The sequence below is a fragment of the Mustela lutreola genome, chromosome 8 (assembly GCF_030435805.1).
Source record: "Mustela lutreola isolate mMusLut2 chromosome 8, mMusLut2.pri, whole genome shotgun sequence".
NCBI classification, from domain to species: domain Eukaryota; kingdom Metazoa; phylum Chordata; class Mammalia; order Carnivora; family Mustelidae; genus Mustela; species Mustela lutreola.
In genome coordinates, this window is record NC_081297.1 from 113568854 (window position 1) to 114722286 (window position 1153433).

The 1153433-nt window shown below is 36.4% G+C and overlaps 3 protein-coding genes and 2 long non-coding RNA genes across 26 annotated transcripts; 2 read left to right on the forward strand and 3 right to left on the reverse strand.

Moving 5' to 3' along the window:
• Positions 1-610: 610 nt before the first annotated feature.
• LIN7A (lin-7 homolog A, crumbs cell polarity complex component) lies at positions 611-154329 on the reverse strand. 3 transcript variants are annotated; one of them, XM_059186446.1, is made up of 6 exons: positions 154309-154329; positions 82222-82340; positions 41230-41301; positions 38671-38880; positions 12364-12582; positions 611-5822 (listed from the first exon to the last, which is right to left on the reverse strand). In XM_059186446.1, the coding sequence occupies exons 3-5, from the start codon at positions 41287-41289 to the stop codon at positions 12364-12366; spliced, it is 489 nt and encodes a 162-aa protein (XP_059042429.1). In that variant the 5' UTR covers positions 41290-41301; positions 82222-82340; positions 154309-154329; the 3' UTR covers positions 611-5822. The 3 variants fall into 3 exon arrangements, with proteins under 3 accessions (XP_059042429.1, XP_059042428.1, XP_059042430.1); XM_059186445.1 differs by lacking the exon at positions 154309-154329 and adding an exon at positions 123709-124307; XM_059186447.1 differs by lacking the exon at positions 154309-154329 and adding an exon at positions 111023-111043.
• On the forward strand, positions 122430-170268 carry LOC131839218 (uncharacterized). 2 transcript variants are annotated; one of them, XR_009356862.1, is made up of 4 exons: positions 122430-122671; positions 151044-151165; positions 168204-168401; positions 169676-170268. It is a non-coding gene; the product is annotated as an uncharacterized LOC131839218 (long non-coding RNA). The 2 variants fall into 2 exon arrangements; XR_009356863.1 differs by having other exon boundaries at positions 151054-151165.
• Positions 170269-202401: 32133 nt separating this feature from the next.
• On the reverse strand, positions 202402-232058 carry LOC131839217 (uncharacterized). 3 transcript variants are annotated; one of them, XR_009356860.1, is made up of 4 exons: positions 231954-232058; positions 222947-223067; positions 221460-221604; positions 202402-205380 (listed from the first exon to the last, which is right to left on the reverse strand). It is a non-coding gene; the product is annotated as an uncharacterized LOC131839217 (long non-coding RNA). The 3 variants fall into 3 exon arrangements; XR_009356861.1 differs by lacking the exon at positions 202402-205380 and adding an exon at positions 210492-211515; XR_009356859.1 differs by lacking the exon at positions 202402-205380 and adding an exon at positions 215865-217153.
• A 227-nt stretch (positions 232059-232285) lies between these two features.
• On the forward strand, positions 232286-393173 carry ACSS3 (acyl-CoA synthetase short chain family member 3). 2 transcript variants are annotated; one of them, XM_059186442.1, is made up of 16 exons: positions 232286-232978; positions 266812-266956; positions 282294-282482; positions 286917-287051; positions 291010-291150; positions 301949-302029; positions 302109-302204; positions 323170-323321; positions 338044-338147; positions 357102-357197; positions 360148-360211; positions 371332-371413; positions 373593-373715; positions 389582-389681; positions 389771-389946; positions 390950-393173. In XM_059186442.1, exons 1-16 carry the CDS (start codon positions 232665-232667, stop codon positions 391016-391018), a joined length of 2067 nt encoding a protein of 688 aa, XP_059042425.1. In that variant the 5' UTR covers positions 232286-232664; the 3' UTR covers positions 391019-393173. The 2 variants fall into 2 exon arrangements, with proteins under 2 accessions (XP_059042425.1, XP_059042426.1); XM_059186443.1 differs by lacking the exon at positions 232286-232978 and adding an exon at positions 258302-258319.
• A 1215-nt stretch (positions 393174-394388) lies between these two features.
• On the reverse strand, positions 394389-891615 carry PPFIA2 (PTPRF interacting protein alpha 2). 16 transcript variants are annotated; one of them, XM_059186425.1, is made up of 34 exons: positions 891168-891615; positions 890370-890476; positions 885893-886143; positions 803408-803461; positions 598781-598882; positions 588498-588662; positions 582117-582191; positions 548735-548851; positions 521860-522081; positions 510822-510968; positions 509688-509822; positions 504591-504677; positions 504080-504163; positions 503702-503833; positions 502104-502166; positions 496829-496920; positions 491970-492105; positions 483522-483742; positions 472850-473087; positions 469149-469178; positions 465751-465881; positions 463841-463995; positions 452958-453051; positions 427803-427884; positions 423895-424095; positions 416496-416558; positions 414977-415006; positions 413247-413440; positions 408777-408874; positions 403225-403400; positions 402227-402295; positions 398488-398647; positions 397174-397265; positions 394389-395162 (listed from the first exon to the last, which is right to left on the reverse strand). In XM_059186425.1, exons 3-33 carry the CDS (start codon positions 886139-886141, stop codon positions 397207-397209), a joined length of 3861 nt encoding a protein of 1286 aa, XP_059042408.1. In that variant the 5' UTR covers positions 886142-886143; positions 890370-890476; positions 891168-891615; the 3' UTR covers positions 394389-395162; positions 397174-397206. The 16 variants fall into 16 exon arrangements, with proteins under 16 accessions (XP_059042408.1, XP_059042409.1, XP_059042423.1 ...); XM_059186426.1 differs by lacking the exon at positions 891168-891615 and having other exon boundaries at positions 413247-413422; positions 890370-890644; XM_059186440.1 differs by lacking the exons at positions 803408-803461; positions 891168-891615 and having other exon boundaries at positions 413247-413422; positions 890370-890644.
• Between the last annotated feature and the right edge of the window lie 261818 nt (positions 891616-1153433).

Sequence of the window (1153433 nt, forward strand, 5' to 3'; positions counted from 1 at the left end):
TCAGTTCCTGTCAGTCTCTGGAAATGTGGTCACATCCACTGTTGTTCTAACATTAGGGCAGTCTCAATTTCTGCCTTTCACATTGGATTTCAAACCCACCCCTTCAAAAATGTGACCCCACTGTATGGTCTGGACTGAAAAAGTACAAGAAAATTGGCATCCAAATATTCAGGCAACTTCGGCATCTAAAAATCTTTCTATATCCATGTTTTATTATTATTATTTTTTATTTAAAAAGATAATTTAAAAAAAATTTTTTTAAATAAACATATAATGTATTATTAGCCCCAGGGGTACAGGTCTGTGAATCGCCAGGTTTCCACACTTCACAGCACTCACTGTTTTATTATTTTTTAAAGATTGATTTGAGAGAGACAGAAAGAGAGAGTGAGTATGAGGATGGGGAGGGGCAGAAGGACAGAGCCGGAGAATCTCAGACTCCACACTGGGCGCAGAGCCCGATGCTGTGCTCCATCTCACAACACTGAGATCATGACCTGAGCAGAAACCAAGAATCAGAGGCTTAACAGACTGTGTCACCCAGGCACCCCTACACCCTTTTTTTAAATGAACTTAAAAGTTATTTGATAATGAAGACAATACTTCAGTCTGGTGTCTAATACTTTTACTTCCCAGCAGCATAATACCACTTTGGTCAGGTTGAACCACTGCACAGTTTTGCAGCTCTTTCAGAAAAATAAAGAAAACAATTGGAAAGACACGATCACATGCAATGGTGAGAAAATAGTACTATTGCCCGATCTTTCCCTGGAAATGTGGAATATCCTTGGTTCAGCTTCACACTGTGTGCTTATTAGAAGCCCTTACAGCAAGGAATTTTGTTTGTTTCTTGTAGCACCAGATAGACACAGTGGCTAACACATAATTCTGAAAAGTCATTGACATATTTATCACACGTCAAAATTTTTCGGAACCTGCACTTTATCCATGTCCCTGGCTTGACATGTTCTTCTCGAGAGTAAGCTGTTAATGTAAGATTGAGTTCTCAGTCTGCTTCTGCCTCTGATAGACTGTTGACCTTAATACTGAACTATCTTTTTGTTTACTACTTTCCAACTTTAAAGGACTTTTATATACAGTGACTCATTTAATGACCCGTTTATTTTAATGTAATGGCATCCCCCAAACCACAGATCATGGTTAGACACATGAACTCTTATGTTACACTGCATGGGTTCATTTCTTCTGCTAGCTGTATGACCTGGACAAGTCGTATACCTGTGCCTCAGTTTTCTTACCTATAAAATGAAACCTACTAGAGTTGTTGAAGGGATTCAGTGGTACAGCCCATGGAAAGTACCAAGCACAGCAGAACCTAGTAATAGCTAAGTATTATGAATAAATTATTACTTACCTACCTTGCTGGGATCTAACTATGGTATATGGGCAAGGTGAGTAGTATTTTTGAGTGTTGCTTTTAGAAAAGCAAGCTCGCATAAAATATGAGCAGGGGGTCTTTCATGATTTCCATGAGCCAGGGATTTTCTTTATGTCGGCTGTGAAGAGGGAGATGGACAGTAAACCCTAGCTATCGCCAGAGGAACGTGGAGTTCCTCACAGTAAGCCCCAGGAGGGCACTATGTCTGTCTTGTTTGCCATTGTATTTCTAGAACCTACCATGTACTCGGTGCACAGGAAATATTTGTTAAATGAATAAATACATGGAAAAGGCTTAGTAGCTGTGATTCATCTTTAGGTCATGTATAGTCTAGAAATCGAATGGGAAAGAAGTGATCTTTTGAAAGCAGAAGAAGATGTAGAGATGTGTCCCCAATTACTATGAACTCCTCAGAGAGAAGTTATCAGAAAATATGAAAGGTGATATTAATCATGTGCTTGATGTCATGACTTTTCTTCCTTTTTTAAAAATTGAAACAGAATATTTTATAAAACTCATAAATGGAGTTCTATGTTTTTTAATCGCCCTTACAAAATAACTCAGGGAGCTTTCATAAAGAACTAGAAAGGCTGAGCTTTCTTCATTGTTAAAAACTTAATCCCCAAACACTATCCCTCATCTAAATGGCCTCAAATCCTTGAAGGTTTCAAGTAATTGATTCCAAATTCAATCTATCTGAAAAGTATTTATTTATGAAAAGAGTCAATTCTGGTTCTATGAAATTCAGAAATTACAGTGCCAATTGCTGTATGCTGGTGAAATTTTTCAAATTATCTGAAGGCAAGATTCGTTTGTCTATCGACCTAAACCCAATCTTCCATTCATTCAACAAACACCATTTGAGCACCTATCATGTGGCAGGCCCCCCACCGGATGTCAGGTCCACAAAGCCGGCACAGACCTTCTTCTCGTGGAGTTTATGATCCAGAGAGGGCCACGCTGGGTAGGACTGCCCCAAGTTTGGGGAGCTATTGCCTAACGTTGGCTTCCCTAAGTCTTCAGAGCATTGATTTCTACTTCACAGCCCTATCGAAAACTGGTCTTATTAACAGGCTGTCCGTATAATAAACACAAACCAGCTAAAAGATGAGAAATTCAGGCATTATTCACCCATTCACAGATACCTATAGACGTTTAAGATAACGGAGACAAAATCTCCCAGCGTCTTGGAGTCCTATGGGCACAGCTGAGTAAAACGAGCTGGGATCACATCCGTTCGATTTGTCGCGGTTGAGAACCGCATTTGTAAATTGATGTAATTAATCCATCTCTAGCCAAGTTTGTCCGAGACAGCCTTGATTTCTCAAAAAGCCCCTGAAAGCTAGATTTTACATTTAGATTTTAGCATTGTCTTAAAAGATAGGGGTAGTTCACAGACAGAGAGAATTCCCCATTGATTACATGATTGAGGAAGCACAAAAGTCTGTTACTTTTCCAAAAGTCAATTGTAATTTAAGCTCATTATCTCCCGGCGGATGTTCTATTTCAAATGGCAACAGAATCAAAATGGAAATGCCCCCAATGGAGAGGTTCAGGTATTCTTTTTACTAAACTATGCTCTGTGTACTGGCCTTCAAAATCACAGCAGGAAAGAGTTTAGCAAAATCTGGCCACCGACCTGACCAAAGGAAAGAACTCAAATTCACCAGGATCATGGAAGACTAGTAGTACCAGATCTCCCCCCTAACTTTGAATATCTAATTATGAGACTCAAGAGTGACATTCACATAAGAGCAACCTGATATGTCCTTAATATGATTTTGGACACGTCAGTGGCTCTACCAGGATCATTAATAATAAAGAACATTAGAACATTAGTACAAGTGGTAGTAAATTTTTTCCCTTTCCCTCTGGCTTCGGTGAAACGTAGAGAACCACACAGGGGCCTCTCTAAGTCTTAGGAACAGAAACTTTTGATTAAAACTTTAAGGGAAGGTTTATATTTCAATGACCAGATTTTACTGAAAACAAAACAAAACCCAAACCTGGCCATTTGGTCATTTGTATGTAGGACCACTGTGACATGTAATCTGTCTTTAGATGCCTTTGGTGTGATGGTTCGCCCCTTCACTTTGACAAAGGACTTGGCATACATTTATTAGCATTTAACATTATGCAAGTGAAGCATAACATACAAAGACATCTAGAAAACACAAATGTAAGGTATCGGTTCATTTGATAGCTGCTTCTATAACACCATGACAGTATATATTGATGGAAAAACATATGATCATTTCATATCAACCATACACTTACGGTTAAATGAAAACAAACCTTAAGCTCCAAATTTACACAAGGCATTGAAATGTGTTGAAATGACCATTTTCTCATTACAAGGGTGCAATGATTTCCCTTTATGAGAATCTGTGGCATCGTCTGAATAGCTTTTATACTTCTTTGTTAAATGATAACTAAAATATATGTTTTATTAAATTTTTCTTATAAAAATGAGAACTACCTCTTTCAAACTGAGTAATACTCACGCGTAGTCTCCATTCACTCCCTTTAGTCATGCTTATCTCTTTTGTAAACCTATTTTACATAACATTCAAGGTCCGCCCTCCCTTTGCCCTCCCTCCCCTCCCCCACCCCAGTTTTCTCCAGTAAAAAATGATATGTTCACAGGAAGGTTGTTGAAATTGGTGTAGCTCCTAGTTTCCTCGCTCTTTGCTCTCTGCTGGGTGATGTGTTGCGAAGAACAGGCAGAACTTGGTACTGACAATACTACCCCTTGGCAGGGCAAAAGAAAATGTGTGGTTCTATTTTAGTCTGACTGGTTTTATCTTGTTTTCAAGCAATAGCTCTTGAACAGAGTTTCATCGATTTCTAATTTGGGGGACTATCTGAAATGTAAACTCTAGGTTGGGGTATCAATTTCTGCATTTGAGAAAAGGGAACATCCAAATATTTGCCTCAGTTCCAATGCTCTTTCTAGAATGTTTCAGCTGAAACATTTATTCTTTTTTCTGGTACATTTTTGTGCCTAAGTTATTTAAGTGCCTAAATGATTATTGCTTCCTATTCATTCCATTGAGTAAAGTCAATTTATGTGCTTCAATTTATCATAAGTCAAAAGGGATGATCTGTATAGGGGGCTCCTAATAGATCATTTTCCAGCAACTGATACTTCCTGAAAGATGGTTTCTCCTTGTCTATTTCCCTACATGAATATGTGTAATGAACGAGGCATTTTTTTCCCTCTAGAAGGAACAGCTTCTTTTCATTTACAATATTATATCCTGGTTTACAGCTGCATAATTTTAAAAGGAGTAATACTTTTGGTCTTAGATTGCCAAAAATGTCCAGTTTATCTTTGGGGAAACTGATCTAAACATTGTGTGAAATATGTATTTGTGTGTGTGTGTGTGTGTGTGTATGAACATATATCATAATTGAGCTTTGTAAAGCTCTCAGCTTTAAAATATTAAATAAATTTCTATAACGATGTATCGGTGTAGGTAGAAAGAGTTTAGATTTCTCCAGAGTTTATCAATCAAAAAATATAAAACTTAACCAAAAGCTAGGTCTGTTGCTAGTGTTCTCTTACCAGATTTGTAACATTTGGTAAGAGAAGACCTCAGTTCGTAGCAAATACACTCTGATAATATATATTGTGTGGAATAAATATACATTATATCCTGTTAGAATCAATAATCATAGATAAAAGCAATACTTAAATTAAAAAAAAAAAATACCCTATGAGAGTTCTCTTCCCTTGCCTCTAGTAAACCAAAAGTTGGGCAAAAATTGTTGCACTCCATTAATGCATAATTAAATTCATGGAGACAGAAAATAAAAAGCCAGTTGCTTCTAGAACCTGAATAGAGTATCAATAGCATAACTTGCCATTTTGAAGGGGGGGTGTGGATAAATGCAAAATTTGCAATTAACTGGAATTCTATTTCAGACAATTCAGCAATATGGATGTGGACAAGGTCAGGGTATGGGTACCCTGCGTAGGTTTCTTGTAAGTGATAACAACCTTGAACTGATACAGTTTGAAATACAGCCTAAAGAGGGATTCGTTCATCTCTGGAAAAGCTATAGCCCAAAGATTCACTTTGTCTTGGCCTGGTGATTTATCAGAAAGTCATGGACTTGACTCTTCTTGTACTACTTCAGTCTGCAGACTGGAAAACCTCTCCCTTTACACACTGAGAATTCCCACTGCAGCGAATGGAAGGTCTGTGTGTGTAAAGAGTGTGTGAGCAGTGGGATTCAGCCCCCGAGAAAGACGGTGTCGAGTCGCCTTGGTAAAGATTCATACACCCCGTGTTCACCGCTTCTTGACAGGTATAATTATCAATGTGGTCTCTTCCTTTTACTATGTGCTGGGATTCGGAAGCCCGGTTTCGAATTTGTGACTATCGGATCTTCGATCAGGTGGCTTCTCTTTAAGGACCTGAAAGAGAGGGAAAGCGCGAAGGGAAGCCAGTGATGAGTATTCATTTGTCAACGACAATATGCTAAAAATATCAAAAGAGCGTGCGCTATGCGAGAACAGCAAGAATTATTTTAGGCCCTGTCACTCATGCACAATCTTCCAAATACTTAAAAAAAAAAAAAAAAAGTTGCTTGATGTTTGCCAAGGAAGTCATTATCAAACGAGGATGGAAAAGACACAGTTGTTCCCCCAAATGAAACACAGAACACCAGTCGGGAAGCATTTCAAAAGCCCAACATTTCTGTTTCCCAGTTCCGGATGCCTCTCTTTCTTCTTCACGAAGGTGAAGCCTAGCTAACCTCTACAGTGTGATTCTCAGGGCGATTAGTAGTGCTCTGGTTGGGGTACCACCAGCAGAGCCTCCCACTGACAAGTGGGAAACACCAGCCTCCCCTGCTCTAAAGCAGATTCACAGGCCCGTTTCTTCTCCCACAAGGTCAGCCTGACACCAAGTTGAACGCCGTGGGCAGCCACCCACATGCTCCGACCCCGAGAAGCAGCCTCATGGGAACACTCTCCCCGAGGCCAGTAACTGTTCCCCCACTATGGGATCATTTCAGAGACAACAGTGCTTTCCGATCTCTGTTTCTAAAGCTGCAGATATTTTTTATGCCCATGAATGTCAAGCATGCTACACAAAATGGATTTTTACAAATTGTGGCCGGCCTCGTAATCTGCCTACTTTGCATCAGCCCCCCTGCCCCCCCACTCCTCCCCACTCAGCACTGGCAGGCCTTCAGTAGATGTGCCTGGAAGTCCTTGAGTGGGGCTTCAAAGCCCTGCATAAGGCCATTGTGCTTCTTCAGGATCCCTACTACGATAGGACACCTACTCCAACTGAGTGCTCACTAATTGTCACATATTTTGTTAAAAGTTCTACATATTTTTTTCTTAATCTCCATAACAGACCATTTCACAGAATCTTCTGTTGAATAACTTCCTATAGGTCCCCGGGGTGGGCAAGGGACAGAGATCTAGAAACTGAATTTTTAACAAATTAATTTATTATATAGTACATGTCGCAAGGGAACAGGACTCAGAACAGGTGAATTTTAGTAACAGTCTTGGGTCTTTTCACCTTTCCAGAGAGTGGGGAGGGAGTAGGCCTGAGAGATATGCCTGCAGCTAAGAGATCACCGGCCATCCAAAATGTGGGTCACTGAAACACCCACTGGGAAGAACCATCTGCACCAAATGTTCCCATTATTTCTCTCATTGCTTTGATTTGTAATTCAAAGGATCACTGGTTTTTTTTTTTACTTGTTTAAATAAAAGCCCTTTTTTCCCATATTGATGTAAATTTTATCACTCTGATTGCTTTGCTAACTTTTTTTAATTTTTTAAAGATTTTATTTATTTATTTGAGAGAGAAAGAGACCACAAAAAGGGACCACAAGCAGGGGGGAGTGGGAGAGGGAGAAGTAGGCTTCCCGCGGAGCAGGGAGCCAGACCTGGGGCTGGATCCCAGGACCCTGAGATCATGACCTGAGCCGAAGGCAAACGCTTAACGACGGAGCCCCCCCAGATGCCCCCTTTGCTAACTTTTAAATGAGCCATTGTGGTAGGCACATTAATGGACCCTAAATCTATCCACATCCTAATCCCTGGCATTAGATCCCACGTTAAAGGGAGATTAAAGTTGTAGATGGAATTAAGGTTGCTAAACAGCTGATGTTAAAACAGGGAGAGGATCCTGGATTGTCCAGGTAGGATCTGTAATTAACATTAAAAGTGGATGGTGGAGAGAGGAGGAGCCAACGGAGGGGATGTGATGTGGAAGCAGATGTCAGAGCAAGGTGAGGGCCCCAACCACGCTTGCTGGTTGTGAAGATGGAGAAAGGACCACAAGACAAGGGATTGAGAGAGTGTCTAGAAGCTAGGAAAGGCAAGGAAATGAATTTTCTCCTTGGAGCCTCCTAAAGCCCAGAGAGACTGTGCTCGACTTCAGTCCTAAAGAATTACGGGATAATAAATTTGTGTTCCTTTGCGCCACCAAATTTGTGGCAATTTTTCTAAGGCAGCAGTTAAGAAAGGAAGACAGCTGACATGATGGGAGTACTCTGAAGTAAGGGGTAAATGGTAAGAATGAGTTGGATGACTCTAAGTAGCGTAAGGAATCCCTGGAAAGCTCGTGTGACCACGTCCTGTGACAAGGGATGGGGGAATGTAAGGGCGGGTGCCATTGAAGAAAACAGAAGCATAGCATGGGCTTTGAAGCCCGTGTTTCTGGGTTCGAATCATGGCCCTATCACTTATAAGCTGTGAACTGTGGTATAGATTTTAAAAAAATCCTATATGCCTCAGTTTCTCCCTTTAAAATGAGATTCAAAATAGTACCTCCTACTCATAAGATTGTTGTGAAGATTAAGTACTTGAACATGGATGAAGCAATTAGAAGAGGCTTTCGGCACACCCTGACTGCTTGATAAATGTTACTTGGCATTACGATGATTATTGCTATTATTCTGGCTTTCTGCTTGGTGAACTCTGAGTTCCTTGGATTCGATTTTATCAGAGTCATCCTTTGAGGCTGGTTTCCTCAATTCTGCAGTGGGTCTCTGGATCGGACCAGCAGGACAGTGGCTGGGGCCCTGGTCGTGGGAGGTGAGACGGTTAGTAGCGGACAAGGGAAGGAGAGTGGGGGCCTGACAGGTGGTGAGGCCACTGGTAAGCTCTAGCTATTTGTAAATCTGTTAAGATCCAGCCTGGTTTCAAATGCAGGGAATTCTCCACTGTCAACCCAGCAATAGGAGGTCAGAGAAATTGGACAATCTTTCAGTCTTGACTTCCTCAGAATGTTGACAACTCAAGAAGGACTCCTCTTCCTTCCTCCTTTTACTCTTTGTGAATCTGAGTGAAACAGAGATGTCTATAAAACGATGCTTTAAAAAATGAGGTGCTTAACGCTGAGTAAATGTACTGCTCTTTGCCAAGAAAGTGGGGGTAGCATAAAAATAGCTTTATTCCTTTTCTCTGTTTAGGTTTCTATAATTCGGTTGTATAGTGATCATCTCTATTACCTTTTAGAAAATGTAATCTACTCCTGATTATGAAACATGGAAGTTAGGGGGAAAGACAAGTGAGTTTTATTTCAGGGGAATTTGAAATTATAAGTGGGCAACAGAGATAGTCTCCACATGCCACTTGCATTCAGCCTGTTTTCCATTTGTATGCACTACTTAGCATTACTTAATAAATTACACTATTTTAGATTTTTAAAAATTCCTAATTTAGAGAATAGAAATTGTGTTTTGCTTGATAAACAATAAGACTATCTCACAAGTATGTTGCTTTATTTGGTCTTTGCGTGACTTGTCAAACTTAAAAAAAAAAAAAAAATCAGAGATCGGTTCAAAGTAAATTAGTCAAATTAGCTTCAAATTTCTTCCCCAAAGCAACCATAGTATGAGTTAGGAAGTGTAACAAATCCCATTTAATCCTTAAAAATTTAATTAATTAAGAGTTGAGCAAGAGCTAATGCAGGTCTCTTTGACTGAATTCACCATAAAATCCATGGGTGACACGACTCGGTACCACTTCGCTCCTACTTAAAGTGGCCGCTACCATTTCACCTCAAGGGGCCACGAGCGTGTGCAGAAGCAAGGGCTGTCCTGGCAAGCATAAATGTAAATTTCACGTTCATTTAAATAGAACTTTCCCGTATCCTCTACAAGAGAAAAAGAGTTTGTAAATGTCTTTTATTAAAAATGTTAGTCTTTGGCACTGCGACAATAGGAAATTCTGAAGTGATTTAATGAAGACTGATGGAGCAGAGAAAGGAAATGGGGTGCACGGCCCAGCCCACAGTCGTGGCCAAGCTGTATCCTTCCAAAGATGACTGAATAGATAGAACAGTGGAAGCTTTTAGTAAGACCTCAGGAGTCTGAACGGCAACATATTTCTTTTAAAACACTGTAGAATAATTTCACTGTGGGCCCGTGTGGCAAATCAATTAGGAAAATGGTGTAAGTCCACATTACTGAGGAGGGAAGAAAAAAAAAACCGAGTTAGTGGAAAGAGTTCCACGTTTGACTAAAGAATTGTGGATGGAGGGGCACCTGGGTGGTTCAGTGGTTAAGCCGCTGCCTTCGGCTCAGGTCATGATCTCGGGGTCCTGGGATCGAGCCCCGCATCGGGTTTTGCTCAGCAGGGAGCCTGCTTCCTCCTCTCTCTCTGCCTGCCTCTCTGCCTGCTTGTGATCTCTCTCTGTCAAATAAATAAATAAAATCTTAAAAAAAAAATAAAAAAAAAAAAAAGAATTGTGGATGGATATTAGGAGAAAAAGACCTTTGAAGGGATTCTGACACTACCGGGCGAGGTGAAGTGCCTTTGTATACGCAATGGGTTAGAGAGGAAAATGACGTGGGCAAACTGCCTTGTCCACATGCACCCTTATCCCCCCATCCCAACCCTGTCATCCTGGTCCAACCACTGCGTCTGTTGCCTGGACTGCTCTGTAACAGCCTTCTAATTAGTCGCTGCTCTCGCTCTTACCTTGCAATCATCCATTTTCCTCAGAACAGCACGAGTGATCTTTTTAAATACATAATCTTTGCCTGAAACATTTAGTGGCTTCCACCGCAATAAAATCTAACTTTCCTCCGTGATTTAAAAAGCTTTCTGTGACCTGGCCCCGATCTACCTCTCTGTCCTTACTCATTATTTCCTAACTAACTACCCCAGCTTTCTTTCTATTCCTCAAACATCAAATAGCCCATGTCTCTCTTAGAGCCAGGCACTGGCTAACTCCTTTCCTTCTTATGCTCATTTCTGGCTTCTCCTCAGTATTCAACCTCAGAATAAAAGTTCTCTCTTTTGAGACGTCTCCCCTGATCACCTAATAGAAGGTTGTCCCCTAGCCAGTGTCTATCAAAGCATTCTACTTGAACTCTCTGAAGTACTGGTCCCCATAGGCTATTTTCATTTACCTGGATATTAACTATCTCCTCCAACCAGAAGGTAAGCATCATGATGCAAGGACTTTGCTTTGCTCAGGCTGTTTCTACAGCCCATTGAACAGTGTCAAGCCCCGGGCAGTACCAAATAAATACTTGTCGCTAAATAAATGTAGTTTTTAGAGTGAACGTTAGGTTGGGCGCCTGGATGGCTCAGTTGGTTAAGCAACTGCCTTCGGCTCAGGTCACCGTTACAGGGTCCTGGGATGGAGTCCTGTATCGGCCTCCTTGCTCAGCAGGGAGCCTGCTTCTCCCTCTGCCCACCGCTCCCCCTGCTTGTGCTCTGTCCCCACCCCCCTTTGACAAATAAACTCTTAAAAAAATATTAGAGTGAATGGAAGGTGATTTTTAGTTGAAGTCACCAAACTATGGGATATATACCATAAAACCTACAAGCTATGAAAGAAACTTAGACTGCTGAATTCTCAGCCATGTCTGAGGACAAATCCTGTAGTCTTTACACTTCCTCATGTAGCTTCTCCTTTTTGTGTGAGTCACAAACCATTGAAAGTCACATGTCATATCCAATGTTTCTGGTTGTTCCAATAGTAGTCTGATAAAATGCCTACTGCCATTTTCCCAAGAACTCTGGACCTCCCTTCAAAATCACATTTGCAGACATCATAGTGGAGAGGTGTGTTATGCTATTAACTATCCTTCCAAAGGAGAGCAAGGACAATTTATAGAAATCCAGACTATCTGATGTTGGCAGATGAAATGGCCTGCAACAGCAAAAAGGAAAATAATTCTACACTCCTTGAAAGTGTGGTTGTGAGGGCTCCACAAAGCCACTGCAACTTCATATCATTCATCTAAAAAATGGGGTTTTAGCGATACTTACCTGGAAGGATTTTTCTGAGGATAAGGAATAACATAGGTGAAAAGCCTAGCACATAGGAAGCACTTCAAAGACGGGGATTCTTACTCTTTACATTTTTTCCCCCTTAATGTTCTTAAAAGCATATCGCAAGACCTGACTAAGAAATTTTGTAACAGTGGTATTTAGAAAAAGGCACCCACACTGGCAGGTCTCCCCATCATTCTTCACCATGGAGTAGTTTTCCAGGAATTTCTACCAGTATTCTAAAGGGATCTTCCCAGGATCCGCACTATATGGTTGGTAAGTCTGTACACTGTGCAAAGGCAACTGGCCAAGAGGGTGAGTGGGGGGCTGGAACCCAGCCCGCACTCTTGTCATTGAGCGTGCCGAGGGACCTGGGTTGCCCAGAGGCCGCATTTCCCTCATGTGTATAGAGGCGTCCTAGAGAGTCTCCACCTGGCCCTCCCAAGTATATTATTTTCCAAAATATCTTACATTGGCACAACACGGCTGAATGGCCTATAAAACGTCAGCGACTATCTTGTTAACATTTTCTGAGGTCTTCATTGTTTTTATTTGCTTGAGTGATTCAGGGGCGGGGTGTGGGGTGTTGTTAAACCTAATGCTTCTGTCCCAGCGGTCTCAGAAACAATACGTATGAAAACCCTCCGCACACTCGTCTGTGTCAGGGACCTCGCGGGTGTGTGAAGAAGGCGCTTCTCACCTAGGACATGTGGTTCTGCTGTGTCTGCTGCTGCTGCTGCTGTTGCTGCTGCTGAATGAGCTGCTGCTGCTGCTGCCGGCGCCGGGCCGTGCGGAGCTTCTCGAAGCGCGCCTCCATCTCTTCCAGGACTTTGGGGGTGTAGCGGACCACCAGCTTGACGCTGTCTTTAGCAGCCTTGAGCAGCTCCACCGCTTTCTCGTGGTGCTCCCCTTCCACGCTCTGAAAAGACAGGGGCAGCGCTTAAAGGGGAGAGTTCGCGCCCTCTTCTCCCTGCGAGACCCATCTGCGATTCGGGTCTCCTTCAAATCCCGGTTTGACAGGTCAAGAAGGCAGGGCAGATGGGGCGCGCTGCTAGGACTGTTGTTATTTACTGCGTTTGTGGTCGAAGGAGAGGCAGATGAGGGCGCACTAGGGTACAGGACGGATTGAATGAGGGTTCAGCTTTGGAGGGTGAGAAGCCACCAAGACCTAAGAGACCTCGCTAACGTTGAGCGTGGGATTTCTAAAGTTCAGCTGGAAGAGGAAATGCACTGGTCAAGGAAATTCTGAAAGAATTTAAGAAAAAATAATACGAAGAGGAACTTTCGCTATCAGAGACTGATGTGGTTGGGAATCTATCTCGATTAAAGCAGTGTCTTATTGTTGTAGTGACAGACAGAACACGGAGGCTAGAAGCGGATCCATCATGCGTAAAAACTTTGTTATATGATAAATGGGGGATTTAGACCAAAGGGGGAAAGGACAGCTAAATAATGATGCTGAAACAAATCATTAAATGACAGAAAAGAATGTAGAGCCCGATCTCCTAGACTATGCTAAACATAACCAAATAAAAATTTACATGGAAAAATAAAACCATAAAACAACTAAAATGAAGCAGAGCTGAAACATTCATCTGGCAATGGAGAAAGAATACTTAGGTTAAAATGCCAAGGGGGGGGAAAATCACAAAATCAGATTTACAAATTGTAAGTTTCTATATCTCATATACAATAAAAGGGCCAAATAACAGATAAGAAAAAATATTCTCAGTATATGACAATTTGTTCATATTCTTACCATGAAGGACTCTGAAGAGTCTATAAAGTCCTAAGCAAGATGGGCTCATGAACTCAGGGACAAATAATTAAAATAAAACAAAACAAAACACCCTATGAAAGGATGTTAAAGCTCCCTTGCAATGAAAGAAGTACAGATGAAAAAAAAATACTTCATTTATAACTCTAATTTTAAAATGGTGAATATGTATTTTTTAAAATCGGGTGTATTTGCAAGGACCGAGGGAAATGGGACTGTCATACAAGGCTAGTAACTTAACACAAACTGACAGGATTTTTCCAGAGGGCATTATTGTTATGCATCAAATAAGCCCTTTATAAAGAATAGTTTATTTTCAGAAAAACTTACTAAGGATATAATCAGATATGCACACATACCTATAAGGTAGGGATGATGAAACAGAAAGCAAAAAATAAATCACTTCTTGGCTTTTGAGTTCCAAGTCTTGTAGACATCATGGTATAGATAATAGTTGGGAAACTATGTTTTTACTACTTGTACTACAAGTAGGTACAAAGAGGTTTCTATTCCCAAACCTTCTAAAGAGTCTCCAGGTTGGGATTAGGGAGAGGCAAAACAGAAGAAAGCTGTCATCAAACATTGCAGGGCCGCAAGAAAAGGAAATAATCTTCCCTGTGAGCTGAACCTCGGGGCAGATAACGTAACCCACATTTATAGATCAAAGTGCATAGGTCTTTTTGACTTGCTTCCTAGATAAAGCTCCCAGAAAAAAAAAAAAAAAAAAAAAGTCTGCATGAGGAGATAGGCTGAGAGAGTGTCAGAACACCCAAGAGTGGACTGAAGAGACTAGGAAGGCCACCCCAGGTTGGTTGAGATCACATTTTATAACCCAAGCAGAAAGGGGTCTAAAAATGGTATTATATTGAGCTACAAAAAAATAAAGTGAGTTGCATTTCAAGCACACTTCAGTTATATGTGTGGAGACTCATGATTGCCACATTATACAGATTTGGAGACAAGAGACCATGTTCCAATTTTATCACTTGCTTCATCAAGGTAGATGTGGACTGAGAAAAAGAAAGTGCTTTGAATTTAGCAATGAGGCAGCCATCATGGCGTGTAAGAATGCTGCTTCATCACATGTACGAAGCAGATACTAAGGATTTAAGAAACGACCATGATGAGCCCTGGAGATAATTTACAGAACCAGCCTTTCCCCAAGTCTGGAGAGCAAGGGTTTATAAACAGTGGTTGAGCAGAGTGAGTTTTTGCCTGTGGTTAAAGCCTAGGAAAATATGCTTGTTCATTGATCAATTCATTCTCTTAATTATTCATTCAATCATGGACTTGGTCCCTCAACAGATGCTTATTTAGCATTTATTCTAGGAGTTCTATTCTACTCAGTTCTTGGGAAGAACATTAAAGGATAGAGGAAAACTCTGACCACTTTGTACAATATCATCCCTGTTTTCAGTGTGCTCAAAATTTCTAATTTGCCTCAAGATGAATGGTTATGATGTGAAAAATCTTCAAAAGGAAATCTGGGCGATTTGATTGTTGACGCCATTCTCTAATTTCTTTTTTAATATTAAAATGTATGTGTTCATGTATTTCAATAACATTGAAATTGGTTCAGTTTCATTGGTTCACCCATTTTCTAGGCCAGATGATTAATCTCCAAACTCCCTTTTTGGCTTTTGTTCTGTTTGCTTTCATTTAATAGGGTTGGAAATTCTAGGCCAGACCTTTAGAGGCCCATTATCCCCGTGTAGGCACTATGCCTGCAATTTAGAGTTGCCCCGGGAGGGCTGTGGGGCTGATACATGGGGCTATCAAGCTCTCACCACAGGGACAGAGAACTGAGAGAACTATGGCTGGTATGCCATACTCAGTCCCACAGAACCCTCAAAGTTACCCTCTCCCAGCCCAACTTCTGTTCTCCCCCATACAGTTAGCGATTTATTAAAAACCAGACTCCACAGTCTTTGAATTTGGAATGTTTGCCCTGATGCTCTCTCTCTCTGACTCAGGCTCTCCTTCAGCTCACCAGCGATACCAGGTCTCCTGGTCTGACTCCACCTTCCACCTTGCTTTCTTCACCAGGGCACAGAACCTTCTGATGGGATCTGGGCAGAGGGTCATACTTCTGCTTCCAAAAATGCTTGGTTCAAAGAGTCTGAAGTTTATAATTGAAGGGTACAAGAGAAACTAAGAGGTAACTCAGAGATTCGAAGAAATAGAAGTATGTTTGTAGAATGTACTATTTCAAACCCTCTTCAACCTTATTTTTTAATTATTTTCGGAAAAATGTCTCAACTCTTGTCTTAATGACTGATCTGGATGGCTTCTTCCACTGGCCTTTGCCTACTTTGTGGATGCTTTTCAGTGCAGATGCTTGCCTCTTTAACCTATAATTTATCTCTTGAGTGCTTTTAGTCCCTTAGCTCAACTTATTAGAAGAATAAGGCTGTTTTCTCTTCTTTGCTTTCTTTCTTTCTCTTTTTTTTCTTTCTTTCTTTCCTTCCTTCCTCCTTCCCTCTCTTTTCTTCCTTTCTTCCTCTCTCTCTCCTTCCTTGCTTCCTTCCTTCCTTTCTCTCTCTCTCTTTTTTTATTTTTCTAAAGCTAGGAATGAAAAAGCAGATCACCTTCCCATGGAGGTCTCATCCATGCATAAAAAGCCACCAAACTATCTGCTCAGTGAGGGTATATGTGTTGATGTGCAAACACTTGTTAATAGGTATTCCTTGAGCTCTGAAAGTACTTTTGGCTTCTCCTATTTCTCACTTTTAATGAAAGTGTGCCTTATTTTGAGCTAAGTATATAAAACACGCTTTTTGAAATGTAATCATTCATTTGTTGACAATTGAACTGTTTCTGTCAAAGCTTTATGTATAAAAGCCATCCTGACCCAGAATTGTCCTTTGTGACACCTCGCTCTTGGAGCGGTCACTGAGACCCTGGGGCACCTGCTCGTCACAGATGGGGAGAGTGTGGCACTTCTGTACTTTGAAGAAACCTCGAGGGGCTTCCTGTTTTAAAGCAAAACCCCCTCTTGCAGTTAAAATTGGAAATTCTATATGATTGGATTTCATTCTCTTGCTTTAAGAGTTTTGGTGTACCTACTGCAATTTTAGGAACTCATAAGCAAGGATTCATTTAGTAAAGACATCTGGTGAAAGATGTTATTTAGAAGGCGAGGGGTGGTAGAGAATGCATGGGGGAATAGTAGGTACCTAAGAAACATTTAGACTAAGGCTAATATCGTCCTGAAAAAGAAAAGGCCCTACAGAGAAATATTATCTGCCCCACAGTTACACATACTTTGGCCATAATCATTTACCGGAATGAATTAAAAGGCACTAGGAAGAACGGACATTTCTATCCTGAAAATACATATTTCTCCTGCTAAATCTTTTAAAAATATACATAGAAATCAGTATGAGAGAATTTTAATCATTTGTTATCACTTCCAAATGCACAAATACAAGCTAATAAAACATTAAATTGATATAAAACCATAATCCTATAATATTACTATATAAGAGAAGATATTTCATTCAGGAAGCCGGGTGGGGGGGGAATAGCTCAGTAAAAACCAGTTGCATACTGGTTTCATCAGTAATCTCATGCAGCAGTAAGCTCAAGGAAGCTTTGAAGTTAGTTAATTTGATGAAAGTTTAATAAATCAGTGGCTGGTAAATGAACCAACTTAACAACATGGCTGGCTTCTGCTCTTTCAATAGCTTTGCTATTTCCACAGGTTGGGAGATAGCAAAATGGTTGCTAGTTCATGGTATGCTCAATTTCCTGGTTGATTAAGAATTCTGTCTAATAAAAGAGAACTTTGGATCACACTGCAGCCACTAATTTGCTCATGACTTGTGTTTCTTCCCTGTTGCACTAGGGAACCTCGTTGTTAAATTTTGACCCTGGCTGGCCCTCAGATAGAAGAGATGCCCGTCCTGGGGAAGAAGCTTGTTATCTGTGCATAATTAGCTGTCAGATGGTCCATGCCCAGGTCTTTATGTAGGTCTCACTCTGTGGGGACTACTTGAACATAATCCTGACAGAGTTTGCTGTTACAAAAGTTGCTTAAATATTTTTCCAGATAACCAAGTATTCACTTTACCTCTCTGTTACTCTAGGCATATCTGGAGACAGGGTAATATATGGGCTCCTACCATGACATCAGTCATTCCTTTGCATTAAGGGCTAAATGATCCAGGGAGAAAAATATATGAAGAGCACTGGGTCATAGGAATCAGGTAGCTCAGAAACTCAGAACATTACAGCTGTAAAGACCCTTAGAAACAATCTTCGTAATCTCCTTGTATCTAATCTTTGGTCTTGTTAACATCCATCACCAATTACAGTTACAAAATGCTTTTCTTGTGACGAGAACTCTTAAGATCTACTTTGTTAACACTTTCAATTTTTATTAATACAGAATTATTAACTACAATACAGACGCAATACAGAATTATTAACTACAGTTGCCATGGTGTACACTATACCCTTCTGACTTACCTATATCTGGAAATCTGTGCCTTTTGTACAGAGATCGGTTTTTTGGGGTGATGTGAAAGAATAGGAAATAATGACAAGGGTGAGATTGGTCAATTCCTAGCTCTAAAGTGCATGAATTGTTTAGTGAAGGAGCAGCATGAGGGCTAGTGAGGGGCTCCCTGTGGGTTATGGTTCTCACGTTGGAAATGTTCCAATATAGTCAAAGACAGACCTACTCCTTTTCCACAAAGTTTCCAGTGACTGATCATTTTGTTCTTAGGATAGTTTTTCTTTTAGTCCATTAAGTCATTTTATTATTCTAAGAGTACATATGTCTATATATAAAAATAAGTGTGTGTGTGTGTGTGTACTCTGACATTTATTGAGCACTTACTGAGTGCAAAGCACTGCTAGCTACTTTCTGTGCATTATATCTAATCCTCATAACTCTATAAAAATGGGAATGAAATGCTTAAGAAATTTATCCTAGGCCTCTAGGTAGTATGTGGATCAGATTAAAATGAACTGAGATCTGTTTCCAGAGAATTAGACTCTTACTTACCAAATTCATAGCATTAAACAAGATATTAAAGAGAAAGTAAATATCATATGGGGCGGGGGCTATTCCCTATTTGTGGTTTTTTTAAAGAACAGTAGTTCTAAATCTGGATGTCCATAGGAATCAATTGAGGCATTTTTTAAAAATATTAGAGGCCTGTGTATCTCAAACTTACCATATCCTCAGCAACATGACTTAGGAATATGTGACTTTATAAAACTCATACAGCCAGCCAACCAGGCACAGACACATAGATCAGTGTTTGGGCACAGTACTCTAGACTATAATTAACCCAAATAGTAAATAGTCAATTTCTCTGCTATGTTATTCTGGGAAAGAGAGCTGAGTGGGTTAGAAAATCTTGTAATTTTGCCATGGCGTAGCTCTAGAATCATCATTTTTGGTCACTGAGAATACCTTACACATATTAATTGGGTATTTAATTAAGAATGGAATACCTCTGCACTAGCTGCAGGACATATTCAGAAAAAACTTTTATGACTTTTTGATCCATTCCTTCCTTCAAATATGTTAATTTCCTGTTCTAAATGTATTCTCTTTTGCTGAAGAAAAGTGACAAGTGTATAAAAAGTATCACATTTATCCCTTGGAAAAAATATGCTAATATTCTCCCATAGTACTCTTTCCCTGCCTAAATGCTAATATCTATTTCAGTGCACTGTAATTTATCAGTTTACAATCATTCTGCTGTCACCAGACTGTCCAAGGGCAAGATGAGTCTTACTTATCTCTATGCCCAGCATCTATTGTGTGCCTTGTGTGTTCAATTAAGAGTCAATGAAAAAACCATCTTTCTCCCTTCTCCCCTCCCTCTCACCCTCCCCACTCATATACATATATACACACACACCACGTGTCTCATATATATGTATGACATGACACATGGCACATACATATAACGTGTGTGTGACATGAGTCATACATATACAAATGCTCACATATATACATATACCTATAGATACATGTATATACATATATGTATGTATGCATGTATATAACACTTTTCCTATTAAGCTAAGGAGTCAGTACTGCTTTGGTTTGAATTTGAACTTCTTCCCTTATCAGCTCAGACAAGATGGTTAGTACCTCCAAGCTTCAAGGTCTTCATCTGTAAAACTGGTATAGATTATCCACTCCTAAGGACCATTATAGGCATTGAACGTAACGTACACAAAGCCCCTGGAAAAGTATGTGACATTTAAAAAAGGTCCAAGAAATGCTAGCTCTTTGCGATAATCTTACTGTAGGGCTTCAGGTGCTTAAGGACGATAGCAACAACGAACTCTAATTCTGGAGTAAGTAGACGTTTCCTTTATATTATCTAGGGGCCAAGCCTGTTAAATAAATGAACAGTGGGTGGAGTTTGCTGGAAGGGCGTTTACAACTATTTAGGTAAATCAACTGCTTCTAATCACTGTCAAGTAATTTAGAAGCACCATTTCCATACATGCAATCGACATGGTAATTACAAATGATCATTATTTATTCATGAAAAACTATCCCTCTCAGTCCCTCCACTGTGTTCCACTTCGTTAAGGAGAAGAACAGTGGGCAAGAGATTTGCTTGATAGTAGCACACATTATATGAGCGAACTGGAGAGGGGAAAATCATCAACTGACCCAACACTACAAAAGAGTGGAGAGGTTGACAGGAGAAAAGCGTGTCTATTAATTACACGTATTTTCATCCTGTGGGAGTAGTTATAAATATAAAAATTTCTGAACCATGACAGCAGAGAATGCAGAGCATTGCCAGGTGGCCCAGGAGGCAAAATACCTGGAGAGGGCAAAAGCTTTAGAAGAAAAATCAGCACCAGAATACACCAGTCTAGCATTTGGGTGATCTCAGCCCACCTTTCAGATCTGGAGGCTAAGATGGAAAACAAATGCAGCTATGACACTTCAGTTGTAACGCTTTGTGGTAACTGCTCAACTCATGATGTTCTGGCTCCAAAGGAAGGGAAAAAATTCCTGATGCTTGTTCAGTTGAAGATTACACACACACACACACTACATAATACACACACATTCAATAAATATACGTACACACACATGCACATACACACAGTAAATATGCACACATACACACACACACATCACCATCTTCAGTACAAATGTGAGCACTAGAGATCCGAAACAGAAGCCAGCTGCATGGGAGATCTTCCAACTGGTCTGTTCATTTCTGAGGAGTGAGTTTCAGCAAACCCTTCCTAGTTGCAGCGAACCCTTCCTAGTCATGATTGACCTGATTTGTGCTGCTAACATGCATGCTGTGTCCATCCACACTCTCCCAAGCCACAGACTCTGTGACACTAAAGCCCTGAGCTGCAGTGACTCTTGCCCACGTCTAGAAACAGTCGTGCAGTAAATGCTGATTTTCAACATCTGCTTCCGGGTGTGGTTTGCAAACCGGGAGAGGGGGCGGTGTGGAGGTGTGATAACCACCATCATCCCACATACCCCTCCCAAAACTGCCTTCTCCAAACTCCCCACTATTATACTCCACTGAAACACGCGAATATATCTCAGCCTCTCACATTTAGTGACTCTTCAGCAACTCACCAGACTGGCCTGTGTGACAGGGCTGAAAGCCCAGGGACTGGAGTCAAGAAGATTGAGGCATGTTAAGAGCAGACAAATCACTGATGAAGAGTATGAGCCTTTGAAAATGCCCTTCCTCTCTGAGCCTCAACTCCTAGATAGAGACAATCCCTGGTTTGAGCACTCATGTCCCAGGAATTGCCTCCGTCCCGGCAACCCGCGACAATTGTCACTCATTAAGATGCAGGAAGATGTTACCAAAATATACATAGTAACGCCTGGTACATCCTCTTTCTTTGGTAAATCTTTGGTTTTTAAAAAATATCAGCCGTCCTTGTGGAGTATGAATTTTCAGTGGACACGAGGGGAAGCAGTTTTGTCAAAGGACAGGTCCGCTGCATACCAAAGGCAGCATGAGGAAGGAGAGATCTCACTTAAGAGAAATGTTGGAAAGAGTAGGTTTTCTGGCGCCTCGGTCATTATTGCTCACTTTGCAATTCTGCCCAAGACCCGAAAAGCAGACTGAGTGGGATCCGCGGCTCCTGCAGAATCCTAAGCCCGGAGGGGGCTGGCTTTGACTTGTCAAACTAGGTTAGAAGGAATACTCCGATTCAGTGGAGGTCTTTTAAATGTTGATGAGGTCGTGTTGCAGTACCTTGACACTGGCTGAGATCCCTCAGGTCAAATTCCAACAGTCCCCACTGAATTTGAGGATGGCTGGGCTGTTGCTGTGATAGGGAGAAGGTCAATACTGGAAGGTTGTATGAAAGATGTTGCAGCTTATAAAAAAGGCTTCATCTCTAGGAGGCATAGGGGAATCCTATTTAACTAAGCACAGTGCACATCACCCTGTCTTCTCTCCCTGCAGTAACAACTGGGATTCTGTCAATCAGGATAGTGTGTTTGGTTTTGATTCCCTTCCCGCGTTTCGGCGTCTTAACTCTAGAGATCTCACAGAGACCACCGTATTCTAAGGGGTGTCAGAGAAAATAATAGGTTCCTGAAATTATTCAATCAAACCCCTCAAATGATACACGGTTAAATAATAATTTAACCAGTTTTAGAATCCTAGATGCCCAGGCAATTCATATAAAGCATTTGGGAGAAACATAAAAAACCTAGGCAGCTCTGAGTCCAGAGCTGTCAAATGTGGTGTTTTGATTTTTCTTTTCTTTTTTTTTTTTTTTTTTTTTTGTGAAGTGTAAAAAGCAGCAGGGGGACATTTATGTTGCTGTGTATCATGAATAATAAACATTAATAATAGCTATAATATTTAATTTAATTGTGGAGACTTAACATTACAGATGCCTTCTTGCAGAAGCAGCGAACATTTAAAGGCTATTTTGGGTTTACTGTCCAATATCTCTCTGGCTCTGCATACAAATGTCTTTTCCAATTAAAAGTACACCCAGAGAATATTCTTGGATTTGTCACCAGTGACTTAACACTAAGATTTTTCAGGTAGGTCCACAAAATAAAACTTATTTCCAATGCTTTAACTGGCTCTAACCTCCAAAGATTCTTTTCACCCTTCCTCTCTGGATCTTGCTGTCACTGGCCATGCAGTGGCCATACTAGACACTCTGGGAACATTTCTTGCATGCTCTCCTCAACCAATTAACCACCAAACTGATTGATATTCATTCCCCACTTACCATCTCATCTCTCCTCCCTCTTATTTCTTATGATATCTTGCCTGGATTTTAAAATATCCTGTCTTCTCTCTTATCATCAAAACTGTTCTCCAGATTCTTGTCTGAGTCCCTTGGTCTTTCCATGCTGTTGCTTACTCCGGTGAGGAGCAGAATATACACAGCTCTGGTAGACACTGTCCTAGAGACCAGGAACAGGGCCACATCAATCGTTTCTCCCCAGTACCCAGCACAGGACACAGTACGCACCCAGCGTCTGCTTAACCTATCTGGGGAGAGCTGGCTTCAAAGGTTTGACCCAAAGATTAGCGGCTGTATGATTCAGGGCAAATTATATCATTTCCCTGAGCTTCAGTTCCTATGCCTGCAAAATGGTGTAACGCTTCCTTTAGCAGTGTCACTTAAGGATTAATGAACTACCCATGTAAAGTACCATGTAAAGTACCTGGCCCACGGAATGCACCCAAGAAAGGCAGGTTCCTCTACCTGATGAATATTTTCCCATAACTTTGTATAGCATGCAAACTACTTCCCTCATATAGGTGGGCCCAACCCTGCTTCCTTATATTCATTTCCAATATATGGTCAACTCATATTCTATTTTTCCCATGTATTTTCATGCTTCTGTAATCTCTCAGTCTTATTCCCTCTGCCTAGAATGTCTTTCCTTCATTCTCCTATGGTAGTAAATCCCCACCCATCATTCAAAGTCCATTCCAGATAGCACTTCTCTATTAGGTCATTCATTTTCTTGGTCCAAACACCTTACAGTGACCTACAAGGACCTTCCCTCTGCACTCCCAGCTGACCTCTTCAACTTTACCTCCTAAGACTCTCCCCTTCATTCATACCCCAAAATCACAATGGAGTTCTTTTTTGAATTGTACATGCCTCGTTCATTTCTGCCAGAATTTAGAATGACTAGCGCCCTCTCATAAAGCGTTCAAGTAAAAAAATGCTCAACTTTTATTACTTAGGGAGATACAGAATAAATCCAGAATGGGACAAAAATTATCCATTTATTTTTAAAAATTGATAATGTATTGCCAAAGACTTGGAGAAATTTATGTTGTCATACAATGCAGAAGTATAAACTGGAGGTCAGTTTGGCAGTGTCCATTACAATAACAGTATACCCAGATCTCCCTAACCTTAGCCCATGTCAGTATCCATGCCAGAAAAACAGTCACTGGTAAACATGAAGATTTTCATTAAAGCCATGTTCACAATAACAAAAACAAACAAACAAACAAATAAACAAAAACAACCAAAAAACAGAAAGCCAGTTGGGTAACAAGCTAAATGTCCATCTCTGGGGGAATGCTTAGATTAACTGTGGTACTCACACACCACAGAATACTACAGAGCAGATTAAAAATGGAAGCATATGGGGCCCCTGGGTGGCTCAGTTGGTTAAGCATCTGCCTTCGGCTCAGGTCATGATCTCAGGGTCCTGGGATCGAGTCCCATTCAGGCTCCTTACTCAGTGAGGAGCCTACTTCTCCCTCTCCCTCTTCTGGCTGCTCCCCCTACTTGTTCTCCTTCTCTCTCTGTCAAACAAATAAATAAAACCTTCTTTAAAAATGTAAGCATATGCTGACAAGGGAAGATATCCAAGACATACTTCTTAAAAAAATATTTATTTAGTCATTAGAGAGAGAGAGAGGGTGAGAGTCAGCACTGGGGGAGGACAGGGAGGGGCAGAGGGAAAGCGAAAGAGAAACCCAAGCAGACTCCCTGCTGAGCACAGAGCCCAGTGTGGGGCTCGATCCCATGATCCCAAGATCACGACAGCAGACGAAACCAAGAGTTGGATGCTGAACAGACTGTGCCACCCAGATGCCCCCCAAGACATACTTCTGAGAAAGCAAGTCACGGAATAATAAGTACATATGAGAATATCAATGCATTTTTAAAACTTACTTATAAAAATAGCATTCATGGAGTGTTTACTATTAAATTTATCAAAATAGTTACCCTTCCTAACAACCGGGTGGGGTATGTAATGTTATCCTCTGAATTTTGTACAAGGAAACTGAGACTCCGTGAGTTTCCAAGGACACAACACCATTAATGTGTAAGGACTCTGCCTCCCCACTTGCCTTGTAATCACTGTTCTGTATTGCCTTATATGTTTAGGTTTAAACATAAATAAGTAATTTTAAAAAGTAATTAAATAAATAAATTAAATCATTAAAAATAAATAATTAAATAAATGTGCTTGAGTGCGAATAAAAATGTTTGCATAAGTACCTACTCTCATAGCGTTTCTTCTCAAAGGCAGGTGGAGGGAGGAAAGAACTAGAATGGAATGAAGAATGGTTAAAAAGGTTTGTTTGTTTGTTTTTAATTGACTGGGGCCTTTTCACACTGAATTATTTGCAAGTGTTATAAGGATGGATTCATATTTTTTGTATGATTTAATACACTAGCCCAATATCATCATAAAGAAAATGAGAGGGGAAAGTCATTCTAGAACAAACCGAAGGTGGGACAAAGGGTAATTTTGTTTAAAAAGGGCTTTGAGGCACAGCTTTGAAGGAATTTGAGCAAAAAAAAATTATAACTCTAATTGCCTGGGTGATTTAGGTGAAACGAAGGGATTTTAGCTGCATTTCTGCAAAAGTTATCGAGGTAGAAATGTGGTCTGGGAAAACCACCGAGATTCCGTTTGAACCGTCATCACCGAATGTTTTTTCTGCTGGTCTCTTTAATTTTCTGAAACCAGCCTGAGTTTTCCTTTCTTCCACGTTGTTTATTGATCTGTGCTAACATTTCGGTTACACGGCCTGGTAGATCATTCGCGCTGAAGCAGGCATGGTATACCTCCAGGTTTTCAGAGAATGATGTTTGACTGAGAAATGGTGAGGAAGAATTATGAAATACTGCAGCTTTAAATTTTTGCTTTTCACCTAATGCCTCCTGAGTTGAAAAACGGCAGTGATTTCAAGCTTGATAGATGTGAGATCCCAGAGACAGGTATAAATCAATCCACCCAGGAAGTTTTTTGAAAATGACGTGAGTTGACTTCATATTCCTTTATATTCATCCCTATGAGGATTATTGATCCTCCTGGTACCCTGGCACTCCCCATCCTTACACTGTACTGATTTCTTTTCTTTTCCTTTAACGCTTGCCACCATCTAACATTAGAGATGTTTATTTATTTCATGTATTGCTTATCTTCCCCACTGGAATAGAAACTCCATGAAGATAAGAATTTCCCTCTCTCTCTCTCTCTCTCTTTTTTTTTTTTCTCACCAGAGGATCCTGACTGCCTCCGATAGTGCCTGGCACCCTACAGATGCTTAAAAAATACTTTTTTTTTTTTTGGACAAATAAATGACTATCAAGACTATAACCAGGCAATGTTATATAACCTTATTTGGCTACATATGTGCTCTAGGGACAGGGAATTTAACTATCTTTTGTCAGAGGATAGTCTGATTCTACTCTCTCAAACTAAAATTTTGGTGGAGTAACTGAGTAGCTAATGTGTTAAGAGAAAGCAGATGATGTGGTTAGGTCCAGAGAGAGTAACACGAAAAAGAGAGTTAAAATTTCAAGTTTGACTAGGGTCCCACATTTCTTAGATAACTGAAAGTACATCAGATGGAATGTTAATGACTATATTTGATTTGTTTTATTCACAGAGTAATCAAATGTGCCTAATAAGTTGCACATAATTAACTTCTTGATGATTTTCTTAATAAATGTATTAGAGGTCAAGCAGGTTAAAAGTGATTGGGCTTCTTTGTGGAACACTCCAAATATGTGCAAAATATATTCAATACAACTAGAGAAGGCATTTTAACTTCTACAAATATTGACACCCTAAAATGATGTGTGATCTGATAACTAGCATCATACAGCATTGTACTCTCTCTCCTGCCAATTTCTCTTAGTAAAATAAGACCCAGGCAAAATGGTGTGTGCAGTGGGTTCCTATGGGAATTAGCTCTGTCTCAATTGCTATAGCATGGCCAGTGATAGTTAAAGTTGCTTCTTGGGGTGGCTGAGTGGCTCAGTGGGCTAAGCCTCTGCCTTCAGCTCAGGTCATGATCTCAGGGTCCTGGGATCAAGCCCCGCATGGGGCTCTCTGCTCAGCAGGGAGCCTGCTTCCCCCTCTCTCTGCCTGTCTCTCTGCCTACTTGTGATCTCTCTCTGTCAAATAGATAAAATCTTTAAAAATAAATAAACAAATAAATTAGTTAATAAAAAGTTGCTTCTTACATTAAGAATGAATAACAACATAATAACCATTTAAATTTTCTAAAAATTTAGGTAGATCATAGACACAACAATAAAGAGAATTTCAGGATCAGGAACTGTCCCTCCTCCCAGCCTGGTAGTCAGTCTCATTCCAGATCCAATATAAAACTCAGAGGGCTCTCAGGATCTCAGGTTCCCTGCAGACTTCAGTTCTAGACTTTAATAGCATGGTCAAATAGACTACTGTGCCATCTAGATTCAGGCAGAAAAGTGGAGAGGTCTTAGCCTGTTTCTGTTCATAATATAGTGACCCAATATTTCTACCAATCATCCAAAGCTAAATCTAAGGCCAATTATGGGTAATGTAGCCATTTATGAAAGACTTAACTTGATGTTTCCAGGATAATTAGATAAAAGCAAGCCCCTTCATGGTATGATCTCTGTTTTGCTAAACTGCTCCTTTCCCATTCCCAGGCATAGGTGCACATGGTTAATAATTCTTTTTTGGCAGTCTGATTGAATCCTTTGAAGTGATTTCTCAAAGTGCTGCCGGCCTGTAGACACAGATTCACTCACGATGAGCTGTCAGTCTCTTTGCCTTTGTCACACATGGTAATTAAGGTCCATGGCAGGGTTCCTTCTCATGGATCCTATCATTCTGAGACAAGCCTTGGATGCAGTCCCCTCTCCAGAATGCTGGAAAGGAGCATGCTACATGCTATGATTCGGTAGAAATCTATGGTTCAATATGACACACTTTGCAATTTCATTAAATGTGGTCATAGCCCCTGGCTAACTTAGAGAGGTGTTGTTCTGACACCACGATGGCCAGGACTCCCTCCTTCCACTTCCCATAGCTGAGGCTTGGCAACTAACATCTAGGTTTGGGGGGGATGAACCTCCCAGTAGCCGCACAGAGCTTATGATTTGTTATATGACTGCCGTTTGTATCGGCATCTTCTGTCTTTGTAAATGTAATCAAGAACAAGACAAGATCAAAATCCATTGTGGAAAACTCCACAAACTTGGCTTTCACGTGGTCTGCATTTCATTAGGCATACCTACAGAATCGTGGTATATTAACAACATCCTAACTCTGCTTTAGGCTGGTGCCAGCAGTCTGTGGACCAACATTTAATAACCTAAAAGAATGCTCTTTCTCAAGCCAGTTAAGCTTAAACTGAATCATCAAGCACAGCTCTTAGGCAATAGAAATTGGCTTCTCTGCTAATGGTTATAACAATAACCAGTAATTGAGTTTGGTGAATTCCTCAAAGCCAGAATGATGCCAGAACTCGATGAAGCACAGAATTTGAAGACAAATGCTGTATTCCTTTGAGATAAACCACATGGTTCTCAGCCAACAGAAGAAGGATGATTACTTCCATTTTCAGCACTTGCAAATTAAGACTCTGTAGCAACAGGAAATACAGACAGACCCATCTGGGAGCTTGAGGGAAAAGGCTTTTTGATAATAATATACGGCAATAATGGTGCATTTTTTTTTTTTAGTGGAAAGATACAGTCTTCTTTTTGACAATGCTATCTATATTCATTAATTCCCTCTTTTACCTTCAATACTATTAAGCAAGGTAGATTGGAGAGGTGCTCTTATATCAGTTTTGAAGGTATAAGAACACCAAGAAATCCAATGACTTGTCAATATCAACCAATGAATAGGCTCCAACTGCCTCTGGACTTAGAATGGTCAACAGGGGACTTTTACTGTCTTTTGAAGATAAACAGAGAGCAGAGCAAAGGAAATGACTTAGCCTGAAATGAGAGTTTAAATATATATACCGGTAAAATTATAAGATAGGAAGGGACCCTTAACTGTCTTAAATGTTATTTACATTAAGAGTTATTACATTAAGAGTTATATTTACATTAAGAGTTAATATAAATAGTCATTAGTAAGAATTAATGGCAGATACTTAGTGGCAGATACTTTCACATACTTTCTCTTAGTTAATCACATCTGCCCTGCAAGAAAGGTATTGTCGTTTCTGCATTGTATATGATGAAGCAGAGTTTCAAAGAGTAAATGATCAGGCACCTGGTGGCTCAACTGAGACACGTGGTTAAGCGTCTGCCTTCAGCTCAGGTTGTGATCCCAGGGTCCTGGAATCGAGTCCCGCATTGGGCTCCCTGCTCAGTGAGGAGTCTGCTTCTGCCTCTACTCCTCCCCACTGCTTGTGCTCTCTCTCTCTCAAATAAAAAAGTAAAATCTTAAAAAAAAATAAATGATCTTATTATGGCTAGAATATCCTTACATGCCTCAGAACCTATAAAGAACTCGAATTTTAATGTCTTAATTGAGATGTTGAAAATATCAATTGGCAGTGAAAGTGTTCTCATTTCCATTAAAAGTAGGATAGAAAGACAGAAAATTGCTTTGAAGTTGTTAGCAGGTGCCCGATCTTAGTCAAGTGGTGTAAGAGTACAGAAAGAAAATGTAAATAAGAGACCAAAAAACACCATACTTAAATAGTGAAAAAGTATCACATGTTTCATTTCATAATGAATAGCCGTAGAAGGTATCAGAAATCCTTAGCCTATCATCAGATTTCAGAGTAGATGGACATCAAGATTCCTCTTGCGCTTAAAAGGAAATAAAACCTCTTTGGTTGCACCTACATGAATCTGTCCCATTCCCAACCAGCCCTTGAGCTCATGGTATCTGACTCTCCAGGATGCAGTCGCTCCTTTCATATTGGCCAGTCCTACGGACTTTCTTACCTGGGTGCCCCCACACAAACTCTCTCCTCTGAGGACAACGGACTCTTCTTGCCCTCTGTCTCAGACAGACTATCCCTAATGGTTATTCAAAGTACCTTCTCATACTCTTTTATACAGCACCTTATTTTCTTCTCCTTTTCCCTTTCTGGCACCTGTCACAGGGCTTAATGATGAGGCAGTTTTATATCCAGAAGAATAAATTTTTGTGTTTTTTTGTGTGTTGTGTTTCCCCACCCCCCATACCCTTGGCTTCCTTCAAACCACACCCAGGTGACAAAAAAAGGACTCAAAAATAGCTGAAAACCTTTGGCTGTTCTGCAGAAAGAAATGGCAGCAGTGTCTTCCATCATCCAAAGATGAGATAGAATTGGGGCTGGGGGGACGGCAAAGAGGCGGCCGAGGGGCTTCGTCGACTGGATAGACAAAAAGTGAAAGGAGGAAAGTTTCCAAGGTGGCAGGGGAGGATCGGAAGGTGAACAAGATTCAGCACATGCTTGCCTAAGACTGGAAAACCAATTTGCCCCCAGCCTCTGAGGCTGTCCTATTCCATGGTCTTGGACACTCATATGCCCTCTGGATTTAGCACCCTGCAGAAGGCTGTAGAAGGCTGGTCTTAGGCTGATCTTATTCCCTGGAACTTACAAAAGTGACCTTACATGGAAAAAGGGGCTTTGCTGATGTGATTGCATTAAGAATGGAGAGGAGGGGATTATCCCGCACAATCCAGGTGGGCCCTAAGTGCAACCCCAAGCGTCTTTATAAGAGGGAAGTGGAGGAAGGTTTGACCGGGGAGAGAGAAAGGTAATGTTACCATGGAGGCGAGAGATTTAAGCGAGATAGCCACAGGTCAAGGAATGTCTGCAGCCACTAGAGCTAGCGGAAAGAGAACAGGATTGTCCTCTAGAGACTCAGGAAGGGGTAGAGCCCTGCTCACCCCTTGGTTTTGGGTCATTCAACTATTGTCAGACTTCTGGCCTCTTGAACTCTGAGAGAACTCTTTTCTATTGTTTAAGCCATCAAGTTTGTGATCATTTGTTGGAGCAGCCATAGGACTGCTCCTGTATCAACTATCTGGAGTGAAAATCTCATTATTCTGGCCAGTGTAGAACGGAACTCAGTCATCAGGGTGATTTCCTTCAGGTTGGAGAAGTGACAGATATATCATCAGTACCATATAGATTTATGTGTATATTCTCATTATCACTATCAGCATCACTTTCCTACTCTCTACCAGGCAGAAAGTTCCATGAGACTTACAACCTTTTTTATTTTGTTCACCATCTGTACCCAGGGCTTTGCTCAGCAGCTGTCATATAATAATTGCTCTACAAATAATTGTTGAATGAATGAAAAAAAATTGCTAAAATAGCACAAAACAAGGAAAACACAAACAACAAATGGTAAAAATAACTGAGCAAGACTGCACTAGCAACTACAGAGAACCATCAAAAACCCATTGTCAGCAAGCTAAGCAGAGATGTAGGTCAGTCTGACCCCATGTGTAGGAGTGCTTTTGAGCATCTAGATATCCTTTATTACTGCCTTAATGTGAGTATGTCCTGGCACTGAGCCATTTTCAGTCAGTTTTACCAGAACAATCTCAGGATTGAGATTTGGATGCTCAAATCTCAAGTAGAGCTGTTCACGTCTGAGAACCAGTACTCACAGGGCCCAGGGCAGCAGGCTGAAACCACACGGCGGGAAGGCAGCTGCTATAGCCTGTGAGCTCTTGTCACCTGTTCTGTTGGGGTGGCCGACCTCACAAGCCACATCAGGACAAAGGGGATCAGACCACTCCCTGCTCAGCGTTGCCACGTACTGGAGGATATGGTGCCTGGTGCCTTGGGTGTGTCCCTCCCAAGGTGACTGGGATAATAAAACAACACAGTTGTATTTCTCATGGCTCCTTTACAGTTGTGAGTGGAGTATCTCATGAAGACATCCAGAGAACAAAAGTATTCAGTACTTAAATGAGGTTCGAGCTTGCACTCCTATTTAATTATAATGGAAACAATCTGCCACTCAGTTGCCAAGAAAGGTGAAGAATCTGGAAAGGCCTCCTAGGCAGAAAGAAGAACTGAGGAGAATAGCTTTCCTCGTGGCCCCGTGGTCTACAGCGGAGCTGGGGACTCTCACCGCAGGCCTCTAGGGAAAGTGAAGACAGAGGCTCTGCCTCTCTGCCTTCCCCTGCTGAGGTCTATGCCTGCTCCCTTCTAACGGGCAAGCGACATGGGCAGGGGTTGTGGGTCAGTGGGAGCTGTAACGGGTGTTTCCGGCCACGCTGTGGCCTCTGAGATTTCTGCGTCTGGCACAGAGTGGACTGAAGGGTTAGCCAGCTGTGGAACAGCTCAAATACATTCAAACTAAGCTCTTCAGGCCCCTTCCGTATTCTGAGCCACCTGATTTCAAGTAAACGCATCCTTTTCCAAGACATGACTATTTTTAGGAATGTTTCTTAAATTTGAAAGGTCAAAGCCCCTTGTGAGAGTCTGAGAAAAAGGACAGGCCCTTTTCCCACCAATAATGCACTTACGTAAACCCATAAAGATACCTTGATTTTTTTCCTACAGATAGAAAAAAATATGAATTTATTAATGGCTAAGGTATATATTTACCTTTATGAATGAATAAGGCCTGAGACTGCCTGAGTTAGAATTTCCAACTCTGTCATTCAGTAGCTGTATGACCTTGGGGAAGTTGCTTGATTGCTCTCTTCCTCGGTTTCCCCATTTGTAAAATAAGAGTACTAATAATAGCACCTACCACAAAAGATCATTATGGGGAAACAACAAATTCATTTTGTAGAGTGCTTACAATGGTGTCTGGTGTCCAGCGATTCGATATGGAGCCTTGTCTACGTAAAGGGACTGTTCAAGGCTGAAGGTAAGGCAATGAACAAAAATGTGCTATCGTGAGTGCTGTGAAGTGTGTAAGTCTGACGATTCACAAGCCTGTACCCCTGGGGCCAATAAAACATTATATGTTAATAAAAATAATTAATAAAACAATTACTACTGTCATTGGGCCCCCATTCTGATGTGGAGCTTAAATTTTCATAGAAATCTTAATACATTTCATAGTAACTTTTAAAAATTATTTTATTTGTGTTTTCTCTTGGTTCAGGTAATGGGCAAGTAAGATTTTCACACAGATTTCCCTTCTGGGATACTGTAGCTCTTCAGAGCTCAAATCTAAGGAATTCTAATTTTTGTTTCGCCCTCATTCCACACCTGACAGCATTTCTGCATAAGTAATTTAGACTGTGACTACTCACCCTGAACTTGGCATAGGTATTTGTAAAATGGGAAAAAAGCCAAATTCCAGGAAAACAATTTATTCTGTTCCATCCCTAAACTTTTGCTCATTCATCTGTTATGCTTAAAAATCAATTAGCACTGTGCATACACTGTATCAACAGCTTTATTTAGGATTAACTACAGAGCTGGGCAAATTTAACTGCAATTTTCCCACCAATGATGCTCTAAAAACACGCATGGATTTCAGAGGCTAATGAAGGCCTCTTCCCACTAGGACATATTTTTAAAGTTCTGGTGCTTGTATCTTTCTGTCTTCTGCTGTTTGCTTCCCACCTGCCCTCTCTTCCATCAGTACCAGTAGGATATCCTATTTCAAGTGGATTCTTTTGAAATTTCTCTGTTTAAAAAGGATTACTAGAAAATAATTATAGAATCATAGAAAGTTGAAAAGCAACAGAGAGGGAAGCCCCACGCACCCTTTACTCAGCTTCTCCCAATATTAGCATCTTTTAAAAGTATTGTTTAATGTTAAAAATAGAAAACTGATGTTGGCACAACCCATGGAACTTACTCAGATTTCACTGGGATTGACTTTTTAAATAACTAATAGTTAACATTTGGTAAGCATCTGTTATGATCACAATAAAGACTGGAATTCAGTTCCCGTGTGTGTATTTCAGTGTGGGTTTCTGTGTAACCATTTCTGTGTGTGTGTGCGTGTGCGCGGTGGGACGGGGAACAAACTCTGGCCGAGCTACCCATTTCATGCTCGACTCTTCTGAGGAACAACTGTGAGAATATCATGTAAATGCCACTCATAAATTATAAAGTTCTAAGTAAACAAAGTATCATATTGTAGTAGCTTCCTAATTGTTCTGTTCAGGAAAAATCTCGCATTAGTCATGTGTGCACAGAGAGTAGTTGGAACCTACTTACCTGTATAAAAAGGGGTGTGTGGGGGTGTGTATAGTGGTCTCAGGGAAATTCCATCTGAGGGCACAGAATCACCGTTACAGAGTTAGAAGGGAACCTGGGGCCAACTATTCCAGCTCTCTACACGTACTCTAAAATACTCCTTCAAGGTGGTTCTTCTGTTCTCTGATCAAAACTTCAAATGATGGGCACACACTGTTTCAGGATTCAGTCTTTCCCCGTTTATAGAGCTCTATGTGTTGAAAAGCTCTTTAGTATAATAAGTTTGAAATACCTTCCTTATGACTTCTACCCAAGGGCCTTGGTTCTGCCATCAGGCACCTCACACAAGGCAGGATGACTGAAGACAAGCATCATTCCCCTAAATGTTATCTTCTCCATCCTAAACAACTCTCTTCCTTCTTTAACATGTTCATTGGATACAAGACTGCTCATGTCTGGATGGACTTAATTGTTCTCCACAGGGATGGAACCAGGGCTGGAGCACAATGGGGTGTGAGCTGAACAGCACATTCCAGAGCTGGACCAGTTTCCTGCCATGTCTGTACATTATATTTGCATTAATGTCCTGACACTCACATTAATATGTTTTTGTGTTGTTCTTTTTATTTTTTCCAACTTCCCTCATATTCCTCTTGAAATCAACTGAAATCCCCCCATTTTTTTTTTTCCTCTCTGGTTTTGATGTTTAGTCATTCCTCTCTGATTTTGCACAGAGGTAGCTAGTATTGTGGGCACAGGAGCAAGACCTCATGTAGGTTCCCATTAAATTAGGCCTATTCTTGGGGCACCTGGGTGGCTCAGTGGGTTAATGCCTCTGCCTTCAGCTCAGGTCATGATCTCGGGGTCCTGGGATCGAGCCCCGCATCGGGTTCTCTGCTCAGTGGGGAGCCTGCTTCCTCCTCTCTCTCTGCCTGCCTCTCTGCCTATTTGGATCTCTGTCTGTCAAATAAATAAATAAAATCTTTAAAAAAAAATTAGGCCTATTCTACCATTCTACTGAGGTTTTTATTTTTACTATCTGGGCTTTATCACTAAATTTATTTATTGTCTTTGCCGCCTCCACAATGGCTGCACCCTTTAAAAAAAAAAAAAAGGCTTACACGCTTGAGTCCTTTCTCAAAATTGCTGATGACATACTTGGGCAGAGAAGGGTGAAAAGAAGATCAATACAAAGCTATAAACTCGAACAGTAACATTTTGACCCTCTGTTAATGTTAGATTTTAATCGAGCATTCAGCTCTGTTTTTACTGAGGATTGACATAAGAAGTAGCCCTACACAAAAGGCCTCTGTATTTTCTAGAAAATCGTATTAGGTGATTCAATGTCCCATTTGTAAGAATCCCATGGGAAATTTCTCCGAAGCTCAGGTTTAGAGGGAAAAAAAAAAAAAAAATTCCCTCCAATGATAGCTGAGCTGGTATGAGTTTCCTTCTGTTTTGTCTTCCAAGACACTAAGAGAGAAACTGAAAATCACCTGCTCCATTGCTGTATCTTTTCTTTATATCTACTTATTTATTTTTCCCTCTTTCCATCATCCCACTTTATTACCGAACGTGCATTTTAATAGTTCTATATATACATTTTTTTTTTTATCAGACATTGTGACATATCCTTTCTAAAAGGAGGCAGGGAAAAAAAAAACAAACATACATAATAATCAAGACATACTTTCAAATATCTTTTCAGATGTATAAAGACCCATGGAATAATTTCTTCACTTTTTAAGTAGGACTTTAGGAAATGTTCCCCAGAGTACTTGTACTAAAGTAGTTTAGGTTTGCTTCAGCCCTTCAGATCACTTTATTCTAATTTTTTTTTTCTCAGTTTATAATGACATGTTCTCAAAATCTCCCATAGTAATTTCCTCAAATGGTACTTTAAGGTGTTAAGAGAAATAATTTGATCATTTGCCAATCTTTCCTCTTTTTTAGCTCTTCCATTATGGGGTTATTATTATTTTTTCTAATTAAGTACTTCTATCTGACTGAAATTTATACTGAAATGACTTCTGGATTAGGTGTTAGAAGCCTGGGGTTCTTGCATGGGATTAATTACTCTTTGCATGGCTAGGAGAAACTCAAGAAGTTTCTCATCTACAGAATGAAAACTACCTCTTAATGAACATCTAGTCAATATTAGGCACTCTTAAAATGTATACAACTTACTTTTAAAAAACTTTAAAATATGTCGCTTATAACATATAGTTTAAATATATGGATGTGCAATACTTGAAACCCTAATTTGAGAAGCTTAAACCAGTCCAAGAGCTTGGCCACCGTAAAAGCATTAATTATACGATTTCACTGAAAAAATTATGCTTTGCTTATTAGCAAAAGTATATCAGAAATGGATTCAAAATTGGTGAAACTAGTGACTCATTAACTACATGATAAATGGAACTTCACTGGTAAGATGAAGAGTTTTAAGTATACGTGGAATATTAAAGACTTTTGGAGACACTCACCATCTTTGCACAAACAGGGTGCAAAAATCTTGAGGAGGCTCATAGCCCATACCATAGGATTAGCGGCCCAAGTCTGATCACTAAAGCTTCTGATTTCTAACTGCCAGTTTAATAGGATCTCTCATTGTCTGAGACTGAAGGTAAGGGTAGCAAAATCCTGGCCCTGGAATGTTGTTTCATCTGCTTCAAGTGAACCTCTTTTCCCAGGAAATGACTGAAACATCTGAATGGACAGAGAAGTAGAATTTGATCAACTTCTGAAAGAGAATGAATAAGTGCCTTTTTGCTAACATGTTTGCTGAAATAGGCTTACATGTAGGGGCGCCTGGGTAGCTCAGTCGGTTAAGCGACTGCCTTCCGCACGGGTCATGATCTCAGGGTCCTGAGATCAGTCCTGAGTCAGTCTCCCTGCTCAGTAGGGAGTCTGTTCTCTCTCTCCCTCTGTTCCTCCCACCTGCTTGTTATCTCTCTCTCTTTCAAATAAATAAATAAAATCTTCAAAAAAATAAAATAAAATACACCTGCCTGTATAGTAAAACTTGCCTTAAGACATACTTTTTAGCAAGGCTAGCATTAATAATCATGGGGCTACCGCTAACCCTCTTCTACATTCTTCAGTAAACACCCTTCCTTATTTATCAAAGGGTGTTTCACCAAATTATGACAGGACAGTTCTTAAAAGACAGTCTGCCTCATTTTAATCTTCATCAGGGCCCTTTCTTACAACTCCCCTTATTGTGGCTAGGGAATTCAAGTGTGGGGGATGTTAGCTTATAATCATATGAATTTTGAGTGATAGAGACTGATGCATCTGATTCCACTCTCCAATACCCCCTGCAGCCTCCCAGATAAAGTCACATGGTCACTGCAAGGAATAGACGAGAGATTATGAAATGCCTACATCTGTTTCCTTGCAAATACATGGGTTAAACAAAGGCTCTTTAGCTCCCTTGACAGATAGTTAAATGTCAACCAACCACCCATTAAATCGATTTCATTGACATTTATTGTTGCTATATATAATCACAATTTCTATTAATGTATTTTTGGTTCTTTCCTGTACTTTTCATTTTTTAAAAAATCTATATTTTCTTTTGATCTTCCCTATATTTTCGGATAAACTATAGCAAATTCATACACTGAGGTACAGATTACTTTGTGACATACTTGAATGACCTAGGTCTACCAGAAAGTTGGACTCTGAAATGATCAGTAGAATGATGCTTTGAAAAAGTCATAGTTACCTAAAGGTCAACAAGAAAGCTCATCGCAAAGCATTGTTACATAGAAAAAAGTAAATGAAATGGTAATTTGAGAACTGGAATGCTGAAGGGACATACAATTTTCATGGATTGATGATTTTTATGGCCATCGATGGTCAGCAGAGTTGAATGAGTAGTCTGGGGTTCTGTAAAACTACTAGTTAGGACAAAAAAATAAAAAAAGAAACAAACAAAATACAAGATATAAATACACAAGAATTTACCCTTTCGTTACCAATATCACAATCCAGATGTGTTTTATTTTAGATGTTGGGTTCTAAGCAGAGATCAACATGGCCACAAATAACCCAGATCTAGTTGATTAATTAAAATCTTAAGTTCTCAGGAAAAGCTGTTAGGAGAATAATACACAGGTGAACACTGATCTGTTCCTATTTAAACTTCTGAAATTTATGCTTTTCAATTATTTTTGATGTAAGTAAAAGTTAGGAGGAGAAAATGATTCAGATAAAGCTATTTCTTAAGCAAGTCCTTATTACATGTGGAGGTAATGGCATCCAAAGAATGCAAGGGTATGAAAAAAAAATATGTTCATACTTGTACTTTAAAATGTTACATATTTTAATCTGCCTTAACTTCATGCCAAAATGAAAATATACAGGATGAATATATAACATAATCAAGCTTTTTTGGGGAAGAGCTAATATATTTTTATTAGAGCTGTACATTAAGGAATTAGCTGTGCGTTATCTTTTTCATTAAAATTATCCTTCCTCTTTAATTAAAATAAAAAATACAGGGTGAGGAGTTTTATCTTTATTTCTTAAATGCATATATTTTTCTATAGTAATTTGAATAAAAAGTGCCTTGGGATTATTATGTTCTTCTAAACATGAAATCCATTAGAGTGTCGTATCGGGGAAATTTCTACTACTTGGGATGACTCTTTGGGATGGTTTTCTAACTAGTTCATATTAATCATACCCAAACCAACGAAACAAAACCTGAAAACTATACAAAGTGACTGCTTTTGTGGGTTTCCCATCCATCAACACGAAGGAAGCCGTTTGGACGCAAAATTCTGATTTCTTCTGGGTTTTCAACATTGACTTCAGGAACAGCAGGGGGGAGAAAGGTGCTCAGGGGAGAAAACCTCTGGTTATTTTAGGAACATACCACTCCGTTCACTGATAGCAGCTGGTCTCCCCTTTTGAGGCCTCCGTGTCTTTCGGCCACCCCTCCAGGAATGATGCGAGAGATATAAATGGGGGAGTTTTGCTCCTTTCCTCCCATCACGTTAAAACCAAGGCCTTCATCAGTCTTTGGCAGTTCGACTACCCGAGGGTGGGAGTGGCCTTCACTAGCTGCAAAAGCTGCAACTGTTGCCTGAAAGAAAAGATGGTCACTGGGTAATAAAACGAGGGAAATAAGGCTCTTCATACGCTTTGCAGTGGGTAGGGTCGGGCACTTCCTCTTATTTTTATAGCATTCTCCTGTGGGAAAAAAGAACACGGTGGGGAGGGAGCTTGCTTCGCTTAAATGTCATCTAGGAGTCCTTTCTTTGGCAAAGCCCTAACTGGCTATTTCCGGCTTTCTAGAATTCATCCATTCTGATACAAATGTCCCCTTTCACCAAACTCTTTCCCAGGTACCTGAGGCAGCTGAAATTCCTCCTTTTCTTGCCCTCCAAAATAGGTTGGGTCCATAGACTACCTCCACACCCTGCGCGTGCTCTAATGATTTTGTGTACATGTTGACCGTGAGCCCCAGAAGGGCAAAGATTACGTAATCTGCTTCTTTGTGTGACACAGTCTTGCCCAGTGCTTGCCCATAAATGCTCATGAATATTTACTCAATGTACTTAGAAGCACTTATACATATAAACTCTGGCGGATACGTATATAATCTCACTCTGGCCTGACCACTGGCTTAGCAAATTGAGTTTTGAGGGTTCTTTTTGGTTTTTGTTTTTAGGGTTTCCTTCTTTCTTTCTTTTTTGATTGAGGATAGTTAGAGGAAAATAAAAGCTAAAACAATAGATTCAAACAGATTATTAGTATTTCACATCAATGTTGGGCATTATTATGAGAAGTCTTCTTATCTGGTAAGGATATTTTACATTTAATATTTCACCTCCTGTGGGGTTGTGGGCAAAAATGAGCAGTCTATGGTTTTATATCAACACGTCCAAAATTTCATTTACTATAGACATAGTTTTAAGACTCATCTATTAATTTTTAAAAAATAAGTCGAAAACACAACTTACCATTAGTTCCTACCCCTCATGGAAAGAAAAGAACAGCCCTGAAGTAGTTTCTACCAAGAGAAGATTCTCTATCTGCTTCCTCTTTTCCACTTGCATTCACCTGCCTTAACCACAGTTGATTAGAGGCCTACCATGAAGTGATTTACTCCACACTCTGAAAGTACTGATTGCCAACTACCGTCCATTCTTTTCCACACACAGCATTGTCACATCAATTGAGCATTATACTACTGTCTGCATTTAGTGAATGATATGGAAATAATGGCTTGTTTTTAGCTACATGCATTTGCTCATGCAAACCTCATCGTCATGCATAGATTTTAATGGCTGACATGGATGCAATGCAGACAGCCCAGAAACAACCAGAAAATATTGTGCTATTGCAACAGTATGCTGCTATCCTGCTGTTCTACATGAATAAGAAATGAGAATGGTAAAACACTACATAATTCACTTTCCCCTTAATTAAACCATGTAGGGATCATTTTTCTGTGTGTGTTCCACTTCAGTACAAGCAAAGCAGGATATAATGATAAAAACACTCTCTTTTTGTCTGGGTTCAAAACAAAACAAACCAAAACAACTTACAAATCTACCATGTTCAGTTACAGAATGACAATTAAAAAAATCAGGAGAGAAACCAAACGAGGTGATATAACACAAAAGAATTCAATGGAAAATGCTGATTATTTTCACCAGTTCTTGTTTCTCATACATTATTAGAAAGAGAAGAGCTTTTGAAAAGCAAGTTGTTGTGCACCTATTGTAACACCTCTGTGTTTGTAAAATAAGAACTGCATCAGTGGTCTTAGTTTAAAACTGTTGTTTCCTAATGGTCTATTTTCCAGATAATTTCATAATCCTGTTGCTATAAGAGTTCTGTTAGGGACAGAGTTCCATTAACTCTGCAGTTCCATTTCTCTGCAGTCTCTGGATTTGAGTCTTCAAGGAACAAATGTGGTCAGTACCACAAAAGGTGATGGGCTTTCCCTTTAGGTCAAGGTCACATTCTTTCCGCAAGCTACCCACAGCGCTGAAGATAAGGAAGAATGCTAGGTCAGTGGGTTTCAGGGGAGTTCCCTTCAAGTCTGCTTCAAGTCAAATCTTTTGACTTGTGCAAATAAATCTTCATGCACTGAATAGGGAACAAGCTCTTTTGGATCAGAGACATGTGTCAGAAAACCACATATGATCTCATACAATGAACCAGTAGATTTGCTTGTGCCAAATGGACGTTTAGTGAGTTTAATGAAATCATTCTCCTTTCTTAAGCTACAGAAGCAGCAGAAACGTTCAATTGTCCATTAGGATTTTTACCTGGGAAGTAGTACTGGTTCTAGACTCTGGGCTGCCACTGATGTCTAAATTCTCTTACAGTGTACACACGAGAATACCTGAAACACACACGCGCACAATCAATTACTAGATCACTGGGGTCAAGTATACTTTCAAAGTTACTCAAGCCTTACCTTTGCTGTGGCCCTGGCACGGAATTCAGGACAGCCATTAACAGTGATCGTTTCGTGCATGTATTGATACACCTAAAATGTTCACATTAAAAAAAAAAAAGAATGGGTAAGAACATTACGAATATCAATTCTTTCATTGCGATAGGATGACAAATTTTCATCGTAAAACCAAGTTCTATGTCACAATGCGAAATAGCTCTGGGTCAGTTATCCTGGTGATTGGGACCAAAAGTCCTTCCTTCCTTCCTTTTTTTTTTTTTTTTTGGTGGGGGATGGCTGCAACAGAGAAGACGACCATTTTTATTATTGGCTATCTGCATTGGTCAAACATAAAAACTTTTATATTTAGTTTTATAAAAACTACTTTGTCAGTAGGAATTTTTACCATTTCATAAAGTGCTGTCTCTCAAATATGTGATAAAATTATATATATATATATATATATATATCCTGAATCTAAGGAACACTTTAAATTTTTTTTTAAGATTTTGTTTATTTATTTGACAGAGAGAGAGACAGTGAGAGAGGGAACACAAACAGGGGGCGTGGGAGAGGGAGAAGCAGGCTTTCCCTAAGCAGGGAGCCTGACATGGGACTCGATCCCATGACCCTGGATCCTGACCTGAGCCAAAGGCAGATGCTTAACGCCTGACCCACCCCGGCACCCCTAGTAAAGTAACACTTTAAAAGTACTTAAAATGTTTTTTAAATTTTTTAAAAATTTATTTTTAAAGTAGCACTTTAAAAATAATTTTTAGGGCGCTGCAGTGGCTCAGTCAGTTGAGTGTGGGGCTCTTGTTTTCTGCTCAGGTCATGATCTCAGAGTAGTGAGACAGAGATAGAGCTCAGCACAGAGTCTGCTGTCCCTCTCCCTTTGCTCTTCCCCCACCTCTGCTCCCCCTCTCACACACTCTCTCTCTAAAATAAATTAAATCTTAAATAGTTTCATAAATTAATATTCCACAAAGCTGGCCTAACAATATCTTTTCCTTGCATGTTGGAAGGTATGTTACCATTCATGACACATATTCATAATTCATAAATATAGAAGATAAATGGTATTCGGGGGTAGGGACAAGTAAAGACAGAGATTCTTAGGACTAGTTGAAGAGAGGAACATATCAGCTATGGGCTCATATTAACATTTAAATTAAATAAAAATAACAGAAGTAAAATCTGGACTCAGAATGATATTGTACTAAGCACATAGTTTTTGCCGACTAATGGACCAAAGTTTAGGCCTCGCAGTCTAACTGGGGAACTACGAGGTCCTGGTTGAACCACTTCACCAGTTTGACCTTCTTTTTGCCCATCTGAGAAATGGGTAAAGAATATTTATTTAGTATAGTTTTTTCTTGAAATAATACTTTCAAGAATTAATACTCTGGCACTTAAAGACCACTTTTTAAATAGCAGGCATTATTATTAATTACGATTTTAGGCACAACTATGAAAACTGTTAGAATGTAGTAGAAAAAAAATGTTTTCCTTCTAAATTGTCAGGGATAGGGTTATAAAACCTGTATATCAGTGCTAAAATACATTGCTTCATCATAAATAAGCTTAAGTATAGAGAAGGACCCTTAAAACATAGTTTGAAGACGACATTTAGGAAAGAAACCAGTAAGGTTAAATATGTTAGACTCTCTGCCCATTTTAAAGATTTAAATAATAAAGTTGTAAAAAATCAATTATATGATGTGTAGAGGTAAAAGTCCATTTGGAATTTTGCTGGGGTACTTTTTTGAGAGTGATCAATTAGCTACTTCAGTAAAAGATGAAGTAGAAAATTATTTTCCACACTTAAGTAAAAAGTTATTAAAGTGAATTCAGAATGTGATTCATGCATCCATTCAACAATCGTTCTCTGACTGTCTCAGATGGATCTCTTCCCAACATTTCTTAGCTGGCTCATCATTTCTCAAAATACATTTGGTTGAGTCTCCATTAAGGCTAATGCATCTTTCCCAAGGGGCATGTTCAGAAGGAAAAAGACAAGGTGGCCTGGAGTAGAAAGGTAGGGGCACCATTCAGAATCTACCACTTGGCCCTATATTTCACTAAGAAGTAGTGAGAAGTCTGAATGGGAAGGGAATAGTTTTCCAGGAAAGCATTTGTGCAACCTAAGACTTGTTAATGCAAATTCTCCGGGTTAACCAGCTGCTTAACATGTTTCCATGTTATTTCCTTGAAAGTGCATTCCTTTGTTTTGGAGAGCTCTCTCTTCCACAAATTAGTTCTACTTATTTGATCTTACAGACAATTTAAGAGCAAGATTCTCCTTAGTCTGCTTTTCTTGTTAATAATCTCTCTTAAATCTAATCCCTTCATTCTATCTCTTTTCTAAAAGATTTTTATTTGAAAGAGAGAGCGCGCACGAAAGAGAGCGAACACAAGTGGGGTGAGAGGCAGAGCGAGAAGCAGTCTCCCCACTGAGCAGAGAGCCCTATGTGGGGCTTAATCTTGAAACTCCAGGATCAAGACCTGAGCCAAAGGCAGATGCTTAACCAACTGAGCCACCCAGGTGCTCCTCTTTCATTCTATCGTAACTCATTATCTCCTGCTCAAAGCTCGGATTAGTGTCTTCATTGGGTCTCCCACCACCAAACACTATTAACTTTGGTTACCATTGTCAAGGACCTACCTGACCATGTCACTATTGTGCTTTTAGCTGTCTTCAGCTCTTAAAAGTTGCAAAGTCAGATGCCTCCAGGAGTTAAACCAATGACAATAATGCAGAACCCACCCTTTTCTCATGACTTCATTCCCCTACTTGTTCTCCTCCACCCTCACTGTTCCCCAAACATATCACACAGTTCCAGCTGCCTACATCTTTGCATATACGGTTTGCTCTGTTTGGAATGCCCTTTCACCTGGCAGCCCCTTGTTTATACCTGTTTAACGCGATGCTAAAAGACCCAATTATCATTTTCTCCATTTCTTGTTCCTGGCTTCATCCAAGCAGAGGAATCTCTCCCTCCTTAGTTTTAAACCATTTGAATTTGTCTGGAGTCATTTTTGTGATCTTTTCCAGGGAAAGTTCTATCTTTGCTTGCAACCAAGGATGTTTATGAGGACAATCATTAGCAAATAATGAGGAAGTTGTCATCAATGGATGAAAGCAGAAAGCAATTTTGTGAGTTTCTAAAATAAAGTCAACAAAAATTTAAGAATAATTATCTTTAATATTCCAATTTGAATTGTGAATTAAAAAGTGGAGTATGCAACAGGCAGCTTTATGGACAGATAATCCACAGGTCCTGCAGATGCCATGTATTCATTGTACGTTCCGGTCAGCTACTTGATTTCACTACGGTTCAATTTTCTCATTTGCAACATAAACCTTAGAGTTGTAACTAACTTCTAGGTCTGTTAAGAGGATTAAATGAGGTCAGAGCAGTTTGCAGCATGTAATAAGTTTATTAAAAAAATGAGCTATAATGATGATGATGATGATGATTAATATTCAATGTTTCCCAACTTATTTGACACTAGGATCTTTTGGGAAGCATCTCCTGGGATTGGTAGTCCATGAAAATATTTTACAGAGAATCGATGGGAGACTGTAGTTCTCAGCTGGGGTTGTTTTTGCATAGTAGAAGACATTATTTGGCAATGTCTGGAGACATTTTGGGTTGTCACCTATGCAGAGGGGGATGGCGTTATTGGCATCTATTATTAGAAGACCGAGATGCTGTTAAATAGCCTACCAGGCTCAGACTAGCTCTCTAGAACAAAGAACCATCTGCCAAAATGTCAATAGTCTTGAGATAGAAAAACCCGGGACTAAGAAATCATGCTCTATCATTTCTTCTTATACATAATCAATAGTCAGCCATAAAAAGACACTTACATAGCACTGGGTAAAGGATCTTGTAAACGATAAAAAAAAAAGTGGGGGGTCTTGTTCAACAAATATCTTTTGGAGTAAATAGTCATGATTCTGGTAAGCATCTGATGAAGACTTGTTCAAGGCCAAGTGTAATGCTAAGCGTTTTATATCTGTAAGTTCATTCGATGCTCACAACTTAGGGCTCAGGCACTCTACACACAAGGAACCGGCCACAGAGACGGTAGTAGCATGCCTGTGACCACACAGGTAATGGCAGATTTGATGTAGAGATTCAGATGTAATTGCCTCCCAAATCTTCCCTCTTTCAACCACACGAGGCTTTCTTATTGAGACAGCATCAGACTACTATTATTTTGGCAGCAATGGGGAAACAAAAACTTGGAAGATGTCACCAATATTTGTTTACATTTGGAATAAATCCATCTAGGTAAAATATGATCCCTACCATTATACAAGTGGTGGCTGCAAATGTATCATACGATTTGGAAACTAACAAATTCATCAATCCAAATGAAAGTGAAATAGCATTTTAAATTCTTTTATGATTATAATGTACCGAGAGTCAAGGAAAAGAAGCCAAATATTATTGTTAGTCTTTTCTTCTGTAAGGCACCGCAGATTCTGATCCGTTGGTTTTTAAATACTGGCTGACATGGTCGAGTTAGAGTCAAGTCAAAACTGGGAGATATTAGTTCTATTTCCATTAGCTATGTTGCCTTATGAAAGTTACTGAGCTCATCAATTTCTGGGGACAAAATGTATCCCCTACCTATCTTACTTTTCAAAGACCATTGTGCAAACATTTGTAAAACTTTGAAGGAAGTTGTTATAGGAAGCTAAAATATTTTACCAGATGCCCTGAAGAGAATTCTTTTTTTTTTTTTTTTAAAGATTTTATTTATTTGATAGAGAGAGATCACAGGTAGGCAGAGAGGCAGGCAGAGAGAGAGAGAGGAGGAAGCAGACTCCCTGCTGAGCAGAGAGCCCGATGCGGGACTTGATCCCAGGACCCTGAGATCATGACCTGAGCCGAAGGCAGTGGCCTAACCCACTGAGCCACCCAGGCGCCCCCCTGAAGAGAATTCTTAAAGGGAAAACAGAAAATGGTTGCATGAGCTTCAGTCAGGTACAGTGGGGATTACAGTTTCCACAATCAGTTGGGTCTCCAAATGTCTGGACAATTTCAGCTACAACATTTCTAAGTACTTTCCACTTGGGTAAGATGGGTTTAATTTTCCTACCGACAGTCCAATGCAAATTTGTCAATATCACGGTTTAGATACTGAGAAAGGAGAGACTAAAATGTAGTTTAAAAGAAAAAAAATAAAGATAGCAGAGTTCCATTTAATATTTACTCAAATAATAATAGCAATCAGGAATTCTCTTGGCTGAACGTTAGCAGAAAATCCAACTTCAGTGGCTTAAACAAATAATAAAGAACTTCCAAAAAGTCAAGAGTAAGAAAACAATCCAATTAAAAGCTGGATAAACTCTTTGAATAGACATGTCATCAAGGAAGATCTATGGGTGACAAATACGAAGATCCTCATCACCACAGATACTCAATATCATTAGTCACTAGGAAGATTCAAATTAAACATAATTAGATACATCTACACTCTTTTACTATGTCTAGACTTTTTAAAAACATTGACAACACCTACTATGGGCAAGAATGTTGGACAACCGGAACTCTTGTACATTGCTGGTAGGAACGCTCAATGGCACAACCACTTGCAAAAACAGGATACCATTTTGCTATAACGTTAAACCTACACTTATCTTAAGATTCCCTTATCTATTTCCAGCTATTTGTCCAAGATAAATAAAAACATATATTCATAAAAAATGGTGTGCAAATATTTATAGCAGCCCTCTTCATACACACCACAAACTGGAAACAATTCAAATAGCCTCCGATGCCAAATGAATAATTAAATGGAAGCACATCTGTACAAAGGAATACCGCTTGGCAGTAAAAAGGAAGAAACTACTCATACATGTGATGATGTAGATGAATCCCAGATGGATGTTGCTTAAATGAAAGAAGCCAGAATCCAAAACTATTTCATGTCTGTGACACTCTGGGAAAATAATAGGAACAGAATATAGATCAAAGTTGCCAGAAGTTGGGGATGGGGAAGAGTTGACCACCAGACATGAAGAAATTTGGGTGTCTTGGAAATCCTAATCCTGACAATGGTGATGATCATGTGATTGCCTGTGACAATTAAAACTCTTAGAATTGTACACTGAAAAGAGGAAATATTATTACTTTATGTAAATTATACTTCCATGACCCAAATTTTTAAAAAAAGCAGAAAATATTTTGAGATGAAAATATTCTGAAACTTCATCATGGTTTTGGAAATGAAACACAAGGACTTTGAAATACAAAGAACAACATATATTTAAAGTGCTTAGTAGAATGAAAAGATGACATCAGTTCCCATGCCTTAAAGTTTATAAATGTGGAAAGCAACATATACTTTAATGGATGGTAACATTTCTTTCAAGTAAGGATGCTCCAGAGATTTTGTAGTACCTCATTACGAAGAGGCTGGCTCCTAAAATGTCAATAGAATTACAATTAGGATTAAATACACTCCTCTATTTCAGTGACTAGAAAAAAGAAATAAACCTTTCAGCAACATTGTGAATAATGAAAATTACATTAGGTAACTCGAGAAGGAAAAAAAAAGGTGGAAAGACAAATGATCAGAATTATTAGAGCAAATTAATGAGAAACAAAGTCCAAATGGGAAAATGATATGGTCCAAATCCTACTACATTACAGTGTTCGTTAAGACTTATGAAATCTATAGTTTTTATTTAAAAAGCAAGTAAGAATGCACATTTTGAAGATAAGAAAAAGCCAGTAAAAGTATTATATGATTATAAAAAATAAAAAATTAAAAAAAAAAGTATTAAGACTGATTATTGTATCTATATTTATAATTTTTAGTGGTTTTCTTGATTTTTCAGATTTGGAAACTCAGATAAGAGTTGAATAAAGAAAGTTATTTGATATGGTATCTTGATTTCAAAGTATTTAAATATTCTAATAATATTAAAAGCAAAGATTGATCCTTTTTCATATCCTTTTATAGTTACAGCCACCTGGGTAGTTGGACAACATCTACAATATTAAGTCACAATATACCTATCATAATATACTAAAAATATGGAAGGTTTTCTGAAAGCAGATTTTAGGCAGGGGAGGTATTAAAATGAATTTGTGGCTCTAAATTTAAATGCATTTAGTGGAGTGGAGTCCATGCATGCAAAAAATCAAGTGCCTTGATGTGGATGTGCATACTTCATATGGCTAAAATAAAATAGAGATAGAGCTTAAGTTACTGAAAATACGATCTGCTTATTTTAAGAGGTTTTGCAGAAATAATCCCAGATCAACCGAAAATTGGTTCATCTATTAACAAAGAGATAGTTCAAAAAATACCTAACTTTTGCCTTGAGTTTTTCTTCCATTTCGGAAAAATGGCAGCCATAAATAAATGCTATGTATTTAAAACTATAACTATCTATGTATCCATCATATATGCTTTCCATATGCTTTTGTAGCAGCCAAACATTTTGTTTAAAATTGCAGTGTTAGAATTCCTATAAACTAAGGAATTTAAGGTATAAAACTTCATGTCTAGAACGAACCAACCATTGTTTGCAAAAAGGAACGAAAATGACACATACTGGTTACCAGTCATGTCTGCTACAATTAGACCATCCAAGGTCAAATTAATCCTGTGAAAGTCCAAGAAGGATAAAATTTCTTTTTCTATAGCTTTCTAATAGCCATCAACCTTGATGAAAATATGCCACCCGCTGGACAAGAAAAATATTGACAGGTATAAAGAAGCAAAGGACAATACATCTCTATTAGGCTGAAATGATTTGCAGAAGAGGGTTCAGTCAGTAAGGCAGGCAATTGATGGTATTGTTGGACTAATCAAACAGGTGACTGACATTGCTTCCAGAAATGGACCTTGAAGTGGAAGCCTTCCTCCTTGGTTCAGTGACAACTGTGCCATGTAAAATACTCTTTATGTCCTCAAACCAGGAAGGGAAGATAAATGAACTCTGCAGTTTTTAGCCACAAAATACCATTTTTTAGGCAGTATGCCTCAAAACTTCATTTTTTTTCAACAGTGCTGGTATGGTATATAGTAAATGCTTTTTGAAAGAGAGCACTTCCTTTCAGCACTGAATAAAAAAACCTCAATTAAAAATTGTCAATAGGGGTGCCTGGGTGGCTCAGTGGGTTAAAGCCTCTGCCTTCGGCTCAGGTCATGATCTCAGGGTCCTGGCATCGAGCCCCAAATCAGGCTCTCTGCTCAGCAGGGAGCCTGCTTCCACCTCTCTCTCTGCCTGCCTCTCTGCCTGCTTGTGATCTCTGTCAAATAAATAAATAAAATCTTAAAAAAAAAAAATTGTCAATACATCTACTGCTCTCCAGAAGCAAATCAGCTTTCCTACAGAGCCTCCTACTTCACCAGTCTCCTGCCAAGATACAGCTGACAACTAAGTCATCAACAAGATGACATTACCTATAATTAAAAGCAAAAATAAACAAACAATAAATACTGAATTTGAAGATCTTAAACAAATATGACATTTTGAGACTAAAAACTTCTGGCCCGCCCTCCCTCCCCCATGTTAGCCTCTGCATACCTGCTTACTTTTTGTCCCAGTAGCCACAGGGAAGGAAGACCTGTTGCTCCTGTGATTGGTCAGCAACCAGGAGCTGTGTTAGGCCACAGTTTTCCTAATGACACTGATCGTGTTTCTAAAAGCTCAGCCGTCATGAGACACCCCTTCATCCCTTTCTGTATCCATGTCACAAGAAATCAGGCAGGAGATGCCCACCTGGGGCAGATGTAGCTGGCCGTGTTGTTTCAAAGTCTACTTTCGCAGGCTTAACTAGACACCACAAATTCAGACTGGAGAAAAGATAGGTTCATTTAGGTGTCTGGGCCCAAAATTCATGATCTAATCTATGTTTTACTAGACAGAGCTGCCCTACAGAGGATTTGGTTACTTTCCATGCCATTAACAAAGCAGTAATATGTTTCTTATTTGGTTTTGGTCCTTTCATCTAGCATCCTTGGTTGGTAACTCCCTGAGAAGGAAGGGTGAAATGCAGAAGAGGACTTGAGCACTCCCGGACCCATTGGCTATAAAACATCTTAACAGCGTAGACACTTCAGGTCTGTCTCTCACAATCCACTTGTGTAAGTCCAAGCTCAACTACCTGACTCAGACTTTCTGCTGCCCTGTAACACATACCATCTATGACTTTCTTCAAAGGACACTGAGTAGACCACAGCAATAGAAGAGCTGAATTGAAAGGGTTCAAAATTTGTGACCAATCCCATGTCTTAGAGGATTTATGTGAACATAGTATTATTCTGCTGAAGGAAAACAGCCTCAAGTTGCAAGTGATCTCTAGTGCTTGGAGTTAGATAAAGATGAAGAGTATTTTGGACAGAATGATGCCTTTAAATATCTACCCATCTGCCTCGCCAAGTTACAATGAACTACGAGTTTTTTTGAAATGTTTATAGGTTAATGCTAATAAGAAGAACCATTAAGAAAGTTCTCCAGCACTCTACTGCCTAAATGTTGTGGGAGGGATGAGAGGACCCTTAAGGAGGGTATTCTGGGGTCACTTAACAATGAGGATTAAATGCCCCCCTCACACTTGACAGTAAATGGCACATCTTTTAATTTGTTTTTGGTTTTGTAGGGACTCAGTAGGAAAGCCTCAAAACTATTGGTGTGTTACATAACACAGTCCTCAGATCTCTACCAATTGTGAAATTTCCAGAGGTTATTTATATCGCTTGTTTTAAATGAATTAAAATGACAGTACTTATACTTATTTTTCCAAAGGGAAGAGAAAATACTTTATTCAGTTTTATAGTTTTGCAACTAATTATTCTGTTATATAAAAGTACAATAATTAGCTGTTAGGCTATAAAACTGAGGAATGGCTATAATTTAAAAGAAAACTGTGTCATTAACTATTAATTTCTCTACTTATTTTTATGATGGGTTTATATTTCCTAGCGGGTTCTTTACACATATAACTTTCATAAGGTAAGGCAAATTAAATGCTTTGTACAAATCATTTAATAACTGAAGGAACAAAGGGAGATCATAAATAACAGCATTTTCACAGGGTCCACATGGCAGGTGGCCAAGCCACCAGGGAGAAATCTCTTTCCTTACGGTTGTCTAAAAAAGAATTCCCTTAAGGCAGCTGTTCCCATCCTGTCCTTGTTACACAGCCAGAGTCCTCTGTGACAGGAAATGCCTGAACAAAATGTTGGGAAGATGTCATATCCAATTAGTCTAACACCACTCAAAGGGACTGGATTATCTCTATTTGTTTATTCGGGGTAAAATTCAAATGAGGTTTGGGGCCTAAAAATTTGTCTCATTTTAGTGATTGGATTAAGATGATGTGAAATTTCATGAAGGGTCCCAAAACACGAGAATATTGCTCACTGGGAGCAATTTTAAAATTTAAAATTCACCTATGCACTTAAAATTTTGCAAGTGTTGTAAAATTCTACTTCTTCAAACAGGTCTATATGTGGTAAGTGAACTAATCATTTGGGTCATTTTGGTGTGTACAGTCATTGTCACAGGAGTCATATGAACTAATAAGTAAACACTAAAGAAAAACTCAACTCCGTTATTAAAAACCAACCCGATTATTCAGTTGACTGAACTGAAATTATTATGACTAATAATAGGTTTCCAGAGGTAGCAGTAAAAATACAGGATGCCCAATTAAACTGGAATTTCAGACAATGGTTAGATTTTTAGTTTAAATATGTCCCACATAATATTTGGGACATCATAAATGGATTGTGGTTGAAAAAGAGACTATTATAGTTTGGGAGGCCAGAAATGTTAAATAAAATTCAGAGCAAAATAGTCCATACAACTAAGGTGTAGACTGAACAGAACTTGGTGTTCGTAGGCTCTGGGTGAGGAAAGACGGAAAGAGGTCCAGTGTGGAGGTGTGGGCAGGGATGCTGGATAATGGGTTTGATTTGGGATGATGTTGCTTGATTTGTCTTGTGATCTCCAAGAAATGTTCAGTAGATAGCTAGATATGTAGATCTGAAGGCCAGAGGAAGAATATAAACTGTAAGATACAATTTGTGAGTTATCTACTTAGTTGGCAAATGAAGCCCTTTGTGTATATGTTATCTTCTAGAAGAAATTTAGAGTGAGAAAATGGGGTCTTGAGGGCTGGCTCTAACATCCACCTATGTAATGTATAAACTGAGCCTTAGTCTTATATTGAACCAATGGAGCCAAGTCATCTTTTTTGAACTTAAATAATTCACAAATATGCCTTTTCCAGTGAAATATTTCTAGAGTTAGTGGGTATTAAGGCAGGCACATACTGCATGCAGCACTGGGTATGGTGCATAAACAATGAATCTTGGAACACCGAAAAAATAAAATTAAATTAAAAAAAATAAAAGGAAAAGAAAAAGAAAAAGGAAAAAACTATATCCAGGAGAAAAAGAATACAAATAGATACATCTTTAAAAAGTGAGTTACCAGCATATATAATTACATACATTATAGAAAATTTGTACACTATAGAACTGTACAAGCAAAAAGTTAAAATAATTTGTAATTCCGTATTAGGATACAACCACTGTTAACATTTTGGGAGATTTATTTCTAGTCTGTTTTATTTGTTCAATTTTAAAAATCAACATCAATTCAGTCACTATATACTTTTTGTAATCTGGTGTTTTACTTAAAATATTGGGAATGTTTTCCTCATGTATTAAATACTCTTTCATATTATTTTAATGGTTTCCTTGTATTTAATCTTATACTGTGCCATATGTATTTATGAAAAATAAAAGGCACTCTATACCTTATGTACAGATCTTATCACCTGTCCATGTGGAAGAGTTTATCAATTACCATTTTTGCTGTAGTTTATACACAGGATATCTATTCATTCCTACCTCTTCTTTCTCATGTTCAGATAGACTCAAGAAAATACAGACCCATTTAGCTGTAACTAGAAGTCTGTTAAAAAAAAAAACGGAATAAATGTGATAGGGTCAATAGAAAAGAGAAGTGGTCTGTAATTACTTCCTGATCAAATCCAGTACGTTCACTGCTAAATATACATTAGACTTATCTTGATTTTCTTTAAATCTTAAGCATATAAATACAACACATAAAATTAAACTCTGCATTTTACCAATTAGATCATAACCAGCTCATTAAAACACAAAAGCAGATTGTATACATTATCACTGCTCATGGCAAAACCACGCTAGGTGGTGAGTGGGTACTGATTGTCATAAAAAAGTGTGCATTAGAAAAAAATCCTATTGGTGACAGACATGATTTTTCAACCATAAAAGTTTGTTGCTAATGCACAAAAGGATTGGGATCAGATCATGTGACTTATTTTTTAATCTACTAATTACTTTTGTTTTGTTTTTCTTTTTTCTTTCTATTTGATTACTTGAAAATTTACTGATGTTAAAACTGAGTTATAGACAGTTGAATAAAAAGAGAAGATATTAACAAAGTATTTTCAGTAACTCCCCATTTGTACCTCCTGCCAATTTAAGTGATACACAGAAACAAAATTTTCTTATACTCACTATAGGAAGCAATTCTTGCTATAGATAAAATTTACCCTAACAAGCAAGAAAATTACTAAAACAGATATTTCTGAAATTAAGTTATTACCAAAAAAGATTGCTTGATAAATGAAGTTTCAGAACAGGAGAGGCTACAGACACATGTTGAAAAATGAACAGAAAGAATCCCAAGTTTTGGTCTGAGTTTTAATATGAAATTATTGCATAATCACCAATTTTTCCAAATGTTCCATGGCTCCTTCTACTATTTAAAAAAATAGTTTTAAAGAGAATGCTAATTCCCCATTTAAAGACTTTGAGATAGGAGTTATGCAGTCCTTGAAATAAATCTTCAAAATAGAGAAGCAGAAGATTTGGTTCTTTTCCAAAGAAGTTATCAGATGGCAGATGTCATAACTGTCAAAGCTCTGACCGAGTCTTCCAGCTTGCACTACCTTTACTGTGAGGCACATTTTGGTGATTTCTGGGAAACTTATAAAAATAGTTTTATCATAATTTTTGAGTCTCTTGGAAAAAAACAAATCATGAATCTTTATAATTATATATTTATACATATTAATTGCATTCCTAGGCCTGATCTCTCCTCTTGAATGATTATATTGAAAATGAGCACTACAACTGATTCCTGTGACTTGCAGTAGTTAAGGTCTATTAAGTGTCTGCAAATGCTGAATTAGCCAATTCTGAGCCATTGTTCCCAGGGAAACATGGGCCTAGGTTCCTGCGAGCCTCTGGTCACAGCATCCTCATCAACCAACCAATTTATTAACTTGTTTTATGTGTGTTTTTGTTTAAAGACACTTAATTCAATAAACGTTTTTGATCTTTAACATTGAACTCAAGGCCAACGGCACTACCACTTACACCGGAATGAAGTTAATCTAGAAAGAGCTTTCTCCTGTAAGGCACATCCCAAGCCTTCTTGCAGGGAGGAACACTGGCCAGAACTTCAGTGCCATGCTTGGGGGCCAATCCCAACAGCGGCATCACCAACAAAAATATAAAAATGAGACAGACTTGACACTAAACAGACCATGAAAAGAACACTTGTTTATGGCGGAGCACTGCCTTGCTTATTTTCAGCCAGGAACATGAGGGTGCTCACTGGGTGACTCACGTTTTTCACAACTGTGCACATGTTCAAGAATGACCGCAAAATAAATTTTAGCAAGTAAGTGAATTCATAAATACAGCATCCCTGAATAATGAAGACTGATTGTATGAGGATAATTCATTTAAGAAGCTACAAAATGAAGAGTATCAGAACAGGCTTGCCTTTCCTGACACTGTCCCGGCTCACCATTACCAAAACACCAGACTACCCTCTGCATGGGCAGGAGTTTTCCATTTCCTCTTCTCTGATGCGCTCTATTAAATTCAACTTCTGTTCAAGGCACCAGGCTTGGCTCTGTTCAATTAATCTCATAAAGTGCATAAAACGATCACTAAGTTCTAATTTGTCATCAAAGATGACCCCAAGCTCTTAAACATGTGCAGGTCTGATAAAAAGAGGGAGGGAGGAAATGAAGGTTTGGTTTTTTTTTTTTTAAAACTACTGGCTTAAGAACTCTAACAGAGTTAGAGTTCTATTTCAAGTTCATTCATTCAAGGGCTAAATAGACACACAGAAGTGATTTTTTTCCTCCATTTTCTTGTTAGATTAAAAAGGTGACTGAAGCAGAGCAAGTAAGCAAACATAATTAAACATACTTAATTTATAAAGGTAGAGCCTAAAAATGGTTCTAAGGCTAGTCATACAAAAGGGCAGTGTATCCTCTCAAAGATAAGAGAAAGAGAGAACAGAATCACTTGTCCATAGGCACACCCAAACTTAACCAGGTTGCTACTAATGACAGAATTTATTTGGCTTGAATTACCCAGACTGTTCTGGACCCTCCCCCTCTATACTGGTGAGTTTTTTACTTTTATGGCCTATGACTGTGATGGCTCATTCACCCAAGAAGGAGAGAGAGCTGGCTCAAAATAGCTGCCCTGGTGGTAAGTAGGTTTTGAAAATGACTATTTTGGTCTGGCTCATCAGAAGTGGCATTTTGACATAGTTCTCTTAACACGGACAAGTATATTTAAAATGCTGTATTTTTCAAGGACCAAACAATGGCTACAACAGATATTTCTGGTCTTTACTCCATTCTGTATCCCATCTCGTGGAATGGGTCAGCCTTGCAGGGAGACTGAGGAATACATCGTCATGACTTTCAGGACACGCACACCTTTTCAAGATCTTGAATTCAATTCTTTTGGATAAATACTCAGAAGTGTGACTGCTAGATTATATGGTAGTTCTATTTTTAACTTTTTGAGGAAACTACATACTGTTTTCAACAACTGCACCATTTTGCATTTCTACTAACCTTGCGTAAGGGTTCTAATTTCTCCACATCCTAACCAACATGTGTTGTCCTCTGTTTAAGCGAAATGAAATAAGCTAGTCACAGAAAGACAAATATTGCATGATTCTACTTATTTGAGGGATGTTAAAATAATTAAATTAATAGACTCATACATGGGCCTAATGGTTGCTAGGGTCTGGGGGAATGGAGAAATGGGAAATTACTAAACAATGGACATAAAGTTTCAATGAAGTAAGATAAATTCTAGAGACCTGCTGTACAACATTGTACCTCTGGTCAAAATTACTGCATTGTACACGTAACAATTTGCTAAGAGGATATATCTCATGTTAAGCATTCTTACAAGAATAAAATAACATTTTTTTAAAAATGAATAGAGTAAGGACACGTCTTGTGCATATCAACGGAAATTCTTTTTTAAAAGCTAACTGACAAAAGGCTTGTTTTCTGGAACATATTAAAATGTTCCTTTGAGGAAAGGGCAGAATCAAACATTCACTTAACCCCCAATTTTTTTCAGTTTTGTGAGAATCTCAGCTGCATTTTTGTAAAATGTCACATTTTTGTTCAATGTAAAGATTTGTTCAATTATATATTGACCATATTTATAAAAGGATTTGCTAAAGATTACTTACACGTGTCTTTCAATATTTTCATCTAGAAAAACCCCAAGAGTCAAAGTTACATTCCTAAGTGTAAGGACATATGATTGATACTGACTGTATTTCTTTCTTGACTGAAACCAAGTCAGCTCACCTGGACCTAACATTCAAGATGACATGGCAAATCAATTTTAAGAGTGCATTCACAAAGCTTGAACCCTCTGCTCCAATGACACCCTCACCACTTTAAATACCCCCACTCCACTTGGAACCTGCATAAGATTTTCCAAAGTTGGGTCAATATGAGAGCCAGGGGAAAAAAAAAAAAAAAAGTAAAAAAAGAGAATCACTTTATGGCTGCAACAGAACACAGCAGAAATGAGGTAGAGAAAATCATGGACTGTTTACATTGGCCATCTTTGATAAAGGCATTTGAATTTTCTTGCTTTCAAAAATGATTGTTTTTCTTTGCCAGGAAGTAGGCATGTGTTTCCATTAGGGATATTGTTGGAAGATCCCTACAAAGAAAAACATCTGCATCATTATCACTACTGTCAGAAAACTTCTCTGGCAGACAAAGCAGCAAATGCCACTTGTCTCAAGCAGCAGAAATGCTAACTCATTGCATAGCCCAGACCTGAAAATGAACTAAACTTCATTTAACTTTTGGAAGTGATATGCCAGGTTTAATTATAGAATGCAAGAAGAAAGACACCAAAATGCAACATTTTTTAATGTGAAAATATTTCATGAGACTTTTTGTCTCTTGAAGAAAAAGTAGGTCAATTTTATCAACCTCGAAGATGATGTGAATCTGACTGCATTATTAACCTGTCCTTACGCGGGAAGAAAAGCTCAAAGATTAATCAGGTTGAAGTGCTTCATTACTACCTCCCCTCAAGCAGGTAAATGCTATCCATTCAGATTGATACAATTTCTCTCTCAGTCACTGATGATTCCTGTCACATTGCCCACTCATTTTTTTAAAAAGAATTTATTTATTTATTTGATAGAGATCACAAGTAGGCAGAGAGAAAGGAGGAAGCAGGCTCCCTGCTGAGCAGAGAGCCCAATGCGGGGCTCGATCCCAGGACCCCAGGATCATGACCTGAGCCAAAGGCAGAGGCTTAACCCACTGAGCCACCCAGGCGCCCCTGCCCATTCATTTTTATTAGAGATAATTTTCAGCACAACTCAGCATTAAAGGGAAACAATCTTGTGATCTCATGTCTGTTTTTTTAAAAGATTTTATTTATTTATTTTGAGAGAGAGGAGGGCCATGAAGGGCGGAGAGGGGATTCAGCAAGGAGGGACAGAGGAGGAGGAACAAGCAGACTCCCGGCTGAGCAGGGCGTCCAAAGGAGGGCTAGATCCCAGGACTCTGAGATCATGACCGACCTGAGCTGAAGTTGGATGCTTAACCGACTGAGACATCCAGGTGCCCTTCAAGCCGGTTTCTAAATCTGCAGTGTCCTCTTTATGAATATGCAAATGCATATTCTTGAAAAGTCTTTTATTTAAATAGATTGGGTAGTCCCTTTGCGAATCTGTTGAGAAACTTATCTCTCTGTATTGTAGAATTAAAGACATTCTACACTGGTATGACCAATGAAATGCAAAGCCCATTTATCTGTCAATTTACCAGACTTGTTTTTTAAATTGAGTGGCCTGTCCTGCTATCTAATGAGACTAGAGATACCTTCATATGTCGTACCTATCCCAGTTTTTATGACCCTACTTGAAGACAAAGTAGGAAGTCAAGGTACCAATCCAACGACTGAACAGTGGAGAAGAGGAATGGGATCCATGATAGCTCGGGGACATCAAGAACATTTTTTTACAAAAACTGCAAGGTCTTTCTGGAAGCCATAATGTTAGATTATGATGTACTGTGATTACAAACAAGGTTAATATTTAGGGAACCAAAAATAACCACCCTTGGGCTGAGGTGACACTGAAATTCTCAGCAAGATCCTGAGTCGGCGGCACAGTGTTTTAAAAGTGTGAGAAAGGCACAGACTGCTGTCCTTTGGCTCTGAGATAAGGAAACAACTGATGGATTATTGTTCTCTAATCTCTACCCTGAAGGAGAAGACAGGAAGTTCCCCTTCTCAAAATAAGAGAAAGCATAACCTTCTGAAGAATAGAAAATGAGACTTCCTGGTTGAATCCTAGAATTATTGACATGATTCCCAGGGAGCTGTTAGTTTTGTGGCCTGAGTTTCCCCATGTGGAGTGTAAGTAGATCATTCCTTAGATGGTTTCCTAAATTCAATATTATAATAATTATGGACTACACAGCAAGATAAGATATCAGAGGAACTTAATCTAGGATTCCCCAGGGGTTAAAACACGATGTGTATATATTTGCCTGTGTGTGAGTATGTGTGTGTGTGTGTGTGTGTGTGTGTGTGTGTGTTCAAGGAGATTTGTAACAGCTGACAAGGATAATGAATCTTCCGCTGTTGAAATTATATATAACAGAAGCCAATATTTGTTTCTGTTGTGTGGACATTCTTCAAAGACCAAATTTAATAAAGATGGAAGGATTCTCTCACTTTTAATTATTTTATATAAATTAAACTTCAGGTTATTAAATAGACACGAAGTTTTATCAAAGGAACTAATCAGTAAGACTACTCTATCAAGAGTAGTAGGTACTTGATTACATTTGAATGTGGTTCAATTAAATTGCTAAGTAACTGACTTAGAGTTCCTCTTGAAAACTATGAAAGCATTTTTGACTCTTTATTATACTCTCCTTAATATTGTTTCTATTTTCTTATTCAGTGTAGCTACTCATACAAATAATGTTTTTAGTTTCTTTTTGCCTTTTTTTTTTTTTTTTCTTAGTTTGAATTCTGTCATTTCAGTTAGGAAGCACTTGGATGGAAATAACAAAAGATATACTTCAAAATAGCTCAGACCAGATGGTTTCCAAATGTTGCTACATAATGGAATCACCTGGGGGGGTCCTTGGAATATACTGATATCTGGCTCTCACCCAACACTCTGATCAGACAGCAGTGGGGTGAGAGCGGGGCATTCAGATTTTTAAAAGTTCTGCCCGTGATTCTCCTGTGCAGTTTGGAAAATACTGGCTCACATACTGAGAAAAGCTAGCAACAAGAAAGTTCAAGATAAGGCGAATCTAGATAATTAGTTCAGGGACTTAATCTTTTTATCAAAAACCCAGGCTTTTACTCCTCTGGAATGTTCCAAATGTCCGTTTTGTCTTTGGAGGCTTGCTCTCCTTAGAGCCCTCAAAAGGCCGTCATAGTTCCAAAAAAAAAAAAAAAAAATCATATCCAGACAAGATAAGATCCAGTAGAAAAGAGGTATTTATCTGTTTCTATGTCTTTCCTTAATAGCTACAATAAACTCCCCAGAAACTTGTCATTGGACTTCCTCTCTTGCCACATTAGCTGTATCAGGGTCACTTCCTCACCCTGCTAAACCTATCATTCACAAGGGCTTACACTGGGGCACCTGCCTTACTTTAAGCCAGTAAGACTAACCCCTCTGAGGGAGTAAACTCATCCTTCCCTGAATTATTCTGGGGGAAGGATGCAGAGGTAGGAGGTGTAAGCACCTAAATAAAGTCATCTTTCCAGCCATCGGAGAGAAGTGAGGGAAGCTGTTTGGTAGGAAACATGGAGTGTCCGCTCTATTCCTTTCTTCCCCATTCTACTCCCTCTACTCCATCATCATAAGATAGGTTTCATCTTAAGTAAGATTTCTATCCATTCTTCTCCCATCTTTCTTTGCTCCATAAAAGTGAGAAATTATGAGGATGGCAGGGCTCCGAGGAAAATCAACTGGAAACAATCTCGTTCTCCAAGCATGCTTCCTTGGTGGTAGGGTCTTATTATAATAAAATCCAATTCTTTTCAATATGCATTTTGTTAGTACTTGCAACCCATCCCCTTCAGGCCCAGAAATGTATAAAAGACATGTCTGCTGCATGGGTATTATATTGCCAATTTAACATATTAGTAGAATTTCCGTTTACATTTAAGTATACTTTTCAGATACACAGTACACACCAAAATACGTATCCCTAAAGTGTTCCTACACTGACAGCAGAGCAAAAGAAAAGCTGGAAGCAGCTGTGGTGAAATACTGGATGGTTAGCATCTTGACCGCACCTTGGTAGCAATTCTTATCTTTGGTAATGCTGAAGTTGCCTTCTGTGGGAGTGTAATGGTAATTATGGGAGGCCATCTGCTTAGTGGCGAGGTCATCACTCAGAGTTCTTCCAACACGTCAGTGGTCAGTGTTTGCCTACTCAAGGATCCAGAGACATCAGCCCTGCTGGTAAGACAGGAAAGAAACTGGCAGGAAGTATGCCTTTCTCCACAGCCGTGTGCCATTTGTCTCTTAGGTCAAACTTGCCAGGAACTAATTAATTCAGAAACCAGGACGTGGCTAGGATCTCACTTAACTGTCTCCTGACAAGATAGATCAGAAATGCTACCTGCCAAACTGCTCAGCAAACTTATGGCTCAGCGTTAATTAACTAAGTGAGCACAGACACCCCGTTGGATAAGATCACTGGAGGCTAGAACTCGCCTCTTGGCTGCTTTTGCAAGCGGTCCCTGTTGGTTATCATCACTATCCGTCGGCGGGATTGGCTCCGTCTTGAGGAAATCCTAGAGCAGAGACTCTTCTCCGGTGTCCAAAAACAGACCCACTGCCTTGGAACTGCTCCGCATTTGACACTTAAGAATGTCGATAAGGATGTGATCTTATCGAAACAAGGACACACGTGCCATTGAGAAGAGCCCAGGTGAAGCCACAGGGAGAAGCAGCTCAGGTGAACTGCGTTTTGAAAAGTAGGCAGAGAAAAGACACTGGCATTTAACAGTTGAACCCCAAATAGCTTAAACTTCATTTTAAAATGTCACGTGGTATATGAGACAGGCGAGCAGAAGCCTGTGAGGCTCAGCTAAAGGCTTCGTGGGAACTCTCTCTGGTCTTTCAGATGCCTGTGCTTTCTGGTCACACGTAAAGAAAGAAAGTGCTTCCATACGAATTTGAGGATGCCCCAGTGAGGAGAATGCTGGGGACACGTCTGTCCCTTCTGCCCAATCCACACTGCTTGGGTAGATAGTTGAGTCGGCCGGGTGTGGAGTCACTCCGGCAGAAGGCACCATACTCCATCACAGCTGTCAGGAGTTGCAAAGAGCCCTAGAGGTTTGGGCTGAGAACCATGCCTGTTGCGACCCTGTACTTTTTTAAAATTCACATCCCAGGGTGCCTGGGTGGCTCAGTGGGTTAAGCCTCTGCCTTCGGCTCAGGTCATGGTCCCTGGGTCTTAGGATCGAGCCCCGCATTGGGCTCTCTGCTCAGCAGAGGGCTTTCTTCCCTTCCTCTTTCTGCCTACTTGTGATCTGTCAAATAAATAAAATCTTAAAAAAAAAAAAAATTCACATCCCATGTGTCCTTAGAATAGACATATTCTTTTTTTTTTTTTTTTAAGATTTTATTTATTTGACAGAGAGAGATCACAAGTAGGCAGAAAGGCAGGCAGAGAGAGAGGGGGAAGCAGGCCCCCACACGGAGCAGAAAGCCGTATGTGGGGCCCTATCCCAGGACCCTGAGATCATGACCCAAGTCAAAGACAGAGGCTCAACTCACTGAGCCACCCAGGCGCCCCATGAATACACATATTCCTAATTTATAAACTTTTTGGAAATCGTTTCACTGAATAACATATTGTGGAAGATTCCAAGAAATACATGACCATACAACGGTATATGTATTGTTAGAAATTTAGAAGACTATGTAACTATTAAGAGCATAATGCAACTGAATTATCACTAAGGCCATATATATAATCCCCATGGGGCACTGAGTGGGCATGAATTACATAACAGTGTTACATGTAAAGCAATCAGGCAAAACTTAAAATTATAGAATCAAATAGTTTCAGCAAGCATTTCTCATGAACTTCTGCATTTATTATAGACAGATAACCAGATTATAGAAAGGATGGGAGTTAAAGGATAAGAAAGCTCCAATCAGGGAGAGGAAGCTTGTTGGTTGTAAGGCTCTGGGGACTTTGGCTAACTCCTAATTGGTTTGGGATCTCTCTTAGAATCTCAATGTACAAAGCACTACCTTCTCATTATAAATGTACAAAATGACAAAGAATATGTTGTGGGAAATCCCATCTTATACTTAGCATAATTGGTGCCTCTGTGCATGTTAGAGAAAGCTGGCCCTTCTTCAAGACACAGCCATCTGCCAGGACATCATAGTAATAAATATTCAAATCCACGACAAAAATGAATGATGTCCCAAAAAGATGCAGTGCATAGTCTTACTTACGATGCTTGAGAAGTTCCAGAAGAATAGCTAGCATAAGTACACTCTCCTCTTCAACAGGAAGAAAGGGAATTCTGCCAGTCCAGGTGATCAGCCTGATACTTAAAAAAAAAAAAAAAAATCTGGACAAGTCCTGGGCACAGAGTTGAGGAGCAGCAGCTGATGAGAAGTAAACAGAAGTTGGGGCTGTGGGGGAGGGGGGCACAGCAAGCACAGAGGACTGAAGACACGGTCCAAAGATGCATTGAATTACAGCTAGCACCACAAACACCTTCTAGGTGTCTGGTGCCGTCATCTATGGCTTACTAGAGGAGACCACAATGGAAGAGAAAGTCTGTTGTGACCAGAGATCATGAACAGGAAAAAACTTGCTGAGCCGGAACTCTGGCCAGACTATGTTTAGCAGAGTCATTCCTTTCCCTGGGGCCTCCTCTGGGTGCTAGCTACAAACTAAAAAAGTCATTGATCCGGGGCCTAATTTACCACTGTCCATGAACACCGTAAATGTAATATGTTTGTATTAATTTTAGCAGCAAACAGGGAGTCTGAGGGATTATTTGTATACCTTAGGAAAGGTCAATGGAAAATTCTGCTATAAATGGAAAAAGCATTCATGTAGAAATGATCTAAGCCCCGAGGCCCTAAAACTAGTAATTGCTACATTTTTAAAAGAACCAAAATCGCAGTCAGAATTAAGAAATCTTCAAGTGAAAACAGTGACGGGGGGTGGGGTAGGTATCCTTCTCACTCAGCTTCTTTCCCTTTTCCAGACACATTCAAAGATAGAAGCAGTGGAATGAGAGGAGGTAAAGACAATGTTTCAGTGGTTACCTGACTTTTTGATGCTCAGAGAAAGGGAAGGTAGCGGAGAAGGGCGGGAAACAGGAAATGTCCCTGAGTTAACGCACAACACCTAATGATTTTGTTTCCTTAATAACCTGCTACATTAAAAATAATGTATATTGAATGGCAGGGTCTGAAACAGTATCTTTAAGAAATTATTTCTGTTAGCAAAGCAAGTCAATAAGCTTAATTACAATGCATCTGCAACTAACTAGTTTTATATATTGAAATCAGTCACTGAGGGAAACTCTCCTTTTACTACTTTTTAGCTGCCAATATGTATATCAATACTGAATACACTGAAATGTATAGTTCAATAAGCATATGTCTTCCTAACAATTCTACATATTGCTTTCCTAAAAGAAAATCGATGTCTGTAAACATCTGAACATTTGACATTAAATAAACAAAATAGCCTGACAGATGATGAAATTGTGAATATTTTGCTTGTAAACTCACGTTTATGTATCCACTGTAAAACATCTTTAAAATTAAATGTAAGTATTTGATAGTCAAATACTTTCTGGAATCTTACAATAAGTTAACAAATGTAAATCTTACTATCACTGGTAATTCAATGAAAAAATATTTTATCTCCTACAGAATGGAAATATTTTATGAAATATGAAATATTTCTTTTTCTCATTAGTAGATCATTATAACGAACTCGACTAAAGATGGAATAAACGTTCTGAGGTTTTCTTTTTTTTTTTTCTAAGTTTTAGCTTAACAGGGTCCAATTTTCATTATATACTAAATTCAAGTTTAGGGAAAATTCATTTACATAGTCACATGTTCAAATGTGTGGCTACCTCAGTCTGTTTTTATACTTGGCTATGCAGATATTATAAAGCCATAATTATAATAATAAGCAATTTCATTAAAAACAATTTTATTACCACAATGAGTAAATCAACATTTTAAATGGACTCTTTATTACCCAAGTTCATCCTTTCTAAGATGAAAATATGAGTATCAAGTATGATTCAGTGGCTCTCCTACTTTCCATCAGTAAGTCATGGAAATCTTAAAAATTCCTCCCTCGGCTGTAGTCATGTGCCAAAATTAATTAAAGCAAATGAACATTCTAAATGAATCTCTTCCTCTTAACTATTGTTTGAGTAATTGCCTATGCTTGACAAGGTATTTTGCATGAAATATCAACAATGTGATTTGAATCATATAATTACAAACTCTTCAACCATAGTAACTAATAAATTATTGTCCTCTCATGGGACTATCTTCAGACATTTAAAATATTTATTATTTAGAAGTTCTACCGAATAATTATGGTGTCTTTATAATTTTCTAAGACCTCAAATTTCTTCCAACTTTATGATTTGGCTATTTTAATTTTTACTGAAATATAATTGACACAGATCTTTGTCGTTTGTGGAGAAAGGACATATATATATATATACATACATATATATATATATATTTTTTTTTAATCTTGTTTAGGAAAGTCTAATTTACTTAGCTAATGTCTAGCAATCCCAATTCTCTCAGTGTATAGTGTCAGTTGGCTAGTCTCTATCTTGGACACAGAAGTAATTACTGTCCCGTCTGTGAGGAAACGGAATGATTTTCAAAGAAATGTAAGAGAACGCAGTTATAATGCACTTTCTGAAATAAGGAGTAAAAAAATATCTGGCAGTCATGCAGGTGGTCATAAAGAAAATTTAACAGAATATTTTTTCAATTAGAAACTCTAGGAGGTAGGATTCTTTAATTTTGCTACACAGCCAGTAACCTTTCCCACGTTGATTTCATATGGGCTTATAGTCCACAAGTATTCTTTAGAAAAATGTATGTGGCGCTGTCATCCTTGTTATGACCACATGCCTGTACTGTTATCCCAAAGTGGATAGGACCTGAAAATTGTTTAGGAAATGATTTCTACAAAATCAGTGAGCGAGAAGTTATCTGTTCTACTAGATGTTCCAGAAAGACTAAGTCCCCTCTTCTTTCTTCACGTTAAATAAAGAGGGTCAATACAGCACTTAACATGGAAAATACACATCTGTCCACTGCCATCAAGGCGATGCTTCTTGTTGGCTCTTCAGACCTCCATGAATTCTCTGTCACCAGTGTCCCTGGTCACTGGCCCCACCCTTCTAGAAGCAAGACTGAGAAGGAGAAAAGGATGTATCCCTGTTGGCCCCATTGCTGATTACAGGAAACAACGTGAAGAAAATGCAGTTCAAAAGGTTTCCAAGTATCAGGCTTAATAAATATTTGGCATCTTTGGGACGCCTGGGTGGCTCAGTTGGTTAAGCAGCTGCCTTCGGCTCAGGTCATGATCCCAGCGTCCTGGGATCGAGTCCCACATCCGGCTCCTTGCTCGGCGGGGAGCCTGCTTCTCCCTCTGCCTCTGCCTGCCATTCTGTCTGCCTGTGCTCGCTCTCTCCCTCTCTCTCTCTGATAAATAAATAAAAAATCTAAAAAAAATGAAAAATAAAAAATAAATATTTGGCATCTCTTATATAATCAACAGGCAGACAGGAGGAAAACAAAGTAGTCTGGAAGACAAGATTACCTGTAATAGTTTTTTTTTCCTCCAGCTAGCATAGCCGGCATTCTCCCCAATATAGCTATTTGTTGAAAATGGTGCTGCTGCCTCTAGGACTAACTTACTAAGAAAAGGACTAAAGGCATATTTGAATAGACATGCATATTTGTGATAGATTCTGAAACACATTTGCTAAAGCTTGATCTTAAAAATACTAAATTATTCTAGTAGAGGCTGAAATTTTCTGCAAATGTCGTAACTCTTTCGGTGATATAATGCCAATTATGCAATGATTAGTAACTAAAATTTTTATGCGGTCTCTTGGAAATTTGGATTACAAATATATGAGAGGATATAAAACTAAGCCACAATGTATTGTCTTATGTTAAATGAAGGAAAGGAAGAACTAAAAGGCAAAAATTTTGAATAATGTTGTTGGTACACATGGAACACTGATATGAATAGGGATTATGGAAATGGGAACCATGATGCAATTTTCCAATTATTTTGGTTCATTACTGATAAATAGTGAAATAATGTTTCATTGTTTCCACATTTCAGAATGTTCTGAAATATTGTCCAAAGCAAGGGGAATTAGAACTGGCCTAGCATCAGGAAACTTTGCTGTTACTAACTCAGGCACTAACTAGCTTGAAAGACAACTTAAACTTTCCAGTTCTTATTTTCTTATCTATAAAACTACAGTTATAATAGATTAAGACTCCAAAGGGCTCCGTTTTAGAGAACTTACCAACGCCCTGCATTTATAAAATTTGCAATGCCTATTCCTTGAAAAATGATTCATAATTTTATAAGAGTTGCAATCACAAGATCCACTAAGAAGGGTATAACTCCCCTAAGTCTAACTTTCACAGGAGGAGGCTCTTTCTAAGGTTCCTTTATGACCTATACACATTACTAAATTTTATGTCAGCTACAATAGTTACACACTCACCACATGAAAACCAATGTATTACATATATGCACACCCATACCAGTGTATATATTTATATAAATACATAAAAAGATTTAAAATTTTTATTTTAATTACTGGTCAGTTTTCAAAGTCAGAAACATTTTTTTTAAAGATTTTATTTATTTATTTGACAGATCACAAGTAGTCAGAGAGGCAGACAGAGAGAGAGGGGGAAGCAGGCTCCCCCCTGAGTAGAAAGCCCAATGCGGGGCTCAATCCCAGGACCCTGGGATCATGACCTGAGCCAAAGGCAGAGGCCTTAACCCACTGAGCCACCCAGGCACCCCAGAAACAATTTTTAAATGTAAAAAGAAAAGTATTGGTTTTAATCACTGATCACCTTTCAAGGTTGGAAGCCATTTTAAGGTAAGTAAGATCTTATTCTGAACCAGAGGTGTTATCAGGTTTTACCTGGGATTTGTATGAGCTCAGGGTCCCATTTTAAAATCAAGACCCATGAAAATCAAATATATGTTTGTCTTAATAAAAAGGTCATCTTAATTAATTTTTTATGCATACTACAAGTATTTATTAAATGCTCACTATTTGGCAGATACTGCAGTGGGCACTAATTTTGCTGTGATAACTGAAATCTCTGCCTTCAGCTGAATAAGATAAATGACTTTACTTAAAATCTTAATTAACCTTGATGAAAGAAATTGAAAGAGACCCACAAATTACGAATATGAAACTGTGGTATACCCCCACCCACGGGACCTCTAATGTAAAAAACAGAATTGGTGTTATAAAAATCGTTAGTTTACGGCACATACTTATCACTGTTCATTGATGCGTGAATGGTTTGCTTTCATCAATTTCCTTTTGCACATACACACACACATACACACATGTAATAAGCACTCATAAATCTCCTAATAAGACAAAAGCTAGGATTAAAACTATACCCCCAAACCCTGTACTAATTACCTTGCCTCTCCCAAAAGAAATAAGTAGGGCATTAATGAAAGGTTAGATAAATTGACCAATTAATCAGAAACCCAGAAACAGATCCATATGTATAGTTCAGTGTGTATTAGTACGGCAAGTCACAGAAAAAATTATGGATTATTCAATAATGGAAAAGTGAATTGAGGGAACTCGGAGGGGGAGACGAACCATGAGAGACTATGGACTCTGAGAAACAAACTGAGGGTTTGGGAGGGGAAAGAGGTGGGGGGTTGGGTGAGCCTGGTGGTAGGTATTAAGGAGGGCACATACTGTATGGAGCACTGGATGTGGTGCATAAACAAAGAATCTTGGAACACTAAAAAATTTAAATTCATTTTAAAAAATAGAACATGGAATAGTTATCCTTATAAATAAAAGACAAAATCAGATGCCTACTTCATACAACATACAAAAAATAAAATCAATTCTAGATGGATTAAGAACATAAATTTCAAAAATAAAACTTCTACTTTTCATAGAAAATATAGATGAATATCTTTTAGACATTGGGGTAAGAAATACTTCTTAAGTAAGATACCCCCCAAAATCAGTGATTATTAAAAAGATAATTAATGTGACTATTTTAAATTAAGAATTTTATTTATGAAAGACATCTTGAAGACAAGTTATAACATAGGAAATACAATGTAGGAGAACTTACATACACCATCAGCAAAAAGTCAGTAACAAGATTATGTAAAGGGCACTTGGGTGGATCAGTCGGTTAAGCAACTGACTCTTGATCTCAGTTCAGGTCTTGATCTCAGGGTTGTGAGTTCAACACCTGTGCTGGGCTCCATTTTGGGCAGACTACTTAAAACAAAAAAAGAAAAGAACAGAATACATATAAAAAATCTTTTAAAAAATAAACATAGGGGGTGCCTGGGTGGCTCAGTGGGTTAAGCCGCTGCCTTCGGCTCAGGTCATGATCTCAGGGTCCTGGGATCGAGTCCCACATCGGGCTCTCTGCTCAGCAGGGGGCCTGCTTCCCTTCCTCTTTCTGTGATCTCTTCCCTTCCTCTCTCCTACTGTGATCTCTCTCTGTCAAATAAATAAATAAAAAATCTTAAAAAAAATAAAATAAATAAAAAATAAACATAGGGATGCCTGGGTGGCTCAGTGTGTTAAGCCGCTGCCTTCGGCTCAGGTCATGATCCCAGAGTCCTAGGATCCAGTCCCGCATCGGGCTCCTTGCTCAGCAGGGAGCCTGCTTCTCTCTCTGCCTCTGCCTGCCTCTCTGCCTGCTTGTGTGCTCATTCTCTCTTTCTCTCTGACAAATAAATAAATAAAATCTTTAAAAAAAAAAATCAGGCAAGTAAAAATTGCCTGATTTTAAAAAATAAGCATAAATCAGTTAAAAAAATACATGAACAGATATTTAACAGAAAAAGAAACATAATGGCCAATAATTATAAGAAGAGGCATTAAATAATGTAGTGATCACTTAAATGCAAATGATGACTACGACGAGATGCTATTTTAGTATATTCAGTTAGTATAAGTTTAAATGTCTCCTATGCCAAGTTAGAGGTAATGTGGATACACAACTTCTGTATTACTTGTTAGGGTATAAACTGGAGCAACCAAACTTAAAAACAGTTTGGCCTTATTTCTTAAAGTTGAATATTTTTTACACCTTATGATCCAGAAACTCCAAATCTAGATATGAACCCAAAAGAAGTCTTGTTCATGTGACAAGAAGTGCAGGTATGTTAATAGTAGCACGTGGAAACAATTTAAATGTTCATCAATGAGAGAGTGAATTAACAAAAGATAGTACATTTATACAATGGAATATCACACAACAGTCAAAATAAGTGAACTACAGTAACACCATAGAGTATGAGTGGATCTTAGGAGTAGAATATTAAGTGAAAAAAGGACATCCCCCAAAGATTTCAGCAGCATGATACCTTTTTATAATATTTTAAATAGAATTAAAATAAATACACATGAGGGGCACCTGGGTGGCTCAGCTGGTTAAGCATTTGCCTTCAGCTCGGGTTGTGAGCTCGGTATCTAGGATGGAGGCCCACGTTGAGCCCTGGATAGGGGCTCCCTGCTCAGCGGGGAGTCTGCTTCTGCCTCTCCCCCTGCCTTCCCCCCACCAGCTTATGCTCACTTGCTCCTTTTCTCTCCCTCTCAAATAAATAAGTAAAATCTTAAAAAATAATAAAATAATATATTTGAGGAAAATACACAAACATGCAGCCCATATAAAAAACAAGGAAATGATGAATACAAGATGTCGTGGTCAGCAGTCAGCCCTACATCTTGTATGAAAGAAAAAGGGCAGGAAGGAGAGAAAGAAGGAAGGGAGGGAGGAAGTTAATGATCACCTTGCATATATTTGAATTATAAGTGATACTAATATGCAAATCACACCCAAGGGATAATAGCAAGCTGCTTAAAAAATGACAATTTGCAACTTAACATTCACTTGAGATGGCTTGTACAAATGGACTTGTCTGCACATATGTTGGCAGTACTGATGCAAGAAAAGGCTAAATGACTTGTTCACTGAAAAAAAAAGTTGTCAACCAAAAATAGAAGTTCTGACTTCCAGCCCTGTGATCTCAACAGAAGACAGGATGTTCACTTTATCTAACTGATATAAAATACAACTTCTCTGAGGACTCCATTATTTTGAACTCCTATGTAGGTACATGTAATTACAAGCTTCTAGAATTATGAACTGTTTATCATTTGTCACAGCAAATAGAAAGTCTGAGCTGAGTATTTACCCAACAGTGGATGCTAACAGCCTTCAGAGTCATTACAGACTATTTGTGAGGTTCTGTTTAGATATCTTTAAGATCAATGACCCATTAGCGCAATTACAGTGTAAGATGGTTCCTGCCACACAGAACCCCGTTCTCGCTACCAGAAAGTGACCTGTTGATGTTATAAACGCTCCTCACATTGTTACAAATGTGTCTTTCCCGAGAAAGCTGCAGAAATATAACTTAAAGATTTCGTTTCCCATGAGTTAGTCATTCCGTTTTTGCAATTTCCTGTGATAAAATTATAATTATATTCTTCGAAAAACGCAATGAGTATACTTATTTTTCTCATTATTTTTGCAGTTTAAAAATCTCCATCATATCGTCTTTCTTACAACAATAATACACGGCCTCAGAGTCACATATTCCTACCATCCATAGTTGCTCAGCCTTCTATAATTCCATGTCATTTTTGTGAAGAAAAGCATATGTCACTTGCTATGCAATTACAGATTCATAAAACTGGGAGGATCTTAGAGAGGGAGACCAGCTGAGTTAAGTAGTACATCTCATCTCCACCGATACCAGAATCTTTCATTAGGGAGTAGTCTTCATTTCCTGGGAGGTGAAGCGGGAGCCTAGATCATGGGCCCTTTTGAGAATCGGATAAAGTTATGGTGTTATCCCAAGAAAAACACAGCCATGTGTGTAAGGGTTCATGCCATGTTTTGCTTTTGACATTGAGTTAGTTTTATTAAGATTATGTGATTCTTCTCTTGTAAAAATGAATGGCTGCTGTCTTGAAAATTAATCAAATTAACCAAACCATATAAAAAGAAGAAAATTCTGTGTCTGCTTAAATATATATTTCAATGAGAAGCTTGTTTGATTTGGAAGAAGTTAAAGTTTGGAGTGATCTTTTACAAGGAAATATTTGTGTCATTTTTAGTATTCAGTCAGTTCTGAGTCTGTTTTAATACCAGCAAGGGCACAAAGTTGCCGCCTGCGGCACTTTCAAAAGCAAACAGAATTAAGCTCCATTATGGCAGAACAGACTTATGTCAAGACACTTGAACTTCCTTCAAGACACTTCAAGTTGAATTTAGGTCCTACCAAATCCTGTGTCCTTAGGGCAAATAAAGTTATTTTGGGGAAAGGTTGGCATCAACAATGAATGCAGCCTTTGTCAGCAAAGAAAGACGTTTGAAATCTTTTTTTTTTTTTTTTCAATTTAAATCATGTATGCAGAAGTAACCTTTAAAAGAGTTTTGCAGTCTTTTCAGTTGCTCTAGTTCTTTCCCATGGTTAAACTGACAAGGCTTTCTCATTTTCAACTCCCTTTCCCCTCACAAATATCCTTGCTTCAGCTCTGGAAAGGTCACAAGTTTTCAGTTCTAATGTCTCCTTCCAAAATGGCAGACATTTCTAGCAGCTATCATACAGTGTCTCTGGAATCTGATGACTAGCCTCCTTCTTACAGCCATTTTAGATGTTACTACAAGAAAGTCTAGCTACAAATGAACCTCTCTTGTCAATCTGTTCTAAGATACCAGGAAAAATAAATCCGATACTTAAAAAATGAATAAAGTGAAATTTCTGACCCAAGTTCAACCGAGTGCATTAACACTTATCCTTGGGAAAGCAAAAAAAAAAAAAAAAAAAAAACCACCCCAAAACAAACAAACAAACAAACAAACAAAACCTTTGACAGTAAAGAGAACACAGTTTGCTCCATTTCTAAATAAAACCTTAGAAAGCTATAGGTTCTAGGCTACGGCTTTGAAATTATTGGGCCACTTTTCCCAGAGCAGGCAAGATATCTTTTAGGATAATCGTCAGAGTCTTTGACACTAATGCCTGCTGATGTTGAAAAGTAATAAATCTCCATAAAAAGTAAAAGCTCCGTCTTTTACAGTAATCGAGCTGGATGTTGAACCCAGAAACTCCTAATGCTACCCCATATGCTCTCTGAATATGAAGAGTTTTCTTCCATCTGGAGTTCTGCAGAACCAAGAAACTTTTTACCGTTGGAACAACTTGGCTCTTTAAATTACCCATGGGGTAACACACACACACACACACACACAGACTTCAATAGGACCCTCAGCACTCACATGATAGATAAAAATCAGAGCTTTACCGAAACAATCAGACTTTACACTAATTGCATGCCAAACAGCTATTTTCACCATAACGGGTTTCAAAATAGTAGCAAAATGTCAGAGTTCAGGAATAGGTTATAGCAAATGAACAGAGGCACTCTTTGAGATTTTTGTTGTTCTTGTAGTTCTGAGCAACCCACCCGTTCAGACATTTCTAGAGTACCTGATTTGATCAAGCTTTCCCCGATTATTTATGGTTCCTTTGGCTTGGAGACATGTCAAGACACGCGGGGACAAATACAAGTTTTGGTAAAGAACATAAAAATTCTCTATCGTGCGATGAATCTTCAGGATGCTCAGAAATAAGATTTATTGACTTCATGCTCTTCTTGGCAGGAAACATATCACACAAGGAACAATCTAGCTTTCATGTCCTATCACATTTGGCAGTGCAAATAAAATCAAGGGAAATGTATAAGAGCCATCAAGCTTTCTTTCGTCATCTGCCAACTTAAGCTAAATTCAATATGAACAGAAAGATACGTGTAAACATATGTCAGACACATTTTTTGTTAATTCCCTTGAATGTAATACTATTCTAGATGCCATTATATAACAGATTGATAATTTTACATAATGAACCCATGCCATTCTGTCCATGTTTAAAGTAAAACATTAAAAACATATTTTTCCATGAAACTTTTGCACACAAATGGAAGGGAATAAAAATAAGGCATATAAATATAAATTCTGTACTATATATATGTATATGTAAGTATATAAATAAATTATTAAAGCATACAAATATATTTGCTTTTACTTTACCGACAACATGAAGTTTATACATGACATTAAGTTAAAAACTCTTGTGCAAAAATGGGTCTGAAATATGACCGTCCAACCTCTGCTGTTGTTACAGGAAGCTTCTTACATTATAAAAGAGCCAATTGGTGGTTATTGCTAATTATCTATAATCTGCTACTTTTCACCCAGTGGTCCACATTGGTTATATCCCTTTCACTTTATCCTACCAAATAATAAATGACAAATATGTTACCCACTGTTTTTTTTTTTTTTTTTCTTTTGTGGTTAACAATCACCAAGTCCTTAACTTCTTGTAGAATGACAAGGTTTCCAGATTCCTTACTACACTGGTTTATTCTAAAACCACTCCAGATTGTCAAGATATTTTTTAAAATGTGAGCTTCCTATTGAGAAAAAGATTTTTCACTTGTTTGGACGATTAATAACTACAGAACAATTATTCTTTGTATTTATAACTAATGTTTCTATTAGAAAACAATAAAATTTTATTGTCTTGTCACTAAAACCACTGATTTTTTCACCAGAGTAACTACCATTTCTTGCCTGCTTCTTCTTTTAGCTATACTTCTAGTTATACTGTGTTAGTCTAAGTATTTTATACCTTTTAGTCTCATTTGATTTAACCTTCCCAACAGCCCCACAAAGTTATTATTGTCTTCCTTTATGTTAAAAAAAGGATAAACCTGGGCACTTGGGTGTCTCAGTTGGTTAGGCATTTGCTTTCAGCTCAGGTCATGACCTCAGGGTCCTGGATTGAGTCCCGCATCGGGCTCTCCGCTCAGTGGGGAGTCTGCTTCTCCCTCTCATTCCGCCTCTGTGCTCTCTCAGTATCTCTCTCTCTCTCTCAAATTAATAAATAAGAATATTTGGGGGGGGGGGGACACCTGGGTGGCTGCCGTTAAGTGGCTGCCGTCCGTTCAAGTCATGATCCCAGGACCCTGCCTCGGGCTCCCTGCTCAGCAGAGAGCCTGTTTCTCCCCCTCTCCCTCTCCCTGCCACCCGGCCTACTTGTGCTCTCTATCTCTCTGTCAAATAAATAAATAAAATCTTTTTAAATAAAATAAAATAAATTTCAAAAAATCATTTTTTTTAAAAAGGATACACAAAACCAAGAACACAGAAGTTAAGTAATGAGTACAGCAAGAGCATATCATTAAAGGGCTAAGCAATGATTTGAGTCCAGGTTGTCAGAATTCGTGGTCAGTGCTCTGTAGGACTCCATATTCTTGCCATTGTCCCAATACACAACGCAAAGCCATGATTCCACATCAGTCTGCCGCCCTTCATTCCTTCCTTCCTACCTTTTTCTTTCTTCCTTTCTCAGCTGCTTCCTTCCCTTCCACTCTTCCTTCCTCCCACTCTCTTTTCTCCTCCTACGTATCCTTACTTCATCTCTTCTTGTCAATACTGATCCACATACATGTTTTCTTTCTTTTTTTTCTTTTTTTAAAGATTTTATGTATTTATTTGACAGAGAGAGATCACAAGTAGGCAGAGAGGCAGGCAGAGAGAGAGGGAAGCAGGCCCCCTGCTGAGCAGAGAGCCCAACACAGGACTAGATCCCAGGACCCTGAGATCATAACCTGAGCCGAAGGCAGCAGTTTAACGCACTGAGCCACCCACGCGCCCCCACATACGTGTTTTCCTAAGGTAATTATAAATCTGTATTCTGCCATACCGCCCACCATTAGTTTTCTCATAAAGCTGATTAAACGTACTGCCCACATTTTCATGCACACAGTAGATTAAGATGTACAGAACGGCACCAAAAACAAACATGTGTGTCATAATAGTATGTCCCAGATCGCCGTGGCAGTAGGGTACAATGGCTCTGTTAATTTTGTTTTCATGATTAACGTTGGGGCAATGAGTAGGTCCATTAGTCTTACGGGTTTTCTTAAATCTAGCCTATAGAAACTTGACACTTCTCCCCCAACCCTGTTTTCCATTTCCTGACTTACCAAAACACTGGACCTAGGGATAATTTGGGAGTCTACTCTTCAATTACAATAGCATCCTCTGATTGGATGCCAGACTCTGTACTCTGTGACTTTACATACAAGATCTCTAATTGTCAGAATCACTTCAAGACTGTTGGTATCATTCCATTATTAAAAATTAACGAATAAAATATTACAGAGGACTGAAATAAGTAGCCAAGTTGGGATTCAAACATTGGTCATTGACTTGACTACAACACTGCTCTAATGAGGTTGCTGCCACCCCCCCCACACACACACACCTCCCCCCATCTGACAGAATGCATAACAGTGACAGTTAATACATTCCTGGTGGGAGGCATTGTGGTGGTAATTCCTAATCTATAAATCCCTTCAGGGAAAGAATCTCACTGGAGACTAAGAGCCATTGATTAGCAGACTGATACATTCTAAATATCTCTTCTAAGTGGCTTATAACTTTAAGTATATAAAACAAAGAAATTCCTTTATAAGGCAACAATGTAAGACTTAGATAGGGTGGGAGGTGGTGCTGGAGGGTTAAGGAGCTCCACCCTCAGGGAGAAAAAAAAAAATGAGAATAGGAGCAAATGGAAAATAATCTAGTAGCAAAATCCATGACCTAAGTGTCTCAATTTAAAATTAATGAGTCACCTAATGGGCATAGGTACTTATAGTGGTTATCAATTTTAATTTCATATAGTTTTAAAAAGATTTACTCTAGCTTACCAAAAATAACAACATAGACTTTTGATTTACAGCAGTTAAAGGGTTGCTTGCTACAGCTTATAACATTTACCCAAGCTAAATTTGGCTTGATAGTTGTGTATTATCAGTCAGGATGGCTTGAATTATGTTGTGGTACTATAACCCCAATATCCTGGAGGCTTAAAGTAACAAAGGTGTATTTCTTGCTCAGGCTATGTGTTTGCAAAAGCTTGGCTAAAGCCCATATTTCTCATTTTCTCCCTCTGCAACCCAGGCTGATTGATCCTTTATCAGGTAAAACATCACTAGTCCCATGGTAAAGGGGAAGGAACACAACATATCACGCACTGACTCAAAGGCTTCACCAAGGCAATGGCACACATCACCTCCATTCACATTTTCTTCGCCAAAGCAGTTGTCATAACCACATCCTGCTTTAAGGAGTTTGGGGAAATCCAACTGTAACATGTGCTAAGAAGGAGAGGAGAACTGGAATGTTTTCCAACAATCCTACTGACTCTCACAGAAGGATTCCATATGGAGTTGGATTACTTTCTTAATCTACAGTTCTACTACATTAGAGCATACTAGCACACAGCATCTGGTGACTGGCCAAGCAAGGCAGTCTTTGGTGACTATGTCATTTGGTTCTGCATTTTGGTTCTCACATGAATATGATAGTCATAAATGTGGGAGCAAGTCATCACCACAGACCGCTCTCAGCAGCACATCAAATATCGGATCAATGAGCATATCACCCTGGAAATCAGGAATCCTGAATGTTGCAAAACTTGGAAGATGATGGTGGCAAATAAATTCATTCTGTTTTTTATTATTTTAGTTTCAGAAAGAATTTCTTTGAATTTTGTTGCAGAAATTGGACATCCCCTTAAAATATGACCACTCAGATACTATTGATTTCTTTCTCTGAGGCGCAAAGAACATGAAGTGGCAGGGAAAATTTCATCTCTTGGCAATCGAGCTATTTGAATTCAATCCAAGTTCAACCTTCAGTTCTCATGGGAAATTCTCTTATCCGAAGCCAACGTTTTATAATCCCTATATTTCAACCCTATATTTCCTTATATTTCAATTTATAAACTTAGGTCACTCAACCTAAATAGTAGAGTGAGGAACTAAAACTTGAAGAAGCCACTTAAAATCCCAGAAATGGTCCTTACTGGGAATATATCAGTACCATAAAATTTTATTTCATCTCTCATTCAAAAAGTTCTGTGAACTTTCTCTTGTCAGCCAGTGTCTCTCACTATGGGAGAGCAGAAGCATGTGGCAGTTCATTTACCAGCCATGCACTTCAAAATTACTTGCACAGAATAGGTGCAATTTAATTATTAATCAGGTCCTTTTAAGATCTTTCAGCAAGAAAACACAATATCAAGGTACATGAGTATTGCAAACTACTCTCTGTATTCTGTGGCTAAAGCTGTGTATGGACTGGCATTCAAGTGAAACTCATTAATAGATCGAGGTCTTTTCTAGTTATACACATACATGGTCTTGCTTCAGTCCTGAGCTCAACATGATTTTGTCCATCTTTATTAGAGATCACAGAAGAAGAGTTACAAACAGAAAACATCAAGTGTCTTTTAATCATTGATCTGCAGCAAAAAAACAAAATAAAATTTCATTAAACCATGTCTCCCCTATAAATACTGCCCATAGGCCAAGAGTTGATTTAGTGGTCGCATCCAAATGTAAAGCAAAACATGGGATTGGAACAATAACTACTGTTACACTTGCGTAAGGCAATTCAAAAAAATTGGCCATTGATTGTCCTGCCTTTTTTTTTTTAAGATTTTATTTATTTATTTGACAGACAGAGATCACAAGTAGGCAGAGAGGCAGGCAGAGAGAGGAGGAAGCAGGCTCCTTGCCAAGCAGAGAGCCCGATGCGGGGCTCGATCCCAGGACTCTGGGATCATGACTTAAGCTGAAGTCAGAGGCTTTAACCCACTGAGCCACCCAGGCGCCCCGTTTTTTTGTTTTGTTCTGTTTTGTTTGTTTTTTTTTAGCAAAATTAGGATTTTACGGTCTTCTTGACAATGACCTGCACCTGTTTTCGCTCTGGTAAGCCTGACAAAGGGCTACCTGTCATGACAAACACATAACTTTCACACTGGGAAGTATTAACTAGCAAATATCCCTGAAAAATCAAATAATTTAATCATAGAGATTCTGAGCATAATTTGAGTAAGAATAATACCTGAATTATAATTGAATAAGAATAAGAACAAGAATTGAATAAGAAACTGTAACTTCAAAGGTTTCACGACAGTATAATAGTATCCAAGAGACCAAGAGGGAAAGGATCCTTGACTCCAAAAAATTTAATTTTCACATATTTGCTGTTGTACGTCGTACTTCCTAGCTGCCCTTTTCTTTCCTGGCTTGTGGATTCACCTGTCTGGCAACATGGGTTCATGTTTTACATTTTTATTGAAGACCTTGTTACTACATGGAGATACAATACAATTCTATGATTCAGAATTGTTGAATACATATTGCTATTTTTACTGTGACTTCCCAGTTAATGTACAGTGACATAATGAGAATAACAAGGAACATTCCAAACTTAAGTATGAATGATATCATAAAACTAGCGTGGAATATGAGTCAAGATGAAGTGATGAAAACAGTTTCTGTATAACATGCATGGCCCTTCAGGACAAAATTATTATAAGGACCTTACTGTGAACCTAAAATTAAATCTCATTAGTCCAAATTTATAAAATGTAAGGCAGATAAATTACATCACCTATTTCCCTCCGAAATTATTGGACTGCCCGTAGTTCAGTTACAGATTTCCGTGGATCACTAATGATACACACAGAACGCTTTACCACAGATGGGGTTTGGAAGTTATGTTTCTAATGCCAATATAATGTCTTCATATTTATTTTCTTTTTTACTTTTATTCTCTTTTTCCTTAATAAACTCTTTAAAGAAAAAGGCCTGTGCATTTGTTTGAACACATACCCATAACACAACTGTGTTCAACTGACTTTGGAGAGGATGACAGTAGATAATTTATTATTGGGGGCTTCTAGTGGAGCAAATATGCTGGATTTAGGGACTTTAGATTCTAAGTAGTTATTAAATAATGAATTATTACTTAGAACCTGATGGGGAAGAAATGATGGATAGGCTACATCTCCAGACCCAGCCTCTCCTCCAGGCTCAAGCCTCAGATGCCTACCAGACTCCTACTTGGATGCCGGAAAAGCATCATCAACTTACTCTTGTCCACAACAGAGCCCTTCGACAGTCCAAATTTGGTCCAGCTGCAAAGATTCCTACCCAGTTATGTAACCATTCACCCAACAGTTCAAGCTGAAACCTTGATTGAGACCTGTCTCTCTCACCTGTGTACCCAGCGCATGAACAATTCCTGTTAACTTGACTTCCAAAAAGCACACCTTGAACCTGACGACTTACACTGTTAACCATGCAAGCTGCCATCATCTAGCCTCTCACTCGATCTGCTCATGACTTTGTTCCTGCAATCTCTGATTTCTTCTCTTGCCCACACACTTGTATTCTCTCACAGCAGTCAGAGGACCCTTTTAAAAATCCAGTCAGGTCAGGGCAAAACTCTCCAAGGGCTTTCTCCCAATGCTTAGAATGAAATCCACTGTCCCAACCTTAGCATGCAAGGCCTTATGTGATCTGATCTCTGGCTGCCTCTGGGAAGTCTACCTTGCTTATTTTACTGCAGACGGTCTGGTTTGGGGGACATTCCTTCTATGGACTCAGATCATTCTTGGTTTTTGCACTTGTGGTTTCTTCTGCCTGAAAAACTCTACCTCACTTATATTTGTGACGTGCTCAATTACTTCAGTTAGGCTATTTTCTCACCACCTCAACTCAATTAGGTTATTTTCTTACCACCTCAACTTAACAGAACTTTACTCCTACCTCCCCTAATCCTGCTTTATTAATTTCCATAGTTTTGTCACCCTCTGACATTGTATTGCATATTTATTTAATCATATTCTCACTGGAAAGTAAATTCCATGAAGATAGATACTTCACATTGATCATATGCCAAACTCCCAGTGAGGAGAGTTATATATTTGATGTGTCCTATTCTTCAGTTAGTTCTGCGGAGAGTAAAAGAGATGATAGAATATCTAAAAATGAAAATCGGCCATCAAATCTCAGAGGAGTAGCACTCTGTGAAGGAAGAAAAGTGTGTGTAGGGAATCTAACCTTGATCTACAGAGTAACTACAGAAATTTACCTCAGAGAGGCCCACAGGGTTTTCACATAGTCATACCTTTCCCACTGAGCAGCCGGTGGCCAAGAACTCACACACTTTGAGAAATTTCCTTTCAGCTTTTGGTTAAATCCACAGTTTTGAACTTGGAGACACAATTATGGTTATTTACTTAAGCTGTGTTCATTATAAAGAACACTTCAATAGCAAACAACTTTACCTGATATTTAGCACAAGCTTAGTTTAAGTCAAATCTCAGCAAAATCCAAACTGTAACCACACTGGATAGGCTACAGTTTAAACTTGTAGTGAAAGAGGTTTTGTATGTCTCTATCTTAGTCCCCTAGGTCTTTCCTGTGTGGTGACTGTTAGCATTGTTGAGGTAAAAATAAATGCATTAGCTATAGGTAGAACTGCAAAGAGAAAGGGAAGTTGATAACAGTATTCCTTGTCAAGTGTATGTCCTTCACCAGAACAACTCTCCGGATTGTCACTGGGTTCAACTGACTTTGGAGAGGATGACAGTAGATAATTTATTATTGGGGGCTTCTAGTGGAGCAAATATGCTGGATTTAGGGACTTTAGGTTCTAAGTAATTATTAAATAATGAATTATTACTTAGAACCTGATGGGGAAGAAATGATGGGCTTACTTAATATTATTTTGTTCAAAAAACAATATGGCTTATACATCCCAAATGAAGTATTTTATAACCAATTAAATTCATTAGTGGACTAGTCAATGCCACCACAAGTCAATGCAAAAATTCAGTCATTTCTACACACTTGGATATGTTAGGCTTCTTGCAACCACCAGCGAGGAAAGCATTACAAAAATTTGTTAGAAGGGCATAGCAGTCTGTTCAGAGATTTTCCATTATTTCACTAGACAGCAATGTTTGGATAATTATAACATTAGTCCGTAGGAAGTAACTCTTCCAGATTTATCTAAGATTCAGTTGAGTGTCCTTTTAAGAAAAGCTCAACCCTCACGAATTATGACTATTTTGAACTGAATTTCCATATGACTGCATGTGGCCACAAAGTAACTTAGACTACAAGTATGTAATAGTTAACCTGCTGAGGGAGTGACCTCATCGGTACCATAAGGTCAACATTTGGTTTTACACGAATGTATAAATCCTGACTGGATCTAATTTAAGAATTTAGCAGACTAAATCATATTTTATCATCTGTCCAAGGAACTAAAAACAGAAAGCTTAAATGTAGCTCCAGTCTTAACTATTCAACTGTTTGTGTGGAAAAGACATGCTTTCTCTTCAGAAGACATATGGCTAAATAGAAGTGATTAAAATTTTAGTGTCATACCTCTCGAATAGCAGTACAAAACTCACTCTGAAGCACTTTTTTGAGGGATTGTAGCTTGTGCACTGGTACTTCTCCAGATTCCTGTAGTTTTTCCAGTAATTCAATTGCTCTGGCAACATCTGAAAAAAAAAAAAAAATCAAAATAGAGACATCTAGAATCAACTGTATCTCATCAGCAAAGTACTATTATTCCAGTTGAATGGTGCAATGAAAAACAAGTGGAATGAATTGCAAAACCACAACTTAAAATTCATAGCTTATTGATCTAATCTTTTGGTAAAAAGTCATTTTAATTTGTTCTACACAATTCGTCGCTGAATATGCCTTCCTCGGTGGCATTTCATGTATGTTATTTCTGTCACACACACTAGTTTGAATATTCTCTTAGCAAAGAAGAGTAGGAAACATGCCTTTTATTGACACCCAATAACAAAATAAGTCCTGTAAATTTTGTCTCTGAGATGCCGTTTGCAGTCTGACTCTTCCTTTCCCATACTATATTTATCACATCGGCAATTTTACATTTATTAGTGTCATGATTTGATCAATGTGCATTTCTTCCACTTACTGATAAACTCTTACAGGGTAGGAACTTCTCTAAGTTTGGCCACCTTTGCATCCCCAGAGTCTGGTATAATATAGTGACTAAATATCTGATGAATTAATTAATTAATTAATGGGCTCTATCCATTTAACTGCTTCTCTATTATTCTAAGCCCACATCATTATCTCCTTTCTGTTCAGACAGAGTCATTCCTTCTCCTCCAATCTCTTCATAAGGTCCATAAGGTTATCTTCCTAAAGAATCTGATCATGTACCTACCTACCAACTTTTAGAATAGTACCAAGCAAAAGAATTTTCTGTAACAATTAAGTTAAAGGCTCCTCTTGTACTTGACAACATCAAAAGTTAATGTATCAAGAACCACTGTCTTTTATACCCATAGCTTTAAAATTCCCAGCATGGTTTTGTACTGCCAAAAAAAAAAAAAAAAAAAAAAAGATATGATGAAAGACCCCTTCCTTTAAAAATACTTATGGTGATCTCTTCTACTTGTTGTAGTCACTAGCTCAGTGAAGAGTCATGTAGGTATTTATGTGTAAGATAGAGGGTTTTCAGTTCCTAAGGGATTAGTTCCAGAAAGCATCCCATATCCCTGCCATCATATTTTAAATTCATCCATCTATCCACCCATCCATCCATCCACTAATTTGTGTTCCTATTAGAGCAGGCACTAAGTTTGACAGTAAGAATAAGACACACATCCCTTCCGAACTCACAGTCAAATGAGGAGACTATAACAGCATGGCTACCTATAATAAAATCATTACCTCCTTGGAATTTAGGTTAGCATACATGTATGTATCTAATCAAAAAAAAAAAAATAACCAGTAAGCAACTTTAATGGAGACTCTCCCTTGAAGTATTGCCAACTAATTTTCAAGTGTGGCCCAACAAAGCAAAAATCATGAAATCGACACAACACTGCCAGTTTGAAAACTTGGTCTTTTTGTACATAAACTGGAAGTCGATGTAGTCAATTGGATAATACCAGCCATATTCACAATCAGTAAGTTACCAAGCTAAGAATTTCATGCATTTTTTACTGCACAGAAGACTCTACCTAGATGTCCACAGGTATATGGAATTCTCCACATGTTAAAAACTGAGCTCATTAATATTTTTCCTGAAGGTAGTTTTTCTCTTTCCATATTCCATAATTCCATTAATAACACCCCCACCCAGCCTGTCCTGCAAGCTAGACAATGGCAACATTGTTCACATGCACCCCCACATGCAGTTAGTCAGTGGCAGTGAAGATGCTATCTCAAATATCCCTTTTGAATGGAGCCCTTTTGCTTGATGACTTCAGAAAAGCCTTTATTATTTTTCACTTACAGAACTGAAACATCTCCCAACTGTTCTTTATGTTAGCCTTTTCTTGCTCATTCTATCCTCCACCTTGTTTCCAGAATGACTACCCTGAATGATAAACCTCATTATTATCTCCCCTACGTAACACCTTCTCTGGCTTCCCACTGCTTACAAGGTGAAGTTCAGACCAGGTAGGGTTTCACTCAAGGCCCTTCACAACCAACCGCTTCTGACTCATCTCTAAGAACTTTTCCCTGCTCATTGTTATTTTGAACATCCAAACTTTCTGTTATTCTAGGATGTGGCACAGAATTGCAACCTATATGGCTTTGCACACATCATCCCCTGTTCCTGAAACACAGTTAAGTCACTCATCCGTGCTATGCATAGGATACAGTGGTAAAGGACACAGCTGCTTGTTGTCCCTTTCATGACATTTATAGGTTTGAGGAATCACAGACACACAGTAAAGCGGACATGTCCTATAGAAGAATCACTACAGGTTGCTGCATGGACCTAATGAAGGCATTTATCATCATTCAGGAGGCCAGGAAGGGCCTCTTCATGGAATTAATAGGTAAGCAGGGTCTTAGGTAGGAGGTGCAGGGTGGGGAAACGGAAACAATGTCTCCAGCAAGTCAACGCAGACTGAAGTCTGGTCAACAGAGTGTGGGGCACTCAGAGAACTGAAAAAAGTTCAGTATGGCTCAAGCTGAAAGCAAGGCAAGGGTAGCAAGAAATGAAATAGAGAGAAATCACATCATGGAAACTGTTTTAAATCATGGGGGAAGACTTGGCTTAAATAGCATCTCCTTGGCATGGCTTTCCTGATTCTCCAAGGCAGTTGAAGTTTCTCCCTTATCTGTGATCCCACAGTTCTCTTGACTCATCCGCTGTAGTAATTCCTACTCTCTGCTCTGCCTCTGTTTGCATGTCTATCTCCCTCCTTTACCCTTGCAAATCTATGAGCTTCTTGAGGGGTCGGAACAATATCTTATTTGCCAATGTATCCATGGTTCAATGCAGAGTACTTGGCAAATATCAGAAGTTTAATACACACTTACCGAATGAGTGATAGATTAATTAATGAAACTAACTCAGGAAAGCAGGGGTTAGAGGTTTGTGTCTATAGGGACACATGACTTCTCATGAGACTAGACCTCCTTGGTCAAGACTGGCATGGATCTGGTATGGGAGAAGGAGGGAAGCATGCATCTCTAGGCTAGAGGCCACTGAGTAACCAACCACACTGAGGGAAAATGACCCCAACCTGAATCCTCGGGAATTCTCAACCTTGACTGCACATTATAATTTTCTGGGATACATTTAAAAATTATTAATGCCTAAGACTTCTCCCCAGCCCACCCTCCCCCCCAAATTATGCCAGAATATTCACAACACCGGTTGTGAACTACTGGTTGAGTAGTCTGGTCAACAGAGTGTGGGGCACTCAGAGAACTGAAAGGAGTTCAGTATGGCTCAAGCTGAAAGCAAGGTTGAGAACTACTGGTCTACTTGGCATGGGTATTTTTATAGCCCCTATGTGATTCTAATGTGTCCCCAGGGTTTAAAAGCTCTGATACAGACTAATGTCTCTAAACCATGAATGTATCTAGCAATCACCTGGGGGAAGTTATTAAAACATATGTTCCTGACCCTCTACCCCCACTTAGGTTAATTCAGAAGGTGTGAAAATAAGGCCCAGGAATTGGCCTTTTAAACAAATGTTTCAAGTGATTCTCTGAAGTTGTTGGTTCACAGACCCTGTTTGTTGAGAAAGTAAATAAAATGGATCTTTCAGGTTCCTATCAGTCCCCGCATTCCAGAATCCTAGCATTTCCATTATTCTTCACTACCCTGTGTAACACTGAATAGGGTTTTTCCAGGAGCCTCAGAATGACTGGTACAAGTTCATGGATATTAAGTACCACCCCATTCTAAAACAGTGTTTCTTAGAAAGGCTGTCTTTATTTTTTATTTTATTTTATTTTATTTTATTTTATTTTTTGAGTGTTCCAAGATTCACTGTTTATGCACCACACCCAAGGTTTTATGCAATACGTGCCCTCCTTAGTACCCACCACTAGGCTGGCTGTCTTTAGAATCACCTGTGGAGTTTTTAAACCAGCCTGCTACCCCACACTAATTAAATCAGAATCTGTGAGACTGGGACCCAGACATCAGAATTTTTGTTTGTTTAAGCTTTCAGGTGATTCCTATGCCCATCCAAGGCTAAGAAATATTAATTAAAAAAAAAAAAAAAGATCAAGGAAACCGGGCACATCCCATTAAAAGCTGGACCAGCCCTCTTACGTTACAGGCTAGGCCTTTTCCAGTCCTTATGAAGAGGTAATGGTGAGAGGAAGGAAAACTCATAGAGAAGTGTTACGTCATTAACTTAGGTCAGAAAACTAAGTCTTTGCTTCCCTTCTATCCACTGAGGTATGTTCCCAGTAGAACCAATGATGGCTGCTGGGGGGCCCTGCAAGAAGAGAGACTGGAGTCTTTCCTGGTTGCACAGACAACAGACTTGGAGGCTTGCATGCCCTGTATGCCTATCTGGTGAGAGGGAGAGAACTGGAAAGCAGAGACTTCTGGGGCCTAAACCATCTTGCTGGAAGCCACCTAAGAATCGAGCAGAATAAGGTCATGGGATTCACAGCAGTCGGTAAAAGCCAAAAGAAGTCTAAAGACCAAAAGTGGGAGAAATCGGGTCTCACCAACCCAGACCTGGCTGGTGTTGCAGAAAGTTGGTGAGTAATCAACTCGATACAAACTAGAGTTTTCCATGGATTTCTAATTCCCTTTAGCTCTGTAGAAGTAACAGAAACCTGCAAGGTCAGGATCTGGAAGGGAGCAAAAGAGGCTCTGGAGTCAGCAAAAAACTTGTTCTTAAAACCACAGCAAGTGTGCCTACTTTACTGATGAGCCCCTTAAGGTTCTTATTCAGAACCTCCTTGCACTTACTTCATGAACCCATTCTACCAAATTTGGTTACTAATATTGAAGTCTGGGTTTACTAGTTTAGCTCAGCCTAGAAGGAATATTAGATAAGGACTGGGAAGGCTGCCAGACAAACAATGAAAATAAGAAGATCTCAGAATATTTTCCTGAAACCGACTCCTCCTCTGCTCTGCCAATTCTCAAGTTCATCCCTCTATGCAGCATTTGTCCCAGAAGTGCTGGGGTATTACACGTGCCCCCTCACTCTTTCTCATATCCTGGATTCCATTAATCCTCATGTCTTTATTTTAATATAGATTACTAATATAATTTTTATTGAAATATAATTAACATAACTGTGATATTTGGTTTCAGGCTTACAACATTCCAATTCAAGAATTCTATCCACTACTCAGTGCTCATTGCAGTAAGCATAGTAATATCTGTCACCATACAATGTTGTTATAGTTTTTTCTTCCAGGTACAGGATTTAGTGATTCATCCCTTACATACAACTCCCAGTGCTCATCCACAAGTGTTCTCCTTGATGTCCTTCACCTATTTAACCCATCTCAGTGTCCCCCCCCGCCCCAGCCACTTCCCTGTTGGTAACCATCAGTTTGTTAAGAGTCTGTTTCTTGGTTTGCTTCTCTTTTTTCCCCCTACATTCATCTGTTTTGTTTCTTAAATTACACATATGCATGAAATCATATGGTATTTGTCTTTCTCTGACTGACTTATTTCACTTAGCATAATACTCTCGAGCTCCAACCACATTGTTGCAAATGGCAAGATTTTATTCCTTTTTATGGTTGAGTAATAGTCCTGTGTGTGTGTATACACACACACACACACACACACATATACACATACCACATCCTCTTTATCCATTTATCAGTTTATGGACATTTGGGTTCTTTCCATACTGTGGCTATTGTAGATAACGCTGCTATAAACATGGGGCACGTATCCCTTCAAATTAGTATGTTTGTATCCTTTGGGTAAATACTTAATAGTGGAATTGCTGAATTATAGGGTGGTTCTATTTTTAACTTTTGGAGGAACCTCCATACTGTTTTTCAGAGTGACTGCACCAGTTTGCTTTCCCAGCAAGAGTGTAAGGGTGACCTCCTTTCTCTGTATCCTCACCAACATGTTGTTTCCTGTGTTGTTAATTATAGGCATTCCTGAATCCTCACTTCTAAAAGCAACAATAACAATAAAGATTTAATGCCTATGAAGTAGGAGGCATAATATGCTAAGAACTTTACATCTTTAACCCATTTTATCCTTCCAACAACCTTTATGTGGTAGTAAATATCCACATTTTGCAATGAGAAAATTGAGGTTTCTACGGAGTTTTAAGTACCTCATTAACAATGAGGATCACCTCATTAACAATGAGGATCGGAGTCTGGAGTCCAGATCTAAGGGATTCTAAACCCTGTGCCTTTTATTTTTATTCCATTCACAGCTTTTCTTTTAGCAGCTTTTACCTTCAACATTCAGTACTTTTATAATAGCTCTAGGCTCTGCAGGCTTTCCTGGTCGGAGGCTGAGCTCTTAATCTTTCCTCCCTCAATAAAGATTAACCCCTGTTCCATTTGCCAGTCTACCTCTCTCAGATAGTACTCTCTGATCATCAGAATCACCTGGAGAGCTTTAAAATGGCAGGGAGGAGTGGTTTCCGGTCTTGGCTACTCACTGTCGTCAACTGGGAACACTGGAAAAAAATAAAACCATGTACCTGGATCCTACCTACATATATTTCTGATTTCATTTTTCTGGGGTATGGACTTGACATCAAGATCTTCAGAGCTCTCTGGTGATGATGTGTGGTCATATTGAGACTCACCGATAGGGAATCTCAGCGTATAGCCCAGAGATTTTAAAGAGCAATGTTACTTTTAATAGTATTAGCTGTTGTATCTGGTATGTAGTATGGCACTGATTTAAACATTTCACTCCTCTTAACCGCACTATGAGGTAGGTACCGTTATTACTCCCACTTTACAGAAAAGGAAACTGCGACCAGTAGAGTTAAAATGACTTCCCCAGGGAAATAGTAAGTTGTAAAGTTAAGATCTGAATCTCAGCAATATTGCTGTAGAATCTGGACTACACTCAGAAGGGACTCAGGAATCCATATTCTTAAAATCATTCCCAGCCGTTCTCCAAGGTTGTTAACAGAGATTAAGTTAATCTGATCAACAAATCCTTGCTTGAGGCCTGAAGGCAGTGGTTCTCAAATTTTAGTCAACATAAAAATTTAACTCTGGACCATTTATTATTATTATTATTATTAAAAATTGAGATTAAAAAAAAAAGATGTTGAAGGTTGACTGAACCTTGAAATCTGCTCTGTTAGTAATCCTCTCAGATGGGGTTGATGCAGGCAGTAGATCACAGACATAGTCTCTGGGTTACTACTAACAGTTTAATATGTGATCCAGAACAGGGTGAGGTCATCATCTATTCAGCACTTATTTGCCCTATTTATATTATTTTATAAAATCCTCAACCATATATACAAGAATTACTGTTGTTTCCACTGTATAGTTAAAGAAAAATAACAAATAAGACTGAGAAAGATGAATTATCTGGCTCAAGGCAATACAAGTAGTAAATGATAGGGCCAGGATCCAAAACCATACGTGTTTGACTCCAGTGGCCATGTTCTTATTTATTTCTCTACCCTGCCACAGAAAAGGGATTAAAAATAAAACAATAAAGGTCGAGCAAAAAAAATTTTTTTTTAATTTTAATATAGCATCATGGACCACTGTAAGCTGGGGCAAAGAGTCGTAACACTGCCCAGAGACCCAGGAGGTGACCACTCAAAACATTATGGTATAATGAATATGTTCATATTGATAACATATTTTTTTTAAAGATTTTATTTATTTGAGAGAGAATGAGTGAGAGGGAGAGGGAGAGAGAGTTTGAAGCGGATTCCACACTGAGTATAGAGCCCAACACAGGGCTTGATCCCACAAATGCAAAAGCATGACCTGAGCTGAAACCAAGAGTTGAGCACTTAATCAACTGAGTGAAATGTCCCTAATAACATATTTTAATCACTGAAAAATGATCAGTCATCAAGTACCTGATGATACTTAGATAACCTATTTTGGAAAGATTTCCTTTAAGATAGGTTGGACATTACAACCCAAAACAAGAAAACATTGAAACTTAATGGCATGAGCTCCCAGTGATCTAGAAAAATCAAATTACCTTCTTCTTTTTCCTTAATGATGAATTTTTATTAACTTGACTGACATTTAGACTGCAGAATCTGACCTATGACTCATCTCCATCTGGAACCTGGATGAAGATGAAGCTGGGTTATTTAAAGCATATTGTTGACTAATCCCATCAACATTTATTGGGTACTGTGGCAAACAATATGAATTATCTAGTCTAAAGCCATCTAAAACCTTCATGTTTCTTGCCTTCTACTATAAAAGCTGGAAAGCAAACATACTTCTCTTTCCAGACTCTTGTCATTTGGCCAGTTGTTTTAAGTGTAAAGACATTGGGCATGGTTTCTAAGGAGGCTTTTTGAATGGACAAACTGCTGGCATAGACCTTCAGCCATTTGGTCTTTGCACCCTTCCTCTTTCCCCAGTTTGTGATCATGCAAAGAACCTTCACTTCTTAAGGAAAGTGGAGCAGGAAAAAGAAAGGATCCCAGCCCTCGATGCCATCCCTGAGCTGGTGTACCAGCCTTGAACTGTGCAGCCCCATGATTTCTGCCTACGAGACAAATACGGGCTTTACTGTTTGGTTTTCCGTGACTCGCAACCAGATACGACCTAGCTGATACATGAGCACATAACTTTACCACTATTCTAGGTTGCAGAGCTAATGCTGAAGATATCGGGTCACCTATGTTCGTCTTTTGATTAAGAGGGTCTTAGCCTCCCTGGAAAGGTGACATTTGGAGTGAAACCTGAATGTTCAGAAGAAGCCAGCCTTATGCAAATCCAAAGCAGGGGCATCCAGACAGAGAACAGCAAGGGCAAAGACCCTAAACACTGAGAGGAGCAAGTCTACATGTTAGAAGAACAAGCTAAACCAAGGTCAATGCAACTTGATGAGTGAGATGCAGAGCGTGTCAACAGTGGTGTCCTGGTAAATAATCCACAAACAGTTCCCCAAAACAAAAAGACAAAAACAAAACAAGACAAAAGTCCTCATTGGTAACACTTGCTGACTTCTGTTATGTAAATACTCCTACCACAGCCATTTCAAACTACCAGTATGATATCACTAGATTGCAAAATTCCTCACTATTTACCAATCAGCTCCCACTGGGCAGGTAAATGGTCAGTTTAAAAATCTAATGCTGTACAGCGGGAGCATATGTACCAACCAAATAAATGCTCAATAATGCTGTGCACTTCCAAGACTCTTTATGAAAGGAAAAGCTCTCACTTCACAGGTTACTAATGAGACATGAGAATCAGTATGTCCTTCTCATCTGCCAATCGTTTCTGCTTTGATCCACCACCAACTTGCCATGTTCCTCAAATGCAGACCAACTAGTAAACTCGAAAAAAAAAGAAATATCCCAATTTAAATGCGCTCAACTTAAAACCTCACTCACTATGTTGTTTAAAATACCCAACTTTATGTTATTTAGCAAAAACAGAATGACTCTTCTTCATAGGATTTGGGATGATACTGGAGTATATAACAACAACAACAACAAAAAAAAAACAAGTTTGACAATACTAGAATTTTTAAGTCATGAATTTATAGAATGACAAAATCCTGGCCCAGACTCTCTGTAAAGTGTTTACCAAACCTACCACAACCAAGGGAACAATTTGTGCTACAAAATGAAAAGCTGTAGTTGCTGAGAGATTCTCTGAAATGGAAGGTACCTATTTCATTTGAAAGTGATTACTTACCCAATAAACAAATCTTTAGGTATACAAAGCTTAAGATACAGTTTTCTTTGTTAAACAATCCATTATGTGGTCAGAATGAGTAATGTTTCCCAGTTTTTCTAGGAACTATAATCAGCATTTTGTTCTTTTTCTTTTCTTCTTCCTCCACACCCACCCCTCCCCCTTTTAAAATTCATCTAATTTTCCCAAACAGCTGAAACTGAATCTTGATTTGCCTACCGTTACCCAAGATCTCGGGAAGTCAAAAGTTGCACGTTCCTTTTTTTGAGCTTTCTTTGAGCTCTATTGTATGTGATGTCTTCCCTTCCCTTCTATATTTTCACCTCACTTCTCTACTCAATCTTGCATCCATGTCTGTACATCATGACAGCCAACTATAACTTATTCCTAATGAAAGTGAAATTAGCTCAGTCCATATTTTCTTATTTCTAACTTTCGTGGCATCCATGCAAACGAACAGCTGACTTGAATGTGTTTTGGGAACCTATGAGGGATTAGACCTGAACTAAAATGTAAACTGTCTTTTCATGTCTGAAAGAATGAAATGAAACAATCTACTGTCCTCTTCGATGCTAAATACTAGAACATCTGTGTCCTACTAATTTTTGCATATGCCATTGTATCCAATACAGAATCATGACAATTGTAGGCACTTGAAAAGTGTCTGTAGAATGGCACTGATTGTATGGAATTAAATTTTCTTGTTACAGTTCTATTGTATTTGTATTCATTACTTAACAGTGATACTTGTGAAGAGCCTCATTGACAAGATTTAGGTTTCTTATGAAGTGTGAGTTCTAAGAAAATGAGAACTAAAGGGACCAGACCCTATCTTTCCATAATGATCAACTTAATCATTCTTCCATAAGCAGGAGTAAGAACCCATGACTATGACTTAAACGTGTATCAAAGTTCATTTTAGCATTTGTGAAAAAATTTAGAGAAGTCTTATTTTAAGCTCTCTAGGGAGGTATTTTAAAATACGCTGTCCAGAGAACAACATTTTTTATGCAGATCAACTGTTTCTGAAGTTTCTTAGAACATGAGTATGATGACACTTATTCATTAGCTAATTAACTGTACTGGGTATAGGACTGTAGGAACACAATAAAACCACCGTATCCAGATTAGCAACAGGATACCTCCACAGTGCACCCCCAGAGACCCAGCCTGTCCATCTACACTATTATTTATTTCTGCTTTATTTATGACCTCAACTGACCTTAGATGCAGCTGGTTGAAAGCTTTCACAAAGCTTTGGTTCACCTTAAAATTCAAGTCTGTGTATTTTTTTACCTTCCTTTCTACAACTCCTTGTCTAATGATTTCCAATGAACGTTAGTAAAAAAATAATTATTATTTGATATCTTAAAAACACTGGACCCAAAATGACATGGACCCTTAGGCTCTATAGTAATCTGTATAATATTTCCCTAGCTTAGTGCCTAAAAAAGCAACCAACTTTTTATATTGGTAGTGATTCCACCTGGGTGTATCATAAAATTGGGAGGCTCTTTTTATAATTATCATTAGTAAATCCCAATTCCCTTTTTCACAGTGCTCAGGAAATTGGAAGGGAAAGACTTTATCAAGAAATTGCTGGAGAGACACCCAATCAAACGGGTGTTTTCAGAGAGCTTGTTACAAAGAAACCTTACAAATTTAACTTCTCATGTCCTCCAGTATCTCCTATACCAGAAAATGGATGAACATTTTTATCCAAACTGACACTTTGATGTATTATTCGGCTATCGAGCTACTTAACAATATGTTTGCTCTTCTGTGTTCTCGCTACTGTATCATACTGTCATCCAGTTTCTTAGTTACTTTGGAATTATGTGGTGAGGTTAGTGTGGTCTATCTACATCTGTAATAGATGCTCATGGGACAAGGTGAAGCTTGGACTTTGCAGAAATTGTTATGGTGAATAGTTTATGTATTTTCTAGAGAACATGATTACTATTAAGAGGATTTAAACTGCCAAGTGAAACACATGAAATAATGAGTTTCTCCTCATTATGTTAGATTCCTTGGGGCTGCTTTCTCAGATTTTCTATTGATGTTTCTTTTATAAACTAAATCTTGGGAATAGAGGAGGAAAAGTAATTGTTTAGTAACTTACTGCATTTGCATAACAAACTACCAGTTACTAATGAAGTGTTATTTGATTTAAGTACAGTTTTATGAAGTATTGAATAAAATTAGAGATTATCAAAATGAATTTGAGTATTTTTTCCTAATTATAAAGTCACATCTTGTGGGTTTATAGGGTAAGTCCGAAGCCCAGTCCTGTGCTCTAGACACTTTTTCTTTGTTTAAAAAATCTTTTAACATGTTCTATTACTAATCATTTTTTCCTAAAATTAAAATGAAAAATTTCAAAGATGATTCAAACTAATTTTAACTAAGTGAATAACTTTAGATTAAAATGGAAAGTAATTATTTAAATTTCTAAGTCTTAAAATTCATTATTTTATCAAGAATTGCAATCATAGGGGGCACCTGGGTGGCTCAGGTCATGATCCTGGAGTCCCAGGATTAAGTCCCGCATTGGGCTCCCTGCTCAGCGGGGAGTCTCCTTCTCCCTCTGACCTTCTCCCCTCTCATTCTCTCTCTCTCTCTCTCTCAAAAAGAAAAAAAAAAAAAACCTTAAAAAAATTGTAATCATGGGTATATAGTGATTCCATTCTATAAAATTTTAGTTTTATGATAATCATTTACTCTGTCATCAGATCATTCTTTATATTAGAATTAATAGAATCCTTGGCCTGCCTGGGTGGCTCAGTTGGTTAAGCATCTGACTCTTGATTTCAGCTCAGATGTGATTTCAGGGTCGTTGGATCTAGCCCTACGATGGGCTCTGTGCTCAGCATAAAGCCTATTTAAGATTCTCTCCCTCTCCCTCTGCCCCCCACCACTCATGCTCACTTGCTCGCTCTCTCTCACTTGCTCTCTCAAAAAAAAAAAAAAAAAAAAAAAAACTAATATCTTATTTACTGAGTTTCCAAATATTATTTTTCCATTAATTTTAACATATACTCTGGAATAGGTAAAATACTTTAGAAGTTCCTGTTCTTTGAAGGACAGATCTTTACTAATTCATTTGGAACTGGGACCCTACAGGAGGTTTTAGCTTTTCTTTTCAGTTTCTTCTGCTATTGGGCTATTCCAATATTCTATCACTTCATTGTCCTGTGGTCTTAGAATATACATTTCATCTGATTTTCTCTTTTTAAAATTTGTACCAGTGCTCTTTTTCTTGATCAAACATAAAAACATTTCATTCATGATACTGGTCATTTCAAAAATCCAACATTTGGTTTCATAAAATATATTTTGTTTCATGATTATTTTACTTACTAATATCTTTATTATCTCCTTCTTTATAGTTTGTGTAGGTTTATGGGTGTGTTCATGATTCTGCATGAATTCTGAGGAATCAGAATCCCACCATAGCTCTATCTTTCTTCTTTTGACAGAGTGGATCATTTCTTTCCTGTCTACTGTTTAATTTTGATTTCTTAATAAGTGGTCTTAAAAAAAAATGTTTATTTATCTGAGACAAAGAGAGCAAGTGTGCAAGTACACACACTTGAGCACACGAGCTGGGGGAAGGAGCAGGGAGGATGGAAAAAGAAAGAATCCTAAGCATATTCCCCACTGCATGGAGCCCAACATGCAGGGCAAACTTACAACCCTGAGATCATGATCTGAGTCAAAACCAAGAGCCAGTCTCAACCAACTGAGCTACCCAGGTACTCCTAAAGAAAACATTATTTAGAGGGAGAAAAAAAAGTTACCAAGGCAATGCTTTTAAAAGGACTATATTTTTAATCTTTATTTTGTGATTTTTTACATATTGATCAGAGAAAAAATTACTTGTTTCGTTTCTCATTTTGGATTTTAATAACAAATTTAAAGTCATAGCACAGATGCTTGAAAACTTTAGATAATACATACACAAACCTATACGTATACTCGAGTTTGTTAAAATGACTTATTGAAATTTCAACTGGTCTTACATTTTTGTCTTTTGGAGCTGATCATCTCTGAGAAAGTTGTGTGAATTGCTAATTTTTCCCACTATCAGTTGTTACCTCATACACATGTACTTCAAACTCTGATCTTAGGTATGTAAGGATACTAATACATTCTCTAGGATACTAATACATTTTTTTAAAGATTTTATTTATTTGAGAGAGAGAGAGAGCATGAGAGAGCAGAAGGTCAAAGGGAGAAGCAGACTCCCCACAGAGCTGAGAGCCCGATGAGGGACTCGATCCTGGAACTCCGGGATCATGACCTGAGCCAAAGGCAGTGGCTTAACCACCTGAGCCACCCAGGCACCTGATATTAATACATTCTTAGTAATTTTTCTCTAAATTAAGTATCATCCTTGTACCATTTAATTTTGGCTTAGATTTTCTTTTGACTGATGTTTTAATGATTTTGCTATATTTTTCTAATGTTTCCCTAGTATTTCTTCTTTCTAGTGTTTTTGCTTTTTTCATCATTGTATTCCATAAACTCTGATAGGTTCCTTACATCTTTCATCTCTTATTTTCAAACTCTTTCTCTATGATTGTCCCTTCTTCACCTCAGCCTATTATTTTCTTGATTTTTCTGATATTTATTTTTTAAAGAATGCACTGTTTGCTCTATTAATTCTATCTCCTCTAGGATAATTATCTATAATTATATAAATATATGTATCACCATATAGATGGTCATTCTTAAAGAGCTAGTGACTTTTTTTTTTGCTTTATTTAATAAATATACTTAACAACTTAAACTATATGCTTCTGTAATCAAATAGGCATTCCCATCCATTTGTGAGGGGATAGAGTTTCTAATAATTAAAACCTACTTCCAGGAGTAGATATGCCAAGTGGCTGAAGAATCGGCCTCTTCAGCAAAGGGTAATAAAGAGATGGTTGTCCCAGGGTATGATGGCTCTGTTGCTCCTGGCTTTTGAAAAACATCTGGGGATTATTGCTATGCTTTTCTCATCTCGACTCCTACTCTGAAATTGAAATGTCTTCCTTTAGAGAGTAATGCTGGAGCTTTTAATCTAGGAACAACTGCTGCTGTGTTGAAGTCTAAAGAAGGAAAGAGAATGGATTCACTCTATCAATTCAGTTCTTTCATGGATCACCAAATGTTTGTACCAGGAATCTCTTCTGCCCTCTCTATATGAGTCTAGGGTTCTTCTCCGGCCTTCACTAGGAGAATTTGTCCATACTTTGCTCTCTCAGGTTCATGCTTTCGAGTTTTAGTCCTCTCTGTTCTGCCAGAATATCACAGTGGTTAGAAAGGAGACAAGAACCCGAGAGGCAGGGAAGCTAAGGGGTTTGGGCATAGGGTATTAGATAGGGGTCTCAACCTTGTTGAGTTTCCTTCACCGTAAAGCAAAGATCATGATAAAATCTACCCCAGAGTGTGTGCGTGTGTGCATGCCTGTCTGTGAGCATTATAAATGAAAATGCTCAGCATTGCGCCTGGTACATAGTAAATGCTCAATGAATGTTACTACTGATCATTCTTGTCTTCATCACTCACCAATCCAATCCTGTCTGCTTGCTCACTTCTAGGAATTCTTCAAAACTTTGTATTTTAGTAACAACCCTTTATCCCCCATCATCTTTTAAAATTTATTGTTTGTTTTACATCTATTTGACATCGATGATTTTTGAGGTAGGGGGGAAATCACATATGCTTAACCTACCACCTTGATACAAATCCTCCTTTTATCATTACCTTCTTGCTCTAGAAATGCCTTATGATATTATGGAAACCACAAAAGACTAGAAGTCAAGACTCCTGGTTCAGAGTCCTGAAATTTTTGCTATAATTTTGGAAATTTGCTTAATTTCTATCAACTTCAGCATCTTTATAAAATCAATGTTTTGGACTAGTTGATTTTTTTTCTTTTTTTTTGCCTTAAGAAGTAAGTGTTCTGCCTAACAGGATGGTTCATTTATCAAGAGTGCCATTAATTAATGGGACACAAAAAAAAGTGGTGGGAGAGGATGGCTTGAGCCCCAGGAAGAATGGGGCCCAATACACAATTAGGCTAAGATGGTTTTGTGCAGGAGAGTTCAAAAGGAAGAATGCTCACAGAGGAGGTAATAGAAAGCCCTGCTACTAGGTAAATTAATAGTAAATAAAAGATAGTAAAAGAAAATGAGTTATTTAAAAGTGTTCTCCATAGACAGTTAGCCTAATTTAAATTTTTATACATGCCTGAAAGTAATAAATTGGAATAGAAGCAATAAACTATTCAAACAGGAGTCACACTAGTGATAATCAAATCAGATCTATAAATTTAAAGATGAGGAAATCAACACCAAGTAAGATAAAATTACTGCCCACAATCTAAAGGCTGAGTACGCGGGCTCCTGGGTGGCTCAGATGGTTAAGGAAAGCTCCTGGCTCTTGGTTTCAGCTCAGGTTATGATCTCAGGGTGAGATCGAGCCCTGTGTCAGGCTCTATGCTGGGTACGGAGCCTGCTTTAGAGTGTCTGTCTCTTTCTTCCTCAACCCCTCCCCCCTCCACATGAATGAACTCTAAATAAATAAATACATAAATAAGATTTGTCTAAGTACTCAAGTACTTAGACTAAGTAGTCTGAAATGTTACTTGAGTACATTTGAGTACTCAAGTACTTAGATGAAGTAGTCTGAAATGTTACTGATAAAGCCAGAACAAAAACTAAGATAGTCTGAATCCCAGGGCAGATGTCCTTCCACTATACTACTATTCAATAGTTAACTGAAATAGTTCAGACTTGCTTTTGTCCTTGAGTCCTACTTAAAAATAACTTACTGTATACATAAATGTACCAATTATAAGAATGAGTCCAACATTTCCTCAATCAATACTCACATATCTACTACATCAAGGTTCACCTTTTTAGTGTAATTCAGATATATTGGTAATGAGAGTTATAGTAAAAATTTGACTCAGGGGAAAAGGTTACAAAAATAATCAAAATAAATGTTACAGTTTTAATATGCACAATTGTACGAGGAGTATGTCTTACCAGAATCTGGTATCTATATGCCTGTATTCCCACCATAGATGGGCCAAATGTAGATGAAGGAGGCTAGTTTTGTTTGATTTTTATCAAAAAGTTATCTCAATTTTAAGAGAGTAGTATCACAGAGTCAGAAGGGACTTTGTGTTCCAAACTCTACATTTTATATCTGAGGTCAAAGGACACAATATGATTTGTCTGAAGTTTTAAACAGGGAAAATTTTCGGAAAATGAGCATTTATTATCAAATGAAAGGTGATTACTGGAGAAAGAAGACTGACAGCATTGAGCCTAGATAAGACCTCTTGTATGAGGGAAGAGCCATTTCTATATTGTTCTGTAATTAATAATCACACAGAGTAAAGTCTACCTTTTTAAAAATAATACACAGAATTTAGGACTTTAAGGAAAAAAAAAATCCTACTAGGAATCTTAGTGTAGTTTTAATCTGCTTTTCCCTGAACACTGGTTGAATATCTTCATATATTTATTTGCCACTTATTTATCTATTTAAATCTTTTGTTTATTTTTTTATTGGGTCATTTTATTTTCTTTTATTGTTGAGTTTTAAGAGTTCTGTATAGATTCTGGGTGAAAATCCTTTATCAGATATGTTTCAAGAGTGTTTCCTCTTATTCCTTGGCTTTTTAAAAATTTTCTTAAATAAAATGAAAGTAAATTGATTTTTTTTAGGCAGTAATTTTAAATTTGACCCTGTTTTCTATTATGGTTTATGCTCTTTACAGTCAATCTAAGAAATCTTGGATTAGCTCAAGGTCTTAAACATTTTCTTCTATACTTTCTTCTTCTTATTATTATTATCACTATTTAAAAGATTTACTTATTCATTTGAGATGGGATGTGGGGGAGAGAGAGACTCTCAAGCAGACTCTCCATTCAGTGGGGAGCCCAACACAGGCCTTGATCTCAAGACCCTGAGATCATAACCTGAGCGGAAATCAAGAGTCAGACGTTTAACCAACTGACCCCCAGGAGTCCTCCCTTCTATACTTTCTTTTAAAATAATATAGTTTCAGGGGTTCTTGGGTGGCTCAGTGGATTAAAGCCTCTGCCTTCGGCTCAGGTCATGATCCCAGGATCCTGGGAATGAGCCCCGCATTGGGCTCTCTGCTCAGCAGGAGCCTGTCTCCCCCTCTTTCTCTACTTGCCTCTGCCTACTTGTGATCTCTCTCTCTCTCTCTGTCAAATAAATAAATAAAATCTTTTAAAATATAATAAAATAATATAATATAGTTTCAGATCTTACATTTATATTTATGGCCCATTTTGAGTTGATTTTTCAGCATAGCATATGGGTATCCAATTTTTATAGCACATTTATTGAAAGGATTAGCCTTTCTTCACTGACTTTCCCAACCCACGTGCTGAATATCAGTTGGCTATATATCTGTGAGCCTATTTCTGAGCTCTGCTCTATTTCACTGACCTGTATATTAACACTTACACTAATATCATACTTTCTTAATTATTATATCTTTATAGTGAGTTTTGAAATGAAGCAGTAGTATAAACCAACCAACTTTGTTCTTGCTTTTCAATTTTGCTACGCTATACCTTCTACATTTTCATATAACTTTTATAATAATTACATATAATTAGCTTGTCAGCTTTTGTTTTTAAAAAGACTGTGATATTTTAACTAGGATTGTGTCAAATCTATTCGAGAAAAACTAACATCTCTACAATGTTGGATCTTCCAATACTGTAAACATAGTATGCCGTTCCATTTATATAAATCTTTAATTTCTTTCAGCAGTGTTTTGTAGTTTTTTTGTAAATAATACTTGTACATATTTTGTTACATGTGATTCGAAATATTTCATGATTTTGATACTGCTCATTGTTATTATATAGAAATACAATTGATATTTTAATGTTAACCTTATATTTTCTCATCTTATAAAAATCAGTTTTAGTAGCTGTTTCAGTAGATTCTGTAGGATTTTCTATATAGACAATCATGTTGTCTGTGAATAAAGATCAACCACTCCAGTTTCTACTGGCATCATGTTCTATCTTGAACTTTTATTACAGGTTCACTCTTCTTTATCTGTCAAGTTCTATCTTGCCACCAAATCTTGTTTTTGTTTTTGTTTTAAACCCTTTATTCTTTGCCAAGTAAATGCCTATTCATGCTTCAGATCTCAGGTCAAATATACTTTCCTCAGGGAAGCTTTTTTTTTCTTTTCTTTTTTTTGGAAGCTTTTTCTAAGACAAGTCCCTGTGCTAGCACTTTTACTCCATTATTCTTTCATTAATCCAGCAAACAAAAATTAAGTGCCTCCTATTAAATGCCTACCATGTGCCATCATTCTTTCATAGTATCATCTACCCTTGCTTCCTAGTATTTATTATTATTTTAACTTTTACATTTATTTCCATGATTATTTGGCTACTCTCTCTCCTGCAGATTGTAAGTATCATGAGAACAAGAACCATGATTGCTTTTTGTTCTCTTTTGATGTCCATGCCTAGCTTAAGGCCTGTAACATGACAGGTACTCATTAAATATTTGCAGAATAAATAAATGAGCCAAAAGAAAATGCCTGTCCAGAAAATGGAGGAACTATTTGGAGGGTAGGGTTGAATTGCTCAATGCCATTCAACAAACACTGTTCAAAAGACTGTTCACTGATTCTATAATCATTATCCAATCTCTGTATACATGAAAATGTATCAGAAACTTTTAAATGTAATTTTAAGGAAGTTCTAGGAGATAAAATTGGAGGTTGAGTTGTAGATTCTAAGCATGAGGAGTTAATTTTTAAATTCACAAGTAAAACATTTAATTGGGTAAAAACAGCTGCTACAAGCTCATATTAGATTAAATAATAATTTAATATTTTGTCAGATGAAAAAATTTAAATCCATAGACCACTAGATGTGGTCTTTTCTACTTGTACCTTTTCTATTTCATGAGTCATTAGGATCTAATTAACTCAAAATAAACAGGCTAATGCAATAAACTTGAAATGACTTACTCAACAAGGTCCTGAATATACAGTAAATAACTTGGTTTTGTTCCATGTGAGAGACTATTAAATAAAAAGCTTAGTTTTATCTTTTGAATGAGATAAGGTCCTAATCTTTAAATCTGATCATGAATTCTCTTTTTTTTTTTTTTACTGCAAGACTAATTACTCATACATAAATGAGTTTAATTTGAAAGGCATTGTTTTTCAAGTGGTATTAATATAAACCACTCCTGCCATAATTTACGGAGTAGTTTTATCCTATCTTTAATTGTATGTGCACTGAGCACCTTAAAATAGGTGCAAATATTTCATCACATTGTATAAATGCTTTAAACACATTTAGTTTTCTGCTATATTTATCAAGGGTATCTCTAACAGAAAGAGAAAAAATAAGGTGTATCTCTTAGGAATCCCTTTTCTTTAATATGAACCTCAGTGTTAACACTTATCAATGCATAGAAGCACTGCAAAAGAAAGTGGAAATTACCGTGTTGGTTTATTAAGAACTGATGGTGGTAGCTTACTGTTTTTACCTGATATTTCAATAATAAGAATGCCAGTTCAAATGCCCCTGAAGTTTGAAAGCAGTGACTGAGAAAAGTACATTCTTTTGTTTATTGAGTCATTTGTTTATTAAGTCATTGTTTATTTCAAGGCATTATGTTCTTCTCATGTATGGGGGTAGATGAGGTACTTGACATGTGACTATCACATTCAAGGAACATTTTAAATTGAATTAGGTATGAAAACCCTATGGTTATTCTTTTTTCCACCCCTTTTAAAAAAGACTTTATTTATTCATTAGAGAGAGAGAGCAAAAGAGAGCACAAGCAGAGAGGAGAGGGGGAAGCAGACTCCCCGCAGAGCAGGGAGCCAGACGAAGGGCTGGATTCCAGGACCCTGGGATCACAACCTGCACTGAGGGCAGAGCTTAACGGACTGAGCCACTTAGGGGCCCCCATATGGCTATTCTTATCATGAATCATAGATCTACTTTAAAAATGCATACTATAGAAAACATGTAATATATATTTTGAAACTGAACAGATCTTAAAAGTTACTCAAGTCAGGTCTCCTGAAGAGTGCAAGAAGAAATCCTTTATGTGTGTCAAACCACTATCCTTGCATTTCTATTATCATAACATATTATACAATTTGAATTGTAAAATTCAAATAAGCATTTTAGGAATCCCCGAATACAAATGTGTTATTGCATTCCAAGAACAAATAAGAGTAAAAAACATGGGGGGGGGGTGAAAAAAAATCAGGATTTATTGTTTTTATTTGCAATTAAAATGTCAAATGCAAGAATTCACATGGCAGGGAGTGAGTTGAAGAAAACACAGGTGCCTAATTCAAGAGCTACAAAAACAGTATAAAGGTGACCATCTGGGAAGAGCTGGCTGATTTAATTTTCCTATGAGCTTACCTTCTGCTCCCTATTTTTCTTCCAAACTCCACATTCTGACCTTGAAAATGCATTCATAGGTTTTGCTACATCCACTTCCTTCTAAACATAAAAGCAAGGAGACTTAATTATGTAAAGGATATTAATCCAACGAGGGACACAGTGTGTTGTATTTTATTTAATCTCAGCTTTCTGACGTTTTAAAAGGTTTTGTTTCTGGTGATGGCGCCTTGTCAGCTTTTCAGCCATTCAATAAATTCCTGCACTTTCCATGATACACCTGCAAGGGCGGACAGGCACAGTTCTAAGAATAAATACTTCTTTGCGAACTGGTGGTTCTCAAGGAAGCCCAGAAGGGAGACCTCTGAGCACGTCAAGTTGAGGCGTTGGGAGCCTAGCATGTAATCCTGATGTGATACAATGGGCCACCCCAAAGACTCACAGGAAGGATGACAAAGCTGAGTGTGGAATTCCTGACTCGTCACAAAACACTGATTGCCCAAGTATCCTGAGTATTTCAGGATTTCTGAAGGAGGCATCACACTTTCCTGCCACAGTGAATTAATATGCTGAGTAGAAAAACATTTTTTACATTGGTTTTCTTTTTATATCTCCATCTGAATACTGGAAATGATGCTAGTCACGCTAAAAAAAAATAAATAAATACTTACTTTCAAGTACTTGTTGCCGTATCTTTTCTAAAACTAGTCTTTTGCTCTATACTGCATTTTTTTCCAAAAAAAACAAAAAAACAAAACTCTGTAGCTACTATTTCTTCAATATCCTTAATCAGTGCTCTAATCATTCCCATTATTCTCAACATGGTGCACTATATGCTGTCTGTGCTTCTGAAACTTCTTTCAGGATCAAAGCCCTAACTTATATAAGGTTGTCCTCACAGCATCTCAAAGCTTATTAAGTGTCAAGCTAACTCATCAGCCTTGTAGATCAATATGTTTCCCTTTAGGCTTTTCCCTTTCCCTGTTTTCACCCCCTATTAGTCAATACATGCCCATTATCACCACCTCCTTCATTTCCATTCCCATAATTCTTTCTCAGGTTCAGGTTTGGTCATCCAACCAGATCACAATGAAAATACAGACCAAAACTGTCAAACTGTTCCAAAGAATAACTGAGTTTCTTGAACAAAGAGTTAGATCATGTGCCTAGGACTTGGAGATTCAAAACCATGTTATAGGCTGTAAAGTTGACAGACATCTTTAAGTTTCCTTAATCCAGCACTTTGGAGATCTGGTATATCCTCATTCCTTTTACCATGGGACTTTTTTCAAAGTGCATCCAATAAAATCTCCCAGAGTCATGTTTGTAAAATACTGATCTTCATATATTTCAATCTTGCAGCTAATTTTCTTATTAGTTAATAAATTCACAGCTCAGATCATTTCACTTCCTGCCTTAAAAGTTTTAAACATTCTTGATTATCCATCAAACAAAGCTAAGCACCTCTATCTATCTGCACCCTATGTGTTTCATCTTATCTTTTATGACTTCGTTCATCTGTGTAGTTCCCTAGATGTCAGGCTTAGGATCTGTAGTACGACAACTGACCATCCTCCGATCAAATACATGTGTTTCATCACATAATTGTGTACCATCCCTTAGCAGTGAATCAACCTTTGACACACAACTATGGCACTCCTTTAGAAAAGACTTTAGAAAAGACTTCATGGTTTCCTGAACCTCTCCAAACTTAAGTCAAAGTCTACTTTGTTGAAGAAAAATAAGATTTTCTTTCTTTTTTCTGTGATTTGAAAAACTCTGCTCCAGATAATTAAAGCTACCTGTGCTGAATATTTTTAGCAAATTAATTTGTCACATCGCATGGTTTTTCTGAAATAAAGGTGGTATGTGGTGCTTTGCATAATTAAGTCAGCTGGGGAACTGGGGAGTAGATGTGGAATAATCATATTATCTGTGATCGCTTCATTTTTTCACCAGTGTCAAAATACATATGCTTGCCCAATTTAAAAGAAAAAGCCATGTCAATTGAAAATATTTTTAAATGATAACAAATTAGAGGTTCTAATTTTAACTGAAATGGTACTTGTTTAAGAAATATTTAATTGTGCTTCTGCTGTGGGTCAAGTATTGTAGTAGGCAAAAAAGTTAACATGATGGACAGAGCTGTTACCACAACATACAATTCTTACCATTCTTACAGACACAGAGTTTTAAGTATGTCAAGTATTCTACCTTCTTCCAGCTACTCTGTTTTCTTTAAACCTTTGAAAGCAAATTTCTCCAAAAACTCATTCATTCTGTCTCTAAAATATCTGTTATATCTGTTCCCATACTCTGTTGTACCTATTCTAATGAAGCTTTCACCTGCTATTCCAACAAGTTGTCAGGACCACCGATAACCTCCACACTGCTAGATACCATGGTCAATTCCTAAATGATATCTTACCTTACCTGTTAGCATTTCATAGAGATAATCCTTGCCATCTTCTTAAAAGACATTTACATAGCCTCTGATCACCACTCTCTTTTGGTTTTCCTCTCTAGCTCATGCTTCCTCATCTTCTCAACCTTTAAATGTTGGAATTACCCAGAGATGAGTCAACAATCTTTATCTTTCTACCCTCCAGATGCCTTAAATAACATCTATATGTTAATAACCCTATTTATATCTTCATCTTGGACTTTCCCCTTGAGTTCCAGAACTTTATATATAGTTGCTAAACTCGAATTCATTTGTGTGTCCTATAGATACCTCAACATGTCCAAATTTGTTTTCCTCTTGGAATAACCCCTTCTTTCTGCTCTTCTGTAGTCTTCCCAATCTCAGTAAATTGGGTTCCCTCTTTCCAGATACTCAGACCAGAGGCCTGATCATGACTGACTGCTTTGTTTCTCTCATACCCTATATTCAAACTTTCATCATCCTGCTGGCTAAATGTCCCCAATGTATCCAGAAGCTGACCACCTATCACTGCTTCTCCTACTACCTAGGTCCCAAATGCCATCATCTGTGATCTAGATTCTTTTAATTACTTTCTAACTCCCCGTGGACTTTTTACCCACTATTGTCAACTTAGCAAAGAGCCTGTTCAAACTAAAATCCCTCTCATGGCTTTAATATCTTAGGAGTAAAAAAACCAAAGCCCTTAAAATAGCAAGCCTCAGCCAGTCCGTGGGTGCAGTGGCCTCTCTCCAGCGCTTAGCTCATCTCCACAAAAACTTCCACACCCTCTTCCAGAAGGCAGCCAACGTGGCCCTCAGAAGCCATGATCATGGCGACTGGCTCTGTGGGGCCCTCACTGCTTCGACGGCCCCAGCAGCAGGGAAAGGAGCTGGGTGTGACCTTCTACTGAGTTAGCTCAGCTGGACCCGGTCAATCCCCAGGCTGTGACCAGGAACTGCCCCTCAAGCAGGTGGGCACCACCATGGCCACGCCCAGACCTTGGGACCGGGATCTCTTAAGTGGAGCGAAGCCCATCGGAGGCTTGAGGAAAGAAGTTCCTAAGCCCACCAGCTTTGCAGAGGGCTGGCTATGGGGTCCTCTAGAATCAGTGGTGGACACCCAGCTCCCAGCCCCACACTCCACATCCTGAATTGACCTGTGCCACCCGGTGCCATCTCACTGCTGGTCCTGGAGCTGTTGGGCCTCTGGCACTCCTCTGAACCCTCACGAGGCCAGAAGCCATACCATGTCCCTTTTCCCTGCACCATGCCCAGCTCAGTGGTAAATGTACCAACTAAAATGACATCACTCCTAAAATTTAAAAAAGAAAAATTTTAAGTCCCTCTCTGACTTCATATCCTACTACCCTTTCTCTCCTTCACTATGTTCCAACCACACTAGCTTCATTGCTGTCCTATAATACCCTAGAATATTCTAGCCTCAAGGCATTTACCCTTGCTCTTTCCTCTGACGGGTCCACTTCCCCTAGTTATTCTCAGGGCCAATGCCTCATTGCATGAGGACCTCTCTGGTCCCCTGTGTCCATGAGCCACTCCCCACTTCTTTGGCTCTCTCATCCCCCTAAGCTTGCTTCCTGTTTCCTCCTGCTACTTATAATTAAATGAAGTACAATGTATTTACTTGTTTACTTTCGTCTTGCCTGCCCTCGCCACCCCAACCACACTGGAATGCAAACTTCCCAAGAGTTCAGATGGTCTGTTGTGTTTGCTACTGCATTCCCAGGGCCTAGACCAATGGTTGAGACGTCGCAGGTGCTCAAAAACTACTTGTCAAGTGAATAATTGAGTAATGTTACAAAAGGGAATTATAAGGTGCGGCAGAAGTATAAAACAGGGGTCTAAACTAGGCTGAAAGAACAAGAAAAGATTTCTTGCAGAATCTAAAACCTGAACGCTGACAAATAGAGGTGTTTGCCACGCAAAGGGAAAGAAAGGGACGGGAGGAGCTTCCCTGCAAAGTGAACATTAGCCAAGACCTTGAGTTTATCTGTTTCTTCAACAGCTATTAAACACCTGCAGTGTACCAGACTGTGTTCCAGGCATTTGGGACCTAAGGGGTAAAAGGAAGAGGTCATACACAAATGAATATTTGGCATATGCTCAATGAATAAAATTAAGAACATATAAAACATGTTAAGAATGTTGGACAGTGAGAAGTCACTGAAGAGTTTAATGCAAGGGATGACATGGTCAGATTAATTTCTCAGAAAATCAGGGGCGCCTCGGTGGCTTAGTGGGTTGAGCCTCTGCCTTTGTCAGGTCGTGGTCCCAGGGTCCTGGGATGGAGCCCCACATCGGGCTCTCTGCTCGATGGGGAGCCTGCTTCCCTCCCCACCTCCCCACCGCCCTGCCGCTCTGCCTACTTGTGATCTCTCTCTCTCTCTCTGTTAGGTGGATAAAATCTTAAAAGAAGGAGAATTTTTAAAAATTTCTCAGAAAAACAAAACCCAACATAAGCCTCACCCCCAGTTCCTGGCTTCTTTAATATTTAATCCACAATAGCTTCCTTTCAGGTTCCCCAGTAATTTCTAATATAAGCCTATAACATCAGAAAAAGTGAAAATGTTGCTATGTAAGTGATTTTTTCCCTGTATGTAAAACACAAAAATGGTCTTACACATTGAAGTTTTTAAATTTTTCAGAACTTTAACGTAATTGAATAGCATTTTATTAAAAAAAAATCTTTCAGCATTCTTTTCTCATGTTTTTCAATAGTATTTTTCAAATGTGCCTATTAATTTTTCAGGGTCAGGTTATCTCCTTATAGTTTCCACTCTTTTAAAATACATTCTTAAAATAATTATAAATGATGTTTATTTTATAGTCTCTTTCTGATTTTTTCCACATCAAGTTGTTTTCATTTTACAGACATACCTTCTCTCTGAATTTCTGTTCCCTCTGCCAGAAATGCAGGGTTCATTCACTCACTGATTGGTTGTGAATACTGACTCAGTCCAAGGTTCTAGCTCCTTCTGATATGTTTCTAATGTTTAATTGTGAGCCCCCGTTGGGCAGGGATTATTTGTTCTATGAGAAACCAGTGTCGCTAGATGTTTCTTAAGAGCACTGTCTTTCATTTTACTTCGGCTAGTTTGTTCTAGACTAGCAATCACTTTATGTACATTTCTTAACAGAACATTTCCTGAATCAACTCTGTGGCATATATTTAAAATCCAAGCTAAGTAATTAAGTCTAAAGTGTGGGTATAGAGCATATCTAACCTCACCCCTAGCTCCTGCTTTGCCCCCAACCAGGGGGCTAATTTCTAAGTCTGGAACCACTTGACATGTTTCCCATCTCCCTCCCTCCACTTCTACCAAGATGTCATTCCAACCTTCACTTCCCTTTTCATTTCTGGCACCTGAAGATTATGCTTTCTCACTTGCAATCTAAGCTATAGATAGTTTTTTTAATTGTTGGGTTTTATCTGGCACAACTTGATGTTTGTAATGGGAGAGGTTCTGTGTGAGCTCAGTCTGCCATATTACAGATTCACTCAAATTAGTCTCAGAATTGGATTTTAATTTGAAATATGAATAACAACATAAAGACAGTCTGCCTAACCAAATAGCTGCTCAGATGTGCAAATCGGTACTGAAAATTAACTAAGCTGTAAAAAATGCTTTCAAAGCCTGTCTTCTCAACTGGGAACACAATTCCTTACTCAACTAGGTTAGTAGGAATCACAGCTCACACAGATTGAGTTAACCTGGCAAAACAGTAGTAACAAAGGGTTTAGAAAATCCTTCAAGTAGAAAGGGGGAGTGAGTGCAGGCAAATACTCATGGGCTTTTTCCACAAACTTTTGCTGGGAGTTCATGAGAAAGAATGGATCAGGATGAGAACCGGAAATGAAGACACATTACAACAGGAAGATGGTAAAAGAAAAATTCTCTACCACAAGGGGGAGGGAGGAGGCAGGAAACTCCTAGATCCAGGATCCTATGCCAATACTATTAGAAATCTCCTACTACTAGGGAAGGCGCGCTGAACTCTCCTACATAAGACCTTCCAGAGACGAAGGTACAGTTTTTAGTCTGTAGACCAAAGAGAGGCAGGATCATTTAGAAAAGGCCATCCTTGAGACGCAGGCACAGGGCCTTCCTGAGACTGAGGCTGGGCCAGGACAATAGAGAAACCCCTGCGATCCCCACCACCAGATCAGTATCAGGTAAGAAGCAAAAGCAGTCTACCCTTGGGGGAAGGCAGAGAGCAAGTGGAGTGAGCCATCTGGGACACAGGTGCACAAGAAAGACTGAAAGCTGAGGGCAAAGACCCTCAAATGGTTAAAATAAGATAAACATAAAAGACATATTCTCCCCTCTATTTTTTTAATGCTTTAAAAGCAGAGGTCAGCAAGCATTTTCTGTAAAGAGTCAGACAGTAAAGAGCATGGGTTTTGCAGACCAAATGGTCTGTCGCAACTCCTTGACTCTCAAAGTCTTCCTTTACAGCTGGAGGACAGCCATGTACCATATGCAAATGTACCATATGCAAATATACCATATGCAAATGAATGACCACACGGTGTTCCAATCAAACTTCACTTGTGGACACTGAAATTTGAAGGTAATAGAATTTTCTTCTGTCAAAATATTTTTCTTTTGAGTTTTCTAACCATTCAAAAATGTAGGAAAAAAAAAAACCCAAACAATCTTAGGTCACACGCTAAATTGGGTTTGGGGGGCTCTAGTTTGTGACCCCTGGTTTAATAGCAATGAATTACAGGCTTCTAGCATAGGTACAACAATAGGGCAAAAGATGGGAAGAAGCAATTGGAAGAGTATTGTTTGAAGGACAACCGTGCTAAATTAAAGATATATCCTGTCAACCCTGGGGCTACCACCACAATCAGTCAAAGAAAGGTAATAGCAAGATATGCAAAGGCCTACATCAATAATAGATCAGGAAAGTATTATTTGAATATAAGACAATTGATTAGTTAGAGCTCCTTCACATTTGGAAAACATATAATTCACAAACAGAAAATCTCCTCTTGGAAAATATCCCGGAGAAACTTTTAAGAAAAGAATAATTAAATATATTTTCTTCAAAGCTCTGGAAATAATGGAGAGCAATGCAAGACAAGAAGCTTTGAAAACTTGTTAGTACATGTAAAGCAGAGATTTCTAAACCCAGAGAGGGGAGAAAATGAAAGCAAAGCAGGAAATTAGGCATACCTTAATGCGTATCTATGCACAGCAGATCTTGCTGGTGGCTAATTTGTTCAACTTCTTAGGACAAAGGACTGCTGAGGCCAAGATCATGTGATGACCGCCACTCTGTCCTAGCTTAGATGGCTATAGCCAAATATCATCGACTAGGTGGCTTTAAAAAAAAAACAAAACAGGCATTTATTTCTCACAGTTCTGGAGGCTGGGAAGTTCAAGATCGAGGTGCCCACAGATGCCGTTCCTTCAGCTCCTTCCTAGCTTGCAACCTCTGCCTTCAGCATGTACATGTTCGCCAGGTGAGAGAGTCCTCTGGTCTCTTCTGAGAAGGGCGTCAATCTCAACGTGGGGCAAACCCCTCATGACCTCCCCTGAATCTAAACGCCTCCCGAAAGTCCAAATACTACCATGTTGGGGGTCAGGGCTCCAATGTATAAATAGGAATGAGAGAGACACTTTCAGTCCATAGCATATGCCCATCTTAATATTCTGCTATTTGCAGTTCCCATTGGGATGCCAAATTGGCAATACTGGGAATGCGCGTGACATCAGAGTGTCACACGAGTGTCACAGAGTGTCTACACGATCCAGAGTACTTCATTTATCCAGAGGTGTGTATCTGTCACCCTCAAATAACTAAAGTAGGTCTGAGAAGCTGGAGAGATGCAGAATTTCCCTTTCCCGTCCAAATAAGTAGCTCATCTTTCCTTCAGTAATGTGCATTAAGTTTTACTGCCTTATTTACCTTCCACAATTCCTCCACAAAAATCCCATTTTCTAGAGAACATACCTGGTATCAAAGAAGGAAAGTAAATGAATCCTATATTTTTTAAGTTAAAAATTAGTAAGTTTGGGGCCTACAGGAGTAAAGCTCAATCATCTGTAAATTTTACCTCAGTGCAACCTCTCCTCCACACTTAATGCTACACAAATACAGCATTACTTGCACCACTGAAATCCGTATTTAAACATCATCTCATATATTTTAATAATAATGGGTAAGCAGAGTGTGTTCACACTCTTCAAGACACGGAAAGCTAATTTTGAAAGAGAAAAAGAAGTCACAATTTTCTCTGTTGTGCCTGAAATTTGAGTTCTGTTACCTTCCCAGATCCCTCTCACTAATCCCACTTAGAGGCAAAGACTGTAAGGAAAGGGGATTTGGGACATTATTACCACTCCCTTAAGAGAGTCTGTGAAAATTCTGGTTCTACAAAGAAGTTTTGGCTGTTTTAGCTGTGCAGTACAGATTGCCGAAACGTAATCTGAATGCCACAGTCATTATTTTTGTGTTCACCGGCACAGCATGGGAATGAACAGAATATTGCTAGTACTTTCTTATAATTCTATCTATTGATATTCTCTCTTTGGTACTAAGAAATGAAACTAAGCACAGCCATTTATTAAACACCTGCTATTTTACAATAATTGTGGTAGACTCTTAAAAATACATCACTTAAATTAATCTTGACCAACACTGGTATACATTCCTTTTGCAAGCACTGGACAAAGTCATTTCTCTCAGGGTAACATGCATTCCTGGTGTGACTTCTGTCTGTCTGTCTGTCTGTCTTTTGAAGACATTGCAAGCACCCCTGCATCTTTTGTCCCTTACAAGGTCAAATTCCTCAAAGCTTGCTACAGACCCCGTTATGGACCCATGCACTTGCCCTCTGGCATAGCATAGTGATGAAGCTGAAGGCCTCAGGAATCAGCCAGCCTGAGCCTCAATCACTTTATTTAGCCTGTTTATGCCTCAATTCCCACATCTTCAAAATACTAAAAGCATCTGCCTCAAAGTCTTGTTTTGAGGACTAATTAAAATGGGACAAGAAGAGACTTAAGCAGAACGCCTGGCTGCCTAGTAGCCGAGGTAGTATAATGCAGTGTAATGTAGTAAATGCTCAATTCATGAGCCGTTGTTCTAATACTTAAACTATCTTATTATGAACCATCTGCGTAAGGTCTCTCTCCCCTGGACTGCAAGCTCTACCTCTAGCCCTTGACTTGGTACCAGGCACAAAGCAGACTGATTCACTGTTCCTTGAAAGGCTAAAGGAGGGGAAGAATCGAAGGAATGGATCACCATACAAAGTGTGTGTCATTATTCCTGTATTAAGAATGAAAGAAAAGGGGCGCCTGGGTGGCTCAGTGGGCTAAAGCCTCTGCCTTCATGATTCCAGGGTCCTGGGATCCAGCCTTGCACTGGGCTCTCTGCATGGCAGGAAGCCTGCTTCGCGACCCCACCCCACCCCCGGCCTCTCTGCCTACTTGTGATCTCTGTCAAATAAATAAATAAAAATCTTTAAAAAAAATTTTTTTAAAAAGAATGAAAGAAAGAAGATGTGGAGAGAATAAGAAATGTCTTACGCTTTCACAGATAGTAAGTAGCAGAACTGCAATTCAAATCCCCATCTGTCTAGATCTGAAGCTTGCACACTTTTCATTTATTGCATTGGGGAAAATGCATGCCCTGGGGAGAAGAGGTGGGGAATAATCAATCAGGCTTGAGCATTTATATGGACCTGGCAATGGTCTGAGCACTTGTATATGTTTTCCCAGTTCATTTTTAGAGCAACCTCAAGAGGTAGAGAGATATTATTTCCAAACTTACAGATGAAAACGAAAAAAAAAAAAAGAGAGAGAGAGAGAGGGTAGAAACAGGCCAAGTTGACATAACAAGGGAGAGGTAGGGATAGGGAGGAATTGAACCCAGCCATCCAGATCCGGAGCTCTTACCCCTCACTGGCATCTATATGCCTCTCCCTGTCCTGTGATGCTTAGCAATGAAATAGCACTACAAAGGAGAGAAAAAAAAAAAAAAAGTTGCTCTTGGTTATATTTTCTCCAGTCAACCATTTGGAACACTTTTGCTATCCGCATACAAATAAAACAAGGCAAAAAACAATGAACATCTACATAAACTCTAATCTCTGTCCTAAACTTTTACTGAATCTTAAAGTCACTCAGTAGCTTTTCCAATCTGTCAGCCAACTTTTGCCTGTATATTTCCAGGAATCCAGTAGTAAGATGTTCACTTATTTCTGGAAGGCACCCATTTTAATTTTGAGCAGAATAAATGTAGATAATTTTTTTTCTTAAATAAAAATCTGTCGTCTTGTGTCATCTGCTCACCTCGCTAGGCTTACTCCCTTCACATGCAACATGTGAAGACCAACCAGTAATTTATTCAGCACACATCTGAGCGCTTATCTTTCAGGCACTGTGATAGGTAATGAGAACAACAAAATGAATGCAAATAACTTAATTTTGCTGGGGTGAGAGCAGTGTAAAAAAAAAAAGTCACTCTTGTGTGCTAAGTACTCCAACGGAATTATGGGGGGAGCTGTTATTCAAGCATCAAGAAAAAAGCAATCTGGGGAGAGTGGGTTGGCAAATAAGGTATGTATACAGGAAACTTGGTTTTGAACTCCAAGCATCTCCAAACATATCTTGCTCCTAGAGAATACCAAAATAAATAGTCTCTGCCTCTTAGGATAGCCTGAAGACATGAAACATTATCTGTCTCTGCCCCCTGGGAGTATGGTGGGGTGACAGAACTTCCGATTCAAGGAAGAAATAATTACTATTGTTGAGTAGTTACTAGGATGACCTGTAATATGTACAATAGTAATACTTCATACGTATTAGGTCATGTAAAGTGAACATTTTATGAAGTCAGTGCTATTTTTGTCATTTGACATTTTACAGACAAGAAAATGGAGAGTCAAAAGAGTCTAGAAACTTTGGAAGTGCAGAACCAGTAAAGGCAAAAGCTGGGATTCAAAACCAGGCAGGCTGATTCTGGAATGCCTCTTTGTCATTTGAAACACCCCCTACTCCAGCCCAGGACCGAGGTCTTCCAGGTGGCTGAATGGAGTCGGTAGAGCAGTATTCACTGGGCAGTATGACCAAGAGCAGTAAATAGCCAGGTTGGCTCCTTTTTCCTGGTGAATGAATGAATGAATGAAGACTTTATTCATTGCCCTTAAATTTTATCTCTAATGTTGTAGCCTGCCATTCAAGCCAAGTATAATTTTAGAATATTGATATGGTTTCTTTAACCATTCGCTATCCTGCCTAGTTTTACATCATCTACACAAATCTCCCGAGACCCTCATCCAAAATAACAGTAACAACAGTGAACAGGACAGAGAACCAAACTGCCTTGGAGCTGTGTTTCAACCACTAGAAATCCTAGAATATGATCAGCCACTTCATGTATTTCTATGCTTTTCATAAGGCTTCTCTAACAGTTGTGATGGCATGGGTATTGTAGGGTCATAGCACACACCTGAAATTTGACAAGATCTATTCTCAGTGATCTCATGTAGGCTCTGCGGGATCACCAATTTCTTTTGTAAGTGCCAAAATCCCATTCTTCTACTATTGTCCTTAGATTTTTCTGCCAGCAAGAAAAAACTTGGGAGGTTGGGTGAGCCTGGTGGTGGGTATTATGGAGGGCATGTATTGCATGGAACACTGGGTATGGTATATAAACAACAAATTCTGGCACACTAAATAAATAAATAAAAAGTAGCTGATCACTGCCTTTTCTGTAAAAAAAAAAAAAAGACAACAACAACAAACCAAAAAACACCCCCACAAAACTAGTAGATTCAACTACAGTTTCCTAAAACACTTCTCTCACTCTTTTGGAATCAAGGGTATTTGTCTATCAGCAATTACTGCTCTTCTCCAATTTTCCTCAAAAGATCACTTTCAGGAATCTCTCAGCCATATCTCACAATTCCCTCATTTTATTAAATAGACTCAGCTGGGATTTGATGGTTTTCTCCCCCATCTAAACTGGGGGCTTAACTTGTATTGCCATTTTGTGATTCCCTATATTCTAGCCTTTTTTAGTTAAAGATAATTCTTTAATAGGGGAAAAAAAACAGATTTTATACTGGAATATCATAACTATCACCACACTGGCCAAGTAAACAAAAATAGCAGAACCAGTTGGACTTGAAATAGCTACAGTGTTTCTACGGGAAATTGCCATCACTTTAAAGAAGGAGCTACAGTTTTCTATCCAAGATAAATAACTATCCGAGTATAAAGTCAAAGTAAGTCTTAATTCAACATAATTTTTTTTTCAAGTAGTGTTTGGGCATATTTATGTTTTTATTAGACCAGTCTTCAAATTCAGGTAGCACAAAATGTTAGTAAAATTCAATCATAAAACAACTTGTCTACCACCTAGCCCAGAAGTAAATCATCGATGTAATCAATATGACTTTTAAAGCGTGTTCCCTCTTGCCAACACATAGTGATTTCAAACTAAATCCGTTTTAACTTGCTTATCAGAACACAGCTTTATCATTCATCCATTTGTAGTTTTTTAAAAAAGGGATGAAGCAGTGTAGATTGTGTGTGTGTGTGTGCATGTAGGAAATTCTGCTAGACCCCTCCACATACAAATACACACACACACAAAACTTTTTTTTTTTTTTTTTTTTTAGTTTGTATTTTAGCATTTTTCAATACAACTTTTCAGTTGTATTTTAGCATTAGCTTGAGTGGTTCAAATAACAAGTTAAAATTGCAGGTGGATGTGAACGATGAAAGTAGCCCTTGATATCAACACCAGCACTTTGCAGCCTTTCTGGGCCCTGGGGAGCATGCCACTTTTAAGAGTCTGCTACACATACACAGACACAGAAGCAAAGTGATAGAGTAAGGTAGCCACCTTTTCACATTATTATAGGCTGGAAGGTTGGTTCTTTTGTTGTTGTTGTTTTTTGTTTTTAAGCATTACAGATGTGTCCAGGAGAGGCAGTCCAGCTAAGTCAATTTCATCCGTTTGTTCAATCAGCAAATATTAGGAGTGTGCCAACTCTGTGCCAGATAATGTGTTGAGTTCTACATAAACGAGGCCAGTGCCCTGATCTGATGAAGCCTGTATCCTAATAGACTGATATCAGGACTAAGAAAAGAATTCTCTCCAAGAGGTATTGGCTTTGCACCTATAATAGCTTCCCCAATACCCAGTATTACCCAATACCCATTTGACACTACTCATTCCATGTTTCCTTTTCCTTACTAGCCCTAGTTGTGATCGCCCAGGAAGCACTCCAAAAGCAAAGGAATTAGTTTCACAAATGACTAGAGCACACCAAAAATGTCTCAGGGTTTGAATAGCTACTGCGCCAACCCAGAGTACATATCAGATATATTTTTCTTTTTTCTGGAAGCTCTATCATTAATTTCTTGGTTTCTTTTCAGGTTTAAAACTGTACATAAAGCTCCCATTACATGCAAAATACCTTTTTTTAATAATCAACAGATTTCTAAAATTTGAGACCTTCTTGTTGCAACTTTTCATTATCAAAGGAAAAGAGAAGATGGATGTGGCGTAATTCTGACTCCTGGAAAATGTTGTGTAACTAACTATATAGTGAAGAATGAAAGACTCGGATATTGATTTGTCAAAAAAAAAGTTCAATAAAAATTAAATTTTTAGGTGTAGTGAAGCTCACAGAAAATACGAGAAATCAAGCAAGCACTTAATGTTTATAGATGAAAACATACTTGGCTGCTGATGTGAGGTTTTAGGACCAGAGCCATAAGACAATGTCGATCCCTCTTCTTCCTCCCCATCACGGCATACATGTGTGAAACAACAGAAGAACTACCTTAATTTTTGTTTTCCGTTTTCCTCTACCGCTCCTCATGTTAAAAGAAATAGCAAGGAGAGCGAGGAAGGGCAAGCCCCTTTGGACTGTGAGCAAAAGCAATTTCAGGCAAATGCAGATTTTATAAAAATGGGCAAATACAGTTGATTAGAAAGCTATAGGGCTGCCCAAGGCCTGAAATGGGAGATACATAAAGTAATAAGCTCTGAATGCCTTGAAAAGTGAAAGGAAAAGAAAGAAAATTTTAATGTATTATACATCCCGTGAAAAGTGTGGCACCCATGGGATTTTCATTTGCATTCAATTTTGCACTCTTTTTTTTTTTCATAAAGTTGAAATCCACAAAATAAAAGCTCTTAATTTTTAAAGGACTAAAAGTTTCATTTTCTTAAGGAGAAAACACAGCAAGATTTGTTTAATCAATATCTTAGATTATGACTCTTTTCAGAAACCAAGAAATCAAGATTTCCATTTATACTTTTGTGACTTATCCAAGTTGCATCTAACTCAGGGATACCAATGTTTTATTTTATGGAGGCACCTCACATAGATTGTAAACTATGAATCATGTCATTAGCAAAGTCTCAAAAGTTGATACAATTTTAATCACACCTAGAAATTGTTTTATTTATCCACAGTTCTCTAAGACCTGTTTTTGTATTATTTGTTTATAAGCCTTAATTTGAAAAGAAAAAGCAATTCCGATCAAAGTTAGAGGGGGGAGGTAGAAAGAAGTGAAATTTTGAAGAATTCAGTTGTGTTATCTTTTCTGACCTTGAGATGGAAAGTGAAGGAGAGTTGGAGCTATTGTATTTAAGAAAGTGCCTAAATCCATGAAGTCTTAAATGTAGTGAAGTATTCCTGTGTCCCTTGTTACGAAAGTGTTAAGTATCATGGATTGCATCCTGTCTTGTTCTGTTGAGTTTAGCTGAAGGTCATTCCCTGTTTTAGAGATTATAATCAGGGACAAACTAACCTCTGGTGTAGGGAAGAATTGCTATAAACATTTTAAATTCTGGCAGAGAAGACTCCACACTAATCTCCTTATCAGGCTCTTCTCTCTGCCACAGGGGTAAATTACAGGTACTACTTTCTACATCACTGTCTAATATAAAATATTAGACTAGAAATGACTGTATCTCATAGTATGACCACTTGGGTTCAACATGTAGATTTACGCATAGTGATGTGTACATTACAGCTCTCAGTATGTCTTTAAAAATCTAATTATATGTGGGGCGCCTGGGTGGCTCAGTGGGTTAAGCCGCTGCCTTCGGCTCAGGTCATGGTCTCAGGGTCCTGGGATCGAGTCCCACATCGGGCTCTCTGCTCAGCAGGGGGCCTGCTTCCCTTCCTCTCTCTGTGATCTCTTCCCTTCCTCTCTCCTACTGTGATCTCTCTCTGTCAAATAAATAAATAAAATCTTAAAAAAAAAAGAAAAATCTAATTATATGATATTTTATCCCAGCAATAAGAAGAAAAAGCTGATCTATAGATTTTCTTGGTATACTTAAAACCAAATTTCTATCCTCAGAGGCACATTTGGAGTGTTACTACTTCTCGGTAATTCTTCTTTTGGATCATTTGTTTGGTTCTAGATGTATTAATGGAATGGTAGCCAAGCTTTACACAATCAAGTTGCTTTTATGTGTATTCTTCCCTTTATCCAGAATGTTGTTCCTAAAAATTGTATTAATACATCAAAATTCAGTTTTAAATTTTGCTTTCTCATGACCTTCCCTTGCCTAACACCATGTAAGTAGGTCCTTCCCCACTCTTTTCCATCTTCCCATCATTTCTGTCTTCAGACTTTCAACCAATCTAAAATCCACATCATAACCTACATCATCTGGTTCCTGGCCACCAACTTCACACATTCACTTTCCACCACTCTTCCCTGGCTCTCCTTTTCATGTAGACTTCCGTGATGTTCCTAGGACGCACAGATAACATCCTTCTGCAGAGGGCACCCCCCATCACCACCACTCCACCCCACCATGTCTGCAGAGTTAGCTTCCTTATTTCCTTTGGATCTTTTCTCAAATGTCATCAGTCCAGGAGGGAGGGCCTTTCTTGACTCTCGCATCCACAAGAGCAGCCCCTGCCACTCTCCTTGGTCCAGTCTTAGCTCTTCTTGGTGGCATTGTACGTGAATGCGTTCTTCGTCTCACTCATGAGTGTGTAGACTCTGTTAGACTTTATCTCTTTTGTTCATTAGCCCCAAAGCTGAAAATAATGCTTTCCATAAGGCTGACACTCAATACTCATTTGTTGAATTAACTAATCAGCCCCTTATTTATTATCTGTTTCCACCACGACACTCTTAAGGACCAGAAAAGCAGAAACTTTTGTTTCTGGTATTTCTATAGTATATTACATATAGACAGAGCAATATATCATATGTATACCTTATGTGTTTAAACATACATGATATAAACATTCAATGAATGAATATTTATTGCATGAGTGAATTTTTTGTGTATGCGTGTGTGCATATGTTTTTATATGGATAACCTCTCTCTCCCCATGGTCTTTAACTGCCACGGAGACTAGAATTATGTCTGTTTAGTTCACCACCGTGTTAACCAGTTAACCTTTCTATAGTAGGGTCTGCCTTATACCAGGCATTCATTGAGTGAGTAAAGAATCCAAAGGACTAGGACCAGGGTAAACAGAAACCAGCTCTGGCCATAGCTACCAGAGGCCTTTACAGGCTTAATATGAGGTCTTAATGGAAGGTAGAAAAGAGTTTCGAATATTAGGTCCCTGTGTTCATCTTTTCAGAGCCCAGCCTGGTCCTGGCAAAATCTTGCTTCCCAAACACGGTCCAAGAAGCTGGTGTAGACTTCTGAGCTTCTTAGTTTCAGGTAATATCTTTTGAATTCTGGGAGGAGTAAATCATAATTTCAATCCACAGGTTTGATTTCTTTGCTTAAAACCTTTGCCCTGAAGATTCCAGATAAATCGGTTTATGGTGCCAAAGGGCATCAAACAAGGAAATTTAAATTTTAGCATAAAACCTCCCACTAACTAGTAGAATAATCTTGAAAATACTTTCTACTTCTTCAATGTTTCTCACTTGAAAAGGAAAGATGCTAGGGAAAAAAAAATCAAATTATGGATCTATGCATTCCGATTTGCTGAGATGCCTTTGGGAGGCTTTGTCAAGCATCTTCTTTCCTTCTTCTTTGCCTACCTGCTCCAACCCCCCCTTGGTTACTAATGACAGCTTTGGTGAGCTATGGTTACTGATAGGAATCTGTCAAGCACATAGAGAGAAAGAAAGGTTAAGAACCACTGGCCTGTGTTTTTCCTGCCATCTATCCCAGAACCAAAATGTCATGAATCTATGAACTGTACCTTGGTTCACTGCTAAATCCTATCTTTTAACATTGTTTAAATTACTGCAGTCCTTAGTTCACATTAATTTTTGATCTTCTACTGTGAGTCAGGAACTATGACAGGCACTGAGAATAAGAAAATGAATTTAGAAATGGTCTCTTCTCTCAAGGAGCAACCATTCAGCAAGGAGACAGATGCACCAGCGTATGAGAAATGCTTTGACGGGGCCAAATCAGTGGGTGACCTCTGGATACATCAAAGGTCACTCAAACAACCTGGGAGAGGGACTAATCTGGAAAATCTTCCAGTAGATGACCAGAAACTGAGTTCTAATTTCAACTAATTGACTTATAGACTACTAAAGTTGCACAGTATCAGAATAATCTAATCCAAATTCCTTAGAGCACACAGAGGAAAACTGATGCCCAAAGATGCTAACCAACCTATCCAAAGCAAGCACCACGGTTTTAACCAAATAGGGCCCAGATAAGTATTATTGGGCTGCCTTTCTAAACAGACTTGCATTTTTTTGGAGGAACATTTTTCAGAACTCTTTCTCTCATTGGTTTAATGATGCAATTAATCAAATAATTAATCATGTTTTAATAAGGTAGAGGGGAAAATATTTACACACACTGACTTCATGGACAGCAGTGGTGCCAATAACTCATCATCCACAAATCAGACTTTGCAGTTTGCTGCTGGTTAATTTATTCAGCTACGTCTAGTCTCATTCTGCCTCTTGAGCTACTTACTAAATGGACCTAATCACACTGGGAAGGACAGGTACAGTCTGGCTGTGAGCTAGAACAAACTTTAAGAATAGATCCCCATCCGATTGCACTTCTCCACAACTGCGTCAGGAATCTCGGGGCTAAGGTAAAACCCAAGAGGTGAAATACGTTTAGTAGTCTTAATATATAAAATTCCTCGGGTAGGCGATTTTCTTGCAGTTGGTTTTTTTCTCCCAGTATAGTCGTTTTACTTGGGATGTTTAAAGGCTGATTTAGTAATGGGACGATATAAGAGCTCATAACATTAAAACAGAAATTCGTGGGAAATCCATAATTTCTAATAGCTTGCCATCTGGCTCTTAGTGGCAATGGATTTATCCTGCTTAGTGTAGATGATGATACTGGGGTGAAATCATGCATGATACCCTAGATTTCTGAGTTTTTTTAACTACTGTTATTAATTTAGTGGCTTGCAAATCAACGTTTCCCAACATAAATCAATCATTACATCTTAAATTTTAATTAATTAATTAATTAATTTTTGGTTTTTATTTTTCTACTCTTACCCCAAGTAAGGTTGCTATGAGCACTACATACTATCTGTTCTGGCGCCAACAGATTGCATTAAAGTCATCCACAGTCTCTCCAAATTAAAACCCCACTGAGTTCCCTGGCTTTTGCACTGTACGCGCAGCGGGATGCTCTTTCGCTTTGCCCCACAGTCCAGTTTAATCCGCTAGGAAGAATATTTTTAGAGGCACATCGGACTAAATCATCTCCGACTGAGCACACCATTTCCAAATGGCCGCCCAGGGTCGTCCTAAATCCGGCTGCTGCGGTCGGGGACGAGCAGGTGTCCTCGGCTGCGGCGTCGTGGGACTCCCGCGCCTGCATAACTAGACGTCGGAAGCCAGAAAGGAAACCCGAACACACAGGCACAGGTACAGCCTCGTACGCGCGCTCCAGAGAGGCCCCCCACCCCACCGCAGAGCGGCGGGGGGTTCTAGCCTTGGGCTTGGCGAGGTCCTGGGAGGAAGCACACACTGCTTCCCCATTCAAGTCAGAGAGCAAGACGCACCGGGTCGCGGGTCAGAAGTTGAATTTCAAGCCAGTCCACGCTGCGTCCCAGCGCCTTCCGCAGCCGGGGTACGGCGCTGACACCGGGTTTGGGGAGAGAAGGAACGTGGCTGGCCGAGGCAGGAGAAACTGAGTTGCCACCACCGGAGCGTGGCGGACGGCGAGGGGCAGAGGAGACCCCGGCCGCCTTCGGAGCAAGAAGCCGGAAAGAGTCGGGCTCGGCGGCAGCGACGCTGCGCCCCCAGCCCGGGCGCTGCTGCCGGTGCTCCGCGTTGCCCTTTCGGCCGAGGGCAGCTCCTCGCCGCTGCAGCCCCGCCGCCGTGCGCCCCGGCACAGGCCACCCCGGGGTGCGCCTCCTCCGCCCCCGGGCGGCCGCCTGAGCAGCCGCAGCCCTACCGACCTTCGTTCCCCCGCGCCCGGACAAACTTCCTCCCTCTCGGGCCCGCGGGCTGCGCAGGCTGGCAGGCGGCTCCCTCGCCAGGCTTCCCCGGTCTCCGGCTGCAGGCGCCCTCGCCCGGCGTGGCGAGCTTCCTCCCTGCCCCTCTCCAACCCCGAGCCCCGGGCGCCTACCGGTCTCTGCGCCTCCGCTCCAACAAAGCCGGCGGCCCGGAGGCGACCGGGCGAGGGGCTGGGAGTGGCAGCGGGGGCGCCAGAGCCCGGCGGAAGGCATCCCTGGGCCGGGCGAGCGCAGCGTGCAGGGACAGTGGGGACGTGGCGGGCAGAGAAAGGGGAAGAAAGTATCCTGCTCTCCGCGCGAACGCCTTCTACGCTCGTTTTCGCTCGTCCTCGCTCGCCCTGCTGCCCCTGCCCGAGCGCGTCCGGCTGTCCCGGTGGGAGTTGGCAGGGGCAGAGAGGGAGGCAGAGGGGACGCAGTGGCCTGGCGGGCGAGCCGCTCCCTTACCTCTGTCCAGAGTGAGCGGCTGGACCACTGTCAATGTCGCCATGTCTGCCGTGGGAGCCGAAGTGACGCTCGGCTTCAGCATCAGCAACCGCTTGTAGTGAGAAAAAGAGGAGGAGATTGGGAGCGGGGGTGGAGAGGGAAGACGGAAAGGAGGGGGAGGAGGGGGGAAGGAGGGAAGGTGGTGGTGGTGGAGGAGAAGAAAGCTTGGGTGGGTTGGCAGCCAGATGGAGACGCAACTGTTCCGCGGCGGGCGGACCTTCAGATGCGGCGTGAAGCTGAGCAGGTAGCGGAGAGCGGCTGCCTCGCCGGCTCGGGGCAGGAAGGCTGTGCCCTAGAACTTTGCTATTCCACCCCAAGGAGCGCCGGATGGGTGCAGCCGGTGTGTTGCTCTCTTTCAACTTTCCACTCAAATAAAAACCGTCAGAGTCTTCGTGCGTCTCTCGGGATGGAAGAAGACCGAAAGGGGATGGGGGGAGGGAGGGAGGAAGGAAGATGGATTTTTTTTTTTTTTTTCAGATTAAGAGAAATTGTCAACCCAGTAATCCCACCCCTTAGAAAACGCTTCTAGTTCAGAAATGTCAGGATTTCATTATAGTTGCTGTTAATTTCTGTTAAAGTGTTTTTTGGAATGTTGAGGTATAACAGTATCCAGGATAACGGACCTAAGGCCAGTGTTCCGTCACTAGGTCTCCCTTAAGGACCCGAGTGTATTGCCTAGAAAACAATATATCTTAAACACAAACTTTTTTAAAAATGGTTTTAAATTAAAAGACACACACACGCACACTCACACACACACACAGAAATTTCTGTCACTCAGTTTGAAAAACGTGTACCTAGCACTTTGGGGGGTTGATTTATTGCCACTGGTTACTAAGACTTGCCACTCGCTGATTCATTGACGTGTGTGACAGGAAATAAGCTAGGAGGGTTCCATGCCATGTGCTGTGGTCTCACTTGGGAGTTGAGGACAGTTCCTGCCTTCATGTAGCCTGTGGTCTGGTGGGAGATAATGTTATTAAAAGGGTCATTTTAGAGTCAGTTGATCAGGATTCAGTGACTAGAACCTTCAAATACTGGCTGTGACCCCTTCACCCCAACAGATGGCTTCCACTATCCTGCCAGTGTAGGGACTTTCATTTCCTGATCCAGAAAAATAAGAAGCGTATAGAAATCTTACATAAGCAGAAAGGTGATGGCTGTGGGTTCAGGATTGGAAATGACAAAGCTGCCTCCATCCCCTTCTCTATGACAAAGCAAAATTGTTTGGGCTAACAATATATTCCTAAAGGCAGGTGCTGTTTTACAGCAAAATATTTGCATGTAATCTATTTCATTGTCTTCTAGTTACAATGTGGGTGGTTTCTGAAGATCTTTTCCATCCCATTTTTTACATTTGAAAAAAAAAAAAAAAGGCAAGATTTCACCAATGATTTGAGCCAGTCAAAGATGACTGGCCATACACCAAGTAGATCCTAAAGACGTACTTAAAATAGTAGTTCAGTATGCCTATATTTTCATTTAGTATTTTAAGAAAGAACTCTGATCTTGAAATTCAAGTCTTAGTTATGGGCTCTTCAGAAATCACATAATCTCCCACTGATCTCTTCTCCTCACCTGTCAAACAGAGGAATTAATAACCTTCCATCTCACTGAGATTCGGTAAAATGAGAACACTAATTCCACTCTACAATCTCAGTTTTGTGAGGGTCTAATGATATGTGCATGTGACTGTGCTTTGAAAACAATATATACATTTACTCATACAACAAACATACATCCCCCCTGAACCGTGAGGCAAGCACTATGCTAGGGGCTGACAACACAAAGGTTAAAGAGATGTGGCCCTTTCCCTGGACAGTGCTCAGTCCAGGTTGGGAGACAAAAAATGTGCAAGCTATGAGAATTCCATGCAGTAAGGGCTCTAAGCAGCATAGAAAGGACAGGAAGAGGCAACAATTCTGGTTAATTATCATTATTCACATCCCCTAAATCAAACAACAGAAAAAAGTTATATTGTAACAATAAACAGCAGAGCCTGTTCAGTGGATTTGCACAAAACATCAAATCTCATTCAATAATTGAGGATGAAAGGAATATACAAATCCATTGGTCACTAATGCAGTACTTTTAACAACATACTTTATTATGAATATGTATTTGAGCGGCTTGATTCATAAATCTAAAAGCCATAATTGTAGCTATTTCAACACAAATCCCAGATTGTGAGGTCTAGGAAATGAGGTTTTTGTCTTTTTGTTTTCTGATGTATATCCAGTACCAAATATTTTAGAGCATGTTTCTGGACTTATACCTTGAGCTCCCTAATTGAAAATTTTCTCTGCCATAATCTCTCTATGTTGACTTTATAGAGTTTTTATAAGGATTGAAAGGAAAAGTAAAAGCACAAATTATCATTTATTCATTAGTTATTCTTTCTAGTAGTGACAAGTTCAATAGGTTTAGCTTATGTCTATGTAGGTGTGGGAAATTAATAACAAACACTGCATATCTATTAGAATTTGTTTTTTTATAGAAGATGAGTAACTATCCTCGATAGTATTTGTGAGTTTCTACTTTAGATATGCAGAGACATTAGAAAAGTTCCATGCCCTCTTCTTTGACATCAGGAAATGTGATCATACTTAGCTCTCATGAATAATTGCCTGGACCACTATTGTACTAACCATAGTATTCCATCATGGTCAATGTATTTGATCTATTTGTATGTATTTTGTTTTGTTGATTGTGTGTTAATCAAGGAGTTGTTAAAACAGGTAATTACACTTTTGTTTTAGCTATTTGGTTACACAATCACTACAATTTTTCATTAAATTATATATAGTAATTTAGTTCAGCAGTAACTATTTTCAATAGAATTCATTACTTCAGTAAATACTTATTGAGCACTTAATATATGCTAGGCTTGGTGCTAGGTTGGTTTCTCTCTCCTCTTTGAAGCTCAGAAAAGTAGATATTGTTATTCCATTCAATAGATAAGTAAACTAAGGCTCATAGAGGTTTAGTAGCTTCCTTAAGAATGGTAGCACTCAGATTCAAGAGCCCTGTGCTTTCCACTAAGAACTACTATACTTTATTTTGTATTACTGAAGATTTAGGGATTCCAGCATTTTATTATATATATCTTATATATGTGCTACATTATATATATATAATATATAGAATATATTTATACATATATTTACATATTATATGTGTAATGTTACACATATATACATATATTATATATGTGTAATATATAATATATGTATATATGTGTAATGTGTAATATTACACATATAATATATAAATATATAATATATATGTAATATAGTACATATTATATATATATATATATATATATATATATATCCTTTCTCCTTTTTTTTGTTATGACTCAAATTTTTGTTGAGTTATCCTCAAAGAGAGGAATGCATGGAGGAAATTTAGATCAAAGAAGAAAAGAACTACAATGCCTCTTCCATTCTATATCCATATAGGTTAATATTAAAATGACTACCTACTTTGCAATATAAAATCTGTTCTTGCTAAAATTCATTCAAAGCCACATTAAGGTAGGTTTCACTTAATTGAATCCTTCTGAATTATATGACAAAATCAAGAGCAGTTTTGCATAAAGAATTTAGTATACCAAGAGAATAAGTTTAGTTAGATTATAAGTGGAGTATGATAAGCACAGTGTCATATGAGGAAAATAGCACCTACACACGGGAATTCTTTCAACTTTAGGTGTTAGAAATTATTTTTGACTGATTGAAGATATCACATTATCCTCCTTAATTCTCACAGCTTTGTCAAAATAACACTACATTAAGATGAAGTGCCAACCTATATTTTGGAAAATAAATGTTTGTGTTATTTTTTAAAAATCAGCATAGAGAATCTTACTATATTCACTTAATCCTTGGATCTGTTTTGATAATTACTTATTTGTTCATTGAACAATTAATGCACTTACTTTATGCTATGCAGTGTTCTAGGCACTGGGATTTTGCAGTAAACAAGGAAAAGCCCTGTTTTCACTTGGCATATGGTCTGAAGGAGAAAGAAAGACAATAAACAAAGTAATAAACAAATAAGAAAGAGATCAATTAGTGACTAAGTATTGTGCAAAGAATGAATGATTTGATGACTGAATCGGGTCTAGATAATGTCAGATAATATTATACCAAAAATAGTGACAGGGAGAAGAGCATCCTGAGAAGCAAGAGAGCCAAGCCAAGGATGGGAAAGCACACATAGTGTGTGTTTGGGTTAAATTTAAAAAAAAAATGCTATTTAATTTAGAGAAAAAACAAAAAAACAAGCCACAGAGGCCTTTGAGAATCAGGTTGTGAAAAATAATACAATGACCAGAAATGTACTGAAGCTCTCCATGAGTTACTTTGTGCCCATCATAAATGAAATGTACCAATACAATCCAGGGCAGGAAAAAAAATTTCTATTGTAGTATCCATAATAAAAATTAAATTAGAATGAAATGCAGAGTTACTAATTCAGAGTTGGATGTTAGGAAAATTAAAGATGAAATAAAAATATATAAAGTCAATTCTAATTATTTTTTATTTCTTTCAAAAGAAATAAGAAAGAACTTTGAGAGACGGAAATCTGAGTAATTATTCCTCAGTGGTAGGGTCTTATTTGCATTATTTTACATTACCAGTTATCTTGGAAATCATAAATATAATAACTAACTTTTTCTCTGATTCTGCCCTGGGAAATCACACATATAATAATTCCAAAGTCTTTCTTGTACTAGGGTATTTTATTTATGCCTATTTAACTCATTAAATATAAAATGATGTTTCATTTTGAAATGAGCATTTTTCTATTTTCATAGTTAGAAATTATGATTTATCTTTTTATAATGAAATTTAAGTTCACAGTTTACAATTTTTTTTCTTTATGCACCCCAATGTCATATTTACACCACTGACAAAGCCTAAGAGATTTAAGAGGGGCAAGATAAAATGATTTTTAAAAATGATACTGGACTCCTCTCTCTCCCCCATTGACTCACGAGTCAAATATTTAAAGCCCACAACCTTTAGTAAAGGCTTAATAAAAAGAATTATTACCATACCATACCATACTATAACATTTTTTTTCTTTGATAAGAAAACTTAACAGAATAAAGATATTCTTTTAAAAAAAATTTTTTATTTATTATTATTTTTTAAAACATATAATGTATTTTTATCCCCAGGGGTACAGGTCTGTGAATCGCCACATACCATAACATTAAAAAAATTTAGTATACTCAATTTTGAGTGGACAATTATGTGTTTTACCAACAGATGTTCGATATGTCCTTGCTATTCACCAGTCACTGTTCTATGGCTGGAGAGATCTGGTGGTAATCATGGAAGAAGTCCCTTTCCTTATGGAGCTTAGTTTTTATGAAGGGAAACAGAACAAAGAAACAACAAACCAGATCATCCTAGGTAATGGTAATGACCACAAACAGTGGTACGCTAAAACCTGCTGACTCTGTTCCCAAGACGCAATGACGTACATGCTGTCCCAGCATCACTTGTGGAGACATCATGTTAGATTGACCAAGGCGGGAGCATTTACACCCTGCATATGGGCAGATGCTATATATTGAAGTTTCCTTTTTTCCCTCTGGAAGGTCAGTCGAACATTTACCAACACATCACAAAGTTCACAAAGCAAGTAAAATAGGAAGTTGTAATGAAATATGTAGCAGGGGGGAAGGCCACTTTAGAATGGTCAGAATAGGTCATATTGTACTTGATAGGTTTTTTTTTTCCAGAAAAACTTTTTTTTTAGAAAAACTTTTTTTTAAAGATTTTATTTATTTATTTATTTATTTATTTATTTGACAGGCAGAGATCACAAGTAAGCAGAGAGGCAGGCAGAGAGAGAGGAGGAAGCAGGTTCCTTGCTGAGCAGAAAGCCTGATGTGGGGCTCAATTCCAGGACCCTGGTTTCATGACGTGAGCCAAAGGCAGAGGCTTTAACCCACTGAGCCACCCAGGCGCCCCCAGGAAAACTTTTTAAATGACCCATCTAACCTGTGGTTGATTGAGTTCTGGCTAGGAGGCTGGGCCTCAGAGAGAGTTAGAAGGAGACATTCAGGTTAGTATTGAAGAGTTTATAAAATATCCAGACAGGAAATAGGAGCATCAGTGAAACAGCAAAGAATTAATTACAAAATGAAGCATTAACAAGAATAATATAATTTAGAATACTATAATATAGAATGATATAATTATAAATTATATATTATATATAATATATATTAAATATAAATTATATATTATTAATATAATATATAATGTGTTATATATTATAATTATAAATTTGTGTTAAAAGTATACAGAAAGAAAGGAAAATCTGTATTCTGCAAAGGCTTCTTGGAGACAATTTACATTCACTTTCAGAAGAAACTTGGAGGAGGTTCCTCAAAAAGTTGAAAATAGAGCTACCCTACAACCCAGCAATTGCACTATTGGGTATTTACCCTAACGATACAAATGTAGTGATCCGAAGGGGCACGTGCACTGGAATGCTTATAGCAGATGTCCACAATAGCCAAACTATGGAAAGAATCTAGATGTCCACCAACAGATGGATAGATAAAGAAGATGTGGTGTATATATATATACACAATGGAATAATATGCAGCCATCAAAAGAAATGAAATTTTGCCATTTGAGAAGGCGTGGATGAAATGGAGGGTATCATGCTTAGGGAAATAAGTCAATCAGAGAAAGACAGCTATCATATGATCTCCCTTATATGAAGAAGTGGAGATGCAACATGGAGGGTTTGGTGGGTAAGAAAAGAATAAATGAAACAAGATGGGATCGGGAGGGAGACAATACGTAAGAAACTCGTAATCTCACAAAACAGAGGGTTACGGGGGGCGAGGGTGTGGTTGGGTTATAGACATTGGGGAAGGTATGTGCTATGGTGACTGAAGTGTGTAAACCTGGCGATTCACAGACCTGTACCCCTAGGGCTAATAATATATTATATGTTAATTTAAAAAATAAAAATTAAAAAATAAAATAAAATAAAATTTTTTTAAAAAAAGAAAGAAAGAAAATCTGAACAGATCTTCCTCCCTGGAGCGTTTTCTCTAAAGGTGGGATCTTACAATCAAAAGAAGAAGAAGAAGAAGAAGAAGGAGGAGGAGGAGGAGGAGGAGGAGAAGAAGAAGAAGAAGAAAAAACTTGGAGATATTTTCTTTCTGGCATGTAGATAATAAAACATTATACATTTGAGCGGGAAGATACTCATTGCAATTTTGAATCAAAGGATTGCTAACTAAGTGGGCCAGGATCTTCTCATGAGGAACTAAAGAAAAGGGTGAGATATGATCATTATAATAGAGCATCTTTGTTGTTAGAGAATTTTACCATGGGGAATGGAATGGAGAATGCTGTTACCTCAATCCTTGAAAAGGACACTAACTATGGTCAAAGCTTGTTTGTTTTGGGGGGCTTCAATTTCATTTAAAGTAGGTTTTTATGGAAAAGCATTTCAATCCTGACTTTAAAAAAATCCAGCTCAATTTACTTCTTTTTCTCTAATTTCGGTACTATGGAATTAATTAAGGATATTAGGGAGAAACATATGAAAAGGGCATCTTTGAATTCTTCCCAGATTAAGAGACAGTCCAGTAATTGAGGCTAGTAACAGAATTTATTGTAGGTGTCCTAAAGGACACATATGTCAGTAATTAGCAAGTTAGAGAGCAAAATGTAGCATTAACAGGAACGGCACATTCAGAAGAATTCAAAACTCTCATTTTAATCTTCCAGTGCTCAAATTTAAAACAAAAATTAACAATTTTAATTGGTTTGCATTTATTGAAATTTCTGCACCCAACCCAAAGCATTGTTATTTGGTTTTGTTTTTTTGTTCTTTAACTTATCAACAGGATCAAATTACGTTCTTTTAGAGTAAGTTCTTCTCTCTCAATTTGTCTACCTTCCCTGCCTCTCAGGTCCTGGATGAGCTCTTACCCACTTACCCATCTCAGTGGATCTTCCTGATACTTATAATATTATTTTGGCTTTTCCTGAGTCTGTGGTTATAAGGCAGATCTGCCTCCTGAAATAGTGTCTCTGAGAAATTTCCTCTTTCAAAGATTTCTTCATTTTACTTCTTGCTGAAAGCATTTACTCACATAATAAATCTAATTATAACTTCTATTTTGGCTTCTTGTGGATTTAATAGGATGAGAAAAAAAAGTGAGGTAAATAAAGATGACTTTAACTCTGAATATCTTCAGGTTCCTGTCACCTGGAAATTTGTATCGATCAGTGGCAAATCAAGCCAAACAAATATTTTTGGCAGATAAATGGAGAGAGGAAACAAATCTCTACCATTTTTATCTAAGACAAATCAGTAAACTAGTCTATTAAATATTTTATATAGTTTACATATTCTTCTCTTTTTTTTTTTATTTTTGTCAAGTATTTATTTATTTATTTTTTGAACATCTAGATCAGGTTTTATTTTATTTATTTATTTTCAGCATAAGAGTATCATTATTTTTTCATCACACCCAGTGCTCCATGCAATCTGTGCCCTCTATAATACCCACCACCTGGTACCCGATCTCCCACCCCCCCTGCCACTTCAAACCCCTCAGATTTTTTTTCAGAGTCCATAGTCTCTCATGATTCACCTCCCCTTCCAATTTACCCCAATTCCTTTCTAACTCCCCGTGTCCTCCATGCTTTTTGTTATGCTCCACAAATAAGTGAAACCATATAACTGACTCTCTCTGCTTGACTTATTCTTCTCTTAACAAGTACTTTTGTTTTGAAATTTTAAGTGTAAGTCAATGCACACGGAGAACAACTCTCAAAAGGTATTACTCACTCATTGCAAGCAATATATGTTAACAGGAATATTTGTGTGTGTGTGTATTCTTCCAGAAATTTTATATATGTATGTATGTATATATATATATATATATATATATACACGTATGTATATGTATATATGTGTATATATGTATATGTGTGTATATATGTATATGTATAATATGTGTCTTACATAATATTTTAATTTATATAGATACATGCACTTTTTTTTTAAGCTCAAATAGCACAGGATGCTTGGGTGGCTCATCGGTTAAGCATCTGCCTTTGGCTCAGGTTATGATCTCAGGGTCCTGAAACTGACTCCCGCATCAGGTTCCTTGCTCAGCTGGAAACTTGCCTCTCTCTATGCCTGCCAATTCCCACTGCCTGTGCTCTTTCTCTCTGAAAAATAAATAAATAAAATCTTAAAAAAAAAAATAAAGCTCAAATAGCTTTACAGCATATACCATATTTATGGGGCACCTGGGTGGCTCAGTGGGTTAAGCCTCTGCCTTTGGCTCAGGTCATGATCTCAGGGTCCTGGGATCGAGCCCCGCATCTGGTTCTCTGCTCAGCAGGGAGCCTGCTTCCCTGCCTTCTCTCCCAGCCTTCTCTCTCCGCCTGCCTCTCTGCCTGCTTGTGATCTCTGTCTGTCAAATAAATAAACAAAATCTTAATTTATAGTATATACCATATTTATACCTTGATTATTATATATACACATTATAAAACATTTCTTAAGTACTTCATAAAATTCTATTGAAATAGTCTCATATAGGTATCCTTTCAGGCTGTTTCTAGGTTTTTGCTATGTCAAAGAGAGCTACAGTTGACAATCTTTAATGTTTACATCATCATTATGAATGCAAATTCGACTCAGGTACAGCCTTGTACTTTGGTATAATCCAGGGCTAATGTGGCCATTTTTAATGATATCCTTCCAGATTGTAATACCTATGGCCATATTATTCCTGCTCAGTTGTAAACATTGTATCATACACCAGTTGATACCGTTTACCTACAGAAATGCTATATTCAATTGAATTTCTGAAACTTCAAATGACAAAGTGATTTTTTTAAAAAGGTTGCCATAGACTGAGGATCATTATTCTGTTTTAAATACGTGGTGTGATGCATCACCCAGCAATTCAGGAAGTCAACGATGATTACCATAATTTTCAACTAAGAAACTAACAGTACATATGTCTAAAGCAAGTTAGAAATTAAAGACCTAAAAATCCACTTGTAGATGTTTTGTATTGAAATTTTCATTTCCATCAAATAAAAGGAGGTAGGAACACAATGAAAACACGAGGAGATGTTTAAGTACCTTAGTTTCCAAATAAAATAACACCTTGATTAGAAACTGGAGAAAAATCTAAGTAAGATTTAAAAGGAAAAATAATATTCTTCTATTAATTGCCATTACTAGTTAGTATTCAAAGGAGTATTTTGAAAAGTTAGTGCATGTAGTGCTCTCTACTGGTCTTACGTTTATTGCAACTACAATCAGTGTCAAATGTGGTTGCAAAAATCATGTCTGTTTAAAAGGGATACCAGTATTTTTATTTTAATCTTTATCTGGTTTCCACTTTAGATGTGTGTGTGTGCATGTGTACATGTATGTGTGTATGTAAATACTCATTCTTGAATTTCTATAGTGAAGTTAGTTTTGAACTTTGCAGATGAATTGCTGCCATACATTATCACAAACAATTATATAATAAAAGGCGAATATGGGAAAATGGATGTGGAGCTTTAATGTGTGGCGTGATTTTTTTTTTATTCTGTTAATAAGCAGTAGCAATATCTAAGACACTTGTTTTTTCCCTGATTCCTGAAGAGCACAGGGAAAGGTCTCTCAGGAGAGGGATGGCTGTATATATGTGCAATTCACAGTAAGCAGTGACTGCCACCATGGTCTCTTTCCTCTTTTCCCTCTCTACCATTCCTTCTGGAACCACTCTGCAAATACCAAAAAAAAAAAAAAAAAAAAAAAAAAGGCATATTGGTGGTTCTTTTAAAGCTTAGGAGAAAATTTCATCACAAGTACTTATGCAAGCCATTTGTTTCAGAAGCGTTTGTGTTTGTGTATGAGAGAGAGAGAGAGGAAAATATATTCATCCATCCATTCATTCCATGGTTTCATGTCAGAATTACTGTGTGCTAAACACTGATGATAAAGTAGTTTTCAAGGCCACCAATACCCTACTGGAATTATTTGTATTTGTCAAATTATTTCTCAATTTGAAGTTGTAAATGCTGTTAAGGAAAATCCACGGTACAATGGGAGTCTCTAACCTAAGCCAGTCTGGGAGTTCAGAAAAAAACGTCTCCAAAAATGAAACTCTTATGGCATGTTTAGGGAGAACCCTGAACATATTTCAGTACTTCTAAGGGAGAAGTAGCTTGCAGAGATGGAAGGTTGAAGATACAGGAGAAGTATATGGATAGTATATGGTTACCAAGAAGACAGGAGTGGATAAGAGGGACCCAGAGAAAAGGTGGCAAGACAGGCCTTGGTAAGAGGAGGAGAATTCCTTCCCTGGAGCCGGGAGATGAAAGACTAGACACTGTTGCAAGTAGGTTTGTAGAATCTGGGAAGAGATCAGCAAAGTTCCCTGTGGAAAGCTTCTGTGATTTCAATGATAGAGGAAACAAGACCATGTGCTGAGATAAAAGTGGTTCTGGGAAGGGTAGAGACTATCTGAAACAACTATTGTATAAAGTTGAGAAAAGTGGATCAAGGTCCAGGTTTAGTCAGTGTTTGAGGGATTTTTCTACTCCTGAGTGCACTGATAATACCTGCATCAGGTAAGGTCTTCTGATCCTGAATCCCTTCAAAGCCAAACTGTGGATTCTGTGAATGGCTTTGTAAATTACTCTCTCTAATGTTCCTCAAAGTAAATCATAACACTCTATAGTTTAGCCATTGTTGAGTGTCCTTATTTCCCTCCTGTAGCACTGTGCTGATCTGGGGAAAATCATCTTTTTTATCATGACGGTCTGACTGAAGAAACATGGCTGGAGGGAACACTCTCAACTTTGGTGAACTTCCTGGCCAGGATTTTCCAATTGGGCCATTATGTGTCTGAAGCAATACATACTAATCCTAAATTTTCTTTATTAACATTTTGTAAATTGTACTAAGCCTTCTAAAATATTTGTTTGAAGCTGATCTCTTTTTTCTTATAGTTATTTGATTTTACTTAGTTAATACATGTGCTGTTACTGTATTTTGGTCTGTACAGAGAGAAAGCAATTTAGTTATTTTTTTTAAAAAGACAGCATTGATATTGACATATATATTATTGAAAAGTTGCATCCACTGATATCTGTTTCTCTAGAGCCCAAATAAAATATAATAATATTTTGGGGCCATAAAAGATGGTAAAGAACATCCAATCTAACCAACACTGATAAATGAGCTCCAGAGAGATTACATCAACTTCTCAAATTTTCCTAGCTAGTGACCCAAATCCAAGTGACAACAAATCCTATGCTTTTTATATTATGCTATTTTGTAATACTAGATTGCAAGTTTCATGAACGAAAAGACAATGGTTGGTATGCCATTATATACTCATTGCATAGTGTATGAGCAATGCTCCATAAACATTAGTGAATAAAAGAATGGGTAAAAGAACCATAATTCCTAGCAGATAGACTTCATTTTAAATACAGTTTACAATGGAAATTTAGTTCAACTATGTGCATTGATTGCTTATTTCACACAAGATATTTGCTCTACTATGTTCTATGGAGATGTACAAGAAATAAATATAATATGGCTCCTGTCCTGTAGGAACTTACAGGCATCATAATTATCTACAAAACAGAGTAAAATGCAAAATGCAATGCTACAAGACAGATGAATAATGCATTTTATGGAGTATGGAAAGCTTTATAGAAGAGATGGCATTTATGCTGAGTCTCTAAAAATAGGAGGATTTTTTAGATGGAGATAGAATTGGAAGACATTTTATTTGAACTGAACAAAGCATGTAAACGTGTCGAGTCAGGAGACAATGGCATGTATGTTATTATTGAAACAGTCCACTTTGCTGGAATATGGGAAGACCTGAAGGAAGTGACACAATGTTAAGACTAGAAAGAAACTGATAGGAAAAGGGAATGTTAGGCACTGTAGGAGGCTTTGGGAGTCACTCTAAGGACTTAGAGTAGAAGGCCTTCAGAGCTTTTTGAGCAGGTGCTGTGTGGTACTTCTTGAAATAGTATATTAAAGTTTATTAGAGAAAAATGATTGTAAGTTCTAAATGGATATAACAGACAAAATTACCCCCCAATCAGAACCTCAATTAATGATGCTGAAGAGAACAGACCCATTCTGGGGCTGTAGATATAAGCCTTTACACCAAACTATAGCTTGATTCCTTGGTGAGATGGCACTCACCACCACGTTCTGTATTGTCCATCATGGCAGACATGAAAAAAAATTCTTTTTTGAAAGCTTTTGACTTTGGCTGCAGCCGCATTGTTAGTTTACAAAGGAAACGTATGGAGGGACCTATATTTGAAATTCAGAGGACTCAAGATTTCTTAAAGCCTCACATCTTTCTAAAATACCACTGTAAGTGCTCTCACCAACCCTACTAATTGTAGTAGCTTGTCTTAGCTACAAGTGGTATGCAAAGAACAATAATGAAATTGGGAGAAAATTTAATGGGGAATAAGATATAAACAAAATACAGGTATTAAGGATAAGATATTCATTAGGGAAGGGTTTAGGCAATTACTGAGGAAACCGCTTCATCCAAGATGAGTCTTGAAATAATGATATGTTCATTCAGTCGAAATGTTTTGAAGAAAACTAACTGGGTGAGGCGAGAGGAAACTAGAGAGATTTAAATGACAATGCATAGACTGAGTCATTTATATCATTTCTGTCTTACTTACTATTAACACCAATTTTTAAATTAGCAATGAAGCCTGGGGAAAAAAGTGGAACGTGTCACTGAGCCTGTAGAAATTACATTATCAGTTTGGAGAGCTCTTCCTCTCTTTACTCCAAGTCTTTATGTGGACAATAGTCCTACTGTAGATTTTCAGCATCATAATGCCTTAGCACATAGTGATTGCCACTTGTTCAGACTAGTGGTTATAGAAGACAGAAGTTCATATGTGTGTAAGACATATTTTAAGCAAAGATGTAAGATTTATTTTTCATTTTCATATAGGAGGTATATAAATTTTATACCTCTTAAGATATAAAATATCTACATTTGATGTCAGTGGAACTTTCATGTTAGTAGATGAGATAAAATATTTAGAGAATAAGAGAGATGGTAAATGAGCAAGTTAACAGTTTTGCATTATATGTAGCTCATAATTGTAGTTCTGTGAAGAGCTCCATTGAGTCGATGGAAAGTGTGGGTGGAGGTTAGTGCCAGGTTAATTGTTGCATTCAACATCACTCAGGAGAAAAAGTGGAAATGAAATTGTAGCTTTTATAGTTCTGCCCCTCAATTTTCCTTCATCTCTATACTTGTTAGATTTTCTTCACTTGTGATTATTTACATACCATGTCTGATTTTTTCCCCCTCCCTTAACTCCTTGGGTTATTGAAGAAATACATTCAATAAGGTTGGCTTTCAAGACATTTAAAAAATAAAGAAAATGCCATTCATCTACTCATTTTCAGCATAGACTTGGAAATTCAGTTTCATGGAAAATATTAACAAGTAACCTTTTGAAAAATAGATTTTGTGAAGAAAGAGGTATTTTACTAGATGTCTCCATGGCATTCTAAAGATTGTGGTATATCACCAATGCTAAGCCTGCAGGTAATTTTAATTATCATCTGACAGGTCATTTTTCTTTTTTAGTATTTTTCTAGTCCTTTGGGATCCACCTACTAAATGATTATAGAAATTCCTTCCATGTTAGGAAAGAACTTTTGACTTTAAATATACAGCTTCAGTAATTTGGCTTTTATATTCTCTGAATCCTCATCTTTCCAATGTGATTTAGATCTGGATTATACTACAATAATGTTTTAAGGATACTATTACCTAGTTGTAATCAATTTCAAGTTGACATTGTCTTTAAATGTGAGACTTCAGATTACTATCAACATTGTTTAACTGCTTTGCTAATTCAGAAAGTTAATATTTATGTAAATTAAAGAGTGTCTGTATTTTCCTTCCCATTTACTAATGTGTTCTTTTCTTCATGCTCCCACTCTTCAAATTTTCCACTTCTATGTTCCCTTTTATCTTTTTCCTTTTTATTGATTTTAATATTTCATTTCCAAATGTTTATCTTTTGAGACATTCCATTGTTCAGTTTGGAAAGCATTTACACAAATCTTGAAGAAGTGAAGGTAGCTAAAAGAAACATAAAAACTTCTGCGAACTCTAAATTGTCGTGCTTATTAAATGCAAAAATTACTAAAAAAAAATCGGTGAACTTTTGTGTCTTCACCTTTCAAAAGGATCTTTGGAAAACAGCAATCCATTGGATTCTAAATCTTATTGGCTGGTTTAATGAAACACTCAGAATAAATTTGTAGGCCTTTGTCATCATGTATACGTTTAAAATTGTCAAGGGTGCCTGGGTGGCTCAGTAGGTTAAGTATATGCCTTTGCCTCAGATCATGATCCTAGGGTGAGGCTCCTTGCTCAGCGGGAAGTCTGTTTCCTCCTCTCCTTCTGCCCCTTCCCCCAACTCCTGCATGCTCGCTCTCTCTCTCTCTCTCAAATAAGTAAATAAAATCTTTATTTAAAAAACTGCCATTATCTTGCTTACCTCTCAATTTATGTTTTATGTCAGATAATGCCCATTGGATAAAAAATAATCACAAAAAATTATCTTAATTTTTGCAAAACTGAGTGTATTCTGTGGTAGAAAAGCTGACTTAATTGTTCATAGGGTTATCCGTGATTTTGATTTTTCTTTTATCTGTGTGGGAACCATGAGTCATACATTTATTTTCCTGAATTTTTCTTTTATCTATGTGGAAACCATGAGTCATATATTTATTTTCCTGGATTTCCAAACTTCATTATAAAATGTAAACTAATTAAATGGGATGTCCTCTACAATTGACAATATCCTTATACAAGGAGATCTGCTCAGATGAGCATTACTATATTGCATTGAGGGAATATCAATGTGTTTCCCTCAGAATGAGACATAGGTTGAGCTTCTTTATCTTATTAGCCTGGGTTTTCTACTTCCTAAGGATTCATTTAATCATACTCTGGTATTATTCATGACTTATAAGTTTTTTTTTGGACAGAACAGCATTTGGGCATCAAACTGTCTAATTCTATTTGTATTATTGTAACATTTAGAAATTATGTGGAAACATAAAAATAGAATACAGACAGCTACAGTTGGTCTCTTCGGTTCATAACAAATGAACTTTTTAAAAAATATTTTATTTATTTATTTATTTTACAGAGAGAGAGAGAGAGAACACAAGCAGGGGGAATGGCAAGCAGAGGGTGAGGGAGACACAGACTCCCCACTGAGCAGGGAGCCCAATGCAGGGCTCCATCCCAGGACCCTGGAATCATGACCTGAGCTGAAGGCAGATGTTTAACCTATTGATCCACTCAGACCCCAACACAGGCATTTTTGAGAGCTAAATACATTATTTCTATTATTTACCAACTAAAGAATGTTATCATGATGACAAGCAAATGCATTTACCAAATTCAAAAGAGATTCTTCAATCCTCTCCTTTTCCCAGAATTTTATCTATTAGAGTTCTAAACTGTAAATATCAAGACATAATTCTAGGCATCTTAGATTTTTCTATGGTTGTAGGCAAAATACTTAATTCCATTGATTAATATTTGGCATGTTTCTAAGAGCTAAGGCATTACTGAGAAATATGGTTGCTCCTTACTTGTTTAAAGGGCATAAGCTGAACATGTTTGGATTATGTTTTATTTTGTTTGGTCCACATACCTAACACTTAGCACTGAACGCATTATGAAAAGACAGAAAGAAGGGAGAGAGACAGTAGAAAGGAAAAAATGAATGAATAAATGGAGAGTGATTAAGGCTTCCTGGAAAGGCAATACTAATAAAAATACATTTCTAAGTACTTATTTTATATTTTACATTTCATATACTAACTGCAATACAGCAGGCAAACGAATGGTCTAAAGTCCAAGTGAATAGAAGAGTTACCTGCAGTTGGCACATCCAAGCACCTGAGGGAGGGCTGGCTTCTACTCCCATCGCGTTTGCTTCACAGGCTGGCTGCGATTTTGCACATGACAGTGAACTTGATTCTTCTCAGGGTTAAGTTCTTTTAAACATTTTTTAAGATTTTATTTATTTATTTATTTGACAGAGAGAGGGATCACAAGCAGGCAGAGAGGCAGGCAGAGAGAGGGAGAAGCAGACTCCCCACTGAGCAGAGAGCCCGATGTGGGGCTTGATCTGGAGACCCCTGTATCACTACCTGAGCCACTCAGGTGCCCTTCAAGGTTAAGTTCTAAAGTCAGCTAGTGAGGCAACACTTGCCTTGAATTCCCTTATATCATCTATACAATTTGATTTGGGGTATAGGCTCTTACACAATAATTCTTAAACACATTAAAATCTAAGGGGTACTATATTAAACTTAGAACAAACATTGAAACCTTATTGGCCTGGTTCTCTACTTCCTAAGTATGAGTGACTCAGTGCACAGTGATGGTGACGGTGTGGCCCAGAGTTTAAGAGTCCCTGCTTTGAAACCAGCTCACAGACTTTGAATCCTAGAGCCATCGCTGAGTACCTGTGTGACCTTGGCTAATTGACAATATCTCTTGCTTTGTTTCCACATCTGTAACATTTGGATTATAATTGTACCTATGGAATAGATTGTTGTGAAGATCAAAGGAGATCATCTGTGTCAACTGTTTGCTACAGCGTCAGGCCTGCCATAAGTGTGTGCACTATTCCTCCCAACTTGATAACTATAAAAATCCTAATAGAGAACAAATGATGGATGAGAATTATAAAATGTTTCTGTTTGCCTGAAGGATTTACTCCATTCTGTTTTAATAAATCAGCCTCTGCAGACATAATGAATATGAATAAATTGTTTCCTGGGAGGAGGTAACAAGATAAAATGTCACCTGCACACAGTAGGGAATGCTTACTGGGTTTTAATCTAAATCTTGCGTGAGCAAGTGGACATGCATGCTATTCTTGGAAAAAATATGGAGCTGACCTTGATTGCCTGCATCTCTCTTTCCAGTCTGTCAGTGCCTTTGGAGGCCCTGAACAGGAATCAGCCTCATGCTCTTAGGCATTAAATGCCATTAAATAAGGGTTAGGTTCTAAATCCACCCCAAAAGCACCTATAATGTAATTCTATTGCACTAAGATCTTCCAATTCACTCCTCTACTTAAAATGTTTTCACACTTCACAGGTGATTCACAGACCTGTACCCCTGGGGATAAAAATATATGTTTATAAAAAATAAAAAATTATATAAAAAAAATGTTTTCAGCTTCTTGGCCAGAAATCCTCCCATCTTTCTGTATCTCACCAAGTTTCAATAGCATATCCAACCCCAGCTAGAATTCCCCAAAGGAACGGTTTCTTTAGGCTTTCTGTCTTAAAGCCCCTGGGGTCCATTAGCCACCCTGTGCGTGCACACAAACCTTCTGTAACTCTAGTTACTTAAACTTCTACCCTTTTGTCAGCATTACCTCCATCAAGCTTTCACGTGGTAGAGCAATCAGATATGGAAGAGCCCTTGCTTCTGCCAGTAAAAGGGCACACTATTCCCCCTTCCTACTGAAACGTGGTGACAGCTGTTTCCAGCATACCAGTCAGAATGTCTCATTCATTGAACCAACGTTTATTCAATATTGTAGCATACCAGAGATTGCATAGTGTACTTAGGAGACTAATGGGTAGATAAGACATTCTGATTTCATGACACCTATGAGCTGGAAGCAAAGAATGAAAATTTCTTAACGACAATTTGCTGTAATCTATGCCACTGGCGCAACCTTGTAGCTATCTTTCCTTTGTAGCATAGCAAGACCAGAGTACATCCTCTTTAACTATGAAATACTTGTCAGCATTCGGATGCTATTCTTATTTGAGTGGCAAATATAGTCATATGAAAAGATAATCATCCCCCCATTCTATTTTTCTTCTGGGAAAGAGAGAAGGTTCAAAAGAGCTTGATGTTTCTTGTTCATTTTTCTCATTCTACCAGTTGTTACATGATTTCTCATTCAAGAGGAATTTCGTCTTTTTTTTTTTAATTGCAAAAGGAGGAACATACTGTTTTATAAACAGTACTTTTGTGCCACATTTAAGTAGAAATTATTATGTGTTCATCATTTTTTCTCACGTGAACATGAACCAAGTTCCTAGGATATGAAACTTTGTTGGCCAAGAACCATGACAATTATTTACTAATATTTGGACATGATATGATATCACAACAATATCACTTTTTTCTGATGCTTTTTGTTGCTTATGATGTAAAATAAGATTCAATAATAATTGATACAATGATAGCTATGGTGATTGAAAGCTTATTTCATTCCAGGGACATACAAAATATTAATGAACATCATTTTGTTTAATATTTCCTGTATCTTTCTGAAGAAGATACTATTCTCTATTTAAGATAAGAAAGTCAATACACAGGGGCGCCTGGGTGGCTCAGTGGGTTAAGCCGCTGCCTTCAGCTCAGGTCATGATCTCAGGGTCCTGGGATCGAGTCCTGCATCGGGCTCCCTGCTCAACAGGGAGCCTGCTTCCCTTTCTCTCTCTCTCTGCCTGCCTCTCTGTCTACTGTGATCTCTCTCTGTCAAATAAATAAATAAAATCTTTAAAAAAAAAAAAAAAAAGAAAGTAAATACACAGGCTAAGGAATATAACCACATGCCCTCATGAGCTTGATTTCAAAAGCCACCTTTCTTTCTCTCTGTCCTACCTATTGCCACCTCTCAAAAAACTACTTTTAAAGACCTACCCTGGACCATATCAGCTTTTCATTTACTGCGTGAAAGTGAATTCACCTATCAATTCCCCAGTCTTCCTCATTGATGGTTCTCATATTAATATTCAAGGATGACAGCTGTTTAAATGCCAGCATGTTAGCTGGCCAAGAGGAATAGTATTGATATGAACATGACTTTTAATAATGTGGACAAAGCAGATAGAAGTGCTGTAATTATATTAGACAATGAGGACCAGTGTGAGATGGATTTATAATTACAGCGTATTTCTCATAAAAAGAACACACTCATGTTTTCTTCTAGCTTTTCATATATATGTGTATAATTGGCCCTCAGAACTGAGTAGTGGTTTGAACGTACCACGTACATGGAAAGGAATGTTGTTTCTTTTTCATTTAAATCTCTTTTCTTTATACATATAAACTGTGCCCATCTCCAGCTTCTCTTGAAAAACCTTGAAGCATTCTCAAAGCACAACACCAGTGCCTTAAAAACAATTTGCATTTTACATTTGGCTATTTCAATTACTGTGAATGGCTTCTTTTAGTTTTGGCTCTGTTTTTATGCTTTGTTCTAGGATCCACATGCCTTTGAAAAGTTTGGAAGTTTAAGAAACAGCAAAGGACCATATGCTTTAATCTCCTTAGTGAGCTCCTTTTATCTTAATAATACTTCTTGCCTGGTTTCAAAGTAACTTTTGACATATTTATGTTCTCTAACATGATAGCTTTAAGGCAATGTAAATCAGAGATATATATGTAATGTCTCCAAGATGTTTTCTTGGAGAACATCACTTCCTTGTCTTGTCCCTGGGCCCCTTGTCTCCCCTATTTTATTTTTTATATTCTTTTTAAAAATTCTCTATGACCTCATTATTGCCTGTTTAAATCCTAACCCCCAGTGTGGTGGCATTGGGATGTGTAGCCTTTGGGAGGTGATCTGGTCATGAGGATGGGTTCTCATGAATGAGATTAGTGCCCTGATAAAAGAGACCGCAGACATCTCCTTTGGCCCTTCCACCAAATGAGGACAGAGGCACAAGAACCAAGAAGCAGGCCTTCATACAATCTGTTGGGGCCTTGATCTTGAACTTCCCAGATTCCAGAAGAGTGAGAAATAGATTTTGTCTTTAGGATTCTGTGATAGCAGCCTAAATGGACTAAGACAATTATGAAACTGTCCATTTATCCACACACTAAGATTTTAAAGAAAACTCTATAACTTGCATCCAAAGTTATCATATTTCCTCTAAACACCAAATACGGAAATTTATTACTCCATCCTTTTTATTTTTTGTGACAACTTTATGGCATTATAATGTACCTGTCATAAAATTCATCCACTTGAAGCATACAATTAAATATATTCACACATTTGTACAGCCATCACCTCTATATAATTTCAGAGTATTTTCATCACCCCAAAAGAAAATACCACATTCAGAGACAGTCAGTCCCTATTCCCACTACGCCTATGCCCCTAGAATCTACCAGTCTTTCCTCTCTCTAGATTTACCAGTTCTGGAAATTTAGTATATATAGAAGCTCTACAACATGTGACCTTTGGTGTCTGGTTTTGCACACTCCGTGATGTGTCAAGATTTATCCCTGTTGCAGCATGTATCAATGCTTCTTCCCTTTTATGGACAAATAATATTCCCTTTTATAGATACGGTCATATTTTTTATCCATTTTCCAGTTGATAGATATTTATGTTGTTTACACTTTTTTGCTATTATAAATAATGTTGCTATGAACATTTATGTATGACTTTTTGTGTAAACAGATTTTCATTTCCCTTGGACATAGATCTAGGAGTCAAATTGCTAGATCTTATTGTAACGCTTTGTTTAAGAATTTTAGGAACTGCCAAGATGTTTTCCAAAATGGCTGCACCACTTTACAATTCCACCAAAAAAGTTGTTTAGTGACTTACTTAAACTAATTCAACCTGTGTTCTTTGTTGTGTGTCGCCGATGAAGATTCTTCTCGACTAACTTAGTGATCAGCTAATGATCAGACAGGTATTTCCTAAAAAGCCTCAAACCAATGAGTCTTTACTGATGGGCTCTGTGTGTTAGACTATGTCTACAATGCCTCATCACACAGTTAAAACTCTGCCTTACTCTTTACTTTTTTCTTGGGCAGAGCATCATTAACAGCCAAAGGGGAACGATCAGAGCCTTCTCAAAAGTCATTCCTGGGCATATGTGCAGCCTGGCATCTGGGCATGTTCTTCTGGATTTCCAGGAATATGTTGGACCTTTTCAAATCCCCCAGTGGATGTCTGGAGTAAGGCAAGTTAAAATGCCACAGAGCTCATTGTTTTCGTTGTGATTTAGCCATTTTTCTAAGCTTCATACTTGTTGTAAGCATTTGACTAATTCCCCAGAGTGTTAAACAAATTGATTCTGAGAATTACTGCCAGTGTTCTCATTGTTTTTATACAGATTTTCAAAGGTCCTTATTCCGCCATTCAGGAAGTGCCACTGTGGTCATCCCTTCGTGTCTGTTCCAGTGGTATCTTAAAGTCAACATTCCAAATGAACTCATTGTGTTTAATATCATCTTTCCTCTTTAATAATCTTCTTCTGCAGTCTATCTCAAAGAGTAGCTCCAATACCCATCAAACCGCACTAGCCAGAATCTAGAGGCTAATCTTTATACTTGTTTCTTTTTCTCTCTTTTATCTCCCGGCCCATATTCCATCTATCACCAAGTCCAGTGCATATTATTTCCTAAATGGTACTTGAATCTATCCACTTGTTAGAATCTCCAGGGAAAGTATCATGGGCTCAGGTGCTCAGAAACAGACTCCCAGATACTATAATAACCCTTTAACGAATGTGCCTGAATCTGGGTCAACTCCATTTCATCATCTATCCACATATTAGATAGCATGGCATCTTTTAAGGGCAAAAACAGCTATCCCATTTTCGTTAAAATGTAATTCTTTCCTACTCTCTTAAGATAAAGCAGACATTCTTACCATGATCTTCATGGCCCACACTAACTTTCATCAGAATGTAGTACATATTCCTTCCCTCTACCTGCGCAATACCCCTCTTCTCTTGTTCTAGTGAACTTTTACTTTTTAAATCGGATCTCAAGTGTGACTTTCAGAGATTTTTCCAATTCTCTGACTGTGCCACATAGCACCATGTACTTGTCCTTCCTATCAGTTATTACAAGAGCAGTTTCACACTTGTTTATGTGATTATTTAATTAGTACCTGTCTCTTCTATTGGATTATAGGCTCCACGAAGACAGAGACCCTTTTTAATATTACTTGTAATTGTATCCATGATGCTAATTTTGTGCTCAGTAAACATTTGTTAAATAAATGAACCTTGATTAATCTATGCTGAGGCTATCCTGGAATAAGCAAAATTAATTCCTACTCTTCAGCCAACATGTTAAACAATGTAACTACCGAGCAGTCAAAGGGATCTGTCTGTCTGTTTCACCTTTGGTGTTTTACTCTTCATTGAAATATTAGTTGCCTTAAAAATCAGCAACAAACTATATAGACATCAGGCTAAATTAAACATGTATAAAATTTGTATGCTCGGGGTGCCTGGGTGGCTCAGTGGGTTAAAGCCTCTGCCTTTGGCTCAGGTCATGATCCCAGGGTCCTGGGATCGAGCCCGGCATCGAGTTTTGCTCAGCAGGGAGCCTGCTTCCTCCCCTCTCTCTCTGTCTGCCTCTCTGCCTACTTGTAATCTCTGTCTGTCAAATAAAATAAATAAAATCTTAAAAAAAAAATTTGTATGCTCAATCTGAAGTTCACCTGTATACTCAGATTTTGACAATTATTTTGACAATTAAGTTCCTGATAGCACATTGTATGATTTTTCTATATTAAGTATCAACCTAGAATACCAATAGCTAATAACTATATTCAATTTAACAGATATTCTCCAATCTAATGTCATGGAATTGATAAATTAAATTGCTTTATTACCTTGACTTGTTGAGGACTATCTGTTTTATCTTACTTTCTAGGTAAAGGTGGGATAATTCTAAATGTTTTTCTGTTACAGCAGAGAAAGCCACGGAAACCACTGATTTATGGTTAACTATATTCACAATAGTATGTTCTTTGGAAGGGAATATCACAGTCTTCTAAAATGTTACATTACTTCCTTACATTTGAATAGGTTGAAAAAGACATTTCCTGAGGATGGACTCAGGGTCTGTCCATTTGCTTCTAGCATCAGAAGCCCAGGGTATCCATCATACCTTATTCCAAAATGACCTTCAGAAATACCTGGTTTCTCTTCCAGAAAGTTTGCCAGTGTGACTTCATTTGACTTAGAATCATCATTTTTTTAAAAGATTTTATTTATTTAATTGACAGAGAGAGATCACAAGCAGGCAGAGAGGCAGGCAGAGAGAGGAAGGGAAGCAGGCCCCCTGCTGAGTAGAGAGCCCAATGCGGAACTTGATCCCAGGACCCTGAGATCATGACCTGAGCCTAAGGCAGAGGCTTAACCCACTGAGCCACCCAGGCGCCCCTAGAATCATCATTTTAAAACTAAGCATGTTGTCATCATTTAAAATGCTTCAGAAGATGGCTTTGGATTTTTTTTTTCTCAACTTTTTAAAGCATTCTAACTCTAGCCATCTCTAGAATGAACTGTGTCAATTTTGAATTTATTCCTGGTTAAAAAAAAATGCCCTTGCATATAGGCTGTACATTTGTTATTGAAAATAGTATTTTCTTTGGGAAATATGTATATAGCTTACAGTATTTTTTCTTTAAATGTAGGAAAACTTGTTTTCTTTCTTCTTATGCTGATTTTTTTTCCTCAAAGGTACAAATGAACTGCCATTCTATCGTACTGCTCTCTCTAATTTCCCAGACGTTGTGCTAAATCTCTTACTGCTTTTGGGTAGTTTCCAAAATACAATGCTTGAATTAAACATATCCCCAGTAGATTTTACCCTTTAACTGCATCTTTTTCTCATTTTTATTCTGTGATGACATAGAACCTCTGAATGACTTTATTATATTTCAGAGCATGACTGTTATTTCCTGCTATTTTTGTCTTTTCTACTCAAAATAGAGTTTCTTATTTTTCTAGTATTTTTAGGATCAGAGCCCATTAGTACAAATGCAAAAGCTGCAAAAATTTTCAAGTAAACATTTCAGTACAGTAAATAACTACAAGAGAATAACAATATTTGGAACTTTTTTATTCGTTTTATTCTCTTTGTTAGATACATATGATGAAATAATTTCTATACCTAAATGTGTAAGATATGACCATCAAATATAATAACTTTTCAAGTGTTTCCTCACAAATCATTAAATAAAATTTTTCCTTTAGAATAGTTTTAGATTTACAGAAAATATAAAAATAGGACAGAGAGTTCTATTTATCCTAAACCGGTGTCCCATATTAATATATTAATATGATATATTGCTACAATTGATACAACAGCAATATTGATACTTTATCATTAACTGAATTCCATAGTTTATTCAGATTTCCTTAGTTTTTAACCTATGTTCGCTTTTGTTCCAGAATTCCATCCAGGAAATGACATTACATTTAGTAGTTACGTAGTCTTGGATTCCTGGTGGCTATGAAAATTTCTCAAATTTCCCCTTGTTTTTGATGACCTCAAGAATTTTGAAGAGTACTGGTCAGATACTTTTGGAATGCCTCTCAGTTGGGATTTTTTTCATGATTAGACGTGGGTTATATATTTTTGTAGAAGACCACTGAGGCAAAGTATCGTTCTCATCCCATCATATCAAGGGTACATGCTACCAATCTGACTTACTCACTTGTCGATGTTGACCTTGATCACCTGGCTTCAGTAGTGCTTGTCAGGTTTCCCTCCTGCCAAGTAACTCTTTTTTTCCTTTTTCTGTACTGTACTCTTCAAAGGAAGTCACTAGCACAGCCACACTTATGAAATGGACTGTTAGTTACGTTTCACCTCCTTGAGGGCAGAGTAGCTACATAAATTATTTAAAATTCTTCCTACTGGAGATGTTTCTATTTTTCTCCGTTATTTATTTCTTCAGTCATCTATTTATATTAGTATGAACTCATGGAGATTTATTTTAGACCTTGAGTTATAATCCAAGACCATTTATTTATTTATTTATTTACTCAAATGTTTCAGCTTTCATCATCCAGAGTACCTTTACTTGTCTCTTTGACATGCCCCTATTAATGTTTATTCTGCTTTTTTTTTTTTAACCATTTCTTTATTTTTTGGCACTATGAGATGCTCTGGGCTCACACCCCGTGTATTTCCTGCTCCAGCCATAGAATTAACCATTTCTCTGAGGAGCCCTGCTTCTTTTTACTGGAGGATGGTATAGAAACCAAGACCTAGGCATTAAGTGTTCTGTCATATTTTTTCAACCTAAAACAGACAAGACTAATATATATATATATATATATATATATATATGTATATATATATTCTGCTATAATCTAAGCCAGAGATTGGCAAAGTTTTCTGTAAATGGCCAGATAGTAAATATTTTAGACTTTGCCACCATATGATCTCCGTCACAACTCCTAAATTGCTTCTAAAGTGAAAAAGCAGCCATAGATAAAATGTAAACAAATGGATATGGCTGTTTTCCAATAAAGCTTTATTTAAAAAAATAGGTGATAGGCTGAATTTGGTCTGCAAGTCATAGCTGTCTGAGCCCAGATATAAGCCAGATGTGTGGCATGTGCGTGTGTATGTGTATGTGTGTGTGAAAGAAACTGACAGAGACAGAAGGACGGAATGAGAAAGAGAGAGAGAGAGAGAGAGATGAATTAAAGGAAATAATCCTTAGAATAAAGGAGTGGGGGAGGGGTGTCCAGGTGTCTCAGTCCAATAAGCATCTGCCTTCAGCTCAGATCATGATCCCAGAATCCTAGGATCTAGTTCTGCATAGAGCTTTCTGCTCAGCAGGGAGCCCGCTTCCCCCTCTGCCTGCTGCTCCCCTTGCTTGTGCACTTGCGCACTCCTTCTCTCTCTCTCCCTCTGCCTCCCCCCCACCCACTGCTCATTCTCCCAAATAAATAAATATAATCTTTAAAAGAAAGAATAAAGGAGTCAGGATTGAGCTCAGGTGGTCTCATTTATACAGCCAGTGTTTATTGTATTTCACCCTAATGTCTTCTAGTCAATAACTCTTCAAATTACATTCCAGCAGTTCTTTGTATTTTCTTTCTTCAGCTTTCGGAAAGTAGTAGACAGTTTCATGGATAGAATTCTCAGACACAGTCACAAGTTGTATAACTGTAAAAATGCTGGGTCTTCGTGTCTTGCCTGGATGTCAGTCTTATTTATGTTGGGTCGCATGTTTATGGTTATAAACTCCAGATTATTAGTCAAGACATCAACCTAGCCAAGGAAACGGTTTGCTGAAATATGCTGTTGGCAAGAGACTTTCAAAGTAAAGACATTTTTCCAGCTCACACGGTTAGTGCGTAATAGGGGGCCTTTGTTTGCCGGCAAAAACAAGCAGGTGGAAGTGACAACTGAATGACAGTCTTTTACAGACTCTAACATGAGAAGACAATGAGGAAAGGCAGATATGACAATGTTGCCATAGAATTAAGTCCTCGAAGAAAGAGAAGAATGAGAACCAACGAAAAATGAAGAGACCTTAAGGTGAGCCAGACTGATCTCTTAGAACACTTTAAGTGCATTGCTGAACCAGATAATTTCACCCCACATCTGTTTATCTATCTTTTCTAAATAATATTTGCATATTATTCCTTAGCGTTAAGCCCTCACAGTCCCACATTTTTCTATGAATTTATAATTCTGGATGCTAAATCCATTGGTCCAAGCTCCTCTCACCAAGGCAGTCTGGCTACTGGAAATAAACTCCACTTGTTTCAGCCATGAAACAAGGTTACCTATGTGGTATCTATTTTCTCCTTCAAACTGTTGTAAGTCACAGGTAATCGATAGAGAGCTGGAGAAAGATAATGTATTAAAGGTAAGTCATACAATATTTCTTGACACGTTTGCTTTATGTGGGACATAAGAACTCTCTTATTATTGATTACACATTTTTCTAATTGTGCAAAATCTGTTCTCCAAAATACCAATGATCATTCTTAGACTGGTGTCAAATGAAATAAATCTTTCCACCCATTAAACCATTGATCGATGATAGATATAAACCCATAGTGGAGTATTTAAATGAGACACCAGTTCATATAACTATGGATCATTCATTATATATTTGCTTCTGGGTCAAGGATGAAGTCTGTGGGGAAAAGGACTAGAGCAGTGCATTGGAAAAGTCAGGGAGGAATGTTATATTGTTAGATTTTGTGGTTCCTAGATAATGTTTCAGAGGAACATAATAATAATAATAATAATTATTATTATTATTACTAATACTATAACTGATATTAATAATAGAAATAATAAAATCAAATAATAAGAACTATGTCTATCTGTCAGGAAAACAGAAACCACTAAGATATCTGAAGTGCAAAAGGACTTAATGCACAGTATTAGTTATGAAGTTTTTGCCTTGAACCACTGCTGGTACCACTCTACTGGCTTTGTTCAGGAAAACACTGCCCCTCCCCTTTTTCTCCATGCTTAACATGAGTAGCTGACCCAGTCATGGAACAGACCCACCATTTAAGTTCCTACAACACAGCTGAAGATGAGGCTATCACTTGGCTGGATTTTACTGAAGGCTGGAGATACAGAAATGTTATCAAAACACAGAATAAGTTACAATTACAATAAAATACAATTACAATTACAATAAAATAAGGTGTGCACCACACTGGAGTGCACCAGTATGGGCCCCTCTTGAAGAGTCCCAGTGCACAGGGCACCTCCGAGCTTTGTTTCCTACCTGCCTCTAAAGGGCCAAGGCCAAGTTACAATTACCACAGAGCATGTTTTGGAGTCTAAATGTATTCATCAGGGTCCTGGCCCACCGCCCAAGCTCCAGTTAAAGAGTCCCTCTCTCACCCCAATTTAAGGCTGAATTTCCCAGATTTTATTTCCTTTCCCTTACCAAGAAAAAGTATTCAAAATGGGGGATGCAAAGGATGACTTTTTGTCCTGTCCATGATTTACTAGAACACTAATGGGTCTACTCGAAGCTTATTTGATTGTCTAAGAAGATTCAGTTTTGTTTGATTTACTATTTACTATTGATAAAGTTCCAGACTCTGTGCAGTTAGATGTAACCTTTAGAAGACTGTTAAATTGCAAATGATTTTTGCTCAGTTAAGATACAAATGATTTCTGCCTGATAGAAAAGATAACCCCAAAGGTTATGTTTTATGGCCCTGGAGGATATTAAACAGTTTTGTATTTAATTTAGCAATGCCATTTCAGCATTTTTTTCTTTCTGTGTCTACGCACACTTTGATCCTTCCTGTACTCCATTGAATGAGTTTAACCCTTGGCTTAGTCTCTCGTGAATGTTTTTGATATGAGCTTACTTTAATGTTTTTTATGAGTTATATTTTTAACTTGTAGAAAATTATACTTTGATACTCTGGCTTCTTCACAAGATTAGTACAAATAGAAACGTCCACTTGCTTCAGAGCAAGACTCACCATCAGAATTACACCTAACATTTGTGAGGCCACGAAGACATGATAAATGTAAGTCCATACACAATAAGATTAAATATTTTAAAAAGTTACAAAAAGTCATAAAAGTTACAGGCTATTAAATGAAACCCTGTCCTTCTCTTTACCTTGACAAGCATCCCTTCATGATGAACCCATTGAAAAATATGCACTAAGCTTTGATAATTTCTATTACAGAAAGTCAGCAATATATCAAAAATGAACAAACTTAAATATGACACATGCTTGGTTAGTCTATTGAAAGGAGCAAAGTATTTGGATGAGTAATAAGGCAAAATAAATAATAAATTATTAAATATTTATTTCATATCACAAGTTTCTAGCTTCCATGTCAGTAGAATTATTCATTTTATTGTTATAATCAAGGTTTTCAAATTATTTGTACCCTACTGGTAGTAATGCCAAATTAGACCTTTGTCAAATCATCACAGTGCTTCAATAGGATTTATTTGCTTTAATAACTTCAATTTGGAAAAAATCAGAATTGTTTATAAATTGATAATGTACTAGTTGGAATTATAGAGTGTTTGAACATTGTATTTGGGGGTAATATTTGAAAAATCTACACTTAGTAGAAGCTATTAAAATACTTAATTTAATTATATAATTTTGTATTACCCATATCAAATTTTTACCATTTCATAAGGCAACATCTAGAACAATACATGTTTCTTTGACTTCTTTTAATGCTAAGATAAAGAAAATTTAAAGTCACAGTATATGCCTCAGTTTGCACAACCCTATCCCATCAAGACCATACTTTGAATTTATAATAGCTAGACAATAGTATCTGTAGACATTAGTTTCAGTATTATTTGTATATGGATCTTCTCCTTTATAGTTACACAAATATTTTCAATTCCTTAATTTCTTCATACCTTATTTGCATAAAAAACTGCATGTGTAGTTTTTTTTTTTAAATTAAAGGCCTATTCCCTCTAAATTTTGAAATAGTGTGTTTTAGACTGTCTAAAATCGAAGCATCCAACCTTTGATTTGTTTACGTATTTAGGTGCTTTCTAACATTCAGTGTCAAGCAAGAGTTCATACCACACCATTGTACGTAGCACAAGATTAAAACTGTTTTCATTTCAGGTCAAAGACCATAATTCATTCTTTTGTTGTTGGTATTTAAAAGATTGTTTTAATATTTTAATACCTTTTCTACTTACTGACCTTAATCCCAGTGGAGCTTTTGGATAGAAGATGAATATTTTCTGCAATTAATTTTGTGCAGCACGTGTACAACAATTTTGAACATTACCTGTAAAAAAAGGACAGATTCTTAAAATAATGATAAACATTGAAATCTCAAATGACCATCACAATTTAAAGATTTGATACCATTTCAAGGGTCCAACTCCACATTTGTCCATAATCCATGAGATTCTCAGACCTATTACAGAATTGGTCAAAGAAGATAGAAGAGTCCTTTGCTTAAGACAAATTCTTCATAATTTGGCTTTCTGAGGGAATGTGTGAACTAACTCATTTCATTTAACAAGATAATAAATGTAATATCTTGGTGTAATATTTGGATAACATATGAAATACAGGAGTTTTATGAATCTCTCCCCAAACAGAGCAAGATTCAAGCATGCCCTTTTCTCAGCACTTTTAGAGTTCAGGGTCTGGTTTCACCCATCATGTCTAATTTCACCCATCATGTCTCGTTTTCCTGCACTTCCTTAGTGTGGCTTATTTTAACACCATGTAATAGACATTTTCACAGGGAGTCCGAGAGTGGTTATAGGGTGGGATTTGGCATTTATTTCACCAAATATTTCAAAACATTTTTACACTGTTGGCCTAGTTGAAGTCACATTTGTTTGTTCGTTTGTTTTTGTTCGCTTATTTGTTTTCAGTAGTTTCCAGTGGGCTCACACATTAGCACAAAAAGCAATTCTGGGTGTTTGGCCATAATTCTTGAATTTAGTACTGTTTCCTGAGCTTGCCTTTGACATTATTAACTTGAATCATGTATTTTATGAGTCTTTTAATTCATTTAAATAAAGTAAAATAAAACATTTAACTACTTTTTGAAATTTCAATGAAACCTTGCTAAGAGATTTTCAAAGAAATCTTACTGCTTGCATACCTAAGAGAAGGAATATGAGAACTTGGTTAACTTGTCTTTTCTTCCACCTTCTGCCATTCTTCACCACTTAAATCATCCCTATCTTTGGAACTACTATGTCTGCCTCAAACTTCAGCAGCAGCACAGCATGGAAATCTACTACCAACACCTACTAACAACAGTTGCCTTTGTTTCCAAGACACCAACACACAGGGCAAGAGATGTGGAGCTTTTCCCGATGAGGGTTTGTGATCTGTGGATCCCTGGAAGGGGCTGGACGCATCATTTACTTCTTGGTTAAAGATCAGATACGCCTTACCTCAAGTGAGGGAGACTCACCTCTTTTTAGTTTATGAGTAACTTCCCAAAGAACAATACATACTCTTTATAAAGGCAACTACTTTGCCTTTGCAGGGCATCCTGTTTTAAGCATACTCAAGACAAAACAAAACAAAACAAAACAGAGAGAGAGAGAGAAAGAGGTGGGTTTTGGCCAAAGGAAAGAACAAGAAACAGAGCTCTGATTTAAAAGATCCAAATAATTGCCCCAGTTTCCTTTGGAACAAAAAACAGGAGGCAGAGAACTTGCTTTGTTTATGTGTAACTGAAGAGCCTAGGAATGTGTCTCCTTTCCCCAACAAAGCATCTGTGCTTTAAAGGACTATTTGAATTCTACCCTTTTCTCCCAAGTTTCTTTCCAGGTCTCAATTTTATCTGACTTCAAAATACAAGAATAGTATTTTTTCCAAGTTGAGATCTAAAATTGTTAATGAGTCATTTTTTTTTCAAGACATCCATTCATCCATATAAACGTGTTGTATACTGAATCTATTTCATTTCAGCCACTATTCTAGCTGCTGGGAATAAAAATGCACAATCGATGCTTTTGGTCTTTTAAAGGATACATGACTTTGCCTGGCTTATTTATATATCCAAGTGAAAATATTTCTGTAGGCAAGGTGCCTTGGGAGCACAGAAGGGATCTATTAGACAAGCAGGCATAGCATCCATTCCCCATGCTATTTCTCCAGAGTAATGAGAATTAAATTCAATTCCCTATATTAATCTGCATTCATCTTTTGATTATTGATGACCTTGAACCCATGAATAACCACAATTCAGCTGAGGGATTGGAGAACCCAGCTGAGACCCCTCTCCAATAAAATATTGAAGCCAAGAAAAAAGAAATCCAGCACATTTACAGCCACATTTTGACAAATACCCACAACTGTCCCCATTGTACACAACTGTTTTTTCTGCCAGAGGCATCAATGGATTATCTGTTGTTTCTGATAACTTGTATTGTTATTCATCTCTTTTTATGGGTAAAACTGTGGATTGAAAATAGCGCAATTAAGCTGGAAGATAACACAATGTCTTTTAGGAATTAATGTGAAGAATACAACTTGTTAACTCTGTATAGCCATTGGATTTACTGTTTATATTTCTAACACATGTAAAAAGGTCTGGGTGTATTTCTGAGTTTACGTTCAACAGCCCAGAAAAAAATGCTGTGAATGCTGGTCCTTGAGGACTTACTGGAGTGATCAAAAATAATGAACTTGAGAGGAAAAAAATCAATAACATTTATTTTGAATCATCTGAATCAGAGGATGTAGTAAATCACGGATTCCTTTTTTTGACAATATACTGAATGTATCTATGAAATTTTATTTACATGAAAGGATAAAAATCTTATTACATATTCATTCTATAGCTCCTCAACAGCAATTAATACTAACCACATTTATATAGTAAAGGCTTGTCGACCACTTCTTCTACACTGTTAGTATTTCCCAGTGACCCAAGTCTCTCTATACCTCATCAAGTAGCCCAAAACATGTTCGCATATATTATGCCATTTATGCTCATAATAGCCCCTATGAGATACAGGGGATTATTATTATCACTTCCTTGGAAATAGGGAAGTGAGGCAACAATAGGTTAAATGAATAGAGGCAAGCATAAACTGATTTACAGCTTCAAAGTCCTGCAAAATAAAATCATGCTTAGTTTACAATTTATTTTCAGAAATAATGGTTTCCCAGGTGTTTTTAAAGACAATATTTATCGCCTTAGACTTTATCTGATAATTATAAAATGTAGTGGTTTTTCAATTACCCTGGAGGCTCATATTTTACTTCTGGAGGTATACCCCACATAAGAAAATAATGCCCGAATGATGTGTATCTAAATAGTACTATGATTTTGATCAATAACTAACATATGAAGAAAATTCAACAATTTCCACTTAGGCATGAATAGCTGAGTAATTAACTTATGGATAAATGTCAAAAAGGCAATTCACGTTTCCTGTTGTGGCTCTACTATTCTGAACAGACCTCGCATAATCATTCCCTTTCAAATTTGTCATATTGAGAGATTTCATGAAGATGTGAACAGCTAATATATAATTCAGATCACTGGTATAACATTGGTTCCAATAAAATCCAGGCAGGAAAAGTCCAATATGCTTTAGTTACACAAAGAAACAACAAAAACTCGGACAATAAATAAGATGATCTCTAAACCTTGCCTTAATAGACAGTCTGCTCTTGTGAGGCAACCTTTGGGGAATGGTTTAATTTATGTCCTAGCCTAAGGGGGTATGCCACAAAGGCTCTCAACCTGTGTTCCACAATTTGACTCCTTCCCTTCATCTCTTCCCAGTATTGACATTATTTTTTCTTTGCTGATCTGACTGTATAAAAAGTTTAAAAAGTCAGAAGCAGGATGACAGAATCCTTTGTTTACTTTCTTCTGCTTTTTTTTTTTTTTTTAGTGAAAATGGTTACGTACCTATATTTTGAATATGATTACATTATAGGATTATCCACTTCTAAAATATAGTTTCTAGAAGGAAATTCTGTCAGTAGGCACCTATAGCCCCTTATGAGCTTTCATTCTTTTGTGGGGATGTGCACGCCTCTCTTCTGTACTGATAAACCTTAGCTACATCCACGGAACCTCCGTGTCTATGTCCTAGTGAGAGCTGCAGAAGACTTGAACGCAACTGAGCAGTACTTATCAAAGGCAGAGGTTAATGCCCTGGTGAAGTAGTTTACCTGGAAATAGAAGGGCACCTGGAATGAGGAAATAAATACATAACATCTGGCACATTGCCAGAGTAGCACATCGAAAGCGTTAAGTAAACCGTGGTGACCTGTTCTTCCTTCCTTTAGACTGTGGACATCAGCTAAGTCATTGTCCCATGTATGGAATATCATCCTCTACAGTGAGCCTGTGTAAAAAGCTCAGAGAGGAAATTTTTAGCTCTCTGCACATCGAGGCTTAATAACCACCCTCCTAGATGTCAATGACTCAGAGTCACTGGATGCATCAGGTTGGGTTGACTACTTCATTTACACACTTAGTTTTTCTAAATGACTAGCTCATTTGCTGTCCATACAGAGCAAAAGAGCTTTGGTACTCCCAGGCACTTGAACTTCTTCTCATGGGCTCTTTTTAAAAATCTGGTTGTGAAAAGAATAATTCTTCTTTTCATATCTGTCAATAAAAACAACTGTGATAAAAATGAGAGTGTTCAGTGAACATAATACTGAAGATATTTTCAAATCTGAATCACACCGGCTTTACATGTCTCCATGCCTGGAGCACGGCTCGGAGCCAAACGCAGAGAGGCAGACACCAGCGTGAATCACCACATTCATAAATCAGTCTTGTGATGGAAAACTGTTTTGACTGGATTTGGACCAGGCCTGAACATTGGAAGGGGGAACAGTGTGAGCGACAACACAGAGGAAGCCGATCGGGTTCTCTGGGACCAAACTGGTTATAGTTCTTCCCAAACTTCACTAATGTTTTTGAGGGCAGCTGTCTTTGGCTACTTATTTTTAATTTTGCACAGCACCTGGTGCAGTGTGAGCTCACCCAGGAAAGCACACTAACAGGTGGTAAGTCACACTAATAAGGTAAGGAGTCTCCCTTGACCACCTAATAGAAAGTGATCAATTCCCTAGGCGCTGCCTAGCCCATCGCCCTGTTTACTTTGATATGTAGCTGTTATCGCCATCTGACATCTTCTAGTTCATTTGGTTTCCTGTTATTCTCTGGTGTCCCCACAAAGGCAGGGCCCCCAGCACACAGTAAGCTGTCTGAGCTATTCTTGTCATAAAGTAATTATTTGTTATGTGAATAAATACTTGAAGAATGGTAAGGGGTTTTTTGGTTTCTGGTTTTCAAGATTGTATTTATTTATTTATTTGGCAGAGAGAGACACAGCAAGAGAGGGAACACAAGCAGGGGGGAGTGGGGAGAGGGAGAAGCAGACTTCTGGCTGGGCAGGGAGCCTGATGCGGGTCTCAGTGCGGGACTCCATGTGGGGCTTGATCCCAGGACCCTGGGATTATGACCTGAGCCACCCAGGTGTCCCAAGAATGGTAAAGTTTTTAAGGGTTTCCTCTTCAGGAAAGTAATGATTGTTTTCAGGCTTCCTTCTTTCCCTTCATTTCTCTTCTTTCCTTCATTCTGTGTGTGTGTGTGTGTGTGTGTGTGTGTGTGTGTGTGTGTGTCCCTCTTCTTCTTTTCTTTTTCTTTCTTTTTTAATCTTTACCCAGTGTTTGATACAGGACAAGAATATTGCTAAGAATTTGTGGTTATAAAGATAAAAAGCTGGGACAGTAACAATGCCTGAGTATGTTCCTCAGATCATAGATCTCGGGTTCTTTTCTATTTGAGGATGACAATGACAAGACACATTCACATATACTTATTTTAGTTTAAGAACATGAGGATACTTTATTGTTAGCTTTCACTGAGGGTGCCCTGTACGAGCTCTCCAAACAGAAGGAATAGGAATTGTTGTGTATCTGAAAAGTCTGTAAGTCACCATTGTATTGTCTGTCGTCTTTTTGCTAGTGAGGACATCAGCATGCCCAGGCAGCCGGCAGAGCAGACCAAGAGTTTGTGTGTCTCCATCAAGCTGTCCTTAAAAGGAGGCCTAGCACCCCCACTTTTTAAGTGACCAAACAATTGAAACTATGGTTGTTCTGTCATCACCAGAGTTGCTCAACTGGCTCACGTCAGTTCTTCCCAGTCAATAATACTGTTCAAATACAAATCAACAGGTACCTCATCATTACAAATCATTTTCATTCTAGGACCTAAAACCTTTTCCGATTGGGATTGGTGACCAACCAGAGAGTCTCAGCAACAGGTAAATGTTATCCAATAAGCCAGGCCTGAAATATTCCCAGCATCTTTGGTGGTCATAGGCACAAACCCTACATAAAAGAATTTATAATAGTAAAGATAGAACAGCAAAAATGAGAAGCTATAAAAAAAGCTTATTTTCTATAGAAGCTTATTTTCTATATTTGGGTAGTGCTTAGTAGTCAAAGCTTTCTCTGGAGTTTCTTCCAAAGACAGTCTTCCTTAATCTTCACAACATACCTATGACAGAAGCATACTTTATTTACTAACACAAATGTGCAAGGAGCAATGCCAGTAGTGGTGACATTCTGTCCAAGTCTTCCTGAAGAAATCAAATCAATGGACCCTTCACAGAGAAGGTGAGGTTTGGAGAGAAGACCTGAAGAATGATTAGGAGTTTGCGAGTCATATAAGCATCCCAGTCAGATGGAAAAACACGGTGTTGGGAAAGATACAGTTTGGAGGAAGTGGAGGCAACTAAGGCTTAATTGGTTCAAGGAATAAAAGCACAAAGTGCCTTTTGAACTATGCTAAAAAGTAGAGACTTCATAGTGTAAGTGATGGGGAACCACTGAAAAATTATGAGCAAGATGTGACTATATTATTTGCTTAATGAAAAAAACAAAACAGGGGTGCCTGGTTGGCTCAGTGGGTTAAGTGCCCAAGTCTTGGTGTTGGTTCAGGGTATGATCTCAGGGTCATGAGATTGAGGTCTGGGTCGAACTCTGCAATTAACATGGAGTCTGCTTGACATTCACTCTCCCTCCCCTTCTATTCCTCCCCCAACTCATGTCTGTGCATGCCCTCTCTCTCTCAAATAAAGAAATAAATAAAATATTTAAAAGTAAAGAAAATAAAACAAAACACCCTGTGGTAATGGAAGACAGGTTGGAGTAATACAGAAGAAGACTACAGACTTCTTTTTTATATGCATAGATACAGATAGAGAATCAGCTGCTGTAACAAATATGAGCTTCAAGGACACAGAGTCCTGGGTTCGACAGCTAACTGTAATACTTAGTAACTTTTTGACTGTGGAAATATTGTTTAACCTTTTATAAATTCTGTTTTTCCATAAGTGAAATATAAATGATAACAGTACTTATTTCATCATTGTTTAATGGTTTAATATGATAGTGACTATATACTCCTTAGCATAATGCCTTGAACATAGTATGCACTAAAAAATAACCTTAGTATTATATAAAATGTATCATTTAGTATCTGCACATAGTTGTTTCTCAGAAAATGGTAGTCTTTACAGGTATATTTATAAATAACAACTTTATCAGTGTATTTTTCTACATACCTTGGTTGTAGTACCAGAATGTATTATAAAAGAAGAAATTAGATGACTGGCTGAAAAACAAAGTGCATGGAAAAATAACATTCCAAGGACTCTTTTTCAAAGGTGAAAGCCAAAAACGAATACTCTCTCTCCATGCATCCCCATAATGTCTCATAAGTAACCAGAGCCCTTCCATAACAAATCAGAGAAGGTCCCACATATTGTCCACGAAGAGACATCTGATGAAAGCAGGAAGAAAACTCTATAAGCTGAGATATTTCAAAAATTAGGCGGTGGAGCTGATTATGCTACAGGCACTATGGTGGTGACCTCAGCATAAAGCACCAGTAGAAAACTTTCCCTCTTTTGTAGACAATCTGGATGGAGCTACAGGAATGCAGAAACAAGGGATATGGCAGCATGAGAATGGTTCTTATAATAGTTAATGTTTAACATAAACTCTCTTAGAGGTGTCTGGGTGGCACAGTCAGTTAAGCATCTCACTCTTGGCTTAGGCTCAGGTCATGATCTCAGGATCCTGAGATGAAGTCCCAAGTTGGGCTCCACAGTCAGTGGGGAGTCTGCTTGAAGATGCTCTCCTTCTGCCCCTTCCTTTTCCCCTACTCTCAAAACCTCTCTTTCTCTTTCTAAAATAATTAAATAAATCTTAAAAAACAAAATAAAAATCTCTTAAATTAAAAATCTCTTAAATCTCTTAAAAATCTCTTAAATTTGATTCCATAGGACTTAAAAATAGGTGTGTGGTAATGGCGCCAACATAAATGTATCAGATTTCTTTTCTTTTTTTAAGGATTTTATTTATTTATTTGACAGACAAAGATCACAAGTAGGCAGAGAGGCAGGTGGGGGGGTGGGTGGACAGGCTCCCCACTGAGCAGAGAGCCCAATGTGGGGCTCGATCCCAGGACCCTGGGATCATGACCTGAGCCGAAGGCAGAGGCTTTAACCCACTGAGCCACCCAGGCACCCCTGAATCAGATTTCAATAAGAAAAAAAAATGACTCTAAGTAATCCAAGAAGGAAGAGATTTAATACAAGGAAGTCATAACTTGGAAAACCACTGGGTATGTTGGAAGAATAAAGATCAGGAAAAGGCTCTAACTCTCAGGTTTGCTGCTAGCTTTCTGAGACTCAAACAACTTCAGGATACATAGGGATTCACCACGTATGTTCATATCTGTCTCCAGCCTCAAAGCAGATAACTTGCAGGAGAATCCTCAGACGCCATTGTAAAATTTCACATCTGCTAAAGCTCACATGCATCCCACTGTCAATCCAGGAGCAATGGTTTGTATTTCTCACAGAAGGGCTTTTCATCGGTAATTCTTGGCCACAATTCAATTGGCCTAGCCAGAGAATAAAATGATTCAGAAATGTTGCAAAATTGCCAACAACCAGAGATAATAATGAACAATAACTCGCATACTGATCCAGCTTAGTGTGACAAAGACATTAATAAAATTTTTAACCTCCGTGTGTGTATGTGTGTGTGTGTTTTATTTTGTTAAATCAGGATGGAATTTATTGGTACAGGTATGTGTTATCATATGACACAGCAATTCCACTCCTGGAAACATATCCAGGGCAAATGAAAACATATGTCAGCACAAAAACTTGTCTATGACTGTTTACGGCAGCATTATTCATAATAGCCACGCTGTGGAAACAATCTACATTATCAGTCAACTGATGAATGGATAAACAAATGTGGTATATCCATACAGTCCTATCTGTCCACAAAGAGAATAAAGTATTGATACATGTTACATGAATCTTGAATATACCATTGTGAATGAAACTAGATGAAACAGACTACATATATTATACGATTCCATGCATCCATAAAGTCCAGAATGAGAAAATCCATAGAGACAGAAAGTAGATGGTGAGTCCTAAGGACTGAGATAAAAGAAGAATGAGTAATGATTGAAACAGGGTTCCTTAGGGAGTGATGAAATGTTCTAAAATGAGATAATGGCGAACATATTAAAAACTACTGAATTGGGGGCGCCTGGGTGGCTCAGAGGGTTAAGCCTCTGCCTTCGGCTCAGGTCATGATCTCAGGGTCCTGCGATCGAGTCCCGCATCGGGCTCTCTGCTCAGCGGGGAGCCTGCTTCCTCCTCTCTCTCTGCCTGCCTCTCTACCTGCTTGTGATCTCTGTCTGTCAAATAAATAAATAAAATCTTTAAAAAAAAAAAACTACTGAATTGTATACTATAGATGGTTAAATTTTTTTTTTTAAAGATTTTATTTATTTATTTGACAGAGAGAAATCACAAGTAGGCAGAGAGGCAAGCAGAGAGAGAGAGGAGGAAGCAGGCTCCCCGCTGAGCAGAGAGCCCGATGCGGGACTCGATCCCAGGACCCTGAGATCATGACCTGAGCCGAAGGCAGCGGCTTAACCACTGAGCCACCCAGGCGCCCTAGATGGTTAAATTTTATGGCATGTGAATTATATCTCAATAAAACTAATTTATAAAATAGCAGAAGTGAAACTTGAAAAAACAACAACAACAACAAAAAATTCCACCTAACAATAAAATGCATGCCACTTATCTCTTATGTGGACATAAGAAGTATTATGTTTAAAAATACAAACCATAAAACAATGAAATGAGATTTTTTAAATTCACAGAAGGGATTTAGAGTACTTTATGAGTTAGATCGCAAATGACGAGATGGCAAAAGCCTTTATGCTTTGTACTATCGTCAACATGGTGCTAACCCCACTCTATGCCAGATGCTTACTACATACTTTTAATAGTGCTTCTCTCAGTTCCCCTCCAGTGCTGCAATATTAAGAATGTGCAATTCTGGGCACCAGAGTGGCTCAGTCAGTTAAGTGTCTAATACTTTAGACTCAGTAAAATTAAATAGGTGCTGATTTTAAAAAATCTGTTAGATGTACATTCCCATAAAATAAAAATAATAAAATGTGAAATTTACAATGCTAAAAAAATTAAATAAGGAAAAATTGGGAGAAACTTGGGAGAAAATATAAGTTTTTGTATATACTGTGTTTCAGTTGAAGCAAAGAAAATGGTTTCTAAAACCAGTAATATTGTTCTTATCTATAACAGCAGCATGAAGATGACTAATCTTCCTAGGAGAGAATGATATTAAATGATTCAAGAGAAGTACTTAAAATTTTTTGACAACAATGGCAACCATGAAAATGAAAATAATTAATCAGCATGTGTGAGTTTTAAATATCTACACAAAGATAAACATTAGGCACATTTAAATTTCAAATAAAATCTATGATATTCCTGGCATTGGCACTGTAGCAAAATGTTATTTTTCTTATATACAACTCTTAAATGCTTTTCAGCACTGGGGATGTTTTCCCTTTCATGGCTGTTAATTGAAAAAGAAAAGTAATTACAGTAAATAAAATAACTCATGAATGGATTATCATAGCATTCTATATAATCATTGCTTTTTTTCCTTTGCCTTATCTGTACTCAGTCCTCATCTTCATTATCTCTCTAAAATCCATTTTTAAGTTCTTATTTCTATCTTATGATCCTATATTGCTTTCTTTCACTGTTTTACATGATTGCCTGTTCTTTTTACATAATACTCCTACTCTTAGATATCAATTTTATTCATCTGCTTTGTTTTATAAATCTGCTTATTAGATATGAAAATATTTTCATTTTCTCTCAATTTTCAGTATTTCTAAAGCACTAATTCACACAAATGGAAAGCCTATAGCCAGTCTTTAAAATTAAACCCATTAAAAAGATTACTAGCAGCAGTTTTGTGTTGTTTTTTTTTTTCTCACCAGGACTATTAAAATTTTCTAGCTATCCAGAGGGATCTTTTTTTTTTTTTTTTAAGATTTTATTTATTTAATTGACAGAGAAATAGAGAGTGCAAGTAGGAAGAGAAGCAGGCAGAGGGGGAGAGAGAGAAGCAGGCTCTCTGCTGAACAGGAAGCCCAATGTGGGGCTCGATTCCAGGGCCCTGAGATCATGACCTGAGCCAAAGGCAGAGGCTTTAACCACTGAGCCATACAGGCTCACCCAGGTGACTTTATCCACAGGAATCTTAATCATCCTTACAACCCATAGGTTTTCAGAATTTACTACACTGATGACATCCTCTTTGGAGCTGGTTAACGAGAATCAATAAGTATCCTAGATACCTTGTATAACACATAATGTGCCAGAAGTTGGCAAGTGAGCTCCATGAAAATTCGAGGGCCTGCTATCTCAGTGCAATTTCTAAAGTGCCAGTGGCCTCTGTCATCTTAACATATTCCCTCCAAAACAGAAGATAGACTGCTATCTGACTCCCCTATGGTTGAGAACAAAAGCTCTAGATTCGGCATTTAGCAAGAATTGTCACCTCTCCCTCAGCCTATACCTGTGACATCATGAAGAGGTTTTTTTTTTCCTCTTTTCTTTTCTTTTCCTTCCTTCCTTCCTTTCTTTCTTTTTCTTTTCTTTTTTTTTTTTTTTTTGAATAGATAGAGTTCCAAGGGGGGGTGGGGAGGGAAGGGGCAGAGGGAAAGAGAATCCCAAGGAGAGCCCAGCGGGGAGCCCAATGTGGGGCTCAATCCCACAACCTAGGTGCCCCATGGAGAGTTTCTTATAACCAATCTCATAAGAAAGAAAAACTTCTTTCTTGACACAGAAAAAGAGATTTGCAACCTGTCAGAACTAGAGGACTAGAGCAGAACGACTCCACTTAGTTGGGTCCTAGAAGGATGGGAAAGAGAAATCTTCCTGGTAGACGGAATCTTGAGCAGTGCATTTGGTATTTCATTTTGCTGGTCATGGAAATGACCAGATGGATGGATATATGCGATTCATAGATTATTTTAATGGATTGACTAAATAGCAACGAATATGGAAGGAACATGACTGGAATATTGGTGACCAGAAGTCAGAGGAGGAGGTAAATGAAAGATCAGCAGAAGAGGACATTTTAGGTCATTACTTAGTATAAGGATATTTGTATCCCTTAAATACACTGCCTCGCCAAAGGGTACACACTACCAAAGAAACTCTCATAGACAAGATGATTTTGATATGTGCATGTTAACCTCTGTCTTTCAAAAACCACTCTAGTAGTTGCTCAATAAATTAAGAAACAGAGTATTCAAAGTAGTTTGGATGGAAGTCATGAAAAGTTAAGCCAAATAAGCGGACTTCCTCGAAAGCTACTCCAGCCAGTGAAAACCATTACTGAATACCCAGTTTGTCAAGGGCTGAGATGAAGGCTGAGTCCCCAGTGCAGCACCATTCCCTACCATCAGCCAGTCACCAGGTGCCAAATGGATACATTGAATTTTTATGTCTCATTAAGGGTAGCAATTTGAGCTCTGTGAAATAGACTCTGTGGGTATAGATTCTCTTTCCTAGTCCCATAAACTTTGCTAGCAGCATCAACCTTGGACTTCCTGTCATAGGATCCATTGTTCCGTCAAAGGAAACTTTGTTTCCGACCAAGGAACTGATTTATTGCACTGTAAGTGAGGTATTAAACTAATACCTGGAGGATTCACGGGTTTTACCAGGTACCGGATAACCTAGAAGTATAATGAGAATATAAGGGTCAGGAACCAAGGAAACGCGTGGGAGTGGCTCCTTTCATTCCTAACGTCCCAGTTCCTGTCCTAATAACTTCAACTTCCTGTCCTATGAGAGGAACGCCTCTACCATAGGACAAATGAAATTTCTATGAAACTGAAAGATGAAATGCCAATGAACCAACAGACAAAGAAGAGGTTCACTAACCAGTTTGGAGCGAATGGTCTTGATTATTAAAGAAAAATAAGATCTCTGCCACACAGTGGGGTAGCATGCAAAACAGCGGGGTTTTTCTAGGACGTTCTTACCACTTTCATCTATGGGAGGAGACACTAATAAAGGACTGTAGCAATGTGAAGTCAGGTGGGACCACTAAGGTTTAGGGCAACTCACCATGTACAGAATTATAAGCAGTTCAAGTGCTAAATGAGCACAATTGTGACAAGACTGTTACCAAAAAGGAAAGTTATTAAAATCAATATTTGGTTCCTATCTAGGTGCAGAAGTCACTGTAGTGCCAGACATGATTCACTACGAATATGCTTGTGTATGTTTACCTATATATTTTTTTTCTTTCTCCTACTGTATTATATAAAGCATTTTTGTGGTGGGTAACTTTAAAATTTGTGGTTTAATTAAAGTTTACCCAACAGTTTCCATGACCAAACTAGAAGGATAAGAAACATCACTCTGCTTTGGATAAAGTAACTGGTGGAATTTGGTATCTTTCCTTTATAAGAAAAGAGTGAGCCCACCTGTATTTGAATAAGAAATAATTTCAATATGTTAGATTTAAGAATTCTGGTTTTGTTGTTGCTTTTAAATTTAAATATAAGTAGAAGTGTCCAAATGGATGCTGAGTGGTCAAAGGAGCGACTTGCATATTATTTTTCCAAGAAAAACCAGCATGCAATTTTTTTTCCTTGCTGTCCTCATATCAGAGTGACTGAGTCTAGGAAATGCATTTCCCAGAATCCTTTGCCAGCAGCCTTCTTCTGGTTTAGAGTCCAGCAAGCAGAGACCACAATGTTTGAAAGAAGTTTCAGCACATACAGTTCTTCGCAACTCCTTTGGATCCCTGGAAATTGTTCATCTGGTGAGCTGAGATCATTAGTGAAAATTTCCTGTGACTTCTGGAACTTTCTAATCATGCCATGGCTGGTGATAACAGTGAGTAATATTGAGTAATAGTGAGTACTTTCCACAATCACTGCTCTTCCAGCCCTTCTTATGTATTTTTAAGTCACTAGTTCACAGCACTAAATTTATTTCCTGCTTGAAATCACAGAGTAGTTCCTTTATTTTTCTGACTGAACTCTGACTGATATCACAAAATTGCTTGAATCGATCCTGAAAATTTGAGATTTGGCAAGACTGCTTCTTTCAGCCTCAACTTTTTCAATGAAAATTTTATCAACTCTTAGCACACTGCGCAAAATCCTTAAACAGGCTTTACAGGATAAGAAATGAGAACACTATTGATTTTGGAAGAAGAACATGCCAAATCCATGATAGTCTGTAATATAATTATATTGAACTGACATTTCTTGAATGTTCAGCTTGTGCTAGGCTCTCTTCTGAAAACTTGACATATCTCATCTCATTTAATCTTCTCATCAACTCTGTGAGGTAGACACTATTAGTAACCCTATTTTAGAGATGTAAAAACAGAGGCTCAGAGAGGTAACTGGTCTGACAAGGCTTAGCTCCCAATGGTAGAGACTGCATTTGCATTCCAGGCCTTCTGACTCCAGAGATCTTACTCAAACATTTTAATGTGCTGCTTTGTAATGCAATAAATAAAGGTTAATCCAAAGAGGCATAGTCAATAAAAATGGTGAAAATGAATAATGTAGATGAGCATAGGTTTGATATAAATTAAATTACTTTTAGAGGCTGCCTATGTGACATGAATACGCTCCTTTCCCTATCTTTCTGTGGCCCAGAACATCCACTGATATTCTGGTACTATTTGTTAAAAAAATGGTGATGATGATGATGATGTTAGTAGCAGACATCTAGTGTGCACATATTGGCCAGGCACTGTACCAGACACTCTACATACGTATCTCATTCAATCCTCACCAGAATCTTATTATTGCCACATTTTACAGACCGGAAAATTGAGGCTTGGGTGAGTAAAGGGTGTCACACGATGGTGACAGCATAAGTAACAACCTCATCTACTTGCTCTGGAGCCTGGCTCTTAGCCATCATGTTTTGGAAGACGCCACTATGAAGGAAACACATTCATGTTCCTTGGAGAGAGCCTTGATATCTTAAAGGCATTGGAGAAATTCAAATTTAAACTTCTCTCTCTCTCTCTTCTTCTCTCTATAAATACCTCTGTGAAAATAAACTCATGCCCAGGACTTAAATTAAACTAAAGTGGCAAAGAAAATGAGAACACTAGCCTAAAAGAAAATCTATTTTCTGCTTTGCAGATAGTGGATTTTTATGGGAATGCTGCTTCTCAAGGAGAATTTTGGATTTACTTCCTGCAGGTGGAAACTTTTATTCTCTAAGTTTAAAAGAAAGTGGAACTAACCGGGAGGAAGAAAGGCTGCATCCACGGAAGGCAGAGCTCTGCAGATCTCTTGATGCTCGAGGCCACCAGAAGACATTTATTTGCCTTTTCATTACTATCTTTCTCAAGTGATGTGAACACCTAATTTGGGGCTGATAAAGGGAAGAAAGCTGGATCCAAGGCCTTTGAGAACTCCAAAAGGAAAGGAGGATTAATAAAGTATGTCATCAGACTGACACCCCATACATTGTCCTGTGTTTCAGTTTGATCTTCATCAAACACATCAACTGGAGAACAGCCCTGGACCCATAGCCACAGGCCTTAATATGATCCAGATTCTACCTTCATCGTAGCTCTGAAAAATACATTGCTTCTGCCAAGGCAGTTACCTGCCAGGTGCCTCGTTATGTGTGCTCACAGCACCCTATTAAATTTTGGGGCACTAACCACAGTTGTGATGTATTTATAAAATTAATCTTTTTTATAATTGTTTTCCACACTGTCCTGGAGATTATATTATATTGTAGACTAAAGAAGTTGGCTTAGTTGTAATTATTGTTAAATTAACAATCAAAATCTCTAGCCACAAGGTTCAAAAAAAATAATAGGGAGCACTTTTTCGGGAGATAAACAGTGAATGTCGTTTCATATTTTAGAACTTTGTTGGATATATCACTCAGCAGGAAAATAACCTCGGGTTTAGAGCAGGCTTTGCCAATAATTCTAATTCTGTTGACACAGGAATATTTGGGGTAGCAGCTGTCAAATCATTGGGTGAAATGTAAATTTAGTTTGTAGACATTTATTGCATGTAGATTATGTTATGGTTAAAATATTGCAAATTTTAGCCTTGGAAGCAACTCAAAATACAATCAAATATCCCAATTTTACAAGTGAACATGGTATGTGCTCAAAGTCATAGTTATTCAGTTTCAAAGCTGAACTTAAAAGGTGTATTCTTATCAATATCTGTACCCCTTCTGATAAACAGAGGACATTACTAAGTTCCATAAATCTACATCAGTCAGTGAGTGCCTTCTGTTGTGAGCTATAGAAATGGACTCTGGATAACTTGAGCAGAAATGGAATTTACAGAACAATTTCAGGAATTGTGAAATAAAAGTCCTGTGAATTAGATTCCGCTGAGTCAGCCAAGAGGCAGACTTTGGTCAGAACTCCACCAAATTTCTGACTACAGTAAGCCTCTTCTTACTGACAGACTGCGGTGGTGATGGGTGATACTGGGAGCTAACTGGTGAACCAATTCCCTGAAATGTTTGGGCAAGTTACATGGGTGACTAGCCACAAGTCACTTTAGGGAAGCAAACAATTGGACCCGTGTCAGCTGACTGAACTAAGATACTGAAGCAATAAACTCTGGGAGATGTGCTCATACCGATACCGTCAGCCCAGTTTCAAATTATATTGCTCCCTTTTGTTGAGCACACTTAGAATCTATTTTCACTCATGTTGCCACACATTTACAGAAGTGAATATCCATGTTCTGAAATTCTTTGAGCCTGTAGGACCCATGTTGGTACATGATTCCTAACTGGAACCCTAGAGACCATGAAAAATGGATCGTTGGATATGAAAGAAATTGGCTTAATTTTCTTCTTTCTTCTTCTTCTTTTTTTTTTTTTTTGTAAAGGCAGGGCTTGATCCAGCTTACACAAAAGCAGTTTAATTGACAGTATACAATTTTCCAAAATATAGTTTTGTAAGAAAATGGCAATAGTTAAGTATAGTCTTTACAAACAATATTCTCAGTAAATTCCAATGTGCTTCAGCCCACTGTGCATGAAGACACATGCTCCTCCTGTGCCCTGGGCCAACTAACATTCACTAATAACAAAAAAGACACTCATCAAATAGTAATCCTTCCCTTCCACTCAGTGTTGGGTTTTCACCAAACCTGAGCAGATCAGCTCATGACGGTCATAAAAAATAAGCTATTGCTTTACTCTTAACCCCTGCGGCCTTCCTGAACCTTGTTCCCTTTGATTTTTAGTCCTGCTAGTGGAAGATCTATATATAAAAGCTCATTCAAAACTGTTTCTTGACAGAAAAGGATCACTTACACTCCAAGGAAGTATAGACCAGGATCGCTCCTATTGTGGTCCTCAGGCCCTCCCTAACCTTGCTGCAAATTGGCTTAATTTTCTATTGTACTACTCTTATTCAGGGGAATTACAGTGTTTCAAGCAAATGGGAAAGGGTTTCTTTAATCTGGCAAGAGGAGTGCAGTGGCATTGGAATATGAGGATATTTCAAACCCCCCAGAATCTCACCCATATAATCAACGCTACTGTGGTCCTCACTCCCTCAACCAATGCCAAAATCCAGGAGCCAGAGATATGAGTCTTAGGTAATTTTAAATTTTCTGGAAGTCACCTTCTAAAAAGTAAAAATTAAACCAATGAAATTATCTTTATATTGTATTTAATGCAGTATACCGCAAATATTATCGTTTCAACATATAAACAGTATAAAAATTAATAATGAGGTATTTTACAGTCTTTTTTTCTAAGCACTAAGTCTTTAATATCTAGGGATTAGCCGTATGGGGTTAGTGGCCACCATAATGGACAACATAGGCTTTATTCTCTTTTCTTTCTTTCCATATGATTGTAAGTAGACATCCCATCTTACCGTCTTGAATTCCTCATGCCTTGTGTGCCTTCATTGCCAGGTTTCTACCTGTCATAATAACAGAGATTTTCATTCCCCACCCTCATTCTTTAGCCCATAACCAATCCAAAAAATCTTACTTCTCAAAGCATCCGTCGTCAACAATCTATTCCCAAATACCAATTTCTTCACCAGACCTTTTGTTGTAAGCAACACCACTAATTCTGGAGAGCTTAAGAAAGAAAATATTTTTCTAAATAAATAATGATTAGTTCAACAGTGCATAGGAAAGCTGGAGAATCAGTCCCAGGAAATAAGCAAACAGTAAAAGTTTGGTTAAGAATCAGGGAATATAGTCCAGTCTATGTGAAGGATGCCACTCTTGGCTCTTCTACAAGACTGAATACAGCTACACTAACATCTCTAGTGGTACTTGCATCTTTGCAGATTCAAGGTCAAAGCTGAAGAACTTCACTAGTTCAGGATCACGGCACTCTCGGGAGTCAGGGAGATGCGATACCTGGGTATTTGAACTTTTGTATTAGAAGATAGAACTCTGATCACTTGAATCAAGGGAATTCTTCCCAAATGAGAAGAGTAGTAGGATAACGGATGGTCGGATAATGGGCAGCAGGATAAAGAAGGCAACTGTCTACTATAAAAACACCCAGGGAATAAATACAGTGGAGTAAGTGCATTTTCTAGTTTATGGCAATGAATATATGGAGGGCCATAAATATGTTAAATAAAAACTAAAGACTTACTGTCTTCTTTGAAATGAGAGTTCCATTATTTTTTGTGATCAAATTTATATTGTTAGGTATTTTAAATTTCAAACATAATGTTTCTGGTTTTAACAAGTTAAAAAAAAAAAAAAAAAACAACCCTCGTAATCCTTCTTGAGGTTGCCAGTGTTAACAGTTTGGAAGGATTTTTCCTGGAGTGAAATTTTAGAGACTTCTCTGACCAAATTATTCTGAAGCGATAAAGAAAAGTCTCAATCAATTCTTTATACTTTTAATTTTGATGTTGTTGTCAGTCTTAAAGTCCCTAAGAAAAGGAATCAGTTAGCTCTGAGCACAACTTTTTAAAAAAGGCTTAAAAAATATTTGTTATGGAATCAAAGTGGTAGCATTCAATATTTCAGTAGAAAAAGGAGGCAATCATGGAACTCACCATTTACATTAATTTCAATGTCACTGTATTAGGATTCAAAATGTGTTTTTAGGGGCACCTGGGTGGCTCAGTGGGTTAAGTCTCTGCCTTACCCTTGGATCATGATCTCAGGGTTCTGGGATCGAGTCCTGCATCCGCTTTCCGCTCAGTGGGGAGCCTGCTCCCCTGCCCCCTGCCTGCCTCTATGCCTACTTGTGATCTCTGTCTCTCAAATAAATAAATAAAACATTTTTAAAAAATGGATTTTTATTGTCATTTATCATGTTACCAGTTTCAAAGTTTGGAAATATGATGTGTACTATGGCCCAATCTTTCCCATGTTTCATTTTTCTCTATGTAATAAAATGTGGAAATGCCAAGACAGTGAACTCTGAGGATCAAGGGACTGTGTAAAACCTCATCACAACCAACCAGTAAAGCCTTTTAATCAAGAAGAATGTATACGGGACACAGCACTGCTGAATTGCGGTCCAGGCGCTAGCAGACATAGCAATGAAGAACTAGGAAAATTTTAAAATGAGCAGCAATCTAATTTTGACTGACTCTAAATGGAGAATGACACAAGGAAATTCAGGTGTTGGATGTTGTAGGGGGCAGTCTATTTTTCCTAATTTTCTCACTGATGCCTCTGTACACATTTCAGGTTAATCAAAAACATTCATTGATAAGTAACAGAGTTTATAATTAGGACAATATTCCAGAGTCATAATGTAAAGAATAAGTCTAACATTACAAACAAAAATCAGCTATGAATTTACTCTATTTTTCCCTCCATATGTAATAATTAACATTTTAAGTGCCTACTAACGGCACATACTGAGCGCATAATATTAAGCCATATAACTAGGCAATTAATTCAACTTCCTTATAATGATTTGAAATGCCAGTTTGGTAAATGTGTCCCGGCTGATTATATTGGAAGCAATTTGATATAATCAGTCAGCTAAGTGATTTATCTCCACCTGGCATATTGCTACTTCCTTCATCCTGCATCAGGCACCAGTGCCAAAATGAGCTATGATCGGTATTTGCTGCTTTGGAAGTGATGCCCCTACCTACTCGGTTATAACGGAACGCTTGGCTTCATTAGACATTAAAGAGCACCTTAAATGGTAGAGGAAGCAATTATACGGGGGTCTTTATTTACTTAGTTCTAGGCGTACCAGAAGATAGGGGAAAAAATCAATAGAGTCAGAGCTGTCTTTTATTTTTCAAGCTTTTACGTTGTTCTTGGCAGTGAGAAGCAAGTTACAATGAAGACGATTGAATGAGACACAAAGTCTCATTATATTATAACCTCACTCTTCACTCTCTATATATTATAACCTCACTCTTCATAGCACATACTCAACTCATCCATTATTTAGTATCTTCATTGTCAATATGAATCCAGAGTACTAAGAACTTCATTCTCATTTTCTGCCTCAAGATTCTGCCCAATATTATGGATCTATACAACTGGATATGTGTTGTGTGGAAATACAGAAATTTACATGGACCAACTTTTGTTGGCACATCTTACCAAGAATATTACATGCTATATTGCATAATATAATAAAAGATGTTTTATTTAAAAACATTTTCTATTACTTCCTATAACATCTTTGACATTTTCTATCTATACATAATGTCTATTTCACTCTGGGTTTTGTTTTTTGTTATTTAACAGGTATTTATTGAGAACTATGACAGTCCAGAAATTATTCTAGTAACAGTGATTAGAGCACTAACAAGGGCATATAGCATCTCTGACATCATAAAACTTAAATTCTAGAGAGGGGAGGCAGACCGTAAACAAATAAATAAGTAAAATACAGCACAGGAAGATAAATTCTATGGAGTGAAATAAATTAGGGTAGGGGACATTGGAAGTATATTTTTAAATAGGAAGGCTAGGGAAGGCTTTGCCAAGAAGATAGCATTTGAGTTAAGACCTGAAAGAAGAGAAAGATCAAACTGTGTGTATATCACAAGTAAGTTATTAGTAAGGAAATTGGTCTGTGTGGCTGGTGGTGAACTACATGAAAATACATTAACGTAGGTATCGTAGAAATTATTAACACGTGTTGCCTGGGTGGCTCCAGGGGTTAAAGACTCTGCCTTTGACTCGGGTCATGTTCCCATGGTCCTGGGATCAAGCCCCGCATCAAGCCCCGCATCAGGCTCTCTGCTCAGCAGGGAGCCTGCTTCCCCCTCTCTCTCTCTGCCTGCTTCTCTGCCTACTTATGATCTCTGTCGAATAAATAAATAAAATCTTTAAAAAAAGAAAGAAAGAAAGTATTAACACAATAACCACAAAATTGCGAGAGTATTTTTGACATAAGTATTTAGCTTACTCTCAGAAGCAGAATCCATTCAGCACCCTTAAACAATGAATCAAATAACAATGGAAAGTTTGAATTAAAACTGTTAAACAAGAGTATAAAAAATATGGTGTGTTCAAAATTGTATCCAAAATATAGTGTTAGAAATTGACTGAGCAGACTATAGCAACTTTTAAAGGTAATGATATATGATAGTTTGAAAAACACATGCAGTGTAATATTATGAGATGTTTAGCCCTATAGAAATCTGCCACAAGAAATTTTAGAGACAATTTAGTTAGCAGGAGGAGAGACTGTACAAAGGTGATGAATAATGGGCTTATATGTAGAAGGCTTACATGTAACTTGGATAAGAGTAGATCTTGTGTATCGATCATTATTTAGAGCCCATTACTAAAAACATGAAAATTAGGAACTAGAAAATACTTCTTTTTAAGAGATATTTAAAAACTTACACTAATAGATATTAATTTCCTTCCTCAATTTTTTTTTCTTAAATTTGGATAGCCTTCCATTTTATATATAAAAGCTAAAGGAGTCCAAGACACCAATTAGTTTGATCATATCACACATACAAATGAATTGGATCAAATTCACCAAGAAAGTCACATCATAGTTCACTAGGTCATATGAATAATTAGTATGTGCATGAAAAGAAAATAACCTATTCTAATGATTTACTTAGCTTTCTAAATACTGAAGACATTCAAATAGACAATTAGCTGTTTTTCTTTAGATTCTTTTTTTTTAATTATCCTACAAAATACCTTATAATTCAGCCACCACTCTTGGTACAATTCCCTAGATATAAATTCAATTTAGCTTCTAAAATGTTAATCACACATTCTTTGAATAGACACAGGATGCCTGAACATTAATTAACTTAAAGTTAGATTAGTTGATGAAAAAGTTTAATTTAAAATTAATTTCAGTAGAGATGAGATGCTATAAAAAGTATATTCATATATTCAATGAGCAGACACTGTGGCAAAGAGAAGATCCTTTCCACCATAGCAGATTTATTAAGTCACTATAAATATTTTACAAATTCAATCTCCAAAAAAGTAGCAGTGGCTTAGTTACTTATCTTTCCATTGCTCTCCTAGAAATCATACAAAGCGTCAAGGAGAATGGATGGAAAAAAAAGAGGAAGTCACAAATTATAATTTCTGCAAAACCATGCAGGATGAAAATTAAATGCACATATAGCAAAAGCATGAGAGACTTGTGGAATAAGCAGGGGTAACTGCCAAGCACAGGGTGTCAGGGATGAATGGGGAGCTCTGATGGGCAAGTACCAGACATTAATGGAAAATAATATTTCTCAGAGGAAGAGAGAGCTAAAAACGGTAAGAACTTAGAAACTTAGTTCAAAAAAAATTCCTAGAGAAATCATTTGTTTAAATAGAAAATAAAATCTGCATTAATAAAATTCATAGATACAAAGAAAAGAAAAATGAGAACATGTAGAATAGACAGCCAAATGTATACTTACATCTGAAATGACATGTTTTAAGGAAGGTATTTTGTTATTAAGAAAGAAGAAGAAATTAATATAAATTATTCAAATAAAGAACACAGAAGAAACAAAAATAGTTAACAGAGCATATTGGAATGGAAATAAATGGGATCAAAGTAGAAAACTGAAAATTTATAAAACTTTAGGACAGAAGCACAATTCGTAAATTTAAAAATCATAACTTCTATTGTACTTGTTTTTGCTTCTGCATATTTGTAAAGGGTGGGAATGAGGAGGAGCTATTGTAAGATAGACTATAGACTCTGAAAAAATGTAATAAAAAAAATAATTTTAGACATAAAACAGGAGAAAAAGAAGAAATATGAATTAGTTTTAAGGGACTGCTTTTCATAGACCTAGTAATAAATTTGAAAATCATAAAGAAATAGACAATTTTCTGAAAAGTTTCCAATATTGACTCCAGAAGAAAAAAATTCTTAATAAATAACCATGATAAAAATTAAGATGTATAAAAGAGTCTCAATATCAGGGTGGGTGTTGTTGGTTTTAAGAGTTGGAATATGATGAAGATAGTAAAATGAAAGTCATTGTGACCTTGATAAAGAGAATTTCAGTGAAATGCAGGAAGCCAAAGGGAGAATAGAGAGGAAGAACACAGTGAGGAATTATAGATAAACTTAGGGTGTTTGGCTATAAGGACAACAACATATAAATAATTAGATCATGTGGCAAACAACCCAACTTCTTTATATTAACCTGGGAATAACTAGAATTAAAAAACATTGTGTACCCAACTAGCGAGTCTATTATTTAGGAAATTCATTCTTTTTTTTTTTTTTTTTTCTTTTGTTGATCAGTAGCAGCTACAAAGTAGAAAGCACTGTACCACGGATTTCAAGAACTGAATTCTAGTCTACTCATGAGGAGTTTGTATTCTAGTTTTGGAAATTGAGAAAATTAAGAAACAGAAGGGAAGGTTTAGGGAGATAATAAATCTTTCTCCTGGAAAGAAAACACACAGTAGCAGAATATATCCCATAATTCTCTTTTTGCTGACCATAGCTTAAAGCATATCACAAAAAAATGCATGCTAATGCTTTTTAAATTACACTATGTCTAGAAAATAAAGGTAGGGGTATTTAAATATGTTACACCAAGATAATGTGGAACACTTTGAAACAAAAGGCAATTACTTGGGTGCTTCAGGCAGTAATAAAACAAAACCACAAATCTTTCGAGGAAAACTGTTGGTTATTCAGAATTTCTGTTTGGATACCACAAATCTCATTCCCTCTTTAAATAGGACCAGATTTTAGTAAAAGTTTTGGATAGTACAAGTGAGACAAAATCTTCCAATGCCAAGGAAAACAGAACGGGACTAGGGAGACAAAAATTACAAAAGTTGGAAATGAGGAAACAATCATTCAGACCACATCATGACCTGAGCCAAAATCAAGAACCAGACACCTAACTGACTGAGCTACCCAGATGGCCCTGAACTGAAAGGCTTTCAAGGGGGTAGATTCAGAGAGTAAAGAAGAAAGAAAACAAAGCCTGCTGCCTTCCCCAGTGCCCATAGGATTAAATGGAATCTCCTGAATTTGAGACACATCATCCTTTCTAGTCCTACCCCAGGGGAACTTCCCAGCTTTTTCATCTCTGCTATAGTCTACTAATACCCAGAAGTAGAACCTAGTTCAAGACTCAGAGCTTTGCAAATGCTGTTTTCTACACGAAGAATACCATTATGGCTGATCTCTTCCAAACATGGCGTGCATGTTTCTCAAAAAACCTCTCCTAATTCTATCAGACAAGGTTAGGTCCTGCATCCTGAGACCTTCCATATTCCTTTTTTCTGTCTCTACTAAAGATTTTGTCTCATCATACCACTCCCCTAGAAGAATTCTTGAGCATTCCCTCATTTGTTCAACAATAGATACTCTGTACATAAATGTATTAGCCATGGGTCTGGGTGCTCAGGATGCAGTGATGGAAAAAACACAAATGATTTCCAGCCTCAAAGTACAGTGGGTGTTGGGTCTGGATTTTATCTGGAGGAGCAGTACTAGGTGGTGGTTAAGGGAATAGACTTTGGAACTAGACTGCATTATTTGAAGCCCACCTTTACCATTTATGGACTGTGCAGAAGCTACTAGACTTGTCTATGTTCTTATTTTCACTACTTGTTAGCTATAGATAATACTTCATAGGTTCTATGAGTATAAATGAGTTGAAATGTGTAAAACATTTAGAATGCTGCTTGGCATATAAGAATTCAAGAAATATTTGTTATTATTGTTTTTGTCTCTCATACCTATTGTATAATGTCCAAAACATAGTAGGTACAGGCCACATACTGTTGAATGGATGAATACATGAATAAATAAATGGATAAATATCTATGCTTCTAGATTAAAAATTACATATCAAAAGTTGAAATTTTATATAGCTTCTCTCTTTTCTAGCCTTTTTTTTTTTTTTTTTTTTTTTTTAAGGAGAGCGAGAGTATGAGCAGAGGGGTGGGGGGCAGAGGGAGAGGGAAAGAGACAATCTTAAGCAGGCTCTGTGCTGAGCTCAGAGCCCAATGGGGGGCTCAATCTCCCCACCCTGAGCTCATGACCTGAATTGAAATCAAGAGTCGAATGCTTAACAAACTCAGCCAACCAGGTGCTCCTCTAGCTATGTTTTATAAAAAAAGTTCTGGCTAAGGGATGTTACAAGTGGATATGTTAATGCAATAACTGCATTTGCTTCTTCCCTACTGCCACTTTCATTTACTCATTCATTATTTCAACAAAAATTTTTTTGTGGTCTTCTTCATTAGAAACAAACAAAAAAATTCAACAGTCCTCTTCCTTAGGAATTTGTAAGTTAGACAGGAAAATATGTTTAATCATATACAGTAAAATGTGGTATACAATAAGTACATGAGGGAATTAAATAAATGCCCATTTCAAAGCACACACATATTGTTTAATAAATATTAACTTGAATTATAGGAAATTGCCAACATTTTAATGGTTTAGCTACTTTTTTTTTTGTAAGATTTTATTTATTAATTTGACAGAGAGAAATTACAAGTAGATGGAGAGGCAGGCAAAGAGAGAGAGATAGGGAAGCAGGCTCCCTGCTGAGCAGAAAGCCCGATGCGGGACTTGATCCCAGGACCCTGAGATCATGACCTGAGCCGAAGGCAGCGGCCTAACCCACCGAGCCACCCAGGTGCCCCTATTTAGCTACTTTTTTAAACAAGTTTTTGTTTATTTGACACAGAGAGAAGCAGACAGATGGAGAGGGAGACTGAGCAGGGCAGCCAATGAGGGACTCAAACTCAGAACCCTGAGATCATGACCTGAGCTGAAAACAGACACTTAACCGACTGAGCCACCCAAACACCACAGTGGTTTAACTATTTTAAATGACAATCTTACATGGCTCAAAACAATAGCAAATAATAATTTTACATATATGACATTTGTATTATATACAAAATTGTGACTATAGTGCCCAACTCGCTGTTCAAAATAAGTCATTTAACAAATAGAAGGATCCAGAGCCATGTAATATTCAATACTTAAAACCCTGAGTAAAATTTAAAATGCTGTGAATTTAAAAGAGGGATTTTTAGTGAAGTTCCATGCTTTAAAGTGTTAAGTAGTTTGAACTCTAATTAAATATTAACTGTTTGTTGGTGTTTCTCACTTAAAGGCTTGGATTTATGCTTTTTCAAAATGGAAATTTCAAAGGATGTGTGTGAAATAGAAGTTACCTAGAAGAAATGCTACCAAATGGTACATAGACGTTGTTCACTTCATTTTCTCTATTTTTCCCATAGTATCCCACTTTTGGAAGTTGGAAGAAGGGAGAGAGAAAATGGCTCGACAGGGTTCTCTGACCAGTAAATATTCTTATAACTAGTTAAATTTTACAGCCCTGATAATTTTATAGACTGAATAGTTTCAAACATCTACGTCTATGTACCATTTGGTAGCATTTCTTCTAGGTAACTTCTATTTCACTCAACTTCTAAAATTCCAAGTGACTAAGCTGTCTTTCAGTTCTCTATTGTGTAGCACTAAAATATTCTCCATTAAGACAGAAAATTTTAAATTTGACTTCTTGATCTACTAAGACATTAATCAGTGAAATGCAATAAGCATTCCAGGGAGTCAACTCGCTGTTCAAAATAAGTCATTTAACAAATAGAAGGATCCAGAGCCATGTAATATTCAATACTTAAAACCCTGAGTAAAATTTAAAATGCTGTGAATTTAAAAGAGGGATTTTTAGTGAAGTTCCATGCTTTAAAGTGTTAAGTAGTTTGAACTCTAATTAAATATTAACTGTTTGTTGGTGTTTCTCACTTAAAGGCTTGGATTTATGCTTTTTCAAAATGGAAATTTCAAAGGATGTGTGTGTTATTTATGATAACTCTGCTTTGCTAAGGGAAAGTTTTGACTATATTTCATCTCCATTTATAAGCTTTAATGCTAATAGTGTTATTTCAGTATCTTTACACAACATGAAAATAAGCAAAATAGCCAGTGAGGTTTTGAACAACGTATCATATTGCTACTAAAACAATGTGTTTTGTCTAAAGTACTTATTCAAAAATTATTTCAATTGACTAACTAATCCAAACATTATTCTTTTACAGTTATCAGTTCCATTCCTGAAACAATTATAGATAAAAATGCATTTTTAAGGAGACAATGACATTTTGATATTGTGAAATCACTTCCGAACTGGGACTTAGGAGATCTTTGTTCATCACCCGGCAAGTGAAGGATGTAAATTAGATGGTCTTTATCAGCTGTAAAGTTCCATGATGCTAATATCATGGAACTCCCAGAGAATTCCAAAACTACTTTAACAACGGCTTAAGGGAAAATGCAGTTTGCCAGAAGATAAGCTCCTTGTCTTGTCTTTCTCTTTCTTATACTTTAATCTCAGTCTGTACACATCCTCTGTATTTAGAAAAAAAAATTTTTAATACACATAGAAGAGATATTTGTTTAACTGAAAGCCTTCCCAAATACAGCAGAAAGGAGAGACAACTCCTCTCTCCATTTAAATAACCCATATGAATGGATTAAAAATATAGTCACTAATTTCAATTAAGTTTTCCATTTTACAGTTAATCCTTCCAAATAAATATATTTTTATAGAACTAAACACAGGCAAATCTGTGAAGAATTTACAGGAAAACAACTTCTTGCATCTCAAATATTTAATCTTTATACTGGGCTTTCTTTCCTTTATCCTGATATCTTTTTTAACCTGGGAAGTTTTTTTCTCTCTCTGCTAGCACTGAGACTAGTTTTCAACTGTTTCTTCCCTATAGGGCAACCAGTCAGTCCGCTGTTTAAGGATGACTCTACCCAGTGAGAAACACATAGACTTTAACACTGAAGACACAAAAGAGTGGATGCCTAAGGGTGAAATCTCAATATTATAGTATATTTAAACACAATTGTCATCCATAAGACCACCAAACAGATACCTACAGCGTAAGCTGGTCTTATATTTGTATTTGTGTATTAAATTCTAAGAAATCTATTTTCTTGGGCACAAAATCACCCTCGCATTGGCTTAAGAGAGTAAGTGGTTTACAAGTTTAAATTATGGATAATGAGGAACTGAGGTCTAGAGAGAGGCCATTAAAGGGATTTTTTGGCAGTAGGAACAAAGATAATTTATTTGTAAAGCCAATTAAGCATCAAGAAGAACCTACCCAGGCAGTGAGAGGGGAAAAGCATCAAAATGCCCAAGAGGGGCAGTTACTGTTGGGTTTCAGAGTACATTTCATATCTGGTGTGTAAAACACGGGTGATGTTTATCAAGATGTAACAGAATTTTCAGCATATTTAACTTACACTTGTGGAAGACTGTCCTTGTCCAAGGATACATGTCCTCCATTTGATCCCTCACTAACCCTACACCCTTCTGAGAATACTAGACAAAGTGAGAAAACAAAAACACCAATCAACCAACAAACAAAATAAGCAATTTTTACTTGCCTGATTTTTTTTTAAAAGATTTTATTTATTTTTTTGTCAGAGAGAAAGAGAGAGAGGGAGAGAGCACACAAGCAAGCAGAGAGTCAGGCAGAGGTGGAGAAAGAAGCAGGCTCCCCGCTGAGCAAGGAGCCCGCCGTGGGACTCGATCCCAGGACTCTGGGATCATGACCCGAGCCGAAGGCAGTGGCTTAACTCACTGAGCCACCCAGGTGCTGCAGCTTGCCTGATTTTTAAAATCATTTAATAGAATACTGTAAAGTAAAAACTGTAGTTCTTTATACTTGATAAATATAAATATCTCTTCAGTTGTTTAGACAAGAAGATGATGTAGTATTTTAAAATCTAGTTTCAAATAAGTAAAATCTTGGTACAATTAGACATGTTAGAATTAACTAAAAACTTTCTAAGACATAATGAAGAAATAAAAGTTAAAATCCCCAAATGTCAAGTACTGCCATTTCAGGAATTAATGAATTATTCTCAAAATCTTTTAAAATATTTAAATGGTACAGGTGCCTGTGTGGCTCATTTGATTAAGCATCTGCCTTTAGCTCAGGTCATGATCCCGGGTCCTGGGATTGAGTTTTATATCTGTGGGAAGTCTGCTTCTCCCTTTCCCTCTGCTCCTCCCCCTGCCATGAGCACTTTTTTCTCTTTCTCTCTCATACTCTTAACTAAATAAATAAAAATCATTCTTTAAAAAATGAAAATATTTTTTACAAAATATTTAAATGGTATATATATTTTGCATAAGTACTGTTTCACTATATTCTAACAAATTCCATATTTCCCCAAATTCAGGTATATTTGCTAGCATCTTAGCTCCCACATACTGAAATGCCTTCAGAACCACTTAAGAATAAATAGCTTTATAAAGGATGTGGTAGTAAAAAAATACATATATTTTAGGTGCAAGCTGAAAACCCAAATGGTTCATTGGCTTTTTCACATTTTTAAGATGTTTTGACATTATCAATACATGCAAGAGTCATTTTTATTTTTATTATGAAGCATATCCATATTATGCCACATTGGTGACTTATCAAGGGGATATTTAGATGACCAATTGGTGACTACATGGCAGGGAATGGAGTAACATGCACAAAAGAGTATTCAATCCTTTCCAACTTTTTACTATTTTTCTCACTTCAGTTACTGAGACTTCATTAGCAAAAGTTACAGAAACAAAAACCTTTTAGAAAAAAAATTATTTAAAAGATTCAAAATATAAACAAAAAGCTCTTGATTATTGGTTATGAGAAAGATATGGAAAACTATTCAAAATATATCCATTAAATCAATCATTTATAGTTAGTAAACTAACTTAACAGCTTGAAAAGAATTTTTGTCAATAATTAACTTACTCTCTCATTGGTCATTTGGGCAGAGATTGGAATTCTGGAAGCCTGGACTGAGAATATTCTGCAACTGACACAGAAGGAAGACAGGATAAATGATAGGAAAAATTCCTTAAGAAAGACAATTTACCAAAAGTGACAAAATAAAAAATAGTGTCTGAATAGCCCTATATGTTTTGAAGAAATTGAATCTGTAACTTAAAGTCTTCACAAAATATAAAACTCCAGCCTCTACTGGTGGGTTCTTGTAAATATATAAGGAAGAAATAATATTAATCAAAAAAAAAAAAAAAGCAAACAAAAAACTTCTTTGGCATGTAGAAAGAAGGAATACTTCCCACTGCATTTTATGCAGCCAGAATAAATCTGATACTAAAACCTGACAAGAACACTATAAGAAAGAAAAGTTACAGAACAATATCTTTCATGGTATATAAGTAAAAATCTTAAATAAAAATTAGCAAGTCAAATAAAGTTAAAATATATATATGATGTGTTATCATGATGAAGAATGTTTTATCTCAGGAAAACAGGCTTGGTTTAATATTTAAGAAGTTATAAATATAATTAATCATGTGAAGAGAATAAAGAATAAAACTAATCATATCAGTGCATACAGAAAAATCATCTGACAATATTAAGTACTTATTAGTGATTTAAAAAAAAAAAGATTCAGAAACTGTAAGGGAAGAAAGTTTCCTCAACTGGTAAAGGATATTTATGAAAAACCCATTGTTAACATCATAAGTAATGGTGAAATATTTAATTTTATTACTTTTCCTTTTCTTTTTTCTTTCTTTTTTTTTTTAAGGTTGGGAACAAGACAAGACCACCACTACCACCACTTCATTAAATTTTCACTATAGGTTCTATCCAGGGAAAAAAGCATGAAAAAACTATAAAATTGAGGAAGAAATGGGAAACATGACATAACTGTGAGTATATAAAACCTATTAAATTTTATGGATAAACTAGTAGAAATTACTATGTACATTTAGCAAGATTGTTGGATTTAATGTTAATATACAAAAGTAAATTTTATTCTTATATCCTGAAAACAGGAATTACAAAATAACACTAAAGTATCATTCATAACTGCACAAAAATCTAGTTCCTAGGAATAAATCTTCCAATAAATGGGCTATGATCCAACTACAAAATATAGTTGAGAGAAGTTTAAAAGTGGCTTAAATAGAGAAAATACCACGTTCCTGGATTGGAAGACTTATTATTTTGTACAAGGTAGAATTGTAAAATGACCTGTAATGATTCACCCCCTTATATAATCTTCTCCTTTTGAATGTAGGCAGGGCCCTCAGCTTGCTTCTAACTCAAGGTATACAGCAAAGATGAAGGGATTTTGCAGATATAATTAAAGTCCCTAATTAGGTGACGTTAAGGAAAAGTGTCTTTATCCTGGATGGGCCTAACTGATCACATGAACTCTTTAAAGAGGGTTTAGACAGCAAAGAAGTAAGAGACTCTCCTGTTCTTAAAGAAGCAAGCTGCCACGAGTTCTACATAGTACACAAATACTTCAAGAAGGGAGAGACCCAGTCCTAGGGTTAATGGAGGGAAAATCATATAACCAATGAGCTGGTGAGGACCACCATGGCACTCACCATACCTAATTCAGAGGTCAAGGTAAATGTCATCCTCCCAATAACTCAGGCTACAATCAACTTCCAAGTTCACCCTGCACAGACACATAGGAGCTCATCAGGAGCATTGTGGCTTATGACTGTCCATCTTCACGTGCTGAGCCCCTCTGATGATCAGGCCTTGGGCTATCAGCTACAACACCAGATTATGCCATTCATCTTCTTGGTAGTCAATATTGTCCCCCCCAAGTACTTGTACTCATAACATAGCTGACACTATATGAACTTCACTGCTGGCATCTACTGGTTTAACCCTGTTGACCTCTAGCTTCCCAGCTTCAGTAGTATCCAAGAGATCAGGGAAAGAATCTTAGGCTAAGTTTATGAGACCCAGGTGAAATTGGTCTTTGGGTTGATGCAGAGTGCTAACACAGATCCCAGGCCAGTTTCTCTCCTGTGTGAACTGTGGGGTTGAGGAGTCAGCTGGATTAGGTTTGCCTGACTGTGCACCAGGACTAACCCAAGGGCAAAAGTCAATTTTTGGTCAAACCTACATTGTAGTAAATTACCTACCTGCCTTCCTCACTTTTAAACTCACTCAGGTCTAAGGGTAGTAAGGGAAAGTCTACAGGAATCTGGTTCTCCATTCCTTCTGATAGCTCCATCCCTCTGACCAACTGACCTGCATTTAAGCCCTCTTGCCCCTCTTATTTTAGAAGGTATCTGGCTTGCCCTTCTTACACTGACTGTTCAGCAGCTCCATCCTCCAGGCTTGACTTAACAGACACAGATTTGAAAAATCTAAACCAGGTTTTACCAAGCAGAAGAGTTTAATCTAGGGACTCTTGCAGGGCTGCCTTCTCTAGGGTTTATATTTTCTTCTTGTGGTGACTTCCTTTCCCTTCCTTCCATTCCCCTTTGGATTATCTAAGTGTCTCTTCATCTCTCCTCTCCTGCCCTGCATGCCTTCCCTTGCCCTCCGATTTATTTTATATCAAGCTGGAATGTTACTGTAATTGTCACAGCAAAGAGTCAAAAAAGTAATCCACGCAGCAAATTAAAAAAAAAAAAAATGACAGAGGTACTGGGAGAGGACCCTGAGTGACATGAGACCCCAGACTGAACCAACAGTTTGAATGTAATCAGACAGTTTTGTGAGCCTTGACCCTGGGCAGAGAATGCTGATAAACCATGCCCAGACTTCGGATTATGGAAAATGAGATAATTAATGTTGTTTTAATTCCCCAAATTTGTGGTCATTTGTTATGCTGCAATAGAAAACTCAAACACTAAAGATTTTAGACCTCATCCAAATTAGCCTATGTTATGTAAAATCCCAAATTCCCAGCAGCTTTTTTAAAATAAAAATTAAGCTAATTCTAAAATTTATAAGAAAATGGAAAGGATTTATATGAGTCAAGGAAATCTTGAAGAATAAAGCTGGAGTACTTATATTAGTAGATATCAATACTTAGTATAAATCTATAATAATTGTGAATGTGTAATATTGGCATGAGAATAGGTATAGAGATTAAGGAATCACAATAAGTTCAGAGACAGATTCACACCTCTATGTTCATCAGTTTTGTGATAAGAGCACCACTGGAATTTACTACGGAAAGAGGGTCTTTTCAATAAATGCTGCTGAGTCAATTGGATATTCATAAATAATAGTAAATTTCACTCATAGACACTAGTTAGAGATAGATCATAGATCTCAATATAAAAGGTAAACTAATGAAGCTTCCAGAATAAAATGGAGAAAATTTTCGTGTGCTTGAGATATGCAAAGATCCCTGAAACAGTTCATTAAAAAAGCAAATCATAAAAGAAAAGATTAATAAATTTATTTTTATGGAATTAAGACTATTCACAAAGGATACTGTTATAAGACTGGGAAGATAATCCATTGTCTCATGCACATGCATCAGAGAACTTGCCTCCAGAGCATCTTATTCAATAAATAATAAAATTAAGATTAAGAAAACCAATCCATAAGAAAAATGTAAAACAGTGTTTTATAAATGGGAAAAAGACAAAGGCATGCAAAAGAAGAGTCAGGTCGCCAAGAAACACAAAATGTGCAGTATCATTAGTCATCAGGGAGTGCCAATTCCAATTGTAACGAGGTGTCATTGCATAGCAACTGAAATTGTTAAAATGAAAAGACTGATAATACTAAATGTTGTCTTCTTATATAACTTTCCCTGTTAAAAGAACCAGGATGCAAGGGATGATTCAGATCTTGATTTGAGATTGAGTTTGAATTGATAATGCATGATCTTATTCTCTTTTATGTTAATATTCACAATGAACATTACAGATATTAATGAATTAGCTTTTTGAAAGAAAATCTGTGGCACTTTTTGGTAACGAGAGAACGATGATATTCTTCAGTATGGTGGAGTGAAGAGTCCAACACGCCAGGAAGAGAGGAAGCTCTTGGTCACTTATAGTCTAAGTCATTCTCTATGAAAGAATGTGAAGAGACATCTATAGACATCATGTCCCAGGAAATAATTTTTGCACTTGTGAGCATGAGTCCTTAGTTATGCGGTGGTATGCTTTGACAAACTCTTTTACTTCTTTGCTTTTAGAAAGAACAATTGTTTTAAAAGAATGAGTATAATGGCATAATACTTCCAGCCAGCAATGTCTTATTACATGCTACTTACATGGTCTGCCCTCACTAAGTATAAGAACCTTAACTACAATTCTGCTGAAATTTCCTATTTTGATATAACTTTATATCAGGAAGGTTTCTTGGACTCAAATTATGAAAAATTGGATAAGAATGATTCATCTCACACTACGGAGAAAACCACGTATGATATGAAGTTAAACATAATTAAATAACTAAATAGTTCATAAATTCTCCATGCTCATTACTAAAGCCCTTACAGACCCTTAGACATAAAGCTAAGGAATTGCATCTTTGCAAAGTAACTTCCCTGTTCCTTTGTCCAGCCTCTTCTGGTCTCTGTATATCCCACTTCCTCCAATCCCACTAAGCACTCATAACATTGCAGCTTTTTATCAGAGAAATTAGTACAAATAGCAAACATTAATCAATTGGGTCTATTTTCTCCCCCTTTCCCTTCCCCCTTACCCTTCTCCATCCCTTCCTCCTCTTTCTTCTTCTACAACTCTTAAGATTCTTCCTGGTAGGTATAGCTGAGTAACTCATTCATGAACAATTAACCTTATCTGGACCAATCAGATTCTTCTTCCAGGAATTTGAAACTATGATTTAGAAATAGGTAGGCAGTCTTTGTACATGAATATGAAGCTGTAAATTCAGGAACTGTACAGTTCCTTTGCATGGAGACTCCTGCTGATTGAAGAGCTCTAGACTTATCACATAGCTGGTGGTGGTGTGTGTGTGTGTGTGTGTGTGTGTGTGTGTGTGCACGCACATGTTTTAGGAGATGATAATATAAGCATTCTTTCTTGTAAGTGACTTTTTCAAACTATAAAAATAACTCCTTGAAACATAGAATGCAATAAAAGAAAGACCTCCTCTAGAACTCCCAATAATGTATGCTAAAAGGACCAAAAACATCTCTGGCAAGGAATGTCACCATTTAGAGGATTGAAAGAGTTAAGGCATATACAAACTGTAACACAGCCTCTGGGAAATAATAGGCAATAAATTTTAGCTATATGAGCATCATGAATGGTTTGGTGAAGTGACATGGAATTTCTTATGACCAAAAAAAGCTGCAGAGAAAAGGACAGTGAAAAAAAGAGATAATATGCTTATCAGAATATATGAAAATATCTTAGAAGTTCTCAACAATGTGGTCAGAGTAGAAAATAAAACTACTCAGTGGCTCAGTTCTGTAAAGGATAGTTGAATAACTTTAATGAGCGGGTTTCTTTCCTTCAATCTTCGGAAAATGTGCTTTTTAAAAAAATTGCTCATTTTCTTTTAATCCCTTTAAATATTCAGCTTAAACTGGTACATTTTAAAGTGTATCATGAACACATACAGCTTAAGAACCAATGAGTTAGTTAATGAATTACTCTACTGTAGTTTTTTTTTTTGCCATATCAACCATTGCTGAATGATTAATTTAATTTATAAATATTTTTATAGGAAAAAAAGAGGGCGGATGAGAGCAAAGAACTGTTTGAATCAAGATGTATGATATGTCTCTCTATATAAGCCAAATTCATTCAAACACATGAAATAACAGATTAATTCAGTATTATAGAATAAGTATCCTAGGAAAATTATAAGATACTCTATATAATCTCTCCTCCTAGATTTTAGATTGTCTGCTAATGAAATCATCAAATGAAATGAAAATAAAGCAAGAGCATTAGAAGAATATTATCTAGAGTTTATGTATTTTTTATTGTGTGTCAGAAGTTCTGCTTTGACATAGATTATTTCTTTCAGTCTATAACCACCCTATATGGCAGGCTGTAGGGGAAAATGATTTTGTTATTTTCCACTGCCACTTCTGTCTCTTTCCTCACTGTGAGCTTGCTATGTGATCTGTTTACTATTGAGACTATGATCAGTATATTAGCCTAAACCACTAAAAGTACTCCTTCTCATTATTCCCACTGTAGAAAAAAATTTAAAGGACTTCTAAATAGTTAAATCCCAATGAAGCTTAAAGGGCTTGCATATGATGATTATGGGTAAGGTAGAGCTCTCTTGCTCTGGAGGGAACAGTGTGAGATGGGATGCTCAGAAGTACAACAGGCATTTGGCTACCCTGAAGTAAGCCAACATTGTTATGCAACTTAAGAAAAATGAAGCCAGAGGTGTGATCAAGGACTTCTTGAGAACTCTGAATTTATTTAGGCCACTGCATTTTGGTTATTGAAGTTTATTTTGAGTAGTTTTGTAAAAGTTATAATCAAGCATCATAAGTGATTCGTAGGCATATTATTCTATCCATAACATCCGTGGAAAAATTAGATTCAGAAATGTTATATCATTGTCTAGAAAATGTGTTCTAGAACTAGGAGTTGGATTCTGGAAGTCAGATCTTCAGAGTCACAGTGTCTAACCGGTAAGATAAGTGGGGCCACCCTAAATGATGATTAAAAACATTGTAGCATTTACTATCAGTATATTCAAGAAATTTTAAAGAGTATTTCTTTAATATTTACTTACCTAATTTAAAATTTTTGATGGAGAAGTATTTGTTTTTTCATTTAATTAATTTGGTGAAGTGAAAAGAAAGCTTGAGAGAATTATTTGGATGCTTTAGAATCCAAATACTTGAGTGACTCTTAAAAAAAAAAAGGAATTTGGAAAGTATGAATAATTGCAATAATTGTCTTATTTTCCTTTTTTAAAGGACTTTATTTATTTAAGAAAGAGAGCATGAGTGGGGAGGAGGAGTAGAGGAAGAAGCAGACTTCCCGCCAAAGAGGGAGCCCAACATGGAGCTCAAGCCCAGGACCCTGAAATCGTGACCTGAGTTGAAGTGGGATTACTTAACTGACTGAGCCACCCAGGCACCCCACTGTCTCATTTTCTTAACATGAAATCATTGTTGGGCTCTTGACTCTCTGTCTTCCATCTCTGATGTATTTAATAGTCCCTTGGGATAGTGGAAGAATAGGAGTTTAGGGGACTAGACATTTGGAGACCTTTGAGTTCTGATAAATCTATGAATGGCTCAGTTTGAACCTCAGTGTTTTAATCTATTAAAACTTTTTTTTTTTTTTTTTTTTTTTTTTTGAGAAAGAGACAGTGAGAGAGAACATGAGTGAGGAGACAGTCAGAGAGAGAAGCAGACTTCCTGTGGAGCTGGGAGCCTGATGTGGGACTCGATCCCAGGACTCCAGGATCATGACCTGAGCCGAAGGCAGTCGTCCAACCAACCGAGCCACCCAGGCGTCCCTCTATCAAAACTGTTTAATAATAGTTTCCTTACTGGCTTGTTGACTGAGGAAATGCAAACCATGACTAGAAACCATGACCAAAAAACAAACAAACAAAAAAACCCAAAACCTCTCAAGAAGTAATGTAAATCATACAAAATATTTTTGTAAATTCTAAGGCACTATATGGCCTCGTTAGTACTAGTAGTTCACATCTTTAAATTCTCCAAGAAATTGTATTCCATAGATACATGCTGTTAGCAATACATTAATTCCTCCTCTAGAACACTGAAGAACAGGGAGAACAAATGTGTGGCTTTATTGGACACATTTGCACGTCTAATCACCCTCTGCCAAAACTCCCCATGTACTTCTTGTTGCACGGTATGTTGGATAGGAAATTAATTTTTATAGTCATGAAGTTCAAATCCGGACTCTGACACTTACTAAACATGCATACTGATCAAGCTGCTAACTTCTCTCAAGTCATTTGCCAAAAAGAAAAAAAAAAATGCAAAGGAAGGAAAGAAGGGAGGAAGGAAGAGACGAGGGGATGGATTACAAGGGATAACATCAACCACAAAAATAATATAAATAACACATAAAGTGCTCTACAGGAATTAGTCATTAAATTAATGTAGATTCCCATTTGTTTCTCTGGCCTATCTCCTTCCTCATTGTTACCCAAGCACCACATCAGAGTACTCTTTTATGTGTGGAGGAATCAGCATCATTCCGATTTAATGAATGAAGTTCATTCTCTTTGAAATCTGATGCAATTAGGAAATTTAGAGACTATCTATTTCAAAGTGTTGAATGTAGTTCAAAACAACGTTTAAAATAAAAAAAAACAGTATTTTCCCTTGTGTTGCAGACGAGTTAATGAAATCCTGAATACCACTGGATAATATAACTTCAAAAATTTCACCTGGCTTAAGAAATGTAGTGTACTTTGGAAGTGTTTTGTTGGAATTTTACTATGAAATATAAAACCGAATTGTAATTCCATGTATTTTACTGCACGCACACAGACACATACACACACACACAAAATACACACAACCACACACAAAACAATGTATCTAAATTATACAGATCCAAATCACTTGTTTTTTATTTATTTATATTGGAATTTTTAATCTGAAAAGCACAAATAATTGCCTTAGTTCTCCATGTTTCATGCACTTCATAGATCAACTTTAAATTTCACTCTTTTAAATTAACTTTGCTTGCTGTCCCAACAGACTAGCACGACATAGCATATATTAAATATGTAAAAAAGGTACTTTATAATGCATTATCTTTACCAAAGTAAATTAAGGCTCTTTTTCATAGAAAAAGAATGTCTGTGTAGAATGCTAATAAGCTAAATGTTTGTTCTTATGGCATCCATTTCTATTTCAAACAACAATGGTTCTTAAAAAAAAAAAAAAAAAAAGAGTGAAAGAAAAGAGCAGGAGAACAAAGCAACAGTCTAAAATAAAACCTGAGCAGGTGCAGAGTAATGCAGTATTCAGAGTAGAGTAGTGGTAAACTCTCCCTTTGGATATTTGTCGTTTATATATTCAGCGTTAGCACAGTGTCTGTAGGAGATTAACTTATAAAAAGAAAACCAAATTGGAACTAAAGGCCTCTCTAAAGGAGATGTGTATTGGTCGGGACTATCTATCATCTTGTGCTCCTGAGATCAGCTCCAACAATGGCCCATATTAGTATGCAGACACTTGTGTTTTATTCCTTTTCCAGGTTTTGTTCTTGGAATGAGGTATCCCCATGAAACTCATTAAACCTCCTATTTCTGCAGCTGACACTCCACTCAGGCATGAATAATCTAAGGGGTAAACAGAAAGTTGATATAAATATGCAAGCATTTTTGATTAAACATAACATAATAGATAACGAAGAAATTGAAAGTGACTCATCCACACAAAAAAGAACATTTTACTTTTATTATGCTTAGTTATGAGAAACTTTAATCTGAGTCTTAAATGCCTGTCAAATGCACTTGGAACTCTTTAAAAATTGTCGAGTGCTCATAAGATACAAGATATTATTAGCATCATATTCAAAACACAGGGATGAGAAAATTCAAGTAAATAGCTGTAAATTCCTTTTCCTTGATCACCTTTAAGACAGTATTACACATGTGACAACAATGGGGGAAGGTTACATTATTTCAAACACTCTGGGGATATTTACTTATCATTGAAAGAAATAAACTGGGATTCACAAATCATACAAACTAGACCTAGACACTAGGCCGTGCACTTCAAATACATTGTGTACTGTATCTCAAGTAAATAAGTTGAAAGAAAAAAATGACTTTTTAAGATAACTACTGATAGAACCATTAAGACTCATCAGATTGGTCAAATGAATGGTTAGTGACACTTATGATGAAGTAGAACTCATACTCTACTGGTGTTAGAACCAAGTTAATAATTCCCTTAGAATAATGATTTGGCAGTAGCTAGTGAGTACAAAACCCAGCATATTCTTCACCCCAGTACCTCCTCTTCTAGAGGCCACCACAGAGAAACAGGTGCTCATGGCCACAGAATACCAAAGGCAGCATAGTTTGTATTAGGGAAAAATGGATTTCCATGTGGTCACTGATGTAGCAAAAACAAACTCTTGGAACCATGCCTCAGGGGATAACTAAAGTCTATGGATTAAAGACTCACATGTAACTTTATAAAAATGTTAAAGAATGAAAAGACAATTGTTTTTCTTACTGGGATGGGGTGGGGGAAAGCACAAAGACTTCACACAAGAAGCCATATATAAAAATATGTAAGATATATACTACATTAAAATGACACTTTTTTTTTCAAAAAGAGCCACTGAAAATTAAGAAAACAGACCTGAAACTTAAAAAAACGAGATTTGAGATGCATATAACAAATAGAGTACTATTCTTCAAAATAGATCAAAGAATTATTATGAATCAATTAGAAGAAAAGAAAGCAGAAAAGTAGATAAAAGCTGTGAGCAGGTAATTCAGAAAAAATTGATAAAAATTACATTAAAATGCAAAGCTTCACTAGTAATCACAGAAACAAAATTTTAAATAATATTTTGATACCATTTTACACCCCAGAGATTGGCAAACTTGTAACAGTTTGACAATAAAAAGGTGGGTATGTAGAACTGTTGAGTCTCCTAAAATATTGGTATAAATGTAAACTAGCAAATTTGTTTTTTTAAAACCATTTTAGAGGACAATTTCACAATAGTTAGTGAAGTTGGAGATGCACACACACTTTGATGAAGCAATTCCACACCTAGTCATATACTATTTTGTGCCTATAAGTTGGAACACAGATGCTAGAGTTTCACCTAGCATCTGTGAAATTCTAGCATCTGTGTTCCAACTTATAGGCACAAAATAGTCATCAAGGCATTTAAAAAATAAAATGGATTATTTTTTTATTTCTATCATCTCATTTTTCAATTTTTCAAAGTTTAATTTTACACAGTATTTTTATATATTTATTTCCAATCTAATTTTCTTGATACCTTTGCACTCATTTTGAGATAATAGGTATGGTTTTAATATTTGCTTACTCTAAATAAATGTCTCGAAGGAATTGAATCTTGACAACAGTCATGTGAGTGAGCTTGAAAGCAGATCCTCCCCCAGTCAAGCCTTCGGATACAGACACAGACCAATCCTTGATTGCGGTCTCATGAGTGTTAATGAAGCTGAAGAATCTAGCTAAATACTGTACCTGGATTGTATTTGGAATCTCAGGCCACAGAAAATGTCAGATAATAAATATTTGTCAATTTAAGCACCTCATCTGTTATGCTGTAATAGGTAACTAATATAACTCATATGCAAAATTATGTATATATATGTTATATATTGCTGTGTTATTTGTAGTTGCTAAAAAATAGAGACAATGTAAATGTACATTAATAGAATGGTAAGTATGTGAAGGTCCAATCACAAAATGAAACATCATGTCATGCTAAGAAGGGACAAAGGATGTTCTCTGTGCAGCAATAGGAAGAGATAATATATTATTTAAAAAAAAGAAAACAATGTGCAGACAGTGCATAGCATGCTATCATTTATTTCTTCATTTAAAATATTTCTGGACAGATACACAAGGAATTAGTAACCATGGGTATCTATTTTGGGGAACTGAGGTGGGTGGAAAATGGGTGACTGAAGTACAGAGGTGGGAGGAAGACAACTCTATAGTATTTTCTACTTATTGACTTTGGAACAAAATGAATGGATTAGAACAAATTAATTATTTAAATGCTTGAGGGAAAAATTAGGTAAAATATTTAACAAGAATGCATTTACTTTCTTAAAAACAAAACAAAACCCTGTAATGTTGAATAAGGAAAAAGCTAATTACATTCTGTGGGGTGCACATGTAGTTACCCATGGAACAACATGGGTTTGAACCACATGGGTCCACTTACACATGGATTTTTTTTTCATGCAGTACATTACTGTAAATGCATTTTCCCTTCCTTATGATTTTCTTAATTACATTTTCTTTTCTCTGTCTTATTTTATTATAAGAATTTAATATATAACATGTGTAACATATGAAATATATGTTAACTGTTTATGTTATCACTAAGGCTTCCAATCAACTGCAAATATTAGTAGTTCAGTTTGGGAGGCATTAGAAGTTATACATAGATTTTCATCTATGTGGGGGTTGGCATCTCAATCCCTGCATTGTTCAAGGGCCAATTCCGTGGGTTTTAATAGCAGGCAAATCAATAATATATAATTTATTAATACTTGTTTATTTATCAGGGCACCTGGAAGGGTCAGTCAGTTAAGCACCAGACTCTTGATTAGACTCGGGTCATGATCTCAGAGTTGTGAGATTGGGCCCTACATTGGGCTCCAGGCTTGGTGGAGAGTCTGCTTGAGGTTCTCTCTCTTCCTCTCTCCCTCTGCCCCTTCTCCCATGCTCTTTCTCTCTAAAAGGAATAAATAAATCTTTTAAAAAATAATTGCTTATGTAGTAATAATTCAAAAATATACATGGGAATAATAAATTTCAAATTTAGGCCAATGGTTCTTTCTGGAAAGATAAAGAGGTGAATAAGATTGGGGAAGGGAAAGTCAAGTGACTTTAATAGTAACCTTCACATTTTTATTTCAGCTTAGGTCATATAGATTGAAAAAGTTCAGAGAAGGGAAGAAATGTAAAAATACTTTTTTTTTCCAAGTAAAGGAATTATTTTAGCAAAGTCTTTTTCATATATTTTGTATTTTAGTTTAGTTTAGTTTTTATCTTTTTTTCCCCACATTATTTCTATGCTATGTAGGTTGCCCCAAATCATCTCTCTGTTCTTGCCAGTTTGAAGAAAAATACGGTACAAATATCAAATCAGAACACTTTCTTTCTCTGCTTTTAGTGAAAGTCAATTTTCCAAAGTGCTAACCACACCTCCAGCACCCAGATGCCCAAAGCACAAGTCAAAACACCTAAACATATATTCAAGAAGGTAGCCAAGACGTAGTTTTGTAACCCTTAACTAATTACTCCCCACCAACTTATAAAAAGGGTCAGAGAAGCCGTATTGAAAATGAGAGATCCAACCCTGTAAGTATAAAGGGGAGCAAAAAAAGTAACACTGATTTTATTTAAAGATTGAATGAGCATATCTCAATGATTACCCCAATATTAAAATTGTTTAGTCTTTAGACTGTTTGTTTGTGCATCTAAGGTCTTTGTTTATAATTATTGTTATTTTTTTGTCTTTTAATTTTTATTTTTTGAATTTTTAAAATTTAAATTCAATTAATTAACATACAATGCATTACTAGTATTAGAGGTAGAGGTCTGTGATTCATATTTTACTTTATTTTATATCTTATATTTTAATGATACTAACATTAACTAGAATTCTGCAAAAAAATTGGAAGGGGAGGTGAGCCATGAGAAACTATGGACTCAGAAAAACAATCTGAGGGTTTTGAAGGGTCGGGGGTGGGAGGTTGGGGGAACCAGGTGGTGGGTATTAGAGAGGGCACGGATTGCATGGAGCACTGGGTGTGGTGCAAAAACAATGAATACTGTTACGCTGAAAAGAAATAAAAAATTAAAAAAAATATGAAGTTTAAAGATGGTTATAAATGGAATAGTCATTGGACCTATTTAAGAGAGTTCATGTAAAGAGACATAAAAGTTAATCTTTCATCAATATTAAGAACTATGAAAGTAAAAATCCTAGCATCATTAGGACTTATTGACTACTAGTTACTTCATCAAAGCAATTTCATTTTGTATTCATAAAAAACAAATCAATACGTAGCACAGCTGAAGCTCACTATGTAAAAACAAAGCATTATATGTTCACTATAACAGTAAAAACCACCAAACCAAACCAAAAGAGAAATTGTAATGTCCCAAGGAAAGCAGAACTAATAATAGGTATATGCACTCACATAAAAATATAAGAATTTTTCTGGAATTCAGGGGTCTTGTAGTTCAACCTATTAACCCAATATAAGAGTAGTGTCTACTATGCTCTGGAAGGAGATATTTTAGTTCTATTTTTATCCAGTTGGTCCTAATTATGCCCTCCAGAGATAGGAAGTGCAAGCTCAAACCCTCATTGTATAACACTTTCAAACATTGGGAGATTGTTTAAAATACATTTGAATTTCCAAGCTATACATTCATAATTCCTTCAACTGTTCTTTTTTATGGCAAGTAGTCCAGGCCTTGGTAAATTAATTATTAAATGCTTCAGTTTGTCAAATTCCTCTTAAACTTGGTCTTCAAAATCTACTCTCTGACTTCTCTAGGTGCATAATTTAAGTCAAAAATTCAACTCCTCTGTTACAGAAACAGCAAGATGCCAGATGATTTTGCAGACTTATTTGTGATATTTTAAAGATACAATAAAAGCTGTATTGATTTGGGGTAAAAAAAATTCTATATATTACTCAGTGCTCATCATTTATCATGATGAGCATTTATCATGATGAACACTGAGTAATATATAGAATTGTTGATTCACTCTAACGTACACCTAAAACTAACATAACACTATGTTTACTGTACTTAAAATTAAGAAGTTTAAAAAGTTAAAAAAAAAATAAAATAGTACCTCCAAAAAAAAAAACACCTCAACTCTTTATTGGAATTGGGAAGGTAAATTGGGATTGGTAGAGATCGTGGTGAACTATAGCCTGCCTACCATTGTCTAAAGTGGGTATATCAGGGGATCCTGGCTGGCTCAGTTGGTAGGGCATGTGACTTTTGATTTTAGGGCTATGAATTTAAGATTACTTAAAAAAAAAAAGGCTTAAGCTAACTATTGTAACAAACAATCTTCAAATCCCAGTGGTTTAATACAATAAAGGTTTATCTATTGCTTATGTTATAGCAGAGATTAGCATGGGAACTCTATTCCATGATATAGTGCAAGGAGTCAGACTCCTTCTGTGCAGTGCCCCCATTGTCTCTTATAGCTTGAAGTTGTCCACTTGTATCCTCTGCACTAGTCTACCGACAGGCTAAGACACAAAGAAATGAAGAAATGAGTATCATACGGGCGATTTTTTCAGCAGCCATTCCTGAAGATAGATAAATAGATAGATAGATAGATAGATAACTTTTAACTATATTGGATTGTTTTAATTCAGTCAAACAGTGATACCTGATTTATTGCAAAATGTAATTCAGCTATGTGTTCAAAAAAAAAGGAAAAAAAGAAGAAAGAAAAGGAAATGAGATTTAGTGAACATATAGCATTATGTCTTCTAATGGGATAACAGCTACTCAGCTCAAGCTTTTTAATTACATGTATGCATGTTGGTCCAATGTTCCCAGATCTTTTAATTTTTCAAGAGCATCTAGAAATTCTATTTTCTTTTTTTAACAAGACATCTGATTTTTAAATGTTGACCACTAAATCACTCTTTCAATGGCCTTCGACGAGCCAAACAAAATCTGTCCACAAACCAGATCCTGATCACAAACCACACTGTAGGTCAACAGTGTGCAAACTTTGACTGTATTAAAATATCCTACAAGTGACCACTGACTGGGGGTCAAAGTTCAAGATCTCTTCTACTGGGAATTGTGTGAACACAATGTCATAACACTAACATGTTAGTTGGGACTCATAAGAAGTGTTAGTGGATCGTGCCACAAAAGCTAAGGGGAGGGATGAATTTCTATAAACAACAGAAGTCAACAAAGTTACAGCCTGTAAACTAGGATGCGTACAAGTCACTGGATCCAGAAAATCAAAAATTAGGGCCCGCCACAAACCTGTAGTAACATGATGCTCTCAGCCCTTCTGAAACCAGAGATACAGTTGGGAAAAGTCTGCATACAAACAGAAGCACCCATAATACAATAACATCGAGACTTTGTGGTGTAGACTGAAAACATGGAAATTCAGAGAGACATAAATCATCATTTGGAGACATTTGGTAGGTAGGAAAAGCTTTGAGAGAGAGGGGAGATTTCAACGTAAGCTTTGAAGAGTTTCATAGTGCAGAACCTGTGTATATTCACATAATAAGTGGAAATGTGACAAAGAAAGGATACACAGGAATTCTAAGAAGCTGAATTAACTTTCAAGCTCTGCTTTAACTAGCTTCCTGAGTGGCAGAGGCTGTTAATTATCCTCTAATCACTATTCTCACTTTCTTCACAATTTTTAGCTTGGCACATGGTTTCCTTGCCTTTAGGTTTGACCATATGTCTAAATTCTAGTGATGGATATAAGGAGAGCAGGGTGTGCAACTTCCAGAAAATGCTCTTAATAAGAATCCTTTTACCTCCTCTCCTTGCTACTTAAAACAAATAACTAAATGCTGAAATTTCAGCAGCGAACAGGGACCATGAATTGGCTTTGGAAATGGGGGCCTTTACAGCATGTCACCAAGAATAGAGCGGGGGCTGGAAACATTTGGGCTCCTTAAAGAGAGGAGTGTGGAAGAAAGAGAAATTTCTTATTTGTGCTATATTATGCCTGTTGACCAAATTTTTTCTTGTTTTTTTTCTGTTTTTTTTTTTTCTAATATTTAGTCTTGAACATTTTACTCTCTATTCTTGAGCTAGAATTTCTTTAAAGCAAGGGATGTAGATTTATTAAATAGTTCCATTGACATCTTCAGACTTTAATGTTCTGTATGATTCAGTGAAAAACTTTTAATAAAAAATCTATTTGAACAATCCATGCCATGTCATAGTTTGCATCAACTCGTCTCATATAGATGTGAAAAATTCAATGACCTACTCAGGTTTTTCCACATATACAGACATTTCTCTGTGAAAATACGTGATGATACACACCACACATAAAATATAAACTATGTCCCAATAGCAATCAGAATAGAAAAATATTCCAAATTTTTTCATTCATTAACATCACACTTAAAGAAAAAACATCATTAATGAGAGTATTAACATTTTTATAATTAATTCTCTCAAACAAGTGATTAACATTAGCTTCTACCAGGCCAATCCTTCCCAAAGTACATTCACTTGTAATCAAATTTTCCTAAGAAATCAACCAAATGAGTACACTGGGGTGATAGCAGTGTTTATTCATGTTACCCTTTGAGAAATTCACCAAACCCATTAGAATACAAAAAGCCCTGAGTCATCTCAAACAAAAGATTTACTTCTGTTGAATCAGTTATTTCTACATTGTACTTGACCACAGCCAAAGAGCTTGGGAAACAGTTTTAGACAGTATACTTCTCCAGAATTCTTTCTTTATCTCCTGCTGCTTTTCCATTTAGGAAAGTAAACAAAGCCCCAAGGTAACAGATAAGTTAAAACCAGTTCGCTATTTCACAGCACATTCTGCAAGAAAACTGTTTGTAAACCACAGCTTGAGGTTCTCAGAGGAAAACAAGAATGATCAGTAAACTCAGTTTAGACACTGCACATTTAATTCTGCTTTCTGAGCTGAGCCTCTTGAAGCAGGAGTCAGCTTTGAGTCAGAAGTACCAGTGTCAAATTATGAGCATCTGTCATACCCTTGACATACACCCTGGACTTCATATTCTTGGAGAGGGATCTTAAGAACAGAATTTTAGGGATTGCTTCTAGGCGTTTCCTTGGTAGTAAATCTTACAGTTTACATAGGCAATAAATATTCTTTTTTTTTTTTTTTAAGATTTTATTTATTTATTTGACAGAGAGAGATCACAAGTAGATGGAGAGGCAGGCAGAGAGGGGGCGGGGGGAAGCAGGCTTCCCGCTGAGCAGAGAGCCCGATGTGGGACTCGATCCCAGGACCCTGAGATCATGACCTGAGCCGAAGGCAGCGGCTTAACCCACTGAGCCACCCAGGCGCCCCAATAAATATTCTTTTTGTTAATATCAGTAAAAATGAAAGAAAGAAACTAACAAGTGTGGAAAGGATGATACAAAAATAATGTTAGTACTTGGAAACAGCTCCTTTTTGGTACAGAATAATTTATTTTGTTCTCTTAAGTGTTTCGTCTACCAGGAGAAGAGAAATCGTCTATAGGGACTAGGAGTTGCCATCTGGTGATTTTATACAATATTACTATTTAAAGAGCTCTATTTTTCCCAATTGTAATACATCTAAAGACTCATTCTTTGGAGATTTCAGTGACTGTGCCTAGGGAGCAGATTTTTTTTTTTTAATTTTTCCTGAGCATTCAAGAAAATAGGGTAAAAGTTATTTTCATTATTTAAAATACCTACATAGATTTGTAATATAAACATAAGGAATGGAAAGAAAAATGGATACGTATCAAGAATCAAATCCATTAAGTTGGTGAGAGTCCACAATATTTTGAAACATGCCGTCAAAAATGATCTTAATATATTTCCTCTGGAAAGGCTACCATGTTACAAACACATGGATTTTGAATACATAGAACAGATGGCAAGTTTTCATTTTATTCAATTACTTTGCAAATGGATGAACCAAATACCAGGTCGAATTTTTATTTTTATTTCATTTGCACTTTAACTCTAATTACATATAATAGAACGCTAAGAAGAATTAACAGTCTGTTTTATAGAAACATAACAATAATAATGTATGATTATTGATTCAAAATCACCATTCCTGGGGAAAGCCTAGAAATCAGTATGTCAGCAAGTAAAATATAAAATAATTGTCAACTTTACATTTCAAAATATGGATGGTCATGTATAGCTGTTTTGGTGATGACTAGCATTGAGGTGTGTTGTTAGGTTAAAATAATAAATATATGGCATAAAAAAGAAAGATCATCTTTAGAAGATCAGGCATGAGACTGCCAATTTTGGTTTTTAGCCAAACTGAATTTCACTGGGATGTTACTAATTTGACTGGTGGTGGCCATTTGTGTTTATTTTTGAAAACTGTTGCATTTTATATAAGCACAAAATATGATAATACATATGCAACTTAGACCAGAAAATACATTAAGCTATAGACCTGAGGCTTGTATTTTCAATTTTGATTTAAATGCTTACTTGCCCACAGCAATATTTTATGAAGCCCTTGAACTTATGAACTCATGCCATTCTGTATGGCTAGTTTCACAGGTGCAATGTTTGATTACTTTTCTGAATGACCACTAATATTAATTTGTGTACATAATTCAGAATATTCTATTTTGAAATACAACATAACATTTCATTTCAATCTACTGATTGAGTCCTCTAGGGAGGACAGAGATTATTAAATTTTCAAAGCTTCTTGGTGCTATTCCTGTATCTAATAGAAATAGCCAATTGGAAATAACCGCTGTGGTTTCTCCAGGGAATCTAGCTGTACCTTATTACACAATGTCCATTTTCTGAGACATAATGTAATCATAATTAATCTCAAGCTTATTAAATTTCTCTACTGGCCTTTGGAGATAATTATTTTTATGAGAATAAATTCTAGAAGTTTCTAAAGAAACAGTGAGGCACTGCCCGTTAATATCATTGTACACCTGCTGCTGTTGTGAAATCTGCTTCAGTAAATGAACGTTATAAAATAAATTAAGTATTAAAGATTACATTTTCAACAATATGTATTTTAAGTTACAGTCCTAGAAAATGAAGATAATATTTAAAATGTCCTACTAAAACAAACACGCTTCCTACTTGCTTTCACACACAAAGAATTGTAAGCATAATTTAGATGTTATTATAACAATTTAGAGTCATTTTCATGATCACCAATTTTATGCTTGGCTTTAGTATGGTTACTTTTTTGTCTCTTCTATGGCTATTATTTAATTATTATATAACATTTTAGTTTGTCAGTGCAGGGTTGAACACACAGGTTCTTTTAAAAATGTTTATGGAATGAATGCATAGATTCTCAAACAAATCTTTCAGTTCTTCCCCATCCACTTTGATGTGGACAGAGAAATGAAATAACAAGCTTGTTGAAAATGTGCATTCATCACATAAAATATTGAATTGAGGATCTAGCCAATAGACAAGATGCATGAATCTTAAAACACCAGGTATTTCAATGGATCTGAACATTCCTGTTTGCTCTCAGTTCTCAGATTATTACAAATGTTGAAATGAACAGAAGATTGACCACTGAGTAAATCAGATATTATTGTCAAATAGAAAGTGACATGTGGAAAATAACATGTTGTACTCTTGGGCAATACAATTATGTTAATAAATATATGCATTGCCTTGAATGGTTGTAATATTTAGTCATTGGTTTAGATATTGAAGGAAAGTCACACATAAACTTTCAAATCTGTTGTCTTTCCACATGTGAGGCCAGAATCAATTATAAATTATAGTACTCTGAGAAGATAATGTATAAATTGAAAACTGTAAGATTATTGGAAGTTGGGAGCTTCCAAGGTTTCTTTATGTATTCCCAAACTGTTCTCTGTGATTTTGTTCTTACTAATATTTCCCAGGCTGAATGTATTGATACTTTGTCTCTGCTATCTCTACATTATAGAAGACTGAGATGTGTTTCTAATCTCATTGTTTTCATGTACTTGGAGTCTATTCCCAGCCCCAGTGATGTTGACTTGATTAGGTCAGTGATAAACTAGAGAATGGTGGCCAAAAACAAAAGAAACAATGTTGTTAGCTAGTCATTCTTAGAAAATATCTGGATACTGGGAAATAGTCTTTTCATCCAATTGCTGACTTCCTTATATATAATTTCATCAGGACAGTTACTATACTTTTCATCATGTGTTTTTTCTTCTCTTCCAGCTTTGGTACATTTATTCTGCAATACAATTTTAAAGAATTGATTAATACTAAGAGACTAAAAGTTGTTCTTAATTTTACCTTATAGTACTGATTGTAATAATCTTAATTTTATTTTATAATTTTCCAGAAATTTTTAGATAAAATGACAGAAACTTAATAATAGGTCTATCTATTTTGATTTTTTAAAAAATGAATCTCCATGAACTTGTCTTATAAATAGTAGTACAGGCATTCTGTGGTTCTGATGGAACCCCAGGCTGTCTCGGGTTTAGATGGCACTTGTCTAAAAGCTGGAGAGCATATTGTTTATAGAACTTCAAGCTGGAGGTCATGGCTCCCTTTATCTGAGGATGCATTCTAGGGTTTTTACAGTAACTTCTCTATACAATTTTAAAAATCTGAGCTTCATTCTGTGTTTGTAAGCTGAGTATCAATTTTCTTATTGATGGACTTAAATTCAACAACTAAAAACCCAAGACTGAGAAAAAAGAGTCATCAATTCCCTCCATTCTAAAGAATGATAAAAAAATAATTAAGAGGCCATGATCTTTCTCATGGCTGATTACAGATAGCTCAGCTGTTACATATCATTGCCCTAGTCTCTATTTCAGCCTTGTTTATCAAAGCAGAACCTCAGGGAATGGGGCAAGCTGAACATTGTCCAAATTGTAAATTATTAATCTAGGGTTTTCACTTTGCCTTAACAGTAGAGAAATGGTGTTTACTAAATCCAAGGGAGAAAGGCTTAAGAAGTGCCACTCCCATGGGACACGTGGGTGGCTTGGTCTATTAAGCACCCAACTCCTAATTTCAGCTCAGGTTGTGATCTCAGGATCCTGCGAGCCCCAAGTTGGGCTCTCAGCTCAGCATGGAGTTGGCTTGAGATTCTCTCTCTCTCTGTCTTCCTCTGGCTCTCCCCCTGCTTGTGTGCTTGCTCTCTCTCTCTCTCTCTCTCAGTAAATAAAATATTAAAAGAAAAAAAAAAAAAGAAGTTCCACTCCCAGAAATTAGAAGTCAGCATTGGCCTGGTATCTTATTCCTCAGTTGAACATTTTCTTACACAACATGGTTGTTGATTTATGCCTATCTGTTCAGAAGTAAGAGTATTAGGTTATGACTATAAACTAAGTTTAATTTATTAACTTGTTAAAAATCTCTTACAGTTTAATATGTAATTTTTCTGGATCAAGTTATTTTAATATGATATTCAATTCTTCAAAAAAATATATTCTATAAATGTCATCCAAAATAACTAAAGGTAAAATTTTATTAGAAAAATAAAATAATTGGGGCACCTTGGTGGCTCAGTGGGTTAAGTCTCTGCCTTCAGCTCAGGTCATGATCTCAGGGTCCTGGTATCGAGTCCCACATCCGGCTCTCTGCTCAGCAGGGAGCCTGCTTCCTCCTCTCTCTCTGCCTGCCTGTCTGCCTATTTGTGATCTCTATCTGTCAAATAAATAAATAAAATATTTTAAAAAAAGAAATGACAGTATTTTTTTAACATAAACATCACTCAATTATTTGAATTCCATGTTTTTTTTTTTTTTAAGATTTTATTTATTTGACAGAGAGAGAAATCACAAGTAGGCAGAGAGGCAGGCAGAGAGAGATAGGGGAGGAAGCAGGCTCCCTGCAGAGCAGAGAGCCTGACATGGGGCTCGATCCCAGGATCCTGGGATCATGACCTGAGCCAAAGGCAGAGGCTTTAACCCACTGAGCCACCCAGGCGCCCCTTGAATTCCATGTTATAAGTGAAAATAACCCAGTAATCTATCACCAAAAATAACTGTTAATAACCTCATTTAGGTCCTCCTTCAATTTTTGTCAAAAGCAAATAATTTGAAAAGCATTGACTTGCAAAAAGATTGGTTGCCTAGAAGTGAAAGTCACTTACTTTCTCCACTTCTGAGAAGTATTCTTTAATGGCTTTACCAAAATTGACCTAACAATGGCTACCTGCACCTGTTACTCTAATGGCATCTGGTTTAACTGACTCATAGCTAAGACTTATGCTGTGTAGTCTTCACCATGCGTCAGGCACTATTTGTTCCTAAATCTGTTACATTAGGCTCAACCATGTGAAACTGAAATTATCAGTCAAAACCAGTTCGACACAGACATTTCATACAGCTTAACCTATTAACAATTCAACCCAGGTCGCCTGGGTGGCTCAGTGGGTTAAGCCTCTGCCTTCAGCTTCGGTCATGATCTCAGAGTCCTGGGATTGAGCCCCTGGGATAAAGCCCCACATCGGGCTCTCTGCTCAGTGGGGAGCCTGCTTTCCCCTCTCTCTCTGCCTGCTGATCTGCCTACTTGTGATCTCTCACTCTGTCAAATAAATAAACAAAATCTTTAAAAAAAAATAACAATTTAACCCTTATTACAACCTTATGGACAGGTCCTGCTAAGACTTCATTTTATTTTTTTTTAATTTTATTTACTTTTTTGACAGAGAGATCACAAGTAGGCAGAGATGCAGGCAGAGAGAGAGAGTAAGAAGCGGGCTCCCCGCTGTGCAGAGAGCCCAATGTGGGGCTCGATCCCAGGACCCTGGGATCATGACCTGAGCTGAAGGCAGAGGCTTTAACCCACTGAGCCATCCAGGCACCCATTGATACTTCATTTTAAAGATGAAAATTGAAGCATGGATGGATGAAGTCACTTGCCTAATATCTCCTGGCTAGAAAGTGGTGAAGCCAGGATTTCAATTCCTGTCATCTTGCTTTGGTTTTTCTCTTATTCATGAAATTAAGACTCCCCTCAATCTACCCAGAAAGGTATGGGAAACTAAATTACTCTAAATTTTAGTACATATTTGCCAATATAACATTTTTATAATTTTTTTTTCTTGCTGTGTGCTTTAAACAAACTGTCTAAAAACTCTGGAGCTGCAGATTTAGCTTAATTTTGTTACTATGCAATTTAGCTGGTAAAACCATTTCTCACTGTGAAACCAAAAAACTATTTTCAAAAAACTTCCTGCGGCACCTAGGTGGCTCAAGTCATGATCTCAGGGTCCTGGGATCGAGCCCCACATTGGCCTCTCCCCTCAGCAGGGAGCCTGCTTCCCCCCCTCTCTCTCTGCCTGCCTCTCTGCCTACTTGTGGTCTCTCTCTCTGTTAAATAAATAAAATCTTTAAAAAAACTTCCTGGAGCCTTGGCTGGCTCAGTCAGTACAGCATAGGACTCTTGATGGCAGGGTTGTAAGTCTGAGCCCCATGTTGGGGTAGAGATTTCTTAAAAATAAAATCTTGAAAACAAGACTTTCTGACAACAGTCTAACATCAGATATTATAATTTCCAGTAAGAAAACAAAGGCAATATAGGGGAAATTCTAAAGAAATGACAGAAGAGAATTTCCAAAGCTAAAGGGCCAGGAATTTTAGGATTGAAAGAATCCACAAAATACCTATTATACTAAATGGGGGGGGTGATTCTCGAAACCCATAGTGATGCACTTTGAATATTTCAGTATTCCAGGGATGAAGACAAGATCATAAAAGATTTTCAGTCAGAAAAACAAGTCTTCTTACGAAAGACTAAGAATTATACCAACCTCAAAATATTATCAGTAACACTGGATATTAGAATCTAATGAAGTAACATCTTCAAAATTCTGTTGAGAAATGAGTTGTTAGAATTTAATAAACAACCAAAATATCTCATCAAGCATAAGGGCCAACTAAAGCCATTTAAAAATATTTGTGGATGCAGAAGTTACCTCTGATAACCCCTTTGTTAAGAAGGGACTTGAGAATGTGTTCTTGCAAAAGTGAAAGTAAATCAGGAAAAGGGGAATGCGGAGTCTAATAAACAGTGACTCCAACCCAGAGTGGTGCTTTTCATCAGTAGAAAAGAACAAAGTGTGTATCCCAAAGTGTGTATGGCTATCTGTGACCTTTGAAATAGCAGCCTATACTATCCTTGTTTGTTTCATTAAATTACACCGTCTCTTGACTCTTAATAGTCATTTGGCACATACCACAGACTCTTTGTGTGATAGAACATGGATAGAAGTATACTGCAGATGTTAGACAATGTCCTCTAAATCTAACTTTGGGTAATAAAAATTTTAGCAAAATATAGTATGTTCGCTTATAGCACAGCTCCTGATCCTGTCTCCTCATGCCCAAAAAATACTTTGTTAGAAAATGGCTATCATTGCATTTATTTAATGAATCAATAATGTTAATAATTGCAAGCACAACTTTACTATATGACAAACAAATTGTTGCCCTTGAGTTGATGATACTAACAGTTGGACAAATCATTATGCAGCAGTTTAACTGCAATTACACATAACAGTAAATGAATAAGATACATATTCTAGATATATCAATATTTCTTTATAATAAAACTTGGAAAGCAGAATAAAATACTTTGTGATAAGGAAAGCCTAACTTCATTTTTCTATTCAGGTAAGCATTTTAATGCTCATTTTCAAAAGTATTATAAAAAACACTGAGAAATATAAAACATGTCTTGTAAAATAGAGTTCTCTCAATCAAGAAAAGATTAATTCATATAACAATTTATTTAAAAATTTAAATCAATATGCTACTTCTTATTACTTATTTTTTTAATAATGCATGTAATACATAGCCTAGATCATAAATCATTTATATACCCAGAAATATTTCCTTGCTAAATATGTGTACCTTCTTGTGATAGACTTTGTTACTCAGTCTCTGGGAATAACTAAATTATTCTATATGAAATCAGAGTGAATTCATCAATTTTACTAGCCAGCATGATCAAACTTTCCATGTATCTAAATAAAGAGAAACTTCTTTTACCCCAAACTAACGAGTCTAGGAGCTAGTGTATACTTTTGTTAATAAAAAGAAAGTATAGTCATTTTATAAGAAGAAATAAGAGGATTGAATAATTAAAATAAGTATTTCATGATATGACTTGATAAAACTGGTTTGGACTCCTTTGTTGAATAATACATATCAAATCGGAAAGAAATCATAAAAATTTTATCCATGGGTTTTACCCAATAGTATATTGAAAATTTTGGTGGTCTCAAAAAATATTCCAATTACATTGAAAGTATCTACTTCATTAACCTATACTGCTTCAACTCTTCAAAGATTTTCTTTTCACTAGCAACATGCCCCAAAGTTGAGAAGAGTTGAAAAGAACTGCTTATATTTATTTTTTCTTAAGATGTATTTATTTATTGAGGGAGAGAACAAGAGAGAGAGAGCGAGAGCACTGAGCAGTGGGCAGAGGCAGAGGAAGAGGGAGGAGGAGAGGTCTCCTCACTGAGCAAGGAGCCTGAAGTGGGGTTTGATCCCAAGACCCCAGAATCCTGACCTGAGTCCCCCAGGAGTCCCAGAACTGCTTATATTTAAATTCTTGAAAAGAGTTGCTTTCAATATTTAGTATTTCTTAGCTATGTTATTTGCTTTGCTTTTGTGAAACTCCCTCAAAATTTGTGCATTCTGTGAAAATGGTAACATGCGAGAGGTGAGGTCTTTAAACAACAAGGAACAGTACCAATCCGTTTTAAGTCTCAGTTTCTCAATTTTCTTTTTTTTTTTTTTTAAAGATTTATTTATTTATTTGACAGACAGAGGTCACAAGTAGGCAGAGAGGCAGGCAGAGAGAAAGGAGGAAGCAGGCTCTCCGCTGAGCAGAGAGCCCGATGTGGGGCTCAATCTCAGGACCCTGGGATCATGACCTGAGCCAAAGGCAGAGGCTTTAACCCACTGAGCCACCCAGGCACCCCAGTTTCTCAACTTTAACAGCAATGTCTATAAGACATGGAAAGACACAAGTCCTAAGGTGATTTATATTTCCTTGGTTATCTGTTGACAATGATTTATCTTTTTAATACCAATATTTTGAAGTCACTTTGATGTCCAGAGAGAATTTTGAGACGTATGCCGTCCTTCTGTGAAGCCATACAGAAGAGACTGGAAAGGGGAAGTGCCCTTCAGTCTCTTCCACAGATCATTCAAAACTAGGTTAGTCTTAGGAAAGAATACATAAGAAATGGAGTATATGGGGGTGCCTGGGTGGCTCAGTTGGTGAAGTGTCTCTCTTCGGTTCAGGTCACGATTCCAGGATCTTGGGATCCAACCCCTGCTCAGTGGGATGCTTGCTTCTCCTGCTTATGCTCTCTCGTTTTCTCTCTCTCTCTCTCTCTCTCTCTCTGTCAAATAGAAAGAAAGAAGAAGGAAGGAAGGAAAGAAATTGAGTATCTAGAAATTTATCCTCTTTTACCTATCCTTGCTCCTTTATTGCTTTTAAAGTCTTCAGGGTACAGCCATTTGCAGACCTAAATTTAAAGACTGCTTCAAGAGCACTGCAAAGGCAGTGAGTAGAGAATACTAAAGTCTCTATATGCACACAACCAAGTCCAGACTCTTTAATAACTGGAAGAACAAATGGCGGGATAGACAGATATGCATGCATGTATACACACGTTTTAGATCATCTGATAGCTTCTTTTACCATCATGCCTTGTAATTTCTATGTAAATCTGTGTTTATGATTTTATTAGACCAAGATATAACATAAGACTATGCCTAGTAGTTAATTTTCATATTTCCCAGCCTAGGGTCTATAGATCCTTAGTAATCCACAGATACATTCTCAATAATCTGTTAGTTCTCAGGTCTGAGAAATTCTGGTTAATAGATTTAGTCATGAGGGGTCAGGCTATCAGAGACAATCTCGTTGGGGTCAAATGTAGCTCTCCCATTTATTAGGTGGAGATCCTTAAGCAAGTTACTTTTCTGCTCTGAATCTCAATTTTCTCATCTGTAAAATGAGGGGGGGGGGAAATGCTCACTTCCTTTCAGATTGAATTAATTAAGGGGAACATTGCATTCACTCATAAAATCAGTCAGCCAAAAATGCTATTTCAGAATGACAGAGACTCCTTATTGTTCTGATTTGGATTCTGGGTATAATGAAATAAAAACAATGTACAATACTTCAGAAATAACTGTACTACTTTTGTTAGCCCTCACGATCAAAGTTTTTCCATGCACTTGAAGAATGAGAAACTTTATATTGCTAACAATTAATCAGTCTTGTAGCTATGATGCAATTTTGTTTTTTTAATAGCAGAAACTATATTCACTTTAAAAGATGAAATAAGAATTAACTCTGATTTGAATGAGTATTTCATGATATGATTTGATAAAATGGGTTGGTAATATTGATTTTCATTAAATCAGACTCTCTACAAGCCCAAATTACTCTTTTTCTACTGAAGAAATTGTACAGTAGAAAGATCTTAGCAGAATATATGGAGCATGTAGGGGAAGAAAATATTACTAAACATTAACAAAGGCATTTTAGTGTTTTGCAGGCAGAGTGAGAATGTTTTGGCTCTATGGTAAGTACTATATACTTCTAATTTAGATGCACATTTCTTATTGTAAAAATGCAGGAAACATTTGGTAAACAGCTTTCCTAGCAATATCCAGATCAATGCCATCTTCATTTAGATAAATTTGTACAGAATTAATGATAATATAATATATAGTAACATTGAGCATGTTCGGTGGTATTTAAGAGAGAAAGGCATAAGAAAAGTTTAGAATTTTCTTCATATCCTTTGTATTATTCAGATTAGACTATCTACTATAACAAATATCCTTAAATCTTGATGGCTTACAACAGTAGGGATTTATTCCTCATTCGTATCACATCGAAGACAAGAAATGGTAGACTCTACTCTTTAGGGTTTCTCAGGGACTTAGGCTCCTGTCATTTATTTCCACCATATTCTAAGGTCTTGGAGATTTCCAAAGGATTTTCTGCAGCTAGATAGCAGGAGGTACAGAAAATGATCTTGTTCAAAGGTTTAGGGACCACACTTGGAAAATACACGTCATTCAGGCCCATATTAGGCTCAGAACTTGGACTCTTGGCCCCCCTCGTGGGGGGCTGGAATGTAGTCTAGCAGTACACTAAAGGAGAAGTGAACATAGGTATTGGTATCAACCAGCTGGGCTTTGCCAATCTTCCAAAGAAATTCAGGAACCTGGGGTGCCTGGGTGGTGCAGTGGGTTAAGCCTCTGCCTTCAGCTCAGGTCATGATCTCAGGGTCCTGAGATCAAGCCCCGCATCGGTCTCTCTGGTCAGCAGGGAGCCTGCTTCCCTTCTTTCCCTGCCTGCCTCTCTGCCTCTCTCTGTCAAATAAATAAATAAAATCTTAAAAAAAAAAAGAAATTCAGGAACCTTGCTTAAAATTAACAGACTCTTGCTGATACAGTAATGGCATTACATTTTACAAATGTGTCTGTTGCATTCACAAACTACTTTATTTAATCATAAATGAAATTAATTCATTGATTCCTAATTTCATGATACTCTGAACAATCTTTTATATGTATTGACTTAATTCTATCATAATGAAATTGAGTTAATTATAACAAAAGCAATTAAATAATTGCCAGCAGGTTAAATTTGAGTCCTTTTAAATCCAATTTACAAAAGCAAAATCTACAAAGATTAAGCAGAGTTTTCCATAACACCCAAGTAAACAAGCAACAAGCATTTTGAGGTTAGTAATAAAAATAATGATTATAAAACTAAAGTCTCATATAAGCTCTTCTTGTAAACAAATACTACATTTAAGATAAATATAAAATATAATATATATAAGATATATAAATATAGGATATAAATTTTATGATGATGAGATCTAACAAGAAAGGACTATTACCCAAACTTTGCTTTATATCTTAGTGTCTTCAAAGGTATCTGAATTATAAATATTCTTCAGCCTTCTAGTTTATTATTTATTAGATGTTAAAACCTGGTCTATTGCTTTGTATTCTCAAAACACTCATACCCAGAACTTTAAGTTTCCTATTCTCTCAAAATTCTAGTTACTCAAGGTTGGGGACCGGTGTCACTTTTAATTTATTTTTATTGCAGCGGCATTCAAGACATTTGGGATTTAAATTAAAAAAGAAAGGGGTGCCTGGGTGGCTCCGTTGGTTGAGCCACTGCCTTCGGCTCAGGTCATGATCCTGGACTTCCAGGATCGAGTCCCACATCGGGCTTCCAGCTCTTTGGGGAGTCGGCTTCTCCCTCTGAACTTCTCCTCTCTCATGCTCTCTCTCACTCATTCTCTCTCAAATAAATAAATAAAATCTTTTAATAAATAAATAAATTTAAAAAGAGAGCGGGCTCAAGTACACAAAATCTGAAATGAAAGGAGAGAAATAGCCACTGACACCATAGAACTACAAAGGACTGTAAGAGAATATTACGAAAAATTATATGCCAACAAATTGGACCCTCTGGAAGAAATGAATAAATTCCTAGAAACATATAATATACCTAAACTAAACCTAGAAGAAATAGAAAATTTGAACAGACTGATTACCAGCAATGAAATTGTATTCAGTAATAAATAAAATTCCCAGCAAATAAAAGTCTATGACCAGATGGCTTTACAGGTGAATTCTACCAAACATTTAAAGAGGAGTTTATACTTACGCTTCTCAAACTATTCCAAAAAATAGAAGAGAAAGGAAAACTTCCGAATTCATTTTGTAAGGACTGCATTACCCTGATGCCAAAACCAGATAAAGACACTACAAAAAAAAGAGAACTATACGCCAATATCTCTGATTTACATAGATGCAAAAATCCTCAACAAAACACTAGCAAATCAAATCTAACAATACATTTAAACTTTTTTTTAAAAGATTTTATTTATTTATTTGACAGACAGAGATCACAAGTAGGCAGAGAGGCAGGCAGAGAGAGAGAGAGGAGGAAGCAGGCTCCCTGCTGAGCAGAGAGCCTGATGCGGGACTCGATCTCAGGACCCTGAGATCATGACCTGAGCCGAAGGCAGCGGCTTAACCCACTGAGCCACCCAGGTGCCCCCAACAATACATTTAAAAAAAAAAATTTACCACGATCGAGTGAGATTTATTTCTGGGATGTAAGGTTCAATATTCATGTATCAGTCAATGTGATATAACATATCAACAAGAGAACAGATAAAAACCATATTGTAATTTCAGCAGATGCAGAAAAAACATTTGATAAAGTATAACATCCATTCATGATAGAAACCTTCAATGAAGTAGGCTTAGAGGAAATATAGCTCAACATAATAAAAGTCATATATGAGGGCGGCTGGGTGGCTCAGTGGGTTAAGCCGCTGCTTTCGGCTCAGGTCACGATCTCAGGGTCCTGGGATCAAGTCCCATATCGGGCTCTCTGCTCAGCGGGGAGCCTGCTTCCCTCTCTCTCTCTCTGCCTGCCTCTCTCTTCATCTACTTGTGATCTCTCTCTGTCAAATAAATAAATAAAATCTTTGGGAAAAAAAAAAAAGTCATATATGAAAAATCCACAGCCAGTATCAAACTCAATGGTGAAAAACTGAGAGCTTTTCCTCTATGCTCAGGAACAAGACAAAGATGTCCACTTTCGCCACTTTTATTCAACATAGTACTGGAAGTTCTAGCCACAGCAATCAGACAATAAGAGAATAAAAAGCATCCAAACAGGTAACAAGTAAAACTCTCAGTATTTGCAGATGAGATGATACACTACATAGAAAAGCCAAAAGACTCCATCATAAAACTAGTAGAACTGACAAATGAATTCAGTAAGGTGATAGGATACAAAATCCATATACAGAAATCCTTTGCAATTCTATCCACTAACAACGAAGTAGCAGAAAGAGTTCCGGGCAGTCAACATTTAAAAAAAGATTTTATTTATTTGGGAGAGAGAAAGGAGTAGAACATGAGCAGGGGTGGGGAAGGGTCAGAGAGGAAGAGGGACAAGTAGACTTCCCATTGAGCAGGGGAACCTGAGGCAGGGGGAACAGGCAGAGGGAAAGGGAGAAGCATACACCCCACTGAGCAGGGATCCAGGTGTGGGACTTGATCCCAGGACCCCGAGATCATAACCTGAGCTGTAGCCTATACCTTAACTGACTGAACCACCAGGGTGCCCCAAGCAGTAAACTATAAACATTATGGATAAAGCATCAACACAGTGCCCTGCCCTCCCTTCTTTCTTTTATGGGTGTTCTTACGGTTTTTTGTTTTGATTTTTTTTTGTTTTATTTATTTATCCATTCATTAAGTCAATTGACAAGTCAGTTATAGTTTCCAACACACACTTATTAAACACCCACTATGTACTAGTGCGATCATAGAGTCCATGATTCCTCTGTATATTAGCTCCTTACCCTCATTGTTTGGGGCCCTCCGTGAAGTACAGGAAGTGCTCTAACAGGGGAAGAACATAACGAGAGGCAGCTACTGTACTTAGAAACCTTTCTGGAAGAAAGGACATATAAGGACAGATCCAAAGGCTGGCAAGAAATTAAGCAAGTGAATAAGAACAGAATGATCTACTAAAATGAAACTGTGTCTATAAGCAGAGGGGGTGAGAAACAGCCATAAAGAAATCGAAAGTCCAGTGGCGACTTGAGGATATGGTATGAGATGCAGAAAGGGAGGTACAGACGGGAAAAACATTGGAGGGCCTTCTAAGTTAAGTTGAGGAACTTGGGGTTTATTTGGAGTGCAATAAGCAAATCTAATTATCTTCCCAGTTTCTCTTCTGCCTCTGGCCCACATGGACCATTTCTTGTGGGTTTGGTTTCTCTTCTTGTTGCACATGTCAGTGTAGTATCAGAGCAGATACTGTTCTCATGCTGACTACAGGGCTATCTAAAACTTCAGTTAATGCTATAATGTTCAGCTTCCAGACCATTCCATCTGTGTTTTTATTTCCAAGCATCTAGGAAGATTCATTTCTCCTTTTCTCAAGGTAAGTTGATGCTAAGTAAAGTACAAGGAAGAATATTACCTTTCAGGAAACAGCATCGTCGCACACATATGTTCACGTGCACACACATGCGCACGCACGCGCGCGCGCACACAAACACACACACACACTTAAAACCTTCGATGACCTCTTGTGGCCCTGAAGATAAATTTCATATTACTCTATGTGACTTAAAAGGTACTAATATGACCTTATAAGTCCAGACAACGTCTTTACTTAATCATTAGTAACCACGATGTATGGTGAGGCGGAATGGGGCAGGGAGCATGCAAAGAGGAAGGAAAGTGTTCTAGACAGAGGTCCCAGTAAATGAAAATAACTAGAGATGAAGATGAGAAAAGTGTATACCCATCAGAATCTCTGAAGAAAAAAAAAAAGCTATTTGCATACACTGCTTTTTTCGTCTTGAAAACTTTTTTTACTCTGTTTCTTGTTCAGCCCGTCTATTCCCACCTTTCTGAGCTTAAAAATAATCTCCTCCAAGCAGCCTTCTCTGGTTTACCTCTTGTCCCACTCTCTTCAACAATGATCGTGGGCTCCTACATTCCCACAGCCCTTTCTTATAATGAAATATTTAATCTTCTCTCCTTCTTATTAAGTTTCATAGTAAGAGTCTTGCTCCTGTCGTATTCCTATAACCCAACAGGATGCCTTCCATGTACCTGGTACCTAAGAAATTCATGTGAAAAGCATGAAAGGAAATAACCGTTGTTTGGTGTCAACAATGAATGAAGTATTGTACCAAGTACTTCCTGTCCATTATCTCACTTACGTTTCCCAGTACTAGCCTCATTTTACACAGGAGGCAACTCAATTTTGAAATAAGAGACTTGCCTCAAATTGTACAGCTTGGACTGAAACCAAGGACTGTCTGACTCAGGAGCCTGAGATCTTAACCTCTATATCATGATAATTTCTCTCTGGTCCTCCCAATGATAATTACTCCTTTATTTTTGATGGCCTGGAACTTACAGCTTGTTTCGCCCACATCAAAAGTTATTGTGGAGAGTGGGAAAAAAAACATACAATTTTAATGCATTGTTAAGTTCCCGTTCTCCATTTTTCTCTCCTTTGGATGACTGTTAGCTACTCATATATTTTGAACAGAAACATTTCAAATTGTACACCTCAGATTTTATTAATTTACCTCTATAGAAAGGATAGAAGTCCACTTCGTTGTTGTTGTTTTTAATAAAGGGGGTGGTTACAGGTAAGTTCAAGGTAGAATTTAAATAGTTGTGCTCTTTAGTTTTTAATAAATCTGTTTTGACTGTGTGACAATTGAATCATTGTCAGTTTTTAATGGTTTTTTTTTTTTTTTAGACCTATGTTCTATCTCCAAAGAGAATAGAAGTGGGTTGAGTCTTTCCTTTGCAAGCTTACTGACTGTCATTTTTCTAACCTAAGCTGATTAAGTTTAAGGTATTATGCTAAGCAAAATAAGCCAGTCAGAGAAAGACAAATAACATGATTTCACTCATATGTGGAATTTAAGAAACAAAACAGGTGGACATAGGAAAAGGGAAGGAAAATAAAATGAGATAAAAACAAAGTGCGAGGCAAACCATAAGATACTTTTAACTATAGGGAACAAACCGAGGGTTACTGGAAGGGGGATGCAGTAACAAGCTGATGGGCATCAAGAAAGGCACGTGATGTAATGAGGACTGGCTGTTCTATGCAACTGATGAGTCACTGAATTCTACCCCGAAACTAATACTACACTATATGTTAACTAATTTTGAACCTAAATTTAAAAAAAATAACTATTTTTTGAAAGGTGGGGAAAGTATTCCTACAAAGCCCCAAACCCCTGGATTTAGATCTTGCACACACCGTTGATTACCAAAAGTGAAATTGTAACAGTTTAGTTGCACATTCACATCATTGTCTATTTTGAGTTAATTTATAATTATACTACAGCAAATCGGTCCAATGATATTTTCTAATAATATTTGTGGAGAAACAAGTCAACTTTAAGGTTATAGCAACAAATAAAATTTGATTATCGTTCCATTATATACAACATAATCAAATCCCTGGGATATATTTATTTTTTACTGTAGAAGTCTTCACTCTGTTGTTTTGACTTTCGTCGAAACTTAAGAATTTGGTTACATATCTTAATTACAACATAATTTTATCAGCTTAGATTTTTTAAATGACCACAAATGCATTTACAGTGTTGAGGCTCAAATTTATTTTCTTTATATATAGAGTCTTAGAGAGTGTTGCTTCAGGTAGTTGCTTTATGTAGCACTGTTAAAATCAATAAGAATTATACATATGGTAGATAATTAAGAAGCATATAGAGGTCCAAGTTAGTTACTTTTCTGTTATTGCTTATCTAATCCTGAAAGCATAAGTGTTCATGTTTAAGGAAACTTCCTGTATTTTTACTCTAAATGTTTAATTCAAATATTGATTGTGGTCTAAGAGTTACTTAAGACAGTATTGCTCAAAGGCAGAAGTAAAGATTTCGTTTAGTTCTTAAAACATCTAACCCCAGGAAGACAACATATAAAGGGGGCATCCACATAACTGAACTCCTGCTCTATTTGTTCTCTCCTTTTTTTTAAAAGACTTTTTTCCCCTAGGATTTTATGTATTTATTTGAGAAAGAGAGACAGAGAGAATGGGAGAGAGAGAGCATGAGTGGGATGAGGAGCAGAGGGAGAAACAGACACCCGGTTGAGCAGGGAGCCCAGTGTGGGGCTCAATCCCAGGGGACCTTTGAGATCATGAACTGAGCCACCCAGGTGCCCTTCTGCTCTACATGTTTACACAAGGTGGCTCTTTTGTTTTTTTTTTTTTAAATGTTTTTCCATTACAGAAAACTTAACATGAAGAAAGCATGGTCTTGATAATATTGAGGAGGACAATTTTTGAGGAAACGGGTAAGAAATATCTTAAAGTAACTGAACTTTAATCTAAGCTTAGTAGGTTAAGAACTTTCCTGGGCACCTGGGTGGCTTAGCTGGTTAAACGTCCAACTCTTGATTTTTAGTTCAGGTCGTGATCTCAGGGCTGTGAGATCAAGCCCCCAGATTGGGCTCCGCTCTGGGCATGGAGCCTGCTTAATATTCTCTCTTTCCTTTTCCCTCCACCCTTCCCCCCACCACTCGTGCTTGCTCTCTCTCTCTCTCTCAAAACAAGCAAAGAAACTAAAACAACAACAAAAACCATTTTCTTAAGCAGTTTGAATGTCCTGTGCCTTGAATAGCCATGGAATGTACTCTAGTTAGTAAAACAGTGAATAGTATGATACAGAGTAAGTAAAGAATATTTGGCATCAACTATTTGGCTGTGTTAAAATTACATTTTTTAAGGGCCTAATCCACTTAACTATTCTTAGGATTAAGAAACTCAGAATGGGGTTGAAGATGTTAAATTTTGAGGGTTTGTTTATTTGCTTGCTTTGGTGGGGGAGAAGTCTGGGCAGTTTCCTTATAGCTCTCTAATATGGACCTGACAAGGGAGTTAAAAAGGCAGAGAATGACTGAAGAATTAAGTGCCTGTCTTCCCAAAAGGTAAAAGTGACTGTAACATCTAGGAGAAAGGATTTCCTGAACTTGAGTGAAGGTGGGACCCGGTGCTGAAGCTCCATGATGTGCAAACATGGTCAATAGAAGAAACAATATACCATCAGCACACCCAAGCCTCCTCTATGGTTGGATGCTTTGAAGACCTTTGGTCACAGATGTAGATTCAGGAGCTCCTGATTATGTTACCAGAATAGGAAGGTCAAAACATCGCTTCTGTTTTCGAAATTCATCCACTGGCTCAACTGAATTTAAAATAAAATCTAGGCTCCTTTCCATAGTCTATAATGTCCTTCATGATCTAGCTTCTCCTGTCTTCAGACTGCATCTCTCAACCTTTTGACATGCTCCAAAATCACTTGTTAACTTTCTGACTCCCCTACATGCCAAGCTTGTCCCAACCACGGAAACCCTATGCTTGTTGGTCCCTTTGTCTCTCCATTTAGAGTTCTCTTTCCCCAGATATTCACGTGTCAATTCTTTCCTATAATTCAAGACTTAGTTTAAATTATCACCTCCTAACGGAAGTCACTTTCTCACCTTTTACTTTGTCTTATTTTTACCATGGCCCACATCCTTATCTAAAATATTTATTTATTGTAGTATTATGTACTAGATTATCATTTCCTATATCTGGCCACTAGAAAGTAAACATCATGAGATCTAGCACATGGAGTATTTCTTTATGGCCTCTATTATTCATATATGCCTGACACAGAGTTGACATGGAACAATAGCTCATTGCTAAGAATGTTACCTGAATGAATGAGTATACATTGAACTAGCCAAATTTCCAAGAGCATCAGAGGAATTTGGAAGCAGGTGAAAGTCCAGGAAGCTCTCAAGATCTGGAAGATTCGGTGGAGGTCAGTCAAGGCATGGTCAGGACTGGCAAGCTGAATCTTTCATAAATAGGAGTACACAAAAACAGATAATTCTGGGGTCAAACACTAGAAGCAAAAAAGGCCTAGAAGACTCCTAAATTATTCCTAGATAGCACAGGTGCATTGGTTAATAAGCTACTCCTTGGGTTAATGCATTTGGCTATTGTACCAACTTGTTTAGAATAGGAAGCATTAGTTTTCATAGCTTCTGATTCCTGTTGCTTGTATCTTAGCCCATTTCTTATTTGTACTATCTCTTTTAGTACAGTAGCTTTTTAACCTATTATTGAAGATCCAGTTTAATAAATTCTAGTGGCTATAACAGAGAACTTGCATTCACTTTTGGAGCTTAGTGGTTAAACATCATTAAATGCACTGAGGCAGGGTTATTCTTTCCTGATTTGTATGGAATCCTAAACTGTTTAATATGAACATTGTTTGAAAGATAAGCATATTAATCAGGTCATGTCCCCTAAAAGTAACAAACATGATCTACAAAAATACAAATTTCAGTTATCCTTTTTTCAATGATATAAAATGTTTATTTAAAAAATATATTATGAAATATGAAGGTAAATTTGTACTTCAGCAAGACACCAATGGGACAAAGCAGAATCTGGGTTGAGCAGAGCACATCAGTTGTTCTCAAGCTTCTGTGTTCTGCCATTCTCTCTTAAGTGGCACCATGATGTAGAAACATACACAAACACAAACACAAAAACATATCACTAAGTGGGTCATCCCTTTAAAAAGTTATGATAAGAAGTACTTCTTTGTGCTAGGACACCATAAAGTATGGGGACAGTGAGGTTAAGCTAAGATTATACAACATACTCTGATTGAGGCTCACCGTCTTCTAGAGGAGAAGAGTTGGTAAAGGTAATTACAGCAGTGTAATAAGTTCTATAACAAATACATAGACAGGGCAGAGCAAAACAAGGGATCATTGCTTAATGTGATCAGGGAATGCATCCAAGAGATAAAGGGCTTTATACTAAGTGGTAAAGAGGGAGTTTGAAAGGTTGCCCAACTGAAGAAGGCACTGTAGTCAGAAGGAAGTTGGAGATCAGAAGAAATAGTATTTTTCAGAGAATTGCCAGAAACCAGGTACGGATAGGGCCAGGTATGCACATAGGGGAGAATATAATATATGCAAAGAGAATATAGTGTATGCAAATAGAAGAAGAATATAGTGTATGCAAATAGTGTATGCAAAGAGAATATAGTGTATGCAAAGTGTAGAAGAGCTATTTGGCAATACAGTTGACAGTTTGCATACAATACTTTCTTGTACAAGAAATGGTCTTGCCCATGTTCGTAGCTACCTCCAGTCATTATGAAAAACCAAAAGTATCCTTACTTTTGGTAGCCAGCTTCCAAGGTGGTCCCAGCCTCCAAGGTGATCCCCACTCATCCAGACTCTTGCTGTTCATACCCTTGGGTAGTCTGCTCCCACTTTGCACCACAGTTTGTCTGTGCGCCTGATAGCATGAAAGCAGAGCTGATAAATTGCCTTTCTTGAGATTGAGTCATAAAGGATTGTGAAGCAAAACAAACTGAGGGTTGCTGGGGGGAGGGGGGTTGGGAGAAGGGGGTGGGATTATGGACATTGGGGAGGGTATGTGCTTTGGTGAGTGCTGTTAAGTGTGTAAACCTGGTGATTCACAGACCTGTACCCCTGGGGATAAAAATATATGTTTATAAAAAATAAAAAATTAAAAAAAATTAAAAATAAAGGATTGTGAAGTCTCTCTTGGTATCTCTCTGTCCCTCTTTGTTTCTGTCTGTCTGTCTGTCACACACACACACACACACACACACACACACACACACACAAAGAAACCACTGGTCTGGGGAAAGGCAGCAGTCATGCCCTCAAAACAGTCCAATGAACTGAAGCCATCTGCCATGAGTGAGCATGGACCAGATCCTCTTGGACATTCAGATGACCATAGTTCTGACCAACCACCCTGACTACCACCTCATCAGAACCAGAACTAGCCAACTAAGCCATTCCAATTCCTGATCCATAGAATCTCAAATGATATAATCAATATTTGCTGTTTTCAGTTGCTAAGTTAAGGAATAATTTATTAATCGCCAATAGATAAGAATACACTATTCACTTCCAAATGCCGTCTGGGGAGCAGTATAGTTACCAAAGGAAAAATCACAGGTCGGTGCTAAGGGCCTTGAGCTTCTCCCCATAGGCAGTGGCAAGATACTCACAGATTTAAGGTAAGAGAATGAAAAAATTAAATTATGTTTTAGAAAGACTGTTTTTTGCTGTGAACCCAGAGTTTCCCATTCCCTTCTTGAGTCCTCCACTATTGCTTTTTCACCTACTTCTAAAGGGAGTAACAAACTAGAAGGGCGTTTGTTGACTTGTTTTCCTCCTGGCTAGACTGGGAGCTACCTGAGAAATGAATTATTGGTCATTATAAATAATTCTTTGTGTTCCTGGACTCCTGCTGAGCACGATGAGAGGTTCTCAGCAAATACTTGGGTTTGCTGAGTGATAGCAGCTAAATGTGCCTGGAGAAAGGACATTGGGCTAGCAGACTATTACATTAGCTCACTGCAAAAGCATTGAAGAAATAGCCTTCAGAGATGTTAAAGAAGAAGAAAGCAGAAATCAGCCAATTTACACACACACAGATTTAAACTTAGTTTGGCAAGTGTGATGGTTTTTCAAATAACCTAAACCTTTGTCCCGCCTCCTGGTGTTGTCATAGCTCTTAAGCAGATACAAAGAAGACTCCTCTAGTCTGTTCAGCTCAAATGTCTGGCAGAGCCCAATAATAGTATCTGAAGTTTGTAGCTAGAAAGCCACCAACCAAAAAAAAGGAAAAAAGATAAGATTTTTTAAAAAGTGAGTTTTGTTGCTCCTTCAAATGTGATGCATTGGTTTTTACCGAGCTGATACAAATTTCAATGGGAATAAATAATAAAATATTATAACCTATGAGCACTATATTCATATATTATAAGTATATAGATATAAAGAAATGAATTTTAGTTAGTTTCATATTTTACAGATACTCATGTTTCTACTCATGGAGAGAAGCACGTAGTGAGGAACTGAACTCTTCTGCCCATATCCAGCAAGGAGTGGAAGGAATAGAAGGAATGGAAGCATCTGGCCAGTAGCCATATGAGTCGACCACCTTGGAAGCTGATCCTTCAGCCTCAGTCAAACTGTGACCCTGTTGACATCCTGACTCTGGAAGCCTGAGATGCCAGAATCACCCAGGAAAGCCCAAGGTGATCAACCCATCCTGGTTTGCCTAGAACTTTCTTGGTTTTGACACCGGAAATCCCATGTCCCAGGAATTCCCCAAGTCCCAGGTAAACCAGAATCGTTTATCACCCTAATCTTTCCTGAATTCTCAACCCACAGAAACTGTGAGATAATAACTAGCCATTAAATTTGGGATTAATTCATTACACAGCAGTAGATACTAATTCTGGAAACATTGTTTATTACTGGTTGTGGGTGAAATATCAAAATGCAGGAATAAAAAAAAAGAAATGAATTTTATATTCATATCAAGATATCAGAGTGTCTTAATTAAACAAAAATGCAAGTGTAAGCAAGTAACAAAGACATGTTAACCAAAATACTTTGTATACATAAAACATCCTCACTGAAAATTCTAGAATGTACTCTAGAGCTCTTAATAAAATTTACAAAAACCTCTTTTAAAACAAATGTCCTAAGCAAGCCATAAATATTTATTTGTTCTGCTCTGAAAACAGAAAGTTGTGTCAACAACAACATAGGAATGTACCACAAGAGTCATCTACACATCTCATAATTCAGAATAATGGTTGGAAAAGGGTGTCCACATATCTCACACATATTTCATGTATTTTAGTTTTTAGTTCTTTTTTTTATCTACACTGCTTCCAATAAATAAATGAGACATATGATTTCATGATCTACCTCAAGTAAGTCATTAATTTGTCCCTATATTTCCTCTAATTTTAAAATAGCGCTTCAGTTGCGATCCTTGTGTTATCGTGGAAACCAAAAAATTTTTGCTCACTTCCTGGTTACACAGAAACAGCTCTTTTTGTGGTAAACTGACTTTAAGTTTCATTTCCTATTTTAATTTCATATCCCCCCTGCATAAGCACATTCACAAAAAGAGGAAAAAAAAATGACAGCCTAAAATAATGTTTGGTAATTGACTACATTTTATGAAAAAATATTAGTTTAAAGGATATTTCTTTTCCTTTTCATCATTTATTCCCCGACAGTAAGATAATTTCTCATATATTCAAGGTTTTATTACAAATATTTGCGTACCATAGAGTGGCTTTAGTAGTGGAATATGAATCAGAAACAGGGTAATTTTTTAGGATTGGTCTGTATGGAAGAATTTAAAAACGATCTCTCAAGGATTTTAGTGATCTAAATTAAATATTAATGATTTGTATTGGATTTACCATCACAAATGCATTATGTGAGAAGGCAATCTTTAAAAGTTTTAATTTAAATTACAGTTAATTAACATGCAGTGTAATATTAGTTTCAGGTGTACAATAAAGTATTTCAACTTCCATACGTCCCCCTGTGCTCATCACAGCAAGTGTCCTCCTTAATCCCCATCACACATCTAGCCCATCCCCTGTTTGCCTCCCTTCTGGTAGCCATCAGTTTGTTCTCCATATTTAAGAGTCTCTTTCTTGGTTTGCCTCTCTCTCTTTTTCTTGTTTCCCTTTGCTCTTTCATTTTGTTTCTTAAATTCCACCTATGGGTGAGATCATATCGTATTTGTCTTTCTCTGACTGACTTATTTTGATTAGCATTATCCTATCTAGCTCTATCCATGTAGTTGCAAATAGCAAGATTTCATTCTTTTTATTTTTATTTATTTTATTTGACATTTTATTTTATTTAACTATTTATTTGACAGAGAGAGACACAGCGAGAGAGGGAACACAAGCAGGGGGAGTGGGAATGGGAGAAGCAGGCTTCCCACAGAACAGGGAGCCTGATGTGGGGCTCAATCCCAGGACCCTGGGATCATGACCTGAGCTGAAGGCAGATGCTTAACGACTGAGTCACCCAGGTGCCCCAAGATTTCATTCTTTTTAATGGTTGAGTAATATCTGCTGTATCCATTGTATCTATTTACTACATCTTTATCCATTCATCAAGTGATGGATGCTTGCTTGGGTTGTTTCCATAATTTGGCTCTTGTGGATGACATTGCTGTAACATTGGAGTATGTATCTCTTCAAATTAGTATTTTTGTATTCTTTGGATATATTTTGGGTAAATATCTAAATATTCTTTGGGTATATTTTGGGTAAATATCTAGTAGTGCAATTGCTGGATCATGGAGTAGTTCTATTTTTTACTTTTTGGGGAACCTGCTCACTGTTTTCCGCAGTGGTTGTGTTTCCACTAACCGTGCAAGAGGGTTCCCCTTTCTCCATATCCTTGCCAACACCTGTTGCTTCTTGTGTTGATTCTAGTCATTCTGACAGCAGTGAGATAATATCTCATTGTAGTTTTGATTTACGTTTCCCTGATAATAAGTTATGTTGAGTATCTTTTCATGTGAGTGGCCATTTTATGTCTTCTTTAGAAAAGTGTCTGTTCGTGTCTTCTGTCCATTTTTAAATTGGATTATTCATTTTGGGGCCTGTTGAGTTGTATCACCTCTTTATATATGTTGGACACTAACCTTTGGTCAGATTTGTCATTTGCAAATGTCTTCTCCCATTCTGTGGGTTGCCTTTTAGTGTTGATTGTTCCTTTGTTGTGCAGAAATTTTTTATTTTGATGTATCCCAATAGTTTATTTTTGTTTTGTTTTCCTTGCCTCGAGAGACACCTAGAAGGAAGCTGCTACAGCCAGTGTCAAAGAGATTACTGCCTGTTTACTATTCTAGAATTCATATGAGCTTCAGTTCTCACATTTAGGTCTTTAATCCCATTTTGAATTTATATTTCTTATTGGCATAAAAAAGTGTTCCAGTTTCATTTCTTTGCATGTTGCTGTCCAGTTTGAAAATGAATGAAAATAAAAACATAATGGTTCAAAATCGTTGGGATCCAGAAAAAGCAACTCTAAGAAGGATGTTTACAGAAATGCGGTCCTACCTCAAGAAGCAAGAAAAATCTCAAATAAATAACCTAACCTTACACCTAAAGAAGCTAGAAAAAGAAGAACAAATAAAACCCAAACCCAGTAAAAGGAAAGAAATAATGAAGATTAGAGCAGAAATAAATGATGCAGGAACTAAAAAAGTAATAGAACCAATTAATGAAACCGGAAACTGGTTCTTTGAAAAGATCAAAAAATTGTATGAACCTTTAGCAAGACTCAAAAGGAAGAGAGAGACAGACAGAGAGAGCGAGCAAGCGAGAGAGAAGCCAAATAAAATTGTGTATGAAAGGGACAAATATCAACCAGCATACAAAAATACAAACAATTGTACAGAATACCATGAAAACCTATATGTCAGGTACCTCATATGAGTGGTTCAGTGGGTTAAGCCTTTGCCTTCAGCTCAGGTCATGATCTCAGGGTCCTAGGATTGAGCCCTGCATTGGGCTCTCTGCTCAGCGGGAGCCTGCTTCCCCCAACTCCTGCCTGCCTCTCTGCCTACTTGTGATCTCTGTCTGTCAAATAAATAAATAAAATCTTAAAAAAAAAAAACCTATATGTCAACAATTTGGACAACTAGGAAGAGATGAATGAATTCCGAGGAGCATGTAACCTACCAAAACTAAAGCAGAAAAAAACAGACCATTTACTAGGGATGAACTTGAATCAATAATAAAAAAAAAATCCCAACAAACAAAAGTTCAGGACCAGATGACTTCAGGTAAATTCCACCAAACATTTAAAGAAGAGTTAATACCCATTTTTCTTAAACTATTCCAAAAAATGCAAGAGAAAGGAAAATTGCCAAAGTCATTCCATGAGGCCAACATTATCCTGATACCAAAAGTAGATAAGACACTACCAAAAAAAAAAAAAAAAAAAAAAAAAAAAGAGAGATAGAGAGAGAGAGAACTACAAGTCACTATCTCTCATGAATATGTATGGGAAAATCCTCAATAAAATATTAGCAAATCAAATCCTACAATATATATTTTAAAAAGTCATATACCACAGGTATATGAGATTTATTCCTAGCATGCAAGGGTGGTTTAATATTTGCAAAGCAATCAGCGTGATATGTCACATCAATAAGAGAAAGGATAAAAACCATATGATCATTTTAATAGATGCAGAATAAAAACATGAGAGTGGACTTCCTTATCTTGTTCTTGATCTCAGGGGAAAAGCTCTTAGTTTTTCATCATTAAGTATGATGTTGGCTGTGTGTTTCTCATATGAGATCTTTCATTATGATGTTGAAATATGTTCACCTCATACCCGTCAGAATGGTTAAAATAAAAACCACAAAAACAACAAGTGTTAGGGATGATGTGAAGAAAAAGGAATCCTCTTGCACTGTTCATGGGAATGCAAATTGGTACAGCCTTGTGGAAAACAGGAGGGAGTTTCCTCAAAAAAGTTAAACATAGAACTACCCTATGATCCAGTAATCACACTAGTGGGTATTTACACTAAGAATATAAAAATACTAATTTGAAAGGATATATGCGCCCCTATGATTATTGCAGCGTTATTTATAATATTATAACTTATAATATTACATTATTTATAACAGCCAAACTATGAAAGCAGCCCAAGTATCCAACAAAAGATAAATGGATAGAGAAGACGTGTTATATCTACACAATGGAATATTGCTCAGCCATAAAAAGGGAATGAAACCTTTCCATTTGCAACAACATGTAGAGAGAGAGAGTATAATCTTGAGCGAAGCAAGTCAGTTAGAGAAAGACACATACCATATGATCTCACTCACATATAGAATTTAAGAAACAAAACAAATGAGCAAAGAGAAAGAGAGAGAAAGACAATTCAAGAAATAGACTCCCAACGATAGAGAACAAACTGATGGCTACCAAAGGAAGATGGATGAGTGGATGGGGAAAATGGGGGTTGGGGATTAAAGGGTACACCTGTTAGGATGAAAAATAAAATAAAATAAAATAAATGAGAAAAAGAAAAAAATATATACAGTTTATTGGTACACAAGAAAATAAGTATTTTGCATTAAAAGCCAGAATTTTAGAGATGCAAACGTTGAAAAGATTGCAATTACCCTGTCCCCAATTTAATGAACGGTACAGTTTTAGTTTTTGAAGCAGTATAGAAAGTACATACATATTTAAATTAAAATAATTTCTTTCAAAATTTTCTGGTTGCAAACTTTCAGGTATGTTAATGAAGATGGAGGTTTTTGAGGTAGTCCTTCGGGCTTGGTGGGTTGTTCCTACGCTTTGTTGCAGTCCTAAATTAGCTTGGTTTGCTACTGCCTTGATGCTAACTAATGTATACATACTTAAACTCACAACAATCATGTGAGGTAAGGATTAGGAGCCTCAGAATACAGATACTGATATTACAGTATAGGAGAGTTAATAAATTTTCCAAATTTCTACCTAGTAAGTGGCAGTACTAGGATGCAAACGGAGACTCAGTGCCTAATGATCTTAAGCTCTCAGCCAGTCAACAGGCTTTGAGTGTCTTAATTTAAAGGCCAATGGTGCACCCTCAAACTCTGGCCTAGATTTGCCATTGTTTTGCACTTCTGTACTAAGCTCCATGAAAAATTTCTAGTCTCATTGGTGATCCTTGTCCTACACGTCCACTCTACTCCTTGCTTTTGCTTCAACTATGTCTTCAACTCATTTCTGATTTGGAACTTACATTAACAATCTATTTTGTGCAATTACTTAAAATAAGACGGCATACAGTCAGGTCCAGAGCAAATGGTTTCGCCCAAGCAATGCGGGGGGTCTAACTTTGTCTCACACAATCTTTTAATTAATACGTTTGTTTTTAAGCCCTTAACCTTCATTCTAAACCTTCAGAGGAAATCAGGGCCTCAAAATCCTGACATAGTCCAGGTTTCTGAAGAGGAAATCCCTTTTCTCTACCAAATGAAATTAAATTCAGGACCCTTTCTCCCCACCCCCCAAGTGACCCTGTAAATCATAACACCATGAATCCATCTTCATTCCATTCTGTCATTTGGTTTCTTTTCTCCTATTCTCTTTGTCCTTGAGGCTTTTGCCCACTGCTCTCACTGTCACTCTTGGATTCTCTTTCAGCGGGGTCCTAGGAATGGATGTGGGTATTCAATTTGTCATATTTTACTGGAAGTCTAAAATCCATCTTCCTCCTTCCTTCCCTCTCGCCCTTCCTTCCTTCTGTCCTTCCTTGTTTCTTACTCTGATCAGTATCATTGACACGCAGGTCCTTAAAGGTGCAGGGGCTCCCAAGCTCAGAGTATCAATGAGGTCTGAATTGTGTTTTGCTGCTTGGTAGCTGTGTGACCTCCAGCAAGTTAACCTATTTTGCTGTTCCATTTGTAAACATGGGGATTATAGTTCCCACTTCCTAGTACTTCTTTGAGAATTACAGGAACTAACATAATTTGAAAGGGAAGCACCACAAATATACAGAGTAGGTACCCTCCTGACTGTCTGCTTCCTTCCTTCAAATCTCCCCCAGCAACCACATCTTGCACTCACACATTTTTACACAAATGCCTGGAGTGGGCATCACTGTAATACAATAGGGGATAATTTGGAGTCAGGGGATCTTAAGCACCAGGAAGCAACATTAAGCAGCTGGGCAGAGGAAAGGAGAGGGCGAGGAGTTTAAACGGCTTTATCTCTGAGTTCAAGTAGTAGTGAATGTCTTTTGCTACTTTGATCTGAAGCCTTCAGAAGAAATAAAGGAGGCTGCAGGTGGCAGGAAGAAGTCTAGCGCCTTGTTTCCTAGTTGACAGGGAATAACTGAGGTGGTTATTTAAATTCTCTTTGTTTGCGTTAGATTTATCGCTGTTTTGTTTAACCTTTATCTCCACATTATCCTTTTCCTGCAGAGTGGTCTGATTACAGCTTCTCAAGTTTACAGTCCTTCCTAGGGTCCGGGGTATTCCACTATTTCTCACCTCAGACCTGGGAATACACATCTTTACATTTAAAACCGCAAATGTTAAGGCAAACAGGATTGCATCTGAATTTCACTTGGGTGTAAAAAAACGGTGAAGGAGCTTTTAGGAATGTTAGACCCAATAGTAATTTACACAGTCTTTCTCTTTTAATTTTCCCCAGCTTCCTCTTCCTCTGTCGTTTGATTCACTTTACCTTAACTTAGCTCCTCCTTTTGGCTCCCTCCCCTCATTAAAAAAGGCCCACAGAAACCCCAAAGAGGCAAACTGGAAGGGAAGAAATGCAACTAGTCCCTTGGGGCAAACCTGGCAGCCGGCGAATCCGGATCCTAAGGGTGTTGCCTTCCCCAGTGGCGGGTCAATCACTCCCTCAAACTACTACCCACTTCAGCGCAACCTTTCTCCACTCCTCCTACCCTCTCAGCTGCCGGGAAATCCTGGAGCAGCCCTAGCCCTGGAGCCGCCCGTGTTTTTAATAACCAGGGACTTAGCTGAGTTTTAAAGACAAAGGAAACACGCACTTCAGGGGCCTTGCCGCGGAGCCCCGGGGTGTTGGTTTCCGCCGCAGAGTACGCCTCCACCAGCTGGCTCTGCACAGATTAAGCTGCGCACAACTTGTTTGTTTGAAAACCTGTTTGTTGAAAACGAGATGGGTGCGTCGGCCTCCCCCGGGGGCAACTGGCGTGTGGGAGAAGGGAGGAGGTTCTGCAGTTCCAGGGCGCTTTCCGTGCGGGAGCTGCGGCGCTGGGGGCGCACGCAGGAGCTGGGTTTCTCCCGTGGTGGCCCCGGCCCCTGCCTCCCACCCCCCAGCCCCCACTCCAGCCTGTTGCTTCCCCCGACGTTCCAGGTCGGCTTTTGCCGGCAGCTCTAGTGTTCCGGCCAAACTTCAGCGCCCCGCGCGCCGCTCCGGAGCTGCCCCCGCCTCCCGCACGTTCCCCGCGGGGTTCGGGACGTCGGGGGCGCCCCCGCTGTTGTCTGCCAAGTGCACTCCGGGACCGGGGGGCGCGGCCGGCGGCGATGAAGCCGTCTTGGTTGCAGTGTCGTAAAGTCACCGGCGCTGGGGGACTCGGGGGGTCCCTGCCCGGGTCCGCGGCGGCGCGGGGGGCCGGCCCGGCCCGCAGGGCGTACGTGGCCCCAGGCCCTCGGGGCGCTCTCGGGGGCCGGGGCTGCGGATCGCTGGCCACGGCCGGCGGTGGCGGCGAGTACAAGACCCACTTCGCGGCCTCGGTGGCCGACCCCGAGAGGTTCTGGGGTAAAGCGGCCGAGCAGATCAGCTGGTACAAGCCCTGGACCAAAACGCTGGAGAACAGATACCCCCCTTCCACCAGCTGGTGAGTGACTCCTTCGCCAAGCCAGATCTCTCACGACTTTTGGGCGACCGGGCCCGACGTCCCCTTCGCGGGGAACCTGGCACTGTTAGGAGAGAAATTCAGGACTGGAGATGTGCTCAGATCTTTCGATTTGTGTTTCATTTAAATTTTATAGTCAACTCTTTTGCCGTCTCTTGAGGGGTTGGGTTACTTGTTATGAGCCTAGTTTCCTATAGCCAGAGATTTACTGGCACGGCAGGGCTCTGCTTGGCACTGGCCATGTTACAGGGCTAAAACAAGGGTCTGGCCCCAGGGACAGCACTGTCCAGTGTGTGAGACAGCCACGGAGACAAATGGGAACAGTGGGATAAACTAGGCAAGTATTGCCAAGTATCCACACACTGCAGGGAGCAAGAGATTTAAATGAGGAAAGACTTCAGTAAAATCACACCTAACTAGGGTTTGGAAGGAGGAGTGTATCTTCTCAAGGTGGACAAGGATCTAATTATTAAAGACCAGGGGTTGGAAAACAGGCTGAAATTTGACCGTTACTGTGGTTGCAAATTATTGTGTTGGCTAGAGAGGTGGGAGGGGGGCTCATGAGCCAGCTTAGATTAGATCCATAGCCCTATTGTCTATATGAAGCCATAATATGAGGTACTCCAGAATTATGCACATATAGGCCAGGTGGTGCTAGAAATCATGGTAGGATTTTTTTTTTTTTGTCTAGAGTTGCAACTATAAGCAGCTATAAACATTATTTTTACATTACAACCAAACAGAGATACATTGTAGAATAAATGCCAGACTTGTCAGAATAGTAAGGGTGAGGCACACAGTCTATGAAAACTGGCGTTGTGGCTGCTTGTTCAGCTGTGTGCCTAGTAGGTATGTGGCTGCTCTCATCTGCTGGCCATTAGAGAGAGATGTTTCCTGTAAAAGTTTGAGAAACACTGCAGTGGGGTTTCCCAGATTTCCAAATTCCCAGCAATGAATGGGATTGGGGAAATGACAGGTTTGGATTTGACAAATGTCTCCTTGTTGAAATGGAGAAAGGCAAGCCAACCAGACCCTGTTCTGTATTGTCATCATGCTCCCCCCTTCATTGTTTGAAACAGTTTACATAGTTTTCCCTTTAGAATCTGAGCACCTTTTCTCTTCTGGTTTAATTTTTTCAGTAGTGTTTGACTAATCCTCTTTGACATGCCTGACAGTGATCGAAGCACCATGTGTATTTATATGTCTATGTCTATATGTCTATATATAAACATATGTGTGTACATATATGTATATATGTAGACATAATATAGTACACATAGACATATACACACACATATGTGTGTATATGTCATATGTGTGTGTATATATGTATATATGTAAGTCATGATGACTCATGACGACTAAGAGCATGGTCTGTGGAGCCAGAATACTGGGTCTGAGTTCTGGATCTCCCAGTTACTGGCTGTGTGTTCACAGCTGAGTTACTTAATCTCTCTGCTTCAGTGTTCTCATTTATAAATGTGGTAATAGTATGAGGACTAAATGGGTAAAGAATTAAGACCATGTCTTGGATGAAATAGACTTTAAAAATTTCAGAGGAAGAGTAGCTAGCTATCTTTGCACTCTTACACCATAGTTATTTCAGGAGGGGAAAACTCTCCTTGTGTTTTTTTTTTTTTAAGATTTTATTTATTTATTTGACAGAGAGAAATCACAAGTAGGCAGAGAGGCAGGCAGAGAGAGAGAGAGGAGGAAGCAGGCTCCCCGCTGAGCAGAGAGCCCGATGCGGGACTCGATCCCAGGACCCTGAGATCATGACCTGAGCCGAAGGCAGCGGCTTAACCACTGAGCCACCCAGGCGCCCCTCTCCTTGTGTTTCTTAGAACAAAACAAAAATCATGGTCTTTCCTAAGAGTGTATTCTCAAAGTTGTGTGCCTGCATATCTGTCATAAAGTATGGTACTGAAAATGGTTTATGTGACCACCCCCTCCCCCAAAACCATGTGAAGAGAAGTTAATTAAGAAGTCATAGGAAAAAAAAAAAGAAGAAAGAAGTCAAGTAACAACAAATGAAGGCCATATATAAGGCAGTGGCAGTGACAATGGAAGGGAAAGCAGAAGTTTCTAGAGGGTTGGTAGGGGTTGACAGGGGCCCGAGTGAGTGCAGAGAATGTCGAAGTCAAGGGTTCATCAGATAGGTATTTTAGACCTGGAGATTTTTTTTTTTTTTAAGATTTTATTTGTTCATTTATTTGTGAGAAGTAGAGACAGCACAAGTGGTGGGGAAAAGCAGGGGGAGTGGGAGAAGCAGACTCTTCTGCTGAGCGGGGAGCCCATGCGCCGCTGGATCCTAGGACCCTGAGATCATGACTGGAGCCAAAAGCAGCCACTTAACCTACTGAGCCATCTATGTGTTCTTAACCTGGAGATTTTCTTTCTAACTTTTTTCTTCTTAATCTCTAATTGCTTGCCTAAATTTTCTAAAATTGTCTGCATTGAATTTTTTTTAAAGATTTTTATTTATTTGACAGACAGAGATCACAAGTAGGCAGAGAGGCAAGCAGAGAGAGAGAGAGGAGGAAGCAGGCTCCGAGCGGAGCAGAGAGCCCGATGCGGGGCTTCATCCCAGGACCCTGGAATCATGACCTGAGCCGAAGGCAGAGGCTTTAACCCACTGAGCCACCCAGGAGCCCCTGCACTGAATGTTTTTAATGACATTTTTACCAAAGGGTCTTCATGTTTTCAAAAATTCAATGCATTTTAAATAACTGACATTTGATAATACTACATATGAACTCTTCATCTTTGTACTCTTGGAATCATGTGGCCATACCTCCTTTGTAGCAACCCAAAAGATCAAGGTGCATAAAGATAAGTCTGTGTGTCCTTATTTATTTTAGCAGTGTGATCGGATTTTACTAAGAATTTTGGTTGGCAGAGAAGAATTAGGCAGGAAATGAAGGTAGGAGACCATATATCTAATCTTAAACTTCAATAAGCACTTTCAGTTTCAAATAGAATCCATTACTGTGTTGGACACATATTTGCAGATATTCCTCATGGGTTAACAGTTATCTATAAAGCTAAATTCAAGGGCAGGATGAATGTCTCTCTCTCTCTCTTTTTTGTCTTTATATCCCTAGGATCTAGGGCAGAGCTGACACACGGGTTTTAAAAAATGTTAGTAAAGTAACAGAGTACGTAGATGCTGTGATTTTTGCTTCTGTATGTCTTTGGGAGGTGGTAAGGGGATATAAGCATAATTTGTTCTGAAAGAGACTTACTTATTTTCTGTGTCACTGGGAGCTGGGTAATGGAGATGTGGACAGCCAAATCTTTCAGTAAACCAAGGAGAGGTTGCTACAGCTTTCTTCTCCTAGACGGAGCTGCCTTACCTGGAATCAAGATCTCTGGTGCCCTTTGACTTCTCCGTCTTCCTTATAATCTTGTCTGTTTTTCTTGAAAGTAAACTCCACTCAGCATCTGTAGACCTATCAAAAGCTCCAACACATAAATAGTAATGCGTGTGAGCTTTCACAGTGGCATCAACTAACTATCCCATAGCAGTCTACCTACGCAGGAGTGTGAACATGGAATAGAAATTCTTAAGGGTGATAAACTAAAGGACTCTCCATTGAAGTGAATAGTCCTGTAACATACATTCCAGGTACTGTAATCTCTGAGATCTCTGAAAGATAAATCCCAGTTACATGTAGGTGCTCTAGGAAGTTGGGAAGAACCACCTTTTGTTACAGTTTGTTGATTAATTCACATTCTTGATATCTGGCTTTTGGGGGTACTAAAGTGTCTACTTTAGGAACTTCAGTGGAAAACTGCAGTCAAAGGTGAAGCAATTAGAATTCCGATTAGTTTCTCTAATCCTGGAACAAGGAAATGGATGTTTGGGTTATTTTCTCCTCCTGCATTAGGTATCCTGCTGCCTAGCCTGAAATTGAAATCCAGCTGCCACTCTCTGAAGTAAAGATTAGGCAGTCCACTTTGTGTTATACTTTGTGGTTGACTCTTCTGTGTAGGTCATCACTTTATTCTTTTCTGAAAGCATTGCAACTCATTTTTGCTTATTTTTTATTTAAACAACATTCCATGATAAGACTCTCATATACTATTTGATTTAGAATTTAGTATGTAATAACAGTGACTATAAGCTGAAAAGGAAAGGCTCCCAAATAAATGCCGATTACTAGAAAATGATTTCAGCTTGGTTAACCTTTCTATAATAGAAAGTGTGTAGGTTTTTCCAACATGCAAGATCTTAGTTCCTTACTAGCTATGAGATAAAGGTTGTTTAATTCCTCTAAGTCTTCAAATGTTCCATAAGAGTTAAAGACATCAATCATTCACTTATTGTGAGGATACTACAAAGAAAATGATGGAAGAGATAGTGAAGGAACCTAGCACATAGCAGCAAAGGAGACAACATTAAAAAAATTATCACAAAATTGTTTATTTAGAGTTGCAATAGATATTATGAAATACAGTGGTTAGTGGTGGATGTAACATAGTCTTCTCTAGAAGGATCGTGGAAGGAATCTTGAGGAAATGATGTTTATACAGAGATCCCAGTGAGTAGAGATAAGACATGAAACGTGGGGAGGAACATTCCAGGCAAAGAGCACAGCATATGCAAAGGCCGTGAGGTATGAAGTAGCTCAGTAGATTGTAGAAACTGAAAGAAAACTAATGTGGCTGGGACTTAGGGAATGACAGGGGAAATTATAAAGAAATGGAAGAAGAGAGCCGTATGGTAAATGGTCTTGTGAGTCATGTTGTGGAATTTTACATTTTTTTCCTGGTACATAACATGCCATATATTCATGGATGACCAGAACATGAATTTACTACTTTTCTTTCTGTACTTGAAATGGGTGTGAGTTCAACCCCAGTTCTGCCACTGACCTTGGGCAAGCTTCAATATCCTTATTTGTAAAATGAGAATGATGACAGCATCAGAATTTTTTTTTAGGGTTATATGGGGGATATCAGGATAGTATCAGGATTTTTTTTTTTGGATTAATTTTTAGGATTATATGGGAGTAGGGAGGGACTTGTAAAATGCTTGGAGCTGTGCCTGACACACAATACTGGGTATTAATGTCTTTGAAATATGATCCTGGGAGGTTTTCAAAGATAAGGTAACATTCAAACTGCATCTTAAGATAGGACTTTAGAAGAAAAATATTTTTGCGTGGGGAGCAAACATGACAAAGGCATAGAGGTTAGAAAAAATCAAGTGTGCTTATGTATGGGAGGATAGTTGGCTTGTAGAAGGTATTTTGAGTTACTGGTACAGTAGTCTCCCTTACCCATGGGGGATACAGTCAGAGACCTCAGAGGATGCCTGAAACCGTGGATAGAACTGAACCCGCATATACTGTTTTTTTCTATATATACATACTTATCATAAATTTAATTTATAAACTAGGTACAGTATGAAATCAACAGTAACTCAAATAGAAAAATTATAATATACTGTAATAAACATTATGTAAACGTGGTCTCTTTCTCTCAAAATATCTTATGGTACTGTACTCATCTTTCTTTTTCTTGTGATAAAATGCCTACGTGATAAGATCAAGTGAGATGAAGGACATAGACATTGTAACAAATGTTGGGCCGGAGTTTGACCCCAGGTAACTGAAAACAGCAGAGTGAAACCACAGTTAAGGGGGGCACTGCTGCACTCAAATTCAGAAGGTAGTTTCAGGATGGTTTCAGAAATCTTGGAATAGGAAGCAAAAGGTTTTGTCTTCACTTCTTGGGCTACAGGTCACAATCTGACTCTAAGCCTACAAGTGGGTTTTGTTTGAGCCAGATGTTGAGTTTTTGTTTATTTAAGTAGTTCTCAGTATTTAAACATGGGAAGATTTCACCTAAAATCCACATTTCTGGTATCAATTCAATTTTTGGTCTTCTTTTGACAAAAAAGTAGAACATCTACTAGCAATGGGCAGCACTTGCCCAGAACTGAGTAACTCCTATCCCCAGGCTAAATGCGACATTGTGACCGCCTGAAAGTGGGGTTCAGGGAAGGAAGGAAGTTTTGGTAATGGCAAGAATGTGAGACAGATCTCCAAGTTGGGGAATTGATTGTGAAATGAAAGTTCATTGGCTGAAACCTGGAGGGGGCTTGATGTACGGCTATAGACTCGACTCTAAGTTGAAAAGATGTAGAGTTTAAGCCTGATGAATGTTGAGTGGAGATGGGGGTGGAGGGAGAGAGAGGAAGAGGAACATACTAAAAACTAAACTTTGGAGACAAGTAGGGAAAAAATACCTTGCAAGAGTGGATGGGACCTTGGTCAAAGAAGTAGGAGAAGGAAGAGCAGGATCTTGCAGTGTCCTGGAGTATAAAGAAGGGAACAGATAAAAGAAGGACCATCAGTAGAGGTTAAGGGCTCAGAGATGTTTTAAGGCAACGGAGGTGTGAAAGAGCAATTTTGATTCAGAAATCCTCAGGGACTTTTCATAATGTGATGTGAATGGAGGAACAGAGGCGAGACCAAGAGCAGTGCGTTACAGAGTGAGCAGAGGGTGGAAGGAACATTCCATGGAGGAATTAGAGACAGGAAGGGGAGACAGAATGACAGCGTGTAGATGCACCTGAGCTATGAAATACGTTCCTCCCTCTCTTTACTTTTCTTCCTCCTCTTTTAGGAGAAACCCGTGTTTAAAGGCAGAAGTGAAGAAATCTGTGACATAGGAATGAAGGGAATTTTGCTTATTTTGAAACCCATTCCTCATCAATAGGTCTCCCTGTTTTTGCAGCTTTGTGTGGTTTCTTATCTTTCTTTTGTTTCGGTACTAGAAGTTCCTGGAGGAAACTCCAGGGAAGAGTCTAAACAATGACATACAGAGCTACTCAGCCAGTCTGTATGTTCTTGTTATATACTGTCACAGTTCTGTTTCTCTAGATAGTTACACATTTCATTGCGAGTTTACAGGGAAGATGAGGAGGCAATTGAAAAGGGATGAAATAATAGTCGTTGATTTACTTAATTATTCTTGGGGTATTAGGCATTGTATAAGTAAGTGGTTCAGAGGAGGAAAAAGTTCTTTATCTCGTATTTCCAACTTTTCTGTGAGTTTGACTTTGTTTCCAAGGAAAACAAATACGGACAGTATAATGTGAATTTTATGTAACTGGAAAGTAATTTAATTTCCCTAATGAATTTTGGTGCTTTGGCAATCCGTCAATAAACCGCATTAAACTATTTGGGAAATTTAGTCTTTTTGTTTTTTTAACTTACTGAGATTCTTTGAATTTTCCTTCATATTTATCAGAATTTATTAAAATGATGTTTAATTCTGGTTTGAAAGTAAGAGGCTTACCTAAAGATGAAAAATTTGTCCCCTTTTGACAAACTCTAAATGAAATGAATTTATTCATAATATCGTGCCACAGTACAGGCATATTTAAAATTTAAATTGTCATTTTCCTATAAATACAAAAAATATTTTAAGAAGGTACACGGTCGGCATGAAAAATGACCTGTTAGAAATACAGTCCCGCAGAAAAACCTCTATCAAGAAAGCCCAACTTTAAAAGATGGGCCTTATTGTATATTCTCAAGGTCAGCAGCTTGATGCCGAGCCATATCTAATTTTCTCAGTCTCTCATGCTGCTGAACCTCCAGGACACAACAGAGGGAACTACAGGAATATGGCCATTACATAAGAAAGGATGGATTGCCTGACAAATGGCACAATCAATGAACAATGGAAATTCAATCAGCTGTGACTGCATCAACTACCAGGTGCATGGGAAAATCCAAACTCTGAGCAAGTATCTCCTGGAAGGTGGCTTGCTTCTCCTTTGTTCCCACCATATACTATTAGGTGAGGGGAAAAAAAATCTGGTGGTTGAAGGTATTGTATCTGCTGCTACTCCTTATTTTCTTTCTTTTCTCTCTCTCTCTCTCTTTTTTAAAGAATTCTACTTTCATAAGCAACAAGCAGCAACTCATTGCTTTCCACAGTGTGTGACATGTGCAAGAGAAATATGTAGGAGGCTGATGAATCTTTGTGACAATATATGAATCTAATAACCTCTTTAAATTACAATTTTAGAAGCACATCTGAATGTGCAATTCAGATCCTTTAAACCATGGAGATAGAGAACTTCCTATAAGAGGTTAATTTTATTTGCTTTTGTTGGAATTATGGCCAAATGAGGTAAAAAGATAGTGCATAGAAAGGAGGGGTAATATTCTTTTTTTGTTAACATCTTAATTTAATTTTATTTTTTTCAGTGTTCCAGAATTCATTGTTTATGTACCACACCCAGTGTTCCATGCAATACGTGCCCTCCATAATACCCACCACCAGGCTCTCCCCCCCACCCCACCCCCCTCCTCTTCAAAACCCTCAGTTTGTTTCTCAGAGTCCACAGTCTCTCAGGGTTTGTCTCCCCCGCCATTTCCCCCAATTCACTTTTCCTTTCCTTCTCCTAATGTCCTCCATGTTATTCCTTATGCTCCACAAATAAGTGAAACCATATGAAAATTGACTCTCTCTGTTTGGCTTATTTCACCAGTGTAATCTAGGAGGAGTACTATTATGATATCCAGGAAAGTTGAAGTTTAAGAATTTTGAATTTCGGGGCCCCTGGGTGGCTCAGTCGTTTAAGCATCTGCCTTGGGCTCTGGTCATGATCCCAGAGTCCTGGGATTGAGCCCTCACCTTCTCCCTGCTTAGCCGGAGTCGGCTTTTCCCTCTCCCTCTGCTCCCCGCTCCCCACGCTCACTAGCTCCCTCTCTCTTGCTTGCTCATTCTCTCTTTCTCAAATAAATAAATAAAATCTTTAAAAAAAAAAAAAGAATTTTGAGTTTGAGGTAGTCCAGTTGAAAGTCTTAGAATAGCTAAAAATAAATAAAGAAAAAAGCTCTTTCAAATTCTAGGTTAGAGAGGGTAGATCTTAATTTGTGACTTTCAGTAAATAGTGAATTTTACTGATTTAAAATATAAATGTTTCTTTTTCTTTTTTTTTTTTTAATTTTTTATTTTTTATAAACATATATTTTTTATATACACATATTTTTATCCCCAGGTCTGTGAATCACCAGGTTTACACACTTCACAGCACTCACCAAATCACATACCCTCCCCAATGTCCATAATCCAACCCCCTTCTCCCCAACCCCCTCCCCCCGGCAACCCTCAGTTTGTTTTGTGAGATTAAGAGTCATTTATGGTTTGTCTCCCTCCCAATCCCATCTTGTTTCATTTATTCTTCTACCCACTTAAGCCTCCATGTTGCATCACCACTTCCTCATATCAGGGAGATCATATGATAGTTGTCTTTCTCTGCTTGACTTATTTCGCTAAGCATGATACGCTCTAGTTCCATCCACGTTGTTGCAAATGGCAAGATTTCATTTCTTTTGATGGCTGCATAGTATTCCATTGTGTATATATACCACATCTTCTTGATCCATTCATCTGTTGATGGACATCTAGGTTCTTTCCATAGTTTGGCTATTGTGGACATTATTGCTATAAACATTCGGGTGCATGTGTCCCTTTGGATCACTACATTTGTATCTTTAGGGTAAATACCCAATAGTGCAATTGCTGGGTCATAGGGCAGTTCTATTTTCAACATTTTGAGGAACCTCCATGCTGTTTTCCAGAGTGGCTGCACCAGCTTGCATTCCCACCAACAGTGTAGGAGGGTTCCCCTTTCTCCGCATCCTCGCCAGCATCTGTCATTTCCTGACTTGTTGATTTTAGCCATTCTGACTGGTGTGAGGTGATATCTCATTGTGGTTTTGATTTGTATTTCCCTGATGCCGAGTGATATGGAGCACTTTTTCATGTGTCTGTTCGCCATCTGGATGTCTTCTTTGCAGAAATGTCTGTTCATGTCTTCTGCCCATTTCTTGATTGGATTATTTGTTCTTTGGGTGTTGAGCTTGCTAAGTTCTTTATAGATTCTGGACACTAGTCCTTTATCTGATATGTCGTTTGCAAATATCTTCTCCCATTCTGTCAGTTGTCTTTTGATTTTGTTAACTGTTTCCTTTGCTGTGCAAAAGCTTTTGATCTTGATGAAATCCCAGTAGTTCATTTTTTCCCTTGCTTCCCTTGCCTTTTGCGTTGTTCCTAGGAAGATGTTGCTGCGGCAGAGGTCGAAGAGGTTGCTGCCCGTGTTCTCCTCAAGGATTTTGATGGATTCCTTTCGTACATTGAGGTCCTTCATCCATTTTGAGTCTATTTTTGTGTGTGGTGTAAGGAAATGGTCCAATTTCATTTTTCTGCATGTGGCTGTCCAATTTTCCCAGCACCATTTATTGAAAAGGCTGTCTTTTTTCCATTGGACATTCTTTCCTGCTTTGTCGAAGATTAGTTGACCATAGATTTGAGGGTCTATTTCTGGGCTCTCTATTCTGTTCCATTGATCTATGTGTCTGTTTTTGTGCCAGTACCATGCTGTCTTGATGATGACAGCTTTGTAATAGAGCTTGAAGTCCGGAATTGTGATGCCACCAACGTTGGCTTTCTTTTTCAATATCCCTTTGGCTATTCGAGGTCTTTTCTGTTTCTAAGTGGGAGAAAAGCAATTAAATTTTATAGGTCTTTGACTTAAGAGCTAACTCTGGACAACAGGAATACCTTCTACCTAGGTTTTGATTTTAGAATAAAAACATTTCCCAAGTATAATCTTTCAAGACATCTCTCCTAAGTGGATGGCTCAGTTAAGTTAAAGAACTTTGGGAAGATTTAAAAAAAAAAAATGAATGCTCAGTATCTGTTGTAGACCTGAGCAGTGCAGATGTTTGTAAAAAAAAATTGGTTAAGTCAAAGGAGCATAGGGTCAGTATTATAGACTATTTGCTAAATAAATAGAAGCAAAAACATTGGAGCTTAGAAAAGTCTACTTTTATACTAATCTAACTTTGCTTTCTCTCCACAGTTTTTCTTATTTTCATAGAGTTTTATTGATTCTCAATTGAGAGTTAAGTGCTTTTCTAAACCACAAATGCCCTGACTTTGCCTTCCTCCCAACTTGCCTCCTTAATCAAGGCCAAATGATGTTTGCCAGGTACCAATGGGAGTTTGTTAGTTATCTTATTTTGGGGGGTAGGCGAATAAAAAGTCCAGGATCATTATCAGTGGAGAAAGCAAATTGATTTCTGGGTTAAAATTCTGGCTCCACTCCTCGAACAGTGCTTTTGCCCAAATAATTGTAAAATGGCAGAATTTATAAAATTGGTCTGCGATGGGTATTATTGTTCAGCAGTATCTGTTCTCCTCTAGGTCGGGCACTCCAGAGGATCGGATGTCCCCATATACACGGAGTTATGTGGTTAGCTTTGGCTAATGCAGTAAGAGGAGGAAGGTGTGTCACTTCAGAGTGAAGCCTTTATTTGCAAAAGCTTCCTTCCTCAGCCCGCTGGTTTGCCATGGCTATTGTGAAACACATGTGGGCTCCAAGCCACCTGCATTGCAGAGCAGAAATGCATTAATAGCAGATCTGGGGAGTCCACTTGAGCCCACAGTGAAGTTGCATGAGTAAGAAATAAACTTTTATTTTTGCAAGTCACAGAGAATTTGCGGTTGTTACTGTAGTGTAATCCAGCCTATCCTTACTGATTGAGAAGGCAATAATTATAACTTTATAGGATCGTTGGAATGATTGTGTTGCTGGTGTACATAGTGTCCAGCATGTAGTAAAAGCAGGTAGGCTTTTTTGTGTCCATGTTGGGAGCCAAGTACAATACGTAGTGCTATAATTTATTTAGTATTTATAACGACCCTGTGAGATAGGGTCAGTTTTTATTCTGATTTAATGGGTGTGGAGATGGAGATACAGTTTAAGAAACTTGCCTAAACTTATAAAACTAGTAAGTAACAGATCTTGGATTTGAATCCAGACGGTCTGAAATTAGCTTCTATACTCCATCTAAATACTACATTATAAGAGCGCCTGGCTGGCTCAGTGAGCTAAATGCCAGACTCTTGATTTCAGCACAGGTCATGATTTCAGGATTGTGAGATCGAGCCCCGCATCATGGTGGCACTGGGCATGGAGCCTGCTTAAGATTCTCTCTCTCCCTCTCCCTTTGTCCCTCATGTGTGCACTCTAATAAATACATAAACATATAAAAACTACATTATAGTGTTACTTTACTAAGAGTTAATTTTAGCTTTTCTTTTCTTATCTCTTCTCCACTGAAGACACTAAAAGTAATTAAAAACACCTGAGTCTAATTCTTAGAAACATTTGGAAAATATCCATATTATATATGGGGTAATAGATTGATACTCTTTGAAAAAGTGAGCTGTGTTTTATAGGTAAATATTTAAAATGTGTACAGCAGTCCCAAAGTTGGGGAGAGAGAGGCTTTATATCGTTACCTACTCTGGAAATGTTTCCTGGATGCTAGAAAACAGTATCAATCTTCTAAAAAATGCTCTGTTGGTTTTTTGGCTTAAGGAAAATGTATAATGACCACATTATTCATTGCTTGCAATATGCTATATTACTACTTTTATTAGAACATGGTGATAAATAGCCTAATTAATTCATGTAAGTATGAATATATGAGACTTTTCCTTTCCTCCAACCTCTCAATAAAAGAAAATGCTGGACTTCTTATGTGTGTATAATTAAGGTACTTGTTGATTTTATTTACTGCATTTATTACTGATTTACACATTCATATGCAGTATTCTTTCCTGTTTTTTTTCCACTGTTTTTCCTCTTGAGCCTAGTGCGACAGACAAACCTTGGTAAATGGCTGACGTTAAGGGCAGAGATGAGTTTCTCAGGAATTGTATCGCATACAGCTCTCTCATTATATTGATATACAGTTGGTCAATAATATGTCATATTTTTTGAAATTCAGTACAAAGACAATGAGCTGTGGGCGCTTTCACTAACCTGTGTTATTCCATGGATGTTGCCAGACTTCGGGGAACAAGTGATCTAAGAATGTTCAATGTTGCCTTTGAGTGTTTGGGGGGGGTGTGCCACAATAAGACTTGGGATATTTTTAGGGTCTGTAGTAGGGAACTCACATGTGGTTATTCTCTAGCTCATGCTGGAGCTATTCCTTTCTTCCATGTTGATGTATTAGGTCTCAGTAATGATAATGATAATAGTAGCAGCTAGAGCAATGCAGAGGCAGGTAACTAATTATTGAACACATACTCTGGCTCAGGTCCCATGCTTCAAGTATATACGTGTTCCTCAAATCTTGCCAACACCTTGTGAAATAGGTATAGTTATAATGCACTTTTATAGCTGTATAAACAAAGGACAGAGTGATTTAAGTGACTTGTCATATAGTGGTGGACTTCATTTTTCAACCAAGTTGGGTCACACTGTGGAGCTCGATTTCTGTAATGAGTTGTAACTACACTCTAACTTCTGTCTGGTTGTCATGTGGCTGTTTAGATGTCAGGACCTAGAGGGTAAAAGAATGAGAACTATGTTAGAGTTCTAAAAATGTCTAATCTGCGATGTTGCTTCCTGTTTCCTCATTTATCATCTGTGTTTCTGTGTATCTTCTACTCTCTGATTTTAGAGGAATTGTAAATCTTCATTGATTTCCCAGATCCCACTTTTACGTGTGTTCTTGACTCATTATTTTTTTATCCTCATAAGCACATCATTTTAAATCTTATTTCCCTTTAAGGTAGTTTGGCAAAGAATACTCAACGCTCATTTCCATCCACTATACATCTACTAGATAAGCTCACACTGATACTTTTACCAATAATTTCACGAATCATAACGAGGTAATGGAAGGGCAGCGCTCAGGTCTCAGTGACCTTTCTATCCCCAGGGAAATGTACATAAACCTTGTGTTTATCAACTGCGCTGACTCTGAAACTTCACCTCATATATAGGTTTTTTGTTGTTGTTGTTTTTAAGATTTTATTTGACATAGAGATCACAGGTAGGCAGAAAGGGAGGCAGAGAGAGGGGGGAAGCTGGGTCCCTGCTGAGAAGAGAGCCTGATGCAGGGCTCGATCCCAGGATCCTGAGATCCTGACCTGACCCGAAAGCAGAGGCTTAACCTACTGAGCCACCCAGGCGCCCCTGGATTTATCTTTTTTAATCTCTCTTCTATCTGGGCTCCTATATAAGTTGTAGGTAGATATACCTAAATTATCCATCCTACCAGAACCCAAAATGACTCATGAATCTTCTTTCTATGAAGGCATCTAAGGGTTTGACATTTTTTCTGCAAATTTTTATTTAAAATCCAGTTAACATAACAGTGTAATTTTAGTTTCAGGAGTAGAATTTAGTGAATAATCCCTTATATACAACACCCAGTGCTCATCACAAGTGCCCTCCTTAATGTCCATGACCTATTTAACCCATCCCCCCATCCACCTCCCCTCCAGTAACCCTGAGTTTGTTCTCCGTAGTAAAGAGTCTGTTTCGCGGTTTGCCTCTCTTCACGCCACCCTAATGCTCATTTGTTTTGTTTCTTAAATTACACATATGAGTTAAATCATATGGTATATGTCCTTTCTCTGACTGACTTATGTCACCTAGCTTAATACTCTCTAGGTCCATCCATGTCATTGCACATGGCAAAATTTCATTCTTTTTATAGCTGAGTAATACTCTATTGTATATATATACACATTATTCATTCATCAGTTGATGGTCAGTTTGGGCTCTTTCTGTAATTTGGGTATTGTTGATAATGCTGCTGTAAACATTGGGGTGCATGTATCCCTTTGAATCAGTATTTTTGTATCATTTGGGTAAATACCTAATGCTGGAGTAATTGGGTCTTAAGGTAGTTCTATTTTTACCTTTTGAGGAACTTCTGTTCTGTTTTCCAGAGTGGTTGCACCAGTTTGCATTCTGTTTGGGTCTAAGTTTACTGATGAGGCAGCTGGTTCCCTTTGCTTCTCTTTGGCTCATTTGTCTTTAGTTGTAAAAGAGACTATTTTACAGAATTCATGGGCACTCAGTCACCAAGCCAAAGACACACTACAAAGAGGTAAATACTTCACTTATGTGGTACAGACCAAGTCCCCATGTGAGTGTGGACTGAAAAAGTTGTCTCTCTGACACATATCAGGTTCTAAGAATTTCAGATTTTTGAGCTGGACCAATATCACATTACCAGATTGTCATTTATTTGTCATTTTGTAATCACTAAGTTAATGAAATAAACCAAATTTTAGTGATCAAATGAAAATCATTGGTTAAAAGTAGTAAAAGATGCATTGAGTAAAAGAGAAGTGTGCTATGGTGAGTGCTGTGAAGTGTGTAAACCTGGCGATTCACAGACCTGTACCCCTGGGGCTAGTAATACATTATATGTTTATAAAAAAAAATAAAAAAAATTATTAAAAAAGTAGTAAAAGATGAATACTGAATGATCTCACTTACATGTGGAATCTAAAAAACAGAAGAACAAAACAAAACAAAACAAAAACCCAGACTCATAGGTACAGAGAACAGGCCGGTGGTTGCCAGAGTGGGGACCATAAGGGTTTGGGTGAAATGGGCAAAAGGGGTCAAAAGGTACAAACTTCAGGCTATAAAATAATGTCATGGGAATACTATACTTAATAATACTGTATTGGATATTTGGTGATGCTGAGAATTAACCTTAAAAGTCCTCATTACAAGAAGAAAGAAAAAAAGAAAAAAAGTTGTAACTCAGTGTGGTGATGAATGATAACTTGACTTGCTGTGATAATTGTTTACAGTGTATACAAATGTCAAATCATTACATTGTATACCTGAAACTTATATAATGTTGTATGTCAATTATGCCTCAATTAAAAAAGAATTTAAAAAGTGATAGCAATGAGATAATATAAAATGTTATTTTTCTAGGACACATTTATGATAGTTATAATGGTACAAATCTTAATATTATTATTTGATATAAAAGCTGATCATATCCTGTTAAGAGCTTGAATTTTAGAAGACAGGACATTGGCTTTATTATTGTTTTAAAATGCTGAATCCTGACTGCTCAAGCTCTTCTGCTGTTTTCTGTAAACATTTTATTATTTCACCTGAATATTTCAAGAGCTGTTTGAAGTGTAATTTGTAATTACAGGCTTGGTAGATCTAATTTGATAAATTGTTCTCTTATCTAGGTTTAATGAACTTACAAAAGAATTAATTTTAAATTTTATAACTGGCAAAATACTTTTAATTTGGAAGATTTTCTTATTAAATATCTAATTATTTCAGTCTATATCTGATAGAAATAATAGTGCTCATAATCAAAACCTCTTAAATCCTAGAAGATGACTTTATTCTCTCTGTGTGTATTTGTATGTGAGTGTGCACACATATGTGTATATGTTTGTGAGTGTGTTTAAGTGTTACAGAACATAAAATATATTATTACAGTAACAGTAATACTCCTTACCATAGTTTGTTAATTTATCAAGCACATACATTCTTAAAGAATTTAAGGAAGGTTCAGTAACTTGCTCATGCTTACTTGGCCTGCAGGTAGCAGATCTGGGATGAAAAACCAGATCTGGTAGTGAAAAGAAGGGCCATCTGTACCCCAATGTTTATAGCCACAATGGCCACAGTTGCCAAACTGTGGAAAGAACCAAGATGCCCTTCAACGGACAAATGGTAAGGAAGATGTGGGCCATATACACTATGGAGTATTATGCCTCCATCAGAAAGGATGAATACCCAACTTTTGTAGCAACATGGACGGGACTAGAAGAGATTATGCTGAGTGAAATAAGTCAAGCAGAGAGAGTCAATTATCATGTGGTTTCACTTACTTGTGGAGCATAACAAATAGCATGGAGGACATGGGGAGTTAGAGAGGAGAAGGGAGTTGGGGGAAATTGGAAAGGGAGGTGAACCATGAGAGACTATGGACTCTGAAAAACAATCTGAGGGGTTTGAAGGGGCGGGGGGAGGGAGGTTGGGGGAACCAGGTGGTGGGTATTGGAGAGGGCACGGATTGCATGGAGCACTGGGTGTGATGCAAAAATAATGAATACTGTTATGCTGAAAATAAAAAAAAAAAAACTAGAAAGAGGAAAAAAAAAAAAGAAAGAAAAACCAGATCTGTTAGACTTTAGAGTGTATCAGCTTCTCACTGTATCTTAATTCCTCTCCAGTTAATCCCATCTTACTATCACGATAGATACTAGTGATATAGATTTGATATCATATCTATAGATAGATATGATATCAAATCTATATCTAAAAAAAAATAAAAAAACTAGAAAGAGAAAAAAAAAAGAAAGAAAAACCAGATCTGTTAGACTTTAGAGTGTATCAGCTTCTCACTGTACCTTAATTCCTCTCCAGTTAATCCCATCTTACTATCATGATACTAGTGATATAGATTTGATATCATATCAAATCTATATTATATATAGATTTGGTCTATATATAGTCTAACAGATCTGGTTTTTCTTTCTTTTTTTTTTCTCTTTCTAGTTTTTTATATATTATATATAGATTTGATATGATATCAAATTTATATATATAATATATATAATATAATATATATATAATTATATATATAATATATAATCTATATTATATAATCTATATTATATATAGATTTGATATATCAAATCTATTATATATAGATATTTGATATGATTTCAAATCTATTATATATAGATATAATATAGATTTATTATATGTAGGTATTATATATAGATATATCTATAGATATTATATATAGATATATCTATAGATATTATATATAGATATATCTATTATATATAGATATAATATAGATTTGATATGATATCAAATTTATATATATAATATATATATTATATAATCTATATTATATATAGATTTGATATATCAAATCTATTATCTATAGATATTTGATATGATTTCAAATCTATTATATATAGATTTGATATGATATCAAATCTATATCTAGATCAAATCTAGATATAGATTTGATCTAGATACTAGTGATATAGATTTAAAGACAAGCCTGGTGCCTATCTGCATATATCTACACACACATCTATGCTCGTTGGCCTGTTATATTTATAAAAGTGGAGTTTTTTTGCTCAGAACTTATTCATTCATTCACTCATTTGTTCCTGCCATCCTTTCCTCCTTTCTCTTGCTCATTCCACAGACGTTGATCCAATGCCTTCTAAAGCCAGGAACTATTCCAAGTGCTGAATCAGAATCCAGATAGAGTGTAACTTTGAAGACCAACTTCACACGTCAAAGGAAAAAAAGTGTTGCTTGCAATAAGATCGCTTTCAATTTCCTGTTTAAAAAGAGTAATTCCGAGTGATGGGGACTATCTAGTAATAATTTTCTGAAAATAGGGGTATTAGAATTTGTTTTATTTTACAGTCAGCTCTACTCTGAATTACCTTTGATTGTTGAGGTGTGAGTAACTAGAGGATACAACCACACATTTGGATCAACAGTAGTGCTTTCTAACTAATGAATCCTTTCACAGATAAAAGAATCAACCAGTTTTCATTTTATCCACGTGTACAGCCTCTTATTTTCTGCTAGAGGTGCTAATACAAGGAAGGTGAGGAAAAGACAGGTAACAGCAAAGAGAATAAAGGGAAATAGTGGGCCTAGCAGGGGCTAGATAATAAACTGAGAAAACTGAGTAGGCTGCACTGTAGTTAAGTTTCAAATTATAAAAATGTTAATGGAAAATGTTTTACCTATGAATGTAATATCTATGTAGATATTGGGGGTGGACAAGGATAAAGTACGGAGAGAGTTTGTGATACCGTTCAAAGATTATTTTTAAGATAAGAGTAGGGAAAAAAGGCCTAATGGAATTTTCGAGTTATGTTCCATGGTATCTAGTTAGTCAAATCAGATTTATTTTTGTAGCTATGTCTAAGGCATGGTTGTGTCTATGAGGTTGTTCTGGTGAGAGCTGAAGTTGGGAGGTTGGATGACACATTGTGTGGTTTAGTTAAAAAAGCAGACGTTTTATAATCACAAGGCCTAAGTGTGAGACCTCGGTTTGAATTGACGTTGCCTCTTCATTGACTCACAAGAAGCTACAAAATAGTACAAAATAGTACAAAGAAGTTGTTTGTACCTATCACTCAGCTCTCCCCAGTGATAATATCTTACACAAGTAGGACATTATCAAAACCAAACTTGACACTGGCACCTTGCAATTAAGTAGACTGTAAGCCTTCTTTTGTTTTGCAAGTTTTGGCACACACTCCTATTTTTTGTGTATGTGTTTTCCCTTTTAAGAAATCTGTATGTCAATCAGACTGTTTGATTCTCTAGGTCTCTGTTTTGTTCTTGTTGAAAAATGGAATTATACTATCTATACTACTGATAGTTCATTTTCCACTTGTAATAAGAAGTGATTTTTCCATTCCTCTCTTCTTCTAGTCCATAATTTTTAATGTTTTTAGAATGTTTTAACATATTGGGTGAATGTACAATTTTTTGTTTCACAATCCTTATGTTGATATTTAGGTGGTTTCTCTTTATTTGCTGTTAAAAACAGGCAGATATATTTATATCTCTGGATACAACATTCCAAAGATTTCTCTTTCTGTCTCTGTCTGCTTCTTTCTTTCTTAACTTTCTTAGATGTCTAGATCAAAGAGAAATTATATACTTTTTTTTTTAAAGATTTTTTTTTTTTAATTTATTTGATAGAGAGCACTAGTAGGCAGAGAGGCAGGTGGGGGCAGGGGGGAGCAGGCTCCCTGCTGAGCAGAGAGCCCGATGCAGGACTCAATCCCAGGACTCTGGGATCATGACCTGAGCCAAAGGCAGCGGCCCAACCCACTGAGCCTCCCAGGTGCCCAAATTATACACTTTCTAATGTATATTGTCAATTTTTTTCTCCAAAAAGATTAATATTGTTCATAAAGTCTCATAACTTTCTTCCTTACGAAATATTTAGAGAATAAAGATAAAAATTTATTGAACATTGAACACTGAGCTTTGTAAAATCTTAATGTTGTATCACATTTGCTTCAAATTTTTTTTTTTTAAGCGTAAGACCAAATTGATGCCCCTTTGTATTTCTCCCAATTACAGTCTTTGTAGAAACAGTGTCAGAATAATTTGTATGGTTCAATAGGAAGAAAAAGTTCTTCTCAGGCATTCTAAAATGACTGATTGTATTCCTCCTCTCTAATAAGAGCTTGTATGAGACATCTCTCTGTGGACATAAGCTAAGTGTTGTGCAGAATGAGTTCATGAATGTGGTGTCTGCCTTCTGGGAGCGTCAGCTGTAGCGGACAGAGTTCCATCAGAACATTGTGGTGTGTCATTCTGTGTGAGTTATAGCCTTAAAGAGAAGGGAATGGATAGCGAAGATGAAAATGTAATATGAAAATAGGAAAAAGCCTTTAAGTCCTCAGGTTTTGAGTGCATTACTTTCAACACTTACCTGTTTCTACCCTCTTTTCACATTTCTCCTTAACCAGGGAAAAGTAACAACTGTTAATGAGTTGTCTTCCTTCTCTGCATGGTGCCTGGGCTGCTCTCTCTTCTCCTTTTTTTTTTTTTTTTTCCCATTCTTTCTTCATCACTTCATCATTGTTATCAGGATTAAATGCTGAGCAGCATCTTCTCTTCCCTCCAACGAATACTGGTTAGTTATAGGAGTGTGGCACCCCCTCTTCTGTCCCTTCTTGGTTCCCTGGATAGTTTGGAGGTTTCTGGGTTATATGCTTGGAGATCCTGTGGGCCCTGGTCTGTAGGTGTGTCTTCCTAGGAACCTGCTCTGGTTTGTAGTTTGGTCCCTTATGAGTTTCTCATGACTTATTTCTGAGTTGGCTGATGGAGGACCTCTGCTCCTATGGAGATCCTAAATGCTCTCTTGAAAAGGACTGTCTGATGAAGCTTACTTGCCTTTACAATGTACTTTTAAATGTATATTTAATTATGATTATATTTCAATCTTAATGAATTCATGCTTTGAAATTTTAACATGTTTTGACTGGATCTTTAACATTTGCCCTTTACTATTAATTAATTATAATTTTATCTTTTATATTAAACCGAATTCTATTTGTTTGATTAAACTGTTTCTTTCCTGCATTTCCTCTACACAAAAAATAAAACCAACAAGATAAAGTGGTGTCTTCACTTTCAGCTTTGAATTTAACTGTCCAGCGTGACTCATAACCCGTGGATCTTTAAGATCATTCATTCATGCCTTTTCTCTTCATTGACAGTGGATACAGTTCAGATAACAGGTATTGATTTCTTGAGAGCCTTTCTTTCTATTCTTTTTCCTGTTGGCTGTATTTCTCATCATTGGCAGTTCACTCCGTTTTAATTTGAGATGCTCTGGCAGAGGTGCAGATGCCTGTGCTGTCCTTTCCTGTTGAGATGGGACAATCTGTGGCTAGGGCTGGTGAATGGGGCTGGGTTCTGTGTGTGTGTACTCACAGAAGAAGGATCCGTAGGGCTGAAGGATGTCTCTCTCTTTGTGTTTGGTTTCCTTGTTAAAATAATTGTCCTATAGAGAGATGTGCTTTCCAAATACTTTTACAGAAACAATATCCCTAGTGGTTAAATTAACATAAGGTTATTATGCCGCCCCAAGTAAGCAATTACCCAATTTGGAGGGTTTCCTGGAACAGTCCGTTGATACGGCTCAAGGCCAGCTCTCTGTAATTTAGATGAGATGTCCCCGTGTGTATAAAGCAATATGATGCCTTCTTAAAAATGTTTAAAGCCCTCTCTGTTTGTGTGCCATGGCAGTCGTTTGAGCCAGTCGTTGTGTTTTTACTGAGTGCTTACCTCATGAGACTTTTTCTTATTTGTGTTAATGTGTCAGAAGAGCACTACTTCAGTTCACGTTCATTCACACTTGCAAGCAGTTATTTAAAAATAATTATTGAGCATTTGCTGTGTGCCATTAATGAGCTAGCACATGGTCTCTGCCCACAGGAAACAGCCTCTAGGGAAAGTACAAGAATTACTCCAACAAGCACACAGACATGTGAAATTGGAAATCCATCCCATCTTCCTTGGAGTCGGAAAGCACTGGGTTGCAGTCTACCGCATGTTAGTTTTATAATTCTGCGGAGTTGGTTGACCTCTCTGAGGCATGTTTCTCATCGATAACATGAGGATAACAATGTTGTCCTCAAGGGACGGTGTGCATTAATGATGTGATATATATATATATATATATATATATATAAAAAAATTACCAGGTGCGGAACCTGGCGTATTGGCGATTAACAAAATATTAGTTTCTTTTCCTACTTCAAAACTGTTTCTTTTTCTTCTTATTTCAGGTCTCCCTTAAAGGCAACATAAACTTGACATACAGAGATGAAGAAACTCTCAGGCTTCTTTGATACCATCCTTCCTCCTCCTTCTAGTTCCTTTTTGATTGTTTCTGTAATAATTTCTCCCCCCCCCCATGTTTTCACAACGTATTTGCTCTTCCTGCCTAGTCAGTAGATCCTAACTGCTTCCATCTCCTTGTTTGCCTCTCCAGTCTGACCTGAAATCCATTTCTAAGCAGGACATTCTCCAGCTCTAGACCTTTTAATTAGCCTGCCCATCCTTAACAAGGCATTCCAGGCTTCTCAGATGAGGCTTCCATTGGTTTTCATTGTCTTGGTTCACGGTATGCTCCATGCCAACATCTCCCATTCTAGCAGCATTAATGCACTTGCACTTCTAAACCAGAACCTAACTTTGCCTAATTTTTGTAGCCATCTCACTTACCGTTGCCATTAAAAAATTCTGTTAATTTTCAGTGCCTCCCCCATCAGCCGCCTTTACTTTTCGCCCTTTTCGTAAAAGCCAGTTGAAAGATTGGTACAAGCTAAAGAGAAGCCAGAGCTTCCCTCTTGTCGTCCTACCCTCACTTCTCACCCATGTTGCCTGTATGCTAGGTTCTCTTCTCCTTTACACACCGGTGTCCCCACTTGTAAGTGTGTATAAAATAGTAATTAACTGATAGGATTATTAAAAGGAGTCAATGAAATGTGTATAAAATTGTGCTTGTAGAGTACATTTTACAACACAGAATAAGTGGTTGTGACTTGGAGCCTGACTGTTTGATATGCAGTCCACTGGGAGGCCACTTAACTTCTCTGTGCCTCAGTTTCCTCATCTGTAAGATGAAGATGATATTAGTATCTACAGGGTCATTATGAGAATTGAATGAATTTATGTTAACTGTTCATAGTGTTGTCTTGGTACAGAGTAAGTGCTCTTTGTTTTTTATTTTTTTATTTTTTCATTTTGTTTTGTTTTATAGATGGAGGAAGAAAGACCTAAGCACATTAATTTGCCTGCAGTCCTACATTTAGTACCTGAAATGCCTGATATTTGAACTCTGATTTTTTTAGTTCAAAGTTCAGACCCTTATAACAAATACACTACATTCATTTCAACATCCGCCTGTTCCTAACCACATTCCTCTAGCTGGAATTAATCTCTTTTTTACTGTACTTTCATCGTACTTTGTTTCTACCTCTGCCAGCAAATTTGCCACATTTTGCTTCCTATTACAGTTATTGCAAATCATTCTGGCTTTTAGAGTGGTGGACATGCTCCCAAGTAGTTTTTCCCCAGTTTCTTTATAGTCTCAGTTCTAACCAACAACAAATTACTGTTAAATTTGCTGGATAAAAAAACTTTTGAAGAGAAGATCATTATTTTTTTTTTTTAAGATTTTATTTATTTATTTGACAGAGAGAAATCACAAGTAGACGGAGAGACAGGCAGAGAGAGAGAGGAAGGGAAGCAGGCTCCCTGCTGAGCAGAGAGCCCAATGCGGGACTCGATCCCAGGATCCCGAGATCATGACCTGAGCCGAAGGCAGCGGCTCAACCCACTGAGCCACCCAGGCGCCCGAGAAGATCATTATTGATAGTTAACATTGGGGGTTGTAATCTGCCAAAAGTCTACCTATAAAATGATGAATTGTTTCTTATCATGGTTATACGTTCCTCACTATCTTAGCATGGATTTAGTATTTTAGTATGTAGCTAGCCAAATATATCCATCATCTTTGGATTGTTTTCAATATGTTATCCTTGGGTTTATTTAACTTTTAAAAAAGAGCTTGAACTTTTTTTCCCTGAAATTGTGCCAAAATAAAGATCCAAATAGGTCGTGGTCAAGGAAGAAAATTGTATCATGATCCAAGGAAGGGAACTCCTGTCAGAAGGTAAATTGTAAGTTGGACTTTCCAGTTAATTAATGGTGAATGTATGACCAGTACGGAAATCAGAAGCTGGGACTACAGAGAGGGTTGCAGGACTGCGACTACCAAATATGGTTGTGCTGGGGCGTCTGGGTGGCTCAGTTGGTTCAGCATCTGCCTTTGGCTCAAGTCAGGATCCCAGGGTCCTGAGATTGAGACCCCATGTCGGGCTCTCTCCTTAGCGGGGGGGTCTGCTTCTCCCTCTCCCTCTGCCTCACTTGTGCTTTCTCTGTCTCTCTGTCTCTGTCTCTCCTTCTCTCAAATAAAGAAATAAAATCTTAAAAAAAAAAAAACAAAATAAAACCCAAATACAGTTGTGTTAGGGGTCTCTTTCTTTCAACAGTTGTTTCTTACAGATTGAAATATGGCAGTTTGTAAAAGAATTTCATAGGTCACACTATTGAACATACGGTAAGTTTTATTCTTAAAATAGGAGGGTGTGGTGAAATTGAAAGGAATATTTTAAACTTTACCTGTTCCACTTTCTGTACCTGGGTAATCAGATTCACAGAGTAAATGCTATCCGTTTTTCCCTCTGAAAGAAGTTTTCTTTTTCTTTTTAGTGTCATAGTTTTATTTCCTTTTATAATGTTTGAAAACTGGTTTAATACGTACATGCCTAATTAACAAAATTTTAGCTCTTAACCATCAGAAGGTTGGGAATCATGAGAATTGTGTGAATAGAAGAATCATGTGAACATTTGGCACTAGTTTCTTCCAGTACCTAGAGATCAAGACTATGGAACTCGTCAGGCTCCCAACCTCTTAAAAATCTTTCAGATATCTACCTACATTCATGCACTCAGCCCAGTGTGTGGGCCAAATACACACTCCAGTTTAACCCTTTTGATGAACAAGGTCACTGTGAAATACAGGGTGGGCTAACGTCAAGTATTAGGAAGATAGGATTCAGGGTAGGCTAAGGGGAAGAAGAGAAGTCAAATTCAAACAAGATGCTAGATGTAAACTAGCAGGGGTTAATGAGGAGAAAGCAAGGGAAAATAGAAAATTATGCATAAAGCAGTCTAGAAAGAATTTCAAGAGCTTTCTTCTTCTCCTTATCTCCCTCCTCCTCCCCTCCTTGACCTCCCTCTCCTCCTACTCCTCCTTCTTCTTTTGTAAAGATTTTATTTATTTGAGAGAGAGCGTGCACACAGAGGGAGAGGGAGAAGCATACTCTCGGCTGAGCAGGGGCGCCAAGGTAGGGCTCAACATGGGGCTCAATCCCAGGACCCCGGGGACCCTGAGATCATGACCCGAGCCAAAGGCAAATACCTAACAGACCGAGCTACCCAGGCACCCCTGCGAAGAGCTTTCTTCTTACTGGAGCTCCTTCTGAAGACTCTCTGGTCCACCACCGTGAGCTCAGACACTGATGATGGTGTGTTTTGACTTCTTTTTAGGGACATCTATAGCTCAGATGTCTCTCATTCATGCACATTTGTCTCTGGTTTTCTTCATAACATATGTGCTCACTCAAAAATAGAGTCGACAGGGCAGCCACCAATTGGAATGTCACTGGTCCTTGTGACAGAGAGAAGGAAGTGTGGAAAACACAGGCTGGATCTTGAAGACTTCCTGCATGACTTCTCTAGCTGTGTTCCTGCGCCATGGCGAGCTTCCTGACCATGTGCCTCAATTTGTGCGTAGTTTCACAAGTTGCTGGAATGAGAGCAACTGACATCGCGGGGGACAGCAAGCAGAACCGATGAATGATAGAGCTATGTGATTCTATTCTGTAGCTATTCTATAATAGAGCTATGTGATTCGAAGCTTCTATGTAGCCATTATTAGTATACTGTATAGCTGCTTGAGGTTGATTCTGGTGAGAAAAATAAAAGAAGTAAAAATTTAATGATCCAAGTTTTAGTGCCTTAAAACTGAGTTTAGATGTTGTCACAAGTATAAGAAATATTCCTTCTTGCTAGAAGAAAATTGAAAAGAGATTTAACTAACATTTTTCATTAATGGTAGTTATAATGAGATGAAGTTGATAATTCAGTCAAACCAAGTGCCAAGCAATCTTCTGTTAAAATTTATATTTTTATTCAAATATATTTATATCATCCATTTAATTCATTAATGCATGTTAGCAAAAACCAAGTCACACAGAAGTATTTGTTACAGAAAAATATAGATTATCCCTTTTCATACTGCCCCATCAATTTTTCTTTTACCCAGCATTACCACTATTCATATTTTCTTGCACCTTGTTCTAGACTCCTTGTGCTTTTATACAGCACAGAGATAAATATATAAGCATCTTGCTTTGACTGAATTAAAAGTACTGTGTACTGTGTATCTTTATATCAATATATCAATCCAGTGGGGGGAAAATAATATCTCATTATTGTTTTAATGTTTGTTTTCCTGATCATCAGCGAGGGTGAGCATCTTTTTTTTTTTTTTTTGCTTATTGGCCATTATCAGTTTTTTTCCCCCTCTATGGATAGCATGCTGAGATTCCTTACTTACTGGATTTTTAATTTTTTTATATTGATTTTTAGTCACACTTTATATATTGTTGAAGTTAAAAGTATATCTTTTCCCTTGTTATTTATGATAACAAAACTTTATATTGTCCTGTTAAAAGTGTGTGTGTGTGTGTATACATATGTATTATGCATGTATATTCATATCTATCTATCTATCTATCAGAGTCTTTGCCAGGGCAAAATTTCTAGATACAACTACTTGAATGTTCTTAGTTCATGTGTCAGCGAATACAGATTTTGGTTACTAGAGTCCTACTTCCTATGATTGATTGAGAGAAAAGAGGGGATTTCCAAGTGGCAGTGGTATGTAGGGTTTCTAGACCTCCCGGAAATCACATAGAATCTTGTCCCTGTTCTGAAGGTCTTAGATATTCTCGAGGAGCATCCATGCCGAAACCCTCCTATTTCAGAAAGTTAGACCAGGCTGGTGAGAGTTTATGTGATGTGTGTGTAGGTGGAGGTATGTTTGTACGGCTTATGTCTGGATTTTCCATCCAAACACCTATATGGCCCATTTCTTATTCGCATTTGCCTCTGATTGTGGAGTTATTTCAGAGCTGTACTGAGAGCCTTTTTGTGAGCCTCTTTATTACCTGCTTGGGGTTTGTAGTTTCCCCATAAATATATTCTATGGTACAGTTGTATGATTTTTTTCTACATTATTTCCTTTGTTTCATCTTAAATTGGTGGTACATAAGATGTCATGGAAATCTTTCCATATCAGTACACTTGGATCTACCATGTTTTCTATGACTTCTGGATATAGCAGTCATTCTACTTCTGTTTGCTTTGTATAGGCCAAAATTTTCCTCTGCTCTGATCGGGTGGTAGCACCATTTCTAATGGTTCCATTATTGCTATCAATTTATTTTCACTTTTGTATTTTTTTCTGTTATTAAGTGAGCTGTGGGGGTACATTCAGATTTCTTTCAGTTTTCTGCAGAAGAAATTCAGGGCTGAGATGTGGTAGAATAAAGAATATGAAGTTTTTTCCTTTCTTTTTTAAACAGAAGTAAAAGCTGACTGAGTTTAAAGACAACTCTTTATAAGAACTCTACTGACAGAACATTCAAGTAGCTGTATATAGAAACTACAATAGCCTTGGCAAAGACTCTGATATATATATAAATATGAGAATATATATGCATAATACATATGGGAAGAATGGAGCATCATGAAAGAACGAGTGTAGTAAACATTCAAAAATATATGCTTGCACAAAAATTGATGCTTGTAAAATTGATTATGGATAAACAAATATAATTGTACTACCACATCATTATATAAATATAACTATATAGGTATACATATACCTATCCATATATATATATATAGAGTCACATACAGATATCATACAATACATATGTATAATATTTAATATATCATGTATATTACATACAGATTTTATACATATATGAATAAATTATTGACATATGTCAGGGGTCAGTATAAAAAATGAAACCAGAAGAGAGTATTATGGATTTTTCTTAGAGGAAGAAATTGCAAAGGAAAATGAGTTTATTTGACTACATACAAATTTCAAATCTTTTTATGTCAAGAAACACCATGAATTGAAATTAGTGAATAAATTGAGAACATGATTTCTAACAATGTCAGATATAAGATCAATGTTCAATATAAAGAACTTTTAAAACTTGACAGACATTGTACTTAATACCAGTAGTCAAACCAAAACTAAAACTACTTTTCACTTCTCAAACTGAAGAAGACTGAGAATAATCTGTATTTGGAGAGGGTGATAAAATAGAATTTCAGGTATTGCTGTTTGTAATGTAAATTGATTCAATATTTCCAGAAGAAATGTGATTATTTGATGTATGTGTTTGATTGTAGGAATCTTGCCTGCAAATATAATAAAAAACAATGTAACCAATATTTCTCTATAAGAAACATCATTCCAAGATCATTTAAAATAATGACAGTATTATGAAAAGCAATTTGCAACAATACAGAGTTAACATTATTATTGAACAGCCATTGAATAGAATATTATGCCATCATTAAATGTGTGGTTTTTTAAAAATTTTCAGACTCTTGGAAAAGGCTCATTATATAATCTTAAACATAGAGGCAAAATATTTACATATACAAACAAAATACCCCAAAGTATATTTTCTCAGTTGTCTATAGTGGGCATTAGTTATTTTAATAATCTGGGGAGACAATCCATTTAAAACCTGCTCATGAATTTAGAAGGGACAGTAAAGAGACAGCACATAGAAGGTATTCAATTGACCTTTACTGAAATGATTTGATTTAAAATGAAATAAGAATCTTGTCATAGTAGAATAATCAAATCTTTGAGCTGAGAGGTTCCTTGCAGGTCACTTGGTCCAGTCAGCCACAGTAAACCAATCTCTTAAGTCTAGCCAATTTATAGTGGTATATTCATCAACTCTTACCACCTGTGGAGCCATTCCAATTTTTTATCTCCTACAATAGTTCTTATTGAACACTGCTTACAGGCCCTGCCCTTTATTTGAATTTTCTTTCTGCCGGTCATAAAGGGTACCCTTAAAATTCTTTAAGTATATTTAAGGTTATCCTTAAAAAAGAAAACCCTAGGATATTAATAACTTAATTATGAAACTACTACATATTTTCAAATACTTGAGAAAAATCTAAAGAAAGCTTCAGCCAAGAGACACAAGATCTAAAGAAAAACCAACTGGAAATTTTAGAATTGAAAAATGCAATTATCAAAATAAAAATTCACTGAATTGGCTTTACAGTAGAATGGACACCACAGAGGAAAGAATCCATGAACTTGAGGGTAGAAAATAAGTTTATTATAAATGAATTAATTAATATGATGTTAATACCAATGTGTGTCTAGGTGTCTAAAGTCGTTGCAGGTATGGCATTATCCAATTTCTTGCCAAATGTCCTGGGAATTATTCTTGTTTTAAGTCTCTGTTCTCTCAACTTTAAAACGAGGTAGGAAAAACTACCTTGGCTACTCTACCTGGATCATAAATCCAATGTTTCTTGGACGTTTACTAATATTTTTATTCATTCATTTATCAAATATATATTGAATGCCTAATATGAGAACTGCTATAATAAATCCTAGGATTATAGGGAGAATATGACATTGTCTCTGCTTCAGTTAGCTTACAGTATAATGAAGGAAACATAGAAGTAAGTAGACCAATTGTTATTGCCATGTGACAAGTACCAGGGCAGGGATCTGTATATAGGTCTGTGGAACTGCCTGGGGTTGGGAGTGGTCAAGGTCAAGGATGGCCACAGCGAGAGTTGCTGATTTACACATTTTGTAATTCCTTGAAGCTGGAATGTGGGAAGTTGTATGGGGAGAAAGAAAGCTGAGATGAATGGTCTTTGCATGCCCCTGGAAGATACATAGTTTTTATCCTGAACTTCATGGAGCAGTATTACATGACTTTAAGCACTCTGTGGTGTGAGAACATTTACACTGAGGAAAAACATTCCTCAAAAACTTTTTTTTTAAATTTGAGTGTGATGACACACAGTGTTCTTTAGTTTCAGGTGTACAACATAGGGATTGAACTTCTCTATATTATGCTGTGCTCACTACAAGTGTAGCTGCCGTCCGTTACTGTAAAATGCTGTTGTAATGTCATTCGCTATATTCCCTATGCCGTGCCTTTCACCTCCGTGATGTATTCATTCCATAACCGGAAGCCTGTATCTCCTCCTCACCTTCACCCATCCCCCCACCTCCTTCCCTCTGGCAGCCATTAGTTTGTTCTCTGTTTACACAGGGGATTCTCCTTTTTACTTGTAAATTCATTTGTTTTTTAGATTCCACCTAAAAGTGAAGTCACATGGAATTTGTCTTTCTCAGACTGGCTTAAAAAACATTCTAGTAGCATAGAAAGGTGACTTGAGAGGATGGGTTGAAGCCTGAGGCAGGGAGATTAAGTAGGAGGCAGTAATTCTAGCCCAGGTTATCACTGAGAGAACTGAATGTTTAGGGAGAGGAATGTGATCTTCCATATGGCCAACTGAATGTGGAGAATGAGGGATCAAATCTGACTCGGGGGTTTCTCCCATCCAAGTACTAACCAGGCCCGACCCTGCTTAGCTTCCGAGATCAGACGAGATCAGGCGCGTTCAGGGTGGTATGGCCGTAGACTGACTCTGGGGTTTCTAATTCAGGTCCCTGGGTATAAGGTTGTTCCTTGAAATATGGAAAACAGGGGAAGGGGAGGGTTTGAACTTGGGATGGGGCAGTGGGTTGAGGTGGGGTGAAAATGACTATGGTTTTGGACATGTTATTCTTTCCAAATAGAGATGTTGTCTGGGTGAGAAAATGTTTTACTCTATCCTTCTAGGTTCTTTTGGCTGATATGTTACTTAAATTGACGTAATATGAAATTAATAGGAAAAAAAAACTACTTGTGAATGTATGGGAGCCTCATACAGATGTGAGAGATTTGAGGACAGAGTGTTCAGGCTTATATGCCATCGTGAGCTAAGGTGAAGCAGGTAAGGGCCTAGAGCTTCAAAGGGAAGGAAGACAATTCACAGGAAGATGGAAAGAGCAAATGTTTGTTTGCAGAGACCATGAGACCGGGAATTTGAACAAATAAATCCTGCCAAGTTCTCCCCGCAAGCCTACCATGCCTGGCCCATACTCTTTGTAGTTACCTTTGGTGATAGATCTTTTCCTGGACCAGGCCATCTAACTAAATTCTTAGAAGCAGTGAAGTAGTGGGGGCTCGGGGGGAGGGCACAGTTTAAAGGTCTTCCCGAGTCTTTTGGGCCTTGATTGTCTTTTGCCCAAAATAAGCCACACATCAAAATAGCATGTTTTGGGGACGCTCGTTCTGAAACCCTTCCATGTCCAGCAGACTGTTGGCTATAAGGGTCCAGAAGTCAGAAAGGAGGTCAGGGCTGGAGCCAAATGTGGAAGTTGGAGCCATATGAGTGTAAAGATTACCCGGAGAGTGTATGCAGAGTGAGCCAGGGGATGGATATGGAACCTTAGGAATCTTGGTCAAAGATTTGACAGAGGAAGAAGATTCCATGAAAGGTATTGGGAAGAAATAAGTCAAGAGGTGGAAGAACAGTCAGCAGATGATAAAGTGAATTCCTCATGTTCTTCAGTATTGAGGGGGCCCCTTTTTTGTGCACGGTCATGAGTGGAATTAATTATTGGGCACAAAGTGTGGTAGAGTGGAAGTCATAGAGAGAAAGAAAGAGCAATGACAACATTGACAAGTATTCCAGCAAGCCAATACTCTAATATTCTGTCTCAGAAACAGAAAGAAAACCAAAAAAATAGAAATAAATATTTTTGTGAGAAAATCCTATAAAACATCTTTCCTTATTTCTGCCACAAAATGCTGAGCAAACTACCGTTTTTTCTTGGCATATTTGCTAATTATGGCCACAATTACACTGCCTATCCAGTATCCCCAAAAATGTCCAAATCCCAACACATTCAGCGGTTATTTCCAGGTATCTCGAGGTTGTCACGGGGTCAGATGACCCAGGATGGGCATGACTGGAAACGTGGCTCCAAGACCTGGATCTGACTGGGTTGGGTTCCCCGCTTCTGTTGGGCTCTACTCCCACCTGCCAGTACCTTCTTGGGGAGGAGGCCGAGGAGGCAGCTGTAGCATCAGGAGGCTCTTCCAGGGGGTGAGGAGGCAAAAGAGAGTCAAACCAGCTGTACAAGTGTGTTCAGTTCAGGCCTCTGCCTGAATCGTCTGCTGATTCCGGAGAGCATGGAGGAGCCCACGGCCAGGGAAGTCGTCTCTGCTCACAGAGGTGGGGTCAAGGGCAAGAGACAATATTTTTGAACAAACACTGAATCTATCACACTTGGCGATTGAGAATCCTTACATTAATTACTTTTTGTGCTATGCTGTCAGGTCGCCATATTCTGATTATTGCAGTGTGTAGGGTCATTTGACCCCGATTAAATGATGCCTCGTCCTGCTGAGTTCTGTATGTGTAATTTTTTCATGCTGCCACCAAATCTATAGCTGCTTTTAATCCACTGCCTCATTTCACACGGGGCTTTTTGAGCAAAGACCTGAGGTGAGCCTCGGCTACTTGACAAGGCTTTTTCTTCTTGCGGCAATGTTTTTTTTTTTTTTTCTTTCCTGTTATTATGCATTGTTAAAATATTTGCTAGTCTGACATTGGGACAACTAGACCACTGGTCCATTTGAATACTTTATTCTAATCCCCTCCTCGTAAATAAGTAGCAAATACAAAGCCTTTTCTTTTGGAAAAATGAGATATAGTTCCTTAAAAAGTATCTCTGTCTTTTGGTGTCCATATTTTCACTGGGAGGCTAGTGAACAATTAGGAGATGAAAAGCACTAAATTGCAAAGGTCTTCCAAAAAATTAATTGAAATTTCATGTGTACGTTCCTTCTTTATTCAAATTATGAAATATCTCAAAGATGCAGAACAGAGCTTATCTGTTCTCTGTGCAACCAGAGACATCACACTTCACTGAAGCAAAAAAAAAAAAAAAAAAAATCTATATATCTATATCTGTATCTATATATATCTTTTAAAGAAGAATTGAATTTTCCAGTAAGTTTGTCTTTTTATAGCAGATACCCAAACTCAGTCACACATCTATGATTTGTCCTCTCAGCCTGATGTTTGCTTGGCCTATATACAATTCATTTCATCTGTGTAACCTAGATTGTTTTGGTGCTCTATACTTAGTTTCTTCCTAACAATAAAACCCACAAAGTTACCCCTTGAAGTGTGAGGTATATATATATATATATATATATATATATATATATTTTAGTGCACATCAAAACAAATACATATTTATTAAAATAAAGGTGTCCTTTCTGGGGATGCGTGGATGGCTCAGTCGGTTAAGGGGCTGCCTTCGGCTCAGGTCATGATCCCAGGGTCCTAGGCTCCAGCTCCATGTCTAGGTCCCTGCTCGGCATGGAGTCTGCTTCTCCCTCTACCCCTCCCCCAACTCATGCATTTGCACTTTCTCTTTCAAGTAAATAAATAAGATCTTAAAAAAAAAGATGTCCCTTCTGTACCATCTTAAATATCTACTTTGTACGCATCATTATCTGCTTAGCGTGCATGGGGAAACACTATTTTAAGGGCAGTGATGCCAGTCTAGAAATACACAAACTAGTTAGGCAACAATATATTTTGGAAAAGAGTTACTAACACTTACCTTCCAATTTTTCAGGTTCGTGGAAGGAATGCTTAACATTTGTTACAATGCCATTGATCGTCATATTGAAAACGGTCAAGGAGATAAGATTGCTATCATCTACGACAGTCCTGTGACAAATACTAAAGCAACTATTACCTACAAAGAGGTTCTGGAGCAGGTACTATCGTAAATGTTCTGTGTATGTTACTTGGAAATCATATAGAAATTGCTGAACCTACATCCACATCATGTAACTTTACTTCGCTTAATTCATTGACGTACACTACTATGGTTTCCTTTTAGGTGCATTGGGAAAACTAGAGGTGTGCTAACTCATAGACAGTTTTTATTCCCTTATTTTACATGTTACAGTAGAACTGGAAGAGACTCATTTTACAGGGAGAACTTAGCAAGCCTCTAAGGATATGTGTAAGTCCTCTCCTGGCTTTTGCTTCCATCTCCGTTGCCATCATGTCAGTCCAGCTCCTTTTCCGCTTCCCTCCTAGTGAAGCAGCATCTCGACTTCCCCACTACCAGCCTCCCCTCCTATTAGATCACCACCTGACATGACACACCAGAGTTTTCTCTTTAAGAAAAAACCAGTTAAAAACCTTTTCCTTAAAAATTGCTATTAGAGAGTAAAATCTGCACCCCCCCCCCCCCCGGGATGTAGAAGCCATTTGGAATGAAGCATTTCCCGAAGGTTCATTTCCAGACCTTCTGGGCCAAGCACACAACCGATTCACCTTGGTTGTCTGGTCATGCCCTCTGGCACTCCTTGCCCTTAACAGGTCTTTCCACACACTGTGCGTTTCCTTAATTTGCTCTTTTTTTCTTGTTTGTTTGTTCTTTCCCATCTGTGTAGTTTTTGGGTGAGTCACAATATTGACAGATGAATTATCAGATTTTTTTTTTTTTTTTAGCATTAGGGTAGAAATGAGGTTTCAGAAGTAATTATAAAAGTGTTTGGGGATTGTGGACTGGGCAACATGTATTCTGGCTCTGTGGGGGCATTTGTTTACATATGATTTAAGGGAGATAAAAGTATAGGGAAGGGTTTCTGCTTTGATGCTCTTGAGATTTTATTTATTTATTATTGTAATTAATTGATTTTAGAGAGTATGAGTGGGGAGAGGCAATGGAGAAGGAGAGAGAGAGAGGGAGAGAAGCAGAATCCCTGCTGAGCAGGGAGTCCAACATGGGGCTTGATCTCATGACCCTGAAATCATGACCTGAGCCAAAATCAAGAGCTGGATACTGAACCAACTGAGCCACCCACGTGCCCCGACATTATGGACATTTTAAGCCAGAGAATCCTGTTAAGAGTGCTGTTATATGCAGTGTAGATGTTTGGTAGCATTCTTGGTCTTTACCTATGAAAGGCAGTAGCGCACCTCCTGCAGTTGTGAAATGACCAAAAATGTCTCCAGGCATTGCTGAATGTGTCCTGGGTGGCAAGTTGTTACTGGTTGAGAACTACTTGTGTAGCAGAGGCGGTTTGGAAGCATTTGCTTTTATTTTATTTATTTATTTTTTAAAGATTTTATTTATTTATTTGACAGAGAGAAATCACAAGTAGACAGAGAGGCAGCCAGAGAGAGGGTTTCTACTTGGTTTTTAGAAAATTTGATCAAGTTTCCTTGACTCCCAGAAATTATATCCTTTTGCATCAACAGTGTTCCTGTTTAGACTTCTAAGAGACTTCCAAAAAAGACAACGGGGACAATCCTGAGTTGTTGCAAACAATCAAGAGAGAAATTTAATCCAGTTTTGCTCACGCTGGGTCTCAGCCTGGTTCTATCGGTGAATGCCAGCTGCAGCTGACTAAAACATAAGAGGAATTCATGAAAAGGGAAGACTAAAGTACCAGGTTCAGAAAAATGACACACCCCAAGGGAGAAGGGGCAGAGGTAAACGTTTAAGGAGAAACCACACATTGTCTGGTAGCTAGACTTGCCGACTTGAGGTAACCTCCTAGACGGACATAGTAGGCATACTTAGTTGGCCAATTTTAGGTCACGTGCCTAAAGTATACGGCATTTCTTCCTCCTCTTCCTTCTCTTTCTTTACTTTTGATTTCATAGTAGGAATTGGGGCCCTCGCTCCCTCAGGACTCATACTGGAGGAATTCCAATCCAGTAAGAAGGGAGTTCAAGGCAGCCCAAGACAGAACAAAACAAAATAATGACACATTTATACTTTGGGTACTTTGAATTAGTCTGTATGTGTGAACTCTGTTTTCAGAATGAATTATACAGGAACAGAGCTCATACTGGGCCTGAGGAGAGAGAACTCCATTAGCAAATGACTCTGTTAGTCATCTGAGGCCACGTTTTATTATAGGAGATCATATAAGTCTCCCAATAACCTGCTGGACCCTGTGTTTTATTTTAGGTTTGCATTTTTGGCTTTTAGATGAGGGTTTATCTATGATTAAAAATTTACTCCTCTGATTTGGGCATATTGTCACAGGTTCATTTTATTAATATTAAGGCCTAAGACACAGGCAAATCTTAAGTAGCATACGGATTAGGAACTTTCCTTATATATTTCTGAATATTATCTACACCAATATTGAATTTGATACATAACCATCAGAGCCAAAGAGAAGGCTTTAGAGAAACATAAACTAAGGAGAGTTAAATAATTTCCTGTTGTTTTTTTAAATCAACTGCATAAGCGTTATGATAAATGCACACACATTTTGCTTAGAAGCATTTCTGCTAAGTCATCTTGATTTTCTAATATTGAGTCTAGACTCTTAGACCCTTTTGAGGTTTGTACTGGTTCATTGGTTTCGGTTTAGCCTGACATCAAAGTACTTAAAAGGCCTGTTTCTCTCACCTGCTGGCAGCTTCTGATTCCCCAGGCTTTTCTTCTCTAAAGTACTAAAGGAAGAAGTGTTAGGAAAGAGGGAGGCATTGTGCTTGGCTTTGATTACCTGCTCCCGGTTCCCTGTGGCCTTTACTTTATTAAGTAGAGAAGGCAGAGAAAGAAAGATTTAATGGTAATGCCATTGAGAACAAACAATGAGAAGTGGCTTCTTTTAATCTCCCCTGTCTCATTTGTACTGGGAGTTTCTGGCGAAGTAAAACTTTATTAAGTTAGTTAGCATTTCTTATTTAATTAGGGAACAGACCCATTTTAGGCTAAATTGTTTCAGTGACATGAAGGATCTGAAGATTTTACAGAATGACTCAGAAGTAGAGTTTTTCCAAAACTGTCACCTGTTATGTAGATCTGATAATTTATACAGTCCTTTATTAAGATTTTTTGGAGAGAGATTTGAGCCTGGTTCAAGATCCATTGTTCGTTCATTGAACACATGTTTGTTTTGTATGCCAGACCCTGTTGGGAACAAGGGGTACAAGGGAAGTGCACCCATTTCCTAATTTTAAGGAGCTAAGAACCCTATGTAAATGTAATAAAGGTCATGTTAGAGGGCAGTGTTATGATCTGTAGAAACACATGGGAAGACATGCAGCTCAGCCAACTGTTAATAAGCACAGAAAGGCTTTCTGGAAGAGCCAATGCTTAAAATTAGCCCAAACCACCAGAAGTGGGAAGGGAAATCGTAGGAAGGAGAGTCCTGCCGACAGAAGGAATCACACATACAGAGATATTCAGGGAAGGGAGAACCTAGTGCCCCCGCGGTGGTTTTGGCATAAAGTACAAGCACGAGCAGTGAGGGAGATAGGGCTCCAGTGAACCAGACTCCGAGAGCTCTCAGGACTACTCGACAGATTGGTACTTTGTCTTGACAGCACGGAAAAAAAACAAAAGCCACTCCTCCCTGTGACCTGTGGTTCTGTGTCATCACCTCCTGCGACTTACTCCCAGCCCCGCTGCACCACGCACCCTGGCTCCACCGCACTGCATTCCCCGGGCCCATGCACCGCACCCCAGCCCCATGCACTGTACACCCCGGCCCCACTGCACTGCATAGCTTGACCCCACTGCACCGCACATCCCAGTCCCAGACACTGCACACCCAGCCCCACTGCACCATGCACCCTGGCCCCATGCTCTGTATACCCAAGCCCCACTGCACTGTATACCCTGGTCACAGTGCACTGTATACCCTGGTCCCACACACTGCACACCTAGCCCCACTGCACCGTGCACCCCGGCCCCATGCACTGTATATCCTGGCCCCACTGCACTGCATAGCCTGGCCCCACTACACTGCACATCCCGGTCCCACACACTGCACACCCAGCCCCAATGCATCATGGACCCCAGACCCATGAACCGCACACCCCAGCCCCATGCGCTGTACACCCCAGACCACTGCCTCCTGCATATAACTTTCAGCTCACTCCACTCCTAACTTAAAGCCTTTGTACTTAGCTGCCTTCTGCTTGAGATAGTGTTTCCTCCAGGTATCTTATGGTTCATGGTAGCTGGATGTTATTTTCCATGGGAGCTGGATGAGATTTTCCCTAGCCATAGTAAATAAAAATGCTCCCACATCCACACCACTTGAGACCTCCCTTTTCTGCTTTCTTTTCAATTTTGCCATTTATTACTCAGTACCATTGTTTTTCTTTTACTTAGCTAACTTCTTTTGTGTTGTTCTCTCTTCTAGGATGTACTTTCCTTGAGGGAAGGGGCTTTTGTTCTGTTCACAGAGTGGGGACTGGTGCCTAGTGAGCATGTATTGAATGATGAAGGAATGCATGAAGGAAATATGATTTAAAATTTCTTTCTTTTTTTTTTTAAAGATTTTATTTATTTATTTGTCAGAGAGAGAGAGAGAGAGAGAGAGAGAGAGTGAGCGCACAGGCAGAGAGGCAGGCAGAGTCAGAGGGAGAGGCAGGCTCCCTGCGGGGCATGGAGCCCGATGTGGGACTCGATCCCAGGACGCTGGGACCACGACCTGAGCCGAAGGCAGCCGCCCAACCAACCGAGCCACCCAGGCGTCCCTGATTTAAAATTTCTAAATGACTCTAAGTTCCTTCAGTGTGGGGACATCTTATCTTTGAATTATATCAGTAATATAACATGAGTTTCTTTCTAAGTAAATTCTGACCTCTTACTACCCGCGAAGAATTGTAACTTATTTACAGTTGGCTTGGAAGTTCAAGATGAATATTTTCTCCATGAATCTTCCACACTTGCAACGCAGATCTGTATCCCAGGACAAGTGTGTGTGTTCTCTTCTTGGTAGTTCTTTACAAGTTAGTGGTTCTAGCAGTGAAATAAAGGCTAGTGTGTGAGTTTATGTTTGTATTTGGATGTATATATTATATACACTGTTCATTGTTTTTAGAAATTCTTACTTTGAATTTATTTTCTCCAATTTCATTTTGAGTGTACCTCCAAAGTTTGCTTTCCTTGGTATTCAAACAGTTGTGATTTTTAAAAATTTTTAAATTTAGGGTACCTGGGTGGCTCAATGGGTTAATCCACTGCCTTTTGGCTCAGGTCATGATCCCGGGGTCCTGGGATCTAGTCACACATTGGGCTCTCTGCTTTGGTGGGGAGCCTGCTTCCCTTCCTCTCTCTCTGCCTGCCTCTCTACCTACTAGTGCTCTGTCAAAAAAAAAAAAATTTTTTTTTAAATTTTTAAATTTTTTTTTTAAGATTTTATTTATTTATTTGAGAGAGAGAGACAGAGATAACACAAGAGGGAGCATGAGCAGGGGGAAGAGGAAGAAGCAGACTCCCCACTGAGCATGGAACCCAATGTGGGGCTTGATCCTGGGACCCTGAGGTCATGACCCTGAGCCAAAGGCAAATGCTCCATTGTGAATTTTTATTTATTTATTTGAAAAATAAAAATGTGAGCTCTATAAAGCATTTGAGAAATTTTCATGAATATATGGAAAACTGATGACATCCAGTGTGTGCTAAATTTTCCTGATTTAATTCAAACTGAAAATGTCTGTTATCTCCACTGAAGGTAATTATTTGAAATATAATTATGCTGGTAGTTGTAATTATGAAGGTTGAATAATTTGGAGGAGAAAATTACTCTGAAGTCAAAGGCCATGTCCCATGAGAAGTCTTTCCTCCAATTCTGCCCTTTAGGATGCTCTTTTCAAAGTCTGAATTCCATCTTTTCAGAACTCTTGTCAGGGTAAGATAATCTGATATTTCTTTGTCTGTCACATCATAAGCATTTTCTTAAGCAAGAACCTAAAATGTAAAAACCACAACATGCAGAAATTCAGCCCTGCCTGTCATTGCATTGTCGAGGTGAAGGGATATAAGCGTGCATATGCTTCGTTTTCTTTAAACTTCTTAAATAGGCAATGAAAACTTGAGTTGTATGACAGTCAGCTCTGCTACAAGGTATTATCTCTAAAGGGGGAATTACCTTCTCCATGCTCGGTGAGTAGGTGAACGACGCTGGTATGAGATTGAATTTACAGTGCTTTGTGTAGGTTTTTTTCCTAGCATGCCATTTTTTAAACTTAGAATGAAATGTCATATACATTCAGGTTAGTACAGAGAGCCTGATGGAATGCTTGTTAGATTTTTCACAAACAGAACACGCCCACATAACCAGATCAGGAGACAGACTATCCCCAGCCCCCGGAAGCATGCGTTATTGCTTCATTTTTGTCATTTCTCATTCAGCCTTTAGGGAATTATTATTTAGATCCTTACACACCATCCCTGATGGCATTTACTTGTCTGTGAACTTTGTATAAATTGAGTAGTAGAGTGTTCTCATTTGCGTCTGGCTTTTCTTTTCAACTTTTTGTGTCTGAGATTCTTTCACGTAACAGTTTTCCAAACTGGTTGTACCAGTTTACATTCCCAGTTGCGGTGTATGAGAATGCCAGTTATCAACAGTTGGTATTGAGAATCCCAAGTCTTTTTTAATTTTAATTTTATTTATTTATTTGACAGAGAATAAGAGAGAGAAAGCACACGAGCAGGGGGAGCAGCAGAGGGAGAGGGAGAAGCAGGCTTCCCGCTGAGCAGGGGGCCTGCCCTGAGGCTTGATCCCAGAACTCTGGGATCATGACTTGAGTGGAAGGCAGCCATTTAACCAAGTGAGCCACCCAGGTGCCCTGAGAATCTCAAGTCTTTTTTTTTTTTTTTTTTTTTAAATTTGGACCTTTCTGGTGAATGTGTGGTGATACTGCATTATGGTTTTAATTTGCTTTTTCCTAGTAACTACTGAACTTGAGCTCCTTTTTCCTGTGTTTCTTGGCCATTTGTTCCACTTTTTTAAAGTGCCCATTCATATCTTTTGCCCATTCATTTTCCTATTGGATTGTTGCCTTGTTAGCAGGTGGAGAAGTGCCTTTCTCACAATTTAAAGAGAACACCTTATCCAAATCTGAAAACCATAAGAAAAAAAAAAAATGAAGATCCTTTAGTGCATGAGTGATGAGTTAAGTGGTTTTTGAGAATTTAAAGCTAAGAAGGTATTCTTCTGTTTTAAAAAAAATTATTAATGATATTGCTACGTAATCTACACTGCTATTTTGACTAGTCCTTCTTTGCAAGGAAATTTGGAAGTGAATGCCCTGCAGCAGAATATCATAGAACAGGAAGCATTGAGTCCCACTGTTTAAAGCCGTAACTGATCATTGAAACATGATGCTGTCATAGTATTTTTACTTATTTCCCCATAAGCCTTATTATTTTGGGGAACTATTTTGTATAATGCTATATTGTAAAATATATTTTAGCAGACAGACATATTTGTATTTCATTTGAAATTATAGATGAGTAGGCACCAACTACTGATTTAAATTTTTACCAAAATTATAGCTAAAACTCTGTTTTGACTAACTTCTCAACTGAATAAATTGTAAATTAGATTAGATTCTGAGAATACATGTAAAGAAAACAAGTATTAAACCAATTTAATAGATACTGTAGGAAGGAATAGATTAAACAAGAAAGCAACATTTAATATTTGTTAGCTTCCTTTTCCCCATGTTTAGAGTCATGCATTCACAATAAAAATGTCTAAGCATAAACTCAAAATAACAACAAGACAACCAATCCCCTTGAATTTTTTCAGCCAGATTTTTCGAGATTGTTTGAAGTGTAAACTCACTTCTTTTTACTTCCCTTTATGCCAGAAGCTATTTCTCCATGATTTGAAGTCCAGGACACTTTCTCCATACATAAGTTTATTTTTATATATACTTTTTATACTACTCATATACTACTTTTTTTTACTTTTTATACTACTTATTATACTACTTATAATTGCTTTTATACTACTTATTAGTGTATTTCTTGACCAGAGTACTATTCCTTGAGGATATGGGTAATATTTTATTTATTTATTTATTTATTTATCAACATGGTGTCTAATACAGGACTTTATAGCATAAGCTCATATTGTTTACTGAATGGATTAATGAAAAAGAACAGTTACTCATCTATTAAAAAGGAAAGAAAAATCTAATCCTTGTCTGAGAGAAATAATTATTTCCAAAAACATCGCTTGTCTGCTCTGCATTGTGCTTTTTTCCCAATTCATTGGAGAATTTTCATTTTTTATTTATTTTATTTCTATCTTTTTAATTTTTCAAAAATTTTATTATTTTATTTATTTTAGAGAGAGAGAGAGAGAGAATGAGCATGAGCAGCAGGGGCAGAAGGAGAGGGAGGGGGAATCTGAAGCAGACTCTTGGCTGAATGCAAAACCCTACAGGGAGCTCATCTCAGGACCCCCGAGATCACCACCTGAATGGAAACCAGGAGTCAGATGCTTAGTCAACTGCGCCACCCAGGGGTCCCACAGGGTATTTTTATTTTTTAATGCTGTGAGAATCTTGTTTTAGTTTATTGCCTGACTATGAAGGTTTATAGCCTGCCTCACCTAAAACTCTTCTTAAAGCATTTACCTTGGCTTTCTTGGAAACCTGAAATTCGGGTCCATGGCTTTGATACTTCATTCACTTAATTAATTAATTTTTTAATCATTCGTTGATAGGTTTTTTTTTAATAAAGATTTTTATTTATTTATTTGACAGAGGGAGATCACTAGTAGGCAGAGAGTCAGGCAGAGAGAGAGGAAGGGAAGCAGGCTCCCTGCTGAGCAGAGAGCCTGATGTGGGGCTGGATCCCAGGACCCTGGGATCATGACCTGAGCCGAAGGCAGAAGCTTAACCTACTGAGCCACCCAGGTGCCCCTGTTGATAGGTTCTTAGTAGATGATTTGTCTTATTTTCAGGGTGGCTGACCTCTGACCTTTTAGAAAGATGTGTGTTTAGAAAGATGTCAAAACAGATGTGTTTTGAATTCATTATTCTGGACTCGAATGATGCTGGAGTCAGTGTATTTATTCAAACATACTTTTGGGACACCTGATAAATATTTGGCACTATTGTGGGCATCATAGACTATAGGGTGAATGATATAATCTTTCCTCATAGGAAAATTGTATTCTGATTAGTGAGATAAATTACAAATAAAAGGATAATACAACTTAAGTGAAAACTTGTACAATATAAATGAAGGAAAATATGATGCTACAGGTGACTTGGGCTGCCATTTTAGATATGTTTGTCAGACAAAACTACTTGCTTTCTTAACAAGGAGATGTTTGTAACTTGTTTGTTACCAAGGAGATGACTCAGTGACACAGACCCAAATGGACACTGGGAGAGAACCATGTGCCCATTTGAGTGAAAATCAGGTCAGGCAGAGGCTCTAGAACAAGAGCAAACTTGGGCCATCAGGGGGCTACCAAGAGTTTAGCAATGAGAAGAAAGAGGAAGAAGATGAAATTGGGGAGTGTCCACGAGACAGATCCTGTAGGACCTTGTGCACCATTGTAAGGACTATATCTTTTAAAAATTTATTTATTTATTTATTTATTTATTTATTAGAGAGAGCGAGAGAACAAGAGAGAGCATGAACAGTGGGGAGGGGCACAGGGAGATGGAGAAGCAGGCTCCCCACTGGGCAGGCAGTCTGTCATGGGGCTCGATCCCAGGACCCTGAGATCACGACCTAAGCTGAAGGCAGACCCCCCAACTGAGCCATCCAGGCACCCCCAAGACTATATTTTATTCAAAGTATGATGGGACGCTCCATCACTTTGGTTTCTCTGAAGAAGAAACTATAGTGGGCAAGATTAGAAACCAGGAGATGACAAATGGTCCAGGAGAGAAATGAATAGGCATATCGTAGCTTAAATCTCCTCAGCAGTAACAACATTTGCTTGCATGCGGACAGTTAAAGGATGGCATCCCTCTGTGCTTGTGGAAGCTATTCCACATTTGCGTCTTTATCTAGGATCACTGGCTATCCTTACTGGGTTTTAGAAAAGTCTGATTCAACCTTTCATTGAGGAGCCACCTGCAAATTCCCTGTTTGCTCCCCATCTTTCAAGGTGTTTTTATATAGAACACCATGGGAAGGTTTCTATTTTTCAAGTAGAATTTTAGGAAAAGAAGACTGCTTCTTCAGATACTGTAATTGGTTTTTAAATTGATTATATTTTCTGTGGGTGATTCGACCAGGATGTGCGGTGGGACATCATTGCAGCTTGAGAACATGCTTCCTCTCATTTTCTCTTTCATATAATTTTCTTTGACATGGCCCTGAAATTGCCTATAATTATTATCTTTTTACTATAATTTCGACACCAGCACTATCTTTCATACAAACATGCTTTTCTTTAGGAGACATTTGGCTGTTTGTGAAGCAAGTGCTAATTTACTCCACAGAACATAGTCTTTGGTCAATTTCATCTAACGTTTAATATTTGTGTCAAAAACATTTGATCATGACATTATACTAACCTAAGGACTGCTTTTGAATGAAGATTTTGCAGAATGAATACATACAAGATTTATTAAAATTTTTTTTACTGTTTATACTGGTAAGTTTTCTTTTTATAATTTTAAAATTTAAAGTTTTTGCATGTATCGAAACGTGTGTGTGTTATATTTAAACCAAATCTATAAAAAAAATCAAATCTATGTGTATACAGTTTCACATAACATAAATATCTGTTGTTACATTTTCTTATTTTGTCATTACTATTTATATATGTCCTTTTTCCTGGACTCTGCATTTCTTTACTTTAAGGACTATATCTTCCTATTTTGCATCTGTAAACTTGACTTCAGGATATATGCATATACATACTGTATAAGTTGAATCAATGACAGGATACTTATACATTTGAATGGCTTTAAATTAGATCTTTTTTTTTTTTTAAGATTTTATTTATTTGAGAGAGTGAGACAGAGAACAGAAGCAGGGGGAGTGGGAGATGGAGAAGGAGAGGGAGACGCAGACTCCTCCCTGAGCAGGGACCCCAACGTGGGGCTCAATCTCAGGACCCCAGGAGCATGACCTGGGCCGAAGGCAGATGCTTAACGACTGAGCCACCCAGATGCCCCCTAAATTAGCTATTAAACAAATGGTCCATTCAAATAGTCTCTACTGGGAAGAAGCAAATAGTGTTGTATCTAAATGAATGTGTACATTCATTTTGTTTTTGTTTTTTTGGGCTTCCTTCACGGCTTAGTTACCCTCCTGCTAATAGAGGCATGGCCTGACCGTGATTTCATATTCGATGTACCATCCTTGACATTAGATGGAAAACCATTTTGTTTTTTCGGGCTTCCTTCACGGCTTAGTTACCCTCCTGCTAACAGAGGCATGGCCTGACCGTGATTTCATATTCCATGTACCACCCTTGACATTAGATGGAAAACCAATTTAGTGGTGTGTGAGTGATAGAAAGTGATTAAATTGTTGATAAAAAACAGTCTTGAGAAGATAAAAGATGAATATGGATTATGTGAATGACACAACTTAACTTTTCCTTTGGTTGAGAAACTAGATTATACAAGATACATGTTAACTATTTTCTCTTTGGATAGCGATAGAAATTATAAATTTACATTCAAATATCTATGGTAGGATAAGAATATTAACAATGAACAAAAATAACCTCGAATTTCCTTCTCTTTGATAATTTTCCAACTGGAAGTCAGTAAAAACAAGATGACCCATGAAATAGCAATAATTGAATTGCCCTTTGTGTTGAAGTTTCATAGCACTTTCTTCGAGTGATTATGGACTCTCAGATGGCTGGGATTTCTAGATTTTTTCCTCTTCTTGTTTGCTGTTGCCTACACTTATTTTCGAAATGATTTTATTTGTGTCTGAATCAAGACTTCAGTATTCTGTTCTAGGGCTCCTGTATTGCTTATCTCTAGATATAATGTTAGTAAGAAACATTTTTTAATGAAATATTACCACATATTTCATATCAAACCAGTGTCCATTTATTTGTCTTGCTATGAGCTAATCTTTTTTTATATACCTGTTTATTAGAAGTCTCACTAGAAATGTTTTCCCATACAACTTCATTCACATATATAGACATAAATATATAATTTCATATATGTATGTAATATACAGTTTACAGTGTAAACTTTTCCTGGAGTGAAATTTATCCCTGGACACTACTGAAAAAGAAATTTTCTCTTCTGATCATGTAAAACTTTTTTTCCATGGCAGCTCTGATGTGGTTAGCACAGTATCAAAACATTGAGTGGCGGCAAAAAGCAGGGTTAACAAGGCCAAAGGGACGCCATCTAGTGGCTTTGTAGCCCTGGTGCAGCCTAATTTACTAATTGTCTACAAGGAAGTGGTTCACAGATCAGATGCCTGAGCCAAGCAGATAATATAAATGCGAGAAATGGGTGGGGAAAAAAATTCATTATCAGTATATATCACGTCATTTATGGTTATAGGACTATGCTCCTATAGCATAAACATAAAATAAGCAAGATGTAGCAGAATATGTTTTAAACTCAGGATGGAAGGAAGAATTTATGCTCTGTGATTAATGGTCCCAGGGAATGGTGAGTTCAGCCTAGTCACTGACATCAGGTTTAATTGATTGCTGTCATTCAACAACAGAGGTCCAGTGGTGCTAGACTTTACAATTTTTCAGGAGAACCTGGAAATCTAGATTTGTATATGAAGTCTCCTAATTTTAATATGTTGGCTCCCTATTTTTTTTAAAGGTGTGACAGGACTCCCACTTAAATACATCTTGGGGTTGCATTTGGTCATTTTGAAATCTTTTTTTTTTTTCCCCCAAAAAAGTTCTTGAATTCATCGATATCATTTCTTTCAGAGGACAGAAAAGTTTTGGGGCATCTTCCAGCAGCCTTATGAAGACTGGAATATAGAGTTACTGCTAGATTGGTCTTGGATGAAGGTCATTCTTATTCAACAATAGACACCATTCAAGATGCTGAAGTTATAGCTGTAAATAGGGCAAACTCTTCTCATTGGTCTCTCCTCACTCTTCAACAGGACACCCAGCGATATGATCACAGAGCCTGGCTCCTTTCTACAGGGATCACACCCTGAGGGTTTGAATATAACTTTCCAGTGTTTTTCTTGGTCTTGACCTCCACATAGAATTTAAGTAAATGATTTATATTGCTTCAGTTTATCTTTCTCATAATTTTCGGCTGGGCAGCTTTGAGTTCTTAAAAAATAGCACTAAATTAGCAGGTGCAGATCGGGGAAAGCAAAACACTAAGAGAGTTGTTTGTGACTTCCTATCTTTCATCAGAGCCCTTAACTTTGGACACACACATCTTTCCCCATCTGTACAGAGGAAGTGAATAAAGAGAAAAAGGAAGAATGATCAGGGTTCCAAGTTCTTTGAACTTGCTGAAAAAGTAGGAGAGGCAGAATGAAATGAAAGGATCTGTAAATAGCCCTGTGGCCCATTTCCTTGTCTCAGGCCTCCTCTGTTCTTCATCTCAAACAGCCACACCCCAGGGCAAGCCATAGTCCTTCCCACTGCCCATTGGACCCGTATGGGCCCTTTCTTTAGCTCTTGGACCTGATCTATGACCACTTTCTCCCTTGTCCTTTCTGTTCCAACTCCCTGCTCTCCTTGCTTTTACTCCATCACATCACAGATGATCCCCCTCACACCTTTGTACTGGTGGTCTCTCTGCCTGAAAGAGCATACTCGTGGATATCCACTTATGCTTAACATGTACATGTCCTTGCTGAAATGCCACTTTTTTTTTTTAAGATTTTATTTATTTATTTTACAGAGATCCCAAGTAGGCAGAGAGGGGGAGAGGGAAGTAGGCTCCCTGCTGAGCAGAAAGCCTGATGTGATGCAGTGGGGGCTTGATCCCAGGACCCTGAGATCATAACCTGAGCCAAAGGCAGAAGTTAACCTGCTGAGCCACCCAGGTGCCCCTGAAATGCCACTTTCTTAGTGAGGTCTGCCCTCACCATCTCGTTGAGAATCCTATCCCCCACATTCTCAGTCCCTTTACTTTATTCTACTCCCACTCCCCACAAAGTATTGACTGCCTTTTAACATAATACATAATTAACTTATGATTATTGTAAGTATTCAGTCTGCTGAAACATAAGCTCTCTGAGGATAGAGATCTTTTTCTTGTTTTGTTTACGGATGTATCAGAAAACAATGTCTGCCATATACATGTGCTCAATATACATCTTTTAGGGGCACCTGGGTGGCTCAGTGGGTTAAAGCCTCTGCCTTCGGCTCAGGTCATGATCCAAGGGTCCTGGGATCGAGCCCCACATCGGGCTCTCTGCTCAGCAGGGAGCCTGCTTCCTCCTCTTTCTCTATCTGCCTCTCTGCCTGCTTGAGATCTCTGTCTGTCAAATAAATAAATAAATAAATCTTTTAAAAAAAATTTAAAAAAATATACATTTTTTAAATGAAAGGATGTTGAACTTCTTATTCAGTTAGGTCTAAGCATATTTTATACAGTCTGTTTTGGTCCCCAAAACGTAGGTCAAAAGTAGAAAGAAATTTATGTCTTTGATCTCAAGATAGAGGGCCATCAGTTTGCAAAGATAATTAGTATTAAAAAACTATAAAGAAAAAAATTATTGGCTTCAGGCAGCAGAAAGGACAAAGAATATGAGGTTCAAAGACTTGTGATGGTTTCCTGGCTGCATCATTTACTCTCTCTCTGGTCCCAGATTAGCTATTTGTTATATCTGAGTCTCAGTTACCATGTTTCTAACATAGGAGTAATAATAACACAATCTGTCTGATTTAGCTTTTAAGTGTTCGATAATGGTTTCTTTCCTAACACATACTTCTTTTTCAACAGTTAAACCAACATATACCCACATTTGCCATTATGTTACTTTTCTGTTCACTGGACAGATTTCCCCTTTAGAATAAAAGCTCCACAAGGACATATCTGTATCTCCGTTTTTCATTGTTGTGTTCCCGACTTGAAACACAATGTCTGGTACATCATAGTTGCTCAATAACTATGTTGCTGAATGGATAATTAAGGAAATTTAAGCCACAGAGTTGATATGGCATAATAATAGTAAGTTTGGTTTATAGTCAATCATTGTAATACGGGTGGCTTTTATTACTACTACTCTCTAAGCTTACATCATCCTCAAACATGTGTTACTCAGGCTTCTTTTGAACCACTACCAAGATGGAGATCATCTTCTAGTGTTAGTATCTTAACTTAGAAAATTAGTGAAATAACACAGAAAACACTGCTGATGTGATGATTTTGTTCTAGGTCTCTAAGCTGGCTGGTGTTTTGGTCAAGCATGGTGTCAAGAAAGGTGACACCGTGGTTATCTACATGCCCATGATCCCACAGGCGATGTATACCATGCTGGCGTGTGCAAGGATAGGAGCCATCCACAGTCTCATATTTGGGGGATTTGCCTCCAAAGAACTAAGTAGTCGTATTGATCATGCAAAGGTAAGTGCTTTATTTGGAGAAATCAGTAGTAGCTACATACAGTGCAGCCGTATTTATCTGTGAATGAATCACCCAAGAATGATCTGTAGTTATGAGATCCTCCTTTCAAATGGGATACTTAAAACGTGTGTTTTCTTTGGCATATATACATTAACCAGAAATTTACTTTGGGGTCAATCTTATGTAAAAAACATCTTGCTAGGTGCTATGAGGATTATAAAATACAAGATTAGGTGCATACCTTTCAAGTTAGCTTGCCATCTATTTGGGATGTATAATACATACAAGGAAAATAACTGATAACCAATTTATTCATTAACATATTAACTTCCTACCTCATGCCAGGTACTATCCTGGATAGTACTGGATAATTACTTACCAAGTGGATGGAACACATATTTGCTTTAAAACATACATAGTTCTGGGAATGGTAGTATAAGCACAGTGGTGAAGAGGGGTATCGGGGAGGGGCAGATTGCATGTTTAAATGGGGGTACTCGAATAACAAACTTGATAAGGCTGTTGTGAAATAATCATTGAGATAGTCAACTGAAAGCATTTAACACATTGCCCAGTATAGTACTTAGTAAAAACAGGTTAGCTATCATTCGCTTATGAATGTAGAGCAGGAATCCGCCAGCTTTTTTCAGGTAAGTTACAGACAGTGACTATTTCAGGCATTACGGGTTACAGGTGGCTACTGGTGTTATTACACTTAAGCAGCCTGACGCAGTGTAAGCGGAGGACATGACAGTGTCCCTAGAAAACTCAACAGACACGTGCTGTGGCTGGGGTCTGGCTCTCACCCATTGTTACAGACCCCTGAGTTAGAAGGAGTGCCTTCTTTTAGTTGGAGTGGCTGAGGCAGACTTCCTGGAGTCGAGATTTGAGTTAGATCTTGGCTAAGATTCAGCCAGTTGAAGAGAATGATGCTGTGGGATCCAAAAGGAGAGAAAAAGAATATGAGTCTGGCCTGGGCTGGAAATGGGTAAAATTCATTTGGAGGACAGGGAAGAGACAGAGAGGGCTGAAGAGGGAGAGGTGGCGAGCTTGCAGAGGCGGTTTTGTCTGAACTGAGTCCTGTAGACCTTGACTCATCAAGGTTTCTGAGCAGGTGGGTGTCTTGTTTTAAGCAAGGCTAAGAGGAGGCAGATGTTGCAATATGATGTGAGCCGGAGGGAGGAGAGAGGCTGGGATAAGACCCATTGGCGGGTCCTCTGTCTGAGAAGTAATGCACGATTGCAACACAGTAATCGCAGTGGGCTGATTAAGGAAGGAAGGTCATTATGGGAATGACAGATGGTTGACCTTTAGAGTTTCACAAGCCGGAGATGAGACCTTCCTAACAAGGGAGCGAATATGGACTGAGGGTCCCTTGGGTGCAAGGCAGAGAGTGAGGGTTTGCACATCTGACTTCATCTGGTAATAGAACTGGGTTAGATCAAGTGTTAGAACTGGGGAGCTGGTTTGTGGACTAACTGGATAGATTTTTCTTCTCTCTTTTTCAGACAGGTTGAGTCAGTGCTTATGAAGGTAAATTGGGGGGCAATAGTCACTAACCTGCAGACCAGTGGGCAACTGGGGGCCCCTCTGAGGAAGCTGTAGACGCCAGCATTTTAGCTCTAGAAATCCTAAACATCATTTGGATAAAAGTATGAAATGTAGTATATGCATTCTTTTCTTTTTAAGGAAATTGTATGATGTGGGGTAATTGAGATACATAAAAATGAGGATTTATCAAATGTGTACTATGTATCACCGGCTGTGTTTTTATTCATCACCCATGTTGTGGGAAAGACATTTGGGTTTGAAGCCAAGGACCAAGAAAGAATTCTTGAGACATCTTTGGGGCAAAATGGTGGTTTTATTAAAGCACGTGGACAGGACGTGTGGGCAGAAAGAGCTGCCCTGGGTTCATGAGGAGCGGCCAATGGTATACTTTCAAGTTGGGAGGTGGTTAGGGAGAGCATAGCCTCCCAGGTGTTTTGGAAACAAAATAGGATCCTGAAGGGGCTGCTATTGTTAGGAAAAGAGCATTTGTTACTGTTTAGGAAAAAAAATGTCATGAGACTCTTCAGATGTGTATTGATGGGATGATTGCCAACATGTATCTTGGGGGGGTAGAGATGGAGGAAGTTTCCAAAGAAATTTTTTTTTTAAGATTTTATTTATTTATTTGACAGATCACAGGTAGGCAGAGCAGCAGGCAGAGAGAGTGGCCGGGAAGCAGGCTCCCCGCTGAGAAGAGAGCCTGATGGCAGGGCTGAGTCCCCAGACCGAGACCATGACCCAAGCTGAAGGCAGAGTCTTAACCCACTGAGCCAACCAGGTGCCCCTCCAAAGGAATTTTTATATGTTAAAGTAAACATACAGGATTCTGAGGATCAGGCTAAGATTGCCTCTTGTCCTTAATGGACTATTAATATGGAGACAGCTGAGTTCCTAGAGGAATATCACTCTGTTTCAAGGACTTGTCAACGGACTATAGGAAATTTAATAGTTTTTCTTCTGCCTTTGTTCCCTGCATCAACACACACACACACACACACACACACACACACACCCTTCTAAGGAGTGTGTAAGTGTATATATTTACTTGGAATATACTTATTTCTTACTTGTAAGGAATAAGTGTATATACTTATGAGCATGACCATTGAGCAGGTCAAATTAAAGGTGAGAAGATGGAGATATATATCTGAGATACTTGGATAGAATGAATAGTTGAAATCAGGAATGATTTTGATGTCCTGATTTTCAAATAAATTACCTCAAGAAAAAGCTTTATTTTAACAGATGAAAATGGAAAGACTGTACAGTATCCTAACAAGTTGGCTTAGATCAAATAAAATCTCCAGTAAAAGGCTGTTGAATAGAAATGTAGAAAGGATTCTTTTTTGAGGGAAAGAGTCTAATTTTGACTTTATTAAATTATTCAAGCTTTGATATATTCTATATATATTTTTAATTTGATATGGAACTTACTTTCATTTATTCTGAATTCTAATCTTAGGGAATGTTGTCTAGAATTATTTTTGTGAGTATTATAGATATTAAAATGTGAACTCTACTTAAATGTCGGGTCTTTAAAAATATAATAAAAGGAAGCAAGACTTGTTTTTCTTTTCTTTCCTTTGTCTTTTCTTTTAAAAGGCAGCCTGATACAGCGGGAAGGGAAAGGTTCTGTAAGCAGACAGAAGTAGCCCTCTTTCTGATTCCACCACTTATGACCTGGGGCAAGCTATGTACCTGCACTGAGTTTCAGCTCCATGAATATTAAATAATATTCAAAAATCAGACAGTGTGATATATGCATATACTTGGTATAATATAAACCTTTCCTAGATGAAATGCATCATAACTAGAAATCAGAATTCAGGAATAGATGCACTATCATGGATTGATTATCTGTCTCCTGAATAATTTATTATCTGCCTCCTTTGCTTCACCATTTCTTGGTGAAGAAGTAGTGTACTTAAAAGGATAAAGACATGTTTGTTTCTGCAAATTAATGAGGATTTTGGTTCCATTCCAGAAACATTTACTGAGAGCTTATGGTATGACGAGCATTGGACCAGGAATAGAAGACTCAGAGATAAATGAGATCCAAATTTGGGCTTGGGGAGCTTCCTTTGCAGGGGGGGTGTGAGGAAGCTACACTACAGTTGGGCACCTGAGGCCTGCTCAGAATGGACATTAACCCTGACTTCTTCAGCTCCCCCCCGGGACACCTTTTGGCTATACCTTAGTATATCTTGAAGAAGGACTAGCAAGTTGTCAGGTCAAGAAAAGTTCCAGGTGTAACTTAGTGACAGGTTTAGGCTCTGTGGGGTTTGAAGCTTAAATCATTTGGGGGCCTTTTTAAGAAAAATACAACAAAGTTACAAGTGCAGTATTTGGCAAAAATGAATGTATTTAGAATGAGAAAAGAATCATAAAAGAAAAAAATAGATCCCCCTCTTTTTTTTGTGGTCACATTTAAGCAGAGATGCTGACATAAAAAAATGTAGTAACCCTTCCTAAGTAGCAATAGGCTGACCCTTCCCACCTAAGAAATACTACAACCTCAGCACAGACGAGCCAGTATGGGGGCCTCCGTTAGTGTGGAGCCCCTAGCGTTGCATGTCACCAGCTCAGGGCAATTCTGCGTGGCCTCATGAATTCTTTGGGAAGTATTTTTAAATAGCTCATACTTATTGGCCCAAAGCATCACTGAGTGGAAAGTTTGGAGCAGGTAAGCAAGATCTCTGTGGAAGTTGTTAGGTCTACAACATTTACAAAGGGTTTATTGTTTTCAGGCCATTTACTCAATAGAGAACAGAATCATTACAGCACTTCTTGTTGAATGTTAAATTGCCAGCCTGCACCTGAAATATTATACTTACCTTAATCAACTGCTCAACTTTCTCAATTACTGTGCTTTTTCCATTGTAGCCCAAGGTGGTTGTTACAGCATCATTTGGGATTGAACCTGGAAGAAGAGTAGAATACATCCCCCTCCTAGAAGAAGCACTGAGATTGGGACAACACAAACCAGATAATGTGCTCATTTATAATCGTCCAAATATGGTAATAGGAATAGTGAATCTGGTGCTTGCTTATGGTGATGTGCTAAGGATCATTATAGTCTTGCCCATGTGAAAGAAACACTAGATTTATAAACAATTACATATACTTCCTGCATATCACCATTTTTGCAAAAAGAAAAAAGTATGAATGATGTTTTCTGTCTTTATGAAAAACAAACTAGCTTAAAACAAAAAGATTGAAACACATATAATAATATGTAATGTTAATGAATTGGGTTCTGTGCATAGTCTATTGTAGTGTCATGTGTCAATTTAAATTGTAATAATCATGATAATACTAACATTCACTCACTGACTGCTTACCATTTGATCCTTGATTCTCTACTAGTGAGAAGTTTAGAAAATCTCCCTGATAACTTATGAGCATTACTCCTATTTTATGTGAGAGAAATCCAGTGAGCAGAGATAAAACAATGTGCCCAGGTACTGAGTGTCAGGGTCATGGTCTGAACACAGCACCCTCTGATCACTTGATCCCTGAGCTCTCCTGCCTTGTGGAGTGGTAGGATTAATTTGTATTTAAAAATTGCCTTTTAAAAATTTTTAGAGAAGGCATTTAGTCTGGAAATAAAACCATGTTCAGGAAAACAGAATGTGAATATTCTAAACAGAAATTATTTTGTGATCCATGAAAGAAGAAAAACAGTCTAAAAAACACAATGAATACATTTTACAGTGCTTTTCCTAGTAACTTTGATCTAATGATCACCTTAATTTTACATCCATGCCAGTATCAGCTATTTATAGTGGAAGCAACTTGGGTTCCTAGCAGATTAAAATTTTTTACAGATGAAAAATGACAAGAGTGCAAAAAATTGTGTAATTTTATGGAACTCTTGAGGTTGTCTGCAGAAAATTCTTAAATGACAAGATACAAGAATAGAAAGCATTAAAACGATGTCATTTTGATTACCACCTAGCAATTCCCATGACCGCATTAAATTTCTGTATAAAGTTTTAGTAGTCTGTGGTTCATGGACTGCTTCACTCAATGATTTTAATATTCTTACTGTCTCAAGAATTTTGAGTTTCTTTCAGATGCCCTCAAGCATATTTTTAAAAAGGCTTGTTGTTAAGTCAAGGAATACAGAGTCAGCAGTGAAAGAGGCTTTGGGTGTGAGGAGGTGGGAGGAAGGGTAGGAACACACACACACACACACACACACACATGCATGTGTTTCTGTGCGTATGTGTGTGGTATTTGCATATGCATAAACTCATGAATTTGTGAAGAACTTCTGCTAGGCCCGGAGCTAAGTACTTTCATATACTTATTTAATTTTCACAAACCAATGAAGTAGATACTATTACTGGACCCATTTCAAAGATGAAGAAACTGAGTTATGGAGCTGTCAGAGCCCAAAGTCACAGCTAATAAGTGGTGTCAAGATTTGAACTTTGGTTCAATGACTTTTTTTTTTTTTTTTTAAGCTTTATTTGACAGACAGATCACAAGTAGGCAGAGAAGCAGGCAGAGAGAGAGGAGGAAGCAGGCTCCCTGCTGAGCAGAAAACCCAATGCGGGGCTCGATCCCAGGACCCTGAGATCATGACCTGAGCCGAAGGCAGAGGCTTTAACCCACTGAGCCACCCAGGCGTCCCTGGTTCAATGACTTTTAATCAAGAAGTTATATGCTATTTCTTTTACTTTACAAACACACTGGAAATAGACATGCAAGTTTCCTCTTCATATTTTTTGAATGCACATCTCTTCTCTTTACTTTTTGTGGGTAAAGATTCCCTCCTCCATCCTTCCTTTCCATAACTGGCTCACACTCTCTCTCTTTCCCTTTTTCTTGAGACACTTCCCTCTATTTTGAATCTTCTTTATCTTCGATGAAGGCTTTGGTTGTCTCTTGTCCTTTACAGTAGTCCTGCTGTTTATTAGTAATTAAGCCCAGTGGACTGACTTTGCCTCCAGTTTAGAGACAGAGACTTTGAGGCCCGGTGGTATGTCTCATTAACCAGGATTACATTTTTGCCAAAGGAGGTAAAAACCAGGCTGCCAGTCCTAAGCCTCAAGCAAGCGATGACAGAATCACAAGAACATCACATCAGTTAGCTCTGGTGCTCGGCCAATACTGCCTTTCTGGAACGCTACCAGGACGTGTCTATAGAAGTAAAAGTATCTATGTAAAAGCTAATGCTGACTTTTCCCTTCCTACCTTTTGCCCAGTCTTCTTTACATGTGCCTGTAAAGGGTTTTCTTAGCCTGAAGAATTCATTCATTCATTCATTCACTCCTCATTTCATTTGATCTGTAATAATTTTTTGCGATCATTCCATTGACATTTTTCATTATGCAGTGTGAGAATTTCTTTTTATGGGTCTGTTATTGTAATGTCAAAGGCTTTGAAATTAGTTGTGTTTCTTTGATTCATAAAAACAAATGGAAGTATACAATCTGGTGACAGTGAACTATTTTTCTCTCTCTTATGGCATATTCAGGGTCTATCAGAGTGAGGCCAGAGAAGCTAATTGGGCCTTAAACTTCACTTTTATGAAATTCAGCTCTGATTGTTACCTATAATGTGTTTATTCACAAAGACATTGTATTTGTGATATTAGATTGAAGTGTTACTTTGTAAATGTACTCCTTTAAATATATGACCATATATGCAACCTGATTATTAAGGATCCTGAAAAATTGGAAATGACTCAGTTTTTCTCAATCCCTCAGGGTCTCTGGGTTTCACTGGGGTATTGCCTTGATTCATTGCCTTGAATGCTTACATAGGCTCTTTAGGGGGTGGATCTTACCACCTTTCACGGAGGAATGGGTAGCCTCGCCTGGGCCTAAACTAATCATTCACCAAATGTAAACTTCCTGATGTGTCATCTGGAGCTTAGTTAACATTTCAGAAAATAATCAGGCATGTACTGAATCTTAATTCTACTTAAATAGCTGTGACTCCCCATTAGAATAATTTTTCCATAAGCCACTTCCTTACTCCTTATCTAGCTGGCTTGTTTTGTTGGCAGTATTTTAAGTAAAGAGGTCTAATCTCTCTATTTTTTTTTTAAAGATTTTGTATATTTATTTGACAGAGAGAGATCACAAGTAGGCAGAGAGAGAAGGGGAAGCAGGCTCCCTGCTGAGCAGAGATCCCGATGTGGGGCTCAATCCCAGGACCCCAAGACCATGACCCAAGCCGAAGGCAGAGGCCCCAACCCACTGAGCCACCCAGGCGCCCCTCTAATCTCTTTTAATTGTCTCCGACTAACTCGTGACTCTATTACCATAAAGTTTACAACTCAGAGCTTGGTTCGAGGAACAAAAAAGAAAACAAACATTTCTACCATATTAATGGATGACTAAGGTGGAGGGAAAATTGGGTAACATTTTAGATATGTCACATATGCTCATTAATTTTCAAAATGAGTTTTTGTTCTTGAAAAAGCAAAAGTGGATATCTCCCTACTCCTGAAAATGATTTAGTATTTTCTCATTTGGAAAGAATGGCCACAGTATTAGTTCTAAATTGCTGTTGTATAAAGAAACATTTTAATGGGTTAGTTGACATTTCATTATGAAGACTTTAGTTCCAAAATAAAAGAAAAAAAAGTTAGAAAAATAGATATGGGTTTATAAAGTTAATACTGTACATATATTTATGGAAAACATAAACTCTGTTGGTTAAGCTCTGTTGATGAAAACATGATTGCATCCCCTTGGATTTCTTAAGGCTCTCCTTAGATTTGAATAAATCAGGTTCTCTGGTCAGTTTAGTGGAAGCCAACATCAAAACTGTTGGACTTTTTAAGAATATTTTTAACTCGTGACTTCGAAATATGTAGTCATAAATGTGATATTTAATGCTATCTAGGCCTAGATTTTGAGTCAGATGCTCAGACTAATATATGCAGATTTAGTCAGTTGCCATTGTTCTGATGTACCATGCTTTGTTCACTGCATGTTCCTGTATACTTCCTGTGTAGGAGACAGTGCCTTTGGCTCCAGGTCGTGACCTTGACTGGGATGAGGAGATGGCCAAAGCACAGTCACATGACTGTGTTCCTGTTCTTTCGGAACATCCGCTGTATATTCTTTACACGTCCGGAACAACGGGGCTGCCCAAGGTATTCACGCTCTCAGGGATAAGTATCTGTGCGGTGGCCGATTTCCTGTCCACTGAGAATGTTTGATGACTGACTGAAAATGCAGACTGTGCCTGGAGGACTAGGCTTGGGTACTTTATATCTTAAATAAATGTTGTGTTTAAATCTTGAAAAATATTAATTATACTTAATGTCAAACGCTCTGGCCCAGTCTCTTCCAGAATCTTCACATATATCAGCAAGCTGGCATTGCTTTAGTGAGCTATTAAGATGAATGGATATTTGATCAAATGTCAGTGGGTTTAATACAGTTTTATAAAACTGTGTTTTAAATTAAATATTTTTATTTTCTAAACTGAGATATAACTTTTGTAGAGTAGGGAATTGATTTTTGATCTAAGGGAATTTAATTCTTTGTTATAAATGCAAGTTTGAGAATTGACCTAGACAGTTTCAACAGCATGCAATTTATCCAGAATATTGAACTGTGCGATTTGCAGCACCGAAGACATCCAAGGATTTTTGAATCTGCTTACATGAAAGATGTTTTCACAAAACAAAGTTAGAAGCATCAATATTTTTGAAGGTGTCAGATAATGAATAAATACCACTTTTACCTGTATCTCCAACTAATACTGTTTCTTCGTAGAACTTCATAAAATCTGACAGTGTCATCTCCCTATTCATTTTCATTAAGGAGTTCAGTAGACATTGAATCATAAAATTTTAGTGGGGGAAGGGACTTTAACCATCACTTGCATCCTGGAGAATAGTGGCCTCTTTATGTATTCGATTTCTGTAGCATCAGAGCTCTTGAGAATATAATTTGTTAATAGTCTTAAAATAGTTGTTCCATTTGATTAGTTTTTAAAAAGAAAAATTAAGATGTTCCATAAAAAACTCACTTGCTTGTAAAAAAGGAAACATTTGGTAGGGAATATATTCTCTCTGAGGACAGAGACCGTGTTTTATTACATTTTAGTCTCCTGTTATGCTTTGTATTACTTAACAAATTTTTGTGGAGTGCATAAATAAATAAGTAAATGCGTATATGTAAATATATTTGTGTCATTGTAGAATCAAACTCTTAGGATTTCTGTAACAACTCTGGTCATCTGAAAAATATTCCTTCATGTTGATGACTATGCCTTGTTCCAGCGGTCCGAATGATCTTCTGCACCTAAACTTTAATCCTCCACCTTTTGCAATTATGCATTATGCACCAGCCATCCAGAGGCTAACTGAATGTTTGGCCGTAAAATAGAAGGGTATTCAGAAAGTTAAAATCTAATAGAAAAGTATCAACATGAGAGGAAACCCCTGACCCTGAAAACTCAATATAACCTAACTAAATAAAAAAGAACCCTCCAAAAATCACTTTAGCTCCTGTAAACCTGAAGGATTCTTATGAAAACCTTTGTGACACTTCAAGATTTTAAATTACCCTGACCTTCACCATGGCCTGGATGGGGATCTTTATAGCAGGAAGAGAAGAGGAGCTTGCGACCCAGAACTGACTCAGCCAGTGTGGTAGAAATGACAGTAATGTATACAGCATCATATTTGGAAAGTGGTGGTTCCTGGTTCCAAATAAAGAAGGATCCTAGCTTTCCCAGGTTTTGTCTGGGTCAAGAACTTCTCCTTGGAGCCCTAGATGCCCAAACTGAAGATCGTTTAAAGATTCAGTTGTTCTTCTTTTCTTCCTAATGTACCATCCTAAAGATAATCTATTTAGGATTATAGATCTCTATGTTGAATTCAGCTCCATTCAACATACGTGTATTGAGTGTTCCTTCTGTGCCAGAAGATAGGCGTGAACCACAGTCCCTTCAGTTTGGTGGGTTGAAATGTATATGAATGCAGGTGGTACAAGATAGACTGATCCTTGTTCTAAAAGGACCGCTCTCTCTCTCTCTCTCTCTCAGTCAGGGAAAAGGTGGGATTGAATAGTGTCTGGAGGATTACAGTCAATAAATTCAGCAAATATGACTGAGCACCCAAATATGGGTCTGGCTCTCTTTTTAGAAGTATAGCCAGGACCTAGGCATGACACAAAGAGCTATGGAATATGTGAAAAATGTTATGAAGAAAAATAAAGCAGAGTAATGGGACCCAGTGGTGGGAAGAGCCGGAGAGCTGTTCCACCAAAGAGTGGTCAAAGAAAGCTCTTACAAAATGACATTTGAAGGATGAATAAAACTTCTTCATAGAGTGCCATCACTGAAAGAAGGGTATTATAGGCAGAAAGGGTTAGCATACGCAAAGGAAGGAGTGTGCCTGGAAGTTTCCAAGATGGCTAGTGCATGTGGCACAAGTGAAGAGGAGAAATAACTGAATATATAGGCAGGGGCCAGACTCTTAAATTTTAGCCAAGAAGTTTAGGTTATATTCTGTATATAAGGAATGGAGGGCACTAATGCTACTTAAGCGGGAGAGAAGAGTATGAAGGAAGGAAGGTAAGCCTTTGCAGCATTTTGCTGGGAAGACAGACAAGTACACAAAATGGAGGCAAAGAGATTCATTTTCAGGCTTTTAGGACTTAGGGTAGCACACTTAATTAAGAGAAATCAGATTTTGTTCAAAGATAGTGAGGCAGAGGAAGGGTCTAAGCTTTGACACCAAGAACACGGGAGAATGGTTTGGAATATTTACTCAACACAGGAGGTGGTTTAGGGCCGGAGAAACTGGGAATTTGGAAACATATTGAGTATGATGCCTCTGTGGGATGTTAATGTGGAGATACCTAGTGAGATGTCGGAGGTGAAGGTCTGGGTCCAAGAAGTGCCTCTGGGTTGAGAGATAGAGCTTTGCGGGTCTTCAATGTAGAGTTCTGGTGTTTAAGCATGGGAGTGTGGAGGTTTTGCAAATTAAGGCATGCAGAAGGGCAAGAAAAAGTTGTCTCTCAAGGTCCCACAGAACTATTTCCTTCATCCCTCTAGTGCACTTTAGAATTTCAATTGTTTTGAAATTATACACTGTCAACAAATCTTTATGCCACTCGTTTTATTCTACCTTATCCCTGCTAGTTTTTGTTTGCTTATCTTCGTAACACTGCATGTTCTCAGAGTTCTTAGAATATATTTCACACATCTTTGACTCCACTGTGTCTCCATCCTAAAAACTGGGCCATGGTAAATCCTCAGAATATTTGTTAAATGATCTTTTACTTCTCTAGTTAGTTCCCAGACTCCTCTTTATTCATAAGATTCTCATTTCACTCTCGGTAAGTATAATCAGGATTAATGGGATCTGAAATTTTAATATTTGGATTCCCAGAATAGAAGTACAGGAAAGATGAGCACACATACATTTATGAAGCGCTTCAGCATAAATTTCACGTCATCATATAATTTGTTCTCTCAATCTTTGATCTTCATGAGGAAAAATAATGTTGTGATCCCATAAAAAATATTCTGCTTAAAAATACTCATTTCTCAGAGGCACATCGAAGACACACATAAGGCAATCTGTTCTTTGGTTAGAAGTTGCAGATCTATTTAGGGCATATTTGCATCTCTGCATCTGCCAACCCTGGATTTGTCAGGTTGCTGTAGGAGAGGTTAATCTGTCAGCTGCTGTAAATATTCCAGCAGCCACAACTGAGCTGCTCTGCACACATTTCTGCGGTGTTGTGGGCCTCTAGCCTCTTCAGTTTGGGTGCCTGGGTTCAGGGTACTTCAAAGTACTGCACGATGGAAGAATCTCTCATCTGGATGGGGGGGGGGCTTTGGGGAAGGGGAGATTTAGTGATGGTTATATGTATCTTCTTCCAGCTCGGTATTGGGAAGGGACAGTGATAATCACATACGTGCACAGGCAGAAGGAACAAAAATGTTCAGTGTCAAAGCAGAAAAGGAGAGCAGGAGAAAAGGGGAAGGAAAGCAAAGGACAGAAAGGGTTGAGAGGATTGAAACCATGAGAGGACGTCGTGCTGAGTGAAAGAAGTCAGGCAGAGGAAGACCTACGGTATGAATTCACTTATATGTGAAATCTAAAAACCGAAACAATACACAACAGAAACAGACCTACGGATACAGAGGACAATCAGATTGTTGCCAGAGAAGAGGGGCAGAAGAGATGGGCAAAATAGGAGATGGGGATAAAGAGGTATCATCTTCTAGTTAAGAAATAAGTAAGGGGCACCTGGGTGGCTCAGTGGGTTAAAGCCTCTGCCTTCAGCTCAGGTCACGATCTCAGGGTCCTGGGATCGAGCCCCACATCAGGCTCTCTGCTCAGCAGGGTACCTGCTTTCTCCTTTCTCTCTGCCTTTCTGCCTACTTGTGATCTCTGTCTGTCAAATAAATAAATAAAATCTTAAAAAAAAAAGAAATAAGTAAGACACAGGGATACAATGTATAGACTATAAGGAATATGGTTAGCAATATGTAACAACTTTGTATGGTGACAGATAGTAGCTAGATTTATCATGGTGATCACTTCCTAATGTACATGAATATTGAATCACTATATTGTACACATGAAACTAATACAATATTGTATGTCAAGCGGACTTCAAGAGGAGAAAGAACAAGCAAGCAAGCAAGCAGCAAGGAAGCTGAATGGATAAAGAAGATGTGGTCCATATATACAATGGAATATTAGTCAGCCTTCAGAAAGAATGAACACCCACCGTTTGCATCAACATGGATGGAACTGGAGGGGATAATGCTAAGTGGAATAAGTCAAGCAGAGAAAGACAATTATCATATGGCTTCACACATATGTGGAATGTAAGGAATAACGCAGAGGACCGCAAGGGAAAGGAGGGAAAATTGAATGGGAAGAAATCAGAGAGGGAGACAAACCATGAGAGATGCTGGACTCTGATAAGCACTGGGTGTTATACGCAACTAAGGAATCATTAAACACTACTTCAGGAACTAATGAGGTACTATATGCTGGCTAACTGAATAGAATAAAAACAAATTTTTGAAGAAAGACAAGAAAGAAGCAAATGAACAAAAAAGAGAGGAAAGCATAATGGGAAAGTGGTAGGCTTTTGGTCCTGATGTGCATTTACAGAATTTATGTCACCTTATGTTATGAATGTTAGGTGACATTCATATTTCTACCCTAGAACAAAAAAAATAGGAGAAAGTCAAATAAAAAAGCAGTGAACTTTTTTTTTTAAAAAATCTGTGGTACAGTGAAAATGCTGAACTCACTATACCTTTGCCTCTTATCTCACAGTTGTTCAGATCAATAAAAATTATATTGCTGCTAAAGTGTCCTCTGTAGAGGCAGCTTCAGAGGCATCCGAAAGCCTGTAGCAAGAGATTTTATGTTTGATGCACTGTCCCAAATGGAACTACCCCATTTCTGCTAATAAGATTCACTGAGTTATACAAGTTTCAAAGCTTTCTCCTGAACAAAGAAGACTATTTAAAACAAGAATTGTATTTTTCTTACATGTGCTTATTCACTCAATGTTCACATATTCAGTCAACAAATCGACTACAGGCCTCGTCCATGGCAGTGACCCTGCTGAAGATGAAAAGCCATACTCAGAATAGGAGGAAAGACATAGCCCTCGATCAGGCTGGTCACTTCGAAGATGTTTGCTGGCCTGGGAGCCAGGGAAGAATCAGGAGAGACACTTAAACTGTGGTATTGGGGACAACTTCTTAGACGAGGTGGCACTTTCATGATGTCTTTAAGTACTTCTGTGATGAAGTAGGAGCTAACCAGGTTCAGGGAAGAGGTGGGGTGGTGGTTCATTCTAGAAAGAGGGGATATCAACTGTAAAGCCATTACAAGAACCAGATTATTGTTGATCTGTTGGATTTTTTAAGTAATCAGAACTGTATCTTTTATATCTCAATTCACTTAATCCCAATCATCTCATAATGGATTTCTTTTACTTAGGTAAAATATTTCTTTACCCTTTCTTCTTTTTTTCCCCTCAGCTTGTCAGGCCAAATTGAAACATGCATGAGCACACACATAAACGTATATATTTACACATACATGTGGGAATAAATACATATGGACGTAACTATGCATATTTGTTTTGTATAAGCCTGTTGCAGAGTAAGATGACAGAGGGTATCAACTTAGAAAGTATGAAATTTTGTTGAGTACTTCAAACTTCGCTTTCTTGAATATTTTAAGATTTGCTTTTTAGATTTCTATAGATCAACTAAGAAAAAAAAAACCACATTTTTAGGATGAAGAATTTAAGCTCTCAATCTTATCACACTCAGTCTTCTTCTTCTGTTAAACCCATACTGTTTTGTATTTTTTCCTAAGTGTGGCAACCCAAACTGCATACCACACTTGATGCTGACATGTTTTCTTTCCTATTTTATGTTTTACTTTAATGGCCCCATTCATGATATTTTGTGGTTTTCCTTGTTTTCAAAGGCAGCTCATTAAGCTGGAAACTATAAGGACCATCTGTGATGATTCTGTGGTCCTATTCATGGGTGATTAATAAGCATCCTTTAATTTTACCTGTGTGAATTGAAGTTTTAAAATGCTTATATACATTAAACATGTAATGTTATTGTCATCATTTTGCATGTTTTAAAAAGCCCCTCTACGTTGTCTCCTTTTGCATTTTTTTTTCAGATTTTATTTATTTATTTGACAGAGATCTTTCAGACAGACAGACAGAGAGGCCGGCAGAGAGAGAGAGAGAGTGGGGGAAGCAGGCTCCCTACTGAGCAGAGAGCTCTATGTGGGGCTCGATCCCACGGCCCTGGGATCATGACCTGAGCCGAAGGCAGAGGCTTTAACCCACTGAACTAGCCAGGTGCCTCCCTTTTGCATTTCTGAGATAGAATTCACGTTCATGTCTTTATTTAGGGTGTAGAGTGTTATTCCCATCTGGAAGTTTTTCAAGTTCCTCAGAAGACATTAAGTGTTATGGCTAATACTACAAATACCAGAACAGTATTTTGGTAGGTTACAGGGCTTTTCTGACAATATATTAGTTCATCCAATGTTTTTATTTTTAAGGTAGGTAGAGTATAAGAACATAAGTATAAGTACATAAGGAAAGTAATAACAGATATTCAAAAGTGTAAAATGCAGCATGCTTGGGTTTTAGGAGTAAGTGCTGACATTAAGTGTTTTTACCTCATACTATTTCAAAATTTTTTAAAATGATTTTATTTATTTGTCAGAGAGCGAGAGAGAGAGAGACTGAAGGGAGGAGAGAGAGAGAGAGCGTGCAATCAGAGGGAGAGTCAGGCAGAGGTAGAAGCAGGCTCTCCGTTGAGCAAGGAACCAGATGCAGGACTCCATCCGAGAACGCTGGGATCATGATCTGAGTTGAAGGCAGATGCTTAACCGACTGAGCCACCTAGGCACTCCTCAGATATGTTCATTTTTTAGGAAATATTTCATTTATTTATTTGACAAAAAGGGAGAGCACAATCAGAGGGAGCAGCAGAGGCAGAGGGAGAAGCAGGCTCTCCGCCGAGCAGGGAGCCCAATGCAGGACTCGATCCCAGGACCCTGGGATCATGACCTGAACTGAAGGCAGACACTTAACTGACTGAACCACCCAGGCACCCTCCTTAAATATGTTTTATTTATTTATTTTTTAAAGATTTTATTTATTTATTTGACAGAGAGAAATCACAAGTAGATGGAGAGGCAGGCAGAGAGAGAGAGAGAGGGAAGCAGGCTCCCTGCCTAGCAGAGAGCCCTATGCGGGACTCGATCCCAGGACGCTGAGATCATGACCTGAGCCGAAGGCAGCGGCTTAACCCACTGAGCCACCCAGGCGCCTCTTAAATATGTTTTAAAAGAGTTTTTATTTTCTGATTTATTTTGATTATTAGAATATGATGATTTCATTTTTGAGCATGATTTATGTGTTTTCATTGGCTGAACAATGTTTCTCTTACATTTTAATTATCATTACTTGGAAAATGTGATTATAAATAAGAAATGAAAAAGCTTTATCATCTTATTTTTAGTCACATATTAATATTACAATAAAGAAATTCTCTTTTTCAACCTAATCTTTTCATTTTTATTTTACTTTCAAACTTTCTATGAAAGATCTACATGACGATGTAGAATGGAATTATGCAGGTTTTTTTTCCTACACCATATCAAATACTCAGAAAATTGATAATTATTACCCAAATATTTTGGAGGCAAAGACCAAGTTTCAGATCTATTACATAGATTAATGAATGGTAAAATAATACTTAACAGAAATTTTTATACTCATCCTTAAAAAAATAAAAATAAGTGGATACCAAAGACCAATGAAAAACAGACACCATGGCTTTTCTCTATTAGCTCCATTTTAATTGTTTTTCATAAGAATCTTTGATGACAACGTTTAGTCGTTTTGACATTTGTAGCTTTTGGGTGGTATTAGCATGGGGAAAAATGAAAAGCAATAATTGCTAGAACTAAGGAAATATTTTTGTTAATAAGATTTAATAAATTAAATTATAGATACTTTATAATTTTAAATGCTTAATCATGCATGGTCTCATTCTTAAATCCCACTTTTTGGGGCATCAAATGGATGCACTCACCATTTTCTGGGGAAAGGAGCATCAGATAGTATCCTCTAAAGAAGGTTATAGGATAAAGTCGGCTTGGGAATTAAATAGAAATTTGATAGCTTATTCCTTTAAGTTATCTTTTTAGTTTTACAAATGAATTACTGCTCATTTTTGGTTTTTTTCTTGCCTTTTCTTCCTTTTTATCATTCTCAGTGGATTCATCTTACCTTCTATACCGTATAATCTAAAAATGTACCCAGTTATAGTAATACTTAGAATTATTGATAACAATAAGCTCTAAATGCAGGGACTGGTAGATGGAGAGAAAATTCTGAAACATATTAAATGAAATCATTACTGACATTACTTATCACTGTCTACCCTAGTATATAGATAGCATATTATCCATGAAAAAACCTTCACTTTTTCCTCTCTACAAAATGAATAAAAAATTTGCAAGTTGATGCCTATCAAATTCCTCAAGGTATTGAATCATAAGAAAAGATCTCAATAAAACAAACTAATGAGTGAAGTTCATGGAGGACAGAACAGAATATCCCCAGAAAAGAACTGCTGCTCAGTTTACATGGGCGGATGTATGTAGAAACCTACTGGCAGGGACTAAGGATTTCTAATACTCCAGTGATGATGAAGAAGCCAGCTGCATGTGAACCATTTCACGCAACATAGTAAGTAGCTGTCTGATGCCAAGGAAGCTGCGTGAGACATTCGCCAAGAGACTAGCTGTTTCTGCACGTAGATAAAATGTGTTCTCCAGCTGGATATCTCTGTTTTATTAGTGGTACCTGAGGAGAGCAGCAACTTTAGTAACTAATGGAAAGTCAGTTTGTTTTTCATTTCTCTGATTCACGTATGCATGTTAAAGCTTCTGAGTTATGCCAGAAGGTTCCAACTGGTAGTACATGTATTAATTAGGGCCATGTTTGCCTTTAGGTAGAGTAATTATTTTCTGCACAGAGGAATAATAATTGCTCTTCTAAAAGAAGCTTCAAAGTTCATGTGAGTGAAATATAGCTTGTTTTTTTAGAAAGCATTCATGTGATCATTCTGAATATTCACATGGTTAAGCCTTTTTAAGCCAATGTTGATTAATGTTTATAGTGAAGCAATAAATGCAATTATTAAATTTATCATCAGCTTTTATTTATGGTAACTCTTGTGCCAGTGTTCAAATATTAATCTTGTATGAAAGTTGAATGTGTTCCATATCATGGAAAGCTGCTAGAAACTGGCCCATGAAGGCTGTAGTACTGTGATGTAGCAATCCCTACTTTTTGCTCCACGTGCAATATAAGGCAAATCTGCCAGCCTTAGATCGCACCCAGGAGGATTGCTTTGTCAGAATTGCAGAATTCATCATTAAAGAATTGTTTAGCTCTAATACTATACTAGCACAGTCCCCAGTATAGCATTGTAATGAGGCTCCTGTTAGAATATGACTTTGTTTCCTCTGAGCATCCTATTGTTATGTAATATGAAGGGATTGCCATCCTTACGTTAGCCTGTGTTTGAAGGACACAATTATTTTTGACTTTTCTGTGCACTTAATTTTGAGAGTTTCCATTTTTTATTTTTTTGAAAAGATTTTATTTACTTATTAGGGAAGGACAGAGAGAGAGAGAGCTTGAGGAGGGTAGGGTCAGAGGGAGAAGCAGACTCCACGCTGAGCAGGGACCCTGAATTTGGGACTTGATCTCAATCCTGGGATTCCAGGATCATGACCCAAGCCAAAGGCTATTACTTAATCAACTGAGCCACCCAAGCACCCGAGAGTTTCCATTTTTGTTCAGGAAAAATATCTGTAAATGTAATGTTGTTAATTTATGTTACCCTGGAAAAAATATTTATTTCATGTGATTCTGTGAGGTCATTTAGTTTTCTTTAGAAAGTCAAGACTGGTCTGGATTCTGTAAGTACACTGATAGAGACAAATTTTTCTGTGTTTATGATTGAGAGAGCCAAATAAATATTTATGTAAATTCAATTATAGGAAAGCCAAAGTAGTATGTAGTTAATAGAATATAAGATAATTTAAACAGGGGTGCCTGGGTGGCTCAGTGGGTTAAAGCTTCTGCCTTCGGCTCAGGTCATGATCCCAGGGTTCTGGGATCAAGCCCCACATCGGGTTCTCTGCTCAGTGGGGAGCCTGCTTCCCTCTCTGCCTTCCTCTCTGCCTACATGTGATCTCTCTGTCTGTCAAATAAATAAATAAAATCTTTAAAAAAATAATCTAAACAGGAACTCTTTAAGATGGATAATGTGAAAGCAAAGAATCTTTGAACCCATTGGTTGGTGATGTTAACTTCACGTTTTCTGTCCTTCAGGGTGTCGTGAGACCCACGGGGGGATACGCTGTGATGCTAAACTGGACGATGTCTTCTATCTATGGACTTAAACCTGGAGAGGTAATCATGGTTTTAAATTCATGAGACAGCACATTTCCCTGGTGAACATGTATGTGTTTTATTATTTCTTATTTTTTAGGTGTGGTGGGCAGCCTCTGACTTAGGCTGGGTTGTCGGACATTCCTATATCTGTTATGGACCCCTTCTACATGGGAACACAACAGTTCTGTATGAGGTAATAAAATGAAATTAATACCACCTAAAGATAATTATTTTTTACTGAAACTTTTAAAGAAATAGTCTAAGTGGGAACAGAAAAATTTGGATTGGGGGCAGGAGATTTTTTAATATATTCTTTCAGTTAAAAATATAATTTCAAGGGGCACCTGGGTGGTTCAGTGGGTTAAAGCCTCTGCCTTCAGCTCAGGTCATGATCCCAGGGTCCTGGGATCGAGCCCCACGTTGGGCTCTCTGCTCCACAGGGAACCTGCTTTCTCCCCTCTCTCTGCCTGCCTCTCTGCCTACTTGTGATTTCTCTCTGTGTGTCAAATAAATAAAATATTAAAAATATATATATATAATTTCAAAAAGAGAAAGGGACACAGAAAATAATAGCCACTATTTAAATTGTGTGAATAAAACCAGTAAAAGTTATATTATGAAAAACATATACTAATCAGCTTGATCTCTATCCGGAAAGGATTTCTAGAAAGTATTGTACCAAAGTTATTGCAATAGAATAAAAGGGTTTTTAAAAAATAATCATTCCCTTTGAAGTAAACAAAATAAACCTCCATACAGAATACTTATATTGAACTGTGGTATGGGGTAACATAAACGTAACAGAGCTGAAGATGCCATTCTAAGTATTTATATTTGAAATTATTAGGCTGCCTGTAGAGCTGAAGAATATATTGTTCTTGCGCATTTACCATCAGCCTTTTATTATTTTTTTAGTTTATTGAAACAAATAAAAGGGTCTCAGTTGTTTGTCTTTATCCTGGAAAGATGTGCTCAAGAAGAGTAGATACTTTATAAGTATTTTTATGTAAAGGATTAAATATAATAACTACATTCTAAAACCCTTTATCTGCACTCTGGTTCTTTAATACACTGTGTAAACATCCTCTATTCTTTCTGATAATAAAACAAAGCTTTTTAGACCTTTGCCCACTTCTAGCTATCCCATCTTTATTTTATTCTTCACCAGGCTCCTTGCAAAAAGTACCAAATCCACACTGTGTGAATTTCATATTCTTCTAGTTGCTTTTTATCCCACTGTGGTGCAATTCCTGTCGACATTACTTCCTAGAATCTAGCGCAGCAGAGGTCAACATTGACTTCATAAATGACCAAGTCAAAAGGTCTTCAGTCTGATTTTCTTTTCACTCTCTCAGTGCATCAGCCACGCTGTCTCCTGCAAGTAATTCTCTCTCCTCTTGAGCTCCATGCCCTCTTGCTGTGGTACTGTTTCTTCTTTCTGGCATAACTTTTCCTGTGTCTTTCCTTACCTGGTTAATTCCTAATATGCTTGAAGACTCTGCTTAGATGTTACCATCTTGTCAGTTTCCTCATACAGCCTTTGGTTTTGTTTCATGCCTTTTCTGTGGTTCCAGCTGCCCCCTGAGCATATGTCTATCGCTGATCACTGAGCCGAGCATACTGCTTTGATATTATCCGTTTATATCTAGTAGAGCGTGAGACCCTCCAAAACCAGTCTTGCAGCACAGTGCATAGCACACCCTAAACGCAATGAATTCTCATGAAACCACATTGAGCTCCACTTCTCTGATCTTCTCTCTCAGGCAGCTTGACCTCCTTTCCTCTCTCAGTTTCTCTTATTTTGGTCCTAAACATTAGGGTTTATAAGGGTGTTATTCTTAGTCTTCTTTTCTCATTCTGCCTATATTTTGGGGGTAATCTTCCTGCAGTTGGATTTGAGTAGTACTAATTAAACCAAGGTTTCCAACTACTCCTGTCTATATCAGAGCTTCCTGATGAGCACCAACGTACTGGTAGCCCATCTTTGGATGGTGCGTACGCACCTTATGGCCAAGATGATGTGAACTGAACTCACCATCTCCATGCTTCCTCATTTTCTTTCCACGTACTTTCCATGTACTCTGTAGTTTTGTTAATTTTACCTGCATCTACCCAGTCCTCGAAACTAAGAATTAAGGAGTGATTCAGATTTCAAATTTCATGATCTTTACATATCACACCCTATCACTCATTATACTTTGTTGAATTTATGTTTTAGTACCTTTCGAAAGTGTTCTCTCTCTTTCCTGCCTCCTGCCATATATTCAAAGCTGATATTCAGCCAATGTGCAGAAGTATGTCATTTACTGATATATATTCTGTGTTTGGCTTCTGATCTGACTTGCGCCTGTGCTCTCCAGTTGTATATTTCAGGTTTTCATCTGATAATCAGTCTATTGCACATTCTAACAGGTGTTTCTGCCTTTAAATGCCCTTCCAGGATACCTCTATTCTACCTCCAATTTCTGAGCTTTCCTCATTTATAATTATCTGTCTAAAATGCAAAAGCCAACGTAGAACTTGTTGCCTAATATCCTTCAAAGGATTGAGTTCTGCTTTTGCAAAGATGAAAATGACATACTTTTCTCTATTCCTCCTTCCAATTAGAACTAAAAGTCACAAGCATGTCTAGAACATGAGAAGACAGAAAGGTGGACAGAAGAAGGGAAACTAGTTTTAGGGATCTTGGGACCCAAGGATCAACATGGTGCTAAGACCCCAGGTTTTATTTTTCCTACGTGTATCCTAGATTTCTGCTGAACACAGAAATGCCAAAGATAACAACAGAAAAACTAACCCCAAAACTAAACCAAACAGAGAGAGAGAGAGAAAGAGAAGGAAAAAAGAAATACAATCTCTTAAGCCAAAGGAGTAGGAAAGGGACAACCTAAGTAAAACATAAAACTTTAGATGGCTCTACGCTAGGAAAACACCACAAAAAAAATCCACGCTGTCTCTCCCCGCCACCCACCACCAACAAAAGCTGAGTTTAGACTTCTGCATTTGTCGAGCTATAAGGAGGAACAGTAACTCTCCATCTTCCCATAGGGGTGTCAGAGAAGTTTGACTAGGGAGCCAAGACTTCTATCCCTGCCTAGTAGTAATGAGGACCCCCTCAAACTTGCAAGGACAGATAAGCCCTTAGGAGTCTGGACTTAGACCTCCACCCTCCAATAATGAGGTACTCCTCTTACTCCCTATTGGGGTGGTTGTCAGAGGAGGCCATGCAGGGAGCAGTAACAGGGCACATTAACCTCCCTAGATCAGCGAGTTATCAGTGGAAGCCTACTGTTGGAAGTGGAACCCAGCCAGCAGCAGTGAGAAGCATTCTCCCAGTTGGGTATCAGTGGAGGCCAGACGAAGTATCTGGATTTCTAACCCCTCCTGGCCCTTCCTCGATGGAGTGAAATTAAAGTAAAGCCATCTGCGACAAAAGATGTCAACACGAGCCAGACTCCTATTATAATATATACAATATCCAAGCTTTGATGAAAAAAAAAATACCCCTCATTTCAAAGAACTAGAATGACCTCAAGCTGATGAAAAAAATAATTGATAGAGACCAACACTGAGATGGCAGAGATGTTAGAATTATCTGACAAAGATTTTAAAGGAGGCATGATAAAAGTGCTTCCATATGTGATTTGAGCATTCTTGAGAGAAATGGAAAAATAGTCACAATAAAGGTATAGAAATTATAAAGGGCAGCCATATGGAAGAAAATTACAATAACCAAAATTAAAACTCATTGGATGGGGTGGGTGAAATAGGTGAAGGGGATTTAGAGGTACAGACTTCCAGTAGTCAAAGAAATAAGTCACAGAGAAGAAAAGTACAACATAAGGAATATAGTCAATAATATTGCAATAATGTATCATGGCAGATGGTACATGAGTGCACTTCTCGTGGTAAGGATCATGTCATGTATAAACTTGTCAGATCACTGTGTTGTACACCTGAAGCTAATATAACACATTGTATGTCACCTATAATTCAATAATAAATTAAAAAGAAAAAAAGCCCAATGGATGGCCTCAATATGAGAATGAAGGGGGCAGAGGAAAGAATCCGTGAACTGGAAGAACAATAGAAATTACCAGACTGAACAAGAGAAGAGAATAACTGAAAAGAAAAATTAGCAGAGCCTCAGGGACATGTGGAATGATAACACAAGATCTAGCATTTTTGACATCAGAGTCATGAAAGGGAAGGAGAAAGAGAGGGGCCAAAAAAGCACTGAAAAAAAAAGAAAGAAAGAAAGAAAGAAAATTTTCAGCTTCTTAAGTTTAGCCAAAAACATGCATCTTTCTATTCAAGAAACTGGGTAAACTTCCAAATGGTTAATCTACGGAAATACACGTGTGCGCGCGTGCGCGTGCACACACAAACACCCGTACACACACACCATAAACTTCTGAAAGCTAAAGACAAAAAGTCATCTTGAGACTTGGGAGAAAGAAAGGATACCTTCCCTATGGGGGAAAGCCATTTGTTTTTGTTTTTGTTTTCTTAGGATTCATTTATTTGAGAGAAAGAGAGAGAGTGTGTGAGTGTGGGGGGTGGGCAGAGGGAGAGAGAAAATTCTCAAGCAGACTCGCCACAGAGCCTAACTCGGGGCTCCATCCCAGGACCCTGAGATCATGACCTGAGCTACAATCAAAAGTCAGCCACTGAAGCCAGCTGAGCCTCCCAGACATCCCGGGAAAGCCATTTGAATGACAGGGTCTTTCTTCGGAGGCCAGAGGAAAGTGACACAACATTTTTCAAGAGTGAGAAGAAAGGAATTATCAGTCCAGAATCTTATATCCATCAAAATATACTTTGAGAATAAAGAAGTAATAAGGATACCCTCAAGATGAAGAAAAACTTCAGAGAATTTGTCCCATAGTCCTCCCCTAAAGGAATGGCCAATGGCCAGTTCTTAATGATAAAAGGCTTAATACTTCTTGTGTCTGGACCAAGGCAAGGAGGCTCACTCTCTCCCTCTATTCAACATCGTCCTGGAAACAGAAAAACATTTTAACCCGCTGAGCCACCCAAGCTTCCCCAGAAAAACATTTTAGAAAGGAAGAAAAAAAAATGTTTCTTTTTGAGGCTGTGTGATTATCTATGTAGAAAATTAAAGAACATCTAAAAAAGCCATAATTAACAAGTGAGTTCAATGAGATCTCAGGGTACAAGAAGAACACAGAGATATGAACTGTAATTCTGTATACTAACAATGGACACCTGACTCTGAAGGGCATCATGAGGGATCCTTATGGAGTGGAACTGTTCTCTGTCTTGACTATACCAATATCCCGACTGATGGTCAACTACAGTTTTGCAAGCTGTTAGCACCGCAGAATACTGGGTGAAGGGTGCATGGTCTGTTTTCATGTGAATCTACAATTATCTCGTATAAAAAGTTTAATTCAAAAATTAAAAAAAAAATAAGCCTTCAAAGAACTCTTGTCTCTTAAATAACATAATTCAAACTCATTTGCCTGATACAAGTGATGGATCGTCATCTACTTTTGACTATGTTTCAAGTCTTATCTCTGATTCCTGGCCTCAGACTCAGCTTCCCACTTAAAAATCCTATAATACGGGCATTTATATGAGCAGATCTGACAGTGATTGAGTTATTCCTCCTAGTGAACTTCCACTTTTCTCATCCTGTTGCAAAGTGGTCCTTTTTCTTAAGGGAGCAAGTTCAATATCATCTCCTCTCTGGTTTTCCTTTGCTTTTCCTCAGGCCAGTGGAGGTTTCTCTGAGCTTCTGTTATATCATCTCGATTTCTCTGACCTTGCAGATTCAGTGCTGTGATACTGGAAACTCTGAAGACAGGAGATGTTTGTCATTTCTGTAAATGCCCCCCCCCAACCGCCCTGTGCCTCGCACAGGGCCTTCCAGGTGGTAGGTAAAATTTATTGTGTAAATGAACTGTTTCTCAGGGGATTAATTGACAATTTGAGCTGCACAATACAGAGAAAAAACGTACCTCCTCCATTAATTAAAACAAAACTAAAATAAACTGAAAATGAGTTCTGGCTTGTCACCAGTCCAGCAAGTGAAGAAAACATTTATTAACCTCCACAAAATGATCATCCCCTTTGTCCCCCAATTTTAGGTGCATTATCCAATTAATCTTATTTTATTTTTGTCTGATAAGTGTTATTTTACTTAGGAAGTTAAAATCTCCCACTAAAAATTAAAAATGCATTCTTTTCATAGTGAATAGAATAATAGATCACTCATGGACCTTTTCTAAAGAGAAATAAAGTCATACACAGCTCAGTATGTTCAAAGTTTTCTTTTCTTTTTTATTTATTTATTTTTGAAAAAGATTTTATTTATTTTTTAGACAGACAGAGATCACAAGTAGGCAGAGAGGCAGGCAGAGAAGAGGAAGGGAAGCAGGCTCCCTGCTGAGCAGAGAGCCCGATGCGGGGCTCGATCCCAGAACCCTGAGATCATGACCTGAGCCGAAGGCAGAGGCTTTAACCCACTGAGCCACCCAGGTGCCCTATATTCATTTTTAATGAATTACAGCATTTCAGAGCTTTAAGGTAGATAGTGAATTGGTGAGTGTGATGATATTCTTATGTAATGATGAATTTTGATTTAACAAAAATTGATGTTCTGAAGTACTAGTTCATTATGTGCCCAAGTCATCTATAGTTCATAAAACATATCTCTTATTGCTTGTAAGTGGTTCATGATATTTTATGAATGAATAATGAATGAATCCTTTTTCTCAGCAAAGATCTTTTTTTAATATTCTGAAATTTAATACATACCTATAACTGCATTGGCTGAAAAAACTCAAAAATGGCTATCTCTAAGTTGGAAAATCAGTTTAACTTCTGAATATGTTAAGAGTCACCCACCTGAAACAATGTGTGTTCCAATAGGAACTCCTCAAGTGGAAAATACGATTTTCGTTTCTGCCGTGGAGGACACATAGCTCTGCATGTACAGGGCGGAAACATAGGAAATTCTGGCTTTCTGCTTCGGCTTTAGCTTCCCAGTAGTTACCAAATTTGTAACACATTTCTGTTTCTTTCATTAAAACAAACGACAACAACAACAAATCCCACAAAAATTCTCAATTCCCTTATCCCCTTGCAGTTAGAACACTTTCTTCATCTTGGAAGGCCTGCCTTCCTCCACCGCCCTCCCCCGTTGGCATCTGTCGCCGTCATCCCATTATAGCAGCTTTTGATAATTTCCCTGGATATCTCTATTTTTCCAAATGCTAATGGGCATTTTCAGTCCTAATCACTCTTGGCTCCTCAACCCTTGAAGGTTGTTGAATTTCTCTCTTCCCTTCTAAGACACAGCCTGCTCCTGTTTTCCAGAAGCTTTATAATGCTCTTTCCTACTATAGGAATTTGCCATTTGTTGCCTGAAATATATTCCTCAGATCAAGTGTCTTCTTCTCACGGAAGCCCTCCTTGACCTCTCTGACTAGGTCAAATCTTGTCCTCTCTCAGTAGCACCTTAGGCTTCCCCCACTGGCTTGGATCCAAGATCCTGTTTCATGTTAGTTTGTAGGCCCCTTTGTTTTGCTTGTTTGCCCCTGTCTGCTCTAAGTCTGAGAAGAAATAGATTATCTTAGTGTTTTCTCACCATCAATTCTCAGCTAGCCTTTTTTTTTTTTTTTTTTTTTTTTTTAAAGTATAGAGGCACCTGGGTGGCTCAGTTGGTTAGGCATCTGGCTCTGACTAGGGTCATGATTGCTGGGTCCTGGGATTGAGTCCCTCATTGGGCTTCCTGCTCACTGGGGAGTCTGCTTCTCTTTCTCTCTCTCTCTAATAAATAAAATCTTTAAGATACACACGCACACGTGCATTAATACATATATCTCACATATAGTTATTTATGACATAAGCATTATATCTCTTGAATTTTGGTCCAATGCCAGTTGAGAAATATACAAAAACCTGGAATATGCGTGTAATCAGTAATAGGTGTCCTTAGCTTTGCTCTTGACAGGTGTTTGGTTCTAATAAATATTTGTTAAATAAATGCCTGGATGAAAATCAGAAAAAAAAAACAAACGAACAACTTGATTTTATAAGTCAAGACTGTTTTCTGTTATGAAGGACTATGCAGTTCTAATTATCTTTACCAGAGAATTTCATGAACAACTTAAATAATAGGTTATATTTTTTTAATAAGCAAAGATTTACTGTTATTCATTGAATTGGATGCATTTGAAGTATGCAACTCTAGAAGCCAGTTTAGAATAACCAGTTAAAATATGTAAACCAATTCTGAACAATTCAGTCCTTATTTTTGACAGGAAGAAAATAAGCAGTGCCTTTTTGGAAATTTACTTTATTAATGGAGCTGATTCCAACAGACCTAACCCCAATAACATACAGATCAAGACATATTTGGTACAGCAGTGTTGTCAGAGAAGAAATGAAACAAACAACACTTTAATCTAGGAACCTGAAGGTAGAAACAAATTTAGCAACCTGGTATGTGTGTATCTGGTATGTGTGTGTTGGTAAATGGTGGTTCTACTCAGAGATGCTTTCTGGCTTCTTTCTTCTGTTTTGTATTTGTCCCCTTTTACAAAAAGCCTGTCATCTGCAGAATCAAAATCCAACACTTCTCAAGGTAAAGAAGGCTGGCTGGGCCCTCTTTATTCTTGTCTTTGCTTGGGTACTAATGGACAATGTGTATCTTGTGTACACATTTCAATTACATGAAACAGTGGAACACAGGCTTCTGTAATGACCGCAGTGTGGCTAAGCAAGAAATCAACTAACTTGACAAACATCTCCCCATTATAGTTCTTCCTGAGCCTTTTTATTTCTGAACTGCCCATAACATTATCCGCTCTTTCTGATTTGAGTCTTCTCTCTTCCTAGTGAATACACCTAAAGATGGTTCAATTTTTATCTTCTCAAACAACTCTTAGTTATGTTTTCTATTGTTTTTATTAACTATGTGATTTATTTCTTCTCTAGTCTTTATTATTTCCTTGTTTCTGTGAACTTTGTTCTTAGTTGTTCTTTATCAAGTTCCTTGAGATGTAAAGTTAGTTCCTCTGAGATCTTTCTTTCTTTTTTTAATGTCAGGATTTATTGCTATAAACTTCATGTCTTCATGTCTTTGTATCACTTTTGCATCCCCTAAGTTTTTGTATGTTGTGTTTTCATTTTTATTTGTCTTGAGATACTTTTCAAATTTTCTTTTGATTTCCTTATTGACCCAATGTTTTCTCAAGAGTGTATTGTTTCCACATATTTATGAATTTTATTGTTTTTCTTACTATTATTGATTTGTAGTTTCATTCCATTGTGGTCAGAAAAGATACTTGGAATGACTTCTCTTTTTTTAAATTTGTTAAGACTTGTTCAGAGGCCTAACATGTGATCTATGCTGAAGAATGTTTTAAATGCCCTTGAGAAGAATGTATGTTTCTTTGATGTTGTGTGGAAAGATGTTGACCAAGGTGTACAAAGTTTCAGTTATTCAAGATGAAAAAGTTCTGGAGATCTAATATACAGTAACATGGCTAATTTAGTTTAAAATACTATATTGTATGCTTCAAATTTGCTAAGAGGTTAGATTGCAAGTGTTTTCCCCACAAACACACACACACAAAAGAAAAAGAAAATCATAACTATGTAAGGTGAAAAATATATTAATTAGCTTGATTGTGTTGATTATTTCACAGTGTATATATATGTATCAAAACATCCAAGTTGACATATTAAATACATACAATTTTTATTTGTCAATTATATGTCAGTAAATCTGAGGAAAATTATATAAAACTGCTTGCATGTAAAAATATACAAAATATACCAAAATATACTAAAATGGCTTTTACCTTAAATTAAAAAAAAAAGAAAGAAAGAAAGTTGTTTGCTCTTTTTTAGCTAAGTTATTACCTAGAATGGAATGTTAGTTATTGGTCACCTTCAGTTTAACTTGGCGTTAAGTCATAAACTAGTTGGTGTATTTGATCTTGATATGGCAGTTGTCATGTCTACATAATAACAGTCTCTTTGGAGATTCTCAAGGAGTGAAAGCTTGCTCTCATTTTACACTTGTTTGCTTTTCACAAGTTGCATACCTTAGAGCAGCAAGCCATGTCAGTAAACTCTTACGTACGCTCATTGGTAAACTAGGACAGATGGCTCTCTTAATAATTCAGCAATTAACTTTGAAGATATGTCATACATTCCACCTTCTCAGATGATAAATTAGGCAGAAGTAGAGGATTTAAGATTCTGAATTGTGATATAGGAACAAGGTCAGAATATCTGTGCTATTAATTTTGTTTTGCTTTTATCTTCCTATATGACCTTGAGTAAATTAATTCCATCTCTGCGGGAATCCATTTCTTCATTATTAAAACTAGAGGATTGACACATGTTTGCCCCATTCTGCACTTCGGTGACTCTTCTCCAAATCAATTATGTCTTTTCCTAGAATAAATATATTATTTGGTAATATGTTTTAACTTTTAATTCTGGAATTCCTTTCAGTTTATTGTCCTAGAAAGTGATGCTGACTCTTAAAATGCATTTACTGAAGGTTTCATTTTAAATTATTGAAAAATTTTCATGTTTGAGAAGAAGCACAGCAGATTAAGACTCCCATAGAACGGGCGCCTGGGTGACTTAGTGGGTTAAAGCCTCTGCCTTCGGCTCAGGTCATGATCTCAGGGTCCTGGGATCGAGTCCCGTATCGGGCTCTCTGCTGAGCAGGGAGCCTGCTTCCCCTTCTCTCTCTCTGCCTGCCTCTCTGCCTACTTGTGATCTCTCTCTGTCAAATAAATAAATAAAATCTTTAAAAAAAAAAAAAAGACTCCCATAGAATGATTCCTGAAATTTTTACCTATTAATTGTTTGGCCTCAGATGAGTTGCTTAACTGCTCTCAACCTCAGTTTCCTCATCTATAAAATATCAATATTAACAGTACTTTTCTTATGTATCATTTAAGTGGTTAGTCATGAAAAGCCCTTAGAATAGTTGCCAAGATATAATAAGCTGCTGTTATTACCTAAACATTCGAATTTATTCTTTCCCAAAATATAATTCTACAGTACAAACACCAACCATTCATTCCTATGCAATCCAGCCAGCGTAATGCTTGAATTTTTAAATTTTCAAATAGTCCACATTTCTTCCTTTAGAGTCTGGTAACTGCAGCAGTCATCAGAGCACTAACGGCAGCTCCCTTTGGAGCATGTTAATTCTCTTCTAAGAGTCAGGCAAAGGAATCTATGCACAGGGATGTGTCGATCGTAACAGAATGAGTAGCATCTATGGACAATAACCCAGTGATCTGTCCCCTCAAGGATCTGTCCTTGCAGAGTAGAACTGGTGAGTGAAATAAGAGTGGCTGTGAAGCCTTTCATGTGTGAATAAATCAGCACATTTCATGGCTCACCATTATCCAAAGATGTATAAACTTTCACATCTATTTTTTGATGGGCTTTATCATTACTGGTTTATAAGCTGTGTATATCTTGGAAGCCTTCAGAATATTCAGCTTGATAATCTCTCACTGAATCCTCTTTTCATGAAGGAAGAGTTTAGGTACCCTTTATTCTCATGTTTGGTGTGAGGATGAGCTCTATACCTTCCTTTTTTGCACGGGAATCAGATAAAATAATGTCTATGGAATTAGTTGGAAAGCCTCACAAAATATCACAATATATGGGGCGCTTGGGTGGCTCAGTTGGTTAAGCAACTGCTTTTGGCTCAGGTCACGATCCTGGAGTTCTGGGATCGAGTCCTGCCTTGGGCTCCATGCTTGCCAGCGAGTCTGCTTCTCCCTCTGACCCTCCCCCTTCTCATACATGCGCTCTTTCTCTTTCTCTCAAATAAATAAAATCCTAAAAAATATGTCACAATATATATGTATAATTGGTGAAATATGACTACATACACATATTTTAGACATAGTTATAATCACTTTGTATACATGGATCAAAAAATTTTCTGCTTTGAAATTCTTAAAGTTTGAGAATATTGAGGATACTACTTTAGTGAATTTCAAATTATTTTTGTATTAACACTCTTCAGACCATCCACAGGTACCTTCAGTGAACATACCTTGTGCTTTTTTATGCACTGGACCTGCTGTCTCCATGAGGACATCCTGTGACATATTGTCCACACATGGACCTTCTGAATTCTTATCCCCTTCAGGGTTTCATTTTAAAAATGTAACTGTTGCTTCCATGTATAGAGTTGTCTTCTTTTTGCAAAAATTTTGCATTTCCCATGTTAACTGGTTTTCTCGAATTTGATGATCCATTTTTTTTAAGGACAGAGATTCGCTTCTTTCAAGCTCAGAGATACGTTGCTTCTTTTGAAGACCAGTAGCCATGATGTTGCTAAGTAGTGCAGTGAAAGGCACACATCAGAGTCTTCTCCCGCTCTTATCTAATGGAAGATGATTTCCTTCTTTATTCTTTTTATCTAGTATAACAGCAATGTACTTTTATGTATGTACTGAAGGAGAAAAATGATGACACAGTTATTACTCTGATTCAGGCTATATAATTTGATCTTCTCAATCGGAAAAGATTACAAAGCTGATGCCAGCATCTTTTAGATTTCTCACATGACTAGTTGTTCAAAGATATTTATTTCTGAGTTTATTTTTCTCTCTGTGTGCCCATGTTTTATGTTGGAGCAAGCAAGTGCAGCTTCTGTCGTGGGTCCATCAACACTGTTTACTGGTGCCTGTTTTGAGCTCAATATTTTCTCGGGGTTGATAAGGAAACAGAATAAATATCAGATACACCCTTGGTGCTGAACGCAGACAAGATAGTCAAAGAACTAAGATGAATGTGAAGGACAGAAAGGAAACAAACCAAAACACCACCTGACTGAGAACTTTCTTACACGGTGTAGAAGATATGAAACTTTCTTCAGAAATTACATTGAGCCATTGCCTGTGGTAAAGACTCTACATTTAATTCTTGTACCTGTTCTGATGCAATTTTCTGATGATGGAACTAAATAAGGATCAAAGATATTAAACAAGCTGACTGAGGTTACATAGCTGGTAAGTGGCAGTTTGGATTCCACCCTGGCTCAAAATCTGTCTATTAGTATCTGAGGGGAAGTTTAGGATTAGAGTAGACCGGGAAAGCTCTGTGGGTGAAGCAGTTCCGGTAGTGATCATAGCTTCCGTTGATTGGGTGTTGGGTGATAGATAACTATTTCTCTTATACACCCATGGGATAAATATTTTGAGTCCCTATTTACAGCTGTAGAGACTGAAGATCAGAGACATTAAGTAACTTTACCAGTGGCACACAAGTGACAGAGTTGGGATTTGAAACAAAGTTCTCTGGCTCTCTACCCGTAATTTAGAGATGAACATTGGGAAATTACTAGTGGCCAGAACCAGGGTATCAGTGACCTTTAAGGAAATTACTAGTGGCCAGAACCAGGGTATCAGTGACCTTTAAGGAAAAGGCAGGATATTAGGGTGTCGGTGGATATCATAAGGTAGAGCCTAGTAGGAGGTTGAGAATAGCTTTGCTGTCTTTAGCAAGGACAATGGTGGTTACCACCTGAACTGTGGTCGTTGCTGCTTGTTGAGGGGGAAGGAGTATTTTTAGTTTTGGTAGCGTCGATTTTAAAGCTGCTCCTCAGGGACGCCTGAGTGGCTCAGTTGGTTAAGCAGCTGCCTTCGGCTCAGGTCATGATCCCAGCGTCCTGGGATCGAGTCCCACATCGGGCTCCTTGCTCGGCAGGGAGCCTGCTTCTCCCTCTGCCTCTGCCTGCCATTCTGTCTGCCTGTGCTTGCTCTCTCCCCTTCTCTCTCTCTGATAAATAAATAAAATCTTAAAAAAAAAAAAAAAAAGCTGCTCCTCAGACATTTGTATGGTATCAGGAAGGGGACGTTCGAAACTCAGAAGAACTTTCAGAATTAGAGGATGTAGAAGAGTTCATAATTTAAGTCCCTGAGGTGATTAAGGAACAGAGAGGTAAAGATTATGAAAGGAAAGCTATAAAAACTGTGAGGGAAAAATTAACAAGGCAGTGGGAGAATCTGAAAGATGGTATCGTGAAGCAGAAGGGGGCTTTCCAGAAGAGGGGGCATCAGCAGGGTCAGCTGCTTCAGAAGGAGGTCTGCGAGGACAACAGCTGAAGGGTTTTTGCAAGTAAGGTGTCATTGGTCAGCAATGCCATAGGAGGTCTGTGTTTGTTTCGTTTTTGAACATGGGGGGAAATATTAGGATGTTTGGAGGTAATTTTTGGTAAATTATTGGATGGTGTGGGGTAGCCAAGCTTTGTACAACCTCAGGTTGAATTGCAGCATACATACAGAATAGCCACACTTTACTTCCTGGGCAGAAATCTGCTAGTGTAATAAAAGCAAGAAGCCGTTTAATTTCTCTGCTTATAGCAAAGTGTAACTTCTCACTCTGAGTCAGAAAAGCCCGAGTTTGTCTCTGAGTATGGTTGATGGCTCCTCAGCGTGGAGGAATTCAGAGGTGAGCGCTCTCCTGCTTGAAGCCATGAGCTACCAGCTACCCTAGTGATACACGCTCTCTGTGACTGCTGAGAGTGGTAAATATGTCAGAGACCCTCATTAGCTCAGCAGAATTACCAATTCCAGTGCTCTGCTTCATTTACTTGGCATTAATACTTTCAGAGGTAAGCATCTTTTTAGTGGGACAGATGGACTCTTATGACCTGGGTGGAAGCAATGGCTTATTCATTGGAGGGTAACCTCATCGTAAGGCCCCATATGGTCTACTCTCAACGATCCGGGAGAGGGCAGGGGAAGAACCAAGCCAGAAAGGATAGCTTTCTCTCTTTTTAAAATTCAGCTTTATTGAGGTACGGTGGACAAAACGGTAAGATATTTAAAGTATGAATCATGTCATCTTCCATTTTTTTTCACCAGTGTTTTATGGTTTCCAGAGTACAGGCTTGTCACCTCTTTGGTTAAGTTCATCCCTAGCTAGGTATTTTATTCTTTCTGGTGCAATTGTGAATGGAGTGGTTTTCTTAATTTCCCTTTCTGCTACCTCATTATTAATGTATAGAAACACCACTGATACCTGGGTATTAATTTTGTACCCTGCAATGTTACTGAATTCATTTACTACTACTAGTATGATGGAGTCTGGATATATATGCATCATGTCATATCATCTTCGAATAGTGGCAGTTTTACTTCTTCCTTACCAATATGGGTGCCACGGTGTTTCCAAGATCTAGACAGAAAATATTTGAAGAGGTTTCTATGTTGGGGAGGCTCTCATGCCTAACCTTGGCTTGGACTCCTTTTTTAGAATCCAATCAGATTGACTTATCTCCCTAGGAAGATGAATGTATACACATTAAAAAGATCAGAATACTCATAAACTTCCCTGAAGTCCAGTCAAAAACCCTTCATCTAAAAGATTAAGATAAAATCCTTTCAAGCTTTGATACAACCAAACAAAATCCTCAACACTGAAACTTAGCTTCCAGAAGTCTCTGGCAACACAGGATCAGCAGCTGGCCTGGGGTTGTTCTTCCCGACTGTAGAGAAAGGATCATTGTGTTCAGGGTGCTAGGTCCTATAAATCATAATATATAGGTACAGTCTGGAGTCTAGCAAGAAATAAAGAATGAGGCAATTCTTCCCAATTATTTTCTCAGTGAAGTCATATTTAGTTATAGTCTTATAGTCAGATTTCAGTTATCAGTATTTTTTTTATTAATACTTGGATTGGCTCATTTATTTATAACAGGTGGGAAAAGGCTAGTGTTGAGCTCTAGGCTCATCCTCTAGGGTGATGAGGCAGGTGGTATTGCCTAACCTCAGGTAATGCCTAATATCTAAGGACTATGGTTTTCAACCCAGGCTGCAGATTAGAATTCTTTAGGGTCCCCATGAAACATTACAATACAGGCCCAACTTGGGCCAATTATATCAGAATCTCTGGGAGCCAGAATCAGACACTGATCCCTTTCAGAAGCATCCAGATCAGGGCATGTGGATGGCTTAGTTCGTTTAGCATCTGCCTTCAGCTCAGGTCTTGATCCCAGGTCTTGGGATCGAGCCCCATGTTGGGCTGCTTGCCAAGCTAGTGGTCTGCTTCTCCTTCCTTCTGAGTCCCTTCCTGCCCCTTGCTCAGGCTTTCTCTTTCTCAAATAAATAAATAAGAACTTTAAAATAAAATAAAAGAAAGCACCCCATGCACTTATAATCTACATTTAGGGTTGACAGTCAAAGGCTTGAGTCAAATTAGATAGCGGTATGGACAGATAAAGGAAAGCAAGGTAGCAGCATATCCCCACAGGTGAGACCCATGAAATTATGGGAAATCTCTAGCAAATAATCTATGAAGTGAGTTGATATAAATTCTTAGTTATCAATTGTATTGATAAGCAACTTTTTCCTCCTTAAAAGAGAATCTGCTATAGTAACCAAATCCTAGACCTGAAGGTCTTAAGGCATAGAGTAGTTCTCTCATTGGGGTTTAAAGCGGCAGTAATGTTTTCAAGATTGGAACAAGATAATGTAAGTTATTGAGAGAGGGACTTTACAGAAGAAAAAGCCCATTTTCCAAAGAGGTTGTACACTCATTTGGTTCATATTCAAAATACACGAAAAGGTGAAGAGTGCAAATCTCACTGTCCTCTGCTCCCAGCTCTTCAATTTCTCTGACTTGGAAGCAATCTTCTGTGTCTTCTGTATTCTTACATAAGAAATCCCCCTCCTTTATTTTCATACAGATGGCATCATCCAAATGATAGGCAGACTATTCTGCATTTTGCTTTTCTTTTGCTAAATATTGTATCCTGGGGAACTGCTTATGTTTTAACAAGTCTCAAGTTTAGATGTTGCATGCCCAAACTTTCATCCTTCGGTAAAGACACGAGGCATGTAGTAGAGATTTAACAAATGCTATTGCCAATGTCATCCCATTTCCAAAATAAACAAGCTGGCACTGCTGCACCTGTCTGCTGAAATTAAATTCAGAACTAGGGATGTTGCTGTCTTCACCTTAGGACTGCAGTACAAGCATGCCTTCGGTGATATTCTCAGAAGTAGTGTTCAAAGAGACCAGATGTATTTCTAATCCTGCCACAAAAAGAGGCAAGAACCTCAGCTGGCTTGGAAATTTTTATGTCAAAGTCCGAGAAGCTACAAGTAGCTTTGACACCAAGCCTTTGGATAAACTGAAATCATAGGATTAATGAAGAAAATGATTTTTTTTTTCTCATAGATCAAACTCAAGTGTTTAAGCTGGTCTTTGTCTTGGTAAGGGACTGTCTTTCACTACTTGCCAGTGCTGACCCTGAACCTCAGTAGGGATTATGTGAGAAGCTGAGACATCAGTTGGTTTTCTAATTCACAGTCTATCATCTCTGATTCCTGTGAACACATTGAATCGTAAGTGGTAGAGAATTGTATGCGCACCTTAATCTTCAGGTATTTATCTGTCTTGGTTTCTATGCTTTGTACCATCACTCACCACATCATAAATATTAGCTGTTGATGTTCTGTAAATCTCTGATGTTAAAAATTCATTACTTCTAACAGCTGTAAGCTCAGAATCTCTGCTTTGCCACTGGAAGGATTGCTTTTTGCTTTTGGTTTCTGGGTAGCAATGGACACTTTAGCCATTAGTTTGGAGAAGGGAATAAAAGCAAACAGTAATGACATCAATTTGAGTTTTGCACAGTTTTTAAATTATTGTTACCTTTTAGCCACATTACTGCTTTTGGTGTGTATGTTTGTTACAATTCCCCAGAGTTTTAGAATCTTCCTACTTTTCTGTTGAAGAGCGTTTGGCTGTCGCTCCTCACTGAATATGCAAGTTCTGGAATCAGAGTCATTTTCTCCAGGCAACTCAGTGTGGTTAGTGTGTTATTATTTTTAAAAAATACTGTAAAGGAATTATATTGCCTGTGTGTGCACACATGTACATATATGTACACAAGCTTGTGTGTTTACAGGACGGCAGGGGAGGACAGTGTTCAATAAACCAATAAGCCTTTGAGTCACTAAATTCTAAAACAGTGAAACATATCATAGCATCGAAAAATTCTGTGGAAATGGGCAATAAAATGCAAAATTCTGAACCTTTTGAGCTCAGCTAACTTACAAACGAATATGGTGAGATTATATGCATCACTTCCTTCAGTGTCCTAATAGGAATGCTATGTTATTATGATTTTTATGCTCAATAAATAGACTATTATGAAAATGTATTTGGTGTGGGTCAAAATTATAATACTAATTATTATTTATAAAAAGATACGGTAGAGTTTTTAACTGATATTCCTAGTGTTTAAGCTACCATTATCATTAGACATAATTAATTGAAGGCATTATACAATACATCAAATTGTGTCCTTTATGTTGGTAATCATGGTGTAGCATTTTGTTATGACCCTAATATCACCTTTTTGTGAGTATATTATCTTTGTCCCATGACACTGGAACTGTAGTGGAATTCAATTCCAATTGGCTATAAAATATCTTTCTTCAGTAGAGGTCAAACTACTTTAAAATATTATCTCAGTGCTTTTAGCTTATCGAGGAAATATTGGAAAAGTGATTTATTTTTATTTAGTAGGCGAGAAAATGGCAGCATAGACAGGGAAAGTCAATTGTATAAAGTCAGTTAATAAATCATCTTTATGTGGGTGAGATCAAGTTTCCAAAGTCACAATCTCATACACCAGGGCCTGAACAGTGCCCAAAACAGATCAAAAAAGTAAAAGTCAAATTTTCACCTCACTGGGTGCAAAAGAGTAAACCTGCTGGTTCATTTTAGATGGATGTGCTCAAGGCTTCAAAATTTGTGAGTCAAGTTATGTATATGCGTTGCCAGATTATATCTGACAGCTTTTTGACCTGTATGAGATGGTAAGGGAATAAATTGAAATTAAGTGCTTTGGGATAGTCGTGTTAATAAAAATGAATTTCTGGTTGCAATAAATACTTTGGTTTTAAAAAAGCAAGAGAAAAAGCAACAGAATATAAGAAAAAGGTTCTATTTAAAAAAAAGTATGTATACTTACATTAAAGACTATTGAAGGTAATCATTTAAAAAAAAGAAAACACCGGGGCGCCTGGGTGGCTCAGTGGATTAAGCCGCTGCCTTTGGCTCAGGTCATGATCTCAGTGTCCTGGGATGGAGCCCCGCATCGGGCTCTTTGCTCAGCAGGGAGCCTACTTCTCTATCTCTCTCTCTCTCTCTGTCTGACTCTCTGCCTACTTGTGATCTCTCTCTCTCTGTCAAATAAATAAATAAAATCTTTAAAAAAATAAAAAAGAAAAAAAAAGAAAACACAGACTGATAGATAACACCCTATCCAAGATCCAAGTAGATGCAGATAGTGAATTGGGATTCATGAATCCTATGGTTGGCCTCTTCTTATCATCTGTTCATTCATTAGTCTCTGTTGGGGGAGAGGTCTCAGTTTACTACTAGCGACTTCTTTCCTCTTTTTACCGTATCAGTGTTTCCCAAGTGTGTTTTACAGAATATAAGATCCATGAAATGTGCATATAGGGGGTGTGGACAGAGAAGTTTAGGAAAGACTACATATAGTAACTATCTTTGGGGAATTCCTGATGTTCTTTAATCCTTTAAGTCTTCAAGAAATGGTCGAAAATCAGAAACCTGTTTTCCATTTTTTCTCCCAACCCCTCCAAAAAGGATTTGCTTGTGAAATACGTGTGTTTGTGTGTGTGTGTTTGTGTGTGTGTGTGTAGTATGTATTTTTTTCACATAACATATATTAACATTCCAGGCACTTTGCTCTAGAATCAGAGGAAGAAGTAGCGGTTTTGAGAATGGATTGAGAGATAAGGGGCTGGAGTTGGGCCAACGTAGATTTTTGTAGAATCACTGATTTATGTATGCTATGTTCATTTTCCATTTTACAGAAAAGTCTATTAAAAGATGCTTTGGGGGACGCCTGGGGGGCTCAGTGGGTTAAGCCTCTGCCTTCGGTTCAGGTCATGATCTCAGGGTCCTGGGATTGAGCCCCTCATCAGGCTCTCTGCTCAGCAGGGAGCCTGCTTCCTCCTCTCTCTCTGCCTGTCTCTCTTCCCACTTGTGATCTCTCTCTCTCTGTCAAATAAATAAATAAAATATTAAAAAAAATGCTTTGGGAGGCACCTGACTTGCTCAGTCAGTTAAGCGACCACCTCTTGATTTGGGCTCAGGTCATCATCTCTGAGGGTTGTGAGATCCAGCCCCACATCTGCTCTGTGCTGAGCATAGAACCATGTTTGGGATTCTCTCCCTCTGCTCCTCACCACAGTGTGCTCTCTCACTCTTAAAAAAGGAAAAAAAAAAAAGCTTTGTGTCCTTTTGATTACATATTTTATAAAAATTTTTAGATTTTTATTCATGGGTTTTCCACTGACTTTGTTAAATGTCATTTTGAGGCTATAGAAAAGATACGTTTGTGGATATCTTACTGAATTTTTTTAAGTCATAGAAGTTGCTTTCCTTGGAGCGAGGCATTTAATTGGAAAAGTCATTGTTCAGAAATCCCTGTGATTCCATATCTTTTTCTCTTCCCAAACACTTTGAGAATTGTTATAGTCACTTCTTTTTTTTTTTTTTTAAGATTTTATTTATTTATTTCTAAAGAGAGTGTGTGAACTGGAGGGAGGGACAGACAGAAAGAGCAAGAGGGACTGTCCTGCAGACCAGTCTGAGTAGGGAGCCAGCTCTATCTCGCAACCCTGAGATCATGACCTGAGCCCAAATCAGGAGTCCACCGCGTAACCCACTATTGTCACTTTTAAAAGTATCATGAAAAAGAGTAAGTTAGAAATTCGTAGCAATCATATTTGTCATTTAGTTTACCCACTTAAACGATGTATTTAATTTCTTGGCTAATTGAAGAATGTTCTTTGTTATTAATTTGAATGTGATCTCTATTTCCTGTCCTTTATCTTTCAAAACTCAAGAAAGGAACAATTGCAGTGTGAAAAGCTTTCAGGATGACGTAATGGGAGTAAATGGCCTCTCTGAAGCCTGGGCGTTTGGTTTGTTTTATTTACGATAGAACATGGGGATATTTTAAAACCAAGATTTGTTGAGCACCCCATCTTATTAATATTGCCGTGTTAAATGTGTAAGTATTGAACTGTCAGTGAAATATGAGACATTTTACCCAGTGACATTTTAAATTAATCTCATTGTAGGGGAAGCCTGTGGGAACACCAGATGCTGGTGCTTATTTCCGCGTGCTCGCAGAGCATGGAGTAGCTGCCTTGTTTACAGCGCCGACTGCAATTAGAGCCATCCGTCAACAGGACCCTGGGGCAGCCTTGGGGAGGCAGTACTCTCTGACAAGGTGAACTTGGGATGCACAGGGCAAATTACATTAAAAACTGCAATCAGAATGAATAACTGAACATTATATATATTTTTTGGCACTCCAATACCTCTATGGAAAGAGCCAGAAGACTCTGGATGTTATTAAGAATGACTGTTCTAAACATAGCTTTGAATCCGTTAGAATTTTAGCTATACTAGGACTATTTTTTAATACCAGATTGTGTTTATTTCAGTTCAGTTCTTACCAAAATATTTCTCCTTTTGAAACCACGGTGCTTATATTTCCCTTAAAGTAAAATGCTGACAATGACTTAAAATGCGTTTATACATATATAATAGTATCTGTCTGTCTTTTGAAAATAGAATAATGATGTAAATAGAAGGGAAATATTATTTGATTTCATATATGCAGATAAAATATGAAAATTATACTCCAAGTTAGTGCTGTTGAAAGAGTGGAGGAAATTGTTTTTCTGTTGTTTTGTACTAATATGCTCTGAATAGTTTAAATATTTTTTGCTGGTTTATTGACATCCATTTCAGTTTAATGATATGTATGTTCAAAGATAATTATAGCAATTTGTATCTTCAAGGCAGTTTCCAGCATCAACTCTTTTTAAACCTCTTTGAAATTGGTCCCTGCTATCGTCAGCTAAAAGAAGTGTTTTCTAATTTCTTCAAGTCGAACAATGGGTTTGAGTTATTGTTTTGAATTTTTTTAACTTAAATGCGAAGAGTTATGAATTTTATGTTGTTAAAACCCAAAGAAGGAGTTAAAATAGATATCATACCCTGATGGCAGGTGGAAGCAAGAAGCCTTCAGTTTGGGCTATCAGTGGTTTTGTTTTTGGTTCTTGCCCTTCTATATATTTTTTTGTTTTAGGAAACATTAGATCTGGATTTACATAAAAGTTGACCTATAATCTAAAGAATACATTCGTTAAAATAAAAGTGTTCATAAAATGAACTTTCCATTACAATATTTCTACTCACCCTCACTTTGTCCCTTTGTTTACTACATTTCAATTTTATTTTCTCCATGTCAGCCAAAAGGATAGAAAAGTAGATTTTTGTTAATAACCTCTTAGGTTGTGGACAGTCTCCATGGCTTAGACAGTTCCAGGGAATTTTGAAGAAACTGTGATTATAGTTCTTCGCACTCTTTCCTAACAAATGCATTCTGACTGCAGGGTTGTGAAGTTGTGTGTGACTTGCAAGCCAAGGACATCATCTTCTTTTTTTTTTTTTTTGACATCATCATCTTTTTTTTGTGACATCATCTTCTTTTCCCATTTGTACGTGGGTTTTAGACATTCTCTGTTACTGTGAAGGCAGAAACCTTTTCTAATTGTACTAGCATACAAAGCAGATACTAGTACTGGATGCCTATTAAATCATCACTTTTTTTTTTTCCAAACTAATACTAATATGGAATATGAGTTTTTAGAGTAAGAGAAATTGCAGTAAGTTCCCCCTGATAATGCCCTTCTGTCTTTAGGAACCCACGTTACTCATGATGGTTTGCACATATTTTTAAATAGATATTTAACGATGTACACCTTCAGCTGTTCAAATCACTACTGTTAATAATACAAACATTTACTAATTACTTACTACGTGCTCTAGCGGTCTAAGCACCTCTCATTCAGTTATCACTATAAGTAGGAATTGATTATCCTCATTTTACAGATGGGTAGTATTAGGACTGGAAAATTTAAGAAACTCTGGAGAAAGAAACTAACTCAGGCAATCTGACAAGGGCCCACATCCTTCACCCAGACATACTCTTATGAGAAGTATACTAAGAAACTAACTTGACCCAGGCATTTTTGTCATTCATGGGATAAAAGCAGCTTTTACTTCTTGTGTATTTTCAGCCTATTCAAATAATACCTTCACTGAACTTCTGTAATAGGTTCTCACTTGTGAACTAAAGAGATGTTAGAAGGGCCTCATTAAAAACATTTTTAAAACAAGGAAATTTTAAATTTTAAAAACAGGGAAACCAAAGCCCCCCAAATTTGAGTTTGGGTTGGAGACATAATTAACACTAGGACTCAAATCTTTTCATGCAGCCATACCTTTCATTTTATAGTTCTGTTCAAGACATTTCATACTTAGTGAACTGACATTCACCAGGTGTTATAATGGCAGACCCACGGTTTTTCTGTAGAGCTTGCGTTCTCTCTTCTCTTACAGGACATTTCCAATGATGAAATTGTGTTTTTGAGATGAGTTATGTATCTCATTAAAGATTGTTTTAAAATGAATTTGGAGAGTTGCCAAAGATTTTCACTCCCAAAGCAAATTTCAGAGGGTATTCTGAAACCAGGAGCTAAGCAGAACTATAAATTCACTTTATGATCGTCGAGTAGAAGTCAGAAGCACAGATTAGAGGTCATCCACTGTAATCATCTCATTTTACAACTGAGAAGATGTTGTCACAAAGAGGTGAAGCGACATGCCGGATTCCAGAGCCACCCTGCAGCAAAGCTGGGACAAGGCAGTACCGGGTGCTGTAGCTAAGATTCTTACTCTGGAGTTAGACACCCTGGGTTCAGGTCTGCCCCTTACCAGTTGTGTGACCTCAAGAAAGTTACGCAGCCTCTGTGTTCCTTTGGCTCTCCTCCTCCTGCATTCCCCACCTCCTCCTTCCAGAACACAAGTGTAGTAGTTACCATCATCATTTTCCCATGATCTGCTAGTTCAGTCTTAATCAAGTTAGAAAAATTCAGTTCTGCTACTTCCATTCAGGGTATCACAGTCCCTAACACTCTGATGCAGCCCTTTTTTCCAGTTGCGTAATAATGAGAGAATACAAAAAGGAAAAACCAGAGCACCAGAGATGAGCTCAAAAATAAAGTCAACGTGTCTGCGGATTGGAAATAGAATCGATGTGCAAAGTAGGACATAGGGCTGAAGCTAGAGGCTTGCCAGGTGTCCAAGCAGGCGTTGGCTGCAGAGTGTTCTCATTGCGGTGTCAGAGCCGACTCATGACCTGACCACGCAGTGGGGCGTGATACCTCACACACGGCAAGAGCTTTCTAATGACGGTGAGAGCGTGTTTTCTGGACTGGGACTGAGAGCAAGCTTTGGTCTAGAGGTCTGAATGAGACAGAGAGCAGCCCAGAATTTGGAGAATTAAACTGCCCACCTGCTGTCCTAGAATTAAACTGCCCACCTGCTGTCCTAGAATTAAACTGCCCACCTGCTGTCCTAGAATAGGATCTCTGATATCCTGAGTATCACTGTGTGTTAATAACAATTCTGGACCATCACTGTGACACGGCATCACTTCATCCCCCGCAAACCTATTGGACAGAGAGGGTGATCGTAAGAGAGGGAGCACGAGATAAAAATAATAACAGAGAACTTCTTTTTCTTCTACTCAAGACACTGGTATAGGAGCAGGGATCAACAAACACACTAATGAAGTTGAATAAAGGATCCCATTGCTATGGAAACCTGATTTACAGAGGAGGTAGCTTAACAAATAAGTGGAAGAAGGAGAGACCCTTAAAGAAATTGGTATTGGAACAACTGGCTGTATATAGAGGAAAATGTATTCCCTACCATGTACTCTACACAAAAATAAATATCAGCTGGATTCAAGGCCCTAAAATTGTCAAGCAAAGAATTAATACCTTCAGGAGAAAATGGATAAAGATTTTAATATATCTTAGTAGGAAATGACCATTTAAAGCATAAATCACAAATCATTAAGGAAAATATTGATGACATTTACTGCACTAAAGGAATAATCGCCCACCAAAAGAATAAACAAACTTAAGTGATGAATTATTCACCCAGAGAAGATATTTGCAACATATATAGCCATTAAACATTCAGTGTATAGAAAATAGAAAGAACTACAAATCAATAAGAAAACACACAATCCAATAGACAAATGGTCAAAGGATATGGACAGTCAGTTCATAGAGAAGACTAGGATAGTCTGAAACATTGGAAGATCTTTAATCTCACTAAGAGAGAGAACAATTTACTCCCGTCATACAGGCAAAAGTTAAAATATCAAACAGTGATACCTGCTTGCAAGTTGTGAAGCAACAGAATGGTTTTTACACTACTGTGGAGATTGCATAGTGAAGCTGTCTAGTAATACCAGATGCTCCACACACTTAATATGCCCCATGACAGGGGTGCCTTGGGGGGCTCAAAGGGTTAAGCCTCTGCCTTTGGCTCAGGTCATGATCCTGGGATCGAGCCCTGCATCAGGCTCTCTGCTTAGCAGGGAGCCTGCTTTCCCCTGTCTCTCTGCCTGCTGCTCTGCCTACGTGTGATCTCTTTCTCTCTGTCAAATGAATAAATAAAATCTTTAAAAAAAATGTGCCTCATGACCAAACCCTTATTGATATGGAGGGATGAGAATGAGAATCTCAAAAATGTGAACAAGAAACCATGTACTTGAACATTGTTAACAAGATTGTTTCAAAACAAAACAAAATATAAGCAATTACATGTATAGTAAACACGTAATGGTAAATAAATTTCATACTATTTTGTATTAATTCAACAGGATATTTAGAAGTGGAAATCAACCAGAACTTCAGGTGTTAGCATGGATAAATGTCAGAAGAATAATGCTGAGTATAAAAAGCAAGTGAAAATTGATTGTGTTTCTCTTACATATGGTAAGAGGAATTTGAAGAATTGCAAAAACCATATTGTCTTGTTTATGTATATGCAAATACGTTAAAAAAATGCATGGGAATGAAAATATCTGAGCAATGCTGGTTACCTCTGAGGCCAGGTGGCCAGTGGGATGGTGAAGAGAAATGAGATTTAAGTAGTGTTTGGAGAGAATTCAATTGGATCAATAATATTTTATTTTCTAAGTGACATAAATATGTTAGAATGATAAAACTAGGAAATATGCATAAAACTGGGTGGTTTGCACATAAGTCCATTATATTATCACCTACTCGTGGTCTGTTTCTCAGGGAAGTTAAAAATCTCATAATGGAAAGTTCTTCCCATTATGTTTATGGGCTCATTTTCAAATTTTTATTTAAAAATTAAAAAAAAAAAGTCTTTATTTGACCGACAGAAATCACAAGCAGGCAGAGAGGCAGGCAGAGATAGAGGAGGAAGCAGGTTCCCCACTGAGCAGAGAGCCTGATGCGCGGGCTTGACCTCAGGATCCGGAGATTATGACCTGAACGGAAGGTAGAGGCCTAACCCACTGAGCCACCCAGGCGCCCCATATGCTCATTTTTTAAAAGACTTTATTTATTTATTTGACAGACAGAGATCACAAGTAGGCAGAGAGGCAGGCAGAGTGAGAGAGCAGGAAGCAGGCTCCCTGCTGAGCAGAGAGCCTGATTCGGGGCTTGATCTCAGGACCTTGAGATCATGTCCTGAGCGGGAGGCAGAGGCTTAACCCATTGAGCCACCCAGGTGCCCCTTATATTCTAACGTCATCAATCCTTCTATTTCAAAAGCTTTCAGAGATGTTCTACATCTGACGCACTGCTCCAAATATGTCTGAGTCTCAGAGTGACAATGACCGGATGTTGGACTGCTCCAAATATGTCTGAGTCTCAGAGTGACAATGACCGGATGTTGGATGTCTTTGGATTTATGACTGATTGCGGATGAGCAATCAAACATCCAGCTTTCTTTATTGAATCTTTTTTAAAACTTAGTTGCCGATTATCACAGGGTACTCGAAGCAGAAATGCAAATAATTTAAAGCCATTATTGAAGAAGTGAAGTAAAATTTTAATAATTTATACAAGATAGATACTAAATCTCTCACTGTATTTTAAAGCTAACTGCTTTTTCGTGTTTCATTGGCCATTTGAAGATTCTGTTTTGTGAAATGTTTATCCAAACCTTGGGCACATTTTAATTTTCTTTTTCTTATTGATGTGTAGGATTTTCCATATTCTTTTGATCCAAGTTCTTTATTCACTATATGTATTACAAATAATCTTCACATCCTGATTTCAATTTCTCTTTCAATTAGCGGTGACTTTTGATAAAGAGATATACCTTTTCATCAATGTTTTTTTTTTTCTGTATGGTTCTTGCTTTTTTTTTTTTTTTTTAAAGATTTTATTAAATTTATTTGACAGAGAGACAGAGATCACAAGTAGGCAGAGAGGAAGGCAGAGAGAGAGAGGGGAAAGCAGGCTCCCTGCTGAGCAGAGAGCCCAGTGCAGGGCTCCATCCCAGGACCCTGAAATCCTGACCTGATCCGAAGGCAGAGGCTTAACCTCCTGAGCTACCCAGGCACCCCTGGTTCATGCTTTTTAAAATCCTACTGACACATTTTTCCTATTTGAAGGTTGGAAGTTATTCCTCTGTGTCATTTTCTAGAAGCTTTCTTGTTTCGTGTTTCATATAATCTACCTGGTTTGATTTGTGCATATGCAATGAGGTGAGGGCTCAAGGTTTATTTTTCCTCGTCTATGTATCCAGGTAATCAAGTTTCATGCATTTAAAGTGTCCTCTTTTCCACGGCTCTAAATACTGCTTTTGTCATAAAGTGTCCTCAGATTCTTTTTCTTGCTTGCTTCAATTCTATTTCACAGATTGGCCAAATTGCCTATATTTGTGCTGCTCTCCCATTGTCTTTGTCACTATAGATTGATAACGTGTCTTGGTACGCAGTAGTAGTAATAATAACAGTACATCCATTTGTTCTTTACTCTTTAATCCTGGCCCATTATATTTCCATACATGTTTTAGTATTAGACTATCAGTTTACATGCACACACACACACACACACACACACAGTCACACACACAGGTAGAATTTTGAGATTACTTTGAGTTTATAGATTGATGTAATCAAAATTGACATGTTAATATTGAGACTTCCAATTCATGATTCTAGCTATCTCTTAATTTATTCAGTTCTTATTTTAGCTCATTAATGCTCTTTTGCTTGTGTGAAAGATCTATCTTTTCTTAGATTTATCTTAAGAAATTTTATTTTTTATTTTTTCTATCAATGTATACTTAACATACAGTGGATAATATAGGTGATTCAGCAGTTCTGTACATTTCTTAGTGTTCGTCATGTTAAGTGAACACTTGATCCTCTTTATCTATTTTACCCAGCCCCCCATAAATTATGGATTCAATTTCTTTTGATTCAAACTGCTTCTAAAATTTGTGACCTGACAGCTTTTATTATTTTTAGAAACTTTTATCCATTATCCCTTCAAATATTGCTTCTATCTAATTTTCCCTTCTTAGACATTGATACTTTAATGACACGTTAGAACTTATTACCATATTACCTATATCTCAGAGCCTCTGTTTTTTTTTTTTCTCCTTTATGCTTTTCAATGGCAGTTTGGTTATTCTCTTTCAACTTATATTTTGGGTTTTTAATCCTCCTTCAGTTGTGTCTAAACTTTTAGTTTCTAAGTTTATATTTTTGTATCTTTTAGTTCAAAGATATTTATTTGATTCTTATAATTACCAGTTCTTGGCTGATATTATACAAATGTTTCATGGACATATTCAGAGTTATTGTGAAGTCTGTGTCTAATAACAAGAATATCTGATTTTCTCTGTGATTCTTTTTTTGATGTCTCTTTTTTCCTTTACATGTTGGTCATAGAGCCTTCTATCTTAATAGATCATTGTGTGTTACTTTGACACTCTGGAGTTGTTAAGGTCCCACAGAGTAATTCTTATTTTGGCGCACAGTTAGCATAAGGGAAGATGCCTTCGACCCAGGTAGGGATTTAGCTAGCTTGAGGCTAGATTTCAGTATTTGGGAAAGCTAGTTTCTTTCCAGTTTATCTCTATTGCTAGGATATAAATCTTCAGGCACTCCTTCTGAAACCCTGAGGTGTTTTATATCCCACCCCTTCCCACTGTGGGTCTGGAGTTCCAGTTTTCCTCTTCCAAGAGATTGTGATGGCAGGAATTGCTGTTTATTTTCTAAGCCTCTCAGACACAATTTTTGTCCCATTTCTCGGTTTTCAACCACTGTTTGCTTTGGCATATATACTAACGGGGGAAAAGCAGCAAGTCGATGTCAGACATCTCTGTACTTTTTTTTTTTTCTTTGGAACATTAATGCTTCTAAGGCTCATTAACCTCATAGTTCTCTGATACCTTAAAGAGATCTTTCTATCTTTACGTTCGGTCTAGCTTTCCTGGTTGTGCTTGAAGGAGAGATTGGTGGACAAAATGCTAGTAGATTCTTGACAGAGTGACAAATGCAGGCGTAACACCAATGCTAGTGGCTTTACATTTTAAAAATGAATTCTAGTGGGGAGCAAGTGGAGGAAAATAGAATGAAGGAAAATGGAGATAATCTCAGGGACACTGGTGGCAACAAGTAATGATGTTCAGCGAACTAGGAGTTGATGAGGCATTGCTGAAATAATCTATTTTTATTCAACTTCTTTTGGCACAAGTGAAGAGTAATTTTCACTTGTTTGGTAGTTTATGGAGCTTGAAAGAAATACTCGTTTTGGTTTTCTCCTGTTCCTAATTTATTACCTGAAAATTCTTCATCAGAATTTATATTTAGCTTTTTATCCATTTCTGTGCAGCTTCCTTTTTATTTGAGACTAAAATTAATTTGACAGTATTGCTGTTTTTCTGTTTCTCTTGGCTTAATTTTCAGCTTCATTTGAGTCTTGAATTCTACTCAATTTTTTAGAGAATTGGGGAAAGGTGTCCAGACTTCATTCCTATTAATCCCCTCCACTGTATTTTTCCCTACTCTGGATATTGTATATTATAATTTTGTTTAAGTTTTTAGTATTATATGTTTGGAAGTAAATTCATCTTCCCATATGTTACTATCATCAGAACATTACCCATGTATTTATAAGTCTATCATAATCTAGGACAGCACTGTCCTGTTAAACTTAGTTCTGCCATATGGTAGGTACTAGCTACATGTGACTATTGAATTCTTGACAAGGGGATAATCCTACCATGACTTTGACATTTTTATTTTTTTTTTTTATTTTAACCAATTTAAAATTTAAGTAGCCAAATATAGCTGGCAGATATCATATTGTGTACGGTGCAGATAGAAGACCTACGTAATTAACTTAGATAAATTTATTCACCAGAATCCAAATTACTACAAAAGAATGGTTAATTTGTAACATTTATAAACTTTTCTTTAAAGATTTTATTTATTTATTTATTTAGAGATAGAGATTGTAAGCAGGGGGAGGACAGTGGGAGAGAGAAAATCTCAAGTAGACACCAAGAACTGAGCACAGTGCCAGATGCAAGGCTGGATCCCATGATCCTGAGATCTGTTCTGAGCCCCTGAGCCAAAATCAAGGGTCAGTTACTTAACTGACTGAGCCACCCGGGTGCCCCTTTATAAAATGTATTTTTAATGAGAAATTATTTAATTTTTTTTGATATGTGGCATTTATCTCTTCATATTAATAAAATAAGGGCAAAATCATTAATGAGAAATGTAACTGTTAAGTGATACTACTATTCTTTTTTTTTTCTCGTAAGCCACAAAATGTCTTTTAAAAAATAAGGCCATTTTATGCCCTTAAGTATGAATTTATCTTTAAATTACCTTGTAATTTATCTTTAAGTTATAGAGTTATACTAACTTCTTTTTTCTTGTAGTAATCATCTTGGTTATAAAAATATCACATAACATAGAATGGTTTTGCTTACTATGAGGAATTGAGAGTCAAATAATATTTAAGTATTTACTGTAAGACTTAACTTTTTCATTAGTCATATTCTGTTCCTAAATCCTTGTATACAGTATGCTAATGTTCATTAATGTTACATAATTGGGAGTTTGTAATTGATAAAAGTAGTAACTTTGGGGCAGTTTGAGGAATTTTTTTTTTTTTTAAGATTTTATTTATTTATTTGACAGAGAGAGATCACAAGTAGGCAGAGAGGCAGGCAGAGAGAGAGGAGGAAGCAGGCTCCCTGCCGAGCAGAGAGCCCGATGCGGGACTCGATCTCAGGACCCTGAGATCATGACCTGAGCTGAAGGCAGCGGCCTAACCCACTGAGCCACCCAGGCGCCCAGTTTGAGGAATTTTAATAAAAAAATAGATTGGTAGTTTCTAGTACATTTAAGGAAAGGAAGTATCTATACTACTTTGACATTTTTCTAAATCACCAATGATCTCACAATTTTTCCTCTACTTTTTATAAAGAGTAAGTGATTTTAATGGAAATGGAAGAGATTGTCTGACATGCAGAAAAACCAGAAATCAATTTTTCTATGCATTGTGGACTGTCATCCCTTTCTATATTGCTTATTAGTGCCAGCATGGAGATTGCTACCATAATGATAAAACTGTAACTAAAATCTGAGAAAAATAAGTAATAAATTTGTATGGCAAAACCGTAATGATAAATGCTAAGTTTTAAAATATATAATGTAGAAATTTGTCATCAGATAAAAACGCAAAGGTAGTTTACAGTTATCATTTATAACCAATTAATTAGATTAATTGTAATTTACTTGACTGGGAAAAAAGCCAAAAAATTAATTGAAACTTATAAAAACTGCTGATAATATCAAGATATTTATTGTTCTTTGATTAGCCAAAAATTATTTTGCATTGTGTGCTAATAGTTTGACAATATTTTACACCATGTTTTCAAAAATATATATAATTGTAGATCTGCAGTCTTATATATAAACTAAATACATGACCACTGGATCATCTAAAGTTCTTTAGAATAAACTGTGGCTTGATGGACGATGGGAATGTGACCTCTGAGATCTATAAAACGTCCTTACTCTTTGCCTACATTGTTGGAATCACCCAAACCTCTTTATGAATTTTAATACAAATTATTTACATGTATAATGTTCATAATCACAGAGGTTTTCTGCCATATTAGGAATTGAACTGCTTAAATAAGATAAAATTAAAATAAATTCACATTTCCAGCCACAGGATTATCAATAATATGGTCTTTATATTTAAAATTTTGTTTTGTTGCGGTGCCAGGTGGCTCAGTCCTTTAAGCCTCTGCCTTCGGCTCAGGTCACGATCTCAGGGTCCTGAGATCGAGTCCCGCATCAGGCTCTCAGCTGAGCAGGGAGTCTGCTTCTTCCTCTGCCCTTCCCCCCAATTTCACTCTCAAATAAATGGATAAAAATCTTTAATAAAAAACAACTTTTGGTTTTGTTTTTACATAACATCTAAAGCCAAAGATGTATTGACCACATTTTAAACTATAAAACTTTACACTAAGCTTTTTCTATTTTAACCTAGTTTTAATAATTTAATGTATTAATATTTGTTTCATTGTACTATAGCGGGTTTGTCAGATGAGGTCATATTTGATATCCGCATTTTAATATTTTTTAATTTTAATTTTTTTAAAAAAATATTATTTATTTTAGAGAGAGAGAGCAAACACACACACATACATGCATGAATGTGGGAGGGCAGAGGGAGCGGGAAAGAGAGTCCCAAGCAGACTCCGTGCTAACCCATGGGACTCAATTCAGTGACCCTGAGTTCATGATCTGAGCCAGAATCAGTAGTTGGACACTTAACTGATGGAGTCACCTAGGCACCCCCCGCCCTGCACTTTAATCTGAAGCAAGTTATAAATGAATACACATTTGATTATCTAAATTTTATCTCAAATTGCAAATATATATATGTCAAAAAATCTGATTTATTCTTTTCTAGTCTTTGTCTCTTATTATTCTCTTTTTGTTTTCCCATTTTCATCCTTTTTTTCTTTTTCCCATGAGTGCTCTCAAAGATTTAAATATTACCTTAGCAGCCTTGCGTACTTTGAGAAGTCACTCACCGAAAGGATTGATCCACATTATTTTTTTTTTAAAGACTTTATTTATTTATTTGACAGACAGAGATCACAAGTAGGCAGAGCGGCAGGCAGAGAGAGAGAGAGAGAGGGAAGCAGGCTCCCCACTGAGCAGAGAGCCCGATGCGGGGCTCAATCCCAGGACCCTGGGATCATGACCTGAGCCGGAGGCAGAGGCTTTAACCCACTGAGTCACCCAGGCGCCCCTGATCCACATTGTTTAAATAGTTTCTTAACAAAGACTTGTAATGTGTTCTTTTCTGACCTGAAATTTGAAATTGTGTTTCTCTGCCTTTCATTATTTTTCCTGGTATTTCCCTCCATTATGGACACTCCTACTTTGTTTTCTGATTTCTCCTGCCTATTCTAGGTTCCCCAGACAGAACTTTTAGCTTTACTTGCCATTCCTTATTTTTATACTACACCCAGTTTGTGTTGAATGTACTCAATCTCCTAGACTACTGATTGAGTCTGCGGAAGCCACATGGCTGCTCTTCAGTTCTTTCACTTTTATGATATTCATAAAAAATTTCCTAAAATAGAACTTTTCTCTCTTCAAGTCACTCTTCCATTGTCTGTTTCCACACTCTAACAAAACAGCAGACTTCCTCTTTTACTTAGAAGAATGAATCAAGCTGACACAAGTTTTGCCAACTCCCCACCTTGTACTTCATCTTTCTAAGCTTCTAGGAATGTCTGTGTATCTAGAAATCTTAGATGTTTTTATTGGTGTTTGGGTCATGAACATGAATACTCAAGGAGCTCTCAGTCCACTGTGGGACATGGATAAGAAATCAGTATAGAATGAAATACATGTCTATAGCAGAGGACGTAAGTGTATATAGTTGAAGCATGGTGTGGGGATGTCTGAATCTCCATGAATTTTAATGAGATAATAAGAAAATGGTAAGAAATCTCCTATGGCTATATTACACTATTTAAGATGAGTAGGCAGCCTTTTTATTTATTTGGTTTTTACTTTGATGACAATGAATTGACTCTTCAAAATGCATTCCTTTTTTTTTTCTTGTCAAGTTAAGGTGATTTTTCTTTTTTTTTAAAATTTTATTAATTTTATTTTTTTTAATTTAATTTTATTTTTTCAGTGATCCAAGATTCATTGTTTATGCATCACACGCGGTGCTCCATGCAATATATGTCCCCTTTAATATATACCACCAGACTCACCTAACCCCCCACCCCCCATAACCTCAATTTGTTTCTCAGAATCCAATCTCTCATAGTTCATCTCCCCCTCTGATTTCCCTAATTCACTTTTCTTCTCCTTCTCCTAATGTCGTCATGTTATTTCTTATGCTCCACAAGTAAGTGAAGCCATATAATTGACTTTATCTGCTTGACTTATTTCAAGCACACAGAACCACCTGTGGTAACCAACCCAGCACTGACCACTCATTACCTAACTTCCTTCAGAAGCTCTGACCCATGCTTCAGTGCAGCTGCCCTTCCCAGTCAGTTTTGCCTAAATCCCAGAATGACAGGCTACTTCCTTGAGAAGGCTGGACAAAACCCCAGCTCACACCACATCTTCCAACACAGGAGTTTTTTGATAATTTGATAATTGACTTTCTCTGCTTGACTTCTTTCACTCAGCATAATCTCCTCCAGTCCCATCCATGTTGGGTATTCATGGAGTATTCATGGCACCTTCTGATGGAGGTGTATATGGACCATATTCCATTGTGTATATGGACCATATCTTCTTTGACCATTTGTTTGTTGAAGGGCATTTTGGCTCTTGCCACAGTTTGGCGACTGTGGCCATTGCTGCTATGAACATTGGGGTACAGACAGCCCGTCTTTTCATTGCATCTGTATCTTTGGGGTAAATGCCCAATAGTGCCCAATAGTATAATTGCAGGGTCATAGAGTAGCTCTATTTTTAATTTTTTAAGGAATCTCCACACTGTTTTCCAAAGTGGCTGCACCGACTTGCATTGCCACCAACATGCATTCCTTTTTTGACAGACAAGACTATGGAGACATCAAGAATGGAAGAAAACAATCATTCTTTCAATGAACCACCAATAGTGTCAACCCAATTCCATTTGTTTATTTCATCCTTTCTATTCTGTGGCATGGTGCTCCATGTCAAAAATTTGTCATCTCTCGATAACCTTATATTCCTTTTGATAAGAATCTTTTGACCTAGAAGGCCACAGTGGCGTTTATTTTTATTTTTTTCTTTAAGAGTTTATTTATTTATTTGACAGATCACAAGTAGGCAGAGAGGCAGGCAGAGAGAGAGAGGAGGAAGCAGGCACCCTGCAGAGCAGAGAGCCCGATGTGGGGCTCGATACCAGGACCCCAGGATCATGACCTGAGCTGAAGGCAGAGGCTTTAACCCACTGAGCCACCCAGATGCCACAGCCTTTACTTTTAAATAACCTGTTTTTCCTATGTATATCCTTGGAATTGGGTAAATATGTGCTTGAAATCAGAGTAATCTTTACCAAAGAAACTGACCAAAATGAACAAGAGCATCATATTTATGAGCTTATATGTTGCTTTAGCTGATACTCAAGAGTGTATTTTTGTGTATAGACTTAAGTAGAATGTAGCAATCAAACGTGGAGCTAAAATTAGCAGAGATAATGTCAAGGCGGAAAAGGTTTTTCATCTTTGGTCAGTAGATGAATATGACAGGTGTATTACAATGATCAACTCAGTTGCTCTTCTCAAAACTGAGAAGCTGTAGCTGTGGATTCTACTTTTGAAGCCCCTCTCTTCAGTGCTGCGATGTGCATTTGGTTACTTTTGAGTCAACATGAACAATGGTTCTCACCATTTTGTAGTATGATACTGTGATAAGAGCACAATAATGACAGAATTAATGTGGTCGGATTCTAGAACATTTAAAAGAATGAAGATGACATTATTCACATTTTCCAGGAATAATTTGAATTCTCCCTACCTCTTGTATTCAGGTTCAAAACCTTATTTGTGGCTGGAGAACGATGTGATGTGGATACCCTGGAATGGTCCAAAAAGGTCTTCAGAGTACCTGTCTTAGACCACTGGTGGCAAACTGGTGAGCATTTTCCAAGCATGTCCATAAATACTGCAGAGTGTTCAAAAACATTGCAAGGGAGGAAAATTCAGAACTCTGACCATCAGGCACAAACTCAGGACTTAGGCGGTTCTGGTTTCAGTAAAAATACACAATTCTTTGGTATTCCTTTGGTTAAAACTATCTCTGCAAATGATATTGATGACCCCCTTCTCTTGGTCCCTAGGTGTAAAGTCCTGAAGACCTCTTTTGCTTCTTCTCTTTGCTTTGCCTATATCCAGTAAGTTACTACGTCTCAGATTTTCCTTTGAAGTGTCTGTTGGATTCATACCACCTCCACACCCCCTATGCCTTCGAGCTGCGGCAGCTGCATTATTATCTGCTCCAATTTAAATTCTCCTTATCAGCCATCTCTGTTCTCTCTGCTCTCCTATACATTTTGCAGGCTGGTTCCAGAGTCTTTTTTTTTTTAAAGCACTGATTCTCTCATAAGATTTTCTGTGGTTCTCTGGCTCCCTTCTTGTGTTCCATAAAGTCATATCTCTTCTGCCTAGCATGGAAGACAGAGAAGTGTATCTTTTCCCAAAACATTTTTCATTGTCTACATAACTGACTTATTTACTTATTTTGTTTATTTTCTCTTTTTCTCCCGCTAAGTCATCCTTGGGAAGCAAATTGTTGTATTAAGTAGATATAACATAAGATCTGACACAAATTTTAAAAAAAAAAAAACACCTCTCTGCTGCTTCTCTTGAGGCATAATTTTGTACATATGTGAAAGTAAGTAGATTATCTAGGACCTGTTTTCCTTGTCACTAAGTGTCGAAATTTTGTTGGGTTTTCCATTTGACCCATTAAAGTAACTGTGAGCTGAGAACCTTGTGGGCTTCCTCTGCACATACTTTAGTTCAATTCCACTTGGTTCTATAAATTAGATCAACCCTCTTAGATTAATGTTTTCAGAATGTTCATCTTCTGAGTAACTGCGGCAGAGTGTCAAATTTGAATTAAAAAATGTGCAAAGTTTCTTTGCAAAAAATAAGCCTGATTTTTTAAAATGATTAGAAGATCAAGTGAGAGATTAAAATTGAAGTTCAGTGTTAGGTATTTTAGAATGCTTTGATATCGGTAAATGATTTTTTTTTTTTTTACATTATCTTCTTGCGTATTGCTCTTTGGAAAAACGTGTTTCCCATATTGTAACATAAAATATAAAACGAGTGGTCAGAGTGGGATACAGTTTCCTTTAAGTACAAGGCAAACCAGGAAGTGTTTCTAGTCTTTCTAGTTTTATTTGCCAGGAGAGAAATTCCTTATCTGGATTCAGATTTGCGACTATTTAGGAAACAAAAAAGATAAGACAGAATTCAGAGAAAGAGCAATGCCACATGTAGAAATACATAAAAACAAGTGAAGAATTATTGCCTCTGCAGAGAAAACTATTTATAGAAATGCTGCATCCCCCATTCCCCAGGAAAGTTCTGACAGTTATTCTCTTGGGCCGGGAGAGGAAAATATCTTGTCCATTTTTTGAGGTGGTTTTCCTTTCCTGGCCAAAGTGAGGAGTTGTTTCCCACTCTTCCTCGAATGTTTGTGGAAGAGTGTTGTTTTCCCCCCACTGAAGGTCACTATGCCACAGCTTACTGAAGGGAAACCAGCACTTTAATAAATAAAATCATGATTCTCTTCCTTTTTCTTAATATTATTGTACACAATGGCATGTGCAGATATATGTAGTTAGTGTGTCCGGGCTTACAGAAAAGCTTACTGATGCCTAAGAAACAAGCATCTGAGGCCCCTGGTGGGTACTGGGTTTCGTGTGAATTTGCAGGTTTTCTTTTATGTATTGTTCAGAGCAAATTAATAGCCACATTACGCCAGGATGCTGTCACTTTAATCAGGGTTGAATGGATGCTCAATACAGTGGAAGACAGTGGATTTCTACTAGTCATGACTGATTCTTTCTGTCCCCTCTTCATCTGATTTTATAGAATTTGATACTGTGTCGAGTGAAAGTACACAGATTCCTACACGTGGAGAGGTAGGCAGTAGCCGGCTAGGTAGGTCATTTCAAACTTTATGAAAGAAATTCATCCTAGGTGATGCAGATGTCAGCCACTAACAAAATCTAGTTAGGATTTTTATTCTGTTGTCTAGAGGAAGTCATTATTTTCAAAGATGTAGGTTGTGGTAATCGCGAAGTGATACTGGAGTTTAATATTTGCAGCCGTTCACTAAGGTCGTATCACATTAATGTTGAATCTCCGGAGCGAGGGAAGGCAAGTACTTTGTGGGTTATTATTAACTCTTAGGAAAAAGAAAGGAAAGGTTGATATTTCTGACACGGTCATCAATTTCCTAATGTTTTACATATGGAATAGTTGGGGGTGCATTTCCACAAGAGGTATACCAATAAAAACCTGATAACATTTGAAGAAATGCTAAGCTTTGGCCAAAGGAGTGCTTTTCATTTCAAATGTCAGGTTTTGTACAAGATCTCTTTTCTTTTTATTGACTTAGAAATTGATTTTTTTGTATAATCGTACACTCTTACAAGCCTTCCATACAATGTATAATTTATGAATTTGCTCTCTGATCACATTAATATATGGGCACAAATGAGCTGTTTCAAAATGGTGATGTATGATTTGGAATTAATTAGGGCTATGTTAAGTGACTAAAATGTGTGAATGAAAATTGATTAATTCCTGTGACTTGAGTTGTAAGAAGGCACTCTGCAGGAAACCCATTTTATTACCAAGTTGTTTTTGTTACATAAGTGACATTTGTATTCGTGACTACAGATTTCTAGTGACTAACATTCTCTTTTGGCCCCTAAATATCCACACTCTTTAGTATCTGATTTATGTAATATCTAAGATTTCTAAATTGAGAACTAACCTGTGGAAAATTTGAGAACTGATCAACTCCTTGTAGGAATACTTTAATAAAGACCACTGTTCAGGGGAGCCTGGGTGGCTCAGTGGGTTAAAGCCTCTGCCTTCAACTCAGGTCATGATCTCAGGGTCCTGGGATTGAGCCCCGCAACGGGCTCTCTGCTCAGCCGGGAGCCTGCTTTCTCCTCTCTCTCTCTCCGCCTGCCCCTCTGCCTACTTGTGATTTCTGTCTGTCAAATAAATAAATAAAACCTTAAAAAAAAAAAAAAAGACCACTGTTCAACATGACTGAAATATTAAGTATTTGTTTTGGGTTTTGATAGTGATAGTTGTGAATGCAAACATGTGGTTTCATACAGAAAATTCATCTTGGTAAAGTTTGATGGGGATGGTTGTATCCACATGGTTTGTAAATCTGGATAAAAGGCAAATTGTTGTCATTTACCCAGATGTCTTATCTCCCTAGCAACTCATCTATAAAATGACTGAAAACATCTGGATTAGAGACTGAATTTTCCATTTTCTTTTGTACAGAGAGAGAAACAGAGGTGCTACAATCATCATTTACAAGGGGGAAATTAAGAGAATAGAAAATCGTCCTATTAAGATATGGTAATTCATGTGCAGAAAAAAATAAACAGCCAGAACTTCATTATCCTCAGGTGTACAATCACCAGAAAACCACTGTACCATTATTAATCATTTTTCGCTTTTCCAGAAATCAGATACAAGAGCAACATTGTAGAGAGAAAGAGTTGTCTGTGTAGTGCCTGGTGTCCTTTGCAGGAAGGTTTTTTGTTTTTTTGTTATTTCTGATTGAAGATAACTATAAGGAATGGTTTTCCTTATAACTGAATGACCAAGTACAAACAAGCAAACAAACAAAAAGCCTCCTTAAATTTCAGAGACTAATTACTAAAACCCAAAACATAATAGATCTTATTCTTTTTTTTTTTTTTTTTTTTTTGAGGTTTTTCACCTTTCCTCTCTTCTCCTGCCCTTTCCTTGCTATTGACTGCTAAGTTATGGTAGTACTGGTTTAGAAATCATGGTAACCAGAGCTTGGCGTCCCACTTTTCAATGTTATTTAGGTGGAAACACTATTTCTTCACATGCCATCAGTCAGCTAATGAAAGACAATGACTGCGAGGTTAGAATACTCGAATTCCACGAAGGCTTTTATAAAAGACAACTTGGTAAAGCGTTGAGATGAAAGGAATCCATGATTCTTCCCATCTGCTGCCAAAATATTATCTGTGTGGTCCCCTTCCGAAGATACAGAGCTGACATGGAAAGTGTTTCAAGTACCTTATGCCCAAGTAGAGAGGAAGTAATAGAGGGGCACCTCGTGGCTCAGTGGGTTAAAGCCTCTGCCTTTTGCTCTGGTCATGGTCTTAGGGTCCTGGGATCGAGCCCTGCATTGGGCTTTCTGCTCAGAGGGGAGCCTGTTTCTCCTTCTGCCTGCCTCTCTGCCTACTTGTGATCTCTCTCCCTCTGTCAACTAAATAAATAAAATCTTAAAAAGAAAGAAAGAAAGAAAGAAATGACATGAGAGCTGCCAACTGGTGCAGCAATTGGGTGGTTTTGTTTGTTTGTTTGTTTTTTTACTTGTTTGGTTTCTATCACTTTAATGGAGGAGTCAGATTCTGCATCGAATTTCAAGAGCCCCGAGAAGGGATTTCAATGAGAAAATATAAGTCACGTAGTGGATTGAGACATTGGTGACAACTTAAGTTATTGATCTTTCTTTATACGCCTTGAGCCATCTTTGCTGAGTTCTTATGTCTTAGAGTAATCACAGTATTTCAGTCTCTGGTTGAACTGCTACAGTTTTAATTGCAATTGCCAGTTCTGAAGTCACTATATTCTATATATAGCCTAAATCATCCTTCTTTGAGGAGTCTGATAATGCTGGATTTTATTAAAGTGGTTCCAAATCCTCCAGCAAACGTCACTCATTCTACTTCTTAAATCAAAATTATTGATCCTAAAAGTACACACAACCCTAATACTATATTATTAAAATGTGTCAAGGCTACTTGACGTGATAATCCTTATTTTTGCACAATTTGATAGGATGTACTTTCTAAGAACAGACAACTTGGACAACAGCTTGAACCACAAAAATTGGTGAGGCTGACCTAATTTAGTCCATATCCTTAGGTTTACCTGGATAAGCTCCATTAGCCCAGGATTTTTTTAAGACGGCAATATATTTTCTCTACAAAAATCAAATCCACAAAAATTGAATAATTAATTGCAGTTTAATAACAATTACCCTGAACAGGGATCTATGTGGTAAATGGTACAGGTTCAAATATAGTCCATCTCATTCCTCCTAGCTAGACTAACTGTGCAACCCATAGCCAACATCTGACAATTTGATATAAAAGGTAGCAAAGTTTAAGCCACTTTTTTTTCCGGATCATCATCTGCCTTTGTTACTCCTGCTTTCTCAGACTTTCTACTCTTATGCATAAGTTCATACACTTTTTGCCAAGAGATTCTAATCTGTCAGTTTATAGTCCTAAATTTAGTCCATAGTAGGAAATGTTTTTTATCTTTGGAATTCAGCATTGGAAACTTTATGATTCCTATTATTTCTACCTTTTTAGAAATATATTTGACAACTATGTGCAAAATGTGTGACTTTCTTATAACTCGAATGTACTTTGCCCCATGCAAAGTCCTGTTTTGCTGCAGAATGCTTTTCTAGGACTAAGGTGTAAGGAGCTCTATATGGGTGACACGACAGTGAGGAAAGCCTCTTCTTGGTGACTTACCTTGAAGATGCTATCTTTAGTTATTTGCAAGCTCTTCTCTGGCTTGGGTGCCCATAGTCGCTAGCAAATGCTTCTCCGGCTGCAGATCTCAGCATGAAATACACTTACGTACAACCAAATGCTGCCTTCCTGTGTTTACTTTCTAACTCTTCGTTATTCCTGGCTTTTGGGTTTTACTTAATGTCCAAGTCCGAGTGGTCTAGCTTCATTAAAGTACAGGTCTGTATTTCAAAGACAATGAGTTCCACTAACTCTCGAAATGCACACTGTGGAATTCGGAGTGCTGGGCTGAAGTGGGCTGTGCTGGCAATGCCTTTGCTCCATGACCTGGGCTGTGCAGGGTACATACACCCCAGGCCACCTTCGGATAATAGCCTGCAGAGTCTTCAGTGATGTGAATGAATCACTACTGTCTGTTGCCTTTCTGGGTTTCTCAATGCAGTGATCAAAAATAAACTCATTTCTTTTTTTCTCATTCATGGGGAAGACATTTTACGTAGTTTAGCATGAGAAGTTGTGATTAAGGGAAAGAACAGTTCTATGGATCTCAGCAGTGTTCAGCTAGGGATGCCGACAGTATCCATCTGCTGAGAAAGAAAAACGTCCTGACGTCATCTTTGTTGCCTGGCAACAGTATTTTTTTTTTTCTCACTTAGAGCAATCTTCATTAGTTTAAGGTAGGTAATTTTTACTGATCATTTGAGAAGCAGGGGCTTAGAAGTAAGCTCCATGAATTTGATTTGTGGAAGGAATAATCTCTTGTCAAATGTAAGGCAGCCCTGATGAGGCTTTTCTTTTTGAAAGTGAGTAACTGTTGACAAATTTTTAATCCATCTGAAAATGAATCTTTCAAGTCATATAGCAGCCATTGAATCAGACTTTGTCCTCTTTACAGCATGATAATGTAGAAAGAACATCACGTTGGTATTTCCCCCCCCCAATATGATTACATGAAATAGTTCGTATATGTATAACTGCTTTTTAGAATATGTATTTGTACTCATTATTGTTTTAGTGATAATGTTTTCACAGAAGAGTGAACACTGGAAAATCAAGTAATAATATAAAGTTGGTTTGGTCTTTGAAACGTCACCTATTCTAATCCTCCTACCTTTGGCAAGAATCACATTTAATACACTCTTGAAAGGTGAAAATCTGTTATGTTTTTGTAGATCTTTATAAGAAAAAAAGAGTTCCTAAGCCCTCCCTTGACTATCTGGAAAATTCTCTTTCCCGCTGTTGCATGTAAACCCCTACACTGCAGGTCCATCAATCCTCCAAATAGTTCCCAATTCCTTTTTTTGCTGTCAGTTCTGATTTCGAAAACCACAGGTGACTATTCTCCTTGGAAAAGCAATGTAGGTGGTGGAAAGTGTTGCAGAATCCTAATAGGACAGCCCTTAAATTCTGGTTCAGCGACTGACCTGATGGCCAGGGGCAAGTCCTTGATCTTTTGTCTAAACTTTATCTCCTGGGCTCGTAGAAAGCTTGAAATGAAGTGAAATGTGTACAAACGATGCAGCAGACTTCCTGGACTATCACAAGACTCAATAAACATGTTCCTTTTTCTTTCCTTTCTATGAATCACGCTTCACGAATATGAAGACCATCTTCAGACTCCTGGCCTGTAGGTAATCCAGACTCAAGAAAACTTGGAACTTAAGGGCTCAATTTATACATGAGGAAAAGTAATCATAGAGAGTTTAATTTCTCAAAGTCAACCGGCTAGTTAAGATTAGAATGGAAGCTCTCCTTGCACTCTTGTCCGGAGCCCTCCCTTCCTTGGTCTTATCTTAAGCCTTCATTAATTCAGCGTATCTTATCTGACTCAACTGCAAGTTATTTATGAGTTTTCCCACAGTTACAGGCAGTAAGGAGCTGGTAAAGGAGAAGGATAAGACCCCACCTCAAATTAATGGTCTGCTTCCAGTACAAAACGTTAGGCTGCTTTGAATTAAGTATTTTAAACAGTAATCGTACCATCTCGAGAACACAAAGATTAGATTGATTTTCTTTCACCAGTGTACATCTCACTGCTCTGCTTTCTTTCTGCTACCTTCATTCAAGTTATTTATAGCTCACTGTATAGATTCAGAGGTGGAGAGAATGGTTTCTTTACAAATTGCTTTTATGCCCATCATGATGCTGTGATTAATATGACTCAGCGGTACTAGGTTGCTGACTATTGATTGATTTCCAGGACTTCAGCTGTCTGCCTGGGCCACCAACTTCTAAATCTATACTGCTTAAATGTAGTGTTTCTAGAACCATGGTGTGTACAGAATAGCGATTTTCAAGTGCGACAGGAGCTCTTATCAACGGAGTTGGGCTCTATGAACCTGCCACTGTGTTCTTCCTCTTAACCCTCACTCACAGGTACCCCTCTTTCCACGTTGCTTTTCATGTGTGAGCCCAAACCCTCGGGTGGTCCCTGGACTTCTCCCTCTTGCTCTTTCTCCAGACCCAAACAGTCACCAAGACCACGTGACCCAGAGCATAGCTCAGATTTGGACTCGTCTCCCACTCCCCCGCATCCTCAGCAGACCGCCAGCATCTAATGGACTTCTGGCTCTGAACTGGGATCCTTGGCTTAGTGCTCCAGTTTGCAACTGAAGAGATTTTTCTACCACGCAGTCCTGTGCAATCACTTCTGCTAAACCCCTTGTATCTCTCCTTGTTTCTGCAAAGGTATCCACGTTTCTCACCATGCCATAGAAGACACTTTGTGATCTGCCTCCACTTGTCTCTCGCACTTTGTCTCTCGTTCTCTCTTAGCCACCCAGTTGCCCTGAGCTTTGCTGTGCTGAATAACGCTGTCAGTCCCTTGATGGTCAAAGTGCTCAACCTTTGAACATGCCATTTCTGTTTGGCATGTCTTCCCACCCTGAACACTGCCTTCTCATTAAAAGAAATGCCTTTCAGAGAATCCCATAAATATGTATTGAAGGACTGACCTTTGAATATCATTCTTGGGATAAGAAAATGTTGGAACAGAATTATAATGGTAACATAGAGCTTTTTCTCCTCTGAATCCTCTACTCTCCCAGTCCCTGACTCATTTTAGAATTGCATTATTCTGTGACTTGCTATTTATTTTTTAAGAACTCTGACCTTAATAATGGGAACTGGAGCCTAAACACATGTAAGAAGTATGTATTTACTAGTCAGCAAACATTTTCTGAGCATGAAATGTCAGTCAGTAGACTGTGTTTGGTCCTGCTGATTCAAATGGTTCCCAAGCACCCAGGAACAACCAGATTTCAACTACTGGCTAGGAGAGGGCTTTTTTGTTTGTTTGGTTAGGTTTGGTTTTGGGGTTTTTTGAGGAGAGTTTTCAGATCACTATATGCACAATGTTTTTTTAAGAATTGCAGTAGTTCTTTTTTTGAAAAAATTTATAATATTTTTAGTGGCTAGTGTTCCAAGTGCCTATTACTGTGCAAAAAAAAAAAAAAAAAAAAAAAAAAAGAAATCAAAACCTAGCAGCTTAAAACAACATCCACATATCATGGTTTCTTGGGTGTGTGTGCTGGGCAACAATCGGCAAGGCTTTTATGTTCCACATACTGGTTTTTGTTTATTTCCATGTACTGTTGATCGAGACAACTCAGGCAGTATTTGGTAGAGAATGGCTGGTCTGATGGGTCCTAGATGGGTTTACTCTCTTGCTTTGGAATGACTGGAAGGCTAGAGTTGGTCAGGGCTGTTGATGTGAATGCCTGCAAATGGCATTTTTAGTGTGGAAGATTCCGAATAATAGGCCATTTTACATGGTAGCTCAGAGGTTCCAGAGAGAGAGTGATTTAAAACCCTTCAGGCCTATGCCTGGAAACAAGGAATTGCTTCTACTCTTTTCTCTTAGAACCATCAAAAAGCAGCCCAGATTCAAATAGAGAGGACCCGCCTTCCAGTAAGATGAGGCTGAAACATATTGCAGCCATTCTGAATCTCCACGGTGGGTCAGTTTCTAAGTTGTGGATGTAGTCTTCTGAATTCTTCAATATAATTTCCCCTTTGCTCACCATTCATCAATAACTTCTGTCAATATTTTCATATGTATCTTACCAACATATGTATTTTTGTTCAACATGTAGTATTTACAAAAAAGAATCATACTCATTCTGTTTTACAGATTTTCTAAACAATATTTTGTAAGAATTCTTTCCTATCAGATATTTTTCTATGATGTTTGAATATCTTTGCATTCTTAATTTGGCTTAATCTCTATTTTTGAACAATCTTCTAAGCATTAATATAAATAATACTATGATAAGTGCTTAATATTTGTGAACTCCCACAAATATTTCCTTATATGTGTTCCATAAAGTATGTGTACAACTGTGTTAAAGAGTATGTGCATTTTTAAGGGCTTTTGTAATTGCCAAAGTGCCTTTCAGAAATATTGTGTTGATCTATACACACACTAACACTTATGTAACAAAAAATGATTATCTTTGGCTTATGTGGGCAGTCTGTCTCCCTTGCACCACCTGACTGGTCCTTAGTCTTTCTGCTCATCTAGTGAATTCTTTTTTTTTTTTTTAACATTTATGTGTTTTTTTTTTTTTTTTTAAGATTTTATTCATTTATTTGACAGAGATCACAAGTAGGAGGAGAGACAGGCAGAGAGAGAGCGAGAAGCAGGCTCCCTGCTGAGCAGAGAGCCCGATGTAGGGCTCGATCCCAGGACCCTGAGATCATGACCTGAGCTGAAGGCAGAGGCTTAACCCACTGAGCCACCCAGGCACCCCTAGTCTAGTGAATTCTTATATGAGAATGAATCCTCCCATTGCTCATGTTCAGGAAGCCACAGAAATCTCAATATGAAGCAACTATTCTAATATACCCTCTGTCCATGCATTTTCTCAGACACATCTCTCTCAAAACCCCAACTAAAATAAACCTAATCACAGAACCTGGATGTTGTAAAAATATTTACATAAATTTTATTTGCATTGTTGTTAGTCATTAACTTTTTGTTCAAAAGCCCTCATTAGCTTGCAGGATCACTTAGACTGAAAGTTTAAGGTCTTACAAGGACTTCACAGTAGTTTTAAATGATCTGTCTCCTCACTACCTATCTAAGCTTATTTCCTGTTAATACTTTCCTCATTTATTCAGCTTCAATAACACCAACTGCCTAACTATTGATTTTTTATTTTTTAAGATTTTATTTATCAGAGAGAGAGAGAAAGAGAGCATGCATACAGAGTGCAGAGGTGGAGAGAGAGGCAGGCTACCTGCCAAGCAAGGAGCCTGAGGTGGGACTCGTTTCCAGGACCCTGGAACCATGACCTAAGCCGAAGGCAATGGCCTAACTGACTGAGCCACCCAGGCGTCCCAAGATTTTTCTTTTTTTTTTTTATTTGAGAGAGAATGAGAGAGAGAGAGAGCATGAGAAGAGGGAGGGTCAGAGGGAGAAGCAAACTCCTGCTGAGCAGGGAGCCCAATGTAGGTCTCAGTTCCAGGGACTCCAGGATCATGACCTGAGCCGAAGGCAGTCACTTAACCAACTGAGCCACCCAGTGGCCCCTGCCTAACTATTTCTGAAGCACTCTAGGAATAAACTTACCTCAGGACCTTTGCACTTGTGGTTCCTTTCTCATAAATTCTTTGTCCTTAGATGTCACGTGACACAGGTCCTCACTTATTTCAGGTCTTTACTGAAATGTTGCCTTCTCGGGGAGGTCTTTCTGGCCACCCCAAAATTACAGTTCTTTCCCATCACATCTCATACCCTGTCTGTGCTTTTTAAAATTTTCTTGGTGCTCATCACTCTTTAACATGCCATATGGTTTATTTATGTCTTTCATCATTTGTCTCTCCATCTAGAATGTAAACTCCTTGACCATAGGAATTGTCACTTTTGTTTACTCTTTTATCCCCAGTTCTAATGACAGCCTAGCACGCAAAAGCTGCTCAATAAATATTCGATAGTAAGAGATATGCCCCACCATACCACCATTTGCGAATATGAGAGACCGGGTTCACTCTCTGCCGCAAGGATTTTTCTTGCTCTGAGACACAGTCTGGGTGATTTCTCTTCAGCTCTCTGTGTTCTCCCTAAGAACCTTACAAGTGGTGCACTTATCTATTTCATTCTTCTCCTTGTCTGTAAGAACTATGCAAACTGGGGCAAATGGCTTAAATTTTCTAGGTTAGTCCTTCGCATTTTGCATTTGAAAAAGAATGTTGCCTTTTCTCCCTATTTCCTTATGTAGTTGGATTAAATGCAATAATAAAAACAAAAAGCACTTTTCATAGTACACAGCATAATTCCTATTTGAAAAAAAAAAGTATATTCGTTTCCATTCCTTTTCTTCCTTTAGCGTTAGAAGTTTTAAGGAAAATTCCTTTCAGTAACAGTTCACTAATGCAGTAAGGTAGAGAGGCAGTAAGTGAAGTGTCTGCGTTAGCCGTTAATGCAGTATGACTATAAATGTACCAAAATAACGTAGTCTTCACAAGCTTCAGTTCTTGCCATCTTCTTCCTGGGTGTCTCTTTCTAAGATTAGGTATCTTTGGAAAGATTTCTCCAAATGAAGCATCCAATTCTGTTCTTCAAAGAGAACATTCTGGTTGGCAGCTATTTCCCGGTCACAGTGTGGCATCCGGATTTCCTGTCTCCCTAGATAACTGTTAGCCGGTTAATTATAGCCTGGACAGTGTGAAGCAGATGATTTTAGAACATCTTTGCAGTGGGGTTTTGGGAGTCCTTAGAAGTTTGGTTCAGGCCGGCAGGATGCCCGAGGGCTTGCCCTAGCCAGAAGCCTATTTTGCACACGGACCAGCCTGAGAGCCAGGGTGGGTGCAGTCCATGTGTGTGAATGTGTGAGCACACGGGTGTGCACCTGCCATGCAGGTGGGTCGATACATTCTTTAGGCCTCAGGATGCTCAGAGATAGAGAGAGAGAAAACCAGCATTCCTGTAACAACCATGATGGTCGTTCTCACCCCCACTCCTGTCCTAACTATGGCTCCCTGTGTGGAGCCGAGGAACTGGCATTTTGGATCTTCTACACATCACTACCAAAAGCTGGTTTTCCAGACCCGCAAATGAATCTAACTAAAGTCAGCAAGAGACTCGAATGACTTATGTCATCTACTTTAAGAACCTGAATGGATAATCCTTTACATTGCCCTTAAAATTCTAAGTAATCATACAGAAAAATGTTCTGTTCATACATCTTACAATCATTAACTAGATCAAAACAGCTAAAGGTTCAAAAATTATAAGTACGGAGTCACTACACAGAGATGCTTACGAATCAGGCAAGTGTGTGCGACATCAGCCCACTGGGGCAGGACAAACCGACAGCACATCACTGACTGATTCTTATGTCTTTGTTTAAGACGAGGTTCTTGTCTCACTTCCTCTTCCCATATCTCCTTTCTCCCAACGTCGAGGAAGAAGGCCCGAGGGCCAGCATCCTTCCTGAGAATCCACCAGGTGCAAGATGCAGCAGAGTGCCCGTCAGAGTTTTGTTGTGGTGGTTTCATGTTTGTTTCTCCTTCAGATAGCAGGTCCTGAGCCACCGGAAGGTTCACTTGTAGATTCTAAGGCCTTCTGTGGACACGTTGCTCAGAGGCTTTGCAGTGTTAAGAAATGTAGAGATTTGGAAAGAACCCAAATACATGGAGACTAAACAGTATCCTTCTAAAGAATGAATGGGTCAACCGGGAAATTAAAGAAGAATTGAAAAAAATCATGGAAACAAATGATAATGAAAATACAACGGTTCAAAATCTGTGGGACACAACAAAGGCAGTCCTGAGAGGAAAATATATAGCGGTACAAGCCTTTCTCAAGAAACAAGAAAGGTCTCAGGTACACAACCTAACCCTACACCTAAAGGAGCTGGAGAAAGAACAAGAAAGAAACCCTAAGCCCAGCAGGAGAAGAGAAATCATAAAGATCAGAGCAGAAATCAATGAAATAGAAACCAAAAAAACAATAGAACAAATCAACGAAACTAGGAGCTGGTTCTTTGAAAGAATTAATAAAATTGATAAACCCCTGGCCCGACTTATCAAAAAGAAAGAGAAAGGACCCAAATAAATAAAATCATGAATGAAAGAGGAGAGATCACAACTAACACCAAAGAAATACAAACTATTATAAGAACATACTATGAGCAACTCTACGGCAATAAATTTGACAATCTGGAAGAAATGGATGCATTCCTAGAAACATATAAACTACCACAACTGAACCAGGAAGAAATAGAAAGCCTGAACAGACACATAACCAGTAAGGAGATTGAAACAGTCATTAAAAATCTCCAAACAAACAAAAGCCCAGGGCCAGATGGCTTCCCGGGGGAATTCTACCAAACATTTAAAGAAGAACTAATTCCTATTCTCCTGAAACTGTTCCAAAAAATAGAAATGGAAGGAAAACTTCCAAACTCATTTTATGAGGCCAGCATCACCTTGATCCCAAAACCAGACAAGGATCCCACCAAAAAAGAGAGCTACAGACCGATATCCTTGATGAATACAGATGCGAAAATACTCAACAAAATACTAGCCAATAGGATTCAACAGTACATTAAAAAGATTATTCACCACGACCAAGTGGGATTTATTCCAGGGCTGCAAGGTTGGTTCAACATCCGCAAATCAGTCAATGTGATACAACACATCGATAAAAGAAAGAACAAGAACCATATGATACTCTCAATAGATGTTGAAAAAGCATTTGACAAAGTACAACATCCCTTCCTGATCAAAACTCTTCAAAGTGTAAGGATAGAGGGCACATACCTCAATATCATCAAAGCCATCTATGAAAAACCCACCGCAAATATCATTCTCAATGGAGAAAAACTGAAAGCTTTTCCGCTAAGGTCAGGAACACGGCAGGGATGTCCATTATCACCACTGCTATTCAACATCGTACTAGAGGTCCTAGCCTCAGCAATCAGACAACAAAAGGAAATTAAAGGCATCCAAATCGGCAAAGAAGAAGTCAAATTATCACTCTTCGCAGATGATATGATACTATATGTGGAAAACCCAAAAGACTCCACTCCAAAACTGCTAGAACTTATACAGGAATTCAGTAAAGTGTCAGGATATAAAATCAATGCACAGAAATCAGTTGCATTTCTCTACACCAACAGCAAGACAGAAGAAAGAGATATTAAGGAGTCAATCCCATTTACAATTGCATCCAAAACCATAAGATACCTAGGAATAAGCCTAACCAAAGAGACACAGAATCTATACTCAGAAAACTATAAAGTACTCATGAAAGAAATTGAGGAAGACACAAAGAAATGGAAAAATGTTCCATGCTCCTGGATTGGAAGAATAAATATTGTGAAAATGTCTATGCTACCTAAAGCAATCTACACATTTAATGCAATTCCTATCAAAGTACCATCTATCTTTTTCAAAGAAATGGAACAAATAATGCTAAAATTTATATGGAACCAGAAAAGACCTCGAATAGCCAAAGGGATATTGAAAAAGAAAGCCAACGTTGGTGGCATCACAATTCCGGACTTCAAGCTCTATTACAAAGCTGTCATCATCAAGACAGCATGGTACTGGCACAAAAACAGACACATAGATCAATGGAACAGAATAGAGAGCCCAGAAATAGACCCTCAACTCTATGGTCAACTAATCTTCGACAAAGCAGGAAAGAATGTCCAATGGAAAAAAGACAGCCTTTTCAATAAATGGTGCTGGGAAAATTGGACAGCCACATGCAGAAAAATGAAATTGGACCATTTCCTTACACCACACACGAAAATAGACTCAAAATGGATGAAGGACCTCAATGTACGAAAGGAATCCATCAAAATCCTTGAGGAGAACACGGGCAGCAACCTCTTCGACCTCTGCCGCAGCAACATCTTCCTAGGAACAACGCAAAAGGCAAGGGAAGCAAGGGAAAAAATGAACTACTGGGATTTCATCAAGATCAAAAGCTTTTGCACAGCAAAGGAAACAGTTAACAAAATCAAAAGACAACTGACAGAATGGGAGAAGATATTTGCAAACGACATATCAGATAAAGGACTAGTGTCCAGAATCTATAAAGAACTTAGCAAACTCAACACCCAACGAACAAATAATCCAATCAAGAAATGGGCAGAGGACATGAACAGACATTTCTGCAAAGAAGACATCCAGATGGCCAACAGACACATGAAAAAGTGCTCCATATCACTCGGCATCAGGGAAATACAAATCAAAACCACAATGCGATATCACCTCACACCAGTCAGAATGGCTAAAATCAACAAGTCAGGAAATGACAGATGCTGGCGAGGATGCGGAGAAAGGGGAACCCTCCTACACTGTTGGTGGGAATGCAAGCTGGTGCAGCCACTCTGGAAAACAGCATGGAGGTTCCTCAAAATGTTGAAAATAGAACTGCCCTATGACCCAGCAATTGCACTATTGGGTATTTACCCTAAAGATACAAATGTTGTGATCCAAAGGGGCACGTGCACCCGAATGTTTATAGCAGCAATGTCCACAATAGCCAAACTATGGAAAGAACCTAGATGTCCATCAACAGATGAATGGATCAAGAAGATGTGGTATATATACACAATGGAATACTATGCAGCCATCAAAAGAAATGAAATCTTGCCATTTGCAACAACATGGATGGAACTAGAGCATATCATGCTTAGCGAAATAAGTCAAGCAGAGAAAGACAACTATCATATGATCTCCCTGATATGAGGAAGTGGTGATGCAACATGGAGGCTTAAGTGGGTAGAAGAAGAATAAATGAAACAAGATGGGATTGGGAGGGAGACAAACCATAAGTGACTCTTAATCTCACAAAACAAACTGAGGGTTGCCGGGGGGAGGGGGTTTGGGAGAAGGGGGTGGGATTATGGACATTGGGGAGGGTATGTGATTTGGTGAGTGCTGTGAAGTGTGTAAACCTGGTGATTCACAGACCTGTACCCCTGGGGATAAAAATATATGTTTATAAAAAATAAAAAATTAAAAAAAAAAAAAGAAATGTAGAGATTTGAACTTGGAATGACTGAACGCCTCTGGGGTAAACCAACCACAATCAGACACACTTTGAACATAGAAGATACTTCAGCAGCTGCTTCTCTGCCTGGGCTTTGAGGGGGAACAGAAGCGTCCTAAGGGGGACATCTCCCTTCGTCCTGTGTCCTAGTGGCTCCTGGTGCTGGTGTCACCTTGCTCTGTCTGCACACCTTCCTTTAAGCTCTGCACGCTCACTCTCATTCGACAGGAGTCGGCTCCCTTGACCGCTACCACACCGCTTTTGTCTCTCTGTCAGTTTGGAGGACAGCTCAGGTCACTCCGGAGACATTTTTAAAAAGGTGAAGGGAAAAATGTTGCTAACCTTTGCAAATGGGGGTGTGGTTAATTCCCTGCTTTGTTTATGCTGTAGGGAGGAAAGGCAGGGGTACTGCCTGACTGCTGGAATGCGATTTTGTGTATCACCTGTCCATTTTCTTTGTCATGGCATGAACACATTTGAAACACTTGTCATTTGAAAGTTCTTTGTTTAACATCAGAAATGTCTGCTCTGGTGACTTGCTGCTTCTCCTCAGCGGTGACCATATGGCTTAGCACCTTAAGCACTGGACTGTGACTTGGGAACTGTGTTTTAATGTTCCAGAGTCCATCTTCCGTTATTGAAGCGAGCTGAGCCACCATTCATAACATGTGAATAATAAACCAAGCTACTCTGGAAAGTAAAGAACAGTAATAAATTCTTCCTACCATTCTGAAGCGATGTAAATGTGTGATAAATTATGGTAGAAGCCATAGTGGAAAGAATACATTCTGAGTCCTTAGGAAGATAGATGTTTTTTAATATTTTGGATTGCTTTGGATCTAATTGGTTTGGCAGTTGATCCCTTGGGTATATGTGCTGTCTCTGTGTGTATTAAGCCACTAGTTCCGCAACTTTTCACAGTCAATACATCTCATCCTGCTCCTGTATACACGCACATCTCCTATTTAAAAGACCGTGTTTTTTTTTTTTTTTTTTTTAAAGATTTATTTATTTATTTATTTGACAGAGAGAGATCACAGGTAGGTAGAGAGACTGGCAGAGAGAGAGAGAGAGAGAGCGGGAAGCAGGCTTCCTGCTGAGCAGAGAGCCCGATGTGGGACTCGATCCCAGGACCCTGAGATCATGACCTGAGCCGAAGGCAGCGGCTTAACCCACTGAGCCACCCAGGCGCCCCAAAAGACCGTGTTAACCCCAAACTTGAGTTCACCAATAATAACAGATGCATTTGTGCATAAAAATAATCACTTTTATGGATTTATGAATTTATGGCTATCATATAATTGCTGCTATTATTTTGACTATTAGCAACTCGAGACAGAAAACAGATTTGTCATTTTGTTCATCCGTGCAGATTAATTGTGGCAGTCTCTGGTCTTGATGAAATAATCAGCACAGCTTAAAGGTCCTCCTTTCCCTCCTTCCTTCTTGCCTTTCTCCCTGCCGGCTTACCCAACTGCCTGCCTTCTAGAAGCCCAGGGACAGCAGTTTGAGAGCAGTTTAATAAAGCAATGTTAAGTTCAGCTTTAGATGCAAGCTCTCAGGGCAGCTGGAGTTCTTTAAAAATGAGAGAAGATATGGTTCATCTATTCCCCCATAATCTTTGGGTTACTTATTCCAGAGATTAACAAATATCTTGCACGTAGCTTTTATTTACCATGATAAAAACTTTTAGGTGAATTAAGAGAGAGCATCGTTTCTAGAGATCTTTGAGTTCTTGGTATATGTTTTATTTTTTTAAAGATTTTATTTATTTATTTGACAGACAGAGATCACAAGTAAGCAGAGAGGCAGACAGAGAGAGAGGAAGAGAAGCAGGCTCCCCGACGAGCAGAGAGCCCAAAGATGTAGGGCTCGATCCCAGGACCCTGGGATCATGACCTGAGCTGAAGGCAGAGGCTTTAACCCACTGAGCCACCCAGGCGTCCCATGGCATGTGTTTTAAAATTCTCACAGCCACATAATTCTGCATTCTTCATGTGCATCGATTCATAACCAAGAACGTCAGAGAGACCTTTTTTTCAGAAGAAGCATTACTCTATACATTGTTCTCAATTCGTGTCCTTAAGTTTTAAAACTCTTTATCTGGTATCGATTACTGGATCTTTTTTTTTTCATTTTTAAATAATGCATTTCCTCCCTTCATCTATTCCTCGTGCAGAAAAATTCTGTGGCAAACTGGGGGATTTGGGGCAGGGCATACACTGAAGAAACATCATGATCTCAAATTTAAATGTTAAATGATAAATAATATTTATTTCTCCAGAGACTGGATCCCCAATTACAGCATCATGCATTGGATTAGGTAATTCCAAAACACCTCCTCCAGGACAAGCAGGAAAAAGTGTTCCAGGATACAATGGTAAGAAATGACCCTGATTATTTGCAATAAATTTGGTTATTTTTCCATGTCTAATGCGAATCAAATTGCACAGTAAGTGCTTAAAAGTATTTGATTGAATGAACACTATAAATAAATGCATTAATTCTGTTATTAATCCATTGGTTCAAAAATAAGATTGTTGACTTCCAAGGACATGTTCTCAATGACTGTCATAACCAAAAAAACAGTATTTATAAGGCACTTTAAGGATATGGCTATAAATTAATATGTATGGAATACTTGCTTGGTGCAGACTACTTTGCATACATCATTTCATTTAATGATGAATTATAGTTAATTCAGAGGTATCATTACCATCGTAAAGATGTGTTCACTGGTGCCAGGAGAGGCTGAATCACTTTCCTGAGGTAATATGGCTGATGAGGTCCTCTAGACAATGCACACCATTGTGTTTTATTTTATTTGTTTCTTTGCATGTTTTTGCTACAAAAGTTGTAGTGTTTCCCATTACATATGTTACCTTTTAATTTAGGAGTGATGATAAGTCTTCTGAGCCTTGCTGTCTAAAGATAAATATAAAAAGTAAGGATTCTAAATAGAAAAATCGCTTCATCCATGCTGCTGGTATGTGACGAGAAGATATAATATATTTTAAATATTTGTTTTTAGGGTGCCTGGGTGGCTCAGTGGGTTAAGCCGCTGCCTTCGGCTCAGGTCATGATCTCAGGGTCCTGGGATCGAGTCCCGCATCGGGCTCTCTGCTCAGCAGGGAGCCTGCTTCCTCCTCTCTCTCTCTCTGCCTGCCTCTCTGCCTACTTGTGATCTCCGTCTGTCAAATAAATAAATAAAATCTTTAAAAAAAATAAATAAATAAATAAATAAATAAATAAATATTTGTTTTTAGATTGTTGGTAGTAGCTTTGATAGTTCAGTAATTTCCCTTGGGCTCTACTTGCTAGTTGCATAACTTATACAAGTCACCTAACTTTTCAGAAATTCAATTTTCTTATTTCTAAATGGAAACAATAATTCCACATGCTTCCTGGGGTCATGATGTAACACGAGGGAGCATTACACAAGCACTTGCCAGTCAACAGACTGAACTAAGTCTTAGCTCGCCGTGTGCTGCTATTTCAGAGAAGCCAGACAGACTGACCTGATTTAAACTTACACGTTCCCTTCACAGACAAGGAATACAAAGAACAGGAGTTATTTTATATGTATAAGGTCACACAATTTAGCTTAATAGATGTATGAGGAAAACCCATCTTTGGGAGACAGAATACAGTTCCTACATAGTTTCTATTTGCTTGTAAATTATAAAATATAGAGACTTATTCTTTGCCTCTCTGACATAAAAATATTTTATTTTCTTTCTAGTATAATGATTAGTTAAAGAAATGTGGATCATTTGACTTAGCCTAATGCAGATGTATTTATAAAAAGAAAATTTAGATTTTTTTTTTTTTTAGGGCAGAAATAGATTTTCTGTGAAGTCAATGACTTTTCCAGGCATGGGAAGGTGAACCTAGCTTTAGTGAAATCCTCACTTTGAACGGTTCTATCATCCCTGCTCCTTTTATCAGAAAAATTGCTTTGTGTTGAGCCATTTTTAGGGGCTGATGTTTGTGGGAGATGTTAAATACATTTCCCTTTCAGTATTTTTATATCCAGCTTTAAGAAAGAGTTAAGCTTTGATGCCTCATGAAATTTCAGTACAGAAACTTCTTGTCTGAAAGCCATTGGCTTACTGATCACATAGGTTAAATGTTAGAACTGAGGTATCTATACCCAAGGAGGTAGTGGTTTTATGACTTAGGATTTTTATGTTTTGTGATTAGAGATTCAGAAGCATAATGTAGTATTCAGTATTATAATGAAAAAAGTGGTATCCACTTGGGAAAGGAAAGATAACCATTTTTTGTGTGTGAAAAATACTCAATGTAACCTAAGTGTCGCATGCATTGAGTACCTTACACAAGCTTGTCACTTTTTTCTTCAAGTAATTCTTAAAACAACACTCAGAAAAGAATCACTCTTACTTTTTATACAGAGAAATCAAAGGCGTAATACGTTTACAGGGCCACAGAGAAAATTGGTCACTGTACTGGGATTTGGGGAAACATAGTGAGGCATGACTTCTACCCTTAATGACCTCCCAATCTTGTGAGAGGAATATTTATGCCACTACTTATGGTCAGAATAGAACCTTAAAACAAAGTGCTCTGGAAACACAAAGAAGGGAATGATTAACTTTTTCTGGGGACAAAATCCTCCTTTTCTCATAGCTTCACTCAGTAGAATAACCTGGATAAATGAAGCCACACAAAGGATCAATTAGAGCTTAAAACACGATGATATATCCTCATTCCCAGGTTGCATTAGGGGTTACAGAATGTGGATTCAAGCTTTGGCCTCCTAAAATCTTTCAGGATTGTCAGGGTGCTGCAGAAAGCACCGGGATAATATTTGGGAATTAAATGGATCTTGAAGGCTCAGAAGTGGATAGTAAGCTTTAAATCAGAGAAAGATGTTTCCCAGGCTTTTAAATACTTTTTATTTTTAGTGCTTGAAATATTTTTTTTGTAATGTTAGAACTTGATTTGTTTCCCTTAATTTTTGAAAAGATGCATATATTTTTGATGTTTTTTGGTAGAATAAAAGTCCATGTTAAAGTGGGTATAAACATGGATTATGAAATTAAGAGCATGTTTGAAATGCACTGTCTTTACTTAAGGGAGGTTCTGAGGGAAAATTCATGATCTTGTTAAGAATCAAAGCATGGGCTCTTTTAATTTTTTGTGAGACATGTTAGCATAGTTGTATGTTCATGGTCTCATAGGAATTAAAAGATGTCTGTCAAGTGACAGTTTTTGGGGTTAGAAATAGGAAACATGGAAAAGTTTAAGCTTTAAGGTTATGCATTTTTATTCAAATTTATATTATTTGTTTATATTTTACTTTGCAGTTATGATTTTGGATGACAACATGCAAAAACTGAAGGCTCGATGTTTAGGAAATATTGTGGTAAAGTAAGAAAAAATTTCAATACTATTATATAAGAGAGCATGAATTGATATATAATATTAAGAAAAAATTGGAGTGGTTGTGATGATAGTACCAGGGAGGGGGTTGCAAAAGAAGCTCATGCATTGTTTGAGAATACATAATGCCAACTCCTGTTGTTTAAAGAGGGAAACCCCATTAAGGAGGGCACGCAATCTGATGAGCACTGGGTGTTATACCAGTAATGAATCATTGAACACTGCACCAGAAACTAATGATGCCAACCATATGTTGGCTAATTGAATTTAAATTAAAAAATAAATTAATTAATAAACATGGAAACCCCATAAAGTGGAACAGATTTAGGTATGATTTTTTTTAAACATTTTATTTATTTATTTACAGACAGAGATCACAAGTAGGCAGAGAGGCAGGCGGAGAGAGAGAAGCAGGCTCCCTGCTGAGCAGAGAGCCCGATGTGGGGCTCCATCCCAGGACCCTGAAATCATGACCTGAGCCAAAGGCAGACGCTTTAACCCACTGAGCCACCCAGGTGTGCCTAGATATGACTTTTTTAAAAGATAAATCTTGCATTTTAAATATTTTTTGATGCTATAATGTAACTTAAATACCAGAAATCTAAAGAAGTATATAAAGATTCTATGCTCCCACCCTTTGGCGATACAACATTAATTTTATAGTATATATGACTTTTTCCTTTTGGCATGCATTGTAGATTGTCAAAACAATTCAGTTCATCTTTTTTTTTTTTTTTAAAGATTTTTTCTTTATTTATCTGACAGAGATCACAAGTAGGCAGAGAGGCAGGCAGAGAGAGAGGAGGAAGCAGGCTCCCTGCAGAGCAGAGAGCCCGATGTGGGGCTCGATCCCAGGACCCTGGGATCATGACCTGAGTCAAAGGCAGAGGCTTAACCCACTGAGCCACCCAGGTGCCCCTCAGTTCATCTTTGTATTGCCGTTTTCCCTTAAACTTGTCTCATGAGCATCATTCACTTTAGCTCTGCCCCTAAAAATGTTTATCCCCATTCTAGAGCTCTTAGTCTTTTTTGAATATTTATGATTATAAATAATGACATATTGAACATCTTTTTCTGTGTGCTGTCTTTTCTCCTATAGTACTGAATAATTTCTAAAAGTATCATTACTGAGTCAAATAGCAGCATAATATAAAATCCCTGACTCAGGAAATACCACAATCCCTTGCTAACATTTTTCATCCTTGTTCAATTGTAAGCAAGGTGTCAAAATTTGAAGTCAAAATATTACTGAAGTGGAAGTTGGTTAAATTGGGGGACAAGCAGGCGCCTGGGTGGCTCAGTGGGCTGAAAGCCTCTGCCTTCGGCTCAGGTCTTGATTTCAGGGTCCTGGGATCGAGTCCCGAGTCGGGCTCTCTGCTCAGCAGGGAGCCTGCTTCCTCCTCTCCCTCTGCCTGCCTCTCTGCCTGCTTGTGATCTCTGTCTTTCAAATAAATAAATAAAATTTTTAAAAAAATTGGGGGACAAGCAGGATGTGACATTATAATAATTAATACAGGTTGCTTTAGTGCCCCTGATGAGCAAGACATTGGCATCCTTACTGATGTGGTTTAGTAGTAGAACTTGGCAGAAGGAGCTACTCTAAATAAAGAACATTTTATGTCAGGCCTGAAAAAAGATTTGTTTTCCCATTTATTTAAAAAAATTCTTGGGAAAAAAATAAAAGAATTCTTTGGGCTCCTGGGTGGCTCAGTCGGTTGAGTATCTGACTCTTGGTCTCAGCTCAGGTCTTGAACTCAGGCTTTTGAGTTGAACCCCTGCACAGGGCTCTATGCTGGATGTGGAACTTCCTTTAAAAAATGAAACGAAATGAAAAAGTAAAATGAATTCTTATGACTTGGCATCCTGTCTCAGGTCAGAGACCTAACCTGAGGTATGAAATTGTCTCAGGTTAGGTCTCTGAACTGCAGGATATCAGACATATACCCTCACCTGTCCCGAAACCTAACCCTATACCCAAGCCCTAACCCAAACCTAAACCCTATATCTTAGGAAGTGGGGAAGGAAAATGTGGTGAATTTATACAATAGACTGTTATTCAGCAGTAAAAATGTATGAGATCTTGGCATTTACAACAACAGAGATGGAGCTAGATTTAAAAAAAAACAAAACTATCATTTAAAATTCTGTGAAAATGAATAGAAAAACAGCAACTTAAAAAAGAATATTTTTTCGGGTCAAAATACTATAACCTTACAAAAAGCTAACAGAGCAGATACACTTTATGATACAATTCTCAGATTCTCATGTTATCCCTAAACATGTAAGCACTATATTACTTTTTTCAAGTTTAAATTTTAAGACATATTGTTGGCAAAATGGAAAAATTAAATACTGAATATACCATTTATTTATCTTATTCTGAGCCTCATATGTTAACATAGAACTGGTTGAAATCTGACCTCTTAGGGGGAAAATGGTAGGGATGGGGGGATGGCGTTCTAAGAAATTAGTAATCTGAACAAGATTGTAGGTGGTGGTTTAGCTTACTTAGGGAAGCACATGGCTTTTGAGAGCCTTTAAAAGCACTCTAGCAGCATACTTTTTGTATAATCTGTTAGTGAGTCTATTTCACAAAACAACTCATGTACGATCCCAGGGGGAGTGTTTGATGCCAGCAGTTTTATACCCTTCACGTGTTCTGTCATTCTCATTTTTGGTGGCTTTGCCCTACTTCCATTCAAAAATAATAAAATATAGCAAAAGGCCATATAGACTGTATTTTTTCTTGAAGTCATTAATGTTGCTTCTAGTACTTAAGAGTAACACAGGTATTGCCTCGAAGCCTTCTGTCGTTTAGATCATCACCAATTCAGAATTATTTTCTTCCCTTTGCATTCCTGAACAGGGAATTTCATTGTACTGATCTGGGATTCTGAAATTTCTATGTGAATTATTTGAAGATATCATATGTTATGACATGCGGTGGAGTTTGATTCCTTCCTTAAGTTCCTGGTGAAACTAGATGTTTGAAAATGATATACATATATATATGTATATATATATATATATACATATATATATGTATATATATATATATATATACATATATATATGTATATATATATATATATATATAATTGTATTCAAAAGATAAAGTAGAAAAAAACAGGAAAAAATGTTCCCACCAAGATCTTTCTCTCTCTCTCTCTCTTTCTCTCTTTTTAAGAATAATTCGTGAAATGTTTTTTTAGGAACTTGTTTTTATCTGGGAGAGCAAGGATTTCCTTTTGAAAACCACTTCTCCAGTGGCCTTTTCACCCTAACCCATCAACCTCAAAATTATTTGTACATCTCGGGACGCCTGGGTGGCTCAGTGGGTTAAGCTGCTGCCTTCAGCTCAGGTCATGATCCCAGCGTCCTGGGATCGAGTCCCACATCGGGCTCCTTGCTTGGCAGGGAGCCTGCTTCTCCCTCTGCCTCTGCCTGCCACTCTGTCTGCCTATGATTGCTCTCGCTTCTCTCTCTATGACAAATAAATAAATAAAATCTTTAAAAAAAATTATTTGTACATCTCAGTGGCTGCCTGTAGCATACGTAGGACGTTTTCACATTTAACATCAATAAGACTTGTTTCTCTTAGTCCATAGCTGTTCTCTGTGCCTTGAGGGGATACACCGTTCATCCAGAATGTGAAATAGTCAATGAATGCTTTTTAAGAGCTCATAATAAATATATGTTTAATTGAATTAAGGGGAAGAAAAAAGCACAGCTTTTTGACTTAATAAAGATTGTTCCGGTTTTTTAAAAAATAGTGTGTAATTTGAGAGAGAATATTTTTTTTCAGGCAGACCACATGCGATCTGACAGCAGGCTTCATTCCCGATATTGGCTACATGGGCACCCAAAAAACCTTGGTGGACTGTAAGAGGGATTATGCCTGGTGGCAGGGTCCACAAAACATCTGAGATTCTGAATTTTAAGAAACGTATTGACCCTCAAGTTTGAAAAACTTACAACAAAAGTTAACACATATTTAATTAAATACATTTGAAATTGAACATTGTAGCAACTTCGGGGTCAGTTTAGTCTTCATAAATTTTTCATCTCATGTGCAAACAGTGTTTAGGTCTTTTCCCACTCTGCACAATTTCTGAATATATACAGTAACTGCTGAGAATAGCCAAACGTAAGCTAAAATGTGTGTCTTCTTGCCAAATAATTTTAAAAGCAAAATTACAACTTTTCTTCCAGAAAAAAATTCTTGTTTCTATGGTCTATTGCTATGTTTTATTATTTGTGCACATATATGGGGTGAGACCACCGTAATAAGAATAATTAGTGTCCACGGGGGACTGAAAACTGAGACGGCATCAAAAAATCACGCCTGGGAGTGAGCCCTGGCCAGAGTTAGATGCCGCGTTCAATTATTCATACCCATGCTTTTCTTCATTATTTTGTATGGTGACTAAGAGCAGTTTGGAAGGGCAGCACTCCCAAATGTTGCTTATGTTCACTAATTATACTTGTAGTATAATTACAAAAATATGGGGAAAGACTGTATGGAATATTTGAAATGTGTGGATCTCAAACTATATTATGATAAGTTAATAAAAAATGACTCATTCTTTTGAGCCTAGATTTATTTGCTTTTATAAGTCCTGCTATACCTGCTTCTTTCATTATAAAATCTGCTCTAGATAGGATAAATAACATTGGAAACTATCCTTCTCTAACAGTTTCTTTACAATCTGAATCTATAATCATATTTCCACCCTTTTTGAGATGTTAAGTAAGTGTAATGATTCTTTTTATCATATTAAGACAATTCACCTAAAATGAGAAATAGTGGTATGTGGAAATGTTGAAGAACAGAAAACTCTTGTTCCACTTCTTTTTTTCCACTTCTTTGTTAATGCTTTTTAGAAATCACTCTTTTTCTGTCTTGGGGATCCCTTCACTGGAAGGGAGACATTTAAGTGATTCCTTAAACTACTGTAGACCTTAGGTTGTAATAAACAGGAGTCCCGTAGCTTTCGTACGTTCTCTGCATTCACAGATTTTGCCTTTCTAGTAGAAGAGAAACTACGTGTCTTTGTAGATGTTAGCAAATTTCTTTGATTTTTGAAACCTACCCCAGGCAGTTAATTTAGTGGGAAAGTTATGGTGTCTGAGTTGCTATGAATACAGAATGTTCACGACTTGTGGGAGGTGTCCCTGCAATTGCATCCAGAGCTCTCAAGTGCAGAAGTAAAACAGCCAGTAATTTCCAAGCAACACAGAGCAGGGCGTGAAAGAACATTTTCACTGCAGTTGCCTTCCTCAGTACCACACTGCTCGAGGTTATTAAAGCCATAGGTCTCTGCCTACTGTAACAAGTGGGCAATAGTTGATCAAAACCACTTGTACTGACTAATAAATCTTTTCCACGGTATTCAGGTTTTTTTGAAAAGGAAAAAAAAAAATGAGGCCTCTGTTCTGGGCATGCATTTTCTTGGACCAGATCTAGTTGCTGCTACTGATAGCAGAGCTTGCCCGTCTCCTGCTGTGTGCTCTGGGGGTGGGGAGGAGGCTGTGCCCTGCTGACAGTGGTGGAGTAGGAGGGAGCTATAGGGCAGGGTCCACGTGGCTTCTGCTCTGGTGCCTGCCGGTTTCTCAGCCTCCAGATATTGAACTCCTGTCCCCTAATGGTGTGTGTTATAGCTTCCCTTTATAGTCACTTTGCTGCTGTCTTGGGAGAGGGTCAGGACGGCTCTCTTTTCATCAGTATATCCTTTGTGTAAAACTGAGGATGACACGTGTTCCTTTCTAAATATCAGATGCAAATTTTAGTATGACCTTTTATTAGCCTTATGACATCACTGGGGTGTAGACCGTGGGACAGATATTATCCTCATTTTAGACATGGGTATATCTAAACATCTTTCACAGTGAGTGACACTGCTAGAATTCACATTTATAACCTGGTCTTTTGTCCAGAGAGAAAGAAGTTACGGTCTAATCAGTCTCTTTGTGGGGAGATAAAAAGTAGCTTCATATGAAAATCTCAAGTGAAGCCTCAGACTCCATAGGAAATGCTGGGAGGGAAAGTTGGGATCTAATCCCAGAATTCTCTAGGCAACAGGAGTTATATCTTCAGTTTACTTCTGTTATTGTGGGGATTCCTAATGGAACAGTAAATACAGACCATCCTATATTATCTGGGAAGGGAGACCTAAGAGTTTTACACTCCAGAGTGATCTTGAATGTCAGCGTTCTACATCGATGGGCATTCCCTTCCTTTCTTATGTATTTAAGGATTTCTCAGCACTCCCATGCTTCCCCATCAGTGTGTGCTCAGGTGTATGTGCGAAGTTCCCTTTCACTCTGCTTGAAAGTGTTGGGAGGGGGGAGGGGGGTTGGGAGAGGGGGGTGGGGTTATGGACATTGGGGAGGGTATGTGCTATGGTGAGTGCTGTGAAGTGTATAAACCTGGTGATTCACAGACCTGTACCCCTGGGGATAAAAATATATTGTATGTTTATTAAAAAAAATTTAAAAAAAAAGGAAAGAAAGAAAGAGTTGGGAAAGGTATCATCACAGAGTAGTAGCATTTTATCTTGGCTTTGAAGGAGGAATGCAGAGACTAACCAGCCTGTGTCTCAGTATTTTCAAATCTTCCCCTCCTTCTGTCAGTCTACCGTATCTTTATGTTTTTGTAACTACGGAAAACAGTTTTCTTTTTCTGTAACTTCAGAAGAAGAGCACCATGGCATCCATTATTCCAGAAGGAATAGGGTAGTCATTAGGCTATTCAACAAGAAAAATGTTAATTTGGAATTCTTTTAAAAAAAATCTACTCTAGGTCTTATATACATAACTTTTTTCTGGAGCTTGTTGCTTCTCTTCTCTGTTCCTGCTTTTCTTTTGGACCATTATATGGCATCTTTCAAGGATCTTTTTTTAGACGCCCTTTCTAATATTGAAATTGCAACATCTGAATTTTTAAAATATATTGTGCTTTATTAGTGAAGAACAGATCGTATTTCTCATTTTATCCTGCTAATTACTGATTGCAATCTCTTATCTTGCTCTCCGGCCTGTTCCTCAATGAGATTTGGGGATATTGAAGCAGTTTTCTGGAACATTTCACAAATGATCGGGAGGCACATATGCCGTTTCCGGCAGATCCACACCTTGGCTTTTAGGTGTGGGCTTAGATTCAGGGATAACACTTTCCCTTCCAAGAGCTCCTGCTGGTACAGAGTCTAAGGAGCTGCCATCAAACTTGCCTGACAAACATCTTTACATTATTGCACTAACTTAATGGAATAGACATCATTCGTGATGTCTTTCTCTGCATCTGTATCATAAAAATACTAAGTATCTTATAATACACATTATGCCAGGCCCTTCATGTGTCTGAGACCGGAATTTATATCTTTATATCATCAATGTCTAATGTGGTGACTGAGGAATATTAAGCATCCAACAAATATTGATTGAATGGAGAAAATAAATACACGAGTTAATGCACATATGCATACATGAATGAATGAATAAAACATAATTCCTCTGGTGTTTTCTTCTCTAACTTCATAGTCTCTTCACTGGCTACTTCTAGTCACATCTTTCCCATCTTAAATCGGCCTGCTTCTTTGCCTTAAACCAATAATAACGTATCTTTCCTTCCAGTCACCCACAAACTTTAAAAAAAGTGTGGTCTAACTTCCTGTCTCCACTTAATTACTTCCTGTTTACTTTTTAATCACTCCTGTTATTGTCTGGTCCACAGACAATCCTGAGAACACTCAATATATCTTCATCAGTAAGTCCCCTGACCTCTCACGAATCACTCTCAAACAAAATCTGTGTTTCTATGACCTTGTTGAATATTCAGTCATTATTAAAATTCTACTGTAGTGGCTCCTAAAATATTGTTTTTTCCTAGTTCCCATACATCTGATTTTCTTTTTTTTTTTTTTTTCAATCATCTTATTTCTTTGGTCCTTAAAGAAGAATAACATTGGGCCTTGATTTATTCCTTCCATTTTATGCACTGTCTCTGTATCATATCCTTGTTATGTTTTTAATTCTCAAGGTCTATAGGTATATACAAATTTATGCAGGAGTGAGAAATTGTATAAAAATCCCTACTGTCCCTGTTGTTCAAAAAATTTAAGTGTTTAAAATGGGCAACAGCTGAAAAAGCCTATGTGCTAAAAGTTTGTTAATGTGTTCCCTTGGAGGATGGCTACATACAATTTAATTGTCTAAGTTTTAATCAATTATAAGAATATAATCTATCTGTTAGTAATTGTTGGTATCATAGTTCTCTCAGGAAGTAAGAGAAAACCTAAATTATCAAGGCATCTTCTTTTTAAGGACAGAGGTTGCAGATGTAACCAACTTCTGGAAAGTGTAAAATATTCCTTTTCTCTCTAATAACACTCACCAGAAAATGCTACACTCTCCATCCATGTGCACAGGTGCATACTAGGCCACCAGGAAACTCAGATTGCCTACAGTACCCAAAGTACTAATTCTCTAGGATTATAAGTGCAAATACGTAGGAGTCTCTACTGGGAGGAGGCAATGTGGGAGGTTGCTGGTGATCAAAATTTGTATGTGGGGTAGATAAAATGAAAGAGAGGCTTATTTAACAGTATGTCCTTCTACATACACAGTTTTTAGTATGGGCAGTGTTAAGTATTTCAGGATTTGGATGGGCATTTCTGTATACCAGCAATCAGATGGGGCTAAGGAACAGGTGCTCCCATTAGACTTGGTGTCCGAGTTCTAATTTGCCTCAGACCCCAGCGCTCTCTGATGTCCCCAAAGTTGCCTGAGTGTCCGTTGCCATTTATTATCACAGTTACTTTTTATTTTTCTTATAGTTTAAAACTATCACCATGAACAACAGAAAGGATTATATATCAGGATGTATTTGGGGGGGAGGAACAACTGAAAATTATTTATTTAATATGTAAGCAGCACCCAGGTCCACCGAGATTTTTGTCAATTCTTTTATGTTACATATAGCCGGCTTCCCTCATTACTATGATCACTTCTGGCCTGGACTGGCTTCGATTTACCATCTACCACCCCTTCCTGCTGCCCTCTTCCCTCTTTATCCTCAGCGTCCTGAAAATACTGCTGCATGGAGTGTATTTTGGTGGCTGTCCTATTCATATTTTATTTCCATGTTTAATAACGAATGATTTATGCTTGTCTATAAAATATTAACAATAAAAACAAACTGACAAAGTGAAATTATATACATAGAGCCTTGAGACTGATGTAGCAAAGTCAGTTACAAGGACACAAAGGGACCATCTTCAGCCTCTGCCTTGACGTGCAGGCTTAGCGATGAACAGCGAGAGTAACAACAGCAGAATCTCTGTCGTTCTCCTTACAAACTGCTTTCCTTTTTTTTTTTAAGATTTTATTTATTTATTTGACAGACAGAGATCATAAGTAGGCAGAGAGGCAGGCGGGGGGCGGGGGGTGAGGCGGGGAGCAGGCTCCCAGCTGAGCAGAGAGCCTGATGCAGGGCTCCATCCCAGGACCCTGAGATCATGGCCTGAGCTGAAGGCAGAGGCTTTAACCCACTGAGCCACCCAGGCCTCCTACAAACTGCTTTCATACGCATTTTATGCAACAACATGAGGCCCAGAAATGCGGATGTTGCATTTGTTCCTCCATTGTAAAATAGTATAAAATGAAACCCTCTCAAGGGGAGGGCCTCCCGGGAGGCTGGCAGGATGGTGGAGCTGGGCCACCGATCCCACCTGTAGCAGCACTTTCTGTCTGACAGAATGTGAGAATACAATTCAGAGCCTCAAAGGTCTAATATTGGGGTAGGGGATGCGTGACATTGCCTCATGTGGCCTGTCTACTTTGTTTCCAGTATTCTCAGCATCAGTTCTGTGAAGTCGTTACCTCACTTTGTATTTTTTATGGCATGAGCCTGGAGAGGGAAGTTTTTTGAAATTCCTTGAGTTTCACAATATCTCAATTTCCCAACGTTAAAGCATCTAAAAGGGTCTTATGTCCAGAAAACAATTTGAGTGGTTATTTTCGTTAGGGGACACCTCCTGCAGGGGACCAGTGTGAGAACTTGTTCATTTACCTGTACAGACAGACAGACAAAGATGGAGCCCTGCCAGGTGTAGAACACCTGTTCCAGATTATGGAGGAAAGCAAAAAATATAAGAGCAAATTGATTGAAAAGAAGGGCACATCCTATCTTATATTTTATTTTATCATTTTTAAACAGCAAATTTATTATTTTTTATTAACATACAATGTATTATTTGTTTTAGGGGTACAGGTCTGTGAATCATCAGTCTTACCCAATTCACAGCACTCACCATAGCACATGCCCTTCCCCGTGTCCATCCCCCAGCCACTCCATCCCTCCCAGCCCCCCTCCCCTCCAGCAACCCTCAGTTTGTCTCCTGAGATTCAGAGTCTCTGATGGTTTGTCTCCCTCTCCGGTTTCATCTTGTTTCATTTTTTTCCTCTCTTTCCCCATGATCCTCTATCTTGTTTCTCAAATTCCTCAAATCAGTGGGCATTATGCTAAGTGAAACAAGTCAATCAGAGAAAGACAATGATCATATGATAGGTTATATTTCATATTCTCCAGTATTTCCATGTGTTCATCCAATGAGAAATCACATACATTGGGATGGTCCTAAAAAGGAAGAATGCAAGAGGGCGTAGAGAGAGAGAATTCCCTGAGGCAGATTGATTGTGAAGATGAGATTGTTTGTGGAATGTTGAATTGGAACATTTCATCACACAGAGATGGGCAGAGGGGGCAGTTGGGAGCTTGGTACTTAAATTTTTTTTTTAATTAAAAAAAAATTATTTGCCTATGGTAGAAGGATATTTGTCCTAAAAAGTAATTTGGTGATGCATTTGTGGTTCCTTTTTGCAGATGTTATGCTTCTTTTGTGCCCTTTCCAGAAACTGTAGTCATCCCTCAATGATACGCATGGCCATCTACTTCAGCCTTAGTCAGACATGATATGTCCAACAGGTTTCAGGGTTGTATTTCAATGTGGGATTGACTTGCAATTATCCATCACACTAGAAATTATTCTACTCAATCTATCTTTATTACCACTTTGATCATAATTCTAACTGCTTTGTTTTTCTATAAGGTTGCCATTACCGCCTGGGGCTTTTTCAGGACTCTGGAAGAATCAGGAGGCATTCAAGCATTTATACTTTGAGAAATTTCCTGTAAGAACTTTATTATACTTTTTTTAAAAACCTTCCAAAGTATTTCTTGCCTGTTAAGTTGAGCACTTAGTCCTGGCATCGTAGATAACAGTACAACTTTTCAAGTTTATCTGGACCAAGTTCCAGATCTCAGAAACAAGAATGCCTAAACCACAATGATTAAAGTAAATCATTTTTATATTTATTTTTTATCAGTCTCTGGGCATAGACATTTCTGTTCTTCTTAGCACATTTTCCTGAAATTTAGCAGCCCTCAATATCAGGAAAGTTTTTATTAAGTTAAAGACTTTTAGGGGACTATCTCTATTCCTCCCTGCATTGAATCCTGCTATAGACTGAGAGCACCTGCTCAGAATTGTACCCTGTCCCTAGAACCCCTTAATCTTCTCTACAGCTGGTTATGTGAGCAAAGTTCATTTGGATTCCCCACAGTTGTATTTTTCCATTCTTTTACCTATTTTTGACATTTGTTCTTAAATGTTCTCCTAGCTTTTTATTTTAAGTTCCCATTTTAAAATACAGACACATGCTAGACATGGTGTTCCTACAGCACAAATTCCAGCCACCTGGATGACAAAAAGTGTTCTACTTTTTGTCTTGTTATTTACCTGTTTCTCCACATCATGGTGATGTGTTTTGTGTTTATAACAATGCTTTACTGATGATACACGTCAGGTCCCGCCATCATATTGCTGCTGTCCTTTGACTTCTATTTCTTTCCAAGAGATTCTTGGTTCTCATTAGGCAGTAGGCGAAAAGAAAAAAAAAATAAGAGAATGGTTAGGATTTCATATAAAAACAAAACCAAAAACAAGTCTCCCTGTTCAGCATTTTATCTTGATTATTTTTGAGTGAAGGACAGGTGACCTAGTCAAGCCGACCAATGACAAGATTTAAAAGAGCTTCCTTTAGAAAGAGATCGTGAAATTAAATGACCTCAGCAGCTGAGGTTAAAGCAGCCCCCGACTGACCGTGGCTGGGAAGATTTGTCAGCAGAGCTGAGCTCTGCCAGTCCAGTCTATCTGCCCGATGGGCCTCTGGTTAAATCATCAGAGTCCTGATGTGATGAATAACACCTGACAATGGCAAAGAAGGTGTGCCTGTGGTTTCAACACGGGCACCTTTATCACTGAAAGCTCCTTCAGAGTCTCCGTTTACAGTTAACCTATGTGGAGTGACTCTGTAAATAGTCTTGCCTTGTTACCCTGACTTCAGACTTCTCATCTAAGGGCTTAATCACCGCTCAAAAAGGTTGAGTAAATTGCCTGGAGTTTAGAAGTGTTGGAGCTCAAAATGGAGCTCATAAAGTCCAGTTCCACGGTCCATGCTCTGTAACTGTACTCCAGGTTTTCTGTCCAACAGAAGTGGCAGTCAGAGTGGCCAGTTACTGAGGGCTTACGGTGTGGGCCAGGGCCTGCTGTCCTTAGATACACCATCTCATCTGTGCTTCGGAGAAGCTTATAGGGTAGAGCCCGCTACCCTGTGTAACAGAGGAGCACCCTGAGTCTAAGAATAAGAGGCTCAAATAGTGACTTATCTGAATTGTTCCTAAAGCCCGTGCTCATTAACGTAACTGTCAAGATAAATGAAAAGCGTTGGAAGTAATATTTTGTTCTACTTCTTATTCTTCTTGATTCTTCATTCTGTTGTGATTTCTGGACCAGTGAAGATGTGCTGCTACTTTGAGTTGATTAAAAATTAAATTTCATCCCTATTATTACATTTCATGGAAGCTCGGGTCTAATCCAAATTCATGTTAATAAACTAGCGCTGTATTTTGTAATTATTTATAGAGAGCTTTAAAAGTTTTAAAAATTAATATAATTAAAGAAGAAATCCATCAAAGAAGTACTTTCTAATACCAAAGTATGTTGGAAATATTGAACTGTTACTTCTCCATTAAAAAAAATTGAGTTCCTAACCTTCACAACTCTAAGTTCAAACATCTAACTTAAATATATATAAGAATGCTTAAATTTATTCCTGGCTATTAGTGGAGCAAAGAGATTCTAGTAAGTTATCAAAATCAAAAGGAGTTTAATTCCATAGCCTAGGAATGAAGAAAAGTTAAATGCATGCCATTAATCCATTTCTATCACATTTTATAGTATACCAAACTTAAATGATTGCATTACCTAGCAATACATGCTAATTAGACATTATTGATTCTTATTTTCAGGGATACTATGACACCATGGATGCTGGTTACATGGACGAAGAAGGCTATTTATATGTTATGTCTCGAGTTGATGATGTGATAAATGTTGCGGGTCACAGGATTTCTGCAGGTGCTATTGAAGAGGTATAGATAAGTATGGATTTTCTGTTCCAGGTGGTATTGAGAACAGAGCTGAAGTCAGTAATTGAGGTTAAGTAGTGTACCTGGAAAATTACCCTTCATTTGATGCAAAGGCTAGGTTATTCTCATATCTGTCTCACCTCACTTCCTCTTGTGTAAATCCTCCTGTTCTCCACACTCCCTGATCTCTGTCTAGGTGGTAGGGAGGAATTTTAAGAAGCTACATTTATGTGTTATTTATAGGAGAGCTTATATACTCTTGCTTCTTGATCCTTGCTACTTGATTGCCTCTAGCTTCTTGATTTTCTCTTGCTTAATAACCTGGTTTGCATACCATCTTTAACTGGTATGAGATTTAAACATTTTACTGTACTCTTAAATCCTAAGAATTTTCTTCCAATGTAAATACATTGTCGCAATGTCTCCAGAAGTTTTTTTTTTTTAATATTATGTATTTAATTTGTATACTTACATAGTGTAAAATCCACTTGATTGTTGTACAATACTATGAGTTTTTATACTTGTATAGATTCTTGGAACCTTCACCACAGGTAGGATACACAAAAATGTCAACACTGCTGAAGAATTCTCTTTTAACATTGACCTTCGTATTCTGACCCTCCCCATCCCTGGTGACTACTGATTTTTCTGTTTCTATGTTTTTGCTTCTCTAGAATGTCATAAAATGGACTTATACAGTTACATAATATTTGGAGACTGGGTTATTTCATTTAGAAAAATACATTCGAGATGTATCCAAGTTTTTGTGTGTATCATGATTTGTTCATATTGCTTTTAGTATTTTCATTTGTAGATGTACTAGCCAGTTTCTGTATCCATTCATTCACTGAAGGATATTTGAATTGTTTCTAGTTTGAAACAATTTTAAATAATATATACATTCATGTATGTGTTTTGGGGCAAGATTAGTTTTTTTTTTTTTTTCCAGGATAAGTACCTATCGTGAGTTGACTTAGTTATGTGGTGAGTGTATGTTTAAGTTTATAAGAAACTGTCAAACTCTTTTCTGAATGGCTACACAATTTTACATTCTCACCAGCAGTGTTTGAGTATTTCTGTTTCTTCCCATCTTCATCTATACTTGGCATTATCATTATTCTTTATTTAAACCATTCTATTAGATGTGTAATGGTATGTCATTACTTTTACTTTTCCATAATGCCTTAATGATGTTGGGCATCTTTTGACATGCTTATTTTTCATCCACATATCTTCTTTGATAAGATACCTGTTGAAATGCAAGGGGCACCTGAGTGGCTCAGGGGGTTAAGTGTCTGCCTCCAGCTCAGGTCATGATCCCTGGGTCCTGGGATTGAGTCCCCCATTGGGGTCCCTGCTCAGTGGGGAACCTGTTTATCCCTCTGCCTGCCACTCCACCCTGCTTGTACACGCTCACTCTCTCTCTCTCTTTCCCTCACAAATAAAGAAAATACTTTAAAAAATGTTCTGCCCATTTTTTAAAATGTAGGTTGTTTTCCTATTGTTCAGTTTTGAGAGTCCTTTATCTAATACATGATTTGCAAATACTGTCTTTCAGTCTGTGGCTAGTCTTTTTGTTCTCTTCAAAGTGTCCTTACAGAGCAGAAGTATTTTTCATATTGATGAGGTCAAATTCACTGATTTTTTTTTCTTTGACAGATCATAATTTTGGCATTATATCTTAGAACTCTTTCCTCACCCAAGATCATAAATATTTCTCCTTTGTTTTGACCTTAGAGTTTTATAGTTTCATGTTTTACATTTGCTTTATTATTTTGTATTTTGTATCAGTTTACATTTACATTTTGAGTTTTTGTGTGTGTGTATGATACAAATGTAGGTTGAGGATTATAATTATTTTTTAATATGGATGTCAATGGTTCCAAGATTCAATTATTGCAAAGACTGCATTTCTCCTTTGAATTGCTTTTGCACCTTTGTCCAATCAGCTGATAGTATTTGAGTGTATTTCCAGAGTATCTCTTCTATTTCATTATTTTATGTGTTTATCTTTTTACCAATACTATTCTATCTTGATACTATAGCTTTGGAATGCCTTAAAGTTGAATAGTATTCACATTTGCTCTTCTTTTTCAAAACTGTTTTGGATGTTCTAATTTCTTTACTTTTCCACATATATTTCAGAATGAACCTTTTGTAGTTACAGCGGATTTTTATTACGACTGTATTAAATCATAGATTCTTTTGGGAAAAACTGATATCTGATCCATATGGAAATTTCTAATCCAAGAATTTTATATGTGCCTCCACTCCTTAAGGTCTTTTTGTAAAATATTTATTTATTTATTTATTTATTTATTTATTTATTTATTTATCTGAGAGAGGAAGAGGGAAAGAGAAAGACCATATGCACAGATGGAAAGGGTGAGGGAGGAGCAGACACCCCACTGAACTGGGAGCCTTATGCGGGGCTTGATCCCAGGACCTTGGGATCATGACCTGAGCTGAAGGGAAATGCTTAACAGACTGAGCCACCCAAGCACCGCTCTTTAGGTCTTTTTGAATATGTTCCATTGACATCTTATACTTTTTAGTATACAGATTTACACCTAAGTATTTAATTTTTAAGCTACTATAAATATAATCTTTTCTGAAGTTTTAGTTTCTAAATTTTCACTGCTAGTGGATAGAAATGCTATTCAATTCCCTGAATTGATCATGCATTTTTTTTGTAGATTTTTGAGAGTTCCTATGTAGAAAATCATGTTGTCTGTGAATAGAGATAGTTTTATTGCTTTCTTTTCAGTCTAAATGCCTTTTATTCCTTTTTCTTGCCTTTTTGGACTGGCTAAAACTTCCAGTGTGACATGGAATAACAGTGGTGAGAGCAGACACCCTTGTCTTCTTTCTGATCTTAGGTTAAAAACATTTAATACCTTACCATTAAGAATGATGTTTCATTCTTAATGAAATGAAGGTATTTCTGTAGATAAACTTTATCAAGTTAAGATTCATTTGTTCCTATTTTGATGAGATTTTTTTAAGAGTCTTGAATGAACACTGGATTTTGCCAAATGCTTTTTCTGCTTTTTTAATACATGAATTGCATTAATTTATTTCCAACTCTTTAGTCTTATGTCACTGGGATAAACCTTACTTGGTTGCAATGTTTTTATGTATTGATTTTTTTTAAACATCTATAGTAACTTTCTTTGTTCTGAAGTTGGTTATGTGTGGTAATCACATAGCCGTTTCATCTTTTTTGAATAGTGTTTGTGTCACTTACCTTTTGCTGCCCTTTCATCTGGATCATTAGGGATCATTATGAATCTGTAGAGATCCACCTCGATCATTATGCTTTCTGTGGACTTACTGTGCATACAGTTGGTTCTTACTTTTATTTTTATCCAGTCTGCAGTCTGTATCTTTTAACTGATGTTTTTAGACCATTTACATTTAAATAAATTATTCATAAATTTATATTTATGCCTATCAGTTTATTAGTTTTCTTTTTTACTTTTTTCACTCCTCTCCTAGACCCCTATCTCCCTTCTTTTAAGTCATTTCATTCTTTTTTGTAGCTTCTGTTTCTTTACTGAAAACTGTGCTCCCTTTCATTCCAAGAATGTTTGCCCATTCTTCTGGCACCATGGCTATTGTTGGGTTTTTAGTATTCATCTTTGTTAACTTTAAAAAAAATTTTTTTTTAAGATTTTATTTATTTATTTGACAGACAGAGATCACAAATAGGCAGATAGGCAGGCAGAGAGAGAGGAAGGGAAGCAGGCTCCCTGCTGAGCAGACATTCCCAGAACCCTGGGATCATGACCCAAGCCAAAGGCAGAGGCTTTAACCCACTGAGCCACCCAGGCGCCCCCATCTTTGTTAATTTTATGCTGAATGTGCAAATGAGGTGTTAGGGTCAAAGACAGATTTCTTGATAATAAGTGTGTCATTGCCGTTTTATGTTCTAGCCTCAGGTACTACAGAAGTGCCAGCCAGACAGTTCCTAGAAGAGAGATGAGGAAGATAATTTTTGTGGGCTTGTAAAGGGCAAGGAGACATTGACCTTCCACCCCCCATTAGAAGGTCTCCTTCCAAATGTAAGGCCTTATTCCAAACTCAACTCTTTGATATGTAAATAAAATCTCCAGGAGCCAAATAGCCCTGTGTGGCTCAACTCTTACAACTTAGAAATGTTTCCAAGTTCTAAGGCTTCATCATTTCTTGACATGTAAATACCTAGGAGGGTACTCAGCCGGTTTCCCCTGCACAGTGTGAGTTTAACCTAGAGATCTAGTCTCCTCCAGACTTTGATAATTTTGCCTTCTCAGGAAAATTAGTAAAGTTTTATTATCCTTTCAGATCAGAGCAATTAACCCGACAAACAGCTATAGATCAGATTCTCATGGTATTTGAAGATTCTCGGGCTAGGGGTTTTTGTAGGAGCAATGAGGAGTCCAGGAAAGTTTTATCCCCTGCCACCATTATAATAGCTGCATTAAAATTTTTGTCTGATCATTCTAATATTTGGGTCATCTTGGCATTGGCATCTCTTGACTCATAGGGAGCATGACCCGATTTTTTTTTTTTTAAGAGAGGTTTAGGTTTTCCTGATTCCTCTTATGTCCTGTAATTTTATATTTTTATCCTAGACATTTTGAATATGGCATTATGAGATTCTGGATCCTGTTGAAATCACGTGGATTTGTGTTATTGTGATGACTTATTTTAGTTAAGAACAGACCACCTGTCCCTGCTCACTTTCTGTGGACTGTGGTTCCAATGTCCATTTGATTTTCACTCTTTGCAGTGCATCTCACTTGTTTCTCTCTCAGAGGCCAATCTGAAACTTGAATTAAGTGTTCAGAATCTACACTGTGCTGAATCTGGTTGGATTCCTGCATGCACCATGTCTGGGGTGCATGGGGTAGGCTCAGGACTTCATACATAGATTTTAAGTATCCCTTTCTCCAACTCCTTCCTTTCCATAACCTACTCATCACTTTCTGATTTCCAAGGTTCCCCATTGCTGCTATTTTGGGTAAAAAGTCAGGGCTGTATTCCCTGTGCTCTTATCAAGGGTCAATACTCCATATTCTACGTTCACAGCATCCCTGGGCAGAGGATGAGACTGTCTCTTGGTAGCACTTGCTTAGTGTAGAGCAGAGCAAGTTACCAGGGATCTCCTCAGGGACTGAATAGCTGCTCTTGGGAGGTAGAGTGGGGGTGAGGGTGTCACAAATGACTCTGAGTCTTTCTAGGCTCCCAGGGTGTGTGCATGTGTTTGGGGCTGGCATCCCTCAAGGGTTCCCTCCCACGGGCTGCACACCAGTAGTGGAGAAGGGGAAGGACCCAGCTCTTTTGCTGGCATTCACTTGGAGTAGGGTACGGAGAGTCAACAAGGTTTCTACAGCTCTATAGGAAGGAAGAAGGGAACTGCTTCTCTGTGGGTGTTCATCTGGAATAGGGAGGTAGATTGAAAAGGATTGTTTCCCAGATCCTCTGCTCCTTTCCCTGGGCTTCAGTAGAGGCAGACATTTCTTTGGGCTTTTCTGTCTGTCCGCACTTATCGGCAGTTCACCTTTTGGGCTGCTCTAGTACCCGGGCCAGAATATATAGGGGGCAAAACAAAGAAACAAACCATAATGATAACAAAACCCTAAACCTCCAAAGAAACAAATCGAAAAAGGAGGTTGTGTCTCAAGTTCTTATAATTTTAATAGAGTCATCTGATCTGTTTTTTTAGCCCAGAGTTTTTCATTGCAATTAGTAAACGTGCTAAGATGGAACCTATTTATTCCATCATTTTCAGAACCAAACCCAGAATAAGTTTAAATGGAGTAGAACAAAGTTTAAATGAAAGACAAATGTTTAAAAATAATTCCATGGGATCAGAGCATGCAGAATCAAAGCTGAGTTCTCCTTCCTATAATCTGAAGATGGTCACCTTCTTTAAAAGTCATTTATTTTCAGCGAAAACAAAATAGTTTAATGCCTCTCGTCACTCGGCTTTGTGTGTGTGACAATGTAATATAAGCTGAGTAAAAGGAAAGATTTTTATGTAATATTTTGGAGTAAGTGGCTTCGTGTGCTATTATAATATTATCTTATTTTTAACCTACTGTGAATTTTGTGATAACCTGAAATTGAAATTCACGCTTCATGTGTTTTGGTGTGTTGGCAAAAGGTGGTTCTGGTTGCATGAACTTTTAATTTCTTGCCTGTAAGAGATTACCTCTAATATTCCACCTGCATTTCTGGCAGAGTCAGCTAATCAAAATATGGAGATTACATATGCAAAGCTTTTATTATCAGTCAAAGTTCTTGGTTCTCTCTTATTTTTAGAACAAAAAAGAGAAGTATCAACCTATTTAAATATATGCTTTAATATGTTTCCACTGACATCCTTCTCATTGTATGTAATCAGAGAATGAGACAGACAGAAGGTAGGCAGTAAAATGACAAAATTGGGGAAAAAAAGAAAAGCATGCTAGAATCAATGGTTTCCAACAGGAATTTTGTCACTGGGTCTTGGAGTACTTATAGCACAGAATCACCCATCAGCCTTCTTGATGTGAACGTCTCCCTTTATATGAATTAAATGATTAAATTAAATGATGAACTCTACTGTAAATGTATGTCTAATAAGGAAGTTAATACCTCAGTTCATATCAAGTTTGTCTTCTTTATGTTGGCATCTATTAGAAAGTTTTGAACTAACATTCTTTACTAGATTTTTCTCACCTCTTAGCAAAATTGCTTAACATTGATTATTAATGTGTATATTTTTACATACATATTTTTATTATTTTTATTGATGACAGAACCAACATTTATTAAAAGTACCCAAACCTTACTTTATTTGTAAATGATCTCCAGGACTCTCCCTAGGATTCTCAATTGTCAATTCTGAATTCCAGATTCCAATTTGGGTTTTTGAAATAGGATTGGAGGGTCTTAATTCGTGGGACTCTCATTTGCAATAATTAAAAATAGACTGAATGTTGCTTTTATATATAGTGAAAATAGTGTCTTTCCAGTTTCTTAAAGTAAAATATGACATGTGCATTACTTTATATAAGACTAAATCAAACAAATTCTATTAAAATTACTACATTAAAAACATTTCAGGAAACTGTACGTTCTTTTCTGTTCGCATCATAAGAAAATAGAGTTCTAGAATAGCTTTTATAAATTTAAGAGGATCTTATCCTTGCAAATCTCAATACATGTAAGGGCCATCTGTAACTATTAAGTAATAATCATATCTATTTGAAAAGTTGATTAATGTTTGAGAGCCTGGCATCTAGATAGACACTTAGGATGCTCCAGTGGAAGTTCAAAATGTCCTTAGGAAAAGTGGGTGTGAAATCTGCTATTTCAGGTCTTAGGAGCCAAAATTACTAGGAGCTAATGTGGTCCTTCTTGCTTGGTTCTCTTTCACTGTTGTGGGCAGGTTTCATGTGGAGACACCTCCAGGGAACAAATTAGGCTCCCTGGTTTCATTCTTTCACTTGTAGCTTAAGTTTCATTTTGTTAAATAATCCTACTAGTATCCTTGGGAACTTGGAAATCTGCTGTTAAATTACTGCACTTAAATCCTAGAGCTGTGTTTATTGCAATTTGCCCTTTGGAAGGTTATTTGAACCAAAGTTTCACTGTTTGTTTTCTAAGTTAGCTATTTTGTTTGCTATTTTTAGGAGTGATTTCTTCAGGATTGAATATATTTCCATAAAGTATGTATTCAGCAAAGATGCCATGTAATTTCAGTTCTACCCAGCATTAAATGACTATTGGCTTTAAATAGTTGTAAGATTGCTGAATATTTTCCCAAGTATAAATATAGATATTGATGATAATGTGGAAACTAACAGTTTCCTAGATGACTCCAATATCAGAGGGAATGAAGAAGTATTATTCTTCCCATTGCAGAGGCAATCTCCTACCAAATACTGGATCCTTGCACCTCTGAAGGTGCTTGATTTAAACTAATACTTCTACAATTAAAAGCATAATTGAAAATCTTTGTAATTTAACTGCTAAAGTCATAGAATCTTTCAAATCCATTAAAATTTACACAAAAATGATAGTACCCCCTTCAAGCTCTATTACAAAACTGTAATCATCAAGACAGTCTGATACTGACACAAAAACAGACACATAGATCAATGGAACAGAATGCAAAACCCAGAAATGGACCCTCAACTCTATGATCAACTGAGTTTTCAACAAAGCAAGAAAGAATTTCTAATGGAAAAAAGGTCTCTTTAACAAATGTGTTGGGACATTGGACAGCCACATGCAGAAGAATGAAACTGGACCATTTCCTTACAGCATACACAAAAATCGACTCAAAATGGATGAACAACCTAAATGTGATACAAGAATCCATCAAAATCCAGGAGGAGAACACAGGCAGCAACTTCTTTGACCTCGGTCACAGCAACTTCTTGCTAGACACGTCTCCAAAGGCAAGGGAAACAAAGACAAAAATGAAAGAATGGACTTCATCAAGATCAAAATCTTTTGCACAGCAAAGGAAACAGTCGACAAAACCAAAAGACAACCAACAGAATGGGAGAAGATATTTGCAAATGACATATCAGATAAAGGGCTAATATCAAAATCTATAAAGAATTTATCAAACTCAACACCCAAAGAATAATAATTAAATCAAGATAAGGACAGAAGACATGAACAGACACTTCTCCAAAGAAGACACCCATATGGCCAACAGACACATGAAAAAATGCTCAACATTACTTGGCATCAGGGAAATACAAATCAAAACCACAGTAAGATACCATCTCACACCAGTTACAGAATAGCTAAAATTAACAAGTCAGGAAATGACAGATGTTGGCGAGGATACAGAGAAAGGGAAACCTTCTTACACTGTTGGTGGGAATGCAAACTGGTAAAGTCACTCTGGAAAACAATATGGAGGTTCCTCAAAAAGTTGAAAATAGGGGCGCCTGGGTGGCTCAGTGGGTTAAAGCCTCTGCCTTCGGCTCAGATCATGATCCCCGGGTCCTGAGATCCAGCCCCGCATCGGGCTCTCTGCTCAGCGGAGAGCCTGCTTCCCTTCCTCCCTCTCTGCCTGCCTCTCTGCCTACTTGTGATCTCTGTCTGTCAAATAAATAAATAAAATATAAAAAAAAAAAAGTTGAAAATAGAGCTACCCTTAGACCCAGAAATTGCACTACTAGGTACCTCCCCAAGGATACAAATGTAGTGATCCGAAGGGGCACCTACAACGCAATGTTTATAGCAGCAATGTCCACAATAGCCAAACTATGGAAAGAACCCAGATGTCCATCAACAGATGAATGGATAAAGAAGACCTGCCTATGTATATATGTACATCTTCTTTATCCATTCATATATATATATGTATATATATATATATACACACACATTTTATTTATCCATAATATATATATGGATATATATACCCATTTTATATATAATATATATTATACATTAAATACATTATAATATATATAAATATATATTATCCATTTTTATATGCACACAATGAAATACTTTTGAGCCATCAAAAAAATGAAATCTTGCCATTTGGTGTAATGTGGATGGAACTAGAGGGTAAGCAAAATAAGTCAGAGAAAGACAATTATATGATGTCTTTCAAATGTGGAGTTTAAGAAACAAAAACGTAGAATCATAGGGGAAGAGGGAAAAATAAAAAAGATGAAATCAGAGAGGGAGATGAACCACAAGAGACTCTTAATCATAGGAAACAAACTAAGGAGTGGAGGGGGCTTGGGGGATAGGGTGACTGGGTGATGGACATTAAGGAGGGCTTGTGAGGTAATGAGCAGTAGGTATTATATAAAACTGAAGAAACACTGAACCCTACCTCTGAAATTAATAATATACTATATGTTAATTAACTGAATTTAAATTAAAAATTTTAAAAGACAGTAGAAAATGCTATCAAATTTGAGTGGGAAATGATTTTAAATAATAATTATATAGTTAATCTATCAATCAAATTTAACAAAATAAATTTTAAAGATATAAGGACAAGGAAGGTTTACAAATCAGCGCTACCCACTATGAAAAAATGATGCTTGGAATATTATATATTAAGCACAAAATGTGAGAGATATAATACCGTAAGACAAGAAGGCATCAGCCTGAGGATGAACTATGAGGATGGACCTCAACCTTGCATAAACATTAGAATCACATCTGGATCTCTTACAAGTGCAACTGTCCAAATGAGAAGATCATCTGGGATGCTGGTAATACTCAATTTCTTGGATTAAATACACAGATGTGTTCATTTTGCAATGTTTAATCACAAAAAAATACATATGCTTAATTTCCACCCAACACTTAATCCAGAATATCAAGGGATTGAGTCCAAGTGTAGGCATTTTTTAAAAGCTCTTTTGGTTATTATAATTTGCATCCAAATGGGACCACTGCCCCTAAAATAAGCTAAAATGCAAATAAATTAATATTTTGTGAACCCATGATAGAGAAGATTGTTAATTATGCTCCTTAATATATAGTATATTAAAAAAAACACCCTCTTGTTTTTTCATTTTTTAATTGATCCATTCCTTTATTGTTACCTCTTACTCTTATTCTTCATTCTTCCCCAACCATTCTATTGTGTTTAGTGTATATACTTTTGTTTATATGTTTTTCATCAAATATAAATTGTCATATGTGCTTGCAATTTTAACTGATTTAAAAGGTATTTTATTGATATCTTATTCTGTTACTTGAGACACCTACTGTCCAATATGATAAACGAAGAACTAGAATGGCAGTTTAAAATCTATTAATATAATGTTTAATACTAAAATGAACTACAAATCAAAAACTATTTTAAAATATTTAATTTTAGAGAAAAAAAACGATCTAGGAAATAGAGGTTTTTCATTCTATGATTAATTTTCAATATGACTTGTTTCTCAGAAAGATCAAATTATTTTTCTTTGTGGGGCACATGGTACTATTGTGGCACATGCATTTAATACATGTTTAGTTTTTAGCCCACTTGTAAAGTTTTAATTTGAGTATTATAAAAGTTTTGGTTTAAAAAAAAATGACAGTATCTCAGAAACAACAAATGACAGGCATTTCCCAGGCCTATTACCCTGTAATCTGTATTCCCCTCTTATCTATATTTATACAGATATTCCTCCACTTGAGAAAGAGGTTAAACCTATCTAAAATGAAAATACCATAAATTAAAAATGCATTTAATACACTTAACCTGGCAAAAGTCATAACTTAGCTTAAGCTACCTTAAATATGCTCAGAACACCTACATTAGCCTACAGCTGAGTGAATTCATCTAACACAAAGCAGACTTTATAATTAAGTGTTGAGTACCTCGTGTAATTTATTGACTATGGTACTGAAAAGGAAAACAGAATGGTTGTACGGGTACCCAGTGGTTCTAAGTGTATCCGTTGTTTACTGGGTAATCGCTGATGGGGAGCAGAGGCTTCTCGCCGCTGCCAGGGATCACAAGAAAGGGGTGTCTGTTGCATACCACTAGTCTGGGAAAAGACCGAAATTCAAGATTTGACATACAGTTTCTCCTGAACACGTGTCGCTTTCACACCAACCTATAGACAAAAAGTCGTAAATTGGAACCATTGCACACTTTTGGTGAGTCAGTTACCTCCCAAGTTGTATCATTTTTTCAGTTCTTAACTGCCAGCGAGTCACGGATGCTCTGTGGATTGTACGTGGAGGAAACATATGAAAGTGGCTTTTGATATTTTTTACCCACATAGGACATTTGTTTGGCCTCTGTCCCTTCAATGTTGCCAAGACATACTTTGATGCCTTCCTTTTTAATGATTCAGTTGTTGAAATCACAATTTGGCATGTAAATATTATTTATAGAGCCAACATAGAAAGCTGTCTCCCTCCCTTTATGGCATCTGTTTAACATTGATAGATTAATACAGTATTTTATCCACTCTAGTAAATGAACCTCATTTACAGATGACATAAATTTCCAGTAAATGATTATGTAGGTCACAGATTTTCGAGTTTGTCCACAAACTAGGCAAAAATGTGAAACTTTGATACTGTGGAAAACTGTGTTATATATTACTTCTGATGTTAAAATACTCTGCCCATATGGAAAAGCTGTCAGCATTTTCCCATCCACTTCTAAACATACTAACACTGAGGATGGAAACATGGCGAAATTAAAGCAACAAGGTGGAAGAAGGGCAAACTGGAGGATTTTGGTGTTTGATTTAGTTAAAATTATAGTTATACTGGTTAGGTGACAAAATACCTGGATGGGACATTTTTTTAAACAGTAATTTGAGGGACGCCTGGGTGGCTCAGTGGGTTAAGCCGCTGCCTTCGGCTCAGGTCATGATCTCAGGGTCCTGGGATCGAGCCCCGCATCGGGCTCTCTGCTCAGCAGGGAGCCTGCTTCCTCCTCTCTCTCTGCCTGCCTCTCTGCCTGCTTGTGATCTCTCTCTGTCAAATGAATAAATAAAATCTTTAAAAAAAAAAAAAAAAAAAAAAAAAAAAAAAAAAAAAAAAAAATAAACAGTAATTTGAAAAGATACCCTGGCATTTTAAAAACTAAAGTAGAGAGGCTTATGGCACCAGTGAAAACTTTAATATATAAATGTAAATATATATATTTAATATATACATTAATATATAATATATAAATATATATAATGTATAAATAAATACACACACATATATGTATATAATTTTTTTTTTTTAAACAAACCCTGGCTAGGCTACTCATTCAAGGAATCCTAAATTGGAATGATAGCATTTGGCTTACCAAGTCTGTATCTTATCTGCTATAGACAAAATATTCTCTTCCAAGGACTGTGACTGACTATACTACCTACCAGTACAAATCTTTGGCAATAAAATTTGTCTCTAAGCATATGGACCTAAACCATAAGTAAAATCTTAACAGATCAGGAAGCTGTTGAAAGTACTTAGTTCAGATTGAAGCACCAGGAGAAGATGGTGTCGTATGGTCTGTACAGTCGGTGTTTTGCAGAAGCTTTTTCATGAAGCCCAACTAATGGAAGATGAGGTGCACGTCTCTGTCTCAGCAATGAAGTTAATAAAATGTATAGCACAAAAATAATTCATTGAACACATACTATCCTCAGCAGTATCAGAGTCAAAAGCTATGTGGATGGCAACTCCTACAACTGGGTCCTTCAGCGTGGTTGGTAACAAGAGGATGTAGGAGATGCTGATTTCTTCGTTGCATTAGGGGCTGTGTGAGGTAGTGCACTGAGTTTGTACCGAACAGGCTAGGAGTTCACGGAGTCTTCCAGGAGCTCAGAGATGAGACAGCTCATTTTCAACTTGGCATAAATGAAAGAAGAATTCATGGAAACTTGGGAACTTGAAAGGGGCATGTCCTAGATTCTGCTCGTTTTTCTCCTCTCTGGCTGTGCCTTTTTAGTCTAGTTTGGCAGCTGGTCCTTTTTCTTGTAGCCATTAGATGTTGGCGTTCCTAATAGCTTACATTCTTCTCACTGCTTTCTCCCTAACTAATCTAATCTACGTCTACAGCTTTTATTACCATCTGTGCATTTAATGACATTCAAATGTGCATCTCCAGACTAAGACTCCCATCAGACTCAACCGCCTCGACTCGTGTATCTCAAAGGTGCTTCCGTGGAACATCTCCAAGACTTAATACATGATCATTCCTTCCAAGCCCCAACCTTCACTAGTATTTCCTGGCTTAGAAAATGGCACCCGTATCATCCAGTCAGCTGTTCAAGCCAAAAACCACAGAACCATCTCTCCCTTCTTCTTCGCACCATATCCAATTTGTCATAAAATTGTGTTCATTTTACCTCTAAAGAAACTCTAGAATCTTCATACCCCCTGTCATAGGCTTGGTCTACTAGTGTAGCCTCATGGGCGATTTCAACAAACTGTAATACTAACCCTTAACAGTCCTCTATTCTCCACAATAAACGCAAAGTAAGTTTGTTTTTCAGAATACACTCTGAAGTAAAAAGCCGAACAGAAAAGACTACGTACTATAGATGATTCCAGCATTCTGAAAAAGGACTTTTTCAGAAAAAGGACTGATCTGAGAAGATCAGTGTTTGCCAAAGGCTAGCAGAGACTAAGAGCAAGTAAGCAGAGCACAAGAGATTTTTTTAGGCGAGCGAATCTCTTCTGTAAAATGGTGGACACACGTCATAAAGCCCATAGAATGTGTAACACCGAGTGTGGACTCTAATGTGAACTCTAGATTAAGATGAGAATGACGTGTTGATGTTGGTTCATCGTTTCTAACAGCTATATTACTCTGGTGAGGGATTTTGAGAGCAGGGGAGGCTGTGCATATATGGGAGCAGGACATACACGACAAATCTCTGGGCTTTCCACTTTGTTTCACTGTGAATCTAGAACTACTCTGAAAAAAAAAGTCTGTTCAAACAAACAAACAAACCAAAAGCCTGTATCTCCTCCTCAACTCCAGAAAGTGCTTTATTGCCTTTCCAATGTTACTAAAATTGGAAGTCCTTAGCCCAGCCCCTTTCTACCTCTGTACCTTCATCTCCTCTTGCTCCTTTCTCAGTCCTGCTTTCTGCTTTCCTTCCACATTCATCTCTTTCAGGTTGGAATGGTTTGTGCCGAGTCCTTCCTCAGGGCTTGGCCCCGCCTCTCCGCCCTGCCTCCTCAGCGTCTACCCCTCCTGCAGACCTGAGCTCATTCTCATTTCCTGAAGGCTTCGCGGAGACCCGTGTTTATCCTCCCGCTTTTGCCATATATTTCCCAAGGTTTTTTGGCTGCTTTTGCTAGGGCTTTCATATAAAAACCAGGCTAGTTCTCCGGAGACTCTATCACTTCTATATTTAGACATTCCTAATAATGAGTACTCGTGCTTGCTTTTTAACATCTTCCTCCTTCATTAGACTGTAAGCGTCCTGAGACCGTGCTCCACCTGTTTTTGCTCACCGCTGAGCCTGGTGCAGCGGTTGGAACAGAAAAGGATTTAGAAGCTATTTGCTGAAAGATCAAGAAGTGCCAAAGGAGCTGTGGGTATATCACCCACTGTTTTCTCTAACCGTTACGGATTTGCAGTCACTAAAGACCTATCACTCTTTGGGAAGAAGACATTTTGAACAATCCTTTTTAGGAGCACCCTCACGGCAGAAACGTGTTTGTAGCCCTAAGCTTGTGTGTCTCATGTGGTCGCACTGTGGGTTCTTATGATTCCAGAGGGAGAGCCGCTTTGTTCCTTAGGATATTTAGAGCTCGGGGTAAGCGGTTTGAAAGTGATCGGTGTGATCGATTGGCGTGATCATCTGAGGTCAGGGCTTCGAAGCCATGCCCAGCCTTTTCTTTCAAGTCGGGAAATCCTCTCTTGGGGATGGTCCCTCAACAAAAGAAATGCTCTGTTCATTGCTCAGTACCAGATATAAATAAAATCACTGCTTAATCATGGGGCTGCCTTGGATTTCCCTGGGGAGTGCTCTTATGGTAGCCAGCACCAAAGCCACATCACCGTGAGGTCACCTGTTTCTGGGTGCCCATTGTAATTTGTCCCCATGTGGCATCTGCTGCTTATTTGCCCCAACTTCATTAATGAGCAGGTGAGATGAAGAAACAAGTCCTCACTTTCCAGGTAAACAAAGTAATTTGTCTTAATTATGGTTATCCTTTATAAGTGACTACCACAGGGGTCCTAACAATTCAGTCTCCCCAGTTATAATGATAGGAATCGTGAATCAGGAGTAATTTCCACACGGGCAGCTACACGTTTTGTGTTCTCGGACATGTACTTTTTTTCCCAGCTGAAATACATACATACATACGTGTGTGTGTGTATTTGTATTCTTATATACGTGCACCTATATTTTCTAAACGCATGCTTTTCCCTCTCACAGTCGGTCCTTTCCCATGGCACCGTGGCCGACTGCGCTGTTGTTGGCAAGGAAGATCCTTTGAAAGGCCACGTCCCCTTAGCACTCTGCGTGTTGAGAAAAGGTGAGAAATCTTTGTCTTCCCTGAGTGTCTGGACCCTGAATGATGAGCGAAGGTTAACTCAGTGCTTATCATCTGAACTTTTTCCCTAGACATAAATACAACAGAGGAACAAGTTTTGGAAGAAATTATAAACCATGTTCGACAGAGCATTGGCCCTGTGGCTGCTTTTCGAAATGCAGTGTTTGTCAAACAGTTACCCAAAACGAGGTCTGGCAAAATTCCCCGGTCAGCTCTGTCTGCCCTTGTCAATGGCAAGCCATATAAGGTAAATTATCAAAAATATTTAATGTCAGGTTCTGAAATGTTTCTCCCCACTTCTTTGGCATTAGCATTTTTTTTTTAAATTTTATTTATTGGTTTGACAGATAGATTACAAGTAGGCACAGAGGCAGGCAGAGAGAGAGAGGAGGAAGCAGGCTCTCTGCTGAGCAGGGAGCCCGATGCGGGGCTCGATCCCAGGACCCTGGGACCATGACCTGAGCTGAAGTTAGAGGCTTTAACCCACTGAGCCACCCAGGTGCCCTGGCATTAGCATTTTTTTAATGTAAAGGGGGAAACCGCATAGCCACTCTCTGGGAATGAGGGATGTGGAAACACAGATTAATTAATAGCATATGCTTTGAGATTATAGGTACCTGTGTGTGGAAATATTTTTACTATTATTAGTAAATATGTTAAATTCAAACAATTGTGGGAATGCAGTCTTACTGAATTAAAGACACAACGTCCTTTATTGTAGTCATTAATGTCTATTACTAAATGAGAAAGCAAGTAATTGAGGCTGGTTATGTATGCTTCAACAGTTCTAATTGATGCATATGCTAATTATTTCTCCTGTTGTGAGTGAAAATTGTTTTGGCAAACATTTGGCTAATTCAAGAATATATATACTTTTTAAGTTTTGTGCACTTTATATGTGCATAGATATACATGTCTTTAATCCTCAAGATCTAACAGAAGGTGATGCAGCAGTAAATAGTAGTTGTAAATAAAAAAAAAAAAATTCTAGGGAGGCACATAGAAAGGCTCATTAGAGGACTAGAGAAATTACCACATAGGACCTCTGGTTTTGTTAACTGAACAGTTTATTACTCTGGAAGACTATACATACATTTTAAAATATTAAATTTGGAGTCCACTTTTTTGAACATTTCTATATGCCTTTGTAAGAAAATGGAGAGTGCAGTATTGCAGGTAATTGTTTAATTACAGGGAGAGGGAAAGGAGTTCAAGGAAGAACATTCATCTGACTCGTATTTTCTTTCCAGATAACACCTACAATTGAAGACCCCAGCATTTTTGGGCACATAGAAGAAGTGCTGAAGCAGTCATCATGACGTTGTTTCCTATTTTGAGTCAATTTGAATCAATTTTCTAATTGGAGTCAAATTTTTGGAATTATTTCCCATAAATTATTTAAATAGAAATTACTTGCAAACTGAAATATGAATTGTGAAGCTTGGTCCAAAAAAACAGTGCTTGAAGCCTAGTGAAAGACCTGTGCCTTCTATTTCATTAGACCCAAAGAGCATCATTTTCAGTTGTCTGTAACATGGCTCCTTAGAGGTTGTCTAGCACTTTAAGAAAAATCTATCTAATGATTGATTTTTTAAAACTGAACCCTCCCAAATATTTTAGTTGAAAGAGACACATTAATATAGAGTTACTTCCTGAAATGAGGACTCTGTAGCTTTGACCTAAAACCTAAAAGTCAAGTTGAAGTCAGAAAATTATAATTTTTCTTGTAGCAATTTTGAATATTTTCTAATATTCTTGAGATGTCCTCATGCATGGTTATTTTAAATGAAATCAATAGATAACACGGAAAGTCTTAATCATCAAGACAGATGAACTTCTAGATAGGAGGCTTGTCCTACATATCCTAAGGGAAGGTTGGCTACCTGAGCACGGCTCTGCCTTCTGGTCATTTTTACTTAGTCAAGGGAAATCATGTGCCTGGTGGAACCAAGAGGTCATTTTATCCAATCTCTTTGTCATGGAGATGGGAGCTGTTTGGAGATCCTCCTCCTGTCTCAGGCTCTTAGTTGACTGTACACTTAAGGATTCCAACTTCCTATAAAAACAAGCAAATGACACAGAAATGGGGTATACTGACTAAGGAAAGTTCTTAAGGAAGAAAGATAAAAGTTTTTACATTATGCTAAAGACCAGGAGTTTTTAAGAAACCGCAAATCCAGATTTTTATGTGAAATCTCTAATTTTTAAATAACTCACTGAGAAATATATTGTGACATCCAAACACATTTTTTGATTTAAACTTAAGTTTGAAAATGAGTCTTTGTTACTAAGCTTATGGTAATGTGCCAGTTAGCCAGAGTAGCTTGACATAGCTAGTTAAATGTGTGATTTACTTAGGATTACTTAGGATTCTACATGGTATTGGTTATCAAAGGTACATTTAAAATAAAAAAATATACCATGCCCACTGAGTCTTTGATGGTGCTCAAAGTATTTCCCAATCTTGCAGTCCGTCAGGAACATTATTTTTAAGAACAGCTGTCCTAACGTAATGGTTTGGGCACATGAAACATATGTGAGAGATAACATGTAAGAGCTTATTTACTTGTTTGTTTCATAAAAATTACTTATAACCAGTATAAGACATTCTGAAAAATAGCTTTTTTAGGACCATAGGCTGTATAAATAAATGGCTTCTCAAAGGAAATGTCCTATTTACTTAAATCGGCTACTTGATTGTTAAACCTGAAAAAATATAGTCAGCTCATTGTTCTCCTGAGTTACACTAACTAGACAGACATTCAACTCATAATTTGAAGCTGTCGGGTTTCTTAAAGTGTCTCTTCTATTGGGTACATTTAACTCATAATCGCAACTTAATCTTGATGAATAATACATTTTTAATGTTTAAAACATATTACCTTATTTTTTTTATATAAGATTCAGTTAATTTGAAATGGCAAACTCTTTAGCTGAATGCATATCGTCGTTCATTTGCAAGGCATGTGCGAAGGGTACATCTGTCTTACAATCAGTTCTGAAGGGACATGTTAGCAATCAGGCTTGAGTTATTTTCCAGTTGAGTGGGACTGGAAAACAGTGCATGAGCCTGGAGAGAAAGTACTGTTGCTTTCACATGACCAAAGTGATACCCTTGCTCATGTGACCAAGAAAGATACACTTGAGTTGTGGATTGCCTAAAATTTGGAAGGAAAAAAAAAAAGGAATTTTCTATTTAATACTTACCATAAAGCACTTTCACTAGATTGTACCTAAAATATTTTGGATTAAATGTATCTTCAAAAAACACAATATAATGTTACCAAAAATACAGTCATATTTAAATGTGCTGAAATAAAGTCTGTGTGGCCTTCCTTTGATATCTTCATGGAAGTTTTTACTTTAAGACATTGGAAAGATTTAAAGTTGTTCTTTTAAAATCTATGGAAAAGTTTTTCCGATTGAGTTATTTTGTTCAAGAAAATACATTAAATATATAAAAATTAGACCTGCTTTACATTTCAGGAGCACTTTTATTTATATAAAATTGTATTTGGGAAGGCTCTCATCGTTACAAATGTGAAAATTCATAAAGTTGATAGATGGTCAGAAGGAAAAATACTGAGATTCTGAGCTTAATCCATAAATGGAGTTTAGAATCTGGAAGAAATTATATTCTATGTTGAAGAGTATTTTATACCTTTTTTGAGGGAATAGGTAGATCTTTTTCTTTCTCTACATTAGAGTCTATTATAAACAATTTGACTATTTCTTACCAGATGATCGCTAAAGGGGAGAAACTGATTTATGTGATTAAGTCATGTATTAAGAGTAGATACAAATCGTTTGTTATTATAACATCATATTTTTTATATTACATTTCATTTCCTTAAGTCAAGATGCCCGTCATCAGATGAGCTTAGAAAGCTCTTTCCCATTGTTCCTGCTCAGGCAACATTTTTAGAAAATTTACAGTCACCTTCATAAGCAAGTTTAGTGCTCCCCCTTGTGGCCGACTTACTGTTGAAGATAAATAATAGATTGAGTCAACTAAAAGGACAATTTGCGTTATGGTTTAAGTAAATTGGTAAACACTATGTGACTAGAAAACAAAGATTAAACAGAGAACTGGAAGTATTTTTTTTTTTATTGACAATGGAGAGGGTTTCTGTTACCATTACCTTTTGACTGAATCTGTTAAACAAAAACAGACATCAAAACAAATGTAATGTACGTGCAAACATAGCAAATTAAATACAAAAAGGAAATTACTAATGACAGGTCTTGCGCTTCCTAAGATCAAGCAGCAGAAAATCAGCAGTTAGATAAATGGTATTATTAAATAGGTTTTACTTTGAAATCTCCCATATAAACAAAGAATAAACAACAGTAACACCACCAAATAAAGCCACAGGGAAGAGTTACTCTTCTATACTTTTATACACTATATATGTTAATCATTCTGTCTTTCATTTATTTCCTCTGATAAGACTGACTTCAGGGAAGTCGCAACAAGGCCATCTTGGCTAGAAGCTTATAACATTAGACATGAGTCTGGCTAATGCCCTGTTACATTGACAAAAGGGAAAGGTTTCTGGGTTTTGTTTTTTTATTTTTTATTTTTTTCAATGGAAATGAGCCTCAGACTCTGCAGTGGTTGACATTCACTGAGCAGTGCTGGCTGGCGGTTCAAGATATCTGATGAGCATGTGGTTCTTAGTAAAGAAGTTCTTTTCTTTTTTTTTTTTTTTCTTGGTCCACAAGTAACAAGAGAAGATAATGTTTATTCCTTATAAATTTTTTTTAAATAATTGCTTTTGACTCTTGTAAACAGTTTAGATCTGTTTTGTATTGAAAAGGAGATCGAGCCATCACAGTGCTATTTCTAAAGATATAGGACATCCCTGATTGCCTTTAAAGGACTATTTTTGGCTCCAGTTCCAGGTTAAATCATTCCTTTTTACATGATCAGAGGCAGGTTTTCAGCTTTAAGTATTGACAGACTTGAAGGAGAAACATATCGATTTGACTGTTACAATTCAAAAACTGTAAAAATGGTGGAATGGTAAAATACAAACAGTACTTGGAATTGTCAAATGTTTGCACTCGAGACTCCATGAACCATATATTTTATTTTTTTAAAAATCATATTTATATCCATTTACATAAGACTTACACATTTAAAAAGAAATACATACACAGTAATACATAAATGCCTAGTATATTACAATAAAACATGAAAAAAACAGTGGCTCCATTTCATAAAAGCTGTTGTACAGAATTTATGATGTGGATGATGCTGATTATTCAAATGACTTAAGCATTTTCTTACAATTGTAGTAAACGAATCAAGCTTAATATCTGACTCCCCCCAGATCACATTTTTAGCTGAATAAGCCATTACTTGTGGTCGTTTCCTTAGAATTCAGTCTTCACAAAGGTCTTCACTGTTCGTCTTCTGAGATGGTAGTGCACTTTAGGTAGAGTAGACGGAAAAGACATCTAAAATATTTAATGCACAGCGTTAGTCTACCCACAGCTCCCAGCCTGGACAGTTCCCCCTCTGCCACTGTTGGTGATCTCCATGCAGCCTGCCTACGTCTGCCCTGGGAGTCCGTGAACGAAAAGTCAGCTATAGGACCTGACCGAGAGCTGTAGGTAATTAACATTTGCTCTTCTCCGATTTTGTGCAGGCCAACTTAATAAATAACAAGATTTGCTCAAGTTTGTGGAAAGCATGGTGGTAAATAGAAACAAAGGTATTCACAGAAAATGTGAGCTGTCCTTTTGAAAAATTTAGAGCTTGGAAATTTGGTTGGATTGACCTATTCCATGGAAGTGAGTCATATTCTGATTCATATCTTTTAGAGCTCTTCAAAAGATACCTTTGTTGAATTGTGACAAAACAAAATGGTAATAAATGACATATCTGATGTGACATCACTGATTCTTTTCTGTCATACTATGCTTAGGAAAAGCTCAGTTTCTCTTTCCAACACAAATGAAGCAACAAATGATATGTTCTGAATTATTTTAATAATAAAAGTGCTAACAGAAATTGGTTGCCCCAGATTAGGTTACTGTAAAAATAAATACCTTTATCCCATTTAATGGTAAAAACTGGGAAATATGAGCTAGAATGCCATGCACAAAATACAGACTGCAAATAGTTAAAGAGTAATTCTACCCATCAGTCAGGAACTAAGAAGCAAGCACTACTCCACATATTAAATAGTCATTTGTAAATTAGTGAAGTATTCAGTTCCTGGGGAAATTATCATGTTATGTATAGAAGCTATTACAAGCAGTATTTTGGAAAGCCTCTTATTTAGCCAAATCATTATATACTTTAGATCATGCCTAATTAGATGCCAAATTGTATACCGTAATTAAATTTTTAATGTTGGGTTTTACATTCTGAAATTAAATCTCTTATCAGAAAGCTTTTTGTTTTATCAGCAGCTTCAAATAGTGACCCAAATAAGGCAGCACACCAGCTCCCATATTAGGCCCCAAAGACCAACAATAAATTGCATGGAGCTTTTAGTTCAAGGCAATGAATAAACAGCACAAGATGAGCTGTTCCTCTGCCTATAACTGTTTCCTCTCCCCATTCCGGGGCACACATCGGGTTCCAAATATTGCTTTAAAAATTATTTTTCCAAAATATTAATTTATTATAAAAAGTAAATATTTTGGTAAAACTCAGTTTTAGGTTAAAAAAATTTCATGAGCACTTGACGTGTATAAGCCAAGAAACCGCAGTCTAACTACTGACTGTTTTTCAGTCAAACTCCATTTTTATATGGACTTGGAAGTGGATTTTTCATCAGCTAAGTATTTCTCTTAAAACAAATGTCTGCTGCTAGCTTACGACTATATCATCAAAGTTTTAGTCCTACTTGCATTCTTATAATTTCACTTTGTTCCTATACCATAAGCCCCAGCTCCTTACAACCCATTTATTTGTTTTCAACAAATACAAATAAAAGCGATGGAAAATAACATGCTAGAAGTTCAAAAATTGTCAGCCTATTGTCTTTAATAATAAACCACCTCTAGGACATTCTCCTGTCTCTGCTATTTGACTCTGTGTACCTACTAAAATCACTCTCTGCTTACTTCAGCTTCCCCTGCATAAAATACTCACTTAAAAGTGTGTCATTCTCAAAGTGTCAAACTGTCCTCAGTAAAACCCTATGTGCGTCCATATAAAATGCTACTCAAAAGTAGGTGCTGGTGGCCAGGGCTGCGACCTGCTGATGTGTCGTAAGATAGTGGCAGGCCTCCAACAGCGGGACCTTACATCGGTCAGAGCACGCAGATGGTGATTGGAAGGACTCGATTCAGAGCTACGGTACTAAGACTCGTCTCCTACCGTCTAGCAATCCGAAAGGGTGATCTCCCTTCTGGACTGCAAGGCCATCCCAAAGCGTGTCGTGTATATTTCCTGCTCTATGTAGGTGCCGCTTTGAGGTGGTTTGTTTTTGGTCAGCCAAGGGAAGCTACTCACAGCAAGTCAGTGCTGCCTCCTTTGAGTGGCTTGTCAACATGAGTATGTGCGAACAGTGGAGTTGTCTAACCTCTGCAGTCTTGATGAAGCAACTGCGAACGGAGAAAAGGGCTTTAGAGGAACTTGGATGATGGAGTCCAGAACTCAGATGAGAAGGGTGACCCCCTGCGTAAAGGGATCCTTAACATATTAGTTGACCTTCTTTCTCTCAGACATGAGCCACTCCTATCCCTTCCCGCTAGACCAAGTTACTAATGAAAAGTTACTCCAGTGTGATTCAGCTGGGCTTTCGAGTTGTGTATTCCTCCTTAGAAGCCTGTAAGGAAAGCAGCTCCCCACCGCGCTTGTTTTTGAAGCAAAGATTGCTTCTAGAGAATTCCAGATAGTGGATTTTTCTCCCCTCTCCAAGTATTGGAGAACTTCTTCACTAATTTGAATCACATTAGATTCCTCATGAATTTTGTTAACATGTTCCATAATATTAACAAGTGAGATGTGTAGATCAGAGATCATGGTTTATACTGAAACTAATTTTAAGGGCCATGAGAGTGCTAACCTTGAAAAGAAATAACGACTCTGGGCAATTGTCTTAATAAAGAGAGAGGGAAACTATTTTTTTTAATGCCTACCAAATAGAAATAACTTTGTGACTACTATTTCAAAGTGGTCTCTCCTTCAGAATGGCTGTTTTCCTTTGTGAAGTATGTCACACAAGTCTAATGTCCACAGAAGGAAATAATACTAATTGGGAAATTACTGTTGGCTTTGTGTTTGTTTAATTCTCTTCTCATAGTTGTGCTTGTTTATTTAAGGCCTTCTGCCTTGGTCAGAGGTGAAAATATCTGATGAGTTTGGGTTTCTAAGACAAAATATAAAACTCATAACATTCAAACATGTAGGGCGACCACAGAGTTAATTTCCATTCACTAAGGACCATTAGTCCAAATCCAACCTCTAACTAAACAAATTCTTTACTTTGAGAATAGAAGAGTAAAGAAACACAAATCATGCAGATGAGTATTGTTCTTCCTAGATGTGGACATTAGCCAAAATTGTCCTTTTTAGGATTTTCTAAATTCTTTTTAAAAATGTAAACGAGGTGCCATGGATTCATGCATCAGCCGATTCCAAGAGTCTGGTTTTTGATGAAAGCAAAGTAAACTTCAAGCAGAGCAAACCAACTTAAGAAAAGAATTCCAGAAAGCTATGCAAGGTCAGAGAATGAGACTAGCTTTTGCTAAACAGTTTTTTTTTTTTTTTTTTTTTGGTTCTGTTTTGCTTTACTTTATAAGCAGAAATGCAAAACTACTGTACCATCCGTTGTCATTTTCCTCGATTGCCCAGATGTTGTGGTTAACCTGAATCCAGCCGGTAACGTTTCTGAGGAGCCAGGCATCATGCTGATTCCGTGTACTTCACGAGGGGGAAACTGTCTTCTCCATGTTGACCCACGCCTGAAATTCTTGTCATCACTCTGCCAATAACAGAATTATAATCTGATGTGATAACAAGTAAACTAGTCCAGCTACTTAAAACTGTGTGCTTAGAAACAGGTAATATTGAGGATTTATATTCAGTCTGTAAAGCATACATCTGAAATACTGTGCTTTATTTTGAGAGTTCTATTAATTCCAAAATGATAGCATAGGAGATTTGCAACAGAAATGCTTTTATAAAAATGTTCCTGTGACTTCAAATCTTAAGGTTTGCTATCTCTAAAAGTAAACAGTTTTGAAAATCTAAAGTAAAGCCACAAATGTTTCCCTGAAAAGAATATGACCTCTTCTTTGCTATACTTTAGGGCAACTCATGTTACTGTATGAGATGACATATTTAGTTTAACAGGTGTTGGGCAAACTGCATTTCACTCACAAACCTGAAGAACTGCTTCATGAATTTTACTTTTATGTTAACAAGAGAAAGGAAAAAGCTATGTTTGATACAGCCTGGAACACATGAGATACTACTGCCCATAGTCTGCGTAGGAAACTCTAAATTTGTCATATGTCAGATATCAGCTGATACTAATTAACTTGTAGTTTACTGAAAAACCTGTGCAGCCTGGAAACCATCCTTTTAATGAATCCACACGCTCTTTAGATGCTACCGAAAGCAGAATATAATTCTGGTTGCTGTTTTACGAGTGTAATGCTGGTACATCATTATGATATACTCTCTTCCCTCTCTGTGCATACACAAAGTACCTGCTCAGATACAATGAACCTTCTCTGAGTTCGTAAGGAGTGATATGTAACCTAGTGTCTAACTAGTATTATTAAGCACAAATTTTTCTTATTGTCAAATTCTAAGAAACCTATTAATTGCTCTACATAGATCTTAGCTTCTTAGATCATTAAGTTTCTTATCTAAGCAATGGCTATCTATTCACCGAAGTTCCAGCTCAGTATGTGGGGTTGACCGTACTAGCTCAGGTGACTTCATTTTGGCATATAGAATAAAATAGGTCAACATTCATCTCAAATTACCGTGTTATAATTAAGACTATAAGGTATTCTTCATCATAGACTGCTAAGATAATTGACATTCAGAGTCATTTTGGAAAAGAAGATCATTAATAAAATTATATGTAAATCTGTATATCTCTATAGATAAAGCACCCAAATCTAAATTTTGTTTAGATTAAGTAGCCAGTTTATAGTTTAAGAGTTCTCTGCTATTCCTTTTCTCAGCTGCCAGGTTCTGCATGGTCCTAGGTCTAAAATGTTTATAAATCAAGAAAAGGAGCAGAATTTCACAGTTGTGGCCTCTCTGATTTCTTGAATTTTGAGAGTTCTTGCATAAAGATAAATATTCTTCAGTTCTATGAATCACTACATTACATTGTAGGGATCTACAGCTCCTATAATATATGGGTTAAGGAGTGAAAAATAAGCAATTAAGGATTTAAATAATGATTCCTTTTGCTTTTTTTGGGCAGGTAACCTAAAGCTTTTTTTTGTTTTGTTTTAAATTAACATATAATGTATTATTTGTTTCAGGGGTACAGGTCTATTGTGTGACTCTTTATTTAATATAGTGTTACTGCAGAAAGCTAACAGGACCTACAAGTGACAACATCAGAGGACAAAGTTTTCATGAGGTGAGGCTGAAAGATAACCACTTAACTGAAGTCAAAGTCTGTAGAAGCACATGAGCACTTCTCAAATTTTTTTTAGTGGAATCTGAATGTAATTAGCCCCAGAAACAAGTACACTCTGGTTCTGGGTAAGTTGTTTAAGCTATTTTTTGTTCACACCACCCCCTAAAATAAAAAATAAATAAATAATAGATAAAAACAAAAAAACTAGGACAAAAGAGACTGCAGAGTTTGAGTGAAAAAATCATGTGCCATACTTTTAACAATAAGAAAAAGATGCAGCGTATTTTAAAGGCAGATAGTTACATTCCATTTAGACCTTTCTGCTTTTTTCTTTCTTTCAGAAAGCAACACTGACTCATACAGGCTTGTATCTCTACTTGGCTCCTTTGGGTCAATCCACATTAAAAAATATAGCAATAGGGGCGCTTGGGTGGCTCAGTGGGTTAAAGCCTCTGCCTTCGGCTCAGGCCATGATCCCATGGTCCTGGGATCGAGCCCCACATTGGGCTCCCTGCTTAGAAGGGAGCCTGCTTCCCCTCTCTCTCTGCCTGCCTCTCCGCCTACCTGTGATCTCTGTGTGTCAAATAAATAAACAAAATCTTAAAAAAAAAAAAGTAAAAATAAAAATATAGCAATAAACAGATCTTTAATAATTTTTATTAAAATTCCTTTTGAGGAAGTAGAATAATTGTGTTCAAAAGGATACAGGGTTTATGTAGACTATCTTTTTGATTCAACAATTAAGATTAAGGACAAAAGATTATCAAACAACTTATAAAATGAAAGTAAATTCACTATTAACTCGGTTTTAAAAATATGAATCATTACCCTGATTGGACAGGAGTATGAATTTATAGGAAGTTAGCTGATGTCAAGACTGTAGAGCTAATCTGTCTATAACCTTCTCTGCAAATGGGTTTTATAAATCAAAGATCATTGCCCTGCCCATTTGAATGTGGAATAATTGCCTCATTTGAGGATTTCCTGGGTTCATTCACAAAATTATTTTAATGAGCTTTTTTCTATAGCCAAGAAACACCTGCATTTTGCAATTTGCGTTTGTTACTTCATACTCTGGTTTTCTTCTTACTTCTTCCAGAAAGGGCCTGTAAAAAACTAAGAAAGGGGGCTTCTGGGTGGCTTAGTGGGTTAAGCCTCTGCCTTTGACTAGGGTCATGATCCCAGGGTCCTAGGATCTAGCCCTGCATTAGGCTCTCTGCTCAGCAGGGAGCCTGCTTCCCCCTCTCTCTCTGCCTGCTTGTGATCTCTGTCCATCAAATAAATAAATAAAATCTTTAAAAACAAACAAACAAACAAACAAACTCAGAAGGACTGTTAAAGTCCTTGTGCCCCTTGTGTTCCTTTATCTCAGGAGGCTACTTACATGTTCATTATTTTCCAAATAATTTAAACATGCATATATGATGCTTGGGCTTCTTACATTCCATATGGCTTTCAAATCCTATGACTGTTGAAATGTTTTCATATGTTTTTAAGGAAAACTCAATATCGCTATCTAAAATAATGAAAAGCTTCCCTTTTACTGAAAGCCACTTTTCTCCTCATTTTAATATCCTAAAATTTCCTGTGAAGATATACTGATATTTAAAAAATAAGCACATTCCTTATTAAAAAGCTGAATTTATCAGGATTAGTGTTATCATTGCTTTTTTTAAATGTCACTCAACATAATTCTGTAGTCACAGCTCATAAAAGAGACTGTTTCTGAATAACTCCTTCATGTTCCTAACTGCTGATACAATATTTATGAATTCATAAAGGTTTTTCCGAAACCAAATAAGTCATAAAATTTAATATTTACGAACAATAGTGGGGAAAATTCTAGATTCTACCCAGGGAACAAGCATCTGATTAATTTTTGAGCACTATTCCTTGAAAGCCGTTTTATCTGTACTCTCTGAGATCCCTTGTGAATGATACAGAAGGACTTACTTCGTCCAGTCGCCGTTCGGTTCCCAGAGCCAAGAGGTTATTGTACTCTCTTTCGAGGATCTGCCTTGCCTGTTGACATGAAAGTACAGTTATCGTTGCAAAAGTCACATTATATTTTAAAAATGATGAAGATTGCATTCCTTTGAGAAAACATTACAAATCTAACTTATTTATGGGGGCTTAAGTTTTTAGTCCTCCATGGCTACAAGCCATTGTAAGTTTTAGTTATAAATATAAGGTAGGGCAATTTTCTTTAGTCTGTGGACAATGGAGAGATGGCCACGCATACATGTCTGAGGTCAAGGGGCACTGGCCTCAATTTATTTTACTCCAAAGTAAGTAAAGTAAGTCGCCTTACTTCAATCCAACTGAGTATTTTATATAAACTTTGCAATATATAAAAACAAAATAAAAAGTGAAGTTGACTGCCAAATTTTTGTCACATCTATGTCTGATATTTATCAAGTCTATTCTCAAACCTGGCCAATGATCATTATTTGGGGGAACTTGATATACCCAGGATTCCTATACCCTATCTCTGGGTATCTGATTTCTTAGGCCTGTGATGAAGTTTGAAGGCTTTAAGTTTTTAATGAACTCTGACGATTTCAGATAATTATCCAGGCTGGGGAATCAATGGCATCCTCATTGCTAAGTGTCTGTCTAATTCAGACATGCAAATAGAAATGAACACCTCTCAGAAAGGCAGAGACTGAAAGCCATCTGCCAGGGATATTGTTTTGGGAAATCTGGCATTCAGCTGGAAGGTTGGACTACATAACCTCTAAATCCCTTTTCCTGCTTAATTTTATGATTTTTGTTTTGGCTAGAAATCCAGTGGCTTGAAATTAAAGCCCCAGTGACACATTTCAAAGGTTGAGCTGAGCTAACTGTCATTAGAAATCATAAATACACAGCCGACTTTTATTTTGTCCCTAAAAGTTTAGTTTATCGTTATATAAATTAGGACAGTGCAGTGACAGCATAAAGGGGCTTGCCTGGGTGTTCTGTGTTGGAATCTGTAGTAATAATGCTAAGCTGCTATAGTCAAAGTTCTCATCCAGGGCTATAAGGGAGCCGTGCACACCGCTTTCAAGAATGTTATTTGCATATTCTCGAAGTCCAATTGCTTGTATCCAGCGAATAACTCGATCATTGCTCCACACCAACACATCTAGGAAAAGAGGTGCATCATTTTAGGCTGCATATTTAGGTATTTTGCACGATAAATAAACCTATCGGCTGTAATGAGTCACAGGTGTCTGGCCAAGTCAGCATTTATGCCGATTGCTTGATCCACTCGCTGATGTACCTGACCCCCGTGTGTTGTATGTATTTACCTTCTTGTAACTCACCTAGGCTACTTGTAGCCTAGAAAAAAAAAAAAAAAAGTTGTCATTGGAAGAGTGTTTGTTATCACTGAAAAGCACTTCCATCACCCAGAACACCATGTCTCAAAGTGTTTCCTGTTTCCGTTCTGGAGCTCTAGGGGTCTGTCTGAAGTTCAGTGATTTTATCACCAGATGGGGACATTTCTCATTTGTGTCTTGATACATAGCTCTTCAGTGAAGATGACAAAATGAGAAGCTAGTATGGTTCTTCATCATTGTTTTTTAACTACTCATTAAATATTGAATGTGAACTAGAGATACTGTTTTTTTTTTCTTTTACCTGAAGCAGTAAGTCAAAGAACTGAGCAGTAAGATAGGACAAGGATTCCATAGTGTGCTACTTAACCCACGACTTTGTCAATTCATTATTTTTCAATCACATATTAATGCAAAAATCAAGCACTCGGTCAAGTCACAAGTGGGGGGCAGCGTATTTATATATTGTTTAAGTTTTTCAACACATTTGTCCTAAGGCGTTCACTTATCAAGTTAGGATTGTGCATACCATTAAAGCAACAGAGTGATACCTCTGCCCCACTGGGTCCCCTCATGTCAGGTTCTCAGTCTCTGTCCTCACGTCAGCAGTAACCAGTATTCTATTTTTAGTACAGATTAGTTTTTTGAGGTTTGATTTTTTTAGCTTTTATAAATGAAATTGTACAATATGTACTTTTGTGTCTGTGTCTTTCACTCAATATGGATTCATCTGTGCTATGGAAAACAGAATTCTCCTGCTTATTTTCATCATTACTTAGTATTCCATTGTACGATTATGCCACAATTGATCCATTCTACGGTTGATGGACACTTGGCTAAATTCCACTGTGGGTATTAAGGATAGTACTGTTTTGAATACCCGCAGGTATACTAAATCAATTCTACTCTCACAATTTAAATCTCCAGTGGCAATGTATAAAAATCTGCATCTTTACCAATACTTTGTATTTTTCATATGTTTTGTTTTATTTGCTTGTTTGTACCCGTTATGGTAAACCTGTTGTTGTTATAGATTGAGTTGTGTCCCCCCAATATTCATATGTTAAAGTCCTAATCCCCACTACCTCAAAATGTGACCTTATTTAGAGATATGTTCTTTATTGAAGTAATCTAGTTAAAATAAGGTTATTAGGGTGGGCCCCTATCCAATATGATGATTTCCTTCCAAAAAGGGGAAAGTTGGAAGTAAGATATGCACACAAGGAAAACAACATGCCGATTAAGGCAGAGATCAGGGTGACGTGTTTAAAGTCAAGAAACATCAAGATTGACAGAGCACCACCAGAAAGTAGGGGAGAGGCATGGAACGGGGTCTTCCTCAGAGCCCTTAAAAGGACCAACCCTGCTGACATCTTCATCCAGCCCCAGAACTATGAGACTATATATTTCTGTTGTTTTCCAGAAAAAGTATAAAGAATACTTTGGGAAATACAGTAGCTTTTTTTCTATTGAAACTTTAAGACAACCTCTACTTTTAAGAGTATTTTTAAGTTCACAGCAAAAGTGAGCGGGAAGTGCGGTGTTTCCATATAGCCCCTGTCCCTGTAGACGCACAGCCCTCCTGACTATAAAATTCCCCACCAGCGTGCTCCATTGTTCCATTAGGCAAACCGGCATTGACACCAAGTCCACAGCTAATATTAGGGTTCATTCTTGGTGATGTACACTCTACAGGTCTGGACAAATGTTTAGTGACATGTATTCATCATTATACTATCATACAGAATAGTTTCACTGCCCTAAACATCCCCTGTGCAACATTTATTTATCCTTCCCTCTCCACTCAACAGGCAACCACTGACCAATTGTTCTTGTGCCCATAGTTTAACCTCTTCCAGAATGCCATATAGTTGGAATCATGTGGTATGATTCTTACAGTATAATCATGTACTACTTTTCTTTCAGTTAGCAGTATGCGTCTACAGTCCCTCCCCGTCTTTTCACGGTCTGGTATTTCATTTCTTTTTAGCCATATTGAATCTTTATATATAGATTAATTCACATATTAATTCACATATTAATTTGAATCATATGGCCTATCATTGATTACTTGGATTTTCTATATATCTTTTCCAATCCTTATTTTTTTTTTTCATTTAGTGAGGAATATGTGAAGAAAGACTCATAATGCCCACCTCCCAGTCTTACTACCATTTTCCTGTTTCAGCCAATGCAGAATGAATTTCTTTAGGGAGAATGTTTACTGTCTCCCTCACACTTATGGGTCTTTCTTTCTTCATGTCTTCAACAAGGCAAAAGACTTTAATACTCTTTACTATATAGAGAAATTTTATAGTACACACACACATTCCTTCACTGGTTCTCCATGGGTCATTCCTAAAGTATATATTTTCCTCTGAGTTTTCATTAGCTTGTTCCACTAAGGTGTTAAATCTCAGAAAATGGGATATAAGTGGGTTAGTATTATACTGTGGTTAAATTAATAACTGCTGTTGATAACAACTGATTGATTCAAATGACTGGCTGCACTAAACTTGCACTTCAGACACTGGGCAGGTATGGCTGACAGCATCGGTCTCCAATTGCCTTCACTAAGTGCGGGATTTTTTAAAAGTAATGCTACAACCATTTTCTCAAAAAATAACAAAACTGCTCAGTTTTCTTTGCATGAAGTGGATCTATAAGTAGGAAGAGCTTGTTCTTTTCTAGAGATGGGCTTATATTTTGACATTTGAATTTACCGTATTTTTGCAAATCTAGACAAAACATTTGTATTTACCGTATTTCTACAATATATCTTTATTAAAAATATCATTGCCATACCTGTAGCTTAGAGTCCTCAAATTTATAAAATTATGAATAGAAAATAATTCATTTACTTATAAGGTGAAGGTAAATAAAGCACTAATCTAAACCTTATTCCTTCTGAACAGCAATTTGCTGTTTACAAAAAAATTACAGCAATTTGCTGTTTACAAAAAAAATACAAAAAAATTGTAAATCAGATTCCTTTCTATAAATCTATTTTTAAGAAAAATTTATGCCCTGACTTTAAAGCTTTTTGTAAGGATCCTCTTGACCTCACCAATAAATGGCTAGACATTAGTGTTGACTGTTTCCTAGCAACAAATTAAATGTTAGTACATTCTTGATATTCACATGGTTCCCTCATTTCAGAAAGCTGTTTATTAAGGTCAAGGTTAATTAACACTTCAGATAATAACAGAGACCCCTCGTTAGCATCAAGACTTATTCCTGCAAATGTCATTGGATCAGTTACAGGAAACAGTGGCTATTTACGATCTCACTCACAGCCTCCTATCATATGGAACTCTGTGTGTACAATCCTAGTGAATCACAGCAGTTTTTCTCAGGGCTATGCTATAACCAGTAGCTGCCCAAAACTAAAACAATATTTGGTATAGGGCCAAATGGGTAATTTCTCCTTCTCTTTTACATCTACCTATATATGAAACATCCCATGTGGTGAGACCAAGCATAATAAAATCTAATTGGAAAAAATACTTAAGAAAGAAAACTAGAAAGTGGTTTCCCATGGGTAAAATCTATTTGTGTGCTAAAACATCTTTTGTTAGGTCAAACATAGACTTCTTTCTAAGGTCTTTCTTTGATCAATTCATTCCCAAATTTCAATTCAACTGAATGACAAAGTACTGAAAACAATTTGCAATTTCCTGGGGCCCCAAAATAAAGTGAAATCAAACAGCTCAATTTTGATAATGGAAAAACACTTTCTTGCTCCCAAGTAATGAGTCAAATGAACTGTTACAAGAAATCCATTGTGTGTCTATCTATTCTCCAATGAACCATATATAGAAAAATATATTAACCAATCACCTTCACGTGCATTCAAGCCCATTCTACTAGAATTAATGTGCTGTCCCAAAACTGCCAAAGATAAAAGTAATTTCTGACACTGTTTATCACAAATGAAAATGATAGAAGTCTAAGATAATCCTAAAGAATGAAACAGCACTAAACTTGGATAGGAAGGAAAGAGTAAGGTAACATGCAGCACATACTATTTTCATATTTAAAGTGAACCCCCCAAAAAAGTGAGCCCCAAAGAAAGTGAGGATGAAAACTGACTCATGCCTAACTATGAACAGTTAATGTACAAACACTTCTTGAATTTGATGAAATGCTCCCACATATCAACCCTTAGTGAAGAGTAAATGGGAACATTGCTTGTATCCAAAATCTTCAACAAAAAATTTGGTGATATTTCCCTTAATGAGAAATTTTTTCCTTTGAAAAAGTATAAATGGACCTAAGTGGACTGCTGACTTTTACTGAAAAAGACCCATAGATACCTATACCCAACAATGAAATTTTCTTTCAACAACAGTAATAAAAGTAAAGTGGTGCCTAATAAATATAGGATCTAAAATGTTCTTTTAAACAATTCTTTCCCCTGTATATTAAGGTACTTCTCAACATTTAGAGGATTAATATTAAATATAATACTTTTATAATCTGTAATATGGAGTGTCTTTTCTTATTCAAATCAAACCTTTTTGTACACACAATAATTGCAGCAATTAGCAATGCTTCTAAATCATTTCTTTGACTTAACAATTATAGCTAAAATTATTAATGGATTAGTCTCATTTATAGAGGTAAAATCTCTGTGCAGCTTCTATATAAAATTCCTGTATAATTTCTGTAACCATAGTACAAAAATAAAATTTCTAAGCACCGAAAGAAAATTCAAATGCTATAAACCAAAGGTGAACTGCTATAAATAAATTATATACCATATTTCTCTGAATCATATGAGAATGTTCTATTAAAACTTTGACAAAAATATCTACCTGAAGATATCTTTAGGACAAACAGACTGTATAATTATCAGGTTAAAAGGAGTACATCTCAATTTATTCATTTGTTCATGTTTCATTTGTTCATAAGGGGGTCAACACAATTTTTTAAAAATTCAAGAATACATTCTAGATGGGATGGATATTCACCTTATAGAGTGATGCTATCTTTTTTATGTTTATGTTTAATGTTTCCTAAAAGCAACAAAAAAGAAATAATGATGACACTATTCTAACTAGTGACATAAATAATTATGCTATTTAGTGACCTTGTAACATATAGAGCATTTGGGGTTCATAAAAGTGAAAGCTAAAAATCCCAGAAAAAAAGGCATTTGATATGAAAGAAAGATATACTACCTTTGATTTCATGTTGGCTTGCTTCCCGTCTTCTTTCTAGTTCTTTTCTGTCATAATTCAACCTCTTTAAGCACATAATTCCATATTGTAAACTTGTTCTGTTATTTTTTTTAAAAAAAGTAGAAAACACATTGAATTTACTCAGCAGATAATAAATGTTCTTTGATTAAGCATAGTCAACACTATGTACTACTTCTGAGGGCAATGGAGTAACAAATTACATTGGTAATTAAATCCTTTAGTACTGGTGGGAAACAAACTACAGTTATTTTAAGCACATGTGTTTCTAAAAAGTAAAAATATTAATTTCAAAATAAGAAAACCATAGTCTTGAAAAGAACTGTGGATTATGTTGTCCATCCATTTCTTTTTCTTCCATCAAGCTATTTTGACATTATTTGTAGACAAATGAACACTTAACTCATTTGGAAAGAATTTAAAGCCACTATTATGATAAAAGGAAGAAATTTATAAGAAATGGGTACTTTCTTCTTAAGCTGATGAAAAAAACATATAAACACGTGAATAAATTAAAGTTAGACAGGGAACCACATACCAAAATGAATAGCTACCCCCCTCAATGCTACAGAATATGTGAAAGAAATGAGTCAGCGGATAATGAAATTCTGTGTGGAAAGGATATTGTGGAAGAGTAGAAAACTGATCAGATCCTTAAAGGTCAGGTAGCAGAAAAGGGGTTATTAAAGTAAATGCAGCGCCTGAACACAGGGTTGCCAATGAAATTTTAAATGTGTGGTGATAGTGAGACATACTGTACAGGGTTGGAAATCCATGCCAGAAAATAAGGAGGAATATGATTCCATATGGAGAATCGGGTAACATAATGGAAAGCCTGAATTCAGCCTAAGTGTGGAATACATCTAGGTGATAGCTGTCTGGATGGTTTTTGCAGCAAAAATAATTGATCATAATTTTTTTTGTTTTTGGTTTTGGTGTAGGAAGATTAACCTGGCAGGAAAATCAGAGATGGGGAACATAGGTAAACCTAAGGCTAGGGAAATCAATTAAGGGGTCAATGCTGTGAAAATAAAGGGCACAGAAAGGACAATTGCCATGAGCATACAAAGAAAATCCAGATACTAGAGATGTTCAGAGAGAAGAAAGAAGACATGGTGATATTAAATATAAAAGACGTGAAAGAGTACAATAGGAAAAAAGAATTTCTAGACTTCAAGAGTAAAGAGCATTGTTATTAGTGATTTCTTGTTTAGAAATACACACAAATTTAGCCATACACACTGGCCAGCTTACACCCAAGCACTGGATGCATTTCTAAGCCTTCCATTTTAATAAGAACAATGCTGAGTTAAAATATTTCAGAATCAGAAGAAATGGGAAAAAATCAAAGTGTTATGGGCTGTATTATGTTCCCTCAAATTCAAGTGTTCAAGCCCTAATCCTCAGTATTTCAGAATAAGACTATATTTGAAGATAGGGTTTTTAAAATGGTAAATCAATTAAAATATAGCCCTTAGGGTGGGTACTATTCCAGTCTCACTGGTAGGTGCCCTCATACGAACAGGAAATTTGGGGGTGCCTGATGGGTTCAGTCAGAAGAGTGTGTGACTCTTGATGTTGGGGTAGTGAGCTTGAGCCCCATGTTTGGTGTAGAGCTTTCTTTAAATGATTAAATACTTTAAAAAAAAAATAAGAGGAAATTTGGACATGCAGAGAAACTGGGAAAGTACACACTCAGAGGAAAGATCGTGTAAAGACACAAGAAGAAGTCAGCCATCTGCAACCCAAGAAGAAATCAATCATACTGACACCTTCATCTTGAACTTCTTGACTCCAGAACTGTGATCAAATCAATTTCTGCTATTTAAGCCACACACTCAGTGGTATTTTGTTATGGCAGCCCCAACAAATTAATGTAGTGGAAAAACAGATAACACTGATGTAATAACAGCCACAGACATCAGGTAGCTTGAGGTTAAACCAATGGTTCTTGGCTCATTTCTGTCAAGTGTTTATCAGTAATATAAAATTGTACTATAAGGAGGATATATATTATTACATCAATGTCTACTATATGGAAAACTGGGCCATAACGACAGTGGGATGCTCTATGCAGTCGGTTCTACCTGCTTTAGGTCAGAACTAAGCATAGCATAAAGATGAAGCTCGTGTATTTCCCTGAACCAAGAGAACCCCACTGTTTCTGTAATTTTTATTAAAAAAAAAAAAAAAACCTTGATCAATGTAATAATCATTTTTACTATAATGTAAAACAAAAGTCAATCAGTGAAGAATGGGAAACAGCTGCAAATATGTCATCAAAGATTCTAATATTTGAAAATCTACTATAACCACATAAAATTTGAGTTCAAGGAGAGGGAGCTCACTGCCTAATAATGTGTATATGATAGGGTAATTGGGAGTCCTACAAAGCTGTTCTTTCTATTGAACAGAAATCATTCACCCTACTATCTACAATTATTTGAACTAGAAAAGCACATGTTCAACAGAGCAAATATTATTCTTCCATCATGTAATAATATCAAAACAGGAAAACTAAAGTCTTTCCTTATCCAAGCTAAATATCTTTAATTTATTCAACTTTTCAGGGTGCCTAGGTGGCTCAGTCAGTTGGGTGTCTGACTCTCAGTTTCTGCTAGGGTCATGGTCTCAGGGTGATAATCTCAGGATCATGTCTCAGGGTTGTGGGACTGAGCCCCACACTGGGAGTCAAGCCTGCTTAAGATTCTCTCTCCATCTCCCTCTGCCTTCCTCCTAGCTTGCATGAGGATTCACTTTCTCTCTTTCCCTCTCGTTCTCTCAAAATAAAAAAAAACAAGTTAAATTAAATATATTTAAAAAAATTAATTTAACTTTTCCACTGGACTCTTAGCACTTTATCAATAACAATTTAATGCCTATATATTAATACAGTTTCTTATTGTCATCTCACCATATGGTAGAACTTCACTGAGTCTGACAATAAACACAGTCTAAATATGTCCTGTAAGCCATTAACCAAACCTGAGATTTTTATTTTAAATATGTCCTGTAAGCCATTAACCCAAACTGAGATTTTTGTGCCAAGTATAAATCATAACTTTTTCACTTGATCTACTTCTAAATCATGGATTCCCATCCAACATTTTAATGGTTTCTAAAAACCACATCACACTTATCTCTACTAAATTTAATCCAACAGCATCAACAACTGTATTAAGATTCAAAACATCTCCATAAGTTTAATTGAAGAGCTCCAATTATTATCTCTTTATCCTAATTTTATGTCATCAACGTATCTGATTTTTTATACCATTTTCATTTTAGTCGCTAATTAAATGTTGGACAGGATGTGAACAAATAGGGGTTTGCAAACCCAAATCATCTAGATTTATATTTATTAATTTATCATAATAAAAAACTACTTATGAAACCATAAAACAAACTCAACTATAGAGAACAAACTGAGGTTGATGGAGAGAGTTGGGTGGGGGAAGGGTTAAATGGGTGGTGGTATTAAGGAGGGCACTTTTTGTGATGGACCCCCGTGTTGTATGTAAGTGATGAACCATAAATTCTCCTGAAATTAGTAATACGCTGTATGTTAACTAACTAGAATTGAAATAAAAACTTAAGGGGCACCTGGGTAACTCAGTCTTTTGGCTCAGGTCATAATCCAAAGGTCCTGTGATTAAGCCCCCACACTGGGCTCCCTGCTCAACAAGGAGTCTGCTTTTCCTTCTCCCTCTGCTCCGCCCCCCTGCTCGGTGTGCTCTCTCTCTCTCAAACAAATAAATAAATCTTTAAAAAATAAATAAAAAAAAACTTGAAGTGAACAAAAAAGAATCATAATCCAATCGACAATTTCTCACATAACCTACAAAGATATCAGCATGACACTTATGACATGGTATTATGACAAGCTTCTTCTTCCCCCCAGATGGTAAACAACTTGAAAAAAGAGGTTACATCTTATTCATGGGTCCTTATGGCTGTCTCACAACTCATTCAGTGTTTTTTTCTGAAAATTAATGCACAAATAAAAACATTAAAAGATTTATATGAAAACAAAGAAACAGCTTCTTCAGAGAATTCCTTCTCAAATTTTTTCTGATATATACCCAAATTATATAATTTACAACTATATGTATATTTATAGAGTTGAAACTGACTTAATTTTATTCTTAATAAATAATTTCCTAATATAAAAACATACACAGATACAAATCACAAATATGGAATTTCTAAAAGATACAGAAAAAAAGTTATATTGCGTTGTGTATATGTGTGGTTCCATAAACTTTGAGCTCATAATATGTACACACCTCTGTATTAGATAGTCACTGCAATTTGCTGCATGAAAATATGTGCCAAGTATATGCACAGAGATGTTTTGAATAGCATAATTCTCTATTTCTTAGACATCTTTTTGTTCTAGTAATATATACGTTACTTACTGTTTCATTTTAATTACTGTTTGAAAAAACCTACCGATGGAAGCTATCCACCATTTTTAAATGGACGCGAAGATCTTTTTTTGTTAGGTGATCTAACATTCTTGCATCTACCAAGCATTCCATAAAATAACTTCTGTATTGAGGTAACCCCAGGCTGGGAAGCCATTCATTTCCAATCCACTCGTGGTTCATATCTCCATAAGCCAGAGTCTGTAGAAAAACCGGACACTAGAATTGTTTTATAGCAGTCAAGTTTCTTAGCCAATAAAATGAGATGGTAATAGGAGGATATTGCATATTCTTATAACTGACATTTAATTAATATGCTATATGGGAAAAAAGCAGAAATAAGACCTAGCCTTTAAGTATTTGACTTAATTGGACAAAATGGAACTCTGGGTACATGGATCGTGGCACCTGCTTACAGAAAATGATTGTGTTTGTTTTGTATTCTCAGAAGAAATTACATTCTATACAAATATACATTTTTAAATTAAAAAATAGAATTAATGGTACAATATAAACGCTAAGCTTAAAGATTCTTTGTATAGTTAAATTTATTTAATTTAATTGATTTTTATCTATCAGCTAATACCCCACCATTTCCTTCTCTTGCTGTGGTATAATGGCAAATCTCAAGGTGAAAATAGAAACTTTGGTAAACAAATAGAGAGAGGAGCAACAAGGGTAAGAGATTGCATGCAGTGTGGACACTGTTGCTATCTAGTGAAGCATGCAGACAGGGTCCATAAAAGTCACTCTTTTAGGTATACAGACTCTGTACTTAAGAAATAGGGTATCATCAAAAAAAAACAAAGACAAATACTCTAGTTACTTAATGTAACAATATGAGTGAACTCATCTAACTATTGTTCATGATAGCCAAAGTGAAAACCAAGTCAACCATTGCCTTTAGACCAATTATTAAAAAGGACTATCACTATCTACTAATTTTACAGCATCTTTTATTCAGTTCTTTACGTTACAACCAAGTCACACTTGTAATTATAACATGTATTTCTAATGGAAGTCTCAGGGGCTCCCCTTCTTTTGTGTGTTCTTAAAAAGGATGAAATTCTTACCAAAATCAAACCCAAATACCACCCTAATTTAATGCATGTTTAAATATAGGTCCTAGTAATAACTACCAAATTTTCCTCATTAGTCAAAGGTTTGAATCAGATGCGCGATCACATGCATTAATTCTTTTGGTTGCATGTCATGTGGAAATGCTGAAAAATGTGCAGCTTCCTTGCAAACACACATGCTTGTTCAAAGTACAGATTCCTGTCTCATATAGTCATCTCAGTTAATGGAAGGGGCTTTGGACCTGCAGGCTCAGTGTGGACACACAGCCTTCGACCCCAGACTGCCGACACTTTCCATTATACTTTAAAGCATAAGTTTCATAAGGTTTTTTTTTTTTTTTTAACACCCCCTTTTATATCCAACTTGAATGATTCCTGATTAAATATATTCAGGGGCAATTTCAGAGAAATTTAAGTTACAGTTCATTCTTTTGAAAAAGAAAGAAAATTTCCCTTTCAAAGTGGCCAGATATGAAATGATATTCATTTTCTTTGCAAAATATGGAGATTTAAAAAGACATATAGAGTATTAAACATAGCATATTCAAATATACGTATAAGCCTAACTAACCTAAGCTAAGTGAAGATTTATAATATTATGACATACTACAGTTTCTTACTTTATATCCTCATATCATACTAAATGATATTGTTTTAGAGCATAGGAATTTCCTACCTGGGCCCAGCTTCCTTCCTCAGATTCTTTCTGTGTTAGCAGCAGGGAATGATTAATAAAGCAGATAAATATAAATTAATCTCAAATGAAGACAGTAAAAATTATTCTAGTGGAATCAAAACTGTTTGTTATTGAAAATGCTATGACTTAACTAGATAAATACACTGATCCTTATTCAAACCCACAGTAATCAATTTAGCAGTTCAATGGCAACCACATAGTTTCTAGTTAATTCCAATTAAACATACACACATATGACATATGGATTTTTCATGATACATTTGATCTGGTCATCCCAAACCTTTTTTTAATTCTTAAAAGTATGTTATTTTCCAAATGTCAAAGTAAAAAAAAAACCTACAATAAAAATTCCTGATTATATACATACAAGTATACAACACATGTAAATGTATACACACACACATATACACACACACACAATGAAATAAAAATCTAACAAAGTAAATTAATGAAGTACACAAAGTAACTGTTTCCCTCTAACAAAGCTTTGTAGTAATCAAATAGATTTCAGCAACAGTCAACAACAAACAAAAGTAAACAAGAGTAAAGCCCAACAAACTGAACTAGAAATATAGTTAGAAAATGACACTGACATTTTTATCCTTCATAAACTAGATAATCAATTTTTCACATACAGATACAACCAAAAGAACATTAAATTAAAAGCAGCTGCTAAGAATAAAATGTATGACATACTCAGCTTTGTTATTTTAAATGAAAAATGACTATATGTCATATTATATTTTTAAAAGCTGACAGTTATAATCAAAGTCACTAAAAATTTCTTTAAGCCTGTGCTTCGAGTATCAAATGAACAGAATTTTCTGGAGGGGTGGAGTTTTAAGTTCTGTATTGGTAAAGTACAAGAAATTAAATGATTATATTTAAAATGAGTCTTCGGGGCACCTGGGTGGATCAGCCGGTTAAGCATCTGACTCGATTTTAGCTCAGGTCACTATCTCAGGGTTGTGTGAGATTGAGGCCCACACTGGGTGGTCAGTGAGGAGTCTGCTTGGGATTCTCTCTCCCTCTCCTCTTCTCTCTCCCTCTACCCCTCCCCTCTTTCCCTCTCTCAAATAAATAAATAAATCTTTTTTAAAAAAGAAAAAAAAAGGAGTGTTCAATCTGAACTTTTCTATTACATGTTTAATTGGGTTTGAGAACATGCATTGCCTGTGAATACGCCCAATACTAAGAGATATCGGTTACTAAAAATTCCCCGTGTTGCGAAATGGATAAATAAGCATTATAAAATCCTTGATTATTGCTTGCATATTACTAACTCTTCCGATATTAACCACATTATGATCATCTAGCCCTGCTTCATTTACAATGTCCAAGCACAGTAAAATGAAACCTTAATGAATAATGTTAGTTTTCATGCATTTCATTAGGTAAACATACCCATTACTCTGATCTGTCATACACACAATAGCTCTCTCATCCCAGTAACAGTCAAAGGACTTTTCTTCATGTTTAACAAAGCCGTAAGACTAACCGTTTTTGCTGGAGCGGCCAGATTTTCCATTTCTTCATGGGTCACCCAAACGTTGCCTGAAGGCTAGAGAGGAGGCCCGGCGGGGGAGCAGTGGGGTCCACGGCAGGGGAGCAGTGGGGTCCACGGCAGGGAAGCAGTGGTAAAGAAGAAAGGCAGCAGAACTTTAAGTTACCCGTCCCAAGGCAACGGGACAGTGCTCCTGCTTCTACAACATGCACAGGAGAGACAGCATTGCTGGTCTGCTCACAGCTTCCTTTTTCTTCTACTTAAAAAGATTAAATAGAAAGAGGGATGCTGTGAAGCTCCTGTGGGATAGATTTACAATGATGCTCCTGTGATTATTAATCAGGAAAAAGGACAGACCAAGATTTGCATTTCAAAGGTAGGTAGCTAATGGATCCATTTATTTGTTTGTTTTTGTAATCATAAAGAACTGATTAAATTTGATCTGTAGAGGAATGTATTTACTTTTCTTCAGAACACAAAGGCACAGGTACTTTGTTGTGCAATTACCAGTATGTCATTCACAAAAGTTTTGATTCTTCCTTGTCCTTGAAAAGAGAAAATTGGTGGTCAGTACAAAGCGGAAGAAAGCATTATCATCACCTGTCTGGAAACTAGTATCAGCTTTTCCCACACGATTTCTCCCTTCTATAATTCCTTAAGTATGCTGTTTTCCTATATTCTTGGAAAGGAAAAGGAAGTGAAATGCTATTTTTAATTTAAAGACTATTTTCTTCAACCTTACTAAATGTTGTCAGAAATTACAAAACCTAGAATTCCCAATTACTCAGCAGTGCCCTATACCATTATAGAGAAGAACATGATGTAAAAGGAAATTTTCCTTTTTGCAGGCATTATTCTTTATAAAGTCTCATTTGTTTTCTAAATAAAATAACCCATGATATTTGCTCTATACTGAATAATGCACAATTTCTAAACCAAAATCCAGTTAGTAACATACAGATGTGACATATTGTTGATGGGAATGGTTACTGGAACCACTTATTAAATTTCACCGTTTCACTGGGAAATCCTTATGAACATTCCAAGGATGTCCAAGTATGTCCATCGTATAGTTACAATGGAATTTATATCCTATGCATTGCGTATTACTTGTTTTGGAAGGGGTCTAAAATCGGAAGTAGCAAAATTGATGCCCCAACAAAAGCCTTCACTGTAACTCTCTCTGGCCTCTTCTACCAACACATTGTACTGTTTGAATTTTCCTCCTATTATAAATTATGTAATTGAGTATAATTTGAAAAATAACAACATATAAACTAAATTGATGAGTATAATTCAATATAAGATAAATCTCATTTATAAGAGAATTATATATATATGAGTAATGCATAATACATAACATATACATATAATAACATATATATATATGTAGTTCCATAACAAAGGGAAGTTATGCCCCAAATTGTCATAGAGCATACTTAAGAAAAATCCCAGAGGACAGCCATCATATTTGTAAAATTTATATGTGCAAAATTCTCATTTTCCATTTTGAGGTTTAGGGTATATCTGAATTTTTCCCTACAAGATAAAACTATGTGCACCTAGAAACTATTTTGAATACTGGAGTCACCTATGTTATTAAGAGACCCTCCCCTCTACACCCAAATTTTGGAAATGGTGCTCAATATAAACAGACAGAGGCATATGGATATATGAATCATTAAATTACAGAATAAATTGCTTTTATTAACTTTGTGAAGAGGGTACTATACTAAAAAGAACTTAACACTCATGTGTCACATACCCTTTATACCCAGTGACCACAGTGGTCCACCCGAATGGCTGTGCTGTTTGTTCAAAGTGAGTTGCTGGAATGATTACCTGAAATTCACTTTAGCCAGTCTCATTTTATAATGATTTCTGTAGCTTCTATGTTAATTGTGAATCCAAATAATTAAGACCTCCCTCCGTCTATAGGAAACTTGACCAGTATTACCTCATACTGGAATTTGTACATGTATAATCCCCTCCAGAGTTTATCTTAAAGTCTAAATTGGTTGGTCTATCATGAAATTTTGGAACTGGCAAGATGCTGGAAGCCAGGGTTTTATCTGTAGCTTTACGTGCAAAATAACATATACCGAGGGCAATACCGAAAGCCATACTCTAAAGTATGGCTGGCAAACTTTTTCAAGTTGTGTGTTGTTCTCTTCTGATCTGTGGTTTTACCTGTGAGGAGCACTGTCTGTTCCAGAATCTTGTAAAGTAACTCATAAAATAGCTTTGGCACAACCCAATGGTTTAGGCATTGTCAAGGTTTCAACAAGTTGATTTTATAAGCAAGCCCATGCACTGTAAGTCAATTATTCAGATTTCTTTCTCCTCATCACCTGCTAAAGGTTTGGAACTTTCACCTGGGTAAGTCATAAAGGGGTGCTGTAGAGCACAAGCATTTCAGTGAAGAGAGTATCTTAGAGAATAGGTAGAGGGCCTTCATGGCTATGCAAATGCAAGGTCAGCAACTGACAGTGCTTGCCTCCCTCAATTTTGTATTTGACCTGCTTTGATTGCCTCATCTTAGTCCCATCAGAGAAGAATATGTAGATAGTATTATCAAATGAGAACTAGGAGGAAAATTCCTAAAGGATGTTTGGATTAAAGCACTTGCCTAATTAAATCATTCAAGAGAGAGTTACAGCATAAAAATAAATATTAAAATTAGCTTAACATATAACTCATGAAAATTAATTATGGGAAAATAATCACTTCTCTTGCTGGCAGAAATAGAAAATAAGTAAAGCAGCAAGATCTCAGGATAATCCTAAACCTTATCTACCTGGAAGTCATTTCTGTTACTTCCTAGATCATTTTGCAGTAGTATTCTACTTGGTAATTGAGTTGCAAAGTAAATAAACTTGACATTTACTTTTCACATTCGAATGGCCCAGATCCATATTTCTCCCCATCTGATTTTATGTTTCTCAATATAAGAAAAGAAATATTTCCATTATATGAAGACTAGCATTTGCACAATTGCACCTCACTTTATTATGAGGTTACTAATAATGAAAAAGGGAATGAAAGAACTGGAAGAATGCCGTAAAAGAGAAGAAAACAGGTCAATGCAGGAAGCAGCAGGGTGTACTAAATCATAGCATATACTCTGGGGCAAACCACAAGGCGGTGTGACCTTAGGCAAGTCACTTAACCTCTCTGTACAGCAGTTTTTTCCCATCTTATACAAGAGATGAAAAAAAAAAAGTACCTATCTCATAGTGTTGTTGTTGTGGGGTTTAAGTGAGTGATAACACGTAAAGCACTTCCAACAGCGCCTGACACTTAGGTGTCCACTGATGTTGGATATCATCACAATTTCATTAGAAATTTACTACAATTTCTTTAGAAATTTTATTAAGCAATATCCACTCCAGTAAATCTTTTGTTTCATAAACGCCTCTTTGTTTCCCATGTATCTTGTGCTGACTGATGTCTATTTTATGCCTTACATTTCTGCTTGAATTTGCTGAATTCTGTGTTCCCAAACCCATTTTTTTTCTACTGCACTGCTTTTTTAATCAGGCAGTTTAAATAAATATAACATAAAGTAAAAATAAAAGTTTCATTCATATTAATTCTGAGTTGAATTACTTGGAAAGACAGATATTGGCAAATCTGATAGCACGTTATCAGTGAGATACAACTTCATCAAAGTCTGGGGAAAAGACTGTAAATGTCCAGGAGGATCCTGCACTCAAATAGCTTGTTCAATATCTCAAAATTATCACTTTAAAAGGAAATTCAAACTAGAAAAATTGAAGATGTTTTATGGATGAAGTTCTAAGAGATAATGTAGAACTTCAGGCATTGGAATTGTACTCAAAGAAAAGTCCTAAGTGTTTCATCTAAATTTGCAAGTGCCTGAGCATTTACATATTTTTATTGAAGATAAAATATTTAAAGCATGTACTTATTCTCTATGACATCCCTCTTTAACCAAATATTTCAAAGAACTGGTATTTCTATCCCGATTCTATTAGGTAAGAGACTTTCCACAACAGCAGCAGCTCAGAAAAAATGGACAGAAAGCTGCAAAATTAGGGCTACCCAAGAAAGTAATAAATGTAAATATTAGATTTTCTTTTGGGTGGTCTGGCCCATTTCATGCAGACAGGAAAGGAGGCAGAATCAGATAGAAGTTCCATTCAGTTAAAAAAAAAAAAAGTCTAAGTAAATAACTTTGTCTTCTTCTCTTGAAAATTTGAGGAAATAAGCAAGATACACCTGACTGAGGAACCCAAACTCAACCTGAACACAAAGAAACACATGTATGTTCTGAAATAATTACACTGTTCTGGGAGAAATGATAACATCCCCAAACTGGGCTCTGCATCCAGCATGGAGCCTGTTTAAGATTTTCTTTCTCCCTCTCTTTCCATCCCTAACCCCCACTAAAAAGAAAAATAAAATAAATAAATAAAATAAAATGTGAATCCTAATATATAACCTTAGGTGATAACTTTAAGATGCTTTTGTCTCCACTTTATGTAGTGGATTCATTACTAAAAATTTATAAGCAAAGCAAATCATATTTAAAATGTATTAGATATGAGTAAATATTTCCATCGTGGAGTAAAAGGAAGAAAAAGTATTCAGTAGATCATTTTTAAAACAAATAGATACAGGGGCGCCTGGGTGGCTCAGTGGGTTAAGCCGCTGCCTTCGGCTCTGGTCATGATCTCTGGGATCGAGTCCCGCATCGGGCTCTCTGCTCAGTGGGGAGCCTGTTTCCCTCTCTCTCTCTCTGCCTGCCTTTCCATCTGCTTGATTTCTCTCTGTCAAATAAATAAATAAAATCTAAAAAAAAAAAAAAAAAACCAAATAGATACAACTTATTTTTTATGTAACTTGTATCAATATTTGGTAAAGGGTATATATCCTCTCTGAATAAAGAATTTTTACACATTAGTAAAAAGAGGAATATTCCTGTATCCTTTAGAAAAATGGAAAAAATTACCAATAGGTAATTCATTTAAATACTAAACCAATATGCATATGAAAAAGTGTTAACTTATATATAAAAGGGCTTTTGATCTAAACAAATCTTACAAATAAAAGATACAGTTTGTGTGTAAAAAAATAAAAAAAATAAAAATAAAAATATAAATTTAAGCAAGGTAACAATATTAACAAAATGATGAGGAAAGGTTACACAATACAGTCTGGCCATTAAGATTCAAAGTAATAAGCCTATAAATGCCCTATACATATATGTTGCTATGGAAACAGTTTATGCAACAGTATAACTATGTATGTATCCACTATGGTATTGTGAATACAATGAAAATTGTTAAATAAGCAAAATGTCCAATATTAGGGATTTGGTTAAATACATTATGGTATTTCCATGAAGGAATTATGCAGCAATTAAACATGATACTATAACTGTATATTAATAATATGAGGAAAATGTTCATGCTATACTAAGTTTAAAAAATACACAAAATAATAAATGATGCAAAATAATTTATCTTTATAAAAAGATAAAGGAGACAGACTGAAAAGGTGTCTTATCCAAAAGGTAATATTAAAATTAATAATTTTTAATAATTAATAATAGATTAACTTTGAACTGTTAATTCCTTTTTTATTCATTAATTTATTTCTTTTATTTTTTATTAATTACTTTTATTAACATATACTGTATTATTTGCCCTAGGGGTACAGGTCTGTGAGTTGTCAGGCTTACATACTTCACAGCACTCATCATATCACGAACCCTTCCCAATGTCCATAACCCAAATATCCTCTCCACCACCACCCCCAGCAACCCTCAGACCGTTTTGTGAGATTCAGAGTGTCTTATGGTTTTTCTCTCTCCCGACCCATCTTGTTTCTGTTAAATTTTTTTTGAAGCCTTATTCAACCAGAAATGGTTTCCCCTTCTTTGGAACTTCACAACTCTTTGCTTCTGCCTAACATTAAGAAATTAAACTATCTCATCTACTAGTGTTGAGCAAGTCTTACTTTCCTTACACAGTTGTCATCACTGAAGTCAAGGCCATACAGATTTCATAGCCTCTGTAACAGCTTATAGAGTGACTTGTACAATCACCATTCTTAAGATGAATGTTTATTGATTATTCTCTACAATTTGCCTGGCAGTGAATTAAGGCCTGGGGACCACGGAAAACTGATAATATTCTTGATTGGCTAGAATGGAGGATAAATTAAGAGAAATTTTTAATTAGTTTTTATAAGTATATGGAGTGGTAATGAGGAAGGGAAGTAAACCAGATCTGAATTTGGTTTACAACATCTATTTTAATGGCCTACTCAGCTTTTATGTCAAACATATTCTGTATTATTTCTTAGCTTAAGTAATACGTCAGCTATAGTATGCAACATTATAGACATTTAAAAATAATGTTATACATAAGGTTTGTTAAATTATATCTTTTTTATACACCTTACTTAGAAAGAAGTTAAAATGGAATTACACAAGAAAGATAAAACCTTTTTCAATTTGACCTGGTATTTCTGGCATTAGAATCTGGTATACTGGGAAGGAATGTAAAGACAGATACAATAAGCATGAAGCCAATTCTTTCAGACTGTTGAAGGTCACAGAGAAAAAGCTATACTCAAGTTTAGTTTTCTGTCTGAAAACTGCAATAAAGTAATACCACTTTTCTATCTTTTATCCACATCTCAAATTTACCTCATTCTTCCATAGTTTGTTATTCTGCAATAAGACATGGGGCCAGAGAAGTTCAGTTAACATCAGAAATCATATGCTTTACCAGCAAAAGGTACTATATAATTCAGCAACGGACTAAAGAAAGAATGAATATTATTTGGAGTCGTTCTGAGTACATGAGTTTGTCATCTGGCAGGCATTTTCTTTTAGACATTTTGTTCTTTTCTAGCATTAGGGTAGGGACAAGATTATGAGAAGAATAGGGATTTACACAGGAGAAACAAAGAGAATTTGAAGAAAGGTCTTCCACTTGGTATTTATAAAATACCAAATATCTGCATAGTTGCATAATTATGAAAACTGTGTAAGAAGAAGTGAGTTCGGCATTGCATCTTCAGAAAGCACTAATGCCAACATCTCATCTCCTGTTTTAAAGAGAGCATCTTAAAAAAGAATGAACTTGGGATCCAGTTGCCTGGGAGAAAAACCCAGAATTCAGTTAGAAACTAGCTCAAACATCTATCTTGGTCGCAGCCTTCCAGTCTGATCAGAATCACAGCTCCTCACTTGGAAACCTATTAAAAGTAGCAGCAAGGTTAATGAAGAGCAAGCTAACTCTCTCCAGAATAATTCATGCTGACATTGAAATGTATGCTGCCACAGTTGGGCTCTGTGGACTTACAATGGCTGCTTTTTGCCCAGCGTTGGGAGAGGGAGGGGCAGAAACTGACTCACAGTTCGGGATGTCGGAGGAGCTGAAGGACTTGTTAGGGAAACCATCTCTTGGATTGCTAGTCGCAGCTTTAAGCGATGCAGGGGATTGCTGATACCGATTTCTCTCTGGATCTCAGTGTCTGATAAAGCAGACATGATGGCACCACTTTTCACGTTGGCTCGGCAGGCTGCAACGTACCAAGCAGGCATTCCCAACCAGAGCTGTTGGATAGGGAAATAAATACACACACAGATTATACTGACAGTTAATAGTGTCTCTTATGTGCTAGGCACTGTTCTAAGTACCTTACACATATGAACTCTTTTACTGCCCAACCCCACAAAATAGAAGCTATTATTACTTTCCCCAGATGACATAGAGGCATAAAGGCATTAAGCAATTTATTACAAAATATCAGCTAGGCTGTGATGGAAATAAAGATTTGACATTGAATCTCTACGGTGTGCAATCTAACAACTAATTTATATTATTAGGTTGAACATAATAGCTGCACATCACCAAATCCATCCCTGCCGCCTTGGATTTAAGGACAAGAACAGCTACAAGCTGCATTTGGTAAAGGCTCTCTCAACTTTTTTAACGCATGAATTCAATTTATCAATCTCCTTTGGAATTCTGAGGGCAAAGGAGTTCTGGTGCAGAAAGAGACAGCTTTACCACCTCCAGTCATGTGATTTTGATGCAAGCATGTACTGTAGTTAAGCCCCATTTCTCACATACCTACCTAGAGCATGCGATAGTTGTGTGAATTTAAGTTGATGTTCTGCATGAACAAAGTTTTGGAGGATAAAATGACGTGCTAAAGGAGGAGACTAAAGTTATAAGCATCTGGAAAACTTTAAATAAAGAAAGTAAGAAAATGAATAATGCATTAGAAATTAGGGATTCCAATTTTTCAACTTTGCTATGATGCTCTAGAAAGACAACGGAATCAGTGCACAGTGTCTGCACACATCTTAAGTGATGAGTGAACGCCAACTCACATGGGTCGTGGTGTAGCATTTGAATTAAACACATTTGAAAAAGGAATACTCTCTCCAATTTCCCTTCCTCCCATCATGAGCTGTGAATAAGAAGCGGGGCACATGCAAGTGAGCAGTTTAAATCTTGGTCTTTAAACATCCAAAACAGTGATTTTTTTTTTTTTTGCACTATTTTATTTGTTGATATGAACAGACTTAGCAAACGGAGAGAGAACATGAGTGAGAATAGTGAGAGTAAGAGAAAGAAGAAAAGCTATAAATCAGCAAAAGTCAATGCCTAAATCTCTGGACCAGAAGGCTAGGCTCTAATTGCTTCTGTGGCACTGGTGAACTTCTCTAAACCTTGGCCTTATGTTCTTCATTTGTAAAACAGAGATTCAGCTCTATTACTTCTAGCTGTGGTAAGGCAGCTTCTAAGCTGAGTCCCAGGGAGTTCCTCTTTATATTTCTGCTTTTGTGTAATCCTCTGCCTTTGAGTTTGGACTGAAATCAGTATCTTATTTCTCACGAAGAGACTACTGTGAAAGTGATGGGATGCCACTTTCCAGATTAGATTACAAAATGAGGGTAGCTTCATTCCTGCCTCATTCTCTCCCTCCCTCCTCTCAGTGCCCTCTAGCTCTGGCAGAATTCGGCTGTCATGTTGTGCACAGCCCTGTGGAGATACCCACGGGGTGGCGGGGAGATGATGTTTCCGACCAGTCACTGGCAAGGAACTGAATTACAACTGTGAAAACCACAGTCAACTTGGAAGTGGATTCTCTCCACATCAAGCCTTGAGATGCCTGCTAATCTGGCTGACCCCTTGGTTGCAGCCTCGTGAGAGACCTTGATTAAAAACCCAAGCTAAGTCATGTCTAGATTCCTGACCCACAGAAGCCATGAAGAAAAGAAATGTTACATTTGGGGATATTTTGCTACATGGTAATAGATAACTAACCTAGATATCCTTTTATTTAAAAAAATTATGTCGTATGAGGACACTACTTGTCTCTATAGGGGAGACAAACAAACCAAAAGCCAAATCTTTGAGTCAGTGTGGCCTGGACTGTGACTTAAGATAAAAGACAAGACAGAGGGGAACCTAAATATAGCACATGACTGAAAAGGTCATACTATCTTCTAACAGGTGAGGTACAAGGTTTTGACCTCACCTTGACAGACACCATTAGATATGATGGAAAATGGGAGGTGACTTCTTAGTTCACAGACTCAAGTTGTTCAAAATAAATAAACATCTGAATATACCTTCACTGAACCCTAATGGTTTTTCACCCCTCCCCTTTTTAAAGATATTTAGACTTCTATACTGAATAATATTACCCAAAGGACTGCCCATCCATTGTTTTCAGTATCATCCCTAATTAGACTTTCAAAAAGTTTCTGGTGTGGATAAATGGTGTGTGAAGCATCAGACTTAAGTTTGCACATCATTCCTACCAGGCTGTGCACGCGTGGAGGCGCTAAAGGAGGTGAAACTTAAGGGCTCTCCATCACTGGCTCATCCCTCTCATTCATCTTGTTTGTTCCATTTTGTAATTTGAGTCACTTTAGGAAGCACATTACGAGCAATTTCTGTGTGCTCAGGATAGGTTTAATTAGCACAAAACCTCACCGCTTGTCATTTCCTAGCTCCTTAATGTTGGTAAGGCTTTTTTCATTTTTATCGAAGGGTTTGTTCATCACTTGCCAATGTAGCAGCTAACCCTCTGTCAAAGTGTGGCTCATTTTAATGGAGTGACACTGAACAAAAAAACTGCTATCAATTTTGAAGTGTGCTTTCTTAAGCATGTTGATTTATAATTGATTTTTAAAGTATCGTAATTTTAAAAGCACATTTGGAAGCAGCAGCTCTGAAAAATCCCTTGACATGAGAGAATAAAATAAAGCAAGACACAGGCTTCTTTCACTCAGTCCGAGAAAAAATGCAAAGTATGTCTTAATCTATATAAGACTAGTTTTTAAACTAAACTGGGTTTTAATTTTTCCTCATTGATTAATTTGTTAGCTTTGGATATGATAGGATAATGAAAGTCAGGGATTTTATCATCTCTAACCACTTAAAACACTTACAACAATGGGTTCCTGGAGCCTCTGCCAGGCAAGAAAAGCCCATTTTCTTCTTTGCCCTGATCCTGGCATCTCTTGGCACCTGTCAGCAGCCCACATTAGAGAACTGAATGGAAAAGGCTGTGAACACTACTACTATGTAGTATGAAGGGGTCTTTTGTGGTCAAATGTGTGTTTCCTTCATTGTCCCAGTCTGCTTCTGCTGCCCCCCACTCTGCTCAGGTGTTGTTTTTATTTTTCCCAGCCCCAGTGTTCTGTAGAAAGTGCTGAATGTAGATCTTGTTTTATTGTAACACTCACTTTAGACCCAGAGGGGAACAAGGGGACATATTATTCTCTTGCTTTATTCCAAACAGCTAAACCTAGCTGGCCTCTAGGCTTTGGAGAATTAGGTTCTGGAATTAATTTACAAGCAAAGGAATGGTTGGTTCTCCACACAATCAGGTGACAGTGATCTCTTGGGTAACACAAAAGTGTTGTATACAAAGATGGTTCTTCTCTGTAACCTGTGGATGAGGAAGAACTCTGGACTGATGGATGGGGACAGATGTTTTCTTACAACAACAGATACGTGGCTTAATAGCTGTCTTTTCTTTCTCTGGACATGAAGATGGTGAGATTTAGAGAAACTTCTTTTTATCACACGGGGCTTCCTTCTGCCCCAATCACAGGAATGTTTCAGAGTTAAGATCAAAATAATGCCCACAACTTCCTGGATAAAGCAAATAGCTCTTTTATAAGCTACTCCAGGCTCCTAGAAAGCTGTGACTTCTAGAACCCATCCTTACCTGTATCGAGAAAAAGTATCAAACTGAAAAGATGAATTTAAGAGCTTTCTGGTTTCATTCTCTTACCTCAAGCCATGCAACCACTGTGGGCCCATCCCACTGAGCAAAAGGTAATCCCTTCCTCCGAGCTTCTTCCAGAAGTTCATGCCTGAAGTACACAGCAAAGATTATTAATTAGGTAGCATGGAAAAAGACAGTAGCGATTATGTTTAATGACAGTATTTTTTAAAAACCAATAATCTTTTACACGCTTTTTCTGAGATTATGCAGAATAACAGAATTCTTCCTTCCTTTTAGTAATACATGGAAATCACCAAATGATATTATGAGTGAAACACTGACATCTAAAAATAATTTCTTCCAACATTTATTCCCAATATTCAAACATTAAGTTGTTAATGGACTGAGAAGCTGAATTCTTTTATCAGCAAATAGCTTATCTCTTTAACAAGAAAATGGCCCATATATGTATATTCAAGCATACATCATGGGATCTAAATGAGGCTTCTTCCATCTGTCTTGCTCACTTCTCTTTACAACTTCAATGATAGAGAAAATGTCTGTATAGAGGCAGTAGGTAAATTTGGTTGTTTAGTCCCATTCAAGACATGTGCTTCATTTTAGTATGCTCTTCAGGTCCAGGTAGCTATATTCAGAGTTTTTTGTTTGTTTGTTTTTTAATCTCGACTATGAAATTACCTCTCACTTAAAGAGAACTCAGAGGGAAATTAACTTCTATCACGAGAAAGCAATGTAAGGTGTGAAATTCAATACTACATTCCTTTTCATTTATAATCACTCCTGTTTTTAATGAAAGTGAAACACCCCAATGACAACAAATGGTTGCTTCTGATAGCAAAATGTTGTAAAGAGCCTTGACAAATGCATTATTAATCACTGTCTCTACTACTGAGCCTTATAACGGACATCCATTTGCAAAACCAATTTGAGTCGTTCATTATTGAAATAGCAAATGTGTGCTGAAACTCAAACTGATATTTACCTGACCAGGACTACAAATGATAAAAGTGTAGTGTATAATTTGCTCTTTTGAATGTGTGTCTTTCATGCTTAGGAATCCATCAATAATATCATATATGAACTCCAAAATGAAGCATTTGATTACTTCCTACCATCAAACAAACAATTGCTTATTAAAATATGTTAAGATACAGTTGACTCTTGGACAACATGGGGTGAGGGGCACCAACCCCCTGCACAGTAAAAAATCTGCATTGCACTTTTGACTCTCCAAAAACTTAACTGTTAATAGCCTACTGTTGACTGGATGCCTTACTGATAACATAAAACAGTGAAATAACACATATTATGAATGTTATATATATTTTATACTGTATTCTTATGGTAAACATAGAGAAAAATGTTATTAAGAAAATCATAGGGAAGAGGAAATACATTGTAATTCTGCAGTGTATTTATCAACAAAAATTCTCAGATAAGTGGGCCTGAGCAGTTCAAACCCATGGTGTTCAAGGTCAACTGTACATAAGTGAAAATGCTTTTCAGTGAGAACTCTCCCTATTTGCAGCAGATGCTGCCAACACACGTTCAGTGTGAAAAAAGAAACAAAGAGACAAAACAAAAACTGAAGTTATAGCAGCTGAAGAGACATATACATCAACTGCTGTTTCATTTGTGGGAATAGCAAGGAAAACATGGGTAAGTTCTACGTGTAAGTCATTCAGCACCTGTGACAGGGAAGAGTGACCAGTGCCCTGAATCCAAGGTGAACACTATAGAGGGGCTTCCGCACCTGGACTGCTGTACCATCCCCCATTCCTTCGGGTTCCCAACATTCCTTCACTGAAAAACAGATTCAACTAGTCTCACTCTTCCTGGTATTGAGAGAAAGGGGCTGAAGGGTCAACCAACCAACCACAAGGTACTCCTGGTAATAAGCACCTGCTGTGAGCACAGACCCGTGCTCAATGTGAGGAAAAACAGGCATAGCCCTAGTTTTTCACAAGATCCTTGGTTAGATAGAAAAAGCAAACCCATGAACTGTCCAAAACCACAACATGGTACACAAACGTATGGTAAGACTTGGTGATGCACGTTCTGAGTGGGAGGATTTTGGAAAATGGGTCACTGGCAATGGTGAAGGCATCGTGGCAACCACGCTGGCTGTGAAGGGCATGTGGAAAGGCATTCGAAGCAGGATAAGCAGTAAGGGTAGAAGGTCAGAGGAAGGACTCAGCATGGAATGTGTGCAAGCCAATGGAAAACAGGCCTCCATGGAGCTGACGAGCCTCATTCAAAGTTGTATATTATACCCAAGGGGGCAAGAAACACTTCCTGTGATGTCGCAGCTGAGTGGCAGGAAACGGGAAGAAACAAACATACATTTACAGCTGTTTTTTGCTACATTTAGTAAAAAGGCAAGTGAATATGCACTTGGCACCTAGGAAGCAAATGACATTGTCACAGGTGAATTTCAGGAGTTCTTCAGAAGCCATTTTTAATAGCTAGACTTTAACTGTGAAACTTCTGACTAGTTCTCTAAAAATATTACACCACACGAGCCAGAGAGAACCTGTTCAAACTTGAGTCAGATACTGTAACTTCTCTGCTCACAACCCCTCAATCATTCGCTGTCTGGCTGAGAATAAAAGGCAAAGCAACAGTTAGGATCCACTCTCCTACCTACTCTTCGGCTCTCTGATTCAGCTGCTGCCTCACACAGCGACACTGCCTCCTCTCTGTTCCCTGGAAAACAGCTCAGGCCTCTTTCAGCCTCAAGACCCTTGTGCCACTATTCTCTCTGTACGGAATGCCTGTGCCTTTTATCTCCACATGGCTCACTCCCTCTCCTATGTTTAATATTTACTCAAATGTCACCTTCTCTGAGTGTCTCCCCCACTTCTCTCCTTCCACCACCATACATTCCTTACCCCTGTTCCTTATTTCTCTCCACGGCAGTTATCTTCAAACACAGAGTATCATTTACACCTCAGTCTATTATATCCCAATCAAATATAAGCTCAAGGAGGATCGATGTATTCACATATTCTGTTTAGAGATAATTAGAAGCATCTAGAACAAGGTCAGGCACAGACAAGGCACTCAATAAATAGCTGTGAATGTTGAACTCGTCTGCCAGTGTTAGCAGTTAGGTGCTCCTTGTTAGAGTAAATTGAGCGCCATAATGTATATATATTTTTTGTAGTCCAAATACCGTTTTCTACTTGGGATTACAATGCCATTCAAAGTTTCATTAAAAAAAAAAAAAATCCTTAAATTCTGTTTCCTCTTGATCCAGTTTTTCAGAGTAACTCTCATTCTAGCTGATCCTGAGTCTGATCTGGCTGGGGATCCCTGACAGCAGGCTGGTTAAGACTAAGTTCCAATGTGCTCAGATACTTCTATTTTCTGTCATCACGGAAATTTAATCACAGGATTGTTTGTGAAATCCTTGGGCAATCTGGCCCTTAAAAGAGGTTTTTGTTTTGCTTGTTTTGCTTTGTTTGTTTTGCTAAAATCACAAGCTCTTGTAACCATAATATCTTTAGTAAGAATATGCCAAAATAATAAGAAAAGGGAGCTCTAGTCCACTGGATTCTGTCCTTTGGTCCCCGGCTGGCAGGGCTGGAGCCCATGTAAAGGCACTTGAGTTGAAAACAGCTGCCAGATTCTGGGCGGCAGGCTGGGTTTTGTAGCAGAACTGAGGGCTACATGACTTTAACTTCAGATGCGCTTTCTCTTAATCTGAGGGCAGAATCAACTGTGTAAAGGAATGCACTGAAATTCTCAAAGTAGTATTACATTTAATTCTTCTCAATCTTAAAAAACACTGCACCATGCAGAATTTACAAGAGACATATATCTGGATGTGTATGGCATGAGAAAGTAGTAACATTAAAAAAAAAATACAGGGATGCTTGGGTGGCTCAGTGGGTTAAGCCTCTGCCTTCAGCTCAGGTCATGATCTCAGGGTCCTGGGATCGAGTCCCGCAACGGGCTCTCTGCTCAGCGGGGAGCCTGCTTCCCTTTCTCTCTCTCTCTCTCTCTGCCTGCCTCTCTGCCTACTTGTGATCTCTCTCTCTGTGAAATAAAATCTTAAAAAAAAAAATGCAGGCAAACTATAATAATTGGAAATCACACTTTGATACATGATGATTTTCTAACAGATTATTAAGGGTAAACATTAATTGTAGGGGGGCATGCTTCTGCTCATGAGATATTTTGGGCCCACAGACAGAGAAATAGTAACATTAACTTTTTAAGAAATACTAAATAAAAAACTGATTTGCCACGAATAGGCATTTTGAATATACTGGTGTTCTCTGCTGGACCAGTCCATGTGTGGAAAGATATGCATATTTTCTGTACTTCAGATTCAGCCTTTTCAAAGGTCAAGGGCAGTTCTTCCAGAGCAAGGCTATGATTCTAGTATATGTGTGACTCTGGAAATTGCTGCAGACCAGAAGAAATATTTTTGTTTTTCTTACTCTTTTTTTCTTCCCCCAGACAATGTAATATTCAACCATCTTTCCCCAAAGGATAATTTATATATCACTATTGTTATCAGTTTGCATTTTTGTTTTAAGATGTAGACTAGCTTTTAGAGGAAACCAGTAACATTTCCTTTTAGAAAATCTATCTGGCTCAGGGCTGTCATCACCTGCGTGAAAACTCAAAGTAATGCACTAATTGTACTGAATAAGAGAAACTTTTGAATTGTTGAGTATTTTTAAGAAACACAGTCTCATCTAAATAAAGAATGCCATTAGATTCCCCCAAAGGCGTCAGACTCTCTTGAAATAGGTGTCAATGAGTTACTGTGACTGGAAAGTGACACCTTAGGAGGCCCAACAGGTAAGAAACACTTGGGTGTGCGAGTCATTTGCATGCCCATATATCACTCTACGGAGGGGAGCCTGTGCATGCTAGGCCTGATCTGAGGACAGGACCAAAGTGTGGGTACCCTAGGCATAACCAGCCCCAAGGATTTCTGGATAAACGACTGAGTGTCTAACAAACGTACATGAATCAAGGGCATTTGCTGAGTTTGTAATTTCTCACTCCTAATCCACATGAATTTAAGCAAGTATGACTTTGCCTCCGTGACTCAATCCAAACGGAAATGTCTGGCTTCTCCTGTTTTTGGTTTTACGTCTCTCTTCAGTTATTGCAGTTTTGACGTAACGGGAGGAGAATGTCTGCGTATTTGCAAGTTGTGTTTCTATCACACTCAACAATGTCCTCATGCCTCCTTGCCTTGTCTCCCTACTCACTTTGTCTTGATTTTCAAGACATACAGAAATACTTCTCTGAAGCCACCCTTTCCTCGCCCCTGAGTCAATATTTACTACTTCTTTTTATAAGTGCCCTAGAATACTAAGCGTTCCTACCCAGAGTATCTTTAACATTTTATCGACTCATTGATTAAGTCAGTTTTATTCTTTGCTGGCACGTAGTAGGTTTATAAAAAAAAATCAGGTGACTGGCTACCTAACAAATTTGATTAATCCTGGAGCATGCAAAGTTCCCTGTCCTCACATCCTCATAAGGGAACACAACTCGCAACTTGTACATCAACAAGTTCAAGAAAGTGTTAAACTCTGAGAAATAAAGTTCATTAATTACTTGAAAAAGTCACAGACCACGGCCAGTAAAGTCTCCTTTCTTATATTCTTCCCAGCGTGGATGGTTCATCACTGTCAATGAAGGGAAACCTTATTCTCAGACCACTTAGCCTATGATGCTATTTTAGGATTGCCAGTTTGTGGTATGACTGTGTGAAGAGCACGCAGTGCCCTTTCCTCTGTCACTCAGGAGAGCCTGTGCCAGTCACCTTCCAGTTAATGCCTGCCCGTTTCCCCTTCATGTTTTCTATTTCATCTTTCTTTACTTTCTATTCTTGTTGCCACCTTCTTTTTCTCCTCAACCCTTTAATGGGCCCTATCTTGAGTTTTCTAATCCTTCTAATACAGTGGCATTAAAAAAGAAACAAAACAAAACAAAACAAAAACCCCTGCTGTGCTAGCAGAAGAGGTAAGAGAGTGGCCTCTAAAGTCTGATTGCTTCGGCTTGATTCTTGGTGCGACCTTTTCTTAGCTGTGCATCCACAGACAAGTCACTTTACTTCTCTGTGCCTCAGTTTTCTCAACTGCAAAATAAAGCTGATAATAGTACCTACCTCAGGGGGTTGCAGTGCAAGTGACCTGAGAAAATACATGTAATGTGATTACAGCAGGGCCTCACACAAAGGACGCAGCTAATGAATGTGAGCTGTTACTTTTGTCATAGCACTGCCCTCTGAATGCTCCAATGGTTCCTTCATTCTAAAGTAGAATCCTCAACCTGAACTACAAATACTAAATAGGTTTAGTCTTGATTTCCCTTTCTAATCCTCTTCACTTACTTCTAACCAGAACTGAGAACTTACTTTTGCAAATAATTTGTGCATTACTAATTCTATCATTATGAGTACCATTTTCCAGAGCTGAGCAGTTCTTTCCTTTCAGCCATCAGAACCTTACTGTTTGCCTAACTCATGACCCTTCCTTTCATTTTCGTGATAATTCCATTCCAAAAGGACTCTTTATCCTTCAGAACTGGAAATTTACAGTGTCAAAAATCAGTCCTAGAGACTGTTGAGTAGTACCACACACATCCCATCTCCCACCCAAGACTCTACAGTCCTAGAGATGAGAGTTTGCTCTTCCACTGTCTCTTGTTTTTCTTTCCATGCTTTAGCCAAGACGATCTTTTGAATGGTTGTCATATTGTAATCCACAGAACTCTCGATGTTGACAACCACCTGGGGTCCTTGATTACAGTATGAATTCTAATTATTAAAAATGAGTAAGAACTTTGTTTAGCAGTTAACTATATTAGCTGTTCAGAAAGAGAAAAAATGTACTCTCTGATATTAAATAAGATATTTTGCAAATTGACTGACTACTACCCAGGTTTTTGTTCAAATTCTCATCATTTGTGGATCATGGCAATGGACTCCCAGAGTCTCTCTGTCTCTTGTTTTGTACCTACCTCCTTCCCAGCCTTTTTCCAACTCCTAGTGAGACCCTCCTAAACACAAACGTTTTGTTAAGACTTGCCTACTTAAAAACCTCCCCACTGTCCTAAAAATAAAGGTCAAATATCTTAGCATGATGGAAAAAAACGCTTAGTCATCTGGTTCTCTCTGCAGACTCCTGCACTCAGTCACTGCCGAAACACTACCATTCCCCCAATACCTCACTTGATTTGACCCTCCATGACGCCTTTTTCTTCTGACTGAAACGCCCTCTCTGCATCAGAATTGTGGCCAACTCAGACTCATCCTTCAGACACAGCTAATGCTTCCTCCCTCCTGTGACGATTCCAAGACCTCTCCCAGGCAGAATTAGATTTCTCTTCTATACAAATGTTGTCACTTGTGTCTACTCCAGTTTCTGCATGTCTTACACCTCTCATTTATAATGTACCATGAAAGAGACTTATCTAACGGGCTCACTTGTCTCACCTAAACCACTTCTGTTCTTCAGAAACACAGCATCATGTTTGAAAGAACAGAAGTTCTGGATATAGACAAATTAGGGTCTGGATCCCAGGCAACAATAGCTAACATTCATTTATCACATATTTTGTGTGAAGCCCTGTCCTAAGTGCTTTCTTTACATGTATACTTTCTCTAATTTTCACAATGATAAGATACATATTGATACTCATTTGCAGACAAGGACATTGAAAAGCTAAAGTCACTTGGAGCACAGAACCAGTGGGTGGCGGAGCCAGAACTAGAGCCCCCAAAAGTTGGCCACAGATTTAAGTTTCTTAACCCCCATATGATCCTTCAGTTAATTAACCTTTGAATTTTTCATAACTGAGAAAGGAGGGTCAATGGACTGTAGGAATTTGGTTACATTAATACCAGTAGCATCTACTTAATTGTTAGTATTAAACAAAATAATGGTCTCCCACTTTTCTTGTAGTTTGCTTATATTCCTAAGTGGTATGTATTTATTTGGCCTCCTGGCTAATATGTATGGTCTTTTCCCCTTACTATCAGGTTGTGCACCTCTGTCAGAAGAAGGAGGTTGGTCTCATTTATCTAATTGGGAAGGAAAAGCTGAATTTCTTGTAACTTGTTTCAGTTCAACCGATTTTGTGTAATTGTAATACAAAGTAATGCTCTGAAAAATTTATCTTAAGGGCTTACTTATTTACTGTAGCACATGACAAGTAATTAGTTATTGATATAACGAGAAGAAATAAATATGTGGCTCAATAAGAACCAAGAATAAAATATAAGTCAACATAATTTGACAGCTGAATCTCTTATTAACAGTGTAGGCCAGAGAATAAATCTCCCTTACATCATGCTAGCAGTAAATATACTTACACTTCGCTTCACATTATTACTAATTGTTCCATTAAAATTGAATAGTCAGGAGGGTAAGTAGGAAATGATCTCCTCAAATTTCAAACAGACAACAGGCTATAACTCTATCTTTCAGAAATCTAGACTTGTTGATCAATTCTATGAAAAGCAACATTGCATATTTGAGAAACTATTTGAAATTCTGGTCAGCAAATATGAACAAAATGTGATGCCACCCACGTTTTTTCTAACATGTGCAAGCTGAAAATGTATATCTTAACTCACATAATTATTCTAAACAGAAATGTCAAATTCCCAATCAGCTGCTTCAGAACACTGATTGCCTAAATACACATATTTAGTTCCATAAAATTAAGAGTTTTGAGTTCAACATTAACACGGTTGACTTGGTTTTAAAAGCACAGCATACTGTGATTTTGTGTGTGTGTGCAAGTGAATGTGTGTTTGTATATCGTATTACGGCACATTTTCACATGAAGTGCATATAAAAGACCATTACACATCTAAGTCGCATTCTATTTATGTTCTAAGAACACATGCTAGGTTGTTTGGAACTGAAATAGTTTGACTACATTAAAACCAAAGCTTATTCATACTGAAACTTTTTTTTTTTCTTCAAGCTGCTCTGAAATGGAGAGCTTAGTCTCAGAAATTTATTTGTGAATTTGAATTGGGATTTACATAATTTCTCTCCTCGCTTTATTTTGAATTTAATCAGTTTCAAAACCATTAAAAAGGTATAAACACACACACGCACACCCACACAAATGTGATGGAGCAATACAATCACTCACCCTGTTCTTGAAAACAAAGGGACTTGTAGGACTTTTTATTGGACAGTTTCACTTTTGAAAGACTCTATGGTCTGTTCTCCTTAGTCGCTTCCTGATAGTAAAGTGGGGACTTTTTGGAGGAACACTGGTCATTTTCAGGTGATTTGGATATCATTTAGACTAGATTACCTTCGTGCCTGATCTAATTTTCAGCCCTCCTTAACTCAAATTTTGAAGTTTCTAGTTTTTGTGCTCCTGGGGTTACACATATTTTCTCATGCTCTTAGGAGGTGCAGGAAGTTGACGGTAGTATCATAAATAAAGAGAATATGTCACTCACTCAAGGGTATGCAACCCATGGGATAGTTGGTGCTTAAATACTTATCTTCTGTTTCCTAATCTAATGAATGATCTTTCTACCTCAGATCTTCCATATTTTTCACTATATTTGTACTTTAACTTCCTAAGCTTTTTGTTAGAGATTCTACTAGAGAACTGATTTTGAGGCCCTAAAATGTTAAGTTCCAGGAGCATGTATAAGACTACAAGAATGTGAATTTTAGAACGAAGACAATTACATCAGCTTTTTAAAGTCCATAAATGACAATGCATCATGCATTTATTCTTTTTCAGAATTTCATTCAAAAAGTGATAGGGAAATGAAATTTTATTTATTTGGATTATTTTACTCATGAAATTTAAAAGTCATTATGAAACAGAAGACTGGTATTATATGACAACATGAAAACAATATTTTAAATCTAATGTCTAGAATATTCATTATTTTTAAAAAGTAAGGGCTTACAAGTCTGGCTAGCAAAGTTGAACAGTACCCTAAGCACAGCTCACCTTACATTTTTAAGAACACTCACTACAGCTTTCCTTAATATCATAAATTATCTTCACTGAAGTAAATTCTTCATTATTAAATAATTAGTAATAGTAAATATAGCTTAGAATTAGAGCAGAAAAGCATAACAAATATAAGCCATAGTAATGAACTAAGCAATATTACAAAGTACATGACCTTGTATTGGTATATAAAATATCTATATAGAAAATTAGGGTACTCTCCATAGCTTTCTGGATAATGACATCTCAATGGAGCCATTTTCTTTGCCAAATATGTGTGTGTGTGTGTGTGTGTGTGTGTCGCTTTTAATTTAAAAGCAATATCTCTCCCATACCAAAGTGTTTTTAAAAGCTCACCATGTTACCAATGCAAAAGTTTACACCAATGTAAATATTTTATAAATGTGTACATAACTTCTTTTGCTTTGAAACCCAATTTGTCTTAGGAATAGATATTAACATGTTTTAATTTTAGTTCAAAAAGCAGGACTGAGTAGTTTAGATTTTTAAAACTTTGAATATTAACCCGTAGTATAGGAAATATTGGAAAGAACACACACAAGCAAAGAAATCAACCAAAACTAAGGATTACTTTGGAATCTAGGCATGAAAGTCCTACTGGGGAGAATCCAGCATTTAACCCTCTTCATTTAAGCACAGTTCTAGTGATGAACACAAAGTCAGTGGGAAACGGAGGAGCACTAGGGAACACACAGGAGGACCCAATCATGCAGCACTGTCCAAAGTACTGAAGTGGCCTATGACTTAATCCTCACGGAGTGCCATACTAAGTCCTAGAGAATGACTCGAGAAGTAAGGAAATGACATCTGGAATGCCTTTGACATGTGCCTAATAGAAGTGAAGAAACAGAAGCGCTTGCAAGGCCACCATCATAAATTTGAGTGTGAACATTTCTCTGAACCAATGATTCCTTTATGGTGTAGAAATGAATACACTTCACAATTTTCATTTTAGGTCAGAGGCAGTGCAGCTTGTGTTACAACTGAAAAGAGAAATACTATAAGGATAAAAGAAAAAAAGGATGGTGCTGAAAATAAACATGTTCAGCAGCCGTTGTCATTCAACTTACCCAGATGTGCTTTTCATGAGATGGAGAAGGATGGATGGAAAAGAAAAGCACACAAATGTTAATGGATACATTTCAGTCCAAAGAAAGCCATGGAATAAAACAAGAGCATCATTTCAGATGTGCAAAAGCTCAGATATGAGAAAGACATGGTGTCTTTTTTGTTTGTTTGTTTTTTCACCATGACACACGTACTCACTGCGTCCAAAAGCATGATCAGGTTGAGGGCAGCTCTAATTGTTGACTAGTAAGTCTGTCTCTTGAAAATGAGCCACTCTGAAACATGCATGACCACATTTTTCCCAGCCTCTAGTATACCCCGGGAAGAAATTAGGCACTTTATTAAAGAATATTCTTTACCTCAGGCCACTCCTGGCTTGTTTTACAAACAGAAGCAATACTTACAAAACAGTGCTCAGATCCTCATATGGCCTTATGTGCTTATTGTTAGAGCTCAAGATAAAAGTATGATGGACCCCTGTAGAAGTGGGGACTTAAGAGAGTGCTAGGGTGAGGGTCAGAATATCTGGGTTCCAGTTCTCATACATGATTTGGTCAAAGTTACTAGTAAGTGCTGATTTTCAGTTTCTTCACCTTAATTTGAAGCAGGAAGAAATTTTACATTCTGGGTCCATAATTTTAATAGTCTCACACATGTCATGATAATTGTTATTTTTATAAGTATACATTTGCCAGTCTTCAGCACGTGAGAATACATAAAAGAATTTTATCACTCTTGTCCTCCTGCTACATTACTTCCTCTTCCGCTGTTTGAGCTGGCAAAATAAATGGTGTTGGTGCCAACTGAGTCTCTCAATAGGAATGTTTATTTGGACAGATGTTTATAAATGTTTCTCTGAGGAAAAAAGAAAGCTCAATTTGTTCACCAATATTACCATAAAACATCACAAAACAGCATTAGTTTAAATGTAGTTTTTGAGGTAGCCCTCTTGCTCCCTGGATATAGTAGTGGCACTGGGAAAATATGGAATTTAAATAATTCAACAAAAAGCAATGAGAATATTATTTTAAATTTTTCTATACAAGCATAAGAGACTAATTCTTCAAAAAAATAAAACTTACTACAACTCATAAAATATATTAAGTACAACAAAATATGAAGCAGAAATTCGTATCTCAGAAATTAGGCAACTTAGTTTCCATTTTTACTGTTCAATCATTATAAAGAAAAAGGCTGACGTGCAATGGAACACCCTGTACGTGCCTCATCTAAACGCATTCATTCAGAGAAACCAGGTATTGTTTTATTAGATAGGCCTTTGGGAGAATGCATATTCTTTGGCCTTAGCTCCGGCAGAGCTGTGGGAAGCTCTTCAAATTTTCACATGAACAAAAACCATAAATGTCCATACACATTGGCACCACCATGTTCTAAGAAGTTTAAGGCATCTTTTTTTACATCACACATGCAACAGAAAGAAAATTAAAACCAAAAAGAGATTGCTTCTAAGGGATTAAAATGGCTTTCCTGTCAACATACCTGTGAACTCTTTGATGAGCTCTTAAAAAAGGCAATTTCTGAGCTCTCCGGGAAAATTGCCAAAAGTATTTGGGGCCAGTTATTCCCATGGACAAAATAATCTTTCGCAGCCTACCAGCTATCTAGGAATTGCTCTTAAATAAAACAAGTTGATTAAATCTGCACACAGTGGACTATTAATAGCCCTTACATCTTCATTTGTCATTTTCAAAAACAGAAAACTTATACCAATAAAAATACCTTAAATATAAAATATAAGAGAAATTATGAAAATAAGCAGGAAACACAGACACAAAGGAGACACTCAAAAAAGACTCAAAAGAACTGTTTCAAGTTCTGATATATTTGTTACCAACTTTTGTAAGCTGTCCGATTTCTCTGAGTCTTTATGAACTTTCTTGTTCTCCATAGTCAAATAATTTAAAGCAATACTGAGCAGTCAGTCATCTCATTCGCTAATATTAAGTATTCCCGCTCACGACTTAAATGTTTTGCAAAGGACAAAAAGCTAGAGTCACAAGTGACTCTGACATATGTTGTGGGAATATACTACAAATTCATGTCAGAGAGAATATATATTTGCAGAGTTTTGTCATTTAGATAAAAGTGTTTACTTTTTCTTCTTTCTATATTCTTTCCTACAAGCAGTTATTTACAACAACACATAACCTCATTATTCTTTTTTCTCTTCACTCCAGATTGTCAAGGTTATGATAATAGCAAGACAGATTCTGTGAAAAATAAATGTTCTTCAGTTAAAGACCACTGTGAGTAACAGGCAAGTAACAAGTTTTAATTGACAGAGAAAAAGAACAGGTTTTAAGTTATCATTTAATGAATAAGATCAAAACCAATTATTGGCATGTTTTCCTTGGGAACATCAGCATACATCCGGACGCACGGAGACATTACCAGCTAACATATGTCATAGTCCAAAATGGGTACCTGAAACTTTTCAGCTGTCTCACTTTCATCTTCCAGATCTCTTATTGAATGAATGGACCTTTCCTGTTTATAAACAAGTCAACTTTGAATGTTAAAACTTCACATGATCAGTAAGTCACAACATGAGCTTCCTATGTGGAATGTGATTGTCTGTCACTTCTCAAGGTTCAAGCTGGTGACTTGGAAAAATTTTAAAATCAGTGATTAACACCGGATTGGGAAGTGAATGGGCAGTAACTGATGGGGAAATGTGCAATAAAGAGAAGATTTCTCTTAATAGGCGAAACTAGAGAATGCTTAAATGCTGATGGCCAAAACACAGAAGAGAGCAGAATCTGAAGGCATAAGAGCAAATAAGAAGTCAGCACAACATGACTGAGAAACTGCGAAGTGATAGGTTCGGGCAAGAAGAGAGTATCCTACTTTCATCTAATAAATCGGGAGAGGGACTAGTGTTAGTTTTTGGCAGCAAATAATTCAGGGTACCCTGCTGGTTTCTTTTTCTCTCCCTCTAAGGCAGACTGCAAGCTCATCTGCAGAAGATGCAGGTTTGAGGACAGTGGAGGTCTCTAACAAAAGTTGCAGAGAGTAGAAACAAGATTGGTAAGAGGAAAATATTGCAATTATTGGGCACTGCTGAGTTTCTAAATGAAGCTGGCTCAACTTCTTCTGCTATAATGTCCTCCAGCAGCACAGAGGTGTTCAAACACAGACATGAAGAAAATTCATTGGTGGCCGTGAGTATGACATTTGGATACAACCAAATGAAAGAGGTGCAAAAAAATTGGGCATTTTTGAGTGTGTTGAAATTATGCACATGGAGTCAAAGCTAAATAGGAAGCAAGAAGAGGACAGAAAGGGGCTAGTGTACTGGGGTAAAGATAAAATATATGTTCAGGCACATTTTCCGTTATCTTTATAATTAAAAGGAAATGATTAAGAAGTTTTCAGTAGGGATCATCATCACCCTACTTGGGAAAACTTTTCATTAATGTTAATATTGATTTCAAATAGCTAAAGTTTGACATTCTTTTTTTGAAGATCTTATTTATTTGTCAGAGAGAGAGAGAGAAAGGCACAAGCAGGCAGAGTGGCAGGCAGAGGCGGAGAGAGAAGCAGGCTCCCTGACAAGCAAGGAGCTGGATGCAGGACTCAATCCCAGGACCCTAGCATCATGACCTGAGCCAAAGGCAGCAGCTTAACCGACTCAGCCACCCAGATGTCCCTAAAGTTTGAGATTCAGGAGACTCTTTAAGAGAGGTTAAGAAATCTTTATTCTTCTAAGAATTCTGCTGTTCATTTGTCTCGTAAATTTAACCCAGTTAGGCCCATGGTTAAAGTTTTGATTATGTAAAATCTGAAACAAAAACATTTATTTTTGTATATACATGTGCAGAAAACAAACATATATTTTTTAGTGGAAATCTTTCGGTCTAGAACTATTTTTAAAATAAAACTCTAGCAGTGAGATATAGATAACCACTGCCCTTCTTAGGAACATGGAAACAAGGAAGACAAGCTCATTCGATGGCTGGCTAATTTTAAAAAACTGCGGGAAGAGACAGCATCTTCAAAGACCTTATGAAAACCCTATGCAGAGCCAATAAAAGATCCTATATATGCCGGAATAAATGGGGAGAAGTCTTTCCAGATTAAGATGCCAGCATTATATGTAAATGTACCTTAATTAGTCACTTTTTTCTATTAAAAAAGGAGGTTAATTATCCTTGCTGTTTGATACTGATTTTGTAAGTTTCATTGGAATAAACCACCTAAGATTGATTCAAGCACAGATTGAAATTTCTTACATAGCTTATCTATAAGCGATCATTACTATTCTTTTACCAAACTTTGATATATTATATATGGAGATTATATATATATATAATACAGCTATGTCTTATGCTTTGAAACTACCTTCCCCTTCCCAGTCTTAAAAAAAAAGAAAAAGGTGTTCGGTTTGAATGTATTTGTTGCTCGTGTTGAAAGACGGGGTAGGGTCAGATGAGAAACTAGTTATTCTCTATAAAAAATATGCTACCCTTTTTAGAGTATAAAGAGAGTGAGGAGTTCTTTTTTGACTCCCTATATAAAGCATCCAAAATTATATAGGATATTCAAGGTCCATCTGACAGACAGCCACATGCTTTTAATTGCAGCTTTACCCTGAGATCCCAAATAATTCAGAGGAAAGCTGAGCTCTGGAGGTCCAGCCTCTTGTATGGCCCAGGCCCTAGAAAGCTATGTTTCCTCACACGTGGAGGAAAAAAGCAGCTGCTACCTTGAAGGCTTTTTGAAAATTGAAAGAGATAATGCATGTGAGATGTGTAGAACACCACCTAGAATACTGTCACTGCCCCATATGCCTATGAGTTATTACATATATAATAGATAATGATTATCATTATTATACAAAGAATGAGGAGGAAAAGGGAACACAATATACACACACAGGGAGAGAGGAGTAATTATAAATAAGTAATAGATATTAAGTATATTAAGACCATAACATGCAAGATGGGAAGTAGAGAGAGAAAAAGCTGGTGAGATAAACAGAGACCAGATGATGCAGGGACGTATGGGCCATATAAAGGCATCTGGAATTTATCCTAAGGAAACTAAGTAATAATTGAGAGATGTAGGCAGGTTCAGAAGCTTAATTTAGATAGATATCTTTAGCTGAAGTGTGAAGAATGGATCATAGGAAGGCAAGAATAGAACATGGCTTTACTACGATGTTCTGAAAAAAGAAAGAAGAAAATCAGTTCCTTGGAGAGATTTTGAAGAGATGGTATATGAGTAAACAGAAGTGCACAGAGGTAGAATAAGGACAATACAGACCAAGGGTGAAGACGAAGTCCAGTTTCCTGGTTTGTTCATCTGAGTAGAAGTCACTGCTCTAATATCTGTTCTTTTCTTACGTTTTCTTTCTTTCTTTCTTTTTTTATAATATTTTATTATGTTATGTTAGTCAACATACAGTGCATCATTAGTTTTTGATGTAGTGTTTCATGACTGATCGTTTGCATGGAACACCCCGTGCTCCATGTAGCACGTGCCCTCCTTAGGTTTTCTTTAGAGTTCTTTCCCCATGCAGCTTCTATTCAGGCATTCAGCTATTCAGAAAATATGTTTTAGTACTCCCAGTATGCCAGGCACTACGATATTTTAAAAAAAAAAAAAAAAGTAAGATAAAAAGGGTTCTCCTGAGTTCTGTTCTCTGAATTACATGGAGAATCATAGAATTCCAGGGTAGGGACAATCTGAAGAGCATGTAAGTCAATCTCTCATAAAATCTGAATCCCCTATATAATAATTCTGCCATGTACACATACTTGGCAGCTCTACATTGGACAGAATCATGAGGAAAAACTCTCTTTCCAGGTGGTTAATTCTTTCTTCTCAGATATGTGATTGCTAACCGGTCTCACTTAGATTCAGCTCAAATTTATCCGTAACAACATTTGACTTTTGGCCCAAGGTCTTATCACAAAGATATTGATCATGTTCCTTGGAATAGATGCTGGTTTGAATATATTCACTTGAAGAGTATTTCTCAGAAATTAACACAATACCCAGCTATGTGATCTGCGCAGTGCATAGAATGTGGGCCCTATCAATTGCTTTTATGGACACTGAAAATCATTACCTTCCTTGTCAGACATTGCAGAGTTGTCTTTATTTATTTACTTATTTTAACAGAAACTGCTATCTCAGGAGTTACAGTTAAGATCCCCCTATACACAGACACACACCATAGCCTCCTATACACAAGTAACTGGTAAGGGTAGTCATGAAATTAGTTGGAGAATTATATAAACATCCTTATTAAGCTTTATCTTGTTTGATCTGGATCTCTATGTAAAGGTCTTCCTTAAACAAAATGATTTCTCTAAAACCTTAACTATGCCTTCTAGCTACATTCCTGCACAAATCTGATACACTTATTTAAATCACTTGTGAAAGAGCTGAGTCTAGCCCTCTCTGTGTTATCAATTCTTTTGTTCAGGCCCTTTGATCACAATGGTCCCATCAGATATAAATCCATTTTGTTAGTTTCAACCCAAGCTTATGTTCAGAAGTGTCATTTACAAAGTAAATGAAATACTTTCTGAACTCAATAAATAGTGTTTCTACAGCATTTTTCTTCTTCTAACATGTCTAGCTTATTCTTAAAGGACTCCATTTACTCTTGGTCACCAGTAATCTCCTTTCTTATTGAACAAAAATAATCTAATAAATGTTATACATTATTTTAGAATCTAACAATGAGGTGACCAGTCTTTAGTTTGGAGAACAACTTTCAAATAAGAACATGAGGTGGCTTTAGGCTTGTAGCACTTTATTATTTTTATTTTTTTGAAACATCATTAAATTATCTTTATTTTGTGTATTTACTCTGTTTTAGACTTGAAATGTATTGTCTGTATCTTGTGTTTACAGCTTTTTTCTAGGAAAATGCAGATTAACGAGTAAATGAAATTGATTATACAAAGCAAAAAATATCATAGCTTCATTATTCTAAAAGAAAACAAAATTAAGCTACATAGTTGCAGACTCTTAAAACATGCATCCACAATTACACAAGAGAAAACACTAAAACCTATAGATAGTAGTGTAAATAAAAATATTACTTAGCTTATGCTTATATCTATAATTTCTTCCACTATAGGTGAACATTAGATAAAATACATGTCTCCTAGTATTTATTATTGCTCTTAGTTTTGTTTTGAAATTTTTCTATTATTTCAAAAGAAAAATGGTTCATTCAGCATTCCAAAGTGTGCTTATATTAGTAGAAATAAATATTTAATTTTAAAATGTTGTCATTATCTATTCCAAATACTTTTTTTTCTTTTTTTTTCCCAAATACTTTTGAGCTCTTTCCCTATAATAATAATTCTTTCATTCTCCTAAATATTTTGAATATTCAGTTGTCCTTTAGAAATGCCTTTCTAACTTGAAATCTAAAAGATATTTATATAGACATAGGTAATATACATGTATAGATGTATGTATATATATATACGTGTGTATGTATGTACATGTAAAAATGTATGTATACACACAAATATATACATGCATGTATATACACCCCAACACAGACACAAACACACACACGCTACTCTTTGCCTAACATATTTTTTGGTCTAAGAAAATAAATATTAAAAAATTGGTAAGTGTAAGTGGATATTTTGAAGAACCAGATTTTTCAGAAAATAAAGAATTTTTGTCTCACAGTTTACAATAGTTTGAGTTGACAAAGATAAGTTTCCATAAAGTAGGGAGAAGGAAAATGTCTTTTTTTGGTGAACTAGCTTCCAGTCTAATTTTTATTTAAGATGAAAATTGCTGGGGCACCTGGGGGGCTCAGTGGGTAAAGTCTCTGCCTTCGGTTCAGGTCATGATCTCAGGGTCCTGAGATCGAGCCCCATGTCAGGCTCCCTGGCTAGCAGGGAGCCTGCTTTCCCCTCTCTGCCCGCTGCTCTGCCTACTTGTGATCTCTCTCTCTGTCAAATAAATAAATAAAATCTTAAAAAAAAAGATGAAAACTGCTAGCCTTTAATGTATCAGTTTAACTTTAAGCATTTATTATCAATACATATGTATTTGGAAGTATTTACATACATAGAATTGGATGACAAGGCAATAGTAGCTCTCGCTCAGCGTATGTAGAGAAGACATGCTTGCAAAATTTCAAGTTGGAAACTGGGATGCATTTTCTCAGAGAAATATTGAGAACATTAGGTTTAGGTTCTGAAATATTCTACTTTATTCTACTTTATTAGATTCTTTTGAGTTGAGTCCCCAGAGTCATTCTCCTATGGTCATGTCTGTACTAAATGAATCTTTGACTATAACTGATGGATCCAAGTACAAATATCAGTTCCACATGGAGCCAATTACATGCTTTCTCCCAGGAACTGAAAATTTGGAATGGGGTGAAACAGAAAATATGAGCTCTTGACAACCCTCTAGAGAAATATTTCATAATCTCTTACTGTTGAAGTTTTGGAGTTGTCCTGTCTCTGTTGTTTCTGAAATCTCTGAGATTCTCTAATATCTTACCACAAATTCCCCCTTTGCTTTCTCTAGTCAGATTCGATTCCTATAGCATGCTTACAGAATAGATTTTTGCAGAGGAAGCAAAGACATTTACCTTCCATATATATAACATTACTTACATGGCAAAATGTATTCAAAGCTTCTAACACACGTCTTACAAATTAACCTCTGGAATACAACTCATTTTTAAGTTTAACTTGGCAGACAGACATTTAATAAATACTTATTGAATGAATCAATGTTGTGGAATTTATGTAATACCTTTCATTATGAATATTTTCAGTGATATTTATTTTACTTAGAGATATGCAAACTCTAAATCTTCCAAATGCCAAAGATTAAAAGTGCAGAATCTCAAAACACATTAAAGATTATGCACTGAGGAAGACCCTTAGGATTGCAATGGAAATAAATTAACTAAATCTACAGAGCTTCACTTTTATGTCTTTGAAGTTCTAACATAAAGATTCATTGGTAATGATTAACTATGACTGCCATGCTCCAAGGATAAAAACCGCTTCTCTGGAGGATGCTGAGTTGGAATGTTAATTCATTTTAAAGATGTTGAAAAATTGATTTCAAATCCATATTCATTTAGCAATGATATCCACTTGGAAGAATATAGCATACTTAACATAATAATAATGCATTACATATATTATAACTAAAGATTGAAAATGATAAATTAGTATATCAATATTAATATGGAATTTTTCAATTTATGTCTCAAGATACAAAAGATCTCAGTATGCATACACATCTCAATAAAAAATTATGTAGTGTAAAATGCAGGAGGAAAATTCTCATAAAAATTAAGATAAAAATTTCAGAATTTATATTTCTGGAGATAAGTAACCATTTACAGGGTATTCTTTCCATTTTAATATGTTCACTGCCTATCAAGGACTGTCATGAGAGTTAGACCAGTGTATTACTACTGAAACAGATAACTTCATCTTTAATCTTATAAGTCTCTAAGCTTCTTGGAATTAAAGTTGAGTCTAGAGATGAACAATTTTTAAGTCAAAACATGTAAAACAGTTCAGACTAGTCTTCAGACTGCAAGTATAAAGCAGAAAAAAGAAACAAAAAATTTGAATAGAAATACTTATATTTCCGAACCCCAAATATAAAGAGAAAAATCTTAAAACTTTCATTCAGAGAGAGAGAGAAAAAAACCCCTACATGTTATATACAAAAGAATGACAATAAAGTGATATTAGATATAACTAGAAGCAAGAAGAATAGTACCTTTAAATTTTGAGGAAACGTTACTTTGAACCAATAGTTTTACACTTTTGGCAATTATCATCTAATGTTATATGTGACATATATTTCCAGATCTCTAAACACTCAGGGAGATTGCCAAACACCCTACCATAGCTTTTCTAGTGATGGTGATACAGAAAACTGTCAGCTATGTATATTCCAGTAAAATAAAGGCAAGAAATATGATGAGATATTAATACATTTAACACTGAAATGTTACACTTTGAAAATTCTTTTAGATGTTAATGGCATAAAATTTCATTTCCTTCCTTGTGAGTTCATAGTCCTTGATGCTAAGAGACACATTTACCTAATCATAATATGCTATTTTTTGGATAGGTGGGGATTATACTTGCATACTTTGGAAGCCTGTGACAATCCAGCTCTTTCCATGTCAGGTTTTCTAATTTAGGGCTTCAGTGTTGGGAAGCCCCCATTTTTGCCATATTTGTCAGTTAAATTCTAACAGCTCAATTGGTAATAAAGTTGACATTTTGACATCTGATTGCCTGACTCCATTGTCTGTTATCAAATTCTAAACATAGGCGAAGAACAGAGTTTCTAATTATTTGGTCCTGAAAAGACCCACAACCTCTAATGAAAATTTGGGGAGTTAAATAACATTTAAAAATTCAGCACCGAATAATCTATGTAATTGTTGAATCAATATGTTGTACATTTGAAACTAATATAACATTGTATGTTAGTTATACTTCAAAAAATATTATGCTCAGACAAAACAACAATAAAAAGGAATTCAGATTTTGATGGGCCATGTAAGTCTGTGGCCTTGCAATAGTTTCTCTCATGCCCCAGTTACCTCTTGTAGTGGTGTGGTTGGTTTTAGTTGGCCATCTTGAGCAAGTAGCTATAGATCTTAGATTAGAACAATGGGTAGAAAACTAAGAAGGATGAATAAGTTCCTAAAGATTAGGGTGACAGGTATAAAAGGGGAGAGGTGAATTTCTCAGGTCTAGGTGCTCATAATGTGAATTTTAGAAATAGAGATGCCATTTAGTATGTGTTAAGTCAGAGAAGGTGCTTGGAGTCCATGAAATCACACAAAGGATGATGGACAAGATCTCAGAAAGCTGTGATACTCCAGAAGAAGACCATATCAAGAGAACCATGAGAATCATAATTTTCATGTGGAGAGAACATACTGAGAATAATAAACGACCCAGTGCTTAAAGACTAGGAGAGCCATATCACGAGGCTGCAGGAAAACTGTTCAAATTGTAGTGGGGAAGACCAGAAACTCATGTGAAATACCTGAAGAATCACTAGATGAGTTACAAAGTGATGCAATCATTGTAGGTATTAACTGTACACTACATAAACCTACTGGAATAATTAATGTAATTGAAGTTTTAAAGGAAAGAACAGTAAAGATAAGGCATAGTAAAAGCAAACCAGACAAAACAAAAGTAGATGGACTTCAGGCCTAGCTAAGATGCTACTCTGATGGAACAGCACCTGCATGATAATATCCAACTTGGGAAGGAAAAGGTCAACAAGATTTTCTTTAGAAGATTCACCATTGTACTATTCCCATGTCTAATCATAGGGAAATAACTAGAAACACAAGAAAAAAAAATGGCTACATCACAAAGCAAAGTAAAAGTAGAATGAAGTAGGGACCCAGATCCAGCAAGCCGTTCAAACCTGTGTGTGCTTAACTCGCTAGATGGGAAACGTGCCTCAAATTAGACCTTTGTTTGGAACTGCCAACATCACAAATTTCTGAACTTTGCAAGAATTTGGAATATCTTGAATGCTGTTCTCTGAAAGTATCTCCCACATATGGTTTTTTAAAAATGTGTCATAACTAACTTCTTGAGATAAGATTTCTCTCAATTAAGTTTAAATTCGCAGATTATCAATTGTAGATACCTGATATGCTAGCAAAGTTGAAAGAAATATTTTTCTTCAGCTCTGCTTTTTGCTACTGAGACTGATGAAGCTCTGATATAAACTTTGGGACAGTGAACATAGGTCTAAGCTAAGTACTTTGTCCTGTAATCATCATTTGGCTTCGTCAGTGGATAGACCATAAAGAAACAATTGTTAGGAAGCTACAGTCATTGCAATTATGCACATAAACCTATAGTGTTCCCTATTTTGGAAGAAATTGTTCCATTTTTGCTTTAGTTTTTTTTTTTTCTTCAGTAAAATGTACCTGAATTTTTTCTCCATCTTGAAAGACCAATAAACATGAAACAATTGATCTTGTCTGTCTTATAAAACTCATTACATGAAGACACTTCACTCTTTAGTAATCTAGAAACCAAGATGCAGGGTCATTCAAGTCCTGATAAGGGTTAGCACTTATACACATCTCATAAATACTGGTTACACATTTATACTCCTGAGATTCTTGTCATGGAATACTCAATAATAACATAAATACTTCTGTTCTTCCATTAATCAACTCTGTTTTGTCTTGTTGGATTCATTTTAACCCATATACCATTATCCTATAGGAAATAACTGTACTGAGAAATGTTATCCTTTATTGTAACATAGAATGTTCTTAATATTCTTCTTAATATTAAAGACAAGTATTTTCTTTAACACATTTTAAAGTTATATTTGGCCAAAATATTTTGCAAAATAAAACTCAAGAGTCAAGCATAGTAAAATCTTAAAGACAAATCTAGAACTAAAATCGGTTTCTGACTAAGAGGGTAGTTGGGATTTGAGAAATAATTCCATAAAATTAACACTAAGTCAATCCAACAGTGTTTAAAACTAATAATAGATAAAATTTAAATACATTAGTCTTAAAATTACCACATAATGAGAAATGTTCAACTTCATAGCCGTTTAAAAAACATTAATTTGGTTCAAAAACAACCAATGAAATGTATTATTTGCCTCAATATCACCCTTCTATGCAATGTGAAAACTGGTCAAGTTGCCATTATATATAAATATTTCATTATGGAAAAAGCAAAATTACCTTTTAAGTGAAACAGACCAAGTTCATTTGCCAGTCTGGATTTTAATTACTCTTATTCCTTTAGACTTAAAGTAATTTTAAATAAATAAAATTGGAAGTTCTTTAAACTTGAAACAAATTCTAAAGAGTCTAGTTTTTCTCATTAAAAAGCCATAAAATTGAATAAAGCATTCCTTGATAATAAATAAAATTAAGAGAGTTTGAACAGGTTGTGATAATACTTAATTATATTTTTGAGTGATCAATAATGAAAGAAGAAATGTTTGCCATATTTGTCAAACTGCTACCGAATACAACTGCTACTGAGTTGTATTTACTGCTACTGAATACAATGAGCATTTGATTGTATTCAAGAAATAATGCTCTCAAGGTCACTTCTTTATTTCTGCACAGTGTTTCTATTAAATTTGGATACACGTATATACATATATAGTTTTATTAAGTAGAAAACTAATGAAACAATTAGGCTAGTGAGTTCTTCTACAACTTGCAATTTCCTCATTATTAGCAAACATCTGTAATCTGTAAAGCAAATAAAAAGGTAAAATATGAATTCAATTGATTATCCCAAATACTATAACCATATGAGCATATCTGTTAAAATAATGGTAACTAGAGCAATGAATATTATTTCATAGGAAAGAAGGTAAACATGAAAACTACAAACACATATGAATAAATACTCGAGAAAGAGGAGAGGAAAAGGAGTAACCAATAGATTCAGGGATAGAGACATCATGTTTTATAGGTACTATTTCATCACTGAAAATGCTACTTTGTATTTTAAAAATATGTTATTTATAGACCCACTAGCTTTCTAACAGCTGCTGGGACTCAAAATTTGCCAATTTTGCAAGTCATTTAAATGTTCCATATTACATGTGAATGAAAAGATACACTATCAGTTTCCTGACAGATGCAAAAAAATCTGCTCTTGGTCTAAAATAAGTTTATGTTCAATCAGAAGGAGAAATATTCTCCCTTTAAATACTCCAATTTAAGAGGAGGTACTTGAATTGTAAGAGGAAACACAAAGTTGGATGGTATAGGTCCTCATTTTATTGTACCAATTCATTACTGAATTTAACATCAATAGATTATTATATTACTTATGAGGCTACATTTAAATACTTTAAATATATAAGGGTTTTGCAATAAATGCATTGGTCTCTCAGAATAAACCATTTATTTCTATTATAGGCCAAAGATCTGTATACCTATTTCAAACTGTAGCTCAGCAGAACTAGGAAATTCCAGCACTGAGAAGTTTTAGGGTACACTAGGACAATCGTGGCTTTGGTCTATGGTTTCCAATTACCCTCTTTTTAATTCCCCACAAATAACAGAGTCAGTAAAAGCTAGAAAAAAAAAAAAAAGAAGAAAATCTCCAAACCTACTTTTTCTTCAGTCTTCTATCCTTCTCAGCTTGAGTTCCAAGTTTGCCTAGCCCCAGGGACTCCTGAGCGGCAGCCTCTGTCTCCATAAAGCCTCCTGTGAAGAAGTAACTATTCATATTAGGGTTGAATACATTGTGTCAGTTCTGAAAATAAATTTTTAAAAGTGAGTTGGTCAACATTTCAGTATTACATATTCTTCTTCTTTTTTTTTTTTTCTTAGATCGTCTTTATATTTCCAACCCAACATGTGTAAAATGGCATGGGTGCATAAATGAACATACACTGAGAGAACGAAAGGAAAAGGTACCCTATTAGCCTCCTATTCAACTGTGCCCAGTAGCAACATGATACATAATAAACGCATTGACAAATGCGTCTTTAATTCCAAGTCAAGGAAATGAAGAGGCATTTGCTGACTTCTAAAGATTTTTCCTATCCTGCTTTTGGAATCCTCTTTTCCTCACCTGGCTGACTCCTAAATCCTTCCGTATAAGCCTTACTTCCAGAACTTCTTATGTTCTGGCAGGTTTTCTTTTGTTTTGTAAATTTTATAATTATACCTGGAAAAAATCACGTCTTTAGAAGATCTTAGTAAGAACTGCTTTTACCCAGCATGCCATAGATTATTTAGTGTGCTGTCATTTTTATTAGTGCTGGAAAATATGCAATATACATTACATTGCAAGGAAAAGAGGGAAGAAAAAAAAGTATGCTGGGCACGAAACACAGAATTACACATTTTACAATGCACTTATTTCATTCAGGACCCATAAACATAATTAATTCATAAATTCTAGTTAAAATTGAAAAATAAGAAATTAATCCCGAGCTCTATTTTCTCTTATTATTTACTATATGCAAAAAACATGAAGCCAAGGTAAATGAAAAAATGTTCACTATTTTTAAGTGGGTTAAGGTATACATATTTTTTAAGTGTAAGGGATTAAAAATTCCAGTTAAGCTCAAGATTAGGTAGAAAGACTCAAGCTAATACTAACCCTTACAAAGACTACACAGACACACAAATATCACCAATATATCAATAAATACAATTATTAAGGTTAATTTTTACCATTCTGTCACTGTAATTTCCCAGCTTCACATTTGCAGGGTTTGACCAGGTTATGGTTTTTCTAGTGAAATGAAATATCTTATTAAAGCACTAGTGACAAACTTTGTTTTCACTATTTTTCATAATTTATTTTAACAAACAATCTATAATACTTGATGCTATAAATTCTGGAGCATTGGTATAAATGTTAATCTCATAGCCTAGTAACTGTTACTGAACTGTAAAATTATAACAAAGTCCTCTTTAATTGAAAACACACTGATTGTTGTCTAGATCTAGTCAATAATTTTGAATCTGGGTACCAAAGTTTATTTTATTCAGTTATGCGCATGTGCAATTAATACCTAAATAACTTTTATTATGAAAGAATGTCATTGTTGGTACCATTAGGAGAATCATCCACTAGCTAACTGAAGGACTCTTGGGGGTCATTTTTAAATGTGAGACTTTCCACTTACGCACAGTGAGTGGGTATTTTCATTTTATTTCTCTCATCAGTGTACTTGCCTTACTATATATCCATAAATTGTTATACACAGTCTGCAATTACCCCAAATAAAATTGTTCTCTTGAAATGGAAATGGAAATGAATGATTCACTTAAAAATTACAAAATTCTTGATCAGTCCAGATGGGAACATAGAGATTGATGAACTAGACCCATTAGGTTAGACAAGACATTTCTACCACCAAGTGGTTGTACGAATCAGGCCTTCTATTTTTTCTGAGCAAAGAAGAACTTCTAAATTATTTTTTTCAAGAACCCAACACTTTAATTAGCAAAAATAACATTTTCAAACATATGATAGCTCTGGGAGGGAAAAATGACAGCTCTGGAAAAATATCGTGAGTCAAATCTAGACCCAGAAAAAAAGATAATAGAATTTGTTTCTCGTAAATAAAACCATAAAAATAAAAAGCATGAGGAGCTTAGAAATACTATGAATACATCAAAATCTAATATCCTTTGAATACAGCATGTAATAGAGAATTACAGATATCTCCTGTTTCAAAATAATGTTTATGGCCATAGTAGGTAAAATTATTTTTAAGGATCACATGTAGGACAGTATCCTTAAGCAGGAGAAAATGTATAATCAGGTGCATTTTTTAACCCAATTAAAATATTTCTGGATAAAAACTTTCTTTCATAGAACTGGTCCAGCCAAGTTCAGGTTCCAGCTATTGAAAAAGATAATCTCAGCCAAACCAGCTGATGAACTCTATGGATGATCATCTGGCTCTGGTGATAGTCTGTCTTATCCTTGTCTAGGAGGTAGTGGGTTCATATGGCTGTATGGACTTTAGGAATATCTGCCCATTTATCTATACCAAAATTTTATTCACTAGTCATACAGAGCTATGAAGCACTTGAAATGTGGCTGGTCCAAATTAATTGCTGGAAGTATAAAATATACATAGGCTTTTGAAAATGTAATGCAAAAAAAAAAAAAGAGAGAGAATATAAGCTATCTAATAATTTTGTTGATTACATGTTGAAATATTCTGATATATTTACTTAAATAATTATTGAAATTTATCTCACTGGCCTCTTTTTCCTTTTCTTAATTCATAGAAAATTTTAAAAATTATACATGTGACTCACATCTGTGGCTTGAATTATATTTCTGTTGGACAGCTCTCTCTAAATGGTTCTGTTCTAAACTGGAGACAGTACTGATCTCCAGAAGGAAATCAGTACTTGTGTATGTTGATGGGGGGAGGAAGGCACATTTTCCAATGTCGCAGTAACTGCAAAGGGAAACCTGCACATATCAGTTAGGGAACTAGGATTCTGAATTCTTTAATGAGTAGAAAATCCTTTAGCTTGTCCTTAAAATGTCAAGAGTGGGGGCGCCTGGGTGGCTCAGTGGGTTAAGCCACTGCCTTCGGCTCAGGTCATGATCTCAGGGTCCTGGGATCGAGTCCCGCATCGGGCTCTCTGCTCGGCAGGGAGCCTGCTTCCCCCCCCCCCCTCTCTCTCTCTCTGCCTGCCTCTCCATCTACTTGTGATTTCTCTCTGTCAAATAAATAAATAAAATCTTTAAAAAAAAAATGTCAAGAGTGATCCTGATATGAAACTCTAGTCTGTGGAAGCTAGGGGTTACTCACTCTCTGGGAGGCTCACTAGGAATGTGAAGAGAGCATCATTAACTCTCTACCTTCTCGTGGCACGAGGTGCTCAGGCATTGAAGGCTTGAGTTTCATGATTCATTGGATTCCTCAGATGATAAATTGCTTATCACTTTGTCAGTGGTCACCTAGTAGCTGTGCATGCAAATACCCAAGTCTAAATCCCTGCCTTCAGTTAAGTTCTCTAAGGTATCATTAAGCATACTTACTTTGGTGAGGTCTTTGAGGAGCTGGAATTGTTGGACACAGGACCACTCCTAGGATGTGAGGGTCCCACTCAAGTATTTTTTTCCAGCTTGTTTTATATATAAACTTTTAGTTACCCCAAATCAGCAGGACAACACCCTAGTGGTCCAACATCATACAATAGTGTTCTAGACTGCAGGAGTGAGTGACTCACTTGTCAGATCACCCTCCTGCAACCAGAATTGGGCCACTGGCCTGGAACCACCTCATGGGTATGTCTCTGGGCTCCCTGGGATATCTGGCTGAACCCTAACATGGGAAAGAGAGTCAAGGTACATTCTGAAGGGGAGAAACAGGGACTCAGATCCATATTGTTTGCTTGGATCAGGCACCATGCCCAGATGGCACTACCTCCCTGGTTTCTCCCAGGGTCTGAAAGGTTAAAAAAAAATTTTTTTTTTCAGTGCTTCCAGTGATTAGACTCACAGGTCCAAATCTTGGCTTCTTGGCTAAGAGTGTCCTGTCCAGATAGCACGGCCAGCCCCAGACTCTCCCAGTTAGAGAGAGATAACAGAAAATTCCAAGAAGGGTATTGCAAAGTGGAGGCTTTGTATGACCCTGGCTAAGGAATTCAGTAAAGGACCCTCGTTCATAGACTTAGATCTATGAATGGTACTGGTTGCAGCTATCTGTTCATCTGAACTATGAGGGCAAATATCTCTATGTTGGTTGGTCCTTAGATTCCTTTCAACTTAATTTATTTCAGGTTGGCCCTTGAAGTACAAGTCTATAGGAATTTCTAGCCAAAACCTGCATTGCAAGGCCTGGACCTCTCCATTTGTCCAACAGACGTCTCTGTCCTTGTATTTAAAAAAGGGAGCTCTAATTCCAGAGAGAAGACTGCCCACTGGTGGCTTCATCTCTTCTTTCATCTGACCTCTCTTTAGTATTAACTCATAGCATTCACTTGGATTTACATACACTTTGAGTTTATAAACGGTTACTTAATTGCTCTCTATCTGTTAGCCTATTAGCTCTCTGAAAAATGCACCTAGACATAGGGCCTGGCTCATAAAGTGTAATAAATACACTCACGATGAAAGCTAAATAGTGCTTTCTTCAAAGAAAGGCCCTTTCACCATGCAGAGCATGAGTCATTTGTAATTGGTACTTTGTGGAATTTCTATTGTATCTGTTGGCTCCAGAGCATCTAGGAAAATCTAAATTTTGGGGTAAAGGCCAGCACAATCCGCCCAAATTTCATGTGTAGAAAGGTGCTTGCTGAATAATTCTGGCGCAATATTGATGCTCTTTTTGTCATTATGAAGGTATTTTCTACATTATGCTAATTATAGTATGTCAGTGAGTTCAGGCAACTATAATACAATCTGGCAGATGACCATAAAAGAAAGAGAACTGCAATTTAGGAGGCAAAAAATCTCTTGAAAATGTATTGCTTTTCACTTCAGGAAATTCTCAAAAGAAGCCTCTATCTATCTATCCATCTATCTATCTATTTATCTGGTATTTATTTTTACTCAGTTATATATGTACTTTATACACCCAAAATTGGGGACATTGCCTGTTCCAATTTAATATATTTTTCTGTTTGTTTGTTTTCTTTCCCACAGCTTTGTCACATTTGGTTCTATTGGATCAATTCTCCATTTTTTAAAATATCTTCATTTGATTTCTTTTCATCTCTCTTACAATGTCTGTCAATGGCCTCTTTATCCTTATCATTCAGTGTTAACATCAGCTAGGATGGTCATGTGTGTTCTGTTCTTTTTTTCTATATAGTCATTATAATTGGGGTTCTATGAAGACCTGAGAGAGTTGGGTGTTTCCCAGGTAGTAAACCAAAGAATGTATTAAGATCATATGGAAAGATATTTTTGAGAATAGTTTTTAGGAACAACTCTATTTTTTTTTTTCATTTGTGTTTTCTGTCCATATAAGTAATCCATAATCAGATACCTGTGTTATTGAAATACTCATGTCAAGTGACTGGGGATGTATTGACCAAACAGAGGAGTCCTAGTTATGCCACCAGAGATCTTGATACAAGGTGGCATCACTCCACTCGTTAGCACTATAATAGGAGTATTATTCAACCAGTTATAAACCCCACTGAATTTTTCCATCACCGAGACCCCATTTTGACATCTTGTCCACAGGGATGCCATGAGTCACAGCTCACCCACTGCCTTTTCTGTTCTGTAACTGAGTAACTTTGCCAGAAAAACAAACTCGTGTCATCTGACATGGTTATTTTTAACACAGTTAATTTGCTTTCCTTCAAAATAGGTTAGTGCCTTTGGATAGAATTAAAAGGCAAGCCAGTCAGGATTCCAATAACCAATGTATAATCTTAGATTATGGGGTTCAAAATCCCCGTCCCTAGCAGACTGGGCAGGATAGACAATGTAGCAGGTAAAATTTTCCCGAGTCAGGAACGTACTGAAGATTTTATTTAAAATAAAAGAACTTTTGTGTTTATGTACTCTATTTTAATAAGCTGGAAGTTCCTTGATGCCAACAGTTATGCTTTCACCATTTTACTGAAGTCCATGGTTGGCACTCTACACTAAGAGTGGCTCCACATGGGCTTATTCACTCCAAAGTAAGAAGACAGAAATGACTTTGGATTATATCTATGTTCTTTTTCTTTTTTACCCTCAAAATCTCAACCCTATTGGGTTTCAATTCCCTCTTGTTAATGCTTCTTTTCTGGGTCAAATCTTTCTCCTTAAGCAAGCAAAAGCAAAAACGAATTTTTGAATAGTTGCACTATTTGTATACACTATTTGTATACACTGTTCACATATGGCGAACCCTACTTTTATTCATTTTCTGTAAATTTAAAAATTACGAAACAAAAATAATAATGGGAAGTCCCCTTCTAGTCTGGACAGTTTTTCCAATTATCAGTTTATTTGGGGCTAGTGGCCTTTTTGACATTGTTCTTACATGTTCGCTTATATCTATCATTCATTATACATACAACTTTGGTACCAAAATCTTTCAAATTGTGTTTTAAAAGGAAGAGGTCTCCTTGTTTCAGATATACTGCTTCTTCCTTAAGTCCACATCATAATAAATACAATCATGAGTGTGTTGCTATCCTCTTAAATTGCTGGGATAACAGTCATCCTTCATTGTCTTAACTAATCTATGTTGGTTGAGACTAAAATTGTTTCTAGAATCTTAGTAGTAGTTTGTGTGGAAGTCAGGCTGTGGTAGGTTATAAAGTGACTGACAGATGAGAATGTGAAAATAGTAATTGTGGACAACTCATTTAAGCTTGGATATTAGAGGTAGGAGAAAGATAAGTCAACATCTAAGGAAGATGACAGGATCAAGTGATTACTTTAAATATAGATTAGACATAACATGTTTAAGTACTAATGGAAATATCAGCAATGCATCATCTAGATGCATAAATCAGGAAAAAAAGAGGCTGTGGTCATTGGGCTGCTAAATCTTGACAGATGACTATCTGTTGTAGGAAGTCAGCAGAAGTTCTTATTGGTCTTGTGGCCTCTATGCCCCTCAACAAGATTATCAAAACTGTTTTTGTATCTTTTCATCTTGAGACTTGTAATATGGGAAGAAAGTAAGTAAAAATAAAAGGAGAAAGAAAAAACTAAAACAGATCCCACATCTGCTAGAAGGAATAGGATACCCTCCCCAAATTCAAATGGTACCTTCAGGTAGACTTGGCTCATATATGTTTTACCTTTCCAGCATAGTACTTAAAAATTAAATATGAAAAAAAGTGGGGGGTGCCTGGGTGGCTCAGTGGGTTAAAGCCTCTGCCTTCGGCTCAGGTCATGATCCCAGGGTCCTGGGATCAAGCCCCACCTGGGGCTCTCTGCTCAGTGGGAAGCCTGTTTTCCTCCCCTCTCTCTGTCTGCCTGCCTCTCTGCCTACTTGTGATCTCTGTCAAATAAATAAATAAATAAATCTTTAAAAAAATTAAATATGAATGCCTTAAATGGAAGAATAAATGCTCGTTCACTCATTTTCACCTGTATTACTTCCTGTTATTTTAAACCCTGCCTATCATCTGATACACTGAGCAGACATTTTCATTTGCAAGTCCTGCCCCTACATTATAGGCTTTAATACTATAAATAGCACTGTTAAGCCATCTGACAAAGAGAAGAATGAATTTTCTAAAAGGTACCTGAAAACTTGAAATCTTTCATTATTAGCAAGCTTTTTTCTACGCTACTTCTGTGATTTGAGTGAATAATCGTGGTATCCAAGGAAAACATGCTTTAAAGATTTCTGAATAGGGGCAAGTGGGTGGCTCAGCTGGTTAAGCATACAACTCCTGATTTTGGCTCAGGTCATGATCTCAGGGTTGCGAGATTGAGCCCCACCACACCCATTGTGGAGCCTGCTTAAGACTCTCTCTCTACCTCTCCCTTCTTGTTTCTCTCTCTCTCTCTCAAATAAAAGAATAAATAGACTTCTAGAATAGAACAATTTTGTTTAGTTTCTGTTAACTTTATTCAAATACTTTTTGATGTATTCTTTCCTTTGCACTTTGGGGTCTCCATGTTTATACTGTCTCGCTAGCAACACATTTGAAAAAAATGACTACTTGCATATTCAGTTTGATTTACCAGGGTTAGGGGTTATTAATGCAGTCGCACTGACTGATTCATCATATCTGAAGTTTGTCTTATAACCCTAGCTTTTCAGATTGTTATACACTGCAAACAACACTCCCTTTACCAATATTCTCCTTTTTGAATTCCTAATAATTTCTCCTTTGTTCCTCATCATTCTTGATGGAACCAAGTGAACGTGTTCATAGTTTTGTTTAGATAGTTTTCTCTGTCCATACCATATTTCATTTAGAGGCCTCTAGTATAGCTACCCTGAGATTACTTTTCTTTCTTTGAGCTTTTGATCTAAATCTTTAACTAAGAGTTCAAAATCTTAGGACGTGGTCCAAAACTTCAAATTTGGTTCTTTGACACCATCATCCCTCTACCATATTACTTTCCATACCATCTTTCTTTTTCTATTTCTATTCGCATTGGTAGAAGAAAGAACATTGCCAGAGCCTGTGTTTGAATTTGCCATATCAAGATATTATTAAAATCATAACCACCAGGGAGGGGTGCTTTCTTAGTTTCTTCTGATGCATAAGTCAGCACTACCAGGTGGTAGTCCCTGGGTTTGAAAAGTTTTCACAGTCTTCCCCTTATAATCTGGATACACCTTCCAAGACGAAAGTAGACCTGAGTTCATATCCTTCAACTGAAGTACCAGTGGTACCATGTACCATCTTCTTTTGGTAAATATATGTTTTTTTAAAATCTAATTGTGTCTGCATTTTCTTGTCATTTACTCCGGTCTTATTTCCAATAAAGACTTCTTAGTCTTGGTCTCTCCAGGAGCTTTGATTCACTATCAGTGCAGCTTCCATATAGTTCCAGAGGTACACATATCTGTACCGTTGTCCTCATCAGCACTGCAGTCCTTAACCTGCTGCTGACTCTGGCTTTATTTATACTGTATCTCTGTTGTTCTTCAGCGTAAAACAAAATTGCTCAGAGTTCAGAATTCTTCCTGGGGTGATGCTATGATCCCCCAAAACTATCGTTAATTTCCAACTTGGATGGAGTTGATGAAAAATGATCACTGATTCCCTTTTCATCTGGTCTGACATAGAGGCACACAGTCACTTAAATGGGTAAGAAGGGTTGGGTTTCTAGAAGAATCTATATCCTACCAGATGTTAAATTATATCCTGTATACCTTGATTTTGAAAGAATACTGGCAAAATTTCCGATTCAGTTACTCCTCATCAAAGTTAAATACAAAATAAAAATAGGCAAAAAAATCTATGAGAGAAAGGCAATTAAATATATGTTAAAAGGGAAAGGTAAATTATAGACCCTAAAATGATATATATGTTGAAACAGGAATAAATAAAATGATTACTAGGTTAGCAAAATAAATATCTTAAAATACCTATCAATGTTATTGTGAATTACACTGTAATATATTGGAAATGACAAATAATTTGGTAAGATTATAAAGAGTTGTCAAATAAAAAATGAAAACAATGTCTCAGCATGTATATTTTATATTTTAAAAAGAATAATCTTCTATCTTCTTTCCTTATGCAATAATTTTTTATGGCTTAAGAAGTTCCTCTTCTGAGAAACAGAAATCCAAAGAGGATTTAATTAACCTGCTGAGTAACATTTAATCACACTTAATCAGACACCAGTTTCCTATGGTTTCTGATGCTTTGTGTGGGTTTTACATTATGGAAGTTGGGAAGAGCATTTTTGAATACACGACATTTGTAAATTTTCAAACATAAATATTACTCTCAGAAATTCTTTTGGTGCCAGGACAGGAAAGTAAGCCTGGCAGCTGGAGCATTACTTCTAAGTAATCATTCCTTTATTTGGGAAACTAAAGAAAGTGCTAAGAAATCTGTGCCATTCTGTTCAGTATTTAGTGTTAGAGGTAGGAGCTAAATATTTTCCAATAATTTAACTATAGTTCTAAGGAAAATAGGAAACGATGGAAAAAAGAAGATGCAATCACAAATAGCCAATATGATGAAAAAATAAATATGTAGAAAGAGACACACATATACACACATACAAAGCAAGTGTATATGTCATTATTTTAGGAAATAAATTTTTCATATTCTTTTTGTTTCAGGCAATTATAAATATGTCCATCTATCCATCCATCCATCCATCCATCCATTCATCACCTATCTATGCACATAGGTTTATACATTTACTTAGGGTCATTTTAAATGTACTGACCTATATTTTTCTTCAATTAGTAACTGACAATAAGTAAGTAGCACAAGCTCTACTACCCTATCCCTTCCTCTGTCACCCCACCTACACAGTGCAGAGTTAGTTTGTGGATGCTGTATTAGCTTTAAACAAAGAAATCCTGTAATTTTTTGCCCTGCATATCGTAATTCTTTATTTTGACTGAAAAGTTTATTTTGGATTTCTTATAGGGATTTCAATTGTTTCAGCAGAAAAACGTGTATAGATATCTGTCCTTTAAGTGGCAGAATGTTCAATGGTTTTAAACCGCTTTGAAACACTGACACTAGGATAAATTTCTGTTTTGCAAGTTACTAAGACACTGTTTACTCATCAATAAAGAAGAATAACAATAATAACACTTGTCTCATAGGGGCTTGGAGTCTATCAGAGAGTCAGCATCAAATAAACTCTAGCTACTGTTATTCGTAGAAAAATCAAAAGGACCATACGTTTTACAATATTCTTCCCATGTAAGTTTTGCCCAACATTATTCAGCTAAATTGAATTTACAGAGCCGCTTAAAAAAGAAAGTTTGTCAGGGGGGAAAAAAAGCTGATTAAAAAAGAAAGAAATGCAAAGATGGGAAATGAAATGAAAAGCAGATAGACCCTCAGAAGTGACCGCAATGAGTGGCCGTGAAGAGTCAAACACATGCACACTTACGGAGCTGCCCAAGTCGGGCTTTTTCTTTTTTACCAAACAGACGTCCTATTGAAGACTTGATTCCCTTCTTCTTGGGGGCTTTGTGAAGAGAGTCTTGGCTGCTATTGGCACTGCCAAGCCCAAGGCTTTCTGGCTCAAGGGAGGCAGACAAACTACTGCAAAACACAAAAGAGAGCAACCTGCTCGTCCCACAAGGTACACAAGACTTGCTCCCTTAGAAAGGGACAAACAGAAGAACGCTTACTTTCTCCCTTTCCTCCCACATTTGCTCTTAAGCATACTGAAGTTTGGGGGGTTTTTCAGCCTTATGGCTACCCAATTTTTTTCCAGAAAAGATTATTTTTGTTCTAAATGTTTTCCCTCTTATTTTTGATATAATCTTGAATGAACCAATGAATACCGGTTGACTTAATCATTGCATGTTAAATGACCTTCCATTCTTGAGCATGTGACCCTTTCCCTAGTTTCTTCTCAGAGTTTATTATTTTTTAGTCATAAACATAATGACCCATGATAAGACTTTTAAATTTAACTAACAGTGAAATTTAACGGGCTAGTCCAGCCACAACTTTCCTGAGTTTTTGTCTAGCCATCTTTCCCTCTCCCAGTTTTAGAATCTAATTCTTTTCATTTTAAATCATCGAGGTAGGATTTAGAAGCAAATAATCAATCATATGCTCTAGTGATCACTTTATGTTTTTCCTTACAGTTCTCAGGTATTCTTTTAGGTACATGATAAACTGAAATGAATTCTAAGCAGTTGCTCCAGGTTCCATTCCTGGGCACTGTCACTGATGCTGTATTAATAGGAGAGGTTCAACATATATTGCTATCTATTCTAACCACTGTTAATGTGACAACGCCATGATGAATTACCTTACTTACTCATCCTAATTAATGAGTTCACATTCTCTAAACTCCGAACCAATAGCTTTCACATGTTAAAATGTAATTTCACACTTTTCTTGGAGGGTGAAAGCATATATTTTGAAACTGGAGTAACTATTTTTTTTTTCCACATTAGAAATTAAAAATAAATAAAACAGAAGGAAAAAAGATGCCTGTGAGCACAGAAAGCTCTGTTTTCACCCCAAATATATTTCTTGTAAAACACAGATGATTTAGAAGACAGATTCTTACATAGGTTTTAATACTAAGTCACTATGTTCAGTTATATCAATTATGTGTCTAGAGATGCTGAAATTTATAAGACTGTAAAAGGCCATATATTTAAGATGTGAATTGCATACTTAGATTTATTTATGCCATTAATTACTATGGAGACCTGCTTGCAATTTTGTAGGCAGACAGAAAGGACCATAGGATGAGTTACTACGAAAAATGGGTATTTTTCCCTTATCCTCTCTTCTAATACTTTGGCATGGATACTTTTTTTCCTAAGAACTTTCTGCCTGAGTAGCTGTTCTAGCCCGCAGCACCAGCTCCTGGAGGGCGGTGTATACACTTGTCTGCTAAAAGTAAATTAAGTGCAGTTATGACTTCAGACCGTAATTACTCTTACACCTAAGCCAAATTTATAACCCTTTCCTAGAATCCCTTAATTTTTTTTGTTATTCCTCTTAGTAAGTCCTTCCATTAGCTTGACTTTATTTTAATAGGAAATATATACTAAAAATAGAAGAGTCTGTCTCATTCACATTGGCTGGTAATAAGACCACAAATATACAGTTAATTTTAAAACTAAAAATTTGATCTCAGAATGCAATTTCTTTTTTTTTTTCCACAAGTGATGTTGGAGACAGGGAGCAGAGCAATACCCAATGAAGAGTTAAATCTCAAATCAAATTTCTCACATAAATGTTTAAGCAGTCAATTTGACAACACTGAAATAAAGAGGAATGTTTTCAGAAGGAGAGCATGCCAAGTTCTGGGTGCTGGGAGAATCATACCTTCGGGCATCATTGTGGTAGGAGGAAGGAAGGGTGTGAGTCATCCTGATGGCTCTAGGGGTAGGGGGAGGAGAAGTTTCACATTTAATTGTTGCCTTATCCTCCCGACCATCTTCTTCCACCACTGCAATCTAGAAGCGGAAACAATACATTGAGATGAACTCTTTCTAGATTTCAACGGAAATTGATGGAAATGGAAAAAATCATTAAGCAAGGCTAATTGATTCTAATACAAAAACAAAACAAAAAAAACTTGGGGCATATAGGTCTTACATATATAAATTCACATTATTGAAGAGTGTGAGTGTCATAACTGTTTAAAGGTGAAGATGTTCCAGTTCAAAAACAAATGGACACATTCCACAACATTATATTTCAGAGTAAATAAACATCATAGATCAATACCCAGGGACTATGAAAAAGCTATCCTGGAATCCATTTCAATATATCAGGAATGTAAATGCTTTATAAAAAGTTACTGAACACATATTTGAGCTAATTCACTAAAAAAAAAAAAAAAAAGCATGCATCGTCAGTTATCAGAAAATATCTTTTCATAGATTTTTGAAGTGAGAAGAGAAGGTGGTAAAAATACAACTTTACTAGATAAATTGTATTATTATTTCATTTCACTACTTCTCATGAGAATATGGACAAAGGCATATAAAAACCATAAGATCGGGTGGAAGGGATTTCTTTAAATAATTTAGTTCAGAATCCAGAACAATTCAGGATACCAAGCCAAATGTTGTCAGAGATAGACACGTAAAAGTGCATTACAGTAAGACTTCTCAACAACTGAGTTGATTGTAAAGGATTATTTTACAATAATCCTGCATATTTTTCATGGCATTGCTGTGCATTGAAATTCATAAAATATATACACATAGAAAGATGATGGAAAGCATAGTTAGAAGATACAGTTCTGGAAGTTATGATGACAAAATGTTAACAATATGGCTACAGCAAAAATGTTAAAGCTGTTTATTATCTTATGTCAACATAATGTCTTACTTTGTTTCTATGTTAAGCTATTATGCATAAATGTATTTATGTATGATACACAATAAAGACCTCATGCATTGGAGAAACTTAATGAAATTATTTGACTGGGCTTTTGTCATCCAAGCTTAGACTACTTTTTTTTTTTTTTAAAGATTTTATTTTTTCATTTGACAGAGATCACAAGTAGGCAGAGAGGCAGGCAGAGAGAAAGAGGAGGAAGCAGGCTCCCTGCTGAGCAGAGAGCCTGATGTGGGGCTTGATCCTATGACCCTGAGATCATGACCTGAGCTGAAGGCAGAAGCTTTAACCCACTGAGCCACCAGGTGCCCCCAAGCTTAGACTACTTTTAACAGTTTATGTAGGTATCTTTATAGGATTTCCTCTCTTCATTTCAACAAGTACACTGCCACCAGAAGAATCTTTTCCAAGAACTACTTTCAGGATGATGTTAATACTCTGGAAAACTCTTTCTAAACTCACTTCTCATCTAAATTCAGAAAGTACATTTCTAAACTCTTCCTAATATGTGTTTATGTCTTCACAGTCCCATGGTCTAGCTGTAACTGTTTTCTGTGATTATTTCTGCTAAGCCTAACCTTTCTGCTTCCAGAATTTCCCTCTGAAACACCTCCTAAAATGACTTACTCTGTCCACATTGCCAGTCAAACTATGCCAACTTTCCAAATACCAGCTTTTAAAAACACCATACACAAACTATTTGCCTGAATAATGCTTAGAGCTTACACTATATAAATAAAATAGAGGAGAAATGATTTAGAATCAGAGACGGATTTGAATTCTGGTTTCTCTTATTTGTTGAGTAACACAGGCTAATTACTTACCTTCTCTAAGATTCAATTTCCTCATCAATAAAATGGATATGATAATAATTATCTTAGCAGGTTCTTTTGAAGTACAAACAGAATCACACCTATAACTCCTTATCCTTATATATAACAATTTTTAGTTTGTGGTCTTTCGATGACCAAGACCACCTACCTTTCTCACCAACCATTTATTCACCCCCTGAATTCCCTGAGCCTGCATCTCTGTACAGGACCTTCCTTTGTGACTTTTTTTTTCTTATATCCACTGAACTTCTTTTACAACCATCGTCTACTCAGATTTCTTTCTGTATTTCCAGTGTGACCCTTTTAAGTGGTAGAGGAAGTCAAAGACAAAGAACTTTATGCATGATAAATCTGACAGTTGAGAACCAACTGACAGTATCAAGGAGAAGATACTATATGAATATAGATAATAACTCAAGAAAAAAAAATTCCATCAATCTAAGCCACACAAATATAATATAAATTTCTTTAAATTAAAAAAGACAAAAGAAAAAAATTGTTGGTTTCTGAAGTGTTTGGACATAGTCTATCACATCTTGATGATGCTGAAAAATAAATTTATACACTGGATAATAGGTTGAATCTTTGAAATCTTTCCCATCTAATATCCCATGTGTCCAAGCTCTGTTGTTCTCAATTATCTAACAAGATGTCATTTTGAGAATCAGAACTGGAGTCAATTTTGTTTCTCATTTCCAATATTTATTCTCTTTATGTCACACCAAATAGGAAGGCAACAGATTAATGATTATTTTTTGTAAGTTTTGTATTCTTGATGCTCTGGCATCTGGTATCATGCTGACCCAGGGCAGAATGTTCCTCCCAGGGCTAGCTAATTCCTAGAGATAGCAAACTACGCCCCTGGAGTACGCCTTTCATGTGCACATCAATCAATCTAGCCCTGTATGCCAAATCATACTCTCTATCTGGTTCTTACACTTCAGGAGGCAATATTCCTCTGCCTTAATCATCCCAGGATGGGAATCCGTAACTAGAGATGGCCCAATACCTAGAGCCCACTGACATGATTAAAACTACCCAATCCTAAGCCTGCTTACCTTGTCTTGCCATTCCAACAGAAACCACAGTAAAGCTCCTACTCATCCTTTCTCCTAGCTCTTTCTGCTTCAGGAAAACCTACTCGGGTACTTCCCTTTGCCTTTGCATTCCATGGCATGCCCCCCTCCTCTTGGGAAGTAGGAGTAACAAGCTATCTTTTCATTGGCTGTGGTCTCCTGATCTGTTGGTCTGAATAATAGTAAAATCTACAATTAAAACTAAGCACATTGTTCTAGCACTGACAATAAACAATCTAATTCTAGTGTATTTAGACCACATAATCTAATCATTACCCTATACAGTATAAACAATTTTATTTTGAGGCATTTGCTCTTATAATCATATTTACACAATTGGATCACACTTAAACTCAGTATTTCTTTTTATGTTTATAAAATGGTTCAACTAATGGGAATATAATTTTAAAGCTTTCATAGAAAAGCAACATTCAGCTAGCAATCATATAAAAGATATTTACAGTACCTTTCTCCGATGTTTCCTTAGATCACTTGGCTGTGATTGGCAGTAATAAAAGCAACATAAAACAGAACTAATTAGTGAGTACTATTTGATCAGGTTACATGTTTAAATAGTATTCTATAACTTGACTGTCTTGTTTTTTCATTCCATTGTTTTCTAAATAAATGTCTTAAACCATTACAGAAAGACTTCTCCTGAGAGGGACTTCAGAGAGGAAACTTCGTAGATGGAATGGGTGGACAGCATGTCCACAGGATGGGGTCAAACATACGTGTATGAGATCTGAGACATGGAACCCTAGGGAATGGGAAGTACATATGGAGTGATCTAGCCAGAAATAAATATGGTACTATACCCTCCCCAAAAAACATAAATGGGAATGAAGAAGATCATAGATAAGTGAAGAATCAGTGCACATATATGGAGCTTATAAATATTCCTTTTTGCCCTATCTATGCAGAGCTTTGGTCCTCCCTCGGGCTGGGATGCTATTCCTGAGGTATCTCAAACTTCCTGGCATCCCAACAAATCTCTCATTCCCAAATGCCAAAAGCTCTGACCTCAGTGTAACATGTTTCTATGACTGCTGTTTTCTTGTTGATGTGCTTTTAAAGAACTTTTTGAAAAGTGAATTCTTTCTAATTTCCAATGAACCTATATTCCCTTAATATCTTCATTAATTTTTCTTGTGTGAGTAAAACAATTTTATTCCATTTTAGTTACATTTACATTTATATATTTTTCTTTCAATATTCTAACTAGATATTGGTAGAATGTTCTTTATGCTTATAGACTTGTGGTGAGGTAAAAGTAAATAAAAGCACATTTTATAATGAGGACAAATAATGTTTATAAAACATATAAACATATACAATACAAATGAATATAATAATCTTTTCCATCTCTGTTTTTCTGTCCCTAAAATTTTTCATTTTCCTCTGACTATTCAAACATGGATTATATCCAACAAGATTATTTCTCCTCCCCCAATATTTTCTACAGGTAAAAGAAAATCTACTTGTCTTTCACTGTAACGGTGATGAATTTAATGACAAAGTGCTATTAGGAGATAAGGACTTCCCAGGTTTCATTTCTTTTTTCTGAGTCAGATATGGAAAATTTTAATTACATTTTTACCCTCAAGAAAAGCTTGAAAGATTTTTAAGTATGGTAATTATAGTGTAATAATGTTCATTTACCATTGATTTATTTATGACTAACTGCTCAAGAAAATGCATGAAAACTGGCATCTTTTTCATATAGGCACAAACATTATGTCTAAATGTGTTTATACACATTTTATTAGTATAAAATAATAACACTATCAAAGATTATGATGCTAATGTTTATGGAACTACTTAAAAGAGCAAAACACTATATTGCAAAAATATAAAAAAGAATAGCAGAACAGAAATAACGGAAGCTTCCTTGCCTTGAATACTGATTAAATTATGCTCTGTGGGCATAGCACTCTTACTATAGCTTTGATAATTAACAGTCATCAATATATGTAGCAAATATAAACAGAAACTAAGCCAGAGACAATATCCTGTTTAGTTAATAAAATCAGATTGATGGTTCCTAGATTTCGAAAATAAGCAGATCACAGCATAGCTGCATATACTGGGTATATCTCAGTACATTGACTAAAAGTTTGTGCTGTGTCGAGGTGGGGTCAGTTCTGATTAGCTGTCCTTTGCCCCGATTGGATATTTTTTATAATGTCTATTTTAAAATTACTTTTTTAAGATTTTATTTAATTATTTATTTGAGAGTGAGAGCACGAGCATGAGCCAGGGCCAGGGGGCAGGTGGTGATAGGGAACAGCAGAGGGAGAAGCAGACTCCCTGCTGAAGAGAGAGCCTGGCGAGGGTCTAGATCCCAGGACAAGACCTGAGCTCAAGATCTGAGCCAAAGGCAGCCACTTACCTAAGCCACCCAGGTGCTCCTACTTAAAAAATATCTTTTAATATCAAGTCTGGAAATGAGCACAGACTAGAGGACTCAGTAGCTTAAGAAAGTAAAAATTTCCTTTTTTTTTTTTTTTAATTTTGCCATTTTTCTTTTATGTTGACCTTTATCGTATGGAAGTCCATAATCATAAAGAGTATGAACGTGAAAAACGCTGTCATACCATAAGAATAGTTTTTTTGTTTCAATTCTTAACTGTAACATTAAAGAAAAAGATATTTAACTTACATACATAACAAATTTGTAAAAATAAAATATAAAAAACTTGTAAGGTACTTTCTCCTCAGAGGTGACAGCAATTTCTATATATAGAGAGATATGACTTCTTTATAATAAATATGTGCATATATGTGCATTAATATAAATCAATTCCAATGGAAATAATTTTTACAATTTATTAGCTACAGTACATATCACTGCAACATATTTATGTAAAGATATCATTTAGAAAATGAATTAAAATGTTTTTCAGATATTTCATATACTTACATACACACACAGATATAGACATTGTGACACCATGTATAGTAGCTTCACAGCCTTCTGACTGTATTTAGAAACACTGTATACACCTCATATTCTTCCATAGCATCATTAATTTCTCCTCCATTTGTTATATTTGTGCTAGTTTTATACTGTATAAAACTTATTTCACCTATTTGTTTTAAATTAATTTCTATCTCCAAACTCATCTTTAATTAGAATTTTATTGTTTTAGCAGCCAAGTTTTACTATTCATTACAAAAACAGAATTTTACCTCCAAAAATGTTTTGGAATATTTAAATCTTCATTATTGTCATTTAAACATATTCCCAGGTTATCACACACACACACACACACACACACACACACACACACGTAGGGACAGAAGAGCATAAGCTTTTGTGTCGGGATATCTGAAGAAAAATCCAGCTCCACTTACTGTGGTGAGCATAAGCAATTTACTCGTGCTCTCAAACCCCAGTTACCTCTGCTCTCTCTTGAGGTGATACCCTCAGTCTTGCAGACATTATCATGAGAACTAAGTGACTAACCATCATAGCATTCAGTAGTCATTCCTGTCATTCCTTCCATACTCTTCTTTGTATTACTTTTAGCAAAGGGCACTTTGATTTTCCTCTCAATTATGTTCAGTGTACCTCTTAATTTAGGTTTCCAACTATTAATCCCAAATATTAAAAAAAAAATGAAATAAAGAAAGAGTAAAAAAGGGTAAAAATGTTGACATGAAATTCTAAAAAATATTGGGAAATTGTCCCTATTTTTTTCCGATGGCTCTTCTTATTAAAATTATATTACCTATATTCTAAAATGTTAACATTCTATGTTGTTCTATTGAAGCAATTATAATAATGAGGGTGTTTTTTTGTGATTTATTGCCTTAAAAATAAAATACCCAGTCCCAATTTACTTGATCAAGATCCCATGAAAATTTACTAATGGTTTAAGTCATTCAGATAGCTGCTGGGATATTTAGACTACTGTTTTTCTATTTACTTATTATGTGACCTTAGAAAATTACATCTTTGTAGGCTACATTTGTTTGTCTCATAATGGGATAAATAGTTGCAACTACCACATAGGGATGTTGTGAAAAAAAAAAAAAAAAAAAAAAAAAGAAAAGAAAAACAACAAAAAACACAGAAGGTCCTTAGAATAAACACCCAGTAAGTATCAGCTCATGCACCATTCATCTTAATGGGGGCAGGTGTTCTCGTGCATATCATCATACCAGTGTCATGACTCCCATCCGATCCATTTCCCGGGCAGGACTCCGAGGGGTGAGCTTTGGCGTTGAGTGTCCACTTGGGGGAGATGAACTGGCCAGCGAAGAAGCTGTAACCGAGGCAGTGATGGAGGTTCCTGGGTGGACTCTTGCTAAATTCAGGCCTTCCAGGCTCACACTAGCCACTCGGTTCTCAATTTCTTCAGCACGTAACTCCGTAGATTCTTTTTCTTCCTGAATTAGCCTGGAAGATACAGTTTAATTTGGATCCATGATACGGTGCTAAGATGGTAGGTGGAATTCATGTAAATAAATGAATAAATAAATAAAGAGCTCTGTGAATATTTTATACCAAATCTAACGTTTTCTTTTCTCTAAGGCAAAGATATAACTTTCAATAAATTCTAGAGGCTTTCTGGCTGAAATTCAGAAAATCCTTCTTTTCAAGTGATATATAACTCCTCCCCTCTTTCAGTCTAACCCTCTTTCTATACTACCACCTGCTAAAACTTTTTTTTCCAGCTGCTAAACCTTTTAAAACCTTGCTTGCCTAGATAATTTCTGCTACTAATCCTTTTTTTTTTCCTGCCACTCATCCTAATCTTACATTTGGACTGAGGTGCCAATAAATGAGACTTTTAGGAACTCAGATCCTAACAAAGATACTGAACTTGACCTCCCACCTGATGAAAAAGTATAACTGATGGAATCTTCAACGAATGGTCATTCAGAATTATCATTTGGTCAAATAAAACCCCGAGACATTTTTTTAAGAATACTTACTTAGCCAAGTCAACTTCAAAAAAGCACCAGGCAATGTAATAATATGGAGATGATCTAACCACTGGTAGATAGATATGTACATACAGAATAAAAGAAATTGTTTCAACTGTTGCTATAAATGTTTTTGAGAAGACAAAGCACTATTACCCGTTTTTTCTTTAAGGAGAAGCTTCAAGAATATGTACAAATTAGCTATTAGAGACATGCAAAGAACAAAGAGCTTTATTTCTGGGTTACATAAATATCCTATTTAAGTTGAATCTATACATATTTTGTATATTGTTACAATGAAACTGTGTAGCAGCAGTTGATTTTAAAACGGTGATCAACAACCTCTCCCCAGATATTTTCTTATTAACTACAAATGGCTTATTGGGATCTGATACATAGTCCTTAAATCCAAGATTATGATAACTGCAAAGGTTTTTTTGGCATATTTACTTTGGAAACCAGTTTTTTTTTTTTTTTTCTCCCAAAACTAAACATACTCTTACCATATCATTCGGTAATTGTGTTCCTTGGTATTTACCTAAAGGAGTTGAAAACTTAAGTCTACACAAAAACCTGCATACAGATGTTTATAGCAACTTTATACATAATTGACAAACCTTAAAAGCAACCAAGATCTCTTTTAGTTGGTAAAGGGATAATCTGTGGTATATCCGGACAATGGAATAGTACTCAGGGCTAAAAAGAAATGAACTACCAAGCATTGAAAAGAGATGGAAGATCATTAAGTGCATATAACTAAGCAAAAGAAGCCAATCTAAACAGGCTACGTATTGTGTGATTCCAACCATATGACACTCTAGGAAAAGGCAAAACTACAGGGACAGGAAAAGAGCAATGGTTGTCAGAGGTCAACAGGGGGAAAGGATTGAATAGGCAGAGCAGGGAGGATTTTTATGGCAGTGAAAAATGCTCTGTATGATACCATAATGATGGATACTTGTCAGACATTTTCCAAACCCAGAATGCACAACATCAAAAGTAAATTATAATGTAAACAATGGAATTTGGGTGATTAGTATGTTTCAGTATAGGTGCATCAACTTTAATATGCTGCTGTGGTGAAGGGTGTTAATGATGGGGGAGGCCACGCATGTGGGAGGCCAGGGGATATTCGGGAACTCTCTATACTTTGCGTGAACCTTCAATTTTGCGTGAACTTAAAACTGCTTCCAAAATTTAAGTAAACAAAGACTGAGACACATTTACTTAGTTATAATTTTTCAGTTCCACAAAGAATATGAATTCTGTGGTGCCTGGGTGGTTCAGTCAGTTAAGCGTCTGCCTTCAGCTCAGGGCATGATCCCAGGGTCCTGGGATCCAGCCCCATGACCGGCTTCCTGCTCAGTGGGGAGTCTGCTTGTCCCTCTCCTTCTGCCCTTCCTCCCCTTACTCCTGCTCTCTTCTTGTGTGCTCTCTCTCTCTTTCTCAAATAAATGAAGAAAATATTTTTTAAAAAGAATAAGAATTCTCTTACTTTGAACTTTATTTTCATGGGTACACTTTAAGTTCACCCAAAGATCAGAACCCCAAAGAAAGGCTTAGTCAAGTAATAGAACACAACATTATTAACGCTTTAAACACATTCCAATGGGAAAAAATGTCTCCTCTTAGAAAAACAACAACAACAAAAAGAAATTTTGTACTTTAAAATGCTTAGTGGGAAATGACTCCTTCAGAAAAATTGTTTTTTTCTACAAATAAACTGTAGTTATGAACACTAGACATTGTATTAATTGTAAAGGAAAGTCAAACCTAGAGAAATAAACCGAGTAATAGGTAGACTGAAGTTTAATTGAACAGGAAATCAAATGCTACCGATATGTTCAATTTATTTAGAAAAATGATAATCCACTGATCTTTAGAATCCTAATGCAGAGAAAGAAGAAAGAAAGAAAGAAAGAAAGAGAGAGAGAAAGGGAGGGAGGAAGGGAAAAGATTCCTTTTGAAACATCCTAATGCGTTGGGGATAGAGTCCCACATAAATCATTAAGAAGGATGGAATAATACATAAGACCACAAAAGTAAGGCTCTCAAAATAGTAGCTAACTACAGATGCACAGATTAAATAACAAATGAGGCAGTGGCAAATGAAGTAATTTAATCCCTTCCTTTAAGGGAGAATTAGTAAACTAAGGGAACCAGAAAAGAGGAATTTTTTTTTTTAATGGTTAACAATAGTTTGTGGAAGAAGAAACATCTTAACCAGAAATAAATTCTAGCGTTAGCAGTTTTTACGAAGATGCTGCCACTGTTTTTATGAAGATGCTTATTTCTTTTTTATAACAAGTTTTTAAATTTTAATTTCAGTATAGTTAACATAGTGTTGTATCAGTTTCAGGTGTACAATAGAGTGATTCAACACTTCCATACACACTCAGTGCTCATCAGGGTACAGGAACTCCTTAATCCCCGTCACCTGTTTCACCCATTCTCCCACCCTCTCCCCTCTGGTGACCGTCAGTTTGTTCTCCACAGTTAAGAGTCTGTTTCTTGGTTTGCCTCCCTTTTTCCCCTTTGCTCGTTTGTTTTGTTTCTTAAATTCCACATATTGGTGAAATCATATGGTATTTGGCTTTCTGTGAATTACTTCACTTAGCATTATACTCTCTAGCTCCATCCATGTTGTTGCAAATGGCAAGATTTCAGTTCGTTCTGTTTTGTTTTGTTTTTTGAGAGAGAAAGAGAGTGCACACAGATGCACACCCATGAGTGAGGGGAGGTGAGGGGCAGAGGGAGAGGGGGATTTTTTTGGTTATGTTGTACACCTGCAACATGTGAATTTTTTTGGTAAAATTTTTTAATTTAAATTCGATTTAATTAACATACACTGTATTATTAGTTTCAGACGTATAATTTAGTGATTCAGTAGTTGCATATAACACCCAGTGCTCATTAGGTCAAGTGCCCTCCTTAATGCCCGTCACCCAGTTACTCCATTCCCCCACGCACCTCTCCTCCAGCAAGAGAATCTTAAGCAGGCTCCATGTAGAGACTGAGGCAGGGCTCAATCTCATGACCCTGAGATCATGACTGAGCCAAAGATCAAGAGTCAGATATTTAGCCAACTTAGTCACTCAGGTGCCCCAAGATTTCATTCTATTTTAGGGCTGAATAGTTCTCCATTGTATGTATAACCACTTCTTTACTGTTTATCTATCAATGGACTCTTAGTCTGATTCTATAGTCTGGTTACTGTAAATAACCTTATGCAATAAACATAGGGTTGCACGTATCCCTTTGAATGAGTGTTTTGGTATTTTTGGAGGAAATACCTAGTAGTGTGATTACTGGCTCTTAGGGTAGTTGTGGTCTTTTTTTTTTTGAAGATTTTATTTGTGTGCGTTTGAGAGAGAGAGAGAGAGAGAGCACGCACACACAAGCAGAGGCAGCAGCAGGCAGAGGAAGAAGCAGGCTCCATGATGAGCAAGGAGCCCCAAGTGGGACTCGATCCCAGGACGCTGGGATCATGACCAGAGCCGAAGGCAGCCACTTAACTGGTTGACTGAGCTACACAGACATCTCAGATAGCTCTCTTTTTAACTTTTTGAGGAATCTCTACACTGTTTTCTGGAGTGGTTGTAACAGTTTGCATCATCCATCAACAATTTAAGAGGATTCTCCTTTCTCCACATCTCCACCAGCAACACTTGCTGTTTCTTATGTTTTTGGTTTTAGCTATTCTGACAGGTATGAGGTAATATCTCATTGTACTTTTTATTTGCATTTCCCTGATGACAATTAGTGATGTTGAACATCTTTTCATGTGTCTGCTGACTATCTGTGTCATTTTGGAAAAAAATTTCTTTTCATTTCTACCCATTTTTAATTGTATTATTTATTTTTGGGGTGTTGAGTTATACTATTTTTTTAATATATTTTGGATATAACCCTTTATCGGATATGTCATTTACAAATATCTTCTCCCATTCTGTAGGTTGCCTTTTAGCTTTGTTCATTGTCTCCTTCACTGTGCAAAAGCTTTTTATTTTGATGTAGTCCCAATAGTTCATTTTTGGCTTTGCTTCCCTTGCCTCAGGAGACATATCTAGAAAATGTTGCTATGGCTGATGTCAGAAATTACTGCCTATGCTTTCCTTTAGCATTTTTAGGGTTTCAGATCTCACATTTAGATCTTTAATCCATTTTGAATTTATTTTTTAAAAAGATTTTATTTATTTATTTGACAGAGATCACAAGCAGGCAAAGAGAGAGATGGGGAAGCAGGCTCCCTGCTGAGCAGAGATCCTAATGTAGGGCTCAATCCCAGGACCCTGAGATCAGAACCTGAGCTGAAGACAGAGGCTTTAACCCACTGAGCCACTCAGGTGCCCCTGAATTTATTTTTGTGTATGGTGGAAGAAAGAATGAAACTGGTTCCAGTTGTACATGGCTGTCCAGTTTTCTCAACACTATTTGTTGAAGATACTGGTCTTTTCCCCATTGCGTATTCTTTCTTCCTCTGTAAAAGATTAACTGACCATATACTTTTGAGTTTATTTCTGTGATTTCTGGTCTGTTCTACTGATCAATATGTCTGTTTTTATGCCAGTACCATACTGTTTTGATTACTAAAGCTTTGTAACATAACTTGAAGTTTGGAGTTGTGATACATCCAGTTTTGACTTTTTTTTTTTTTTCAAGATTGCTTTGGCTACTCAGGATCTATTGTGGTTCCACACAAATTTTAGGATTGTTTGTTCTAGTTTGTGAAAAATATTGTTGTTATTTTGATAGGGATCGCTTTAAATTTGTAGATTACTTTGGGTAGTACAGACATTTTAACAGTATTTGCTCTAATCCATGAACATGGAATATCTTTGCATTTTTTTGTGTTGTTTTTAATTTCTCTCATCAGTGTTTAATAGTTTTTGGAGTAGAGGTCTTCCAATTCCTTAGTTAAGTTATCCCTACATATTCTATTATTTTTTAAAAGTGCAATTGTAAATGGGATTATTTTCTTCATTTCCCTTTCTACTGCTTCATTTTTAGTGTATAGGAACGCAACAGATTTCCATACATTGATTTTGTACCCTGCCACCTTAATGAGTTCATTTATCAGTTCTAGTAGTTTTTTGGTGGAGTCTTTAGGATTATCTATAAACAATATCATGTCATCTGTAATTAGTAGAAGTTTTAGTTCTTCCTTACCAATTTGGACATTTTTTCCTTCTTTTTGTTGTCTAATTGCTATGGCTAGACTTCTAGTAGTATGTTGAATAACAGTGGTGAGAATGGACATTCTTGTTTTGTTCCTGACCTTAAGAAAAAAACTGTTTTCCATCACTGAGTATGATACTTACTATGGGTTTTTCATGTAAAGCCTTAATTATTATGTTGAGATATTTTCTCTCTAAATCTACTTTGTTGAGGGTTTTTATCATGAATGGGTATTGTACTTTGCCAAATGCTTTCTCTTCATCTGTTGAAATGATCACGTGTTTTTTTAACCCTTTTCTTATTGATGTGCTGTATCACATTGATTTGTGAATATTTGATTACCCTTGCATTCTGGGGCTAAATCCCTCATGATCATAATTTTTAATGTATTGTTGGATTTGGTTTGTTAATATTTTGTTGAGAATTTTTGCATCTATGTTCATCAGAGATATTGGCCTACAGTTCTCTCTCTCTCTCTTTTTTTTTTTTTTTTGGTAATGTATTTATCTGGTTTTGGAATCAGGGTGATACTGGCCTCATAGAATGGATTTGGAAGTTTAGTTTGTATTTTTTGGAATGGTTTGAGAAGAATTGATATTACCTCTTTTTCAAATGTTTGGTAGAATTTGCCTGTGAAGTCATCTGGTCCTGATCTTTTGTTTGTTGGGAGTTTTGATTATTGATTCAATTTCATTGCTGATAACTGGTCTGTTCAAATTTTCTATTTCTTACTGCTTCAGTTTTAGGTTATACATTTCTGGGAATTTATCCACTTCTTCAAGTTTGTCCAATTTGTTGGCATATAATTTTTCACAATATTCTCTTAAAATTGTATTTTTTTTTTTAAAGATTTAATTATTTGACAGAGAGAGATCACAAGTAGACAGAGAGGCAGGAGAGGAGGAGGGGGAAGCAGACTCCCTGCTGAGCAGAGAGCCCGATGTGGGACTCAATCCAGGACCCTGAGATCATGACCTGAGCTTAAGGCAGCAGCTTAACCCACTTAGCCACCCAGGCGCCCTTAAAATTGTATTTCTGTGGTGTTGCTTATTATTTCTTCTCTTTCATCTGTGATTTTATTTGGGTCTTTATTTTATGAGCCCAGCTGGACGTTTATCAATTTTATTGACCTTTGAAAAGAACCAACTCTTAGTTGCATTTATCTCTTCTACTGGTTTTTGTTTGTTCATTTATTTTTAGTTTCTTATCATTTATTTCTGCTCTAACCTTTATTATTTCCTTCCTTCTGCTGGTTTTGTATTTTGTTTGTTATTTTTCTAGCTCCTTTAGGTGTAAAGTTAGATTGTTTATTTGAGATTTTTCTTGCTTCTATCTTGCATTGCTATAAACTTTCCTCTTAGAACCACTTTTGCTGTATCCCAAAGACTTTGGACCACTGCATTTTTCATTTTGATTTTTTTCCATTTAATTTTTTATTTCTTCTTTGATTTCCCCATTGATTCTTCTCCTCCTCCCCCTTCTTCTTCTTCTTCTTTTTTGGTGATACCATTTTTCTCTATTTTTATTATTTATTTATATTTTTTTCTTTTTTTAAATTTAATTTTATTTTTTCAGTGTTCAAAGATTCATTGTTTACACATCACACCCAGTGCTCCATGCAATACATGACCTCCTTAATACCCACCACCAGGTTCTCCCAACCCCCCACCAACCTCCCCTCCAAAACCCTCAGTTTGTTTTTCAAAGTCCACAGTCTTTCACGGTTCATCTCCCCCTCCGATTTCCCCCAACTCACTTCCCCTTTCCTTCACCCAATGTCCTCTGTGTTATTCGTTATGCTCCACAAGTAAGTGAAACCATATGATACTTGACTCTCTCTGCTTGACTTAGTTCACTCAGGATAATCTCTTCCAGTTCCATTCATGCTGATACAAAAGTTGGGTATTCATCCTTTCTGATGGAGGCATAACTCATTTTTAATTTAGTAGCATGTTATTTAACTGTCACATATTTGTGCTCTCTCCAGATTTTTCTTGTGGTTGACTTCTGGTTGTACAGTATTGTGGTCAGAAAAGATGCATGGTATGACTTCAGTCTTTTTTAATTTGTTGACTTGTTTTGTGGTCTAGTATGTGATCTATTCTGGAGAATGTTCCATGTGCACTTGAAAAGAATGTGTATTCTGCTCTTTCAAGATGGAATGTTCCAAATATATCTGTTAAGTCCATCTGATCCAGTGTGTCATTCAAAGCCACTGTTTTCTTCTTGATTTTCTGTTTGGATGATCCATCCATTGATGTAAGTTAAAGTCTTCTACTATGATTGTATTACTATCAGTTAGTTCCTTTATGTTTGTTATTAACATGTATTTGGAAGCTCCCATGTTGGGTGCATATTTATAACTGTTCTATCTTCTTGTTGGATTGTCCCCTTTATTTATTATTTAGTGTCCTTCTTTGTCATTTGTTACAGTCTTGGTTTTAAGTCAATTTTTCTAGTATAAGTATTGCTACCCCAGTATCTTTTGACATCCATTTGCATGACAAATGTTCTTCCATCTTTTCACTTTCAATCTGCCAGCATTTTTAGGTCTGAAATATATCTCTTGTCAGCAGCATATAGATCACTCCTTATTTTTTTTAAATCCAATCTGACACCCTATGTATTTTGATTGGAGTATTTAGTTTGTACATCCAAAATAATTATTGACAGATATGTATTTATTGCCATTTTGTTACTTGTTTTACAGTTGTTTTTATAGTTTTTCTCCAATCCTTTCTTCTCTCCTCTCTTTCATGGTTTATAATAATTTCTCTTCAGTCATATACTTGGATTTCTTTCTTTTTGTTCTTTGCCTATCCATGACAGGTTTTTGATTTGTGGTTACCATTAGCAGTCTATATTACATTGATGGTTGCTTAAGTTTGAACCCATTCTTTAATCCTCTCCACATCACATATTAGGCATATGGTGTCACATTTTATATCCTTTTATTTTGTGAATCCCTTGACTAATTTTTACAGATATATTCTCTACCTTTAGTTGTAGAGTTCATTTGTCAGTCTTCAGATCATTTTCTGGGTTACTTTCACTTATGTGAGTGTTAACAAGTTCTATCCACGGGATGAGATGAACTTACGTTCCTCCTACTCTACCACCTTCCCCTGCTGCTCAAGATGTCTTTTTCTTCTGAATGTTGGTATATACTTGAATTAAATGTACCTCTTAATTTCTTACAAATTAACAATTATATTAAATACATTATTACGGTCAGCAAGGAAACATATAAAAGGGTATCAACTTAATTAGTCTAGGCCAAGATTATAACTGGGCTCTACTACCCTATGGTAACAAAGTTGAGTTCCTAGAGGGACCTGGGTTGTCATTGAGGGTATATGTATGTATTTTCAATGAAAATAAATATCACAGAACCATAGTTCATTTCAAATCTATTCAGTGTGTTAAATCATTAGTCCCATAGTCCCATATGTTCTATATTATTTTTTCTATTTATGCTAATCAAACATTTATGAAACACTTTCTATTTATCAAGAAAAGTGCTAAGATCTAGATATAAAACAGTGGGCAAAACAAGATACATTTCTTGTTCTTATATAATTTACAATCTAATGAAGGTAAGAAAGGCAGTAAAATGAACAAAAATACAGAAGAAGGATGGTAGAGATGTTCATGGTAAAAGTAAAGAGGGTTAAATGTTATGGGACGATGGTATGGAATGAGGAGAATGTTCCAGAAGAAAGGAATAGCAACTATAAAGGAAAGAGCAAGGAATATTCGAAGAACTGGAAGTCTTGTATAATGAAACATGGAGTAGGTGAGAATGTCGAGGAAGGTGGGGCATTGTAGATAATATGGAGTATTTTGTTCTTTATCTTAAGGACAACTGAAGGGTTTGAAAAAGGGTTCCTTTACCTAAGCACACTGAGTTTTAAAAAAGTTTTCTCTGATTGCAATGTTACTTTGGATTAGATGGGAACCCATGTACCGTGAGAAAACCAGAAAGTATTATTGTCATCTACATGAGAATCTATTGAAATGTGCAAGAAGCTGATGACAGTAGAGAACTGGATAGATGTGAATCATATTAGGAAGCCAACAGATTTAGCTAGAGCCAGAAAAAAAAAAAAAAAAAACCAACAAAAAAACTCCATTGTTCAAAATAGTAAAGAAATGTTCATCCACTGAGAAAAAAACAAGAATAGTTTCCTGATGTTTGAAAGACTATAAATTCACCTGACACAGTTAGGTTCTTCACTGGGGTTAGTCAAGTTAATGGTAAGTAAAGACTATTAATATCACTGGGATTTGAGAACATATATATTAAGTTAAAAATTGAAATGATCAACATTTCTCAATGTTTGAATTGATAACTTGTACAACTTCAACTCTATAATGTAATCTACTCTTTGGAAACCATTTATTATCCAGTGTGGTGATAGTGCATTTTTTCATATCTAGTATGAAATAATTCAGTTCTAGTTAATTTCACTCTGATGTCCAAATACTTTTAAGGAGCTGGCTGCATATTAATTGCATGCTATTTAGTACCTTTATGGCAGCTGTTAAATGTACCTTAAGAATATACCTTATTACCACAAATATCCTTTAAATAGTAAATTTTAATGTAAAAAGTGCTTTAAAATTCAAAGGCTCCTAGGGATCCCTGCTACTCTGATTTAATTATGTCAATTTTAGTATCAAGCTCTTCTAATCCTTTAAAACCATCAGTGATAATTGAACTCACCTGATTTCTTTGTTGATGGCATCCAACTGTTCCTGAAGCATCATGGCTAGCGTCTGGGCATCAGAATGACCACTTGGGGAGAGAAGATCCATTGAACTAAAAATAGTTTCTCTGTCATCATCATCAATATCAGACATTTCTGTGTCACTTTCAAAAGGGTGGCTGCTTAGCACTCCAATTTGCTGAGTTCTATTCCACTCATGATCCCCAAGAGATTTCACCTGTGTGGGAAATGAGTAATTATTATATGTATGTATTGCTCATTATCAAAGCACTATTATGAAAAATATCAACAAAAAGCACACATGTTTTATTAGTTTACCTAGCAAAAGCAGAAATGATTATTACCATTTTAATGCATTGTTTCAATAAAATATTTCCTTGAAATCTTAAGTATGGAAGATACTGTCAGCATAAATATCAAGATTTTAATAGGAATGATGACGAACTGATGCATGATTTCTAGTTCAACCCCAATTCAAGTTAACAATTACTTTAAAGTATCTATGTTTGAAACATTTTTCCTTCTTTCCAAATATAATAATCTCTTTTCACTTGTACTAAAGCATTTCCATCTCTTATACTAATTAGTCTTACCTACACTTTCTTATTATAGGCTGAGACTGCAAATATTATCACACTAGTTATATGATAATTCTTTTTGCAATATTCATTTACGTAGATTCTAACAAAGCATAATCAAATTAATATTGAAAAGTGATTTAATTTCATCTCTACTGTTCTGATCATTTAAATGCTTCATTGATTTTTTTAAGCCCAAGGCACACTAATTTACATGACTATGTTTTTTATTTGATATAATAAATCCCTCCTGTGAATTAACATCTTTTTTAGGAAGTAATCTCTACATCCCATGTGACCCTGAGATTAAGAGTTGCATGCTCTACTGATGGAGCCAGCCAGGTGGCCCTACAGATAATATACCTATAGGTGTTTTTCAAGCTGTTATCTGGGGGTAGGAGAGAGAGGGAAGAGAGAAAGGACCTAGAGTTTTCTGTCTTATGAAATTGGTTTTCATTTTTGTGATTATGTAAAATGATTTTCTGGGGAGGAATCATATGATATTTCCCAGAGTATTTATTTAAGATTTGAGGACCTGAATTAGCGTTTGTGTTATAAATTGTTTTGGTACCAAGTAGCCCTAATTTATTTGTCATATACAAATGAGAAAAGAACTAAGATAGACTTGATTGTTTTTTCATTTGTTCACTTCTGATTCACTCATTTAACAGATACTAAATACCTACTATGAAAGATTAATTTATACATGACACAGGTACCAATTAAAAACCACAAGGTAGGGGGGGCGGAGTCAAGATGGCAGAGATGGCCGGAGATCAGCTAGATAGCTTATCTAAAGATCGCAAACACCTGAAAATCCATCGGCAGATTGAAGAGAAGAAGAACAGCAATTCTGGAAACAGAAAAACAACCACTTTCTGAAAAGTAGGACCGGCGGAGAAGTGAATCCAAAGCGACGGGAAGATAGACCCCGGGGGGAGGGGCCGGCTCCCGGTAAGCGGCGGAGCAACGGCGCACGAAATCAGGACTTTTAAAAGTCTGTTCCGCTGAGGGACATCGCTCCAGAGGCTAAACCGGGGCGAAACCCACGCGGGGTCAGCGTGGCCTCAGGTCCCGCAGGGTCACAGAAGGATCGGGGGTTTCTGAGTGTCGCAGAGCTTGTGGGTATTGGAACGGGAAAGCCGGCTACTGAGACAGAGCCAACAGTAAGCTCACAGCTCGGTGTTACCTTGAACCGGTCGCAGGCTCGGTGAGCTCGGAGTGTGGCCGGAGGTCAGGCAGACGGGAGTAACTGGGCGCTGTTCTCTGAGGGCGCACTGAGGAGTGGGGCCCTGGGCTCTCGGCTCCTCCGGGCCAGAGACCAGGAGGCTGCCATTTGTATTCCCGTCCTCCAGAACTCTACGGAAAGCGCTCAGGGAACAAAAGCTCCTGAAAGCAAACCTGAGCGGATTACTCACCCCGGCCCCTGTTAAGGGCGGTGCAATTCTGCCTGGGGCAAAGACACTTGAGAATCACTACACCAAGCCCCTCCCCTAGAAGATCAACAAGAAATCCAGCGGAGACCAAGTTCACCTACCAAGGAGTGCAGTTTCAATACCAAGGAGAGCAGCAGAATTCCAGAGGAGGAGAAAGCAAAGCACAGACCTCGTGGCTTTTTCCCTGTGATTTTTTTTTAGTCTTGCAGTTAATTTGATTTTTTTTCTTTTTCATTTTTTTTTTTTTTTTTTTTCTCGCCTTCTGGTAAATTTTTTTTTTAACTTTTACCTTTTTCTTTTTTAACATTTTTTAACTAGTTTATCCAATATATATATTCTTTCTTTTTTATATTTTTCTTATTTGTTTTCTTTTTTTTAATTCTTTTTTTTTCTTTTTTTCTCTTTTTTCTTTTTTTTTTCTTTCTTCCTTTTTGAACCTCTTTTTATCCCCTTTCAACCCCCTCACGATTTGGGATCTCTTCTAATTTGGTTAAAGCATATTTTCCTGGGGTTGTTGCCACCCTTTTATTATTTTACTTGCTCCTTCATATACTCTTATCTGGACAAAATGACAAGACAGAAAAATTCAACACAAAAAAAGAACAAGACGCAGTACCGAAGGCTAGGGACCTAATCAATACAGACATTGGTAATATGTCAGATTTGGAGTTCAGAATGACAATTCTCAAGGTTCTAGCTGGGCTCAAAAAAGGCATGGAAGATATTAGAGAAACCCTCTCCAGAGATATAAAAGCCCTTTCTGGAGAAATAAAAGAACTAAAATCTAACCAAGTTGAAATAAAAAAAGCTATTAATGAGGTGCAATCAAAAATGGAGGCTCTCACTGCTAGGATAAATGAGGCAGAAGAAAGAATTAGTGATATAGAAGACCAAATGACAGAGAATAAAGAAGCTGAGCAAAAGAGGGACAAACAGCTACAGGACCACGAGGGGAGAATTCGAGAGATAAGTGACACCATAAGACGAAACAACATTAGAATAATTGGGATTCCAGAAGAAGAAGAAAGAGAGAGGGGAGCAGAAGGTATACTGGAGAGAATTATTGGGGAGAATTTCCCCAATATGGCAAAGGGAACGAGCATCAAAATTCAGGAGGTACAGAGAACGCCCCTCAAAATCAATAAGAATAGGCCTACACCCCGTCACCTAATAGTAAAATTTACAAGTCTCAGTGACAAAGAGAAAATCCTGAAAGCAGCCCGGGAAAAGAAGTCTGTAACATACAATGGTAAAAATATTAGATTGGCAGCTGACTTATCCACAGAGACCTGGCAGGCCAGAAAGAGCTGGCATGATATTTTCAGAGCACTAAATGAGAAAAACATGCAGCCAAGAATACTATATCCAGCTAGGCTATCATTGAAAATAGAAGGAGAGATTAAAAGCTTCCAAGACAAACAAAAACTGAATGAATTTGCAAACACCAAACCAGCTCTACAGGAAATCTTGAAAGGGGTCCTCTAAGCAAAGAGAGAGCCTACAAGTGGTAGATCAGAAAGGAACAGAGACCATATACAGTAACAGTCACCTTACAGGCAATACAATGGCACTAAATTCATATCTCTCAATAGTTACCCTGAATGTGAATGGGCTAAATGCCCCTGTCAAAAGACACAGGGTATCAGAATGGATAAAAAAACAAAACCCATCTATATGTTGCCTCCAAGAAACTCATTTTAAGCCCGAAGACACCTCCAGATTTAAAGTGAGGGGGTGGAAAAGAATTTACCATGCTAATGGACATCAGAAGAAAGCAGGAGTGGCAATCCTTATATCAGATCAATTAGATTTTAAGCCAAAGACTATAATAAGAGATGAGGAAGGACACTATATCATACTCAAAGGGTCTGTCCTACAAGAAGATTTAACAATTTTAAATATCTATGCCCCCAACGTGAGAGCAGCCAACTATATAAACCAATTAATAACAAAATCAAAGAAACACATCAACAATAATACAATAATAGTAGGGGACTTTAACACTCCCCTCACTGAAATGGACAGATCATCCAAGAAAAAGATCAGCAAGGATATAAAGGCCTTAAAGGACACACTGGACCAGATGGACATCACAGATCTATTCAGAACATTTCATCCCAAAGCAACAGAATACACATTCTTCTCTAGTGCACATGGAACATTCTCCAGAATAGATCACATCCTCGGTCCTAAATCAGGACTCAACTGGTATCAAAAGATTGGGAACATTCCCTGCATATTTTCAGACCACAATGCTCTAAAGCTAGAACTCAACCACAAAAGGAAGTTTGAAAAGAACCCAAATACATGGAGACTAAACAGCATCCTCCTAAAGAATGAATGGGTCAACCGGGAAATTAAAGAAGAATTGAAAAAAATCATGGAAACAAAAGATAATGAAAATACAACGGTTCAAAATCTGTGGGACACAACAAAGGCAGTCCTGAGAGGAAAATATATAGTGGTACAAGCCTTTCTCAAGAAACAAGAAAGGTCTCAGGTACACAACCTAACCCTACACCTAAAGGAGCTGGAGAAAGAACAAGAAAGAAACCCTAAGCCAAGCAGGAGAAGAGAAATCATAAAGATCAGAGCAGAAATCAATGAAATACAAACCAAAAAGACAATAGAGCAAATCAATGAAACTAGGAACTGGTTCTTTGAAAGAATTAATAAAATTGATAAACCCCTGGCCAGACTTATCAAAAAGAAAGAGAAAGGACCCAAATAAATAAAATCATGAATGAAAGAGGAGAGATCACAACTAACACCAAAGAAATACAAACTATTATAAGAACATACTATGAGCAACTCTACGCCAACAAATTTGACAATCTGGAAGAAATGGATGCATTCCTAGAAACATATAAATTACCACAACTGAACCAGGAAGAAGTAGAAAGCCTGAACAGACCCATAACCAGTAAGGAGATTGAAACAGTCATTAAAAATCTCCAAACAAACAAAAGCCCAGGGCCAGATGGCTTCCCGGGGGAATTCTACCAAACATTTAAAGAAGAACTAATTCCTATTCTCCTGAAACTGTTCCAAAAAATAGAAATGGAAGGAAAACTTCCAAACTCATTTTATGAAGCCAGCATCACCTTAATCCCAAAACCAGACAAGGATCCCATCAAAAAAGAGAGCTATAGACCAATATCCTTGATGAACACAGATGTGAAAATACTCAACAAAATACTAGCCAATAGGATTCAACAGTACATTACAAGGATTATTCACCACGACCAAGTGGGATTTATTCCAGGGCTGCAAGGTTGGTTCAACATCCGCAAATCAGTCAATGTGATACAACACATCAATAAAAGAAAGAACAAGAACCATATGATACTCTCAATAGATGCTGAAAAAGCATTTGACAAAGTACAGCATCCCTTCCTGATCAAAACTCTTCAAAGTGTAGGGATAGAGGGCACATACCTCAATATCATCAAAGCCATCTATGAAAAAACCCACCGCAAATATCATTCTCAATGGAGAAAAACTGAAAGCTTTTCCGCTAAGGTCAGGAACACGGCAGGGATGTCCATTATCACCACTGCTATTCAACATTGTACTAGAGGTCCTAGCCTCAGCAATCAGACAACAAAAGGAGATTAAAGGCATACAAATCGGCAAAAAAGAAGTCAAATTATCACTCTTTGCAGATGATATGATACTATATGTGGAAAACCCAAAAGACTCCATTCCAAAACTGCTAGAACTTATACAGGAATTCAGTAAAGTGTCAGGATATAAAATCAATGCACAGAAATCAGTTGCATTTCTCTACACCAACAGCAAGACAGAAGAAAGAGAAATTAAGAAGTCAATCCCATTTACAATTGCACCCAAAACCATAAGATACCTAGGAATAAACCTAACCAAAGAGGCACAGAATATATACTCAGAAAACTATAAAGTACTCATGAAAGAAATTGAGGAAGACACAAAGAAATGGAAAAATGTTCCATGCTCCTTGATTGGAAGAATAAATATTGTGAAAATGTCTATGCTACCTAAAGCAATCTATACATTTAATGCAATTCCTATCAAAGTACCATCCATCTTTTTCAAAGAAATGGAACAAATAATTCTAAAATTTATATGGAACCAGAAAAGAGCTCGAATAGCCAAAGGGATATTGAAAAAGAAAGCCAACGTTGGTGGCATCACAATTCCGGACCTCAAGCTCTATTACAAAGCTGTCATCATCAAGACAGCATGGTACTGCCACAAAAACAGACACATAGATCAATGGAACAGAATAGAGAGCCCAGAAATAGACCCTCAACTCTACAGTCAACTAATCTTCGACAAAGCAGGAAAGAATGTCCAATGGAAAAAAGACAGCCTCTTCAATAAATGGTGCTGGGAAAATTGGACAGCCACATGCAGAAAAATGAAATTGGACCATTTCCTTATACCACACACAAAAATAGACTCAAAATGGATGAAGGACCTCACTGTGAGAAAGGAATCCATCAAAATCCTTGAGGAGAACACAGGCAGCAACCTCTTCGACCTCACCCACAGCAACATCTTCCTAGGAACAACGCAAAAGGCAAGGGAAGCAAGGGCAAAAATGAACTATTGGGATTTCATCAAGATCAAAAGCTTTTGCACAGCAAAGGAAACAGTTAACAAAATCAAAAGACAACTGACAGAATGGGAGAAGATATTTGCAAACGACATATCAGATAAAGGACTAGTGTCCAGAATCTATAAAGAACTTAGCAAACTCAACACCCAACGAACAAATAATCCAATCAAGAAATGGGCAGAGGACATGAACAGACATTTCTGCAAAGAAGACATCCAGATGGCCAACAGACACATGAAAAAGTGCTCCATATCACTCGGCATCAGGGAAATACAAATCAAAACCACAATGCGATATCACCTCACACCAGTCAGAATGGCTAAAATAAACAAGTCAGGAAATGACAGATGCTGGCGAGGATGCGGAGAAAGGGGAACCCTTCTACACTGTTGGTGGGAATGCAAGCTGGTGCAGCCACTCTGGAAAACAGCATGGAGGTTCCTCAAAATGTTGAAAATAGAACTGCCCTATGACCCAGCAATTGCACTATTGGGTATTTACCCTAAAGAGACAAACATAGTGATCCAAAGGGGCACATGCATCCGAATGTTTATAGCAGCAATGTCCACAATAGCCAAACTATGGAAAGAACCTAGATGTCCATCAACAGATGAATGGATCAAGAAGATGTGGTATATATACACAATGGAATACTATGCAGCCATCAAAAGAAATGAAATCTTGCCATTTGCGACAACATGGATGGAACTAGAGCGTATCATGCTTAGCGAAATAAGTCAAGCAGAGAAAGACAACTATCATATGATCTCCCTGATATGAGGAAGTGGTGATGCAACATGGGGGCTTAAGTGGGTAGGAGAAGAATCAATGAAACAAGATGGGATTGGGAGGGAGACAAACCATAAGTGACTCTTAATCTCACAAAACAAACTGAGGGTTGCTGGGGGGAGGGGGTTTGGGAGAAGAGGGTGGGATTATGGACATTGGGGAGGATATGTGCTTTGGTGAGTGCTGTGAAGTGTGTAAACCTGGTGATTCACAGACCTGTACCCCTGGGGATAAAAATATATGTTTATAAAAAATAAAAAATTAAAAAAAAAAAAACCACAAGATATCAAGGACCTGTATATAAATACGGACAATTAAGTTATATAGTATTCAACACATAAAAGTGGTTGGGGAGAACAAATTATACTTAGGGCATAAAAGAACTATATTTGTTCTTTGTAAAATGCAACTCTATACTCACAATATACATAACTAAGAAACTGATCCAATGAATGAAGACTGACACTGCAGTTTATCCTGTAGTGTTATCTATAGAGAATGTTTATAGATAAAGTGTTCTCTAGAAACACTTTCAACAGTCTATGTACACTTTCCTCAAACTTTTATTAAAATATTAATTATAATTAAAATATTTAACTAATTTTAATTAACAATATGAATACTATTGCACAAGTGCCCAAGCAAACCCAAAGTCCATTTGTTTGTCAGTACAGTATAAGGCATAAAAAAGCATGGAATTTGAAACCACACAAACAGAGATTCAAGTTTGGGTCTATCACTTTGCTGTTATACTGTGTAATGTTGAACACTTAAAATTTCTAAGCCTCGATCTTTTTATGTCTGAAGTTAGCATAAAAATAGAACCAAATTCATAAGTTTATGTGGATACACGCACGGGGACTGCTTATTTCTGGCACAAGCAGTGGTTTTGCATTATAGTCTTAAAAATATGTCATATGTCACGTTTAACACTAAAAATGCTAGCAGTTTGAATTCTCTCAGTATTAAAATTCTATCTAAGATGAAGGAAGATATTTTCTTAGAATCATCAAAGACTTGAAATTCAAAAAAAAAATTAACCTTTGGCTCATCCCTTCGCACACCCATGCGGCCTCTCCTGGGTCTTCTTATTACTTTAGTTGTTCTGTAATCAGACTGGCTGTCCACTAGGGAGCCAACAGAATACCGCAACTCAGCTGAGGTGTCTAGATGAGTTCTGGAAAAAGGAAAGATATGAAATATGACTAATCACAAAGGTTAAACTTCCCAGCAAATCGCTATCACCTGCTTAATTGTCAATAAAAAATAAAGCATAAACCCTCAAGAAAAAAGAAAAATTCAAGGAAGAAAACTGATGAATTGCCATGACTCTTTGAGGTCTCTTCTGAGGCTTATGCCAGAAATTCCAGTCTTAGGTTCATTCTTGAAAGTGAAGTGAATTTTCTATTTAGAATACAAAGGATCTGTTCATTATCATTTTCAGTTGTGGTAGTAAAATGAAACATCTTGAGATTGACAACCAAGATGGCTTAAATTCTGGGAAATGTTTTTTGTTGAAGTATTTAGATAACATATCAACATATGTTATTCATTGCTGTATCTGTTGTAAATATTCTCCACTAACCTAACAGTAAAACATGTATAATTTGGGGGTCCTAGAATTCCCTATCTCTCAGAGTTCTATTTGTCAATTTAGGAAAGTAACAAAATACTTAAAATGAGATTGACTCAAGGTTAATACTCTTATTTTTTAATAAAATAGGATATACCACCAGATAATTTTTCAGCTTTTGTTAAGACATTGTTTCAAAAAGATAAAGAAAAATCTTTTAGTAAGCACATTTGATTCTGAAATCTGCTTAGAGATGAAATATTTGGAAAATTCCAATAGAAAAATATTATTACACTGGTTTTCAGGGAACATTATAGTAAAGTACACTGTAATCAAAGTGTAATAAAGGTTTCTCTAGACACATTATTTACATATAGATTTACAACAAATTCAGTTTATTGCTATAATAATGATGGTAACAGTGACAGCATGCTGTCCTATAAAATGATCTATCATCAGTAGGAAATATGCTTAATGCTATATATTATCTTGAACTGAGGTTCCTGATGATCTCTATTAGTTCTCTTTGTGGAAAAAGAAAAGGGAAAAAACAAGCATTTCCAAATGATAGTCAAGATTAGAAAAGGTTAGGTAAGGCCTTGGCTTTTGCAACAGTAGAAGGCACTGCTCTAACTGATGCAAATCCTTGTTCTGTCAAATAGAACTTTAAAGCAAATGAACTAAGAAATCATCCCCTAAGCAGAGGACAGCTATTCATTTTTATAGCAGTGAACTTGAAATGTAATTAAGCAAACTGGTTTTATTATGGATTAGTCATATATAAAAATTAACGAGCCAGGTCTTACTCATAAAAAGGACCTCTCTCAGCCTCTGTAACAGTGTCTATGTTTCATGAAGAAAAAGGTCAGATTTTGTCACCACTGTATGCTTAAGGAGGTATTCCTAGCATATAATAAATACCTGATAAATATCTGGTAAGATATGAATGAATGAAATTATTATATAGTCTAAATGTCAACCTCAGAACATTCTAGATACCTTTTTTCTGTCACTGCTTGAGTAATATCTCTATGGTCATCAGAGTGGAGATTCTAAAATTATAATTCGTCACTCTAGGAGTATTGTTGTTTTGTTGTTTTATCTCTCAACTCCAAGTCATTTATAAACCTGTGAACCAAAACACAGATCTGCTCCTATCGATGCACTGCTTAAAACTCTTCAATGGCCTTATATGCCCCTCGACATCCAGAACCCTCTTTCTTACTCCATATTCACTTCTAGTTACTATCTGTCTTTTTTCTCTCCATCCAGTCATACAGAATTCCTTTCAATTTCTTGAACAACTCACACTTTTCCTCTAATACCAGGCCTTTGAACACACTGCTCTTCCTGCTGGAAATAGTCTTCACACATTTAGGTGGTTAACATTCTTAAAGTCTTAGATTAAAATTCCAATTATCTTATACTACTGTTGCCCCTTGTATTCTCTCTATTGTAACTGTCCTCACAGTATCCCTGTATTTCCCATCTGAAACATGTATTTTTCATCACCATTACCACTGTATCTCCAATGCAATTATCTTTCAAGTAGAAAGTGCTTAACTGATCTTGAAAGAACAAAGGCCTGAACCAACATCCACTGTAGAAGAGCCCATTGCTTATACTTCATCTAAAGCAGTTACTGCTCACGTCTCTCCTTTTATTCAACTCCATTTGGTACATTACTAACAGAAATCAGAATCAATATTTCCATACATTTCAACTTTTAAATAATTTTTGGTGTACAGTACTTTGAGTCACTTGAAGGTCTTAGTTACAATATAGTCACTGGTTCCCTTAGACACGAGCCTGTGCAGTTTCCTCACTTGAATCTCCTATTACTTTTGCATATAATCTCACCAGAGAACTTCTATAGATAAACCAAGTCTGAATTTTCTTAGAGAACATCATTTACCCATCTCTCTGATTCCTAAAATATCTTCCACTGTCCTTTCCACTGACCCAGATCCCACCGTTCTTCAAAGTTGAACCAAATCAGACCTTCTCCAGACATTCTGGAACTCAATTTATTATTAGATTAGATTCTAGCACAGGATATTAGTTACTGATACTGACCAACTTTAGCTCATCTCTTCCTACCTGTCTGTCTATAGATCTATGAAATTCTCATGCATCTTCTGTTTTCTCTATTATTTCTTTTTAAATTGTGCACTCAGAAGCATGGATGTTTGATAAAAATTGCTGTTCAATAAATATTGTTATCTTTTAACATATTATAAATTCCATCCCATTCTTTATCTATCACCAATTTCTATAATACTTTATACTTGTGACTTAACTGTTTACAAAATTCCCTTTGCTCATTTGTCGCAAAGTAAGCTTGTGAGACAGTCATAAAAATATTATTTTATATACAATTCAGGTCAAAAACATATGAAATTTGAACTTATTAAGGAAAATGGACTTTCCAAAATCAAACAGCTAGTAATTGTTTGTCTTAGACCCAGGGATGTCAGTCTTCTTATTCTTGGTTTAGCTTTGTTTCTACTACAAGCTGTTCTGTCAAAGAAGAATTATTCTATATGTACTTCCCAAGTTTCCACAATGATCCTTCATTGTGGATTAATGTCCCATTATTAGGCTGTCCATGAAGACTTCCTGCATTGATGTAATTTTAGACAATACTTCTACAACTCTGTCTTTCCCCCAATCATATATGTATATATTTAATTCCAGTATAATTAATGTACACTGATATTAGTTTCAGCTGTACAATACAGTGATTCAACAATTTTATACGTTATTCAGTACTTATGACGATAAGTGTACTCTAAATCCTCTTCACCTATTTCACCCATACCCCTATCGACTTTCCCTCTGATAACCACCAGTTTGTTCTCTACAGTTGAGTCTGATTTTTTTGTTTGTCTCTCTCCTCACACCCTATCTCCCCTTTATAATTACAACTCTGTGTTTCTGAGTCCAAAGATCAACAAACCAACAAAATGGCCATTTGGTTCTATTAAAAAATACTAAGTTTGTTGGCTGGATGATGCACATTTTATGTATTTACTCTGTTGATATTTTATCAGCTCTTGTCCTTCATCAACATGCTCATCATCATCATCATCATCACCATGAGAATATATACCACTGAATTAAAAATAGTTTCAGTTCAGATATATAAATCATAACAAAGCATTTAGAAAAATAAACAAGATTTCTAAATTAAAGACTTAAATTTTGTAAAATTCTTTGGGTGTTTTTATGCCTACAGAACTGCGTTTCTTATATTATACTGATGGTAGAAATATTCAAAATGCTGAGCTTTATTTTTATTACTATTTTACATTAAATAGAATATAAGCATCTTTATTTTTATTAATACTTACATTATTACTTTTATTAACACATATTAAAGATAATATAAGCACCTTTTGAATTTTGTAACTTGGATTTTTCCTCTGAGTATCTGAAAATGCTTTATTAGATACTGACTCATTCAATGATATGTATTGTGAGTATAATATACCAATGTTTATTTGTTTGTTTTAGGTGCTGAGATTATAGTAACCGAAAAAAACAATAATTCCAGCCCGTGGAGCTAACTTTCTTAGGATAAGCATAAGACCAAGAAAAATGAACTTCTAAAAGTATGTGGTGGTCAAAAGTTTCAGATAGCTGATATGATTATGTTGTCTAATAAATAAATGATCAAATGAGTAAATCCTTGTAGGTCTCTTATTAACCTTATTAAAAAAAAGGCCCTAAGCACAAAACACAATTATATGTAAATTAACAAGATTGGTCTATATATCTAGCGAATAAATAATCATGTCATTGTTTCTTACTTCCAAGATGAGATACCGAGTCAAAGAAGATGAGTATGGCTAGATGTACTTGTTTTTAATACTTGTATAATTTCTCCTTCACTCTGTATTTGCAATTAATTTAACAAAACAGGTAGGTGCTAAGGGACTGTCATCAATGATATTTCTTCAGTAACTTTAAACATTGAAAACATTTCTGCATGAAAGGAGGTGTCGCCTCTTCCTAGAATGAGATGTAATCTCCTTATATAAAGTTCTATTTCATTTAAGACTCTTTTTATGTATTTTTAGCTATGTAATTACAAGCAGAACACAAAAGGTAATAATTTAAACTTTTTTGCAAATTTGCAGAACAATTTACTAAATTAGAGAATTATTTTTGAATACAGAAACAGTAACTCAGTAAGGAGTGAACAGAGGGTAATTCCTGCTGAGCAATAAGAGGTACTTATTTATTTTATTTGAGGCCATATGGAATCACAAGAAATTCATCTTGATTTTGGTGAGTTATAGATAGGATTTTAATTTAATGTTACCTTGATATTGCGGGTTCAATTAAAGAGCCAGTTCTCATTTTCAATTGGTCAAGTTCAGATCTCAGCTTTTCAATTTCTTCTGCTAATCTTTCCTAAAAATCAAAGAAGTTTTACTCAGAAAATATGCAATTGCCAATAATACCAACATTCAATTATGATAAACCAAGATACCAAGCTTAATGGATTTTTAAAAATGGAAAACTGATGGATATCATTTTATTAAAGATTATTAGACATGACAGTAAAATATGCTTGATTTTCTCCTTGTAATGAAAATGTTAATAGCAGAAATAAAGAAAAAATTATCTATATTGTCCGGCATTCACTAATCCTAAATTTTTGCAAACATATGGGACTACTAAGATCATGACTAGCTATGTATATGTCACCTCAAAATGCAGAGCCATAATCATAGCCAGGTAAAAAATAAAGAAAAGGTCTTATTTATGCAGAAAGTGAAGCACTTTGATTATTCTATAAGTGTTATAGTACACATGGATGAAGAGAAAGAAGAATGGGAAAAGATGAGGAAAAAAATCATTACCAAATATAAGTTAAAATTATCAGCTTGATATTGATAGAATTATTTGTACGTCTAAAAAAATTTTCTCAGATTGGTAGTACAGTTTCAGTCTTTTAAGATAAGGGTTGTCTTATAATCCCTTTTTTTTTTTTAAAGATTTTATTTATTTATTTATTTACAGGCAGAGATCACAAGTAGGCAGAGAGGCAGGCAGAGAGAGAGGAGGAAGCAGGCTCCCTGCTGAGCAGAGAGCCCGATGCGGGACTCGATCCCAGGACCCTGGGATCATGACCTGAGCCGAAGGCAGAAGCTTTAACCCACTGAGCACAACTTAAGTTGTGCAAATGTAATTTCTACTTGTGGATCTGAGCTGCAGCAGCCCGGAGAGAGCTAGGCAAACCATCTGAGACCGCCAACTGATAAGTGATAAGATTCCTCGTAATGTACGATTTTTTTTTTTAACCTGTTGATTATGTGTCTGTTGGTATAAATGTAGTAATATCCTCCACCTCAGTTTTCTTGGAGTAACAACAATCAGTTGGTAGGAGCCCGCCTGCTTGGAGGTGACAAGTGTTAACAGTATTTCTGCTCTGATCTTCTAACCATTTTGGTTTCTTTAGACAGGTTTTTAGGAGAGTAGAGGCTTAAAGTTAGGATGTAGACTTTTAAAAAAATTATATACTCAGTTCTTAGAGCAATGGAATGGGAAGCAAGGAGTTGTTGATAAATCTGAGATTCAAAATACTGGCTTTAGAACTTTAAAAAGGTATCTAAACATGCAGCTGTTAAAAGTTTTCATGGATATTTGAAGGGGGAAGAAAACCTATTTGTAATAATTGTTGTTTTCTCAAGTTTCTGCCTTGTGCTTCGACCTAGATTGCATTATTGTTTATACAAAAAGAAAAAAAAAGTAAAGCACAGGAGTTTCATATATATTATATATTTCTGTTTACTATTTTAAAATAACAATTTTCCCAAAAAAAAAAAAAAAAAGAGACAGAGAGAGAAGCAGGCTCCCCGCTGAGCAAAGAGCCGGATGCGGGACTCGATCCCAGAATGCTGGGATCATGACCTGAGCTGAAGGCAGCCACTTTGTCTTATAATCCTTAATTAAATGCTTCTGTAAGCATTTAATTTTGTTTTCATGATTATAACTTTTATATTGTTCTAAAAGTTTAAATGTATCCTTCTGGATTTTCTATTGCTGGTTTTTTTTTCTTTTCTCAGCACCCAATGCTTGACATTTTAGTTGACACATACTTCATTTCTCATGATACATTTTTGTCAGTGTGGCCTTCCCAATATTTCTCTCATCTGCCCTTTTTATTCCTACTACCATCATTCTACTTTACACCTTTTAAAAAAACTTTTTCCCTGCATTATTTCACCAGCTTCCACTGAGGTAGTGCTGTCTTCAATCTCTTCCCTGAATACTCTTTTCCTAGTTGTCTCATTTTATTTAAAAAAATTTTTTTAAAAAATATTTACCATAGAGAGAGAGAGAGAGCATTAGCAGGAGGGGTAGAGGAAGAAGGAGAGAGAATCTCAAGCAGACTGTGAGCTGAGTATGGAGTGCGATGAGGGGCCCAATCTCAGGACCCTGAGATCATGACCTGAGCTAAAACCAAGAGTCCAATGCTTAACTGACTGCACCACCTAGGTTCTCCTAGTTGTATCATTTTAAAAAATACATTTTATCAAATAAATTATTTGCCTAAAATATTCAATGGTTTCTTATTGCATTTACTAATTCCTTTGTTTGTTATTTCCACAAATATTCACAGAGCACCTCTGTTGTGCTAGGCAGTATGATAAAGTAGCAAAATGAAAAATTTTTTGCCCTCATATAATTTATAATCTACTAAAAATTACAATGAAATAGAGTCTATAGGATGTTGGTAGGAAAAAGAAAGTAAGAGGGTCATAGAAGGTTCTCCAATAAAGTGTTATTTGAGCAAAGACCTAAAAGAAGGAAGGGAGTTTAAAAAAAATGGGAAAGTCTTAGGAAAAGGCATAGAAGGTGCAAATGCCCCTTAGTGGGAGGGGAGTATATTTGTTGAAGGAGTGGGCAAGGAGGTCACTGTGGCTGAAATGGACAGGTTAAAGAGAAAGATAAGAAACAGATTTAGAAAAGTGTGGTTGCGTGGCTTGGGAAGGGTTGCCATGAAAGCCTTATCAACCATTTTGAAGTCTTTAGTTTTTACTCTGAGTGAAATAGGAAATGACTAGAGAATTTTTGAGCGGAGAGGTAACATGATCATCCTAAGAGTAGTGAAATGGATCACTGAATAAGACTGGGAGGGAGAGGTGCCTGGGTGGCTCAGTGGGTTAAAGGCTCTGCCTTCGGCTCAGGTCATGATCCCAGGGTCCTGGGATCGAGCCCTGCATCAGGCTCTGCTTCCCTTCCTCTCTCTGCCTGCCTCTCTGCCTACTTGTGATCTCTGCCTGTCAAATAAATAAATAAAATCTTAAAAAAAAAAAAAAAAGACTGGGAGGGAGGGAAAAATTAAATTATTACTGTTCTAAAAACATAGGCAAGAGAATTGTGGCTTGGACAATAATCATGTTAGAGAGAATGGCTGGATTTCAGTTATATTTTAAAGATGGAACCAACAGGATTTGCTGTCAGACTGAATGTGGGGTGAGAGATAAAGGAAGGGGTCAAGAATGACTCCAAGGTTAACCTGAGTAAGAGGCAGAGTTGTGATTTACTCAGAAGGTGGCTGCTAGTGATGGTTTAGGTTGGTGGTGCTGGTGTTTGGGGTGGAGGGATCAACTTGTCATGTTTGAGGTGCCAAAGTGTCCAAATAAAGATAATGAGTTGGCTCTTGAATACATGAACACTACCAACAGAGAGGATCCAGGAGGTGATTAGATGAGACTGAACTCGGGGACCAAACATGGAGAGAAATTCAAAACAAGTCCTAGGAATTTTAAATTTTAGAAATAAACAGGATGACAAGAAACAATAAGAAGAGGTTGAATATAGAGATTTTTGCTAATGATGGATCGTCAGTTACCAACTATTGAGTAGAATTTTGAGAAGTTCCAGGAGATATAATTAGATTAGGAAATATATTCAACTGTATGGGATGATATTTCAGAAATGAGATATGACCTGGGATTTGCTTCCTCTAGTTACTAGCATGAGCAAGGGTGCAAAGCATGGAATGTTTAGTACTGCTGGTTGCTTAGGCAGATTGTTGAAGCTACAAGCCTTGGGTAGGTGGTGGGGGAGTGGGTTCTGGGGATCTTGCCAGGAGCACACAGAGCTTTGGATAATATAGCATTGCATAACAGGATCAAGTCCAAAATCCACAATCTGGTCACAACCTAGTTCTTTAAACACATATCAGTCACAGCAAACTTCTGGTGATTCAGCAAATCAACCATCTTTGTTTTCTCTGTGCTATTACATAGGCTCTGTCCTCTGCCCTACCCTTCTCTATTTGGTAAGATCCTATATGCCTTCAAGAGCCTGATGAAATAAAATCTTCCCTGTGTAGACTTTCTTAACAACTTCAGAAAGAATTAGATGCTATCTTCTAGGCACCATACGGTATTGCTATAGCAGATCTATCCTGCAGAAAATTGTATATATTCTGACTGTGGCAACCAGTAGTTTTAAATTGACATCATAATATGTAGGATCCAATGGGGCTAAATGTGTAATTGCTTTTTTAAAAAATTTTATTCTCTCTTCTTTTCCAATACTCTCCCTATGCCATACTATTGCCAGATTTTCCCTCTGTTCCTCCCTCTGTCTCTTTCCTCCTTCTCTCTCTCTTCTCTTTTGTTCAACACACATTATCGGTTACTTCTTAAATTAATGGTTTTATATTATATTATATGCCTATACACAACAAAATGAAATCAGACAAAACTGCTAACAGGAATTTGCAGGCTAATAAAGGAGGAAAAGACATATTAGCATTACAGCTTTTAACGTTTCATAATTTAGCCCTTATCTGCCTCTTCTACCATATATCATACAATGAGAATAACTGATTCTAGCCAAACTGTTATGCCCATTATTATTTAAGAACTCAAACTCCCTACTCACCCCCTCCCCCACACAAAGCACCTACAATCATGCCACATGCACTGTACTTGAAAGGGTTGCAACATAATCCTACCATTCCTTAAGGTTTTTCAAATCACACCTTCCTGAAGTCTTATTTATAGCAGCAATGTATGGTGATCTCTCCCACCTGTAGCTCTTACTGTCTAGTTCATTTATGGAATCTGCTACTCTGCAACCTGCTGTTTTGTAAAAGGTATGTTCTTTCTCCACAATTACATTTTTCAGCTACTTTGGAATTAAGAGCATGTTTGCAAATACATAGCATAATTTATTATGCATAATAGATATTTAATACATTTCTGCAAAAATGATACCTCAAACTAGACACAAATCAGTGCATATATTTTTATTCTACATGTATAAAGCACAAAAATCAAAAGCATTTTTTTTTTTACTGTTAGAAGTCAAGGCAGTGATTATCATTTAAGATAAAAGTAGTAATCGTACATTAATAAGGCGGGGGGTACCACAGTGTTGATTTTTAGTGTGTTTGGTTTGTAAAAATTCACCAAGCTCTTTCTATATATGCACACTTTTCTGTATGTATGAAAGTTAATTTTTTGTAAAAAGATAACATCCTAAACTTATTTCTTATCAAATTTATTTTACCATAAAACATTCATCAGTGTAAAATAGAAAAATGGATAAAACGTAGGTTTCCATTATACCTTATCATGTAAAGATTCTTCCAGATTCTTTCTGAAAGTTTCTGATTCTTGAATTAGAACATTCTAAAGAAAAGAAAAAAATAGAGAATTAATTAGCTGAACAGAAAATAATTAAATATGTAGATTAATGTTTCATTGCTCAAGAATCTTCTTTGATTCCTTCTCTTTGATTCTTTCCTTGGTGCAGCTATTTCTTGGTTTCCGTGGAAACCAAATTTAAATAGAATCTTTAAACATACCTTAACATTTAGAAAAATACATAATTTAAATGGGAAATGTTATTTTGTAACACTTGGACTGACAAATGGAATAAATATTATCTTTTAAGCTATTTACGTTTTCTTCTTCTCACTCTTTTAAAATTTGAAATAATAGGGTTACTCTTAAAATGAGAAAAGGTGAGTAACAGTGTAATATTAGCTAAAGGTATTATAAAGAATTCAGATGAAGTCATCTTTATTACCTGAAGAAAAAAAATTATCAGATCATATTTTTGGGAAGCTTAATTCTGGACTTCTATTTCAAATACAGAAAAATTAATTTCTAATAATAGTTAAATTATTAGAGAAATAAAAATAAAATTTTAACTATTTACAAAACTGTCACATCTCATGACTTGTGAAAATAAGTTGCATCATAGGTATTTTTAAAAATTTTGTCATGAACCTATTACTGTTATAAAAGCTTTCTACTTTTTTATATTTACTACAAAGCATGATTTAAAATAATGTATTCTTTTCTAATTTAATTTTAGTAAAATTAAACTAACTGTGTGGCAATTGGCAAAGTGGCCATGTATTTGAAACTGAATGGGTAGAAGGCCTGTCCTATCACTTTGTAATGGGCATATTCACCAGCCTACTTTAACAATTTCTATTTTGTATAGATCAGGGGAAAATGTCTAGCGTAAGTAATGACTGGCATTCAATCTAAATTTCCAAAATGATTTGTCCACTTGGGTTTTAGCCCCTACCTTTGTTAATATTCTGTAATTGGCAACCAGCTCACATAACTCAAACTGGTCTGGTGGCTGCCAACTATCAATGAGACATATAAAATTGTGAATGATATAGCACACTGTAAAGAAGCCCCCCCCGTTTTTTAAACAATGCAGCTGAAATTATTGCATTCCTAATCCTATGCTGGGATTAGTATTAGTTCTACTAGTAATATAAATTCACTTACATTTTGCTTTTAGACTAGTAGTAGACTTAGTTACATAAAACATTTGAAAAGTTCAATGCAAGAAGGATTCCCATATACCCCAAAATACTGTTTTTTCTCTTACCACTTTTTTATGCACCCCAGGTGAAGGATAACTAAAATATTTTCATCACAAACACATTTTAATGCATTTATCTATATGACCATGTAATAAATAAGATTTACATACCATGCAGAATTTTTTATTCATTGAAAAATTTATCTTACATATTTTTACAGAAACTACTTGTTCAGTTCTAAGAATAAACCATATATACTTAAGGAAAATACATGGAACATCTGACTAATGCAATAAATGCAGCAGGGTATAAAACAGCCAGGATTGTGAGAACACTGCTCAATCCTCATGCGAATCTACTCTTCTGACATTTTACCTTTTCTTCTAGAGCAGCCATTCTTTCCTTTAAATGCAGCTGTAAGCGTTCATTGGATTCAGTCAGAAGTCTGTCCACAGTATCAGATAATCTTTTGTTGTGCTCCTCATTCATTTTCTCTCGTTGCCTAGCCTTACATTCAAGAAAAAATAAGTAAACTTGACATAAAAATCATCTACAAAGGTATTTTATATTTTTCTAGCTTTAAAATTGATTTTATTTTATGTCTGATGTGATTAAACTGGCAGAAACTTTTCTTCCCTTTTAAGTGCAGAGAGCATATTCATAAGATTTTAAATAGAACCCATAATCAAGAAAGACATTCATTTCTTACATGCCCATAAAGTGATTGAGGGGAGTGGTTCTTAAAATACATACTCTTTGAAGTTCTTGATTTTTCTCTTCAAGCTGACCTTCTAGATGTCTCATACGTTCTTCAATGTTTCCATGTCTCTCTTCAGCCTGTTTAGAAATATGAAAAATGTACCTGATATGTAAGATTTGATTAACACCTTTCTTCTAAATAAATTGAAATAAAATGTAAAGCAAGCTACTACCAACCGCAAATGTAATTTTCAAAAAATAAACTTTCTTTAAACAGGCAGCTGAACAGCATTGCTTGAAATGTGTCAGCTACAAAGGCCTGTTACATCCAAGCATCAGCAAAACATTGGACTTATTTATGAGCAATGAAATCAGCCAAATGTAACATGCAGACTGTGCATGGTTTGAACACAAACCTGCCATTGTCCAATCTTAAGCTCCGGAAGCACTGAACTGCACAGATGGTTGATTATCAATAAATAAAAGTAACATAATCTTTATAAATGAAAAGAAAAACTTAGATGGATTCTAGTTAGCAATAGAAAGTAAAGTCCAGTAGGACTACCTTCCTACGTATGGAGATCATTTCTTGTAGTTTAGCTTCCATAACATATTGATAATCATCAGATGAGGTAGAAGAGGTTGGATCAGACTAACAAGTCAAGGAAAAGGAGAGGGACAAAATTGAAAAATCAGAACTAAAGACACTGACACTGAACAGAACATAGCACAGAATGCTTAAAAGAAAAATGTGACAGCAAATTTAATACTTTAATAGACAGAATTTTATATGAAAAGAACTACACTGATATCTGGTGAACACGATGCAGTCAATGGTTATAAATGAAAAACAATGATATGTCCAAATAAAAAGCTACCAACCTAAGGTATGGAAGGTTAGTGATGGCTGGCAATGAAAGACTATTACAGAACGAAATAAAGCAACTCTGAAAGAGTCATGTACAAACTGGAATTATGGGAAACCAAACACTAGAATATGTCTCTGACAGATTGTTAAAAGTTTTGGATTTTGGTTTGTTTATCATATTACTTAAGAATAATGGAAACAATGTATCTCAATGTTGAGGCGTATGCTATGGCAATGACCCAGGTGAAATAAATTTGGAAAATTTATTACAAATCTAACACTGTAGAAATCAAGAAAAAGCTAAGCCAGGGGATTCATTATTGTGGGTATTCTCCAGTTCAAGTAGAATTGAGTTTCTTTAGCAACAGTGACAAGCTTACAAAATGACTTCCGGTCTCTGAACACACAGTATGACTCTAGGTCTAGAACCTTAGCATCTGTTCTCAGATATAGTCTTAATTGGAGACTTTAAATGAAAGTGATTAAAAGTCCTCAAATTATCAAGGTGACAATACACTGTGAGGACAGGAGAATTTATTTACGAACTCTCCTGAATGATACAAGGAACCACTCCAAAACTGTTTCTGGGTGGATCTGTTGCTATGGAAACAAAATAGTGCCCTAAAGTGAGTAGGCAGCACGGTGCCTGTGTGAGCTAATATTTGCCCAGTGCCAGGGTTAGTTACATGTCTTGGAGGTGATTATTGGGTTACCACAGACACAGAGTGTTAACACATGTGACACTGCTGATAGCTGAATTGTATTAGTATGTTATGCACAGATTACATGTAAAGTTAAAGCAACATTTTAATCATAATTACAACTCAAGTAATTATAACATCAAAATTATCCTATGTCAGATCTAGAAGATTGAACTCCAGAGCATATTCTATTACATTTTATAAGTTTATTCTAAAACAGTGAAACTTACTTTATGCAAATATAGGACTATATATAAATATGTCATGCAGTACCTGAAAAGAAATAGCAGCCTATTCATGTACTGGCTCATATGCATATGAACTATTTTATATTTTATGCAACAAATTCCAACTAATCTACAAAACAAACATTTAACATTTAACTGGTGTACTAATACAAATTACAACTCAACATTTATATTTTGTAAGATTTTCCTTTTGATATTCTTGTTTCATAAATGGGAAAATAATGAAGAAATAACAAATAACCAATTTCTCTCCACCAAATTTCCAAGCGAAAGAAACAGAGAAAGCTACCATAGTTCCCAAGTGTCACAAAATGGTTTTCTAATATCACTTAAAACCTAGAATTCAAATAAGAATACAGTAAATGGGGCAAAATGTTGTTGAAATTAAATAATCTAAATTCATTAAGGTATCTGTAATCTTTCAAAAGTACATTTTAACAGGCAATTGGTGGTATAAAAATTAATCAGGTGACTGATTCAAGGTAGTCAAGGCATGAACATTTCAATTTCCAAAACTGTCTCTTCCAAAGTTTCCAACTTAACTACTGAAAACACACCAAATACTGCGAAAATTCACTTCAGAGTTTGAACGCGATTTCTGTCAAGTTTAAATTACTTTGTTACTGTTGATATTTTTATTGGTACTAAAAATGAATGAAATACCTTATGGAATTCAAGATGAATTATGTCCTTGCTGAGGGAAAATGCATTTTAATTAAAGAAGTAAACATCATAAATAAAAAAAACCTGGGAGCCCAAAGTCTTTATTGGTTAGTTTTGTATATACTTGTCAAAGCCAAATTATAACCTTTATCCATAGCCATTAATCCATACTTCTGACTTCTAAGCCTTAAATGAGCTTTACCTACCTATCTATACACACACAGACATGCACACATACAAAAGATCATCTTATCAACCAAGGAATAAATTCAGACAACATTTCTATACAAAAACTGGTATCAATTTTCAACTACTATTGATTTATGTTCATTTTAGCTTTGTGAAGACTGCAGTTTAAGTAAGTCATGTAAATACAAGAACAATCTGCTATTTTCTGTACTCCTTGATCAGATATAGAGCTTATCTTGATTTTACTCTTAAATGTGACACAGGAAAATTTGAAATGAGCTAAAGTTTTAGAGGAAATTATACATAGATATGGTTTTGAGAAAAACATGCATATATTTAAAAATGGAAAAGAAATAAAAGTTAAAGAGAGGAGGACCAAAGAGGAAAAAAAAAAAAAAAGAATAGGTAGCAAACAATAAAAGCAGAAAAAAAATATATAAGCCAAATAAAATGTCTGAAACATTATTTAGAATGTCATTCATAATATATGAGAGGAAAGCTTAGCTTTAAGCTAAGCAGGAAATCTTTTTACTTTAGTGTCAAAAAATTAGAAAGTAGAAAAAATTATGATGATCAACACTAGTGATATATTGAAAATGAACTGACAATGAAAAAAGAAATAAGTAAAGCAGGTTCTAGAGACGGTCCCTAAAGATCTGTGAAGTAAGAAGAGAAAGTGCAAGATCATAATAGCCATAAAACTTGGGAAAACAAATGAAAGAGTCCCTTCAAATGTTATAAAAATGTTATGAGCAGAGGAAGTGTTTTGAGGATAAAACCTCATCACTGACAAATGTGTATGAAATATGTCAATAATCTAGAAACTCTGTAGTTGAAATAATGGTGTTCATATAGAGTCAGCCTAAGAGAAAGTAGTAAAAGAGAGCAGAACGAGCCCTAGTATTTTTAATACTTCCTAAGGATAAAATGCTACTGAAAAAAAGGAGAAAATCTAAAGGGTTCAGATGAAGTGAAATTTTAGCAACATATTATTAGGTAGAAATAAACTGAGGAAATTATTTCGAGTACATGAAGAATATATGTATAATAATAAATAAGTAAATAACCCCAGAGAAAAATGAAGGGCAAAAAGAGGTAAGGCACATATTTCAAGTTATCTTTTTTAATATTCTAAATTAAGGATTCTTAGGAATGTATAATTTGAAGACTCGTAAGTCAAGTATTATGATTCAAAGTATGTTTCATCCTCAGTCCATCAGAGGTTAATTTGCAGCAGTTATTTGATGAATTTTAAATTGTTACTCTGAAAGATCCCAGATATTCTTATATTTTTCCCTGGATAATACCGATGATTATTTTACACTAAAATTTTACAAAAACTGCTTTTATTATTAGCCACTCGCCAAGCCTCTGAAAATAGTTCAGTAACTCGTTATGTAAGTTCATCTTCCTCAAATGAAAAGCCTCGGGTGTGTGTGTGTGTGTGTGTGTGTGTGTATTCATACTTGAGTAATTTAAAATGTGCTTTCAAAAAAATAGACTACTACTAGTATATTTGCACATTTCCATATAATTTAGACTATTTCCCAAATTAAATGATAAATTTATCTTCAACTTAGAAATCACACATTTCTCAAATTGCCAGAAGGGTTTATGGTATGTCTATGACTATATAAGGATCCGGATTGTAACATTACCCTAATCATACTAATGTTTTATTCAGCTAGTAATTCCAAAACTCTGTAGACAACCAACTATTCCAATACTTTTTACCCTTCTCTACAAATGTTTGCCTTTTCACTACCTGATTAATTACCCTATTTTAACCAACAGGCATCAGTCAACTGTTCCAGGGAAGTAAATGTGTTTACCTGCTTTTATATTGCTGCATGAATTTTTTTGGATAATCCCTAATGCCAGAGTTTGTAACTTGCAGTTCGCATATCTGTCTTACCCATTTATTACAGTGGCATGGAAAACTTAACACATAGCAAAGATTGCATAAATATCTAAAATGTGTATACATTTTAGGAGCACCTGGGTGGCTCGGGTGGTTAAGCATCCAACTCTTGGTTTTGGCTCAGGTCATGATCTCGTGGTCCTGAGATCAAGCCCCATGTCAGGCTCTGTCCTAAACTGAACATGGAACCTGCTTAGGATTCTCTTTCTTTTCCCTCTTCCCCTCACCCCTGCTCTTTCTCTATCTCAAATAAATAAATAATTCTAATATGTGTGTATATTTTTGAACTGATATTGAAAGTCAAACATGCTTTTAGTGAGCAAATATAAGCTTCCGTTGTAGCAATATAGACATACACTGTGAAGCAATGTCCATCTCCATTTGACTGTTTAGGATAGTCATTTTAACATTATAATCTTGCAAAATTCTAAAATATGCAGAAAATTTCAGACTCTAACAGCCATAACATGGCAAATAATTTTGAATACCACTCAGATTATTACTGAATTTAATTGGTTCAGGAAAAACTATATTAAAATCGTCTTTATTGACTTCAGAATTTAGATTTCTACAAATCTAACTTCCAATTTCTAACAAATTTTTTCATACTGTAGTCAGAATGCAATAAACTGCTTATGGTATTTCCTACATTTTTAATACCAATTTATGTTAAATCTATTAAATAACCATGGCCTATCTACATACATATTAAATATCATCATTATTTGTTATATTTGGTGATTATTCTAATTTACAAATATTGTGGAAGATCAACTACAAGGACGTGATATTTTATATTTACTACTGTTTAAATAGGCAGAGGTATCATCACATTCATATGTAAATCATTCATGGCGTCGTAAATAAGATATATAATAGGATAAATTAATCTAACCAATAATCCAATATGGTAGATTAAATTAACTTGAATTTCATAAAACCTAAAGAAAATCTATAAGATTCCATTTGGCTTACCAGTACTCTAAGATTCTAAAAACTAAGTACTAGTACTCTATGACCAAGTCTAGTTCTCTAAGAACATCTAGGTTGACTAAATGACTTATTGCAGTACCTTTGTCAGGGCTGCAATTCTCTGAGCCAGTTCAGCCTCTACTTCAGGTAAGGTCTCAGCTTTTCTCATAGTCTGCTGCAACTTTTGCTCAGCCAGCTCAAGACGCTCTTGTAATTGTCTGTTCTTCTCTTCCATCTGAAATAGGGATGGGAAAAGAGATACTTACAGAGAAACTGTGAGGATAACAAATCCCAGCCACCAGGGACTTTGGGTTTCAGCCATTATTCGCAACTTAAAATCATCCACTACTACCACACCTGCTGTGCAAAGAGAGGACTCTATTTGTATTGCTTAATCACATTGCTCAGTAAAATTCAGCACTTTAAAAAACAGAAAAGCTCTTACCAATGGCAGCAAAAAGAAAAAAAATTTACTAGTGAGTATGAACTTGGACAGATGGATTATAACTCAATACTAAGACTTCAGATATACCAGGATAGCATAATACTGAAAATTATAGTATTAACCGGTGTGGGAAAGGGAATGCAGCACAGTGGTTAAGTGTCCAGTCTGTAGAGATAGGTTTGACCAAACTTGTTTCTCTAAAATACTACAAAATAAATATTTTAGGCTTTGTGTATTATTTAGTCTCTGTTTCAACTACTTAAATCTACTATTGTAGCACAAAAACAGTCGTAGATTGGTGAAATGAATGAGTATGGCTGCTTCAACAAAAACTTATTTGTAAAACAGAGCCATAGTTTTGGCACATGGGCCATCGTTTGTCCACTCCTGCTCTAGAGTCAAATAGACGTAGGCCTCTGTAATAACTCTGGCAATTACCAAATCTGTGACCTTGGAAAAGTTTTCATGTCTCTGAACCTTAGTGCCTCAGTATAATTGTGCTTACTTCACAGGTGATGGTTATATTTAAGTGAGATAATACATGTTAACTGTTTAGCACTTTCTGGCTCATGTCTAGATCCAAAGTAAATATTAATCATTATTTTTATTATTATTAAGACAAATATATAAATTACATGCTGAAAACTACATCTCTTTAGTCAGTTCTATTCTAAGTGTTAGAGAATGGTTGATTGCCAAGAAATACCTTATTTTATTTACTCCATGTTTTGTAAGAATGACTACAACACACATGGGGACCAGAACAAAACCAAGGTAGAGATACTCAACCTGCCGTAGGATGGCTTCTTTATTTGCTAACTCATTTTCTAGTTTATCATTCATGTCATGTATGGAGGTAGATTCTCTCTGAGCACTGAGGTAACGCTTCTCAAGGGTTGTGATTCTTTCTTCCATATCTTCCTTCTGTGCCATGGCCTACAATTAAAATAAGAAATTAATTAAAATCAGATTTTCAGAGAGTTTAATGTATTGCCTTGTTATTTAAATAAAATAGTAAGATTTAAAAGCTATTGTTTTCCTGAAGTAATATTCATTCCTTTCTTTGCAAGGAAGATATGCAAGACTTCATGTGAATTTTCCCAATTTATCTGTCAGAATCTTTACATCCTGGGTTAACGAAAAGTTTCCTTCTCTGAGAATGCAGTGGAGTACAAGAAACTGCCTACCGTGAAAGTGACATTCTTAGAAAAGCAGTGACAGGTAAATTAGCTCATTATACAGTAGAGATAAGTATTATTATGGGTAAAGTTGTAAGCCATAAAGGTGAAATGGTGGCTACTGTTCCATACTGCAAAGCAATCTTCAACTAAGGATAACCAATATCATCAGTACTCTTATCTTCAGATATAAATAAGAGTAACTCAAGGGTTAAAAAAAGAGGTCCAAAAAAAAAGTAAATTTGAATCATATTTGCAAATGAATCAACCGATTGACTTTGAACCTTAACTGTTTTCCTTGCATATATATTCTAATTAAAAAAAGAATTTAAAGAACTCAGTGAACACAAAACTCTAGGGAAAAATCAACTACCAATGCAAATGGAGAAAATCTTGGCATTACTGATATTCTAAACAATAATTTTTAAACTATCTAATTCATAGGTAATATGGATAAAATTTTATCTTCCTAACATCTTATATGAAAATTTATTAGTAGGTAGATAACCTTTTTATTTTTTTAACTTAATTTTTCAGTATTCCAAGATACATTGTTTATGTACGACACCCAGTGCTCCATGCAATATGTGCCCTCCTTAATACCCACCACCAGGCTCACCTATCCTCTCACCCACCTCCCCTCCACATAACCTACTTTTTAAAAAAGATATTAAGAAGGGTCAGCTGAAGAAGTGAGCCTCATGGAAAAACTGAGAGCTTTTCCCCAAAGGTCAGGAACATGACAGGGATGCCTACTCTCATCACTTTTGTTCGACATAGTACTGGAAGTCCTAGCCTCAGCAATCAGACAACAAAAAGAAATAAAAAGCATACAAACTGGCAAAGAAGTCAAACTCTCACTCTTCACAGGTGACTTGATACTTTATGTGGAAAACCCAAAGACCACCTCAAAATTGCCAGAACTCATACAGGAATCCAGCAATGTGGGAGGATATAAAATCAATGCAGAGAAATTAGTGGCATTTCTACACACTAAAAATAAGACAGAAGAAAGAGAAATTAAGGAATTGATCCCATTTACAGTTGCACCAGAAAACACAAGATACCTGGGAATAAACCTAACAAAAGAGATAAATGATCTGTAGTCTAAAAACTACAGAACGCTTATGAAAGAAATTGAGGAAGATGCAAAAAATATTCCATGCTCATGAATTGAAAGAATAAATGTCGTTAAAATGTCTACACTACCCAGAGGAATCTATATATTCAATGCAATCCTTATCAAAATACCATCAGTATTTTCACAGAGGTGGAACAAATAATCCTAAAATGTGTATGGAACTAGAAAAGACCCTAAATAGCCAGAGGAATGTTGAAAAAGAAAGCCAAAGCTGGTGGCCTCACAATTCCAGGTTTCAAGCTCTATTACAAAGCTGTAATCATCAAGAAAGTCTGGTACTGGCACAAAAACAGACCAACAGATCAAAGGACAGAATAGAGAGCCCAGAAATGGACCCTCAACTCTATGGTCAACTAATCTTTGATAAGTAGGAAAGAATATCCAATGGAAAAAAAGATAGTCTCGTTGACAAATGATGTTGGGAACATTGGACAGCCACCTGCAGAAGAATGAAACTGGATCATTTTCTTATACCATACACAAAGATAAACTCAAAGTAGATGAGATTAAGACCTAAATGTAAGACAGGAACCCATCAAAATCCTAGAGGAGAACACAAGCAGCAATGTCTTTGATTTCGGCCACAGAAATCTCTTGCTAGACACGTCTCTAAAGGCAAGGGAAAAAAAACCAAAAACGAAATATTGGGTTTTCATCCAGATGAAAAGCTTTTGCACCGCAAAGGAAACAATTAACAAACCTAAAAGGCAACCTACAGAAATGAAGATACTCGCAAATGACGTATCAGATAAAGGGCTAGTATTCATACAAAATCTATAAAGCAATAAAAAATCCAGTTACAAAATGGGCAGAAGACACAAACAGACATTTCTCCAAAGAAGACATACAAATGGCTAACAAACACACGAAAAAATTTCTGACATCACTCGGCATCAGGGAAATACAATCAAAACCACAGTGAGGTAACACCTTACACCTGTCATAATGGATAAAATTAACAAGTCAGTAAACAATAAATGTTGGTGAGGATGTGGAGAAAGGGGAACCCTCCTACACTGTTGGTGGGAATGCAAACTGTTACAACCACTCTGGAAAACAGTATGAAGGTTCCTCAAGAAGCTAAAATTAGAGTACTATGGACCAGTGATTGGACTAATAGGTATTTATCCCCAAAGATACAAATGTAGTGATCTGAAGGGGGCACCTGTACCCCAATGTTTATAGCAGCAATGTCCACAATAGCCAAACTATGGAAAGAGCTCAGATGCCCATTGACAGATGAATGGATAAAGAAGAAAAGATGTAGTAAAGATGTACAATGGGATATTATTAAGCCATCAGAAAGGTTGAAATCTTATCATTTACATTGAAGTGGATGGAACTGGAGGGTATTATGCTGAGTGAAATAAGTCAATCAAAGAAAGACAATTACCATATAGTTTCATGCATTTGAGGAATATAAGCAGAATCTGGAAGAAGGGGGGGAATGGAATGGGAAGATATCAGAAAGGGAGACAAATCATGAGAGACTCTTTTAACTATGGGAAAGAAACTGAGGCTTGTTGGAGGGGAGGTGGGTAGGGAGATGAGATAACTGGGTAATGGGCATTAAGGAGGGCACGTGACTGATGAGTACTCGGTGTTATAAGCCAATGAGGAATTACTGAATTCTACATCTGAAACTAATGATGTTCTATATGTTGGCTAATTGAATTTAAATTAAAAAAAAAAAGTGAATTTCATGGGCCCATTGTGGTTTCCTGGTAATTTGAGGAGCTTCTTTGCATAAGGAGCCTAGAATTGATGTGATGGTGGTGGCTTCCATGTATTACTACCCAAATTTCCTTCATCAGTCTTCCTAGTCAGTTCTTTTGGTCCTCTCCTTTGGGACCCAGCACCTCCCGCCACATACACAGAGCAGATAAATTTTCTTTCATTTTTCCAGAAGAAACAGAAGCCCATAAATGGATATCCTTCAATGTCTCGGTCTTCCCTCACCATCAACTGGAAATAACCACATGCACAAATCATTAACTTCTAGTTTTCAGTTTAGAACAGGTGTTCTACCCTCTCTCAAAGTTTACTTGTTATTAGTGCTCTAGGTTTTATAGATTTTATAGATTTTTTTTTCTGCTTTCAGGATCTTGATCACTTCTTGTCTTAGATTTTCAAAATGATAGTAGAAGTAAATCCCACACTGTAGCAGAAGCAATGACGCAGGCTTATAGATAAGCTTGTACAGGCCAGAGGTGGTGGCAGAAGAAAAAGAAATGATTCAAAGAAAATAAGAAAAAGAATGATAAATTATCTGCTTGACCACTGACCATAACTGAATTGAAATTATGGAATTTACTAATCTGGTAGAGTGGGTGGGAAGATACGCAATAGTTTTAAAAAACTTGATCATATTAATGTATCAAGTACTTAATAAAATCCTAGAAAAACAAAAAGCTTCACAACAATAGGAAATGGTATCATAGGAAACCACCACTCAGATTGGTTGTGAGAACTATTTACATAGCCATAATAATGGTGATACTAAATGTGATTTTGAGGTAATTGTAGTGGAAGGATGGGGGAAGAGAAAGGAAGGGAGAAAATAAAAAAGCTAAAATCCTCATTTAATAGCAAGGCATAGATTAAATAAGAGAGAAAACAGCACTAAACAGTAACAGCTAAAGGACTGAGGTTAAGAATCTCAGGCAGGTAAGATGGGAAGTGGGCAGGCGCTCTCTACGTGTGTGTGTGTTTAGATTCATACCCTCTTAAACTATTATTTGACATTGAAAAATTGCTTAAAATTAAAAGCAATTAAAAACAATATTTCTGCCATGAAACCCATCATGCCTGCCTTCCCAACCTACCCACAAATAACATTTTCTTCTTGGAATCATCCTTGAAATCTTCACCCTAACTCCCCACTTAATAGCCTAACCTGTATCTTGCTATTGGTCTTTCTCCTGCTTCCACATTCTCTGACTTGCCGACCAAGACAGAATATTAAATGCCAGTCTGATCATACTGCTTCTTGGCTTAAATACCTTTATACGTTCACTCCACCCCACCCTCAACCCCATCCCCCCATCTTCAGTGAAAATCTGAGCTATAAAGCTTGGAAAACAAATAGCTTCATGACTTGACACTTCTATTTCTAGGTACTGGAAAGAGCAGCATACCCCCCACACCCCTAAAAAAATTCATGTCCACTTAGGATCTGTGAATGTGACCTTATTTGTAAATAGGATTTTACAGGTGTAATCAAGTTAAGATGGTATTACATAAGATTAGGGTAGACCATAAATTCAGTGACTGCTATAAAGAGAGGCATATTTGAAGACACACAGACATAGAGAGAAAAAAATGCAAAGTTAAGAGAGAAGCTGACTAGAGTTACACTGCTATCAGCCAAGAACACAAGGATTGCCAGCAACCACCAGAGGCTAGAAGAGGCAAAGAAGGATTCTTCGCTAGAGTCTTTCGAGGGCATATGGTTCTGCTGACACCTTGACTTCAGACTTGGAGCTTCCAGAACTGTGAAAGAATAAATTACTGTCGTTTTGAGCCACCCAATTCATGATAATTTGTTACAGGAGTCCTAAGAAACTAATACACACTGTGACTTCATTTCCACCTGGAATGCATTTTTATTACTTTCTTCTGGGTCCCACTGACCTTCAAGATCCAACTAAAGATTACTTGGCTATTAATATTAAATATTAAATATTAATATTAAATATTAATATTAAATACTTGGCTTTAATATTAAAGATCAGATGTCTGAAATTCAATTAATCCAACAATTTGGCAAAAATTACCCAGACTAATTTTTTCAACATTATCTACGCATCTCTAGATTTTAGCTAACACAAACAAAAGCTACTATTTGAAAAGCTTTTATTTTAAATTTTGACTTCTTCAATTCTATAATATTATTTTTTTAGCTCACTGAGTGTAGAGTTTATCATCTTAGAGGATTCTTTCAGAGTACTGTATTCTGTTAATTCCATTTTCACAAAGAATTCTGGCAACATTATGTCGATTTTGTAGCCCAAAAAGAAAATTCTGAATCTATCCTACATATATAAACTTCTAACTAAGTAACAATAGCAATAAATTCAGCTCAAGACATATACAGGTTTCCTGAGAATGTGAGCACTGGAGTAGCACATACTAGCTCCAAATCCCAGTTTTTGCTATTTGTTAACTCAGTTACCATGGAAATATGTTGATTATTTTTTCCATAATTCACCTTTTTCTTTCTTTTTTCCTTTGGGTTGGTTGATTCTTTGTTTTGTTTTCTGGTTTTGTATGGGATATTAATCCCTACCCTATAACATTGTTGTGATACTACATTTTAAGTGCCTTGTGTGGTCTTATGAATAATACACACTCCATAAATAATAGCTGCTTTTTTATTATTAATTACTACTGTGCCTCTAATTAGCTGATCTGACTCTACAGCATACATTGCATGCAGAAGTCATTGTACAGATTTTGCTACTGCATTTTTGATTCAGTGATTCATGTGGGAGATTCAATTTTTAACTGCAAGCTGTGTTGCCAAAAATAAATTTTGAATTTACAAGTCAGAGAAATATCTTTTCCCTGCATGTCACTTGGAAATTCTAAAAAAGGAAGCTTTTTCTAGTCTCTAAAAACTGCTGCCTAAAAGGAGAAAAACAGTGTAAAGATTCAATTATCTCTTGACCTGAAGTTTGTGTACAAAATGGATTTTACTGTATCAAATAAATATAGCTCTACAGTAATGTAGATCCATGTTTCAGACAACAGAAAAGACAAAATTGATATGTATTTATTTAATCACTAAGGAATTTTTAAAGAACTCTTAATAGGAAGTTGGAAAGATAAGCTGGTTTAATTCACAAAACAATATATCATTTAAATACATCACAGAAAACTCTAACTCTTTGCATATCTATATATTTAATTAAATATTATTATCCAATACCCAATTAGTAGCTATCTTGTTTAAAAAGTGGAGAGCGAGGGGTGCCTGGGTGGCCCCATTGTCTAAGCACCTGCTTTTGACTCAGGGGGGGAGCCTCCTCTCTCACTCTCTGTAGCTCCCCCTGCTTGTGCTCTTTCTCTCTCTCTCTCTGTTAAATAAATAAAATCTTAAAAAAAAAAAAAAAGTGGAGAGCTAAGTGCTATAAGATTATCCACATTTTCTAACAATGTGAACTATACTTAGCTTTAATCCAGACCCTTACTTTTATAGGTCACATTCAATTTAAGGAGCAAATAAAAGAAAACTTCAAACAAAAGTAAATTTTAAATAGATATATTTCTTGACAAAGAATAATGTCAAAAATCTATTCTGAAGCCATTAATGAAATATATTTACACAATTGATTTTAGATATATTAGGCTGTCCTCACATGTAAAGAAAATGCACTCAATTTTTAATTATATTGTCAGTTTTTCCTATTTCCTATTTTTCCTTAATTAATTCAACAAATATGCATTGCTTATACAATACATACAGTGTTAGCAGCACTATAGGGGTAGCCAAGAAGAATCACTTTTTTATTCTCCTACTAAAAAAGCTGCAATCTAGTAGATCTTGTGTGTCCATCACCCAAGAGTACATTATCAGTCAGGAAATTAAAGCAGAGGCTGGAGTTTTGAGTATAAGTGATACCTTTATAAAGTACATGATTTTCACATATTACTTATTGGAAAGAAAGAGCAAAAGATTGATTATTTGGGGGCAGTTAAAGTGTAGCTGCATTTTTTATGCTAGTGTTATCACTGATAATTGATTCCGTTTTGTTCATCTTGGAAGCTGCTCAGTGGAAGCAGCAGAAGTTTTGAAGCTGGGCTAATTCTGTGTCTTCCTGATGTTGGGGGATTGGAAGGAGTGGGGTGCTGGGGAAGGCAGTGCATATGCCTTTAACAAGTCACTTTACCTCACTTGAGAAAAATGGAGATAATGACAAGTACCTTCTGGATAGGAGCAATATAAGAGATTAGAGAAATTAAATGTAATACACCCATAATGTTTTCACGGATGATCCTCAAGAAATTCCTAGCAGCAAACCAGGGCCTTGTGGCCTGTGACCTGAACCTTTTGGAAATATTCTATTTGGCCTTAACAGTGTCCCCCCCCCCCCCACACACACATATACACACTACACATAATATATCCAGAAAGGCAGACGGAGTATAGGTTCCTTGTCCAGGTCTCATTAACTTTACCACTTCCTATGTTGCATGTTTCCTGCCCAATGTGTCATATATTTATACTGCTGGCCTGACTCTTGAAACATTTGTTTGCGACTACCCTTGAGAAGTGAATGATGAAAGATATTCTTTCCTCATGAATATCTTCCAAAATATAACTACATAAAAATTTTAGAGCTGATAAGACTCATTGTATTTTAAAAGAATTCCATGTGATAACTGACTCTCTCTGCTAGACTTATTTCACTCAGCATAATCTCTTCCAGTCAATTATCATATGGTTTTACTTATTTGTGGAGCATAACAAATAGCATGGAGGACAAGGGGAGATGGAGAAAAGAAGAGAGTTGAGGGAAATGGTTCTCATGAGAAGTGAACCATGAGAGACTATGGACTCTGAAAAACAATCTGAGGGTTTTGAAGGGGCAGGGGGTGGGAGGTTGGGGGAACCAGGTGGTGGGTATTAGAGAGGGCACGGATTGCATGGAGCACTGGGTGTGGTGCAAAAACAATGAATACTGTGACGCTGAAAAGAAATAAAAACAAACAAACAAATAAATAAATAAATAAATGAATTCCATGTGAAAGCAGAACACCTTACCAACTAGAAATGTTCCTCATAAAAGAGCACCAGCATCATATGATTCATATTTTCCATCTGACTTAGTTCTTTGTTACCTACATCCAAAGACTATTAGGACTAAGGGTTTATTTTTACATAAACAATAAGAAAGGGGAGCTGGAGATACGGGGCTCTATTGGTGACACTGGATTAGATAAACATGAAGAGAGAAGATAGGAGAGAAGTGCTAGAGGGAAGGTAAACAGCTAAATCTCTGGGACCAAGACAAAGAAGAAACCAGAAAGAGCAAGAACTCAAGAAATAGCCTTGATGCTTTACTAACCAGAAATCTTAGTGCTTCCAGACAGGGATATAGAAGAGTGGCAAACCTTCAGCTATTTTATAAATTCTCTAACTTTGGTTTGTGGGCATGAGTAAAAATGACAGACATATCTTTGGATGATCAATTCATACAAAGGTATAGAGAGCACAGTATCATCATTTGTGTGGCAGTGGAGCAGTTCTGCCATTTCATAGATCACCTATCTTTTTCTGAGACAGTAGACATTGTTTTAGTACACAGTCTAATCTCATCTGTGCCATTTGATATTAATATCAAACACCTGTAAATATCCATTCTCTCAACAAAGAGTTTTTGTAAAAGGCGAAAGATTTATGCGATCTGAAGAGAAACCAGGGTATCAACAAAGAGTTTTTGAATGCCTATTATATACCCAGTAGTTGTGCAGGTGATTAAAATAGAGCAGCAAACAAAACAAAACAAAAAATCCCAGCCCTTATGAATCTTTATGCACAGTGAAAAGGGAGGTATATGACAAACAAGTAATCAATAAAGTACATACTATGTCAGATGGCAGTAAGGGCTGTGAGATAAAACAAAGAAAATGAAAGAAGAGGGAGAGTGTATATGTGCAAATAACAAAGTTAGGGAACACTTCACTGAGAAGAAAACATTTGAGCAAAGGAAGAAGGAAAAGAAAATGCAACAGTATAGATATGGCTACTTTAAGAGGCCATCTTGACTGAACAGAATGGGCTAAAATGAAAAAGTAGGAGATAATTTCAAAGAGGTCAGAAAGGTGGTAGTGGGATCATACATGGCTTGTAAGCCACTGCAAGGACTTTGGTTTTGTTGTAAGTAGGGTAATGGTCACTGAAGCAGAAAATTAACTTGAGCTGACTTACAGTGTAACAGATCACTCAGGCTGCCATGTTGAGTAGACTGAAGTGGGTCAAAAGCAGAAGGAGGACCAGTCACGAGAATATTGTAATAATCCAGTGAGAGATGGTGGTTGTGTGGAATAAGGAAGAGCCATGAAGACTGTGAGAAGAGGTCACATTACTGATATATGTTGAAGCTGGAAATAATGGTTTTATGACTGAATCAAATGCAGTGTGAGTGAAACAGAGGTACCAAGGACAAGCTCCAAGGCTTTTGATCCAGATAACGATAATGGCCTTAGGGACACCTGGGAAGTGTAAGACTTCAAGTCTGCTTTAATGATAATAGCCTTAGGGACAACTGGGAAGTTTAAGACTACAGGAAAGTCTGGTTTCTTTGGGGTGGGAGGATAACAGGAAAATAGTCTTGAATATGTTAATTTTCCAGGCATCAGGCAATCAGGATATAAGATATGCTGGAGATATAAATTGAGAGTCATAAGGCAGTGGGTGGTTTTTGGAGCCATAAGACTGTATGAACATAGCAGGGGAGTGAAGGTAGATTGAGAAGAGAAGGCACTGCAAGTCTAGGGAGAAGGAGAACCAACGAAGGAGCCTGAGATGAGGGTAGAAAGTAAAGATGGATGGAAATCAGAAGAGTAGAGGGTGCTTTTAGTCAAGTGAAGAATTACTACAGGGAGTGATAACTGGATCCAGTGCAGAGTTCAACAATGTGGAAGTTAGCAATGACTTTGTTAAGAACAGTTCTGATGAGATGTTAGAGGCAAAGAATGTAAAGTGTGCTCAAGAGGGAATGGGAAGAAAAGAACTGAATACATGCAGTAGAGTCAAATCTAATAACAACTAGTTAATTATATAAAAAAATATTTTACAAGATAAAAAATATGTAATTTAAAAGAATATGTAAAAATGAAAAAGGTGAAAGGTCACCAAATAAAATTTCCACAAATACAGATAATTTTCTTTTTAATTGAATAAAGTGAAAAGTGAAAGATTCTAAATATTTCACCTCAGCTGGTAAGGTGATTAGGCACTGTTACAAATAAAACATCTTGTACCTTTTTGCAGTAATTTTCAAGTACTCTATTAAACAGATGAAGTGATGTTATATCTTGGAAGGATCAAAGATTTAGAGAAAGAAAGGTTCCTCACATTCACACAGATACATTCACACTCACAGACACAACACCAAAATAAAAGAGGGAAAATTTAAAGTAGTGATTTTGAGTATTCCCATATGCTAAGAGTATAGCAATTCATTATTCATACCCATGTCTAAAATTATTTAAAATAAGCAGCTTAAAAATGCAAAAATTCATTACAAACTGTAGAAGTTTGTAATGAAAAAGTAACCCTGTCTGTGATTTGATACCAAATTTTCTTTTCATACACATTTAAAGGTTGATGAAGTAAACTATTTTTGCTTTTGTGGACACCTTTTGAAACTAAGATAATGCATCCCAAATTATAGTCTCCTGAGAAAATGTAAAGATTATATGCCATTAGAGGAGATTTGGAGAAAGCTTCTTAGAAGCAGCATTCAGAAGGCAAAGGCTGAAAGTGTTATGAATCACTTACCTCCCTAATGTCCCTTTGATATTTAGTGTTCATTTCTTCTGTTTTAATGAGATCCTTTCTTGCTGTCTCTGCTTCCTGTTCCACCTCCCCCACTCGGGAAGAAAGGGCTGCTAACCGTTCTTTCATTTGAGCCATTTCATAGTTTTGCTTTTCAAGCAATTCTTGTAGTTCGACTATTTGACTAGTTTCATCAGTTGAGTCTATAGAGCCATTGGATAAACGCTGCAGGAAATGAGAAAGAAATGGCACTTAGGATATTCTACATCTTTAATTTAAAATTCATGAACTTAAAGAAATGAAACTGATAGAGCTTTCACACTGAGAAACAAGAACTCTAACTAGTTCTGAAGAAAAACTAAGTTTCTAGGAAAACTCTTAATTGTCATTAAATATAAAGGTAGATCCATAATTTTCAAATAGGTTAGCAGATGCATTTGAGCTGGAAGCTGTATATATAATATGTATAATATATATTAATTAATTTATATTCTACTATTATATTAATAAATAATATATTGACATCATATACACTTACATTAATTGTATTATATTAATTTATATTATACATTGACATATAATATACACATATAGATATACGTATTGCATTATATATATTAACTTAGCACAAAACACTGGTGTATCCTAAACATTTAATAAATGGCAATTATTTTATCAATTATATTCAGAATTTATTATAAACATCATTATACTTACATAAACAGTATATTATTACTAAGTAATAAGAAAAAAACAGAAACTGCAATATTTTTATTCAAGATTCTGTGTGCATTTGCAAGTTTTATTTTCAATGACACTCAGAAAAAGAACTTACACACATTTTCCTTTTAAAGAAGGTTATTTCCAGTGTGAATCTGACCTAGCTGGAATAAAAGTATAACGTAAAACAGCCTTGATTTCTGTATTGCTAAGAATATAAAAGTCCTGAATGCACACAACACACAGGAAGGAGGCTTAAAAGGATTAAATACTTTTGAGCCTGATTTCTCCCCTTGCTGCCTAGAAACAGGGTGACCCATGTTTTCAGAAGCATGTCCTACAGCCTGGCGGCACTGGAGAAGCTTTGTGGTAAAGATAGTGCAACAACTGGGGAGAAACAGCACTAAAAGAAAAAGGACACAACTAAGTCAAAATAAGCATTTACAATTGCATCCAAAACCATAAGATACCTAGGAATAAACCTAACCAAAGAGACACAGAATCTATACTCAGAAAACTATAAAGTACTCATGAAAGAAATTGAGGAAGACACAAAGAAATGGAAAAATGTTCCATGCTCCTGGATTGGAAGAATAAATATTGTGAAAATGTCTATGCTACCTAAAGCAAACTACACATTTAATGCAATTCCTATCAAAGTACCATCCATCTTTTTCAAAGAAATGGAACAAATAATTCTAAAATTTATATGGAACCAGAAAAGACCTCGAATAGCCAAAGGAATATTGAAAAAGAAAGCCAACGTTGGTGGCATCACAATTCCGGACTTCAAGCTCTATTACAAAGCTGTCATCATCAAGACAGCATGGTACTGCCACAAAAACAGACACATAGATCAATGGAACAGAATAGAGAGCCCAGAAATAGACCCTCAACTCTACAGTCAACTAATCTTCGACAAAGCAGGAAAGAATGTCCAATGGAAAAAAGACAGCCTTTTCAATAAATGGTGCTGGGAAAATTGGACAGCCACATGCAGAAAAATGAAATTGGACCATTTCCTTACACCACACACGAAAATAGACTCAAAATGGATGAAGGACCTCAATGTACGAAAGGAATCCATCAAAATCCTTGAGGAGAACACGGGCAGCAACCTCTTCGACCTCTGCTGCAGCAACATCTTCCTAGGAACAACGCAAAAGGCAAGGGAAGCAAGGGAAAAAATGAACTACTGGGATTTCATCAAGATCAAAAGCTTTTGCACAGCAAAGGAAACAGTTAACAAAATCAAAAGACAACTGACAGAATGGGAGAAGATATTTGCAAACGACATATCAGATAAAGGACTAGTGTCCAGAATCTATAAAGAACTTAGCAAACTCAACACCCAAAGAACAAATAATCCAATCAAGAAATGGGCAGAAGACATGAACAGACATTTCTGCAAAGAAGACATCCAGATGGCCAACAGATACATGAAAAAGTGCTCCATATCACTCGGCATCAGGGAAATACAAATCAAAACCACAATGCGATATCACCTCACACCAGTCAGAATGGCTAAAATAAACAAGTCAGGAAATGACAGATGCTGGCGAGGATGCGGAGAAAGGGGAACCCTCCTACACTGTTGGTGGGAATGCAAGCTGGTGCAGCCACTCTGGAAAACAGCATGGAGGTTCCTCAAAATGTTGAAAATAGAACTGCCCTATGACCCAGCAATTGCACTATTGGGTATTTACCCTAAAGATACAAATGTAGTGATCCAAAGGGACACATGCACCCGAATGTTTATAGCAGCAATGTCCACAATAGCCAAACTATGGAAAGAACCTAGATGTCCATCAACAGATGAATGGATCAAGAAGATGTGGTATATATACACAATGGAATACTATGCAGACATCAAAAGAAATGAAATCTTGCCATTTGCAACAACATGGATGGAACTAGAGCGTATCATGCTTAGCGAAATAAGTCAAGCAGAGAAAGACAACTATCATATGATCTCCCTGATATGAGGAAGTGGTGATGCAACATGGAGGCTTAAGTGGGTAGAAGAAGAATAAATGAAACAAGATGGGATTGGGAGGGAGACGAACCATAAGTGACTCTTAATCTCACAAAACAAACTGAGGGTTGCCGGGGGGAGGGGGTTTGGGAGAAGGGGGTGGGATTATGGACATTGGGGAGGGTATGTGATTTGGTGAGTGCTGTGAAGTGTGTAAACCTGGTGATTCACAGACCTGTACCCCTGGGGATAAAAATATATGTTTATAAAAAATAAAAAAATTATAAAAAAAAATAAATAAAAAATTTAAAAAAAAAAAAAGAAAATGCTGATGCGCTTTGCTTTAATCTAAATGCAAATAACAAATGCCAAATTAAAAAAAGATAAACATAAAAAAAATAAGACGAGCGAAAGCAAAGAAAGTAGTTACGTTTGCTGGAGTGCTTGTTTGGAAAACACGAGTCTGATTTAACACAACAGATACAAGAAACAAATTGAAAATTATACAAATTTTGTGTTTTCTTTTTTCAATGAACTCAAGTATAGTTTTCAATGAACTGAAGTATAGCTGACAAGCAATGTTACATTAGTTTCAGGCGTACAACATAATGATTCAACAGCTCAATATGTTATGCTGTGTTCTAAATTTTGTGTTTTCTTATGCACTATTCACTCCTGAGAATCAGTGGCTAACCCCAGAAACCCATAACCAACTGAACCTCAGGAATACACAAAATGAACACACGCAGGTTCCTCCAACATCTAACATTACCTCAGTGCACCGCATGCTTTGAATCAAACCACACCCACCGTGTTATAATTTTCTGTCTTATTTCAGATACTCTTCTTTCCACCACTTCACATAATGCACGAACCTTAAAACACATCCAACACCCAATTTTCAGGTCTTTTTACAAGTAAAAAGTCATATTTATAGTATTTATGAAATTCTATTTTATCTATAAAACTGTGTTACATTTTTATTAGTTTTCTACCTCTTTGTTTTATGTCATTGATAAAGTTGTGACACAAATCTCTATTCTTCCACAAGCCCGGTGTTTTTTATTGTGCAATTTTGCCTAGCTCATAACTTGTAAGAATGCAAATGACATACTAGAGCAAAACTGACTGACTGCAAGAGAAAAGAGGGAGAACAGAAAACACCATAAAAACAGTGAGAAAGAGAATACAGAGAGAAAGGGAATGCAGACAAATGGCAAGCAGTGTTTAAAAAGTGCAATAACGACCACATGGAGAAACAGCCTGGAAAATTTAAATTAAAATAGCAGAAAAGATGGAGTGAGTCTTAAGACGGTATCTAAAGATGCCAGATCGACAGACCTAATACCTTGAAGATATTGCTGAACTCTCATATTGCAGACACTGAACATCTAATAATCTAATAAAACAAGTAAGAGGTGTTGCGAACATGTAGAAATGTCAGAGATGCTGCTGAGATCCAAATACTCCCTCGGCGTCTCTATTCCCCCCACTGCTGAGATAGATGGCTGCTTGCTGGGGATCAGAAGTAAGAATTCTTTCCAAAGTTATACCTGCCCCTGAGGCATGCAATGCCACATACAAAGTAGAGGAACTGTGAAGCTAAAGAAAAACCAACTAAAGAAAAACCAACAATTTTTATGGGCATAAAATCTAAAAGTACTGATAGTGACCTTTACACACGACACAACTATCTGTACATTGAACTGAGAAAAGCAAGTTTACAATCATTAGGCAGCGATTAAGAACTGGTTTAGGGAAGAAGGATAGAGCCAGGGGTGTCTGGGTGGCTCAGCTGGTTGACCATCTGCCTTTGGCTCAGGTCATGATCCTGGGGTCCTGGGATTAAGCCCCACACTGGGCTCCTGCAGGAAGAGTTCTTCTCCCTCTACCGCTTTCTCTCTCTCTCTCTCAAATAAATATAGAAGATCTTAAGAAAAGAAAGCCAAAGCCAATTGCCAGTCAGTTATAGCCAAATTTGGTATTACTGAGGTACAATATGACAGGGTTTGTTTGTTTTTTTCACAATAGAAAATACCTTTGAAGTCTGTATACTACTTTCAAGTAACAAGCAAACTTAAGCTTTACTAGAACTTCTACCTCCTTGCATGAACGACTTTCATGCATGAATGACCTTCTCTAGTCAACAATAGAAATACAATAGAAATAGAAAAACAATAGAAACTACAAAAATCACTAGAAACAACCTTTTGCTTTTAGAAAATATTTTATATAACTGAAAAAAAAAATACATTTAGGATTCTAGAGCCCTAAAGAGCTTGAGAGAAAGTGAGACTCAGGTAATCACATACAGGATTTGAATTTAAAGGCAAGACTTTGAATTCCTAGTTCAGTTCATCAAACCTTTACCATATTACCTTTACTTGGAACATGTAAATCAACAGGATATACTTATACATGCTGTATGGTATAGACAAGTACCAGGAATGGGGTGTGTGTGTGTGTGTGTGTGTACTGAATATACTATATATGCACACAGAGATTCAACAAATATTTGTCAGTCAACTGATTCATGTTAATTTTCTAATTAGAAAAATGATTATTCCAATTCTGTGCACCTGAGGTCCATTAAAATCTTGTTTAAAAAATTGCATATTTTTAATGGGCTCAAGGTAAGAAAAATTTAATTAAATATAAACAGTAATCAGGCAACTAAAATAAAACACATAAAATGTTAACCTTTTTAATTCCTTTAGCAACAGATGTATACACTACAACAAAATCTGGGACTACCCATAGGAAAGATTTTGAAACCTCAGTTTTTTCCTAAGTGTTTATAAATAATTTATGCTTAAAAAATGTGTAATATTTCATCTATGCAAACCTCCTTAAATACATTTTATGGTGAGCTTAATATATATTTTCATAATTTCAGAGTAAAAGGTCATATAAAAACTATGATTTATATCTTAGAGAAATAATATAACTTTTGTTCCAAATCATTGTTATATAGACTTATCATTTTTAAAAATTTTTTTTTATTTTTTTAAAGATTTTATTTATTTATTTGACAGACAGAGATCACAAGTAGGCAGAGAGGCAGGCAGAGATAGAGGAGGAAGCAGGCTCCCTGCTGAGCAGAGAGCCGGATGCGGGGCTCAATCCCAGGACTCTGAAATCATGAGCTGAGCCAAAAGCAGCGGCTCAACCCACTGAGCCACCTAGGCGCCCCTATGTAGACTTATCTTTAAAATAAATTGTGAGATTTGAACTGAAATGACAAATTATTGAATTAAAAGAAAACTCTGTGGTTATTTTAAATAGCTTTATTGAGATATGATTTGTATCCATAAAATCCATCCATTTAAAGTATAAATGTCAACAGTGTTTGCTGACTAAGAAGTTGTACCATCCACATTGTCTAACTTGGAGACCATTTTCATCACCCCAAATAGAAAGTCCTTACCCATTAGCAATCACTTGCAGCTGATCCCCAGTTCTAGCCTTAGATGCCACTTAGCACTTAACTACTTTCTGCCAGTATAAACCTGCCTATTTGGTACCTTTCACATAAACTGAATCAGAGTAAATATCCTTTTGTTCACTGAGCATAATGTTTCTGAGATCCATTCATGCTATAGCAAATTACCAGTTTCTTTTATTGCTGCATAGTACTCCACCATGTGGATATACTACCTGTTATTTATATATTCATATGGTAATAGACATTAGCCTGTTTTTACCTTTTGGCTACTGAAAATATGCTGTTATGAAAATTTGGGTACAAGTCTTTGTGTGGATATATGTTTTGTATTCTCTGGATAAATTCCTAGGAGTAAAATAGCTGGATCATATGGTAATTCTATGTTAACATTTTGAAGTACTATTTCCCAAACTTACTACACCACTGTACATTCCCAGGAGAAATGATGTAACTTCAAATTTCTCATATTCTCACCAAACTCATTACTTCCTTTTTAAGTTTAAAAAAATTTTTAATTAAATTCAATTAGCCAACATATACTATATTAGTTTCAGATGTAGTGTTCAGTAACTCATCAGTTGCATATAACACACAGTGCTCACCACATCACATGACCTCCTTAATTACACTACTCTAGTGTGTATGTAGTGGTATCTCCTTGTCATTTTGTTTGCACTTCCTAATGGCTAATGATGAGGAGCATCTTTTCATGTGCCTATTGGCCTTTATATATCTTCTTTGGAGAAATGTCTATTCAAATTCTTTACTCATTTGCTAATTGAGTTGTCTTTTTATTGATGAGTTATAAGAATTTTATATAAATAGATATTTTGGATACAAGTCCTTTGTCAGTTACATGACTTGTAAATAGTTAGGTTTTGCCTAGGTATTTATGATATGGGGCAGAGAGAAGATAATATTTTTGGTACTCTTTGAATTTTATCATTGTTTTCTTTTAATGATTTATTTATTTATTTGAGAGAGAGCACGAGAGAGAGAGAGAGAGAGAAAGAGAACACGCAGGGGGAAGAATTAGTGGGGGAGAAGGCAGACAAAAAAAAAGTAAAAGCCAAGGTCTTATGATGATCTCAAAAACCCATATCAGGGACACCTGGGTGGCTCCATCAGTTAAGTGTCTGTCTTTGCCTCAGGTCATGATCCTGGGGTCCTGGGATCAAGTGCCCCCATCACTCCTTGCTCAGTGGGGAGCCTGCTTCTCCCTCTGCCTGCTGCTCCCCCTGCTTGCACTTGTTCTCTCTCTGACAAATAAATAAAATCTTAAAAAAACCCATATCATTGCAAGAACCCACATTATCTGTCTATCTATGCCTACTCCCATCTTTTGCTATAGTCTATTCCATTCTAGCTACACTGGTCCCCTAGAAAATCCTAAACCCACTTGTGTCTCCCAACCTGTGATTTTTCTGTTTCATCTACCATATTAACACAAGGCATGTTCTTTTTTCGGTCCTGGCTCAATGTTTTATTTGCCTAATCAATTCCCCTCATATAAACTTACCCCCAATACTGAATGTGACATCTTATACTAAACACTACCTTTTGACATATCTGAATTGGACCCATTTCCATGACCTCTTTGTGTGTCAAGGAACGCCTGTGCATCTAATCCTTTTTGACAACTCCTGAACCCTTAAAAGAACCCTTAAAAGGCCAAGATATATAGGCTCCTACTTCTGGTGATTGGCACTGGCATGATCTTTAGCATCCTCTTTACCAATACTCATCTGGGGTTTGTAGCTGGATTTTCTTGTTCAATACATGATGTCTGGGTCATCTACTCCCACTTGAATTACTGTAACAATCTTCTAACTGGTCTCTTTGTTTATAACCTTGTCCTCTTACTTTCCTTTTTAAAAGAACCAGAATGATCCATGGTAATCTTGTTACATGGTAATCATGTTACACCAAGTCATTCCTCTGCTCAAAACACTCCAATCCTTTTCCATCCTACCCAGTACAAAAACAAAAATATAACAAAAAATAACCACAGCTCCCCACTTTCTACTCCCCTGCCCACCCCCCTCCAAGCCCTGCCCTCCCTGACCTCTCTCCTACTTTTCTCCCACTTGTTCTCTTGCTTTAGCTACATGGGCAACCTCGCTGCTCCTCTAAGTCAACCACTCTCCCATATTGCAGCCTTGGCTTGAGTTTTTTTTTTACTGACTGAAATTCTTCACTAATATTCCACATGGCTAACACCCTCAACTGCTTCAATGGAGCCAACCTTGACCACTTTATTTAAAAGGGCAAACTACTCCTACCTCCATGTCTCCCCAAGACTCCTGATTTTTCTCCATTTCTCTACTTTTTCTTTTCTTCAATATCATTTTATGATATACTAGAAGATTTACTTAGGTAAATTTATTGTTTATTATCTGCTAACCTCCTCCAAATTGCTAGGTCATAAGCTTCAGCCGGGAAAGAGCCTTTATGCTTTCTTTTTGTGTGTCACAAATACCTAGAATGATGCCTGACACATGATGGTTATGAGATAGACGTTTGTTAACTGAATAAATGATTACTTGTGTCTCTGGTGACTTAGAGCATCTTCCACAAAAACAGATTTGTTAAATGAATGCATGAATGAATGAGTGAATGAATGAAAGTTTCCATTAATGAGTAAGATGAGTTTTAGGAAAAACAGTAAGGATTCAAAAAGAAATAAAATATGGAGACAATATTTTCAGCCATCATGCACAAAGCTCATGAAAAAAATGTTTTCATAAAAAGTAAATATAAAATAGAACTGAGTCCTTTTTTGCCCTATTCTAAGGCATAATATAGATGAATTATCTTTAGGGTAGAACAATCTGATGTAAACTAAGGAAACCATTATTATAAACGCACATTAAGATTTAAAAAGTGGTAGAAATACACATTCTACATAAGACCAAATGAAATTTATGAAGTCCCAGAAGCCCTACCGTATCACAGTCCTACCGCTTCTAAAGATAATCTTGAGATAAAGCCAGAAATTTAAACATGTTCTTCCATTTTCTACCAAGTAAATGCTAGAAATATGGGTCTCTCTTTGTATTTGATAATCCTCAATAAAATGACTTCATCATTAATATTCTCCATCCTACTTCAAGCTCTAGTATTTATTTAAAAAATACTGTAACATGTCTTTTAAAAACAGTAGTCTAGTTAAATTTCTAATGTGCCCATTTTCACTCTGCATTTTATGGTACTTTAATGGTTACTGCTGATTTTGAGCATATTTAGTGGTTACACATTGCCTTTCTACTCCACGAACATATCAGTGAATGATTTTCATGTTTCTTTAAAGTGGTAAGATAATGCCTGTTGGACGTACAGAAAGAGGGCACTTAAATTGCTATATTAGTATGACTTAATAATTAAGTTCCATTTGGACAGCTATTTCTTGATAAGGTATTCCAGAGGATTTAGGAGCTATGTTAATTATAAGATTTTAGAGGTAGATGGACACTGCTTATGCAGAATGAATACTTGATTGACCTCCCCCTGCCCTAAGAAGCTATTATATTTGACAGCTGATAATCTCCTTCAGATTCATTGAGATATATCTGATATATAATATTGTGTAAGCATAAGATACACAACATGATAAATTGTTACACGTGTATATTGTGATCACCACAATAAGGTAGTTAACATGCATCCATTACCTCACATAATTATCACTTCTTTTTGTAGTGACAACATTTAAGATCTCTTATCAAATTTCAAATAAACAATACAGTATTCTTTTTTTTTTTTTTTAAAGATTTTATTTATTTATTTGAGAGAGAGACAGGGAGAGAGAGCATGAGTGAGGAGAAGGGCAGAGAGAGAAGCAGACTCCCCGTGGAGCTGGGAGCCCGATGCGGGACTCGATCTCGGGACTCCGAGATCATGACCTGAGCCGAAGGCAGTTGTCCAACCAACTGAGCCACCCAGGCATCCCAACAATACAGTATTCTTAACTGTAGCTGCTATGGAAGCTGATAACTTACTTTATCATGAACATAATTCCACACTTGATTTGTACATTTTGACATATGCTTTCCCACGTTTTTCACATCTAAAACATAAATGCTAGATTCTCTCGTGAGGAATTTCAAGATCTTTTTCTCTTATGCATTTTACTTCTCATGGCTTATTAATCTCTCTAGAGAAAATAATAAGGTAGGAATTTATCTTACAATTAATAAAATCCAGATGTTAAAGGCACAGATACACTTAAAACTCATCAGCATTTAAGAGGGCACACCAAGCCCTTCCATTCTATTTTTTAAAATAGTTCTATGAATATTATGTTAGAGATAAATTATTTTTAGATATTTTTAAAGATTTTATTTATTCATTTGACAGAGAGAGAGAGAGAGAGAGAGCACAAACAAGCAGGGGAGCACCAGGCAGAGGGAGAAGTGGGCTCCCCACCAAGCTGGGAGCCTGATGTGGGCTCAATCCCAGGACCCTGGGACCACGACCTGAGCTGAAGTCAGACACTTAAAAAACTGAGCCACCCAGATGCCCCTGGTTAGAGATAAATTATTGATTGGTCAAAAAAGTTACACAAGATTTGCAATCATAATGTAAATAATCTAGCTTCAATAATTCTGTGGAGGATTGGACAGAATCTATAAAATGGCAAAATTTTATAAAACATTTCATTCTGTGAGAAGAGAATGTAGTGTTATTGAAATATAGAACCAAAAATAAAGAAATAACACAAATCAGACAGGGAAAACTTTCATAAGCACAAAAATAATAAGGAGATAAATAACTAGAGCTGATAGTTCATTGGAAATTTCTTATGTGAGTCAGCAACATTAGGGCGAAAAAGGTAACAGAATAAAGACCTAATTAATCAGGAATTCTACAAATCAATTGTGAAGTTTCTTTGTGAATTCTATGAGTGAATCTTAGACCAAGCACTGATTCAGGGAGGGACTCTGGAAGACTTCAGCCAATCTGAGGCCCTAGCAAATACTATTTCCTTTCATTTTAAGAGATCATTATACTCCTCATCTTACTTCAAATTCTCAAATTTGGATTTGCCTCCAGATCCTCAGATAAGACTGTATCTTCCATCAGAATAATGACAACTAATAATAATAGCTATCATTTATTGGGTACTTACTTACCCCAGACATACAGCTGGTAAGATTTCTGGCTCCAGGCACAGGTTTGTAATAATTACTCCACTTCACTAACATTTAAGTTCTGACTATGTACTAGGCACTATTCCAAGTACATGATGTGCATAAACTTTTAATCCCTATAACAAACTATTGTAACAGAAAAGGAAATTGAAGCAAGGAACATAGGTATTTTGCTTAAGGTCACACTACTAGAAAATAATAAGGTTCAAACAGGAACCCAAGTAGTCCAGTGTCCCATTCCATTCTTTCTTTTGTTTATTCTCTCTCTCTTTCTCCCTCTCTGCTTACTTTTATTCATTCACTGTTTCATTTATCAATTTATTCAATCTCTACTTGTATTTCATTTATCCATTCACTTCAGCACTAAAACTCTACTATCTGTTTAGCCTCTGTCATATGCCAGATACTAGACTGGGTGCTCAGAATATGAAGATGCCTACCTGAAAGTAACAAAATATAGGAAAAAAGAGTAACCCAAGCCACCAAACCATTAATAAAATTCATAAGAACCAAAAAGTATTTAAATGCTGAGGAGTCCAAAGGCCTCAAGGCTATGATTTTGGACATTTTGGGTCTGCCTAGATTGTCTGTATTAATTTCCACATTGCATTTTAGCTATCACAAATCAGATCTGACTTCATATTTCAATCTTATCCTACAAATAACCATATTTTGTCTTTGTTCTGAAATTCTCCAGCACAGAATTCACAGCTATTATTTCTAATTCCACAATGACTCTTTAATTCTGTTTAATTTTATACAAATCACCTATTTACAAGCCCTGCAAATCTAGAACCTAGAACAAAGCAGATATAACAATATCTGTACTCTGTATCAGTTATTCTCAACTATGACTACACATTTTAATCCTTAGGAGAGTTGAATAAAAATATAAAGTGGATTCCACACAAAATGCGATACACATAAAACTCTTAGAAGAAAAAATAGGCTGTAATTTCCTTGATACTAGCTGTAGAAACATTTTTTGAGATAATGCCACCTCAGACAAGAGAGACTAAAGCAAAATTAAAGTATGAAGACTACATCAAACTAAAAGGTTTTTGTATAGTGAAGGAAACCATAAACAAACTGAAAGGCAATCTACTAAATGGGAGAAGATTATTTGCAAAATACATAAAGAACTTATATAACTCAACACTAAAAACACAATCCAATTAAAAAATGGGCAGAGAACCTATGTTTTTCCAAGGAATACATACAGATCGTCACCAGACACATGGAACAATACTCAACATCACTAATCATGACAGAAATGCAACTCAAAACCACAATGAGACATCATTTTACATCTGTCAGAATGGCTAAAATAAAACACACACACACACACGAAATAACAAGTGTTGGTGAGAATGTGAAAAAGAAGGAACCCTCATGTACTATTAGTGGGAATGTGAATTGGTTTAGCCACTGTGGAAAATAGTATAGAAGTTTCTCAAAAAATCAAAAATAGACTTACCATACGATCCACTAATTCTACTACTGGGTATTTACTAAAAAAAAAAAAAGAGAGAGAGAAGAAAACACTAATCCAAAAAGATACATATATATATATAGATATCTATATATCTATATATATATATGTATGTATATATATATATACCCTTTGTTTATTGCAGCATAATTTACCACAGCAAAATAGATAAATGAGTAAAGATGATGTGGTATAAGGGCACTCGGGTGCCCGGGTGGCTCAGTTAAGCATCCAACTCTTGATTTCCGCTTGAGTAATAATCTCAAGGTTGTGAGATCAAGCCCTGTGCCAGGCTCCACACTGAGCATGAAGCCAGGATTCTTTCTCTCTCTCCCTATCCCTATCCCTCTGACCCTTTCTATCCCTTCATCTTCCCCAGCCTCCACACTCTCTCTAAAGGAAAAAAAAAAGATGTGATACACACACATACAAACACAATGGGATGACAAAAAGAAGACTGGTATGTGTATTTATGCACACACACACACACTCACACACACACACTCAGGCATAAAAAAAAGAAAGAGATCTTGCCATTAGCAACAACATGGATGAACCTACAGCATATAAGACTAAGTGAAATAAGTCAGGCAGAGAAAGACAAATACCATGTGATTTCATTCATATGTGGAATTTAAGAAACAAATGAACAAAGAAGGGAATTAAGTAGAGAAAACAAATTGGTGGTTGCCAGAGGGGAGATGGGTGGCTGAGAAGAGTAAAATAGATAAAGGAGATCAAGAGCAGTGAGTAATGTATAAAATTGTTAAGTCATTATATTATACATCTGAAACTAATGTAACACTATATGTTAATTAGACTTCAATAAAAATGGTTCTCACTCTAAACCATATCTAAGAGTGGGGTCCAGGTATATAATTGTTTTTAAGTCTCCCTATGTAATTATATGTTTAGTTGAGGTTAAGAACCACAGATCAATATTATCCAGGTACTTTACTAATTACTGTATTCAATCTCATCATCAAACCTGAAAAATTGTCTGGCATAATGAGGCAAAGAATTTAAAGTAATAAAATAATCAAATGTGAAATGATTATAATAAAAGATACAATAGATCCAAGAAATTAGTATTCTTTATCCTAGTATCAACTAATTATTTTAAAATATATTTGATATTTCAAATGGAAAGGCAACTATTTCTTATTTTTGAAAGATGGAAAGAAATACATCTCTGTAATAGAGCTTGCCAAATATTGCCTTATTTGGAAAAATTCTAGATTTCTAGACAGAAATTTCTATACAGATGATTTCTTATAGTTACTTCCCCATTAATGACTATTATTCAACACTGAGATTTGCAAAGTCATTATGACACAGTAAATACTTAGAAATATTATTTAATTAAAGTATCTAGCTGATGAGCTTTCACTTGTCAGTTCTTTAGTTCAATGTGATTGTGTTTTATTAATAAGTATAAATATATTTATTATTTTCTGAGACCTTCTAAACCATGTTTAATTTCCACCAAATTTGAAAGCAAGAATATTTTAATCTGAGGACTATCTGTTACTCTGAAGTTCTAATATTCTCAAAATCTTTAAACTAGAATACAATTCATTCACTATATCTGGTATATGTGGCTTGACTGAAATATACTTCATTTTGTAGTGTCTTGAATCTAGATGAAACATGAGGAATTTCTATTCAATATTCCCATGACTGATATTAATAACACTCAGAAATAAAAGAAGTAGCTATTTCCTATATTATGATATGATTCATCTATAAAATTCCTAAATGATCTGGAGCACCTGGGTGGCTCAGTGGGTTAAAGCCTCTGCCTTAGGCTCAGGTCATGATCCCAGGATCCTGGGATGGAGCCCCACATGGGGCTCTCTGCTGGGTGGGGAGTCTGCTTCTCCCTCTCTCTCTGCCTGCCTCTCTGCCTACTTGTGATCTCTGTCTGTCAAATAAATAAATAAAATATTTAAAAAAAATTCCTAAATGATCTAAATAGTTATAAAATATAACTAGCTGATTTTTTGTTTTTCATTTTGCTTATGACCAAAAATCTTGAATTCCTTCTTTGTTCAGCTATAGAATAAAGAAATAACATTGGAGAAGATCTTTTTTCTTTCAGGAAAAATCACTCAGCACTCCTTTTAGATATGTAAATATAAGGCAAATAGGTACCCCTGCCCTAGAAGAAGATTTAATGAAACCTTGACAGTCTCTTCCAGTGTCTCTTGATGTAAGAGAGGATAACAGGAGGGTAATTTGCATAATTACCAGGAAACCTCAGGAGAGAAAGGAAAAACAAGACTGCTTTCCTTTCATTTCTGAAGTTCAGTGTTTTTCCCAACTATCCTATGAAATAAGACAACTGACTGGATCAGAAAGATTTCCAAGAACTCATGAGAAGAACCTACCATGTGGGAAGTATATAATATGCACTGGGATCTGAGTCCAACGCCCAATATCAGTTATGGTTCTAGCTCAGAGTATAGCTGAGTGTGGAAGACCTTCCTGGTGTAGTCATCTTGATAAATTTGGGAATCTAGGTATGAAAATAAGCCTCAAAGTGGTGTCACCTGAAGAAGGAGAAATCCTCCCTGAAGAAGCAGTCTGCCATGGGATGTCACTACTGCTGGTAGAACTCCAAACCAGGTCAACAACTGGGATGGAATGATTTCATTTACCCTGTATGTCAGTGGGCTATTGCAATGGTATATGGATAGCATTTGATTTTGAGGGGCCACCCATTTTTAAAAGTGATATTTTGGAAATTCAAAAGTGGCAATGACAATTTAAAAAAAAAATCATTGCTCACTGGTTACCTTATGACATTTTCTATTTCTCTTTTCACAAAATGTTAAAAACAAAAACAAAACAAACTGGTGCTCTTGACCTGATTAAATTTTAGGGGGGGTTGGATAATTCAGGCAGAGCAAGAATGGTCCTAAGAGAGGTCTACTAGACTATATAAAATCAAGTATGCCATTTTGACCCATGCTACTCTGTAGTGTATTGAGGTCTTGAACATTGTATTGAATATTGAAGTCTTGGGCAATACATAAGAAGTAAGAAATAAAATCATGTTGAAAACAGACTGTAGAAGGTACACTGGAGAAGCAGAGAGAGTGGCCAGGAAATAATTACAATAGTCCAGGTAAGAGATGGTTGATAATGGTTGTGTGGTGATTAAAGGCAGATGGTAACAAGTGATCAGATCTTAGAAACATTTTGAAGGCAGGACAAATCTAATTTCTTTACAACTTGATGTGGGGTGTGAAACATAGGGAGGACTTGAGGATGACTTGATATTCTTCACCTTGAGCAACTGGAAAGGCAAAGCTTCCATCATCTGAGATGGGGAAGATGCAGACAATTTTGGGGGGTTTGGGGATACAAAAGGTAAATTTTGAACATTTTAAGTGTGCAATATCTTTTAGATGTACAAGTGGAGATGTTCAGTAGGCTGCTGGATAAATATATTTGGTTGTAGAGTCTGAAGTAGAATTAAAGTTTTGTAAATAATTAGCTTATGGATACTAGTTAAGACTATGAGACTGATGGCAATCATTGAGAGAAGAAACTGGGACTGAGACCTGGGTCACTCCAACATTAAGAAGTCAGGAAGAAGGGGCACCTGGGTGCTTCAGTCAGTTAACCAACTGCCTTTGGCCCAGGTCATGATCCCAGGGTCCTGAGATTGAGTCCTGTATTGGGGCTCCCCTGCTCAGCAGGAAGCCTTGCTTCTTCCTCACCCTTTGCCTGCCGCTCCTCCTGCTTGTGCTTCCCTGTCAAATAAATAAATAAAATCCAGAAGAAAGAAGAAGAAGAAGAAGAAGAAGAAGAAGAAGAAGAAGAAGAAGAAGAAGAAGAAGAAGGAGGAGGAAAAAAGAAGTAGTAGTAGTAGTAGTAGTAGTAGTAATAGTAGTAGTAATAGTAGTCAGGAAGAAGAATGTGGTCCAAGAAAGGAAGGAGACTGAGACAGAGCCACTGGTGAAGTAAGAGAAAAACAGTGTGGTTTCCTATAATGTCAGTAAATAAAAAAGGGCTGGGATCAAGGAGGAAAGTGTGATCTACTAAAACATCAACGACAATAAAGGTTGACAATTGGCCACTGTATTTACCAACATAAAATTAGTGATGATGGCAACAGGAGTGGTTTCTGTGAAATGGTGGGACAAAGACCTTATTAGAATAGATCTATAAAAACTGTAAAGAAAGCACCTGGGGAAAATGAGTAGACAACCCCTTTGAAGAGCTCTGTGGCAAAGGGGAGCCAAAAGAGAGCAACAGCTGTTGGAAGAAGTAAGGTCAAAAGAGAATTTTTTTTTTCTTTTAGTTGGAAGAATTTTGTATGTTATAGGAATGGGATAAAGAAAAAAAAATGACAAGGAAAGCACAGTAAGAATTGCTGGGGGAGTATAATTGATAGATGACTGCTAGAGACATCAACACAGGAGACCACAAAGTTATCCTTGTATAAGGTTTAGTTTTGAATTTTTTAAAGATTCACGCTCAGTCTATTAAGCCCTTTCATCCCCTTAGACACATGGACAAATTTAAGACTTTGCTTAAAGTGCATACTCTTATGTTTTGAAATCCATGAAATCAGGTAGTTGATACGCTGCCTTTCTTCAGCCACGTTCACTTTTAATATTTGTATCCTTATACCATTTGCATCGGCTCCTCCTGTTCACAAGCTGTAAGACTTTGAGCCAGTAATCTTTGCTCTACAAACCTCACAGGGTTATTGCAGGGATCCAATAAAAACAATTGTGTAAAAGCACTTTTGGAAAGCTGTAAAAGGCTTTATGCCAGTTATTTATCTTGTTCATTTTGGTGTGTAGCCTTTGTTAAGCAGATTTCCACAGAGGCTTGAAGAAGGGTTTGCCTATCTTTAAAAGGCCAGAGCCACCATTAAGGAATATTCTTCAGAATACTCATCCTGGCATATGCAATTTCCCTGCAGATAAAGGGGATTTCTGGTCATACAAGTTTAGAAAAAGCAGAATACTGCTCCTCTTGGAGCCTGAGAATATTAAAATATAAATCTAATGATTACTACAGTTAAGATGCTAGTTCAGAAAGTATAGCACAAAATTTCCTAATATTCTCATCCTAGGAATTCTCTTTCTGGGGGAGTGAATTCTATAAAACACACATTAAATTCCTAGCAAACTTGTGCTTTGTGAGATATGATAAGATGGATAAACTCTACAAAAGTGAAAAATAAAAGTAGGTCAACCACAGAGCATCTGAATAATAGACTTAAAGTTTTTCCTGGATTGACTCAGCAGATCAGACAAAACAACAAAAAAGAAGAAAAAGTGCTTGTACTTCTATACAACACTTTAAGGAAGCAAATCCTTGGTATAAAATAAACACTCAAATTATGCCAATAGGATGGAGGTAAATGAACACACTTTCTGTCAAATTCTGTGAATCATTCTTTTAAAGTCTGAAGATAACCTGCTTCAGCAACTGTGTGCTTTTTTCGTCTGCCCTCATATCTGGGCTGATAATATGATACTGAATTTGCTCTCAAAGATAGACAAGTCAATTCCCCTTTCTCTTCCCATCTAGTAAGGTCACAGTTAAAGCATAAAAAACCCAGGCACTGCATTCAGAGAGATTTATTTTGAGTTTAACGAGCTTCCACACAACATTAGAAGATTTCTATTTCTCATTTTTGCTATTGCGTATAGAAGATGCCTGACTTTTGGTCCAAAGCTTTTTCTTCAACTGAGCTCCTATAAAACTGACATGGCACAACTTCATGTACATATGAATGAACCATGGAACATCCTAAACTTGGCTCTTCTGGGCCCTTTTGTAGCCAGTCATAGACCTCTAAGCCATTCCAGCCATATATATCACGGGCTACACTTGGACCTCTCTTTCCTGAGAGGTGCGCTAACTCCAAGATGGCAAATTCATAAATCCCATCCCTTTGCTTGGTTTCATTGCTTGAAAATTCAAATAAAGAATAAAAGAGAAGTATACACAGTTGCTATGAGGAATTAGATTACAATATATGGGATCAATGCACAGAGAAAATATTCTATTAGGGCTAATCAGATGTAAACAAATACAAATGATGATTATCTTTGATATAGAGAAGAAATTGGGGCCTAATCAATAATATATAAAATAAGCCACAGTTAACAAAGACTAAATTTCTGGAAGAACAGTTGCTGGCAGTAGTTGCCTTGTAGTGAGGAAGGCACATAAAAATAGCCAAAATGCAGTGAATACACTGAAGACATTGCCATGGATAACTACTTTTAACTAGAACTTTGTGGAGGACTCTGAAAGAAAGGCATTTGTGCCAAATAATGTTTATTAGTATTTGTACTTTTTTTAAAAAAGATTTTTTTTTATTTATTTGAGAGAGAAAGTGAGAGTGAGAGAGAGCATGAGAAGGGAGAAGGTCAGAGGGAGAAGCAGACTCCCCATGGAGCTGGGAGCCCGATGCGGGACTCTATCCTGGAACTCCAGAATCATGACCTGAGTTAAAGGCAGTTGCTTAACCAACTGAGCCACCCAGGCACTGTATTAGTATTTTTGAATAGAAATATGGTATATTTATAAGCCAAACACTTAAATGTGCAGCTATCAGCTTTGTGTGAGATAATGCAGCATCTTCATATTATGGTATTTCATAATAGGTCATAATAGCATGATGAAATAAAATCCTTTTGTCATCACTGAGGATCACATTGCTCATATATTAATTTTTTCTAAGTGCCTATTTTTGTCTTTAGTGGCTCATCTAAAATACAGCATCGTAGTGCTAGAAATCCACAAAACCCTTAATTTTGGTAAAGGCCCATGCCGTATTTCATTTCTTATAACACTTCAGCTCTATGTCCTTCATGATCAAAGTTCTATGAAGCAAACTCTATATACTTAGTTCCTAGATTTTCTGATCTGAGGATTATTCTTAGCACTGATTTTTCATTTTATTTTGTGAATTTTTTGGCCATAATTTTTTTGCTTATCAGAACAAAGGAACTAAAAGAATGTGAATAAAAATCCATATCTGATTTTGTATTTATTCAGCTTTTACATTTACATATTATTGTTGCTTAAGTTGTTATGTTACATTTTAACTTCAGAACAATCATGAATTAATGTCAGATTCTAAGAGAAGAGAATAAATAAGAACAACAATTCTAAAAAGTGATCAAGCAGCTTGGTTCATTCAGAACACCTAGGTTCAAAGTGAGGATAACAAGCAAAGGAAACTTGAGGGGAGCAGAGAGCTACCACCCTAGAAAGGGCCTCACATCGTAAAATGTGCTTCACACTTTGTAATGTCACTGACAAATAAGCCACTTCCTTCACCCTTAGCTCTGTGAAGAACTAAAGTAATGTATCAGTCACTGAGGAATAAGAACTGTCAAAAGGTACTGCACATAGTAAAATTCAACTATTGTTTTGTGTGACTTCTATTTTAGTTTTACACATATATGCAAACAGACGTAATAATTCAGAGTAAAAGGTTGAAATTAAATTGTATTTCTTTTTTTTTAAGATTTTATTTATTTATTTGACAGAGAGAGAGAGAGAGAGATCACAAGTAGGCAGAGAGGCAGGCAGAGAGAGAGAGAGAGAGAAGCAGCCTCCCTGCTGAGCAGAGAGCCTGATGCCGGGCTGGATCCCAGGACCCTGAGATCATGACCTGAGCCGAAGGCAGAGGCTTAACCCACTGAGCCACCCAGGCACCCCTAAATTGTATTTCTTATAGTCGTTAGCAGATAGGTAGGTCTCTAGGATCTGGGGGTGGGAGACAGCCCAGGGCAAAACAACAAAGAGAGGTCCATATACCATAAATGTAAATATTTAATGATTATAAATCCAGTCAGCAAACTGTCAAGAAAAGTATAACCTGTTATTTCCCTTGAAAGGATACCTTCACATTGACTTTTAGATCAAATTCTAAATAATAATTCTCAGTCTCCTTAAAGTTGTATGGCAGGACTTAGCTAGCTATGGCCCTTGGGCTATAGTCTGCTCACCTTATCTCAGTCTCAGCTCCTTCCAGAGTACTGGACTGGTTTTGCCTGAATAGATACCTCAGCCAGCACTTTCATTTTATGGAACCCCATCAAACAGGCGCCCCCTGGCCACTCCTTCAGTCTAGGAATGGGCATACTAGAGTTCAGGCAGATACAGACATTGCTCCTGGGAAGAAATCAATAAAGGCCTGGAGGCAGGTGAAGGTCAGTTTGGTCAGAGAGTCTGGGCTTCCAGGTACCTGGCATGTGGTCAGGAAGGGGTGGTGGTGTGGCTCACAGGTGTGCAATTTCCCCTGGTCTCCTGAACTTCTCATCCTGTAGAGGGGCAAGAGGGCCACAGCAAGGCCCACTAAATCATGGACCTCTCTTGCCTAGGTTTAAGAGCCATACTTGTAGCGACCAAAAATCTGGACTGCCATTGCCTTGGGGATCTGTTCAGAGTTAAAAAATAAATAAACAGATAATGATAATAATAACTTGAAGAAGTTGTGGGAAAAATTAAAAAAACATTAAGAGCACACTCTTGGATAGAAAATCAGCTCTATGATCCATATATACAATGGAGTATTATGCCTCCATCAGAAAGGATGAATACCCAACTGTTGCATCAACATGGATGGGACTGGAGGAGATTATGCTGAGTGAAATAAGTCAAGCAGAGAGAATCAATTATCATATGGTTTCACTTACTTGTGGAGCAAAAGGAATAACATGGAGGACATTGGGAGATGGAAGGAGAAGTGAGTTGGGGGAAATCAGAGTAGGAGACAAACCACGAGAGACTGTGGACTTCGAGAAATAAACTGAGGGTTTTGGAGGGGAGAGGGGTGGGGTGGTTGGGTGAGCCTGGTTGTGGGTATTAAGGAGGGCATGTATTGCATGGAGCACTGGGCGTGGTGCATAAACAATGAATTTTGGAACACTGAAAAAAATTTAAAAAAATGTAAGAAAAGGGGTTTAGATAAAAAAAAAAAGAAATCAACCTTAAAAAACAAGGGAATATATATATATATATATATATATATATATATACACACACACACACATACATATAATAAAAGAAGAAAAGATCAGAAAAACTAAGATTGGATTAGAATGAATTTTTGTAAAAACTCAACAGTAACACATATAGAAGTCATCCAGGGATGTGAGAAGGAATATCAGAGCATAATCTTGTCTGGAGGTGAGAATACCGGGGTTGTGGTCCTGCTCTGGACCAAGAAGTCCTTTAATCATTCTAAGTAAGTCTCAATTTCATTACTGGTAAAATTAAGAAAAGGAAAATCTCAATCAACTTTGGAAGTCTGATGTGTTAAAAAGTGTTAAGTGATTTTTTAAAAAGATATCTAATCAAGATGCTCCCACGTTAACATACTTCTCTATCTTCCCATTGCTTTGGGAATAAAATTAAACTCCTTACCATGTCCTGCAAGAACTTACATAATCTGACCCTGTTCACTGCTCCATCCTGTCTCCTGCTGTTCTCTCCCTGGACCACTAGGTTTCAATGACCCCATCATCCTTTCTTCCCAAGAATGTGCCAGAGAAGCTCTATGCCACCATTGGTACATTTGTACTTAGTGTTTCCTTTGCCTCAAAAACTCTTAAGTTTTTCCATGTGGTTGAATCTGTGTCCTCTTTCAGGTTTCAGTTCAATCCCCACCTGTTAAAAAAGTCCTTCCTCGCCATGTCTATGTAACATACTTCACACCAGTCCCTTGGTCACGTTCACTCCCTCTCATTTGTTTATTGCCTGGGCCCCCATCTGCTTTGTTCATTACTATGTCCCAACCAGTACCAGTACCTATATCCTAATACCTTCAATAATGTTGCCAATAAATATTTATTGAAAAATGCACAACCATGAAAACATAGTATTAATCAATATTATAACCATACTATTTATGGCTTATAATTAAGTTTTGTTTTTCAGTGTCTCTACTCTTTACAACAAAGCTGTAATTTGGGTATGACTATTTACCAGTAGCTGATGCTCTGGCAAGTTAATGTGCAAGTTCACCCAGCTAGTAACTGGCAGAGATGGAATTTGAATCCAGGTGCTGACATCAAACAAATCATTATTCCATGCTGCCTCTCTGACACCTCCTATCACAATTAATTTATCTCTCCTTTAAACTCTAATATCATTTTTGACACTACTTATTTATCGTGTTTTGCAATATTAATTGGGGCATGCTGATTTTTCGCTCTACTTTCTCAGCAAATTTATTACAGAGGTGATGTCTTCTGACTCTCCACCAGTGTCTAACATCCCACTTATCCACATCACTTAGCAAGTATTTGCAGCTGCAAAAAATAATTGGAAGTACAGAATATATGAGTCAGGAGCATTATTATCTCCTTTACAAGAGCAGTGTATTTATGCAAAAATTTAACAAATTAATTCTCCTCTAGAAATTAACAGGAAGAAAGTCATTGAGCCCAGTTCTGAACTTTCAGTGGGGTAAAATTTAGTGTCCTGAAAAATTTTATTATCCTCTGAGTATTTACGTTCTTCTAGAATAACTGATGAAATTTATGTCCCACAGAAACATTTAAACTAGTTTCAGTTAAACTTACTTTTTCTTTTAATTTTTTTAAGTGTTGAAAACAATTATATAGCTTTTCTATGAGTAATAAGGTCTGTTTCAGAGTGTGCTTTTTTGAGACTATTTTTATCACTATTTTGTCAACAGGATTCTCAAGTCACTGAGATAAAACATCTGTTGGTTAATAACCCACCCTGACTATGTAATTTAAGTAACTTTACTACCCTAAGCAAAGGGTAAATCCTTGTGACTAGGATTTACAAGTCACTCTCTGGCAGTTCCATAGTATCTCACAATGGTTTTCTGTATATCTCCCCAACCACCATTTTGCAATTTATGCATTAATACCACAGTAATCCTTCACTGACAATCTTCATTGCGCAGACACTCCCCAAAATATTATTTCCTTTTTTTGCTTGATTAAAAGCAAAAATTAAGTGGTAGGATTTAAATTATAATCCTATAACACTTGTTACTCAGTGGTATTGAAATACTTTGAATAATCAAGCAACAGAGAATAATTTTAAAAAGTAAAGATGCTTTATAACATTTATGTATGTAAGTTAGGAGTATTTATATAAGGATAGTAAATATAATGATAAGGATATTATTTCATATTTTATCCATAAATGTCAGCAGTTAGAATATGGAGGGGATCTAACATACAGCAAGGTGGCTATTATCAGCAGTACTGTATTATATACTTGGAAGTTGCTGAGGCCAAATCTAAAATATTCTTAGTATATGTAACTGCATACACACAAAAGGTAATTAGGTGAGATATGAATGTGTTAATCTTATTGTGGTAGTTTCTTCACAATATAGACATATGCTAAATCACCATGTGGTATACCTTAAATTTACACAATGTTATGTGTCAATTATATCTCAATAAAACTGGAAACAAAGAAATGGCAGGCAAACAAACATGTTATGAATGAGTGAATGAATAAATAAATACATGAAAATAAAACTGATGGTAACTAGAGCTAAGAGGATTGGGAAGTAGATTAAATATATGATGAAGATTAAGAGGTACCATCTTCCAGTTATAAAATGAATAAGATGTGGAGATGTGATATACAACATAGGGAATATAGTAAATAATATTGTAAAAATTTTGTATGGAGACTGATGGTCACTATACTTATCATGGAGATCAATTTATAAGGTATATAAATATCATCAGATCACTGTGTTGTATACCTGAAACTGAAATAATATTGTGTATCAATTATACCTTAATAAATAAAAAAACAAAAAAACCTCTCAAATTTTCAAAATACTTTCCTGAAGGACATTTCAGGGGTAATATGAATTGAAACAAGTCACTTATTTTAAATTAGAAAAAAATACATACATGATGATACATATTTTAGGCCTAAATTGGAGGAGAGAGGCATGCTATTTTTAATAATACCAGTGTATCATTACTTTAAAACATTTGGAAATTACTCTTCTTATATTTCTGGGAAATTGGGAAAAAGAGAATACCAATAACTACAATGTTTAAAAATCTTTAGTTACATCCATAAGGAAGAGTAAGTTAGCAATGGCACAGAATCTCTCTTCTACGCTGGCTGACATGCCTTCTCCAAGAGCCAAAAGGCAAAGAAAGTTAGAGACAAGTACTTTATATCGCTAACTACTCAGAGTCCTCAGAATATGTGCAGTCTAATAGAAACAAACATCTATTATACATAGGTCCTCATCCAGATACTAGAACCATGAATTTTCTTACTTTCTAATGCCTAGATATTTGGTAGTTATATGTTAAAATAAATGACATTTGAAAAAAAAAAACCAAAAAAACAAAAATGTGTGTGGGTACTCTCTCTCCTGAAAGTACCAGATGAACGCTTTAAATATCAAATGGTTTGTTAGGGAATAGACAAGATCTCAAGTTCTTTCTGCCTTTCAAAGACATATTTCTTTAATTCTTGTCTGGATTAGCATAAATACATCATTGTTAAAGAAAAAACAAAACAAAACAAAACAAACCACACACAATATTTTGTGACTTCTAAGAGAAAAAGGCTTCATGACCACAAAGTCCATTTTTACACCCGAATAAGTAGAGAAAATGTATAGCACTGTATTACTGATGACATAATTAAAATGAAACAGTAATAGAAAATTACAAGTTAGTTTCCTAAAGTGAGTTTTGAGTGCAAACAGCTTATTCTCAAGAGCTAGGTGATTTGTTTACCGGACTGATATCAGTTTAAATTTCATTCAAATTTGAGATACAGCTCATGAAACCTAGCCGTCAGACCGTAGTTTATTTTTAATACTCAGCTTAAGAGTTCTATAAAATACATGGATAAAGGCTAAAATAGTGAAGCCTTAAATTAAGAGCTCTTTGCCTCTCAGCCACCAGAACTGATGAGTGTCAGGAAATTAGTCTGGTTGACTTGGCCCCCTTTGCTGTCATACTTGAAGGAGGAAACGCGAGAAGCCCCTCCATTTGTTTCAACTGGATAAGTAAGGAAGTGTTCGGTTTATTTTCAGCTAGGAAGACTGGTGCTTTTGTTTCATGGTCCAGTCCCTTGTTTCTTGATCTCTGTTCTGAAACCTCTTGACATTGACAATGACACTTATTGCTACCTAATTCATGCAGTCCTGATGTTTAAAGATCAACCATCTGAAGATGTAGCTGGTAATGGCAAATAACTCCACAGATTATCTAAGCCTCAGGCACAGGATATGCAAACTCTTCATCATCTTTATCTGAGTCCAGACCAACCAGCAACTGACCTTCCTTTTGTTCTGGAAACAAATGGGTTAGCCCAGAAAAGGGCCAGACAGACTGATGGTGTTCTTACCCTGGGTAGAACCCCCAACCAAAGGAAAATCTTTCCCTTTTAAAAACAGTAAAAGTCCCAAGAGTTCTGGTATCTTTTAATAAAATTTCTCATTAACAGGAATACTGTTAGGACCTTCTTAAACACATGGAAAATGCCAAATAGGAGATTACTAAAAAATTCTTGCAGTGATACGCCACAGATGAATTGCCAATTGTACATAATACCATTTATAAATCAAAAGTATTGTTATTATACTTAGAATTCCTGGATATATATTAAAGATACACCTATCTGTGCAAATATATTTATTCAATTATACATATGTTCAATTAGATATATAATTTAATTATTTCAGAGAATCATGTTAAGTATCAAGTATTGAGAAATTCAAATATATATTTATATATTTAAACACATGCATATTATTTTTAAGAAAATCAAATTAAATCACCAAATGAAAAGTCATCATGACTTTTTTTTTTAAAAAGATTTTATTTATTTGACAGACAGAGGTCACAAGTAGGCAGAGAGGCAGGCAGAAAGAGGAGGGAAGCAGGCTCCCCACCGAGCAGAGAGCCCGATGTGGGGCTCGATCCCAGGACCCTGGGATCATCATCATGACCTTTTGACCAACAAATCAAAACATAATAAAGAATGTTTATCACATGGACTTCATATTTCATATTTTTGTCAAATGACATAGAAAGTAAATATTTCTAGGTAGGACCATGTCATCTGTGTCATACCTTTTCATGGACTTTCTGACCAGGTTCCATCCCTTCAAGATGTTCTGATTCTGTGGACCCCTCACTTGATGCCATTTTTCTTTGTATATGAACATTTTGTTCACGCAAGGCAACAATCTGCAAAATAAAAGCACTATGCCTTAAAAATCTAAAATAGAGCATAAAGTATAGAATAATTGAATTTATTTAAATGTGGCTAAGAACAAATGAATACACACAAATAATTAGAAGACAAACCTTAAATTTTATTCATATTTTTACTTAAAAATATTTTTAACATTTAGGTTAGCATTTTGAATAATAATTACATGAATACGATATTCATTGAAGAAAATATTTTCTAGTTGAAAAATGTATCTATATAGTCGGAAATGTGTCTAAATTAATGCCATGATCCATGTGGTATTAATTCAGAAATTAATTCAGAAATTACTTTTTAAAATTAATTTATGAAATGGGATTAAAATTCATATCAGTCTATATTTTTAAAATATAAAAGGAAGAGAAATGAAAACATTGCAGGCTGAAGGCAGGTTACAAGCACATTCAATCACTCTAAGAGGTAGCATATCTGTAATTTTAAAATAAACAAAAACACAGACTGGACTTAATTTTGTGCCACTGTCATGAGTACTTAGAATTAAATGCATCTCATTATCCTTATTTTAATGGCCATTATCTTAGTGCTGCTTGTTCAATTAATTTGTAGAAGACTTCTCAAAAAGCAATTCATTCTTGAAAATTTTCAGCTCCACTTTTCATAGTATTTTCAACTAAGAAAGATTCTCAGATAGTTACAGTTTAAGTGATCTTAGTAATAAGAGAAAAAAATAACATTCTAACATTTTTAAATGATGTTTTAAAATACAGTTGCTATTTATACATATTTTTGAAGGTATTTTACATTAATACCATAACTTATTAATTTCTTGGCAAATCCTATTATATAAATGATGAGGGAATAGAAGGCTAGCTGAGGACAAAGCAGAAGCTGGCACTCTACACACCCACTCCCCACCCCTGCCTTGACATGTGTGGTATTCCTCAGGCATTCTTGGCTGCCCTAAAGGAAAAACAAGTAGTTAACTTATAGAGACCACAATCCTGCAAGACCTGAGTCTCCCTCCATTTACAAATGTCCTAGTGATTTACAAGGAAGAGGCTTTCTTATCAATAACCAAACTTCCAGAGACCCATAAATCAGTCCTGAAGCCCTAACATCATCTTCCCCTCCATAAAACTGAGGGAGACTGAGGCAGAGGGAAATGTAAATAAAGTTAAATTTTTTCCAAACCTAAAGCTCATTGATGAGGACCTGCGATAGCAGGAGTGTGACATTCCTTCAGGAAGCTCTCAACAGTCTGTTAATACCTTCTAAAAGAAAAAACAACCTTAACTTGACAAATAGCAAAACCTCCAGTATCCTGTGTGTCTTCTTCTTTCAAACGCTCCCTTTTCCTTACCTCCCCCAACCCCACAGTATATAATCAGCCCAATCCCCACAACCCCAGCGCAGCAGCTTTTTATGCCCATGGGTCCTGTCCCCATGCTTTAATAAACCACCATTTTGCACCAAAGACGTCTCAAGTCATTGACTTGGTCATTGGTTCCGGCCCTCACCTCACCAAACCTCACTTAAATTCTAAAACTTCATCATTAACAACTCAGATATTGAGTTAATATTGGTTCTTGGGGAAATCAATGCCTATAGTATTTAATACACAATAAATAGTCTATCACACGAGTCCAGTACGTCGCATAGACCAATAATTGCCAAATAAATGTAAAAGGTCAAGTTGTCCCGTGGCTGTCCCCATCCCTGCCACTACTTCATTGCCCAGATGCACAATGCTGTGTTCATGAGATCAGGTATCTGGTATATGACCTCCAGCATTAACATATGCATATCATTTTATAAGGCCGATCACCAAATAACGAAGAACAACTCTTCAAGTGCTCTTCTTGAACTGCAGTCAGCAAACAACAGGTTCTCTTCCTCCTACTTTTGGCCACCTACAAGCTATCATCCACAAAGCAGCCAGATTCACCTTTGAAACTTCACTTACATTGTGTCACTCTTCGCATTCCAAAGAACCTCAATGTTTTCCCAAATTATTTAGCTTAAATTTAAACTTCTTAACAAAGTCTAGAATACCCCATATCATTCCCTCAGTCACAACAGCTTCCTTTCTGTCTCTCAAATACACCAGGCTCTTTCTCATCCAGATTTTAGGAACTTAATCTTCCTGCCTAAAACATTCTTTTCCACCTCAGACCACAAGTAACACAATCCCAGCTTTCAAAACTCAGCCGAAATACCATTCTTCAGAGAAAACGTACCTTGCTGTCAAACACTTGCTATAATTTCCCTGCTTATTATTGTGTGTATTTCACTGACTAAATTCCAATATTTTTTCCTTTATTTGCTTAATCACTTTGCTTATTTATTTAGCTATCAGAAGTCCTAATAATATGTCAGGAGAAAACAATTTTCGGAAGACCTTATGGAAAACAACATTTTCATATGAAGCAGCACATTATATTATTATGTGCAAGGTTTAGTTTATTCAATAAAAATGTGTTGATTTAAATAATGAATGGATAGGGATAAACAAAGAATAAAACCTAATTCATTCAGAAGTAACAAAAAATAATGATTTAGAGTGTGTGGGAGACTTCGGAGACATTTCTCTGATGTTAGAACAGAAATGGATTATACTAACGGAACAATAAAATAGTCCCTTGGTATATCATTTCTATATTAATTCTTAACATCTTGTCTCTTGAATAAAAGAATAATATTATATTATCATCATTACATAATGAAATTTTATTTCAAATTTTTTAAAAATTTAAGCATTGTATGCTGACATTCCACTAACATCCATGGCTTAACAAATATGTTGACAAAGATAATAATAAGTTTTTAAAAATTCTATGCATTTTCTTTCATTATTTAATCTACTTAGCTGTGAAGAGAGAGCTCTTTTTTAAAAGATTTTACTTATTTATTTGACAGAGAGAGACACAGCAAAAGAGGGAACACAAGCAGGGGGAGTGGGAGAGGCAGGCCTCCTGCTGAGCAGAGAGCTCCATGTGGGGCTCCATCCCAGAACCCTGGGATCATGACCTGAACCAAAGGCAGATGCTTAACAACTGAGCCACCCAGGCACCCCGAAGAGAGACCTTTTAAAAAAATATATATTTAAAAACCAAATTTAACTCTATGTTCAGAAAAAGTTCTATTGGTTTAGTAATTCAGATAAATTTTAAACATGGCTTTGTGCCTAAAATAAAGCAGGCCCTCTAAAAAGGTTTACTGAATGACTCAGTGAATTAATACCCTAAATAATAATAATAAAAGTCAAAATGCCAAATTCATATGGAAAACACTATATGCAAATATAACTGTGCATCTATTTAAAAAAGGACAAATATCAAGTGTTTTACAAAGTATACCCATGACAGTTCTAAGAATTACATAACTTTCAACAATCAACATACAAATTCTACTTTTTTTGGTTGTTTTTAACCAAGCCCACAAATTGGGTTTTTGAAGTAGGAGAACAGATGTAGAATCCTCTATATTCTTTAATGATTTAAATGATTTAAGATTTTATTTTTGCCCAATAACAAATTATCCTGAGGGGTTATGAAAGCAAAGCTTCAGCATCTGATTTGATTTTAGGTGTTAGTAATCTTTATTCTTTCAGGAGGGAAAAAGCTAGAGGTTCTCTCCTGTGAATGCAATGTTGGGGGTTGGGCCTCTTTAATGTTTTCAAAGGGCAGAGAAGTTCACCTAGAAATCACAGGGCCTCTAGGTAGCAGAGGTCTCTTTAGGAAATTCTCCCAGCTGACTTAAGAAACAAATGCAATGGGGTGCCTGGGCGGCTCAGTGGGTTAAAGCCTCTGCCGCCTTCAGCTCAGGTCATGATCCCAGGGTCCTGGTATCGAGCCCCACATTGGGCTCTCTGCTCAGTTGGGAGCCTGCTTCCTCCTCTCTCTCTGCCTGCCTCTCTGCCTACTTGTGATCTGTCTGTCAAATAAATAAATAAAATCTTAAAAGAAAAAGAAGAAGAAGAAGAAGAAGAAGAAGAAGAAGAAGAAGAAGCAAATGCAGGAGATGGCTTGAGAACTAGCTTGTAAACAAACACAGAATGAAAGGAAGTTGATGGCCCCAAAACATTCTTTGGGCTCTCACTGACAGGGAGTGCTGTGAAAGGGAAGGGAGGGTGACTTGTCTAGGATACCAAAGTAGTCCTAGATCCCTCATTGCTAAACAGCATGACCTACTACAAATGAGACAGCGTGGCAGGTAGGAGGAATCACTTCCAGGTAGACTCTGTAAAAACTGGCTTACCCATTTGTTACATAACTGCCAGAAAGTACTGGAAACTCACCATGTGCCAAGCATTGTGCGAAATTATTTTAATCTACAAAATGGATTTTATGATCCACACTTAAGAAGTGATTAAACTGAGATAAACAGAGTGTGATAAGAACTAAGCAGGAATCAAGTGAAAATTAACTCCTTAACTTGATACCTTCTACTTTCTGTCAAATTGCCTCACATGGCTTAAGTCAGGGAAGTTCATAGTGGGTGGGGATGGGGAAAAAGCATTTCCCTTCCAAGTACTTCTACCTTCCCATCTGGAAAACCTTTGTATTATCATTAAGGTATGGACCCCTCCCTGGAGATTCACATCCAGGCATAGCTGTGCCTACATTTCCAGTTTATCAATCCACTGAAGGCCCATGGAACTCTGGTCAAGGGGAACTGCCCAGTCATTTTAATTGATAAACCATGATTTGTCAACTGTTTGTTGACACGTTTTTAAATGCCCAGCATCCCTTCAATATTACTTTTGTTATATCCTATACTTCCACTGCGGTATTTTCCTTCCCTACTCTAAACCTAGAGACTGTCAGTCAGGGGGCCAGAACTCAGGGCAAATGTGTGGGCACATGATCCAAGCCAGGGAAATTGGAATACTCCTTGAGATGTTTCTGGCAGAGCTATGGGGGAAGATTTGTTTTCTACAGGCTTAAGCTGGTAGGATACAATCAGGATGGCTGTTTACCATCAGTTCTAGCTCATGGAGAAAAGCACACAATAAAGAGCCCTGATGAATTAGATCTGCTCTTAATTCTAGCCATTCTTAAATCACCTCTACCCTTGGCATTTCATTAATATGAGCCCCAAACTTTTTTTTTTTTTTTTTTTTTTTGCTCAAATTTGCTTTTCTGTAACTTATAACTAAAAGCGTCCTTGAAAATATAACAAGGGGCATGGAAGGCAACATGGAATTTCTACGTGGAGATTTTGAAGAATGACTAAGCATTTATCAGTTGGAGACAATGGGGGTGGGGAGAAAACCATTCAGGAAGATAGAAGAACATGAGCTCTTTGTGTACCTAGTACTATGGGTTATTTAATATTCCTGTGGTGAACACTATCTGGATGAAGATAAAAGAAAGACAGGAGACTAAAGAAACTGAAGTACCTCAACTAAAACTCTGCCATCTGTGTTCTTCTTGCTCTGACTTATTGCTTCACTACCACTCTTATTTTGTTTCCTGATTGCTCATCTAGCTTCTGAGAGCCTGACCCATTGTGTCTATGCATTTCTAAACCCATGATATTTCCAGGCCAATCTTCCAAGTTTTGTTCTTGCCTTTGCCTCTGTCAAATTGTTTTTGGCTCCTGGATTGGGGCTGGTCAGAAGGACCAAGCCATGATTAGAAGCTTAGAATTTTCAACTCTACCCCCTGATTCTCCAGAAAGGGGATATGGCTTGGAGTTAATGATTGATAAAGCCTATGTGATGAAATTTCCATAAAGATCCTAAAGTATGGAGGTGAGGGGGCTTCCAGGTTGGAGAACATAACATATCCATGTGCTGGGAGAGTGACATACCCCAACTCCATAGGGACAGAAACTCCTGGGCTTGGGACCCTCTCAGACCTTGCCTATATTTCTCTTCATCTGGATGTTCATCTGTATCCTTTAAAAAAAATGGTAAATGTCGGGACGCTGGGTGGCTCAGTTGGTTAAGCAGCTGCCTTCGGCTCAGGTCATGATCCCAGCGTCCTGGGATCGAGTCCCATATCAGGCTCCTTGCTCCGCAGGGAGCCTGCTTCTCCGTCTGACTCTGCCTTCCACTCTGTCTGCCTGTGCTCGCTCTCGCTCACTCTCTCTGACAAATAAATAAAATCTTAAAAAAAAAAAAAAGGTAAATGTAACTGTTTTCCTGAGTTCTTTGAGTTGCTCTAGCAAATTAATAGAATCCAAAGAGGGGGTTATGGGAATCTCTGATTTATAGCAAATCAGTCAGGAACACAGATGACAACTTTTATTTACAATTGACATCTGAGGTGGGTAGGGGTATGGGGTAACTGGGTCATGGGCATTAAGGAAGGCATGTGATGAGCACTGGATGTTATATACAACTAATGAATCACTGAACATTACATCAAAAACTAATGATGTATTAATATTATATGTTGGCTAACTGAATTTAAATTTAAAAAGTATAAACAAACAAACAATTGACATCTGAAGTGGAAGGAGTAGTTATGTAGGACTGAGCCTTTAACCTGTGGGATCTACCACTACCTCCAGGAAGTGTCAGAATTAAGTTAAACTGTAAGACACCTGAAAGTGTTTCAGTGAATGCTTGGTGGAAGAATGCTCCCTTCCCACTCAGGCACACACACATCCGGTGTCAAAAGTATTTTAAGTGTGGTAGTCATGTCAGAGTAAAAGAGAACCACAAGGGGTAGACTGGGGTTTTCCTCTACACACCCTTTTTCCTTGACTGCTTCTGAAACATCTTTTAAGTCTTTGCTTACATGTCACCCATTCTGGGAATCTGGGACCCTCCTCCTTCCAGATTTAAGTTATATAATTCCTTAGCATTCTCCAATAACTCATACAAATTATCACTATCACAATTAGCTGTTAGTTTTCTGATTGCCCATTTTGCCACTGAGTGCCTCAAAACCAGAACTACATCTGATTATTTATTCCCAGTTCTTAAGATGCTGGTTAACAAGTAGGAGGCAATCTAGAAATACTTACAGATAGTTGCATGAAAAAAGACTATATGAATGGAAAACCTGATAGGGAGTTGGAAAAACTGGATGGCAAAGTTCTCAAAAATTTATACATGGCGAAGAAAATTAGTAATCCATGTGGAAGACAATGTAAGCTTGAAATCTTCCCAATGTTAAAAAATGATTCAATGATTCAAGGAGGATGGAACCCTGAGAATGGAAGAATTCATTGAGAAAATACAGGAGGATGAGAAGTACTGACCTAGTCTTATAGGATATTCACAGCTCTAATGTAAGGCAACAGGGCAGAAGGCAGAGACAACTATAAAGGAAGATACGGATGGGATCGTGGGAGGGTAGCTTAATGAAAGTTTACCAGAATTTTGCGTCTCATTGTGTCTTAAAATATTCAAAATATTGGGGCACCTGGGTGTCTCAGTTGGTTAAGCAACTGCCTTCAGCTCAGGTCAGGTCTGGGAATCCTGGGATCGAGTCCCATATTGGGCTCCCAGCTCCATGGGGAGTTTGCTTCTCCCTCTGACCTTCTCGCCTCTCATGCTCTCTCACTGTCTCTCTCTCTCTCAAATAAAATAAAATCTAAAAAAAAAATATTACAAGATATTTACAGGTGTATTGCAGCCTAGGTAATACAATTCAGGTATATTGAAGTACATGCTGTATTTATATGATTTAGATTTAGAATAGATTGACATTAGATGGAAAAATGGAATTCCATAGTTATCTAGAAATTTTTTTCAGCCAAACAGAATTCTTAACATAGGAAAAGAAAAGTAATGTAATTTAATTTAATTTTCACTTGGTTTTTCTCTTCTTTATTTTTTGAAAATATTAATCTACAGGACATTCTGAAGTTTGACAAGGAAGGCCAAAAAATAAGAAAGAGAAATTTAGAAATTAAGTTTCTAATTAAGAACTGTTAGCAATACTAATAGTTGTTATATATGTTGAATACCTATTATATGCCACAAATTGCAAAGCAATTTACAAGCATAATCTCTTTTAATCCTCCCAATAGCATAAATTGGGCATCATTTTAATTTTACAAAATAAGAACCTAGCACAGAGGGAATAAATAATATATTTAAGGTCACAGAGAAAAAGATGTAACAGAGACAGGTTTCTGACCCAGGTCTGATAACGTCAAAACTTGTTGTTTAAGTATTATGTTATAATGGCTTATGAAAATTACTTAAGTGATTCATTGCATACATAATCCAAACATTTATCTAGGTCAAGACTATAGTTCTGTGGTCTGATAGCAAGGGCATTTACCTGTCCTGATTTGGCAAAACAACTGAGATACAGTTTGAAAAATATCTTTAATTATTCCCAGGGATAAAAGTCATGCTGTTTACATTTTTATCATTTTTATTTAGAACTCTTATGTGGAACAGGCATTTCAAATTACTTTGAAAACTGCCCAACTACTGTTTAAAATAAATCATGTCTACTCTTCATCCCAATTCTCCAGAGATTGTCATTCTGGTATTTGTGAATTCATAGTTGCCTTTACCTACTTAAAAACAACTTCCAGACACTGCCCGTATCTAATTAACGAAGATTCTTTTCCTCTATTTTTACCCCAAACTCAATTAACAATTCCAAGAGTGAGACTTGCAGAAGTCTCACTGCGCTAACACATAATTTGCTTCTACACATATACTTATTCTAATTTAGCTGAATTCCACGCTTAGATTCCACTGACGTTGCAACATGAAAAAGCAAAGAAAACTAGTAGAACAGTAGAGATTTACGATTTAACGACTCTCTAGCCTCAATAGTTTGGATTTGTGTTGTTATATGGATTTGTGTTATCTGGGAAACCATAAAGATTGAGATACTTATTCAAACAAAATTAAGGACCTCAAGCCAATAGGCATGTCACTTTCCAGTGCTAGGTGTTGGCCACTGATCTGTAAGCACCACTGAAGCATATTAAAACCCGTGTAAAACAATGACATAGAGTAATGCCATTTGATCAGCTCCTATGTAACATTCATTTTCAATGTCGTTCAGTGAGTGACTGAAAACATGTGAAACTCAGCAAATTCAATGAATGACTGAATTGTTTTGAGAAGAGAATCAGAGGTTTGCATTGTAAGATTTTGCCTCTTGTCAAGTTTAGAAGATAGTTATTTAATCAATGATTTAATGTATGAATCCACGTACCCTAATGAATGATCAAAGAGCTTGGAGGCAGAAAACGTAGAAACCACTCACTTGGTGGTAGTTTCAGTATTAGCACTATACTATCTCTATTCAGTTGACAAATATTTACTGAATAAATGAGAACATGGTGTATACCTTTATTTTTAATCTGCTCCACTCTGGCTGACCAGCTTTCCCAGTTCCTATTAGATGAATTCACTGGGTACTCAAATTTAAACGCACATCACCAGTAAGTTTCTGGTGATTCTTTGATGGAAAACACAGTAAATGAACAGGGCATGAATTTGGACTATTTTCAAATTTTATATATGAACTGATATTGCTTATACCTAAAAAACATAAGAATTCCTTGTATAGTTTTTAATGGTGAAAAAATCCTTTTAACATTGATATTAGAGGGGCTCTTGGGTGGCTCAGTCAGTTGATTTTGGCTCAGGTCAAGATCCCAGGGATGCAGGATTGAGCTCCTTATCCCATTCTGTGCTCAACTCAGAGTCTTCATGAGATTCTCTCTTCCTTGCCCTTCCCCACTATGACACACTCTCTCTTTCTAAAATAAACAAATAAAATCTTTTAAAAACCCACTAACATTAACATTTTTATAGCCCATTTTTAAAACAATAACTGGCATGCGAAACTCTTATTGTTAGTTTTAAGTTTAAGACAATGGTTGCAATAACAATAGGATCTCAAATGTCTGCTAAGGTAGATTTGTTTTTTGCATGGAATACTTATATTCATTTTCACTGTTAACTATAATATTCTATAATATTAATTTCAATAGCTATGTTTGTAATATAACTATTGATATTTAATTCTACTATAAATTACAATTCTCTATGAAACTATCTCTATTCTATTCATCTAATTGGTATTTTAGTCATTCTTTTTTTTTTGATACTTGGTTACTCTTTAATTTATTTCCATTATTCAAATACTTCTCTAATATTTAAAATTACAATAAAGTCAAATGTTGGTATTTTCATTAGGGGCATATAAATGACTACAGGAAATACACAATGACTTAAACTGGAGAGAATTAGTGGACATTGTTAAGGCATGGGACTACTGTTGCAGCAGTTACTAGCTAAGAGTGGCATTAAATGGAAGAACAGTAATAAAAATGACCAAGGAAGCTGCTAATGTGATAAAATATACGAATTAATCAAAAGAATAAAAGCGAAAACAAAGTCCTAAAGAGTTTTCCAAAAGTATCAATAATAGGAAAACACTTTCTGAACAAATTATATTTATCACTGTAGGCAAGCAAGGTTCAGTTTAAAATATAAATAAGCAAAAAAAAAAAAAATGAAGAGGGGAGAATAATATTCACTGAGGTAAACTGAGAAGTGTAACACTGTGTATAAACAATTGCAATTAATTCAGTACTGAGTGCTGAAAATGTTGGCAGTAGCTTAAAGTTTTGAATGTCATGAAAAAAAAAATACACTGCAATATCTAACACCCAGGAAGATGCCAGTTGCTAATAATTCCTCCCCTCCCTGAAGACAGAATCTTATTAAAACAACAACAACAACAAAAACAAACTGTTAAATTAATTAAATAAGGAGGCCATTAGACTGATGTGGCTCTAATGCCATGGCATGCAATGTAAGCAAACCAAATTGTCACCCTTTAAAATGCCACAAAGTTAAGGAACCAAAATGTCAAGGACAGCCAATCACAAACAGTGCACTATGCTTTATAAGAGCCAATCAATATCTTTTCTTTGCATTGGTTCTCTCTCTTTATGGTCTGTTCCGCCATCACCCCCGACCCCTGTCTTATCAAGGAGAGCTTCTAACCATTTCCAGTTTGACCCTACTGCTTAATTTGAATGGATTTTTGTGTAAAGAAACTTTGAGAATTTTTAATATGCTTCAGTTTATCTTTTGACATGTCTCACAATGAAAAAAACAAACAAACAGGAGTTAGTAAAGGCATTGTTTATCATAAAGGACATGATGGCATAGAACAAAGGTTTTCTTCAAGATACTTCCCATAATCACTTGGCCCCTTTTTCTACCTAAAATCAGAAGCAAAAAAAACATGCTAATTTGAAATGGCCTTCAGCGAGGGCAGGAGGACAACTAAATGTAGTAATTACTTCCAAGAAAGAAAAAAAAAAAAAGCAAAAACGAGGAGACCAAGTCATGCTAAAAAAGAGAGTCACAGCAGTATAAAGGGGCCACTGGGTCCAGACATGGTTAGTTTATAGAGTAGCTACAAAACTGTGAATAAGAGTCTGCCTTTAAAAGTCTCAATAAACGTGTATTTTTTATGAAATGTGTTAAGAAATGAATGAAAGTTTCTATTTTATTTACATATACTGAGAAATACTAAAATGTTTTGAGCAAATATTGATTATTAAATTAATAAATGTAAATCTACCTAATACTGATCATGTTTATGTCATCTGTTTATTCAAGAGTAAATCATATGCTGTCAGGAATTTTTGGATGTTTTAGAATGAAATTTCCACTTTAATAATCCAAACACACTGTATTTCCATCAACAAACACGTGAATCTTTTAAAATGTCACATTAAAATTAATGTCACTGATCTGAGAGTATCCAGGCCCCCACCCTGCTTAGCTTCTGAGATCAGACAAGAAATTTAGCACAGTCAGGGATTTGAGGTGAATGGGGAATGAGGAGTTGTTGCTTCATGACTATAAAGTGTCAGTAATGCAAGATGAATACATTTTACAGACTGCTTACAACATAGGTGTATAGGTGTCCTTTGTTAACTATATGGTATTGTGCACTTTAACAGAGCTGAGAACACAGATCTCTTATTAAGTATTCTTACCACAGAAACAAAAATAAAAACAAAATACATCACCAAAAGAACACAAGAACATTTTTGGAGATGATGGATAAGCTTAGTATCTTGATTGTGGTGATGGTATTAATGAGCATATACTTAAGTCCAGACTCATGAGAATGTACGCACATTAAATAGGTACAGTTTTTGTAGATCAATACCTCAGTAACACTTAAAAAAGAGAGATGACCAATAAAGATATAAAAAATAATACATAAAAGTAACCTTCTTGAAGATGGACTGTATTCCCTTTCAGCACTATAAGATTTGATCTCCTCAGCTAGGCATGGCTAATACTGTGAATACATACATTTTTTGTTGTCCTGTTCACCTTTTTTCTCCCCCAATCAGTGCAAAAGTGACAAAATTGTAGACTGTGTCCTGGAACAATTTTTTTTTAACTCTTATATGGTAAGGGGGGAAGTCTTAAGGAAAAGAAAAGCATTTCAAAATGCTTAAAAAGCACTGGAGAAGGAGGAGAAGCAAGATGGAAGATAAGTAGGAGACCTGAATTTTGTCTTATCCTAGGAATACAGCTAGATAGTTATCAAACCATTCTGATCATCTACAAACTCAACAAGAAATCAAAGAAAAGAATAGCAGCAATTCTATGAACTGGAAAACAACTACTTTCCAAAGTATATGTTTTTCTAGGGTTGTTGTTCCCCTTTTAGCCTTGTTTTCTCATTCATCTATTCTTCTCTGGACAAAATGGAAAAACTCACCTCAGAAAAAAAAAAAAAAAAGAAGAACAAGAAAAAGTACCAAATGCCAGGGACCTAACCAATACAGACATCAGTAAGATGTGAGGACTAGAGAACTAGAGTTCAGAATGACAATTATAAAGATACTAGCTGGGCTTGAAAAAAGCATAAAAGATACTAGAGAATCCCTTTCTGGAGAAATAAAAGAACTAAAATCTATACAAGTCAAGATAAAAAAACTTTTAATGAGATGCAATAAAAAATGGAGGCTCCAACTGCTAGGATAAATGAGGCAGAAGAGAGAATTAGTGGTATAGAAGACCAAGTGATGGAGAACAAAGAAGCTGAGAAAAAGAAAGATAAACAATACTAGATCAATAGGGGAGAATTTGAGAGATAAGTGATACCATAAGATGAAACAATATTACAAAAGACTCCACCCCAAAGCTGCTAGAACTCATACAGGAATTCAGTAAAGTGTCAGGATATAAAATCAATGCACAGAAATCAGTTGCATTTTATACACCAACAAGGAGAAAGAAGAAAGATAAACTCAGGGGCGCCTGGGTGGCTCAGTGGGTTAAAGCCTCTGCCTTCAGCTCAGGTCATGATCCCAGGGTCCTGGGATCGAGCCCCACATTGGGGCTCTCTGCTCAGCAGGGAGCCTGCTTCCTCCTTTCTCTCTGCCTGCCTCTCTGCTTACTTGTGATCTCTGTCTGTCAAATAAATAAATAAATAAAATCTTTAAAAAAAAAAAAAAAAGAAAGATAAACTCAGGAGTTGATCCCATTTACAACTGCACCCAAAACATAAGATACCTAGGAATAAATCTAATCGAAGAGGCAAAGAATCTGTACTGAGAAAACTAGAGAATACTCATGAAAGAATCTGAGGACGACGCTAAGAAATGGAAAAACATTTCATGCTCATGGGTTGGAAGAACAAATATTGTGAAAATATCTATTCTAACTAGAGAAACCTACACATTTAATGCAACCCCCATCAAAATACCATCAACTTTTTTCAAAGAAATGGAGCAAATAATTCTAAAACTTGTATGGAACCAGAAAAGACCCCAAATAGCCAGAGGAATGTTGAAAGAGGAAACCAGAGATGGTGGCCTCACAATTCCAGACTTTGAGCTCTATTACAAAGCTGTAATAATCAAGACAGTATGGTACTGGAGCCCAGAAAGGGCCTCTCAACTCTATGGTCAACAAATCTTCAAGAAAGCAGGAGAGAATGTCCAGTGGAAAAAAGACAGCCTCTAAACAAATGGTTTTGGGAAAATTGGACAGCACATGTAGAAGAATGAAACTGGACCACTTTCTTACACCACACACAAAAACAGACTCAAAATGGACGAAAGATCTAAATGTGAGACAGGAATCCATCAAAATAACATAGGCAGCAACCTCTTTGATCTCAGCCACAGAAACTTCTTCTTAGAAACATCACCAAAGGCAAGGGAAACAAGGGCAAAAATGAACAATTGAGACTTCAAGATAAAAAGCTTTTGCAAAGCAAAGTAAACAGTCAACCAAACCAAAAGGCAAAGGACAGAACGGGAGAAGATATTTGCAAATGACATATCAGATAATGGGCTAGTATCCAAAATCTGTAAGTTTGAACTTATCAAACTCAACACTAAAAGAAGAAATAATCCAATAAAGAAAGGGGCAGGAGACATGTCTGCAAAGAAGACATCCAGATTGCCAACAGACACCTGAAAAAGTGTTTAACATCACTCGACATCAGGAAAATACAAGTCAAAACCACCTCACACCAGTCAGAATGGCTAAAATTAACAAGTCAGGAAACAACAGGTGATGGGGAGGATGTGGAGAAAGGGGAACCCTCCTACACTGTTGGTGGGAATGCAAGCTGGTGTAGCCACTCTGGAAAACAGTATGGAGGTTCCTCAGGAGTTGAAAATAGAGCTATCCTATGACCCAGCATCTGCACTACTGGGTATTTACCACAAAGATACAAATGTAGTGATCTGAAGGGGCACGTGCACTCGAATATTTATAGCAGCAATGTCGACAACAGCCAAACTATGGAAAGAGCCTAGATGTCCATCAGCATGTGAATGGATAAAGAAGGTGTGAGATACACACACACACACACACACACACACACACACACACACAGGAATATTATGCAGCCATGAAAAAATGAAATCTTACCATTTGCAATGACATGGATGAAACTAGAGTGTATTATGCTAAGCGAAATAAGTTAATCAGAGAAAGATAATTACCATATGATCTCACTTATATGAGGAATTTGTGAATCAAGACAGAGGCTCATAGGGAAGGGAGGGAAAAATGAAACAAGAGGAAGAGAGGGAGACAAACCATAAGAGACTCTTAATTTCAGGAAACAAACTGAGGGTTGCTGGAGTAGAGGGGTATGGGAGGGATAGGGTGGCTGGATGATGGACACTGGGGACATTATGTGCTATGGTGAGTGCTGTGAATTGTGGGAGACTGATGAATCACAAACCTATATACCCTTCAAACAAATAAAACATTATCTGTTAATTAAAAATAAATAAATAATTAAAATTAAAAAAAAAAAAAGAAAAGCACTGGAGAAAATACAGAAGGCAGAAACAATGTCCATTAGTCATTCTTGCATATAAAAGAGGAAGCCAGGACAATACAAAGAGTTTATCCACTTAGTTCTTCCTTAGAAACAACCAAAGCATACAAAACCTATTATTCTGAACAATTCCTTTTAAAGTAATGTATTTGCTTGGTTCTAATGGTAATAATAAAGTGCTACTTTCTTTTGCACATATTCTAATTTTATTTTTATGTGATTTTTAAATGTGAAAATATTAGAAAATGTCAGAATGGAAATAAAGCAGAACTTATGTGGTCTTTATAGTTTACTTCCATGGATAAAGAAAATAAAGTGTACAGAGAATGAATGACAAACCTTTTTCTGGCCCCCACAAACCTCATCTAATTAGTCCCACTGTGGGACACACAAATCCATCTCTCTGGATCTCAGTTCAATCATCTTTAAAAGGAGTATCATGGCTAAAAAAATCATTATCAACATCAAAAATATTTACAGAAAGATACTTGGTGCCAATCACAGTTTTAAGCCCTTGATATTATTTAAACCTCACAATAACCTTAAAAGTTCATAATGAGGGGTGCCTGGGTGGCTCAGTGGGTTAAAGCCTCTGCCTTTGGCTCGGGTCATGATCTCAGGGTTCTGGGATCAAGCCCCACATCGGGCTCTCTACTCAGCGGGGAGCCTGCTTCCTCCTCTCTCTCTGCCTGCCTCTCTGCCTACTTGTGATTTCTGTCTGTCAAATAAATGAATAAAATTTAAAAATATATATATATATTTAAAAAAAAAGTTCATAATGAGGTTTGAGCTAATTGAGGAAAAAAGAATATAGGAAATTGCCTGTAGTCACAGAGCAACCAAATGGCAGAACCACTTAGGGAGAAAGTAAAATCCCCTGCAGGGAAGTTATAGCTCCTGTTTGTAGTGTGTTTCTTCTTTCCTTTCTTGTCTCATCCTTCTTTTCTCAACCAGGGCAGAATTTATTTATAGCACCGAATTAAATATTCCATACAGAAGAGGGTTTTAAACCTGTCACATTCCTCTCACTTGTCCATACTAACTTCCAATTACTCCCTAGTATCCACTTTTCACAGAATATCAGGTATTCTTTGGTTCCTTCTTATTTCTATTGTGCTGCTTATCTCACTGTTTTGTAATCTCCCGTTTATGGGTTCTATGTTTGATGCTCATGTTATATTTAGGTACAGGTTTTTGTTAACAGTTCAAAATCACATGCATCAAAATCTCCTATAATGCTTGTTAAAAATGTGGACCTCGTTTTAAAGAATCTGAATTTGAATCTACCTCTGACTGAACATTATATACCCTTCAGTTTAAGGACCAATGCATGTAGTCTTCAATTCAGGGGCTTTCTCCCATCTATTGTGTGGGTAGAGGTAGCAGCCCAGTGAAAAGTCAAGGCCAGTGACAGTGAGCCTCTAGGACAGGTCCTAAGTGATCACCTAGTGTGGGGTAATCAACTACAGATCTCAGCCTGTCTGTTTTTGTCAGGCCTGGAAGCTAAAAATGGTTTGTAAAAGTTTGAAAGGTTGAAAAAAATAAAAAAAGATACTACTTTGTGACACATAAAAATTATAAGAAATTCAGTTTCCAGGGTTCTTAAATCCATTTTTACTGGAACACAGCCAAACTCATTTGTTTACATGACTATCCAGGATAGTTTTCACTCTACAATAGTAAGAGTAGTTATGACAGAGGTATACGGGCCACAGAGCCTAAAATATTTACTAGATGGCTCTTTACAGAATAGTTTGCTGATCCCTGATGTAGAAGTTCATGCCTATCTCTTTTTTAAGAGTATATCATCAATGATATTGTCATAGAGATGTATGGGCACAGATGGCAGCTACACTTATGGTGACCATAGCATGACGTGTAAACTGGTGGAATCACTATGTTGTACACCTGAAACTAATGTAACATTGTGTGTCAACTAGACTCAAGTAACACATAAAATAAACAATTTCAAAGCTGTTCAAATGGATGGAGGGAAAGTCAGAACTATAACTCCATTTCCTGAGTTTTGGACTCACTTCACATATTTTTTCTAATGCCATTTTTTTCAGTAGAAATATAGGCTAAATTATCCCTGACAATGAAATAATGAAGCAAATATATATTTTTTGTATGCTTTCTGGTATTTTCTGCTCAAAATAGGAATGTTTTAGATGATATGATGACATTGGTTAATGATATTTCAAAAGAAAGAACTGAGAGAATAAAGAAAAATCCTAAAAATAATTGTGGATGAGCTCTACAATACTCTCTATCCATAGCCCTTTGTAATTTGTTTCATAGAATTTATTATTATATAAAATCATTTTTAAATTTATGTGTTTCTAATACAAGCTCTTTGAGGCAGGGGCAATTTCTGACTTGGTTATAGGTATGGCCTCAAGGCCCAAAACAGTACTTGGCACCTGTCCAGGGGATAAGACAAAGTGCTATTTAAGAGTATGAGATATCAAGTAGAATTCTGGTTCTGCCATGTACTGTCAGTGTGAACTTGAACAAGTTATTTAACTTCTCTGAGCTTCAGTTTCTTTTTCTATAAATAATGTTTGTAATACCAGCCTCAGAGATTACTAATATGAAGATAAAACTAGTTAAAATTCATAAAACATTAAGAAGAGGACCTCTGTGGGCATTCTATAATTATTAGTTTTAATTGTTGTTTTAATAAATGTTTGTTGAATGAATGTTTTTTCCTGCTAAATATAATATCTTAATTATTATCCTTATATAAGTTTCTGATTAATCATTTTTCATGGTCTTCAATTTTTATTATTTTGATTTTCTATTTACTTACTGCTAGTTTGGGAATGCTACTGATATTTGTGTAAATATTTTTATTACATGACTTTATTCAATTTACTAATGAATCCCAGGCATTCTTTATATGTCACATGTTCTAGATGCTCCTTGTTGCACATTAAAATCCATTCCCCATTCTTCAGTGATAGAACTCCTGCATATGGCCACCTGACTAGACAATGTACTTGCTGGTCTCTTTAACAGCTCAAAGTGATTGTGAAGCCAAGTTTTGTTCAATGGGATATAAGCAAAAATCATCTGTACTGCTTCCCTATCAAGCCCCTAAAATTTATCTTTATAAACATTTTGATCCCCTTCTATATCCTGCTGCCTAGAAGTGGTGGAAATTGTGGCACGCACTTCAATCCAAAGAAGGAAGTCATTATATGTGTGTGTATATGTGTCAGTTGAGCCAATAAAATTGTGATAAACTTTCAGTGAGAAAGGATTAAAAACAAATTGCTCAAATGGATGCTGTAATTTAAAACCATCTGTATATTTTAGAAGCACTATATTGAGCTTACATACAGATAACATTACTTTAGTTGTTACAGGAAGTATGTCTAAGATAATGCCCTCTCCTTGTGAGGAGATCGGACACAATGGAAGGAGATTCTTTAAGTATCAAGGGAACATGGTTCTCAGCAATAAATTCGATAACCACTAGGGTTTCTCCCATCACGGTCAGAAGGGTGCAAAGACAGGAGAGCACCATGTTGAACTGGGGGCTTTGCTATAAAGAGGTCATGATGAACAGATGGACCTCACTATTCTACCATAAATACCGGGAATGCAATGTGACTCAGGGTTGGATGTTAGCTTAGTCATGCATGCAAATCAGAGTGCACATTAGAACTGGGTTATTGTCTGAATGACTAGAGTTAGGAAACTGGACCTGAGCGCAAGTTGATTAAACATTTACCTCATTAATGTCCTTTTGCTGCAAATCAGGACTTAGTCCTATGCCCATGAACGCTTCCACATTGAGCCTGTAATTGTGTCATCCTCTGAACCTTTGTTTGGTACTGAATCGTGTTTTGAGCATGTTAATTTCATTCATCAAAGAAAATTTTCTGGTGAACTTAGTCATACTTTCCAAATCATATCCATGGAGTTTTAACTAGCTTTAGGAAGAATGGTTCTAAGCATTTGCGCAGCATTTTAATCATCCTTTTATGGGACAAGTTCTATGTGTCTCTCAAACTATTCTCATTAGAGAAGAATCATCACCATTTTGATTATCAACATGATATTTGTCATTTTTTTTTAAAGGTTTTATTTATTTATTTGACAGAGATCACAAGTAGGCAGAGAGAGAGGAGGAAGCAGGCTCCCTGCTGAGCAGAGAGCCCGATGCGGGGCTCGATCCCAGGCTCCTGGGATCATGACCTGAGCTGAAGGCAGAGGCTTTAACCCACTGAGCCACCCAGGCGCCCCGATATTTGTCATTTATTGAGTAGCTGTATATTAATTGCTATATTTTTACTTCATGTTATTTCATTATTATAATTGGCTTATAGGTAGTTATTAATTTCATTCATATTTTACTGATAGATATTCACCAGTTTAAAAATGTTAACTGACTTAAGGGCCCTGGGTGTCTCAGTCAGTTAAATGTCTGACTCTTGATTTCAGCTCAAAGCATGATCTTAGGGTCAAGGGATTGAGCCCCACAACAAGCTCCATGCTGAACCTGGAATCTGCTTGAGATCCTCTCTTCCTTTGCCACTTCTTCCTCCACCACCTGCACATACTCTCTCTCAAAATAAAAGAATGCATACATAGATAGATAGATAGATACATAGATACATATGTTAACTGACTTATGTTAAATCACTTAGCTTATAAATGGCAGGACAGGAAATCAAACCTACGTCTGCTTCAAGGCCCATGATTTTTCTCTATTAAATACTCACTCTAGTTCTCAATTTCAATAAACACCAGAATCAATTATAACAGTTTTCCTTTTATTTCTTAAGTGAAGATAGCCAGGTCTCAAGCTAACAATGGGTAAGAATTTCTAGATACATGTGCATTTTTCAAATGCTTTACAAGTGATGCTTATTGAGAACTATTCCACTATGGTGTATTCTCTGTCCATGTATTTTTTTTTTTCATTTATTTATTTTCAGCATAACAGTATCATTATTTTTTCACCACACCCAGTGCTCCATGCAATCCGTGCCCTCTATAATACCCACCACCTGGTACCCCGACCTCCCACCCCACTGTCACTTCAAACCCCTCAGATTGTTTTTCAGAGTCCATAGTCTCTCATGATTCTCCTCCCCTTCCAATTTACCCCAACCCCCTTCTCTCTAACTCCCCATGTCCTCATGCTTTCTGTCCATGTAGTTATCCTTTTAGGTGACAGAATCCTAAATATCAGAAAAAAAAATGTAAAAAAAAAAAAAAAAAAAAAGGATACCAAAACTTCAGTAGACTCCTCTTCTTCTAATATTAAGATATTAATGGGGCACCTGGGTGGCTCAGTCAGTTAAGTGGCTGCCTTCAGCTCAGGCAATGAACCCAGGGTCCTGGGATGTAGCCCTCAGGCTCCCTCTTTCTCTGCTGCTCCCCCTGCTTGTGCTCTCTCACTCTCTCTAAAATAAATAAATAAAATCTTTAAAAATATATAAGTAAAATAAATATTAATTTTTTAAAATTATTTTCCTCCCCCAGCTGTTTTATTCAGCATACACAAACATAAAGAAGCATTAGTGAGTATACAAATCCATCCAATCACTTGGATACATAATAACTATACTTCTGGGCATCCCTGGGGAATAACCAAAACCTTATGAAGAATTTTGAAAAGAAAGCATTTGAAGAAATTAACAGACCCAAGAAATGGGCAGTCCCAAAAGTTCATTTTTGTTTTTGTTTCCTTTGCCTTTGGAGATATATCTTAAAAGAAGTTCATCATCACTAGCCATCAGGCAAATTCAAATCAAAATTGCATTGAGATAGCACCTTACACCAGTTAGAGTACCCAAAATCAATAAGACAGTAAACAACATGTGTTGGAGAGGATGTGGAGAAAGGGGAACTCTCTTACACTGTTAGTGGGAATGCAAGTTGGTACAGCCACTTTGGAAAACAGTGTGGAGATTCCTTAAGAAATTAAAAATAGAGCTACCCTGCAACCATGCAATTGCACTACTGGATATTTATCCCAAAGATACATATATACCGATGTAGTGAAAAGAAGGGCCATATGGACCTCAATGTTCATAGCAGCAATGGCCACAGTTGACAAACTGTGGAAAGAACCAAGATGCCCTTCAATGGATGAATGGCTTAAGTAGATGTGGTTCATATATACCATGGAGTTCTATGCCTCCATCAGAAAGGATGAATACCCAACCTTTTATCAACATGGACGGGATTGGAAGAGATTATGTGAGTGAAATAAGTCAAGCAGAGAGTCAATTATCATATGGTTTTGCTTATTTGTGGAGCATAAGGAAAAACATGGAGGAGATGGGGAGATGGAGAGGAGAAGTGAGTTGGGAGAAATTGGAGGGGGAGTTGAACCATGAGAGACTGTGTACTCTGAGAATCAAACTGAGGGTTTTGGAGGGGAGGAAGGTAGGAGGTTGGGTGAACCTGGTGATGGGTATTATGGAGGGCACCTATTGCATGGAGCACTGGGTGTGGTGCATAAACAATGAATTCTGGAACACTGAAAAGAAATTAAAAAAAAATTTTAAGTGAATTGCAAAGTAATGTATAAAATGAATGTTGTACTACAGAATCATCCTATGAATAAATGTTTATTTATCCAAGAAAAGGAGATTTAGTTTTGGGTATAAAATAAATTACTGTTATTTTGTTTATTATCAAGTTCAAATAGTCAACAGAAATGATTTTTCTGCTACTCAACTAATAACTAGCTGATACTGGCTTTTTGGGCCTTATAATAGCAATATGGGTTTAGTATTTCAAGTTTATTAAGTACTTCCTTGTATATAATCTCATCCAAATATCATGCCATCTTTGAAAGATAGGCTGATCCAGAGTTTATTAGTATTCCAATTCTCAGATAAGAAATCTGAGGTACAGAGAGTGTAAATAAATTGCCGAGGGCTACAGAATTAGAAGGTGATCAGTCTAAGACTTCACTGGGATCTTTAACTTCAAGTTAAATATTCTTTTTTTTTTCTTTTTCCTTTCTCCCTTGTCTCTCACTAAATTTCATTATTTCATTTTAATTTTCTAAAAGTTAAGTAATCTTTGTCAAATTGTTAGCTTTAAAATTAATAAGAAAACTTAAGTAAACATGTGGGTAAAATAAGATGGGTCAATTTTTGATGCTTATGATCAAAGTATTAATATCAAGTGTGATCTTGCTATTAATAGTAAGAGGGAAAAAAAAAAACATGCAAGGATAAGACAGCCAAGCCTGTTTTCACAAGAAAAACAAATCCTATGCTTTCCTCAGGGAAAGGATTCTAACCAAAACAGGAAAAAAAGTCAAAAAGATTGGCAAACAGACTTCAAATGTCTCAAACACAACAGGAGACAACTTTAACCTATATTTTAAACAATTGCTTCAGACAGGTCTTGGAAATAGTAAAAACAGTGGGAGCAGCAAACAGCAATTTCCTTGGCTCTTTTCATTTTAAGCCTTTTAACATATTTTGTTATAAGACATCTTGGTTTCTCTTTATTTGGAAAGATTCTTTGTGTTGGAAAAGTACAATTGTCAACAGCAAAGAAGACATTTTCCATTGATGATAATAATGTGGGCAATCACAGTATCTACAGTATCTACGCTCATCTTTACAATACAGTATCATCATAAAGCATAACTGAGAGGCATAATGAGCAATTGTAGGCCATTGTGAGTAACAATGCTGAAGTTTTGAATTTACCAATATTAAGCAAAAAAAGGACATTGTTCAACTATTATTAAACTTTTTCATGAAATAAAATCAATTAATAACTACACATTTTTCTAACCCAAAATGATACAATTCCAACAGGAAGTACCGGTTTCCAATAAATGGGTCTATCAGAAGGTCATAAGGTTTGCAGGCAATCTAAAAATGTCACATCAGAGAGTTTTACATTGGGATATAAGTTGGGGGATGCAAGATGTCATTAGCTTATGCAAACACCGTTGTCATTAAACAAATAATATTTTCAGGTAAGTTTAGCCATGGCAAATTGCTTCAAATACTAATAAAACATAAAAAAACACTTGTATTTGAATTTCTGTTAGAATGTTAATTCAAAGTCGCTCGGTCATGAAATTTACAAAAATAGTTTCATACATTTACTAATGATGAACATAAGCTAATCAGCTGAATCAGGCTGTGGTGTATATAAACATACAGTAAATTAGAAAGCTGCTTTAAGATGAATCATTTTTATAAAAGCAGTGATAGACATTTATCTCGTGGAACTGGCAGAGAGAATTAAAAGGATCAAAAAATGAGTAACTGGCAGAGTCTAACGAGATAAATAATGATCAATTTTAGGATTCTGAAATAATTTAACTCAAAAACTTTTACTGTAGTCTCTTTTTTCTGTATCTGGAGCTTTCCATTCACAGAAATGGCAGCTTTAATTTGAAGAGGAAAATGACTTGGTCATTTCATTAAATCTGCAAATAAATGGTCATGTGACTTCAGATGAGTATCACTATCTGTTCCCCAAAAGCAAATTTCTTTACTAAGTGCTGCTTAACAGCTTTCCCACTTTACACATTTTTCTGGATCATCTTCAGCAACTAAATTTCTCTCACACTACTGAACTACAGCTGAGTTGCTCATGGATTTCAGAAGTTTCCTGATTTTGCAACTTTGTTAAGTTTTAGAAATCATTTCACCTCTGGATTGATTCAAAGTGGCCAAAGTCATCTGATACCACTTTAATTTCATATTCATATTTCTTCCTTTCAAATTATGATGAATAACAGAACTTCATAGATTTAGATAAGGAAATATCATAGTAGAATCCATGTTGTTTCAGTTGGTAAGTGGAAACTGGCAAATTTTAGGTTGCTGGGGCTCTCCATGAGAACCTCCGCTGAGTCCTCATCTCACAGTAAAATATCCTTGCTTAGTCTTATTGGTTCCTTGCCACATTCTACATCGCCTTATTTTCAGTTTCCTTAAGCTCATAAAAAGTACCTCTGCTCCCATCTCCCTTAGCCAAGAACCCATATTTTCTTGGGAGGAATATCTGATATAATGCTTACATCTTTCCCCTCCAAATCAAACTTTTCTTTCATCTTTACACTACACATTCCATTCTCCTTTCTCCATTTTTTAGAGAACAGAGTTCTACAACCTGCAATTGATCTTGAAACCATGCCTAACCTCTACTGTGGCTGCCCATCAAATATTGCTTCTCCTTCATTTCTTCTTTGGTTGAAAGTATTTTCAATAGGCTATCTGTCAACATGGCCTATTTTTTCAACATTTAACCACCTTTCTCCTTCTTTGCCAAACTTCTCAAAAGAATATTACTCATCATCTCCATTTCTAAACTTCTAATTGACTCACTCTTTTCATAATAGCTATTCTCCTTCTATTATATTTTATTGAAACTGTCTTTGTAAACCTTTCCAGTGACCTAATTGTAAATCTAACCATCTCATATTAGACATCATCTTTTATGTCTTCATGAAACATTTGATACTGTTGGCCATCTCCAGTCTCCACACTAAAAACTCTCTCGTTATCTATCTCTTATCTCTTTTTTGCTTCATTAACTCTTGACATGGTTGATTTTTACATCTCTCATTTCCTTCTCAGACTTTTATTTGCTAAAAAGGGTAGGTTCCATCTTTGCCTATATCTATTCAACTTTTCCATGTTTCCATTAATTTCCATGGATTCCACAAAGCACTGGATCTAGTCCCAACTCAAGAAATCATTATGGTGATTTAATGGTGTAATGTATTTATTTATTTTATTTAAAAAATTTTTTTAAGGTTTTATTTATTTATTTGTCAGAGAGAGAGCAAGAGAGCGAGCACAGGCAGACAAAGTGGCAGGCAGATGCAGAGGGAGAAACAGGCTCCCTGCCAAGCAAGGAGCCCCATGTGGGACTCGATCCCAGCACGCTGGGATCATGACCTGAGCCGAAGGCAGCCGCTTAACCAACTGAGCCAGCCAGGTGTCCCTAATGGTGTAATGTATTTAATGGAATGGCCAAAGTCCACACTCTTATAAGTCCCACAAACACGGACTTGCTACCTCTAGCTTCTCTCACCATTCTGATGCAATATTCTTCTAAATGAGAATGATATTAGATTTGCCCATACAAGTTCTTTCATTTTCCCTTAGGAAATAAGACCTCAAGGATAAGGCTGGTTACAGATGAAGTAGAATGAAATGCTAATTTCCTTAAGAAAATTCCAATTGAAAGTTGGTAAGTTCATTGCTTGGAATAAACAAACATAGAATGAAAGCAATATAAAAAAATATATATAGATCAGCCTACAATTCAATGTAACAGTTCTTTTTATGTATAATGCAATCATGCAGAAAAGCTTTTAAAATAAGTGCACCTGTATATTCAGTGAAAATTAGTCTGTCAATTGATTTTTTTTTTTTTTAAGATTTTTTTTATTTATTTATTTTACAGAGAGAAATCACAAGTAGATGGAGAGGCAGGCAGAGAGAGAGAGAGAGGGAAGCAGGCTCCCTGCCGAGCAGAGAGCCCGATGCGGGGCTCGATCCCAGGACCCTGAGATCATGACCCGAGCCAAAGGCAGCGGCCTAACCCACTGAGCCACCCAGGCGCCCCTGTCAATTGATTTTTAATGTAACTTCAAAATAATCCATTTTGTCTCATTTAATTAAAATAATTTTAAAAGGATATGAGACTCTGCTAAAGGAGAACACATTGTTAGGAAGTAATCCATTTATTCTTCCTTGCATTTCCCTTTATTGTACATTTGTGTGTGTGTGGTTTTCCAATTTTAAGCAGTAACAAAAATACTCTGCAAGAAATAAAGACATTATTGTATTTTCTGTGCCTAAATAAACTGGACTCACTTTTTTAGGACAATGGCCTGGAAAATGTACTCAACATTAACAGTACAAGCTACCTCTGTGGGGCTATTCAAAGAGGCATAAAATGACAGCAAATTTAAATACTGTTTTGATTCTTTCACTTATATTATTTCCCATTACTAAGAGAACAGAAGAAATGCCAGACATGGTAATACTTCTGTTTTACATAATTCAGTATTTTCTGACATCAGTCCCTTGTTTCTTTTACAAAATCATAGTGATTTTAAAAATCTGAACCATAAACATAGGACTTTGGTTATTATATACATTTTAATATCCTTAACTTTTGAAAGTATCACTGGTCTGCAAAATTAAAAATGTGATCACATTTTTCTCTCCTTAAAAACTCTTTCTTGACTCACTGTTGCCCGGAGGAGGAAGCCCATGCTTCCCCAACTCTGCTCTGCCTAACTCTGCAGTCTAGTCCTCATCCTTCTTCCTGTCTACTTCCCTTCTTTTCCCACAAGTCCATCTGGTAAGCTCTTTCAAGTCACTCTTCAAACTCTAGGTGATTTTTTTCTCTAGAAAGATTTTGGACTTTATTGAGATACAACTGACAAAGAATATTGTGTAAGTTTATCCCCAATGCACTGATTAATGTACCTATTTTTGAATGCTTACCCCAGTAAGGTTAGTTAATACACCCATCACCCCATAGAATTGCCAGTTTTTAGTTGTTGGTAGTGAAAACATTTAATACCTACTGTCTTAACAAATTTTAAATATACAATACAGTATCATTAACTATCATTACCATGCTGTACATCAGATCCCCTAATCTTTTTCTTTATAACTGAAGGTTTCCATCCTTTGATAAGCCTTTCCTTTTTCCCTCCTATCGCTAGCCTGGGCAACCACCAATCTACTCTATTTCTAGGACTCCAACCCTTTTAGATTCTATATATAAATAAAGTCATACAGTATTTCTTTGTCTGGCTTACTTCACTTAGTGTAATGTTTCAAAATTCATCCATGCTGCTACAAATGACGAAATTTCTCTAGGAATATGTTTATAATACTATCTGCTTTTCCTTCTTTATGCCCATACAATTAATTACTCTCTTTTGTAATATTAAAAAACCTTGTAGTTACTTTTATTTTCACATTAGTCATATTGTAGTATAATTAATTTCTTATTGTGGCAAACTGTACGTAATGTAAAATTAACCATTTTAACCAATTTTAAGTGTAGGGTGTAGTATGTTTACATTGCTCTGCAACCATCACCACTATCCATCTTAAGAACCTTTTTCAGAGTCCCAAACTGAAACTCCATACCCATGAAATAACACCTTCCCACTATAAAGATTTTCAACATCTCTATTTCTTATATTTGAGAGAATTTTGATTCATTAAATATCTGAGTTTTATTAATATGCTTATACCTAGTACTTAAGTCAATGCCTGGCAAACAGAAGATGCCCAATAAATACTTGTTGAACTGAGGTGTCAATCAAAATCACACATCAGCTAATTATGTCAGCCAGCCATGTCAATTATGTCAACTTTCCAGCTCTACTCCACCCTAACACTTTACAAAAGAAAGGAAATAAAGAACATACCGTCATAGTTTTTACTTTACCAAAACAAAACAACAAAACCTTCACCGCTTCCTCACTTCATTAAGTATGCATTTAAAGTATGAATTCTACTCTTTGATCGTGGTATTTCGGGCCCTCTGAAATCTTAGTCCTCCCCACCTACCCATCTTCCACTTTCACATCTTTTCATACCCAAATCCTTACTGACACAGCACCATCCTCTCTACTCTAGAAACAGCCAATTTCAGGGTTTTGTTTCTGTTTTCCACCATACTGTCTACTCAGCCTGAAATGTTTCCCCCTAGTTTTAAAGACAAATCATAGATTTCTTTCAAGGGTGATCCTTCTCTGATCCTTCAGTTGAGAATAAATATCTTTATCCTCTCTGCATTTGGGGCCTGTGTTTTTCATTTATTGAGTTTTGCATTGTTATACCTTACTTACATTTATATATTCATTTTCATCTCTTGAGGGCAAATTACATGAAATCTTGCATAATGTTTCATTTATCATTGTGTTTTTTCCTATTCCTCCTGTCAGAGACTCAGAATTTTCTGCACTTGGTGGATACTCAATAATTATATTTGGAAAGAACAAACATCTTATTCATTTAATCCATATAATCAATGTAGTGTTGTTAATTGAGCATGCCTAAGGTAATTCAAACTTTAATACTAAGGAAATAGCAAAGGAATAATGTGAAAACACTGGCTAGAACAAATGCTATACAATGAAATTTGACAAATACATGTTAATCATGAGGTTCGCATCACTGTAGTGAATACAATAAACACAAATGAACAAGATGCAGTCCATTTTTCTCAGGGAACTAACAGCCTAGGCTTAGACGGATATATAATTAACTCCAATAGCTGTTGAACAGTCAAAATAGATGCTGAAGCAATGAGTTTTAGCAATTTAAACTAAGGAATGATGACTGTGGCAAGAACTCATAAAATATTTCATTAAAAAAGGTAATGTCTGAACTTGAGTTTAAATGGGGAAATATGATTTCAGTGAATGAATGAGAGTTGTGGAAGCATTCCAGGAGAGACATTAGCATAAGTAAGATACAGGAAACATGTTGGTTAATTTCAAAAACAATGAATATAATTATGTTAACAAGACCTTAGAATGACTCAGTCATGGCAGTAGGGGTAGTAGGAGTTAGAGCTAGATTTGTAGATTAGGACCATTGAAGAGGTTCTTGATATATGATTACATTATTAACACATGTGTTCATACAGTATATTGTAGCATTATGTTGTTAATGTACTAATATGGTATTTATTACATATAAGTATGTATTACATCTTAGAATATGTTGTAAGAAATAATCACTATGATTAGAGCTTTGCTTAGCAGGGTTATAACCCTGGAGAATGACACAGCAGAAAGGGATAGGAAACAAGAATAAATGAAAACCCATCACAATATTCCAAGTGAAAATTAATGACACGTGAACTATAGTGGTTTTAACGTATATGCACAAAGAAGAGAGTATTGGATGGGGTTTGATTACAGACAGAGTTAAAGGTAGAGATTGGAACTGCCTGAGTACAGAGAGTTAAGACAAATTCAGAGATAACATTTTGTAGCAGAAGAGAAAGGCACCTTAAGAGAAACGACCTCTCTGGGCTCATCTATAAAATAACAGTAGTACCAAAACTCCAGGATTATTCTGCTGATACAAATGTATTTAGCACAGTGCTTAGGAATTTAAAGCTCTCAGTAAATATTACCTATGGCTATCGCTAAGTGATCAAGAGAACTATCTAGTTATGGAAAATGTCATCTAACTAAAATATCTTTATCATTTTGTTTATGTTATAATGAAGTTATTAAAAACTCAAATTTGAAAGTAATGCAGAGTACATAGGCCTACAAGAGGCAGAGACAACTAATAAATGAGAGTTTGGTATTTATATACTCAAATTTTTTCTAGTCCTACAATAATGTATTATTATTAATTATATTTGTACAACAATGGGATCATTCTATGTAACTTTTTCTTTTTGTAAAAGAAAAAGTTTTGGAGCTCTTTCCAAATTAGAACATACAGTTGCCTCATATTCTTTTGAATAAGGCTATTTATTTCATTAGTTAATGGGCCATAGGGAACCTAAGGGGACACTTGTAAAAACTAGGTGGAGTTCCAGGCCCACCAGTACATATGGCGCCTTTGTGTAAATTAGAAAACTCATTCCCTGTATGTGATGACAGATATCCAGGTGCATATCTTGATTTGCAAACCCTGAGCAAGATTTCAACCTCTCCGCCTTGCCCCCTGCTGGATTCCTGTGGCAGAAAACAGTCTCCTCAACCATTAGCACAGCTGTGTGGAAATGCCTTGAGGCTCAGAAAAAAGCAGGAATTTTGAGCTACAGATTTTGTCCTTTCTCTTTTTTTTAGCCACCGAAGTCATGGTTGTAGCCTGGGATGTATGAGAACAAGATGAGGGCTCCATGGGAGAGTGTATAAAAAGGAAATATATTAAACATTAACTCCAAAACATGTAGGAGAAGGGGACAAGATGAGAGAGACAGAGATAGGGACAGATACACCGACAGGCACAGAAAGAGAATAATGATATATAGATGACAGAATCAACTCTATTAAAATAATGATGATAGAATAAACTCTATTCTGTCATCTTCTCAAACTCTACATATGCATATATGTGTATGAATATAACAAGGTATATGACTATATCACTTGCAGTCTAAACCCCTGCTCTCTGATTTCTCTTTTCTGAATTTTGGAACTGAAATAATTCAGGAATATGTTTGGATAAATATCTGGACAGTTACTACCCCTACCAGAAACTTGGGAATCAAAGAGATTTGAACACTATGGTATCCTTACTTGTCAAGCTTCCTATATAAACTCAGGAAAGGTGCAGATTTGAACCATTAAGGAACACTTGTAAGTAATTTTAATTTTAATTTAAAATCTAAAGCATCAAATGAAATTTTCCCCAAACCCTTGCTCATTTAGCCATGTGCAGAATTTTGTTTGAGTCCCTGATTGTTTTTGTCTATGCTATGTATTTTTGTTTGGTCCTTAAGACTGTGTTCTTAAATTGTTTTTATTCTTTAAAAAATTGCCCTTTATTTTCTAAAATACTTTCTTCAATTACTTCCTCTAACATTCAAATGTTATTTAGTTCCCCTTTCTAAAGCTGACAATAGTGTAAATTTTTCTAAACTTTTTGGGTCAGATTTCTAAATGTTACCTTATCATCAATACATGATACCTGGCTTATAGGGATTTCTTGTACCAACTGTTATTCTGAGAACTCAAACTGTAGGTGTCTTCTGATTTCTCTCTCTCTCTCTCTCTTTTTAATTTTCATAATGAAATCCAAGTTTCAGCTTGAAGGAAAAGCTGGCTTTTCCCCATGCACTCTCTCTTAAAATCATTAATTATTTATAAAAAAAATTTATTGTTAGAAAACTAAGGGGACTTTTCTAATCCCTTCCCCATCCTTAGATATGTGACTTCCTAAGTACGGATTCTGGTAAAGCCACCTGGAAGTTAATAAAAAAATCAAGGGGAAAAAAAAATTATTGGAGTTAATAATGAGCACACAATTACTTTCCTCTTCTGTAAATGATGTAAAACAAAACAAAAATCATTTAGAAAGGCTGTAGTAATTGTAGAATCATGTTAATGATTTAAAATATACAAAGCAATCAAATGGACCATGCTGCCTACAACAGACTACAATAAAATTGGAGGCTAAATTATTGGAGATAACCGTCAAAAATCTTTCTTCCATAATCCCACCCCCTTCTCCCCAACCCCCTCCCCCCGGGGGTTGGGGAGAAGGGGGTTGGGGATAAAAATATATGTATATAAAAAATATATGTTTATAAAAAATAAAAAATTAAAAAAAAAAAAAAATCTTTCTTCCACTTTGGTTCTCTCAAGCATTGTTCTTCCATTTTATATCTGCTTGAACTATGCTGTTGTCATGTCTAGAGCAAATTTTTCAGAGCCTTACTTGAACTTGAGGAATATTTTTACTTTGGGGCACATAACTTTGCCAAGAGGTTTCACTATCCCTTTGTTACAAACAGGTTTATCACTGCATGGTAAGCAAGGCTATCACAGGAGTAGTTGTCAAAGCTTTTGTTGTTTTAGTCTTACCAATAAAATATTTTGAGGGATGTACCCAAAATAAATATACTTTTAAACATACATGAAAATCAAAATTAACAATGATAAGACACAAAATAAATGAACATTTAATATTTTTTCAGGATATTCTAGGAAAGCATATACTTACTTTATTGGTAAAACCTATTCTTTCTCCTAAAAAGACAGAGATCTTCTTGTCATTATCTATTACTTCAGAGGTTCTTTTCTTCTATGATGACTAAGAGGTACCAATCTTTTATTTCCCTTTGTTCCCTTTATTTTACTTATTTATCTAAAGCCATCCAGTTTGCTAAGCTGATCTGGTCACCAAAATTTGTGTGTGTGTGTTTGTGTGTGTGTGTGTGTGTATTTTCTTTTTTAAACTGTTGTGCTGCCATTTGTTTTTGACGCCGCTAAAATTTAGTTCACATGGAACTCATTATTCCTGCATTCAAAAGTCCATTTTTTCTAATGTTTAAATTGCTAACCTAGAACAAACAAAGGTTAACTTTAAACTTGTTTAATTGAGCTAGATTATTTTAAAGAACAAGGTAATTTATACTTGAGATTTTTATCATGGTTTAAAAATGTGTATTTGTGCATACAAAGCAAATGCAAATATTATTTTAATAAGAATGCCTTGATAATATTTATAATTAATGACAGCCTCCCATATCTTTAATAATTCAAAACTAAAAAGATTTTATAGGATTATTTTAATAGGTCTACTACTAGCAATACCAATATTTACATCACTGGAATAAATTTCTGGAGAGAAAAGTAGCCTTATAAGTAAATGTTAGAGAGAGAAAAAGAGATGGGGCTATTTTGGTGACCTACACAGGTTATTTTTCATACATTTTATATATTTAAATGTATTTTTATCTATATATCTATGTCTGGTCTAATGACCCAACTTCATTTGTGTCCTAAAAACCAAAGTTAGCAAATTTTTCTAAAGAAAAAAACAACTCTTTAAATGTCAGAGATGGTTATAGTACTTTAGTCATGAATGAGAGCAAGAGGAGTGGATTCAGTGATGCCACTAAACATGGGCAGAAGCTCTGAGAAGATAAGAATAAGAACCTTAAGGGAAGTATATTTATATCTCCAAGGAGTCAACTTCCTTTGTGACATTTTCTAAGTTTCACAGATATTTGACATGTTTTCCAACTTCGGAGCTGTGTTTTAATTTTTGAAACGACTGCTATTCTGACTGCAGTTTTTCTAAGCCCCTTTGTCACTAGTTTTTGGTAATTTTCTTTTCATCTCTTAGTGACAGATCCAACTCACCAGAAATCAGAAAACATGACCCTGGCAACTAGTTTCAACAGACCTTGTTCAGTGGCATATACAGAATGTCATTTATTTTTTGTGACAGTTTTAATAAAAGTGACGTGAAACACAAGGGCTATAATGTTAGTGATATTGCACCTCAAAAGAGGAGAAAGTTTGGTATGTTACCTCCTGATTAGCAGCAGCTAGTTCTTCTTCCAGTGCAGAGACTCTTTCTAAAGAAACCCTCAGTCGCTCCCTTACCTAGAAGAAAAACCAAAATATGTGCAGTAATGTACATCCCATACATGTTAAACTGTGCTGAATCCATCAATACCATTATCAGAGACAGTCACATTTGGCAAATTACTAAAGTCTTTATAGCCTTTAGTGCTCATAAACACTATGAATACATTGTCACCTTATAGCATCACTATATCAAGGGATTTCCTTATAAGCAAGTCATTTTAGTGCTCCAAAGACAGAATTTTCAATGGGGTTGGAGATAGACCTGCTTGTTCTTAATCCTGACTCATAGTAAGTGGAGGCAAAGTTCAAGAGTACGTTATGAATTCATCTAAAAAATAGAGTCACTGATTAAGTAGGACATAGGTAAAAAAAATTTCTACTTTTTAAAAAATAATACATGAGCTTCATTTGGTATAAATAACTTCATAAAGGGTTCTTAGAACCTGAAAAATGTCCATTACACATACATTTTGTTAATTAGAGGTCTATATTGTTACTTAGGGATTGGCAAGCACTTGCTTCCTCTGGAATTCCTAACCAGCTTCCAGATATCAAAGGTTAAGGCAATATATTCTGTAGAACCAAAGACTCTGCACATTTCGTTTGAAGATAATTATGATTTGAAGATAATTACAATTTGCAAATGTTTCATACATAAATGAAACACAAAGCAGTTTCTCAATTCTTGCTTTCTTAGAACTTCTAAAACTGATTTAGATCTGATTTATGTTCAGATCTTCAGATATGCTCTTTATTACATATATTGAAAATGAGATATTTTTGATCATGTAAAAAATTTAAGAAATTCAGAGAAAGAAATTTGAATTAAAATGAATGTCTCTAGTGGCTTAATTCTTAGAAAAGAACCAACAAAATTTATAGCTTTAACTTGAGATGCAATTCACGGTGAATTTTTTTTTTTTAAAGATTTTATTTATTTATTTGACAGAGATCACAAGTAGACAGAGAGGCAGGCAGAGAGAGAGGAGGAAGCAGGCTCCCTGCTGAGCAGAGAGCCCGATGTGGGGTTTGATCCCAGGACCCTGGGATCGTGACCTGAGCCGAAGGCAGAGGCTTTAACCCACTGAGCCACCCAGGCACCCCCATGGTGAATTTTTTATTATGAGTTAACATATTTTTTTTTTCACATGGGAATGTTATAGTATTTGTGAAGTTAGCATGTATTTTAATATACTGTTATATTTTTATAAACTAATTTTATTAATTCAATGATAGTATAGTTTAATGAATAACATTTTTTAAAAAAATAAGATTTAATTGAGAACATAATATATAGCTTAAGTAATATAGTTTAATAAATTATTAATACATGACATAGGTTAAATAAAAAACTATATTTTAAAAACTTACCTAACAATTTTAATGTTGCATTATAAAATTATTTTCCAATTAGTAAACAGACAAAAAAACCAATATCCTATTAATCTAGAATCTAATTAGAAATTTAAAAAAAAAATCTCAATCATATTTTTGTGCTATGTAATGATAACTGATACATATTCAGGGGGCTGGGTGCACTTAACTCCTGTAATACATCTTGAATAAGAAAGCATAATAATCTGAGAGGAGTTTAATATTAATTTTACTTAGTTATGCTGAAATTCTCTAAAAATTATTAATATTACATAAATTGATATTTGGTATCAAAGATAATTATACAGGATCTTTCCTGATACTTAGATATGCGAGATGAACTGCTAGGTACCAGTTCCGTTAAACAAATAATTGTTCATTAAAATGGATAAAACTAACGCTGATTAATAACTGAACAAGAACTACTTCAAAGGAAATCTTTGATGATTTGACCTGGGGAATACTTTTCTTATGAGTAGCTTGGATACATGCAAAAGAAGCAAATATCCTGAAGGTTGAAAATAAGGTAGATTGCTGTTATGTGGAAAGCAGAAATCAGCAAAGACTTTAATAGATGTAGTTGCTATTTAAAGGGATTACTATAAAGTTTTATGCCCACTTCCTAAAGTACCAACTATAAAATACGGGTGTTCTGAGTGAGAAAGGTCTAAGAATCCTAGTGGATGAGAACATCCTATGGAACAGTCTAAATGTAACTTAACGATCTCACTATATGCAACATTGATCAGATCACATTTAGATGGCTGTGAAGAGGTGAAGGTGTCTATTTTAAGATACACTGATACACCGGAATGTGTCTAAAAGAGTCCTTCAAGTCATATAAAGAATGGCTGAAACCAGACGATCTTTTAGGTTAAAGCATCTTTCTGACTTTCTTTGTTAAACTAATAATCACAGAAAATATTCTAAACTGGCTCCTATTTACAAGTTAAGCATTTTTATTCTCATATTGAGCCTCCATGAAGTAAAAATCATTAAGCTGATAAAACAATTTGAAAACAGAATCAACCCTCAATAAATTTAGAATGGTATCTATAGCTTGAGATCTTATCACCCACAAAGTAATGAATCTAAAGCTCTCTTTATGAGAAAATAAAAACAACTGAATATATTCTGAATTAGCTGTAAATGTAAGAATTGGTGTTGTAATTATCAGTACAGTATGATATGAATGCTTTAGTCACATTTATATGAGAATAAATTATTCTCTGAATTTAATTCATCTTGCACTAATCTCTGGTAAACTGATAAGGGAAAAAAAAAAAAAAAAGTAAGATCCAAAGGAGAAAACTTTTTCAGGGTATAAAGAATCTTGATATCTTACCTTGTCTACATAGCAAAAACTGCATTTATAGGAAAAAAAAGATTATTATCTCTGACAACCGTTTTAGTTTTTTGCTTTGCTATGCTAAGCATAGCACCAGCAGAATGCCATAGTTACCTATATTTTCCTTGTTAGATTTGGTGTTCTTGTGGAGCTATCTAGAAATGATTGACATGTGATGACAAATTATAATTTTAATTTTTTTCCTAAATGTAAGTGCACAGCTGATAGCCTTAGCTCTCTACGTAACTATTTCTGATTTTTTTACTATTTAACCACATTCAATTAATCCATGGTCTGTGTAGTCTTTAAGTTCATGTATTTCGGTTATTTATAGAGCTAGAGCTATAGTATAAACTACAAGATATTTCTGTACATGTAGAATTTTTTATTTTTAATTTCATCTGTTATATCAGTTTTCTTCATAAGGGCATATTTCTTCAAAATAACTCAAGAATTTTTTTTCCCAAAAGATGTTTCAAGGCTACTTACATTTTTAAATCTCTCAGGATTTAAAATAAAATAAGTCCCTAAAAATAACAAATATGTCTCAGAATAAAGAGGAACTCTGGTGGAAGAAGCATACATTCCAAATTAAAAGTAAGGCATGGCAGGGTTTCATTTTGGAATTACCATTCTTATAACAGAAAACATTATTAAAAAAATCTCCTTCGACCAGAAGTTCAAATCCAGTTTTGGTACTGTGATAGCAGACCATAGAAATATATGTAGAGTGCATATATATTTACTGTTTTTTTCTTATCTTTAAGATAAGCAGAGTATCTTTAATTTTGCTTATATTCTCCAGGCATAGCCAATATGTTTTAAAAACAAAAAACAAAAAAAACAAAAATAGTCAATGATGTCTGAATGATTGCAAAACACATGGATATCACTTTCCTCCAGCCCACAAAATTGGTAAACATAGTGGAGAGTGATGTCAAAATTATTGTTGGTCTTAGCTAATTGTGAAAATTTATCCTACAACTCAATGGACATATAAATAAAGACATTTATAATGAAGATTGCCAGTCACTGTAATTGTTTACAGCTATGTTCAATTTTTTAGACTTTATTTAGTTCTTCATGTGTAACTTTATCCTCTGTGGTAAAGTTGGTAGTGTCTTGTCCTGAAGACAAGGTTAATTGCACCTTCTTCTGATCATCTCTATAATAGCCATACTACTTAAATTAGGATATTGTAATCTGTGTCCCCACCCTCCCTATCCTCTTGAGTAGCTGTGAGCTATTCTTATGGAAATTTTCTATGAAGGCAGAGATTAATCCCTCAATAACTAAATAGAATGCTATTTAAAACAAGCATGTGGATCAACAGTGACACCAATATCCTTACTTAGCTTGAAAGTTTTAACAAATATTGAAATTTACTCACATCAATAGTAATACTCATTAACATTTAATGAGCACTTGCGGTATGCTAAGTACTGGCTAAGAGTTTTGCATGTCAGATCCTAATTAATCCTCATGACAATTCTAAGAGGTACATACTATGACTATCTTCATTCAGAAGAAGAGGAAACAGATGTATAGAGAAGTTAAGTCACTTGTCCATATCTGTCCAACTCCAGAATCCAAGCTCATAACACTTTCCTTCAGACTGTCAGCAATACTGAACTGATAATCAGTTCAGTTGCCCCTTGGATTCATCAATGTCCATGGCACTCCCAGTGAGTTAGTAAATGCTATTATAGCTCCTGGGGCCATTATAAATGCTTCATTTAGTTATACTAAGCTCACTGAACATCTACATAGTAAATTATTTCTAAATTTTAAGTTGTACAATTATTTCTTCCTTAAATGTACTCATACCCATCAGGTTGTCCTCAATATTCTTTATAGCCTTACATACATTCTTTCATAAAAGCATCCCTCAGGTGTTGTGGAAATGCTTACAGGGAACATGTAAAATCACACATTCTCAAGCACTTTCATTAAAGCCATTCAAAACTATTACACTTTCTCTGGAGAGGCCATGCTCTTCTTACATCTCTGGGTTGTCTTACATATTGATCCTAGTGTGTAGAGCATCTTTATGATTCTGCTTCAAAAATTCCTACACATTCTTTAATATTCAGACCAAATGTCTTCCCCTCTGTGCATTCTTGAATTTTTCATCATTTTCTCAAGTAGAATTAGTTATAACTTTTCTGTTGCGCCATACTGCATTGTAAATATTTTTTCTTAACATGACCTATTACGGACATGAATCTCTAGTGCTATGAACTCTTCAATTGCAAGAAGGATGTCTGATCTATTTTTGTGTGGCCAAAAATCTGTCCTACATATAATAGATATTCCATAAATATAGTCTTCCAAATTTTTAACAATGTACTTTTGTAATAAGAAAGGAAATGTAAAACTAAACATTAAATAAATTGATCATCTGATATTTGATATATTTATCAAGGATCTTTATATAATATCAATTTTTGTTCTATTCAAAATTATTCATAAACTACTTATCTTTCACAGCTACAATGAAAATAAGCTATAATTTCTTAATAATCAGAAGATAGAATTATAGTTATCCTTTTGCACATACTTCACATAATCCCCACTGTAAGAACATCTGAAAGACCAATGATAAAAGTATCTATGTACATAAATATTAACTACAGCACAAGTGTCTGCACGCTCGAAACCTAGATATAACTGGATAATAATCCCTTATTTGGATTTTAATACTCAGAACATGTCAGGTACTTTCTAATGAAGTGCCCCAATTCCCACTCTACAGAATCCCAAAGCTTTATTAATTTTAAAAAGTTAATTCTTTAACATTTGACTAAATTAAAATCATGTCATAAGCCTTACTAATCTCCAAAGGATATTATCATCATATTGGCTTATTTATGTCAGCAGAAGTTATATGAGTAACAGCTAAGAAAAGCTTATTGCTACTTTTAAAAAGACGTAAGGCAGGCTTTTCCACTAATATCTTATGCTATGATATGCAGAGACTCTTCAAAATGTATATTCAGAAGTAAGATATCAGAGATCTAAAAAAAAAAGTTTGCTTCCAATATTAATCTCCAAAGGTTGGAGTATATCCAATTTGCACCTCAATGTATGTTAAACTGTCAGTTAGCAGTGCCCTGTGTTGGCATCTATAGACATGCACTTCAGAGAGCCACTAGAAGCAGAGAAAGAGAGAGGAAGAGAGAGGGAGACTGAACGACCATATTAAATTTCAAATGGCCATCTGGACTAGGCCTGTAATGCACCATAATGCAAGTATAACTTGATAAGTCATAGATTCAGCACCAATAAAAATAACATGGTTATGCGTATGACCCACACACAAACAATAATCCAGCTGCACTTAACAAAATGATATTCCTATAATTCAAATGGGTTTCTCTGTACTGATTTACATCAGGAGTCAGTTGAGTCACGGGATGAAGAAAAGGAGCTAGATACTGATGACAAAAGCACTGTTAAGCTTGAAGTCTTTTGTCAGTACTAGAACTTTTAGAATTAGTAGATAGAGTTTATTATTATTATTATTATTTTTTACATTTCAGCTTGATTGAGGTATAACTGACACATACAATTGCAAGAATCCTTTATCAATACTATACCTTTTCATCCAAGGCCTTGTGGTGCTCAAACAAAGATTTCAGTGCCTTGAGGACCTCGACCTCACTGGAGACTCCTGAGGGGGACTGGGCTTGCCGTTTCACCACTGTCATTCTGAGTGACCTTTCATGTCGGGACACGAGGCATTCCAAGTGCTCCAGTAACAGCTATTGGGTTTAACAGAAAATGCAATTATCCTAAACATAATTATCTTAAGAGCATGAGTCACTAATGTTCATAACTGCTACTGTAAACGATTGCAGGTTTGCATAGTATCTAATGACAGTCTCCGATTTTATCACAGGTAGCAGCAAAGAAGCAAAAACCTGAGTCTAAACCAGGGTTCCTAATTACATTAAAGTTAAGTCCTATTTCTAGCATATAACAAATTACTCATTTAAGAAATATCATGTAAGGTCTGATCCATTCTTTTAGACAATTTATTAATTTAAGTATTAATTCAGTATGAATTCAGTAGAAATACATCACAATAGAACACGTGATCAAATAGAATAATTATTAAAGAACATGGCACAATGCACGATGATTGTGTTAAGAAAAAAGTATTAAAAGTCAAAACCAATTAAATTTACATTTGGTCATGGAAAAAGTCTTGCAAAGAAGGTAGTGAGCATAATATAATCACCATGTTGCTTTGAATGTGATTCTAGTGATAATCACATTTGTAGAGTGATTATAGTGATGGTTACAATCACATGTTGCTCTAATGATTATAGGGGAAATCACCAATGATTTTATTCACAATTAATTCTTTATAGAAATAGAAATAATAGAAAAATATATGCAATCAACTGGGATACAGTAACCAAGATTTGCAATAATCACTCAAGAAAAGGAGGTCAAAGGGCATGCTTTTTAAACTGTCTGCTCTGGAACCTACATTCACCCAGAGTAGCCTCTGGAGCCATGATTAAGTCGGGAGAAAGTCCAGTGAACACTGTTTCAGTCGTCTGTTTTAACATTTTCCAAAGAAATTTTACTTTTCAACGTTTTGTGAATTGGGGCCTCACTTTTTGTTTTGTTTCATAAAGGGAGTTCAGCTGCTAAAAACAAAGATACATTAAAAAAACAAAAACAAACCACCTGCTGGTTTAACTTCTCAGTTATTGAGATTCTGCCAGGGAACAACAATACATAAGCAGGAAGTTTTTGTAGGAGAGATTTTCAGAAGGATACTGAAAAGCATAGGCTAACAAATGGTGTCTAGGTAAAATAAAGTAGAAATCACTCAAACAAAAAAGGAAAAAGAAGATATAAACAAGATACTGGGATGGAAGGAAGGAAAGAAAAAAAAATGTGCAGGCTTTTTCCTAAAGCTTACATTTCCTAAAGTAGTGAAAAGTTTTGGTTTTCACAATGTCATTGTTAGATTCTGTGTCACATATTAGTGTCACCTTTCTTAGTCCTTAATAAATATATTTCTCTCCATTCACCATCACTAATTATGGTTCAAAGTGTCAGAAAACTTTGCCATGCATTGGCACAAAAGAACAGACACACCCAAGATCTTAAATGTATATAGATCAGTAGGTAGGGATCATATTTAAGGGCCAAAATCATATCAATAGTTCCTCAGTATGATGATGACACAATATTTTCAAAGAGCTTTCCTTTTACTGATCAATCCCTAATTATACTCCTGGTTTTCTACTCTCTTGAATTCTACAGATACATGTATGCAGTGGTTAAATCCAACAGGTTCTGGGATTTTGTGTGAACTTAACCCTGAAATAGAGTTATGAGAGCTGTAAAGAGGAGAGACCTACTTTGCCTAGGGCAGCAAGCGTGTTTCATTGAGAGGGTGATGTTTAAACTGAGACTTAAAGAATGAGAAAGAGCTGGCCAAATGAGGAGCCAGATGAAGGACTCTAGGCAAAGGGTACAACACAGGCTAAGGCCTGGCTTCCTGAGGAACTGGAAGGAGGCTGGTGTGGTTAGAGCAGAGTTTGTTAAAGAAAGACCAACATCAGATAAGCAGGGTTAAGTTGAAACAAAGCCCTATAACTTATGTGAAGCAGCTGGCTCCCCAGTCAACCTTTCAAAGCCCAGATCTTCAAGTTATCCCCTGCAATGGTGTGCTAAAGCTGTCTCATACCAGCTTGCTAGAGTGGCTAATTCTCAGGATTTATTATTATTAGATGGCTTTAAATAATAAATAATAAATTTATTATTATTTATTATTAATTTGATGGCTAATTCTCAGGATTTCTGGCAGCCAGTAGTTAAAACACAATAATTATTAAAGCTTAAATTATGTAAGCTTATAATTAAATAAAAACATTTTAAAAGGTAAGCACTCAAAATGTATTACTTCCTAATTATATTACTAAATTCCAAGTTTTTAATGAAATTCTTAAATATCTCATGTTCTTTGGATTGTTTAATTCTATTGTATTTGAATGGTAGAGATATTACAGGCTGGTTCCAATTATGCATCATTTCCCAGCTCTGCATTCAGTAACATCACGTTGGTAGTTGGAAATCAGCTACACTGGAAGTAGTTACACCATGGGAATTCCAAACGCTATACAGATGAATGTGTTTTTGTTTTTTTTTTCTTGTGGAAAAAAAAAAAAAATCATTTACCAGCACATTCAGTGTCACTAGTCATCAAGTCATCAGAGCTGGGAGTGCAAATGTTCTCTCCTTTCTGGATCCCTGACTCAGAATCTTTGAGTACAGTAAAATGTTGTTTGTGATGTTAAGTTTTGGGGTAGTTTGTTATGAAACAAGAGCTAATCAGAAGATCCTCTCTAAAAGTATCTATAACCATTACTCTGAGGAAAGGAGAATACCAAATGTCTTGGATATTAGCTCTAAATAAGGACTAATTCTTTGGTACCCTCTGTTGCAGAGGTTTTTGATAATCTGAAAGACATAAATGATTCACCTTTTGGGTATCAGTCTATTTCTTTGGCCGCCATCACATTTGCTCAATGGCCATAAAAAAGTGCCTATGATTTCAGGGATAGAAGTTACTCATTGACCTGGCAAAATGTGCTGCTCACAATTAAGGTTGATAGGGTTATCACCACAGCTGAAGGGCCAACTGATTAGCTGCAGCCATCAATTCTGAACCTATTTCATAATGTATACCTAGAGACCAGCTAGTTACCCTGAAGCAAGGAGATTACAGCAAATCCCTTCCATCAAGGAGGGGGCAACTCTCTATTCTTAATGTAATAAATGTTTTCTTTCTGGATATGGATTTGCCTTCTCTAATGGCTCTGCTTCTCCTCGCAATACCATCTTATCAGATTTTTGCTTACAGTCTTATCATATATGACATTACCTCTGAACAAAAAAAGAGAAAAAAAGAACATGCATTTTGCAGTGAAAGGAGTAATGCAGTTGACTAATGCTCCCAGCCCGGTTGCACCGTGCTATCATATCATTCAGAAGCAGGTGATCCTACAAATACAAATGGTTAAATGATCCAAGGAAGAGTCTATCTTATTAATTCTTTCTTGGAGATCACACATGGCTAGGCTGGAGAGCTACCATCCTGAAATTAGTATATACTTAGAGTTGGTGATGAGTATATATTGGTTCATATACAGATGTCCAGGAATGAAGGCTTAGAATTGGAATTTATAATAGGCAATAGGACTTTTTAACCACTTGGAGAAGAGGGGATCTTTTTTGTTGTTGTTATTATAGCATATACATAATGTAAATTAAGTTATTCTCCCCTTTTATTCTATTTTATATTAGGTATTTGATTCTGATTAACATTAAAGTAGTCCATAAGCTACAGAATATTAATACATGACTGAGATTTAATAAGAGCAGGAATGTACAAATGGAAGAACCCTGGTCATGTAGCTGGATGCATGTATCTTCTTTTTTGAGAAAAGGTGATTTTGTTTTTGCCTAAGAAATACGGTTTGTATTGCAGGGCGCCGGGCTGGCTCGGTGGATTAAAGCCTCTGCCTTCAGCTCAGGTCATGATCCCAGGGTCCTGGGATCGAGCCCCGCATCGAGCCCCGCATCGAGCCCCGCATCAGGCTCTCTGCTCAGTGGGGAGCCTTCTTCCTCCTCTCTCTGCTTGCCGTTCTGCCTACTTGTGATCTCTGTCTGTTAAATAAATAAAATCTTCAAAAAAGAAAAAAAAAAAGAAGTACGGTTGTATTGTTGGGTAGATAGATATATGTCAGTACTGCTGTTGTTAGAATTTTTTTTTTTTTTTTTTTTTTTTTTTTAACATGGAAAAGAGTATAATAAAAGTTAGGTTGTAGTTGAGTCTTGGTATTTGTGGTTGCCCAAAATCTTCTGTACATACCCTCCATCTTTGATAATTTCCTGAATGCTGAACATCATCTTCCCAATACTGGAAACAAAAAACACTTCCCTGGGATGTTTAACCACTAGGTGGCAGACATGTGACTTAAGAGTCATGCAACCAGAGCCACCCACACAGGACAGATCCTGAAGGGAGCCCAGTGAGGAACCATGCTAGGCTGGGGGCCCATTTCGTTGGTAGTAGCAGAGGCTACATGTTTCTAGGACTAGGAATGTAAGGAAAACTCACAAGGCTAAGAAATATGGTCCTAGGCATTGTGCATGGAAACTAGGTTTGGAGATTTCTAGGTTTGGAGATTTCTTATACTCCTTAATGTCTTCCTGATTAAAACAGTTAAAAGCTGTACTGTTTTATGCAATTAGGATAATATATATACATCTATATTTCTATCTATATGTATATGTTATAATATAGAACGTTATAACATATAATAATAAAACCAAGAAATGTGTTACTAATATAAAACCGATTTCTTAGAGGCTTAACAATTTAGCTCATCCTCAATACTCCTCAATACTTAGAAAAATATTCTATAGAATATATGTTCAATATTCATTTGTTGAATTGAAGTAAGATAAACGTAAGTTATCTATTCTGGAGAATGAGGCCAAAATGTTCAAATCTAGCATATATCCATGGCTTCTAAGCTCAGAAATCAAAATAAATGAAAAATAAAGAAGAACTCACAAAGATAACACTAACAAGCTACTAATTGTACACCTTTGCTAGGAGCTACACTTTAATCTAATATTTAATAAGTCTTGCAGAAGGCACTCTCTTTGGTCTACCTAAGGGATTACAAGGATTGCATAAATGACCACTAATCCTATGTTAGGATTCATTTTAAATGACCACAGCCTGCATATATGCAAATGTATCACAGTATATGTACATATGTACATATTGCATCATTGGAAATTTCTTAACGAAATTTCTAAAATTATACAACCTCTTACTAGATTTGAATTCAGCATAATGTCAGCTGCTGTCATATGGCCACAGAACACAACACTAACACCTGAGAATGAGAGACGTAAATTAGTTGCTTTTATGCTCAGTGAACTCAACATCCTCTACTCTCAACTACTGTTTACAGTTCCCTATGGTTCTATGTAGACATTTGAATCCCACACTGCAATAGCTGTTGGGAGGGCGTATGTCCAGTCCCTCTTCTGTTTATCATACCCTAGCAGAGCACTTTCAGATATCCGTACACCTGCATCCACACATGTATCTTTACCTGCCTTGGCTATGAAGCTCTTTCTTTCTCAACTGGACTGTACTTTCAATTCATTAAGGAAACATGTTTGGAGGGATTTTATTAACTAGTGTAGACAGAGGCTTGTCAAGAATGGGAAGCTTCTCTTTAGTTATAACAGTTGTCTCATTGTATTTAAATGTTCATTTATATAATTTCGTGGCTGAAAACAAAAGTAAAGGCATGGTAAAGAATGCTTCAAATTAAATCTTTAACTTAAATTAAGGGCCATTAAGTTTTTTAGTTGATGACCTGTAAGAGGAAATTACAGCTTCATTATTTATAATTAACATTAAGAGTAGCTCTTGAAATCATAACAGCTTTAACTTTCTTTTAACCGATTTTATTTATTCATTCACTCACTCACTCACTCACTCATTCAAAGAGAGAGAGGGAGAGAGAGAATCTCAAGCAGACCATACTGAGTGCAGAGCCTGACCTGAGGTTCATCCTGGGGCTTGACAGGAGGTCTACCTCATGACCCTGAGATAAAGACTTGAGCTAGAATCAAGAGTTGGAGGCTTAACCAACTGAGCCCCCTTCTAACTTCTTTTTCAAAGCCTCACAATAGCTACTTTCTATAACACTGCCAATAATAAAAAACTTTCTTTAAGATACTCAGCCACAAAAACAGTTAAAACAGTTCTAAAGCAACAATAAAAATTCTCCACTTTGATATTAAGAAATAATAACTACTTTACTATTCCTGGTTTTCTTTTACTTTTTCATTAATTAGCTCTGCCAAAATATGGTAAGGTTCAGTAGTCAATTTGAGTTAAGTTGAAATAATGACAGGAGTAAGTTATTTTCTATACATATAATTTGCCTAAATATGGTCAAAGAAGTTTTAGAAATAACAAATTTTATTTAATCAGTTTTTCTACACTTTTATCAGTGTGAAAATATTAAACAATAAAGTTTTTTAAAAGAAGATTTTATTTATTAATTTGAGTGAGAGAAAGAGAACAAAAATGGGGAGGGTCAAAGGGAAAATCAGACTCCCCACCGAGCAGGGAGCTCAATGTGGGGACTCTGGGATCATGACTAAAGTCAAAGGCAGATACTTAACCAAACTGAGTCACCCAGGTGCCCCAAAAATAAAGCTTTTTGAATGGTTCTGTAAATACTCTCTACAATTTTTGAAATTTCTATTTTTGTACAAACATTAATATTAGAATGATTTTATTTGGATGTCCTCAATTTAATTACTTGAGGCAGCTGAATATAGTGATTACTTTCATTTCTTTCATTCATTCATTTTTTTGAGCTGGGAACCAGGTGTTGCTATAGCGACAAAATGATAAATGGCCAAAACTTTCAGCTCTGCCATCAGAATAAATACCTCATACATTACTTTGCATACAATTAATGCAAAATAAAATACTGAACATTAGAACTGAACTATAAAATAATGAACAAACTCTGTTTTTCCCTAAACATGAGCCCTTGTATCATGTATGATTTGTGAGTGACATTAGGTATATGTGTTCTTAAATACATAGCCAGTGGTTAAGCTGAGGAGTTGATTCCCTATATGTGTCACTTAAAAGCCATGTGGCAGCCTGGGCAAATTATTTATATGCTAGTTTTCCCATAAATTAAGTGGGGATAATAAGATTGCTGTAAGGATAAACAAAGTGGGTTAAACCTACAAAACACTTAAGAAAACATTTCACAGGTAACTAATGTTAGCTATATAATATTACCATTCTTATTATTTGATACATCAGATAAACTTTATCCATTGAACTTCCTCTGAAACGTCTATTTTCTATTTGCACAAGATATAATTCATTCAAATATTATACAGTAGAGCCCTTTCTCATCTACTGTTTTCGATGATATTCAAAATTAACACACATACTCTATCCTCTAGGAGTTCTCCTTGTGGACTGTCTTCTTTTGTGTTATTTGTCAGTTCATTAGCATATGTTAAGTAGTCAAAATGGAAAGAGTCACAGGTATCAGGACTCTGGAAATTGAGACACTCCTACTTTAAACTTCCTTACAGTATAATACCAATCAAATTCTCTTTAGGTGTGAGAAGGAAATAGTAGCTTGTTGCTCTTTCTCCATGACTAATAAGTAGATGTTTATAGCAAGAAAAAACAAAACAAAACAAAACAAAACAAAAACCCCAAAAAACAGAACATGTATGTAGAAGGAGAAACTATTATAAAAACTATAAAAAGTATTATATTTGGCAAATTTAAGACGGCACTATGGGGGAAGAGAGAATGTATGTCTGATTTTTAGCCCTGGATATTTTTCTGTGTGGTGGGGAGGTTGACAGGTGGTTATGTAACTTAGGAAGTTGTTATATAATTGATAGTTTACACAGAGAAGTTTTCGTAGATCTATTTCCCTATTTTCCCTAATCAACAACAAAAGTCCTCCACACCACTGCTTTAAGGAGAGTGGAAAAACTGTTTTCCAGTTTTATTCATGTTTTCAAAGTAACTATTATTTATGTTTAAAGTCGCATTTATTAATGACTTCAAATTCTGTTACCCTAATGGAATTTAGCATCTGTATTTTTCTCACTTTGACCCCTGAGGAGGTATCTGTAGCCTGCCTTACTGCCTCTATCCCCCAAGGTTCCTCTGCCGGTGCAACAGTCACAGGTACTTCTGGGCCTCATGGAGTGTAATAGAGTGAAGAGTGTATGGATGCTGCTGCCAGACCTCCTAGTTCTCTGAAATTAGTCATAATCAGGAAGGAATGATGTACTCCATACTGCAATGGGTTACTCTTAGGGCAAAGTCTTTTCTATGCTGTTGTCAATCTTGGAGTACTTCCATGGATCTAACTTTTTTTTTTTAAAAGATCTATTTATTTATTTGAGAGAGAGCACACACGCCTTGAGGAAAAGAGCAGAGGAAGAGGGAGAGAATCTCAAGCATACTCCCAGCTGAGTGCGGAGCCCGATGGGGGGCTCTGTCCCATGACCCTGAGATCATGACTTGAGCTAAAATCAAGAGATGCTTAACCGACTAAGCCATCCAGGGGCTCCTCCATGGATCGAACTTGCATAACTGTGCTAATGGCCTCACGGCTGAGGGCACAGGCTTTGGAGTTAGACTGCCTTAGCTTTCAAATCTCTTTTCTCTTCTGTTTATTCACTGCCTAATTTCCAGCAAGTTATCTGCCTTTTTCTGAGAAGTTATCTCATCTGTAAAATGGGGATAATTATAACATATCCTTCATAGGAAATCAGAAAGGAGTAAAGGGCTGTAGGGGGAAAAAAAGTTGTATAAAGGAAAAATACACAGCTAAAAGAAGAGTTTCTGGTGCATTTTAAATATGAGAATTAGTTGAAAGTCTACCAAGAAGTTTACATTTCCTACCATGTTCAGCTTCCCAATCCTACTTTTACATTTGGCTATACTATGCTACATCAGGGAATGTAGCCTAAAGCATTAGAATGGAAAATAGTGAAATAGGGAAGAACAAATCTCATGGCAGAAGTAACCTTTATATTTGCATGAAAAAATTCTAAGTAAGAAATCAAGGTTGGGGAAAAAATACCAACAGGGAGAAAGAAATAGAAAAATATCATCTGACACCTGATAAGATGATATAAACTGTCCTTGTCATGTTCTATTTGAGGCAGTCCATATGACTGGCTTATCATAGTCTCAATGAAAACCAATTCCTTGTCTGTATACTGGGTGGACTTTCTTTACCATAAAATAAGACCCTGATGAAGGAGATAAAGTGAGTTTGATCATATAACCATTATTGATACATGGTATTCCTCATTAAAGGCACAAGCTCACTCTTTGTGGAGCTATGATTTTTATGTTACTCTCTGAGACCAATCACCAAATGAATACACGATTAACTATACCCCACTTTCTCAGTATTTAGCATTGATCTATCAGAGTTTTAACAATGAAAATATTTTTCACCTACTTCATGTTGAAATTGAACTACATATCCACACAAAAGTGTCTTCTCCTCTACATTCTTTTGGTAGAGAAACTGTTCTCAGTTATAGGTAACCTGGTGATTTACATATTTCATGAAATTTAGTGACTTTTTCTTCTGAACAAGAAAAAATAGCATCTTTGATCAAATTCTGGACTTCACTGTCACAGGGCATGAGACTGAAAGAAGACATGGGTTTCCAAGAGCAGAAAATAGTCAAGTCCATCAAAATCATGACATCAGAACTGGAAGTCTCCTCAATCATCTTCCGAAATAGAAAAGTTATGCTTCTTTTAATTGGGAGAGTTCTGCTCCAGCGGTTTTATACATTTTAACAAGGTGAGGACCAATGCCAAGCCACTTCCTCGCATCACCCCATAATGGAAACTCATACCCTCTCAAGTCTCTCCTTCTCTGACCACCTCCAGTCTTGGAGTATTGGCCCCCTCCACCAATACAACAGTTTGAAAGTTTAAGACTATCAAAATCCAGTCCTTCTCTTTAAAGTTAAAGAAAGCAAAGGCCAGAAGGAATAAAAACATTTTCTGAGGCAACATAGTGATTTGGAAGTTGAGACTGTAATTTAGGTTTCTGGACTTCCTGTTTTGAGTTTTGTAGAATAGTCTTTGTTACTTTAAGTAACAGACCATGAGTTGGTGTCTGCTTAAAGTCTTCCTCAAGTTTTTAAATGATTATATTCTTATGAGTATAGAGGAGTAAGCCACTGAACTGTATAAGAAATTGATTCCAAGCAGATGCAGTTTTATACTTACTCTTGTGTTGTTTCTTTCAGCTTTAAGTTCAGAAATTTCTTCTTCCTTTTCTAGAAGTTGCTCCCTACAGGCATTTAATTCTTTTGTCAGAGCAGCAAACTCCTGAAAAGGGAATAAAAATATTTGAAGACATATTTCAATATTTAAAAAAAATTTTTTCAACGGGAATAAAAAAATCAAGATATAATTTGAATGTAAAAAATGGGAATAATGAATTTTCAATGACTGGCCTCTATATATATTGCTGTTGTTAAATTAATTTGATTTCAATGTTGAGAAAATGCTACCCTATGATATTTAACATTTATATTTTATTGTAATATGCTGCTTTGGTGAGTGAATATACTATGTTTCAAAATGTATCAGATACAGCACATTGAAATTAACATCACTATGGTGATACACTAATAATACAGAATGATTTAGTTTTGGCTAATTTTGTGAACAACTCCAAAAATCTTATACTTTCATTTCTATACAGCAATGTTCAAACTAAGTCATCAGAAAACAAACACGAAACAAAATAAAACCACTACCAACAACAACCACAAAATATGCTACTAAACATGCTATTCAGGGATTAAGAAGTTCATTTGTATGTTAACAAGATAAAGCAAATGTTCCTCTTACAAAATAATAAGTAACTAAGAGTTAATAACATCATCTAGCAAATTATTAATTTATGCTTATTCTGTCCTTTTCTCTGAAACATAAACTCCATGTGAATTGGGATTTTGTCTGACTTCATTGCCACACTCTCAATGTCTAAAACATAGTGGTTGCTCAACAGTATTCAATTTCTATAAATGAAAATGGATTAAATGTTGCTAGAAAAAAAATATTGAGGGTACTCCTCTCTCCACGTGACAAATGACAATTTGGATTCTTCAATGGCCTCCCCAAAATAAGATCCGAAATTGTATGATCTGCATGTTTTTACCATGAAGCAGAGAGTTTAGACACAGTACAGATTACATAAAAAGAAAATCAAGAAACTTAATTCAATTATTCAGCTACTCTAACTTATAAGCAAATACTATTTTAAAATGATTTTGAAAAATAGTAAATAGGCCCATGATTATCATTAAATCATTAAATCATTAAAATTGATTCTCAGTAATAAAACTGATGCTTGTCAAATATTTAAATATTTGGGAAAACAGTTCCATGCTGAAAAGGCACTGTCAGAAGATGAAAAATAAAAATGAAAATCAGGGAGACAGTTATGGTTAACCTAAACTCTATAAAGGGAAATACAGCCAAAAGTAAATGAATATGATGATTATGCAAAGCTGGGAAAGGTTTAGGGTTTATATTTTTGTTTGCTTCAAACCACTTATTTTGCTGAGTTTCTCTTTGAGTGGCTTTAGACCAAGTGGATACTTCAAAGACCTCAGAGTAACTTGGAGCTTAGAATCAAGATGAAAGAGTTCATTGTTACACTTAGGCTGGCATTACAGATAAATGTTTTCTCCCCTGATTGCTGCCTGCTTAAATGCTGTTGATAGTCTCTGGGCTTTCTATTTTAGTGGAGAATGGATATAAGCAACAAGTAGAAAACAATGAATATTTCCATAAAAAGACCAAAACTTTATAAAAACAGCATAATTTTGATGGACAAAAGAAAATGACGATGCCACATTACATGCTTTAACATAAAGGCCTTTAGAAGTAATCCTATACTTATTAAGATTATTAAACAAACTATAAATTAAATCTCTATTTAACATCAGACCACTTTTAAGAAACTTATATCTAGGTTTATTTTTCTAGAGATTTAGCTTTTGATCTATAGAAAGATAAAATATCAGAAGGAAATATTTCTGAATTTTAACATGCGGTATTTCAAGGTACTAAAATAATAAGTGAGCTTTGGTTTGGTTTGGTTTTGTTTGGTTTTGCTTCCTCCTATGTATTTTTTTTTTAATTTTTTATTTTTTATAAACATATATTTTTATCCCCAGGGGTACAGGTCTGTGAATCACTAGGTTTACACACTTCACAGCACTCACCAAATCACATACCCTCCCTAATGTCCATAATCCCACCCCCTTCTCCCAAACCCCCTCCCCCCGGCAACCCTCAGTTTGTTTTGTGAGATTAAGAGTCACTTATGGTTTGTCTCCCTCCCAATCCCATCTTGTTTCATTTATTCTTCTTCTACCCACTTAAGCCTCCATGTTGTATCACCACTTCCTCATATCAGGGAGATCATATGATAGTTGTCTTTCTCTGCTTGACTTATTTCGCTAAGCATGATACGCTCTAGTTCCATCCATGTTGTTGCAAATGGCAAGATTTCATTTCTTTTGATGGCTGCATAGTATTCCATTGTGTATATATACCACATCTTCTTGATCCATTCATCTGTTGATGGACATCTAGGTTCTTTCCATAGTTTGGCTATTGTGGACATTGCTGCTATAAACATTCGGGTGCATGTGCCCCTTTGGATCACTACATTTGTATCTTTAGGGTAAATACCCAATAGTGCAATTGCTGGGTCATAGGGCAGTTCTATTTTCAACATTTTGAGGAACCTCCATGCTGTTTTCCAGAGTGGCTGCACCAGCTTGCATTCCCACCAACAGTGTAGGAGGGTTCCCCTTTCTCCGCATCCTCGCCAGCATCTGTCATTTCCTAACTTGTTGATTTTAGCCATTCTGACTGGTGTGAAGTGATATCTCATTGTGGTTTTGATTTGTATTTCCCTGATGCCGAGTGATATGGAGCACTTTTTCATGTGTCTGTTGGCCATCTGGATGTCTTCTTTGCAGAAATGTCTGTTCATGTCCTCTGCCCATTTCTTGATTGGATTATTTGTTCGTTGGGTGTTGAGTTTGCTAAGTTCTTTATAGATTCTGGACACTAGTCCCTTATCTGATATGTCGTTTGCAAATATCTTCTCCCATTCTGTCAGTTGTCTTTTGATTTTGTTAATTGTTTCCTTTGCTGTGCAAAAGCTTTTGATCTTGATGAAATCCCAGTAGTTCATTTTTTCCCTTGCTTCCCTTGCCTTTTGCGTTGTTCCTAGGAAGATGTTGCTGCGGCAGAGGTCGAAGAGGTTGCTGCCCGTGTTCTCCTCAAGGATTTTGATGGATTCCTTTCGTACATTGAGGTCCTTCATCCATTTTGAGTCTATTTTTGTGTGTGGTGTGAGGGAATGGTCCAATTTCATTTTTCTGCATGTGGCTGTCCAATTTTCCCAGCACCATTTATTGAAAAGGCTGTCGCCATTTGTATTCCCGTCCTCTGGAACTCTAAGGAAAACGCTCAGGGAACAAAAGCTCCTGAAAGCAAACCCGAGCGGATTACTCACCCCGGCCCCGGGTAAGGGCGGTGTAATTCCGCCTGGGGCAAAGACACTTGAGAATCACTACAACAGGCCCCTCCCCCAGAAGATCAACAAGAAATCCAGCCAAGACCAAGTTCACCTACCAAGGAGTGCGGTTTCAATACCAAGGAGAGCAGCAGAATTCCAGAGGAGGAGAAAGCCAAGCACGGAACTCATGGCTTTTTTCCTGTGATTTTTTTTTTAGTCTTGCAGTTAATTTAATTTTTTCTTTTTCTTTCTTTTTTTTTTTTTTTTTTTCTCGCCTTCAGGTAAAATTTTTTTTTAACTGTTACCTTTTTCTTTTTTAACGATTTTATACTAGTTTATCTAATATATATATTTTTTCTTTTTTACATTTTTCTTAGGTGTATTCTTTTTTTAAAAATTCTTTTCTTTTCTTTCCTCCTATGTATTTTTATCATCAAAACTCTCTACAATGGAGAAATATGCTTTTTATGTTTAGAAAACAGAAAATACAAATCTGTAAGTGCACTGAGCAATCATATATTCAAAACTGAGGATAGAAATTGGTCATGATGTTACTGGTGCTAGATGACCTTGGATTTATTATCGTGGAACTGAATCTAAGCAAGCTATTTGGTGTCTCTATGTATTAAGATTAATTTTAAATTTATTAACTTCTTAGAAAATTTCAGGCACTACTTTGAAGTTCCTTATCTTATCTTGCTCTCTAAATAACCAGTGGGTGAGTCTCATTCCCTTTTGATGGCCGAGGAAACTGAAATATTAAGACTCAAACCCAAGTTCATTAAGTTCACAGCCCATACAGAGTTAGACTGTGAACATTGCTTTCCAGACCACTCATCTAGTAGTGATTTTTCTCTATTCCATGTGACCCTAGCTGTTCATCAGGTTTATATGATTCAGATTTGAAGTGCATTTAGCAGTCCTTTTTTTTACCCTTATCTGAGGAATTAGATAACCATTACTTATAATTACCCGTATTAACATTCCTAATTAGTCCAAAGGAAGTAGGGGAACTAAGAGGCCCAAGGCAAAGTATACCTTCCATGCACAGCAACATGAATTAGACAAGCACATTCTGTGTATCCGGGACTGCAGTAGAGGCAGATGCCTCATATAGAGCTAACCATCAAATGTTTTTACATTTTCCCTCTGACATTTCTCTCTGCTGTATCTACTGTCAAAATGAATGGAGTTTTATATATCGTTTATGAGATGATAATGACACCAATTATAATTAACATATTGGTTCAGCCCTTATAATATGCCAGGTTCTCTGCCAGGCAATTTATATTGATTATCTCATTAATCATAATAAAACTGCAACAAAATACTAGAATATCACTAAATAAAACTATACACTCATGTAATCCAGCAAACCCACTCCTTAGCATTTACCCAAAGGAGTTAAAAAAGATATGTCCACACAAAAACATACACATGGATGTTTATAATGGATTTATTCATAACTGCCAAAACTTGAAAGCAACCAAGATGCCTTTCAGTAGGTGAATGGATAAACTCTGGTTCATCCATACAGTAGAATATCATTCAATGCTAAAAAGAAACAAGCTATCAAGACAGGAAAAGACATGGAGGAAACTTAATTGCATACTGCTAAGTGAAAAAAGCCATTCTAGAAAGGCTAGGTACTGTATGATTTCAAGCACATGATAAAGGCAAAACTGTAGAGATCAGTCAGTGATAGGGGTTAGGTTGGGGGAGAGGGACAAATAGGTAGAACAAAGATTTTTAGGGCAGTGAAACTACTTTGCATGGAGTAATGTTGGATACATGTCATTATATATTTGTCTAAACCCACAGCAGGATGTATGACACCAAGAGCAAAATAATTATCCAGGGTAATGTATACTGTGGACTTCAGGTGGTGATGGGGTTCATTTATTGTATTGGACACTTTGATGGGGGAATGCTGAAAATAGGGGAGGATGCACATGTGTGGGGGAAGAAGGTATATGGGAAATCTCTGTACATGTCCCTCAATTTTGCTAGAAACCTAAAACTGCTGGAAGAATATAGTCTTAAAAACAAGTCTCACTGAGGCCTAGAGAGGTTAAGAAATTCACCAATGTTAGACAGTCACTCAGTGGTATAGGTGATGACAATTTGTTGTTTTTCCCTCTTGACCATAGGCTTTCCTTTTCTAATTTGTCCTGCTTTCAGTGATTGTAAAATGACAGAGAGATTTTCAGAAGCTGAAGACAGCAAAGACAAATGTTAGAAGACAACTTCATTCATATTCCACCACACCTGAATTCACTATAGGAAGAGCTGAGCTTGCTTAGAGTCACCGACAGGAGTAGTAGAACAGTTACCAACCACAAGCCATATTCAACAACTTTTCAGACCAATCATTTGGTTTCCCAAATGCAGTCTGCCAAAATTCCTACTTCTCCCCAGAACCAAAATGACCTTCCCTACTCTCTTTTTTTCTTGGAATTTTAAAGAACAGTCAAGACACAAAGTGGCACACCAAGTAATCTCAGACCAAGGGGAATGTACTGCTCTTTCTTGACATGTACTCAAGTACCTACCACACTCTCTCTCTCTCTCTCTCTCTCTCCTATGAGCACTCCTGTGTACTGACATCATTCTAAGTGCTAGGGAGATGACAATAAAGGAAGCAAGCTAAAGTTTTTGCTCTCAATATGTTTATACACATTCAGGCATTCACCATTTAAGCAACATTTACTCGAGTGAATCATTTCTAGCTATATCACCCTCAAAAGTAATTCAGCTCACCATGTAGATTAGTTACTTTAAAATGTAATGAAAAGCAAAAAATAAACTACTGGGACTACATCAAAATGAAAAAGCTTCTGCACAGCAAAAGAAACAACCAACAAACCTAAAAGACAACCAACCAAATGGGAGAAGATACTTGCAAATGACATATCCAATAAAGGGTGAGTGTCCAAAATATGAAGTACTTTTACAACTCAACACCCAATAAACAAATAATCCAATTTAAAAGTGGGCAGAGGATATGAACAGACATTTCTCCAAAGAAGACACCCAGATGGCCAGCAGACACATAAAAAGATGCTCAACATCATTCATTATCAGGGATACACCAATCAAACCCACAATGAGATATCACCTCACAACTGTCAGAATTGATAGATTAAAAACTCAAGAAACAACAAGTGTTGGTGAGGATGTGGAGAAAAAAGCAACACTTCTGTGCATTGTTGGTGTGAATGCAAACTAGTATGGACACTGTGGAAGACAATATAGAGGTTCCTCAAAGAATTAAAAACAGTACTACCATAGGATCCCATATCACACTACCAGGTATTCACCCTAAGAATACAAAAACACTAATTTGAAGGGACATATGCACCCTCATGGTTATTGCAGCATTACTTACAAAAGCCAAACTATGGAATCTGTCCAAGTGAATGACTTCACTCATATGTGGAGTTTAAGAAACAAAACAGTGAACAAAGGGGAAATAAAAAAGAAACTAACCAGGAAACAGACTCTTAACTAGAGAGAACAAACTGATGGTTACCAGAAGGGAGACTGGGTGGAGAGGGATAGGTGAAACAGATGAAGGGATTAAGAGTACACATTGGGGCACCTGGGTGGCTCAGTGGGTTAAGCCGCTGCCTTGGGCTCAGTTCATGATCTCGGGGTCCCGGGATCGAGTCCCGCATCAGGCTCTCTGCTCAGCAGGGAGCCTGCTTCCTCCTCTCTCTCTCTGCCTGCCTCTCTGCCTACTTGTGATCTCTCTCTGTCAAATAAATAAATAAAATCTTTAAAAAAAAATGAGTACACTTATCCTGATGAACACTAATATATGCAACTATTAAATTACTATACTATACACTTGAAACTAGTACCACACTGTATATTAACTACACTGTAATTTAAATAAACATAGCCAAGCAAAACCATAATTTTTTTTCTGTTATATATATATATATATATATATATATATATAACTACATATATATATATAGAGAGAGAGAGAGAGAAGTTTTTTTGGTTAGTAACTTAAAAAATTTTAAAGTATCACTTCTTACACCAAACACAAGCCGTCTAATTTCTGTACATCCCTAATTCTAATTTACAAATCTTATTTAAAAAAAAAAAAAAAACTTGATTAAAGGACATTGACTAACTCTATGGGCATGCCTGGGTGGCTTCATCAGTTATGTCTGACTCTTGGTTTTGCCTCAGGTCATGATCTCATGGGTCCTGTGTAGGGCTCCACATTCAGCGGGGAGTCTGCTTGAGATTCTCTCTCTCTGTCTCTCTCTCCACTTACTGGTGCATGCAAGCCTGCTCTGTCTCTCTCAAATAAATAAATAAATCTTAAAAAAAAGAGAGAGAGGGAGGGAGATTAACTAATTCTAGCAAAGCCCAGACTGGTCCCCATCTCCTATAGGCCTGTCAGATCCCCAGAGCAGAGGTAACCTGCCTTGGTATCTTGAAAGTGGTTTTGCCTGTGCTTGCTGACATCAGAGCTAAGGATAAACTTGAGTAATTCAAGTGCCTGAGTTACTTATATTTAAAAAAAATAGCCCTTGCGGTTGTGAGTTGCTTTCAATTGGTTTCACGCAAAGAAGCTTCTCTAATCTTGATTCCTGTATGTATTAAAAGTGAAGGCTACAAAGGCGAGATACAAATTCCCTCAGTTTCTGCACCTGATTACATTCTATTGGAGTAACCTGGACAGGAGGATAGTGTTTAGACTCAGAGCTTCCTCTGGCCATCATTTCTCTTCCCTTCTCCTCATGCTTCCTTTTACCTGGTAACTCATCACAGCCTACTAGGTTGTCCATCTTCAAACAGATGCAAAACATTCTACTTTTACATATGTTCATTTTGAGATGCATTTTCTGTTTAATATTAAATACAGGACTGAAATAGACCGCTAACTTCTCTGACTCATTTCAGGTTGGTGCGCTGACTTGAGGGGCTTTATTTGGAAAAAGAGAAAGGACATATTTTCTCATTAACTGAATGTTGGAAAGGCCTTGATTTAGTAGGTGAATCCTCACCTCAGAAAAGCAGGTCAGGAGAAGCTGCATGACAAAAGGGAAATTCAACCTTTTAATTTAAAGTCACTGACACCAGGCAGCAGTCTCCAGAGTAATCTCTGACAATCCATTCATCATAATTACAATTTTAACACTCTTTACCTTCCAATTAAACCTGCGTTCTCTAATCTTGTGGGCCACTTTATTAATTAGCTGGTGATGGTCTTATTTCTGCACTTTATCTGAGTACATATTGGCTGAAAAACCGTTAGGTGCAAACCAATCTCAGAGAGAAGAGAAAAAATAAAGGGTGAGCTGGAATTCAGCTTCACTTAAGCACCACCAACAACCTCACCAACCACAAAAAAAGCATCTTTTAAGTTTATTCTCCAACCATCTAACATTTGTGCAAATCAAAAATAGCTCTGAGGAAAGCATATGGCATGGAAGCATGCTGACTTGACCATCTAGCATTTAAATTAGACAAAATTAACGACTTCAAAATGTTTTTATAATGACTTCCTTAGGCTGTACCCCCAATTTACTATATTTTGGTGTCTCCTCTTTTGAAAATTGAAAGCTCTTCTAGCAATTCTATTTGTAATCCTCAGTGGAAAGCTTTGCCTTTTAAATCTACATGTCTTTGAATATAATTACACATAAATTTACATGTATAATGATCTATAACTCCTTTCCTATACCATAGGACGTATTTTCTAGAACAAATTAATAACAGAAATATTACATTGAAGAGATGAAGACAAAAAAAACAGAAAGTCTTTGCAATCCCTATCAAAATATCATCCCTTTTTTTCAAAGAAACGGAACAAATAATCCTAAAATCTTTATGGAACCAGAAAAGACCCCAAATAGCCAGAGGAATGCTGAAAAAGAAAGCCAAAGTTGGTGGCCTCACAATTCCAGACTTCAAGCTCCATTACAAAGCTGTTATCATGAAGACGGTATGGTACTGGCACAAAAACAGATACACAGAGCAATGGGACAGAATAGAGAGCCCATAAATAGACCCTGAACTCTATGGTCAACTAATATTCAACAAAGCAGGAAAGAATATCCAATGGAAAAAAGACAGTCTCTTCAACAAATGGGCTGGGAAAACTGGACAGCCACATGCAGAAGAATGAAACTGAACAATTTCCTTACACCACACACAAAAATAGACTCCAAATGGATGAAAGACTTCAATGTGAGGCTGGAATCCATCAGAATACTTGAGGAGAACACAGGCAGCAACCTCTTCAACCTCAGCCACAGCAACTTCTTCCTAGAAACATCACCAAAGCAAGGGAACCAAGGGCAAAAATGAACTATTGGGACTTCATCTGTATATGACATATCAGATAAAGGGCTAGTATCCAAAATCTATAAAGAACTTATCAAACCCAACACCCAAAGAATAAATAATCCAATCAAGAAATGGGCAGAAGACATGAACAAACATTTCTGCAATGAAGACATCCAGATGGTCAACGGACACATGAAAAAGTACTCAACATCACTCTGCATCAGGGAAATACAAATCAAAACCACAATGATATACCACCTCACATCAGTCAGAATACACACACACACACACACACACACACACACACAATGGAATACTATGCAGCCATCAAAAGAAATGAAATCTTGCTGTTTGCAACAATGTGAATGGAACTAGAGGGTATTATGCTGAGTGAAATAAGTCAATCAGAGAAAGACAATTATCATATAATCTGATATGAGGAATTTGAGAGACAGGGTGGGGGGTTGGGGAATAGGGAAGGAAAAATGAAACAAGAGGGGATCAGGAGGGAGACAAACCATTAAGAGACTCTTAATCTCACAAAACAAACTGAAGGTTGCTTGGGGGTGGAGGGGTAGGGAGAGGGGTGGTTGGGTTATGAACATGGAGGAGGGTATGTGCTACGGTAAGTGCTGTGAAATGTGTGTAAGCCTAATGATTCACAGACCTGTACTCCTATTAATATATGTTAATAAAAAATGTCTTAATATATTCCTTAAATTTTATATACATACAAATCTCAGAATATCAGTTATAAATTCACAAGAGACTATAGAAATTCAGTTTGCAGGGCGCCTGGGTGGCTCAGTGGGTTAAGCCGCTGCCTTCGGCTCAGGTCATGATCTCAGGGTCCTGGGATCGAGTCCCGCATCGGGCTCTCTGCTCAGCGGGGAGCCTGCTTCCCTCTCTCTCTCTCTGCCTGCCTCTCCATCTACTTGTGATTTCTCTCTGTCAAATAAATAAATAAAATCTTTAAAAAAAAAAAAAAGAAAGAAATTCAGTTTGCAAATAAAAATCATGTGTTTTACACAAATTAATACCCCATCTCTCTCTGTATGTATATACATTTATTATTATTATTATTATTATTGCTACCTTATGTTATATAATCAAATGCAGTGTTAATGACCTCTGGTCTCATAATTGCCTCCTAGACTTGCATGAGCTCAGGAAAAGCTGTCATCCAAAATTACTGTGTGAAACAGCCATGTTTCATGGTCAGCTCTGGGCTAGATAGCTTGAAGGTAGAATCGCCTGCATAGCTAATACAATTTGACAGGCACAACTGGACTCTCAGAGTTTTCACAGAAATTGTTGAGTAAGGCTGCCCAATTTAAAAGGAAAATGAGATTTAGACTCCATGCAAATAATATTTTGTGCTCTCTTGATTTCTTATGTATCCATATTCCAATGAGAGAACCGTGTTGCCTTTTCCCTAAACTACATAAATAGTAAATTATGTTAATGTATTACAGTGACCTGAGAGATGTGAATCTGTTTAAAATCAAACATGCTATAAGAACCATGTTGGTTCTTATATATAGATGGAGACATAGGTACTAGATAACTTTTGTTTTCTAAACAAAATGTAGATGGAGACCAGGTACTAGATAACTTTTGTTTTCTAAAATCTTGTAATCAAGGAAACTGGCATCATCTAAAAGGAGGTGTTTGTTGAAATCAAACATAGGTGCTGTCAAGCAGGCTCAGGCTGTCTAAGCATGAAACCATGCTCCTACCATGCCTCACCTATTACATTCCCACTGAAATATTCCTATCTTATATCTTATCTCTACTCTGCTTTCTAGTCTTTAATCTGTCTACTATGTATAGCGCTGCCCCACATATCAGATATTCTTTAAAAGCTGTTAGAAATGATTCATCTTTGTCGTTGAATACTGGAGGACAGGCAACGCTATCATAGATTCATTGGGGACCTATTTTGAGGGAAGTATATTTTTCAATATCCCAAAATTGACTACTCTGTCTGCATTATGACTTCTGTGGGTCTTAGGTATTTGTGCTTTTGTGGGTCCTTTCTTTCATAAAAAGTATTAAAAGTTGTATTTTACTATTGTGCTGATATAAAAATAATATAAATCAGACTAGATAATATTCATTATTTCTTTTACTTTTTAAAGTAACTGGAACATCTGCATGGGCCCTAAGAATATTGTGAGCCCAAAGCCATGCTTCTGTATGCCTAATGTGTAAACTGGCCTTATCCTCTGCCTACTCATAGAAGTTATATGTGGCTTGGTTCAAACAGTACCAATTTCATAGTGAAAAAGAGCTAGGTTCATAAGTAGGCCAATAGCAATGAACATTTTAAGCCATAATTGTCTGTCTAGGCAATGTAGGTAGCAGTGCCTTTTTATTCGGATGGTGTGAGTAAAAATGATTTAATTAGTCCATATGATCCAACCAATGTGCTCCTTCATATTTGTCCAAAAGAATTGAAAGATTATGTCTACAAAAATCCCTGCATATGGAAGTTTATATTGACTTCATTCACAACTATCCAAACTTGGAAGCAACCAAGATGTCCTTCAATAGGTAAATGGATAAATTCCATCCAGACAATGGAATATTACTGAGTGCTAAGAAGAGATGTGCTATCAAGCCATGAATGGACATAGAGGAACCTGAAATACATATTATTAAGTGAAAGAAGCCATTCTGAATAGGCTACATAATGCACAATTCCAATTATATGATATTCTGGGGAAAAAGAAAAAAAAAAGCTGTGGAGACAGTAAACAACAAGACAAAACAAAACAAAATCAAGAACAGCAGTTGCCAGGGGTTGAGTCAGAGAGAGCTGGGATGAATAGAGAGGGCATAGAGAATTTTTGGAGGGTAAAATACCCACTATTATATAGTAATAATAGATACATGTTATTATAAATTTTTTAAATCTATAGAATATTTAACACCAAGAGTGAACTATAATATAAGCTATGGACTTGGATGATACTGATGTGTCAATGTAGACTCATCAAAGGTACAAAATGTACCAGCTGATACGGGACATGGACAATGGGGGAGTCTACACGTGTTAGTAAGGGGGAGTCTATGCAAATCAATGTATCTCCCTCTCAATTTTGATGTGAATCCAAAACTGCTCTACAAAAATAAAATCTTAAAGTTAAAAAAAAAAATCAGATCATTAGTGCAAATGTGACTACTATAGGTCCTGGTTACAACAAAAGTCCAATAAATAATATGCACTCTAATTTTTGAGCTATCTATAGTCATTCCATATAATTTTGTTTTCTTCTAAGGCCAGTTTTCTTTATTAGGATAGTATATTTCATTAGGTGCTTCAGGAAGTCATGCAGATTTTCCTCCATTCATGGCAACTGAAATGTAACTTGAGAGTCCTACAACCAACTTAAATAAATTAGTTAAATAAATTTCATTGAGCTCCCTACTCCCCACAACACACACACACACACACACACACACACACACACACACACACACTTTTCTTTTAGAAGATCCTAATAATAAGGGACAGCAGGATTGTTCTCAAGAAGAAAGGATTCCTACGTATCATTAGCAGAAGAGCATGATGAAAAACGACTGACATTAACATGACACAGTAAAAATACTCAGCACATTTTTGTAAGAGAAAATGGTTTGTTGTGCCCATTTGCTCCTTGGCACAGAGTATATTCTTACTCTTCCATTAATTTGGTTAATATTACCTTAAACACATCAAATAACACTCTGTTCTCTTAAGCACAATATTAATGTCTACAAAGATAGCAACTATGAAGAAATTTTCTGGTCATCATAAAACTGTTCTTAAGAGCCCCCTAAAACGCAGGTGACCTCATCTGCTGTAATTCCCTCCACATCTCTCTCACTGCACCTATTGCCACTACTCTGGGGCTTACACAACACTCAGGATGTTGACTGGAGTCCAACGTGGAATTACAGGTTAAAACATATTTGAGGAGTTTTCAGTGAACCCTTGTGCTGGTTGCTATGAGATGTTGTTTGAGAGCAGACTAGTTGCCAGAAGTCTGGCCAGAACTCAGGGTTACAGCCTAAAGCCTTTTAGAGATTTCCTGACTCAGGTGAGCAGAATGGACCATGCTAAGACCATTCCCTCTTGGGTGCTGGCTCTAAGTTTGAGTAGCTTTCCAAATCCTAACTTTGAGTAGCTTCTCTAACTCCCAAACCTTGTGGTCCCTCTGCATATTATTACTGAAATGACAAAGACAAATTCAATAACCTAGAACCAAGACGGAAGACAAAGCCCACGAATCCTTTCTGTTTAACCTGCTCCAGCTCCCCCTGTACTTTTCCCTGAACAGGAAAAGCCCTCACACCTGATCTTACTATATCAGATACATGAGAAAAGAGAGAGGAAGATCATCAGAAAGAAACCTTCACATAGGAACCAAACCTTTTAGTTCTCTAACCCAATTAATGAGCTTGTCCTTGAGCTTGACTCATTTTTATGGAAAGAGAGGGAATGAGTCTTTTATTCCTACCAATGTCCAAAAGACACTTTTTTGCTCATTTAATGCTTGAAAATAATTTGGAAATTTATTTATAAATTTATTTTTAAATTTAAAACTCAATATTCTAAGCACGTTAGTAAAATCACCTGGCCCAGTAAGCATTGTAGCTAAAGCATGTCAGGGCTGAGTCATTGCCAACCGACAACTCTGTTGGCAGGAAAAGCCAATTTTCAACAGCTCTGACGGTGTAAAGCAGGAGGCATGTTTGACAAGATGCTGCGTATTAATTTAAAAGCCTTTAGCATCTGGTTAGGTAACACCTGCTGAGGCGAACACTCCCAGGCACACAAAATAGCATTCAGGCTGAATATTTAAATCTCCCTACATGGCCCAACAAAGCTCTAACTCTAAACAAAACAAAACTAAATCATGTCTCTAATCAACAGAGTTATAATTATATAGCCAAAAATATTTGGGCTATGACATTGTTTGCTATTCACGGAGTTAAAACGCTCTAGTGGGTGCCCTAGAAGTTATTAAGGATATTAAAACATATTGTCCTGCCATGGAAAATTTTACTGTGTGCAGCATTTAGAAGAGGAATGCAGCTCAGAGAATAACACTCTGTGTCCTATTATGCTGTATTAGTATAAAAGTAAAGCAGAATTTGTCAGTAAGAAAGGGGAAGGAATAGCACCAAATAACAGAGAAAAACAATGGGAAAGAAAAAGCTAGCATGGTCTTCTAAGCACTCTCTCTAAAAGGGAGTCAAGGCTGAAGGATCATGGTCATGGTGAGAAAAGGGGAGAGACAAGTGTATGTGAGCTCTGGAATTGTCAGGACACACCATCGTGACATGGTGCCATTAAATGTTCAAATAATATAACACGTTCCGAGCCCATGGATACCAAGAAATACTCTTAGAATAATTCAATTTTCTGGGTTTTTTTTTTTTTGTTGTTGTTGTTTTTTGCAGAGAAGAGACTTGCCCTTGTCAGCTCAGTTTGAATACCAGGTCTGCTTGACAATTCCATTTCTCACCATAAATTAAAAGTTGATATTTTGGTTATTTCTTTATTGACCCCATAAAATATTACTGAATGCCTCATAAGCAGGAGCCTCTGTAATTTCTTTCAAAGGTTCTAGTGTACACAATGGTGAAGCAGACACGGTAAATAAAGGCAGCTGGAGCGATTACAAAACAATGTGATTCGTGCTGTGATGGAGGCTATATCCAGGGTCCTCAGCATTCAACTAACCCCTGCAGGAAGTATGTGTATGGAGGAAGCATTTAAGATGACATGTGAGAAATGACGAAGAATTAGCCAGGCAAAAGGTATGCTGGGTAAAATATTTTCCAGATCAAGGAAACAGCATGAACAACTTCCTAAAGTCAAAACAAGCAACAAACAAACCACTTAAGTACACCAAAACTCTAACACTCTTGGGAAAAACCATAGGGGTACACTATAATCTTGGATTATGCAGTGATTTCTTAGATACGACACTAAAAGCTCAAGCAACACAAGAAAAAGATATAAAATGGACACCATCTGCTATGGCCTGAATTGTGTTCCCCAAAATTCATACACTTAAGCCCAGATCCCCAGTGTGATGGTATGTGGAAATGGGGCCTTTGGGAGATCATTAAATTCAGATGAGGTCATGGGGGTGAGGCTCTCAGGATGGGACTTCTGTCCTTATTAGAAGAGATACCAGAGCTCGCTCTCTATGATGTGAGGACACAGCCATAGAGTAGCTATGTGCAAGTCAGGAAGAAAACGTGGCTACTGAGACCCTGGACTCAGATTTCCGCCTCCAGAACTGTGAGAACATACACTACGGTGAGCCATCCTGCCTGTGGCAGCCCAAGCTGACACCACCCAAATTTTGACACCATCAAAATTAATAATTTTTGCACTTCAAATGAGATCATCCAGAAAGTGAAAAGACAACCCACAAAATGAGAGAGAATTTTTGCAAATCATATATATTATAATAAGAAATTGTTTCTGGAATATTTAAATAACAGTTACAACTCAATAATAAAAAGACAAATAACCCAATTAAAGAATGAGCAAAAAGTCTGAAGAGACAGCTCTCCAAAGAGATACAAATGGCCAGTGAGCAAATGAAAAGATATCTGACATCATTAACCATCACAGGAATACAAATTAAAACCGCCTTGGGATACCACTTCACACTCACTAGGATGGCTATAATCAAAAAGGTAAATAATAACAAGTGTTGGCAAGAATGAAGAAGCCACGTACACTGCTGGCTGAAATGTAAAATGGTACAGCTGCTTTGAAGAAACAGTCTGGCAGTGTCTCAAATGGTACATACTTATCCCATGATTCAACAATTTCACTACTAGGAATATACTCAAGGAAGTGGGAAACATATGTCCACATGGAAATTTATACATGGATGATCATAGCGGCATTATTCATTATAGCTAAAAAGTAGAAACAACCTGAACATCCAACAATTGAAGAATGGAAGGAAAAAATGGAATATATATGTAAAATGGAATATTATGCAGAAATATAAAAATCTTGATACATGCTGTAACATGGATAAACCTTGAAAATATCATGCTAAGTTAAAGAAGCCAGGCCCAAGGGACCATGTATTGTATTATTTGATTAATATGAAATATCCCAAATAGGCAAATATATAGAAATAGAAAATAAATTAGTAGTTGCTAGAGCTAGTGGAAGTGAGTAGATTGGAGGAGGTGATAGTTAAGAGATTTGCAATTTCTTCTGCAGGTAATGGAAACATTCTAAAATTGATTGTGGTGATGGATGCTTAACTCTGTGAATCTAATAAAAAGTGAATGAATTGCACTATAAATGGGTTAACTATAATGTGTACCAGGCTTTATTGTGCTTCCCTTTATTGAACTTAGCAGATAATTGCGCTTTTTACAAATTGAAGGCTTGCGGTAACCTTGAGTGCAAGAAGTCTGTCAGCACCATTTTTCCACAGCATATGCTCACTTTGTGTCTCTGAGTCACATTTTGTAATTCTCCAATATTTCAAACTTTTTAATTATTACAATATTTTTATAGTGATCTGTGATCAGTGATTATGACCCCCTGAAAGCTCAGATGATAGTTAGCCTTTTTTAGCCATAAAGTATTTTTAAATTAAGTATGTATACTGCTTTTTTCAGATGTAATAGATTACATGGGGAAACCAGAAGAATCATTTGACTCATTTTATTGTGATACCTGCTTCTTTTTTTTTTTTTTTTTTGACAGAGAGAGAGAGATCACAAGTAGGCAGAGAGGCAGGGGGAAGCAGGCTCCCTGCTGAGCAGAAAATCCGACGCAGGGCTTGATCCCAGGACCCTGAGACCAGGACCTGAGCCGAAGACACTGAGCCACCCAGTCCCATGATACTTGCTTTATTGCAATGGTCTGGAGTCAAACCCATAATATCTCCCATATATGTATGTAAATGGTATGTGAATGTTTCAATAAAATATCTAAAAAAATAGTAGTTCAGTATAGCTACAGCGGAGTATAAGCTATGCTATTTGTTTTAGTCTTTGATGAAGGGAATGGGGAGCCATGGAAGGGATTTAAGCAGGTCAATGACATTATTAACTTCTTCTTCCTTCATATGAGTTTAGCTAACACTCAAAGACATTGAAAAAAAACAAACAAAAAACCAAAAAAACCCCACAAATTTCTGGATTTGCCCAGCAAAGGTCTAGATTCTGGACCTTGTCAAATTTATTAAGGTAACAACACACTGGCATATTCTTTTTTAATAAAAAGAGTTTTTAATAAAAAGAGTCTTCTTGTGGACACCTAATATTTTCAATTTCAATAACATTTGTTTATTGCTGCTATTGGAAATTTTTTCATTCCTACCCTTTTGATCATCTTGGTGTCCCTTCCCTAGCAATAGAAGATAATAAAAACAACACTCTCTTTTATTTTTAAAAGATTTTATGCTGAGTCAAAGGCAGACACTTAACCAACTGAGCCAACCAGGACTCGGAAAACAACACTTTACATAAGAAATACACCATTGTTGGGACGCCTGGGTAGCTCAGTGGGTTAAACCCTCTGCCTTCAGCTCAGGTCATGATCCCAGAGTCCTGGGATCGAGTCCTGCGATCGAGCCCCGCATCAGGCTTTCTGCTTCTCCGGGATACTGCTTCCTCCTCTCTCTCTGCCTTCCTCTTTCTCTGCCTGCCTCTCTGCCTATCTGTGATCTCTATCTGTCAAATAAATAAAATCTTAAAAAAAAAAATACACCATTGTTTCTTCTTCTCTTAGGGGACTTCCTCTAATATCTGAATCTTTCTGGTCAGTAGAAGAAAAAAAAGTCTCAGAATACGGCTTTCTAGGGAAGGGCTTTGTAAGACACATTTTCCAGAAAGAAAATATATATGGAAAACCACTCCTTTGTATTCTTAACCTTTTCAACTGCTCATAAGAAATTTTTGGTAAGGGGTGCCTGGGTGACTCAGTGGGTTAAAGCCTCTGCCTTTGGCTTGGGTCATGGTCCCAGGGCCCTGGGATCAAGCCCCACATTAGGCGCTCTGCTCAGCGGGGAGCCTGCTTCCCTTCCTCTCTCCCTCTGCCTGCCTCTCTGCCTACTTGTGATCTCTGTCTTTCAATAAATAAATGGAATCTTAAAAAAAAAAAAAGAAATTTTTGGTAAAGACTTAGCCAGGGGCACCTGAATGGCTTAGTCAGTTAAGCACCTGACTCTTGATTTTGGCTCAGGTCATGATCTCCTGGTCGTGCCCACATCAGGCTCCACTCTGGATCATAGAATCTACTTTGATTCTCTCTGACCCTTTCCCTCCGCCTCTTTCACCCCTATCTGCTGTGAATGTGCTCTCTCTCTCTCTCTCAAACAACAACAACAAAAACACAACAAAACAAAACTGAAGTAAGGAAAAACTCTTGACTTACCTGTATTGTACAGATATTTACTCATTTATGAAATAAGCCCCATCAATACTGAACGGCTACAAAAATATACAGTGCATAGAACTGCACATAGAAAGTGAAAATGTATAATCAGCTGCATAACAGACTGATTTTTCGCTATCCGGCACGAGCTTTCTACAGCTGCATCGAGTAAACCATATGTGTGTTGACACTCGAGCCTCCCTTCCCTGAGACAACCTGAAATAATCATCTGTTTCTTGAAGTGACCTCATAACATTCCTCTTGCTGCAATTTTATGCAGCAGCTATTTATTACCCCAGACTGGTACCCAAGGTGAATCCCACTTGCCATTCTGTTCTGGAATTGTTTTTTTTTGTTGTTTTTTTAGTTTTTTTTTGTTTTGTTTTGTTTTACATCTTTCTCAAAAATTAAAGTGTTTCAAATAGTCCAAGTTAGAAACTTCTCCTATAGAAAGTTCTTCAACTGCAGGACCATGACTTGGATTTATCATTTGTTTACATGCATAAATTATGCAGAGACATCACCATGGAAAAGCTATTTCAGTTGACAAGAGGATCTATAATACTCCTTACTTGTTTTGGTTTTTTTGCCTTAACCTAAGGTTGCTTGAGAGAATGAAAAATATCTAGGAGTCAAAATATATATTCAGGGAGCGCCTTTTTTTTTCTTTTGGTGTTAAACTAGTTTATTTAATAATATACTTCAGGGGTGCCTGGCTGGCTCAGCGGGTTAAGCGACTGCCTTCAGCACAGGTCATGATCCCAGAGTCACGGGATCGAGTTCTGCATCAGGCTCCCTGCTCAGTGGGGAGTCTGCTTCTCCCTCTGACCTTACCTCCTCTTGTCTTCTCTTTCCCTCACTCCCTCTCTGAAATAGATAGGTAGATATAGATAGATATAGATATACAGATATATACTTTAAGAGGAAGAACATATTCTATGAGTGAGAACTTTATATAGGAAAAAGCAGGAGGTTACAACTCTCAGGGAAGAAAACATTTTTAACCCATCCTTCATGTTGAGTTTTTACATTTTCTTACTTCTTTTTTTTTTTTAGAATTACTTATTTGGGAGAGAGAGAGAGAACAAACAAGCAAAAGAGAGCATGAGCAGGGGGAGGGGTAGAAGGAGAAGCAGACCCCACTGAGCAGGGATCCCAACTTGGGGCTCGATCCTCGGACCCTGAGATCATGACCTGAGCCAAAGGCAGACACTTAACTGATTGAGCCACCCAGGCACACCTCAGTTTTCTTTTAAACAACCTCACACTTGTAAACCTATACTAGCACCATGTCCCATTCTGTAATAACTTAATTGCTCTGAAATAGTTATTGTCTTCTGATTGTGTTCTTCAAAAACCCTGTACCTGTTCTTCACAAGTATGTGGAAAATCTAATCTAATTAGTGTTTCTAAGTCTCTGATCACAATACATTAAAGAAGGGTTACAGAACCCTTAAAGAAGGGTTAGCCTTCTAATTAGCTATGGGTTTGTTAATTTTGCTCTATAACTTTGAATAGATCACTCTTGGAATCATTTGCGTGGTGAATTAATGGTACATACAGAAGGGGGACTCTGATTGAAGAATCGTGACAGACGTTGAAATGTGAATTGTTCAGAACACAATGATACATAAAACACAGAAATAAAATGGTTGTTTAAAATTAATGAGAATTTTGGGAGAGTTAACTCTCATTTTATTTTAAATTATTCATGTCATTCTTCCTTTAACTTTTATTAATCTAGGGTAGTAAATCTTCAGATCCCAATAAGACAAAAAACTAGAAGCTTTAATTCTAATCCAATATAGAAATCTCTGCTTCTAGATGGTAAATAATGGGGGCCAGACCGGAGACTTTTTGCGCCTCTGCTATATTGCCAGCTCCTCATGCTGGGTCTGTCGTGGAGACTGCATTCGTTAAATAAAAACAATGTTAAACTGTTCAAGGTTAGTAGTAAAAACTTTAATGCAAGTTAATAAACCTTTTTAAGAAAAAAGTAGTTAAGTTTTGTTTCTTATAAAGCTATTGAATAAATTTTAAAACATGGCATACTAGTTCATTCTTTATTCTTCAAATATTTTATACTTATTTTATATTATGTGCTTTAATTCTAATATCCAATATTCTTGAGAATAGAATTTGCTATTTATTGTTTCTTCTGATTCTAGCACAAGGCAACTTCGTTCTTCTCATGATTTAAAACAATGATTGCAAGCTCGTATTTGGTTTATCTTAATCTGTGGGAATTCTTTAAAGTCTGGAGAATATATTTTCCTTCTGCTAAGCACTATGAAGCAGGGACTACTTGAAGTTTAAATGATTACTAAAAATACAAATTCCCACCCTTTTCAAAGGCAACATCCTGTCAATCATTGCTGCTGTTGTTTTTTTCTAAACCTAGTTTCTTAACTCAGGTTTATACTGATAGTCTTCCTGACATCTTTTTGCAGATGTTAGGTTTCTTGTAGGCTCTCTGTTTCTGAGAGTGTGGTGGCCCTTTACTACTTCTGGATGGATACAGGGGTTTTAGTCCCAATTCCCTTTCCTTCTCCTTTGCTCCAAATTTATCTCATTGGTGTTAAACCCAAGTTTCTAGTTCTTTGGATTAGCAAATGTCTTCAGATTGCTCCAGTCTTCAGAAAACACTGGAATGGTATTTAAATGAACTATTTGGTGCATTTTATGTAGGCTTTTGTACTCGGAAGTTTTCAGACTTTCATATATGCCACATTGACAGAAAGTAGAAATCAAACATGATAATATATTTATAGATATTTTTATTAAATGATAAATCCAAATCACCATTTATTTATTCAACATTTTTTAAAAATAACTGTCACATGTCAAAATTGTGCTGGCCACAATCTCCAAACTATGAAAAGAGCCAAGATGCCCTTCAACAGACAAATGGATAAAGATGTGGTGTAACCCTGGGGCAAATAATACATTATATGTTAATTTAAAAAATTAAAAATTAAAAAAAGAAGATGTGGTCTCTGTATACAATGGAATATTACTTGGCCATCAGAAAGAATGAAGGAAGAGATTATGCTAAGTGAAATAAGACAAGCAGAGAAAGTCAATTATCATATGGTTTCGCTTACTTGTAGAGCATAAGGAAAAACACAGAGGACATTAGGAGAAGGAAAGGCAAAGTGAATTGGGGGAAATCAGAGGGGGCAACAAACCATGAGACTGTGGACTCTGAGAAACAAAACCAAGGCTTTTAGAGGGGAGAGGGGTTAGGGGGATGGGTGAGCCTGTCGTGGGTATTAAGGAGGGCACATACTGAATGGAACACTGGTTGTGATACATAAACAATGAATTTTTGAACACTGGAAAAATAAAATTAAATTTTAAAAAACTGTGCTGGCTTCACAAAGATGGATAAAATAGGTTCCAGCTCTTAAATTCTGCTTACAGTCTAAGGAGGTAACAGAGTTGTTCCAGATATACTACGATATAGATTATGCTGTGATAAAAACTGAAGGTTATTCTATAAAAGTGGAGATAGAATTTTTCTTTAATTCAACTATGTATCATAAAAAGTTATATAGAACCTTCACTCATCATTGCTGGAGGGACTGCAAAATGGTGTAGTCACTCTGGAAAACAGTTTGGTACCTCGTCGAAATGTTAAGCATAGAGTTACCATATAACCCAGAAATTCCATTCTTCTTTATATAACTAAGAAGTATAAAAACACATGTCTACACAAAAAAGTTATATATGATTGTTCATAGCAACATTATTCATAATTGCCAAAAAATTAAAATAACCCAAATGTCCATCAACTAATAAATAGATAGACAACATTTTAGGCATTGAATGACAGACCTATACAATGGAATATTATTTATCAATAAAAAGAAATGAAGTATACTAAAATATACTACAACATGGGTAAACATTACAAATATGATAAGTGAAATATGTTTTGTGATTCCAATTAAGTGAAATGTCCAGAATATATAAGTGATAAATCAGGAAAATAGTTTAGTAGTTGGCAGTGGCTTGGAGAAGGGGAAATGGAAAATGATCACTAATCAATACAAGTTTTTTAGGGGGAAGAGTTATAAAAATGTTCTAAAATTAGATAGTCACGAAGGTTGTATAATTTATGAACCTGTCAAAGAACAATGAATTATATACTTTAAAAGGGCAAATTTTCTGGTATGTAAATTATATCTTAGTAAAGTTGTTATAAAAATTATGAGAGGAATAAAGTTAAAGTATTTAAAAATCAAAATGGAAAAGAACTTTCACAGAACAAGGGTTTTTCAACTTCTGAAGTCTAGTTGTTTCAGTTCTATAGGATACAGATTTCAAGTTGAATTAAATTTCTTGTTGCACAGTTGGGAATTTCTAACATAAATGCAATCATTTCAAAGTACTTTATAGCATAACCTCCTGCTTTTTTTTTTTTTTTTTTTGGTTTGGTGAACATATGAAAGTAAATTAGTTCTTGCCCTTGTGCAGAAAACTGAAGTATCTCTAGGTTAGGAATCACTTTTAAAATGCCCTACTATTTAATTTGTGGTACTATTTTCTTAAAGGACGCTAAAAAAAGAAATGTGGGACTGCCTGGGTTAAAGGTCATTTCCTTATCAATAATTCCATTATATTCTAGTAATTTTAGTTTCTAAATAAGCCCAAATAAAAGGCCTGAAATATCATCAGGTTAAAAGTCAAAATCTCTTGAGATAGGTATAATGGATAAATTTTAAATATTAATCCACACGGTTTTAAGCCCAGGTCCATACTAGACATGTTAAAAGAAGATGTTGTTTCAAGTGACACTGATTATCTGGTGAGTAAAACAAAGCAGATGAATAGTTATGGGACAGGGCCTCATGGTAAAAACATGTGCAAAGTACAACAGAAACATTCCAGAGGAAGTAGGATTAATGGTGAATACGGGGCCAAGAAAAGCTTTCAGATATTGTTTTCATATTGCCCAATTCCAACACTCACAAGTTTTATTTGGTGTCATGCTTCTATATTATTCAAATGCATATATTCTAACTTAATTATACCTCAACAAGTTGAAATAACAGCAGCATTCCTTATGGTGCCTTGAAAATAAATAACCATTGGAACTGAGAGTACACACCATAGTAGGTCAGATCCTTACTTTAGCAAAATTGCATTAGACCATACTGGATCTTCTCAGCTTTTAAATCTCCATTATAGTTATCTACTTGGGTATCATTTAATGTTTTTCTTTACTAAATATCTTCCATTAAAATACAAATAGCATTGCTAACTTTAAGTGCCAATAGGGATTAAGTTTTAATTATTACCTAATGCTTGAAAATTCCATTTAAATTGTCACTATTTCAATTTTATTTTGAGCCTTGGTTTGTTTTGTTTGGGTGAAATTTGCTGCAATGGATTGAAGTGGTCAAGACTACTGGCCAAAGTGCTTCATTTATGGCCACAAGTTTTGTCTTCAGAAAGTAATTTATTAAACTGATTCAAATTTTATCCATTATAACCAAGATAACTGAATCAACAGTGAATTAGTTATCTTTCAACATCAAGATCTCCTAAAGAAAAATAGTTACCTTTCAATACAAAGCTCTTGCTGGATAAAACTGAACGTTTGGGAAATTCCTCTTTTGATTTCACATTTCACTTAGTTCATTGCATATAATACACTGTCATAAATTTTCAGGGTTAGAAATTAATTTTTAATACAATGTAACTCATAGGATCAATAATAATAAAAGCAAATATATTTTTCACTATATTTCAAGTGCTGTCTTAGGGAACTTGTATGTGCCAACTCAATATTCACAATATCACATGGTGTTGCTACTATGATTGTCTCATTTTTGCATGTGGGGAAAAGAGGCACAGAGAATTTAAGTAACTTTCCCAATCTGATATGTTTTAATGTCTTATATGGAGAAGTTAGTACTTGAACTTAGTCACTTGGCATTAAAGTTTTTAAGCACTACACTGCATGCCACTCTCATTTATTATAACATGAACAGTATAACACAATCTAATACACAAGGCAGAGAACTTTAGGATGTAAGCTCAGAGAAAGAGTAAAAAACCATGGTAGTTCTAGAAGTGATATTATCAATGCATTTTTCAGGCACAAATTGCTTTAGGAGACAAATCTATTTACTATAAAAATAATCTAATATTTTTAAACTGCATAACTCTCTTCAATAAATATACACAAATATTTCAAACTTGGTTGCTGAATCGTCAAATCAGCTAGTGATTACTTCTTAAAACTAACAGGCATGCCATTTTTAATTTACGTAACTCATACTGGCAATAATAGGAAATTAACTGTACATCTTTAGCTTAGAAGAGTCATACTCATACCCACTCTTGGCTGATAGTAATCATTGTAATAATAGTAGACAACATTTTTAGTCCATCTAAATATACTACTTTTACATAACTGTCAACTCCAATCTGTTGATGAGGGAATGCAGTAAAACTAAAAGAAAAATATGTGATCTTTTAGTGAAATATTAATTTTTATTTTTAAGTAAACCTGAAAACATATGCCAGTCACCTTATGTCCTTATTTTTTTAAACATTTTTTTTAAAGTAATCGCTACACCCAACTTGGGAATTTAAACTCTTGACCCTGAGATCAAGCGGCCCATGCCCTAGGGACTAAGCCAGCCAGGCACCCCCACCTCATTTCCTTCTTATACTCAAATGATGAATTATATGAAATCCTGGGAACCTCTTTTTAAAATTTCTTTAAAAATGTATACACATAACATATACTTTATCTTACTCAATGGATATTCCTGTTTTGCAAAACAATGTGATCTCTGCTTTTAAAGATGAAAAACATCTGAATATGCACCTCACGGTGTTTAGTTTGATGCATCTGGAACATCCACTGATGTTTTAAGTCCATGAATGGACTTACCTAGATGTCTATTGGGGGTCAGTCTGTCATCAGCCTGTTTACATGAGGGAGAAAGGGGACTGCTGGGAAGGGAAAGTAGCAAAGTGGTTAAATTTTGCAACTCTCCAGAGCTGCAAAAGCAGCTGTCTGTGTTAGAATCCTGGGGCCATCTTTTAGTAGTTGTATATCCTTGGGAAATTTACTTTATCTTTTTGTGTCTTACTTTATTACCTATCTGTAAAATAGGGCTAAATCACAGAAGCAAACACACTGTCTCATTAGGTTTCAGGGAGGCAAGTGCAAGTACTTGCTATGTGTTAACTATTATTATTGGAATGAACACACAGCTTATGTCTTTAAGGACAGGAAATTCATGTCACAGGTGATTCTAGCAGTAAGTTCTATGTCTCAAAGCCCCACCTATCCACAGAGACCGACATTGTCCCATTAATCATCAGCGTCCATGGCTCTCACATCCAAGCTCTCAGATCCACCCTCAGAATTTTATCCTAGTCAATTCCAGTTATTTCTGTTAGGATCAGAGAAAAAACAGTAACATTGAGCCTAACATCATGACAGTTGTTTGATGGACAGAGAAAGTAATTAATATACATGACCACAGAAGACAGAAGATAAAACTTACATTATGTAAATAGTTCGTAATGTGTGTGAGGGAACATCTGCACTTCCATTTAATTTTTTTTTAATTTCAAGATTTTATTTAAATTCTAATTAGTTAACATACATGGTAAAATTGGTTTCCGGTGTAGACTTTAGTAATTCATCACTTACATGTAACACCCAGTGCCCATCACAAGTGCTCTCCTTAGTATCCATCACCATTCCATTTAAATTTTCATATTTAGTGATTTAAAAGACATGAAAATAGTTAAATACTTTATGAAAGCCTTAATCATTGCTAAGAATTCTAGCATTTATCAAAAGAAATGTTCTCATCTATCTATCTATCCCCATCATTTTATTATTGCAGGTTTTTAAAAAATATTTTCATTTGGAGAATAGGATCAGACACATACAGAAGGTATGATCACAGTGAAGCCAGAATCAATTCCACTTTTTACTAGCAAATGCATAAATGTGTAATATACACTGCTTTGTTATATACTTCCTCCCACTACCTCTACTTAAAATTTTCATCACCTGTCATTTTTCCATTTTAGAATTTATTTTTTAATTCAGGCATAAAATGGACATTATATTAAGTTTCAGATGTACAAGGTAATAATTCAGTAACTGTCTATATTATGAAATAAGCACTGCAATAAGTTGTCTACTGTCTTAGCAACTTTTAAATAGCGATACAGTAATACTAACTCTAGTATCCATGCTATACACCCCCGTGACTTCCTTGTTCTGTAACTGGAAGTTTTTACCTTTTGAGCCCGTTTCCCCCTTTCTCCCACTCTCCACCCCATCTCTGTCAACCATCACCAATCTCTTTTTCACATGCAGGAGGGTTTTTAAAAAATTTTTAGTTATTATTATTCCATATTTAATTTAATTTAGATTCTATTTTGTATTTGCCTTTGTCTGATTTACTTTACTTAGCATAATGCCCTCAAGATCCATCTGTGTTGTCACAAATGGCAAGATTCCCTTTTTATGGCTGAATAACATTCATATACACACATACACACACCACATTTTCTTTATACATTCATCCATCAACAACAGTTTGTTTCCGTATTTTGGCTGTTAACAAATAATGGTGAGTGAACACAGTGGGTCCATATGTCTTTTTGCAGCGTTGGTCGGTCCTTAAAGACTGTGTGCCTCCTTGCTCCATCATAATTCGAGATGTCACTGAAGTTACCACCAGCACACACATACAAACATACAAATTAAATGGGAGAGAAACAAATAACACAAAGATTTCTCCCTGTCTTTCTGTCATAATACCCAACTGATCATCATGTTTTGAAATTCTGCATTTTTGCTATTTCTGGTATGTATTCCCCCTCTCGTTCTCCACTGTTATTGTCTTAGTTAACATCAAGATTATTTTTTGCCCAGATTCCTAACAACTCTTCCTGCATCCAGTGCTTTTTCTCTCCACACCAAAGTGATCTTTCAAAAACACCATTATCATCCTGTGACTCCTCTGCTTAAAATCTATGTGCAGTATGGCTCCGGATAGCATTTGAGTTTGACCCATGACCTTACAGCATTTACTGAAGGCACTGGATCTCCCTTACTTTGAACCACCTGTTTCCTCTGCTCATGCTGATCTTGCTTGCCCTGTCTACCTGAATGTTTCTTCTTCATTCTCTGAGGCTTAGATGGCATATCCTTTATTCTAAGAAGACTGTCTTCAACAAAAAGAAATCTATCATGAGGTTTTCCATAGACCAGGGGATCTATTTATGGTCCTGTAATTATGTGTGCAGATGTCTAACTCCCACACAAGACCACATGACTCTGCAGGGCAGAAACTGTGGTCTTTTTATTGTAAGCTTCTCACATGAGGTATTTGAGCAGAGCAGGATCCTGAAATGTTTGAATGAATGATAAACAATGGAACAGAGGTAAACTGAGCACAGTACAACAGCTTTAAGTTCATAGAGGTCAGCCACCCTGTTTTATTTTTACAAATTAGTTAGGCCAGATCATCAATGTTCAATTTTTCTTGGGTCAAATATACTGTTTACCATTCTCAACATATTTTAATTGGTAATACTTAGAGTTACAAAAATGATAAACTGTACTAATGGGCATTGTTAATTACTCAGGTAGTTCATAAATTTTCAGATATTCAAAGTGTCAAAGTATTAGAGAAAGCTCAAAAATGGTTCTCTAGCAGCTCAGTATTCTAGCAATAACATATAAACATACTATTAATAGATCAAAATATTAATAGTATAAAGTATTTTACCAAATATTCTGGGGGTAACAGGAAAGTTCAAGATATTTTTTCCATGTTCAAGGACATTATTTCTGATTTTTCTGTTTATTTGAATGTTTACGTATATGTATGCTTCAAAGCACCACTTTAAAGCAATCAAAATAACAGGAATATTACTAGACAGTTTTGATTATGGATCAGGTAGTCAAAAAGATACTTTAAAAAGTATCTTTATCTTAATTTTCTATTAAATAATTACTATACCCCATCATCACACAATCTACAAACTTGTCTTTGGTTAAAGTTTAATTTTCACATAACTTCAAATAATTCAGTTGTTAGTTGCTATCCATAAAACTTTTTGTGTGCAATAAAATTTCTATCAAGTATAATCTTACTTAAGCCTTACAGTATTTAAGCTATATATGACCTGAAAAAGCGCTATATTCTTTGAAACTTGCCTATGCATCGTATTTAACAATTCAAAACATTGCACAAGTGGAGGCTGATAAGAATGTTGCCCTAACTCTAGCTGCATAGCTTCCTAATGATATGCTCCCTACCCTTCAAGATCCATTTTTGGGCACCTGGGTGGCTCAGTGGGTTAAAGCCTCTGCCTTCAGCTCAGGTCCTGATCTCAGGGTCCTGGGATTGAGTCCCGCATTGGGTTCTCTGCTCCTCTCTCTTTGTCTGCCTCTCTACCTGCTTGTGATCTCTGTTTTCTCTGTCAAATAAATACAACCTTTTAAAAAAAGATACATTTTGTATTCCACCAGCACAGAGAAGGCCACCCAGATATTCCACCAGTTAGAAATAAATGATCTCCCTCTCCCTTTCTCTTTCTCTCTTTCCTTCTTATATATCTCATACCCCCCTCTTTTTTTAACTTATTCTCACAGTCTTCTTTTATAAATATGTCCGTGTTCTCCATGATAAGATCTTCCTCATTATAAGTCCTAACATTTTTCCTGGTATCATGAATAAACAGCTTTGCAGTTTTGAGCACATGGTAGATGCTTAATAAATTCATACTGAATAAACTAATTATATAGTTGAGAAATATAAAACTCACTTACAACATCTGCTGTTTCACAGATGGGTTCCCTGGGAATTTTAGGAGGTATAAGATCACCCTTTCGACAATTCTGATTTTATTATTGTTGTTGATAATTCATTTTGATGCATGTTGCTTTGCATGATATTCCTGGAAATGCAATCCACTGAAAATTGGAAGTGCAAACAGTAGAAACTCAACATAAATGTAAACACCTGCCTCAGTGGAAGGGCCTTATTGCCAAGTAGAAAGAAATGCATCCAGGCCACCGCGATCCTTCTTTAACATGGTTGTCTCTATCACCATTTTGCCATTACTAATGTTTCTAAATGAGGAACATACTATTTCTTCTATGCTGGATGTTTATGCTTGAGAACATGTAAACGTAAAAGCACTAAACACAATTAGAGGTTTACTAAAGTTTGTATATTTCCATCCTGTTCTGGGTGTTAAATTCACATTCATCAGATAAAAGCAAATGCTGTTAAGGGGCTTTGCCTTTGACTTTGCAGGAGAAAAGGCAATAGCAAAATCTTCTGTGGCTTCCTAAGGCTTCCAAACCAGCACATTCTGTTAGAGCACCTTCCACCTCCTACCTTTCCAACGTACCTTTTTCCCTCAGTCTTATCACTCATTTCCTGCCTGTTTCTCATTGTATCCCTCTTCTTGAAGCACATGTTCCATGGATTCTCCTCAGGTCTAACATTCTCAACTCATTCAACTTTCTTTGAAGCATAACTCCTCTACTGTCTTTCAGATAAGGAAATGATGCCCTAATTTGTCGACTGTAAGCCATTATCTGATTTCATTTCTTCGAGGCTTCTGACTTAATTTCTGGCCTCATGTCCAGCCATTTCCTACTTACCATAATGCTACTTTTACCCATTCCCTTTTTACACTAAACTCTTGCCTGCAAATAGACTTGGCATTTGCTATTCATTATGCCTGGAATGTTCTCCCCTCCTCAACACTATCTTCTGAGAGAGGTCTTCCTTTTTCACCCACTCTGTTAGACTTTTGCAACCCTTTCTTACAAATTACTATATCTCTCCATTCTACCATGCTTCAGGAAAATTACTTTCTGCTATTTTCCTGGAATTCAGCATTACTTTTTTTCTTTTTTTAAGGCTTCATCCTCACTTTACTGAAATAATTGCCAATCCAGATACTCTACTTTGTCTTTCTTATGTTTAATTAATCTTACAGCCAGAACATCATCTATCCAACATTTTGTTTAGCATTTCATTCCCATACTCCCCCCTCAAAATATGTCACCTCGCATTTGATAAATATCCCATGTCTTGAGGATGAAGTGAAAAGTTCTCAGCCCTTCGTTCAAGGTACTAGCCTCTACCTACATGCTTAAGCCATAGCTTCTCCCCTTTAACTGGGATGCTCTGCTCAGGAAGAAAAGCAAGTTTACACACATCCCTGCCTGTTCAGTGTAGTTTCACCTCATTCCTCTCGCTTGGATCGTCCTGGTATTCACCTTTCTACATTTCTAAATATTATGTTCTTTATTTAAAGCCCAGCTCATGTCCTACTATGTCAATGAATACTTTAACTGTCCCAGAATGTAATCAATTCATTTTTCTTTTTAATTATTCAAACCTAAGCAGAAAGAGTTTTGTGTTTAAAATTATCTTACAAATTATTTTAGGAAAAAGATGTATCATGTAGGTATTATGCTACTTATGTTTGATACACTAAAATCTGCAAAAAAAAAAAAAAAAAAGCCAGAGTAGCTCCTCATAATTGTTTTTCAAAAATTTATTATATTTACCATGGATTCATTTACTCAAAAATATTGATAGACTTCCTAGAAGAGGACTAGGGACTCTGCCAGAGTATAGAAATAGAGTAGAAGGCTGTATTTGGTCAAACCAGACAAAAATCCTCACCTTTAGGGAGCCTGCAAGGAATGGTGGTGGGAATCGTTGCAGGGACAGTGGAAGTGGTACAGACAATACAGAAGACAAACAGGCAAGTAGGGATAATATTAGGTGGTGGTGGTGCTAGAGAGTAAAACAAAACAGGGAATGGTGGAGGTGCAATTTAGATAGCAAAGAAAGAGAGCACTCAGGGATAGTGTGATATTTGAGCAAAGGTGTAAAGATGATGACAGAGTAAGCCATGTGGATACCTAAGAGGTAGGATCTCATATCATATCTGATATTATAGAAGGGCAAGTACAAAGGACAGAGTGAGCAAGAAAGCAAAGCAAAGGAGACCAGATCCCAGAGGTAACTTGGGACTCTATAGGCCACTGTAAGGACTTGAGGCTTTTGAGAATCAGTTGGAAGATTCTGAGCAGGGAAGTGACTCGATCCAGTTTCAGTGTTGATGTAATCCTCTGGGCAGCTGCTTGTGACAGAGACTGAAGTAGGGCAAGAGAGGAATACCAATGAGAGGGCCATTGTAAAAACTCAGAGAGAAAGGTAAGGATGACTTGAACCAGAATGTTAGCCACGGAAGTGACTGAAGTAACTAGATTAAGTAGCCAGTATATAAAAAATATACTGTGAAGATAAAGCCAACAGGATATGTTGAAAAATTATATGTGGCTGTGAGATAAAGAGATGAGTCAATGAATTTTGGCCAAAGCAACTAGAACAGAAGAGAGATGTGGAAAATTTTGAGAAGAGTAGGTGTGAAGCAAGGGGTAGGAAGTCAGTAGCTCAGTTTTTGATATGTTAAATTGAGATGCCATTTAGAAAACCAAGATGTATTTTTTTCTTTTTAATCTGAAGTTTATGTCCAAGCTGGAGACATTAATTTGGGAGTCATTATTTATAAAATGATAGTTAAGTATATAATTCAGCCAAAAACTACCAAGGCATATGATACAACACATTTAAGAAAAGAAGAGGTCCAAAGACTGAGTCCAGTGTACTCCTCAATATCTAAATATTGGGGAGATAATAAAAGAAACTGAGTGAAAGAGGCCAGAGAGGAGAAAAAACATAGAATGTTATTACTGTAAGGCTGGAACATGGTGCATGAAGAGAATAATCAGCTCAGTCAAATACCCTTGAAGACAAAAATTTAATCACTGGATTTGGTAACATGGAAAACTCTGATATTCTTGACATTACCAGTTTTGCTAGAGAGATAGGGCAAGAGCCTGAGGGAATCTAATGAGGGAAATTAGAGACAAGCACTCTCAACTTTCTGAGTCATTTTGCTGTAAAAATGAGAGAAATTGTGGTGGGGAGAGTAGGTAGAACCCTAAGTGGAGTCAAAGGGTTTTTAAAAATGGTATTCACATTCAAAAGAACCAACTTTTGAACGTTGATGCAACAAGGAGAAAGAAAGGAAGGTTATTGAAAATGTCTTTGTGTAGGCAAGAGGGGAGCTGAAGAAGGGATCAGACTTTGCCAGGAGCAGAACTAGGTTTCCCATAGTAACAACAAAGACAGAACAGAAGCATAAGGCATAAGTAGATGAGGTGTCATGAGGGGAACGTCCATTTTGTTAGAGGAAGAACCAGAGCCAACATGGAGAATGAGAATGCGAGAGGCACTTTGCAAATATGACAAAAAGTCCTGATTTGAAAATATTTAGGACACTCGTCTTCAAATATATTTGTTCAATAATTCCCTAAGAAATTTAGAGAATGTACCTCCTCCCACATCTTTAAAGTGATATATATATAATTTGTTACTCTGTGTTTAATTGGAAACAAACTATGGAATTTCTAATATATTTTAGTGATATATATATATATATTTGGTATATTAAAATAAAGCTATTGCATTATTTTTTAAATAAATCAAACTTAATTATAATACCTTTGCAATTTTATATCACTGTTATCAACCAAACAACAACAACAAAAAAACACAAATTCTTCTCTAAGACTGAAATTTTGCATTTTTCTTCTACCTAAATTGTATTTCCATTTCATTTCTCACTACTTGGAATGTATTTCTAAGCTTAGAGTCACTCCCCAATCGCCTAATATAACTGCCTGAAATAAATACATTTAAGTGTATAAAAATGTATAGTAGCATAAGGCTCGATTTTTAAACTTGAATAATATCATAAGGTAAAAATGTGTAATATTATAAGGTTCAATTTTTAAATTTTCCTCTGGTTTGAATTCTCACAAACTGTTATTAGTCAAAATTATTAGTCAACTTGTTAATAGTCAAAATTATTGACTAATTATTAGTCAAAACATTATTCAAAGAAAAACAGTATAAATTTGATGTTTATAAGATAGAGGAATTAAATTTTATTGGCAATGCATAGCGTAATAGAAAAGTTAGGGAGGAATATTGTAAGTTGATTAAACAATACTTCACAGATGCCCATGCTATGCTTTGTTTTATTGTTTGGTGTCTCAGGAGTTTTTATAACTTAGAACTCTGTACCATGAAAAACGTAAATTGGGTGAAAATGATACCTTACATCCCTCCCTTTCCCCCCCCTTCCCTCCCTTCTTTTGTTGCTTCCCTCCTTCCTTTCTCCTTTCATCTTTCTTTTCTATAGAGGGAGACATGCTTCTGTGAAATGGGGTATGAGAAAGGAGAATCACCTCGATTCTTCAATAGGCAAATCAATCTTAGGAAATGGAGCACATGAAAGATCAAATTATGGATCCACGTGATCCTTGATTAAATTCTGGACTGAATAAAGGAGCTATAAATGATAAGAGTACATTGGGGAGAATGGGAGAAGACTGACTGTGGACTGCTGGAGAATACTCTTGTGTGAAATTCTTGGATGCAATAATAGTATTGTACTATAATAGAAGAAAGTCTCCACTGTTACAAGAGACATGCTAAGTCTTTAGGGGTGAGGCACCATGCTGTCTGCTACTTACTTTCAAGTGATCCAGATAAAAATTTGGAGAAGGAAATACATGAAGCAAATGTGGCAAAAAAAAAAAAAAAAAGCCATAAATCTATGTGAAGGGGAAAATGGTATCAATAAATTTTTACTCTATATATTTTGTCAGCTTTAACACACATGAGCAGAGCCTAGGGTTTCTAGCAGCCACCCCTCTAAGATGGTATGAGATAATTCAACATTCAGAAATAAAACAGAAGGGATATTCTGAGTATATGTGTATTATGGGATGCTGATGATGCTATGTTTATGTGAGTAAGACTAGAAGGATGGGTTAGTAAGACAGAAAAGGAGGTAGCTTTGAGTCATAAAAAGTAAGTCTGAGAAAGTAGGTATCTTATGCAATGGACCACATCCTGCTCTTCCTGACTATGACGCCTCCAAGAAAATAGGGCTAACTTCATAGTCTTGAAAGTGGCTTTAGCCATACTAGGGCATCATTTCCCTGGAGAGTGGGGCTACAGTTTTTTTGAAAAGAATTCAAGTATCTGTAAAAAAAAAAAATTGTCATAATTAATAGTCCTGAATCATAAAGGTCAAAATACATGTTCTAACCCATGCTTAGCTCCTCATGCATATGAGCTGTTTGGCAGAGGTCCCACTTCCCTAGAGACAACCAAATGCTTTATTCACCAATGACAGTTGTGACTACAGAAATAAGCCTCTTAGAGATTGTTCTTTGTGATTAATAAAACCACAGAGGCAACTGCACTGAGGCCACATTTTAAGGTCATTTCATTACCACTCACTTGTTGACTCAACAATATTGAAAATTAAGGATTAAAAAAATGAGATGCTTTAGAATTTATGGATGAGACTAGTGACTTAATATCTTTTCTTTCCAAGATTATTTGTAAATTAATTTCCTTTTTATTAGAACATGGGATTTCCTTTATGCTTTCAGTATAAGAGTTATATCAGAAAAAACATAATCAGGATGAACTATAAAAAGCACCTTTTCTCTTTCCTCATGACATTTTTGCATCTAAATAAGTCCCCATATCTCTTATGTTTTTTTGGAATACTTTTTCAGCACAACCTTAAGTTCTAGTTCTAAAGAGTTTCCTTTACCTACATGGGCAGGGCTCCATTTCCTTTTTCCATATTTTTTCCTTTCCCTGGCTCTTCACTAAAATTGGCTTGGAAAGAGACAGATGAGAAGGACACCTTATGCCAAATGATGATAAAATGAACAAAAACCCTGACAGCCTTCATTCTCACAAATTTACATAAAGCTGACATGGTTCAAGAGATCATGCTGTGGTATGTGCCATAGAATTTTCTTTTAATTTAGTTTTAAACAATTTTAAATCTACAGAAGAGTTACAAAGATAGCAGAGTTGCTATATACCATTTACCCAGCTTCAGCTACTGTTAACATCTTACATAACCATCAACATTTGTCAAAACTATGAAATTAACAGTGGTACAAACTATAAACTATGCAGATTTCCTAAATTTTTCCACTAATACTTTTATTCTGTTTCAGAATCCAATCCAAGACACCACTATGCCATGTTGTAGTCATCATTTCTTAGTCTACTTTGACTGGTGATAGTTTCTCAGTCTTTCTGTGTCTTCTATGACCTCAACCTTTTTGAGAAGTACTGGTCACATATTTTATAGAAGGAGTCTCAATCTGGGTTTATCTGATATTTTCTCATGATTACACTGAGGTCATTAATTTTTTGCAAAAATATCACAGTTATGGTGTGCCCTTCTTGCTGCGTCCTGTCAGAGGGTCTGGTCATAGAGATTTAAAAATGCATGTTTCCCTTTGAGAAAGTGAGATAAAGAAAAGCATTGTGCATCAAGCAATGGAAGAAGGAAATTGTTAAGATACTCTTTCTCTCTGACATTTTTGGCCTGCTGGTCACAAGCCAATACTATAAGCTACAGGTACAACACTATAAGAACTTCAGTACCTCTGCTACATTACCCTTTGCAGACTCTGCTACTCCTGCTGTGAACTCATGGAACATCCTCTCCCTGCTAGGACATACATCCTATCTCTGTACAACGCCTCTGCAATGTCTCTTCGAAGGGTGCGCCATTCCACATCTGCTCTCCAAGTTCTATTATCAATCACAATAACAACTAGGGGGAGTCAGTGACTACTTTTTTCTTCTGTTCCAGCTACAGAAATTGCTGATAAACTAAAAAAAAAAAAAAAAAAAAAAGTCTGTATCTCTCATTTTCTCTTTCCTTTGATCTCCTCTCTGTCTTTGATTCTACATCGGAGCAGAGAGGCAGTCAAAAGCAATGCCCCAGGAGAGTTCATCCTCTTTCCTCGGTTAATTCTTTCCTTGGAGGTAGAGGCTCAGCTAATAATAATTACACTGCTGAGGAATAGAGAAAGGGGGAGAAGGGAGGATGAGTCATCATGTATGTACCATGCTGAGAACTTTCCATTAGATCCCACTTATATTTGAGAAGTCTCTGAAGTGAATATTATTTTCCCTATTTTACAGATGAGGAGAGTAGAGCTCAGGGGGATTAAAAAATTCTTCAAAGTCAGCCAGGGAATAAAGGGTAAAGACCAAAGATCTCTCATCCTCCCTCACCTGAAGGTATAAATGATGTGCACCCTCTCAGTCCATGGTTGCAAGGCACTCATCTTCCTGAGATCACCAATCAAATGCAATATTGATCCCATTCTCTTGGAGGGAAGATGCCCCAATAATTGCCCTGAGATCATTGGTAGTAGCTATTTCTGTGCTTCTTATCCCTTTTGATAGGAAGAAATGATGTGAGCCGTAACACCTGCAGCACATAAGGGTTTCACAAAGTTCTTATTTAACACAATTCAATTGTACACAGAAAGAACCCTGTTAAAGTTCTAAGGTTTTTGTCTCCCTCAAAGGGCTTAGTGCTTCTCCTTTCACATGGCCAGTCCTACTCTAACACAAATTAGTAATTAGAGATCATGTAATCTAAAGTGCAATAAAAATTATTTTTCTATGTATCTGATGGTTCCATGAGTTCCACTCAACAATTAATAAAAATAACTAAGAATTTCTTATAGAAAATGTAGCAAAATGAGAAAATAAACACAAAGATCTTACTTTTTGTAAGAATTTTACTCTTGGCTTTAAAATTGTCTGCAGAGATCTTGAACTTACAGAACAAATTTCTTCATGTGCAAGACTTTAGGGCTCCCCATTAAAAATGGGAAGTCCAGTTGATCACATAACTCTAAAGCATGGACAGTCCAGTGCTTCCCAAGAACTTTTCATTTCATGTGAGATTCTGTGTCTGGGTCCCTGATTATTCTCCATGCCTAAGTGTCTACTATATAATGGCTCCAGAACACTACTCTTCCAATATTCTGCCTTGTTATTTCCAGCCCCTACCAGGAACCCTGAAACCAAAGGAACATGACTCTCCTGGTTGCTTCTGCCAACCCAACTCTGACCAATTCCTCAAAGCAGGGAGCCATCTGTGGTTGTCATGAGAGATGCTGACAAATAATACAGGTCTTCTTTCTTTTTGGGCACATAGCAACATGTGCTTCCTTTTCCCCTGAAGTTAGCTGCAGTCATGTGCATCTCAATTCTTCCCTTTCCTGGTTAAGTGATTGGATAAAATAATTAACATCCCTGCTTCTAAGTTTCCTCCTCTAGTATGAGGAAAACATATTTATAAAGCACCTAAAATGGATACTTGCAGGATTATCTTTTCATTTTGCTTCTCTCGTTACTTCAAACTCATTTACCTTCTTTCAATTCTCCTCTCAGGATATATAACCAACAGAAGCTTTAGGGAACACAGACTGACATAGTTTAACAGTTGATTCTCTCCAGTTGCTCCCATCATAATGGAAAATGGTAGGCAAAGATAATTTCTTATAAAGATGTGTATTTTCAATTCTTAGCCTAGTTCCAGAATACAGCATACACAAAATAAAATTACTAATAATGAATGAATTAGTGAATGATGACCTCTACCTTGAACATTTTCCAAAATCTAACTTATTTTCTCCCTTATCTACCTATGTGATGTCTTTCTTGATTCCTACAGGTATCTTTAGATAGATCTTCCTTGCAATTACATTGAACCATCTATCTCTATATAGTATCAATCTATTTTATAACATGTAACATTGTGAAGTGTATATTTATTGTCCTAACCTATAAACTCTTAAACTTAGACCAAAAAAAAAAAAACAAAAAACAAAAAAACCCAAAAAACCACACCAAAAGACAAACAAACAAAAAACCAAACCAGTAACAGAGCAACTGTCACCATTAACTGGGTCATTGTGTACTTGGCTCTCTGCTAAACACTTTATATAATTATTTAATTTAATCTTCCATCAGCCCTATGAAACAGAAATTGAGATCTCCATTTATACCTGAAGAAACTGAGGTTGAGCAATGTCACAAGCTAAGAGTATCAGAATTGGAATTCTAGATTCTCTGGCTGAAGCTTTAACCACTGTAGTATACACTCTCCCTATCCTATGCACCCCTGATCCCCATCCTTGCTAAGCACCTGTTTGTAGTAAAATGCTTGGAACATAATGACCATTCCATAAATGTTGCTGAATTAAATAATTTCCACGACTTTTATTAATTTTGAATTCATTTGCACATTTTATCCAAATTGTTAGCCACTTCTTATTAGAAAGCTTCCAGACCAAAACACACACTCTACAGACAACACTCCAGCATCCAGTATCTCCTCAATCTAACCACATGCCTCCAGTTATGTACAATACAAACTGTTCAATTTCCATTTCTAAAATATGTAAGTCCTTCTTTTTAAAATATAATTTAAATTAACATAAACAGATTTTATCTGTCTTGGGTATTATATTAAAAAGCATTTAGGGTGTCAAGTAGTCATTCATTCACTCATACTAATGATGTGCATATCCTCACCTGCTACATGACCTATATCTTTGAGCTGTGAGCTTCTCTGAATTTTAGCTGTTACTTTGACCCTGATTTCTTAACTGCTATTTCTGTTTGTCCATGGACTTGATTCTTATAGTCTTGACCTCTGCTCCTCATAATCAGATTAACTCAGATAAAGCTGCCTCAGGGAAGAGTTCAAAACCAGTGCCAATAATAGTAGGTGCCCTACTTTGGTCTATTTTCAACACAGTAGTCAAGAGATCCTGTTTACACCAAAGTCAGACCAGCACTACCACTCTTTGCTCACAATTCTCAAGTTGTTTCTTACCTCACACACTTACCTTAACAATTCTCAAGTTGCTTCTTATCTCATTCTCTTACTCACTCAAGTCCAAGTCATTTAGATATTGCCTACAATGTCCTACACTATCTGCACCCAACTCCTCTGATTTCCACCACTGAATATTTTCATCTTAATCCCTTTGTAGTGTAATCATTCTCCCTCTGTTTAAACATGCTCGGAATACTTCCACCTCAGGACCTTTGCACTTGCCATTTCCTTTGCCTTTTCCTAGATTGTTTCTTATTTGTTTCAATCAAAAATTTATTAGAAGGTCCCCTTCTCATCAAGGTGTTATCTGACCACTTTACTTAAATTTGCAACATTCTTTTGGCTTTATTTTCAACCAGGATATTCATTACTACCTAACATTGTATATATTTGCTTAAATGGGTTTGTTTATTGTCTCTTCCTGACCACACTGTAAGTTCCATGACATAAGCACATGTCTCTATTTTGACCATTGCTATATTATAGAGCCTAAAGAAGTACCTGGCACTAAAGGGGTTCTCAAAACATAGTTGTCAAGTGACTGAATAAATAAATGAGTAGATACACTGCCACTGACTTTTGCAAATGTTTGAGGCACAGATTGTTATAACTAAATAATACTAGCCACTTTATAGAAGAAGCTAATATTATGTGGTCATATTTTTAAAATCTTTACACTTATTGTTAAAAGCTTATCTATTAACATTTTTATTTTTTAAATAAAAATTTTAAAAGTATATACTAAAGGTAGTGTTATTTCCAAGATGAATATTGGCTCTTAAGTATAAATAGTGCTCCTAATACTGCTATTACCAACATGCTTCCAAGGCAAATATAAAAAAAAAAAAAAAAGAAGAAGAAACTGAAAGCCAAAGATGCATGGGTAGAGACACTAATGGGGTTTTGAAAAGGAACAGATCTGAGCTCTGGGACTGAGGGGAAGTTACATAATAAGGAACATTTTCTCTAAAAAAGTGGATGTATGGGGCGTCTGGGTGGCTCAGTGGGTTAAGCCTCTGCCTTTGGCTCAGGTCATGGTCTCAGGGTCCTCGGATCGAGCCCCGCATTGGGCTCTCTGCTCAGCAGGGAGCCTGCTTCCCACCCTCTCTCTGCCTGTCTCTCTGCCTACTTGTGATCTCTTTCTCTCTCTCTGTCAAATAAATAAAGTCTTAAAAAAAAGTGGATGTGCATTTTGGGGGCATTTTTTTGTTTTGTTGTTTTCCAGTAGAAGACCATATTTTCATGGAAGTATTGCCCTGATCTAATTAATAATTTTAATAAAGGAGATTAAGTGAGTTTTTCTCGTTATGAGCAAAGCTTTCAGTCTTTCTTGTTTTAGCCTCACTCTTAGAGAACCTGATTTAAATTAATCTAAATTTATTTTTTATTATGTATCTAAAGAATATCAAAGATACAGTAAAACGAGGCCACCATTTTTTAACTAATACAACTTAAAATGCTCCCTTTATTTGGAACATCTCCTCTAGAAGAAACCACAGCCTTCATAAAAGCCATCCGCCCACAGAAATTTTAAGAGAGAAAGAGAAAGTGAGACAGAGAGAATCTGAGACCAAACATAAGATCTTCAGTTATTTAGAAACCTTGTGTGTGGGTTTTTTCTCCAAACTAAACATTCTTTCCTCCTATAAGAAACATTTCTCTTTGATTAGCTCTTTTCTCTTATTCTCTCCCTCGCACAGCCATTGCCATGGTCCACTTTCAGCAAGAACTATCATAATAACCTTCTAACTAGTTTCCTCTTTTTCAGAATCTTCACTTTGCAAACAGCCCTTCAGAGTCCCAAGAAATATCCCTGAAACTCAGATCTGCTCTTCTCACTGTCAAAACAAAACAAAACAAAACAGCCAGACAAATTCCCATTGTTCAAAGATGAAGTTTAGAATGGCATATACAATTTTCTGCAATCCGACTCTGATCAAATTTTCTAGTTCAACTCTGGCTAGCGAAGTCTAGATACATAGGCTACTCACTCTTTAGTTGTTCTGTAAAAAGAATAAGCTTTACTAAATGAAGGAATAACAAAAAAGTTGAAATTTGTGTCATCTATGCAGTTTTTGAAAACCTTATAGGTTAAGTATGAACTGAAAACTAGTCTTTGTACAGAAACAAATTTTCCTGGGTCTCTGGTAAACTGAGTAGATTCCCCATTTCTCCCTATTTATAAATACTACATTTTTTAAGTGCACCTCACAGCCTAAATAGTCATGCAGATGCCTATGTATAAATACACACAAAAAAGTTATTTTAAGCAGAATCTACAATGTATAGAAAACTGGGGCAGACTGCTAATTAATGCTGGGTTTAAAACCCATTAAAAAGAAAATCTTTTGGATTATTTTAGTTTATGAAAAAGATACAAACAAGACAACTTGAGCAAAAATAATACTATATTTAAAGCAATATGATTAAAGAGTGATATTCTGGAGGCAGATTACAATTGGTTGTGAGATATTTTTACATGTGATTTCATAGTAAATAATAAACTAATTATAAATAAACTTATTTATTGCCTATGTACTTAAAACTCTTAATCCTCTTTCTCATAAATTTTTGAAGTTCAGAGGCAGGTAGACTATGGCAAGGAAAGGGAAGAAAGAGGAAACTGTTAAAATCCAAAAAGAAGGTGCACCTGAATGTACTGAGAGTGATGGCAGAGTAGCCATTACAATTTATCATTGTAATGAGATAAAATATCTTGGCAATTAATCAAAAGGCCAGGATCTGGCATTCTGTTCTCTTTAGCCAGGTGTTTTTCCCATGACGGTTTTTATTCCGTGTCTTTGTTGAGTTCTGGTTCCCTGTTCAAGTGGGTGTGATCTATACCCAGATCTATAGTGCTAGCTAGCAGCTGGAACATGCTTTCTGGCCTCGGGCTATAGGCTTGCCCATAGTGTTTGCAGGGTCCATCACAACAATGCAAATGGAAGTTTAATGCTGTCTCCCTTCTTTTCCCACCACCACTGGCTCTGTCCCACACAGTGAGGGGACTCAGACACATGCATGTGTCAGACACATGCATGTGGCCCATAGGACCAAGCTCTTTCGCCACAAGCAGCCTCCTTTTGGCTCATGTGTCCTAAGGATGCACATGTCAGAGATGAGGTCTATAGACTAAAGGAAGAGGTCCATTCAGACCTTGGAAGCAAGGCCAGGGTTATTGGATTAGGGAATTTCAGAGTTTCTGGTACATAGAAATGATCTAAAAAGAGTATGGGGGATCTTCTTGGGTATATTCTCTTGACCTCAAGAACATCTGTTCTGGTGGGAAGAATAAGCACAGAACCCAGAAGGGAACTATCTTCATGCTGTCAGGTCTCTGATACAGAGTGAACATGGATTACCAACAAATAGCAGAGCAGCCATCAGTATCACGAGAACGCTGCCATTCTTATGCAAGGAACCAGGTTGAGGAAACTGGAGGTCAGATACTCAGTGAAACTGGGCCTATAAAATATTTTTTGTACTTACTTTTCAATAGAGACCTTCTTATAGATGGAATGTTTATGTTCCCCCCAAATTTATATGTTCAATGTATCTTCAATGTGATGATATTTGGAGGTGGAGTCTATGGGAGGTGATTAGTCCATGAAGGCAAAATCCTCATGAATTAGAGAAGTGACCTTATAAAAGAGACTCCAGAAAGCTCCCTTCTCATTTCTACCATGTGAGGTCATAGAAAGAAGACATTTGTCTCTGAAGCAAAAAGTGGGTCTTTATCAGACACTGATTCTGCTGGTGTTTGATCCTGGACTTCTCAGCCTCCAGAACTGTGAGAAATAAATTCCTAGTGTTTATAAGTTACCCAGTCTATGGTATTTTTGTGGTAGCTGTCTGAAAGGACTAACACTTATACATTTTTGTAACTTTTATTCTTTGTTCGTGCATCTCTCTTAGAATGCTTTTTTTTTTTTTAAAGAGATTTATTCATTTTTTTTTTTTAGAGAAACAGAAAGAGAGAGAGAGAGCACAAGTGGGAGGAGCAGAAGGAGACAGAGAGAAATCCTCAAGCATACTCCCCGAGTATGGAGCACCACATAGGGATTTGATCCTATGACCCATGAGATCATGACCTGAGCCCAAATCAGGAGTCGGATGCTTAACTGACTGAGTCACCCAGGTGCCCCAGACTGTATCTTCTTTCTTTTCTTCCTGTCAAATTTCCAAGGTTCTCTAAAGCCCAGGTCACATGCCTACTCTGCATGGAACATTTCCCAATACACATTCAACAGAATTACCTAACTTCAGATAGGACTTTGCATATAACTCTAACTTAACATTGCATTACATTTGTTTATGTGTACATTTTCTATTAAAAGATAAGCTCATTGAGCACATGGATTATGCCATATCCTTTTTTAACTCCAAACCAAACAAAGAATGTGACCTATGCTAAGGAATTATTACTTGATGAATTGAATCAAACACAAGATATATCAGATTTTCTATTCTTATACTACTCTTTTTATTTTCAGTGGATGAGATTACCAGTCAGCAAACATTTTGTACAACCTCTTTCCTGCCACTTAACTCTACTTTCGTGACACACAAGTAGCGTAGGTAAGTTGTAAACAAATGCATGCAGCTGTGTTCCAATAAAACTTTCTTTACAAAAACAGGTGACCAGCTAGATAAGGTGACCCCTGTCTAGAACAGTCTTTCTCAACCATAATTACATAAGAGAATAAGACCGAAGGCCTCAAACATCCATTTATATACCGAATTAACTTCTCACTTTTGTAGCTAGATTGGTGATGGTTATGTAGCAGTTTGGGAGAACTGAAATAGTTACTCAAACCATTTTGTTTTCTCTGTGGTTCAGATAAGCAACCCTGGCTGACATAAAGGCTTATCTAGACACAATATTAGTGGACATATTTTGCTATATAAATTTTCCACTATAGATCCACTATATATATTTGATCATATTCATGGATAAGCCTAAGACAATATTTTCAGCATGCAATATCATTGGTTCAAACTGATCTTCTTTTCAACAAATCCCCTTAAGTCTTTTCCACATTTTTTATCATGCCTAAACTAAAAACTTCATGTTATCATTGTCAATTATTTTCTTGCAAGTTTTAGCAAGAAAGTATTCCCCCCCCCTCTTTTAACATAGATTGTTAACAAGGAAGTATATCCTTCTATCTATATTTCATGAACTTGAAACTAGATACACATAGCTAAAAGCCAGGCTGAAATTCTTATTCAAACATCTGGGGAATATTTTAATTGAACTTTATATGTATCACTGAAGTAATTTTTGGTATTAAATATTCCATTAAATTTCTTTAGATATTACCAAGGCCAAGAAACCTGAAATCACCCTTGATTCCTGTCTTACATTTTATTCAGTCTATTAAGAGGTTCCATTGGCTTTACTTTTCAAAGCATATCCATTTCTTTCCCAGCAATCATGCTGGCTCAAGCTGTCCTTATCTGTCCTCTGGATTACTGCAGTAACCTCATAACTAATTTCTGTTTCTATCTTGATTCTTTCCATCTCCTCTCAACATAGCTGTTGGAGAGATCCTTTTAAAACAGACATAAGACACACAAGTGTTTCCTTTGCTCAAAACCCAAAGTATAATAAACTTTAGATGGATAATAATCTGTGAAAGGGCAGAGGGACCTGTCAAACCTCTTAAAGGCTGCGAAGTTTGAGACTAGCACAGAACACAGCTTGCATTTGAGGCTCTGTTACATGACCAGAGGCTCTTCAATTTGTATCTATAAATTTTATTAGTGCTAGGAATTTAAAAAATAATAATGCCATAGAGTCTTTACTCCTATTTCTGAAATAAATAAGTCCTAAATCCCTTAGCTCTAGATTCTAGCCCATTCTATTAAATTTTACAGTATGGCATTAACTTTATCATCTGCATATATTTGCCTTGCATCTTTGAAAAAAATACATAATATAAATCTTATGTCTCTTGAATCATCTGCAGGTAACAAATGAGAAAATGTTTATGGCAGGAACGTTTTAAAATTTAAAGAATTACAAACAATAAGAGCACATTTTATAGGCATCTAAAAGTACAGAAAAAATACCACTTCATTGGGGCCCAAGTCAAAGTAGAACCATTTGTCCATGAACTCCTGATCAGGTATTTGGATGTGCAGATGATAGAAATCTGAGTAGTACCCCTCCACAAGGGCTCATAGATTTCAAATATTATATAGGACTTCGAAAATGGTAAGGGAAAAAAGGCTTTTAACACTAGTCTTTCTGTTGATAAGGACGGACTCTCAAATTATATTACTAAGGTGTATTATCCCTCCTCTTCTCTCACCTTTGGTCTGAGTTCATGTATCAGGGCCAAATACCAGGTTTTAGGGCTGAGATGAACAAGATTTTAATTGTAGGGATACGTATAAAGTCCTTTTGTCCCAAGGATCTTAGGGTTCTTTTTTTTTCTTTTTAAAGATTTTTTTTTATTTGTTTGAGAGAGAATGAGTGAGAGAGAGCATGAGAGAGGAGAAGGTCAGAGGGAGAAGCAGACTCCCCAAGGAGCTGGGAGCCCAAGGCAGGACTCAATGTGGGACTCAATCCTGGAAGTCCGGGATCATGACCTGAGCCGAAGGCAGTCGCTCAACCAAATGAGCCTCCCAGGCGCCCGGATCTTAGGACTCTTAAGAGCTCCCTTCTCTTCATCGTGTCCTCTTGCTTCCAGGAACACTCCCAAGCCTTGCAGTCTGAATCTGTTCCTTCCGCCTAACCCACTGTGAGGACCCTTCACTGCAGTGTTAGCTCTTGATTCCAAACCTTCTCTTTAAATTTTTAAAATTATATAAAGTCTTCCTGTGCTAAATGCAGTTCTTGGCTTCTCTCTGCCCCAAGCTCAAAGCCGTGGATCGCCTCTACTTACTCCCACAATCAAATGTGTTTTTTGTGGACCCAGTCAGGTCAGAGTTCTGAAAGACTAGCTTGAACAAGAGAGGAAGTCAGGCACCACTTTTGAAGAAAATATTCTCTCTTTTCCCTGATAACAAAGGCCTCAAGATGGGTTCTGTGAGAACTCAACCTTGTCTTTCTTCATCGGAAGTAATGTGAACATTGTTAAAAGTTCAGAACCATTATATTCTGTTAGATATTCTGTTAAAGGAGAGAAGAAGAAAAAAGAAAGACACATATTTCCCAGATAAAGGAACTTGACTATTCCAATCACCAAATTGCCTATGCCTTATAGTTTGGTTTCTTCGACTGGCAGATTCCAAAATTTATCTTCACATACAATTTCAAATCTCAACTGAATCTCTAAAAACTCAGTATTTTTCAAACAGTTATTCTATATATTGTGTTAGCAACAGATACACAAATAAACAAACAAGGCCGTTGCATATGTGTGTGTGTATTATATATATAACTTCCTAAAGAAACATACATTTCTCTTGAGTTCCAGATAATTTGAACTTTGAACTTGTCTACATGTTCATTTTTCTAATTACAGACAAACTCAAATTTGTTTTTACACTTGAATCTGATATGTGTGTAACTTTTAACTTTTAGCATGGCAACATGAAATCATTTACACTGAACTGAATTTTAAAAGAAAAATATATAATGTTATATCTAGCATTTATTAATTACTTATTAGATGCCAGATACTACTCCAAACTCTGCAGATTTTATGTCTTTAATTCTAAAGACAACACCATGAAATTATTTCATGGTTATACCCATTTCAGCAATAATAAGAAGGAACAGAAAATCATAAATGTGTGTGGCAGAGCAGGGATTTAAACATAATATAACTAGGGTCGGTGCTCATAACTAGTTCTGTTTTTTTATTTTTTTAATTAATGTCATGAGCTACTAGTTTTGTGTAGTCATCATAAAAGAAAGCCTTCAAAGAAAATGCTATTGCAAATAAAATATTCGTGACTAGAAATAATAAAAAGATGGCTAAGTCTGAAAACATAACCACCCCCACAAAACTGATTCAGCTTCAGTGAGGGAAGGTGATGTGCCTATTAAAATATTCTAATTAGCTGTCTTATTTTTTCTTGTTTCCCATCTTCATCTCTTCCATAATCTTCAAATAGAAGTAGACAAGTAGTTGTTAAACTCACAACAATAATTTACTAGAAAAAGGAAAGCCACATACTGTGGCTTTTCATTGCAAAATAAATGGATGGCTTTTCAAAAAATAGTCATTGTTAGCAATTAAAAAATGAAAAATCTTCAAGCAAAACAACAGAAACTGAAAACTCTTTGGCATCCAAAGAAAACTCTAAAAAATGCTAGGTCAACCTGGTGATCATTTTGACCCATCTTTGCACATTTTCTAACACCATGCCAAGAGGTAACATTTACATTAAAGAAAATTTTAGAAAAATTCCTCTCACACTGTTACTGGCACTTGTTGGTGGGACTGTTAGTCATTATAGTATTCTGCAAAGTTATTTGTTAAGCAACAAATACCTCCTCCAGGAAATCATTGTGAGGAAATAATCAGAAATGATGATCAAGATTTATATACACTGATATTCATAATTAAAGCTGATTAAAATATTATTTAAAATCATGGAAAATTTGGAAGGTATAGGAAAACATTCCTGAATAATATTGCTTTATAAAGCACTAGGCAAGTATGAGCACGTCTGTGTAGAATTTGATTTCCAAAACATAAAAATACACCCAAAGCTTCATTAGGCTCTCCTTTACACTGGAGGGTCCATTAGGGAAAAAACTGTATTGTTCTCTTTCATGTCTCCAGCACCGAGTTCAATATCAGGAACATAATTAATGCTTAGTGCAAAACAACAACAGCAAAAACAACCCAGAACAAATGAATGAAAATTTATTGTTGGATTCCTGATAAGGAGTTCCTTAATGGCCAACCATTTCCAACTAAGAAGCTGATAGATCAAGCACATCTACATAAGCAGATACTCTTGATTCAAAGGAAGGGTCACTACTATCCCCCTTTTAATTTTGCAAAATTCGGAAGCAGAGTACTTTTATTTGTTCATTTAAAAAGAGATAATAGCCTAGTAACAACCTCATAGGGTTCTTGTGCAGTTTAAATGGCACAAAAGCATGAAAAACATTTAACACATAAGCATGTAGCACTAAATAAGTAAGGACTACAGTTACCATAGTAAACTGAATCCCTTAGGACCTACTGAGATGCACAACGTAATTTATTTTTCTGCCTGCTTTAGTTCTTCTTTCTGTAGTGTCCATCAATGTCAGCATGTTAGCTAACAATGTGTCTAATACTTAGGAGATGTTGCCTCATTATTCCTTACTGAAAATCCCATAATGGCTCCCCAATGTCTTCATAACAAAATCTAAACGCCTCAAACTGACACAAAAGACATATGATAGCCTGGCACATTTCTACCTCTCCTGTTCCCCCTCCCATTAGTATCTTGTGCATGCTCTCAGCTAAACTAAATTACTTACATTCCCTGAAATCTCCACTTGAGACTGCATATTCTGTATCCTAGTTTGCAATACAATTTTGCCTTGATCTAAGTTCTTTTTTTTTTTTTTTAAAGATTTTATTTATTTATTTGACAGAGATCACAAGTAGGCAGAGAGAGAGGAGGAAGCAGGCTCCCTGCTGAGCAGAGAGCCCGATGCGGGACTCGATGCCAGGACTCTGAGATCATGACCTGAGCCAAAGGCAGCGGCTTAACCCACTGAGCCACCCAGGCGCCCGCCTTGATCTAAGTGCTAATCTTCCTTTAAAATTCACCGCAAGTGTCACCTTCCTCAGGAAACTTTCTCTGTCTTCCCACTACCAGCTGGACCTGGGGTTCCCCGTTATACATGCCTAAGTGACTCTGATGTCATCACAGCTTTCCTTGATTGACCTCCAGTTAGACTGACACCTGTTCCAGGTCAGGTTCTGTATTTTAGTCATCTTTTCTGGTGCCCAGCACAAAGCATGGCCCAATGCAGAGGCTCAATATATAGTTACGAGGTGAATAAATTATCTAGCATTGTGTTTTCAGGTAGATTAGTAAGGATATAGGAGTGGAGCTTGTGAAATCATTTTATTGATGTGTTACACTGAATTAGTTAGAAATTACAGTACTCAGGTTCAAAATTCAAAATGCCTTAAAGATTCAAAGAATATTTTAATTATTTAGGGCAGATTTACCAAAGAGGCCAATTAAGCATAAAAGCACATTTAACATGGACCATGCTTTCCAAGGTTACCTTGAAAATTAGAAGTGAACCACTTTATGTACATAGGCATTTCACAGGCACACCTCTCTTTCTAATATTGTGCTTTATTGTTGTGGGCTTTGATCATCTGCTTTTTTCTTCATCATTAGCATTTGTGTGATCTTGTATTTGAGGAAGGCATTTCGTATTTTAAATACAATTAAGACTCCTTTCCTAAAATAATCTAATAGCTAATGGGAATGCCTTGATACTATGTTTTCTAACAAAATTTTAAAAAATTACATTACACAATAGTTACCACAGTCCTTAATGTCTTCAAAGTAGAGACTTGGGGAAAAAGAATACAGGAACCAAAAAAGTCAGTGGCATGGTTTATTTCTTGTTGGGATTTGTGAGTCATGTTACTGATATTTAGTTAGACATATAAAATCCAGTGTGCAGTTACTGACAACAGTGTTTACCAATGAAAAATAAGGCTTTGGTAGATTAAACTAAAACCAATGAAAGTTTACAAAGAAATTTTTTTAAAAACTAAGCCAAATTTTTTTTTGTAAAGCTAAATAAAGGGCAGAAAAGAGAGATTACCAAGTGACACAAAAGGTTGATAGACATAGAGATAAATATCCCACTTGCCTAGAAATACAACTTCCTCATTTACAGAAGGACACCAGTGTTTCCTTTTAGTGTCAGAGATGTCAAATATAAAGCCATAAATGTTACAGATGTCATTTATAAGGTGACAGGCAGAGCAGGTACACATTCAAGCAGGGAAATATAAAGTCATACAGATCTTTGGAAAATAACTTGCTCATATTTATTAAAATTAAAAATGCAGGTAACTCAATATGCTTCTAAGAATTTATCCTATCATACCTTCAAAATTATTTAAAATGTATATAACTGTATGTTCACTACACTATATTTTGTGTCAGCAAAAAAAATAGCCATGACTTAATGCTCATTAATCTATGTATTCACACAGTGGAATATTACACATCCGTTAAGATAAATACTTATTTTATTTCAACCCTTTTAGAAATCAATTTTTCAAAGAGTATCTTCATCTACTCAAAGTTAGGACCTTTTTGGAGTTATGCATTCTCTTATAATTTAATACGCATATAAGGAAATTCTCCACTGAGACGGTTCAATTAAAAAAATTTATATTATTTTACTTTAAGCAAGATGAAACCAGAGAGGGAGACAAACTGTGAAAGACTCTTAATCATAGGAAACAGACCGAGGGTTGTGCAGGGGAAAGGGGTAAAGGTGGGATAACTGGATGATGTAATGAGCACTGGGTATTGTATAAGACTGATGAATCTAAATAATAGTACACTATATGTCAATTACATACTAATAATACGTTATATGTTAATTGAATTTAAATTTAAAAAATTAATAACAAAATTGAAAATTTACAGCATAGGGAATATAATCAATAATACTATTAATGACACTGTATGGTGACGAAGGGTAACTAAACTTACCGTTGTATTTTGTAACGTACATAATCGTGGAACCACTATATAGGACACGTGAAACCAATATAATAATGTATGCCAACCATACTTTAATTAAAAATTTACAAAAAAAAAAAAGGAAAAAAAAAGATTTAGGGAGGTACCGTAGTATTCTGAACAATTAAATGACGCATTTATAACAAAGCTGGACATTCAAAATAATGACTTATATATAATAATAAATTTGATTTCTATTTCTCAAAGTAAATACACTAAACTATCCTACATGATTTAGCCTTTTTCTTTGCTTCAATTCATGTCCTTTCCTTAATAACAGACTATAGAAATAAATTAACTCATTTGTTATTCTATGACATTTCACTATTTAAGCTGGCACTTGTGCTTTTATTTTAAAGAAGAATCACTTGTAGATGCTTACTGCCTTTCTTCTTATGCATTTTTTTTTTTTTGCATTCCTTTAACATTTTTCCCTGCTTTGCTTTAATCAATAAGATTATGTATGGGAAAACTAAAATGAATTTAATGAGAGAAAATATAACATGCTCCTATGACTGATATCTCATGAACTCTACAATATTTGTTTACTTTAAGAATTTTAAAATCACTATAAAAATTAGCTGACAAAATTATATTTTATTTGTCATCAATAATATTTGGTACCTAAAAAATAGCAGATAATGCTAACTCAACAGTGATGGAAACTACAATAAGGCTACACGCCTCTTTCTTATTAGCTTGATGATCTGAATGGTTGGCAAGAAGTATATTCAAAGGAACCTTACATTTAGGATAAAATCCACTGTTTCTCAGAAATCTTGATGATTAACCAGTATGTACATAGTCATATTCTCATTAAAACAAATAATACACAAATTAAAATGCATAATATTGATACTGATCAATGTACTATACTTACATAATTAAAATTTAAAGATGTATATTGCAAAAATTCTAAATATGATGTCACAATTATTTCAGCTTCATTATCCATTTCTCTGATTTCTGACTCATGTTTCAATTTGACTACTCTTCCACATTTACTTTGATGTTCAGTCCTGGATGCTAAAAACTAGTATTGGCTTTATCCATCAGCTCAGATTCTTATATTTGAACTTCTTGGTGCTCACCATCTGCATGTTTCAAAGTCACCTCCAATCCTATGCCTTCAAAACTGACTTTCCCTGTATCTTCTCTTTCTGAATATAGTTCTATACACACATGGATGCTTTTATGACTGATTTCCTTTTTTCAAAACACAAATCTGGGAGTCATTCTAAACTTCCTTTTTTTCTCATTACTACATACCTACTAAATAATCAAAACTTACAAATTCTACCCCAGATATACTTCTGGGATCTCATTCCTTCTCTCCCTTTCCATAGTCCTCATCATCTCTTACCAAAACTCTTACCAAAGATTTTACCATATCAGTATCACACACACCTGGAAGGATCTTAAATTCTCAGTACACACATTTTCTGTTCCTAACAGATGAAACAGTTCTCACAATACTATATTTTTCCATAAGGATTATAAGTATCAAGAAAAAGATGCTTTCTAGATTTTTATTTCTTATGTAAATTCTCTGTTTTGGGAAAACAGTGTAGAAGAGTGGAAAAGTGTATTGAATGTGTTTCAAATAGATCAGTTCTACAATTTCAGAGTTCAAATACTGTCTTTATGCTTATTTAAACTTGGCCAAATTATGCAAATACCCAGAGACACAGTCTACTCACTGGCAAAATGAGGATATTTCCTCATACATGTCCATTCTTGTGGAGATTCAGTTAGTAATTTAGTTATACAATCTTCCAGTCTCCATTTATCAACTCTACTATACATCTACCTTACCTTACATGTACTAGATATTTATATTTTTATTTGGTTGCTGTAATGGGTTAAATTGTGTTTCCCCACAAAGGTGTTAAAGTCCTAACCCCCAGTACCTGTGAATATGACCTTACTTGGAAATAAGATTTTTGTTGTCCCCATTAATATGAGGTCATTTGGTTGGGTGCTTATTCAATATGATTGTGACCTTATAAAACAAAGAAATTTGGACAGAGAGACAGACACAGAGAAAAAACCATGTGAAGACACAGAAAGAACACTAATTACAGACCAAGGATCCTCAAGGCAACCAGCAGCTAGGTGAAAGTATGGAACAAATTCTACCTAGCAGCTCTCAGAAGGAAATTAACCCTACCAATGGCTCGATTTCAGATTTTGAGCATTCAGAACTGTGAGACAATACATTTCTGTTGTTTAAGCCACTCAGTTTGTAACACTTTGTTACAGCAATCTCGGCAAACTAGTCAAGTTGTTTTACTGTATTTTATACAAATGTGTCCATTCTTTTGAACTATTTTTGAAGGTTAATTATGAAAAGACATGCCCCTGGGATAGGTAGATCCTTTGTCAAATCACATAGTAAAAGACCACAGAAAACTAGATAATGAAAAATAATAATGACAGACATGAAATTCTATCAAACCTACATAAAACATGATGAATAAATAGCCCATATGTTCTACAGAGCCAAAAGAAAGGCTTCATGATCAAAAGAGAAACCTAAGTGAAGTCATTAATGTAACATTTTTCCTTACCTCCTCCCTGTATGTCTACCATATGGAATTCTGTGTAGTTCTCTCTGACTGTTCTCTATTGCTCAAGGCTCTATTAGAGAGAGAAGAGGCCGCTTTAGTTGTGGGAGGATTTGTCACAGCGTAGTAAATGACTGACTCACTGGGAGCGCTGAAGAAATAGACTTCAGGTTAAACATTTACTAACTAACCTTAAAGATGTTTAAGAACATCTAACTAACCTTAAAGATGTTTAAGAACAAAGATCCAGGGGAATTGCTATCTCTTCCCCAAGTCAGAAGTCTCTGGCACCTCTGCAGGGAGCAGAAGAAACAGCAAAAGCAGTGGCAGCTCCAGAACCACAGTACAGCTGCTACACCCTACACCAGGAAGACCTGTGCCACATGCCTGCCTCTCCGCATCCTTGCAATATTTGACAAGATGCTGCGACTGCTGCTAATTCGCACCAGAAGCCCCACATGCCTCTCTAGTGTGCTTGTCGGCCAATGGAGCACAGTTATAGAACAAGAGCTTTCTGAGAAGATGTGAGATTTAACCTATAGCACATCAGAAGCTCTGACTGCAAGAGAATCATGAAAATGTAGCTTGTAGCTTTCCACATTCTTCTATTTATCAAGGGCCATAAGAACAACAGTGGGATGGTGTTGAGCACCAATCTGCCACTGCCATCAGATAAACTAATAATGTTGGTTTGCTATGGAAGCACCTTAGATGCCCAATGAAATGCCTAGCATAGGAGTCCTTGCCTCCTCCAGACTACTTCCTTCCTGAAAACTCCATGTTTTAAAGCCCAAACTCTGATTTACACCACCTGCTACTTTTCTTTATTGAAGTAATGTTTACATGTGATTGAATTACTTTCACTCATTTCCTAAAGATTTTAACCTGGATCACTGTCACTTTGTTTTTTTCCAGTCAGAATTCCCAATGGTTCAATATCCTTGGAGAAGAACCTTGACCTTCTTTTTCCAATCCTCAATCATATCTCAGCTACCCTCTTTCAAGGTTATGCTCTGTCCCACTCTACTATATCCAAATTCCCACAATAACTATCCCCAAATTCCCATAATTTTCATTATAAATATCTCATTTTCTATAAACCATCTTCTGCCATCTCACATACCCCAAACTCAGCAATTCTTCAAAGCTAGAAGGAGCATGTTCACTGCATACCATCTCTTTATACTTTCTGAAGCTCTCACATGCCTAGCTGCCTGTCTTGATACGAAACTCATCATTATAATCATCAATATAATCTTGTACACTGTCACCTTTTCTATTATTTCCTCTTCCCTCATACTCTCTCAACCACTCTTCCTGCCTTATAGGTTTCTGTGACATTTATCTATCTGCCTATTTTCCTATTTAAGTATAATTTCCAAGAGACCACAGACTCTGTTCTTTACTGCTATTGCCTCAGATTGTACCATAGTGTCTGGCATAAAGCAAGAGCTCAAGAAATACTTACTGAGTAAACTAAGAACATAATTATCTAATTATCTAACAACATAATTACTATATATATCTAAAAAGATAATTACTTAGTTTAGCTAGAACACTATACATGTTCAAATATTTTGTTGATAAGTGAGTTATACAGAATTGCAATTCTAAGATGAAGGCAAACCCTTAAGATTTTATTTGATCCACCCATTAAAGGTAAGTGGAAAATTTATTGTAAAGTCATTGACATACAAAAATACAAAGGTAATATTTTTGCTATATATTGAGAAGTTTGAATATATATCTCTGAAAAATTTCTTTTTCTATTTCCTCCTATAAAATTTTCCACTTTCTAAATGGTAATTACTTAAAATAGAGCAACAATACAATTTTCAAGGATTTAAAATATATGAGATAACTTGTTGAATGAATTCTTAAATTGGTCAATTAAAGTGACTATAAGTTATATTAATATTATACTGAATTTCTTATTCTCTTCTAATTGATTCTGCTCTTCAATCTGTTTTTAAGGAAGGAAATTAAATAGCTTGAAAATATTTAAAGGTTCAGTTTAACAATGCCTTTCAGCAGTCATAATGTAGCTCCTAAGTTATTAATTACACCAGGTAAATCAACCATGACAATCTATTAATAGGAAATGGAGAAGAAAATTAAATTAGTAAAAACTATTAAACTGATTAGCTAATTATAGAGATCCACATTACATAAGCTTGCAATAGGAGAGTCTATATCCGTAAACTTACATGCATGTTACTTTGATTGTTTACAGCAATGTTGTTTTCATTACTATAATGAACCATCCAAAGATCTGCAGTATGTCCAATCACATGAAATAGTATACTTAAAGAAATGTTTCGAAGTCCTTGCATTAATTAACAAGCTCCTAGAATCTACACAGTTTAAGAAATAGAAGAATATAACTCAAATGCTATTTAGAGCTTATCATAATAGTATTCATAATTAACCAGTTTAAAATGGAATTATTTGGGTTTATGTATTTGTAACTCCACACAGTATGCAAGAAACAATGCAAAAGACAATTGTTATTTCCTTTCCATTTTCCTTACCACCCCCCTTCTTTCCTTCCTTCACCTTTTTTGGTCATCTACTATTTAACTGAATAACACATAACAAAACACACAAATTAACTGAGATCTGAAGGATAGCAGTCAGTCAAGAGAACAGTTGTGAGGGAGAGGGTCAAGAGTCGAGACTGTCTTTCCTAGGAACACCCAAACAACTCCCCTCTGATTGGAAAAGCAGTGTATATTCTAAGAGCCAGTGTGCTGGGAACAGAGTGGGTGACAGTAGTAGTACAAGAGACAGAGTAGGCAGGCAGAGTTGATACCATGAAGTGCCTGGCAGCCAGGGGAAGAGACTGAATTTTTTTGGAAGTATGATGAGAAGCCATTTTCTGGGAGGGAGGGAAAGTGGAGGGGTACCAAATTATCAACATATTGTAAAAGAAACTTCTTTTTATAGGCTACCCTGTTTTGTATATAATGTTAGAGAATCACAAAAATCCAAAAATTATAGTACATTAAAAAAAAAAGGAGTGGTGCTAAATATTCATAACAGAATTATTAGACTATAACTAAATGATTAGTGGTAATGGAAAACAATGTGTTCCTTACACTTCTAAGAAATTTGCGGAGTCACATGAAAGAAAGGGTGGTCTAATGATCAGTAACAAAAGATCAAAGTGAGTTTTCAGCCTTCTGCATGCCCTAGATAACAGCCACTAACAAGTGCTGCTTACACAGTAATTCTGATGAGTGGTAATTTGACATATTAATCATGGAATTGAGTAGATGGAGTTTTATTCTGATCTTTAATAATCATTAATTCTTTGGATAAGAGCCAATATATTATAAGCACCTGCAATTTTTGAGCCACAATATTGTGTGGTCTATATATGTCGTGAGTGCTTAATAAGACTATTCTCTTAATTGAAGTACAATTTTGAATAGCAATAGGTCATCCAAATGGAGAGATTTTGAAACGTTAAAGACCTTTGTTAAAATCACTGCACATTTTTATATGTAACCTACGTTATTATATTATGAAGACATTATTATATCCAGGACTGCTTGATTCTAAATTATCAAAGTTACATCACAGATCATTATGTAAAGACAAGAGGAAGGGTTGATATGTTCTTATTGAAGGTTGAAAATGTTCTTATTCCAATGAAGCATAATCAGATAATACACTGATCTAAGGGAAGAAATTAGGATAAATAAAGGAAAATATTTAAAACATAACTATTCTCACTTATTTGTCCTAAAATAGCTTTTTGAAAATATTAAATCTGTAGATTTGATAGAAGAAAAAAGTATTAGAAATAGGGACTGGACTGAAAGCACTCATTATTTAAGATATTTAAAGCTACCTATTTAATTGCTTTGAAATTATTTGTTGCAGGCTCTACTTTTCTCTTAGTTCCACTGGCTACACCTTCCCAGGGAATGAATAAGTACCCTCATACTTACATAAATACCTTCTTTTTAGAAATACATTGTTGCCCATCTAGTGTGGACCCACCACATATATATATATATAGTGTGTGTGTGTGTATGCAAAATTTAATGTGACTCCACATGTCTTCTGTGTTTGGAAAGATATGATAGGTTGAATGACAGTATTATATCTATCTAAATATTGGCTCTATGAAAAAATATTTTTAAAGTTTTTAAACAGAATGCTTTAGACTTAGAAAAATTTGAATCAACAAATACTGTATCTCTTTAAGTATACAACGGAACTATTTCTGAGTAGGAAGTCACACAAGCTTTCTGCCCGCAGGCTCCTGCTGGTTCAGTACTATAATCCACCCCATCTATTGCTGCAAGACTTACCTTTATAAAAGTTACATCACTTCTTCATTTCACTCCACTTTGTTTCCCTCCTCTCCAAAGTTTTCCTCAAAAGCCCTTTTCTGTAATAAATCATTCTCTTATTTACTTGCACTCTTCACAGAATGCTTTCTCATCTGCCTGTTTTGACTGAAATGGAGTTTTATTTAGAATGCATTGCTCTCGGAGGCTCTTATCCATGGGTACAATATCTCTTATTAGTTAGGTGATGGTAGATTCTGCAACAGAGACACCCTTACATCTCAATGGAATTTTTTCTAACTAGTGGCCTGGGAAACTTGGCTCCACACACTCATTCCAGGACCCAGGCTATTAAGGTTCTATGGTCTTTAACGTACTGCTTCTAGTTTGAGGACAGCAGATGGGGGGGAAAAAGAGAAAGTTTAGAAAATATTATTGCCAACTTTGTGTTCCCTTCCCAGCTTCAAGGAACAGAAGATTAGGAACTGAATTATTTTGAATTAATTTTGGTTTCTGAACTGGGTTCTTTGGATGGCAAAGTCTCTCTGGGACTGAAACAAGTAAGCTACAGATTTATTCTTGTCTCATCGTCACATTTATACAAGTTGCTAAATGAATGTGACTCATTACTCACTAGACTGTAAGTTCTTCGTGGCAGGGAAAGGGTAACATTACTTCCATATCCTCAGCATCTAAGATGTGCTTTGCACAAAGTACCGTTTTGTAAATATTGATGGATGAATGAATGGGTGGATGCATGGACAAAAGGGAAAATGCCAGTGATCATTACCCAAGTCTAAACTTCTTATGGCATATTATGATATGGCCATACATAGTCAAAGCTAAAGCCATTTTTTCTTATGAACATTTTGGTTGAACCATATTAGACCTATTTCTCTATTCCACATTTAACCACTTTGGAATTCCATATACACTTCTGCTCATTTTAGTTCAGTACGTACATGCCCTTTCCTCTCTAATCTAAAAATATCTTGGGGTGCCTAGGTTTCCTAGCCAATTGAGCATCCATCTCTTGATTTCAGCTCAGGTTGTGATCTCAGGGTTGTGAGATCAAGCACTCCCTCCAGTTCCACACTGAGCGCAGAGTCTGCTTAAGACTTTCTCTGCCTCCCCCATGTGTTCACGTGTGCTCTTTTTGTCAATTAAATAAATAAATCCTAAAAAAATAAAGTAAAATAAAAATAAAAATGTCCTATTTTCCATAAAGAAACTCACATTTTACCCATTGCTTGAAGTTTTCCTTAATCCTCTGCTCCTTTAGATGGATTCAATTTGGCTCCTATGGTGAATGGACCCTAGGGCCAAGGTCACGACACTGATTTTTTTCCCCTCTGTTGTTCATTTTCTATACATCCCTTCTTTTTTTTTTTCCTTTTAAATATTTTATTTATTTATTTGAGAGAGAATGAGAGAGAGTATGAATGGGGATGGGAGTACAGGGAGAGGGAAAGTATAGACTCCCCACTAAGCAGGGAGCCCAACACCTGCTTGATCCCAGGACCCCAAAATCATGACTTGAGCGGAAATCAAGAGTCAGACACTTAACCCACTGAGCCACTCAGGAGCCCCTATATACCCCTTCTCTTGAATGTGGACAGGACCTACGACTTGCTTCTAGTCAAAAGATTATGGTAAAGATGAAGAGATTTTGCATATGTAATTAGTGTTCCAAATTCATTGATTTTGAGTTAATCAAAAGTATTATTTTGGATAGGGTTGGTCTATTTGGGGGAAAGCCTTCAAAGGGGGACTGGCTCCCATTGAGACCAAAGATTCTTCTGTTGCACTTGAAGGGGAATGGAGCTAGCTGGTCTCTGAGAGTTGAGGACCTTCTCACTGCAGTCACAAGGGCCTAAATTCTGCCAACAACCCTCTGAGCCTGAAAGAGGACCCCAAGCCCCAAATGAGTACTGAGATCTGAGTGACTGAAGCCTTAATTATAGGCTTGTGAGATTGAGCAGAAAACCTAGCTAAATCGTGCCCAGCTTCCAAAACCAAGAGGGCTTGGAGATAACAAATATATATTATTTTAAAATGCCATGCTTGTGGTAATTTATTACTCAGCTCTAGAAAAGCAATGTAGATATTTTACATATGTTCTCCCAGCAGTGTTACAACACTTAACATGTTATACTACTGGCTCATTCACATCTTTTTTTCCTGTGAGACTCTAAGTTCCTTGAAGGCAGGAACCCCATCTAATCTGCAAAATCCAGTAAATCAGTAAATATTTTTGTGCTCTGATTAATATAATTACACAACAAGAACTCGCATACATTCCCTTCTACTCTTGTCTAAGAAATCCAATCATTGCTAAAAGAAGTAAAGTAAAAACATCAGGAAATTATTATAAATATTTAGGCCAGTAGTGGTATTGCTGGCTCCTTTTAGCTTAAGTAGTCAGATTTTAGAACAATTATTTACATCTCCTGCATGGATCCCAAGCAGTCTGAAAAAAAGCCAATTAATATCCTAACTTCAGGGAACCTTTTGATTGAGAGAGTCAGCATTTTTATTTTCTTGTCCTCAGACACTGTCCTAAGGATGTACCCTCTGTGAATATTCTACTTGAAATTCTGGAATCACAAAGTGTTCTGTCTCCTCCTAGATTTGAATAAGGATGTATGTGACCCTGGTTGCTAATGGAAGCCAATTTTATGGCTGTGTTTTGCTTATATGATGATGGAGAAAACATCTCTGGAAGGCAGAACAGAGAAACAAAAGAAATTGTGTTTTTGATGACACTAGTTAAAGTACTGTACAGTCAAATGCTGGATCCTGCCTTATTTGGGGATTTTCAGTTACCAGCAAATCATGCCATACTTTAAAACCAGTTTTAGTTGGGCTTCTGTTACTTTAACATACAATTTGAACTGATAGTTTCTAAAGCTATAATCTCAAGGAATTATTAGGATTTATCATAAAGTAGATATTTGTTATTCAATTAGTTGTTTGTTTACAAAATATTAAGTAAATGAATTGATAATTTTGATACTTTGTTAATACTTTCCTCACATGATAATGTAAACCAAAAATAATGCATTTCTTACCTTAATATTGAGTTACAAAGATAAAAATAACAAAATATCAGATATTTTAAAATATTTAACACATTTGACTTCTTAATGGTATTTAACTATTTACACCTTGGTGGTTCTGATCTAGTCTACAAATGATTTACTCATATTTTGGAATTCCCATAAGAGAACTGTACTTAGGCTTCTAGAATGGAGTATGACCTAATGATTAAAATAAAGGATTTCTCTCTATGAGAATTTTTTTTTTCTCTTTGAGAATGTAAATTAGCTTTTGATCAGAAAGTAAGGCTATGGCACAATAGCACAACCAGTGGGAAATTCAGTTAATTGTACAACACAGTGATGGCAAGAAGGATTAATTTTGAAAAATCCATGCTAATTATATGATCAAAATGCTTGGGTCTTTTGTTTTGTTTTGTTTTGTTTTGTTTTTTGTTTGTTTGGGGGTTTTTTGGTTTTTCTTTTTGGAACTATAACATTTTCTTTGCCTGTAGGAATCTGCTAATCAACCGTATTTTAATAGATGTCAGCACTTTATGAGCAAATTAAGAAAACAGACCAAGAAACTGATGGATTTTTCTTCTTCTTCTTCTTCCACTGGACTATTTCCATCAGCATACAAACATGCAATTTCAACTATCCAGAAAGCATATCATTAATCTCCTCATGTCCTCCTTGTTACCACTCCATTTTTTTCTGCTTCTTTTAGAGTAAGATTCTCTGAAAAACTTGTCTCTACTCATGGTATTTTACTTCTACTCTTTCTCTTTTCTCTCAAACTTTCCTAAGTAAAACTCATCTTGAAAAGGTTTAAAATGACTCTTCCCAGCCCCTCTCAAATATCTGCATAGTCCCTTTCTCACCTTCTTTGAGCTCTTGTTCAAATATAATCTCAGATAAGCCTTCCCTAATACCTCCAGGGTCCCCACGTTTTACTTTTCTCTATAGTGCTTAGTGATCATAGACATATTATGTTATATATTAATATTATGCATTCTATATCATCATCACTATTTACTCCCAGTAGAATGTAAGTTCTACAAAGGAGGGTTTTTATTTTATTCACTTCAGTATCCCAGGTCCTATAATAGTGCCTAGCCCTTAGTAGATACTCAACAATTTTTGTAGAATGTATGACAGGCACCATTTATCAGGTGAATAAAAATTAGGGCAGTCACCATCAGTAGACAGAGGATGTCAGAGTACAGTTTTAAAGCAGAGAGTTTGATTAAAAGAGATCAAGAACTAGAGAGTGATATAGGTAATAGGAATTCAGAGATTCACCAAAAAGACTAGGTAAAATACACAGGACTCCATTTTCTAGAATAGAATTAGATATAAAGCAACAGCTTTCTACTGAAGAAAATATCCATACTTATTTCATATGTTCAAGAGGCAGCACTGGTTTTGAAAAAAGTTGACTTGTTGGGAAAGTAGAAGTAGACAAACTCCTAGGTATGAGGTGAAATAAAAGAATTTCCTGACAATGGGAAGGAATTTGCATTCCATTAAAATTACCAAGTACTTATGTTTTCAGCCCTAAGCAATAGTGCCTTGTAATCGTCTCTGCCTACAAAATGCAATTTAGGTTTACCAATTTGTAAATAAGTAAATAGAAATATTACACCAGCAACAAAATCTACAAAAAGCGTTTTTTAAAAGTATTTCCATAGCAACATCAGAATAATTACCTTTATAATCAGCAGCAGAGGAAATATGCTAAAGCCAAGCTTTATTTTTCTCAAAATCATGGGACTACGGTGCTCATCTACACAACAGAATCAGCAGCATGAACAACAGAAAATTATATTTTACGTTTAAAAGTCACTGTACACTCTACAATTTAAGAAAGTCAATGGGTATGAAAATATATATTGTATAATAATAACTATGAAAGAGATATTGTGATATTTTTCAGTACCAGTAAAACGTATTATATTCTAATTATGGATTATTTGTCTAAAATTAAAACACTGCAGCTACAGTCCTAATTTTAGAAGAAATGCAAAATATCAAATATCCTAATTTATATCTCATTAATGAAACTTATTTTCTTCTCAATGCTAAGAAGAGCTCAAAGAATAGACTATCACAGTCAATGTGTCAGAAGAGGAAAATATCAAACTGACAGTCAAAATGAGAAACATTTTTATTTTAATGGACCACATTAAACAAAGAAATGCCACCAAAGTAAACACTTCTCTGTATTAAATAAAAATTTAAGTCCAACATATAAAAATGAGGTAATTATAGATTTCTCTAGCCAATCAAAAAAGATTTCTGAGCCTAATGGTAATGTGTACCTTTCCAGGATCAAGTGACGAGGCAATATCATATTTTTTGACTTCATATTTTTCTGCTGTTTTGATATACTATTAATCTTTTTAGTTGATATTGCATAATTCTAGAATCTAGAACAAATGTGCAGGGAAGGGAGAAAAACAAGACTGGAGAAAGTCAAACGGGAGAACTAAAACCCAATCCAATAGTCCACCATGAAGGAATGAACACAAGCTTCATATTTCTGTTCTAGGCACTAAGAATACAGTGGTGAGTAGGGCTATTTCTTGTTTTGTGTCACCTGATTTAGAACTATGATTTTAAGTAAAAATCGTATTAAGTTGTAGTACTGAAATATTTAAGGGAAATTAGTCTTGAATATATTGTATTTATTAAAGTTTGAGAGTAATTTAAGCAATTAAAAATGATGTTAAAAATGATGTATGATGAAAAAAAATGATGTATGATGAAATATAAGGTGCAAACCATTTAAGCTATTAGAAGGAAAATCAAATTTACTAACCATATAATGCAGACCAAAACACAGAAAAAGATCTTAAGTTTATAAACAGCAAAGCACAGATTTAACAAAAGCCTTGTAAAGGCTAAAATTGGCTAAAATTATGAGTAGAAAAGTATGACTTCTCATTTATAAATGAGAAAATTAAGTTTAGGACTTATAATTTTAAACCATGGAGTATTAATTCTGAAAACTACCGTCATCATCAAATAAATATTTTCTATGTATTAAAATAGACCTCATGGTTGTATGCAAAGAGTGGGAATGGAGAGCAAAAATAAATAAGTAAATAAACACGTGAATGCACATAATATATACTAAACTATAATAAATGTATAATGTATAAAATAAATAAAATAAAGTAAAATACAATGATTCAAGTATCTGGGTTCAGAGCACCTAGGCATGTTTGAGTATAATACTTAAGGCTATCAAGGAAAGGACGGAGTGAAGATATGAAGGATTTTTCCCCCCCATGTACTACACTGGGAGGCACTGGAAAGTTTTTACTGTGGAAGGCATGAGATCAGATATGCATTTTTCAGTGATAGCTTTGGTTGTTATGGTAAGGAGACAAAAATGGAAGCACAGAGGCCACTTAAGACTACGTTATATTTCAGTTAAGAGTTGATAGTGCTTCACACTGGAAGTAAATTGGGATGTTTGGATGCATGAAATCAGGTAAAGCTGATACAAGTTGCTGATTTCCATTGGGAATTGGTAGATGGGAGATATATAAGAAAAAGGAAGAGATTCAAAATTAATCCTAGAATTTTGGGTTGAGAATCTGAAAAGATGGTGATATTATTTATTGAGATTAAAGAGAAAAAAGTTTTGCAGGTGGAAACTAAAGACGTCTCTCTTGAGTATGTCTAAGTTATCTATGAGACACCACCGTAGAGATGTGAAGTAGACAACAGGATGTACACATTAAGGCTCTGTGGATGTCAGAGCAGGAGAAACACATTTGAAACTTCTACCTGTGTATCTGGTTCCTTGTTTTGTATTAATGTATTTCAAATTCATTTATATCAATTAAGTGGTAAGCCTCGATTATAACTATCAACAGATAACTTTTATTTACCACAAGAATATTTGTGATGAAAAACTGATGTTACTAACACTAAAATGTCAATATTCTTCCATATTATTAGTGTCATAGTGTTGAGGACTTGATAGAGATCATTTATTTCTCATTCTTCATTTTATGGGTGAGAAATAAAAGGTGGAAAATGTTATAACTCTTTTTGGTCAAAGATACAAAAATAATTTCAAAGAAATAACTTGGATTATTTTCCTAACATATCATTCACCTTTCTCAAGGTAAGTTTTCCAGCTTTCTTATATCCAGTAAATGGAAACCATGTTAGCAAATCAAACTGGCATAAATAATATAGTATTTATTCATTTAAAAATGACTATTGATTAATTAGTTACAATGTACCTGGAATTTGACGAGGCAGTGCATATTCAGAGGTGAAAGATAATGCTCCTGACCTTCAGAAAACCATACCACAGCAGAAAAGACAGATAATTAAATAACAACACTGGAGAAGAAATATGATGATAGTAAAAGGAGAGTGTACCATGAAGTCTCAGAAAAGGGAAAGAAAATGCCACATCAAAGGATCATAGAAGACTTAATTAATGTTTGCATAGAGTTTTGAGTAATGGAGAGTTCTCTAGACTATGAATGGATCAGTTTTAATCAAACTGCAGAGCAACAAAGACAAACTAATGATGAAGAAGAAGGAAATAGTAATTGGCAACCAGCAAGTCATCAGGATGACTGACACTGGCATGTGATGGTATACAGGATATGCGATAGAAAGGAAGAAGGCCTGTATTCCCAAGATTTGTGAAGGAAAACTTTTTCCTTCTTAATGGTACTGGGGAGGTTTTGAAGACTTTTTTTTTCCCTAAAAGAACAACACAGGGGGCGCCTGGGTGGCTCAGTGGGTTAAAGCCTCTGCCTTCAGCTCAGGTCACGGTCTCAGGGTCCTGGGATCGAGTCCCACATCGGGCTCTCAGCTCGGCGGGGAGCCTGCTTCCTCCTCTCTCTCTCTGCCTACTTGTGATCTCTGTCTGTCAAATAAATTAATAAAATATTAGAAAGAAAAAAAAAGAACAACACAGGAGAGTACACTGAAATGGAATGAGACTAGAGACAGGATTATTGAATTTAGAGGTTACAATAATAACAGAATTGTTAACAATGGAATTTTAAAATTAGAAAGAAACTCATAGATCAACTCTCAGGTTTGTGAAATCACTTCTGGAATTTACTGAGAATTCTTCAAGTAGATATTAATTAAGAAAATAAATGTGATGGAGGTGTCTGGGTGACTCGGTCATTAAGTGTCTGCCTTTGGCTCAGGTCATGATCCTGGGGTCCTGGGATCAAGCTCCGTATCGAGCTCCCTGCTCAGTGCAAAGCCTGCTTCTCCCTTTCCTCTGCCCCTGCTCCTGTATTCTCTCCCACTCACTCTCTCTCTCAAATAAATAAACTATGTTAAAAAAGAAAAGAAGGAAAGTGAAAGGAAAGAAAAGAAAAGAAAAAAGAAAGGAAAGAAATGTGATGGATGCATTTCTTCGTAACCAAGCTGCTTAGTTTCCTAAAAAATTCAGCACTGTCTTTAACGCAAATGTCCCTCTAACTATAACCTTCGGCCACAGTTAATTGTATCAAGAATTGAAATAAAAGCAGCCATGACATTTGCTTAAAGAAGCTTATGATTTTGGTGGTCCGACTTTACGAGATGTGCTAAGTGAATCCAATGAGAGATTGTGACTAGTGAGCTTTATACTTTACAGCTAGAAGATGATGCATCCTTTGGCTCTGGGGTCGGTATTTACAAGCTTCTTCAAACTTATGACTAAGCCAGTCTATGGAGAAAGGAAAATAAAACAGACATGAAAAAGGAAAATGAAATAAGAATCATATAGTCCCTGAGAGACTGTACAGCATCTCCGCTCCCAAAGTCCTGCCAGTTCTCATGAAGTCAAGTAGTCTTTTCCTCCCATGCCTGGATTTTGTGAGGCTCCTCAAACATTCATAATCAATACCCCCTGTTCTTGATCTGTTCACATGTATGTGTATGTTGGTTACAACCAAAGGAACACTGGGTGGAAAATTCAATAAATCAATAAATAAGATACTATGCAGTTAGGAATTTCTTTTACTTAAGTTATTTAGCCTCTCCATGAATACCTAAGTACCAGAAGCATGCCTCTTTTGGATAGTCTATTCCACTTTCAGAATTTTAGGTATCCATTATTAGTAAGTTCCTGATGGTATGATGGAATCTATCTTGATCTTCATTTTAATTATCAAAGCAAGAACTATGCTTATTGTTTGTTTACCCCCAACCCGTGACCTCCTTCTCTTTAGCACAGTGGCTAGAATTTTTAAAAAATTGTTATTTACCCCTTTCTCTCAACTTATTAACTAAAGTAGTTTCTCACCAATGAAAGCAAAAGCCCTTTATCTCAACCAAGAATCTGTCTCCATTCGTCAAATGTCACTTGAGTATGTTTCTCAAGTGTCTGGTTTTTGGCTAAAATTTAGCTGACATTCAAACTTTGTATTATAACATTGGTGTGAAATGCTATGAAGGGGTATTTAGCTTTCTGAACAAACTAAGGTTCAGCTTCATATCTAATGTCACCTGGCTGAAGAAAGAGATTAATAAAGTACAGTGTGTAACCATGATGAAAAGGGCACTGGTTGGGGCGACTGGGTTCATCAATTGGTTGAACCACTGCCTTCGGCTCAGGTCATGATCCCAGCAGGGATCGAGTCCCATGTCAGGCTCCCAGCTCCATGGGGAGTCTGCTTCTCTCTCTGACCTTCTCCCCTCTCATGCCCTCTCTCTCTCTGAAATAAATAAATAAATAAAATCTTTAAAAAAAAAAGAAAGAAAAAAGGGCACTGGTTAAAATGTTCAAATGCTTATAGGTATTCAGGTCTGGTATTGTTATAAACAATCCTGCAATATTTTAGCACAAAAAGATACTGTATAAATTTTCTCCAAAGATCATTTATGATTCTAGGGTCTATCAGATTTATGTACTGAGTATAAGTGTGTATATATATGTGTATATATATATATACAGAGAGAGAGAGAGAATATATATACACATTATATATTCATTAAATTCATTCAATAAATATATTAATTAAGTGTATGTCTTTAATACACCTTTTTAAATTTTTTATTTATTTTTAATTTTTTATTTCTTTTCAGCATAACAGTATTCATTGTTTTTGCACCACACACAGTGCTCCGTGCAATCCGTGCCCTCCCTAATACTCACCACCTTGTTCCCCCAACCTCCCACCCCCCGTTCAATACACTTTTTAACCTATTCTTTAGACCCAGGTTATTTAAAAAAAAAAAAAGTACAACCGAACAGACCTCAGTATCTATAGCAAATAAATTCTGGTAGATTATACTCAGCTGAAGATTTTTCCATAGGGATTTGCCACTACTTATAAGCTTTTAAAACTTGTAAATTTTTAGGGTGGGAATAAAATTGGGTACAAAAATTGTTCCTAATTAGAAATATTCTTATGGTGATAAATGTGTGAAATTTGAATTAGAGCTTATCAATGGTATGGCAAAGATTCTCTACAGCTATAATCATTTCTAAATTCAAATTTCCTTGATTTAGCCAGTGTCCTATTCTAGTGACCCTGCATACTAACATCATATTTGTCTTTCATTTCTCACTCCCTTGCTGGTCTTTTTACCAAGTTGAAGAATGGATCTAATAAAATATTGTATTGTTTTGAAATATTGTCATTACATTTTCTCTTCTTGGATATTAAACTGTTTTCTTGTTACCTTTTTTTCATTCTTTTGGAATTCTTTAGAGAAGGCTATAACAGGACCTCAAAGACTAACAACTCATTACTGTAGTTTAAGTTTCAAACTTAAGTCAAGAATTCATTGGAAAAATATCTTTTCATACCTTCTGTCCATTTTTAATTGCATTATTTATTTTTTGATGTTGATTTTTATAAGTTCTTTATGTATTTTGGATATTAACCCTTTATCATATATGTCACTTGCAAACACCTTCTCCCATTCTTCAGGTTGTCTTTTAGTTTTGTTGTTTCCTTCACTATGAAGAAGCTTTTTATTTTGATGAAGTCCCAATAGTTTACCTTTGCTTTTGTTTCCCTTGCCTCAGGAGACATATCTAGTAAGAAGTTGCTGTGACCAAGATCAAAGAGGTTACTGTTTGTGTTCTCTTGTAGGATTTTAACGGTTTCCTGTGTCACATTTAGGTCTTTAAACAATTTTGAATTTATTTTTGTGTAAAGTGTAAGCAACTGCTCTAGTTGCATTCTTTTGCATGTTGCTGTTCAGTTTTACCAACGCCATTTGGTGAAGGGACTGTCATTTTCCAATTGGATAGTCTTTCCTGCTTTGTCGAAGATTAATGAGATTAATGGACCATATCGTTGTGGGTTCTATTCTGATTTGATCATTACAGCTTAATAATATAACCTGGGGCGCCTGGGTGGCTCAGTGGGTTAAAGCCTCTGCTTTCGGCTCGGGTCATGGTCCCGGGGTCCTGGGATCGAGCCCCGCATCGGGCTCTCTGCTCAGCGGGGAGCCTGCTTCCCTTCCTCTCTCTGCCTGCCTCTCTGCCTACTTGTGATCTATCTGTCAAATAAATAAATAAAATCTTAAAAAAAATAAAATAAAATAATATAACCTGAAGTCTGGATTCAGGTGATGCTTCCAGCTTTGCTTTTTTTAATTTTTAATTGCTTTGACTAATTGGGATCTTCTATGGTTGCATACAAATTTTAGGCTTGTTTGCTCTAGCTGTTGATGGGAATACAAAGTAGTGTGGCCACTCTGGAAAAGAGTATGGAGGTTCCTCAAAAAGTTAAAATAGAACTATCCTGTCATCCAACAATTGCACTACTAGGTATTTACATAAGAAAGACAGAAATACCCATTCAAAGGGATACCTGCACCTTGATGTTTACAGCAACATTATCTACAACAATCAAATTATGGAAACAACCCAATTGTCCACTGACTGATGAAGGATAAAGAACTTGTGTGTGTGTGTGTTTAATGGAATATTCTCTGCCATGAAAAAGAATGAAATCTTGTTATTTTCAAGGATGTGGATGGAGCTAGAGAGTACTATGTTAAGTGCAGTAAGTCAGTCAGAGAAAGACAATTACCATATGAGTTCACTCATATGTGGAATTAAAGAAACAAAACAAACACACTTGCGGGGGGCAGGGGGGGAAGGGATAGAGGAACAAACCAAGAAACAGACTCTTAACTATAGACAACAAACTGATGGTTACCAGAAGGGAGGTGGGAGGAGGGGAGGAGTTAAATAGGTGACGGAGATGAAGGAGGGACTTGTGATGAGGGCCGGCTGTTATATGTATGCACTGAATCACTAAATTGTACACCTGAAACTAATACTACACCATATGTTAACTATCTGGAATTTAAGTGAAAAGCTCAAAACATGTAGGAAACAAATTTGTATGCAAAAAAAAAAAAAAAAGAAAGAAAGAAAGAAAAAAGGAACTCATTAAGCTTTTACACAAAAGCTTTTCTAGAAGCAACCAAAGTAGAATTTATGTCTGTCAAGAACCAAACCGGAGATAATAGACCATGAAGTCAGAAGAAAGTCCAGATAAAATAACTGACATACAAGTAGATGTAGGTAGATTGAATCAATTCAGGTTGGCTGAAGAAACTGATCTTCTTGAGAAGTTTCCCACTTTCCTCTATTTAATCCTCAAAAGCCTCAACAGCCTCAGCGAAGGCCCAGTTTTATCAGGTGCTATGACCACCATAATACAACAAGGTAATGGCTGAGGAAGTTGCCTAGATGAAAAAATATGAGAGCAGGCTCAGCAGATCTGGCAGATCTGACACAATGAGCCTGCAGAATAAAATACAAAGTTAAACTCTTCAGGGCAATGGGCACCAAAGGATTTACACAAGTTCTATGAGTGCCGGTGACATTCAAGAAGCCTGACTTAAGGATAAGAGAGTCCCAGAGTTTGGGAGCTCTTGACTCCAGGCAAAGGCCAGGTCTGTACTTCTTGGCACTGGGTTCTAGAACACTATTTGCAAGATCAGATGGCCACACTTCAGTGCATACCAGGTGATGATGTCCAGTTTCCTGGAAGGTAAAATTTCACTGTAGTTGATTCCATGATATCATGGTGAGACACCTAAAATAAAGAAAATCTAACTCAAAACCACAAAAACACCTAAACTTCTCTTTTGTCTATCCAGATGTTATCTAGGCAAGGAAGGAAAGAAAAAGAAAATTCATGAGCATGGACAGATTGATGCTCCCCTCCCCCCACCCCACTCAACCACCACCACCACAAAAAGAGAAAAAAAGAAAAAAGAAAGAAAAACCCACAAATGAGTAACTCTGTAAACATTAGACAATTTTAAAGTAAAGGAGAACTGAGGTTTCTTTTATGATGCTATCAACATTTCTTCATATGAGGAAAAAAAGCCTCAAGAATAAGAAGACAGTCATTATAGAAAAAAAGGAATTTTGCAGGGCTTTTATTTTTATTCACATTTAGGCATTGTATGAAAACTTCAGTTCTATTATATGATTTATTTAACTTGAAAAACTCACTCATGCTGTCTTTGTTGTAGCTGAGTATAAATCTACCTTTTAGATGTGAAACCAGAATAAAGTACAAGGTAACAACTAGGAGAAAAGCATTTCACTAAATCAGGCAAGTCATAAAAGATGAGCAAAGCCAGATTCTCAAATCTGCTCCTCAAATTCATTTTCACACATCATCACAGCTAAGTCTTCAGTGAAAATATGAGTCTCATAAATACAGTCAGCATCTCAGCATGCACCGAAAACGCCATAAGAATCAATTATCAAAACACTTAATATTCATCAAAAATCACAACAAAGCAGACAACTATATTTACTTCCATATCAGATTGGTTTAAGATAAATGTGAAACAAGATAAATGTATTATTGTTCTGAACTATCAACACAATGATCCTTACTAGCTCAGAGTAATTTCCACATTTTACTCTACACATTTTACATACTCATGAATATTTAATATTACATATAAACTATAATTTTCATCTAAGACTTTTATTGTGCTTTACAAATAAAGCTTTTAATTATATTTTCCAAACTACTCGAGTATCATACAAAAAACTATCAACCACCTTATTTTAGACACCAGCTAAAGATGTCTTGTTTTCTCCACAATGACTTTACTACAGAAATTCAAAAGCAGAAACTTTCTCTTAAAGTTCCAAATTTTTTATTGAGAAAAATAACATTATTCAACCTCTCTAGGGAATAAAAAGATATGAATGATAAATTAGCTACTGTAGATTACCAGATTAGTAATATATATTAATAACATATATTAAATGTGAAAATTGAACATTTTTAAAAAAATCATAAATGATTCCCTGAAAGTGCCTGACAAGTTTATGATTTTACATCAGTAAATATTAATTGATCAGACACACACTGTACCATAGAGCTCTAAAATGTAAGTAGGAAGTAGAAGGAAAACAAATTTAAATTAAGTATCTTCCAAAAAGCATTTAAATATATATGTATTTTATATATGACACAAAAAATTTAACCAGAAACAGTGACAGGGTAACCAGACAAAAGAGAATAATTATTTAATGTGATATAAGATTAAAAAAAAATATCTGCTGGGGGTTGGGGGGATGCCTGGGTGGCTCAGTGACTTAAGCCTCTGCCTTCAGCTCAGGTCATGGTCTCAGGGTCCTGGAATCAAGCCCTACATCTGGCTTGCATCTGGCTCAGCAGGGAGCCTGATTCCCCTTCTCTCTCTGCCTGCCTCTCTGCCTACTTGTGATTTCTGTCAAATAAATAAAATATTTTTTAAAAAATTTGCTGGGACAATTATGTAGTAGCTGAAATCCAACATTAAGCATTTGATTCACTTTTCACTTTTTTTTTTTTTTTTTCATAAAGTCTCCCCACTGGCAATCCATACACTGCTCCCAAACACCTTACTCTCTGATAGGAAAAAAAAAAGAGAAACAAAGGAAGGAAAAGAAGTAAGGGAAGGCAAAAGAAAAATAAGTGTTGCCTGAACTAGAACCAAAGATAACCAAGAAGACATGAGCTCTTTCTCACTTCTGTGCCTTCGCCCATGCATTGTCCTGTCGTTGGATACCCTCCCGGGCTCTCCACCAACATTTTGTAAATAATTTACTCATCAAACCCAGATGCCTGAGATGCCTCTCTACATCTCCTGGTAAACTTAGGACACTGCTGACAGACCATTTATTCTACCACTAACACACCTTTAGTAGAGTGCAGATCACAAAGCATTTTGAGAATGCCTTCTTCCCTTTAGCCTGCAAGAGAGTTCTTTATTCCACCAGGGTCTTCCAGGGCCTGGCACAATGCCTGGCCTGTGCAGATATTCAACCAGAACAAGACCCTTGAGCTTTGAGGGCCAAGAGAGCTGCCTAGCTCTGAGGGATCTCAAGGCATATTTCCTTACTGAGTCTTCCTTAGAGCTCTATCTTTCCTACAGTCTTGTCTGGTTGAACATTTGGTTTGGGCAGCATGCTGAGAGTGGATCCATATCTTTAACTTAGACTCACGTCACCCATATTCATAATTTGATATAAGCACAAGCTCCAACAAGTGAATTTATAGGCATCACCGCATAGTGGTTCAGGTCACAACCCCTGGATCATATTTTATTAAATCAAATGTTTGTCATCCCCACTAGCGGCTAGTGTTGGAAAAGTTACTATATCCAATAGGTCTGTTTCCTCATTTCCGAAATAAGCACAATAATAGCTCAAAAGTTGGTTTGGAATATTAAAAAAAGATAAGGTAGAATAAATACATAGCACAACCACTGCATGTTCACCATAAGCAGCAAATGCTCCTATTATCATGACAGTAACAAGGCAAAGAAGATGAAGCTGTGGATCTCGATGATTAATTAATTCCTTTATTAAATTAAATATACTCTTATTGAGTGTCAGTCAATATTCTAGATGTTTGGATATATCCATGTACAAAACATTATGGAGTTTATATTCTGGTGGGGATGGAGATAAATGTAAAAATTCAATAAATACATATGTATTTTATATAATAAGAAATAAGACGATAAGTGCTTTGGGGAATATAATTGAGAAGATACAGGGAGACTGAAAATGCTGAGGATGAGGAGAGGGAAGAGGAGTTTAAATTTTAAGTTGAGAAGTCCCCATCAGTCACATTAAGAACTAAGAGAAGATAGTATGAGGTGAAGCCAGAGTATGAATTTCATTCTGTAGGTCATTTTATGAACTTGAGGTTTTATTTGGGAAGAGATGAGAAGTCTTTGGAGAGTTCTGAGCACAAAAATAACAAGAACTGACAATTTTAACATCACTCTAACTTCTTGATGAGGATAGACCATAAAAAGGCAAGAGTAGAAGCAAGGTTCAGGGTATATGCTTAGATGCTCCTGTAATAATCCAGAAGAGAGGTGACACCTCAGAGAAGGCAGTAGCAACATAAATGGTAATATCTGGTTAGATTTCTGGATATGTGAGATCACCAAGTAACCAAGGACTGGGCTCCGTGGTAGTCCAGTACTGGGAAGTCTGAGAAGGAGAAATACCAGCAAAGGAAATTGAGAAGGAGGAATCAACGAAGTAGGAGCAAAATTTAGTATGATTTTCTCCAACCAGCACAAATGGCATCACAGGAGAAATGGAGACAGAAAACGCAATTCTCTGGCCTACTCACGCCTTAAGGAATCAATAGCTTCAGGGTGGTGCTGGCATTTCATGTTTTTGTAACTCTTCCAGACGATGCTAAGCATGTTTAACCCTTAGAGGCACAGTTGGATTTGTAGTAAAATGGAAGAACTTGCACTGATTCTCTTAAATGTTAATATACTGTCATTGAGCCTGTGTGAAGAACCAGACATTTCACTAGGTGGAGTATCAGCCACTCAGTGAGCTCATGGTTTAAAATGTTACTACCCTTAGATTAATGGTTTTACATACTTTTATATTTCTTATTTTCTCATTTTCCATTTCCTTTCAGGCATGATTGCTTGGAGCAAATTTTATCCTCCCAAACTGATTTCATTAACTTCAATTCCTTTCCATTAAATATGATTAAAGCAACAAAAATGTAACTAAGGTTTTTACCCATCTTGGGATAATTAGTATTCCAAAAGAGAGCTTGTTTATCCAAATGAATTCCTTCAGTGGAGAAAAAGAGAGAGAGAGAAGGAAAGAGAGATGTTTGTATTAATTGCCTATTTCAGGCAGTTTCTATACTTCTCACCAACTCTCACTCCTGCCTTCACCAAAGCAAATAAACCAAATAAAATGGCAAGTAGCAAGGGACTAAACAACACAACTTGGAGTAAATATGTGACAGATCTTTTGAAATTTTCTTTTAATATTTAAGGAAGGTGAAAAGATTTATCATAAGAGTTAGCAGTTAAGAATGGAAAGAACTGGGGCGCCTGGGTGGCTCAGTGGGTTAAGCGTCTGCCTTCAGCTCAGGTCATGGTCTCAGGGTCCTGGGATCAAGACCCGCATCAGGCTCTCTGCTCAACGGGGAGCCTGCTTCCCCCTCTGCCTGCCTGCCTCTCTGCCTACTTGTGATCTCTCTCTCTCTGTCAAATAAATAAAGAAAATCTTAAAAAAAAAAAAAAAAAGAATGGAAAGAACTGTGTTCAATATTAGCCCAACAATGAATTCTGGTGAAGTCATTTAATCTCTTGGAACCTCCCCTTGTTCAACATTAAACATGTTTACAACTAGAAAAACTTCCCTGTAAACTCACCGTGAGGGCTGAGTACAGTACCTGTCGCACCAAGAACTAGGCAAAGATTAAGTTGCTATTAAAATCAATTGAAGAGAGGCAAAGATTAAGTTGCTATTAAAATCAATTCTCAGGTGGCTCAGTCGGTTAAGTATCTGACACTTGGTTTCAGCTCAGGTCATGATTTTAGGGTACTGAGATCCAGCTCAGCCTTAGGCTTTGTGCTCAGTACAGAGTCTGCTTGAGATTCTCTCCCTCTCTCTGCACCTTATCTCTCAAATAAATAAATGTAATCTTTAAAAAAAATAGGTGGAAAAAATTATCCCTAATTAAAGGAAGTAACTCTGGTATAGGGGAATTTATCAACTGTTTCATTTTATATAAATATAGGTATTTAACTAGGGCTTTAAAAATATTTTTAAAGGCAAATTGTGTACCTATGTATTCTTTTGTGTTATTGACAAAAACAAGGAGTATTCAAAATCAAAATTTACATACGTAAATAATTATGTTATATTCATATATTATTATAATTTAGAATTCTAAGTTATTATGGTATATTTCAGTAAAAATAACATATAGAAAGGCACAGAAATAATATGACATATAAACTATCAAGATTTTAGAGATCTTTCATATTTCCATATTAGGATCTCTCTTTAGAGAAAAAAAATTACATAGATACAATTAAAGTCATAGATACAATTAAAGTCTGTACCACCTCATCTAGTCCCCTTTTATCTCTTTATCCAGGGATATGCACTACCTTGGAGTATGGTATTACCATACAGATTCCTGCATATTAAATATTTATATATTCATAAAGATATAGTATCATTCTTTGTTTAAACATTTGGAAAAATAACTTGGTTTTTTACTTAATATTAAGTTTTTTTTTTTTAATTTCTCAGTATGGATACATGTAACTATAGTTCATTGTTTTAATTGCTTCATAGTCTTCTATAAGGACAAAACAGTTTATTCTCTTACAGAGAATCAGGTCATTTCCACTTTTTCTTTCCTTTCATTACAAACAGTTCATTGGCAGACCTTTTCTTTTTTTAATGAGTGCTATTCAAATGAATTCAGCTGTAGGAAATTGTCCATGGCATAGTCAAATCTGACAACCCCGTCCATGAGCCCCTCCTTAACAACTGTCCCTGCTAATGCAAGACAAATTTGTGCAAAATTAATGTTTCTATAAGAAGTTTCCATGAGAACAATTGTCTTTTATGATGGGAAATCCAGTGCTACAGGAAAATCATAAACGGCAAGAAGAAATATACAAAAAGTAATTTTGTTTTGGGGCATCCCTATATGATCTATATTTTATCCATGATAATGTGGAAGAGGCTTTATTTTCTTTGCAAAAAATAAAATAGGCTTGTGGAAAAATTGTCACCTATCAACAAATAGTTCCCTTTTTTATATTAATCAGATAGATTCTATCTTTTTAGTAATCAATAAACAAAAGACTAATAATTTGAGTGCTTCAGATATCTGTGATCAGGCCTCTGAGATAAAAACACTTTTGTGAGTTGCCTTGCTGGGGGCTACCACTATAGGTGTATGATGGGATTGAACTGTTAAGTAAAGGGATGGCTTCACAGGATTCCTTACAAGAGGCAGGTAGAGGGAGTTTTGAGACAGAAGAGGAGGCAATGAGACCACAGAACAGAGATTAAACTAACATGTCCAGAAGCCAAGGAATACCTACATCCACAAAAAGTCACAAGAAACAAAACTGGGTTCTTCTCTAGAGGCTTGGAAGACAGAATGGTTCTTTTGGCCTCTAGCTTCCAGACTGTGAGAGAATGTATTTCTGGTTGTTTTTTGTTTGTTTTTATGCTATTTGGCTCATGGCATTTTTTTACAACAGCCACAGACAACTAATACAGATCTATCTACCTATCTATATGTATATATACACACACATATATATATACACGTATGAATTAGTATATGCATATAATTAATTGTTCTGTCAAGGGGGATTGCCTAGAAGTAATGATACCTCAGTAGCAAAAGGAATACTGACCAGACTCAATTTCATTTGAACACATTTTGGAAAGTCCCACTACCAATGACTCAAGTCACCAATATAGCATACTTCTGCCACATTTCACAGAGACCCTGCGTAATAAATTAAAGCATTTAACAAATCCATTATGTCTGGACATTCCTGAACACTTACAGATTGAAATACATGCTATTTACTATGCATTAACTTTCTTTTATGCTTTACACTTGTTAGAGAATTATGTTAGCTTTTAAAAACACACACATACATATATATATATATATATATTCACCAGAAACATAATTCATATATATATATATATATATATATATGAATTATGTTTCTGGTGAATGTCACTCCAGGAAGTAAAAAAGTATTAGAAAATACTGGATTTATTACAAGCTCAGGGTTACAGGGTCTGGGAGGTTTGAACACTACCGGTCCAGGAAGCTCCTGATCCTTTTTTGCCTTCTTCTCCAGTTGGGAAAGAGAACAGGTTGTGACTTCTCAATTCCTAATCATGCCCTATGCCTGGCATTGAGAAGTGTGGCAGATGCTGGGGGTGGGTGTGCTGGAAGAGAAGAGGAAATAATATTTTCCAGCACCTAGATTTTGGTGTTGGCAGCAAAATTATTTGTCCATGACAATCTGCATTTATCTTTTATAGAAACTGTGTTCACTTTATAGAATTATGCTCACTTTAAAATACAAACCTAAGTTGTTTAAGTTTTGTTTGTATTCTTATTACCAAAAAAATCACATAGATCAATTGCACATCTTGGATGATATGAAATGCAGGTATCGGGACGCCTGGGTGGCTCAGTTGGTTAAGCGGCTGCCTTCGGCTCAGGTCATGATCCCGGTGTCCTGGGATCGAGTCCCACATCGGGCTCCTTGCTCAGCAGGGAGCCTGCTTCTCCCTCTACCTCTACCTGCCATTCTGTCTGCCTGTGCTCACTCTCTCCCCCTCTCTCTCTCTGATAAATAAATAAAATCTTTAAAAAAAAAAAAAAAAAAAAAAGAAATGCAGGTATCAACAGTCTACCTTTGAGTCTTAGGTTGAAACAAAATTCTATACTCTTCACTTTATGGTAACCATTAACTTGCTGATTAACTTGTAAATGGATCGGTGACATAATGAATTGGAGAGGCGACAGAGAATCAGAGAAAGAACAAAGAAAACTGTGGATTTGAGCTCAATTCTCAATTTTCTATGTGGTTCTTTGACAATCTGTGAATTCCATATGACTATTATTTTAATCAGAAAAAATAACAACTGATCTCTAATTATAACACAATAGCAAGTACCTAGGAAGAATATAATAAGGAAATGAGACAAAGCTCTACTGTGTTTTTCTCACAAAGGACTATTCTTACTTAATAAGGTAAGAAGGGAATTAGAATACTTACTTTCCTTTAAACAATAACAACATTAATTCATGACTCCTGTAGCCACAGTTAGGAATTATGAGGGTAGTTACTACACTAATGTTACAACAGATACTGTGATTTTCCACCAAGACACTATGGGTGCTTATTACAGAGCTATACTAAATTTGCAAAGGAAATATTTATGTTATTTCAAAGCTTTAGTTAGTAAGTTTAGTTAGTTAGTTACTAAGGAAGTTTAGTTTTCCAAAAAAGAAATAAATAGTAGAAATCATGTCTTTGAGCCACAGCTTGCCTCCACACAAGAAGAGAATCATACTGTCCCATTTGTCCTAACCCAACCGTATCCTTTAGAAACACATGCATCCCTGGAAAGAGCACTGGCACATATATTATTATTGTCTTTACTTATATATAGTTTTAGCTTTGCTTCTATCTTTCTAGAAATGTCTATCCTTTAATGATGGTGGGTAAGAGTTACGTTTTCTGGAGGATACTAGTGACTCTCGTTCATAAATGAAAATAATATTTGAATTGACAAGTGGAGAGTTAATGTGTATTCTAAGAAAAAAATCTACCTTTAAGATACCTAATGATGCATATTAGAAACACTATAGGAACTGACAGAAATTTTAGCTTCTATAAAAATATGTCTTCAAAGTCAGCTGAGGTCTCCTTCATTTTGAAATTTAAATAATACTAACTGCTACATTCATATCATGTCCTATGGGAAGTCCTATTCTCCCCCCACCTTGATATTTTTAAAATTACAGGAGTGTTCATTCTCACAACAATCTCATCACTCCAAAGTTCTTGTCTTACTGAATTTTTGAATATGGCCCTTTTTTCTAAATATTCTCAAAACATCATTCACATAAGGCATTTACGTGTTTAATAGACAATAAATACAATAATCTCAAGATAGATAATAGTAATACATAATAACATCAGGATAAATAATAGCAATCTGAGTATAAGGCATTCTTATTCTAAAAGGTTTTTTTGAACCACGACTTCTCCACATCACTGAGAAATTGTTGCTGTCCAGCTGACCATCTTTCTGTTGGGGCCCCTATTATTTTCTCCCCACATTTGCAGAGTCCAATTACCTTATTATGAAAAGCAACTTATTTGTCTCTGTGTTCTCCCAAAGCAGCCCCAGACCATTTTATCTTAATAAGAAATCAAGTTAATTAAGGCACATTCCAAAGCAAAGACAGTTTTCTTCCGAGGAAAAGTTCATGAACTTTTGTGGCAAAAAAAAAAAAAAAAGGCCAATTTATTTTTATCTTTAATCTCAAGTAAATCGGCCAATTAACACTAGACACAGGAGATATGGAATAAATGACAAAACTGTTCCTCTTTTAAAACAGTCCAGCTAAGAAGGTAGACAAGTGAAAAGATTACAGGCAATGTACTAAATCCTATAATGGAGATCCGTGAGATGTTTAAGAACAGGGAAAATCCAGAGATTATAGAGCTCATGGCCTAAGGCAGAATTCACATAGAAGGAAACATCTGATTTGAGCTATGTCTTCATGAGTGCCTAAGAAGTTACTAGGCATTTGGGAAGTTAAAGCATTCCCGACCCAGGGAACAGCCCTTGTAAAAGCTGGATGAATTTTATTTGGGAAAATAGTAAAAAGCTATCTTCTACAGGATATAGAGAGAATGATGCAATGCAATCAGCCAGTAGGTTAGGGGATTAAAGCGGTATGTTTTGAAGGTCATAAAGCAGGCAGTGGAGGTAAACAGTACTTAGAGGATTTTTTTTTTTTTAAAGATTTTATTTATTTATTTGACAGAGAGAAATCACAAGTAGATGGAGAGGCAGGCAGAGAGAGAGAGAGGGAAGCAGGCTCTCTGCTGAGCAGAGTGCCCGATGCAGGACTCGATCCCAGGACTCTGAGATCATGACCTGAGCCAAAGGCAGCGGCTTAACCCACTGAGCCACCCAGGCGCCCCTACTTAGAGGATTTTGAACAGACATAAGTTTCCTGTTAAGAATTTGGTTTCAATAGACTCAGGATTCTGGCTGAGGAAGCTCTGTGGAGCAGAGTTAAGAGTATTTAATGATGGTTTTTAATTTGACATTTGAGTTGAGCTCTTGGAGTGCATAAGGGACAACTGGGAGTAGAAATAAAGTCAAGATGTCTTTGCTATGTTATAAAAGAGTTAACAAAGGCAGATATGTGAATAAAAATATAATGAAAGAACATATAAGTGAAAATACCAGTGGACTAAGAACTGAACCCTAGAGAAAAATCAATATTTAATGGTTAAGGAGAGGAAAAACCCTGGGTAAGAAAGACGTTTGAGAAGGAAATCAGAAGAAATCACATGCCTGAGCTGTCTTATAATCCCAATGAGAGAATTTGAGAAGGAAAGGATTAGCAACAGTAATAAATAATGCAGTGAGATCAAATAAATAAATTGAAAATATTCAGTGAATTTGGCAAATAGGACAGAAAACATGGCAAAAGCAATTTAATTTGCATGGTTAGGGTGAACACAGATCACAGTGAGTAGAAAAATGATCAGGCTGCAACTAGTCAAAATAATGTTAACACATCAAGCCCAAGACAAAGAAGACTTATCATTTAGCAGATGCTCAGTAAAATATTGTGGGGTAAATCAAGGAAGAGATGAATGACTACGAAACTGCAGGTTTACCCATACCCAAAATGGAATACCCAATTGTGTACCTTATTGCTGGGTACTGCATTATTATATTTAATTAACTTTATTACATTACAATACTATGATATGCACCAGAAGATGTTTTGTTATAAGAAAATGACCTTTTTTTTGAAGGGTTATGTTTTTATAGTTACTTTAAAAATTTTTTATTATTGAAGTATGGTTGATATACAATGTTATATTAGTTTCAAGTGTACAATGTTACATTAGTTTCAAGTGTTATATTAGATTCAAGTTATATTAGTTTCAAGTACTTCAACAATTTTCTACAGTATTCATTGGCCACCACAATAAGTACAGCCACTGTTTTTCACCATACCACATTATTACAATATATGACTATATTCCCTATGCTGTACTTTTCAGCTCAGTCATTTATTTTGCAACTGGAAGTTTATACTTCTTAATCCCTTTCATCTATTTTGCCCATCCCCCTACCCACCTCCCCTCTGGCAACCAGAAGTTTGTCTCTATATTTATGAACTTGTTTCTGTTTTTTGTTTGTTTGTTCATTTGTTTTGTTTTTTACAACATCCAAGATATGGAAGCAACCCAAGTGTCCATCAGCAGATGAATGGAAAAAGATATGATAAACATATATGCAATGGAATATTACTCAGCCATAAAACATATGATACTCTCAATAGATGCTGAAAAAGCATTTGACAAAGTACAACATCCCTTCCTGATCAAAACTCTTCAAAGTGTAGGGATAGAGGGCACATACCTCAATATCATCAAAGCCATCTATGAAAAACCCACCGCAAATATCATTCTCAATGGAGAAAAACTGAAAGCTTTTCCGCTAAGGTCAGGAACACGGCAGGGATGTCCATTATCACCACTGCTATTCAACATCGTACTAGAGGTCCTAGCCTCAGCAATCAGACAACAAAAGGAAATTAAAGGCATCCAAATCGGCAAAGAAGAAGTCAAATTATCACTCTTCGCAGATGATACGATACTATATGTGGAAAACGCAAAAGACTCCACTCCAAAACTGCTAGAACTTATACAGGAATTCAGTAAAGTGTCAGGATATAAAATCAATGCACAGAAATCAGTTGCATTTCTATACACCAACAGCAAGACAGAAGAAAGAGATATTAAGGAGTCAATCCCTTTTACAATTGCATCCAAAACCATAAGATACCTAGGAATAAACCTAACCAAAGAGACACAGAATCTATACTCAGAAAACTATAAAGTACTCATGAAAGAAATTGAGGAAGACACAAAGAAATGGAAAAATGTTCCATGCTCCTGGATTGGAAGAATAAATATTGTGAAAATGTCTATGCTACCTAAAGCAATCTACACATTTAATGCAATTCCTATCAAAGTACCATCCATCTTTTTCAAAGAAATGGAACAAATAATTCTAAAATTTATATGGAACCAGAAAAGACCTCGAATAGCCAAAGGGATATTGAAAAAGAAAGCCAACGTTGGTGGCATCACAATTCCGGACTTCAAGCTCTATTACAAAGCTGTCATCATCAAGACAGCATGGTACTGGCACAAAAACAGACACATAGATCAATGGAACAGAATAGAGAGCCCAGAAATAGACCCTCAACTCTATGGTCAACTAATCTTCGACAAAGCAGGAAAGAATGTCCAATGGAAAAAAGACAGCCTTTTCAATAAATGGTGCTGGGAAAATTGGACAGCCACATGCAGAAAAATGAAATTGGACCATTTCCTTACACCACACACGAAAATAGACTCAAAATGGATGAAGGACCTCAATGTACGAAAGGAATCCATCAAAATCCTTGAGGAGAACACGGGCAGCAACCTCTTCGACCTCTGCCGCAGCAACATCTTCCTAGGAACAACGCAAAAGGCAAGGGAAGCAAGGGAAAAAATGAACTACTGGGATTTCATCAAGATCAAAAGCTTTTGCACAGCAAAGGAAACAGTTAACAAAATCAAAAGACAACTGACAGAATGGGAGAAGATATTTGCAAACGACATATCAGATAAAACAAAATCAAATCTTACCATTTGTGACAAAATGAATGGACCTGCTAAATGAAGTAAGTCAGAGAAGACAAATATCATATGATTTCACTTATTTGTGGAACTTATTTTTGTATTATAAAATTTGCTCCTCAGACCAACTTTGTGAATTTATGTTAAAAATAGTTTTTTTAAATTATATACATGAATATATTTTCAAATAAGTGGATTCATGTAATTTTTGCTATATCCTTATAGTCTGTTTTATCCTCTCAAAACTTTTCTCAAAAAAAAAAAAATCAAACTCTGTAACTGTATGTTGTAATAAAAATAATCTGATTACTTCAGTTCCTCTCTTCCTCAGAATGCTCTTTCCTATATGACCACACTGAAGTCTGAATGAATATGCTAAGGACAAATATTCTAATAAATAATTTTGATATAGCCAATTTAATGTTAAAGAATTAAAATACATGTGTTATCATTACTATAATAAAAATAATGCCATATAACAAAAATTATAATTGAACTTTAAAATAATTAAATAGTAAAACTGCTTAATGAGATTAGTCAGTATCTCAAAAATTCTAGATTGGAGAAGGAACAACCTTATACACAAGCATGGAACTCTATACTAGAGATAGGAAATGGGGAATAAAACCTTCTAGTCAAGGAAATGCTTCACATATTACAGTGTGTATCAGATCCCTGAATGCTCTTCTGACATGTTATCTTACCCTGTTCCTGTCATAAGGTGGACTGGACTCCATTTCTCTACTCTCTTGAATCTTGGTAGGATCTGAGAGTATTCTAACCCACAGAATGTGGCAGAAATAATAGTGTAGCTCCAAGGATAGCCTATATGACCCAACAGAACCTTAACAAATTCTGCCTCCTGCTTCTTCCAGCCCTGAGCCTGGTCTTCACAGAAGTACTGGTACCACTGGATTCTGTTAACTGGAAAGATGCAGGGGAGCACTGAACTGCTAAACACGTGACTGAAGAAGCCATCTTTGCTGACCATTCCAGTTGAGACTTCACATGATTCCAGCTCCAACTGCTTCCAACTACAACTGCAAAAGAGACTCCAAGCAAGAATCATCTAGTCAACTCACAGATCATGAGAAATAGTGATAAATTGTTGTTTTAAGCCACTATGTTTCAAAGTTTTTGTTTACCAACAAAATATGACTGAAATACAGAGTGTGTTTTGACAGTGAGGATGGGGTAGGCAGCAAGAGGTAGAGCTAGATAAGTAGCTGAGAATCAGATTAAGAATGGCCTTGCTGGAACTTTTACGATTTTGGTTTTGTCTTAAAGGAAGTGATAAAATAAAACAAAAAAAAAATGATTCAAAATCTATTTTTGTTTTGCTAGAAATTGATCTGATACAATTTACATGTTAGATATTGTAACTTAAACTGAAAGAGGCTACCACTAGAATCAAGAGACCAATCAAGGAGTGCTTCACTAACTGAAATACAAATAATGAGCCTGAAATAAAATGGCAACAGTGAGGAAGGCTGGATACAAGTGGTGTGAAGATCTGTATGAAGATAAAATTTCAGGGGATATGATTGCTTGGATGGGAGATATAATTTTGGGTATTCAAATAGTAAAAAATGACAGCAAATAAATTTTATTAAGGCAATATGGAACATATTTCCAGGACAGTGGGGTTTTTTTCCTAGATAAAGATAGAGATATGTCCGGGTTTCTGGGACAACTGGAACGAGGAACCCAACGTCCCCAGATCTCCTTCCACTTTTCTTCTCTCCTACATTTTCTTTCTTTTCTTTCTCGGTAGAATGGTTTCTTCCAATTTTCCAATTTGGTTTCCTTCCAAATGGAGGAAATTTTGGATTTGATGATGGAAACCGGATGCAATTAAATATGACCCCAAATCAGCTAACACTTACATTTAATAGTCCAAAATCCAATAGAAAGCCTACTTTGTCTTTTTCAGATCCAGGAACAAATTGTTTCAGAAATATTTGGGCAAATATTTGAGAAAAAGTGATTTCTTAGTGCTCACATTCTCATAGGTGGCAAAGGGGGGTTTTGTCTAAGGTATGGTGAATAGTCTAATGGAAGAAAATGTTATGTCCAAGTGAAGGCAATACAGAACAAGTGGATATTATTAGTTCTTGTATTTGAAATAGAAATGTTTCCTGAACTAAAAAGCTATGCACTTTTTTTCAGCACAATAACTAAAGGCTGTTTGAAATGTATGCCAGGGTTTTTCTCATTCAGTACCATGTGAGTTCATTTCACTCTCAGTGAGAAGGCTGGGTGGATATTCTAATAACTAAGACTCTTCTTTCTTTTAAGGTAGATGTTCTTTGGAGAATAGGATTGCAGGGTATGGTTCGTGAGCTAATCTTAAGGAAGTTCATTGGCTTTAGAACAACATTTCCTAAAGAGTTTTCTTCTAAATACTTCAAAAACACAGGGCTTTGTGGTCATGCAAATTTATGAAGTGCTACATCCCATGTTTGCCTCAGGCATTCACTACATAGCTTAGAAGACTGAAAGCTCTGAAAAATTCTCTTTCCCTATATATATCCACAGTTTTGTTTAATGTATTTAACAATTTTTTAGATAATATTTATAATACCCTGTATTACATGTTGTAGAAAATGAATTTAAGATAATATTGATCCAAAAATCTATTTTCATGATTTATAACTGGGAGATATTTAAACTATAATTCTAATTTAGAGTATATGGTATACAATACATAACATATAATAATGTACATAAAATCACTACCACATATATTATTTGTTGAATAAAATCTCATTAAACATGATAGCTATAATTAAGGAATAGCATTGGCATTAATTATTTTTCTGTTTTTCCCAAAAGGGGTTATGCCTCAGTAATCTGAGATCCTTTGAATTGACAATCTACAAATTTTAGTAGGTATAATTTTCAGACAATGACTTTCATTAGGAGAAAATAGTTATTCAGTCAATGGTTTCTGTTATTAAATCTCTTCACTGATATTCTGAATGGCAATACCCAAAACATTACAATTTCATAAAAGAAAAAAATTAGAGCACAAATTACTATATTGATAGAGTTGAGATATTTTTCAAAATAAATAATAGCATTTTAATTGCATATGAGAAGAAAATATCCAGAATCCCAACTCATGTCTGCAGAACAAAAGCTTAAATATTAGGGGAGCCAAGCTGGCTCAGTGAACAGAGCATATGAGTCTTGATCTTGGGGCTATAAATTTGAGCCCTACACTGGGTGTAGAGATTATTTAAAAATAAAATCTTAAAAAACCCAAAAGTTTAAAGATTACAGATGTATATGCTATAGCTATAGTTCTGTGTTTAAATATGGCCTTAATTAAACATAATAGGACAAAAATTCAGTGGCTCCAGTACCTTGCTGCTTGTCAGAATAATTCAAATAATTTTGTAGCAATAAAGACTACCACAGTTTAACACAAAGTCAATTAAGTAAGAAGTTGTTGGAAATTCTTATTGGAACCAAGAAATCTTTGTGTTCGAAAGCAACTCAGGTGACTCTGAGAGCACTACACTAGTCCATGACTAGCCATGATATGTGAAAATCACTGACTGAGTATTCCTTGGTCACTTGCCAACTACTTCCAAATACTCAAGATAATGTACATTATATTTATAGACTTTTGGGTTATCATTACTCATTTATCATAATGAAAACTTACTAATTAGGCCAAATACTTTGAGATGATGATAGTCCAATAATTATATATTGATAAATGTGTGGTAGTTTTCAACATTTTGAGGAACCTCCATGCTGTTTTCCAGAGAGGTTGCACCAGCTGGGGATAAAAATATATGTTTATAAAAAATAAAAATTATATAAAAAAAAATGTGTGGTAGTTATTTTATCAAAGTCAACCCAATGAATAAACAAAAGTCTATGGCTATCATACGAATAATACATCTTTTTTTTTTTATTAACATATAATGTATTATTAGTCCCTCGGGTACAGGTCTGTGAATCGTCAGCCTTACACACTTCATAGCACTCACCATAGCACATACCCTCCACAATGTCCATATGAATAACACATCTTATCATGAATAATAGAATGGGGTGATTGAAATTGGAACATTTTAAACTAGTTCCTTGTTAAACTTGATTGACTTTGGTTTAATGATCACTTGTGGAATATTTCTTATAATTTCCATGTATATTAAAGATGCAAAATTCTGAAATTTTTATTTTTTACAAACTAAATGTAAAATGTATTGATAGACTTCATAGGTGATCTTATGAGTGAAAGCTTATTGCTGAAGGTGAGATTAAGTAAGCAATGAAGTGGGACCAGAAGTGGATACATTTGAGCTATCTTTGACGAATGCTTTGTCAGTTTGTTTTGGTTCAATTCACCTACATGAACTTTTGTGGCTGATAAGACATCAAGCAAAAGCTTATCAGTGACAATAAATTTAAGGGAGAAATTCCACAGATAGCATGAAATATAGAAACTAACTCATTGTTGGGGTTCTTATTACTGAAATTCATGATAAATCCAAGAAAAGCTAAGATATAAGTTACATAAGGATGGTGCATCTGGCACTACTCCACTTACTTACTTACTTTTTATTGAAGGAATATGGCAGAGCAGCTCTTCATTTCTTAAAATGCTGAAAATGATTTTTTTTTTATATTTACACTGATGTTATAAGAAAAAAGAAAAAAAGGGCATCTGGGTGGATCAGTCTGTTAGTATCTGCCTTTGGTTCTGGTCATGATCCTAGGGTCTTGGGATGGAGCCCCACATCAGGCTCCCTCTCCCCCCTATTCATGCTCTCTCTCCCTGCTATCTCCCCCGACCCAATAAATAAATAAATAAAATATTTAATAAGAAAAAAAGAAAAGGGGTTAAATAAGAAGTGGTTTATCAGGTCTCTTATTCCAAAACCTACACACACACACACACTAGTAGCCTTTTTCACAGAATGAAGTTAAGATTTTCTAACCAATTTAATGTAAATCCTACCAATCATTCTCATAATTCTGGTTACTCTGATTAACATAGTTTCCATCCCTATTCACATTTAGATATAAGTCATTGTAAAACCAAATCAATTTACCAATAAATTACAGTTACAGAGGCTGCTAGAGAATTTATGAAATACTGGATTTGTGATCAAAAGGAATATAATTATATTCATTTATGGAAGTCTTTTCTATCCCCTTCCCGAGTTGAAAAGTCATTTTAAAGTACCTTTACACTGTATGTCATTCCTTATCAATAGCTGTACATTACTTAGAGTGATTACTTGAGTCATACTTGTCTGCCAATTGGACTAAAAGCTTCATGAGTGGAAAGATTAGATCTACGTTCATTCATCATGATATTCCCAAATCAACATAATTTTCTGCACCATTTTCTGTGTTTTTTTTTTTTTTAAGATTATTTATTTATTTGGCACAGAAGGAGATCACAAACAAGCAGAGCAGCAGAGGGAGAGAGAGAGAAGCAAGCTCCCTGCTGAGCTGAGAGTCTGATGTGGGGCTCAATCCCAGGACCCTGAGATCATGACCTGAGCTGAAGGCAGAGGCTTAACCCACTAAGCCACCCAGGCACCCCTCCAAATCCCAAAATCTTAAAAGAATATTTAAAATCCTTCCTCTTATAGACATACAATGTCAAACTCACTCTAGTTAGAATTCTTGCATATTTTCCTTTCTGCTTACTGGAGTAGAAAAGGATCTTTAAAATTGATCAATTTTATAAAGTCATATAATTAGAGTTAATATTTTCTTATTCAAAATCTTATGAGAAAGGTTATCAATTTTTCTGGATGCAGCCTTATTTTAGCAGTTCCTATAAACTATCACTAAAGTTAGTCTTTGCATAGGTGAATAATTATAATAACTTCCTTTTTCTATTATTTAAGCTAATTCCTGAAAATACAAAGTCTAGGTTATTACTCAGAGTTAAATACTTTCAGACTATAACTAAGCCTTCTCAAATTAAATAGCATTTAGCTCACTAAATGGGTAATTTACTTAAAAGTATTAATGGTCTGAGAGAATTAATGCTTATGCAAAAATGTACTTACTGGCCATAAATTACTTCTCTAATATCATCTGAGTCCCAGGAAAGGTGTCTATAGAAAAGCTATGGCCTAATTTGTATGAACAAATTAATGCTCTAAGCCTTACACATTGAGATCTGACTAATGTACTACATTTCTCAAGAGCCAAGTGAATTACCCTGGGAAAAGGCATCAACAAGTTCCTTGAAGGATGGTGAGTTTCCAGTTACAAGTCATATACTTGGGAATCCGTGGCCGTAGGTCACAATTTTATGATTACATCCTAATTTACTTATAATTTCATTTATTTGGCCCACATAATATGGTTGGGTGTGCAATATGATATTTTCTTTTACTTCATCAGAGATGAAACATTTTAGTGACAGTAGTAAAAAATATGTGATAAGGGGCAAACCAAGAAACAGACTCTTACTTGTGGAGGACTAACTGATGATTAGGGGTGGGGAATGATGGTGGGGGGGAGGTACAGGTAGAGAATCCGTTAAATAGGTGGTAGGGATTAAGGAGTACACTTGTTGTGATGAGCACTGGGTGTTGTATGGAAGTATTGAGTCACTATATTGTACACCTCACATTAATAGTACACTATATGTTAACTAACTGGATTTTTTTAAAAAAATTATTTGACAGACAGAGATCCCAAGTAGGTGAGAGGCAGGCAGAGAGAGAAAGGAAGAAGCAAGCCCCTGCTGAGCAAAGAGCCCGATGTGGGGCTTGATCCCAGGTCCCTGAGATCATGACCCCAGACAAAGGCAGAGGCTTAACCCACTGAGCCACCCAGGCGCCCAAACTAACGAGAATGTAAAGAAAAACTTAAAAAATGTTAAAAGGTTTCATGGATATTTTTAAGAGTTCTACATAGCTAACAGAAACAAAATATAATACATACCCTATTTTTTTCTCTTACTAGCCAAAAAGGTGACAGAAATTTTCTGCTCTCGTTCTTTAACATCTGAGAGATAGGAATATAGAATTGTACCTAGGTCAAATTTCATCGCAGTCATCAACACAGCTCTCCCTTAATTGAAAAAAATTACTGTATTAATATGTTTATAATTCAATTTTGTTGTCATTAATAGGTAGAAGTGTAATATCACCACACGGTGATTTATTTTAAATAACAAAATAAATAGCCTCTACTTTAAAGACTATTTAAGAAGGAAATATATTTAATTTTCTGACATATTTATCTAGATTTGAAAATACCATTGTAAAAATTATATTGTACACTGAATTGATGCTATTTGATATAACATGCAGATAAACAATATTTTAGCCTAAAATCTACAGTGCATTTTTGAAGTGGTCATAACAGAGTGCTATAAATTTTAAAAATATATGTATCGGGTACTGTACATTATAGAATGGAGAAAAAATTTATAGAGGCTAACTTACTCTTGCTGACAAGAAATGTATATATTTTGGTAAACTAAAGTAATTCTTAAATCAAAGCCCCAGGATGGCACAACTATAGTGTACTCCCAAGGTGGTCTTGCCTGAAAAAATGGCATGCCTAAAAAGTAGCAGTGCTTAAAAAATAATCATGTGCTTAAAATTAGTAATCCTTAGAAAGTTTTTGAGATATTATCTTGTTATTCTAAAGATATCCCATTTACACACAGATCATCTTTGCAGATGAGTTTCTATCAGGATTATCAAATAAAGCTTCTTGGGATCCCCAAATTGTGGCTCATTTCTCAAAGAACATATAGATGATTAACTCCATCTAGTATGTAAGAAATATTATCTTATGATACCTGGTTCTTCTCATGACTAAATTAAAATACAGAATTATATTCATTTTTTTCCAAACATTCTCTGTGTTTCTCAATTTGTGCAGCTTGGACCTTACACCAGTATTTAGAACAAATGAAGGATTGGTGCACAGTTACTGTGACGTACTATACTGACTACTTAAATGTAAATCTATTTTCATATAAATTATAATTTGATAGAGTTCACTGAAAATAGTTAGGAAATCCAAATAAGCAAAACACAAATAAATTGCTGCTAATTGTACATAAATAAAAAAATTCCCACACATCTACCTGAAGCAGCATGGGGCTGGCATTGAGGTGGAAGCAGAGACAAACCCACCACAGTGAAATCCCAAAGCTACAGAGTCATGTACATCAATGAGGCTAGGACAGTCAACGAAGCCAGGACCACTGATGAAGATCACCGTAGCTCAAAGGGTTTGTTTGGGGGACTCTTGAGACATTTTTGGAGAATTATGAAATACTTGAAGTTGTGGCCAGCCCTGACAATTGGGAAGAGCTGGTGAAAATGGGTTAGGACCTGCGGGTTTACCCTCCAGGTACGGGGGCCTGAGGGAGCACATACTGTAATGCACATTATGAATACATGCATGTTTCATTCGACAGTAACTTGAGTGCCAGTTTAAGAGGAGTATGTTGAAATAGAGTACTTTCTGCCCTAGAAAAAGCATGAAACTTGTTTTTATAAGTTTTTGAATTAAAACAGAGAGCTATTTGAATAGCTTAAACTCTTCTTAAATCCACCCCTAAGTTGATGGTCCTAAAAATTAAAAAAAAAAAAAAAAAGTTATATTTTTTTAAAATGTTGTACTTCATGCAATAGTTGAACCCATTTTTTTTTTTTTTTTTACTAACATGCAATGTATTATTTGTTTCAGGGGTACAGATCTATGATTCACCAGTTTTACCCAATTCATAGTACTCACCATAGCACATACCCTCCCCAGTGTCCATCCCCCAGCCACTCCATTCCTCCCACACCCCTCACTTCCAGCAACTCTCAGTTTGTTTCCTGAGATTAAGAGTCTCTTATGGTTTGTCTCCCTCTCTGGTTTTGTCTTGGTTAATTTTTCCCTCCCTTCCCCTGTGATCCTCTGTCTTGTTTCTCAAACTCCTCATATAGCTGAAACAATTTTAAAACAGAGAAAATGCCATCCCTCATTTCTTTAAAAAAGTCAAGACTGCTTCAGGATGCTCTAACTGGTACAGAACTCAAGTAAACAGCCAACTACATTTCAAAAATAAGTGTGAAGCAGCCTTGTTCCTATGTTTAAAAAAGGAACGTGGTTGTGGTGGCAGCACTGTATGTGTGTGTGTGTGTGTACATATTTTAAATGGTGAGGAAATTAGAGGGCAAGAAAAGATGATGTAAGATTGGATTTCCATGGAGTTGTTGTATATTATGGATTCTCCAACATTTTATTCATTTGGAAAGAAAATATTTTTTTATCCTAAAGTTAAATTTGTGTTTTCCTATTGCACAATGAAAATCATGACTTCAACCTAAGGGAACATTATACATATATTAAAAATTATACTCAAGATAACACTGTAAGACTTTTTCTTTTAGGGTTCAGTAATTATAGACTTAAGAATGGGTTCAAGTGTTACTTGCTAGAGGAGAACATCAAACATCAAAAGAAAAACATCTTCACACTTGGGTGGGGGGTTGCAAACCTCAAAAATGGCAAAGCAATCCTATTTCTTAAATGATTTTTACATTTCATTTCTTTCTCCTATCCAGTGTTTGTTCTACGATGCTAAGTTTTTTGCAGTCTTCTGGCTCATTTTTCCCCCAGACCAATGTTGACACACATCCACTCTAATTATCATCCTGCTTCAATAGACTCAATTGGTCTGAATAAAAAATTCAAATGTTAATTTGTGAGTTGACCTATGTGGCCTCCTCCACTGAAAATACAGCGCATGCTCTCATGCTTCACATTAACAGAGGCAGGAGAGCTGTGCACCTTCTTTCTCGTTCTTGTCTTCTTAGCTGACATTTATTGGCCTAGGCCTGGGCCTTGGGGAATACAGGTACCAGAGACTGGGATGCAAGAAAGGTGAGATATGGTTGAAATAGGAGAGCTACCAGAGATAGTATGGCTAAGTAGTTTAAAACATTGTCAAAGTACTGGCATCTCTTTTTTAAAAGACAAAACTCTGTGTGGGACATGTATATGTGTATAAGAAAGAGAGACAGAGGCAGAGACAGAAAGAAGAGAGAGTGGAGGTGCCTGGGTGGCTCAGTGGGTTAAGCCTCTGCCTTTGGCTTGGGATTCCCGGATCTCAAGGTCCTGGGATCAGCCCTGAATCAGGTGCTCTGCTCAGCAGGGAGCCTGCTTCCTCCTCCCTCTCTCTGCCTGCCTCTCTGCCTACTTGTGATCTCTGCCTGTCAAGTGAATACATAAAATCTTTAAAAAAAAAGAAAAAAGAAAGAAAAAAAAAAGAAGAGAGAGTAGGTGGGGAGAGACAGGCAGACAGGAAAAGAGAAGAAAAGAAAATCCTTTGGAGACATGTCTTGAAAGAAGTTGTTGTGGCTAATGTCAAAGAGGTTACTGCCTATGTTCTCCTGATGTCTTTTATCCATTTCGAGTTTATCTTTGTGTATGGTGTAAGAGAATGGTCGAGTTTCATTCTTCTACACATAGCTGTCCAATTTTCCCAGCACCATTTATTTAAGAGACTATCTTTTTTTCACTGTATATTTTTCCTGCTTTGTCAAAGATTATTTGACCATAAAGTTAAAGCAAAGGAAACAAAAGTGAAAATAAACTTTTGGGATTTCATCAAGATCAAAAGCTTCTGCACAGCAAAGGAAACAGTCAACAAAACAAGGAGGCAACCCATGGAATAGGAGAAGAAATTTGCAAATGACAGTACAGACAAAGAGCTGATATCCAATATCTATAAAGAACTCCTCAAACTCAACACACACAAAAAAGATAATCATGTCAAAAAATGGGCAGAAGACATGAACAGACATTTCTCCAAAGAAGACATGGCTAACAGATATACAAAAAAATGTTCATCATCAATAGCCATCAGGGAGATTCAAATCAAAACGCATAGAATGGCCAAAATCAACAAGACAGTAAACAACATGTGTTGGAGAGGATGCAGAGAAAGGGGAACCCTCTTACACTGTTGGTGGGAATGCAAGTTGTTGCAGCCACTTTGGAAAACAGTGTGGAGATTCCTTAAGAAATTAAAAACAGAGCTACCCTATGACCCTGCAATTGCACTACCCTAAATACTTCGGGTATTTACCCCAAAGATATAGATGTAGTGAAAAGAAAGGCCATCTGTACTCCAATGTTCATAGCAGCAATGGCCACAATTGCCAAACTATGGAAAGAACCAAGATGCCCTTCAACAGATGAATGGATAAAAACGATATGGTCCATATATACAATGGAGTATATTGCCTCCATCAGAAAGGATGAATACCCAACTTTTTTATCAACATGAAAGGGCTAGAAGAGATTATGCTGAGTGAAATAAGCCAAGTAGAGAGTCAATTATCATGGTTTTGCTTATTTGTGGAGCATAAGGAATAACACAGAGGACATGGGGAGATGGGAAGAAGAAGTGAATTGGGGGAGATTAGACAGGGAGATGAACCATAGGAGACTGTGGACTCTGAGAAACAAACTGAGGGTTTTTGGAGGGGAGGGGGGTGGGAGGTTAGGTGAGCCTGGTGGTGGGTGTTATGGAGGGCACATGTTGCATGGAGCACTGCGTGTGGTCCATAAACAATGAATTCTGGAATACTGAAAAGAAATTTTAAAAAATAATTTTTTTAAAAAGGAAATGAAAAAATAGAGCTACTCTATGACCCTGAAATTGCACTATCGGGTATTTACCCTAAAGATACAGACATAGTAAAAAGAAAAGCCATCTGTATTCCAGTGTTCATAGCAGCAATGGCCACAGTTGCCAAACTGTGAAAAGAGTCAAGATGCCCTTCAACAGATAAATAGATAACAAAGATATGGTCCATATATACAGTGGAGTATTAGGCTTCCATCAGAAAGGATGAATTCACAACTTTTGTATCAACATGGAAGGAACTGGAGGAGATTATGCTAGGTGAAATAAATCAAGAAAGAGAGTCAATGATCATCAGCTTCCATTTACTTGCGAAGCATAAGGAATAACACAGAAGACATTGGAAGATGGAGAGGAGAAGTGATTTGAGGGAAACTGGAGGGGGAGATGAACCATGAGAAACTGCAGACTCTTGAGAAACAAACTGAGGGTTCTGGAGGGGAGGGTGGTGAGGGGTTGGGAGAGCCTGGTGGTAGGTATTAAGGAGGACATGTATTGCATGGATCATAGGTGTGGTGCATAAACAATGAAAGGAACGCTGAAAAAATAAAATTAAATTTTAAAAAATCCTTTAGCACTGGGCATAGAATTATATGTGAAAAGCAATAGGTAATCACATATTAGTTATAAGTATTGAAATGTTCTCACCATTTGACTCTTCTTATATAATATTAGCCGAGGATCATATATGTTTTGAAAAGAACAAGGTGATTTATCAGGATGTCTTACTTCTTTGTTAAAGAAAAAGTGGATTGACTTATTTATAAACATCTATAAATGTCTATTAAGAGCCTACACTTAGAGGGGCACCTGGGTGGCTCAGTGGGTTAAGCTGCTGCCTTCGGCTCAGGTCATGATCTCAGAGTCCTGGGATTGAGTCCCGCATCGGGCTCTCTGCTCAGCAGGGAGCCTGCTTCCTCCTCTCTCTCTGCCTGCCTCTCTGCCTACTTGTGATCTCTGTCTGTCAAATAAATAAATAAAATCTTTAAAAAAAAAAAAAAAGAGCCTACACTTAGAAAGTGGACTCTCACACAGAAGGCTTTTTCAGATCTTAAATATATAGCTCTAAATATCTTAATATACCTTAAATGTGCCAACAATTTGCCTGTACTATTTTTCAGCATCATGTAGCCTTATACTTACAGGCAACAGAAAGCGGAGGAGAGGAAGAGAGGTCACAGGACCCAAAAGTTAAAGTTTCAGTGCTAGCGCCTCACATTTGAACATTATGGGCATGATTTCTTGGGCAATATAGAAGCTTAAATTCAGAAAATTTAACACAAGGGGCTCCTGGATGGCTTAGATGTTAAGTGCCTGCCTTTGACTCAGGTCATGATCCCGGGATCCTGGGATCTTGCCCAGCATTGGGCTCCCTGCTCAGGGGGAGCCTGCCCCTCCCTCTCCTTCACCCTCTCCCTCTACTATTCTCTGTGCTCTCTCACTCTCTGTCAAGTAAATAAATAAATTCTTAAAAAAAAAAAGAAAAGAAAATTTAACAGAATGCATCTATCTGAAAACCACTGATAAATTTAATCTATTGATACTTCTGATCAGGGAAGAATAAATATCAGCTAACCACTTTTTATGCAAAAGGCATTCTGCATGAATTACAATAAAGGAGATTTTATCCTAAATGAGAACTTAATTGCTTATTTCTGTATATACCTTAGCTATTTCAGTGCAATAGTTTACTTAATTCAATTTTAATAAATTTATTTTATTAATTTTATAAATTAATTTAAATAAATTTAAGCGTAAGAACATGCAAAATTATTTCTATCATTCATTTAAAATGAAAGTATCTATTTCTATTGCATCTTATACAGGAGAAAAGATTGACTCAGACTATATAGTATATGAGATAACAAAGCAAAATGCATGAACATAATATGCTGATTCTTAAGTCCCACTTTTCCCTTATGATATTGGAACTAATTTAAAACTAGTTTGAGGCATAACACTTCAATTAGGATATAAGCTAATAATTCATAAGAACAGTTTTGGGTGCCTTTTATGTGACAGGCAACTATGACTGAATAAGCAAGAATAAATTAGACATGCTCCAAAAATTCTACAATCTCTTTGGTGAAGTAAGTAGAAATAACAAATTAATGAGATCAGTGTCAAGACTGAGATGTGCATACAGTGATACGGGAGGACCAAGAGAAGTCCTTACTGGACTCTTGCTATGGTAGAAAAGCTCTTGTCCAGGAGCTCTTCAGCCACCACCCCACTCTGTCCTTCCTTTGAATCGGCTAAGGCCAAGTTCTGGACTGAAGAAGTTCTGGACTTCCTCAGGAAAAGTTTTCTCTGAATCTCATCCTTTCACTTCACAGGTCTTACTAACTTTTTGTATTTATATTTCTTTGAGTATCTGAGCAGTATTTGCTTCCCCTTTAGACAGGAGGCTAGGGCAGCTGTACTGTTTCTGCTTTTTCCCATCATAAAATTAGTAGCTACTCAATAAAAACATTTGTTGGATTCATTTTAAAGAGGAGAAATCTGAAGGAGTTTTAAAGTTTAAATAATTATCCTGGTGAAGGTGGATGAATTCAGCAAAAACACACAATAAGAAACAGGCTTTACTGTGGAGGGCAAGTAACTAGCAAAAAGTGTGAGGTAGACAACCGCAATAATGATGCCAAAAACATCCCCAGGAGCAGCCTCTAGGGGTTTTAAAACTCAACTGGGAAGAATAGCCATCTTCTTTTAGCAAAATTAGGAGCCACTGTGGGTTTTAACCTGCGAAATGTGGCAGGGTAAGTTTTGCTTTGCAGACAGACCCTACTGGCAGCTTCTAAAAGATCAGTTTCAGGAAGATGAGGTTGCCTCCAGACATGATAGCATGAAAGACAGAAAAGACAGCTCTTAAGAAAAAAAAAAATCATCCTAAATGCTATAACCCAATGATAACAACTTCAATATTTGGTGTTGGAGTTTATTATGAGGACTCCCATTAAGCATTCTAAGAGTTGCCAAATTGACAAATATCCTGTATCATAGAAATTGCCATAGAAAATAATTTAATTATATATGAAAATCCCATCTTTAGATAGCTAAAAATTTTACAAATATTCAACTAAACTCATACTTTAGCAAGACTTTGATAGGAGGTTTACTTATGGTATGAGAATGCCATAAGGAGAGGCATGAACTTAATAAAACGTGGTTCAGGAGAAAACCATGGGTGTGCAGAGATATTGTTGAAGGTACTTCAGGGGTTCCTAAATCTATGTACATGAAAGGTTAGGCTTCTCTTGATGAATAATTTTCATGTTTTCTGGAGCACTGACTGAGATGATCTAAGGAATCTCTTTGTGTCAGTTACAATAGAGTTCTGATAGATTTAGTAACAGATGCAAATTACCAAGTTCTGCTTTCCACGTAAAAACCATCACTTTCTGGGGCACCTGGGTGGCTCAATATGTTAAGTGCTTGACTCCTGATTTTGGCTCAGGTCATGATCTCAGGGTCATGGGATCCAGCCCTGCTTTAGACTCTGTGCTCAGTGCAGAGTCTGCTTGTTCCTCTCCCTCTGCTCCTCCCCCTGCTTGTGCACACACTTGCTATCTCAAAATAAATAAATAAATCTTAAAAAAAAAAAAATACACACAGCACTTTCCAAAGCTTCTCCACTGTTTTTCAAAAGAAGTTTTATTATGAAACACCATGAAACATAACCCATTGTGTCCATGGTTTGATTAAAGCCAAGACAGAGTTTCAAATGTATATACTTCATTAAAGAGAAATTTTGTATCCATTGAACACCTAAAATATGTCAATCATTGTACAGATTCTATCTAATTTCCAATCTGCCTTAACCGTTTTGAGGTAGATACTAGAAAAGGATATATAGAGTTCAAGGAAAGAAGAGCATATGAAAGATATTCAGGGATGAATCATGAAAAGGGAGAGGAAGAAGATGTAGAATTCAGATCAGTGGGGTGATGTGAGAGGAAACCAGGAGTTCGGGGGTAAAGAAAAGTAATGTACAGAGTTTGGAATAGGTCCTTACCATGCTGGGAAGTGTAAAATCACTAGTCATAAAAACAAAGTTCCATGTGGGAACTTTCCAACAATTAAAAACAAATAAATCTGGTGAACCAATTTAAAAGATATCTATTCTTCTGATCATATATATAAGTTAAAAAGTGATAACATTGCTAATAATAACTTGTGATACCAATTCAGAAGTTGTGAATATAATTCATAATTACAGTTCTGGAAATACTAGCATCTTTTTTTTTTTTTAAGATTTTATTTATTTGACAGACAGAGATCACAAGTAGGCAGAGAGGCAGGCAGAGAGAGAGAGGGGGAAGCAAGCTCCCTGCTGAGCAGAGAGACCAATGTGGGGCTCGATCCCAGGACCCTGAGATCATCACCTGACTCGAAGGCAAAGGCCTAACCCACTGAGCCACTCAGGTGCCCCAATACTGGCATCTTTTATAGAAACTAGCTGTTATACCTCTAGAATTAAGAAGACATTGTACACATTTTAATAGTAAAAAATATCCAATTTAAAACATCCGCTATCAGTATCATTCTTAATACTTAAAAGTTCAGACAGATATTTAGAAAAGCTTTTAAGAAAGAAGGCTCCTAAAAAAAAAAAAAAAGAAAAAAGAAAAGAAAAGTTTAGTGTGAGTTTAATTGAAAATAATAGTATGCTGCACAGGAAAACTTTACTTGAATCCTGGGATTATTCTTTTTTCTTCTAAATTTTTATTTAATTCCAGTCAGTTAACATACAGGGTAGTATTAGTTTCAGGTACAGGATTTAGTGATTCATCACTTCCATACAATACCCAGCGCTCATCACAAGTGCCCTCCTTCATCCCCACCATCCATTTAGCCCCCACCCTGGCCCACTTCCCCTTGAGCAGCCCTCAGTTTGTTCTCCACAGTTAAGAGTGTTGTATCGTTTGCCTTTCTCTTTTTTTCCCCCACGTTCATCTGTTACATTTCTTAAATTCCACATGAGTGAGAGTATATGGTAATTTTCTCTCTCTAACTTATTTCACTTAGCTTAATACTCTCTAGGCCCATTCACATCGTTGCAAATAGCAAGAGTTCATTTTTACGGCTGAGTAATATTCTAGTGTGTGTGTGTGTGTGTGTGTGTGTGTGTGTGCGCGCGCGCACGCACCCCGCATTTTCTTTATTCATACATCAGTTGATGGACATTTGTGCTCTTTCCCTAACCCGGCTACTGTTGATAATGCTGCTATAAACAGTGGGGTACATGGGTCCCTTTGGGTAAGTATTTTTTTTTAAGATTTTTAAATTTATTTTCAAGAACATGAAGAAGCAGGGGAAGGGGCAGAGGGAGAGGGAGAGACAGTATCCTGAAGCCTGCACACTGAGCACAGAGTTCCACACAGTGCTCGATCCCAGGACCCTGAAATCATGACCTAAACCAAAATCAAGAGTCAGTGCTCAATGGCCTGAGCTACCGAAGTGCCCCCCAAATCAGTATTTTTTATTCCTTGGGTAAATGCCCAATAGAGCAATTCCTGAATTGTAGGGTAGTTCTATTTTTAACTTTTTAAGGAACCGCCATACTGTTTTCCAGAGAGGCTGACCAGATTGCATTAACCCTAGAGAATTTTAGATACTCTGTACTTTGTTTGAATGTAGACACATTAAGCTCAAAGTATTTCCAGAAGAAAAGTACTCAGATAAGCAAGTAATTTGTTAAACTAGAAATAACCTATTGTTTGTAAGTTAAGTATCAGAATACTAATTCTTCAAAGTAAAACACAACAGCGTTTTCCAAGTGTGTAATTTCTGTTTTCTCTCCTTTTTAATATAATTTTCATAGTATACCAACCTATAGGGCATTATTTATGGTAGAATTTATTTCATAATTTTAAGTTTATAAATGTAAAACCTATATAAATATTTCACTATCTCACCCACATCAAACCCCACCGTATTTTATGCATTTTAATTGACCTACAAATAAGGAACGTATTTACTGCAACCAGAGTTAACAGACAACTTGAATTTACTTCACTACTAAGGATAGATTATTATAAGAATAATGAGTATCTCACAAAATTCAAGGATGGGAAAAGAACCGAGTCTCAGGAATTAAGATAACAAAGAAGACTTGAATGGCCATAGACTCATTCTTCTTATCTATACCCCTTTCTTACTCTTCTTGGTTCTTTTCTCTCTTACCCCTCTGAAGTTCTTCCTTTTCTCTCTTGGGTCTGTTGGTTTAAAAAAAGGGAGGGGTTACTTTCTACTGCTTCGAAACTTTACACGTACAAGTATAAACCTTCCTCTTTTCTGTTTCTCCTAAAATTCCCTAGCAAGATCTCACTGACAAGTTGAGCTAAAGTGGTCACTACTTGAGGTAACTGAGTTAAGAGAGAGAGTTGTTAGAGGGACGGACGGGTGGATGGGTCTCCTTCCTGAGAAGGAAATATCTGCATTTCACTGCAAAGAAGTCAGATGTTTACCCTGATCTTTAATGGCTTGAGCACCCACACATTCAGCCATTTGGGTGCTTCTACTTGAGGCTTATCATCTGAGACTTGAGATAAACAGCAAATATGGACGGAGCCAATTCATTCCACCAAAGTGCGAACAATAATATCCAGCATCCAGGGACAGCCTTTTGTTTCCAGTGGATTCTGGCTAGGCTTTCTTTTAACTGTAACAAATACTCCATGTTCACATTTTTTTTTGCTAGTGACAGAAAATAGAGATAGCATCAAAGATAAAAATCATTTAATAAGTTAATATTGACACAACTTCTTTAATTCTAAAGTTTTGTTATCTCTTAAGAAGAGGATGGGCCTGCATGTTTTTCAGACCTAGCTTTGTAGCAATTGTCTGGTGCCAAGCACTGCAGAAAAATAAATATAACTTGGGGGACATGAACTGAAAATTCTAAAAATCCAGTAGAACATAAAAACTGAATGAATCTGAAAGTGGTAAGTTACTAAGAAGAATAAAGTATGCTAATATAAACCAAGGGTTAATTGCATAGATGTTCTCTGATCATAAAATCAAATAAGTAAAAAATGATTAAACCAGCATATAAAATAAAAATAATAAGGAGAATGCCAGTGCATTATTTTGTTTTTATTATACAGGTAATTAAAGGTGATATAGTATTAGGGAAAAAATATCATTGAAAACTTCTCTGCATTTAGGACTAAAGGTAATAGCTGAATAAGGTTCACTGAGGAATATTTCAAGAGTGTACAGCCATTTTTTAAGAGAGTGACTATGCAATACCCCCTTACTTCAGAGCGTTCCAATATGGTAGTATAAAGATTCCTTCAGGTTATTAGGCAAGAAGAGATTATTTTTGCAAGTCATTATGTATGAGAATGGACAATGAACATTGTCTTCACAGAGAAGTCACAGCCTCCACTTTAACTCTTTCTAATTTGGAATAAATTTCTTCATTTTGCCCTCTTTTACACGCATTCATTTTCTTTTTAAAAATAATTCTTAAAAGATTTATTTATTTGAGAGAGAGGGAGAGAGAGAACACATGAGTTGGGGAAGGGGCAGGGGGAGGGAATCTTAAAGCCATCTCCCTGCCGAGCATAGAGCCTGGACATGGAACTCTATCACACTACCCATGAGATCATGATCTGAGCTGAAACCAAGAGTCAGATGCGCAACTGAGTGAACCACCCACGCACCTCTCATTTCTTTTTAAATTATTTTTTCCAAAGAACTCAACCATCTATGCCTTCCCAAAAATATCAATTCTTTTGTGCCACTACTTTTATCTTCTCCCTCCTCTGATTTGTCACTCCACTACTTACCCTGACTACCTTCCTCCTCCAGCATCTCCATTGGATCCTTCAGCATAGCCTTCAAAAATTATATACTAGTAACATATTTAAAGATTTAAAAACAGTGCCTTTCACATATGTACAACATTTATTCTTCTGCCTTAGATTTCTCCTTTATATAACTATGCTTCTTAAGAGGTCTAACTTCACTGCTTCCATTTGATTTTTAATTTGTTCAGTGCAATCTATCTTTACTTTTAATGGATTAAACCCAACGGTCCTTTTAGATCACATCTAATAATCTGTCTAATATTTGACACAATGTACAACTCCTTTCTTTAAAACTATCTCCCCTCTTGTTTCTAAAATGGCATACCATTCACTCATCATTCATTAATTTTTTCACTTAACAGATACTAAATCAGTATTCTTTGGCAGGGATCACTGCAGATGTTGAAATATAAACTTTGGTAATTAAGATACAGTCTCTGAACTTTTTGAGAGAAAGAAGTCCACATTTAATTGTTTTAAAATATGACAAAGGCTATCATAGAAATATTTACATTGCAGAACAGTATCATGGAAGAAGTCTCATTTTCAAAACCTTTAATACAAATCACTGTTCCCATTCAAGTATATAAAATAAAAAAAATTATATAAATCTCTTCATTTCAATGGTAATAAACAAAGAGAAATAGCTTCTATAGAATTCTGTGTGAATGACGTGAAACATTACTCATTTTGTTAAATAAACAGGTATAAAAACAACTATTTTAAATAACATTAGTTCTGATTATCATTATAGATTGAAAACATTCATCTTCATTAAACACAAAAATAGTTATTAATCAAATGGCACTTCAAAGGTGATATAATTGAACTGAGAAAACTTACAGAACTATAGGCTTTTTTTTTTTTTTGAACTACCAGCTTTTAAAGCTGAAAGAAACTCAGAGACTATCTGGTTCAAACTCACAGTTTTATAAAGAAGGAATTGACTGGAAGACACTCTCTACAAATCACACAGATGAACAGGGCTTAACAGCATCAGAACCCATGATGCTCTGTTCCAACTGATCTTTCACCAAACAGGCAAACTGAGCCAAAGTGAGATCACATAGTGATGTGCACAACCTCTTTCTGAAAATATTTATAATAGTCCAAAGAAAAACATTTGAATAAATATATGAATATTACATGTTTTTCCCATTCCCTAATTAACTCCAATTATAAAATGATATATCAACTCCTGAACACCGTTTTAAACTCCAGGAATCCTCAGATAGATGGTACTTAACATAGTTGAGACTTTTTGCCCTAAGAAATAAGAATAAGAAAATCAGATTCCTAGAAGAATCTTATAAAAAAATTACAAGCTGAGTCTCCAAAAATGTCATATATAATGCAACACATATCCCCTTTATCTGTCATCTGATCACTTCACTCTAGCACAAATCTACTACTATTCATTTCCTTTTGAAAAAAAAAAAAATGAGTTGCCAAAGGCAGACCTGAAACTGATGTTCTGAAACTTGTCACATATACGTATTTACGGGGAAATCGCATCTTCTCTGTGGGGAGAATTTGGTTTTAAAGTCAGCTCATAAGGAAAAATCAATGTACTCCATATTATTCTAGACAATTCCTCAGGGAGACATCACACTGGAGATCAACATACTATGTCTAAGTCCACCTTCCAGGTTAGAGTGTATTACTCCTATAGGGGAAAAGCACAAGATGGGCCACCTGCCCTGCCATAAGGGCTTTGTTTTTTGAAAAGTACAATGTATACTCTTTAATGTATAAGGATTACCTTTAAACACTGAGATTACTTCAGCATCCTGAGGCGCTTACACCATGAGAATCACAGAAGCAACTTCAGAAATTATTTACGTGAGGCACCTGGGTGGCTCAGTGGGTTAAGGCTTTGCTTTTGGCTCAGGTCAGGTCATGGTCTCAGGGTCCTGGGATTGAGCCCCGCATCAGGCTCTGCTCAGTGGGGGATGCAAACTTTCTCTCTCTGCATCTCCTTCTCTCCCTGCCTGCCTCTCTGCCTACTTGTGATCTCTCTCTCTCTGTCAATAAATAAAGAAAAAAATCTTAAAAAAAAGAAAATTCACTAAATATATATATAGAGAGATAGATACATACATATATACATATATATGTGTGTATATATATGGTCTTTGTCCCAGGTTTGTAAGAGCGGGCTTCTAAACCCTTGGAATACCCCCAGTGATGAGTGGGGAGGGGCAGCAGGAGAGGGAGAGTGAGAATCTCAAGCAGAACCCCTGCTGAGCATGGAGCCCCACACAGGGCTGTATCTCACAACCCTGAGATCCTGACTTCAGCTGAAACCAAGAGTCAGATGCTCAACTGGCTGAACCACCCCGGCGCCCTTATCCTTTGCTAGATAAGGACATAAACTTCTAATTATTTATTTAAAATAATTAAGTATGTGTATATGGCCAAAATAGATAACCATTGTTTAAAGTAAAATTAAGTTAGGTATTTTTCTACTTTCTTCAAAATGATATTCAAATTGAATTACTAAAAAACAAACCAATATTTTAACTACTTAATTTAGTCATCAAGATGCATTCATCTTGAACCATGTTTTTTAAATGACACTGCTGAAAATGTACCTACATGGTATGATTTGTATGTTTCAGGTTTTCAGATTTCTTCAGGATAGAGCCACATGATAAACAAGCTCACAAATAATTGTATTTAGACCAAACAAATGCACTGGGGATAATAATGTTGTTACACTTTTTTTAACTTTAACAAAATATATTAATAAAAGATATTTTATCTTCAATAAAAAAACTTTGGCCATATTTATTAGCTCTGTTGTACAAGTGAGAAATGAAACGATATTTTAAGATGAACATAATAAGTAACTTTTATCTTTCCTAGCAAAAAAGGAATGTCCATTTACTCCAGAACAACTTGTGCAAATAAGCAAAAACAAAATAAAATCACCAAAATCTTAGTGCACTGACAAAAATCCTTTGATATTTCATAATACGTGAAAATTCTACTGTTCAGGAAAAGAAACTGGTTGCAATATCTTTCAAAATTTAATTCTAGAATTTTTAAAATTCATTCACTTAAAAGCATTTAAACAAAAGGATCATACTCTACATGGGCCACTGTGCATGGTCCTATATTTTTAATTTAACACCAGATAATACACATAGAAGTAGAACATTAAACAAGTTTGGAACATTTTTATGTGGAATTAAAAAGGAATTAAATAATATGAATAGCTTCCACGAGCCCTTGATGAGTAAAAGAATTATGCAAAGAGCTTCATATATGCTATTTAATAATACAAAACCAATGAAATGCATGCTTTTATTGATTTTTTTTTAATAAGTAAGAAGTGATTAACTCAACTACCTAAGGTTACAGCGCTATTAACGGGTATCTCCGATCACTCTGGCTCCCGTCAATAATTAAATGATCATTAATATAAACTATATTTGTTAAAATCCAACTCTTACCTTTAAATACACTAATAGTACATATCTTTAATTCCTGAACATAAAAATGGTTGAAAGGTCTAATAAAAAACACTATTTTTTAATGTAATTTAAAAATGCTTTTTTTTTTTTTTTAAAGATTTTATTTGTTTATTTGACACAGAGAGAGAAGAGATCACAAGTAGGCAGAGACGCAGGCAGAGAGAGGGAAGCAGGCTCCCTGCTGAGCAGAGAGCCAGATTCAGGACTCGATCCCAGGACCCTGAGATCATGACCTGAGCCGAAGAGGCAGAGGCTCAACCCACTGATGGAGCCACCCAGGTGCTCTAAAAATACTCTCTGATAAAACCTCAAGCAAATGTGTTTTTGAAATAAAGTCTTATCTTTTTTTTCCACATTGTTACTGTAATAGAGATGAAATTAAAATTTTTTTTTTTTTGGCCTTGGAGTTTAAGATAGGCTGTTTCTAGTAAGAAACATCAAAATTATCACTTGGTCCATGGTATATTTACATAGGGAAAAATGCATTTATTTGGAACTCTGTAAAAGCAGCTTTTAAAAGCATCCATGTTATTAATACAAACAACAACTTCAATAACTATCAAAAGATATTAGGTTGAATGTCTCTAGAGGTTAAATTATATATGATTTCATTCATATGACACTTGAAAAGATAAAACTACAGTGATGGAGAGCAGATCAAATTGCCAGAAGATGGTTGGGGGCAGAGAAGAGTACAGAATAGTGATCACAGAAGGGAATTTTGGGGGTGATGGAACTACTGTATATTTGGACTGTGGCAGTGGTTACATAATCTATGTATGTGTTACAATTCTTAGAACGGCATAACAAAAAAAGTCAATTTTGCTCTGAGTTAATTTAAGAGTTTAATAAAATAAGAGTTTTCTTATAATTATAATCGTAAAAAAAAGAAAATGCTAAACAAGGCTGTTTTTCTAGAAATGTCTATTTTTCATTATTAAATAATAAATGTGAATTATTGACATCATAAGCAAAGAAAATACATAAAGAAAAATTACAAAAAATTCATCACCTAAGTGTAAAAGAACCTGTACAATATATAATAGGAACCTCATATTGCTTAGCTGGCATCAAAAGAAGGCAACAAGTTTAATTAATTAATTATTTAAGCTAATAGTTTAAATGTCATGCTATCTTCAGATTTTTAGATTGTGTTGCAGATTGGTGGGAAGGAACAGCACGGAGATACAAGCTATAAGTTCCCAATTTACATGGTAAGGGTCACAGACCTTAAAAAAAGAGCTGCCACCACACTAAGCAACATATCTTGGCCTGTCTTCTTATCTGCCAATACCCAGGGTAGGTACATGACTACGGTCACATTCTCTGTACTAGAGAGAAAACAGCCAGTCCCTTGCTTCTGGCAACACATAAGTGTATTATCCTTAGAGTTTATATCACCATACTGAAATACTAACAATCTATACAAGTCCATTTTAAAAGATGTCTACAGACATCAATTCTGATTAGACATTAGCAAGACTGGACCCTTAAAGGAGAAATGGAAGACTCAACAGTTGGGTTCCCCAGGTGGTCTCTATTTCTAGGTCTTTCTTATAAACTTGAATCCCTACATTCCTCTTTCTGCCTCTGATTTCAGAGCTTTCCCCTGGTGTTTCTAATCCTGTGTTTCCTGTGTTTGGTCCGACAACCACAATCACAATTCTTTTCACTGCTAAGAATGTATAACCCCCGTAAGGAAGACAGGAAAAGAACAGCAAGATTTCAATCACTGATGCTAGAAGTCTCAAAACTGTTAATTAAAATGCTCCTGTGGAATAGCAATTAAATGCTATCCTTAACTATAATATTTTTTGAAATATCTATGGGTGTTAAAGCAGCTTTGGTTGACCCCAATATCTCAAAATGGTCAGTATTTCTATCTTAAAAGCACTCTAATATCATAACAAAAGAAAAAAATTCCATCTGTACACTGTTCTAAGCTATAAACATTCTCAGTAGGAACTGTACCTCTGACTTTCACTCTCTCATTAGAGCTTTACTTAATATGTCGGATCTGTGATCATGATTCTGGCCTGCAACTAGACAGATGGTATTCAATTGCACATTTAATGTTACATTCTCTAATATCACAATACAGAAATAGTTATCATGGGCTACATATCCATTTTCCGTAGACACCCAGGAAAAATAACTCACATTTTCTCTTTTATCATCTACTTCTGTTCAGCCAGAAGGTTCCATGCCACGCCTTACCATCTGTTAATAAATTGCTTGTTAATATAGTTTTGTTTTAATCAGGGGATTAATGGAGAATTCTAGATAACATAATATTCTGTATAACAGTGATGGATGATCAGTTTTTAAGGAGTTTTACTACACCTAAAACTAACACTAAATGAACCATCTATTGACTTTTTTCTTGAGATTTCAGAAGTCCCATCAGAATTTTGATATTGCTTGTATTTAAAAGAAAAAAAAAAGCTTACAGATATATTAAATATAAAATGGTTAGAATTAGAGTAGGTGGGGCGCCTGGGTGGCTCAGTGGGTTAAAGCCTCTGTCTTCGGCTCAAGTCATGACCCCAGAGTCCTGGGATCGAGCCCCACATTGGGCTCTCTGCTCAATCGGGAGCTGCTTCCTCCTCTCTCTCTGCCTGCCTTTCTGCCTACTTGTGATCTCCATCTGTCAAATAAATAAATAAATAAATCTAAAAAAAAAAAAAAAAAAAAAAGAATTGGAGCAGGTGATTCTTATTTCTATGCCATTGTGTTGAGCTTCCCAGGTATAAAAAAGTTTGCATCCTTCTATTAAGACTAAATGAATGCAATGATAACATGTTGCACGACCCACGAATTATCTTTTTAATAATCTCTATCCCTAGAATACTCTTTGACTTTCCAGTTCCCATGAACAAAATATGTGTAAGTGCATTTCTACCTGCAGTTACCATGGTATCTTTATAGAATTTTGTTTTCCTTCAAAAAAACGTCCACTCTTGTGAGAGGGCTTGCATTCAAATAAGTCACATGTCCACTTACAGAAACAAAATCCTAATTTAATTGATCCCTTTATGTTTTATACTGCTCTCACATTTACCAAGCTTGATTGTTTGCTATGGTAAGGCTTTGTGTTACCTGAGGTTGGATGATATGCAAACAAAAAGATTCTGATATTTTCTCCTATTTTCATGGAATTGTAGTAAAAGTAATTCGAATGCTAAGTAAACTGATGTTTTTTTCCTATTTTCATGGAACTGTATTAAAAGTAATTTGAATGCTAAGCAAACTGATGCTTCTTTTGGTTCTGAAAACTGGCAGAACATTCTATCATGAAGCCAAAATATATATATATACACACATATATAATTACAGTTACTTTTATTACATGAAAATGCACTTTCTAAAATCACTGATTTTTACATACATATAGTTATTTATTTATTATTTATTTAAAATTCACTATGAGATCACTGACTTTAAAACTGTTACATTTCTATCTTGTGACATACACAATTTATATAATTTGTGAGTATACACTTGATAATTACTTTTTAAAATCCCCATCTCCACAATTGGTATTGTTCTTAAAAGTAAAGACAAATGTAATTAAGATAACTGGAAACCATGAATTTCATCGCAGTGTAATGGGGACAGTGTATTTCGTCTTCCAAAACAGACAGTATTTTTCACATCACTCCTTTCACCAATTAAGTCTTATGACAAAATTGATGGTTATAAATCCATTACTACTGCTGGGTATACAATCAGTACAAACATGGGTCTGAAACATAAACATTTTTCACTGGATTTCATGAGAAACTTAAAGTCCCACTTAAGATTATCAATCAAAGCTCATATATATTGATCTTGTGATCATTCCTTATTGAGCAGATATTTATGAAATACTGACTTTGCGGTCAGCACCATGATAGGCTTCAGTGAATAAAAGTGAGCACAAATATACATAGGCTCTGCTGTCTAGAGTCTTCACTAAAAATATATAAATATAAAGATATATACTCTGGGCACCTAAGTAGTTCAGTTGGTTAAGCATCTGACTCTTGGTTTGGGCTCAGGTCTTGATCTCAGGGTCATGAGATCGAGTTGTTGTTGGTTGCTTATGTTGCTTGTGTTGGACTCCATACCCAGCAGGGAGTCTGTTAGAGACTCTCGCTCCCTCTGCTCCTCCTCTCCCAACCCTCAACTCTCTCTCTAAAAATAAATAAATCTTTAAACAAAATTTTAAAAAATAAATGTATAATTACATACTGAGATGACTAGTATGAAAGAAAAAAATATAGTGCTATAAAACAGAGAAATCTGACCTTACCTAATGCGTCAGCAAAGGCTGTCATATTAATTAGGAGAAAGTTACAAATAAAAATCATAAAATAAAAATGACAGAAACAAGAAAAGTTACTGCTATAGCCAGAAGCCTATACTCCTTTTTTTGGTTTTTGCCAATTTAAGTATGTGATTCTACCTCATCATCAAAGAGGTTGCTTTGAGCTCCAGCAATCAGTTTTGCATTCCAACCAGCAGAAAGGAGTAAAGTGGGAAACAGTGCCTTCCACCTCTTTTAAAAAGCTTCACATCTTAGATTAGTGGATGAAAACTTAGTCATACAGCCATATCTAGCTGTAAGAGGGGATGAGATAGCCAGGTGAAATGTGCCTAATTAAGAATTAGGAGTCTTTTAATAAAGAAGAAGAAAGAAATAGATATTTGGGAGGCAAGTAGCAGTATCTGCCAGAGTATGCCTGGGAAAATGACTTTATATCTGAGGTTTGAAAGGTGAATAGTGGTTAACGAGGATGGTGGGAGGACAGAGAGAGCTAAGGGCATTCCAGCCGGAGGCGCAATCCACACAGCTATACCAGCCTCCCACGCAGTGGGATGTAGACCACTGGTATCCAATAGTCTTTTATGTGGGAAAAGAAAGTCTCTCTTATTTTACCAGTGCTGTTTTGAGATTTGTAAAGATTTATTTATTTATTTGGGGGGGGCACATAACCAGGGTGGTGGGGATGGAGGGAGAGGGAGAGAGAATCTCAAGCAGACTTGCGCTGAGCATGAAGCCTAACACAGGGCTCAATATCAAGACCCTGAGATTGCGACCTGAGCCAAAAACAGTCAGATACTCAACTGACTGCATCACCCAGGCACCCTTGCTTTGAGATTTTTTAAATACACAATATAAACTCCTAACTAATCCTATCTAACATAACAGCCTTTACTAACACCTTAGATAAGCCTTAGATAAGATCTAGTTTCTCTTTTTCATTATTTTTCTTGAGCCCGATGGGTAATTAAAGTTTTGTTTTGTTTATTAATAATAACAGATTTACTTTTGCAATGAACTTGTGTAAGCTTCTAATAGTATCACAGACACAAGTAAATAAATCTCTCCTGTGGCACCTGGATGGCTCAATTCTTAAGCATCTGCCTTCAGCTCTGGTCATGATCCCAGGATCCTGGGATTGAGTCCCACATCAGGCTCCCTGCTCAAGGGAGAGCCTGCTTCTCCCTCTCCCATGTCCCCTCCTTGTATTCCCTCTCCCATGTCTCTGTCTCTCTGTCAAATAAGTAAATAAAATATTTTTTAAAAAATAAAAAATAAATAAATCTCTCCTATCAGGATCATATAAATGTCATAAAATATACATGTATATTTTATATGTATATATATACACTTTATAAAAGCTCTTTGAACTGTTTTGCTGAGCTAAAGCAAAAATTCTGAAAATTTTTAGATGATCAAATCTCATATTTTAGGAAATATTTCTCTGAAAACATATCCTAAAGCCCATTTAACTGCTATGCTTTCATCTGGTATGTATTCTTTGAAAACATCCCCTGTTTATTTTTTGATGAGAGGGGATTGGCAATTTATCCAAAACAATTTTAAAAATTTTTAGACAGTCATTGTTTTTTTGAAAAATCCCGTCTTGGCAGGAACGGTTTTGGAATACAGCTGAAGATATTGGAATTTCACATAAACATTATCATAAATCAAATATAAGAATTAATGTTATTTTGAATTTTGTTAGGATAATAAAATGCATTACTAAAAAGGCTATTTTGATTCATAGACTTCCTTAATAGGTATTCAAGGGGCACCTAGGTGGCACAATTAAGTGTCCAACACTTGGGTTTCAGCTCTGGTCATGATCTTGAGATTAAGCCCCACATCAGTTTTCCGTGCTCAGCATGGAGTCCACTTAGGATTCTCTCTCTGCCCACAACTCCACGCTTGCTTGCACTCTCTCTCAAATAAATAAATAAATTTTTAAAAACAAATAGGGATTCAAATGCTTTCAATACAAAATGTTATTTTATCTAAGGAAGTTAAATATTAGTGTATATTGTCTTCCACAAAATAATTATTTTAACTATCCAGCTTACCAAAATTAGCATTTCTCTGCTTAGAAGAAAACTAAATTACAGCAAAATATTCCATTAAAAAAAATAGAAACCAATAAGGAGTTATTTCTTTTTAATTTTTTTTTCCCCAATTTTCCTTTGGACTGATTATCTGCTATATAAAAGCCTTCTGTCCTGCTCAACAAACAAAAGCAGAAACAGCCATAAATGCATAGAACAAACTGATGGTTGCCAGAGGGGAAAAGACGGTGGAGAGATGAGCAAAATGGGTGAATCGGAGTGGGAGGTACAGACTTCCAATTATGGAATGAATATAGTGTGGGGATGAAAGGTACAGCATAGGGAATATACTCAGTGGTATTGTAGTAGCATCGTAAGGTGAAAGATGGTAGCTACCCTTGTGAGGAGAGCATAACATAGAGTTGTCAAATCACTATCTTGTACACCTGAAACTAATAATGTAACATCTTCCATCAACTATATTTCAAAAAAAAAAAAAAAAAGTTTCTTTCCCATGCACAGTATTAGCGAGTAGACATGACCTTCAATCACAAGCTTTCTCTACTACGAAAAAGCCTTTGGCAAATACCAAAGAGCATACATATATTCATTTAACTACTAAAAACTAAGATTAGATCATATGAGCTGTTAAAAGAATGCAAGAAGAGAAGTTAGGTTACCAGCTGACAAGCAACTTTTAAGTGTATTGTGCAAACATCTTAGAAAAGACTTTCAGGGAGAAAGTCCCAAAAAATGTTTAATGTGAAAGATACTGATGCTATTAAGACTGATGTATTCATGAAGTAAAAGTATTGAGGTAAAGTGGAGAGCAAAGATAAATTAGGTGGAGAAAGAGCAATCAGTTTGGTTAGAAAGCGATATTAAAGATAATGAAATATATGAACAGAATACATTACCACGAACTTGCTTAGAGAAGACAAAGTTGTCTTTTGACCTTGGTAGTTGTGTTAATTACTTATAATTGCATAAGAAATCCCAAAATTTGGTAGCTTAAAACAACCGTGATTATTTATTATTTCTCCATTGTTTTCATGAGTCCGGAATCTGGGAATGGCTCAGTTGGGTAGCCTCTCTGGGAGCCTCTCATGAGGTTGCAGTCAAGAGGGTGACTGGGGCAACAAGCATCTGAAGTCTTGACTACTACTAAAGGATCCATTTCCAAAATGTTTCACTCACATGACTGGCAAATTAGTGTTAGCTATTGGCAGGGGCAGGGGTGGGGGTGCTTGGCTACTCTCCATGTGAGCATTTCCACACGGCTGCTGGAGCACCTTCACAGCATGGCAGCTGGCTTGTGAGCAATTCCAAAGTAGAAGCTGCAATGCTTCCTGATCTCATTTCAGAAGGCACCAACTGTCACTTGAATCTTGATTTACTCACACAGTGTCAGTTCTAATTTAATGAAGGCGAGGTCTACACAGGTCTACACAAAGGCATGAATTACAGGCGGTAAGAATCACTGGAGGCAATCATGGAAGTTAAAAAACAATCCGGTACTTTAATATTAGTATTTTCATTACGGTCATCATTTTTTATTATAAAAAGGCCAACTGTAGGGGTGTCTGGGTGGCCCAGTCAGTTAAACATCTGACTCTTGATTTCAGCTCAGGTCATGATCTCAGGATTGTGAGATCAAGCCCCGCATAGGTCTCTTTGCTAAGCATGGAGCCTGCTTAAGATTCTCTCTCCCCTTCTCCCTCTGGTCTTCTACCACAACACCCTCCCCCCCCCCCATACACACTCTCTCTCTAAACAAAAACAAAACAAACAAGCAAACAAAAAAACACACACAAAAACAACTACCACATCTGTAGCAGTTTACTCATCTCCAATCTTCATAATACCCCTTTACATCATTTCTTATCTTCATAAAATTCTTGTGAGATAGGTTTATTTCCATTTTACAGGGAGAGGACTAAAATTCAGAGTAACTAAATAATGGGCCCAAAGTCACATAGGCAGTAAGTGGCAATATATATTTTGATCTGATTCCAAATCTTAAGGCTTCTTCAACCATATATGATACTCCTCAGAAAATGTCAGCTCTGGGCTGATTCTGCTAGATTAAAATGTCTGCATAGTGACCACTGTCCCTCTCAAATACAGCATAAAGTGCAGGAGATGGAGATATTAATCAATATTGATAATTCAGGTACTTTAAAGCATTTTTTCTATAATAGGTAAAATATATTTAATAACTGCTTATTTTATAAAGTTCTAGTAAGACTGCCGAATTTCTTCTCATTGAAGCTGAATTCAAAAAAAATCTGGGGACAAGAAATTAGTGTATTTACAACTAATCATATGATTAACCTTCTTCATGCAGGTTTTAACATCACCATTTTCTTATGAACTTTGGATTTCGAAGATACAAATATAACTTAGCCTAAGGGCAGATATTTTATGAAAGCTAAGTGACACTCTGTAGGCCTTAATATTGAGAATTAGCTGAAGGCATATAGATAACAGCTAAACACGTAAGGAAGGATTATTCTTGACAATTGAGAATTATGTAGTCCAGGAAGAGCAACCACCTAACACTCCTCTTCTAATGAACACCTATTATTTTAATCAAGCTGTAATTTGAAACCAGAATTTAAAAAAAAAGGAACTGGTTCTTTACTGCAGTGAATAATTCTGAGAATTTGTTTGATTTTACACAGTTTCTAGGTGATAGATAAATCATTAATTAAGAACAAATGAATATTTCTTTTTTTTTTTTCAAATGAATATTTCTTGACATGGCCATCTATTAGGTCTGAATTTGGAAATCCCATAACATACATAGCCCTAAAGGAAGAAGAAGCTAAAGTTCTTCATTCCTGAGCACTGGTCCTCAATTTAATCAGGTTCTCTTAGCAGTAGTTTGGAATCCTTGCAATTTATATATCACTTAGCTAAAATTTGCCCATGGAAGAAATAACTAAGTGACTTCACCACAACAAATCAAAAGCATGTCTTTCTAATCAAATCAAAAGCACATCTCACAGTTGACCCTTGAACAACATGGGTTTGAAGTGCACGGGTCCTCTTCTATGTGGATTTTTTTTTTTAGTACGGTAGTATGAATGTATTTTCTCTTCCTTGTGATTTTCCTAATAAGATTTTCTTTTCCCTGGCTTACTGTATTGTAAGAATACAGCATATAATACATAGAACACACAAAATATGAGTTAATCGACTTACTGGTAAGGCTTTCAGTCCACAGTAGGCGATCAGTAGTAAAGTTTTGAAGGAACTGAAAGATATGAACAAATTTTCTACTGTGTAGTGGGTCAGTGCCTCAACTCCCACATTGTTCAAAGGTCAACTGTCTTGAAAAGCAGAGCAAGGCCTTGTGGATATTTCACCCACTCATCAGTTGTCCTTCAAATAGAAAGTACCTTTCATAGGACTAAAAATTCCCCCAATCTCCTGTCCACTGTTTCCCAATTCGTGACATTTCTGCACAGACATTACTTGGAATTCTATTTAAAATGAAAATTCTTTGGCCCTTACCACATTTTCTGAATCATCTCTGGGGGTGGCACTTGGTAGCCTGCATTTTGGGTAATTATGTATTCTGAAACTTGAGAATTCCAATAATAACTCAAAGGGTCTTTTACTCTGATCCACAAGACAGGTGGGATAATATAAACTGTAGTCAATAATGTAACATCTAAAAGCCAAATTTCAAATTCCAGAACAAATGTGCACTGACAACAGGAAGTAATTATAATCTTGGGAAAGTATTTCTTTCAAATACTTGATACCTGGATAATAACAATAAAAAGAGCACTGTACATACACCTGTTTTACATTTGTTCATGTTGAGCCTCATGGTGAGCACCTCAACTGACCCCAATATTTTAAAACTTATTATTTTAAAATCCATACAAAAATAAATTATTCCTTAATTATAACTTATCTCCACCAAATAAGCGAAGAAAACATCCACAATCATACACATACACACCCACACATGCTCACATGTACATGCAAGATAATGAGGCTAATCAACTATCATCTGTCAGATATTTCATATTTTATAGTCACAATGTCACCTTTAACGAACACATTCTCAACATAAAATGTGATACAAGATGCATCTTGTGATCTTTGGAATAAACACAGTTCTCCTTTATATATTTAGACATTTATTGAGCACTCAAAATTCATTCACCTAACAAATATACATTGTGTCCTTAAGGAACTCAGAGTATAATGGGGAAATGGATATGCATCCTTAAATCAGATTCGTGCCAATTATTAGGACAGATGTAAGCACAACATTTTATGATATCTTCACAAGGAGGGGGCTGAACCTAACTAGGAATGTGACATATTCATGAAAGACACAAACTGCACTGAACTCTAAAGAATGAATGAGATTTGGGGGCAAAAAAGGTAGAAAATGGAGAAAGGATGATACAGAGAGTTCTAGGAGTGGTAAGGAATATATAGATGGAATGGACACTACCTTATGTCTTAAAGGAAATCTAAAATCTGTTGAGCCCCACAGTTTGTCGATGGTGTACCTCAGTGCAGTAAGTGAGAGAGCTGTGGGACAGAGATTGGGCAAGCCAGGCAAAAGGCGAGGTATGATTCATGAAGTCCAGTTTGGGCCAACCAAACTTCCTCTCCTTTGAATTTAAATCCTGAATACAGGAAGGTAGGTTGTGTTAACCCATCTGGTGAGGACACTACCAGAAAAGACTACCCTTCAGTTCATTCTAGGATAAGGATGTAGAAAGCTTCTCTGATTCTACCATGTCTTCTCTCATGTCTCCAGGACAACTTCCTTGTCCACCCGATTTAAACTGCATCCTCCAACACTCCAACACTCCCTATCCCCTTTCTGTACTCTGTATTTCACCTTAGCATTTATCACCATCGAATGTACTACACAGCATCTTATTTATCTTACTACATCTTTCACCCCACTAAAATATAATCTTACTTTACTTGCTCACTCTTTATCCAGTGCCTGGAACAGAACTTGGCATACAGTAGGCTGCATGAATCAATAAAATCCTGATTCTTCTCTTTTTCCTTCAGTGTTTCCCATATCATTCTAAAACACTTTTCTTTTGACAAATAAAACTGGAATCTGCTTTCTGTCGCTTGCAAAAAAGCCTTAACTGAACTGTGTTTTTTAAATGTATGGAATGCTTTCAAATGTGGTTTCTCATATCAACCCTGAGAAACATATTAACAGCTTTCATTGTTTCAAAAGAGGAAATTGAATCACAATAAAATTCACTCACTTTTGCCTTTTCACATGTTTCAAGCTGCAGATACGAAACACAAAACTGCTTCTTATGCTCCTTGCATTTTGTACTCTGCCTTCTCATGAAAGCCCCCACTATAGAGTTCCCAGAGATATCTTTGATGACTGCCCACTGCACTATTTTATCACTGCAATAGGTGTAGACTCATTTTCTTTCTTTCTTTTTTTTTTTTTGCAAGATTTTATTTATTTATTTGACACAGAAAGAGATCACAAGTAGGCAGAGAGGCAGGCAGAGAGAGAGAGGGAAGCAGCTCCCTGCTGAGCAGGGATGCCCCCCCCCACCACCCGCCATGCACTGCTCTATCCCAGGACCCTGAGACCATGACCTGAGCCGAAGGCAGAGACTTAACCCACTGAGCCACCCAGGTGTCTTGTAGACTCATTGTCTATATGTGATTGAAACTGCTCCAGTTTTCACTCAGATTCATGTATTTCTGCAGTCTTCTCACCACACGTTGTGAACAATTAGAGTGTATTCAAACCAAAAGAATCTTTCTTTTGAGTGCAAGATATTGGGTCCCTCTTCCTTATTCTTTACCCCAGGCTACATAATGTCCACAATTTTCTCTATTTTTCCTTCTCAAGATCTATTTTTTTCATGGAATAAGTTATTTGGTAGCATTCCATATTATAATTTCTCTCTATATTTTTTGAAAATGTGGTACCCTAACTGGCTATATTAAATGAAATTAGACTAATGCAATGTGAAAAGTAAGGGTAATTTTCTAAATGTAATCTAGTCTACGGCATTTTATATGTATAAAAAAACAAATTCTTCTACCTTCTGTGTAACGTATAGTAAGTATGACTGTTCTCTGTCATTAACTACAATGTTTGATTTGCTCATATTTCCCTAAATACATCTTTTGTATTATATTTTAATCTTTTTGTTAGATATAGGTAAACATTAAAATAAGTTTGAGAATTACTTAATACTACAAAATATATTAACTTTACTCATTCATAATATTTTATGAGGTTAAAACATTTTCAAACCTTTAAGCAACATCTATTCATTCCACATATTTTTTTTTTGGAGTGCTTACTATATAGCAGGCATGATAAAATATCCTGGAAATGTATGTTAGATAAAATACATTTTCTTGGAATTTGTGTCTGCAGTGTGGTATTATAGAAGCATTAATCAAAGCATAATTTTTTGTTGGATTTCTTTTTTTTTCTTTTTAAAAAAGTAAACTATAATTTTAATTAAAAAATATTACTTCCTATGTTCATTACCTGAAGACTCAACTGTGTTCATTCAGTTCAACATAGCATTTAGGATTCCCCACTACCAATATATTTGCCATATCTGCCAATATTTCTTCCCATTATAATTTCCATTTAGGGAGACTGACACAAAAATTCACTTATTATACTGCTATAAACTTATGCTTCCAATCCCAGCTTGAGTCTTATTGTTGCTTGATAGCTGTTATCCCCAACACAGCCATTATTTCCAACCTTTCCTATTGTCCTAAAAAATATTACCTACTTATCCCACCTACTCTGGGTAAAACCATTAGGATGAGGCCATTGGAGATGAACCACCTCCACTTTCTTCCTTTCTTTCAAGCCTTTCGTTTTATCTCCTTACTCATCTTCATTTTTTCTTTCTTAGAAAATGAAGCATCTTCCTTTCAAGGCTCTTTAAGCTCTTCCTTTAACCTCATATTTCTTGATTTCTTAGCTTTCTCTGTCCTCTACCAATAAATATGTCCAGCATCAAAGAAAATATGCAGTTTGTTTCTTGTAATGCAATTTTTAAAATGAGAAGATTAAATATTGGACATTTAAGATTTAGTAAAACAAACCACCAGTCATTGCTCTTTTCAGAATGCCATGCTACTTCAGGATCCAAACTGTTCATACAAGCCTTTTAGCTGAAGAAGTATTTCCTCTTCTTGATCACCAGCACCAAAAGATACTGAATGACTGTGTCTCCATGTGCATCATTGAGTATTGGCCCAGGAGCAGCATAAGTAAACATACAGAGGCCGGGGGTCCACAGTATGTTTTAGAACTACAAGAAGATGAGTCACAGACATGGCTGGCATACATAAACTGAAAAATGATTTTTTCCACCTATGTTTGTGTAATAGAATTACTTTAAAATTCCTTACTAATTTCTTTTTTTTTTTTTAATGACTTTATTTACTTATCTGAGAGAGAATGAGAGAGAGAGAGAGCACATGATTCCAGGATCATGTCCTGAGCTGAAGGAAGTTGCTTAACCAACTGAGCTACCCAGGCATCCTAAAATTCTTTACTAATTTCTAAAGCAATTATTCTTTGTTGAAGTCTTTCTCAATGACACGTTTAGAATTAACCGACTCTCAGTACAAAGTCAGTGTATTGTGAGAGATTCTCTATGGTAATATTTATTTTGATCTGCTACCTCCTGAAACAATTGCTCCTCAAAATATTGACCACTTCTTAAATTATTAATAAGTGAAAAGAATGAATGAAGGAAATCTGTTTGCAACTATTTGAACTGCATTATGTTCTTGTTAAAACATTTGGTTCTTTATGCATTCAATATTTTAACATCTAAACAAAATGGTATTAAAACAAATAACATAGTTAAACAATGAAAAGGTATAATTCTTCAAATATTATAAATTTATATTATTTTATGACAACATCTTTTACAATTTCAAGCAAGGTTTCCTCTTTTAGCTTCTCTGTAACATGAATCAAAATACACCTGTGGCTTCTTGTAGGCCTAACATAACCAAAGATAGACCTTCCTAGAAAGAGCAGATTAATCCTGTGCTCAATATGAAAAACAAAAATTCAGGATAAAAGGAAATTATAATAGGTAACAGTGTAAAATTACACTGTAGTTCAGAGCTGTCACTTTTGCACTGATTATATCTGATAGAGAACCAATAATAAGTATAATGCTGTTTCCTATGAATCATCTGTATTTTTTTCACCAATATAACTGAAACTGAAATTTTAAGCTATAGGAACTAGGTTACATTCATTTATTTTTTAATGGCATATTCCATTTAACTTTGCCAACTCTAAGAACACATCATTTTGTGGAATTCTTTAAAAAATTGTACACTTTTTAGTATTGCTAAAATGCCTAATTATTTTTGAGATGCTCAGCAATTCTCAGACAGTTTTGTTGCCAATAATAGCACTGATTCTTCCTGGCTCCCAGGAACATAACTATTTTAGATCTTTAAATATTGTATAGGGCACCCAATATACAAAGTGAGATGCTCTCTTTTAATTTTTAGATATTTTAAATTTGATACTAAATTAGCCAGTTTCATAAACTGATGATTTGAAATCTACATTTGCATGTGTGCAAAACTGTAGATGATAATAAGCCATAATGAAAATGTAAGGTAAGTTTCAAAGTAAATTTACAAAATACATTTTGAAAATACAAAATGTATTCATAAAAGGAACCCAAGTATATTTTCAAAAGGATATGTAGTATCAATGCTCCAAAAGTTTACATTCTATAAACACAAAAGTATTTTATATAAAATTAAGATCTTGGAAAGTTAATGAAATATATTTTGATAAGCTCCTTTAAGTATTTAAAATGGTAAATAGAGTCTCTCAGCGTTAAAATTTTCTAAATTTAAAATAAGCCAAAAGGAAAAAGATCACTTATAAAATAAATTATGCTATTATTTGGAAAATATGTTAATAATTAAAACAACAAGGGCTAATCTTGATTGAGGACCATCTTTATCAGAAGGAAATACTTCACACAAGATTTCATAAATAATCTACCATTCATAATGACCTCAAGAGTTATTCTTTTATAATAGTCAAGTGAAGGGAAAACACAGAAATGATTCTATTTGCTTATAGTCACACTCCCATAAATGGTGGAACTTGGCTTTGAATCCTGTGTTTAATTTCAAAGGACATGATCTTAACTACTACGTAATTTTATTGCTACCAATATGGTAACACTGGAAAAGTTAACCATGAACTAAAACTAAAAGTAGATTTGGAAATAAAATTAATTAAATTTACAAGTCATAACAATACTATCTCTATGTACCTCTCAAGTCAAAGCATTTTTCTCTCTCTACTTTAGGGCACCAAATAATGTACTACTGTGGCTTTTGGATAACTTGAGGCAATTCCAAGATTTTTAAGTGCAGAAACTAGGTGTTTTGCTCACCATTATTAAAGTTTGGCATAATGGGAATTTTCAACAAGGTGTGTTAAATGATTTAATGAATTAACAGATGAGAATTAATTTTGGGCAGTCTCAAACATGAGTTCATTCATTCATTCAAAATATATAGACAACATCTGTTTGACAGACATTAGGCTAAGTGTCAATAAAAATATATAAATAGTTAACTAAAATACATCTCCAAGAGTTTACAGACCATTCTTAGAGATATGTGAAAAACTACAAGCAGTATAATAAATGGTACAAAAGACATACATTAATTACTTTATGGAAACGTAAGAAGAGGAGGATTTAACTCAAATTAAGGTTCAGAGATGACATTCAAAGAGGGGGTTTGAAGGGAATGTTAGCTATCAAAATGCATTTACAAAAGAAAGCAAACACAAAAATTCTAACTTGAATTGGGTTCAAGGGTGATATTCAAGGTTCGATTAGGAAAAAGCTTCCAAAACATGTTTATGAAATAAACCAAGCACACATAAATCAAACTGATGATACTTCTGGGTAGGTGAAAGTGTCCAAGGATTTTGTGTCCTGCCCCATCTGCCCCACTCTCTTCATTCTTTGCCAAGGTCATCTCATCCCTTTCCATAGCTGCCCCTCCACTGTAAGCAGATGCCTTCCACATTTATGTCTACTTCTCAGACCTCTCTCCTGAGAACCCAGCTTGTGTTTCCAACTTGTCTACTCAATCTGTCCAAAACGAAAATAAATATATTGTTTTTCAAAGCTGTTCCTCCTCCATTTCCCTCGCTCCCTCATTAGAAATTTTCGAGGTAATCTTGCCTCATCCTCTTTTGTGTCTTATATTTTGTAAGTTAATAAATTCTTTTGAATGTTATCTCTTACTAGCTTTTCCCTCATGCTTAACTTCTCTTGGCTCATCCTTGTCACCTCCAGTGTGGTTCCTGGACCCCAACTTTACTGCTTCTGCTGTTGCAGCTGCTGGTCATGGAGCCCTTACTAACTACTGGACACTGTACCTGGTGTGTGAAAGGCTTATCTCAGGAACACCCTGAATCATTTCCTTACTTCCAGTTGCCCTCCCCTCCAGACATTACCTGAAAAATGTAGCTATTTTAGCTAAATATAAGTGAAATGTATTTGTGGATCTCAGCCTGGGAATCTTACAAGCATCTATGTGTTCCTATGAGGAGGTCATTCTGTATCAGAATATCAGTAATGCCTATATGATGAGGAGGAGCAATATGCAAATTAATTCAATATCTATTTGCTAATCATGGCTGTACGCCAGGCACTCTGCTTGGTGCTAGTGATTTAACAGTGAAAAGAATGACACAATTTTTGGTCTCACAAAATATATAGTCCACCATATTTCCATTAAGCAGAAACCTCTGCAGGTCAAAGACTTATGATTTCCTATGTGAAGTTCCAAGGGCTATTCACTGATTCCCTTGGCTGGTCTCACAGGTTTAAAGATGTACAGGGCATCTTTAAACCAGCACAAGTGTGTATTTAGGAGAGCATTTCCCCTCAATTTCTCTTTTTGTCTTTCAGTGCAACTCCAAGATGGAAGTTTATTAACAATTTGGTTACTATAAAAATATCTTTCCAATTAGGAGGATGTTGTGTCAATAAAGATAAAATAAGGAGGTAGAACCAAATGAAAGCCTTAAATTAAACAACGCAATGAGGCAGCAGTACATTGTTTTGAAGTGGTGGAGTACATTCTTCTATATTTATAAATCAATAGATCATTGAGGTTGGAAATCCTGTAGCTTGGAATACTTTTGCTAATATATTTAATCATCAACACTACAGGCAGCAGAAAATAGGGGAGAACACAGCCTTTGAGGTTCCACAATCTCAAATTCAGACAGAAACTTCATCACTTACTCTCTGCATTATTAACAACTCTTTGAAAACCTTTTGTAAGCACCAGTTTTGTTTTGTTTGTTTGTTTGTTTTGTCAGTTTGAGTACCAGTCTTTTGTTTATTTTTAGCTATAATGCAGGGAAATCATAAAAATTCGTCTGAATTTTTTTGAAAGCTACTGAATTGTTCTCTCTGCTTTAGTCCTGTCACCAAACCATGGCACAATCTAATAGTCTAACTAAACAGCAAATCCAAGCCTGTCAATTCTCTCTGAAAAATCCCTAAATACCAAGACCAAGATCCCTGAGGATAACATGCAAATTTATCTTTTATTCTAGAGTTTGCACACTTCACTTTTAACCATTTCTCATCTTCAGTTTATGTTCCAGTTATACTAAACTTTGCCTTTCCCACACACCAGTTGGTACTTTTGAATGTGCTGGTCTACCTGCTTGAACCATCTCTTGCGTATCTCTACCACTCACAATCATGACTGCATACACCTGGATGCCAGAAAAAAATCTCAATTCTCTCCTTTGCCTGGGGACCTCTGCCTATATTACCATGTAACTCCAGAGCCACAGGGAGTCTTTCTTTTCTCTTTAAGGCTAATTTTCCTTTATTTCTTTTTTATTTTTTTTAAACATCTAACATGTGTCAAGAATTCTGCTAGATACTTACAGTGCATTTCAAAATTATCAACAGAATGTACTCCCAATAATAGAAAAATAACAGTGGACTCCTAGGTAGTACCAAAAGGATAGAATATTTTAAAGATCTGTTTCTTTGCTAAAAAGCCAGAATTACCTCAACTTCATTTGATAGCAAAGATATGATGCCCCATACTACATACCAGTAATATCCTTTTGAGTGAAATTCTTTTTGAGTGAAATTCTTCATGCAATTGAGATGTTCAGCTTGCCCTTTAGTGTTCTATATATTTCAGGTGCTAATCCTATTTGCTGAATGGGAAATCTAGATACCACTCAAATTTTAACTCTCTTGATAAAATATGAAAAAAAAAAAAGGAAAGGAAAAAGGAATGCAAAAGAGATATAAAGAAAAAATATCTCAAAGAGACTTTGTCTAGCTGCCATAAAAGCATATTTTAAAAATAATAAAATTAAAGATTTTCCTTGATTACTCATGTATCCATATTTGATTTTGAAGAATCCAACTGCAGTACACAAAAGCTTAGTATTAAATTGACCTTTATCTATCTTTAGATAATTTCTTTAATAATACATAGTTAGGCCTCACCAACTGTGTAGTCTGAAAAAAATATTTGTTGCTGATTGTTTTAAATTTTCACATTTTAACCATTTAGCTATCTCATATATCCCCCCAGCTTATTAAACAGAGATATTGGCAGTATCCATGATGTCCTAGGGACATAGATTAATAAAATGTTCTTGGGGACTAAAACAAAACATGATAAGGGCATCAGCAATGGTACAGATAGGCAAAGGAACAAAGAGAAGGCACTTCATACAGCCTGCAGAAATGAGGTGTCTGAGTAAAGGATCACAGAGGAGATGGCATTTGAGATGGGTCTTCAAGTTAAAAAACAAAACAAAACAAAACTGACCAATGGGCAGGTTGAGTGAAGAGGCAAAGACAGCAGAAGCATACAGACAACATTCTGGGAAAGCAAAACAAGTAAAGCAGTATGTCACATGTGCTCCAGACCATGAAGAGTTTTTTATGCCAAGCGAGAGAGATGGACTTTATCCTTTAAGGACAGGGGATACCTGAAGTATTTTAAACGTAAAACCAGGGATCGTTAGGTTGCCGTATTTTCTTTTCTGTGGGTCCCAGGAGCAACAAAGTCAACCACCCATACAGTCCTGGCAGTTAATGTTACTGATGCTAGGAGTAAATGGCAAAGAAATGTATTCTAAACAGAAAAAACTCCTCTGTGGATTCAACAGACAAAGTTGTTCCCATCAAAACTAAATTCCTTTGGCTGGAGGAAGCAGTTTGCAACCTTCATTTTGTTCTGTTTTGAATAACACCATGCTGTTTGCTTTATTGTTCATAAAACTTGCATAGAGCTCCAATGAATAAAACTAGTTAATATGGAATCAGGAAACATTAAGAGCCTCAGGGTGTATGTCTCTAGCAACTACTGACAAACTCATGAAACTTCAGGGCTGTGCGGATACAGTCTGAAAACTACTAGGTAAAGATATTAAAATCTCTAGGAAATGAGGGGTAGTGTGTTGGACACCAATACCTCTGGGAGTATTCATACATTAAGTCATGATTAGCCAATCTAGAGATTTAATAAAGCATATAGATGGCTTTATTTGCAAAAATATAAGTGAAATGATAATGGGGCATCATTTTTATGGACATAAAGTTAAGAAGAACTTACTACTTTCATATGTATAGTATATCTATTTAATTTTGTTTTAAAGAAGCTTTCCCATTTATACAAATTTGAGCACCATAAATTGGCAGTTCTGATGCATACAAACATGTTAATCAATTTTTTCTTCTATAGTGCTATTTAATCTCAATTTTTGCCTGGGCAACTACATTCTACAACATGATTTTTGGTGATAAATAATTCACTAAACATATAGTGCAGACTGAGTTTTGGCATCATCCAGGATCCACGAACCACTGAATTTAAAAAAAAAAGAAAGAAAGAAAAGAAAGGGCAGATACACGTATGCATAGGAATAAAGAAATGAGATCTCACATATAAGGGAATTAATTTAAGTGTTAGATAGTCTATACAAAAACCATATTTGCATGTGTATGTGCAAGTATGAATACATTTGAATAAATTAAAATGCAATGAAAGTCTTGTAATTAAAATATCCTTCAGCTTATTTTGTTGCCTTGTTACCTTTGAACTGTTCAGGTCAAATACATTTTAATTCTTACTCTTAAAATTTGGTAATGTAAAATCGCAACAAAAATGACAGGATAGTTTGAACATTTAATAAGAAGATGGAACTGAAACTCAACATTATTCATTCTAAGCTATCTTAAATGTTTTTGCATATGTTAACTTTCGTGCTAAAATAACTTTAAGAAAGTAAGCATTAAAATCTCAGCTCCTTGATGCAGAATCATTTCTGAGACGCATTTATGTCATTCCATAATGAGAACCACTTTTGAAATTTAACTCATCATTTTCAAAGACACATTTTTTTTTGAGAAATGGTCTATAACTTCTACAGCATCTCATTTCTTATAACAGTATTTCAACCAAAGAAAACATATTGCCTTAAAATAGGTTAACACATATAAAGAAGAAAAATAATCATGTCCAATTCTGCCCTTTGAAAAGAAAAGCCAAGAGTCAACTTTTATAAATCTTTACCTTCCATGCTTTAAAAATTATTTTGTTTTTCTTCCTTCTCTTCTACCACAAACAAAAACAAACAATAGCAACAAAAAGTTAAATATCCATTGCCTGTCATCATAAATGTCAGGAACAAATACCACTTTATGAATTCAAAATGTGGAATAGAGTTCATATTTATCAACCTTTCTATTTTACCAAATTCCTAGCTTTTACACGAATCATTATAACATCAGCAACAAAAAAGTGCTTAAAAATCATTCCACTGTGTTTTCAAAGACAATCACCTGCCAAGAAAGGTGTCAGCAAGATCTTTACTGAAGGAATTGTAAAAAGCCTGTGTCATGACTGAGCATATGGAATTTACTGACCCTTAAACTTGAAGAGACTGAACTAGAATACCTAATGTCAAAAGCTGCCCCAAAGAGCCAGACTACAGGATATTGTAAAGAGTGTTTATATCTCAGTGTACGAAGGAGAAAAAAAAAGTAATAATTCTGCAGAACAGCCCTGGGGCACTTGCATTTTGAGTCACTGCCACAATAAGCAGATCGCCACTGGGAAGTGAATATATTCTGAAACAGCACAGACTTGCACTATCAGTAGACATCGGTGTAAAGCAGGAGAGGCAACAGGATTAAAAATAGAAGTAGAAAAGCGGAGAGAGATGGAGTAATTATATTTGCTGCTTATAGTTTGCAAAGGCAAAAGACATTAATAAATCAGATGTGCATTTATTCAGAGCTCTCTTTTAAAACAATTCTGACTACCTCTACTGTATTAATTCTCTAGGTCTTTATGTATATTTTTCTCAGAACATTATAACTATATAGCTAAAATAAATAAGTGCTAGGCTGTTTCTTTTCACATAAAGTAAAACACACAGAGAGAAGAAGGTTCATTTTCCCTTTTCATGTAATGATGATATGAGTGAATTGCAAAGTAAACCTTAGTACTAAAAGATGCAGTTTGAGGAGAAAAATGAGGAAGAATCTAATTTAGTTTAGACTTAACCATTTTCTAGATTGATGGCTGATTTATTCACGGGGAACCGAAACACATTTAGTAGGTAACAGCTTGTAACTCACGTTTATATTTATATTATAAATCATTCTGACTTTTTGATAACACCAAATCTTCCATCTTAATGAGTTTCTACTTTACCTCAAATTGTAAAGTATAAATGTGGTATTTAAGCCTCTTATATTAGTGATTACTTATATACTGCATGTGTAACAAAATTAAATAATAGAAATTCTGTTCAACTATGTATGCAATATAAAATGTTTTTCTAAGCCCAGAGGAGACAGTTTTCAAAGTTCCATAATACGTCCCTTAGTTCTATTCTCCCTGTGATATGTAAGAGAAGTAACTCTGTAATGTCCACCATATGACAGCCATAAATAACAATATCAGGACACACATCTCATAAACCCTCAAAGATGATACAGTAGCAAATTTTAAAATCCCTGTGAAAATTAAGTGTTCATTATTATTTTGCTTGAATACAGAGAATCCTAATGCCATCCTATTTCCATATTTTTTAAAAAAATAGATTAAACTGGCATGCACATTATCCATTTCTTACATCCTCTTTAACACTTTCACACTTTGCAGTTTTCCTTTGCTTCTATTTCCCTTTATTGAAAGTTTGACTATACATTAACTTCCTAAGTAGTGAAGCCATTTAAAATACACTTACTTGAAAAGTGTAAAACCGGGTCCCATTAGGAGGATGCACTTTAGGGGAGCCAGAAACGGTGTTCATATCCGAGAAAATCATTTCTGATCACAGAGACAATATAATCCACAAGGTGCTACAGATGCAGAGCAGAGAGCTTAGCGTACAGATAAATCCGTGCATGCATTGAGGGAGGCTAGAGGGTAAAATGAAATCTGCCCCATCCTTCATAGATACACAGTGACAGCATTTTGAATCTTTCTCCTGCGTCTGAAATCTAAGCTGAAAGATTATCAGCCACTGACCTTTTGTGCAGCTAGTTCTTTAAAACATATAATTTTTTTTTTTTTTTTTAAATTAAAACACAGAAGGGGAAAAGCAAGAACCAACAATAAATGGAGCTTGTGCAGAATCTGGCAGTGCTGTGGACCTGCCCATCTGTTCTCAGTGATAATCACCTCCCTCCACCACAGTCTAGCAGAGTGATTATGCTAAATATCCTGGTTAACCAATAACATACAGTTTCATTTCAGGGAAGCGTGCACAGTGTAATTCAGAGGACCTCTTCTGACTAACCTGAAGCATGTTTCCTATGCTGCTTAAAGCCGTATTTAGTACAAATTCTTGTTCTATCACTCGTATTTCTGTATGTTTCCAAATCTCTTTGTTACTCCCAGTCTTTTCAACAAGATTTTAGACTTTTGTACAAATCCTTTTCATTTAAAACGAAGAGTTCTTTTTACATTTATAGATCAAAGCATATTATAGCTGGCTAGAACACAGAGGCTCCAGGCATATGATTCAGTAAAGCTATTTAATACTAGAAACATTATCAAGTAAAATGCATTAACTATTTCTACTTTTCTGAACTCTTAATGAACATCACAACATGGGCATAATTATTACTCTCCTTCCCTCATTTTAACACAAAAATCAGTAAGTTTCATAATTAATGACTAAGGAAGTCCAATACAGTTGTTTTTTAAAAAAAATCAAAACTTTATCTCTCATATATAAAAAACAAGAAATTAAAAAATCTTTTAGATACATGAAGATTTTTAACTCAGTATCTAAAAGCACTAACTGCAAAGATCTAGACTACACCGCAAATCATGTTCATTTTTTATGTCTTTTAACACAAAGTATTCAGTCTGTATAAAAGATCATATTCAGATGACTTTACACTTTTTAGAAGTAAAAATAAATGCTCCATTTACACATGGTTCAAAGGTGGAGACTTCAAGAGAACAGAGATGAGAATGAGCCAAAAGCAGTGTCTTTGTGAATGTATCTAAGATGGCATAGTTACACATAATTAAGAACCAGGAACCACCTGCTTTGAACCGGAAGCCTATAAAAAGAACATGATGGCGACAGGCTCTCAAAATTTAACTTATTATTCATTTATATCTTTATTCCAATTATGACTCAGATTTATAATATCAATGAGGAAGAAGCAGAAAAATGATTCTGGATTCCTTAGATAGGAGTCCCACATTCTGGTAAATTCAGCAAGTAGGTAGTTATTTACCCAGCAAACTGCTAAATAAACCAGAAGATAAGTCTTAAACAAATGTTTAATTTGAGAATAATTTTAAATTTATGGAAAACCTGGAGAGCTAGTAAAGAGAGTTCCCATATATCCCTCGCCCAATCTCCCTGCTAACATCTTACATTATTACGGTGCATTTGTCAAAACTAAATAATATTGGCACATTATTATCAAATAAACTCCAGACTTCACTTGGATTTCACTAGTCTTTCCATTAATGTCTCTTTTCTCTTCTAAGTTCCAATCCAGAGTATAATGTTTACTTAGTTTCCATGTCTCCCCAGTTCCTCTGATCTGTGACACCGTCTCAGCTTTTCCTAGTTTTTCATGATCTTGACAGTCTTTAGAGGACCATCAAGTACTGGCCAAGCATCCCCTAAGCTCTCCTGCTCCGATGCCTATATTAATTTTATTTGATGTTTCCCTCATGATTAGACTTGGGCTACGGGCTGTACATACCACAGGGGTAAAGTGTCCTTCTCATCATATGATATTAATGAAGTGACCTCATGACATCATTATGGGAGTACATGATATCCACATACAATACTAACCATCACTTGACAAGGTGGTGTTTGCCAGATTTCTCTACTGTAAAGTTACTATTTTTCCTTTCCATACTCTCTATCCATTGGAAGTTGGCCACTAAGTTTAGTAGATCCTCAAAGAGGTGACAGAAAGTGGTCAAATTAGGCTTTACTTTGTGGAGAAGGGTAGTGTTTATATGTATTAAATAGAATTCTTCTGTAGAGAAGATTTGCCTCATCTACAGTTATTTTTTCAATCATTTACTTGTATCAGATGGACTCATGTATATTTATTTTATACTTGGGGTTATAATACAACACAATATAATTTATTTTGATACTCAAATAGTCCCAGTTTTGGCCACAGAGAGTTCCTTTAGATTGGCTCCTGTTTCCCTTTGATGTGTTCCCATCCATTTGCTTTTTGAGCACTCAAATGACTGTTATGTTTTTACAATTTTTTTTCTCCTGTATAAATTACCTATTTGCTAAAACCATTAGTCACCTTAACTATACTCTACCACTGCAATTTGAGAAGTCACGTTTTATTTTTTCATGATTATTTAAGCAGCCATATTACTGTATTTTTCAAAATAATCTTTTTTTTCCCCCTTCTGGTTTTTTAGCCTGCATGGGATTCACTGATTCTCAAATTAAATAAAACAAATAAATATACATACTGGCTTTGGTAATCAGTGATCTATGTAAATTTTTTTTTTATTTTTTCCCCACTCAAAGATATATGTTAGGATCACATTTCCTCCTATGGTTAACGGGGCCATGTAAGTCATGCTCCTCAAAGAGCTATTAGTGGAAATAATGTCTCAAAAGCAACTGTGAAGGTTCTTGAGAACACAAGCTTTAAGGGAATTTTTTTTTTCCAAATGGATTATTATGATGCAAATAAAATCTCCATAAGTTTTATGCTTATCTGTTAAATGGTTCTGATATAATATAGACCAGAGAATTCACTAGATTTCTTGTTATTATTTAGAGAGGCCAATAAATCAAATATTTCTGGTATACTATTACATCTTCCTGGTATAATCTCACATATTTGCTGAATTTGCATCCTTGCTAAAGTAAGGAATTCTGAAGCTTTTGGCCAAGCAGAGTACAAGTTTTTCTTTTCCATAGTTTTTGTGAGGAGAAGGGAAAGAAGGCAGTATGAATTAATGTTGAAAGAAGCTGGAAGGAAAAACAGTATTAATATATAATTATTTTAAATACAATGCTTATTCTAAATGTTGTAGAAATTGTCAAAATACATATTCCTTCCCAAATTTTTGTTTTCTAAATGGGCTATATATGATAATGACAGTATGTCATTGTTCTGAGGGCTTATTTGAAGACAACTCAACTTTATTTCTCTGCCTGGTAGCAGTAGTGAAGGTGGTGTCCATGTCTGAAAATTGAAAGGATACGTCCATTGTGGCTATAGAAGTCTGGCACCATTTCTAGGCCACAGAGTAATAAATGTAAAAGATCCAGTCTCTGTCCTAAAATGAACTTTAAATTTGGTGGGAAGGACAACTACCAAGAGGTTGTAAGTAAGAGGTTGTCAACTACCAAGACAACTGAAATACAGCTTATTAAGTGCTAATGACTGACAACATAAAGGAGATTGTGTTCATCTCAAAAGCACCTAACTCAAGGGGTATTAAAGTGACGCTAGCAAGAGCAGGAGGTTGAAGACTATCTGAAGAGAAGGTTCAAAGCATGAAAAGATACAAGATGTCATGGAATGTTTGGGGAAATATGGCTGAAAACATTTCAGGGCATATGAGGTAACTGTGTTACCTGTGTTTTTTCATATGTAAACATTTTCTCAAGTGAAATTAGTAAAGAGACTTAATCTGGTTAACACCCTATTTCTCTGAAATCAAGTAAAGTTAGAACATTCTTCTCTCAAGAAATATATGAAATGTAGAGACATATTTTCATACTTTTGGTTAGTATATTTTGACATCTTTCTTAAATTTCCCAAATAGCTTTCCAAGATTTTTTGGCTTGTCAAGAAACTTCATTCTTAGTTTGACTGAGTTCAATTTATAATAAGACTATTTTAAGTATTAACTTGAAAGTAAAACTAAAGAATACAGTATTACTATGTGAAACAAAATTTAATAGGCTTATGGTAGCAGTCATTAGATTATGGGCAATGTCTACCAATCATATAAAGAGTAAATAATATGTCCATTTCAATTACTACACTCAGACCACCCCCAAAATCTCTCAAGGTATATCTTTTCTCAGGAGAGATAAATTAAGAATATGAACTCTAGAAAGTTTAAATCCAGCTGTCTCAACCACTTGAATTTTTACAGAAAGAAACTGAAGATGAAAAAGTAAAAGGATAACTCAATTACACTTTCTTAAAAATGGGTAAAATAAAATCCTGAAGCCAGACTCTTGTTCTTAAATTTACAGAGAAGATTCCCAGAAGTCATCTAATATACCCCTCAGCCTCTAAGAATAATTACTCCTAAGCCTTCTGAAATGTATGCTATCAGCTTGATTTTATAAAAACTTCAAAAAAAATACATTAGAGGCTACTATTTCATATACTATCAGAAAGATTCAGCTCACCTATTTTTCATAGCCCTTCACTATGACTTTTTAAACAAATAACTGTTAGATATAGTCTGCTTCAAGACAAGCAATTCAATACATCTTTTCTTTTGTTCATTTATGTGTATTGGATAAGAAATTTGAAAATTTGTTAGAGTGATAAGAATTTGAAGAATTAAAGAAATATACTGAAAGGGCTGTTCATTTGCTCTTAGTTCCTGATAAACCCTCAGAGGGGAAAGAAAATGCCATATTGGACAAAAAAGAGTAAGGAGAGAGAGAGAAAAATGAAGGGAGGAAGGAGGAGAGGAGAAAAAGGAGGAGAGATATCACTACAATTTACACCATCACACTATAGGATAACAAAGCGTTTTCTAGCCAAGCATTCAGTTAGAAGTCATGCCAGATGGAGTGAAATTTGCAGTCCAGATGGGCAATACATCCCAGAGATCCATATGGATGGCATGTGGAAGCTAGTTAGGTACACACTGTCAGCTAGATTATCTATCTTATCTATCTACTAAATATATATTTGTATTTATGCACTTCAAACTATATCTGCTTCCTTCTCTTCACATCATGACTTCTACAAGATTCAGAAAAGATGATCCTATGTAGAGAGCCAACACTCTAAGTTTACTTTTACACCCTATCTCTGAGTCTCCTTCCTGACAGTCACAGCTGGTTGTACACAAGTTTGTAGGATTTGCTCACTCATTCATTTATTCATTCATTTATTCAACAAATTTTTTACTGAGGGGTAGTGAAGTATCAGACACCTGTTACAGTTAAAAGAGATGACAGGCAGGTGAAGTGAGAGGACACACTGCATCTGTAGCAAGCCAATGAGATACTCCACCCAAGAAGTATCATCAGTTCTAGCTGTGAGATCTCACATTGCAGGGTTCCAATTAGAAAACAACAAACAAAACAAAACTTCTAATACCTCAAAGACTTTCTTCTGAGTTCAGGAGATATTTCTTAGCTACCTAACCATTCACTGAGGGAGTCTCAAATAAAGACAATATTTAGAATCCTTTGTGATCCCTCAAGATTTGCAGTCATTCAGACTAAAGAAATCAACACAAATGAAGCATACTGAAATTTAAAAGTTCTATTTAAAACAAGATAAAAATACTAAATTTGCCTTTAATCCACCTCTTGATGATAATACACTCGAGTTTTTTTTTTAACATAATCTCATAAAACTTTTATACATATCTAGATACAGGCATGTATGTAGATGTGTTTATATACCCATATATGTATTTTTGTGTGCATTATACATACATATGTATGCAAAAACACACCTACATACATATTGTCTTCAAAATTCAAATTAGAAAATTTTTAAATGGTATGTTCTTTTCATACTCACTCTTCTTTGCACTTTGGTTTCTCTTTGCTTGAACGGCATTTTTAACAAATACTTATACGTATTATAATTGCCCATATGCATCTTCATGCTTAAATTAAAAACATGAAGTATGAATTTCAGGCTTGAGTTTTGTTTTGTTCTTTTAACAGAAAAAATACTGATGGATTAGAACCTTATAATTCTATGACACAATAATTTTACTAAATTTGTTAAATTTATCTCATGTTCTAAAATATATGTCATTAGCCTATTTTTATTAAAAAATCACATTAAAGTTCTATGATAGGACATTAATTCTTCATCTACCACTAGGAATAACAGATGCCCACATAGTTAAAATTTTTATAATACCAGAAGAGTTTCTGAGTTCTGACTTTTATAAACAGAAATAAAGTGAGTTGAGAAAATTGGGTCCATTTTATGGCATGAGAACTACATATAGACTATTACATGTTGAACTTAAACATGGTTACGCCCTACATGCTCTATCTCATAGTACACTTTCAATATTAAGTTTCACTTTTCCCTAGAAATCGGCAAAATTCTTAGTGATTTCTGGCCAACATTTCCACTCTGGATAAATCTATGTTTTCCATTTTATTTACTGTCCAGTTTCCAAATATGTCTTCTATTACTTAACACCATAATTACTGCATCAGGATACAAAAAAATTCTTGGTCCCTGACATAAAATTTTTATTTTATTTTTTTAAATCTGTCTCTAAAGTCTGAGATGAAGTAAGAGTCCTTATTATGCAAAAGTTGTCTTATATAGAACTCCTTGTCTGTCACTAGCAAGAACCAGCACAAGGCAAGGCATAGAGTAAGAATTCAATAAATATTTGGGAAATGCTTGAAACAAATCTTCCTCTGGCTGCTTTGCTTCTCTCTTTTAATGAGTGGTATATTAATAGTAATTTTCTCATTTTGACTAGTCCTGAGAACTCAAAAATGCTTACTCTAATTCCCAGATTCTTATAGTTAATAAGTGGTATACTGAACATTCAAAGTTTGAGCTGAGTGCATTGCTTGGAACGTTAACAGCCAAGTTGTTGGCAAAGGGACTCCTGGCTGACTCCGTCAGTTAAGCGTCTGACTCTTGATTTTGGTTCAGGTCATGATCTCAGGGTCATGGGGTTGAGCCCCACACTGTGCTCCATGCTTAGCATGGAGTCTACTCATCCCTCTCCCTCTCCCTCTGTTCCTCCCCCTGTTCACTCTCCCTCTCCTCCCCCTGCTCTCTGTCACTCTCTCTCTCTCAAATAAATAAATAAATATTTTTAAAAAATAGTCCATAAATCCACATATTCTAACTACCAACCCATATTGTTTGTATTAAATAATGCTGCTGCCTAGTAGTTTAGTAAATAGATTTCTAAAAAATAGCAGTTTCAAAAATAGATTTAAAAAGTAACTCTGTAAACTTACATACATCCACCCATTCAAATGCACATACAGATAAACTTATCTCCGTCACACATTCACAGAGTATTGGGAGAAATACCACATTAAAGAGAAAGAAGAAAGGCATGTTCCAACAAACAAAGCAGATGTCCTAGTGCTTTCATATAGTTCACTTTATCTTATATACTTTGTTTATACCATCTCAGAAGATACTGAGGTTTAAGTGATAGGATAACAGGAAGAGAAGAAGCATGATGGTGATCAATTCTGTGCAAGAGCTTTTAGGATAATGTTATCACAGCTATCTTGGAATAATAGAACATTAAAAAAAACCCCAATTTATACGGATGGACACTCCACTCACAATCCCATGTTTAAGATTAGAAAGATTATAGGATTTACAAAAACAAAGGCAATATGAGTGAAAACAGTGAAGCAGACTGAAGCAATCTTTAGACTATCATTTCTTATTCTTTAAGCTGTCTACTGCCTCAGTTGCCATGGTAGCAAGTACTTTATTTTTCCTTAATTTTATTTTTTTCAAGAATTTCATTTGAAAGACAAAGCCAATCACTATCCTGTTTTATTTTCATTAAGAGCACGAACAAGGGCTCAACAGTTGCTATTTACTGAATGATATTACAGGGAAGCCAGAGTTGCCTTATATAAAACTCTCTGAAGGAGGTATCTATTCCTCGTTTACATATAAGGAAACAAAGTCTTAGAGAAATATAACTTGTCTAAAATCACACTTAGACAAATAGAAATTTCGTATCATTTGAAACCAGGTCTACCTGATTACAAAACCCCCTATAAATCAAAATTATATCTTGCTACTGCTTTATCTGCCACTGATTTTAATTCCATACAGAATATGAAAAGGGAATTAATAAATTCCTAATTGATTCCATATGTCAAAGTATTCTTTGATGCTTGTCTATCTGATGAACTATTCTAACCCTGTGGAAGTATTCAGATTTTCCTGATGAATCAGATGTGGGTTGTGAAAGACAAAAAGTAATCCAGAACAACTACAAGGTCTTTGGCCTGAGCACTGAAAGGATGAAATTGCCACTAAATGAGATGGAGAAGGCTGTGAAAGAAGCAGGTTTGGGAAAAATTCAATCGCTCTATTTTGCGCATGTTGAGTTTGAGGTTTCTATTAGTCATCTAAACAGAGATGTCATGTTGGCAGTTGGATATACAAATCTGGAGACCACATTAGCATGCAGACAGAAAACCAAAAAACTGGAATGAAGTCATCAGGAAGTGAATACAAATAGACAAGAGAAGTGGTCCAAACCCAAGCCTTGGTGCACTCCAACAATAGGAGTCCTGAGCCAGCAAAGGAGAATGAGCAGGAACAAATCAGTGAAGCAGGGTGGGGAGAGACTAAGAGAGGGATGTGCCCTGGAAGTCCAGAGATTGACACGAATCAAGGAGGCAAGAGTGATCATCTGTATTAAATGCTGCTAAGAGATCAGTTAAGACAAGGACTGAACACTGGCCACTAGATTTAGCAATGTGGAGGTTGGTTTTAGCAGGTGGTTGGGAGAAAAGCCTCCCCCCTTCCCGGCTATGGATTTATCCAACACAAAAACAATCTCCTCCAACTTTAGTGAAGTGGCTAATCACATCTATGACCAAATCCTCCTCTAACCGGAATTCGGTTACCGACACAGCCCCAGCCTTTGCTCTCTTGTTCGCACCAAGGGGCACAGCGCTTGATCCGTAGGTGTCTCTGTCAGCTTCCCCTTGTGTGATTCTTACAGGCTGCTATCCTTCCACACCTTTGGGCTGTGGCTTGCCAGTGTCAGGATGGCTGGAGCGCAGAGTGGCAGGCACAATCTCCGGTGGCAGGTGGAGGTAATCACAGAGATACTGGATACTTTCCTTGGTAAACTCCCGATAGAAATGCCCAAGCAAGCTGTTCCTTTATGGACCCCATGATTCAAGAAACTGTGTGACCTTCATGACATGAAGTTTGGACACATTCTCTTCTAACTGGCCAGGGTTTTTAGGTGTGTGGACGTCCTTCTTGGCCACCATGATTCCCTCCTTGAAAGGGAGTTCATAAATGACAATATGGTTCTTCCAGAACATCAAACTCTTGCCAGGACCAGGGCTGGAAACGAAGGGGAATGCATGGCACACGAAAAGCCTCACTGGTATAAATTTACAATGAAAAAGAAGAACTGAAGGCAAGTGTGTTTATACAATACTTTCAAAGCATATTGTTGCAAAAGGATCCAAAGAAATGGGGTGGTACCTAATAAGGAAAGGAGGGAGAGAAATAAGAACAAGTTGTGCTTAAGGGAGAGGGGCTACTATGAGGTGAAAAATTATGATGTAGGCTGGAAAGGATGAATTTCTGGAGCAGTGTGCTTCAGTTGGTAAAAGGAGACAGAATCTATGAAGGAAGACACTGACTTTAGAGAGAAAGGAACACCATCTTTGAGAACAGGTGGTAAGGCAGAGCATGTAGATTCCCTTGCTGGTAATTATTGTACTGGGGGTTTACATAAGTGCTCAGGAACTAAGGAAGCTGAGACATCAGCTAACAGTCGGGTTAGGGGAGGGAGTATTGAATGTTTGAAGTGAGGAAATGGTATGAAATTGTCATGTAAAAAAGAGACAGAATATTAAAACATACCTATACTAAAGAACATAGCTTGTTTATGCAAACAAATCAGTTGATTTTAACTCCCTCAATTAGAGGGATGAATTTGGCTATGAATGGGTGGGTTGTTAGAATCTAGAGTTTTTACATCATGAGAGAAAGCCGTTTAGAATGCATGCTCTCTGGAGGAGGCAGTTTCACAGATTGGTAACAGAAGGGATAGAAGGGACGAGTTACACATGTCCAGTTCATTCTATCAAACTCATCTCTGAAGGAAGCCCTTTCTTCCCAGGGCAGTACAAGTTGGGCCAGAAGGATTACTCTGATGGGAGTCCTAACACCCGGAGAGAAGGGAACCTGACTCCCCTTTCTCCCATTTTCATATCCTCTTTTTTCATTCACTATACTTTTTTCTTGGGCATCATGAAAACAAATATCTGACCAAGTTTTGTCCCAATCTGTCAGCCAGTTCTTTTTTTTTTTTTTTTTAAAGATTTATTTACTTATTTGATAGACAGAGATCACAAGGAGGCAGAGAGGCAGACAGAGAGAGAGGAGGAAGCAGGCTCCCTGCTGAGCAGAGAGCCCGATGTGGGGCTCGATCCCAGGATCCTAGGATCCTAGGATCATGACCTGAGCTGAAGGCAGAGGCTTAACCCACTGAGCCACTCAGGCGTCCCTGTCAGCCAATTCTTATTTTCACTCTCTCCATACCCAACTAAGAATCCACAGTCTATTGTATCATTCATTGCCTTGCCAATACGTTCACCCTATTTCTTAATATACTTTTGTTTGACCCATTCAGTAAATAGTTGTATTAATCCAATTGTCCAGCTTCTCTGCTACAAACTGATCAGATAATTGATGCCCCGGCCGCTTGCCATCCTCAACCTTAACAGTGCCCTCCATATTGCCTGGGCCCCCATCACCCCCATATTCTTTTCATAGCAGTCCAAGAAACCTTTCTCCCGTCTGCTGAGGCCTCTCTCCACTGCCTGCTCACTTACTTGCAGCAGATTAACAGTGGGTCGTTTTATACTGAAGTTTCTTTCCTTACAATCTCACATGTGTTTGTCCCTCTCCTTATTTCTTTTTCTCTCATCTCAAAGTCTGAGACTGATGCTTCCACTTCAATTTTGTCACAAGGAGAAAGGGAAGCTTCCTGGCAATTTTGAGTCTATGGGGAGCTTTTTAGGCATCCTGAGCAGAGTCTTGCACTCTCTTTTCTGAGAGACGGTCTCTTTTGTGGGTGTTCCTTAATTGTCCCTATACAGCATCCAAATATTCACTGGCCTCCCCAAACTTAGTTTGCTAGAGACTATCTTCTTTTTTTTTTTAAGATTTTGTTTATTTATTTGACAGAGAGAAATCACAAGTAGATGGAGAGGCAGGCAGAGAGAGAGGGAGGGGGAAGCAGGCTCCCCGCTGAGCAGAGAGCCCGATGTGGGACTCGATCCCAGGACCCTGAGATCACGACCCGAGCCGAAGGCAGCAGCTTAACCCATTGAGCCACCCAGGCGCCCCTAGAGACTATCTTCTAATATCACTTAAAATCCTAGCTGATTAGAGACAGAGAAGACACTAGCGATCTTCTAGTACAGTATAATATTCTGCACCGTAGTATCCCCTATGGTGCTTTAAAAACCAATGTTTGGGCCTCACCACTAGTGATTTTTTTATTTAATTAGTTTAAGGATGCCAAAGTAACATTTTTCTAAATCTCCCCAGGATTTTTTTTTTTTTCAATGTGCAAACAGGATTAAGGGATAGCTGATATAATTGAATTCTTTTTTTTTTTTTTTTTTTTTAACTATAATCAAACTGAACATAAGAAAGAAAAAACTGTCCTGCTTTTCTTGGTCATACCATGAATCATTCTAAGCTAAGTAGGACAGAGCTTCCCAGTCAGTGTGTTGCAAACAGATTATAGGTGTACTGAGACAGCAGTCTCTCAGCTTCAGGGTGACTCGTCAGATCCTGGGACTTCCACAGTCCCTGAAGTATTCTAAACGAGGCTTAAGCATCCTCCTCTGTCTACATTAATTAATGTAATGTAAAAATATTGTGATTTCCTATCTGTGCTATAATGTGAACAAGATCTAGAAACACTGATCTGCTGTATTCTTTTCCTCAAAGCCACTGGCTAGTATTTCTTCTTTGAGAAGCTTCTCTTTTCACCTTTTCTATATCAAATTCCATTTTTAATGTTCCTTCTCTCCTTTAAGACCAGGTGCTGTGACGAGGTATGTGTTATCAGTATAGTCTTCAGTCCAATAACTAAATAAGGAATGAAAAGTTTAAACACCAGCTAAAGAATAATTTTAGCAAAACTTCATTTTAAATGAATGTGAATACTAGTGAATTGTTAAAAGTTATTATTATGCCCTGGAACACTACAGCCTCCTAGGTGGAACTGTAGATATCTAAATGACTATGACCAAGTCACAGTTTTTCAGCTTGTTGATTACAAGGCCATGCAGACACAGAATTAAGAGTGTATCATGCCATGATAAATTATGGGCATACATTAATTTCTTCAATTTATCTGCCTTGTAGTTGACATTCACCACACATAAATAAATGAAAGGAACATAAATATTAACATTTCATAACAAAGACAGACATTCGTATTATAAATGATTTGCTTTAATATGAAAAGGCCCATAATCAGTAACATGATTATGGTGCCTTCGACAGCATTATACACATTAGCAGCCCCAGTCATGCAAAGTAAATATTAATTTGATTAAACTGATTAGATGCAAGGAACTGGATAATTCTTTGAATTTTGATTGTATTATTAAAGCACCAACTCAGTAGTACATGGGATCTAGTGTCAAAGATATCCAAGTTCAAATCTCCAAGCTTCTTTCCTGTTGAATTAAAGCTTTGACTAAACTTTCCTGGGCCTCAGTTTTCTGAGAAGTGGAGATTAAAATAGGTTTTGACTCAATGGGGTCTGGTAAAAATTAAGTGAAATATGTATTTAAAGCATTTACTGTCATTGTCCCTTCTCGGTACTCAGAATCCTAAACCTAATTTCCAAATATCTTTATTCTACTCCAAGATTGTGTTGCATTTATCCCTTGCCCAATTGTTTTCTGTTGCCCGTATTTTTTTACTCATATTCAAAATCCAACTCCAGTGCCCTCCAGACCAGAGTCTTTCTATCTTCACACAGTTAGTCTATACTTCAGTTGTGGCCCTTACTAAGCTCTCCAATAGGTGAGTTATTAGCACATTGGCATGCTTGTCCACACAACTGGGAGCTGCTGAAGAATGTGGATGGTTCTCCACACAATAGCCTGTAAGATCTTCAAATATGTAAATCAGGCCATTCCATGCTCTTACTCTCAGGCCTCCAGAAGCTTCCTATCACACTTTGGAGAAAATACAAAGCTTCTTCCATGTCTTAGAAAAGTTCTCCAATTATTGATCCTGGCACTCTGTCTTCACTTCATGCCACCGCACCCCTACATACTGTTCACTGCCACACAATCCTGCAGTCTCCCAAATATCATTTCATATGGCACAGTGAAAATCTACTGAGTACCAACTGAGTCGAATGCTATTTTAGGCATTTAGGATACCTGGTGAACACAATAGACAGACACTCTTCTTTGTAGAGCTTCCACTGCAGTAGGAAGAAGTGCAGAAACCAACACAATAAGTAAACTATATTGGATGTCAGAAGGGGATAAATGCTGGGAAAAAGTAGAGCAGTGGAGAGGGAACAGGCACTAAAGCAAGGGAAGAAGGATTATTTAGTTGTGATTTTAAATCCCATAGTAAGCATTGTTCTCTTCTTGGCAACTGCTGCTTACGTTACGTAAGGGTTTGCCTAAATGTTAGCACTTCTGAAGGTCTTTATCTGAAGAGAATGTAAAAAGTATGCCCTGACTCCTATGCTGCAATACTTCATTCCCTTAGCTTTATTTTCTCCACTGTACTATATGTGAAAAATGATATTTATTCATTTTATAAGGGAATATATTTTTTGTTTTATTAGCTGTTGCATTCATTCCCAGTGCTTAGAACAATATTTGGCATAAAAGTTGTTAATAATTAGTTACTGAATAAATTAATGTAGGTAATCATTAGCTTCAGATGATGGTTATTAAATATAAAAGGTAGAGCCAAGAAAACTAAAATTTAATCAACAATATATTATTTTTCAATAAGCTGGAGAAGTTTTCATATTCAAAAATTCTGCTTTTGATGCTCATAGCACTCTTATTGATAACAATGACCTGCCAAACTTCTTTCAACTGGACCATGCAATTCATTAACTCAATAATTATGAATTGAGTGCCTATAATATTCTAAGTTTTGCACTAAGCACAAGGAATACAACAATTCACTATATATATATGAAACTAATATAGCACTGTAGGTTAATATAATAGAATTAACAAAAATGAATAAGAATAAATTTTAGAAATTGAAATCATTATTTTTTAAAGCCATCTTTAATTAATATAAAGCCCTGCATATATATTATTAAAAAACTAAAATACAAAGACTGTGAAGAGCATCACCCTGCTTCTTTTGAGTAAAATCACCATTCAACAAGGGTCATGGAAGTCCCCTGTCTGGACTCCCTGCTAAGCAGGAATTGGAGAGTCTGCTTCTCTCCCTCTTGCCCTGTTCTCTCTCTCTTTCTCAAATAAATATATAAAATCTTAAAAAACAAAAGCAATTCAAACAAATATCACAAGATATAAACATCAGTTTTTTCCCTCGGCCTTTCAATCTCTACCTGGATATGGCCTGATTTGTAGGTATTTATGCATTTTTAATATATATGATATATATATATATACATACACATATATATGATATATATGTCATTGAACAATGAATGGGGCCAGTTAATATCTTCACTTGATATATATACTGCAAAATATTAAAGAAATCTGTTATTTCCTTCTTGGGAATATCAAAAATATTTCTGTAAACCTGGTGATTCACAGACCTGTACCCCTGGGGATAAAAATATATGTTTATAAAAAATAAAAAAAATTAAAAAAAAAAGAAATTTGAGTAAGATCTTCCTTATTTTTCAATTCAAATGTTAAAATGCTTTTCTGGCAACTTTAGTGTTTCTCCCAGTGGAATGAATGGCAAACACATTATAAATATACAAAGTGAAATAACTGGTCATTAAAGCTTAATATTCAACATACAAAATTTATTTTACATTATGGCCACTAACAAAACAAAGCTAACCAGTTAAAAAGAAAACTGCTTAGCAGTAAAGATAATGTGTTTAGAGAGATAGAAAAAGAAAGGCTTCTTTATTGAAAGAGGATAAAACAAACATATCAAAGGTTAAATATCTCACAACTATATCCATAACTTATATATTAAAGAAAAAATTATTTATGAGAGCTCTGAGCATTAAAAGTTTATATGGTTCAAATTTATCCTCTGGATCCAAAATGATGCAGTAATGGGTCTAAACTATTGAATAGTTTTTATAATCTATAAATTGTAATGTACCAAGTTTTACACTTTGATAACTATCAAAGTTTTTTCTTTACAAAGAACTGTAAAGATATGAACAAATACCTGAAGTTTCACACAAGAGCAAGAAAGGCATAGTTTGAGGCAGAGAATGGCCAATTAGCTTTATTAACTATTATGCCTATTAATGGTTTTAACCTATTTTCTGTCTGGTGATGTAATACCTTTAATCATCTTAAAATTACCCATAAAAAGCTACATTCATGACATCTTAGGGAAGGAAGGTGATGGGGATGCCTCCCTGCATGAGTTAAGCCTTCAAGCAGAGGACAGATTCTGGTAGCAGTGGAACCAAGAGTATCTAAGGTAATTGGAACTGAGCCCACAGCATGAATCAGAAGCAACAGGTCTGGTGCAAATGGAAGGCAAATTTAAAATCTCCCTTTTGCATCTTCAGATGTAAGGGCTCCAAGATACCCATAGTAAAGTAGATATGTTATTTAGATATTAAAGGAAAGAACTTAAGGAAAGGCCATTTATTTATTCAAAGATATATATGTGTGTATGTATGTGTATTAAATTCTTATAGCTATTTGAACTGCTGAGGATTCTACTGTGAACAAAACAGGAAAAAAAAAGTCTTTTCATGGAGCTTATCTTTCAGTGGAGTAAACAGAACTGAATTTTTTTTAGAGATATTTAAAGGCCTCCATAAGAAAGTAACATCTGAACAGATATAGACTTGAAGTGAGGAAATGAGCCATGGGGGTATCAAAGTAAGAGGGTACTGGGTAGAACAAAGAAGAAATACGAAGTAGCACTCTCAGAGAGTAACTAAAGAATAAGGAGGGTACATGAGCACAGAAGTTCTAGATGATGAAGTCAGAGTGCGAAAAGGAAGCCAGAGTAAGGTGGATGTTATAGGGCATTAACTAGGCATTGGCTTTTATTCTGAGTAAGACAAAGAAGCAGGTTTGGGAGGCTTTGAAGGCCTTGAAGGTAAGAGAGGCATAATTAAGTGATTGACTAACATTTAAAAAAAATTATTCTGGCTTCTGGGTTAAGAGTAAAGCATGGGTAAATATCCAGAAGTGGAGTTACTGAATCATAAGGTAGCTCTATTTTAAATTTTTTGAGGAACCTCCATGCTGTTTTCCACAGTGGCTATATCAGTTTACATTCCCACCAGCAGCATGAGGGTTCCTCCTTCTCCATATCCTCACCAACACTTATTGTTTGTGTGTTTTATTCTAGCATCATGACGAGTTTGAGGTGATATCTCATTGTGGTTTTGATTTGCATTTTCCTGATGTTGAACATCTTTTCATTATTTACAATAGCCAAGATATGGAAAAAACAAACAAACAAACAACTTAGTGTCCATTGATAAATGAATGGATAAAGATGATGTGATAATATATACAACGAATACTATACAACCATAAATATAAGTGGATACAGAGAATATTATACTAAGTAAATAAGTCAGTCAGAGAAAGCTAAATACCACATGATTTCACACAGATGTAAAATTTAAGAAACAAAGCAAAAAAAAAAAAAAAAGAAGAAGAGGAAGAAGAAAGGAAGAAAAGAAAACAAGAGACCAAAACAAACAAACAAACAAACAAAAAATAAAAAAAAAACAGACTCTTAAGTATAAAGAACAAACTGGTGGTTGCCAGAGAAGAGAGGTAGGTAATGGATGGGTGAAACAGATCAAGGGGATTAAGAGTACACTAAACATGATGAGCACTGAGTAATGTATAGAATTACTGAATCACTATGTTGTACAACTGAAAATTATATTGGAATTAAAATAAATAAGTAAATAAAATTAAAAGACAAAAACAAACGAGGCCTGGGGAGAGGAGGCTGCAGTGGTACAAGGGAAATGAGGTAGGACACCACTCAGGTGAAAGCTAATGGTGGCTCAGACAAAGGCGGACAGGGTAAAGGCGATGAGACATGGCTGGACTCTAAAACAATTCTGAAGGTAGATTTGGAAGTGAGAGACATGCATAACTTCAAGAATTTTATCTACACAATGGAAGGAAAGAATTGTCATAACTGAGTTAGGGAAGACTATGGTTGGATCAGGTTTAGAAGGAAGATCCAAAACTCAATTTTCAACATGTTGAGTTTTAGATATCTATTAGACATTCACATGGAGATGTCAAGTAGGTGTTTGGAACTATGAGCTTGGATTTCAGTGGAAAGTTCTGGCAAGAATTATAAATCTGAGCATCTTCAGTGTACAGACTAAGGGGAGCAAATATTGGGAGAGAAGACAAGTCTAATGACTGAACTCTCTAGTACCCTAATATTAAATAGTCCAGAGAACTGAAGAAGGACCAGAAAAAGAAGCTAAAAGGAGGGCCAGTAAGTATTATGGTAGCATAGGTACTTCACTGGGGCTCCTGCCTGAAGCAAGAGGCTTCTATCTGGAGACAGCAGTCTCTTTGTCCAAGCTGAGAACTTGGAGAGCAAACCAGGCAGACTGAAAAAGGAGGCGGAATTTTCCTGACCAACCAGGTCACCCAAATCCATTTTGGTGACCAAAGAAGTCACCAGATGATATTCATGATGATGATGTTCAGTCACATGATTGTTTTCCCATTCTGACTTCAATAGAAGGTCAGGATGGAATTATAATAATAAACAACACCTGCCTGTAATTTGATACAGAGCTCAATGCCAATACCCCTAACAATCTGGGAGTGGTAGATGTCAATGGTAAGGGATACAGTATAGATTCTTTGAGTAAAGTGTAGATATAACCCAGCGATAAATTTTTTTTTTCTAAACAGAATATATTTTATTGTATTAAGTTTTTAATTTTAATTCCAGTATAATTAACATACAATGTTACATTAGTTTCAGGTGTACAACAATTCAACACATTATTCAGTGCTCATCTTGATAAGTGTACTCTTTAATTCCATTACCTACTTCACCTATCCCCTCCTCACCCTCCTCCTTGCTGGTAACCATAAGCAGAATATATTTTAAATGAAATTATATGTGGGAGCCCAAGATATAAGACATATAACAACAGAATTTCTTTCTTTGAGTCAGAGGTAACAGAATCAGAGTCCTTGTTTAGAGCCTGCTGAAGCTACCCTTGAGGCATTTTGACACAGTCCCAGGGAACTTGGTAAACATGGCTTAAAAACACAGCTTAAACCTAAAAAAACCTTAAAAATAAACCAGTTCAGAATTAAAAATAACTGGTATTTGCAGCAGTCAAGGAAAGTCTGGGGGAAATGGACCTTAATAAAATGTGCCCAGGTTGTCAATGCATTGTTTCACCCACCTCCATAGCAATAATATTAAATAAATTATAATTTAAAGAAAGTGAGAAGTTTTATAGTCTAGAAGAAAATTAAGTTTGATGCAATTAAGAATACACACATTCAGTAAGGTTTATCCATTTTGGGACACAGTAACTCTAAGGTAAGGGGGTTAAAAAAAAAAAACAGATGCATTTAAAAGTTTAAAAAAAAAAAAAAGAAAAAGAAAAGAAAAGCAAGATAGTATGTTCTTCCCCAATCACCTTGGGAAAGACAGAAGTTACAGTGAAGAGCAGGCAAGATAATGAACTTACAGTTGCAATATCAATCTATTTTAATCAAATAGAAGATAAGCCTTCCTGGCAGGAAGCAGAAGTGTGAATAGGAAAGCAATCTTGTGGGATCCCTCAAGAGGAATATTCCAGCTTATTTAGAGATGTGAGACTTTCAGGAGATATTCAAAATAGTGAAAACAAAGATGCTCAAAATGTACAGCACTAATTTAAAAGAGTAGATAAAGGGGTGCCTAGGTGGCTCAGTGGGTTAAGCCTCTGCCTTCAGCCCAGGTCATGATCCCAGGGTCCTGGGATCAAGCCCCGCTTTGGGCTCTCTGCTCAGCTGGGAGCCTGCTTCCCCATCTCTGCCTGCCTGCCTCTCTGCCTACTTGTGATCTCTCTCTGTCAAATAAATAAATAAAATAATTTAAAAAAAAAGAGTAGATAAAAAGGAGTGTTGTGAGCAATACAAATTCATATTTATAAACATTCATTAAAATGATGAGTATCTTAGGCAATTTTAATGATCTAAAATGATATGTCATTAACTTCATCCATCTCCTGTACAGAATTGAGACATTAATTTTTCTGTCTAAGGCCAAAAGATGTTTACAAATGTGAGCAGTTAAGTGATCTGCAAAGATGTCAGAGTAACTTACATATGCAATGTAAAACTCCCACTACAATCTGTTTTCAGACTGCATATGCAGTATATCCACAATTGCATCCTATGGGCATGTGGGTACAGTTTCTAAAAACAGTAATTCCAAAGAACAAATGTCCTGATGATCTAGATATGTATCTGGATCTTTTCTTATACAAATCTGATACCAAAAAACCTGACATAATATGAAACTAACTCATTTTTTCCTTGTAAATTATGTAATGGCAGGGAATTTTGTTTCGCTTATTGTTGTAATCTCTGTGCTTAGAACAGAGCCTCACATTAAGTCACAATCAATAAATATTTGTTGAATGAAACAACATTGGTTAACATACACAAGCTAGAGTGACAACACCATTCCCTGGAAGTCAGTGAAAAGGCTCACTTTAAAAAAGCTAGTTTGCATAATAGACTTATAGACTTGCATGGGTAGGAGGCCTTAAAATGCATATTCACTTTTTACTTCCAAATTATAGACAATACACTGCATTTTTGGTGATGACAGAAACATAACATCTGGTAATCAAAACAAATTGCAGAAGCTAAGGAACTGATTTTTCTAATTTTGCTTAAGCTGATAATAATCAGAAGTGATTAGAGAAGGAGAAAAACCCTAAAACATGGTTGGGTGGCTTTAGGTTTTTCCACTTAGATTAGAAGTAGGCCAAATCTTACTTCTATGTGTGTAAAATGGGAGAGAGGAAAGGAAACCCTTCATCCTAAATAACTCTGCTTATCATAATTGCAACCAATTCTTGTGTGAATTACTCTGCTGTAATTATTCATTCAGTATTACTATAAATATAAAATTACTCATTCTTATAGTCAACCAGTGGTATAATTTCTCCTTCTCATACAGTCCCAGATCTTTTTGTCTATAGTTTTATTAGAAGGCTTATATCTATATTTCTTACATGAGAATTATTTGCAATTTAATCTCCTAAGTTCACCAACAGTTCTCTTAAAGAGCATGGATAATGCCTTACTCACCTTTAACTCTAAGATATTGATGACTGCATCATAAAATGTGACAGAAAAATCTACATTTTTGTTTCTTTATCCTATAAATTGAGTTTATAAGCCTTATGAGAGTAAAGACCCTTACTCCTAACTATATCTTCTATGCTAAGAAAAAAAGTGTTAAAACAATACTTAATGTTTAATTAGAAAAAATCCTAATTAGAATAGTTATGGTTGTGAAGAACCACAGACATGAGGCCAGAGAACATGTGTCACTGTCATACTTGTCAGTTAAAAACACTTTTACAAAGATATTTTAACGATTAAAATTTAAGTTAGATAAATCAGGACACCAGGAAATTTTTTTGTGGAAATGAAATTGTTATGTGTTAGCTAAAGATACCATGTTTTTGAGTCTGGAGTCTATTTTGAAGAGAGAAGTGTTAACCACATCATTTTCCACCTAAGATGTGATGAAACTAAGACTGTGATATTGGGGTTAAAAAAAGCCAATTTTACTCAGTACTCTTTTATCTCCTGTAAACAACACAGCTACATTTGGGATATTCGCAAAAAAGAAAACACACACATACCCCACAAAGAAACAGTTTTCACTATTTTCTTGATCAGAACATTATGCCACCAATCCTTTGTAGTAAAACACTTGTCATATTATTTTATACTAATTGGTTCACAATTAATATATATTCTCCTTACCAAGGGAAAAGATTCCATGTGAAATGGTGAACAGGAAAGAATCAGCGAAATGAAAGAGACAGGTGTTTTGGAAAAATGGATTTTCCTTCAATAAACACTAAAATACAGTCTTCCTAGGGTAGATGACAATCATATGACAATCATAATCAAACTTGCAAATCCAGAAAAATATAGAATAGAAGCATGCTCATTAGTTTATATCCCCTTTCTTAATTATTAATTGCACAGGTTCAGAGCCAGACCAAATCCTAGAATCTATACATTGGTTTAGCATTTGTTCCAAGTCACGATCTTTTTTTTTTAAAGATTTTATTTATGTATTTGACAGACAGAGATCACAAGTAGTGCCTAACTGCTGAATTTATGCACTTACACACTTTTGAGAGAGAGTGAGAGAGAGCATGAGCAAGGAGAAGGTCAGAGGGAGAAGCAGACTCCCCATGGAGCTGGGAACCCGATGCGGGACTCGATCCCAGGACTCCGGGATCATGACCTGAGCCGAAGGCAGTCATCCAACCAACTGAGCCATCCAGGCATCCCAATGCACTTACACACTTTTAATCCAGGTCATGGTTGGGGCCTAACCTATGTCTCAGTAATTCTGATACATCAAGGTTGTCTGTAATACATTCAGTTAGCATGGACATGTCCTAAGCACTGGAACAAAGCTGTGAATGGGTAATTCAAAGCTTACATTTACATCCCAAAACATGAAATCTAATGAGAAAAATCATGCTTGACTTCAGGTACAGTGCTCAGATTCATTATTAAAATTCGAAGTCTCTTTGGATGGCGCCCCAAGAAGGCAGGAAAACTCAGTATGAGTTACCGATAGGTACAGTGTCATGACATGATCTTCCTTAGTTCCTTCGCCAGGCTTAGCAAAAAATCTCTCTGTTTAGAAGGAAGGAAGGAAGGAAAGGAGGAAGGCAGGCAGGAAAGAAGGGAGGGAGAAAAAAAACAAAAGAAACTATCCTGAAAAGAAGCTTGAAAAAGCTTTAGAAATTTGGCCAAAGTTGAATAAACATAGCGGTAACACCTGAGAGCAAGCCCCATATCACCTCTGGTGACTGAGTGAGACACAGCTTATGCACAGACCACAAGAATGGGCAGCACGTGGGTAGAACAGGGCTTTGGGTAGAATGCAGATGAGTAAGAGCCTATGTGGGGAAAAGTGGCTTCTACTTCTCAGTTATGCTTTGGTGCCTCTCAGATACCAAATCAAAACCTCTCCATTTCTAGTCCTGACAAATTGTATCCCTCTTTCTTGCTTTTTATTCTGTTTTTCCATTCTTTGCATCCTTTCTCCTTCTTCCTCTTCTTTCTGTTTGGCACTATGAATATTCAGGATATTTGCTGATCTCTAGTATTCTGATGGTTTAGTGATTTCCACGAGGAATTCTCACAAGACCAAAATGAGCAAACAAACTACAACAACAAAATACACACACACACACACATACACACATACATACACACACACACACACACACACACACAAAACACACACACTGCACTTGGACTCAGAAGGCATGAGTTGAATCTTGGCTCTGATCCTTTGCGTAATGGCTATTATGTGTTCCTGGGCAAGGCACTTAAGTTTTCAAGTCATGGTTTCTAATGCTGTAAACTAGCTATAACAACACGTATCTGGGAACGTTCTTAAGAACAGTGTATTTAGACATCTTATTTGAAAATGACTAATATCGTAAGTATTTAAAAAAAAAGATCTGTTGGGGGCGCCTGGATGGCTCAGTGGGTTAAAGCCTCTGCTTTCAGCTCAGGTCATGATCCCAGGGTCCTGGGATCGAGCCCCGCATCGAGCCCCGCATCGAGCTCTCTGCTCAGCAGGAAGCCTGCTTCCTCCTCTCTCTGCCTGCCTCTCTGCCTACTTGTGATCTCTGTCTGTCAAATAAATTTAAAAAAAAATTTAAAAAATTTTAAAAAAAATGTAAAAAGAAAATAAAAGATCTGTTGAATTCATTTAATATAATTCCCATCATTCTGCAGGCATTTTCCTAAGCATTATTGCTATTTCCTGATTTTTCTCTTTTCTACTTTTATACCCCATAATTCTACTTGCACTATAGCTTCAGTGTCTGTGACAGAAATATGATACACAGTCACAGAAAGAGGAAGAAACCATTCTCACTAGCAATCATTATCAGATTTCATTAAAAAACCCACTCCCAGAGCCTTACTTAGTTGAGAGAAATGTCTAATTTCCAGAGTAGAATATGTAGTTAGTTTCAGTTACTCCTTTTCTAAGTTTGAACATGAACTCATGCTGCTATCATTTATACCAAGTTTGTAAATGTAATTTATATATCCTACCTATTACAAGAACACTAAAGGTACCAGAGAGGATGCCTCTTAGGTCAAAAAGAACTTTACACCAATTAGAATGGCCAAAATTAGCAAGACAGGAAACAACATGTGTTGGAGAGGATGTGGAGAAAGGGGAACCCTCTTACACTGTTGGTGGGAATGCAAGTTGGTTCAGCCACTTTGGAGAACAGTGTGGAGATTCCTTAAGAAATTAAAAATAGAGCTTCCCTATGACCCTGCAATTGCACTACTAGGTATTTACCCCAAAGATACAGATGTAGTGAAAAGAAGGGCCATCTGTACCCCAATGTTTATAGCAGCAATGGTCACGGTTGCCAAACTCTGGAAAGAACCAAGATGCCCTTCAATGAACGAATGGATAAGGAAGATGTGGTCCATATACACTATGGAGTATTACGCCTCCATCAGAAAGGATGAATACCCAACTTTTGTAGCAACATGGACGGGACTGGAAGAGATTATGCTGAGTGAAATAAGTCAAGCAGAGAGAGTCAATTATCATATGGTTTCACTTTTTTATGGAGCATAACAAATAACATGGAGGGCATGGGGAAATGGAGAGGAGAAGGGAGTTGAGGGAAATTGGAAGGGGAGGTGAACCATGAGAGACTATGGACTCTGAAAAACAACCTGAGGGTTTTGAAGGGGTGGGGGATGGGAGGTTGGGGAGCCAGGTGTGGGTATTAAGGAGAGCACAGATTGCATGGAGCACTGGGTGTGGTGCAAAAACAATGAATACTGTTACGCTGAAAAGAAATTTTAAAAAAAATTAATAAAACAAAACAAAAAAAGAACTTTAAAGCTACCTGAAAGAATTATTCTCTAAAAGAAAAAAACTATTTTCAAGCTTTTTCTGTTGCACATTAAAGGGATATTTTCTACTAATATATTGTGTTTCAACTTAAAAAATCTCAAAGTAAATCTATACATGGTCCGAGACACACCAAAAATATAATTCTGTAACAAATTTACTATTATTATATCTTTATTAAATTCCAAAATTATATAATCTTAAAAATTAAGGGATGTAACCAAATAAACATAATGTTGGATATAAATAGAATTTCTCTGTTGAGCTGTTTGAGTCACTCTGCAGTATGTCTGGTAGAATGGGCAGAGTCTGAACACAATAATTAAATTAATAAAAATGGAATTGTGCACTGAACATTATGTTCTTGGCAGGACTTAAGGTGATGCTATCATAAAGAACACCTGCTTCCAGAAATTCAATTGGAAGACTCTACTGCATTATTTTCCTAAGAACAAAAGTGAATGTACATTTTAGATGATATGTATTATTTTGAGGACTGTTGGGGTGGGAAGTTAGTGTGGGCAGAGATTTTTGAAGAACTCAGTATGCTGAAACTATTCTTCATCCTCTAAACACTTTTTCTTCTTTGATCCTGTGAAGAGTAATCATTCTTATGCAACATTACCTTGTGTCACAGGGATACAGATAAAATTAATAATCAATCTAATACTTATCAAAATGGCTTTTAATCCATAAGAGATCCCTTTTTTTTCCTGTTAAGTCTCGGGAGATGTGTTTCAAAACAGGAAATGGCCTTATCAGTGATTAGGCAAGAGTCAACGAAATCCAAGACAGTCTTTAGAAATGAAAGTTATTTTGATCACTGCCACTCTCCTAGTACAGTACTAACAGTTCAGTACAATTGTTTTTCTAAGATATCATTACTATAAGAATGTAATCTTCTTCCAGTGTCACACATGGGATGTATCTATTGTATAACTATAAACAGCACAACCTAAAGGAAAATGTAGAGCTATTTTGTCATGATTAAAATTAAATACTATGTAGCTAAAATGGAACCCCGTTATAATAGACTGACAATGATGCTAAATTCGTGATCAGAGGTACCTAACAACTGTTCACTTACTAAATGCTGTTTTCCTTGCCATTTCAATTATTTTCATAGATTGCCCTCTTGTGGCCATATGTGTGCTACTAACAACAAAATGAAAATTATTCATGGTTTGTTTTTGTTTTTTTTTATACCTAGAAAATGATTTGAGGGTTTAGTAACATCTTAAATTCACCTTATGATATTTTAAGATGAAATATCCATTAATATCCTTCAATGTGACTTGTAAGCAAATCTTGATTTCTGAAACTTCAATACTGGCTGCATTAAAATTATTCAAGAAATACAGTAAGTAAGTTTTAAATAATTAATTAATGGGAGGTGGAAGGGACAGAGGGAGAGGCAGAAGCAGACTCTCCACTGAGCAGGAAGCCCATCACGGGGTCTCCATCCCAGGACCCCGAGATCACAACCTGAGCCAAAGGCAGTTGCTTAACCAACTGAACCACTCAGATGCCCCTCTAGTGCTATCTTTAATGTAATTTTCAAAAGAAGGGAGTTTTAGGATATAATACTAACATCTAAGATTATTATTAGAAAAGGATTTCTTTTTGGTTACCTAACATATTTAATAAACTGAGCACTTTTATTTTCAAAGGCAGCTTGAGAAATCATACAAATACAATCAATGAAGCTGTTAAATATGTCTTGATCCTGAGCTGGTTATTTAAGCTATCTAAGCCTCAGTTTGTAAAAGAAGTCTGAGCCAGCTGATCTTGATTAACATCCATTTTACCTGTGTTCTACGTCCAATTAGCAAGAGCTAACTAGCAATGAACAGTTCTACTGTGTTTTGTTTTGTTTTTAATTTGATTTCTAGAATGAAAGTCAAATATCTATTACTGTCCCTCCCTCCCTCCCCCTTTCTTTCTTTTTCTTTCTTTCTTTCTTTCTTTCTTTCTTTCTTTCTTTCTTTCTTTCTTTCACCTTCTGGTCACATTTGTAAGCTTTAGAGGTAGTTCTTTTTAGAGCAAAAGGACACAGTGACACATGGTATTTATAGTCTCCTGTTGTTTTCAGTACTAGAATAGAAAGGAGTGGCTCAGGGCAATAAAAGGGAGGAAAAGAACCACAGGCAGATACTAAGCAGGCTTCCCTGGGCAAAATAAATTAGTTGACCTTTCTTACCTCTTCCAGAAGGGATATATGACGAAAAGGAGGATAAAACAAGCTCTGTGGTCACCACCACAATAAGAAATGGACACAAATTGAATCATATGAACTTTGTAAATGTTTATGTAACATAGATCTGAATGTGTGTGTGTGTGTGTGTGTGTGTGTACATGGGTAGAGAGAGACTGATCAACTGACTGATTTTATAATGTATCAATGACTTCAATACAAGGTATATTACACTTAATGAGTTTTGATACTTTGATTTAACTAGACAGACTCCTTAATATCTAGGAGTCATTTAAAATACTTATTTTAGATGAAAGTCTTCAAAGATTAAAAAAACCAGGGGCACCTGGGTAGCTCAGTGGGTTAAGTGTGGGACTTTTGATTTTGGCTCAGGCCATGATTTCAGTGTCCTGAGACTGAGCTCGTCAGGCCCCCCATTCAGCAGGAAGTCTCCTCTCCCCTCCTCTCTCCCTTCCACTCAAGCTCTCTCTCTCAAAATAAAGTAAAAATGAATCTTTAAAAAAATAACTGACTGGGCGCCTGGGTGGCTCAGTGGGTTAAGCCGCTGCCTTCGGCTCAGGTCATGATCTCGGGGTCCTGGGATCGAGTCCCACATCGGGCTCTCTGCTCAGCAGGGAGCCTGCTTCCCTCTTTCTCTCTCTCTGCCTGCCTCTCCATCTGCTTGTGATTTCTCTCTGTCAAATAAATAAATAAAATCTTTAAAAAAAAAAATAACTGACTGATCTCTACTACACTTATTCAATAAATAAGTGATTAGACTTTCTAACCCTGGAAGCTGGAAACTCCCTTAATTGTTTCTGTTTGTTGTTTATTGTTTTGGAAGGGTTGTTTTGTTGCTGTTGTTTTGCCTAGACCTTCCATCTTTAAATATCATCTACCTCACTCATACTCTCTATATAGTCTCTCTCTCTCATACAGTCAGAGGTCTAGTAAGCTTAAACAGACAAGGACTCTATGTAAAGAGTACAGAGTAGCTCATAGAATCACCAAAAAACCTGGAACCTGGAGCAGCTGGCTTGGAAAGAAAAAAACAAACAAACAAAAAACACCAGAGGCTTGGAAAATAAAAAACTAAACAAAACAAAACAAACAAAAAAAACAAAAACCAAAAAACCAGAGGCTTTGGAGTAACTGGGACCACACCAAACATTAAACACCAAGACCCATCAAGTGAAAATACTATTGTCAGAGAACACTGAATGCCACTGAATTTATAGCTTGCACCAGACTCCAGATGTCCCACTAGGATCTAGATCACTGCAGCCCCTAGGAAATAAATATTACTGCTTTTGGTGAGCCACAGAAAGGATTTTTGTGGTAGGCAGAATAATGGTTTCTCAAAGACATCCACATCCGAATCTCTGAAATCTGTGACTATGTTGTCATATACTGCAAAAAGGCTTTACGGATGTGATTAACCTAAGAATCTTAAGATGGGAAGATTATCTTGGATCATTCGGTGGCCCCAAACATAACCACAACAGTCCTTAAAAGAAGGAGGCAGAATGCAAGGGTAAGAAAGTGATTTGGGGATGACAAACTACCGGCATGGAGGTAGGAGGAAGAGGCCACGAGCCACGGAATGCAGTGGACTCCAGAAGCTGGAAAAGACAAGGAAACGGGTTCTTCCTTAGAAAAGTCAGAAGAAATAGGAACTTCACAGTTGACGCCCTGATTTTAGCTTAGTAAGACCAATTTCAGACTTCTGACTTCTGCAAAAGATAATAAATTTGTGCTGTTTTAACTTACTAAATTTGTGCTAATTTGTTTGTTGAAATAAGCCAGAAAGACAAATGCTGTATGATCTCATTTGTAGGTGGAATAAAAAAAAACCAAAAAAACAAAAAAAAACAAATTAGGAAACAAATACAGCTCTCCGATACGAAGGCTTCTCTGATCACAAACGCTCCATGATGATGCTAGCTGGGCACAGCAGACTTGCTAGGTCCAGAGAAGGCAGTTATTGACCAGAGGAAAGCCCAAAAAGCCAGTATTTTGTAGCTTCTGTAGGGCACATAGGCTCTGCTTTCCCGAGATACATGGCGAGACAAGCAACAAAAGCAAAAATACAAACGTGGAACTACATTACACTAAAAAGCTTCTGCACAGCAAATGAAACAGCTAACAAAATGGAAGGGAAATGATGGAATGGGAAAAAGTATTTGCAAATCACATATCTGATAAGAGGCTAAAAAAATATAAGAAACTCTTATTGCTCAATAGCAAAAAGAAACCCCAAATAATCCAATGTAAAAATGGGCAAAGGTCTCAAACTGACATTTTTCTAAGAAAATATTCAAATGACCAACAGATATAAGAAAGGTACTCAACATTACTAAGCATCAGGGAAATGCAAATCAAAACCACAATGAGAAATCAATTAAGACCTGTTAGAATGGCTCTTATCAAAAAGATAAGAGATAACAAGTATTAGTGAGGATGTAGAGAAAAGGGAATCTTTGGGCACTAAAGGCAAACTGGTATAGCCACTATGGGAAACAGTATGGAAGTTTCTCAAAAAATTAAAAACAGAACTACCCTATGACCCCGCAATTTAACTTCTGGGTATATAGCTGCCAGAAGTGAAATCACTATCTTGAAGAGACATCTCCACCCTCATGTTCATCTCAGCATTATTCACAATAGCCAAGAAATGAAAATAACCTCACTGACCGTATACAGATGAGTGGATAAAGAAAATGTTATATATATATGTATATACATATACACACACACACACACACACACACACGTATGTATATATATATATGTATAAATGTGTGTGTGTGTGTATACACACATATATGAAGTATTATTCAGCCATAAAAAGAAGGAAATCCTGCCCTTTTTGATACATGGATGAAACTTGAAGGCATTATACTAAATAAAATAAGCCAGAATGACAAATGTTGTATGATCTCATTTGTAGGTGGAATATAAGAAAAAAACCAATTCATGGATACAGATTGGTGGTTGCCACAGGTGGGGACTGAGGGCTTGTAGAAATGGGCAAAGGTGGTTAAAAGGTACAAAGTTCCAGTTATAAAATAAGTGTATTCTGGGGATGTAATGTACATGGTGACTATAGTTAATGATACTGTATTGCACATATGAAAGTTGTTAACAGAGTAGATCTTAAAAATTCTCACTACAAGAAAAAAATACAACTATGTGAAGTGGTGGGCATGAACTAAACTTATCATGGTAATCACTGCACACCATATACATATATCAAATTGTTATGTTATCCACCTTAAACTTACACAATGCCACATGTCAACTTTATCCCAATAAAACTAGGTGGTGGTGGTGGGCGGGGGAGAAGTACATGGCAAAAAATTCTCTAAGCATATGAAAGAGTGTCAGGTGCTAGGAAACCCAAAGAAAGTACCTATATCTCCTATTATCATACTTTCCTACTATTATTATTCTTTAGACTGCATCATCATCAAATTGTTTTTGGAAGCCTAATGCTCTAGTCCTAATGACTTTCTGACCCATTATCTCCATCCTTTCCGAGATCACTACCTCCAAAAGCTCAAGGCAAAAATCATAAAACTTCTGCTTTAGCCAATTCCTACTGCAGCTAAAACTACTTCAGAATACCATAATTTCAAAAAAAAATATTTTCTATATAATTGCATCTTTTCTACATAATGCTTTCATTCAAAAAAAAGAATCATGCTGCTAGTCTCTGTCACATTCTTACATAAACATTCCTATGGAAGAGCTGTCGAACTTTTTTTAGCCTAATCCATACAATTAGACATTGATTTCAATGCTACTAGTGATGTTTACATTAAAATACACATTTCTAGTTATTATAATTAATATAAATTGGATTATACTACTGAATTTGTCAGTGTCGTCTGGTTTAAAAAAAAAAAAAATGCTGACTTAAGAGTCTGGATAAATTCTGGACCCTAGGGGCACCTGGGTGGCTCAGTGGGTTAAAGCCTCTGCCTTCGGCTCAGGTCATGATCGCAGGGTCCGGGGATTGAGCCCTGCATCGGACTCTGCTCAGCAGGGAGCCTGCTTCCTCCTCTCTCTCTGCCTGTCTCTCTGCCTACTTGTGATCTCTGTCTGTCAAATAAAATAAATAAAATCTTTAAAAAAAAAAATTCTGGACCCTACATTCACAATACAGTTCTTATTGAATGAATGACTGATCTTGTGAAAATGATTCTCTCTGAGCCCAGTTTTTTTGACTAAACATCTGTCTGGTTCTTTGCTGCACACCACTCTTCATCTAGTCTACCTCTTCAAATTCATTCTTCGAAGTGGGGTGACCAAGAGCCTGGGCACTAAGACGACAAAAATCCTGTAACAATTTCTCTTAAAGATCATCCTTACCTCATTTGAAAATCATATCATGAATCCCTCTATCTATCTATCTATCTGTATGTATAAATAGAGGTGTCTATGTATATAAATAATGAAGGAACAGAAGGCTGGCTGAGGACAAAGCAGAAGCTGACACCCTACAACCTCCCCCACAAAGATGGGATAGATGTGACATTACTCAGGCACTCCTGGCTGCCCCAAAGCTAAAGAAAGGAAAACCAAATAGTTAATTTATAGAGATCACAATACTGCAAGACAGAAGCCTTTCTAAGTTTATAAATGTCTTAGCAATCTATAAGATCAAAACATTTTTATCAATAACCTAGCTTCCAGAAAGAAATGTAGATACAATTAAACGTCTTTATAAACTGTAGCCCATTAACAGATACTTGAATCAGGCTCCTCCAGGAAGCTCCCACCCATCTTCACGTTAATGCCTTGCTAAAGCAAAAAATAACCTTAACTTGACTTGACAATGGCAAGGCCTCCTGTATCCCATGAGTCTTCTTTAATATACGAGAATCCTTTTGAAACCTCTCTTTTCCTTACTTCCCCCAACCCCACAGTATATAATCAGCCACCCCTCACAACCCCGATTGCAGCAGCTCTTTCTGCCCACTGGTCCTGTCCCTGTGCTTTAATACAGCACCATTTTGCACCAAAGACATCTCAAGAATTCTTTCTTGGTTTTTGGCTCTGGACCTCACCCAACCGAACCTCACCTGTATTCCAAAACCCCATCATACATATACACACAAAATCATCTGGAAGCGTGGGCCTGTAATGCACTAAAATTCTTAGAAATACAAAGGTAGGGCATCTGGGTCAGTCACCAGCTCTTGATTTCGGCTCAGATCATGATCTCAGGGACCACAGATGGAGAGTTGGCTTCGCACTGGGCGTGTGGGCCTGCTTAATACTCTTTCCCTCTCCCTCTGTTGATCCACCCATCACGCCCCAACTTGCTCTCTCTCAGAAAAAAAATAGCAAAAGTAGTTAACAAATAAGGCAATAAAATAATATAGTTTGATGGAAACACTTCATTGGGCCCGATATAGGAACATCCTTGTTACTTCATTCTTGCTATCTTTGTGTTTCCCATTCCCTTGGTTTACCATTAGCTTTCTTTAACTGGTGATGGAAATTACATAAATTTACATTTTCAGTGGCTCTTGGAATAAGAAAGGAAGATTAGGAAGGCAGTCCTTCCTAATCTCTGAGCCAAAGAAAAGTAAACCAGGATGTGTGTGAAGAGAGGCAGAGGCTATGTCCTGAGGGCCTCAGTGGCCCTTGGTGGCTCCTACTGCTCCTCTTTTCTGGCCCCAGCCATGGGGTCTGACCAACTGACAGGTCTCTGTTCAAGCTGCTGACACTCTGATTTTCAGAAGCACCGCGGACCTAACAAGACTCTCAGTTTCTGCTTATCTAAGAAATGTAATGATCACTCACACTGTGCAAAGCACTCTGGAAGTACTGCATTTACTGGGTTTCCTACACTTAATACTCATGGCAATTCTTTTGAGGTAGTTACGGTATTAATGAGAAGAATTGAGTCTTGCAGAGATGAAAAAAATTTGATCATTTTCACATATCTAGTAAGTGATAAGTTTGGTAACTGTCGGACTCCAAAAACAAAGTGTTGCTATTTATATTATAATGTTCTGCCTTAATGAACACTTTCCAATATCATACTCACCAGATCTGTGATTTCTCTTTCTTGTGCAAAGTAAAAGAATAACCTGTAGAAAGGCTTGGGATAATTAGAAAGAAAGGTTTTTTTTTTTTTCTTAGGAAATTTTTAATAAACCAGACACTGAAGTCGAGCTCCGTCCTGCGTTAAGATTCCAGAGATTTAAGTGATTAATTTCTCATTGTCACCGCTTTTAGTTTCTGACTACCTTGTGGAGCAGCAGATCTGCAAACACTTCTAATAAACTGCTAATGTGGGAAACAAAGGCAGAAGGAACGTAGGTAAAATGAAATGTCCTTATAACTGGCAGCCCATTGACAAATACTTGAGGCAGGCAGAGTACAAAGTTCCTCCAGGAAGCTCCCAGCTCTCTTAATGTTAGTATCTTGCTATAGGGAAAGACCATCCAGGCTTGACAATAGCAAGGAACTCTGGTTTCCTGAGTCTTCCTTAGCATATGAAAATCCTTTTGAAACTTCCCTTACCTTTACTTTCCCCTAACCCCCAAGTGTACCATCTGTTGTTCCTCACAATCCCTGTGCAGTGGCAGTTCTTTCTGCCCTTGGGTCCTGTTTCCATGCTCTAATAAAACCACTATTTTGCACAAAGACATCTCAAGAATTCTTAGTGGTCAGCTTTGGACCTCACCTACATTCAGAAACGACACCAGTGTAACACAAGCTACTCAGGAGATCACCTGGGAACTCCTAAGAAAACTAGTGCTATAATCCTGGTTAGGTTGTTGGCTCTGCTGCATGCTTTTTCTTTTCCTTTTGCAGGACAGCAAAACAAAAACAAAACAAATAACAAAGCAAAACAAAACTGAAGCGATCTCCCAGAGGAAGTGGCTTTTTTATTAGTTCTTGAAAGCTAAAAATCAGCTTGCTAGTAGAGAAGGGTATAGTACATACAGGAACAGGACATTCTTGGCAAGAGGAATTTTATGAGGAAAGGAAAAAAACTTAATAAACTGAGGTTCAAACATTTAAACAGATAAAAATGGTATGATTAAACATATGAAGATAATGAGACTAAATAGAAACTATCAAACAAGATGGAAGAGTATCAAAGTAGCTGTAATTCCTCATTAAGATGACCTAAGGTGGGATGCCTGGGTGGCTCAGTTGGTTAAGCAGCTGCCTTCGGCTCAGGTCATGATCCCAGTCATGATCCCAGGGTCCTCGGATCGAGTCCCACATGGGGCTCCTTGCTCAGCAGGGAGCCTGCTTCTCCCTCTACCTCTGCCTGCCATTCTGTCTGCCTATGCTCGCTCTCTCCCCCTCTCTCTCTGATAAACAAATAAAATCTTAAAAAAAAAAAACCAAAAAGATGACCTAAGGTAATTTGATTTTTGAGGGGTGGGCTGCAGGGGTAGTAGTGAGGCTCTTTGTATTTTTATTAAGAACTCAGGAACCTATGCCAAAAATGAGAAGACCAGGTACTTAAAACACTACAAGGCAGGGAGGTTAAAAAATCTTTTTTGGCAAAGCTGGGAGGTTAAAAAAAAAATGTATTTAAGTGTACTCTCTGTGATCATCTGGTTTCCACTTTGGAATGGCTTGAAATATAAGGAAAATGTTACCATTTTTTTCCAGTAAAGCAGTTTTGTACCCCACCACACCAAATACGGATTCTAAATACAAGTTGAAGCTTCTTTCATTTCTAGAAATGTCTCTAACCTTTACAATAGAGGGTTTTGTTCTCATGGGCTGCTGTATAAATCATTGCTTCAAAGGCTGGCATCTTTTTGCAGCTTGTAATATGAATTTTACAGCTAAGGGTTTAAAATTGTGGATAAGGCAGGAAGTCTCCATTCTTTCTTTGAATGTTCCTTCTGCAACAATGAATCCCATTTTTTATAAAACCAGAATCTATAAGCTTGTTTTGTGGGATGAAAAAAGTGTTTTAAGTTTTTTGTTTTGTATTCTTTAGACTAAACAGCATATTTCTGGCCTTCAGGTGAACTGATGAAGTGGCCCAAACCAACTATAACTTTGTTGTTCCCCAGAGCTGAGAAGGCTGTTAATAACTTCCTGAAATTAAGTCATTTTCTTGTCTTACACATTAATTATCTGCGGTCAAAACCAATCCTTCTCTCAGAGGATTTTGCATTGCCCTCTTGTGGTGAAAAGTGGAGTATTTTTCCTTGAAGGAACAGGCTGCACATAAAATTTTCAGACACATCACTTGTCACCATAATTGCTTTTGAGAACCACCTTAGACAGCATAGTACATTTTGCTTCAACAATTAAGTAGATTTTGAAAATTTAAGAGGAGAAACAAAGTCTACATTTCGCCCTTTCCATGTTTTTTCTTCTTTCCTGATGTTCCCAGAGGCCTACTGTTATTTCTTCTGTTTAGAGACCTTCTAGACATTCTTTTTTTTCCCTCCCATTACGTAAGTTGCCTTTTCATTTAAATACACACACACACACACACACACACACACGCACATATATTTCTTTTGCTGTGCAGAGGCTTTTTAAAAAACTTTTCCAAGTTTTTAAATTCCAGGTAACATACTGTATAATCTTGGTATCGAGTATAGAATTTAGTGATTCATCACTTGCCATACAACACCCAGTGCTCATCACAAGTGCTATCCTTAATACCCATCACCCATTTAACCTAACCCTCCTGCACACCTCCCCTCCAGTAACCATCAGTTTGTTCTCTATAGTTAAGAGTTTGTTTCTTGGTTTGGATCTCCCCCCACCGTGTTCATTTGTTTTCTTTCTTAAATTCCACATATGAGTAAAATCATATGGTATTTGTATTTCGCTCATGTGCAGAGGCTTTTTAGTTTGACATAATCCCATTGAATTATGCTTTTGTTGCCTGTGCTTTTGGTGTTATATCAAAAAAATCACTGCCCATTCCAATATCAAGGAATTTCTTCCACGTTTTTTCCTAGACATTCTTTTTGAGTAGGTATGGATGTCGAATTCTCTTATTTTGCTCTCATCTGAGAATGTCCTGATTGTCCTCTATATTTTTAAGGGATACTTTCACTAGAGAAGGATAACATTCTGTGTTCACAGTTCTTTTCTTTGAGCACTTAAAAAATACTGTATCAGGGTGCCTGGGTGGTTCAGTGGGTTAAAGCCTCTGCCTTTGGCTCAGATCATGATCCCAGGGTCCTGGGATCCAGTACTGCATGGGACTCCTTGCTCAACAGGGAGCCAGCTTCTCCCTCTCTCTACTGCTCTCTACTCTCCCTCTCTGACAAATAAATAAAATCTTTAAAAAAAAAAAAAAGAGAGAGGGGCACTCTTGGGTGGCTCAGTCAGTTAAGTATCTACCTCTGACTCAGATCATGAGTCACAATCCCAGGGTTCTGAGATTGAGTCACAATCCCAGGATTCTGAGATTGAGTCCCACATCAGGCTTTTTGCTCAGCGGGGAGACTGCATCTCCCTCTCCCTCTGCTGCTCCCCCTACTTGTGCTCTCTCTTTCTCTCACTCTAACAAAAAAAATAAAATATTTAAAAAATAAAATAAAATCCTTATCACATCATTCTAACCATTGTGCTATCTCAGGATTAACATCTTTTGAAACCTGGACATTTCAGGTATTAGGTTAGGATTCCTGGATTTATTTAACATTATGTTTTAGCAAGCCTCCACTGACTCCTCCAGTGTTTGTGTGAGGGAGGTGAGCTGCCTCATCACTTCCAGGTAAGGGTAGAAGTCCAGGTCATCCACCTAACCATTCTTTTTTTTTTTTTTACTTTTAATTTTTTATTTTTTATAAACATATATTTTTATCCCCAGGGGTACAGGTCTGTGAATCACCAAGTTTACACACTTCACAGCACTCACCAAAGCACATACCCTCCCCAATGTCCATAATCCCACCCCCTTCTCCCAAACCCCCTCCCCCCAGCAACCCTCAGTTTGTTTTGTGAGATTAAGAGTCACTTATGGTTTGTCTCCCTCCCAATCCAATTCTTAATGGCTTAAAAAAAATCACAGGAAATTCAATCAGCACCCTGCTTTTTCAGCTTTTCAGTCTCCTCACCTCCAGCTGTTCACCTCTGACATACATGTAGATGGCCATACCTTGATCTTGTCCTCACCGTCTGTGATAATGTGATCTTCTAAAGCTCAGCTTCTGGACTCCACCCATTTGACTAATATCTCCTGTGCTCCAACTTACTTCCCCTGGTATCTTACTGCAGCTTTGCTGTGACCAGATTTACATATTACAGGAAAAGAAAGCCACGTCAAATTTATAGAATAATCTGAAGGAGTGAAACAGTGCATAAGGAATCAAATGAAGAGGCTTTGCAGAGGTCCAACTGTGAGGCAGCAGTGATTGGGACCATGCCTGTGACTGCAAAAGAAATTAAATATTTGGTTTGAGATGTATCTTTTTTTTTTTCCAAGATTTTGTTTATTTATTTGACAGAGATCACAAGCAGGCAGAGAGGCAGGCAGAGAGAGAGAGAGAGAAGGAAGCAGGCTCCCGGCCGAGCAGAGAGCCCAACGCAGGACTTGATCCCAGGACCCTTAGATCATGACCTGACCCAAAGGCAGAGGCTTAACCCACTGAGCCACCCAGGTGCCCTGAGATGTATCTTGAATATGAAATTGACAGAAGTCAGCAATGAAAGAGCTGTTTGGAAAAAAGAAGGATTCAAAAGAATCATATCCAAGTTTTGAACTGGAGAGTCTGACTTCATAGAAGAACCATTTAGTAAAATATAGAACACAGGAGAAAAAAAGAAAAAGAGGGTAAGACTGGATTTGTCGTGACATTCAAGTTATAAAGTGGATCTAGAGCTCAGGAAAAACCCAACTAATAAATAAAAGAAGTATCTATATGATAAGATAAATTTATCCTTACAGTGACATGTAATTATTATAGCTATACTTGGAGTCATGAGTTTAGATGATTTTATGGAGAGCGAGAGAAGTGAAATGCTAAGGACGATCTTGAAGCAACGCTGGCTTCACTGATCACATCCACATAAGATCAATGCAGGATGATAATAACTTTATAAATTTGAATTATCTATATAAGAATTTCTTAAAGAAATGGAGAAACAAAATGGAGACAGCAATCCTAGCTTTTACTTTTTTGTCTTAAATTTTCTATCTCACTTCTATATATTTAGGTGTCTCTTTCCTGTATTTCTTCTCTAGTTTCTTGTCACTTTTCTCTCCTTTAAGGGAAGTACTTATTATTAAGGGATTTGTCAAAGCCCTTAGTGTGTCAACTATGAAAGGCAACAATTTGATCATCATTCACTATCTGTCTCACACACAAAAAAAATAAATAAATAAAATAAACTACAAAAGCAATAACAACTACCAGATGAGTAGTGTAGGAGTATGTTTGACTGGTATTGATTTATCCCACTTTTTTTTTCTCTTAAAACATGTTCCTCTGGATCAAATTTCTAAATACCACCTACAACAAAAACAACATTCAGCATAACTCTGACAAAAGAAAATAGAAAGTACAATAGAATGTTCACTCCTAAGCCTTGAAATATCCCCAAAATATCAAAATACCACCTACAGCCTAGAAAAATAAACTACAACCGCCCACATACCCTCCCACCTCCAGCATGACTCATGCACACACGTTCCCCCCCTTAATCACATTTACAAAGAATGTCTACTCAGTTGAAAAAATTAGTTTTCCTAAAGTCAGCAATAAAATATATTATGCAGTCACAAAAGGTTCTACCAAGGCTGAAATGTCTTGTCTTATTTTATTTTGGGGGGATTTAAACTAAGAAAGTTAAAACAAGAACAGCCTTTACATAATATATTCTAATTAAATGTCTACTGAATAAGACTGAAAAATGATAGATTATCTCACTTAAGAGTTCATATTAAGATTATAATACTAAATTATACAATGGAGACCAGAATTGTTGATCTGGACAATGCTCTGCCCTGTCGTGAGCCATTAATAAAATAATACAAGGTTGCTTTTGAAGAAACCAGATGGTTCTATTTTTTCCTGTGTCAGATACAGTTAGTTATTACCAACTTGTACCTGCTAGTGATAAATTTATACTTAACTATCAGGAAGAACTATTAGGTTTTTTCATTTTATTTTGTTTTGTTTAATTTGAGTTTGGGGAAGCTTAGCTATGATTGATGATATGCAAATGTGAATACTATTATATATAAACATATGTGATTAGATATGTTTAAATTTAATGTTTATCATATATGAAATATAAAAGTTTGGCCTATCATTTTATTATGAATCTTGCATTTCTTTTTATTCAATTAAAATATTTCTTGCGTTGTTATGATTCACCTATAATACCGGCTGAGATCATTAAGCATGGAAAGCAGGGGATATATGAGTAAGTCTTTGCAGAGGAGTAAGATCTAACAGTTGGTGATGATGTAAACAACTAAAAACAGAATGAGCAAAAATATAGAGCCAGGAAGCAAACAACAACAAAAATACCATCCTATCTTACATATATGATCAAACAGGCCAAACTAATCATAATCTAATCTTCTAAATTCCTAAATATTTAGTGTTGGCTGCATGCTCTGTTCCTTGCACAGATTCTTGCTCCAGATTTCCTGTATTCCTTGGTGTCAACTAGCATCTCTATATGGGTATCTCTATCTCTGATCTCCATCTAAAGTTCCAGTTTAAAATGTTCAGTGTCCCAGAAACTATTTCCATTGACATTGCATTCAAACCTTGTTCCAAACAGAATTACCTTCAACTGAGTTTTCCTCCTGAGATGTGTTTTTGTTATAATCAGGATACTAACTGTAATACCACCAAGAAAATATGAATACTGTAATTATTAAATTAATGATAGTTTTGAGCCTTTACTTTATCAAGCTTACAACCATGCACTTTATTTGAATGATTTCATTTCATCCTTCCCATCACCTGAGGTAGTCACTATCATGTCCAGATTTCTACAAATGAAGGAACAGATAAGAACTTAAATTAAATGACATGCCTAAGGCCAGTTTTTAGTGAAGGGAATTGGTAGTAAAACTGAAATGCCTTTTAATCCAGGCAAACCTTACTACAAATCTTCAACCACATAAATTATGTTGCTTCTCATTAACTGAGTCACTTACTTCAAATAATTTGACTTTTCTACTGTCTTCATTTCTTTGTCTGATTCCAAGTTTCCTTGATTATTATATCACAATTTGTACCATTTTCATTTCCATGGCTACAATTCTGGTTGGTTACCAAAGTGACCACAATTCTTTGCAGATCTACCCATTAAGAAGAGGACTGCAGGGGCACCTGGGTGGCTCAGTGGGTTAAGCCGCTGCCTTCAGCTCGGGTCATGATCGCAGGGTCCTGGGATCGAGCCCCACATCGGGCTCTCTGCTCAGCGGGGAGCCTGCTTCCTCCTCTCTCTCTGCCTGCTTCTGATCTCTCTTCTGTCAAATAAATAAATAAAATCTTTAAAAAAAAAAAAAAAAAAAAAAAAAGAAGAGGACTGCAGTTACCTACTCCTTGAATCTGGGCTGGCTTATAATTTACTATGGAACATAGAATGCTCCAGAAATGAAGTTATGTGAGGTCTGAATCAAAGCTTCAAAGAGACTTTTCATGTTCTCTTTCCTTCTTGAGACTCCTGCCACTGCTACGTTAAACATACCTGGCCCAGCAGCAGGATGAGCGAACGCACAAGACAAGCCATACCAGCTCAGCCATCTTAAACCAGCCAGCCTCCTTAATCTGACAACTACAGTCATATGAAGAGGCCCAGAGAAGCTCGCCTCAGCACAGCTCACACCAGCAGAACTGGTCTGTAGAGCCCACTCCAAATTGCCACCCCACAGAACTGGAGGCTAAATAAATGGTTACTGTCTTAAATCACTGAGTGTCAGCGAGTCTGGTATGCAACAAAATAGAACCTAGCCACTTATGAAAACTCTATTCCGTTAAACTGGCCGACTATTTATCCTCTCACATTTTTTTTTTTTTTAAGATTTACTTATTTTTGAGACAGTGCACAAGCATGAGCAGGGGGAGGGGCACAGGGAGAAGCAGACTCCCCACTAAGCAGGAAGCCTGTCACGTGACTTGATCCCAGGACCCTGAGTTCATGACCTGAGCCAAAAGCAGACACTTAACCAACTGCGCCACCCAGGTGCCCTATTTTCCCACTTTGATACTTGCATACTGTATTTCACATTACTTTCTTTTTTTTTTCTTGTAATGCTGTCTTATTGATTAAATTCATTGGCATATTTTACTTCTGATTACATTATTGCACATACTCTAGCTTGCTATTTAAGTACATACATATATACAATTTTTTCACAAACCTGTTACAAGATGACTAACATAAAAATTGCTTATATAACTGGGTTAAAGAAGTACCATAAAAAAGGCAGAAAAGCAGATTAGCTCTAGTTAAGAACAATTTCTATACAGAATTATGTAAAATTTTATATAGGTTATTTTATTTTTCTGGCCTTAGTTTTCACTTCTGTATAATACTTATAGTCCTCTGATCCTTTGCTCCAATAATTTCTTGGAAATATGATAATGATAATGTTAATAAAAACTACAAATATACTCAGAAACTTCTATGTGCCAGATAATGGACTAAAAATTTTATATACATTCACTCATTTAATTCTTATGACATACATATCCAAATTATTTAAAATCTTATAAAAATACAATATGTTATCATTAAACTATTCAGATTGGCTTAAAAAGCAAAAGGAGTATAACTTAAAATTTACTCAAAATAATTTATTGTCATATATCATCTCTCTGAAGGACAGGTTTCCAATAAATGTATCAGAAAGAAGACTTCTGAAAACTGAAACATAAACATTAAAGACTCTGAAACCACTAAAATTCTTTTGGAGACTCTTGTCCTATAACTCACCCTTATTTAATGACTTCTGGAAATCATGCATAGTAAGTGTATGCAGCCTGGTTCATCGGATTCATGCTTTGTTAAATGCAATAAATAATGAATAGTTACAAATAGATTTATTTGAATTACATCTGATTATAAGACTATAGAGAGAAAAATTGCTATAGCTCAATAATCTTGGTGGGTATGATCATCTGAGTCAAGGCTCTTGGAGAAAAGATAAGGGCCTACAAGTTGGATGATGTGATGAGATGATTTCTTAACAAAATGAATAACTGCATTGGGAGTCACCTGAATGTACGTTACCAGAAGCAACACTCAAGTCTAACTAACCCTTTCTAGTTCACTGTTGCTATTGTATATGAAGACTCAAAAATATATTTATACATAAACTATATTTATCACTCAAAATTAAAGAAATAAGAACCAAAGAAGAGACTTGGGATTCATAAAGATTCCAACAAACTGCAAGAATCAAAGCCAGATTGCTTAAACTCATTAGAAACATTTGCTCAACTCACACAGGTTACAACAGGGCAAAACCTGGCTTAACAAAATTCCATGTTTAAACAATAACAATAAACAACAACAACAACAAAAACCCATTTTTTTCTTCTGCAATTTCAACATGGAAGAATGATTATGACTTGATATCAAAAAGTAGTAAGGTAATTTGAAATTCTAAAGCATAAGACCAGTGTTTGAGTTTGTAAGATGTGGAAGGCTATGTTTGCTTTTTATATTTTTGGGGAGAATTATTTCTTATTCTGGCTTCCACTTTGTAAGAAGAATACTAATACACTTTAGTCCAATCTTTGAAAGTAAGCTGAAATGAAACAATGCCAAATGTAGAACTTTTAAAAGAACCAGCAATACTTTAATCCATAAAAATATTAGGTCTTTTCAAATTAAGTTCCATGAAACAACAGAAGCACTCTTTGCAGGCAAAAAAGAAATAAGAACAATGCACCATAGAGTGTAGAAAAATAATAACTGTTTTTAAGCAGACAATAGTATATTATCTGTTATGCATTGTTTTATTATAACAAAATTAACTTATGTTAATCTATATTCTCAGTAGAGGTCAATGAAGCATTACTATACTCTAATTTTTGCTGATTGGACAAAACCAGTCAGGCAAACAGCAATGATGTTTCCATGAACATACTTATCCCACTACTGGATATACGTAATGAACACTCTAAATACACTCCCTCAATTTTAGTTTCCTTACTTAATTGGGTTAGATCATCTCAATAATTCTTTATAACAATATTTATTATTTTATGCTGAAAATCAGTTCTAGAATAACATGTGTTTAAAAGGAATCATTAGCAACTATAATTTTGCAGAAGATTTTCTTTGATTCATAGAATACAAAAAACACCTGACATGATTACACAATAAAAATTTTCTAATTCTCTCTTGCTATCTTTCAATCTTCCTTAGGAAAAAGTATGACATTTTCTTTTTACACTAACAATTTAATATAGTATAAATTACAGATATTTTAAAAATAAGTTAGTATTCCTTTACTATTCCTGTCTTCCTTTCATATAAATATATATATATTCCCACAAGGTGGTGCTCTTTGTTTAAAAATTCCACAGAAAGCAGTTTTATTTTTTATTTGTATAGTGCTCAAAGACATGATACAGACTTCAGCTTATTATGAATGATGAAATGAGCCATGAAAATGCATGCATTATTTAAAATTTACATTTATTAATCATCCCATTTAACTTATTGGATTAAAGTTAGATTTTTATTTAAAAATGCTAAGTGTAAAAATAAGTTTTAGTAGCATTCAGTTACTGAAAATTTAGAAGTCTCAAAAATTCAAGGTTAAAATCTGAATAGGAAAATTCAGTATATTCAGAAGCAAAAACATGAAAAGAATGAAGGAAGAACATACGTTTGCCTGGAATAAATGTTCTTCTCTGGAAAGAGAAGAAAACTAGAATATAGCATGCAAACACTATCTGGAAAGCCTTTAATATTAAGCTAAGTACAAAGGATTCACATACTAAGCCATTACATTAACTTGAATTCAGCTAGTGGGAAAGGAGAGAGGAAAGCCAGAGAGAGAGAGAGAGAGATGTAGAAAGAAGAAGAAAATAAGTTGAAAAATGATAGTGATTTTATTCACCGTTTCTTTCAAAGACTGTATTTACTAAGTAGGAGGTAGGAAGTTTGAATCTGTTATTTGTTAAGCACCCCCCACCCCGGTTCCCTCAGTTCTTTTAGAGTACGACATCTCACCTTCCTGAGGCCCATTCTAGTGTTCAAAATGTGGTATTATTTGTTCCTATCACTCCTCAGGGAAAGCCAGAGAGTTCATCTAGTAATCAGCCAAAGGAAGAATAATATATTTCAATACTGGAATAAAAGTAATTGTATGAGGAGTTCTACTTCCACTTAGAATAAAGAAAGTATTAAGAGAGCATTGCCCCCATGCTAGCAATGAGGAGTAACCAGGCTATCTGAAAACCATTATATATATATATTTATTTATTTTTAACAATCAGAAAGGTGAGGATACAAGGCATCCAGACAAATCAAATTTCCAAGGTTAACAAACCCCCCTAAGGACAAACAGGATATACAAACTGCTTGATTATTGGCAGAACATGGGAGGCAAATAAAAGCAGACATAAAAGGAAGTGAGAAGAAGTAAACTCATTTTTTAACAAATTCTTAAAAGCCTAGTATGGGCTCGTGAGAGATCAGAATCCTGGGAGCTCCATGCCCCAGAGGTGTCTGCACCTGTCGACTACCAGCTCTTTAACTAAACGAGCTCAGCTGCTGCTTGGGAACAGTCATGAAAAAAGAAAAAGATACCTGCCACTGTGAGAAGAGCAAGAACCCTTCTAATATCTAACAACTGATCTTGTTTTAATTAAAAGGTGGGGGGCATCTGTCTACAGGAGATAGAAAGATAGAAAGTCCCTTCCATTGGTCCCAGGCAAAGGTTGGCTGCCACTAGGGTAGGGACCGGCCCAGTCCAAAGGCAACTGCCACCAGGAGAAGTATAGAAATCCATCCCCTCTAACTAGCCCTAACAGTAAGAAAAGGCCATTTGCCACTGGGGGAGAAGCAAGTAGCCTACTCAAGCCAAGGAATATGCAATGATATAAAGAAGAGATCTACTACCGTGGGGAAGGCAAGAAGACTGTCTTGTGGAAACACCTACTAAATCAGGGCAATCAGCTACCTTGGAGGAGGAATAGCAAAATTCCCAATGAGAAAGGGGCAGCAAAATGGAGAAAGACCCAGTTCTCAGTCTTGGTGCACAGACCCAGCTTAAGACCAAGACTTGAGGAAAACTGTGAAGGCCCAGCCCCCACTTCCATGGCTCCTACCATGAGCTTTGCAATAAGTAACAAGCAACTACAATCTTTTGCTAAAGAAGACGTAAGAATGCAAAGTTTTCTCTCCACCCCTCCTTGAAGGATAAGCACATAGTGTTTTCCAGAGGTTGAGGGTGGAACAGGAACACTTCAACAAACCATCCGGCGTTCCAAAACTCATATAAAACACAATATACATATAATTCAAAAAAGGAGATTTTAAGCCTTTGTTGCAATAAAACAAATCAAATCTGACTACTAACTACTGACTCTGCCCCCACATTAATGGCTTGACGGAGTGGGGTAACAACTTATGGACATAAATATTGTTCACCTCAGTTTATTTTTACTTTCACACAATGTCTGTTATTCAATCTAATTAATGGCAAGGCATACTAAAAGGCGGGGGGGAAAGTTTGATAGAACCAGACACAAAGAAATCCAAGTTATTCAAACACGGGAACTCTCAGCTAGAAACTTTAAAATAACTATGATTGATATATTGGGAAATCTGATTTCTAAAAAGTGGATATTATGTACAAAATACGAAATTTCAGCATAAACATAGAAACCATAAATAAAAGGATCCAATGGAAATGCGTGAAATTAAAAACATGGTATCAGAAATTTAAAATTTGATTGATGGGGGTGCCTGGGTGGCTCAGTTGGTTAAGCATTTGACTTTGGCTCAGGTCATGATCTCAGGGTCCTGGGATTGAGCCCCACATCAGGCTCCCCACTCAGCAGGGAGTCTTCTTCTCCCTCTTCCTATGCCCCTTTCCCTGCTCATGCACTCTCTCCCTCTCAAATAAATAAGATCTTTAAAAATTTTTTGATTGATGGGTTTAGTAGCAAACTAGATACAGTAGAGAACAATGAGCTTGAAAATAAGTAAATAGAAATTATCTACACTGAAACACATATAGAATAAAGAATGGAAAAACAAATTGAACTTTAAAAACCCATAAGACAGTATCCAACAGTCTAAAATACATGTAAAATTTCCAAAACAATTCGAACAAAATCTATATATTCAAAAAGTTCAGAGACTTCTGAGAGAGAAACAAGAAGAAAAACACAAACAGGCAAATCATAGTAAAAATACTAAAAATCAAAGATACAGAGAAAATCTTGAAGGCAACCTCAGTAGAAAAAAGACAATATATATGTATATATAGGAAAAAATAATTACAAATTAAAGGATACATCTCAGGGCACCTGGGTGGCTCAGTGGGTTAAGCCTCTGCCTTCAACCCAGGTCATGATCTCAGGGTTCTGGGATCAAGCCCCGCATCATGCTTTATGCTCAGTGGGGAGACTGCTTCCCCCTCTCTCTCTGCCTGCCTCTCTGCCTACCTGTGATCTCTCTCCCTCTGTCAAATAAATAAATAAAAATCTTTAAAAAATTTAAAAAAGGATAATTCTTTTTTTTAAGATTTTATTTATTTATTTGACAGAGAGAGATCACAAGTAGGCAGAGAGGCAGGCAGAGAGAAGGAGGAAGCAGGCTCCCTGCTGAGCAGAGAGCCCGACGCGGGACTCGATCCCAGGGCCCTGAGATCATGACCTGAGCCGAAGGCAGTGGCTTAACCCACTGAGCCACCCAGGCACCCCAAAAAGGATAATTCTTGTCAGAAACTATGAATGCTTACAGACAATGAAGCAACATCTCTACTGAAAGGCAAAAAATCTTGATCAAGAGTCCTATAAATGATGACAATATACTTATCCAGGATTATGTAAAAAGTAAAATATGTCATATTGTAGTATAGTAGTAAGGTTAGTTCAACAACTAAAATTAATTCATAGGGGCGACTGGGTGGCTCAATGAGTTAAGCCTCTGTCTTCGGCTCAGGTCATGATCTCAAGAGTCCTTGGGATCGAGCCCTGCATCGGGCTCTCTGCTCAGCAGGGAGCCTACTTCCCTCCCTCTCTCTGCCTGCCTCTCTGCCTATTTGTGATCTCACTCTTTGTCAAATAAATATATAAAATCTTAAAAAAAAATAAAATTAATTCATATAATTCATTAGAAAAGGGCACATTTTTTTCAATAGGAAGTCAGAAAAACAAATAAAATACAGATCAAGTTTATTAAAATGGTCTCTAAAAACTGGGAACTTCTTTAATTTGAAATGAAAAAGGTTCTAAAGATTAGACAAAACAAAGCAGAAAAGAAAGCCCTAGAGTTGATATCCTTCTTAAAAACAAAATGATGACATTACTCCTCCTAACGACAGTAATAGGAAAAGGATGTCCAGCCTTACTATTTCTTTACATTTTTTGGAGAGTCCTAACCAAATAAAGTATTTATTTTCACAAAATATGATCATCTACATAGATAGCAACTAGAACTAATAAATGTGTAGAGTAAGATCACAGAATATAAGGTCAATATAGAAAAATAAATTTTAAGCTTATATATCTTTTTTAAATATTTTATCTATTTATTTGATAGAGATCACAAGTAGGCAGAGAAGCAGGTGGGGGCAGGGGGGGATTAGGCTCCCTGTCCAGCAGAGAGCCCAATGCGGGGCCTGATCATAGGACCCTGAGATCATGACCTGAGCCAAGGGCAGAGGCTTTAACCCACTGAGCCACCCAGGCACCCCAATTTTATACATCTTTTTCAATGAACATTGGAAATTAAAATGTTAAACCAATTTCAGAGTTGATTTTTTTAAAAAACTAAATAAATGGAGGGACATTCCATGTTCATAGACTGTAAATTCAATGCTGATAAATATCAATTCTCCCAAAACTGATCTATAGATTTAAAGCAATTTCAATAAAACCATGGCAGGCTGTTTTACTGCTATTGTTTGTCTTGTCTGTAGAACTTGACAAGTTGATTTCAAAGTTTATATGGAAATGTGAAAAACCTACAATAGTCAAAATAAGAACAAAAGTATAAATCTTTCAAGGGTTAGTATAAAACCACAGTAATCAAGACTCTGGTATTGAGAAAAGATGGACTTATAAATCAATGGAAAAGAAGAAGGAGTCTAAAACAGAGCAAAACAGATATGGTGAATTTATTGTGGCAAAGGTTTGATCATAATTTCATGAAGAAATCATAGTCTTTTCAACAACTGATACTGAAACAATTAAATATCCACATGAGAAAAACTGAACACTGACACATGGTCCACAAAAACTATCCATTCATGGAACACAGACTTAAATGTCAGAGCTAAAACTATAAAACTTCCATATAAACTACAGGAAAAAATCTTTATTACCTTTACTTAGGCAAAAATTTCTTAGGACCCAAAAACATAAATCATAAAAGAAAAAAAAAGATAAATTGGATTGCATCAAAATTAAAATTAGTTTCTTTTTGCAAGACACTGTTAAAGTAAATGAAAAGACAAGCAAGGGATTGTAAAATATTCATAAAATATGTATCTAATAATGGACTTATTTCCTCACTATGTAAAGAACTTAAAGAGAGAAAAAAAAATCTTTTAATGGGTATACAACCATTAAGTATAGTCGTCAAAAAGCAATATACAGCATGCTCCATAACATTACTTATCAAGAAATGAAAACTAAAACTCTAACAAGATATCGTGAGATATTCATTAGAGTGACAAAATAAAAGAGGATTGACGATACCAAGTGTTGGTAAAACGACTAGAACAATTAGAACTCTCATACATTGTGTTGATGCAAAATGATAAGTTGCTTTGGCAAACAACTTGCTAGTTTCTTACAAAATTAAGGATCACTTATTAGTCAATATAGAAATCCCACTTATAGGTGTCTTCTCAAAAGAAATTAATATGCAATTGAATTTTCATAGACGGTTTCTCCACAATAGCCAGAAATTTAAAATGTCCCTAATGTTTATCAACTGACAATTGGATAATCAAATTGTGGTATAACTACACAGTGGGATACTACTGAGTAGAATATACTACTGATACCACCAAAACTATATAATAATTACAAAATTGTTATGCTGAGTGAAAGTAGCCATACTGTATGATTCCATTTATATGAAATTCCAAAAATATCAAAATCATCATCACAAACAACAGATCAATGTCTGCCTTGATGTGAGTGTCACGGAGGATTTTGACTAAAAAGGGGCATGGAAAATTTTAGGGTAACAGGAGTGTTCTATATCTTGATTGTGGTGGTGATGAAAAACTAATCAAACTGTATATTTTGAAAATGTTCATTTTATTCCCTAAATATTACACCTAAGTAATTTTAATAAATATATTGAATGAGTTAATCAATCATTGTGTTGTCAGTCTTTACCATGGTTTCTTCCTAAGGGATTTTCAAAAATAATTTTACTTACTGTCTGTCTGTCTATCCTTCCTTCCTTCCTTCCTTCTTTCCTTTCTGTCTTCTGGTTCATAGAACTCCCAATGCATAAGAAGCAAAGCCACCTAAGTTTAGGCTTATAACCTACAGTCAACAGGAATTAGTAAAAATTCCTGAACAGGAGAATGAAATCAAATATATAATTTTGAAAGATAAAACTAGACTCGGTAATCAAGAATGACTGGTAAGGAGAAGGGTAGGGCACAACAAGGTCAGAAACCCCTGTAATAGTACTTAAGTTTTTTTTCTCTTCAGTTTCAAGTGGAAGAATAGAGATCAAAAGAGACTTCAGATCTGGGGCCAGAGATTTTAGATTTAGCTGCCCAAAGTGGAAGCAAGGGTAGTTCTTAACCTGTAGGAATGCAAGTATGTCCAGAGAGAAGCATATGCCCAAGCACTGAATTTTAGGGCATGGTTGCTTGGTTGCAGTAGGAGAAAGAAGAGGAGTCTTTCTAGGCAGGGACAGAGTAGTAACGAATGCCACAGAGAGAGCAAGGGAAATGAAAATGAAATTAGGTCAGTGGATTCAATTACTACAGCTCCAAATATAATTTTCAAACATTCTGTTATAGTTTGGGAATAGAAATAATTCCACAGAAAATGAAGGAGAGAATGTGGCTGAGAAATTATAGCAGGAGGCATAATGTTGTAGTTTGAATCTGGTTGTATGGAAGAGATAGAGACCCAAAGTAGAGAGAACAGTATCACCCTATAGAATGGTTTTAAGTACAGGGACTATCTGAAAGTAGAGAAGGAGGGGTCACTGGAGAGGAAGGGATTGCTGGAGGAAAAAGGACTACTAGAAGGTTAAAGATCTCTGAGTGTTGAAAGAGAAGGAGAGTGATACTATAGGTGAAAACCATTAGAGATGGAGGGGGAAGTGATCTATTAAGATAGAAAGTAGAGAAGATTTATTCTTGCTGCAGGGGAAGTCTATAACAAGTCAAAAAACCTTACTGGGAAAAGAGTTCAAGGCCAGTGTATCAATGTTATGTGTACACGAGCAGAACTTTAAAATGTTGTCGTTATTTTTTCTTTCTTTTCATTACTACTTCTTTCTTTCTTCTACTTGGTCCTTCCTGTCAAGACCAGCTTGCAAGGTGAGTCCAATTGTGTTATTTTAATGGCATTATGATTGAAGGCTACAAGAGACTCGGAATTTTCATTACATTTATTCAAGAATTATTACGACTCCTCCCATTCCCTTAACAGTGCATTTGTGAAATGCAAGTTTAATTTTTCAGATGGGAAAACTGATGCTCTGTGAGAATATGTAGCTTGAGAAAAATCAAGATGCTTATTAAAGTGATAAAATTGGGATTAAGCCCTAGGGTCCTTTATTATGACTCATATAACCACAGTATATAAGAAATATTTTCTTTTGTTCTTTCCTGCAGTGAAACTAGAATCTATTATTGCCTTCTGAATGACAGCATTCCTTCGTGATTAATTCTAAAGAGGAGTTTCCACAATGCAGTTCTGACCGCACACCCCACTCCCTGCCAAAAAAAGCTAGTTCCATTTCTGTCAAGATAGGACTGTGGGCAAGTTTGATTTTTTGTTTTTTTGGTTTTTTTTCCTTTTTGAGTCTTTATTCCCTTATTTTTAAGTAAAGGTATACTTCTAGACAGTTTGTAAGATCCGATTCAGTTCTACATCTCTAGGAGTCTAAAAGTGGACTAACTGCCTAGCCATATGTATGAACGAAACTTTGGCTTCGCTGTGGGTTTATATCCTCCTTTCTGCACTACTTGAGTTTTATATATAGGCACTTTTTAAAAAGTTATACCATGTGATGTGGTTATAAAATTAAGAGAATGCTAGGAGGCTTACTGCTCACGGGAATTATCGAAAGCAATGTGAACTAGATCTGTGGTCTTACAAAAACGTCATTGGCAATTCGCTTCAGAATTCTATTCCTATAATGTACCGCGGAGGAAAATTAAACATTTTTCTCAAGATGTTAGGCAAAAAGTTCTGAACTCTAAATCACTGGACTCATAAATCCCTTATTTATATAAAAATAAATATTATCTAGTCTACTATAGCGAGGCACTAGAACGTGGCTCCCCTAACATCTTCCTTCTTCTTTGATGTAACACTCATAAGTTTTCAACCAGAAGCTCCTATTTAATGTCCTATCGTGCATCTTTTCCTCTAATTTGCTTCAGTACTGGCTTGGATTGCGCTCTCCTCTCTTTCTACATTCTTTACCTAGAGGATCTTAACTAACTCCATGACTTTAAATATTATGTACGTACTCTCATCCCTGAAATTTAAATCTCAATCCATATAAACAACTTCAGCTAAATCACATTCTCCTCCTTCCCTCCCCACAAATTTTTCTTTTTTTGTGTGCTCCTTATTTTGGTAAATGTCATGTTCATCTATCTAGTATCTCAGCCCAAAACTTAAAAAGGCATTTTTTAATTTTTTTGTCTACACATACAGCCAATCCATCAGCAAGTCACCAACTGGAACTTCAAAATATACCTCAGCCTAGTGCACTTCTGTCACCACCAGCTTCAGTCAGACTCCCACCATCTCTTCCCTGGAGTCATACTATCATGCTTCCTGTTTCAATTATTATCTTACACCACTCGTTTTTTAAGAGCATCCAACATAATTTTTTGGTAAAGATTTTATTTATTTATTTGACAGACAGAGATGACAAGTAGGCAGAGAGGCAGGCAGAGAGAGAGAGGAGGATGCAGGCTCCCCGCTGAGCAGAGAGCCCGATGTGGGGCTCTATCCCAAGACCCTGGGATCATGACCTGAGCCAAAAGCAGAGGCTTTAACCCACTGAGCCACCCAGGCACCCCAATATCTTTAACACATAAACGTGATCATATAATTCCCTCACATAAATCTCTCCTATGACTTCCCAAAGCACTTGAAAAAACAAAACAAACTCCTATCAGACTCAAAATGATCTGGCCACAGGGAAAGTTTAATTTAAGATACCTTCCTGTAGTTCCCTAAACTTCAGTCATATTTAAATCCCGTGCACCTTGTATTAGTTTCCTAAGCGTGCTGTAATAAACTACCACAACCTGGAAGCCTAATATAATAGGAACTTATTCTTTTTTTAGTTCTGGATGCCAGGAGTCTGAAATCAGGTTGTTGGGCAGTTTGGGGAGGATTTAAACTCTGAGAGAGAACCCGCTCCATGCTTCTTTCCAGCTTCTGGTGGCTTTCAGGAATTCTCGGCATTCACTGATATGTCGGTGCATGGCTGCAATCTGTCTCCAGTTTCACATGGTGTTCTCCTCTGTGTGCTTCTCAGCGTCCTCTCATCTTCTTATAAAGATACTCGTCACTGGATTTAGAGCCCATCTTAAATCCAGGATGATTTGATCTTAAGATCTGTTTTTTAAATGAGGTCACATTCTGAGGTTCTGGGTAGACATGAATTTTCAGAGACACTATTGAACCCACTACACTCTTCATATTATTTCATCTGCCCAGATCATTCAGCATCTACCCTTTAGATGATTCATCTTTTTTAGAGTTAATTTCTCAGAGAGATTTTCCTTGAGTTTAGCTTTCATTCTTTTTCTTTTAAAGATTTTATTTATATTTTTGAGAGAGAGAGACAGAAAGAATGAGCAAGCACGAGCAGGGACAGGGGGATAAAGGAAGAAGCAGACTCTCTGCTGAGCAGGGAGCCAGATGCAGGACTCAATCCCAAGATCTTGGGATCATGACTGGTCTGAAGACAGACACTTAATCAACTAAGCAACCCAGGAACCCTTATCTTTCATCCTTAATAACAGGTCCCTGTTGCTGCCTTTACAACACTAGCCAAACATGTATAATTTCAGTGGTATATTTTACTTTACATAACAAACACACTGCAAGAAACAAGTGTAATGTTTAAGGAATGAAAAATAATTTTTAAAAATCACCTGAAGAATATAGAATATAAGGAAGAAGGAAAAGAAAATGAGCAAAACCAATTTTAAGTCTAAAAAGATGTCAAAGAAGGGTACTCTACTGGCTCAGTAGAGTATGTATGTGACGCTTAATCTTGGGTCATGACTTTGAGCTCTACATCGGGTGTAGAGATTACTTAAAAAAATAAAATTCAGATTAAAAAAAAAGAAAGAGGTGTCAAAGATCAACTCTGAGAAAATAATGAGAAGCTAAAGGGAAGATGCAAGGCAATAACACTTTGTATTACATGAGTTGTTCAGAAAAAAACTAAAGTTCTAAAAAATTAGATTTTCCACTGCAAATATACATCACATCTTTTTTAAACCATTCATCCATCAATGGATACCTGTGCTCTTTTCATATTTTGGCTATTGTGAATATGGATGGAGATAGATCGATAGATATAAAATGCAGTAGAATATTACTCAGCTATCAAAAAGAATGGAATCTTGCCATCTGCAATGACACGGATAGAACTAGAGGGTATTGAGCTAAGCAAAATAAGTCAGAGAAGGACAAATACTATATGACTTCACTCATGTGGAATTTAAGGAACAAAACAAATGAACATAGGGGAAGGGATGGAAAAATAGATAAGAACAGATAGTAAGACAAACTGTAAGAATCTCAAGTACAGGAAACAAACTGAGAGTTGCTACAGTGGAAGTAGTTGGGGGATGGGATAATGGGGTGATGGGCATTAAAAAGGGCACTTGTACTGAGCAATGGATGGTATATGAAACTGATGACTAAATTCTACCCCTGAAACTAATTAATACATTCTATGTTAACTAAATCAAGGTTAAATAAAATTTTTTTTAAAAAATTATACTTTCTAGTCTATTACTTTCAGCATAAGTACTATAGAGCCCTCTGATAGGATCAGCACAAAATAACTTTTTTTGACTTGCAAACATAGGAGCTTTCTAGAGACAATAGCATCATAAAAAGGGAAAAGAAAGGAAAGTCGGCTTCTCAGTCATTCCTATTAAATCCAACTTCAACAGGAGATAATAAGAGAGTTAGATGTGTGGCTATGGATACCCTGATTGATGACATATCTAAATAAAACCTTCATACATTTTAGCAAATCCGCATTTTTTATAGTTACTTTGACAATACATTAGAATTCTTGCCACATCTTCAACATTAATATAAATGAAACTTCAAGTATTTGCAGCAGCAATCTTTCTCACTATATATTAAAAATGGAATTCCTCATGTCCAAATAAATATTTAAAACTGTTTGAATAGCATTAAAATATGTGAACTTAAGTTAATGTCTTGATGATTTTAGAATTACATTTCTTAAGGGCAAGAACATGGCATTCTTCCTGTGTTCCTTATGGCATCCAACCTCCTCTAGTTCAGATTAGCAAATCAAGTCTGCCATAGTATCAAAAGAGCTGATTAGTGGCCCCAAAGAAACTAATTCATAACTAGAATTTTAAAGGGGAAAGAAGGAAAGGAGTCTTACTGTATCTCAGCTGTACTCATTTTTTTCTTAAAGTTTTATAGAGACACGGGGAAAGAAGTAGAGGCAGAGAGAGAAGGAGGCACCCCACAGAGCAGGGAGACCAATGTGGGACTCAGGCCAGGACACTGGGATCAAGACTTGACCCAAAGGCAGATGCTTAACACACTGAGCCACCCAGGTGCCCCTCAACTATATTCTTTAGCTTAATACTAGTGATACCTTCTAAAAACTATACCAGGTAAAGTCAATTTTATACTTGAGCTTTTTTTTTTTCTTTTGGCTGAGAAAAATTAAGTTCCAATGTCAACAAACATAAAATAAACAAAACATAATTACAAGTAAGAAGTTCCACATATTTATACATACTTTCAAAGTATACTAATATAAACCCTTCTCTAATTATTGTTAGTGATGTATGCATTTTGATAATTTGTTTATAGCATTAAAGTTCTGCAGAAAGTAGCAAAACAAAGAAGATAATACTTTTCAAATCTTCATTCTGGAGCAGCTTATCTTTTGACCTAACGAGTGTAATGCTATTTTTTATACTTTTTAAAATTGGTTTTAAGTATGTATAAATATACTCATTTTTGAAAAACTTTTTTATACTCTCAACTATCTGGTAAGTATTATATTTTACATAGTTTACTCATAATAATCCATCTTCTTTCCACTTAAAAAAATCAAAATAAGTCACATTTCCTTGAAAATTTTCATTTCATTTATTGCAGCATTAGCCAAAAAATATGTGTGCGATTTAGCTATTGAAGGGGAATAACTGTATTAAATGAATCTTGGACACAACTACAGCTGTTAAATATGGAAAAGTCTGGAAGAGCTTATGTTTGGTTAAATAAAAAGGAAGGAGAAACAGAAGGAAGGAGATGAGGAAAAATATTTATATATTATTTATAAATATTTATATATTATTATATATATTATTAAATATGAATAAATTCAGATATAAATTTTGATAAATGTAAAGTATTCTGTGTGTACTTCTGATGTGTGAGCACTTGGTAAGCATAATCTCTGTATAGTGAATGCATATGGTGAGCTGCCAATATTTTATTTATTTTTAAAGATTTTATTTGTTCATATTTTTAAGAGACAGAGAGGGAGAGAGAGCACGCAAGAAGTGGGGCAGTGGGAGAGGGAGAGGGATACGCAGACTCTACACTGATTGTGGAGCCCAACACGGGGCTTGATCTCAGGACCCTTTGATCATGATCCTGGAATAATGACCTGAGCTGAAATCAAGAGTTGGATGCTTAACCAGCTGTGCCACAGAGGTGCCCCTAGAGCTGCTAGTATTTTTAAGGGAGTGATCTTTATGAGTGCACATGGAAAGGGAAAACAATTGCATTCCTAGTGAATATCAGTTGCTGAATAAATATCTGAATAAAATAATGACAGTAATTAGTGAATAAAAGAATTTTCTATTCTTAGAATGTTGAAATCTTATCATAAAAATCATTACAGGGGCGCCTGGGTGGCTCAGTGGGTTAAAGCCTCTGCCTTCAGCTCAGGTCATAATCTCAGGGTCCTGGGATCAAGCCCCGCATCGGGCTCTCTGCTCATCGGGGAGCCTGCTTCCCCTTCCTCTCTCTCTGCCTGCCTCTCTGCCTAATTGTGATCTCTGTCAAATAAATAAATAAATCATGACATATTAATATATAATATTAAACCATCATATGATATTAAATCATATGACCATTATAGAATATAGGACTATATCATTATAAAGAAGTACTAAATTTTTATCTACATTTTGGCTACACCTATATATATAATTATATGATTTTCCCCTATTCATTAATATGGTGAATTATAATCATTGAATTGCAAAAGTTAAAATAACCTGCATCTCTGGAACAAACCCAACTAATTTCTGATGTCATGTTTTTATGTATTGCTTCATGCAATTAGTTAACACTTTAGATTAATTTTCAGGCTTTGCTTTAAGACTTCTCCCTCTGGCCTCATGTGGCAGACAGACTCTAGGATGGCTCCATCTCTAATCCTCCCCATTTGAGCATGGGCAAGGACTAACTAAACAGAATATGGCAAAGGTAATAGGATGTCACTCTAATCACTGCATATATATGTGTATACAGGTACACACAGTGTGTGCATTTATATACACTGTGTGTGTATATATACACATGTATATATACATGTATATAAATGTATATAAATACATGTATATATATTTGTATATACATGTATACATGTATATACATGTATATATAAATATATGTATATATATTTGTGTGTGTGTATGTGTATACACACACACACACACACACACACACCAACAATTATTTGTACTTGGAAGGGAGCCTGACTTCATATGAAAATGCAGCCGAGCCCACACCTTCATCACAGCCACTTAAACCCTGACCAGAAGACCCAGCTAGTCTATTCTCAAACTCCTGAACCACAAAAACTGAGATAATAAGTGTGTTGCTTTAAGCCTCTTAGGTTGTGGTAATTTGTTACACAGCAATAGAAAACTAATACACCTCATAAAATGACTTGGGAAGTGTTTTTTTAAATTGCCTTTTAAAGCTTTTAATAGTTGGTATAATTCCTTCATTAATGGACTCTTCAATCCATTAATGAAACCATCTACTCCTACAGTTTTCTTTGTGAGATTTATATTTGAAGACTTCTTTCACATAGTAAAAAATATTACTTGTATTTCTTACTTCTTATGTTAAACTGGCCATGGTGTATTTGCCTAGGAATTTCCACATTTCATCTACAATTTAAAATTCATAAGCATAAATTCTGTTCAAAAATCCTTTCACTATATTTATTTCTGTCTTTTCACTTATTTTACCGACCCAACAGAGAGCACTCAGTGTTAATAATTTTTTCAACAAATAACTTTAGCTTTGTTTATACTCTTTTAAATATTTCTATTCTGTTTTATTAGTTTCTGCTACTTGCTCCATTTTTTTTTCTTATTCTTTAGGTTTTATTTGCTTCATTTTCCTCAGCTTCAAGATGAATACTTACATCATTAATTCTTAACCTTTATTTTTTCTTATATAAATATTATCAATTTCTCTCTGAGGCTTTAATTGTCTCTATATGTTTCAATACGTAATATTCAACATCACTGAATGTAAAATTTTTTAATTTTTAAATTCTTCTCTGACCAGTTATTTAGAAGTATTTGTCCTACTTTTCAAAAACTTGAGTATTTTCTACTTATCATTTTTAAAATTTTATCCTTTTACTAATTTCTAGCTGAATTCTGCTATTTTAAGACAATATTCAACCTGATCCAATTCTTTAGAACGTGTTGAGTCTTCCTATATGACAAATATTTGGTTAATTTGTAGAAATCAAGTACAGGGTTCTCTATATATCACTAGATCATGCTTGTTTTTCGTTGCTCAACTTATCTTTAGCTTTACAAATTTTATCTTCTTGATCACTTAAGTACAAAAAGTATTAAAACGTTCCATGATGACCAAAGGTTTTTTACATCTTTTTATTTCTCTTAATTTTTTTTCTATATTTTAACTATTATGTTACTAGGTGCATAAAAATTAAATTTTTTTCTATCTTCCTGGTATATCAATTTTTATGTTGAAGTATTCCTCTTTTTACACTCAGTAATTTCTTTCTTAAAGACTATTTTCTGATATTCTATAGCTACATAGGAGTTTCTTCTTTAGTTAGTATTATACAGTGTATCTTTTCTATCATTTTTAATTTCAACCTCTCTCATTCTTATATTTAAAATTTCTTTTACAAACAACCATATTGTTTAAGAAGTCATTTGGGCAATCTTTATCTCAAATTGGCCATTTTTTCCCACTTAAAAATGTAATGCAATTACTTAAATACCTTTATTTAAAAATTAGAATGATGTTGGTTGTGATGTAAAATTACAGTTAAGTTCTTGCTCTTTTAGATTCTAAACAGGCATCACAAGAAGATATTTTTCTCAAGTTTGAAGAGAGAGCTGTCTACAGAGGGATAAAATAGTCATTCTTGCGCATTACCGGTTTTAATCTGTGGTAAAAGAAATGGAGAGCAGAGAAAATAACCAGGATTTTAAACAAAACTTCTCACCATACTCCAATAAAAATATAAATGATTTCTATGAGTAAAATATAAGAATATCTGCAGAATTTGTTATGTAGCTAGAACATGATTTACAAATTTTCAAAAAACTTGGTGAACTCTTTTGGTCAAATATTCCATTTCTGGTATTTTAACTTCCCACTTTTCCATAATACTTAAAATTTTCTAAATATACTTCAACAGCTTCAAATATCTTTTTGAAAAATAATTTAATCTTGGAAAATAAAGGCAAAGTCTTAAGGACATATTCTTATTACACGGTGTTCTTGAATCAGCATGACTTTTAAAGTAAGAATTCTGCAGAATCTGAACTTAAATTTATTATGAATATATAATCGCATTCCTTTTTAAAGTGCCTGCCACTGTTATAATTAATGTTAAGTGAAAAAAAGAATATGCATGTAATTTCAAGCATTTACATTTTGCTGGTTCATGTTTCCCTCACTGTATGCTTAAAAATGAGTATCTAGGGGCACCTGGGTAGCTCAGTTGTTAAAAAAGAATACCTAGTTATATAGGGTTGGCTAGAGCAAGTTGTTTTCCCCCCAGATAAGTGCTCCTTCACAAAGAGACACAAGTTCCTTGAGTACGGCTAGAAGGCAAGCAAGCCTTAATATTGGCTCCTGTCTTCTGGAAGCCAATGAGGGAAAAGGGAAGGATCCTAGCCGAAGAAGTCTGAGATTTCTTACTCAGCCAAACTTTAATGAATACCACAAGTGGAAAGGGGGTACATTCTTAGAAAACTAGCTCCTTTTCATGTTGCCAAAGGAGAAAGAGCATCCATCACCTTATTGGGGTCCTTGGAAAAGAAAAGGCAGCAGCCCTGGAGCTGAGCACATCCTGTCACCTGAGGCTCTGCTGGAATTGCCCATTAGACCCTGCCCTTAGAGGGCAGCTAGGGCAATCATGCCTACTTTCTGGAACGGTCAGTCAGGCATCATCCAGGAATAGCCTAATCTCATTGAGAGCAAACAGCTATTTAGCTGTTAAACTACATAGAGGTTATTTGGGACTTCCTAGAAAAAGTGACACACAGATACTTTTAAAAAGGTTACCTAAAAAATAGTTTTAATTTCATACTCTAAATAACTCTGGCAATTAAATAAGTTTATGTACTGTAAACAAGTTGCAGCTGCCAGCTTTATTAGTTGCTAAAGCCTACATACAGAATTGAACTACTTTTAGATAAGAGCAAAAGAAAGACCCTTGATTTCCTTCCATCCAGAATAAAAGTTTTAATTTAATGGAAATTAGACCTAGCTTAACATTTATTTTTCAAAACAATCTTCCAAAAAAATAAAAATTAAATATTCAAAAACACATTTATCATTATTATTGTCTGTATCACAAAATTATGTATCTCTATACCTCTTCCTATACTTATTAATCATGTTTTAAAAAGAAACAACTGCTAACTAGTTAGAGTGCAAAAGTCTTGCACTGTAAAGAAGATGTGGTGTGTACACACACACACACACACACAGGAATACTATGCAGCCATCGAAAAATGAAATCTTGCCCTTTGCAACAATAGGGATGGAACTAGATGGTATTATGCTGAGCAAAATAAAGTCAATCAGAGAAAGACAATTATCATATGATCTCTCTGCTATGAGGAGTTTGAGAGGCAGGGTGGGAGGTTGTGGGGGTAGGGAGGGAAAGAAATGAAACAAGATGGGACCAGGGAGGGAGACAAACCATAAGAGACTCTAAATCTCAGGAAACAAACTGAGGGTTATTGGGGGGTAAGGGGTGAGGGATAGGGTGGCTGGGTTATAGACACTGGGGAGGGTATGTGCTATGGTGAGTGCTGTGAATTATCTAAGACTGATGATTCACAGACATCTATCCCTGCAACCAAATAATACATTACACATTAATTAAAAAAAAATCTATTGTACTGAGGCTTTTTTTTTTCTGAATAAAAAAACAACCTAATGCACTGTTATTTTTTTCTCAGATTTTTTTTTTCTAAAGTGCTTAGAATAACACTAAGTACACAACAGGCATTACAAATATGTTTTCTAAATAAACCTTTATTTTTACTTTGTATTTTTCACATTTTAATGAGCAATTATATGTATAAAGCTGTATTCACCCATCTGTTTTTTCAGATAAACATACCAAATTATAAGCATCTTTGATCAAGAATAAAAATAGTTCTACTTTATTGTGTTAGAGAAGAACAATAAAAAAAAAAAAAAAAAAAAAAGAAACCAGCCTCTTGTTTAGTGAAGAACTCAAGACACTAAAAAAAAAATCTGTTCTGTTTTTTGTAGGAAGAAATATATATATATATATATATATATATGAATACATATGAGTATATATGTTATATATGCTTTATATATATCATACCAGTTTGCATGTTACCTATAAATATATATATACACATATATACAAGTAAATATATTTATGTATAATAAAAATAAATAGCAGAGAAAAGGCAGGCACAAAAGAACAAAATATAAGTGTAGGTGAAATTGTATTACTCTTTTAGACAAAGTTATGATAGTTGTTTTGGAGACCAAAGATATGTAAATCAATTCATATTGAAATTTATATGATCAGAAAACAGAATATATCAATATATATTTCAATGTTTTATGTTATTATTATTAACAAAAATATGTATCTTTGCAATAATGTAAATTTCTAATTGATTTTACTTATCATTTTTTTCATTCACATATTGGTTTCCCCTCAAAATTTTTTCAAGTACCTCTTTTCTTATAATTAGAAATTAACAGTAAATAACAAGACTATTTCCAACAAGGAGTTGTTTCATTACTCTGAGCTTCTCAAATAATGACCTATACTGGAAAAATCATTCCTAAAATATTTCTTATCATACTAATCATTAGTGATACAATATGCCAAAAGATCTCATACATGTTTCCCACATTCAGTATTATTTTAAAGCAAACTTGCAGACATTAGCCTATAATTCAACTCTTCTCACTTTCACACTTACATTCTGAATGTAGGAAAACACATTCTAATGTTCCCTCTAATTAAACAGTTTGATTGTGCTGAAATATAAATGCTTAAATAGTTCTAATCTCTAAAGCATTAATGAGGAAGAAGTAGCATAACATGGGAATCATGTTACCATATATGCTAACCATCACATTAAAATTCCTGCATATGAACTATCTTTCAGTATTTTGGCGACATATTCATGCCTTCAATACTTCAACCATTCTGACAAGTTAACAATATTAATTTATTGATTTTAATGAAGTAGATTCCTTTCTTTCCTATTCCATATCCACCCTGGTATATGCCCAACTCCTACAGAGAATGTCCTTTGTGGTTCATCAAATTATTGGTTTAAACTGATTTAAAATTGGGGCACCTGGGTGGCTCAGTGGGTTGAACTTCGGCCTTTGGCTCAGGTCATGATCTCAGGGTCCTGGGATCAAGGCCTGCATTGGGTTCTCTGCTCAGTGGGGAGCCTGCTTCCCCTTTCTCTCTCTGTCTGCCTCTCTGCCTACTTGTGATCTCTCTCTCTCCATCAAATAAATAAATAAAATATTTAAAAAGAAAAAAAAACTAATTTAAAATTAATTTACATAGACTATTTTTTCACCTTCTCCAGTTAAAATATAGCATACAATCTAAGCCAGTTCTTTGCAATGATCCCACATTATTTAATGAAGACTTTCCTTTACATAACAATTATAGTTGTGAACACTAACAGGGGATTTGCACGTACAATGCATTATCTGAAGTATTCTGTGTGTAGTAACTCATTATATATAACCACCCTGTGAAAGAGATTCTATTTTTATCCTCATCAAACAATTTAGGAAACTGAGGCACAATGAAGTAAATAACTTGGTCAAGATTACATATATACTTAGTAAGAGGCAGAGCCAAAGATCAAATTGAGGCCACTTTCCAGAGCCCACACTCCTAAATCATTATATATTATGATATTTTCCATGGATCAAAAAATAATTCAAATATAGATTTACATAAAATGTAATTGTATATTACATTGTATATATATTTAAAATTTATTTTTTGTAAATTGCAGTCTAAGCAGCATCTATATATCTACTTGGTATGAATTATTATGGAAACTTTCTTACCAGTTAACCTTTCTCATCTTTGTGGGACACACAAAATGTTAACCTTTCTAAGTCATCAAGTCTCTCTAGTACATTTATGCTATAGTGTTCTGTGTTCACCCTTCTCTATCCTACTTTCCATTCTTATCTTCCCCTCAAACTTTTCACTGTGCCTTCTGAAAGCTCTATTTTACAGTAAACAAAACTTTCCTGTGTATTTCATAACTTTGTTGAAGGAGACTACCATCACTTTATCTTAATTGAATTTATATAGTTTCATGGGTAGCACTAAGATGACTGTGTTCATCCTTTCATAGCTCACTTCAGAAAATAAAGTCTGCACCTTTCTTGAAAGCCATTAGAATTTCCAATCCATTACCCCTCCAGTATCAAGTAAAATCATCTCTACTTTGAGACCCACACCATCTCACTATTTCTTCCCCACTTCACCATTCCTTGTCATTAGTAGCTATAAATGACATTCTTTTTCCACAATATAAATGACTTTATTTAATGAGCTGAATTCAATTTAAATGAGTAACTGCATACAAGTAACATATCTGAATAAATAACAACTTCATTTTTCATCCATCCTTGCCATTAAATATGCTTTGCCATATATTACCTCGCCATGACTGACTGCTTTAGCTTGAGCTATTCATAGCTTTCTGGTCACTTACAGTTGTAAAAATAAGTTTTATTTTAGATTTTAAGACTGTTTCAGGTTAAGAAATTCTAATACAGCCCTGTATCAAAACTTTAGTTTCTTATTCAATTCAAAGTTTCCCGGTCATTCCAACTTAGGACTGAGGAACTTGTATTGGGAAGAGGTAAATGATTTTTTTTTCCACCTGTCTTCTGCCTTCTTTATAGGTCTTCCTTCTAGACTAGGGCAGGGATATGAAAAGGGATTACAGAAGAAAAAAAAAGGGGGGCAAGTCTTATGTGACTGGTGACTTTTATATGCCAGATGCCTAAATATTAGATTTTTAAATCGGGGTTCATTAGGGAATTCTTTGGACATCCTCTCATGGGGACATCTATGCTGTACAGCTCATCAATAAAGGCACTTTGTTATTTGCTAACTACTTGTCTCCCTTCACACCCAATTTCTGTCTTTGGCAGAACATTTGACATTCTTCTAATTCTTAATATTGGGTCCCATTGTGGTAGAGAGTAGCCATCTTATGAAGGGTTCCATTATCCTTCTATCTCCTCAACTTGTTCCATGGTAAGCTCATGAGCCTTGACACAACAAACTGTTTTAACAGCCACACCTAATAAGACCCCTTTCCACTGCCCTGACTTAGGATACCTCTAACCATACTGCCATCCAAATTTATCAGATTGGAAGCAAGTATCTAATTTATTGATTATGCATGTCCCCATATTCCAAAAGATTCACATTAATTTCTTTCTCTCACTTTAAATCTATTCCGTGGAACCATCTGCTGATGTAGCTGCTGAAAAAATATCCATGTGCTGATTTTGCTGCTGAATAAATATCCAAACATGGAGATACCACTGGTTCCTTCTTTGAGTCCTTGCTTTGGTTCACCTTCATCTGATTTAGAAGAGGCACACCCTTCTCTCTTTCAGAGGGTGAAAACCTGCAGCCCTCCCTACAGATGAAGGCTCAAGGTGATAATTCACAGTGGCAGGACTGATATTACTTTAATTATTACTTAGTAAGTCTTTGGTGAGTATGTCTAGCACTTCTTCACAGAATGTGAGGATATTTATCACGAATGGTACTACGGTTCAGAGCTTTAAATAGTATTTTGAGTCAACAATGGAGGTTTCATTTTTATCTTTTATGCTCCACCTTTTTTTTTTTTTTTTTTTGCCTCCCTTATTTACTGAAGTTTCTAATAAAGTTTCACTGTTTTACCCTCTGAAGACCCTCTACCATTATCATTCTTGTTTCATTAATTTGGTCATTAAGTACTTATGTAGGCCCACTATGTTCAAAGCATTGCAAATACAGCTGTAATCGAGACAGAAAAATCCTTCTCTCAAGGGGCTTATATAGAGTGATACTAAGCAAGGTAAATAAATGAGATATACAGTATCCAAAATATATCCTTCTAATTTTTTATTACTGTTATCTTTCCCAGTGGCCAATGTTTGAATTTATCCATGAGTCCTACTGCTTTGTAAGGTTTTTATTCTCTGTTATTTTAGTTCTTACTACTATTACCATAGTCTCAAATACACCTGTATAATCTCATTATAGAATTACTATATCATTCTTAATCTCTTCCTCCATTCAGTATTCTAGTTATCATTTTAAACAGATAAATGTAATCATATAAATCAGGTACTTAAAACATAATCTCATTCATTCATTCATTCAGCAAATATATATTGAGGAAATATAACCGGTTTTTATTTCTAGATCTTTGGCTAAAATAGTAAACAGAAGAGGCAAAGACTCTTACCATACAGAGTTTATATTTTAGTAGAACACAAATAGTAAACACATAGGAGCAAGAAAACAATATAGGTCCTCATAGATAACCTCTCTATTAAAACAGCATTTTAACAGAAACCTAAAGAAAATGGGGGTATATCGGGAGGGAACATGGCAAGCAGAAGGAATAATAGCAAGTCCCTGCACGGGTAAAGGGTAGCAAATTGTTAGTACAACCGAAATGGAATGAGATATGGAAAAAATAAAAAGGTAGAGGAGTTCCTAGAGGTACTATAACAAGAGAAGTCATGAAGGGTCTTAGAAATTATTCCATTGGGTCTGGGAATTTTATTCTGATGGGAAGCCAACAATGATGTAAGCCTAGATGTGAGATGATCTGAATTTAAGAAAGTTATCCTGCTTAGTTCACTGAGCATGTGTATGTAAGAAAGGATGGTGGCTTTGACCAGGCTGATAGTTTTGTGGGGTTAGCAAGAATTGTCTGGATTCTAGATAAACTATGAAGGTAGAACCTATAAAATGATTCTGAATCTTGATTCTTAGAATTAGTAGCCATGAACTGATAGAGGGAAAACTGCAAAAAATTTGCAAAGTGACAGCGAAGACCAGAAGCTCACTTTTTAACTTGTTATGCTTTAAATTCCTTTTTTGAATGTATAAGTGAATATGTTGGATACACAAGTCTGAAGTTCAGGGAAGTGATCCAGCCTCCAGATGTAAATTATTCAGTTCAGTTATTAGAGTCTAGATGGCATTTAAACTGTAAAATAGGTTAAGACTACTGAGAGACTGAATGTAGCAAGAAAGACTGCAGGGCCCACAGAAATGATCCATCCAACACTGGTCTCAGTTTCTTGGTGTCATCAGTTCCAGTGAGCATCATTCTCTCTGTACTCCACCCATTTCCATGACCACATCTTATTAGCACCTGGACCTTATCAGCACCTGGAAATGTTTGGTTCTAAAAGGTTCAAATCAAGCATCTTACTCCCTCACCACAATCTTCTATCCTTTTTCCTATACCCACTGCACATGTTTTTCAAGTTTATTGAAAACTCTGAATCCTCTATTCTATCAATCCCTTCCTATCTTCCTGCAATTCTAACTCATCGTAGATTAAGGGATTTTTGCTAATATTCTCAATTATCTTGTCCCATTGGCCTTCCATAGCAATGGTCTTGCAGAACAACATAAAATTAAAATGGTCGTAGGAATACCTCCCATACCTGACACAGAGACACAGAGCACAGCTGGAGGTAAAAGTAAACACACCTTTAAGTCACATAACCACTACAAATGCACTGCCAACAACCACAGGTGGACCCCTAACATTTTCCAGTGTTCCATCTGCAGTTTACATAGTTAGCCCATAATCCACAAAGGCTAGATAAATCTTCTCTATATTCCTGAGATACCTCATCCCATCATCTTTCCTGCTAATATCAGCTAATTAGATCCTTTACACTTTGTGGGGAAAACAGAAATCATTAAATGGAAACTTTCAATCTCTGAAGACCTCCATTTCTAAAAAGAATCCTTTCTTTCTCACTCATTTCACATTTGAAGACAATGTGCCCTTTCTCTATAATATGCCCTGGAGTCCATCCTTTTTTGCCTCATCTTATGCTCTATCAATAAATTTCTTTTTCCTCAGTAAATTCTTTTTATGTACTTGCTATATGTTTCAACACACTCAACCTCATATCTTATATGGGCTATAATTCCCTCCCACCTCTTTCATAATCAAGCTCTTTTCTACAGACACTGAATCCAATCCTTGTCTGCCATTTCATCTTTCAGGTCCCCAGAAATTTGATTCTAACTAAATTAACTCCACTAAAATTACTCTCACCTAGATAACCCCCTTATTTTCCTGTTGCTAAATAAAATGGGCACTCTTTCATCTTGAACACTCAATGACATCATGAAGCTGCTAATAACCCTTTTTACCACCTTCTCTGGACCTTAGCATTTTTTAATTCCTCACCTTCCTAGTATTTCTTCCTTGCCTTCTTGGGAGGCATACTCACCCTATCACCTTTCCCTTTCCTTTGATCTTCACTTAAGTGTTTTTTTCCTCTGAAATTTATTATGAGCTCTCTTATCTTCTCACTTGGAATACAATTTTTAGAGATGACATCATCAACTCCAATGGCTTCAGTTACTAACTATTCTACATATCCAAATCAATGGCCAGAAATGAGATCTCACCTCATTGATTCCAAAAATCACTCCCAACTCAGTCAGCTCAATTTAATGTGTCCAAAACTGAACTCATCATCCCCACTCCAAAAGTACTCTATCTCATGAGATTCTTGTCTTCATGTATGGAACTTTCACCCACTCAACTGCCAAACCAGAAAGTTCAAATTCAGCCTTGACTTCTCAGTAAGTCTCACTCTCTTCCCTCTAAACAAGTCTTTATTCTTGAGTAATCACTATGTCCTTATTATCTCATCAATCAGTCCATTCTTCTCCATTCTCACTGTCACTCTATAGGTTCATATTAACCATTCAGTGTGTTTTTCAAAATGTTGATGTTCTCCTGAGATATTGCCTTCAATTAGTTTTATAATTCAGTGGAGTAGACACACACACAGGTTGCAATTACCATTTTTATTATCTTTCTTTTGGATGACTGCAAGAGCCTTCACTTGCCTCCTTGCTTTAGACTATTATCTAAATCACCCTCCAAGTAAAGTCAAAAGAAAAAAGCCTTCTAAAGAAGAGAGCTGATCTCCTGTTTAAAGACTTTAATGGTTCCTCATTCTTAGTATAGAGAATAAATTCCTTCCATGAAATTTCTCATGTTCTTGCCCTGGCCTAACCTAGCCTTCTGTCTTTACCACTACCTCCCACACTCCAGTTTATTTCACACTCTAGCCACAGTAAGTTATTTTTTTCATTTTTTGACCTATGCACACACTGTTTCCTCTGCTTAAAATGCCATGCCCCACTTTCCTCAGATGGCACACTTCAATTTATCCTATAATTATCAAGTTAGACAATATGTCTTTCTATTCTCCTTTGATTCTCCAGACCCTTTCATTCCCAACAATTGTAGTATATGGATTGTCTCACATTTTGTTTACTTTACATTATAATTATTTTTGCCAACCTGTCTACTCCCCTATATTGCAAGATTCTGAAATGAGAAACTGTATTTTGTATCACTGCATTTCCAAAAACCTAAACAAATGTCTCTCACATAGTGTACACTCAAATATACACTGAATTTTAAATAAACAAATAGAAGAATGAAAGTATATAATACAACAATATAAAGTCCAGGTCGAAAGAAATTATATTAGATCACAATTCAGATTTGCATTCTTTATTCCCTTATCTTGTACAGCAAATAAATAGAACATGGGCATTTTTTGAGTAATCAAATTAAAATTGGTCTTGGAGACTTTTAAATTTTAAGACAATTTACAGTTTGAAAAATATATAACCTGGTCTAAGTAACACCCTCAGGAAAATAAATTTGTTTCAAATTCTATGGAGTATTGACCCAAATTGCTAAGAATCATCAGGAAGTCATTAAAATGAGAACAGAAAGTAAAAAATATGGACTGTACTATTCTGGTTCTTCAATGGGGACAATGTTAACAGAGCTAGAAAATGTTCAGAACAGTGTACATAACAAACCCAAGGATGTGGATTAGATGAATATTCAGTTATTCACCACACTTTAGAAGTAAAGAGAACCATTAGCATTTGGATGAAGGAAACAGAACAATTAAAAGCACTAAGTTCTGTAAGAAGCGAATTTATAGATCTTCTTACTCTGAGATAACAAACAGAAAAAGAGGGAAGGAGCTGCACAGCGCCAGTGGCATTATTGTTGTAAGCTGTGGATGAGGCAAACGAGGTAGACATCATTCAAACACTGGTAACAGCACTCTGAAATACCATGACACTTGAACCAATGTGTATGTTACACTGAGATATGTTCCGAAATGTATTTCATGTGCTCTAGGGTTTGTCCCATATTAATCTTTGTTAAATTTTGCCCATGCTGACTCTTAAAAAGAATCAGAAATGATAAGAAAGTAAACAGCTAATTAATACTCAGACATTTCTTTAAACAAAACAAACTGAGGGTTGCCGGGGGGAGGGGGTTTGGGAGAAGGGGGTGGGATTATGGACATTGGGGAGGGTATGTGATTTGGTGAGTGCTGTGAAGTGTGTAAACCTGGTGATTCACAGACCTGTACCCCTGGGGATAAAAATATATGTTTATAAAAAATAAAAAAAAAATTAAAAAAAAAAAGTACAAAGAAAAACGTTCCTCACTGTGAATTTTCGTCTACATGGGTCTGTCATTAAACTTGTGTTCTGTGGCCAAACTGAGCTACTAAATTCCAGCTGTAGATTTAGAATTAGACCACAGTCTGGGACAAATCCTGGCTGCTAACTGGGGTTGGATAACACTCTGGCTCAGACTTGGGGCTCAAGACTTGACGGCGATCTATCACAGTAGTGGTTCCACATGGACCTACAAACCCACAGCTCTCCAGATAACAAGTACAGCTAATACACCTGACTAGGTATGCTTATGCTTTGTGCCCTAGTCTTCAGCATCCAAAGTTCTCTTGGCTATCTAAAGCTGCACTGTTTAGACCTTATCCTGGCCTTCTAAATGTTGGTTGAAAACAGATTATACCCCTGATTCCTTAAGGTTCACCAGTTTTTTACATTTCAGTATTATCATTTAAAATTTAAAACACCATGAATAGATATTGTACCTTGACAAATACCTAATCTGCATCTACTGCAGTCATCACACCGTTCTTATCCTTTCTTTTATTAACGTGGTATATCACATTGATCGATTTGCAAATACTGAACCACCCTCGCAAACCCAGGAATAAGTCTCACTTGACTGTGGTGAATGATTTTTTTTTTTTAATGTGTTCTTGGATTCAGTTGCTAGTATTTTATCAAAAATTTTTGCATTGCTGTTAATCGTGGATATTGGCCTGTAGTTCTCTTTTTTAGTGGAGTTTTATCTGGTTTTGGTATCAGGGTAATGCTGGCCCCATAGAATGAGTTTGGAAGTTTTCCCACTATTTCTATTTTTTGGAACAGTTTGAGAATCAGTATTAACTCTTCTTCTGCAAATGTTTGGTAGAATTTGTCTGTGAAACTATCTGGCCCTGGACTTTTGCTTATTGGTAGATTTTTGATTACTGATTCAATTTTGTTGCTGGTTATTGGTCTGTTCAAGTTTTCTATTTCTGCCATTTTCATTTGGGTAGTTTCTAAGTTTCTAGGAATTTATCCATTTCTTTTGGGTTGTCCAATTTGTTGACATTTAGTTTTTCATAACATTTTCTTATGACTATTTCTGTGATACTGGTTGTTCTTTATCCTCTCTCATTTGTGATTTTCTTTATTCGGTTCCTTTTTCTTAAAAGTCTGGACAGATGCTTACCAATTGTATTAATATTAATTTCATTAATATTTTTGATTCTATTAACATTAATATTTATTTATTATATTAATATTAATATTTTAAATGTTTATTAATATTTTCACTTATCTATTTTTTAGTTTCCATATCATTTATTTCTGCTCTAATCTTTACTATTTCCTTCCTTCTTCTAGCTTTGGACTTTATTTGTTGTTCCTTTCCTAGCTTCCTTAGGTGTAATGTTAAATTACTTTTCTGAGATATTTCTTGCTTAAGGTAGGCCTGTACTGCTATATACATCCTAATGTATATAGAAGCATTATCTACAATAGCCAAATTATGGAAATAGCCCAAGTGTCCATCTACTGATGAATGGATAAAGATGTGGGATACACACACACACACACACACATACCCAGGAACATTACTCAGCCATAAAAAAATGAAATCTTGCAATTTGTAACAATGTGGATGGGGCTAGATAGTATCATGCTAAGCAAAATAAGGCAGTCAGAGAAAGACAAGTATCATATGATTTCATTCAGACATAGAATTTAAGAAACAAAACAAAGGGGAAACGAGCAAAGGGAAAAAGAACGAAAGAGAGGCAAACCAAGAAATAGACCACAGAGAACAAACTGATGATTACCAGAGGGGAGGTGGGTGGGGGAATGGGTTAAATAGGTGATGGGGGTTAAGGAGTGTACTTGTAAGCACTGGGTGTTGTATGTAAGTGTGAAATCATTATATTGTACACTTGAAATTAATATAACACTCTGTTAACTAATTGAAATTTAAATAAAAATTTAAGAAAAGGAATTAAAACACTATAGTAAATGGTATACAAAAAAGCATTAATTTAACTTAATGATATTTTTACCCTTTAGAAGTTAATTATTTTCTTTTACTCAATTTTTATATGTAAATATATGCTGTAATTTTACACTGGAAGTTAACTTGTGATCCAATTTTTGTAAATGAAAAAGACATGCTAAATGTAAACTATGTCTGATATAATTTTTCAAAGATAGTTCTAAGGCAATATTAAACTGATAATATTTTTCTTAATGATGGAAAAGCTTTTTTCTAAGATGACTGTGATTTAGAGAAATCTGTAAATTCTACCTACTGAACCAATTAATTTTCAGTTTCTGAATTAAGAAAAAATCCTTCTTGTAATCCTTTTTAGAAGAAGAAAGTCATCAAAAAACTTGAAATTGCCTCTGAAAATCATGAACGAATGATTCTCCCATTCATTATAAGTACTGAACTGAGACTATTGAGTTTTCAAAAAAACTAGCTAACAGTTATTGTTAAAAATATTAATGTAAACTATATTCTTGGAGTTCTTCAAATTTATTCTTACCAGGTATACAAATTTATTTATAATGACATTTGCAAATGTACACAACTTTTTGCACATGTATGCTATATAAAATACAAACTTCATTTTTTTCTCATCCTTCAGAAATAATATATGTGTACCCACAGAAAAAAAATGGATTTTTTAAGTATACCACTTACACCCCTGAGATCTAGGTTATACTGGTAAAGAAATTATTTCACAGCTATGCATCATTGTGGTGGCATTCTGAGATGACATTCCTTCAGCACTTTATATATTCTGTATAATGAGGGGGAAAATACAAGACCTTCAACTTCTTATCAATAAAATTTCATCACAGAATGGTTTTACTAATATAAAAAACATTTATACAAAAGACATAACTGTAGAAATGGACAATAGTACTTAGATGATCTATCATAAAGATTTTTTTTAAATGGAAAAATTACAAACAATTTCAAGTGGATTTAGGTTATAATTAATGTAATAATTAATGTAATCTGACTTTAAGTTTTCTAACTGGGAGCAAAAACAATAGTTTCATTTAAAGTCTTATTCTTAAATATCTGAAGTGACACTAGATCCTATTACCATTTCATTTCTATTCAACTGCTTTATATAAGCTTTATATGGGACTAAAAAATGATTTTATTACACAGTTTCTCAAGTAATATGTTCTAGACAGCTCTTTGACAATGGGGAGTACTAAATTTATGTGTCCTGTTAACTCCCTAATTAGACTGCCTAAGCTCATGTAGGTAAAAAATACGCACAGTCTGAATTTCAGAAAATGAAAACAGCAGTATAAAATATCCAACATCATGGCAGGACATGGCCAAGAGAGAATCTCTATTTCACCATATTATAAACCACACACACATATACACACACACCCCTCACTTTGAGCTATTGGGAATGAATCTGATGAAGCTTGCCTTCTTTTTTTTTTTTTTTTTTTAAAGATTTATTTATTTATTTGACAGAGAGATCACAAGTTAGGCAGAGAGGCAGGCAGAGAGAGAGGAGGAAGCAGGCTCCCTGCTGAGCAGAGAGCCCGATGTGGGACTTGATCCCAGGACTCTGAGATCATGACCTGAGCCGAAGGCAGCGGCTTAACCCACTGAGCCACCCAGGCGCCCCAAGCTTGCCTTCTGTGTACTATCTTTCCTTTCTGTGATCATTTTTCCTTTCAAGAAGCTTCTTTCAACAACTAGATTTATGCCACTCAATCTTCCATATTTGGAAGATGTCTTTTTTGGAAGGATATGATTAACTTATTTTAACAGATAAATAATGAATAAGATTTTTATCACCCCTTGCAGGAGAGAGGTATTTAATTTTTATTTGAACCGGGGACAGATGCTTGACTTCTAACTGTGGAATTCTTTTAGGAATCAGTGGTCAGGTTATGGTGGTATTTTGAAGGAGAAGGACTTACTCTTCTAATAAAAGTTGAATGCTATGTACAAATACCATGCTAGGCAGGAGAGTGAAATTACATCCCATAAGCAGGTCACCTGTACTACTAAAATAAAGGACCAGTCGTAAATCCTGTCACAATATACTGGTTGGCTGACTTACATTTCATCTTACCTTATGCTGTAATATAACAGGGTCAAGGACTAAATATGAGCAGTTATTTGAAGACAATATATTTTTTCCCACATAAATTCAGACAATGAAATTAAAAGGAAGGGAAAGGACTAAAATATGTTGTTTGGCCTACTTCAGGAGCAAGGTGATGATGAGACAACATCATGAAACATAGGAAGGAGACAGGAGAGATAGAGGTACATTGAAAGTTATCTTTTTAACATCTCCTGATGTTTTAATGTGATTATGGACTTCACCTAGATACCTCAATGAAGTATACCTAAAATTGATAACATTGGGTTCTGTGTGTTCAGCATTAAACCTCACAGTGCTAAGTGAAAAGCAAACAGTGATAAAAATTTATGCATTGACTCTCTGTTGAAACTGAATCTTTTTACTTTAGATATACACTGTGAACTCATGTTTGTACCTCAAACATGAAATCATGTTATCTTAGTCAATATCTTCTGAAAGCAGATACCACAGAAAGATGCTTCAATACTAGACCATTAATCCTTCTTATTGCTTAAAAGCAATAATCCTTTAAAATTTCAGAACACTTTCTCTAATTTTCTAGAAGCTCCCTGGATAAAGTAGAAAAGAAATAGCAATATCAAGAATGAATACTTGAGATAAAGGGCTAATATAATAATTTTTCTCAGTAACTAGAAAATATATTACAACCCAAACATACATTCATATCTAGAATGGTATACCCTCACGTTCCAAAAGTTTTGGTGTAGCCCCATAGGACATGAAGTATTGACATATTCTAATGAAGATTTTATTCTGATCTTAGAGTCAATACACGGAGATGAATTTTATGAAATACTGAAACTTTTTAAAACACCAAACAATACCCCAAAGCAAGTTCACTTTTGTATTAATTACTATAAAGGCTCTATATTTCAAAAAATATCTATATGACAAATTGTATACAAGTAACTGATGATCTGGTGTATACATAATTCAATTTGCCAATAGTTAAATTTAATAAAGAATCTAACTTACCGGCGGATCAGCCCCCTTAGAACCAGTCAGACCTCCTGTTAGGGATTCGATATCCTGAAAAGGGGAGAGGTGTTGATTGTAAAATGCCACTCAACAGCATGGAGAATTTCCCAGTCCCATAGTGTCATATTTTATTTAGCTATGAAATTAGGGCACATAGCTACATTTGTTTACTTTGTTTTATTTTCAGACAACCTTGCACACTACAACACTATACAAATAGTCTATATCTAAAAATCTAGATATTTTCCCTACTTCTGTGGCATCTGTAAAAAAAATTAAATGTAAACAGACTAATTATTCTTGATATATGCAAAAATCACTCTAGGTAGGAAAGCAATTTTGTACTCTAAGGAGTTGAAGTGAGGACATAACAGAAAAAAGAAATTTTAATAAAAACTGCAATTTAACATGTTATTTGTAAGAATATAAATCCCATGAAAAATGATTACCCTATAAAGTTTTTAATTATCTCTAGTGCACTCTATTATTGTACTTAAAAGATAAAAATATAAACAGACATGGGCAGATTAGCTATTCTTTTACAAGGTTTGATTTCTAATCTTGAATCAGTAACTACAGAAGAACATTCCTGAGTAACTGTCAAATGTATCATAAACAGAGAAACGGGTGATGCTATGACAAACTGGAGAGCATATGCCCCGTTTACAGGTACACATAGAGCTTAGCCAAAATGTCTGCTCAGTGGCTGTGGGACGAGTCTACGGCTACAGTGAAGAGTTGTACTTCTTGACAAAAAGTTTCTTTCTTGTGACCCCGGTCACTTATCTGTTTGCATCTTTTTGACAGGATAGGATGAGGAACCTGGGAAATACAGTTGCAGTAAGAAATCAGAGATGAGAGAGAACTGAGTGAAGACTGAGGGAAGAGAAAATTAAATGCCTGTGACCAGAGAAACAGCCAATACCTTTACATCATTAGGAAGATTTATGCTACAAATGCATTTGGGACTTAATCACATCATTATGTCCCTGGTGTCTCAAAAACAGGGAATCTTAACAAAAAATACAGGGCTGAAATGAGCATGTGAAGGCAACATTAAAAGCAGGACAAGGGAGAAGGAAGGAATAAATGATGTCATGAAAGTTTCCATTGGAAAAGGCTGACTTCAAGCAAGAACTTAACGGGTGATGAATTTCTGTATGCATATTTTATCAAGGGCCATAAAAGATAAGGCAACCATAAGGAATACTTGCCAAGAAAATTGTTATCTGCACTGGAACAAATATATTGTACATAATGTTTTTCCCTATTCAGCATCCCTTTGAGGAACTTCCTCTCCCTCACTCTAGCGCCAAAAGAGACTTATAAAAATTGCTTCAAATTGCTTCCAAAGCCTTATGGAAAATTAAGGTAATATGGATTTGGGAAGATATAATGGTCGGGTCCATGCCCTTGATTCTATCATTTGAGCGACTTCTGAAACTAGATGTTCTCCCCACCTGCAACTTTAAGTTTCTGGCTCTCAAAACAGAAAGATCCTAATTAATATGACTGCATTATTGTTAAGTCTATTTGTAAAAGGCTCTCCCTCTTCATCTTGTTGAAATTCTTTATTTTAGCACCATGCACACCATGAACAATCAAATCACCTAAATTATTTGATCTAATATGTTCTTTAACATTCCTGTTAAATCATCTAAGTAATCTTAATGCCCTTATATAATAAAACCAAAGTGTGAAACATATTTATAAACTCACAAGCATTTTTTAATCCAAAGGTAAACTATAATTTTTAAACCTGTTTTAGAATTTCATGTAATGAACTGACAACATAAGATAGTAAAGTGGCTGAAACACTAGATCAACAGAAAATAAAGCATAATCACTGCACCATTTGAAAATACACCGGTTATAACCATGACAAAAAACAAAGTTCTATTCATACAAAAAGTGATTTCCAAGTACATTTAAAATGAAAGAAAATGATGTTAAGTATATTTTGAGTTAATATATGCCTTTCTAAAATAAAGACTTTATATAAAAGTACATTAAAGAGAAACACTTCTAATTCATTAACAGACAACAGAGAAATTGATTCAGATTAAAAGCACTTTAGCCATTTATTTATGTATTGTCGTATTTTTAAAGTCATATCATAAAGATTTCTTACTATCATTCTTAGATAAATTGAATCAATTTTCAGATTCCTAAAATTTTAAGCCTTTCGTGACAGTTACCACCCTGAGAAAAATAAAGCAAAAGTAAAATTTAGAAGATGAATGCAAAAGGCACTGATAGTCATGATTTTTTAACATGCTGAATTAAAGCAAACTAGGAACTCATAGCTCTAAACAGAGTACAGATGTACATTCTTATTCTGGTTATTCATTTAAATGAAAAATGATTTCTTGAGCTCATATGCTATTTTGAGTATAAGTTGAAAAAAAGCGTCCTACTTGGATGGATGCCCAAATTAAACACAGCTTATCTATCACGATGCAAAAATAAACTTTTCAGGTGTGAATAATGAGCATAAGTGTTCATGAATGCATTTATGTTGTAAAATTAATAGGTGAAATAAATCAATCTTTTGAGGAACACTACACATAACTAAAAGTGAGTCCATTTTTTGATGGTTGCTGAATATTTTTTCTGCAAATATAACTGAAATTCTTAACAAATCCATCTATCTTGTTATTTAGGTATCTTTTTATGGAGATAACAACAAAAATATATCAAGACATAAAAGTATCAATTTCCTAGAAAGTTTATTAGTTATTATAATAATGTTTGACTAAAACATTCAAAATAAACTGATTTTTTTAAATTAGGTTACAGAATTTAACTATATTATGTTCATTTAGATTTAATAGCTTCATTTAGATCTAATAGTTCATTTAGATCTAATAAAATATCTATTACTTGAAGTACATAGTAAATACTATGTACCCGTAAAATGCCTTATAAACATTAACATTATTACAGACTTATAGAGTACTTATTTCTTTTCTCACTTAAGAAGTTAAAAAGTTGGGGCGCCTGGGTGGCTCAGTCATTACGTGGCTGCCTTCAGCTCAGTCATGATCCCAGGGTCCTGGGATGGAGCCCTGCATCGGGCTCCCTGCTCAGGGGGAAGCCTGCTTTTCCCTCTCCTACTTCCCCTGCTTGTGCTCCTGATCTGTCTCTCTCCGTCCAATAAACAAATAAAAATCTTAAACAAACAAACAAAAAAGGAATAAAAAGAAATTAAAGAGTTTACATAACTTACCCAGTCTCATATAGCTATTATGAAGTGGTATTACAAAACATATTTGAATGACTGCAAACTTGAATTTATTTAATACCAGTTTTAGGGGAATAGCTTTACCCTGGCATTCTGGTTACCTTGAACATATCCACATGGACCAAATAGGCAGAGGTAAACAGTAGGCAGGGCTACATCTTGGTGGAATGTTCTGTCAGCCTCCTAAGAACAGAACAAGGTAGGCAGTCTTATAAAGAGCTTTCATACAGCTGCATCTCATTCACCTCTCTGGCACCAATGAGGCATGGAACTTTCCTCCTCACTCTTCCCCACCCTAGCTCCATCTGCTGGCAGTAAAACTGCTTAGGTGCACTATGGGACTGGCTCCTCCCCCGTAACCTCTCCTTCCTTGTTGTCTGTCATCTGGTCCATCCAATTTCGTGTCATCCTGTGGGACGAGGGTCCAGGCCAGTACTAGAGTGAGGCATCTGATGACATGTCTAGGGTATACAATTTAGGGAGGCATTAATTATGAGGGTCACACAAGTGCTGACCCTGCATTTGCGGGATCCTGAAAATGAGTGCCTCCTTAAATTTTGTCCCTTAGGCACCTTATCTTTAGAATCCAATAGGAATAGGACTGGCATTTATACAATCTTAGGAGTGAGTGACTCCTCAAATGTTGTGCCCTAAGCACCCTACTTGTCTCACCTAGCCCTAACGCTGCTGGGGATATGGAGAGTGGACACCACGGTGACTCTGTTTATGTTGTATATGTAATACACTCTTTGAATCCATTTAACTCATTGCTCCCCAGTTCAATTTATAAAAGTATGCCAAACGAACCAATACCTGCCCACATGCTACTGCTCAGGTACTGCTGCTTACTACCACTATTACATAGCCTCCATTACATGTGTTGCCATCATCTACACAGAACAAAATAGAATAGGATCCTTTTTTCTTTTTAAAGACTTATTCATTTATTTGAAGAGAGAGTGAGAGAACATAAGCAGGCAGAGAGGGAGAAAGAGCGAAAGAAGCAAACTCCCCACTGAGCAGGGAGCCCCACGTGGGGCTCCGTCCTAAGATCCCAGGACCATGACCTGAGCCTAAGGCAGACGCTTACCTGACTGAGCAACACAGGTGCTCCGTAACTACGTAAACAACTTTATCTCTTAAAAAAAAAGTTAGGGTAGGCTGGGGCGCCTGGGTGGCTCAGTGGGTTAAGCCTCTGCCTTGAGCTCGGGTCATGGTCCCAAGGTCCTCGGATCGAGCCCCGCATGGGGCTCTCCGCTCCGCGGGGGGCCTGCTTCCTCCTCTCTCTCTCTCTCTCTCTCAGGTGGATAAATAAAATCTTTAAAAAAAAAAAAAGTTAGGGTAATGGAAGTTCCACTTATTCTTCAGGTATCAAATAGCTAAGTGAGGCTATTAGCCAGTCCTTGACGCAAGCTGTGTGAAGGCAGCCTCCTCTAATGTGGGAAAGCTTTGCTCCTTGGTAAGCGAAGGCTGGCTCATGAATCAGAAGTCTCAAGTCTTGGGAAGGTTGAGCTGCAAGTGCAGTGACTAGTGTCAGAGCGCTAAGTAGAAGGAGATCTAAGGGCAGGGGGGACCTCGGGTTATCACATTAGGAGAGGTTTAAAATAAACTCCACATTGTGCACCACTGATGCTGTTGGTTGCCCAGCTGTGCCCCCCCCTCCCCACGATGCCCTACTCCCAACAGTTAACAGAATTTTTCCCTTGACAGACACTTTCAATAATGGAGCCTAGGGATTAATCATGCGGTTTTCAATGCAAGTCATTAAGTTTGATGTTTAAGTCTTACTTCCCCCACATGGAAGTAAGGGGGAAAAAAAGAGGTTATTGGGATTGAAGTCTCCCTCAGGGCTATTTGCTGTATCCTTATTTTTATACTTAAAGAGTAGGATTAGCCAGTTATGGTCAAGGAAAAGCTGTTAAAACAGACTGGGTAGCAAATAGATTAAAAATAAAGAAAATAAAATTTTAAAAGTCCATTGAGTCTAACATTGTTCATGCCTTAAGACACAGAATATCTTGAAATCTGATAGTTACATTTAAAGTTAATATCAAGTTTCAAGTTTTACATTTCTAAAAAGCCACTTTATATTATAAAAATACTTAAAACATTACAATATTGTTATTAGTTACTGATATTTTAAAATTTGGTTTATATATATTTAAAGTTTGGGAATATTTTAAGAATGCTTTTGGGGAAATTGATTCAATTTGAATTTAGAGTACACTTAGTACATTAAAATAGCCTATCAAAATGTATCAGTACAGTGAAATCAATAAGCAATATATATCAACCATTTTTACTGAATGATTATATTATTTGCTCCAAGATATTTAAAAACATTTGATGAGGTATTTTATGTTTGTAGCGAAGTTTACAAAATTCATATATATGCAAAATACTAAAATTAAGCATTTTTCTCCCTTTGAGAAAAATTCCTCAAAATTCCTCATCTCCACTCTTTCTTCATGCAGCTTTTGTCCCCACTGTATCACAGCAATCTTATCAAGGTTGCCACTGATATCCAAATGGCTGAATCAACTGTAAATGTTCCATCATCATTTTCTTTGATCTCTAAGGTACAATCAACAAACCTGACTGCCCCATCTATCTTTCAATACTTTTTTCGTGGCTTCCATTCAGTTTCACCTTCTATATGATTTTGTTAGCACTGATTAAAATATCATGTACGCTGATGAATTCTGAAATTTTATCTTCAACTTCAACTTATTCTCTAGCTATATAAAATTTTACAATGCAAAAATCAAACTTAATTTCCACCTCAACCCCTCCCACAAATTAAGTTCTTGTCCCAGTGCTCTCCATCTTGACATCACCATTCACCCAACTACTCAGGTCCAAGTGCATCAGCAAATCCTTCCAATTCTATTTAAAATATGGCTTGAATTTGACTATTCCTTACCACATACATTCTTACCATGCTAATCCCTTGGACCACTATTGGTGAAATTTCTCCCTTGGACTAAAGAAAATAGCCTACCTCTCGTCTTTCCATCTGTCCTTGTCTCCCTATCCCCCATATCTTCTCTACCCAGCAGCTGGAACTATCCATTCAAAATACAAGCTAGATCAGATTCTTCCCCAGATCCAAACTCCCTGATGGCTTCCCATTAATCTTAGAATAAAACACAAACTTATTACCATGTCTTGCAATGCCTTGTAGTGATCTGGCCTTGGCCATCTCTCTGATATCATCCTTTTTCCATTACCCCACTTTCATGCCCCCCAGTCACATTGATCTCATTGCTGTTCCAGAAACCGTCCAAACAGGAATCCTACTGCAGGGTCAACTTTCACATATTTTTTCATGCTGCTTAGAATGTTCAATCTCTAGATATCCTCACTCCCTCAGATCTCAGTTTAAGTAGTAAAATCTCAGACAGACTTTCCCTATCTAAATCAGTGAAAGTTCCATCCGGAAACAAATAGCAAACTCAAAAACATCATAAAAGAGCATTTAATAAAAGGATACTTGAGGTGCGCCTGGGTGGCTCAGTTGGGTTAAGCCTCTGCCTTCGGCTCAGCTCATGATCTCAGGGTCCTGGGATCGAGTCCCGCATCCAGCTCTCGGCTCAGCAGGAAGTCTGCTTCCCCCTATCTCTGCCTGCTTCTCTGCCTACTTGTGATCTCTCTCTGTGTGTCAAATAAATAAATAAAATCTTAAAAAAAAAAAAAAAGGATACTTTAAAGAGGTATGGATGGTTCAGTGAATCCAGAGGAATGGTAATGCACCAGGACTACTAACAGGTAGAAGTCTTAACCAATCCTAAGTCCAAAGAAGTAAGATAAAAGAACAATGTTGTCGGGGCACCTGGGTGGCTCAGTAGGTTGGGCCTCTGCCTTCGGCTCAGGTCATGGTCTCAGGGTCCTGGGATCGAGCCCCACATCGGGCTCTCTGCTCGGCAGGGAGCCTGCTTCCCTTCCTCTCTCTCTGCCTGCCTCTCTGTCTACTTGTGATCTCTGTCTTTCAAATAAATAAATAAAATCTTTAAAAAAAAAAAAAAAAGAACAATGTTGTCAAGAGTCCAACAAAGGATGAACACCTCTCATCACCCTCTAGAATAGCTGACACACAGCAGGAACTCAATAAATACTTGTTGAATGGATTAATAACCCAATAAAGCACATAGTATCATTTTTATACATAAAAAAGCTAAAGCAGAGTATATAAATGAAGAATTTCTCATTTTTTATATAAATAAATTACTTTGAAAGATGGTTCAAGGCAATAGTGTTTGCACAACCCATCTTTATAGAATGCCTGAATGATTTGCCCAAGATCAAACAGCTGGTAAATTCTGCAAAGAATCTCTGAATCCCAAGTGTTATAACCCCAAGCACCATGTACATTTTTTCCATTATACATTACTGATAAGACATCCTCCTAAAGGAAGAGGCACTCAATTCTGTATTATCTTATCTTAAGGCAATAAATTTCTATATTCCCAGGGTTTCTAGTTCATAAGAAGGAAAATATACAAAATGATTTAATAGACAATAAACAATACATTAAATTTATCTTCTGATGAAATACTGTCAATACTTCAAATTAAAGACCTGATGCCTTGATCATTGTACAGTGAATGCTTGAAAACTTTATCTAACCTATGTGTTTAGCTATAATAAATAGTTCAAATACATTGAACTACAAGTCAATAATGTTTTTATGTAACATCTTAGTGTGTAGGTTCACAGCACTGGGAAAGAGATACAGAAGAAGAAATTTCCTCAAAAAAATCATTCAGTTTTTCACACAATGCTTAATGGAAACAATCTTCCATCACAGAACAGCATCTCCTTGAGGCAAGCATCCAAATAATGAAACTGAGTTTGTTAATGAGGCATCTTTCTCCTTTACCAGACTTAAGCTGTTAGTGTTTCCTTGGAAACTTTACAGGGTAAATTTCCTGGGAGGCAGAGAAGAAGCAGGGAACACACACAACCAATCTTATATATCTTCTTTCCTATGGAAGCCAGAAAGAGCCCTATTTAGTCATTCTTTGAAATTTAAAAAAAAAAAGGAAAATAACTATATTTTTACTTTGGGCACAGTCTAGCCTGAATCTGAATTTTCTATAAGCCACACAATGAATTCTTTCATAAAACAATAACTGACTGAGGCACTGTGCTGAACATGAAGAGCATGATGATGAATAAGTCAAGGTCACAGCTTTCAAAGGTTTCAGAATCTAAGGGGGAATCAGAATGACAGACAATTTAGTCGGTGTATGTATACTGTACACATAATAAGTGCAAGGCATCATACAGAATCAGGTGTATGGAATCTAGAGGCTATGACATGTCTCTGACTTCAAGGATCTTTTCAGTCAAAGAGTATGTCAGTCTCAGAGTAAAAGTAGATCTTTCAATCTAGCAACATGAGGAAGGATTCTGGAAACAAGGTGCTAAAATTACACTATATAGGTGTTAAGGAGATTTTTAGGGTGACAATAAGTTTCAGTATTTCATGTTTCCAGAATTGGTTTTGGTTTTGAATGTTCACTTGGCAAGTTTTTCCTGACACCTTGGCTGGGTAACAATGTAATTAACACTTATTGAGCATTAACTATACCAGACACAGTATAAAGAACTCTACTGCCTTATTAAAGAGCATCCTAGCTCGTTTAGCCGTTAGTTCCATAATTTTTAAGATGGCAGAGAGTCTTCAGGAGTTTATATGACTTGACAAAATCATACAGCAAATAAGTATTCAAATCTAAATAGGCTGACTCCAAAGGCAATAATTTCTAACAATTCTTCTCTTTTAAATAAGTGGAGGTGTGGAGGAAAAAATGAGGACAATTTCTTGGCAAGACCCATGGTGACTTGGGAGAAAACATACTTATTCAATATTTCTAGAAAGAATGAATGGCCCTGCAAGCAGAGTTTTCCTGAAGTGAAATGGATCATCTCTGATGGGAAAAAAGAATATCCTTGTTTGACCTACAGGTATGAGACTGAATGCCACTGAATTTAGTAAAAAAGTAAAATTCCAAAGACTTGTGCCATATATTTTTAATTTCAAAGTATTATCTTCAAACTCACACCTAAACAAGAAATCTAATATGTTTCAAAGACATTACTGTACAGTATTATATGAAACAGGGTTTTCTGAAGAAAGTACCAAAGAGATTAAATGTTCTACCTTTTCCATGGAGTACCTTCTTTGAAACGTTTTTCTTTACGAATTTTTTTGGGTGTTGCTTTCTTCTTGTCTGTTCCCTTCCATATGGCTGATGATAAAGGAAATCTTTTGCTGCATCTTGACTCAGTCTCTATCAGCTCCTCTTTGCCAACTTTTACACACTGATGCATCCCTGTTATCTCAAACTCAGTATGTCCAAATTAGACACCATCTCCTCTCCTCCTCTCCCATTACTATGGCCAGACACCTCCCATCCAATTTCTTCCTCTAGTGCTTATCTTGTTGGTACTTCCAGTAAACAGTCAGTTGCCCAATCTTGATCTCTGGAGGTTGATAAAGTCTTCCCTCACCCTCGTATCCATATACCAACTCAGTTAATTTTTCCTTCTAAAATATTAGCTCAATTCAATCTATCACCTACTTTTAATAACTACTGAATTCACTATCTTATTCAAAAACCTCATTTTATCCACCCCCCCCCAAAATGCTGGTTTTACCAAAAGAGTGTATTTTTTGAGTTGTTTTTTTCACACTCATGCTCATATAATCTTGACTCCTGAGAAGCTGTTCTCAAAGAGTGATCTGGGGACAGGTAACATCAGTGTCACATAGGAATTCAGAAATATATTTTCTTTGGGTGCCTGAGTAGTGAAATCAGTTAAGTGTCCGACTCTTGATTTAGGCTCAGGTGACTGGATCATAGGGTCATGAGATCACCCCACCTCCATGCTAAGCATACCTACTTCTCTCTCTCTCCCTCTCCCCTCCCTTACCCCCATATGTGCATGTTCCCTCTTTAAAAAGACAGAGAGGGAGAGAGTGAGAGAGAGAAAGAAATGCATTTTCTTATGTTTTACTGCAGTCTTGCTGTTTCAGAAACTTGTGTTTGAACAAGGCCCCCAAGTGAGTCTGATGCAAACTAAAATTTGGGAAACTGTACTCTAGAAATGATGTGCTTCAAATATAAGTATGTACAGATTACTTCTATACCCAAAATTCTTAATTAAGTACCCATTCTTCTTAGAAAAAAACAAAAAATATCAAGAGTATCAATGAGGTCTTTCATTATATCATTCTGGACTACATTTTTCCTTTTACCACTTCCTCAAAAGAATCCTTATACTCCTATCATAATGAACACTATACTCCCTTTTTTGTGTCAAGTGTTTTTGCTTTTTTGTTTGTTTTTAACTTCTATGCTTCTGCACCACAGATCATTCTGTCTAGAAAGCCACCTCCCTCCTATGGATAAATTTTACCCTTTGAGATCCACTGCAGGCATCACTTCCTCTCAGGAGACTTTCCTGAGTCCCTCAAGCTAGAGTATTGGTTCTGCTATTAATCCCAACATCTTGTACTTAACTCTATCACAACTTTACTACACCATTTTATAATGGTCATTTTACCCAGGTGAAAAAAAAAAAAAACAACTGAGGGTTAAATCAGCTCAGTACTGTACTTATTATTATCTCTGTATCCTCAGAAGTTACCATAAAGAACAACCAATACATGTTAAAGTAAGTTGATAAATTTATGTTGAGTTTAGCTTCCTATGAATTTCTCCTGCAAAGAGAATAAGCTGATTGGGTGACATTAGTGGGATCACTTTGAAATGTGTGTTATCCTATATTAATAGATTTTTCATCCTCATTATATGTTTGTTTCATTAGTGTAAAGCAACCATTGAGAAGCTGATTATCTTGGAGTTTACTGCAGAAATTGAACTTCTGGGTGGCAAGACTGATGACCAGATATTTTTGTTAACACAACAGAGGCACCATCCCAAGAAACCCTGCCTTAAAGAGGGTCAACAGCCCTTCAATTCTACCTCAAGCCTGCAAAATGCAACACACATGAAAGAAGAAATACCTTAGTGATCAAGAGAACAGGTTCAAGCCTATGTTCACTACTCACTAGCTCTGTGAACTTGAGCCAATTGCCTGATATTCCTCATGTAAAATAAGTCGATCTATGTCCTAGTATCTATCTTAGGAGGACCTTGGAAAACTAATTATGATAGTTCATGGAAAGTTACTTATTGGTAACTTAAGGTAAATTGTCAACAAATACTAGTTATTACTATACATGAAATGATGCATAAACACAGATTAGATTAAAATTGAGTAAAATAAAGATGGTTATTGACAGATTACATACTGAGACATGTTGAAACAGATATGGATTAGAATACATGTGGATAAGACCTAGATATGGATTATTTCTAGGCATAAATCTTCATTAAATTTCTAGAATGTATGTTCCCTGAAAGCCAAAAGATCCTAAATCCTATATTTTACCTCCTCAATCCACCCTATAGTTTTCCGTGCATTTTATGGTTTGGGTTATCATAAATTTTCACACTATTTTAAAATATATAATTTTTATTTTTCCTATTAAAATTTGAGCAATGTTTTTGCTAGAATTATTTAGTGAATAAAATCCATACCATGAACCTATCACAATTTACTCCTCTTCCAGTTCCATGTGTGTTATCTGGCATCACATCTTCATGGTGGGCACCTTTCAGCCTATTCAAAATGTGCAATAGCAACTGAGAGAAAAGATCCAACACTTAAAAGAGGTATCAGTGTTATAATCCAGGATACACATAATTTATGGGAGATATAGCTATCAGCCATTGTTGGTTAAGAGTTAGATTCAATTGCTGTGATCTTAGTTTATAATTAAACTCCACTTATACTTAATCTTTCCCTATCTGACACAAAACACAAATAAATAATGAGGAAAAAAATACAACATATTACCCTGTTAAAGTGACAGGTTTTATTTGTAACTCAGTAAATAATAGCCGAAAATATTTACCAGGTCAGAAAAATATCTGGAGATTATTCTATCTGAAGTGATTTTTTTTAGAAGAAAAAATAAAATACACCTGTCCTCCCAACTATAATCTGTAATTCTACTGACTAAACCAAAGTACCTTAAGGCCATTTATCATTTTGAATTATAAATAACTGTAAGAAAGAATTGCTTGTGAACTGAAAAACTAAACACAGCAAATACTTTATTAAAATATATATATATATATTAAATAAATATTTCTAATAAATATTTACCTTACCAGACTCTAGGTATTAAGCCAACTAACACTAACAATTTTTAAGATAATCAAAAAGCTGGAAAGAGAGCAGATAAAATGTTGTCAAATTCATTAAGTTTACAGTTTCGGAGGGTTTGGCATGGGATTTTCAGCTAAGTGTTATGTATTTCATAATCATATCTTAATTTTGGAAATAACAGCCATGGAGGAATCAGATAGATTGAGAATTTGAAAAAACAAGTATCTCTAGCACTCTAAAATCAGATATGCAAACTTTCCAGAACAAAGTCTAATCTGAATCAAAGGGATATGCAGACAAACTCCCTGCATTGCTATTTGGGGAAAAAATTCATTCACCAAGTTCTAAATCACAAGAAGTCAATTTCCAATTCATTTCCTATTTCTTCTGCTTTTGAAATGATGAATGATGATTAGAATGGTAACCAGAAATAGCAACAGGACATATGATTTCTCTATTTTTCTTCTGGGCAGCTCCATTTCAATTGATGCTACCAAAATTCTGATATGAATCAATGTTTATAATATCAATATCACTTTCTCAAAATACTATTAAATGAAAGGAAATGAAACTGACTGAAATGAGAGCATAAAATGCACTGATGTTATATGACTAAATTAATTGAGATTATAACATAATGGAAGAGTCTTCTAACCTGGAGACTTAGAGTCAATGACAGAATGGTCTCTAGTCAGTATATATTCTACAGACAGTCTTGTTTTCTTTTATTCATTTGATCAGATTTAAAAAAACAAAAACAAAGCTAAGCTTCAAATTTATAATACGCTTTGATTTATCACGAATAATTTAGAATATTTTATATTCAGATCTTTCTTTTCCTTCATATTCCTGGAAGATATTTTTCATTATTAATTATTCTTCCCAAATGTAACTGAGAGCATTCATCTGAGCCACACAGCCAGGTAAGAATTCCAAAGTGCAGAGAATGTTAAGTCTTTTGAGATTAGTGCAGTAACAAAGCATGCATATTTCTCTTGCTTAAAGTCACTCAGACAGAAAATGCAGACAGTCCTCATTTTGCATGGCACAGTGTTAACTGAAACTAGCGAATATAAGAACCACATCCTGACTTTGCACGGCTCCGTGATAACTCAGCTACCATGTAAAGCAAGGACACAGCTCTCTGGTTCTGACATGCACCAGTCTCCGTTAATACAATATATGTAGACTGAGGAAAGCCTGTAGCTACATTTCAATGGTAGATCAGTCTTTACTTCTTTGCCTCCAGCATTGCCAAAATTGGATTGTGAATCCTGAATGCATAATGCAGTAGCTATATAACCCAATATCAAAACTGGATAGTTTCTCAATTTTTGCTTGGCCCAAAGGCCAAGAACAATGTTACAGTGACAAGTATCCCCACATCCTCAACCAAGGAGCTACACCAGGTAATGCTAAAATACTGTAAAAAAAAAAAAAAAAAGTTTCTGCCGAAAGTGATGGGCATCTTCTCTTACTGCGGACATTATTGGTATATTGGGTAGGAAAAATCTTTCTATATATGTTTTATTAAACTAAGAACATTTAACATGGGGTCTATTCTATTATTTTTAAGTACATAATGCAGTACTATTAACTCATAGGCACGTGTCGCACAAGTCCCTGGAACTTATTTATTCTGCATAACTGAAACTTTATACCTGTTGATTAGCAACTCCCCATCTCCCCCTCTCCCTGGCCCCTGGAAACCATTATTCTCTGCTTCTACAACTTTACTATAGATACCTCACGTAAGTGGAATCATGTAGAATTTGTCCTGTGACTGGGTTATTTCACTTAGCATAATATTCTCAAGCTTCATCCATACTGTTGCATGTGGTAGGATTTCCTTCTTTTTAAAAGTTGTATAACATTACATTGAGCATATATATGCATGTGTGTGTATGTGCACATGTTTAAACGTATGTCATATTTTCTTTTTTTTTAAGATTTATTTATTTGAGAGAGAAGGAGAACACATGCAGTAGGAAGGGGCAGAGGGAGAGAGAGTCTCAAACAGACTCCCAGTCTTGGGCACAGAAAGCCATGCAGTGCTTGATCTCATGAACCCTGAGATCATGACCAGACCCAAAACCAAACCAGACACTTAACAAACTATGCCACCCAGGTGACCCAGGTGCCCTTTATGTCCTATTTTCTTTATTTATTTATCTATTTAAGATTTCTCCACATCTGAGCTACTATGAATAGTGCTACATTGAACATGGGATCTTTTCAAGATCCTAATTTTAATTCTTATAGATAAATATCCAGAAGTGAGACTGCTGGATCATACAGCAGTCCTGCTTTTAATTTGTTGAGGAACCTCTGTACTGTTTTCCATAGTAATTGCACCATTTTGCATTCCTACCAATAGTGTACAGGGATTCCATTTTTTCCACCTCTTTATCAACATTTGTTATCTTCTTCATGTATAGTGCAGTATCCTTGCTTTTCAGAATGTCCAGCAACTTCAGACATGGGTACCAAAGCCTATTCCCATTTCTATTCTATTCCCCAACTCCTAAACAAACAGTCACATAATCCCAAAGACCATATCTGGCCTACCCAGGAGGGTATACATCCTAATAGGATCCAAATGATCCAAAGGACTTTCTAGAAAAGTTAAGCTACCTAGCATGAAGATAGAAAAATGCAATTCCAGAGAATAAAAAGTATATTAATTTCTTATTGCTACTGTAACAAATTAGTACACCTTAGTGACTTAAAAGAACACACATTTATTCTCTTACAATTCTGGAGGTCAGAAGTATAAAAATCAAGATGGTGGCAGGGCTGAGTTTCTTCTAGAGACTTCAGGGGAGAACTATTTCCTTGCCTTTTCCAAAGTCTAGAGGCCATCTGCATTCCTTGCCCCTTTTCAACTTCAAAGAGCATCCCTCCAATCTCTGGTTCCATTTTCACATCTCCTTTTTCTGACTAACTCTCTTGCCTCCCTCTTATAAGGCCCTTTATGATTACATTGACCTCATCCAAATAATTCACAACAGACCCTGCATCTCAGGATCTAAACACACCTGAAAAGTCCGTTTTACCATACAAGGCAACATATTCACAGGTTTGGGAATTAAGACGTGGACATCTTTGGGTGATTGTTATTTACCCTATCATAAAGGGATATTAAAAATATAAGCCAGAGTAGCCTTGACCTGAAACATCAAAACTGTAAGCATAAGTCAGATTCAAAACAAACATTTTCTTCACCAGCCCAGCCAGAAGTCCACTAAACTTCCATTATATTTATATTCATGTGTTAACTGTCATATACCATTTCTTTCCATATAAATTTCAACTTCCTTAGCAGAGATTGATCTACACCCATCTATGTTCTAAAAGCTCTTGATAAATATATCAAATCAAAACCCCAAAGCAGGGGCACCTGAGTGGCTCAGTGGGTTAAAGCCTCTGTTTTTGGCTCAGGTCATGATCCCAGGGTCCTGGGATGGAGCCCTGCATCCGGTTCTCTGCTCAGCAGGGAGCCTGCTTCCCCTCCTTCTATCTCTGCCTGCCTCTCTGCCTACTTGTGATCTCTGTCTGTCAAATAAATAAAAATATTTAAAAAAAAAACAACCCAAAGCAATAGTAGGATGTTGAGAGTAGGCAGTTGCCTGTACAGTGGAAGCAAGGTCTTCTTAAGGCCTCTAACAAAAAGGACTTCCTTTTAGGTGCTATTATACATTGTTCTTCTATTCTAAGGCATTGAAACCTAAGGCATAATTAAAGGATAACTCGTTATTAGAATTAGTCACTAACACGAAGTGAATCATTTCAACATATTCTAACCCACCCTAAACACCTCCAGCACAAACTTACTGGGAGGAAGTACATTAAGTTACTCATTCTTTTATTGTCCACACTACATTTGCTAAAAGTCTTACACACAAAATAAGATTACTTCAACAAGTACCTATTGATGGATAAGAGCTCAAAGCAAACTTGAATCAGTCGTGGGGAAGAGATGAGTCATTTCAGACCAAACAAGAGAATTCCATAAGGAAGAAAGCTTTCAAAAAGAGAAAGAGAAGAATAAGATACGTTTTCCTTCTTTTACAATATTTAGTATGTCTTTGGAAACTGTGGTAGGAAGTCGCTAAAATGGCTCTCAATGATTTCATGTTCTGGAATTCAAGCCCTGCATATTTCCCTCTCCTTGAATGTGAGCTAGACCTAGTGAAAACACATTAAAAGTAATGGAGTGTCACTATTGAGATCAGGCTCTGAAAAAATTGTGACAACCCTCTCTTTCTCTCTCAGAACCCTCTGGAGGAAGTTGCTACACTGTGAGCATCCCTATGGGGAGATCCATGTGACAAGAAACAAACATCTCGTGCCAAGAACCAGCTCGAAGTGAAGCTTGCCAGGCTCTAGAAGTGAACTTAGAAGCCGCTCCTCCCTGACTGGAGCCTGAAATATCTGAAGGCCTGGCTGATGCTTTGATTCCAGCTTTAGGAAAGACCTTGGGTCTGAGGATCCAGCCGAACCGCACCAAAGCCCTACCCACACACTGTGAGATAATAAATGCTGTTGTTTTAAGCCGGTAAGTTTTGAGGTTTACAAAACTGTGTACAGTTTACACAGGAGTAGATAGCTAATACAGCAACTAGACTCAAAATTCATACATTTCTAATCTACCATTCAATTTTGCACGTCCACAATATAAGGGCTCACTATAAAGTAACAATATTTCACAGGATTAAGCTTTTTGTATCAATAAATCCATAAAAGTTATTTTTCTTCTATCTTTTTATGCATCTGTACAACTCTAACTTTATTTCTAAAAGCAAAGCAACAATCATGAGAAAACATTAAGTGATCAACTGATTGCCTGCATTATTAATAATTATGAGTATGAACCAAAAAAGTATGCATAACTCACAATATGCCTCTTTCCTTACACATTTTCATTGTCTTGCCATTTCTGAATACTTAAGAATCCTTACATTTCTAAGAAAAGCATTTTTTGTGGTCATTACTACAAAGTTGAGTATTGATACCTCAGAACCTTATAAATATCAGTTACAATAGGAAATCCTATAAAGAAAAAGCAGTATCTTTTCAATTATGTATGAACAACTTAGTCAAATTGACACAGCAGAATGTTTTAAAAGCACTGTGATTTTTAGCTACTGAATATACCATCATAGCAGATGACTCATACTTTATTTTTAACCTGAGATATTTTACAACAGAGATTAAAAATACTCCTCATTCAATGTCTGACCACATAATAAAAATATGAACATATCCATCCAATTCATTTCTACCTAGTGTTTAGAAATAAATAAGGCAGTTTTAAAACATCCTTTTGAGGAAGCACTATAAAGTATAGAAGATGTTAAAATTCCATGTAAAGAATATATGAGCATTTACAAATGATCCAGCCTCACTCTGTACACACACACACACACACACACACACACACAGAGCAGCCGAAAGTTTTAAAAAATGTTTTCCTAAAAAAACTTATCTTTCTGCTCAAATGATCACTAGTATACATCAACTGATTTCAGCTTCTTCTAAATGGGTTTTGCATTTTATATTCCCAACTCTAGTTTCCTTAGGCAACTCCTTGACCTCATTCCTAATTCCCAGGGCTGTTATATAATAGTTGGAACAAGCAGGGTCCCCCCAACATGAGAGACAAATTTATCCAGAATTTTGCAATCAGAAAATAGACTCAGAAGCTAATTTAATTTCAACATATGGTGGTTCTATGGCATGTGGTTTGGCATTAGTGTTAATATGTAGGGCTGGATAGCATAGTTAGGGATATGAACTTTAAAGCCAGAATACCTGGGTTTGAATCTGATCGGATGTGTAACCTTGGGTTAGCTATTTAACATTCCTGTGCTTTTCTGTCTCACACAGAAAACATAAATAATAATAGTACCTGTCTCTCATGGTTGTTGGGAGGGTAAATGACTGCACACAGCAAATAAAACAAGGGTTAGCTGGTAGGAGCATAAGCAAAAGCAGCTGCAGTAGCAGTCATTGCATATTGTTTTCATTTATTTTGTTTTAAATTTTGAACTACATACTGATAGAGTAAAACAGTCTGGCTCTTCCATTTTACCAGGTGTGTGGCCTACAGGCTCTCCCTCTCATCCAATCATGAGGGTGTGGGGACATAATTTCATCAGGACACACTGTGACTGAATAAAGAGTAAGGAAAAAAGAATGACATGTTTCAATATTTATATATTTAAGCGTTGAATATTTTACTTACAAAATCATGAAACAACCAGGCCTCTCTTGTGAAGTAGAGGCAAAAGCCAAAGTTAATAGATCTCACAATCTTTTTACAGGTTTAATGAGATCTATAGTAATAAGCAGGTTTCTCCAAGCTTTCTTGTGTACCACGGCTTCAGCGAAACTTTTTGTTCGTAACACATAACACTGTGTTTCATTTCTTCAAAGTTTACTTTTGAATGAGCAATTTCTCAAGCCACATCATGAATCCTTTCTCAGAAAAGGAATTAAAAGTGTTTTGGACACTTTTTTGGAAATAGCAATATAAAGTTACTATTAAAATAGACCCAATTAGTCTTGACCTATTTGATCTTCCGCTATGTTTTTCTTCACTAGATGAAAAGACACTATCTTTTCTCTTTAAACCACATACACTTAAAAGGAAATAAAGTTCTACCTTTTGAATGTGATTTTTTTTTTCCCTTCCAGAAGCAAGTATACTTTTTGCATGTGAAGGTAAGATTTTAATCTTAAATTTGGACTTACTGTGAATCTAGAATAATTTTTGTTGTTGTTGAAATGAATCACAGACAGATAATACCTAATGGGAAAATTAGCGAGTTTCACAGAAAATGTAGACTGTCCTGTGAATTTCTAAATTTTATTTAATGAGTATTTTTAATTGTGTGATGAATTAAATACAGAAAGGAAGACAATCTTTTTCTCTCATTTGGGAGGTCTTATCGGAAAGTGACATCTAAAGTAAGATAATTTCTCAGCAAATCATTTTTAAAACCTTAAGACGAGGGGCGCCTGGGTGGCTCAGTGGTCTAAGCCTCTGCCTTCGGCTCGGGTCATGGTCTCAGGGTCCTGGGATAGAGCCCTGCATTGGGCTCTTTGCTCAGCAGAGAGTCTGCTTCCCCCTCTCTCTACCTGCCTCTCTGCCTACTTGTGATCTCTGTCAAATAAATAAATAAAAAACCTTAAGGCTATTCTGAGTCACTAAATGTTATGCCATATGGTAAGGTACAAAAAATTATGCTAAAATATTTAAAAACTGATTTACAATATACAATTATTTACATTAGTTACAAGTCTTTTCCCTTGCAACAACTCTCGGCTTGGACTAGGGAGATGTATTTAATTTGTTTGGGGAAGGAAAGGAAAAGAAAAGCAGAGAAATTAAACAAGTTGTATTTATAATTATAAATAGTTTTAAGGCCACTTTAACTGAAAAATCTACACATAATTATATCACACTATTGGATTTAGATTTATATTATTCAGAAGAGGATAATTTACACTTCTAGGTAATAACACTAACCTAGAAACTGCAAGAGAACATAGAAATGAGAAAATGAAAATCAATCAATATGTTAGAAATGTTAGAAATGCTCTCACATTGTCTCCCTTACTATTTAGCACATTTCCTCATGGCTTTGTTTTGTTCACTGCTCAATTTATAGGTATGTGGACCAGTGTCTGCATATGATAGGCATTCAGTAAATACAACTGAATGACTGAATATTAAAATATACTATTTTAATTCAAACCAGGCTAGAATGATCAATCAAGTTAAGTCTTTGAACTTACTTTTTTTAAAAACAAATTTATATATGGTATTTGGAATCTGAAAGATAAAATACTATAAGCAATGTGATAAGAATAATCCTATTCAGATAAATTTGTTTAGTGACATTCTTAAATAAGCCATATTTTTTAAATTAACATACAATGTATTATTTGCCCCAGGGGTACAGGTCTGTGAATTATCAAGCTTAAACATTTCATAGTACTCACCAATGTCCATAACCCCACCACCTTATCCCTAACCCCCCAGCAACCCTCAGTTTGTTTTGTGAGATTAAGAGTCTCTTATGGTTTGTCTCCCTCCTGATCCCATCTTGTTTTAATTTTTCCCTCCCTAGTTCCCACAATTCTCCACCCTGCCTCTCGAGTAAATAAGCCATATTTTTAATATATGTATACACACATATTTTCATATATACACATATATATACACAAATACTTTTACATATACATACATATGCACACATTTATATATACACAGACATATATAAATACTTTCATACACACACACACACACACTGTTAGTGGAAACAGACTCATTCTCTTCCTCCTTAGAGTAGTGGCTTTGAGTAAACTGGAGGTAATCTATCTGTTGCATGTTCCATGATAATTACCACATATTACAATAAACGCATTTTAGCACAAAGGACTTTATTATAAATATTGAGAAAGCCAAGATATTGCTATCCATGAGTAACTTTGAAAACAGACTTATTTCTTCTAATTTAGAAAAGCCTTTAGATCAGATATTCTACTATCAAAGGATATGTAAGATCAGATGATAGACCTACTATAAAACACCTACTATAAACAACAAAAAGACTTCAGAAATAAAATATTATAGGATTCAAGAAATTAGAAGAAATCACTAAAGATGATACACCAAGAATAAACCTTTTTTAATGAGCAGATTATCTATCCATATCCTCAAACATTACTGAAAGACGAAACAGGATCAATTCGATTTGTATTTGTTTGTTTCAATAGTAGTTTCAACATCTGATAGAATTAAGCAGTCCTGACTCTGGTATACATCATATAAAATCTTTTTAAATAAATATAACACATAAAAATTATTTTGATTTGTAATGACTTTAAGACTGTATAAACACTACTTTTTTAAAGAGATATTTCCTTCTTGTTTTAAAGTTTATTTTACCCAACACATCATAAATATTTTATCAATCAAAAATTGTGTAGCGGTGAAACTACTTTGTTCATAGCAGTCATGTAAGCACTTGTCCAGAATATCTGCACTTAAAATTTATGATAAACTCCCTAAAATAAAAGATAGCTTCTCCCCTGATCATTAGAATTAAGTATAGATTTAAGTGTGATCAAAATAAAAGAAGAAACAAATTAGTGGATTCTAAGATGATTCCATAAAGATGAAAGTTTACCTTTAATGTATTTTGTCACCATAAATTATCTTACAACATTAAACAATATTAATTACCATATCTTCTTAAAAAGATTTACTTGGGGGGGGGATGGGCAGGGAGAGAGGGAGGGGGTTCCCAAGCAGACTTGGAGCTGAGCATGGAGCCTGATATGGGGCTCCATCACACCACCCAGAGATCTCGACCTGAACTGAAACCAAGGGTCAGATGTTCAATATACAGCTATCCCCCTATCTCTCCTTCTGCTGCTGTCCCTCAGAACAATTTGTTACTTAAACTGTAACCCCTGGAGGATTTTACTAGTTACCAAGCACGTTTAGATATGGCCTTAAGAAATACATATACTGGCAACAGGTCTTTGGGGAGAAGGACCACGTACGACCGTGAGGCTGGGCAGTTGGGCATGCCCCGCTCGCTCAGGGTGGAAGGCCGCCCCTTCACCAAAGCCGGGCAGCCGGGAACGCCCGGCCCGCCCAGGGCGGAAGGAAAACCCGCCTGTTTCCCTTACCGTTTTCACTCCTTTCTCTTCCCAGAAGTGCCCGTTGTTAGATGAGTCCTTTGAGTGTGCTTGTTGAACTATAAACTTGATCCTCGTCCTCGCTGGCCTGCAAGACCTGACTAACGTTTGACCTTCATCAATCCTTTTGTTGGCTATTGTTTTTATCCAATAAAAGTGAGACGGTGGAGTTGCTCCTGGCAGCAGTCCTTTTCGACTGTGGTCCCCTGCTCCCAGTCTCTGGCCGCTGACTTGTTTGTGCCTAATTCTTCTCCCGTCGCCGGCTGGAAGCAGCCCCTTCCCTTTTAGTCCATCTTCTAGAAGCAGTATTCCTTTCCCTCTCTGTATCTTCACTTACCATTTAATCCCAAACCTGTTTCTGCTTCCTCAATTCTACTGAATCTTATCTTGCCAAAGGCACAACAATCTTCATGTATAGCTAAATAAAATTCTTATTGGATATTCATGATAACATGGTTGAATCTTCATTTCTTGACATTTTAACCCAGGAGACTTGCTGCCATGAAAATCCTGAACTCTCTCCTAGTTCTGACCCCCATGAGCACTCCTTCCCAGACTCTTTCATGCATGGCTCTTTATCTGAAACTAGTATCCCTCAAAATTAAATCTTGACTCATTTGTCTTCTTACTCTGTGATTCCCCTGGAGGATCTCATCCATTTATAGGGTAATGACTACTGCATGGACTGATGATTCCTGAATCCTTATCTGTCCTGTTGCTTACTGTCACGGAGAAATCCCAGATATAATGCATCCAAACTGAAGTCTTCATCTTTTCTTTTCAAATGACCCTCATACCTCCATTAATGATACCAACACTCATTACCCATATCAGACTCCGTAGAATCCCTAGAAGATTCCTTCTCAATCACATCACCCAGGCCTTCTAATTTTACCTCTGAGTTAGTCTCAAATTCGGTGCACATCTGGAAAGATAATGAAAATGCAGATTCCACACCTTATCCACAAGTTTCTGATTCAGTGGATTTAGGAATGAAAATCTTCATTTCTAGAAAATGATGTTTGTTTATGTAGTATGGGCAAGATCTGAGCAGGTGTATATAGGCTATATGTAGGCTACTGTTAAGGAGTATCAACAAATTTGCCAAAGAATAAAATAGGTAACTAATAATGGTATTAGGCATGTGGGCATCCCCTTTGCTGTGCAATCAGTCCCATAACATTTGGTAATACACTGGTTTGGAAAAGAGTGGGACGGGCTGGGATGTACAAACTTAAAGATCCCATTATTTTCATCTATCTAGTCTTTTCTTAGGCTACATGAGTCAGAAACATATCTTTTTTCTGCCTTTTTTTCAAGTTTTTTTTGTTGTTGTTGTTGTTACATTTTATACCTAGGGAAGATGATATCCTTTATTAAAAACAAGATCACAGGCCCAAAATGGAGTGTTGTTTCTTTTTCCCTCCCGCTCCCTGCCTACCTCACGCGCCCGCCCACCTGCCCCTAAAATGGAGTTGTTTATGTTAAATCCCAAGTCACCAAAGCAAGATTTCTCCCACAAATGGAATCTTACTTAAACCAGTCAATCAGGAATCTGATCAGCACTAGTTAGGTAATCTTTGTAAGGGCCTATTCAGCCAGAGCAGCCCCACCTCCAGTTGAACTGCCATTTTGTTGTAAAACTTGGGTTGACCTTGCCCCCCGCCAGGGGAACTTATTTAAAAGCAAGTCCGCGAAACCAGTCCCAGGTAACCAAGTCCAACTACAAGGGTGGGTCAGACCACGTGGAGGTATTCAATCAGTGGGGGCACATACTGTCTCCTAGCTACCAAGGAGTAGGGGACCCGCCCTTTAGGAGCCTTTTGGCCCCAATCCTAACCAAGGTGTGACAGGCTGGTTCAAATGTCTACTAGGGTAAATTGTAATTCAATTTGTCGCCTAGCATCACTGTGGAGTTCCCTGTGTGTGTGTTACAATCTCATTGGCCACCTGTGTGTGGCCAGGCCCAACCACAGGGCCTTTGCTCTATAAAAGTTAGTCTGGAAAGCAGGGAGGGGTCGTCCTCTCTGGAGGGGCATCCAACGGGTCTGTTTGACAGTCGGTCTGATTCCTGATGCTTGGCATGAAATAAAGCTTTGCTTGACCTTCGCTTTGTATCAGTCTCGCTCCCTTAATCATGGACCCATTATTGGGGTACCCAATTTGGGGGGACCCAACATCTTCAAAATAAGCTCGTATAATCCCCTAAAGGGAAAGCAATTTTGAAACAATGAACTCACCTTTTTTTGCCTAGTTTGACTTCTTTGTTCCCACTTCCTTATACCTATAAAAGTCTTTAATTTGTACAGCTCCTCAGAGCTCCTTCTTACCTGCTAGACTGGTCGCTGCCCAATGTGTATCAATGTTTGCTCTAATTCTTAAACTTTTTTTTAAAAGATTTTTAATTTATTTTTAGAGAGAGATAAAGAATCGGAAGCAAACTCCACACTGAGAGTGGAGCCCAACCCAGAGTTGGATCTTGCCACCCCAAGAACATGACCTGAGCCAAAATCGCGAGTCACGCACTTAACGGACTGAGCCATCCTGGAATCCCAACTCTTAACATTTATCATATGCCTCAGTTAATCTTATAACAGTTCTTAAATTCAAAACAGAGAATCAAAGAAGACCCCGCTGCCCCCTCCCTCCCCATCCCTGGAGCAAGGAGCAACCAGGGGAACGGGTACCTGTTGAGCACCTCCAGCTCTTTGCTTTCTCACTGCCTCTGGGGTTCCTAAGTCCATCTCCAGTCCTCCACCACTTTGCATTAGGAATTTACCAACTTCGAGAATCCCCCCCACCCCCCCAATGGGTCCTGAAACGGACTAGAACTAGATTGTGTCCAATTTAGAAATCAGACTGAGTTCAGGGTCAGACTGGGTCCTACATAGAAATTGCACCAGGTCTACGAACAGGCCCAGGGCATGTGGACCGGGTCAGGGAGGGGTGTGGGGCGTCTGACGAAGAAACCGGACCACATCCGGGCTTGGACCATTTCGGGCTTCGAAACCAGATCAGGTCCAGGGTCAAAGTGGATCCCACTCAGAAACCAACCTCGCCCAGAGTCGTTCTGGGTCTGACAGAAACCAGAGTAGGTCCAGAATTATTCTAGGTGGAACTTAAGCAGCAGTGGGTCCCGTAGGAGGCCTCAGGTGAATAAAATTTTGTTTTAAAGTTAAACAAGCAGGTTAAACTTAACCAAAGATTATTTGAAATGCAGTGGCCAGGGGCACCTGGGTGGCTCAGTGGGTTAAAGCCTCTGCCTTCGGCTCAGGTCATGATCCCAGGGTCCTGGGATGAGCCCGCATCGGGCTCTCTGCTCCACGGAGAGCCTGCTTCCTCCTCTCTCTCTCTCTGCCTGCCTCTCTGCCTACTTGTGATCTCTGTCTGTCAAATAAATAGATAGATAGATAGATAGATAGATAGAGAGATAAATACATACATACATACATTAAGAAAAAAAAATGCAGTGGCCACAGTAGAGAATTTTTAATCTGGCTGCCCTAGAGAAGCCTGCTTCCTCCTTTCTCTCTGCCTGCCTCTCTGTCTGCTTGCGATCTCTGTCAAATAAATAAATAAATAATCTTAAAAAAAAAAAAAATTACAAAGAGTCTCAGACAAAAACTCATGCGTGACTGGGAGGGTCAGTCAATTAAGCGTCTGCTTTGGGCTGGGGTCATGATCCCAGGGTCCTCGGATAGAGTCCCCTGTTTTTTTTTGGGGGGGGAGGGGTCGGGAGGGTCTCTGCCCAGAAGGAAGCCTGTTTCTGCCTCTCCCTCCGTCTACTCTTCCCCTTGCTTGTGCTCTCATTCTCTCTCTGTGCCAAACAAATTAATAAAATCGTAAAACAACAACAAAACCCTCACCATCAAGGGTAGAGGGAAACTATTTTTCCAACTCTACAGTTTCTCCTTACTAAAGTGAGACCCACACACTCCAGAGCCTGCAGACAAAATCCTGGGAAAACTGGCAAAAGCTGGCAAAGGGTAAGGATTCCTACCAAAGTCATCTCTCCTAGATTGCTTTTGAGACAGGAAGGTAAAATTTTATGTTGTCCTTTCCTTTCCAAATTCAGATTGGCAGGCAGGCAGACATAAATCAATAAATAAGCAAACAAGCAATCAAATAGATAAATACTAGGACTTTAAATTGTGACTCCTAAATTTGCTTTCAGATATCCATTGATTGTGGATCCTTTCTCTTCCCCAGACAGCTCTGACCCTTGTTTGACCGGATTTGTGTCCCGAGAACTTTTTTGGCAACTGTGAGTTTGGGGACCCCAAAAATATAGTTGGACAGAAATGTCAGTTCTTTCCCATTTGCATCTAGCATCCTATTGACTACAGTAACTTTCAGGAGAATTGTCCGGGTCTTTCCTTTGGTTATCTCTGGGCTTGTATCTTGGGAGACTGGTATGTTTTGCACCCTCTCTGAAAGCACCTCTTATGTTTAAGGGGTTGTTCAGTGCTGCCAGTGAAGTCCCTAGGTAAAGCCAAAATGACCAAAAAAATGAATGTTCTTGCTTTGCCATATATGCTCTTCTGACCTTGCTACATAAAATTATTTGGTTTTCTGAGGCTATTCTCTGGGACCACAGTTAACTTTGGAAAGCAAAGTACACCTATCTAACCACAGGATTGTAATAACAAAGATTACACTTTACATTTAAATGGAGATATTTTGAAAAATTACAATTGTTAATCAAGACAAAGTTCTACTCACTATTGCTTTCAAATTTTAAAAAAAAGTTAAAATTCCTATTCTTATGCTTTTTAAAGATGTTTTCTTCTGTTAAGTATAAAATTTGTCATAGCTTGTGGAAAAATGAATGATGAGCTTATAAGAATAAAACATGGAACCTGAAAACTTTCTCTGCCCAGAGGGTTTTTATTTTTGTTTTTGTTTTTCCCCCTGGCAAAACATATGGTTCTTGAACATGTGTTCAAAACAATTTTATGTCATCATGTAAAAGATTACTAGTTTCACTTCCGGCATAGTGCATTATGTTTGAATTTACATTTCAACTTCATTCAGTGTTCAGAATGATATAAAAACCAAGTGATGGCTAAAATTTACCACATAGGGCGCCTGGGTGGCTCAGTGGGTTAAGCCGCTGCCTTCGGCTCAGGTCATGGTCTCAGGGTCCTGGGATCGAGTCCCGCATCGGGCTCTCTGCTCAGCAGGGAGCCTGCTTCCTTCTCTCTCTCTCTGCCTGCCTCTCAGTGTACTTGTAATTTCTCTCTGTCAAATAAATAAATAAAATCTTTAAAAAAAAAAAATAAAATAAAATTTACCACATAAATATTTCAGAGAACAATTACCAATAAAGACAATAGAGAAGGGAAAGAAAGAAAGAAAGAAAGAAAGAAAGAAAGAAAAGAAAAGAAAAGAGGGAGGGAGAGGAAACATGAAATCTAAATAAATTAGTTGGATATAAAAATTGAGTGATAAAAAATTTGAATGGAAACAAACTTCACTGAGAATTCTCAAAGTATGAACTTCCTATATTTCATATTCTCTGGAAATCAATAAAATGTCACCTACAAGTTGTTCCCGAATAGGGACGAAGAAAACACAAGAAGATAAAGCAGAGACAGACTGTGGAGAATTGGCTAAACTAATCAAAAATTTTGAGCAAATAAAAACGTCCAAGATTTTGAGATTGATAGCCTAGATTCTGGTGTAATATTGCTCCTCCTATACTTATGAGCAAGGTGGCAAGTTACTCAGCCACTCCGAATCTCATTTCCCTCATCTGTGAGATGAAGACCATCATGGGACCCCTGCACAGGACTGTGGGAAGATTAAATGAAATGCTCCAAGTAAAATGGTTGGCACAAGTGCCTGACATTTAGTCGTCATCCAGCAAAGGTCATCTCTTACCAAGTGTGGCTATCATAGCTGCTGCTCTTACTACCGCTTACAGTTGTTAGCAGGGACACAGTGCCCTCCTTTCAGGGCATGGGTGGAATTAATCCATGCATTTTGAGGCAGTTCAGAAGGACACCGTGATGAGGGAGCAGGAGGCTGGCTGAGGACAAAGCAAAAGCTGGCGCCTTGCACCCCCTCTTCACCTGCTCCCCTCCATATGTGTAGCATCCCTCAGGCACCCCTGACTGCCATAAAACGATAAATAGCTAACTTGCAGGGATCGCAATCCTGCAGAACAGGAATCTCCCTTGCTCTACAGATGTCCTAGAGACCTAAACAGGGAGGTTACCTTATCAATAGCACAAATTTCCAGAGGCAAATAACTCTTGGTTCCTGAAGCCCTAATGTCTCCCTCCCCACCATAAACTGGAGGAGACTGAGGTAGAAGGGAATGTAAATGGTAGCCGGATCATAATGCCCCACCAAGAATCTCCCAACTATCTTGATGTTAGTGCCTGACCTAAAGACGACATGGATCAAGCCATAAGGGCAAGGACTCCCCCCGGCACCTTGTAGGCCCTCCCTAACATGTGAGAACTCTGTTGAAATCTCCCATCCATTCACCACCTCCCCCCAACCGCGGGGTATATAACATGCCTACCCTCACAACCTGGGGCAGCAGCTCTTCCTGCCCACGGGTCCTGTCCCTGTGCTTTAATAAACCACCATTTTGCACCAACGATGTCTTAAGAATTCTTTCTTTAGTCGTTGGCTCCAAACCTCCTCAATCCATCGAACCTGACTTAGGTTCTGGGACTTCATCAACCGTCTCAAAGGAGCCACATGACTCTGGCTCGCCATTAAGATATCCATCCACACCCTGCTCTGTCCCAGGCAGCATGATTTAGGAGCTTTAGAGCCTGGGCTCTGTGTCAGATTACTAGGGTTCAAATCCTGGCTCCAAAAGTTCCGAAATGCATGATCTTAATTTTGTTACTTAACCTCTTAATCTATAAAATGAGGTCAAAGATAACAGGATAAAAATGAGGGTAAAAATAACAAATAATACAAATAATCTACAAAATGAGGATAAAAATAAATCTAATTGATAGATTATAAAAATAATCTATAAAATGAGGATAAAAACAACAAATAAATGTTGTTGTGAAATGTAAACAGCACATTGTCCATGAAGCACTTAAATAGTTTATAAAAGAGTCAATGCTCAATAAGTAGGCATCAGTCACTATCTAATATTCTACCATTTTTTTTCTTTTTTGCTTTTTCTGTCCGGTTTTTTTTTTTTTTTTTGAAAAAAAAAAATAAGAGCTAATGTTGTTCTACATTAGTCACAATACTGTTCTGATAAAGCTTGAACTGCACTCTTTTTTTCTGTTTCAGTTAACTTCATCAGAATAAATCATAATAGTTTTTATGGAAAGATGAAAAGAATGAAAAACAAAGTGGCTAGAAGCTTAGATTAATCAGACTTGGATAAGTAAGGAAAGAAAGAGAAAGAACAGCAGTCTAGAAACTTGAGAAAGCGAGAGAAAACGTGGGATGTAAGCAGGCATTTCCTATCACTTGCTTCTAGCAGCTGGTTGCTGGATGAGAATAAGAAAAATAGGGCAGCTGGCAAACACCCGGGAGTGTAGTTTCTTTTTCTGAGACCCACCCCCACCACGAATGGCACTATGACTACTCTTGTCTAGTGCGATACTCTAGCCCAGATTTTGCAAGTAGATGTAATTCAGCACTCACACACCTTCAGTATGTAAATGTGCTAGAGCTTGTCTCAGTCTAAATGTATCTTTTCTCGGTCCATTTTCCTTTCCAGCTACTACTCTTTCTTGCCATTGATAGCCAAATTTTTAATGTCTCCACTAGTTCCCTTGGCGGTATTGCCCAGGCAACTCCTATCTGCCTTCAAATACCACCACTCCTGGAAAGCCAATCTTGTTGACATCACCAAATCTTAAATACATTTTACTACATGTCAGTGGCATTTCCTGGAGTTGTTTACGTCCTTTTTCAAAACACTGAGATTTGGGGCACCTGGGTGGCTCAGTGGGTTAAAGCCTCTGCCTTCAGCTCGGGTCGTGGTCCCAGGGTTCTGGGATCAAGCCCCACATCTGGCTCTCCACTCAGCAGGGAGCCTGCTTCTCTTCCTCGCTCTCTGCCTGCTTCTTGGCCTACTTATGATCTCTCTCTGTCAAATAAATAAAATCTTAAAAAAAAAAAAAAAAACACTGAGATTTACAGAACACACTAAAAATCTTGGGTTTTATCCAAAGTACCACAGGAAGCCACAAAAAGATTTTTTAGGGGGGAGGGCAAGCCTCCAAAGACACTACACTTTCTAGGTTTTAATCCCACTTCCCTGGTATATCCTTCCCAAACAAAACTCTAAATGATAGTTGCCATGTACTAAATGTTTGCATCTCCCCAGTGTATGTATGTTGAAGCCCTACCCCGCCATTGTGATGATAGTATTAGGGGGACTTTGGGGACAAGATTAGACTTAGATCAGATCATGAATGGGTGATCTGATAGGATTAGTGTGTTAAAAAAAGGAGACACAAGAGTTCTCTCTTCTTTCCTCCAGGTGAGGATATAGGAAAAAGGCAGCTGTCTGAAGGCCAGGAAGAAGGTCCTCACCAAGCCAAAATCTGCTGGCACCATGACAGTGGACTTTCCAGGCTCCAGAACTGTAAAGTAAATAGTATGTCTCTGTGCTATAATAAAAGCACCTTTTTGCTATTATTATTATCACATTTGCACCAAAAATACAATAAAATAATACAAAATATTTAATATTATTATTATATTTTTGCACCTAAAAAATAAAAACAAAAGTAAACCACTCTGCCCATGGTCTTTCTTATGGCCGCCTGAGCTCAGACAGGTATTCCCCCGAGTTCAGTTTGAAGACCTCATCTCCTTCACTGCACTTTTTCCCCAGGGTTTTTCATCCAGTTCCATAACTTTAAAGGCTACATACATGTGTCCGTGAATTCCAGACTTGTGCATTTCACCCCCAAAATTTCCTCTGAGTTTCAGGTTTTTGAAACAATATGCCTATTTGATATTCTATCGAACATGTCCCCAGACACCTCAAACTTAAATCTAATTTTCCCCTTTTTTGTTATTTTAAGTTTTTATTTTAATTTCACTTCATTAACATACAGTGTTATATTAATTTCAGGTGCACAAAACAGCGATTTGACACTTCCAGACATCACCTTGTGCTCAGCACAGGTGCAATTCTTAAGTCCCATCACCTATTCACCCATCCTCCCCCGCTGTAACCATTAGTTTGTTCTCTGTAATTAAGAGTCTGTTTCTTGATATCTCTCTGTCTCCCTACCTCTTTGATTTTTTTCCTTTGCTTGTTTTCTTTGTTTCTTAAATTCCGCATATGAGTGAAATCATACGGTATTTGTCATTCTCTGACTGACTTATTTTGCTTAGCAGTATACTCTCTAGCTCCAGCCATGTCATTACAGATGGTAAGATTTCATTCTTTTTAAGGTCGAATAATATTCCAGTGTGTGTGTGTGTGTGTGTGTGTGTGTGTGTACCTTTTCTTTATCCATTCATCAATCAATGAACACTTGGGCTCTATCTTGGCTATTGTAAATAATGTTGCTATAAACATAGGAGTGCACAGATCCCTTTGGATTGGTGTTCTTATGTTCTTTGTAGTGTGTTCTTTGTAGTGTGATTGCTGGACCATAGGGTAGTTTACTTTTAACATAGGGTAGTTTACTTTTAATTTTTTGAGGAACCTCCATACTGTTTTCTAGAGTGGCTCTACAGGTTCGCATTCCTACAACAGTGCATGAGGTTTCCATTTTCTCCAGACCCTCACCATCACTTGTCATTTCTGGTGTTGTTTATTTTAGCCATTCTGACAAGTATGAGGTGATATCTCATTGTAGTTTTTATTCATAATTCCCTGATGTTGAGCAATTATCTGTTCATGCGTCTGTTGGCCATCTGTATGTCTTCTTGGGAGAAACGTCTGTTCATGTCTTCTCATTTTTAATGGTTTTATTTGTTTTTTGGGGGTGTTCAATTTGATGAGTTCTTCATATATTTTGGATACTAACCCTTTATCTGTCATTTGCAAATATCTTCTCCCATTCCATAGTTTTATTGTTTCCTTTTCTGTGCAAAAGCTTTTTATTTTGATGAGTTCCCAATAGCTTATTTTTGCTTATTTTGTTCAATGATTTTTATGGTTTCAGTTCTCACATTTAAGTCTTTCATGCATTTTTAATTTATTTTTATGTATGGTAGAAGAAAGTGGTCCAGTTTCATTTTTTTGCATGTAGCTGTCCAGTTTTCCCAGTACTGTTTGTGGAAGAGACTGTCTTTTCATCATTGGATATTCTTTCACACTTTGTCAAAGATTAATTTACCATATAATTGCTAGTGTATTTCTGGGTTTTCTGTTCTGTTCTATTGATCTATGTGTCTACCTTTGTGGCAGTATTTTACTGTTTTGATTACTACTTTGTAATATACCTTGAAGTCCAGAATTGTGATGCCTCCCACTGGACTTTTTCTTTTTCAAAACTGTTTTGCTATTCAGGGTCTTTGTGGTTCCATACAAATTTTAGGACTGTTTGTTCTAGCTCTGTGAAAAATGCTGTTGATATTTTGGTAGGGATTACATTAAATGTGTAGATTTTTGGGTGATATAGACTGTTAACAATATTTGTTCTTCCAGTCCATGAGCATAGCATATCTTTCCACTTCTTTGTGTCATCTTCCATTTCTTTCATCAGTGTCATAGTTTTCAGAGTATAGGTTTTCCACTTGTTTGGTTAGGTGTATTCCTAGGTACCTTATTATTTTTGGTTCAATTGTAAATGGAATTATTTTCTTAAATTCTCTTCCTGCTACTTCATTATTAGTGCATAGAAATGTAACAGATTTTTGTACATTGATTTTGTATCCTGAGAATTTACTGAATTCACTTATCAGTTCTAGCAGTTTTTTGGTGGAGACTTGGGTTTTCTATACATAATATGTCTTTTGCAAACAGTGAAAATTTTTCCTCTTCCTTACCAATTTGGACTCATTTTATTTCTTTTGTTGTCTGATTTCTGTGGCTAGGACTTTCAGTAATATGTTTGAATAAAAGCACCAAGAGTGGACATCCTTGTCTTGTTCCTGATGTTAGAGGAAGAGCTCTTAGTTTTTCACCAAGTATGATATTTGCTTTGGGGTTTTCATATATGGCCTTTATTACATATGGTCCCTCTAAACCTACTTTGTTGAGGATTTTCATTGCAAATGGATGTTGTATTTTGTCAAATAATTCTCTGCATCAATTGAAATGATCACATGGTTCTTATCCTTTCTCTTATTGATGTGATGCATCACAATGATTGACTTGTGAATACTGAACCCCCTGACAACCCAGAAATCAATCCCACTTGATCGTAGTGAATGATTTTTTAGTATATTGTTTAGTATATTTGCTATTATTTTGTTGAGAATTTTTGCATCCATTCTCAGCAGGGATATTGGCCTGTAGTTCTCTTTTTTAGTGGTGTCTTTATCTGGTTTGGGGATCAAGGTAATGCCTCACAAAATGAATTTGGAAGTTTATTTTCCTTTTCTATGTTTTGGAATAGTTTGAGAAAAATAGGTATTAACTCTTCTCTAAATGTTTGGTAGAATTTTCCTGTGTAGCCATATGGTTCTAGACTTTTATTTGTTGGAAGTTTTGGATTACTGATTTAAATTTATTGCTGGTAATTGGTCTGTTCAAATTTTCCTTTTCTTCCTGATTCAGTTTTGGTAGTTTATATGTTTCTAGGAATTTATCCAGTTCTTCAGGTTATCCAACTTGTTGGCATAGAGTTTTTCAGAGTATTCTCTTATGATTGATTGTATTTCTGTGGTGATGGTTGTTATTTCTCCTCTCTCATTTGTGATTTTATTATTAATTAATTAATTAATTTTATTATTATTATTATTTATTGTGTTATTTCTCCTCTCTCATTTGTGAATCCTATCTCCTTTTTCTGTGATAAGTCTGGCCAGAGGTTTATCAATTTTATTGACTTTTTTCAAAGAACCAGCTCCTGCTTTCATTGGTTTGTTCTATTGTTTGGTTTTTGTTTGTTTGTTTCATTTTGTTTTTTGGCTTTTTTTTTCTTAAGTTTTTATATCATTTATTTCTCCTCTTTATTATTTCCTTCCTTCTTCTGGATTTAGGCTTTCTTTGCTGTTTTTTTCTAGCTCCTTTAGGTATAAAGATAGGTTGTTTATTTGAGATTTTTCGTCCTTCTTGAGATAGACGTGTATTCCTATAAACTTCCCTCTTTATAGGGGAAGAGGGAAGTTTTTTGCTGCATCCCAGAGGTTGTGAACCACTATATTTTTCACTTTCCTTTTGTTTCCATGTACTTTTTAACTTCTTCTTTTATTTCCTGGTTGACCTATTCATTGGTTAGTAGGTTATTTGACCTCCATAGATTTATGGTCTTTCCAGATTTTTTCTTGTGGTTGACTTCTAGTTCATAGTTTTGTGGTCAGAAAAGATATATGGTATGATTTTGAACTTCTTGAATTTGTTGAGGCTTGTCTTGTGGACTAATATGCGATTTATTCTGAAGAATGTCCATGTGCACTTGAAAAGAATATGTATTCTGCTGCTTTAGGATGAAATTTTCTGAATACGTCTGTTAAATCCAACTGGCCCAGTGTATCATTTAAAGGCATTGTTTTCTTGTTAATTTTTGGTTTAGGTGATCTGTCCATTGATATATATGGGGTGTTAAAGTCCCTTACTATTATTGTGTTATTACCAATTATTTTCTCTATATTTGTTATTAACTGTTTTATGTATTTGGGTGCCCCTCTATTGAGTGTATAAATATTTATAATTGTTATATCTTCCTGTTGGTTTGTTCCCTTTATTGTCATATAGTGTCCTTCTTTGTCTCTTGTTACAATCTTTGTTTTAAAGTCTATTTTCTCTAATATAAATATTGCTACTCAAGTTTTCTTTTGACATCCATTTGCATGAGAGATGTTTCTCCATCCCCTCATTTTCAATCTGCTGGTGTCTTAAGGTTTAAAATGAGTCTCTTGTACACAGCATATAGATGGGTCTTTTTTTAAAATTCATTTTGACACTGTATGTCTTTTGATTGGAGTGTTTAGTACATTTACATTCAAAGTAATTATTGATAGATATGTGTTTATTGTCATTTTATTATGTTTTTGTTTTTTTTTTTAATTTTTTATTTTTTATAAACATATATTTTTTATAAACATATATTTTTATCCCCAGGTCTGTGAATCACCAGGTTTACACACTTCACAGCACTCACCAAATCTTTTTGTGGTTGTTTCTGAAGATTTTCTCTGATCCTTTCTTGTCTTTCTCTTTTCCATGGTTTGCTGATTTTCATTAATGATATATTTTGATTTCTTTCTCTTTATTCTTTTCATGTTTAGAAGTGGTTTTTGATAAGTGGTTACCATTAGGTTTGTATATAACTTCTGCATATAACAGTCTGTATTAAGTTGATGGTCTTTTAAGTTTGAACCCATTTTTATTCCTCTCCTCTGCATGTTTCAGGTATGTCATTATATTTTATATTCCTTTTTTTGTGAGTTCCTTGATGGATTTTTTATAGCAATATTCATTTTTTACTCCTTTTGTGTTTCCTCCCTCTATAATGTCACTTTTTATTTCTCCTTTCCACTTGAAGTTTCCCCTTTAATATTTCTTGAAGATCTGTTTTGGTGGTCATGAACTCCTTTAGTTTTTATTCATCTGGAAAATGCTTTATCTCTCCTTTTTTTTCTGAATGATAACCTTGTTGAATAGAATATTCTTGGCTGCAGATTTTTTTCCCCACTCAGCACTTTGAATATATCATGCCACTCATTTCTGGCTTGCAAAATTTTGGTTGAAAATCTCCTTCTAGCTTTTTTGGGTTTTCCCTTTTAAGTTACTGACTTCTTTGGTCTTGCTGCTTTGAATTTTTTTTCCTTCTCATTATATTTTGAAATTTAATTACAATATGTCTTTGCTGTGGGTTTGCTTTTGATGGTAGTTCTCTGTGCCTCCTGGATCTGGATATTCATTTCCTTCTCCAAATTTGGGAAGTTTTCATCATTTTTTTTTAAGATTTTTATTTATCCATTTGATAGAGATCACAAGTAGGCAGAGAGGCAGGCAGAGGGAGGGGGGAAGCAGGCTCCCTGCTGAGCAGAGACACCCCCCCCCACACACACACACAATGCAGGGCTCGATCCCATGGCCCTGAGATCATGACCTGAGCTGAAGGCAGAGGCTTAACCCACTGAGTCACCCAGGAGCCCCCATCCTTCATTTATTTCAAAAAAAATTTCTGTCCCCTTTCTTCTCTCTTCTTCTTCTGGGACTCCTATAATGCAAATGTTATTATGTTTGATAGAGTTACTGATTTCCCCAAGTCTATTCTCATTTTGCACAATACTCCTCTCTCTTTTGTTCAGCTTAATTATTTTCCATTACTCTGTCCCCCAGGTCACTAATTCATTACTTTTCTCCTTCCATCCTGTTGTTCTTTCCATCAGGTATGTTTCTCATTTCATTTACTGAGAACTTTATCTCTGTTATGTTATATTTTGTCTCTGTGTTAAGGGTCTTATTCATGTCTTCCACTCTTTTCTCAAGTCCAGTGAATATTCTCATAGTCATTGCTTTAAGTTCCTTATCAGGCTTGTTACTTACACCTGTTTCACTTGGGTCTCTGGCTATGGCCTTGTCTTGCTGTTTCATTTGGGATAATTCATTTGTCTCCTCATTTTGTCTGCCTCTCTGTGTGTTTCTATGTATTAAGAAAGTTAGCTGTGTCTTCTTGAAAGTAGTAACTTTATGAAAAAGAGGTCCTGGAGTGTCCTGCAGTGCAGTGTCTCTTGTTCACCAGAACCATTTCAGGAGAGTACCCTATGTGTGTTGTTTATATCCTGTTGTGTATATGCCACTTTTCCTTTCAGTACAGTTGTCTGCACTGACTCTATTCCTCTTTTGAGCTGTGCTCGCTTTCTGTGATGTTAGTGAGACCCAGGCAGGCCAGCTCTGAGGGGTGTGTCTGCTGGGGAACTTGTGAATGGGGCAGCAGTGATAGCAAAATTTCCACTGGCCACTAGTCCTTTCCCAGATCCCTGAAACACTGTGGTGGCTGGGGACTGTGCCCCAGGATGGCTGGGGTTGGGAGCCTGAGTTCATTGCACAATGTTGGCTGGGCACAGTTGAGCCAAGTGCCTGAGGATGGCTAGGGATACAAGGCTGGGTGTGGCAAGTCGGATGGGCATGGTGCACAGTGACAACTGTGCTTGGAGACTTAGAGTGTGCAAGTCCTCATAAAAACTTGTGGGCCTGGAACCCTGCTATCAAGTTGACTAGCAAGTGTCTGTGTAGCTCCACCTCCCACAGGTGTCTCTTTGCTTATGCTGAGGGGCAGGAGAGGGAAATGGTTCCTGCCATGTCCCTTGTTTTGGGAAAACTCCCCCAACGTGCTCTGAAATTAGTATGGACAGATCTCTCACCCACTTGTCACTGGGGTTGTGTACACTGCCATTTTTCTGTTGCCTCTCTGCACAGCTTACTGTCCCTTTAAGGGTGGCGATCTATCACTAGCTCTCCTCACTTGTCCAGAGCTAAGTCAGCTAACTTTCAAAGCTCCAGGCTCTAAGTCTCGCTGATTTTACAAACTAAGTCCACCTGGTAGATTCTGAGATGGATTTACAATGGGTATACCATTGTTGTTAGGCATCAAGGGTACATAAAGTTTTGTCTTCCCATAAAACGAGAGAAGCTTATTCCAGATAGAAGAAATGGATTATCTGTTCAAAGTCATAGGCCGGAGGGAAAATAGGATGTCTGTGGAATATGGAGGGCAAAGAAGTCCCAGTGAAGACTTGAGAATATCTCAGTGAATTAAGACAAGTTCTTGTGGCATAGAAAACTGTTCACTCAGAGCCAAAACATCCACTAAAAATTAAAAAGGAAACATCTAAAGTAAAGTGATACAGTTGGTTGTTTGTCATGATACAAAACTATCTAATCCATCATTTAGCTTTCTTCCACAACAACAATTTTTTGCTAACTGAAACACAGCTTCTCTTGTGGAGAAATTACAGCCTACAGGGACTCTTCTAAGTCATAGAGATATGCATGTTCTCAAACTTCTTTGACTAAATTTGGAGCTGTGAGCCACAGGTGGCAACTGAGCACTTGAAACATGGCTACTGCCACATTTGACATAATAGTATTTTGGATACACCGATAAAATGTATTGTTAATATTATTTCACCTATTTTGTCTGCTTTTATTTTTTTTAAAGATTTCATTTATTTAGTTGCCAGAGATCACAAGTAAGCAGAGAGGCAGGCAGAGAGAGGGAGGAGGAAGCAGGCTCCCTGCTCAGCAGAAAGCCCGATGTGGGGCTTGATCCCAGGACCCTGGGATCATGACCTGAGCCAAAGGCAGAGGCTTTAACCCACTGAGCCACCCAGGCGCCCCTATTTTGTCTGTTTTTAAATACGACTTCTAGAAAATGTTAAACTACCTGTGCAGCTATTTCTATTGGACTGTGCTGTTCTAAAGGGTTTATAAAACAAACTGATACTATTCTCTAGAAATGGGTAACACCGATTTAGAAGATCAGAGACTATTCAACACTGAGCACATAAAATCCTTTCTAACTAATATGTACTTCAAATGAAAACTATAAAAGTTTAGCACTATATATAACACAGTAGTAGTCTCATATATATGGAAAAGCACTGAGTATTTTTTTAACGTAGCTTTACTTAGAGGATCTATATTTTATCATTTTAATTAAACCTAAAAACCTCCAACGTGTGGTCTTGTGCTAGTAGGAAATTTCATTACCACGTTTATTATTTTTTTTAATGAGGCTCTTTTTGTGTGTTACTTTTGTTATTTCCACAGCCTAGAATATTAAAATACAAAAATACTTAATTTTTCTGATCCATGTATATACTACCCTTCCTTTGAATCTATTGATTTTGAATAGCACTTTGTATGTGTTAAAGCTAAAGATAAAATAAACATTAGGTAGAAATGTAGTGATTATATATTTATGGTGATTATCTTTATATTTTTAATTTCAAAGAAACATAAAAGTACAGTATGATAATGTAAGTTAAGAATTAAGTTAAAAATGGCTTAAAATGGTCACTATTTGTTAAAACTAAACTAGATATTTTTGAGACACATTCATCAATTACTGTAAAATTAAGGCAAATACATTTAAAAATTACTTGTAAGTCATGTAAAAAGTTTCCTGAAATTACTTTGATAAAAATATTACTTGTACAAAAATTATGACTAATAAATATTTAGCTGAGTTAACATAAAGCAACAGTAACATTCAATAACATTAAACTAATTACATAGTTCCTCCAATTTCTGTGAAGTGCCTTAAAATAAAATGGATTGTTACTATCTACCCTGTTTAGGGAATCTCTGTTAATATAAGAGATTCCGTTTAGAGCTTGCTTCAAATGATTAGGAATAACACAGCTGTTAAAATGCATGAGATTACATTATAATAGCATTCTTTACCTAATAACAAATCAGGCCACAAATACTAATAAACATAATCACCGGGCCCTTAATGGAAGATTTCTGCTAATTTTGAAAGCTTTACAATTAGCTGTGATTCAATGAACCTGATTCACTGTTAAATTAAACTGTTAGGGAAAAGGAAGGCAGAAGACTCTTGTTTTAGGAAGGCAATGCTGAGTACTCTAGCTGAATTTTTACTTTTTGAGGCAAGGTAACTTTAAAAATAAAATTATTTGGAGGGCACCTGGGTGGCTCAGTGGGTTAAGCCTCTGCCTTCGGCTCAGGTCATGATTTCAGGGTTCTGGGATCAAGCCCCGCATCGGACTCTCTTGCTCAGCGGGGAGCCTGCGTCCCCCTCTCTCTCTGCCTGCATCTCTGCCTACTTGTGATCTCTCTCTCTCTGTCAAATAAATAAATAAAATCTTTAAAAATAAAATAATTTCACTATTTTTAACTGTAAAATTTCATTAGTCCTCCTTAATTCATTTGCACTAAAATTAAAATGTGCTTTTTTTTTTTTTTTTCCCCCTAGACCCCAATTTTTTTCTTACAACCTTGTCATTGCTCAGATCCTTCCATCACTTAGGGTATCTTTCTGCTCTAGATCCGCAAACCCATTCTGGTCTGAGAATCCTTGTCTTTGCTGTTCCCTTTTCCTAAAAGGCTATATTCCCCAGGGCTCTTGAAACAAGCTCCTTGTTTTTCATATACGTCTCTCAGTTCAAATGTTACTACTTGAAAGACATCTTTCCAGATTTTTAAGTACTTCCTATTTAAGTACTCCTCATTTCCCTGATGCAGAAATTATTCCTTACTTTTCCTCAGAACAACCATCCACTCTGAATGTATCTTGTTAATTTGTAGGCTTACTTGTTTACAGTTAAACTTCCCTCTGTAGAACATTCACGGCAACTAAAACCTTTTTGATTTTTCCACTGCCATTAACAAACTACCATTACCAAATTGATGTTATACATACAAACATACAAACCATACACACACACAGAAATCCACATGTATATTTAACAAAATTAATGTCATATTGCTTCTGATATTTGGTTTTTTTAGTAAAAATCTATGATGAAAGCATATCTCTGCAACATACTTTTTAAAAGGTTACAATGCATTCCACCATTTGAATATGCTACACATTGTTACCAAATTCCCTATTGTTGGGTACTTAGATTAGTACATTTTCTTACTATTATAAACATTTTGATTTACATCCTTGTTCATCGATATTTGAACACATGCCCGATTATTTCCACCAGGTAAATTCCCCTAGATTAAACTAAGTTAACAAAAATATACACGTTTTAAATTCTGACTCATATTGCTATAGTCTCCTCCAAAAATGTTTTATCAGTTTCTAATTATATCAGCATTGTGTAAAAGTAACTATTTCTCCATATTCTTGGCAATACTGAAATTATTAATACTTGCCAATTCATAATTAAGTACTTAATATATGTGCTCAACATATAAATACTTTCATAAATACTTTTGCATTCTATATGTATTTTATCTTTTTTGTATGGTTAGTTTTGTAGTCAAGTCAGTTTTCCCTTCAGTATTTTTATATCAAGGTTAATTTTTTTTTATTTTTAAAAAATTTTTATTTACTCATTTGAGAGAGAAAGAGAGCACGAGAAGCGGAGAGAGGCAGAGGAGAAAGCAGACTCTCTACTGAGCAGGGAGCCTGATGCGGGGCTCGAGCCCAGAAACCTGGGATTACGACCCGAGCCGAAGGCAAATGCCCAACCATCTGAGCCACCCAGGCACCCCAAGGTTAATTTTATACCATTTTGTTATATCAAGACTTATAGTATCAACTTTTAAACGGACATACTTTATCCCAAGACTATGAAAATTACATACACACACAAACAACGTACATATATTATAATACATATCACACATGTATCCTATATGTTGGTGTCACTTTCATCTTTAATATTCAGCAAAAATCTAAAAATAATATCAGAGAAATCACTTTGCAAGTTTCAGTGTATTGAGGTTTATATCAGTGTGCCACTGTAATAGTTTGATAAAAGTATTATATTTTATATTTTCTCTTGATTGCAAAGAAAACCTCCTCAATAATATAGTTCCTACATTGGACAAAAATGCTTATTTGCAAATGTGTCTCTCCCAGCTGACTTTACTTTTGGTTTATAAGGATGTGCATTGAAAACAAGGCTGCCTAAATATCTAAATAGACTTAGAAACTTACAGGAGGAATTTAGTAATAAGTATCAGTTACAGAGACTCTGTGTCTTTAGCTTGCATTTTGGTACTACATATTTTTAGTTATGACTAATGATCAGCCCACTCTCAAATATATTCTGAAGGTAGATAGAGCTTGAAACATCGTGATTTAACAGGTAGCTTACTGGGTGAGTCATCAGCCCCTTCACTCTGACTCTAACAATAACACAAAGGGATTTTTTAGTGGAACATCACATTTTTTTTTTGGACATCAACCGCAAAAAGAGACTAGGTTATACTTCTAATTGTGCTGTCTTTAACTTGGATCATGGGCCTGCCATCCTGTCCATGCCTAAAATTTCCTTAAATGTTCTGATATTTTTAACCACATCTCTAAGAGATGGTGTGGCTAGAGTCCCACTGAGTAAGTTAAGTTTGATTGTATCATACGCTCATTATTCTCAAGGCAAGGGCTGGAGTCTATTTCTGGAAGTATGAAATACCATGATTTCACTCTCTTGCTTAATAATAACTCAGATTTACACCTATGTGATACATGGTCATGATTAATATTTCTATGATTCCCTTTAAAATTTAGTACAAATTTACTAGAAAATATAATAATAAGCAAACTGTTTTAAGAGCGGACTATAAGGTAAGAGCTTCGAGTATATTGATTCAGTTAACCTTCATAGCAAACTTATCAGGTTAGTATTATTTGTATTCCTATTTGACAAACAAGAATATTGACAGAGAAGAAAATTAGAATTCTTGCCCAAGATCACCTATCTAGAAGTAGTAGAGCTGAGACAAAAGCAGGGCAGATGGCTCCTACCTCCCACTCTCAAAGAGTATACTCTCTAGTGCTTCATATAACTTAAAGTTTTCTCCAGCTACCACAGTCTGAAGTTTAACAAGGTCATAATGAAAGTTGTAGAGACAGCATTTTCTTGATTCAGCAATGCCAATTTCTGCAGTTCTACAGCAACCCGATTTCAATTACTCCTAACAAATCCTGGAAATCCTAATGTGTTAGCAATATATCATGGGGTTGTCAATGTACTTATCCCATGGCATATTCTGCATGTCATTACCATAACATTTTCTGCTGTCTAATTTAACTCCCAGGTCAGTTCGATTCATTTATTCTTCAAAATTTATTTAATGTCTACTATGTGTCCATTACTATTGCAGCCATTGGAAAAATAGCTGAGAACAAAATTAAATTGCTGCTTTAATGAAGCTTATATTCTAGATAAGGGTGATAAGTGATAAATAGTCAACTAGGAGTAAGTACTGTGAAAGAAAAAGTCAAAGATGGAAGAAGTCATTTTATACAAGATGATGAGATAGTCCTCAACAATAAGGAATTTGAGTAGAGATCTAAATGAAATGAAGAAGTGATTCATTCTTTAGCCCTGGGAGACCATTCTAAGAAGAATTCTGAAGAACAGCCAGGGTGTCAGTGTGACTGGAGTGAAAAAAAACAGAGGGGAGGGTAGAAGGAGGCAGATGAAATGGGAAATATGTACTTAAGTATGTGTGTGTAAATACATATATACGTAAATGCATGCACTTATCTATTGAAAGAAGAGCCAAGGCTATTAAGTGCTGGTTTGGATGCCTGTGAAAGAGAAAGAAAATTAAATATAAAACGACTTCAAGTTTTTGGCCTAAGCAACTGGAAGAACACAATTTATTACAAAAATGTGGAAAAACCAGATGAGCAATTTTTTTGAAGGGCTGGGGATGGAAATCAAGTGCTCAAGTTATAAATATGTTAAATTTCAGATTCCTATTCAGTGTCAAAATGGAACTATTGACTAACCAGTTGCAGATACGAGTCCCCCTTGAGGAAGAGTTACTAGCTGGAGATGATATCTGGGAGTTGTCACATGGTACATAATACTTAATGCCATGAGACTGGCTGAGCTCACCCTCAGAGTCAATGTAGAAAGAGAAGACAGAGAACCAATGTTGATGCATGGGGACATTTAGAGATGAGGAATGTGAGAAAGAAATTATATTGTCTGAATAAAAAAGTAAGTAGAATATAGGCTATGAAGGAATAGAGAGGGTGTGAATATCCCTCAGATAATATTCTATAAGAACACTATGTTTTACAACTATACCCTTCATAAAAGATACACTGTAAACTTTATGGAGATAATTGTACTTGAATAAGGGAAGATGCTTTGGCTTTAACGATGAACCAGGAGGAATATGAAGCTAATTTTACTTTATGAAATAATGACAATGAACAAGAATACATATGTTAATTCTTGGTATGAAATCAGGCCAAGAGCACAGGTCAACACTTACCATTACTAAAAAATAATGGTGGAGGATTTGTTATAAACATCCGTAAGTGATCAATGGAAGTTAATGAAGAGGAAAGTCTGTTTACAAATTTCTCTGGGTATTATTAGTATTATTTATATATTAATCTGAGTATTATTCATATTATTAATTTTTCCAGCAATAGTTCAAGTTGTTGAAGGTACAAAAGTATTCCTTGGCCCTAATCTCACAAAATTCCACAAGAACCCTGGTACATATATGCAGATAATTTCCTAATGTTAACAGAAGACCATAGAAATACAATATTTATATGCAGCCTAGTCCTGGAAACAATTTCTATATACTTATAAGACTGAGAATTCTTTATTTTAATTAATCTATCCCCCTTTTACTAATATAAAAGAATTTAATTACATTATAGCTGATTATACTACATGTTAATAGCTATATATTAACTGATGAATTTGATGCACATTTTTAAAATTATGCTTGTGTCAGAAGTTTAATATAGAGAACACTTTAAAAAGAAGGGGGATTATAATAAAGAAGACTACATTTTCTCAGATGATTTCATGATCAAACCTCAAGTAAGCTACTGGGTATGACAGATTGGGAGATAATCAAATATAATGTGCTTTCTCTCATTTTTTTTTATTCTCCCCCCCCCATATCATTAAGTATGGAGCCATAACATTAATAAGAGCAATGTAATATTTGCTATTAGACTTCATGAATACAATCTCCAGTGCTAGGGTATATAAAGAGAAACACACATTTGTAATTTAAGTATTGTGCTTTGCAAGCTGCATGTACAAAATTTAGGCAAGGAAATCTTAATTATATAAAACAAATGAAAAATTGTTGACAAAAATATATAATTTTATGTGAATTTAAGAGAAGGTAATGGGCCTATATACCTCTAATCTCATTTTATTTTTATTTCTTACTATTTAAAAATCATTTTAAGGCTATAAACTTCCAGTTATATGCAGTAAGTCAAATCATGGGGATGTAATGTACAGCATGGTGACTATAGTTAATAGAAGTGTATTGTATACTTGAAAGTTGCTAAGAAAATAGATCTTAAAAGTTCTCATTGCAAGGAAAAAAATTGTAATTGTGTATGGTAATGGATGTTAACTAGACTCCTTGTGGTGATCATTTTACAGTATACATCAATAATGAATTATTACATTGCACACCTGAAACTAATAAAATAATAAAAGGTTCTATCTCAGTCACAGTTCTATATAAACAATTTTTAAATATTTTATTTATTTATTTGACAGAGAGAGAGAGAGACAGCAAGAAAGGGAATACAAACAGGAGGAGTTGGAGAGGGAAACGCAGGTTTCCCACTAAGCAGAGAGCCTGATGCCATGCCAGGCTTGATCCCAGGACCCTGGGATGGTGACCTGAGCCTAAGGCAGCTGCTTAATGACTGAGCCACCCAGGCATCCCTATAAAAACAATTTAGAACAAACTTGAGTGTATTATTATCAACATAACACCTTATTATATATGATTGACCCCAGTATATAGAAAAATTTTAATTTTTTTCAGCCTTGCTGAGATACAATTGACAGATAGCATTGTATAAGTTTGTGTATAATGTAATGATTATTATACAAATATATTTTGAAATCATTACCAAAATAAGGTTACCTCAGCTTCGACGACATCCATCACCTCACAGGTACCTTTATTTTTCTCTTTTCTCTGACTTTTTTTTCTCCTCCCATCTTTCCCACTCTTTCTCCCTCCTTCCTTCCTTCCTTCCTTCCTTCCTTCCTTCCTTTTCTTTGTTTTGTGGCTAAAACACTTGCGATCTACTATCTTAGCAACTTTCAAGTATACAATACAGTATGAGTAACTGTGACCCCTATAATGTACATTCTGTTCCCATTTTATAACTGAAAGTTTGTACCCTTTGATCAACATCTCTCACTTCCTCCACCCAAGTGCTTGGAAACCACCCACCTACTCTACTTCTAAGTCTGGCTTTTGTTGATTCTGCATGTAAGTGATATCACAAAGTATTTACCTTTTTATGTCTGACTTATTTCACTCAGCATATTGCCCTCAAATTTCATCCATATTGTCACAAATTACAAGATTTCCTTCTTTTTCATGGCTGAATAATAATATTCCTAGATATAAAACCACATGTTCTTATCCATTCATTCATCAACACTTAGACTTTTCTGTATCTTGACTATTGTGAGTAATTCTGCAATTAACATGAAAGTGCAGATATCTCTTTGAGATAGTTGTTTCCATTCCTTTGGGTGTATACCCAGAAGTGGGATTGCTAGATCACATGGTGTTTCTATTTTTAATTTTCTGAGGAGCCTTCATACAGTTATCCACAAAGGTTGTATCAATTTATATTCCACTAAAATTGCACAAGGTTTCCCTTTCCTCCACATCCTTGCCAACATTTGTTATTGCTTGTCTTTTTGATAATAAGTATTCTAACAAATATAAGATGATATCTTACTCTGGTTTCTACTTGCATTGCCCTGATAATTAGTGGTGCTGAGCACATTTCCATGTACCTGTTGACAGTTTGTAAGTCTTTTTCAGAAAAATGACTATTTAGTTCCTTTCCCTATTTTAAATCAGATTTTTTTTTCAGTCTTGGTTTTTTGCTATGTTGTCATATAAATTTCTTATATATTTTGGATATTAAACCCTTACCAGATTATATGATAAACATTCTATAATTTGTGCTTTCATTTTAGTGATTGGTTCATTTGTTGTGAAGAAGCTTTTTAGTTTGATGAGGTCTCCCTTGTCTATTTTTATTTTTGTTGCTTGTACTTTGGTGTCATATCCAAAAACTCATTGCCAAGACCAATGCCAAGGAGCTTTTCCCTATGTTTTCTTCCAGGAGTTTTACAGTTTCAGGTTTTACACTTAAGTTTTTAATCATTTTCATGTTGATTTTTATGAGTGGCATGAGATAAGGGTCTAATTTCATTCTGCATATGAATATCCAGTTTTTTAACAACATTTATTAAAGAGACTATCCATTCCCTATTAATTATTTGTGGATCCCTTGTCAAATACTAGTTGACCATATACATGTGGATTTATTTCTAGGCTCTCAGTTCTATTCCACTGGGATATGTGTCTGTTTTAGTACCAGTACCATACTGTTTTGATTACCAAAGTTTTGTAATATAGTTTGAAATCAGAAAGCCTGATGCCTCCAACATTGTTTTCCTGCTCAAGATTGCTTTGGCTGTTTCAGGATATGACTTCACTGGTGAATTCTACCAAGCATTTAAAGAAAAATTAAAGCAAATCTTTTCTAAACTCTTCTGAAAATTAAAGACAAAGGGACACTCTTAAGCTCATTTTATAAGGCAGGAATTACCCTGATATCAAAACCACTTAAGAACACTACAAGAAAAGAAAACTACATGTTAACATCCCTGATAAATATAGATGCAAAAATTCTCAAGAAAATTCTAAAAAACCAACATACTTTAGCATAATGAAGGGCATATATGACAAACCCACAGCTAACATCATACTCAATGGTAAAATGTTGAGAGCTTTCTCTAAGGTCAGGAATAAAAAAAGAGTGCCCATTCTCACCCCTCCTATTCAGTACAGTACTGGAGATTCTAGGCAGAGCAATTAGGCCGGAAAAACAAACAAAAGGCATTTAGAATAGGAAAGAAAGAATATTGTCTCTGTCAAAGACATGATCTTCTATGTAGAAAATCCTAAACACGTAAAAAAAAAACTATTAGAACTAAAACATTTATCTTCTGGGGCACCTGGGTGGCTCAGTGGGTTAAAGCCTCTGCCTTAGGCTCAGGTCATGATCTTAGGGTCCTGGGATCGAGCTCTCTGCTCAGCAGGGAGCCTGCTTCCCTTCCTCTCTCTCTCTGCCTGCCTCTCTGCCTACTTGTGATCTCTCTCTGTCAAATAAATAATAAAAATCTTTAAAAAAAATTGATCTTCTATATAGAAAATCCCAAACACATAAAAAAACTATTAGAACTAAAAAAACATATTCAGTAAAGTTGCAGGATACAAAATCAACATACAGAAATCAATTGTATTTCTATATACTAAAAATGAACTATCTGAAAATAAAATAAACAATCCCATGTATAATAGCATCAAAAACAACAAAAATACTTAGAAATAAATTTAACCAGGAGTTGAAAGATCTCTATATTAAAAATCAAAAGTCACTGATTAATAAGTTGAAGACACAAATAAATGGAAAAATATCTTGTGTTCATGGATCAGTAGAATTAATATTGTTAGAATGTCCTTATTCCCTAATATGATCTACAGATTCAATGTACTTTCTATCCAATGTACTTTCTAAAACTCCAGTAGCATTTTCACAGAAATTTTTTAAAAAATCCTAAAATTTGTATGGAACCATAAATTTCAAATTTTAATTCATAGTTCAGAGACATTTTAGGTAGAGCTGGAGTAAATTTTTTTAATAAATTTTTAACAAAAATTTTTTTAAATAAATCTTTAATAAATTTGTTGAGTAAATCAAGTAATAACATTTAACATTAATACAGTTATCACTGGCATAGTAAAAAATGATTCTAATATTGATTGTCATGGCTTCAATTAGTCATAATGGCTAACTGTTCACTTTTACCTTTGAGTTTATGTTTATCTATGTATCATCTAGAATAACAAGTTTTAAAATATTAAAATGTAATCTAAATATCTTATTAAAATAAGGTTTCTTCCCAAATGTGAATATAAACTATAAAATTAAATGTTACTGATTTCATCCACACTCTTGTCTTGTCTTATCTTAATATATATGCCAATACAGAGCTGGACCAGCAAAACATCTCACTAAATTGATATTTATATCGCCAAAGAAGAGCATAAAGCTAATTAGCCTATAGGAAATAAATTCATCCTTTTCAACTCATTAGCACTATGATCTAACTGCTGCGATAGTTAAACCATAAAGCAGTTCATAAAACTGCCAAGACATTTATTCTTAATATCAAGTGTAATCCATGGCTAGAGTTTGAGATTCTATTTCTTACCTAACAGGTCTTCAGCTGGAGTATAAACTACCTCTTAGAAAGCATCAACACACACACACACACACACACACAGGTTTTGTCTCCTCTCTATACTCTTTGTAGGGAAAAAAAAACAAAAAGTCCTGTATCTGAAAATGCAAGTTAGAGTTAGTGATAAAATTAATTTCATTTGGAATAAAAGACTGTGGGACTTGTATCTAAAGTACTAAAAACTTCTTAGAAGAAAATTGTCATAAGGGGAAATCTTTTGTTGTATTTTCGTATATTCTATTTTTTTTCCTTGTTTCTACTAGTAAGACTTGTGCCAGGAATGTTTTACTGGGTAAGACAGCAAATATACTCAGATAGCGTTGTGAATGCTTTGGATGACTAAGAAAAGTTTACCCATTAGACATATAGTATTTGGTAACCAGAAACAAAATGAAGTTCCCAACAAGAAAGAATAAACTGTGTTTCCTGAATGAAAGAGGTCAGAAGGGGTGCCTGGGTGGCTCAGTGGGTTAAAGCCTCTGCCTTCAGCTCGGGTCATGGTCCCAGGGTCCTGGGATAGAGCCCCACATCGGCCTTTCTGTTTGGCAGGGAGCCTGCTTCCTCCTCTCTGCCAGCCTCTCTGCCTACTTGTGATCTTTGTCTGTCAAATAAATAAATAAAGTCTTTAAAAAAAAAAAAGAAAGAGGTCAGAAAATAATTACAGGTAAAAGTTTGGTGTCACAGGCCTTATTGAACTAAAGACATTTCATGATACAAAGAGATATTAGTGCTTATAAGAACCCAAGAAGTAGTGAGATAACATGAGAGTTTATGTCTAAAAAAAATGATCAGCAAACATTTTCCTACAGCAGGCCAAAGATTAAAATTTTAGGCTTTGTGGGCAGTAGAGTCCCTGTTGTAATTACTAAAAATTCTTCCTTTGTAGTATGAAAGTAGCCATAGATAATACATGAATAACTGATCATGACTCTGTTCCAATGAAACTTTATTTATGGACACTGAGATTAGAATTTCATACAATTTCCATGTGTCAAGAAATCATATTATTCTTTAAATCTTTTTGCAACCATTTAAAAATGTAAAATAAAAAAAAAATTCTTATCTTATGGGCATTGCCAAACAAGGCTAGATTTGACCCACGGATCATAGTTTGGCCTAAATCATCACACAGAACTTCAAAAAAATCCACTGTTGGTTGAGAATAATAGCAAAGATGAATCTTAATGAAGCCCATTTTAATTGAACATTAAGATGTTTGCAAGTGGAGAAGGTAAAGCTGGTAGACTTTTACTTGTTTGTTTCTTTGCTTGTCTTTACCCAATACAGAATGAGTGCTCAAATCACCTAAAACCACTAGGAACTTCAAGACTAAGATAGTTATTCTAAATCACTTAAGTATTTACAGATGTCAGGCTAAACATTACAAATGTCAGGCTAACATTGAGGATGTATCCTTGAATAAAGGAGACAAATTGTCTAGTCTCAGAGAGATTACATTCCAAAGTCGTGTACTGGGTCACGTTCCAGAGAAACAGGGTGAGAAAGAGGGGAATGGAGGAGGCAAGTTTCAGTAAAAATTAAGCAAGAGATAGTTTTAGCTGGGGACTAACTTTACATTGATCCAATGGAGAAAATTTGCATTAGGAATGCACCACACCTAGATGCACCGCAAGGGAAGGGGGTGGGTTTTTTGTTCTCTTGTCTTCAGGTGGGCTTCATTGGAGAGGCAGGTCCTATATGGCCTGAGGACAAATCTGTCAGGACAAGAAGACAAGAGTATCCCAGAGTGGTTAGTAGGGGAGCTAACAGGTTAGACAAGGGAACCAACAGTATCCACTGCAAGGTGGAGATGAACATGTTAAACATACTAATATGTCATATTAATGTTAAACATGTTAAACATATAATATGACATATTAATATGTCAGGTCATGACATGGCTATCTGGGTGGAAAAGGACAGAGAATGATTGCTCTTTTAGATACAGTTGTCAAGGAAGTCCTCTCAGATTAATACAACATTTGAGAAGAGATCTGAGGAAATTAAAAATGTTGGCCATGTAATTATCTGAACAAAGAAAGACTTTGATAGAACTAGACTTAGAATGTCCTAGGAAGAGTGAGAGGATAGATGTTTGCTGAAGTGGTTAAGGATGGGTAGTGAGGTAGGTAGGAATTGAGTCCCAGAGGAAAGAGGTAGTGACAGATTATGTAGAGCGCCTTGTAGATATTGTATGGTGTTGAGCTCTTACACTTAAAAAACAAAAGCACTAAGTTCCACAGGTATCTCCGTAGAACCAGAAAGTCTCTCCAAAGCCATCTGATCTAATGCCCCAATTTTAGAGAATTTCTACAGTGAAAAAATCTTACTGAAGCGAGAAGACAAAGATGGAGTTCTAAAATGTACGGGAAGAAATTTCCCTTTTAATACATTTGAAGGAAATTCTGTTGTAAATATTTGAACAGCTTCTGTATATTAGGTTTCATTTGTTTAAGTCCTGAATCTAAATGTTATCCCATCAATGGCAAAAGTGTGAGAGGATGAGAGCTAGCTGGCTGATGTACAGAGAATGCACACTCATGGCCCGGCATTAGCGTGGCATTTATTCTAGCTGTAATTCCATCACCTTGGGGAAGAGAAATGGTGATATGGTTTCAAGCAAGTGAGCCATATTTTCCTTACATGCACTGGTCAGCTACTTCCAGGATGACTATAGCTCCATAAATTGTCAGTTCTACTAGGTCCAATGCAAAGTATCTTATTTTCAAGTTGATGAATGGAGAACAGCAGACCATCCTTGAAGGATAATCAGTAAGTAGTTATAAAGCAATTTGAAAATAACACTGCATATGAATACCCAATAACACTAATAATATCCTGTTACTTCTATTAGTCTGAAAGAAGTATTCCATTTCATATTAGTATTGGCCTTCATGGAAACATAATTAGTTGCTTCAGCCCTCTGTTGCTGCTGTTATTTAATGTAAAGTAACCATAGCCAGTAAGTCTATTAAATCAAAATACTTTTATATTCTCCAATGCAAAGCCATACCTTGTTCATCTTCTTAAAATATAATTTCTAAAGTTTCTGGCTTGGCCTTAAAGGGTCACATAACATTATAAGATCAATCTCCTATATACAAATTTCTGATCCTAATACTGCTTCTTGATTATTTACCATTAAAACTTCTTAGTGTGGTGATTAGTCCTTACTGAGGTAATGTCCTTGAAATAGAAGCCTAATTTTCATCTCTATGTCATGTTTCCTTTTTTTAAATATGCTGAGATACCAATGACATTAAAAAGAAATTTATTTCAAACTGATCCATTTGGAGGGGTAAAGTCTTTTAATTAAACATCTTTATCTTAGTTTCATTAAAACAATATTAAAATATTATTTAACCATAGATCCTAAAAGGATAAATGAATAAAAATTCAACTCTTTCCTGCAATTATATATACATTAATATTCTGTTGGGACAAAGTCATTTTGAAATAATGTATATGTCCTCTGACTTTTAAAATAGTATCTTTCTGGGACACCTGGGTGGCTCAATCAGTTAAGTGTCTCTTGATTTGGGCTTAGGTCAGGATCTCAAAGTCAGGAGATTGAGCCCCACATCAGCCTGGTGGTTCTGGGTTTGCAGCCTGCTTAAGATTCTCTCTCTCCTCCCTCTCCCCTTCCTCCCCACACCTAAAAAAAAAAAAGAAAGAAAATAGTAAATAAATAAAATAGTGTATTTCTGATATATAACACTTAGCTTAATTTATTTAAATATTCTTGCTTCAACTATATAGAATATTTATGTGTTAAAGAGAATTTATTTCCTTTGCTTACACTTAAGAATGATGTTTGTTTTACTAACAAATTGATCCCTTCTAATATATTTAGAATTGGTAAACCTCAAGAATACTTAATGCACTTGAAACATAGTTGGACATTCTCTACTTTAAGAGGTCAAATACAAGTCCTGTGAAGTAACCTGTGATGTAATTGGTGAGGAAGCATGGCCTACATATGCCCAAGTCTTAAATTTCAAATAGAATCAAATCCTAATTGTTACTTACTTCTGTGCAGACAGTTGCTCTCAACAGGACTCTTTAATTAGGAAGACAAATGGCTCTAGAAAAAGCTCTAACTGATTATAAAATGTGTTTTTTGCAGGAAAAATTGGTTGAGATTACTGGCACTAAATACATTTGTGTCTGAATGTCAAATACATCTGCTAAATTCATTCTTGTGTGGCCAAGAGGTACACATATAGGAGTGGAAATAAAATGGTGGAACTTAAGATTCCAGCAGGAATGTCGTCTATGAGTTTCCCTGCACAGCATTTATCCTGCCTTTCTCTAAAGGAGACCTCAGCTTCTTTGGAACACCTCCTCTCCATCGCATGCCCTAGGACCACTGATGAAAGTATTACTCCCTTCTGGCCAGGGTGTAAGCTTGTCAGTCAACTTGGGCTGCTTCAATTCTTTTGCCTGGGAATGTGGTTTTGAACAGTCAGAAAGGCTGAAAAGAATTTGAGGGGATTCAACTCAAATGCCAGCACCCCACTAACTGTCCCTTCCTCCTTGCTCATCTCCCTGGATTTTCTATGGTCCCTATTCTTTCTAAGACCTAACTATTGGGTTTTCTATTTGAGACTGCACTGTTTTGTATACATCTTACAAAATCTGTTTTCACTTTATTTAGTGAGAATCAGCTTCCATTACTTATAAGATCTCTGATCAATCAAAGCTCCTAGAAATGATAAAAGGTTATATACTCAGAAGAAAAATGAAATGTTTCTGTGTGGTAGTAGTAACAAATAAATTAGAACTGGCACATAAAATGTCCCGTAAATCACAAATCAGAAAGTGCAACAAAAAGGTGATTATAAAATAGATAAATGGTCACGCCTTAACAAGACAAAAATATTGACAGTTCATATTGTCTAGCTGCAGCTATTACAAATGACATTGGTACTACAATAACGGAGGAAAGTGTAAGACCACTAGTAAAATAGGAAACAGGTGTAGATAAGGCCAAATCTGGAGATTCGTGTCGATCCCAGAGATTTTCCTAGAAAAATTCCCCTGATCAATTTTGCTTAACCATCGTCTGCTTTCCGGGACTATGTATTTTGCTTTGTATGTATTCTAAACTCTTTTGTATTCTCAGTGCATTTTTAAGCTCCAACTGGGCTTATGGTTACTACGCTTTCTATATCTGGTGGAGTGAACTGTGCAAAATTTTTATTCCATTAACACGTTGACTTCATTCCACTTAATAAGTGTGCAAGTGCACACACACACACACACACACACTCACACACACTTAAAACAATCTGCACTCTAATGTGATTAGTTAGCTGTAATTAGGAGACTCACAAAGCATTTGCCCCAAGTCTGCCGTTAGGGAAATATTATTTTACTACAACTTTTGTTTAAAAGCTACTCTACCCTTTTCTTCATAATCTCCTGATACATTACTGATACTGTATCATCTACATTGTTTTTCAGTAACCTAAATTTCACATACTTAAGGATAACACAGCTCAACTATAGAATTTCTTTTTTTTTTTTCAACTATAGAATGTCTAATATTCTTCAAGGCAATCTATTTAAGTTATTTATGACAAAATTTATGTCTATTTAAAACCCAAGTTCTTTATACAATTACAGGAGAGATTTTAGCACAATAGTGGAATGAAGCATCCACAAAGACTTTGGCATGCCTAAAAAAAAATTCACACAACAAATTATGTTCATTAGAAAGCTATGAGTATTAAAAATCAATACCAGAGGAAGAAAAAAATTACTACTCAGTCACAAATGTTCTGAATATCCTGATAATCAAAACAAAGAAAACATAATCACTTTTCTCATTCAAGGTCTCAGCTCCCATGAGTACAATTGTGATAGCCCTGCTGAAACTTGTCTAAAGGACCAATCGCTCTTCAGTTTAAAGTCATTGTTTCTCTGAATAAATACAAATGTAGTCACCAGATTATCCAAGTTTTAAGAGAAACTAGAAGTGCAGATATAAAAATCTCCCAAATTTAGGGTCACCTGGGTGGCTCAGTGGGTTAAGGCCTCTGCCTTTGGCTCAGGTCATGATCCCAGGGTCCTGGGATCAAGCCCCACATCGGGCTCTCTGCTGGGCAGGGAGCCTGCTTCCCTTCCTCTCTCTCTGCCTACTTGTGATCTCTCTCTCTCTGTCAAATAAATATATAAATAAAATAAAATAAAAAAATTTTTTTAAATCTCCCAAATTTAAAACTTAGAAATTAATTCATAGTTGGTAGGTTAAAGAAACACAAAACAAAAGTTAACTCTGAGATCAGACTGCCTGAGCTTATCCCGTGGCTTTATCATTAACTGGCATTTTACCTTGAACATGACAATAAGTCTCCCTACACCTCATCTGGAAAACAAAATACAGCTGACACTTAAACAACCATGTGGTCCACTTACATGCAGATTGTTTATCAATAAATACGCATACAGCACTGTAAATTATTTCCTCTTCATCATGATTTTACTAATAACATTTTTTTCTCTAGCTTACTTTATTGTAAGATTACAGTACATAAAACATGTAATATACAAAATACATGTGGGGCGCCTGGGTGGCTCAATGGGTTAAAGCCTCTGCCTTCAGCTCAGGTCATGATCTCAGGGTCCTGGGATCGAGTCCCGCATCCGGCTTTCTGCTCGGTGGAGGGCTTTCTTCGGCTTTCTTCCCTTCCTTCTCTCTCTGCCTGCCTCTCTGCCTACTTGTGATCTCTGTTTGTCAAATAAATAAATAAAAATCTTAAAAAAAAAATATATATATATATATATACACAAAATACATGTTAGTTGATTGTTCATGTTATCAGTAGGGTTTCTCATCAACAGTAGGCTATTACTAAAGTTTTGGGGGAGACAAATTTATACACAGATATTTGACTGCTTGGGGACTAGTGCCCCAACCCCCATGTTGTTCAAGAATCACCTGAAATTATCAACTTCAAAGGGGTTTTGTAAGGATTTAAATGGGATAAGAGAGTGTTTGATGTATTATAAGTACTTAATAAATATTAGCTATTTTTACTTTTTACAACAATGTGTTATACAGTGAGTGGCAGTGACCTCCTAAGAGTATCAGATTAGGAGGAGTGTGAAAAAAAATTTGAAAAATCTCCCCCACCCAAGTATATTTTGATGGACATACCCTCCCTACCAGGAGCTGAGAAGCACCCAAAGAAGGGCCTAGGCTATCAGGGAGAACAACAGGAGGCAGGAAAGATGCTGCCATGAATGCCTGGAGGCCAACAACCATTTCCAATCCACATATTGTTCATTTATCTTAGTCAAGTAAGAAAAAATGTTTAATTAATTTTGCATTCATTTCTCCCAGAAATATGATTTCACTTCTCTCCCACCCTGACACCCTTTCCTCCATTCCGCAGGCACACAACACACACAGCAAATCCCACATCTTGTTACATAACACAGAGCTGGCTCCTGCCCAGAAGGCACTGTCAGACAAGAGCAAGGTTGCATCCCGCTTCTCTTAACCACACCCATCATGAGCATGTCATGGAGAGTTTTCAGTACATTTCCCGAGCCTCCGCCTTTCTTCCATGAATCTATGGCACAGGCGCACTTGGGTGGCTCTGTCCGTTAAGCGTCTGCCTTTGGCTCAGGTCATGCTCTTAGGGTTCTGGGATCGAGCCCCACATAGGGCTCCCTGCTCCATGGGCAGCCTGCTTCTCCTTCTGCCTTTGCCTACTACTTCCCCAGCTTGCGTTTTCTCTCTTTTTCTGTCAAATAAATTAATAAAATCTTGCATCTGTGGCACAATCAAAAAGACAAAACAAAAACAAAACAAAACAATGTGTTGTAAAACCAAAAAATATCTGTAGTGATAGGTGTAGGTCACTAGCTTAGATCTGTGATTTATAATTGTTCCTATTGTCCAGAAGGGAAAATGCATCAGGTTTCCAAAGAAAACATTTTCTAAGGCATTTATCCTACAACAATATTGTTTTCATGCAAAACTTCACATAGATGATGTAATATGGAGAGTCAATATAACCCAGATGAGGTTTGTGATGTGATACACTCCTCACACCCTCTCCCAACTCCCACCTTCCGGGCAAATTTAATCTTAAGCAAAAGTCAAGTGGTTTGAAATCCTGCAATAATCTTAGAATACACCATACAGTAATACAAACTTGATATCATACATATCAACCTCCCTTTGAGATAGGTTTTTCACTAAACAGTATTTACTATCCATCGAGTCATTATTTATGAGGATTCTCTTAATATTCCAAATCTAAATTGGCTAAATCTGTTTTAACCTTTTTAATGGATTTATGTGATAAAAGGTAATAAAGCTTCTGTGAATTCCTTCAAAAGTTCACAAAAAATAATTCCTTGGAGCATCTGGGTGGCTCAGTTGTTAAGCATCTGCCTTCGGCTCAGGCCACGATCCCTAGGTCCTGGGATGGAGCCCCACAGCTAGCTCCCTGCTCTGCAGGAAGCCTGCTTCTCCCTCTCTCACTCCCCCTGCTTGTATTCCCTCTCTCAATGTGTCTTTCTCTGCCAAATAAATAAATAAAATCTTTAAAAAAAAATTCCTCATTTATCAACAAAGTAGTATTATCTAATGTCACAGAACCCCATGAGAGAAAGGGGATCTGTCTATCTCACTTCTTATAATAAACTTCAGCTTCCCATTGCAAAATCCCCAAATCCAAGAAACAGTTTCTATATTTTCTTCTCTTTGCCTTCCCAGATGCAAATCAGGACACACCAATTCAGGCAAGCTCCAGTTTCTACCCAGGAAGTGTTTTATTGTCCAAAATTCAAGTCTTAATATTGATTTTCCAGATTGCTTCATTCCAACCCTCCTAAGGAAGATTCCTGTCCTGAAAAACCTGCTCACTTATTGCTTATCTAAACTGCGGCTTTGCCAAGATATGATTTATTTTCAGAGTTCTCTTCTGAGAGTTTACAGGTGCAGTGCAACAAGCATAAGGGAAACTAATTACCTCTTCAACTTGTCAGGTCTCTGATATACATAATTACATATCAATTGGCAATATATAACAGCAAACAACAGAAACTGGCCTGGGGTATAACCTTCCATCATCTGTGGCTGGAATCAATTAAAAGTTTAGTTGCACATAGGTACAGGTTAAAGCATGTAAGCAAACATGTTCAGGAAAACAAAGGCTATGAATACATTATGTCTTTCCTTTGCTGCCTCATATTTCACTGCATCTCCTTTGAAACCTATAATTAACATCTCAAAATACCAACTAGTTCAGAGCACCCTTTCTGCTTGCAGTTGCATATAAAACATAGGGAGGACATGTTTGGTTGGTCTACAGAAATGCAACTACAAGACTGCACAAGCTGCCTCATGGGATTTAGTGATAATTAAATGAGATGGTATGTGACACACCTACAATTAGTTTTAAATACATGAAGCTAAAAAAAATGTACTAAGTAGAAACCTAATTTTTAAGTTTCATAAAAATAATGACTAAGAGGAATCATTATGTAGAAAACTGTCCGTATTGATGTACTTGGGGGATCAATGAAATGTAATCTTAACTATCACCATCATCACCTATTCTGTCCTTGGTATTCCAATTCTTGTACATTCCCCGGGTATCCAGGAAAATAATTACTTTTCTTTATAAAAAATCATGTCATCGCTTAGTAGAATTCAATTCCCTGTACACACTGAAAAGCTTCCAGTTGAGTGCATTAAGTTCTTGCAAAAACAGCTATTATAATGCAAATTATGAAATATAAAGACACTTTAGAATTTCTGTCTATAAAGCAAGCTCATTGAGAAAATTCTGCATATTACAATGGGATAATTTTCCCCCACTTAAGGTGCTTTATATCTGAAAGGACAAATTAGAGGGTAAATTAAGAGACATTTCTCCTTCAAGACTAAAAATGAGATAAATTATAAATGATATTTGCTGTTAATTTTAACTAAATTGTCAACTAAAATGTCTGAGATTGAAGCACATTTTAGGCAATTTCAAACTATTATTCCTTTGCTTATTTGAAATAATGGAGCTATCTGCAAATAAAAGAAACACAAAATGGAAAATATCACTGTTTCATAGGAGAGTATTTCTAGTTATTTTTTGCCTTGGTTTCAACTGTTTATCTTAAGTTTGAATAATCCTAAAAATAATATTAAAAGATTTATAGAATATCCTCTTTTAAAAGGTTATATTTGACATTGTTAATAGTGATCATTAATTATTCTACTTATAATAAGTTTCAGAATGATATTATGTTATGCCTGGCTGATAACTTGAAAGCTCTATAATTATAAAGAATGACAAAATGTTATTAAATTGCCTATATAATTAATTCAGGTTTTTCTCAGTTCATGTGAGATCAAATAAACAAAAATTAAATAACAATTGAGAAAAACTTACTAATAACAAATAAAATAGGGCTATATGACATATACATTGAATTTGACACCTTAAAAAATGATGACGTTTTATTCCCAAATTCTCTTAGTTCATAAATTTTGCCATATTAGGACACAAAAAATCGGTAACTTGAATGATAGCACTAGTAGAGACCACATTTTTTTTTTATCACAATGAACTACAGATAGAAATACTAATTAGAAAATAATCCCCAAATACCCATCACCTGAAAATCAAAATTGTGTAATCAATCATTTAATTTTTTAAAATTACAGAATACTTTTGGGGCACCTGGGTGGCTCAGTCAGTTAAGCAACTAACTTTAGCTCAAGTCATGATCTCAGCGTCCTGGGTGAAGGCCCCATTGAGCTCCCTGCTTGGCGGGGAGTCTGTTTCTCCCTCTCCTTCTGCCCCTTCCTCCTGCTCATGTGTGCTCTCCTCTCTCAAATATATAATTAAAATATGTTTTTAAAAGCCTACAGAATATTTTAAATATTATATATCTGAATCTAATGGAGAGAAATCAAACACTTCTTAGGAGGGGAAAAGAGCCTTAATACTCATATCAATGAAGAAGAAACATTGAAAATATGTGAATTAAACATCCAAGTTATAGTCAGAAAAAGAATAACAAAACTTATAAAACATTTTAAAATGAAAGGAAAAAATTATATAGCTGATAAGCCAAGTAACATTTCATTGAAAAGAAACAAAGAAATAACCTTTTGAATATTCTAATCAAAGAAAAAAGAAGAAAGCATATATACAAAATAAAACCCCCCCAAAATAAAATAATAAGTAAATAATAGATGCTATAATAAATCTTAAGGGTTTTAATACTTTCCAGTTGTTAATACTTTCCAGCAATCATATTCTTTTTTTTTTTTTTTAAATTTTTTTATTTTTTATAAACATATATTTTTATCCCCAGGGGTACAGGTCTGTGAATCACCAGGTTTACACACTTCACAGCACTCACCAAATCACATGCCCTCCCCAATGTCCATAATCCCAACCCCTTCTCCCAAACCCCCTCCCCCCGGCAACCCTCAGTTTGTTTTGTGAGATTAAGAGTCACTTATGGTTTGTCTCCCTCCCAATCCCATCTTTATGAGGAAGTGGTGATGCAACATGGAGGCTTAAGTGGGTAGAAGAAGAATAAATGAATCCAGCAATCATATTCTATATTGTATTTCATTTTTTCATTCACACTCTTAGAAAACTATTTCATATCTTCTGTCCTCAAACATCTAACTTCCTTCCTATATTACTCGCAACTGATGACTTGCTCCCTACTGCACAGAGAAAATAGAAGCAACAAGCAGAAAACTTCCACAGACTTGCTAATCTTGTCTTCCCACTTACCAGCACCTCTACTGACATACCTCTCATTTACTATCATAGAAAAAAATACATAAATCCCTCCTACTGAAGCCATTCCCACTGTCTTCCCTTTCCACCTCCTTAATGACATAACTGCAGGACCCCCCCACCTTTATACATCACAAATTTATGCAGATTATTCTCATCATCATCCATCAGCATAAAAGCATTCTGTTACTCTATCTTGAAGGAAAAGAAAAAAACAATTATTTCTTTCGATTCCATTTTCGCCATCAAGTGTTTGTATCATTCTATTTATAGCAAAATTCCTTGAAACATCTCCCTATACTTAAAATCTCTAATTCTACTCAATTCATTTTCTCTTAAACTCATTGAAACTGGCTTTTGCCCATCCCACTTTAACAAAAATTTGCCAGAAAGTTACAGTATGTTACATAATGCACAATGTTGGAAATATCAAAGTTGAATGAAATACAGGCTTTGTTTCTGAAAAGCTTGTAACAATCAAGAGAAGAAATAGAAGCCATTTTTTAAAAAAATATTTTATTTTTTCATTTGATAGAGACACAGCAAAAAAAGGGAATACAAGCAGAGGGAAAGGGAGAGGGAGAAGCAGACTCCCCGCTAAGCAAGGAGCCGGATACTGGGCTCTATCCCAGGACCCTGGGATCATGGCCTAGCCGAAGGCAGATGCTTAACAACTGAGCCACCCAGGCACCTCAAAGCCATTTTATTTTAAAGCACAGTGAAAGTGTTCAGTGCTCAAAGGGTACTCTTTTTATTTACTTATTTATTTATTTGAGAGAAGGAGAGAGTGTATGCTTGCAAGCAGCGGTGGTGGGGGTGGGGCAAAAGAGAAAGAGACTCTAAAGCAGACTCCCCACTGAGTGCAGAGCCCCACATGGGGCTTGATCTCACAACCCCGAGATCATGACCTGAGCCAAAAACAAGTGTCAGACACTTAACTGACTGAGCCACCCAAGCACCCCAGTGCTTAACAGAGTACTCTCTAATGATCACAAAAAAAGTCAGCGATCTCTGCTGAAGCCATTACATCTCTGGGGCTCCTGCCAATCCTGGTACAGCTACTCTGATTACAACTACCAGCAGTTCCTACACTAACATCACTGTCATCACTACTACAAAGCTCAGTTGAAACTCGGTCTTTGCTTTCAGAAGTCTGCCTTTGGATGCTGCTCTGGTGGCCTGGTGCTGGCTGCTCGAGAGATGCTTTCTTCTCTTTCATCTCCTTTTATTCTGCTCCTATCTGATCCTAGCAGATGAAAGAAGGCTATCTCTGGTCTGTCTGGAAGGATTGAGACTGGAACTGGAACTTTCCAGAGTCCCTTTCCATTTTTCCACATGACAACGTGAACTACTTAAATCTGAAGGTTCAGTCCGTTTTTGCTCATTTTTCTTGGCTATGGATATGAACCTCACTAACTCTTCAAAAACAAAGACTGCAAGGCACAGAGAGATTCAAGACATTGACGTAACTTGAATTCCAAACTTCAAATTTCATAGGCAATACTCCTCTTTGTCCAGCAAGGCCCACAGTCTTATAGAGCTGGGTGTCTCAAGTTTCACAAAAGGGCTTTATTTTGCTAGTATCTTGTCTGAAAACACTTTAATCTTTCCTTATAGGATATATCAGGTATTTTAAAAATAAGTAACTTTGAAATGGAATTAAAAGTTGCCTATCAGTATATGAGTATATCAATGTAGATTTTGTTCACCAAATCTGAGAGCTCAGAAATTAGACTATCATGGTTACAACTGGAACTCTACCACATACTACATTTACAGCCCAGGAAGGTGACTTAACCCTGCTCTATGTTAACTTCCTTAGCTGTAAAAAGGATATAACTACAGTACCTATAGCCCATATTGTGGTAGTTCCGATTAAGTTTGTTATATAACATATTTACATAGATGTACTTTGACCCACATCTGGAACACAAAACTCTCAGAGGCTATAATTTTTGTTTCCGATTCTAGTCACTACTCTGAAGAATTAGTGGTACAGGGGTGCATGAGAAGCAGTTCCAAAAACTTTTCTTAAAAAAGAACTTATAATGAGAAGATGAAAGCCCATTATTTTACCTCTGTCATAGCATGATATAAGGAAATAGGTGAAATTCAACCTTATATAAAGTCAATAGACACGGTAATATACGTTAAGTGTTCAGAAAATATAGCACTACTCAAATATCTTTCTTAGAAAGTTTACTTAAGGTCACATTGCATCAGGGCAATGAATGAAAGCAAAATGAAAAATATAAAATTGAATAAATGATGAATATGGGTATGATACAGACATTCAAATACATTAAACATAAGGGACATTTAAATAGCTGTTGAACACTTAGTTGCAACCATGAATGCAATTATATAGATAACATCTTGAGTAAAAATAATGCATACAGGTTTCTAACAATAAATATTGATTTATGTTAACACAGATGGGCAAGTTCAGTATAGAAAGAGAACAAGAATAGAGTACAATAACTGTAATTAATCAAAAGACATCTTAACGCAATTTTATAGTTTGGGCAAAAATAATAAAATTATTCTCCTAAATAGAGAAATACAATGATTTTTTTTTCCAAAAAAAGAAAAAACAAACTATATTCCACTCTAAAATCTTAAGTACTGTAAGAGAAGTTGTATTTTAAAGGTATAAAGATATAAAGTTTTAGTTATGCAAGATTAATAAAATCTAGAGATTTGCTGTACAACATAGTGCCTATAGTTAATAATACTGTACTCTGCAGTTAAAAAAAAATTAAGAATGGGGTGGGTGGCTCAGTTGTTTAAGTGTCTGACTCTTGATTTCAGCTCAGGTCTCAATCTCATGATTGTGAGTTCAGGCTCCACATTGGGTTCCCAGTGTGGAGTCCATTAAAAAAAAAAATAAATAAGAAGTTAAATCTCATGTTAAGTGCCCTTACTTACCACAAAAAAAAAAAGTAAGATGAAATGAAATGAAATGAAATCAGAGAAGCTTTCATTTAAATTCTGCTTTTGACACTTACCACTAATGTGAGAGTAAGAAACATACTATTCTGAGATTTTATTTTACTATGTATAAAAGAGAATTAAAGAGATTGATTTCAGGACTCTTATGAGGATAAAATAAAATATTTGAAGTTGGCAACTAATATAATACTTGGAAATGTAATACATGATCAACAAATGTTTATTCTCTTCCCCCCACTCCATTATTCTGACCCTTGCTTTTATTCATTATCTAAATACTTCTATCATTGTCTTATGTCTATCACATATCATCTTTAATATTGATTTAATAATCAGTCACTTCAATTTTTGTGTAGTCATCTTTAACCCTGTGACTTTGCTGATTTAATTAATTAATTTATTTATTTATTTTTTGTGAACATGGAAGCATTTTAAGAAAGGAGTGGCAAAGTCAGATTTGTGTTTTAAATAATAATTTTGCAGCTTTGGGGAGGATGTATTTGAAGCAGTAAATGCTGGAAGAAAGGAGATAATTTTTCAACACTGTTGAAACAGTTACTCACATCCAGAAGCCTAGCAGGAATATATAGCAAGACTAGGAGCATATTAGAAAATGAATTAAGAAAGATAATTGCTTAATTTTTTCACAGAAATGAGTATGTTTATTTTAAGAAAATTGCTTTCAGATTAATTACATTTATTGTACTCATTATAGCTCATGGACTTCTGTTTCTGGTAATGTCAGACCATGCAATTTGGACTAGCTTTCTTGATAAGGAAAACTGAAAACATCAGACATTCTGTGTGTGTGTGTGTGTGTGTGTGTACACACACACATACAGTATTCACTTATGACCTAATATAGCAAGAAAGTAGTGAAGAATTAGGATCTGTGGAAAAGTTAGGTCTTAGACATTTAGGTCAGATAATTTTCCTGAGTTTTATTTTTTATGTTTTTCCCTATTTTAAAGGGATTATCTTAGCACATTTGACAGCTTCATAGGGCTAGAGAAGCAGGAGGTGGAGTCAAGTTCTGTCAGATGAAGTGGTTCTAGGGAATCTTCTTCATTTGAATTTGAGACTCTGAAAGGCTATACTCTAGAAAGAATATCCCTGGATGATGGATCACCCCAGGAATTATTTGAATAATGGCAAATGAGGATTGCTATTTTCCTAGATACCTGGCCAGAATAAATACATGTTCCCCCTGGAGGAAGATAATATAGTTCTAGAACTAAAATGACTTCTACTAACAATTTTATATATCAAATGTCTGCCACACCGTCAAAAACAACCATACACAAGAGATGACAAGACAATAAGAATAAATGATAATATAAATAGTAAATGACAGAAACAGACCACGGACTCCCAGATATTGAAGCTATCTAAAAGACTTATTATAACTATGCTTATAGTATTTAAAGTGATAAAGGATTGCAAAATTTCACAGGAAACTAAAAATTAAAAAAAAAAAAACAGATGAAATTGTAAAATCAGAAAGGACAACACAATGATGAACCAAATAAATAGATACAAATCAAATTAGATACAGTAAAGGAAAATTAGTGAACCAAAAGGTGGATACAAAAGAATTTCTAATAAATCATAGGTAAAGAAATAGAAAATATAGAAAAGAATGTAAGAGGCATAAAAGATAAAATGAGAAGAAGAAACATATGGAAAGTAGAATTCTAAAATTATAGGAAAAATGGAATGTAACTGAATTTAAAGAAGAGTAAAAATGTTCCCAAACTAAGAGAGGACATTAAGTTACAATGTCAATAATCCCTATGAGCCCAGAACAGAAAAGAATTTAAAAAAACACCTTGTAAGGACATGATACTAAAACTTCTTTAAAAAGGGGACACCTGGGTGGCTCAGTTGGTTGGGTGGCTGCCTTCGGCTCAGGTCATGATCCCAGCATCCTGGGAACGAGTCCCACGTCAGACTCCCTGCTCGGCGGGGAGCCTGCTTCTCCCTCTGCCTCTGCCTGCCACTCTGTCTGCCTGTGCTCACTCTCTCTGACAAATAAATAAAATCTTTAAAAAAAAAATTCTTTAAAAAGAATTATTTAAGGCAGCCAAAAAGAAAAACAAAAGACAATTAACCCTCAAAGAGGCAATAATTAAATTCACAACTGCCTTCTCAATAGCAAGAATGATGGTCAGAATAAAATGACATGTTAAAAATGCCAAAAGAAAATAACCACTAATTTAAAATTCTATATCCAGTGAAAACATCCTTTAGGAATAAAAGTGAAATAAAGATGTGTTCAGAAAGTCCTAAGCTGAGAAATTACTCACCTGTATACTATACCAAAGGAAATTTTGAAAGCTGTTCTTTAGAAAGAAGAAAAATGAGTCAAATGGAAGATTCAAGATCCAGAAAGTGGAATTAGTAACATAAATGGTAAATGTCTGACTAAATCTAAAGGAATATTGCCTGTATAAATCTACAAAAGTGTATCTTTTGCATCACACACAGAAGGTGGGAAAATACACATTAATACACATTAATCTTACACTTCAGTATATTGAGTTTGCACATCACAATTTATACATTATATATTAACTGTTAAAGAATAGTAAAACAGGTGCCTGGGTAGCTCAGCCAGTTAAGCATCTGATTCAGGTCATGATCACAGAGTCCTGGGACCAGTCCTGCATTAGGCTCTCTGCTCAATGGGGAGTCTTCTTCTACCTCTACTTCTGCCTCTCCCCTGTGCTCATGCATGCTCTCTCTCTCTCAAATAAATAAATAAAATCCTCTCAAATAAATAAATAAAATCTTTAAAAAATAGCAAAACAGTATAAAATTGACAGGATAATAGAGGGGAAAATGAATAATTTAAAAAATGCTTTCAATCAATTCAAAGGGAGCATGAAAGGTTAATAAATAGAACACAAAAAAGACAAGGAAAATAGAAAGCCCTTACTAAGACAGCATATTAAGCACAAACATTCAAGTAATCACAGTCAATACAGAGACCAAAGAATTAAAAGAGAAAGTTGTCAGACTATATACAAATAAAATCAAAGAACCATTTGCTATCTGTGCATAATATACAGAGAAATACAGACACACTGAAATTAAAAGGACAGATAAATATGTACAGTACAGACTAACAAAAAAGAAATCCTCTATCATATAATTAAAATCAGACAAGGGGGAATTTATGAGAAATTTATGAAAAAATGCCTGTCTAGGAATAAAAGCAGTCACTTCATGATGTTAAAGGTTCAATTGGCCATGAAAATAAAACAATTATATAGTAGAAAGCAACCAATAACAGTCTAAAACATATGCAAAAATTAATAGAATTGTAAAGAGAAATAGAAAATCTATAATCCTGGTGGGAGACATTAAAATTTGTAATTATACCAACATAGAACTTTAGACTTAGAACTGTAAAATGAAGTTACATTTTTAGAAAAAAATTAAAGTTACCTACAACATTCCTAAAAAAAGTGATTTCAGAGATCAAGCTTTTCTACTAAAAGACATTAACTGATAAAGTTCTTCTAACTCAAGCAATGTCAACTACCATGGATTATGTGCAGATTGTGTATGGTTCATGGGACCATTTTCTGATAACAGACTAGATCAGACAACTAGCTAACTGAGTTTTTAAAATGATATTTTGTACAAATATAGTTGAATAATGTCTTTCATATACAAAGTTAATAAGAAAAAATAATCTTGCTATTATTTGGAATTGACTTATCTCCTTTATATCAAATAGATCCTTACTAAGATTTTCTCATGAAATACTTTTTAAATTAGTAACCACTATTTTTTTTTTAAATTCACAAATTAATGATCTTTTTGTAAGTCACCAAAACAAAAATGCACATTCTAAACTCTCACATAAACATATATAATAAGTTTTGAGCCAAAATATTACATATTTTAATTGAGCCAGAGTACTCTAAAAATAGGCATAAAAAGACAATCATAAGAATATTCCAGGAAAATTAGTTTAATACAAAACAATGCAGTGCAAAATTCTAATCACATCCATTTTTGAATAATTATTTCTAATTAATATCAAAACTAACATGGGCTTGCAGGCAGAGTGATGTTTCAAAGCAGAAATGTTCATCTTATGTTGAATGCTGCAAGAAACACCTGTCAATCCTTATACAGCCTTTGCACGCAATCTGAGATTTCTTGACCTTCTCCTGGGAGTGAGAGTGAAGAGGAATATTTACGTTTTTCCTATACTATTCCAAGTTCCAGTATCAAGGATTTCACTTCTCCGGAGGCAAAAAAGTATTTTAAAAATGTCATTTCGGGAGAAATGTGTCCTAATTCAAGGCCCAAGAAAGACATTACCAATCATTCAGAATCTTACTTAATAAATTCTGTCACATTTGGAGGAAATTAGTAGATCTGCATTTAAAAAAATAATTAGAGCCACAAACTCAGCTGCAATGCAAAGAATAATTTAATTTGGATATTTTTTTAAAGATTCTATTTATTTATTTGACAGAAAGAGAGATATCACAAGTAGGCAGGCAGAGAGAGAGAGAGAGGAGGAAGCAGGCTCCCTGCTGAGCAGAGAGCCTGATGCAGGCCTCGACCCCAGGACCCTGGGATCATGACCGGAGCCAAAGGCAGAGGCTTAACCCACTGAGCCACCCAGGTGCCCTGCAAAGAATAATTTAAAATTCAAGCACTATGGGGTGCTCAGAGGGTTAGGCATCTGCCTTAGGCTCAGGTGATGATTCTAAGATCCTGGGATGGAGTCCCGCATTGGACTCCATGCTCAGCGAGGAGTCTGCTTCTCCCCCTCTCTCTCCCTCTCCCCTTGGTTGTGCTCTCTCTCTTTCAAAAGAATAAATAAAATCTGCAAAGAAAAAGAAAATTCAAGCACTACGTTCCTTTGAGTTACTAATCTTCACTAAGACTTATTCACATAATCTTGACTGTTAAGTAATCAGACAACAGATTTTAGGCACCTACTAAGGTCTGTGATATGTAAGCTAATACAGAGCTACTGTTTTGTAAGCTAATTAAGTAGCAGAGATCGATGCAAAGATGTGTAATATAATTAGATAGAATGAGATAGTCATGCTTGTAAAGCATTCTACAACTATAGTTCTAAAATCTTTCTCTTCTCCAAACTAGAACACTGAGATGGCAGCTCTCTAGCCTTGTGCCATAAGGTCTTGAAGAGAAAGATCCAGAAAAAGTCAACAGCATAAATTTCAATGTCTCTGTTAATTAATCTAGAATTTTTCTCCACAGATTAATAATAACAAATTAATCACACGTGTGCTAATATTAAGTACATCAAATTAGACTATAAAATATAGTGGAATACTCAAGATAGAAATTCTTCTTGAGACTACTAATGGCTGTTTTTCTGTTGATATCATTCCTTCTGAGAGAATAAGAACAAGCAATTAAAAAAAAGCAGGGTGGGGGGAAGGAAAAGAATCAATAATTAAAAGATAAACTGTTCAAAAATAAAAACTAACCAAAATATTCTTTTATTTTTCTCCTTCCATGAAATGAAAGTCAGATATACATTTCAAATGGTGGTAGTAGCATATCATTAGTTATCCAAACTGGTTCTTTCATGAAAGCTTGCTTAATTTAGGACATAAACTTTTTAATAAAAGAATATGGAAATGTGAAAAGAAATGGAATTTGACGTTAAAAAAAAAAAAAACTTGGACTACTATCTTTTATTCATACCTTCAAAGCAAGCCATTTACATTCTGATCTCCCTTGCTCTGATTTATAAAATATTAAAAATGCCACAATCTCTTGACATAAAACCCACTTCATTCCAGAAGGATCTTTGAGGTGTAGTATCAACACCAGCCTCATATATATGACTTTAGTGTTATAAACACTTTAGCCATAATGCTCTGTAAATTGATGTGTTTTCTTTTCTGTCAAGATATTTAATATATGCTGTATAATTTTTTATGGCTCTGTGAGACTTGCCAAATAAGCACAAAGTAGATACCACAGAGAATATGTTCAACAAGCAAAAGAATGACTTTTGTTTTCATTTCATTATTTAGTACTTTGGAACAACAGTACATGCCAGACACTGCTGTGGGCAGAAAATGCAGCTGTAAACCATTAGAAAAGAATCCCCTGGCTTCATGGAACAGAGTCTAGTGGAGGGAGAAACACATAATATAACAAGGCAATGAAATAAAGTCTCCACTGTGTTGGATGGTTTTGAGTGCCTTAGAAAAAAGGTAGAAAACAGAGATTGGAAATACTAAAGAGGGAGATATTTTACTTTGGACTACATTGATCAGGCATGGCCTCACTGAGGAGATGGTACCTGAGTAAATTCCTGAAGAGTTGAGAGAGCAAGTCACATGTTGTTTTGGGGACAACATCCCAGCCCTAAGGAATAGCCAGTGCAAAGTCCCTAAGACAACTGAATGCCTGACGTATTGAACTGCAAAGGACACCAGAATTGTGGGAGTAGAATGGATTAGTTAGAAAACTGAAGGAGGTGACATCAGACAGAAAAAGGGAAGGGGACAGCTCTTAGACCTTTAGGCCAATTTACAGACCTGGGCTTTTACACTGAAAAGGGGAAGATTTCAGAGATTTGAGCAGATGTAAAACAAAATTTGACTTACCTTTTCTCAGAATTAGGATCTTTCTTCTTGTTATTTTGGCAACAGACTGATGAGGTACAAGGACATAAAGCAAGGAGCCAGTTAGGAAAATCCTGTCTAATCCAGATGAGAGCAGGGGACTCTGACTAGGATGGGGCTGTGGAGGTGGTTACTGGGGTTCAAGTCTACATATATTTTGAAGATAAAACAGAGAGACTTTACTGCTAGATGGAATACAGAATGTATGAAAGAAATAAAAAACTGAGGATTTGGCATAAGCCAACAGAAGATTGACAGGGATATTAGTTGAGAAGCAGAAGAGTAAGTGAAGATCATGAACTCAATTTGGGACATGTTGAATTTCTGCATTTGACAACAGGAGTCTCATGGTCACAGGAAATGTCTGCATTAGGAATGTTAATTCCAGAGTCCTCAACATTTAGATGGTATGTAAAGCCAAGAGATAGAAGAGATCATCAATTGTGTCATCCCAGATGGAAATAGAAAAGGGACAGATACGGAATCCTGGAATCACCAAGCACTAATGGGTCTGGAGGATTAGGAGTGACCAACAACAAACACTGAGGACTGACCAATGAGGTAGGAGGAAACGTAGGCAAGTGTGCTGCCCTAGAGCCAATGAAGTAAGTGTTGCAGAAAAGAAGAGACCCGGAGTAGGTAATACTGCTGATTAACAGGAATGAGACCGAGAATAGACCAATGTGTTTAGCAATATGGAGATTACAGATAATTTCCAGAAAGCAGAGTAGATGGAGTTTAGGGGGTGAATGCCCAGTTGGAGTGGTGGATTCAAGAGAAAATGAAGAAAATGTGGGGAGAGATGTGAAATAATAAGTGCATAGAATTTTTTAAATTTTGCTGTAAAAGGAAAGAAATGGGGTGGTGACTTGGTAAGGTGAGGTTGTTAATACAATTTTTTTGAGATGGGAGAAATATAAGAACATTGAATATTGCTGGTTATAACCCACTAAAGATGGATACACTGATGATGTAGGAAAAGAAGAGGAAAAGTTTTGTCCTGAAATAGCAAGAGGGGATGATTTCTGAACACACGAGAGGGAACTGCCCTCTTTCCAGGAACATGGACAGTTTATTACATTAGAGGATAACAGGCAATGGAATAACAAGAGATAATTCTCGGTTATAAAGAATTTACAAATACACACGATATTCACTGGATTATAGGCCTTACCTTCTTATTACCATAATATATTCCTAGGAACCATAATTAGCCAAGGTTTTAAAATAAAGCATAGTGCTGCCTGGGTCGCTCAGTCATTAAGAGTCTGCCTTCGGCTCAGGTCATGATCCCAGGGTCCTAGGATCAAGCCCCGCATTCAGCTCCCTGCTCCAGGAAGCCTGCCTCTCCCTCTCCAACTCCCCCTGTTTGTGTTCTGTCTCTCACTGTGTCTCTCTCTGTCAAATAAATAAATAAAATCGTAAAAGAAAAGAAAAGGAAGAAAAGACAGCATAGATATCAGCAACACTATACTATAAGCATAGAACCTCAGGCATAGTAGGCCCTAAAATATTTGTTGCATAAGTCATAATTATTGATTAAATGGTTATGATTAAATCAATAAAGTGAAAGTGTATGCCTTTTGTAATTATTTGAAATTAGCAAAAGTATTCAACATATTAGAGAGAACTAGAATTACCCTTTCATACATAAGTGAACAGAAGTCTCAGAAGTTCAGTGGTTTTCCTGTGTTGTGGGGTTTAGCAAAGTTGAAACTGAAATCCAGGTACTATTATTTCTTGTTAGATACTTTACCATGCAACCCATACTTTCTTGCTTATAAAAAGTATCTGATGGGCTATAAGGTATGCTCAATACATTAAAAGATAAAGTCATGGTATTATAAAGATAAAGATTTGAGATCCTCAAATAATTGTGTTTATATAATTATATGAACTCTAATAATATTTTCATACTTCATTCCTAATAACATTATTTGCCTTATTAAAACGTAGGAGTAGTCATGAGAAATACTTTCAATGGCCCATGTATCATAAAGAAGGGTTCCAGAGAAGCTTAATATTTCTTTATATCCAATGAGCATAATGAAATGAAGGAGATGGCTCAGAGTAAAACAAAAGTAAGCCATGAATAAAATCCTGGTGAGTACCACTTACCAACTGTGTGGTGTTGAACAAGTTACTTAACCTCTCTGTGCCTCGGTTGTATCATCTGAAAAATGGGAATAATAATAACGACCTCATTGGAATGTTTTGAGGATTAACTGAGATGATACATCTAACCAGTTTAATGAAAGAGCTGGATTCAGAAATCAATATTGTTATATCTCCTGATTCCCTCAGATGAAGAAATGAACCCCAAATGAAATTGTAGGCAAGTGTCTTAGCTTTTCTGTTCATGCGTAGAAAATAAACTATCTGTCCTTTTGTTTGGAATTAAATACTCTATAATTTCCTAGTTCTAGTTCCATATAGGACTATGTAATATACAACACCCTAAGCTCCTATCCCACCTGAACCTCACCCTTTTCACTCAGCTTTCAAGCTTGTTTCAAGCTTTCAGTCTGCAATGGAGGATATGGACACAGTGGTCTCCCTTTATGCAGACATCCTACACTCATAGCAACAGTTCCCGACCCTTGCAGAGTTAGAGCTTGGGACTAAAACTGGAATGAAAGATCACAATGAAATGTGGCTGACACAGATGTCATCTATGGTCAGGGCTTTCTGAGTGCAATGGATGACCTTTCTTCTGGGGTAGGTTCAAGACTTTCTCAAAGAACCCATCTTCCTCAGTTTTACTTGACTCACTCTCAGTTTCTTATTTGGAGTTAGTCCTCTAATTCATCTCTCATTATTCAACACCTGGGGACATGGGGTTCAAAAAATTAATAACTTTTTTTTTTTTTACATTGGAGGACTTTTAAGTTTGCCTACCATGCAGCCCTTTAATCTACTATAGAGGCACGAGCATCTCTAGCCACACCTGTGTGTTTTAGACATCCAGCTCTATGTCCTTCAACTTCTGGAGGAAATACATCAAGCTCTCTTAAGTGTTTTCCCTGAAGCTCCTCTCACTTGGCTCAACTGAAGGGTAGTCACCCCATCCCTCATACGTGGAATGGTAGATTATGCACAGGAAGCCAACAGTTCTCCAAAAAACCCCAATCTTTCTTCTAGCTTTACCACCTCAACATTTGTAGAGTTTAAAATGGAGCTTGAACTAATGTTGTTGGACTTATTCGTTGGATTACGTCTTAGCACTTTCTGTGGATAAAGTCTTACAACTCACTTTTTTAGCCTCCCTTTAAAGAGAAAGAAAGACTCCAATTTGAATATCTGGATGCTTAAATAAAGCACTGGCATAGTGGGAGTGTTCAGAAATATCAGCTATTGCTATTATTCATCATATCTTTATTATTTAAGATTTAAGGAGTGACTAGATGAGGAGCTACTCACAGAAAAAGAAATAGGGAAGAAAAAGCCAAAAAAAGGATTTAAAAACCGAGACAGTGTGGTGCCATAGAAGTTAAAAGAATAAGATGTTTGGCTTTTTGTTTTGTTTTGTTTTGCTCTTTGAGAAGGGCGCAATCACAGTGTCAAACTTTGCAATGAATTTTAATAAAACATACCTACTGCATTCATCAACTGCTTACTGGTGACATCATTTTGAGCAGGGAGTCAGGGAGGGCCAGACTTCAGTTGCTCAAAGGTGAATAGAAAATGAAGAAACTGAGACAGTGAGAACAAACAAGTTGGGAAATAAAGTGTCAGGGAAAAAAAAGATAGATTGGTGGCTAAGCAGAGACATGGTGTTATGTGACTTTTTTGTTGGCCTTGTACTTTTCCTTTTAAGAAATAGATTTGAATATGTTACTAAAAAAGAACAATTTGATAGAGCAAGAACAATTGAAGATAGTAGATACAGAGAAAAAGTAATAATCAAAAGGACATGAGAATAAGGCATCAAAAATTTAGAAGAAGGTATTAGCCTTAACCAGAAGGGCAATGCATAAGATTGGAGAACGGAAGTAAATGAAGATTAGTATGAGAGTAAATAAGAGTATCGGGGTACATGGGAAAAGAATCAGTACTGAAAAACAACATAATGAGTAGCTAGAAAAGGAATGGTTACAAAAGAATTAAGGACATGGGAATTACAAGATGAAATAATTAATAGCATTGCTTGGCACCAAGATGCCAAGGGGCATGAAGAATGAAAGGATCACTAGATTTGTAAAATATGTATCCATTGGCAGCATACACGAGTATATCTTTAAGAGAATGATGATGATAAAATACTGGCTATAGAGATTAAAAAAGAGATAAAAATGAAGTGATATAAATCCTGAGATACAAAGGCTGTTGGTGAATACCATTTCATTTGGCCAGGGGAAAAATAACTAACTGGAGGCAAGAAAAGCACATTAAGAAAAGAGAATAAATACAATAAGAGGTAGCAAAAATGCAGCATCTTTGATGGGAGTAAGAGATAAAATGTTTAGTGCCATGGCATTAGGTTTCATTGGAAAGGAAAGAGCTCGATCCAGATGTTATCTTCTCCGCACAATACGAAGGGATGTTGTTTGACTTAATCAAGGGACATGTGAGATTGGCCATTGAGGAAGTGGAAAATTTGGGAAAACCATTTAGCAGAGTGTAGTTAAGAATTCTTTTTTATAAAAAGGCCAAATCAAGGAACTTGCAAAATTTGATAAAGATTGCTGAAGGTAAGGATTTTTAGTACTTTCAATTTGTGCTAGTGTTCATTATTACCCAGGAAAATTGTGCAGTTAAGCTTGGCTAAGGATAATGATGATAATATCTATAGTAATAATAACAGCATCAATAGGTGCACTTCACATTTATTGAGCATGTACTATCTGTGAAGCACTGAATTGATCATTTGACATGTTCCAGCTCATTTATTTCTCATAATGATCCTATGAGGCAGATTCTATCATTGTTTGAATTAACTACTTTGACCAAAGTCATTGAGCTAGTAAGTTACAAGCCAAAAAAAAGATATCTAGGCATTCTGCCTCCAGGATAAAAGTAACTCCTGTAGTGTCACTTAAATGCTTTGTGTTTTAAAAACATCAAATTATAAACATATTCCTGCTCTCCACAAGTAGCCTCTTACAACTTAATTTCTCTTCAGGTTATACAACTAGTGCACCCCAATTTATGAAAAATGTTTCCTGACATTTTTAAATGTTCAGGGTTTCAGAAGCATATACACACACCTCTTTTCAACCATACCAGGAGAAGATATTATCCCTCCTTCCAATTAAGGAAATAGAGTTTCAGAGAAGTCAAGTTACTTACCAACAGTCCCTCAGCTAATAAATGGAAGAACCCCAATTCAAATTTAGATCTTCTGACTCAAATTCAAAGCCTTGGCCATTTAGTTCATTACCAATCCTTGTGTATCCTTTCTCCTCAATATTATTTCCATTTCTATTGTCTTTCTTAGATTGAAGACTCACAATCTTATTTCGAATTCTCACAACCCTCTGGAACTCTTACATTATCACAATAAGCTCTCCTTAATACAATAATGGCCCAAATGACTCTTTTAGCTTATATTTGTGGTAAAACAATTGCAGTGGTGGTCCTTGTGCTCCAACCCTCCCTATAATTTTGCTATGTAATTTTGTATTGCATCCCACTCTGTGTCTAGGCATGACGATGAAATAATACCAAAAGAAGACTCAAGCGAAAGCTTAAAAAGCACTTGCTTATTTCTGCTTTGCTCTTACTCTTCTTCCATGACCATGAACCTGCCCAGGCTGGCCTATTGCAGAATTACACACATGGATAGAGCTGAGTGGCCCCAGTTGGTCCAGCCAAGGTCATTCTGGATCAGGCAACAGCCAGTTAACATATAGGTAACTGAGCCAACCTCCAGCTAACCAATGGCATAAATGAGCTAGCCAAGATCAACCAATCCAAGTCAAGATCAGCTGAATTCCATTAACCCAAAATTTTGTATGAGATTTGACAGTGCCGTTTTTTATTGTCACATAATTTTATTTTTTTAAGTTTTTATTAAAATTTCAGCTAGTTAACATACAGTGTTATATTAGTTTCAGGTCTACAATAGAGCGGTTCAACATTTCCATACAAGGCCAGTGCTCATTAAAGTGCACACCTTAATCCCCATCACCTATTTAAATCCATCCCCCCACCCACCTCTCTTCTAGTAACTGTCAGTTTGTTCACTACTGTTGAGAATCTCTTTCTTGTTTTGCCTCTTTCTCTTTTTTCCCCTTTGTTTTTTGGTTTTGTTTCTTAAATCCAACATTTGAGTGAAATCATGTAGTATTTGTCTTTCTATATAGTTTAATTTTATTTTTTTAAGATTTTATTTATTTGACAGATCACAAGTAGGCAGAGAGAGAGGAGGAAGCAGGCTCCCTGCTGAGCAGAGAACCTGATGTGGGGCTCGATCCTATGACTCTGGAATCATAACCCAAGCTGAAGGCAGAGGCTTTAACCCACTGAGCCACCCAGGTGCCCCTATATAGTTTAATTTTAGCAATAGCTAGCTGATGAGTATATTAGGTAATCCATCCTAATTCAAAATGGCAGAATGATATTCCTCCATTATACCCTCATCACCAGTTCACTCAAAATTCTAATGATCATTCTATATACACACACTTATTGTTTACTGTCACCATATATATGAACAGGTCATATTCCTGTACTGCCACTCCTACCCCTACAACTCTTTGACAAACAAATCTGTCAGTTATTCTCCTTATTTAATTCCGATTTAGACTTAGAAAACAAAACAAGGGCACCTGGGTGGCTCAGTGGACTAATCCTCTGCTTTCTGTTCAGGTCATGATCTCAGGGTCCTGGGATCAAGTCCTGCATTGGGCTCTCTGCTCAGCAGGGAGCCTGCTTCCTCTTCCCCCTCTGTCTGCCTCTCTGCCTACTTGTGACCTCTCTGTCAAATAAATATATAAAATCTTTACACACCCACACACACACACACACACACACATACACACACACCAAAGCAAAAACCAGGTATGTGGCTAGTTCATCTGTCTCCTTTGTGAAAATTAGGAACCTCAAGCCTAGCCTAGAAAGAAGATTATAGACTGAACTTCAGTCCCCCAAAAGTCTTTAAGAGGACCCATGTACAACTCTACTATTCCACAGAGAATATCCTTGAATTCTTTCCAATGTTTTTTAAAAAGATTTTATCTATTTATATAACAGAGAGAGAGAGCATAAGCAAGGGGAGCAGCAGAGGGAGATGGAGATCATGACCTGAGCCGAAGGCAGACACTTAATGAACTGAACCACCAAGGGGCTCCTCCAAATTTTTTGAAAATACCTCTTTAAGATCACTTTCCACATGAAACTTTCTGTATTTAATCATAAGTCAATATTATAGCTCAAAACTTTTTCAGTACTTCTATAAATGTCTGGTACTATATTAATTTGGATCCATTTATATATTTTTTCTAAGTAAGCCTATTTCCTGTGTTCTCTGGGAGCCAAATTATGTTCTTTTTATTCCCTATCCCCTTTACAAATATATGTAACCATTGAACATACAGAAGACCCTCAATATATGCTAAATAAAGTGTTACAGAGAAATTGTAAACTTCTATAAATAATGACTTTCTTTATTAGTGAGGAAGTGAGAAAACTCACTTCCCATGCCTTTCCTTTAAATATTCTTACTAAGCATATTAGTAATTGACAAATATCCGTCCTGCTTTAAAAAAATTTAAAACTATTTGGTCAATATTACTAGTAAATTATTTTAATGCTCATACAGAAATTAATTTATCTTTTGGCATTCCGGATAAACAGACAAGTCTTTTCATATTTAATGCTTTGCAAATTAATTTGTTCTTACTTGTATTATTTTCTCTAATCATCACAAACTACCCTGTGAGGTGTTAATATTCACTAATTTTTGTAGCATGGAAATTTGAAGTCCTGATGAAAGTTGATGATGTATGAAAGAGTCAGAGTACAACCTAGACCTTCCTATTTCAAGTTTATTGCTCCTTCTCCATCCAAAGTTAATATGCATTTACTTCGGGTTTTACTTTGCAAGCCCTCACTAGAGACCTGGTACTCCACTGGTTCAGAACATGGTAGATGATTTTGATACGTTCCTGTTCTTTTTTTTAAGATTTTATTTATTTATTTGACAGACAAAGATCACAAGTAGGCAGAGAGGCAGGCAGAGAGAGAGGAGGAAGCAGGCTCCCTGCTGAGCAGAGAGCCCAATGCGGGGCTTGATCCCAGGACCCCAAGATCATGACCTGAGCCGAAGGCAGTGGCTTAACCACTGAGCCACCCAGGTGCCCCGATACATTCCTGTTCTTAAGGAGCATATAGTCTAGGTTAGGAAATGGGCATGTAAGCAGATATTTAATGATAAAATGGGAAATGATAAAGCTAAGGAACATGATGTTTCAGAGAAGGCTTCCTGGAAGAGATGAAGTCTTCGTTAAGATGAGAAGTGAGGCAAAGACATTGGTGAAGAACATTATGGGCACAGAGATGAATATGCGTGAAGAAGATAGAGGAAAAGTGTGAAGTTTCATGGCCTGCAAAAGCATGACATTTGTATATTATTCAAACACATGGCATAACACATTTGCTAATGTGGAAATGTTGAGAGAAAGGAGATGGAAAAAGAAGGAAGTTTGGGGCCAGGTGCAAAAAAAAAAAAAAAAAAAAAAAGACAGAAAAGAATAGAGAGTTGAGAATTATTCTAGAGATTAAAAACAATATGGCCCAATGATGACTGAATTTAGGACTTTCAGTGTCTGGGTGTGGAGACTGAGCACCATATTTTGGGTAGGAAATAGAAGACTAAGGTCAACTGAGTTTGAGGCACACTGAATCTCGGGTTCTATGGAACATTAAAATGTATCTGTGCATAACAAAGGTAGAAAATTGAGTGTGTAGCTTATAAACACCAGGCCTGGTGATATGAAATTACTAGTCCTCTTTAAATACCCAATCACATATGAAAAATTAAACACTATGGCTACAAAAAAACTTTATTTACAAGGTTAAGATTGTTAAAATCATTGCTACATTGTTCATAAAGAAATGTTCAGAGAGAAAGTGTCTATAGCAAAGCACCAAATCACCAACACCGACAAGTATTGTATAAAACATAATATGTCATAAAGTTTGACGCTGCTTTGAATTCTAGCCCGTGTTTGTTACAATAATTTTCATTTTTATTTTATTGTAGTTTCCAATTTGACATGCTTTATTTACACCTCAAAACTCACATTTCTAGTTATTTTCTCCTCTCAGCTAAATATCCAATGCAATGCCACCCAACAGCATAGTCACACTGCTTACAAAATAGTCAAAAAGATTCAAAGGTACCAATTAAAGAAGAATATCCCTCTATTGCTTGCAGAAAACCTACAGCCCTTAAGGTACAGATTAGATTATTAAAAACTTTCTTTAAAAATATGACAGGACCAAAAAAAATGACAGGACCATCACTTTCTTTAAGGACCTGTGGATTACTAGCATTACTCAAATATTTATAATAGTAAAATGCAAGTCAACATTGAAAAAATCTCAATGTATTTGTAAAAGACTTTGGAACTATGTCTACCTAAATGGTTCAGAATCCATAACCTATAATTCCAAAACCCATACACTTTGAAAACTGTTATTTTTAAGTGTGTTGCAAACTTGATTGGTACAAAACTAAACCTGTACTAACATGAGAGATTTATGGTCTTTATTTTTCCCATGCAATAGGAATATTCAAAGAATTCTCTTCAGATATGAAAATGTATAATTATGGGGTGCTTCCCCAAATCCATCTGGAGAAGTGTTCCATAATTTACATTATATACATACAAAACAAACCAAGAAAATTCTGAACTTTAAAATACAACTGACCCCAGGGGTTTTGAATAAGAGATTGCAGACCAGTATAATTAAAATTCAAAACTTAAAAGTTTAGATTTTACTATAATCAAGATATTCAATACAACAGAACTGCTAGAATTTATTTAATGTTGTACCTTTAAGAATAGATTTATTTGTAAAACATAGTATGTATGAAAACATTTCCAGTTTTCTCCTCTTTTCCCCAAAAATATCTTGTTCATTCATTTTTTTTTTTTTTTACAAAGAAACAACTTAAACACTTAAACTATTCCTAGAATCATTTTGATAGATTTAGGATCCAAATTGACAGTATCAGGCTTAACTAAGATACACAAAGATAATGCGGGAGGGATATATGAATAGTCCTACATTTAGGACCAAGGAATCAACTTTTAATAAGAGTTTAGGGAAAATAGGAACTCATGCAGCATTTATGAAACTCAATCATAAACTTCAGATGACCACTGTACCAGGGCATACAGAAAGTACGTTGAACCTGCCCCCATGTATAATGTATCCTAGGCTTCCTCAATAAAGCACTCTATCCAGAAAGAAAAATGATTGCTCATTCTGTGCTTATCACAGAAGATAATGAACAGTGTGAGGGGTTCAGGAGCCAATTTAACACCATTAAAAGCAACTCAGATAATCTCAAAGGAGAGTAAGCATGATGGTGATCTTTCAAAAATCACCTTACGAAAAACAGTTGCAAAGACTGAAATGTCAACCTTGAAAAATACAATAATTGGTGAAGCTATGATAATTGTCTTTTGAAGTGAATCAACACTTCCTATGTATTTAAACAAACCAGTGAGAGTTACTGAAAATAATATTGTATCTTAACATAAGACAAACTGAAAATGAAAAGGACTGGAACAGGGGTTCTTCATGTACAGTTATAAGGTTATTGGATAGAGATGTCATGGGCTCTAGGTGATTCTTTCCATTCTGAGAGTCTTCAATATCTCAACATCACACTTCAAGTTAATAGTACAGCTGGGTTTAGAAGTTTATCAACTTTGCTTATATAACCTTTAATATTTATGAAAGATATTTGCTACAAGATATAACTTTATGGAGGTAGGTCAACTCTTTAATATTTCTATACTATCCTTATAGTAGAGGGCCAACCAAATTTATATTCAGAAGGAAAATATAGTGTATTGGGGTGATTATTAAAAATCTCATTCATATTCTATAATCTTTCTCATATCTAAAACAAACACAAGTGTTCTATTCTTAAGTAAGAAGACTGAGTCTCAATATTAACTTAGTATATAAATAAGCTTGAAATCCTTAAAATTATCTTTTCCTATAAAATAAGATTCTTGACAAGCATATATTTTAAAATACCCAATCTAACAATTTTAAGTTTGTGAGAATAAGGCTTAAGTTTTGCCTTTTCTCTATTTCCCTAAATATATTTTAAGGAAACTGGTTAAAATGTTTTCTGAGAAGAGGGGATAATACATGGATAATTCCAGGAATTTTTGAGCAGGTGTTACGCATTTTTAAAGAAAGTCAAATAAAATATAATTAGACAGTAGACTTCCAAACTATAATCATTTCCAAAGATAGACCACACAGCTAAAAATGGAAAATACATATTTCCAAATGTCATAATACTGTTTAAAGCAAGAAAAAGAAAACTAACTATTCCCACATTCGTGTGGTTGAATGCTGATCAACAGCTGATAGGCCTATCAAAACATGCAGATAAAATTTTCAAAAAAAGAGCGAGGAGACAGGAACTCGGCCTTCACACCCACCATCACCAATGTACCATAAATTTGAGGTAAGATTTTTGTGTGAACTAATAATTCTTTTATTTTTCTCACCAAAACATGCACATGATCTAATTTAAGGGAAAAGAATAAGAATAGAAATAAAGCCAAGTTTATTTAAGTCTTGTCACTTTCGCAATTGCAACAGGAAGGACAAATACTACCAGGAAACATACCTGTGGCAGGGCTGAATTGAGCTGTCGCTGGAGGGAATCTCTGTCATAGATGACATCCTGCAGTCTTTGCTGAGCAAGTGAGAGGCTTTCTTGGGTCTCCCGAAGGGTGTCTAGAAGACGATCCCTTTCATCTAGCATATTCACCATCAGCTGCTCAAAATGGGAGTCTGAGTCCGAGCCACTGCTTTGGGACCCCCTTTGGCTCATTGGGGTGTCCTCATTAATCGTGGGCATCACTTCACACATCATTGCTTAAAGGAAGTAAAGGGGAGGGAAGTCTTAGTAAAGAAACAATCTGACCTTCGACTCACCAAATTCTGCACCCATTAACCTAATGGTCTCTTTTTTTCCCCCTACCCCCGTCCCAACTCCAGCCACACTAAATATTTTGAACTCAGTGAAATATGATTCATTGACTCCCTCTAATCTGTATCCTTCCTCTTTTACTGATAATGTATAAAGCTCCTACCTACAAAATATAGGTTGGTTTCACCTACTTCTTAAAGATTTGTGGGTTTTTTTTCATGACTTATTCCTCCAATTCAATTCAGAGTAATACATTATTCAACATACTAGTTGATCACCTTTCTACCCCTGTAAGTTGACAAATCTCTTAGAGAAAATACCACCATCTTACCCTTATTTGTTATATTTTAAAAACAAGTACAGTGTCTGGCACTTCATAGGTAGGAAGAAAATGATTTTTGAATGATTTCAATAATTGAAAGAATTAATGTTCACCCTTGAATTTAAGGAATCTACAAATAGTTAAATATTTATTTTATATAATAACCAGTTTTTCAATTTTTTTCAGATTTTATCAACAGGTTTTTTTTCTTACCAACTAGTTGAAAGTTTCTTGACTTTACAACTCCCATTTTATCCCTTTTTGGACTCTCTGACTAAATTGTTAAGGTGATGCATTATAAAACCAAAGGTGGTCTACACAGAATAGATAAAGTGATATTGACTACATTGAATTCTATTTAGGAAATAGAATGAGGTGCACAAGTTGGTTTAGGTTGTTATACTGCTAGTTGACTTTAATATTCTTTTGTTTCCTGTGAACTGCATTGTCTGTTTTCCATCGAAACAATACAACCTAATGCTCAATATTTCAGAAAACAGAAACCATAAATTACATTAGCTAATGTAGTTACTTCACATTTCAGCTGTTAATCACAAACTTCCAGTCATGAAATAAATGAACTATTTTTTAAATCACTTATTAACTTGATTTATAACAGACAACAGACTTTAAGATGCAACACTGATCTACTGTATGGCATTTTAAAAATCGGAAATTATCCCATTTTTTCTTTTATCTTCTATCTTACGTTCAAGAAAGAATCAAACCCATCTCAATTTCAGCTGTTGTACTGAGGCCAGAAGCTATTAATTAGAGGGCTTGGTTTTGCAGAAGGCTGATGTGGAGAAATGCTGGTTTGGCTGTTGATCCTGAAGCATTCTTTGGTTTTATAATGCAAGGTCAATTCATTTTTCTGCCTATATATTCCTGTCCCTGGGGAAAATATTTCTGGTGATATAGTCAAATAAAATGTCAAGACCTAACAGCTCAATAGTTAATTACTATTATGTGATTCTTCAAATAAATTGAAGAGATAAACTCAATTATCTGAATGATTCTGTGAGGGCCCACTGAAAACTAGGAGAAACTTTTTAAAAGATAAGAGGGAAGTATTTTATTACTGATATCCTATGTTTAAAAAAAAAAGAGGGGGCTATGAATTTTAGGATAACTTAAGATAATACTTTGAGTTATTGCTCATCACTCAAAACACTGGGCTACCTGAAGGCAAATATTTGACTTGTTAATCACCCTAAATAGGTAACAGAATAGGTATGTAAGATGTATTTAAATGCACATGCGAGTGTGCATGCATGTACGTACACACACACACACACACACACACACATATTTTATTGTTGCTAACCACCTAATGATGAAAAGAGAGTATATTTTTTGCATTTTTCTCCATTTGAATTTTGTTTAAACAGTATCACAAAGCTGGAAAAAGGAGACTCTTTTCTAACTGCTATACATTTGCTTTACATTAATTGAAAAGGAATTAGGAAAAAATGTTCTAACACATTGGAATATTAAAAACAATTAGTTCACATGGCATGCATGAGAATCTACACACTGAACAGCTGTGTCATTCTGAGAAATCCTTACCAAGAGCCAATGTGTTTCTTTTTGACATTTAAGGTTAAAACAAAATAGTGGGAGAGGAAATGATAGCACTGACAATTTGTGCCAAAACACTTGCAAGGCTTACATCTTGGGGTTATTTAAACATTCTTGAATCTCTATTTTAAGTCATATCCCTCTCAGAAAAAAGCCATTAGCACATCTTCACTTTGAATTACTTATAAAAAAGTTTAAATTCCAAGGAAAAGCATACCTGTGGTGATTACCTCAGCTACAATTTCCTTCTGAATACAGGACTCTAATTCTAACAAAGGCATGTTAGAACCATGAGATAATAAACATTCACAAACTTTAGGTTCTCATATCAATATAAAAGCTGGTCTCCCATTTAGTCAGTCCAAAGATGCTATAGTGAGAAGCAGCTTAGGGACTTAGGGTCTTAGTCTATTAATTCTACATTCAACTTGATTCATTTCCATTCCTGCAGCATTGGAACCAGAACAAGTCACATCATCCTTCAAAACTTCAGTTTTCTCTTCTGTAGCGATATGAACCCATGATTTTATTTTTAAATAAGCCCATTGTAAGTCTCCAATAGAATACCTGAGATCACACAGTAAAATTTAAAGGGCAATTACAAATACAAGTATTTATTCATTTTATAAGGTGACCAAAATTCACCTTGGCAGAAAGAATAATGTGCCTTTATGATTCATTCTGATCCCATGCCTAAAGTTTTAATTCCAGTGCATACTCTGAACTCTCCAAATCCAACTGGGAAAAATGAAAGTTACTAAATGCTAAAGTTACTTAGGAAATAAAATGTATTCATCTGTTTTTTTTCTTCACCCACAGTCAAACCAAATAAGTTAAAATCTTCTCATCAAAACTAGGAGGAAAAGAATTTTCTACAAAAAATAAAGGTCACTTTCATGAACTAGCTTAGTTCTTGCATTAGAATGCGGATTCTAATATAAATTACAAACTAGTTGTATAACCCTGAAGATAGAGTATAACCTATTTCTCAAATGTATATTTAGATATTAAAATCAATTAAAAATCTATATTCAATGTTCAACACCCTCTTATAGAATGGACAACATCTGAAGTAACTTCAGATGTTCAGAAGCTATTTACCTTCTATCTACTCCATCCTCATACTCCACTTTTAACTTTCACAACCATTTTCAGTATTAAAAATTGTATTGTATCACATAATTCCTGAAAAACCAGGAAGGACATCCTAAGAGCTCACTTTGATACTTGCCTTTCCGGCACCCCTCCCCAAAGTCAATTGGATATATGAATTGTTATCCTTTTCTAAATGTTGCTGTTTTTTTTTTGTTTGTTTGTTTGTTTCATTAAATTACTGAAGTTTTTAAGACCTAGTTAGAGATATTGTTTATTTTGTTACAAAAGGAAAAAAATAATAAAATATCTGGTTGGTTTAATTATCCTGGTGCTTAAATTTAGCTTGAAGAATCTGATACCAGAAAACCAACTCCCTTACTCTTAGCACATAACCTTGACTATCTTCCAAATCTCTCAGATTTCAAAATAAAAGTTTTGAATGCCCGCTGGAGTCATCACCCAAGGGCTTTCAAGATCCAATGTGTTTCTTAGCAATATATGTCTCTGAAGCAGTACCTATTCAGATACGCTAGTGTCACAAAAGGCTTTTTTTTTCTGTCAATGAATCACTTCATAGAAGCAGATCCCTGGGATTTAGACCCTCCTCCAGGCAAAGATGCAATTATTCTCGGTAGTTAGTTTCCTCTTCAAAGACTGAGTCTTAAGAACCAACCCAGCTCCACCTCAGTTAACCCACAAGGAGTAATTCGGTGAGAGAAATCCTAGCCATTGTCTGATTACATTACATGAATATTCCTCCTCCTATTTAACTCTTTGAAATCCCCTGTCTTCAGGAAATATTAGTATCACCTCTAATGGAAGCGTTTTGCACTTTCTTTACAGATGGCCAAGAGCCAGCTCTAGCCACAGGGTTGGACAGTTCTGTCTCAGCCACACCCCCACCCCACCACCACCCTGAAGTTGACTTCATAATTTCCACACCGGAATTCTTTATCTCTCACCCAAAAAGAGAGAGCCAAGTAGGGAGGAGGTGGAGAAATAGGAGAAGGGAGAGGATGGGGGTGGAAAGCAAAAAGGTAGGGAGCAGTAATTGGCAAGGAGGGATTTGCATCTCATCTTCCCTGGGGGCGGGGTGGGGCCAGGGATGGGGGGGGGGTGGGAAAAAAAATAAAGCGGAAGGGAAACCTTGTAACTCAAACACAGTTTCTGTACCTAAGGTCTGTAATTTCGGGTCCTGCTTCTTCAATTGATCAATGACAACCGCAGTCTCAGGCTTGACGAGAGGGTTAGCTCACACCCGGCACTCCTGGACCATTTCCCTAGCAACCGGAGGAGAAAGGCAGCTTAGACACTCGCGTGCCCCGGCGCCCTCCCGGAACGTGCCCCGGCTGGGTGGCGTGGCAGCAACCCGGCATCTTCCCACGGCTCCGTCAGCAGCCAAAAGGAGAAGCGTCCATCGGAAAAATGGCATATTACAAATTTTGCTTTGGGAAGCAGAGCTCGGTTCAGACCATTGTCAAAAGGAGGAGAGGGGGAGGCGGCTCTTAAAGCAGTAGCGGCCCCTTTGCCCGAGCAGCCTCGACTCCCCGCGTGCAGCTGGAGCCCCGGGGCGGGGAGCCGGGAGCTGGGGACCGGGTTTGACTTACAGAAACTTAACCAAGCGATGCTGCTCCCCCTCCGCGCCCAGGACACCCAGAGGGTGTCCCTCCAAACGGGAGGAGCATCTGGAAGGGAAGTTCTCCCCCCGGTTCCCCTCCTGGAGCCCCTCCGGAGTTCATGGCTAACGTCGGGAGTTGGCAAGCTACAGGGAAGCGAGTCCCCAAGGGATGCGGGAAGCACGACCGGTCCTCTCCTGGCCCCCCAGACTATTTCTACGCTAGGGCGTCTCAATGAACTCAAAAGAGGCGCCTCTTCTCCGGAAAGGCAAGCAGTCGGTCCCCCACACCCCGTTTCTCCTCCCAGCCTCTTTGCAAGCCTCGCCGCTTGCATCAGTCTGCCGGAGGAACCAACCTGCTGGGAGCCGGTGCGGACGCTACAGCATCTTCTCGCCTCACTTGCCTCGTGCTGTGGCTGCTGCTGCTCCTCCTCCTCCGTCTCTCCCCCCTCCTCCTCCTTGGCAGCCGCCACCTCCTCTTCCTCTGGAACAAGGGCTTCCCCTGGAAGCTGCTGCAGTGGTTTCCACCGGCCCTTAAATAAATTCTGAAGTAATCACGTCTTTGCTCTCCTCCTCACGCACACGCGCTCACGGATACACACGACTCGCTCAAAGCCGCTCCCGGGCTGCTGGCGCTGGCGCTGGTCCCAGTGCCCCCTGAGAAGCCAAGGGCTGGGGATGGGCAGGTGTGGGCAGGGGATAGGCTCTGCCTGGTCTGGGCTTCCCCCGCACAATGGTCTCTACAGGAAAGCGTGCGTTGGCCCGTGCTGGGGGAAGGCGAATGAATGCGCTTGGGCACCTTCGGGCTCACTGGCCTTCCCGTGCTTGTCATTTCTTTAAGCAGCTTCCTGCTCCCAGGACCAGGGCACGGTAGTCATGGTTGACCTGAGTCAAGCTAGGGTGTGGTGGCATCTGTCACTTCTCGCTACCTCTCCAGCTCCTCTCCCTTCACTGCTTTGGCGATAAGGATTGTATGGTTAGTACTCCCTGCCCTAGTAAATTTCAGCTTGGAGCCAAGTCTGGTTTCTAGAACGCGTTCCAGTTCCCCCATATCTACACATCCCTTTACCTATGCTTTTTTTTTTTTTTTGCCGCTACCGTCCATTCACACAGACCCATCCCACCAGGTATAGAGAGAAGGCAGGAGAAAAAACCAGTACCTAAACAATAAGGAAATTTTCAGTGATGGAAATTAGCATATCCTAGTTTTAGGGAACAGGAAGAGGGCATGGAAGAGGGAATTAGGAGAAGGATTAAACATTAGGTTTAATAAGGGGGTTAAGGTAAGTATCTTGCCAAAGCAGTGCAAGAGATCCAAAGGCATATTTCATTTTTGGTTAACACAGAGTCCGAAGCTAACTAAAGAAACAGTATTCAAATACCAGCTCACTTAAATTAAGTACAATATTTAGGAAACAGAATCTTTTTCTTCTGAAGTAGACTTTAATTCAGTTAGCAACCGCACAGTGAGAGGTGTGAGGCCACACTCCTGTATCCACCCCCACCCCCGTCCCGCCAGACTGTTATTCAAATTCTGCTTCCCAACATAATCCTATAAGAATTAAGTATAAGAATAATTAGATGATTCATTAGATGTCTACTGGAGCATTAGTTCTCAGAGATAGGGTGCATACAGATTACCAATGGATCTTGTTAAATTGTAAATTCTGATTCACTAGAGCTGGGGTAAACCCTGAGATTCTGTACTTCTAACAACTCCCAGATAGGACCACACTTTGAGTAGGGTCTAAACCACTCTATCAACCTACCATTTGATGTAGCTTAACTACTCTTAACTACAGAAAACTCATGAACTCATGAGACAGCCCAGTCCATTTTAGATAGGAATAATTTAATAATACCTTTTGCATATTAATCAGGTATCAGTCCTCTTTTAACCGTCACTCTCTGGAATTGCCCAGAAAACAGAAAATGTTTTTTATACACAAGAAAACCTCCTATGTCAAATAATAGTTAATATGTCTCTCTGCAGAAGAATTCCTTCCTTATTAAACCTTGGTTCTGATTTCCTTAGTAAACAACACTTGCCAAGGACAGCTTCAGATGTTGTTACCATTTCCAAGAAGTGTGTTGATTTTCCTGACTCCCATTCACACATCAAATAAAACTTTTAATTCTAACTATAATCCCCACATACTGGCTGACACACAGTTAAAGGATACTTGGTAGTTGATATCACAGAAAGGACTTTGGTAATGAAAGGCAGGAAATAGTCATGAGTAAAAATATTTTATTTTTTTTAAAAGATTTTATTTATTTATTTGACAGAGAGAGAGACAATGAGAGAGAGAAGCAGGCTTCCAGCTGAGCAGGGAGCCCAATGAGGGACTTGATCCCAGGACCCTGCATCGTGATCTGAGTCGTAGGCAGACACGTAACAGCTGGACACCCAGGCACCCCCTAAAAATATTTTAGTAAGAAGAGATAGTCTTCATGGTTATTCTCAGCTTAGAAACTGTACATTTTCCATTTCTCTCTACTAACATCACTACAAAAAATAATAATAATAATAACATTTTCTACCCAAACCGAGGGACATTTTTAAGCAGCAATTTTGCAGAAGGCATTACATCAACTACTCATATGAGAAAAGAGGACTCACCCTTACCTCAGGTCTTCTAGATTAATGGCTCTCAAATTTAACATGTAAGACAATCTCCAGAAGGCTTGTTACAACATAGATTTCTGAAATCCATTCCAAGAGTTTCAGATTCAGTAGGTCTGTGGTGGGACCAGAGAACTTTCATTTCTAATAAGTTCCCACGAAATGGCATACTGCTAGATCAGGAATCCTCCTTTAAGAACCACTGCTTAAATATAATCTGAAGATTTTTGGGAACCGAATATGTACAGATCCAGAAAAACAATTAATATTATTAATTCAAGGCAAAAAGTTTCTCAAGCAAATATAAAACCGATTAATATGCTAACTTATAATCTGTTCCTACTGGTTTTTAATAACCAACGACCTATGATTAAGATGAGATATGCTTTCCTCCTAGTCAAATAAGTTTAGGAAGAGGTAGGGAAAACCATCTCTTTCATTAGTTTTAGTGCCTTACATCAGTGAAAGGATTTGGTCCATGGAGGTATACACTGTTATTAACCACACTTACTAATGCTCCTTCTACACATTTTATTTCAGATATTTGTCTATATACTGTCTTAGGTGCAGGGTGTCATACATCTACTCTTTAGTAATAATAAAAAGTGCTTATTTTATTAAAATCAAGGATGGTTTTGTTTGTAAAGATTAAGTTACTGAGAGCAAGCACAAAAGAAGCATGGGCCATGACAATAACAGATTTAGTAAGTGAGAGTAATTTGTCTTTTAAGTTCAAGGATAATACGGGTGCAAAAAGAAAGCAAATAATATGAATTTCAATAGATATGTTGATCTCAATATCACCTCATTTCAACTATATACTCATTACAAAAATACTTTGCCTATATTCACAACTGTTAAGCATTGTTAAAACAATTAAATGATATTTTCTGCATTTATGCTTACTGTTGAATTTAAATTTCAAGATGGACTTGGACAGAAAATAGAGGTAATTCTCATCACACACTTTATCTATAGTTTTACGGGAATGTGAATCTTATTTTATTTCATTAAAGAAGGTCACCAATACCATTACACTGTATTATTTAGAAAAAGCAACAAAACAACCCCAAATACATAATGACTCAAACGAAATTGAAGTATTTTTCACTTTCTCAATACTCCAGGGTGAGAAATGATCAGTGGTCTTTCTTTCACACAGTAATTTAGGCACCTTTCTTCTCTGGGCCTTGCTATCTCCTTGGGTTTTACCTCCAGACAGCAAATAAATAAATAAATAAATAAATAAATAAATAAATAAAAGACAGAATGCAGGCACCATACCAACATCTAAAATCCTTGGTCCAGAGGTAACACATACTTTTTTCAAATTCCACTTCTGAGAACAACTCACATGGAAATATCCAATTACAAGAGAAGCTGGGAAAGTAGTCTAGCCTTGAGGCTGGAAGAAGAATAAAGAGGCTTTTGGTAAAAACTTTCTCAGTTTCTCCCACATATTGTTTGTGAAAGTGATAATGGAAATAAAAGGTACGCAGAAAATATGCTATGTTTAAATTTTTGGGGGGCACCTGGGTGGCTCAGTGGGGTAAGCCTCTGCCTTCAGCTCAGGTCATGATCTCAGGGTCTGGGATTAAGCCCTGAATCTGGCTCTCTCTGTTCAGCGGGGACCCTGCTTCCTCCTCTCTCTCTCTGCCTGCCTCTCTGCCTACTTGTAATCTCTCTCTGTCAAATTAAAAAAAAAAAAAAAAAAAAGCTTTAAATTTTTTGTTATGCATACTTTAAAAAATAGATGGAATGTAATTAATTGAAATCAATTGTCATAAAATTAATATCCAATTTGATCATAAATAGTAAGCATTGTTTATTATGTAGGTTTCATGTTCCTTGTTATGTTAATGCTACACATGACTTTTCTTCCCTGTCTAAAATGCAAACTACAGAATATGAGAGCTGTACTGAGGACGTTGTTGCTGACTCTTTTGTCTCATACAAATGTATAAGCACCAGTTCTCACAAGATAAATTTTTGTGGAAAGACTACATTAATCAGCATTTGTCTATGCATTTACATGGAATTACTGTTAAATGTACCAATTTGAAAAACAGTCACTGAGATTTCAGCTCAGAACTAAGTATATCTTAGTGTTGGAGAAGGGCAAAAACTGTTATTAAAAACTGTTATTTGTCTGAAGTCAAAATGTGGCAAGAGAAGACAAGTTCCAGAGAATTTTATTTTGCATCACACAGCGCTATCTGACATCAAATCTAAGAGCAATAAATTAAAATAGTAATGACTTCAGAAATGTTTTTCTCTGCTTAAAAGGAAAAGTAACATCTTGTAGGAAAAAGTCTTTTATGTTCCTCTTTAGACCACTATGAGGTGAAATATCAAGAGCAAAGAAACATCCTAAATATATTCAGCAGTGGTTTTCACCAAGAGAAGAGATTTATTCTCATATAAATCCTCATAATAAAGGTTTTCATTTTTTGGGGCACCTGGGTGGCTCAGTGGGTTAAGCCGCTGCCTTCGGCTCAGGTCATGATCTCAGGGTCCTGGGATCGAGTCCCGCATTGGGCTCTCTGCTCAGCAGGGAGCCTGCTTCCTCCTCTCTCTCTCTCTGCCTGCCTCTCTGCCTACTTGTGATCTCTCTCTGTCAAATAAATAAATAAAATCTTAGAAAATAAATAAATAAAGGTTTTCATTTTTGTTTCTGCTCAAATTCAGGGAGCCTCAGTTTAACATTTAAGAATCAAGGAATTTTATACTGGGAATGCTGATCTAACTCCAATCTTTTTTAAAAAATTTAAGTTGAATTAGCCAACATATCCATCATTATCTTCAGATGTGGAGTTCAATAATTCATCAGTTGCATATAACACCCAGTGCTCACCTAACTCCAATCTTACACGTGAGTAAAATAAAACTCATTAGTATTAAGTCCTGGGTTTTCCAACACAAGCACCTGAAGAAGCTAGGCATGTACTGCTCGACTCACGATATCCACTGCTTAACTTCTCGTATCAGATATAAATCCTTCAGAATTTGACTCAACTTACTTCTGATTACCTAACTACCTTGTTTACCGACATCACTGATACCAATCTAATTCTTTGAATCAGTTGGCAACACAAATAAACTGGATGGAGTGAGCCCAGTGATTACTCTGTTCTTTGGGTGAGAAAGCCTTGGGAAATAAATCACCAACATGAAAGCTTTTCCTTAATGTTTCATTCAAAGACATGTGCAAGCAACCTTGGATAGTAAATTAAACAATGAAAATAACTTATATGGGTTTTCTTTGTTTTGGATATAGTTTAAAGATTCATAGAGTAATGAAGAATACAAATGTATGGTTTAGAAAGACTATGTACAGAAAACAGCATCTTCAATATTAAGTTAATAAGAAAAATTTAGTAACAAGAAGTCCTAGAGAGTTGAAGTTTGTATAAAACTCTCTTCAAAATGGCAGTTATATATAATGTCATTAGTGGTTTGGCTCTTGTCTCCTGCTCAGTCTGAAATGGGGTGGAATCACGTTAGTATAGTACGAGGGTGGAGGGGTGAGGTGTGGAAGGGAGGTCAAGACCAGGTGGAGAAATGGTGAGTGTTCAGGCATTTGCTAATGAGTAAAAAAAAAAAAAAAAAATCATTCCAAAACTTAGTAACTTAAAACAACAATCATTTTATTTATCATGGTATCACTGGGTCAAGAATTCGGGAAGTTCTTGCCAAGAATGCTCTCACTTAGACTGTCTCATGTGGTTGAAATGTGACAGTGGCTAGACCTGAAGAGTAGAACCATTAAAGCACCTGGGGCTGACCTGGGAGATATCTCTTGCTCTCTACTTCTCCCCTACTCACCACCCCCATTTTGTGGTCTTATGGCTTCTACATGTGGCATTGCTAAGTGGGATAGTTTGGATTTCCTCACAGCATGGCAGCCTAAGAGCAGTCAGATATCATAGCAGAAGTTAAAGGGAAGTAGTGAAGAAGGCAGAAGTGGAAGCTGCTTCTCTTTTTATGACCTAGCTTTGAAAGTCAAATAGTGTCACTTCCAACATATTTCATTATTGGATACCAGTCACAAGCCCACTTGATTTCAAGGGAAAGAAACATAGACCCTCACCTCTCATTGGAAGGAGAATCAAATTCACATGGTAAGAAAAATATTATAGAAGCCTTTTTTAAGCAAATAAAATCAGCCACAGTTGGCTACTTTTGTGACATGTACATTTGCTATTGAAAGTATTCTATTATTGGGGCACCTGGGTGGCTCAGTGGGTTAAGCCTCTGCCTTCAGCTCAGGTCATGAGCTCAGGTCATGATCTCAGGGTCCTGAGATGGAGTCCCTGCATCCGGCTCTCTGCTCAGCGGGGAGGGAGCCTGCTTTCCTCTCTCTGCCTGCCTGCTTCTCTGCCTGTGATCTCTCACTCTGTCAGATAAATAAATAAAATCTTTTTAAAAAAAAAAAGTATTCTGTTATATTAGATGAATAAGTTTTTGGTTTGTAAAACATAGGCAAAGCATCTTAAAATGTTTTTTTTTTTTAAAGATTTTATTTATTTACTTGAGAGAGAGACAGTGAGAGAGAGCATTAACGAGGAGAAGGTCAGAGAGAGAAGCAGACTCCCCATGGAACTGGGAGCCCGATGCGGGACTCGATCCCGGGACTCCAGGATCATGACCTGAGCTGAAGGCAGTCGTCCAACCAACTGAGCCACCCAGGAGCCCCTAAAATGTTTTTAAAAATAGATGAGGAACTGGTAAGTAAAATGTTTTTAGACATGGGTGGAATTCATAAGTATTGTTAAATATAAGATAAGTAGTTAGAAAGCAGACCATACTTGTGTTAAATATAGACAGAAAGGGACAGAAAGATCAGGGATACCTTATACTTATGAGAGACCTGTAAACTATATATTCATAGTATTAAATAAAACTAAGAATAAAGATATAAGAGACTGTAAGTATTCAGGATACAATAGATATACATGAAAAGTTAGCATTCACAAAGTACTTATTTGGCTGTCCATTGGTAACTTCAGTTACAACCCTATGTCCTCTACATAAGTAATACAAACAAAACCCATGGCTATTCATTAGGCTGACTGGAGAGGTACATCTATCAACCAGGTGTATTTATCCCCTGTAGAACAAGAGTGTATCATTGAGCAAGAGTGTATTTTGCCTGTTGAACTCTAGCTCAAACTTTAAGTCTGGCCTTTGTGACCATATCATTAGTGTGGAAGGTTGATATGGAAGAGAGAGAAAAAGGACATTTGATGACTGCATACCTTGGGATTCTGATCACATGGTCTTCCCACACTGTATCTTATTCCATGTGTGCCATCCTATTTTATCTCTTTCCTTTGCTTCTCTGTGTTTTTAATAAAATTTATAAACTGTGTGATGTAAGTATTTTGTCTTATGAGCTTTCCTATAACATAACCTCTGGGATAGCATGCTGGTAATATTAGTTGGAGGCTACCATTGTATTAAGGTAATGTCCTATGACAGTTTATGTTGGAAGGAGAGGAGGCAAAATTTGGGTTTTTTATAACCTCAGATATTTTTCCAGTGTTATCTCCTCAGATTGAACCCCCAACAAAAACAAACAAATAGTAACAACCACAAAAATCCTGATCCTGACCAACCAGCTGTTAGCCAATTAGCAGTTCTTTGGAATCTCTGAAGTCTCGCTCAGAGACAGAACCCAAAATTATGCCATAGGGTATGTGAGTTGTGGTGGACACCTATCACCAAATGATGCCAAACTGCAAACTGGGTCCAGGTTACATTTATAAAGCGGAGCCATATTATGGGCTCCTGGCAAGCTGGAATTATGACCCTTTGATTAATCTTGAAATTACGCAAGACAGTGCATTTTAATTTATTTTGGTAAACATTTACCATAGTAAATATTTGTTACAGTATACATCTGTGTTTAATTTTCCCAATCCATGTTAGAGTTTTGGGATTATAAAATGAGTCTTTAGGTTTCTGATATTATATATTTGCAAACAAAGTTTTTATTTATAATTCTAGGTGTCCATGCATCACCTAGTAACCAGCTGTGTGAGAAGTCAGGAGTCACACAACGTGATAAGATAGAAATTGGAGGTGAAATGGAAACACAGAAAAGAAACATCTAATCTATTTATAGGAGATCAGAGCTGAGGAAGAAAAGAGTTGACTAAGTAGATCATGAATGGATGGTGTGAAAGTATAACAGCAATGGCAAATAACCAGAGGCAGTAAACTATAGCTTGCATACAGAACAGTGCCAGTTTGGCTACCATGTGAAGTTGACGGAGACTGAGAGAAGAAAAATGAAAATTGAAACAGTGACCATGACCATGAAAGAACATGTAAGTCTTGTTTAAAAGCTTAAATTTATCCTGAGGGAGTCTAGGAAAGTTTAAAATCAAGGAAAGGGGGGCACCTGGGTGGCTCAGTTGGTTAAGGGTCTGACTCGATTTCCGCTCAGATCAGCCCCGCATGGGCTCTCTGCTTGGCATGGAGACGGCTGCAGATTCTCTCTCTCCCTCTTCCTTTGTTCCTAGCCCACACCACTTGTGCTCATGTGCACTCTACCTCTCAAAAAAGAAAAAAAAAAAAAAAAAAGAAAAGAAAAGGTAGAACATATTTTGGAAGGAACAGGATAAAAAATGGGAATAAAGAAAGAATGATATTTTAGGGTGAAGTATGAGGATTAAATTACTCTTCAGTGAGATATGAAACAGGAGAATATTTAGGTTAAAACAAAATGAATTTTGTTTTGATCACATTGACATTTATTGTCTGACTGTGAGCCATCCTATTAGAGATACTCAAAATACACTGGAAGGGCTAATCTATCAAATGAGAAATCTGGACTGATGATAAATGTTTGGAAATCATTAGTGGTATTTGAAACCATGGAAGTGAACAACATGGATGATGAAAAGTGTACAATTAGATAAAATGAGGGCTGAATTCCAGAATCTCAGTGAATGCTAATATTTACAAAATGGTTCTAACAAGAAATAGGCATACAAGAGGAGAAATTAGGAGACTATATGTCATGGACACAAGATAAAGAAAAAAGAAAAAAAAAAAATTGCAAGAAACGGGGAGTAGTGACCAGTGTCAGATATTCCTGAAAAATCAAGTAAGATTAAAAAATGGAAAACGAGGGGCGCCTGGGTGGCTCAGTGGGTTAAGCCGCTGCCTTCGGCTCAGGTCATGATCTCAGGGTCCTGGGATCTAGCCCCGCATGGGGCTGTCTGCTCAGCAAGGAGCCTTCTTCCTCCTCTCTTTCTGCCTGCCTCTCTGCCTACTTGTGATTTCTCACTGTCAAATAAATAAATAAAATCTTTAAAAAATAAATGGAAAACGACCTGTGTACTTAGCAATAAGAGATTACTAGAATATTGAAGCAATAATAGATTACTAGAATATTGAATAAGGGAAGTTTCACCAAAGCGATAATTTCTGAAGACAAATCAGAGTGGCTTAAGGAGATTACAGGTTGAAATAGTGGCTGTCCATGGAATATGGCTGTTGATGGTGGGAAAGAGGTGGAACAAACTGAAAAGTTTGGAAGTCAGAGCTGTCTTGGAAGTCAGAGCTCTATGAGGTCCTAGGCAGGCTTTAGAAAGTTCTAGAATCCCCTGAAATTACATGCAAAATTTGTATGTATATACACAAGTGCATTTTTTAGTATGAGATTCTGAAGGGGAGTCAGAAATCAAAGTATTAGTAACCAGAGCTGTATGTAATACATTAGATACCCATTAGTATTATACACTCTATGTGTAATTTTTATAACATGCAGAAATCTAAATTTATATATGATAACAATATATTATTGTGGCTAGTTTTGTCTGGGACAGGAAAACAAATCTAATTACTTTATTATACTGTATGTTGTTATATATTTTATTACTATTTATGTTTTATTACTATTTGCTACTACAATATTCACTGTAAAAGATTTTAAATCCCCACCTGTCATAATGCTCACTACACTGCTTTCTGTAGGAGGAATATGCATCCCTTCTGTACTGACATAGGCCTGGTCATGTAGACTATGTTCATGGAAGAAGTCAAGCCAGAACCTAACAGATTTCATCACAGTTTTGCCACATCTCTTTTCCTGTTGCCACAGATCCAGGATAGATGTTTTTTATTCCTTTAGCCTCATATATTAATATACTTCTCAAAATAATATTTTTGGCTAATGTGTTTACATATCAATATTCTTTGGATATTGCTGCCATTTTCAGGTTTTTCTCCTTTTCCATTCTATATAACCAGTGCAATGGAAGAATGGCATCAAGAATTTTTTTTTATTCACTGAACAAGTATATATTGAGTGATGACAATTACTCAATATGAACCATACAAAACAAAACAAAACCGGCCATACTCCTTGAGACCCTAAGACCCTAAGGAAGAAAAAAGACAAAATCATAATAGGTTTCAGTATAGAAAAGAAAAGGTATAATCCACTGAAATTTATGCATATCAAAGCAGTAAGGTTCTCAAATAAGGTAGATATTAATTTGGGTTTAAATGTTTTTATGAGCTACATTAGGAGGTAAGAGTATGAGGAAACAGCTTGAACAATTATACAGAATTTATTTTGGGGTTGGGGAAATGGAGAAAGGGTCATGATAAGAAGGATGATCTGACTAGAGAAATGTCCTAGGATAGTGGTAAGACATCAAAATTTTTGGATTATTAATTTGCAAAATAAATGACACTAAAACTTTAGTGAAAGAAATAGACAAGAAATTTGGAGTAAAGACCAGAAACAACATTATATTGATTACATATGGAAATAAGTAACAGAGGAACAAAAAGTTAAAAGGGAAATGCAAGGTGATGTTTCATCCTTGATTGGGAACCATGCTTACAGGGCTTGGAGGAATGATGTTAATCCAAATAACTAGAAACACATTTTTCAATTCAGATAGTTTCTTCCCTGTTCTAATTCATTGTTAATTTCTGAATTTCATATCCCTCATTCTATATATGTCTTATTAAGCATCTTGATGTACATTATGTTGAGGAAGTGGCAGTGAATTTTAAAAACAAACAAATTTATACTTATGGAGTTCACATTCTAGTATTCATTTATTTTAAAATATTTATTATGGGTCTTCTTTTATCACACAATTCATCAGTTCTGTGGGACCCCAATTATAAATATCAGTTATTGTACAGCACCTTGCAAAAACCATGGACCTATGGTCTGTGTGTGTGTGTGTAAGTGTATAGAAAAAGAAACTTTGACCCAGAAGCATGTCCTAAATATTCTACTTTTAAAATGTGCATTATTGCTATATCTATTACTTTTGTGGTACAGAGAAGCTTATATATAAAATGCACTTTTTACAAAATTGTTCTTTATTTCCTCATTATATTTGTTTATTATAATGTGTGGCTTTTATGACTATTATGATGTTTCCACATTTTAGTAAAGTTGACAAAAAAACAATTTGGCATCCTAATTTGGAAATAAAAAAGCACAAAAGCATGTATCTGATAAGGGGTTAACATCCAACATGTATAAAGAACTTATACAACTCAACACACAACAAGCAAATAATCCAATTTAAAAATGGGCTGAGGAAGTGAACAGACATTTTTCCAAAGAAGGCTTATAGACACCTGAAAAGATGTTCAACAACACTAATCATCAGGGAAATGCAAATCAAACCAACAATGAAATATCACCTCACACATGTCAAGATAACTAAAATGAAAAACAGGAGAAACAAGAGTTTGATGAGGATTTAGAGGAAAAGGAACCCCCCATGCACTGTTGGTGGGAATGCAAATTGGTTACAGCCATTGTGACAAACAGTATGGAGTTTCCTCAAAAAATGAAAAATAGAATTACCATATTATCCAGTAATCACACTCCTGGGTATTTACCAAAAAAATACAAAAACACTAATTCAAAAAGATATATGCATCCCTGTGTTTATTGCAACGTTATTTGCAATAGCCAAAATATGGAAGCAGCCCATGTCCATCCATAAATAAATGGATAAAGAAGATGTGGTACATTTATACAGTGGGATATTAGCCACAAAAAAGAATGAAATCTTGCCTTTGCAACAACATGGATGGACCTAAGGGGTATAAAACTAAGCGAAATAAATCAGTCAGAGAAAGACAAATACCGTATGATTTTAGTCACATGTGGAATTTCTTAAATGAAAGACAAACAATGAAAGAAAACAATGAAAGACAAACAAAAATAAACAGACTTAAATACAGAGAACAAACTGGTGGTTGCCAGAGGGCAGGTGGGTAGGGGGAAGGGTAAGTAGATAAAGGGGATATAAAAGAGCGCAAAATTGTATCTGTGATTTCTGAACCCTTCAGGACCTAAGGATGGTCAGTATTAAGGACTATAATTCTCAAAGAATATAATTCTCCTTTAAATTAATTTCTGTCCAATTGGGTTTTAGTGTCCTACTCAAAACAAAAAAAAACAAAAACAAAAAAAAGAAAGAAAGAAAGAAAGGAAAAAAAAACAGCGAAGTGAAAGGAAACATTTAAAAAAAATTCTTTCTTCTCTAAAAATATAAATGCATTAATTTGTTAAATACTTTGTTATAAGTAATAGCTACATGAAATTTCCTAAGCAAATTATCAGGTATAAAACTCATAATCTCTTTCTTCGAACCTTTGTTTCTTTATGAAATAGAATTCTGCACTAAGATACTTATTAAACACCTTAAAAATGACCTTGCAATTGAAACTTAATACTTATTAATCGGAAACTTTAGGACTGATTTTTCATATCATTTTGAAGTTATTAAGGGCAAAAGTAAATATTCTTAGGGTATTTTTAAATTGAATAGCAAAAGTTTTTAAGATTAATTGAATACACCTATAAGGCAGATTCTGCTTTAGTGACAGCATTTGATATCTTTCCATTTATAAACGATTGAGTGTAGCACATTCAATTTGAAATGAATTGGCCTTGAAACTGTCAAAATAAGGTATCAATCTATGCCTTAGTCTGGTAATTACAATGAATTTACTGAACACCTATTATGTACTTAATGCAACTTCCCAAGCTGCCGTTATTTCAGCATTTCACTATGAGATATTTGAAAAGTTTTTAAAATTGTTATCATGTATGGTGAACAAATGAACATGAGGACATGGTGATATCAAGGTATCTCTGTAGGTTTCTCCTTTGCTTCAAAATCATTGTAGCCAAAACCACGTTTATTTCTCTCCTTTTTACCCCTTCCTCCTCTCAGTTTCTCTTTATTCTGAATGCCACATCCAACCTTTCAGTAATTAAGGTTCATAATTTTGAAATCTCCATTCAATTAATTCTAAATTTTGGCTCTGTATCTAGTACGAAACTCAGATTGTTGTGTTTTAACTACAAAACATTTCTGTCTTTTTCTTTCTTTCTTTGTGATGCAGTCTCCTTCCTGCCATATTATTGTAGAAGTCTCCTAACTGACCTTCTTTAATCATCTTGAAGATGTGCAGCACTTGTAGGAGGAAGTCAGACTATAAAGGGTGTTAGGGCAAACAACAGGCAGGGGGATGTAGCAGTGAGATATCGTGGTACATTACACACCAATATTTCAGTAGGCAGAGCATCTGAATCATCACATTCACCCATAACAGGGGAGACCCCAGCAGTCAAGGAGAAGCAAGTGGGAAGTCTGGCAGCATGTGAAGTTTGCTCAGAAACTGACTGCAGCATAATCCCAGCTCACAAGATGTTGCAGGAGAAAGGCAGGACACATTCCCTAAGGAAGGAAATAAAATGTAGTACTGACAACATCCTCTGGGTAGACTGCCTGGTTCAAATTCTATCCTATGCCAGCCGACCTTAGGCAAATTATTTAAACTTCCTCTATGTCCCATTTCATTATGTGAAAAATAAGGATAAAATAGTATCTACATCATAGGATTAAAGAAGATCATTTATATACAGACCTAAATAAATGCCAGCTATTATTAGCACCAGTAATTCCAGACCTGAGAAAGCAGGCAAAACCTAGTATTTGCAGCTGAGATAAAAATTAGAGGTCACGGTAGAGCAAATTTGTACAAGCAGGTAAAAGTCAGGGATGGTCTTGATCATAAACATACCTGGCTACCCTCTCAATTCTGAAGTTTCAAATAGAAAACACATAAGTAAATTATATAGAATTTATGTCAACATTTAAGGCACCAACATACCATTTAGTCTATTAATGATTTTATAAAATGCTTTCTAATACAGTTACCTACACTGACTCTTTATCAGAATATAAACATATGGTTAGGTTAGATTGTTAATGTATGAGAATCCTTTATACCTTCATTTGGGGAAAATGCATTTAAATTATCCTTTTTTGTACTTTGGCTTGTATTCCTAAATCACATGGCATGGAGTTAAAACAATGTATGAGAAAGCAGCACTAGATATCATTTCCTCAAATAATACTGATTCTCTGACAAGACTATATAAGAGCTCTTTCAAAGAGCATAGAAATAGAAAGACATGGCTAAATATTATTTGTATGACTATTTTAGGATTGTATGTTTTTGATCTACAGAAAATATCCCTGTGTTTAAAATAAGAAATTACTAATTCATGCAACAAATATTTATTGTCAGATACAATAGATAAAACATTGAACACGGCATACTTTCTGTAAGCAATTACTATAATAATTATTAAATTCAGATGAGCAAGTTATCAAAACAAGCAATATCTACTTAAACTGTTGGAAGGTATTATTTTTACTTTAAAAATAAGTATGTGCTGGGGCTGCCTGGGTGGCTCAGTGGGTTAAGCCTCTGCCTTCAGCTCAGGTCATGATCTCAGGGTCCTCGGATTGAGTCCCGCATCGGGCTCTCTGCTGGCAGGGGGCCTGCTTCCTCCTCCCTCTCTCTCTCTCTCTCTCTCTCTCTCTGCTTGCCTCTCTGCCTACTTGTGATCTCTCTCTGTAAAATAAATAAAATCTTTAAAAAAAAAAAAAGTAAGTATGGGCTTACATAGCACTCTAACAATGTGAAGAGTGGCTCACAAATTGAGCTTACTCAAGAAAAAAAAAGACTTTTTATATTAACTGAAATGTGTAAAGATACACTGTTCACATGAATAACTTTATATAACTGTTTTACTCTATATCAGACTCAGTTTTGTTTGTTTATTTATTTATCACTCTTACTTCACCAAGATCTCACTTGATCTTAATGTCAATACCATAATTTTTAGGCTAACTTCTGATATCACCAAAGATAGCAGTTATGAGAAAATATTTTAATCTCTAAGTACTGGGATTTTGCATTGCCTTAAAAGGGATCATTTTCTTTTCTTTTCTTTTCTTTTTTTTTTAAGAGAAGAGACCATTTTCAAAATCTTAAATAAAATGTGCGCTCCTAAAAATAATTACCTCACAGTTACTATTTTTATGGTAAAATGTGATGAAATTTCCAAACAGAAGGTATATTAAAAGAAATTCTCTTAAGTACTCTAAGATAATTTGTATACTTGGGTTCATATTATCAAAAACTGAATATTAAAGTTGTATGGGATTAAAACTGGGAGTTCGTTTTTCTAATATCGGAAAATACAACTTAACTTTTTCATTTTATTTATCTTCTTTTAAATTTTATTTTTATTTTTTTAATTTTTTTTTAAAGATTGTATCTATTTATTGACAGATACAGAGATCACAAGTAGGCAGAGAGGCAGGCAGAGAGAGGAAGGAAAGAGGCTCCCTACTGAGCAGAGAGCCCGATGTGGGTCTCGATCCCAGGACCCTGAGATCATGACCTGAGCTGAAGGCAGAGGCTTTAACCTACTGAGCCACCCAGGCGCCCCTTATTTATCTTTTTTAAAGATTTTATTTATTTGACAGAGAGAGAGAGAGAGACCGAGAGTGGGAATTCAAGCAGGCGGGTGAGAGAGGGAGAAGCCAGCTTCCTACAGAGCAGAGAGCCCAATGCTGGGCTCCATCCCAGGACCTTGGGATCATGACCTGAGCTGAAGACAGAGGCTTAACAACTGAGGCACCCAGGCACCCCTAAGTTTTCCATTTTACTGCAAGAATAAATAATACTCCCATCAGTGTTTAAGAACATCATTATATCTTATTGTGTTTCCTTGCCATAAACACAACATTTTAAGAATTTATTTATGTTCTAGTTAATTTTAGAAAAGACATTACATTAAATTTGCATCAAATGGTTCAATTTTAACAAATAAATTATATTTCATATGAATACACTCTAAATATAAACAAACTGTGCATAAAGGGTTACGCACATTTAAAATTAGCTAAATGATTGAAGATAAGACTAATAAAATAGGGCGCCTGGGTGGCTCAGTGGGTTAAGCCGCTGCCTTCGGCTCAGGTCATGATCTCAGGGTCCTGGGATCGAGTCCCGCATTGGGCTCTCTGCTCAGCAGGGAGCCTGCTTCCTCCTCTCTCTCTCTGCCTGCCTCTCTGTCTACTTGTGATCTCTCTCTGTCAAATAAATAAGTAAAATCTTAAAAAAAAAAAGACTAATAAAATAGGTAATGCCATAAAATGAGTATACTAAGAGTGATGTCTTTCATTTATCAATTACCACCTTAATAAAATGCTTTTTACCCTGTCAGTGCATATTTACACAATTGCTGTTTTAATGCAGTATCTTTCTATTTATCTAAACCTGTATCTTCGTATCCATCATCTATCCACCATCTATGTCTGTTATTTGCCTTTATATGGAAAGAAGACATTATTTCCCACATGCATTTTTATATTATGCATTTTAATTTAAATCTTGTTTCATATTATCCTACAAACCCACATTACTTGAAAAGTCTTTTAGTAATACTGTATGTATGTATTTTCTCGTCTTCTCCCATAATAATGTACTTGCTATGTAAATTGAAGTTTGCCTCTCTGCCAAAAATTCATTTAAATGATTTAATTAATTGTTTTTCCATGACCCCAAAATATGTTTAACTTATTCAAGTGGGAAAACTATTCAAGGCTCTAGGGTTGCAAGGAAAAATCTATACTTGTGAAGGAAGGGCACATTTTAGAAAGGACTAACTAAATTGCTTGAACTGGCTGAGATTAATAAAATGCCGCTGGTTTAACTGGCCACATATGTTTATGGGTCAGGCACCATGTGGACATCAGCAAGAGTAATCTAATATTCTCTTCCTTTGTCGCTTATTTTTCAAAGAACAAAAGAAGTATATGGATAGACAGGTGATTTAGTTTAGACCAATTTACAATGATTATTTGGTGATCACTTAGACAGTGGGTGTTAGGTGAAGTAGTTTGTCCTTTAGAAATTAGATAAAGATATTGAAGATAACCTTCAGATTGTGACCTTTGTTCCTTGTCAACTTTGTCTAATTATAGGTCCTGGTTTCAAGGTTAATGTTGATATATCCATTACGTTGTCAGTTTTCTAAGATAAATCAATTCTTAAATGATATCACTGTAGTACAAATTTTTCACATCAGGAGCCATTCTGGCCATGCACTTCACAATTTAATTATTGTGAAAGGAAAACACATTAAAATGTAGTCATGTAGCCTCTGACACTGTTGGTGGGAATGCAAGTTGGTGCAGCCACTTTGGAAAACAGTGTGGAGATTCCTTAAGAAATTATATATAGAGCTACCTTATGACCCTGAAATTGCACTACTGGGTATTTACCCCAAAGATACAGATGTAGTGAAAAGAAGGGTCATATGTACCCCAATGTTCTTAGCAGCAATGGCCAAAGTCACCATACTGTGGGAAGAACCAAGATGCCCTTCAGCAGATGAATGGATAAAGAAGATATGCTCCATATATACAATAGAATATTATGCCACCATCATAAAAAATAAATACCCAACTTTTGTATCAACATGGATGGGACTGGAGGAAATTATGCTGAGTGAAATAAGTCAAGCAGAGTGAGTCAGTTATCATATGGTTTCATTTACTTGTGGAGCATAAGTAATAACACAGAGGACATTGGGAGAAGGAGAGGAGATGGGTGTTGGGGGAACTTGGAGGGGGAGATGAACCTATGAGAGACTCTGGGCTCTGAGAAATAAACTGAGGGTTTTGGAGGGGAGGAGGATGGGGGGATGAGCCTGGTGGTGGGTATTAAGGAGGGCACATATCGCATGGAGCACTGGGTATGATGCATAAACAATGAATCTCGGAACACTGAAAAAATAAAGTTAAAAAAAATGTAGTCGCATTAAATGATGCCTTTAAACTGAGTGCAACCACTCAGTTTTATTTAGATCTTTGAAAATAAGAGTAAGTTCACTCTAGAAAACTTTAACTTAAAGATGCAAAAAAGGAAATCAACAAGTCAGGAAATGACAGATGCTGGCGAGGATGCGGAGAAAGGGGAACCCTCCTACACTGTTGGTGGGAATGCAAGCTGGTGCAGCCACTCTGGAAAACAGCATGGAGGTTCCTCAAAATGTTGAAAATAGAACTGCCCTATGACCCAGCAATTGCACTACTGGGTATTTACCCTAAAGATACAAACGTAGTGATCCAAAGGGGCACGTGCACCCGAATGTTTATAGCAGCAATGTCCACAATAGCCAAACTATGGAAAGAACCTAGATGTCCATCAACAGATGAATGGATCAAGAAGATGTGGTATATATACACAATGGAATACTATGCAGCCATCAAAAAATGAAATCTTGCCATTTGCGACAACATGGATGGAACTAGAGCGTATCATGCTTAGCGAAATAAGTCAAGCAGAGAAAGACAACTATCATATGATCTCCCTGATATGAGGAAGTGGTGATGCAACATGGGGGCTTAAGTGGGTAGGAGAAGAATAAATGAAACAAGATGGGATTGGGAGGGAGACAAACCATAAGTGACTCTTAATCTTACAAAACAAACTGAGGGTTGCTGGGGGGAGGGGGTTTGGGAGAAGGGGGGGTGGGGTTATGGACATTGGGGAGGGTATGTGCTTTGGTGAGTGCTGTGAAGTGTGTAAACCTGGCGATTCACAGACCTGTACCCCTGGGGATAAAAATACATGTTTATAAAAAAATTAAAAATTTAAAATTAAAAAAAAAGATGCAAAAAAGGACAAAATAAAAAATCATTTTCATCTTTGTATCATAGATTGAAAAGTTGTTCTATGTATTTATCTAGATAGTATATATAATATATATGTATATATAATATGTATATATTTTTTGTGGAAAACAGAAGACAATAGAACTAATAGATTGCCCTTCTGCAAAGAATTTCCAGTGTGATCAGATAAAATGATCAGTAGAAGTAAGTAGTAAGTATGATGGGTGGGACTTGAAATATGCCAGTACACTTCTAACTCCTTCATGTACAAATAATTTATTTACATTTAAGAAACTTGAAAATAATATATGATTTCCAGAGTTAGACTAATTTTTGCCTGCAACAATATATGACACCACTCCACAATCCCAGTGTGAACTAAAAAGAAAAAAAGAAAAAAGAATCCTACCTTAATAATATTAAGACAAATAATAATAAAGTTTTTCTTGTAAAGGAAATAAGGCCATAAATATTAAAACACTTTTTGTGTTTCTTAGAATCAAAGCTAGAACTAAAATAAAATATTCATTCTTATAAATTACATCTCTGATTAGTTAGGAAAATCTTCCAATACTAGACAATAGAATATAGATAGGGAAAGTCCATACTAGCTCCAAATAAGTCATGGAAATTCAAAATGGAACTCTGAGTTCTAGTTGGAGGAGTTATTTACTTGAGTGGGTCATTAGATCATAATTATATTTCAGCTTAAAGGATGCATACATTGTATGCATTGTTGTAAAAAAAAAAATCTGCCAACACCTAACTAGGAACCCTGATACAGCATTTTAAGAGAATAAAGTAGGAGGTTTTTGTGGATTTGAACATAATACGATGAGGCTAAGGAAAAAATTACAGAAAAATAGTATCTTCTTCTATGTTCCTCAGTGTTTGGCCGACAGGTCAAAGGAAAGCTAGTTAATTATTTCTGAAGGTTTTGCTCTGGGAGCTTTTAAATTTAAACTTCACATTATAACTATTAATTTAATCTATTATGTCACAGATCTATTCATCAATATAAATGATGTATAATTTAACTTCCTCATCACATCACATTGTTCAATATCACTTACCAAAAGAGCTAATGTTTCTTGTTATTTTACACCTCTCCTACAACATTTGCTGTCTTCCAATTACAAGAAAGGAAAAAACATGTGATGCTGGTGTATGCCCTGAAGTTTCCCTGCCACCTGATAAATTAAAAGCATAGTCTGTAACTTGCATCAACATTCTCCCCACTGATTTGCCCTCTTTATTTTCTTTGTACACTGTAACCTGACAATGAAAATATTTACAGTAGATAAATAAGTCCTAGTCCATTGATCATAGCTATCCCTTTTATATTATATTTCAAGGAGCATATTATTTGAACAACAAATTCATCAGCAAGGAATTCAAGCAAAATGATCTCTGCCCTCAAATAGCAACTGTAATCACAACATTTAAGCATCAGTGTTGACAGTTTGCCTGAATGTTTCACAATGTTCCTTATCCTTCATAATAAATTGTAGCTTAAATTAGAGTCATTGTTTTGCCATAGGAATCCATATTACCTTTTGGAAATTAAAATAGATATTTAAATCCACACTCACATAAAACTCAGCTATCTTCCCTTTGTATTATATTCTGTCATTTTATGTTCAAATTATTCAGATATCAAAAGTCCTGCTGTTTTGCCTCTCTCCAGAAGCAAAGGGAACTAACAATAGAAATGCTCAATGATGAAACCATGGTTACATTAGAAAAAGTTCTGCACTAGTCAGAGATTCTATTAATTTATGTGATGTCCATCATTTGAGGCATATTTCAGTATTTTAAGGTACTCTCAAGGGAGATACAATAAGGGGAAAGAGTTTTAAAAGATCAACTACTTATACTGAATATTATTGGAGGCTCCTTAAAAAACTAGAAATGAACAAAGTATACCCTTTCATTTAACACATGTGAAATAGCATTTCTCAGACAAAAATCATCATCATGTAATTTTGGTGATAGTACAGAAGCAAAAATACCTCTCACATAGGTAGAGATATACTTCTTCATATCCATAAGCAAACAAACACTATTTTCTCTAAAATATAGTGCCTACACATTTTCAAAACATAAGGTATATTTAGTGATTTTGTTTGATGAGACAAGTTTTAAACTTTTTTTTTAATTTTTTATTTTTTATAAACATATATTTTTATCCCCAGGGGTACAGGTCTGTGAATCATCAGGTTTACACACTTCACAGCACTCACCAAAGCACATACCCTCCCCAATGTCCATAATCCCACCCCCTTCTCCCAACCCCCCTCCCCCCAGCAACCCTCAGTTTGTTTTGTGAGATTAAGAGTCACTTATGGTTTGTCTCCCTCCCAATCCCATCTTGTTTCATTGATTCTTCTCCTACCCACTTAAGCCCCCATGTTGCATCACCACTTCCTCATATCAGGGAGATCATATGATAGTTGTCTTTCTCTGCTTGACTTATTTCGCTAAGCATGATACACTCTAGTTCCATCCATGTTGTTGCAAATGGCAAGATTTCATTTCTTTTGATGGCTGCATAGTATTCCACTGTGTATATATACCACATCTTCTTTATCCATTCATCTGTTGATGGACATCTAGGTTCTTTCCATATTTTGGCTTAGCAAACTCAACACCCAAAGAACAAATGATCCAATCAAGAAATGGGCAGAGGAAATGAACAGACATTTCTGCAAAGTTTTAAACTTTTGACTACTGTTCATTTGCTACAAGAAAAAGTTATATTTTTTAAATTATGAGATGCAAGCACAAGTGATCTTAAATGCATGTGCTGATTCTTGTCATACATGTAGAAATAGAGGATATTATAACTGAATGTGCTACATATGTACAAATTTTAGACAGATACTTTTACCTCTATATGTATACTGGTGGTCAGTACACAAATACACACATAGCTAGATAGACGTACACTAACATAATTTACTTTTAATTAATATCTGTAATTTTTAAAATAATGGGTTGATATGTAGTCTTCCTTGACATAGCCTGTGAACATACAAATATTCATATGGTGTGTATATATGCCAAAACTATATATGCAATATATGCTTATTAAATATATTTACACAAATAGAATAAACAATAATCATCATAAGTAGTATTTATTGGGTAAGTGCACATAAATATTGTTTTCTAAAGCCACCATTCCTTAATTCAAATCCAAGCTAAATTTGTTTGATAAACCAACCTTTAATAGTTAACCTTTCCTTTACCTCATCATTAAAATTAGGAAATTAAAATGACAATCATAACACAAACATTTATATAATATTTGCTATGGGGGTGCCTGGGTAGCTCAGTCAGTTAGGCATCTGACTTGGGCTCAGGTCATGATCTCAGGGTCCTGGGTTCGGGCCCCATGTGAGGCTCCATGCTCAGTAGGGAGTCTGCTTCTTCCTCTGCCTCCTCTTCCCAAAGTCCCCCCCCCCCCGCTCATGCTCTCTTTCCCTCTCTTTCAAAAAAGTAAATAAAATCTTTAAAAAGTAATATTTCCTATATGCCAGATACTACATATATAGTATATTTTAATATATATATGGGTGTGTATGTGTGTGCACATATGTCTAATCATCTGTATTCATAAGCTATTGAAAAAACTAAAATAGTTATATAAAGTGGCCTGGAATGCCTGGTGCACTGTAAGAGATCTGTTCATGTTGTTTTTCATTAATAGTAATCAGTCTATTCGGTCAGTATATTACATTCACGTTCTCTATTAATTTTCACCATAGCCTAATGTAGCAGAGAGTGTCTGCTTTATTCTGAGATGGGAAAATTAAGGCTTAAAGAAGTTAAGCAATCTTCCCAGAGCCACTCTACTCAGTGGTATAGTTCAGACTCAAGCCCAGACTCCAGAATCTCTAAGTTCAACTGCTGTCATTTACATAGTCTGACATACTCAGCTTGCTTTTGTTATACCAAACAATACACATTGTCCTGGGTCCCAGCTGGCTATTTAAAAAAATGTTAGGAGAAATTAATAAAGGGACTCTATAAAGTCATGGTTAAGATGAAGGAAAACCACAAGGATATTACAGTATTGGGAAGACAGTAATGTGGGGGACTAGTAAGTAACAAAAGGGTATTTTCCCATTTCTCTAGACTTGGAACAACCCCAAAATACAGAGACAAGAGAGGACTGGGAAGATAGGATTGCCTTCTAGGAACCATCAGCTCGTTCTAACCTTAGTTACCCAGGAGGAAGTGGGAAAGGCATAAAAGTCTCTGTTCTTCCTCTCCCATCCTGACTGGAAACCTGAAGTCAAGGAAGCTATTGGTGACATTTCTGCATGTCTAGGTAGCACAAACTTGGTGGAGAGAGGTAAGGAGTGGCTGTCAAGGACAGCCACTGTCATTCTCATTTGTCATTTGTCATTTGTCAATTGACAAAATCCAAACATTCTCCGGGCGCCCAGGTGGCTCAGTCGGTTAAATGTCTGCCTTCGGCTCAGGTCATGATCCCAGGGTCCTGGGATGGAGTCCCAAGTTGGTCTCCCCACTTAGCAGCGAGTCTGCTTCTCTGTCCCTCCCCTGGCTTGCTTGCTCTCTCTCTCGCTCACGCTCTCTCTCAAATAAATAAATAGAATCTTTTAAAAATTTTTTTTAAAATCCAAAATAGTCTCTTTATAGCACATCCTTTTAAAGTCTTGAAGAATATTAATTGTATTTCAAAACCTTCATATTTTTTAAGCAGCCCTTATGAATGGTCACTAAATTGTTTTCAGTTTAGATAATTATAAACAATAGCTATCTTTATACACATATGCTCCCACATTTATAGAAGTATGATACATTTCTATAAGTGAAACTTCTAGTTTTCAAATAAATCACTTCAATATTCATTTCCTTATTGGTTAACAAAAGTGTTGGGTCCTATTAATAACAACTGCTTGAGTTTCTATTTTACATAGCAGGTGTCAACACTTCAGCACGGGTGTTTATCAACTGCTTACAGTTTTACAAATCTGGTAGTGCTTTTATGAATATATCCACATGATCATAGATTTATTGGCCCTTGGTATGTGACTTTCTTATATTTATTCATTATTGATATATCTCTTCAGAGACAGTTTCAGTTTTATTTTTTTAATTACATACACATATAATTTATTTTAATTTTTACAAAAATGAGACCATGCTACATTGGTGTTCCACAATTTTGTTTTATTTCCAAAATAATCCATCTTATTCTTCTCTTTCTATTAGGTTACAGAGATTTTCCTTGTCCTTTTTATGTGCTGAATAATATTTCATTTTATGAGTATACCCAAATATATTCAATCACATTTCTTCATAGAATTAGAAAAACTTTTTTTTTTTTAAATTACAAATGACCCAGTAAGAATCATCCATACATATATCTCTGCAACGTTAAACAGTGTTTCTGTTTTCTAAGGGACTATTAATCTTTTCTCTAATCATGAATTATTTTCATTAAGGAAACTGATCCTCATCTGTTTCATATAATGCATGTATTTTTAGCTGTTCATTGTCTTCAGACCTTTTTGACATCGAGTATTCTGAGCTATTATGCAAACCAAACCACCAACCTATTACTTTAGGGTTTTTGTATTTGATGTCATGCTTATAAACAACATACCCATCCTTTAGGGTGACTCTTTTCAGAGCCTCATGTAGTTTCTCCCATAGTCATGCACTGTTCCGTATTCTCCTGAATACTCAAGGGGAATCCACTGCAGATCTTTCTCGGTACGGAAGTGTCTCTTTTCTGATCTGCATGAATCTATCCATCTAGGATTCCCCAGATCTCGGCTCCAACTCCTTAACTCAAGCAGCATGCCAATCTCTACCTAGATACCTCCTCCCTGTGCCACATAGCATGAAAGCTCTCTAAAGGTAAAAAGCTGGGGAAGGGCTCACTTCATATGTGCCACACCTCTTAGGGATTATTGTTCCTCCTTGCTTGATGTCCAATGTTTTAAATACTGCTGTTTTAGAGATTTTGCTCGTTAATTTTTTTGGTTGTTTTTAGGTGGTAAATGGAATCTCTGTCACTTCACCTTGGTCAAATCCACACATGGGGTTTTAACTCTTATTATTATTTCCTAGAGATTTGGCAATTTTCATAATGATTTCCTCTCCAAAGAAAAAGATCCCAACGACCAATTGTGTTGGTTATTTTGCATAGCTCTCTTTAAATGATTACATTTTATTTATATTATTATATCTTTTAATACACACATACACATACAATCCAGTCTAAGTATATGCTCTGTACAATTTCTAGCACACCAGTATTTTGAAGTTTACTGAAAACTTTGCATGGCTCCACTGCAGTTGCTGGGGCCTCCATTTTGTTTTACTTATTCCAGAAAACGTATGGCAGTCAAAAGTGTGATTTTAAAATCTGTTTTATGAAGACATATTCTAAAGCTACTGCTTTGAAGAGATTTCTGAGTACCGTAGAGCCCTCCAAGCTGCTGCTTTACCTTTCTTCTGTCATATTTGCACACTTTGAAAGTTTCTACTCTAGTGCCCTCTTTTCCCCCAATTCTCTTTATGGGGTTGGGGTTCTGCTTCTGGAACTGTTCTCACCGCTGGTAACAAACACTGGCTAGTTCTTCCAGCTGCTACCTTCCAGGGAGTGGATACTGCTCCCTGACACCAGCCACTTCTCATGTGCTGCAGAGGGTTACGTAACCTCTAGAAACCAGGAAATGGTTTTTGCCTGACATGAACCCACAGCCTAAGCACTGCTGTGGGTAAGGAGTTTCTGTTGACTGGCTCTGTCCTTCAGATGTCATCATCATTCCTAGTCATTTCCTGCTCACAAGCAGCCTTCGTTTCTCCTCCCCATTTTAGAATAGATGCCCTCCTCCACACAAATTAATTTCCCTGCATTTCTCATACCCAAATTCACCTGAGATAGGACATTTCCCTTAATATGATATAGAGCTGCAGAACTAATGATCATACCTCTCATGCCATACTGAAATAGCTTTTTAAGTTATTTTTCCTCTTTATCATTACATAGCATGACTGTAGTCAACAGAAGTAAGCAAAGATATAAACAAAAAAAAATAAACAAACAAAATAAACAACAACAACAACAACAAAGCAAAATCTGCTTTAAGAAAAGCTGCTTCCATAACTTACGGGAAAAGTTTTCTTTAATTCTATTTTAAGTCACTGAAAGAATCATTTTGTAATTAGGAGTTTTATTTTTCTTTTTTAAGATTTTATTTGTTTATTTGACAGAGAGAGATCACAAGTAGGCAGAGAGGCAGGCAGAGAGAGAGGGAGGAAGCAGGCTCCCTGCCAAGCAGAGAGCCCGATGCGGGGCTGGATCCCAGGACCCTGGGACCATGACCCGAGCCAACGGCAGAGCCTTTAATCCACTGAGCCACCCAGACACCCCTGTAATTAGGATTTTTAAAATGAAATTAGATTCATTTGACTTAAGAAATGATGAGCTACAATTCATATTTGATATAACCCTACTTCATAATAAGAATAATTAAAATATCAAATTAGTTAATTAATTTTGTTGATTAAACAATCAATAGAATATGGTACTTCAATTCGAAATGGTTTGGGGCCAGGATGTATGGTTATATCATTATCAAAATTTATGGCAAATGAAAATAAAATTTCACAGTTTCATAAAACCCATCTTGTATATTTACTGTCTTAATATCACAAGTTTTGAGGGGTGCCTGGGTGGCTCAGTAGGTTAAAGCCTCTGCTTTCAGCTCAGGTCATGATCCCAGGGTCCTGGGATTGAGGCCCTGAAATGCCAATTGAGTATTACCCCCACCTTAAAAGACCACCAGAGACGTGAGTCAAAGCCAATCAGCAAGGGTCGTTTATTGCAGGTTCGAACCTGGACCTCTGCAGCGCTCGTTGCCAATAACGCTGAGAGGTCCAGAGCTGGGTTGGTGCAGGGTTTTTAATAGACAGATACAAACAAGTTTCGGGTGGGGCTGAGCTGATTGATTGATAGTTTGAACAGGCATACTTGGCGTCAGTGGATTGGGTCAGGGGACCCCGCGCGAAAGCAGACAAAGCAATCTTACAGAAGCAGAACTGGCCGGTTAGCCCACGCAGGCGAAAAAAGCACTACCAGGATATTGAAGGCCTGATTACTTATCAAGTAAAGACAATTGGGAGTCTCCTGGTGGAATGTTACATTCCTGCTATCAAGCATCCTTGTTAATGAGATTTAGGTTTAGAAGAAATTTAACTTTTTTAAATTTTCCTTCTACCTCTGCCTCTTCGGTGTTTTATGGAGGGGAGGGTGACATTAGGGCTATTGATAAGGTAACTTCTTTGTTGTAAATCTCAAGGACATTTGCAAACCAAGGGAGACTCCTACCTTGCAGGACTGTGATCTCTGCAAGTTAACTATTTATCGTTTTATGGCAGTCAGGGGTGCCTGAGGAATGCTACACATATGGAGGGGAGCGGGTGAAGGGGGGGGTGCAAGGCGCCAGCTTTTGCTTTGTCCTCAGCCAGCCTCCTGCTCCTTCAGCCCCCGCATCAGGCCCTCTGCTCAGCAGGGAGCCTGGTTCCCCCTCTCTCTCTGCCTGCCTCTACTGCCTATTTGTGATCTGTCAAATAAATAAATAAATAAAATCTTTAAAAAAATAATCACAAATTTTGAGAATAAAATCATGAATTACCAGATTAGGAAAATATTAGTAAGGACATTTTTGTATATATTCTGAATGGGGATTTACAGTTTATGAAGAACTTTAACTAATCACTATAATAAAAAAGAAAGTAAAACTAGAAAATTTTATGCTCCTTTATTATTTATTTCAGTTTTTCAAAATTTTATTTAAATTCAAGTTAGTTTACATTAAAGGTAGTATTAGTTTCAGGGGTAGAATTTAGTGATTCATCAGTTGCATATAATACCCAGTGCTCACAACCTCAAGTGCCCTCCTTAATGCCCATCACCCAGATACTCCATCTCCCCATCCAGCTCTTCTACCTCTACCTAAGAGTCTCTTAGGTCAAAGACAGAGAGGGAGACAAACAATAATAAAATAAGATGCTCCTTTAGTATATATCCCTCTACCTTTCCTTGGACTTATTTATTAAACTGAAATTACATATTAAATATTTTTTAGTTAAACTGAAGACATGTTTAATTTTGAAAACTATTTCTTATTCTCAAAATGTATTCACATACGTGTCTGTCACGTGCATCTTTCCCTGCATTAGAACAGTATAAATTTCTGACGCACATTCTATACTTTCAGCACTACACATAAAAATCAGTTAAATTATTATTTTTCACTGACTCTGATGGAAAATGAATACTGTTTTATTAAAAATATTTGTGGGGCACCTGGCTGGTTCCATTGGTGGAACATACAATTCTTGATCTCAGAGTCACGAGTTTGAGCCCCACATTGGTCATAGAGCTTACTTAACAGCAACAAAAAATATTTGAATATATCATGGGGCGCCTGGGTGGCTCAGTGGGTTAAGCTGCTGCCTTCGGCTCAGGTCATGATCTCAGGGTCCTGGGATCGAGTCCCGCATCGGGCTCTCTGCTCAGCAGGGAGCCTGCTTCCTTCTCTCTCTCTCTGCCTGCCTCTCAGTGTACTTGTAATTTCTCTCTGTCAAATAAATAAATAAAAAATCTTTAAAAAAATATTTGAATATATCAGATAAAATAATAAGTAATATTAAATGGAATATATCATTAATAGTCATAGTATTTTTCAAATACCATAGAGGATAGGATGGCTAAGTCTATGAAATTTGTTCTCTTGTGAATATATAGAAAGTTGTTATCTTATTCAATTTTACTTGCAGCAGTGAAATATAAACAGATAGTGGTGTTTGTATTGTTACACAATGAGAAGTCACATTCCTATAATAGAATACAGGGCTTCTCATTTTTAGGATTTTACTAAGAGACACTGTATCATGTACCTTAATAATGAAGAAAACTTTTTTTTATCAGGCATAGCATACAAACAGATTATGCATTTCTCTCCAGTAGTGACTTAAATAATGGAAGGATGGAATGACACAGCTAAATGTAGGCAATAAACTAAACATTTATCGAGTTACGCTGTTATGTGAGAAGTGAAATAATGACTGAATTGAATCAAAGTTTTTAAACAGATGAATTCTTTAATTACGTTTTGTTGGTTTTCAACTCTTAAAAAAAATGTCTTTCTACCCTAGAAGGGTTTCAGAAATTCTCATTCCAGAAACTGTAAAAACTATTAGAAGATTTTAGTTTCCTTAAAAACATTGGGAGCCAAATTTTATTGAGATTCAGGATGATAAATGAAAGCTCATTATTTTGAGCTGGAATTATATTTAACTAAACACTTTAATAGCATTCTTGTTATAGGTTTCATGAATATTTTGCATTTCTAAGGAAGACCACTCAATTTCCACTTGAAAATTCTGACCTAATTATCACAGCATTTCATAAAACTTAAAACCCATTACTGTTATGATCAACCTTCTTAATATTTTCTCATTTATTTAATGTATTTTATAATGAAGCTCATTTCAAGCTACTGAAAGCTTGTATTCATAACTTATTCATTTATCCACTCTTAAAAGTGTATTTTTGGGGTGCCTGGCTGGCTCAGTGGGTTAAGCCTCTGCCTGCAGCTCAGGTCATGATCTCAGGGTCCTGGGATCCAGTCCCACATTGGGCTCTCTGCTCAGCAGGGAGCCTGCTTCTCCCTCTCTCTGCCTGTCTCTCTGCCTACTTGTGATCTTTGTCAGTCAAATAAATAAATAAAATGGGTTTTCTTAAATGTTTTTGTTTTGTTTTGTTTTGTTTTTGGTGAGAGAGAGAGAAAGAAAGGATGGGGGGCTGGGGGGCACAGGGAGAGAATCTTAAGCAGCCTTCACGCCCTGTGTGGAGCCTAACAGGGGGCTTGATCGGAAGAGTCTGAGACCATGACCTGAGTTAAAATCAAGTCAGATGCTTAACCTACTGAGCCACCTAGGAACCCCTCTTAAAAATGTGTATTTTTGTTATTTCCACTGGTTCTAATTCACTTTAGGTTTACTTCACACAAGCACAAATGAACTTTTTATAGAGTATTCAAAATTTATTTAAGATGGTTTCAAATATATACCTGTCTTTAGAGCTCTTTCCATGTTTTGTTCTGTTGATCTTTCTCTCTTTGTCATCCACCTCTCCCCTTCTCTTGACTCCTTATCATTACAAATATATAAACTTACTCAAGTCTCGTCCATCTTTTGAATCCCTCCTAGGACCCATCCACTCTACTAATTACTACTCTAGATCTCTTTCTATTTTCAACCATTCTTCTTGACATATTCACTTGTAATTTCTCCATTTCCTTAGTTCCCACTCAGTCCACACCCACACCATTATTCTTTAATCAAGTCAACTTTGAGCTCCCTGTTGTTAAACCAAAAGAGTACTTGACAGGCTTTATCTCTGCGCTTGAGAAATGATAGGCAATGTCAACAAACATTGTTACCAGAACTCTCTCTTCCTTGACTTTCTTAAAACCATATTACCTGATTTTACCTCTCACCAGAATGATGACATTTCTTGGTTTGCTCAGGAAAACCCTGGATTATGCTTGCTGTTATGGTGTTACATAACACCATTGTTTTATATTTGTCCACAGTTTTTTAAGTTTTTTGATACAGTTTAACTATTAACTCTTGCATTAAGCATGGGAAAATGTGTTGATAAACCATTTCCAGCTTCAGCTATGATCTTGTCCAGCATACACGATACAAGGAATTCTCATCTTAAATTACTTTACATATCGATATTATGATATTGCCATATTAAAATATCCTTGGATACCATCTCACAGGGACTTAGATTCAATTTATGCTCACAATATATTTGAACAGAATAAAAGACAGAGATAGCATGCTTAGTCCCTAGTCATTTATTTCTATGCCCTCCCCAAATAGATGTTTAAATTCTTCGAAAACGCAATATTAGCTGAATCCTCAGAATCATTGTTTTGAAATACACAGTCTTTTACCACATTTAAAAACATCCACCTTCGGGGCGCCTGGGTGGCTCAGTGGGTTAAGCCTCTGCCTTCGGCTCAGGTCATGATCCCAGGGGCCTGGGATCGAGTCCCGCATGGGGCTCTCTGCTTGGCAGGGAACCTGCTTCTCCTCATCTCTCTCTCTGTCTGTCTCTCTGCCTATTTGTGATCTCTGTCTCTGTCAAATAAATAAATAAAATCTTTAAAAAAAAAAGATCCACCTTCAATTTTTTTTACCTGAACTTTCTATCTATACTGCATGCTTTTCTCTCTCTTTCACACGTACACACACACACACACACACACACACACACTCACAGTAAAATCTCTCCTAATTCATTTGCTTTTGATTTATTATGCTTCACCACTGATTTCCTACAGTTGAAGAGCTGAATCATCCACTCAGGGCACATACTTTTAAAAAATATTCATTTCCTTGTCGGTAACAATGGTAGATAGACTGTGACTTGCACAGCTCATATTTATTAGAGTTGAGGATGAGAAAAACGTGTTTGCTGACTTAGGCACTTGTCCTTGAGCACAGTGTGTGGTAAGAGTCACTTTTAATATAAAGAGAATACTTGCTATTCTCCATATCTGAGTTTAGAGTTCTGGAAACTCCATTCTCTTTCTCTAGACTCACATAACCGTATTAATATTAAGCTGATACATCCAAGAAGGCTGGACTGGGATATAGGGGAAAATGTTATTGTTTTTCTATTGCCCAGAATATTCAAGACTCTATCTCAAACACTTCATTTTGGTTCCTTAAACAAGATCCAGATTCTCCACACTTCTATTTCCCTTCCTTACCAAGAGACACAAATATTCTGGCCAAACTTCTTATATTTCTACTGATCTAGTATCACTAAAGTAATGTGAAAATTAGGGGTTTTTTAAAGCTTTTTAAAAATTTAGATCACGGATTTCAACAATGTAAATATTATGCAACTCCTGAAAAAATGAAACACATTTTAAGAATATATTTAGAAATTTAGGGAAGATGACCAATAAAAATTACCGGAAACATATGGATTATACTTTGACAACTATAAAGTGCTAAGCAAACAGAATAATACAGTTACTACAATTACCCTACTGGACATTAGAATTCTTGTCTTTTCTCTGTGTCGGTGGCTACGAATGAAGGGAGGGCCAGGAACTTGGGAGAGAACAGATTCTGAGGTGCTCTCTGTGGCTATTACATATCCCCGTGAAATGGTCTAGATAAAGCCCCGTGTGCTCTGCCTCAGCTCTGTAGCTAAGCTACATGCTTCAGTTGGCACAGCTTCTTTGGCCTTGTTTTATTAAACTCAACACTAGCATCAGGGTGTGAAGTTGCTAGGGAAATAATTTGTAAAGATACTTCTTCATAACCCCAATCAGTCTTCTCTGGATTAATAAGTAGCTCAATGCTATTTAATTCATTTCAAATCAATGATGCTACCAGTCTAAATATGGAAGAAATGATGCTTATCTCTATTCAACATTTGGTGAGCGAATTACCTATTTGTGCTGCTTCCTCCCTCTCAGTCCTTAAATGCTTTTAATTCCAATGTGAACAGAATTATCTGTCTGTACAGTTCCAGGCTTTAACATGCTGTTAAATGTTTGCAATAGCTTTGTAACCTCCCATAGCCACTTCTGGTGTCTTGCATCAAGTGATGCCAAGAGCACCTGCCTGAAACAGTGATCCCACCGTGGTGCTTTTGGCTCAGAAAAAGCCACTAGCCCACGAATGTCACTGAATCTTTCACTTCAGGCTTCTAAAATTCTCTAATAATGATTATCCTGTTCAGTCATTTGACCAAATCATATTCTATATTGTAATACTGATTTCGTGAGTGTGTGTGTGTGTATGTTATGTATCTCCAATTCTATTCCAAGCTGCTTACAGAGAAAAAAGTAGATTTTATTTATTTATTTTTTTACTTCTGGCTATCCTTTAAATCATGCCTGTTATGTTCTAAGAACATTATAGCTTTCCTATATCTAATTACACAGCACTTCTTTTTTTTTTTTTTTAAGATTTTATGTATTTATTTGATAGAAAGAGAGATCACAAGTACGCAGAGGCAGGGCCAGGGGAAGCAGGCTCCCGGCTGAGCAGAGAGCCTGATGTAGGGATCGATCCCAGGACCCTGAGATCATGACCAGAGCTGAAGGCAGAGGCTTAACCTACTGAGCCACCCAGGTGCCCCTACACAGCACTTCTTACTGGGTATTATATTAGGTACTTATATTAGGAAAGCGGAATAACAGAGATATGTGGCCTTGTCTAAGTCCACACTCCTAAATAAACAAAAAAACCACAATCCAAACTGAAGACCCTCGGCTCCAAAGGCCTCTGTCTTCACACCACAACATGCTGCCTTCCAGTAACTTGTGTTCATTTGGGGTGTGTGTGTGTGCGTGTGTGTGTGTGTGTGTGTGACATTTGGCCTCAAGAAAACAAAACTATCAGCAAGAGGATACCTGCTGGATGAAAGAAAATCCGCTGAGATCACTGCTACCTTCTCTGTTTGCTTGATCATAGGAGCCAGGTAGGAGAATCAGAGTGAAGAGTCATAAAGCAGATGGCAGGAAAACATTCAGCAGGGCTGGGGACACTGCACATTGCTCTTGTATGACACATTTTCCAAGATTCAGTAAAATGCACAGAAATAGTATTAGTAATAAGCCTGCTTTATTTAGACACCAATTTGTAAGGTAATTGAGGAGAAAAAAAGCACAAAGATAATTGGCACCTAATCATTAACATTCTCTCCAGGCTAATAAAAGAAGCAAAAAATCTTTAGGCCACCCTCCTTGAGTTTTAAAACCCACAGAGAGTAACTTTTTCAATAGGAAATACCACTGGCTTCTGGGAATTTTTGGTGGTCTTTGCTCATAGGCACTTATAGAAGGCAAGTAGAAGGCATGTATAGGCACAATACAGACTACAGAACTTTCCTGAAATTCTAGGTCCATACTAGACAAAGGAAACAGTGAATATTTCCTACATGTCTGTTGAACACCTTGCCTGAATTCATGTATAGTCAATTAGGAAAAAATCCTTTCATCCCACTGGCAAGAGAGTAGAAATCTTTTTTGTTCTGGAACCTTGTAGACATGAATTCCTTAATTTAAGAAGGGAGTCTTTTAGTATTCAGTTTCTGTGCTACTTAATCAGTCCTTGACAGTCAGACAAAGACAAAATTATTTTTTTTCATAGAAGATTTCACACAAAATGAGTACTCTGTCACTTTACAAAATGTTGGAATTAGCAAGATCTACAGTTCACGACTTTGAAAATCTCTGTTGAAAGTCTAAACAAAGTATACCATCAGGATCTAGTTTTGACATTTAGATTCCCTGTAGAAATCATCTAATCCCTTTTCCACTTGCAGGGGCATTGGCACTCCTCCCCATTAGATCAGTTCTCATAAGTAATAATAGTTTTAGCAGTGTGAGGCGCCTTCATGAATGCACGTGTTACATGAATTTTACATGCATGCAAAATTGTAGAAGTCTTAAAATTCTTTTGATGGAAATTTTATGTTACAGTCTTTCTTTTGTAGGAAAGAAGACCAGAGTTGTCTTTTAGGGATAGTAATTCAGTGAATTATATCAACTTCTAATACTATAGATGAGAAAACATTATAGAACCAACTGGAATAGGAAAGATTAGTGGTATACCACAATAAAGCAGTTTTAAAACATAATATTACCCTCTGAGGGTGCAGCTTTCATTTGTTTCAGAAAGAAATGTTAATATAAAAGCACACAATTATTGTTTTACTCTTCATATTTGCAACTACTCTCTATTGCTGGACTCAATAAAACCACACTTCCCCCCAAATTGTACAATTGAGAGGCAAAAACAAGGACATGGCCGAAATATGTCAAATAAGACAAAGCCTACTTTATAGAAACAAGACGGTGATTGACCATCCATATTACCAATTTTAATTTGATTAACCATGTAAATGTAATGTAGCGAAAAAAGAGGCTAATTTTCAAAGAAAAGCCCAGTTCAGATATATTCTGGTATAATTCTCACATGTCCACAATTTAGAGAGCTGTAGTAGATTCGCAATTTGATATAATTGTATTTGTTGTAATAAATATGTTGCTATAAAAGCTTTTTCCTTAAAACTTATTAAAAACTTTATTTTTTATTGAAATTCAGTTAATTGACATATAGCATATTGTTAGTTTCAGAGATAGAGTTCTGTCATTCATCAGTCTTATATAATACCCAGTGCTTCTTGTATCACATGCCCTCCTTAATATCCATTGCCCAGTCACCCCATCCTCCCACCCATCTCCTGTGAGCAACCCTCAATTTTTTCCTATGATTTAGAGTCTCTTATGGTTTGTCTCCCTTTCTGTTTATATCTTGTTTTATTTTTTAAAATATTTTATTTATTTATTTGACAGAGATCACAAGTAGGCAGAGAGGCAGGCAGAGAGAGAGAGGAGAAAGCAGGTACCCCGCTGAGCAGAGAGCCCGATGTGGGGCTCAATCCCAGGACCCTGAGATCATGACCTGAGCTGAAGGCAGAGGCTTTAACCCACTGAGCCACCCAGGCGCCCCACTTGTTTTATTTTTTACTCTCATTCCCGTATATTCTTCTGTTGTGTTTCTTAAAATTCACATATGAGTGAAATAGTTGCATAGTTTGGCTATTGTGACATTGCTGCTATAAACTTTGGAGGTGCAGATGCTCCTTTGGATCACTACATTTGTATATTTGCAATAAATACTTAGTAGTGCAATTGCTGGGCCATAGTGTAGCTCTATTTTAAACTTTTTGAGGAACCTCTGCACTGTTTTCCAGAGTGGTTGCACCAGCTTGCATTCTCACCAACAGCGTAAGAGGGTTCCCCTTTCTCTGCATCCCTGCCAAAATCTGTCATTTTCTGACTGGTTAATTTTAGCCATTCTGACTGCTGTATGTGGTATCTGATTATGGTTTTGATTTGTAGTTCCCTGATGCCAAGTGATATTGAGGATTTTTTCATGTATCTGTTCACCATTTGTATGTCTTCTTTGGAAAAATGTCTGTTCATATTTTCTGCCCCTTTCTTGTTTAGATTATTTGTTCTTTGGGTGTTGAGTTTGATAAGTTCTTTATAGATTTTGGATACTAGCCCTTTATCTAATGAGACATTTGCAAACATCTTATCCCATTCTGTCTGTTGTCTTTTGGTTTTGTCAACTGTTTCTTTGCTGTTACATGATATTCCATGTGGAAAACCCAAAAGACTCCATCCCTAAATTACTAAAACTCATATAGAATTCAGCAACATGGCAGGATATAAAAAATCAATGCACAGAAATCAATTGCATTTCTATACTGTAACAATGAGATAGAATAAAGAGAAATTAAGGAGTTGATCCCATTTACAATTGCACCAAAGCTGTAAGATACCTAGGAATAAACCTAACCATAGAGGCAAAGAGACAAGTATCTGTACTCTGAAAAGTATAGAACACTCATGAAAGAATTTGAGAAAGATGCAAAGAAATGGAAAAACATTCAATGTCATTGATTAGAAGAATAAATATTATTAAAATTTCTATGCTACCTACAGTGATCTATACATTCAATGCAATCCCTATCAAAATGCCATCAACTTTTTCACAGAACTGGAACAAATAATCCTAAAACTTGTATGGAACTAGAAAAGATGCTGAAGAGCCAAAAGAATGTTGAAATAGAAAACCAAAGCAGGTGGAATCACAAAACCAGACTTCAAGCTCTATTACAAAGCTGTAATCATCAAGTCAGTATGGTACCGACACTAAAACAGACACACAGCTCAATGGAACAGAATAGAGAACCCAGAAATGGACCCTCAACTCTGTGGTCAAATAAACTTCAACAAAGGAGGAAAAAGTATGCAATGGAAAAAAGACAAATGGTGTTGGAAAAACTGGATAGCCACATACAGATGAATGAAACTGTACCATTTTCTTACATCATACAAAAAATAAACTCAAAATGGAGAAAACACCTAAATGTGAGACAGGAATCCATCAAAATCCTGGAGGAGAAAACAGGTAACAACATCTGTGACTTCAGCCACAGGAACTTTTTTCTAGACATGTCTCCAAACTCAAGAGAAAGGAAAGCAAAAATGAACTATTGGGACTTCATCAAGATAAAAAGCTTTTGTGCAAATCACTTTTTCTATTGTTGACTGCAAACACAACTGAAAACATAGCATCAATCACACTGTGCAGATGTAAATTAGAGCTTCAAGTAATCCACGTGTAATGGAGCCCCAGTGATCAGCATCTTATTCTCTTGTGCCTATCCTGAATCATCCTAACAAATTTTTGCACACCCCACCTCAAAGTGGATACAATTCTAGAAAGCAGCAATTTGCAATGTGGATTTTACTGAAAATGGAGATTCATTGCAACCACATACCAGAATTTAAGAATATTCATAAGTACCTACTATTTCCTTCCCCCTTGCTAGCTCTTTCCACACAGGTCTCTCCAGTCTCCAGGGCTACTCCCTCCTCTCAACTCCTGGAATCTTCTCACAGGGTCTCCTTATTTTACTAGTTCCTTCTTCAGCAGAATTCACTTATTTCTCAGCCTCCCAAATTTTGCAAATTGCATCATTCCTATTACTCACCTCAGCAAGCAATGCTTTGAGGACTTGAAATATTAATTACTCTTTTCCTGTCACAAATAATGTGCTCTATTCACAAGAAAAATAGATACCTGAAGATAAATGATATTTAAGGATGGGAATATGAGAGCAAAAAAAAAAAATTATATGGCAAATTTTAGGAATTCATGGGCATGAATAGGGTTAACAGGCTACCAAAAAAAAAGGGGGGGGGATACTGAGGAATGAGAGAGTGTCTTAAATAAATTTTTATAAAGTTCCACCACATGATAGCAATATCTCTCCATTTGCTATAAATTTTCTCTTTTTTTTTTTTTTAAAGATTTTATTTATTTATTTGACAGACAGAGATCCCAAGTAGGCAGAGACAGGCAGGGTGGGAGAGCGGTAGTGGGGGCAGGGAGCAGGCTCCCTGCTGAGCAGAGATTCCCTATGTGGGTCCCCATCCCAGGACCATGGGATCATGACCTGAGCCAAAGGCAGAGGCTTTAACTCACTGAGCCATCCCGGTGTCCCACAATAAATTTTCATTAAAACTTATTTATCAAAAGACACTATGCAAAGCCATGCTTCAGAGAGATGACATTTGTAATATTTATGTCTAAAGAGAAGCTTCATTTGAAATATTTTAAATTCAAAATATCCAACAAGACAAAAATAGATGATCCTTTTAAAGAAAATAAATGACCTGAACAAGCTCTTCACAAAAGAAATCCAAATGGCCTTTAAATATGCAAAGAGGTGTCACACATTCCTAATCATTGGAGAAAAGCAAATTGAAAACCACCAATGAGATACTACTCCTCACTATAAGAAATAGCTGACCAGGGGCACCTGGGTGGCTCAGCAGATTAAAGCCTCTGCTTTTGGCTCAGGTCATGATCTCAGGGTCCTGGGATTGAGCCCGGCATCGGGCTCTCTGCTCAGCAGGGAGCCTGCTTCCTGCTCTCTCTCTCTGCCTGCCTCTCTGAGTACTTATGATCTCTGTCAAATAAATAAATAAAATCTTTAAAAAAAAAAAAAAAAAGAAATAGCTGACCAGGCCAAGTGTTGGTGAGAACAAGGAGCAACTGGAACTCTCACACACTGCTGCGGGGGCATTAACTGGTAAAATCTCCTTGGAAAACCATTTGATAGTACCTAACAAAACTAACTCTAATTATCTCCTCAGTCCCACCCCCAGTTATATATACAGGAGAAATGTACACAGAAATGTGTGGTACAAGCACAATGCTAACTAAAGAGCAACATCTTCATAATAACTCTAAACTGCAAACAACTCAGATAACCATCCACAGTAATAAGTAAATAGTATTACAGTCTTAAAATGGGATATTGTGCAGCAATGAAAAAAAAGTCAGTGTTACACACAACAGAGATAAATCTCAAATGCATCATATGGGGCAAAATACTCCAGGCAAAAAATCATACACCATAAGATCTAAAGACCTAAAGACCTAAAAAGATCATATACTAAATAATTCCACTTGTGTAAAATGCAAAAAGGGCAACAGAACTAGCGATACAGGTGACACAAATCAGAATAGAGGTCATCTGTGGGGACAGCCTTGCGAGCAGTAATGAGGAGGCTTCTCAAGGCATGAGGTCTCTAATATATTTCTGTATAGATAATGGTTATATAGACATTATTTATTTCAGTGCTTACTCAAGTAGTACAGTTATGATTTGTATACTTTTATGTATGGACAATGTAGTCTGGTTTAAAAGTTAAAAAATATATATAAATTCAGGGACATTTTGAATTTCCTTCTAGTCTTGTCATTCCAACAAAAGCAAACGTAAAATGACTACCACTTTAATTTTCCTGTGTTCAAGATATAGATGCTTTGATTCATTCACTTGTTGCCATTGGCTGTGTTTATCTATGCAGTAGCATCCATTTGGAAATTATACATAATTAGAACGGAGAGAACAGACTGCCCATCAAATTTGCAAAGATTAAAGGATGATGGTGGTGGTGAAAGTGCATGAATCAGGCACTCTTTCTCATGCTGGAAGGAAGGCCTGGAACAATCTTGGGAAGCAATCTCATCTCATGTATTAAAAAAAAAAAATCTTAAAAATACTACATACACTTTGACCCAGTGTGCTACTTCCTACTATTCTATCTAGAGGCCATAAAAATTGACAAAGATTAATGCACAGATATATTCATTGTGGCATTATGTTTAATAGTAAGATATTAGAAACAACCTACAATGTTCAACGTTTGGAAAATGATTAAAAGAATATTGGCACAGCCATCCGTTTTTCGGAGACCGTGTAGGCATAGATTTTAAATACTGATTCTCTCTCCTCTCTGTGTCTTGACTGTGTTCTTAAGTTATCTTAGACTTCATTTCCTCAAATGCAGAGTGGGGTTGATAACACCTTTCTGAGGGAATTGTGGTCACGAATAAATATGATGATATAATCTAAAGTGCCCTGTACATAGGGTACACTGAAATGTGCTGCTTCAGAAAAGTTATCCGAATAAATGTTTTGTGGGAATCAAATTACATGAATTGGACTGGATATTTTTGAAGACAATTTGTACAGCAAATTCAGGTATTACTGAGTTTGTTCCCTCATGACCTTGATTCTGGCAAGCTTGGGCAAGGGTACTTGGCTCCCTCTTCACTCCTGACCTGAATGTGGAGCGGGATTCTATAAACGGAGTTTCATTAGGAAAATAAGACTCCTTTACCAAAAGTAGAAACAGTGAAACAAACATACACACAAGTGGTCGGTAGGGCCCCACTGGTTCGAAAAACGTAGGCAGCACTGTTGGTGTGAAGCGGTGTCGTGACAGGGCGGAAGGCATTTACAGGGACATGACATCTGTTTCCTCTACCCACTTACAAACACAGACAGACTGAAAAGACAAGACCCTCCGATGTGATAAGGTAATGGATTTAAAGCAATTCTTCCATAAATAACATTCAAATTGACTGAGTTTCCAGGGGCTTGGCATGACTCTTCAAACTTCCCTTCATGAATTCATGCAATAGTTACAACACCTCTATGAGTTGGTTCTATTATTAAAACCATTTTAGAAAGAAGGAAACAGACACAGAGATGATAAATGACTTATCCATGGTCATACACCTAATATTTGTCTGAGCTGGGACCCAGATCTAGAGTGTCTGATTTCAGAATCTGAGCTCTTCATCAATATGTAACTCTCATTCCCTGATAACTTCACTAATAATATTAAAAAACAATTAAAGGCCACTTTTGAAAGTTGACTAGGCATAGGATCTGTACTAAGTACTCTATAAAACTTATCTACTTCAGTCCTCACATAATAAACTCTGATATACATACATTGTATTTTTCAGCACCATTTATGACTGACTGATACCAAAGCCCGAGTCTGTAAACCATTTGGTTCAACTTCCTGCCACTGGAGTCACAGAAAGCTCAAGGGCATACCCTTAGTGATTATAGCTTTTTTTTTTTTTGTAAAGAAAAGAAAATTAAGGATAAATATGAATTCATGCCTACACAGTGAATTGATAGAAAATAGATTTTGTTACCTGGACTCCTAACCACTATTTATACAATGGCTAAAGACTTTTGCATACTTTCGCAATTACACAGATTTAAGAATAAGGCACCATATAGAACGTATAATTTTATGGGATATAAAAAGCTTATTTGCTCCCAAATATCTCCTTCAATTGTCTCCTGCATATATGATATTTTCATCAGAATTATTCATGTGAAGTAAGGCAATGTAGCTCCTCCAAGAATATTAAAATGCAAATGTATTACCTGATGTGTTAATTTCCTATGACTGCTATAACAAGAAACCACAAATTTGATGGCTTAAAATAATACATGTTTATTCTCTTACAATTCTGGAGGTCAACAGTCTAAATCAGTTTCATTGGGTCAACATCAAGGTGTGGGCAATGCTATACTCCCTCCAGAGGCTCTAAGAAAGGCATTTCCTTGACTTTTCTGGCTTCTAGAGCCACATTCCTTGGCCCCTGGCCCCTTCTTTTATCCCCAAAACCAGTGGTATAGTTTCTTCCTTCAGTGGTCACATTGCTTAATTTGCATCAAATCTCCTCTTGCCTCTCAATTTGGGATTTCACTTAAAGCCCACCTGGCCAATCTAGTATGATTTCACCTTATCAAGATCCCTACTTAATTGCATTGGCAAAGTCCATTTTGCTGCACAAGGTGACAAAGATCCCAACCATTAACCGGTTATATTTGAGGGCCACTGTTCAGTCTGTCATACATGAGAAAGGTCATTATTTTCAGTAACAGCAAATAATGAAATATAAATCTAAAAGAATGAGAGGCAAAATAAATGTGTTATTTAGTAGTTATAACAGGTGATAAAACTGCATGGATCCTCTCAGAGTGTCACAATCTAATAAGGGATTCATGGGGGGCAGAGGGGGTGGCTATGAACTGCTATCCTACCCCTGAGACTACCTTTTGAATTTGAAAAGCTTACCTTTAAATGTTTACCTTGTAGAAAATTGGAACTCTCATATGCCATTAGTAGAATGTAAAATGTTATAGCAGCTTTGGAAAAGAGTCTGGCAGTTCCCCAAAAGGTTAAACATAGAGTTGTCATATGACCCAAAAAGTCCACTCTTAGGTATATATCTTGGGAAACTAAGGTATGACCACACAAAAACATGTACACAAATGTGCACAGAAACATCTGATATATTATAATAGGCAAGAGTGAAAAACAAGTCAAATGTCAACCAGTTGATGAATGGATTAAATAAAATATGTTATATATCCACTCAGTAGAATATTACATGGGAATACATGAAATGAATTACTAGTAAATATTACAACATGGATGAACCCTGAAAACATTATGCTAAGTGAAAGAAACTGGTCACAAAGATCACATGATTCCATTTCTAGTAGTCCAGAATAAGCAAATCCATGGAGATAGAAAGTTGATTGGTAATTTCCCTGCACTGGAGAGGTATTTGGCGGCGGGGTGGGTTGGGGTGAAGAAAGACTGCTAATGGGTACAGAGTTTCTTTTGGGAGTGATGAAAATGCTCTAAAACTGATTGTGGTGATAGTTCTATGACTGTAAATATACTAGAAATGACTGAATTGTGCTTCCATAAGTGGGTAAATAAAATAAGTTCTGTGAATTATATCTCAATAAAGCTTTTACAAAAAATATTGGCTTTGACTTTCATTTATATCAAAGCCCGGAATGTCAGGTGGTACTAGAAATAATCAGAATAACAATCATTTAAATTTTGGAATCAAAAGAGACATTAGCTATTTCCTATTCCAACCTCGGTTTATATATCATAAATGACAAAACAGTCACTGTCTTTTCCCAGGCCACATTACTAGATGATAAAACTGTTCTTTAGAACGTAGGACTATCCCCCGCCCCCACCTTGCATGATGAGTAGACGCTGAATTCCAACAACCTTGCTTTGCATATACTTTAGGAAGACGGGCTCCCAAATCCTGATGATACCTGACAAGACTCTACTATGAGGTAGTCTTCTTTGATTTTTGTTTTTAACTTGCTTCAACCCATTTCATGCAGGTCTTAACTCAGCCATCATTTACTCAGGGGTAGGCTACAAATACCCAATTAAGTAGTTTAATGTATGGTATATTTATTTATGTATTGTCCATCTTTTTTACCAGAATGTAAGTGCCATAGGGCAGGGGATGTTGTTGTTTTTATTGTAATCTGATTTAAGTAGATTTTATCATGTACCACTTTTAAGCTTTTATTCTTTTAGTTTTATATTTGTACATCATAGCAGCTACCAGACCGGTAGCATTACACTCCTCCACAGCCTTCCTTTTCTTCCACAGTTTCACTGCTAAATTAGAATGAAAGTTACCTCAGACCAATTCTGTTACATGACAGATGTCAGCAAATCTACAACCATTAGCAAGCAGGCACAAAACAATTCAAACTCGCTATTTTTATACATCAAATATCTCAGTCCTGTCTTTTCAGGGACTCCAACCATACTTTGTACAAGAGGCAGAAAAACAGTCGCCTGCTACACTTATGATTATCCTCAGGCACCAGCCATCACTCTGCCTGAGGCTAACTGTGGGATCCCAGAGACAGGATTAGTTAGAGTCTTCTGTTCCATTGTTCAAAAGCAGGAAGTTATCTCTAAAACATGTTTACCAATGGATATTACTTGAATATTGTTAGATTTTCTATGGAGAGTCCAAGTGTAGTCTACATAATACTACAGAGCCACGACTTTTCATTAATATGAAACCATTTCTGATATGCACTATGCCAATTAGAAAACCATTAGTTGTCTGACATACTGAAGTCCTTAGTGTAGCCACTGCTGGAGTGTAGAGCCTCTGAAACAATGAGGAGCACATTCTTGATTACAGTGGCTAAGGGCTCCCAGTTACTGGTCCTTAAAACAAATTTGCATAATGATATCATCCTTTCTAGGCAGAACTAACTATTTAAGTGTGGTGCGAACATCTTAACATCTCTTTGATTTGCCACTATATTCTCATCACCTACAACTGTGTCTTAGCATAGTATAGATGCTCTATAAATATTTCCTGAATAAATAATTTCTGCATGTGTCGGTCAAAGTTCTCAAAACCATCCATCATGAGTCATATTTTAGGATATTTATTTTCTTTTTTTTTTTAAAGATTTATTTATTTATTTGACAGAGATTACAAGTAGGCAGAGAGGCAGGCAGAGAGAGAGAGAGGAGGAAGCAGGCTCCCTGCTGAGCAGAGAGCCCGATGCGGGACTCGATCCCAGGACCCTGAGATCATGAATCATGACCTGAGCCGAAGGCAGCGGCTTAACCCACTGAGCCACCCAGGCGCCCAGGATATTTATTTTCTAATGAGAAGTTGCTTTCAGGCTTTTTCTGCGGTAGAAATTATATGCATTACATATATCCTCCTCATTTATATGAATTCATTTCCGCACATATTCAATATACACCAGTTGTTTGCATTGTATTTTAAAGTATTTAACAAAACCTCAAGATAATGCCATCTGACTCTTATACTCAAAATTCTCAAAATACTCTACAGTATATAATCAGATCCATTATAATACCTTAAACTACAGCATCATAAAGAATTTTACCTAAAGAAAATAAGAAAGCTAAATGTGATGTTTCCCTGAATCAAGTTATTCTTATTCATGAGTTTTGCCTTATTCTTTTCCTTTTTGTATTCTTTTCTATGTGCTGACCAAAGGATTTTTTCACTGGGACTCAGGCAGAATTTCAATTGAAAATCAATTGCTTTTGTTTCCTGCAGAAAAATTAATATTGCACATCATGGCTTTTTATTATAATTGAAAATATTGTCATCTTACTATGATTTTGACTAAGAATTATTGTCTCAGTCATGAAGAAGGTTTGTCATGATAGATTGGAATTAGTGTCTAATTATACTGCATCCTGCAAAGTACATAAAATTATAGTCAATAGTTAATGTACATATTACCAAAAATCATACATATTTATTGTAACTAAAATTTATCATTATGATGTAATTTATAATTATAAAAGGAGATAGGTAATGATATTTCCAAAGGTCCTTTAAATTTGGATTTATGCCAAAAGATAGCCTCATGTCAGTATGGCCGATGCTGGCTGTTGGCTCATGCGTGACTCACTGAAAACCTCTCTGCCTTCCTCTACTCTAAAGGCTGGGAAACAAAATACTCATTAATTACCCCAATGTCCTTTATAACCTCTCTATGACCAACCCTATGAGGCTGGGCAGGAGATAAAATTTTGGCAGCAGAATGTAGAAGAACAACCCAGACTTTACATCCTGAAGAAAATGTCAAAATTTTTTTGAAAATAAGACTTTCGCCTTTGACCTTCCCCTTCCTCCTTCCTCCTCGATAGAATGAAAACATGATCACAAGCCCACCAACTTTCTTAATACCAAACAATGAAACGGTACATGTTAAGGACGGAAGAGAAGGATGATAGAAGAAGCCTAGTTCTCTGCAGACAAACTTGAATATCCTTGCTGACCTTGAGTAGCCTACCCACAGAAAACTGCGATAAACCAAAGGATGCTGTGATACTTTTACTTTTAGGCATAAAAATGACAGAATCTACTATGAGATAAATTTTGATTCCGTGTTACCATTTGGTGGTATAACCTACATAATTTAAACTTATTTTTGTTAAATATGTATTAAGAATAAAATAAATCAGAGGTGTAATTTGAGAGTTATGCTGTAAGTAATGACAGAGTGTTCACCCCTTAATGTTTTTATTCATATCCATACAAGTTTCAATATTCTGCGGCACCAGTCTGGCTCAATTGGTTAAGGGTCCAACCCTTGATTTCAGCTCAGGCCATGATCTCATAGTTGTAAGATTTAGCTTCATGTAAGGCTCCGTGCTAAGCTCCTGCTTAAGATTCTATCTTTCCCTCTCTCCCTTCCTCTCCCCTCTGGTCACACATTCTCTAAATTCCCTCTCTCCCATCCTCTCCCCTCTGGTCACACATTCTCTAAATAAATAAATAAATAAATAAATAAAATTGATTAATAAAATTCAAAAATTAGGAAAAAAGTTTCAATATTCTTCTGTAGGTATCACTTCTGGAACTTTGGTCATAAAAGTTCTTTTATCCTAGGAAACTAACATCCATAGTTTCAAGGGTATGGACAATGGATAAGGCAGAACTTCTAATTTTTTTAGTTAAAAATATCAATTTTCTATACGTTTGAGGTGTTTCAGAATGTTTACATCATTCTTCTATATTGCATTCTAAAAACAAATGTTGTGAACAAGGTAAGGGAAAAAGAAAACTGCTGAAAGATTAGTATTTTGCAGATGGTAGCCCAAATGTATTTTAAAGATTTTATTTATTTATTTGACACAGAGAGAGAGAGATCACAAGTAGGCAGAGAGGCAGGTGGAGAGAGAGGGAGAAGCAGGCTCCCTGCTGAGCAAAGAGCCTGATGTGGGGCTCCATCCCAGGACCCTGAGATCATGACCTGAGCTGAAGGCAGAGGCTTAACCCACTGAGCCACCCAGGTGCCCTCCAAATGTATTTTAATTTCCCTTTTAAGTCATGTTTGATTCTTCCACTTCCCACCTCCAAAACCAAGCCAGGAAGTTTATAGCTCTTGAGAAAGAAAGGGTAGAGACCTTGCTCTCTTTAGCAAAACACTGAACATGAGGAACCAGCGATATGGAAAGAAAAAAAATATTACTAGACTGTTTCAGTTTGATTCAACATTCTTAGGGGCAGTAAAAAAGGACACAGGCATAGCAAAGAGAAGATGCTTCTTCCTCCTGTGACAGTTAGGATTTATGGCTTTTGTTTTTAGTAGAAGGAAGGTGAGATATGGGGGAGGGGGAGAAGCCAGACTTTCATTGTCCCATAGAATTGTGGAAGCAGGGAAGAGAGAAGAAGAGGAAATTGATGAAATTGGTGTGAATTTTCCTTTCTAGGCTTTGACATAGAAGGAAGAGTCCTGTAAATGGAAAGAGGCTGTCTGGTCCTATATCATTTTGGATTCTGAATCCCAAGTGTTCTTTTCCCTCATCAATCTTGGGGTGCCAATCTAGAGTAAATGATTATATGATATATTTAGGAAATGAAATTAGAGTTTGACTCCCTAAATTTCTTGCATGAATTGAGGTGAGATCCAGAAGGTAGTTGAGAATACTCCTGCTGAGCTTTCCAAGAGTGGCTGGCAGGTCACTTGAACCACCCAAACAGGGAGAAAAAAAGTGCTGAGAGGAGGGGCACTTGTGTGGTTCAGTCAGTTAAGCATCTGCTTTCAGCTCAGGTCATAAGACCATAAGAGAAAGAAGAAAAAGAGAGAAAACCCAGGGTTCTGTGATCAAGTCCCACATCAGGCTCTCTGCTCAGTGGGAGTCTGCTTGTCTCTCTCTCCCTTGCTTGTGCTCTCTCTCTCTCATTATCTCTCTCTTTCTCTCTTTCAAATAAATACATAAAATCTTAAAAAAAAAAAAAACATGCAGGGAGGAGACTAAGTCTATAAGGCAACACAGTCTTGCTTTAGCCTGATGGGAAAGAAATAGATGATATATTTTACTAGTTCCTTATTACAGACCACACTTTTGCTAGTACTGTTATAGGTTTGTGTCCTACAAAGCAGGAACTCTCATCAATTATATGTTGAGTAATTCCACCACACATATTTAGAGAGATAGAGGGGGAGAAAGGGAGAGAGAGACAGAGTGAAAGAGATATATATATATAGAGAGAGAGAGATGAAGGGAGAGACAAAGACAGAGAAAGAGAAACAACCTGTACTTTTTACACATTTGATAAATGATAGAATGTTTTCACAGATTAGCTTGTAGCTCCATATATTTTACAGATATTAGAACTTTTTTTTTCCCCTCTCACTATACATAGACCTCTGGTCTCAGATGCTATGAAACATGATCATATGATATTAAATACTCTTGCCCTGCATCGTCATGCAATGAAGTAGGGTGAGTTGTGACAGGAGGGAGTAAAAATGGCTCTGAGAAGCCATTCTTGCACTAGAATGCTAGCAGTGCAGAACTCTACATGGGGGAAGGGTAACCTTCAAAAATACACTACACTTTACGCAAACTAAACATAGTCCTAACTTAAATTCTTTTGTCTTCAGTGGAACCCCAAAAAGCAGTAGCCACTCTCCTTTCACTCAAGATAAGGAAAAGTACAATGGCATTGCTGGAGTAGAAAAACACTGGTCTTAACTTACTAGAATTAAATGTATAACTCTTCATTGAAGGGAGAAAGATGGTGGCAAAGTAGGAGAGCCCTAGACTTGCCTTATCCCATGAGTGCAACTAGATAACTATCAAATGATCCTAAATACCCTCAGAAATTGTCTAAAAGGCTGGCAGAACAAAGTTCACAATTAAAGGTAGAGAAGAGCCACATCAAAGAAGATAAGAAGTGTGGAGACATGGTTTGGGAGAGACATGGATCATGGCTGCTGCAATGGGGAGGGAACCATAGTGGTGGTGAAGGGTGAGAGTCAGACCAACACAAAGGGGAGCACCTGGGGAAGATAATTACCCATATTATTGGCCTGGAAAGTGAGAGTAGCTGAGTTTTGGAGTTCTTGCAACCAGTGGGACTGAAAGCCTAGAGTTTTAAAGGTTAGTGGGTTTGGCTCAGGGAGAGCCCAGAGGCACTGATGCTGTTCTTGGAGAGAAGGCAGGGCAAACAGGCCTTGGGTATACAGTGTGGTAACAGTGATTTAAGGAGCACCTAGGGCACTCATTGTGGAAGATATTTGCTCATCTTGGAGCATGTCCCAAATATGCAGTATTCATTGAGAACTCTGGAACAAAAGAACTGGCAAGAATAAAAGAACTTTTCTCCTCAGCATAAGCTCAGGGCCACCTGTGGGAAGCAGCATAACATCTATACTCTTTACTTAATTTGCTTACACCAAGACCTACCCCCTCATGTTTCAGTAAAACTGCCCTTCCCAGCCACACCTGCTCCATTCCCAGCACAGCAGGCCTGCTCCCCCAGAAGACTTGCCCTTTCAAAACTGTATCTTCAGACCCAGGAGTTTTGCAGGGCCTCAGTTCTAGCAGGTGTGTCAACAGGTCTGATTTCACAAGCAGACAAGAGCACACCTAGTTAAAATGCTGTATTCAGGCCAGGGACCAAACACTAACTACAACAGGCATCCTAGTGCAAGAATGGCTTCTCAGAACCATTTCTACTCCCTACTGTCACAACTCACCCTACTTCAGAGAGGCTCTCTCCAGGCAAACGGCCTGAAGGACCTGAAGGACCTCTCCAGGCAAATGGTCTAAAGCAGCCAGGATACAAAAGCAGAGTGCATGCAACACACATTTGGAACCACTTCCTAAAGTGCAAGGCCCTGGGGATGAAGGGACACTACACAGCAGGGCACTACAGGACCTCTTCTTCATAAGGCCACTTCCCTCAAAAACAGTAGATGTAGCTGTCATCCCTAACAGAAGTAGGCACAGAGACTTAGACAAATGAGAGACAGAGGATTTAATCCAAATGAAAGATCTCAGCACAAGGCCATGGCCAGAAATCTAAGTGAAACAGATTTAAATAACCTGCCTGATAGAGAATTTAAAGTAATGATCATAAGGATACTCACTGGACTTGAGAAAACAAGATAAGACATCAATGAGATCCTTAACATAAAGATAAAAGAATAACATAGGAGAGATAAAGGGCTCAATAAATGAAAGGAGAAACATGCATGATGGAGTGAATTGCAGGCTGGAAGAAGCAGAGGAATGAATTAATGACCTAGAAGAGAGTAACGGAAAGTAATCAAGCTGAACGAAGGAGAGAAAAAAGAAAGCATTATACAAAACTAAAAGACTTAGGGAACTCAGTGACTCCATCAAATGTAATAACATTCACATTATAGGAGTCCCAAAAGAAGAAGAGAGAGAAAAGCAGAAATTTATTTGAAGAGATAATAGCTGTAAAGTTCCTTAATCTGGGGAAGGAAAGAGTTGTCCAGGTCCAGGAGGCACAGAGAACCACCAACAAAAGCAGATCCACACTTAGGCATAAAATTAATATAGCAAAATAAAAATGGCAAAACATAGTGATAAAAAATAATTAAAAAATGGCAAGATAGGGATGCCTGGTGGTTCAGCTGGTTAAGTGTCTGCCTTTGGCTCAGGTCATGATCCCAGGGTCCTGCGATTGAGTCCTGCATTGGGCTCCTTGCTCAGCCAGGAGCCTGCTTCTCCCTCTGCTTACTGCTTCCTCTGCTTGTGCTCCCTCTTTCTTTGACAAATAAATAAATTAATGAAAGAAAATTTAAAAAGCACAGCAAGACAAAAGAAGACAATTATCAGGGGAACCCCTCCGCCCCCATAAGGACAGCAGGGGATTTTTCAGAAGAAATTTTCAAAGCCAGAAGAGAGTGTCAAGATATATTCAAAGTGCTGAATGGGAAAAATCTGCAGCGAAGAATACTCTGTCCCACAAGGTGATCATTCAGGATAAGAAAGATAAAGAGTTTCCCAGATAAAACAAACAAACAAACAAACTAACTAAACTAAAGAAGTTCATGACCACTAAAACAGCTCTTCATCAGATGAAAGGATAAAGAAGATGTGGTTCATACATACAATGGAATATTACTCAGCCATCAGAAAGGATGAATACATACCACTTACAATGACATGGATGGAACTGGAGGGTATTATATTAAGTGAAATAAGTCTATATGAGAAAGACAATTATCTTATTTCACTCATATGTGGAATATAAAAAATAGCACAGAAAAATAGCATAGAGGAAGGAAGCAAAAACTTAATGGGAGGAAATCAGAGAGGGACCAAAACCATGAGAGATTCTAGACTCTGGGAAACAAACTGAAGGTTGTGGAAAGGAAGGTGGGTGGGGCATGGGGTAACTGGGTGATGGGCATAAGGAAGGCACATGATGTATGAACACTGGGTGTTGTATGCAACTAATGGATCACTGAACACTACACCAAAAACTAATGATATACTATATGTTGGCTAATTGAATTTAAATTTAAAAAGAAGAAGAAAGAAAGAAAGAAAGAAAGAAAAAAAAAAAAAAAAAGCTCTCCAAGAAACATTAAAGGGCTCTTTGAGTGGAAAGAGACCAAAAGTGACAGTATAAAGGTAGGAAACACAAAAGCAGTAAAAATGACTATCAGTCAAGGAAATTGAAAGATAAAAGGATGTAGAGTATAACAACATATACATAAAACATGGAGAGAAGAGATGTATAAAAAAATTTATACACCCAACATAGGAGCATCCAAATACATAAAACAGTTAATGACAAAAATAATTGATAATACAATAATAGTAAGGGACTTTACCACCCCATTTACATCAATGGACAGATCATCTAAACTGAAAATCAACAAGGAAACAATGACATTGAAAGACACACTGGAAAATATTAATTTAAAAGACATTATTCATAAAATTCCATCCTTAAACAGCTGAATACAGTTTCTTGTCAAGTGCACATGGAACATTCTCCAGAACAGATCACATACTAGCCCACAAAGCAATCCTCAACAAACTCAAGATTGATTTCATCTTATGTATCTTTTCTGACAACAACATTATAAGAGTAAAAGTCACCACAAGAAAAAATTTGGAAAGACCACAAATATATGGAGGTCAAATAACCTACTAAACAATGAGTGGGTCAACCTACAAATAAAAGAAGAAATTTAAAAAATACTTGCAAACAAATTAAAAAGAAAACACAATGGTCCACAACCTTGGGAAGCGTCAAAAGTGATTCTAAAAGGTAAGTTTAGAGCAATACAGACCTATCTCAAGAAGGAAGAAAACTCTCAAATAAACAACCTAACCTTACATCTAAAGAAGCTAGAAAAAGAACAAACAAAATAAAACAAAACAAAAAACAACAACAAACAAACAAACAAACAAGAATAAATAAAACCAAAAACCAGCAGAAAAAAGGAAATAATAAAGATTAGAGGATAAATAAATGATATTGAAAGAAAGAAATAAACAAAAAGTATTAGAGAAGATCAATGAAACTCAGAGCTGGCTCTTTGAAAGAAATCAATAAAATTGATAAACTTCTAAGCAGATTTATCAAAGAAAGGAGAATGGACTTAAAAAAATGAAATCACAAATAAGAAAGGTGAGGTAACAACCAATATCACAGAAATATAAACAATTATAAGAGAATATTATGAAAAATTGCATGTCAATAAATTGGCCAATTTAGGAGAAATGGATAAATTCCCAGAAACACATAAAGTACCAAAACTAAAACAGAAGAATAGAAAATTTGAACAAACCGATTACCAGGAAAGAAATTGATTAAGCAATCAAAACATTCCCAGTAAACAAAAGTTCAGAGCCAGATGGTTTCCTGAGTGAATTCTATCACACATTTAAAGAAGAGGGAGAGAGGCAGGATGGTGGAGAAATAGCAGACTGAAATGACATCAGGTCACAGGAGTTCAGCTAGATAGTTATCAAACCATTCGGAACACCTACAGACTCAACAGAAGATCAAAGAAAAGAAGAGCAGCAATTCTAGGAATAGTAAATCAACCACTTTCTGAAAGGTAGGACATGCAGAGAAGTGAATCTGAAGCATCAGGAAGATAGACCGCTGGGGAGGGGCTGGGTCCTGGAAAGTGGTGGAGTGGTGGAGCACAAAATCAGAACTTTTAGAAGTTTGCTCCACTGAGGGACATCACTCCAGAGGCTAAGTGGGGGTGGAGCCTTCGCAGGGACAGTGTGGTCTCAGGTACCTCAGGGGGTGTCTGAGTGTGGCAGAGCTGCCAGGTACGAGAGTGGGGAAGCTGGATGCAGAGACAGAGCCAAAGAGTGAGCATTCAGATCGGGGTTACCTTAAACCATGTTCCAAGGCACAGCTGGGCCACACCTCTTCAAGCAGGGACCCCACAAGTGGCAGATCCTGGGAGACTCCCCTTCCTCCTTTGGAGGAAGGAATCTTCTGGGTTTGGAGACTCCAAATGGGGCTCTGTGTCAGAGACAGAAACACTCAGTCACAGGCCAAGTGAGCCCAGAGCATGGTCAGAGACCAGGGAGACAGGAGTGATTGATCCCTTTACTCTGAGGGCATACTGAGGAGTGGGGCTCTGAGCTCTTGGCTCCTCTAGGCCATTTTCATTCCTGTTCTTCAGGCTCTATGGAAAGCATTCAAGGAACAAAAACTCCCGAGAGCGAACTTCTGCAGATTTCTTAGCCTGGCCCCTGGCAAGGGCAGTGCAATTCCACTTCAGGAAAAGACACTTGAGATTCACTACAACAGGCTTCTCCCCCAGAAGATCAGCAAGAACATCCAGCCAAGACCAAGCTCACCAATCAAAGAGAACAACAGGATTCCAGAGGAGGGGAAAGCAATGTATGGAACTCATGGCTTTCTCCCCATGAACCTTTAGTCTTGCAAAGTTAGATTAAATATTTTTAATTTTTTTTCTTATTCTAATTTTTAACTGTTCCTCTTTCATTTTCTAATTTTTCAAACTAGTTTATGTTAACAATACCTTTCCTTAAAAAAATCTTTTTAAGCCTTTATTATTATGGGCATATTTTATCCCTCATTGTACCTAACTTTATTTTCTGTATATGTATAGGTCTCTTTTTTTTAGAAAAAAATTTTTTTCTAAAAAAAATTTGGGGTACAATTTCATCTAATAGATCAAAATATATCCTAAATATAGCACAGGACTTTGTTCTAGTCTCCAGCCTGAGCACATTCTCTCCTCTTTTTTTTTTCTTTTTTTCTTCTTTTTCCAACCAACTTATCTTATCGATTCCTTTTTAGAATTTTTTAAAATTTTCACCTTTACAGATATATTCCATCCCTTCATCATGTTTACCCTTATTTTTGTATCTATATACGTTTTTCTTTCTTTAAAATTTTGGGATGCAGTTTCTTCTATGAGACCAAAATACACCCCAAACCAAGTGGGTGGCTCTGTTCTATTCACCAGTCTAATATATATGTATATATATATATATTTTTTTTTTAATTTATTTTTACCCCTTCTTCTCCCCCAGTTTGGGGTCTCTTCTGATTTGGTTAGCATACATTTTTCTGGGGTCTTTGCCATGCTTTTAGTATTTTATTCTCTCATTCATATATTCTTTTTTTTAAAAGATTTTATTTATTTATTTGACAGACAGAGATCACAAGTAGGCAGAGAGGCAGACAGAGAGAGAGGGAAGCAGGCTCCCTGCTGAGCAGAGAGCTTGATGCGGGGCTCGATCCCAGGACCCTGGGACCATGACCTGAGCCGAAAGCAGAGGCTTTAACCCACTGAGCCACCCAGGTGCCCCACTCAGTCATATATTCTTACATGGATGAAATGACAAGGTGGGAAAAACTCACACAAAAAAAAGAACAAGAGGCTGTACCGATGGCTAGGGACCTAATCAATACAGACATTGGTAATATGTCAGATCTAGAGTTCAAAATGACAATTCTGAAGGTGCTAGCTGGGCACAATAAGGCATGGAAGATACTAGAGAAACTGTGTCTGGAGAAATAAAATCCCTTTCTGGAGAAATAAAAGAACTAAAATCTAACCAAGCTGAAATCAAAAAAGGTATTAATGAGGTGCAATCAAGAATGGAGGTTCTTACTGCTAGGACAAATGTGGCAGAAGAGAGAATTGATGATATAGAAAACCAAATGATGGTGAATAAAGAAGCTGAGCAAAAGGGAGACAAACAACTACTGGAACATGAGGGGAAAATTCAAGAGAAAAGTGATAGCATAAGACAAAACAATATTAGAATAATTGGGCTTCCAAAAGAAGAAGAACGAGAGAGGGGGGCAGAAGGTATACTGGAGAAAATTATAGTAGAGAATTACTCTAATACAGTAAAGGGAACAGACACCAAAATCCAGGAGGCACAGAGAACCACTCTTAAAATCAATAAAAATAGGCCCATATGCTGTCATCTAATAGTAAAACTTACTAATCTTCGTGACAAAGAGAAAATCCTGAAAGCAGCTCAGGACAAGAAGTCTGTAACACACAATGGTAGAAATATTAGATTGACAGCAGACTTACCCACAGAGACCTGTCAGGCCAGAAAAAAAATGGCATGATATATCCAGAGCACTAAATGAGAAAAAACATGCAGCCAAGAATACTATATACAGTGAGGCTGTCACTGAAAATAGAAGGAGAGATAAAAAACTTCCAGGACAAACAAAAATTAAAAGAATTTGTGAACACCAAACCAGCCCTACACAAAATATCAAAAGGGGTCCTCTAAGCAAAGAGAGAGCCTAAAAGCAGTAGACCAGAGAGGAACAGAAACAAAATATAGTAATGGCCACCTTACAGGCAATACAATGGCACTAAATTCATATCTTTCAATATTTACCCTGAATGTAAATGGCCTAAATGCTCCAATCAAAAGACACAGGATATCAGAATGGATAAAAAAACAAAACCCATCAATATGCTGTCTACAAGAAACTCATTTTAGACCCAAAGACACCTCCACATTCAAAGTGAGGGGGTGGAAAATATTACCATGCTAATGGACATCAAAAGAAAGCTGGGGTGGCAAACCTAATATCAGATAAATTAGATTTTAAGCCAAAGACAATAATAACAGATGAGAAGGACACCATATCATACTCAAAGGGTCTGTCCAACAAGAAGATCTAACAATTTTAAATATCTATGCCCCTAATATGGGAGCAGCCAACCACACAAACCAATTAATAACAAAATCAAAGAAACACATCAACAATAATACAATAATAGTAGGAGACTTTAACACTCCCTCACTGAAATGGACAGATCGTCCAAGCAAAAGATCAAGAAAGAAATAAAGGCCTTAAATGACACATTGGACTAGATGGACATCACAGATATATTCAGAACATTCCATCCTAAAGCAACAAAATACACGTTCTTCTCTAGTGCACATGGAACATTCTCCAGAACAGATCACATCCTGGGTCACAAATCAGGTTTCAACCAGTACCAAAAGATTGGGATCATTCCCTGCATATTGTCAGACCATAATGCTCTGAACCCAGAACTCAATCACAAGAGGAAAGTTGGAAAGAACTCAAATACATGGAGGCTCAAGAGCATCTTACTAAAGAATGAATGGATCAACCAGGAAATTAAAGAAGAATTGAAAAAATTCATGGAAACAAATGATAATGAAAACACAATGGTTCAAAATCTGTGGGACACAGCAAAGGCAATCTTAAGAGAAAAGCCTTTTTCAAGAAATAAGAAGGGTCTCAAATACACAACCTAACCCTACACCTAAAGGAGCTGGAGAAAGAACAAGAAAGAAAGCCTAAACTTAGCAGGAGAAGAGAAATAGTAAAGATCAGAGCAGAAATCAATGAAATAGAAATGAAAAGAACAACAGAACAAATCAATGAAACTAGGAGCTGTTTCTTTGAAAGAATAATAAGATTGATAAAACCCTGGCCAGACTTATCAAAAAGAAAAGAGAAAGAATCCAAATAAATAAAATCATGAATGAAAAAGGAGATATCATAAGCAACACCAAAGAAATACAAACAATTATAAGAACATATTATGAGCAACTATATACCAGCAAATTTGACAATCTGGAAGAAATGGATGCATTCCTAGAAACATATAAGCTACCACAACCAAACCAGCAAGAAATAGAAAGCCTGAACAGACCCATTCAGGCTTTAGTAAGGAGATTGAAGCAGTCATCAAAAATCTCCCAACAAACAAAAGCCCAGGGCCAGACAGCTTCCCAGGGGAATTCTACCAAACATTTAAAGAAGAATTAATTCCTATTCTTCTGAAACTGTTCCAAAAGATAGAAATGGATGGAAAACTCCCAAACTCATTTTATGAGGCCAGCATTACCTTGATCCCCAAACCAGAAAAAGACCCCATCGAAAAAAAGATGAACACAGATGCGAAAATTCTCACCAAAATGCTAGTCAATAGGATCCAACAGTACATTAAAAGGATTATTCACCATGACTAAGTGGACTTTGTTCCTGGGCTGCAAGATTGGTTCAACAACCACAAATCAATCAATGTGATATAATACATTAATAAAAGAAAGAGCAAGAACCATATGATACTCTCAATAGATGCTGAAAAAGCATTTGACAAAGTACAGCATCCTTTCTTGATCAAAATTCTTCAGAGTGTAGGGATAGAAGGTACATATCTCAATATCATCAAAGCCAACTATGAAAAACCCACTGCAAATATCATTCTCAATGAGGAAAAACTGAGAGCTTTTCCGCTAAGGTCAGGATCATGGCTGGGATGTCCACTATCACCACTGCTATTCAACATAGTACTAGAAGTCCTAGCTTCAGCAATCAGACAATAAAAATAAATTAAGGCATGTGAATTAGCAAAGAAGAAGCCATGCTCTCACTCTTTGCAGATGATGTAATACTTTATGTGGAAAACCCAGAAAACTCCACTCCAAAACTGCTAGAACTTGTACAGGAATTTGGAAAGTGTCAGGATATAAAATCCATGCACAGAAATCAGTTGCATTTCTATACACCAACAGTAAGACAGAAGGAAGAGAAATTAAGGAGTCGATCCCATTTACAATTGCACCCAAAATGATAAGATGCCTAGAAATAAACCTAACCAAAGAGGCAAATAATCTGTACTCAGAAAACTATAAAGTACTCATGAAAGAAATTGAGGAAGACACAAAGAAATGGAAAAGCATTCCATGCTCATGGATTGGAAGAACAAATATTGTGAAAATGTCTATGCTCCCTAAAGCAATCTACACATTTAAAGCAATCCCTATCAAAATCCCATCAATTTTTTTTAAAGAAATGGAACAAATAATCCTAAAATTTATATGGAACCAGAAAAGACCCTGAGTAGCCAGAGGAATCTTGAAAAAGAAAGCCAGAGTTGGTGACATAACAATTCCAGACTTCAAGCTCTATTACAAAGCTATCATCATCAAGACAGTATGGTACTGGCACAAAAACAGACACAGCTCAATGGAGCAGAATAGAGAGCCCATAAATAGACCCTCAACTCCATGGTCAACTAAACTTCAACAAAGCAGGAAGGAATTTCCAATGGGAAAAAGACAGTCTCTTCAACAAATGGTGCTGGGAAAATTCGACAGCCACATGCAGAAGAATGAAACTGGACCATTTCCTTATATCACACACAAAAGTAGACTCCAAATGGATGAAAGACCTGAATGTGGGACAGGAATCCATCAAAATCCTTCAGAACAGGCAGCAACCTCTTTGATCTCAACCACAGCAACTTCTTCCATGAATGGGATATATCATACCAAAAAGAGAAAGGGTAAAAATCATATGATCATTCCAATAGACTTAGAAAAAGTATTTCACAAAGCACAATGTTCATTCATGATAAAAACCCTTAACAAAGTAGGTTTAGAAGGAATATAATTTAACATAATAAATGCCATATATGGAAAAAGCCAAAACAAACATCAGACTCAGTGGTGAAAAACTGAGAGCTCTTCCCTAAGGTCAGGAACAAGACAAAGATGTCCACTCATACCACTTTTATTCAAGATAGCACTTCCTACTCACAGAAGTCAGACAACTAAAAAAAAAAAAGAAAAGGCATTCAGATTGGTAAGGAAGAAGTAAAACTCACTATGTGCAGATGACATGATACTATATATGAAAAACCCAAAAGACCACCCAAAAAACCTGATCGAACAGATAAACAAATTTGGTAAACTCTCATAATATAAAATCAATGTATAGAAACCCTTACATTTCTATGCACCAATAATGAAGCAGGAGGAAGAGAAATTTAGAAAAAAATCATTTTTGTGATTGAACCCAAAATAATAAAATACCTAGGAATAAACCTAACAAAATGAAAGACCTATATCCTGAAAACTATAAAACACTGACGAAAGGAATTGAAGACAACATAAAGAACTGGAAAGACATTCCATGCTCAGTCATTAAAAAAATATTGCTAAAGTGTTTATACTACCCATAGCAATCTACAGATTTAACACAATCTCTATCAAACTACCAATGGCATTTTACACACAACTAGAATAAACAATCCTATAATTTGTATGGAACTACAAAAGACCCAAAATAGCTAGAACAATCTTGAAAAAGGAAAGTAAAGCTGGAGGTATTACAATTCCAGACTTCAAGTTATATTACAATGCTGTAGTAATCAAAAGAGTATGGCACTAACACACACACACACAAAGACACACAGATCAATACTACAGAAAAGAAAACCCAGAAATACAGCCATAATTGTATGGTCAATTTATCTTCCAAAAGCAGGAAAGAATATCCAATGTGGAAAAAAAAAAAGTCTCTTCAACAAATTGTGTTGGGAAATTCTTTTGCATGTAGGTAAACTACATGAAAAAGAATGAAATTGGACCACTTTCTTATACCACACACAAAAATAAATTTAAAAATGGATTAAAAACGTAAATGGGAGACCTGAAGCCATCATCCTAGAGGAGATCAGAAGTATTAGCTACTTTGACATCCACCATAGTTACTTCTTTCTAGATATATCTCCTGGGGCAAGGGAAAGAAAATAAACTTTTGGGACTTCATTTAAAAAAAAATTAAAAAAGCTTATGTATAGTAAAGGAAAAATGCACAAAACTGAAAAGCAACCCACAGAATGGGAGAAGGTATTTGCAAATGACATATCCAATAAAGGGTTAGTATCCAAAATACATAAAGAACTTATCAAACTCAACACACCCAAAACAAATAATCCAATTTAAAAATGAGCAAAGACATAAACAGACATTTCTCTAAAGAAACCATACAGGTGGCCGACACATGAAAAGATGCTTGCCATCGGTTATCATGAGTGAAATCCATTATCACCTCACACCTGTCAGAATGGCCAAAATCATCAGCACAAGAAATGACAAGTGTTGGTGAGGATGTGGAGAAAAAGGAAATCTCTCACACTGTTGATGGTAATACAAACTGGAGCAGTGACTCTGGAAATAGTACGGAGTTTCCCCAAAAAGTAAAAAATAGAACTAACTTATGATCCAGCAATTGCACTACTAGGTATTTATCCCTAAAATACAACACATTATATCAAAGGAATGCATACAGCCTTACGTTTATAGCAGCATTATTTATTAAAGCCAAGATATGGAAGCAGCCCAAGTATCTACCAGAAGACATAGTGCACACACACACATACACACACACATACACACACACACACACACACACACACAAATGCGTGTGTGCACATCCGCATATGGTGGAATATTACTCAGCCATCAGAAAGAATGAAATCTTGTCATTTACAATGACATAGAGAGAGAGTTAGACAGTATAATGCTAAATGAAATAAGTCTGAGAAAGTCAAATACCATATGATTTCATTCATACATGGAATTTAAGAAACAAAGCAAATGACCAAAGGGGAAAAAAAAAGAAGGAGAGAGAGACAAACCAAGAAATATAATCTTAACTTTAAAGAACAAACTAATGGTTACCAGGGGAGGTGGGTGAGCAGATGGGTTAAATAGGTCATGGGGATCAAGGAGCGCGTTTGTGACACAACACGTGCAACAATTCTATACTTAGTAGTTTACAGAATTGTTGAATCACTATATCATAAACCTGAAACTAATATAACACTGTATGTTAACTAACTGAAATTCAAATAAAAACTTGGGGAAAAATCCAATACTCTAAAAAGTCTTATAAAAATCAGCGGGGGAGGAGTCAAGATGGCGGAGAAGTAGCAGGCTGAGACTATTTCAGCTAGCCGGAGATCGGCTAGATAGCTTATCTAAAGATTGCAAACACCTGAAAATCCATCAGCAGATCGAAGAGAAGAAGAACAGCAATTCTGGAAACACAAAAACAACCACTTTCTGAAAGGTAGGACCGACGGAGAAGTGAATACAAAGCGATGGGAAGATAGACCCCGGGGGGAGGGGCCGGCTCCCGGCAAGCGGCGGAGCAACGGCGCACAAAATCAGGACTTTTAAAAGTCCTTTCTGCTGAGGGACATCGCTCCAGAGGCTAAACCGGGGCGAAGCCCACGCGGGGTCAGCGTGGCCTCAGGTCCCGCAGGGTCACAAAAGGATCGGGGGTGTCTGAGTGTCGCAGAGCTTGCGGGTATTGGAACGGGAAAGCCGGCTACAGAGACAGAGCCGACAGTAGGCTCCCAGCTCGGTGTTACCTTGAACTGGTCGCTGGCTCAGTGAGCTCGGAGCGCGGCCAGAGGTCAGGCAGACGGGAGTAACTGGGCACTATTCTCTGAGGGCGCACTGAGGAGTGAGGCCCTGGGCTCTCGGCTCCTCCGGGCCGCAGACCAGGAGGCCGCCATTTGTATTCCTGTCCTCCGGAACTCTACGGAAAGCGCTCAGGGAACAAAAGCTCCTGAAAGCAAACCCGGGCAGATTATTCACCCTGGCCCCTGGTAAGGGTGGGGCAATTCCGCCTGGGGCAAAGACACTTGAGAATCACTACAACAGGCCCCTCCCCAAGAAGATCAACAAGAAATCCAGCCAATACCAAGTTCACCTACCAAGGAGTGCAGTTTCAATACCAAGGAGAGCAGCAGAATTCCAGAGGAGGAGAAAGCAAAGCACTGAACCCATGGCTTTTTCCTTGTGATTTTTTTTAGTCTTGCAGTTAATTTAATTTTTTTCTTTTTCATTTTTTGTTTTTTTTCTCGCCTTCTGGTAATTTTTTTTAAAATTTTTACCTTTTTCTTTTTTAACGTTTTTTAACTAGTTTATCCAATATATATATTTTTTCTTTTTTATATTTTTCTTATTTGTTTTCTTTTTTAAAATTCTTTTCTTTTCTTTTTTTTCTCTTTTTTCTTTTTTTTTTTCTTTCTTCCTTTTTGAACCTCTTTCTATCCCCTTTCTCCCCCCTCACGATTTGGGATCTCTTCTAATTTGTTTAAAGCATATTTTCCTGGGGTTGTTGCCACCCTTTTAGTATTTTCCTTGCTCCTTCATATACTCTTATCTGGACAAAATGACAAGACGGAAAAATTCAACACAAAAAAAAGAACAAGAGGCAGTACCGAAGGCTAGGGACCTAATCAATACAGACATTGGTAATATGTCAGATCTAGAGTTCAGAATGACAATTCTCAAGGTTCTAGCCGGGCTCGAAAAAGGCATGGAAGATATTAGAGAAACCCTCTCAAGAGATATAAAAGCCCTTTCTGGAGAAATAAAAGAACTAAAATCTAACCAAGTTGAAATCAAAAAAGCTATTAATGAGGTGCAATCAAAAATGGAGGCTCTCACTGCTAGGATAAATGAGGCAGAAGAAAGAATTAGTGATATAGAAGACCAAATGACAGAGAATAAAGAAGCTGAGAAAAAGAGGGACAAACAGCTACTGGACCACGAGGGGAGAATTCGAGAGATAAGTGACACCATAAGACGAAACAACATTAGAATAATTGGGATTCCAGAAGAAGAAGAAAGAGAGAGGGGAGCAGAAGGTATACTGGAGAGAATTACTGGGGAGAATTTCCCCAATATGGCAAAGGGAACGAGCATCAAAATTCAGGAGGTTCAGAGAACGCCCCTCAAAATCAATAAGAATAGGCCCACACCCCCGTCACCTAATAGTAAAATTTACAAGTCTCAGTGACAAAGAGAAAATCCTGAAAGCAGCCCGGGAAAAGAAGTCTGTAACATACAATGGTAAAAATATTAAATTGGCAGCTGACTTATCCACAGAGACCTGGCAGGCCAGAAAGAGCTGGCATGATATTTTCAGAGCACTAAAGGAGAAAAACATGCATCCAAGAATACTATATCCAGCTAGGCTATCATTGAAAATAGAAGGAGAGATTAAAAGCTTCCAGGACAAACAAAAACTGAAAGAATTTGCAAACACCAAACCAGCTCTACAGGAAATATTGAAAGGGGTCCTCTAAGCAAAGAGAGAGCCTACAAGTGGTAGATCAGAAAGGAACAGAGACCATATACAGTAACAGTCACCTTACAGGCAATACAATGGCACTAAATTCATATCTCTCAATAGTTACCCTGAATGTGAATGGGCTAAATGCCCCTGTCAAAAGACACAGGGTATCAGAATGCATAAAAAAACAAAACCCATCTATATGTTGCCTCCAAGAAACTCATTTTAAGCCCGAAGACACCTCCATATTTAAAGTGAGGGGGTGGAAAAGAATTTCCCATGCTAATGGACATCAGAAGAAAGCAGGAGTGGCAATCCTTGTATCAGATCAATTAGATTTTAAGCCAAAGACTATAATAAGAGATGAGGAAGGACACTATATCATACTCAAAGGGTCTGTCCTACAAGAAGATTTAACAATTTTAAATATCTATGCCCCCAATGTGGGAGCAGCCAACTATATAAACCAATTAATAACAAAATCAAAGAAACACATCAACAATAATACAATAATAGTAGGGGACTTTAACACTCCCCTCACTGAAATGGACAGATCATCCTAGCAAAAGATCAGCAAGGAAATAAAGGCCTTAAACGACACACTGGACCGGATGGACATCACAGATATATTCAGAAAATTTCATCCCAAAGCAACAGAATACACATTCTTCTCTAGTGCACATGGAACATTCTCCAAAATAGATCACATCCTCGGTCCTAAATCAGGACTCAACCGGTATCAAAAGATTGGGATCATTCCCTGCATATTTTCAGACCACAATGCTCTAAAGCTAGAACTCAACCACAAAAGGAAGTTTGAAAAGAACCCAAATACATGGAGACTAAACAGCATCCTTCTAAAGAATGAATGGGTCAACCGGGAAATTAAAGAAGAATTGAAAAAAATCATGGAAACAAATGATAATGAAAATACAACGGTTCAAAATCTGTGGGACACAACAAAGGCAGTCCTGAGAGGAAAATATATAGCGGTACAAGCCTTTCTCAAGAAACAAGAAAGGTCTCAGGTACACAACCTAACCCTACACCTAAAGGAGCTGGAGAAAGAACAAGAAAGAAACCCTAAGCCCAGCAGGAGAAGAGAAATCATCAAGATCAGAGCAGAAATCAATGAAATAGAAACCAAAAAAACAATAGAGCAAATCAACGAAACTAGGAGCTGGTTCTTTGAAACAATTAATAAAATTGACAAACCCCTGGCCAGACTTATCAAAAAGAAAAGAGAAAGGACCCAAATAAATAAAATCATGAATGAAAGAGGAGAGATCACAACTAACACCAAAGAAATACAAACTATTATAAAAACATACTATGAGCAACTCTACACCAATAAATTTGACAATCTGGAAGAAATGGATGCATTCCTAGAAACATATAAACTACCACAACTGAACCAGGAAGAAATAGAAAGCCTGAACAGACCCATAACCAGTAAGGAGATTGAAACAGTCATTAAAAATCTCCAAACAAACAAAAGCCCAGGGCCAGACGGCTTCCCGGGGGAATTCTACCAAACATTTAAAGAAGAACTAATTCCTATTCTCCTGAAACTGTTCCAAAAAATAGAACTGGAAGGAAAACTTCCAAACTCATTTTATGAGGCCAGCATCACCTTGATCCCAAAACCAGACAAGGATCCCATCAAAAAAGGGAGCTATAGACCAATATCCTTGATGAACACAGATGCGAAAATACTCAAAAAAATACTAGCCAATAGGATTCAACAGTACATTAAAAGGATTATTCACCACGACCAAGTGGGATTTATTCCAGGGCTGCAAGGTTGGTTCAACATCCGCAAATCAGTCCATGTGATACAACACATCAATAAAAGAAAGAACAAGAACCATATGACACTCTCCATAGATGCTGAAAAAGCATTTGAGAAAGTACAGCATCCCTTCCTGATCAAAACTCTTCAAAGTGTAGGGATAGAGGGCACATACCTCAATATCATCAAAGCCATCTATGAAAAACCCACCGCAAATATCATTCTCAATGGAGAAAAACTGAAAGTTTTTCCGCTAAGGTCAGGAACACGGCAGGGATGTCCATTATCACCACTGCTATTCAACATAGTAGGTTGAATAGGTCCTAGCCTCAGCAATCAGACAACAAAAGGAAATTAAAGGCATCCAAATCGACAAAGAAGAAGTCAAATTATCACTCTTCGCAGATGATATGATACTATATGTGGAAAACCCAGAAGACTCCACTCCAAAACTGCTAGAACTGATACAGGAATTCAGTAAAGTGTCAGGATATAAAATCAATGCACAGAAATCAGTTGCATTTCTCTACACCAACAGCAAGACAGAAGAAAGAGAAATTAAGGAGTCAATCCCATTTACAATTGCACCCAAAACCATAAGATACCTAGGAATAAACCTAACCAAAGAGGCACAGAATCTATACTCAGAAAACTATAAAGTACTCATGAAAGAAATTGAGGAAGACACAAAGAAATAAAAAATGTTCTATGCTCCTGGATTGGAAGAATAAATATTGTGAAAATGTCCATGCTACCTAAAGCAATATACATATTTAATGCAATTCCTATCAAAGTACCATCCATCTTTTTCAAAGAAATGGAACAAATAATTCTAAAATTTATATGGAACCAGAAAAGACCTCGAATAGCCAAAGGGATATTGAACAAGAAAGCCAACGTTGGTGGCATCACAATTCCCGATTTCAAGCTCTATTACAAAGCTGTCATCATCAAGACAGCATGGTACTGGCACAAAAACAGACACATAGATCAATGGAACAGAATAGAGAGCCCAGAAATAGACCCTCAACTCTACAGTCAACTAATATTCGACAATGCAGGAAAGAATGTCCAATGGCAAAAAGACAGCCTCTTCAATAAATGGTGCTGGGAAAATTGGACAGCCACATGCAGAAAAATGAAATTGGACCATTTCCTTACACCACACACAAAAATAGACTCAAAATGGATGAAGGACCTCAATGTGCGAAAGGAATCCATCAAAATCCTTGAGGAGAACACAGGCAGCAACCTCTTCGACCTCAGCCGCAGCAACATTTTCCTAGGAACAACGCCAAAGGCAAGGGAAGCAAGGGCAAAAATGAACTATTAGGATTTCATCAAGATCAAAAGCTTTTGCACAGCAAAGGAAACAGTTAACAAAATCAAAAGACAACTGACAGAATGGGAGAAGATATTTGCAAACGACATATCAGATAAAGGACTAGTGTCCAGAATCTATAAAGAACTTAGCAAACTCAACACCCAACGAACAAATAATCCAATCAAGAAATGGGCAGAGGACATGAACAGACATTTCTGCAAAGAAGACATCCAGATGGCCAACAGACACATGAAAAAGTGCTCCATATCACTGGGCATCAGGGAAATACAAATCAAAACCACAATGAGATATCACCTCACACCAGTCAGAATGGCTAAAATCAACAAGTCAGGAAATGACAGATGCTGGCGAGGATGCGGAGAAAGGGGAACCCTCCTACACTGTTGGTGGGAATGCAAGCTGGTGCAGCCACTCTGGAAAACAGCATGGAGGTTCCTCAAAATGTTGAAAATAGAACTGCCCTATGACCCAGCAATTGCACTATTGGGTATTTACCCTAAAGATACAAACGTAGTGATCCAAAGGGGCACATGCACCCGAATGTTTATAGCAGCAATGTCCACAATAGCCAAACTATGGAAAGAACCTAGATGTCCATCAACAGATGAATGGATCAAGAAGATGTGGTATATATACACAATGGAATACTATGCAGCCATCAAAAAATGAAATCTTGCCATTTGCGACAACATGGATGGAACTAGAGCGTATCATGCTTAGCGAAATAAGTCAAGCAGAGAAAGACAACTATCATATGATCTCCCTGATATGAGGAAGTGGTGATGCAACATGGGGGCTTAAGTGGGTAGGAGAAGAATAAATGAAACAAGATGGGATTGGGAGGGAGACAAACCATAAGTGACTCTTAATCTCACAAAACAAACTGAGGGTTGCTGGGGGGAGGGGGTTTGGGAGAAGGGGGTGGGATTATGGACATTGGGGAGGGTATGTGCTTTGGTGAGTTCTGTTAAGTGTGTAAACCTGGTGATTCACAGACCTGTACCCCTGGGGATAAAAATATATGTTTATAAAAAATAAAAAAATAAATAAAAAAAAAGAAAGGAACATCATCTTAATTATATTTTGAAAGTATTTGAACTGGAATCTAGTTTTATATTTGCGGATGTAAAATGTATAGGGAGAGTATCAGTCTAAAAAATAACATACTAAACTAAATATAGTTAGACACTTTAGGTGCATGATTTTTACCTCTGTGTCATCAGACAAGTCAAATATAGAGAATTTATATAAAGTTTCTTTCCCATCAGTAGAATAGTATGTGAATTACCATATAGGCTTTTGATTTTAGAAACAAACTTGGTTTTTGGTAGAATGATGTTACACCCTATTACTGCTGACCTTATCAGGTCAGATTCTATTCATATTTTTTCTAAGCTAGCAATTTATTTAAAAGTTTTCAAGATTAAGATTACCTTTTTTTTTTTTTTGGCCTAAATTATTCCTTCAATTAGTTTTTAATATCATGCTATAGGGAATATGACTAACATGGATACATAATGTTACAATTAGGCTCATATAAACAAAAATATGTCATAGTTAAAGTATAAGGCAAGGTCCTAGGAGGACACAGATAATATATTCAATTAAGACAAAAAGAAAAGGGCTAATTAAAGATGTTACCTTAAAAGTTAGTAGTGTGACAACCTTTGTTTAAGGAATTCCACAGGGAAAGAGTTGGGGCACCAAATACCCAATGTGTCTGTCTTCCGCCTTCTGACCATCTGCCAGGGTTCCTTACTGGCCAAATTCAAATGGAAGAGGATAAGAGAACCTGCTGCAATAGTCACTACAGGTGCACTTTCCAGGAAGGAGAGCAGGGTGGAGAGTGAATCTAAAAGGACAAATAGAAGATGTAAGCCAAATGTCATCCTTTTGTTTCTTAGCATACATTGTTGTCTTTGGCCAGGGTGACAGATGTATTCCAAATACAGAAGACTTATAAAGTCTCACACAAAATCATTTAATCATACTTTTCCCTGAAACCTAAGAAGCTAACCACAACCATTGTTCATATAAGAAAGTGGGAGAAAAATGAGAGAGGAAAAAATGTTAAATAATGTAAAATATAGTTGTTAAGTCTCCACTTCTTTTGTCAAAAGACCTAGGTTGGTGATCCTAACTGCCTTAATCTGTAATACATTTCATATTCTCCTTACCCTCTGCCAGAGCTTTTCGGGATAAGTTTTTTTAATGTGGTCATCTGAATTACCTTTCCTATAGAACCTGACACCTTGCTTTGCCACAGTGTTCCACCGGTCATGGCTATTTATAATACAAAGGAGTAACGAGAGGCACCACAGTGAACCTCCTGGATTTCGATAATAGGCCTCTTTTTGTCCACTGTTCTAATACCGACTTGATAAGGGAATCAGTAACCTCAGTAAGTTCTCTTCTTCTTGATGAAGAGACATGAGAAGACCATAGTGGCCAAGAAGTAGATTTCACCTCCAATTCACTGGAATCATGACGGTATTTATTTCAGGTAAACATTCCTGCCTTGGGAACTAGAATTCTCACAGCCACAAGTTAAAGGTTGCAGTGACAAGAAGAAAAAATTGTCAAAGTGTTGCTAAGTGTAATAATGAGAGGGACCACCTTCACTGTTATCTCCTGGATACCAGATCTATGCATTCTAGGCATATACAAAGGTGCTGGTTGTAGGTACATATCACATGCTGTAAGCCAACCATGTCCTATCTTAGTCTTTGAAAATATGTCCATGCCATCCTTCAATTCCATTAGGCTACTTCTGTTACCAGTTACTCTTATATTCCCAGGGGCACTATCACCCCCAAGTGGTGGAAAATGGGTTTTGAATGTGAAAAAATCTGGGATATTATAATAGCATTTAGTGAAAGGGGGTGGAAAGTGATTAGGAAAATAATATCTAAAAATATTCCTGAGGGGATTGATAATGGAAAAAAATGTTGAAAAACAATGAATTACTGTTATCATTTAGAATCCCAGAATTCATTTCAAAGACTATTTAGAGAAGTATGGGGAGGGTATTGAAAAACCACAAAAAATATTACCATATCCTGGGGCTGGGATCAGTGAGGGCAGGTATTTTTATCACCTGTATGTCAGAAGAGAGAGAGAAAAAAAGTGCAGTTAAGAGAACTTGGAAGCAAATAATAATTAAATGACCAATTTGAGAAGAACTGGGACCTTCGATTGACAAAAACCACCAGCTCAAAAATACTTTAGGAAAGACTTCAGGGTAAAATATTCCCTAACCTTATTTTCCTACCTTTTCTTGATCTCCTGCCAGTTCCCAAATTGCTGATCCTAACTGGAAGCTATAGGGAAAGGGAACCCACTTATATAGGCTATCCAGAGAGCAAAGTAGAAAGAGGTGGTGGGGTGATCAAATGCTAGTTCCAAAACAACAGCATTTATGGGTAACCAAAAAAAGGAAGATTATATTCTAAAATTTGCCCATTACTTTATTGTAAGGGAAAACATATGGATTAACTATTATATATATATATAAATACTTTTATATATAAGATATATACATATATAAATGTACATACATTTATATACATATATATATTGAGATGTACACCTAAATATAATCTTTTTGCATAAATCTCAGTCTAAGTTAAAATGGGGAGCAAATAAAAATATGCTGAGACAATGGCATGATAGTAGATAAAACTGTCATAATTTCTAACATCGATATTATAGAGTTATTATTACCTTGAATTCAAGGTAACTTACCATTATCATTTTTATATAGGAAATTCTATACAGAAGTTTGTACAGAAAGCCTATACAGAAGATTCTAATTTTATCTAAAAAATAAGTAAGGCCGTTATGTTATTTAACCTAGATGTAGCATATTAAGAATTTATTAATCAACACTAAGAAATTCATTTCCAAATGCCACCTCCATATAATCTGACACTTGACCATTACACACTCTCAGTTTGCTGTAGACATGTTTGTCCACAGTTACAGCAGGTGAACCAGGCAATACCAGGAGGCACTAAAAGTGGGTCATCAGGGTTTCACATGCATACTTTCTGCCCTCATCATGTAATACTGCTCTCCAGCCTTTAGCTGACCAAGGTCATCACCTCATTGTTCTCAAGTATGAGTGGCCTCACACTGCAGGCTCAGTGTTAATTTCTTTTACTGGAAGTCGCACATTCAGAGACGAGAGGCTAGATATACAATGGTAAAAGACTTTGTGAAATTAAGCCTGTAAATAACCTCCATCTCTACCACTTTGATCACTTTTTTAAAAATTGTGCATATTATCTTAATTCCAGGACAGTCACTGAAGAAAGCTGGCTGAAGAAAGCTACTTCATTGTGCAGTGCCTCTTCCATGATAGATATAAATGGTATAAATGCTATAAAGGGAAAAATCTTCCCTTTGTGTCCTGTGCCACATATCCATTCACATAACTCTACCAAAGACCTTGTGTCAGATCTCTCAGTTTTTTTCTATCCAGGTTCCTGACCAACTGCCCTGGCCAATGGTCATTAATATGGATCTACATGTATTCTTAACTAAAGTATTTTTTGTTCGCTGTGTCACATTGGCATTAAGTCCGTCTATATAATAGTTCAGTATGGTATTCTATGGGATTTCTCTTAAGCCCTCATCTCTTTAACTTTAGTATGAGAAAGCATGGGAAATTTGACACTGTCTTGAGATAAAACTATAAATTAATATTGACCATCTCATGTGAATGCAAACCATTTCTGACTTCTTTTAGAATTGAAATAGAAAAAAATCCATTTGTGAAATAAATGACCTTATACCATTTGCCTGAGGTACTATTAACCTATTCTAATAGTAACATCATGCCTGACACAGCAGGTGATATTGGGCCTATCACTTTGTAGAGCTGCAACAGTCCATTATTATTAATTCTCTAGTGTCTGCAGGGGCTACATGACAAAGTAAATGGATATGTGCTAGCGGTCTACTATCTCTGTATCTTTTAGGTCTTTTAATGGTCAAACTAATCTTCATCATATATCTTAGGAAAAGATACTGTTTTCTTGGATGCTTAGGGTGGGTAGGTGGGAGGAGTCATTCCAAAATATTGTGTTTGGCTTCCCCCATTACATTAACTTTTACTCCATAGACCAGAGGCTCAATGTAAAGTCACTCCTAGTGCTAGGTATACCAATTCCATTTATGTGTTCAGAAATCAAGAAAATGGCCGCTGCATGAGTGTGCAGACCCTCTGGATTCAACTTTGGGCCAGACTTTGACCAAAACTTTTAAAAAAGTTTAAAAAAAAAAAAAAAAAACCCAATCCCTACAGGTTTCCATTTGAGCAAGCAAGAGAGGAGAGCATGACAATGCTTTGTGTCTCCAGGTATTGATGACAATTCAGATTCTGTTTGCAATGGTCCTTGAAATGTTTGTGTAAAAGGAAATAGAGAAGGGGCTAGGGAAGTGTGGAAAAGTTGCCAGATCGTGAAGTTAAGGAGGAGAATGTAGGGATGGAGTCTAAGGTAAGTTCAGCAAAGCCATTTGTGAGCCTTAAACCAAAGTCTGTCACTTTCCAATGGCTGAGTAATAGTCCATTGTGTATATGGACCACATCTTTATCCATTCATCTGTTGAAGGGTATCTTGGCTCTTTCCACATTCTGCCTATTGTGGACATTTTTGCTATGAACATTGGGGTGCATATGGCCCTTCTTTTCACTACATCTGTATCTTTGGGGTAAATACCTAGTAGTGCAATTTCTGGGCCATAGGGTAGCTCTACCTTTAATTTTCTGAGGAACCTCCACACTGTTTTCCAGTAGCTTTCACAGTTATCAACCTAACACACGCATTTCTCTGCTCCCTTTTATAGCAAAAAACAAACAAGTCAAAACAAATCAAAAAGTTATGTTTACTTAAGTTCCTTTCTTATTTTTTCTTCTAGCCAAGAATTGGGCTTCCAGCAATATCAAAACTTCTATATCAAAGTCACTGGTTGCTTAATCTCATAGTCAATTCTCAGTGCTCATCCTACCTCATCTCTCAGCCACATTTGTACAGTTGATCAGTTCTACCTTGATTCATTATACTCACTTGTCTCACAGAATACCAGATACCCTTGGTTTCTTCCTTTCATAGTGAATATCTTTCAGTTTCTTTTGCCGACTCTCCGTTCTCAGGATTTGGATCACTTTCCTTTGTGTCTAGCCTTCTCTTGCAGATCTTATTCATGATGTATCTAGAGCAATGACTCCCAAATGTAAATCTCATGCTTAGTTCTCTTCCTTGAACTCCATTCTCATACTTTCAGTTGTATACTCAACATCTCCATATGAATATGTAATGGGCATTTCAAAATTAGCATGTTTTTCACCATCTTTGTAGTGAACCTCCCCCACCCCTCATCCTGCCTCACTCCTTTGTCAGTTAAAGGCAATTTGTTTTTCTTGTTACTCAGGTAATAAAATAGTTGAAGTTATCCTTGACATCTCTCTTTCTCTCACACTCCACATCCAATCTATACATATCTACTTCCAGTATACATAGGTAGATATACAGATATATAGGTATCAATATAGACATATGGATATATAGATATATAGATGCTGATCACTACCAACCACTACTATCTCTAATCTAGATTATTGCAATGACCTTATTATCTGCCTACTTGCACTTCTGCCCCTTAAAATTTATTCTCAACACAACAGCAAGAGGGATTCTTTAAAAGTGTAATAGTTCAAGCCAGTTCTTGCACAAAATCCTCTGATAAATGTCAGTTTGTAACATGAAAATTAAATGCTAGCATTTTTAACTTGCCTACAAAGCCGAGCATGAACCTGTTACCTACCTCTATGTTTTCAATTCCTTTTATTCTTCTTCTCAGTCACTTTTCTCAAAAAACACTAGCTTTCTTGTTTTTTAAACACATTATGCATGTCTTAAAGCCTCAGGGCCTTTGCACTGCTTAGAATATAATTCACCTCAGTATTAATCTTCATGGTTTACTACATCTTCTTCAACAATATGCTTAAATGCTTTCTCTTCAGAGAGCCCCCAGAGCATCATTTTAAAAACTACAGCCTCCACTGAGGCATTCAGTTTCCCATCCTTATTTATTTTTCTCTATAGCACTTATTATTTTACAGTATACTATATATTTATTTGTTTTCTTTTTGTCTCTTTCTCTTCACAGTATACTGTGGAATCCATAGTTGCAGAAATTTTTTTTTCAATTTTGTTCACTGCTGTATCTCTAATTTGTGAAATAAAACCTGTCATATAAGACATAATTAACCAGCATTTATTAAATGATTGAGTTTACATTTGTTTTCTAATTTTAAAAAGAGTCAATGGTTGCTGTTTTAAAAAAGAGTCAATGGGTTGGCCATGCTCTTACATATTTACTAGAAAAATTTCTTGCATGTCAAATAAGGAAGCAATCATTTTATAATGCTATGAAAGCAAAAATAATATTCAAGTCACATCACTTTAATACCATTCTCCTAGTTCCATGAAAAAGCTACTTTAAAGCACCCATTCTAGTAAGAAGTGAAATTCATAGCTAAAGAAATTCATTCTTATTTGGTCTCTTTCTGAGTGAAAGTAATGCTGATTTCTTTTTCTTGTTACATAAATTTTGTCATTAATTAGCAAAAAGAAGTTGTATGCCAGCAAAGCACACATAGGGAAAAGATATAAATAAAGAAAAGAAGGGAGGAGAACATGGAATCTGAATAATCCAACATTCAGAAGTCTGAAAAATAGAGGATCACCAAAGGTGAGGAGGAATAGTCAGTGAAGTAGGAGGAAACCAGCAAAATCTGGTATTATGGAAACATGCAAGAGACAGTATTTCCAGGAGGTCAAAGATGTCAAATGATGCTGACTTGTCAAATGTAACCTTTTTCTCAGGCAAAGGAAAAACAAAGCACCTGACCTTTAATCAAAGATATGTGTTAAAAAGGCAAGACAATTTCTCAAGGCCCTCATATGTACTTGTTGAATAAATTAGAACTGAAGGTCACACAAGGATTTTGGACCCAAGTCTTGGTACGTGATATAAAATTTGGCTGAGTGCATATTATGTCAGTTGGCATAGGTGTCTTACCTTGCTCTTCAGATAGATAAAATGATCATGAAGTAACAATGTTGACAGGCAGACTGTTTTGGCTGATAACGCAGGTAGTATAAAAAAAGAGAAAAATGGTGCTCAACAAACAGTAAATTGTACCTGGAGTCAAGTAATGAGAACTCTGTAAAGTTTCTTAAAAAGCAAAGACGGGTATCTTCGGGACAGAATTACAACTGATGACAACTGCATGCTTTTAATTCTCATAGCAATTTGGTAAGGAAGTAATGATAGGTAGAACTACATACCTAATAATTGTACAAGCACCTATTTTCATAAAGAACTTTAAAGAGAAATAATTAACTCAATTGCCAATTTAAAGTGTACAGTTTAATTGTTTTTAATATACCCAGAGGTGGCTAGGAGTTAACCACAATCAACTCCAGAACATTTCCTCACTCCAAAAGAAAGCTTTGTACCCATGAGCAGTCACTCTCGTTCTTGTACAACCCCTCTCCTAACCCTAGGTGAATGACATGATCTTCCCTTCAGCTTGACTAAGTTTTAGACTTTTTTTTTTTCCTGACATAAACTTTCCTTAAAACATTTACCTTAGAAACTTATAATTGTATATTCTTTCTCTGCTCTTTGGGGAAATAGATAAATCTTCCCCCAGCCTGTTACCAGTTTCACAACCTAGGAATGTCTCACAAGGATCTGGGCATCATCTTTTGAAATATAATCAAAAGAGAGAGTGACACTATCTTCCAGTCTCTGTGGGAGGGTAGGAATCCAACTACATTAGCAAATTTAGATGGCCTAATCACACTGAACTGCCTCATCCTAATATCCTCTAGGACTTCTTTAGCTCACACCAGCACTTAATCCTCTCATCTTTTGTTTCAGAGAAGTAAAGTTCAATCTTTCTCTGTTGCAGTAGTCTTTTTTCATTTCATTTCAAATTTTTTCTTTAAATTCTAGCTAGCGAACACATAATATAATACTGCTTTCATGAGTAGAATTTAGTGATTCATCACTTACATACAACACCCAGAGCTCATCAGCACAAGTGCCTTCCTTGGAGCATCTGGGTGGCTCAGTCATTAACCATCTGCCTTCAGCTCAGGTCATGATCCTGGGGTCCTGGAATTGAGCCCCACATCAGGCTCCCAGCTCAGCGGGGAGCTTGCTTCCCCCTCTACCATTCCCCCTGATTGTGTTTCCTTTCACCCTATATCTCTCTGTCAAATAAGTAAATAAAAATCTTTAAAAAAAAAAATAAACAAGTGCCCTCCTTAATACTCATCACCCATTTGTTCTTTATTATTAAGAGTCTCTTATGGTCTGCTTCTCTCTCTCTTTGTCCTTCCCATATGTTCATCTGTTTTGTTTCCTAAATGCCATGTGATTGCTATACATATGCTATTTGTCTTTCTCTGAATGACTTATTTTGCTTAGCATGATACACTCTAGCTACATTCACATCTTTGTAAATTGCCAGATTTCATTAATTTCAAAGGCTAATAATATTCCAGTGGATATTTATACCTCTTCTTCTTTGTCCATTCATCAGTCAATGGACATTTGGACCCTTTCCACAGTTTGGTCATTGTTGATAATGCTGTTATACATGTCCGGGTGGATGTTCCCCTTCAAATCTGTATTTATGTATTTTTTGGCTAAATACCTAGTAGTGCAATTGTTCTAGGGTAATTCTATTTTTAACTTTTTGAGGAACCTCCATACTGTTCTCCAGAGTGGTTACACTGGTTAAATTCCCACTAGGAATGCAAGAGGGTTCCCCTTTCTCCACATCCTTGCCAACATCTGTTGCTTCTTTTGTTCTTAATTTTGGCCATTCTGATGGGTGTGAGGTGGTATCTCATCATGGTTCTGATTTGTATTTCCCTGATAATGAGTGATGTTGAACATCTTTTCATGTGTTTGTTAGTCATCTGGATGTCCTCTTTGGAAAAGTGTCTATTCACGTCTTCTGCCCATTTCTTAACTGCATTATTTGGTTTTTGGGTGTGGTGCTTGATAAGCTCTTCATAGATTTTGGATACTAACCCTTTAACACAGATGTCATTTGCAAATATCTTCTTCTATTCCATAAGCTGCTTTTTAGTTTTGTTGATTGTTTCCTTCGCTGTGCAGAAGCTTTATGTTTTGATGAAGTCCCAATTGTTCATTTTTGCTTTTTTATCCCCCTTGCCTGTGGAGACATGTCTAGTAAGAATTTGCTATGGCCAATGTTGAAGAGGTTGCTGCCTATGATCTCCTCCAGGATTTTGATGGTTTCCTTTCTCACATTTAGGTCTTTCATTCATCTTGAATTTATTTTGTGAATGGTATAAGAAAGTGGCCCAGTTTCATTCTGCATGTTGCTGCCCAGTTTTCCCAGCACAGTTATTGAAAAGACTGTCTTTTTGCCATTGGATATTCTTTCCTGCTTTATCGAAGATTAGTTGACCACATAATTGTAGGTCCATTTCTGTTCCATTGATCTATGTGTCTGTTTTTGTGCCTGTACCATACTATCTTGATGACCGCAGCTTTGTAATACAGCTTTAAGTCCAGAATAGTGATGCCTCCAGCTTAGTTCTTCTTTTAAGGATTTCTTTGGCTGTTCAGGGTCTTTTGTAGCTCCATACAAATTTTAGGATTGTTTGTTCTTGCTCTGTGAAAAATACTGGATAGAGATTGCATTAAATGTGTAGATTGCTTTGGGTGGTATAGACATTTTAGCAATGTTTGCTTTTCCAATCCACGAGTATGGCATGTTTTTCCATTTCTTTGTGTCCTTGTTTCTTTCATAAGTGTTCCATAGTGTTTTCAGAGTACAGGTCTTTGACCTCTTTTGTTAGTTTTATTTCTAGGTATCTTACTGTTTTTGGTGCAATTGGAAATGGGATCAATTCCTCTATTTGTTTTTCTGCTGTAGAAATGCAACAGATTTCTGTACATTGATTTTATGTCCTGCAACTTTGCTGAATTCATGTATCAGTTCTAGCAATTTTTTGATGGAGTATTTTGGGTTTTCTGCGTAGAGTATCATGTCATCTGCAAATATTTAAAGTTTGACTTCTTCCTTGCTGATGAGGATGGCTTTATTTCTTTTTGTTGTCTGATTGCTGAGACTAAGACTTCCAGTACAATGTTAAATAGTAATGGTGGGAATGGACATCCCGGTCTTGTTCCTGACTGTAGAGGAAAAGCTCTCAGCTTTTCCACATTGAGGATGATATTAACTGTGGGTCTTTCATATATGGCCTTTATGACGTTGAGCTATGTTTCATCTATATCCACTTTGTTGAGGGATTTTTAATAAAGAACGGATTCTGTATTTTCTGAAATGCCTTTTCTGCTCTCTTGAGAGAATTGTGTTTCTTATACTCTCTTTTATTCGTGTAGTGTATCACATTGATTGATTGTGAATACTGAGCCACCCCTGCAACCTAAGAATAAATCCCACTTGATCATGGTGAATAATTCTTTTAAGGTACAGTTGGATTTGATTTGCTAGCAGCTTGCTGAGAATTTTTGTCCATGTTCATCAGAGACATTGGCCTACAATTCGCCTTTTTAAAAAGGTGAGGTCTTTATCTGCTTTTGGAATCAAGGTAATGCTGGCCCTGTGAAATGAGATTGGAAGTTTTCTTTCCATTTCTAATTTTTAGAACAGTTTGAGAAGATTAGGTGTTAATAGAATTCCCCTGGGAAGCCATATGGCTCTGGACTTTTGTTTGTTGGGAGATTTTTGATTACTGATTCAATTTTTTTGCTGCTTATGGGTCTGTTCAAATATTCTATTTCATCCTGTTTCAATTTTAGTCCTTTGTATGTTTCCAGGAATTTGTCCATTTCTTTCAGATTGTCCAGTTTGGGGCATATAATTTTTCATGATATTCTCTTATAATCATTTGTATTTATGTGGTGTTAGTTGTGGTGTTGGTTGTGATCTCTCCTCTTTCATTTGTGATTTTATCTATTTGGGTCCTTTCTCTTTTCTTTTTGATAAGTCTGGCTGGTTTATCAATTTTATTAATTTTCTCAAAGAACCAGTTCTTAGTTTTGTTGATCTGTTTTACTGGTTTTTGTTTTGTTTTGTTTCTAAATTGTTTATTTATGCTTTATCTTTATTATTTCCCCTCTTCTCTTGGCTTTAGGCTTTATTTGCTGTTCCTTTTCTAGCTCCTTTAGGCAGAAGATTAGGTTGTGTGTATGAGACTTTTCTTGCTTCTTGAGGTAAGCCTGTATCGCAATATACTTCCCTCCTAGGACTGCCTTTGCTTCATCCCACAGGTTTTGGAGTGCCATGTGTTCATTTTCATTTGCTTCCATGTATTTTTTTTTTTTTAATTTCTTCTTTAGTTTCCTAGTTAACCCATTCATTCGTTAGTAGGATCTTCTTAAACTCCAGGTATTTGTGGTCTTTCCAAATTTTTTCTTGTGGTTGACTTCAAGTTTCATAGTGTTGTGGTCTGAAAATATTCATGTTATAATCTTAATCTTTTTGTACTTGTTGAGGGCTGATTTGTAACCCAGTATGTGATCTATTCTAGAGAATGTTCCATGTGCACTCAAAAAGAAAATGTATTCTGTTGCTTTAAGTGAAATGTTTTGAATGTATCTGTTAAGTCTCTGGTCCAGTCAGTCATTCAAACCCATTGTTTCCCTGATTTTCTGCTTTGATGATCTGTAAGTGAGGTGTTAAAGTATTACTATTATTGTATTATTATCAATGAATTTCTTTACATTTATCTTTATGTTCTTTTTATTTATTTTTGTTATTAATGGGTTTATATATTTGGGTGCTCCCAAGTTTGGGGCATAAATATTTACAATTGCAAGATCTTCTTGATGAATGGACCCCTCAATTATGATATATGATATATGATATATATAATGCCCTTCTTCATCTCTTGTTTCTGTCTTTGGTTTAAAATTCAGTTTATTTGATATAAGTATGGCTATTCTGGCTCTCTATTGATGTCCACTAACATGATAAATGATCTCCATCTCTCATTTTCAATCTGCAGCTGTCTTAAGTTCTGAAATGAGAATCTTCAAGGCAGCATATAGATAGGTCGTATTTTTTAAAAATCCATTTTGATACCCTATGTCTTTTGGTTGCAGTATTTACTACATTTATATTCAGAGTGATTACTGATAGATATGAATTCAGTACCATTGCATTACTTATAAAGTTGGTGTTTCTGGTGATGTTCTCTGTTCCTTTCTAGTCTTTCTTGCTTTTGGTCTTTTACTTACCCTCTCAAGAAGTCCCCTTTAATATTTTTTGCAAGGCTGGCATAGTGGTCATGAATTCCTTTAGTTTCTGTTTGTCTGGGAAACTCTTCTTTCTCTCCTATTCTGAATGACAGCAATGCTGGATGAAGTATTCTGGCTGCATATTTTTCCCATTCAGCAAATTGAATATATTCTGCTATTCTCTTCTGGCCTGCTGTATTTCTGGGGACAGATCTGCCATGAACCTGATTTGTCTTCCCTTGTAGGTTAAGGGCTTTTCTTCTCTTGCTGCTTTCAGGATTCTTTCTTTGTATCTTTTGTGAATTTCACTATGATATGCCTTGGTGATGGCCAGCTTTCGCTAAATTTAATAGGAGTTCTCTGTGCTTCTTGGATTTCAATATCTGTTTCCTTCTCCAGATGAGGGAAATTTTCAGCTATAATTTGCTCAGCTAAACTTTCTGCCACCTCTTCTCTCTCTTCTTCTTCTTTGACTCATATAATGCAAATGTTATTATACTCCAAGGAGTCACTGAGTTCCCTACATTTATGATTCAATACCTTTCTTTTCCTCTCTTTTCAGCTTCATTGTTTTCCTTATTTTTATCTTCTATATCACTTTTTCATGCCTCTGTTTCATCCATCCCCTCTGTCATTGCATCCAGTAGGTTTTTAATCTTGGTTATACTTTTTTTTATTTTGGCCTGACTAGTTTTTAATTATTTAATCTCTGCAGTAATGGATTCTCTAGTGTCTTCTATACTTTTCTTAAGCTCAGCTAGTATCTTCATGATTGTTATTTTAAATTGGGTTCAGGCATCTTAATTATATCTGTATTGATTAAATCCCTGGCCACTACTTCTTCCTGTTCTTTCTTTTGGGTGAATTCCTCTCTCTTGTCATTTTGTCTAAGTCACTTTTTTTGTGTGTGATTGCTAGAAAAGGCTGTTATATTCCTGTTCCTAAGAGTAATGGCTATATAAAGAACAGGTCTTACACTTCATGGGCCTGGTCCTTCAGGAGGTGTTTCAGAGTGTGCATGCTGCTGTTGTGCTTTGGCTGTTCCTTCCCTAAGGTCAGTCCTTTGCAGAGTTTCTCCTTGCCTGCAGTGGAGGGTGTTTGGACCTTATCCACTCTGTGGCAAGTTTAAACTAGGTTTAAACTTTTCTGCTTGTTTAGAAGAAGCTAGATGGTATTTCCCCTAGAACTGAAGCTTTGCAACACTCTACGATCAGCAGACCTGGTCTATGTGAGGGGTTTGTGCTGGTCTTCTGGGGAAGGGCCTTTTGCACTAAGTCTCGGATAGACTTGCCTAGTGGAGATGCAACTGTAGGGTACAGGCAGGTAGGACTTGGTGTAAGGAGATCCAGCCTCCATTTGGGGATGCTGTGTTGTTCACTGAAGTATGACCTTGCTGGTGTGCAAAGGAAAATGGCACAAGTTCACTCTCTCATCACCTCAGCAGGGAGTTCCGGCCTGCTACTCTTCAGCAAACCCTCACAGAAGAGCAAACAATCTCTCCTTTTGTGTCACCAGTCTTCATCAGATCTTTTCTTTCACCCTGTCTGTGTCTGATCTGTCTCCTGGCCAGATGGCACAGTATTACTGTGTTTTACCTCAGGAGAAGTTGGATTTTAAAACACTAAATTGTAGGGATCTGCAGGATGTGGACCCAGGCTCATCCTCTGGGAGAGGGTCTTGTCATGCTCTTGCAGGTACTGGTTTGTCCCAGAAAAGCAGTCACACAACCACACATTGGTTTGAAGTTTATGCTAAAGGACGCCATAAAGCCAAGGCTTGCTGCTTTCAACAGGTATCTCTATTCATATGCTAGTGAACAAGGCAGCTCAATGGTGCATGCTAGGTCTTTTGTCCCCACAGAGGGCATGCCACCTGTCCCAAATGCATTCCAAGAAGGGGAACTGTTTCTCCCTACCCTATTGCTGTAGTCTTGAATAAAGTCTTCCTTGGCTGTTTAACTTATCTTGTACAATTTTCCTTTTGCATAGGCAACCACTAATAGGAAACCACTAATCTATTTTCTATCTCTATATATTTGCCTATTCTGGACATTCCATATTAAGGTAATCCTATGTGGTCTTATGTGACTGACTGATATCTTTCATTTAGCATAATGCTCTCCAGTTCCTCCATGCTGTAGCATGTATCAGAACTTCATTATTTTTTACTTTTAAATAACATTTTATTTTGTGGATTGTACTATATTTTGTTTATCCATTCAGCATTGGATAGACATTTGGGTTATTTCTACTGTTTGGTACTACAATTAAGGCTGCTGTAAGGCTACAGGTTTTTGTGTAGGCAAATTTTGTTTGGGTACATACCTGGGGTGAAATTGCTGGGTTACATAGTAACTCCATGTGCAATATTTTGAGGAATTGCTAAACTGTTTGTTCAAGTGTCTGCACAGTTTTATGTTCCATCCACAAAGTATGAAGGTCAAAATATTACCATATCCCTGCCAACACTTGTTATTATGTATTTTGTAGCAGCAATTGTAGGGTGTAAGATAATATCCCATCCTGGTTTTGATTTGCATTTCCTAATGACTAATGAAATTGAGCATCTTTTAATGCACCTATAATCTCTGTAGAGATATCTGTTTGAATTATTTACATGAATCTAAATTTAAAATGATCTTGTCTTGATTTTTCATATTTTGAGGAGATTTTCAGAGATCTTTCACTTTTCACTGTAAGTACTGTTAGAGTGTAGCAAAAACAATTGAAACATTTAACGGGGGTTATAAAGAAACAGAAATGACATTTCTTTATTAGTGGCGCTATTTACTTTTGGATCTCAGCCATTTTTGATTTATATAAAATGTTAAACCCTGAACCATGTCTTCAAAGCTTGAAACTGTTCCGTAAAATGTACATAGATTTGAAATACAGATGTATAATTCCTTGGTTATTTAACACTATATGTTTAATATTTCTTCTTATAATTTTAAATCTCACTCTGGAAAAAAATGGAATAAAAATACCTATATTTCCAAAACAAATAAGTTAAGGTAAGATCATATATAAATTATAAAGTATTCTTTTCTTTTGCCAAAAAAAAAAAAAGAAATAAATGGTTTAAGGATTCTTTTAAACCATTCATCCACTGGATTTAATTATTTGACTAATTAATATTGAGTTTATACAAAATATTTATGAAACATAAATGGAAAAAACCCTGTATCTCTTATCTTCATATTCAAATAACAAGATATACAGAAATAAATGCAAGTCAAGTCCCCCAGTATCATTAAATCAGTCTGACTAAAAGTGCATTACTATTTTCCCTGTGGTAGAGGAAATGACACAAGAATTGGAAACAGAAGAATTAACTTTATGGCCTAAATATGCAGCATAATAGTTGCATGAACTTAGGTAGGAGAGAAGAAAATATTTGGAAAACTCTGAAGTCTTATGTAAACTTAAGGTATTAATAGTTCTAAGTCTGACAATGAAAAGGAACAAAAAGAATAGAAGACAGCAGGGAAACTCATCTAAAGGTTATACAATAGGATGTATTACATAGGTTGTATAGCAATTGACCCTTGAACACTGTTGATCCCCAGTCAAAAATCTGTGTGTAAACTTTGACTTTTTAAAGATTTTTTAATTTTATTTTAGGGAGAGAGAGAGAGAGAGAGAGAGTGAGTGGCAGAGGGATAGAGGGAGGAGGAGAGAATCTCAAGCAGACTCTCCACCGAACTTGGAGCCCAATGTGGGGCTTGATCTAAAGACACTGAGATCATGACCTGAGCTGAAATCAAGAGTCAGACACTCAACCAACTAAGCCATCCAGGTACCCCAGACTTTGACTTTTTAAAAACTTAACTACTAATAGCCTATTGTTGACTGGAAGCCTTACCAACAGCATGAACAGTCAGTAAACACATAACTTGCATGTTATATGTATTTTATACTGTATTCTTATATTAAAGTAACCTAGAGAAAACAAAATATTATTAGGAAAATCATAAGGAAGAGAAAACACGTTTATAGTACTACACTGTATTTATTGAAAAAAAAAAACATGTGTAAGTAAATCTGCACAGTTCAAACCCAGGTTGTTCAGGGGTCAATTATATATATATATATATATACATATATATATATATACACACACATACACACACATAAATATTTTATATATATATATATATATATATATACACACACACTATATATATACACACACACAGTTCAGTGTACCCTATTGCATATATATGTATATACATATATATAAACATAAATTATACATTATATAATATACCATCACAACTTGAATTGACTTCATAATGACTTTTAAGTTGCTGGTGATCAATCACACAAGTAAGAGTTAACAATTATTTTCTTTCTTCACCACAGACAGAATAAGAGTTTTCATAATCTAAGGAAATTAAAATAAAGACTTTTCTTAAAATTTCTAAGCATAGGGGTATCTGGGTGGCTCAGTAGTTAAGTGCCTGTTTCTCCCTCTCCAGCTCCCCTGTGCTTGTGTTCTCTCTCTCTGTCATAAATAAATAAAATCTTTTAAAAAAACTTCTAAGACTAATAATTATTCTATCAAATGATATATATATATACATATATATATACACACACATATATATATATGTGTATATATATATATACACATATATATATACATATATATACACCAGTATACCTAGACTGGTGTCGAAAAAAATGTCTGTGAGAGAGCATATTTTGAAAAGATTTTTAAAAACACAATAGCTTGTGGCGATACCTACCCCAGAAAACGTGCACACTTGTTTCTAGAGAGAATTCTATAATAAGCAAATTTATGATAACAAAACTAACATTAACTTTTAAGCCCTCTCTACAGCTATCCTGCCAAGTTTCTCTAGTCAAGAATGCTCTCAGTCTATAAATTATTTCAAAAGTTTTCCTTTTTACATTCTAACCTCTGTCTCCCTTCCTGTCAGGAAATGGTCTTCCTTGTTATTTCACAGAAGAAAAGGATTCAACTTCCTCCCACTTATCTTGCAAACCATATATCTATATTCATTCTCTCCTCTGTATTTCCCCTTTCAAAAGAGTAGTCCCTCATCCTATCCAAGCCCAATCCTTCTATTTGTGCTTCTATTTTAGACCCTCTAACTTCTCAGGAACTTCAGCTCATATCATTGGTTATTATTTCTCTTTCTTTTATAATCCAGCTTTTCCCTTTTAAGTGTTTGCATTTAAACATGAGCAAGCCTATTATCTAACAAATAACAAGTACAAGACCTTCCTACACTACACAACCTTATCTAGGTAACAACTCATTTCCTTCCTGCTTCTCTGTTAAAGATATGGAAAAGTGAAAATTTAAAAATATTTTTCTAACTCTTAAAAGCTACATAAAGGACCTTTTCAAATTGCATTAAAAGAAAAATAATTGCAATCTAATTCACAATATTTTCTTAAAACATTCAACTGTTGAACTATATATTTCTAGATAATTATTTCTAGCTCAATGACATTTGCTTAAATATGTAGGTGATATATTGTGAATTTCCTATCCTTGCATATCATTTGAGGAGTCTAGATATTCTGAATATTTCCAATGACACATTATAAAATCTGTAATTGTTCATAATAAAAATTGCATTTCACTGTAGATTTCTCTAGTTTTAGAGAAAAAAAATCCTCCTAATGAAAGTGTGGTAAAGTTATACTGGAATAAAAAATTCCTTGCCTACCCTAATAAAGATTTGCAGACTAATTAAAATATGGACTGGAGTTTGTCTAATCCAGTAAGGTTCTCAAACAAAATCCAAGGACCTTGAATAGAAAAAATATGAAATGAAATTTTATAGATTTTAAAGATTACAAAGATTTAAAGATTACAAAGTTTACTACAAAGTTACAGGAATTAACACAGTGTGGTATTAAATAGGATATTCAAAATAAACTGATGACTAGAATAGGAAGTCAAGAAACAGATTTACGTAAATAAAGATGCCAATACCAGTCAGTGGGGAATGGGTGGCATTTTCAATAAATGGTACTAGAAAATTAAATACAAAAAAGAAAAAATATATATTTCTATTCTTAAGGTTATCATAATAAAGAAGAAATTCAATTCCAACTATTAATGCAAATGAGAAAAGTAGAACAATAATACTTATACAAGGAACACAGTAGTGCATCTTCATGAGCTTAGAGTAAGCAAAATTTTCTTCCTTCCTTCCATTTTTTTCTTTCTTCCCTTCCTCCCTCCCTCCTTTTCTTTCTCTCTCACTCTCTCTCTCTCTTTCTTTTTCTTTGTAAGCTCCATGCTCAGCATGGAGCCCAATGCAGGACTTGAACTCAGGACTCTGAGATTAAGACCTGAGATGAGATCAGGATTCAGACAATTAACTGAGTGATTTTTTAAGCAGAACATACAAAAGAAATTCACTAAAAATTGCTAACTGTACATTAAATTAAGAACATCTGTTCATCAAAGATTATCAAGAGAATTAATAAGACATACTAGAAGATATATTCACTATAAACACAACTGACAAAGGACTCATCTAGAATATACAAAGAACCCTTGTTTAACAATAATAATAAGGTAAATAACTCAATTTTAAAAAATGGTCAAAAGTCTGACCGAACACTTCACGAAAGAGATTACTGTAATGGTCAATAAGCATATGAGAAGTTTCACATTATTTATTATCAAAGAAATTAAAATTAAAACCATAAAACAGCAACTTAAATTAAGAGAATATTCCAAAATTAGAACACATATGGAGCAAGGGAAAGCTTCATACACTGCTGGTGGCAGTGTATATTGGTATAGCCACTTTGGCAACCTTTTTAGGTAGCATTTATGAAAGTTAAAACTACAACTTATGCTAGACCTCTACACTTAGATAATCCTAAAAATACACAGGTATACCAAATAACTTGCACACAGCATCTTTATAATACTCAAGTACTTGGAAAAAGTAAATGGCAAAACAAACAAAAAAACACAGAATGGATATTTAGATTGTGTATGTGCATACATAGAGGAATATTATACAGCAATAAAAATGAACAAATTGGTGATAACAACAATAGCACAAATGGATCTCACATACATAATTCTGATTGAATGAAGCCATACATGAAAAATAATGGTGTAGGAAAGACGAGGTTAGGGTTTGAGGCCAATAGTCAAGAATTCCTGAGATGTCTTTTGTGCAAAAGGTGATTTTATTAAAGCATGGAGACAGACCTGTGGGCAGAAAGAGCTGTACACGAGATCATGAGGAGTGGCCCATTTTATATTTTCAACTTGGGAGGGGGTTAGGGATAGCGTTAGTTTCTAAGGAATTCTGGAAGCAAAGTTTTCCAGGACCTTGAAAGGGCTAGCTATTATTGGGAAAAGGTCATTTATTACCATCTAATAAAACCTTAGTCATGAGACCCTTCAGATGTATATCAGTGGGCCATATGCTTGCCAACACATAACTTGGCGGGTTTAGAGATAAAGGAAGTTTCCAAAGGAATTTTTATATGTTAAAGCAGATTTATAGGATCCTGGGGGTGGGGTTTAGTTCAGGCTAGGATTGCCTTTTGCCTTTAGCAAAGTATTAACATCAAGGCAGTTGAATCCCTAGAGGAATGTCACTCTGCCTCTTTCAAGGACTTGTCAGTGGGCTGTAGGTAGTCAGGAAATTCCATAAATTTTTGGCTGCCTTTGTTTCCCACATCAAATGATTCTATTTAAACTTCAAGGATAGGTGAAACAAATCTATCATAATAGGTATCAGAAAATTAGTTATATCTGAAGAAATGTGCCCTGGGATAGAGCAGATTGGGGGAATATTCTGGAGCTGAACACCTTGATCTGGATAGTGATTAGATAGGTATATTTATGTATAAAAATCATATGTTAATATTCCTCCAGCCATACACTTAAAATTAGTGCAGTTAACTATATAGATGCAGACTTCAATTTTAAAATAAACACACACACACACACACACACGAATGATCAAATGCTTTGAAAATGTAGAGAAGAAAGCCATTACTTTCAGCTACAGAAACTGAGGTGAGATCACTGAAAAGATGTCCCAGTAAATATTCCCTCCTATTAAATGCTTCATGCCTAAGACTGAGTATAAGCAAATCTGAAAAACACATAGTCTGGTTAAACTTTTTATGCTGATACATAATGACTCCCTTCTATTTTCTTCATGCTTTGTGAGACTTTGCTGACAAGATCATGAATCTTTTTAAATTAATATACTGACATGATGAATTACTTTAGAAAACTAAAGAACTTTTAAAGAAAATGTTTTTCTTTTCATAATTGATAATGTTATCCCATAATACTAGTATTCTTAAATTGTTATGTTCTTTTTCCTTCAGTAAGGTACATGGCTGTTAACCTGGACATGGTTTTCATGTCTTTTCAGTTACTTATGCTTCTCAGGATACCTACCATTCTCCCATCTATTACCACATTATTGGTATCTCTTGAAAAATGCTTGTATTAGTTTATTTTGGTGCATACTTAATTTCATGTTGCTAATAGCTGCTACTTAAACACTAAAAATGAATGAATTAAATGTATTTTACCTAATACTTGATGTTAAAATTATAATCTATGTACAAAAATGAAAATAAAGGATAAAAGGTCATTTATTAATCTGATAAAGCTGAGGGGGAGCAAAATATGCCACCCCAAAATATGCCTCTTTGGCATATTGATATTTTTAGTGGTTATTTTTAAGAAACATCAGGCCTAGGTGAAGCTCTGAAAACTGAGTAAAAGTTACCCTTTTGTAAGACACATTTATATTTTAGAAGAGAAATCACCATTTGTAAGGGGATTTTTCCTTGCATACTAGGAAGAGGAGGATAAATCTAATTCTTTAGAAACTGCGATCAAATCAGGCAAGGACTTAAATTTGCATTGTGATCTTTCTTTTATTTACTGTGATTTTCTTGGTAACCTACCATAACTTTACTTCTCATCCACAAGCATCCCTTCAGCAAACACATGTTCTTTTGTTTTTAGCTGAAAATATTTAAATTGATCATTTTGACCATTTGAGAGAGTTACTCAGTTTTCCTGGGTCTTTCCCACTTACACAGGAGGTATACATGTTATTAATCTTCTGTTTTTCTCAGTTACTTTATGTTTTATTAATTTAATTATTAGATCAGTCAGCCAAAGAATCTAGAATGGAAGAAAAGAAACTTTTCTGCCCCTATAACGCTGATACTTATTTTTCAAAGTAAAGCTGTGTGAGAAAAACTTTAGCACCATGAATGTCAATTATCAAGTGAAATGCATTGAATTTCTTAGATATATAAAATCTATATCTTCGATCTCATATAAAACGTATGGCTTAATAAATCTCTTCTTTGAGACAATCAAAGCAAAAATTTTGCATAATAAAACAACTTAAGAAAATAATTAAAATAATAAATACAATTTAAAGGATAAGTATTCCTTTCTTCTAAAACATTGTTCTACTTGGTCCTGATGTACAGGAGATGAACAGACGAGAAAGCAATAAATTCATAGTTTGCAATTTACTTCAAAAGTGATAAATTCCATTTGAATACTAAAAATATTCTGATTGAGCTTAGCAAAAATTATTAATCAACTGGAATATAATTTATCTTAAGCTTTGTGAACCAACATAAAAATCCACATATCAAAAATATCATTCAGGATTAAAGTAGTATCATTTAAAAATAGTTTTTCTTACTATTTATCCTATTTGTCTCCTTAACTTTTCAAACTGTTTTCTCTCACAGTCAAAATTTAAAATATGATATTAGTATAGTATTATTTCCTAGATTTAACATTCTCATCATTAAGTCAACGATCTTGACAAGAAATAGAAATTAAGTGAAATTGATGTGAGAAATGGTTTTTAAAAATCTAGGCTTTGAAACATTCATTGGCTATCACTAGTGCATTCACATTCCCTGGCCCCCTTGGTCTATGGTTCCTGCCTATAAGTAACTCCTGTTCCCCAATACAGAAATTCTGCTAGTTTCTCTGATGCTCTTCTATATGCTTGTATTGATGAATAAGTGCTTTCATAAGAAGTGGAGAAGTGATTGAAGTTTTTCTGATTAAAATGAGAAAGAAGGCAGGGAAGGAAATCTATAACCAAAATGAGGGAAAAATAGCAGGCAGAGTCTTTATATTGTCCTTCAACTTGCTATTTTCCCCTCAATCAATCCTATCTATTCCCTCCAACATTATTTTTAAATGCAAATATGATCATGTTACTTTATGTAAATTGGCAATGTCTTTCCTTTGATCCTTGGATTGAATCTGAAAACCTCAGATTCATGCCTAACAAAATCCATGTTTTACTGGCTGTATAGTGTTGGGGAGGAACAAAATTCCTCTATTCTTTAAAGCTTCTTCTGGCTGGTCTAAGAATTAAATTGACATGAGACAAATTACCACGAAATATTCAAATTTAATTTCATATGTACTGTACCCACATACATGAAAGGTTCCAAGACAAAAAGTTAAAGTGAGGTATATCCATGCTATCTTAAGCTCAGGAATACGATAGGAACCTGGGGCTTCAAAAGGGAGGACTATTTACTAGGCAGTAAGAACAGCAGACATTTGGTAATTAGATGTTTGTCCTGCCATACAGATGGATCACTCAAATAAAATTTATCTCAGGTAATAACTTTGATTCTGGGCAAGATCCCCAATTTAGACTGTTACAGTAGTAATGGAGAGCAAAAATTTCACATGAGCCTGCAAGGTCTCAATTGCATTTAACTCAAATAAGCCACATGCCAATGTGGCACATTTTGGGGACACTTGTTCTTGAACTCTTTCAATCATTTTTCAGAAATAAAGTTTCAGCTGATGACTCGAGTGAAGCAAACTAATTGGAACAAATTCCAATACTAATTGGAACAAAATGGATGCTGCACATATTCCAAACAATACCAAATAAAGAGCTTTGGAATGGAATATTGGCCTCTCTCCTTCTCATTCAAGCTTTAACTATGACCAATCCTTCAGGGCTTCCAGAATAAGAGCATATTTAGCATAGGAAGGGTATTATGGCTATGCAACCCTTTTGTAATTAAATGTTAAACAAATAAGGAAACTCCTTAAACCAATTTTATACAAAATATAATTAAAGGAATTAAGTCTTTGATATTCTTTGTAATAAGATATTCCACTTCAACTCATAATTTATTTGAATAAAAAGCTGAGAAAATACATATGAATATATATGTTTACTATGGAATATTTATTAAATATATGTATAAATATTTAATAAAAAATAATTGTTTCTTAGGTCACATTTCCTTGCTGGTGGAGATGAACTATTCAAGACACAAGAGCTAAACATAGAACTAAATGATAGTTCAATGTTATCTGTCCATGTCACCTATCAGTAAATATCAGTGATGTAAGCTCAATTCCTTCAAAATCCATTCACAATTAAACAATCATTTTTTTCTTCTTAGATATTGTCTGAAATGTACCTTTAGCTATTTTACTGTGACTAAAATTTTTCTAATCTTTCAGTGTTGGCTAGATAGATCTATATCCAAAATGTCCCAAAGTGTATTTCATAGACTACAAGCTTTCTATGGATTTTAATAGGTCTTTAAATTTTTAAAAATTCAAATACAGCTGGAAAATTATGGGATAAATAACATTAAATAGGTTTCTTCACTATAGGACTTCTCAGATATTTAATAGTTTAAAATACATTAAGATTCAAGAATGATAAAGTATGTTGCAACTCTCAAAATTATTTAATAAGTGCATATTTAAAGAAAAAGAGGGAACTACTTAAAAATTTTGAAAGGGCTGGCAGAAGCATATTGATGAATAATCTGCTTATAGTATTCTAACTTATATTACCAAACTAAACATAGTTTCTCCTACTAATAGGTCATTTCTCACCTGAATAGAATGATCTCATAACATTTTTTCTCTTTCATTAACAAGAAATTGAAAGCATCATTGTTGTAACTGCTATGATTTGGAAGATCTCAAATGTTATTTCCTCTGTAACTCTCTCACCATGCAAGTAATTATGTAGTCCATCCTCTCTCATAGCACCAATACCTAAATGGTGTTTAACACATAGTAACTGCTCAATTAATATTGGTTAAATGAATGAACAGATTCACTAGGGTTTTATGACTTGAAGAAAAACATTTTAGAATTAGATGCATAAAAGTAGTGTAAATCAGGATTAAAAGCCACATGCCCTTCTGAAGGACTATATCAACCTAGTTTTAAAAAAGTTTTAGTAAAAGATATCAAACCCATAGGTATAGCATCAAAAATTGTGCAGGTTGCTGTGTGGGAACCTGATGTTCCTCAAGTGGGATGGCTTCACTCTCCTTTAAACAGTTCACCATTCCTCTCAAAGAGAGAACCCTCCTCATCACTTAACACTGAAAACAATGAAGTAACTGAAGAGTGTTTTATTTGCCATTTTTGGCACCCCTTGAGAATTAAAATATAAAACACATTAAAATATAAAACCCTTTGACGTTGGAGCACTTCATTTCCCAGAAAGAAGCTTGAAATCTGGATATTTCCAATGTACTTAGCTAAATAATTATTGTCTCATAAGATTTACACTTATTTAGTAAGGAGAAAAAAAGCTTTTAAAAGTACAAAAAAATAACTATAAAGGTTTATAAGAATACTTCATAAAAAATTTGAATAGGAGTCTTTTATTTTGCAATGTTTTTATTAAAAGCATTTTAATGCTATATAAAACAATAATACAATGTTAAATTGTATTTTAAGCTACAGTTTAAAATATGGAAAATTTAAAAATTCAAAGTGTTGAATTATGTTATTTCTTTTTCAATATTGTAATTTGTCCATTAAATAAAATGGATTTTAAAGGAGACTCATTTCAGTTTTAAATTATTTTTTGTATTACTTTTGTGCATTTAATCATTCACTTGAAATTGGATTTTGTCACTATTTGAAAAAGAAGTTTAGCAATGGCAAGGGATGTTACATTTTCAGCTTATGACCCATCTTGACCTGTATTTAACTTGAATTATATTAAAAGCAAATTTCAAATTGCATATATATTTCATTAATAGTAAAAAAAGTTGTGTCCTTTTATTTGGGAAACAGAGAGCACATTTGACAAAATATTTTCTTTGCTTGCAGACTGATAAAGTGGAAAATGTTACCATTAACGTGATCATTTATTTTGTTCTTCAATTTGAGACAATTTTAAGAGGGCAAAGGGACCTTAAAATTAAGTCATAAAATTTAAAATATTTTTATTTTGGCTTAAAAAATTGTTTCATTACTTATGGTGGATGTATAAAATGGTTACAACCATAACTATAATCATATGACCTTATGACCCAGTAGTTCTACCTCTATTTATACACTCAACAAAAATGCATACACATGTTTTCAAAAGCAGCACTGAAATAGTCATAATAGCACTATTTCTAATAGCCCAAAATCAAAACTACCAAAATGTTCATCAAAATTAGAATGTGTAAATAAATTTTTGTATTCACATAATGGAAATCTATAGACCAGTGAGAATGAATTAACTATAAGTATACATATGTGTGACTCTCAAAACATTATATTGACATAAGGAGCCAGATAATAAAACTACATGCTGTATGAGTCTATTTATATAAAGTTCTAAAACTGGCAACACAAATCTATGACTTCATTGTGAGTAGAAGGGGCCATAGAAGGTCTTATGTTGTTCTGGTAAAAAAAAATTTTTTTAATCTGTTTCCTGGTTACATCAGTTAGTTCAATCAGTGAAACTCTACAGAGTTGAATGCATATTATCTGTGTTTTTGTACACATATACTTCAACTAATAGTTTTTAAAACTCACTAATAAGTTTGATAAGCAAAGGAATTATTCTTGGTAAGTATTCATAAGCTTTAATGAGTTTCAAAAATGTATCTTATTCTAGTGTCATATCTGCTACTTTTCTGAAGAATAAATGGTCTCACTATTTTTAATTTTTCATAAATTTGTCTGCAGTTGTCTTCAAAATTACATTTGAGGCTAATAAATTTAAAGTTGTTGACTTACTTAATTGAACATCCTCTGAAGATCATGATCTTATTTGAGAAAATAATCTCCTTATAGACACTGAGGTAACAGAAACCCAGAGAAGATTTTGGTCAATGGAGGGTATTCTTGCTTTTATTTTTCTTTTATATTGAAATGGATACTTATTTCAACCCACACAATTTCAAATGTACCTGTACTTTTGCCTTGACTCAGAAAAACTTTTTATTACATTACATAAGCAAACTAGATAATAAATTAATTCTATATTTACTTTTTAAAAATTTCATAAAATTTAGATGCTGCAAAATCCTAGGGCCTTTCAAGTTAATTCAATCTTGGCATAGAATATAAATTTATTCAATTAAGCACAAGAGTTTCTTCAAACGAGTCTTAAAACAATATGTAATAACAATTACTCTATTTCAAAGCTTCATCTCATATATGTGTTCCCATCATTTAATTTGCTCACTTCCTCTTTGCTTGTATTGTAAGTTACAATGCTTATATTGTAAGTTACAATTGTAATACAAGCAAAGAATTTAAAATCCAAATAATATTTGCAGTATTGTAACTTACTAAAAGCTTTAAAAGCTGAAGATTGTTAGTGCTTCACTTATTGGTTATAGGTTTCCAAATGATTTTGGCCAAATGCAGACAAATTTAGAATGCTAATCCATAAAATAAGTTTAATATTAATTTAAAACACTTGGATTATTTTTAAAAGTTCATCAAAGGGTCAATATTTTAAAAACCTAACTGGTAATGAGCAGCAAAGATAGAAATCACAGAATGCTATCGCCAACCAATCTTTGATAAAGCAGCAAAGAATATCTAATAGAAAGACAGTTTCTTTAACAAATGGTGTTGGGAAAACTGCATAGCAACATACAGAAAAATGAAACTGGACCACTTTCTTAAACCATACACAAAAATAAATTCAAGATGGATGAAAGACCTAAATGTGAGACAGGAAACCATCAAAATCCTAGAGGAGAACACAGGCAGCCACCTCTTTGACCACACCCAAAGCAACTTCTTACGTACGGCAAGGGAAACAAAAAGCAAAACTGAACTATTGTAACTTCATCAAAATAATAAACTTCTGCACAGCGAAGGAAACAATCAACAAAACTAAAAGTCAGCTTGTAGAATGGGAGAAGATATTTGGAAAGGACATATCTGAATAAAGGTCAGTAGACAAAATCAGTAAAGAACTTATCAAACTCCACACCCAAAAACCAAATAATTCAGTTAAGAAATGGGTAGAAGAGGGGCACCTGGGTGGCTCAGTGGGTTAAAGCCTCTGCTTTCGGCTCGGGTCATGATCCCAGGGTCTTGGGATAGAGCCCCGCATTGGGCTCTCTGCTCGGCAGGGAGCCTGCTTCCTCCTCTCTCTCTGCCTGCCTCTCTGCATACTTGTGATCTCTGTCTGTCAAATGAATAAATAAAAAAATCTTAAAAAAAAAGAAATGGATAGAAGACATGACAGACACTTTTCCAAAGAAGATATCCAGATGGCTAACAAACACTAACACATGAAAAGATGGTCGACATCACTCACATCAGAGAAAAACAAATCAAAACCACAGTGAGTTACCTGTCAGAATGTTACACCTGTCAGAATGGCTACAAATTAAGAACAAAAGAAGTAACAGGTGCTGGCAAGGATGTGGAGAAAGGGAACCCTCCTTCACTCCTGGTGGGAATGAAAACTGGTGTAGCCACTCTAGCAAACAATATGGAGGTTCCTCAAAAAGTTTAAAATAGAATTACCCTATGACTGAGCAATTGCACTACTAGGTATTTAGCCAAAAGTTACAAAAATACAGATTTGAAGGGATACATGCACCCTGGTGTTTATAGCAGCATTATCAACAATAGCTAAGCTGTGGAATGAGCACTAATATCTCTTGACTGATGAATGGATGAGAAGAAGTGGTATATATACCCAATGGAATACTACTCATCCATCAAAAGGAATGAAACCTTGCCATTTGCAACACCATGGATGTAGCTAGAGTGTATTACGCTAAGCAGAGTAAGTCAGAGAAAGACAAACAGCATATGGTTTTATTCATGTGTTAAATTTAAGAAACAAAATGGATTAACATATGGGAAGGAGGAAAAAGAAAGGGAAACAAACTGTAAGAGACTCTTAATGATAGAGAACACATTAAGCATTGATGGAGGGAGGTGGCCGGGGGATGGGCTAGATGAGTGATGGGTATTAAAGAGGACACTTGTGATGAGTCACTAAATTCTACTCCTAAAACCAATACTGCTCTGTATGTTAACTAATTAGAATTTAAATAAAAATTTGAAAAGGAAAAAAAAAAGAAATCACATATTGCTACACTAAAGTAATTTTTTGGTATTTAATATCAGCTTCATTGTAAAATATTTAGTTCAAAATTAGTTAGGAGTGTATACTAAAAAAATTCTTGCAATTATTGACAATCCTATTTTGATTGGTGGAATATCACAGTTTGTTTCTACACAATTATAAATTTGTGTGAGTACCATAATCAAAATCAGATTACAGTACAATTCCAAGAGTTCTGAATTTGATAAGAAAACAGGTTTCCCATAACATTGTGCCCCACTGAAATTTGCATTTAAATTTTCATCATAAGACCACTAATTTTACGTTCAACATTGAATTTCTAGACTGAATTTACAGTAGCATTCATAATAATGTCAGATATTTCACCTTGTGTAGAATGAAGTTCCAAGAATCTTTACCTTGATTTCATGAAATGAATGAGAACAGTGAATTAAGTCCACTGATTTTCTCTCTGGTATTACTGACCAAAAAGTCATTGTTGATGTAAAACATTATTCTTTACCTGTTTCTAAAGTTCTTCTTCTGCTAATGAACCAACACATTAAAAGTTACTATTTTGCTTTTTGTACACGTGAATAAAACTTAGAAAAAAAATTAGTGAAATAATTTTAGAAGAATAGTTATTTGCTCTAAATAAAAAGTCATGGTTTAGAGAGAGCTCCAGAAATACATTTTCTACAGCTACATGAGTTAATTATCCGTCTTCTGGAATATCTTCTTAAAATGAATACTTACATTTGAAATAAATGCTGATGCCTTTTCAGCAGATTTGTGACTTTTTATTTTCATGGGCCATTGATATCTCCATAAGCCCCATGGCAGATGTTAAATGTAAGCAAACATTTTGAACAAGTTACATGTTCATCAGTTTTCTTGTGAAATGGGTCTTTGGTAACTAATATCTTATTAAACAACCAATTATATTTTTTGACTTGTCAGAATTTAAATATATTAACAAACATAAAATAAATGCATATGTTAATAGTTATATACTTATGTCCAACAATAAATGGCAAAACCATTGCAGCAAGAACATTCAGAATCTCTATTCTTTCTAAAACAAGGGGCCCAGCCTCTGTTTCTTGCTTATATTTCCTGCACCTAACCTAGAATTTCCTTCTGATGCTGCTGCTTCCACGCCACCTCCTGTATCATACAAGTTGTGAAATGGGCCATGACACAACAGACTGTCCCCTCAGCATCCAGCAGGGGCCTAGAAGGTCTTTTGTTATTTTGTGTTTGGAAAGAGTAGGGCAAAAGACGCAAATTGTTGCTGGCTGTCTTCCAGTTACACCCCCACTTTGGAGTGAAAACCGTGCAGTTCACGTGTCTCTCAGATGCTACTAGGAAACACTATGGCAGAAACGGGGCAGAGTGGAGTCAACCAGCTGTATGTCAGCTTATTTTAATGCACTATGAGTAATAATAATTAAAATGAGAAAACCCTGGGGCATACGCTAAATAAGATGACAGTCCAAGACAACAGTCACAAACCAAGAAGAGGGGTTTTGCTGACTGTGATCCTGAAAGGATTCTTAGAAGAGGTGGCACAAATGCAGGGATTAATAGATGGAGAAGTGTTTGGGGTACCTTCATGGCACAGTCCATTAAGCTTCAGACTCGGTTTCCACTCAGGTTGTGATCTTGTGGTCATGGCACCGAGCACTGCCTGGAGCCTGGTGTTGGGCTCTGCACTCAGTGTGGAGTCAGCCTGAGACTCTGTCTTCCTCTTCGTCTGCCCCTCCTCTCCTCTGTGTGCGTTCTCTCTCTCTCTCTGTCTCTCAAACAAATTTCTTTTTAAAAAGAAATCTTTTAAAATAATGAATAAGTGTTATACAGGTAGAAATGGCAGTGAAGATACTTCAAGTGGAGAGAACGCTGTAGCAAAAATTCACGACCCATTTTACTGTCGATAAATAAACCAACTTTCTCTGTAGCAGTAATACAAAAACTTAAGAAGTAGTCAAATCCTCTAAGGAATACTAATGCTCTCCATACCAATGAATTCTTCAGTACATTTTCTTAATACATTTCAATATGTGGGATCATGCTGCTGGTGGTAAAAGATGAATTTGTATATGTGAACATAATGTTAAAAATTAAATAGTGAGACAAGTATTGTCTTCAATCTCTAATTAAGAAAGAAAATCTCGCTTTGTTGCCTATTTGTCTTTAACACCTTTCTAGACTTATTAATATGTTTTTAAGGTAATATTTATTTGGCAAAATTTTAATAAAAAAACTCAGTTATATTTTACATCAGGTGCATCATTTCCTTGGTTACATCAGCGATTGTGCTCATAGTTTAACTTGCTGCATTTTAATTTATTTCTGAAAATTTGCCAAAACAGTGAACTCAGCCTTTATTTCTATTCCTTTCTTACATCAATTCCTGTATCGTGCCTTATGTTTCTAAATTAAATCCAACATTAACCTGTAATCAGAAATTTAGATAAGATTGGCTAAACATTAATTATGAGTTGAAGTGATCTCAGAGTCACAAAAAATATTGGTGTTACAAAAATGGAAAAAGGCAGAGTTTCTGCTGTGAAGTATAAAAGCTAGTTAGAAAAACACAAAAATACAAAGACAGAAAAAAATTTAAGGGAATTTAAGAAGTAACTTGTCACTTGACATAAATTAATTTAAAAAGTAGTTGGCAATTAAGAAAAACGAAATGAAAGAGCAATGCATTGTCAATGAAAGTCCTAAATGTACCATTTACTAGCTGGGAAATCTTAAGCAAGTTTTCTAAAAATTCAATAACCCACTTTCCTTATCAGTAAAATGTCCATCACATTAACACATACTAGGCAGTTAGGTTGGCTGTTTAGCTCTCTTCCCCCTTCTATGCTTGTCAGGTTTTGCTGGGTAATGTTTGACCAGACTCCATTTCTCAGTTCCCATTGCAAACAGGTATGGCTATGTGACTAGTTCTTACTAATGGAATCTGAACAAAACTAATATTCATCTCTTCTGAGTCAAGATTATTAAGGAGGATATTTTTCCTCCATACTTTCTTTCTCCTTCTATTAGCTGAGTGCAGATGAATCAGTGCATGGAGAGCATCTGCCCACCTACTGGCAGTAATATCCTTTGAATGTTCAACTGAGATTTTGGGTTTGAGCCATTTGTTAAAGTAGTTTACCCTACCCTAACTAATAAAACTGCCTTAGGGTTGTAATGAGGAACAATTTAATGTATCGTCTCACACACAGTAAATGCTCAGTAAATGTTATCAGTAATGCTTTTAACATGAACTATCTCTTGACATTTGCTTAGTTGCCTTGTCAATCAGTTCTTCCTATAAGAAAGCTGAAAAAATGTCAATCAACTATAACTTGAGAGAATTTAAACAATTATTTATCTTAAGGCCATATTTTTTGTATGCCATTTGATCGATGAAGTATTCCATATTATCTGAAGAAGATGTTATTCTCTCATACTGGATCTCCAGGGTTTTATACAGAAAATGCCTGCATCTTTTATATTTATTATTGTAATTATTTGATCAATGAACACATGAATGATCCAAATTGATAATCATCTCTAAAACTAGCCTGTAGTAATTTGATATATTGGCTTCAGATTATGCACTAAAAATAACTGGATAGAGGTTCAACAATTATTTTTCAGTCTTTAATGTTGAAGAGCGTTTATATCTTAAATAACCCACTGATTTTTATAGAGTGATAAATACTAGATTTTTCTTGTTGCCTTTTCAATGGAGTCTAACTCTTCAGTAATCCATTCAGTAAACAACAAGTTACTGATTTTGTTGGATGTATAAATCCAATCTCATGTAGAACTTACTATTTGACAACCTATATCACACATGTTACTTCTTAGGAGTTTCTTTGCTGTGGCTACTATTTTATCAGTCACTTTCAGAATATCTGACACCACTTTTTGATATAGCACCCTTTAATGACAAATAGTCATCTTCCAACTCTTTACAATCATACAGGATTTCTATCCTTCACAAATCGGGTATTTTCCCACTGGTTCAGAGTATTTCACAACTAATTAAATGGCAAATGATCTCCACTTTTTACTTTATTCTAGAGAAAGTATTATAAATCCAAGTCAGAGAAACTGATTGTGAATTCAGTTTAAGGATCTATTTTTGCACACTAATGCACAATCTAAATATAGCTTATTTGCCACTTTGACACTTTTTATAAGTTAAAAAAATTAAATGAAAATATTTAATACACTAATGAAGGAAAGTAGTCTGAGGAAATACAGACTAAATATAAACATTGAAAATTTTTGTCCTGAGACAAAATTTGGGAGTAAAGGAATTTACTGTGTTCTCTATCAATGATCAAGACAGTTCTGTAGATTTCACCCCTCAAAAAAAACACACAAAAAACAAACCCATGAACAGAAAACACATCTAGAACTAGATGATTAATGAATATAAAAAGACAAATATAAATCAGCAATGTTTTCCAAAATCCCTTTGCAATTTATTTATAATGAAGAAAAGGTTATAATACCTTTAGCATTCTAAAATAAATAATGAAATTTCACACAGACATATCAAGAGTGAGGATCTCTGAACCAATTATGTTTCTACTTCCAAGAATATTTCCAGTGAAACTTAAGTAAACTGCCTCAAATTTAATAATTGAAATCTCCATGTATAAGCTAAAAGACATAAAATTATGTTTCCCTTAAAGTAAAACAAGAGTTGTATTTCTTACATATTGCTTGATATCTTGAAGATCACAGAGACAGAATCCCCAAAACCTTTTTCGTCATAAAATACAATGTTTCCAAACTTATGAATAGTACAGCCCTTTGGTGTTGGTTGGGGAAACAATACATTTAATACATTTATAAATTTATAACTCATGTAAGTTGTGTGTATTATATCTATGATTTACCTAGCAGATAAATTTCCACTCTAAAAGTAGAAGCCCAATGCACAACACCTGTAATCAAGCAATGATCTCTGTCCTCTGGTTCTCACACCCTTCAAAATCCAATTCTCTCCCCATATGAGAAGAAAATTGTAGTCTTATATTCCTAAACAAGTAATGTATCAATGTTATTTTTTTTTAAAGCACTTTGTCCAGTTCCTAGTGAAGTCGAATGTCAGAAAAATCTGCCTACAAGAAAAGCAATCAGTTTAAAGGACTATAGGTGATCTGGTTAGTTTGGCTGCCATTTACGCATCAAAACCAGGGAACTTGGAAAGGGCAGGTGAAAATTAAATACAGCTAAATAGTAAAAGATACATATCATGGGGCAGCACTTCTAGGTCCACTAAATGCTGTTATTCTACCTAACTGGGCAACATTTACTCATCTATCCTTCCATCAGAACTGGATGATAGCTAACATTTCTTTCACACACATCAGATGCCAAGCACTTACTAAGGACATTGCATACACTAAATCATTTAATCCTTCCAGCACCTATGAAAGTAGATACTATCATTGTCCTTTCTTACTATTTGATAAATAATGCTACCAAAGTTAATATAGCCCATCCTTATAGTTAGCACGTAACTTGCTGTCTATTTCGGAATACTTTGAGAGTGAAAGTATGAATGTTTAAGATAAGACAACAAACTAGCACTATTCCAGGGAAAACAAAACACGTTTGTCCTACCCATATTTTATAATGGATTTAAGAAAATAGAAGTATGCTATATATGTTAATCATTGTTTTTCCAGCGCTTAAAAACCAGTAAAAATTCTAAATTTTTATTTTAATAGTTCCAAATTCTTGAGAATAATTGTAGGGTACCTAAGTAACAATACTAAATGCTCAGCAATGTTTGTCTCATATTTCCTATAAGCAGAAACAAAACAAAACAAAACAAAAACAAAAACAAAAAAACCCCAAACCTGGTAAGAGGAGCTAGATAGGAAAAATACAGAGGATCTTATGATCTCTTTAGATATACAGAAATGTCAAGTTTTAAGTAAAATTCCTTAATTCATTTCTTTAAAAGGGATAATTGTAAAACAAATCAGAGTACTGTTTGTAAACCTAAATCAATTTGTAAAGGTTAGATGTTCATCTCAGAAATGTCAACCTGAAACAATTACTACAAGGTACCATTCATTCATTTAGCACACTTGTTCAGGACACACTTGAAAGCTAGGAGTTTAGATTTAGTTTAAATACTACATGATACATCATCTCAATTAGAGAAATGGACTTAACTGGCATTTATTGACTACCTATGATGTGTGAGGCAGGTAGGAATGGCAAGAAGAAAACAGTCAAATTCTACTTAGGGGCATGTATGTGAAAAGAGAGGAAAAGGCTAACAATGTAAATAATCACTAATAAGCACAATTTACCAGATATTAATCATAGCTATAAAATATATTATTGAAATAGTGACTGGAGGAGAGCAGGGTGCTTTTGATTGAGTTACTCAGGAGTTTCTTTCTCAGGAGTAAAATAATTAAAATTTTAATTATAAGAAGGAATCAACCAAGAGGAGATTGGGGAAGTACTTGATGCCAGAGAAAAGAGCAGATTCAGGGGCCTGAGACGCGAACAAAGTTGGCAGGTGGAGAAGAATCCAGTGGGCTAGAGCTTGAGCACAAAAGGAGAGCAGGATGTCAGTAAGGTTGGGGAAGACAGCAATAGCCAGAGCACCAGTCACAGAGATAGACCCTGGTTCTTGTGGATTTATTCTAAGTTCAATAAAATGCCTCTAGAGTCTTACTGAATGGGAAATATGATTTGGGATACATTTAGACACATCACTCTGGCTGAAGTACAAAGAGATTATAGGAAGGCAAAATGGAAGCACTGTAACCAAATGAGTTGTCTCCTAGGTAGCCAAACAGTGGCTACAGTCTGAGACCCAGCTTTGGAAGCAGGAAGAGACAGACTGATTTGGAATGTATTTTGAATTAGAACTAGAAAGAGTTACTGACAAGACTTTCTGTTAAAGAAATCACAGATCCTTTTTTTCTGCCATAAGTTTGACTTACTTAATGAGCTCAGTTTTTTGTTTTGTTTTGTTTTTCTCCTGTCAGTTAGGGGAGTCAGTTAATAGATTTCAGGTGCTTAGAGAACTCTCTAAAATTGTGAGAGGGGAAGTGAGGTCATTACCTCCATCAGGTAACCAGAGATCTGTGATCCAAAGCAAGAAAAGAAACTATTTTAACTTATCTACAAGAAACTTTTAGTGATTTCTTCTGGAATATTGGGATCTTAAATATTCACGGCATTAGGTTGTGGCTGCCATGCTCTATGCAGCATAAAGAATCACATTTAGGGACACCTGGTTGGTTCAGTTGATTAAGCATCTGCCTTTGGCTCAAGTCATGGTCTTAGGGTCTGGGATCGAGGACTGGCATCAGGCTCCCTACTTCTCCCTCTTCCTCTGTCCCTCTCCCTGCTTGTGATCTCTCTCCCTCAAGAAAATAAATCTTTTAAAAAAAAGTCTTTGTTTTTCTTGAAAACATTTCTTAAATCAAATATGCAATCTATGTATTAATTCCACAGTGTAAATAGTGGGTTTAGTAATGAGTCCATTCAAAGTTAATATCATAGAGGTAAAAAAGTTCTGGGCTCTGGAATCAGAAAGACTAGTGAAATCTAAGATCTGTCACTTACTAACTGTGAGACCTTGGGCAAGTCGATATATTTCAGTTTCCTTACATTTCACATAGGGATAATGACAGCATCATACTTCTCTTGGGTATATTTTGGGGATTAAATGTAGTATTTAATGTGACAGAAAAGCAGGTTAGAATTTAAGTATTCAGCAAGTCAGCTATTAATATAAAATAAAGTCAGAAAATTACGGAGAAACTACTCAGTAATCACAAAACAATGTCTTTAAATAATATCTGGGGACTGTGAATATAGAGCTTTTTGAGTTTTATTCCTGGATCTCTGCATTAAGGCCCTCTGAGGTCTTCCTCACTTCAGTGGATATGCATATCAATAAATTAGGCCATTGTTAAAAAGGCACTCGACCTGGTTGCCAGTGAACTACAGCTTTATTCAGTTGGGAGAATGTTTGTTCCCTCCCTTTAACTGTTTTTCAGTTAAATCAAAACTGAAAACATAATTATTTCAGTTTATTTTCCAGATTGCTGAAAGTGATGACTTCATTTATTATTAAGAGCAGCAGCTGGTGACATCCCAGAGCACGCAAATTTGTTAACTCAGTATGATTTAGTTTTCTTCTTTTTTTTCAAGTGGACTTACAGTTTTCTTATTGATCAAAATGGAATTACATTTAATACAAGAAAGAATCAGCAAGCTGTTTATCAATATCAAATGGATTATGCACTGCAAAGATGTAGAAGGTTTTGAGCTGATAGAATAAGAACTGTTAGCATATTACAAGAATGTGAATGCCATATATTTAATTTAATCATGAGAAAATACTTAAAAATTTTTTTTTAATTTTTTTATAAACATATAATGTATTATTAGCCCCAGGGGTACAGGTCTGTGAATTGCCAGGTTTACACACTTCACAGCACTCACCATATGAGAAAATACTTTTTAAAGGTGATAAATGATTGTAATACTGACCTGCTTACCTGTGTCATCTGAATTAATCATATTATAATAATGATCAAGGCCAATTTTGACTCACATATCTAGGAAAGAACAACAAACAAACCTGTTATTTTATTTTATTTATTTGAGAGAGAGTGCACACAAGCAGGGGAGGGGCAGAGGGAGAGGAACAAGCAGACACCCAGCTGAGCAGGAAGCCCCATGTGGGACTCAATCCCAGGACCCTGGGATCATAACCTGAGCCAAAAACAGACTCCTGACTAAGCCACCCATGTGTCCTAAACCTATTTTGTTTTTGATAAGCTATTGGAATCAACTACTGTGTGAAATATAAGATTGTTCTAAATAAAACTGAAATAAGGATCCATTTTAAATTAACTAGTGGTCTAAAATCAAGATGTAAATTCTTGCATAAAATTAACATGCTTAATAAAATCATAAACCATATCCTCATTAGAAATTCTAAATCTTAATGATGATATTTAGTATATATGCTGCTTAAGAGAGCACAATGATATTTATATTGTTGTCACAAGAGACAATTATTTTGTGTTCATTTTATCTAGTCCTTTTACATAGTAAAGAGCCAGGGAAATTGGTAAATTTTCTATCCCATATGGAAAGAAGAAATATTTCCTAGTCAAAAAACTTGGCTATTCCCATTTATCATCTACCCTTTGATTACAAAACCATTAGAGCTGTTATCATACAATTTGCAGCAAAATATTATTCATGTATTGCTAAGCATGTTTGGAAATGGAAATGCAAACTCCTACTATTCTCATGCTATGAATATTAGATGCATATTTCTTAAGTGTCTTCTAGTAAGAAAAAAAATATGATTAATAGTGAAGACTAAAATGTTATACTAGACCTATGCCTAGACCATGCCAATTATTTGATCTGGATTCCATTTTTCATTGGTTTTCTAGTGCACACATTCATGATAGTATTATTTTTAAAAAATCTAATTTCCAGAAGGTGTTATAGCCAAACAGCATATTATCTTTATCATCACCATTATATTTATTTTATTATGTTTCTAAAGTAAAATAAAATTCAGAAATAAAGATACTGCTGAATTTTAAAATGCACATTAATATCTTAAAAGCAAGAAAACAAACATTTCCATTTGGAAAGCCAAATGAAAGTTCTTAGTGGCCAAAATATCCCAACTAAAATTTGATAAAATTTCAAAGAAACTGATTTTGATTTTTAAATATACTTCATGATGTTGCTTGCTATTTTCATTTTAATTTACTGATGTAGTTGATTAGTCATTCCTCATTCTATTTTTTCTAAGTTTTTTTCCCAAAAACTAGAGAATCTGTTATCATTAAAATTAAACCACTTTTGCATTTGATTTACAAACGTAAATGTTTAAGGACAGTTAAGGATTAACTGTCCATAAGATAATGAGCACTGGGAGTTATATGCAATGGATGAATAACTGAACTCTACATCTGAAACTAATGATACACTCTATGTTAACTAATTGAACTAATAAAATAAGTAAAAAAATACAGTTAATTGCTGAATCCAGTTCTCTTACTGAAATATCTACATGATGAGAACAAATTTCCACTTTTGAAATTGCATAAATAAAACGGTGTTTTGGTCTTTTTAAATTTTGGATCACACCTGGAGATTTGTTGATTCTATACCACAGACATAACCTGACTCAAGTAGCTTACTTAAAATTCTTCTGTAAGACCTGAGACACCCAAGATGGGGAAGTAGAAGGTAATTTCCCTGAAAATCCCGAGGCCTTCGACTGAGACGGTGAAAGGACAGTTGAAGCACAAGCAATGAGAACATAGACAATTTCTTCCCAAATTCAAAATATTCTTTTTTTCCCCCTGTTTTGGAACTTAAGAGAATTAGATAAATGGCTTATTTTAATAGCTTATAGTTCACGAAACATTATGCACATTGGTTCATACATGGCCTCCTTTCTGTCTTGTTTTCTTCGTAAGAACAAGATGTTCCATAAATAGACTGCCCACTAAAAACTACAACATTAATCCAATGAATATTTATTATGGATTCTTCCTTTGGTCCATTCTGCAACCTGAGTATTATATCATTGTAATATGAATTTTTTTTAGATCTGCATTTTTTACTCAATGTTGTTACTAAAATCATTGCATATTTTCCTATACTTGACTATTTCCCATGCTATTTCTATTCCTTGACTATTTTAGATCCCTCATGTAAGTGGAATCATACAGTATTTGCCCTTCTCTGACTGGCTTATTTCACTTAACATAATATCCTCCAAGCTCATCCATGTTGTCTCAAACAGTAAGATTCCCTTTATTTTTTGGATGGAAGACATAAATGTGAGACAGGAAACCATCAAAATTCTAGAGGAGAACACAGGAAGCAATCTCTTTGACATTGGCTATAGCAAATTCTTACTAGATATGTCTCCTGAAGCAAGGGAAACAAAAGCAAAAATCAACTACTGGGACGACATCAAAATAAAAAGCTTCTGCATAGCAGAGGAAACAATCCACAAAACTAAAGGGCAACCTGTGGAATGGGAGAAGATATTTGCAAATGACATATATGATAAAGGGTTAGTATCCAAAATATATAAACAACTCATCAAACGAAACACCCCAAAAAAAAACAACCAGTTATGAAATGAGCAGAAGACATGAATAGACATTTTTTCTCAAAGGAGATATCCAAATGTCCAACAGACACATGAAAAGATGCTCAACAGCACTCATTACCAGGGAAATGCAAATCAGTGCTGCAATGACATATCACCTCACACCTGCGAGAATGGCTAAAACTAACAACTCATGAAGCAACAAATGTTGATGAGGATGTAGAGAAAGGGGAACTCTCTTACACTTTCAGTGGGAATGTTAGTAGAAACTGGTGCAGCAACTGTGGAAAACAGTACAGGGTTTCCTTTAAAAGTTGAAAACAGAACTTCTCTACAACCTAGTGAATGCACTACTAGGTATTTACGTGAAGGATACAAAAATATTGATTCATAGGATGTACATGCACCCCGATGTTTATAGCAGCATCAACAATAGCCAAATTATGGAAAGAGCCCAAATGTCCATTGACTGATGAATGGATAAAGAGGAAGTGGTATATATATCCAATGGAATATTACTCTGTCATCAAAGGAAATGAAATCTTGCCATTTGCAATGACATGGATGGAGCTAGAAGATGTTATGTTAAATGAATAAGTCCGTCATAGAAAGACCAATACCGTATGATTTCAATCACATGCGGAATTTAAGAAACAAAACAAATGAATGGGGGGGGGCAAAAAAACAAACAAGCAAAAAAAGATGGTAAACCAGGAAACAGACTGTTAACTATAGAGAACAATCTAAGAATTAGTTGGAGGGGAAATGGGTGAGGAAATGGGTTAAATGGGTGATGGGTATTAGGGAGTGCACTTGTGATGAGCACTGGGTGTTGTATATAAGTGGTGAATCCCTAAATTCTACACCTGAAACTAAGATTACACTGTATGTTAACTTGTAAGAATTTAAATAAAAACTTAAAAAGAGTCCCTTCATTTTTGATACTGAATAATATTCCATTGTGTGTATATACACATTTTTTTGTTTTTTATGTATTCTTTTGTTTATTAATCAATGTAGTCACTCATTTATTTTTTAATGAGCTATAATTGACATATAAAACTGTATTAATTTGCTTTACCCATTCATCTATTGATGAACATTTGGTTTGTTTCCATATCTTAGTTAAACAGTGCTGTAATAAACATGGGAAAGCATACATGTCTTTGAGATCTTGGTTTCAATTCTTTGGATACATACAGAGAGACGGTACTGCTGAATTAAGTGTTAGTTCCATTGTAATTTTTTGAGGAAACTATACTATTTCCACAGTTGGCCGCACCATTTCACAGTCCTACCAACAGGACACAAAGGTTTCAATTTCTTCACAGTTTCACTGACGCATGTTATCTTTTGTATTTTTTTCATAGTAGTTATTCTAACATGTGTGAGGTGATATCTCACTGCAGTTTTAATTTTCATGTCCCTGATGATTAGTGATGTTGAGAATTTTTCATACAACTATTGGCCATTCAGATGTTTTCTTTGGAGAGATGTCTATTCAAGTCCTTTGCCAATTTTTAATATTGGGTTTTGTGTTTGTTTTTCCTATCAAGTCAAAAGAGTTCCGTATATATTTTGGATTGTATATACTGCATAGGACAAGTGTGCTGAAGTTTCTTCTGGGTATACATACCTTGAAGTGGAATTATTTGAAAGCATGTGAGTGTTCAATGTCACAGTAAAATGTCAAATTAATTTGTGGGATCATTTATTCACTAAGCAAGTATTTATTTAAAAAATATTGCACCAACCATCATTTTGTATTCATGGAATGTATCAATGAATGAAAGTACAGAACAGCCTTCATGGGATTTATGTATAGGAGGAGAATACAGGCAGTACATGAAGTAAGTGAACTACAAAATATGTTCAAAGGTGATAAGCATTATGGGAAAAAAGTACAATACATTTAGGAGAATTGGGAAATTGTTGTACAGAGGCAGGTTACAAATAAATTCTTTTGAAAATTAATTTGAATAAGAATTAAAGGAAGCGAGGGAGTTAACCACACATACATCTAGTGGAAGAACATGTCAAGTAGAGGAAACAGTGGAAAAGGTGTTGTATAAGAATGTCATTGTAGGGACGCCTGGATGGGTCAGACGGTAAGCGTCTGCCTTCCACTCAGGCTGTGATCCCAGGATCCTGGGATGGGGCTCCACATCAGGCTCCCTGCTCAGTGGGAGTCCCTGCTCAGTGGGAGTCTCTGCTCAGTGGGAGTCTGCTTCTCCCCCTCACTCTGCCCCTCCCTAGACCCTTCCCTTTGCCCATTTGAGATCTCTCTCTTGGTCTCGTTCTCTCTTTCGAATAAATAATAAAATCTTTTTTAAAAAAAAAATGCTCTCATGGCTGAAAGAATGACTAAGAGATGAAATGAGAAAAACAATGGAATAGGTGGTGGCACAGATCAGTCAGGAAATTAAAGGCCATCATAAGGACTTCTGGGTTTTATTCTGAATGAAATGATATTTTGAGCAGATGAAAGCTATGATCTGAGTAATGTTTTAAAGGGGCCGTTCCTAACGTTGTGTTGAGAATACACCATGGGGGCAAGTATAGAAACAAGGAGATCAGTAAGAAGGCCATTGCAATAATCCAAATGAGAGTTAATCATAGTTTGAATCAAGGTTGTAGCACTGAATTTTTTAAGTGATTCGATTTTACAATATTTGAAAGTTTGACACAAGAGGATTTTCTGAAAGAATGCATGTGGTATATAAAGATAAAAAGAAGTCAAAGATAACCCCGTGACTTTTGGTATCTGCAGCAAGAGTTTGAGTTGTCATCACTTGAAGTGACAAGTCTAGCAAGAAAACAGTTTGTTGAAGAAAGATCAGGAGCATACTTTCAGATATGTTCATCCAAGTCTAAAATATCTATTTGGCATTCAAGTAAAGGTGTCAGATATGCAGCTTTATATTCATATCTGGAGTTTGAGAGAGGTCTTAGTTGGAAATATAAATCTGGGAAAAAGTTGGAGTCTCCTGGGTAAGACTATAAGGAAGTGAATGTAGGTAGATAAGAAAATAGAATCAAAGTCTGGGTCTTGGGACATACTAAAAAGTCAAGGAGAAGATGATAGAGAAATAAAAAAGAAAAATAAAGAGTGATTGGGAAGGAAAGAAATATATTTACCCAAAGAATAAGAAAACACTAATTTGGAAAGATTTATGTACCACTATATTTATTGCCACACTATTTACAACAGCCAAATTATGGAAGTAGCCCAAGTGTCCATCAACAGAGGAATAAATAAAGAATATGAGATATATAGATATAGTTTATCTAGATATATCTATACAGATGTCAGACTCTATGACTTACTGAGTGACACAAGAGGTCACATCCCAACTCTGAAATGGCTGAGGGCTGGGGCCAGATGGGATGGGGTAAGGGGTGGGAAGCTTTAGGAGAACAGAGGTGTACGTAGTAGTTGTTGTACACTGGGAGAGAGGGTCTGTTCAGGGAACAAGAACAGGAATTGCATTTCGACTCATGTGCTAGTACTTTTAAATCTCTCTCCTGTGGATTTTTAATGTCCAAGGAGGTTTTAAGACACATGGTTTGATCTTGATGTTTTCAGGACACTAGGCCATAGAAAGCTAAATTCATTCATTCATTCATTCATTCATTCAACAAATAATATTGAGGGCCTGTTGTGTTCTAAGTACCATCCTAAGAGCTGGGGATGAATTGGCAAATACTACAGACAGAATTAGAGATGCATATAGATATAGATACATTATATAATGTTATCTATATATCTATCTATACAATGGAATAGTAGTTATAAAAAGAACAAAATCTGTCATTTGCTGCAACATGGATGGATTGAAAGGATATAATGCTAAGTGAAATAAGTCAGTCAAAGAAAGACAAATACTAGATGATTTCACTCATAGGTGGAATTTAAGAAACAAAACACACACATAAAGGAAAAAGATACAAAGAAACAAACTAACTAAAGAAACTCTTAAACAAGGAGAATACACTGATGGTCACCAGAGAGAAGTGGGTGGGGGAATGGGTGAAATAGGTGAAGGGGATTAAGAGTACACTTACGATGTGCACTGAGTATCATACAGAATTGAAACAACATACTGTACACCTAAAACTAATATAACACTTTATGTTAATTATACTGGAATATAAGTAAGTTTTTTAAAAAGCTGGAGAAAGAAAAAAAATGTCAAGAATATAGCATCCAGAAAACTAGTGACAAAAATATATGAGAAAGTACACTGTGATTAACTTTATCAAATGTTGCTGGGATGTCATATAAAATGAGAACAGAATTGACCATTAGGGTTTAATAGCATACAAGTCATCAGTGACCTATATAAGAACAATTTCATTAGAGTAGAGGAAGTAAAGGTCCAGTTGGATGATATGAGAGAAGAAACAACAGTGTACAACCCCACCATCAATATATGGGATCTTATAACCCTTACTTGAGTTGTAACCATCTTCAACTCTTCTATTAACTCATCATCCACATTAGGGAGCAAGTTCTTTTTGGTGACTAATTTTTAGATCTCTTCCCTACATTCTATTTTCAGTCACTTGTCTTCTCTTACTTATACGATTAAAATTGCATTCTCCATGGTCTTCTCACCTCTCTTCTCTAGCCACCACAAAACCACTATGCCACTTCCAAAACAAATATGACTGCTAATAGGTTCTTTAGCCCTCTTCATACCACAGAGAACACAATTTCATTTATTTATTTATTTATTTTAAAAGGTTTTAGTTATTTATTTGACAGAGAGAGAGATTACAAGTAGGCAGAGAGACGGGGATGGGGGGGGTAGGCAGCGAGCGGGCTCCCTACCAAGCAGAGAGCCCGATGTGGGACTCAATCCTAGGACTCTGGGATCATGACCTGAGCCAAAGGCAGAGGCTCAACCCATTGAGCCACCCAGGCACCCAACAGATAATACAATTTTAAATGGAGATCTTTATCCCCCTTATTCAACTTGCTTAAGATTGAGCAACTTTGAGTCTGTGGAAAGTTGCCAGAAGCCTTGAAAAAAATAGATAATGAGGACATTTCTAGGAATAAGTTGTGGACGTTTCAGGCTTTGATAAAAGGGAATAAGAAAAATTGCTTAACAAATTATAGAGGATTGAAAAGTTCCTAAAACTTCTCAGAAATGAGAACAATACCCAATTCCTGTCATGGCAAGACCTCAAAAACATATCATTCAGTACTTATGATTTAGTAGGACAAGGAGATGATGCTAATGATGCGGACAGAGTGGTCTATGAACTGAGGTCCTTGAATATCTGTGGGAGGAGTCTGAAGGTGTTTTTGAGAAAAGACTAATACTGATGAGCCCTCTTTTCTGTATTTTGCCCCATCTACATTAAACAAACCGTAACAGCACTCAATACACTGGTGTAGACAAGCTGCTTGTTCATTTGGTCTTTATTAAACCACTGAATCTAAGTATATTCAATTCTGAAATTTCAGAATCTCTAAATGTATTCAATTGTCATGACCTTGAGTAATAACTACTAGGATAAGAATGGACATTTGAAAATTCTACTCCTCTTTTTTTTAAATTTATTTTTAATTTTCAGCATAACAGTATTCATTATTTTTGCACCACACCCAGTGCTCCATGCAATCCGTGCCCTCTATAATACCCACCACCTGGTACACCAACCTCCCACCCCCCCCACCCCTTCAAAACCCTCAGATTGTTTTTCAGAGTCCATAGTCTTTCATGGTTCACCTCCCTGTCCAATTTCCCCCAACTCCCTTCTCCTCTCTATCTCCCCATGTCCTCCATGCTATTTGTTATGCTCCCCAAATAAGTGAAACCATATGATAATTGACTCTCTCGGAAGATGTGGTCCATATACACTAGGGAGTATTATGCCTCCATCAGAAAGGACGAATACCCAACTTTTGTAGCAACATGGTTGGAACTAGAAGAGATTATGCTAAGTAAAATTCTACTCTTCTATTTAAAAACCTTCTGTGGCCCTCATGATTATAAGACAAAGTCATTACTCTTTTAATGAAATGAAAATCCTTTATATCTTGTGGCTTCCTGTCCTTGTTAGCTACTATCTTATCAGTATATATCTGGGGGTCCATCAGGAAACAAATAGTACACTTACAGTGGGTAACAGTGGGTAACAGTAGGGAATAAAAAAAGAAAAGTCGTGTCAAATACATTGTAGGTATTATAGCAAACACAATTCAGTGGAATAACTGCCAGAAATCAGCAGCATAAAAACCCTAATAAAAGTCCTTGGTTGGCTTATGACATTTTTCTATGTTTGATAAAAAACTGCCTAATTGAAACACAAATCTAGTTCAGGGCAAGACATATAACCAATCCAAATTGCAGTGATAATAGTTGATAATGCACAAGGCGAATTAAAGATGAATAACAATTAACAAAAGTGTCTAGATATAAATTATGCTCAAAACATCAATGAACATAGCCATACTTCTGTTTTTGGCAACCCTTCTCCTCCCTAATTTTATTAAATAATTGGTTCTGTAGGAAGAACATCAGCTAATTATTTGTGGACATACCTTTGTTTTGTTTTCAATGAGAAAAGAAGTGGGACAAGGACGGTGTAGATTTTACAAAGGTTGGCTTTGTAAAATCTGGGCCCTATAATTTGGTATCACCTGGTAAAGAGTTCCTGACTGAGCTGGAGGGTATGTGATTAGAAAGGAAACAATGCATGTATGGTAAGTAACCTGTTTTCATTCATATTGTTGCTCTAAATATATCTTTGAGGTCAGAAAGGCAGAGCCTGTTATGATCCTTGCTTGACAGCTGAGGAGTTAGAGGCTTAAAGTATTTGCAACAAGTGGCCCACAGACTATGAAGAGGAGAGCTAGAATATGAATTTAAGTCTCCTAAACTCAGACTCCAGGAGTCTTTCATGCAATCCTGTTTAATCCAATCAAGAAGTCAAGAGTACAAGATATTGATTGATGTTCATTCAAAGTTAATGAAAAGGAGTTCTACCCTTTAGTAACTTTTAATCTAGTTTGAGAAAAGAAACCTACAAATGTGATAACATGATTCAGAAGCCCATTCTGAGACTTAAAAAAAATTTTAAATATAAAGCACTATATATAGAAACAATGGAAAACCACTGTGACAGGTAGTGCATGAATAAATGATGTGTGGTCACACCCTTTCTAAATAGTTTTTCTCTGATTTCTTAGGAAGCTTTTTCCCAAATACTTTATAAAACAGTGATTAAAACATTCTGCATTTGGAAGCACTTCCTCAGATATGTTAAAGTCATACAAATGCATTAATGAAAATGGTTATTATATGGATCTAGAGAAGGAGCGTATAATTATTCATATTACTTGGTGTCACACTTAATTGCAAATCACATGAAATTCAGAAATTTCTCTATAGTGCAATAAAATTACCTGTGATATTTTAAGCCTTAAATATGGTTGTTATTCTCTTTAGGACAGTTATGACCTAAAAATATATATGGCACTATCCTTAAATATATATGCTCTCAAGGTGTGCAAATATTTTTACAAACTAAGATACTCAGTTAAGGAAATCATAATCATATTGTTCCTTCCTGTACTTTTTTTAAAAAATCAGTTTATTTTTATTAGAGCAAAAGCTGATTATTTGGTAGACTATAATATTCTTTGGAAAAAGCATAAATACATATTTCTGTCTTTTTCTATTAGTTACCAAAATCTCAGGGTTGCTAAGGGTATACATACATTATCTAATTTATTACATATTATTGTTAACTACTTTCTCCATTTTATAGTTAGGAAACTGGGGATTATGGAAGTTAAGTAATACATCCTTATAAATTGTGGATAGGGGATAGAAATTCAAAATTTTCTAATTCTAGCATCTGATTTTTATGCTCTATATTTCATTACCTCATAATAGCAGAATGATTCCTTTAAACACTTCAAAAATATATACTTTTTAAGAAAAGAGCTTTTCTTTCCCTAGAATGCTAGAACTAACATGAATTAATTGATGCTGCACAAAATATTTTTTTCTTGCCATCTGTTTCTTGGATCATTTTTAGCTAATAGAGATTTTATTTCACTTTACTATTTTAAAACCAATAATAACATGTCCAGTCCTAGTTTATTCATTTTTATAAAAATGCATAGCAATTGTTTGCTGTTTAGTAGGATTTATCTTTTTATCATACCTTCTAATTCTATCTTCTCCAAGAAAATACATGCTATCTGTCATGTACTGCTAAAACAAATGAGGAAAATAGTTAATTCAGGAAATTTATATTTAAAAATTTTGTTTCTATTCCAAATTATCACATAAAATATTTTTACATGGCCTTTTTTTTTAATTTTTTTTTAAAGATTTTATTTATTTATTTGACAGAGAGAAATCACAAGTAGATGGAGAGGCAGGCAGAGAGAGAGAGGGAAGCAGGCTCTCCGCTGAGCAGAGAGCCCGATGCGGGACTCGATCCCAGGACTCTGAGATCATGACCTGAGCCGAAGGCAGCGGCTTAACCCACTGAGCCACCCAGGCGCCCTTTACATGGCCTTTTAATATGAATGGCATACTTCTGTGCCATTACCCCATAAAAAATTCTAGGAACCCTCTCGATAAATGACTAACCCTGAAAGATGTTAAGATGTGAGGAAGATGTGATTTTTCAGCTGAATTTTTTAAATCTTTCAAACATCAATGTAAAACATTATAAAGGAATAAAAATATATTTTTTCTTATAATTCTACTAAATATAAAAGTTAAAACAAAACAATATGATGGGAATTTTTAAATGTACATTATGAATCATCTCAGCAGTAATGACAAAGCATCTTAGAATCTTTTTGCATCTTTTTATTGGTGAAACCAATTACTTTGCTTTGCCATGCATGGACTGCTGCTTTAAAAAAAGAATGAAAAGGGAGAGATCACAACGAACACCAAGGAAGTAGAAACAATCATCAGAAGTTATTATCAACTTCTGATAATATAACTGTTATTATCAACAGCTATATGCCAATAAGCTAAGCAACCTAGAAGAAATGGATGCATCCTGGAAAACTATAAACTCCCAAAATTGAATCAGGAAGAAATTGACAACCTGAATAGACCAATATCTAGTAATGAGATTGAAGCGGTGATCAAAAACCTCCCAAAAAACAAGAGCCCAGGACCTGATGGATTCCCCGGAGAATTCTACCAAACTTTCAAAGAAGAAATGACACCTATTCTCCTGAAGCTGTTTCAAAAACTTGAAGCAGAAGGAAAACTTCCTGACTCTTTCTATGAAGCCAGCATTACCCTGATCCCCAAGCCAGGCAAAGACCCTACCAAAAAGGAGAATTTCAGACCAATATCACTGATGAATATGGATGCTAAGATTCTCAACAAGATCCTAGCAAACAGGATCCAACAGCACATTAAAAAGATTATCCACCATGACCAGGTGGGATTCATCCCTGGGCTACAAGGATGGTTCAACATTTGCAAATCGATCAATGTGATAGAACAAATTAATAAGAGAAGAGAGAAGAACCACATGGTCCTCTCAATTGATGCAGAAAAAGCATTTGACAAAATCCAGCATCCGTTCCTGATTAAAATGCTTCAAAGTATAGGGATAGAGGGAACATTCCTGAACTTCATCAAATCTATCTATGAAAGACCCACAGCAAATATCATCCTCAATGGGAAAAAGCTTGCGTCCTTCCCGTTGAGATCAGGACCACAACAAGGATGCCCACTCTCACCACTCTTGTTCAACACAGTATTAGAAGTCCTAGCAACAGCAATCAGACAACAAAAGGCAATAAAAGGTATCCAAATTGGTAATGAAAAAGTCAAACTCTCTCTCTTTGCAGATGACATGATTCTTTATATGGAAAACCCAAAAGACTCCACCCCCAAACTACTAGAACTCATACAGCAATTCAGCAACGTGGCAGGATACAAAGTCAATGTACAGAAATCAGTGGCTTTCTTATACACTAACAATGAAAATAGAGAAAGGGAAATTAGAGAATCGATTCCATTTACTATAGCACCAAGAACCATAAGATACCTGGGAATAAATCTAACTCTTCCTTAACTTCAAAGTTGTACCTTCAGTGAAAGTACTCTTCTGTAAATTTCCATGGCAAGGTAGGATTAAATAAATCTTACGAAACTTGAAAAGGGTAGGCAAAATAATGGAAACAAGATTTGTAGGGCACTGTGATAGAATATTTAAAATCACTTCCTTATTTGCAGTGGGCATTATTTCCCCCTTTTTGTAAAATGAGGAAACTAAGTCCAGAGAAGGGCCAACTAGACACATACCAATTATGCTGCTTCCTCCAAAAGAAGAAAGAGCATCATGGTGTCCTTAGTACTACGTATCCCTTGTAACTTTTGTAGTTTTTGTAATTTGCTTTCAAACTTTGTATATGTCCTGGAAGTCTTTGGCTGACATTCTTAACTTTCAAACTTGGATTCTTGACCACAGCTCCTGACTTTACTCCTTATAAATACTCAAATGGCCTCTGCCATTATCAGGTAAATAGGGACAGAGTTATGTATTAATTAAACTGTATTAAGTTTCAAATCATATCAGGAAGTATGAGATTTTATATCATATTCACTATATTGTGCAAACCATTTTTTTAAAAAAAGTATTTAAACTATTTGGCAGTTGGCATTTTGTTTCCAACGTCAGTAAGTCTGCAAAAGGCAGATATTCCTACAGGTATATGACAAGAGCCCCATATTTCCAGGATGCATTTTTACTCCCTTATGTCACTCATTGTTCCCCTCACTTAACTATCTTTATGCTTCAGTGGCTGGCATACTTTCACCAGAACAATAACAACAAAATAATTTTACTGGATCTTTTGAACTTAACAGATGATCTCTTCTGTACAAGGTACATTAAACATTTGTTTCCATCTAACCCATCAGCTTTGAAAAGATATCTCTGCTTTCTCTATTTTTCTAGACTCATTTTCTGCATTTTCTCACACATGAAACATGAAACTAGTTGTTAATACAATTCAATTTAATATCAGTAACTAACGGTCAGGGTATTTTGAAAATGATTTACCAACTTCAAAGATGCTTTTATGTTATTTAGAATAAATAGTGACAGTTTTATTAGTTACTATAGCAACCTGAAATTCTATTTAAAAATGTGACATTCCATTTCCTCAGAAGGCATTTTAATTAAAACATACTCAAGTGTTTACTGAAATGAATATCTAATCACATCATCATAGCAGGAGAGCATACAATATAGCCGGGTCTGATCATATAAGCAGCACATATCACTGAAAATGAACTGAATTTGGGAAAAATGTGTTTTTTTTTTAGCTGCTTAATATTTTTGCTAATTATGCTTACTTCTACCACCACTACCTATAATTTAATATTCCTACACTCTTGACTTACTGAATCTATTGAAATTGCTATTACTTGAATACCAGCTACTGTTTCATATTTCTTCTCCCTCATCCTGAGTCTTACAAGTCCACAGGGTAAACAAACATCTTTTCAACTTAAAGATTCAACTCAGATATTCTTCTTTAAGGTTTTTACACCATTTTCCCTCTTAGGAAGAATCGCCGCCTCCCCTAAGCACCCGTGATGTTTTCTATATAGGCCACTACTATGTTTTATGTGTGTTTCCTCTTCACTGAGTTGGTATATCTCAAGGGCAGAGCTTGCACTTGTTTTCTTGCATCTAGTTCTAGTACTCAAAATAAAGGGCTCTCAATAGGAGAGTTAATGCCTAATGTATGACATGTATGCAAGAATGAATGAGAACAAATCACAGAAGGTAATAATTCATAAAGACATATTTGAAAGATCTCATGAAAAGGTAAGAATAAATGTTATATATCTACATAGAAACTCTGTGTGTGTGTGTGTATGTGTGTGTGTCTGTGTGTGTGTGTGTGTCTGTGTCTGTGTGTGCTTAGAGATCTTGAAAGGGTTCATTAAAGTATTATAGTGATGGGCACCTGGGTGGCTCAGTAGGTTAAGCGGCTGCCTTTGGTTCAGGTCATGATCTCTGGGTCCTGGGATCAAGCCCTGTAATTAAGTCCTGTATCAGGGCTCCCTGTTCAGTAGAGAGTCTGCTTCTCCCTCTACCTCTGCCCATCCTCCCTGCTCATCCTCTCTGTTTCAAATAAATAAATAAAGGCAAAGAAGAAGTCAAATTATCACTCTTCGCAGATGATATGATACTATATGTGGAAAACCCAAAAGACTCCACTCCAAAACTGCTAGAACTTATACAGGAATTCAGTAAAGTGTCAGGATATAAAATCAATGCACAGAAATCAGTTGCATTTCTCTACACCAACAGTAAGACAGAAGAAAGAGAAATTAAGGAGTCAATCCCATTTACAATTGCATCCAAAACCATAAGATACCTAGGAATAAACCTAACCAAAGAGACACAGAAACTATACTCAGAAAACTATAAAGTACTCATGAAAGAAATTAAGGAAGACACAAAGAAATGGAAAAATGTTCCATGCTCCTGGATTGGAAGAATAAATATTGTGAAAATGTCTATGCTACCTAAAGCAAACTACACATTTAATGCAATTCCTATCAAAATACCATCCATCTTTTCCAAAGAAATGGAACAAATAATGCTAAAATTTATATGGAACCAGAAAAGACCTCGAATAGCCAAAGGGATATTGAAAAAGAAAGCCAAAGTTTGTGGCATCACAATTCCGGACTTCAAGCTCTATTACAAAGCTGTCATCATCAAGACAGCATGGTACTGGCACAAAAACAGACACATAGATCAATGGAACAGAATAGAGAGCCCAGAAATAGACCCTCAACTCTACAGTCAAATAAATAAATAAAGTCTTTAAAAAAAATACAGTATTAGTAGTGCTTACATCAGGATGTAAAATGTTATGTCTTTTTTTTCATATTATAGTTTTTGAAATTTATTTGAATTTCTAAGTTAATGATATAAAAGTACTTTAAGATTTTATTCCTTACATGAAAATATATTAGCAAATATTCACAATAAATGAATATATATTAGTAAAATGCACATAAATACAGGGATTGTATGATTTGAAATGAGAATTATATTTTCCCAGGTGAAGGGATTAGAGTTGTCATTTTTCCTCTTTTCAAAATATATATTTTGTAAGTAATTATTCAAGCACAAGATTTTTTCACAATGGAAAAAAAAACTAACAACAGAAAGAAAACAGAAATAAAATGACTTGCCATGGTTGAAAAGTCTTTAACTGATGACTTCCAGGATTTTTAAAAGGGCAAAGTATAATGTCAGATTAAACAGGAAGCATAGCACACCAATATTTCAAATGATTTTATAGATTCTAACAATAAAGAGTCTAGCAGATAATGATGACAAACATCTCTATATAGCTAATGTGACTTCTGTTTCACATGTGACTAAGTGTATTGATAAACCATTCTCACTGCAGTCCAACTATATACTACATAGAACACTTTCCATGAGATATAGTTGGTTTTGCAAGAGTGAGAGGTCTTTAACTGTTCTCCTCATAATGGAAAAACAACAACAACAACAACAAAAAAAAACCAAGTGTGATCTGGTGCTGTAAAAGTACATACCCCTAATAAAATGGATTGCTCTGAGAGTTTTCCAGCAATTACATTGCTGTGAAGATATTCAGTCTTAGATGGCATGCAGTGGCAAAGCAGAGCTTGTGATTTGCCCACCGATTATGAGGCATCAAGAGGCTGAAGTAATCTTGGTTTATATGCTAGAAAATGCAGAATTAAAGCTTCTCTAGGTGTGTAAACCTGGCGATTCACAGACCTGTACCCCTGGGGATAAAAATATATTATATGTTTATAAAAACTAAAAAATTTTAAAAAATTTAAAAAAAAAATGCTCCTCTGGAAGGAAGTTTCCCAGTTTGTGTTGTGTTATATTTTCAATGGACAAGATGAAGAAATGAAGTCAACCAGTGATCATCAAATGTGAAGGAGGTCAAGCCACATAAGTCAGTGAGATGAAACAATTAGCAAAAAGATTTAAACACTCACAAATGAAGACATGGAATTATAGATATTAGAGTAGTTGCATATGTATTTTTTTTCTTTTTTTGCATATGAATTATTTTAAACATTTGGTCTGAGTCATATATATGAGCAACAAAACAATCAAAATAAACTTCTAGGAATAGTTATAGATAATTTTGAAATAAAAGGAAGTATTAGTAGATGAGAAAGGGACAAAAAGGGAATTCATAAGCTGGAATATATATACCCCCAGAAATGACTAAAATGCATCATAGAGTTAAAGAGATGAAAATATTTTTAAAATATTAAGAAGTATGTAAGGTAGAATGAGAGATCTACTGAGCATCTTGACTAGGGTCTCAGAAGCAGAGGGAAAAAAAAGTGATAGTAAAAAACAAATTAAATCTAAAGTATATATCCAACATATACTAATCAAGGCATTAAAAAAGATAATGGTTGTGGGTTTTCTGAACCGAAACAAAAATAACAATACACCTACCCAGAGAGCACATTTTATCCCAAGCCAGAAAATATATCTTACAAAATAATAGTAAAAATCAAAGAAGTTTTTTCAAATGTAAGCCAGAAGGCAGTGAATTGAGACTTTCAAAGTGTACAGAGAAAACTATTGTCAGTATAGAAATACATAAACAGCAACACTACTTCTAAAAATATGGAGTTAGGGTGACTTTATACATAAAGCAAAAGTTAAAAATAGGAAAATAAAAAAGCACATTAAATATAAAATAAATGACCTAAACAAGAACAAAAATTTTACTTATTAATATGTATGTAACTTGGTTAAATTCTCTATTGAAAGACAAAGCCTAACAAGTAAATTATTTGGTTTGCTTTTGTTGTTTGTTTTAGTATTCAGTAATTTATGAATATGAGATAATTCCTTAACCTGAGGCAGTACATAAAAATATTCTCTCCTTCAGGGCACCTGGGTGGCTCAGTTGGTTGAACGTCTGCCTTCAGCTCAGGTCATGATACTGGGGTTTTGGGATTGAGCACCGAGTTTTCAGGCACTCAGCTTGGCTGTGAGTCTGCTTCTCCCTCTCCCTCTGCCCCTCCCCACTGCTTGTGCTCTCTCTCTCTCACACAAATAAAATACCTTCAACAAAGATTTTTCTCCCTCTGTACCATCTGTTATTAAGATTGAATCATGAGGCACCATCCCTTCCTATGTATGTAATTGATATTTACACAAATTAGGTTACTATTAATTATCCTATTTTGCTACCTTGAGTTTTAGAGAATGACTTCAGGACCACAATACCTGCTTTACACTTCCCCCAATCTCCATTTAGTTCTGGAGGTTACCAATGTGTTTTATATATTCTCAAAGGCATTCTCTCAATTTCTTCTAATCATCTCCACCGAGATGTGAAGCTCTCATACTGTCAGTTCTCATTGTGTCAGAACTACAGTACAATCTTCACAGAAACTGAAATAAAACTGACTTCTCAAGATCACACTTATCTTCTGAACCCTGAGACAGCACTATATATTTCTTGTATGTTCCAAATCCCTTTGAAAATGTTCCCCTTCATTTTTTAATTATGGTACTCTTTGTAGAGATTTCAAAACTAGCAAATGGAAGCAAGTTCAAGCATAATCCATCTTGCACTCTCCTTTCCCCCACCTAATCTATCACTGCCTCCAGGTACTTCACACACAAATCCCCCCCCCCCCCCCCACTAAATAGTATCTGGTTTCTAACCATAGATCACTTCAGAACAAGAACATTAGCTTTAAATACTAATGTTGCATATTTTCAGCAATTTGTATGTCATGAGAACTGCCTGAGTAATCAGAACAGCCAACTGCTAGGACATAACTGGTATATTCATGCTGAGTCATATAATAGCAATACTGATAGCATTAGCAAAGTTATATTTCATCGTATGGCTGCTTGAGCAGGTTGAAATGTCTTGTTCTCCATAGTTTTCTTCTCTCATTGTGATGGTTCAATAACTATCCTCCACTGTGCTGTCAAAAATGAGAACTCAGGAGTTTTTGACACATTGATGGTAAAATGATACAGAGTCCCAGTAAAAAATGTTGCAGTTTAATAGTATCTACAAAAGTCAAAGACTTTACCACTTGAGACAATTTTATAGTTTTTTAATTTTCTGTAGAAACAAAAGTCTAACACTCAAAATGACCACGAGTTCTTTCTTCAATGTCACTTCAATGTATGATAAATAATTTTTTTGATTCCTAGTGTCATGGAGGGTGATAAAGTTATATAATGTCTGGACATTAGCTGGCATAAAAAGTCTGACATGGACTATTGCCATTGTAACATTGATTTGTGTCATAAGCAATTGTGGGAAGTAGGCATTTAAGATTCAAATATCACCCTAAAGACAGAAGGGTAGAGGAACAATACATTCATGTTGTTCTATTTTCTAAGACAATCTTCTCATATCTCTTTGAGCTAAAACCATATCTCTTATTACTAAGGCAAAAATATATATAGATATATATAATATATATTTATGACTGAGTAATATTCTGTTTTATATATATTATATATATAATATATATAAAATGAAATCTTTGCAACAATGTGGATGGAGGTAGAGAGTATTATGCTACGCGAAATGAGTCACAGAAAGACAAATACCATATGATTTCACTCATATGTGGAACTTAAGAAACAAAACAAATGAACATGGTGGAGGGAAGAGAGGCAAACCATGAAACAGACTCTTAACTATAGAGAACAAAGAGGATTGTTGAATGGGAGGTGGGTGGGGGGTTAGGTTAAATGGATGGGCATTAAGGAGGGCACTTGTGGTGATGAGCACTGGGTGTTGTATGTACGTGATGAATCATTACATTCTATTCCTGAAACCAATATTACCCTGTATGTTAACTAAATGGAACTTAAATAGGAACTTGAAACTATATAAAGAACGCTTATCATGTATTCCAGTAGAAAATGGGTAAAAGCACAGGAAAAACACATATCCAATGAATATAAACATATTTGTGTATCACTAGTAATTAGGGAATTGTGCATTTAAACTCTGAAAATATACTGTTATCCTGAGGATATCAGACTGGTAAATTTTGTTTGACTATGTCAGGTATTGGTGAGGATATAGATCAAATAACATTCTAATATTATGGCACAATCTCTGTGGATAAAAAATGGAAAATATCTATTCATTTTAAGATATAAATAATCAATGCCCCAGCAATTTTACCACTGGGAATTTATTCCATAGAAACTCTTGTTCATTTGCAAAAGAAGTCAGGTTTATACAAGAACATAAGCTTCAGGAGAATAGGGAATTCATTTTCCTTTTGTATCCTTGATGATTAATAAATATTTCTTGAATGAATGAAGGAATGAATGAATGAATATATAAAATAAAACCAGATATCAACTAAATGTCCACCAACAGGATAGTGGATTCATCTTAGTGTAGTCATGGTAAAAATCTATACAAAAGGGAAAATAAATGAACTAGAGTTGTATGAATCAACATGATGAGTCCTAAAGGTCTGATACTGAGTAAAAAACAAGTGCAGAAAGATATATACAGCATAAGTAGAAAATTTTAAATGTTAAAATAGTACTATCCATTATTTAGAGATGGAAACATGGTATAAGTATAAAGACATTTATGGATCTGGTTTTCTCTGAAGCTTAAGAATATGGAGGAAGTGGAGGGAAGGAGAACATAATGAATTTCTATGGTTTTTTAATGCTTTATATTTGATTCTGGGTGATGGGTACTTAAATATTCATCATATTATTTTATAAACCTTTTCATAAATCTAATATAGTTTTTTAAAATAATTTTTAAAATAGCATTGAAATTTTCTGGAAACAAGGAGGACAGGTTATGGGAAAATCGAGCTAGTTATTTGTTTTGGAACAAGGTAAAATGCTAAAACAGAGGGATTTTTTTTTCTTTATTTTGCTATGACCTCTGTCCCTGAGAGTAACTGCTAATGGAAACCAACTTCATAAGAATGGAATCTGAGTTTGGGAAACTAAACAGTAGTTTAATCACAAAGGAGCTTAAATGCCAAGTTAATGAGCTTAAATCCCTTTCCAAAAACAGTGCATATTTTCCAGCAAGGAGTTGATGTGCTCAAATGAGCATTTCCAGGATGATGTGTTGAGCAGCAGTGTGTAGAATACACAGAGAAATGTATATAGAGACCACTAAGAGAGTCAGAATGTTATTTTATGAAAATCTGAACATCTACCAAAAATTAAGATTTTACAACCAATCATGGGGGGAGACAGAAAATCTAAGGATGAGTTGAAGTTTTTGCATCAAATTAAACTAGGGGAAAAAGATAGCAACATTCCCTGCGTAGGGAGCAGCCTGAGAGAATTCACAAAGGCATTTTAAAAAATTAGTTGGTTAAAGAAATGAAATCTTGCCATTTGCAACGATGTGGATGGAACTAGAGGGTATTATGCTAAGCGAAATAAGTCAATCAGAGAAAGACAATTATCATATGATCCATATGATCTCTCTGATATGAGGAACTTGAGAGGCAGGATGGGGAGTTTGTGGGGTGGGGAAGGGAAAAATGAAATGAGATGGGAGGGGGAGGGAGACAAACCATAAGAGACTCTCAATCTCACAAAACAAACTGAGGGTTGCTGGGGGGTAGGAGGGTAGGGAGAGGGTGGCTGGGTTATGAACATGGGGGAGGGTAGTGCTAAGTGAGTGCTGTGAAGTGTGTAAGTCTAATGACTCACAGACCTGTACCCGGGGGGCAAATAACACATTATATGTTAATAAAAATAATTTAAAAAATGAGTTGTTGAGGCGCCTGGGTGGCTCATGGGTTAAGCCGCTGCCTTCGGCTCAGGTCATGATCTCAACGTCCTGTAATCGAGTCCCGCATCGGGCTCTCTGCTCCGCGGAGAGCCTGCTTCCCTCTCTCTCTCTCTGCCTGCCTCTCAGTCTACTTGTGATTTCTCTCTGTCAAATAAATAAATAAAATTTAAAAAAAAAATGAGTTGTTATTTAAGTGTTGAGTTTAAATTTACCTAACCTACAGAGAGTAAAACAGATCTAGGTGTGTATCATAATTCAGGAGTACCACAAAGAACCACAGTACCTACCCCTTTATTTCTCTTTTAGTTAATGACTGAAAAGGTTAACTTACTATGTGAGAAGAATCAATCTACATGTTTTGCATTCTAAGTTTGTTAGGGCTGCCTTAACAAAGCACCACAGACTGGGATGCTGAAACAACAGAAACGAATTGTCTCAGAGTTCTGGTAGCTAGAAGTCTGAGATCAAAATGCCATAGGTTTGGCTCCTACCCAGGGCTGTGAGGGAGAATATGTTCCTGCCTCTCTCCCAGCTTCGGGTGTTTGTTGGCATTGGCATGCCTTGGCTTGCAGATCTCTGCCTTTATCTTTACAGAGTGGTCTTCTTGTGGGCATATTTGTCTGTGTCTACATTTCCCCCACCTTATAAGGACACCAGTCATATTTGATTAGGGCCCCACCTTATTCCAGTGTGACATCATTGAGTTAGTTACATCTTCAATAACCTTATATCTAAACAGCATAGTATTTAGATATAAGAAGTACTGGAGATCAGAACTTCAACATATGAATATTTGAGGGACACAATTCAAGCCAAAACAAGTAGGCATTATTTTTTAATTCTAATTTTTACCGAAGAGTCAACTGAGGAAAAGAAGGGTTAAGTCAATTCCAAAGGCCACCCAGGTAGAAAGTGATGTAGTCAAAACGGGCATTCAAGCAGTCAGGCTTCATAGGCGTCTCTCAAATTTAGAGGTTAGAGTGATTGAAAAAAACAGCCTTTGGTAGGAGCATGTCTGACTGGGGGCATACAGGACATACTGAGAATGTTTCACTTCAGGGAGAATGACAAATTTGGCTTTAAGGAGTGTGTACAAAGCACGGGAACAGTAGGTACCAAGGGATAAGAATGAAGAGATAGATACAAAGCAGAAACTTGGCTCTGGCAGGTGAACACAGCCAACAGCCAGGCCTTTCCTTGGGTCCTTTGCCTTTTCCCCAGGCCTCCCTTGAATCTACTGGTTTCTTCATAAGTCATTAAAATCAATGAGAAGATTCCAAATGAGAATGTGAGAAATAGCACAGGTCTTGAGAAAATTCGAGATGTTGCTGACTTAATCTTTGTCTAACTCTGTTTTAACTAAAAAATCTGCCCCTTACAGACCAAAATGGAGGTACTGTCAAAGGTCTATCCTAAAGCTCCACCTCAATCTCAGGCTCCTGTTGAAACTTATTTCAGATGTTTCCAAATATTTGTATTCAGATAATGCTGTGAGAAACATCCTTGCTGCTGTATCTTATCTTCTATTCCACATTATTCTCTTAGAATAAACTCCTAGACACGAAATTGCTTGAACTATATGTAACTTCCAAGACTCTTGGTATGTTTCCCAATTGTCCTCAGTCTTCATAGAAAAATGCCTCAATATGAAACGCTTTGCCATCTGTCATCAGTTATTCTCCCATTATGTGAGATTATCTGTGCCTGCCTGAACCTACCATGTGCTTTCGTATACCCCTTCACTAGGTGATAAAGTCACAGTACTCTTCCCAAGTTAATGCACTGTTATTGCTTTTGGGGGAAACTCTCTGATTCTCACAGCAATATCAACCTAAGCCTCCTCTGGGCTTCCTTTGCAGTTGCCTGGGATCATTACTATAGTTATCACATTGTACTGTGAGCTGTTTTTCTGCCTGGCTAAGTCGCTAGCCCCTTATGAACAGGAACTATGTCTTTTCCTCTTTTTGGCCTCAGCAAGGACTAGTGTGGGTAACATATGATCAGATTTTGGCAAATGTTTCTGAATGAGTAAAAGGAGCACATATTCCATTTTCCCAAGATGAACCTAAATTCTCTGCCCTGGTTTTTGTTATCCCCTTAGGCAGCAAACCATTCTGATAACTGCTGACTCTGGTAAATCTCAATTCCAAATTACCTGAGACAAAATTCAAAAAGTTGAATAGATTTCAAGAAAGAACCATGTGTGTAGGTGTGTGTGGGGGGGTTAAATATGGATTTAACTCATATTTTATTAATGGCTATATAAATGGTTTCATTATAATTTTAATCATGTTTACTCTTAGAGCAATGTCAAAAATAGACTAATTGCATGTGTCTTGAAAAGAAAACAACAGATTTCAAAACTATTTTTCAAGAAAAGGATGGGAATTAAAAAGCATTTCTGAGATCAAACTATTTTAGAATATTAAACATATATATCGGTCTCCTCTTTTAAAGACATGTATATTTAAACACATGTTTTAGAAGCCTGCCACTGACTCAGATTGTTCAAAAGCCAATATGAACAGTTTTTAATCTGAGCCTATTTGTATTCATCACAGATCAGGGAATTTTTACACATTAACTTCAAAAGCAACTTTGTTGCTTTCTGTGGACTGTCTGTTTTAACTTTCTTCCCAGCCTGATCATGCTGACTTTCTTAGATGTTTGGTACCCACTGCTTCTGCGTGCATCCCCATGAACGCTCACATACCCTTTATATCCCCTTCACTGGAAACTTTTCTCCCTGCACGGGCATTGACAATCCAATCTTTGTTAATGTGAGATTGAAATTACCAATGTCTCCCATGATACACATCTGCTCTCTGCCTGGAAATTTTGTAGAGTTCCATAAATCAAAAAATGACTTTATTTATAGGAATTTGATAGCATAGCAGGTATTCTGGGAAATCATTTTCTGACAGCAAGATTTTGGACATAACCTAAAGAAGTGATCATAAATTCAAATTTTATAAAGGAGTAAGCCACGTGGCACCCATGGGCAATGCAGATCTTGAGTGTGAGAGCCCTATCGAGGGGGTCCTGCAACTTCTCTATTTCAGAAGATTGTTGCCATGCAGGATAGAAAGAATGAAGCTCAGAGTCCCACATTTCAATTGGCTATGAAATCAAATATTTTCAAATTGTTGTTAAATAATTCATTGTTTTATAAACCTTGAGTGGGCAAAAGAAAACATGCCTCTAGGCAGATGTGACGAGTGGACATCCAGTTTGCAACCCCTGTGGTATAAATTGTGTCAAAAATTCTGCTTCTGGAAATACAGGATCTAATTCCTAATCCAACGTGCCCTCAGAATTTAGAAAGGTTCGAAGTGAAACATTCAAGTTAGAAATCTGATCTAGTCCCAGATCCAATTATTCATGGCTATCTGGAGATAGGAAGGAATTTGCCATAAGAATCTTTTGGAAATGTTTAAAGTTTGTTTTGGAAATGAAAAATTCCAAGAAAAGGGGGTTTTTGCTACGGGAATTTTTAAAAAGACTTTTTATTTATTTATTTGACAGAGAGAGAGCAGACAAGCAGGGGGAATGGCACTCAGAGGGAGAGGGAGAAACAAGTTCCCCGCTGAGCAAGGAGCCCCACTACACAGTCAATCCCAGGACCCTGGGATCCTGACCTGAGCTGAAAACAGATGCCTAAATTACTGAACCACCCAGGTGCCTCTGCTGTGGAAATTTTAACATTGCAGATGAGAAACATTGATGAAAAATCAATGAGGCATATTCAACATGATCTAAATTGTGAATTCTCCCAACCCATTCTTAACTTATAGCTTATATTCACCTTTCCCAAATTATGTGGCTATACTTTAATTGGAAAGAGAAAAATGAATGTGCTATGAAATATTCTTATGAGTTCACACCAGTTTAATCATCAGTGATATTTTTAACACTAGTAAGTATAGTCCTTAAAAATTAACCTTTCTCTTTCAGTATTTTTAAATACCAGTTTTCTATTGTAATAATGAATGAAATCTCATTACAAAAAATATGAAAATAAAAGAAATTGTTACTGTTTTCCCCCATATTTTCTTGCTAATCTTAGCTCTTTATTTGTCCAAAATAAAAGATCATTGATGTTAAGTTACACTGTTAATGTTTCCTCAGGTTTTCCATTATATATCTTCTACTGGGTACATTATGATAACTTACATTTCTCTAGAAAATTATCCATTACTTAAAGTATTTCTAATTCATGAAAATGCTATTGAACATCATAATCTCTTATAACTTAAAAATATTTTATATGATATTTTTTCTAATTCTAAATTTTGTGCACACCTGTGTTTTCTCTAATATGCATATTTCTTCATTCAATATTCTGAGTTTATTTAGAGACTAGATTTTATAACTTATTTAATAATAATAATTATTTATTTTATCATTATTTTAACATTATTTTGTGTACTAATTGATTACTGTAGCCAATTTAAGTAGTGCAAAAGTAATGGTAGGTAAAATTATAGGTGCCTTAATATGAATGAAGGCAGTGCCACCAAACTGTACTACCAATTAATGCATTCTGCCATGTACTTGCAGAAAAAAACACTATGACCCTGCAATTGCACTACTAGGTATTTACCCCAAAGATACAGATATAGTGAAAAGAACAGCCATCTGTACCCCAATGTTCATAGCAGCAAAGATCATAATCACCAGACTGTGGAAAGAGCCAAGATGCCCTTCAACAGACCAATGGATAAAGAGGAGATGGTCCAAATACATGGTGGAGTATTAGGCCTCCATCAGAAAGGATGAATACCCAACTTTTGCATCAGCATGGATGGAACTAGAAGAGATTATGCTGAGTGAATAAGTCAAGCAGAGAGAGTCAATTATCATATGGTTTCACTTACTTGTGGGGCATAAGGAATAACATGGAGGACATTAGGAGAAGGAAAGAAAAAGTGAATTGGGGTAAATCAGAGGGGGAAATGAACCATGAGAGACTGTGGACTCTGAAAAACGAACTGAAGGCTTTGGAAGGGAGGGGGTGGTGGGATGGGTGAGCCTGGTGGTGGGTATTATGGAGGGCACATATGGAGAACTGGGTGTGGTACATAAACAAATGAATCTTGGAGCACTGAAAAAAATATATAAAATTAAATTTTTTAAATATACAAAATTAAATTTTTTAAACATATAAAATAAAATTTTTTTAAAAGTCAGTTTCACTTAAAACTAAAACAGTAAAAATTATTAACTTTATTGAATGTTGACTTCTTAATGTTCTATGGGATGAAGTAGGAAGTAAACACAAAGCACTTTTGCTCCATACCTAAACTGTCCTTGAATTAAAAAAAAAAAAAAAAAAGAACATGCACAATTGTTTGAGTTGAGAGCTGAAACTAGCTGCCTTTTTCATGAAGCAACATTTTTACTTGAAAGAACAACTGGCAGATAAACCATGGTTAATCAGACTTGTGTAATTGGCAGACATTTACTTGAAAATGAACAGAGTGAGCCTGTCATTTCAAGAAAACAACTGACAGTATTTGTTGCCAAAGATTAAATTTGATCCTCTAAGTAAAACTTAGAACTTTGGAAAACTGCTATTTCAGATGTCATGGTCAAGAAGGTCCTCCTGCAAGAGTGATGCTTGAGCAGATACTCGGGAATGAAGCAAAATGACAAGTTGTTACTCTCTAGGAGGAAAGCTTTCCAACCATATGAGTGGCTCAGATAAACGCATTTAGAATATGTATTGTCAGTTCTAGAAAATATAACTTCTACATATCTCCTGAGGATCAGCAGCATGTCATGGATGTTTGTGGTACCCCAGTGAACCACAACACTATCTGAAAACCCTTTTTGATGTGATGAAAACTATTTTCTCTTTTGCATTTATTGCGGTCACACCTAATTCTGTATTAGTGGGTCTCACTATTAAGTTAGGCGGTCAGTACACGAGTTCTAGATCTGCTTCCTCTTGATTATGAGGCATTCGTTTCTGTTCTGCTGTTGCTATACTCAGAACCCGTCATGGGGTGATGAGCTATTAACTGATCTCAAATTGCTTGTACTTCCCATCAGTTAAGCCACGTATAAATCATCCTGAACTATGGGATCAAACATATCAGACACTTGCAGAATTTTCCTTTTGTGTCTTCTGCTATTGCAATATAAACAGATGTGAATAAGGGAAGGACTAGGGACTAGCAAATTACAAAATTCCTATTAAATGCCAAGGATTCAGTAGATACTACATATTTTACCCCATTTATTTATCTTAACAACTCATGTTGTTAAGTATTATTAGCTCCATTTTGCAAATGAGAAATTGAGATAGACTGAAATTAAGGAATGTATACAGGACATTTCAGACCGTGGCAGATGGAAAAATAATATGAATCCAGATATGATTGACTTTAAAATCCTATCTTCTTTCTAGCTTGCTGTCTTCAAAAAGCTGAGAGCTGCCTCTAAAGAAAATCCGTTTATGCTGTTTCCAGGCTTAACATTTTTAGATGTCTTTTCTATTTTCTTTTCTACTTTTCTACTGAACTTCCCAACATGTTTTCCATACACCTTAAGAATCTAGCCCCCATCTGCCTCTGACGGGCTAGCCCTCCCCCTTCATGGGTCACGTTCTTAAATACGAAGCATATTGCTCTTCCTCTTATGTGTCACAGTCTCACTCATGTCTTGGCTTTTATTATCAATTGAATGGGTTGAGTTATAAAAACCCAGAAGTCCTAATGGAGTGTTTCAAAGGTAATGTTTCTTCTGAGTCTTAGTTTTAAAGTCCAAACAGCTCTTATTAACAGGAAAGAGAATCAAACAACATTTGTAAGACTAACTCATGCTTCAATCCCATCACAAAACAGGAACAATACATTTGATTATAATTACTAATTCTATATTATTTGTCTAGGATAGTGCTGTTCAGTAGAATATTCCATAATGACATGAGGGCTCTACACTTGCACTGTGCAGAAGAGAAACCACATAATGGTTTTTGGACACTTGAAGTATAGCTAGTGGTGTCAAGAAAAGGAATTTTGAGTAGCATTTAGTTTTCATTAATTTAAAGAGCCATATACGGTTAGCCACTTTCACATTGCACAGTGCAAGTCTAAGGAAGTATAAGATAGATTTTTTTTTTTTAAAGGAACATTGATGAGAGGCAGGAGCATAAGTAAAGAAAAAAAATTACAGTTTATTCATTACCCCCCTGCTTCTATTCTAGTTACTGAAAGCTCTTGTTCTCTATTCAACCTTTTATAACTCCTAGTGAAAAGCAAGCAATATTGAGTTTAGAACAGCTTATGTTAGCAAAGTTAATTGCTATTTCAAATAAATAATAATATAGAAAAGACACTTTTTTCTGAAAAAAAAATTCTAAGATTCTCATATTGGGGGAAAATTTGCTTAAATTGGGAAATAATTTAAAACAAAGTATTGTAAAATAATTTTAAAATTTAAAAAACGCACTGTGCTTTACAAAATCAAGAGTATGATGCTTAATTTTACTATCAACTTGGAAAGTGTTATGGGTGAAATTAACCTTCAAATCTGTAAACTGTGAGCAACCACATTTCCTTCCACAGTGTGGGTGGGTCTTATCCCATCAGTGGGAGGCCTGATTAGAACAAAAGCTTGGCCTCCCATAGCAGAAGGGAATTCTTCAGCAGACTGCCTCTGGACTTCATCTGCACCTTGCCTTTCCTGGGTCCCAGACTATTGGCCTTTAGGCTGTAACTGCACCATTGGCTCTCCCCAGCCCACACTTCAGCTTTGGACTTGTCAGTCTCCATAACTGGGTGAGCCAATTCCTAATATAAATCCCTGTCTTGATAGATAGATGAGATGATAGAGAGAGAGAGACAGACAGACAGACAGACAGACAAACACACCTTATTGGAGCTGTTTCTCTGGAGAACCCTAATACAATGGAGTTTTAACGCTTAAAATTTTCATTGGTGTATTTTCTTCAATATTACCTTTCATTATTTTCCTATCCCCTGTGTGACTGTAGACTTTCACTAGAGAAGTTAACAAAAACTAAAACAAAGTTATGGAAAAAAGGATAAGCTTTTAACCTCATGGAAAGATATTCAAGAAAGGAGATATCACAGTACACTCAACAATGGATAATTTTTACATAGGTCATAAGATAAGCATTGATTACTGATGTAACTAAAAGTTACGTTTCCACATTGAGTGGAAGAAAGTGAACAGCAAGAACACAAGGAAACTAAATCTTCATTTGCCATAAAAGTCAAGAAATATTGTATAAAGACACAAATTAAGAAATAATGGCATTAACACGTTACCTAAAAATATGTAGCTAAGTATCACAAGAGACAACTGAAAGAATAAGAAGTGTTTATCACTTCTTAGCAGTAGGTAATTAGCAGTAGAGAGTGTGATTTTCAATTATGTATTTTTAAACTGTATGTTGATATTATTTTGACAAATATTTTTTCTATGAAAGCAAAATGAGGAGCAGGTAATCAATGAAGAGAAAAATGCAACAGTCTATGAATCTAGTCAGAATTCCTGGAATGAAATGTTACAGTATGCCTGATGCAATAATTATCCCCAAACCTAGTTTTATTATAATTGATGAATATATATGTAAAGAGTACTACCTATGCAGAAATGGAATGAAATGAGTCACTTAGTTTGTAATCTCAAGCCCTGGACTCTTCAAGCTGGAAAGCACCATCTATTCATTTCTCATTGCTCTCTCCAGTCCATCCACCATTCCCTTTATATCACAAAGAGGCAGAGGCATGGAGATGTTCTAGCTAGGAGAAGGGATATGCCACAGCTTCTGTCTTGCCGACCGGCCTGCAATTTATCAGGTGGGAATAGCCTAAGTAGAGAATCTTAATTTTATGAGGAAAACCAAATGATTTGATTAATAAAGTATTCTTGAAGTAACAAAGGTTAGATCTATTAATGACATTTTAAGCTCACTATTTGAAATATCAACAAATTTGAGTTATCTTCATTTTAAAATCTGCCATCAATTTTCATTGAACTTGGACTTTTAGGCCCTGAAAAATATAGTTAGATGAGATGAATGAAGATGAACAGCTATAACAGTTAACATAGCAGTCTTTACTGTACCCTAGAGTAGGAAACTTTTGGAATTGGACTCTCTGGAGCATGATGAGGCATTTCCTTATTCTAAGTGATCTGTGACAGACCGTGCTTCTGGCCATTTTTACCATTAGACTAGGGAAATAATAGTCTTTCTTTCTCAGAAGTGTGTGTGTGTGTGTGTGTGTGTGTGTGTGTGTGTGTGTGTTGATATGGGTACTCATTTGTCTTTCTTTTTAGTTGTAGTCAGATATACTAATTTTATGATGACATTAGAGGTACACTAATAAATCTTTTTGTAGGGTTTTAAGCCTATTTCTCTTGCCTTTCTCTAGGGCAATCCTACTTCTTGCACTACACAACTATTGAGGAACACTGCACAGGCCCTCACCATAATTGTGCAATGTGGATACGGGTCTGCCTACATCCTCAAATAGCATTTGGGTGGAAATGAGGTACGGGTGGAGATTGGTTAAGGACACTCTCTACCCTGGAGCTGATGAATCAGTGACAATTAAAAAAAAAAAAAAAAAAAAGTGCCAAGGCATTAGTAGGTCCAAGAAATAGGAATGCAGAGAACAAAGGTCCCAAGTAGTGTAGAGATAAAGAAGGTATGCTATTATTGAAGATGCAAATCAATCTAGAAGATTAGATGAATAAAATATGATTTTTGACATTTTCTATATAGAGAAAATATTGAAATTTCTGAAGAAGTTCTTATTCATTATCTCAAAACATCAATGAATCTTTTGAGGGGAATTATTGTCCCTGATCCAAAAGGCTTGGAAGGGATAAAAATTAACAACAGCTGGTTCGGTTGTATGTGCCAGGAGTGAAGAGATGCCTGACAAATTGCTTAAATATAAATCTGGAAGACAAATGTCATAAGTTGACACAAAAGAATTTGAATTTAAAAGATTATGGAAAGTAGAAGAATATGAAGTTTCCTGCCTTTCATGGTCACAGTGGATCTGAGTAATAGAAATATAGATCCCTCATGGATTTATTAGATGTGTTCCAAAGGACATTTGGCCTTTAACAATATCAGAATTATTAGATATCATATATTATTACTATTGATACAGTACATTACTACATTATTAAAACTAAAATTATTAATTATATAGTTCATAATTATGGTATGAAGTCAATCATATAATGTGGCTATAGACATAAAAATTCTTAATTTTCTTTTTGAGTTTATACCTTGACCAAATGCTGTGGTCCTCCCTCTTTTACATTTTATCTTTTTGGCAATGAGGAGCTTACAGGACTTCCTGTAGACATCCTTCTCATTCCAGTAATTCTGCACCAGCTCATTAAAGATCTTCTGGGATACCATGCAGTGACAGAGAGACTATATTATGCTCTGGTGTGAGCTTAAGAGGAATTCTAAACAGAAGCCTGCAATGTTGATTTCTTCACCAGCAGAGAATTTTAAAAAGTCATTAATGGCATCATGTAGATTACCTTCCTAGAAAAATTTATGCACAAATATTAATTAGAAGAGCACAGAATTTTAAAACCTGGCTTTAAGTTCATTGTGAAACATCCCACAGCTTTACATCTGGCCACTTGGATTTTGTGGCTATTGTCTGAATTAGGTAGAAGTGAGCCATTTTACTACAGCAGTGGGAAACTCAGGGAGCCGACAGGTAATCACTGGTTATTTTTAGAATCCTTGTTCTATGATTTATCTTCTTCCTGCTTGCATTGTAAATAGGGCTGTATTTGAACTACACTATTATACACCAAGGAGCCACCCAATTTACATAAAACAAGGTAAATATATTCCTGCTACTGGAGCAGTTTTGGAGGGTACACTTGCATATTTACAAAATGACAATAAATTAATCATGAAGACCAACATCTTGAAGTTATTACTATGCTACTTTCTAGTTACTGATAAAATATTTTAACCTGAGGAAAAGCAGATAAGATTTAGTAAAATGTTCTATTATGTGCTGTATATGCTAAACTGATAGACAATATACAAAATGCTGTATGAAATTCCAGCAAGATACAAACAAGAAGCGCCTGGGTGGCTCAGTCAATTAAGCATCTGTCTTCAGCTCAGGTCATGATCTCAGGATCCTGGGACCAGCCCCATGTTGGGTTCCCTGCTCAGTGGGGAGTCTGCTTCTCCCTTTCCCTCTGCCCCTTCTCCTATTCATGCTTTCTCTCTCTCTCTCTCTCTCAAATAAGTAAATAAATAAAATCTTAAAATATAAGAGATATGAGCCATGAGAATAAGTCTTGGCCTAATAATAATAATAATTACCACTAATTGAGAAGTTACAATGCACTCAGAAACACACTATGTTTTACACACTCAATTTCCCTAAAAGATAATTTTCTTAACACTAAATATATATAATTTTGGGGCTTACTATTGAATGCCTACTTGATCAGTCAGGGTACCTGCAGAAATAGATGACACACTCAGATGGGTGAGGAGATTTTGGTAAAAGGCAGATTACAAGGGTTTAAGAAGGGTTGAAGAAACCAAAGGATGAGATCAGAGGACGAGAACCTAGCCATTACAACAAAAGACTTGTCCCCTAAGAGGCAAAGACAGAAAGCAATTACCAAAACCTGGAGATCCTTCAAACTTTAGAAAGGAATTATGGAATAGCTCTGGCCCTAACTGGACAGACACAGCCACAACTGGTCTGCTGCAAGGGAAATAAAATCCAACCTAAATAGCTTTTCTCCTCTGATCCTCTGAAAGTGTTTCCCAATTGACAAACTACTCAGTGTAAACCAGAGGGCAAGAGTCCAGATACACAATTTGTAGAGGCCAGCCTCCCATAGTACAGAACAGGAAAGAAGAAAGCTTGGAGTAGATCTGCTGAAGCAAAGGGAAAATATGTAGCTCTGTGTTTTTGGTATTCTCTTAGGCTCAGTGATATTACCTATAAACACAGAAAAATACCTGCGAACAAGGAACTTATATTCCAATTAACAGTGCCTAAAATAAAATAAAATAAAATAAGTAAACTATATCATAGGTATCAAGATAATGATGGAGACAAACAAGGCACCAAAATAACAGATGTTGGGGAGAGGAATTCTAAATTTTAAATTTTAAATAGGGTGGTCAGGGAAGGTCTTACGGAGGAAGTGATACCTGAGCAAAGACCTGAGCTGTCTCCCTGACAATCTAGGGAGAAAACATTTCAAGCAGAGGGATGAGCAAGCATAAATCTCTAGGTGGGAACATGATGATATGTTAGCAAAGTGGTGATGGAGCAAAGCAAGTCAGTGAGGCTGCTGAGAAGGACTAAGGGGACACATGGAGTGGAATAACACTGGCAAAGTAATATATATATATATATATATATATATATATATATATATATATGACCTTGAAGTTCATATAAAGTAATCCCGTTTTAGGGGCACCTGAGTGGCTCTGTGGGTTAAGCCTCTGCCTTCGGCTCAGGTCATGATCTAAAGGTTCTGGGATCAAGCTCCACATCAGGCTCTATTCGCAGTGGGGAGCCTCCTCTCCTCCACCCCCAACTGCCTCTCTGCCTACTTTTGAACTCTCTCCCTGTCTTGCAAATAAATAAATATTTTTTTTAAAAAAGAAATTCCATTTTATTCTCAAAGCAAAGAGTAGTCTTTGAGAAGCTCAAAGAGGGCATTGATGTGATTTCCAGATCTGTGTTCCAGAAAGATCACTCCAGCTGCAGTAAGGAGAAATGATAGAGGTGTGTTGGTTGGGAACGTGAGGAAAGGGCAGGACGAAACACGTAGGTGGTCCAGGCTATTGCAGTCATGTAGATGTCAAATGATGGCCCCTTGGAGGAAGATGTTGGCATGACAGATGGATAGAAGCAAAAGAGTTCAAAAGATATTTAAGATGTAAAAGTAACAGGTTATGGTAAAGCATCGGATATGGAGGGTCGTGTGGGAGAGGGAGGTGAGCTGGGTGCTGCCTTTCACAACAGCTACCATTGGCTGAGGATTCTGTTCAGCTTCAGATGTGCTGAGGTTTATTTCAGACACCCAGGAAAAGATGCCAGGTAAACTGTTATTTGCTTTGGAAATTAGAGAATAGGCCTGCATCAGATATACAAATCTGTGACTCATTTAGCCACCATCCTTTGTGTGGAGACACACACAGACACACACACACCCCACACCCCACATGGAAGGTGGGACATAGATATGATTGAGTTGAGAACATGTATGGAGTGAGTAGAGAGTGGTATAGAACCAAGCTTCGCTTGAATAGCTCCGAAAGTGGTATCAGATAAAGAAGAAAGAGTTGAAAAGAAGGGAAGGAGGCATATATGCATAAAGGCCTAACATATGGGATGCCTGGGTGGCTCAGTCGGTTAAGTGTCTGCTTTTTGCTGGGGTCATGATCCTGGATCCTGGGATGGAGACTCACTTCATGCTCCCTGCTCTGTGGTGAGCCTTCCTCTCCGTCCCCCTCTGCCTGCTGCTCTGACTGCTTGTGCTCTCTCTCTGTGTCAAATAAATAAAATCTTTTTTAAAAAGGCCTAAAGTATATATAACTGTGATTTAAAAATGCATGACTTCATAGTAGCGTGAACTATAATTAATTTTCTAATTATTAACCTAAACATGAGTAGCTATAAAAGTACAACTAATATAAGGCTATATCCATAGACTAATTCAAACAATAATGTTCAATTTCTCCTTATTGAGGTACAGACTGCATCTCAGTACATTCAGAAAATTATCTTTTTCACTTCTACAACTTTTCATCATAAAACTTGGTTGAATTTTTTTCAGACATTCCCATATATTTGTTCTGAATCTAATTAGCCATTCTTTTGTTTTGTAAAAATACTATATTGTACAACTGAAACCAATATTACACTGTATGTTAAATAACTGGAATTTAAATAAAAACTTAAAAATACTTATTCCAAATGTCTTCAAATCCAACATTTTGGTTATATCTAAGAGAAGATAACCTTAGATTTCATCCTTTCTTTGTTTAAAAATATCACTGATTTTTCTCTTCTTGGCTTTTCCAAGGGTTCTCACAGACCTATTCTCCTTTAAATAGTCTACTGACAAATTTCCCTGTGTACTTTCACCCAGCTTTAAAAAACAAAACAGCTCAAGAGGCAGTAAGTATAAAATTTTAAGCCAAGAGAGACTAGAGCCTTTTGGAACATAAATTGCATATCAATCAGAAAAGAAAGAAGAGAACAATTTACTGGTAGATTTTCTTCACTGAATTGCCTGAAATAATTTTTTTGTCATGCAATGGTTGCTTATGCTTTGATTTACAATTTATGGTGATGCCAACTCTCCCACAAGGGAGCCCTGGTATATAGAGTTCCTTTCTACTTAATGGAAAGGTTTATTACTTTTTTTTCAAGAGTTGGGCTGCTTCTTGTTCCTCATCATCTATGACAGCATATTGGCTGCACATTCACCCTGGGATAGACTCTTCAAATCCCTTTGCCTATTATATGGAAGGCTTAGTTTTATAGAAGCATAATTCTTTGAAGGAAAACAAAAGGTACAATGAACCAAATTCTCTAGAGATTAAACATAAGATTAACTTTGAAATAGTAATACCTTACTTGTCCCTAAAATGCCTTAAAAGCACAAAGTATAGAGTGCTTTATTGTTTTATGAAATCTTCATTTCAAATCCAATAATTTGAATATTCATATAGTTGATCAAGATGGCCTTCCCTTAATGTTCCTCAGTTTGACTAAACTTTAGACTAAAGTTTAAACTTTAAACTTCATCTATAGTCCCCGACCTCCTTTCTTAGAACATCTACTTTAGAAAACTTGTAATTGTAAATTTTTTCTCTGACCCTTTGAGGTGTGAATCTACAATCAAGAATTGTCTTTCTCAAAAACCTGGAAGTCATTGCTTTGAAATGTAATCATCAAGAATGATAGTACCTTTTTCTCCCAGTTTCTGGGGAAGGGTGGGAATCTAACTCTATGAATGTCAATCAGCAAACACAAATGCCTAATTCATTGACTGAACCCCCCTCCCCACAATGTCCTTCAATACCTTTCTACTCTTCCATCTTTGTTTTGGTGGAGTGGAGTTCATTCTTTCTTCTATTAAGTGATCTCTCTCTTCTATTGCAATAGTCTTGAATGAAGTTGTCTTTGTCTGTTTAACTGGTCTGGCACAACTTCTCTTTTTATGAAAATTATGCATATATTTGATTCAAATGGATGAAGAGTCAATCCTGACTTGTAATGTAGCTTTCATTCACTAGGTAGCACAGATACATAATTAAATGAGACTGTGATGCTCGACATTTCTTGAGTGAATTCACTGGTTTTTCACCATCTCAGTATAGTTTTGAAATTAAAATAAATAGCATGACCTTGGTCCATATTGTTTTTCCAAATGTATTTTCCAACCCATGTTTTTCCTTTAAGTTCTTGTATTTAAATTCTTGCCACATCCATGATCTAGTTTTTAAAAATTATTCAATGTCATTTTCTTGTGGACACCTTGATTACAGAACTCAATAGATTATCATTAAAATTAAAAATTAAGTCATTTTAACGTCTGGTGGTTTGTCTATAAAATGCCTATAACTATTAAAAATGGAAGTAAAGATGTTATTAAAAAGTTCAGCAAATAAATGAGAAAGCACAACACACTGGGGAAAATGATACATTTCAGGGTACTCTTAAATACAAATATAGTGATCAACTACTTTAAAAATGTAACATAATAGTAATTCCCCTTAAAGCACAGCCAATTTTTTCAACTTTATTGAGGCATAATTGACATAACATTGTAAGATATGGAAAATGCTCCTCATGATGATTTGACGTATGTGCACATTGCTATGTGAGATGATGCAGGTGCTATTCACCCCATCTATATAAGTAACACAGGCATCATCTCACATACTTATTTTTGTGTTGTGCATATGAACATTTAAGTACTAGTCTCTATGCAATTTTCAATTATATAATATAATGTTACCAACTATAGTCACCATGTTATATATTAGATCCTCAGAACTTACTCATCTTATAACTGAAAGTTAGTATCCTTTTACCAACCTCTCCCTCTTTCTCCCCAACCTCTAGCAACCTCTGGAAACTACTTCCCTACTCTGTTTCTATGAGTCTGATTTATTATTTACTTTCCACATATAAGGGACATGCTGTCATATTAGACTTTTTCTGTCTAGCTTATTTCACTTAGCATAATGTCCTCAAGTTTCATCCCTGCTGTCCTGTTTATTCACCATAGTCAAAATACTGAACCAATAGCTGATTTATGAATTATATAAACAGAAATTTGATAGATATTGTCTGTATTATGAAAGCTCTGGAGACCTTGTAAAATTTAAGCTTATATTACCTGAATTTATTCCATATCAGCACCAGATCTATAGCAATATAAACATTTAGGTTAGTATTTTCTCCATTGCTCCTCCTTGCCTTCCCCAACCATTCTCAGCCCTGCTCTGTGCTCTTGAAGTTTGACTTCTGTAGACTGAAGACTCTTTTGCCTCTGACAGCTGGACTACAGGGAAGGAAGACACTAGCAGGGTTAGAAGATGGTGCCTTTCCTGCAGGGCCCTTTTCTCCACAGCTCTGCCTCCTCTCATAGACCCCTCCCAGGGCTAGTTCTCACAGGTTTCAGCTGCACTGTTCCATTTTCTGTAGCTTCAGGTGACTCCATCCCTTGGTTTTGTTCACCCTGAATTCACCTCTATAAATAGTTCAGGCATTAAATTTTCATCAGCCAACTTCTTTGAGGATGCCATCTGCCTGATATGGTATGTATCATATGTATGATATGGTATGTATCATATGTATCATATTGAGGCTACATATGAACTGAGTTCAAGTTCCTATCCTGGACAATTAGGGAGAGAATTAACATTAATTTTGAAATAAGGCCTAGGGGGCACCTGGGTGGCTTAGTCAGGTAAGCATCAAAAGCACAAAAATGGGGGAGCTGGGAAAGAGTCCTGGGTCAGCCTCCCAGCTCAGTGGAGAGATTGCTTCTTCCTCTCTGTCTGTCCCTCACCCTGCTTGTGCTCCCTCTCTCTCTCAAATAAATAAATAAATAAAATCTTTTAAAAATAAGGTTTACTTTCATCCTTTCTTTTTAAAGTTAGTAAAATATAACTTCATAGGTAATTTCATATTCTCTTTTTAACTTTGCATTAATAAAATTTCCAATATAAGCAATAGTAGGGTAAAATAAACTCTCATGACTCATATCACCCTGTTTCAAAACTCATGAGTATTTTGCTATACTAGCTTCAATCTCTTCTCCTTGCCTTTTTGGGGGTCACACAGGGTAGGAGTAGGGGTAGGGCTAAAGTATTTTAACACTAATCCCAGACAGCATATCATTTCTATTTCAATACACATCAAAGGCAAAGAAAATGAAAACCATAATGTCATTATCACTATATATAATTAATAAAATTAGCAATTTTTAAATTATCAGCTAAAATATCTTTGTCTCAAAAATGTCTTTTTACATTCCCTTTGCTTGAATGAGAATCCAATCCAAATGGTCCATTTCTATAATTGGTTATTGTATTTCCTCTCAATCTCTCTCTCTCCATTCCCTCTCCTTTCCTCCCCTTCTTCCCTCTCTTTGTTATTTTTTAATATAGACAATCTCCTCCTATTCTATTTTTCACATCATTGCCTTTTTGAAGAAATTAGATCAGTAATCCTACAGATGATCCACAGTCTAGATTTGGCTGATTATTTCTTGTTGTATTTCACTGTATATTCCATTAGACCGGATATAAGTTCTTAAAGACTTAATTCAGGTGTATGTTCTTTCTTTTTCACAAGAGCATTCCATAGGTAATGCTTTGCCCTTTATACTGCATCACTTTGGAGGCACACATTGATTGTCCTGCTTCAGTGAGACTAGTTGACATGTGTTTTCAGATGGTAATATCCTGTTTCTTTCATTGCAAAGTTCTCCCTTAGTTTCATCTAATGGTTTGGGCATCCATTACTGATTATTGCCTAATTCAGTTCTTTTGCATGTGGTAGCAAAACTGATTTTCTAGTTATGTCATTCCTTCTACATTTATTAGCTGTAATTATTCTCTATAATGGAACTTTATTCTGACAACCATTAGTATCTTTTTTTAAACATAAATTATAGTTTATGTTGAAAAGGTAGAATAGTAGCATAATTCTTTCTTTTTAAATGATCAACAATTAAAGTTATTGGTATGCTATTTATTTCCAGTGGCATGCACTGAGTTTTGATTCCTTCTCCTCCTTCCTTCCTTCCTTCCTTTCTTTTTTTTTAAGTGCTATGGGGATCACTGGGTGGTGTAGTCAGTTAAACTTCCAACTTTTGCTTTCACCTTAGGTCATGATCCCAGGGTCTTGAGATCAAGCTCTGTGTCAGGCTCTGCTCAGTGCAGAGTCTGCTAAAGTTTCTCTCTCTCTCTCTCTCTTCTAGCGTGCCCCTTCTAGCACTCTCTCTCACACAGAAATAAATAAATAACTCTTAAAAAAAATAGTGCTACAATAAACCCATGGCCTTTATTTACTTTTTAAAGATTTTATTTATTTATTTGTCAGAGAGAGAGAGAGAGCACAAGGAGGGAGAGCAGCAGGCAGAGCGAGAAGTAAGCTCCCCGCCAAAAAGAAGCCCAGTGCAGAACTCAATCCCAAGACCCTGGAATCATGACCTGAACTGAAAGCAGATTCTTTTTTTTTTTTTTTAAAGATTTTATTTATTTATTTGACAGAGATCACAAGTAGGCAGAGAGGCAGGCAGAGAGAGAGAAGAGGAAGCAGGCTCCCTGCTGAGCAGAGAGCCCGATGCAGGACTCAATTCCAGGACTCTGGGATCATGACCTGAGCCAAAGGCAGAGGCTTTAACCCACTGAGCCAACAGGCGCCCCCTGAAGGCAGATTCTTAATGGACTGAGCCATCCAGGCATCCATCCCATCTTATGACCTTTAACATTCATTATGGTTTTTTAAAATTTATATTTAAAATCTAAATTCAATTAATTAACATATTTGTTTTGGGAGTACAGGTCTGTAATTGATCAGTCTTATATAATACTCCTTGCTCATTACAACACATACTCTCTCCAATGTCCATTCACTCACCCATCCACCCACTCTCCCTCCAGCAAGCAACTCTCAGTTTGTTTCCTAAGATTGAAAGTCTCTTAGGGTTTGTCTCCCTCCCTAGTTTTGTCTTGCTTCATTTTTTTTCTCTCTTCCCCTATGATGCTATGCCTTGTTTCTTAAATTCCACCTATCAGTGAGATCATATGATAATTGTCTCTCTCTGATTGACTTATTTCGCTTAGCATAATACGTTCTAGTTCCATCCACATTGTTGCAAATGACAAGATTTCATTTTTATCATTATGTTATAATTAAAATCATAGTTTTTTTGAAACTCACAGTGCCCCATCTTCAGTTAGTGACAGTAACTGTGAAGTTTTTATTATACCACCTTAATGTTTTTTTTGTAGCTTATTTTCTAGCACAACATGATGTCCTAGGCTCCTCTCATATATTTTCTGACCCATACTTGAAATCAGCCTTGTTTTCAAGTAGTCCTCCTCTCTTTTGGTGGGAAATGATATAACAGACCGATATGGTTCAATACTACTATGTTGTCACTGCCTCTAGGACTTTTCAATTAATAGAGCTGGGGAATACAAAGTGATCATACTGCTATTTCCCATGAACTATAAAATCCTAGGGCTTTTCCTTAGCTTCTTTAATTCCTGCTATCGCCCTCGACCCGCAAGGACGACAAGAAGCCCCAGTTCAGGTGTATCTTCTCTCTATTTCCGCAAGTCTACCCACTTATATACGTTTACATGACCAATCAGCGAGCAGAGTACAGGAGGGAGCGAATCAGGCTGTGCACCTAAATGAACAACTTCGCTAGCAACCAATGCTGTTTACTTCTTCTTTGGGCGTTCCGCTTAGTCTCACGAGGCAATCCTAACCTGGCAACTAGCCAGGCACCATCTTTTAATGGCGGAGGCCGCCCTGGCCAGGGGCCTGCCTCTGACATCTCCCCCTTTTTTCTTTTATGGCAGGGATCGTGCCTGTCTTAGGTTGTCAGTGGCGGGGAATATCCTTACCCATCATCAGATGCAGATATCAATGATCTGCGTCCTGTCTTAGGTTGGTATCTTTCCCCCACCAATCTTACCCATTGTTGACGGGTAAGGATACTGATCCAGCATACTTAGCCACACTTGGGGGGATGTTCCAGCCTCAATGGCTAACAAGGCCTGCACCATGGCTTGCTGTTGCCTAGGTTGCTGTCACCTCCAAATTTGCAGTTTCCTTACTAGTAGAATCAAGCCCACTACGAGGATTGTCATCAGACCAATTACACTAGCACATTGTTTTGTAAAGGTTAGCACATCTTGCAATATTTTGATTATCTCTGGGAGGGTTGCAAGCTCAACTCTGGTGTTATTTATCCTTGTTATGCCTAGTAGCAGGTGCTGAGTGTAGTTTTGGAATTCTGCAGACTAATTTCCCCACAAGTATTGGGAGAGCTGTCAGGAGACATTCTGTAAGTCACTCATATTAGTATAGGCTATGGGAGTTACACAAATTGCCGGGAAGGGTGCTATACATCCCAGTCCCAATAGGGCCCCCAATATGTCCACTTGTTCTTGAACCAAATCCACTCTCTGGTTGACTATCAGGATTCCTGCTTGCAGATGTGCATTGATCTGAGTCTGTGTTAGAAGGGCAGCCGCCATTCCTTCTGCAAGGGTGTTCACAGCTCCCGCAGTGGGTATAGTTGCAGCAAGCAAGACTGCTGCTGCCGTGGCAGCTGCTGTAGATATAGCCAATGCTGTCACAACGGCGGCTGTGATACCAAAATCTCTCTTCTTTCTGGATAGCACCACCGGTAACTTGTCCTCTGGAATGGAAACTGGGATAGGAACATGGGTAGGGATATGCATAATCACAGCCAGCTTGAAGTACATGCTCCTAGCAAGTTACAGACCTGCCATGCATTAAAGGGAGAGGAGGGATTACCTTGCTTAGGAGTTTGAAAGGAATAATTGTACCCTGTAAAGGTTTTATTTTTATAAGTAGGAAAGCGTGGAGTGAATGTAAAGCTATGCATTTCATTGATGTAAACTGAGCGCAAGGTACTCTGACATCCAGACCACTCTGGTGGCCATACCCTATTATTGGTGCACCTGGGCAACTTAAAAGGTTGATATGGCCCGAGGCATTAATAGGTTTCACAAGGGCCAAACCCTGGATCACAGGTGGTCCCACTGAGGTATGTTTAGCAAGCCTTCATCTAGGAACCATGGAGCCGCCTTTTCCACTGTATTCAAAAAGGCCCGAGCAGTTTTTGCTTTTAGTGGAGTCCCATTGGCTTTCAGCAGGTCTTTTAAAGACCCTTCCAACCGCACTTTAGATACTTCAGATCCCATTGTGAACACACAGACAACAGACGCGGATGTTAAAGACACTAACTAGCACATTAACTTTTTACACGCATATCCTTCAGTCGACCTTTACTCCCCGCTTTACCGCGGAATTCCCACTTTTGAACGTGGCTAATGTCCCCGCTTACCTGCGGACCTTTACTCCCCGCTTTCCTGCAGATTACCTTGCAAGATTCCTTTATTTAGTTCCCGGGTTTCGGCACCAGTTATCGCCCTCGACCCGCAAGGATGACAAGAAGCCCCAGTTCAGGTGTATCTTCTCTCTATTTCCGCAAGTCTACCCACTTATATATGTTTACATGACCAATCAGCGAGCAGGGTACAGGAGGGAGTGAATCAGGCTGTGCACCTAAATGAACAACTTCGCTAGCAACCAATGCTGTTTACTTCCTCTTTGGGCGTTCCGCTTAGTCTCACGAGGCAATCCTAACCTGGCAACTAGCTATTTGCCATCTTTTAATGGCGAAGGCTGGCCCTGGCTAAGGCCGGCCTCCGACACCTGCATCATTTTTCTTTTTACTGAAAATCTTAATTACCGATAAATAATATGTTACAAAAGGTAACATTTATTTACTTTCTCCTATAATACTCTAATCATGTTTATAATTTCAGGGACCAATTCAATACATAACTTTCAGGAAAACAGTTGTTAAGAGGAAAATCTCTGATTCTATTTTGGATAACAATTTATCTACAGAATTTGCACTTCAGCTATGATGGATGGAATGATTGGGAGTGGACCTATCATCTACCATAAATAAGTATAAACTAGACAAAATCCATGAATCGTGGTCTTACTGAACTAAGCATCACAGACTGGGGTTGGGCTGCTGATATGGTTGCTCATTTCAAGGCTGATGATGATTTAGAAATCTATGGGGGGGGGGGGGTTCCTTGGCTGGGCTGCAAAAGCAAAGGGCAAGACATAGAGCTGTAAGAGCTGCAGAGATGAATGATGATACCAGAGGTCACATCATGATATTCCAGCTTGGCCAGAGGGAAGAGAATTCCCTTGGAAGACCATCACTTATGTGGGATCCTGAAAGCCTGGACATTAAGAGTAGGGACCATGCATAGAATAAGACTGCACTTTAGGAGTAAAAATAAAACTGAAATAAACTGCCCAAACAAAGAAAAACAATGGAATTAAAGGGATCCACATAACTGTATGCCAGAAAAGCTCAATACTCTCCTTTTAAAAAAGGTAACACAGAGGCGCCTGGGGGCTTCTGGGTGGCTCAGTGGGTTAAGGCCTCTGCTTTCAGCTTGGGTCATGATCCCAGGGTCCTGGGATCTCTGTTCATCGGGGAGCCAGCCTCACCACCCCCTTCTCTCTCTCTGCCTGCTTGTGATTTCTGTCTGTCAAATAAATAAATAAAATCTTAAAAAAAAAAAAAAAAAAAAAAGCTAACACAGGGATGCCTGGTGGCTCAGTCTATTAAGCATGATCCCAGGGTCCTGGGATTGAGTCCTGCATCAGGCTCCTTGTCTGCTGAAGAGTTTGCTTCTCCCTCTGCCTGCTGCTCCCCCTGATTGTGTGTTTTCCGACAAATAAACAAATAAAATCTTTTAAAAAAATAAAAATAAATAAAAATGTTAGCATAATCCACTCTTTTTAATTGTGTACCATCCATAATATTCAACATAAAATAATTTATCTAAATATTTTTAATTGTTATAACTTGTGTTTTTAAAAAACAGTGTTCTATCTCTTCCTTCACATATCCTTACACATTGTATAATAACACTTTTTTAAAAAACTTCCCTTTGAGCAAACATAACATTTTCAGACAGGTTCTGTCTTCGTTACTTTTTTCCATTGTTGAAAAGGATAAGAGGGGTGGAGTTATATATAATATAGATACGCTTCTTTGCATTTTTGTTTTGGCTTCCAATGAATTTTACATTCTACTAAATTTATATATGACAGAGTCTCTGGATGATTTACATAGTTTTGATTTTCTGACTGAGATATATTGTTTTTTTTAAGATTTTATTTATTTATGTTTTTATTTGTCAGAGAGAGAGAGAGAGCACACAGCAGGCAGAGTGGCAAGCAGAAGCAGAGAGAGAAGCAGGCTCCCTGCTGAACAAGGAGTCCTATGCAGTACTTGATCCCAGGAGCCTGGGATCATGACCTGAGTTGAAGGCAGTGGCTTAACTGACTACGCCATTCAGGCATCCTTAAGATCTATTATTATTAATAATAATTGGGCAAAGGAGAATAGAAGTTTCTTTTCTCCAATTTATAAAGATTTTTGAAGTATTCTTGAATCTCCCATATATGGATAGCATAAAATATTTATCCCCTAACAATGTAGAAGAAAAGGCAGAGAAGCTTAAAGCTTAATGTGTTATGTACTTAACATGAAAAAAAGAAAACATCAATCATTCAGAGTCAATAATTTTTGTTCAAGTTAAGCTGTTGGTTTATAAGTGATCATGTCTATTAATAGAATAGTAAAATATGCAATGGATTTTCTTATTGTAGACAAATAAAAAAGAATTACTGATATTTGGCACCATCTGGGTGGTTACTTTCTGACACCACTGGTTTTAAAATACAAGATACAGAACCTGAAATTCAAAATTTTGTGAAGATAGTGCTAAGCTTTTGACATTAAATACATGTGCACTGTCAATTTCAAAAAGTACAAGGAATTACTGGGTGTCAGAATTATAGAGAAAAATGGAGGAATTAGCAAATTAAAACAAATTCCAAACCATAAAACAGAGGAGAAGCTGCTGAGGAAGAAGTACCTCGGTGTCTGGAAGTGGTGGTCAGCCCAGGTTATGGTGATTATGAGTATGTTTTTCGTGATGGAGGCCAGGTGTGCCAGCAGATGCACCAGGAAGAGAACTTTTCCAAGGTGCTAAGCAGTAGAAAACTCCTCTAAGGTGAATTCCTGAACTTCTGTCCTGTTTCTTGTATCCTCCATTTTTGACCATATTGACATAATCGACCGAGTATTATAGAGTATCATGACTGAAGAATGAAGAACTTTTTTTTAATTAAATATATAAAACAGTGTAGGCAAATGGGTAAAGAGAAATGGGAGGTACAGGCTTCCAGTTATGGAATAAACACATCACAGGGATGAAAGGTAGAGCACAGGGAATGTAGTTAACGATATTGTAACAGTGTTGTATGGTGACGGGTGGTAGTTACACTTGTGGCAAACATAGCATAACATACAGAGATGCTGAATTACTATATTGTACATCTGAAACTAATGTAACACTGTGTGTCAACTATAATTTTAAAAATTGTTTAAAAAATGGAAAAAATTAATAAAAAATAAAAGTCAAAAAATACATATTAGCTTCTCAGAACACACTCTTTTAGGGATGGTCTGTTAAGTACTAACAGAATACCATGTGGTCTTAAGTCCTTGAAAACTAAAAATAAAACTAGTCTTCAAACCATTATCATAAAATTTGCAGCCTAGGAAAGATTTTAAAAACATAGTAGTATTAATTTTTCATTAAAATGAAACGAGGTTTCTTGCATGTGGTTTTCAATTATGTAGGCAATAATGAGTAATTGAAAAAAGAACACGGAATCTAGTCAGCCCGATTTCCATCCTAAATTCTGACTTTGTCACTTGTCACAGTATGTTATTTAAACAAATAGCCTATCACTCTGTTTCTCAGTTTGCTTACCTATAAAATAATCACACTAAGGCCTTTATTTTAGGAGTTTTATGAGGTTATAATGTGGTAACATAAGTAAAATTTCTTGAGAGTGCCTGGAATGTAGCACATATTCTCTAAGTGTTAGTATCTTTCCTGTTCTTTTTTATTCCTCTCTCATGAAATAAGAAAAGTTCAAAAAATCAGACCTTTTCTGAATTTTCAGAGAACAGGAACTTGAGATAGTCAGATCTTACCACAAACCTTTTCATTCTCTCAGCATAATAAACCTCGATCTACTATACACTATAGTCATGTTCTCTGTCTTACCTTCCATTATAAGAAATGAACAACTTGCATTTCTATCAATGCCACTGGGGTCCTGCATCCACATGATTTTTTTTTAATTTTATTTTTATTTTTATTTTTATTTTTTTTTTATTTAACAGACAGAGATCACAAGTAGGCAGAGAGGCAGGCAGACAGAGAGAGGAAGAGAAGCAGGATCCCCGCTGAGCAGAAAGCCCGATGCAGGGCTCGCTCGATCACAGGACCCTGGGATCATGACCTGAGCCAAAGGCAGAGGCTTTAACCCACTGAGCCACCCAGGTGCCCCTCCACGTGCTTTTTCATAGTCGAGTTTTGTACTTACTATACTGTAATTTCAGACCTTACCCCTAATTCAGGAATTGTTTTCTTCTGATAACTTCAGATATACAGCATCACTTATATTGTTTTTATTCCAATGTGGTTGTTAAAAAGTTTTTCTAAAAATAAACTAAAATTTGTCTTCTAAATCTGTACTAATTTCTCCTTCAAAAGATAATTGTATTTGAAAAGTTCTTAAAACTATGATGTCAGTCATTATGTCTACTTTTATGAATTTCTTCTCTAGGCTAGACAGCTTTACTTCTTTTCAAATATTTTTCATACAAAATATAGCCTCCAAAATTGTTCTTATCCTAACATTACTTTTCTACATCTAGTGACAGTTGTCAAAGCTTTTAACAATTTGTATTTTAGGTGAACCTATTTAAGTAATAGTATATTTTAAATTCAAAATAAAGGGGTCCTTGATGACTCAGTCAGTTAAGTGTCTGCCTTCCGCTTAGGTCACAATCCCAAGGTTCTGGGATCTAGCCCTGCATGGGGCTCCCTGCTGGAAGCCTGCTTCTCCCTCTCTCTCTGCCTGCTGCTCCCTCTGTTTGCACCCACTTTCTCTCATTCTTTGTCAAATACATAAATAAAATCTTAAGGATAAATAAATAGGGGTGCCTGGGTGGGTCAGTTGGTTAAGCATCTGCCTTCAGCTCAGATTATGATCCCAGGATCCTGGGATTGAGCCCCGCATGGGGTTCTCTTGTTCAGCGAGGAGCCTGCTTCTCCCTCTCCCTCTGTCTGTCACTCCCCCTGCTTTGCCCATGCATGCTCCCACTCTCTCACTGTAAAATAAATAAATAAAATCTTTAAAATTAATTAATTAATTAACTTCAATAAAAATTAAGCATTTTAGGATCACCTCTTAAAATAAGAATGCTATATAGTATTGTCATTTTTTAAAATATTAGGCTAAACCTAAAGTAGGAAAAGAAATCCCAGTCAAAATTTTGATGAGTAGAATTCATCTTACCTATGCCCTCCAAAACTAACTTTGAAGTGTGTAATACAGATCAGTTAAGCACTGAAGAATTAATGTTCTAGATTTTTCAAAGAGGTGCCTGACTGGCTCAGTTGGGGGCACATGCAGCTCTTGATCTTGAGGTCATGTGTTCAATCTCCATGTTGGATATAGAGATTACTTAAATAAATAAAACTTTTTTAAAAAAGAAAGAAAAATAGAAATATGAAATCAATACAATAGTTTTATACTTATCAAATGACTTTCATATAATATTTTACACAAAGGGTTTGTCAAAACCAATCATAAAATACACATGATTAATCTTTTTAAAAAATAGTTTATTACAAACTAAATGAAGTAATGGGGTAAGAAGACAACTAAATATTTTTCACTATGTCCATCAGAATCTACTTTGTAAGATGAATCTGTTTAATTGCTGGTTTGACCAATGGGTCAAAGAGAGTAGTAGATACAGCAAAACTTCTGGGAGGTGTCAGGAATTCAAATAGGCCTAATTCCTTTGAAATAATAAATATATCTTTCCTAGTCAGTAATTTCAGAGAGCTTTTGTACTTCCAGATTATCTAAGGATTTGATGAAAGAGAGGAACTGCTTTTTTTGAAATCATTCCCTATGTATCTCACTGAATCTTTCTATTCAAAATACAGTTGACCCAAAAACCAAAGCTGATGGCATCATAATCCCAGACTTCAAGATCCATTACAAAGCTATAATCATTAAGACAAAATGTTACTTGCACAAAACAGATCAATGGAAAAGAACAGAGAACCCAGAAATGGACCCTCAACTCTATGGTCAATTAATTTTTGACAAAGCAGGAAAAAATATCCAATGGAAAAACGACAGTCTCTTCAACAAATGGTATTGGGATAATTGGACATCCATACACAGAATAATGAAACCGCACCATTTTCTTATAACACTCTCACTCACACACACACACACACACACACACACACAAAGTGGATAAAATATTTAAATGTGAGACAGGAATCCACCAAAATCCTAGAGAAGAACACAGGCAACAACCTCTGTAACCTCAGCAGCAGGAACTTCTTGCTAGACACATTTCCAAAGGCAAGAGAAACGAAGGCAAAAGTGAACTATTGGGACTTCATCAGATAAAAAACTTATGCATAGCAAAAGAAACATTCAACAAAAACAAAAGACAACCAACAGAATGGGAGAACATATTTGCAAATGTCTTAACAGATAAAGGGCTAGTATCCAAAGTCTATAAAGAATTTATCAAACTCGGGCGCCTCGGTGGCTCAGTGGGTTAAGCCGCTGCTTTCGGATCAGGTCATGATCTCAGGGTCCTGGGATCGAGTCCCGCATCGGGCTCTCTGCTCAGCAGGAAGCCTGATTCCTCCTCTCTCTCTCTCTCTCTCTGCCTGCCTCTATGCCTACTTGTGATCTCTCTCTGTCAAATAAATAAATAAAATCTTAAAAAAAAAAAAAAAAAGAATTTATCAAACTCAAACTCAACACCCAAAGGGCAAATAATCCAATCGAGAAATGGGCAGAAGACATGAACAGACATTTCTCTGAAGAACACACACAAATGCCAACAGACACATGAAAAAAATCCTCAACATCACTTGGTTCAAGGAACTACAAATCAAAATCACAATGAGATACCACCTCACACCAGTTAGAATGTCTAAAGTTAACAAATCAAGAAATGACAGATGTTGGCAAAGATGCGGAGAAAGGAGAACCCTTCTACACTGTTGGGTGGGAATGCAAGCTGATGCAGCCACTCTGGAAAACAGTATTCAGGTTCTTTGAGATAGAGCTGCCCTATGACCCAGCAATTGCACTACTAGGTATTTACCCCAAAGAAACAAATATAGTGATTCGAAGGGTTATGTGCACTCCAATATTTATAGAAGCTATGTCCACAATACCCAAACTATGGAAAGATCCCAGATGTCCATTGACAGATGAATGGATAAAGAAAATGTCGGGGAGAACCTGGGTGGCTCAGTCAGTTAAGTGTCTGTCTGCCTTTTGCTGAGGTCATGATCCCAAGGGTCTGGGATCAAGCCTTGCTTTGGGATCCCTGCTCAGTGGAGAATCTGCTTCTCCCTCTCCCTCTGCCTGCTGCTAGCCCTGCTTGTGTTCTCTTTCTCTCTGTCAAATAAATAAATAAAATCTTTTTTTAAAAAAGTTGTGGTAGGGCATGGTTGGCTCAGTGGGTTAAGCCTCTACCTTCAACTCAGATCATAATCTCAGGGGCCTGAGATCGAGGTCCACATTGGGCTCTCTGCTCAGTGGGGAGCCTGCTTCCCTCCTCTCTCTGTATGCCTCTCTGCCTATTTGTGATCTCTCTCTTTGTCAAATAAATTTTTAGAAAAGTGGTCCACACACACACACACACACACACACACACACACAGGAATACTACTCAGCCATCAAAAATTGAAATCCTGTCTATGAAGAACTCTTCAAACTCAACACACACAAAACAGATACTCATGTCAAAAAATGGGCAGAACGCATGAACAGACACTTCTCCTATGAATACATATAAATGGTTAATAGACACATGAAAAAATGTTCATCATCACTAGCCATCAGGGAGATTCAAATCAAAACGACATCAAGATACCACCTTTCACCAGTTATAATGGCCAAAATTAACAAGACAGGAAACAATGTGTGTTGAAGAGGATGTGGAGAAAGTGTAACTCTCTTACACTGTTGGTGGGAATGCAAGTTGGTACAATCACTTTGGAAAACAGTGTGGAGATTCCTTAAGAAATTAAAAATAGAGCTTCCCTACAACCCTGCCATTGAAATACTGGGTATTTACACCAAAGATACAAATGTAGTGAAAAGAAGGGACACCTGTACCCCAATGCTCATAGCAGCAATGACCACAGTCGCCAAACTGCAGAAAGAACCAAGATGCCCTTCAATGGCCAAATGGATAAGGAAGATGTGGTCCATATACACTATGGAGTAATATGTCTCCATCAGAAAGGATGAATACCCAACTTTTGTACCAACATGGATGAGACTGGAAGAGATTATGCTGAGTGAAATAAGTCAAGCAGAGAGAGTCAATTATCATATGGCTTCACTTATTTGTGGAGCAACAGATATAACATGGAGGACATGGGGAGATGGAGAGGAGAAGGGAGTTGGGGGAAATTGGAGGGGGAGATGAACCATGAGTGACGATGGACTCTGAAAAACAATCTAAAGGTTTTGGAGGGGCGACGGTGGGAGGTTGGGTGAGCCTGGTGGTGGGTATTATGAAGGGGTATGGTACATAAACAATGAATTCTGGTACACTGAAAAGAAATTTAAAAAATAAAAAATTTTAAAAATTTGAAATCCTGCCATTTGCAACAACATAGAACTAGAGGGTATTATGCTAAATGAAATGAGTTAATCAGAGAAAGTCAATTATCATATGATCTCACGCAAATGTGGAATTTAAGAAACACAACAGAAGATCATGGAGAAAGGAGGGAAAAATAAAACAAGATGAAATCAGAGAGGGAAACAAACCATAAGAGACTTTTAAGCATAGGTAATAAACTGAGGGCTGCTAGAGGGCAGGGGAGTAGCTGGGTGATGGACATGAAGGTGGGTCACAGGATGTAATGAGCGCTGGGTATTATTTCAAGTTAAAATACATCATTTCAAGTTAAAATATACCAATTCTTAAATAGGGTTAGCTGAAAGACATATATATGACTAACATACAGTTTTAAATTGTATCACTTTGGGCTCAGTCAGTTAAGTATCCAACTCTTTTTTTTTTTTTTTTTTTTAAAGATTTTATTTATTTATTTGACAGAGAGAAATCACAAGTACACTGAGAGGCAGGCAGAGAGAGAGAGAGAGAGAAGGAAGCAGGCTCCCTGCTGAGCAGACAGCCCGATGCGGGGCTTGATCCCAGGACCCTGAGATCATGACCTGAGCCGAAGGCAGCGGCTTAACCCACTGAGCCACCCAGGCGCCCCAGTATCCAACTCTTGATTTCAGCACTGGTCCTGATCTCCCAGTTGTGGGATCCAGCTCACATCTGTTCTGCACTCAGCTAGGAGTCTGCTTCTCCCCCCTGGTCTCTCTCTTTCCCCCTTTCTAAAATAAATAAATAAATCTTTAAATTGTATTACTTTAAAGATATTATTAAAAAAAAAGATACAATTCTACTATATTGGAACTCCCACCAGTGATATAGAGAAGACTGATGACTAGCAGATCAACATTAGTTTTCCTCTTTTTGTTCCTCCATCTTCATTTATGATCTTATCTTTGCCTTTGATGTCCTGAATTTTCTCTCTGATGTGTCTGCAAATGCATTGCTTTACGTTTCCTTAATTATGTTGAGTTGTTGAAATCTGAGCTAGTCTTTTATCAATTCAGTAAAATTCTTATTATCATACAGACTGTATTTGTTTCTTATATCTGGGAATTCCCTTTTCAATTTAGTGGCTCAGATTTGAAATAGCCAGTGATTTAACAGGTTGCATTTGCAAGCCACTATGAGCTGGCTCCAGCAAACTACTAATAGACATTCAGGTGAACAGTATTTTTCCCTATATATTTAAGCTAATTATTATGATCTCTTTTGACTTTTTGATTTTAAGAAAAGTCTACTGGTAAAAAATGACCATTCATTTGTACCTGCTCTGGCTTTTTCCTTTGGCTGATTTTAAGATCTATTTCTGGTGATTTTGATTTTTATTATAATGTGCCACAGGGTGGCTTTATTTTTTGTTTATTTTCCTCAGGAATCCTTGGTGCTTATTGGACATGAGGATTTATGTCTTTTATCAATACTAGAAAAATTTAAACCTTCTTTTTTTTTTAATTTTTTTATTTTTTATAAACATATATTTTTATCCCCAGGGGTACAGGTCTGTGAATCACCAGGTTTACACACTTCACAGCACTCACCAAAGCACATACCCTCCGCAATATCCATAATCCCACCCCCTTCTCCCAAACCCCCTCCCCCCAGCAACCCTCAGTTTGTTTAGTGAGATTAAGTGTCACTTATGGTTTGTCTCCCTCCCAATTCCATCTTGTTTCATTGATTCTTCTCCTACCCACTTAAGCCCCCATGTTGCATCACCACTTCCTCATATCAGGGAGATCATATGATAGTTGTCTTTCTCTGCTTGACTTATTTCGCTAAGCATGATACGCTCTAGTTCCATCCATGTTGTCGCAAAAGGCAAGATTTCATTTCTTTTGATGGCTGCATAGTATTCCATTGTGTATATATACCACATCTTCTTGATCTATTCATCTGTTGATGGACATCTAGGTTCTTTCCATAGTTTGGCTATTGTGGACATTGCTGCTATAAACATTCGGGTGCATGTGCCCCTTTGGATCACTACATTTGTATCTTTAGGGTAAATACCCAATAGTGCAATTGCTGGGTCATAGGGCAGTTCTATTTTCAACATTTTGAGGAACCTCCATGCTGTTTTCCAGAGTGGCTGCACCAGCTTGCATTCCCACCAACAGTGTAGGAGGGTTCCCCTTTCTCCGCATCCTCGCCAGCATCTGTCATTTCCTGACTTGTTGATTTTAGCCATTCTGACTGGTGTGAGGTGATATCTCATTGTGGTTTTGATTTGTATTTCCCTGATGCCCAGTGATATGGAGCACTTTTTCATGTGTCTGTTCGCCATCTGGATATCTTCTTTGCAGAAATGTCTGTTCATGTCCTCTGCCCATTTCTTGATTGGATTATTTGTTCTTTGGGTGTTGAGTTTGCTAAGTTCTTTATAGATTCTGGACACTAGTCCTTTATATGATATGTCGTTTGCAAATATCTTCTCCCATTCTGTCAGTTGTCTTTTGATTTTGTTAACTGTTTCCTTTGCTGTGCAAAAGCTTTTGATCTTGATGAAATCCCAATAGTTCATTTTTGCCCTTGCTTCCCTTGCCTTTGGCGTTGTTCCTAGGAAGATGTTGCTGCAGCTGAGGTCGAAGAGGTTGCTGCCTGTGTTCTCCTCAAGGATTTTGATGGATTCCTTTCGCATATTGAGGTCCTTCATCCATTTTGAGTCTATTTTCGTGTGTGGTGTAAGGAAATGGTCCAATTTCATTTTTCTGCATGTGGCTGTCCAATTTTCCCAGCACCATTTATTGAAGAGGCTGTCTTTTTTCCATTGGACAGTCATTCCTGCTTTGTCAAAGATTAGTGGACTGTAGAGTTGAGGGTCTATTTCTGGGCTCTCTATTCTGTTCCATTGATCTATGTGTCTGTTTTTGTGCCAGTACCATGCTGTCTTGATGATGACAGCTTTGTAATAGAGCTTGAAATCGGGAATTGTGATGCCACCAACGTTGGCTTTCTTGTTCAATATCCCTTTGGCTATTCGAGGTCTTTTCTGGTTCCATATAAATTTTAGAATTATTTGTTCCATTTCTTTGAAAAAGATGGATGGTACTTTGATAGGAATTGCATTAAATGTGTAGATTGCTTTAGGTAGCATAGACATTTTCACAATATTTATTCTTCCAATCCAGGAGCATGGAACATTTTTCCATTTCTTTGCATCTTCCTCAATTTCTTTCATGAGTACTTTATTGTTTTCTGAGTATAGATCTGTGCCTCTTTGGTTAGGTTTATTCCTAGGTATCTTATGGTTTTGGGTGCAATTGTAAATGGGATTGACTCCTTAATTTCTCTTTCTTCTGTCTTGTTGTTGGTGTAGAGAAATGCAACTGATTTCTGTGCATTGATTTTATATCCTGACACTTTACTGAATTCCTGTATAAGTTCTAGCAGTTTTGGAGTGGAGTCTTTTGGGTTTTCCACATATAGTATCATATCATCTGCAAAGAGTGATAATTTGACTTCTTCTTTGCCGATTTCGATGCCTTTAATTTCCTTTTGTTGTCTGATTGCTGAGGCTAGGACCTCTAGTACTATGTTGACTAGCAGTGGTGATAATGGACATCTCTGCCGTGTTCCTGACCTGAGCGGAAAAGCTTTCAGTTTTTCTCCATTGAGAATCATATTTGCGGTGGGTTTTTCATAGATGGCTTTGATGATATTGAGGTATGTGCCCTCTATCCCTACACTTTGAAGAGTTTTGATCAGGAAGGGATGCTGTACTTTGTCAAATGCTTTTTCAGCATCTATTGAGAGTATCATATGGTTCTTGTTCTTTCTTTTATTGATGTGTTGTATCACATTGACTGATTTGCGGATGTTGAACCAACCTTGCAGCCCTGGAATAAATCCCACTTGGTCGTGGTGAATAATCCTTTTAATGTACTGTTGAATCCTATTGGCTAGTATTTTGGTGAGAATTTTCGCATCTGTGTTCATCAAGGATATTGGTCTATAGCTCTCTTTTTTGATGGCATCCTTGTCTGGTTTTGGGATCAAGGTGATGCTGGCCTCATAAAATGAGTTTGGAAGTTTTCCTTCCATTTCTATTTTTTGGAACAGTTTCAGGAGAATAGGAATTAGTTCTTCTTTAAATGTTTGGTAGAATTCCCACAGGAAGCCATCTGGCCCTGGGCTTTTGTTTGTTTGGAGATTTTTAATGACTGTTTCAATCTCCTTACTGGTTATGGGTCTGTTCAGGCTTTCTATTTCTTCCTGGTTCAGTTGTGGTAGTTTATATGTTTCTAGGAATGCATCCATTTCTTCCAGATTGTCAAATTTGTTGGCGTAGAGTTGCTCATAGTATGTTTTTATAATAGTTTGTATTTCTTTGGTGTTAGTTGTGATCTCCCCTCTTTCATTCATGATTTTATTTATTTGGGTCCTTTCTCTTTTCTTTTTGATAAGTCTGGCCAGGGGTTTATCAATTTTATTAATTCTTTCAAAGAACCAGCTCCTAGTTTTGTTGATTTGTTCTATTTTTTAATTTTTATTTATTTATTTATTTTTTTTTGGTTTCTATTTCATTGATTTCTGCTCTGATCTTTATTATTTCTCTTCTCCTGCTGGGCTTAGGGTTTCTTTTTGTTCTTTCTCCAGCTCCTTTAGGTGTAGGGTTAGGTTGTGTACCTGAGACCTTTCTTGTTTCTTGAGAAAGGCTTGTACCGCTATATATTTTCCTCTCAGGACTGCCTTTGTTGTGTCCCACAGATTTTGAACTGTTGTATTTTCATTATCATTTGTTTCCATGATTTTTTTCAATTCTTCTTTAATTTCCCGGTTGACCCATTCATTCTTTAGAAGGATGCTGTTTAGTCTCCATGTATTTGGGTTCTTTCCAAACTTCCTTTTGTGGTTAAGTTCTAGCTTTAGAGCATTGTGGTCTGAAAATATGCAGGGAATGATCCCAATCTTTTGATACCGGTTGAGTCCTGATTTAGGACCGAGGATGTGATCTATTCTGGAGAATGTTCCATGTGCACTAGAGAAGAATGTGTATTCTGTTGCTTTGGGATGAAATGTTCTGAATATATCTGTGATGTCCATCTGGTCCAGTGTGTCGTTTAAGGCCTTTATTTCCTTGCTGATCTTTTGCTTGGATGATCTGTCCATTTCAGTGAGGGGAGTGTTAAAGTCCCCTACTATTATTGTATTATTGTTGATGTGTTTCTTTGATTTTGTTATTAATTGGTTTATATAGTTGGCTGCTCCCACGTTGGGGGCATAGATATTTAAAATTGTTACATCTTCTTGTTGGGCAGACCTTGTGAGTATGATATAGTGTCCTTCCTCATCTCTTATTATAGTCTTTGGCTTAAAATCTAATTGATCTGATATAAGGATTGCCACTCCTGTTTTCTTCTGATGTCCATTAGCATGGTAAATTCTTTTCCACTCCCTCACTTTAAATCTGGAGGTGTCTTCGGGCTTAAAATGGGTTTCTTGGAGGCAACATATAGATGGATTTTGTTTTTTTATCCATTCTGATACCCTGTGTCTTTTTACAGGGGCATTTTGCCCATTAACATTCAGGGTAACTATTGAGAGATATGAATTTAGTGCCATTGTATTGCCTGTAAGGTGACTGTTACTGCATATGGTCTCTGTTCCTTTCTGATCTACCACTTGTAGGCTCTCTCTTTGCTTAGAGGACCCCTTTCAATATTTCCTGTAGAGCTGGTTTGGTGTTTGCAAATTCTTTCAGTTTTTGTTTGTCCTGGAAGCTTTTAATCTCTCCTTCTATTTTCAATGATAGCCTAGCTGGATATAGTATTCTTGGCTGCATGTTTTTCTCATTTAGTGCTCTGAAAATATCATGCCAGCTCTTTCTGGCCTGCCAGGTCTCTGTGGATAAGTCAGCTGCCAATCTAATATTCTTACTATTGTATGTTACAGACTTCTTTTCCCGGGCTGCTTTCAGGATTTTCTCTTTGTCACTGAGACTTGTAAATTTTACTATTAGGTGATGGGGTGTGGGCCTATTCTTATTGATTTGGAGGGGCGTTCTCTGAACCTCCTGAATTTTGATGCTCGTTCCCTTTGCCATATTGGGGAAATTCTCCCCAATAATTCTCTCCAGTATACCTTCTGCTCCCCTCTCTCTTTCTTCTTCTTCTGGAATCCCAATTATTCTAATGTTGTTTCGTCTTATGGTGTCACTTATCTCTCGAATTCTCCCCTCGTGGTCCAGTAGCTGTTTGTCCCTCTTTTGCTCAACTTCTTTATTCTCTGTCATTTGGTCTTCTATATCACTAATTCTTTCTTCTGCCTCATTTATCCTAGCAGTGAGAGCCTCCATTTTTGATTGCACCTCATTAATAGCTTTTTTTAATTTCAACTTGGTTAGATTTTAGTTCATTTATTTCTCCAGAAAGGGCTTTTATATCTCTCGAGAGGATTTCTCTAATATCTTCCATGTCTTTTTCGAGCCCGGCTAGAACCTTGAGAATTGTCATTCTGAACTCTAGATCTGACATATTACCAATGTCTGTATTGATTAGGTCCCTAGCCTTCGGTACTGCCTCTTGTTCTTTTTTTTGTGGTGAATTTTTCCGTCTTGTCATTTTATCCAGATAAGAGTATATGAAGGAGCAAGTAAAATACTAAAAGGGTGGCAACAACCCCAGGAAAATATGCTTTAACCAGATCAGAAGAGATGCCAAATCGTTAGGGGGGAGAAAGGGAATAAAAAGAGGTTCAAAACGGAGAAATTAAAAAAAAGAAAAAAAAAGAAAAGAATTAAAAAAAAAGCAAACGAATAAAGAAAAATATAAAAAAGAAAAAAAATATATATTAGATAAACTAGTTAAAAAACGTTAAAAAAGAAAAGGGTAAAAGTTAAAAAAAAATTTTACCAGAAGGCGAGAAAAAAAACAAAAAATGAAAAAGAAAAAAATTAAATTATCTGCAAGACTAAAAAAAAATCACAGGGAGAAAGCCATGAGTTCCATGCTTTGCTTTCTCCTCCTCTGGAATTCTGCTGCTCTCCTTGGTATTGAAACCGCACTCCTTGGTAGGTGAACTTGGTCTCCGCTGGATTTCTTGTTGATCTTCTGGGGGAGGGGCCTGGTGTAGTGATTCTCAAGTGTCTTTGCCCCAGGCGGAATTACACCGCCCTTACCAGGGGCCGGGCTGAATAATCCCCTCAGGTTTGCTTTCAGGAGCTTTTGTTCCCTGAGCGCTTTCCGTAGAGTTCCGGAGGACGGGAATACAAATGGCGGCCTCCTGGTCGGCGGCCTCCTGGTCTCCGGCCCGGAGGAGCCGAGAGCCCGGGGCCCCACTCCTCAATACGCCCTCAGAGTACAACGCCCAGTTACTCCCGTCTGCCTGACCTCCGGCCGCGCTCCGAGCTCACCAAGCCTGCGACCGGTTCAAGGTAACTCCGAGCTGCGAGCTTACTGTCGGCTCTGTCTCTGTAGCCGGCTTTCCCGTTCCAATACCCGCAAGCTCTGCGACACGCAGACACCCCGATACTTCTGTGACCCTGCGGGACCTGAGGCCACACTGACCCCGCGTGGGCTTCACCTCGGTTTAGCCTCTGGAGCAATGTCCCTCAGCAGAACAGACTTTTAAAAGTCCTGATTTTGTGCGCCGTTGCTCCACCGCTTGCCGGGAGCCAGCCCCTCCCCCCGGGGTCTATCTTCCCGTCACTTTGGATTCACATCTCCGCAGGTCCTACCTTTCAGAAAGTGGTTGTTTTTCTGTTTCCAGAATTGCTGTTCTTCTTCTCTTCGATCTGCCCATGGATTTTCAGGTGTTTGCAATCTTTAGATAAGCTATCTAGCTGATCTCCGGCTAGCTGAAGTAGTCTCAGCCTGCTACTTCTCCGCCATCTTGACTCCTCCCCAAATTTAAACCTTCTGACCTTCAAATACTATAGCTTCTCATTTCATTTAGTTTCTTTTTATGTAATTTCTATTTAATATATACCGAATCCTCCATCTATATTAGTTTTTTGGATTTTCTCTCTTTAATTCTCATGGCTGCATTTTAGGCATTTTCCTTCAATCTATTTTTCATTTTACTAATTATTATTTTGTGACTAAGTGGCTATTTAAATTGTTCCCAGCTGATATGTCATTATCCCTTCCCCACCAAGGCTGCAGCTCCTTTCCTTACATGAAATTTGAAATCCTTGTCTCTGGTGGAAGGCCAGTTACCCCGAGTTTGTTAACCAATCAGCATGTTCTGTCTTTTTTGCTCATAGTGCTTGGTTCAGGGTTAGTATTATCATCCAAGTGTAAGAAATAAAACTAAAATCAGAATGCTTAACATGAAATTTTTTTTATATGCATTGGCCTAGCTAGAATGAGTCTCATGAAATCCTAAGCAGTAAAGAAGATAAATGGTGAAAATATTGTTAATCCAAAGGAAAGCAGAGGTGAAACATAAAAGAATTGGAATCCAAAAATTTATCATTTTATTTGGACCCTGAATTCAGCAGCCCCTGAAGTTAGCACTGCCCCTGGATTTTTATTTTATATGTGCTGGAGACTGTTTCAGTTGGATTTCTGCATCTTGAATATGAGTTATCTCTAGTATAATAGTTATTCCCAGTCTTCTCTCATCTTTCTCTGTCTGGAAAGTGGTAGGAAGTATACATTTCAATGTGAAAGAAATAATTTAACTGTTCCATAGTGAACGTTGTGATGCCTAGTTCAGACACTTCTGGACTGAAGGATTAATTAACCCACTATTGGGCATTCTCTTTGTGGACAATCCTCCCTCAGCTTTCAGCCTTCATCAGTCAAAGTTCAACTAAAGGAACGGAACAAGTAGAAGATAGATATGAAGATATTTACTGCAAGGAATTGATTTACACAATTATAGGGACTGTAAGGTAAGGCTGAAATCTGTAGGACAGGCTAACAGGAATAGCAGGCTGGACCTTATGGGTACCAGCCAAAGCTGCTGTTCACAGGTAGAATTTCTTCTTTCTCAAGGAAGTCATAACTCTTTTAAGGCCTCTGAACTTATCAGGCCCAACTAGATCACTGAGGATAATCTCCCTTACTTAAAGTAAACTGGAATTACCTTCACAGGAATATCTATATTAGTGTCTGATTGCATAACCTGGTCAAGGTAATAGATAAAATACACTATTAGGGAATGTTCTTAGAGAATTGTCATAGTCAAAGAGAGTCTCTTCAGTCAAGGTCATGACTCCACCAGAGTACCCTGCATTTAATGACTGTATAAGATGATTAAAGCCTGTTAAACTTTTTCCAACTTAAGAAACTCTGTAGAATCTTATCCCCTTCTGAATTTCTTACTGGATTGACTGAAGCCTTTGCTCTGTCTGCGTCACAACCTAACTTCTCCCTTTGTCTAGTCTGTTTTCTTGCCTTCCTGCCACACTGTGGAAATACTCCTTAATAAACTTCATATGCAAATCCCTTCTCAGAATCTCTCTCAACGCATGACAGGCTCTAATATTCCCTTTGGTTATCTTCCTAAAGCACACGTGAACAATACTTCATATATTTCTTTTTAAAACATATTATAAAATAGGAAGACTATAACTCTCCAGGATAGTTTAATGCTAAGACTATATCCAAGTAATTTACCACTTTATTTAAAACACATACAGCATCTTGAAAATAATATGCCTGTGTTCAGTTAATGAATATAATAGCTGGTTTCTACCAATAGTTACAATCTCTGTTTATTAACTTAAAATGAGAGATTATTCTGATCAATATTTAAATTTATTAGGATTATACTATTGTTCTGCAAAGCATAAAGCATGGTGTTCATGTTAGTTTCAAGTTTTTATTTAAATTGCAGTTAGTTAACATAGTGTAGTATTAGTTTCAGGAGTAGAATTTAGTGATTCATCACTTACATGTAATGCCCAATGTTCATTACAAAAAATGCCCTCTTCAATGCCCATCATCCATTTAACTCATCTCCCACTCACCTCCCCTCCAGCAACCTTCCGTTGGTTCTCTATAGTTAAGAGTCTGTTTTACCGTTTGCTTTTCTCTTTTTTACCCTTATGGTCATCTCTTTCATTTCTTAAATTCCACATATGAGTGGAATTATATGGTATTTGTCTTTCTCTGACTGACTTATTTTGCTTAGCAGAATACCCTATCCAGCTACATTCCTGTCTTTGCAAATGGCAAGATTTCATTCTTTATATGGCTGAGTAATATTCCATTGTATTAAGCTCATGGAAGACTATTGAATGTTTTTTTTTTGCCACACTAGAAATGACCAATATCAATTATCAATATCACCCAAATTAGCTTGTGATGCTTTGTTTAAATCCACTTAAATTCTGGCCTGCCAGAGTGGAAATAACTCTGAATTTAATGACACCATTTCATTCAATTCTTTTAGTGTCTTTATTATGAATATAATAGCTCTATTATTGTTATTTTTGGTTATTCTTACTTGAATGGAGGAAGAAGAAATTATTATAATTTAAAAAAATAATAGCACACATATGGCTTTATGCTAGAAGTGGCAGTGCATGAATATTGTTAACGGTAATGTTGATGAAATGACACACATGTTTACTTCCTGAAAAAAAAAAATTCTGTAGAAATGACAAACTTTAGGTAGATGCATTTACTTCTTTTGGCCATAATCACTGTTAAATTTAACAGTGTTCAATTTTGAGGAGGGAGTATTTACACCACAAAAATTGGCAAATGCTACAAATCAAGGCTTTTCTCCAAAAGAGCTTGTTGTCATATGTACGAGCACACATTCTAATACCATCCCAATTACTCGAAGACTTATTTCTAGCAATTTTTCTTTTTTTCTTTATGATCCAGTTTTAACCAAATAAGAAATTTTAAAAGAATTTAAAGAAAAATGAAAGAAGGCTAAGTTAACCAAGTTCGTATTAATCTCTTCAAGATAGTAAGTGATTTTTCAAATATGTGGTGATTATATAACAAAATCATCACATGTGTTCAGACATTCACATTTCAAGTCAAGGATAAGGTTGTTTTTGTTAAGGAATTTTACCTTATAGGGAAAGCACACAACTTTTATTTGGAGAATCATTTATTTGGAGAATTAGAATCAGAAAAACATGACACAATTTTTTGTCTGCTTGTTTGTTTATCCTAGCATGTAAAGAGTTTATGACAAGCGTACATGTTGCGCACACTTGTTCATTATGGAAGCAAAGTACACTGTTAGTTCTTCTTCTATGCAGGTCTTTACTGTGTTCAAAACCCTCTAACAGCTACTGTTTTCCTTCTGAGGAAAATTCTTATAATGGCCATACTGAATGTAGCCTTTAAAAGGAGATGGATTTTGCTTTGCTTACTGCTCCTTAATCAGTCTATAGAACACAGTAGGTGTTCCTTAAACATGTTTGGTTAAAAGGTCAAAATTTAGACTCAGATTACCAAAGGTTTTTTGGGGATGATGTGGGTCTCTTGCCATTAGCTTTTTCGGTCATAGATTTTCTGTGGACATGTCCAAACAGTAATCATAGCTGCACAATGGTTTCAGAGACTTAAAATGTGTGTTTAGCCAACCTGAGGAATTTGCATTAATCAATAAATATGTTATCAAAGAAAAACTGATCCTTTTAATAACTGGTAAATTCAACCACTTATGGGAGGAAAATCTAAATGAAATTAATACACATTAAGATAGATTGAGGTAAATATAGATAAAAAAATTAAAGTAGCTTATACCTGGAATATTTTATCTTAGATAATCAGGGTATTAGAAAATGAGCAAAGATTAATATTTATCAAGTACTTATGGATTGCCTGGTATATTGCTGGGTAATTTGCACTGTCTCCTTCTTCTACTGTTAACAACTCTACAATACAGGTGATTTTATTATTTCATATAAGAGATAAGCTAACTGAAACAGGCCGAGACTTTAATTTTTTGAGAAAACTCTACACTGGTTTCCATAGTGACTACACCGGTTTACATTTGCACCAACAGTGTATAACATTTTCCATTTCTCTACAAACTTCCCAAAACTTGTTTGTTTTTTTTTTCTTTCTTTCCTTTTTTTTCTTTCTTTCTACAATAGGTGTGAGGTAACATCTCATTGTGATTTTGATTTGCATTTCCCTGGTGATTAGTGATGTTCAGCACTGTTTCACATACCTGTTGACCATTTGAATATCTTCTCTGGAGAAATATGTGTCTAGATGCAACTTCACCAGGAAAATTAAGCTTCCTGGTATAATTTTTGCATCTATGTATTTAATTTTTTCTCTCTGTCTCTCAAAATACATCTAAAGGTTAATGGTAGTTATTTCTGGGTAATAGAATTAGGGGTAACATTTTCTTCGTTTTATGTGCCTATATTAAAAATATCCTACGCAGTGAATATGTTTTATATTCTTTACACAAAATTCCAAAAGACAGTAAATATTGTGACTAGTTCAAAATTTTAATACATAAGACATGAGACAGCTGGCCAACTGCTAAGAAAATCTAACAGATACATTTTAACCACAAACTTAAGCAACTAAATAATAACCTCATATAAAAATAATATGCTAGGCTGATTAGAGAAAAATCCAGTGATGATATAAGCAAACTTTACATAAGTCTTGTGTGAACAATACTGAATATGTCACACCAGCATCTTGTGGAAAATTAATTTGACTGTCAAAAAACTCCTCCTTGAGAGAATGCAAAGGAGATTCCAAAAGAATTTTACAGCAATATTGGTAGATGGTTTTAAGTAACACTGTAGAAGCAGAACATGCATATAAAATAACTTGTGCCATAGAATATCAGTAATGATTTTCTCAATCCATATACACTCAATTACCTTTTAAAGATGCTCATTAAAGAATGTAGAAACAAAAGCCATGAGTAGTCTGTTCAAACACTCTAAGAATAAATTTTGCAGATTCCTTTTACTGACCCTTGTAATTCTAATAAATGGCAAACAAAACAGAAATTACTCATTTTTAATGATTCTGCATAACCTGGTACATCTCAATATTATATAGTAAAAATGATAAAATTGGATTAAAAATGCTATACAACTCTTACAATATCCAGAACAAAAAAGAAAATATAACTTAAACAAATTTAAATTTATTGAAATAAAAAAATTACCAGACTGCATTTTGGATAATGCCATATAAACAAATTCGAACACTCTGCCTAAAGAAGACAACTTGTGAATTTTGAACCTAATATCTACCCAGAAAATACCTATGAAGATGTGGGAAATTCCTAATGGATAAAAATTTTATACAAACAAATGTCATAAAAGAAAAGAAATACTAGAGATCTCAAAAATTCACTTCTAAACTTAGAAGGTAAAAATCCAAATAAAAACTTGGGTTAGCATTCTATAACAAGATACATTTCTTTATCCTCTTTCCCCTCTCCACCCTGATGGTCCCAGTCCTGTTCTTCATTTATACATAAACATTTATGAATTGGGGAGAGCAGAAATTTTACAAGTAAGTAATTTGACTTTAACCTTTCTAACCTATATTTCATTACCTCTCTTCAAAAAACACTTTGATACGCAGGAGGTGCTATATTAGAAAGAACACATAGTGTAGATCAGAAATAGGGTGGTAAACTCATTTCTCTACCTGCTGGCTAAGAGTGTGGATAAGTTTCTCACTGAATAATTTTCAATTTCTTTGAGTTAATAAGAGCTACTTTTGTAAAAATTTTTAAGAGATTTTATTTATTTATTTGAAAGAGAGAGAGAATGAGAGAGAGAGAGAGCATGAGAAGGGGGAGGGTCAGAGGGAGAAGCAGACTCCCTGCCAAGCAGGGAGCCCAACTCAGGACTTGATTCCAGGACTCCAGGATCATGACCTGAGCCGAAGGCAGTCACTTAACCAACTGAGCCACCCAAGAGCCCCATTTTTTAAAAAATTTTTTAAAGATTTTATTTATTTATTTGAGAGGGAGAGAGAATGACACACAGAGAGAGCAATAGCTACTTCTTTTTTAAAAAAGATTTTTTAAATTTATTTGAAAGAGAGAGAGAGAGATCACAAGTAGGCAAAGAGGCAGGCAGAGAGAGATGGGAAAGCAGGCTCCCCACTAAGCAGAGAGCCCGATGTGGGGCTCGATCCCAGGCCCCTGAGATCATGACCTGAGCCAAAGGCAGCGGCTTAACCCACTGAGCCACCCAGGTGCCCCTGAACTCCCTTTTAAGCATCTTGAAAAAAGGAAAAGAATTATGCATTTTTAAATGCGTATACCTTAGTCAATTAGAGGATGTGGGTATTTAATAATTAAGCACTAATATAAAAAAAATGTTATTCGTTTGTACCAAAGAATCTATAGAGCTTGAACGAAGATCTATATGGTGTTCTGACCAAGGTTGTGTCTTCCTATATTCACTTTCTCACTTGACCCACTATTTATTCAAATGAAATTAGTTAACATTTATTGAGCTTCTGTGGTGAGCATTTATCATCTTGCTTAATCATCACAGTATTCCTATGAGCTATAAATTATTAATCTTGCTTTGCAGATAGGTAAATAAAAACTCACAGAGGTTAACAAAACTTCTTCAGGGACTCATACTACTAAAACTTGAATTAGATCCAAGTCTGCCTGACTTCAAAGTCCAGGATCTTCCCAGCATAGGAAAACGTCCATCTCATACTTAGATAATCCAAGTCTGTTCCTCCTCCAAGCCTCTCACCACTGAGATTTCCACAGACTTCTCACTTTTACAGTTGTTCAGTTCTGGATCAATTACACACACACAATAAGAAGAAAAGTATTTACCTAAAGATCCCCAAAGTTTATGTGGAATTAGCACTCTAATACAATTATAAATTATTTGTACTATAGTCTTAGATTCTCATTCTTGTTTGAACTAGTGTTTTCTTGGTCTTGCTGAGAATAAGAAACTAGTTAACTCCTGAGCCTCATCCTTCTTCAACACTAAACAAATAACAGAGAATTCTAGTCAGAACTGAAATGACTGTATTGGTTCAGAATCTTAGTTTGTGACATAATGACATAATCTTAGTATGTGTGTGGGGGGTGGGGGTTGATGAACTTCTGGCAACCACTGATCTTCCAACTGTTTGCATAGGTTTGCCTCTTCCAGAAAGTCACATAATTGGAATTATAAACTATATAATATACTTAAACTGTATTATTTCACTTGAGAAAATACATTTGAAGTTTTTTCATGTCTTTTCCTGGCTATATAGCTCACTTATAAAACTGTTTAATAGTATCCCATTGTACAGATGTACCATAGTTTGTTTATCCATTCACCTATTGAAGGACATCTTGGTTGTTTCCACTTTGATAATTATGATAAAACTGCCAAAAACATTCATGTCCTAGTTTTTGTGTAGATACAAGTTTCCAACTCCTTTGGGTAAATAGATTAAAAACAGGATTGCTGAATCACATGGTAAGACTATACTTAGTTTGGGGCGCCTGGGTGGCTCAGTGGGTTAAGCCGCTGCCTTCGGCTCGGGTCATGATCTCAGAGTCCTGGGATCAAGTCCCACGTCGGGCTCTCTGCTCAGTAGGGAGCCTGCTTCCCTCTCTCTCTCTGCCAGCCTCTCTACCTACCTGTGATTTCTCTCTGTCAAATAAATAAATAAAATCTTTAAAAAAAAAAAAAGACTATATTTAGTTTTGTAAGAAACCATCGAACTGTCTTCCAAAGTGGATGTACCATTTTGCATTCCCATCAGCAGTGAATGCGAGTTCCTGTTGCTCCATATCATCATCTGTATTTAAAGTTAACAGCGTTTTGGATTTTAGCTATTCTGATAGACGGGCTAAAATGCAGTCTTTGTTGTCGTATATATCAATATATGTTACTCAAAGTGTTTCTCAATGTTAGCTCCACTGTTCACATTCTAAAAATAGTTGTCTCTGCTAACATTTTAGGTCCTTGAGTTTCCAGAGTACCTAGTCTTATGAATTCTTGTTTGTACATTCAGGAAACTCTTTTTCGAGCTCACTTTCTCTGAAATTCCTGGGCAAATGTAATCCACAACAAACAACACACACGTTGGAGTTCTCTTTCCCCCTTAAACTAAGAGATCATGTGTACATGATCTGTCCCCAAAGCTAGCTAAGGAGACAGATTTACCAAATATTTTGCTATGGCATAACATGGATTATTACCACATGGATTGTCTTCTACACAGCCCCCTGTTACTAAGCCAACTTTTAATTTTCATGGAACACCCTTACTTCTGATTGTCAGCTCCTGTATTAGTGAAAATAAGCTAGTTTTTTTCCACAAAGGCCTAAATCAGAATGTTTCAAAGCTAAAGTTTATTTTTCATTCATCAAATATCATTTTTAATTGCAATAAAACATTATTTTAATAATTATTTTTAATATTTATTTTTAATGTTTTTAATTTAATTTAGTTATTTTAATTGCAATTTAATCTCAGTTTTTTTCTCTAAGAAAGATAAAACCAAATATGTTAATCAATGTTCTCCACAGAAACAAGACCAATAAGACAGATTGCTAGCTAGCTAGCTAGATGACAGATAGCTAAATAGCTCGATAGCTAGACAGAAGAGTTGGCACATTGGCTCCTGCCATTACAAAGGCCAAGACGTCTCACAGTTTGCTGTCCATAAGCTGGAGAACGAGGAAAACCAGTATTGTAATTCCATTCGAATCCAAAGGCCTCAGAACCAGTGGAGCCAAGAGTGTAATTCTGTCCAAAGCTAAAAACCTGAGAACGGGGAGCTCCCATACTTGCAGGCAGAAGAAGTCACCCTTTTTCTGCCATTTTTTTTTTTAATTCAATCATAAACAGAATGGATGATGCCTGCCTACAGGGGTGAAGGCAGGCAGATCTTTACTCAGTGTTACTGATCCAAATGCAAATCTCTTCCAGAAACACTTTCAACAGACACATGGAAAAATAACGTTTTATGTCTTTGGACATTCCTTAGTACAGTCAAGATGACACAAAATTAAACATCATAATAAATTATTCCTGACAGGTGCCCAAAGAAACTATGTTACCTAGGCTAATTTTGGTTTGGACACTAAGCATGGAGGTCAATTGCAATTACAGTAACAAAGTTACAGTTCCTTTTATCTACTTCCTTATATACTAAAGTATCTCCAGTCCTTTGTAAACTGAAAAGAGATTTCTAAGGGACTGCCTTCCTTTCTTCTTCCTTCCTTCCATTCCTTCTATCTGCCTCTCTTTTTTAGGACCTATCAAACAGAAACAGTGTTTCATGGTAGTTTAGGAAAAAAAACACAAAAAACAAAAACAAAAGATAAAATCGGGCAACATGAGAAAAATTCAGGACAGGGAAAATTATTAGACATAAAATAAAATAAAAGCCATTGAGTTGTTTCTGCCTGCCCTAATTTTCCAAGAGCATTAGGGAATAGGAATTGTCCTCTGCCCATTTTATAGGTACTGAAAGCAAACAATAACAATTTTAAAACATGTGTAAACATGTTTTTTCTTAAAAAGAAAACTGAAGGTTTTGATCAAATAACCACATTTTAATAGTTGCAATGTAATAAAACGAAACCAGTTTTAGTTTTCAAACCCAAGATACATTGCTTTAATAGCCATGCTTAGTTTAAAACTCATAGCTGTTAAATCCATGATAACTTACTTTAATAATGCTGGTTGTTCCAAAATAAGAAGATTGCATCAAACTACTTCAATTAATTCACTTGGAAATGAAAATTAGAAGTAAATATTTAAACATATTCCCAAATATAATTATTCACATAGGATGACATTCGGAGAATTTAAAAGAACATTAAATATCCATTATCTGATTTTCTTTTTTGTGTTGTGTATGAAGCAGTATCTATATTGTTTCCTATCCTGCAGAACAGTGAGGTTTTGATTAAAAAAAAAAAATTCTTCTTCCCTAACATTTATCTTTTCTTTTGTACTCTGGATTCAGGCCTCTCCCAGCGTCTGTAAATTACCCATCCATTCATACATGTATCCATCCATTCATAGATTCCACAACACTGCATTCACATCCTACTATGTAGTGAGCACTATGCCAGTCATCAAGGATATAATGATCCCGGAAAATATGCTGGAGAAAACAGGGGAAACCTGACATACAGGAAACTTGGCAATCGGCTCCTATTCTCCATCCAGCTCCCATTCTTAAACTGGAACAAATCAAAGCTCTTATTTTCTGAAAGGAAGGGAGGGTATGGGAGGAGTTGGAGTCACACAGGAAAACATTTTTTCTTTTCTGCAGGTATTGGAAGAGATTTTTGTTATCAGTATTTTTCAGTTTCCATTTCCCAAAGGCAAAATAGGAATATTCCTGGAATTTCCTACAATCATATTCATGTATATTTAAACTAGAACAGAGAGCAGCTATCAAGTGATGCCAAATACCACCCAGGACAAATTGGATTTGGATCTTGCAGATAGACCCCTGGAACTCAGGATGGATAGCTGTGTGGACACAGACTTCATTTCATTAATCTTGCAATAGTGACTTCTCATACTAGGTTATTTAATTTTGGGATCCTATTTATAATGTTATGGTGAAGTAATTTACCAGAGAGACACCTTTTTCCATTGTGACATGGTGCAAAGAAGGACAAAGGAATAAACACACATGCTGATAGTTTTCAGCTTTGGTGTCAAGGAACTGAGAAAGTTTCTATCTCTTGACTTCTATTTCCTCTGTGATTTAGGAAGCAAGCTTATTGGATGAGAATGGGGAGGCAAATATAAATATTAAGATATACTCAAGTTTTTAACAACTTAAAGAAAAAAGCAAACATGTTCCCAGTCCCTATGCTTTCCCCTCCAACCCTCTGGTAAGAAATACTTCCTTTCCCACTGCTGCTGAGGCCCCTCTACTTCCTGATATGTCCATGGCTGTATTTTTATTTAATTGGTTTTACTTGTTTGCTCCAACTCAGACTGCTATATGGGGTTTCCACATCTCTCAGTTCTTAAGTTTAGTTTCTTAGAAGTAAGAATCTGATGGACCAGGTTTGGCTCAACTAGACACATCTGAAACATTCACCTGTGGCCCAGAGTCACAGCCATCTGATCCTGGTGGCCATTCCTGCATAGAGAGACTATCTTTGGAAAAAGGGAAAATTGTAATAGATAGCCAAATAACATGTATCTATGACACACTAAACCTGGCTCATGGTCTCTCTGTATTCATTTTCAAAAGGTTCCTTCTCAGTGTCCCTATTGGGTTCTATTTTCTCCACCCAGAAGCTTGATGTTTGTCAGGATTCTCTTCATAGCCTTCTCTTCTCACTCTAGATCCCACCCTTGGGTGGTTTCATCCTTTCCCCATGATACAATTAACAGTTATGGGGTGATGACCCCAAAATCTATACCTCCTTTACAGGTCTCACTCCTAAGTGACAGGCTAGTAAAACACCACCATGAACAGAGCTGAGCTATGGAAAGAGAGAAAAATCTTGATGAGCTCAAAAGTGTCAAAACCCTGGATGGAGCTGGACTGAATCATATCCATTTCTTGGATGTTTTACAATAAGAATTCTTCTTACTTAAGCCAGATTGAGTTGGGTTTCTGTTACATCCCAAAGCTTCTTTAACTGATCCAGAGATTTTTTTTTTCCCCAATCTGGTTTCTTTCTCAGGGCTTCATCTTGCCATTTGCTCACCATTCTCTTGTTGGTCACCTTGTTCCCTTTCTCCCAAGGTCAGACTAATAGCAACCTCACAAACATTCTCATGCGTCTTCAGAAACACTCGTACTCTCTCCATTGTCATCAGTCTCCATTCCCAAGTCAACATACACACATGCATGCACACACAATGAAACAAACTCAGAATGCTAGCTATAATTTAGGTCTTAGCTAAAAAAACAGTTCATTTGAGAGCATGTAGCTACCAAAGTTAATCCAAGGGATAGTCCCCATTTTCACTAGAAAATGATGTATGGTTTCAGCATGATTGGTAGCAAAACAAGAGTCAAGAAACCTGAGAACTAGTTCTCAGAAATTTATTTTAGAGAAACAGAAAATATTTCTGCCTTTTTATTTCTTTCCTAACAAAAATTATAATATCCTTCATAGTGTTGTTACGAAAGTCTAATCGTAAGAACTGTGAAATGCTTTGATAAATGGGAAACTGTTCTTTGATAATGAGCTTTTAAAAGAGGTAGATATACATGAGAAAGTTAAAGAAAATTAGGTGATACTAAGTGAATGAGATCTTAAAAAATATATATGTAAGCACTTAGATATATACCATTTTTATCCTGATATATACAAGAATAGTTATTATATTTTCATTTCACCAGACTATAATTTTGTAAATAAAACTTTGCAAGTTCTTTTCATATATTTACAAATATAGCAAACTATATGGAATTCATATACATTACAGCACCTTGGTATGTATACAGAGGTTTCAGTTTAAAGGGAAAAGGACATCACATCAATTAGAGAAAGGATGAAAACCATATGATCATTTTAATAAATGCAGAAGAAGCATTTGACAAAGTGCAACATCCATTTTAATAAAAACTCTCAACAAAGTAGGTCTAGAGGGAACATATCTCCACATAATAAAGGCCTTATATGAAAAACCCACAACTAACATCATACTCAGTAGAGAAAAACTGAGAACTTTTCCCCAAAGGTCAGGAACAAGACAAGGATGTTCACGCTCAGCACTTTTTAAAAATTTAACTTAATTTTATTATTTTCTGTGTGTGTTCCAAAATTCATTGTTTATGCACCTCACCCAGTGCTCCATGCAACATGTGCCCTCCTTAATACCCACCACCAGGCTCACCCAGCCCATAATACTAGAAGTCCTAGCCACAGATATCAGACAACAAAAAGAAATAAAAAGTATCTATATTGGTGAGAAAGAAGTAAAATTTTCACTATTTACAGATGACATTATACACACATAGATAACCCAAGACTTCAACTAGAACTGATAAATGAATTCAATAAAGCCACAGGATACAAAACAGATGTAAAGAAATCTGTTGCATTTCTGTAGACTAATCATGTAGAAAGCAGCAGAAAGAGAAATTAAGGAAATAATCCTGTTTACAATTGAGCCAAAAATAATAAAATACATAGAAATAAACTTAGGCAAAGCAGTGAAAGACCTGTACTCTGAAAACATTAAAACACTGATGAAAGAAATGGAAGATGACACAAAGAAATGGAAAGACATTCAATGTTCATGGATTGGAAGAACAATATTGTTAAAATGTCCACACTACCCAAAGTAATCTACAGATTTAATGCAATCTCTATCAAAGTACCAACAGCATTTTTCACAGAACTAGAACGAACAATTTAAAATTTTGTATGGAATCATAAAAAACACTGAATAGTCAAAGCAATCTTCAAAAAGAAAAACAAAACTGGAGGTATCACAATTTCAGACTTAAAGTTACATTACAAAGCTACAGTAATCAAAACAGTATCAAAACAAAAAGCCTATCATAAAAAAAAAGCTATAGTAATCAAAACACTATTAAAACAAAAAACCCACATAGATCAATGGAACAGAATAGAAACTCCAGAAATAAACCTACAATGTTATGCTCAATCTTCAGTAAAGGAAGAAAGAATATGCAATGGAAAAAGACAGTCTTCTCAACCAATAGTTGGGAAAATTGGATAGCTACATGCAAAAAAATGAAACTGGACCACTTTTTTTTACACTACCCAATAAAACAAATTCACAATGGATTAAGGATCTGAATGTAAGCCTGAAACCACAAAAATCCTTGAAGAGAGGACAGGCAGTAATTTCTCTAATATTGGCTGTGGCAATATCTTTCTAGATATGTCTGCTGAGACAAGGGAAACAAAAGCAAAAATAAACTGCTAGGATATATTAAAATAAAAAGCACTTGTCATGATGAGTGCTGGAAAATATATGAAATTGTTGACTCTCTGTATTGTATACCTGAAACCAGTATAACACTATATGTTTACTAAAATTAAAATTTAACAACAATAACAACAAGCAAGCAAAAAAAAGTTGCAAAGGAAACAATTTTATTGATTAATAAAATTAAAAGACAACGAATGGGAGAAGACATTTGCAAATGACATACTGAATCAAGAGTTAGTATCCAAAATATATAGAGAACATATACAGCTCAAAACAAAACAAAAAACAAAACAAACAACCCCCCCAAAAAACCCCAAATAATCCAAATAAAAACGGGCAGAGGTGAACAGACATTTTTTTAGGAAGACATCCAGATAGACATAGGCACATGAAAGATGCTCAACATCACTCGTAATCAGGAAAATGCAAATCAAAATCACAATGAGATACTGTGTCTGTCAGAATGGCTAAAAAAAAAAAAAAAAAAAAAAAAAAAAACAAGAACAAAAAACCCCACCAAACTCAAGAAACGAGAAGTGTTGGTGAGGATGTGGAGAAAAAGGAACACGCATGCACTGTTGGTATAAAGGCAAACTAGTTCAGCCACTTTCACACTGTAGAAGACAGTGTGGAGGACCCTCAAAAAATTAAAAATAGAACTCCCCTTCCATCCAGTGATCTCACTACTGGGCATTTACCTAAAGAATACAGAAACAGAGTACCTGTGTAGTTCAGTCTCTTGGGCTTCAGACTCTTGATTTCGGGCTTAGGTCATGACATATTCATCATGAGATCAAGCCCCACATTGGGCTCTGTACTCAGCAGGGAGTCTCTTCCTTTCTCCGTCTCCCTTTGCTCCCTGCTCTTGCACTCTCTCCCTCGCTTGAATAAATAAATAGATAAAATACAAAAACACTAATTTGAAGGGACATGCCCCCCCAAGTTTACTCAGCATTACTTACAATAGCCAAACTACGGAAGCAGCCCAAGTGTCCATGGGTAGATGTATCAACAAAAAGATGTGATATATATATCATTCATCCATAAAAAGAATGAAACCCTACCATTTGCAACAACATGGATGGATCCCTAGAGTAAGTCAGAGAAAGACAAATACCATATGATTTCATTCATATGTGGAATTTAAAAAACAAAAAGTCAACAAAGGAAAAAAAAACAACAACCAAAAAACAGACTCCTAACTATATGGAACAAACAGATTGTTACCAGAGGGAAGATGTGTGGGAGGAGGGTAAGTTGGTGAGGGGTATTAAGAGTACATTTATCTTGATGAGCACTGAGTAATATATGGAACTATTGAATCACCATATTGTACCCCTAAAACTAATATAACACTGCACATTAACAACACTGGAATTAACATAAAACTTAAAAAATAAAGGGAAAAGGAACCAACTATCTTTAATGCCATGCAAACATATTTGTATTTTGATTGCATGAATATTGATCTGGCCAGATATGCAACACTGAACTGATCACAAATGTACCTTTGTTTCTGTATGGTAAATTACTATAAAAGATTGAGTGCAACATAGTAAGATATTGTAAACAGATCCAGAGCAATACTTTAGAATTCTCCCAAGCAATTCCTAGGGCATCAAGTGAAAATTAATTTCAATACAAATTAAATATAGATACATTTTATTCCTAACATATATCTTGCTTATAGCACATATCCCAAAATAACCGGAATAAGACTTACATTCTTCATAGCGATATTAATTAAATATTAATTTCTTTTTTGTTTATGTAAAATATTGTTTTAAAAGAGAGTTTATGAAATTAGGACTGGATAATAATCGTCTTGCATCTCTCAGCAAATCCTTAAAACTAATTCTATTATGCAAAAGATCTCACTTCCTTTTAAATGTATAGCCACCTCTAAAACAATTTGTTATAAATAAACACTCCAAAAGATAACACCAAAAGAACAAGTAGAATAGAAAATATACACTGATGTAGTAGAAAAAATAGAAAGGGAAGGGAATAAAGTCTTAATACCTACTTTAGTTCTTGTATTAGATAGATGTATGACCTTGTCCTAGTCACCTGCCTTCCTTGGGCCTCAGTTTTCTCACCTGAGTAAAGAGAATGTTGATATTTATAAAGAAGACTCCTATTCATCTTAAGTTGCATCTTAAATATGTCAGTTATTATTTATTACAGTAAGGAGAGGAATTAATGGATAGATAATGGAAGCATCACTCAACCTTTAGAAATACTACACAGGAAAATAAAGGGTAAACTTTTTCCAAAAAGAAGTCCATGCATCTTCTGAAATTATCAAATGTATTTATGGAACGGTTAGCCCCAGTTTACTCTTAAGAAATTGGAAAACGTGGTTTGTGGATTATTGGTAATGTTCTACTGTACCTTTCTTTGCTTTGCTAAATTATGTGCCTCTTTTGTCACTCTTCTTCTAGTTAAGAACTTGGAGTATTGGGCTATAGTGGGGAAATAGGGAAAAGCACTGGTTGACCTAAAATTGTTTAGAATGCATGTGTGTCCCAATTTAAAAAAGACAGCAAATCAAAGAAGAGTAAATAAAAAGTTGCCTGGAGCTACTTTAACTTATGCACCAATAGCACACACAATATTCACATGGTGCTTTGAATAACTATCATTTTTCTCTTTCTATTGAAAAGCAAATGCAGCAGGACCCACTTAAATATTAGTCATGTCAAATTGATGCTGGATTTCTCTTCTTTCCTGAAGGCAGTTATACTAACACGATATCATTATTATTGTGGGAGAAGCTGAGACTAGCTCTGTGCTCAAGATGCTAAAATAATTTAGTCATTACCAAATGTTCTAGTTCAGCACTGTACTAACGCTGCTTTACATGGACTAGTGTGTCTTTTGAGATTGTTAAGAAATAAAATGTAAGCCACTTGCTCAATCAACAAAAGCAATCAAAGAGAAATGAAGTCAGGCTTCAGTGCAAAGAAAGGTTAGGACAATTGTCATCTGGGGAAAGAGTAACACCAAGCTCACTACTGAGAATTATTTTGAGAACAAAGAAAGCCAATTTAGTCCATTTAGTAGAAAAAAAAAAAAACCAACTCTAATGAAGCTTTAATGAGGAAAGAAAATACATAACCCTAGGCTTAAGTGGGGTATTCTGTGAAACTCCTGGTAATGAATTTTAAAGCTACCCTTCCTTCACACCTGCTACTCTACTTTTATTCATTCACATAATTATAAAGCATCCACTGTATACCAGACACCTGTTGGTCATACTGAGGTCCTATTGACCAATGCTGGAACATCAGGGAGGATGTCTCAGAAAAGGAAATTATTGCCCTAAGTCTTAAAGAATGTAGGAATTAGACCAGGTAAAGAAGTGGAATCAGCCTTTTCTAGGGAAAAGATATCTTTCAGGAAAACATGATAGATTCAGAAAACTTCTGGAAGATCAGATACATGTTTAGGAAGTGAGAGATGAAGTTAGAGGCAAGGGTCAGATCATGGAGACCCTTGTAGGTAAAGCTAAAAAGCTTAAATTTTACTTTGAATATTGTGTGGAGCTTATTGGGTATGAGGAAGTAGAGTAAGTAAGATTTGTTTTTTTTTTTTAAACCTTCTTTGTATGCAGAGTTTCATCTTTTATTCATATATTCAACAAATATTTGTGGAGCATCTACTGTGATCAATGTACTGTATCAGAAAAAGAAAATGTAACTATAAATTAGAAAGTCAGGGTCTCTGCCCTTCACGGAGATTATAGTACCTCAACAGAGACTAACAGCCAATTGCTTATTACTCAAGAGGTTATTTCAATCTACATGGCAAGAAATAAAAGGGGCTCACAATTCAGGCAATAGCAATAAAGGAAGAAAAGAAGGGATACAAAATAGGAGTAGAAGTAACAGGATTGGGTTTTCTGGTGACCTAAACACAGGTAACATTTCAAATAATAACTATATAGCTGATAAAAAGTTATCTATTGACTGGCTGTCCTCTGCTAGGCACTGAAATAAGCACTGTATTTTATTCAGTGCTCATGAAAACTCTGCAAAGAATACATTATTTGTCAATTTTATCAGAAACTCAGGATGTATAGATTTCAAAAATGACCTCAATAGTTTGCAGCTCTTTCTACCAGGAAATGGAGCCTATTTTCCCACAAGACTTGATATTCTGGCTTACTTTCACCCACACAACACAGCAAGAGTGACATTATACCAATTCAGGGCATAGGCTTCTGTTTTGTGAGCCCTCCTTCTTCCATATACTCATAACTCAAAGCAAACATAAAAGAAAACAAAACCAATGAACAAAACGGGGGATGGGATCCAACCACATAGAAGCTTAAATTTGGGGGGAGGGGCTCTTTTTCAGATTTTTCAAAAAAGATCCTATTCTTTGCTCAAGTTTCAAATTTCGTATTCTTTACTTCTGGGCATATATGACACTTCTACTTTACCACCGCGGCATTCTAACTCTTCACGCAAACTCAGATCCTTTAGATCAGGAGCAAATGCTCTTTATGTAAATAAACCAAGATGTGGTAGCCCCTATTAGGATTCTTCTCTGGCAGGATCTTGTGGTTCAACATTCTCTCACTGGCAGTGAATCTCTGATGGTTTTTAAAGACATTTTAAACATAATTCTCTGGTCATGCAATTATTTACTATAATAACTGAGGACCACGAATCATGTCACAGAGCCATTCACAAAAAATATATCAGAGCTACAAAGGAAATTAAAGGTCATACATTTCACTAGATATAGAGAGGTAGAATCAAATGCGGGTCTTCCAAAACTCTGTCCAATGGCATCTCAGTTTTAAAAGGCACTGTTTCTGGGGCATCTGCCTGGCTTGGTCAGGGAAACATGCAGCTCTTGATCTCAGGGTTGGGAGTTCGAGCCCCACATTGGGTGTAGAGATTACTTAAATAATTAAATAAACTTAAAAAAAATAAAGCACAGCTTCCATTCAATGATTGGTTAATGGAGGCAAAACTACAATAGACACTTTTGTCTCCCTAGGAAATTAGTCAAGTCCTGCAACATTAAAGTATAACAACAACAACAACAACAACAACAACAAGAAAAAAGAAAGAAAGAAAGGAATCTAAACAACTAAAGCACAAGAGAACATGGGGGAGAAAACATAATAAAAAAGTCTTCCCTTAAGCTACATTTTCAACACTCTTATTGAAAAGCAAAAATCAATTTTTATAGAGTTCACTTGAGAGGTACAATTCAGTGGAGACTATTTTTAAACAAAATTAAATATTCAAGACTGCAGTTAAAACACACTTTAAAGCATTTTAAAAAATAAATGTTGTAGAGCAATAATTAGTGCTAAAAAGGAATCATTAGAGAAATAAAATCATTGTGATTATTATCTTTCCCTAGGTAATATAAGCTCCAATAATCATTTTATGTTTAAAAAAATAGTAACAACGTTTGAAGTTTAAATAACTACTCCTATTTCACCTGAATTTTAATATATACAATTGAACTCTCTAAAAATATGATGAATTAGGCTTTTTTCCAAAATTCTCAAAATAGTGCATGTAATTATGTTATTTATTCTCACAATGAGAATTTTGGTAATTTTTCAATTATGGGATGAAAGATTTCAGTGACTTGTTGAAGGTTACATAGGAGACAGGGCATACATGTAAAAACAGAAGAAATCTGGTGTGTCTGTGGATATACTGTAGGGTGTCAACCCAGTCAGCACTTCTCTGAGAAGCATCCTCAGACCTAGTCTCTGCAAAAGGGGCGGGCTACCCTCTTATGCCTGTGACCTCACCGTAAGCATAATTGATGGGAGTTAAAGTTGGCATATATTCCAAAATAACTAAATCTTATTCTCCCTCTTGAAAAGTTGTTTTCTAATTCAGGTACTTAGTTTCTTGGTGTTGTTTCTAAAGTTATAAGGTGTTTTCAGTTGGTGTTTGAACCAGTGTCACAGAAAGCTACACTCACCATGAGTTACGAGAGTCATATTCAAGCCTTTCTGAAGAGAAAGACAGCAAAGCCAATGTGCAGCATACAGACAAACCGCTCGAATGAGAGAGGACTCTGAGTGTCAGAGAGAGGACAAGAGAATGGGATAGAGGCTGCTTATTAACCTTCCAGTATATATGAAATCAGCTGTGTTTCCTACAACTAGGTTCCTTGAAATTCTTCAGGTTCAGGTTCAGGCTTTACAAGACATCATTTCTCTTAGGGTCATTCAGAGATATTAAATTAGATCCCTGGTTTGGAACCAATTGAGAAATAATTTTAGAAGCATAGCAGAAATCAAACAGCTTTAACGATAAAAGCTAAGTCTGTTAATAACTCACCCTAATTTGTCAGATTTACCTACCCAGTCACCACCTTAGAAGGAATACTACAGGTCTCACCCACAAGGGCCTGTACCTGAAAAAAGTGGTATCATAGAAGCACAGATAATACGTCTCTCTGTACTCAGGCAAATTTCAACATGAGAGCAGAAAGAAGCAGTGAGCTATTCTTCAAATTCACCAAACAAGATAAGGCATGTATACTTATCTGTGTTATTAGGTCTCATCCCAGATATTCTTATTTAATTAGTTTGGGTACCACCAGACATAGAGACTTCTAAAGCTTCCCAGGTTGTAGTAATGTTCAGTCCATCTGGATACCCTTCTTTCTAAGGAGGACTCTCTAGAGAAAGGAGTAGTCCTGGTCAACCCCCTAAGCTTTGTGCACTCTTAGCTATTAGAATCATCATTTGACTTATGGTCAGCCTAGATTGCCATTGTGCCTCCCATGTGAGCATATCCACATTTTTGTCAGAACTCCCCTGCTTCCATACTCAAGAGGTTTCTACCAAAATACCAATTACTTCTTTCTGGACTGCATTTAATCCTCTGAAGGGTAATGTATATCCTACAGAAAACTGTTCGGTGCATCAAAAAAACTATTTTAATTTATCAATTAAATTAACTTCTAGGGTTGTTGAATCCAAAACTGTATACTCTTCTATTTTCCAAGTTAATCTGTGCTCATTATAGCTCATCAAAGTTACTACAATAAGATTAAATGACTAAGATGTACCAATGATATAAGAGCAGTTGAGGTATACTCCATATCTGAATACAAATCTCTTCCATAATTATTTCACAAAAAGATATGAAAAAAATCCGTAGAAACTTTATGTTTAAAATCAAAATATCTTATTCAGATGAAAGAATTTAAAACCTAATGAATTTAAAGTTCTCCCCAATTTCTTATTCCATTTACTCACTGCAAGAAGTCTTGATGCTTATGGCTATAGTGACAGTTTTCATCTGTTGGAAAAACTTTAAATCCTACAGCACCTACAAAGTTGAACCTAAAGCTAAAAACTATAATGTGCCTCATTAAAAAAAAATCAAAGCATTAGCAGAACATTCATATTATTACATAGCACTGGACCATTTCTAACAAATTTGGAAAACTGTGTTTTTTAATCATTTATTAGCGGTTTCTTAAGGATTGAGAATATACATCTTAACTTGTTGGAATCTCCTTCAGGTTTATACCAAATTAAATTTCCATAAAACATAAAAACTTTATTTCTATGTAGCTCTATTTCCTTCCTAGATTTTTATGTTATTACTGTCATTTATACTATATCTATTTTAAAAACTGAAAAATATATGGTTATAATCTTACATCTTTTAAAGAAGCTAAATAAATAAAAGCTTGTATATATGTATAGTTTGTTATATATACTTTATAATTTATTTTTTCTGGTTCTCTTTACTTCTATCTAGTGTCATTTATGTTTTCCTTATGGCTTTGAATTACTCTCTATGTCAGTTGTTTTTGGTCATAAGAACTTCTTTTATTATTTCTTTTAAGGTTGATCTGCTAGCAACAACGTCCCTCATCTTTGTTTATCTTGGAATGTCTTTATCTCATCCATTTATCTCACACTTATTTATGAAAGATAATTTTGCTAAATAGAAGATTTTTTAACAGTTTTTGTTTTTAGCACTTTGAATGTGTCATCCACCCCAGCCTTCTGAACTCTACACTTTGTTGATATGATTCCTTTTTGTCTTGGTCTTTTCAAGATTTTCTCTTTGTCTTTTAAAATTTGACTATGACTAGTATGGGTGTTTTGCTCTTTGTGTTTATCTTATAATTTGTTGAAGTTCTTGGCTCTGTACATGAATGTTTTTCTTCAAATTTGGGAAGTTTTCAGCCTTCATATCCTTGATTATTTATTCTCTCCCTTGCTTTTGTTTCCTTCTGCTAGTCCTTTTACATGTATGCTGGTGTGTTTAATGGTATTCCACATTTCTCTGAGACTGTTAATGTTTCTTCATTCTTTATTCTGCATCGGACTGTATAATCTCTATTGATCTATCTTCAAGTTCATTGATTTTTTTCATGTATCAACTCAAGTCTAGTGTTGAACAATTCTAGTGAATTTCTTATTTCAGTTATTGTACTTTTCAATCACAGAACTTTAATTTTGTTCTTTTTAATAATTTCTATCTCATCATTGATATTCATATTTTATGAGATGATTCTCCTACCCTCTTTTAATTCAAGTATGGTTTCCTTTAGTTCTTTGAACATATTTGCAATAGCTGCTTTAAAACCTTTGTCTGCTAAATCTATCATCTGGAGCACTTCAGATATCTATTCTGTTTCCATTTTTTTTCCTGTGTATGAATCATAGGAAGAAACTTTCTCATTTGTTGTCATGTATCATTATTTTTGTTGAAACTTGTACGAATTCTGGATACTGATAAATGAAGCTACCTGTTGTTACTTGCTTGGTCATTGGTTTGTTTAGAGACTTGGCTGAAATGATTCTGTAATATGTATTTTTTCTGCACCGTGCAGCATCTGATCTTGTCATTCATATTTTCCTCCCTTCTTGTTGTTGTTTTTTAGTTTTGGTCACTCTTGGGTCAGCATAAACTACTTATTGGTCAAAGGTTGCATATAAACCTCCTTAGACAGTTAGATTTTTACCTTTCACTATTGAACTGTGTGTGCGTGTGTGTGTGTGTGTGGTTTGGAAACTATCACAATTCAGAGATTTTATATTTTCCCCTCATGTTCAGCCAGAAATAGTAGCTTGGATGTTTTCTTTCTAATCATTCCTGAGAGAATGCAGCCTTTAGCATTCATATAGTTTTTGAGGCTGCTAGGGATGACTATAGCATTATTTTAAAACTTGGCTTCTTAAGAAATCACTTCTAGGGGCATCTGGCTGGCTCAACTGGTTAAGCGTTAGCATCCACCTCTTGGTTTCAGCTCAGGTCATGATCCCATGGGTTGTGAAATTAAGCCCTATGTCAGGTTTCACACTCAGCAGGGTCTGCTTGAAAGATTCTCTCCCTCTGCTCCTCCTCTCCCCATCCCTCACTTGCTCAAGTGCTCTCTCTCTCTCAATTAAAGAAATCTCAAAAAAAAAAAAAAAAAGTCACCTTTGGTCAGAGTAGCTTATTGTTTTGCCAATATCCAGTTAGAGGTTGTGTTTAAAGCCCTTTGCTGTGAAGCTTCAGACATTGCTGATCTGTTTGAGGTTTGGGGAATGCTTTCAAGACAGCTAACAAGATCTTAGCCTTGAGGCTTATGAAATTGTGTTTTTTCTACTACCACAACCTTGAAAGAAGGATTATTCTTTTCATAATAAGGAAATTTTTTCCATTTATTTATTTATTTATTTATTTATTTATTTATAATACCTGTCCCTTCATTGTGAAAAAAATGACACACTGAAGCTCAGCTATCTAAAGCTACATTCAGAATTCAGTAACAGATCATTCCAGAGCAGGTTGGTGGAAGGTTCTCTTGAGTGTGAGGCAATCTATCTAGCATGCCTGGCATAAACAGTTTTAATTTAAAAACAAAATTTAGGTTCCATAGCACCAGGTGGAACTCGACTGTCTTAGTGGATAAAAGCCTAGGCCTCAGCTTATATATTTAGCTAAGAAAGACAACTTAAGCATCTGAGAGAATGATTTCTTACTTTAATATCTAAAGGCCTATTTAGGAATGATTCCCTGTGGTCTTGACAGACATTTGGTAAGAATAAGCTATCCCTTCCCCCTACCTCAAGATTTCCAGCCCCTGCTGCACAAACCTTCTCCTCGTTACTCAAACACTAAAGTGTTACTATGAATGGATTTAGCAGATGTAATTAAAATCCCTAATCAACGGGCTTTAAATTGGAGATATTATCCTAGGTAAGTTTGATCTAATCAAGTAAGTCTTTTTTTTTTTTTTTTAATTTTTTATTTTTTATAAACATATTTTTTTTATAAACATATATTTTTATCCCCAGAAGTGGTGATGCAACATGGAGGCTTAAGTGGGTAGAAGAATAAATGAAACAAGATGGGATTGGGAGGGAGACAAACCATAAGTGACTCTTAATCTCACAAATCAAGTAAGTCTTTTAAGATAAAGTGAAGTGGCAGGATTTCCTTACCTTTTTTTTTTTTTTTTTAAAGAGGCTAAATGATATTCCTTTATATGTATATACCAGATTTTCTTTATCTACTCATCAGCTGACAGACATTTAGGTCGTTTCCATATACTGGCTATTATGAATAATAATGCAGTGAGCATAAGAATGCAGATGTCTCTTCCAGATACTGATTTGAATTTTTGTGGACATACATCCAGAAATGAGATTGCTGGATCATATGAGAATACTATTTTTAATTTTTTTGAGGAACTCTCACATGGTTTGTACCACTTTACATTTCCACTAATAGTTTGTGAGTATTTCAATTTCTCCACAAATACACCATCATTTGTTACCTTTTCATTTGTTTTATAATAACCATCCTAACAGATGTGAAATGATATCCCACTGTTGTTTTGATCTTCATTTACCTGAAGATTAGTAAGGTTTAGCACCTTTTCATATACATGTTGGCCATCTGTTTGTGCTTTATAACTGGGAAAATGTCTATTGAGTCTTTTCCTTATTTTTTAATTCATTGTTTTTGTTTGTTTGTTTTTATTTTGTTTTATTGCTATTGAGTTGTGGGAGTTTCTTATATGTTTTTAAGCCCTTATCAGATATTTGGTGTGCAAATATTTTCTTCCTTTTTAGACAGCCTTTTCCCTCTGTTGACTGTTTTCTTTGCAGCACAGAAGCTTATTAGTGTAATGTAGTCTCATGTATCTATTTTTCCTTTTGTTGCCTTTGCCTTTACCTTTGGTGTCATATCCAATCACTGCCTAGACCAATAACATGGAATCTCTTCTGTTTTCTCTTAGGAGTTTTAGAGTTTCAGATCTTATGTTTAAGTCTTTAATCTTTTATCCATTTTGAACTGGTTTTGTGTGGTAAAAGGGTCCAATTTCATTCTTTTTTTTCATGTGGATATCCAGTTTCCTCAACACCTTTCAACAAAGTGGATGATCCTCAAGGACATTATGCTAAGTGAAATAAGGCAGTCACAGAAGAATAAATACGGTATGGTGTCACATAAGTATCTAAAACAATCAAACTCAGAGAAACAGAGAGCAGAATTTGTAGGGACTGAAAGGAGCGAGAAATAGGGAGTTGGTATTCAACAGAAGTCAAGTTTTAAGCTACTCAAGATGATTAAGTTATAGGGATATGCTGTCCAACATTTTGCTTGTAGTTAACAATAATGTATTATGCCATTCAAAATTTGTCAAGAGGGTAGCGCTCATGTTAAATGTTCTTTCCATAATGATAAAGATTAGATAGATAAGATAGATAGAGCGATAGATAAAGAAAGAGGTCACGTGTGAGAGACATTCTCCTGTTGACCTAGAAGAAAGTGGAAGCTGCCATGAGTTTGGAAGCTACAAAGAAATGAATTCAGTCAACATACTGAATGAGTTTGGAAGAGGTTCTCAAACTTCAGGTAAGAATGCAGCCCCAGCTAACACCTTGACTGCCAACCATTTGAGACTGGAACAGAAAATCTACCTATGGAAACTGTAAAATAGTAAATTTGTATCACTTTATGCTACTAAGATTGTGGAAATGTGTTACACAGCCACAGAAAACTAATCAATTTCTTTTTTCCATAATTGGATCCTTTTCTCTGCTGTGCCTGATTGCTAAGAGCTGTACTGTCTACCTTCCTTTGCCAATGCTGCTGCTATAGTCCTAATGATTTCAAAATAATCACTTGCCTGAATTAAAGTGACTTACCTAAAAGAAAACTGCCACAAGCCTGTGAATAAAGCCTTCATAAAGTGTGGAAAGTTTGTAAACTCTTGTGGCCAGCCTTTACAAGAGGCTAGGTTCAAAGCAATCTCCCCAAGCTATACGGTAAAAAGTCAACCACAAGACAGGATACACTAATTCAAGAAACACATAGGCCGCTGAATATAATTAAGGTCAAAATCTACCACAGCTCCCACTTGCTAACCTAAACCACCATCAAGCCCAATCAGAAGATACCCAGATTTTGGGAAATACACAAACTTTGGGCCTTATAATACAATAAAACAACAACAAACAAACAAAAAACCGACTTGTACAATTCCCGAAGACTCAGTTGTCAGTTTTAAACATGAGTGAATGTAAATGTATGTATGTATATGTGTGTATATGTGTATATATGGATACATGTATATACGTATATATATCAGTAAATTTCATTGAAAAGGAAGTTAACTGCTGTATGCATAACTGAGCAATAATTTCTAATATTGAGACCAGATACCTTATTAATCATTCTAGCACAGTGCCCATTAGATTTTAAAGTGACCTTTGAAGAAACCCATTTTACTCAGCTTACATATAAAAAATGATTTGGCGGATGTATGTTCTTTGAACATCCCTGTAACATAAAAATGTACAGCTTGTTTCAAAGAAATAGTCCAACTTTTGTATACAAAGAATGCTATCTACACGTTATCAAACATCAGAAAAATTAAAATATATGAAGCATTTAAACTTCTCTTTCTAACCCTCTTTAGTAATATGTGATATCTTCTCTTCCTTGATAATCCTGGCATTATTAATTGGAGCACAAGCTAAGCTGCTATAACAAGAAGTCCCAAAACACAGAAACTTAAAGAAAATAAATGTTTATTACCCCTTTCATCAATCCTTATGTCTCCAGAGGTAAGGAGCCTAAGATTAGAAGGCACTTGTATAGTTCTGAACACATGACTTCCACCTTCAGGGCCACAGTTGGTGTTATTACCAAGTACTTGTGGCCTGTACAGCAGGGAGTAAGAAGGTGGCAAGTGAGTGCAAGTACATCTCTTTTTATGAGCATGACTACAAATAGCATTATTTCCAATTATGCCCTGTTGTCCAGAACTTAGTCACATGAGTACATCAACTGAAAGAAAGTGGGAATGTAGCTATAAATGACAACCATATGCCCAGCTAGAACTTGGGAGCTTTAATGTTAAAGAGTAAGATAATGGGGCAACTGGTGGCTCAGTCGGTTAAACGTCTAACTCTTAATTTTGGCTAAAGTCATGATTTTAGAGCCATGGGATTGAGCCAGGCTGCCCTGCTCTGTAGGGGGTCTGCTTGAGATTCTCTTCCTCTCCCTCTGCCCCTCCCCCTGCTTGTACTCTCTTTCTAAAATAAATAAATAAATCTTTTTAAAAAATAATGGATAGATATTGTTGGACTTCTAGTATTTGTCCTTAGTTCATTACCACATCTTACCACACAATAACCTATTGTGTTTAACTTTTCCTATTCTCAATGGCTATATTCCTAAATTACTTTTCATTCTTTTCTCACACCAAATCCAATTTACCATTGCCTTAATGGTCAACTCTAGTGCAAGTATTAGAAAATATTTTGATTAAGTTTAATTATAAAACAAAAAGATTTAATAGCATATTATACTTTCCAGGATATTTTCATTTTATGCTTTTTATTTACTTATTTAATTTTATGCTTTTTTATTTACTTATTTGGCAGAGAGAGACACAGCAAGAGAAGGAACACAAGCAGTGGAGTGGAAGAGGGAGAAGCAGGCTTCCCGCCAAGCAGGGAGCCCAATTCAGGACTCAATCCCAGGACCCTGGGACCATGGCCTGAGCCTAAGGCAGATGCCTAACGACTGAGCCACTGGGGCACCCCAGATATTTTCATTTCAAAGAAGAAGATACCCATTACCTTTATTTTACTGGAGCATACTGAAGATTCTAACACCAAATTTTGATCAAAACAAAATTTGATAATGTATGGGCAAGATTTTTGTATACAAAAATTAGGGGCAGCAATTAGGAAGATACAAATGAAGAGGGGATTGAGTCCAGCTTCCCAAATCTATTCTTCCAATTATCATGAACAAGAACAGCACTTCTATGAATGGACAGATTCTATTTGTCATGAGTCTTGTTATTTCTTTGTTTTTAACAGTCTGGGACTGCATGTTCTTTTAGTATAAAACATCCTGTCTTGGAGATTAGCATCTATTCTTTGTGAGTAATAGAGTTAAGGGCAAAAAATATAATCGCTATATAAAAAGCATTATACAAAAAGTAATTGTTTTGGACTGTTAGGAACACATTAGTGCCTTTCCAACAACACAGTTCCACTTCCAGGATATAAACTTAACATTCCAATACTGAAAATACAATACTGAATCCACCAAGGTATAAAGATGGAGAATTATTTATATGTTCATTTTTTTTTACTTATGTGTAAGTGAAGTTTATCCAACTTGGAGCTTACTTCTACAACAAGCTTTACCCTAAGTTATTTTTAAATAACCTAAAAATGAAGTGACTGGGTAGCAGCAATTATTATGTAACTAAGAAAAAATACTGTAAATGGCTGCAGGAATCATGACCACATTACCAATAAGGACTCCATTAGCTCAGGTGGTCTTCCATAGTATCAAAACACATTTGTGTATCATGATTTGTTACGAGGTAAGTAAATTATTTGCTAATTTTAAAAAAGTGCCAGAATATGTAAACCATTTATTATTTTAAAAATAGAACATGGCTTAAAACTTCTGTTCTTCATAAAAAACTATAAAGATAATGAAAATACAAGTCACACACTATTTGAATATATATGATATATATATGATAAAGAATTTATATATATGATAAAGAATTTATATCTATAATATATAAAGAAACCTCAGGCCTTAGAATTATGAAACCAAAACCCCCAAATTAAAAAAATATATATATAGTCAAAAGACTTTAACAGACATATTACCAAGGATACACAGATCTGTAGCATACACATACACAAAGCACTCAGCATCATGAGTCGTTAAAGAAATGCAAGCTAACCACAATGATATACCACTACACCTATTTGAATAGCTAACATTAAAATGACTGACTATAATGCTGATGAAGATGTAGAGGACTTGGAACTCTTATATACTGTGAGTCGGAATGTAAAATGGTATAACTCACTTTGGAAAAGAGTTTAGCAATTTCTTAAAAGGTCAGATACCTACCATATGATCCAATCATTCCTAGGCCTTTATCCAAAGTATTTGAAAGCACATGTCCATACAAGTTATATACATAGATGTTCACAGTAGCTTTATTTTGTAATGGTCAAATACTTGAAACAAATAAATGTGCACCAGCATGGAAATGGATTAAGACACTGGTATATTGGGGCGCCTGGGTGGCTCAGTGGGTTAAAGACCCTGCCTTCAGCTGGTCATGATCCCGGGGTCCTGGGATCAAGCCCCACCTGCTTCCTCCTTTCTCTCGGGCTGCCTCTTTGCCTACCTGTGATCTCCCTCTGTCAAGTAAATAAATAAAATCTTAAAAAAAAAAAAAGAAATTGGTGTATTTATGCAGTGAATACAACCTAGCAATAAAAACTAATGACCTATTTATATGCTACAACAGGATGGATGTACAAAATAATTACACAGTACAAAAAGCCAAATCCTCACTTTCCCCCAAAGAGTATCTTCTCATTCCCTGATTTCATTTGTCTAAAATTTTAGAAAATTCAAACATCTCTAGTGATAGTAACCAGAACCAGATCAGTATTAGCTTGAGGACTGAAGTATATGAAGAAGCAAAAGGGAGGAATTACAGAGAAGCACAAGGAAATCATTGGAATTGTTAGACATCTTCATCATATTGTGATAATCTTTCAGGTGTATACATATGCCAACACATTAAATTGTACACCTTACACATATGCAGTTTTTTGTATAAAACTGAATTCAATTCAGGTATATCACCTGAATGAAGACGTTTAAGTAAATGAATAAGAGAAGATTCAACAGTTTCAATGAATTTTAAAATATCTGACAGAGAAGGTGAGAAAGTTACCATTGGGACATGGAATAGTTCAAAATCACATGTACTTCTTTTTTTTTTTTTTTTTTTAAGATTTTATTTATTTATTTGAGAGAGAATGAGTGAGAGAGAGCATGAGAGAGGAGAAGTCAGTGGGAGAAGCAGACTCCTCAAGGTGCTGGGAGCCCGATGCGGGACTCGATCCTGGAAGTCCGGGCTCATAACCTGAGCCCAAGGCAGTCGCTCAACCAACTGAGCCACCCAGGTCACATGTACTTCTTTAAGTATGTGTTATAAATATGACTGTCCTCTGTCATTTTTGCCTCAGTGGGAAAAAACCAAAATCTCTGTTTCAGGCTGTGTTTGAACTTGAGGCCATACATAGGATAAAACATGGTCCCTATGCTATGAAACTCTTAAAAGGAATTGCAGGCAATGCAACTTTTCTCATTCTGCGTTTCAATTAAACTGTGACTTTCTCAAGGAACACAGTGTTCTAGATTCATAAAATATTAGAGAAGAAAGCAATTTACGTTCTTGTAGTCAAGCCTATTTTCAGAAGATGAAACTGAACTAGCAAAATTAGCACACAGAAATACATTGGTATAGTTGGGACTAAAATCTGCCTCTTCAACTCCCTGCCCAGAGTTTTCTCCATTACATCATTACATTACTTCCCTTTTACTGAACGCTATACCCTGAGTATTGCCAGTGATTGATAAGTTTGCTTACGAACTGATGATCCCAATTTTGACAATTAGGAAGAGTCCCTTCACAGTTAATTGTATTCAGAATGTTGAGGTACAAAGAGTTCACAAGAATAAGAAATAGTGGAAAAATCTGAATCTTCTTGTTTATTCCTCTTTTCCTCTTCCTTTAAGATTAGCTGTATTTACAAATAAGTGTTCTAAGACTATTAAGAACCAATTCTCTACAAACAATAAAAAAATTAATTGGGACTTTGGTAGGAAAAATCCAGAAAGAACTGCTAAAATGTCAATTTATGAATTAAGACTATTAGTAGAGATTAAATCAGTCTGGTGAACAATCAGAGGGAGACCTTTGAGAAACTCCAGCTATTTATAGTAAAGGCTCTGACGCCTTGCTGTTCATTTATATTAGGTAACGAAATTACTACTGCAACAGAAGCACTTTGTAGGATCTATGGCACTTGGCAGGAAAAGAGAATTGATTCCAAGCCAAAGAAATGACAGCACAGTATAGCTGCTGCTGACTTGAAGGAATTAAAAAAAGAAGAAGAATGGATAATAATAGAGGCATATGGGCAGTGAGGAGAAGTGCAATCAGCTCAGATTAATTATAAGCCCAATACATGCACAAGAGACAAATTTTGAAGGAGACCAAGATAAAAGGGGACAGGCATTTAAGGTGGCTGTAGGAATTGAGATATTCAGGCAAAAGAGAAGACTCTACATTCTCATCAGCTGGGACAAAAGACCTGTCACAAAAGGAATGTCATGAATGACTCTGTAAGCAGGAAGAAGTAATCACAGGCCCTGGCACATGGAGACACACTTAACCTGCCCAAAGGAGTTATTCATAGTTCTCCCTGTCATTAGGTGATGTTCATTTTTCTTAGGTCACTTTGGGAAATGTATCATGGTGAGCAGGAGCACTGATGACTTATTAAGAAAACAAATGCTAGAAAATATTAATAAAAACATAGGCCACAAACTTTAATTTCTGATTGAATCCCAAGGTCACCCATTCAATCAATTCACCTTCATAGATCATAGTCCATAGCTACATATGTGAAGAAAACAAAAACAACAAAAGTTCCTTGTTCAAAACACATACCTCAAAATCCATGAACTTTGGTCATATAAGAGGTATTTCCAGTATTCCCTCATTTATAGTATAACTCTTGACTTAGATTTTGTTTCAGTAAGAGTGTGTTCTCCAACAGCAGATATATAATGGCAAGTTCAGGGAGGAGGGCTGTTATAAATAGGTTAACAGCAGGAAAATGTATGTAAAACCATGTGAACTAAGTGGAATCCATAAGTTATAATAAATAAAATAGATCAATCTTAATAATCAGAGGTCAACTAATGTATAAACATACATTTCTACACTTCAACCATGATGTCAACACATTCTATGATAGAAGATGGTTTATGTTCAGAATGATGATTCATAATCATTGAAAGAATGAAAAATAATATTTAATGCACTCCCCAACAGATATGAAAGTAAAAAGTATAGTATAGAAATGTCTCTATGAAAAATTATTAAAATGAAAAAAAATTTGCCTTGAGTATAGAAATTATTGGGAGAATTTCCTTATGTGAAACACTTTATTAGTCATGAGACATTTTCTAGATAGACCATAGTAAACTCACTGACGAAGAAAACAAATAGATATTTGTCATATCTCTTTTTCTTGGAAGTGAGAGAAATCCAACTAAAATGATTAAGGAATTCTTCAACTCATGACCTGATAGCCTAGTGGTATGTCTGTGTTCAAATATAGATGGACAGAGGTACATAAAGTTGCCAGGAATCTACGGTTCTTAATTTCTTGACTCAATTTTTTTGTGTTTGTGTTTTTTAAACTTTTGATTTTAAAATAGTCTTAGACACATAGAAAATCTGGAAGAAGATTACAAAGAGTTCACAATACTCATTCTTCAGTTTCTCCTAATGTTAACAATTTAGGTAAGCATAATACAATTTTCAAAACCAGGAAATTAGCATTGGTACAATATTATCAAATAAAGTAAAGACCTTTAAATTTCACCAGATTTTTATTCCCCTAAAATCTTTCTTTCTGTTCTATGATTAAATCCAGACTTCCATATTGCATTAGCTGTTCTGTTTCTGCAGTCATTTCCTATTTGTGACAATTCCACAGTCTTCTTTTGTCTTTCATTATCTTGAAACTTTTGATGAATAGTGATCACTTATTCTGTAGCTGTGCCTCAATCTGAATTTGTCTGACATCTCTTCTTGACTGGTAACTAGGTTAAGTTTATGCAATTTTGGCAAGAATATCACAAAATATTGATTTCTTCCCCTCTTTCTGTATATAATACTGAGGGAACATAATGTCAATACATCTTATTTCTGATGATGTTGACCCTGATTGCTTGGTTAAATTTTCTCTGCCAGATTTCTCCATTGTAAAGTTAACATTTCTCCCTTTATAATTGATAAATAACTTGGAAGAAACATTTTGAGACTATACTAATACCTTGTTTCTCCTCATACTTTCACCCAATGATTTTAGCACTCATCAGTGGACATTGTTTGGAACAATTATTCTGTGATGTTTGCCTTGGCATTGTTTCTTCTTCATTAGCTTCAGTCCCAAAGGGATACTAATAAAGAAATAGTGACTACAAGTAGCTCTAGTCTTAAATCCAGCCACTTCAGCAATCCCAATGAAAGGGGCGCATACCTCTTTCCCCACTTGCAAAAGAATGCCTACTGCCACTAATTGTTCCCTTTGTTTCAGTCATGTATTAATTGAATTGATTCCAGCAGGGATAGAGAAAGGGAAGGCCACTGTCATAGATGGGCCATGGCTTATGTTCCCACTTCTGGAGTTGGAGGATGGGTTGTCCCAATGTAACCACAAGAACTGAGAACGGAGGGGAGGCGATTTCCCAAGGAAAAAAACATGGAGTTCTTACCCAATGAGACAACAGATGCTGCACAGGCTAAATCAACAGATATCCAAAACACTAAGACATAACGAATTATTCCTGGTGTGTTTTGAGATCCAAGTTTGAGAAAAACAATTGTTAAACCTATCAATACTTAAAAATACAAGCACTTCAATTTACCTTATTTATCACAATGTGGAAGACTGCAAGTTCTTGGTTATTGTTGCAGTGTTTCCTGGCCCTTATAGTCACTATAATTTAAGATTTCCTTCTCCTCTGTCCTTGATGTAAATAGAAAAAACAACCATAATTGCCTCTACAATTAAAATAGACTACTTGATATAGTATATGACATAGACATAGACAACTGCTCAAAAATATTGTTGTTATTATGATAATTACTATTATTAAAACATTCCACTGGACATATATTTATGGAAAGCCTGTTATATATAAGCTACTACTAAATTATAGGAATTCAGTGACAAAAAAGAAAAGGTTCTGGTTTTAAGGAGTGCAGAAACTAGTGTGGAGGATAAAATATGTGTGAAACTCTAATACCTCAGGCAGAACGTAACAACTTTTTATAATAATGCATAAGTGCTATGCATATAATACATATTTATATGTTTTATATATTAAGTCCCTACTTAATCTCTTCTTCAGGCAACACAGAAACAGAAAACAAGGAACCACATTTTCATCCATCCTTTTCTTAAAAAATTAGTCTCTCCATATACACTTAACCTTTTGGATGTAAACTGGATATGACATTAACCAGCAACTGAACAGAGTGAAGAACAATTGACTTCATTGTAATTAATGTCTTAGTTAAAAAGACTTAAAATAAATATTACAACAAATAATGTAGTCAGAATGTTATTTTTCAATATTTAATACCATAGTTCCTTTATGCACAACACTAGGCTTTTTCTCTGCTTTTCTATATATGAAAAAAATCAGATTATTGGGTTTCTTTTTCACAAAAGGCTTTGTAATTTGGAAGTTGCTTTTGAATTAAATGACCAGAATGTTGCTAAGCAACGGTGTAAAACAATTCTTAAATATGAAGACATGTCTAAAATATGAGCATGTAAAGTCTCTGGCAATATGTCTGACATTTTTGTATATTAAGTCCATATTATTTTCAAAATAGATATTTTTAGTGTTCTCTTTCAAAAATGAATTATACCTATGTGCGTATGTATTCAAAAAAAAGTGCATGGATGGAATATGAAGTATAAAGCAAAATCTCAATCTAATTGGGTTAATTTTAAATAATTTTTCACTTCTTAATTGGTCCTGTTAGCCTGCCAAGACACAGAATTTTTCTAAATACTTTTGTGTTTTTTGTTATAACTCTTGAAGCATTTCTACACAGACAATGATTCAGATGTTCCGGATCAATGCACTCTGCTCTGGAAATAGAGCATTTTACAGATATTATTTCTGGGAAAATACCAAGACAAGAAGGTATTGCCTAATCAAGTCTGACTTGATAACATGTATTCCAATTGAGAAATTATTACACAATTAATATAATTTCATTATGAGAGTACAACACTAAAAATCCAGCAAATTCATTACTTAATTGTAAATGTAGGTTTTCACTAATACTACAAAGGCCAAGAATATACTTGTTACTTTTTTTTAAAGATTTTATTTATTTGACACAGAGAGAGTAAGGAGAGGGAGAAACAGGCTCCCCGCTGAGCAGAGAGCCCGATGCCCTAGCCCTCTAGGGAAGGACCCTGGGATTATGACCCAGGCTGAAGGCCTGAGCCTCTGTCCTAGTCACTTCTTAACCAAAAAGAGAAAACTCACTTTCCATATAAAGTTAGGAGTGGTAACTTTGGTCCTCTGAAGCAAAGGAAGGGGACTTAAATTCTTTTCCCATGAAAATACTGCTTTACTTTTACAGAGATCACTTTACCCTAGGATTAATTCCGTAACTAAGGAAGCCATCCTTCTGTGAGGCGTTGTTGCCCACCAACCTCAAGACGCCCCCTACAGTCCTAACTACAGAATGGCAAGCTCTCACATAAAATAAGTGAACCATTCGCTAAGAACATTTCATTCACAAAAAGTCATCCAGACAAGGCCAAAACAAGAACTTCCCTCAGAAAGGAAATGCCTTTGACTAATTGTCTTGCTAAGCTACTTTTTTATAAAAGTTAAATCCTATGGAGGCTAGTATCAGGAAAAAAAAAAGACAGGAGTTTTTATTGTTTTATTTTTTTTTCTCTAAAGGGTAAGATTATGGAAACAAAGAAAGAATTGCCAGAGTGAGTCAGAGATGGTGTGTGACAGGAACATCTGTAAGAAGTATCCAGGAGAAACTATTTACTTCCTAATTATTTCTGTTGCTTCAATGTACAGTCTTTCTTCTGTCAACTCCTGCACTGTGCTTCCCAATCAGTATTTAATGCAACTACCTTAGTTATGAGTGATTTTTTGTAGACTACTTTTCTTGATATGTTATGAATAGGACAAATTACTTCAGTTGTTTTGGGGTGAAAGAGCATGTACAAAAGCATAAGCCCAAAGACAGAGGAACTATAATCACAGAAGCTCCAGTAAATCTACACAATGTTAGAGAAAGGGCTTAGGTTTCCACAGGCTATGTTTGGAGGTTGGAACCTGTCTTAAGTTACTTCACAAGATCAGGAGACTCCATACAGAAGATATCTAGCTTATTGCTGTAATAATAAAAATGAGTTTGGTGTCCCGGGCTATTTAATCTGCTGAGTTTGTTGAACTGCCATTCTAGAAAATTATGTCTAACAAATATAAGTTGTCACATATAAAACTCAGGCAGTATTATGTGTGCTGTAGGAGTGTTTTATGCTTCCCACATCTTTGATATGTGAATCACTCCTGTTCAAATCAAATAAAACCAATCAGAACTCTAGTTTCATAATTACATAATTCTCTAATTATATTAAGGTCACATATTATTGTATTTTACAGCACCAATTTTGGTACTAGTTAATAGGGTACTTTATACAAAATATGAACCAATTAAAACAGTGTTTAGTAACTAAAAATAAAATAGTAAGATTAGACCCATGGCAAAAAATCAATAAACAGAAAGAATAGGACACTGATTTACATTATTCAAAAAGACAAAAGCATCTTACTTTTGAATAGAAAAGCTTGTCCTAGTCATACATTTCCCAACACTGGGTATTCCTTCGCTTTTACTCTTTCCAGATTCACATATTTCCTCATCCAGAAAGCAATATGATACATCAAAGATTAGTTATATTCATAAAGTTTTTGCCACTGGAATCACACTCCAAATTGAAGACAAATTGTAAGGATGAATAATTAACTGAAATGTCTTGTCAGAGTATTAAGGGAGTACTCACAACTGCATAGATTACACATCATTAGCTATGTAGTCTAGCAACCAAATCATGTGAGGAAAGATGTGGCAATTTTTAGTATTTCAGCAAATATGACTAATTATGAGGTAGATTTTTAAAATTTAATTTAGAAGAACGTTTACCACCACATCTCAGGGTATATTTTTTTAAAATGAGTTTAGTGTAAACTGTATGTTTTCATAAAGCAGTATCTTCTGCTTGGCTCAATCCTACAAATTTACTGTGACTCTTGGAAACATCTTCAAATACAATGTGTTCCGAGGTAACTGTAACAAAAGAGTTATGTGCATTTAATTTTATAGAGAGCTGTAAAATTGCTCCAGTGATACTGTCCCTGAGTTTGATGATATGAAAAATAATGCATGTTCTTACTTGGACATATTTATTGGATACAGCCAGAGGTCTTGGGAATAAACTTTTGTATAGCTATATTAAATCTATTTAGGGAAAGAGAAGATATTTCCCCATGAGAACTAGCAATTTAATACAGAACAGTAGTTTAGCAGAAACCCTAGAATGTGTATAGTGTAAAACAAGGAACTGGATGATGTAGGGAGAAATATAAGGGTTAGGGTGCCTGGGTGGCTCAGTGTGTTAAAGCCTCTGCCTTCAGCTCGGGTCATGATCCCAGGGTCCTGAGATTGAGCATCGGGCTCTCTACTAAGCAGGGAGCCTGCTTCCTCCTCTCTCTCTGCCTACTTGTAATCTCCGCCTGTCAAATAAATAAATAAAATCTTTAAAAAGAAAGAAAAAAAGAAAGAAAAGGGTCATAAACAACAATGAACACCTAGATACACACATACGTGCACACACATGCACACATACACATGCCCACACACACTACACACTTAATATAGTACATGACAGTGCAAAAATAATACTGATAAATTAAAAGATCAAAATATCTTTGGTAAGTGATGAACAAAAGAATTTCATCACTGGGAATTATGTATCATTTTATAAATATCTTCTCACATTAGAATGCATTCTAGAACTGGTCTATAACATATAACTTAAAAGAATAATAATATAAAACAATTAGAAAGTTTACTCAGGGCACCTGAGTAGTTCAGTTGTTAAAGCGTCTGCCTTCGGCTCAGGTGACGTCCCAGGGCCCTGAATCGAGCCCAACATCAGGCTCCCTGCTCAGCGAGAAGCCTGTTTCTCCCTCTCCCACTCCCCCTGCTTGTGTTCCCTCCCTAGCTGTAAATAAATAAATTAATAAATATGAAAGAAAGAAACAAAGAAAGAAAGTTAGTTTTACCCAGGTCCCATTTCTGTAGGCCACAAATTTGGTTTGAACTAGATTTGCCTCATGCACTGGGTTTCCTTTGTTTGCTTTTAATGTTTGTACTTCCAGCTCACTATACACAATATGACAATGCTCATCCTTGCTTACCTTATTAGTAAGATTTATCTTTACAATGTGTATCCACTGAATAAAATGACAGATACTCTGGGCAGCAGTTCCTCTAGTTATGCTATTCTTCTTGACTGTGCAGATGCTAATGGAATTAAAGCAGATACACAGGCAGCATCGAAAGATGTAACAAATATTTGACCTTGACACCTTCAGTGAAGTTCTGACAAAAAAATCTATTATTCTATAATCTCCTTAAGGGTAGAATTAACATCTTTGTTTTTCATTGTTTTACCCCCACGACATACTAAAATAAATACATAGTAGGTGCAAAATAAAATTTGTTGAATTGTTTAGGAATTTGTCTGCAAGTAGAGACGTCAACTCCAAAAAAGTAGAAAATCATTTTTTTATATATCTGTTTTGAGATTTAAAAAACATCAGATTCACATTTATTCATACTGAATGTTTAATAAGTGAACCATGAAAGATATTCAAGACAATTTTAGTTTGTAATTTTGGCAATCTCAACAAAATGCCTTTTGGAACTGAAGGTGAAAGATACCTTCTTGCAGAAATACCTCATCAATTGAGGTTCCCACCCTTTAATAGACACTCTAATGGCTGAGATATTATATTACCCACCTTTTCCCTAGAACTGTTAACCTAAATATTCAGATGCACAATAAGAATTTGAGTGCTTTTTATTAGAATTTTATACTTCACTCATATTTAAGACAATTTCAATTTCTCCAGAGTTGTATGACTAATGAATAATAAGGGAATATGTGTGGAAACCTTGAAAATGTTCCACTGTCTCAGATCTGCTGAGAGGAGTATAATAGACCCACAAACCCAGATGCTGCATCTCTAAATTTCCATCCTGTCTGTAACCTATTATTCTGCTCAGCTGCATAACACAATACTGATGACTGAGAGGCTTAAACAACATAAATTTATTTTCTCACAATTCAGGAGGATGGAAGTCCGAGATCAAGGTTTCAACGTGGTTTATTTCTGGTGAGGCCTTACTGTTGGGCTTGTAGACATCACCTACTTGGTGTGCCCTCACGTGGTCTTTTTTTCTGGGTATGCATGGAGAGAGAAAGAGAGCAAGTGAGCTCTGGTGTCCTCTGCTCATAAGGACTCCAGTTCTATTGGATTTAAGTCTCACCCTGATGAACTCACTTAACCTTAATTACTTCTTATCCTATCTCCAAATACAATCATGATGAGGAATAAGGCTTTACCATATAAATATTGGGTGTTCACAATTCAGTCCATAACAGCATAAGACCCCCCCCAGTGTGTGCTATGTTTCAAGAGACCAATTGGTCACTTGGAAGATCAACCACTCGGGCTCTTTCCATGCTGATATGGGCTGTGGTTCATCCCTATGGGAACAAATACTCAGGGTGTGGGTTACTTTCCTGCCTTCGGAGACTCAGTTACCAACCACTATCCTGAGGCTTATAGAATGCCTGATCTACATCATGCCTGATCTACATCCCTACATCACAGCATCCGATAAGCAGACCTACTTCACAAAAGGAGTAATGGGAGTGGCCCAGAACTACAGGTTTCAATAGTTATACCAGACATGTCATCATCTAAAATAGCCAGCCTTACAGAGCAATGGAATGGCCTTCTAAAGGCACAGCTGAAGCTCTAGCTTTGAGGAAATACTCAAAGATGGGATGATATCCTTCCTGTTATTATGTGTGTATGAGGTCAGAAAACTCTATTATGATGCTGTGTCTCCAGTGGGAAGATTACATGGCTCTGGGAACTCAGAAGTGGAAGCACTGAGTGTCCTTACCATCACTCATACCATCAGTCCTCAAGTGGAGGGGAGAATTTTCATTCTTGTCTAAATCAACTCTGGGATCTCTATGGTTGTATGTTGTGGTCCACAAACGGGGCATATCCTTGCCAGGGGACACAACTAGGATCTCAATGAACTACAAGTCTGCTACCAGACAATTTTGAATTTCATATATTTAGAACCCAGCAGGTAAAGAAAGAAAAGTCACTATAGTGGCAGAGATACCTGACCATGATCATCAGGAGGAAACAGGGACGCTTTTATGCAATGGAAGCAGGGAGAATACGCATGGAGCCCAAATGACTCATTTGGTGCCCATGGTATGCCCTGATCCTCCCATAACTGTGAAGAAGAACATACAGTGACTTTTGCCTGAGGACGGTATAATTAACAAGGGGTCAGATTCCTCAGAAATGCAGGTTTGAGGCACAAAATTAGGCATTAAGACTTAATGAGGTAATAGCTAAAGGTGAGGAATGTTTAGAATGGATGGTAGGGAAGGGAGAAGATCATAGGTAGGACATGTCCATACTACTAAACTCCCCCTTTGATATTTCTCCACGGGTTGAGAGACCCACAAGAACCATGAAGAGCTGCTCCTGGAATGTGCATGGAGAAACAGATGTGTGCCACATAATGGGTAGATCTTGGTCACGTTGGTAATGAGCCACACAGAATATAACTGATGGTTATGTCTCTGATCTGCCATTGCACTGAAACTTTTAGCTCCTTAGCTTGAAATTCTTCATAACCCATTCTTTTAACTCCTTGTGCTCCTCTACTAGGATCAGACCTGCATCAAGATGGGAAGATTCTCTCAATCTTCTCTGGCTCTCTCCCCGCATCCCAGCACAGACATTTCCCTTTATAAATCTCTGGTATGTCGGGGCACCTGGGTGGCTCAGTGGGTTGGGCCTCTGCCTTTGGCTCCGGTCATGATCTCACAGTCCTGGGTTCGAGCCCCGCATCGGGCTCTCTGCTCAGCAGGGAGCCTGCTTCCCCCTCTCTCTGCCTGCTTCTCTGCCTACTTGTGATCTTTGTCTGTCAAATAAATAAAATCTTTAGCAAAAAAAAAAAAAAATCTCTTGTATGTCTAGTCCCATCTTGGCAGCCATGTCTAAGGAGACCTGAAACAACACATAAGGATATGTAGATACAAAATAATCTAATTTTAAAGGGAAGACTGGAAGAAAAGGAATAATTATTGATAATTTAGAGATTGTGGGGGATTTTTATATTTCTGTAAGTAACATTTTTAGTTTTTACAAAATTATCTAGAGTGATGAAATATTTTTGTAATTAAAAAAAGCAAACAAAATTGAAATGCTCAGAGAAGGATTGAATGGCATATCTGAAGGCAGTATGGACAAGAGATTCCTGCGTAGAGAGGAAGGAAGATCCTAGGAGACAACTTCACAGCCAAAGACTTCATAGTCTGCCGAGACTGTGATCTGGGCAAACAGCAAGTAGAGCAGTGTCCACTAAATCTGCTGAGAGCAAAAGAAAATGTTCTTCCCTCTGTAAGGGCCTGGTTGGCCAGAGGGAGTCATTTTGTGTTTATGTAGTGAACTTAGATTGACCCTGCCCCTTCCAGAGGAACTTACTTGCAAAGCCTAGATACAAGGGCGGGTCAGGCCAGGTGAAGACATTCAATCAGTGGGGCGCGCATATATCTACTAGGGTAAACTGAAATTCAATTGGCCACCCATGTGTTACCTAGCAGTTTTTTTTCTGTGTGTGGCAGACCTAGCATGTGCAGTTTTCTCTGTGTATTGCAATCTCATTGGCCACCTGTGTATAGCCCGGCTAAACTACCTCTATAAAAGTACATCTGTGAGGCTGGGAGGGGTCGCCTCTTTGCAAGAGAGGGCCCTGACTGGTCACTTTGATTCTCAGTGCTTGGCGTGAAATAAAACTTTGCTTGACCTTCACTTTGTATCAGTCTCGCTCCTTTGATTACGGTCTGTAACACCCTCTCCCTTCTGAAAGCCGCAAAGGCCGTTTATCAGATTACCTGAAGTCAAAGCCTAGGTCCACACTGTCTCTGAGATCCTGGCCCCAGTCTTCTCATATGTAAAATGGAACTGATCATAGCACTGCCCCACAAAAGTTTGCTTCAGGATTACATGAGATAATCCATCATGTGCTTAGCACATGATATAAACTCAATTAATATTATTTTTTCATCATGGTTTTCAACAACTATCTCTCATGTACTTTGAATAAAATATGAGGGTAAGTCATAAAATAGTTTTTATCATCAGATTTATAGTAAAACAGGAATAAAGACTAAATAATGTGGAGTTTGGAAAGCAATTTCATTCTAAGGATTTTCTAATTTATATGACCATATTGTGCAACTCTGGGTTTCAGGGTTTTGAAACTAATTTTAAAATAATGCAGACAAACAAAATATATATAATTTTCAATTAAGAGGTTCGAGTAGAACGTATTCAGTGTTTTCAAGTGAAACCATTGAGATATGCCAAATTGAAAAGTGAATCTTACAGAATGCCCTACTGGCCATTCATTTGAGCCTTCTAAAACCAATGGATTTATTTCAAAGAAACAAGTTTTGCATAAAACGAAACAAAACAAAATGCTGTCACTGAGTGAACAAAATGTCAACATTTCCAGGAAGTCTGTCTACCAACTTGGTAAAGCACACCTGAGGTTAATACCCAGCATATTGCTGTTGTATTTTGTTTTTATTACATTCATTAAAATAATAAGAAAAAATATTGATTGAGAACCTACTGGGCACCAGGTTTTGTCATAGAAACAGGAGATAAGGCATTCAACGTGACAGACTGGCTTATTCCCTCTATGAGCTTACATTCAACCAATGAAAACCAAACAGTAAATAAGTAAACTAGTAAATAAACTAATTCATATAATCCATATGAATTAAATAAAAGAATGATGAGATGAGATGATTGGGTGGGGACACAGAGAAGGAGTCTGTTTTGGATATTATAGACGATTGCTCATGAAAGGCCTTCTCTCTTAAGAGGTGTATTGAAGCCAAACTGGAATAAGAGAAAGAGTAAGACATTTGAAGATTGTGGGGAAATTTTCATGAACACGGAGAACGAAGTGCAAATGCTTGGGAGGGAGCTAATATTGCTTATTAAAAGTATAAAAGGAAAATTGGGCCCTGAGAATGAAAGGGAAAATGGTAGGAGGTAAAGACAGAGCAGTTAGTCAGACATCAGACTGGCGGAAAATTATATCATGATACAAAGTTTAGATTCATTCTGAATTCGGTGGGAAGCTTTTGAAGGGTCCTAGGCAATAGAGATGCAAGATCTACCATTTTGAAAAAGTGAATTTCCCCATGAAAATTTAACCCATAATCAGTCTGATTAGATGTAAGATCCATGAATGGTATTTTAAATTCTAATACATGAAACAGCAAGAATAAACTCATCTGTATCACAATGAAACAGCATAGAGATTTCAGAGAAATGATTGGAGAAATCAACAATCATTGTATTATATGCAAAAAAAACCTAATTGTAAAGACAATGTCAACTAAATTAGATGTCTGTTTCTTATGAGAAGTGACTGACCTAAGAAAGAGTTTAAGTATCACAAGTTTAATGAAACCTTGACCTGCTCATGTTGTTCTTCTCTTTACCTCTATCTGTATGGAAGAACAGTAAATTGTTCTCTACTTTAGAGATGTTTAGGTTTGGATGGTCAAATTATTTCTTCAGGAAGTCACATCTCACGGGACTATTCTGAGTCTGGTAAGAAGCAGAGATTGAAGAATGTCAGCATCCACGGCCATACTTAACAAGTTTTCCGCTGGTGGACACAACCTAATTCCACTCCATGCATTTGTACTGCAATGTGCTTTCAATAAATGTCACCAGGTAGTCAGGAAACAACTCTAAAATTAATCCCATCTGTGGTAATATGTCTTTGGATTGGACAGGATAAAGACTCCCATGAAATTTTACATGATATTTGAGTATCAGATGTGACCATTCAATATAATTAGGAACTTGTTAGTTGGAGGAGTGTTGACGTGTATGTAATTTATTTACATCTTTTGGTCCATAAAGTAGTTTTAAAAAGATATATGATGAAAGACATATGCCATATAGCTAGGTAAGATTAAATTCTAAAATGAGAAGAAAAATGAGACAAAGAGAAAAAGGGTGGGGAAATAAAATGGGAGTTGGCATGAGCTTAACACAAAATACATACCATTAACCTTTTTGGGGGGGTTCACGGATTGGCTCCAGGCTTTTCAGAAGAATCTCGGAACCTTAAGATAAAAACAAATAGTTTCTCAAGGAAAGCTGTACCTTTCTGGTTCTGAGATCAGAGAAAAATGTACTTGTGGACTCTCCTAAAAGACCCTCTTTAATGACTGAATGATATCCTCAATAACATTCTTAAAGTTAATGTAAGCTTCATGACATTGTTTTCATAAGAAAATGGATGAATAAGTCTTCCATATCTATACATGCAACAACATTTCTTATTTTAAAGTGCTTCTAGCATTGAGAATAAACAATTAAGCAGCTTAGATTGGGGTTGCAAAAGGTTGAAAGTAATGTCCTTCAACAGGACCCAAGCTCTCTAAATGCTCTTTGCTCAGATGGACACTTAAGCAAAGAAAGGTGGGATGGTGTAATCATATTTTTTGAATCTGACTAATACTAAGGGAGGAATGGTTGGGATGTGAGGGGTGTGCAGGAGAAAAAAATTACCTCCCTAAATTTTTATTATTGGTGGATGAGCAAGAATGGTTCTGAAACAGCACAGAAAAATGCCCAAAGGTTGCCTGGACCAAGCATGTTTCTCTTACAGAAGAGGCTCTGAATCAGGGGGGGAAAAAAAAAAACAGAAATGAAGAACATAAATTTTCATATATATTTTCTGGGTCAAGGATGCCTTCAAGATTCAGATGAAACTATGTACCTCTCATTGGGAAAAAGCACTCACATTCAAATATACCAAACAGCTTTCGCCCACCCAAATTTTAGAAAAATTTTGATGGTAGCATGCTATAGCAAGAGGAAGAAATTCTCTGGAATTTTTATTTTCTTGGTTTGTCAATCTTCAAAATAAGAAGTGAACTGCCAAGTTACAGGTGCATACATATGGAACATATTTTGTCTAAAGATAGGAGTGTAATAGTGTGAAAGTGTCTACTAGTTTGAATTGAAATGGTGACAGAGGTGACAACAAATCTGGGAAGGATATTGACAAGAGCTAAAGGAAACTCATAAAGTGTATCAATGGTAACAAGTAAAGAAGGATTAGAGGGATCCTTGGCAGTGACCATGACACAATGAGGCAGAATTTGCCTCAACAGTGTATCTTAAGCTTTTGTCTTTGCCATGCCAGGAATTCAAGTACTAGAAGGCACAGGGAAGAAAGGGTAGGTGATCTTACATTTGAGAATGCAGAATGAAGTAGATGGGGTATGTAACAGAGAGGTGGCTGAGAAGAATGACTGAGCTAGTTGAATGGAGGGGCATAAACTCTTAAGTCAAAATCAATTTGTTGATGCCTTCTATTGTGCTTTTGTTGATGCCTTCTATTATGCTAGCCTAAAAGTTTTTTAAAATTAATTTTCAGTATATAAAATTCATGTGTCATATAATTATCTACAAACTCAGAAGACCTGGCAACGCTAGACTCCAATTTTTGCATGCAACAATCATTCCCTCATAGTACCAAACGCTGTTGTTTTCCCGACACTGAGACCAAATGATAGTCAAGCTTGAGCAGTGCTTTCTTCCAGTAGTCAGTCTGCCTACTTTGTTCATTTACATTACCTGACTCATCCCTATAGTTATCTGAGTTTGTAACCTACCCTCCTCTACCTCCTGAACTAATATGCTGTATTTTATTCACCTGATTTGGCAGTAAGAGGATGCACCTTGCAGAATTCCAGTTCTAGAGAGCTTAACTGACCAAAGGCATTGGCTGCTACACTTTGAGCCCACCACCACATTTTTCACCAAGGCCAGATTTCTCACTGGCTGCTTCCTGAATACACATGGAACCTAAAATAGGCTCCAAGACTCTCTGAAGATTTTGCTGAAACTTTTAAGATTGCAGGGCAGACTAGGATGCTTCCATCCAAACTTTCTTTAGTAAGGGTCAGACTTGTCCCCCACCCCAGGTTTCTCCAGTTCCCTTACATTTTCTCTCACAGAGGCATCTTCTCTAATAAAGTCCTTGCCTAATTAAGCCCATCTTCTTGTTAAATATAGACTAAAAGAAGTGGTAGCAAAAGTAATCTGAGAAAGTAGGCAGTAAGATGTGGATTTGGGACTGGCTCACCACTACCCCAAAGGTAAAGATACTGTCATTCTGGTTGATAAATGAGGCACAAACAGTCCCTGGTATAAAGTGGTGGTGTAATTGCTGACAATTTTTCCTACAGTGACTTGAAAAACATAAAAAGGAATAAGAAATCAGTCCCAGTGTAGAGGAGTGCCATGGCTGGTGACACGATGTAGGCATCGAAAAATTTAACAGGGTTGGGAGATGTTTACAAAGATAATGGAGTTGACTGGCTACTGCTATATTGTACTCATGCCCTACAGAAAGATAATGAGAGACTGAAGGCTATTAACAAGCAGTTAGTGGCCAAGTTCTAGAGCCACAGGGCCTCTGTGATAGAAGACCTTATTACTTGCAGTAGAAGGATAGACATAAATAAGCAGCAATTTGAAGATTGTTGGAGTTACAAAGCTCCAGAGATATTTGAATTCTCAATTAAGATAAGTATGTTTTATTATAAAGTTCAGGTCCAGGTAGAGAAAACCTGAGATGCTAGAATAAGTTTAGGAACATCTGAATAGAGATGCCTGACCCACTCAGATTCTCTGGTCTAGCAGAAAGGTAGCCCATGCTTCTCTGGTAAGAGCTAGCACTTCACTGTCCCAAAATATGCTGCAGGAATCTCTCTGTCATGAAGCATCAAATGTCCTTCCACCTTCTCTGCCAGCCACCAAGCTGATAACTAGAGTTAAACCCAATATAACCCAGATGGGGATGTGCTCAGTCTAAGGGAGGATAAAGACTATATACAATAAGGAACTGTAGCAATCAGCCAGCATTTATTAGCAGGACCCTGAAAAGTCCTCCTTGGATTAGATGTTAAGTGTGCTTCTTGGTCAAGAGTGACAGAATGTAAGACTCAACAAGCAAGCATTCATTGACTTGAAGAGATAGGGCATTTTCTTGGGACATGGGATTAATACTCTACCAAGGTCACCATCAGATGGAGGAAAGCTGTTGGTGTAGTAGTTCTTAGAAGCTGGGTGGGAGGGGGAAATGATACCAACTCTAAGTGAAGTAGAAATGTCTGAGTTACCCTGGCAGATGATAGAAAAAGAAATTAAGAGTCTAAGAGAAGCGGGAACCAAATAATTACGATTCACAAGAGGATCCAGAGAATATACAATCATCAAATCCTTCAGGAATGTGAGTGATGGGGTACCATCCTTGGGGATCTTCTCTATGGTCCAGGGAAGTACATGAAGAAGAGGAGATCAGTGAGCTGCTGGCATTAACATTCTTGGGTTGATAGGGGGCCTCAAAGTAATGGATGTTACAGGTAGTACGTAATTGCCAGAAACCAAGAGACAGTAATTACTGTAACCATCAGTAAGGTCAGGGGAATAGAAAAGGGGATTGCCCAGAAGAAAACTGTGAAGATGATTAATAGATCATGATGTCCACAGAAGAAAAACAGATGAACAGTTAACAAAGTTGAAAAAAAAAAGTGCAAGCTGAACAAGAATGGAAAAGCAGTAAGATAAGTCACAATAAAAATTATACTACCTTGCTCAGTTATCCAGACTTGAGCCCATTTTCACATCTGGAGCCTAGTACTTGAAGAGATGTTCAAATCTCTGGGAAAAAATAACCTGGCAACACCATGGCAAGTGTATAACATGGTTACTCTCCAAAGGGACTTACATATGACCTTTACTCAAATAACTGTAGTCTAATTAAAGGGAAATAACCAAACTTTTCAATGACCAATAGACAAAGGTTCTGAAACAACTCTGACAGCCATAGACTCATGGTTTTACCATGTTCCTTTTTGGTAGAATGGGAATCTACAGGAGACAGGTAATGAATGGGAGGGGGGGGATCATGGCTAAATTCTAACACACTGTGTCCCCATTGCACTCAGAAACCCAACTCAGTGTTTTTGTCCCAGTCACTAATGTGGAATTAGTGTAGAGTCCATAAGAGTCCCCAGTGTAGAATAAGAGCTGTAATATTAGGAAAGGCCAAAGGGAAACCTCTGAAACTGTGCACCCTCCAATAATCCACTTCCAGCCAAGATAGAAAATTAAAATCAACGTCATGTCCCAGGGGTTATAGCAGAGATAAGTGCTATCATTAAAGACTGAAGATGAAGGGGGGTGTTCTGTATTCTATCTTAATTTCATTCAGCCTAGCCCCTGAAGAAATGGGATAGATACTGAGAATGGTTATAGACTATTTCCGATCTACTAAAGTAGTAGCTCTGATAACGGCAGCTGTTCTGTGTCATTGTTGGAACAGATTATTAAAGCCACAAATATATGAGTGGTGGTGGTTAATTCGGCGAATGTGTTTTTACCATTCTGATTAGAAAAGAGAAGATAAGAAATCACCACCATTCTTACGGAATGAACCATTTCCACTTGTGTATTTGCCTCAGGGATGTGTTAACTATGTTACAGCTGTCATAACACAGGTCTGAAAAGACCTGTATCACTCAGACATTCCACAGAACATCTCACTTTCCCTTACACTGAGGAACATCACGTTGATTGGACAGGATGAGCAAAAGGCAGTTCGTGTTCTAGAGGCTGTGGTACAAGACACACATGTTCCATCGTATGAGAAATAAATGCTAGGAAATTTCAGAAATTCGACACTCCAACAAAATTTTCAGGAATCCAGTGGTTGGAAATATGCTGTGTTTAACCATATGCTAAAATACAAACTGCTGCATTTTGAATTTCCTATAGAATGAATGAAGCATGTAGCTGTAGGCCTCTTTATGTTCTGAGGCCACACAATCCACAGCTGGGCATTTTGGTCTGGCCCATATACTGGATGAAACGTCAGGCTACCACACCGAGTAGGGCCTGGAGCACAAAACGATGCAGCAGTAGGTCCAGGTCTTGGTGCACTCAGCTCTGCTGCTTGCATTATGTGATCTGGCAGTTGGATATGTCAGTAATGGGAAAAGATAAAATGTGGAGCTTCTAGCAACCTTTGGTGGAGAGACAGATGTAATCCACTGAGACTCTGAAGCAACACCATGTATTCAGAGGAGATAATCATAGACCTTTTGAGAAATAAGTCTCAGGACCTGATATAAAGGAAATGTTTGACCAAGAGGACCCTAACTGAAATGTGCGTCCAGAGCTAGTCATGATGAACTGGCTTCTTTCAGACCTACAAAGTCAACAAGTTAACCACGCCTAGAAGCTGTCCATCAAAAAATGAAAACACAGCTGGGATGAAGCCCAACCTGGTCTAGAGTGGTCACAGTGACAGACATGAAGAGTATATATGAACTCCACTTCTCAAGGCAAATTTACCTACTAATGTTTCTGAGTGTCTAACTTGTCAACAACAGATATCAACCCTGAGCTCTCAAAATGGCATCATTCCCTGTGAAGGCTAACCAGCCAGTGAGTGTCAAATTGGTTTTATCAGCCTCCTTCCAACCTGGAAGGACGAGTTCGTTCCCTCAGAAAGAGACATTTACTCTGCACTGGGTTTCCTTTCCTTTCCTAAGTTCCTTTCCTGGGTTTCCTTTCCTCTCCTTTCCTTTCCTGCAGAGGCTCAGCTAGCACCACTTTCAAGGGGCTTACAGAATGTCTAGTTCATAGGCATGGAATCCCACACAGCATAATTTCCGGCCAGGACACTCACTTCACAGTAAAGGAGTAATGAGGGTGAGCCCATGACCACAGACTCCACGGGTCAAATCTTGAACCTCACCATCCAGAAGCAGCTATGCTCATATAATGCTACAACAGTCTTCTCAAGTCATAACTGAAAGAAGCACTCTGAAAAGACAGTGCATTTTTCTTCAGGACACTATAGTCATTAAATCATAGACCACGGCATAGGGCTGTATCCTCAATAGGAAAGATACAAAGGTCCTTTCAGGAAGCAGGAGGTATCCCACTTATTATCCCTTCCAAAGACACACTGGAGGATTTTGTGTTTCCTGGCCCCATCACTCTGAGCTCGTCAGTGCTGGAAGCCTCGGTGCCCAAAGGAGTCACACTCTAGTCAGGAGATACCACAAGGGGCTTATTGAATTCTAAGTTGTAGCTGCTGTTAGAGCTTTAGACTTCCTCTCTCAGGGAATTAGTGGCAAAAAGAGTAGTTCGCTATCCTCCCTGGGATACTGACTCCCAAATATCAGAAGGAGGTAGAGCTGCTTTTACACAGTGAGGACAGGGAAGAATCTGTGTGAAAATCAAATGATCCACTTGGGGGCCTTCTGGTGTTCGGTGTCTCCTTATTACTGTAAACAGACACATATAGCAATCTTAAACTGAAAAGGATGTGATTACAAGGTCTCAAAATCTCCACTGACTTGAAGAAAAGCAACATATGGTAATGGCCTATCTCACAGCGGAACTGATCTCTAGGTACACCTGATCCCTTTAATCCTCTGACCTTATTTTCATCACGCACTGAGGAAGCATTTGCCTTGTACCTGAATCGCTCTTTCCTAGGAAATTGATACAAGTGTTTCTCACTTCTTTTTGTCTTTGTTCAAATATCACCTTCCTAGTTGAAGCTCTGTGACTGCCCAATTTAAAGCTTACCATTGCTTCCCAGTTATCCATACTCCATTCCGGCTTTATTATTCTCATCACCTAAAATACAACATAATTTGCTTTTTCTTTGTGTATTAGGTATCACCTCTCAACTCAAATGTAGGTTTTACAAAGATTGGGACTTCTGTCTGTTTATACAGTGCTGTATCTCCGTTCACTAGGACAGGACCTGGTGCACTCTCGTTCTTATTGAATTATGTGACAAATGGCTGTCATTAGAGGCAGCAACAGTTACAATTGAAGTGACATAGGTGAAAGCTGGATTGCAATGGTCTTATAGTGTAAATGGACGCTAATAAAATAGGATCATCATCATCATCATCATATAATCCCAACAACAGACATTTATTAAATACTTATTATCTGCTAGGTGCTTCACAATCTGTTTTACATGCATTAGCTTATTTAATCTTCCAAACTCTATGACATGGGTTTCAGTGTTATTCCCATTTTCTGTATGGCTCAGAAAGGTTAAGTATCTTAATCAAGATAGAAATAATTAGCAGAGGTGTTATTCAAACTGTATCTGACACTAATGCTTTAATTCCTAACCTGAGCTCCCTGGTGAACTCAGAAATCACAGAGTACAGTTTCAGAACCTTGTAGTATACCCAAGAAATGGAAAAGGAAAGAGAACTTTTTTTTTATTAATTTTTTATTTTTTATAAACATATATTTTTATCCCCAGGGGTACAGGTCTGTGAATCACCAGGTTTACACACTTCACAGCACTCACCAAAGCACATACCTTCCCCAATGTCCATAATCCCACCCCCTTCTCCCAAACTCCCTCCCCCCAGCAACCCTCAGTTTGTTTTGTGAGATTAAGAGTCACTTATGGTTTTAAAGCAATCACAAATGCAAACATTTCTTTCTTTTTTTTTTTTTAAGTACGATTTCGTAAGAGTGTGGATAATATTTTTAGAGAAATCAGGAAAAAATCAATTTTAACAGAAGCTTAGTTAAAAGATCTTACAGTATTAGAGCAGAACCATCACAAAGACAGGCAATAGCAATATTCTAATAGAATATTCTATTCTAAGTCCAATAAGAAAAAACAGATTTTATGGAGGCATAGGTAATAATATGTGTTTTAGAATTCCAGATCACTAGCTTTACCCCATACTACTTAAACACACACACACACACACACACACACACACACACACACAAATTCATGCACCAAATGGCAGTTTATTGTGCTTTTTTGAATTTGTCTTTCGATTTAATTGAGACTTAGGTGCAGGTCATCATAGTAAGCACACAGCTAAATAGTTACTAAAACATTTACTTTTAACACATTCAAATTCCAAGGACGTTGCTTGAATGAAGAGTAGGTAAAAACTCTTCTATAGAAAAGTAGAAAGTCGTAAAAAAAAAAAAAAAAAAAAAAACCCGTAGATATGGAAGGCCCTTACTTAGGTCAAGGCTAAGAAACAATAGTAGATAAATGGATTTGTGTACAGACCAATCTCTGTTACTATGAAAGGAGAGGACATATTTCTTTTGAAAATTTGCCTTACATTTGCTGTTTTTATCTGTCTTTTCACATTTGTTGAAAGCAGTCTTCACCACATGAAAAACTAAAAGAAACATTTACTGTACTTTGATATGAACAGAGAATTTTAATTTTACTATACTGCCAGTTTATATGTTTATCTCTACACACACACACACACACACACACATACACACACACACAGAGTAATTAATTTTAAAAAACCTTTAGGGACTAGATATTATTAAAGTTTGCTGCAACATAAATGAGAATTTTTCCTTGCCCAGAAAGGTAGGTAGTGGAAACACACACATACACTGAAAACTGCAGAACAATGTGAGAAGCAGTATGGGTACCAGTGGAACCTGGATGAAAAACAGCTGATTTGAAAGGAAAAGAGTCACAGATTATGTAAATTTTCAGGAGTGAGGGATATGAAAGAGTAAGTTTTGGTCATGAAAAATCTTGTGGAAATAAAGAGGCTTAGTGAGTCTTGTGTTCGGTGTGACCAGAGCCCGGGTTGGGGCAGTGATGTGAGGGTCAGAGATGATGTTAGAAAGTGAAGTGTTTGCATCAAGTAACAAAGGGAAGGCAAAGCACATTTTAAATAGGAAAACAATGTAACCAGTTTGGTTATATAGAAGGCCAGTACATGGTATGCAGAGTGTACTTGAGTTATTAGAGATGGAAGGCAGAGACAGTGCATGTTATAGACTAGACATAATGAAGATTTGGTCTAAACCAATTGTGAAAACTACCCTAAACCAAGGTGTGATCTGTTTGGGTTGGTATAAAGGTAGTGAAGTTAGGCAAATGCTATACATGGGGTTCATAAACACATTTATTGCCTGATATTCTTCTTTCTTTACCCATATGAAAGAAATGTTAATTCCCTCAGGCATTTAAGTTTGTGAGATCTGGTCTAAATGTAGAAGTAGCAGAAGAGTTGCAGAGAAAGAATCAGAAGTCTTCCTTTACTGTCTCAGGTGAAGCTAATTTTCCAACAGGATGTTTGTGATGCTCTCACCATTAATAGTAACACATTAATGCCTTTCATAGTTTGGATAATGATTTTGAGCAACATTAGAATTATGAGTGTCTATGACGAGAAGTCCATTTTTAATTATAAGAGTTTCTGTGAAACCTTCTAGTCACAGTGTTATGTGTTGAAGTTTATCAATATTTCATTATAAATCATACATTTTCTTCATGGGTATATCATTGATGTCTCCCCATCCTACACAAACTAGCATTTAATGTGTAAGTCACATTCTCGGCAAACAATTACTAAAAGAAACACAGAGACATGAATCACAATCAATGAACCAATTTCAGGTCAGGCAGTGAAATCCAAATACAAGAAATCAAGTTCACAATTTGAAGAAAACAATGGAAAGCCTGATGCAAGTTCATTTTATGATGACTACAGTGAGAAATAGTTGAGAACTATTTCATTAAAGGCATAAAATTTCATTCATCATGCACACATTTTTAGAGATATTGATTTGATGGAAAAAGTCCATAGCTTATTTTGAAACCAAAATCTTCCCCCAAATAGCTTATTCTATCCATTGAAGACACGGAGTGAAATGAAGCAAATGCTATAATTCTGTCTGTGATCTCTAAACTGACAAAACAATTACCCAGTTATTTTCTGTGAGACCTTCTGGAATTGCAAATACCAAAAAACTATTTTGCTTTTTGCTCTTTTTTGATCTTCTATTGGAAGAGAAAATGAACCTATATTTCCATTAATATTTCTGCCTTTAACAAATACTTACTTTGACAGTATTGATGAGAGAATTGACGTTTTAGAAAAGTTGTCTTTTCGCCAAATGCAAGATGAAAACATTATTTCAACCTAAATTAAACTCCTAAGTGTACACCTTATTTGTTCGAATTGTAAAACCCCTTACATGAGGGAGATACAAAAGTAAATAATTTGGAAGAAAAAGATGAGATAACTAGGACTAAGACCATTTAGCATACAGTGTAACTAGTCCTGTAGCATAATAAAATGCTTTTGAAAGGGGGTTTAATTAGACAGACTTCTTAGAGTTAAAAAACATGAGTAATTATTCAGTGGGTCATTGCTATACAAACAATCTTTACAATTTGTTCATAAACTTTGATTATACAACAGTTCTTTTCTCTAGTACCTGAATAACTGATTAAATCCTTACTTTACATAGCTATGACCTAAAATAACAGACATCTACCATTTTAAGGCTTCAAAGGGTTGTTATTTTACAATTAAAGAAACTAACATGTGGTCTACTGAATAGTAATATTTATTGAAGTTTTTCTCTCTGGCCAGCTTTTCAAATGTTCTATCTCAGGTAGGCCTCATATCCACCTCTGACCCAATACCATTATTATCCCTACTTTACATGGGAGAAAATTGAAGTTCACAGAACTAAAATAACCTACAAAAGGCACCAAAACCTAAAAACAGCACAGTTTGTGGTGCCTGGGTGGCTCGGTTGGTTAAGTGCCTGCCTTCAGCTCGGGTCATGATCCGGGTCCTGGGATCAGCCCACTGCAGGATCCCTGCTCAGTGGGGAGTCTGCTTCTCCCTCTCCCTCTGCCCTACCACCACACCCCCACTCATGTACGTGCTCTTTCTCTCTCTCGCTCTCAAATAAATCTTTTCTGAAAAAATGTCACAGTTAACATTTGAATATATAGTGTAACTACAAAGTCTAAATTCTTAAATGCTATATCATACTACCTTCCAGTTCACCATGAAAATTACAACCAAAAGAATACAGCAGCATAAGAAAAGTATAAAAATGCTGTTATTTGAAATCTCTGTCACAAAAAAATTTCAATTCTTTATCACCATGCACTACTGAAGACTTACAAATGATAGTTTTTACTTAAAATTAACATTTACTCATTTGCTTAGTAACCTTATGAGCTAATTAACTAATTGGAAGTTATGATTTTTATTCATGGATCTGTCTTATACCTCATAGCAAAATCATTTTATAAAGAGGAAAGCAAATCCATGTCTAGTCTTATTCTTTTCATGCTCTGTTCATTTAACAGTTCGGTTGTTTATGCCTTTTTAAAAATTTAACTTACATAGTTACACAAAGGCAAGGTACAAAAATTTTATAAGTGAGGCAATATCTACCAAGGACATGAAATTATTTTTGAATAATTAAGGCCCAAAGAGCAGGATGGTGGAAACCACAACTATATACATTCTGCAGAGTCCTTTCCTGCTGGATCCCACTGAAAGCTTATGGGTTACTCGGTGAGTGGGTCAGAGCAGCATACTGAAACGTGGCCTCTATTACCACCAAAATCCAAAGAGGCTCTGCAGGTGCTGTGCCTCTTTATTCGTGGGTGAATTGTGTAAGGTATAGAAATGTGTTTTTTTTCTTTAGGAGAGGACCCTGACATGCTGAAAACTTAGCCTCTAGAATCAAAACAGATGTAGCAGGCTTCTAAGTTTCATGGAGTTTCTCTCATTCTTTGGCACTCATGTGTGCTACTAATCCCATGGATACTCCCTGTTTCTTACTTACCAGATACAGTGACTGTAGGGATGGAAAGAAAGTACAGAAAGTTAGCAAACCCTATGAACTATTCTCATGGAAACAAAATAAAAATATGGGACGATATGAAAGGGGGAATGTCATGATACTGACTTTACTGTAACAGAAAAATCAGCAATTGATTTCTTATCTTACTTTAATTGGTTTTCTAAACAAACCAGGATGCATATTGTCCAGTTGTCAGTAAAACAATTTCAGTATTGGTGCACTGGCTCAAATGAAATATTTCGCTCTCTTTCTAGACAATGGAAATCAATAGAAATGCCTGCAGCTAATTCGTGTCTTGTAGACCAATGGTTGGTTGAAAAGAATATGGTACCACTAATGCTAATATGGTACCACTGATGAGGGGATTATGATTTGGGTTACATTTATACTTTAATGTCACATAATTTTTACATGTCTGACAGTGTTCCCTAATAAGTTTTTCCCATTATTCCCCTAAGGTAATGTATAGCACAAATTAGTGGAATTTGAGGGAAACTTTAATTCAATATAGGAATCATTTTTTCTTTTTCTTTTTCTTGGCTGTTTGGAGCTTTCTTCGCTGTTTGAAGCTTTCTTCATTCAAACTGATATGCAGCCCAAGTTTGCCAGACTAATATTTCATAGTGATGTTTCAACTCTTCAAAAACAGGTATGATTGCAACTATATTTCCATTATATATTATGCATAACAATAAGAACCTATATTATTACTCATAAATTTGACTCAAAAACAATTTCAAAGAGGTGCCCTAAAGAGCTGATATGCCCTTCAACAGAAGAATGGATAAAGAATATGTGGTCCATATATATTCCAATGGAATATTACTCAGCCATCAGAAAGGATGAATACCCAACTTTTGCATCAGCATGGACAGGACTGGAGGAGATTATGCTGAGTAAATTAAGGTAAGCAGAGAAAGTCAACTATCACATGGCTTCACTTAACTGTAATACATAAGGAATAGCATGCAGGACATTAGAAGGAAGGGAAAAATGAAGGGGGCAGGAATCAGAGGGAAAGATGAACCATGAGAGACTGTGGACTCTGAGAAACAAACTAAGAGTTTTAGAGGGGATGGGGATGGAGGGATGGGTTCACCCAGTGGTGGGCGTTAGGAAGATGCATACTGCATGGAACACTGGGTGGTAGGTGTAATCTTAGAACACTACATGAAAAATTAATGTTGTACTATATGGTGACTAACATAACATAATAAAAAATGAATGGAAAATTTAAAAAAATTAAAATATTTAATATGGCATAAATACATAGTCACCAATGATGAAGAGAAAACTCACTATAGCTATTTTACGTCAGTTTAAAAGTCTTATGACTTCACTTCTCACCTTGTCTACTTGTCTAGGAAAGAAAAAAGTCAGGATCACAAATAAATTCATAAATGATTGTTGAAGACATCTGTTGATGCTTATAATGAGTCATAAGGATTTCCTAGAATTTAGGAACTAGACCATATATATATGTCCTATACGTGGTTTTCCTGATATATATATAAATGTAATGAACAATGCAAAAGAGAAAATCACAGTTCAATTAGGTTAATTCTCTTATTATAAACTTGATCTTAGAAACAATTTTTAAAAGGTACTCAAAATATTTTAAATATGACACCATTATTTACATAAATATATATTAAATAACTTACAGTTGTATAAAGTGTAACCTCATAAAATCTAGGATTCTTAAAACATTTTCCAGGTAAATAAATATACCAATAGTAACTAGTAAAAGGATTACTATATGTGTTATATCATTTTTGTAAATTAAATGTTGTAAAAAACACATCCCAAATATGTAAAATAATCATAAAAGTCAGGCAAAACATTCAGATAAACTTTGCAGTAATCTACCATTAATATTTTGCAGCAAGAGTTTCTCATTCTGTTATTTTCTTTCAACTTCCACTTTGAGTTTGGGAGCTAGCAGGACTCTATTTTGAGCTGGCCAAAGATATCTTTGAATTATATATAGAATAAGCAAGCATATGACTTAAACAAGATATTTCCTTCCTATAGAATAATATAGAATAATGTCTACCATTTATAGTACTTCTTAAGATCAACTTCAGTTTCATATTTAACAATATTCCCAAATCTGGATCACATTATAGCATTATGTCCTTTTTCTATAAAGGACATGTGAGGACAGAAAACAGTTGGAATAAAATTTGTTTACAGTGTCTCGACAAATAAATTGTTTGAAGAGAACTTTTATTGGGCAAATTTGTATCCTCAGGTTTGCCAATTACTTTGTGGAATAATAATTAGTTTTTCAAATGAAATCAAGATATACAAATAGATTTTTTTCATAAGAAAACTGTATATAACTTAAGAAAAATAATTAGAAGCTAAAATATGTAAATATGTGGCTCAGTCTGGGACATAACATATTCTACTACAAAAGGAATTAACTTGAGATAGTTAATTTTTCTTCAACTTTATTGACAATTGTATTTCCCAACTATAATCAACAAATAAAACTGTATATATTCAAATTGTTCAACATGATGATTTGATATACATATGCATTGTGAAATGATTACCATAATCAAAGTCATTAACATATGTATGTCTTCACATAGTTATTTTGTGTGTGTATGGGTGAGAACATTTAGGATCTAACCTCAGCAAATTTCAAGTATTACAATGCACCATTATTAATTACAGTCACCATGTTACACATTAGATCCTCAAAACTAATTCATCTTATACCTAAAAATCTGTACCCTCTGACCAATATCTGCCTATACTCCCACTATGCTGTAACCACCATCCTATCCTTTCTTTCTCTGAGTTTTTTTTTCTAGTTTCTACATGTAAGTGATACCATACAATATCTGTCCTTTTGTGTCTTATTTATTTCATTTAGAATAATGTTCTCCAAATTCATACATGTTGTCACAGGTGGCAGGATTTCCTTCCTTATTACAGCTGAATAATACTCCATTGTACAAACATAGTACATTTTCTTGTCATAGTACATTTTCATTGTCAGCAGACACTTAGGTTGTTTCCGTATCTTGGCTATCGTGAATGTTGCAATGAATATGGGAGTACAGTTCTCTCTTCAAGATAGTGATTTTGTTTCTTTTGGATATATACTCAGAAATGGGATTGTTGGATCATATGATAGTTTTATTTTTAATTTTTTGAGGAAACTCCATACTGTTTTCCATAACAGCTATACCAATTTACATTCCCAACAAAAGCACACAAGTGTTCCCTTTTCTCTATATTTTTCCCAGCACCAGTTGCCTCCTGTCTTTTTGAAAATAACCATCCTAACAGGTGCGAGGTGGTTTTTCACTTGGGTTTTCATTCGCATTTCCCTGATGATTAGTGATGCTGAACACCTTTTTGTGTACTTATTGGCCATTTGCAGATGTTTTTGGGAAAATGGCATTGGAGCTAATGGGGAAAGAAATATTTTCAGACAGAATAATAGTAATGTATTTGTATAGTGATCTAGTAGCAAGTAAAAAAAAAAAAAAGAAGAAACAAGCATTGGAGTGGAGGGCATTTCTGGAACAGAAATGAGATCTCAAGCATGAGCAGAGTTGTCTTTAAATAAAAACAGTATGAACTCATATCTGACAACAAGTAGGAAGGCTGGAGTATGAATGTGCTAATACTGGTAGCTGGTTAGATGTAGTCACGGATTTCTGTGTAAGTTCACTGATGATTGCTATAGTTTTCTCAGTGAAGTAGGAAGTGAGGTGAGGATAAAGAGATATAATAGTTTGAGAAGGAAAGAGAAGAAATAGTCATTTAGAAGAGAGGAAATGTGAAATGATTAGAGATACAAAATATGATTGCTGGGCAAAATGAAGGATATATTTGTGATTCAAAATATGAATTTAAAGTGAGACAAATTAGCAGAGTTGCACGTTTTTCCTAGCCTTATGTTGCACAGGTGTAGCTTGGTATAGAAGAATAGTTTAATTAAACAAGATTTGTGTTTTGCTCGGGAGGTAAAATAAAGCAAGGGTAACATAAAGAAAAGGCTGTAGAGAGTATATACAAGAAATTAAAATCGGGAATCGTGATTTTTAACCTGAGTGGAAGAAAAGGACATGAGGAGGTGTTGGTTAGACTGAAGAAGACTAGGGGTCTGGGCCTGGAGGGAAAATAAAAAAGAGAAGGATATGGTCTAGAGAGTGGGATACATACAACTGAAATTTGGAGTGGCTGTCATTGTAAAGGACGAGGTCTCTACGGTACTCCTGTGGAAATGTACGGCTGAGACAGGATGGACGACAATACCATAGACGAGAGGAGGTCAAAGTCAGAGTGTAGGGTGATGGAAAGATGGTCTATACAAATATTTTTAAATGCTTAAAATTAAGTCACAAGGAAGTGACTGCAAAAGAGGAGACAAATTCTTAAGAAATGAGTATCATTTATATTATATTTTCTAATGAAGAAAATGATTGACGTAAAATATGTGTTCCCCAGTAATCACAGTAATTTAAACCTTTGTGTTGAATAAAAGGCTGATTTAGTTACAATATTTCTGGACCTTATCTTTAAATGGTATTAAATAAAATTATATGATTTGTGGACTCAAACCCCAAGTTATATTTCTAGAGCCAGAGTTGCCAATTGAAATGAAACCGGTATTCTTCTATGCTACAAATGGAGAGAGAGGAAAATTGCTTTTCCTAGTGAGATCAGAGCACCTTCTCAAAAGATTGAAAGATCTTTTATCACAAGGAGTACTATGAGTACATATCAGGTGCACCAACATAGGTAAGATGCTTTTTAAGAGTCAAACCGATGGTCAGTGGTAGCTCCCCTTAATGCTAGTTGCTACTAAGGTCATATGAGAATTTGACAACTCAGACAAAATCAGAGAAGATATGGATTTGATTTGAAAGAGAAAGGTATAACACGGAAAACAAGGTATGAATTCTCTCTAGGAAAAAAGGATGAGAATTGTGTGGGATGCAATGTAATAACAAAACAACACGTGGCAACTGGAATAATGTAACGAGTTTGTAAATATAAGATATCTCGATGGAAATTTTAACAAATTACAAATCACTCAAGATGCATAGGAATATATTCAGAAGAGAAAAATAATGTGTGTCAGCACAGGCAAGGCTGGCTAAGTTATGCTGCAGTAACAATCCCCAAATCTCAGTACATTACACAATAAAGGTTTATTTCTCCCTCGCAGTACATGCCCAAAGCAGATCAGCTGTGCGGCTGTTCAAGGAGGTCACTCGAGGTCTCGAGCTCATAGTCTCAATCTCATACTGACGTGATCACACCTGGAAGTTATACATATCACATCTGCTCACAGTTTGTCAGTCAAAGCAACAAAGGCAAAGAAATGGAATATTTGTCACTAGCCCTGATGGAAACAACAAAATTATAAGAAAATAAACCAGCTAAATAAACAACAAAATAACAACAAATAGCAATATTTTTCCAAAAACTTATGCACACGTAAAAAGTGGAGGAAGGGGAAGACTCAATTCAACTAAGCAGTTAAAATCTCCAGTTTATAAAAAATCTGTAACATTGTTTTACGACTTGCACCCTTTAAAAAAAATCTAGAAATTGCCACCAAGTCAGTCTATCCCTCTAGCTCACCGTTCTCAAGGGAAGAAATTTGCCCTGTGCATAAAGCTGAATGTAAAATGCAATTGAGAGGCTCTTCCTAGTTAGGCGAAAAGTATGAAATAAGGCTTCTGGGCCAATATTCTTAAAATAATTTTAGGAACATCTCTCTTTCCCTGCAGTAACACTCCCTTTTTTTCTCTTATTCACTTGAATGATTTTCAATTCTTTATTAGATATAATTTGATGGTTTAATAGGATATAAAGCTTAACATAATTATCTAAAAACATTGATAAGAACTGGATGTGATTTCAGAAAGAAGCTTGAGATCTTCCTCCCAAACTTTCAAAATCTTAGTTGTTTTTCCTTTCAGCAATACCATTTATCTTCTGCTCTGTGAGGACGAATGGAAACTGTATATGGAAGTATTTTGGTCATGCACAGCTGCACTCGGACACTGTTAGCAGAATGTTGCTATTGAGGAAGATAATATGGATCAACATTTCCATGACTAATGAAGACTTTATTATTTTTTTTTTTAAAATCAATATTACTTCTTTTATAGAATGGTTTGGTCCTAGAACAGTTAACATATCACCCAAGGATTCTTTGTTTTGACAGAAGTGACAAAGAAGGTAGGAAAGAAGCCAAGAAGAGCCCAATAGCTATCCAACTGTCACACAGCAGGAGCACAACACTGAGAGAGACAGAAAGTCAATTTCCAAACCGATCACATAAGACCAGAAGTGTGATTCCATAACCTCAGGTACATAAGAAAACTCCAGCACACTCTCTGATTGTCAAGATGGTCTCACAGAAGCTATATTTCTCAGAGTTCTTTGGAAAGAGTGAGGAATGACAGCAATTTAGGTTGAGGAGAGTAATTGAGAGAAAGTCGATTATGATGCACACACACACACACACACACACACACAGACTTCTCTGTCATTTATGTTTGGAACACACAGAATGGAAAATAAGGGGCATATTATGTCATATATATGCATATGCGTTTTCTTTAAAAGCTATATGATATTTAAAGATAATATTTCCAAATTAAGAACAAAAACTAGTTCTTATTAACTTCTGATAGCTTACATAGAATACATAGGAACATAGGAACATGAGTGGATCCAAACTCAGCCTTTGCTATTCATATGCTGTGTGAATTTTCACAAGTTACTTATCTTTCTGTGATTCAGTTTCTTCATCTATAAAATGGGATAAAATTATTAGGCTTTTGTTACAATGATTAAGTAGGTTAGATGGGTAAATCACTTAAAAGAGGGTGTGGTACATAGTGAGCATTCAGTTAACTTTCATTACTCTTATTAAAGTTAATATATCTAATTTGAATAATATGTTCTCTATAGGAATCTGGCAAAGTACTAAAATAATTTGTAGGTAATGTTGAGTTATTCTCAGTAAACTGACTCTAGGGAATCAGTAAAATATTTTAAATATATTTAAATATATTTTATGTATTTATAAATAAATATATTTATATTTATATATATATAGACAGTAAAATATTTTAAATATAAATATTGGAAATGTGTGCACTTGTACTACTTATATGAATACCTTTATATAGTATATTAATTAAAAATATTTCTCAAGGTATTTCCCTGTTTTGCTTTAAATATATATATATATATTTAAGTGGGGCACCTGGGTGGCTCAGTTAGTTGAGTGCCCAAATCTTGTCTTTGGCTCAGGTCATGATCTCAGGGTGCTGAGATCAAGCCCTGAGTAGTCCTCTATGCTCAGTGAAGAGTCTATTTGAGATTCTCTCTCCCTGCGCCCCTCCTCCCATCTAACTAACTATCTACCTGTCTGTCTATACATCTATCTATCTATCTATCTACAGGCGCCTTTGTGGCTCAGTCCATTAAACATCCAACTCCTGATTTCAGCTCAGGTCATAATCTCTGGGTCATGAAATTGAGCCCTGTATGGGGTTCCATGCTCAGCATGGTTAAGATTCTCTCTCTCTCCCTCTGTCCCCCTCCCCTACTCCTGCTCACTTGCTCTCTCTCTCTTTCAAATAAATGAGTAAATGAATAAATAAATACTGAAATATGTATATTTATTTCTATTTGCAAATACATAGAATATCATTTTAGGAAAGCTACAAAAATCTGTTCATGGTGATTACTCCTGAGGAAGGAGATGTGGCTAAGTAACGGGAAGGTATTTAATTTTTATATTACCCTTTGTGCTAGGATTTTTAAATCTAACAGCATATCAATAAAAACTACATAAGAATATTTCTTTTCCCCATACAAAACAATTTATTTTGTCTCATCACATGTATATTGTCTCAGTGAAATATTTTTCTTTTGCTATTGATAGGCACAATGCTCAGAAATCAGAAGGCCTGTGTTGAATTATGCATGAATGTTAAGGGACCTTTTTAACTCTGGCATTGGCAGAACTTCCTACTAGGGTAGGGCAGGAAAATACCCTGTTCATTGATGACCTGCCAGAGCAAGATAGCACCAGGCACCTTGCCATAAGTGGCATTCTCTATCCTAGATTATTTTAAAGTACGTAGTCTTCTGAACCAGAAAGCTATATTGAGATCCCATTACCACTTTTACCTTTGACATTAACGAGTCAAAGAGTGTTTGAAATACAACTGACACATCACAAGGTTATCATGGAAGATTGTGGTTCAAGAAGACAAGGGATCCCTAAATGAAGAGTATAGCTTTATTCTGAAGAGAAAGGAAACAGACAAACAAACAAACAAAATTTCCCAGTACAATTTCTAGGAAAGTTGTGAAATAGCCTTTTATAAATAAAGTGTTGAAACTGTTGACTATGTCTATTAAAGGAACACATACTTTCCTTTTTTTATTTTTGACATCTTTGCAACAACTTTTATCTTATTTTAAACTTGTCATGCAAAGTTTCTTCAAGGATAGCTATTTTAAGCCATTAGAGTTAGCGCTAATACTGGAGGATATTTTCACTTTTACCTACAGCCTATGTAAAGTAACTGAAGAGACATAAAGTACTATTTTGATAAATTCATTAGCTGAAATATTTTGTAGAACCTATGTGCAGAATTGACTGCTTTACCTCTTTAAGAGCAATAGGCCATGTCTGTTCATAAAAAACATAATGAAATTATTGCCATAATTTTGTAATTATGCCAATGCCCAGAAAAAACACTGTTTTCTAATTATATAGAATATTTAACAGTCTAGGGGCACCTGGGTGGCTCAGTCAGTTAAGTGTCTGCCTTCAGCTCAGGTCATGATCCCAGGGTCTTGGGATCAAGCCCCCACATAGGGCTCCCTGCCCAGCAGGGAGTCTGCTTCTCCCTCTCCCTCTGCCCCTCCTCCTACTCGTGCTCTCTGTCTCTATCAAATAAATAAATAAAATCTTTTAAAAAAATAAAGAAAACTTAACAGTTTAATTCACATTTTTCTGTACTTACAAGAAAACAAAATTTATTTTGAAACAAACTATTTTTTAGTAAGTAAAACATAATGGTTGAGCTGTAATAAGCTTTTTTTGTTTTTGTTTTTTAAAGACTATTTTTTAGAACAGTTTTAGGTTTACAGAAAAATTAAGAGAAAGGTACAGGGATTTCCTATTTACCCTCTGCACATGCATAGGCTCCCCATTAGCGACACCCATTACTAGGGCAGAACATTTGCTCTAACTGGTGAACATACACTGACACAACTCATTACCCAACTCCAAAGTCTGCCTTAGGGCTCACTCTTGATTTTTCAGAATCTCATGTCTGGACAAATATATAATGGTATATATCTATTGTTACAGTATTACATAGTATCATATCATAGCCCATAGTATAATAATAATTTACTCTGAATAGTTTGGTCATGAATAACTCACACATCTGACAACACTATTTGAAATGCAAATTCCAAACTATTATTTACTTAATCAGTATCTTTCCTCAGCATGGTAATGATGAAATAATTAATAATATCAAATACAATGATTACATGTTAAAATCTCCAAACAATTGCTTCTGGACAAAAGTTATTGGCGTTAAACAAGAAACCCCATAGCACAGAGCAATCTTATCCCATATTTAACTCAGACTTCAAGCAGAAAATTACTCTTCCTTCTAAAAACAGTAACCCTTTAATCACCATGGTCTGCATAATACTCATCACTGAGGAGAAAATAATTGTTAGTGCACTTATAAAAAATGGTGTTAATATACGTATTGTGCAGCAATTAAGATAACACATAATGCAGGCCATTTTATTTTTGTACAGACAACTGGAGGCATGTTATACTTCTGTAAAGTCTGTGAACTTAGATATTTTACTGCAATAAAAACAGACAAGGTGTTAACTATAGGGAAATACCTCCACCGTGGCGCCCCGGTTACCTTGCACATGTCCATACAAGCAGAGGTTTGAATCACATCTTATCTGAGTCTTGGCAGGATGCCTTATGATTCTCTTGGAATATGGGAGAATGGCCAGCCTTTACGGAGCTGTTATGGGGTTCCCTGTCCTACTCACTCTCTTTTTCCCCTCGTCATGAAACAGTTTTTCATAGTGTCTGTGCTCTGATGACTTGTGGGAATTTCTAGCCCATCCCCCTCAGAATACTGTCAGAATATAAACCTACTCAGCCACAGTCCACATTTGGTTCCTCAGCAATGAATGGTATGTCCAACAGGTATCATTGCAATCTCCAGCCCTTTTCATTTCATTATCATCGTTTTTGGTGTGTGGAATAAATATAGCAGGGAACCAGCACCTTTGGCCTAAAATTCTCTTCATTGTCTTTATAAGTAACAAACAGTCTATAAGTGGTTCATTGTATTCTCACCAGCTCAATCCATCAGACCTTGGGCTTGGCTTTGCCAGTCTGTGTGCTTGCTCAACAATAACAGAAGCTCCACACTGAATATGCTACATTAAGGTCAGAACATGAGATGCCATGAGGTATAGAGGAGTGCAGAACTGAAACAACAAAATGGTAAAAGTATTTTGGATGGAAATCCATTAGTTTTTTATAATTTATTCCAGTTGATTATAATCATCATTTCTTTTTTTTTTTTTTTAAAGATTTTACCCATTTATTTGACAGAGAGATGACAAGTAGGCAGAGAGGCAGGCAGAGAGAGAGAGGAGGAAGCAGGCTCCCCGATGAGCAGAGAGCCCGATGCGGGACTCGATCCCAGGACCCTGAGATCACGACCTGAGCCGAAGGCAGCGGCTTAACCCACTGAGCCACCCAGGCACCCCACACAAATACTTTTCATGTGTCTGTTTGCATTATATTAGCGAATATCTGGCCAAAGCAAGGGACCTATTGAACCCAGAGCCAAAGGATCAAGAAGGAGTCTTCCTACATTGGAGGGGCACTGCAGAGTTACATGGTAAAGGGTGTGGATGTATCATCCTATTACGGAAGAGTTGGAACAATAATCCAGTTAGACACATTCTCCCTAGCTGAGGTTTCTCTATCTGAACATATGCATCAATGGTGTGCAATCATGTGTATCCAAAATCCCACATCCAAATCTAAAAAGCATTATAATAAATCTATATGCATATGCTGACAAAAATGTTTTAGTTACTTGTGAGTCTCAGAAAAAAAATCTAAGATCAACTTGTCATCATAATTCAGATTTTCTTCAAATAGGATCATATTCTGCACTTCTGTCATTTAAATGTGTTGTGTATTATGGTTATAATCGACCCCTCATTATTAACTTAAAAATGTCTTCAAAAAAATGGTAAAAGGTTAAAAAAATGGTAAAAGGTTTTGAATAAGGTAATTGTATTCAGAGACCTAAAACGTCTCATGCATTGGAAGTTGGAAGTTATAAACCATACAGTAGAGGAAAGTATATAAGGTTGTAAACATGGGCATGAGTACAAAAAGAAACAAAAATGACAGAAATGTGTTTGGTCTAGAAAGTTTTACCAAGTTAGCAGAGTGTAATTTAATCTCTTTGCAGTAACTAGAGAATATCTTATGTAATGGATTAATGGCTACCATGAACATGGGATGCCATCAAGTATCATATTCATACTACAAAATATGTTGTACATATTTAAAAATCTGAGGAAGGAGGAAATGGAGAGAGGAACTGATTTGGTGAAGAAGTTGGGTTCCAATAAATAGTGGATGGATTAAATGACCTAAGAAAAATGTGCAAACGAGATCATTGGTGAAGCGTTTTTCATGGATAGCGAGGCAGAAACAATTTTTCCCAACGGATTACAGTAAACCTTTGATAAAGTCATTACACTACAAAGCAAAGTTGGATGATTTTTACTCACTCAGTCAACTTAAGTTTCACTGTCGAATGAAAGATCCAGGAATATTTGATACCACATCTTAAAGGCAAAAGAAAATATTACAAAGACAAAGTCATTTAAAATGCCATGAGAATGAGCATAACATAAGCTAAAAGCCTCTTTTTTTTTTTAAGATTTTATTTATTTTTTGTCAGAGAGAGGGAGAGAGAGAGAACATAAACAGGGGAAGTGGTAGGCAGAGGGAGAAGCAGGCTCCCCACTGAGCAAGGAGCTGGATGTGGGACTTGATCCCAGGACACCGAGATAAGGACCTGAGCCAGAGGGAGATGTTTAACCGATGGAGTCACCCAGTTTTAAGTTTTCAAAACTTATTTTGAAAATTAACTTTCAAAATAAGTTTTGAGAACTTATTTTCAAAAATGCAATTATAAAAGAAAATCTCAGTTTCTCAGGCCCAGTTTAAGCAGGCAAAGCATCTCAGAAAGACTTCTTGTTGTTTTTCATTGTGTTGCTTTATCTAAGTCTTCAGTTGATAGATGATGCATAGTCATTTTCTTAAAGAATCTTGGGACCCAAGAAGAGATGTCCACCAGGTCTTTGAATTTGGTCACAGATGGAACTTGGGCATTTACTCCTACTTGTTCCTTCACTGGCTCACTCTTGCCTATCCCTCCAACAGCAATGATGACTACACGACTATCTCTGCTTCTCACCACCAAATCCTCCTTCCTTCAACTGAGAAGTAGCTATCATTTTAAAAGCCTTTACATTTTTTATTTTGCTGAATGTACTTGGCTTCATTGTGAATTTTTAAAATATGTCATTAATTGCTTGCATTACATTATATTACACACCACTTGCAGTGAAAAACAATAATGTAATTTGTATCTAATAATGCAAAGTATCATTGAGTTTTTCCCCAAAATATGCCTACAAATAAATTCATTAAGTGTTACATTATTTCTTAATTGGACTTTTAAGAGCCTTATATTATACATAAACTCCTAATAGATTTTTATATATTCATTTGAGTTATTTGTTTTAATAACATTTGGCAAAATTTGAGGGGACTTTTGTATAGGCTGAGAAATCATTGTGCTTTTTTAAAATGATAAACATTAAGGATCCTCCTATATTAAAAATTTTATATTAAACACATTTACAGAAAGGGGCTAAATTTCAATAATGAGAGATGCCTGTATTTTGTGTGTGTGTGTGTGTGTGTGTACGTGCATGTGTGTTTGTGTACTTGATCATGTGAGTCACTATCAGAAAAGATGGTAAGCTCCTAGTGAGCTCTTTTACTCACACATCCCAGAAGAAGTATTAATGCAGGTCTCTAAAAATAGGGGGAGGAAGAAAGTCCATATTGAGTTCCGTGATCTCATAACTGTATTTTATCCGGAAGTTACAAATGTTTTTCCTCAGATAAAGGGGAAAAGACCAGGAAAAATATAATAAGCATTTACAGGATACTTTTCAAATATTGCAGTTAATCCCCACAGGAACTCTCCCACTAATTCAGCATTGAAGACAGTGAAATAGCCAGCAGGAACCAAGAGGTCTCATTAGCCAGGACTCACATAAATGAAGGATCTCAAAATTAGAATTTTGATAGTTCCTCCACAGAAGGTTACAAATGGCATCATACCTTTTGGATGTGGTTTCTTATAGTCTGTTTATTCTTTGGAGAGTTCATGCTTAAACAGAGCAGAAGTTTCCCAACATCATTCATTTAAAAGTAAATGTTTAAAATAAACCACAATTTTGGTAGTTCTACTATATGAAATTGGATTTATAAAAGTTGGGGTTCTTTGCTCCTTTTATAACAGAATTCTCAGAAAATGGAACTCAGCCTGGCCTCTGTCACCCTATGACATCCCTTGCTTGGAAGTGGTTATCAGCCAATGTTACATAGAAGGAGATAAGATGAGAGTGGGGTTACATACCTAAAGAAGTAATACAGCTCTTAAGAGGTTCATGATTCAAAAGCACAGATTGTGAATTCTAAAATCCATGCAACTCTTACCACAAAGCATTTAAATCAACTTTAGGTATGCTTGAGTTCTAAATAATCTTATAAATTTTGTCCATTTGGAAAACATCTTTTTCATCATTATTGTAGCTATACTTTGCAGCTTCAAATAATAAATAACATAACTGTTGCATGAAAATACTATTTTTTTCTAAAGCAGATGAGTAATCAATTCAAAGGATATTCTTTTTCTTACCATAAGGATACAATAATATATATTGATAATCTATTTTTAGGTTCAATTTTTAGGCATTACAACTTTCTATTATCTATTTCAAAACAAAAAAAAAAAAAAAACATGAAGCTAACAAAGTCTTTGTTCATCAGACTCAAGGAACAGTAGAACAGAAACTTGTCCTTAATATATCATTCACATAAGTTTAAAACCATATTTCCACCAAAATTTTCATTAATCTACGTAAATCTTTAGTTTCCCTCACCTGTACTTAGGCACTAGATGACACATAAATATAAAAGGAAAACTTTTCAGCCATTTTTCTGAAGTACCTCCATGAAGCCAGAGGCTGCTGAGGCCTCTAAATTTGATGACCTTACAGAACTGTGTAAATGTACAGTATTCATAACAAAACTGCACTAGTAACTGTGGATCAATATTCACTTTATTTTTGTGGAGATTTTTCACAAAACTAATAAGGATGATTATGATTCATCAATCAATATTTCTTCAAACACAGCTCTTCAAGGACCAAACTCAGGCAGTCTACTCGACTACCATCTATAGCCCAAGATGACTTTTTCCCTACTCACTAATGCTCCCAAATCTCCCATCAGCCTAATACAGGGCACTGTAGGGATCGACAGTAAATACAGTGTTCTCACCAGGACTAGATTCCTTTAAAAGTTCTTATAAACTACAGAGAATATGCTCAAGAAATAAAGGAGGAATTCCTTGCCTTCACTCACTATTTCAGAATTTGTACGGTAGTTTCTTCCAGCCTGTTTATGCTTCATAGACCTCATGATCATATAGAAAGAGAGGGTTATAGTATTTTTAAAGCAGATTTGTTTAAGGAGAGATGCTTAAGGGTACAAACTTGCAAGTGGTATATTAATCCTGGAGATCTAATGCATTGGTATAGTGAATACAGAAAATATTGTGTTATAATCCTCAAACTTTCTAAGATTTTAATGATCTAGATTTTAATTATCTCACTGCAAAACAGAAATGGTAATTATATAACATGACAGAGGTGCTAACCATCCCTACAATGGCAATCATATCACAGTATATAAATGTATTAAATCAACATGTTGTACACCTTAAAGCTATATATTATATGTCAAGTATATTTCAATTAAAAAAAAAAAAAGCTGTAATTTAGTTCTAGCAGAATCTCAGCAGCAAGTAGCAAAACTAAGAACTAAGGCCCAAAGATCAACAATCACATTTTTTCTCTCTCTCTGGCTATGAACAGAAGTTTTAACTAAGAAAATAAAAATGCTATGAATAAAAATTTCATGCATATTAACATGTTCATATTCCTCAAGATAATTTCATTCAAAGCATTATAATCTGTATTTGACCATTTACCTGTGAGGATTTCTACCTATTATCTATTAACCTAATAATCCACTTGCTGAAAGATGAGAGGATTTTTTGCCCTACTGGCAATCATTTCATCCCTAATTAATTCCTAATAAATTATTTTCTCTAATTGGAAACATTATCTAAACTCATCCAAGACCCAAGCTTGAATAGTGGGGTAATTTTTTTTAATATAAGAAATTAAGAATTTTTAATGTTGATTTTTAACTAAAAAAAAAGTAGTTCTAAAATAATTATTACTTTTAAGACTACTTTTGGAGGACAAAAAAGGTAAACCCCATTCCTAGTTGAAAAATAAGATGCTCCCCAAACGATAAAGAAGCCAGTTAGAAATATGTATTTGTTTTTCCTTATTTATAAAAAGATTCTCAGAGTTGAGCTCTTACACCATTCAAAAAGTTATGTCCTTTTCACTTAAAGAGAGGTAACTTTAAGTGTAGTACTTGAAATATCCCACTAGTTCATGTGATATATGGCAACTAAGTATACTATGTTTGTTGTCTAGCTGAACAAAGCTATATAAAATCAGACAATGGCAGATGGCTGTACATAGGTTTTGGACTCATTAGACTCTTTTTTTTAGTACCAAAGCAAAAACAAACAAAAAACAAGAACACCTGTGTTTGCAGGCTAGTTACCAGTAGAGACTATCATCTCCCATCCCACCGCCAGTATCTAATGAAAACAATCTGGACTGGAATTTGATTCTTCACACTTTTCACAGTGGATGACATTTCTTTTGCTTTCATGAACATAATTAATAAGAGAAAATTCTTTACTGAAGAATATACACACTCAACAAAAATGGAAATGAAGTAGCATATCCTATGAAGTATTGAAGTTATTCATATCTAAGGAGAGATCCTGCTGTTAGCCTCAGAAACCTTGATCAGTTCTGTATATAATTAACACTCAGCACTTAATTAGCATTCAGTGGATGTTGTAGAATTAGAAATGAGCCACTACAACTCTTTTTTTTTTTTTTTTTTTTTTTTTAGCATGATGATAATGGTATAGGAAAAGGACAGGATTTAGAGTCAGAATATCTAAGTTTGAGAGCCAGCTCTGATATTTACAAGTATGGTGTTATCAAAAAAAGTCACTGAACCTCACAAAGTCTCAATTTTCTTCTATATAATGAGAATAAAAATGATTTCCTAAAAGAATTACTGGGAAGATCCAGAAAGATAAAGGATATTTAACTGTTTTATAAGATGAAATATTCAAATACTCTTGAACAAAGGTAGGATATAAATAACAAAAACAAATTTAACCCACTAATAAGATGCAAAAATTCTAATTAGTCTTACTGTTCCCACTGGTATTTGCCTTCTATTGTATCCCAGAATCAGAATTACTTCAAATAACAGTAACTTGGACTAAATTACTGAGTAATATTGACACCACAGGAGTGCACTGCCAATTAAACAACATAGAAATATTTATAGATTATTCGTCTTCTCATTAAAATTAGTTCATTCATTTCCTTTTATATTTATTTGCAATTTTTCTGTGGAATTTACTTTCATTCTTAAGACATTAGTGCATAACAACACAAAAGATTTCCATTCATTAGAGAATATATACTGAGTTACAATGAAATCATGTTTTGATTATGCCTAATTCTAGTTTAATTTTCATCTTGTGTATTTCACCTATAGTAATAACAGAAATCTGAGGGAATAAAAGATGTTAATGCAACAGTTTAGAAAGATTCAAAGTTTGGTAGCAATGAGGAAATGAATAATAAGTAAGATAAAGGGATTTCTGAGTAGTACTAATATAATTTGACAGCAAGAACATATATCTGAAATACATGCATTTTAAAATATTATAATGCCTTCTACATTGTCATGTAAGTACCAAAATAAGCAGTTAATTAGGTTTGAATTAGCCCAAACCACTGTGTATCATGGAAAACTGCTGTTTTCCTGAAAATCTTCAGCTAAGTAAATACTGTTTGTAAATAAAGCCAAGAATATAGCAAACTGTAGCCTCAACAAATCTTCCAAGAGCCTTTAATGTTGATCACATCTGAAGGTCACTTTAAAATTTGATGTGCTTAGAAATAATTTTTAAATTCTGTTTATAAAATACTTCATTTGTACTATACAACTTACCAGGAAAGAACTCCCATGATTATAATCATCTCTGTGCTTATTATTCCTTAATATTTTCTTCAAAATCCTGTGGTTTCGGATTGCGCATGGTTGGTCCACTGTTTTTAGTTGGCTACACTCCTGAATCCTTGCAGTTACTCAGTCACCACGTCCTGCCAGTTCCACCACAGTATCTTGCTGTTTGTCCACTGAACTGAGAAATCTTCTAATCTTATCACTTTTCCCAACCCAATGCTACTTCCAAAGTGCAGCGAGAGTAAAGTAATTCTTCTACAACCCACTTCTGAGTATCACACTCTACTTTGATGTCTCCTGGCTAATGTTCACCGACTTCAAGACAGTCCAAACTTTCCAAATGTTGTACAATCTTTCCCCTGCATACAGCTCAGCCCTCTCCTCTCTCTATCACCTGTCATGCACTCAAGTCTCAACACCTACCCAAATATTCTCTGCTTCAGAAATTCTCAATGTTCTTCCTAATCTCGAGCTTCTACATGTACCTTTCCCATTTGTTTAAAAATGCTCTTCCTCTGTTTGTTTAGTTAATGCTCAGTTTAGGCATCACATTCTTCAGGAATACTAAAAATTAGAGTGGGTTTTCTGCTGTGTGCTCTCATCGACCCTCACTTATTTAGCACAGTATCGCCAGTATAGCAGAGAGACAGTAACACTGGCAGTAAACAGACACTGACTAAGTAAAAAATTTAAAAAGATGAATATTTTAGATAAAATTAAGTGTCATGGATAGTTGGTCAAAATGTGATTCTCACTACATTTTAAACTGCAAACTCTATGATTCACTTTATAAACTCACTACTCTATAGGCTCACCTAGTGATAAAATATAAAGATATGTAACGGAGAAGTTCTCAAGGTAAAATGGGAGATTTTTTTTAAGGGAGAGATGAACCACACAATTTATTAAACATGTAGAAGGATTGTTTATGATACCAAATAAATGCAGCCAACTTGTTGACAGAATTTTATTGTCAAATGGGTGTTGAGGAAATAAAACAATATACATGGCTCAAAGAGAAGCTAAGAAAATATGACATATAGATTAGTGTTAATCTGAGTAAAGAGGAAATATGTTGGAAAAGGTTTGAACGTTGAAGCCAAACAAATCTAGGTCAAATTCTAATTCCATCAGTTATTAATTACATGATTTTGGTGGAAGGAAATTATTCAAGTATCTGTTTCCCCATCAATAAAATGAGAATTAGAGTAATATACCCTCCTATGTAAAATCTGGGGAATAAAAAATTTTAAAGTACATATTGCAATATCTAACATGAAGTGGAAATTCAATAAATGTTAGTAATGCAGTTAATATGGAATACTGCAATAAAGGAGATCATTATGAATTATGGTCATGAGAGAAGACCTCATGTAGAAGATGATTTTGAGCTGGGCTTTGAAAATGGATAAACGTTAGAAAAGTGATAGAAACAGAATGGGCAGGCTGAATTTATACTTCATTCACATCTTTACTATGGACCATTTATTAGAGACTAGCTTGTGCCATTGTTATTTGTGAATTAACAAATTTCCTCTACTACATCATAAATTTCTAAAAGGGGGCATTTTTTCACCAACTCTGCTAACTACTTGGCAACTAGCACACAGTAAGTCCACAATATTTTATTGCTGTTATTCATTTAAATAGTCATTTGGGTAAGTCTCTGGGGAAAATCTGATCATTAAGACAAAGCTAAATAGCTTGAGTGAGGTCCTGATATTATGGAGGGCCTTCAAAGGTGGGCAACATACATACTCAACTTAATTAAAGTCTTAAAATAAGTCTTAAGTAACTGATGAGTTATACAATAAAACTAACCGGTCCTCCTAAATTAATATAAAAATCACATAGAAAAAGAACAATGCAAGGATTGGCAATGATATTTTTAAAGAAAAATCCTGAGAGGAAGTACATATTAGTTCTCAAAATCTGTCTTAGAGTAAATATAATCAAAACGATATGACTTAGACAGATAGATGGAATAGCCTAATTTTCTAATGGTCTAATAGTAATAGAGACACAGATTCAAAAATGGGCTGTTTTAGCCACATTCTAAAAGACTCTGAAGGTCAAGGACTAAAGGAAACCCTTTCAGCAAGCAAAATATTAGCCATGTATCTTACTGTCCACTTTGCCTGAAAAGATAGATAGCCTAGAATAAGGAGTTGTGGCAATTATTGGGCTCTGGCTACAGAATACTTGGCTGGTGATCAGTGGCTTATAAGAAACAAGATTAGACTTGTGACTCAGAGCATTAGAGAAGAAAACTCAACAGAACACTCTCACAATGAAGTAGACCATTAATAATCAGATGCATATATTCATCCACTGTGGATATACGTGAGCCTTCTTCTCAAAAACCTAGAGCTTGCTCAGTGGGCTTGTAAATAAGAGGGTTGGCCATGGTGCACAAGCACAGACTATGTACGGGCATATTGCTCTGGGACTGCCTTCATGAAGACTGATCTCTCTACTACCACTGTCACCCAGTGTTTCAGAAGTGGTAACTAACTCTAGTCCCTCAGGATGTTATTAAGTTTCAATGAAATCAGTCAGCTAGACAATGGCAGACTGGATTACTCTTCCATCAGGAAAAAGGCAGTGAAACAACGTCATGGAAATAAACACTCATTCTGCTTTTGAATTTGCTTTCCTTACTCATCAGGCTTTTATCAGAACCATTTGTAGATTTATTAAATGTCTAATGCATCAACATTTTGTCTGACATCATTGCTTCTAATCATCAGACAAATGCCAAAAGACATAGACAAAGGGCTAGTGTCCATGGGATTTATTGGTCTTACTCATACAATGGTAGAAATCCTAGTAAAGACTCAATTATGTCCCTATCTATAGGACAAAATATCCAGATATTGCTATCTTACTAACTTTTAGTAATTACTTATTCTGTATCTTTAACAGAATTAGATTCTGGATAGAGATTCCTTAGATAGGAGATTTATTCAGGCCCATTTTAGACACTAAATTTATATTCTTCAATGTAGATCTAATCATAAGAACGGTGAGAGGAAAGGAAAATAGCATTTATTGAGTGCTTAATATGTGTTATGTGTAGTATTTTACAGGTGAGGAAGCACGTTTATGGAACAAGAATTTTATCTGCCTTGTATACTATTATAGCCCGTTCTTCAAACAGTACACGGCACTTGACAAATACTATCTGTGTCTATTATGCTAATGAATGAATAGCATAAAACTCTAATGATTTTCAGTCAACTATCTCTCCCCCTTTCACAGATTCCATCCTTCTGCAAATTCAGGTTCAAAGAGTAACTACCTAAGGGGCTCTGTGGTGCATAATAGACCAATTTCATCAATCTGATATCAGATTACAGCCGAAAGACTTCCTGGTTTGAGCAATAACTCTATATTTAGTAAAATAAATTTGGAATCATTAGAAAACATGGAATATTAGTAGCCTGTGATGATACTACTGACCTCCCCTAGTGAGCTGTGAGATCTTGAACAGGCAACTAAATGAGCAGGGGTTTGTATTTCCTTATCTCAGAATAAGTAGGTTTAAGAAGCTGATCTCTCAAAACATCTCTGTAATCTAAAATTCAAGGAATCTAAGAATTACATTGTCGATTGTTTTGTTCATTTTCCGGACAAGTGGGATATTTTCATTTAGCCTATAATTTAACATGTAAAAACATTATGGAATAAGACAAAGCTATTTGCATCTTAGTATTCATTTATAGTACATGACAGTAAAAATTTATGATATATAAATATAAAATATGAAAATAGAAAACATAATAGTAGAAAATGTGGCATAAATTTAACTCCACTGGCTAAGATAGTTAGCTTTTCTTTTTTCTGATTATGTATTTTAGGTGCATGTTTTGTAGCTTCCAACCAAAAAATCACTGCACAACAAAACTGCTTAAGACACTCAATTTTTCCTTAGAGATAAATTAAGTTGTATGAATTGCACAGTAGCAGGAAGCAAGGTCTTCTCTATACATCTTAGGGAAATACAAAAGTACCTTCGGTTCAATAGACAAAGAGCTTGATTACTGTTATTCTATTGCTAAATTGGTAACATTTAAAGGTCCATGGTATTCAATTTTCTTAAACAAATTAAAAATACATAGGAGATACTTCGTTTTCACTGACTTTACAAAAATCCCTGATTAACATGCCAGATGCCAAAGCTCTTCAAGCCTGATGAAGGTTCCCTGGAGTTAATGTCCTTTCGGTGGTTTCTGCCAAAGGACTGAAGCACACTGTGCAAGCCTGCATAATCACATGATTTTACTCCTGTGGAGGAACTACTGCTACGAGAAAAATCCACTGCCTTGATGAAAAAAGTGTAAAATCATAAAATATCTGGAAAATAAAAAATCTAAATGCAAGCCAGTAGTATGATATCCTTTGGCGTTCTCGTTCTAACATCTATAATTTCAACTCCCTCTAACTGAAATGAAAATCATTCATTTTATTGCCACAGAACCAAAAAGCTCTATAGCAGCCAGGCTAAAGAGAAAGAGAGAGAGATGCTTTGGTGGGTGCAGGTCGTGTGTGTGGATGCTACAAACAAAAGTAGAAGATAAGGAAAATTAAATTGCTTGAGAAATTTTATTTTTAATTGAATTTTCCCATTCCTTTTGGTTACATATTCACTAATTAGGACTATCATAAACAATCATGACCATGAATCAGCCCACAAAGTGCATATTTACTTCCAAGCACAGGGAGCCACAACCTCCTATTTCACTGGAGTCAAAATAGCTAACTGTGGACAATACTGTTAATTATCTTGCTAGTGTCTATTATCCCCTTCACTTTGTTAACAGAATCATGATTTTTTAGGGAAGCTACTATATAGCACCCCAGTGATTGATCATGATACTTAATCATAATGATGTTTTCTCCTGATTTCCCAATCTCTCTTGAACCCAGGATGGCCATGAGATCTGTGTCTGGATTAAAAGACTTAGAAGAGTCTGCTGAAGAAGTTACTGGAAAACATTTTCTCTTCATGATGAAACAGAACACATGTACCTAGTACAACCTTCTTCCTTTCACCCATTGTCCTGCTCACTTTTCTTTAAAATTTTTCTATTCAGGTGGGAACAATATGAGATTTCCCAAAGAATCACAAAAAATTGGTCTTTCCATCACTGAGCGCCTGAACCAAAATTAGCCACCATCTACTTCCAGGCACCTGTTTGTTTAAAAAATAAACTAGACATTTGTCACTGTAAGCTGGGTTTTCTATTAGTTGTAGCCAAATGCCTTTCTAATTAGTTTGTTCAGAATCACATTCCATTCTAACCATACTTATTAACAAACTACATCTTTTGCCTGGATCGCCATCTAGTTAGTCTTATTGCCATCAGTTCAATCCTTTTGCCATCAGATAATCTTTCTACGATAAGTTCCCCAATTCTGTCAGGATAAAATTCAGAAGCCTCCTCATAACTCAAGTGACTGGCACACAATCGCTTCTCTTAGCTTCATTAATTCATTCATAAATTTAATTATTTATTGGTTCCTCATTTATATACTAACAGTCTAACAAATATGTAACCAACACAATCCTACCTCTATATAGTTTTCTTTTTATCACCCTTTCCCATTCTTTGAATGACCACAAGTATGAACATTGCCCTGAATCCCATGTTAGAAACCTTGAGAAGCCAGCTGCTCCGGCTCCTGTCTCAACTCATTATGTGTAGATTCCTGGTCTTTTATGTCATGGAACTCAAAATAATTGCCAAAATATTTTTAGCTATTTATATGATATATAAAGATACTGAAGTCTAATCATGACTCATCAAAAATTACAGAAGTGAGCACTGAGGGCCAGCTGAACCTATATCCCCAGGGTTTTCACTTGACTCTTCGTTTCCTTAAGAGAAGTCAAGAAGTTGCACGTAGAATTACTCAGTTGTTCACTTACTTAATTAGCTAGAAACACAAGTTACTAAACTTTGACAGTAAGTATGACTGCTTTTAGAAATGACATTAGTAAAGTAACAGGACTAAAGTAGAAACATGCCACCAACAACGCATTCAGTTGAAAGGAACAATAGCAGATCTATCTTGGTAATAATTGAAGCAAACCATTCATAGAAATGCAAATTGGTAATGCCTCAGCTAACTTCAAGCAGTCAAAAATGATACACACACACACACTACTAAATCAAATTAGTATATAAGATAATCAAAATTGACATAAATACATATATTTTCAGTAATTTATAATTACTTCACCTAAATACTTGCATTTCAGATGATGTGCAATTCAGCTAATACTCTCATACTATGTCTTAGGGATTATTTTTCTCTCATAAATTTTATATATATAGAACTCTTTCAAAAATATATTCTAGGGATGCCTGGGTGGCTCACTCATTAATTATTAATAATCATTAAGTACTGATTAAGTATAATTTTTCTACCACTTTTTAAGTAGAATGACAAAAATATTATAGGTTAGATTTTTTTGTTAATATTATAAGGAAAAGTGGAACTTCTAAAGAAAACTAAAAATCCATAAATCTATACATAAATTTTAAAAGAAATACATGCAGGAGAAGCAAAATGTTACTGCCAGGTTAGAAAGTTGTATTTCTAAATAACTGTAATTTAAACAAAAAATGTAAGTTTTTGGTATCTTTTTTAAAAGATCAGTTAGTAGTCATAAAAATAATAACAAAAATATCTTTCCTTTATTATAGTATTTGTATCCAGTTTCACAAAAAAGTATCAGGACTCAAAAGCTGAAATTAAGGTAATTTAAAGCCACTTCAAAGATGTCATGAACTCCCTGTTATTAAAATTTATCTTATAGGTTCTTCTATACTATAATTTATAATTCATGATTCTGGAAAGAAAACAAATAATTGACTCTAAGAAATCACTTTAAAGACAATTTTAAACTGACAACTTGCTCAAAGGTATGATTGAGAAATTTAAATATTATAAATTTTCTCTAGGTTTTATTATTTTAAGTTATCATAACCTATACTTTAATAATAACCTGAACTATTTAAAAAAAATTGAATAAAAGGCTAAGAAGTTGTTTAACAGATTCTTAGAAAGATTACTTGGCAAAATTATTGCACTAAAAAATGTAGAGTTGGGGGAGGTTTAAGTGTTTATAGGTGACAATTAAACAATGATCTTTCAACTGCTAGTCATTTATTTTGAAAAGTAAATCATTCTTTATAAAAAATAATTGCTAGGAACTGTTTAAAAGACCAGAAAAATTAAGTTTCTCATTCATAGCAGTTACCACCATCTAACCTATTATGTATGTATTGTTTTAGTGGCATACTGTCCCTACCTACCCTTTAAAATATGAACTCCACAAGAGGACTCTCTCTGTAATATACTCTATTTCATATCCAGATCTTAGCAGTGTCCCAGGTTCATATGAGGTAATTTTTAAATGTTTACTGAATGAATGAATGAACGAACCAACTGTTATCATGTGCCATGCACTGAACTGGGTGCCAAAAATGGAGTAATTAACAGTGTGGACATGGTCCTCATCATGGCAAAGCTTACAGTTTACTGAAGGTACAAATAGACAGTTATAGGAACCAATATCATGAATACTGTAAGAAAGGAAAACACAACAGTGGTACCAACTCTAAAAGTGGAGGAAGGCTTTCTAAAATCAAATTCAGATCTAAAAGATACTTGGAAATTAGCCAAGTTTTTGAGAGGTGAACAGAAAAGAGAGTAAACTACTCAACATGGAGAAATCATATATGCAATGACCCAGAGATAAGAGAAAGAATGACCCAAAACAACTTCTATACAATTCCATCATAGAGATTAAATTGAGGCGAGAGAGGTATAAGTTAAGATGTTTTTAGCAGATGTTTTCAGTACCAAGTAACAAGAAAGTCCATCTAAGTCCTGAGATGACTGTACAAACAGATTAAGACCCTGTTTATTCTTTTCATTTCCCAGGCCCGATCCCTCACCAAGATTTCATCCTTGGCACTCCAGCTTGCACTGATTGTCTCAAATTGTCTATCAGCACCTCCTAGACCTATTCACTTCCTTTTTCACATCCAGAATAGAAACAAGAAAGGATGGTGAGTCCTATTTCCAGAAATATCCTCAGATTCACTTCAGTTGGTCAATTTAGGTCACATGAAAGCCTAGGTACAGGAAAGGACTGCTTGGCCTCATCCACATCTCCTGCTAAATCCTTAGAATGTAGTTGGAATCCATATCTCTGACACCACAGTAAGCCATTAGAAACCAGGGATACTTTGTAATGGAAAAAGGAAAATTGAATGCACAGACAGTTGGCCCGTTGTATTTATCAGGTAACTTTAGATTATATCAAAAAGCAACTAAGAGTCACTGAGTTGAGCAAAGGAAGAACCCGCTCAGACAGTTACAACAGAAATACTACTCTTCCTGCAATGTGAAGAAAAGAGTAAACAGAATCAAGATTAGAAATGGAGAAGGGAGTTGGGGTAAATTGGAAGGGGAGGTGAATCATGAGAGACTATGGACTCTGAAAAACAATCTGAGGGGTTTGAAGTGGCGGGGGAGGAGGTGGGAGATTGGGGTACCAGGTGGTGGGTATTATAGAGGGCACGGATTGCATGGAGCACTGGGTGTGGTGAAAAAATAATGAATACTGTTTTTCTGAAAATAAATTAATTAATTAAAAAAAAAGATTAGAAATGGAGACAGTAGGGGCGCCTGGGTGGCTCAGTGGGTTAAAGCCTCTGCCTTCGGCTCAGGTCATGATCCCAGGATCCTGTGATCGAGCCCTGCATTGGGCTCTCTGCTCAGCAGGGAGCCTGCTTCCTCCTCCCTCTGACTGCCTCTCTGTCTACTTGTGATCTCTGTTTGTCAGATAGATAAATAAAATCTTAAAAAAAAAAAAAGAAGGAGACAGTACTTAGCAGGTTGGTATAAGGTGCTATCAGTATGGACTGACTGGCAAAAGATTCAAGAGATTCAAGAGATATTAAACAGTTAGAACAAACAGACACTGGAGAAGATTTAAATTTAAGAAGTGAAGGAGAGAGCAATGTCAAGGATGATCCCATGTGTAATGACTGGCCAAGAGGACACGTATAGTGGTCCTACAGAAACCAAGGAGGAAAAACAACTTGTAGTGGGAAATGATGAGTTGATTTCTGGATATAAGTTTGATATGTCTACAGGTTATAACCTTAAAGTTGTTTTAGTTCTCAGAGTCATGCCATTTCAGATGTTAGAGAAGTTATTATAATTCTATAATAGAAGTAAAAAGTAAATATACCATTTACTAGTTATAAGCCAGGACCCATTTCCTTTTTGTGCTTAAGTTTTTGTTTCATAATTTCTAAATACTGATGCTATTTTCCAAAGCTAAAGGTTAGGAGGAAAAATGAAAAGACCAGAAGCATATAATAAATCATCTGTGTTTTCCTCTAACAAGAAACATAAATGCATATTAAATACCACCTGCTACAATGATGTGGAAATAGAATAAGAACTAGAAATATCCTGATTCAGTATACAGAGGAGCAAACACTGGACTAGATAATATCAAGGTCAAGTAGTGACACATGAAAGGAGAAAGTAGAACAAGATTTTTTTAAGTCTACCAAGAAAAATATATTATTATTGCAACACGGATACCCTAGTTGCTTGTAAAAAGGGGAACATCTTTGTATGGGACAGTATCTACCTGAAACATCACTTGGAGGAAGAGAGCTAGGCAGTACGATTAGCAGCTGCAGTATAAAACTGATTCAGCAGCAGATGTGAGGCAAAACTCCCTGTTTCCAAATTTGCTAGAGGGATGTAGCCTTTTTAGGGAGGAAGCTGAATCTAGGTTATACAATAATGAAGTAGATAAAAAACATAACTAAATGGTACTTCATAATAAATGACTGAAAATTTCAGTGCAAGAGAGCAGAGAAGCATGCAGAGAAGGGAGGGAGAGAGAAGAGAGAGGACAAGGAGAGGAGGAAGCTAAAAAGAAGCTGGGGAAAGAGGAACAGACTGAGACAGGGGGTTGGGGTACTGGGGAGCAGTGCACAGGGGAAAGTAGGAAAGAGAGAGACAATAGAGCAAAGTAACCAGAGAAGAACTTTCATGTGACTAAAGGGAATGTTTTAGAAGAGAGCGTACTTAATATTCAATTCAAAGCTATTTTCAATGATATAGTATAAACCCATATTTTCAGAAATGTCTGATATACTGAAATGGGGTGATACTGAGAAAAGAAAAGAAGGAGTAACAGGAAATGCGGTCATCCCTACAATTACCCCTACAATCATCTTCTCAGCGGGAAAGATAAGGCTTCCAGGTCGCATGTGTCATGGCAGGTTCCCTTGTGTTTCAGCTTAGGTTCCATTCCAGTGAATTCTAAATGAAATTTTGTTTACATAACATAATTCACTCATGTATTCAATGAATGCAACCAAGAACAAACTGAATGGCTGCATTGCCATAATTGGGAGTGTTTCAATGAAGCAGTTACAAGCAGAAATGACCTAAGAGTGACTATACTTCAAATATATAAATCGCAGATGAACTTAATTACATCAGAGGCAGTAAACTTAAATGAGGCAAGTCTGACATCTTCACTATACTAGAACAAATTTGAACAACATACACGAAGCTTTAAGGGCCATTCTTCTCAAGATCTATCAATATTATACATTTTTAAGGTTGTAGGATGGACCAAGGTTCTAATCATAGCTCTGATGCTATCTGCCTTTTTTTTACTGTGTGGCATTTCCACTATGGTTGCGTTTCTTAAAAAGGATTTCCACTAAGTCATTTAAAATAATAATTCAAAATTGAATGTAGAATGTGTCAATTCATTAATGACCTTTTTTTTTTTAAAGCCTTATAACGTTTTTGCAGAAAAGAAAGATAGTCCAAATAGGACCTATTGGAAACAATGTTCTCTTGCAGCTAGTGTCTTTTGCTATCATGTTTCTTGTTTAAGGGGATTTCTATAACTTTCCCAATTTGACTGTTCTGTTAGAAAAAGTGAAAAATAAAATCATTTCTAATTGCCATGACAGATTCATGATAAAATCACTTTCAGGAAAGTTATCAATTTACTAACTCAAAACATATATATATTTTTTAATTACCAGGAGTAAGAGCTGGTTTTAGCATGGCACAGAACATAATATACTTACCCTGTCCAGGAAGCTCATATATATCCGAACATCCAAATAATAGAGAAGATATTTTAAAAGAAAATGGCAAGAAAGTATAGAAAGAATGGCAGGGTCTACTCTGGTTGAATTATGACATGAGACATGATACACCTAATATAGAGAATTGTTGTGAGCATCAAATACGATAATGTTTGTAGAGCACTGGGACATGTAATTCTTCAGTAAATTATGTTACTGTATCATCCCCACAGGTCCGAATATCCCAGTCTTACAGATGAGGAAATGAAGGCCAAAATCATCCAGCTACTGAGTGGTGGAGCTGCTATTCAGATCCATCGGTATGACTCCAAAGGTGGTACTCTTAACTCTTGTACTATAGCAGTTCCCAAATGTCCTACTACCATGCACACAACTTCTTGAATAAGGTAATGGAATTTTTTTGACAGCTAACTATTGAATGACACATTCAGAGACACTACAGCCATTATCACTCCAATAAACGTGGTCATCTACTGGTTATTTGGGTTTGTACATAGATAGCAAAATGTTTTGCAACAGATGATGAATCTTAAGGAATCAAGTTTTATTGTAGGCAGGGGATACAGGAACCAGATGACCAAGCCAGCTGAGAAACGAGACATATTCACTACAGGCAGCAGTCAGAAGCACAGTAAGGCCGGCATAGTATTCAAATAGCGGGTTAGGTTAACACCTAATTCAGGCAGATGATACCAACATCAAAGGTAACAAGAGAGGTTACCAAAGGCAAGTATGGAACAGAAGCAGGAATCCCAGTGGCAGGAAAAAATGAAATAGTAATGAGTCAAAAGACAGCAAGTATAGTGAAACTCCATCATGACACCATATGTGAGATCCAAAAAAATGACCTGTACAATGTGAAGTTACACTCTATGAAGTTAAAGAAATAACTGGCATAAGGCTGCTGCAGAGGATGGGGGCTGGCTGAGAATTACATTCGATCCAAAATCGCATTATTGCAGAGTGCATTATTTCAGTGTTTCACTGAGCCAGTCACACACACAGCAAAACCCAAGGGCCTTACCTGTAGTAAACTCATATATTCATCACCCACAATCCTGTAGTTAGCTTTATTTCCCCATTTGTGCAGATAAGAAAGCTGAAGTACAGTGATGTTAGTAATGTGCCCAAGGTCAAAGAGCCAATAGGGCAGAACTAGAACAAAAATCCATGTTGCCCATCTCTAGAGTCCACACTCATAACTAGTAGTCAGCCCTGTCTCTGCAAAGTCAGGTATCAACCCGCTAATGTCAGAGAATCTGACAGTAGGAGCAAGACTCATGTCGCAGGTCAAAGATCTGAGGTGTGGGGTCAGAGCTCTAGTCTTTATGGCGTGGTACATGTGAAGAAACTAGAATAGTGGTAGGCATATAATAAGCACTCAACAAATGCTAGCCATAAAAATATTAATAATTGTTGTTGCTGTTTAATGAGAAGAAACTTTGATAGGCTGAATCTGTTCCTCTGCCAAATTGAAGTCCTAGCCTGCAGTGTGAAATGTGACTATAGATAAGGGCCTTAAAGAGGCAATTAAACTGTAATTCAGTGGACTCATCAGGGTATGCTCTAATCCAATAGAAAAGAAGATTAAAACATAGATGTGTACAGAGGAAAGACTATGTGGAAACACAAAGAACCATCTGCGAGCCAAGGAGGAAGCCTCAGATGAAACCAACCCTGCCCACACTTTGATCCTAAACTTCCTAAACCCTCCAGAACTGTGAGAAAATTAATTTCTGTTGTTTAAGTCACCCAGTCTGTGGGGCTTTGTGATGGCAGCACTAATACAGGGACCAAAAGGTGCAAAACATAACATGTCCAGAAAATATAGTAGGAGATCTGCATTAAATTCAATATGAATGGAATTGAGGCAAATACTGCCACAGGGACCCACATCACAGAGAGGGACTCCAGACAAGAGCTCAGGTACTAAGTCTGGCACAAACATTAGAGCATGAATAACTGCAAAAGTAGTGAGATGCCAAGCCATTACCCTAATGCTTCGTAAATATCTTCTGCTAAGGAAGGGACTGAAGCTTGGGGCTAGAGGAGAGCTGGCACCGAAGGACAGCAAATGTGTGCAGATATAACTGAAGAGTTACGAAAGTTAGGGGACCACCTAATTCTCAACACACACGCCAATATTAGATGTATAAATACAATTCTAATTTTAAAATTCTTCCAAATTAAACGTCTACAGACCACTAGGTCACTACAGCTGTACTTTTCTGCTTATCTGAGTGACGAAGGGCCCAAAATAATGGTGAAAATTTCCTAAAAATAATATGATCATGAAATCTGTAAGTCATGTAGCATACCAATACCTGCTCAGAATTGCCTTGTCATCTACTAATCTGTTTTAAATAGATACTAAGTTTTCTACTGTTCATGTAGACTTTATTACTTTTTGTGTATACCTACATACCTTTAATGTTAGGTATACCTCGATGTGTGTATTATGCATTTGGTTGAGTTGATAGAATTATTCCAGAAGAATGACATCAACGAGTTTTCTTCCCTTTTGTAAACCACTGCCCCCCCCTACACCTACAGAATTTAATAGCAATGAAACTCAACAAGCAAGGTCTGTGAGACCACTGCTTTGCATTCTTCATTAACAATGTATACTGCATGCTCACAACATCAAAATAGCTCAAAAGAGCACAAATAAACTAAAAGTTCAATTAGCGATATTATAACAAGTTTCAATTTCAAGAAATAAGAAGAAGCATACAGTGTGCAACAATTGGCGGTTGAAAGCATTTTGAATGTGGAGGCTTTCAGCATTGGAATTCATAACAAGAAAAGCAGACAAACAGCTAAAGCACACTCTTCCTGACTCTTGGAACATATTCTACCTTTCCAGATAATTCAGTGCACGGCACATTGATATTTTTCACAGGTTTGTTGGTGAGACTCCATAGGAACAAATCCCATTTGCCAAAAAGGGCTCACCATTCCAGATTAATGAAACTGAAAATCAATGGTTATTAAACCATCAAAAACTAGGGGCCACTGCCTTTGGTTCAGGATTTCTATGTAAGGAAAGCATCTTATCTAGATAAACGTATAAATCTCAGCAATTTTTTATTAATATGAAATAGAGAGTCCTACAGATAAATTAAATATCCAGTATATTTCTGCTTGTTATACAATTAAAATAACTTAGCTTCTTAAAAGCTTTGTTATTCAAATGGTGTTTTTAAATTAGTAGATGGAGAAACGCTGTACCTATTAGTCATCAGCAATCAAAGAATGTATAGGCTGTTGTCCAGCTGAGCATTCTTCATGTTGTAACTCATCTATTTTTCCATTTTTCTTAGGGAAGGAAAAATGTAGACTCTCAGCTTGGTGTTAATATTCAGATTGAATCTTGGTGATACTTTAAAAAGAAAATCATGACATCCTCTGGTGAGGACCAGTTTCTATTATTATTGAAGATGACAATACCTTCTTGGATAACTAAGAATACAGCGGAAATTACCAGACTCCTAATTTTATGTCAGAAGACGATACTGACAGCTGTCATCCTAATACAGTCATCTATAAGGTGATAAATGTGGCCAACGTTTTAAGATAATCATTTATGTGCTTCACATACTAATGACATTTTAAATGCAAAAAAAGTATGTATTTGGAGTATTTTAACCATACAATCAAATAAAATTATTTAGATTTTCTTTTATTGTCCTCCAAAATATACTAAACCTCTGCAGAGATATTTCTAGCTTTTAGCTGTCAAGGAATTATATATTTTTCTTGAATGGTAGCTGTTAAGATAAAATATGCCAGAGTCTGAGGGTTTTGTATATGTATGAAAGAATAATCTTAGCACTCAAAGATTTTCCAAGAAAAGCTACAACATGAATAAATCTCAGCATATTTTATTAATATGAATTAGAGAATCCTACAGATGAATTAAATATCCAATACATTTCTGCTTGTTATACAATGCATATAACTTAGGAATAAAAGAAAAGCTAGCATTTTTCTACATGATTCAAAATATTTAAGTTACGCTTTCTGTAATCTTTTGAACCTTTGAAAGTGCTATTTTTAAATTTAAATAAATGAAAAATTGGAAATAACCATAAGAAAATTAACCCCTCTAAATTCACTTTTTAGGCCTTTTAGTGGGAAGTCTCTAAAACTGAAGCTAAACCCAGATTTTTCTCAGAAACCTCAAGCCCGCTGGTTAAGCATTTGCCTTCAGCTCAGGTCATGATCCTGGGGTCCTGGGACCAAGCCCAGAGTCAGGCTCCCTGCTCACTAGGGAGCCTGCTCTTCCCTCTCCCTCTGCTGCTTTCCCTGCCTGTGCTCTTTCTCTCTCTCGCTCTCGCTCTCTGTCTGTCAAATAAATAAATAAAATCTTTGAAAAAAAAAGAAAAAGAAAAAGAAACTTCAAGGCCTTTATACACTTAGGGATAAGAAAAACCTAAGAACTCCTATACAGACACTGGCAAGCTCTAAGGCAAGAGCATTACCTATACAATCAATTAGTTTTACTTCCATAAATTCAGTTGAGTTCTACTACAATTTAGTAAGCACCTACAGCATGCTGACACTAAGATAAATATGAAATTAAAAAAAAAAAAAGAAAAGGAAGAAAGGGAAAAAAAATATATTTTCTCCTGATTACCAGTCAGGGTAAATCAGGGACAGACTCATCATTTCTGAAATTAAGTTTTTAAGTCATGACAGAATCAGAAATCATTAATTAAATGATGAATTAAAACTCTATAAACAAAAATGAAAAAACTTTTCTTTCATACATGGGTTAACCAATTATTCATTCATCTGTTCAACAAATATGCATTAAGTATATCTCTATGTCAGAAACTCTTCCAAACCGTTTATATAATGTTTTTAAAAATCTTACAAGAGCGGCACCTTGTAAGTCAGTTAAGCGGCTGCCTTCAGCTCAGGTCATGATCTCAGCGTCCTCAAATAGGGCCCTGTGTTGGGCTCCCTGCTCAGCGGGGAGTCTGCTTTTCCCTCTCCATCTGCCCACCCCCACAGCCTGTGCTTCTCTCTCTGTGTCTCAAATAAATAAATAAATAAAATCTTTTAAAAAACACTTATGAGAAAGATATTATGATATATACTTTCTGTTTAAGGAACTAGACTCTCCAGTTAAAATTTTGCCATGGATCAACTAATCTTTCATGTTTTGGGCAATCAAGTTCCAATTTACTCATCCTTCAGTAATGTATTAAGGGTTTGGTACTGGGAAAACCATGAGGAAAACAGACCCATTTCTGTCCTCTTGGAGCTCAGAATGAAGACCAATAACTCCCTTAGATCCAGGCTCTGCTCTCAAGAGGCACTAGACATTCAAGGGCCTTCCTCAAAATTGTTGAAGTTCCCCTATTGTGCCCGGGGCTAATAGAGGCTAGTAGTTACGTCCCAGCAGAGAGTCTCCGGCTCAAACTAGGATCTATGTTGGGTCTACCTGGCTTTTGCATTTCTTTTTCAGACACTTTCCAAATTTCAATCTTATGCATGAGATAAACCAGTGGCGCCAAGGTACTGACTGCAGTATTTGAAGATGGAAACAGGTATATTTTCTTTCTTGTTGCAGGGTTTTGTTTTTGGGGGGCGGGCATTGACAAGTATATTTTCCCCTGTGCACTCACCACTACTGACACCCAGCACATCACTATCCCTCAATAGGCTCTGTGCTTTATGTAAGGGAGTCCTCTGGGGTTGCTGCACCTAATTCAACTGTATATTAAATATACAGATATCATTAGATATATAATGAGGGTCACGACTGTATTCATTGATCTTTGAGGGTGACACTGGTTTTAGGGGTATAGTTTTAGGGGTATTTGGCTTTTCTTCACATGGAAACAGTATGATGGTTCATCCAGATGTTAATACATTCTTATCAGATACTCAAGAAATTCTAAAATAACTACACAGGTTAACCCTGGATTCCTTATAGTGAGCAGTATCTGAGCTGTCAACTGTTCTCCATAAGCCCCAATTCAATAGAGGCTCGTTGCTGACATTTTTAAACTCCCAATATCAGTATAAGCTTGATGTATCCAATAGCTTTCAAAAGTTTTGGAAATTTCTTCAAAGTGTAGTTACTCTGAGAAATGGCAGTAGTATTGGTGGGTTAATAACTCAGGGAACCACCACTACGTATCTCTGGGTCATTGTGGGATTCTTCAGGAGAACATGGCTGGTGCTTCAACTGATGGGCTCTGTGTCTGAGAAATGGCTCACATCTAGACAATGAACAATGATATTTTTCCTTTGCAGTAGGTGACATCAGCCACTTGCTTATCCACTTCTAATTTACCTAGTCCCCAAGAACACCCAATTGATATCTCCTTGGGGCAATTTGGTTTACTGCCAATGATGTTAATATTACCTACTTTGTCTCTAATGTTGAGGTGCTATCCCAGGTTCCTCTTCTGGAAAGCTACAATTTTAATGACACTAGAGAACCTGATTGTCAACAGTATTTCCTACAACCAATGCTGCTCAACCACTGAACTTCTCAATGTTGGGGATATCGCGCTTTATAATATACTCCTTGATCTCCCACATACCCCAAACCCTGTTTCTTCTATTGTGAGCAGTAGTATGGTTGGTTCATTTGTTACAATTAATTAACCAATACTGAAACATTATTATTAACTAAAGTCTATACTTTGTAGTTATATTTCCTTAGCTATTATCTGGTGCCCTCTTTCTGCTTCAAAGTCTTAACCAGTCAATATACTAAAATTTCCTTGGTCATCTTGTCTCCTTATGTTCCTCTTGACTTTGACAGTTTCTCAGACCTTCTTTGTTTTAATGACCATGACAAGTTTGAAGATTTCTGGTCTTCAATGCAGTTTGCAGTTTCTTCTTTATGACACAGTAAGATGCTACAGGCTCATGTTACATATTTCCTGCCCTAGTCCGAGAATCAGCCAGTTTCTCTAGAACTCCTGGTTTCTTTTACTGGTAAATGTCATTAGAACACAAGATCTGGTTTCAAGTGTGTTCATTGCTACTAAATACCACTGATTCTAATCTCTGTAGCTCACAAAGGAAGGAAATATATATGTGTATACTAATCCCCACACATGTATACACACACATTATATAAACTCACACATGGGCACATGCACTTCTCTATGTGACCATACTTTTGTGTGTGTCTATATTAAGATAAAATGAGTTCATAGTGGTATCTCCAACTCTAATCCATGCCACCTGCAATATTCTGGTCACTTTCCCGTGCTTATCTGTCAACTCACATTCCCAACAGTGAGAAACCTGGTTCCCAGAGATGGTGCTTTTCACTTAATCTCTGTGAAGGCAAATAACCTACATAGCTACAAACTCTGCATTCGGAACTATGCACACTACACTCTGTACAATATCATAAACCTACACAGTTCTCAGCTCTAAATTCTTAATCCCATAAATTTTTCTGTGATGCTGGTGTGGAGACTGTGCAAAGTACATATTCCAGACTCTCTTGTCTGCTGGATTACTGGATTACATTATGCCTTGAGGAGCAATAAAAAGAAACTGAAAAGTATGCAGAGGGAAGGGCCTTTAAATAGCATTTTACTTACTTTCCATCAGCATCATTCCAACAGCTGCAAATTGTTGGCTCTAGCCTGTACTTTCTTCTTTCACTTACAGCATTAGCTTCACCACACCCACTCAGGTTTGGATATAAACATGAACCTGTTCCTTTTACGTAGTGGGAATAACAGTTTTGCCTCCCTTACTTATTCTTTGAGTTACACGCTCCTTAGGCTGCCCAAGTATCCAGCCGTAGGTACCCTTGGTTGTCTGAGCTCCCGCCAGGTTATGACAGTTCCACAGTGATCTAACAGTAGCTGAGCAGAACGTCCCCAAAGAAGTCCAAGCTTGAGCCCTGGTGAGCAGAGCTTCCCCAAAGAAATAGAAACTTGAGCCCTGCAGGGCGCCTCCTCTAATTTCCTATAATCTGATAATACCATCTCTTTTCCTTGTCTAGGAATGATAGCTGCTACCAACCATTATTAATTTTTGGATGTTGTCCACATCCTCTTTTTGCTCTCATCCATCATTATGTTACTTGCCTTTCATCATTATTTTATCCAAACTCCACATTAAATGTGCTCCATCCAAAATACTTGGTATTTTGTTTCCTCGGTGAATTCTAACATTTTTTCACCCTCATTTATCTGCAAATATCTGCTGGGTGTGGAGCCTACTTAAGAAAGGAAAGAAAGGAAGAGAGAAAGAGAAAGAGAGAGAGAGAGAAATAAAGAGAGAAAGAATGAAAGGAAGGAGAGAGAAAGAGAAAAACAGAAAGGGGGAAAGAAAAGGAAAGGAAAGGAGAGGGAGGGGTGGGGGAGGGAGGGAAGGAAGGAAGGAAGGAAAATTTAAAAAGAACACCCAGGCATTACTGGAAAATAGCCCTAGTACTTTATCTCTTGAATACCTTCTCACCATCCCAGCTAATTTTGCCTTTTTCCAGGACCATGGGACCTCCCCACTATATAGCAATAAAAAAGCTAAATGCCTCCAGATCCTGCTCCAATGCTAGGGCCAGTATCTGTTCTAACTGGCTTTCATGTAAGCCAAACATAAATATTCTGTATATCACCTCTGCCTATGTGTATTGTCCCTCCCATAATCAAGAATATTACTAAAGTTCACATTTAAGGAGGGCACAAGATGTGATGAGCACTTGGTATTATATGCAACTAATGAATCATTGAACATTATATCAAAAACTAATGATGTACTATATGTTGCTAATTAAATTTACATTTTAAAAAGTTAACATTTTGGAAGTGCTTACTATGTGCCATGTGGAGGTATTCACTGTTATTATTTTCCCTTTTGTTTTTAGCTAAGTAGTTTAGACATAGATTTCATAACTTGCCTGAGGTCACACAGCTTTTAAGTGGTGGAGTCAGGATTCATATCAGGCAGTTTAACTCCAGAGCCTGGGCTCTTAATTGAGATTTTATACCTATCTGGGAACATATGGTGAGCTTAATTGGGGCAGGGCAGAGAGGGACATAAGAAATTAAAGTTTTACTAGATGTGCATTCAGGAGAAGAGACTACATGAAGAATAAAAATTCATCATGGTAGATGAGGGATTGAAACCAAGATTAAGAGATGGATTTAACAACAGAAGTGGGTTATTTAAAATAAACTTGTTTCATTCATTGAAGACATTTAAATTCTTCATTTCATTCTAAACCTACTTTGTGACTCCTTGTCAAAATTTCCTGAGAGAAGTTGGCTTCTTCAAGCCTATGTGAGGCCCATGATTCTGTGCTCTCCCCTCATGATATAGCTTTGCAATAAACCAGTATACTCTTAGGATAACCTCTGGAGTCAGAGTTGGATTCAAATGCCACTTCTACTTTCTATGGACTGCATGATGTTGGCTCAACCTAAACATCAAGGTCTTCATTTTCTAAACCAATAAAGCATTGACTACATCTCCTTTACAACTACTTGTAGGATTAAATTATATCATTCATTTATAATACCTAGACTTTATGATCGTAAATTCTTCATGCTTCTCTACATTTCATATTTCTTTTCTTCTCTTAGGTTTCATCATCTAAATTTTCATGATGTTTCTGCTCCAACTTCCATGTTCACTGTATAGGTCTGTTTATGTGCTGACAACATCAGTTACCATATGACTTTCTAAATAAGCTTAGCAATTATTTGAATCCTGTTAGCTTAAATGACACCAAAAATAGTTCAAAGTCTCTCAAAACTATAATTATCCCTTCCTTAATTTTCTATCTATCCAAAAAGGAAGTCCTCTGGATTCCATTTTTCATAATATGATAGTTTCCAGATCATATGAATTGATACCATATGCCCTTTTCCAACAATTTGCAAAGAGGGAGGGATGGAGAGAGGGAGGATGGAAGAGAGGTAGGAAAGGAGGGAAGGAGGGAGGGAAGTAGAAAGATGGGCTGGGTATAATCTATCTGCTAGTATCTGATTGTGCCTTCCATAACTCATCTGTCTGGTTTTCAATGAAACAACACTGCAATCTTTTACTATACCCCACTCTTCTGTGTAAGCTACCTTGGGTTCTTACATTCACAACCAAAAGACTACTAAATTCCCAACAAATGAAAATTTGATAGAAATAATAATAGAAGTCTCCTCCTAAAAATCCACAAAGTCCTGCTATCATATGTTTAAGGCGAGAATTTCCACTTCATATATATATATACATATATATGTATATGTATATTTAATTTACATATGTATGTGTATATATGCATATATACTATATATGTGTATATGTGTGTGTATATAGCGCATAGGTACCTGACTGGAGGATAAATCTTCCATGAGAAAGTATAGGTATAATATACAAAATTCCATATTATGGGAAGAAAACAATGTGAGAGTCAATAAAAGCAATACATATGGTAATTAGACTTTTGAGAATTATAGTAAAGAATGATCAAATGGATATTCAAAATAATTATCCAGACAAAAACTGAAGATACTAGAAAGCAATCTATAAAAAAATAAGACCAGGCAACGTGGGAAAAGGAAGTCAAAGAAGTTATAGAAATTGAAAATGTGGGCACCTGGGTGGCTCAGTTGGTTAAGCAACCGCCTTTGGCTCGGGTCACGGTCCCGGAGTCCCAGGATCGAGTCCCGCATCAGGCTCCCAGCTCCATGGGGAGTCTGCTTCTCCCTCTGACCTTCTCGCCTCTCATGCTCTCTCTCACTGTCTCTCAAATAAATAAATAAAAATCTTAAAAAAAAAAAAAAAGAAATTGAAAATGTAGTCATTGAAATAAAAATAAACCTCAATAGCTTGGTCCAGAACAGACATTGTTCAAGGGATAATTGTGGGAGGCCACAATAAGGCTTGAGACGAGGACCAAACCAGGCCCTGACTTGTGCCTCCTTTAAAGTCTGAATAACCTAACAAAAGGTTTAGGACGGGAAAAGTTGAGTAGCACTGAGAAAGGGTCTGTGCTATGTGTTGTGCGCTCACCTACGTGACTTCCCACATGCTTGCTAAACAAATGAGAACAATTTGATTGTGGTCAAAAGTTCATTGCTGGTCCTTGCTGCCCTAGTACTGCTCATAAATTACTTTCAGGCTTGCTGTATCAATACAGAACAATTGTACTAGCATCAGCCACTTGACGTCATGAGATCTGCTTATAGTTAAATGTGAAACTTATTATGGGAACTCGTGGTTGTTTAACTTGACACAGGTGTATTGCTTCTCCTATCACTATATATATATGGCCTTAATGCTTTGAATAAACTTAGCACTGTTGGACATCCTCCTCAGTGCTCCTCCTGCCCCCACCTCTTTGTCTCTTAAGTTCTTTTCACCATCCTCTTACCCTCACATTCCTGGTCGATTTGTCATGCCGGCCGTGACAGATAATTAATAAAAATGCAGGTTAGAACTGAATAAAATATCTGAAATGTAGCAGGCAGAGATAAAGAGAGAAAAATTTTGTGAATGGAGATTAAGGACTCCAGAAGAATTAAAGGTATAAATTTTAACAAGTAGAAAGGATGGGGGAGGCAACTTTTCAAGGAAAAAAGTGGCTAACAACTTTATAGACTTACAATACAGTATTAGCAATTGTATAAAGTATTGTACTTTATACAATAAAGTATTAGCAATCAAGAAGTATAAAAACAATTCAGAGAAAATTAAACAAAGCCAAATTTACACTCTGACACATCAAAATGAAACTGCAGAATGCTAAAGATAAGAAGTAACCAATTAGAAAAAAGAGATAATCAACAAAAGAATAGCAATTAGTAAGTAATAGAACTCAAAAGCAACAAAAAAATTGTGAAACAAATGAATTATACTTTTCAATACCTAAAATAAAATAACAGTTGACCCAAATTTTATACCTACCAAAACTATCAACTAACAGTGAATGTGAAATAGAAACATTTCCAGAAACAAAAGAACTGAGGAAGTTCACCTTCAAAAGATCCTCAATGAAGGAAATTATGAAGAATACATTTCAGGAAGAAGAAATGTCTGGGAGACAGGATCTCAGGGTGGGCTGGAGTTATGGTTTCCAAATCCTGAGAGCTGGCCATCCCACCTTCCATTGTTGCCTTTCTGCTTGGGGATGCCCTGTCTGGACCCTCAATAAGAAATTTCCAAGACCACGGGCCTGGCTCTCCAGAGGTAGAGGAGGCAACAGAACGACTGGTGGGGACAGGTCCTGAAGAGCTGGGACAAAGTGCTGTTAGTGCCTGGGTGTGTAAGTGCTGGGCCTTCCAGCAGCCTTCAGGAGGGATGGGGTCAGTAGGTTCAGCCTCACCTAGGCTGGGGGCCGCTGATGAGGAGCTGGCAGCCTCCTCAAAGGCTTGTGGGATCCCAAGCTCCCTCTGGGGGACACTAGGGCCTTCTATCCTGGGAGGCTTCAGTGTGACCTCTGTCAAGAGACCTGAGACCACTGGGCCCTGACTCTTGGGGTCCCTAGACAAGAAGGCATCCTCTTCCTCACCCTCTCCTGCTCCTGTGAGGGGTGCGGCCCGGCCCACTTCCGGGAAGAAAATTGATCCCACAAACAAGGAAAGATGCAGGAAAGAATACGATTTTGTCTAGAGCCAGCTCTGACCTATAACATGTATTCAAAAATAATTTGTTAGAAAAATGAATACATTACTTTTATTTACAATTTAAAATAAAAAGTAGTTATCAAAGTACAAATTGTTCAGAAGAAGAAGAACATGGCAAGATTTTTAAAGAATTACAAAATTCCAAAATAACAACTATGGGTGAGGTCACAGAAAATTTGCTTTTTTTTCTATACTGGTTTAGGGTTTTCAGTTTTTAACACAGAGAAACTAGAGGTTTATATCAGAACTTACTATATATCTTCTTTGTATTTTTGTTTAACTCAAACAAAAATAGTCTTCAGTCACTGTCAATTTTCCTGTATCTTTTTAAGAATATTATCTGACTCATTTGTGTGTCAACATCAATTTATGACATCCAAATGAGTATTCATGGTTAGTAGCCATTGATAAACATTGA

Excerpts from the sequence above, each read along its gene's own strand:
- PPFIA2 (XM_059186425.1), bottom strand. The coding sequence starts at position 886,141 with ATGATGTGTGAAGTGATGCCCACGATTAATGAGGACACCCCAATGAGC. Across the intron at positions 582,192-588,497 it reads ACAAGGCCTTGGATGAAAAG|GTAAGGGAGCGACTGAGGGT; the intron begins GTATAGTATTGA and ends TTTTTCTTCTAG. Across the intron at positions 465,882-469,148 it reads TAAGGAAACATCGGAGAAAG|ATTGCAGTGGTGGAAGAAGA; the intron begins GTACTGTAAATA and ends TTCCGCTTCTAG.
- ACSS3 (XM_059186442.1), top strand. The coding sequence starts at position 232,665 with ATGAAGCCGTCTTGGTTGCAGTGTCGTAAAGTCACCGGCGCTGGGGGA. Across the intron at positions 232,979-266,811 it reads TACCCCCCTTCCACCAGCTG|GTTCGTGGAAGGAATGCTTA; the intron begins GTGAGTGACTCC and ends CCAATTTTTCAG. Across the intron at positions 282,483-286,916 it reads GTCGTATTGATCATGCAAAG|CCCAAGGTGGTTGTTACAGC; the intron begins GTAAGTGCTTTA and ends TTTCCATTGTAG.
- LIN7A (XM_059186445.1), bottom strand. The coding sequence starts at position 123,790 with ATGCTGAAGCCGAGCGTCACTTCGGCTCCCACGGCAGACATGGCGACA. Across the intron at positions 41,302-82,221 it reads TTTGTACTGCTATTCGAGAG|GTGTATCAATACATGCACGA; the intron begins GTATGACACTAA and ends TGAACATTTTAG. Across the intron at positions 12,583-38,670 it reads TGCTATCAGTGAACGGAGTG|AGCGTGGAAGGGGAGCACCA; the intron begins GTATGTTCCTAA and ends CTGTCTTTTCAG.